Genomic DNA, 951,106 nt, shown 5'->3' with positions numbered 1-951,106 from the left:
GAATCGAACCTGGGTCCCTGGCGCTGTGAGGCACCAGTGCTAACCACTGTGCCACCGTGCCTCCCTTAACATTTAAATGTAATTTATGCTAACATAGAAACATTTGGCCCATTGTTTCCGTGGCTGCTCTAATATTCCATTGCTTGGCTCAGTGTCAAAGTTTGTTTTATAATGCTCCGATGAAATGTCTTGTGATATTATAATTGAAAGATTTATAGATATCCAAGTTCTTGTTACTCATGAATTATAGAGCCAATTTTATATCAGTTCCGTGGCAGGCTACCAAGTCCATCCTTCCTCTTCATGAGTTGATTCTTACTCAGGGGTTTCGAAGAGGCAGAGACAAGAATTGCTTTAATGTGCAGCAAGACTTCAAGACAATGAGGGAGAAACTCATCTTGGGTGGTACTATGAAATGGGCAACAGCATAATAGGAACAGAAGTGGGCCATTCAGCCCCTCAAGCCTGCTTTCTCACTTGATTTGTACCTCAACTCCATTTACTCACCTTCATTACTTCAAGTTTAACTTTAAAAACTTCAAGTTTATTTATTAGTGTCCACAAGTAGGCTTACATTAACACTGCAATGAAGTTATTGTGAAAATCACCGAGTCGCCACACTCCAGTGCCTGTTCGGGTACAGTGAGGGAGAATTTAGCACGGCCAATGCACCTCACCGGCACATCTTTTGGACTGTGGGAGGAAACCCCCGCAGACACAGGGAGAACGTGCAGACTCCGCACAGACAGTGAACCAAGCTGGGAATTGAACCCAAGTCCTTGGCACTGCGAGGCAGCAGAGCTAACCACTGTGCCGCCCCTTTCCCTGTGAATTAAAAATTTCAACTGATTCCCCAGTAACCATTGGAGGAGCAAGTTCTAGATTTCAACTAACCTTTGTTGGAAAAAATTCCTTTAAATTTCCCTCGTAAAGCTCCTAGCTCTAAACTTAACGATTAAGCCCCCTTGTTCTTGATTATCAGCAGAAATGGTTTCTCTTATCCATGGCACAGTGGCATGGGGAAGCACAGTGGCACAGTGGTTAGCACTGCTGTCTCACAGCGCCAGGAACCTGGGTTCAATTCCTGGCTTGGGTCACTGTCTGTGTGGAGTTTGCACATTCTCCCCGTGACTGCGTGGGTTTCCTTCGGGTGCTCTGGTTTCCTCCCACAGTCCAAAGATGTGCAGGTTAGGTGGATTGGCCATGCTAAATTGCTCCTGTGTGTTAGGGGGACTAGTAGGGTAAATGCATGGGGTTGCGGGGATAGGGCCTGGGTGGAATTGTGATCAGTGCTGGCTCGATGGGCTGAATGGGCTCCTTCAGAACTGGAGGCCTCTATGATTCTATTATATCAAATCCTTCCTTATATTTGACCTTGATCAGATCACCCTCTATGCTCAAGTGAATAATAGCCAAGTTTATTCAGCCCATTCTCATATTTAACCCTCGAAGTCCTGCGCTCGTTCTGACGCTATTGCTTTGCTGGCTTCAACGTGGGAAATGAAACAGGGAAGAGAAAACCAAAGTTGCAAAGAAATGACATCTGTTTTGACGAATGGACCCACCCTTCACCATTTTGAGTGTTGGGGATCCTGAAGGCATCCTAGCCATTGCATTTGTAGTTTAGTCAGGCATGTCACTCAAACAAGAAGGAGCAAAGCTGATGGATGGAATACTGTTGGATGTGCCCTTCAAACATCAGCGAGAATGAGGAGAGCTTAACAAGGACTGCTCCCCTTTAATGCAATCACTTTTAAAAAAGGAAACATATTACTTTTCCTTTTTGCTACTTCACTTCCCAATCCCAAATCCCAGTTTAAGCAGGAACAAATTCAATCCACTGTTGGATTAAAAAAATACTTCATTGGCTGCAAATGTGCTATGAGATTCACTGTATAATAAAAAGCAAGATAGAGAACAGTAAGAGGGTCAATAATAGTCATAGTTTAAAGTCATTGGCAAAAAAGTGAGATGAGGAGATTGTTTTATTTAACTCAAAGAGTTGTAAGGAGCAGGAAAGCTCAACCTGAAAAAGTGGCGGAAGCTAATTCATAAATAATTCGTAGAATCATAAAATCCCTACACTGCAGAAGGAGGCCATTCAGCCCATTGAGTCTGCACTTTTAAAATCTTACACAGGCCATACTCCTGTAACCCCACGTATTTACCCCGTTAATCGCCCTAACCTACACGGGGGCGGCATGGTGGCTCAGTGGTTAGCACTGCTGCCTCACAGCACTTGGGACACGGGTTCGATTCCTGTCTTGGGTCACTGTCTATGCAGAGTCTGCATATTTTCCCCGCGCCTGCATGGGTTTCCTCCAGGTGCTCCGGTTTTCTCCCACAGTCAGAAAGACGTGCTGGTTAGGTGCATTGGCTGTGCTAAATTCTCCCCCAGTGTACCAGAGCAGGCGCCAGAGTGTGGCAACTAGGGGATTTTCACAGTAACCTCATTGCATTGTTCATGTAAGCCTACTTGTGACACTAATAAATAAACTTTAAACTTTACCTTGGGACACCAAGGAGCAATTTAACATGGCCAGTCCAGCTAACCTGCACATCTTTGGAGTGTGGGAGGAAACCGGAGCACCCAGGGGAAACCCACGCAGACATGGGGAGAATGTGCAAACTCCACACGGACAGCCAGCCAAGGCTAGGATTGAACCCTGGTACCATTTTAATGAGCGAGCAGAAAAACGATGGGACAAATTGCCTCCTTCTGTGCTGTATGTTTCTGCAACTCTAAGTATTTCTTTCATTACACAGCAGAGAAAAATTCCATTAATGTCACCATGAACTCCTCAGAGAGGCCAATGGCCTGGATTTTACACAAGCGTTATAGTCGCCGACACAATTTTTAAACAATTCAGAAAGTGAAAGACCAAAGTTTGTTCCTTTCCATTGGTTTCAAATGGAAATAGTCACCAGAAAAGAATTGTGCAACATGTGAATAATATTAATCCTTAGCAGATGGATGGCAGAATTTAAAAAAACATTTCAAGAATCTAATCCTTAACAGCAATTATGCCCTTTGTAATAAAGATTAAAAGTCAGTAATGTCACAACTTTCATACATCGGAGAAACAGCAAGACAATTTAAGCACGTCCGTCTAGGATAAAAACAGAATATTAAATGTCGGTTTCCTGAATTTTAAGTGACTGGACTGCACTAAGTCTGCACCGCCTGTTCCCCAGTGGAAGACCATGGAGGGAATCCTTACCAAGGATCAAGTGCTATGAAGTTTATTATCTACTGCCCCTTCCAGTAACATGCACATCCAATTTCTGGATGGATGGGTCTTAACTAATCTCAGAATATATTTACAGCCATGCTTTAAATGGTTCTCTATTCAGTCCACAGGACCATTGCCAACCAGATAGAGATCGCAGATCAGAGATTAGTAAGAAATTGACAAGGAGCCCATCGTCACGAGAAGATTAAGGCAAATACTTACCCATATCCCAACAAAGACATTTAGCACAAAATATGCAGCGATCACTATAATATCAGAGATGCTGAAGGACGGTGCGGAGAGGTAATAGCCACCAGTTCTGTTCACCTCCATTGTTTCACTTGAGGTTGTGTCTGATGAAGCCAACTGCGACAGTGCGAACTTTGATTGCCAATGAAGTCACTGATTAACATAAGAAATTGAACATTCGTCAAATGTTGCGCATTAGCCCAATGAGCCATTGCAGTAGAGGTAGGTGCCATCCATGTGGTAATTGCTTATTTGCTCGCCAATTAAAAAGGCAAAGCTTTTAATCACTGTGACAGGAATCCCTCTAAACACACAGAGAAGCACATCACACCATTACCAAGAGTTTGCTTTGCACACTTGATGCATCTGTTTCCACATGGCTGCCATTAACTATTAACTAAAGAATACTTTGTAAATGTTTTGAGTTTATTCTTACCCTTGCAAGTTTTATTTTGAAGGAAGGTTGCCACTCAGTAGCGTAAAAGGAAGTTCTCCTTTCTCTCCAATTCCAATGGGGACTCTGCACTAACAAAATGCAGTCCCTCCAGGTGATGACCAACCTGTTGTATGTTGTCAGTAATTTCAATCTTTAATTCAGATTTCCAATATTAGTAGACTTTTTAAAACCCTAGTACACCTGTTGTACAACAATGATTGCATTATTCAGTAGAAGCCTAACACTATCACATTGTAGCTTATGATCATGAGTCAATTACATGATCCTTCATCTCATTCAACATCTTGGGTGAGATTCTCCGGACTCCAAGCAGCGAGTTTCCTGCCAGCGGGAGGTGGCGTGTTGTTTGCGAGAGTTGGGATTCTCTGGTCCCACCTCTGTCAATGGGAATGCCCATTGATGTCACCCCATGCTGCCAGGAAACCCATGGGTGGGGGTGCAAGCCAGCAGGACTGGAGAATCCCGCTGATATGAACAGCTGGAGAATTCCAGCCCCATGCCTTTGTAAATGAGAATAGGCCTATTAAGACCTAAAATCAGCTTTGGCTTGCTAATTTCAAGGACCAATGTTCCCTCAGATAAATACAAAAGCAAAGCATTCTGGATACTATTTCATATAGATTTAACAAATAAATGAGCCAAGGTGACCCGGAAGATTAGTTCATAGAGTGCATTTGAGACAATTTCTTAGAGTAGTAAATTCTAGTGCTGACCAACCAGCTATTGTGAACCTGGCAATGTGCAGTGACAGTAAGAAGTCTCACAACACCAGGTTAAAGTCCAACAGGTTTATTTGGTAGCAAATACCATAAGCTTTCGGAGCGCTGCCCCTTCGTCAGATGGAGTGGAAATCTGTTTAGATCCTGAAGACCATTGACGTGATGTATTTTCCTTTTCAAATGGCTCCAGCTTTACAGCAAAGCTCTTTTCAAATACGCCAGATACTGCCTGGAATCTCAACCTTCTCTGATTGGAAAAAGCCCCTCTTTTAAAACCACATAGAGAGCTGTTTCTTACTTGGCCTTCCTGGCATTTCAATCTTTAATCCTGTGCTGCCTCCCTCCAGCCTTCTAATATTCGAAACGTGAGGACCCACAATGATTTTGTCTTCCACTTTTCTCGATGTTCGCGATGAAACAAAATCCCATCTCGTCATCAATTGCAATGTCCAAACTATGTTAGGGTTTGTGGGTTTTGCGCAGACTTGGTTTGCACACTTAGATTCAAACTAACACGCAGCGGGTTTTATTGAAAGAGCTGTTCTCTGCTCTGCACTAATACAAAACTGAAAGTAAAACAGCAACCTGAGCACACACCCTACTGACATGTGAATCCATCCTTAAAGCAACCATGCAACCCATTTAAATATATAACAGGTTACCAACACATCCACCACGTTAAACATTCACTCCCTCCACCCCGATGCACAGGGGCAGCAGTGTGTTTCATCTTCAAGGTGCACTGCATCAATTCACTCAAGTTCAAAGCTTATTTATTTGTGTCACAAGTAGGCTTACATTAACACTGCAATCAAGTTACTGTGAAAATCCCCTAGTTGCCACACTCCGGCACCTGTTCGGGTACACTGAGGGAGAACTTAGCACGGCCAATGCACCTAACCAGCACATCTTTCGGACTGTGGGAGGAAACCGGAGCACCCGGAGGAAACCCACACAGACACCTGGAGAATGCGCAGACTCCACACAGACAGAGACCCAAGCCGGGAATTGAACCTGGGTCCCAGGTTCTGTGAGACAGCAGTGCTAACCACTGTGCCACCTTGCCGCTGACAGTGAAGTCTCTCACACTGGTTTTTCTCAGTATAATAGGATGCAAAACTTTTAATTTGCTATGGAATTTGGGTCACCCAGCAAATCCAGGAACCAAAACTTAGAATGACTTAACTAAGATCCGTGAAGAGCATTGCTGTCCAAAGCCATTTATCATTATGGAACAGTTCAGGTTCCACTGAAGGAGTCAAGTGAAAGACGAAAGCATTTCTCAGTTTATGACAGCCTTAAAAAGGCTGGCACGACATTTTGAGTTTGGCGAGTCATTAGAAAATTCTTTTCGAGATCGCCTTGTTTGTGGTCTCCGAAATGAGGCTTTCCAAAGAAGATTGCTTACTGAACATGGTTTGACTTTAAAGTCAGCAGCAATAATTGCCATGTCGATGGAATTGGCTGCTAAAGAGGCTTCACGATTTGATGCAGGAATGGAGACCCACAAGTTGGGAGCTGCCCATAAGAAGTCAAAACAGCAACAAGCATATCACAGATGTGCCAAAATGGGCCATTCAGCAAGTGAATGCTGGAGCAAGGATAGTCACTGTAAGAATTGTGGCAAAACGGGTCACATTGCAAAAGCTTGGTGGGCTAGGTCAGCTTTCCTTGAGAAGAATATTCAGGAGGAAGAATCTGGGTACTTCCTTTCTTCAAGAAGAAGCACAATTAACATACAGTGAAAAGTATTGTTTCTTGCGCGCTATGCAGACAAAGCATACCGTTCATAGAGAAGAAAATGAGAGAGTGCAGGATGTAGTGTTACAGTCATAGTTAGGGTGTAGAGAAAGATCAACTTAATGCGAGGTAAGTCCATTCAAAAGTCTGACAGCTACAGCATCTGGGAAGTCGTGAATGGTGAACCTTGTGCAATTATTAATGAACAAACCCATTTCTGACCTTATGACGGAAGTAGCTGAAGATAAAAAAGCTGAAGGTCTGTGGAAATCCTGCAGCAATGTACCATCACTGAGATCATTGACCTCCAACCTACATTGACCTCCAACCTACATTGACCTCCAACCTACATTGACCTACAACCATCTTCCTAGGGAGGCACGGTGGTACAGTGGTTAGCACTGCTGCCTCACAGCTCCAGGGACCTGGGTTCAATTCCTAGCTTGGGTCACATTCTCCCCATGGCTGCATGGGTTTCCTTCAGGTTCTCCGGTTTCCTACCATAGTCTGAGAGATGTGCTGGTTAGGTGCATTGGCTATGCTAAATTCTCCCTCAATGTAGGCGCCGGAGTGTGGCAACTAGGGGATTTTCACAGTAACTTCATTGCAGTGTTAATGCAAGTCTACTAGTGAGACTAATAAATAAACTTAAACTTTGTGCCAGGTGTGATTCTAACCTGTAGAGAGTGTCCACCCAGCCCCAATTCTCATTGACTCTTATTTTCTAATGCTTCTCAATGCCACATTTGGTCAAATGCTGCCTTGCAGCCAAGGGTAGTCAGTCACTCTCACTCAAGTTCAGTTTGTTTGTCCATGTTTAAGCAAACGCTGTAATGAGGCCAGGAGCTTAGTGATCCTAGCGGTACCTAAATTGCGTGTTAGTGAGCAGGTTTTGCTGAGTAAGGGTCAATTAATGGTACTATGGTGATCCCTTCCAGCACTTCTGTTATGAGCAGGGTTGAACTGGATCCCCCAATATTCAACCTCCTCCGTTGGTCACAACCAAGGTTTAAGTTTCTTCTTCACAAGGATATGCCTTTCCCAAATCAGAATGTATTTAACTATTTATGCAGTGAGCAATACAGAGCCAATCAAACAAGGTTTTCTTGAGTCAAGAAATATATTAACCACTAAACCCAAAGGAAAATGCAATAAACACAGAACGTCACACAAACAGGTGGTAGAAATAAGGGAAGTTAGCATCCAATAAAAACGTGTTAAAGGAATTTATGGTTAAATGCCCTTTCGATTGTTCTTGAGGTATGGATTTTTCAACCTTGTGGCCAATTCGCTGGTTTCATGGATGTGATTGCACTGATAATGAGATCTCAGTTCACCAGATTTCCAGTAATGTTGGCTTCTAAACACTTGTCCAAAATAGAGAGAGCTTCCAACCTGTTTATCCTCTGGGTATCTTTCTTGCAAACTCCCTTGCAGTGTCTGCAGCTTGGCGTGCATCCATTGCATATTCCCAAGGGGTTTTGGATTGGTCTGTCTGTGGTGGCCATTGCTTCAATAGCCAGCACTTTGCATTTTAATGTCTCTTCTTTAGACAATAATGATGGATCTTTAGGAAATGTCTTTCTCTTTACATGCACCTGAAGGTGTCTTGTTTGCTTTCTCACTTACACCTTGGGAGGTGGCCTTGTGTTTTCAACTACTTTGTTCTGTCTCATTTCCAAAATTTCTAACCAGTTGAATGTTGAGAAGTCCCATTTTTCTGAGAAGTCATATTTGACCTGATTGTAACCTCCTGCCTACCCCCGATAACCTTTAAGCCCCTCTCTTATCAAAAAAATTATCTTCCTCTGCTATAAAAATATTCAAAGGCTCTGCTTCTACTGCCCTTTGAGGAAGAGTTCCAAAAACAAGACTTTGAGAGAAAACTCATCTCTTAAATGAGTGTCCCCTTATTTTTAAAGTGACCAAGGAAGATTATATTTGACAAAGCAATTAGAGTTATTTGAGGAAATAACAAGCAAGATGGATAAGGGGAACCTGTAGATGTACTGCAATTGGATTTCCAAAAACACTTAACAAGGTGCCACATCAAAGGTTATTACACAAAGTAAGAGCTCATGGTGCTGGTGGTAACCTATTAGTACAGATAGAGGATTGGTTAGCAGAGACAAGGGATAAATGGGTCATTTTTGGGTTGGCACGCTGTTACTAATGGAATGCCACAGGGATCAGTGCTGGGACCTCCACTATTTGCAATGTATATCAATGACTTGGAAGAAGGGACCAATGTAGGGTAGCTAAATTTGCTGACGACACCTAGACAAAAAAATGTCAAGAGGTAAAAGGATAAACTTGCTTGACAAACTTGCTCGAGTTCTTTGAGGACACAACTAGCAAGGTGGATAGTGGGGAACCTATGGATGTGAAATATCTGAACTTCCAGAAGGCATTTGACAAGGTGCCACATAAAAGACTGTTCCAGAAGGCGAGATCGCAGGGGACTGTGGGTAGAGTACTAGATTGGATTGAGGATTGGCTGACAGAAAGCAGAGGGTCGGGATAAATGGGTCCTTCTCTGGCTGGCGAAATGTAACTAGCAGGGTGAAGAGATCAGTCCTCGGACCTCAACTGTTTACAATCTATATAAATGATCTGCAAGCAGAGAGTGCAACATAGCAAAATTTGCGGATGATACTAAACTAGGTCGGAAAGCAAGCAATGAAGAAAATATAAAGATTTTACAGACGGATATAGATAGGCTAGGAGAATGGGCCAAAATTTGGCAGATGGAGTTTAATGTGGATAAGTGTGAGGTTATCCATTTTGGCAAAACAATTAGAAAGGCAAATTACTCAAATGGAAAGCAGATGCAAAATGCATCCGGGCAGAGGGATCTGGATGTCTATGTGCATGAATTGCAGAAAGTCAGTATGTTGGTTGAGCAGGTAATTTTAAAAAAGGCAAATGAGATGTTGGCATTTATTGCAAAGGGACTGGAGCATAGAAGTGGAGAAGTATCGTTGCAATTGTATAGGGTGTTGGTGAGACCACATCTGGAGTACTGTGTCCAATTTTGGTCTCCTTATTTGAAGAAGCAATCACTTGCTGTACCTGGATACCAACTTTTTGGGATTTCAGATAGTGGGACCTCAGGTTCCTCCGTCCTAGAGAGTTCTGCAGTCTATTTTCAATATACTGTTTTTATTTTTCATGCCCAAGTAGACAGATTGACATTTACACCCCTTTTCCTCCATCTACCTCTTATTAAACCTATAGGTCATAGAAACATTGGAATTAGGTGCGGAAATAGGCAAATCCAGCCCTTTGAATGGTGGAGCAGGCTCAATCAGATCATGGCTGATCTCTCCCTGGTTTCAAATTCACCTCCCCTCCTGCTCCCCATTTCCCTTTATTTATTAGAAATCGGTCTCCTTCTTGAAACCATTCAATAATTCAGACTCCACGACACTATGGGGAAACTCATCACACACTGCGAATAGTTCCTCCTCATCTCAGTTTTAAATCTGCAGCCTCTCAACCTATACCTGGTGAATTCTGACTGTGCATTCACATGCGGTTCAATATTCTAAAGCTTAGAGTCAAAGAGTCATAGAGGTTTACAGCATGGAAACAGGCCCTTCGGCCCAACTTGTCTATGCTGCCCTTTCTTTTAAGACTCCTAAGCTAATCCCAATTGCCCACATTGGGCCCATATCCCTCTATACCCATCTTACCCATGTAACTGTCTAAATGCTTTTTAAAAGACAAAATTGTACCCACCTCTCCTACCACCTCTGGCAGCTTGTTCCAGACACTCACCACCCTCTGTGAAAAAATTGCCCCTCTGGTTTGTATCTCTCCCCTCTCACCTTAAACCTATGCCCTCTGGTTTTAAACTCCCCTACTTTTGGGAAAAGATGTTGATTATCTAGCAGATCTGTGCCCTCATTATTTTATAGACCTCTATAAGAGGTGCCTGAGTGAGGAGCCTTCTATGCTCCAGAGAAAAAAGTCCCAGTCTATTCAGCCTCTCCTTATAACTCAATCCATCAAGTCCCGGTAGCATCCTAGTAAATCTCTTCTACACTCTTTCTAGTTTAATAATATCCTTTCTATAATAGGGTGACCACAACAGTACACAGTATTCCAAGTGTGGCCTTACCAAGTGTGTCTTGTACAACTTCAAGACGTCCTAACTCCTGCATTCAATGTTCTGACCTATGAAACCAAGCATGCTGAATGCCTTCTTCACCTCTCTGTCCACCTTCAAGGAGCTATGAACGTACTAGTGGTTTACTAATGTCCATTACGAAAGGAAATCTGCCGTCCTTACCTGATCTGGTCTACATGTGACTCAGATCCACAGCTGCCCTCAGAAATGGCCAAGCAAGCCACTCAGTTCAAGGGCAACTAGGGATGGGCAATAAATGCTGGCCAGCCTGCGATGCCCATGTCCCATGAATGAGTAAAAACAACAGGAAGGTCCTGCATCCATTCCTTTGGCTGTGCTCTCACTCAGGCACTACTGGACCCAAGTTCTGGTTTGACATCAGAATTTGGAACTTCTTGATCCTAAAGCTGTCTTAAATATCAAAGCAAACATCTCCCATCTTAATTTCACTATAATGTAACCTAATCAAGACATCTGAATGAACAATGAACAAAACAGCACAGGAACAGGCCCTTCGGCCCTCCAAGGCTGCACCGATCATGTGTTCCTAACTAAACCATCTGTTTGTTTACCCCTATTCCCAGTCTGTTCATGTGGCATCTAGATAAGTCTTAATTGATCCTAGCGTGTCTGCCTCAACCACCTTACTTGGTAGTGGATTCCAGGCCCCCCCCCCCCCCCACCTCTGTGTAAAATACATCCCCCACATATCTGTCTTGAACCTTGCCCCCCAGAAACAATCTGGTGAACCTCCTGTGAACTGCCTCCAACAGCACAAAATTTATCAACGGATAGCAACATGGATGGAAGTGATGACGACACCGAAGAACAGCCACGACTTCTTGATGGGATCCTTTTTTTCTAAAAAATGACTGCTTTAAAAACTCATTTCAAGTGAAATGTTGTGGAAAATGGTGGTTGAACAACAGATGTGCATTTTTTCAATTGCCAAGTTGATTGCTGTAAACTGGAAAAAAGCTTCTTTAATATGGTTAATATTTGGTCCTAGTGGCATCAGGGAGCCTTCTGACATGGCTCCCTTCTATTACCCAGGCCCTATCCTCTGCCAGAAAGTCCATAATCGCTCACCCAGGAAGATTAAGCTCAATTTTCAGGATGACAACATTCCATCAGAACTGGAGAACGCCAGAGATGTTAGAAGTTTTAAGTACAGAACATGGGGTGGGGCTGGGGGGGGGCGGGGGGGGCAGGAGAGTACAAAATGGTTTCTATTCCCTTCAATTAATGTCCTGCCTTATTTGCTACTAGGTTTGCAGACTAAGAGGATCCTAGAGTCTTTGGTGAGTTGAGAAATCTGTTCCCGCACAGGAGTTTAGACATTTACCCCAGTATCTTCCATCTACAAATGGGGAATTATAGCAAGGGCCCGCCCTAGAGAATGGATGCCAGGTGAAATTAAAAATTAGGCTTAGGTATAGTGTGCGTCTGCCCTCAATCTAGGACTTAATACTCGAACACTGCTCAAACTGGCATTAAGGGACCCAGGGGAATCTTCATCTTAAAATGGACATGAAATCTACTTTATATCAAAAACATGTTCTGACGAAGGGTCATCTGGACTCAAAAGATTAGCTCTCTCCACAGATACTATCAGACCTGCTGAGATTTTCCAGCATTTTTTGCTTTTGTTTCAGATTCCAGCATCCAGTGTAACATTTGAAATGTTATACATAGATACATAGTCAAGGAGAGAGAGAACAGTCTATTAAAGCCCAACCCTTAGAACGGTCTCAGTTAATCTACAGCAAAGGGGGGGGGGTGACTACGTGTGTCAGTCAGTATGTAAACAGCATTAACAACCTGCCAGCTGGTCACTTTACAGTAACAAGACAAAATTAATGGAAAAACGTATTATGTTTACCAAAGCTTAAATTATGTTCAGCTAAGCTAAAAGGTACTTTATGTTACTGTAAACAGCTCTCTAAAACGATCACGCACCAATGAAATACGTTTGTCAGGGTGAGATAAATGCAAGGAAACAAAGCAAGGACTTCTAATCTACAATAGGCAGCACTTGGACAAATGGTCAGTCATTAATACTGGGGCTATACTCATAAATTTTAACTTCGCTATTGTGCTTCAGAAGGCAAGTACAAAATTGTATGCATGATGAAAGGAAAAAAACCCTCTGCAGTTTGGTGCTTAAATTATGTTAATCTAAATTAATTTGGCAGGCTGAAAAACATCCAAAAAGTGGCCATGAGCAAGTACAAAGTATTTAAATCTAGTTTGCCTTCATCTTAATGGTGGCTTTTGTTGACAGAGAAAAATGTGAGGCAATATTTCTATAACAGTTGAGTACCCCCAGTTCACAGTTCTAAACTTTTTCCAAAAATTGGATACCTGCAAGAGATTATTTTAAAAATATAATGAAATGTTAGTTACAATCAGAATGATAGTTATCACTGAAATCCAATTTTTAGATCCATGGTGCTGCAGAGGAAATATCACTGACTATTCACCTGTAAAAGTCACTTTTCCACCTTTTGTTCTATTTAAAAGGTTTGCATTGATCAGCATAAAAACAATTTGAATGTTTGAAAAGCCTTGCAAGCTGAAAGCGACATATACCAAATTATTCCAAACTTTTTGAATAAACCTCAAGCACAAAAATCCTATTAATTATATTTCACCACAATAAAATGATACGTATATATTTTTTAAAAATACCCTCAGACTGTACTTTCCAAACCCATGACCACGACCATCTAGACCAAGGGTGGCACATTCGTAGAATCAAAGAGCGCAGAAGAGACCCTACGGCCCATTGAGTCTGCATCAACAGGCAAGAAACACCCGAACTCCCACCTAATCCCATCTGTCAGCCTTGGGAACACCACCACCTGGAAGTTTTCCTCCACGTCATCCTGAAAACGGTGAAATACATCACCTTTCCTTCATGGTCACTGGATCAAAATCCTGGAACTCCCTCCCTAACAGCACAGAATGTACCTGCACCACATGGACTGCAATGGTTCAAGAAGGCAGCTCACCACCACCTTCTCAAGAGCTATTAGGCTTGTGCAATAAATGAGGGCCTAAGTCAGCGAAGCCTGAATGAATAATTTTTAAGAATATCTTAAAAACACACAGCAATTTAGTTTTTTTTTCAAACTTTTAATCAACTTTGTTACACTTCTGCTAATTGCAAAACTTACAAACGGTTACCAATATTCCATGAAACATGGCCCAGTGACCTTGGTAAAGCATCCAAAAGGGCAAGTGCACAGAAATTTTTTTGTAGCAGTTTCAAGTGTTTTGCAGACCTTTGCACAACTACATAATGCTCAGGTTATTATAAATATACAAACATGGTCAATGAAACACATCAAAAATCTGAAAAAATAAATTAAAAGCATACATCTTTCCTATTAAAGCTTTATTTTTGGATTTTATCAGAACCATGCTGGCGAGAGATGAAGCATTATGCAAGTCCTTTTACTTCAGGGACCTTGGCGTTGATTTTGCCCAGGCTCAAGGGCAAAATCTCTCTTCAAGCAGATGTTATCAGTCCTACATAAAAAGAATATGAATAACCTCAATTTGTTTTCCAGCAAGGTCCCATTGCAAACTGTCATTGAGAAAAGAAGACACTCAGCAGCAGTAACTTACTCCGTTCGCTTGTGTTTTTTTTTGTGGAGCAGTAATCACATCAGTGAAACTGGATGGGTTGAATATGAAAGCACTCAAAAAAAAAAACCACACACACACACAGCTGAAATTAAGCTTTAAAACCCTTGCATTAAAGACCATCGCTACTGGTCTGCAATGGTTCTGCAAGTTCTTCCAGCCAGTTCTACTGATAAAGAATGCTAGAATTACCTGCAAGACACAAAGTCCAATTTAAAGGGGAGGAAAAAAGTGGGATAGTGACGATAAACCCGCTCTTTAAATTGACGCATTTTGCACCAATCAAGTAATAAATACAACAGAAATCAAGCAATTAAAATGTCATGTAATGGCAGTACTGCACTACTCCCACTGCCAATTACTTCATATAACATGTCATGCCAGTCAATATATACTTTTCACCACTGAATACATTTATCAGCCGATTAGTGTATTGGAATCGAATTATCAAAGGTGATCAATTATGCAACATTCAGGATTTCCCATACACAAAAAAAAAACACCTTATGTTCTCATGATATTCTCGGATCTTACTCAGGATTCAATTACACGGTTCCATCACAGTAATATAACGACCAGATATTTTCTTCTCCAAGGAGAATGCTTGCTAAACGTACGATCAATCGCAGACAATGCAAGTTAACGCACCCAGACAGGACATTTAGAAAATTGGTTCAGGGCACAGTTGGTGAAGCACACACTCTATTAGAAAGCCAGGCAAACGTTCTGGTTTTGGATTCTCTTGAGGTGGAGGCATTTACTATGCAGTACAAGGCGGGAGCAGGGGTGTCTTTGGTGCGATCCCTGGGGTCCACTCTTCAGTAACGTTATCTCAAATACACACAAAAAGTCTACCTGCCTCAATGGTCACTTGACCATTAATCAGGAAACTTTCCTGAAGTTTAAAGGGAAAAACAGAACACACAAAGTAAAAAAAGTTACTCTCAAAAGATGGCTAATTTAATCTGCACAATTTTACAATTAAGTATCCCTTCATTACACTCGCTAGTGCATTAATAATCAAAATGTATTTTAATATTAATATGCGACTTGATTTACAATTTTGAAACACAAACAGCTCCGACAACCTTCAGGATCTTTAAACGAGCAAGATTTCCCAAAAATATTGTTCAGGAGTTTGGGTTTCATCCAAAGTGATTTATTAAATCGTAAGAAGGAAATCCAAAGAGAAACATGCAAACTCCAGCCGCACAACAAAAAAATGAGTATCACGCAAAAATGAGGGAGTTGCAGGGTTGAAGAATTAAGGATTTCACTCAACAGAGATTAAAGCAGGACAGACTGGAATACTTTAATTTCCTCTTGAAGTAATTCCAAAATAAAATTTTCCAAGGTTTAACAAAAACAACTGGTGGCGAGGTAACCTCCTCCAAGCACAAGGCAGGCTCTGAAAAACATTTCCAGATATGAAGTGGAAAAACATCGTGCCGCAATTAAAATAAAGGATTGGATTTAACATTAGTCCTTTTCACCAAAGCGATGGGAGGATTGCATGAGCTATTGAAAATCGCTAGCATGCCCGTTTTAAAATATATGCACCCCCAGACTGCTAAGAGGAAGTCACTTACAAACTTTGAAACTTTAATGAACAAGCGTATGGACACAGGAGTTAGTGTGCACAATTTTTGCCAAGTCATTTTCTAAGACACAGACAGAAATCTCATTCAAGCTGGTGAAAGGTGAACCCAAGAGCAGGTGACAAGAACAAAGAAACATACAACACAGGAACAGATCCTTCGGCCCTCCAAGACTGTGACGCTCATGATGCCCTAACTAAAAAACCTGTCCTTACTGGGTCTGTATCCCTCCATTCCCTCCCTATTCCAGTACCCATCCAGAGGCCTCTTAAATGTTGCTAATGTGCCTGCTTTCAGCAAAGTGCCCAAAGATATGCCAGCATTCCCAGTTTTAATATTCAACCCCACACTCTCAATAACTGGAGCTGCTTAAATCTGGTGGACAGATCAATTAACAGCTCAGTTGAGCTTTTTGCATTCATTGATATAATAAAGGGGTTCCTGTGGCGTTGCTTGTGGGCAGTTGGAGGATTTGCTATGTTAAGGACAGTGGTAGTAGTTTCCCACTGTGCATAATTTATCATCAGCTATCTATTGAAATTGGTTTTCCTTGAGGGCAAAAAGCCTAATCGTTCTAAACAGATTCCGAGGTCAATTAGATGCCACTTCCTCAGAGAAGATATCCTGAAGTCAATAAGAGGATGACCCCTGACTATTTTTTGCTACTGATGCAGCTGGTTGCAAAATCCAAGTTTCTCACAGTCAGAAATATCCACAAAAATAGCTCTTTTAAGATTTGTTTTGTGCTTGTATAAAAATGCAGCACATTCCCAGTCTGATGCAGAACACTAGATGCAAGATTTCTAAAATATACATCTCCCTGCACTGGTAACACCAACACTGCCTTTGCCCATTATGTAATAGCGACAACTGCTGGCATTAAATCCTCCAGAGGAGGGTGCTGTGACTTCACGAATAATATGAGACAAGACTGCCTCTTAAGACTTTGCTGGCTCCAAAGATGGTGCTGCAACATCAGCCTGTTACAACAAACACAGGTAAAAGCCATGCCTGCCCCTCCAACTAGCAGCGAGCAAGGTCATGGGAGATTCTTCATTACTGAAACTGCCACTGGTTCCCAAACTATCTATTTACAATCTATGGCTGGTTGCTGGGGGGGAAAAATTAAACTGTTTGAGGAAGGACATACCATCCCAGAACTCCTCAGCTGTAAGCAGCAGTCAGAGGCAGGGAGGAGGCACGCTCATTAAAATGAGACAGGCAGAGACAGGTCCTCATAGGACTTAATTTTTAAAAAGGCAATCCAGCCTCCGATCAACTAAGTAGAGAGTGGTACGAGCAGTGGGTTCCTGATTGGTCTAGTTCGGTCAGAAAATGGTACACGTTGCCAGAAGCCCAAGACAGCATACTCTCATTTTAGTTACCAAGCAGAAACTAGCAAAGGATCCAGAGAATGAAGCATTCAGTTTCTGTTCGCTGAGGCGTGTTTGACCACTCAAACCCAGCTCCCCAATGTGCCCTGGATAATAGCGAAAGCTGACTATAATCCACATACTTAGTAGCACTCTCATTCCAGGATGGTTGGTGTAGGGATTGGGAAAATAAGTATCCTTATGCAGTATTGAGAAGTCTTGAGATTGAGATCAAAATTTACTCTAGGACTGGAAATGGGCACAATTTGTGCGCACAAATATAATGGCAACAGTCACATCACATTTCAGAAAAACACCAATATCTACTTCCACCTAGTTACAACTGTACCAACAGTTTTCTCCATTCAAGCTGCTTAGCCCTGCAATTTTAATATATCTCATCCTGTGCTTTAAATTATCTGTTACATGTCAGAAAAAATACCACTGTGTTGCTCATATAATGTTTACATCTTTAAGTCAGTCCACCAGGTCTTGAAGTCTTTGCAGACCATGGAATGAGTATAACACAATTTCAGCATCAATCACAACTCAAAAAAAATTCCCTTCAGAATATTTAATCTTCAAAAAGCTGGAAATCTATTTCATTGGTTCCACCATATCAACGTGTGTTAATCTCCTCTCCCTGACTGATGGGTTGTGCTGTAGCTGGTTACGAACGATGGATCAAGGGGATTCTTGACTATGTTACACACTCACTGAAGCAGACCTACACAAATATAAATTAGACTAAGCGAATTGATCCCACTGATATCGTGAATCTTAATTGGTCCAGAACAGACAGTTCACAAAATGTTACTTAAACATCACCAGGGAGGATCTTCAATGCATAATGAATGAGTGCAAATTATATAGAAAGGAGGACAATCCAAAGCTATCAGACTAATATCATGAGGGAGCACCAAGTGCAAACAGCAATCCGACGTAAAAACATATTAAGACTGTGTGCACCGATCTCACGTTGATTTATGAACTGGTGTCTAGGCTTTTTTGGGCACATAACTACTGAAATGTTTTTTCCAACTCAAACCCACTAAGTCAATCTTTTCTTCTAAATCGGCACAATTTAAATAGCTATTATTTTTAATAGCTCTGCAGATTTTACAGAAAGTGTGGCTTATTTTTATATGAATGATCCAGACTATAAGCTTGGAGTGGGGGGGGGGGGGGGGAACCACTTTTGGAATAAATGTTAAGAACTCTCAACATAGTTTACTGGGTTGATGCACCATGGGCTGTGGAATTTAGCAATAAAGTCCATCAGCAAGCTTGCTGATTTATCCATGGCTTCTGCAGAGTTTCCTGATCTTTTACACAGGACAGCATCACAATTGTTCCCGGTGTCCTTGGGCTACAGAGAGCAGATAGGAAATATAACAAGCTGCCCCATTCTTAGTTGCTATCCAGTGCATGTCTATGTGCAGTTACTACATAAGCAGAGTGTATCTGACTCTTGCAATGCCTGCCCCCACGCTCCCCCCCAGTCAAATAAACAGGTGCCACTAGGTGCATAAAACTACTCGAAGACCATGTTAGCTGTACAACTGCTGCTCTTTCAGGAAAAGCAACACAAAACAGGAATATCAGGGTCATCCAGTGTGTGGGTGAGGGGGAAAGAGGGAAAGATAGCTGCTTAAAAACGTTAACGGCCTTTTAAAAAAAAAAAATGGGTTAAAAGCCACATAGAACATTGCAATTTTATTCCTTACGCAGAAAGGAAATACCAGGTGATTCCATTTAATTATTCAACTAATTCATCACATGAAATATTGAAACATTTACTTTTAAAAAAGTTCAGTTTAAAAACATTAGAAAGAACTTGCATTTATATAGCTCCTTTCATGACTGTAGGACATCCTAAAGCGCTTTACATCAAAAAGTACTTTTGAAGTATAGTCACTAATGTGGGAAATTAGCACAAACCAGGTTGGCTATTTCACGTGTTTTGTTTATTACTCTTTATTGTGCTGCTGTCTCTTAAGCCTGGAGCAGATAATCTTTGAGAGCAAAGATGTAGCTACGATATGTAAAACATAGTACAATACTCCTAAATACAAAAGCAATAAAAACAAATCGGGATTTTGGTCATACTTCTGAGCTTACAAAACAGCAAGGATATCTGAAGTATCGTATAGATGTCTCCATATTCAGCATTCACTTTACAAAGTTGGCCTCTTTTTATAGAAACTTTTGCACCAGTGAATCGTGACACTTCCTTGCCAAGTTAAGTAAAGGTACACTTCGAGTTGGCCTTAGGGAACACCATTTCAATCATCCATACCAATATTTCGGAATAGATATGACATTGATTCACCATTGTGGATTCTTCGAATGGCCTCAGACAAGATCATGCTGATATCAACGGTCTTTATTTTATGGCACTGGAGTTTCTGGATTTCGTGTGGGATTGTATTGGTTACTACCACCTGCAGAAGAGCAACATATATGATTAACGGGAAAATGCTAGCTCAATACCAGATCTCTGCCAATAACTTACAACAAGTCTGCACTGTTCCATAACCAATTACAATTAGAAATGGCTAGATAGCTCTAACAAGTGGAACATGGAGCACTTTGCAACAATACAGATTTGAATTATAATGGTTTTATAAATACTACAAAAAAAACTGATTATTTAACTCAATATCATGGACTACCAATTAGTAGACTTTGGTTACCTCATCAATTGCTGATTCTTCTATCAATCTGGGTGCGTCAGACGACAAAAGACCATGGGTTGCCATTACATAGATTTTGTAAGCTCCTCTTTCCTTCAACGTATCCGCAGCTGCTAAAAAGCTATCAACGTCATCGATTATGTCATCCTGTGAAAATTATTAAAAATAATTATCCATTAACAAATCCTACTTCAACAAAATAGAAACTCAAATGCTTTAACTGCAGAAGGAATTGGAACAAAGCAGTTTTGTGTCTGGAGCACAACAATGATATTCCAACGGTAGCCAGAAATGCACCATCTCACTCCAGGTTTACATTTATATTTCCAGAGCTGCATTACAGCAGTATACCTAATGCAAATCTGGTTTACTGTACAATGTTAGCCTACTCCAATACTGCATTGTCAATGCAAGTCTTTTCAATACAAGTCTTTTCAATTCTGTCAATAAAAGCTACCTTAACCAAAGGTTTGCAATCTGGCAATAGATGATAATCTTCCTAAAAGCAATCAAATTAGATCCATTACATTGTTGGCACCTATGCAATAGTCTTCAACTTTCCAGACATCCACTCTCCATCATTAGATGGGTATGACAGACAGCAAAGAACAGTACAGCACAGGAACAGGCTCTTGGGCCCTCCAAGCCTGCGCCGATCACATTGTCCTATCTAGACCAACCACTTATATCCCTCTTTTCCCCAGTCTGTTCATGTGTCTATCCAGATAAGTCTTAAATGTCACTAACATATCTGCCTCAACCACCTAACTTGGCAGTGCATTCCAAGCCCCCACCACCCTGTGTGTGAAAGATTCCCCTGCATATCTCTACTGAACTTTTCCCCCCTTGAACTTGTGCCCCCTTGTGATTGTCATTTCTGCCCTGGGAAAAAGCTTCCAACTGTTCACCCTATCTATGACCTTCATAATTTTATAAACTTCTATCAGGTCGCCCCCTCAGCCTCCATCTTTCCAGGGAGAACAATCCCAGTTTATTCAATCTCTCCTCAGCTAATACCCTCCATACCTGGCAACATATTGGTAAACCTTTTCTGGACTCTCTCCAAAGCCTCTACGTCCTTCTGGTAGTGCGGTGACCAGAATTGGACACAGTATTCCAAATGTGGCCGAACCAATGTTTTATAAAACTGTAACATAATTTGCCAACTTTTATACTTGATGCCCCATCCAATGAAGGAAAGCATTCCATATGCTTTCTTCATCGTTTCCACTTGTGTTGCCACTTTTAATGGTTCTGCCATTTATTTTATAGCTCCCACCTGAATCGGATCTACCAAAATGCATCACCTCGCATTTGTCCGAATTAAATGCCATCTGCCATTTCCCCGCCCAATTTTCCAGCCTATCTATATCCTGCTGTATTCTTTGACAATCTTCATTACTATCTGCAACTCTGCCAATCTTAGTATCATCCGCAAACCTGCTAAGACCAGCTATGTTTTCTTCCAAGTCATTTGTAGATACTACAAACAGCATAGGCCCCAGTGGAACACCACTAGGTACTGACCTCCATTCGTAAAACCCTTCCACCACTACTCTTGATATTCTGTGGCCAAGTCAGTTCTGAATCCATCTAGCTACTCATCCCTGATCCCGTGAGATTTAATCTTTTGCACCAGCCTGCCATGAGGGACCTTGTCAAATGCTTTGCTAAAGTCCATGTAGACAACTTCCACAACCCTTCCCTCGTCAATCATTTTTGTCACCTCCTCAAAAAACGCAATTAAATGAGTGAGATATGACCTCCCTCGTACCATGACAACCATGTTGTCTGTCGCTAACAAGCCCAAGAGGTGTTGTTACATGTGGTCTTGTGGTCCAGTTCTCTTCCCCACTCCTTGCAACTCAAGTTAAAATGAAGTACATGAGCCTCTTCTTACAGAGCTTCTTAGAGGGAAGATGATACACCACACTGTTCTTTCAACTCCTGGTTTAAGCTGAGATTGAAATTAACCACAAACTGACGAAACAAGACCAGCATATTTGAAATGGGGTTATCCCACTAGATTTCTGTGTCCACAGACTATCATTTATTTTTCCATACACTAAAAACAGTTCTTTGCTTGCAATACTTTAGACTTTTCAAACATTAGCACAGGAGTTTCAGGTCCCATAAAAGCAAATTACTGTGGATGCTGGAATCTGAAACCAAAAGAGAAAATGCTGGAAAATCTCATCAGGTCTGGCAGCTTCTGTAAGGAGAGAAAAGTGCTGACGTTTCGAGTCCAGATGACCCTTTGTCAAAGCTTTGACATCTGGACTTGAAGCGTCAGCTCTTTTCTCTCCTTACAGATGCTGCCAGACCTGCTGAGATTTTCCAGTCTTCAGGTCCTGACAGAACAGTTTGAAAATAACTAACAAAAGAAGTTTGGAACAACATTAACGCAAGTATTTTGCAGGAAACATCAGTCTAAGACACAAAACTGCTCATTTGGTACCAACACTTAAAGACTGATACAAGACATTGCACTATGTAACTCTGCAGCAGTAGATATTTGCTCAAATTTAAGGTTAATGTAAACTGCTGCAGCACAGTAGGAACCTAATTTTACAGGATTTATTGGTTAAAGATCCATACGATCTCTGTAGAAATGAGTACGGAATAGTGAGGTCTAAGTTCATTTACGAGCCAAATTTCAAGCATTAAATCAATTTAATAAGAGGCTATCTCTGGATTGCAATCCAATCTCAAGATTCCAATTAGTTTTTGTTTAAAATTCCCCAGGCTATCCTTCTTTTTCATACTTCTCCTCCCCTCAGCAGATTATTTATGAGTGATTACAAGCAGCACTGATCAATCCCTTGCACAAAGAAAGCCACTGAACTTGCAGAAAATTCAATGGTCCGCATTAAAAACCTGAACGTTCAACTCCTCTCCGCTTAGTCAGTGAACATTCTGTTCCCCTCCAAGAGGAGTCAAGTAACTTTGAGAAAGATACTGACAATTAACTTAATAGGGTGAAAATCCAATTATGGTTTTATTGGTTTGGCAATGCAGGACAAACTTAGTACTGCTGCCAACTCAGAATAATGAACAACACAAGGGCCTCATTGACTCAATGCCAGTTCATAGTGAAGCCTGAATGTTACAAAGCCAACTTGTTTATTTACAAAGAAGCATGATGAATCAGAGGCTTCAGCACCAAACTTCAAGCTTTTAAATCAATTTAATGTGAATGAAGTGCACACTTCTCTTAAAAGGTAATGAAAAGTGACGGAATGGCTAGCCCCTTTTACAATCGTAAAATTCTTCCCCGGTACAGTTGTACGTTTCACCAACTTTAAACCTAGGTCAACGAATCTCGACGTTCCAAAAAGCTGAAATTCTACATCTGACCTTCTTAGTGTATATTATTAATTTGGTTCACCAATTCACTAACTGGATTTAATTAACCTTGAAGGATTCTGAAATTATTCTGGAAGTGCTGGTTTGAGAATATATATATATATATATTTATGTGCAAGTATTAGCATAAAAGACCAAATTTGAATTAACTTCCACAAAACTAGTTTATTCCAGAAGCCATCATTTACCTTGCCAGTAATATTTTGGAAAATGAAGTGTCTTCTTTTAAAAAAGATCTACTTTTGCAGTCTCCTTTCCCTCAGTACTAAACTAGTTCTATCATAGCAACTAGGGGACACAGTTTTAAAATGTCTCTTTTCTGTAGAGTCTTTGGAACTGTCTTCTCCAGAGAGTGTAGAATTGTCTAGGTCAATTCTAAAAGATCACAATTAGTCATTTAAAAATGGTGATGGATGTGGTACTCACTTAGGAGCAGGCCATTCGGCCCCTTGAGCCTTTTCCCACATTCAATAAGATCATGGCTGATCCCATTGTGACCTCAACTCCACATTTCCACCTACCCCAATTGTTAATCCAGAATCCACCTATCTCTGCCTTAAAAATATTCAATTACCTTGATTCCACCCCTCTTTGGAGAAGAGAGTTCCAAAGACTCATACTCTCTACAGAAAAGAGACAAGTTTAAACAGTTTCCCCTAGTTCAAGTTTCTCCCACAAGGGGAAAATATCCTTTCAGCATCCACCCTGTCAAATTCCGTCAATAAGATTACCTCTCATTTGTTAAACTCCAATAGATACAGGCTCAACCTTTCCTGTATATGCTCTGACAAAGGGTCATCTATCCTCGAAATGTTGGCTCAACTCTCTCCACAGATGCTGTCAGACCTGCTGAGATTTTCCAGCATTTTTCTGTTTTTGTTTCCGATTCCAGCATCCACAGTATGTTGCGTTTAACATAGCTGCTAAATCTGTGGCAGGTGGTGAGGGAACCAACAAGAGGGGGAAAAAAAACCTTACCTTATCCTCACCAAACTGTCTGCCACAGATGCATCAATAAATGGCAGCATCAGTTGGAGTGACCACCACACAGTCCTTGTGGAAATGGAATCCTATCTTCACATTGAGGCACCACCACTGAGCTAAATGGGATAAATTATGAACAGATCCAGCTACTCAATACTGGACATTCATGAGGTGCCATGGGCCATCAGCAACAGTAAAATTGTACTCAACACAATCCATAACTTCATGGCCCAGCATATCCACCTTCTACCATCACCCCCAAGCCAGGGGATCAACCCTGGTTCAAAGAAGAGTGCAGGGCAAGCAACACCAGGCATACCTAAAAATGAGGTGGCAACCAGAAACTACAACACTGGACTACTTGCATGCCAAATAACGCAAGCAATCAGCCAAGTGATTCCACAACCCACGGATCGAATAAAACTCTTCATTCCTGCCACGTCTAGTCCTGAATGATGGTGGACAATTAAATGACTCACTGGAGGAGGAGACTCCACAATACCCCCACACACAATGATGGGGAGACCAGCACACCAGGACAAAAGATAAAGCTGAAGCATTCACAACAATCTTCAGATAGAAGTGCCAATTGGATGATCCATTTCCCGAGGTACCCAGAAATAACAGATGTCAGTCTTCAGCCAATTTGATTACTCTTATGTGATAACATGAACCAGCAGAAAGCACTGGATAAGTAAAGGCTATCAGTCCTGACAATATTCCAGCAATAGTACTGAAGATTTGTGCTCCAGGATTTGTCACGCCCGGTGCCAAGCTGTTCCAGTACAGCTACAGCACAGGTGTCTACCCAGGAAGGAAAATGGAATGTTGTCATTTATTGCAAGGAGAATGGAATATAACTGTAGGGATGTTTTCCTACAGTTGTGCAGGGAATTGGTGAATTGTCCAGTAATGTCCACAGAGCAGGATAAATCCAATCCTGCCAATTACTGCTCCATCTGTCTGCTCTTGGTCATCAGCAAAGTAATGAGAGGAGTAGTGCCACAAAGCAGACTTGTTTAGTGGTAATCTGCTCTCTGACCCTCAGGGTCACTCACTTCCTGATGTCATTGCAGCTTTGGGTCAAACATGGACAAGAGCTAAACTCCAGAGGTGTGGTGAGAGTGGGACGGCACAGTGATACAGTAGTTAGCACTGCTGCCTCAAAGTGCCAGAGACTCGGGTTCGATTCCCAGCTTGGGTCACTGTCTGTGCAGAGTCTACACGTTCTCCCAGTGTCTGCATGGGTTTCCTCCGGGTGCTCCGATTTCCTTCCAGTCCAAAAGGCGTGCTGGTTAGGTGCATTGGCCATGCTAAATTCCCCCTCAGTGTACCCGAAGAGGCACCAGAGTGTGGTGACTAGGGGATTTTCACAGTAAATTCATTGCGGTGTTAATGTAAGCCACACTAATAAAATAAACTTTAAGCTCGAGTGACTGCCCTTGACATCACAACAGAGTTTGGCCTTCTGGGAAGAGCCCTGGCAAAACTGGAGCCAATGCCGAGCAGTCATCATCTCCAACAAGAGAGAATCTAACCATCACCCCACGACATTCAATGGCATTACTTCCACTAAAACCCCCACTATCAATATTCTGGGGGCTAACATTGACCAGAAATGACACGGGACTAACCTTATAAATACTGTAGCTATTAAAGTAGGTCAGAGGCTGGGAATCCTATGGCGAATATCTCACCCTGTGACTCCCCAAAGTTTGCCGACCATCTATATGGTTCAAGTCAGGAGTGTGATGGAATACTCTCCACTTGCCTGGATGGGTGCAGCTCCAACAACACTTAAGAAGTTCCACACCATCCAGGACAAAGCAGCCTGCTTGATTGGCACCCATCCACAACATTCACTCTCTCAAACACCAACACAGTGGCAACAGTGTGCACTATAAAATTCACTGCAGGAATTCACCCAAGTTCCTTAGATAGCACCTTCCAAACTCACGGTCGTTATAATCTAGAAGGTCAAGAGCAGCAGAAAACATTTGATTTGATTTATTGTCACATGTATTAACAGAGTGAAAAGTATTGTTTCTTGCACGTTATACAAAGCACCCCGTTCATAGAGAAGGAAACGAGAGAGTGCAGAATGCAATGTTACAGTCATAGCTAGGGTGTAGAGAAAGATCAACTTAATGCAAGGCAAGTCCATTCAAAAGTCTGACAGCAGCAGGGAAGAAGCTGTTCTTGAGTCAGTTGGTACGTAACCTCAGACTTTTGTATCTTTTTCCCAATGGAAGAAGGTGGAAGGGTGAATGTCTGGGGTGCGTGGGGTCCTTGATTATGCTGGCTGCTTTGCCGAGGCAGCGGGAAGTGTAGACAGAGTCAATAGATGGGAGGCTGGTTTGCGTGATGGATTGGGCTACATTCACAACCTTTTGTAGTCTTGCATGGCTTGGTATGGCTCCTTGCAGTCTTGGGCAGAGCAGGAGCCATACCAAGCTGTGATACAACCAGAAAGAATGCTTTCTATGGTGCATCTGTAAAAGTTGGAGAGAGTCGTAGCTGACGTGCCAAATTTCCTTAGTTGTCTGAGAAAGTAGAGGCGTTGGTGGGCTTTCTTAACTATAGTGTTGGCATGGGGGGGACCAGGGCAGGTTGATGGTGGTCTGGACATCTAAAAACCTAAAGCTCTTGACCCATTCTCCGTTGATGTAGACAGAGGCATGTTCTCCTTTACACTTCCCGAAGTCGATGACAATCTCCTTCGTTTTGTTGACATTGAGGGAGAGATTATTGTTGCCACATCAGTTGGACCACCACCACCTGGAAGCTCACCTCTAAAATACTCACCATCCTAAATTGAAAATAGATCACCATTCCTTGCTGGGCAATACTCCCTCTCCAGCAGCACTGTGGTGTACCTACACCATATGGACTGCAGCAATTCAAGGAGGTAGCTCACCACCACCTTCTCAAGTACAATTAATGATGGACAAAAAAATGCTGGTCTAGACAGCAATGACCACGTCCCATGAATTAATTAAAAAATGCCAAGAACCAGTTGCGTGAACCTTCACTGAACTCCTTCCAACACATTTACATCCCTCCTTAAGTAAAGGGACCAAAACTGTACACTCCAAATGTGGTCTCACCAATTCCCTGCACAACTGTAGGAAAACATCCCTACAGTTATATTCCATTCTCCTTGCAATAAATGACAACATTCCATTTTCCTTCCTAACCACTTGCTCTATATCTGTATACTAACTTTGTGATTCATGGATCAGACCACCCAGATCCCAAAGTACCTCAGAATTGTGCAATCAATCTCCATCAAAATAATGTGCTGCTTTTCTTTTCTTCCTGCCAAAGTGGACAATTTCACATTTTCCCATATTATACTCCATCTGCCAAATTTTTGCCCACTCACATAACTTAGGGTCCTTTGGAGAACACCTACTTCCTCTTCATAACGTACTGTCCTACCTATCAGTGTATCATCAGCAAATTTAGCAATCATACATCCGGCCCATGTGGCAGTCCACTTGCCACATCATGCTGACTGTAAAATGACCCATTTATACCTACACATCAGTTGCTAACTGGAAACCAGTCTTCTAACTTGTGGCGCCTCGTCAAATGCCTTCTGGAAATCTAAGTCCGGCTTAGTGAATAGTGTAGATGCATTCAAGGGAAAGCCAGACAAGCCTATTAAGCAGAAGATATTGGAGGTTTACAATGATCGATTTATATGAGGAAAGATGTGGGGGGTGGGCTCAAGTGGAACTGAAACACAGATATTGACTGGCTGAGATAACTGGCCTGTTGCTGTACTGTACCTCAAGTAAAAATTGCTTTTAAAAAGTCAATTTGTTTTATTATTTTCTATTTGCAGCAAACCTCTGAATATACTTACTGAAAAACAGGAAATACATTTCCTTACTAGCACTTAAACATTTCCCAATTGTGTACAGTTTATGTTTTGCATAGACTTCTCATGTGCCTACTCACCACAATAATAGCTATTCTTCCTCCTACATCGCCAACGACTGTGATGGGAGGTTTTTCTTTTGGAATGGCCACTGATGAAAGGAAAAATAAAGTCAAAAATTACATCTGTTTAACAGACCTATGCAATCCACTAGCACCAAACTCTCACTGCCAACTACTGGGCAGCTTCTGCAGCCACAGTCTTGGCAACTAAAAATTATGATTACTGAAGTATAATTAGAAAGTAGAAACAAAATATAGAATGCGCCAATGTCATTAAGTCTTCACATCCAATCGACACCATTGTAGTTACCAGTGGATAACTGTTTGGCCTGGCGATATCAGAATTCAAAATGTTTTTAAAACAGGTATCAGGAACCTGGCTTGGAATAATAATCCTAAACTGTTTTTTAAAAAGCGTTGGAACTTTATTTCAGCACTCAGTTTGCTCAACAAAAATAGCAAGGCACGTGTCACTGTAGACCTACTAGGGATTTCCAGACTGGGATGTATGGCTGCTGCATTTTTCACCGTAGGTGGCGAATGTCGGCCATCTACTAAATCTGACTCTGCATCTTGCACTTCACCATGAATCACTGCGATTCCTAAACGTAACCGCTCAGCAAAAGACTGTGCCCTGAAACAGAACAGAACAAGGCCCTTAAGAAACAGCCCTCGAAAAGAAACTCCCTTGCCTGTAACAATATACTGTGGATGAGTCACTGCTTTGAATGCAACATATCCAATTTAAAATTAATGAGTTAGACACATTGACAGAACTGGGAAAATATTGTTGCATTTGCTAGGATTTTGGTGGAAACTCAATTACAGTAACCTTATGACATATCACCATTCCTTCACTTTCACTGGATCAACATCATGGAACACCCGCCCTGACAGCGGGTGTAGCTACACCACAATGATGGCAGTGGTTCAAGGCGGTGGTTCACAGAGCAATAAATGGGAGCCTTGTCATCAATGCCCACATCTCACAAACGATTTTTTAAAAATCCCTATCCTGGTGCACACACCTTTTGGCAGATGCCGGTGACTTTGCAACAATAACCGCATTTCTGTAGTCCGGGATCTGCACAATGAGAAAGAGAGAGTGTGTGTGTGTCAGGTAAGAATTCCTTAATAAACCCTTACATGTTGATGAATACCATCAACATTATTTGATACTCAACTCATATCACATTATAACTATTGTTTAATATTTAAAAACCAACACAGATCTATTACAGAGGTACATGCTGTAAATGCTGGATTTAATTACTGTGTTCATTTCCTTGGAAGCGCGGTCTAAAAAGTGAAACCAACACATCTGTTAATGTTACTATTCTATATTATGTAATTCATGAAAGTATTTTATTACGAAAAGCACATTATAGAGTTGTTGGATTCTGATGTACAACATTAAGCAAAAATAAAAGCAACTATTTATTTCACAGAGGGTGGTACGTACCTGGAATGAGCTGCTGGAGGAAGTGGTCGAGGCAGGGGCATCGACAACATTTAAAAGGCATTTGGACAGATACATGGATAGGAGGGGTTTAGAGAAATATGGGCCAAATGTAGGCAAATGGGGTTGGCTTAGATGGCCATTTTGGTCGGCCTGGACCAGTTTGGGACAAAGGGCCTGTCTCCGTGCCATAGATTCTATGTAATGTCAAAGCACACCTGATCCTTGCATTTATATTACGCTATGCATATCTGCAGGTCAAGGCTGCTTGCGCTGTTAAGCTATGGTAGAAATAAATAGTTGCCTTTATTTTTGCTTAATGTTGTATATTAGAATCCAACAACCCTATAATGTGCTTTTTGTAATAAAATGTTTTCATGAACTACACAATGTAGAATAGTAACATGCCATTTCTGTAGTTAGATCACTGTCTCAAGCAGCTCTTCCCTCTCGTCCCCTTAGTTGCTAATGACTGAAGAACAGGCTGGGTTAAATAGCGAAAATAAACTTCTGTGTAGATATTCCTATATACAGTATAATACCCTCCAGCTCTTGGAACTGGGGTCTGCAAGTCACAAAGGTGCTGAGCAATGCTACGCAATAATACATTTGGTAATCAAGTAAGCATTGCTGTCCATGTTGCTATTTAAAAACAGCACAGCTCTCATATTAAACTATGTTAATATCATACAAATGCTATTCAAAATATTCAAACATTCAAAGTAGCTCTCAATAGTGACCCACTGGCGAGTTTAAGTTCTTTCAAAGCGCAACACTGAACAGTATGGAAATTCTGAAAACAGATTAGGGAAGCCTCCACATCTTTAGTTTGGCATCTCAAATATTGGGGCAAATAACTACAGTTTAGCATATATTTGGTGACTGCTGACAGAGCTCATCTCTGAAAACAGTGTATCCGTCATGCAATAACTCCATCAATCTCACCTCTTCTTGAATGTATTGTAACAGGAATGGGGATGCCCGCAGATTATCAACCGGAATATTGAAAAATCCTTGGATTTCTTTCTGATGCAAATCCATTGTAATCAAATGAGTCAAGCCTGAGGAGAGTGTGGAAATAAATACAAAATCTGCAACAGCAGCTCAAGTTTGTATGCACTTGGTGTCCTCGCAGCAGTGATCAAACCACATAAGCAAACTAAATTACTACAGCAGGATTATCTTTAACTCCAAGTATCTTTCACGTGCCTTAAAAACTGCATGCTTTAATTAATGTCTCATTTACTGAATGCGTTTCCACATTCACCTTGTACTTTAAAGTGAGATAGACTCCTTCACCAGGAATAGAAAATGACTGGGCACTGTTCACCTTTCAAAAGAAAAAATTTAGTTTCTGAAGCGCAACCTTCCCCACCTCAGTCTCTATGTTCAAAATGCTCAGAAGCTGTGGTAACAAGATAAATCTGCGAGAAAAAGAACTCCAAAATAAAACATTTTTGTCCCAGTTATTCTCAGCAAATTTAAAAGCACAATGGTGCCAACAAATACTCAACATGAAGGTTTGAAGATTGTTTAAAGTGATCACTTCGTATATGGAGGCAATAATGATTCAATGAGGTGTCAAGAGGTCTTGTGGAATAAGCCTTTACCCGTTTGTTGAATTCAATAGATTCACAACACACTATCTCAATCTGCTGCCACTTGATAATGCAGTAATAAAGTTTTATTGCCCAGTAAGCTAAATTGCACTCAATTTTATTGGCAAATAATCTCAGAACTGCTAAGAATCCTCTTCTTTCTCAAAACCTTCACCGACGCTTGCAGATTTGAATGAAATATTGGATCAGTCAATGAAGCATCAGCTTTAAAACATTCCCAAAATACCTCAGCATACGTCCTAAATGCTAGCTGATTAAATCCTTCAAAATTGCGAAGGCGCAACAGATGACAAGCTGTTCAAATTTAATTTTTGAAATATATTACAGGTGCAAAACTTGGTGCAAAGCAAAACATTGCAACACTAACTTCAATCAATTTCCTGCCTATTGCAACCAGATTTCCACCGTACTCAACATTATTGCAGAAAGCAGCTCAAAATTAATTAGGGTTCTGATGAAGTGTCACCAACAGAAATATGAACTAATTCCCACCACAGGTGTTGCCTGGTCTGCTGAGTATTTCTAGCATTTTATTTTCATTTCAGATTTCCACCATCTGCACCATTTTGCTTTTGTAGATGCCATTTGCATCATTAAAAGTATTTTTGGGTTTCCGTGGGAATTACTTTACATTTCACCTGAAATTTTCAGGTCTTCTGTTCTGGATACAGTTGCATTAGCAACTAAATAAGACTACTGACAGAACTCGGTGAGTAGCATTTCAACACATCCAACAAGGAGAGATTTGAAAGAGCAGATTCATGGTCTGAATGGACTTTTCTGTACTATCAACTCTGCACCAACAATTCTCCACTTAGTTTAATTAACATCTCTGCTCAATTTTCCTTTCATTGCTTTTTCAAGCAATAGTCTTTTTTAAAGAATATAAAAGAACCCTGTCCTTCAGGAGGTTTGTGGCACCAAATTCTGATCACAATGTGTGAAACTCTCCTGCAATACTTTACAATCTGAGGGAGGACATGGTTCAAAAATATCAAAACCCCCACTTTTTATTTGCAAATCAACAGAAAACTGTAATGCACAAGGAAAGATGATATATGACTTGTGACCAGCATTACTCCCCAGCTAATAGTTCACTCAATTGGGTAAAAGTGCCATTAGAATTCCCACAAAAGGGGCTACAGATCTGAACAAGAACATCTTTCCCATTCCCAAACATCCAGCCCAGAGGATGTCTATTCATCCAAAAGGCTCACAAAGAAAAGCCCGATTGTAAAATTTAGATGTGGAGATGCCGGCGTTGGACTGGGGTAAACACAGTAAGAAGTCTCACAACACCAGGTTAAAGTCCAACAGATTTATTTGGTAGCAAATACCATAAGCTTTCGGAGCAGAGCTCCTTCGTCAGATGGTGTGGAAATGTCATCTCCATCTGACGAAGGAGCAGTGCTCCGAAAGCTTATGGTATTTGCTACCAAATAAATCTGTTGGACTTTAACCTGGTGTTGTGAGACTCCTTACTGTGTAAAATTTAGAACATACAGATTGTCTCAATGCTCTAACCACGAATATGCCAGGATGTGCATTTTACTGACTTTCTGTAACATACCAGTCCAAAGATGTGCGGGTTAGGTTGATTGGCCAGGTTAAAATTGCCCCTGAGATGCGTAGGTTAGAGGGATTAGCGGGTAAATATGTGGGGGTAGGGCCTGGGTGGGATTGTGGTCGGTGCAGACTCGATGGGCCGAATGGCCTCCTTCTGCACTGTAGGGTTTCTATGATTTCTATTTCTATGATACCTAACAGTATCAGCCATGTCTCAGTTGTGGCTCTCTCACCAAACCAGAAGATTGGACATTCAATCCCCATTCTAGGATTTGAGCACATAACCTAGATTGACACATCAGTACAGCACCGAGTGCTGCATTGATGGAGCCGGCATCTTTCAGATGAAGAATTCAAAATAACGACCGCCAGCCCTCTCTGGGTGAATGCAAGAGCTCCCAAGGTCAACATTTATCACTTGATCATCAGCAAAAACGGATTAACTGGTCATGCATCTCGGTGCTGTTTGTGGGATCTTGCTGTTGCATTTGTCTACCAGACAGCAAATGCACTTCAGAAATAATTCAATCAGCTATAAACAAACTTTGAGATGTCTCGCGTGAAAAGTGCTATACAAATTGAAGTTCTTTCTTTTCTGAAGAAAAAATATCTTCTCTACAACACTGTGTACAGCTCCCATAAGCCAAGATGCAGAACACATAGCTTAAGCACAACTCACCAGCTTTGCACATCATGGATGCCAGAAGCTTGGACACAATGGAACCTCGTTTCCTCATCTTACATTGCTTGCTGTATGGAAAGTAAGGGATTACACCAATGATATTCTTGGCACATGAGGTCTTAGAGGCATAGATCATGATAAGGAGCTCCATAATGGTGGTATTGACATCCCTGTTGTCCAAGAAAAAGTTATGATTTAAAAAATATTTCTTTACTCATGTGTGACAATGACATGCATTTTCATTTGTTTTAATTCTCCTACTCTCCCCTCATTTTCCCTCTTGAAAAGCCATCCTCAATCAAGAGCAACAGGTCTATCTGCAGGTTATCGTCACCACTTCTTGACCAACTTGAGGCAAAAGAAGAACAAGTTAAATCTTATAACTGCCTCTTATCTCTGCCCAAGAAATTCTACCATGCAAGTGACTTAAGACTTAGGCTTCAATGATCTAGTCAAATCTAAAGATTCAGCATGGTGGCTACTCGGCCATTCACCATAACATTGTTCTTCCAGTGGTCACTAAAGCTGAAAATTAAAAATAGACATCCTTTCTTGAGCTTGCTCAAGTCAGTTTCATTGAAAAAAAAAAGTCAGCAACATATTAGCAATCCAATTTTATGCAGCATTTGCTGTTTTGGACAGTCAAGCAAGTTGAACAAGATCACTAAAAAAAGGCACAGTTGCTTGCACTTTGTTTCACAAGCCTTTTAAATTTAAAAAAAAGTAATACTTCTTAGAAACGATCAGGGGTTTCAACTTACACCGGAACTGTGGTTGAGACTGGCTTCCTGAATTGAGTCAGAACAGATGTGCTAGCATGACAAATGCGCATGAAAAATCCATTGACAGAGATCACAAACTAAGAGAAATGCTTTATATGTTGATTTTGCCCTCTGTTTCTATTCTAAATTTGGTATTTTGATGCAGCTAAGAAGGCTCTGACCGTTAAAATATATGTGCACTGCCTGGAGAAGAAAAAGTTATTTTAGTACTCGTTCTTCAAGAAATTTAAGAAACAGGAGTGGTGTCCCTTCTTTAATCAGAGTTGTACACTGAAGTTACAAACCGAGTTTTAACTTAAAATCAAAGATAGCACAGACAGGAGTTAAAGCTTCATTTTCAAAATATACCTCACTCAAAACCCAAATGCAAATTACGCAAGCTTATGTTCCCTGTTGGATCAATAAAACGCACAGTAGATTAAATTACATTTCACCACAGTACTTACTTTGAAACAGTCTGAATAATAAATACGTCTTTTCCTCTGACAGATTCCTGAATCTGTACTCTTGTTTCTATCAGAAAGAGCAGAAAATCACCAGAGTTAAGCAACATTAAAATGGGAGTTCAAACTAATTTCACATTGCTAATTCCTATACCCCTGCAGTTCAATCTAAACAGCTGACTTAACATCAAAAACAAAGTAAAAATTTAACTGCTGATACTCAGGAACAAAAAAATGTTCAACAGGTTTCTTCACAATTTAGGGATAATAATCTTAAAGCAGGCAAGAAGGTATCCAACAATCAATAAAAAGCAAGTAAATATTGCCCATTAAAAGCAATTGGGAAACCCTACATTGGTAAACTATTCTGTGGTTACGTATTCTACATCTCTGTCAAACAAAGACAGTGGTTACCACGGCTGCCTCACAGCGCCAGGGACCCGGGTTTGATTCCAGCTTTGGGTGTCTATCTGTGTGGAGTTTGCACGTTCTCCCAGTGCCTGCGTGGGTTTCCTCCAGGTGCTCCAGTTTCATCCCACATTCCAAAGATGTGTAGGTTAGATGGATTAGCCTTGGTAAATGCGTGGGGATAGGTAGGGGCATGGGGTGGGCTTGCTCAGAGAGTCAGTGGGCTGAATGGCCTGGTTTTGCACTGTAGGGATTCTATAGTGCCACAGAAGGATTTGGGACCAGTGGGCGGCACGGTGGATAGCACTGCTGCTTCACAGCGCCAGGGATCAGTGTTCGATTCCTGGCTTGGGTCAGTGTGTGTTGAGTTTGCACATTCTCCCCATCTCTAAGTGGGTTTCCTCTGGGAGCACCAGCTTCCTCCCACAGTCCAAAGATGTGCGGGTTAGGTGGATTGACCATGCTAAGTTGCCCCTTAGTGTCAGGGGATTAACTAGGGCATGGGTGAGATTGTGGTCGGTGCAGACTCGATGAGCCGAATGGTCTCCTTCTGCAATGTAGGATTCTATGATTCATTGCTGATGTTTACAGAATCTATTATTTCACAAAATAAGATACGTTATTTATCAATGTCACAAAGTAATGCAACATTGGTTTTTACTTGCACTGGAATTTTTGTTCTTATGCAATGGCTCAGATTTTGCAGTGGTAATGACAACACAACCATCAGCGTTTGCCAACATTACACCACCAATAAAGCCAGCAAGTACTGGAGGCCATTCACATAATAATGTGGGAGTCTAGGAGCTGCTGTCAGTGATCTGGATTATGTTAAGGTACCTCCTGACAGCAATCAATTGAATTGTCGAATCTCACTGGAAAAACCTTTGAAAAAGTCGCATTTTGCTGATTGGCATTTGTTGAATGAGGTTTAACGGGGAAGGGAGAAACATTTGCTTTGGTACAGGACAACGACACAATTTTTCATTCCATAGAATCCCTACAGTGCAGAAAGAGACCATTCGGCCCATCGAGTCTGTGCTGACTCTCTGAAATAGCATCCCATCCAAGCCCCTCCCCTCTGCCCTATCCCCATAGCACACACATTTTCCATGGCTAATCCACCTAACCGACACAGCTTGAGACTGGATAGAAACCAGAGCACCCGGAGGAAACCCACACAGACATGGGGAGAATGTGCAAACTCCAGAGTCACCTGAGGCTGGAATCAAACCTTGGCCCCAGCGCTAATCACTGTGCGCCCTGTTTCACAGGGTATGGTCAACGGCAAGGCTAGCATTTATTGTCCATCCCAAATTACTCTGATGGTGATGATTCTTGAGCATAGCGGAGTGGCTTACTACGCTATTTCAAAGGGCAGTTAAAAGTCAACCACACTGCAGCAGGGGTCATTTGGCCAATATTTTCACACGAAAATATTTAGAACAGATGTAGTCAAAAATGATTCAAATACTCTCAGGAAATGAATTTTAACTCTTTTGCCATAGAATATTTGAACACTTTTAGGAGATGAAAGCTGTTATTCCAGTTTGGCAAATGCAAGTTGTAAAAATACCATAGGTTGAGGCATCTTTTTTAATTTCCAAAGTAGATAGGTCACCTACATACAAGCCTTTCTTACAAAGATATCGCACCAAGCAAAACAATAAAATGGCCTTGTGAGGAAAGAGAGATTAAGCAGAGTTATATAATCAAATTGATTTTTCATTTACGAGATCAGATGGAATGTAGAACCAAAGGGTAAACATATTCAATCTTTGTTTCGTGTTTCAGTTATGTGAAGTAAACTTAAAGTTACATCCCACCAGGTCTGACTGGCCAATGGTTCACAAAACTGCTCATAATTTGGCTCACAACTACAGCCCACTCATTACAACTGGAGTAAGGGAAAAGATGCAGGCCACATATGGCTCCATGACAAAAAATACTAAAGGTACAGAGGTACTTTATTCTGCAATTGAATAAGGTTTGTTTGATGTGGAAGTGATATTTCTCTTCCACTACATTTTGTAAATATAGCATTTCACATCAACAGGCTTGTTGCTTTGTTCAGCCATTACACATTATAGCGATCAGAACACGATGTTATGCAACCAAACCCACCCACGTAACCCAAGCTCATTAGCACAACATATTCTGGCAAGAGTTGACTTATTGCAGACCATTACTTAACGCATGTAGATATATTTCTGACTGTCAATTTGCAATCCTCACTGTTTATCCCAATTCACAACAGTGCAAAAGCCCCGAAGAACCAAATTAAGTGACAATTTTTTCCAACTTAAAAGGTAATGGAGCAGAACCAAGTGATCTTTCCTTCTATAGCGGCTGTGCAAGCATGACTTTCTCGTAGAAATATTTACTTTAAAAATACTCTGAAGCACTATCAGTGATTAGGAGCACAGGTTAGTAAATAAGTGACCAACAAGGGTACTTTGGTTTGAATTTACACTAATCAGAATGCCACTTCTCAGCAAGAACCCCAAAATGTCATTCAGCAACTGAATTTGACCTGTTCAATCACTAATCCAGTAGTTTTGCTGCTTTTTGTTTTAATAAAAAGAACCTTAATCCTTTGTAACTGAGAACTTTCAGTGCATTTGAAAATAATAGTTCATCCTATATTAAATCGGTTCACAATTCTTTCAAATCTCAAGTTCCACCGCCCACCACCCAAACATTAAGTAATAGGTAGTAGTTACCTCGTCATAGCACTATGAAACTCATTTCAGAAGCCAATCGTAAAAAAAATTACACCATTTAGATTTGAGCTGGCAACAAATTTTAAAAGTCCAAGTTCAGTCCTGGATGCAAGGGTCACCAAACGATTTGCACTTTTGAAAGCTGAGTGCGCTTCACCCTTGACACCAACTACGAAAATAAAATGTTATGCTACATACTTGGCAAGTGAAGCACATACACTTACATTCCAATGTGCAGGTTAACTACAAAACCAGTCTATTCCAAATGCCTTAACTAGCTGGTAGATCATTCAAGATTAAACATTTGTTTTATATTTATACATTGCAATGTGAATATTCCAGTTTGCAACACACACACACATCAGTTACTGCCCCAGAGAGTTAAAGCTAAAGTTTATTTATTTGTCACAAATAGGCTTACACATTAACACTGCAATGTTGTTAGTCACCTCTCGGTCCTCTCTTCCCCAGAGTAACAAGAGCCCCAACCCCCTCAGCCTTCCTGATCAGAGTGTAATCCCTCTAATGCACTGCCCCAGAAAGTAGGTCACCTCTTAGTTCTCTCTTCACCTAAGTAACAAGAACCCCAACCTCCTCAGTCTTCCTGATCAGAGTGTAATTATTGTATGACTGTCTCCTGATCATTTGATATCCTTTTTGTAATGTGGAGAGCATAACCATGCTAAGTGTAGTCTAAACAAGGTTCTATACAAATTTAACAATTTTCAATTCTATTCAAGAAATGAAACCCAGTGCTTTAATTGCATTTTTCATACCTTGCTAACACATGTTGCCAAAACAAAATAACCTGGATTTCTGTCCTTAATAATCAACTGAGCCTGGCCAATGGGCTATCACTACAGTTTAAACTTTGACAAAGCAAGTGAGCAAGATTTGAGAGGCAATCTTCAAATGGAAGAAAATTCAAAGGTCAGGAAAATCAATCAGCTGAACTGTGACACTGGCTGAATTGACGAAGAGTCGTTAAATTAGGATGCAGATACAGCAAGTAGTCTCACAACACCAGGTTAAAGCACAACAGTTTTATTTGGCAGCACGAGCTTTCGGAGCGTTGCCCCTTCATCGGGTGAGTCACCTAGGATACAGATAGCTCAAGATTGAAATACAAGACATCATTCTGCTTGCAATTAGACCAACATACAATCTATCTTAAAAATTCAGAGGGGAGTTAACTTGAATTCCAAACTTCAACTCCAGTAATTCATTTGGTAAACATTGTATAACTGCACAGGGGCAATCATTAGTCTTCATCCAGTTAAGTTCATTTCAACCATGGCAGTGATTGGATACAACTGGTTCTAGCAGTCCCCTTAACTGCTGGGGGCAGGGTGAAGACAACCAGAGTTTCTACTCCCGAATGCTATGAAACAAATGCTTGTACGATGGGTGAAAACAGTATTAAGTGTGGCCGCAAAAGCCCCCAGTTGAACAAGGCATCAGATTGTGGGAACCGAATGCAAACACACATCAGTTACTCAGGAACAACATAAAGACACATAGGAAGGGGAATCAATTCAGAACACAAGAGCAATCCACATGTACACAGTTATCAAGAGGCTGACCTTCAAACTTTGGATTCAATCTGTCCTACAAATAGAAAGAAGCAGATGTCACTGATCTAATTAATCAAAATTCAATTCAAATGAAAAAGGGCATTTCAACTACTAAAAGGACATAATTGTTATTGAGAAACATTTAGCAATATTGTGTTTGCCAAACACCAGTCGTCAAAAGCAGCTGTGATGGCGAGATTTTCTCCAGAAAAGCTGCTGGACTCAATTCTCTCGGACAATATAACTACGATGCTGCCAATAAATTACACACCAAGCAATGAAACCATCTGCCCGAAAGAGAGAAAGTTCAAAAAGGAGGACATTTGGCCCATCGTGTCCACCCATTCCGGCAAAAAAAAGAGATATTCAGCCTAGTCAGCTTTTGGTCCTTAGTGTGTTACAGCGACCAGTGTCCATATCGAAGGCCTTTTTCAAAACAAACTGCGATGAGTGCCTTCAGGCAGCCAGTTCCAGACACCCATCACCCTCCAGATAAAATTACTCCTCAACTCCCCTCTAAATATTCTGCCAGTTACGTTAAATCTATGGCCTCAGGTCATTGACCCCTTGGCCAAGGGAATTAGGTCCTTCTAACTACCCTAGCTCGGCCTTTCATAATTTATATACCACATCTTAGTTAAATCTCATCGCGGCCTCCTCTATTCCAGAGAAAACCAACAGTCTTTCTAATCTTGCCCCATAGCTAAAATTGTTCAGTCCTGGCAATAAATTCAAATCTCCTCTATATCCTGTCTAATTCAACCACATCCCTCCTGTAAATGGAGTGACCAGTACTATATACAATCCTCCAACTTGTAGCCTAGTGTTCTACAAGTTCCAATATAGCCTCTTATATTCCATGTCCAATTATAGGAAATATCCCATACACCTTAACTCCTTTATCTACCTGTCTCAATACTTCCAAGACATGCACTCCAAGCTCCTTGCATTCCTCTGCCCTCAACAGCCTATCACTAATTGTGCACGTCCTTTCCTTGTTAGTTTACTCACCTTGCATTTCCAGATTAAATTCCACTCGCCACGTTTCGGCCCACCTGACCAATCCATTATTATATCCTGCACTGTACAGTTTTCTTCCTCACTATCAACCACATGGCCACCTTTGTATCACCTGCAAATTTCTGAAGCTTAATTCATTGAAAATATCAAGAAAGCAAGGAATCCACTGAGCCCTACTGGACCCCATAGGGAGTCATGAAAACACCCAATCAAAGCCCTTTGCTTCCTGTCACTGAACCAATTTTGGATCCATCTTAGTACTTTGGATCCTATGGGTTATTTGACTGATCAGTCTACCATGTGGGACCTTGTTAAAATCAATGCATTCTATATGAAGTGTGCTGCCCTCATCACTTTTTTAAAAAAATTCAATTAAGTTGTCAAACATGATTTTCCTTTGACAAATCAATGTTGACTTCTTGATTAAATTGTGTCTTTCCAAAGGGCAATTTATACTTTCCCTTAATGCTTTCCAATAGTTTGTCCACCACTGAGGTTAGGCTGACTCAGACCTTTCCTTCATCCTTTTGTAAGGAATGGTCCAATGTTAGCATTCCTCTAGTCCACCACAGCCACATCAACAGCAGACAGAGCTGGAAAGCTATGCTTAGAACTTCTGCTTTTTCCTTCCTTGTTTCTCTTAGCCTGGGATGGATACATTTAATTTGAGCTGGCAACGTATCCACTTTCAAAAATGCTAATCTTTTAATATTTCCACACTCACTTTGTGTAGACTTTCCAATTATTTCACACTTCACCTTAACTGTTATGCCTGCATTATCCCCAACTTCTACGAAGACAGGCGCAAAGCATTCATTCAGACCAACTCGTGTCTTCCACCCCGCCACAAGTTACTTTTTGGTCCCCAGTTGGTCCCACTCTTTCATTAGTGATGTGATTTTCTATGCCCCTTTTCTCATGCCTTGTCTTTGCTTCCTGAATTTCCTTTTTAATTTCACCCCTCCATTTTCTACACTCCAGGTTTTGAGCCCTTGGTATCGAACAGAAGGTTCCATTTTTGTTTGCTTCATCGTCTTCTCATCTTTGACATCCAGGGGTTTGGATTTGGGAATCCTATCCTTTCCTTTTATTGTGGCAACATATTTGTCCTGAACATTCCCCCTCTCCTCCACGACTGCCTCAAGTAGCTGTTTCCAATCCACCTTTGTAAAATTGGTCTTTCTCCAATTAATTTTTGGTTTATCTTCGTTCTTTTCCATAACTACGCCAAATCTAATTGATCACTATCACCATAATGCTCTTCCTCTGACACTCCCACCACCTACCCAACTTCTTTGCTTAAAACTAGAACCAGGTCAATCCCTCGTCTTATTGAGCTTGTTTGTGTACTGGCCTGAAAAGTTCTCCTGAATGCAAATTTTAAGCATTTTGTGCCCTCTATATCTTTTATTAACTGGCATAAAATCAGTTTGAGGTATTTGAAATATCCTATTACTGCCCTATTGTTCTGCACTTCTCAGCAATTGGCCTACATCTTTGTTCTCATCTCTTTGGCTGTTGACAGTCTATAATATTCTCCTCACAGTGCGACTGCCCCTCTTGTTCCCAATTCAACCCATATGGACATATCAGATTATCTTTTTAACATATCATCCACCTTTCCTTCAGCTGAGATTGTCTTTATAACCAACACTGTGGCTCCCAAATCTGTTTTTACCCACCTCTAATCCAAAAATCCTTTAACTAGGTATGTCAACATTCCTGTCATTCTTTAAACCATGCTTCTATGACCATACTTTCAAGTCTATCTGTGCCTTGGGCTCATCTGTTTTATTCACAAGATTTCTGAAGTATATGCCACTAATCAGTGAAAGACTCATTTATTTTCTAGCTATTGTTTTTTCTTGCCTTCCAACTCGCATACTAATTTTCTGCCCCTCTTTCACCAATATTGCTTCTCTCGCTTTGGAATCTACACTCGGGTTCTAACCCATTTCCCTATTAAGCTAGTTTAAATCCTCCCTAACAGTACTAGCAAAATCCCCTTATGGTCAATCTTGAGGTGCAACCCACCCAGCTTGTGAAGGTCCCATCTTCCCAGATGCCCCAGGAATCAAAAGCCCTGCCTTTGTTTCATCTCTTTATCCATATATTTATCTGCATTATCCCTCTTTTTCTGCACTCATTAACATGTGAGACCAGAGGTAATCCAGAGATTACTAACTTTGAGGTCCTGCTTTTTAAATTTATTTCCTACCATCCTAATATCTCAATAGGACCCTATTCCTTTTCCTACTTGGGTCATTGGTCGGGATACGAACCACAATATCTGGCTATTCAATTCCTTCCCCAGCTGCCTATCATCCTGGAGTCATATCTGCAACTGCAGAAAGGCATGTCTTTTAGAGTCACCCATAATGCCATGGTCTTGGCTCCAATCGTACCTCTCAAAAAAGAACCAGTCACTCTTAGATATTCAATGGAATCCTGCTCTACCTGCCTGGTCGTCCATCCCACATAGCTCTCAATCACACAGGTGCAATGCATTGATAACAAGTTGTTCAGGCTCCTCTGACTGATGACACTTCCTGTGCATATGGTTTTCCAGAACACATGCAGCAAAATCCCACATGGGAGACTTATTAAGACGGCAAATGCACATGGGATACAGGGTGATCTGATAAAGTGGATTCATAATTGGCTTAGCGGTAGGAGACAGAAGGCTATGACAGACGGCTGCTTTAGTGGCTGGAGGCGTACCACAGGGACCCGTGCTGGGTCCCCTATTGTTTGTCATTTATATAAATGACATAGATGACTATGTGGGGGGTAGGATCAGTAAGTTTGTCGAAGACAAAGATTGGCCAGGTGGTTAACAGTGAGGTTGAGTGTCTTGGGTTACAGGAAGATATAGGCGAGATGGTCAAATGGGCATGTTGTGGGAAAAGTCAAAAAGTTTTAAAGTCACAATAACGGCTTGAACAGTCTCAATTTTACTCCAAAAGGCAGATAAGTGGCAGATGGAATTTAACCTTTGGAAAGAATAATTTGGAATTAACCTTTGGAAAGAATAATTTGACAAGGAAGTATACGGTGAAAGGTCTGACACTGGGAAGTTCCGAAGAACAAAGGGACCTTGGTGTGTTTGTCCATAGATCTCTGAAGGCAGAAAGGCAGGTTAATAGGGTGGTGAAAAAAGGCATATGGCACACTCGCCTTTATTAATCGGGATATAGATTACAAAAGCAGAGAGGTCATGATGGAGTTGTATAGAACTTTAAAGTCACAGCTAGAGTACTGTGTGCAGTTCTGGTCGCCACATCATAAGAAGGATGTGATCGCACTGGAGGGGGTGCTGAGAAGATTGACCAGGATGTTGCCTGAGAAGGAACATTTAAGTTATAAAGAGAAGTCGGATAGGCTTGGGTCTCTGGAGCACAGAAGACTGAGGGGTGACCTGATTGAGGTGTTCAAGATTATGAGGGGCATGGACAGGGTGCATCTGTTCTCCTTAGTTGAAGGGTCAGTTACGGGGGGATACAAAAGTTAAAAGTGAGGGGTGAGAGGTTTAGGGGGGATTTGAGGAAAAACCATTTTACCCAGAGGGAGGTGGTGACAGTCTGGAATGCACTGCCTGGGAGGATGGTGGAGACGGGATGCCTCACATCCTTTAAAAAGTACCTGGATGAATACTTGGCATGCCATAACATCCAAGGCTATGGGTCAATTGCTGGCAAGTGGGATCAAGTGGGCAGGCCAGGGCCTTTCATGCATCGGTGCAGACTCGATGGGCCGAAGGGCCTCTTCTGCACTTTAGGATGCTGCGATTCTGTGAAAATATTCTTCACAGGAAATCACAACTCAAAACAGGCACAATAGTGTCACTTCACTGCATTTACATTTATATCCCAATTGGAGGAGCCTTTGGAGCTTCTGTATCCTATTTATCCCTATATACAAGCTCCTGCACTGAATAGCTATGTCCAAGATATGGTAGAACAAAAACCTTTTGTGAATAATTACTTGATAATTAATGAGCAGCCCCCCCCCCCCACAAAGTTAAGCCTCTTTACCAAACATAGCCCAAAAGGCAGCAGAAGTGCAAATTGTCAATACTGTAATTTCAATTTCACACTTCAAAACACACAGCTACAATGACTTCAGTGATCTGAAGTTTGCTTCTCAAATTTGTGCAATTACTAACACTCTAGTGTCCGTCCATAGATTAGCGCAGCATCACAGACAATTCAAACAAAATGTACCAATAGTTTCACAGAAAACCTTCATAACCCCAGTTCATTATGCAAGGACACTTCAAAAAATTCATATGTTACACCTTAAAATCCATGAGAGTAAAGCATTATTTGGTCAAATCCAAAACTCCATTTACAGAAAACAAGCCCGTATTCAGTCTTTTTTTTAATGCTTCCCATTCTACTAAAATCACAAAAGCAATTTAAAAACAACCCCGCAATTTCTCTTTGCGCACTTTCACCTTGATACAACGCATACATCATGGCTGAACTTATTGGGACTAACAGGGGGCACACGTTGGTCAGGCTCTCACCTGTCCTAAGTATTTGACTGGGTTATACAAGTTGCTCGCTGAGCAGGATTCACAGTGCCAAGTTCAGACCAGCAGCTTTTCAAACACCAACACATCACTAAAGAACTCTCATTCCATGAGACAAATTAGTTCAAGTTACTTATACAAGAATTGACTATAAAGTAACTGAATGAAACTGGTAACATTTTATCCATGGAATTCTTGGGCAAGTGGAAAAAAAAAGTCCATTATACAACGTGTACTGAAATCAATAAATACTGCCAAGTTCAATTTTCAAAATGACTTACAAACCCTGTCGTTGATACGGAGGTATGGCTGCACTTAAATTGTGCATTTCGAAAAGTGGTAAGCGTCGGCTTGTTGTTTCAAATTCCCAATGACAAGAAAGCACAGAGTGAAACTCGAGCACCACCACAAATGGAGAAAAATATACCTAGCGGGTAAATCATACCCAGCTTTCTCTTGTATTGCTTCTAGAAGGTAACTGCTGTACAGCACTGAAAGTATCCTTGGAGCCGACTACTGCTCTACTCTGACATCCAGATATTGGGATATGATTGTTACTTTAACAGGTCTGTGACATTACTGATAATGGCAAGGCTCCTACACTTTGGAACTACCACAAAATTAGATGCTATGAGAACAAGATGTTTCAATTTGCAGTTTGAGTTAAGTTAATGCAAGTGGATCATGCAATCATTAATTAACACCAAATGTCAGCCAAGATTTTGCACAGACACGAGCTGTTCAAGAGGTTTCCATTCACTTCCACCATCCACACATATTTGTGGGCAGCTGCCTAAACAGCACTAATCATTTGCTATTTCCACTGAGGTCAATTATCAAGGCACTGCCTTGTAACAGCAGCAGCTATTTCAGACAGCAATGGATGATACTTGCCATATCACATACATAGATATTAACAAAACTCAGACTCATTATTTAAATGTAGTAAAATCTTTAAACGTAACAAATGGTGTCATGAAAGTTATTTCTAATTGGGAGCAGCAGATGCTCCCGGGGTCATTGGGTTTCTCTGTTGGTCACAGCTGTCCAATTAGATTTAGCACCGTAAATCCTTTGTTTATTTCCAAGAGGTAATTCCATTCAAACTAACAGCTGTTTCCAAATAACTTCGCTCAATGTTATTAGATTTTTGAAAATTCTGCCAGCAGAAAAAAATTATCTCAGAATATAAAGTCTATTTTAAGATCATCATGCTCTTATTGAATGGTGGAACAGGCTCAAGGAGCAGCATGGCCTACTCCTGCTCCTGAATTTAAGATTATAATACTTTGATGTCTATCACAACTACTCGTGCACAAGAATGCTAGGTGCAGTTTTACCATCCCTTTCGTATAGCAGACAACTCCAAAGATGTGCAGGTTAGGTAGACTGGCCATACTAAATTGCCCCTTAGTGTCAGGGGGGCACTAACAGGGTAAATGCTTGGGGTTACGGGAATATGGCCTGGGAAGGATTGTCGTCCATGCAGGTTCAATGGACTGGATGGCCTCCTTCTGCACTGTAGGGATTCTATGAAATCACCTAAGATCCAAAGATGTGCGTGTTAGGTTGATTGGCCATGCTAAAATTGCCCCTGAGATGCGTAGGTTAGAGGGATTAGCGGGTAAATATGTAGGGATATGGGAGTAGGATCTGGATGGGATTGTGGTCGGTGCAGACTCGATGGGCCAGATGGCCTCTTTCTGCACTGTAGGGTTTCTATGATTTTATGACCTTAATATCAACACCCCCGCTATAAGCAGTTGGGAATTCATATGAATGTGAGAACAGTGAAATAATTTCAGAAGAGGACTCACCAACCCTGAGCAAAAGGAAAAACCAGTACCACTTATTCCTTTCACCTGCAAAGGCAATATGATTCAGCAGATAAATTTCCAATAGGAGTTTTGATGTCATGTCTCTGTGAGCTAGCCAGTGGTGATAATGGAACAGCTGTAAAGAGATTACCACTATAACCTGGCAAAGCATAGCTCCAAAAATGTCAACATTCAGCCACCCATTTACAACCCATCAAAACAATAACAATGTGGAATCATATAGCTCAAAGGCAGCATACTACAATGCTGCTTCAGCAATGATACTTAAATCAATGATTGATGGGATAAAGCCCACCCTAATTTATTTTTCCAACTACAAGTCAGACTATGAATTTAGTTCCAGAGATCAGTCCTAAACAAGTGAATCCTAAGAAACTATCATATTACACAAGTAAGTATGAAAGTGGCTGAAAGCCTGAAGCCAGATAAGAACTTTTTTGAGGAACTCTTGCAGGTATATTAAAGGCAAATTAGGGTGGCATGGTGGCACAGTGGTTAGCACTGCTGCCTCACAGCGCCAGGGACCTGGGTACGATTCCTGGCTTGAGTCACTGTCTGTGCGGAGTCTGCACATTCTGCCCATGTCTGCGCGGAGTCTGCACATTCTCCCCATGTCTGCGTGGGTTCCCTCCAGATGCTCCAGTTTCCTCGCACAGTCCAGAGATGTGCAGCTTAGGTTGATTGGCCATGCTAAATTGCCTTTAGTGTCAGGGGGACTAGCTAGGATAAACGCATGGAATTATGGGGATAGGGCCTGGGTGGGATTGTGGGTGATGCAGACTCGATGGGCCGAATGGCCTCCTTCTGCTCTGTATGATTCTATGATCTATAGGGATACAGTTGGAAGAATCTGTCTCAAAAGCCCCAAAATTGTTAATAAAAGCCCACATTTGTCAAACATAAAGCAAATTCAGTGCCATTTGTGATGCATTACTAACAGTTTGGTGCTTTGAACCGCTTTGTCTTAGAATCTGGATAAAGGGTGCCCAAACATCTCAATCAGAGCTTCTGCATCGGTCACAACATCACATGTCTGGCAAATTATACAATTATACTGTTAGAAACTTTCAGCAGGAGAACTGAGGCTTTTCAAGACACGAGGAAGCTGGTGAGCAAAGAAAATAGAAAAAACATTTAACCTAAAGGAAAGGATACGGAAGAAAGTACTAATTTATATAATGCCTCATTACATCCTCAGGCTAAAAGAGCTGCTCATATTAATTACTGTTACATGATATTCAAAGTTGCTACACAGGGAAAAAACCAGCCTGCGCACCGTGAGAAACCATATTTTTCAGTACAAATTGCTGCTATGGCTTCATCATAGGTCTGGAGGCAAATTTACCTTTTAGCTAATGCGAGTGGGCCATTCTGCACTTGGGGTCCCAATATTTATGTTAACCACCCCAACAAAATGTGCATTTATGACCAATGACCTACGTCTTAAACCCTCCCCTTCCCAAATAAATTCCTGCACATGAATTTGATCTGACCTAAAAATAAAACCTGTTGACACATCAGGGTCTTTTTAAACACATGTATGCAGACTGGTTGCACAACCACTCCGGCATGGGTTCACCTGTAGGTCACTGTCCTCCCTTTCAATCACAAAAATGGAATGGCGAACTTAGTGAAGGGAGGAGCTTGAACACAAATCAAACATCAGCACACCTGTGGCCAACCTTTAACACACTTCGGCATCTTTTAATTTAAAAACCATCTCAATGAGAAAGCTTGCTGCCCCAAATCACATAGAACTTTAACGGCCCGAGCTTTGTATATAGCTATGTTCTGAACCAGGACTCTTGTCCAGTAGTGTAGGCAACACAGAGAGAACATTAGCTTTGCTTCACGTGCTCCTGGAAGAATACAGTTGTGCAATAGACACACTGATGAATGTTCTACCTGGAATCAATTTACAGACTATTGTAGGAACAATCACAATAATTGCAGTGAGGTTTCTGAGGTTAAAAACAGCAAGTTAATCCTTTTGAGTAAGCAGAATGTCAGATACAGACTTACACTAGACATTGTTTACTATTAAATTCAGCCCTGAGTTTTGTTTTTAAAAAGCTCAAGAGAGTACATTTTTCCTCAGCTTGCTAATGAGATGCAAACTCAGTTTCAGAGGTAGAGACCAGATTACAACTAGGTGGCAACACTCAAAACTATCTTGCCCACACCATCCAACAGAGAGGCTGGGGGGAACCTCGAAGGGAACCGCCAAGCTTCTGTTGAGTCACTCCTGCCAGCCCAGTCTGGAGAAGTATCAGCAGAGGTCTGGGAGCAGGACAGTCACAGTGTATTGATGGAATTTTTTTTTAAAAAAGCCCAAATTAAAACAAAACCGTTAAAATCCAAAGTAGGAAGAATATTCCCTTTGCTCCAACGGAACTGCAATTTCCAACACATACAAATTAAAGGAATGATGCAGCCATGTTCTGCTGTAAGTCTGTCGTTTTATCCAGTTTCACCAGGCAGTACAGTGCAACATGACAGATAAGATTGGGTAACTACTGTATATTTTGAACGTGTCCCAAGTAATAGATAGCAAGACCATCGAAATGAAAATGCTTTACTATACTCTGGCCAATTTTCTCTCTCCCTTCTAAAAGCATTAACATTTGAAAATCCACGATCACTTGAAATCTTCAGCAAAATCACTGTTCATTTCTAAAACGTAAATGGAATGCATTATGGAACATCCACTCCTTTGACACTTTCGATCAGATGCTTCAAGCTGTGCCTATATTTTGTAATATGTCTGGTTTGAAATGTTCTCATTATTTCATCAGTGTTGACCTTACAGAATTCAATTAATCCTTCAAAGTCTGCATCTGTCTCACTGACTGAGCAATTTCACCTCTTGCGTAAGCCCCCGTGTCAGAACTTATTATTAAGAGCCAAAAACTATACATGCGCAAGAGCCATTTCTCTCGAAGCAATGCTCACGCGACATCCAAGCCTTAATGCATCTAAAGTCCCAAGAGGCTTCTTGCGACTAAAATATGTTACATTGTGCACTTACCTCTGTTAGCTTCTTGGTAGACTTGAACTTTACCCGGTTCTACGCCAAGTCGCCTAAAATTGAAGATGAGGAATAACCCTCAAAAAAATCGTTCCTCAAAAACCACATTGCTGACTTTTACACAAAATTAGGGCATAGACACAAGAAATGTCTTCAATAGGGAACTGAAGATAGAGATAAAAAAATATATAAAACAGTTTGCGGAAGTGGGGTAGAAGGGAAGTCCTAAAATCTTCCCATCAAAACGCACCAAGAAGCATTGATTACCAGTAATTATTAAAGAATTATATCAACAGGCAATCACATTTTTCTCTATAACATCAACCAAATTAAAAATTATATATAATCAATGGTTCAGTGGGTAAGTAGCCTAACATAATGAGCCACATGATCCCAGCACTGACTGTTGGTCTGTGCTGCAATGCTTCATTTTAGTAGTGTTAACCTGGGTGGGTACCACAAATAGGTATTCCAAGAATGGGGGTGGGGAGGGAAAAGAGAACAAAAACTTTGATGGCTTCGGTGCATGCTGCTTGGGGCGGCGAGAGTGACTCACCTAAAACCAGACCACTTAGCTGAAGTAATGGAGAGTTTCAGCACTTGGTTGAACATCTCAATAGGTATTATCATGCTCAGTGCAGGAGGAAAGAAAGCAGGAAAAGGGGATAGCCCGAGGTAAAAGGAGCATTACTGTAATACCTCCAAAGCAATAACGTCGCACTGATCAATAAATGTATTATATTTTAAAACAGGGTGGGGAGGAAAAATGAGTCTAATGCTCGGATTGGGTCTAGATGAACAAGCTGAATAACTGGCAAAAAAAAAAATCAACAGTGACAATTCGCTATCCCAGCAAGCTTATCGGGCCAGGATTTGAAGATTCATTCTATAAACAGAAACCACTGACTCACCAAACGTGGTCTCCAGAATAAGAGTTTAATGAGCTGCATAAATCTGAGGATGAGCACCACTGCTGCCCCTCTCAAACAATGCAGACCGTATAAAATCCACATCATTTAAAACTAGCATGAACTGTTACTTTTTAAAATGCTGAATAATCTTTTAAACTGCTGCAGCATTTGCTTCATGCACTTTAACAGTGATAACCTGCTGATGCACATGTACTGTATTGTGCAAGTCAAGGAGATGTCTGCAGCTGGATTTTTTAAAAAACACATTTGAGAACCCACTTCAAAATTAAAAAGGTACATTCAGAAGTCTGGAATTAACTTTTGGCTCAGGGTCATATTAAAAACTGCTAAGGAAAGATGCATTTATTTACTATGGAATTTAATAGGAGGGGAGTGGTGGAGATAAAGTAAAAGGTTCCAAACTGCAAATGTCATTTATTAATAGAAGCAATGTACATTTAAGCTTTGGTGACATGTTGACACAGTCCTCATTAACTGCTTTTAGCGTTATTATGCAACGTAGTCAAAAGACTCAAATTTCCAGCACCTTCTGTGCTGGAAGGTTGACCCGTCATCAGTGTTAGCTGAAGGAGACTTATCAATCTAATGCGACTTTCCAGGTTCTGGTCTGCAGCCCTGTAGGTTACGGCATTTCAAGTGTGTATCAAGTTTTTTTTTAAATTTAAATGAGTGTGTCGGCCGCTATCACCCTTTCAGGCAGTCCCCACCATCCACCATTTCTGCTCAACTGCCCTCTTAATCTTTTTACCGATAACTTTAAAACTATGCCTCCTGGCTACTAATCTTAAAGGTCAGAAACCTTCCCAGCTAAACTGCAAAACTCATTGTCCTTTATGCCGGCACCCCACCCTCGCTGTTCGAAATATTTCAACCCCTCCTTTGCTGAAAACACTATCGCATGCGACATGATTAATCGACTGCCTTCTGTTAATCTTCAATCAATTAATAGCTTGCGTCATCTCAGCAGGGAAGGTCTGACTTAGCTAATGAACCGCTCCCCCCAATGAAAACAGGAACCGAGTCTTAAAGCATAGGGGCCAATCACAGAAGTGTCCCAACACAACGTCTGCACACCCACTTTCCAAGCAGGTTCGCTGGTTAGTGAAAGAGCAGGAAAGACTACCTACTGTATTAAGGCTGCCAAAATCAAGGGTCTGGGCTCCCATTGGAACACTCTTACTGCTGATAGTCAGTTAACATGGCAGATTCCTAAACTTTACCATTCTATAGCACAGTAGACGGGACAATTGGTCATCAAGTCAGAGTTGGCAATGGTGCTATAGAGCAGTGGGAAAATGTGAAAATCAAGGCAAAGAGCTCCTGTAAATTACTCTCCACAATCCAGAAAAAAAGACAGCATTATACAGAACTAAAATGCTGAACCTAGCCCCTCTCCCCCTTTAATACCTGAATATTAAAGTGTGTACTTTGTCCTATTGCTAAGCAACATCTAACAACTACTAAAGACTCCTATAATATGGGGCGGCACGGTAGCACAGTAGTTAGCACTGCTGCTTCACAGCGCCAGGGACCTGGGTTCGATTCCCAGCTTGGGTCTGTGTGGAGTTTGCACATTCTCCCTGTATCTGCATGGGTTTCCTCCCATATTCTGGGAGACGTGCATTGACCCGAACTGTGGCGACTAGGGGAATTTCACAGTAACTCCATTGCAGTGTTACTTGTGACTAATAAATAAACTTTAATAAGGAACAGATGGTAAAAGGCAGCCCTCAACATCTCAAAGACACCAATGATAAAAAAAATCAAAATAAATCAGTACTTTACCAATTGTTCATTTAGCAAAACATATGAAAATCCACACAGTAATGGATTGAAGATCCAAACATCAGTAAAAACCTTGATGCCCATTTTTGATTACATGAAACTGCCGGCTAATTTATAGTTTATAGAATTTTTCCTGAATCCATAAAAAGTACTGGAGATTTGCATGATAAATTTTATGGTATGCATTTAAAATCTATGCCAGGAGTTTAACAAATGCTATGATTGTAGACAATTTGCATTTTTGGTCCTTGTATCAAACACGGAATGTCAAAGGGTTGGGCAGTCCATCAGCAGTTTCGGAAGGAAACTATTTTTAATTCTGTAATGAGCTGTATTAAATTAGTTTTGCCGCAAGGCAACCCCTGTAATGTGTGAAAAGAATCTACATGTGCATGTGGGTCTATATGGGGAGGGGTCTATAGCTGTCCCCCTGTACCAAAATTAAAGAAAACACTTTGATAGTTATTGAAAAAAAACAGCCTTGACAAATATTGATGTCTGCCCAGATTACCATGCTTTAAAAAGGTACCAAAAAGTTTATTTTAAAATATCGTACCTCCTGCTGATTGTTTGCACAACATGATGCACTCCTCTTTTTACATGGATCGGTTCCTCTTAAAATCAGATGATTAACGAAAGAAAAAAACAGGGTGGGTAAGCTGCATCACTCAATCTGATGCTGCAATGGTTTTTTTAAATAAAAAAATCTGTTTACTTACTCTGAAATCTTCCTGGCCAATTCTGTGTAGGCTGTACACGAGTTGGCAGAGAACAGTGCCAGGCCTCCCTTGGTTACATTCATGGCGGATGGGTCCTGTAAGTTTCCTCTCAGGATATTTTTAACCCCACTTCCCAAAGTCAATCCACCTGCAATATTTAAAAAGAGGGGAAAATATTTAATATATATATTACATACACACATAAATGTGTGTGTATATATATACATATATATATATATATACGCACGCACACTATTGCACAGTGGGCACCATTTTAGAATAAAACCACTGAGCTTCAAAAGCATTAACTACACCTGCAAGATGCTAGTTGAAACATATAGTCTTTAATCAGGGCAGCACAGTGCCAGTAGTTAGCACTGCTGCCTTACTTCGCCAGGGACCAGGCTCGATCCCCAGTTGAGACACTGTCTACACATTCTCTCCATGTTTTGATTTGATTTATTATTGTCACATGCATTAGTATACAGTGAAAAGTATTGTTTCTTGCACATCATACAGACAAAGCATACTGTACATAGAGAAGGATGGGGGGGGGGGAATGTAGTCATAGCTTGTATCCGCATGGGTTTCCCCCAAGTGCTTTCCCACAGTCCAAATGACATGCTGGTTATGTGGATTGGCTATGCTAAATTCTCCCTCAGTGTACCCGAACAGGCATTGGTTAAAATCAAAGGGGCAGCATGGACAAGTGGGGCCGAAGGGCCTATTTCCATGCTGTAAACCTCCATGACTCTATGGAGTGTGGCGACGAGGGGATTTTCACAGTAACTTCACTGTAGTGCTAATGTAAGTCTACTCGTGACACTAATAAATAAAGGAAATAAATAAAGTGTAAAATACACTTTAATGCTTTTTCTCAAGTAGGAAATAGAAAATGCAGCTTCTTAAAAAGGACCATCCTTCCTCCCAGTTCAGCAGCATGCTCTGAGCCACAGTGGCTCTGCTGCAGTTCCTGTCACATGTGGCTTGCTGTAAAGAGCCCCCTCCTCACTGCCTCCATTAGATCAGCGCCCATTTTGAGACACCCATGAATATTGGGCGAGGCCCAAACGGCCAGCGTCAACAATCCGAGCTTTCCCCCACCGCCCAGCCTGGCCGGACACCCGCTGCCCATCCCCGCGGCTCCACTGACCATCGATAGAACCGCGCCCCCGCTCACTAGCGGTGCTCTAGCTAATCGGACGGGATGGTGGCCGTTGGCCATACCCGAGCACCAAAGTGCCCCCCCCATTACCCTTCCCTCACCTGCTCCTGCCGCCACCGACAGCTGCCTCGAGGCTGCAACCGCGCGCTGCCCTCCACTCAGCCAGCACGCGCCCCGCCCCTGGCAACCCAGGTCCCGTCCCTGTCAACGGCGCTCCGCCCCTGGCAAAACCCAGGTCTTACCCCTGTCCGAAACGCCCCGCCCGTAACAACTAAGGCTCCGCCTCTGACAACTCGCGCCCCGCCCATAACAACCCGGGCCCCGCCCCTGGCAACCCGGACCCCGCCCCTAACAACCAGGCCCCGCCCCTGGCAACCCTGATCCCGCCCATAACAACCCAGCCCCGCCCCTGGCAACCCTGGTCTCCTGCCCGTAGCGACCAGGGCCCCGCCGCCCCAGGTTCCGCCCCTAACAACCGGGCCCCGCCCCGGCAACCCATGTCCCGTCCCCGTCATCGGCGCCCTCGCCCCTAACAACCGGGGCCCGCCCCTGACAACCCAGGTTCCGCCCCTAACAACCGGGCGCCGTCCCTGACAACCCAGTTGCCGTGCCATTTTAGTCCCTCCATCCCAGCCCGAACGATGCAGACCCGCCCACGCCAACTTAGCCCCGCCCCTTGACCACGGCGTTTCCCCTCTCCCTGCGTTTTTCCCCCCATTGCGCCCTCCCCGCGGACAGCCAAGGCTGTTAACCGATCCCCATCATAACCGATCCCCGCCCATGACAGGCGTCCCGTCCACAGACAACCCAGGCCCCGCCCCTTCCACTTTGACTGACAGCTCGCTTCTCACAGTCGCCAGGGGGCGGGTCGGGGGCGGGGCCAGTTTCCTCAGCAACGCCGTGACGAGCGCGGGTAGCGCGATGCAGGGTTCCCCCGGGAAAGTTGAAGTTGCAACTTCTTTAAAGTTTATTCATCAGTGTCACAAGCAGGCTTACATTAACACTGCAATGAAGTTACTGTTAAAATTCCCCAGTGGCCACACCCTGGTGCCTGTTCGAGTACACTGAGTGAGAATTTAGCATGGTCAATGCTCATAAGCAGCACATCTTTCAGACTGTAGGAGGAAACCCACGCAGACATGGGGAGAACATGCCGACTCTGCACAGTGACCCAAGCCAGGAATCGAACCCTGGTCCCTGGCGCTGTGAGGCAGCAATGCTAACCACTGTGCTTCCGTGCTGCCCCTGCTGCAGCTTGGCTCAAGTTGCAAAGTTTCTGACCACAGTTTGCTTTGCTGATGACAGCATTTCAATTTTAGTTTTCGCAAATAGATGTTTGCACTGACATTTAATAAAAATACAGCCAGTCAGTCGTGATTTTAATAATTAATATGTAATTTGGGGAAATGAAAGCAACCGAAGAAGGGCAATGTGTTCCTCTAAATAAAGTTGCTGATTGCTAGACATTTAGCAGTTATCCAGCCAGAATAGCCCTAAACTCTACATTTATGTAGTACCCGTCAATGTTGCAAAATGACCCATTGGTGTGACACTGAGCTATAATAAAATGAATGCCAACCCAAGGCACTTCTCAATTGTCTCAACTCGTTTGCCTGGATTTTGCCAGTCAGCAGTGAGCAAGCACCACAAGCCATTCATTATAATTACATTTGCCCACAGATTTTAAAGGAAGGAAAGGAGTTTTTAAGGAATTTTTCGGAAAGACTAGTAACCTGGGTTTGAACCCCACCACAGTAGATGGTAAAATTTGAATTCAATGAAAATCTGGAATTAAAAGTCGAATGATGACCATGAAACCATTATCGATTGTCGCAAAAACCCACCGGTTCACTAATGTCCTTATGGGAAGGAAATCTGCTGTCCTTATCTGGTCTGACTACATATCATTCCAGACCCACAGCAATGTGGTTGACTCGTAAAAATGTGTTCAAGGCAGCACGGTGGCACAGTGATTAGCACCGCTGCCTCACAGCGCAAAAGATCCGGTTCGATTCCTGGCTTGGGTCACTGTTTGTGCAGAGTCTGCATGTTCTCCCTGTGTCTGCGTGGGTTTCCTCCGGGTGCTCCGGTTTCCTCCCACAGTCCGAAAAACATGCTGATTAGGTACATTGGCCATGCTAAATTCTCCCTCGGTGTACCCCAACTGCTGCCAGAGTGTAGCGACTAGGGGATTTTCACAGTAACTTCATTGCAGTGTTTATGTAAGCCTACTTGTGACACTGATAAATAAACTTTAAAACTTAAATGGCTGAGCAAGCCATTCAAATCAAGGGCAATTAAGGATGCGCAATAAATGCTTGCCGAGTCAGCAATGCCCACATTCCATAAACAAGGAAAAAAAACGATTTTAAGAATCTTTACTGAGGCATGCAGAGTTTGAACCAGAAAGTGTTGTAAGAATTTTTAATTCAATGTAAAATCATACACAGAAAGCAAAACAAAGAACAAGGTTGAATGAAGAGATTAGGAAAGCAATAAAAATATAAAACAAATCTCCAACAATAATCAAAATATGAATGAATGAGAGATCACACTTGTAAAAGTTCATTTTCAGTGGCAAATTGTGGCAATAAGTAAGACTTATCATGATTTTAAAGTTCAATGGAATGGTCTGAACTCTTATGACATGTTAAGTGAATAGTGGGACTTTCGTATGGGACCTTAAGGGCATAGAATACAAAATTGAGGAAGTTATGATGAACCTGAATAAAACATTGGTTTGGCTGGAACTAGAACATTGTGCTAAATTCTGGGCACCACACTTTAGGAAGGTTGTGAAGGCATTATAGAGGGTGCAGAAAGGAATCCCGAGAATGGTTCCAGGGATGAGGAACTTCCGTTATGTAATATATTGTTCTACTTTGGAGAAAAGAAGATTAAGAGGAGAATTGAAAGAAGTATTTGAAATCATGAGGCAACTGAGCAGAGTAGATATGGAGAATCTGTTCCTATTGGTCGGAAGGATCGAGAACATAAGGGCACAGATTTAGGGCAATTAGCAAACAAAGCAATGACCTGAGGAAAACCATTTATATGAAGCGGCCTTTCGGATCTGGAATGTACTACCTGAGAGTGCGGGGAAGACAGATTCAATCATGGCATTCAAAAGGCAGTTGGATCATTACTTGAAAGCAGAAGATTGTAAGGTTGTGGCACTAGGTGAATTGCTCTTGTAGAGAGTCAACGTAGATATGAAGAACTGATATCTTTCTTCTGTGCTGTAACACATCTATGAATCTATGATTACATTTGTATTTGAATAGCAAGATTCTGAATCAGAAGTACCAGCATTGGATAACCTTTGGACAAGCAAGGTGCCTCAGACAATAACCACCTGATTTTCATGATTAACTGCATTTGTGGACACTGCAAGTTGCTGTCCAATTAATCCTCACCATTAAGATGTACTTGCAATAGAAGCAGTTCAGAGAAGTTTCACTTGACTGATACCTAAGATGTGGGGCTTTATCTTAAGAGGACAGATTAGCCAGATTGAGTCTGTATCATAGAATCCCTCCAGTACAGAAGCAGGCCATTTGGCCCATCAGGTCTGCACTGATTCTCCGAAAAAGCATCCCACCCAGACCCTATCCCCTTAAACCGACGTACTTACCCCATTAATTCCCCCTAACCTACACACCTTGGGGTACTAAGGGGCAATTTAGTTTAGAAGAGTGAGAGGGGATCTCATAGAAACGTGTAAAATTTTAACAGAGCTAGACAGTGTAGATTCAGAAAGAATGTTCCCGATGGTGGAGGAGTCCAGAACTAGTGGTCATAGTTTGAGGATAAGCGGTAGGTGAGGAGAAATGTCTTCACCCAGAGAGTGGTGAATGTGTGGAATTCATTACTACAGAAAGTAGCTGAGGCCAACACATTGCATGATTTCAAGAAGAAATTAAACATAGCTCTTGGGGCTGAAGGGATCAAGGGATATGGGGAGGGGGGGGGGAATCAGGATATTGTATTTTGTGATCAGTCATGATCACAATGAATGGCGGAGCAGGCTCAAAGGGCCAAATGGCCTCCTCCTGCTTCTAGTTTCTATGCTTCTATGTTTCAGTTGAAAGATAAAACCAAATCTGCTCTCATGGGTGGATGCAAAAGAATCCATGGCACTATTTCAAAGAAGCGCAAAGGAGTTATTCCTGATGTTCTGGCTAATATTTATCCCTCAATCAACATCACTGAAACAGGTTATCCGGTATTACCATACTATTGTTGTGGGAGTTTCCTGTACATAAATTGGCTGCCGTACATGTTCCACTTCAAAAAGTACTACATTGGCTGTCAGCACTTTGGGACAGCCTGCTGTCATGAAAGATGCCACGTAAATGCAAGTTCTTTCTTTTAACATAGAAACTAGAAGCAGGAGTAGGCTATTCGGCCTTTCAAACCTGCTCCACCATGCAATTTGATCACGCCTGATCATCAAATTCAATATCCTGATTCTGCCTTCCCCGCATATCCCTTGATCCCTTTAGCCCCAAGATCTATGTCTAATTTCTTCTTGAGCTCCACAATGTTTTGGCCTCAACTACTTTCTGTGGTCATGAATTCCACACATTCGCCACCCTCTGGGTGCAGAAATTCTCCTAAAAGGTTTACCATGGTGGCACAGTGGTTAGCACTGCTGCCTCACAGTGCCGGGGACCCGGGTTCGATTCCTGGCTAGGGTCACTGTCTGTGTGGAGTTTGCACGTTCTCCCCATGTCTGCGTGGATTTCCTCCAGGTGCTCTGGTTTCCTCCCACAGTCTGAAAGATGTTAGGGTGCATTGACCCGAATAGGCGCCGGAGTGTGGCGACTAGGGGAATTTTACAGTAACTTCATTGCAGTATTAATGAAAGCCTTAGTTGTGACTAATAAATAAATAAACCTTAAACCTTACCCCTTATCCTCAAACTATGACCCCAAGCTCTGGACTCCCCCCACCTTTCACAGTAACTTTGCTGCAGTGTTAATGTAAGCCGACTTGTGACTGATAAATAAACTTTAAAAATTTAAAACCTGAACCTCTATTATTAATAGTTATCTAAGTGTATTTCCCAGTTACATTTTTAAATTATTTTATTTGTACACTACTTGCTTAATTTAAATAAAATGTTTGCATACAAAGAGTGTTTTGCATGATTATTTGGCCTTCGAATTCCTATATATTTCCTTTACCTGTCTGGTCTGATGGTCTCACAGTAGCAATAAAAAAAAAGCTATTTCAATGAAAATGTGTTTATTAAAACTGAGCATGATATGAAACTCTAAAAAAAAATCCTCACTGCATTTGGAGCTATTTCAATTCTGCAGTGTTATCTTTCAAATGTAATTGAAAATATAACAGATTCCCTGCTTAATATTAAGAATTTTGCCACATTCCAGTTCTGTAATGAAATGCAGTGTAATAGACTTTGCCCAGAATAGAAAGGAGGAGAAAGCTATATTAATGTGCGTCATAAGAGCTCTCTAAAATTCAGGAAATAGCAGCACTTTGAAGCCAACCGTGTCAATAATGAATATTCTGATAAGCATAAAAAGGAAGACAAACATTATGAGTCAAGTATACTAAAAAGTGTTGATTGAAATCAGTGCCATGACTATGTATACTCATTAGCTTTCTACTTCTTCAACCTTTTGAACTCCAGTTAAGTCTGAGCTTGCATTTGTCCATTATGCACACTTTACAACTAATTAATCAGACTTGTTCTGCCCTCATTCGGATATAACGCGATGAATCATTGGACCCTTTTTTTCCCCGCTCATGATTGGCAAATCTCGCTCGCCCCGCTGTTCCCACCATGCTCCACCAGTCAGCTCGTCATGTGTAGAGAAATGCTGGGAAAAGGGTCTGGGGCCAGATTTTTCATCACACCATGGAAGATGATGACGAGCCAGATTTGTACGGCTTCACAGAGGAAGATGTGCGTGAGGCAGAGAAGCTGTCTGAATGCAGCAAAGAAGAGCGACACCAGTGGCACTCTGCCAACGACGAATGCCCAACATATGAGCATCTGACAGACGCCGAGATCGTCCGTAATGTAACTATAGCACCGGCGGAGGCAAGTGTACCGGTTCTGGAGACCCAGGAGGTGGACCACATAAAAATCCTCCAACTCAGAAGCATTCTAGATTTCGCTCGCAGCCAGCGGAATGCTACGTTCAAGCAAGGAACACTCGATCACTTTTTAAAGAAATAAACTGTTGTTGTTTTGTTTTGTTTATTAAAAAGCTTTACTAAAAATTAATTTGTGTTTTAATTTCTACTGTAACAACAACGATTTATTTGCGGAATTCTTTAATTGAAGGGTAATTTACTTGCCAGATGGTAAATGTGCAAAAAACGGGTCAAATAGGGCGATAATAGGGGTGTTTTAAGATGTTAGGTCAACATTGGGTAAGTTTGAACGCTGATTTTCTTGAACCCCGATTTAGCGCGACCCCGCTTTTTTCGCGATAACATTTTATGGACCCCAACCATCGCGTTATAACGGGGCCGCACTGTATTTTAAAAAAAATTTACTCCATCCTTAAAGTTACAAAGCCAATGCTCAGAAAGGACCAGGAAAACCCAAATCCATTCCTTGCTTGCTCCAAAAATCAAATTCAAAATGCAATAGAATCCAATTCAAGGTCCCCTCAAAGATCCAAGCTGACAAGGTAAGGCATTGCACCCCATCTTGGGCTCAATGTGATTCTGGATCTTAGCCAAAAGGCCAAGAAGCAATCAATGCAAGCTGTCCAATCACCAGTTCTAGATGGTACAATTTAAAGTTATTTATTAGTGTCACAAGCAGGCTTACATTCACACTGCGATGAAGTTACTGTGAAAATCCTTCAGTTGCCATATTCCTGCACCTGTTCGGGTACACTGAGGGAGAATTTAGCATGGTCAATGTACCTAACCAGCACATCTTTCGGACTGGTTAGGATCTGGGTAAGAAGATGCTCTATCGGAGAGAGACTTGATGGGCCGAATTGCCTGCTTCTGCACTGTAGGGGTTCTATGATTCTATGATAGTGAGTGTTCTATACAATTAGGATATAACCTACCAAGTAGGATACAAACCCTCCCACCCCTTATGCTTTTGCTGACACTGTTCTTTGCCCCTCCTCCTGCCCAATAGTACTAGCTACATCTCCCGGCGCAGGTTCCTCCGGTATTTATACTTTAATCCCCCTCTAAAATCCCCAGTCCCACTCAGAGTTGGTGTGTGGAAGGGTAGGGCCAAGTGCTGCTTCCATCCTCTAGTTTGCTGCTCCCACTCCTCTGTTTGCTGAGGGCCCACCTAAGTTTCTGCGCCTAATATGGGAGGGAGGGACAAGGGTTAGCATTTAGTGGCAAAGGAAAGCAAAAGGCAGATGAGTGAGTGCATCAAGCAGCTGTCACAAGCCACGCCAATGTTATCAGCAAGGGTGTTGCATCTTGAAACACCATTTTGTGGTAGTGTATAGTTTTGGTTAGGGGAAGTCACATGAAACCCCAGTGAGGATAACCAGTCCAAAAGTCGGGTAATAACTATGAAAGACAGATAGAGGACACTCTAGGACCAGAGGATGTAGTCTCAGAATAAAGGGGCTCCAATTTAAGACTGAGATGAGGAATAATTTCTTCTCTCAGAGAGTCTTTGGAACTCCTTGCCACGGAGAGCTGTGAGGGCAGAGTCCTTGTGTATATTTAAGGCTGAGATAGATAGAATTTTGATCAGTAAGGGAATCAAGGTGATGCACTATCAATTACGATGCGAAGACTTCTGAGAGTGAGGGAAAACTAATAGGCTTTTATTCACAGAGAACAGGAGCACACCCTTGTAGCTGACCTGGTCTGGACTGAGGCAAGGAGGAGGGACCATCACCTTTATACCCCACTCTGGGTGGAAAGGGAGGGGTCTCAGGTGGAAAGGGAGGAGTCTCGGGCCAGGTGCAGCATGGGTGTGTCCAGGCACATACATGTAGTAACAGTGGTTCACCACACAAGGGTTACGGGGAAAGGGCAGGAAAGTGGATGTGAGGAATGTCAGATCAGCCATGATCCTACTGAATGAAAGCGTACGTTCGAGGAGCCGAACAGCCTACTCCAGTTCTTATTTCTTTTGGCCTTATGGTCTTACGGTCTTACACATGAACAGGACTATAAAACTCTAAGACAATTCAGTATATGAATCAATAAACACACACACAGTTTATGTAGAAATTACCGCTGGTTCCAAAACGTATCTGCAATTTCTGAACTCCTTAAGAATTCTCCCTTCCCATACAACATCCAAATTAAATAAATCTATAAATCAAATCCCGTTTATGATTACCACACAATACAAGGCGAATGATTGAGTCTGGGAAACATCCACTCCTGGTCCAGAGATTATATTTAAACTGCCTTTATGAAGGTTTCTGCACTGCCTTGGCTCTAAGACTTGGTCATGATGTGGAGATGCCGGCGTTGGACTGGGGTGAACACGGTAAGAAGTCTCACAACACCAGGTTAAAGTCCAACAGGTTTATTTGGTAGCAAATACCATAAGCTTTCAGAGCGCTGCTCCTTCGTCAGATGGAGTGGAAATGTGCTCTCAAACAGGGCACAGGGACACAAAATCAAGTTACAGAATACTGATTAGAATGCGAATCCCTAAAGCCAGTCAGGTCTTAAAGATACAGACAATGTGAGTGGAGGGAGCATTAAACACAGGTTAAAGAGAGGGCGGCACGGTAGCAGGGGCGGCACGGTAGCACAGTGGTTAGCACTGCTGCTTCACAGCTCCAGGGTCCTGGGTTCGATTCCCGGCTCGGGTCACTGTCTGTGTGGAGTTTGTACATTCTCCTCGTGTCTGCGTGGGTTTCCTCCGGGTGCTCCGGTTTCCTCCCACAGTCCAAAGATGTGCGGGTTAGGTTGATTGGCCAGGTTAAAAATTACCCCTTAGAGTCCTGGGATGTGTAGGTTAGAGGGAGTAGCGGGTAAAAATATGTGGGGGTAGGGCCTCGGTGGGATTGTGGTCGGTGCAGACTCGATGGGCCGAATGGCCTCCTTCTGCACTGTAGGGTTTCTATGGGTTTCTATGTATTGTCTCCAGACAGAACAGCTAGTGAGATTCTGCAAGCCCAGGAGGCAAGCTGTGGGGGTTACTGATAATGTGATATAAATCCAACATCCCGGATTAGACCGTCCTCATGTGTGCGGAACTTGTTTGAGAGCACATTTCCACTCCATCTGACGAAGGAGCAGCGCTCCGAAAGCTTATGGTATTTGCTACGAAATAAACCTGTTGGACTTTAACCTGGTGTTGTGAGACTTCTTACTGTCTAAGACTTAGTTGCAGATGAAGCCTCCTGGCTTTGAATTGTGGTCTGGCCTGTCCAGATGTTAGATGTAAACTGGCCTGCCTGCTTCTGAGGTTGCTGGCAATTATACAATTTTTCACCTTTGATTCCTCATTCAGTGTTTTTAACTGTCTGCATCTCTCAATTTCCATAACCTTAGCAATTAGCATGTGTATACCTCCACTGATCTCTCTGTCATCTATATAAACTGTTACCTACTAATCGGCTGATTTACACCTAGCTCTGTCTCAATGCCTGCTAAGCTCATTACTGGGAAAATCACATCTTTTGAGTGCTGGTTACTGTTGTTGCTGGGCAGATTTCTACCTGTTGCTGGTCAGATCTCATCTTATCATGCCTTGTTAAATTTTTGTTACTGCTGCTACTTGGCAGTTTCATGATAACAGCAACATCTTGTCATGCCATAGTGCGCAAGGGTGAGACTACAATGAGATGGAAATGAGAGTAAGACAAAGGGACATCCTTCAGTCATGCCAGGCGCCATGCTCTTAATCTACCCGATATCAACCAATATCGTGAACTTGGCGCTAGATTGAGCACTCTGCAGATGGGCTGGGAGGCAAGTGGGTGGGTAAAATGGCAGGGGAAGATGTAGATTTGATAGAATCCCCACAGAGCAGAAGGAGATCATTCGGCTATCGAGTCTACTCCGACTCTCCAACAGAGAATCCCACCCAGGCCCCACCCCCGCCCCATCTCCGTAACCCCACACATTTACCCTGCTAATTCCCCCAGCCTACACATCTTGGGACAATAAGGGAGAATTTAGCATGGTCAATCCACCTAATCTGCATGTCTATGGACTGCGGGAGGAAACCGGAGCACCCGGAGGAAACCCACACAAACACAGGGAGAACGTGTAAACTCCCCATAGTCGCCTAAGGCCAGAATCGAACCGGGTCCCTGGAACTGTGAGGCTGCGTTGTGAACCATTATACCACCGTGCTGCCCCATATAGAACAAGATAGAAAACGTGAATGAATTAATTTGATTAATTAGCCAATTAGTGGCCACATTCAACTCCAATGGCATTTTCCTTGTTTTAGGGCAGGCTGTGTGTGGAAACCACCCATGTATATTGAGGCAGCTTCTCACTGGGTTCCTGTGGGGACAGGACCTTCCATGATGGCTGCTCCTGAACCCAGCAACAATAGCAGCCTCAGCGGCTCCAACATCTCCACAGGAGGGTCTATCGCAGGCCTTACCTTCTAGCTCTGGCACATTTAAAAATAAGCGTTATCTGACCTACATGGATACCTCAACATGGAGGCTCCAGTTTCTTTGCTATATGGCCTCAGGAACAGTCATCTCCATCAAAGTTTCTGCTGAGGCTGCCGAGCTGTCGAGTACCCTGAGAAGTAGGTCGCCATACTTAATTGGACAGTGGTTCCACGCGTGACCTCTTACCTGTTCATTTTTGGTGAAATCCCTTCCAAGGTCGCACCATCAGTCCGCACTGTCTTGACACCCGCTTTCCGTCCCAGTGGAGAGACTGTCTACCATTTCATAAAATCCAGCCCTTGTTCTCCCACTGTGGCTAACACAAGAATGAATGTAGGAATGTGCTTCAAGGTTAGAATTTGACAGTTTCCTGGAGCCTTTTGTTCAAATCGGGAGGAATAACTTCTTTCATAGAGTCATAGAGGTTTACAGCATGGAAACAGGCCCTTCGGCCCAACTTGTCCATGCCACCCAGTTTTTATCACGAAGCTAGTCCCAATTGCCCAATTGCAACAAACAAAATATTGATTCTATCATATTTTGTTTGTTGCCTCCCTCAAACAGTTAGGCCAAAGTGAATCATGGAGCCAATATCATGTCAAATTCTATGCAATTCTTTCGGAACAAGCTACAACAGTGAAAAAGACTATTATTCTGTTATTCCATGTTTATGGAAGTCTATGAAATAGCTATTCATAGATGGACAGGATGGAAAGTAACTATCAGATCACATTAGATTGAGAGCAACGTGTATTGGATTGCTTTCGAAGTTGCACGTTCTGTAATTTCTTTCAAAGACCATTGTGGCACAGTGGTTGGCACTGCTGCCTCACAGCGCCAGGGATCCGGGTTCAATTCTTGGCTTAGGTGACTGTCTGTGTGGAGTCTGCACGTTCTCCCCATGTCTGCGTGGGTTTTCTTCAGATGCTCCAGTTCCCTCCCACAGTCCGAGAGACATTCAGTGTAAGCCTAATTGTGACACTAATAAATAAACTAATATACTATTCTCATAACCCCATGTATTTACCACACTAATCCCCCTAACCTGCACATTTTGGAACACGAAGGGTCAATTTAGCATGGCCAGTCCATCGAACCTGCACATCTTTAGAGTGTGGGAGGAAACCAGAGTTCCTGGAGGAAACCCACACAGACACGGGGAGAATGTGCAAACTCTGCACAGACAGCCACCCAAGGCCAGAAGTGAACCCGGGATTTGGACGCTGTGAGGCAGTAGTGCTAACCACTGTGCCACTGTGCCACCCCCCCACTATCTTCCATCTCAATGCATATTCATCGACCACAAAAGATTCAGATTTTTGATTAATAAGTTTTATTCATAAACATACTAAAGGGCTAAAGAGATCATGGGATATGGAGGGGAAGAGGGATCAGGATATTGAATTCAATGATCAGCCATGATCAAAATGAATGGCGGAGCAGGCTCAAAGGGCAGAATGGCCTACTCCTAGAAACATAGAAACCCTACAGTGCAGAAGGAGGCCATTCAGCCCATCAAGTCCGCACCGACAACAATCCCACTCAGGCACGTAACCCCACATATTTACCCTGCTAATTCCTCTAACCTACACATCCCAGGATATTAAGGGGGAATTTAGCAAGGCCAATGCACCTAACCCGCACATCTTAGGACTGTGGGAGGAAACTGAAGCAACCGCAGGAAACCCACGCAGACACGAGGAGAACGTGCTGACTCCACACAGACAGTGACCTAAACGGGGAATCAAACCCAGGCCACTGGAACTGTGAGACAGCAGTGCTGACCACTCTGCCTCTTTCCGCACAAAGCAATGAACATTGAACAAGAAAAGGACTTCTGGCTCATGATACCTCCTGCTTCTAGTTTCTTTGTTTCTATACGAATGGAACTCATTAGATGGGGTATCAATGAGATTGACGTCAGACATTACAAAAGACAAAGAACTCATCAAGGCTGGTGAGCTGTCTTCTCTCAGTAGTCACAGGTCAGGCCATACAGAGTAAAAGGACAGCATGTAACCTGTATTTACTTGGTTAGCTACTGGCTCCATCTCCTGTGTACGCACTGCTGATAGGTAAACTTGTTTCAGGATTGAATCAGTATCATTCACTGCACATGTCAAAAACTGTAATGTCTTTCTTGGTTTATTACACTCTGGTCGTTCCTCATTCCAATTCTTGATAGCCTTTGATTCTTTATCTCTTCTGATCTTTATTGCAAAAAAACACTTATTCCCTATTGACACTGGAGCCTGTTGAGCAATTGACATTCAGTTCTCATACTCACTCTCCACTTAACTTGTGTGTGCCTGTGCCTGTCTGTGTCTAAAGTTGCATAAACCGATGGTCATTCTAGCTTAATATCTACATAATGCTGCATAATGCAGAAGCTTATTCTAAGTGAAGTTATCCTTAAGTTAGCACTTATGCAGAGGGCCTGGTCTCTATTAGAATGCAGGTGCCAATGCACAAGGACCTTCTAAATGAGCTGCGCTGCTTGTTAGCAAACCTGAGCACAACGTCAGAAAGCAGAGTGGAGTCCAGCTCCAACTTCTATGAGGCATTGCATAGTATTGCGACCATGCAGGCGACCATGCAGAAAATACGAGGGACCACAATGCAATGGAGCTTCTGGTGACAAGCATGATGATCCAATGGCATGATCTGCTGGTAAAGAAAAGGAACTTGCAACACATTCGGAGATTCGTAGAATCCCTACAGTGCAGAAGCAGGCCATTTGGCCCATCGAGCCTGCACCAACAGCAATCCCACCCAGGTTCTATCCCCATAACCCCATGTATTTACCCTGCTAATCCCCCTGACACGAAGGGGCAATTTAGCATGCCCAGTCCAGCTAACCTGCACATCTTTGGACTGTGGGAGGAAACCGGAGCACCTGAAGGAAACCCACGCAGACAGTGACCCAAGGCTGGGATACCTGACACTGTGAGGCAGCAGTGCTAATCATTGTGCCACCGTGTCACCCATTGGTCATTTTTTAAAAAACGTTTTAAAAATAACAAGAAGATTTAATGGTTTGGGTAAGACATGCTGTTGCTAAGCAACATACATTCCTGACAAAAGGTGCAGCTAATTGATTGCAAACAATTACTGAAATTCTGGTATAATCCACCATCCTACCCTGTAGCCCTGTTTCATGACAGGTTCCTGAACATTACATATGCAATGTGTAAATAACATACCTGATATAATTTTCTGTTTAATAGTGACAGGAAGTCCCTTCTTCGTGACAAAATAGATCATTAGTCCCTGGCCAGTTGCAGTATACACTGAGTTTTTATTAGTTCTTGTAAAACCTTCAGGTTTCATCATGCATTATTAAGTAGGTTGGTTGTCTCCAGCAGTTTTAATTGTTGCTATCATTTGGTGGAATTTAATGTCCTCTTCCCCTGGTGAGTTTGGTGGTGAGGGGGCATCAGGCAGTCGGGTGGATGATGGGGGACCCTGCCATCTTCCTGCCACTGCCTGCTTAAGTCTATGACGGGATAGCCTGAGAATGGCCTCCCCACCCCATCGCCAATTCAGCCCCTGACGTGGGCAATTAGTGCCCGCTTAAGGGGCTCATCCTGCCATTGCTGACGTTCACCCAAGTGGCGGGTAGGGGGCTCACCTAGCAAGGAGCCTGAAAAGCAATCCCTGTCAGTGTTACTTGGAGGCTCCTGGGGGTAGGTCTTATGTCCAAAGGTGCCTGATTGAGGGACCGGGCATCAGGAATTGGGGAGATCTACCCTTGCTGCTGAGCATGGCCCCCGCGACCCCCAACAGGAGACACCCCTCCCACCATCACTCATCTGTGCCTGGGTCCATAGTGATCCTGGGCTTGAGCTGGTGTAGTACTGGCAGTGGCCACCACCTCCCTGGAGGCGCTGCTGAGCGATGAAGAGCTACCAGCCTTTGGTTGGCTAGCAGCTCACAGTGGGTGGGATTTCCAAACCCCACTCCCCCCAGGGATCTGTGATCCTAGGGAAGGCTTACAGCTGCCCAGTTAAGTGCCTTTTTTTCCTTCTTTCATTCCCTTACCAGTCCAATGCCCTGCTGGAGAGCAAATGTAACTCCAAGATGTCACCCTCAAACTTGCGTTGGGGACAAGATATTACGAGCTCCATGGTTTGGTCAGGGCTTCCACAGTCCTGGCCAGGGAAGGATTTGGGTGCCACTCGTACATCAGGTGGCCACATCAGCCACGTCAGTCTGTATTCTATCGAGGATTGTCCACATGAGATTGAAGACCGGTTATTGAGATGTTGGGTTGGAGACAATTGTTTCTTTGGGATGTTTTCTGCTTAAGCTTTCTACCAGGTTCCAGTCTTATGGAGTTGGAGATGTTTGATTCATGTCCAGAGGGGGTTCTGTACAGGCATGTGGTGAGCTGGGGTTTTTTGTTAAGGTCCCTATGGATAGGGAGGTCCACGTTGCTGCTGATAAGAATTGATTCTCTGCCTGTTGCTGCGTCTTGTCGAATGGAGGGAGGGATGATATTCGAGAGGACTGGCAACCACTGAATCAGAGTTGATCTCAGAGTTTCAGAGATTATCCTTACTACAAACTGAAGTTTAAGCTTATTTATTAGTGTCAGAAGTAGGGTTACATTAACACTGCACTGAAGTAACTGTGAAAATCTCCTAGTCGCCACACTCCGGCGCCTGTTCAGGTACATCGGAGGAGAATTTAGCACGGCCAATGCACCTAACCAGAACATCTTTCGGACTGCGGGAGGAAACCAGAGCACCCTGAAGAAACCCACACAGACACGGGGGAGAATGTGCAGACTCTGTACAGACAGTGACCCAAGCCGGGAATTGAATCCGGGTCCCTGGCGCAGTGAGGCAGCAGTGCTAAAAACTGTGCCACCGTGTGAGTGTGCCATTGTTTTGCCTGACTGGCACTTAATTCAGCGTGCCCCCCCCCCCCCCACCGAAAAGAGAAATTGTAGGGCTTTCGTCAGCTCTCTAGCCAGTAGATTCCCATCACCTCCATTAAATATCGCCCGTGGTGTGAGTTGTTGCTAATCGTGGGCTAATTCTTGGTTGAAGATGCTATAATTGTTGCACATATGTAGGCAGTGTGTTTTGGTGCTTCCCACTGCAAAGTGTTTAAAATATGCAGATGCTACAAGACGCCAGATGTTTCGACTGCCAACACTTGTTATCTCTGTTTCCTGATGGTTACATTCTATTCCGAGAAGTGTGGCCCTCAGGGTTTCTCGGCTGCTTTTGATTTGCTCGACAAAAATCATTTTGAGAAAGTGGTTGAAGCCTAATAAAAAAATGCCAACAGCAATTTGGAGTTTATTAATAGGGGCACAGGGTGCAAGAGTGAAATAGCAAATGCTAAGTTTGTGCCAGTTGAGCTCGGATTAGAATAGGATATTTCGTTTTTGATGCCCCATTATACAAAGAGTTTTTTAAAAGGCTTTTTCCATCAGATGTGGGTGAGATTGCCTCTATTGCCCATCACTTGTTGCCCTGAGATGCTGCCATGTGGGCACGCTCATAACTTTCCTTGTCACTTACAGGCCAGTGGATCACCCAAGGTGTCGCTTGGCGCAAGTCACATGTAACACTATTCTGTAACAAAAGAAGCATTGTGTGCAAAGCATCATGTATTATTCTGCTGCTGAGATGTTGTTGTGTTGAAAGCGGCCTGCCTCTGGGGTGGCACAGTAGCACAGTGATTAGCACTGATGCCTCACAGTGCCAAGGACCCGGGTTCGATTCCCGGCTTGGGTCACTGTCTGTGCGGAGTCTGCACGTTCTCCCTGTGTCTCTGTGGGTTTCCTCTGGGTGCTCTGGTTTCCTCCCACAGTCGCAAGGACATGCTGGTTAGATACATTGCCCAAGGTAAATTCTCCCTCAGTGTACCCGAACAGGCGCCGGAGTGTGGCGACTAGGGGGTTTTCTCAGTAACCTCATTGCAGTGTTAATATAAGCCTACTTGTGACTAATAAATAAACTTTACTTTTACTTATCTTAAGGCCACAAAGTTTACCTGCTGCAAAGGAACACAAAGAAGGAGATTAATTCAAGTGTCGTGGCTGCAAATGGACACAAACCCTGGATCACTTACAGGTTAACTGCTGCTGGCAAGGACATTTCCAGGGCTCCAGATGCTTGTACATTTCCAGTCCAGTTCAAAATGCAGCATTTTCCTGCCGGTAGCAATAACTCCATTCTTGATCTTGAAATAAAATCCCCTTTCTTAAAAATATACTTTTGACAATTTGAAGTGTCTGAGTCTGAGGTACATTCATCACTTGTAGGTGCAATAGACAAGTTTGAAAGTATTTGATTTCATTTACTTTCTCTTTAAAGGAGACATCATCATCACCTGTGGTACCAGGCTTGGTGTGCATGTTCCTAATTATCTCTCCCTCTATTTCTATAAAAAGGTGGTGCCAGTAAACTTGCAAAAACACCCAGTGTAGCTCAATAATCGTCCCCTCTCCTTGTTGGGAATGTCTTTGACAACTAGAAGAATAGAAACCCTACACTGAAGAAGGAGGCCATTCGGCCCATCGACCCTGCACCAACAACAATCACACCCAGGCCCTATCCTTGTAACCTCACATATTTAACCCGCTAATCATCCTGACACTAAGGGGTAATTTATCATGGCCAATCAACCTAACCCGAACATCCTTGGATTGTGGGAGAAAACCAGAGCACCTGGAGGAAACCCACGCAGGGGCGGCACGGTAGCACAGTGGGTAGCACTGCTGCTTCACAGCTCCAGGGTCCTGGGTTCGATTCCCGGCTCGGGTCACAGTCTGTGTGGAGTTTGCACATTCTCCTCGTGTCTGCGTGGGTTTTCTCCGGGTGCTCCGGTTTCCTCCCACAGTCCAAAGATGTGCGGGTTACGTTGATTGGTCAGGTTAAAAATTGCCCCTTAGAGTCCTGAGATGAGTAGGTTAGAGGGATTAGCAGGTAAATATGTGGGGGTAGGGCCTGGGTGGGATTGTGGTCGGTGCAGACTCGATGGGCCGAATGGCCTCCTTCTGCACTGTAGGGTTTCTATGATTTCTATGAGAGACAGAGAGAATGTGCAAACTCCACATGGACAGTGACCTGAAGCCAGAATTGAACCCGGGTCCATGGCGCTGTGAGGCAGCAATACTAACCACTGTGCCACCGTGCCGCCCCGTTATCGTGCCCCTCAAAGTGGGGGGTTTTGAGAATTTATAACGTAAGAGGTTGGCACAGGAGGTTTTTTTTATGTTTTTAAGTTTATTCATCAGTGTCACAAGTAGGCTTAAATTAACACTGCAATGAAGTGACTGTGAAAATGCCCTAGTCACCACACTCCGGCACCTGTTCGGGTACGCTGAGGGAGAATGCAGCATGGCCAATGCACCTAACCAGCACGTCTTTCGGACTGTGGGAGGAAACCGGAGCACCTGGAGGAAACCCACACAGACACGGGGGAGAACATGCAGACTCCACACAGACAGTGACCCAAGCTGGGAATCGAACCTGGAGCTGTGAGGCAGCAAATTCAAAATTTTAATATATTATAAATTCATATACTTGAATAGCCAAACAGCTTAAGGAGCAGAAAAATAAATTTAGCTGCAGGATAAGAATTTCAATGCAGCATTGGTCCAGCTAGCTGGGAGATGCCAAGTTGACATACTGCAGTGCCACCATTGGTGGGAGGGAGTAGTTGCAATGCAACGATTTATTAAGGAAAAGATTGACACAGCTGCAATGAAAATGTGACAGCAGCATATTTCAGGAGATAGAAATTGTACACGGGGTGAGGGGGAAAAGTTGAGGGGGGAGGTTCTCTAACTTTTGTGAATAAACGGGAAATAGGAAAGAGTGGCCCCAGATTCCTCTTTTACTCAGTGAATGAGCAGTGCATTATAATTTATGGTATTGCTCTAATGTCTCATGCAAGAACTCATAGAGTCATTGAATCCTACAGTGCAGAAAGAGGCCCTTCGGCCCATTGTGTCTGCACCAACCACAATCCCATACATGCCCTATCCCCGTAACCCCATGCGTTTACCCTAGCTAGTCCCCCTGACACAAAGGGGCAATTTAGCATGGCCAATCCACCTAACCCGCACATCTTTGGACTGCGGGAGGAAACCGGAGCACCCGGAGGAAACCCACGCGGACACGGGGAGAATGTGCAAACTCCACACAGACAATGACCCAAGAAAGTGAGGGAAGAGAAGCCAGGAGCAGCAGCGCTTCTGTCTGTAAACCGTAGTTGAACTGGAATAGGAATTAGAAGGCTTATTCATGGGCTGATTTGCCCTGTTTCATGAATGTTAAACATTGCACATCTGATTTTTAGCCATCACAATTCTCTCAAATGATGTAAGCTTTTTTTGAGCAGTCTGTCTGTAATTAGCCATATTCCACAAGGGACCAGAGGCATTACTGTCTGTTTGAAAGGGAGAGAGAGTGAGAGACAAATAGTTATAGCTTGAGGAATCTCAGTCTGTATCAAACATGGCTGACCAGGAATCTGTACTTAATGGCACGCCCGCAAATTCCGGGGCAGGCGAGGCTCGCAGGACGGAATTCTCCGTTGGCCTCAGGCGGGATTTTACGATCCTCGCCCGAGCGAGGTCGTAAAATACCAGCCAATGGAGTTGAGAAGGATGAGGGGGGGATCTCATTGAAACTTACAGAATAATGAAAGGCCTGGATAGAGTAGACGTGGGGAAGATGTCTCCATCAGTAGGAGAGACTAGGATCCGAGGGCACAGCCTCAGAGTAAAGGGACGGCCCTTTAGAACCGAGATGAGGGAGAATTCTTTCAACCAGAGGGTGGTGAATCTGTGGAATTCATTGCCACAGAAAGCTGTGGAGGCCGGGTCATTGAGTGTATTTAAGATAAGGAGAGATTGATTTTTGATTGGTAAAGGGATCAAAGGTTATGGGGAAAAGGTGGGAGAATGGGGTTGAAAAACATATCAGCCATGATCGAATGGCGGAGCAGATGCTATGGGCCAAATGGCCTGATTTTGCTCCTATATCTTATGGTCTTATGGATTGGTATTAGCCCCCTTGCTTTTCCTGATATGTTAATGATCTAGACATTGGTGTACAGGGAAGAATTTCAAAATCTGCAAGCAATACAAACTTGGAAGCATTGTTATCAGTGAGGAGGACTATGGAGAACTTCAAAAGGGCGTAAATATGTTGGTGAAATGGGCGGATAGATGGCAGATAAAGTTCAATGCAATGAAGAATTGTGGGGCAGTACATGTTGATAGGAAGAACATTGAAAGACAACATAAAATTACGGGTTCTATTCTAAAGTGGGACTTGGGTGTACATGTGCATAAGTCATTACAGGATGGCAGGACAGGTTGAGAGATGTTATGTTGAACTTGTTTATGACATTAGTTAGACCTCAGATAGAGTATGGTAATTCTAGGAGTCGCATTTTCGGAAGGATGTGAAGGCATTGAACAGAGTGCAAAAGAGGTTCATGGGAATGGTTCCAGAGATGGGGAACTTCAGTTAGGAAGTAAGATTGGAGAAGTTGGGACTCCTTGTCCCTGGGAGTAAAGAAGGCTGAGAGGAGATTTGATAGAGATGTTTAAAATCATGAGGAGTCTGGACAGAGGAGATAGGAAATTAACTGTTCCCACTTGTGAAAGGATTGAGAATGGGAGGGCACAGATTTAAAGTAATTGGCAAAAGAAGCAAAAGTGATGTAAGACGAAAGATCCTTTTCACACAGCGAGTGATTAGGGGCTGGAGGGCACTGCCTGAGAATGTGGTGGAGGCTGATTCAGTCGAAGCATTCAAGAGGGACTTAGATGATTATTTGAAAAGAAACAATCTGCAGGGTTAGAACCATAGAAGAAACCTTACAGTGCAGAAAGAGGCCATTTGGCCCATCAAGTCTGCACCGACCACAATCCCACCCAGGCCCTACCCCCATATCCCTACATATTTACCCGCTAATCCCTCTAACCTACACGTCTCAGGACACTAAGAGGCAATTTTAGCATGGCCAATCAACCTAACCCGCACATCTTTGGACTGTGGGAGGAAACCGGAGCACCCGGAGGAAACCCACGCAGACATGAGGAGAATGTGCAAACTCCACACAGACAGTGACCCAAGCCGGGAATCGAACCCAGGTCCCTGGAGCTGTGAAGCAGCAGTGCTAACCACTGTGCTACCATGCCACCCAAAGTAACCTTTTACTCCAAGGGTTACCAAGAGAAGACAGGAGAATGGTACTCGGTGAAAACTTCATGCGGAGAGACAGTGCAGACACAATGGGCCAAATGGCCACCTTCTGTGCTGTAACAATTCTGTGATTTTTTTTACTGATTGTCTGCCACTATAACCCGGGAGCATATTAGGGATCAAGGTGTCTATTATAATATGTGAAATGGAATTTATTATTTTGCAAAGTACAATTTATTACGTTCCGTCATTTTAAGGATAGCTGCCTCCGTATGGAATTGCTGTCTTTGTCAGCAGTATTTTTTTTTTAAAAACGCAGCTGGAAACTGTTGCAAGATTATTTAAATGTGTTTCGTATTCTGCCAAATGAAATAATCAAAAGTAATTTCCCTAGAAATCTGCGACAGAGATCAGTGGCCTAGTGTAACTTGAAAGAGTCTTAGTCATGGTAATCGCTGTGCATATGCAGGACTTAGACTTTTGCTATTACTGGCACATGAAGTGAAATTTTTGCGATTACCAATATGTCTAACAGCGGGAAGATATTAATCTAAATGAAGGTCAGGAAATAAAAGCAAAATGATTTTGTGTTATGCAAATTATATTCAAGGAGTGGCTGAAGATTCGTTGAGGAATTGGGTGATCCAGAGCAATGACAATGTAACGACAATCCTTAATTTCACAGTTAATAACTTGCACAGTGACAGTCCCAGCATGGCACGGTGGGTACCACTCTTGCCTTTGAGTGAAGGTTATTGGTTCAAGTTCCCACTCCAGGGTGTTAAACATGTCCAGGCTGATACTTTGGTGGAGCGCTGAGTGAGTGTTGCAACATCAGCGTCACTATTTTCCAGGTGAGACATTAAGCTCCATCAGTCCTCCCAGGTAGATGTAAAATCCCATAGCACTATTGGAAGAAGGGCATGGGAATTCTCCCTTGTGTCCTGGCCAATATTATCTAACTACCTACATCGCCAACAATTTATTTGTCCATTATAGAAACTAGAAACAGGAGTAGGCCATTCGGCCCTTTGAGCCTGCTGCACATTCATGTTGATCATGACTGATCATCAAATTCAATATCCTGATCCCCCCTTCCCCCCCATATCCCTTGATCCCTTTAGCCCCAAGAGCTATATCTAATTCCTGCAGAGTTCACCCCTTGCCAATTACCCCCCCCGCAATCTAAAGAATCCACCCCCTGTCAATCACCCCGTCCCAATCTGCAGAGATCCCCCACCAATCACCTCCAATCTGCAGAATTTCTTCCCCACGCCGATCACCCCCTGACTGCATAGCCCCCCCTGGCACTGCCCGGCCATGACCTTGACCACCCAGGGGCGTCAATGGCCTCCGATGCCTCCGGCATGGCCATCATGCCCGGGTCTCGTTGGTGGGGATCCGCAGTCATTCTTGTCGGTAAGACCCCTTGCCGCTGAGTGGGGAAGCATCCGGGAGGACAGAAATGGCCGTGCCGGGCATGTTAATGACATGCAAAGCATGTGAAGGTGATCGTGCCGGGAAAACAGGGCCAGGAACATGGCTTTCAGCACGAGACCAGTTTGCGCCCTATCTTCCTGGCTTGCTGCGCCAATCAATGGGCGGTAAGATCGCGCCCTATATCTTTAGAAACCTGTTGAAGTTGCACCGAATTTATAGGTTGTCTTTGTGCCAGAGGTGCTTTGCTAACCAGTTGGGGAAAGCCAGATGTCCAGATGTTCAGAGCTTGTGCCTGAAACAGATCTTTGGCCCTTTGCCTGTTTCAGGATCTCCTGTCCAACATTGGGCTGTCCTGACTGCTGCAGTTGTGGGCCTACTGTGTTCAGGATAGTCTGGCGAGGCCCGCTGGTTAGGCCCCATCCAAACACATACGTGCTTCTCCCAGCTGCTCAGCAATCTCAAATAAGGTTGCCAGTCCTGGCTTGACCCAGTTCCTATTGCCTCCCTGAGGGCTGCTTTCGACGCTGTAGCAACCTGAAATCTAAATATGCTTTGCCGGCAAGTTGAGATTACAGAGCAGGGGTCTGCAGCTCACAGCGAGGAGGTTAATTGTGGCCCAAAATTGAATCTACCTGATGTGATGTCCTCCACAACTCCGTGTCCATTCCAGGCTGGTATTGTTCTCCTATATTTTTTTGACTAGCTCTTAAATCTGACCATCTGTAAATGAGAACGAACAAATGCGTAACGCTGCTGTCTCATGATCATCTGATTTGTCCTGCAGCAGAAACCTTCTTCTGACTATATATGAAACTGATGATACACATCACAGATTTCATCTGGAATGGAAAATGTATTTATTAATAAGGAAAAACTGTACAGGGCTTCAGTCCCCCAGTTGCCCCAGTCCCTACATGTCTTCTAGGTGCCTTTTGCCAAGATAGGACTCCACCCCCGGGGATGATTACCCACTCTCAGTCCCAATTGTCTTCTGCTGTGTTGCCCTTAAAGGGACCATCACCACTGAAACATAATCCCGTTGCCGTATTCATCTGCGGCTAATTTGGTCGCACTCTTGGCCTCCGTCTCTGAAGAATGTGGGGCCAAGGTCCCAGTCCAGGACTGGAGAGCACTTATCTTTAGTCTATTTATTTATTAGTGTCACAAGTAGGCTTACATTAACACTGCAATGAAATTACTGTGAAAATTCCCTAGTTGCCACACTCCGGCCAGCACCTGTTCGGGTACACCGAGGGAGAATTAGCATGACCAATGCACCTAACCAGCACTGCTGGACTGGTTAGCGTCTGGGTAAGTTGCTCCATCGGAGAGAGTCGGGACTGATGTAATGGGCCAAATAGCCTGCAACTGCACTGTAGGGACTCTATTATTCTATGATAGTGATTCTATGCACCTAACCAGCATGTCTTTCGGACTGTGGGAGGAAACCAGAGCACCTGGAGGAAACCCACGCAGACATGGGAAGAACGTGCAAACTCTACACAGACAGTGACGCAAGCCAGGAATTGAACCCGGGTCCCTGGCGCTGTGAGGCAGCAGTGCTAACCACTGCGCCTCTGTGCCACTGACTGAGATAGTGCTGAACTGTCTCTTGGTTGAGAAGTTAAAGCAAGGATTTGTTTTCCCTCTCAGGTGAACAATTGAGTGGCACTAGATCAGGGAAGAGCAGGATAGTAATTCTTGATGTCTAGACCACTATACTTCAGTCAACTATGGTAGACCAATTATCTGATCATATCGTATTGCTGTTTGTTGGAGTTTGCTGTGCGTACATTGGATGCCATGTTTCCTGCACTACAACCAGTGATGACACTAAAAATATTTCATTTGCCAAAAAGCACTGTTTGATATCCTGAGCTCATGAAAGGCACTATGTAAATGCAAATCTTTTAAAATTTCCAGTTACACTGAACTGGAGAAAGATTGTAATGTTCTTCAAATATAATCTTCTTGGCAAAGAGATTTCTTCATTTTTTGCATGAAGTGAACTGATCTGTGGCTGTCTGTCAGACAGAATGTTCCAGATGATGGGGCAGTCCAGAACTAGGGGTCATAGTTTGAGGATAAGGGGTAAATCTTTTAAAACTGATGTGAGGAGAAATTTCTTCACCCAGAGGGTGGTGAATGTGTGGAATTCATTACCACAGAAAGTAGTTGAGGCCAAAGGATTGTGTGAGTTCAAGAAGAAATTAGGTCTAGCTCTTGGAGCTAAAGAGATCTCGGGATATGGGAGGAAGGGGGATCAGGATATTGAATTTGATGGTCGACCATGATCCAAATTGAAAGGCGGAGCAGGCTCGAAGGATTGAATGGCCTATTCCTGCTTCTGTTTTCTATGTTTCTAAGTTTGGCTAATATCCTTGCTAAATATTATATATTGAATTATCTTTGGGCTATTTCTGTATGGTACTCACGCTGTCCGCTAATTTGTAATTTTCCACAGAGTGAACTTCTGATTTGCAGCCTGCGCTGTTGTGAAGCGTGGAATTCTTCAGTCTTACCGCCACACTCTTCCCTGAGGATATCTCAGCTGTGTTTGCTGTTATTGGCAGAGAGTCTGTTATTTTTATTCCACACTGCATTGTAGCCTTTACTGTGCTATCAAAACCCCAGAGGGTTTGAAGAGCATCTTTGACCAGATGATTATATTTAGGGCCTGTACATTCCTTCCCCTTTCCAACTTTCTACTCTCCTACATCATGGCTCTGTGGTTCTGTTAAATGCAGCGCTATGGAGAATGTAACTCTAACCCACAGAGACAAATAGGCCGGAATTCTTCAACCACACCCGTGGCTGGGGTTATCCAGTCCCTCCGCCATGAGCGGAGATTTGGCTGAGCACCAAGTTCTCCGTTCTCGCTGGCAGCGATACTGGGGCGTGCGAGATCAGAGACTTCTGGCCATAATCTCAGTTGCCATGGATACAAGAAGCAGGATTTTGACCCCCATTCCCAAACAGGTGAGTTTGGGTCAGGTGTATGTAAAAATTGTTTACATCTTAGACTTGAAGTTATCGCACTTCCAATTCGCTCACTTCCAGCTTTAACAGAAGCAGGTTGGAGAGCGGACAACAAACTTTTTCCCCAGAGGTAGGTCATTTATTTAAATATTTTAATGAGGCTGTGTGCCCAAGATTTTATCTCTCTCCCGGGGTTAACCCTGGCTCGCTGGGTTTCACGGGGTCTGAGGGAAGACAGCAGCTAAAGGGAAGCAAGGACAACTGTGTGGAAGTGTTAAATGCCTTTGCAGCACTGCTTGTAGGCCAGGAAGAGAACCTTTAGGCGTGATTCTGACTGAGAGGTGTTCAGTCATAATCCCACTGATGGTAGCTTCACACCATTGACTCCTCAGCCAAGCACATACACCAAATATCTGAACCTAGAGGCGGCACAGTGGCACAGCGGTTAGCACTGTTCTTCACAGAACCAGGGACCTGGGTTCGATTCCCGGCTTGGGTCACTGTCTGTGTGGAGTTTGCATGTTCTCCCTGTGTCTGTGTGGGTTTCCTTCAGGTGCTCCGGTTTCCCCCCACATTCTGAAAGATGTGCTAATTGGGTGCATTGTCCCGAACAGGCGCCGGACTGTGGCGACTAGGGGAAATTTCACAGTAACTTCATTGCAGTGTTAATGTAAGCCTTACTTGTGACTAATAAATAAACTTTAACTTTAACCTACGGTTCTTCTCGTACTGAGCAGGATTACTATTGTAACAACACTTTTATCATCAGTAGAATAAAACTAACCTGTCTCATGATGTTCTGACCCAGCTCACGTTCTCTCTTAGTAGGTGAACAATCAAATGCTTGGTGAAAGAGTGTTTCCTCCCCCCGCCCCTAGATAATCTGTTCACCATCCCAGGATCAGACCCTTCACGACCTACCCCCCACCCCACCAAGATTACCAACCCTCCCCACACATGCCCATTTTTCCTTGCGTCATGGAAACTCCGGCAATCACTGACCTCCCTCCCCCATGGTCCCTGTCCTCTGAAACTCTCATCCCTGCCCCTCATTTTTTTCTGATGTCCTGTGACTGATTATGCCCTGACCCCACAAGCCACACTGTACTTAGCCACCCCCCACCCTTGCAATCTCTGCCACAGTGACAGATCATGTACCTGCTCTTCAGATGCGATCTCTTTTGTCATGCTACACCCCCATCACCTCCACCCCTCCCCCAACTCCCCAACCACCCCCCCCCCCCCCACCCCCCCACCCACCCACCCACTGATAGCGGGCGGCACGGTAGCACAGTGGTTAGCACTGCTGCTTCACAGCTCCAGGGTCCCGGGTTCGATTCCCGGCTCGGGTCACTGTCTGTGTGGAGTTTGCACATTCTCCTCGTGTCTGCGTGGGTTTCCTCTGGGTGCTCCGGTTTCCTCCCACAGCCCAAAGATGTGCGAGTTAAGTTGATTGGCCAGGTTAAAAATTGCCCCTTAGAGTCCTGGGATGCGTAGGTTAGAGGGATTAGCGGGTAAATATGTGGGGGTAGGGCCTGGGTGGGATTGTGGTCGGTGCAGACTCGATGGGCCGAATGGCCTCCTTCTGCACTGTAGGGTTTCTATGATTCAATTCTATGAACCCTGTTGGAGATTGAACCTAAAAGTTAAAGTCAAATCTATCTAGCAATAAACTAACAAACGCTTCTACACAGTGGTAGAAGTTTGCAACATTCCTCCACAAACAACACTCGATGCTAAGTCGAGTGTGAAATTTAAATTGAGATTGATAGATTTTTGCTACCATAGGTATTAAGGGATATGGGGCAAAGGAGGTAATATGAGGTTCAGTCACAGATCAGCCATGATCATTTGGACGGTGGAATAGGCTTGAGGGGCTAAATGGCCTCATCCTGTTCCTGTGTTCCTCTCAGGCCGCCTTCCCGGCACATATCCTGTTGGAAAAATACCAATGGTTTCCTGACTGGAACTCTTCCCCGCCCCCATTTCTTAGAAAGTCTATTCTGGTAAGTAGGGATCATGGTACAAACAAACTATTCCACTCGGAGAGGCAGAGAAAGTGGCCAGGGTGAAAGAAGCAAAAATGCAAGTTTCATTGTTTTTGTGGTTGGATCTAAGATCTGTCAGATCAGAGAGAGCTTTACATTGGATTCTGCCGTTCCTGATCTTGATGCTGACACTTAGCAAAAACTGTGATTGTCTCCAGAATGACACTTGGGTGAACACAACAACTCCCTCTGTCAAATAACCTCAGCAGGAGATTGTTGGGTAACGCTGCCACTATGTTGTTTAGAGAGACATGAGGAAATACTTGGTAACCAGTGTCAAAAATCCTGGAATGTGATGAAAGAAAAAAAAGTCAATTCAACATAAAAATGAACCATTTGAGAATGTTTTGCAGATAGTAATATGCACTTGGAACTCAAAGGAACTGACTACGAATTCAAATACTTCTGATCTCCAAATTCCTTTCTGAATGTTACAGCTTCAAGACTATTCCCCCACTCAAGTAGATCATTGACGATCTCCAGGTACTTGCTTTCATTGTGCAACGTTTAATATGCTTAACCAAGGGGGTTGCCCGGTGGCACAATGGCCTAAAAGGCCACAATGGCCTCACAACTGCAACCTCACAGTGCCAGGGACCCGGGTTGGATTCCAGTCTCGGGCCACTGGTGTGTGGAGTTTGCACCTTCTCCCCGTGTCTGCGTGGGTTTCCTCCAGGTGCTCCAGTTTCCACCCACAATACAAAGATGTGCAGGTTAGGTGGATTAGCCATGGTAAATGCGCAAGGTTACAGGAATAGGGTGGAATAGGCTTGGGTAAGATGCTCTTTTGGAGAGTCGGTGCAGACTCGATGGGCCGAATGGCCTCCTTCTGCACTGTAGGGGCTCTTTGGTATGTTTGCTCAGCATAAAAGTCTATCAATCTCATTGCTGAAATTTTCAATTAAACCCAACCGCATAGTCTTTAAGGCAGAGAACGTTCCAGATTTCCTCTACCCTTTGTGTAAAGAAGTGCTTCCTGACATCACCCTTTAGTGGTCTGGTTCTAATTTAAAGTTATGCCCTTCCTGTTCTGGTCTACCCCAGCAGAGAAAATAGCTTCTCTCTGTTTTTCCAATCAACTCAAGAAAACCACAGATGTATCTATCATGAAAAGTCAAACTGAGTTACAGGGTGAGATTTTCCAGCCGCCATCACCCTAAGACTGGAAAATCCCACCTGAGGTCAACGGACCTTTGTATGGTCCTGTCCCATCTGTTACCATTCCCGTGGTAGGTGGGATGGGAAAATTCCACCCACAAATTTTCAAACATTGTCACTGCTGTAAAAAACAACATCATAAAAGTCCTGGATGGAAATATTTGGAGATGGGGATGTAGAAGCTTAAAAAAAATTGAATTGAAATTTAATTGAAAATATCGAATGGATACATAAGAACATAAGAACTAGGAGCAGGAGTAGGCCATCTGGCCCCTCGAACCTGCTCCGCCATTCAATAAGATCATGGCTGATCTTTTCGTGGACTCAGCTCCACTTACCCACCCGCTCACCATAACCCTTAATTCCTTTACTGTTCAAAAATTTATCTATCCTTGCCTTAAAAACATTCAATAAGGTAGCCTCAACTGCTTCACTGGGCAGGGAATTCCACAGATTCACAACCCTTTGTGTGAAAAAGTTCCTCCTCAACTCAGTCCTAAATCTGCTTCCCCTTATTTTGAGGCTATGCCCCCTAGTTCTAGTTTCACCCGCCAGTGGAAACAACTTCCCTGCTTCTATCTTATCTATTCCCTTCATAATCTTGTATGTTTCTAGAAGATCTCCCCTCATTCTTCTGAATTCCAACGAGTGTAGCCCCAGTCTACTCAGTCTCTCCTCATAAGCCAACCCTCTCAACTCCAGAATCAACCGAGTGAATCTCCTCTGCACCCCATCCAGTGCCAGTATATCCTTTCTCAAGTGAGGAGACCAAAACTGTACACAGTACTCCAGGTGTGGCCTCACCAGCACCTTATACAGCTGCAGCATAACCTCGCTGTTTTTAATCTCCATCCCTCTAGCAATGAAGGACAAAATTCCATTTGCCTTCTTAATTACCTGCTGCACCTGCAAACCAACTCCTTGAGATTCTTGCACAAGGACACCCAGGTCCCTCTGCACAGCAGCATGCTGCAATTTTTTACCATTTAAATAATAGTCCATTTTGCTGTTATTCCTACCAAAATGGATGACCTCACATTTACCAACATTGTACTGCATCTGCCAGACCCTCGCCCACTCACTTAGACTCACTTAAACTATCTATATCCCTTTGCAGACTTTCAGTGTCCTCTGCACACTTTGCTCTGCATCCAATTGCTTGTCACATCTTATTCGGCTCTCTGTCCTTCTGAGTGGTATAATAGAAGGTAGAGCTATGGTAACCTCTCTTCCATAGGTCTTTCACCAATGCAATACTTGCTGCTTTCCTTGGAGAGTTTATGCTGTGCTAGGCTTTTCAGTGTCAGAAGAATCGCGGAGCTTGCCATTAGGGAATCAAGTTGATGTACCCTATTGTCAACACACTGAAACCTGAAGAACCTGTCCTTTCCAAAATAGTGTTGCTTCTTTCTCAGGTAAATAATGGTTGCAACATCTTCACCGCAGATAAAAGACCCACATTTCCAGAGTGCCTTTCCTGACCACACGATGCTCCAAAGTGCTTTACAGCCAATGAAGTATTCTTGAAATTCGGTCACTGTTATTACGTAGGAAAAGTGGCTGCCAATTTACGCACAGCAAGCTCCCACAGAGAACAACACGACAATGACCAGACAATTTGGGCGCCATCTCGCCGGCCGTTTACGCCACGCTCCCGCTGCAGCGAAGTCGGAGAATTTGGCCACCAGCCGAATCTCTGTTCACTGCAGCGGAATGGCAAAATCCCGCTGGTATGAACGGCCATAACATTCCGGTGTTCGTTTTCATGATGTTGGTTGAAAGGTAAATATTGGCCAGGACAACAATTTCTCTATATTGTTTCATATTTCCACACAGATATATCAAGATTGTACCACACAATGCAAATTACACACTGAAAAGCAATAGTGAGGCAACAAAAATTCAATTTACCATAATGTATAATTTTCCACAATACAAAAAAAAACAAGGTTATGATTCAAATTTTAATATCTATGGCGCTTATCACATAACCACTAAAACAAAAATGTTGGCAGTTTGCGTTTTCAGAATTGTAAATCCGATTTTGATTACTTCTCAGGATCCAGTTTAAATCTACATATTGTGTTACCTAAATCAGTTTGCCAATCTAACAGAAGCATCTCAGGACAAAATATCTTCTGTTTAAATATGATACCTCAAAACCTGACAAGACAAGACTGCATTTCACTGCCCTGACACATCTTTGGAGAGGCGCCCATCGCAGTGTACAAGGAAGAGGAATATCATGGTAGTTTGATTTGATTTATTATTGTCACATGTATTGGGATACAGTGAAAAGCATAGTTTCTTGTGCACGATACAGACAAAACATACTGTTCATAGAGTACATAGGGAAGAAAGAAAGGATAGAGTGCAGAATGTAATGTTACAGCTACAGATAAAGTTTTTTTTAAGTTTATTTATTGGTGTCACAAGTAGGCTCACATTAACACTGCAATGAAGTTACTGTGAAAATCCCCTAGTCGCCACACTCAGTGTTCGGGTCCACTGAGGGAGAATCTAGCATGGCCAATGCACCTAACCAGCACGTCCTTTGGACTGAGGGAGGAAACCCACACAGACACGGGAAGAAAGTGCAGACTCCGCACAGGCAGTGACCCCAAGCTGCGATTTCCGATGGAAGAAGGTGAAAGAGAGTATGTCCGAGGTGCGTGGGATCCTTGATTATCATAGGATCCCTACAGTGCAGAAGGAGGCCATTCAGCCCATTGAGACTGCACCCACCCAGGCCCTATCCCCGTAACCCCAGTTATTTACCCTACTAATCCCCGTGACACTAAGGATCTATTTAGCACGGCCAATCAACCTAAGCTGCACATCTTTGGAGTGTGGGAGGAAACCGGAGCACCCGGAGGAAACCCACGCAGACACGGGGAGAATGTGCAAACTCCACACAGATAGTGACCCGAGGCCAGAATTGAACCTGGGTCCCTGGCATTGTGAGGCAGCAGTGCTAACCACTGTGCCACCATACTGCACCTGGCTGCTTTCCCAAGGCAGCAGGAAGTGTACACGGATTCTAAGTAAGCTAAGCATATTTAACACTTGAAAAGAAACCGGTTATGCAACTGTCCTACATTTTATGTTGGCAATGATCAAGAATTCAGACGCTCACTTAGGCTAATCTCATCCACAGCAGTTACAGGTCAACGAGGCCTTCCCAACGACTCTTGCAGCTTGTTCGGACTGGTGTGGGAGCAATGTGAAGTTTATCTAGCCCCACTTCTCCAAAGATCACACTGTTAGTTTACAAGGATAATTCACTCAGGAAACTTGGAGATGCGGCTGATGGTGAAAGTGAGAGCAAGGTGGCACAGTGGTTAGTACTGCTGCCTCACAGCGCCAGGGATCTGGGTACGATTCCCGGCTTGGGTCACTGACTGTGCGCAGTCTGCAAGTTAAAGTTTAAATTTTATTTATTAGTGCCACAAGTAGGCTTACATTAACACTGCAATGAAGTTACTGTGAAAATCCCCTCCTTCCCGTCTCTGCGTGGGTTTCCTTTGGGTGCTCCAGTTTCCCTAGTGCTGCAAATTAAACATAACTTCCTTGCTTATGCCCCTATTCAAGAAGCCTATGCTTTATTAGCTGTGCTCTCAGCCTGTCCAAAGATGTGCGGGTTAAGTGGATTGGTCATGCTAAATCGTTCTTTAGAATCGGGGGATTAGCAGGGTAAATACGCGGGGTTACGGGAATAGGACCTGGGTGGGATTGTGGTCGGTGCAGACTCGATGGGCCAAATGGCCTCCTTCTGCACTGTGGGATTCTATGATTCTATGATTCTATCCTGCCACCTTCAATCAATTATGCACATACACAGGCAGGTCCCAGAACTCCATACACCCCTTTTAGAATTGTACCCTTTATTTTACATTGTCTTTCCACATTCTTCAGACCAAAATGGTTTACTTCATGGAAGTTACTGTTCTGTGCTGTACTGTTCTATGTTCTATTCAGCACGGATTCGTGAAGGGCAAGTCGTGCCTCACAAATTTGATTGAATTTTTTGAGGAGGTAACTAAGTGTGTTGATGAAGGTAGGGCAGTTGATGTCATATACATGGATTTTAGTAAGGCGTTTGATAAGGTCCCCCATGGTCGGCTTATGATGAAACTGAGGAGGTGTGGGATAGAGGGAAAGTTGGCCGATTGGAGAGGTAACTGGCTGTCTGATCGAAGACAGAGGGTGGTGGTCGATGGAAAATTTTTGGATTGGAGGCAGGTTGCTAGCGGAGTGCCGCAGGGATCGGTGCTTGGTCCTCTGCTCTTTGTAATTTTTATTAATGACTTAGAGGAGGGGGCTGAAGGGTGGATCAGTAAATTTGCTGATGACACCAAGATTGGTGGAGTAGTGGATGAGGTGGAGGGCTGTTATAGGCTGCAAAGAGACATAGATAGGATGCAAAGCTGGGCTGAAAAATGGCAAATGGAGTTTAACCCTGATAAATGTGAGGTGATTCATTTTGGTAGGACTAATTTAAATGTGGATTACAGGGTCAAAGGTAGGGTTCTGAAGACTGTGGAGGAACAGAGAGATCTTGGGGTTCATATCCACAGATCTCTAAAGGTTGCCACTCAAGTGGATAGAGCTGTGAAGAAGGCCTATAGTGTGTTAGCTTTTATTAACAGGGGGTTGGAGTTTAAGAGCCGTGGGGTTATGCTGCAACTGTACAGGACCTTGGTGAGACCACATTTGGAATATTGTGTGCAGTTCTGGTCACCTCACTATAAGAAGGATGTGGAAGCGCTGGAAAGAGTGCAGAGGAGATTTACCAGGATGCTGCCTGGTTTGGAGGGTAGGTCTTATGAGGAAAGGTTGAGGGAGCTAGGGCTGTTCTCTCTGGAGCGGAGGAGGCTGAGGGGAGACTTAATAGAGGTTTATAAAATGATGAAGGGGATAGATAGAGTGAACGTTCAAAGACTATTTCCTCGGGTGGATGGAGCTATTACAAGGGGGCATAACTATAGTGTTCGTGGTGGGAGATATAGGAAGGATATCAGAGGTAGGTTCTTTACGCAGAGTGGTTGGGGTGTGGAATGGACTGCCTGCAGTGATAGTGGAATCAGACACTTTAGGAACATTTAAGCGGTTATTGGATAGGCACATGGAGCACACCAGGATGATAGGGAGTGGGATAGCTTGATCTTGGTTTCAGATAAAGCTCGGCACAACATTGTGGGCCGAAGGGCCTGTTCTGTGCTGTACTGTTCTATGTTCTATGTTCTATGTTCACCCTTCTTTGCATTAAATTTCATCTGCCATTTGTCCACCAATCTGTCTATGTCCTTTTGAAGGTCTACGCTATCCTTCTCACAGTTCACAATGCTTCCATGTTTCCTATCAGCCGCAAAGGACCCAACACTGGCCCTTGGGGAATTCCATTACAAATCCCAGTCCGTAAAACACGCATTAACTATTAGAATCATAGAATCATACAGTGCCCATCTCGTCTGCACCAACACGCAAGAAACACCTGAATTCCCACCTAATCCTATCTGTCAGCACTTGGCCCATTGCCCTGAATGTTATAGAGTGATAGAGCCAGAGAGATTTACAGCATGGAAACAGGCCCATGCGCCCTTTTTGTTTAAACCCCTAAGCTAATCCCAATTGCCCACATTTGGCCCATATCCCTCTATACCCATTTTACACATGTAACTGTCTAAATGCTTTTCAAAAGACAAAATTGTACCCACCTCTACTACTACCTCTGACAGCTTGTTCCAGACACTCACACCCTCTGTGTGAAAAGATTGCGCCTCTGGACACTTTTACATCTCTCCCCTCTCACCTTAAACCTATGCCCTCCAGTTTTAGACTCCCCTATCTTCGGGAAATGATATTGACTATCTAGCTGATCCGTGCCACTCATTGTTTTATAGACCTCTATATGATCACCCCTCAGCCTTCTACGCTCCAGAGAAAAAAGTCCCAGTCTATCCAGCCTCTCCATAATAACTCATACCATCAAGTCCCGGTAGTATCCTAGTAAATCTTTTCTGCACTCCTTCTAGTTTAATAATGTCCTTTCTATAATAGGGTGACCAGAACTGTACACAGTATTCCAAGTGTGGCCTTACCAATGTCTTGTACAACTTCAACAAGACATCCCAACTCCTGTATTCAATGTTCTGACCAATGAAACCAAGCATGCTGAATGCCTTCTTCACCACTCTGTCCACCTATGACTCCACTTTCAAGGAGCTATGAACATGTACCCCTAGATCTCTTTGTTCTGTAACTCTCCCCAACGCCCTACCATAACTGAGTAAATCCTGCCCTGGTTCAATCTACCAAAATGCATCACCTCGCATTTATCTAAATTAAACTCCATCTGCCATTCGTCAACCCACTGGCCCAATTGATCAAGATCCCGTTGCAATTGGAGATAACTTTCTTCACTGTCCACTATGCCACCAATCTTGGTGTCATCTGCAAACTTACTAACCATGCCTCCTATATTCTTATCCAAATCATTAATATAAATGACAAATAACAGTGGACCCAGCACTGATCCCTGAGGCACACCGCTGTTCCAGTTTGAAAAACAACCCTCTACAACCACCCTCTGGCTTCTTATGATTTACCAGGTACTCATCCAGGTACTTTTTAAAGGATATGAGGCAACCAGCCTCTACCACCCTCCCAGGCAGTGCATTCCAGACCATCACCACTCCCGGGGTAAAAACAACTTTTCGTCACATCCCCCCTAAACCTCCTACCCCTCACCTTGAACTTATGTCCCCTCATGACTGACCCTCCAACTAAGGGGAACAGCAGCTCCTTATCCACTCTGTTCATTGCCCTTCATAATTTTGTGCACCTCGAACAAGTCGCCTCTCAGTCTTCTGTGCTCCAATGAAAACAATCCAAGTCTACCCAACCTCTCTTCATAACTTAAGTGTTCCACCCACCCTGGTGAATCTCTTCTGCACCCCCTCCAAGTGCACTGCTACCCTCTGTTACTTGTCACTCAACCAATTTTGTATCCAACTCGAGCTGGTTTGGTCTCCCGCTGGAAATTCTAGTATAAACTTGCTACACGTGACTGCCTGCAAGCTTGGTCGAGCAAAGGTAGAGACTGGAAAGTAGCACATAGTGTGGGAACAATTAATGAGTGAAGAGAAGAAGCAAAATGGCATCTGCTGTTTGAAAAGTGTTATTTCTACATTCTGTGTTCCACGCGCCTGCATTGAGAGTACAATAATACAAATGTGGTATGATCACATTATACCAGGATGAGCACATTAACCAAACAAATGTTGCTGTTCTTTTTCTCAGCAACACATTATTATCCAAACACTGCCTCCTTCAAAAATCTTTGTAAACAAACAGTCTTTTAACTGAAAGAATTGCAAGATGGGTGTGCAGGAAATGAAGGCATTTTAAAACCCACCGCAGCTAAACTGTGACTTATTGTTTAAGTTTATTTATTAGTGTCCCAGGTAGCCTTACATTAACACTGCAATGAAAAACCGCCGAGTTGCCACACTCTGGTGCCTATTCGGTTCACTGAGGGAGAATTTAGCATGGCCAATACACTTAACCAGCACGTCTTTCGGACTGTGGGAGGAAACTGAAGGAAACCCACGCAGACGCATGGAGAACATGCAGACTCCGCCCAGACAGTGACCCAAGCCAGGAATTGAACCCGGGTTCCTGGTGCTGTGAGGCAGCAGTGCTAACCACTGTGCTGCCCCAAAATGTCATACTTCATCAATCTATGCGATCAGTGACGGTGCGTGGAAGCCAACAAAATAGTCACACTGTGCAAAATATAATTAAAGAAAGACTTGCATTTATATCGGGCTTTGCATGACTTCTGGGCATAGGGACAGGAGTAGGCCATTCTGCCCATCAAGCCTGCTCCGCCTTTTAATACAATCATGGCTGATCGGACACTGCCTTTCACATGCACACTACTCCCATAATCCTTTACATTATTGTTAATCAATCTCTGCCTTAATTAATACTCAATGACTGAGTAATTGTCAGGCGCTAGCTCACCCTGCAGCCATTTAAAGCCATTTGGCCCTCACATGGTTTAAGGCGGGGTTTTCTGCACCACCCCCGCCCCCCCCCCCCCCCACCCCCCCCCCCCCCCGTCCCCCCGTCCCCCATCCCCCGTCCCCTCTCCAGCTGGGAAGGAAGTCCCGCACCCCTAGAACTGCTAACCAATCAAATAGCTGACCTACCTCCAGTCCCAGCATCCCACTGGGAGTGGTGGCCATTGCTGGGGCTGCCCTAGTGCCTGAGGAAGATGTGTTCCAATGGAGCTGGAATGAAAGGTGAGTCCAGGATCTTGCCAGGCTCTGATCATGAGCCAGTTTGGTGGGATCACTTTGAGATGGTGGGGGGTTCTTTGTATTTTTGTTTACTTCACATTGCATAGGTTTGTGCACTTTCCATCTTCAACTTTCACGCCCTGCTGTAACCAGTACCAGGGATGAGGCAGTTCAATTATCTGGAGACACGAGAGAAGTTGGGATTGTTCAGCCGAGAGCAGAGAAGATTAAGGAGGGATTCAGTAGAGGTGTTCAAAATTCTGAAGGGATTTAATAGAGTACATAGGGGAAGGGGAAATATATTTCCACTGACAGAAGCCAAAGGATAAGGTTTAAAATAATTCCCAAAAAAGGCAGAGAGGTGATGAGGAGAAATGTTTTTTTTTGTGATGACCACTCCCTGAAAGGGTGGTGGAATTAAGTTCCATCGTAACTTTCAAAAGGGATGGATCTCTATCGATCTAAATCCAAAAGGAAAGGTTTGCAAGGCCCATGGCCAGAGTGGGGGCAAGGTGGGGCAGTGTTTTGGGCAAGGTGATGCAAGGAAGGACAAGGCAGGGCAAGTAGGAGCAAGGCAGCGTTGGGGGGAGTGGGGGGGGGGGGGGTGGGGAGGAGGCACTGGGGGGAGAGAGAGAGAGACCTGAGGTGGAATTTCCCCATCCCACCCACCATGGGAAGAGTAGTGGGCAGAACAGAACCATGTAAAGATCCGTTGACCTCGGCGGGATTTTCCAGTCTTGGGGCGAGCGCGGCCGTATAATCCTGTCCCTGGGATTAATTGGTAACTCTTTTGGAAAACCAGCATGAGATGATAGGGGGAATGGCTTCCTACTGCGTTCTGCCATTCTATGATTGGTCATATGTCTCCCCGTCTTGAACAGCAGCAAATGGATTACGTGCACAGCTGTTTATGCTGTGATTTATACGCTGCTGCTTAATGTTTACATAGAAACATAGAAGATAGGAACAGGAGGAGGCCATTTGGCCCTTCGAGCCTATTCTGCCGTTCATCACGATCATGGCTGATCGTCCAAATCAATAGCCTAATCCTGCTTTCTCCCCATAACCTTTGATCCCATTCGCCCCAAGTGCTATATCCAGCTCTCTCTTGAATACATTAAATGTTTTGGCATCAACTACTTCCTGTGGTCATGAATTCCACAGGCTCACCACTCTTTGGATGAAGAAATGTCTCCTCATCTCTGTCCTAAATAGTCTATCCCGAATCCTCAGACTGTGAGACCCCTGGTTCTGGACTCCCCCCACCATCGAGAACTTACTCCCTGCATCTAGTCCTGTTAGAATTTTATAAGTCTCTGTGAGATCCCCCCTCAATCGTCTGAACTCCAGCAAAAACAATCCTAACCTAGTCAATCTCTCCTCATACATCAGTCCCGCCCTCCCCGTAGTTAGCCTGGTAAACCTTCGCTGCACTCCCTCGAGAGCAAGAACATCCTTCCTCAGAAGTTTAGCAAAGCAAGATGTATTCTTCTTACTATTTCAAATGTGTGCTACACATAACATTCTCACATTAGCCAGATGGTTGTGTATCGATTACCAAGGTATGCGTGTGTGTGTGCATGTGTGTGTGTGTGTGTGTGTGTGCATGTGTGTGTGTGTGTGTGTGTGTTCCGTAGCCTCTGGGACTATGTGTACATGCCTTAGTGGCAGTGCACCTAATAATAATCCATACCAACTCATAACACAATCTGGGTGAATATATGAATAGGAAAGTAATAGGAGGATATGCAGACTGGCTGAGATGAACAAAGAATAAAGAACAAAGAAAATTACAGCACAGGAACAGGCCCTTCAGCCCTCCAAGCCTGCACCGACCATGTTGCCCGACTTAACTAAAACCCCCTACCCTTCCAGGGACCATATCCCTCTATTCCCATCCTAATCATGTAGTTGTCAAGATGCCTCTTAAAGGTCACTACCATATCCGCTTCCACTACCTCCCTCGGCAACGAGTTCCAGGCACCCACTGCTCTGTGTGTATAAAATCTGCCTCGTACATCTCCTTTAAACCTTGCCCCTTGCACCTTAAACCTATGCCCCCTAGTAATTGACTCTTCCACCCTGGGAAAAAGCTTCTGACTATCCACTCTGTCCATACCTCTCATAATCTTGTAGACTTCTATCAGGTCTCCCCTCAACCTCTGTCGCTCCAGTGAGAACAAACCAAGTTTCTCCAGCCTCTCCTCATAGCTAATGCCCTCCATACCAGGCAACATCCTGGTAAATCTTTTCTGTACCCTTTCCAAAGCCTCCACATCCTTCTGGTAGTGTGACGACCAGAATTGAACACAATATTCCAAGTGCGGCCTAACTAAGTTAAGGTAAGGTAATTAGGATAGCAGAAGGCTTGTGAGGAGCAAAGACATTAGTTGGGCCAAAAGGCCTGTTTTGGATTTGTAAATTCAATGTACCTCTAGATAACAAAGGATTAACTATAATTTTGCAATGTATCCATTAGTCAACCTGCACCACGTACTGAATAATTTATTTACTGATAATCCATTGTCCCTTCATAATATCTATTAAATAACATCACGTTTCAGCAGCTTCTACATAATTACTAGCTTGATTACCCTGCATGGGTCCCTTGATAGACATATAAATGCAGAAGGCAAACATTATTGGAACTGTTATATATTAGACGCAAGAAGCTGGCGAGGAGATGGAGGTTATAATTCAATCGCAGGCTCCTATTCTTCATTAAACAATCTTCGCCATCAATATTCATAATGGTATCAGCGCAGCTCAATTGAATTACAGCTCTGTTGCTCGCTGTCAGCCAGCCATTATCCTATATGAAGCTAACGTCTAGACTAAGTCTATAGAATCAGTCACAAGAAGGTGCACATTCCCTACTTGCGCTTTGGAGGTATATGCACAGGAAGCTGTGTTGTAAATAAAAGTGGGTGTTGTGCAGTGATGGGTGAGATATGCCTACTCCAGCCCAGTGATATTATGCTGCTCACACTTATCCCAGGTAATGAGAATCTGTAAGTAGACATGCACATAGTGTTGTGGTTAGGCTGGGAATTGACATGCACTCAGTCTATTCAGTGTGGGTTGTTTATGACAATGATTTCGCACTAAAACTAGGGATTGAGAGCACTGCAAGACCTGTGATCGTAAACTGCCCAACGTCTCAGACAAGTCCACGAACCCATTCAGCATTACTTCATCGCCAACAGCAGCTTTCCCTGTAACATCCACAAAAAACACCCCAGCTCTTTTTGAAAGCCAAAATGCCCACGGCAAATGGTGCACCGTTTGGGTTGGGAGCTATAGGTTAGGTGATTTCATGAGTGGGTTTACGGGGATAGGGCGGGGCGGGGGGGGGGGAGGGGGTGGTGATTGGGCCTGGGTACGATGCCCTTTCGGAGAGTCGGCGCAGGCCCGATGGGCCTCATGGCCTCATTCTGCACTGTAGGGATTCTACGCTTCTACGGTTCCAGACAGCAGCCAGTCCTTCCTCGCAAACAAGGCTAAATTTACCAGGCACAACATCTCATTTTCAGAGCATTGCTGCCTGAGCTGTAGGTTACTAAGTTTCACTCCATGCAATACATGGATATCAAGTCTGGTCATCAAAATAAAGAAAATTTACAACTTTTGTGGGTGGCGCGGTGGCACAGTGGTTAGCGCTGCTGCCTCACAGCGCCAAGGACCCGGATTCGATTCCCGGCTTCGGGTCACTGTCTGTGTGGAGTTTGCACGTTCTCCCCGTGTCTGCGTGGGTTTCCTCCGGGTGCTCCGGTCTCCTCCCACAGTCCAAAGATGTGTGGGTTAGGTGGATTGGCCATGCTAAATTAGTGTCAGGGGGACTAGCTAGAGTAAATGCGTGGGGTTGTGGGGATAGGGCCTGGGTGGGATTGTGCAGACTCGATGGGCTGAATGGTCTCCTCCTGCACTGTAGGATTCTATGATTCTTAATCCTCCCAATAATAATTCTGTAAGAAATACAAGGAGTGGCACAGTGGGTAGCACTGCTGGCTCACAGCGCCAGGGACCTGGGTTCAATTCCAGCATTAGGTCACTGTCTGTGTGGAGTTTGCACAATCTCCCAATGTCTGCGTGGGTTTCCTCCGGGCGCTCCAGTTTCCTCCCACAGTCCAAAGATATGTGGGTTAGGTGGATTGCCCATGTTAAATTGCCCCTTAGTGTCCCAAGATGTTTCTGTTAGATCCTCCAGGATGTTGACAATATAGGAATTCAACCACTGAGGCCATTAAATGTCAAGGGGAGAGGGTTAGATTCTCTCTTGCTGGAGTTTGATTATTGCCTGGCACTTGTGTAATACGAATATTACTTGCCATGTATCAGCCCAAGCCTGGATATTGTCCAGGTCTTGTGGCATATGGATGCAGACTACTTCAGCGTCTGAGGGGGTCATGAACGGTGCTGAACATTGTGCAGTCATCAGTGAATATCCACAGTTCTGACCTTATGGTGGAAGGAAGCCATGGTAAGTGCGTGGGACAGGATGGGGGAGAGGGCCTGGATAAGATACTCTGTCAGAAAGTCGGTGCAGACTCGTTGGGCCGAATGGTCTCCTTCTGCACTGTAGGGATTCTATGAGTTATCTCACATGCTATCCTTCTTTCTTACACTGCCTTTCACGTTCTCCGTACTAGTTGTCTGGGTTTCTAGGGCAGAGGAACGGAATCTACCAGCCAGTTGTTCAGGTTCACCTCCAGATGTGTTTGAAGAAATGTTGGCCTGACCTCAACAAGATAGCAAGCTACACTCGGCAATATACATCCATTGCTACAATTATTTTCTGATTGACAGAAAGAGTGGCCATTCACAAAGCGGAACCTGGGGACTTGTTGATTGGAGGTTCTCCTTTCATTTCCATGTATCAACAAAATTACTATCTTTTGGAGCATCGAAAATAATTGGAATGAGGATATTTGTGCAGAAAACATTAATTCAATTATTTTTTTTCATAAACAAAGCTCAGTAATTTAGAATGCCCCAGGGGTTGTTTATTTAATAGAAGCATATTATGTGTGATAAATTAAACTTCTTATTTAATTTTTATGTTGGTAACATCGTCTACATGATTAAACCAGCTGTATTTCTTTTATCTCTGCAACTCAGAGCTCAAAATAGCAAACAATTATGCAATGGAAGCCCTGAATTTAAGTATGTTTAGTTAATTAGAATACTTGAACACCAAGTGCCGTTGCGTGAGTTTTGGTAGATGAGAAAAGATGGGACTTAAATTTGAATTATTTTTTTATATGCACTGCGACCCTCACTATAAAGTGGATGGAGAATTCTTTAATGGATAAAGTGTCAAACTCCTCCATTTTATGTCCAGATATTTATTTATTGAACAGTCATTCATGAAATCTCTATTAGGTAAAGGTATCACAGAACAAAATCATAAATCGCACGGTGAAATAGTGGTTAGCATTGCTGGCTCACAGCACCAGGGACCCGGGTTCAATACCGTCCTTGGGCCACTGTCTGTGTGGAGTCTGCACGTTCTCCCCGTGTCTGCGTGGGGGTGCTCCGGTTTTCTCCAACACTCCAAAGATGTGTGTGTTAGGTTGGTTGGCTAAATTGACCCTAGTGTCAGGGAACTAGCAGGGTAAATACATGGGGTTTATGGGGATAGGGCCTGGGTGGGATTGTTGTCGGTGCAAACTCAATGGGCCGAATGGCCTCCTTCTGCATTGTAGGAATTCTGTGATTCTATGATAAAGGTAAGACAAAGTCACCGTAGTCCCAGATAACCATAGGCTGCTCTCTCCTTCGAGAGGGAGAGCTGACTGGTGGTGATTTAACCTGAGGATCACCACACATCGGGCGAGGGGCAAGGGTGGGAAGGTGGGCCTTCATGCATAATCTCAGCTGGCACGGGAATTGAACCCATGCTGTTGGTATTGCTCTGTACCACAAACCAGCTGTCCAACCAACTGAGCTAGTTTTAAGTTTATTTATTAGTGTCACAAGTAGACTTACATTAACACTGCAATGAAGTTACTGTGAAAATCCCCTAGTCACCACACTCCGGCACCTGTTCGGGTACACTGAGGGAGAATTTAGCATGGCCAATGCACCTAACCGGCATGTCTTTCAGACTGTGGGAGGAAACCGAAGCACCCGGAGGAAACCCACGCAGACACGGGGAGAACATGCAGACTCAGCACAGACAGTGACCCAAGCCAAGAATCAAACCCGGGTCCCTGGCAATGTGGGGCGGCAGTGCTAACTGCTGTGTCACTGTGCCTCCCATGGATATAGTGTAAATCTCCTCCATTCTATATCCAGAGTTTTATTTATTGAATAGTCATTCATGAAATCTCTATTAGGTAAAGTCGCCAGAGTCCCAGATAACCATCGGCTGCTCTCCCCTTTGAGGGGAGAGCTGACTGGTGGTGATTTAACCGAGGATCACCACACCTCAGGCAAGGGGCAAGGTTGAGTTGGAGGGGCTTTCATGGATAACCTCAGCTGGTACGGGAATGCTGTTGGCATTGCTCTGCATTACAAACCAGCTGTCCAACCAACTGAGCTAGCATCACAGGTGATGGGTGCTGGAAAATTCCACCCATAGTTTCATGTTGATGTTAGGAAGTAGGATAGCATACTTTGGGGTGGGGGGCAGTGGGGTGGAGTGTAACATATGGGGTCAACAGATGGGATTGGTATGTATGTACACGCAACCACTGACACTACTCAATCACATGTTGGACTATCTCACTCTCTCTTTCTCTGTCTCTCTCTCTCTCTCTCTCGAGAAGATGGAACCATGCCTAGGAGCAATGTGCCTACACTGTAACCTGTTTAGAAGAGGTAGTACAAATAAACAGGTTTTAAGTAGATACCAGAGTATCTCTACAGTCTGCCTAAGAAGGTTCAAGTTGATCCCTTTCCAGCGAGTGAACCCAGACAACGTGACATTGAGGTAACCCATGTGACACTGTTACCAGTCAGAAAGGTAGTGACACTCCTGAACTTACATCACAAGTTTTCATTCCAAAACTCTCTTCCAGCAATATGGTGTGAATACCACAGTCCTTAATAAGAGGTTTTAGATTTCATCCCTACCGTAAACAGTAAAATGTTGCATAGCCTAACATTTCTCCAACAGTCTACAAAAATGGAATATTCTTCCCAGACAAGAGTTTAAGAACCAAGGCTTGCTGCTAATCTCTCTCCCACGTGTTGCTTCCCTTTAACAATTCACAGCCTCGTACTTGGCTTAACAACCTGAGACCTGATTAGTGTTTAAATAGCAACAAAGTAAAGGTTCTAGTGTGCCCTATGCACACCAATCTGCGCCACTGGGGCCTGTGGTGCAGGAATGCAGGGAAAAGGCAGGGGAATGGTACTAAGTCATGATGCTCGCTTGGAGAGCCGGTGCAGACAGGATGGGCCAAATGGCCTCCTTCTGCGCTATAACAATTCTGTGATTCTGGGACTGAGTGTAGTCCATTTGAAAGATGGGAAAGATGGAAAGAGAAGTTGAAGTGGCCACCGCCTTCGTTGGGCCAAGCTTCACTCAAGTTTCCACAAGCAAGATATTTTCAACAGTCCAAATATTCCCCACAAATCATGGAAACAGTTTCTTTTTGATCATAACTCACCGTCACTATCATTTTAACCTGTCAATGATAGGGATTTCTGATGTAATGATTGAGAAGTGAAATTGTCAGGTTAAAAATGATAGAACCATACAACTGTTTGAGAATTCAGTTGAGAAGAGGGTTTCAGAAGCAATTTCAATAACTATGGAACTGCTGAATTTCAATAATATATGAAAGAGATTGTGTGTCATTATGTACGCTAGTCCGTTATTCCACTATCAGGAACATGAAGAATAGACCACTAAAATATGACACCCCAAACATCTCCCCATGGCCCCCCGGCTACCCTATATCTCATCCACGTCCTACACTTCAGTGACATTATCAAAACATAACGAGCAGGATTTTCCGCCCTCGCTCACCCTGAAACAGGAAAATCCCGCTCAAGGTCAACACACCTTTCCATCGTTCACCCCTTGCCCACTCCGATTCCCATGGTGGGCAGGATGGTAAAATTCACCCCAATGAGTGCAGCTCCAGCAACACTTGAGAAACCCGACACCATCTAGGACAAAGCAGCCCCTCTTGATTGCTACCCACTTTCACAAACATTCAATCCCTCCACCACTGATGAACAGTGACAGCAGTGTTTACCATCTACAAGATGCACTGTAGGAGCTCACCAAAGCTCCTTAGTCATCACCTTCCAAACCCACAACTACTACGATCTAGAAGGACAAGAGCAGCAAATACATGGGAACACCACCAACTGGAGGTTCCCCACCAAGCCACTCACCATCCTGACTTGGAAATATATCACTGTTCCTTTATTGTCACTGTGTCAAAATCCTGGAACTTCCTCCCTAACAGCACTGTGGGTGTACCTATACCACAGGGGCTGCAATGGTTAAGAAGGCAGTTCTTCACCATCTTCTCAGGGCAATTCAGGATGGGCAATAAATGCTGGCCTAGCCAGTGATGCCCACAAATTAATATATGAAAAAGTAATGCCAATGAGTATGCTGATGGATTCCAACTCTATCTCACCACCCCCTTGCCCCATCCTCTTTGATAATAAAAATGAAGAGAGGTGTAAAATGGGCTGCCAAATTGCTCCTCGGTGTTTAACACTGCCCAAATTCACGATGGACTACAGTTTGAGAAACTTAACAAGCAGGTGTGGTGAACATGGGAGCAGTGGGATTAGATCACAAGAGCACTTGAATGTAGAAAGCAGTGGAGACCAGTAGCTGTCATTGAACTGTCCCTGCACTGTAACATGGACATTATTGCAGCACCTTAAAATTCAAGCACCTATGTTGGATTGCCTTTGCATTTCCAGCAAAGATATGGTGGTACAGTCATTGAAAGTCTAAGTAAATTTAGGGTCAATAATGCCAGTGCAAAGGAGAAAAGGAAACACTGGTGGCAAGGATGGCGCGGTGGCACATTGGTTAGCACTGCTGCCTCACAGCGCCAGGGACCCGGGTTCACTTCCTGGCTTGGGTCACTGTCTGTGCGGAGTCTGCACGTTCTCCCCGCGTCTGCGTGGGTTTCCTCCGGGTGCTCCGCTTTCCTCCCACAGTCTGAAGGAAGTGCTGGTTAGGTGCGTTGGCCATGCTAAATTGTCCCTCAGTGTACCCGAACAGGTGCCGGAGTGTGGCGACTAGGGGATTTTCACAGTAACTTCATTGCAGTGTTAATGTAAGCCTACTTGTGACACTGATAAATAAACCTTTCAGGGTAAAATTGAATAGAGGTTATCAAAAGGTTGTGAAAGGATTTAAGAAGGGAAGTATGAAAGGTTATGTTGGTTAATTGATGTACTGGTGACCAAGAGCACAAACAGGATTCTTACCTGAAATGTCAAATAAAGGTTTGAAGGAACTGGATCAGGCGAAAGGCATGTTATGTTGTAAGCACAAGCAGCAATTGAAACTAGAGTCTTGGGTCACTGATATTAAAGGGTTTGGGAAAAGAGCAAGAAAATAGTTTTGCCAATGGATAGTGCCAATGATGCATTTTTAAAAATTTATTCGTAGAACATGGGCATCGCTGGCAGGCCAGCATTTATTGCCCATCCCTAATTGTCCAAGGGTAGTTGACAGTCAACCACATTGCTGTGGCTCTGGAGTCACATGTAAGCCAGACCAGGTAAGGACGGCAGATTTCCTTCCCTAAAGGTCATTAGTGGACCAGATGGGTTTTTCCGACAATGGACAATGGTCATCAGTGAATTCTTAATTCCAGATATTTTTTATTGAATTTAAATTCCACCATCTGCCATGGCGGGGATTTGAACCCGATTCCCCAGAACATTAGCTGAGTTTCTGGATTAATAGTTAGCAATAATGCCACTAGGCCATCGCCTAGTGACTCTGGTTCAATAGGCCAAATGGAATACTTCTGTGCCCACATTTTTTATGATTCTTTATATAAAAGGAAATGTTGTCAGCCCTTCAGATAGTATTAGCAGACAGGCAATTTCCTTAGCAAAGGTACAATTATATAGTGACAGGACCTCACATTCTCTAACCTGTATGGAAACTCATTGTCCTACATGAGGCGTTTCAGTGGGAGGTGATGCTGGGCGACTGAAGGTGAACAATCACAATTAAAGTTGAAACTAAAAACAGGAATCAAAAATGTGTAATGATACTGAACTAAGCAAAAGAACTACATAGATCACTCCTCCACTGAACCATGTTTCTGTTTTCTCCTTTTGAATCGCATTTTGTGTTGAATGCTTTCCCTCTATTAAGTATCTATCCCCAATCCCTCCCAAAATAGGATGCACACGCGCCATCGATTAGTTTGGATGTTTGGAAGCCGAGATGGAACCAATGGACCAATCATTTTGAAGTCAGCTCCATTTTGTTGCACCAACTAACTTGCTTGTGTTAGGGACCCGATCAGTAATCCCAAGGTATATTATGAAGTTAGCCTAGACCCCAACTATTTTTTAATTTTGGAATTACTGTGAGGAGATGGTGTTTTACTCCAGGTGCGATTCCATTGACCCACCAGGAAGCTTTTATTAAAACAAACTTTATTTAACAATACAGTTTAACTATAACCACAACACTTACATAGAACATAGAACATAGAAAAGAATACAGCACAAACAGGCCCTTCGGCCCACAAGTTGCACTGGTCATGTCCCTACCTACCTAGGCTTATATATAGGCTTACCTATAACCCTCAATCCTATTAAATCCTATGTACTCATCCAGAGGTCTCTTAAAAGACCCTATCGAGTTTGCCTCCACCACCACTGACGGCAGCCGATTCCACTCACCCACCACCCTCTGAGTGAAAAACTTACCCCTGACATCTCCTCTGTACCTACTCCCCAGCACCTTAAACCTGATTTACAAGGTTTACATCCTTGTAAATCTTCTTTGCACCCTTTCAATCATTTCCACATCCCTCCTGTAATGAGGCGACCAGAACTGAGCACAGTACTCCAAGTGGGGTCTGACGAAGGTCTTATAAAGCTGCATCATTATCTCCCGACTCCTAAACTCAATCCCCGAATTGATGAAGGCCAGCACACCATACGCCTTCTTAACCACCTCCTCTACCTGCGAGGCCGATTTAAGAGTCCTATGGACCCGGACCCCAAGGTCCTTCTAATCCTCTACACTGTTAAGAGTCTTACCCTTGATATTATACTCCTTCATCACATTTGACCTGCCAAAATGGACCACTACACATTTATCCGGGTTGAAGTCCATCTGCCACTTCTCCGCTCAGTCTTACATCCTATCTATGTCACGCTGCATCTGACTTAGCGTAACACTTAGCGTAACTTTTACCAATTGAAATACATGACAAGATACAATTCTTAACTGCTAGCCTATCTCTATTGGTTTCAATTTAAGCAATATTCCTCTTCAAAATTAGTTGGCAGAAAATAGGCTTACATGTGGGCTGCCAGTCCTCAAGCTTCCAGAACACATCTGGGGAGAGATACCTGGGTCCTAGACTTCAATCTCCTGAGAGAGAGAAAGAGAGAGAGAGAGAGAAGAGCTCCTTGAATGGACTTTTGAATGGACTTACCTTGCATTAAGTTGATCTTTCTCTACACCCTAGCTATGACTGTAACACTACATTCTGCGCTCACTCCTTTCCTTCTCTACGAACGGTATGTTTTGTCTGTATAGCGTGCAAGAAACAATACTTTTCACTGTATGTTAATACATGTGACAATAATAAATCAAATCAAATCAAATTAAATCAAAATCCTGCTTCTTGCTAGTCCAAGCAGAAACTGCCTGCCTTTTTCTATGTAAGCCTAGTTCCTCTCATCAGCACTCTTGTCAATCAACCTAATTAAATCCTACTCTGAAACTCCAGGGGACAACCCAGAAATATAACAAAACTGCATTAGCTCATATTAAAACAGATACTCCAATTACTGGGAGCAATTATTCTTCTACATTCTCAGCAGATGGGCTCCCTGGAGCAGACAAAGAGGCACCATTTAAACAGAGTTGAATCTTAACATCTCCTTCATAAGAAACATGACACAAATACGTTTCTTAAAGGCACAGTATCGTCACACTTTCCATAGTCATGTGGCTCTGCCATGAGATGGGGCAGTTCAATAAAAGCCTCTCACAGAAACATAAGGACAAAGACTGCTTTCCCTATACTTGCAACACGGTGTCAGGAGAGAATGGCAAAACTAAATTTTTGAAACTTGCAAAAGGAGCAGCAAAGACACTGAAAACCCAGGAACACAGAAAGGTTCAAAATCTATTAAATGCCGCTGAAAAGTGTGGGGGGGTGCGGGGGCACGAACCATGCAAAGATCCGTTGATCTCAGGTGGGATTTTCCGGTTTCAGGGCGAGCGCGGTCGGAAAATCCCACCCAACATCTGAAAATGGCGGCAGGGGAACAAGACCCATTAATTCGCTAGATCTCCCCGACTTCCTGCTGACTAACCCACCAACTGCGGGGACGGCCTGGGGCAGAATGGCATTGGTCCTTGGGGTAGTGAAAATAAGTCTCTAAGTGACTGGGGTGGAGGGAGAATGTCTCCCTTCATATGGGTTACAGCCGTGAAACCTAATTCTGGGCCACCCCATTGCCAACAAGTGACAGAAAGACAAAGCCCCCCCATGGAAAGTCAGCACCAAAACTGGCTCTTGCATTTTTTAAAATATAAATTGATTTGGTTTCTTCTTTACCCACTAGATGTCACCCTTACCTAGGAGGCATTAAGGACCCAACACCATGAATCACATTGTGATGCTTCCAGTGTTTACTAGCCAGTGAGCGATTTTTAGACGTGTAATAGGACTAAAAACAAGGAGAAACAATAAATGTTCACAGAAAGATATAAACAGAAACTAGAAAGTTGTAATTTGGCACAGTTAGTGCACTTGCAATCACAGCGAGTGAGATTGAGAGTTGCACATTCGCATTTAATTCCTTTTTCGAATGAAGTCGCTGACAGGAAAAGTAACATGTTGTATTTGGCTTTAATTACTCATATATGTCGTTAGTGGAAACTGCGCTGTCAATTAAGTTGTTGCCTGTGTAAGCTTCTTTGGTTATTGTTGAGGAAGGAGTGGGTTCAGGAAAAGCCAGTCCCCCTATCAGGACACAATGCAGGAATACAAAGCATATGTCTTCACCAAGACAAACAAACTTGCAGACGCTGTCAAGCAAGGGGCATGGCACATTCAGGGTGTAAATTAAGGTTTGTTTTTGATGAATACCATCTAATTGGAATGCTCTCTCCTAACAAGTATCCTTAAGGTGTTGAATTTTTTTTGTTTGCAGTGATGGAGTGCGAGCTTCGCTGGCAAAGTCAACATTTGCTACCCATTCCTTCAGAAGTTGGTGGTGCGCCACTGCAGATCATGTGATAAAGGAACTCCAGCAACGATGTGAAAATGGTGTGTGACTTTTTATATTTATCAGTGTCACAAGTAGGCTTACATTAACACTGCAATGAAGTTACTGTGAAAATCCCCTAGTCGCCACACTCCGGCGCCTGTTCGGGTACACTGAGGGAGAATTTAGCACGGCCAATGCACCTAATCAGCACATCTTTCGACTGTGGGAGGAAATCGGGGAAACCAGAGGAAACCCACGCAGACATGGGGAGAACATGCAGACAGTGACCCAACTCGGGAATTGAACCCAGGTCCCTGGCGCTGTGAGGCAGCAGTGCTAACCACTGTGCCACCGGGAGGGGGCTTGCAGGTAGTGATGCTCCCAAATGTCTGCTGCTCTTATTCTTCCAGTGGGTAGAGGTTGTGGGTTTGGAAGTTGTTGCCTAAACGCCTTGCAAAGTTGCTGCAGTGCGTCCTATATATGGCTGTTGCTACTGTGCGCTGGTTGTGATGGTGATGAATCCTTGTTCCAGTCTAATTCATTCTTTCCCAGGACCTTATTGTTGTAGCTTTGGACGTTTCTCAGTTTTTAGTCCTTCCCGTCAAAGTGCAGATAGTTTGTTATACCTTTAAATGGTTGCACGGTTGCTTTAAGAGCTAATCACATGATTTGATGGTGCTGTCATTGGAGTGTTTCACAGGCTGCTGTTTCACTTTCAGTTTCAGTTTGTATTCTGCACAGGCAAGACCTCCTGGAATAAATCTGTTGTTGTTAGTCTGAATCTACTTGTGCAAACCACATTCTTTTCTTTTTGTTAAAACCCACAACCCCTAATATAGTTAGGACATTCCACAGTTAAACTCAAGCTTCATGGCTTCCGTGCAGGTTCTTTGCTAAAAAAATCCGTAAGTAATTCCACCACCCCGCTTGCCCTCACGTGAAACTACAGTACTTCTTGAATTGGTTGATGCCTTGCAATTCATGGGCCATTTTCTTTGGACTGCATCTTAATGGAACTCTTATCTGCATTACCTACACTTGTCTACCTACACCCAGTCCAACGCCGGCATTTCCACATCATTACCTACACTTGGCCATTTCAGTTCAGGCCTTCAGCCTGTCTATTAGCTTATTTTTTTTATCATCATATCTTGACACACACTGCAATGCAAACTGACATAACCCAGGTATTAATGTTTTATGACATGTGGAATGACACCTGTTGGAAGAAAAGCCATATAATCTCTCTACAACATTACTGGGTCTCTCATGATTAAGTGCCATGTAATGTAGTTAATGCAATGGCATCAAAAGATCATTTTTCCTTATAAACATTGTATCCTTTCATCAGCTTTCCCTGGTTATTTCTTATCCGTGTAATTTTAACCATTCCCTTGCCACTTTAAAGTCTTTTTTCACATTTTTCTAGTAAGAGAATTTACAGATTTATTTGCTTTGCGGCATTCTAAATTTATGGATTAGAAATTGTCACTTTAGCGCTAGTAGAGTGCTTCCCAATATTGCTTCGATTCATAAATATTTTAACATTTGTGAATTTGGAGATGCTAATCTCTCAAATGACGACCAGTCAAATAATAAAAGCAAATTACTTCGGATGCTGGAATCTGAAACCAAAAGAGAAAACGCTGGAAAATCTCAGCAGGTCTGGCGGCATCTGTAAGGAGAGAAAAGAGCTGACGTTTCGAGTCAGCTAGTCAGCTCTTTTCTCTCCTCACAGATGCTGCCAGGCCTGCTGAGATTTTCCAGCACTTTCTTTCTTTGGGTACCGAATACCGGGCCCTGTCCCTGTCAAATGTCAACCTTCTTTACCTATTCTTCAAATCTTACTGTTCCACCTTCTGCAAGCGAATTTTAAAATTTTTTGACATGGTTTCATCCTTGGACAGCAAGTGGAATGGTAATGGAAATTCTAGAAACGTAGGAATATAAGGATGGGAAAAGGTCATTTAGCCTTTTCTGCCATTCAAGTAGATCACAGCTGACTTACAGCATAGCTCCAAAACTTGCCTTCACTCCATATCACCTATAATATTTGGCTTACAAAATAATCTATCAATCTCGGTTCTCAAAATTAAGGTCATAAAAAAGAGGAGCAGGAGTAGGCCATTTGGCCCATCGTGCCTGTTCTGTCATTCAGTAAGATCAGAGTTGATCTGATTGTGGCCTCAACTTCACTTTCCTGCCTGCCCCCTCTTAACCCTTGACTATCTTGTAGATCAAAAATTCAGAATTAAATACATTCAATAACCCATCCTCCATTAGCCCTCTCGGAATTCTAAAGACTAACAACCCTCCGAGAGAAGAATTTCCCCCTCATCTCCATCTTTAATGGGAGAACCTTTATTTATAATTGTACCCTCTGGTTCTAGATTGCCCCACAAGGGGAAACATCTTCTTGGCATCTACCCTGTCAAGCACCCCTCAAAATCTTACATATTTCAATAAAATCATCTCTCCCTCTTCTAAACTCCAATGAGTATCAACCCAACCTGATCAACCTTTCCTCATATGGACAACTCCGTCATCCCAGGAATCAGCCTCGTGAATCTCCTCTGAACTGATTTTGGTTTGATTTGATTTGATTTATTATTGTCACATATATTAATATACAGTGAAAAGTATTGTTTCTTGCGTGCTATACAGACAAAGTATGCCGTACATAGAAAAAGAAAGGAGTGCAGAATGTAGTGTTACAGTCATAGCTAGGGTGTAGAGAAAGATCAACTTAATGCGAGGTAGGTCCATTCAAAAAGTCTGATGGCAGCAGGAAGAAGCTGTTCTTGAGTTGGTTGGTCCGTGACCTCAGACTTTTGTATCTTTTTCCTGACGGAAGAAGGTGGAAGAGAGTATGGAAGTATCCAATGCGAGTAGATCCTTCATTACGTAAGGAGGCCAAAGCTTTACACAGTACTCCATTTGCAGCCTCACCAATGTCCTGTACAACTGTAGCAAAACGTTCCTGGCCAGGATTTTTAGGTTGGTGGGGTTTCCCTTCCCACCATCCGAAGAGTCGCAGAACATATTCCCGCTGACGCAGCCTGCCCCACAGCCATTTGATTCTCCAACGAACTTTATTTGGCTCGAGGCGGGGCTTCAATCCTTTACTCGGGAGGAAGCTCTGCCTTAGAAAGCTGTCAATCAATCTAACCGGCCGGTGGCACTCCTGCCTGTGCAGCGCCACAAGCTGCAGTGGACAGAACTGGTTCTGCAATCAGTCCCCAGAACCTAAGCCCTGGGATTCCAAGAACAGGTAGATCTTGCAGGTGCCTAGCTGGGGGAGGGTAGAAAGTCCTAGGGGTTGGGCAGAGGGCAATTGGGGTGTCGGCGGAGAGGCCAAGGCAGGAGGGAGGTTCTGTGGTTACAGGAAACTGAGCCGAATTATAAAATCCCTACAGTGCAGAAGGAGGCCATCTGGCCCATCGAGCCTGCGCCAACAACAATCCCACTCAGGCCCTATCCCCATAACCCCACGTATCAACCATCCCCCAGTTCTCCTGACATGAAGGGGCAATTTAGCATGGCCAATCCACGTAACCTGCACACCTTTGGACTGTGGGAGGAAACCAGAAGAAATCCACGGAAACACGGGGAGCACGTGTAAGCTCCACACAGGCAGTGACCCGAGGCGGGAATTGAACCTGGGTCCCTGGCACTGTGAGGCAGCAGTGCTAACCACTGCACCACCAAGTCGCCACAAAACTCCTGCTGATGGAGGTGTCTCCACCCCCACTTCCCACCCGAAGCCCAGACCCCATTCATTTTTGGGCTTCATCCATGCCCCAAAACTCCTTCTGCCAGCCTGAAAATTGAGGCTGGGTAGGAAACTGCCGGTAAGTGCTCAATAATTGGACACTTAAGGGCCTCAACAGGGACAAGTGTGGGAGGACTGGCGGAGGTCCCATCCACCCAGCGTTAAATTGTGGAGAGATCGGGGTGGGTGGAAACCTATCCGAGGAATTTGACGCTAACTTGCCACCTAAAAGCCTGTCGGTGGGGGAAGGTAATGTTTTAACCCCTATGTTCACATTCCATTCCCCTTTGCAATAGATGCCAGCATTCCATTTGCCTTCTTAATTATTTGCTGTACCTACATGGAAATATTTTGTGATTCACATACAGGGACACCCAGAGCCCTCTGCATTGCAACATTCTGCAGTCTCTCTCCATTTAAGTAAGATGCTGCTTTTCCATTCTTCCTATCAAAATGGACAACATTCCATTTTCCCATATGATACTCTGTCTGCTAAGTATTTACCCACTCAATCTGTCCAAATGCCTTTGCCGACTCTTTGTACCCCGCTCGCATCTTGCTTTCCTACCTATCTTTGTATCATCAGCAAATTTGGCTACAATGCAATTGGTCCCTTTATCCATGTTATTAATGTAGACTGTAAGTAGTTGAGGCCCTTTTACCGTTTGCCAACCTGAAAAGTTTAAGCTTATTCATTGGTTTCACAAGTAGACTGTCATTAACACTGCAATGAAGTTACTGTGAAAATCCCCGAGTTGCCACACTCTGGCGCCTGTTCGGGTAGATCATAGAATGGATCATAGAATCCTACAGTGCAGAAGGAGGCCATTCATCCCATTGAGTCTGCACCAACCACAATCCCACCCAGGCCCTAGCCCCACATATTTACCCTAGCTAGTCCTTCTGACAATAAGGGGCAATTTAGCATTGCCAATCCACCTAATCCACACATCTTTGGACTGTTGGAAGAAACTGGAGCACCCAGAGGAAACCCACGCAGACACGGGGAGAATGTGCAAACTCCGCACAGACAGTGACCCAAGCCGGGAATCGAACCCACATCCCTGGCACTGTGAGGCAGCGGTGCTAAGCACTATGCTACTGTGGCACCCAAAATTATCCAAATGAAATGATCCATTTATCTCGACTCTCTCTTTCCTGTTCCCATTCATTGACCAATCCTTTACCTGGACTAATAAATCACCTCCACCATCATGAACCATGATCCTGTGCAGTGATCTTTCATTGTTGTTTGTGGAAGAGAGTTCCAAACTGTTTGCATGAGGTCATATTTCCTGATTTCACTCCTGAAAGATCTGCTTTTGATTGTTTGACTACATCCCTTGGACTGCCAAACTGGTGGAAAAACATTCCCTCTAACCTATCTATCTCCCTCAGTGTGTCGAAAACTTAACTCAAATTGCCCCTTAAATTCCAGTGAATGCAATCCCAGTTGGGTAATCTCGCCTTGTAGTTTAATACTTGGTGCTTGAACATCATTCCAGTAAATCAACATTCCCTCCACATGGAATTCAATTCAAAAAACAAAATCTGAAATCTTCACGCAGAGAGTGGTGGGAGTGTGCAATGATCTGCCGGATAAAGTGGTAAATGCGGGGTCACTTTTAACATTTAAGAAAAACTTGGACGGGTTCATGGATGAGAGGGGTGTGGAGGGATATGGTCCAAGTGCAGGTCAGTGGGACTAGGCATAAAATGGTTCGGCACAGACAAGAGGGCCAAAAGGCCTGTTTCTGAGCTGTAATTTTCAATGGTTCTATGGTTCTAAGTCTAATAACGACCATGAAGCCATTGACGATTGTCGGACCTGAGTTTGAATCCCACCACGGCAGATGGTGGAATTTGAATTCAATAAAAAATATCTTGAATTAAGAGTCTACTGATGACCATGAAACCATTATCGATTGTCGGGAAAGCCCATCTGGTTCACTAATGTCCTTTAGGGAAGGAAATCTGCTGTCCTTACCTGGTCTGGTACCACCGAGACACAGTGGTTAGCACTGCTGCCTCACTGTACTGGGAACCAGGGTTCGATTCCCGGCTTGGGTCAATGTCTGTGTGGAGTTTGCATGTTCTCCCCTTGTTTGTATGGGTTTCCTCTGGGTGCTTCGGTTTCCTCCCACAGTCCGAAAGACGTGCTGGTTAGGTGCTAAATTCTCCCTCAGTGTACCCGAAGAGACTCTGGAGTGTGGCGACTAGGGGATTCTCACAGTAACTTCATTGCAGTGTTAATGTAAGCCTACTTGTGACACTAATAAATAAACTTTATTTATCCACAGCAATGTGGGCCGGAATTCTCTGACCTCGTCCATGGCTGGGATTCACCAGTCCTGCTGCAGTGATTGAAGTTTTGGCTGAGCGCCAAAGATTCTCCATTCTCGTTGGCAGTGGTGGCGGGATGTGCAAGATTAGAGAATTCTGGTTGACTCTTAAATGCCATCTGAAATAGCTGAGCAGGTCTCTCAGTTCAATGACAATTGGTGATGGGCAATAAATGCCGGCCTCGCCAGCGATGCCCATGAATGAAAAAAAAGTCAACATATTTTCCCTCAGGTGCTGTCCATTTTTGTTTGAGGTACAAATACCCAGAATTTGTCTGGGTCCTTAATTTGTGGCATCTCAGGTCACTCTAACCAAAACCTGCCGTCTAATTCACTGGGTTTTAAGGCATGAGTGGGTCTCAACACTGTTTAGAAAGACAACCAGCCTTAAAAAGGGTGCATAATTGACGGGCCTCAAGTGAGAAGGGATTAGAAGAATTAGTTTAACTCCACTGATACGCACCGTTAACAACAAGGTAAAGCTATTTCCTATTCACTTCTTTGAAAAGGAGCAGAATTCCCAAAGGGAATCGTATTAAAATTGTAAATGTCAGTAGAAGGAACCTATTTATGATTTTTCTTCGAAAAGCAAAACAGAGGAAGCCTACCACACTGCCTGCAGCCAGGAAAAAGATTGATGCTTATAAGGACAAGCCTAGACATCAAATACAGCATTGTGCACGATTGTTCAAGTGCTGTTAAGGCAATATCATTCATGAATGCAATCAGTTAGGAGTGAATAATGCAGATTGCAATGTTAGGTTAACCTCAAATTTGAATCAATTATCCTCTGGTTCCAGGAGAAATTTTAGAGTTCCTTTTTATTCCTGGGATGTCGGCACTGTTGGCAATGCCAGCATTTATTGCCCATCCATAGCTGCCCTTGAGAAGGTGACAGTCAGTAACAGAGGCTAGGTAAACTGACGGACTGCTGGTGGATGGAGAACTGGTGTTGAGCTTACTGGCATCTCAGTCTTGCGAGTTTCCATGGACAGCCTACAAGTTGACTTCTCCCTTCATCCTCCCTTTCCTCAGTTGCCTCCTGTAGAGCTGGTGGCTGGTGCCCTCTTGATCTGCAGCATGCAGCAGGGCACTACAAACCTTGACACCAGCTCTGACGAGTGCTTCGGGGGGCTCCTCCATGGTGGTCTAGGCAGCTGAAGCATTGTTTTAGCATACCAGTGGTCATCTGTTCCAGCACATTTTATGTGGCAGTGTGGTATTCACTATATGTAGGCTGCCCACATATGAATGGGTTACGAACAGGAGTCAGGAGCTATGCCGTCCAGTGGGAAACCTTTGGTTTGCCAAGCTAGCTCAAATGCAAATGGCACAGAGAGGACATCCTCAGAATGAAAGCATCATGAGCTGCCAGGATACTGGACATTGGCCTGCTTAAATTGCTGAATATGATTTGATTTGATTTATTATTGTCACATGAATTGGGATACAGTAAAAAGTATTGTTTCTTGCGCACAGCGCAAAAAAAAATGCCGTTCATAGAGTACATAGGAGAGAAGGAAAGGAGAGGGTGCAGAATATAGTGTTACAATCATAGCTGGGGTGTAGAGGGAGATCAACTTAATATGAGGTACGTCCATTCAAAAGTCTGATGGCAGCAGGAAAGAAGCTGTTCCTGAGTCGATTGGTATGTGAACACAGACTTTTGTATCTTTTTCCCGATGGAAGAAGGTGGATGAGAGTATGTCTGGGGTGAGTGGGGTCCTGGATTATGCTGGTTGTTTTTCCGAGACAGCGGGAGGTGTGGACAGAGTCGATGGATGGGAGGCTGATTTGCATGATGGACTGGGCTTTATTCACATCCCTTTGTAGTTCCTTGCAGTTTTGGGCAGAGCAGGAGCCATTCCAAGCTGTAATACAACCTGAAAGAATACTTTCTATGGTGCATCTGTCAACGTCGATGAGAGTCATAGCAGACATGCCAAAATTGCTTAGCCTCCTGAGAAAGTAAAAAGTTTAAAGTTTATTCGTCACAAGTAAGGCTTACATTAACCCTGCAATGAAGTCACTGTGAAATTCCCCTAGTCGCCACACTCCAGCACCTGTTTGGGTAAATGCATCTAACCGGCACGTCTTTCAGACAGTGGGAGGAAACCGGAGCACCCGGAGGAAACCCATGTAGACATGAGGAGAATGTGCAAACTCGGCACAGACAGTGACCCAAGCTAGGAATCGAACCCAGGTCCCTGACGCTGTGAGGCAGCATTGCTAACCACTGTGCCACCATGCTGCCAGAATAGCGGTGTTGGTGGGCTTTCTTAACTGTAGCATCAGCATGGAGGCACCAGGACAGGTTGTTGGTGATCTGGACACCTAGAAACTTGAAGCTCTCGACCATTTCCATGGTTATCATCATCATTGTCGTGCTGGACCTTGAGTGAATAGTGTTGGGAAGACTGGCAGGGGTTCTGAGTAAATGCCTTCCCCCACCCTCCACCAAAACTGACTGCAGGGGACTGCAAGATTCTCCGCATTATATTAACTTCAATGACACAAGTTCGCATTACTTCAAAGTCCTTTAATTTAGTGAGATTACACAATGTAAAAATTATTTAAAATTAATGCGCTTAGGGTCAATTCTTATTATTTAAAAAATATCAGTGTTGCAAGTAGCACCAGTTTTATTATTCAACTCTAAAAACATCCAAAGGATATATTGCAAACTTGGGCAGACTGAAGAATTTGGGCAAAGCAGGTATGAAAATATTTTTCTGATCTTTTGATTGCAATTTTCTGCACTTTTAAAAAATTTACCCTCATGGACACACTCTTATGTATTTTCTGTTTCTTTGTAATGGAATTCGATGGCATTTCTAAAAGACACATCAAAAATTGAGAGGTTTCCCTGATAGCAAGTTCTTAAGTGTGCTGGTTGTGCATGAATGATGCTGAAATGAGTTGAAGCTTAAATTTCATACTTAACAAGATATGTGAGCTGAAATGGGGCAGCACAGTGGCACAGTGGTTAGCATTGATGCCTCACAATGCCAGGGACCCAGATTCAATTCTGGCCTCAGGTGACTGTCTGTGTGGAGTTTGCACATTCTCCCTGTGCCCCTGCGTGGGTTTCCTCTGGGTGCTCCAGTTTCCTCCCACACTCCAAAGGTGCACAGGTTAGGTGGATTGGCCATGCTGAGTCGCTTTGTGTCCAAAGATGTGTAAATTTGATGGATGGATTAGCCATTGCAAAGGTGTAGGACTGCAGGGAGGGCCTGAGTAAGGTGCCCTTTCGGAGAGTCGGTGCAGAGTGCCCTCTTCTACACTTGTAGGAATTTTATCATTTCAGGAAATCTTCTGTCCTCGTTTATGGCTGGGATTCTCCGACTGGATGGAGTTTTGGCTGGAACAACATATTTTCCATTTTTGCTCCAAACGGGTCCCACCACAGATGAGACCAGAGAATCCCATTCTGTGATATGTTTTTTTGATTCATTCGTGGGACATGGGCACTGCTGGCTGGCCAGCATTTATTGCCCATCCCTAGTTGCCCTTGTTCAGAGAGCGATTGTGAGTCAAACACATTGCTGTGTCTCTGGAGTCACATGTAGGCCATACCAGGTAAGGACGGCAGATTTCCTTCCCTAACGGACATTAGTGAACCAGATGGGTTTTGCCGACAATCAACACTGGTCGTCAGTAGATTCTTAATTCCAGATATTATTTTTATTGATTTGGGGCGGCACGGTAGCACAGTGGTCAGCACTGCTGCTTCACAGCTCCAGGGATCTGGGTTTGATTCCCGGCTTGGGTCACTGTGTGGAGTTTGCACATTCTCCTCGTGTCTGCGTGGGTTTCCTCCGGGTGCCCCAGTTTCCTCCCACAATCCAAAGATGTGCGGATTAGGTCGATTGGCCATGCTAAAAAATTGCCCCTTAGTGTCCTGGGATGTGTAAATTAGAGGGATTAGCAGGTAAATATGTCGGGATATGGGGATAGGGCCTGGGTGGGATTGTGGTCGGTGCAGACTCGATGGGCCCAATGGCTTCTTTCTGCACTGTAGGGTTTCTATGATCCTATGATTTCAAATTCCACCATCTGCCACGTTGAGATTCGAACCAGGGTCCCCAAGATATTAGCTGAGTTTTTGGATTAATAGTCTAGCTATAACACCACTAGGCCATCGCCTCCCCATAGTTCTGCACTTTCCTCCCCCAGCCCAACCCTAATCCCAACTCCTCAGAAAATAGATTACCTTGGTTTGGTCCTGTTTTAAATTTGGACATATTCTAATGGCAGCATGGCGGCACAGTGGTTAGCACTGCTGCTTCACGGTGCCAGAGACCCGGGTTCGATTCCTGGCTTGGGTCGCTATCTGTGTGGAGTTTGCACGTTCTCCCCGTGTCAGAGTGGGTTCCCTCCCACATTCTGAAAGACGTGCTGGTGAGGTGCATTGACCCAAACAGGTGCTGGACTGTGGCAACTAGGGGAATTTCGCAGTGACTTCATTGCAGTGTTAATGTAAGCCTTGATTGTGACTAATAAATAAACTTTTTAATGAGATTGGGAGGCATTTAAAGGCCTACTTGACATCAACAAAATGAGCGTAACATAGAGTGCATATTTTAATCCAGTTTCTGAGTTGGTCCAAAGAGGAATCTCTCGTAATTTAGAAGCCACAAATTATCATAAAGTGCTGAAGATTCTGACACTCAGAAGTTATCCTATTTTGTTGTTTTATAACACACAGGCTGTATCCTAGTTGAAAGCATCTTCTGTTTAATGAACAAATATTTACACTTGGCACCAGTCATAAACTATTCGCCAAGTTTAGAGATGCAAAACTTCCCAGCGTACAAAGCTTTTTAATGAGCAATGGAGAAGTAAGTCAAATGCATTCTTCAAATAAATTGGAATCCCTATCAACTCTTTTAGTTTTGTTTTCTTAAACTTCAGCTTTAAACATAGAAATATAGGAACAAGAAGCAGGGTGACACAGTGGTTAGCACAGCTGCCTCACAGCGCCAGGGTCCCGGGTTCAATTCCAGCCTCGGGTTACTGCACATTCTCCCCGTGCCTGTATGGGTTTCCTCCGGGTGGCCCGGTTTCCTCCCACAGTCCAAAGATGTGCGGGTTAGGGTGATTGGCCATGCTAAATTGCCCCATAGTGTCAGGGGGAATAGCAGGGTAAATATGTGGGGTTAACGGGATAGGGCCTGGGTGGGATTGTGGTCGGTGCAGACTTGATGGGCCAAATGGCCTCCTTCTGCATTGTAGGGATTCCATAATTCTATGAGGAGTAGGCCATTCAGCCCTTCAACACTGCTCCACCGTTCATTTTGATTATGGCTGATCATCGAATTCAATATCCTGATTCCTCCCCATTCCCCCATATCCCTTGATCCCTTTAGCTCCTAGAGCTATATCTATAGAAACATAGAAGATTAAGAAGGATTCTATGTTTGAAATCACGAAGACTGCACGGTGGCACAGTGGTTAGCACTGCTGCCTCAGAGCGCCAGGGACCCGGGTTTGATTCCTCGCTTGGGTCACTGTCTGTGTGGAGTTTGCACATTCTTCCCATGTCTGCGTGGGTTTCCTCCAGGTGTTCCAGTTTCCTCCCACAGTCCAAAGATGTGTGGGTAAGGTGGCTGGGCCACGCTAAAATTGCCCCTTAATGTCTCAAGATGTATAGATTAGGGGATTAGCAGGGTAAATACATGGGGTTACGGTGATAGGGCCTGGGTGGGATTATTGTCAGTGCAGGCCTGATGGGCCAAATGGCCTCCTTCTGCACTGTAGGGATTCTATACCAAACTTGGATGATTTGAGAGAACTGAGGCATAATCCTATTGGTGACTGTAAAAACGGTTGGAAAATCTCAATGCAGCAATTAGCCAAAGCATCCTATTGAAATGCGGCGCGCCATCGGACTATATTAAAAATGATTTCTCCATCGCCCTTTCTCTTTCCCTTTTCTATTAAAAGGCACTGGCTTATGCTGGAAAATGGATTTTTCTCTTAGTTCCTGCGTTCAAAAATATCAGAGAAAGAAATATGATCATTTTTCACAACACTCCCCCCATCATCCCACCTTGACATTGCAAGTTTCATTTGATTTTACAGGAATGGGCATTTTCTTCTGTTGAAAAGCGAAGGAGGAAAGCACAAAATGAGACAGAATTTCGCTGCAGACTAGCTAGCCTCCCCCGACCCCCGCAATCGCAAGAGCTCTTACCATGACGATCATATTTTCTAATTGAACAGATGTTGCCTAAACCCAAACAGCTGCAGCATACTTTTATTGGCTGCATGGAAAGCAAGAGACTTAGTGCTTGGGTGAATGCGTGCGTGTTTTTTGGAAATTAATTCTCGGGATGTGGACGTCACAGGCAAGGCCAGAATTTATTGTGTATCCCCCCCACCCCACCCTCCACCCCCACCCCCACACACTGCCCTTCAGGTGGTGATGGCCGGCCTTCTCCTTGAACAGCCATGGTTAATGTTCTCTCACCATGTTGTCAATGCCGAGGGGGCAGCACAGTGGGCACAGTGGTTAGCACCTGCTGCCTCACAGCGCCAGGGATCCGGGTTCGATTCCCGGATGGGGAAACTGTCATTGTGGAGTTTGCACATTCTCCCCATGTCTGCGTGGGTTTCCTCCTGATGCTCCGGTTTCCTCCCACAGTCCAAAGGATGTGCAGGTTTGGTGGATTTGCCATGCTAAATTGCCCCTTAGTGTCAGGGGGATTAGCTAGGGTAAATGCATGGGGTTATGGGGATAGGGTGAGGTGGGATTGTGGCCGGTGCAGTCTTGATGGGCCAAATAGCCTCCTTCTGCACTGTGGGGATCCTATGATGCTATGAAATAGTGAGCTCTGTGATTCTGGTGATGAAGGAATGGTGAGATATGCCCAATTCATGGGGGTGTGCTCAACCTGGATGGGAGGTTGGAGGTGATGGCATTCCCTAAATGCCCGTTGTTCTTGTCCTTCCAGCTGGCTGAGGAGCAATGGCAGTGTAGTCGAAGAGGCTACATCCCAATCTCTCTATATAACAGATCACTTGTCACACGCTTAATAGATTGATGGCTGCAATTTTACAGATGCTGATACACCACAATATTAAGCTGGTACCTTAAAATGACCTTTCTTCTCCCAGTTGTCCATTCTGTTACCTCCTTTATCTAAAGTATTCCCATTTATTTATTATCATCACAACTAGGCTTACATTAACACTGCAATGAAATTATTGTGAAAATACCCTAGTCTCCACATACTCCGGCGCCTGTTTGGGTACACCGAGGGAGAATTTAGCATGGCCAATGCACCTAACCAGCACGTCTTTCGGACTGTGGGAGGAAACTGGAGCACCCAGAGGAAACCCAAGCAGACACGGGGAGAACATGCAAACTCCGCACAGACTGACCCAAACTGGGAATCAAATCCGGGTCCCTGGCGCTGTGAAGCAGCAATGCTAACCGCCGTGCCAACTGTCCTGGGCTTAAATCAGCCAACCTCTATCTTGATGTTTAATCATTTCAGTGTCCCCAGAAATAAGAGCGATAAACAAACCTTTTCAGTGTGTTCAATGCCTTTCTGCATCTTTAGCATTGCAATTGCCTAAGTTCAGCAGAGCTGGTGCAGAGTTGAAGGGGGGTGGTGATGCTGAGGTGTGTAAAAGGCCTGGTAATTCTCCATGTAAAACGGGGCAGCCCCAGGGACATTAATGGAAAACCCATTCGCTATTTTACATTCAATATTCAGTGTCAAAGTGAGCAGCTGTTACACAGTGAGGAAAATAAACACGACTGATGTGTAGCAGGATTGTAGTAATTGTCAATAAACGGCATTTATTGTTTAGTAATATTTACTTTGCTACGGTTTCCTTTTTGTAACCCCATGCTTTGCACCATGCTAAAGGTTTTTTTCCCTTTCTGACTCCCATGGCGTGAGAGAGGCAACTTGTTCTCCTTGGCAGGTTTCAGCTAAACTGTTGCCATAGCGACAGATTGGGCATAGCATTATCTTAACAACAAATAAATTATACCTTATCCAGAGTGTTGCTGCATCCACCTGGCCACATGCTGAAGCAATGTTGTTCTTCGTAGCTGCAGTGGACACATGTAGAAGGAGCTTGAGGTGGAAAGGGTGCTGGCAAAAGGTTCTTGGTGAGCTTTTTCAGTCATTCCTCTGAACAATCAAAATGGCACCTCATTATGTTTTTACGGGTGCTAGATGATCCCCGAACAACTGGAAGCTTCCCAACGATGTTGGTTTTGTTTACACTTGGACCATCAACTTGTATTCCTACAGCACCTAAGGACAAACACCCCAGAGAACTTCACAGAATCTCTCACTCAATGTCAGCAAAATGAAGGAGATAGTCATCGACTTCAGGAAGCATAGTGGACAACATGTCCCTGTCTAAATCAATGGGGATGAAGTAGAAATGGTCGAGAGCTTCAAGTTTTTAGGTGTCCAGATCACCAACAACCTGTCCTGGTCCCTCCATGCCGACGCTATAATTAAGAAAGCCCACCAACACCTTTACTTTCTCTGGAGGCTAAGAAATTTGGCATGTCTCTGACAACTCTCACCAACTTTTACAGATGCATCATGGAAAGCAGTCTTTCTGGTTGTATCACATTTGGTATGGCTCCTGCTCTGTCCAAGACCGGAATAAATTACAAAGGGTCATGAATGAAACCCAGTCCATCACGCAAACCAACCTCCCATCCATTGATACTGTCTACACTTTCCGCTGTCTCGGAAAACAACCAGCATAATTAAGCATGCCACGCACCCTGGACATACTCTCTTCCACCTTCTTCCGTCGGGAAAAAGATACAAAAGCCTGAGATCACGTACCAACTGACTCAAGAACAGCTTCTTCCCTGCTGCTATCAGACTTTTGAATGGACTTACCTCGCATTAAGTTGATCTTTCTCTACACCCTAGCTATGACCATAACACTACATTCTCCACTCTCTCCTTTCCTTCTCTATGAATGGTATGCTTTGTCTGTATAGTGCGCAAGAAACAATACTTTTCACTGTATGTAAATACATGTGGCAATAATAAATCAAATCAAATGAAATCAAACACACATGCTCCTCTTGTCCTCTTTTCTCCTTCCCACAGGACCTCCCTCCTTGGGATTCTTAAGGTGCAGTCTCCCTTGCTCTCCTCGCAGAAGTCTCACTCCCCATTCTCTTGGGAAACATTGCAATGGGCAACATTGACCATAGATCACTGGTAAATGGTAAAAGGAAGCTAATGGTACACTTTGACCTGAAACCTTAATCTTAATTCTCTCGTCACGCACGCTGAGTGTTTTCCAACGTTTTTCTGCTATTGTTAAAGCAAATAGTGACTTGATTTGAGGGAACCTTTAGGAAGTTTAGGATTATAATGTAGGAATCACAGAAGTCAATTTGCACACAGTAAGATCACACAAATGGCAGTGTGATAACGGACAGATAATCCGTTTTTTCTGGGCGATGTTGGTTGAGGAATAAACATTGGGCCGGATACCGAGGAGAACTCCCCATTTCTCCTTTGAAATATTGCTGTGCACTCCTTTATGCTATGTAAGGGGGGCAAATGGGGTCTTGTTTTAATGTCTCATTCGAAACACAGCCCTTCAGCAGTGCAGCACTCCCTCAGCACTGCGGTGGGAGTGTCAGCTGAGATTTTGCGGTTCGGGTCTCTGGTGTGTAACCTGAACCCACAACCTTCTGAAAACAAGAGTGTTACAAACTAAACTGAGGACTGCTGTGATGAGGAGGTACATTACAAATATCCCATCTTTACATGGGGTATGGAGGACTGTGGCATGGATGGATGCACACATATCTAAAATTAATTTACAATATAAAAACCCTTTGGACTTTTGCTGAGGGTGTATTTTTTTTTTCTGTTGTTTCCCGTGGGTGACTAAGGAGGTGTGTAGTTGTGAAGGGAATCTTTTAAGCTTACAAACAAAACTGCGTACCAGGTGGAAGGAAGATGTTAAAAAAAAGCTCTGGGAATAGTCCAGAAACTGGCGAAGAATGGTTAATCCGACTCAGGCTAAAGCAATATCTTCTCAATTCCTTTTTATTAAATTTCTGCCTCTATGAAGTTCCTTGGGACATCTGTTCTAAGTTAAAGGCAAAGTATGTATGCAAGTTGGTGGGCAAAGTGGAAGCAATCTTAAAATAGGACAAAGAAGTGTTTCTTATTCACCTTGACACTAGCAAACTCTTGTTCCCCCTTAATGAGATGCATTTTTTAAAAGATCACTTGGTGCCATCGTTCACGAGTTCATGTCTTCTGTTTCTGGATGAGAATTTCCTGGGTTTGAACCTGTGACCAAACTGGGCTGACTGAACGAGAGGTGTCACCTTTCCAAAAATAAGTTTATTTCTTTCTATTTATTAGTGTCACACGTAGGCTTACATTAACACTGCAATGAAGTTACTGTGATAATCCTCTAGTCGCCGCACTCCGACGCCTGTTTGGGTACACTGAGGGAGAATTTAGCATGGCCAATGCACCGAACCAGTACGTCTTTTGGACTGTGGGAGGAAACCGGAGCACCCGGAGGAAACACATGCAGACACGGGGAGAACATGCAGACTCCGCACAGGCAGTGACCCAAGCCGGGAATCGAACCCGGGCCACTGGTGATGTGAGGTGCAGTGCTGATCACTGTGCCACCGTGCCACCCCATCATCTTCTTCACATGGATGTGGAGGGGAATTAAAGAATTGGCGTCCTGACCAACATTTTCCCTCAGTCAGCAACCAGAAAGAATCTCCTAGGCCCATACAAACTGGTCTCCAGTTGGCTTGGGCCCCACTGGACTGAGGCCTTGCTCTGTCAAGCCTGTGTGGTAGCCAGTATGCAATGGCCACCCATGTTAACAGAACTCACGCGGAGGCATCTCCCACACCTTTAAATGAAGTTCGGGTCTTCGACCTTCATGGACAACCCCAACTGCAACAGACTGGAATGGCACAGTGTTATTATTGCCTGCGAGCTCAGGCATTGCCACATTGCCACTCTAAGTGAGGCCAGGTGGGCAGGGGAAAGCCACTTGAGGAACAAAGTGCTGTTTACATCTTCTTTCGTAAAGGTAAACGAGAAGATGGTCGCTGCCTCCATGGGGTTGGCTTCGCCATTAAAAACAAACTAGTTGGCCATCTGAGAGACTTCCCTTGCGGCATAAATGAAGACCTCATGAACTTTCGGCTCACCTTAGCCCAGAGCCAATGCGCTACAGCTCTCGGTGCATACGACCCAACACTGGATAGCACAGACAGATCAGTATCTGTCACTTCCAAATGAGATCGCAGATTGCCAACAGCCATCCACTTTTATTAAGCAGGGAAATGTTGCTGATGAATTAATCTATACCCATATCAGTAATGGGGTCTCCAAATTGCCTATAATTTATTATCCAATACTTATTTTCAGTGTCAACTACCGTCAGTTTGATATAGGTTCCTTTTGCTTAATTCAAACAACTGTGGGCAGCACGGTGACACAGTGGTTAGCGCTGCTGCCTCACAGCTCACGGGTTCGAGTCCCGGCTTGGGTCACTACCTGTGCGGAGTCTGCACATTCTTACCGTGTCTGCATGGGTTTCCTCCGGGTGCTCCAGTTTGATCCCACAGTCCAAAAGATGTGCTGTTTTGGTGCATTGGCCACGCTAAATTCTCCCTCAGTGCACTCGAACAGTTGCCAGAGTGTGGCGACTAGGGATTGTCACAGTAACTTAATTGCAGTGTTAATGTAAGACTACTTGTGACACTAATAAACTAAACTAATTGTTACTCAGCATCTTGTAATTCAAACACTTCCTTGTTTCAAGTACATTGTTCTCTCAGCCTTTTGGCTAAGGTCAAACGTCAGCTCAAGCCCGAGATGGGATGCAATGCCTTATCTTGTCAGCTTGGATCTTGTTTGTCTCTCTTGTGAGAACCTTGAATTGGATTCAATTGGATTTTAAATTTGGTTTTTGGAGCAAGCAAATCCCACATCAGTAATGTTCTCAAAATTGCCTATAGCTTATTACCCAATACTTTCTTTCAGTGTCAACAACCATCAGTTTGATATAGGTTTCTTTTGCTTAACTCAAACAACTGGGGCGGAATGGTGACACAATGGTTAGCACTGCTGCCTCACAGCACCATGGATTGGGGTTCGATTCCTGGCTTGGGTCACTGCCTGTGCGGAGTCTGCACATTCTCCTCGTGTCTGTGTGGGTTTCCTCCAAATTTAGGTTTGCCCAGTCCACTCTGAATATTGGCTTTGTAACTTTAAGACTGGAGTAAAAATATTTTGTTCTCTCCATTTGTCAGGGTCATTTTGAAATGTCTGCAATGTTTCTATGACTGTATTGAAGAACCTCAGAGTGTAACTTGATGTATGTAAGGAACCTTAATTATTATTGCACTGTGGGTGACGGCCATTTTAGAATGTTTGTAATGTTCTTTCAGGTATTTTATGAATAAAGTATATTTTTGCAAAAAAAAGTTATCTTGATTTAAAAAACATTGTTCTCCTGATTCTTAAAAAGCCTTTGACCTAATTCAAGTCTGTTGAAGTATGTTTGTGTGTATGTGATTGTATTGAGCAAACCAATGGGATGTTTGTCCACTTGAATGTGTCAAGAATTACAGTTGGGTGTTTATTTAATGGTGTTGTGTAACCAATGGGCAAATGAAGGGGAAAATACACATTCTCCTCTCACCATTCTTTACATAACAAATGAGCTGATATCAGCTGATCTTATTGAGGTCTATAAAATAATGATGGGCATAGATCAGTTAGATAGTCAATATCTTTTCCCAAAGGCAGGGGAATCTTAAACTAGAGGTTTAAGGTGAGAGGGGGAGATACAAAAGGGACCAGAGGGGCAATTTTTTCTCACAGAGGGTGGTGGGTGTCTGGAACAAGCTGCCAGAGATAGTAGTAGAGGCGGGTACAATTTTGTCTTTTAAAAAGCACTTAGACAGTTACATGGGTACGATGGGTATAGGAGGACATGGGCTAAACGCAGGCAATTGGGACTAGCTTAGTGGTTAAAAAAAAAGGGCAGCATGGACAAGTTGGGCCGAAGGGCCTGTTTCCATGATGTATGACTCTATGACTCTATGATAAGACAGTGCTGAAAGCAGCAAGAGTCTTCCTTAGAAAAGAATGGAGGGAAGTGCAAAGAATGAGGTGACCAATGTTGCTGGAAGCCTGTTTAAGGTTATTGGTCAAGGCCTGAGAGTGTGGAATATATAAGCACAATCATTTGATTTGATTTGATCTGATTTATTATTGTCACATGTATTAGCATACAGTGAAAAATATTGATTCTTGCACGCTATACAGACAAAGCATACTGTTCATAGAGAATGAAACAACAGAGTGCAGAATGTAGTGTTATAGTCATAGCTAGGGTGTAGAGAAAGATCAACTTAATGCAAGGTAAGTCCATTCAAAAGTCTGACAGCAGCAGGGAAGAAGCTGTTCAGTTGGTACATGGCCTCAGACTTTTGTATCTTTTTCCCGATGGAAGAAGTTGGAAGAGCAAATGTCCGGGGTGTGTGGGGTCCTTAATTATGCTGGCTGCTTTGCCAAGGCAGCGGCAAGTGTAGACAGAGTCAATGGATGGGAGGCTGGTTTGCGTGATTGATTGGGCTACATTCATGACTTTTTGTAGTTCCTTGCGGTCTTGGGCAGGGCAGGAGCCATACCAAGCTGTGATACAACCAGAAAGAATGCTTTCTATGGTGCATCTTAAAGTTAAAGTTTATTTATTAATCACAAGTAGGCTTACATTAACACTGCAATGAGGTTACTGTGAAAATCCCCTAGTCGCCACACTCCGGCACCTGTTTGGGTACACTGAGGGAGAATTTAGCATGGCCAATTTATCTAACCTGCACATCTTTAGACTATGGAAAAAAACCGGAGCACCCGGAGGAAACCCACGCAGACAAGGGGAGAATGTGCAAACTCCACACAGACAGTGATCCAAGCCTGGAATTGAACCCAGGTCCCAGGCGCTGTGAGGCAGCAGTGCTAACCATTGGGCCGCCGTGCCACCCCCGTGTCACCGTGCCATCCCCTGTAAAAGTTGGTGAGAGTCGTAGCTGACATACCAAATTTCCTTAGTCTTCTGAGAAAGTCGAGGCGTTGGTGGGCTTTCTTAACTATAGTGTCAGCATGGAGGGACCAGGACAGGTTGTTGGTGATCTGGACACCTTAAAACCTGAAACTCTCGACCCTTTCCAGTTCGTCCCTGTTGATGTAGACAGGGGCATGTTCTCCTTTACGCTTCCTGAAGTCGATGACAATCTCCTTCGTTTTGTTGACATTGAGGGAGAGATTATTGTTGCCACACCAGTTCACCAGATTCTCTATCTCATTCCTGTACTCTGTCTCGTCATTATTTGAGATCCGACCCACTACGGTGATGTCGTCAGCAAACTTGAAAATCGAGTTGGAGGGAAATTTGGCCACACAGTCATAGCTGTATAAGGAGTATAGTAGAGGGCTGAGAACACAGCCTGTGGGGCACCAGTGTTGAGGATGATCATGGAGAAGGTGTTGTTGCCTATCCTTACTGATTGTGGTCTGTGGGTTAGGAAGTTTAGGATCCAGTCACAGAGGAGGTGCCGAGGCCCAGACCTAGGAGCTTGGAGATGAGTTTCGTAGGAATATTGGTGTTGAAGGCTGAGCTGTAGTCAATAAATAGGAGTCTGACATAGGTGTCCTTGTTATCTAGGTGTTCCAGGGTTGAGTGCAGGGCCAGGGAGATGACGTCTGCAGTGGACCTGTTGCGGCGGTAGGCAAACTGTAGTGGATCCAAGTAGTCCGAGAGACTGGAATTGATTTGTGCCATGACTAACCTTTCGAAGCACTTCATAATGGTGGATGTCAGAGCCACTGACTGATAGTCATTAAGGCACGCTGCTTGGCTTTTCTTTGGTACTGGGATGATGGTCGTCTTCTTGAAGCGGATAGGGACCTCAGATTGTTATAAAGAGAGGTTGAAGATGTCTGCAAATCATTTTTGTTTCAAGTGTCTTAAAGCTGAGGATAAAACGTCAAAATATTGAAGTAAGTTAAAGGAAACCAATATCCCAAACTTTCTGAGCTGAAAGTTGAACTGTATAAACATGTTTCAGTGTACAGATTTCTGAGTTACAACACAATAGAACAAATGGAAGACAAAGAAAGCTGACACCTGAAATATTAATCATAGAATCCCTACAGTACAGGAGGAGGCCATTTGGCCCATTGAGTCTGCACCGACAACAATCCCACTCAGGCCCGATCCCTGTAACCCCACATATTTACCCTGTTAATCCCGCTGACACTAAGGGGCAATTTATCACGGCCAATCCACCTAACCCGCACATCTTTGGACTGTGGGAGGGAACCAGAGCACCCGGAGGAAACCCATGCGCACATGGGGAGGACGTACAAACTCCACACAAACTCACAAATCACTTTGACCATCCCACCTGGAACCTTAATTCTGTGGGATGCCTGTACTGTCAATTGAAGTGCCGGATTTCACTCTAAATGGAATTGGGCACCCAGTGATGAGCTGACACTTTTTTTTATTTTATTCGTGTCACAAGTAGGCTTACATTGACACTGCAATGAAGTTACTGTAAAAATTCCCCAGTTGCCACACTCCGTCGCTTGTTCGGGTACACTGAGGGAGAATTTAGCACGGCTGATGCACCTAACCAGCACATCTTTACCTTTTCCTCTGCCAGTGACCTTGTCACCAACACTAAATTCTGTCCTCGGAATCTCTCTCAGTCATGACGTATGGAATCCAGTGCATTAAGCCTTCTGCAAGCACTGGGGAACGCAGATGCATTGCATTTCCCTGCCTTGTTAGGGAAAATGGTCAAATCCTAGACTACAAAAACTGAGTTATTCTTTATCATTTCCTTTCCCTTTCTCACTCTCTCTTCCTTACCCCAACATTTCAGCTGGCATGATATTTCATTTGAGATTCGGGGACTGAAATGTATTAAGTAAAAATATTGCAATTTGATTGCATTCGAGTGCAGTTGATTGTGGAGTTGAATGTTTGAATGTAGCCCAAAGTTTCCATGTTCATTGCGTACAGTAAAAGTTAATACCTTTCTCCTGTTGTTCTTGATTGCTATATGAGGCGGGATCTGACGTGTTTATAAAATTATTAATTCTGATGATAACTTTATCTACTGGACCTTTAAAGGCCAGCATTTTGCTGACTGGATATCTTGGGCATCAACATTCATGTTATTTTTGTTCATGGTGAAGAGGCCTTCTTTGGCAGGATGCTGAGATGTGAGAAATAAAAGGAAATCTGACTCTAATTATATTTATTGCCAGGTTGTCATTATCTAACTCCCAAGAAATCATCCTATATACTGATTATGCGTCGGCTGAATTGTGGGGGACGTATTATATCAGCGTGGTGGCTATTTCGAGATCTAGTATTATCTCAATGGATGTGGCAACATAGTAATAGCACAAAGGAAAGAAAATGCTTATATATATATATATATATATCATGATATAGCAATTGGCTTTCAGATAAAACATTAAACTGAAGTCCTGTCTGCCCTCTCCATAGAATCCGTACAGTGCAGAAAGAGGCCATTCGGCCCATCGAGTCTGCACCGACAACAATCCCACCCGCCCTATCCTCATAACCCCATGTATGTGTCCTGCTAATCCCACTGACACTAAGGAGGAATTTAGTATGGCCAATCAACCTAACATCATTGAACTGTGGGAGGAAACTGGAGCACCCGGAGGAAACCCACGAAGACACGGGGAGAATGTGCAAACTCCACAGAGACAGTGACCCAAGCCGGGAATTGAACCCGGGTCCCTGGCACTGTGAGGCCAATCAACCTAACCTGCTCATCTTTGGAGTGTGGGAGGAAGCCGGAGCAACCCGAGGAAACGCACGCAAACACAGGGAGAACATGCAAACTCCACACAGACCGGAATTGAGCCTGGGTCCCTGGCACTGTGACGCAGCAGTGCTAACCACTGTGCCACCATGCCATTCCAGCAGACAGAAAAGATCTCAAAGCACTATTTGAAAAAGAGGAACTGGCAAATATTTACTCTCCCCAACCAACATCACTAAAAATACAACAGACTATCCGATCATTATCACATAGCTATTTGTGGGAGCTTACACCCTGCAGGGAGGGCGGGGGGTGGAGAGGGGGTGGGTGCGAAGATATGGTCAACTCAATGACAGGGCAAGTTGAGGAATTAATAGACATGTAGGATCCTGAGCTTTGTAAATAGAGATCTAGAGCACCAAAGAAGGAGATTATGTTATAAAACACTGGTTTGACCAGGGCTGCAAAGTGGCGCAGTGGTTAGCACTGCTGCCTCACAGTGCCAGGGACCCGGGTTCAACTCTGGTGTGTGTAGAATTTGCATGTTCTCCCTGTGTCTGCGTGGGGTTCCTCCGGGTGCTCTGGTTTCTTCCCACACTCCAAAGATGTGCAGGTTAGGTTGATTGGCTATGCTAAAATGCCCCTTAGTGGTATGGTAAATATGTGGGGTTATGGGGATCGGGCCTGGGTGGGATTGTTGCCAATGTAGGCTCATTGGGCCAAATGGCCGCCTTCTGCACTGTAGGGATTCTATGAATCTATGCTAAATTCACCCTCAACGTACCCAAACAGGCACCGGATTGTGGCGACTAGGGGAATTCTCACAGTAACTTCATTGCAGTGTTAATGTAAACCTACTTGTGACACTAATAAATAAATAAACTTTAAAACTAAACTTTTAAAAATGCCAAAAGTCACATGATTTGCAGCAGCCATTTTAACACTCATTTGTGCCCAATTTTTAAAAGCATTGACTGGAGGTTCGTAATATGACATGCTTGTACTGGACATGACAATGGCTGCGGGGCATGGACAGGGGGATGGGTCTGCCCAAATGGCTCTTGCACGAAGCCAACATGGAAGCAAGGTGCCAAAAGATCTCCTTCTGTGCTGTAACCATCGGATAATGCCATATTTCTAAATTGGGTTGCTGTGTTTTCTATATTACAACAATGCTCTTCAAAAGTACTTTATTGGTTGTAATTTGCTTAGGGAGGAAAGTCCGGAGGTTGGGAAGGTTACGACTAAAAATTCCCTCTTTCCATTTCTTTAATGTTCCTAAACACACTGTAGGAAAGTCTCAAAGCTCCATACAAAGCGAATTGCTTTTTGTTAGGGAACACAGTGAACTCTTAATGTCCAGTCATTTAATTCACATTATTCAATAATTCAATTTTTAATCACTAGATTCCCACTTGGCCGTGTTAGTCTAACCACTCAATTCAAATGACTGAAAATTCAATGTTTTTGTTAATGCCCAAAAAAATTGCCTTTGAATTATCAGTAGTCTCAGCAGTTGCAGCAGCCTTTCTGTGCCAGAGACACCTTGCAAGCAGCAATGATACGGGAAGCTAATTTTCTGCTGATACATATTGAGGGAGAATCATTTGCCACAATGCCAGTTCCTCAAGCGGTGCCCATGGATCTTTCACATCAATCTGAACAGGATCACAGTTATATTTCTCTGTGCGAAGGTGGCACCTCTAGTATCGGACAGTCAGCCTGAACACATGATAGAGTCATAGTCATAGAGTCACAGGGTGGGATTTTCTAACCGCGCTCGCCCCGAAACAGAAAAATCCCGCCTGAAGTCAATGGACCTTTCCGTGGTCTGCCCCTCGCCCACTACGATTCCCGTGGCGGGCAGAACTGGAAAATCCGTCCCATAGAGTTTTCCAGCACAGAACGAGGCCCTTTGGCCCATTGTGTCTATGCCAGACATCAAGCACCTATCTATTCTCATCCAATTTTCCAGCACTTGGTCCATAGCCTTGTATGCTTTGGCGTTTCAAGTGCTCATCTAAATGCTTCTTAAATGGTGTGAGGGCTCCCACCTCGACCACCCTTTCAGGCAGTGAGTTTCAGATTCCCACCACCCTCTGGGTGTCAAAGTTTTTCCTCAAATCCCCTCTAAATCTCCTGCTCCTTATCTTAAATCTATGCCCCCCGTTATTGGCCCCTTTACTAGGGGAAATGTTCCTTCCTATTTACCCAGTATATATCCGTCATAATTTTGTACATCTCGATTGAGTCTCCCCTCAGCCTTCTCTGCTCTAAGGGAAACAACCCCAGCCTAAGCAGCCTCTCTTCATAGCTGAAATGCTCCAGCTCAGGCAACGTCCTGGTGAATCTCCTCTGCACCCTCTCTAGTGCAATCACTTCCTTCCATATTCTAATCTACATTGGAACCAAACTAACTACGAGAATATGGCAATAGAAACCTTTTGCCAATCAATTGGATTAAAATCTGATACTCTGTCCACATGCAATGCCGATTTAGCAGACAATGTAAGCTGGCAAATGACAATAACTTTGACTGATCTTTAGAATGTGAATTCCATTAAGGAAGAATGAAATGTCATCAATATCAGGATGTATCATAAATAGGTTATTGTCCTACTTTATAAACCTAACTGAGCCACTATGTTCAATGTTAACACAGTTGAACTCATTCACAAACCTCAGTCACTTCCAAAACCCTATGTTCCATCCAGCCTGTCCCACACGATTGCGATATCTTGTATATCATGAATTTCGCCCTCACTCCAGTACCCCCGTGCGATCTCCGTGGAGATGTGAAAAACCAGGTAAAATCAGAGGTAAATTTGGATTTTAAAAATTCGGGAAATTCCTTGCAGCAGCCGTTCCCCCAAGGAACGAACCTAGGCAAACACCCTGGCTCAGATAACTTTATTGTTCTTTTGATTTGATTTATTATTATTGTCACGTATATTAACATACAGTGAAAAGTATTGTTTTTTGGGCGCTCTGCAGACAAAGCATACCATTCATAGAGAAGGAGTGCGGAATGTAGTATTATAATCATAGCTAGGGTGCAGAGAAAGATCAACTTAATGTGAGGTAGGTCCATTCAAAAGTCTGACAGCAGCAGGGAAGAAGCTGTTCTTGATTCGGTTGGTAAGTGTCCTCAGACTTTTGTATCTTTTTCCTGATGGAAGAAGGTGGAAGAGAGAATGTCCGGGGTGCCTGATTATGCTGGCTGCTTTTCTGAGGCAGTGGGAAGTGTAGACGGTGTTAGTGCATGGAAGGCGGGTCTGAATGATGGACTGGGGTTCTTTCACGACCCTTTGTAGTTTCTTGTGGTCTTGGGCAGAGCAGGAGCCATACCAAGCTGTGATACAACTGGAAAGAATGCTTTCTATGGTGCATCTGTTGAACTTGTTGAGAGTTGTAGTGGACATGCCAAATTTTCTTAGTCTCCTGAGAAAGTAGTTTCTCTTCCCACACCTAATGGCGCATAAGATAGTCTTTCATCTATTCTCATAGCAAAGTTTTTTCCTGTAAAAGGTCACTAGCCTGTCATCAAAGTCTGATGGTTTGAGGGGAGCCACTCCACATCAAGTATGGCTGATGAGGGCTCTCTTCCAGGTTAATTGGCCATGCTAAGTTGACCCTAGCATCAGGGGGATTAGCAGAGTAAATCTATGGGGTTGCAGGAGTACGGCCTGGCTGGGATTGTGGTCGGTAAAATCAGATGGGCCGAATGGCCTTCTTCTGTACTGTAAGGATTCTATGATTCTTCCCACCTGCCATTGGGGGTGTTGGAAGGGGTTTGCAGGTTGATATTCAACCTGTTGGCCACATTATGAATGCACCTTCCTTGGCCTTCAAGGTGTTTAAAGTTTATTTTATTCGTGTCACAGGTAGGCTTACATTAACACTGCAATGAAATTACTGTGAAAATTCCCTTACCACACTCCAGTGCTGGTTCAGGTACAATGAGAGAGCATTTAGCATGGCCAATGCACCTAACCAATACGTCCTTCAGGCTGTGGAAGGAAACCGGAGCACCCGGACGAAACCCATGCAGACATGGGGAGAACATGCAGACTCCACACAGACAGTGACCCAAGTCGGGAATCGAACCCGGGTTCCTCGCGCTGTGAGGCTGCAGTGCTAACCACTGTGCCACTGTGCCGTGGAACTCCAAACCAGAGCTTTTGGCTTGAGGGATTGGGGTGGGGGCGGGTGGACGCTACCCATTTCACCACAAAACCTCCGATACAATTATGTGATATGGAAACGTAGTGTTAGGTGATTCCCATCCTCGATAGTAACAGGTTCAGCTCATGGTGTTCTTTCATCTACTTCGCATTTGACTGCTCCTGTTGTGAATTATTCCCATCAATACTCTCAGTTGAATGTAAAAGCTGTGAATTTCACAAGGGATCATTAAACATCATGCTGTCAATTGAAAGGAACCAGAGCTGGTAAATCTTATTAGTAAATACTGATCATAGTTCTCCGGATTTAGTAACCGCTATTTAGTAATTACTATTTTAAAAGCTCTCTTGCAGTTGGCTTTCACCGAGCATGATTACTCCTCACCTACACTCTACTGGGACAAACAAAATATATTCTGAAGAAACTCTTCCATTCAGGAGAAAAGAGGAATTCTTGAAAATTCAATGCCCTAACATGTGTTGTAACCCCGTTCACGTCATCACGGTGCTTACATCAGTTTAGATCTCCTTTCTGAGGAAGGATGTTCTTGCTCTCGAGGGAGTGCAGCAAAGGTTTATCAGTCTGATTCCAGGGACGGGGGGACTGATGTATGAGATTGACTAGGTTAGGATTGTTTTCGCTGGTGTTTAGATAAATGAGGGGGGAATCTCACAGTGACTTATAAAATTCTAACAGGACTAGGCAGGGTAGGATGTTCCCAATGGTGGGGGGAGTCCAGAACCAGGGGTCACAGTCTGAGGATTCGGAGTAGACCGTTTAGGATGGAGGTGAGGAGACATTTCTTCACTCAAAGAGTGGTGAGCCTGTGGAATTCATTACCACAGGAAGTAATTGATGCCAAAACATTGAATGTATTCAAGAGGTGTCTAGATATAACACTTGGGGGCGAATGGGATCAAACGTTATGAGGACAAAGCAGGATTAGGCTATTGAGTTGGATGATCAGCCATGATCGTGATGAATGGTGGAGCAGGCTCGAAGGGCCAAATGGCCTCCTCCTGCTCCTACCTTCTATGTTTCTATGTTTCTATCCAAGTTCAGCCAAACTTCAATTTTAAAAATCTCATCACTGTCTTCAAGTCCCTCCATATCTTCACCTCCCCTCCCTGTCATCACCTCCAAACCTCAAAGATATCTACACTCCCCTAATTCAGGCCCTTGAGCAGCCCTGACTTTTATCACTGTGTCGTCAGCTGTCAAGCCATGAAACACTCAGATTTTCTTCCGACCATGCGCCACCTCACGACCTGTCTTTCCTCCTCAAGACATTGGGCATGAGTGGGGTCAAAGATCAAGGATAACACAGGTGCCAGTCGGATCTTAATTCCAGACTGTTTTTTATTGAATTCAAATTCCACCATCTGCTGTGGCAGGATTCGAACCCGGGTCCCCAGAATGTTAACTGAGTTTCTGGATAAATAGTCCAGCGATAATACCACGAGGCCATAAGCTTCCCTCATTTACGGGATGTGCGGGCTCGGCCAGTATTTATTCCCCATCCTGAATTGTCCTTGAGAAAGTGGTGATGAACGGCTTTCTTGAACACGCTGCAGTCCTTGAGGTGGTGGAGCGGCCTACAGAAGAAGGCTTGGTGAAAAGCTTGATGCATCGATGGGTCAGAAGGTGTGTGGTTCATGGCAAGGAGCCTGAAAGATTAGGGCTCCAGCCTGGCACAGGGACTTGCACAGAGCCTGGAGTCTGTGCTGCATGACCGGCTGAAGGCTGAGGGGACTGGCAGAGTGGCAGTGTTGGGAGGGACAAACACTGTCACCCTGAGAGAGGACCGTAGGTTGACGCTCCACAGCGGTTTTTGTTTCAGATTCCAGCATCCGCAGTATTTTGCCTTTACCTTTCATACTTGCTGCATGGCAACTGTTCACCCGCCAGTGGTCAAATACTAACAGGGGTGGGATGAAGCTCTTCAGTGGGCATTAATTAAACTTAACCAGGGCAGAGTAGGGTAGCTGGCAATGTTCCCCCCCGTACCCTCTAGCCCAATTAAATGACCCTCGCCTCCAAACTCACCCCAGAGGAAGGCAGTAAATTCCATTCTTGTTGTGCAAGACCCCACTAGCCATGCTATTGCCCCCATAAAAATGTCCCATACTTTGCAGCCTGCGCCAGAACTGGGCACCCCTACATATTAGGGATTGCAGCAGTTCAAGAAGGCAGCTCACCATCACCTCCTCAAGGGCAACTAGGGACAGGGAATAAATACTGGCTGAGCCCACACATCCCATAAATGAGGGGAACCGATGGCCTAGTGGTATTATCGCTGGACTATTAATCCAGAAACTCAGCTAACATTCTGGGGACCTGGGTTCAAATCCCACCTTGGCAGATGGTGGAATTTGAATTCAGTAAAAAATATCTGGAATTAAGAATCTACTGATGACCATTGTGGATTGTCGGAAAATCCCATCTGGTTCACTAAGGTCCTTTAGGGAAGGAGATCTGCTGTCCTTACTTGGTCTGGCCTACATGTGGCTTCAGAGCTACAGCAAATTGGTTGACCCTCAACTGCCCTCCACGGGCAACTAAGGATGGACAATAAATGCTGGCCAGCTAGTGATGCCCATGTCCCACGATTGAATGAAAAAAAGTAGCACCAGAAATGTGGCTTGGCCAACATTTCAGTTCCAAAATAGCGCTGAAATACATGGCTGCAAAACAATCGAATTTTGAGCCCATTGAATCTTGAGACGTGGAAGATTATCCATTGATTTATATATATCCATTATACAGTTTCCCAAATTAGCAATCTCACAGATAGTTACATGTGTTTGTCTCAGTAACAGTTCATACATGTGATAGCTTACAGACACTTTGGGCCCCATCAGTCACTCCCAGAAAACACTCCCAGTTAATTGCCTTTCTGAGCACACTGCACGTTCAAACCCCGATCACAAACATGACCCCGAGTCAGAGGGACATCATTAGCATTGCTCCCAGCTTAAAAATAACCCATGGAAAACAAGACACTGCCTTTCAGACAGGTGTGGGGAGCTAACTTCCAAAATGACTCGCTTGATCCCAGACCACAGATGTGATGCACGGTTATGGATTGGCCAGCTCCTAATAGTGTGCTGGAAGCTGTCGAGACCGTTCAATAATAACTAGTGTTTAGAAAAAAGAAACAGCCACGACATGTGTGTTAAACGGAATTGAAATGTAATCATGTGTTAAGTATAATTGAAGAGGCGTAATGAAGTGGGCGACGTGGGGACGGGATGGGATGATTGATGGAGTCAAGTTTGCCTCATCTCTGTCCACAAGTTTATTAAACCCCAGGAGATGCTGGCTTGCTGTCATTTCAAGTTGGCATGAATTTCCAACGTAATTTAATGCCAAGCATAGCAAAATAAAAGCAAAATACCGAAAAGGTTTATTTTGATGGCAGGTTCAGCACTGAATAACAGCATTAGCATTGGCAGATAGTGACAGGTAGCAACACTGCATTATTCTGCAATGGATATATATATATAAAGTTTAAAGTTTTAAAGTTCATTTATTAGTGTCACAAGTAGACTTACATTAATACTGCAATGAAGTTACTGTGGAAATTCCCCAGTCGCCACACTCTGGCGCCTGTTCAGATACACTGAGGGGGAATTTAGCATGACCAATGATGAGTACATCAAACCATCCTTTTATTCAAATAGAGATGGCTGCACAATTAAAGTTTAAAGTTTATGTATTAGTGTAACAAGTAGGCTTACATTGACACCGCAATGAAGTTATTGTGAAAATCCCCGAGTCGCCCCACTCCGGCGCCTGTTCGGGTACACTGAGGGAGAATTTAGCCACCTAACCAGCACGTCTTTCAGACTGTGGGAGGAAACCGGAGCACCCGGAGGGAACCCCGTAGACACAAGAAGAACGTGCGGTCTCCGCACAGACCCAAGGCTGGAATCAAACCCATGTCCCTGGCACTGTGAGGCAGCAGTGCTAACCACGGTGCCACCGAATAATATATAATATATATTGAACATTGTATATCAAGATGCTACAATTGGAACAGTTCCCTGTCTGCAATCGCTCCCAATTTGATTTAACAACCACTGTATTTCTGTAGATTACAGTTCGAAAAAAATGTTGTAATGATATTTTAATTGACAACTTCACCTGTTTAATTCTTGTCTATGGAGCAAAAATGATCTGATATAGTCATTTTGCAATGGAGCGGAGGATTGTGGAGATATTGGAAAGTAAAATAGTGTTGAAAATGATTAGAAGTCATGGATTTTGCAGGGGGGTTTATTTTTTCTGACTCCCTCTTTTCCTTTAAGAGCCTTTTTATTGTGTGTCAGAAATAAACATGCCTTGTCCCAGGCTCTGGTCCTATTTGGTATGAGAGGGATGTGATAGTTGGGAGCATTGTACAATCTCCCTCCGCCATGCGGCAGAGTGGGAGCGCTGAGAGTGGATCTCAGCAGCTCTTGGTGAGAGAGTGAGGCAGCGCCTGCAAAGAGGGAAGGGAAATATACATTACACACAGGCACACACAGGCAGCGATGGGGCTGAATGCGGATTGAAGAGAGAAGCAAACGGGGAGGCTGGCGTTTACCTAGAGCTTTCCCCACTCACCACCACCCCCCCAGAAAGACAGGAAAGGAGGCTGCAGTGTCACCCCCCCTGTTTTAAAGACCGGGGGGGGTGGAGGGGGGGGGGAGGTGGTTTGTCAAACACAAGAGGCGAGGTGTTTGATGCTATGTCATTGACCTATCGGCAGCTCTTCCTCCTCTGTGGCAACTGACATTCCCTCTGTCTCTGCTCACCTCCCGAGGATGCATCGGATATAAAACAACATTTACCCCACCCAACCCCCCCCCCTCCCCTGCCCTACCTCCAACATACACCACACCAAACAAGCCATGGGGAAAGATCAGGAATTACTGCAAGCTGTCAAAACCGAAGATGTACCTGCAGTGCAGAAGCTATTGCAGCGGCCGAAGCAAGGCAAAGCCAGTGAGTATATAGCATTCGCATCGATTGCATTTTTTTTTTGGTCTGTCTGAATGTGCCCTGTGTTGGCGAATGCCCTGTTCTTGTTGTTGTTCTTTGCTGTGTGTGTGTGTGGGGGGGAGAGGAGGGAGTTTAGCCTTGTTTATCAGTCTGGGTTCTCTTGTCTATAAATGTTTAAAACAGAGCAATCGGTGGTAATGTAGCATTAGCCTGGACGGTGTTTTCTCTCCCCCTCTCTCTCTCTCTCACACACAAACTGGTTGGGGCTCGTATGCATCACTTCACAATACAATCCGATGCTTATTGTGTCTCCCCCCACCCCCTCCAGGTGTAGTAAGCAGCAGCTTTCACAGTGTATGTTGTGGGCTGCCCCAGAGATATGGCCAACACTGGAGTATGCAACTCCCACCTTTTAAATGTCTTACTGTAAATTCTCAATGGGGCAGAGGAGATTGCAGATGGATTGTGGCGAAACCTCAGCTGCGATATAGGGGAGCCGTGTAGAATTGATTTTGATTTGATTTGATTTATTATTGCCACATGTATTAGTCTACAGCGAAAAGTATTGTTTCTCGCGGGCTATACAGGGGGATCTAGAAAGCGGTGGGGGGGGGGGGGTGGTGTTTGAGAAGCTGGTTGGTTATTCCTGTAACAGTAAGAAGTGGCCAACCCCCTGAATCAGGTCGGTGGTTTTAAAATGTTTTAAGAAGGTGGGGGTTTTGGGGGGGGGGGGGGGCGTTGGGGGAATAGCTGAAAGCCTCACCTCCCCAAGAGCTAGCTTGTGTGTGCGCTGGACGCAATGGTTGCTAAATCTGGTTGTGCTGGTCTGATGTGTTTGAAAGGGGAGACTTGGGGGGGCAGGGGGGAGTGGAATTGCATTGTGACAAGTGGAGTTACTCCATGCCAGAGCAGTGTGTGTGTGTGTTGACAGCTGATTCAACCCCCTTAGCTTGCAGACCCCGAGCCTTCCTCACTCACTGCCAGAGGTGTTGGATGCTCGCTAGCTTGTAATATAAAAAAAACTAGGCCGTGGCTAGTGCTATTTTAGATTTAACCCCTTGATTGATGGGGCTGACAAGTGCGCGTTGATTACAAAGCAACGGATGCTGCAGATCTGGTAATTAAAGAGCATTTTGCTGAGAGACTCATTCAATGATAGATTGCAATTCTAAAATTACCCAGCATTGTAAAGGAAGAGAGTTGGTAAACTGCATTATGTAGTAATGACAGGAATTTCAGAAGGGATGTCTGGGATGAAGGAAAGATGTCTCTTCTATTCTGTCCAGTTGCAAGGACAGATACAAGTGCCTCCCTCTTTCTTACAAGCAAGGCAGAGTGGAAATTATTTCGGCGTTTAAGTGTCACTTAATTGCAAACTTGAGAGGTAATGGAATTGTCTTCAGTTCCAGATTTGCTTCACTCAAACCTATCTTTTAACTTTATATATTGCTTGACTTAATGATTCAAAGATTGCACAGAAGGCCGAGAGCATCTCATGAGAATTTGTGGGGGTCTTTTGATATAATTTAGCTTCACGTGAATAAAGCACATTCTGATTAAGAATGATGGAATCAATTGGAAGCATTATTGCCGGAATAAGACGCTATCAAAGTGGGGAGATGCGCTGCTCCACTGTCCATTTATGAAGAATGTCTGCGATTGTCTTCTAGAAAGATCCAACAGTTTGTTGCATGGGAAGCCTTTCAAGAGAGGACATCATGTCCCTTTAAAAATAGCTAATCACTGACTTATCGTTGTACGGAAAGTTCACACACATATTGCTTCATTACTTTCTGCCATATTTTCAGCACCCTGATAGCATTGAGGACCTCTGCGAATTGACTCCCCCTTTTACCTCTGCGTGACCCCTGTCGGGCCTAGTTTTCCAAGGTGAGCCCTGAGGGGAACTCAGGGATTCCCACCAATGCTGGGTTCCCGCCTCTCAGCTTTCTGGATTCGTTGACTGAGTAGCACACTCTTACAGCTTACCGCTCATAACGATTGCTGTGATGGTGGTGCGGTATTCCTTGAGATGATGGTTCATCAAACCTTCCAAGGCCTTGGTGCTCCAAAAATTCTGTCCCTTTTGCAAATCCTCAACTTGAAACACTCCACAAAATGTTAGCCTTATCTCCAGCTGCCTGGGCCTCAAGCCGTGGAATTCCTTGCCTGAACTTCTCTGCCTCTCTACCCCTCTTTCCTCCTCTAAGATGCTCCTTATAACCTCTCTCTTTGGTCACCTGTGTTACTATGTGCTTAGATGACTTCTTGTCAAATTTAGTTTAAAACTCCCACCTGTGAAATGTTTTGGGACATTTTACTATGTTATAGGTGCTATGTCATAGAACCATAGAATCCCAACAGTGCAGAAAGAGGCCATCCGACCCATCAAGTCTGCACTGACTCTCTCAAGGAGCATCCCACCCAGGCCCTTCCCTCTACCCTATCCCCGTAACCCCATGCATTTTACCATGGCTAACTGCCCTCTAATGTCAGGGGGATTAGCAGGGCAAATACGTGGGATTACGGGGATATGGCCTGGTTGGGATTGTTGTCGGTGCCGGCTCGATGGGCCGATTGGTCTCCTTCTTCATTGTAGAGTTTCTATGATAATCCCCCCGAACGTACGCATCTTTGGACATTAAGGGGCAGCTTAATATAGTCAATCCACCTAACCTGTGTATCTTTTGATATATAAATGCAAGTTATGGTTGTCAGAACAATGAATCTCAGGAATACATTGCGATTTAAACGACAGCTAGTGAGGTCAATGCCAAGTGCCCAACCCAGCAGGTGGCGGCGGGTGGGCTGGCATTTCTTCCTTACCATCAGAGAGCCACCCCCCCAGGTTTTACCCACTTATGTTCCCCATCCTCTAAGGCCTCTCGGATCCCAGCCCTGCAGTCCCTTTGACAGCTCCTGCCAGCTCTCCTCCCTGTGGAGGGGAGGGGGAGACCCCTGACTTACCTGGTGGGTTGGATCTCACACAGCTCACCTCCTCACATATTCGAGTGCAGGATCGTCAATGGCCACGGCTCCTGGTGGCGCTGAAGAGCTGCCGGCCGCTGATTTTCTGGCAGTCCTCTGAGGTGGAACTTTCTGATCTAGAAGGGTGGCAGTTCCGTCTCTAGCCTATTAACGGACAATTAGTCGTTGAACAGTTGTGAGGCAGTCGGTTTTCCCCTTGGCAGACTACCCCACCACAAGGGGCAAGGAATCTGGTGCCCTGTACAATTCAACCCCAAAGTGATTGATTCTTACACAACAAAAGCAGAAAATGCTGGAAAATCTCAGCAGGTCTGACAGCATCTGTGGAGAGAGAATAGAATAGAACACAACAGAATAAAATAAAATTGGATTGAATTGATTTATTATTGTCACATGGATTAGTATACAGTGAAAAGTATTGTTTCTTGCGCGCAATACAGACAAAACATACCTTTCATAGAGTACATGGGAGAGAAGGAAAAGAGAGGGTGCAGAATATATGTTGCAGTTAGCGATAGGGTGAGGAGAAAGATCAGCTTAATATGTGATAGGACCATTCAAAAATCTGATGGCAGCAGGGAAGAAGCTATTCTTGAGTCGGTTGGTATGTGTTTTCAGACTTCTGTACCTTTTTCCCAATAGAAGAAGGTGGAAGAGAGTATGTCCCGGGTGTGTGGGTCCTTGGTTATGCTGGCTGCTTTTCCGAGGCAGCTGGAAGTGTAGATGGTGTCAATGGATGGGAGGCAGATTTGCGCGATGGACTGAGTTACATTCACAACCCTTTGTAGTTTCTTGCGGTCTTGGTCAGAGCAGGAGCCATATCAAGCTGTGATACATCCGGAAAGGATGCTTTCCATGGTGCATCTGTAAAAATTGGTGAGAGTTATAGTGGGAATGCCGAATTTCGGAGACTTTGGAGAAAGTAGAGGCATTGGTGGACTTTCTTAACTATAGCTTTGGCATGGAGGGACCAGGACAGATTGTTGGTGATCTGAACATCTAGAAACTTGAAGCTCTCGACAATTTCCACTTCATCATCTTTGATGTTGACAGGGCATGTCCTTCACTATGCTTCCAGACATTTTGAGTCTGGATGACTCATCGAAAGGCCATCCAGACTTGAAATGTTGGCTCTATTCTCTTTACGCAGATGCTGTCAGGCCTGCTGAGATTTTCCAGCATTTTCTGTTTTTGTTTCAAGATTCCAGCATCCGCAGTATTTTGCTTTCACCTCAATGGTTGACTCTTCCTTGCCCTCTGAAGTGGGATAGGAAAGTACTTGAGTTGGAGAAAAATGTTGCGGTAACTGAGCATTGGCAATAAAATGATGGCTTAGTCAGCACCATCTAGATTCTGAAAACACTTTCTTTATTAAATTTGTTGCGCTGTGTGGTGTGTGCAACACCATGGCAGCACAGCTTCTGGTTACACCTAACCTTGCCTTCCTCCACCTCCCATATGATTATATAAGCTACTGTTTGGTTGCTTGGCAGAGTGGCCTGTCAATGGCTCTGCAGACAGAAAAGTGAAATGCTTTCAGGAAAGAAGGGAAGAAAATATTTAGGTAGGGGCCTTCATAAATGACCATAAAGCTTTGGGAGCAAAGCTTTTGAGAAATTGCTGTTTTGTTGGAAGGGTCTTGGGTCTTATTAACCAGCAGTCATAGGTCATAGAAGAATTTTGGGCAGGCGATAGCCTAGTGGTATTACCGCTAGACTATTAATCCAGAAACTCAGCTAATGTTCTGGGGACCCGGGTTCAAATCCCGTCATGGCAGATGGTGGAATTTAAGTTACAATTTGGAATTAAGAATCTACTGATGACCATGAAACTATTGTCGATTGTCAGAAAATTCCATCTGGTTCACTAATGTCCTTTAGGGAAGGAAATCTGTTGTCCTTACCTGATCTGGCCTACATGTGACTCCAGAGCCACAGCAATGTGGTTGACTGTAAACTGCCCTTGGGCAACTAGGGATAGGCAATAAATGCTGGGCTAGCCAGCGACACCCATGTCCCATGAATGATTTTTTAAAAATTGAAGGGAATCAAGGACAAATGTTTATCACCCAGAGAATGGTGGGCATCTGGGACAGAATCACAGAATACTGCAGTGCAGAAGAGGCCCTTCGGCCCATCGAGTCTGCACCGATGCATGAAAGGTCCTGGCCTGCCCACCTAATCCCACTTGCCAGCACCTGGCCTTGAATGTAATGGTCACTCAGGTCCTTTTTAAAGGATGTGAGGCAACCTGCCTCCAGCGGGACCTTCTGTGTGAAAAGATGGAAGAGACAGGAACCCTCAACACATTTAAAAATTGCTTGGACATGCACTTGAATTGCCATAATCAGTATGACCAAGAGATGGAAAGAAAGATTAGGCTGACTCGCCCTCTTTTGGGTGATAAAGAGACAAAACGGATCTAATTGTTCCCCTTCTCTGCAGTACATTTCTATGATGCTGCCAAACCGTGTCACAGTATGGTACAGCGCAATTGTCTTCTGGTATCAACTTACTGTAATGATGTATTGTCAAAACATGCAATTGTTTTGCAAATTGGGATGATGAACAAAAATCACCTCACTTTTTTAGTTTCTCGAAATGGTAAGATACAAAATGCCAACTGCAGCAGCGCCAAGTCCTGTGAATCAACATTCCGTAGTAGATGAAAAGGCACAACATCATAGAATAGAATCCCTACACTGCAGAAATAGATTTCTATGATTTCTATGAAATATGATTTCTATGATTTCTATGAAATAGGCCATTCGGCCCATTGAGCCTACACCGACCACAATCCCACCAATAAGACCATAAGACATAGGATCAGAATTAGGCCACTTGGCCCATCGAGACTGCTCCGCCATTCAATCATGGCTGATTTCTTTTCTCATCCCCATTCTCCTGCCTTTTCCTCATAACCCCTGATCCCCTTATTAATCAAGAACCTATCTATCTCTGTTTTAAAGACACTCAATGACCTGCCCTCCACAGCCTTCTGCAGCAAAGAGTTCCACAGATTCACCACTCTCTGGCTGAAGAAATTCCTCCTCATCTCTGTTTTTAAGGATCGTTCCTTTAGCCTGAGGTTGTGCCCTCTGGTTCTAGTTTTTCCTACTAGTGGAACATCCTCTCCATGTCCACTCTATCCAGGCCTCGCAGTATCCTGTAAGTTTCAATAAGATCCCCCCTCATCCTTCTAAACTCCAATGAGTACAGATCCAGAGTCCTCAACCGTTCCTCATATGCCCCATTCCGTCTCCCCATGTATTTACTCTGCTAATCTCCCTGACACTAAAGGGCAATTTAGCAATGGCCAATCAACCTTAACCCGCACATCTTGGGACTGTGGGAGGAAATCGGAGCAAACCTCCCCAAGCAAGATGTGATTTTGGCGTCACAAGCTCCAAGATACCACTGAGTGCTGTCAGAGCTTGGTCTGAGTGCTAACTAACTGTGCAGGTCCTTTAAATTCGTGTGTGTTTTTCTAATGGTGGGCATGGCCTAACGGACAGACCTTTGTGTTCTGATCGCTACCGTAAAAAAACCCATGTGAAGGTAGACCTTTCAAACCAAAACCTCGCAATTTTGACATTGCTTCAGTTTCACTCCATCTATCCTCCTCAGCAGCTGAAGCTAATCCTGACAACTACCCGCCCCCACCACCACCACCACCACCCCTACTCTCATACCCCCTGCTCCCTCCCAAATTGTCACTCTGGGGGGAATCACACTAAGGCTTGGATATTAAAATAGGGTCACACTGAAATAAAGGTTTGGGAAGCATTAGTCCATTTCAACTTAAATGATCCATGGATTTCTGCCACACTTTAGTACTGTGGGGCTTGCTGTTGTGATTTCATGCCTTTAGACCTTTGACAATCACAGTGGAATTACAACGTGGATAAAAGCCAGCGGGGCCACTTCTTTGCTGATCTATAGCTACAAGCTCTGGTATTTGCTCCTTAAATGTGTGTGTGTGTCTCTCTCTCTATCTCTCTATCTCTCTCTCTCTCTCCTTTTAAGACTCACAATAAAATCATAGAATCCCTACAGTGCAGAAGGAGGTCCGTCAAGCCTGTACGGACTACAATGCCACCCAGGCCCTATCCCTGTAACCCCACGTATTTACCCTGCCAATCCCCCTAACACTAAGGGACAACTTAACATGGCCAATCCACCTAACGCGCACATCTCTAGAGTGTGGGAGGAAACCCACGCACAAAAGGGGAGAACATGCAAACTCCACACAGACAGTCACCCGAGGCCGGAATCAAACCCGGGTCTCTAGCGCTGGCAGGCAGCAATGCTAATCACCCTGCCCCCGTGCTCCCCCATATACTGCCATGACCAAGCTCCTCTTTACATATGGTCATGCCAAACCTTGTTCCCTGGCACTTCTGTGAACCTCCCTGAGACCTTTTACCATGTTCAAGGCCCTATATAGATGCAAGCTATATTGCAGTTGAATCTGCAAAAATATTGCCTCTTCCAACTGTTGACCGATGGAATTAAGGGAGGCGAGGACCAAGGGCTATTATCTCTAGATTATTAATCCAGAAACTCAGCTAGTGTTTGAATTAAAGGTTTGAATCCCACCACGGCAGATGGTGGAATTTGAATTCAATAAAAAATATCTGGAATTAAGAATCTACTGATGACCATGAAACCACTGTCGGAAAAACGCATCTGGTTCACTGATGTCCTTTAGGGAAGGAAATCTGCCATTCTTGCCTGCTCTGCCCTACATCTGACACCAGGGCCACAGCAATGTGGTTGCTGCCCTCTGAAATGGCCTAGCAAGTCACTCAGTTCAAGGGCAACTAGGGCTGGGCAATAAATGCTGGCCCAGCCAGCGACGCCCATGCCCCACGAATGAATAAGAAAAAGTGTCGATTCCTCTCTCATTTCATCCCCATGAAATGTCTCGGAATGATTGACTATGTTAAAGGAGGTAAATAAATCCAAGTTGTTGTTTATCAACCCACCCTAGTTGTGAAGCATTTGTACCCTCCAGTTGGGCAATCTTAATCCCACACATCCACCCTGTTCCTATGAATGCCTTTATTCACCCTTTCTAGGATCAATTCCCTCTTATGTCATTATTTGTGTTACAAGTAGGCTTACATTAAAACTGCAATGAAGTTACTGTGAAAATCCCCTAGTCGCCACACTCCGGTGCCTGTTCGGGTACACTGAGGGAGAATTTAGCACGGCCAATGCACATAACCAGCACGTCTTTTGGACTGTGGGAGGAAACCGGAGCACGCGGAGGAAATCCACAGGGAGAACATGTAGACTCTACACAGACAGTGACCCAAGCCGGGAATTGAACCCTGGTCCCTTGGCACTGTGAGGTAGCAGTGCTAACCATTGTGCCACTGTGCCGCCCATGAATACCGGTTGCACATTTCACAACCTTTTAACTCTGCATGTGAGAAAAGCTGCAGACGGAAACAAGGGCTTGTGATGTCTCACTTATATCATTATAGGCGTTGTGAAATAGTCAGTAAAGAAAAGGGAGAAATTGCATTCGATAAATTATCAGATGGCTGTTTCTGGGATCTTGCTGTGCAAAGCTTGGCTGCCAAATTTCCTACATTACATCACTGACTACACTTCAACAGCCCTTCATTGACTGAAAATGTCCTGAGATCCTGAACTGTCACTGGAGCAATATAAGGACAGAGTAGATTGGGAGAAACTGTTCTCTCTCATAGAAGGAACAAGAATGAGTGGGCACAGATCTAAAAGTGATTTACAAAAGAAGCAAACATGACTTGAGAATAAACTTCTTCCGTTGTTCAGGTCTGCAATGCACTGCCTTGAAGTGTGGTTGGGGTGTGTTCCATGATTATTTGAATAGAAACAATGTGCAGGGGTACAGGGAAAGAGGCAGGGGAATGACACTAAGTCATGATGCTCATTTGGAGAGCCAGTGTAATCATGATGGGCCGAATGGCCTCCTTCTGTGCTGTAACAATTCTGTGATCTGATTCTGTGAAGTAATTCTTTCTTGATATTGCGCCTTTCGCAGCCATGAGATGTCCCAAACGCTTTGAGGTACATTTGAAGTGCAGTTGCAGTTGTAAAGTGGAAAACACTGCACCCAATTTGCGCATAGCAAGCTCCTGCAAACAGTAATGGGACAATGACCAGATAATCTGATGTTGATTGAGAGATAAATATTGGCCAACACGCCAGGGGAACTCCTCACTGTGCCTGGCGACAGGAGTCGGGATTCTCTGACCGGGATTCTCCGACCTCACCCAGGACTGGGATTATCCGGTCCCGTTGCTGTGAATGGAGCACAGCATTCTCCGTTCTCGCCAGTAGCGGTAGAGGGACGTGTGAGACCAGGGACTTCCAGCCAGTGTCTACCAAGGTTTAAGGAGGGAATATCAGATCTTAGCAGCTGGATGGCTGAAGGCACAGCCCCCAAGAGTGCAGTGGATTAATTGGTTCAAATGGCCCCCTCCGAAACAAACACCTCCAACAGTGCAGCGCTGGGTGCACTGTTTCCTCAGAAGGGTCTCTTCAAAATTGCAGGTAACGGAAATACAACAAAACTTACTCCAACTTATAAATCAAAGAAAGGTTTTCATAAACAAACATCATTACTCCAAACTTGGGGCCTCGCCCTGGGCCACTCCAAGCTCCCTACAATTCTACACAGTTTCTTATTTATAGTGAATCAGCTGGTCAGCTGACTATTACACCATTCTGTAATTGATTCCATGGTTTACAGGGTCAGCAGACCCTTACATCTTGTTCCCACTGGTCACATTACGTCCAATACAAAGTTGTCACCGGTTACATTCTAACATGCACCAGCCTTGATTCTCTACTTGAGTGCCCGGACTCAGATTGGAACCGCAACTTTCAGACTTAACAGTACGAGTCAGACCTATTGAGCCACAAAGAGAGTGGAGGACAAGTGGCGAAAAAGACTTACTTGGCCTGTTCCCATTCACTCATTGGTAGCACAGTCTCAGAAAGTGTACAAGCATAGACAGAATGGATAGAGAGCAGCTGTTCCCCTTAGTTGAAGGGTCAGTCATGAGGGGACACAGGTTCAAGCTGCAGGGCAGGAGGTTTACAGAGGATGTGAGAAAAAAAGTTTTGACCCAGAGGGTGGTGACGGTCTGGAATGCGCTGCCTGGGAGGGCGGTGGAGGCGGGTTGCCTCACACCCTTTAAAAAGTACCTGGATGAGCACTTGGCACGTCATAACATTCAAGGCTATGGGCCAAGTGCTGGCAGATGGGATTAGGTGGGAGGTCAAGTGTTTCTCGCATGTCGGTGCAGACTCGATGGGAAGAAGGGCCTCTTCTGCACTGTATGATTCAATGATTCTAAATCTTTCCTATTAAACCGGAGGAGGACGAAAAGAAAGACAGCGAAGTGTCCTGGATTTTCATTTTAAAATAAATCTCTTATAAAATTCCATCAAACTGCAAGATAAACATCCGACTCGGAGGTGGGCCTGGGGGGAGGGGGGGGGGGGGGCTGTTGCGCGGGAGTGGGTGGGGGAGAGGGGTCGGGGGGGCTGGAATCACTGGCATTTTTTTTATTGTGGAATTTTCTGTATTATGGTGAGGAAAAAGAGATGTATTCAGATTGAGGAAATGAATGTTTCTCAGGAAAGAATTAGTTGCTTTGTGCAGTGCTATATTGATTTTTCTCACCTACAGGACATTGCTGCATTTTGTCATAAAACTACTTGTAACTTCAGGGAAGCAGAATAGCAATTGCCGTGGGGTTTGTATTATATATTATATGGGGTGGCACGGTAGCACAGCGGTTAGCACTGCTGCTTCACAGCTCCAGGGTCCCGGGTTTGATTCCCGGCTCGGGTCACTGTCTGTGTGGAGTTTGCACATTTTCCTCGTGTCTGCGTGGGTTTCCTCTGGGTGCTCCGCTTTCCTCCCACACTCCAAAGATGTGCGGGTTAGGTTGATTGGCCAGGTTAAAAATTGCCCCTTAGAATCCTAAAATGCGTAGGTTAGAGGGATTAGCGGGTAAATATGTGGGGGTAGGGCCTGGGTGGAATTGTGGTCGGTGCAGACTTGATGGGCCGAATGGCCTCCTTCTGCACTGTGGGGTTTCTATGATTTCTATGATATCCTGGCCAGTAGATACGGATCATTTCTTTTTTTAAAAAAGGGCTATCAAGTCAATTTAATGGAATTTTACAGCCTTGTATGATAAATCAGAAAAAAATGGGACGGGCTGACTGCTTGTTCAAGCACTTAGGCCTTGTTTTGTGCTTTGGCACCTACTTTTCAGGGTGGTTAAAGTGGTCTTATAGCATGGAAGGTGGCCGTTCACCCCTGGGTGGCATGGTGGCACAGTGGTTAGCACTGCTGCCTCACAGCGCCAGGGCCCCGGATTCGATTCCCGGCTTGGGTCACTGTCTGCGCGGAGTCTGCACGTTCTCCCCGAGTCTGCGTGGGTTTCCTCTGGGTGCCCCGGTTTCCTCCCACAGTCCGAAAGACGTGCTGGTTAGGGTGCATTGGCCATGTTAAATTCTCCCTCAGTGTACCCGAACAGGCGCCAGAGTGTTGCGACCAAGGGATTTTCACAGTAACTTCATTGCAGTGTTAATGTAAGCCTACTTGTGACAATAATCAATAAATTTTAAACTAAAACATTATGCCAGTGCTGGCTGGTTGACAGAGCTTTCTAAATCCCTCTTGTTTCCCACTCTTTCACCATATCCCTTCAAATCTTTCCCACCCTACATCTCCCTGCCCCAGAAGTGCTGTTTGTCTTGCCATTTACATATTTGGAAAAGCATTGGCAAGAGAATTTATTAGTTCTGAATTCCTTTTTTATTAATCCATTTATTCATAGAATGTGGGCGTCACTGATGAGGCCAAAATTTATTGCTCACAAGATGGTTGCTTTCTGGAACCTCAACAGCTCATGTGGTGCAGGAACACCCACAGTATGATTAAGTTTAAGTTTATTTATTAGTGTCACAAGTAGGCTTACATTAACACTGCAATGAAGTTACTGTGAAAATCCCCTAGTCGCCACACTCCGGCACCTGTTCGGGTGCACTGAGGGAGAATTTAGCACAGCCAATGCACCTAACCAGCACGTCTTTCAGACTGTGGGAGAAAAGCAGAGCACTCGGAGGAAACCCACGCAGACACGGGGAGAACGAGCAGACTATGTGCGGCATGGTGGCACAGTGGTTAGCACTGCTGCCTCACAGCACCAGGGACCCGGGTTCAATTCCAGCCTTATGTCATTGTCTGTGCGGACTCTGCACATTCTCCCCGTGTCTGCGTGGGTTTCGTTCCGGGTGCTCCGGTTTCGTCCCACACTCTAAAGATGGGCGGGTTATGCAGGTTGATTGGCCGTGCTAAATAGCCCCTTAGTGTCAGGGGGATTATGTCAGAGGGATTAGCAGGATAAATACATGGGGTTACGGGGATAGGGTCTGTGTGGGATTGTTGTCGGTGCAGACGCGATGGGCTGAATGGCCTCCTTCTGTGTTGTAGACATTGTAGTCCATGATTCTATGAAACCGGAGCACCCACGCAGACACAAGGAGAACGTGCAAGTTCCACACGGCCAGCGGGAATCGAACTCGGGTCCCTGGCGCTGTGAGGCAGCAATGGCATGTCTTGCAGCACTGTGCCATTAGGGAAGGAGTTCCTGAATTCTGACCCAGTGATGTTGATGGAATGGCGGGATTATGTGAGATTTGAAGGGGAACTCGGAGATGGTGAGGACTGCTGCCTTTGCCTTTCTAGGTGATAGAGGCATAGGTTTGGGAGGCATTGTTAAAGAGGCTTTGGTGAGTTGCTGCACTGCACTTTGTAGATGACGGGGGTAAGCATTGTAGGGAGGGCATCTCTCTGCATCTTCCCTTGAGATTCAATGTTCTGAATGTAGGGGCCACCGATCATGCTGGTATCATGTGGTGCAGACTGTATGCACACTGCTGATCAATGTAACCAGTTATGAAGAACAAGTTGTATTTGCAGTTCACAATGTACAGTTGCACAACGGCCTCCATTGTTACTGTGTCTCGTATCGCCTCAATGTGAGTAGCATAGTCACCTCTGAGTCAGAAGGTTGTGGGTTCAAGTCCCACTGCAGGGAAATGAGCATGTAATTTAGGCTGGGGATCTATAGGAGTGCTGGATTGTCAAAGGTGCTGTTCTTCGAAGGAGACATTGAGGTCTGGTCTCAGCTAAAAGAAAATACATATTTGGCTGTGAAAGTGCTTTGGGATAGAGTCATAGAGGTTCACAGCATGGAAACAGGCCCTTCAGCCCAACTTGTCCATGCCGCCCTTTTTGTTTAACCTCTAAGCTAGTCCCAATTGCCCGCGTTTGGCCCATATCCCTCGATACCCATCATACCCATGTAACTGTTTAAATGCTTTTTAAAAGACAAAATTGTACCCGCCTGTACTACTACCTCTGGCAGCTTGTTCCAGACACTCATCACCCTCTGTGTGAAAAAATTGCCCCACTGGACTCTTTTGTATCTCTCCTCTCTCACCTTAAACCTATGCCCTTTAGTTTTAGGCTCCCCTACCTTTGGGAAAAGATATTAACTATCTAGCTGATCTATGCCCCTCATTATTTTATAGACCTCTATAAGATCACCCCTAAGTCTCCTATGCTCCACGAAAAAAAAGTCCCAGTCTATCCAGCCTCTCCTTATAACTCAAACCATCAAGTTCTGGTAGCATCCTCGTAAATCTTTACTGCACCCTTTCTAGTTTAATAATATCCTTTCTATAATAGGGTGACCAGAACTGTACACAGTATTCCAAGTGTAGCCTTACCAATGTCTTGGTACAACTTCAACAAGACATCCCAACTCCTGTATCCAATGTTCTGACCAATGAAACCAAGCATACCAAATGCCTTCTTCACCACTCTGTCCACCCGTGACTCCACTTTCAAGGAGCTATGAACATGTACTCCTAGATCTCTTTGTTCTATAACTCTCCCCAACGCCCTACCATTAACTGAGTAAGTTCTGCCCTGGTTCGATCTACCAAAATACATCACTTCGCATTTATCTAAATCAAACTCCATCTGCCATTCATCAGTCCACTGGCCCAATTGATCAAGATCCCGTTGCAATCCTAGATAACCTTCTTCTTCACTGTCCACTAATCTTGGCGTCATCTGCAAACTTACTATCCATGCCTCTTAAATTCTCATCCAAATGAGAATGTCCTGAAGGTGCGACATAAACGCAAGTTACTTCTAGTTTTCTTTTCCAAAGGCAATCCCAGTAGTATTTTCTCAAGAGCTCATTCTTGCGTGGCATCTGAAGCTAATATTCACAGACTTTCAAAACTTACAATCCATTATTGAAATGTTTGGTGCAGCTGTAATACTCGATGCATTTGACCATCTTTTAGCCAAGTGAAATCTTATTGTCTTTGGGCACCTTAGCAGCTCCTAGAGTGTTGGACATTGTATAATTTCCTTCAGAAAATAAGATCTGATTGCAAACATATTTAATAACTAGGCAGCGGGCATCACCTCGCGAAGGGTATGATAATATAAGTGACATGCTTTTTTAATAATGTGGGATACATTGAGCAATTAAGGAATGGCTTCATTTTTTTGTGGGGTCTGATCCTATTAACTAGAATACAAGGATGTTCATTGTGTTTGGAGCAAAAGATTGGAGGAGAGGAGAAGGCTGAGATTATTTTGTCAGAGTTTATTATTGTTTCCAGAGTGCTGGAGTTTATCAAACCACAGTATTGCCTGACATGTCAATGTGCTGATTTATCTACTGCCGAAAAACTGTATGAAAGTGTACCCGCGCAGTGTAATAAAATAAATGCATTACCACTCAGTTTCCACCCCCTCCCTCTTGCCGCCTACAGTGAACATGGGTTGCATTTCTGTGGGGCACTCCTCTTAAAGAAAAAGAGTGCTTTATTCTGTGGAACCATTGGGCAAACATCATATCAGTTTGTAGCATTGAGTGACATGTTTTATTGGTGTTTTAAGAGTGAATGATCCTTCCTGACAAGAAACAAAAGTCTCCCTGCCCACTGAAGCTTGATGACTGACTGTAGCCAATTACTCGCGAGTAAATTTCAATTGCTGTCACTCTCAATAATGGGGCTGCTGGATTTTTTTAAAAATTCAGCAATTGTGCTACGTAACCGCAGTGGGACTTCCTTATTTGATTTGATTTGATTTGATTTATTATTGTCACATGTATTGGGATGCAATGGAAAGTATTGTTTTTTGCGCGCTATACAGACAAAGCATACCATACATAGAGTACATAGGGGAGAAGGAAAGGAGAGGGTGCAGAATGTAGTGTTGCAGTCATAGTTAGAATGTAGAGGAAGATCAGCTTAATATGAGATAGGTCCATTCCAAAGTGTGATGGCAGCAGCGAAGAAGCTGTTCTTGAGTTGGTTTGATTTGATTTATCATTGCCACATGTATTGGGATGCAGTGAAAAGTATTGTTTCTTGTGCGGTACATATACAGACAAAGCATACTGTTCATAGATTACATAGGGGAGAAGGAAGTGAGAGGGTGCAGAACGTAGTGTTACAGTCATAGGGTGTAGAGAAAGATCAACTTAGTATATAATAGGTCCATTCAAAAGTCTGATGGCAGCAGTGAAGAAGCTGTTCTTGAGTTGGTTTGATTTGATTTGATTTGATTTATTATTGTCACCAGTAAAAAGTATTGTTTCTTGAGCACTGTACTGACAAAGCATACCATTCATGGAGAAGGAAAGGAGAGAGCACAGAATATAGTGTTACAGTCGGTTGGTACATGATCTCAGACTTTTGTATCTTTTTCCCGATGGAAGAAGGTAGTAGAGAGAATGTCCGGGGTGTGCGGTGTCCTTGATTATGCCGCTGCTTTTCCGAGGCAGCGGGAAGTGTAGATGGAGTCAATGGATGGGAGGCTGGTTTGAGTGATGGACTGGGCCACGTTCACGACCCTTTGTAGTTTCTTGTGGTCTTGGTCAGAGCAGGAGCCACACCAAGCTGTGATACATCCGGAAGGAATGCTTTCTGTGGTGCATCTGTAAAAATTGGTGAGAGCCGCAGCGGGGCGTGCCGAATTTCTTTAGCCTCCTGAGAAAGCAATTAAAGCACAAAACCAACCTTTCCTCTCCTGCTGAAGAGACTGGCATTTTGCTGGGGCCACGGTTCATTCTGAAGCCATCAGCATCAAATCGTCGGGATCTAAAGATATTTCAGGGCCTGCTTCACCCTACTTGGCGCTGCTCTGAAAATGCTGCCTTGCATAATTTTTTAAAAGTTGTGGAAACAAAAGGCCTTTTGAAATTGAACTACAAGACATGCTAAAATAGGGTAACGCTGTCGAGATAAAGTATGATGGATATATTTTTACCAGGAACAGAGCAGGGTCCATAGTCATAAATACGAACATAAACTTATCTCTTTATCACTTCTTGTGAGCGGGTAAGCTAAGGTTAAGAATCCTGGCACTTGAATGCAACAAAGCGCACAGCATGCCAGCACAGAGTGCAGGGCTCATATATCTTCAGCACATCTTATAAACCTTTCCTTTGAGAAAGAACAATGGACAGCCAGTGTTTGGTTCTCCACTTGGGCACCTACTGTTTATAAGTGTGACATTAGACCATGGTCGGGATTTTCCGGCCCTTCCCAACGACGGGATCTTCCAGTCCTGCCAATGGCAGTTAAAGAGAGAAGGTGGAAGAGAGAATGTCCGGGGTGTGTGGGGTCCTTAATTATGCTGGCTGCTTTGCCGAGGCAGCGGGAAGTGTAGACAGAGTCAATGGATGCTCTCTTCCACCTTCTTCCGTCGGGAAAAGATACTAAAGTCTGAGGTCACGTACCGACCGACTCAAGAACAGCTTCTTCCCTGCTGCCATTAGACTTTGGAGTGGACCTACCTTGCACTAAGTTGATCTTTTACACCCCAGTTATGACTGTAACACTACATTCTGCACTCTCTCTTTTCCTTCTCTATGAAAGGTATGTTTTGTCTGTATGGCGTGCAAGAATCAATACTTTTCATGGTATACTAATACATGTGACAATAATAAATCAAATCAAATCAAATCAGTATGTGGCTCGGGCTCTGATACAATGACAGCTTCAGCGGGCGACATCAGTGTGGTACAAAAACCCATTATGATCTCACTGGACTGGGCGATGGATAACGGACGAATGACCGACTACTTTGGCCCTTTGTAGTGTTGGTCACTAAAACCCGTGATCACCAGGAGTTCAGTGAGTAGAATCGATTCCCGTTGCCCAGTGCTTTTGTTTCTGATTTATGTTCAGCCAAAGAACATCGGCAGCATTTGCAAATGTATCACTGGTGAGGAAAGGAAAAGCTGGCTCTCTATGAAACCTAAATGCAAGGATCCCATTTATATTGGAGGGCATTCTCCCACCTCGCCGCGCCATTAGCAGATCGCGCCGGTCTTGGAGAATAGTGTGCGGGCCTAAAAATCCATTTCAAACATGGCGTCAAAGGGTTTGCGATTCTCCCGGCCTCTTTGGAATGGTACGAACTGGTGCGTGTGCCGAAAGGGCACAAGGCTGATTAACATATGTTAATAGGTTAATATGACAGGCTAGATGCAGGGAGAATATCCCCGATGGTGGGGGAGCCCAGAACCAGGGATCATAGTCTGAGGATTCAGAGTAGACCATTTAGGATGGAGATGAGGAGACATTTCTTCACCCAAAGAGTAGTGAGCCTGTGGAATTTATTACCACAGGAAGTAGTTGATGGCAAAACATTCAGTGTATTCAAGAGGCGGCTGGATATAGCACTTGGGGCGAAAGGTTATGGGGAGAAAGCAGGATTAGCCTATTGAGTTGGATGATCAGCCATGATCGTGATGAATGGCGGAACAGGTTCAAAGGGCTGAATGGCCTCCTCCTGCTCCTATCTTCTATGTTTCTATGTAAAGTAGCATTTACAGATTCAAAGTCGGTTCAAATCCCAGCACACAGAATTGACTAGTCTTTGGGCGCTGTGGGATATCGGGGAGAATGGTCACGCTGAGGGGGCTTGGAGGGCACCAAAGCCCATGGGTGGTCCAGGGCATGGCATAGTGGCATCCATCAGGCAGTGTTTGCCTTGTGGGGCGCACCTGGCCCACTGATGGTGCCCAACTGGCACGCTGGCAGTGCCCAGCAGTGGCCACTGGGCAGCCTGGTGACGCCAGTTGGGCATTGCCAGTGTGCCTGTTGGATACTGCCTGTGTGCCAGGGGCAGTGCTGAGGGGGTGGGGCATGAGTTGGGGGCTATGCGGGGTTGGGGTCTTGCAGGGATGGATTGTGAAGACGGTCTTGATGGGGGGGGGTGGGCATGTTGGGAGTTGGGCAGGGAGATCCATCGGGAGGCTCCAGGTGCTGATAATCCATGTTGGAGACAGGGTGGTGTGCATGCCTCCTACCAGAGGGGGGAGGGGACCTGAGGTCTGTATGGTGAGGGAGGAGGTCTCCCAGTGCACTCTGAGAGCGGGGCACCCCTACAAAACGGCACCCGGGTGCTCAGAAGCCAGGATCACTGGCATGTTTAGGACCCCCCACCCCTCCCCCCAACCCCCAGTAGCGACACGGAACCCCCAACTCTGCAAAACAGTGACTGAATGTGAATGGATTGTGGTGCAGAGCGCACCTGAGAGACCTGTGCGGATCACTCCATTAATCTCGCCGGCACGACACTACAAATTTTTTTTCGGGAGAATTTTGCCCAATGCCTCAAGTTATGTGAAGAGTAAAGTATTTGTTTTTCTTGAATGAAAGGCTTCTAAGATGCACTACTGATTTGCGTATGCTATACTGTGTATTAGCCCAGTGTGTGTTCCCCTGCCACTGTGAATACTGTACAGTTTCAGCTTTATATGTTAAAGTTTATTTATTAGTCACAAGTAGGCTTACATTAACACGGCAATGAAGTTACTGTGAAAATCACCTAGTCGCCACAATCCGGCACCTGTTCGGGTACACTGAGGGAGAATTTAGCATGGCCAATAAACCTAACCAGCACATCCGTCGGAGGAAACCGGAGCACCCGGAGGAAACGCACGCAGACACGGGGAGAACGTGCAGACTCTGCACAGACAGTGACCCAAGACCGGGAATCAAACCTGGGTCCCTGGCGCTGTGAGGCAGCAATGCTAACCGTTGTGCCACCGTGCTGCCCACCTCATGCGACGATATAATACAATGGTGTGCATTAGTATTTCAGTGGGAGGACTCGGCGTAGCTCCTGGAAAATATATTATTCAAACATTGCCTCAGAGTATTGCCACATTTTTTCTTGTGTCTATGGGTTAATTTCAAAGGCTACGTTTTGACAAGTTGATGTGATGTTTCCCGTCATATTAATTTTTTTTAATTACGCAGGGTTGAATTCTTATTATTGAACTAAAGTGGGTGAACCTGGCTTTTAGATGTCATTCCCTCTCTCTTTGATTGCTTCATACTGTTGATGGAGTTTCTCTGCACACTGTGTCTGTTTCATATGCATTCCAGGCCTCAAATGCCTCTAGTATTATATTTTATTCATAGGACTAGTACAGTCAGGCTGTTGTTTCGGGTGATATTTATTTGGATTGAAGGGATTACTCACGGATAATGATTCAGCACCATTGATGGAATTCCCCCCTCTTTAGTAATTAACGGACATTGGGTTCTATCTCCCTGTTACTGGTAATTGTCACACCATTTTATAGGTCTTCGCTCATTCAAATCTTTTGGATCGTGGATCCTTTGGGAAGGCAAGGGCGCAAGAGCAATCTGCTCATGGGTCAGAATCATCGGAATGTGAGGAGGCCATTCAGCCCATTGTGCCTGTGATATAGAGTTTTACAGCACAGGAAGAGGTCCTTTGGTCCATCATGTCTGTGCCGGCCATCAAGCACCTATCTATTCATCGAATCATAGAATCTGCAGTGCTGAAGGAGGCCATTTGGCCCATCGAGCCTGCACCGACAACAATCCCACCCAGGTCCCGTCCTAGTCCCGTAACCCCCACATATTTACCCTCCTAATCCCCCTGACACTCAGGGGCAATTTATCCTGGCCAACCAACTTAACCCGCACATTTTTGGAGTGGGGAGGAAACCAGAGCACCCGGAGGAAACCCAGGCAGGCATGGGGAAAACATGCAAACTCCACACAGATAGTCACCTGAGGCCGGAATTGAACCCGGGTCCCTGGCGCTGTGAGGCAGCAGTGCTAACCACAGTGTTGCCCTCGAATCCAATATTCCAGCACTTGATCTACGGCCTTATGTATCATCTCAACTGCTCACCTAAATGCTCCTCAAATGTTGTGAGGGTTTGTGCCTCTACCACCCTTTCACGCAGTGAGTTCCAGATTCCTACCACCCTCTGGGTGAAAAAGGTTCTCCACAAATCCCCTGCCCATGACATTAAATCTATGCTCCTTGGTTATTGATAGATGATAGCCTCATGGTCATCATTATTTCATCTAGATTTCAAATCCAGAGTGCATTAACTGATTTAAGTTCCACTAGCTGCTGTGGTGAGATTTGAACCCATGTCCCCAGAACATTCACCTAGGCTCCAGACTCCTTGTTCAGTGCCATTATCACTGTGCCACTGTTCTCCCGCCTATTCCACCTGTCATTTAGATCATGGATAAACTGTATTTGAATTCAATTTACCCACCTTGATTCTGTAACCCCTTACACCTCTGCCTTATGAGCAGCAGCACGGTGACGCAGTGGTTAGCACTGTTGCCTCCCAGTGCCAGGGATCCGGGTTCAAATCCGGCCTCGGGTGACTGCCTGTGTGGAGTTTGCACGTTCTCCTCACGTCTGCGTGGGTTTCCTCCGGGTGCTCTGGTTTCCTCCCACACTCTGACGATTAAGTGGTGGTTAAGTCGATTGGCCCCTTCGGGTCAGGGGGGCTAGCAGGGTGGATAAGTGGAGTTATGGGGATAGGGTGGGATTGTGGTCGGTGCAGACTCAATGGGCCAAGTGCCCTCCTTCTGCACTGTAGGGATTCTAGGACTCTTCTAGTGAAAATCTATCAATCTCTCAGTTTTTGAAACCTTCAATTAAAACTCAACCGGAAAACCATTTTTGGGAGAGAATTCCAGATTTCTGCTACTTTGTGGAAAGAAGTGCTTCCTCACATCACCCATTATTGGCCTTGTCCTAATTTTAAGGTAATGGTCACCTTTCTGAATTCTGAATAAGAACACAGGGCGTCGATTTAGCCCCTCGAACCTGTTCCGCCATTCAGTAAGATAGTTGCTGACTAAACTTCACTTACTCACCTTTTCCTGATATCCTTGGCTAATAATAATCGATCAGTCGCAGTTATAAAATTAACAATTTTGGAAGAGAGTTCCAAACCTCTAACACCCTTTGTGTGCAATGGTGTTTCCTAACTTCGTTCTCATTTTTTTAACTAGGCCCCCCAGTCCAAAGGTGGGATTTTACGACCTCCCTCGGGCAAGGCTCGTAAAATCCCACCCAAGGCCAATGGAAAATTCTGTCCTGTGAGGCTCGCCCACCGCAATTACGGGGGAGGTGAGACAATAAAATTCCGGCCCTAGACTCTGCCACCAACACAATAGTTTCTCCCAATCTGTTCCCCTTGATGGCTTGAAAATTTCGGTCAAGCCATCCCTTAAATTTTCTGAATTCCAGAATTTTGGAACTCTTCCAGATATTGGAACTGCTACATATGGTATAAGGAGCATTCATCTGAGAAGAAATGAATAATTTTGATCATGCTAACGTTCTCATGTCCGGAAGGCACTGCTGTGCGTATGAATTCTGAATACCAACCCTTGTTTGTGTGATCGCTTCCTGTGGTTTCACCCTTTGGGTCCAAGTGTCTTTTTAAAAATTAATTTGTGGGACATGGGCATCGCTGGCTAGGCCAGCATTTATTGCCCATCCCTGGTTGCCTTTGGAGGGCAGTTGACGGTCAACCACATTGCTGTGGCTCTGGAGTCAGACCAGTCTGTAGGCCAGACCAGGTAAGAATGGTAGATTTCCTTCCCTCAAAGACATTTTTGAACCAGATAGGTTTTTCCAACGTTTGACAATGGTTTCAGGGTCATCAGTAGATTCTTAATCCCAGATATTTTATATTAAATTCAAATTCCACCAACTGCCATGGCGGTATTCAAATCCATGTCCCCAGAACATTAGCTGAGTTTCTGGATTAAAAGTCCAGTGATAATACCACTAGCCCATCGCCTCCTCTGGCAAATTGATGCTGCATTCCTTCCAAAGTCAGTAAATTGATTCTAAGGCGGCACGGTAGCACAGTGGTTAGCACTGCTGCTTCACAGCTCCAGGGACCTGGGTTCGATTCCCGGCTTGGGTCACTGTCTGTGTGGAGTTTGCACATTCTCCTCGTGTCTGCGTGGGTTTCCTCCGGGTGCTCCGGTTTCCTCCCACAGTCCAAAGATGTGTGGGTTAGGTTGATTGGCCATGCTAAAATTGCCCCTTAGTGTCCTGAGAAGCGGAGGTTAGAGGGGTTAGCGGGTAAATATGTAGGGATATGGGGGTAGGGCCTGGGTGGGATTGTGGTCGGTGCAGACTCGATGGGCCAAATGGCCTCTTTCTGCACTGTAGGGTTTCTATGATCTTCTAAGGCCTGGTCTCCAAAACTGTGCACTCGCGCTGTGGTCTGAACAGGGCCTTTGTGTAACTGAAGCACGACTTCTATGCCATAGAACCATAGAAAATTACAGCTCAGAAACAGGCCTTTTGGCCCTTCCTGTCTGTGCCGAACCATTTTTTGCCTAGTCCCACTGACCTGCACTTGGACCATATCCCTCCACACCCCTCTCATCCATGAACCCGTCCAAGTTTTTCTTAAATGTTAAAAGTGACCCCGCATTTACCACTTTATCCGGCAGCTCATTCCACACTCCCACCACTCTCTGTGTGAAGAAGCCCCCCCTAATATTCCCTTTAAACTTTTCTCCTTTCACCCTTAACCCATGCCCTCTGGTTTTTTTCTCCCCTAGCCTCAGCGGAAAAAGCCTGCTTGCATTCACTCTATCTATACCCATCAAAATCTTATACACCTCTATCAAATCTCCCCTCAAACTTCTACGCTCCAGGGAATAAGGTCCCAACCTATTCAATCTCTCTCTGTAACTCAGCTTCTCAAGTCCCGGCAACATCCTTGTGAACCTTCTCTGCACTCTTTCAACCTTATTTACATCCTTCCTGTAACTAGGTGACCAAAACTGTACACAATACTCCAAATTCGGCCTCAACAATGCCTTATATAACCTTACCATAGCACTCCAACTTTTATACTCGATACTCCGATTTATAAAGGCCAATGTACCAAAGGCACTCTTTACGACGCTATCCACCTGTGATGTCACTTTTAGGGAATTCTGTACCTGTATTCCCAGATCCCTCTGTTCAACTGCACTCTTCAGAGTCCTACCATTTACCCTGTATGTTCTACTTTGGTTTGTCCTTCCAATGTGCAATATCTCATAGAAATCATAGAAACCCTACAGTGCAGAAGGAGGCCATTCGGCCCATCGAGTCTGCACCGACCACAATCCCACCCAGGCCCTACCCGCTAATCCTTTTTTTTTTTACCCGCTAATCCCTCTAACCTACGCATCCCAGTACTCTAAGGGGCAATTTTTAACCTGGCCAATCAACCTAACCCGCACATCTTTGGACTTGTCTGCGCTAAATTCCATTTGCCATTTTTCAGCCCATTTTTCTAGTTGGTCCAAATCCCTCTGCAAGCTTTGAAAACCTTCCTCACTGTCCACTACACCTCCAATCTTTGTACCATCAGCAAACTTGCTGATCCAATTGACCACATTATCATCCAGATCATTGATATAGATGACAAACAACAATGGACCCAACACCGATCCCTGCGGCACACCACTAGTCACAGGCCTCCACTCAGAAAAGCAATCCTCCACAACTACTCTCTGGCTTCTTCCATTGAGCCAGTGTCTAATCCAATTTACTACCTCCCCATGTATACCTAGCGACTGAACCTTCCTAACTAACCTCCCATGAGGAACCTTGTCAAAGGCCTTGCTGAAATCCAGGTAGACAACATCCACCGCCTTCCCTTCATCCACTTTCCTGGTAACCTCTTCGAAAAACTCTAATAGATTGGTCAAACATGACCTACCACGCACAAAGCCATGTTGACTCTCCCTAATAAGTCCCTGTCTATCCAAATATTTGTAGATCCTATCCCTTATCACACCTTCCAATAACTTGCCCACCACCGACGTCAAACTTACTGGCCTATAATTTCCCGGATTTCTTTTGGGACCTTTTTTAAACAACGGAACAACATGAGCCACCCTCCAATCATCCGGCACCTCCCCCGTGAATACTGACATTTTAAATATGTCTGCCAGGGCCCCTGCAAGTTCAACACTAGCTTTCCTCAAGGTCCGTGGGAATACCCTGTCTGGTCCTGGGGATTTATCCACTCTGATTTGCCTCAAGACAGCGAGCACCTCCTCCCCTTTAATCTGTAAAGGTTCCAGGACCTCCCTACCTGTTTGCCCTATTTCCGTAGACTCCATGCCCGTTTCCTCAGTAAATACGGATGCAAAAAAGCCATTTAGTATCTCCCCCATCTCTTTTGGTTCCATACACAGTCTACCACTCTGGTCTTCAAGAGGACCAATTTTATCCCTCACTATCCTTTTGCTCCTAACATACCTATAGATGCTCTTTGGATTTTCCTTCACTCTGTCTGCCAAAGCAACCTCATGTCTTCTTTTAGCCCTCCTGATTTCCCTCTTAAGTAGCTTCTTGCACTTTTTATACTCCTCGAGCATCTGATCTGTCCCTTGCTGCCTATACATTTCATACAACTCTCTCTTCCTCTTAATCAGTGTACCATCTCCCTCGAGAACCAAGGTTCCTTATTCCTATTTACTTTGCCTTTAATCCTGACAGGAACATACAAACTCTGCACTCTCAAAATTTCTCCTTTGAAGGCCTCCCACTTTCCATTTACATCCTTACCAGAGAACAGCCTGTGCCAATCCACACTTCCCAGACCCCTTCTCATTTCATCAAATTTGGCCTTTTTCCAGTTCAGAACTTCAACCCGAGGACCAGATCTATCCTTATCCATGTATTCTACTTCTAAAGGTCAGCACTCCATTAACCTTTCTGATTAATTTGTCCCTCTCCATCTACACTTTCAATTTCTTTAATCATTTCACACAATAGGGATTCACACTATGGAATATCTGTTAACCTCTTACCCGGAATTGGATTTCCCCTTGGTGAAAACAGCTTGCCTGTTCTGGGTGGCAAGCATTAGGATCACAGAATCATTGAAATTCTTCAGTGCAGAAGAGACCAGTCGGTCCATTGAGTCTGCACCGACTCTCTGACAGAGAATCTTACCCAGGCCCTCTCCCCCACCCTATCCCTGTAATCCCGCAGATTTCCCATGGCTGACCCATCTAACCTACACATCTTGGGACACTAAGGCACATTTTTGCATGGCCAATTTACCGAACTTGCACATCTTTGGGAGAAAACCGGACGCAGACACGGGGAGAACGTGCAGACTCCACACAGACAGTGACTCAAGCCGGGAATCGAACCCGGCTCCCTGGCACTGTGAGGCAGCAGTGCTAACCACTGAGCCACCATGCCACCCAAACTCAGTTGGATAAAGAAGCGACAGTGTGTCCTTTATTACATGGTTCGTCCATGGAATAATTTGCCTCCTGTACTGAAATGAAGATGCAATGCACATTCTCACATTCTAACTCAGTCTTTCTTTGATACAGTGGAATTCTTTAGCTCCCTCAGTTTGCGACTTCTTCCACAAGTTTGTAAACAAAATTTTATTGTCGGGTTTACGACTGCTCAGTTTTCTCTGCAGTACAGGCCCCAGCCTTTCCATTAGCTTTCTCAACGAAATTGAGGCAAGCTGACTTTTGTGATGTGACCATATGAATTTGCAAATCACAGTTTGAGGTTTTGACCCACCATACCCAACATGTCCAAATCCCTCCAAGGCATTGTTCCTCCCTATATCTGTAACCTTCTCCAGCCTTCAAACTTTCCTAGATCTCTTCATTCCTCCAACCGAAGTCTCTTCTGCGTCCCGAATTGCCTTTCTCCCCACAGTTGTCCCTTCACAAACAAAAATCAGAAAATGCTGGAGAAACTCAGCAGGTCTGACAGCATCTGTGGAGAGAGAACAGAGCGAACCTTTCTAGTCTGGATGACCGTTTGTCAGCTCTGGCGGCACGGTGGCACAGTGGTTGGCAATGCTGCCTCACAGCGCCAGGGACTCAGGTTCAATACCCGGCTTGGGTCACTGTCTGACCCGAGTCTATATGTGTGTGTGTGTGTGTGTGTCCCCACCCCCCATGTCTGCGTGGGTTTCCTCCGGGTGCTCCAGTTTCCTCCCACAGTCCGAAAGACGTGCTGATCAGGTGCATTGGCCATGCTAAATTCTTCCTCAGTGTACCCGAACAGGCGCCGGAGTGTGGCAACTAAGAGAATTTCACAGTAACTTAATTGCAGTGTTAATGTAAGCCTACTTGTGACGCTACTGAATAAACTTAAACAAAACGTTGGCTCTATTCTCTCCCCACAGATGCTGTCAGACCTGCTGAGCTTTTCCAGCATTTTCTATTTTTGTTTCAGATTCCAGCATCCGTAGTATTTTGCCTTTTTGCTGGGAGACTTGCTAATGTCACACGGGAGGATTTAAACTAGTTTGGCAGAAGGGGTGGAAACCAAAGCAAAGGTGAATTAACTGAAGAGGAACTAGAGAGTAGGACCAGAAAGACTCAGAGAAAGAGTAGGCAGGGTGTGGTTGTTAATCAAAGAGGGTCTGGTGGACTGAAGTGCATTTGTTTCAATACGCAAAGTGTAACAGGTAAGGGAGATGAATTTAGAGCTTGGATTAGTACTAGGAACTATGGTGTTGTTGCTATTACAGAGACTTGGTTAAGGGAAGGACAGGATTGGCAGCTTAACGTTTCAGGATACAGATGTTTCAGGTGGGATAGAGGGGGATGTAAAAGGAGTGGTTAAGGAGACTATCACAGCCATACTGCGGGAGGACACCTCGGAGGGCCCATACAGCAAGGCAATATGGGTAGAGCTCAAGAATAGGAAGGGTGTAGTCACAATGTTGGGGGTTTACTATAGGTTACCCAACAGCCAGCAGGTGATAAAGAAACAGATATGTAGGCAGACTTTGGCAAGGTGTAAAAGTGATGTGGAGATGCTGGCATTGGACTGGGATAAACACAGTAAGGAATCTAACAACACCAGGTTAAAGTCCAACATTTTTATTTGGTAGTTAGACTCCTTACGGTGTAAAAGTAACAGGGTTGTTGTGGTGGGAGATTTTAACTTCCCCTATATTGACTGGGACTCACTTAGTGCTAGGGGCGTGGATGGGGCAGAGTTTGTAAGGAGAACCCAGGAGGGCTTCTTGAAGCAGTATGTAGATGGTCCAACTTGGGAAGGGGCCATACTGGACCTGGTATTGGGGAATGAGCCCAGCCAGGTGGTTGACGTTTCAGTAGGGGTGCAGTTCAGGAACAGTGACCACAATTCAGTAAGCTTTAAGGTACAGATGGACAAAGATAAGTGTAGTCCTCAAGTGAAAGTGCTAAATTGGGGGAAGGCTAATTACAACAATATTAGGCAGGAACTGAAGAATGTTGATTGGAGGCAGATGTTTGAGGGCAAATCAACATCTGACATGTGGGAGGCTTTCAAGTGTAAGTTGATAGGGATTCAGGACTGGCACGTCCCTGTAAGGATGAAGGATAAGTATGGCAAGTTTTGAGAACTTTGGATTACGAGAGATATTGTGAGCCTTGCCAAAGAGAGAAAGGAAGCATTTGTCAAGGCTAGGGGGCTGGGAACACACGAAGCAAGTGTGGAATACAAGGAAAGTAGAAAGAAACTTAAGCAAGGAGTAAGGAGGGCTAAAAGGGGTTACAAAAAATCATTGGCCAGCAGGATTAAGGAAAATCCCAAGGCTTTTTATACATATATAAAGAGCAAGACAGTAGCCAGGGAGTGGGTTGGCCCACTCAAGGACAAGAGACGGAATCTATGTGTGGAGCCAGAGGAAATGGGCGAAATATTAAACGAGTACTTTGTGTCAGTATTCACTAAAGAGAAGGACTTGGTGGATGATGAGTCTGGGGAATGGTATGTAGATAGTTTGAATCATGTTGAGATCAAAAAGGAGGAGGTATTGGGGTTCTTGAGAAACATTAAGATAGACAAGTCCCCAAGGCCTGATGGGATATACCCCAAAATACTGAGAGAGGCAAGGGAGGAAATTGCTGGGGCCTTGAGAGAAATCCTTGTCACCTCACTGGCTACACTGGAGATGATGTGGAGATGCCAGCGTTGGACTGGGGTAAACACAGTAAGAAGTCTCACAACACGAGGTTAAAGTCCAACAGATTTATTTGGTAGCACAAGCCACTAGCCTTCGGAGCGCTGCCCCTTCACCTGATGAAGGGGCAGTACTCCGAAAGCTAGTGGCTTGTGCTACCAAATAAACCTGTTGGACTTTAACCTGGTGTTGTGAGACTTCTTACTACACTGGAGATCCCAAAGAATTGGAGAATAACCAATGTTGTTCCTTTGTTTAAGAAGGGTAGCGAGGATAATCCAGGTAATTACAGGCCAGTGAGCCTTACGTCAGTGGTAGGGAAATTATTGGAGAGGATTCTTCGTGACAGGATTTATTCCCACTTGGAAATAAGTGGACGTATTATCGAGAGGCAACATGGTTTTATGAAGGGGAGGTTGTGTCTCACAAACTTGATCGAGTTCTTCGAGGAAGTGACGAAGATGATTGATGAGGCTAGGGCAATGGATGTTGTCTACATGGGCTTCAGTAAGGCCTTTGACAAGGTCCCTCACCTCATGGCAGACTGGTACAGAAGATGAAGTCGCATGGGATCAGAGGTGAGCTGGCAAAATGGACACAGAACTGGCTCGGTCATAAAAGACAGAGGGTAGCAGTGGAAGGGTGCATTTCTGAATGGAGGGCTGTGACAAGTGGCGTTCCTCAGGGATCAGTGCTGGGACCTTTGCTGTTTGTAATATATATAAATGATTTGGAGGAAAATGTAACTGGTTTGATTAGTAAGTTTGCAGACGACACAAAGGTTGGTGGATTTGCGGATAGTGATGAGGACCATCAGAGGATACAGCAGGATATAGATCGGTTGGAGACTTGGGCGGAGAGAGACCGCAGATGGAATTTAATCTGGACAAATGTGAGGTAATGCATTTTGGAAGGTCTAATAAAGATAGGAAATATACAGTAAATGACAGAACCTTTAACAGTATTGATAGGCAGAGGGATCTGGGTATAAAGGTACACAGGTCACTCAAAGTGGCATCACAGGTGGCGAAGGTCGTCAAGAAGACATACGGCATGCTTGCCTTCATCGGCCGCGTACTGAGTTTAAAAATTGGCACGTCATGTTGCAGCTTTATAGAACCTTAGTTAGGCTGCACTTGGAATATCGCGTTCAATTCTAGTCATCTCACTACCAGAAGGATGTGGAGGCTTTGGAGAGGGTAGAGAAAAGATTTACCAGGATGTTGCCTGGTATGGAGGGCATTAGCTATGAGGAGAGGTTGGAGAAACTTGGTTTGTTCTCACTGGAACGATGGAGGTTGAGGGGCGACCTGATAGAAGTCTACAAGATTCTGAGTGGATAGTCAGAAGTTTTTTCCCAGGGTGGCAGAGTCAATTACTAGGGGGTATAAGTTTAAGGTGCGAGGGCCAAGGTTTAAAGGAGATGTGCGAAGCAAGTTTTTTACACAGAGGGTGGTGAGTGCTTGGAACTGGCTGCCGGGGGAGCAGTGGAAGCGGATACGGTAGTGAGTTTTAAGGGGCATCTTGACAAATACATGAATAGGATGGGAATAGAGGGATATGGTCCCTGGAAGTTGGTTTTAGTTCACTCGGGCAACATGGTCGGTGCAGGCTTGGAGGGACGAAGGGCCTGTAATTTTCTTTGTTCTTTGTTCTATCAGAGTCGTACCTTCAGCTGTCTAGGCCCTAAGCTCTGGAATTCCCCCTCTCAACCCCTCAGCGTCCTGTCTCTCCTCACTTCAGGTGCTCATCTTTTGATCATCAACCCTAATATATCCTGATGAAGTTCAGTACCAAAACGTGTCTGATAACGTTTCTGTGAAGAATCTTGGGACACCCAAAGGTGCTAAATAAATACAAACTGTTCTTCTTGTATGTCGGCCGCATTTATGTAGAGAATTGACTAGCTTTGTAGAGGTTTTGTCTTCCTTTCCAACATTGTAATAGAGTGCACATGTGGAAAAACCCTTCCAGATGTTGGAACTGCTGCCATTTATTTTAAGGAGCATTAGTCTGAGAAGAAGTGACTGATTTTGATCAGGCTAACATTCTAATATCTGGAAGGCATGTGTCCATTGAACCGCAGTGCGTATGATCTCATGACCCCCCCCTCCCTCACACATGTAACACAAATTTAATTGGCCCTGCGTTTTTTGTGTGGTTGACCTTATAGCTTAATGACTTAATTATTCATTTAATCAATGCATCAAGGTGCCTTCTAGTAGTCAGAAACCTTTGTGTTCCAGTTAATTTGAACCAGTCTCTTTCTCTTGATTTTCCTCATGGTTTTAACCTTGCGCAGATGGGAAGGTTAAAATATAGAGGGGGAAAAAAATGTTCTGCATTGATATGACGTCTTCCATGAACTCAGTTTGTCTCCAAGCACATTCCAGGCAATGGTGTATTTTTGAATGTAGCCACTTGTTGTAGGAATCCTCACAGAACAAGCCCTACAGACAGCATTATGATAATAGGCAGGAAATCCGCTTTTTCTTTGTGTTTCTGATTAAAGACACCAAAAGGAACTTGGAATTAGGAGCCATGGGATCTCTTATGCTGACAGGGCAGATGAAACTCAGCAGGTCTGACAGCAGCTGTGGACAGAGAATAGAGTAAGAAGTCTCACAACACCAGGTTAAAGTCCAACAGGTTTATTTGGTAGCACAAGCCACTAGCTTTTGGAGCGCTGCTCCTTCATCAGGTGAGTGGGAGTTCTGTTCACAAACAGGGCATATAAAGACACAAACTCAATTTACAAAATAATGGTTGGAATGTGAGTCTTTAGAGGTAATCAAGTCTTAAAGGTACAGACAATGTGAGTGGAGAGAGTGTTAAGCACAGGTTAAAGAGATGTGTATTGTCTTCAGCCAGGACGGTTAGTGAGATTTTGCAAGCCCAGGCAAGTCGTGGGGGTTACAGATAGTGTGACATGAACCCAAGATCCCGGTTGAGGCCGTCCTCATGTGTGCGGAACTTGGCTATCAGTGTCTGCTCAGTCTCTTACCCCAGTCCAACGCCGGCATCTCCACATCATGACAGAGAATAGAGCCAATGTTTTGACTCTGGATCACCCTCCGTCAGCCCTGGTGGCATGGTGGCACAGTGGTTAGCATTGCTGCCTCACAGCACCAGAGACCCAGGTTCAATTCCCGGCTTGGGTCACTGTCTGTGTGGAATCTGTACCTATTCCTGCTGTCTGCGTGGGTTTCCTCCGGGTGCTCCCGTTTCCTCCCAGAGTCCGAAAGACGTGCTGGTTAAGTGCATGGGCTGTGCTAAATTCTCCCTCAGTGTACCCGAACAGGCGCCGGAGTGTGGTGACTAGGGGATTTTCACAGTAACTTCATTGCAGAGTTAATGTAAAGCCTACTCATGACACTAATAAATAAACTTTGAACCTTGATTTAATGTCTCACCTGAAAGATGGCACCTCCCAAGGGCCGCACTTCTCCAAGTCCTGAACTGGAGTGTCAGTCAGATGCTCCAGAGTCTACATATTAGGTGAGTTGATGGCAACACGACTTGACCACTACATGGAGTGGGTGATGGGACTATTCAGGCCCTTTGCAACAAGACAAGATATGGGTTATCATTGGGTTGCCACCTTGGGAACATTGCTATTCACCCCATTCATTCAGAGTTTCCAATGGAACTTGCTTTGCTCTTGCAACACATCAGAATCATTCAAGTTTAAGTTTATTTATTGGTGTCACAAGTTGGCTTACATTAACACTGCAATGAAGTTTCTGTGAAAACCCCCTAGACTCCACACTCCGGCGCCTGTTCGGATACATTGAGGGAGAATTTTAGCAATGCACCTAACCAGCACGTCTTTCAGACTGTGGGAAGAAACTGGAGGAAACCCATGCAGACACAAGGAGAATGTGCAAACTCCCCACAGACGGTGACCCAAGCCGGGAATCGTACCCGAATTCCCCGGCATTGTGAAGAAGCAGTGCTAAACATTGTGCCACTGTGCCACCCACATAAGGCTTGTCTGTCTTTGTTGTAGAACATTTAATGCTAAATGTTAAATAGGTTTCCTCCCACAGTCCAAAGATGTGCGGGTTAGGTTGATTGGCCATGCTAAATTAACCCTAGTGTCAGGGGGAGTAGCAGGGTAAGTATGAGGGGTTATGGGAATAGGGCCTGGGTGGGATTGTGGTCGGTGCAGACTCGATGGGCCGAGTGGCCTCCTTGTGCACTTTAGGGATTCTGTGATCCAATTACTCATAAGGTATTAGGTAAACAGATTGTGGATTCACTTATTAAGTCTAGGCAAGGAGAACAGATATACAAAGGTAGGAAGCTTTAAGACACATAAGGAGAGCTGTCTGCGTGGTGCTCTGCTTAAAAGCAAAAGTGAAACTAGTTCCATAGAGATACGTTACAACAGTTTGGTAGCAACATCAGAGTGCTAAGGCGACAAATCTTCCACTTCCTGTCCTGCACAAAATAACCAGTGCGCTTAACATCCTGGAAGTGGCGCCTGCGTAATTGACATTTATATAAATGACATAGAAGACCATGTCGGGGATGGGATCAGTGAGTTTGCCGATGACACAAACATTGGCCGGGTGGTTAACAGTGAGGTTGAGTGTCTTGGGTTACAGGAAGATTTAGACAAAATGGTCAAATGGGCAGACATGTGACATATAGAATTTAACCCTGAAAAGTGTCAGGTGATGCATTTTGGAAGGAGTAATTTGACAAGGAAATATACTATGAAAGGTCTGACACTGGGAAGTTCTGAAGAACAAAGGTATATTGGTGTGTCCATAGATCACTGAAGGCGGAAAGGCAGGTAACTAGGGTGGTGAAAAAGGCATATGGCACACTCGCCTTTATAATCGGGGTATAGATTACAAAAGCAGTGAGGTCATGATGGAGTTGTATAGAACTTTGGAGTTCTGGTCACACATAGGAAGGACATGAACGCGCTGGACGGAGTGCAGAGGAGATTTACCAGGATGCTGCCTGGGATGGAACATTTAAGTTATGAAGAGAGGTTGGATAGGCTTGGGTTGTTTTTGTTGGAGCAGAGAAGACTGAGGGGGTGACCTGATTGAGGTGTTCAGGATTATGAGGGGCATGGACAGGCTGGATAGGAAAGAGCTGTTCCCTTTAGTTGAAGGGTCAGTTACGAGGGGACACAAGTTAAAAGTGAGGGGTGGGAGGTTTAGGGGGGATTTGAGGAAAAATAGTTTTACTCAGAGGGTGGTGATGGTCTGGAATGTGCTGCCTGGGAGGGTGGTGGAAGCGGGATGCCTCACATCCTTTAAAAAGTACCTGGATGAATACTTGGCACGTCATAACATTCAAGGCTATGGGCCAAGTGCTGGCAAGTGGGATTAGGTGGACAGGTCAAGGCATTTCATGCGTCAGTGCAGACTCAATGGGCCGAAGGGCCTCTTCTGCTCTGTAGTTCTGTGATTCTGTGACAGCAATGGTAATGGCAAATAGGTGGCGGCATTTGTCCAGATTGGAGGCTGTGGCCAACATGCGTGTGATGGGGACTGAGTAAGGATTAATTAAGCACTGCACTGCAGCTGCAGTTTTGGGTTTCTGCCACTAGTTGTCCTCAGTGGGCAACAGGAGGTCAGGAGTCCTTCCAATGGCAGAAGCCAATGGACACATTCCAATATTCTCAACTGGCCCTTATAGAAAAAGACACAAGTATATCTCAGATAGCTTTCAAAGCAGTATATAGAACAGAACACCTGACATTATAATGACCATTGTGTCGACAAAGCTGACAGCCACAGATGCACAGTAAGATCCCACAAACATGGACATAGATGAATAATCAGTTGCATGGAATTTTCCAGCACAGAAACAGTGGAAGTGGCCTAAGTTGATGCTTTTGGTTAATACTTACTTTGATGAGGGCTGAGGAGCAGCATTGAAGAATGGTTGATTTGATTTGATTTATTATTGTCACATGTATTGGGATACAGTGAAAAGTATTGTTTCTTGCGCGCTATACAGACAAAGCATACAGTTCATAGAGTACATCGGGAAGAAGGAAAGAAAAAGGTGCAGAATATAGTGTTGCTATTACCAATAGGGTGTAGAGAAAGATCAGCTTAATATACGGTAGATTCATTCAAAAGTCCGATGGCAGCAGGGAAGAAGCTGTTCTTGAGTCGGCTGATATGTGTTCTCAGACTTTTACATCTTTTTCCCGATGGAAGAAGGTGGAAGAGAGTATGTCCAGGGTGCGCTGTGTCCTTGGTTGTGCTGACTGCTTTTCCGAGGCAGCGGGGAGTGTGGGTGGAGTAACTGGATGGGAGGCTGGTCTGAGTGATGGACTGGGCTACGTTCACAACCCTTTGTAGTTTCTTGTGGTCTTTGTCAGAGCAGGAGCCATACCAAGCTGTGACACATCCGGAAGGGATGTTTTCTATGGTGCATCTGTAAAGGTTGGTGAGAGTTGTAGTGGGCATGCCAAATTTCCTTCGTCTCCTGAGAAAGAAGAGGCTTTGGTGGGCTTTCTTAACTGTAGCGTTGGGGTGGTTGAAGAAGGACTCTGGTCACAGATGTTAAACAGATAGGGAAAAGATAATGGATTAATACATGTAAAAGGAAGCATTAATCCTTGTTGTGCAGCCTTGCTTAAAATGGCAGGTAGACTCTGGGAGCAGAATGTGATGTGATTTATCTCATTGTTCTCCGACCAACTGAGACCTGAGTTAATCCATTCCAGACTGATTGAATAAAGTGTTCTCTTGCTGATCATTGTAAAGTGGCTGAAATTAAATGAATCTCACATTGTGGGATGATTTTCTATGCGAAAGGCACTATATAAATTATTTGTTGTAATAAGCAAGCAGCCACAACCAAGTTCCTTGTGGGTGCATGCTGATGCACTAAGCTGCGCTAATTTGGCATTCATTGGCACTACGTTGGCAGCCGTAGAGTCCTCAAAGCAATGGTTAAAGTGATGTATAATGTAGAATCATTGAATCCCTGCAGTGCTGAAGGAGGCCATTTTCCCCTTGGAGCGTGCACTGACAACAATTCCATCCAGCCCCGATCTCCATACAAAGAACAAAGAGAATTACAGCACAGGAACAGGCCCTTCGGCCCTCCAAGCCTGCACCGACCATGCTGCCTGTAAACACCACCATTACACCCACCTATTTACTCTGCTAGTCCTCCTGACACTAAGGGGCAATATATCATGGTCAATCAACCTAACCGGCACATCGTCAGAATGTGGGAGGAAATGGGAGCACCCAGAGGAAACCCTCACAGACATGGAGAGAACATGCAGACTAGATACAGACAGTGACCCGAGGCCAGAATCGAACCCGGCGCTGTGAGGCAGCAGTGCTAACCACTGTGCCATCTTGCTGTCCCTACAGTTCGGAATGGGGCCAATATTCTACCACCAACCCATTTCTACCTGACCTGGGAGTGCTCGATGCTGATACCACTTGCAAGAGCTTGAAAATCTCGCCTCTCTCAAGCTGTTGACTTCCCTCACCCTAATAAAATGTGGAAATGCCGGCGTTGGACTGGGGTGGGCACAGTAAGAAGTCTCACAACACCAGGTTAAAGTCCAACAGGTTTATTTGGTATCACGAGCTTTCGGAGTGCTGCTCCTTCATCAGGAGAGTGGACACTCACCTGATGAAGGAGCAGCGCTCCGAAAGCTCGTGATACCAAATAAACCTGTTGGACTTTAACCTGGTGTTGTGAGACTTCTTACTAATAAAACGTGATCATTTCTGGGGAACTTTAAAAGGTGCATAATCAGTTTCTAAATTTCCCCTCTTAAGGCACACATTCTTGAATAATAGACAGGAATTGCTTGTTATTTTCAGCGTACTCGCTAGAACTAAACCTCACGCTTCACAGAAAGAATGGCTCATTTTAGACGGGGGATCCACGGCCACAAACCCGATGTTTGGCACCACCATCACTGGTTGCCATCAGATCAGCCATTAACTTGATGTTTGTTGGAATTACACTTTTAAGTAAAAGTAAGATCATATTTATGAATCAAAGGGGTTGCAAAGATTTATGCTGTACACTCAGCAGGGCTTTGAATGATATTTATTAAGACAGAGCTGCTCCCAGGAACTAAAACCATAAGAGAAAATGCTGGAAAATCTCAGCAGGTCTGGCAGCATCTACAAGGAGAGAAAAGAGCTGACCTTTCGAGTCCAGATGACCCTTTGTGTGATGACTTCAGCCAGGCTAATGAGGTTGGCTTGCTGGAGTATGAACTACCTGATGAGTCCTATTGTTTTAAGTTTCCTTTCGACTTTGCTTCTTGGTTCGGGCTGTTCCCCCTCCTTTTGGGGAGCTGCCCCTTTTAATTTGTCCCTAAGTTAATTTGAGTTCGTTTATTTGTTTGGTACCTAAAAGACTTACCTGATGAGTCCTATTGTTTTAAGTTTCCTTTCTACTTTGCTTCTTGGTTCGGGTTGTTCCCCCTCCTTTTGGGGAGCTGCCCCTTTTAATTTGTCCCTTAGTTAATTTGATTTAGTTTATTTGGTTGGTATTGAAAAGAAATACCTGATGAGTCCTATTGTTTTAAATTTCCTTTCTGTTTTGATTTTTGGTTTGGGCGGGTACTCCTCCTTTTGGGGAGCTGCCCCTTTTAAGTTGTCCCTGAGTTAATTTGATCTTGTCTAATTTGTTGGTACCCAAAAAGAAGTGCCAGATGAGTTCTAATTGACGGTTAAATCAGGGAGCCTCATGATCCCTGTTTAAAGCAGGTGTGTCAGTCTCCCAGCCTGCATTCAGCAGGGAGCCACTGGAGGGCTGGCTGTGTACAGATGTATGGTGTAAATAAAGTAACTTGGTGACGGGAGTTTTGCCTCCGTGGAGTTATTACACTTTGTCAAACAATGCTCCAGACCTGGAACTAAAATTGGCTTAAAAAAAAAATCCATCTGTCTGTATGAGGGCACTGTCCCTTTAAGAGATGACTCCACCCCATCCTCTGATTGAATATGAGATCCCATGGATTTTGTTTTGTTTTGCGGTGAAGTGTTTTTTTTTGCCATTCTTTCTCCCCCAACACTTGAGCAGAGGAGAGCTCTCCGTGGTTAATTGGCGTTTGAAGTTGCTGCTCAGATCTGCGACTGGTGCGGGTAAATCTAATCACACAAAACGAGGCTCCACCTTGAACAAGAAGACATGAAGTGTGCAGCACTCTCTCTGTCTTCCCCATCCCCCCCATTCCACCCTTCCAAACCTCGTTCTGTTCTTTTGCCTTTTACATGTCAAGAATAATTATAGTTTTGTGGATAGGAGGGGGAGGACAGATCTGGAGAGAGAATGCAGCATTAAGTATACCCCAATCTCGGAGCCTGGTATTTCTCATCCAGACTCACTGATGACCTTAAACAGATGTACAAGTGTGTGCTGATCTCCTGCAATCTAAGCAATGCTTTTTTTTTTAAAGAGTGATGCTGAATTGGTGTTTTGCAGTAATGGGGTATAATTCCAACAGCCAACTTTGACTGATAGTCTCCCAACCAATCCTTGCACTTAAAAGGACATCATCTGGTGGAAATGAAATGCTCGTAAGCTCTAATAAGATGTTAAAGACATCAGCGGCACAGTGGTTAGCACGGCTGCCTCATAGCGCCAGGGACCTGGGTTCGATCCCCAGCTTGGGTCGCTGTCTGTGCGGAGCTCGCACATTCTCCCCGTGTCTGCGTGGGTTTCCTCTGGGTGCTCCGGTTTCCTCCCACAATCCAAAGATATACAGGTTAGATTGGTAGGCCGTGCTAAATTACCCCTTAGTGTCACATACACATGTTAGAGGGATTAGCAGGGTAAATATGTGGGGTTTTGGGGATAGGGCCTGGGGGGGGGGGGGGATTGTTGTTGGTGCAGACTCAATAGGCCGAACGGCCTCCTTCTGCACTATAGGAATTCTATGATTGTAGAATACTGGAGTACAACAATGCTTTTGAATAATGGCAAGGCCTTCACTGCACTACTAAATTCCCATCTGATAAGCGACCTCATTAAATGGCCACATTTCTCTATGGCTGACCTCCCCTTGTTTAGCATGGCAACTGGTATGAGCCATTAAGCCCCTTGATGTGCATTATCAAACACGAGGCTAGATGCTCGGGAAATAAAGGCTTTTATTTACTGTAATGAAGCAGCCAATAATTATATACATGATCCCAGACTGAGGGGTCCCAGCCAGAGCAGGGACCTTTATACCTCTCCCAGGAGGCGGAGCCCGACTGGGATGTACCACAACACTACAGTACAAAGGTGTAACAACCCCACCCTAACCCCAACAGCAACAAGTAGCACAACCCAACAGTAACATATGTACATCCTTGTAGTACTGGCCAGACCCTGGCTCAGTACTATCCAGTGGGAACCAACGATGGTTCACCACACCCCTCAAGCTTTAGGTCAAGACTGATTGATATTTTAACTCCATTTGTCCATCTTGTTCCTGTATCCCTCACTACCCTTGACAAACAAAACTCTTTGGCTGGAATTTTACTGTCCCGCCCGCCGTGGGAATTGGAGCGGGCGAGGGGGGAACCATGGGAAGGTCCGCTGACCTCGGGTGGGATATTATGGTTTCGGGATGAGTGAGGAGGTAAAATCCCGCCCTTTGTAATCTCAGTTTGGAAATTTTCAGTTGGCTGTTTGGGGAGAGTGGTGAGAATTCCAGATTTCGTCTCCACAGTATGTGAAGATGTTCTACCTGACAGTACTCCTGAATGGCCTAGCACTAATTTTAAGGCTGTTTTCTGCCAAAGGCAGGTTTAACCCACAGCACCGCGACCTGCACCGTCTGTGACTGTCAGGTCCTGGAGGGGGGCTCGAACCTGCAGCTCCTGGCTCAGAGGCAGGGACGCTACCCACTGCACCACAAGACCTCAATGTTAGAATCATAGAATCATACAGTGCAGAAGAGACCCTTCGGCCCATCGGCTCTGCACCGACATGCGAGAAACACCTGACCTCTCACCCAATCCCATCTACCAGATCTCGCCCACAGCCTTGAATGTTATGACATGCCAAGTGCCCATCCAGGTATTTTTTTAAGGATGTTAAGATTATGGTCCCTTATTCTTATCCCTCGAAAAAATAGTTTGTCCCTATCTACCCAACCAAAACCTTTAATTGTTCTGCGCAGATTGATTAATTTGTTCCTTAATCTTCTGTACAAACCTAGCCCATGCAACTGTCAACGTGGTTTAACCTTTTTAGCCCCCATCATTCTGTGAACAGAACTGTTCCTCACAAATAGCTGTGACAATCCAGAAAATTCTAAGCAAAGCAATGAGAAAAAATATGATTCCATGGTTAATTTATATGTGGGCAGTACTTCTTTAATTTTATTAAATAAAACTTCCAAATATTCATAGAAATCATAGAAACCCTACAGTGCAGAAGGAGGCCATTCGGCCCATCGAGTCTGCACCGACCACAATCCCACCCAGGCCCTACCCCCACATATTTACCCACTAATCCCTCTAACCTACGCATCTTAGGATTCTAAGGGGCAATTTTTAACCTGGCCAATCAACCTAACCCGCACATCTTTGGACTGTGGGAGAAAACCGGAGCACCCGGAGGAAACCCACGCAGACACGAGGAGAATGTGCAAACTCCACACAGACAGTGACCCGAGCCGAGAATTGAACCCAGGACCCTGGAGCTGTGAAGCAGCAGTGCTAACCACTGTGCTACCGTGCCGCCCCAATCTATTCAATCTATTATTGAGGTGGAAATTGAAAATTCAGATCCAGAAAAAAAGATGATAAAATTGTGATCTGACTGTACAGTGCCTATGTTTGCTAGTTTGATGTTTTAATGTACACTGCGAGTCCTGGCAACGCAACATGGCCTGTACACCGGTCTGCGTATGCACAGAACTCCAGTGACATGACCACTGGAGCCTGCAGAGTGGATGGAATGAAGAGAAGAAATATAGGCTAATACTCACAGCAATCTACAACCCACTTACAGTGCTGAGATATTGAGACAGTTTGGAACAACATGACCTGCAGTAAAATACCCCACACGGAAATGATTTTGGGGTGGCACAGTTACTAAGTGGTTAGTGAAATCATAGATACCATAGAAACCCTATAGTACAGAGAGAGGCCACTCGGCCCATCGAGTCTGCACCGACCACAATCCCACCCAGGCCCTATCCCCATATCCCTATATATTTTACCCACTAATCCCTCTAACCTACACATCTCAGGACACTAAGGGCAATTTTTAGCATGGCCAATCAACCTAACCCGCACATCTTTGGACTGTGGGAGGAAACCGGAGCACCCGGGGGAAACCCACGCAGACACGAGGAGAATGTGCAAACTCCACACAGACAGTGACCCAAGCCAGGAATCAAACCCAGGTCCCTGGAGCTGTGAAGCAGCAGTGCTAACCACTGTGCTACCGTGCCGTGCCGTACCGTGCCGGGACGGTAGCCTGCACAGTGCCAGGGACCTGGATTCAATTCCAGCCTTGGATGACTGCCTGTGTGGAGTCTGCACATTCTCCCCTTGTCTGCGTGGGTTTCCTCCCACACTCCTAAAGTATGTAGGATAGGTGGATTGGCCATGTCACATTACCCCTTAGGCGTGCAGGTTAGGAGGATTAACCATTGTAAGTGTGTGGGGTTACGGGGATAGGGTGGACGTGAGGGCCTTGGTAAGATGCTCCTTCAAAGAGTTGGTGCAGATTAGGTGCTCCGGATGGCCTCTTTCTTCCCCCTAAGGTTTCTATAATTCTATGATTACGAAACCAAGACGGGTAGCTGGAGTTAAGCCACAGACAGCAACATGTAATTGAATACCAGTTGAAGCTCAAAGGGCTGAATGGCCTCCCATTCCTATGTTCTATTATCTGGCCAGATTAAAAAAGTGCACAGCCGTTGTTCAAGTGATCTTCATTCTCATCGAAAAAGACGAAAATGAAGTGGTGAGAAAACTGACATCGTATTTTGCATAAAGCCAAGTTTGTCAATGTCAAGCCTCTCGAATTGGGCCCAAATTGCTCCTTCTCCTCATTGTTACGTTGTTTTGCAAGTTTCCTTTTTTTTCGTTCTCTTAATGTACGGTGTATCTATTCGTTTCCCCCAGTTAAATAAAGAGAGCGTCGTCCAGGTGAAGTATTAGATTTTCACCCCCAGTACCACAAAACGCCACGCATACGTTCAGATGCGACCTATTTTTCAATCGGCTATTGTTTGAAAGGCTCTCCTACTGTTCCAATCTGTCAGAAATCTAATGACTTTGATGTAGCATTTTAATTTGGAAAGCTGCTGCTGTTTCTAAGACACAAGAAACCTAAAGGTTCGCGCTGATTTAAATAGAACTGGCAACAGCAACACAGCAGTGTAACATGCTGACTATCAGTTGCCACCCTTTTATTGACAATGCAAGTGGTTTTGTTTCACATTGTAATTAGTTCCATTGAATACAATGTGTTTTCCCAGTTAGTTCAATGGGGAGATGAGAATGCCTGCCCTTCGAGTTCTGGATGGATGTCAGACTAAGACATTCTGACCTCTTTCTCAGAGCAGAATGCTTTTTTTTTGGTTTCTTAATCTACTTCTACTTTTGATCATAGAATCCATGGAGTGCAGAAGGAAGCCCTTCGACCCAGTGGGTCTGCACTGGTCCTCTGACAGAGCATCTCACCCAGGCCCCATAACCCCACACTGAATCTCTGAGTGCAGAAGGAAGCCCTTCGACCCAGTGGGTCTGCACTGGTCCTCTGACAGAGCATCTCACCCAGGCCCCATAACCCCACACATTTATCCTGCTAATCTCCCTGACCTATACATCTTGGGACACTAAGGGGCAATTTAGCAAGGCCAATCAACCTAACCTGCACATCTTTGGAGTGTGGGAGGAAACCGGAGCACCCGGAGGAAACCCATGCATACATGGGGAGAATGTGCAAACTTCATACAGATAGTCACCCAAGTTTGGAGTCGAACTTGGGTCCCTGGCGTTGTGAGGCAGCAGTGCTAACCACTGTGCCACCGTGCTGCCCTTGCAGGGCCTGGTACCCTACTCCTGCTTCTATTTCTTGTGTTTATCCCACATAGATCAGTTGGATGGTCAACATCTTTTCCCAAAGGTAGGGAAGTCTAAATCTAAAGGGCGTAGCTTTCAGGTGAGAGGGGAGAGATACAAAAGGGTCCAGAGGGGCAATTGTTTCACTCAAAGGGTGGTGTCTGGAACGAGCTGCCAGAGGCAGGAGTAGAGACGGGCACAGTTTTGTCTTTTAGAAAACATTTAGACAGTTACATGGGTAAGATGGGTATAGAGGGATATGGGCCAAACGTGGGCAATTGGGACAGACTTAGTGGTTAAGTAAAAAGGCGGCTTGGACAAGTTGGGCTGAAGGGCCTGTTTCCATGCTGTAAACCTCTATAATTGGCCATGCTAAAATTGACCTTAGTGTCGGGGGGGTTAGCGGGGTAAATATGTGGGGTAGTGGGAACGGGGCCAGGGTGGGATTGTGGTCAGCGCAGATTCAATGGGCCGAATGGCCTCCTTCTGCACTGTAGGGATTCTATGATTCTAACTCAGAGCAGGTGAATGGCCTTTCCCCAGTGTGAGTGCAGCATGAGTTTCCAGCTCTGCGGGTGACTGAATCTCTCCTCACAGTCTCCACATTTCCACGGTTTCTCCCTAATGTGACTGTGATTGTGAACGGTGCTGTTTCCATCCATGTCCAGAATTCTCTGCTTCTCAGGTTGCGATAAATTTTGTTGAATCATTATCAAACTTCCCGCTGTAGTTGTCAGAGTTCTGAGTGTGACTATTATTGATAAATTGATCCAATAAAGCTTTGAAGACAATGTGGCAATGTGGCTGGATTGCCAGCCAGACCCTATCCATAGGAGCCCGTCTATAGAACCGATCTTTAACACAAATAGAACTGGTGAGAACTTAACTGTTCAGACCAGCTTCACTTGTCACCCACAACCAAAATGTGTATTTTAAAGTTTATTTATTAATCACAAGTAAGGCTGACATTAACACTGCAATGAAGTTACTGTGAAATTCCGCGAGTCGGCCACAGTCCGGCGCCTGTTCGGGTCAATGCACCCAACTAGCACGTCTTTCAGAATGTGGGAGGAAACCGGAGCACCCGGAGGAAACCCACGCAGACACGGGGAGAATGTGCAAACTCCACACAGACAGTGATCCAAGCCGGGAATTGAACCCAGGTCCCTGGCGCTGTGAAGCAGCAGTGCTAACCACTGTGCTATTGTGCCGCCTCCATTCATTTATTTAGTGCCTTCAGAATAAAGTCCCTAGCCGGTTCCTGGGAGCACAATCGGATAAAGATTGACATTGAGCCAAGGAATGAAACACTGGGGCAGGGTAGCAAATCCCTGGCCAGAGAGCTAGGGTTTGAGCAATGTCTTAAAGGAGATGCAGAGGTTTGGGGAAGGAATTCCAGAACTTAGGGTCTAGAAAGCTGAAGTGATGGCCACAAGTGGGGCAAAGGAAGTAAAGCCTGGTAGATCTGGAGGAGGTTACAAAAATAAGGACATTACCAACTGACCGAACGCAACAATTGCCAAGTACCATCCCTCCCTTAAGGGAAAGCTGGCTGATGTGCTTTATGCAGCTACATGAAACCAAAAGTCGACAGCAAAAATGTTTTTAACGTTAGCTGCTCTTGTGTTATAGCTGCTGATTGCTAATACATAGTCACATATCATGGGTGACACAGTGGTTACAGTGCTGCCTCACAGCTCCAGGGACCCGGGTTCGATTCTGCCCTTGGGTCACTGTCCGTGTGGAGTTTACACGTTCTCCCCGTGGTCTTTGTGATTTTCCTCTGGGTGCTCTGGCTTCCTCCCACAGCCTAAAGATGTGCAGATTAGGTGGATTGCCCAAAATAAATTGCCCCTCAGTGTCTCAAGATATGTTGGTTAGGGGGATTAGTGGGGTAAATATGTGGGATTACGAGGATAGGGCCTGGGTAAAATGTTCTGCCGGAGAGTCGCTGCAGATTCGATGGGCCAAATGGCCTCCTTCTATACTGTAGGGATTCATAGAATCATAGACTCCCTACAGTGCAGAAGGAGGCCATTCGGCCCATCGAGTCTGCACCAACCACAATTCCACCCAGGCCCTGTAACCCCACATATTTACCGTGCTAATCCCCCTGACACTAAGGGTCAATTTAGCACAGCCAACCCAGCTGACCCACACATCTTTGGACTGTGGGAGGAAACTGGAGCACCCGGAGGAAACCCACACAGACGCGGGGAGAATGTGCAAACTCCGCACAGACAGTGACCCGAGGCCGGAATTGAACCCACGTCCCTGATGCTGTGAGGCAACAGTGCTAACAACCGTGCCACCGTGCCACCCTGTATGATCACTAAGTCTTCCTCATTGATTATTCAGTTCCTTGTTCATCAGAAGCTGATTTATTTCACCTCCATCCCATTGCTTCCAAGCCAATGCCACTCAATTATCCCACCCTATTTTCCTTGGTATGTATTTCCAAATGCTCCACTGTGTTATTTCTCACGTGTTTCCCCCCAACAAGTGGACTCTTGTGTTCACACACAATAGCTAACGATGTCAATCCAGCTCTTTGCATGGTCTCTAAGTCTGCGTTGAACCTCTTAAGAATACCTTCCTCACACTTACATGTCCTGATGATACAGAACCGACTTTGACAACTGAAACAGGAACTTGTTTACTTCCAATTGTTTTTTGGTACTTTGTGCTTGAGGGTTGCAGCCGCGGCAGTGCATCCATATTGGAAAGTACTGGACTTCCATCTCAATCCAGTCTCGCACAAAGTGCTGTCTGAGATACTGCCAGCTTCCTGCACTGACAGCTCTAATGCAAAGAACGGCACAGAGCCAGAACCATTGTTTTAATGCAGCTTCCATCAAATCAAGTTGAGAAGAATATTTTTACCTTGCCTCTAATATTGCAGTATAATTTTATTTCGAATGTTCAGACTATAAAAATATACATGTATCCAAACTGTGGCGCTTTTGTTTTCCATTATTACTTCATGAATGTACGCTTGAGCTCCTGAAAGCTTGCAATTGCAGCATTATGATTACCATTGTATAAGGAATCACAAAGTGACTAAGATTGCCTATTTCAATCTCTGTGACAACACCTGATTTTGCTCCTGTCTCAGCTGTTTCCCACTCCCCCAGCACCCCCCCCCCCACCCCACTCACCCCCGCCCCACCTTCCCCAGCCTCTGTTCTTGATTAAATTCCATTACATCTCTAATATTTGACAGCAAACACACCACCTCAAGGCCTTAGACCAACCTGCCTGAACTGGGCAGTTCTGCTGCGGACCTGGGAAAGGACCTGTGGCACAACACAAAGAACACGGTGGTACAGTGGTTAGCACTGCTGCAACACTGCGCCAGGGACCGGGGTTCGATTCCTGGCTTGGGCTACTGTCTGTTGTGGACTTCACACGTTCTCCCCGTGTCTGTGTGAGTTTCCTCCGGGTGCTCCGGTTTCCTCCCACAGATGTATGGATTAGGTGGATTGGCCATGCTAAATTGCCCCTTAATGTCAGCGAGATTAGCAGGGTAAATACATGGGGTTATGGGGATAAGGCCTGGGTGGGATTATGGTCGGTGCAGACTCGATGGGCCAAATGGCTTCCTTCTGCACTGTAGGATTCTATGATTCTATGAAGATGTTTATGTTAGATGGATTAGCCTTGGGAAATGTCTGGGGATCGGGGATAGTCATGATGTGGAGATGCCGGCGTTGGACTGGGGTAAACACAGTAAGAAGTTTAACAACACCAGGTTAAAGTCCAACAGGTTTATTTGGTAGCAAAAGCCACACAAGCTTTCGAGGCTCTGAGCCCCTTCTTCAGGTGAACAATAGTGTACAATAGTGGTCATCGACCTGAATGGTTAACTTTTTTCTCTCTCCACAGATGCCGTCTGACCTGCTGAACACTGTTGTCTTATTTTCACATTTCCAGCAATTGCAGTATTCTGTTCCTACATAAGTTTCTTCTTTATTCGTGATAGGTTTTGCTGGCCAGATTTCACAAACTGGAGTCTGCGCACAAATACATTCATGCATTTAAAAACTCACTCCGTTTCACCTAATGACTCTCGCGTGAAGTCCAAGATACAAAAGATCACCTGAAGAAGGGGCTCAGAGCCTCGAAAGCTTGTGTGGCTTTTGCTACCAAATAAACCTGTTGGACTTTAACCTGGTGTTGTTAAACTTCTTATCGGGGATAGGGCAGGACAGAGGACTTGGGTAGGATATGTAGGAGAGTTAGTGCAGACTCGATGGGCCAAATGGCCTCTTCTGCATGGTAGGGATTCTATGATTCCAGAATCAGGACTTGGTTTATGATCCCACGTTGGAAATCCCAGGCTTTGACCTCCCGTGTGGCGAATGGGTTAAACTGAACAGATCCTGCACTGGAGTCGGACTTTACTGCAAAAACCTCTTTAGCTGGGGACACTGTGACCCATCCCTGTGGAACTGTGGCGAAGCGCAGGCCATGGTGCATATCATTGACAAGTGCCCCAACCCGTGCCTCAGTGCCAGTCTCACTGCCTTACACCAGGCTGATGAGGAGGCTGCCAACTGGCTGAAGAATTTCCACTTTGACATCTAGATGTTCATCCTCGTGTACAATAGTGGTCATCGACCTGAATGGTTAACTTTTTTCTCTCTCCACAGATGCCGTCTGACCTGCTGAACACTGTTGTCTTATTTTCACATTTCCAGCAATTGCAGTATTCTGTTCCTACATAAGTTTCTTCTTTATTCGTGATAGGTTTTGCTGGCCAGATTTCACAAACTGGAGTCTGCGCACAAATACATTCATGCATTTAAAAACTCACTCCGTTTCACCTAATGACTCTCGCGTGAAGTCCAAGATACAAAAGTCTGAGGTCACGTACCAACCAACTCAAGAACACGGGCGCCATGGTGGCACAGTGGTTAGCACTGCTGCCTCACAACGCCAGGGACCTGGGTTCGATTCCCGGCTTGGGTCACTGTCTGTGTGGAGTTTGCACGTTCTCCCCGTGTCTGCGTGGGTTTCCTCCCACAGTCCAAAGATGTGCAGACTGGCCATGCTAAATTGCCCCTTAGTGTCAGCGGGACCAGCTAAGATTGTTAGAACGTAACTGGTGACAACTTTGTATTGGATGTAATATGACCAATGGTAGCAAGCTGTAAGGGTCAGCTGACCCAGCAAACCATGGAACCAATTACAGACTGATATAATAGTCAGCTGACCAGCTGACTCACTATAAATAAGAACCTGTTTGGAATTGTGGGTAGCTTGGAGTGGCCCAGGGCGAGGCCCCAAGTTTAGAGTAATGAAGGTTCTTTCTTTGATTTATAATTTGTTATATTTTTGTTGTCTGCATTTGAAGAGTCCCTTTTGAAGAAACAGGGTAAATGCATGGGGTTATGGGGATAGGGCCTGGGTGGAATTGTGGCCAGTGCAGACTCAATGGGCCAAATGGCCTCCTTCTGCAATGTAGGATTCTATGATTCTGTGATTCTCTGATAACAGCTTCTTCCCTGCTGCCATCAGACTTTTGATGGACCTACCATTATTAAGCTGATCTCTTTCTACACCCTGTCAGTAACTGCAACGCTACATTCTGCACCCTATCCTTTTCCTTCTCCCATATGTACTCTATGAACAACATATTTTGTCTGTATAGCGTGCAAGAAATAATACTTTTCACTGTATCCCAGTACATGCGACAATAATAAATCAAAATCAAATTCCAAATATCACTCATTCACAAATAATCCTCACTACCCAAGGCAAAAAAAACAATGTGGTTTTACTCTATTCAATCAAGTTGTATTAACATTGGTCAGGAGCAAGGATGTAAGAGTCTGGATTCTGAAACGCATCTGAAATCAATTTCTCATAATAACGCTTTCTTGTTGTTAGGTTAATCACCATGTGTGCAGCCGGCTCATTCAGAAAAAACTTGTTATTGAATGCTTGGTTCTGCAATGTGACTTGATCACATGCCAATGCGAATGAATGTCAGAAAAAGCCCAGGAAGGTTTAACTACGAGTGTCTCACAATTTTGGATACAACAATAGTCTAAAAACAGCCTCGAAAGTGTGTTGTCCAAATTTGGTGAGCATTCTGTACGCAGAGATTTTTATTTTGCATGAATATTGATGGACATTTGGACCTCCCATCTCCAGAGGTCCCAAAGCCAGTGGGAAAACCCAACCCAGAGGGACAAAGGGGCTGGGTTTTCCCACTGGCTTTGGGACCCCGACACTGGGACCAAAGGGGGGTCCTGAGAAAGCACTTGACAGCAGTGCACCCAACAGAAGAATGTTCTTAGGGGTTGTCTCCTCATGGTATTCTCCACCTACTAAAGACAACTGGGGTGGGGGAATGGAGGGTCTCGATGCTACAGGCCCAATCAGAGGGCTAGAGGCTCTGACTGGGAGAGGTAGGCATTGCCGAAGCAGGTTGGGGACATTGAGGGCACCTGAACACGAAGACATGCTCGGAGAAGTAGATGCAAATAAAAATTCACAAGAGCTGAAGCCATTTTGGCTCCTCAGATGCAAGGAAAAAGACTTTCTCCCAGAGGGTGGTGGAAATACGGAACAAGCTGCCTAAGAGGGTGGTGGAGGCAGGTACCCTCGCAACATTTAAGAAGGACCTGGAACAAGCACTTAAATTGCCAAGGCATAGTAGGCTATGGGTCAAGTGCTGATAAATGGTATTAGTATAGTTTGGTATTTGATGGTTGGCATAGACATGGTGGGCTGAAGGGCCTGTTTCTGTGCTGTATGACTCTTTGGGTGGGATTTTCCAGCCGCGTTCACTCCAAAACTGGAAAATCCTGCCCGAGCTCAAAAGATCTTTGCATAGTCCATGCACACCCCTCCCCAATATGGCGGGCGGGACAGGAAAGTTCCCCCCATGACTCTGAGACTGTAACTGCGTGCTTGCTTTCAATGACTGGTGTACCAGGACACCCCAGGTCCCTTTGTAAGGCAACGGTTCCAAATCTATCACCATTTTGTTCCTCCGTCTGAAGTAAATAACTTCAGATTTATCCACACTGTGCTGAATCTGCCATGTATTTGCCCATTCGCTCACCTTGTCTCTTAACATCCGCCTCACCACTCATGTTCCCACCAAGTTTAGTATCGTCAGCAAACTCGGGAATATTAAACTTGGTTCCCTCATCTCAATCATGGATGTATATTGGAAATTGCGGATTATCACAGCGGTTGTCATTCCTTACCTTTCGCCCATAAAATCTAACCGTTTGACCAAGCATTCGATCACCCATCCTAATCGCACCATCTTTCTTCAGCATTCATTTTTTGCCTTATTACTTCCCGGTGAGGCACCTTGGAACATATCCTTGCGCGAGTGACGCTGCGTAATCACTGCTTGCAGCTGCGGAGCAGATAGGGGATCGCGGGAAGTGGAGATGGGATTGAACCCCCAGAGTAGATTGATAGACAGGAGAAGCTGGTGCCGTGAATCTTATTGCTAAATTAAATATACCTGGTGCCCTTATTGCCGATCAAAGTAAAAACCTTCCTGCCGGCCTGTGTGTAATCACTTCCAGGCATTCCTTACATCAACAATCCTACGGATGAGGAGTGAGAAGCAGAAAAACCATTTGTAGATAAAAGGTAATCAGGCTTCACTTCCAATATTACACTTTGATTCAATCTGGAGATACTGTTGGCTATAAAACCGGGAGGCAGAATGGAAACACTAAAAATTGTCATTTCCATGTAAAAGAAAATACAAATCCATGACGTAGCCAACTTATAATCGGTAAATTTACCTCGCTAGGGTACCACTGAGTATTTATATATACGATATAAAACTGTAAGCATCTTATCTCAGTGAGGTATTACTGACTGCTACGTGATGTGATGCACACGAGCGGTTTTTCCACCTGCATAACACCGCCTTCTCTCAATGATACCAGCTTACACAGGAACAGTGGGAACATGAAGAGGCCATTCAGCCCCTCAAGCTTGTTCTGCCATTCAGTTTGATCATGGGCTGTCGTCCACCCCAAGTTCTTTCATCCCTTTTGCTTAATATCCCTTGTCACCCAGAATTGAATCACAGAATTGTTAGGGTACAGAAGGAGGCCATTTGGCCCATTGTGTCTGCACCGGCTCTCCAAGCGAGCATCATGACTTAGTGTCATTCCTCTGCCCTTTCCCCATATCCCTGCACATTGTTTCTATTCAGGTAATCCTCTAATGCCCTCTTGAATGCACCCTTACCCAATAGAAATCTCAGTCTTGAATGGTCTGATTGACTCTGCACCACAGCTTTTGATGGATTGGAGAGTCTACTATACCCACTGTGCTCAGGAAAGTGATTGCATTGCGGAATGCCCTAGCTCTGATTTTAAGCCTATACTGGGTTTTTCCCTGTTTTTATTTTCAGGGGAAAGCTAGGGTCCATTGCAAAAGATTGATTGTGGAAAGTTAAGGCAAACCCTCATGTTGACTTGTGTGCCAGAATTACTGCAAGAAGTCTCACAACACCAGGTTAAAGTCCAACAAGTTTATTTGGTAGCACGAGCTTTCGGAGTGCTGCTCCTTCACTAGGTGAGGGCTGACGCACCTGATGAAGGAGTAGTGCTCCGAAAGCTCGTGCCACCAAATAAACCTGTTGGACTTTAACCTGGTGTTGTGAGACTTCTTACTGTGCCTACCCCAGTCCAAAGCCGGCATCTCCACATCCACAATTACTGGGCAGCATTTAGCTTTCGGAGGAAGATATTGGCAGTGGCGCCCATTTCCAGGTCGGAATTCCATGTCGTACATTGGAGAACACAGTGACTGAGATTTAAGGGGGGAGGCGTTTGGCTAAGTGGTATTATCGCTAGATTATTAATCCACAAACTCAGCTAATGATCTGGGGACCCGGCTTCGAATCCCATCACGGCAGATGGTGGCATTTAAATTCAATAAAAATATCTGGACTTAATGATGACCATGAAACCATTGTCGATTGTCGAAAAAACCCATCTGGTTCACTAATGTCCTTTCAGGAAGGAAATCTGGCGCTCTTACCTGGTCTGGCCTACATGTGACTCCAGAGCTACAGCAATGCGGTTGACTCTCAGCAGCTGTTCAAGGGCAACTTGGGATGGGCAATAAATGCTGCCCATTCAGCGATGCCCATGTTCCACACTTGAATGAAAAAAAAGTCTCGTTACTCCATACATCAGATTTTAATACCCTCCCCCGTGGTGAGTTTGGTGGCAGGAGGGTATTTAATCAGATGGGAGGATGGCAGCTACCTTCCCAACCACTGCCCCGGTTTAGTCCATGACAGGATGACCCTTGGACAACCATCTCGCCCCACCAATTGTTGCTCTTAAGTGGCAATTAGTGTCCACATCCCACCGTCACTCGCGTTCACCCAGTGGTGGGAGGGTGACTCGCCCCGCGGGGGGCCCACAACACTGATTTCACTGGCACACAACACATGTTTTCTTGCGGGCCCTTGGGAGGGGTGGTCCCTCGTTTGTCAGGCACTCAGTGCCTTAGTGAGAGATCCAGCATTGGGAAGGGTGGCCTGCTGAGAACCACTCCTCTGCCCTTGATGCTGACCCGCTTCCCCAATGATCACTACCTGCCTCCCCCTCACCTGTGCCTGGGCTATGACGATCCACGGCCTTGGGTAGGCGTGGTACTGGCAACAACCACCATCTTCGTAATGGCGCTGCTGAACAACGAAGAACAGCCGGCCTTTCATAGTATTCCTACAGTGCAGAAGGAGGCCATTCAGTCCATCTAGTCTGCACTCTCTGAAAGAGAATCTTACCTAGGCCCTATCCCCATAACCCCACATATTTACCCTGTTAAATAACCTACGCATCTTTGGGCACTAAGGGGCAATTTAGCATGGCCAATCTACCTCACCTGCGCATCTTTGGACTGTGGGAGGAAACCGGAGCGCCCGGAGGAAACTCATGCAGACACGGGGAGAACGTGCAAACTCCACACAGATAGTGACCGAGGCTGGAATTGAACCTGGGTCCTTGGCGCTGTGAGGTAGCAGTGTTAACCACTGTGGCCTTTGGCTAACAGCTCTTGGTTGAGGGGAGGGGCGGGGCGGGGGGGGATCTCTTCCTTTCCCCTGCACTCCCAGAGTCTTTGAACTTGGGAAGTCCTGCCGTTGCCCAGTTAAATTTCAATGGCACTTGATGCAGCAAACCTTTCCAAAAGAGGTGCCGCGGGCTCTCGCTAGCTCTCTTGCTGCCTGGCAAGACCCGTCACCTCCATTCTATACCACCCAACATGTTAGACTAAGGCCGGAATTTTACTGGCACACCTGCCTCGATTCGGGGGATGGGCGAGGCTCAGAGAACGGCATTCTCAGGTGGCTTCAGGTGGGATCGTACGAACCTCAGGCAGACGTGCCAGTAAAATTCCTCCCTAAGGGTTCAAATCTGGGACAAATAAACATATCCTGTAGCAGAATGACTGCTTTTCTTTCCCTCTGATGTAGTGAGACACCGCACACCATCACCTGTTCTGAGAACTATACTCGACTATTACTTGAGTTAATTGCTTTCCACACTTGGGCTCACGGAGAAAATATCATCTTGTTTTTTTGTGTGGTTTTTCTTTCGACTCCCTGAGGTAAGAGATTACTTTTCTTTGCTGCCATGGTTTCTAGACCAAACCTCCACCCAAATGTTTGGATCTATGCTCACTTGTTATCAGATGGAGCTTATTCTGATTAGTGTACAACAACTTAACAGGGAACATCCCAACTTAAAGGAAAATAGGAGTGAATAAAGAGTTCACAGTTTTCACAGAAATAAGCAAATGGAACATTCCACGAATAAAACCCGAATTTAATTTAGTCTGCTAGTGCTTTCAAATGATTCCTTCTTTCTGACATACATTCTTAATTAATGTGAAGTTTTGGTATACTCAGTATTGTAACAAGCTGCATCATCATTCATTAATACTCTTCCAAAACAAATTCCTCTTCTGGCTATCTCCTCTCCTATCCCAAACATATAGGCTGACATGGTGGTAGGGAATGGGTAAGATGGGGGTACAGGATAACATTGGGGTACTGGGTTCACAGACTTTTGAAGGCTATAAGTTCACACAGATACAGAATCATAAGGACAGAAGGAGGCCATTTGGCCCTTCGAGCCTACACTGACAACAATCCCACCTAGGCCCGATCCCCATAACCCCATGTATTTACCCTGCTAATCCCCATGATACTAAGGGGCAATTTAGCGTGGCCAATCAACCTAAGCCGCACATCTTTGGACTGTGGAGCACCCGGAGGAAACCCACGCAGACACAGGTAGAATGTGCAAACTCCATACAGACAGTTACCCAAGGCTGTAATTGAACCTGGGTCCCTGGCGCTGTGAGGCAGCAGTGCTAACCACTGCTATTCACGTGGGGTCAAGATCTACAGATATCAGTAGCCTTTTCCAAGACATCCATCTTCGTGTATGAACCGAGTGAGTGTCAGAAGGCAGTTCAAACAGAGTTCCTTACAAAGGAGCACAATCCTATCCTTGCCTAATGTCAGATATGTGATTTGGATAAAAATTGGGGAGCAGGAACCTCAAATAGCTTCTACTTTCCCACCCACAGATGCAGTGACATTGAGGCCAATTTATAACTCTTTCTACCATCCTGGTGCACATCAGTTAAGCTGGGACATGTGGAGATCAAACATTCCGATCTTCCTGATCAAGAGCACACAAGTCTTGCAAGAATGTTACTGACTAGAAGGTTTGAATTATAAGGAAAGGCTGAATAGGCTGCGATTTTTTTCCTTAGAGAGTAGGAGGATAAGGGGTGAGAGGCATAGATAAGGTGAATAGCCAAGGTCTTTTCCCCAGGGTAGGGGAGTCCAAAACTAGAGGGCATAGGTTTAAGGTGAGAGGGGAAAGATTTAAAAGGGACCTGAGGGGCAACTTTTTCATGCAGAGGGTGGTGCAAATGTGGAATGAGCTGCCAGAGGAGGTGGCAGAAGCAGGTACGATTAAACCATTGAAAAAACATTTGGACAGGTATATGGAAGGAAAGGTTTAGAGGGGTTTGGGCCAAATGTAGGCAAATGGGACAAGTTCAGTTCAGGAAAGCTGGTTGACATGGATGAGTTGGGCTATGCCGTATATCTCCAAGGCCGGAATTTTACGGGCACGCCCATCGGAGTCTCGTAAGATCGTGCCTAAGGCCAACAGAGAATGCTGGTCTGCGATTCTCGCCCGCGCTGATTTCGGGGCGGGAAAGCCAGGAAAGTCAGGGCCTATGACTGTGCATGTATTTCTTAAAAAAGGGAAGGAGCAATATTTCTGTGTTGTTGGTGACAGGTTATATTTAAATATCAATCTTATTTCACTACTACTTTTAGGAACTGATCCTAAAAGGACCAGTTTTTAGCTTGTCCTCTGGGCATGTACTTTTCTACACGGCATGGTAATTAGTGACCTCTCTCAGTGCTGTTTCTGAGCTTGAGGTGCCACAAGACCTGGTGTGGTTGGCATTTCCTGTGGACACACCGGTTTATTTTGCCCTTCCAGCAGCCCATCTGTGGAATTCACATCCTACCCATTCAGTGTTGTAGTGCTGCACTGCCCCGTCACTCTTCCATTCCATATTCCTGCCCTTAAGGTCTCATTTAACCAGGCTGACTACTCAGGAAAGAAGATTGATTTCTAGAGGCACTCCGTGTTTCAGTGGACAGCTATCGAGGTTTGCTCCACCCCCGTTTCTTCATTGCCGCCATGGCGATGATGCATTCCTGGTGAAATAGGAGAATTTGGCAATGAGTTTCACTTTTCTGAATAATTAGAAGAAATAGATTTTTCACTTAACCTCAATGACAAGCGGAGTGCTTGTTGTCCATGAAGAACATCTGTCTCCTGTATCTCAACAAACTTGAGGGCAGTCCCAAATCGCCACCCCTTTATTGATGACATTGACTTTCGATGTATCAGATTCTCCACAACAGCCCTCTCCTCCAAGCTAACTTTAAAATTATTTCCCTCTGGTTTGCGCTCATCATGAGATATTGCCCTTCCCTTTTATAGCTGTCTTATGAGGCTCTATAACACGGTTGAGGTTTATATTATACCTCCAGAATTTCAGAAGTTCCAGCTGAAATAACGTCCAAGGCAGAAGGCTCCACTTAAAAATGATGCAAACTGTTTTACACATGTGTGTGTGTTTGTGTGTGTACGCATGTGTGTGTTTGTGTGTGTGTACGCATGTGTGTGTGTGTGCCCATGATTGATTTGATTTGATTTGATTTATCATTGTCACATGTATTACTATACAGTGAAAAGTATTGTTCTTGCGCGCTATACAGGCAAAACGTACCATTCCTAGAGTACATAGGGGAGAAGGAAAGGAGAGGGTGCAGAATGCAGTGTTACAGTCATAGCTAGGGTGTAGAGAAAGATCAAATTAATGTAAGGTGGGTCCATTCAAAAGTCTGACAGCAGCAGGGAAGAAGTTGATCTTGAGTTAGTTGGTATATGATCTCAGATTTTGTATCTTTTTCCTGATGGAAGAAATTGGAAGAGAGAATGTCCGGGGTGCATGGGGCCCTTGATTATGCTGGCTTCTTTTCCGAGGCAGTGGGAAGTGTTGACAGTGTCAATGATGGAAGGCTGGTTTGCGTGATAGACTGGGCTTAATTCACGACCCTATATAGTTTCTTGTAGTCTTGGGCAGAGCAGGAGTCATACTAAGCGGTGATACAACCAGAAAGGATGCTTTCTATGGTGCATCTGTGAAAGTTGATGAGAGTCATAGTGGACATGCCAAATTTCTTTAGCCTCCTGAGAAAGTAGAGGTGTTGACGGGCTTTCTTAACTATAGTGTGGAGGGACCAGGACAGGTTCTTGATGATCTGGACACATAGAAACTTGAAGCTCTCGACCATTTTTACTTTGTCCCCATTGATGTAGACAGGGGCATGCCCTCCACTATGCTTCCTGAAGTTGATGACTGTATCCTTCGTTTTTTTGACACTGAGGAAGAGATTCTGTGAAGTTGTTGGGGTGTTTGTCCTTGGTTATCCTCAGTGCTCTATTAGATGTCTTCTGATGTGTTAATTGCTGATAGTGAGTAGGTCATATAGTAAGAAGAAACTAAAATAAAAACAGAATATGCTGGAAATATTAAGTTCTGACAACATCTGTGGAGAGAGGTTAATGTTTTGAATTGAATATGGCTCTTCTTCAGGACTGAAGGCAGGTGGTCGGTTATATGCTATCGAAAGGGCCAGCATCCAACCTATCCCATTTCTACCTTACTTCAGTTCTCAGGAAGAATTATACTCGACCTGAAGTGTTAACTCTGTCCCTCTCTCCACAGACACTGCCATAGAATCCCTACAGTGCAGAAGGAGGCCATTTGGCCCACCGAGTCTGTACTGACCACAATCCCACCCAGGTCCTATTCCCGTAACCCCACACATTTACCTTGCTAATCCCTCTGACACCAAGGGGCAATTTTAGCACAGCCAATCAACCTAACCCGCACATCTTTGGACTGTGGGAGGAAACCGGAGCACCCGGAGGAAACTCATGCAGACACGGGGAGAAAGTGCAAACTCCACACAGTCAGTGACCCGAGGCCGGAATTGAACTGGGTCCCTGGCGCTGTGAGGCAGCAGTGCCAACCACTGTGCCGCCCTGTATCTCCAGCACTTCCTGTTTTCTTTAAAGATTTCCAGCATTCGCTGTATTTTGCTTTTATGTTCGTAAGAAGGAATCTCTTTTTTTTTTCTGTGACCCTGGAAAAGTTACACTGCTCAGTGACTGACGAGAGATGCATCTAATTCTGACTATGAAACACAGAATTGGTCCTAATTCCTGTACGCCTGGAGGAGTTTGCTACACATGTCTGGTCTACAATAAGAACTGTCTGTCACTAATGGCTAGGATTGCACTGTCTCCATTACAAAAACACAGCTGCACTGCAGTAGCCAAAGTGTTCAAATATTTGTCTGAACAACCTGTTCAATTCAATAAGACCAGGAAGAAGGGAATGTTCCAACTTTCCCCAGTAGCGTGCATGATTATTATTTTATGGTGAACTTAAATTGTACAAAATAATATTTGCTTTTATACAAACTAGCTGAAGTCTTAGTAGACAATTTTGGGCTAAACCATCGAAAATCAAACACACCTTTTTGGCAAATCACCACTTTGGGTTTAATGTTGTTCCAGTAGCTTCACTCGCTCAGTTAACTGCTCTAAGTGAATGCCTCCTTTTATTTTAGTTTTTATCACCACATGTCTCAAGAATTCCTTCTTTTTCAACTTTTCCATCTCCTTTGACCAAGATTTTAGTCGCCCCTCCGAACAGCTCCATCTTTGATGTGGCGGCCATTTTTGTCCAATTACGCCAATTATGCTTGAAACATTTCCCCATGTTCAAACCACCATATCATTGCAAATTGTTTTTTATTTGCCCATGTGGGTGTCGCTGGCAAGGCCAGCATTTATTGCCCATCCCGAATTGCCCTGGAACAGAATGGCTTGCTAGGCCATTTAAGAGTCAAACCACATTGCTGTGGATCTGGAGTCACATGTAGGCCAGACCAGCAGAGATGGCAGATTTCCATCCCTTAAGGACATTAGTGAACCAGATGGATTTTTACTACGATCAGAAATGATTTAATGATCACATTAGACTAATCCCAGATTCAAATTTCAACATCTGCCATGGTGGGTCCCCAAAGCATTATCATAAGACCATAAGGTATAGGAGCAGAATTAGACCATTCGGCCCATCAAGCCTACTCCACCATTCAATCATGGCTAATATGTTTCCCAACCCCATTCTCCTGCCTTTTCCCTTTAACCTTTGAACCCCTCACCAATCAAGAACCTATCTATCACTGTCTTAAATACACTCAGTGACCCGGCCTCCACAGCCTTCTGTGACAATGAATTCCACAGATTCACCACCCTCTGGCTGAAGAAATTCTTCTTCGGTTGGCAAGTCGGGATCCCCATCTGAATAGATTTAAATATCATTTATGCCTTTACAGCTGATCGTTCCTCCTATAGTTCAGCCTGCAGCTGGGTTAATACCAGCGGGGGGATGGGATGAGGCCCTTAAGTGGTGAACCACAGGCCTTTCCACCTAGAACTTAATTTTGATGGAGGCAGGAAGGTATGCCACCCTCCTGCCTAATTAAATGCCTTTCCCGGTTCCAAACTCGCCATCAGAGAGAAAGAAGATTCTGCCCTATTTCTTTCCAAGAACTTGCCAGAAGAGTTCACATGCAACTTAAAACTTTGAACAATGATTACTCTTGTATAGGGTACATAACTGATTTGGCTGTGTGGTACTTGCCTAAATGTTTGTTTTTTTATTTTTTATTTTTTGAGAATAAATCTGTGTTTGGGATTTAACCTGTACAATGAAGATTAACCATGCAATACTTTTGGAATTAATAATCAGTTAAACATTGACTCAGCATCTTTAAAGTTCATTTATTAGTGTCACAAGTAGGCTTATATTAACACTGCAATGAAGTTACTGTGAAAATCCCCGAGTCGCCACACTCCGGCGCCTGTTCGGGTACACTGAGGGAGAATTTAGCATGGTCAATGCATCTAACCAGCACGTCTTTCAGACTGTGGGAGGAAACCGGAGCACACGGAGGAAACCCAAAGCAGACACGGGGAGAACGTGCAGACTCCGCACAGACAGTGACCCGTACCGGGAATCGAACCAGGGTCCCTGACGCTGTGAGGCAGCAGTGCTAACCACTCTGCCACCGTGCCACCCATATTCTCCAGTAATCAGGGGTTGATTGCTAAATCCAAAAGAGAAAATGCTGGAAAATCTCAGCAGGTCTGGCAGCATCTTTGAGCTTTAACAAAGGGTCATCTTGACTCGAAACGTCAGCTCTTTTCTCTCCTTACAGATGCTGCCAGACCTGCTGAGATTTTCCAGCATTTTCTCTTTTGGTTTCAGATTCCAGCATCCGCAGTAATTTGCTTTACTCCAGTGTTAATTGCTAATTGTTGGCTCTGGTAACTCCGTGTGACAGGGAAACGAAGGAAGCAGTTGTCGGGTCACAATAGACATGTTAGATTACACAAAATGACTTTTGAGCTGCTCATTTGAGAAAAGGTATTGGAGAAGGACCAATGCCCAACAGTCGTTGCGAGCACAAATAATTACTTTGCAAGGTAGCTTGACTCGTAAGCATTTCCTGGACTACATTCTGGAATTATTGGAATGATCAATCTCCCCTCAAGCTCCCAGCCACTGGAACCATTCCAATGGAAATGCTTCAAATTCTTGGGTAAAGAAGGAGTGAATGAGAAGGCCGCATTGACATTAATTTCGGAGTGGTTCGATCGGCCTGCGAGGTAAACAGTGGCTCATTTTGCTCGGCCAAATCTCTGAAATTGTGCCGCGGGAGTTGGTGGCTTTGGCTTCGGGGCTTGTTGAAGTTTGGAGCCAAACTGCAGACTTGGCCATGGAGATATATTGTCCTGTTTCCCAATAGCAGAAAGGGAAATGCAGTGCAGAGCTATTCTACTGAATGTTGCTGATAGCAGGGTGGCTAAAACTCAGCTACAACCAGCCATTGGGAGGGAAGGGTATATATCGCTACTAGTCAAGGATGAATATCTGGAATATATGCATATCATAGAATAGAATCCCTACAGTGCAGAAGAAATCATTCGGCCCATCGAAGTTATTCGGCTGCACCGACCCTCCGAAAGAACACACGAAATAGGCCCAATCCCCTGCCCTAAACCTGTAACCCCACGCATTAATCATGGCTAATCCACTAACCTACACATCTTGGAAAGCTAAAGGGCAATTCAGCATGGCCAATCAACCTAACCTGCACATCTTTGGAGCGTGGGAGGAAACCGGAGCACCCGGAGGAGGGCAGGAGCAGAGGGCAGAGGCAGATGGGTGCAGGACTCATGATAGCCAGAGCAGAGGGGTGCAGTGAGGACCCGCAGTCAGGGCAGAGGGGTGGAGGGGCCCTGTAGCCAAGGCAGAAAGTTGCAGAAGGCCTGTAGCCAGGGCAGAGGGGTGCAGTGAGGACCCGCAGTCAGGGCAGAGGGGTGGAGGGGCCCTGTAACCAGGGCAGAGGGGTGCAGTGGGGGCCCGCAGCCAGGACAGAGGGGTGGAGGGGCCCTGTAACCAGGGCAGAGGGGTGCAGTGGGGGCCCGCAGCCAGGACAGAGGGGTGGAGGGGCCCTGTAACCAGGGCAGAGGGGTGCAGTGGGGGCCCTGTAACCAGGACAGAGGGATGGAGGGGCCCGGTAACCAGGGCAGAGGGGTGCAGTGGGGGCCCGCAGCCAGGACAGAGGGGTGGAGGGGCCCTGTAACCAGGGCAGAGGGGTGCAGAGGGCCTGTAACCAGTGAAGAGGGGTGCAGTGGGGGGCCCGCAGCCAGGGCAGAGGGGTGCAGAGGGTCTATAACCAGGGCAGAGGGGTACCAGGAACCCTGCAGCCAGGGCAGAGGGGTGGTCTCAGTGTGCCCCACTTCCTGATGTTCAGTCCCTGAGGCTGGAATTTTACCGATCTGCCCGCCACGGGAATCGGAGCAAGTGAGGGGCGGAGCATGGGAAGGTCTGTTGAACTGGGGTGGGATTTTACAGTTTTGGGACAAGTGAGGCTGTAAAATCCTGCCCTGTCCCGGCTTGGGCTGACAAGCAACATTTACGCCAACAGGTGCCAGGCAATGACCATCTTCAACAAGAGAGAATCTAACCATCGCCCCTTGACATTCAATGACATTATCAGGAGCACTTAATACCAGTGGTGACAGGATGAGACCCTGAAGAGTGCAGGAGGGCACGCCAGGAGGAACACTCGACATAACTCAAAATGAGGTGTCAACCTGGTGAAGCTAAAACACAGGACTATTTGTGTGCCAAACAGTATAAACAGCAAGTAATAGGCAGAGCTAAGCAATTCCCCATCCAGCCGTGATTGGTGGTGAACAATTAAACAAGTTACTGGGGGAGGAGGCTCCACAAATATCCCCATCCTCAATGATGGAGGAGCCCCCAGCACATCAATGCAAAATATAAGGCATTCGTAGCAATCTTCAGCCAGATGTGCCGAGTGGATGATCCATCTCTGCCTCCTCCGGAGGTCTCCAGCATCACAGATGTCAATCTTCATCCAATTCGATTCCCTCCATGTGATATCAAGAAACGGTTGAAAGCACTGGATACTGCAAAGGCAATGGGTCCTGATAACATTCCAGCAATAGTACTGAAGACTTGTGCTCCAGAACTTGCCGCTTCCCGAGCCGAGCTGTTCCAGTACAGTTACAACGTTGGCATCTACCCGGCAATGTGGAAAATTGCTCAGATATGTTCAGTACACAAGAAACGGGACAAATCTAATCCGGCCAATTACCACCCCATCAGACATCAGTAAAGTGATGGAAGGGGTCACTTATAAAGCTACCAAGCACCACTTACTCAGCAATAAGTTGATCATGGACCCTCAGTTTGGCTTTTGCCAGGGTCACTCAGCTTCTGACCTCATTACAGCCTTGGTTCAAAAATGGACAAAAGTGCTGACCACCAGAGGCGAGGTGAGAGTGACTACCTTTGACATCAAGGCAGCATTTGACCAAGTATGGCATGAAAGAGCCAATGATAACTCCCATGAGATCCATGGGGAATTGCTGATTGATCTCCCTGTATGAGGTGTTGAGTATGAGTTCCCCTGGTAACAGACAGTGGCCTGCCTAATTGGAATTCATTACCTGAGCCTTTTATAAGGCAGGCCCAGGACTAGGCCTGCTGAACTGCAGTCCCAGACAGAGACGACTGTGTGTACACCACAGTAGTGGTTTTACTTTGCATTCTGTAATAAACTATGTTTCTTTCCATTTGGGCTTCCCGAGTCAGTACAGAGCCCTAGCAAAACTGGAGTCCATGGGAATTGGGGGAAAATTCTCCACTGGTTGGAGTCAACCTAGAACAGAGAAAGATGGTTGTGCTGGTTGGAGATCAACCTTCTCAGCACCAGGACAACACTGAGGGAGTGCCTTAGGGTAGTGTCCTAGGCCCAACTATTTTCAGCTGTTTCATCAATGACCTTCCTTCCATCGTAAGGTCAGAAGTGGGGATGTTTGCCGATGATTGCACAATGTTCAACACCATTCACGACTCCTCAGATACTGAAGAAGTCCATGTTCAAATGCAACAAGACATGGACAGTGTCGCGGCTTGGGCTGGCAAGTGGTAAGTAACATTTGTGCCTCGCAGGTGCTCGGCAATGACCATCTTCAACAAAAGAGAATCTAACCATCGCCTCTTGACATTCAATGGCATTGCCATTACTTAATCCCCCATTATCAAGATCCTGGGGGCTACCATTGACCAGAAACTGAATCCCCCATTATTAGGCCACACCTTCCAAACCCATGATCACTACCACATGGAAGGGCAAGAGCAACCACCATCTGGAGGTTTCCCTCCAAGTTACTCCCCATCCTGACTTGTAACTATGTCGCTGATCGTTCACTTGTCGCTGGGTCAAAATCCTGGCACTCTCTCCCTAACGGCACTGTGGGTACACCTACATCTCAAGGATTGCAGTGATTCAAGAAGGCAGCTCACCACCCACTTCTCAAGGACAACTAGGGCTGGGCAATAAATGCTGGCCACTCAAATGTTGGCCACTCAACAGCCTCAGTTGGTGGTGGGCTGAGAAACTCAATGATGGGCTTTCCCACCTAGAACTCAATTCTGGCAAATGTGGAAAGATAGTCCGTCCTACTTCCAAACTTGCCAACAACAAGAGTTCACCCACACTGTGGGCTTCTGACACCCTTTTACTCCTGACTTTATTTATTTTATTTATTATCAGGGTGGCACGGTGGCACAGTGCTTAGCACTGGAGATGTGAGGCACAGTGCTAACCACTGTACCACCATTTTATTACATCTATTAATTCACCCTTACAACAGCTAATTGGCAAGATTCACCATTTAGGTTGCAAGCAAAAGTAACCATTTGACCCAGGGGTTCTGTGCTGATATAGTCCAGCCTGTCACTATCTTCAGGATAGGAAAAATAAGCAGAGAAAACAGGATGAAAAAAACCCTGCTTATCATATCAGTTTTCCTGATGATTACGTACTTATATTTCACACAAATAATGGGCATTTTCTCACAATTTAATAGTTCCCATTATTCCTCTTCAAACAAGCACCGGGGGCTCGGGTTCAATTCCGGCCTCGGTCACTGTCTGTGTGGAGTTTGCACGTTCTCCCTGTGTCTGTGTGGGTTTCCTCCGGGTGCTCCTGTTTCCTCCCACAGTCCAAAGATGTGCGGGTTTGGTGGATTGGCCATGGTAAATTGCCCCTCAGTGAGATTAGGAGGATAAATACATGGGGTTACGGGAATAGGGCCTGGGTGGGATTGTTGTCAGTGCAGGCTCGATGGGCTGAATGGCCTCCTTCTGCACTGTAGGAATTCTATGACTCTGTGATTATTGTCACAAGTAGGCTTACATTAACACTGCAATGAAGTTACTGTGAAAATCCCCTCGTCACCACACTCCGGCACCTGTTCGGGTACACTGAGGGAGAATTTAGCATGGCCATTGCACCTAACCAGCACGTCTTTCGGATTGTGGGAGGAAACCTATGCAGACACGGGGAGAATGTGCAGACACCACATAGACAGTGACCCTAGCTGGGAATCGAACCCGGGTGCCTGGCGCTGTGAGGCATCAGTGCTAACCACTGACGATAGGGTTCAGAGGTCCGCAGGGAAATTTCTGCTCATAATCTCTCCATTTTATGGTGGGCAGGAGTCACCTCAGGGCCTGACTCTTGTCTCGCATTACCCAGCTTGCATCAGGCCAGATCCAAGGAAGCTTTAAGAAGATATAAAAGTAAAACAACTGAGCGGCTTTTAATGTCCCATCGAACGAAACAGCCCTGAAAATCACAAATACTGTCAAATCAAAACTCCTGAAAGCATTTTGATTTTCAAGAGATAGGTTGAGCACCCTTGAAGCGGAATAAGCCAAAGATAACCGCCCAGACATCAGGGAGCCAGACGTCTGATTGATTGGCTGGTTATAGATGAGAGCAGCTTCGTTACTTGGGAGTCAAGAGAATTGATGAATTATTGTTTGAAGAGGAATAATGGGAACTATTAAATTGTGAGAAAATGCCCATTATTTGTGTGAAATATAAGTACGTAATCATCAGGAAAACTGATATGATTAGCAAGGTTTTTTCGTCCTGTTTTCTCTGCTTATTTTTCCTCTCCTGAAGACAGTGACAGGCTGGACTACATCAGCACAGAACCCCTTGGCCAAATGGTTACTTTTGCGTGCATCCTAAATGGTGGATCTTGCCAATTAGCTGTTGTAAGGGTGAATTAATAGATGTAATAAAATGGCGGCACAGTGGTTAGCACCGCTGCCTCGCGTCGACCTGGGTTCAATTCCGGCCTCAGGTCACTGTGTGGAGTCTGCACATTCTCCCCGTGTCTGCTTGGGTTTCCTCCGGGTGCTCCGGTGTTCTCCCAGAGTCCCAAAGACGTAGGTGGATTGACCATGCTAAATTGCCCCTTAGTGTCGCAGGGTTGGATGGATTAGCCCTGGGGAAATGTATGGGGTTACAGGGATAGGGCAGGGAAGATGGCTTCTCTGTCAGAGAGTCGGTGCAGGTTTGATGGGCCGAATGGCCTCTTCTGCACTGTAGGAATTATATGACTCTATGAGATGTAACACCCCGGCATACTTATTGTTTTAACATACATGAGTTAAGCGCACATCCTAGTTAAATGCTTTCCCTGAAGGAACTAAGTTCAGCAGAAATCATCAGCAAGGTTCTTTACTTGCTTGAAGAATGGACAGTCTCTCGCTCGGAGATAACAATTCTGCTTTTGGGTGAAGGTTTAACAATAAACATATGTAGGCAAGATCAGAATTTTAAAACAATGTTCTGTGTCTGTGATTTGGTGGAGAGAGCAGTATTAGAATGCTCCCAATGTGAGAGCTGTATTAGAGGAGAGTGCTGCTTGAGAGGTTTCTCTGGGGTAGTTCCCTCCATGCTTGAATCATGAATAAACTATTGTGACCTGTCCCTGGGTCTGCTGTGGTTAGTTGGAAGATGTCCGCCGCAACAGTGCATTATCGCCAAGTTCCACCCTCATCTCACCTCTGCCCTCACTCCGTTTCCGCACCGGATTGTGATCAGGAGTGGCAAGCCCTGCCAATTCCCCTCTCTTACACCAGAGATATAAACCCACTCTCCCAAACCTAGTGAACGTGACTCAAGCTTGGGCCTTTGGCTCCTGGTCCAGTATCGCACCACACAACCTGCTCACTCACTGGGACACCATGGAATTGTTTTGTTAATTCAGTCATGGGATGTGAGCATTAGTTGCCCATCCCTGAGGGCATTGAAGAGTCAAGAGTTATTTAAGATTGCTGTGGGTCTGGAGTCACATGTAGGCCAGAGTGGGTATGGATGGCAGATTTCCTTCCCTAAAGGACGTTAGTGAACCAGATGTTATTTTTTCATGGTTTCGTGGTCATCATTAGATTTTTAATTCCAGATTTCTTTTATGTTGAATTCAAATTTCACCATCTGCCATGGTGGGATTTGAACCCGGGTCCCCAAAGCATTACCCTGGGTCTCTGGATTACTGGCCTATTGACAATACCACTACACCACCCGGTTCTTTGGCAAATGTTGCGTTCGACTCTGCTTGATTATTCCTGCCTTCTTCCCCACTTGTTCCTTAATTCCACTGACTGTTTTGAAAGATTCCGAGATGGATAAAACTGTGTACAGTTTTGGTCTCCTTACTTGAGAAAGGATATACTGGCGGGGGAGCAGGGGAGATTCACGAGATTGATTCCGGAGATGAGGGGGTTGGCTTATGAGGAGAGACTGAGTAGGCTGGAGCTATACTCATTGGGATTCAGAAGAGTGAGAGGAGCTCTTATAGAAACATATAAGAACATAAGAACATAAGAACATAAGAAATAGGAGCAGGAGTAGGCCATCTAGCCCCTCGAGCCTGCCCCGCCATTCAATAAGATCATGGCTGATCTGACGTGGATCAGTACCACTTACCCGCCTGATCCCCATAACCCTTAATTCCCTTACCGCTCAGGAATCCATCCATCCGCGCTTTAAACATATTCAGCGAGGTAGCCTCCACCACCTCAGTGGGCAGAGAATTCCAGAGATTCACCACCCTCTGGGAGAAGAAGTTCCTCCTCAACTCTGTCTTAAACCGACCCCCCTTTATTTTGAGGCTGTGTCCTCTAGTTTTAACTTCCTTACTAACTGGAAAGAATCTCTCCGCCTCCACCCTATCCAGCCCCCGCATTATCTTATAAGTCTCCATAAGATCCCCCCTCATCCTTCTAAACTCCAACGAGTACAAACCCAATCTCCTCAGCCTCTCCTCATAATCCAAACCCCTCATCTCCGGTATCAACCTGGTGAACCTTCTCTGCACTCCCTCCAATGCCAATATATCCTTCCTCATATAAGGGGACCAATACTGCACACAGTATTCCAGCTGCGGCCTCACCAATGCCCTGTACAGGTGCATCAAGACATCCCTGCTTTTATATTCTATCCCCCTCGCAATATAGGCCAACATCCCATTTGCCTTCTTGATCACCTGTTGTACCTGCAGACTGGGCTTTTGCGTCTCATGCACAAGGACCCCCAGGTCCCTTTGCACGGTAGCATGTTTTAATTTGTTTCCATTGAGATAGTAATCCCATTTGTTATTATTTCCTCCAAAGTGTATAACCTCGCATTTCTCAACGTTATACTCCATTTGCCATATCCTCGCCCACTCACTCAGCCTGTCCAAATCTCTCTGCAGATCTTCTCCGTCCTCCACACGATTCACTTTTCCACTTATCTTTGTGTCGTCTGCAAACTTCGTTACCCTACACTCCGTCCCCTCCTCCAGATCATCTATATAAATGGTAAACAGTTGCGGCCCGAGTACCGATCCCTGCGGCACGCCACTAGTTACCTTCCTCCAACCGGAAAAACACCCATTTATTCCGACTCTTTGCTTCCTGTCGGATAGCCAGTCCCCAATCCACTTTAACACACTACCCCCAACTCCGTGTGCCCTAATCTTCTTCAGCAGCCTTTTATGGGGCACCTTATCAAACGCCTTTTGGAAATCCAAAAACACCGCATCCACCGGTTCTCCTCCATCAACCGCCCTAGTCACATCTTCATAAAAATCCAACATGTTCGTCAAGCACGACTTTCCCCTCATGAATCCATGCTGCGTCTGATTGATCGAACCATTTCTATCTAGATGCCCTGCTATCTCCTCTTTAATAATGGATTCCAGCATTTTCCCTACTACAGACGTTAAGCTGACCGGCCTATAGTTACCCGCCTTTTGTCTCCTTCCTTTTTTAAACAGCGGCGTAACATTAGCCGTTTTCCAATCAACCGGCACTACCCCAGAATGCGACGAGTTTTGATAAATAATCACTAACGCATCCACTATTACCTCTGACATTTCTTTCAATACCCTGGGATGCATTCCATCCGGACCCGGGGACTTGTCCACCTTCAGTCCCATTAGTCTACCCAGCACTGCCTCTCTGGTAACATTAATTGTATTAAGTATTTCTCCTGCTGCCAACCCTCTATCGTTAATATTTGGCAAACTATAAGATTATGAAGGGAATAGATAAAATAGAAGCTGGGAGGTTCTTTCCACTGGCGGGTGAAACTAGAACTAGAGGGCATAGCCTCAAAATAAGGGGGAGCAGATTTAGGACTGAGTTGAGGAGGAACTTCTTCACCCAAAGAGTTATGAACCTGTGGAATTCCATACCCAGTGAAGCCGTTGAGGCTACTTCATTGAATGTTTTTAAGGCACAGACAGATAGATGTTTGAACAGTAAAGGAATTAAGGGCTATGGTGAGTGGGCGGGTAAGTGGAGCTGCGTCCATGAAAAGATCAGCCATGATCTTACTGAATGGTGGAGCAGGCTCGAGGGGTCAGATGGCCTACTCCTAGTTCTTTTGTTCTTATAAGTTTGAGGGCGGCCATTTGGCCAATCATCATTTACCCATGCAGAAAAAAAATCTACGTCTTTCAAGGGTGGCACAGTGGCACAGTGGTTTGTACTGTGGGCGGCACGGTAGCACAGTGGTTAGCACTGCTGCTTCACAGCTCCAGGGTCCCGGGTTCGATTCCCGGCTCAGGTCACTGTCTGTGTGGAGTTTGCACATTCTCCTCGTGTCTGCGTGGGTTTCCTCCGGGTGCTCTGGTTTCCTCCCACAGTCCAAAGATGTGCGGGTTAGGTTGATTGGCCAGGTTAAAAATTGCCCCTTAGAATCCTAAAATGCGTAGGTTAGAGGGATTCGCAGGTAAAATATGTGGGGGTAGGGCCTGGGTGGGATTGTGGTCGGTGCAGACTCGATGGGCCGAATGGCCTCCTTCTGCACTGTAGGGTTTCTATGATTTCTATGATACTGCTGCTTCAGCGCCAGGGACCCGGGTTCAATTCTGGCCTCGGGTCACTGTCTGTGCGGAGTTTGCACATTCTCCCCATGTCTGCGTGGGTTTCCTCCAGGTGCTCCAGTTTCCTCCCATAGTCTGGAGGTGTGTGGGTTAGGTTGATTCGCCATGGTAAATTGACCCTTAGTGTCAGGGGATTAGCAGGGTAAATATGTGGGGTTACGGGAATAGGGCCTGGGTAGGATTGTGGTTGGTACAGATTCGATGGGCTAAATGGCCTCCTTCTGCACTATGGGGATTCTATGACATATTCTATGACAAACCGTCCCTCCCCCCCATCATCTGATGGCTTTTTAATTAACTCCAAGGATCTCTGCCCCCACAACGAGTGCTGGGAGCCAATTCCCAATATTGATTATTGTTTGTGTGAAGAAATTATTCCCAAGATCAGTCCCAGATTTCAAATCCACCAGGAAGTAAACCCAAAATTAGTCGAGGAAGGAGGAACTGAAGGGAAGTTTTTTTTGTATGAAGGGGTTCTGCAATATGCAAAAAGCAATGGCAGAAGTGGATATTGAAGCAGTTAAATCATGATAGTTGCGAGAGGCTCCGACAAAGATATTAAAAGAATATCGGTAAATGGCAGAGGGATGGGATTACAATGGATGCTTCCAGCGATGAAGCTAGTACAGGTCATTTTCCAAAAATCTCCTGTGTCAAAACTTCTAAATATTCAGATTGGGATTTTTTTCACGGATGTTGAGTGATGACGGCACAACTGGAAAATTGGGAAATCCCACCCTCAGTGTTGCTTTGTAGGATTATTGCGAGTTGAAAAGGCAGTGGCTGGATTCTTCCATTAAAAGAAAGAATCAACCTCAATTTCTGACCGGGATTCTCCGACCCTGTCCGCGACTGGGATTCTCCAGCCCCCCTGCTGCGGATGGAGATTTGGCTGTGCGCTGGCAGTGGCGGCGGGGCGTATGATTCCGGAGAATTCCGGCCTTCGTATCGTGGTCGCGAGCCCAGCTCAATAGATTGTCTTCGAAGTGTGCAGACTCCCACTGAATTATGGGAGGTGCAGCTGCCATTTTGTGCACAGCAAGCTCCCACACAAAGAGCAGATGTGATGATGGCAAGTTGATCTGTTTTATATCGACGCTAGTCGCGGGATAAATATTGGCCAGGACACTGGGATGAAGTCCCCTGCTATTCAGAAGGACACAAGTGAGACAATTTGCTTCCACCTAAAAGGACAGACAGATGAACCTCTGGTTCAATGACTCAACTGAGTGCGGCAAAAGGAAATGCCTTTACTGACAAATGAATCTTTACGTTGGCTTTTCGCGCTGGTTAATTGAGTCTTTGATGCTGAAAATGTTAGTGCACTATTTTATGTACGTGAGAGACGGCATTGAGTCTGCAGTATGTATTGCACGCAGCGGGGCAGTTTTTAAAAGTTCTGCCATGAATCTGGTTCTAAAACAAATGAATGCAGAATGGGCATGGAAACCTTAAGAGGCAATTTTGTCCATCCATTTTGAAGCTGGTAGGATTGCGTGCAACACTGGTTGAAGTCAGTGATTGGTAATATTTGGCCGCATGTATAACTGGCGCCCACCTCATCACATGGGTTGCCTGCACTGCGAGTTGGACTAAAAAGGCCTCCATTTCATTGAGGGCTCGATGCAGTTTTGGGGCTAAGCCTCAAAGGCGGTGGATTGCCCCCAACAACCAGGTGGAGTGCTGAGTGCAAGTCAGAGAGGGGCTGCAAGGTGGCACAGTAATTAGCACTGCTGCCTCAGCCCCAGGGACCCGGGTTCGATTCCCGGCTTGGGTCACTGTCTGCGCGGAGTCTGCACGTTCTCCCTGTGTCTGCGTGGGTTTCCTCCGGGTGCTCCGGTTTCCTCCCACAGTCCAAAAGACGTGCTGGTTAGGTGCATTGGCCGTGCTAAATTCTCCCTCAGTGTACCCTAACAGGCACTGGAGTGTGGCGACCAGGGGATTTTCACAGTAACGTCACTGCGGTGTTAATGTAAATCTACTCGTGACACTAATGAAATAAACTTAAATTTAAAACAAAAAATACTTCTTTTTAATGACTCCCCCATGGCTTTTCTCCCACATTGCGCTGGTGGGGTTAACCTTTTCATTCCTGGAGTTGCCCTGGAGGGTTAATGACCCTGTGGAAGGCTTCTTACTCATTCTGGAGTGAGGTGGCCTTGTTCTACTTGGCTGGAATCCACTGTGGGAAGTGACCGCCATAAAAATAACATACCACTGACAGTTAACAGGGCAATCTCTTTGCAGCATCACAGATGAAAGATTTATTGTAGATTGTGCGCTTAAATCCACACGGGACTCCCTTGTTAGATACTGCAGCTGCTCCCAAGATGACCTGACTCGGGAGAGGCAGAAATAGAGATTGTTACAGTAATATACTTTTAATAAGTGATTGTGTATCACCTTACACAGAAAAGCAATCTTACTCTTCATCGGTGCTTGGAAGCCGAGATGTTAACAGCACGCGTCCCGGAGTTTAACCAGATGATGTTTCAATTTTTTCCCTCAGTGTCACGGTGATCCACTTTTATATGAAGGACTTACACTCAGGAAAGAGCCTTGGTGGGTCAAGGTTAAAGTCTGTCTGCGTTATTGAGAGAGAGATATAGAATCCACAGAATCCCTACAGTGCAGAAGGAGGCCATCCGGCCCAGCGAGTCTGCATCGACCATAATCCCACCCAGACCCTATCCCCATAACCCCATGTATTTACCCTAGCTAGTCCCCCTGACAACAAGGGGCAATTTAGCATGGCCAATCCACCTAACCCGCACATCTTTGGACTGTGGGAGGAAACCGGAGCATCCGGAGGAAACCCACGCAGACACAGGGAGAGCGTGCAGACTCCACACAGATAGTGACCCAAGCTGGGAATCGAACCCGGGTCCCTGGCGCTGTGAGGCAGCAGTGCTAACCACTGTGCCACCGTGTCGCCTGTGATATTGGGCAGAGCTACAGCAGAGTAGACCGTCACTCAAATATTGTTACATGCTTGTCTTACAATAAAAAAGTTGTTGCATGCAAGCTTTACAATTAGAAGCTGCCCAATTAATTATCATGCCTTCAAACGGGAGGAAGTAAAACAATAAATATTTTAGAAGATGAAACGGGAAGATATGAAACATGAGTAAGTATCCAAACAAAAGTAAGTGCAACTAAATATTCATCCTTTTTGATTTGATTTATTATTGTCACATGTATTAGTGCACAGTGAAAAGTATTGTTCCTTGTGCGCTTTACAGACAAAGCATACCATACATAGAAAAGGAAAGGAGAGAGTGCAGAATGTAGTGTTACAGTCATAGCTAGGGTGTAGAAAAAGATCAATTTAATATAAGGTAAGTCCATTCAAAAGTTTGATGGCAGCAGGGAAGAAGCTGTTCTTGAGTCAGTTGGTACGTGACCTCAGATTTCCGTATCTTTTTCCCGATGGAAGAAGGTATGTCCGGGGTGCGTGAGGTCCTTGATTATGCTGACTTCTTTTCCGAGGTAGCAGGAAGTGTTGACAGAGTCAGTGGATGGGAGGCGGGTTTGAGTGATGGACTGGGCTACGTTCATGACCCTTTGTAGTTTCTTGCAGTCGTGGACAGGGCAGGTACCATACCAAGCTGTGATACATCCAGAAAGGATGCTGGGTTTGCTGACTAGGAGAGAGGTGGGAGTGATATCCTTGACCTTAAGGCAGCATTGAACTGAGTTTGGCATCAAGAAGACTGGGTAAAATTGAGTATTAAAGGGAAAACTCTCCACTGGTAGGAGTCATACCTGGCACAAAGGAAGGTGGTTGTGGTTGTTGGAGGCCAATCATCTCAGTCCCAGGACATCGCTGCAGGACTCCTTCAGGGTAGTGTCCAAGGTCCAACTGTCTTCAGCTGCTTCATCAATGACCTTCCCTCCAGCAGGTCAGAAGTGGAGATGTTCACAAATAATTGCACACTGTTCAATACCATTTGCTACCCCTCAGACACCGAAGCAGTCTGTGTCCATATGCATCAAGACCTGGACCATATTGAAGCTTGGACTGACAAGTGGCAAGTAACATTCATGTCACACAAGTACCAGGCAATGACCATCTGCAACTAGGAGTGTGGTGGAATACTCTGCATTTGCCTGGATGAAAGCGGCTCCAACAACACTCAAGAAGCTCAACATCATCCTAGAAAAGCAGTCAGCTTGAGCGGCACCCCATCCCCCTTCAATATTCACTCCCTCCATTTTGGGTCAAAATCCTGGAACTCCCTCCCTAACAGCAATGTGGGTGTACCTACACCCCAGGGAATGCAACACTTCAAGAAGGTGATTCGCCACTTCTCAAGGGAGATTAAGGATAGGAAACAATTGCTGGCCTGGCCAGCGATGCCCATTTCCTTGAGTGCCCACTTGTTGAATTCTTCTTTTTGGAGTGTGGCGGTTTTTGACAGCAAAGTGATTGATGGCTAGATTTTTATGTTAGTTATAGATTCCTATCAATGCTCGGGACACAAGGGACACGTGGTAATGGCATCCCCCGCCATGTGGTGAACTCTGCACCACAACTGGACGCAGTTTAAAAATGAGGGAAAGCTAAAGATTGTTCAGCTTGTGGTCCAAGAGTAAGGCTGACTCAAGGGATGTGATGCAGGCAAATGCAATGAGCTTGTTACTTGAGAAAATAGCGCATTGTTCCATGCTCCTTGCCTATCTCTGTACTTTGTATTCCTCCCATGCTGGCCTCTTGTGCGTTCCCCAACTCCGTTGCCCCACGATAGGTGGCTATGCCTTTGGTTGCCTGAACCCTAAGCTCTGGAATTTCCTCCCTCACCCTTTCTACGTCCTCTTTTGCTCCTTGAAACCCACCTCTGTGGTGATTGTCCCTTTGGGGGTAACACAGCAGAGTAAGGGTCCCTAGCCTGGGTGACTCAAAATGGGGAATCACCTAGGGGGATCTTAGGCAGGAGACATTCCAGAACTGGCTGCAGACATGCTGCTGCTCTTGCAGATCCCTGTAAATAAACCCTTTACTGTTCACTTCTGAAGCCTCTGAAAGTGCAATCATAGAATCCTACAGTGCAGAACGAGGCCATTCGGCCCATCGAGTCTGCACTGACCACAATTCCATCCAGGCCCTATCCTCATAACCCCATATGTTTACCCTAGCTAATCCCCCTGACACTAAGGGGCAATTTAGCATGGCCAATCCACCTAACCCGCACATCTTTGGACTGTGGGAGGAAACCGGAGCACCCGGAAGAAACCCACGCAGACACGGGGAGAATGTGCAAACTCTGCACAGACAGTGACCCAAGCTGTGAATCGAATCCTGGGCCCCTGGAGCTGTGAGGCAGCAGTGCTAACCACTGTGCCACTGTACCTCTGGATTCTGAACTCCCTGATTGAGGTCAGAATTGCCTGCCCAATCAGGGAGCCTCACCTGTGAATACATATGGGAGCATCAGGTCCACTGGCGCTTTGGATTCTGACATTGTACCTGAAGCATTCCTGGAGTGGAATTGAGTTTGTAAATAAAGGAAACCTGGTAAAGGGACACCGGCCTCTGAGGAGTTATTTCAGTAGGTATACGGACAGATCTACCAGAGGGAAAAAGAGGGAATCTCTCCTCAAGGCCCTGTCATAGAATCATAGAATCCTTACAATGCAGAAGAAGGCCATTCGGCCCATCAAGTCTACACCGACCACAATCCCACCCAGGCCCTATTCCTGTAACTCCACATATTTACCCTGCTAATCCCCCTGACACTGGGGTCAATTTAGCATGGCCAATCAGTCTGACCCGCACATCTTTGGACTGTGGGAGGAAACCGGAGCACCCGGAGGAAACACGGGGAGAATGTGCGATCTCCACGGACAGAGACCCGAGGCTGGAATTGAACCCGGGTCCCTGGCACTGAGAGGCAGTAGTGCTGACCTCTGTGCCACCGTGCCACTCTGTCATTGAAAACAATGATCTGATGACTATCACATGTGCCTCTTTGCCAACATTATCACTTGTTTGCCAATTGCAGTTTTAACAGGTTCTTAATCAAGTCCACCGGGCTTCATTGGGAGGTTTCCTTTTTAAGTAATTGCGAAGCCAAGATTGCAGGAGCCTGCTCCTTGAATCCTCACACTTGGCCACATTAGATTTTGGGGGAGGAGGGGTTGCTTTTGGCACTACTCGTATTAAACATTCATTGGCTATCAGCAGCAAAGGCAGCGCTGACCTATTTGAGCAGTCTGTTTCATTAGTAACACAGGCTCAGCTAACCTGTGGAAACACACACACACACACGCCATCCAACAAAAACAAAACCCGACATTTCTCCAAACTCCCCCTGATACTCGCTGACTCTCCGGCCCAGGATAAACAGAGCGCAATCCTGTTTGCAAAGGCTGGCCGTGCCTGTGGCCTGATTTGCTTTGATTTCTGCCCTGCAGACTCGTGCTTTACCGGAGGGGAAGGCGGGGGCCTCCTGAAAATATGAACAAGATATACGCAGGGGACTTTGAGGTTAAACAGTGCTACATTGTGAACTGTCCTCGGGCATATAGCAGCAAAAATAACATGGCCGGTGGAATCGACCGGGACAGACATTTCACCATCTGAGACCACCCCATCCATTGGACCCTCATACCGCCTCCAGTTGATAAATCTGGACCGTGCAGTGTCCCAGGAAAGGGGATACTGTTTCTGCAGCGATTCCATGCTACAGGGGCGAGCGGCAGGAATATAAATCGATAACTTGACATTTATATGGCAACTTGAACAAAGAAACAGGTCTTGAGACACCTTATGGGGGGTGTACGGCCAAACAAAGAAATGGACGCTGAGTCAAAGAAGGAGGGATAACCTCAGGCGTGATCATGATCAAGGGGGGATCTGTGGAGGGGATTGCTGAAGGCACAGCCATTAACAGTGGGGTGAAGGGGCGGTGGGGGGGGTGGTTGGTGGTGGTGGGGGGATGCACAAAAGGCTAGAAGCAAAGCAATGGAGAGTTCAGTTGAGCTTGCAGGGTTGGAATAAGGGCAAGGCCGCAAAACGATTTAAACACAAGGGTGAACGTCTTAAATTTGAGGCGATGGAGCTGGAGCAGGCCAGGGTAATCAACAAAGGGCGGCACGGTGGTTCGCACTGCTGCCTCACAGCGCCAGGAACCTACGTTCGATTCCGACCTCGGGCGTCTGTGCGGAGTCTGCATGTTCTCCCCGTGTCTGCGTGGGTTTCCTCCGGGTGCTCCAGTTTCTTCCCACAGTCCAAAGATGTGCGGGATAGGTGGATTGGCCATGCTTAAAATTACCCCTTAGTGTCAGGGGGATTAGCGGGGTAAACACGTTGGGTTACGGGGATAGGGCCTGGGTGGGATTGTTGTCAGTGCAGGCCCGATGGGCCGAATGGCCTTCTGTGTGTAGGGATTCTATGATTCTAATGAACGGGACTTAGTGGGGATTGTTGTAAGATGGATCAATCATTATTAATCACCATTCGAGTTGATGTAAGTAAAAGTGTCAGCGCAAGTTTTTTTGAGCCTTTGCCCAGCTTTTTGTTTGTAGCTGTGAATGTTCTGAAATGCTGAGTAAAATATTTATCTCGTGTTGTAAATAAACCAACCTACACTCTGTTTCTTCTCTCTGCCTTCTCAGCACTTGTCAAAGTGCCTCCTGTTCTAACTCATTATTTCCTGTGAACTGAAGCCTCTGGGATTCCTGTACCCTGGCTAAGCCTCTCCTTGCTTCTAATATCAGCCAGACTTCAAGTATACACAGTGGCAGCAGCTAAAACACTGCAGCAAAGCTTCTCTCTTTACCTTGGTGATATGCTGCAGTTCCAGCCTTCAGCAGCATCTTTTGAGGTGATGAACATATTTAACTGAACCCTCCCTTGTCCACTGTGGCCAACAAGAAAACCCAACGCCTAAAATTATACTGATTCGGGAAGAAAACCTCTCCATACACCTTGTTGATAACAGCACTCTGTGTGCCATTCTCTGCTGCATACTGAAATCCTTCTGGCTTACTCACAACCAGTGCCATTATTTTTTCATATTAATTCGTGGGACATGGGCATCGCTGGGCGACCAGTATTTATTGCCCATCTCTAGTTGCCCGAGAGCAGTTGCGAGTCAACCACATTGCTGTGGCTCTGCAGTCACATGTAGGCCAGACCAGGTAAGGACGGCAGATTTCCTTCCCTCAAGGACATTAGTGAAGCAGATGGGTTTTTCCGACAATGGCTTCATGGTCATCAGTGGATTCTTAATTCCAGATTTATTTTTGATTGAATTCAAATTTCACCATCTGCTGTGGCGGGATTTGAACCCGGGTCCCCAGAACATTAGTTGAGTTTCTGGATTAATAATCTAGCGATAATACCACTAGGCCATCGTCTCCATGCATATAACTTGATGCACTGTCAATATCTTGCGGTGAGTGATACATAAGAGATGGCTGGGATTGACTTCAATTCGATCTAAGAGTCGGTTTTCAATCAATGGCTAAACTCATAACAGTGTGACAAGTATCGGCCGGCCTTGGCTCGATTTGTAACACTCTTGCCTCCAAGAGAAGAAGCTTTTGGGTTATGGTCCCATCAAGGTGTCTGGGAATAAAGTCTCGTGCTCCAATGAAGATCTGAGGGTGGTGTCACCTTTCAGGTAAGATGTTAAATGGAGACCCAGTCTTCTGTCTTGGGTGGACACTGGAGATTTCTAAGGAAGATCAGATTCCCCTCGGTATCTCGTCAGTGATGGGCAGCCTAAGTTAGTGAGTCTGCTGCATGAGTGGCCCTCCTTCATCCCAGTGGCCTCAAGATTGAAATGATAGAATTCCTACAGCATCGGAAGTGGCCGTTTGGCCCATTGAGTCTGTACTGATTCTGACAGAGCATCCCATCCAGGACCTATCCCCGTAACTCCACATAACCTGCTAACTCCCCCAAACCTACTCATTTTGCAACACTGATGGGCAATTTAACATGGCCAATCCACCCACCCAACACATCTTTGGGACACTAAGCAATTTAGCATGGCCAGTCCACCTAACCTGTATATCATTGGAGTGTGGGAGGAAACCGGAGGATCCGGAAGAAGCTCACGCAGGCACGGGGAGAACGTGCAGACTCCACACAGTCACCCAAGGCTGGAATTGAACCCGGGTCCCTGGCACTGTGAGGCAGCAATGCTAACCACTGTGCTGCAAATTGGTCTTGTAAAAAATGACCACAGAAACATAGAAAATAGGTGCAGGAGATAGGTGTTTCTTTCGGACACGCTGGGATCGTTTAAGACTTATCTAGATAGCCACATGAACAGACTGGGAATAGAGGGATACAAACGCATGGTCTAGTTGGACACATGAGCGGCACAGGCTTGGAGGGCCGAAGGGCCTGTTCCTGTGCTGTATTGTTCTTTGTTCTTTGTTCTTTGAGTAGGCCATTCGGCCCTTTGAGCCTGCACCACCATTCAATATGATCATGGCTGATCATGCACTCTCAGTATCTCACTCCTGCTTTCTCTCCATACCTTGATCCCTTTAGCCACAAGGGCCACGTCCAGCTCCCTCTTGAACTTATCTAATGAACTGGCCTCAACAACTTTCTGTAGTAGAGACTTCCACAGGTTAACAACTCTCTGAGTGAAGAAGTTCTTCCTCATATCAGTCCTGAATGGCTTACCCCTTATTCTTAGACTGTGACCTCTAGTTCTGCACTTCCCCAACATCCTGTGAATAAAGTACATTTAATACATGTCAAATGTTTCATAATGAGCTATAGAAAATGCTTGATCATTTACATATTAACAGAACTATCAACTGCAAATGGTAAAAATAAAATAGATATTTACACTTTGGACGCAATGGTAGTTCACGGCTCTCACAGTCAATGTTGTGAGCAATTAGCACTCACCTCACTTCAGTTGCTCTTCCATTATTTGCATATCACCTTGCAACCCTGCTGCTCTCAGAACCCAGATGTGCCACATGTGGCCCCGGGCCACAGGATGCTCATCACTGGTCTAGATCGATATTTATTCGGGGCAGCACGGTGGCACAGTGGTTAGCACTGCTGCCTCACAGCTCCAGGGACCCGGGTTCAATTCCGGCTTTGGGTCACTGTCTGTGTGGAATTTGCACATTCTCCCCGTGTCAGCGTGGGTTTCCCCCGGGTGCTCCGGTTTCCTCCCACAGTCCAAAGATGTGCATTTAGGTTGATTGGCCATGCTCAATTGACCCTAGTGTCAGGGGGATTAACACGGTAAATATGTGGGGTTACAGGAATAGGGCCGGGGTGGGATGTGGTCGGTGCAGACTCAATGGGCCGAATGGCCTCCTTCTGCACTGTAGGGATTCTATGATTAAAAACCAAATTGTCTGGTCATTATCTCATTACTGTTTGTGGGATTGTTGTATGCAAATTGGCTGCCTGGACCACAAGTTTGACCTGATGTATGCCAAGCGTGCCTGTGTTCACAGGTATGTTGGTGAGGGTTTGGAGGAAGGTGAGTTCTCAGAGGCCCGTGAGGACATGGCTTTTGCGAAGTTGAAGTTGACTCCATTGAAGATGAAAGGGATTGGGAAGGGGAAGAATATTAACTTTAGATTCCACATGGGGAGGCGGTGGCGTACTGGTAGTGTCACTGGACTAGTAATCCAGAGAGCCAGGGCAAGATCTGGGAACCTGGATTCAAATCCCACCATGGCAGATGGTGAAATTTGAGTTCAATAAAAAATCTGGAATTAAAAGTCTAATGATGACCATTGTCGATTGTCGTAAAAACCCATCTGATTCACTGATGCCCTTCAGGGAAGGAAATCTGCCGTCATTACCCGGTCTGGCCTACATGTGACTCCAGAGCAACAGCAATATGGTTGACTCTTAAAAATACCCTCTGAAATGGAGGGCAGGTAGGGATGGGCAATAAATGCTGTCCAGCCAGTGACGCCCACTTCCCATGAATAAATAAAATTAAAATTCCAGTCCCACCTTATTCTCTAGCATACGTTTCGTGTCTTAAGCTCCGGGCTCAATTCATTTTGAGCGTTGAGCAATTAAGTATGATTTGACACAGCTATGGTAAAGTTTATTTATTAGTCACAAGCAAGGCTTACGTTAACACTGCAATGAAGTTACTGTGAAATTCCCTTAGTCGCCACACTCTGGCATCTGTTCGGGTCAATGCACCTAACCCGCAAATCTTTGGACTGTGGGAGGAAACCAGAGCACCTGGAGGAAACCCATGCAGACACGGGGAGAACGTGCAAACTCTGCACAGACAGTGACCCAAGCCGGGAATCGAACCCAGATCCCTGGCGCTGTGAGGTAGCAGTGCTAACCATTGTGCCACCGTGTCACCCCACTATTGTTGGAAATGGAACAGTGTGGAGTACATACCTATCTTGATGGTTGTCTTTGATCTCTGTTTGATTATGTCAATGCATAATCTTTTTCATGCTGGATGCAGTAAAGGAACTTAAATCATAAAAAAAAGGTTACTGTGTTTTTGACTTTACCACAATGACTAGACTTCAAAAATGGTTGCAAAGCATTCTTGACACCTTGAGGTGTTGAAAAGTTGCCACAAGTAAGTCTTTCTTTCTACTGAGCAGAATATACCCTCAACTTACATCACTATGAGCTGTCCTTCTGTCCTTACAGCCTGATTAAACAGTAGTATATTAAACCCCAATTGTCACTGCTCCTTAAAACCTGCTACATCCATCCTAACCGGCATGGTGGCACAGTGGTTAGCACTGCTGCCTCACAGCGCCGGGGACCCGGATTCAATTCCGGCTTTGGGTCACTGTGTGTGCACATTCTCCCCATGTCTGCATGAGTTTCCTCTGGGTGCTCCGGTTTCATCCCACAGTCTGAAGGACGTGCATTGGCCATTCTAAATCCTCCCTCAGTGCACCCAAACAGGCGCCGGAATGTGGACACTACGGAATTTTCACAGTAACCTCATTGCAGAGTTAATGTAAACCTACTGGTGACACGAATAAATAAAAGGACGATATAGTTAGATTGTGTTGCAGATAATTTAATTGGCATGTAATTTGTATGGAAAACAACCTCTCCCCAGCGTGAATCTGCTGGTCTCTCAGGTGGTTGGATGGCCAAATCCCTTATATCAGGAAGGATGTCCTTGCTATAGACGGAGTACAGCAAAGGTTTACCAGATTGATTCCTGGGATGGCAGGTCTGTCATCTGAGGAGAGATTAAGTCAGTTCGGATTATATTCATTGGAGTTTAGAAGAGGGAGAGGGGATCTCATAGAAACTTATAAAACTGTAACAGGGTTAGACAGGGTTGATTCAGAAAGAATGTTCCCAATGGTGGGGGGAGTCCAGAATTAGGGGTCATAGTTTGAGGATAAGGGGTAAACCTTTTAGGACTGAGGTGAGGAGAAATTTCTTCACCCAGAGGATAGTGTATGTGTGGAATTCAGTACCACAGAAAGTAGCTGATGCCAAAACATTTCAAGAAGAAATTAGATATAGCTCTTGGGGCTAAAGGGATCAAGGGATATGGGAGGAACGGGGGGATCATGATATTGAATTGGATGATCAGCCATGATCAAAATGAATGATGGAGCAGGCTCGAAGGGCCGAATGGCCTCCTCCTGCTTCGAGTTTCTATGTGTTTCAATCATTGGTTGTCTCATCAGTGAAATATTTGAGTGCAAGAAGCATAATTAAGTGTTAACAATGTGAAATATATGTTGAACGTTTAGACCTCTGGGACATATATGGAGCTCGTTACAGACCGAAATGAAGATTTTTTATTTTGTAGTTGGGTTACTCATACCCGGGCTTCACATCATTAAGGGAGCTGTGCCCCCGGGGTGACTGAACAGCCTGCTTCAGTTTCTGGTAATTGCTTTCATCTGAAGGTGCCTGATAATGAGCTTTGGTCAATAAATTCTGCAGATACTGTTTTCAGTCATGAATGGCGGACATCAAAAGAATGAAGTAACTTTTCACCCGGTTGTCCATCAGTGCAGGCCGGTCACCCCTTTTGACAACCCCTCCAGCATCAATCCAAATGCCGGGTTTCATCTCCCGCCCCAGTCACTTCCGCGATCTACCACCTTTCCAACAGGCCAAGATAGAGGCACGCCCAAGGTGTGATTAATAGATCGCAGCTTTGGAGTGTGGAAGCGTTCAGAGTCCCAGCTTTGATGTTTAATAGTCTGACTTTATTGATATCTTTGATGTTTAATAAGAGTGAGAATTCTTTTCGAAACTCCATTTTGTAAAACCTGATGTAGAAAAACGTTTCTCGCCCGAATTACAACGAGCATTTACAGCAACTTACGGTCAACTGGCGGCATAGAAATTCAGCTTTCATGAGGGAGAATTTTACAGGTGGGGATGGGGGAGAGGTACGACGACCCCCCCCCCCCCCCCCCCCCCCCCCCCCCCCCCCCCGAGCTGTAGCTCATGATCCAGCAAGGAATCAGGCAAAATGCTCGCCCTGAGGCCCGATGAAGCCCTGAGGGCCTGTTTCTCCCCTCCATCACCACATTAAGGTGGGCATTGGGAAATGGGACGATGGAGGCCAGGCCCCTCTTTCATGACTTCAGGTTTAGCAGCGGGGAAGGAGTGAGGATGTACCTCATTTGCCCTGTGTCCATCGGGGCAACAACCCCTCCCTTCCCAACGTGGTATCCCCTCGTTTGTGAATCCCACTCCCACATCCTCTTCCTCCCCACATCTTCAGGGTCTTCGATTCCCTCCCTGACCAGAAGCCCTGGATTACAAAGAACAAACAAAGAACAAACAAAGAACAATACAGCACAGGAACAGGCCCTTCGGCCCCCCCAAGCCTGCGCCGCTCATGTGCCCAACTAGACCATTCGTTTGTATCCCTCTATTCCCAGTCTGTTCATGCGGCTGTCTAGATAAGTCTTAAACGATCCCAGCGTGTCCGCCTCAATCACCTTACTTGGCAGTGCATTCCAGGCCCCTACCACCCTCTTTGACATCTGTGTTGAACCTTGCCCCCCACACCTTGAACCCGTGACCCCTTGTGTTCGTCACCTCCGACCTGGGAAAAAGCTTCCCACTGTTCACCCTATCTATGCCCTTCATAATTTTATACACCTCTATTAGGTCGCCCCTCATCCTCCATCTTTCCAGGGAGAACAACCCCAGTTTACCCAATCTCTCCTCATAGCTAATACCCTCCATACCAGGCAACATCCTGGTAAACCTTTTCTGTACTCTCTCCAAAGCCTCCACGTCCTTCTAGTAGTGTGGCAACCAGAACTGGATGCAGTATTCCAAATGTGACCTAACCAACATTCTATAGAGCTGCAACATCATATGCCGACTTTTATATTCTATGCCCCGTCCAATAAAGGCAAGCATACCATATGCCTTCTTGACCACCCTCTCCACCTGTGCTGCCACCTTTAAGGATCTGTGGACTTATACACCCAGGTCCCTCTGTGTGTCTATACTCCTGATGGTTCTGCCATTTATTGTATAGCTCCCCCTTACATTAGATCTACCGAAATGCATCACTTCGCATTTATGTGGATTAAATTCCATCTGCCATTTCTCCGCCCAATGTTCCAGCCTATCTATATCCTGCTGTATTCTCTGACAATGTTCATCACTATCCGCAACTCCAGCAATCTCTGTGTCGTCCGCAAACTTACTGATCACACCAGCCACATCTTCCTCCAAATCATTTATATATATCACAAACAGCAGAGGTCCCAGTACAGAGCCCTGCGGAACACCACTAGTCACAGACCTCCAACCGGAAAAAGACCCCTCCACTGTTACCCTCTGTCTTCTATGGCTAAGCCAGTTCTCCACCCATCTAGCTAGCTCACTTTTCATCCCGTGAGATTTAACCTTTTGCACCAACCTACCATTGGTCCGTTATCTGTTGGCCTGAATTGTCCACTCCCCCCATCGGGTATTGAGAAGGGGCAAGTGTGAAATTGCGTGGACGGTATTCTCTCTGGAATCCAGACACAATTCTATGGTGGGGCAGACAGGACTTATGGCCGAAAGACCACCCTTGCCTCTATTAAGGCCCTTAAGTCTGAAGGACACTTCAGGGCCTGTTCGTGCCCGGCCTCGGGCAAGGCAAACCCTGGAGAACAGAGTGAGGGTGGGAAATAAAACAAACCCCTGGCCTCCATCTCGGGTGGGAAGGGGTGGGGCGCTATCATCGGAAGCCCCCTCCTGACTGGGAGGTGGGGGGGGGCCTGCTGGACCTCCCTCCCTACCTCCCACTCCCCCCCCCCCCTCCCACCCCCAGGCCCCTTTCCCGTGACCCCCCCTAGGACCCTCCCCTGGACTGCTGCCACTTGCCTCACACTGGCTCCCTGCACTTAGCCCCAGGCACACCTCTTCCAGCAATCTGATTGGCCAAAGGCTCTCCAAGGTGGGACTTCCTTCCACGTGCGGACGGGAGCCCCACCTGTTGCTAATCAACGCTGGTGCAAACATAAAATGGCAGCGGGCACGTTGGAGTCAGCAGGGATGTATTCCCTGCCGACTCCGGATGATAGAGGTTCAGCTCCCACCGTCCGAAAGCTTTACGCCATGGTAATTTCCTCAGGATTCCTCTGTAATCCCGGCAATGGCAACTATTTATTTCTGGTAATGTTGTACCGCCAGCCAATCAGATTGGCCAGCTGCTCTCGAGAGCGGGCCTTCCTCTCCTGAAGGGCAGAAGGCTGACCCTCAGCTGGTTAAGACCACCCCCAAGTGTAATATCAGGGCAGCCATCTCCGGTGGCACAGTGGTTAGCACTGTTGCCTCACAGCGCCAGGGACCCAGGTTCGATTCCCGGCTTGGGTCACCGTCTGTGTGGATCTGCGGGTTCTCCCCGTGTGGGTTTCCTCCGGGTGCTCCAGTTTCCATCTACAGTACGAAAGACGTGCTGGTTAGGTACATTGGCTGTGCTAAATCCTCCCTCAGTGTACCCGAACAGGCGCCGGAGTGTGGCGGCTGGGGGATTTTCACAGTAACTTCATTGCAGTGTTACTGTAAGAGTACTTGTGACACTAATAAACAAACTTAAATACGATTTTTAAAAAAAAGATGGTGTTACTTTAACGAATGGAAAAATTTGACAAAACCTGAATGAAAAGATATGCTCGTAGATTTGCCTGTAGTAGATCTGCCTTAAACCCACTGCCTTAGAAAAAGAGTTAATGTATTCCTGCTTCTGCTCACTGATGAAAGGGAGTCCCTGAGACTAGTGTTGGTCTGCATGTGCTGCTGGCAATACCTTGTAGATGTATTACAGGAAGAGTCAAACTGGGACATGATGCACCCAAACCTGGCTGGGCAACGTTGCATGGAGTGTGTCCATTAAATATTCATGTGGATTGTTCAATGAATAATTTACGTGGATTTTTTAATGATAAGATGAATAATTTTTCCAAGGATATTTAACAGCAATCACCTTGAGGGGTGGTTATCTGTAGAGAGACGGTGAAGTAATGTCACTAATGGGATGGTAAATCTGAGGCCCAAGCTAAGGCCCCAGCAGCACAAGTTCCAAACCCGTCGTGGCAGCAATATTCATTTAATTGATTAACAAAATGGGAATCGAAAGCTAGTCTCATTTATGGTAACCATGAAACCATCACCATCATCAATTGTCTTAAAAATGCATCTGGGGTTCATTAGTTGTTTGCCTCTGTGTCATTCTCTGCACCCCCACCTTACCACCTCCCCCGACCCTGCCACACACCCCCCTCCCCCCACTCACCATCCCTTAATTGCAATTAAATTTATTTATTGGTTTATTTATTAGTCCCGAGTAGGCCTACGTTAACACTGCAATGAAGTTACTGTGAAAATCCCCTAGTTGCCACACTCCGGCGCCTGTTCGGGTACACTGAGGGAGAATTTAGCATGGTCAATGCACCTAACCAGCACGTCTTTCGGACTGTGGGAGGAAACCGGAGCACCCGGTGGAAACCCATGCAGACACGGGGAGAACGTGCAGACTCCACACAGACAGTGACCCAAGGCTGGAATTGAACCCGGGTCCATGGCGCTGTGAGGCATGATGTGGAGATGCCAGTGTTGCTGTGACAGTAGTGAATGCTGTGTAACAGCAGTAGAGTAAAACAATAGTAGAGATGCTGTGAGGCAGCAGTGCTAACCACCGTGCCACCCTATTCTAAGTGTGTGTCTATAGATCAGGTATCTTTAATCAAGGATTGCACTGAGATGGGGCTCGTGGAAATGCCTAATGTGTTTATTCATTTGAGTTGGTGGGAGGAGCAGCTGTGTGTATTTCCAGTGATAGGGGAGATTGTCAATGCTCAGTGTCAATAATGCTTCCACCAGCTAGAGAGGGAGCTAGTTAATACCTAATGAGGTGTTAAACCGCTCTGTTGAGATGAACAATAAGCTGGCCACGGATTGCGATGGGGCGTAATAATCGACTCCTAAAGTGTGTGCTCTGTGTAAGGAACGGCAAGCTGTAAATTTAGATAACATTCCCTCGGTGTGTTTGCAAGTAACGGACAGAGGAATTTTCCTAATGTGAAAGATTAATGGATCCCTGGGAATGGCCAAATCGCACCCATGGTGTTCAAACATGTTCCAAAGCATGGTGGAGAAAACCTGGAGCAGATTGCAATTGTTGACTGCACCTCTGATTAAATTACTGCGTGGAAATTGCTGGTGGGGTCTAAGCTTCTTTTCCTGCATTCCTTTTTTTAAAAAAAGGTTTATTTATTAGTGTCATGAGTAGGCTTCCACTAACGCTGCAATGAAGTCACTGTGAAAACCCACTAGTCGCCACACTCCAATGCCTGTTCGGGTACACTGGTCCCTGGCGCTGTGAGGCAACAGTGCTAACCACTGGGGTTGAAAGTTAGCCTCAGTGGTGGTGACCCTGTGCCCATTGTCGATGATGTGGAGATGCCGGCGTTGGACTGGGGTAAACACAGTAAGAAGTTAACAACACCAGGTTAAAGTCCAACAGGTTATTGCCATTGTCGATTGCCATTAAAAACCCATCTGGTTTACTGACCTCCTTTAGGGAAGGAAATCTACCATTCTCCTGGCCTGGTCTACCCCCTGAGAGAAAAAGTTCCTCCTCATCTCTGTCTTAACTGGGCAACCCCTTACTCTGAGATTATGCCCCCTGGTCATGGACTCTCCCACAAGGGGAAACAACCTCTCGGCATCTACCCTGTCAAGCCCCTGAGAATCCGATATGTTTCAATAAGGTAGCCTCTCATTCTTCTAGACTCCAATGAGTACAGGCCCAACTTACTCAACCATAAGAAAATCCCTCCATACCCAGGATCAACATAGTGAACTATTTCTGGACTGCATCCAATGCTGGCATATCTTTCCTCCCACAGTCCAAAGGTGTGTGGGTTAGGTTGATTGGCCATGCCCCTTAGTCTGGGGGGATTAGCAGGGTAAATAGCCCCTTAGTATCAGGGGGATTAGCAGGGTAAATACGTGGGGTTACAGGGATAGGGCCTGGGTGGGATTGATGTCGGTGCAGGCTTGATGGGCCGAATGGTCTCCTTCTGCAATGTAGGAATTCTATGATGAGGATCTGGAGCACGCTACCTGGGAGGATGGCGGAACCAAATTCGATAGTTTCCTTCAAAAGGGAGTCAGATATATTCTTGAGAAAGACATATTTGCCAATAAATGGGGAAGCAGCAAGGATGGCAAAGTTTGAATGGGGTGTTGCAATAGCTTCAAATAGCGGGTGACATGGAAGCACTATTGGCCCCGTAGTGCCTCCGTTTTCCAGGTCTCTTCCTGGCAACTGCCCAGAGTGCCGAGATTGAAATCAGGACCTTTAACCGGGAATCTCAATGCAAGCTGAGGTCACGTTGCTCTCCTGGGTTGTGGCACTTGGTTGAGGACATTAGTAAGTGGTACAAGCACATTCGATTCACTACTGTCAAGCTGACCTCAGTAACACCAGACTGCAATAATAGTCTGAAATTTGCAGCCTAGCTACTCATAAGCTCCTTAAGTTATTCAGTCATAACTGGTTGCACCATAACTGTTAAGGGAGTTTTGAGAGTGTTGTTGCTATTCATTATTCCTAATCAAAGCATCAGAAATACAAGAGGGAATTGTTGTATTAGGACTACAGAATGAACAAACTGCTTCCTGATACAGATGCGGTCGAAAATGACCCCTATTAATCATCGGAATGAGCAATGAATAATTATAAAGATAAAATAACTGCAAACGCTTTACAGAATTTAATTGGAACATTGCCCCCCAAACACCAGACTCCTGATCATATTCCCAACTTCTTCTCTCAAGTTTGGAACTGTGGACGGAATTCCCCCATTTTGAAAGCAAGTGCGGTCGGGAACGTGGAGTGTTTCCCGCTGCGGCGGCTGGCAGGATCTTCCAGCCCCGACCTCATTATTTATGCACCCGAGTGTTTCACACCATATTCAGTGATGGGGCAGGCCTGGATGGCGCGTAGTCGGCCCTTGTGTCTGGGCGCCGTATGGAAAAGGAGCCCAAGCTCGCTGATCCATTACTGAAGAGAGATGGTGGACCTCCTGAGAAAGAAGATAGATCTCCGGGAACATTCTGAGGCTGGAAGGTGGACCCCATCCAGGAGACCGAACTGGGATGGTCCACCTACAGATGCTTCCCCCCCTTGCCGTGGTGTTCCAGGGTTGAAGGTGGCCCCCATCCTCAACTCCGGCATTGTTCAGATAGGTCCCCGTACATGCACGCCATGTTCTTCTGAGCGTGTTTTCCCACCGGTGTCATGGTGAATCTGGCATGGAGGGGGTCATTGATGGGATGCAAATGAGGTTCACATCGGCCTCTGCTGGGTCTTTTGGACTGTGGGAAGAAACCGGAGCACCCGGAGGAAACCCACGCAGTGACGGAGAGAACGTACAGACTTCGCACAGACAGTGACCCAAGCCGAGAATCCCTGGCACTGTGAGGCAGCAGTGCTAACCACTGTGCCACCGTGCCGCCCAAAACAAGCATTAATAACTTAATAATATGATTTATAATCATATACGCTTTGCACTCAGTTTTACTTCCTACTTCACCCTGGAATTCTCTTACAAGAGAGTTATTTACATCTGTAGGGACTATCTATGCGTATGCCACAGTCCCATAACGACTTTCCCTCAGCTCCAGATATTCTCAGAGGTGAAACTTTAATTTGCCACATCCTGACTGTGGAGGCCTTAGTCCCTTGTTTTGTTTACTTTTCCAATGTTTTCAGGTTAATTGGCTGCTTACTTTCTTTTGCAGTGACACTCTGTGGGGCCTACTGTAGATTCTGCCACCAGCTTCAAGCAAGGAAATCTTAAAGCTTCTGTTCCTAACAAGAATCAAACTGAGATTAAGGCTCACATGCCTTCCACACATCCAGTGATGAAGCTAGTGTTTTACTCTGCTTACTGCTTAGGTCTATCTAACATTCATCTATTTTTGCTATCTTCACTCAGAAAGCTGCAAACCACACATGGTCCAAACTGCAATGAGAAACCTCATGCAGCAAACAAACCAAAACGAGAGATCTTTCCTAAGCGCCACCCATTTCCATGAGCACATAGGCTATCCCCAACCCGCCCTCCAAGCCAATTACCCCTCATTTTCAATTTCTCCAGCTAAATAGAATCACCTGCTATACAGAGGGCACACGGGGGCAACCTGGCCATTCCAGTGATGGGCAACCTAGACTAGTGAGTGGGCCACATGATTGGCCCTCCTTCACCTCAGTGGGCCACAAGATTGAAATTGGACTTGTTCGCTAAGCACAGCCCCATGAATAAGATTAAATACATTTAATACACGCCTAATTAGTTATAGAGAATGCTAAATCATTTATATATCAATGGAGCTATCAACTTCAAGTGGTAAAAGCTAAAGAAATATTTACACTTTGGACGCAATATTGTGTCGATGTTGTGAGCAATCAGCACGCACCTCACCTCACTTGCCCTTGCTTTACGTGCGAATCACTTCAGTCATACTGGATGGAAACTAATGGAACGTTTTGGTTTCTAAAATAGACAGTTAGACAGACCTAGGTTGTAAGCAGAGTAAAGCACTAACTTCATCATTAACCATGTAGAAGGCACATGAGTCTTAATCCAAGCTTGATTCTTGTTGGGAACAGAAGCTTTAAGATTAAGTTGATTGGTCGTGCTAAATTGCCCTTGAGTGTCAGGGGGATCAGCAGGGTAAATACGTGAGGTTTTGGGGATAGGGCCTAGTTGGGATTGTTGTCGGTACAGGCTCAACGGGCTGAATGGCCTCCTTCTGCACTGTAGGGATTCTATGATTTCCTTGCGCATGAGTAACAGTCAACTCAATGTCTCGTGGGCTGCATTCAGAACCAAAATGGGCCGCGTGTGGCCTGCGGGCCGCAGGTTAGTCCCCACTGGTCTACTCCCAACTCCCCCTGGAGCTTGTATAGCTTTGAGAAGATACTAAGTGTGCATACTTTGGTGCACAAGGCATCACCATAGTGAGGGGCAAGGTGGTTGGATTAGTGGGTCTTTTGCTGTCTGCCATTGTTTGCATGTTCACTTGACGAAGCATAGTGTTTCTTTCAGGAATGTGTCTCCTCTGCATTGTTGCAGCAATGGGCCTTATGCAAGTCTACTTTACAACACTTAAACTGTAACGCTGCACTCTGTATTCTTCATGGCTGGAAGTGAAATACATGGTTTTTCTTAAACTTGCACTGATGAGAATTACTTGCATTCATCCTCCAGCCTTGTCACACATGTAAATTTCACCAGGCAGGAAGGCTTTGACATTTTTATGTTAATATGAAATTTTGCTTGTATCTTTCAAAAGCTAGAGTAAGATCAGTTTTGTTTTGTTTGATGAAAATAAATGCTTCATGTAGTTGATATTTTTTTAGAAATCGGTGGTTGATTATGTTCTTTCCTTGCTTTTATTGAGTCATAGCGGTTTACAGCATGGAAATAGCCCCTTCGGCCCAACCTGTCCATGCCGCCCCAGTTTTTACCACTTAGCTAGGCCCAGTTGACCCCGTTTGGTCCATATTCCTCTACACCCGTCTTACCCATGTAACTGTCTAAATGCTTTTTAACAGACAAAATTGTACCTGCCTCTAGCAGCTTGTTCCAGACACTCACCACCCTCTGTGTGAAAATATTGCCCCTCTGGATCCTTTTGTATCTCTCCCCTCTCACCTTTTAGTCAAGCAGTGAGCCCCACGTGATGCTGAAGCGCAGTTCCTCGCGGCTGGGCTAATGAGCACTATTGGACATTCCTATCCATTCTCTTTTATGATGGGAGCAATGGTCCCGATGTGACATTATTCTGTTCTCCTCGGACGGAACAGTGGGCTCTCTATAGCTCTGATTCACTGAGCAAATAGCCATATGTTTCTCAGAGTAAAAGAGTGAATTGTGCAACGCCAACATCACAACAGCTCATTCTGTTTCAGTCTCAAAGAAAGGGATATCTTAATGACTGTCAAAGCCACTATTGCCTCAAACAACTCTTGGCATCCATATTGTTCAGTCAATTATCCCGTAGTCTGCTGCTAAACAAAGCCTTATAACGGGCATCTACTAATTATGTTATGTGTAGTGAGTCAGAAGGTTTGTGGGTTCAATCCCAGACCAGAGACGTGCATGCAAAACAGGGCGGCACGGTGGCACAGATACAAAAGAAGGTGGCACAGTGGCACAGTGGTTAGCACTGCTGCCTCACAGCACCAGGGACCTGGGTTCGATTCCCGGCTTGGGTCACTATCTGTGTGGAGTCTGTACGTTCTCCCTGTGTCTGCGTGGGTTTCCTCCTGGTGCTCCGTTTTCCTCCCACAGTCCAAAGGCGTGTGGGTTAGGTTGATTAGCCATGCTAAATTGACCTTAGTTTCGGGGGGATGAGCAGGGTGGGGTTACGGGGTTCGGGTGGGGTTGTTGTCAGTGCAGGCTCGATGGGCTGAATGGCCTCATTCTATGCTGTCGGGATTCTATGAAAACCCCAGCCCACCCTCTAGTGCAGGACTGAGGGAGTGCTGCACTGTAGGAAGTGCAGTTTTTCAGTCAGAGGCCCCGTTTGCTCTTTCGGGTGGATAACAAATCCCAACGGCGTTGCTTGAGTATGAGTCGATGTGCTGGTCAATAATTAACAGGGTATCCCCTTTGAAAGCCCCCTAATGGAGCTGTTCCACTCTACAAAGGCAATCTGCATCGCTGTGCTGTCATTTGTGTAGAAGTAGATGATAGTCGATTCTCCACGGAGAACGAAAGGATGGACATTTGCAGTCGGGTAATGGAGCCCTGGTGCTGCGTTACTGGCAATAATTCAATCAGAGGCTTTTAATTGAGATGTCCTTAATGATATCATGATGCACCACAAGAGATGTGACGCAAGGTTTCGGAATGTCAAGAGAACATGCTGACAGCCAGTTGCTGCTTATTCTTTATATGTTACATTCACATGGGATTATATTGAATTAACGGCAGCCACAGGTTATTTAACCCAATAGTCAGTATGCTTTGTACGAACCTCCTCCTGCTGTTTACTTCATCATAGCTTTTCTACATATTGCGTACAAAGTGATGATGTGGGGGACAGTGTTCCCTTCAGAATGTTGTTTCTTTGTCCATGGCCAGTTCATACATTTTGTGAGCAAAATATGACAGTGTCCAGAATATTAAATAAAGTATACAAGCTCAGGTGGAGCATGACTGAGACCAAAGAACAATAAACGTGGCACCAACATAGGATTTGACCTGATTGGTTAACTGATGTGTAGGTCACTCTATCGCTGGCAACAGATCGTGCATGCGCATGCGTGTGTGTGCGTAAATTGTACACATGTATGTGTGTGTGTGTGCATGTGTGTGTGTGTGAATTGTACACAAGTATGTGTGTAAATTGTACGCAAGTGTGTGTGTAAATTGTACATAAGTGTGTGTGTGTGTTGCGTGTGCAAATTGTACGCAAATGTGTGTGTAAATTGTACATAAATGTGTGTTGTGTTTGTGTAAATTGTACACAAATGTGTGTGCTTTTGCGTGTATGAGCATGTGCATGTTGTGTGTTGTGTGTGCTTGTGTGCATGTCAGTGTGTGTGTGTGAGCATGTGCGTGTGTATGTTGTGTGTGTGTGTGTGTATGTCAATGTGTGTGTGTGCGCGCGTGAGATAAAGAGCCATAAAAACGTAATGGCACAGGAGGAGGCCATTCAGCCCATTCACTGTCTGTGCTGGCCAAAGTTTGAAGAGTTTGTCTGACAGCTTTAGCTGTTCACACTCACTGGTGGAGATTAAACTTTGATTTTAACATTTAAATTTCGAGAGTTACAAAAAAAAAGAAGCTGTATGGTAGAATGGCAGAACATTTTTAACGGTGGCGATACGGTCAGCCTTGTAACAGCAAACATTCTGTCAGCATTCGGAATCAGTCAGCACGGGATTGTGAATAGCTTGAAGTACACATTCAGTGCTTTGCTTTCCACTTGATTCAATAGCAATTGATTGTATAAATATCAGTTTGCAGGGCTGTCAAGTATGTGTACTATGTAAACCGCAGCACTCGCTTCCCTCAAAATGCTGTTAAGATTGGGGGTCAATTGAAAATTGATCTAAGAAGCAACTGGGTGCCATTTATGTGACAAAATTTAAAATGTTCAATAATATGTGGTTAAAGTAACTCAGTATCAGAGTCCCTGTTATAATGTGACTGTGTTTTCATAAGATTTACAAGGATGTCACCGGGACTGGAAGGTTTGAATTATAAGCAGAGGCTGGATAGGCTAGGAGTTTTTTCCCTGGGGTATAGGAGGATGAGGGGTGACCTTATAGAGGTTTACAAAATCATGAGGGGCATAGATAAGGTGAATAGCCAAGGTCTTTTCCTCAGAGTAGGAGAGTCCAAAACTAGAAGGCACAGGTTTAAGGCGAGAGAGGAAAGATTTAAAAGGGACAGCTTTTTCACACAGAGGGCGCTGCAAATGTGGAATGAACTGTCAGAGGAGGTGGTAGAGGTGGGTACAATTATAACAGTTAGAAGACATTTGGACAGGTACATGGATAGGAAAGGTTCAGAGGGATATGGGCCAAACGCAGGCAAATGGGACTAGTTCAGTTTAGGAAATCTGGTCAGCATGGATGAGTTGGGCCGAAGGGCCTGTTTCCATGCTGTGTATCTCGATGGCCCTCTGACCTAAAGTACATGTTTGAAAAACATATTGTGAGGACATGTCAAACTTGCATCGAACTTTGGTTAGAGCACACATGGAGGACTATGCAGAGTAGTGATCTCCAGATTCGCAAAAGGAGATAGAGGCACTTGAGACAGTGTGATATGGATTTACGAGGATGATACCAGAACTGAGAGGTTATACCAATTAGTAAAGATTGAATGAGGTGGAACGCTTTTAAGATGTCAACGGTGGTTCAGTGGGTAGTGCCCTCACTTCTGAATCAGCAGGTTGTGGGTTTTAGCTTGTTGGACCTGAATGAAACACACCTGCTCCTTTTGACCCACAAGAAGTGCTGAAAAAACAGTAAGCTGATACATTCAGACTGTCTCGTCTCTTTTCGCTTGTCTTATTTCCTGAGGCCATCGTGTTGTAGACTAAAGTGGCCAGCTCACGTATACAGCAAAGATAGAAGAATAAAAAGGTTGCCACATGTTGGGTCACTTAACCAGTTAGTGGAGCTTTAGTGGATAAGTGTTGGCTTGCTTTCGGCCCAGGATGGAAGAGAAGGAAAATCTCCCATAATAACTCCAGGAGTCAGCTGTAAAGGAACAGTACTTTATTGCACAAAATAAAGTAAAACGACAAACCTGTTGTGAACACAAACAGGTCCCAGACGGGACAATACAATACTGGGCCCACTCGGGGGCCTGCTTTATTCAGGGCTCATTATGCAAGCTCCACCGGGTGAGTTAATTACCAATCCCCAGGGAGCTCGTATTCAACGATTCCTACAGAGAGGTCAATCAATGATTCCTCATGCAAATCCTGGGGGTTACCAAATCTCCCAAATGTCCCTGATGATGCCATCACATAATCATCACAGAATTCCTGCAGTGCAGAAGGAGGACACTTGGCCCGTCGCGTCTGCACCAACTCTCCAACAGAGCATCCCACCCTCGCCCTCTCCATCACCCTATCCTCATAAGCCCACACATTTTACTGTAACTAATCCACCTAACCTACACATCTTGGAAAAGTAAGGGACAATTTAGCATGGTTAATCCACCTAACATCTTTGGACTGTGGGAGGAAACCCATGCAGACATGGGGAGAACATGCAAACTCCACACAGGCAGTGACCCGAGGCCAGAATCAAACCCGGTTCCGGGCGCTGTGAGGCTAACCACTGTGCCACTGTGCCGCCCCTAGTGACACGCGGCACAGAAATGCATTGGTTTACAAGAGGTAACCCAGGGAAACATGGTTGGCAGTGGTTAAAATCAGAACCTTCATCAAAATGGCGGTATATAGCATCCTTAAAAATCATGAGAGCAGATTAATGTCCCACCCCTCACTTATCTCAGCTAAAACCGGACATGGGTGGATTCAAGCATGTTGAGGTTGCGTTTGTACTTCTTAGCTTCCTACTCACTCCAAACCCAGCTTATTTTTGGGGATCAAAGTTACTTAGGTTTGTAAAAAATAATTCTCCTTGCACACTTTTGTTTATTAGTTCTAAGACATTGGAGATGTTCGCTTCCTTATAGCACCGTGGGTGTACTTACGCCACATGGCCTTTAATGGTTCAGGAAGGCGACTCACCAGCGCCTTCTCAAGGGCAATTGAAAGGAGCAATAAATGGCACCCACACCCCATGAAAGAATGAAACAAATAGTTTTTGGAGGAAATCACACTTGATTTCACACCTTTTCCGCTTCAGCATTTAGATTAAATTTTGAACATTATTGAATCCAAAATGGAGAGGGTTAAGAAATCGCCTCCTCCACGGAACAGTCTACAAGACAACATGAAACATGGTGATCTGACTCAAGGTGCGATAAGTACGGACAACGTGGGGAGGCGGAAAGCTTAAGCTCCTGATATTAGGGTGTGTCCCCCCCTTTGCAGGCCCTGCTTTGGTTCAGTACAAGAATTGTTGTATCTTCTACTTAACTCCTGCTCTCCGTAACCCGCACACTTGATGCTGCTAACCTTGACAAGCACCTAAAATTTATAAATTATTTTATTGATTTATATTTATTGTATATTCCTGAATTCCATGCATTTCAATCAACTCATTTTTAATCCTTCATATTTAGAATGCTGGAAACAGCTCTGGAATACATTCACTACATCTTTCTACCTCATATTCCTCCTTTAAGACACTCCTTAAAACACACCTCTTTGACTAAACTTTGGTCATCTGAACTTATACCGTCCAAAGAAGTACAAGTTAGGCGTATTGACCTTGGTAAATTGCCCCTTTGTGTCTAAAGAGGTGCAGGTTAGGTGGATTGGCCATGGTAAATTGTCCCTTAGTGTCTAAAGAGGTACAGGTTTGATGGATTGGCTAAGCTAAGTTTGCCCTTTAGTGTCCAAAGATGTGCAGGTTAGGTGGCTAAGTGCTTTATTAGGCTCAATAATGCTCTAGTGAAGCATCTTGGGAAATTTCATTATGTTGAAGACACTACATTAAAAAAAAATGCTGTTGTTCCATTCAGCAAAGAGCAACACAATGACGGGGAGAGACTCCTTCCTCCTCCCTTAGAGAACTGTACTCCAGAGTGCTGCCTTCCGAGCTTTCGTTTGGAATCTATTACTCATCCACAGCCTGCACTGATGATTCCCCTGCGAAGAGGTTTACAGCACAGCTTTCAGAGGGGACCTTGTGTTCACAACCAAATACTGACATCCCACCACAACTCCCCTGGGGCCCTAGCCAGCAATTCTGGGCAGAGTTCTGGGCACCTTCTCAATTGCCTCACTCAGCATCTTGTGTCAAACTTTGGGTTGCCAGCTCCATTACGACATTTTCAAGGATATTTCCTCCCAACCCAACTGAGCGACCCTGAAAAACAGCAATTATATACGATTCCCCACGTTATCTGTATTCATTGCACCGATCACCATGTTTCATGTTGTCTTGTAGACTGTTCTGTGGAGGAAGCTATTTCTCAGCCCTCTCCATTTTGGATTCAATAATGTTCAAAATTCAAGCTAAATGCTGAAGCAGCACAGATCACGTAGAACAGATAATAAAGAAAGTGAATAAAATGTTGGTATTTATAGCTAAAGGAATAGAATATAAAGGTAAGGAAGTATTGTTTGCAACTATACAAGGCATTGGTGAGGCCGCACCTGGAGTATTGTGCACAGTTTTGGTCCCCTTATTTGAGGAAAGATGTAGTGGCATTGGAGGCAGATCAGAGGAGGTTCACTAGATTGATTCCAGAGATGAGGGGTTTGTCGTATGAAGAGAGATTGAACAGTTTAGGCCGATACTCTCTGGAATTTAGAAGAATGAGGGGAGATCAAATTGAGGTATACAAGATAATAAAAGGTATGGATAAAGTAGACATGGAGCAGATGCTTCCTCTTGTGGGGCATTCTAGGACGAGAGGTCATAGTCTTAGGATAAGAGGTAGCAAATTTAAAGCAGAGTTGAGAAGGAACTACTTTTCCCAAAGGGTTGTGAATCTGGCGGAATTCACTACCCCAAAGTGCGGTGGATGCTGGGACAGTGAGTAAATTTAAGGAGGAGTTAGACAGATTTTTAATTGGTAATGGGTTGAAGGGTTATGGGGAGAAGGCAGGAAAATGGGGATGAGGAGCATATCAGCCATGATCGAATGGCGGAGCAGACTCGATGGGCCGAATGGCCTAATTCTGCTCCTATATCTTATGAACTTATGAACGTATTTTCAAGTATGATTTCCTCCAAAAATTATTTGTTTAATTCTTTCATGGGACGTGGGTGCCATTTTGTTGCCCATTTTTAATTACCCTTGAGAAGGTGATGGTGAGTTGCCTTCATGAAACATTGCATTGAGTATGGTGTAGGCATAACCCACGCTGCTGTTAGGAAGTGATTCCAGTATACGTACAATTCATTCCATTCACTTATTTTAGCTCCTGAGGCAAGTGACTGACCATATTCAGGGTGATAGCTTGTGGGGACCTTCTTCGAGATCTCACAGAAGAACCTAGTATAACCTTGGGCTATCAACCTAACTGTTTCCACGGTGACACAGTGGCTAGCACTGCTGCCTCACAGCGCCAGGGATCCGGGTTTCGTTACCCGGCTTGGGTCACTGTCTGTGCCGAGTCTGCACGTTCTCCCCGTGTCTGCGTGGGTTTCCTCCGGGGGCTTCGGCTTCCTCCCACAGTCCGAAAGACGTGCTGGTTAGGTGCATGCTAAATTTTCCCTCGGTGTACCCGAACAGGTGCCGGAATGTGGCAGCTAGGGGATTTTCACACGAACTTCTGTCATTGCAGTGTCAATGTAAGCCTACTTGTGACATTAATAAATAAACCTTCAAACTGTGACTGAAGTGACCCACACTCTGGAATGTTCTTTCAATTGTTCTCTGATACAATTAGTGAAGGCAACCAACTGTTTCTTTTAACTTCATTGCAGTGTTAATGTAAGCCTACTTGGGACACTAATGAGTAAACTCTAGTTGACAATTAAGGCCTGTTTGCAACATGTGACACCGTATTTTGTAGAATATTCAAGAATCTATTTTCATATTCTGCCCTTCAGTTCTGTTGTTAAGGAGATGCTTGTTAATTTAAGAAAAAGAATAAAGTTAATTAATTTAACATTGAGCATTAGCTTATTACCAGCAATGCAAGGACAATTGTTCTTTGCTACTCTGCCAGCCAGTTTTAATTTACATTTTTTAAACTATTAAAAGCATCATCAATCTGTGCGCCAGGATTTGATTTGACCTGGGTACTAATGAGAGGTCTCATGGCAAGTAATAATGAAGTGAGATAGTTGAACATCCCTCATGCTGAACAGTTGTATGAAAGTGAGAATGGATCGGGAACTTTGAGGTAAATTTATTTATTAGTGTCGCAAGTAGGCTTACATTAACACTGCAATGAGGTTACTGTGAAAATTCCCTAGTCAGCACACTCCGTTTCAGGTTCACTGAGGGAGAATTTAGCCAATGCACCTAACCAGCACGTCTTTCAGACTGTGGGAGGAAACCGGAGCACCCGGAGGAAACCCCACGCAGACACGGGGAGAACATGCAGACTCCACACAGACAGTGACCCAAGCTGGGAATCGAACCTGGGTCCCTGGCGCTGTGAGGCAGGGACCACTGAGCCACCGTGCCGCCCATACAAAGTAGGGAGTCGACTTGCCGTTCACATTTAGCCCTTTTCCACTTGAGGAACTGTTATAATTCAGTAAAGGAGGAATCTGGAGCTAAGTTTTCTTCAAGGTTTATTCACAAAACCCAGAGGACATAGGCACAAACTTTTCCAGTTGAATCTCCAGGAAAACTCTGAGGTTGGAGGGTGGACCTCTCGCAGATACTGAAACTGGACGATTACCTGATAGATGCTCCCCCCCAACCCACTGCTGTGGATCCATGGTCATTGGCAATCCCCATCCCAAACTCCCGAGGCAGTCCCAGGTCTTCTTCAGGTACGTCCCGACTTTTGGGCCCCTCTTTGGTCCAGACGTGTCCTCGTCCGGCAAATTTACCCGCTGTTGTCCTGGAGAATCGGGCGTGGGATGGAAGATTCCGGCCACGCCTTCATCAGCCTCCCATTAGCAGGAAGCAAATTAGTTTCATGACAGCCTCCAGAGGGTTTCCTGATCCACTACGGCGGGCAGCATCGGAAGATCCCGCTGGAACTTCACGCCGGTGTGTAACCCCGATTTTTGTGCCTCCCACTGAATTCCCCCCCCGCACCCCCGCCGATGGGGATATGGGAGAATTCCGCCCAACGTGTGGAGCAACTAAGGGAGGCCCACCCTTTGGCAATAACCGATTGCTTTGCCAGTGGAACCTATTTCTCCATTTCAGGGCGGCACGGTGGCAGAGTGGTTGGCATTGCTGCCTCACAGTGTCCGGCTTACAGGGATAGGGTAGGGGGAGTGGGCCTGGGTAAGATGCTCTGTTAGAGAGTTCGGGGCAGACTTGATGGGCCGAATGGCCTCCTTCTGCACTATAGGGATTCTATGATTCTCCGAGTGGGCCGGGACCAGGCCCTCGGTAGAGTTGGGGGTGGAGAAGGACTGCCAAAACATACATCTGCTTTCAAGCAAACAGCTTCTAATTTCTGTCACTCCAGCAAGGAAGATCCAACTTTCAAAAGAGAAATGCATCTTGGCACCACCATGTTAATTAAAGTCAAATTCTTCCCGCATGTTTAGAACCAGATGCAAACACTGGTTGCCTGGTGTTAATATTTGTGCCCACTGCTGTCTCAGATATTTGTCTGCAAGTCCTTTGACGTGTGTGGTTTGACAAGGGATTTGCAATGGGCACATTTCAGACAGATTAGCTGAGGTCATCGATCTGTATGGGTGGTAACTGTGTGACCCTTTCAGCTTTTAATAACCCCACATGGTCTGGATCACGAAACACTGACGGGAATATGTTCCTGCAACAGGAAAGTGCAGATTCCGACCCATTTGACTCTCAATTAATCATCATTGTTTATATTTGGCAAAAATATATTGCTTTGACGTAACAGTAAGCGTGTGTAAAATGGTCGTATTCCTGCCCATTGACTCTTGCGTAGCCTTTATTCATCTCTGAGCAATGTTCTTTTTAAAAATATCATTCTCTGGATTTGGGTATGATGAGCAAGGCCGGCTTTTATTGCCCCTTGCTAGTTGCCCTTGAGAAGTTTAAAGTTTATTTATTAGTGTCACAAGTAGGCTTACATTAACGCTGCAATGAAGTGACTGTGAAAATCCCCTAGCCGCCACACTCCAGTGCCTGTTTGGGCCACGCTGAGGGAGAATTTAGCACGGCCGATCCACCTAACCAGCACGTCTTTCGGACTGTGGGAGGAAACCGGAGCACCCGGAGGAAACCCACGCAGACACGGGGAGCCCCACGCAGACACGGGGAGAATGTGCAGACTCCGCACGGTCACCCGAGGCCGGGCATCGAACCCGGGTCCCTGGCGCTGTGAGGCAGCAGGGCTAACTGCTGTGCCACCGTGCCGCTGTTGTGACTACATGAACCCACCTCCATCTGTGTTGCATATACCTATCAGAGCTTGAATAAGATATTTAGTATCTGTCTGTAAAGCTGCTCAATTACTCTAATGATGCTGAGTAAAACAGATAGAAGTTGAGAATTGGAGAGAAAGCACAGAGATAAATCACAGACAGACAAAAGGATGAAAGCAAAAAAAAGACTTGTGTTTCTCGAGCATCTTTTGTGACCTCAAGACACCCCCGAGCCTTTCGAAGACAATTAAGTATCTTTTGCAGTGCAGTCGCCGCTGTTGTGTAGGAAACACAGCAGCCAGTGTCTGCACAGTAAGATCCCACACACAGCAATGACCTGAGTCAGGGAGCATTCTCCTTCTATTTTTATTATCAGTGTCACAAGTAGGCTCACTGCAATGATGTTACTGTGAAAATCCCCTAGTCGCCACACTCCGGCGCCTGTTCGGGTACACTGAGGGAGGAATTTAGTACGGCCAATGCACCCTAACCAGCATATCTTTCAGACTGTGGGAGGAAACCGGAGCACCCGGAGGAAACCCCCGCAGACACGGGGAGAATGTGCAGACTCTGCACAGACAGTGACCCAAGCTGGGAATCGAACCCTGGTCCCTGGTGCTGTGAGGCAGCGGTGCTAACCACTGTGCCACCGTGCCGCCCAACTTCTCTCCCTCATCATAGGGGCATGGAGTCTTCCATGTCCACCAGAGGGAGCAGACAGGGTTCTCATCTGATAGATGGCACCTCCGACAGTGCAGTGCTCCCTCAGTACTGCACTTGGATGATGTGCTCAGGTTTGCAAGCTCCCAGATTGGAATTTTCAATCCGTACTAAGTCCGCGCTGATCCCTAGCTGGTCCACTGGCTGACGGCGAGGAGAAGGACCCAGCCAGTTGGTCCTCTCATCCTGACTCGCCTTTCTGTGAGCCCTGCAGGAAAGTGCCCAAGCCTGCTGCTTAGTGTGGATAGAACTGAGCTTGGCTGCAATGCCTTCCGTGGCTGAACATGCTGCCTAAGTTCAAGCCTGAAGAATAACAAGTTGACTGAGGTACCAGCACCCGGTTGCATACCAGCAACTGTTAAATAAGAAAAAGATCAGGGAACTTTTCTTGGTGGTTTGGGACTCCATTCTACAGAGCCAGAGTTTTTAGGAGGGAAATTGAACACTTCTACATACAAGGGGTGCGTGTATGGTGCATAAAATGCCCTAAGGCACATCAGAGGAGCATAATCAAACAAAATGTGACAGTGAGCCAGGTTAAGATAATATTTAATATTGGCCTCGGTTGAAGAGGTTTATTTATTATTGTCACAAGCAGGCTTGCATTAACACTGCAATGAAGTTACTGTGAAAATCCCCCAGTTGCCACACTCCGGCACCTGTTCGGGTACACTGAGGGAGAATTTAGCACGGCCAATGCACCTAACCAGCACATCTTTCAGACTGTGGGAGGAAACCGGAGCACCCAGAGGAAACCCACACAGACACGGGGAGAACGTGCAGACTCCGCACAGACAGTGACCCGAGCCGGGAATTGAACCCGGGTCCCTGGCGCTGTGAGGCAGCAACGCTAACCACTGTGCCACCGTGCCGCCAGCAGGTGAGTTTTAATGAGGGGTCTTAAAGATGGAGAGAGGTAGAGAGAAGTAGAGGGGCTTAGTGAGGGAATTCCAGAAATTAGGACTCAGGTCATTGAAAGTTTCCAAGGATGGAACGATTAAAATGTGCACATGGCCAGGAGTACAGATATCTTGGAAGGTTGTGGGGCTGGAACAGGTCACAAAGAGAAGGAGGGTGGATATTGCAAAGAGCAATGGGTGGATGTTGGCACAGTGGTTAGCACTGCTACCTCACAGCGCCAGGGACCCGGGTTCGATTCCAGCCTCAGGTCACCGTCTGTGTGGACTTTGTGCATCCTCCCCCTGTGTCTGCGTGGGTTTCCTCCGGGTGCTCTGGTTTCCTTCCAGAGGTGTGGGTTTAGGTGGATTGGCCGTGTTAAATTGTCCCTTAGTGTCAGGGGGACTAGCAGGGTAAATACGTGGGGTTGAGAGGATAGGGCCTGGGTGGAATGGTTGTCAGTGCAGGCTCAATGCGCCAAATAGCCTCTTTCTGCACAGGACAGCCTCTGGTTTTAGGGATAAGGGGATAAAATTAGCATGAAATATTCCTGCGATTGCATGTGTAGTATTTTTCCCCAGATTCACCAACGTGATCATCAGAAGCAACTGTATTGACGCCGGGAGATTTTTCCTTTTAAAAACACAAATCAACATTTTATTTCCCTGACAGACTTCACTGTGTCCCAAAGGGATTCTGTGGATATGGTGGAAAATCAGCTACGAAGGCACTTGGGACAAAAATAGATTTGGCAGGCTTCCCCCTCCTCCCCGCTATTCACCCCCAATCCACCCCACCACCCTGCCCCCAGGTTCCCCCCCACCACTCCTCCGGTACTAGTGGCTCAGCACTGTAGCACAATGGTTAGCATTGCTGCCTCACAGCGCCAGGGACCCGGGTTCGATTCCCGGCTTGGGTCACTCTGTGGAGTTTGCACATTCTACCCGTGTCTGCGTGGGTTTCCCCTGGGTGCTTGGGTTTCCTCCCGCAGTCTGAAAGACGTGCTGGTTAGGTGCATTGACCTGAACAGGCACCTGACTGTGGTGACTAGGGGAATTTCACAGTAACTTCATTGCAGTGTTAATGTAAGCCTTACTTATGGCTAATCAATAAACTTTAAAACTTTAGCTGGTTAAGTGAGTACGGGGACTGCGCAGACCATGGTAGATCCCATGAAGTTTCACTAGCCTGTTGCCTGGTCTCAAGGGTGTTGGCTATAAGGAGAGGTTGAATAAACTAGGATCGTTTTCACACGAAAGATGGAGGCAGAGGGTAGACCTGATAGAGGTCTACAAAATGATGAGAGGCACAGATAGGGTGGATAGTCAGAGGCTTTTTCCCAGGGTGTTAGTGTCAATTACAAGGGGGCACAGGTTCAATGTGAGAGGGGGAAAGTTTAAGGGAGATGTGCGGGGGAAGTTTTCCACGCAGAGAGTGGTGGGTGCCTGGAACGTGCTGCTAGAGGAGGTGGTGGAAGCAGGCACATTAGCAACATTTAAGAGAGGCATCTGGATGGGTACATGAATAGGGAGGGAATAGTGGGATACGGACCGAGTAAGGGCAGGAGGTTTTTTGTTTAGTTTAGTTAGGGCATCATGATCGGCACAGGCTTGGAGGGCCGAAGGGCCTGTTCTTGTGCTATACTTTCTTTTGCTCACTGTCCTTTATATCTGGCCAATCGGTGCTAAGTCAGCTGAGGTTAGCACAGAATCGCAGGAGTGCGAAGGGTGGCGTTTATTATCAGTGCCACCCATGGAAAACCTGCTTAAATATATAGAGCCGCGTTCACCTTTTCACGAGCAGCGCAAATCCAAATGGGGCATGCATTCAGACCACACTGACTAAACAGCATTCTTAATTATTGGCATGTGTTGAATTAGTTGATTATTTTAATCCTAGTATCTGGACCAGTTGTTTTGCAGCGATGGTTGTTACAAGAGCAATTTAGTCGATTAAAGCTTAAATTAATGCAAAATTGCTGTTTGAAATCATTAATGTATTAAGGAGTGACTGTACCCAGCGGAGTGCACTCTGACCTCCGAACAGTAAACAGAGCCATCCACTGTGCAGTGAGGCCTACTGAGTATGACTGGCAGCTAGAGTACATATTGCAAGTTTTATGCTTGAGAACCTTCTGATATATTTGGAGCGTGGCTTAGAATAAATAGAATCCCTACAGTCCAGAAGGAGGCCATTTGACCCAGCTGCACTGACAGCAATTCCACCCAGGTCCTATTCCTGCTGTCCTACACATTTGCACTGCTGGTCCCCCTGACACAAAAGGGCAATTTAGCATGGCCAATCATCCTAACCCGCACACCTTTGGACTGTGGGAGGTAACCAGAACACCCGGAGGAAACCCACGCAGACACGGGGAGAACGTGCAAACTCCACACAGAAGTGACCGAAGCCGGGAGTCGAACTCGGTCCCTGGCGCTGTGAGGCAGCAGCGCTAACCACTGTGCCACCTAGCCCTTGCGCCAACTGGCATAGCCATGAACATAGCAAGTTGCCCAGTGGAAAATCGGGGCTTTCTCGGCTGAGGTTCTCCTCCGTGGATGCAAAATGGTGAGTGTGACATCGGTGGTTTTTTTCATGTCTCCTGAGAACTATGAACTGGCTCCTGGAAATGACCGTGAAAGCTTTCGGATGATAGACTTCCTCCCCCCCACCACCCCCACCCGGCTCACCGATACCTCCTGAGGATGGGGAAACTCCCAATGTCCATTTGGTTTTTCCCTGCACATAACAACAATCTCACACAATGTGGCTGATGTAGAAACAGGAATAGGCCATTCAGCCCTTCCAAGCTGGTGTGCTGTAATAATTCAGGAAGTCGACTGGAAAGGAATGACGTTCATTGTAAATCGTAAAGTTAAACCACAATCCTGTGATACGCACACGTAAGTCCTGGCCGGTTCGAGAGTACTGCCTCATCAAGGGCTCAGGTAATGAGCTCGACCTGAGTGGACAATTGCGTGTTACCATGGGAACTCATATTCCCACAGGAAGATCGATGAAGGATTCACCATGGAAGTCCTGGGGGTTATCACTTACACCAACTCTTAATGTGCCTGGAGTGGCCCAGCCAGCCTCTCCACTGTGGGCAGCTGGGAGTGGGCAATAAATATGGGCCTAACTATCACCAGCCACGTCCCACCAACTGATGTAAAGTTTTTTCATGTCTCCTGAGAACTATGAACTGGCTCCTGGAAATGACCGTGAAAGCTTTCGGATGATAGACTTCCTCCCCCCCACCACCCCCACCCGGCGGCACGGTAGCACAGTGGTTAGCACTGCTGCTTCACAGCTCCAGGGACCTGGGTTCGATTCCCGGCTTGGGTCACTGTCTGCGTGGAGTTTGCACATTCTCCTCGTGTCTGCGTGGGTTTCCTCCGGGTGCTCCGGTTTCCTCCCACAGTCCAAAGATGTGCAGGTTAGGTTGATTGGCCAGGTTAAAAATTGCCCCTTAGAGTCCTGAGATGCGGAGTTTAGAGGGATTAGCGGGTAAATATGTGGGGGTAGGGGCCTGGGTGGGACTGTGGTCGGTGCAGACTCGATGGGCCGAATGGCCTCCTTCTGCATTGTAGGGTTTCTATGATTTCTTCTATGATAGTGAAAGGTAGGCCCGGTACAAAGCTTTTGTGCCTGCATAGCAGTAAGGGACCAGACCCAGCCATTCGATGGTATTTTGTTCCTTTTAATGTAGGTCACTTGCATTAAAGTCGGCCTTCAGATTAGCTGTGCCTCAGTGTTTGAATTTAATTCCGATATTCTGTGTATTTCTCACTGAACCATATCGTTACACAGTGTGTTCTCAGCCTGTGGCACTCTGGCTCTCTCCCTCTGACAGGGTCCCAGCTGTTGCCTGTCCTTTGAATGCAGAAACCTGAACGCAGTGTTCGGCTTTTCTGGGACATAGGTGTTCTTTGGCTATGGGGCAACAGTTTGCGCCTCAGGGTAGTTCCTCCAGGCTCATATTTGTGCCCTCAGAGGTGAAATAGGTGATATTGATGCGACAGAATGGCTGTGAAGGCTGTGGGTTCAAGTCCCACAGCAGGGGATATCCGATGGGGTGCTGCACTGCCTGAAGTTCTGTCATTCAGATTAAACATTGAACCCTCCCAGGTGGATGGAAAGGATTTCACAGTCCTATTCGGAGAAGAGCAGCGGGGGTTGGGGAACAGCGGGGGGGGGGGTGGGGGGGCGATCTGCCTGGTGTTCGGCCAATATTTATCCCCCAGTAAACATGACTAATAAAGCAGTAACAGAGGCTGGAATGCCACAGCTGTTCTTGCCGGCAGGATTTTCCCTTCCCGCTGCAGTGAATGGAGATTTGGGTGGGCGCCAGATTCTGCAGCGGGAGCATGGAGTGAACGACTGGTCAGATTGAGCCCCGAAAATGCTGGAAAATCACGGCAGGTCCGACAGCATCTGTGGAAAGAGAACAGAGCCAGTCGTTTCGAGTGTGGATGACCCTTCATCAGAGCCAGCCAGACTCAAAATGTTGGCTCTATTCTCTCTCCACAGATCATAGAATCCCTGCAGTGCAGAAAGAGGCCATTCGGCCCATCGAGTCTGCACCGACCACAATCCCACCCAGGTCCTATTCCCACAATTCCACATTTTTACCCTACTAATCCCCCGACACTAGGGTCAATTTAGCATGGCCAATCAACCTAACCCGCACATCTTTGGACTGTGGGAGGAAACCGGAGCACCCGGAGGAAACCCACGCAGACACGAGGAGAACGTGCAAACTCCACACAGACAGTGACTCGGGGCTGGAATTGAACCCGGGTCCCTGGCACTGTGAGGCAATAGTGCCAACCACTGTGCCACCGTGATGCAGTAAGGAGTCTAACAACACCAGGTTAAAGTCCAACAGGTTTGTTTGGTAGCAAACGCCACTAGCTTTCGGAGCACTGCTCCTTCGTCAGGTGAGGCGTTTGCTACCAAATAAACCTGTTGGACTTTAACCTGGTGTTGTTAGACTCCTTACTGTGTTTACCCCAGTCCAACGCCGGCAACTCCACACCGTGATGCTGTCAGAACTGCTGAGATTTTCCAGCAATTTCTGTTTTTGTTTCAGATTCCAGCATCCACAGTATTTTCCTTTTATCTTGCTCAAAAAGCACCAGATTGTGTGGGAACTTCCTGGATGCAAATTGGCTGCTGAGTTTCCTACCTGTTAGCAGGGTGTTCACTTCAAGAAGTACTTCATTGGCTGTGAAAGGTTCTGTTTAAATGTTTTGTCTCTAGTCTCTTTGTTGCCCCTGCTGCATCCTCATGTAACAGACAGAAATAAGACCAGCAAATGTTCAGCAAGTGGATCTCTGTGACCATTTGGTCTAAAATGGCTCCTCCCATACTCCCCAGTATTTCTTACCCGCTGGGCAATCATTCTGAAGGATCCCGTTGAGGAAAAGTCTAAAAGGTCTCTGGTCACCACATTATAGGAAGGACATGATATGGGCGGCACGGTAGCACAGTGGTTAGCACTGCTGCTTCACAGCTCCAGGGACCTGGGTTCGATTCCCGGCTTGGGTCACTGTCTGTGTGGAGTTCGCACATTCTCCTCGTGTCTGCGTGGATTTCCTCCGGGTGCTCCAGTTTCCTCCCACAGTCCAAAGATGTGCGGGTTAGGTTGATTGGCCATGCTAAAAATTGCTCTTAGTGTCCTGAGATGCGTAGGTTGGAGGGATTAGTGGTGGATATGGGGGTAGGGCCTGGGTGGGTTTGTGGTCGGTGCAGACTTGATGGGCCGAATGGCCTCTTTCTGTACTGTAGGGTTTCGATTTCTACGTGAACACACTGAAGAGGGTCCAGAGGAGATTCACCAGGATGTTGCCTGGGATGGTACATTTAAGTTTTAAAGAGAGGTTGGATAGGATTGGGTTGTTTTCTCTGGAGCAGAGAAGACTGACGGGCGACCTGATTGAGGTGTTCAAGACTATGAGGGGCATGGACAGGGTGGATAGGGAGCAGTTGTTCTCCTTAGTTGAAGGGTCAGTTACGAGGGGACTCAAGTTAAAAGTGAGGTGTGTGAGGTTTAGGAGGGGTTTGAGGAAAAACCTTTTTACTCAGAGAGTGGTGAGGTTCTGGAATGCGCTGCCTGGGAGGGTGGCGGAGGCAGGATGCCTCACATCCTTTAAAAAGGACCTGGATGAGCACTTGACACACCATCACATTCGGAGCTATGGGCCAAGCGCTGGCAAGTGGGATTAGGTGGACAGGTCAGGGCCTTTCATGCATTGGTACAGACTCGATGGGCTGAAGGGCCTCTTCTGCATTGTAGTGTTCTGTGATTCTGTGAATGTAAAAGGCAAATTATTTCAGATTCTCTTCCGTTTTCTTTCATCTGAAAAAAAATTTCCAATTTTGGTCTGGCTCTCATCCAACGCTGCTTAAAATGTAATTTCCAGTTTGTTTTGCCCCACTTGATGTTTCCTCCGCTGTTTTATTCTTAATGAAACTCGTCATTCAATGTCACCAAGTAATATATCACAAGGATCAGCAGGTAACTATCTCCATCACCCTTGCCTTCCTAAACCTTGTCTAGATTAGTGGAAGTTTGCCCTCCATTCTCAGCTAACTGCTGGACTGTGCTGAGTAGATAGGTGTGCTGTTATTAAGACAATGGTTTCATGGTCATCAGTAGATTCTTAATTCCAGATTTTTTAAATTGAATTCAAATTCCACCAACTGCCGTGGCAGGATTCGAACCCAGGTCCCCAGAACATTAGCTGAGTTTCTGAATAGTCTAGCGATAATACCACTCGGCCATTGCCTCTCCCAGTAGACGATTGGAAGGATGATTAAATTGGGCACAAAGTAATCTCCGGGAAGTGAATTTACGATGATTTGGAGCTGAAGATACCTCTTGGTGAACGGAAACTGTGGTGGATTTTCTTTTTTTGCCTGGCTATGGGAGTATGAGTTGTCTCGGGCAGTACTAATTGGGGATATGGTAGAAAGTAGTTAGGTCAATGGAGTCGTAATCTAGCCAGAAGCTCCAGGTTCGAGACCCACTCCAGGACTTGATGGCCAAGGAAGGTGCATTCATGACATGGTCAAACAGGTTTATTATCAACCTGCAAAATCTTTCCAAACATGTCAATGGCTGGCAGTAAGAGCGGGAGAGACTCCTGGTCAGCCATGCTTAATATGGAGTGGCACCCCCTCAAGCTATAAGCCCCTGACGACAGACTGGCAACTTGATCCTGGAATTACTAGCTATAGAAACAGGCAAGAATTCTGCCTTAGTGCACCACTAGTTGCGGGAAGGGAGTTGGAACTCGTAATCCAGTGATCTTGATGAACTAACCTATAGATATGAGTTCAAATTCCACCAAAATTCATAAATTCATAAGATGTAGGAGCAAAATTAGGCCATTCAGCCCATCAGGTCCGCTCTGCCATTTGATCATGGCTGATATGTTCACCCACAACCCTTCAACCCATTACCAATTAAAAATCTGTCCAACTCCTCCTTAAATTTACTCACTGTCCCAGCATCCACCGCAATTTGGGGTAGTGAATTCCACAGATTCACAACCCTTTGGGAGAAGTAGTTGCCACCTGTTATCCTAAGACTATGCCCTCTCGTCCTAGAATGGCCCACCAGTGGTTGGAAGAATTCAAATTCGGATCATTCAATATATTTGGAATAAAAAGCTGCTATCAGTTATTGTGACCACGAAACTGCCAGATTGTCATTAAAAATCCATCTGGTTCACTCATGTCCTTTAGGGAAGGAAATCTGCCGTCCTTACCTGGCTTGGCCTACACGTGGCTCCAGACCCACAGCAATATGGTTGACTCTTAACTGATAACTGCAACAGTCTGTCAAGCCGCTCATAATCACAGAATGAGAATCACAGAACTGTAACAGCCATTTGGCTCATCATGTCACAGCCGTACTCTCAATGAGTGATTCACTACACCGTCTCCCCATAGAATAGAATCCCGATAGTGCAGAAAGGGGGCCATTTGGCCCATCAAGTCTGCACCGACCACAATCCCACCCAGCTCCTATCCCTGTAGCCCCATTTATTTACCCTGCTAATCCCCCTGACACTAAGGGCCTGATTTTACCATTTTGATTCGAAGTGCTGAATCTGGGCGCAATTCAGATCCGACTTGGAAATCTGCTTTCAGGCGCCCCCATACACACTCAGCCTGAAAAAAAAATCACGGGTCTGAATCGCGCTGTGGGCGGGGCTTAGCACGCCCGAAACGACCGGAACTCTGAACTGCGCATGCACAGTTAGAAAAAAATTTGAAAAAGCATGCCTGTGTCAGAAAAGCAGGAGCAATGGCCCCCACAGACATAACTGTCCCCCTTATCCACCCCCCCCCCCACTACCCATACGGAACATGACTCCCTGCCCCCTTCCACCCCACCGATCACCCGCAGAGTGGCAGCGGATCCCCCTGCGCCCCCCCCCCCCACAGAGATACATCTTACCCACCTCCCCCCCCTCCCCACTCCCCCCCCCCCCACAGAGAATGATCTGGCCTCACTCCCCCCCCCCCCACCCCCCCCGACACAGAGAATGATCTGGCCTCACTACCCCCCCCCCCCCCCCCCCCCGCCCTCCAGAGAATGATCTGGCCTCATTTCCCCCCCCCCTCCCCCAGAGAATGATGTGGCCTCACTCCCCCCCCGCCCCCAGACAATGATCTGGCCTCACTCCCCCCACCCCCCCCACCCACCCAAGAGAACGATCTGGCCTCACTCCCCCCACCACCCTCCCCGGAGGTACATCTGACCCGCCTCCTCTCCCTCCCCACCCCCTCACCAGAGAATGATCTGGCCCGCCTCCCTCCCCCCACCAACCAGACAACGATCGGCCCTCCCGCCCGCCCCCCCCGCAACCAGCCAACGATCGGCCCTCCCTCCTCCCACCCCCTCCACCCCCGTCACCAGAAAATGATCTGAACCAACTCCCTGCCTCCTCACCCACTGATCCGAGTCAAAGAGCCATTGGAAGCTCTGAACTTACCTCTTCAGCAGCTGGAGGACCCGATTCAGACTTTCATTCAGCAGGTCCATTTCGGCGCGATTCCGGATCGGCGAACGCGGTGGTAAAGGAGGAAATGCTGATAAAGTTGGGCGGACAGTTCATTAATTCAATTTAAATGCATGCAAATACATTTAAATCGCCGTTGCGCCAGTTTCGGGCGCGAATGGGATCGCGGCCATTCCCGGGTCTCGGTAAAGTGGCCGTCTGCGCGGACGCACACGCGTTAATGGTCTCACACCCGACTTTACCATGTTTTCACGCCCGAAAACGGGCGCAATGGTAAAATTGGGCCCTAAGTGGCAATTTAAAGTAAAGTTTATTCATTAGTCACAAGTAAGGCTTACATTAACACTGCAATGAAGTTACTGTGAAATTCCCCTGGTCACCACAATCCAGCGCCTGTTCGGGTCAATACACCTAATCAGCACGTCTTTCAGAATGTGGGAGGAAACCGGAGCACCCGGAGGAAACCCACGCAGACACGGGGAGAACGTGCAAACTCCATACAGACAGTGACCCAAGCCAGGAGGAGGGGACTGAATCTAGGGTATTCAAGTTTGCTGATGGCACGAAGGTGAGTGGGAAAGCGAATTGCGTGGAGGACGCGGAAAGTCTGCAGAGAGATTTGGATAGGCTGAGCGAGTGGGCGAGGATCTGGCAGATGGAATATAACGTTAGCAAATGTGAGGTTATCCACTTTGGAAGAAATAATAGTAAATTGGAATATTATTTAAATGGAGAAAAATTACATCGTGCGACTGTGCAGAGGGACCTGGGGGTCCTTGTGCACGAATCGCAAAAACTCAGTCTGCAGGTGCAGCAGGTGATCAAGAAGGCGAATGGAATGTTGGCCTTTATCGCGAGGGGGATAGAATATAAAAGCAGGGAGGTCTTGCTGCAACTGTACAAGGCACTGGTGAGGCCGCAACTGGAGTACTGTGTGCAGTTTTGGTCCCCTTATTTGCGAAAGGATATATTGGCCTTGGAGGGAGTGCAGAGAAGGTTCACCAGGTTGATACCGGAGATGAGGGGTGTAGCTTATGAGGAGAGATTAAACAGATTGGGTCTGTACTCGTTGGAGTTTAGAAGGATGAGGGGTGATCTTATAGAGACATATAAGATAATGAAGGGGCTGGATAGGGTAGAGGTGGAGAGATTCTTTCCACTTAGAAGGGAAACCAGAACTAGAGGGCACAGCCTCAAAATAAGGGGGGGCCGGTTCAGAACAGAGTTGAGGGGGAACTTCTTCTCTCAGAGGGTAGTGAATCTCTGGAATTCTCTGCCCATTGAAGTGGTGGAGGCTTCCTCGTTGAATATGTTTAAATCACGGGTAGATAGTTTTCTGATCGATAAGGGAATTAGGGGATATGGGGAGCAGGCGGGTAAGTGGAACTGATTCGCTTCAGATCAGCCATGATCTTGTTGAATGGCGGGGCAGGCTCGAAGGGCCAGATGGCCTACTCCTGCTCCTATTTCTTATGTTCTTATGTTCTTAAATGAGGATGAAGAGGACTGAGAGAGGTGCTCAAAGTGTCCATCAAGTGATCAGAATGTGTGAATGGCAGAACAGAGGTATAGATTGTTAAGGCAGTTGCCTTTAAGAGGGGGCAAAAGGGAGAGTGGGAATGGAGAATTGGAAAAATGGAAGTGAGAAAGAAGGATGATAAAAATGGGTGAATGAAATGAAAAGAAGGAACAGAATGAAATAAAATACATGGAAATGAGGTGAAGGTGGAGGAGAGTTCATGCTCTGAAGTTGTTGAACTCAATGTAGAGGCTCTGAAGTGCCCAATCAAAGATGAGGTGTTGTTACCCCAGTTTGCATTGGGGTTCACTGGAACATTGCAAAAGGCCAAGGATGGACATGTTGAAGTGGCAAGCGACAGGAAGGTCTGGGTGCTGCTTGCGAACGGACTGAAGGTGTTCAACAAAGCGGTCATCCAGTCTGCGTTTGGTCTCTCCGATGTAGAGTAGACCGCATTGGGAGCAGCGAATGTAATAGACCAGATTGAAGAAGATGCATGTGAAGCACTGCTTCACCTGAAAGAGGTGTTTAAGACCTCCATTGAGTTGTGTGGCACTACCATTGTGCTGAGTGGCGTTGGCTCAGGACAGATTTGGCAGCTCAAAATTGGGCACATCGTGAGGCCAATCAACAGCAGCAGAACTATAATCCACCATAATCTGTAACCCCAGGACCCGGCACATCACTCACTCCACCATTACCATCCTCCCAGCTTCAATCACATAACAGTAGGAGCTTGCTGTACACAAATTGGTTGCCGCATTCTCAATAAGTAGTCATTTGGCTGTGAAGTATGTTGGGACATCTTGAAGTTAGCAAAGGAGCTATGTAAACGCAAGTCAGTAATTTTCTTGGAAACTCTCAGCAGTTCAGACAGCACAGTGGTGCAGTGGTTAGCACTGCTGCCTCACAGCGCCAGGAACCCCTGTTGGATTCCCGGCTTGGGCCACTGTCTGTGCGGAGTCTGCACATTCTCCCCGTGTCTGCGTGGGTTTCCTCCAGGCGCTCCGGTTTCCTCCCACAGTCTGAAAGACATAGACATAGAAACCCTACAGTGCAGAAGGAGGCCATTCGGCCCATCGAGTCTGCACTGACCACAATCCCACCCAGGCCCGACCCCCACATATTTTACCCACTAATGTACACATCTCAGGACTCTAAGGGGCAATTTTTAACCTGGCCAATCAACCTAACCCGCACATCTTTGGACTGTGTGCTGGTTAGATGCATTGACCCAAACAGGTGCCGAAGTATTGGGACTAGGGGGACTTTCACAGTAACTTCATTGCAGTGTTAATGTAAGCCTTACTTGGACTAATAAATAAACTTTACCTGTGGAGAAAGAAACAGAGTTAACGGCCAAAGTTTTCCGGCTGTTCCGGCCAACAACCATCCTCCACCATGGGTTCCCTGGCACTGGAGGGTGCGAACAACCATTGACAGCAATGGGACTGGTAGATCCCGCTACTGGCTAATGGCAGGCCTTCTCCGCTGCTATACAACACGCCGCGGGGGAGATGGGGGAGTGGGGGTGGAAAATCCCGCTCAGTGTTTCCGGTCATGACCTTTCATTAGAATGGCGGGAAGGTCAGGAGCTGAAACACTCCTCTCTCCACGGATGCTGCCTGACCTGCTGAGTATTTTTCCAGCACTTTCTGATCCTATTCCTGGATTTCCAGCATCCACGGTACTTTGCTTTTGAGTTTATCCTTCTTTCGCTGTGCTGTTAAAATAGGAAACAAGTGCAGTTGTTGACCGTGATTCTTTATGTGCAAAGCAACCAGAATGTGACAGATGAGGCGAGGTCGGAGTATAATGGATTGGGAAGGGAATCGGGTTAATTTTTGATTTAAGCAATCTTTCACCTCAACGTGTCACAGATGAAGCCAATTCCAGTTTATTATTTTTTGCACAGGTTCTGAGATTCTTTCCTCGGAAGGCCTGCTTGCTTTGAAAACAGCATTATTGGTTTCAGTGGGGTTGGGGGGGGCGTGTATAACAAGGGGAAAGTTAGATGGAATGCAGCTTCATCCTGCTCGCTGACAGAATGACGGAACATTCCAGAGTGCGACGAGCGGCAAAATGAAACTGAAAAGTAGATTCATGCTGAATGGGCAAACTACAGGCAGCCTCAGGTAAACACTGAGATAAAAGCAAATGGCAGCGGGTGCTGGAATCTGAAACAAAAACAGAGAATGCTGGAAAATCTCGGCAGGCCTGACAGCATCTGTGGAGAGAGAGCAGAGCCAACGCTTCAAGTCCGGATGACCCTCTGTTGGAGCTGAGGTAATCATTTGTCCCTGAGGAAGGAAAGGAGTTAACAAAATGCTTTTTGACAGATTTTTATTCCAATTTATATGTGAACTCCGCAGAAGCAGGAACCTTGCTTTCATTAAGTCACCAGCTCCTACCACATTAGCTGGGCTCATAAGATATTGGAGCAGAATTAGGCCATTCGGCCCATCGAGTCTGCCCCACCATTCAACCATGGCTGATAATGTTTCTCAACCACATTCTCCCGCCTTTTCCCTGAAACCCTTGAAACCCTTAGCAATCAAGAACCTATCTGTCTCTGTCTTAAATACACTCAGTGACCCGGCCTCCACAGCCTTCTGTGGCGACGAATTCCATAGATTCACCACCCTCTAGCTGACGAAATTTCTCCTCATCTCAGTTCTAAAGGATCGACCTGATAGAAGTCTACAAGATTATGAGAGGCATGGACAGAGTGGATAGTCAGAAGCTTCTTCCCAGGGTGGAAGAGTCAATTACTAGGGGGCACAGGTTTAAGGTGCGAGGGGCAAGGTTTAAAGGAGATGTACGAGTCAGATTTTTTACACAGAGAGTAGTGGGTGCCTGGAACTCATTGCCGGGGGAGGTAGTGGAAGCAGATACGGTAGTGACTTTTAAGGGGCGTCTTGACAAATACAGGAATAGGATGGGAATAGAGGGGTATGGTCCCCGGAAGGGTAGGGGGTTTTTGTTAAGTCGGGCAGTATGGTCGGTGCAGGCTTGGAGGGCCGAAGGGCCTGTTCCTGTGCTGTAATTTTCTTTGTTCTTTGTTCCTTTGTTCTTTATTCTGAGGCTGTGCCCTAGTCTCTCCTAGTGACGGAAATATCTTCTCCACATCCACTCGATCCAAGCCTTTCAGTATTCTGTAAGTTTCAATGAGATCCCCTCTCATCCTTTTAAATTCCTCCGAGCACAGACCCAGAGTCCTCATACATCAGGCTTTTCATTCCTGGGATTATTTTTGTGAATCTCCTCTGGACGCTCTCCAAGGCCAGCACATCCTTCCTTAGATACGGGGCCCAGAATTGCTCACAATATTCCAAATGTGGTCTAACCAGAGCCTTATAAAGCCTCCAGCAGTGCATCTCTGCTTTTGTATTCTAATTTGGACGGACTGGCCCAATTCTTATTGTTTCCAATGACAGTTTTATATTTGCTTTGCTCCAGAAGAATTAAAACTGGAATGACACAAAATCTCAAATTGATGTGTTGACGCCCCTCCCTGCCCTGTAATTATTCTGTTAAGTATTTCCGCACATGCCTTTGAAGTAACCCACAACAAAGAAATGGCTGGGAATAGATCGGGAGTTTGTTCAGCATCAACAAGGAAGTCAGTGGTAAGCCACATGTCTGTCAGTTGACCTTAGCAGATCCTCCAGGGTTGTGGAGTGATCTGTGCACCCAGCAATGATGAACGTGCGCACTATTCCATGAAGGCAGGCAAGGAGCACTGACATTCTCATTTCTCCATGGGCCAGACAAGTCTGATTTCTGCCGCACATTACCTGCCTGCAGCTATCCTCTGTGCATTTGTAGGGGTCATTTGTTTCCTGCCTTTGATGTCTCTGCTGCCCTCTTTGTTTTTATTTACACTCTCACTTTCCCTGACACTCACACATACATGCTCTCTCCCCTCTCTCTCTTGTGTTGGCTTTCCCCTCCTCTCTCATTCATTCCCTCTCCCTTTCATTCCCTCTCTCATTCATTCCCTCTCTCATTCATTCCCTCTCTCTTTCATTCTCTCTCTCTTTCATTCCCCCTCTCTTTCATTCCCTCTCTCTTTCATTCCCTCTCTCTTTCATTCTCTCTCTTTCATTTCCTCTCTCTTTCATTTCCTCTCTCTTTCATTCCCTCTCTCGTTCATTCCCTCTCTTTCATTCCCTCTCTCTTTCATTTCCTCTCTCTTTCATTTCCTCTCTCTTTCATTCCCTCTCTCTTTCATTCCCTCTCTCTTTCATTCCCTCTCTCTTTCATTCCCTCTCTCTTTCATTCCCCCTCTCGTGCATTCCCTCTCTTTCATTCCCTCTCTCTTTCATTTCCTCTCTCTTTCATTCCCTCTCTCTTTCATTCCCTCTCTCTTTCATTCCCTCTCTCTTTCATTCCCTCTCTCTTTCATTCCCCCTCTCTTTCATTCCCTCTCTCTTTCATTTCCTCTCTCTTTCATTCCCTCTCTCTTTCATTCCCTCTCTCATTCATTCCCTCTCTCTTTCATTCCCTCTCTCATTCATTCCCTCTCTCTTTCATTCCCTCTCTCTTTCATTCCCTCTCTCTTTCATTTCCTCTCTCTTCCATTCCCTCTTTCATTCTCTCTCTCTTCCATTCCCTCTCTCTTTCACTCCATCTCTCTTTTAGTTCCTCTCTCTTTATTTCTTTCTCCTCTTTTTCCTCGTCTCTCATCCTCTTTCCCCTTTCCTCTCACTCTCTTCCTGCACACTTTTTCTTCACCTCTCTCTTTCTCCTTTGCTTTTCCCCTTCCCTCTTTTTCATTTTGCTCCTTCCCTCTCCCCTGCTTCCCCTCTTTCTTTCCCCTTCTCCTTTTTCTCTTTTCTCATCCCTTTTTCCCTTGTTTGCCCTTGTTCCCTTCCTGTTTGCTTTTTTCTGTCCTCTTCTCTTCTGGCGCGGTGGCACAGTGGTTAGCACTGCTGCCTCACAGCACCAGGGACCTGGGTTCGATTCCCAGCCCTGGGGTACTGTCTGTGTGGACTCTGCACGTTCTCCCCATGTCTGTGTGGGTTTCCTGCAGGTGCTCTGGTTTCCTCCCACAGTCCGAAAGATGTGCTGGTTAGGTGCATTGGCCATGCTAAATTCTCCCTCACTGTACCCGAACAGGTGCCAGAGTGTGGCGACTAGGGGATTTTCACAGTAACTTCACTGTAGTGTTAATGTAAGTCTACTCATGACACTAATAAATAAAACTTAAAACTCCCCCTCTCTCTTCCCCTTCACTCTCTCCATCTTTGAGTCTTGCGCTGTTTTCTTCTCCTCTGTTTTGCTCTCCACTGCCCTCTTTGTGTCTCCAGTTAATCGTTTTGCTCTATCTTGGCCGACTCCAACGTAAATTCCTGCGCATGACCTAAATTTGACGTTTTTAAAGGAGTTTGGCCATGTGGTGTTTTGCCAGATGCATACTTGCAGAAATGATATAACTAAAATATGGCAAAAAAAAGGGCCTGGGGAATAGAGCAAATAGCAATCGAGGAATTTTTTAAAAACTGGGGGAGTTGTTAAGAGATCAGGTTTGAAGGAATTCGATAGTGGCTTCCTTATAGAAAAGGTACCTGGTGAAGGAGCAGTGCTCCGAAAGCTCGTGATTCCAAATAAACCTGTTGGACTTTAACCTGGTATTGTGAGACTTCTTACTGTGCCCACCCCAGTCCAACGCCGGCATCTCCACCTTATAGAAAAGGAGTTGTGGACATATAGAACATCCTTCAAGATATCCAAAATGCTTTGCAACTAATGCAGTACGGTCACCATTGTAATGCAGGAAACTCAGCGGCCCAATTTGCGCACAGGAAGGTTCCACAGGAGATCACAGGCGAGATTCTCCGACCTCCCCTCAGCGTTCTTCTCGGTGGCGGGAGGTGGCACGCCGTGCGCTGATAGCAGGATCTTCTGGTCCTGCCACCGTCAATGGGAATTCCCATTGAAACCACCCCATGCCACTGGGAAACCCGGGGCAGGGGGCTGGTGGAACCAGCGAATCCCGCCACCGTGAACGGCCAGAGTATTCTGGCCAATCTCTTTTAGGGATCTTTGAGAAATATAAATTGGCCAGTAAGCTGGGAAAACCCCCCAGTTCTTCTTGGAGCTGGTTGTGGAGGGAGGGGGGGTGGGGAGGTGGCGGGCAGGGGGAAGCCTGGTTTCAACTTCTTACCCCAAATTGGCGCTGCCATCTGTGATACACTGAGGGGTATCAGCCTTGATTTTGCTTTTTGGATTTGATTTGATTTATTATTGTCACATGTATTAGTATACAGTGAAAAGTATTGCTTTTTGCATGCTATCTGACAAAGCATACCATTCATAGAGAAGGAAAGGAAAGAGTGCAGAATGTAGTGTTACAGTCATAGCTAGGGTGTAGAGAAAGATCAACGTAATGCGAGGTAGGTCCATTCAAAAGTCTGACAGCAGCAGGGAAGAAGCTGTTCTTGAGTCAGTTGGTACGTGACCTCAAACTTTTGTATCTTTTTCCCAATGGAAGAAGGTGGAAGAGAGAATGTCCGGGGTGCGTGAGGTCCTTAATTATGCTGGCTGCTTTTCCGAGGCAGCGGGAAGTGTAGGCAGAGCCAATGGATAGGACGCTGGCTTGCGTGATGGATTGGGCTACATTCACGACCTTTTGTAGTTCCTTGCGGTCTTGGGCAGAGCAGGAGCCATACCAAGCTGTGATACAACCAGAAAGAATGCTTGCTATGATACATCTGTAAAAGTTGGTGAGAGTCATAGCTGACATGCCAAATTTCCTTAGTCTTCTGAGAAAGTAGAGGCATTGGTGGGCTTTCTTAACTATAGTGTCGGCATGGGGGGACCAGGACAGGTTGTTGGTGATCTGGACACCCAAAAACTTGAAGCTTTCGACCATCTCTACTTCATCCCCATTGATGTAGACAGGGACATGATCTCCACTACGCTTCCTGAAGTCAATGACTGTACTAGAATCAGTTCAGAGAAGGTTCACTCGACTAATATTTGGGATGGGGGGTATGGAGGATGTGTGGGGAGCATGTTGGCTATCATACGAGGCAGGTTTAGATAGGCTGTGTCAGTACCTGTTGGGAGTTTAGAAGATTGAGAGGTGATCCTATTGAAACATATGAGATGCTAAGGGGACTTGACAGAGTGGATGCAGAGAGGATAAACCTTCCACTTGTGGGACAGACAAGAACTCTGGAGCGCAGTTTACAAATAAGGGAACTCCCATTTAAGACGCAGATGAGAATAACTTTTTGTTCTCTCAGAGGGTCATGAATCTTTGGAACTCGCTGACTCTCCCTCCACTGTTCTCTGGGAAGTGAATATTTTTAAGGTAGAGATAGATTCTTGACTAATAAGGGAGTCAAAGATCATTGGGGGGAGCTGGAATGTGGAGTTGAGGCCGCAATCAGATCAGCCATGATCTTATTGAGTGGTGGAACAGGTTCGAAGGGCCGAATGGCCAACTCCAGCTACTAATTCGTATGTTCCACCATGATGGCTACACGAGCAGGTTCAGTTGTGATTGGACTGGAGACGGTTATCGTTTGATCTTTATTTCTGTTGCCTTTGTTGGCCTTACTGAAACAAGGGGCCACGTTTTTCCATCTGGGATTACGTTCCATGGCGGGTGCGGGGCAGGGAATGTTCCCCGCTGTGAGGCCAATGGGAAACCACACCATTTCCTCCGAATCCGATGTCATTAATTGTGTGCCTGCAGATATTGCTCCATCTTCCATGGTGGGATGGTGCAGGTCCCTCCGCCATATCCGGGTGCCATATTTAAAAGGTGCCCAACATCACTGGGCCACCGTTGAAGAAAGAAGATGGATGTCCAGGAACACTCCGAGGCTGGAAGATGGACCACCTCGAAGATACTGAAGCCGGAAGCTCGACCCGATAGATGCTCATCCCCACCCGCTGCTGTGATATTCCAGGGTCCTTGGCAGCCTCCATGCTGAACTCCATGCAGTCCAAAGTCTTCTTCAGGTTACCCTTGGTTACTCTTGACTTCGGCACGCATCTTTGTTGCAGATAGGCACTGCCCAGCCATGTCGCCGACCATCATGGGGGCTTAGAGTCATAGAAGCGCAAAGTGCAGAAGGAGGCCATTCAGCCCATCGAGTCTGCATCGATCACAATCCCACCCTATCCACATTACCCCATGCATTTACCCTAGCCAGTCCTCCTGACACTAAGATGCAATTTAACATGACCAATCCACCTTGGTGTCTGCTAGTGGAGGTCAGTAGTGACTCTCACCGGGTACACGCCACACCTGAGGGTCGGAAGATCCCAGGAACTGGGAGAATCCGGCATCAAACGGGCTAAGATTGTTAAAATGCTACTGTAAATATGCTAATTGGCCTCGCTTCCTTTCTGGGTGAGATCCAGTTTGCGCCATTAGAAAGGAACCAGGATGATTGCAAATTGCTTGGCGCCGGGCGCGAAACCTGTTTTTAGGCCCGCACCCAATTTTCCGGGAGCAATGCGATCTGTGCCTGGCGCGGCGAGGCCTGAAAAATCACCCCCAGGTGTCCAAATCCCAGTCTATTTGGAGATATGAGGGGGGTGGGGGGGCGGAGTTTCTATCAGTCAGAATGTCTGGGAAGCGACTAAATTTTCTTCACCGCCCGACTGGTTGTCCCTGGAGAATGAAACTTGTCTCTAACTGGAATGTTTCTCCTGCGGTTGACTCTGAACTGACACGTTACGCAAGCCATGCAGTCAGTCCACTACCAGCACCTTCTCCATGGCAACTCGAGGTGGGCAATGAATGCCTAGATTCTCTGAAATATTGAAAGCAAACTTTATATTGAAAGAAACAGTTGGCTGCCTGACTGCTGGATGTCCTTCATGAACCGTACCAGAGGACAACTGAAAGAACATTCCAGAGCGTGGGTCACTTCATTCATCAGTTTGAAAGTTTATTTATTAGTGTCACAAATAGGCTTACATTAACACTGCAATGAAGTTACTGTGAAAATCCCCTAACACCACACTCCGGCGCCTGTTCAGGTACAATTGTTTCATCAGAAGTAACTCTTCAAATGCAGACAATAAAAATAGAACAAAACTTACTCCAACTTATAAAGCAAAGAAAGGGTTTAATAAAGAAACATCATTACTCCAAACTTGGGGCCTCGCCCTGGGCCACTCCAAGCTCTACACAATTCTACGCAGATTCTTATTTATAGTGAGTCAGCTGGTCAGCTGACTAGTACACCATTCTGTAATTGGTTCCATGGTTTACTGGGTCAGCTGACCCTTACATCTTGTTACCATTGGTCACATCACATCCAATACAAAGTCGTCACTGGTTACACTCTAACACACTGAGGGAGTATTTAGCACGGCCAATGCACCTAAGCAGCACGTCTTTTGGACTATGGGAGGAAACCGGAGCACCCGGAGGAAACCCACGCAGACACGGGGAGAACGTGCAGACTCCGCACAGACGGTGACCCAAGCCGGGAATCGAACCGGGGTCCCTGGCGCTGTGAGGCAGCAGCGCTGACCACTGTTGCGTGCATTTGGCCAGCGCTGTTCATACGGAAAGCTGCGACCGCACTGACTGCACCCACCTTCAATTGGACAATACCCCCAGGCTGTTAGACCACAGCATGAAAACAGTTAACGTTTCCCTTGGATGTCTGTGTGCTTTGAGCGCAGGAGAATTTTAACCATGTGTGGAAGAGAATATTGAATTACACGCTTGCCCGTCTCCTGAGTTACCAGCGGAGAATAATGCAATCCTTGTCGGTGCCGACGAACCACTCTGCTCTCCTTAAATTCCAATTTCTATCTCCCTCCACAAATGGTTTTAATTAATTATGGACTGGAAGTCCTGAATGTGGCAGCATATTAAAAATTTAATTAAAATTGATGAGGAATTTCAACTCAGTTCTTTTCAGAGTGAATTATATTCCCCCCCCCACCGCCGCGCCCCCCCTACCTCCCCCGCCACTTTCCAGGCTCAGAAGCCTTTGGTCACATGCTCAGCCATTGCTGCCCGCTCTTGTGCTACTGTGTCAGTTCAGTCTTGTTATGTTTTTGGAGAACTGATGATTGCACGTGACAGACCAGCGACAGCCCCTCACTATTTCATCTGATCCTGCACTCGCTGCGTTCTGGAATGTTTTTGCTGCAGCACAGGATACCATTATCTACCCACCCCCCTCCCCCAACCCCCGCCTTCTCCCTGCTCCCCTATCCCCCCATCAAATGCCCTGGTGATTGTTAAGTTTAAAGTCTATTCATTGGTGTCACAAGTAGGCTTACATTAACGCTGCGATGAAGTTACCCAATTAGCTCAGGCGGGAGAGCATGTGTTTCTTAATCTCAGGGTCGTGGGTTCGTGCCTCACGTTGGGCGCCTTTGCTTAAAGGGCGGCACGGTGGCACAGTGGTGACCGCTGCTGCCTCACAGCGCCAGGGACCTGGGTTTGATTCTGGCCTCGGGTCACTGTCTGTGTGGAGTCTGCACCTTCTCCCTGTGTCTGTGTGGGTTTCCGCCGGGTGCTCCGGTTTCCTCCCACAGTCCAAAGATGTGCAGGTTAGGTTGAGTGGTCATGCTAAATTGCTCCTTGGTGTCCCGGGATGCGTAGGTTAAAGGGATTAGCGGGGTAAATATGTGGGGTTATGGGGATAGGACCTGGGTGGGATTGTTGTCGATGCAGACTCGATGGGCCGAATGGTCTCCTTCTGCACTGTAAGGATTCTACGATTCTATTCTACATCCAGCCCTCCAAAAACATGCGCGCACACAGTAAAACACACGTATGAAATCTCCTGGCTGTGCCTGCATCTTTCTGACTCTTTGCCAGAATTTTCTGGCCATTCGCGTCCCGCCGCCTCTGCCAGCGAGTACGGAGAGTTTGGCGCTCAGCCGAATCTCCATTCACTGCAGCGGGACCGGAGATTCCCAGCTGCGGGCGAGAGTATTGAATTTGGCCCTTTGACTGTCACCGTGGGGGGCTGGAGGGGGCGGTGGGGGTGGGGGGGGGGGGGGGGGGGGGGGGGCGTGATCAGGGAGGATTTTTCCAGGTTTTTCTTCCTGCCTTATTGACCATGGCTGAAATTTGCCCGTGGCTGGGATTCTCCAGTCTCGCTGCTGTGAATGGAGATTTGGCTAAGCGCCAAATTCTCCCTTCTCGCTGCAGCGGTGCCGGGGACGAGCGAGATTGGAGAATTCAAAGAAAGAACAAAGGACGGTGCTGACCAGGAACAGGCCCTTTGGCCCAGCAAGTCTGTGCTGAAACAGATGCCCCTCTAATCTAATATTTTCTTGCCTCTACGTGGTCCATATCTCTCTATTTCCTGCCTATTCACGTATCTATCTAGATGCCTCTTGAACATTATTAAAGAATCTGCTTCAACCACCTCCTGCGGCAGCGCATTCCCAGCATTCACCACCCTCTGTGTGAAAAAAACTTGCAATTCATAGAATCCTAAAGTGCAGAAGGAGGCCATTCAGCCCATCGAGTTCACACTGACCACAATCCCACCCAGGCCTCACCGCCATATCCCGATGCATTTAGTCCCCCTGAGACTAAGGAGCAATTTAGCCTGGCCAATTCACCTAACCCGCACATCTTTGGACTGTTGGAGGAAACCGGAGCACCCGAGGAAACCCACGCAGACATGGGGAGAAGGTGCAAACTCCTCACTGACAGAGACCCAAGCTGGGAATGGAACCTGGGTCCCTGGCGCTGTGAGGCAGCAGTGCTAACCACTGTGCCGCCGTGCCGCTCGTGTTCCGGTCCATGTTTTTTTTGTACCTTGCCCCCACCTCTCCCCAGGTTACACGGAGGCATCATGAGTGTAGGACCGGCTTGATGTGCCTGTTAATTATGTATGCACGCTTGTATCCATGGTGGGGAGGGGGTGGGAGTGAAGAGGAGCACAATGGTAGGTGTCAACATGGTAGAGGGACTGGCTGAGTGGTGTGTAGGTTCGCAAGTTACCCATTAAACCTTCGGAACTGGGGTTCAAATCCATCCCAGATCACTGGGGTAGCTTCTCTGCTTCTGATACGTATGGCAAGTGTACTTTGGTAACTCAGAACTAGATGGCCCACAGATGGGGATAAGCGCATTATAACAAATACACTTCCCATTTATTACTTTGTTATTCACTGTCAAAATGTTCTAGAGGGCCTGGAAATAAAAGTGGTTAGTTATTAGCGCACCAATTTTAGCGTTTACTTGGACATAACAGTTAAGGATTCAGTTCCCATTTGACAGAAGACAAATGGGTGGAAGTACCCATAATTTAACACATGGCACTAAATCAATAGTGTTCACAGTACCTATAAATTGGATCTGAGAGACAGAATTGTCACAGGACTGCAATCAGGATGCCTTGGGGTTTAGGGACTGGGCAACAGTAACTGGAACTTCTAATCCTGAGCCCTAATACAAGTTGATAAAAGACATGGATAAGGTAGACGTGGAGCGGATGCTTCCTCTTGTGGGGTATTCTAGGATGAGAGGTCATAGTCTTAGGATAAGGGGTAGCAAATTTAAAAGAGTTGAGGAGAAACTACCTCTCCCAAAGGGTTGTGAATCTGTGGAATTCGCTACCCCAAAGAGCGGTGGATGCTGGGACAGTGAGTAAATTTAAGGAGGAGTTGGACAGATTTTTAATTGGTAATGGGTTGAAGGGTTATGGGGAGAAGGCAGGAAAATAGGGATGAGGAGCATATCAGCCATGATCGAATGGCGGAGCAGATTCGATGGGCCGAATGGTCTAATTCTGCTCCTATATCTTATGAAGCTGGGCGTGTTTATTGCTGAATCAGGAATGGAAGAGCTGTTTAATTCGTAGTGCCGACATCTCGCGAACCAGCTTTCCCAGGTGTGTGGCAGGTAAAGGCCTGCGTCAATGTTGATCTCGTTTCTTAGAGAAAGGCAAAGCAGACGGATAATTTCAGGCTCTGCATTTTGAAGGATGTTTCTGGAGACAACTTTTCACTGATCAGCTCATTCCTTGGGCAGATTGCCCGGAAGTGTCTCAAATGAAAACTGGACGAAGGAAGTCTGTATTCAAAGCAGAAATCTGTTTCCCCAATTAGCTCTTGGTCGCATGATGTGGAGACAGAAGCTTGTACATGGCACAATACGTGAATTCTTGCAGCCCCGGAGTGAAGCCTGTTGATGTTGGTGCGAGCTTGCCAACTCACGTCCTTCCAACCTGAAATGTTTCTACAAACTAGCGCTTGCATAACTAAACCATTGAGTCTGTTGTCACACTGCTGTGTGTCATTTTATTGAGAGAGATAGTTGGGATCCATGGCACTCAACTTTTAGAAGCCTGGGGCGGGGCGGCACGGTGGCACAGTGGTTAGCACTGCTGCCTCACAGCGCCAGGGACCTGGGTTCAATTCCGGCCTCGGGTCACTGTCTGTGTGGAGTATGCACATTCTCCCCGTGTCTGCGTGGGTTTCCTCTGGGTGCTCTGGTTTCCTCCCACAGTCCAACGATGTGCGGGTTAGGTGCATTGGCCATGTTAAATTGACCCTAGTGTCAGGGGATAGGCAGGGTGGGGTTACGGGAATAGGGTCTGGGTGGGATTGTGGTCGGTGCAGACTCGATGGGCGAATAGCCTCCTTCTGCACTGTGGGGATCCTATTTTATGGATTGTGTGCGTGTGTCTGTGGGTTGAATTCTCCCACCCTGTCTGCAATGGGTTTGGTGGTGGCCAGTGCGGAGAATCTGGTGGGAGCCAAGAAGTCAGAAACCCACCGACATTAGATCCTGTTGTAGTTCCCCCAACGGCGGGTTAAGGACAAGTCACTCGTCCCGCTGGCTGGTGGCACAAACGCCATTTGTGTCCATTTGCTTTTCGTGAACGTTCATTACAACAGCTGCCCACTGCAATCCCATCAGGTGTTTCAATCTTGCGTCACGCCAGCGGGAAATCACAGCAGTGTCAAGCCCGATTGCTAATGAGTGACGGGCACAAGGCGCTCCTCAGTCCGCCAGAGTGGGTGAGTGCAGCAACTTCCTGCCACAGTGCTGCACTGCTCCTGATGTGCTGTTTGCCACTCTGCCGGGGCAGACTGGTTCCTGCCACCATCTCCATGACGAGGTGGTCTTCATGGACAGCACCGTGCTGTTGGACCCGTGGACCCTCTTGTATCACCATCTCAGATCAGCACTGGGGTCTCCCTCCCCTCCCCTGAGGTTAGGGTGTACAGGGGTCACCCTCGTCTCCCCTCCCCTCTCCCACACAGCACTGTCTATCTGGACAGCTGCGGGACTCATGCAGCCACCGCAACAAAGGTCTGAAATTCAACCGGGGGTGGGACTGACGAAGACAAGGACCAATCTGGAAGGAGAGCTGGGCAAGGAGGGGCAGAGGGTGAGGGCACACAATGGCAGGGCAGAGGGGCAAGGAGGTGGATCGAGAAGATGAGCCTTGGAAGGCAGGAGGAAGACCGAGTGGAGGGGAGATGGACGCTGACAAGGCTGCATGAAAACCTCACAAACGAAGGGGTCCAAGGGATACCACGTCATCCACTGGAAGGGGATGGATGAAGACTCCAGATGCGGTGGGTAGAGGTCCAAGCGGGGCCTGGGTGCCTCACAGGTGATGGGCTTGGGGGGGAGGGTGGATGAATTGAGGAACAACTTCCTCTTGACGTTGCTAGCCTTTTCCCTCTGGGTTGCTGATGTCCTGCACGGTCTGGTGAAGGCAGTGGGGAGGGGGCTGGAGAGAGTGATCTCGGTATGCTGGATCAGTATTTAAATATGGCACCAGGACCTTTGAACCCGTCAGCTGAGGGCGGGTGGAAAAATCAGCTGCCGGCCTGCCAGGAGAGTCAGAGGGGAACCCGGCCATGCATTGTTAATGATGTTCCAAGATCAAACTCCCACTACTCTGGCTGGCGGGACAGGCTCCAGCATAGTCACCCACCACTGCACAGTCTCAAAATGGGAGAATTCCGCCTTGCCATAGAGTCATAGCAGTTTACAGCATGGAAACAGGCCCTTCAGCCCAACTTGTCCATGCCGCCCAGTTTTTACCACTAAGCTAGTCCCAATTGCCTGCATTTGGCCTATATCCCTCTATACCCACCTTACCCATGTAACTATCTAAATGCTTTTTAAAAGACACAGAAAGAAGTCCCACAACGCCAGGTTAAGGTCCAACAGGTTTATTTGGAATCATGAGCTTTCGGAGCGCCGCTCCTTCCTCAGGTGAGTGGTCACTCACCTGATGAAGGAGCGGCGCTCCAAAAGCTTATGATTCCAAATAAACCTGTTGGACTTTAACCTGGCATTGTGGGACTTCTTACTGTGCCCATCCCAGTCCAACGCTGGCATCTCCACATCATGGCTACCACTGACACATTTTAAAAGACAAAATTGTACCCGCCTCTACTACTGCATCTGGAAGCTCGTTCCAGACACTCACCACTCTTTGAGTGAAAAAATTGCCCCCTTGGACCATTTTGTATCTCTCTCCTCTCACCTGAAACCTATGCCCTCTAGTTTTAGACTCCCTTAACTTCGGGAAAAGATGTTGACTATCTACCTTATCTATGCCCCTCATTATTTTATAGACCTCTATAAGATCATCCCTAAGTCTCCTACACTCCAGGGAAAAATGCCCCGGTCTATCCAGCCTCTCCTTATAACTCATGCGCTCCACTCACTAGCCTAGGCTGTCCATCACTGGAATAGGCAGCAATGAACAGCAAGTTCCCTCTTTCCTTGTCCAGCAGGTTTGGCGAAGGTGGCATGCTGTAAAACTCACAAGTCTGGAAAGCCTGGATGAGACACATTCAGGTGTGTAAAGATTAGGCAAATCCTAGATCTCAGATTCTAAATGTAAATGATTCAAGGCTGGCTCCAAATCAGGAGGTGTTGCCACTGGTTTGGTCAGTTCTTTCGCACCGGGCTTTCTTTTGAGGTGGATTCCTGGAAATTTCCGGAAATTGGAGACACAGGCTGGAATTTCCTGGCTGTTAATGCCGCTGGGATCTTCTGGTCCAATCTTCTGATAGGATGCCACGGGTTTCTTGGCGGCTGGAGGGTGGAATCAATGGGAAATTCCATCGATAGCGGCAGGAACAGAAGATTCCACTGTTGACGAAAGGCACGCCACCTCCCGCCGTGAGGAACACGCTGCGGAGAGGCCAAGAAATCTGCCCCCCCCCCCCGCCCCCCGCCACCCGCCACCTCTGTTTTGAAAGTAGAAGGAAGGTGATATAATGACTTCAATCAGGCTATTGAGGTTGGCCTATTGGAATATGAACTTCCTGATTAAGGAGTCAATTGATGGGTTAATCAGGGAGTCTTTTCCTTGTATTTAACTGGGACTCTGGCACTCCCGAAGATACACCGCTGACTGATAGCACTCTGTGTACCACTGTTGGAATTGTAAATGAAGGGATTCTGGTGAAGGGACTTCTGCCTCCAAAGTCTTATTCCAGTGATACCTTTGTTCTTGTTGTTGTTGTGAAGGCAGCCTGCTTCATGGTAAAAAAAGTAGATTTAATGTGTACCGCAATGTACCTGATCAGGCACTGCAGTGTGGCGACGAGAAGATTTTCACAGCAACTTAATTGCAGTGTTAATGTAAGCCTACTTGTGACACTAATAAATACACTTAAACTGTCACTCTCTGATTGGGCGCTAACCTTTTGGCTGACTCGGTTCCTGTGAGGCACCGAGGCACATTTTCCTACATTAAAGATATTTTTAAAGACAAGTTGTTATTGCTGACAGCTGCAAGCGGGTTGTATAACCCAGCAGAACCTTACCTCACACTGTCGTGAAAGCTGTATCAGAATCCAGAACAGGTCCTCACTCATTATTGTTGCACGTTTGCAGTTGAATGAAGTGAGGTGCTAATCGCTGTACATGTTGTATAAACAAGATACTTTCCACCAAGACTCCACCCCTCCCCACCCCCACCCCCCGTTCTCTTGTACCTTCTGCCTGTACCTGTGCACAGTGTGGCTGCATAGCAAAGGCTGGTTCAAATTCACTGTGCTAAAGTTTATTTATTAGTGTCACAAGTAGGCTTACATTAATCCTGCAATGAAGTTACTGTGAAAATCCCCTAGTTGTCACACTCTGGCGCCTGTTCGGATACACTTGAGGGAGAATTTAGCACATCCAACACACCTAACCAGCACGTCTTTCAGACTGTGGGAGGAAACCGGAGCACCCGGAGGAAACCCATGCAGACATGGAGAGAACATGCAGACTCCGCACTGACAGTGACCCAAGCCGGGAATCGAACCCGATCCCTGGCGCTGTGAGGCAGCAGTGCTAACCACTGTGCCACCGTGCCGCATCCCATGTGAGTGTGGATGTTGCTGGGAAGAAAAGCATTTATTGCCCATCCCTAATTGCCCCTGAGGGGGGTAGGTAAGAGTCAACCACATTGCTCACATGTGGAGTCACACATAGGCCAGACCAGATAAGGGTGGCAGATTTCCCATCGTTAGACGTTTAATTCAAATTTCACCACCTGCAGTGGCAGGATTCAAACCTGGGCCCCCAGCGCATTAGCCCTTTTAGCTCATTCCTTGCTACCTTGTAACCCTCAAGCGACCCAACTGAACCTTGTTTTCTCATCCTTACATACGCTTCCTTTTTCCTCTTGACAAGACATTCAACCTCTTTTGTGAACCATGGTTCCCTCACTCGGCCATTTCCCCCCTGCCTGACAGGGACATACCTATCAAGGACACGCAGTATTTGTTCCTTGAACAAGCTCCACTTTTCATTTGTGCCTTTCCCTGACAGTTTCTGTTCCCACCTTATGCTCCCTAATTCTTGCCTAATCGCATCATAATTATCCCTCCCCCAATTATAAACCTTGCCCTGCCGTATGGCCCTATCCCTCTCCATTGCAGTAATGAAAGACACCGAATTGTGGTCACTATCCCCAAAGTGCTCTCCCACAAACAAATCTAACACTTGGCCCGGTTCATTACCCAGTACCAAGTCCAATGTGGCCCCACCTCTTGTCGGCCTATCCACATATTGTGTCAGGAAACCCTCCTGCACACACTGCACAAAAACTGCCCCATCCGAACTATTCGACGTATAAAGGTTCCAATCAATATTTGGAAAGTTAAAGTCATCCATGACAACTGCCCTGTGACCTATCCATAATCTGCTTTGCAATTTCTTCCTCCACATCTCTATTACTATTTGGGGGCCTATAGAAAACTCCTAACAACGTGACCGCTCCTATTTCTAACTTCAGCCCATATTACCTCAGTAGGCAGGTCCCCCTCGAACTGCCTTTCTGCAGCCGTTAAACTATCCTTGATTAACAATGCTACTCCTCCACCTAATAGTCCAGCGATAATACCACTAGGCCATCTCCTTGATACAGAAATGTTGGATGCGTATGAAGCATGCAGAATGTTGGCAGATGGACTATAATGTGGGAAAATGGGAACTTGTCCACTTTGGCAAGAAAAGAAATGCAGCAATATTATTTCAATTGAGACTGCAGAACTCTGAGGTACAGAGCGATCTGGCTGACCTGCTACACAAATCACAAAGATTCGGAAGGCAAATGGAACATTGGCGTGTATTGCAAAGGGAACGGAATATACAAGTAGGGAAATTATACTGCAGCTGTTTGGGCCTTGGTGAGATCACATCACCAAGGGAACTAGCTCGGGGAAGTGCATGGGGCAATGGGGATAGGACCTGGGTGGAATTGTGGTCAGTGCAGAGTTGATGGGCTGAATGGCCTCCTTCTGCAGTGTAGGATTCTATGATTCTATGATCTGGAATACTGCGTACAGTTTTGGTCTCCTTATTTGATGAAAGGTATAATTGCATTGGAAGCAGGTCAGAGAAGGTTCACTAGCCTCATTCCTGGGATGAGAGGTTTATCTTATGAAGAAAGGTTGAGCAGGTTGGGGCCAATACCCCTTGGAGTTCAGAAGAATGAGAGATGACCTTAATGAATCATATAAGATTGTGAGGGGATTTCACAGGGTAGACACTGAGAGGATATTTCCATTTGCGGGGGAGACTGGAACCCGGGGACACGGTTTCGGAACAAGAAGTCTACCATTAAAGCTGGAGATGAGGGGAATTTGTTTTATGTTGAAGGGTCATTACCCCACAGAATTCTCTTCCCCAGAGAGCAGTGAAGGCTGGTCCATTGAAGTTATTAATGCAGATAGAGATAGATTTTTGATTGACAGGAGTTATGTGGGAGGGGAGTGGGGGGAGCAGTGGGGTTATTGGAAGAGGTGGTGTGGGGGGTTGCAGATGGCAAAATGGAGTTGAGATGGGATCTGCCATGATCTTAATGAATGATGGAGCAGACTTGAAGGACTGACTTCTACTCCTATGTCCCATGTTCCTATGATTCCTGCCACAGTTATTGCCCACTCACAAGGTTCTACCACCTCAAATCACAGCACTGGATAACACTCATCGCAGCTCCGATCCCAAGCAGCAGTGAGTATGATTGAGTACTCTCAACTTGGGGCAGCACGGTGGCACAGTGGTTAGCACTGCTGCCTCACAGCGCCGGGGACCCGGGTTCAATTCCTGGCTTGGGTCACTGCCTGTGTGGAGTTTGCATGTTCTCCCTGTGTCTGTGTGGGGTTTCCTTCGGGTGCTCCGGTTTCCTCCCACACTCTAAAGATGCGTGGGTTCGGTTGATTGGCCATGCTAAGTTGACCCTAATGTCAGGGGGATTAGCAGGGTAAATCCGTGGGTTTATGGGAATAGGGCCTGGGTGGGATTGTGGTCAGTGCAGACTTGATGGGCCAAACGGCCTCCTTCTGTACTGTAGGGATTCTATGATTGCCTGTATGGATACAGCTCCAACAACAATAGCAACTAACATTTATATAGCACTTTTCACATATTGAATGTCACAAGTCACTTTTTGGAGCATTATAAAACAAAAGTTGACACCGAGTCAGATATTAAGGCAAATGACCCAAACCTTGGTCACGAAGGGGTAGGTTTTAAGGAGCATCTTAAAGAGAGGCAGAGAAGGGTAGGGAAGGAATTTCAGACCTTCATTTTTTAGTAGCTAAAGGCATGGCCACCAATGTTGGGTGATTAAATTCAGAAGTGCACAAGAAACTACAACTAGTGAAGTTCAGATGTCTTGGAAGGTTGTGAGGCAGGAGGAGATCTCAGGAGTTGGGGAAAGGAGAGGCCATGGGGGAATTTGTAAATAGAATTACAATTTTTAAATCAAAGGCAGCATAACCAGAAACCAATGAAGGCAGCAAGCACAGGGGAGAGGTGAACCAGACTTCCTACAGTAAGAGGTCTCACAACACCAGGTTAAAGTCCAACAGGAGCAGCGTTCCAAAAGCTCGTGCTACCAAATATTTTGTTGGACTTTAACCTGGTGTTGTAAAACTTCTTACTGTATCCACACAAGTCCAACACCGGCATCTCCACATCAAGACTTGCTACAAGTAAGGAGGCAGTCAGCAGAGTTTCGGGTGACCTTAAGTTTAAGCAGTGGAGAATAAGGGAGAGCAGATAAGAGTGCAATGCAATGGTCAAGTCCAGATGTACCAAAGGCACGGGCGAGGCTTGAAGTTTATTTATTAGTGTCTCAAGTAGGCTTACATTAACACCGCAATGAAGTTACTGTGAAAATCCCCTAGTCGCCACACTCCGACACCTGTCCGTGTACACTGAGGGAGAATTTAGCTTGGCCAATGCTCCAAACCAGCACGTCTTTCGGAAGGAAACCGGAGCACCCAAAGGAAACCCGTGCAGACGCGGAGAGAACGTGCAAATTCCACACAGACAGTGACCCAAGCCGGGAATTGAACCCAGGGGTCCCTGGCACTGTGAGGCAGCAGTGCTAACCACTGTGCTACCCCAGGCTTTCAGTTGGGTAAGCTGAGACAGGTTGTCTGGTTGGATGATAAGTATATGGAAATGGATGGTCTTGGTGATGGCACAGATATGTGGTCAGAAGTTCATCTTGGGATGCGGACAGTCTGATTCAGTCTTTGACAGTTGCCAGGGAGAGGATGGAATTCATGGCTAAGGAACGGTGAAGACAAAGAAAACTACAGGAACAGGCCCTTCGGTCCGCCAAACCTGCGCTGACACATGATGCCTTTCTAAACTAAAGACTTTTTGCCTCTACGGAGTCTGTATTCCTGCCTATTCATTTATCTGTCAAGATGCCTCTTAAATGTTGCTCTTAATCTGCTCTGGCAGCACATTCCAAGCACTTACCACCCCCTGTGTAAAAAAACTTAACCCTCACATCTCCTTTAAACCTTCCCCTTTTTACCTTAAACCTATGTCCCCTAGCAATTGACATTTCTACCCTGGGAAATCTGCCTTTCCAATATTTAGTTTAATTAGCACTTAAGAAGCTCAACACCAGCCAGATAAAAGTCCAAAGATGTGCAGGTTAGGTTGATTGGCCATGCTAAGTTACCCTTTAGTGTCCTGGGATGTGTATGTTAGAGGGATTAGCAGGGTAAATATGTGGGGTTTCGGGGATAGGGCCTGGGTGGGATTGTTGTCGGTGCAGACTTGAAGGGCCGAATGGCCTCCTTCTGTGCTGTAGGGTTTCTATGATTTCTATGACAACAGACTGTTTGATCAGCATCCATCCAGCACCTTAAACATTCACTCCCTCCACCACTGACACACAGTGGCAGTGGTGTGTACCATCAACGAGATGCACTGCAGCAACTTGCCAAGGCTCCTTTGAATGTACCTTCCAAAACCCGTGACCTCCATCAACTGGAAGGACAAGGGCAGCAGATAAATGGGAACACCACCACCTGCAAGTTCCCCTCCAAGTCTCACATTCTCCTCATTTGGAGCGATACTGCTGTTCCTTCACTGTTGCTGGGTCAAAATCCTGTAACTCTCCTCCATAATAGAACTCTGGGTGTACCTACATCACATGGACTGCAACAAATCAAGGAGTTGGCTCACCATCAATTTCTCATGGGAAATCAAGGCAATAAATGTTGACCTTGTCAGCAATGCCACATACTATGGACAAAAAAGAAGAAAGTTCAAGAGTATATTGAACTAAAAATAATTGAGTAATTTCTGTTTTTGGAAAGTTTAACTTGGAATCTCTCCCAAACTTGGAGAGGAGTGGTGGGTGGTTGAATGACTGAGTTACAACTTGAATGTTAAACTACGATAAAGAGTTAGCTCAAATTTACCAGTTCAATTGTGTTTGAAGTAAAACACTAAACAGGTTATGACAGTTGGTGGATTAAGAACATAAGAACTTGGAGCAGGAGTAGGCCATCTGGCCCCTCTACCCTGCTCCCCCATTCAATAAGATCACGCCTGATCTTTTCATGGACTCAGCTCCACTTACTCGCCCGCTCACCATAACACTAGATTATTTTACTGTTCAAAAATCTATCTATCTTTGTCTTAAAAACATTCAACAAGGTAGCCTCAATTGCTTCACTGGGCAAGGAATTCCACAGGTTCACAACCCTTTGGGTGAAGAAGTTCCTCCTCAACTCAGTCCTAAATCTGCTCCTTCTTTTGAGGCCATGCCCCCTAGTTCTAGTTTCACCTGCCAGTGAAAACAACCTTCCTGCTTCTATCTTATCTATTCCCTTCATAATATATGTTTCTATAAGATCTCCCCTCATTCTTCTGAATTCCAATGAGTATAGTCCCAGTCTACTCGTCTCTCCTCATAAGCCAACCCTCTCAACTCCAGAATCAACCCATTCAACTTGGTGAAGTGCTGGGTAGTGGTTTCATTGACTGAGTTACGCTGGCTTAGGCCATGTTAGCATTCTGGGACAAGGCTAAGGATGTTGGCCTCAATAACTCCCTGCAACAGTACAGGAATTGAACCCACGCTTTTGGCACTATCCTGAACTACGTCCTGGCCACCTAGCCAACCGAGGCAACTGGCCTTACTCTACAGGCTTTTAATTTCCAAGCCATTTTAATAAATAATCAAGTATGGGCTAATACTGGGCGGAATTTTACGAGATTTTTTCTAAGTGTCCAGCTAGCCTGGAAAATGAGATCTGTTTTTTTGGATGAGTTTTCAGGCCCAATCTCTTTCTGAAATTTTGGACTAGTCAGTTTCTGACCAGAGAGGTTGTGGGTGGAGCGTAACTTATCAGACAGTCGGCAGAGGGAGGTATTGCGCATGTGCAGACCTCTGACGCTGCACGTGCGCATTAACAGCAGCAGGGGTTTGACAGACAAAGAGAGCTGTTAGGCCCCGGCTAGTGCAGGCAGCCTGAAGTAGCAACCCCCCCTCCCCACAATTGCAGGGGCCCTGGCCTGAGATGCAGCCCCTGCCGTACCCCTGCTGCCCCGACCGATTGTGGAAACCCTCCCTCCCCCACCGATTGCGGACCAAGGGGCACCCCATATTGCATTTGGCTTCCCCCCGGGGGGGGCCTAAATGGGCTCCGGTTCCACCGGTGAGGCCAACACGGCTGTTCCCTGTTCATGGGGAGCAGGTGTTTTCCTCGCTGGAGAGAACCCCTCCCGATGAGGCCAGAAAGGCAAGCAAGTCCGGACGATTGAGCGTCGGGCTTGCTAAACACATTAAAATGAACATCTGTGTAAATTTCAATAAATTAACCAGCCTCTTGCATATTTCGGGCGAGACTCTGACTGCACTGGAAATCCGGGTGTCATAAAATCACGCTGGTCGTGAAAACTGGCACCATGCGCGCTAGCCACTTGACGCCCGATTTTTCGGCATTTTCCTGCCGCAAAACAGGTGTAAAGTGGTGGTAAAATTCCACCCACTATCTTTAGAAATCGCTTTGCAATTCAACTGTGTTCTCAATGTTCATACTCTTTAAATTTGGGAGATTAATGGGTTGGAACTTTGTTTCGTGAATAGATGTTAATGGTCCCTCTTCCTTTGCCTGCAGCTATGTTGCATTTTCCATTCCCTCGTCTACACACAGCAAGATGGCAAATGCTCCTCGTCCCACTCGTTGGGAGACAGCTGGAGGTTTGAATCTGCCTCATTGCTTCTTGTAATAAGGAGAATGGGAGTGTCATTTTAAAAAAGAAGACAGAATGGTGGAATGGAAGACAGAAAATGGGCACAAGGTGTGTAGAAAGAGAGAAAGAAGGTGTCCAAAATGAAAGAGAGACACATACAATGAAAAGGACAATGGGGGCAGCACGGTGGCACAGTGGTTAGCACTGCTGCCTCACAGCGCCAGGGAACCCTGGTTCAATTCCAGCCTTGGGTGGCTGCGTGAAGTTTGCATCTTCTCCCTGTTCCAGGATCAAAAATCACAATATTCTCTCCTCCTGCAGCCAGGGACAATGATGACCACGAATGTGCCCTATTACTCCCTGTAATGATGGTAGCCACCAGCCTGAGTCTACCATCTGTATACAACTATGCATGTTTGTTATTGGGGCTGGGCAAGATGCTCTTTCGGAGAGTCAGTGCAGACTCGATGGGCTGAATGCCCTCCTACTGCACTGTAGGGGTTCGATGGGTCCATGATTGAGGCATACAGAGAGGTTATTCTGAGGCATACAGAATAAGGCAAGAATATGATTACACACAAACACAGACAAATAAAAATTACAAAATGAGAGAAAAAGAGGGAAGACATTAATGAACTTGTAGGCCTTGAACAACACCACGGGAATTCGATAAATAGCCTTTCTAATTAATATTGCCTTATCTTAGGGTTAAAAATGAGGTTTGTGGTATAGAGGTTTTGTTTAATAATTTTCTGCAGTGTAAACCCTCGCTGTGTTTCAAATAATATTGTTTTGCTGGGAATTTTAATATTCACAGGTGGGGGGGAAACTGAAATTAGATGCAGGATAAGTGCTTTGACAAATTGTCAAATGTAGCGAACAATAAAAAGGGATTATCCAGAGTGTTGGATTGTAATTGTTAAACAAGTCTAACCATAAATGTTTCTCAGAGTGGGAAACAAAATGGTATGCTGGTGCAGTAGGGCTGTCGGCCTAGCTGGGCCGGAGGCATGTTGCCACGGTGACAGATGTGCAGCCTGCACTGCTTGAAGCAGCATGGTTTACTCTGTAGTATTTCATACTGTCACCAATTCTGAAGCAGAGAAACACGCCATTCCCTGAACGCCCTCATCTTGTCTTCCTTCAAACAAAAATTAAATACATAAAATCCTCAACCCTGATTTGATTTTGATCTGAGTTGATTTGATTTATTATAATCACATGTGTTGGTATATAGTGAAAAGTATTGCGCGCTATACAGATAAAGCATACCATTCATAGAGTACATGGGGAGAGGGAAAGGAGAAGTTGCAGCAAAGAGTGTTGTGGTTACAGATAGGGTACAGAGAAAGATCAGCTTAATATAAGATAGGTACATTCGAAAGTCTGATGGCTGCAGGGAAGAAGCTGGTCTTAAGTTGGTTGGTACGTGACCTCAGACGTTTGTATCTTTTCCTGACAGAAGAAGGTGGAAAAGAGTATGTCTAGCGTGTGTGGGTCCTTGATTATGCTGTCTGCTTTTCTGAGGCTTTGGGAAATGTAGATGAAGTCAATGGATGGGAGGTTGGTTTGCATGATGGACTGGGCTACCTTCAGAAAACTTTGTAGTTTCTTGAGGTCTTGGACAGAGCAGGAGCCATACCAAGCTGTGATGCATCCGGAAAGGATGCTTTCTATGTATCTGTAAAAAGCAGCCTTCCCATCTCTGTAACATCCTCCAGCCCTACAAGCCTGTGGGATCTCTGCGTTTCTCTAAATCCGGCCATTGAGCATCCTCGATTTCCATCGTTAGACCACTGGTGGCCATGCCTTCAGCTACCTGGGCCCTAACCTCTGGATTACTCTCCCTAAACCTCTTTGCCTCTCTCCTCCTTCAAGTCACATACTTTTTGGCAAAGCTTTTGATCACCTATCCTGATGGTCAGAATTCTCCGACCTCACCCGTGGCTGGGATTCTCCAGTCCCGCTGCTGTGAAAGGAGATTCGGCTGAGCGCCAAATTGTCCGTTCTCGCTGGCAGCGGAAGTGGGGTGTGCGAGACTGGAGGATTCCGGCCAATATCTCTGCCTTTGGCTCAGCAGCAGTTTTTTGGTTGCTACATTCCCATGAAAAGCCTTGAGATATTTCCCAACATGAATGGCGTTATATAAATGCAAGCAACTGTTGTTGGCGAATGCCAAAATCAATTGGTCTCATTTTGCCTGATGACTTGCTTGATATTGAGCAGTTATTCTCAATGAAGAAAGTGAAGATAATGAAAAATCAGGTGTGAGAATTTGAATTGTAGGAGAGGAACATGGTCTGTGCAATCCCCCTTGGGGATGGGGCTAAATACACAACAGGTGATATTGGCTTGATAGATAGGTCTGGCCTTGAGTGAAGTGCAACAGTGTCTGTTCTGCCCCAGAAGTCTTTTTTTCAAAATTCATTTTATGGGACATAAATGTCGCTGGGCCAGCATTTATTGTCCATCCCTAATCCCCTTTTAGAGGGCATAGAATCATAGAATCCTCCAGTGCAAAAGGAGGCCATTCGGTCCCGTCGAGTCTGCACCAACCACAATCCCACCCAGGCCCTATCCCCCATAACACCATATATTTACTAGAGCTTGTCCCGTGACACTAATGGGTAATTTAGCATGGCCAGTTCATCTAACTCGCACTTTGGACTGTGGGAGGAAACTGGTGCACCCGGAGGAAACCCACGCAGACATGGGGAGAGTGTGAAAACTCCACACAGATAGTGACCCAAACCGGGAATGGAACCCGGGTCCCTGGCGCTGTGAGGCAGTGGTGTTAAGCACTGTGCCACCGTGCCGCATGTGAGAGTCAACCACATTGCTGTGGCTCTGGAGTCACATGTAGGCCAGACCAGGTAAGGACAGCAGATTTCCTTCCCTAAAGGACATAGTGAACCAGATGGGTTTTTCCCAACAATCGACAATGGTTTTATGGTCATCAGTAGATTCTTAATTACAAATATTTTTATTGAATTCAAATTCCACCATCTGCCGTGGCGGGATTTGAGCCGGAGTTCCCAGAGTGTTACCTTGGGTCTCTGGATTACTAGACTGGTGACAATGCTGCTGCATCCCAGTCATCCATTCTCTTTATTGAGAGTGGATCCATCACAGGCTCACTCTCTCGCAGAAGAAGAGCCATGAATTCTTGATGAAACCTTGGTTTTAAATGACTGCTTTAAAAACTCATTTTAACTGAAATGCTGTGGATGAACATCAGATGTGCATTCACTGAGATGTCAAGTTAATTGCTGAAAATTGAAAAAAGCTTCTTTAATAGGGTTAATATTTGGTAACAAATATATATCCTCACAAGAGGGCGATTTCGATGGCAAAGTTTAAAAAACCTGCCATTAATTTTACATCAGTTGCTGAAACAGTGAACTGGCATTGCAAGCATATGCAGAATGATGGGGAGGGAAAGCCTCTTTGAGTCAGTCCCACACGCTATCTATTTTGACCTTTATGGTGATTTTGTGAGGGAGGGAGAGTGGGGAAGAATCTTACACTATTTCTCACCACTAAACCAAAGGATAGATGACTCATTGTTCTTGTCCCTGCCCAGTCTTGCAGTGTGTGCTTATCGCTGACTTTACTTGCTGTTCATCGATTTTGCGGGGTTCTTGTCTCTCTCTGGCCACGGAGTTATTGATAGGTGTTCCCATTTAAGCTGCAGGGAATCTCTGCGGCACCACAGATCCTCCAATCGCAAGCTCCGATGAATCAATATTTTATGTGGATTCATTTTGTGTTTTTCCAAGGACACTTGAGCCGAGGTATCAGATGAGACATCCCACTGAGAGACGTCGAAACAAGGCGTAAACCCACTGAATCTTGGGACCTCAACATCAAGGTGGAAAGGAAGGACTCGCACTCATATAGATCTGAGCGTATCTCAGAACACTTTGCAGCCAGTGAAGCAATTTTAAAGCGTAGTCGCTGTTGTAATGTCAGGAACACGGTAGCCAAGGGTAGTGGCCAATCAAACACAAAATTTAATCAGAAAAAAATCTGTGTTTTACAGTGGTGGGATACTGCTACATACGAGACACCTGTAACATAAGTTGTATCAGCGCATCTGCCACTTACATCTGTGTTCCTGTCACCTCCAGATGTGAGTCTGCTAATAATCCTGTGGTTGGACTCCCACCTTCTTCTCCCTCTGAAATCTGCAGTTCCTCCAAAGGGTGACACGGTGGCGCAGTGGTTAGCATTGCTGCCTCATAGTGCCAGGGACCCGGGTTCAATTCCCAGCTTGGTTCACTGTCTGTGGGGAGTCTGCGTGGGTTTCCACCGGGTGCTCCGGTTTCCTCACACAGAACGAAAGACGTCCTGGTTAGGTGGCCATGCTGCATTCTCCCTCAATGTACCCGAACAGGCATCGGAGTGTGACGACTAAGGAATTTTCAGAGTAACTTCATTGCAGTGTTAATGTAAGCCTACTTGTGACTAATAATAAAATAAAAGGTACTGATGCCCTTATCCTGTTCCACACCTAGCACCTCTGCTTCGGTTCCCAGTCATTGAATCCCTACTGTGCAGGAGGAAGCCTATCGAGCCTGCACCAACAACAATCCCACCCAGGCCCTATCTCCTTAACCCCATGTATTTACCCTACTAATCCCCCTGGCACTAATAGTCAATTTAGCATGGCCAATCCACCTAACCTGCACATCTTTGGAATGTGGGAAGAAACTGGAGCACCCGGAGGAAACCCACGCAGACACGGGGCGAATGTGCAAACTCCGCACAGACAGTGACCCGAGGCCGGATTTGAACCTGGTCCTTGATGCTGTGAGGCAGCAGTGCTATCCACTGTGCCACCATGCCATCATGTCTCCCAGTTTAAAATTCTCATGCTGGTGTTTAAATTCTTTAATGGCCTCGCTTCTCCTTATCTCCCTCCCCTCCTACAATCCTTTCACGTTCCTCCGATTCTGCTTTGATTGTGCATCCCACTCGCTTTGGCCCTATCATTTCTGGCCATGCATTCAGCTATCTAAAAGGCCCCAATCCCACCCCCTCAATCCCTCTGCTTATTCAACTTCCCTCTTTTCAGTGTCCTCAGTAAAGCCCACCCTTCTGACCAAGCTTTTAGACACATAGAAATCACGAAGAGCTTACGACATGGAGGGAGGCCATTTGGCCCATCATGACAGTGTACTCAATGAATATCATCCAGGCACCCTTCCTAATATCACTGGCTTTAGCTTGGCATTCGCTTGTTCTGATTCCACCCCAGTGAAATGCATTATGTATATTATGATGTGTGATGATACTGTGCCTTGGAGAAATGTATTTGTGTCATCTTGTGCAGGGTGCTTCTTTAGCAGTTTGTTTTATTATCGGTGCCATTTTGTCTGGATCCGTCAGCTCTGGTTGTTACTGCAATGACATAATTGATCTTAATTGCTGAAATGCTTGTTTTGATCTGAACTAATGCAGGGTTGTGGTTTTGGTGTTTGCCCCTGGGGCTTGATTAGATTTTTTTGCAGGAAAAATCAGGTGACTAGGCTCACAGGCAGAAAACAAACTCAGTTGCCTTTGGGATCTTTAGAGGGAAGTAGCTTTTTTGCTCTGTCTGACGTCCAGAGACTGGGATCTGCCAGAAACTAGGTCTCCTTCTCTTGAAGGTCTGCTGCTTGAAGGTAGGTCTTTCTCTGGATGTTGCTGTATGAGAGTCAGAAGACAGGTGTCTGTCTGGATCTCTGTCCAGAGGTGTTGAAAGGCTGGGAATCTAGCATCCACATGAGCATATCTGTTTTTGGTTCTGAAGAATGATTTATGACTATGGGAATACTGCTTAAATTTGAACTGTAGAGATAGCTAGCTGGTAAGAATTATACTTTGCCATGTTTTAATTGGTAAAAATTATGCTAATTCTTTTTGAAATATGTGTTCTTAAATAAAGTTTGTTTTACTAAAAGCTTCCTATTGGTTCAATCAAATTACACCTGGAGCAAAACACCTTATGCTCACACTAACACCAAAATCAAAAAATGTTAGGGTCAAGGCTAACTTTAAAATGCAGCTTGGAGTTTCTGATCTGGTCCCTAACAGATCATAGAATCCTACAGTGCAGAAGGAGGCCATTCAGTCCATCGAGTCTGCACTGACCACAATCCCACCCAGGCCTTATTCTTGTAACCCCATGCATTTACCCTAGCTAGTCCCCCTGACACTAAAGGGCAATTTAGCATAGCGAATCCACCTAACCCGCACATCTTTGGGACCCAGGTTCGATTCCGACTTGGGTCACTGTCTGTGTGGAGTTTGCACGTGGGATAAGTGCGTTTAAAATTTAAGAGTCAAACAGACAACGAAACCCTACAAATATTTAGCATAAATGTTTACAAGTCTAAAATGCTTTAAGGGGGAGCAGAGCACGATTTAAAAAAATACAAAGCAGCAATAATTATAGCAACAATAATAGTAGCAACATATATTTGATATATTATCCATATTTTTCCAATGAATTTAACAGAGTAGAGGTCATAGGACAGTTACCAGCCCAAAACAGTGCATTATATGATTCATAACTATTATTCATAAAGCAGCATCAGAATACAAAATATTAAATGTTCATAAATTAAAAAGATGAGTTTTGGGAAATTATCTTTAATGTATTTTATCTAAAACCAACTTGAATTAATATTTGGCCAACAATACAAAGCAGTGTGTATATGCAGTTATCATCCGTCTGCAGAATGTCCTGAGTCAGTGCTGAGATGGGCAAAGTTCATACCCAAAGATCCTCTGATCTTCCAAACTTATAGGTCAGGCTGCTAAAAAATATTAATGCATTTCTGAAAGAACACAGCCAGGCCTGGATACACATTGGTCTACAAAAAATCATTCTTGAAATGGATAAAAGCAGGGAGAGTCAATTCTTCTGCCGATACACCTGGAAACTTAATTGTAGCAACTTTTCACTTGATCTGTTTAATGTCAAATATTCCCAGTAAACTGCCGAACAAAAAATGGGAGTTCTGCAAATTATTAATTTTGTTAAAATGCAGAAAGGCAAATTTGAACTTTACAGTACATCATTCCAGTCACTGGCAAGTAAATCGCGAGGTCCTTCAGCTTTCTTTTCATTGTTTAGTATCTCTGCTGCCAACATCGAATCAGGGCAGCACAGTGACATAGTGGTTAGCGCTGCTGCCTCACAGCGCCGGGAACCCAGGTTCGATTCCGGCTTGGGTCACTGTCTGAGTGGAGTTTGTGCGTTCTCCCCATGTCTGCGTGGGTTTCCTCCGGGTGCGCCGGTTTCCTCCCACAGTCCGAAAGATGTGCTGGTTGGGTGCATTGGCCATGTTAAATTCTCCCTCAGTGTACCCGAACAGGCGCTGGGGTGTGGGGACTAGGGGATTTTCACAGTAACTTCATTGCAGTGTTAATGTAAGCCGCCTTGTGACACTAATAAATAAACTTATAACCCTACAATGCAAAAGAAGGCCATTTCCCATCGAGCCTGCACCGACAACAATCTCACCCAAGCCCTATCCCCATAACCTCACGAATTTATCCCGCTAATTCACCTGACATTAAGGTGCAATTTAGCATTGCCAATCCACCTGACCCGTACATCATCTTTGGCGTGTGGGAGGAAACCGGAGCACCTGGCGGAAACCCAGGCAGACATGGGGAGAACGTGCAGACTCTGCACAGAGAGTCACCCGAAGCTGGAATCGAACCCGGGTCTCTGGCACTGTGCCACCATGCCGTCCACTTCTCAAATACCTTCAAAACACTTGTGAAGCATTTGTTAGTCAGAATCTAGCATCAGGTGATTACTGGATGACATGTCCTGAAATGCAGGCTGGGTTGTAGACTGTGTGCAAGCTCCAAACAGCTCGAGGCCGCAGGAGATGACATCTCAATTAATTTTTTCACTGAATAGTATGTCCTATTTAACAGTTAGATGGGCATTGGTTCTCATATATATACATGTCTGCGCCAACTCGACCATTTTGATATGAAATCATCATTTTATTAAATGATGTGCTTTTGAATGATCATTCACCTTGCTGTAATGAATCAAACAAACCATCAAAGTGAAGGTCTTGAACTACACTTGATATACAAATGGAGCAGAGTATTCGCCCCTTTTAATAAGGACTGTCTAGCAGCAGGACTTGGTTATAAGTTCAGGTGCAGTGAAAGAATTTGTGTTTAGTTCAGTTCCAGGGGATTACTGCCTTGTAGGACATGCCAGGGATGACAAAGGGCTTTACAACCCCTTGAAGACCATCCATCTCGTACATGAACTCTCCAATCATGGGGAAGTGATTACACTTTGAATGGTCCGCACTGTTTTTTTGGCTCTATTACATTCTGCGATGGATGTTTCCCAAACATCCTTCAAGAAAGGCGTCTTGTTTCCTTTGGTGTCTGTTTGAATTGCAATTACCGGCAATTCCCCTTGGAGACTTCGCTTTAGAAAGAGATTGGAATTTAGCTATAAACCTGCGATAGAGAAGACAGTTAAATAAATTGTTTCCTGCAGAAACACACGGAGGGCCTTGACATTCTGAAAGCTGCTCCCAGAAAGGCTGGGTCGAATGAGATGTTGAAGACTGAGGTTAATATTTATTCATATATTTGGCCTGAACGCAGACTGGGTGACCGCTTTGTGGGACATCCTCGCTCAGTCCACAAGCGTGACTCTGGCCTTTGCAGTCGCTTGCCGTTTCAATTCGCCATCTTGCTTTCATGCCCACAGTACTATAATCGGACTGTTGCTTTGTTCCAATGAAGCCCAACGCAAGCTGGAGCGGCAGCACTTCATCTTCCGGTCAGGCACTTCGCAGCATTTTGGACTCAACATTGAGTTCAAGAACATCAGACCATGAACTCTATCCTCCATTTTGAACACCACCCCCCCCTCCCCCCCCCACCCCGAGGTGCCAGTCTGGATCTCGCTCCCATGTTTTTGTATTCAGACAGTGCTGACCTTTATTCTGCTATTAACACATCCTGCTATTTTGCTTTCAGACAGTGCTGACCTTTATTCTGCTATTAACACATCCTGCTATTTTGCTTTCACAGTGCTGAGCTTTTTTCTGCTATTAACACCTACTCTGGACCAATGCTTGTGTCTTTAAAACTATCATTACCCCTCCCTTTGTCCATGATATCCATCATACCTTTGCCATTTAATCTCCCCCACCCTCTAACCGACTCCTGACCTACTGTTTTGCCCCATGTGCCCCTCCCTCATTTTTCAACAGCATAAATCCCATCACATTCCTACCGCTCTGAACAAGAGTCATACTGGACACAAAACATTGGGTGGCATTTTCCAGACCTTTCCCACCGGCGGGATTTTCCAGGCGTTCCCGCCGGCTGGATTTTCCGGTCCCGCCATTGGCGACCCTTTGCCGCGTGTTCGCCTGCGCTGGAGGGTGAAAACAACAGTAAACCTTGTTGACAGCAGCAGGATAGGAAGATCCCGCCATCAGCCATTGGTGAGCTGCCTCTTCCACAGCAAAAACATGCCTTGATCTCAGTGAGCGGTGGAACTGACTGAATCATAGAATCATAGAAGGGGCAATGGAAAATCCTGTCCATTATCTCTGTTTCTCTCTCCAGACGCTGCCAGCCCTGCTGAGTTTTATCAGAATTTTCTGTTTTTATCTCCCATCTCCAGTGTCTGTAGTATTTTGCTTTTATGTTAATATTTATTCAACAAGCAAGGGTTATAAAAGATATTTAATAAAGGTGGGTAGCTGGAATTGAGGCACTGATGGCATTGATTTGGGGCGGCACGGTGGCACAGTGGTTAGCACCGCTGCCTCACAGCGCCAGGGACCCGGGTTCAATTCTCGACCTGGGTCGCTGTCTGTGCGGAGTTTGCACGTTCTCCCCATGTCTGCGTGGGTTTCCTCCGGGTTCTCCAGTTTCCTCCCACAGTTCAAAGATGTGCAAGTTAGGTGCATTGGTCATGCTAAAATGCTCCATAGTGTGAGTGGGACTAGCTCGGGTACATACATGGGGTTACGGGGATCGGGTCTGAGTGGCCATCGGTGCAGGCTCGATGGGCCAAATGGCCTCCTTCTCCTTCTAGGGATTCTATGACAAGTCACAATCATAGTAATTGGCAGACTTGAGGCACTGAATGATTTTCTGCCCTCTCTATCTGCACCAGAAAGGAACTATAGAAAAATATATACATCCAATTAATTTTACAACATAACATTTAGAGCCACATCAATTATAAGATCAGCCGGAAGCCATTCAGCCCCTTCTATGGTTCAGCTGGTTCCACCGCTCACTGAGATCAAGCTTGATCTGTAACCAAATTCGATCTATCTGTCCTGATTCCAAATCCTTTCACACCCGAACAAAAATCTACCCACCTCAGATTTTAAAATGTTGGGCTAAATTTTACGGGTGGAGCGTCATTGGTTGTAAGTGGTGAGGTTATAAGTTCAAACCTGTCTTTTAAAAACAATAAACAAATTGGGGTGGTACAGTGGCACAGTGGTTAGCACTGCTGCTTCACAGCACCAGGGACTTGGGTTTGATTTCCAGCGGCTTGGGTCATTGTCTGTGTGGAGTTTGTACGCTCTCTCCATATCTACGTGGGTTTCCTCCGGGCACTCCGGTTTCCTCCCACAGTTCAAAGACGTGCGGGTTAGGTGTATTGGCCATGCTAAAATTGCCCCTTAGTGTCAGGGGGGGATTAGCTAGAGTAAATGTGTGGGGTTATGGGGAATAGGGCCTGGGTGGGATTGTGGTCGGTGCAACTCGATGGGCTGAATGGCCTCCTACTTCACTGTAGGATTCTATGATTATCTACTCGATATCACCTTGTTGCTTGTGGGATCTTGCTGTGTATTCCTGGTATTACAACAGTGACTACACTTCAGGAGTGCTTCATTGGCTCCTGGAGTGTCCTTGTGAAAGGTTCTACATGAGTGCCAGTCTTTCTTTTTCTGCTGGTCGGTGGCTGTGTGCAAGGATGTTGTATAATGAATCACACGGTGCTTGCAGAGCCATCTCACTGCTCACAGCCTCTGCACAACTGCAATGTGTAATATTTATTTCTATATTGCTATGATCTGTCTATGCTTCAGCAAATTAACTACCTGTCTGACACTGGAATTGGAAATTATCACATGAAAATATGTTTTCTGTTTAAGCAAAGTCTTGTCTTCCTGCTTTGATGTTTCAGTGCCAGACTTTAAACTTGGGATCCTTTGATTGATGCTCAGCACTGGCCTGTTACCTCAGTCCCAATCTACTTGGAGAAAGGGAAGCAAAAGAACTGCCATCCTCTGCAAAATATTCCTCCTTCCATTAATAACCGGAGCTGATGCTCCGTATGCAGTCCTGAGGGAATGCAGGACTGCTGATGGTGATGTCTTTCAAATAATATGCTAAACAAGACCCCTGTCTCCCTCTCAGACATACAAACACGGTGGCACAGTGGTTAGCACTGCTGCCTCATGGTGCCAGGGACCCGGGTTCAATTCCCGGCTGGGTCACTGTCTGTACGGAGTCTGCACGTTCTCCCCGTGTCGGCGTGGTTTTCCTTCGGATACTCCGGTTTCCTCCCACAGTCTGAAAGACGTGCTGGTTGGATGCATTGGCCGTGCTAAATTCTACCTCAGTGTACCCGAACAGGTGCCAGAGTGTGGCGACTAGGGGATTTTCACAGCAACTTCATTGCAGTGTTAACGTAAGCCTACTTGTGACACTAATGAATCAACTTATAAAACATATGAATTAGGAGCAGAAGTAGGCCACTCAGCCCCTCGAGTCTGCTCTGCAATTCAATAAGATTATGGCTGATCTGATTGTAAGCTCAACCCTACATTGCCATCTACCTTGATAACCTTTCATCCCTCCCTTGTGTATCAAGAATATCTACCTCTGGCTGAAAAATATTCAAAGAATCTGCTTCCACTGTCTTTGAGAAAGAGAGTTTCAAGCACTCACTACCCTCTGAGAGAAAAAAAATTCACTTCATCTCTGTCTTAAATGGGTGGGCGGCCACTTATTTTTAAACAATGATCCCTGGTACTCTATTCTCCTATAAGAGGAAACATTCTCTCCACATCGACGCTGTCAAGACCCTGAGGATTTATCTGTTTCAAATTGCCTCTTACTCTTCTAACTTCCAATGGATACAAGCCTAGACAACTTTCCCATCCCAGGTATGAGTCTATAAACCTTCTCTGAACTGCTTCCAAAACATTTATATCCGTCTTTAAATAAGGTGGCCAACATTGTACAAGGTACTCCAGATGTAGTCTCACTTGTGTTCTGCACAACTGAAGCATAACCGCCTTACTTTTGTAATCAGTTCCCCTCACAATAAATGCTAACGTTATATTAATTTTCCCAATTAATTGCTGTACCTGCTTTCTAACCTTTTGCAGTTCATGCGCTAGGACACCTGGATCCCTCTGTAGTCTCTTACCATTTAGATCCTATGCTTTTTTATTCTCTCTGCCATAATGGACACTTTCACATTTTCCCACGTTCTACTCCATCTGCCAGATCTTTGCTCACTCACTTAACCTGTCTATATTCCTTTGTAGCTTCCTTATGTCCACTTCACATCTTATTTTCTCCCTATCTTTGTGTCATTGGAAAATTTAGCAACCATACCTTTGGCCCTTTAATCCAAGTCGACTCGTCACATCCTGCTGACCACAAAATGGCCCATTTATGCCAACTCTCTGTTTCCTGTTGGTTAGCCAATATTCCAACTATGCCAATAGATGATGATGGCCTAGAGGTATTATCACTAGACTATTAATCCAGAAACTCAGCTAATGTTCTGGGGACCCGGGTTCAAATCCCACCAAGGCAGTTGGTGGATTTTGAATTGAATAAAAAATATCTGGAATTAAGAATCTACAGATGATCATGAAACCATTGTCGGAAAAACCCATCTGGTTCACTAATGTCCTTTAGGGAAGGAAATCTGCCGCCCTTACCTGGCCTGGCCTACATGTGACTCCAGAGCCACAGCAATGTGGTTGACTCTCAGCTGTCCTCTGAACAAGGGTAACTAGGAATGGGCAATAAATGCTGGTCAGCCAGCGATGCCCATCTCCCACGAATGAATATAAAAAGAAAGTTCCCAAGGAACTTTTAGAAAAAAGAGTTGCTCCCTGATATCTTTACATTAACACTGCAATGAAGTTACCATGAAATTCCTCTAGTCGCCACAATTCGGCACCTGTTCAGGTCAATGCACCTAATCAGCACGTCTTTCAGAATGTGGGAGGAAACCGGAGGAAACCCACGCAGACACGGGGAGAACATGCAAACTCCACACAGACAGTGACCCAAGCCGGGAATCGAACCCGGGTCCCTGGCGCTGTGAAGCAGCAGTGCTAACCACTGTGCCACCGTGACGCCCTGCTTGGTCTACATTTGTACCTCAGCCCAATATCTATAACACATGGCAGCTCATTTATTTCATTAGGTTGTGGGAGCTTGCTGTGCACTATTTGGTTGTGGTGTTTCCTATGTTATGGCAGTGATTATATTTCAAAAATTACGTCATGGGAATGGTGGAGAAAGGTTTGATCATGGCTGCGAAAAGAGCCTTGGATATTCATCTGAAGAGAAAGGAATTGCAGGGCTGCAGGGAAAAAGCAGGAGGGTGGTTTAGGACTGGTTAAGTTACTCCTCCAGAGACTGGGCATGGACACGATGGGCCGAATAGCCTCCTGCTCTGCTTTATCCATTCTATGATTAATTGGCTGCAAACACTTTCATGGTTGTAAGGCCATGAAAGAGACAATATAAATGTGACTCTTTCCTTTTAAAAATATTGTTCTTACTTCAGGCCATTTGTTATTGTTCATGCTATTGTTGCAACTACAGGACATCCCACTGGCAGCCTATACACCCTAATCACCCACTCCCTCCACCACTGACGCACAGTGGCAGCAGTGTGTACCATCTACAAGATGCACTGCAGCAATTCACCAAGGCTCCTTCAACAGCAAGAAACTGCAAAGGGTTGTGAATGTAGCCCAGTCCATCACGCAAACCAACCTCCAATCTATCGACTCCATCTATATTTCCTGCTGCCTCAGAAAATCAGCCAGCATAATCAAGTATCCCACACACCCTGGACATTCTCTCTTCCACCTTCTTCCATCAGGAAAAAGCTACAAAAGTCAGAGATCACATACCAACCGACTCAAGAACAGCTTCTTCCCTGCTGCCAACAGACTTTGGACGTATTATATTAAGTTGATCTTTCTCTACACCCTAGCTATGACTGTAACACTACATTCTGCACCCTCTCCTTTCCTTCTCCCCTATGTACTCTATGAATGGTATACTTTGTACAGCTCGCTAAAAACAATACTTTTCACTGTATCCCAATACATGTGATAATAATAAACCAAATCAGCATCTTCCAAACCCACGATCTCTGTCACTTAGATGAGCAAGGGCAGCAGATACATGGGGAAAGCACCAATTGCATGTTCCCCTCCAAGCCACACACCATCCTGACTTGGAAATAAATCGCCGTTCCTCCAGTATTGCTGGGACAAAATCCTGGAACTCCCTCCCTAACAGCACTGTGAGTGTCCCGACACCATATGGACTGTAACGGTTCAAGAATGCAACTCATCACCCCCTTAGGGATGGGCAATAAATGCTGGGCCTGGCCAGCGATTCTCTCACCCTGTGAAGGGCTAAAACAAAACTCCCAAGTTTATTTTCCACTCCTCAAACAGTGGAGGCTTCATTGACCCGGGCATGCCTGCTGGATGGAAGATGGTCATGTACCCAAGGACTTCCTCCAGTGAGCTGGCCAGAGAGAGCCAAACCGCCAGTAGGATACTCAAGGATGTGTACAAGTGTGACACAAAGGCCTTGGACACTTCTGATTGACACTTCTGGCAGCCATGGGCAGTAGACAGAGGAAAGTGGCAACGCCTCCGATGGGCTGGCCTGCTCCACCATGTAAACCAGTATCACCTGTGGCCCGACAACAGATAGAAATGCCTCAACCAACAAACCAACACACCAAAGCTCAGTAACTTCTCAGATGGGGCACTTATAGTGGGCACAGTGTTTAGCACTGCTGACTCACAGCGCCAGGGACCCAGGTTCGATTCCCGGCTTGGGTCACTGTCTGTGTGGAGTTCGCACATTCTCCCCGTGTCTGCGTGGGTTTCCTCCGGATGCTCCGGTTTCCTCCCACAGTCCAAAGATATGCGGGGTGAGGTGGATTGGCCATGCTAAATTCTCCCTCAGTGTCAGGGGGACTAGCTAGGGTAAATGCACGGGGTTGTGGGGATAGGGCCTGGGTGGGATTGTGGCCGGTGCAGCTTCGATAGGCCGAATAGCCTCCTTCTGCACTGTAGAGATTCTAAACAGAACCTGCTTCTCAAAAAGTGGCCTCTTTAGCCATCAGTAAGAGTGCACCGTATGGAGACCGTTCTCACTTGACCATCCTTAATGGTGCTGTGGGGCTCCAGTAGACTCTCCAGATGGCAAGTATGCCCCCACCCCAACCCTCTCCCCCCATTTCGCAAATATTGAATTCCGCACTATATTTCACTTTTACCTCATTGGCTGACAGCTCTCTGAGGTGTCCTGTGGACATGATAGCCATCACATAAGACGTCAGTCCAGTGCTTGGATCACATCATTGACAGCACCTAAAAAAGATGGACGCTATTTTACAAGCACCACATCTGACAAATGGGATGCAATTAAGGTCCTTTCTGGGATTGGTAAATTATTATGGCAAATCTATTTGAGGCATCAGGGGGATTAACAGGGTAAATGTGTGGGGGATACGGGACTAGGGCCTGGGTGGGATTGTGGTCGGTACAGACTTGATGGGCTAAATGGCCTCCTTCTGTACTGTAGGGATTCTATGATTCTATGCATCGACTGCAAAAGCAGGGAAGTCCTGTCGGAGTTGTACAGAACTTTGACAAGGCCACCGCTGGAGTACTGTGGGCAGTTTTGGTCCCCACATTATCAGAAGGATGTGATTGCACTTGAGGGGGCGCAGAGGAGATTCACCACGACGCTGCCTGGGATGGAACACTTAAGTTATGAAGAGAGATTGGATTGTTTTCGTTGGAGCAGAGAAGCCTGAGAGGTGACCTGATTGAGGTGTACAAGATTATGAGGGGTGTGGACAGAGTGGATAAGGAGAAGCTGTTCCCCTTAACTGAAGGGTCAGTCACAGGGGACCATAGGTACAAGGTGAGGGGCAGGAGTTTTAGGGGGGATGTGAGGAAAACATTTTTACCGTGGGGGTGGTGAGGGTCTGGAATGCGCTGCCTGGGAGGGCGGTGGAGGCGGGTTGCCTCACAACCTTTAAAAAGTACCAGGATGAGCACTCGGCACGTCATAACATTCAGGGCTGTGGGCCAAGTGCTGGCAGATGGGATTAGGTGGGAGGTCAGGTGTTTCTCACGTGTTGGTGCAGACTCGATGGGCCGATCATGATTCCATGATTCTATGTTAGCAACATTACAACAGCAAGCGTCCATCAAAAGTGACTCATGGGACATCCTGAAGACTTCAGAAGTGCTATTGAAATGCAATTTCTCACTGTTGTTCTCTTGCTGTTCTTTGCTAGCTGGGAGGTGAGGTGTTTCTTGCATGCCGGTACGGACTTGATGGGCTGAAGGGCCCCTTCTGCACTGTACGATTCTATGCTAAGTACCTTTCTATAATATAGGATAAGCTGAGATAGGTGATGGCTTGAGATGTTTTTTTAATGATGTTAAAGATGGTAAATAAATGCAAAATGTTGTTACTCAATAAAATGTTCAGTACATAAGGTCACCATCATCATGTATTTTGCTATGTGTGATACATTTGAGAGAATGAGATAGTGGGAGAAGGGAATTATAATTACTGGGAGATTTGTGTATTTGCATTAATTATTCTAATGGCATGTCTGTTGTCCAGTGTGTTTTACAACGATAGCATCTGGCTCATCCACTGGTTTCAACGCTCTACTTCTACTGAACAACTTAAAGGAGAATTTGCGGCAGTGAGCGATTGAATATTTAATTTCATCTCTGAAATGTTAGCAATTAGTCACAGCGATATGTAACTGTTTCCAAAGCCCTCTCTGCCTTTGTGAAGGAAGATTATAACTCGAGGAGTATTCTGTGTCGGCTGTGTTGGGACTGGGCCAGTGAATTACAGATGTTTGGTTTAATTAAATCACTGTTTGCACTGGATCATTGGGGGAACAAATCCAGCTGTTCATTTCAATAACTTAATAATCTGGAGCTCCCCCATCCCCGTTGTGCTAGCGTGCCAGTGGAGGCTGGAATAAAACCATAGTACATAGGAACAGGAGTAAGCCACTCGGCCCCTCTAACCTGCTCCGCCATTCAGTAAGGTCATAAGTTCATAAAATATAGGAGCAGAAGTAAGCTACCCTTTATCCTAAGACTATGACCTCTCGTCCTAGAATGCCCCACCAGCGGAAGCATCCGCTCCACATCTACTTTATCCATACCTTTTATCATCTTGTATACCTCAATTTGATTTCCCCTCATTCTTCTAAATTCCAAAGAGTATCGGCTTAAACTGTTCAATCTCTCTTCATGGTGTGTGTGTGTTGTGTGTTTTTGCGTGCACGCGTGTGTGTGCATTTGTGTGTGTGTGCGCATATGTGTGTGTGTGTGCGCGTGTGTGCATGTGTGCATGTGTGTGTATGCGTGTGTGTGTGCGTGTGTGTGTGTGTGTGCATGTGTGTGTATGTGTGCCTGTGTATGTGTGTGCGCGTGTATGTCTGTATGTGTGTGTGCATGTGTGTGTGCGTGCATGTGTGTGTGCGTGCATGTGTGTGCGTGCATGTGTGTGTGTGTGTGCATGTGTGTGCGTGCATGTGTGTGTGCGTGTGTGTGTGCGTGTGTATGTGCGTGCGTGTGTATGTGTGTGCGTGCATGTGTATGTGTGTGTGTGTGCATGTGTGTGTGCGTGTGTGTGTGTGTGCGCGTGCGTGCGTGTGTGTGCGTGCGTGTCTGTGCGTGCGTGTGTATGTGTGTGTGTGCGTGCGTGTGTGTGTGCGTGCATGTGTGCGTGCGTGCGCGTGCGTGTGTATGTGTGTGCGTGTGTATGTGTGTGCGTGTGTATGTGTGTGCGTGTGTATGTGTGTGCATGTGTCTGTGTGCATGTGTGTGTGTGCACGCGCGTGTGTGTGTGTGCGCATGTGTGTGTGTGCGTGCATGTGTGTGTGCGCACATGTGTGCGCATGTGTGTGTGTGCGCGCATGTGTGTGTGTGCGCGCATGTGTGTGTGTGCGTGCATGTGTGTGTGCGCACATGTGTGCGCGTGTGCATGTGTGCGTGTGTGTGTGGCAGGGGAGGGGGGGGATCAGTGTGTCATGCGAAAAGTCCCATCCACAATTTAGATTTTGCAAGAGGCTTGCATCTTAAGAAACGTGAGGTGATGGCCTAGTGGTATTGTCATGAAACTATTAATCCAGAAACTCAGCTAATGTTCTAGAGACCCGGGTTCGAGAACTCCCTTGCTTTTCCCGTAAAAATTGGGATCTCTTACATCCATCCGTGAGAATAGATGGAGCCTCAGTTTAAGGACTCACGCAGAAGACAGCACCACGGACAGTGCAGCACCCCCTCAGTCCTGCACTGGGCTGTCAGTTTAGATTTGGTGTTCAATTAAAGTTAAAGTTTATTTATCAGTCACAAGTAGGCTTACATTGACACTGCAATGAAGTTACTGTGAAAATACCATAGTCACCACACTCCGGTGCCTGCTCGGGTACACTGAGGAAGAATTTAGCACGGCCAATGCACCTAATCAGCACATTTTTTCGGACTGTGGGAGGAAACCGGAGCACCCGGAGGAAACCCACGCAGACACGGGGAGAACATGCAGACTCCTCACAGACAGTGACCCAAGCCGGGAATCGAACCCGGGTCCCTGGTGCTGTGAGGCAGCAGTGCTAACCAGGGGGAACTTGAACCCAGAACCTTCTCACTCAAGAGATAAGAGTGTTACCGAGCTAATGCTGACACTGTGAAGTTAGGCTTGAATTGGCATGTTCTTGTGGCGGTTCATGTACCTTTATCTTCGTCTTTCTGTTGAAGCATCCCCAATATTAAATTACATACACGGTCTTAGGAAACGACTTTGAAAGCTTCCCCTGGGTAGAAACATCAGATGAAGCACGTTTCCCCCGATCTTAAACCCTTGCACTCCAGCGTCTACAAACGTCGCAAAGATTCAGGAGCAATGGGCTGCAGATGTGAACACAAGATCTCCAGTGCTGCCTCAGATGGATACAGGATACATTGTTAATCAATTCTGTAGATTAGGCCGGGGAATTGGGGAGGGTTGCCAAGCATCTTCGTGACGGTGGCCTGTGCTCGGCTGAAGTGCAAAATGTTGAGTTCTAATTCCTTTCCTTGTACATTATTTTAATTTAGTTGTGACATGAATTTGAGACTCCCCACCCCCACCCCCCCCCCACACCTCCCCCCACCACCCCCCCCCCCGACTGCTAAGTGCGCAGTTCTACAGAAGTTCGAGAGACTTATTCCAGTGAGTACTGCTCCCAATCAATAACTGCGAGCGAAAATGGATTCTAAAAGTGAAACCTCATTTCCTACCAAAACCGTGTTCTGTCCAAGGGCACAATTGATAGTTATTTTTTCAGTGCTTCTCTTCGGGCAAGTCATGTTTGCAACAGAATTAGTGATTGCTTCACCGATGGATCTATCGCTGATCTGAAAGTGCTTCGTTTAGTCCTCTTAATATTCCACCTAAAGTCGCTACAGTCCCAGACGACCTTAGGCTCCATCAAAGGGAAGAGCTGACTGGTGGTGATCTAACCTGAGGGTCACCACATCGCAGGCAAGGGGCAAGGTTGAGAAGGCGGGGCCTTTATGAATAACCTCAGCCGGTACGGGAATTGAACCCCCACTGTTGGCATTGCTCTGCATCACTAACCAGTTGTCTAGCCAACTGAGTTAAACCCTGGTGGGCATTGCCTAGGTGCCAGAGTGGCACTGCCAGTCTGGCATTGCCTAAGGGGCTGCCCCCCCCTTGCCCTTAGCCTCCCTGGCGCCCCCCCCCCCCTTGCCCTCAGCCTCCCTAGGGAGCCTCAGTGGCCTACGGTTCCACCGGCAAGACCAAGTTGAGTGCTCCCCATTCATGGGGAGCATGTCTATTCCTAGCCGGCGAGAACCTTTCCCGGCAAGGTCATAAAGGCAGGTGAGCCCGGACAACTGAATGCTGGGCTCGCTAATGACATGTAAATGCTTCTTTAAATAAATTTCAATAAATTAACCTGCCGCTCCCCCAATTCCAGCGAGAGGCTGACCGCGCCGGAAATCTGGCATTCATAAAATGGCACCAGTGAGGAAAACCGGCGCCGATCACGCTAATTGCTTTACGTGCCACTTTACGACTTTGTCGCGCGCCTGAAAACGGGCACAACGCGATGGTAAAATTGCCCCCAGAGTTTCCAACCATGCAGCCCGCTCTCAGTACAGTTTCCATCAACCTTCTTTTGCTGGTCGGAAATGTAATTGATCTAGCAACAGAAAAGTGACCATAAACCCTGCCAATTAAATATTAATTGCAATGTAACCCCCTTCCAATGGCAATGCTTATTGTTGTTAGGTGCAATCACAGATGCTCAAAGATCTTTAGAATAACTGGAAATGGCAACAAGTTTAATATCGAGGACCATTTTGTAGCCTTTATAGGCAACCATCACTTGCATTTATATAGTACCTTTAACCTCGTCAAGTAACCCGGGACATTCCACAGAGAGCGCTATCAAACAAAACTGAGCTCCATGGAAACTTTTATATATTTAAGTGGTTGCATGATTGCTTTAAGAGTTGATCACGTAATTCGAAGGTGTTGTCATTCGGGTGTCTTACAGGCTGCTGTTTAGTTTCATTTTCTACTCTGTTCTGGCAAAAGCTCCAAAAGTAAATCCATTGTTGTCAGTTTGAATCTATGCGGGCAAACCACATCTTTTCTGTTCTTGTTTAAAACCCACAGCCCCTAACATAGTTAGGACGTTACAGAAACGTAGAAGATATACAGCACAGAAGGAGGCCATTCAGCCCATCATTTGCATGCCTGCTGAAAAAGACATATCCAGCCTCACCACACCTTACAGCAAGATGTCTGTTGCCCAATAGATTAGGGCATTTCAAGTGCACATCCAAGTACTGTTTAAGCATGCTGAAGATTTCTGCCTCTTTCAGGCAGTCACTTCCAATCCCCCATTGTCCCCAGGATGAAAAGAAATTCTCAACTTCCCCCGTTCTGCCAATGAATTTGATATTGTAAAGTTATTGGCATCTCCTGTGCACCTCCCCAAATGCGTTACCTCGCATTTCTCTGACTTAAATTCTGTTTGTCACTTTCCGTCCTCTTGACCAATCCAATGATATCTTCCTCCAGGCTACGGCTTTCCTCCCCATTGTCAGTTAACCTTTGCATTTCATCTGCAAATTTCTTAATCATGCCGCTACACTTACACTTGCATCATTGCTATAGACTAGGAAAAGCAAGGGATCTTATGGGGCAATCTAGAACAAGAGGTCACAGGTATTGGTTGCGAGGCAGTAGATTTAGAATTATAGAATCCCTACAGTGCAAAAGGAAGACATTCAGTCCATCGACTCTGCACCACCCACAATCCCAGCCAGACCCTATCCCCATAACCCCACCTATTTACCGTAGCTAGTTCCCCCTGACACTAAGGGGCAACTTAGCATGGCCAATCAACCTAACCCGCACATTTAAAACTGAGATGAGGAGGAACCACTTCTCGCAGAGGCTGGTGAATTTGTGGAACTCGCTGCCCCATAGCGCGATGGAGTCTGAATCATTGAATGGTTTCAAGAGAGAGATAGATATATTTCTACTAAAAATAGGGAAAGAGGGATATGAGGAACAGGTGGGGAGGTGGATTTGAGACCAGGGGGAGATCAGCCATGATCTGATTGAATGGTGGAGCAGGCTCAAAGGGCAGAATTTGCCTACTTCCGCTCCTAATTCCGATGTTCCTACCTGATACTGAGCCCTGCAGAACCCCACTAGAAACCTCCAGCCACAAAATACCCCATCAACCATCACCTATTGCCTCCTGTCACTGAGCTTTGCTACTACATTTCCTTGGATCCCATGAGCCCTTACCAGTCTACCACTTGGGACTTTGTCAAAAACCCTTGTAGGCTGCATTAAGTGAAGTGCCCTCCATGTTATCACCTCAAAGAAAGAAATGAAATCAAGTTAGTCGGACACTAATAGAACCAGAACATGCTGGAAATACTGTGTAAGTCTGGCAGCATCTGTGGAGAGAGAAACAGAGTTAACGTTTCAGGTAAATGATCTTTCTCCAAAGCTCTGACGAATAGATCCAAATAGCATCCATCGACAAGCAGCAGCCAAGAATGCTTCTCTGTGAATCAATCTTGAGGCTCCCACAGGAACACCACAATACGATTAGCATTACTGTTGTGCAGTGCCTGCTGAATGTTTAATGGGTATTTTAGTCTCTTGATCAATGGATATATCAGGGATGCACTTGAGCTCTCCTTGTCTCACGCTCCATGGAAAAAGTTGAGGAAAGGGCTTAAACCTCATCACTGCACTGTTGGAGTTCCAGTCTTGAGACCAGAATGAAGGCTGTGCATAAATTTGAATATAAGAACATAACGTAAGAACTAGGAACAGGAAGGAGTAGGCAATTTATCCCCTCGAGCCTGCTCCGACGTGTAATACGATCACGGCTGATCGCGTCTTGGCCTTAACTCCACTTTCCTGCCTGTTCTCCATAACCCTTCAACCCATTACTAATTAAAGTTCTGCCCATATCCCCAGAGCGTGGTGACTAGGGGATTTTCACAGTAACTTCATTGCAGTGTTACTGTAAGCTTACTTGTGCCACTAATAAATATATAAATCTGCCACCCCTTATCCTAAAACTATGAGCTCTAATTCTAGTTTGCCCAAGAAAAGGAAACCTCTTCAATCTACTTTGTCAGTTGCCCTTATCATCTTGCACCCCTCAATTAGATCAATGTAAGGTCACATGAATAAAGTCAACAGGGAATTCAGGGGAGACATCTTTGTCTCCAGGATGGTGAGAAAATGCAACTTGTTCCCACAAGGAGTGGTTGAAATGATAGTGGAGATGCATTTATGAGGAAATCAGAGCAGCAGATGAGGGAGAAGGGAGCAGAAAGTTATGCTGATAGGGCTGGATGAAGAAGGCTGGGAAGAGGTTGGTCTGGATCATAGGCACCAGCACGGACCAGTTTGAGAGGAGGCAGTCGCATAGTGGTATTGTCACTGGACTAGTAATCCAGAGGCTCAGGCTAATGCTCTGGGGACACGGGTTCAAATCTCACCACGGCAGCTGGAGGGATTTATAATTCAGTTCATAAACTGGAATGAAAAGCCAGTCTTGGTAATAGTGCTCATGAAACCATTGTCAATTGTCATAAAAACCCATCTGGTTCACTAATGCTCTTGAGGAAAGGGGTTCTGCTGTCTTTACCTGATCTGGACTACACATCACTCCGTAGAATCATAGAATCCTATAGTGCAGAAGGAGGTCATTCGGCCCATCGAGCCTGCGCCAACAACAATCCCACCCAGGCCCTAACCCCTTAACGTATTTACCCTGCTAATCCCCCTGACATTAAGGGGCCATTTAGCATGGCCAATCAACCTAACCTGCACATCTTTGGACTGTGGGAGGAAACTGGAGCACCTGGAAGAAACCCACACAGACACGAGGAGAATGTACAAACTCCACACAGACAGTGATCTGAGGCCAGAATTGAACTTGAGTCCCTGGTGCTGTGAGGCAGCAGTGCTAACCACCGTGCTCTAGACGCACAGCAATGTGGTTGACCTTTTGCTGCTCTCTGCAATGGCCTAGCAAGCCGCTCAGTTGTAACAAACGGCAATAAAACCTCTCAACAGGAATGAAACCCAGTGGATCACTAGGCATCAGTAACATCCAGAAACAGCAATGGCAAACTAACCCTGTCGAGCCTGCAAAGCTCGACTTACTACTGGGGGCTTATGCCAAAATTGGGAGAGCTGTCTCACAAAGAAGTCAAGCAACAGCCTGACGGAGTTGTACTTACGGAATCATACTTTATCTTACGGATAATGTCCCGGGCGCCACCATCACCATTCCTGGGTTTGTCCAATGGCAGGGCAGAGAGGCACGGTGGTATCCACTCAGTTGCCTTGCGAGTTCTCAACATCATCTCTGGAACCCATGAAGTCTCATGGCATCAGGTTTAAAGTTTATTTATTAGTGTCACAAGTAGGCTTGCATTAACACAGCAATGAAGCTACTGTGAAAATCCCTTAGTGGCCACACTCCGGCGCCTGTTCAGGTGCACCGAGGGAGAATTTAGCACGGCTAATACACCCTAACCATGACAAGAGCAGATCAGAAGCTAGGAATCCTGACAAAAGTAACTCACTTCCTGACTCCCCAAAGCCTGTCCACCATCTACATGGCACAAGTCTCAGGAGTGTGATGGAGTGCTCTCCATTTGCCTGCATGAATGCAGCTCCAACAGCACTCAAGAAGGTTGACACTATCCAGGACAAAGCAACCTGCATGATTGGCACCCCTTCCACAAACATTCACTCCCTCCACCACCAATGAACAGTGCATCTACAAGATGAACTGCAGGATCTCACCGAGGCTTCTTTGGCAGTACCTTCGCATGACTACCACCATCTAGAAGGTCAAGAGCAGCAGGTACTTGGGAACACCATCCCCTGATTGTTCCCCTCCAAGCCACTCAACATCCTGACTTGGAAATATATCGGCCGTTCCTTCACCATCGCTGGGCCAAAAACCTGGAACTCCCTCCCTCCCTAATGGCACTGAGGGTGTACCTACACCACATGGACTGCATTGGTTCAAGTAGGAAGCCCACCACCACCTTCTCAAGGACAGTTAGGGATGGGCAATAAATGCTGGCCTAGCCAGCAACGTCCATGTCACGTGGAAAGAATTCAAAAAGTTTTGACTGAGCCTGTTGACTGGCCTGTTGTACTGACTTTAGGAGTGATGGGGCCTTGCATGTATGGTGCTCTATTTCTTTTGTGACAAGTTACAATCGTATGAACCAACTTGAACCTTCAAGGGATGAAGTAGATGCTGGTTTTGTCACATCTTATTGCTGGCCAACAAGCCCGGGCTCATCCAAGCTAAAACCGAGAGGCTGAGCAAATGGTTTACAGTTTAAAGTTTATTTATTGGTGTCACAAGTAGGCTTACATTAACACTGCGATGAAGTTACTGTGTAAATCTCCTAGTCGCCACACTCCAGCACCCATTCGGGTACACTGAGGGAGAATTTAGCAATGCACCTAACTGGCACGTCTTTCAGATTGCGGGAGGAAATTGGTACACCCACAGTTTAAGTTTATTAGTGTCACAAGTAGGATTACATTAACACTGCAATGAAATTACTGTGAAAATCCCCTAGTCACCACACTCCGGCGCCTGTTCGGGTACACTGAGGGAGAATTTAGCATGGCCAATGCACCTAACCAGCACGTCTTTCGGACTGTGGGAGGAAACCAGAGCACCCGGAGGAAATCCATGCAGACACGGGGGGAGAGCGTGGTGACTCTACACAGACAGTGACCCAAGCAGGGAATCGAACCCGGTCCCTGACGCTGTGAGGCAGCAGTGCTAACCACTGTGCCAAAAGAGATAACGTTTCCAGTTCTTGTCCTGCTGTCATGCATTGCTGACAAATTGATATGTTTTCCTGCCTCTGGACTTGCTAGGAAGTTTCGAAAACTCTATGAAATGAAGCTTCACCGTGAGTAACAATATCCTTGGGCAGACCATGCACAGAGAACATGTCCTCATTTAGCGGAGGGGTTTGGTAAGCAATCAGTGGTTGCTCGATATTATTCCTCCGCAGTGGAAAATGAAAAGTATTCTCACTCCAACTGTGTACCACAATGCATTCAGCTGCTGGTTATAAATTATTATTTCATTAGCTTGAAAGCAGAATATTTCAACTGTACTTTGCATTGTCTTAACCATTATCCGGGTGAAACCATGTGTTTCTGTTTAAAGTGGCGGTAGTAAATTTTAACCAATGTTCTTCGACATTGTGCATAGAGAGAACCAAATTAAACTCCTTTTTAACTTTATCCGCCCCCTCATATATCTAATTTCCCCCTGTTGAACAAGATCATTCTTTGCATGGGTAAGTTCATTGGTAAATTGTATGGATTCATTCAGAAGCTAAACTTAACCAGAAACTGAGGGTATTTTTACTGAAAAGCATTAATGCGATTGGTTTTCAATCAGGGAAGCAATGATGTAGTGTTTTTTTAAATTCATTAGTGGGACATGGGCATTGCCAGCTGGGTCCAGCCTTTATTGCCCATCCCTATTTGCCCTTTGAGGGCAGTTGAGAGTCAATCACATTGCTGTGGCTCTGGAGTCACATGTAGGCCAGACCGGGACAGCAGATTTCCTTCCCTAAAGGACATTAGTGCGCCAGATGGGTTCTTCTGACAATTGGCAATGGTTTTGTGGCCATCAATAGATTCTTAATTCAAGATTTGCTTCAAGAAGACCAACCATCATCCCGGTACCAAAGAAAACCCAGGCACCATGTCTTATTGACTATCGGCTAGTAGCTCTGACATCCATCATTATGAAGTGCTTCGAAAGGTTAGTCATGGCACAAATCAATTCCGGCCTCCCAGATTGCCTGGATCTACTACAGTTCGCCTTCTGCCGCAACAGGTCCACAGCAGACGCCATCTTCCAGGCCCTGCACTCATCCCTGGGACATGTAGACGACAAAGACACCTACGTCAAACTCCTGTTTATTGCCTTCAACACTATTATTCCTGTGAAACACATCTCCAAACTCTGTGGCCTGGGCCTCGGCTCTTCCCTCTGTGACTGGATCCTAAACTTCCTAACTCACAGACCACAATCAGTAAGGATAGACAACAACACCTCCTCCATGATCATCCTCAACACCGGTGCCCCACAAGGCTGTGTTCTCAGCCCCCTACTATACTCCTTATAAACCTGTGATTGTGTGGCTAAATTCCGCTCCAACTCGATTTTCAAGTTTGCTAATGACACCACCGTAGTGGGTCAGATCTCAAACAATGATGAGACTGAGTACAGGAAAGAGATGGACAATCTGGTGAACTGGTGCGGCAACAATAATCTCTCCCTCAAATGTCAACAAAATGAAGGAAATAGCCATCGACTTCAGGAAGCATATTGGAGGACAAGACTCTGTCTAAATCAATGGGGGCCAAGTAGAAAAGGTCGAGAGCTTCAATTTTTTATGTGTCCAGATCACCAACAACCTGTCCTGATCCTTCCACGCCAACACTATCGTTAAGAAAGCCCCCAATGCCTCTACTTTCTCAGAAGACTAAGGAAATTTGGCATGTCAGCTACAACTCTCACCATCTTTCACAGATGCACTATAGAAAGCATTCTTTCCGGTTATATCACAACTTGGTATGGCTCCTGCTCTGTCCAAGACCGCAAGAAACTACAAAGGATGTGAACGAAGCCCAGTCCATCACTCAAACCAGCCGCCCACCCATTGACACTGTTGGGGAGGGGGAGGAGGGGGGGTGGTCTGGACTGTGGTGGTGGGGAATCAGGGGGAGGGGCCTGGAGATCAGGCGGGCTGTGAATGGCCACCGGTAGTTCCGTGGCCACCTTAACCAACGCTAATTTTTAATTCCAGATTTATTTAATGAAATGAAATTGGTTCACAGGCTGCCATGGTGGGATTTGAACTCGTGTCTCCAGATTGATAGTCCAGGCTACTGTCTCATTAGTTCAGTGAGATAACCGCCTGTTACTGTACCAGTCGGACCCCAGGCAGGGATCAATCAACTCTGTTGACCAACAAATCAAAATGGCGTCCTGCTCATGGGAAGCGCAGTGAGCAAACTTTGGTCACCAAGTTGATATGTTTTTAAAACGTCAGCTCGGTGTAACAGGTTCTACATTCATTCTCCAGCTTGGGCATTGATAGCAAGTTTATTGCCCATCCCTAGGTGTCCCTTGTGAAGGTGGTTCTTTATTCCTTCATGGGATGTGGGAATCACTGGCAAAGCCACTGTTTGTTGCCCAATTCCCAATTCCCTTTTCAGAGGGAAGTAAGTAGGCCAGACCAACTGAGTAAGGACATCATATTTCCTTCCCTAAAAAACATCTAGTAAACCAGACAGGTTTTTGCAACAATCAGTGATAGTTTTGTGGTCACCATTAACGCAACGAGCTTTCAAATCCGGATTTATTAATTGAATTTAAATTCCACCAGCTGCCGCGGTGGGATTTGAACCCACATCCCCAGAGCATTAGCCTTAGCCTTTGGATTACTAGTCGGGTGACGTCACCACTACGTCACCATCTCTGGTGTTGAACCTTCTTGGAACAACCACAGTCCAAGTGATAAAAATGTTCACTTTGATTTGATTTGATTTATTATTGTCACACGTATTGGGATACAGTGAAAAGTATTGTTTCTTGCGCGCTATACAGACAAAGCATACCATTCATAGAGTACATGTGGGAGAAAGAAAGTAGAGGATGCAGAGTGTTGTGCTGCAGTTTGAGATAGGGTGCAGAGAAAGATCCACTTAATATAAGATAAGTCTGATGGCAGCAGGGAAGTAGCAGCAGTGTGTGCTATTTACAAGATGCACTGCAGAAATTCACCAAATATCCTTGGACAGCACCTTCCAAACCCAAGACCACTTCCATCTTGGACAAGGGCAGCAGATACATGGGAACACCACCTACTGCAAGTTCTCCGCCAAGCCGCTCATCTTCCTGACTCGGAAATATATCGGCCGTTCCTTTGCAGTCGCTGGGTCAAACTCTTGGAATTCCCTCCCAAACGGCATTGTGGGTCAACCCACAGCACGTGGACTGCAGCGATTCAAGAAGGCAGCTCACCACCACCTTCTCAAGGGCAACTAGGGATGGGCAATAATTTGCTGGCCAGCCAGCGACGTCCATGTCCCGAGAATGAATTACATAAAGCTGTTCTTGAGTCGGTTGGTACGTGATCTCAGACTCCTGTATCTTTTTCCTGATGAAAAAATGGATTTCCTGCAGTACTCTAAGAAGAGAGTTCCAAAACTTTGACCCAGCGGTGATGAAGGAATGGCCGACAGATATCCAATTTGGGATGAGCGTGTGACTCGGACGGAAAGGCGGGGGGGGGGGGGGGGGGGGGGGGAGGTGACGGTGTTCCCGGACATTTGTGGCCCTTTGCCCTCCTAGGTGGTGGAGGCGCTGTTGAGGGAGTCTTGGTGGGCTTTGCTGGAGTGGAATTGGTGGACAGTCCCACACTGCAGCCACGGCACTCTGGCGGGGGAGGAGATGGGTATGGGAAGGTGGTAGCTGGGCTGCGTGCTGATCAAGCGGGCTGCTTTGTCCTGGTTGAACTGCTGAGCACATTATTGTGTAAATCAGCGCGGGGCACTTTGTCAATTGTTTTGCGAGACAAGTTTACAGTGACAGCAGTGGCCCTATTAAAATGATTTTACTGCCTGGTGCTGTCCACTGCGTCATCAAATATTGTTCAGATGTTGCACTTTCCCTTTGTTTGGTTTATGCTTACGGAGATTGTAGTTTAGCTACATATGATGTAGTGTTTTATTCTCAATTTAAGTCCACTTTGTCATTGGGCTGTCATTTTATTTTGCTTGCCTCAGGCCTTATTAGCATATTGTTACCAAAAGCAGATTTAAGATGACATCTTCACCTTGACTTCAGTCATCAATTAATTGTGGCATTTTATAGCCCCCAAGTTCAATTGTTGGCTGTATATCAATCAATTTCTATAATTCAGAGATATTAATCAACAGCTTGCGTCTATGATGCTTACAAATGTGAAATAAGTTCCATGGTCTGCTTATGGAGCAGAATGAAACACCAGAATCCATTGCACGTAAATATATTGTTCTCCGAACTGTGGTGGCCCACTACTATTCATTCAGGGCACTTTTCTGATTGTTTTATGGGCTTTACGTACAATTTATGGGTCAGACAACTAAGATGTCAGAAGTAGGAATCACAGCCTCATTCTAATCAAGCACGTTGTAGTTTAAGAGCTCCTACTAGGAGATCACCTTTAATGTTAGAATTCGGATTCAATTTGTACAATTTTAGAACAGCACGACACAGAATGAGGCCATTCAGGCCATCAGATCTCTGCTGGCTCTTTCAAAGACTAAACCCTTCATGTCCCTGCAATATTTTTTCCTTCAAGTGTTACCCGCTCGCTTTCGAACCCGTTTCCACCATCCTATCAGGGCAGTGCATTCCAAATAGTACCCGCACGTTGTTTCCTCCTGTCACCTCTGGTACTTTAGCCAAGCACATTAAGGGCGGGATTTTCCGGCCGCGCTCGCCCCGAAACCGGAAAATCCAGCCCGAGGTCAACGGACCTTTCCGTGGTCCGCTCCTCCGCCCGCTTCCATTCCCGTGGCGGGCAGGACGGGAAAATGTGCCCCTAAATCTCTGTCATCTGCGGTTTCTTTTCATTTACTCCATCTAAACAATTGCATCAAATCCCCTCTTAGCTTCCTCAAAGAACAATCTCGGCTTCTCCAGCCTTTCAGATCCTGTTAAATGATGTTAGATAATGTTAAAACTGAGGTGGGCATCAAACATCCCATGACGCCATTTTGGAGATGGGCAGGACAGTTCTCCGACCTCACGTCTGGCTAATACGTATCCCTCAGTCAACATCACTCAAAACAGTCTACCTGGTCGCACTGCTGTTTGTGGGATCTTCCTGTGCACAAGTTGGTTACTGCATTTCCCACGTAACAACAGTAACTGCACTTCAAAAAATACTTGATTGGTGGTAATGCAATTGTAGACACCCCCCAGATTGCAGAAAACATTACAGGAATGTAGGTCTTGACACTCTTTCTCTCGCAACAGTTGATGCTGGACCAACTGAGAGTTTCCGGCATGTTCTGATTTTATTTCAGATTTTCTGCATCGGCCATATTTTGCTCTTATTATTATAGAATCCCTATAGTGCAGAAGGAGGCCATTCGGCCCATTGAGTCTGCATCGACCACAATCCCACCCAGGACCTATTCCCTTAACCCCACATATTTACCCTACTCATCCCCTGACACTAAGGGGCAATTTAGCATGGCCAATCAGCCTCACCCGCATATCTTTGGACTGTGGGAGAAAACTGGAGCGCCCGGAGGAAACCCACGCAGATACGGGGAGAATGTGCAAACTCCACACAGATAGCGACTCGAGGCCGGAATTGAACTCAGGTTCCTGGCACTGTGAGGCAGCAGTGCTAACCACTGTGCCACCGTGCCAGCCCATTCGTAAGATCTTGCAGCCCAAGATCTTTCTGCACAGATTTGAAATGATAACACTTAGATGGTGCTGTCTCATAGAAACCCTACAGTGCAGAAGCAGGCCATTCGGCCCATCGAGCTTGCACCGACCACAATCCCACTCAGCCCCTACCCCCACATATTTACCCGCTAATCCCTCTAACCTACGCATCTCAGAATTCTAAGGGGCAATTTTTAACCTGGCCAATCAACCTAACCCGCACATCTTTGGACTGTGGGAGGAAACCGGAGCACCCGGAGGAAACCCACGCAGACACGAGGAGAATGTGCAAACTCCACACAGACAGTGACCCGAGCGGGGAATCGAACCTGGGACCCTGGAGCTGTGAAGCCGCAGTGCTAACCACTGTGGACCGTGCCGCCCTTAACCTTAACCGCCCATCTCAACCTATTCTTCCCACTAAAAGGTTTCCTATATTGAATTAGTTACACAGTGAACCTGGATCTTCGGGAGTAAGGACGAGATTAGGAGGAAAAATGTGGAATAAGATTATTTTTCAAGGTTGTTCCTAAACAATAACGGCAGGAGTGAGAAAAGCCTTGGGAAATGATTCATTTTAGATCCCGGGTGCTACGTGAGTGGCAATGATTCTGAGACAGGTTCCTTGAGCTAATGGCTTGTGAGTGAAGGAATTGTGGGCAGGTCCCGAGTAATTTAGCAGCGCATGTCTCACCATGTTGCACGCCGCTCTGCCGCTGAGCAAAGGAAGGGTTTGAAAGATTGAAATTTGTTTGTTACAAATTTGCTCAAACTTGCTGGTAATCATGTACAGTAAAAATATCTGCTCTGTTTCCCCCCTCGCCGGCGGTCTATTTACCTGATTTCCTCATGCTCTCATTTTGACAAATTGATACAACAAGCATCTTTTTTTTCCCCCGCAATGTTGTTTGCATCTCCTGTTGCCTCTGGCTTCACAGCTAAATTGTTGCCCTGTCATAATGAACAAGGAAACAGCCAGTGACACGTTCTCTCCCAAGCAGTTAAATGAAGGATTGGTCAACTTGAGACGCCAAGCTGACTCACCTCGCCCCATTGCAGCTTCATCCAGATGTTGAGGCTCAAAGCTCACTGCAATTATCATCTGTCACCTTATTTATTATGAAATCTCCTGGCCGGGATTCTCCCCAAAAAATGGGAGTAAATCCCGCTGTTTTTTTTAGCCTGCTTTTCAGAATGAATCTCCCCACACTCTGTGTGCACTGCAGAGTGCCCTAGCGGGATTCCCTCTGAAAATCAGTGGATGGGGCCTATTCCCGCTGGAGAGTGCCACTGCGCACGCGCCGATCTGTCAGCGCAAAACCCTCTGGCAAACCCCTCGGCAGCCCCGACCCCGCCCCACCCGTCCCCACCCAGATGGCCAGCCCCAATCGCCATCTTCCCTCCCTCTACCAGCTATCCTACCACAGGGTGGCACTGGGTCCCCCCACTTCCACCGATCACGCTCCATAGGCCGTGCCCCCAATAGGCCCCACCCCCTCTTGCCCCACCCCCTTGGCACTGCCCGATGCCCGGTAGGCAGTGCCAAGGTGTCCCTTAGGCAGTGCCAGTGCACCAAAGGGGCACCCCCTCTTACCCCCCAATCTCCAGGGGTGCCTCAATTGCCCCTGTTCCCTCCAGCGGGGTCGGGCCACCTATTCTCCATAAATGCCAGGAACAAATGCCAGCCAGCCAACCAGCCAGCGACACCCATGTCCCACGAATGAATAAAAAAAGAGACGCTCGTGGGCATGGAGACTTCAGTCCCGCACCCGCTAATGAAATGGAAATGAAGATTTCCATATGCTAATTAACTCCACTGAGGACGCTGGAAATCTTCGGCTGGGAGATGCGCAGAAGCCATGGCGCCCAGTGGGAAGCCCGCGAAACAGCCTCCGCTGATGTCTCCCAGCCCGCTGCGCTGCAAGAATTCCCGTTGGGAGAATTGCGCTCCCCCCGCCCCTTGTTTTTTTTCCCCTGTTGGTTTTCTTGGAAGGTGCTCTTTTGGTGCAGTGAATAGCTTCCTTGCTTCTGAGCCCAGAGGCTCTGGGTTCAAGTCCCGCTCCAGGATTTGAACTCCAAGCCAAGGGAGTTATGTTCATAATGTAACCAAACAGACTGTTTACCAACCTGTAAATCCTTCAAACCCCACCAATGGCAGGTGGTAAGAGCAGGAGAGGTTCCCGGTCAGCCACGCGATGGGAAGAATGTTAGAACCTCTACCATTACTATCCTTATTCCAGACTATTGTCTGTGTGTAAAAGTGCACATTGCCATGGCAACCTAGGCTCTCTGTAACAAGCCCCATGTTTTTAGATTCAGTGTCTTGTGGTGCAGTGGATAGTGTCTCTGCCTCTGCCTCTGAGCCAGAAGTTCCGGGTTCAAGTCCCACCCCAGGACTTTATTTTTTATTCATTCGTGGGACATGGGTGTCACTGGCTGGCCAGCATTTATTGCCCATCCCAGGTTGCCTGAGGGCAGTTGAGAGTCAACCACATTGCTGTGGCTCTGGAATCACATGTAGGCCAGACCGGGTAAGGACGGCAGATTTCCTTCCCTAAAGGACATTAGTGAACCAGGTGAGTTTTTCCGGCAGCCAACACTAGTCTGACTGGAAATATTTCCTACCCAAATTGTTTGACCACAAGTTATAGGAGCAGAATTAGGCCATTCAGCTCATTGAGTCTGCTCCACCATTCGATCATAGCTAATGTTAACCCCATTATCCCGCCTTTCCCTCATAACCTTTGATCCCCTTATCTCTGTCTTAAATACATTCAATGACATGTCCTGCACAGCCTCCTATGGCAATGAATTCCATAGATTGACCACCCTCTGGCTGAAGAAATTCCTCCTCATCTCGGTTCTAAAAGATCGTCCCTTTACTCTGAGGCTGTGCCCTCGGATCTTAGTCCCTCCTACTAATGGAAACATCTTCCCCACGTCCAGTCTATCCAGGCCTTTCAGTGTTCTGTAAGTTTCAATGAGATCCTCCCTCATTCTTCTGAACTCCATCGAGTACAGACCCAGAGTCCTCAAACGCTCTTCATACATCAAGCTTTTCATTCCCGGGATCGTTATCGTGAACCACCTCTGGGCCCTCTCCAAGGCCAGCACATCCTACCACAGATAGGGGGCCCAAAATTGCTCACAATATTTCAAATGTGGTTTGACCAGAGCCTTGTAAAGCCTCATCAGTACATCCCTGCTTTTGTATTGTTTGGAAGGGACGGTTGAGGAGTCTGGGTCTATACTCGATGGAGTTTAGAAGGATGAGGGGAGGATCTAATTGAAATTTACAGAATACTGAGAGGCCTAGATAGAGTGGAGAGGATGTTTCCACTAGTGGGAGAGACTAGAACGCGAGGGCGCAACCTCAGAATAAAGGGACGCTCCTTTAAAACTGAGATGTGGAGGAATTTCTTCAGCCAGAGGGTGGTGAATCTGTGGAACCCATTGCCACAGAGGGCTGTGGAGGCCAGTTCATTGAGTGTCTTTAAGACAGAGTTAGATAGGTTCTTGATTAAGAAGGGGATCAAGGGTTATGGGGAGAAGGCAGGAGAATGGGGATGAGAATCATATCAGCCAAGATTCGATGGGCCGAATGGCCAAGTTCTGCTCCAATATCTTATGGTCTTATGGAAAAAATGAAGGAGCACGGAAGAGATATAGGATGGTTGACAATGCTTTGCACCGTGCTGTGTTCATCCCCTGCTCTTACAAACAAAGATAAATAAACCTTCCTCCGACTGATGATCACTTGAACTTGGAGGGAGTGTAGGGCAGGTTCACAAGAATGACGCCAGAGTTTAAAGGATTTAATTGAAACAGGCCGCATGGAGTTGTTTGGTATTTGCATACATTTCGATGGTTGGAGAGTGTTTAAAATGATCGAGAGATTCGATTGGATTAGGCCCAGAAGCTCTTCCCTCAGGCTTGGGTGTCCAGAACAAGGGACGTAAATCCTAAAATTCACACTAGGCCATTAAGTAATGAAATGAGGAAGCAGTAGTGGAATGGCGGCACGGTGGCACAGTGGTTAGCACTGCTACCTCACAGTGCCAGGGACCCGGGTTCGATTCCCGGCTTGGGTCCACTGTCTGTGTGGCGTTTGTACGTTCTCCCCATGTCTGCGTGAGTTTTGTCCGGGTGCTCCGGTTTCCTCCCACAGTCCAAAGATGTGTGGGTTAGGTGGATTGGCCATGCTAAATTGTCCCTTAGTGTCAGGGGGACTAGCTAGGGTAAATGCATGTAAATGCATATGGGGGTAGGGCCTGGGTGGGATTATGGTCGGTGCAGACTCGATGGGCAGAATGGTCTCCTTCTGCATTGTAGGATTCAATGAAATCTGGAACTTTCTTCTCAGAAGCATTGTGGATGCTGGCTCAATGGTCAGTTTCAATGCTGAGATTGGTGGTTCTTTGTTGGGCAAGGGTATGTTTCATAACAGAGTCAAGGTAACATTGCTCTATGATCTTTTCATTCATTCGTGAGACAGCATTTATTGCCCATCCCTAGTTGCCCTTGAGAAGGTGGTGGTGAGCTGCCTTCTTGAATCGCTGCCGTCCATGTGCTGTGGGTTGACCCACAATGCCATTAGGGAGGAAATTCCAGGATTTTGACCCAGCAACTGCGAACGAACCGCGATATATTTCCAAGTCAGGATGGTGAGTGGCTTGGAGGGGAACTTGCAGGTGGTGGTGTTCCTATGTACCTGCTGCCCTTGTCCTTCTAGGTAGTAGTGGTGGTGGGTTTGGAAGGTGCAGACTAAGGAACTTTGGTGAATTTCTGAAGTGCGTCTTGCAGATAGTACACACTGCTGCTCCTAAGTGTCGGTGGTGGAGGGAGTGGATGTTTGTGAATGCGGTGCCAATCAAATGGGCTGCTTTGCCCTGGATGGTGTCAAGCTTCTTGAGTGTTGTTGGACCTGCACCCATCCAGACAAGTGGGGAGTATTCCATCACACTCCTGACTTGTGCCTTGTAGATAGTGGACAGGCTTTGGGGAGTCAGGAGGTGAGTTACTCACCACAGTATTCCTAGCCTCTGACCTGCTCTTGTAGCCACTGTGTTTATCTGACTGAGCAATGGAACAAACTCAAGGTGCAGACGGAATCTTTTCCTGTTCCCGTGCTTAGTGCAGGTAGCGAATTCTTATTCACAAAGACTGCTCTGACAGATGACCCCCATGGCACCATAAAGGAATATCAGTGTCTCACTAACTACTCTTGGAAGCTTCATCAGAATCCATCCCAGCCACAGTATGTCCCACTTTTAGCAGCACTGCATGTAGGAAGCTATGCCAGGATAATTGGCCAGTGTATCCTGAGTGCCCTAACTCTCCAAGATGCCACCAACCATATCTGTAGGCCCTGGCACATCAACTTGGCAACCACTGTGAAGAACTGTCTATGCAGAGTCTGTTCAGCAGAGAGCATGGCACATGGCCATGCCATCTGTTACAAAGACATTTCCAACTACCGGCATAGAGCTGGTATATTATGTGGCAGTGCTAGTTAGTTGTGCCCTGTAACTTAGCTCCAACTCTAAGCACAGACGCTGCACTGCGGACAGGTAAAGGACTTGCATTTTTGTAGCGCCTTTCACAACTTCAGGACATTCCCAAAAGCCCTTGACAGCCTCACCCTCCACTGGAATTGTCCATTCCCACCAAATGTCAATGGACTTTAGGCTGGGCTGTCCAATTTTCCTTGGCCAGTCCCGCCAGAAAGTCCCAGCCATAGTGACTTTTGTAATGCAGGAAATGGGCTATCCAATTTTCCCGCAGCAAGATCCCACAAGGAATAATGTGATCATGACCAGATATCTGTTTTTATTTGTGTGATGTTGGCCAGAACACTGGGCGGCACGGTGGCACAGTGGTTGGCACTGCTGCCACACAGCACCAGGGACGCGGGTTCAAATCCCAGCTTGGGTCACTGTGCAAAGTCTGCACATCCGCCCCGTGTCTGCGTGGGTTTCCTCCGGGTGCTCCAGTTTCCTCCTACAGTCCGAAAGACGTGCTGGTTAGATGCGTTGGCCATGCTAAATTCTCCCTCAGTGTACCCGAACAGGTGCTGGAGTGTGGCGACAAGGGGACTTTCACTTCATTGCTGTGTTAATGTCAGCCCACTTCTGACACTAATAAATAAACGTAAACTTAAAACTTACTGCAGAGACTCAGACACATAGTACAGATTAACACACCCAGTGCTGCACTGCCGGGGGCGCTGTTGTTTGGATGAGACATTAAACTGATACTCTGTCAACCCTAGCAGGAAGGCATAAAAGACCCCATGGCATGATTGGACAAAGTGCCAGGGGAATCATGGAATCATAGAATCCCCACAGTACAGAAGGAGGCCATTTGGCCCATCAAGCTTGCACCGACCACAATCCCACCCAGGCCCTATCCCCATATAACCCCACGTATTTACCCTGCTGAACCCCTTGACAGAATGGCTAGTGATTATTGTTTCACCAATTGTGGGGCTGGAGAGGGATCCTTCGGGAAGAGGGCTTGTCTTCCCTTCAAGCACACATGGGGAAGGCAATGAAATCCCCAACCATGTTGGCATGGTGGCACAGTGGTTAGCACTGCTGCCTCACAGCGCCAAGGAGCTGGGTTCAATTCCTGGCTTGGGTCACTGGCTGTGTGGCGCCTGCGTGTTCTCCTCATGTCTGCGTGGGTTTCCTCCAGCTGCTCCGGTTTCCTGCCACAGTCCAAAGATGTGCGGGTTAGGTGCATTGGCCATGCTAAATTGCCCCTTAGTGTCCCAGGATACATAGGCTAGAGGGGTTAGCAGGGTAAATATGTGGGGTTACGGGGATAAGGCCTGGGTGGGATTGTTGTCGGTGCGGGCTCGATGGGCCGAATGGGCTCCTTCTGCACAGTAGGGATTCTATGATCTCAATGATTTATGTATTCCTTCCTTAGTCATGTGGCTCCTTTCTCAGTGAGGTTGAAAATGGGAGGCTCTCACAAGAAGGAGGAAGTGAGGGACTGCAAGGTGTAAAGAAATTAGCAGAGGGTTTGCCCTCAGGAAATAATTACTGCCTACAATCGTGGGGGTGAATTGTCTTGTGGGGACGGCGGGGAGGCTGCTGTGAGAGGGCCACTTGAAGAATTGTGGTAATGTCAAGATGACAGAGCTGATGATGGGAATTCAGAAGCAAATAACTGTGTACCTGAAACAGGCTGGTTCCAGCACTCACGGCCTTTTGTTAACGGCTCATCAGCCATCTGGTTCACTAATGGAACCCGAGGAGATAAACCTGTCACTGAGGACTGGAATTCTTCCCAGTCAGTTTCGGATTTTAAAAACTTTGCATTTGTCTAACGCCTTTCATAGGCCCCGGCATGACCCCAAAGTGCTTTACAACCAATGAAGTACTTTTACAGTATTGTCACTGCTGTAATACAACAAACACGGTGACCAATAAAACACAGCATGAATCATAGAATCCCGACAGTGCAGAAAAGGCCATTCGGTCCATCATAAGACCATAAGACATAGGAGCAGAATTAGGCCACTCGGCCCATTGAGTCTGCTCCGCCATTCAATCATGGCTGATTTTTTTCTCATCCCCATTCTCCTGCCTTTTCCCCATAACCCCTGATCGCCTTATTAATCAAGAACCTATCTTTCTGTCTTAAAGACACACAATGATCTGGCCTCCACAGCCTTCTGCAGCAAAGAGTTCCACTGATTCACCACTCCCTGGCTGAAGAAATTCCTCCTCATCTCTGTTTTAAAGGATCGCCCCTCTCGCTTGAGGTTGTGCCCTTTGGTTCTACTTTTTCCTACAGGTGGAAACATCCTTTCCACGTCCACTCTATCTAGGCCTTGCAGTATCCTGCACGTTTCAATAAGATCCCCCCTCATCCTTCTAAACTCCAATGAGTACAGACCCAGAGTCCTCAACTGTTCCTCATATGACAAGCTCTTCATTCCAGGGATCATTCTTGTGAATCTCCTCTGGACCTTTTCCAAGGCCAGCACATCTTTCCTTAGATATGGGGCCCAAAACTGCTCACAATACTCCAAATGGGGTCTGACCAGAGTCTTATACAGCCTCAGAAGTACATCCCTGCTCTTGTATTCTAGTCCTCTTGACATGACTGCTAACATTGCATTTGCCTTCCTAACTGCTGACTGAACCTGCACGTTAACCTTAAGAGAATCTTGAACAATGACTTCCAAGTCTCTTTGTGTTTCTAATTTCCTAAGCCTTTTCCCATTTAGAAAATAGTCCATGCCTCCATTCCTCCTTCCAAAGTGCATAACCTCACAGATCAAGTCCTCACTGACCCTCCGACAGAGTAACTTATCCCCGTAACCCCACGCATTTCCAATGGCTAGTCCACCTATTCTGCACATCTTTGGACTGTGGGAGGAAACTGGAGCACCCGGAGGAAACCCACGCTGACACGGGGACAATGTGCAAACTCCTCACAGACAGTGACCCAAAGCCGGAATTGAACCCGGGCCGCTGGCGCTGTGAGGCAGCGGTGCTAACCACTGTGCCACCGTGCCGTTTCTCATCCTCTTGGTCCGGAAACATGGCCATGAGTTTCCCAAAGGATCACATATCCGACTCGGCAAAGACTAAATGGAAGAGATGGATTGTTTATCCCATTAATGTGGGAAAATGTTGGCCCTTGCCTTTACCAACCTAGTTTGCTTGTTTCTTTATCACTTAACTCATCATTATTCAAGAACTGATTGTTAATTAATCTATCCCTTCAATGGCAATATTTACTTGCCCTCGTTTGAAATGAAGCTCTTTATTATTTTCTTCTGTTTGCCCTTCAGTTAATTCGTTCCTTCTCTCTGTACCTGGGGAAGCCCCTCCACACACTCCCAATGGGGATACGAGAATAACGGGATTGATGATCTTCTCCTTACCTCCAATGTTTGTTCCACCTCATTCCTTGTTGCCTTCCCTTGTTTATTAGGATCACTACAGTTATTGAGCGGGATGGGGAGGGAATGGCCCAGTGGTATTATCGCTAGACTAGGGGCGGCACGGTAGCGCAGTGGTTAACACTGCTGTTTCACAGCTCCAGGGTCCCGGGTTCGATTCCCGGCTCGGGTCACTGTCTGTGTGGAGTTTGCACATTCTCCTCGTGTCTGCGTGGGTTTCCTCCGGGTGCTCCGGTTTCCTGTGCTGTGGGTTTCCCCCCACAGTCCAAAGATGTGCGGGTTAGGTTGATTGGCCAGGTTAAAAATTACCCTTTAGAATCCTAAAATGCGTAGGTTAGAGGGATTAGTGGGTAAATATATGTGGGGGTAGGGCCTGGGTGGGATTGTGGTCGGTGCAGACTCGATGGGCTGAATGGCCTCCTTCTGCACTGTAAGGTTTCTATGATTCTATGATTTCTATGAGACTATTAATCCAGAAACTCAGCTAATGTTCTGACCCAGGTTCGATTCCCACCACGGCAGATGGTGGAATCTGAATTCAAAAAAAAATTTGGAATTAAGAATCTACTGATCTCCATGAAACCATTGTCGATTGTCAGAAAAACTCTCGTGCGACATGGTGACACAGTGGTTAGCACTGCTGCCTCACAGCGCCAGTGACCCGGGTTTGACGCCCAGCTTGGGTCACTGTCTGTGTGGCCTGGAGATTTTGAAATTCTGAAGATACGGTATAGGATGAAGTCAGGAAACCGTTGTCGATTGTTGGGAAAAACCCATCTGGTTCACTCATGTCCTTTGGGGAAGGAAATCTGCTGTCCTTACCCGATCTGGCTTATATGTGACTCCAGAGCCACAGCAATGTGGTTGTCTCTCAACTGCCCTCAGGCAACTAGGGATGGGCAATAAATGCTGGCCAACCAGCAACACCCGCGTCCCATGAATAAATTTTAAAAATTGCCTTGCTATCTGCCATGATAGAAAAAAAGACATTTAAGTCCTCAATTTGAGCCTTTTTCACTCAGTCATAGAATCCCTCCAGTGCAGAAGGAGGCCATTCAGCCCATTGAGTCTGCACCGACCACAATCCCACCCAGACCCTATCCCCATAACCCCACATATTTACCCTGCTAATCCCCTGACTCTCGGGTTAATTTAGCATGGCCAATCCACCTAACCCGCACATCTTTGGACTGTGGGAGGAAACCCACGTACCACATATCTTGGTTTTGGAGATTGGGCCGTGGAATTCTGTCATTGAGTTGCACCTGTTTTTAAGACATTGTAAAATGAGTTGATGGTCTGGAGAGATTCTGACACCATAATATCCTGGAAATGCATTTGCAGCTCCACTATAGTAGCCATGGTCGTGATGGTGGGGTAGAAAGGAGCTGGTTGGGGGTACTAGGGGTGCATGAAGGTTAGAGTGCAGGAGATCTTAGCGACAGGCTGAGAGAGCAATGGGGAAGGTGCTTAGCTGAGTCAGTGAACTTGCCAGCTAGCTTGACTGCACGTCTCCTGCTGTGGCTTTCATCCATTTTATATCCTGACTGCAGTGAAACTCATTGCAGTATCTTTTATAGCAATTCATTTCCCACAAAACTTATTTCCCTCATTCTGCATCCTCCTCCTCCTCCTATAATCAATTGATTTTCAAAATGAAAACTTAGAACCAACTCCCAACATTGAAATTCCACACACAATGCAAGATGTTTGATTTTCAAACGAAATGGTTCAATTCTTCTGCCTCATTCTAGCTCAATCTATAAACACCACTCCTTACAAAGGTTTAGACTGGAATTCACTGGTTTCGCACGCCCTGCTACCGCTGCCAGCGTGAACAGAGAATTTGGCGCTCAGCCAAAGATTCATTCACTGCAACGAGATGGGAGAATCCCAGCCGTGGTCAAGGTTGGAGAATTCTGGCCTTAATGTTGTAATGGCCCTCTTGTCAGTAATGCAACACTTAATTCACAACGCACAGAATTGTCACAACACAGAAGGAGGCCATTTGGCCCATCCACACCGGCTCTTCTGCCCTGCCTTCCCCCCCCACCGATAATCCTGCAGAATTTTTTTTCCCTTTTCAGATATCAGGACAAATCCCTCATGGATGCTTTGATCGAACCTGCTTCCACCACAATCTCAGGCAGTGTCTTCCAGCCCCTCGCCACTCGCTGGGTGAAAAAGCCTTTTCTCATGTAGCACTTTTTATTTCTGGTTATGCAGATAACTCGCATAGCTGGATTTTGCAAGCGACTCGTGAAAGATAAATTCAACCTTTTGGAAACTTGGAAAGCGTAACTGTTTTGGATAACATGTTGATTAATTATGCTAATTTGACACTATTAACAGTTGTCAATTATGTAAATAGTTTTCCTACACTATCTCCAAACCAATTCCATATTACAAAATGATTATTGTCACTCTGCAGGTAATGTTGCCGCTGACCTAAATTAAGGGACTGTACTGTACTGTAATAAAACATGGTATCAGCCCTGAATGAGGCTGAGCTGATTAAATTAAATTTAATTTACATTCCATGCTTCTGTAAAGAAGGAATCATGTTTAAAGGGATTATATCATTGAAATAAAATGTTCCCAAGGCTTACTGACACTCACAAGAACCCATTGTCAGTTTTATAACAAGTACATGTTCAAACATTTTGAAAGGTCTGCGCAAAAGTTACAGCTTCAAAGGGGTTTTCGAAACAGTCCACAAAAGGCGCAAAAGACCCCCATGTCAGATCCACCTGTGGTGATAAAAGTTTATTTATTATTGTCACAAGTAGGCTTACATTAACACGGCAATTAAGTTACTGTAAAAAAACCCTAATTGCCACACTCCGGCGCCTGTTCGGGTACACTGAGGGAGAATTTAGCACGGCCAATGCACCTAACCAGCACATCTTTCGGACTGTGGGAGGAAACCCACGCAGACACGAGGAGAACGTGTAAACTCTGCACAGACAGTGACCCGAGCCGGGAATCGAACCCAGGTCCCTGGCGCTTTGAGGCAGCAGTGCTAACCACTGTGCCACCGTGTCGCCCATAGTTGAAGTGGCAGTTGTGGCTCAGAAGCTGTGGTTCACCTCTCGTCATCTAGGCTATGATCAAGTGTAGGATCAAGCCCGAGATCAGGTGCAATGCCTGTTCTTTTAAGTTTGGATCTGATGTCCTGTGTTACTAAATTTAATTCAATCAGCTCAGGGCGGTACACTGGCACAGTGGTTAACACTGCTGCCCCACTGCGCGGGTGGTGGCTGGGATTTCTGGGATCAAGCCTCTGCCACCTATTTTGGATAGGCTGGAGACCCTCTCCATTGTTGCCAAAATTCAGGCCATACATACAGGCTGGTGCAAGTTCAGATCATGGATTCATACAGATCAATCATTTTTCTCAAAGCTCCTGTAATCACAGGGAACAAAAGAGGGGGTGCGGAGGAATTTCTCTGGTGTCTTGCTGAGGCACTTGTCCTGTATTGGCAGAGTACAGCACAGCACCCTGATATTTCAGCCAGTGATTGAGAGGGGACAGTCCAGGCCATTCAAACAACACTGGCCCTGTAACGTTTTCCTTAACTGCTGATTCATTTTGTTTGAATTTTGGGAGCCTTTTGCTAATGCTGTCCTTATCACTGTTGCATTATTGGCAGATATTTCCTTGATCAATATGCTAAGATCTGGTAGTTTGCATTGTGTGTAATATATGCACATAAATGCACATTAGATGGATTGGCCATGCTAAATTGCTCCTTAGTGTCCCAGGATGTATGGGTTAGGGGGATCTGAGGGGTAAATAGGTGAGTTTATGGAGATAGGGCCCGGATAGGATGCACTGTCAAAGAGTCAGTGCAGAATTGATGGGCCAAATGGCCTCCTGTAGGGATTCTATGAGAGACAGGGATTTAACATTTACTAGTGCCCTTCATGGTATGCCCCCTAAGCTTCATACCAAGGGCAGTAGATGCATGAAAATACCACTATCCACAAGTCCACCTCCAAACCATACGCCATCCTGACTTGGAACTACATCGATGTTCCTTCATTGTCTCTGGGCCAAAAACAACGAACACTACCCTCCCTAAAAGCAACATGGGTTTACCTTCACGATATGGACTGCAGCAATTCAACAACCATCTTCTCAAGGGTAACTAGGAATGGGCAACAAATGCTGGTCTTGCCAACAATGTCCACATCCCATATGAAAGGCATAGATAGGGTGAACGGTGGGAAGCTTTTTCCCAAGTCGGTGGTGACGTTCACGAGGGGTCATAGGTTCAAGGTGAGGGGGGGAGGTTTAACACAGATATCAGAAGGACGTATTTTACGCAGAGGGTGGTGGGGGCCTGGAATGCGCTGCCGGGCAAGGTGGTGGAGGCGGACACACTGGGAATGTTTAAGACTTATCTAGATAGCCACATGAACGGAGTGGGAATGGAGGGATACAAAACAATGGTCTAGTTTGGACCAGGGAGCGGCGCGGGCTTGGAGGGCCGAAGGGCCTGTTCCTGTGCTGTATTGTTCTTTGTTCTTATCCCATGAAAGTTTTTTTTTAAATCAGTAGAAATCATAGAATCCGTACAACGTTGAAGAAGACCATTCGGCCCATTGAGTCTGCACCAACAACAATCCACCCAGACCCTATCCCAGTTTAGTTACCTGCTAATCCCTCTAACCTATCACATCCCAGCACACTAAGGGTTAATTTAACATGTCCAATCAACCTGACCTGCACATCTTTGGATTTTGGGAGGAAACTGGGGGCAGTCGGAGGAAATCCACGCAGACACGGGGAGAATGTGCAAACTCCACACGGACAGTGACCCAAGTTGGGAATTGAACCCGGGTCCCTGGAACTGTGAGGCAGCAATGCTAACCACTGTGCCACCGTGCCGCCCTGTACTACCTGCAAAAATGGCAAACACTTTAATCTTTACCTGTGGATGGAATTGAGATTTGCTCAATGTTTTGATATATATCCAATGACAGATCTAGCCAAGAGTGGACTGTTTGTGCTGACAGTGGATTACTGCAGTGTCCCCATAAAACCATGTCAAACATGTCTTCAGCTATTGTGCTTGTCATGGGCCTGAGAGGAATGTGGCACAAGCACTGATGTGTACATTATTTTTCTCTTACATATCACATCATCAAATCCAGTGATGCATGTTCTTCACTGCAATATTCTCTCTCATACAGGGTTTTATTTCTTATGCTTCAATGTATAGTTGCAGTGACGGTCTGCAGTCTTCACTGTGTTGACTGTGTGGTGCTTATTGCTGCTTCAAGAGGATTGAACTGGTCAAAATGGGGGCAGATGTAAAATGAGCTGCCGGCTCACTGTAGCATAAAGGCAAACACTCCCCATGTCTGTTTGATTCGACAGGAAACCATGTTAAAATGTTTAATGTTTATTTATTAGTGTCAGAAGTAGGCTTACATTAACACTGCAATGAAGTTACTGTGAAAATCCCCTAGTCGCCACACTCCGGCGCCTGTTCGGGTACACTGAGGGAGAATTTAGCACGGCCAATGCACCTAACCCAACACATCTTTCGGATTATCCCTGAGTGTTTCCTTTATCCTTTCAGGGTCCCTGGCTCTGTGAGGCAACAGTGCTAACCACTGTGCCGCCACCATGCCGCAAATCGGTGCTGTGAGAGATGTGACCATCAGCCACAGGTAGATATAGTGGGCGTGGAGGTCTTGTGGCCCAGTGTTACTGACCCTATATCTGGGCTAGAAGCTCGGGGTTCAAATCCCACTTCAGGATTTGGCAGCCATGAAAGGTGTGTTCATAACACATTGATTATCAGCCCGTAAATCCTTCCAGTAAAGCTGATGGCAGATGGTAAGAGCAGGTGGATTTCTTGGTTGGTCATATGGCAAAAACACTGCAGTATTTTGCCTATAAGCACAGGTCAATCCAATCGAAGTCCATGATTGCCAATGTCCTCTTGGGGCATAGTACCTGAAGGTGGAAGAGGAAATTGAGAGGGAGGTCTTGTGGTGCCATTGATAGAGTCCCTGCCTCTGAGCCAGAATCATAGAATCCCTACAGTGCAGAAGGAGGCCATTCAGCCCATCGAGTCTGCACCGTCCACAATCCTAGCCAGGCCCTTTTCTCGTAACCCGAAATATTTACCCTGCTAATCCCCCTGACACTAATAGACAACTTAGCATGGCCAACCTAACCCACACATCTTTGGACTGTGGGAGGAAACCGGAGCACCCGGAGGAAACCCACGCAGACATGGGGAGAATGTGCATACTCCACACAGACAGTAACTTGATGCCGCAATTGAAGTCAGGTCCCTGACACTGTAAGGCAACAGTGCTAACCACTGTACCACTGTGCCACTCTGGATTGAAGACCCATCCAGAATTTGATAGCTAGGGAAGGTGTGTTCATAATGTGGCCAAAAAGGTTGACTATCAACCTGTAAATCCTTCCAATACACCTGTGGCAAGTGGTAAGGGCTGAAGAGTCTCCTCATCAGCCAGAACCTGCACAAGGCAAATCATATTGCAAATCACTGCCGTATGCACCATAGAAAACATTCTTTCTGGTTGCATCACAGCTTGCTATGGCTCCTGCTCTGCCCAAGAAACTACAAAACGTCGTGAATGTAGCCCAATCCATCACGCAAACCAGCCTCCCATCCATTGACTCTGTTCACACTTCCCGCTGTCTCGGCAAAGCAGCCAGCATAATTAAGGACCTCACACACCCTGGACATTCTCTCTTCCACCTTCTTCCGTTGAGAAAAAGATACAAAAGTCTGAGGTCACGTACCAACCAATTCAAGAACAGCTTCTTCCCTGCTGCTGTCAGACTTTTGAATGGACCTACCTTGCATTAAGTTGATCTTTCTCTACACTCTAGCTATGACCGTAACACTACATTCTGCACTCTCTCCTTTCCTTCTCTATGAATGGTATGCTTTGTCTGTATAGCACGCAAGAAACAATACTTTTCACTGTATGTTAATACATGTGACAATAATAATTCAAATCAAATCAAATCAAAAGTATCTTGCCAAGAATAATTATGGAGCAACACATGGAAGTCCAACCTCTGCCATTGTAAAACACATCACGTGGGGCTAAAAATCCCACCCTACGTCTATGCACGGAAGTGTAAGTATCGCTTTTTCATTTATACTGCTGATTGCTGTAGTCATTACATGCCTTTGAATCTCAGTTATGAACACCCTTTTACAAAGTCATGGCTTTTTGAAGCTTATCATTTTTGACAATATAAAACAATCTAATTTAATTTTCCAATTAAAAATTTTAATTGAACTCATCCAAAAAAATCCATCTTTGTTTGAAAGCCCTCGTGGTCAAATTTTGGGTAAGTACTCAAAACTTGGGATCTAATTAAATGCGATGTTCTGTAGCTGAAGATAACATGCAGATGAAATTTGCCATTTCTGTTAGTTTGAGGATCTCCTACTTTTCTTCTGTCATTTCTGGTCTACTTTACATACAGGTCATTCTAAAACTAGAGTAGGCCAGGCAAAGTAGGTAGGCTAATAATAATTCAGTTCCTAAACTAAGACATATGGAAACATTGATGTTTATCACACATTGCCAGGTCTCAAGTCTTATTCTTGTCAGTACAAAGAACTTGTATTTTTTTGTATCATCGAAACATAGAAACTAGAAGCAGGAGTAGGTCATTCGGCCCTTCAAGCCTGCTCCACCATTCATCTTGATCATGGGTGATCATCCAATTCAATATCCTGATCACCACCCTCCCCACCCCCCACGTCCCTTGATCCCTTTTTTCCCCAAGAGCTATATCTAATTTCTTCTTGAACTCACACAATGTTTTAGCCTCAACTACTTTCTGTGATTGTGAATTCCACAGTATCACCGCTCTCTGGGTGAAGAAATTTCTCCTCACCTCAGTCCTAAAGGGAGGTGACTTCTTGCAAGCTGTGCCCAACATACCTTCTACTTCTATCTTTTACTCTTGTTCTATGCTTCAAAAACTTTATTTTAACTCTTTTAAACTCTCTAACAATGCTTTAATGCATAAAGTTGATCTTTCTCGACACCCGAGCTATGACTGTAACATTACATTCTGCACTCTCTCGTTTCCTTCTCTATGAACTGGATGCTTTGTCTGTAAAGTGCGCAAGAAACAATACTTTTCACTGTATGTTAATACATGTGATAATAATAAATCAAATCAAATCAAATGAAAGGATAGTCTCAAACTATGACCCCTAGTTCTGAACTTCCCCCCACCATCGGGAACATTCTTTCTGAATCTACCCTGTTCCAATTTTATAATAAGAAGTCTCACAACACCAGGTTAAAGTCCCACAGGTTTATTTGGAATCACGAGCTTTCGGAGCGCTGCTTCTTCATCAGGTGAGTCGGGCAGCGCTCCGAAAGCTCAGGATTCCAAATAAACCTGTTGGACTTTAACCTGGTGTTGTGAGACTTCTTACTGTGCCCATCCCAGTCCAACGCCAGCATCTCCACATCAGAATTTTATAAGTTTCTATGAGATTCCCTCTAACTCTTCTGAACTCCAATGAATATAATCCTAACAGTAGTCTTTCCTCATATGCCAGACCTGCCATCCCAGGAATGAGCCCGGTATCTTGTGGTATATAAATGCACGACAATTGAGGAATTATGCAATTTCATTTCAGAAGCATGTTTTTTATATTGTAACAAACAGTTAATGTATGTTTTATCAAGTGCATCATGTTTTATCAAGATACCTTAAGGGGCTTTCACCTGATATTTAGTGACACTTGGGCCTAGGTTTTTAGGTTGGAAGACCTTCATTTCCTGGACAATTTTGTCGTGTGGCATGACAGCAAGTGATAATTGTTACCATTCCTGGAAGCATTGCTACTTGGGCACAGGCTCGCTTTGCTATTTGTCAGAATGCTGAGATTCACAATGGATAAGAAAGCCCACCAACGCCTCTACTTTCTCCGGGAGCTAAGGAAATTCGGCATGTCCGCTACAACCCTCACCAACGTTTACAGATGCACCATAGAAAGCATCCTGTCCGGATGTATCATAGCTTGGTATGGCTCCTGCTCCTACCAAGACCGCAAAAAACTACAAAAGGTTGTGAACGTAGCCCAGTCCGTCACTCAAACCAGCCTCTCACCCATTGACTCTGCCTACACTTCCCACTGCTTTGAAAAAGCTGCCAGCATAATCAAAGACCCTACACACTTCGGACATATTCTCTCCCACCTTCTTCCAGCAGGACAAAGATATAAAAGTCTGAGATCACACACCAATCGACTTAAGAACAACTTCTTCCCTGCTGCCATCAGACTTTTGAATGGACCTACCATATATTAAGTTGATGTTTCTCTGCTCCCTAGCTATGACTGTAACACTACGTTCTGCACTCTTTCGTTTCCTTCTCCCCTATGTACTCTATGTGCGGTATGCTTTGTCTGTATAGCGCGCAAGAAACAATGCTTTTCACTGTATCCCAATACATGTGAGAATAATAAATCAAATCAAATCAAACAATAGTTCCAGTAGAGCCATGGATGTGCTGTGCAATTGTATCATGAGGATTGACTCAGAGGTGAAGGTGCTACCGACTTGCGCCATGGCTGTGAAGAACTGCCAGTTGAGTCAAAAACTGTTGAAAGGCTCTGAGGTGTCACAGAGAGCTGGAAGTAACCGTGGCCTCTCTGTCTTTACCAAGACTCGCACTTCCCCTCTCACTTTCCCCCATTCCCCCCACAGCCTTTTCTATGTATCTTCTCGAGAGTTGTAATGCTTGGCTGTTTTTACATGCTCACAGTGTTTGAGACTGGTTAATTCCTCTTCCAGTTGTGTCCCTCTCAACAACAACTCACTTATTTAGCACCTCCACTGTAGTAAAATGTCCCAAGGACCTTTACCAGTGCATTAGCAGATAAAATTTGACACCAAGTCATGTCAAGGGATACGGTGGCACAATGGTTAGCACTGCTGCCTCACAGCGCCAAGGACCTGGGTTCAATTCCCAGCTTGGGTCACTGTCTGTGTGGAGTTTGCACTTTCTCCCTGTGTCTGCATGGGTTTCGTCCAGGTTCTCCAGTTTCCTCCCACACTCCAAAGATGTGCGGGTTAGGTGGATTGGCCATGCTAAATTGCCCTTTAGTGTTTAGGCCCGACGCAGGGTAAATACAGGGGGATAGAGCCTGGGTGGGATTGTTGTCGGTGCAGGCTCAATGGGCTGAATGGCCTCCTTCTGCACTGTAGGGATTCTATGATCAGGCCAGGTGACTATAATGATGTACTTTCAGAGACTTCATCAGTGCAACAAAAAGGGATTTATTTCCAAGTCAGTTACAGGAGCTGTGTGCTTGCAGCTAATTGAAAGTACCCTGGCACTAGGAGAACTCCTCCCCCTGGGGAGATTCCCCACCCTGAGTCCCAATTGGTCACCCACACCGTGTGACCCATAGTCAGCTGTATTATCCTTAAGGGGACAGTCAGCATGGTGACCACTGAATCTGTTCCTGTCCCTGTCTACTCAGCCAGACTGTTTGCAACCTTGGTGTCTGACTTGTCCCTCAGCTGAGCCCCTGGCCCCTAATTTCTTTGTAGCATTACCCAGCTTTGCCACTGCGGCTGTTGCAACTCTCTTCTATGCACTTATTCTCTCTAGATTTGACTGTTCCAATGTCCCCCACCCCCGACTGGTTATCTACCTTGCATTGACCTGAGCTCATCCAAAATTCTAATGCCCCAATCTGTGTCTGCATGCAGGGACAGTGCACCATGCTGGAGGAATCAGAATTTTTAAAATATTCATTCATGGGACATGGGTGTCGCCGGCTGGCCAGCATTCATTGCCCATCCCTGGTTGCTCTTGTTCAGGGGGCAATTGAGAGTCTACAACATTGCTGTGGCTCTGGAGCCACATGTAGGCCAGACCAGGTGAAGATGGCAGATTTCCTTCCCTAAAGAACATTAGTGAACCAGATGGGTTTTTCCGACAATGGTCGTCATTAGATTCTTAAGTCCAGATTTTTAAAATGGGATTCAAATGCCGTGGCGGGATTTGAACCTGGATCCCCAGGACATTCGCTGAGTTTCTGGATTAATAGTCTAGGGATAATAGCACTAGGCCATCGCCTCCCCAGATTTGCAGCTGTACGCGTTTTTACACTGCCTGTCTCCAAGCCATGATATGCACGTGCAGGCTTCCTTTAAGAATCCCTCCTTCAAGAACAGAACCAAAAAGTCTTGCAACCCACAATGAGATATTACCCAGGAGAATGGAATTAAGAACGTGCAGTATTGTTCCCAGCAGTTTATTGTGAATGGTGGTGTTTTTGTCTACCCAATTCATGACAGAAAAGACAAGGGATGGAGGGAGGTGATATGCTTCTGATATCATAGAAATCATAGAAACCCTACAGTACAGAAAGAGGCCATTCAGCCCATCGAGTCTGCACCGACCACAATCCCAACCCCTATATCCCTACATATTTTACCCACTAATCCCTCCAACCTACACATCTCAGGACACTAAGGGCAATTTTTTTTTTTAGCATGGCCAATCAACCTAACCCACACATCTTTGCACTGTGGGGGGAAACCGGAGCATCCGGAGGAAACCCACGCAGACACGAGGAGAATGTGCAAACTCCACACAGACAGTGACCCAAGCCGGGAATCGAACCCAGGTCCCTGGAGCTGTGAAGCAGCAGTGCTAACCACTGTGCTACCGTGCCGCCCTGATATACCGACAGGACTTGAAGGTTCCTTCACTTATCTGGGCTCCGAGGATTGCTTGCAAGTATTTGGGAAATGCACATATCTCTCGGGTGCTGGGTTGGGTGCCCCATGATCTTAGGAGATTTTGCAACCATTGGGGTGATAGAGTGGTTAGCATTGCTGCCTCTCAGCTCCGGGGACCCGGGTTCAATTCCGGCTTCAGGTGACAGTCTGTGTGGAGTTTGCACATTCTCTGCGTGGGTTTCCTCCGGATGCTCCGGTTTCTTCCCACGGTCCAAAAATGTGCGGGTTAGGTGGATTGGCCAAATTGCCCCTCCGTGTCCCAAGATGTGTAGGTTAGATGGATTAGTCATGGTAAATGTGTGGGGTCACAGGGATAGGGCAGGGGAGAGGGCCTGGGTAAGATACTCTGTCAGAGTCAGTGCAGACTCGATGGGTTGAATAGCCTCTTCTGCACTGTAGGAATTCTATGATTACTCTTGCAAGTCATGTGTGTCACTGCCAGTTGTGAAAGGGTAGAATCATAGAATCCTCCAGTGCAGAAGGAGGCCATTTGGCCCATCGAATCTGCCCTGACAACAATCCCACCCAAGCCCTATCCCTGCTTAGTTACCCTGCAAATCGCTCTAACTTATCACATCCCAGGACTCTAAGGGTTCATTTAACATATCCAACCAACTTAACCTGCGCATCTTTGGACTGTGGGAGGAAACCCACGCAGACACGGGGAGAATGTGCAAACTCCCCACAGTGACCTAAATCAGGAATCAAACCCGGGTCCCTGGAGCTGTGAGGCAGCAGTGCCAACCACTGTGCCACCGTGCCGCCCAATAAACCAACCCCACAGTGACACCAATCTCCTCCTGTCTGATATAAACCAATCCCAAAGTTGACGTTTGTTTTCTGTGCCAAGTGCCACTCTTATAAGTAAACCAGTGTCAGCACACGTATGCCCTTTCCTGAAAATGGCACAACATCTTTATGGTTCCTCAGAGAAGAGTGTTGAAAATCATCTTATGTTGAGTTCTGATCTAAATCCTAGTCATTACCCTGGACTAACACCATCCATTACATGCCATTAAAACATACATTCGACAGCAGGACAAGTGACAATTGCAATTGGAAATCATTTAAGAAAGCACTAAACCGTCTGTGTTAAAATATATCATTGTCCCTTGATTTATCTATTTTTAATTTAGAAGTTAATACGAGTATCATTTGACAGGAGATGAATGGCTGATCCCATACTCATGAATCCAGAATGAAAAACAATCGATACCAAGTACTAGATTGGCACACCATTCCGAATGGGCACAAAGAGAGTGACACACGGTGGCACAGTGGTTAGCACTGCTGCCTCACAGCGCCAGGGCCCCGGGTTCGATTCCCAGCTTGGGTCACTGCCTGTGCAGAGTCTGCGCGTTCTCCCTGTGTCTGCGTAGGTTTCCTCCGGGTGCTCCGGTTTCCACCCACCGTCCAAAAGGCGTGCTGGTTAGGGTGCATTGGCCATGCTAAATTCTCCCTCAGTGTACCCGAACAGGCACCGGAGTGTGGCGACTAGGGGATTTTCACAGTAACTTCATTGCAGTGTTAATGTAAGTCTACTTGTGACACAAATAAATAAACTTAATCTTGAAACTCAGATTTGCAACGTCCACATTAATACTTATTGACTACCAAGGATGGGATTAAGTCAGGCAGAGAGTGAAGTCCTTCTCTTTGGCAAAGTGAGTAAAAAGCATTAAACGGCAGCAGATGGGAGAATACCTTGGAGTCGCAGTGCCAACACCAACAAGGGTTCCTCCATGTTTCAGCTCTTTACTGGTATCCCTGAAGCTGTTGCTTTTTCTTTGAACTGTGGGTGGGTTTTTAAAAATTATCCTTTCTTAGGATGTTGGCGCCACTGGCTAGGCAAACATTTATTGCCCATCCCCTTTGAGCTTTAAGGGGCATCTGGACAAATACATGAATAGGATGAGAATAGAGGGATATGGTCCCCAGAAGGGCAGGGGGTTTTAGTTCAGTCGGGCAGCATGGTCGGTGCAGGCTTGGAGGACCGAAGGGCCTGTTCCTGTGCTGTAATTTTCTTTGTTCTTTGTTCTAATTGGCCTTGATGAGGTGGGGAGTGAGCTGCCTTCATGAACTGCTGCAGTCCATGTGATGTAAGTACACCCACAGCGCTGTTAAGGAGGGGGTTCCAAGATTTTGACCCAGTGACAGTGAAGGAATGGCCAATATGTTTCCAAGTCAGGATAGTAAGTGACTTGGAGGGGAACCTGTGATGTTCCCATGTATCTGCCACTCTTGTCGTTCTAGGTTTAGTTTATTTATTTATTAGTGTCACAAGTGGACTTACACTAACATCGCAGTGAAGTTACTGTGAAAATTCCCCAGTCGCCACACTCCGGCGCCTGTTCGGGTACACTGAGGGAGAATTTAGCATGGCCAATGCACCTAACCAGCACGTCTTTCGGACTGTGGGAGGAAACCGGAGCACCCGGAGGAAACCCACGCGGACACGGGGAGTACATGCAAACTTCGCACAGTCACCCAAGGCGGGAATCAAACCCGGATCCCTGGCACTGTTAGGCAGCGGTGCTAACCACTGTGCTACTGTAAGAAGTTGGCAGTGAGCTGCATCCTTGAGCCCTCTGCAGTCCATGAGATGTGGGTACACCCTCAGCATTGTTAGGAAGACAGTTCCAGGATTTTGACCCAGCGACAGTGAAGGAACGGCCGATGTGTTTCCAAGTCAGGATGACGAGTGACTTGGAGGTGTTCCCATACATCCGCTGCCTTTGTCCTTCGAGGTGGTAGAGGTCACGGGTTTGGAAGGTACTGCCAAAGGTGCTTGACATGTTGCTGCAGCGCATTATGGGGATGGGGCACACCACTGCCACTGGGCATCAGTTGTGGAGGGAGTGAATGTTTAATGTCACGGCGGATGGGGCACTGATCAAGCGGCTGCTTTGTCCTGTGTTTTGTCAAGCTTCTTGAGTGCTGTTGCTGCCACACTCATCCACGCAAGTGGAGAGCAAGTGCTGTGGGCTATTCTCCAAGATTCAGTTCTTCACCAGAATTATCAGGGGAATTGGAAGCTGGAAATTGGGACCATTCTGTATAAGGACAGAGTGATCCAGATAAATAACAGCAGAGAGAGGCAGCGACTAAGTCATCAACTGATCGCATAAGATCTCATTTCAACTGTACCCTTTGCCGCCAGAAGCTAGGAACATGTTCATAAATCACACAGACAGTGGACAATAGTATTCATTAAATATGACATTCCCCACACAAACGACTATGCACAAAGGACGGTCCGCGAGAAATCCTTTATTGTTGAGGACCCAGGCTTCAGTGCAGTGTGCTCAAAGTGAGTTAACTCATAAAATTCAACTTCAAACTTCACTCCCCTGAGAGACTCATCGCTATATATTTGATCAAACTTCTTAACTGTAGGGGATGTCATCACCTGGACTAATCCCTTTCTTGCCCCATATCCCTGTGTCTCTTCACCAACACCTACCCTCTCTCGCCTGAGGGTGTTGATGACCTTTCTAAACACCATTACTGCTGCCTTAGGTGCAACTAACTATCTTCCAAACCCTCGACCTCTACCACCTAGAAGGACAAAGGCAGCAGATACATGGGAATACCACAAGTTTCCCTCCAAGTCACCCACCATCCTGCCTTGGAAACATATTGGCCATTTCCTCACTGCCACTGGGTCAAAATCTTACAGTCCTGCCGATGGTGCACTCCTGCCGTGGGCCTCCCAGCAGCGAGGGATACTTTCAATGGAAGCCCCAGTGATGACGGCAGGATGATAGGATCCCACCGCCATAAGAACATGGGGGGACCAGGACAGGTTGATGGTGATCTGGACACCTAAAAACCTGAAGCTCTTGACCCTTTCTACATCAACCCCGTTGATGTAGAAAGTATAGTCGGGGGCTGAGAACCCCCTACTATATTCCTTAAAGAAGAAAGACACCTGCATTTTCTTTTGAATAAAGGCTTGACATAGGGGTAATGAAGTAAAACATGGAGCATAGTGAGATGTAGAGAATAAAACCAATTTGGAGAGCTTAGAGGTGTGAATGTACTGACTAATATAGAACTGAATCACCCAACTGTGAATTGTTACATTTAACCAAGTGAGGATTGACCGAGTGTATAATTTGGAGTTGTCCCTCATCAAGCATATTCAGAGAGTCTACTTGCAAGACAATGAAGATTACTGCATTGAAGCTCTCAACCAATCTCTGTTAGAAAAATGTACTTGAATTGTGATATTAATGAAGAGTAAATGGTTTGGTGTGTGGGAACTGAGTTAACAAGCTCACCATGATCTATATGTGTGTGTAATACTGTTGCACAATAACAGATGCCTGACAGTATGTTCCAGCCTGTTCATTCACTTCCAGCATCTGCCATGTTACCTTAAACAGACAAATACCCAAGCCATTAAAAAGAAAGTTTGCAAAATTATAGCAAAGGACAGAGAATCTGCAGCGCAGAAAGAGGCCATTCAGCCCAATGGATTAATGCTGGTGTGTATATTCCACACGAGGTTCCTCCCACTCCCTCTTATCTCACCCTATCAGCATAATATTCTATTTTGTTCTCTTACACATTTCTATTGAGCATCCCCTTAAACACATCTATACGATTTGCCTCAACTACACTATGGCCGGGCTTCCCACCCTCCTTGCTCACCACACGCCCCACCACCTGTGGCGGGAATTCCTGCATTGGATGTGACAAGCCAGTGGCTGCCGCGGGATCTTCCAGTCCTGCCAACGTCTACGGTCTTTTGCGTGGCTCACCCAGGCTGCCACTGGGGAACCCGCCACGGGGCTTGACTTCGGTGGGACCAGAACATCCCACCAGTGGGAGGGACCTGAAAGTCCCACCCTTGTTTCTCCTGAATTCCCGATCAGATTTATTGGTCATGATGTGGAGATGCCGGTGTTGGACTGGGGTGGGGCACAGTAAGAAGTCTCACAGCACCAGGTTAAAGTCCAACAGGTTTATCTGGAATCACGAGCTTTCGGAGCACTGCTCCTTCCTCAGGTGAGTGGAGAGGTAGGTTCACAAACACATATAGACAAAGACAAAACTGCAAGCTAATTACAGATTGGAATGTGAAGAATGGTTGGAATGCGAGTCTTTACAGGTAATCAAATCTTTACAGGTACAGACAATGTGAGTGGAGAGAGGGACAATCACAGGTTAAAGAGGTGTGAATTGTCTCAAGCTAGGACAGTTAGTAGGATTTTGCAAGCCCAGGCCAAATGGTGGGGGTTACATGTAGGGCCCGATTTTACCAAAATTTCGCGCCATTTGCATGCATTTAAATCAGCATAATGAAGCCCGCGCCCAACTTGCCCAAGGATTCCCACTTTACGAGGCTCCGATCCGATCGGCGCCCGCACATTCACCGTGTTGCTGAATTCAAGTCCGATAGGGCTTCAACTCAGCAACTGAACCATCGAATCGCCCCCGACCACCCTTCGCCGACCGCCCTCGTGAACCACCCCAGCAGCCCACCCCCCCCCCCTCCCACAATCGGACCACCCTGGGACGCAGGCCCCACCAGCAGCCCCCCCCTTCGGGATCGGACCCCCCGGGCCCCCAACCTAACTTGATCGCTGGTGTCCATCGAAAGCATCTTGCGATTCTGGATCCTGGCCTTGCCCCGGGGTTCCTGATGGGTAGGATGATGTCTCTTCACTGGGGGGGGGGGGGGGTGGCGGGGAGCGGGGGGGGGGAGTAGTGGGGGGAATGTGACATTTCTTCCCTGAGAGGGAGGGGAGGGGAGGGGAGAATGTGACTTCTCTGCCCCTGGGGGGGCGGAGACGTCACATCCCCCCGCACCGCACCACCCTCCCCCCCCTCCCCGCCCCAGGAAAGAGACATCACATCCCCCCTCAGGGAAGAGACGTCAGATCCCCCCCCCACCCCCCCCTCCCCCCTCAGGGAAGAGATGGCACATCCCCCCGTACCCCCCCCCCCGCCCCCTTCAGGGAAGAGATGTCAGATCCCCCCCCCACCCCTCCCCCAGGGAAGAGACGTCACCTCCCCCCCTCCCCCCCCTCCCCCCCCCCCCCCCCCCCGACCTCCCCCCCTCAGCGAAGAGACGTCAGATCCCCCCCCAGGGAAGAGATGTCACATCCCCCCCCCCCTCCCCCCCCCCCCCCCCCCCCCCACCCCCCTCACCAGAGAAAGTCAAAGGCAGCGCAGACAGCAGTGCTAGCTCTGTACTGCGCATGTGCAGGTCGGTGCTCCGACAGATGCAAATGCGCTAGGCCCCGCCCACTGGACCCGCACCGAAAAAAGGCGTATGGGGTCGCTGGAGCGCGGCTGCCGGGCGCGGGTCTGATTTACGACCGCACCCGGCACTTAGAGCCGATTTGGTAAAATCGGCCCCTTAGTGTGACATGAACTCAAGATCCCGGTTGAGGCCGTCCTCATGCATGCGGAACTTGGCGACCAGTTTCTGCTCGGCGATTCTGCGTTGTCGTGTGTCTTGAAGGCCGCCTTGGAGAACGCTTACCCGAAGTTCGGAGGCTGAATGCCCTTGACTGCTGAAGTGTTCCCCGACTGGAAGGGAACACTTCCTGGCGATGGTCCATTCATCCGTTGTCGTAGCATCTGCATGGTCTCGCCGATGTACCACGCTTTGGGACATCATTTCCTGCAGCGTATGAGGTAGACAATGTTGGCCGACTTGCATGAGTTGCATGATTTATTGATGGCCATCTCATACTTGCAACAACTAATTTCGGTTTTCCCACAAGTGGAAATGTCTTCGATAGATCTTACATTTCAAACCCCTTCACAGTTTTGAAAAGATTAATGAGGTCGCTCTCACCCTCCTCTTTTCCAGAGAAATTTTCAATCATTTTCATTTTCCAGTCATTCCTGATGAGTTTAATTATGACCATATACTCTCAGTCCTCATATCCTCCTTGTGAATCCTGTTTACACCTTCTCGGGTGCCTCTAGACCTTTTCTCGTATATAATGACCGGAACTGCGCACTCCAATACTCCCAGGTGGTCCAACCAAGACTCGATACAAAGTTATGCCATGGTTTTATTTGCAGGATTGTTGTGTTTTTTTTATTCATGGGACATGGGCATCGCTGGCTGGGCCAGCATTTATTGCCCACCCCTAGTTGCCCTTGAGAAAGTGGTGGTGAGCTACCTTCTTGAATCGCCGCAGTCCATGTTCTGTGGGGTTGATCCACAATGCTGTTCGGGAGGGAATTCCAGGATTTTGACCCAGCCACTGTGAAGGAACAGCGATATATTTCCAAGTTAGGATGGTGAGTGGCTTGGAGGAGAACTTGCAGGTGATGCTGTGTCTGCTCCTGTGTTCTTCTAGAGGGAAATGGTCGTGGGTTTGGAAGGTGCTGTCTAAGGATCTTTGGTGAATTTCTGAAGTGCATCTTGTAGATAGTACACACTGCTGCAACTGAGTGTGGTGGTGGAGGGAGTGGATGTTTGTGAATATGGTGCCAATCAAATGGATTGCTTTGTCTTGAGTGTTGTTGGAGCTGTACCCATCCAGACAAGTGGGGAGTTCTCCATCACACGCCTGAGTTGTGCCTTGTAAATGGTGGACAAGCTTTGTGGGGTCAGGAGGTGAGTTACTTGCCACAGTTATCCTCGCCTCTGACCTGCTCTTGGCGCCACTGTATTTATATGGCAGGTCCAGTTGAGTTTCTGGTCAATGGTAACCCCAAGGATGTTGTGTATTTTGTGCCCTGTATGATCCTATCTGAGGGAGAGCGGTGCTGAAAGATACAAGCTTCCATTCAGGTAGTTAGTAAGAACCACATTCCGATGCAAGCAAACCAGAGGAGAGAAGATCTTGAAAATATATCAGTGCTCTTTTGTCTTGGCTGTGTCAGAATTCTGGAGCTCCCTCCCTAATCAAAGCATCTTGGCCATGTGGACTGCGGTGGCTCAAGAAGATGGTTCACCACTGCGTTTTCAAGGGTACTGAGGAATGGGCAACACATATTTACCTTGGCAGCGATGCTCACATCCCAAGGATGATTTTCTTCAACAATCACTGTTTATGGGGGATGGCAGCACGCAAAACAGGAGGCTACCTTTCCTACATTGTGACAATGGCTTTCAGTCTTGGCTGAAATGTGCTTTGGGACTTCCTGAGGCCAAGAAAGCTTCCATCTAAATGCAATTTCTATCCTTTTTATTTGTTGCGTTAGATCAGTGCCAGGAATGCAGATGGATTTCAGTCTTTTGCCATCCACCAATTGGCATCCCTATTATCTGATACCCAAGATAAGCTTGGTATCAAGGAGCCCATTAGAAATAACATTGCATCCTTAATGCAGATGTGTCCCAGTCCCGTGCCCTTTTGTATTATTGCAGAAAGAATGCTCGTACGTTCATTTCAAACATGGTGTCGTTACAATTGAAAGTCTTTGTACAAATTGCTCTTTGACAGTTCAATCAGTAAGACATAACAAAAGTATACCAAGTGTTCTCCCCAGCTACTCCTTCCCTGCTTTTTGTAAGTAATTAATCAAATCTGCCTCACCACACCGTTCCCCGCAACCAAATCAAGGGCGGCACGGTGGCACAGTGGCTAGCACTGCTGCTTCACAGCGCCAACGACCCGGGTTCAGTTCTGGCCTCGGGTCACTGTCTAGGTGGAGTTTACACATTCTCCCCGTGTCTGCGTGGGTTTCCTCCCACACTCCAAAGATGGTAGGTTAGGTTGATTGGCCATGCTGAATTGCCCCTCAGGTGGCAGGGGGATTAGCAGGGTAAATATGTGGGGTTACGGGGATAGGTTCTGGGTGGGATTGTCGTCGGTGCAGGCTCGATAGGCCGAATCCAAAAGAGAAAATGCTGCAAAATCTCAGCAGGTCTGGCAGCATCTGGAAGGAGAGGAAAGAGCTGACGTTTCGAGTCCAGACGACCCTTTGTCAAAGCTGGAAGGCCTCTTTCTGCACTGTAGGGATTCTACGATTCCGTGAAGAAACCCAGAAATTGCTGTCGAAATCCAGTAGACCCAGGAGTTTGCAGCATTTTTTCAAATGCGTTGAATTTTTAAGCACATTAACCTCACCAGTCAGCAAAGTTCAGCAAGCAGGATAAGTCCAAATGAAAAATGATACAGCATTTTTGTTTTCCATTTTGCACTCTGCCTGCAGTTTGGCTGATTGGATCTGTATTATGTCATTGACAGTGCTTCAGGCGTGAGGTTAAAGGTTGTTTGATGCTGTGTCCTTCACCATATAGAGCAGCGCGCTGCCCCTTGTTTTGACTGAAGGCTACCCTGCTTGGACGTAATTAAAGAAAAAGGGAAGCAAATGGCAAATAACACAGTTGCTGTGCACGAAATGAGACTCTGGCAGATGAAACTATCATTTCTGAGCAGAGTAGAATAGAGTTTGGGAGGGTAATCGTTACTTAATGACCTTCTTGGCGTGAGACGACCTGGAGTTTGCCTGACAGAAACCCTGTGGGACAAAGGGCACTCTCTCTGTATTGAGCTTCAGAAATCACACAGGACTCATGTAGAGCATGCTTTACATGGTATGGCTCCTGCTCTGCCCAAGATCGCAAGGAACTACAAAAGACCGTGAATGTAGCCCAATTCATCACGCAAACCAGCCTCCCATCCAGTGACTGTGTCTACACTTCCCGCTGCCTCGGCAAAGCAGCCAGCATAATTAAGGACCCCACGCACCCCGGACATTCTCTCTTCCACCTTCTTCCTTCAGGAAAAAGATACAAAAGTCTGAGGTCACGTACCAACCGACTCGAGAACAGCTTCTTCCCTGCTGCCGTCAGACTTTTGAATGGACTTACCTTGCATTAAGTTGATCTTTCTCTACACCCTAGCTATGACTGTAACACTACATTCTGCACTCTCGCCTTTCCTTCTCTATGAACAGTATGTTTTGTCTGTATAGCGCGCAAGAAACAATGTGACAATAATAAATCAAATCAAATCATGTAGTACATTCTGAAATCACAGCACCATAACGAAAATAGGGGTAATTTTGAGGTTTTGTGATAGGACCAACATGGTGACACAATAGTTTGCACTGCTGCCTCACAGAGATGCGACTTTGGGGTTGGGTGCTCTGAAATAGCAATGGCTGCTGTGGAGCTTGGACTATGAGGTGGCATGGTGGCACAGTGGTTAGCACTGCTGCCTCACAGCGCCAGGGACCCGGGTTTGATTCCTGCTTGGGTCACTGTCTGTGCGGAGTTTGCACATGCTTCCTGTTTCTGCGTGGGTTTCCTCCAGGTGCTCCAGTTTCCTCCCACAGTCTGAAAGACGTGCTGGTTAGGTGCATTGGCCATGCTAAATTCTCCCTCAGTGTACCCGAACAGGCGTCAGAGTGTGGCGACAAGCATCTCCACAGATGCTGCCTGATCTGCTGAGGTTTTCCAGCATTTTCTGTTTTCAGTTCTGAACAGTATGTTTTGCACCCTCAGTAATTTTTGCTTTTATTTGTAAAACTGTGACCCATGGTCCAAAATATATTCTAAGAAGTAACAAAATAGCACCTGCCCCCAAGCAGTGTGAATCATAAAAGCTGTTGTTATTTAATTCCCAAACAGAGCATTTACAGACGATAAACCTTTTCTCAAAACACAGTGGAACCTTGTCCCTTACTTACTGCTCAAGTTGCACAGGGAAGTTACTAAAGCAAGTGATCCTCTCGCTGGCAGAGATCAACAGAAATAAATACCTTGGCACAGTTTCTCGGCAGACTGCATCCTGCCACCCCAGGAACAGATTGGCAAACTCCGCAGTCCTCAATTAGTCTTCTGCCTGTTCAACCTCCTGTCAATACCTTCCCTCACTGAGACAATCAGGAGAATGCTGCCACGTGTTAGCCCTGTTGCTGCAGAGGGGCGGCACAGTGGCACAGTGGGTAGCACTGCGGCCTCACAGCGCCAGGGACCCGGGTTCGATTCCTGGCTTGGGTCACTGTTTTTGTGAGTCTGTGCAGTTCTCCCCGTGTCTGCGGGGGTTTCCTCCGGGTTCTCCGGTTTCCTCCCACAGTCCGAAAGACGTGCTGGATAGGTGCATTGGCCATGCTAAATTCTCCCTCAGTGTACCCGAACAGGCGCCGGAGTGTGATGACTTGGGAATTTTCACAGTAACTTCATTGCAGTGTTAATGTAAGCCTACTTGTGACACTAATAAAAAATAATAAAAGTAAAATAAATAATAGATTGGCTGAGGAATTGTTAATTACCTTTTATTATCATCTTTTCCCAAATCAAGTTACACTATTCAAAACATTTCAAAGTTTTTTTTAAACTTTTTATGGAAGAATCATAGAAACCTTCAGTGCAGAAGGAGGCCATTCGGCCCATCGCGTCTATTCCCATAACCGCATGCATTTACCCTAGCTAGTCCCCCGACGCTAAGGGGCAATTTAGCATGGCCAATCCACCTAACCTGCACATCTTTGGACTGTGGGAGGAAACCGGAGCACTCGAAGGAAACCCATGCAGACATGGGGAGAACGTGACCCAAGCCGGGATCGAACCCAGGTCCCTGGCGCTGTGAGGCAGCAGTGCTAACCACTGTGCCATGATTGGATTGTGAGGACAAGTTAGTCAGAGAACAACGGCCCCACACTCAGCCGCTGCAACAGTTGGGCTGTTGAAGGCAGCAAATCTATGAAGTCATTAAGGAATAGTTGGGAACCAATTGGGAATGTCGGAAAAGGACCCTTAGGAGATCTCCATCCTAATCAATAGCCTTTGCCAGCCCATTACTGACTTGAACACGGCTTTTAATGAGAAAGCATTGATCAGACAACTTTCCAGGAACGGTTTTGAGACAATTTGCGGAGACATGCAAGCACTTTGCCCCATAATAAAGGCAAATAGTTTCGCACTCTTGTCAATTAGCATCAAGATATCAAGGTCTTCAGCTAGGCGACACTGCCGTTCAGTAAAGCTGTTGTCTAGCCTCTAACTATGCAGGATTTCACACTAGCTGTTGTTATTTTATTTATCACGTCTCTGGTTGTGGCACACTCACCCCAAGAGCCGGAATAGCAGCCTGAACTGGTAATAAAAACCAACGATGCTTGACTGCATTGATTGCCCTGTCCTGAAGCTTGTTCAACCATTTTGCTGCAGTAACATCATTGCAGCTGTTCACCTTATTGCAGCGTTATACACTTAGACTTTTTTTAAAAATCCCCCCGATAACAGTGGAGAAAGTCAAACCGACTACACTAAGATGGACTGGGTGACGTACATTTAAACACCTGGAGTATTGTGTGCAGTTTTGGTGTCCTTATCTGAGGAAGGATGTCCCTTGCTATAGAGGGAGTCCAGCGAAGGTTCACCAGGTTGATTCCTGGGATGGCAGGTCCGTCATATGAGGACAGACTAAGTCAGTTAGGATTATATTCACTGGACTTCATAGAATCCGTACAGCACAGAAGGAGGCCATTCGGCCCATCGAGTCTGCACTGACCACAATCCCACCCAGGTCCTATTCCTGTAACCCCACATATTTACCCTGCTAATCCCCTGACAGTAGGATCAATTTAGCATGGCCAATCAGCCTAACCCGCACATCATTGGACTGTGGGAGGAACCCAGTGCATCCGGAGGAAACCCACGCAGACATGGGGAGAACGTGCAAACTCCACACAGACAGTGACCCGAGACCGGATTTGAATCGGGGTCCTGGCGCTGTGCCACCGTGCCGCGAGTTTAGAAGAGTGAGAGGGGATCTCACAGAAACTTATAAAATTCTAACATGGTTAGACAGGGTAGATTGAGAAAGAATGTTCCCGATGGTGGGGGAGTCCAGAACTATGTGTCATAGTTTGAGGATAAGGGGTAAATCGTTTAGAACTGGGGTGAGGAGAAATTGTTTCACCCAGAGGGTGGTGAATGTGTGGAATTCACTGCAACAGAAAATAGTTAAGGCCAAAAAGTTCTGTGATTTCAAGAAGAAATTAGATATAGCTCTTGGGGCTGAAGGGATCAAGGGACATGGGGGGAAGGGTGAATCAGGACATTGAATTTGATGATCAGCCATGATCATAGTCGCTGAGCAGGCTCGAAGGGCCGAAAGGCCTACTCCTGCTTCTAGTTCCTATGTTTCAATGTCTATGTTTCTGTAAACCAGGCAGTTAGCATTGATCAACTGTGACAGGGACACTAGCCACTCCATTATTTCCACAGTATGCGTGAGTTAGTTCCCTTTCAAGATGGAGCTTACAGGAAAGACATGGCTCAGTTAATAGGTACACTCTGAGCAGTGATGCTGAACTGTGACCTTTAAGGTCAACTAGTGGCCAGAGCAAAAGAGAAACATACCGCAGATGCTGGAAATCTGAAAGTTTGACTAGAAAACACTGGAAGTCTTCAGCAGGTCAGACAAGATCTGGGTCGAGTAGCGAGAAGCATTTAAAAAAAAGAAATTTGAATTTGATTTTAAAGTTCTCATCCTTGTTGTCAAAGCCCTCCATGGCCTCACTCTGTCCCGATCTCCGGAATCTCCTCCAAGCCTCCGAGATGACTACACTTTTGCCAAGCCTCCCATCCATTGACTCTGTCTACACTTCCAGCTGCCTCGGGAAAGCAACCAGCATAATCAAGGACCCCACGCACTCTGGACATACATACTCCCTTCCACATCCTTCCGGTGGGAAAAAGATACGAAAGTCTGAGACTTTTGGATGGACCTACGTTATATTATGCTGATCTTTCACTACACCCTAGCTATGACAGTAACATTGTATTCTGCACTCTCTCATAGAATCATAGAAGTACAGAAGGAGGCCATTCGGCCCAAAGAGTCTGTACCGAATACAATCCCACCCAGATACTATTCCAGTAACCCCACATATTCACCCTGCTAATCCTCCTGACACTAGGGTCAATTTAGCATGGCCAATCAACCTAACCCGCACATCTTCGGAGTGTGGGAGGAAACCGGAGCACCCGGAGGAAACCCACGCAGACACGGGGAGAATGTGCAAACTCCACACAGACAGTAACCCAAGCTGGGAATCGAACCCAGGTCTTTGGAGCTGTGAGGCAGTAGTGCTAACCACTGTGCCACCTTATGTACTCCATGAATGGTATGCTTTGTCTGTGTAGCGCGCAAGAAACAATACTTTTCACTGTATCCCAACACTTGTGACCATAATAAATCAAATCAAAAAAAATATTCTGGCATCAGGATCATTCCCAATTTTCATCGCTGCACGGCCATGCCTTCAGCTTCCCGAATCCTAAACTCTGGAACTCCCTCCCCATCCCTCTTAGCCTCTCAAATCCTCACAACTCCTTCAAACCTCCCCATCAAGTCTATCTCTTTGACCAAGCTTTTGGACATCTGCCCCTTATTTTGCCCGTTGTCAAATTATTTTTGATCATTGCTCCTCGGGATGGTTTAGCACCTTGCAGGGGCTTTATAAGTACAAGTTGTTGTTGACTGAGATAAGAAGATATTTCTTCAGCCAGAGGGCTGTGGACCTTTGGAATTCTCTATTGTCGAGGGCTCTTGTTGCTCAGTCATTGAGTACGTTTCAGGCTGAGATTGATGGATTGCTGGACTCTAAGGGAGGGAATCAAGAGATGAGGGAAATAGTGCGAGAAAGTGCAGTTCACATAAAAGATCAGCTATGATCTTATTGATTGATGGGGCAGACTCAATGAGAGGTTACTTCTGCTCCTATTTCTAATGTTCTTATGAACGGAACGTCACAGACAGGAAAGGCCAGTGCTGAATGAACTGGTCACAATCGGCATGGCAACCGAGGTTAGACCATTATGAGTGGCCTCAAGAAAGGTGGTATTAGAATAGAATCGCTACAGTGCAGAAGGAGGACATTCGGCCCATCAAGCCTGCACTGACAACAATCCCACCCAGGCCCTATCCCTGAAACATAGAAGATAGGAGCAGGAGGAGGCCATTCGGCCCTTCGCGCCTGCTCCGCCATTCATCACGATCATTGCTGATCATCCAACTCAATAACCTAATCCTGTTTTCTTCCCATAACCTTTGATCCCATTCGCCCCCAAGTGCTATATCTAGCCACCTCATGAATACATTCAATGAATAAAACCTGTGTTTTTACCCTGCTGGCCCTCCGGAAACCCACGCAGACATGGGGGGAACATGCAAACTCCACACAGACATGACCCAAGGCTTGGTGGTTAACATTTTGATATGACTTTGGATAGACAGCGTAAATACAATCTGGAGCTTGGGCTGCAGAGGAATCCAATTCAACCCTACCTAATATCTACAGATGCCCACTTCCCAGCTCGGGGTGTGCAAATATTGCATAATAATGGGCAGCACTTGGCACAGTGGTTAACCCTGCAGTCTCATAGCACCAGGACCTGGGTTTGATTCCGGCCTTGAGTCACTGCCTGTGTGGAGTCTGCACACAGTTCCTGTGTTTGCATGGGTTTCCTCCGGGTGCTCCGGTTTCCTCCCACAATCAAAAGCTGTGCTGGTTAAAGTAGAAACATAGAAACTAGAAGCAGGTGGAGGCCATCCAGCCCCTCAAGCCTGCTCCGCCATTCATTAAGATCATGGCTGATCATCAAATCCGTCACAATGAATGGAACACTCCAAAGATGTGCGGGTTAGGTTGATTGGCCATGCAAAATTGCCCCTTAATGTCAGGGGGATTAGCAGGGTAAATACATGGGGTTATGGGGATAGGGCCTGGGTGGGATTGTGGTCGGTGCAGACTCGATGGGCCGAATGGCCTCCTTCTGCAGTGTCGGGATTCTATGATTCTATGATCTTGTCACAATGTGTTCCAGTGAAAAACCCTTCGACTCATTAATTTTCCCCTTTCCAAAGTACCAAAACCTACAATCTTCTTGCTGCAACATCCTGCTGGCTGTTAAATCTGCCTGGCGTATCAGTCTTAATCTCCCTACCCGCCAGCTATTCCAGGGTCCCTTTCTGTAGTGCATTGAAAAATACTCCAAGTGCTCTGTACGATCTGGCAATGGTGTCTCCTCCCCCACCCCCGCTGCTTACAATATCTGACAGCATTGTTCTGGTTCACCGCACTTAAATACCCCTCTCTAAATATCTTGTAAAACCATTTAAGCAATCTACTCAGACATGCCTTTTAAGGTTTATTTACTTCTGTTCATGCCTTCGTTTGTGTGTGTGTGTGTGTGTGATTGGCTCAAAATGCACAAATGAAGTGTCAGCCTGGGCCCCATTTGCTAATACTTGCGTCTCTGCGTCAGATGCTGGAAGTTCAAATCCCCCTTCAGGACCTGAGCAAAGTCACTTTTACTAAACAAGTGCTGTCATTTAGATGAGATTTTAAGCCAAGGTGTTGTCTGCTAGTTTGGGTGCTTGTGAAATAGCGCAGAGGAGGTTCACCAGGATTCTGCCTGGGATGGAACATTTAAGTTAAGCCCTCCCACAGTCCAAAGATGTGCGGGTTAGGTTGAATGGCCATGCTAAAATTGCCCCTTAGTGCCCTGAGGTGCATAGGTTAGAGAGATTAGCGGGTAAATATGTGGGGATATGGGGGTAGGGCCTGGGTGGGATTGTGGTCGGTGCAGGCTCGATGGGCCAAATGGCCTCTTTTTGCGCTGTAGGCTTTCTATGGTTCTACGGTTTCTAAGAGAGGTTGGATAGACTTGAGGTTGTTTTCGTTGGAGCAGAGAAGACTGAGGTGCGACCTGATCGAGGTGTACAAGATTATAAGGAGCATGAACAGAGTGGATAGGGAGCAGCTGTTACCCTAAGCTGAAAGGTCAGTCATGAGGGGATATAGGTTCAAGGTGAGGGGCAGGACATTTAGGGGGGATGTGAGGAACAACCTTTTTTCAGTGGCCCGGTGGCACAGTGGTTAGCATTGCTACCTCACAGCGCCAGGGACCCCGGGTTCAATTCCGGCCTCGGGTGACTGTCTGTGTGGAGTTTGCACATTCTCCCCATTTTTGCATGGGTTTCCTCCGGGTGCTCCGGTTTCCTCCCACAGTCTAAAGATGTGCGGGAGGAAAATGGATCGACTGAAATGCTGTTCAAATAAAGACAAGGACCATTCAGTATTAAAACAGTAAAACTAAATCTTAGTCACTCTCAAAAACTATATGTAACCAGGTCTTATGGCTTGGAAAAGATTTGGAATTCTTTGGTCATTGTCCGCTGTTTGTAATTGCTGTCTGATTTGTTAGTTTTTGCTTGTTAGAGGGTGATTTATGTGAAGACCTGTCTGAAGTTGGCAGAGTTAAGAACCAATTGCTCCAGTTGAGCTAACTGCCCTTAACTGCCTTTAACTGCTTCAGGTGATTGGGCCCTGCTTCTTGTTGCACTCCTGGCTCAACAACTGGTGGAACTGAACTGAAGGCAGTTGAGTTCCTCTTTTATATTCCTGATGACCTCTGCATTCTCCACATCAGGATTGCTTTCATGCTGACAACAACAGCAAACTCCAATCTGATAGGTTCCATTTCGCTGAGTGTCTTCGTTAAACTCATAGGCTACCAAAATGCAAAAACCTGCAGAGCCTGTTACCAAGGCAACCCTGTTGTGTGGTCCTCGGACCAGATGTTGCAACTTAGAGTCTGTGTGTACCCTGCATTTTATACATCTCAGCATTGAACAAATCCAGCTTTTAAAGGGACTGACATAAAACCAGTTTTTAAAGGGATCACACACTGTTGTTTCCCCTCCAAAATTTTACATTCTTTACAGACATTCTGTACATTTTTATAAACTCAACTTCACAACACTATGAAAATGTACACTGAAAATGAAGTGCGCAAAGCCAAAAACCATTTAGCATCATGTTAAGGAGATTGCTGAGGGATCTGTCCTGATTTTCTTGCTGGTGATGTCTCTATCCCATTACTACAGGGCAGCAACAGTTGATTATGCTCTGAGTTCCTCCGAGGAAGGGTTTGGAGACCTGTGTCAGTAAGTCCATATAGATGTCAGCCGTGGCTCAGTTTGCAATACACTTGCCTCTCAGTCGAACAATCAAGGGTTCAAGTGCAAGGAATTGAGAGGGCAAGTATCAAAGCTGACACTGCAGCGCTGAAGGTGCTTGACATTGTCAGAGTTATTCTTCTTAAGATGAGATATTTAAACCAAGGCTTAGTCTGCCCTCTCAAGGTAATAGTTAAAGATTCCATGGTAATATTTGGAAAAAAAAAGGCAGGGAAGTTCTCTCCAATTTCCTGATCAACAGTTAGTTCTCACAACAGCACAGGTGGCATGGTGGCACAGTGGTTAGCACTGCTGCCTCACAGCACCAGGGACCCCGGGTTCAAATCCTGGCTTGGGTCACTGTCTGTGTGGAGTTTGCACGTTCTCCCTGTGTCTGCGTGGGTTTCCTCCGGGTGCTCCGGTTTCCTCCCACTCTCCAAAGATGTGCGGGTTAGGTTGATCGGCCATGCTAAATTTCCCATAGTATCCTGGGATGAGTCGGTTAGAGAGATTAGAGGGGTAAATATGTGGGGTTATGGGGATAGGGCCTGGGTGGGATTGTGGTCGGTGCAGACTCAATGTGCTGAATGGCCTCAATCTGCACCATAGGGATTCTATTTCTATCTATTAACATTAGCAACGGATTGCCTGACCATGTTTTCATTGTGCTTTGTGGGATCTTGCTGTGTACATTAAACTGTTGCATTTGACTACACTTCAAGAAGTGTTTTGGGAGGTTGTGAAAGGTATCATATAAATTGTTGTAATGGTTACAGTACATGTCTGTTAAAGAAGTCCGTGTGTTGATAGAAAGTATTTGTAATTACTTTGAACGATATGTACATATACAGAAAATAGAATAATTAAATCCCTACAGTGCAGAAAGAGGCCATTTGGCCCATCGAGTCTGCACTGACTCTCCGAAAGAGCCCCCCCCTCCTCCCCATCCCCGTAATTGTACCATGGCCAATCCACCTAAACTACACATTTTTGACACAAAGGGACAATTTAGCATGGCCAGTCCGCATAACCAGCACATCTTTGGACTCTGGGAGGAAACTGGAACACCCGGAGGAAACCCACGCAGACATGAGGAGAATGTGCAAACTGCACACAGACAGTGGCCCAAGCTGGGAATTGAACCCGGGTCTCTGGCGCGGTGAGGCAGCAGTGCTAACCACTGTGCCACCATGCCGCCCATAATGGTACAGGCAAGGGGCTATCTCCATATCTCAGTCTAAACATATCTCTGTTCAGCACCACACTGACTCTAGGCCGGGGTCATGTGTCTTCTCACAACATTGTGTGGGCTCTACTGTACTCAGTCCCACATTAACCCTGTATGTGCCAGACGCTTATACTACACGTCCTCCAAGTCTTTGTCCCATGGATATGGAGTTAGACTAGTCTTGCATTGTTATTAGTCATTACCTTGCCTTAATGCTATTCCAACATTATTGCTATTATTGTATTAGCATTATTATAACATTCTCACTACCCCATCTCCCCATCTTCAAGTCCTTGAGGTTAAAGGTTCAGGTGGTCTGGGTGGCTTATAACCCTTTCACATCTCATTCGGAGGAGTTGTATGCTCTTTTGGTTATGGTTCTTGCTGTTGGTTTAGAGATGTCACACTACATGTAAGCCCCACCATTTAGCCTGGGCTTGCAAAATCCTACTAACTATCCTGGCTTGAGACAATTCACACCTCTTTAACCTATGATTATCCTTCTCTCCGTTCGCACTGTCTGTGCCTGTAAAGACTTGACTACCGCAAAGAGTCTCATTCCAACCATTATCTTGCAATTGTGTCTCTGTCTATATATGCTGTGTTGTGAAACCTACTTCTCCACTCACCTGAGGAAGGAGCAGCGCTCCGAAAGCCCGTGATTCCAAATTAACCTGTTGCACTTTAACCTCCCGTTGTGAGACTTCTCACTTGGTTTAGAGGTTGGATGGGCAGTGCATTCGTTCCTTACCTCCTTTGCTTTATGTTGAACCATGGAAGTGTGTTCAGCATTGTCCCTTAGTTGCTGTTTCTCTTGGCCATTTCTTGCAAGGTGGACAAAGATGTTATTTGTCTCCTTGGCACTGCTTTGTTTCTTCTTCTTTCTCTGTGAGGGCTGCCCCCTGAGTCTGAGGAAGCTCCCCCCCCCCGAGGCCGAGGAAGTCCCCTGAGGCTGAGGAAGAGTGTTCCGGTGGTGAGAAGTTCAAGTGGAACACTCACCTCTCAGTTTGATTGTCGATGGTGAGGGACCGGTTCCAACGTCCCTTGTGGTTGTGGCATGGAGATGGCAGTGTGTGCACAATGGTTGCTGTGTCAACCAATCTGTACCATCATTGTAGTTGGAGGCAGAGGCTTCTCAGACTGCAGGTGTCGTTTCCACTGGCGTTGCCATGGTAATTTGACGGGCAGTAGGCCGGGCTGACCATTGGGAACTTCTGGAACCTGGATTGATAACAGACAAAGCAGCCTCGCAAATAGAGAAAAGAGTCTGAAGGAGAAATGTGAGAAACACTCTCTAATGTTTGAATACCCAGGACATGCTGTCCCAGTATTGGGAGTATCGACATCCTCTGACATCAATAGGAGATCCAGGGCGACGCAGGCATCCCTACCCAGGAGTGAGAAAGGCTGGTTACAAATGACGCACATTGACTCAATGATCTGTTTTCCACCATACCTCAGTGGTCCCAGGAACTTTGAGATGACCAGGAGTCAGACATTCCCCGCCCTGTAGAGTGAAGCATCCATTGTTCAAAGCGAGTGGTCTTTGGGCTGTGGTTCCTTGTCTGACAGAACTGTCACGCCGGCACCTGGAACCAATTTATAATTTGTCAGATAACTATTTACCAGGGTGTCAGCATGCTAAAATGAAACACCACACCCTTTGGCCTCACCCAAGCAAGAAGACCCACGGTGTCTTTTGGGTTTTTGGTCTCGAACCGACCTTGTGGATGATTCTTGGGTTATCCATGCTGTATTGGAGTTTTGACTTGCACAGTTTCATAGAATCATGGAACAACTGCAGTGCAGAAGGAGGCCATTTGGCCCATCAAGTCTGCACCGATAGTGATCCAACCCAGGCTCTTACCACCATAACCCCACATATTTATTCTGCTTAATCCCCCTGATCCATTCTAAAGCTGTTTAAAGTATTGTTGCAGCTTTAAGTAATGACAGGCTTTCAAGATGGCGTCACCGTTCACTGCAGGGCAAAGAATTTTCCACGCTTGCCAGTTTTGGTGGGCTCCACAAAATGGCAGCGGGGAGCTACTGGAAGGATTCTTTTTAACAATGGCGCGTGGGTTGGCTGGTCTGCTGACTTACATCATTCAGCAATCTATTGTCGTGAGGAACGGGGTGTCCAAATTCGAATGGTCGTGACATTCCCAACAGGCCGAGTCATTTAATTGATTGCTTAGGTGGTGAACATTTGAACTCATCATAGAATCCCTACAGTATAGAAGGAGGCCATTTGGCTCATCGAGTCTGCACCAACCACCCTCCCACCCAAGCCCTATTCCCACAACCCCACGCATTTACCCTAGCTAGAACCCTGACACTAAGGAGCAATTTAGCATGGCCAATCCATCTAACCCACAGTCCAGATCTTTGGACAGCGAGAGGAAACCGGAGCACCCAGAGGAAACCCACGCAGACACGGGGAGAATGTGCAGACTCCGCACAGACAGGGAACAAGCAGAGAATCAAACCCGGGTCTCTGGCGCTGTGAGGCAGCAGTGCTAACCATTGTGCCACCGTGCCGCCCACTGTGCCACCCTGCCGCCACTTGCTGTTGCTTTGCTGTGTGCAAGGTGGTGATAAGTGGCTTCCTCACGATGAGATGGCTCCCGCTTCTGAACTGCCTTTCACAGCACTGTCTCCGGATGTAGCAGAGAGCCCATTCACCAGTGGAATAAAACATCGGCATTCACAATCAGCCTGCTTTCCAATTCGAGAGGCATTTAATTAACACCCTTTGAGAACAGACCACTTTGCAGCAGATGGAGCCGCCATCTCACATGGGGCAATGCTGGCTCTGAGCTGCAACCTTAGAGCTGTCCTGAGAATGGAGGCTAACCAGAAATCTGCCCCGTTCCTCTACAGGCACAATCCTGAATGGGCTGCAAATTTAGCCTGATCAAAAGCTGATCACATGTGGCACATTATTCCCGTAACACAAGCATGTGATTTGAAAGTAAAAGGGACCATGGTGACTTCTCCAGCATTGTGGCAGCTTCTACTACTGATGTGGCCATCAAACCCAGCATTAACACCAAAAGTGAAATCTTCCACATGTTTTACTTAAGAGGCATGATTTACCGACGATGCTTAGATGGTGAGGTGAATGGGGATGGTTTGCCCAGCTCTGAGGGGGCAGCTTCACCATTGCTTAGTACATTTCTCTGATAGAGTAACAAGTCTCACAACATCAGGTTAAAGTCCAACAGGTTTATTGGGAATCACGAGCTTTCGGACACTGTTCCTTCATCAGGTGAGTAAAGAGCAGCGCTCCGAAAGCTCGTGATCTCAAATAAGCCTGTTGGACTTTAACCTGGTGTTGTGGGACTTCTTACTGTGCCCCACCCTAGTCCAACGTCAGCATCTCCACATCATGTCAATAGAGATCAAGAGATCACGGTTTGGGGAAATCTCAGGGTCAAACGTCATTGAATCACAGAGTCATACAATCCTGACAGTGCAGAAGGAGGCCATTCGGCCCATTAAGTCTGCACCGACAACAATCCCACCCAGACCCTATCCCATAACCCCATGCATTTACCCTGCTAGCCCCCTGAAACTAAGGGGAAATTTAGCAAGGCCAATCAATCTGACCCACACGTCTTTGGACTGTGGGAGGAAACCGGAGCACCCGGAGGAAACCCACGCAGACACGGGGAGAATGTGCAAATTCTGCGCAGACAGTGACCCGAGGCCAGAATTGAACCGGGGTCCCTGGTGCTGTGAGGCAGCAGTGCTAACCACTGTGCCACTATGCTGCCCTGTAAATATAAATATAAAGCGAAAATGCTGGAAACACTGGTGGAGCAAGAAACAGTGCTAAGTGGTTTACTTTTACTGGCCTCTGGGATTGGAGGTGGAGAGGTAGGGGGAGGGGGGAGCCATCTTGGGATGCGTCCCCATGCTTTCTGCTGCCAGGAAAGTTTCCCAACGGTGGGTAGAAGCTGGGCTTGAGTGTGGCAAAGGTAAAGTCGCCATTGTCCCAGATGATCATAGACTGCTCTCCACTTTGAGGGTGAGAGTTGGCTGGTGGTGATTTAACCTGAGGATCGCCACACCTCAGGCGAGGGATAAGGTCGGGGATGGATGACCTCAGCAGGAATTGAACCCGCGATATTGGTGCCTCCCTGCATCACGAACCAGCCCATCAGCCAGCTGAGCTAAACCCACCCCCTGCCCCAATTAAGCAGAGCCGCCGACATTCAAACAGATGATCTGATAATTATTACATTGTTTGTTTGTGGGAATTTCCTGTGCATAAATTGGCTGCAGCATTTTCTATCTCATATCAGTGACTGCACTGGGCTGTAAGGCACTGAGGTCGCAAAAGGAGTCACGTAAAAGCAAGTTCTCTTTTTGTTCTTTATTTCTCCTCAAACAGCACTGAGAGAAAGAACAAAGAAAATTAAAACTGGAGCCATTCATTTCCATTCATGGTCGCATGTGTAAGTTGTCAAGAACCAGAGTGGCCTAGGGCGGCACGGTGGCACAGTGGTTAGCCTCACAGCGCCAGGGACCTGGCTTCGATTCCCGGCTTGGGGCACTGTCTGTGCAGAGTTTGCACGTTCTCCCTGTGCCTGCGTGGGTTTCCTCCGGGTGCTCCGGTTTCCTCCCACAGTCCAAAGTCGTGCTGGTTAGGTGCTAAATCATGCTAAATTCTCCCTCAGTACCTGGTGTTGGAGTGTGGCGACGAGGGGATTTTCACAGAAACTTCATTGCAGCGTTAATGTAAGCCTATTTGTGACTAATAAATAAACTATTTAAAAAAACTTTTGAGTCCTAACGTGGAAATTGATCTGTCATTAGAATAGGAGGAGGCAATGGCCGTGGTATTATTGCTAGACTATTAATCCAGAAACTGAGCCAATGTTCTGGGGACCCGCGATGGAATCCCGCCATGGCAGATGGTGGAATTTGAATTTAATTTAAAAAATCTGGAGTTAAGAATCTACTGATGACCATGAAACCATTGTCGGAAAAACCCATCTGGTTCACTAATGCCCTTTCGGGAAGGAAATCTACCGTCCTTACCTGGTCTGGCCTACATGTGGCTCCGGAGCCACAGCCATGTGGTTGACTCTCAAATGCCCTCCAAGGGCAACTAGGGATGGGCAATAAATACCGGCCAAGCCAGCGAGGCCCATGTCCCTCAAATGAATTTTTAAAAAATTGTGTTAGGATCTGGAAAATGCCAATTTGTAGGAATTTTTTTTTAACAGTTGTTAAAGCCCCAGTCATGGAAGAGCTTTCTGCTCATCACATCGGAACCTGCGCGGAATTTGTTTTATCATTCCTCTCCAAAGTGTTCAGATTACTTTGCAGGTTACATGGTGGGGAGACGTAATGTTACCCGCTGTGGCCCAGTTCCATGCCACCGAACATCACCCATTAGTTTGCCGAACAGCAGCGACACCTAGGGATTAGGAGTTCTGCGGCCTGACAAACCGGGGGGAAGGGAGTGGACAACATCCAGAATTCTTAGCTAGCAACGTCGGATATCCTGATCTTGTTGTACCTCAGAGCAAATGAGCACACCGTGGGGAGCAGATGGCCCAGGGCATCATCGCTTGACTATTAATCCAGAAACTCAGCGAATGTTCTGGGGAACCGGGTTCGAATCCCACCACGGCAGATGGTGGAATTTGAGTTCAATAAAAAAATATGTAGAATTAAGAATCTACTGATGACCATGAAACCATTGTCAGAAAAACCCATCTGGTTCACTAATGTCCTTTAGGGAAGGAGATCTGCCATCCTTACCCAGTCTGGCCTACAAGTGACTCTCTGGTTGACTCTCTAAAATGGAGGGCAGTTAGGGAAGGGCATTATATGCAGGTCCAGCCAGCGACACCCACATCCCATACAGTGATTATTTAAATAAGTGTATTTGAAGCATGAATCAATATACTTTCGAAGTAGTTACAGAGGCTTTGAAAATGACAGTGAGAGGACAAAGGGACATAACTGAGCGTGCAGCAAGTACAGAATGAAATATCACAGCAAGCATGCTAGATCAGATTGTACCCGGCCCTCAGGACTCTGAATAACCTTTCACCAAGCTCTGTTGCCATTGTCTGTCTAACCCTTCTATTCTTCCCATATCTTGCTCAAGAATATAATTCTGGTGAACATATTTGCGATGCTACTTGTTTAGTTGTGTGTAAGTGTTAGCCAATTCTGTTAATGAGAGTTAGTCTAGTTCTGCAGTGAGCACTGCATGGGGCTATGAAAAAGAATGCTACGCAAAGGAGTTACAAACCCTTGTGATAATGAAACACTTTGAAGTTTTGGATACCTAATCTATCCCATGGGCTGGAGTCTAAGAATCTGTGCTGCCTCATACTTTAATTATTTGAATTTTATCCTTTTGGTATAAGGATCATCTAAATGAAGTAGTGTATATCTCAAGACTCGCGAGATAAGGGCCTTATCCCAAACTCTCCAGCTTCATTGTGTCGTCAATTTAATGACGCCTATTTTCATGAAGATCGTATCATTTCCGCTGTCAGCATCTCAGAGTTCCAGTGGTGAGGGATAACTGGGGGGATAGGGAACGAGAGGGTTTTCTTAGAATCATAGAATCCCTACAGTACAGAGGGAGACCATTCGGCCCATCGAGCCTGCACCGACTCTCTGAAAGAACATCTTACCCAGGCACCCCGTAACCCCACACATTTACCCCTCTAACCTACACATCTGGGGACATCAAGGGGCAATTTAGCATTGCCAATCCACCTAACCTGCACATCTTTGGTTATTAAGGATCAATTTAGCTTGGCCAATCCACCTAACCTACACATCTTGGGACATCAAGGGTCAATTTAGCAAGGCTAATCCACCTAACCTGCACATCTTGGGACACCAAGGGGCAATTTAGCATGGCCAATCCACCTAACCTACACATCTTTGGATACTAAAGGTCAATTTAGCTTGGTCAATCCACCTAACCTACACATCTTTGGATACTAAGGGTCAATTTAGCATGGCTAATCCACCTAACCAACACATCTTGGGACACCAAGGGGCAATTTAGCATCGCCAATCCACCTAACCTACACATCTTGGGACACTAAGGGAAAATTGAGCATGGTTAATTCACCAAGCTTGCACATCTTTGGATTGTGGGAAGAAACCGGAGCACCCGGAGGAAACCCACACAGACATGGGGAGAACGTGCAAACACAACACAGACAGTGACCCAAGGCTGGAATTGAACCCGGGTCACCGCCGCTGTGAGGCAGCAGTGCTGACCACTATGCCACCGTGCCGCCCTTCTCAGTTAAAGATCTCAATGGGGAGATGCCATTTCCCTGTATGTGATGTCCCATTATTTCTCATGCACTGAGAACTGAGGGTGAAAGCGAATCACAGAGGCAGTGAAAATGGATCCATTGGGAGGATTTTGCAGGAGGGTGGGTCAAAGGCAGCAGGGCGACATAAAAAGGTCTCTGCAAGTGCTCATTTTCTGTGCTCATCAATGTGAGAGCTGAGGAAAATGAAACCTTTGCATTTCAGCTGTCCACTTTAATCATTGGGGTTTTGCCTGGTTAGAGTATGGCGGGAACACATTTGCCTATGTTTGCTGAGCAATTGTCCCTCTACCATCTCCCAATCTGTACAGCCAGGCAATGAAGAAGAGCCTTCAAAACTTGAGACCTTTACCACCTAGAAGGACAAGAGCAGCAGATGCAAGGGAACACCACGGGTGCATGGTGACACAGTAGTTAGCACTGCTGTCCCACAGTGCCAGGGACCCGGGTTCAATTTTGCCCTTGGATGACTGTCTGTGGAGTTTGCACGTTCTCCCCGTGTCTGCGTGGGGGGTTTCCTCCAGGTTTTCCAGCTTCCTCCACACTCCAAAGATGTGCAGGTTAGGCGGACTGGCCATGCTAAATTGCTCCTTATTGTCAGAGGGATTAGCAGGGTAAATCATAGAAAGAAGCATAGAAAAAATCATAGAAACTCTACAGTGCAGAAAGAGGCCATTCGGCCCATCGAGTCTGCACCGACCACAATCCCACCCAGGCCCTACCCCCATATTCCTACATATTTACCCACTAGTTCCTCTAACCTACGCATCTCAGGACACGAAGGGCAATTTTAGCATGGCCAATCAACCTAACCCACACATCTTTGGACTGTGGGAGGAAACCGGAGCACCCAGAGGAAACCCACGCAGACACGAGCAGAATGTGCAAACTCCACACAGACAGTGATCCAAGCCGGGAATTGAACCCAGGTCCCTGGAGCTGTGAAGCAACAATTATGCCATAGGGCCTGGGTGGGATTGTTTTCAGTGCAGCCTTGATGAGCCAAATGGTCTCTGTCTGCACTGTAAGGATTCTACGATCTACCACCAAACCACTCACCATCCTGACTTGGGACTATGTCACCATTCTTTCACTGTTGCTGGGTCAAAATCTTGGAAGTCCCTTCCTAACAGCCCTGTGGGTGTTCCTACCACAGCGGTTCTCAGGGGGCATTTTGGGAAGGCAATAAATGCTGGTCTATCAAGCGACGCCCATATCCCTTCAAGGAATAATAAGAAAGAAGAAGAGTCTCGAGCTTGTACGCTGTTATTTGTTTACAGGACACACATTACAGACAAGTGAACATATTCTTCATTATCTGTTTGGCTGATTCTTAATTGTCAGACAAACATTCTTTCTTCCCAATCCAATGTTTTTATAACAAGTAAACCCAGCAAGCACAGTCTCAGGCTGCTCCAACTGAAAGTTCCCCAGTTTATAGTCAACCTGGCATTTATTCAATTGCAGCTGACATTCAACATTCAAAACCAAATGGCAAATCAACCGGAATTTATATTTTCATTATTTTTGTTAATTTATTAGTGTCACAAGTAGGCTTACATTAACACTGCAATGAAGTTACTGTGGAAATCCCCTAGTCGCCACACTCCGGCACCTGTTTGGATACACTGAGGGAGAATTTAGCATTGCCAGTGGAAGGCCAAAAGAGCATCTTACCCAGGCTCTATTCCCGTAACCCCACATATTTATCCCTCTAACTGACACATCTTGGGACATTGGGACAATTTAGCACGGCTAATCCACCCAAGCTACACATCTTGGGACACTAAGGGACAATTTACCTTGGCCAATCCACCCAACCTACACATCTTGGGACACTAAGGGACAATTTACCTTGGCCAATCCACCCAACCTACACATCTTGGGACACTAAGGGACAATTTACCTTGGCCAATCCACCCAACCTACACATCTTGGGACACAAAGGGGCAGTTTAGCATGGCCAATCCACCCAACCTGCACATCTTGAGACACTAACGGACAATTAACTGACTTGTATATAAATCCCTTTTTGTTGCATTGGTGACGTCTCCGAAAGTACATTACAGGTACCTGACCTGATCATGGAACCCCTACAGACAGTCACCTGAAGCCGGGAATCAAACCCAGATCCCTGGCGCTGTGAGGCAGCAGTGCTAACTACTGTGTCACAGAGCATTGGTGATTTTTGGCCACTTATTGGTTGTAAGAAAAAAAATCTTCTCTGGTGTTACTGGGTAGTTTCATATCATTGCTAGTTTTATTCAGAGCACAGCCCTGTCAGAAATGAAAGATAAATTTTTCACTGTTGCTGATTTTCTTCTGGGACATGAGATGCAATGAGTTAGCCATGCCTTGAATGCAGAAACATGCTGCTAGTAAGGGCTCTGTACCAGAGGTATTGGTTTGATATGTTTAAAAGGTCAGATGTGCTTACAAACAGCAAGATCTTATCAGAAATGCACCAAACATCTTTGGGGAAATAAAAATGTCATGCGCTTTCACAGAATCGGAGAATTGTTTTGATTTGATTAAATTTATTATTGTCACATGTATTGGTATACAGTGAAAAGTATTGTTTCTTGCATACTGTACAGACAAAGCATACTGTTCATAGAGTACATAGGGGAGAAGGAAAGGAGAAGGTGCAGAATATAGCGTTGCAGTTAAAGTTAATTTATTAGTCACAAGTAGGCTTACATTAACACAGCAATGAAGTTACTGTGAAAACCTCTTAGTCGCCACATTCCAGTGCCTGTTCGGGTACACTGAGGGAGAATTTAGCATGCCAATACTCCTAACCAGCGCATCTTTCGGACTGTGGGAGGAAACCGGAGCACCTGGAGGAAGCTCACGCAGACACAGGGTGAATGTGCAAACTCCGCACAAACAGTGACCCAAGCCGGGAATCAAACCAGGTCCCTGGATCTGTGAGGCAGCAGTGCTAACCACTGTGCCACCGTGCCACTAGCATGTAGAGAAAGGTAGGTCCATTCAAAAGTCTGACAGCAGCAGGGAAGAAGCTGTTCTTGAGTCGGTTGATACGTGATCTCAGACTTTTGCATCTTTTTCCCGAAGGAAGAAGGCGGAAGAGAGTATGCCTGGGGTGTGTGGGGTACTTGATTATGCTGGCTGCTTTTCCCAGGCAGTAGGATGTGTAGATGGAGTCAATGGAGGCTGGTTTGCGTGATGGATTGGGCTACATTCACGACCCTTTGTCGTTGTTACGGCTCAGAAGGGGGCCATTTGGCCTGTTGTGTCTATGCTGGTTCTCCAAACGGGCATCAAGACTCAGCGCCCTTTCAAAAATAAAGTTAAAGTTTATTTATAAGTCACAAGTATGCTTGCATTCACACTGCAGTGAGGTTAGTGTGAAAATCCTCTTTCGCCTGCCTTTTCCCCGTACCCCTTCACATTGCTTCTATTCAAGTAATCATCGAATGCCCTCTTGAATGCCCTCTCAAAAACGTTTCAAGAACATTAACTGTGCGTGGGTTTGATGTATTTTGACCCAAAGTACGCTTGGAATGCGGGACAGAAGAAGCCTTTTGTGAAAAGTCCTATTGAGGAAATGGTTAGTCAGAGTACATTTAACTTTGTCTGACAACAGATACTACATGTGCTTGCACACGCACAGGCATTGTGCTGCAAAGAATAAGATAACTGTTCGATTGTGCAGGGCTGTCGTGTTTGTACAGAGTTATATAATCAAAGACTCATGTGAAGGCCGGATTACTCTCCTGTTTACACTAGAAGCTTCCGGCTGGTTTCCCACACTAGTTTGGACCTTTCCCTTTCATTTGTCCTGCCTCAGTGCATGCATCCGCATATGCCCCTTAGCGTTGCTTTACTTACAAATGGGCGCCCACAATCTTGAGTTGCCATCACACTCGGACGGCCAAACGTGTTTTGACATCTTCCTGGAGGTTTGATCACATGATCTCCTGCCTGCACGCACCCCTGCCCCAACAACATTGGTCATCCAAAATGGCCACCCTCAACACGCGTGAACAGATTCTTCATTACCCGATTGGCCGATTCTTGATTGTCAGCCAAGCTTTCATTTTCCCCAATCCAATGTTTATCTAAGAAGTTAGCCAAAGTTTTCAAAGAAAATGTAAATAACCACACTGTTTATTGAATGTCCCATTAATTTGTTGGAAACACTGTTTTGGAGGATTAACCTTTGATTCATGGAGCGTTCAGGGCAATCCTACATCAATGGTTAATTTGCTAAAGAGGTTGGATTCCTACCCGCCCCTGGCCAGCAGAACCCGAGAAAGCAGAAACTGCCCTATATCTTCAGTAAGATGTGAAATTTATCAATGGAAGTTGTGACATAACATGCCTCATAAAGAAATCCTCACCTTCTAATTGTCAATCATCTTCTCAGATCCTCCAACACAACAGAGAAAAAAGATAGATTCATAGTGCAACATAGCACGGAAAAGGCCCTTCAGCCCAACCGGTCTATGCCGACCATGGTGCCCTCCCAGCTAGTCCCACTTGCCGGCATTTGGACCATGTCCCTTTAATCCTTTCCCATCCATGTACTTACCCAAATGCTTTTTAAATGTTGCTATTGTACCTCCCTCAACCACTTTCTCAGGCAGCTCATTCCATACACTCTGGCAGCTCATTCCGTGCATGCAAGATGTTCAAGTAGCTCAGCCTAGAGCTCAACCCGTCTTGACGCGCTATTTTTCTTTTGTTTTATTCATTCATGGGACCCCGGCCTGGGTCACTCTCTGTGTGAAGTTTGCACATTCTCCCCGTGTCTGCGTGGGTTTCCTCCGGGTGCTCTGGTTTCCTTCCGCAGTCCAAAGATGTGTAGGTTAGGTGGATTGGCCATGCTAAGTTGCCCCTTAGTGTCAGGGGGACTTGCAGGGTAAACATGTGGGGTTACAGGAATGGGTGGGATTGTGGCCGGTGTAGACTTGATGGGCCGAATGGCCTCCTTCTGCACTGTAGGATTCTATGATGTGAGCATCGCTGTTAAGGCCAGCATTCATTGCTCGACCGCAGTTGCCATGATGCTGTGTAACTGGAAGGGACACTTGCAGGTGGTGGTCTTCCCATGCCTGTACTGTCCTTGTTCTGATAGGTGGTAGAGATGGTCAGTTTGGAAGGTGTTGTTGAAGGAATGTTGGTGAGAAATGAAAGAGGCTTGGAGTATTTTGAATTTGTCTTTGTTACCCAGTGCTACCCTTTGCCCATTTCAACGATTTGCCTGAGGTTGAGCTATCGCCAAGCGAAGAATTGCAAATGTGAACCTGTGGAAGAATGCAGTTTAAAATGCAAAATCTCTAAGAGAATCCAGCCATAAATAAGAAGTTGTAAGATTTTTAAAAGTGATTCCCCGCTGAAGTAGGGATTCAAAATTAAAAGAGTTCACCTCCTAACAAAGGTATAAAAGTTTTTGATTTGATTTATTATTCTCACAAGTATCGGGATACAGTGAAAAGTATTGTTTCTTGAGCGCTATACAGACAAAGCATACCGTTCATAGAGAAGGAAAGGAGAGGGTGCAGAATATAGTGTTACAGTCATAGCTAGGGTGTAAAGAAAGATCAACTTAATGCGAGGTAGGTCCATTGAAATGTCTGCTGGCAAGAGGGAAGAAGCTGTTCTTGAGTCGATTGGTACGTGTCCTCAGACTTTTGTATCTTTTTCCTGATGGAAGAAGGTGGAAGAGAGTTTGTCCAGAGATGTGTGGGGTCCTTAATTATGCTGGCTGCTTTTCCGATGCAGTGGGAAGAGTCAATGGGTGAGGGGCTGGTTTGCCTGATGGATTGGCTACATTCATGACCTTTTGTAGTTTCTTCCAGTCTTGGGCAGAGCAGGAGCCATACCAAGCTATGATACAACCAGAAAGAATTATAAAGATGCCTGGGAATAATTGTGTTCATAAGGACAACAACATCCTTTGACATATCCTCTAATACAAGACAGTTCTGAAGAAACATAAACTGGCCTTTACATCACTTCAGAAGGGCATTGGTAAACTGTAAGATGCTACAATCTAACAATAGAGAACCTTAAGGATGACACTAAATAACTTGTTATCTGCATCTTGGAAACTAGATTACAAGAAAGTGACCATGATTGTACTCTCAGTACCCTGTTTGATTGAAGTCTGTTAATTAAAAACTAAAGGATGTTCATAGAACCATAGAAGCTACAGAGCAGAAGTAGGCCATTTGGCCCATCAAGCCTGCACCAACAACAATCCCACCCACATATTTACAGTCTTAATCCAGGTTGTTGTAATCTGGCTGAAACGTGTTAAAAAGGCTATCTGCAGGATGATTAAGTTACCTGATGGCTCCTTTCCTTTGGGGAAGTTAGATCAATTAAGATTCAGATTTAAGTGTCCGCGAGGCCTGCCTTTCTCAACCTGAAGTGAGAGTTTTTATTTAGATCATTCACGGGATGTGGAGGTAGGACAGCATTTATTCCCCATCCCTAATTGCTTTTAGATGGGCTTGCCAGGCCATTTCAGAGGACAATTAAGAGTCAACCACATTGCTGGGCCTACATATCTGGCCCATATGTAGGCCAGACTGGGTAAAGATGGCAGATTTCTCTCCTGAAATGACATTGGTAACCAGATAGGTCTTATGACAATGGTTTCATTGTTAACATTAGGCTTTCAATTCAAGATCTTTATTGAATCCAAATTCCACCATCGGCCATGGTGGGATTCAAACCCAGGTTGCAGAGCATGCGTCTCTGGATTACTAGACCAGTGACAATACCACTGCATCATCACCTCCCCTTGAGTGAGCATCCGAGGAGTGTGCTTGGTCTGAAATAGTGCCAAGAAGGGGTTAAGGAGTTAGCAATGTTAGCATTCATTTTGAGAGGACTCGATAACAAAAGCAAGGGCGTACTGCTGAGGCTTTATAAGGCCCTGGTGAGACCACATTTGGAATATTGTGAGCAATTCTGGGCCCCGTATCTAAGGAAGGATGTGCTGGCCTTGCAGAGAGTCCAGAAGAGGTTCACAGGAATGATCCCGGGAATGAAAAGTATGAGGAGCATTTGAGGACTCTGGGACTGTACTCGATGGAGTTTAGAAGGATGAGCGGGGAACTCATTGGAACTTACAGAATACCGAAAGGTCTGGATAGAGTGGATTGGAGAAGATGTTTCCATTAATAGGGGAGACTAGGATCCAAGGGCACAGCCTAAAGTCCTTTAGAACAAAGATGAGGAGGAATGTCTTCAGCCGGAGGGTGGTGAATCTGGTGAATTCATTGCCACAGAAGGCTGTGGAGGCCAGGTCATTGAGTGTATTTAAGACAGAGATAGATAGGTTCTTGATTGGTAAGGGGATCAAAGGTTACGAGGAAAAGGTGGGAGAATGGTGGTTGGGAAACATATCAGCCATGATGGAGCAGACTCGATGGGCCGAATGGCCTAATTCTGCTCCTATTCTTATGGTCTTATGGACTAAGGGATTATAATCCTCTTCAAACCAACATGCTTAAACCATAATCTTTTTTGATTATCCATTCATGGAATCTGGGTGTTGCTGGCCAGACCATCATTCATCGCCGATCCCTAAGTGCCTTTGAGAAGGTGGTGGTGAGCCGCCATCTTAAACCACTTCCATCCAATCTTTGTCTTTATAAATGAGCACATCATGTCAACACAGACCAGCATTTCTTCGATCTGGACACGGAGATCCAATGATGCAACCTTGACTCATGCTTTAACCTGCAGTGTATTCCCGATATTCCTGTTTTAAACTGCGCTCCCAACCCTCTCCCGAGTCCTGCTATTTGAGTTTCCAATATTCCAAGGGTTGTGAAGCTCTTGGGAAGTCCTGAGGTCAGGAAAGGCAAGTTCTTACTTCGAAATTTCAATGCATAAAATACTTCACATCTTTAACCAAATGAGAGACGTAGCACTTCACAGGTTTGATTACATGTGTAAATATTCTTGTTAAGTGTTTTGTAAGACTGTATTAAATTGAGCTGATGAGTGAATCACAAGTTATTACGCCGCCTCATCAGTAGATACTTGAGCTGACAGAATTCCTGGGAGAATTAGGCACAACCTTGGCTTAAAATGCCTTCTACCCTTTTATCCACGCTTAACACGTGCATGTAACTGGCAAGTCCAGCATATATTGCCCATCCCTAGAGTCGCTCATGAAACACTGCAAGCCCCTGTGGTGAAAGTGCCCCCACGGTGCCATTAGTGAGGAAGTTCCAGGATTTCGAGACAGCTACAATGAGGAGATGGAAAAATATTTTCACATCAGGGATGGTGTGTGACGGGAGATACTGTGGGTAGCGTCCCTACCCCTGAGCCAGAACTTCAGGGTTCGCGACCCACCCCAGGGCTTGATGGGCCAAGGAAGGTGCGTTCATAATGCGGCCAGACATGTTCAGTGTCAAAATCCTTCCAAACACACCAATGGCTGGCGGTAAGAGAGGGAGAGACTCCTGGTCAGCCATGCTTGATGTGGAATGGTGTCTCTCAAGCCTCTGGTGACACATTACAGACCTGTTCCTGGAATAACTAATTATGGAAACAGACAAAAGTCTGACTTAGTTCCCCACTAGGGGAAAGAGGAAGAAGCTGGCGTCTGACTTGGAGACAATTGTGAGCCACCTTCTTGAAATGCCACTGTCCATGTGGAAAGGCCGGCCTGCAGTGCAGGGTCAACTTGGATTTGTAGAATCCATAGAATCCCTACAGTGCAGACGAGGCCATTCAGTCCCTCGAGTCTGCACCGACCACAATCCCACCCAGGCCATATTCCCGTAACCCCACATATTTACCCTGCTAATCTCCTGACACTAAGGGGCAATTTGGCACGGCCAATCCACCTAACCCATACATCTTTGGAGTGCGGGAAGAATCCAGAGTATCCGGAGGAAACCCACACAGACACAGGGAGAATGTGCAAACTCCACACAGACGGTGACCCGAGGCCGGAATTGAACCCGGGTCCCTGGCGCTGTGAGGCAGCAGTGCTAACCACTGTGCCACCGTGCCGCCCCACTGGAGTGACCTGCACAGCCCCAGGCTCCATGTACTGTATCATGTACAATGCAATCTGTGTATTTGCGTTAAGGTATAAGGAAAACAACCAGCATATAGAAAACACCCAAGGCGCGATCTTACCTGCCGTTCACACCACACTCCAGCTGCAGTGAAGTTGGAGCATTTGGCGGCCAGACAAATCTCCGTTCGCTGTGGCAGGTTGGGAAAATCCTGCTGGCGTGAATGGCGGTAAGTTCCCAGCTTCAGTCATTGAACAATATCTAAACCGTTGCATGATTTTCCTTGATTCCCCGCTTAGCTGGCCAGTTTCAAATAGGTCAGTTATCTGCTTGCTATTGAGTCCTCCTGGAAGAATAAGTGGCATCAGAACTTGGAGATCAAACTATCTGCTATCCTTCAGCATGAACCAGTCTGGGCGGCACGGTAGCATAGTGGTTAGCACTGCTGCTTCACAGCTCCAGGGACCTGGGTTCGATGCTCGGGTCACTGTCTGTGCGGAGTTTGCACATTCTCCCCGTGTCTGCGTGGGTTTCCTCCGGGTGCTCCGGTTTCCTCCCACAGTCCAAAGATGTGCGGGTTAGGTTGATTGGCCAAGCTAAATTGCCCCTTAGTGTCCTGGGATGCGTAGATTAGAGGGATTAGTGGGTAAATGAGGGTTAGAGGGATTAGTAGGTAAATATATGGGGATAGGGCCTGGGTGGGATTGTTGTCGGTGCAGACTCGATGGGCCGAATGGCCTCTTTCTGCGCTGTAGGGATTCTATGGTTCTATGGTTCAAACCAGAGAACAATGCAAGTGTACGGCACAGAAGAAGACCCTTTGAGCTATCACATCCATGCTAGCTGTTTGTTAGAGCAATCTATAACTGATCCCACCACCCTGTTCTCTCTGCAGATGGTTCCCCTCCTGTGCATGTTTATATAGTTGTCCTGTAAATGGTGCAGTGTCTCCACCTCACCTACTCCCTGCGGCAAAACATTCCATGCTCCAAAGATTGGCTGATTGAAGATGTTTTCTCTTGGCATCTGCCTTCATGGAAGATTTGCTCCAAGTGAGGTGATGTTTGAAGAAAGGGAAGTTGTACTCAGGAGTTTTCAGACAAACTGTGTATTAGGGTCACCATCTCCAACAACATCGTAACTGGACGTGGGTAGGATTGGGGGGTGGGACCATAGTTAGAGAACTGATGTTTACTTTGGAGGTATTGAATGTTACACAGAATTAACAAGACGTTAATAGAATCATAGAATCACTACAGTGCAGTCGGAGGCCATTCGGTCCATTGAGTTTGCATTAACTCTCTGATGGAGTATCTTACCCAGGCCCTCTCTCCTGGCTATACCTCTGTAATCCCAGACATTTACCATGGCTAATTCATCCAACCTTTGGACACTAAGGGGCAATTTAGCATGGCCAATCCACCTAACCTGCACATCTTTGGACTGTGGGATGAAAGCGGAGCACCCGGAGACACGGGGAGAATGTGCAAACTCCACACAGACAGTCACGTGAGGCTGGAATTGAACCCGGGTCCCTGGCACTATGAGGCAGCAGTGCTAACCACTGCTGTTAACTTCTCGCATTTCCCTTCATCTAACTCTATCAGTATACACTTCTAATTCTTTCTCGCGTATGAACTTGTCTATCCCCATAAATGCAGTTTTCACCCCAATGCTGCCAACTAATCCTTGTGTTTGCAAGTTCCACATTCTAACACATCTATGGATATGGGGATTTCTACTGAATTCCCCACTGCATTATCATGTGAGTGTACCTTTAAGAAAGTTTTTTAAAAAAAAAATCATGCAGCTTACAGCTTCAGCGATGTCATTAGGGGGTGGAGCATAGCTGTGGCAGTCAGGTGATAGGGTTTTTTTCATTTGGGCTTTCAGTTTCGTTTTGGGGAGTGTGTTTGAAGCAGTTTAGCAGCAAGCTAAGAAGCAGTCTCTCTCTCTCTCCCTGTTTGGTTCTGAAACTCTTATCAGTTAGCTGAAGGAAAGGCTTATTGCCATCCTGCCTTAAAGAAGCTGTGTTTTGGGAAACAGATTTGATTACAACCTCTTCTGAGTTTCTTCACAAGGGATTTTCAGCATTAAACCCAGGAGGCTGGATTCCTGTAACAAGTGGGCATTAACCTATGCTGTATTGTGCTTATTTGGAGGGGTTTGTGTATTGGATGTTGGCTTTGATTGGAACATATTAGAGATATTCCTGAAGAGTTATATATTATCATGGCTGGCTGTGTTCTTGTTTGTAATTGTTAAAAGTTCTTGCGAATTGTCTTACTATACATGTCAACAATATCCTTAATGAAGCTTAGTTTTTGATAAAAGCTCCTCCTGGGTCAGTTCAGTCACACCTGAAAAACCTTTCATGCTCATCCAAGTCAAATTCAACCTAAAACCTTACAGGCCGGGCGAGCTTCATAGAACACCTTGAAATATCCAACCTGACTTGTAACAGTGTTCATTGGATTGTATATTGGATGCATTTTATCTTTAATAACCTCTAGTCTTGGATGACCCCCACATCTTCTTTAATTATCTCCTATTAAACTGGTTCATGGTTTTAAATATGCCTATTAGGACTCCCTTAAAATTGTGACGGGCAGGATAAAATTGTTAACCCTTGGTGGAGAATTCTGCAACCAGGGGACATAGATTCAAGACAAGTGGCAATAGGTGTAGAGGGGGCATGAGGAAGAACTTCTTTACGCAGAGGGTGGTGGGTGTCTGGAATTCACTGCCCGAGTTGATGGTGGAGGCAGAGACCCTAAATTCCTTTTAAAAAATACCTTTATCTGCACCTTAAGTGCTGTAAGCTACAGGGCTATGGGCTGGGTGCAGGTAGGTAGGATTAGAAAGGGCAGCTGGGTGCTGAATGGCCTCCTTCTGGGCTGTAACTTTCCTATGGTTCTAACGACTCCCTCTATTATAACAGGAGCAAGTGAGGAAAAACGGAGTTGGTTTTAAAAGGGCGCTTGATAGTTGAGAAATTTTCCGGCACCTCACTTCACCAGTTATGTCCACAGCTTACATGGGAGGCAATGGCCTAGTGGTATTATCACTAGACTATTAATCCAGAAACTCAGCTAATGTTTTGGGTTCGAATCCCGCCACGGCAGATGGTGGAATTTGAATTCAATAAAAATTATCTGGAATTAGGAATCTACTGATGACCATGAAACCATTGTCAATTGTCGGAAAAACCCATCTGGTTCACTAATGTCCTTTAGGGAAGGAAATCTGCCGTCCTTACCCGGTCTGGCCTACATGTGACTCCTGAGCCACAGCAACGTGGTTGTCACTCAACTGCCCTCAGGCAACTAGGGATTGGCAATAAATGCTGGGCAGCCAGTGACAGTGATTGGTCTAGTTAGACCAAGGAGCGGCACAGGCTTGGAGGGCCGAAGGGCCTGTTTCCTGTGCTGTACTGTTCTTTGTTCTTTGTTGACACCCATGTCCCATGAAGGAATAAAAAAAGAAAGGACTGTCTCGTTCCAATTGAGCAGAGGATAACGCTGTGTTTGAGCGGCGGACATGAGCAGGAATAGCGCGTCACTCTGAACACTCTGCCCGGCTGCCTGCTCTGATAAAGTCACGCAGATGCGGGCATTCTGCTGGCTGGACTGCCAGGTGTTTCTCATTTAATCATACAATCATAGAATCCCTATAGTGCAGAAGGAGGCCATTCGGCCCATCGAGCCTGCACCAACAATAATCCCACCTAGGCCCTATCCCCATAATCACACGTATTTACCCTGCTAATCCCCCTGACACTAAGGGGCAATTTAGCGTGGCCAATCCACCTAACCCGCACATCCTTGGATTGTCGGAGGAAACCCACACAGACATGAGGGAGCTCCGCACAGTCACCTGAGGCTGAAATTGATTCCGGGTCCCTGGCACTGTGAGGCAGCAGTGCTAACCACTGTGCTACCATGCTGCCCATTAATAAATTTGGGTTGGCACATCATCGCATTCTAGTGTTGCAGTGAGACTTTCGGCAGCCCTTCTCAGGAGGAAGTGAGAATAGGCCCAAGACGCAGCCAGTTTAGTTTTATTGCTTTCCTAGAATTCTACGGGGCTCGGAACAATTTGGAAAATCCCACGGGTCAGCTGCAAGGGGAGCCGGTTGCTTTCGAGGACACCCGTTTACCTGCTTTTGAGTTATTGCCTCCCAAGTCACGGTCACTGGGCAGCTCGGCCTTGCTCTGGTAGTTGGAAATAAATTAGCAGCAGCGACGATGGGGGGGGCGGGAAATGCACTGGTGCCATCAAGCTGCTTCTGCAGTGCGTATGAGCTACACATCAAAGCTTGCAACCCAAGGGAAAATAACAGACACAGTGTAGTATAGGAATCAAAACAGATACGACACAGGCAAACATGGTGCAGCATCCAACAGTTCATCCTCGTTAACCGAACGCCACTGCTATTGTGTTAATATTGGCTCATCTTTGTTGAGAATTGGAGTGAGCGAGGCCTGGGAGCACATCAACAGGGATCAGATTGCATTGTGCTACATGAAGGAATGGTTTGTTGTTCCTATAGAGACATACAGATTGGTTCTAATGCTGTCTCTGGTGACTCATTCATTTATTAGTTTTATGAAGCACTCCTGCCTCAGGTTCCCCCTCTCATAATTGGCCAAGGTTAGCTATCTGCCATATAAACTGCTGATAGCGGAGAAGGAGATAAGACTCCCTTTATGTGTAATAAACAAAATCCTTTACGACGTCAGTGAAAATCGCTGTACGTGGTAGTCATTCCCATTTCGAAAGTCAAAAATAAATCTGAAGTGAAATGGATGACTGTCTCTTCTCCAATCTGCAAATGCTATGGATCCGGAAGGTTCTATTTTTAAGTCAACTCTTCGCAGTGTTAAATATTCCATAAATGATTCATTTTATGAAGTGGCTGAAAGCATAAACCGTTTAGGTTAGGATTTTAGCCTCTAAGTATCCTTGGGGTTTTTAATTTGCAGCAAATAATATTGTCAGATGACCCCCCCCCCCCGCAACCCCCACACAGCGCCAGGGACCCGGGTTCGATTCCCGGCTTGGGTCACTGTCTGTGCAGAGTCTGCACGTTTTCCCCGTGTCTGCGTGGGTTTCCTCCGGGTGATATAAATTGGATGCCATTGCACATATACCATTCCCGGTGCCTGCCCCCGCCCCAGTTTTACCAGCATTGGGAAAGGTGTCTGAACCTGGGTTCAGTCCCTGACTTGGGTCGCTGTCTGTGCGGAGTCTGCACCTTCTGCTCGCGTCTGCGTGGGTTTCCTCCGGGTGTTCCGGTTTCCTCCCACACTCCAAAGATCTGTGGATTAGGCGGCTTTGACAAAGCTTTGACAGCGGGTCATCTGGACTTGAAACGTCAGCTCTTTTCTCTCCCTAGAGATGCTGCCAGACCTGCTGAGATTTCCCAGCATTTTCTCTTTTGGTGGCAGATTAGGTGGATTGGTCATGCAAAATTGTCCCTTAGTGTTAGTGGGATTAGCAGGGTAAATAAATGTGATTATGGGGATAGGACCAGGGTGGGATTGTGGTTGGTGCAGACTCGATGGGCCGAATGGCTTCCTTCTGCACTTTAAGATTCTATGATTCTAAGCCTGACCATCCATAGACCAATTGATTTGATTTGATTTATTATTATCGCATGTATTATGATACAGTGAAAAGTATTGTTTCTTGCACGATATACAGACAAAGCATACCGTTCATAGGGAAGGAAAGGAGAGAGTGCAGAATGTAATGTTACAGTCATAAAAGAGTTAAAATGAAGTTTTAGAAGCATAGAGCGAGAGTAAAAGACAGAATTAGAAGCAAGGCTGGGCACAGCTTGCAAGAAGTCGCCACGTTCTGGCGCCATCTTGGTTTCCCAATTACTGGTCACTCAAGGGTCTTCTCCCATCACTACTGTGATTTACCTTGGAGTGGGGGAGGCTCACTCCAAGTGTGAAGGCCCGCAGCTTACACAACTCAGCTGGTGGCCCCAACAAGGGATGAGGGCAACCTCCTTTATGACCCGAATGCACAACTGAGGACCCCAAATTACTCCTAACCATGCGCTTTCCCTCTGCCGCTGCCCTGTCCACTGCACTCCTCCCTCCCCCTCCACCCTCCCCCACGCACACACACACAAACTTACCTTCACGGGTAAGGGCATCAAAGGATGTGGAGGCTCGATACAAATCCACCATGAGCTACCGGAATGGGGCAACAGGTTCGAGTTGTTGAATGGCCTACTCTCGATCCCAAAGTCCCAGAAAGAGAGCCAAGACCCATCAAGATGCTGATAGCTTCGCACAACGTTATGCTCGATAAATCAGATGACATTGCTTTTTTAAAAAAAAAAAATAGGCATTGTGTTTCTGGTGAGGCAGTGGGACTGCTTTGAATAACAATGCGTTGAACAATCAATCATAATCTCATCCTTTTTGCTGAGGTAGCCATGGCAACCGTACAGGGTTGCATGTGGCCGACAGGAGCTGGAAAAGCCAGTTATTCCCTTATCCTCAGAGGTGAACATACTGCAGCAGCGTAAACACATGCTCCATTCAGATTCGCGTTGTAATAAATACATATTACCACTTGTCAGTCAAATTCGTGAGATGAATGTCACGAATGCTGGGAGAGAAAGCCGACTGCACCTGGCATCACTTCCTTTCCCAATCTTGTCATTAGCAGTGCGGTAACTTTTTGAGGTTTCTCCTGCTAATTTAAGGGATGCAGTGAGGCAGTGGCATTGCCATTGTACTTGTAATCTAGAGATCCAGAACAAGTGGCGGCACGGTGGTTAGCACTGCTGCCTCACTGCGCCAGGGACTCAGGTTCAATTCCAGTCTTGGGTGACTGTGTGGAGTTTGCACGTTCTCCCTGTGTCTGGTGCAGGTGAGGGGGATTGGCCATGCTAAGTTGTCCCTTAGTGTCCAAAGATGTGTAGGCTGGGTGAATTAGCAATGGTAAATGCAGCAGTGATTAGCACTACTGCCTCGCATGCCAGGGACCTGGGTTCAATTCCGGCCTCGTGTCATTTTCTGTGTGGAATTTGCACATTCTCCCCGTGTCTGCGTGGGTTTCCTCCGAGTGCTCCGATTTCCTCCCACAATCAAAAAATGTGCGGGTTAGGTAGATTAGCCATGCTAAGTTGCCCCTTAGTGTGTCAGGGGGATTAGAAAGGTTACAGCGATAGGACCCGGGTGGGACTGTTGTCAGTGCAGGCTCAATGGGCTGAATGGCCTCCATCTGCACTGTAGATTCTATAAGATATGGAGACTCAGGTTCAAATCCCGCCAAGACAGAAGGTGAAATTTGAATTCAATAATACAGCTAGAATTAAAAGTCTAATGATAACTATGAAACCATTGTTGATTGTCGTAAAAACCCACCTGGTTCACTAATGTCCTTTAGGGAAGGAAATCTGCCATCCTTACCTGGTCTGGCCTACACGTGACTCCAGATCCACAGCAATGTGGTTGACTCTCAAATGCCCTCTGAAATGGAGGGCAGTTAGGAATGGGCAATAAATGCTGGCCCAGCCAGCGATGTTGCCGTCCCATAAAATGAATGAAAGGAATGAATAACTGACAAGAGACAACAAGAGCTTTATTAGGATGCTTAAGATTTTTGCAATGAATGTGAACATGTTAATAAGGCAAGAGCGGTGACTGGCTATCTGAAACCAAATATCTTTGGAAGGACTGGGTTGGCACCTGCGTGACTATTTCACTGTTTGTCCCATGTCAGAGCCAGATCACCTGATAATGAGCTAGCTGGACCCTCGCCAGTCCACTGAAGGATTCTATCCTTTAATCGGAACCTTCCTCGACCTGCTCTGACACAGAAGCAGCAGGTTAAGAGATTATTTTCATGGAGTGTGGTTGGCGCAATGACAGTGGTGTCTGCTGGAAGGAGATTGTATTTGACATGTGTGTAATGGAATGGATTTGGTTCTGATCTCCCTTGGTAGGATTGGGTTGAAGTGGCTTGTGCTACCAAATAAACCTGTTGGACTTTAATCTGATGTTGTGAGACTTCTTACTGTGTTTACCCCAGTCCAACGCCGGCATCTCCACATCAGGATTGAGTTGGACAGGGCGACTGAGATAATACCACCTGAGAGATAGGTGACTGGGACACTGGCACCATCTGATAGATAGGTGACTGGCATGTTGATACCACAGCAGAGAAATGTGACTGGAACACTGGTACCATCTGATAGGTGACTGGCATGTTGATACCACGCTAGAGATAGGTGACTGGGACACTGGTACCATTTAATAGATAGGTGACTGGTATGTTGATACCACATCAGAGATAGGTGATTGGGACACGAATACCATCTGACAGGTGATTAATTTTGGGGCACGATCATTTGCCATTTTTCTTTCGCTAATGTATTGGAGATATTACTTTGTGCTCCATGGAATGTTCTCTATAACATGGAGTCCTTGACCAGCTAGGCTCATGGACTGCAACCTTTTCCATGGAGATTGACAATCTACTGTCAGAAATGTAAAACCAGGATGAAGAGAAGTAGATGGGGAAGTTGAACGTATAGAAACATGTCAGGAGAGGGGGTGTGTGCCCACGACAGGGCAGCTTGGGATTGGGTAGGGCCAAGGGCCTTGTGAATAATCCACCCAGGCCCCTCGGCCCGTTCAACCATGGACGCCCAGTCTTCCCAGGCAAGCTGGCTCACTCAGTCTGCCAACCAAGGGGGAAGCCAGCTAGAGCACACGTGGATGCCATCTGGTCGGAATTCCTGACTGATTCACGCACAAATATTTCCTTTGTCAGGATTGGTTTGGTTAATGGGTCAAGCGGTTGAACATTTGGCTCCGGGAAGAGCCGGAATCGTCAGCTTCAATAAATCAAGGCCTCTGAGAGTCGTGACAATCCTAACGCAGCGAGAAGCAGCACAGGGACCTGTCATGCAGTCTATTCCCCATAATAACTTAACTTGACAGCTCGATTTGGAGGTAGGCCGGGAGTAACTGGAGATCCATTTAATGACTATTGTCAATCACAAACCCGCGTCTATTTCCAGAAGGAAACCTCTGTTCTTTTTTTTCACTTCCCTGCTCTTTGATTTGACACCGCGGGGACATTGCTCACAAACTAACTCTCCTTGCTGTTTCCTGCGGCCGGCACTTAATGCCAGACATTGGCAAGTGTGGGCGGCAGCATGGCAGAACGAGAGGTGAGATTTTTTAAAAATTCCTTTATGGGCGGCACGGTGGCACAGTGGTTAGCGCTGTTGCTTCACAGCACCAGGGACCTGGGTTCGATTCCCGACTTGGGTGGCTGTCTGTGTGTAGTTTGCACATTCTACCCGTGTCTGCGTGGGTTTCCTCTGGATGCTCCGGTTCCTCCCACAGTCCAAAAATGTGCGGATTAGGTGAATTAGCCATGCTACATTGACCCTTAGTGTCAGGGGGACTAGCAGGGTAAATATGTGGGGTTTATTGAGATAAGGCCTGGGTGGGATTGTTGTTGGTGCAGGCTCGATGGGCCAAATGGCCTCCTTCTGCACTGCAGGGATGCTATGATTCTATGATCTGTGGGACATGGGCGTCACTGACTGGCCAGCATTTATTGCCCATCCTTAGTTGCCGTTTGGAGGATAGTTGAGTATCAATCACATTGCTGCGGCTCTGGAGTCACTTATAGGCCAGATCAGGTAAGGATGGCAGATTTCCTTCCCCACAGGATATCAGTGAACCAGATGGGTTTTTTCCGACAATCGACAAGGGGTTCATGGTCATCAGTAGATTCTTAATTTCAGATATTTATAATTGAATTCAAATTCCATCATCTGCCGTGGCGGGATTCGAACCCGGGTCCCCAGAAATTTAGCTGAGCTTCTGGATTAATAGTCTAGCAATAATACCACTAAACTATGGCCTCCCCGATGAAGTATTTTTTCCAAACTGGATATCAAATATAAAAGGAGGGGGCTTGGGGGAATGGGGTCTTCAGTATGGGGGTAGGAGGGTTATCCCCTTCTCTAAGAAGGATATTTAAACTACTTGAGCAAAATTGGCCAGCTTCTCCAACCTTCTTCACGGGTATTTGCAGTTTATAGATCGTGGGGAGTCCAATGATGTCCAAGATAGAATCCATAGAATCATAGGATACCTACAGTGCAGAAGGAGACCATTTGGCCCATCAAACTTGCACCGACAACAAGCCCACCCAGGTCCTGTCCCCGTGATTGAATGGTGGAGCAGACTCGATGGGCTGAGTGGTCTAATTCTGCTCCTATGTCTTATGGCCACGCTGCTAATCCCCCTGACAATAAGGGGCAATTTAACATGGCCAATCAACCTAACCCGCACATCTTTGGAGTGTGGGAGGAAACCGGAGCCCCCAGAGGAAACCCACGCAGACATGGGGAGAACGCCACACAGTCACCCGAGGCCGGAATTGAGCCCGTGTCCCTGGCGCCGTGAGGCAGCAGAGTTAACGACTGTGCCATCGTGCCGCACAAATAATTCCAATGGAGAATTCAGAGTGTGGTTAGGTTGTGGAACTCTCAGTACTGCAGGGAAATAGCCAAAGTGAAAGTATGGATGCATTTAAGTGCAAAGGGACTTGGGAGTCCTAGTCCAGGATTCTCTAAAGGTAAACTTGCAGGTTGAGTCCGTAATTAAGAAAGCAAATGTAATGTTGTCATTTATCTCAAGAGGCTTGGAATACAAAAGCAGGGATGTACTTCTGAGGCTTTATAAAGCACTGGTTAGGCCCCATTTGGAGTACTGTGAGCAATTTTGGGCCCCACACCTCAGGAAGGACATACTGGCACTGGAGCGGGTCCAGCGGAGATTCACACGGATGATCCCAGGAATGGTAGGCCTGACATACGATGAACGTCTGAGGATCGTGGGATTATATTCATTGGAGTTTAGGAGGTTGAGGGGAGATCTAATAGAAACTTACAAGATAATGAACGGCTTAGATAGGATGGACGTAGGGAAGTTGTTTCCATTAGCAGGGGAGACTAGGACGCGGGGGCACAGCCTTAGAATAAAAGGGAGTCACTTTAGAACAGAGATGAGGAGAAATTTCTTCAGCCAGAGAGTGGTAGGTCTGTGGAATTCATTGCCACAGAGGGCTGTGGAGGCCGAGACGTTGAGCGTCTTCAAGACAGAAATTGATCAATTCTTGATTTCTCGAGGAATTAAGGGCTATGGGGAGAGAGCGGGTAAATGGAGTTGAAACCAACCATGATTGAATGGTGGAGTGGACTCGATGGGCCGAATGGCCTTACGTCCGCTCCTATGTCTTACGGTCTTATGGTCTTAAGACAAGATAGATCAGTACATGATGGAGGAAAGAAGAGAAGGATGTATGGAAGATTATCAACCTGAAAGATTAACTCTGCTTCACTCTTCATTCATCTGCCAGATCTGCTAATCATTTTCAGTATTTGCTCCTTTTACTTCCAAGTTCCAGCATCTGCTGCCTTTTGCTTTTGGAGAGGGACATGTTGACGGAGTGAGATGAAGACAGGGTGATAGGAGACTCGTGTGGAACATAAACATTAGTATCGGCCAGATCCCAGTGGCCTGTTTCTGTGCTATAAATTCTGTGGGGGTGACCCTACCAAAACAATTCTAAATGCCAGATGAGCGTGAAAACGGGAGAGAATCTCACTGAGTTTTTGAGCGAGTTAAAAATCAAATCTTACCTCACTTCAAGGAAAGGAAATGAAGCAGGATCTGTTTGCTGCCAGCAAGGGGAGGGGGAAAGCTCGTGGAAAGCCGGCAGCTTGCAATACAGTGTGCCATTGCGCATGTGCAGATCCCTCTGTTCCGTGCAAATAAAATTGAAATATTGAGTCAGCTCTCGCCGGATATCCGGTGCCGGTAAGATCACAAGAGGTGAGAAATCAGGCGCGAACCCAATTTTTCGGCTCTCTCACCATCTTACCGGCTCGCTCCGGGTTCGATTCCCACTCTGGGACATGATGGCCATGGAATGTGCAGTCATAGTGTGGCCAGATAGGTTGGTTGTCAACCTGCAAGTCTTTTCAGTGCATCAGTAGCAGAGGGTGAGAGTTGCAGTGTCTCCAGGTCAGCACGAACCCCATGTGCAGTTGCTGTGGCAAGTTAAAAGACCCCCATGCCCAGGTTCTTGTGTGAAACGTCCTCCACATTTTGAGGGAAGACCAGGTTAAAAAAAACAGAGCCTCCATTTGATTCCCTGGTACTATGGAAATTAAGTTGCAATTCCAGCTATGGCCAAATATTTAATTCACTTTGTTCTGCAAGATTAAAGATGCTCACTTCAAATAAAGCACCATGAGACTGCTGAAACTTGTGAAACTATAATTAAAAGCCGTTAAAGGCTGCAGATGCTGGTCTGGAAAAATTAAGTTACAACAATTGTGGAAGTTAAAGTGATGACAAACAACACTGTCAAGTAATGGAAAATGCTTATTAGCAAGCAAGGCCTTCAGTGAGGCTAGCGCTTACGTGCTCAGAATAAGTGACTAATCTAAACCTTGTGTCAGTTTCATAAGCACTGTGTTCCCAGCTTTGGCCACAGAATGAAAATAAGACCCTTTAAATAACAAAATTCCAAAGAGCAAGATACGGTGAAGCATAACTGTTACATTCTATGTATGAATCGCCAGTGAAGTTCACTCTGTCTGTTCTCCTTGCTAGAAAGTAATAAAAGCTTAAAAGATTTGAGTACTCACTCTGCACTGCCTGGTTAATTGTTAACTGTACCACATGTCAAGAGGTCCACGTGGTTGACCTCATAATTCTCCAGTAAGAGTCAACACTTTCAGGAGCAGAGGGTCCGAGAATGGAGCCAGAATACACAGGGGAAGAGGCAGTTCCTTACCATCCAACGGGGAGAGTCGCTGCTTGACATATTTAACTGTGATCTGGAATGCACTGGTGGACACGGACTCAATAATAACTTTCAGAAGGGAATACTTTGAAAATAAAATTTGCAAGCCTATGGGGAGAAGATCAGGAATGTGGGCCTAATTGAATCAGTCTTTCAAGGTGATAGCACAGGCACAACCTCTGGTTCTGTATGATTTTCTGATTCTAAAAGAAGCAACCCATGAAGAAAGCATTTGTGGCCAGTTACCAGTTGCAGGATTATTTGGCAAGGTTAGCAGATTTCAATGAGTTAGATTTCCATCTAATCATGACCATCTCCCCCCTCAAAAAATGATCGACTCATCATAAATAGTTCACGGCTACAGTTGTGAAGTGGAACAGTAAACAGCAACTCTGTTATTTTAATTTATATTTTTTAACACAGCGCATGGATCAGAAAATTTAGGGGAAAAAAATGAAGGAAAGGGAGTTTACATATTAGCACATTCCAAGTGGGGCTTTCGGAATTCCTAATACTCAGAATGAGATGCAAACAGTAGTTTGTGTGGAATTGTGCAGAGGTACCCAACTTTAGAGCATCATGTGCAGTCCTGGTCAATATTATTATTCAAAGGGCATGGAGACACTGGGGGGAGTGCAGAAACGATTTATAAGGAGCAGAGAATCATAGAATAGGGATATGGGGGTAGGGCCTGGGTGGGGTGGGGGTAGGGCCTGGGTGGGGTTGTAGTCGGTGCAGACTCGATGGGCCGAATGGCCTCTTTCTGTACTGTAGGGTTTCTATGATTCTTTCTATAGAATCCCTACGGTGCAGAAGGAGGCCATTCGGTCCATCCAGACTGCACCGACCACAATCCCACTCTGGCCCTATCCCCATAACCCCACATATTTACTCTGTTAATCCCCCTGACACTAGGGTCAGCTTACCAAATGATACCAAAAGTGCATCGGTATATGTGTCAGTGCAGACTCGATGGGCTGAAGGACCTCTTCTGCACTGTATGAATCTATGATTCCAAGTATCAGGAATCATAAAATAGAATCCCTACAGCGCAGAAGGAGGTCGTTCGGCCCATCGAACCTGCACTGATAACAATCCCATCCAGGCCCTATCCATTTAACCACACATATTTATGCTGCTAATCCACCTAATCACATCTTGGGACACTAAGGCACAATTTAGCATGGTCAATCAACCTAACCCACACATCTTTGGATTGTGGGGAGAAACCAGAACACCCGGAGGAAACCCACGCAGACACGGGGAGAATGTGCAAACTCCACACAGACAGTGATCCTCGCTGAGAATTGAACCCGGGTCTCTGGCGCTGTGAGGCAGCAGTGCTAACCACTGAGCCACCGTGCTGTCCCCAATGAAATGGAGGGACAAACAGGATTTATTTCCTCCTGGGGGGTGGTGGGGGGAGAAAAGGCCTGAGGGGTGACCTCACAGCGGTATTTAAATTCCCTAAAGGTTTTGATAAATTTTGAAACAGAAAAACACGTGTTTCTTAAATGGTGAGCAGTTGCAAAGTATTTAATTGGGTGTTCTTGAGTCTCTGAAAGTTAACATCCAGGTACAGCACGCAATGACGAAGGCACAATGGTATGCTGACATTTATTACAAGAGGATTTGAGTCTCGGAGTAAAGATGTCTTGCTGCAATTATAGAGAGCTATGGTGAGACTGCACCTGGTGCATTGTGTGCAGCTTTGGCCTTCTTACCTAAGGAAAGATTTGATTTGATTTGATTTATTATTGTCACATGTATTAACATACAGTGAAAAGTATTGTTTCTTGCGCGCTATATAGACAAAACATACCGTTCATAGAGAAGGAAACGAGAGAATGCAGAATGTAGTGTTACAGTCATAGCAAGGGTGTAGAGAAAGATCAACTTAATGCAAGGTAAGTCCATTCAAAAGTCTGACAGCAGCAGGGAAGAAGCTGTTCTTGAGTCGGTTCATATCTGATCTCAGAGTTTTGTATCTTTTTCCCGAAGGAAGATGGAGGAAGAGAGAATACCCGGGGTGCGTGGGGTCCTTAATTATGCTGGCTGCTTTGTCGAGGCAGCAGGAAGTGTAGACAGAGTCAATGGATGGGAGGCTGGTTTGCGTGATGGATTGGGCTACATTCATGACCTTTTGTAGTTCCTTGCGGTCTTGGGCAGAGCAGGAGCCATATCAAGCTATGATACAACCAGAAAGAATGCTTCCTATGGTGCATCTGTAAAAATTGCTGAGAGTCGAAGCTGACATGCCAAATTTCCTTAGTCTTCTGAGAAAGTAGAGGCGTTGGTGGGCTTTCTTAACTATAGTGTCGGCATGGGGGGACCAGGACAGGTTGTTGGTGATCTGGACACCTAAAAACCTGAAGCTCTCGACCTGCTACAGAGAGAGTGCAACAAAGGTTCACTGGACTAATTTCTGGGATGGAGGATGTCTTCTGGGGAAAGGTTAAATAGACTGGGCCTTTATCCTCAGTTGAAGGCCTGAGTTTCCAGTAGATTTAGCGGCGGACACACACTTGCCCTGCTGCCATTTTATACACCAACGACGATTGATTGGCAGGAGGCAGGGTTCTGCCCTTTACTTGAGAGGCCATCCCACCTTGGAGAGCTGTTAGCCAATGTGATTGTACGGTCGTGTGGTGGGGGTAGGGGGGGTTGGAGGGGTGGGTGATCAATTCACATTGGCGGGGGTGGGTGGGCGATTGATCCGTCCATGCATGGGTGGGGGGAGAAAATTGGTCTTGGAACCCCGTGATAGTGAGGGAGGGAGTAGTGATCAGCTGCAAAGGACAGCGGTAGCTGGGGGGGCAGTGACAGATAGATCTCTGTGTTGTGTGCAGAGAGATCTGAGCATGCGCAATGGCGCCCTCTGCTGCCATTTGGCAAGTTTAGGCCCCACCTCCTCCCCCTGCTGGCGGGAAACAGATCTTGCATTATATTTTTCACAGAATGAAGTAAGATTCGCTTCTTAACTTGCCCCAAAAAAAGCACGATTCTCTCCCGTTTTCGTGCCCTTACGGCACTTAGAATTATTTTGGTTAGATCGCCCCCGAAATGTTTCTTCTTTGGGGTAACTGGAGGCCAACAATATAAGGTAATCACCAAGAAATCCAATAGGGAACTCAGGAGAAACTTCCTTCGCCAAAGAATGGTGGGAATGTGGAACTCACTACCAGAGAGAGTGGCAGCATAGATACATTTAGGGGGAAGCTAGACAAACATTTGAGGGAGAAGGGAATAGAGGGTTCAGATGATAAATTTAGATGTGTAAAGCTCAAAGGAGGCTTGAGTGTAGCAGAGGAGGATGAGATGGCCCAGTGGTATTATCGCTAAACTATTAATTCAGAAACTCAGTTAATGCTCTGGTATCCTGAGTTCAAATCCCGCCATGGCAGCTGGTGGAATTTGAATTCAATAAAAAATATCTGGAATTCAGAATCTACTGATGACCGTGAAACCACTGTCAAGTTAAGTTTATTTATTAGTCACAAGTAAGGCTTATATTAACACTGCAATGAAGTTTCTGTGAAATTCCCCTAGTTGCCACACGCCGGCGCCTGTTCGGGTACACTGAGGGAGAATCTAGCATGGCCAATGCACCTAACCAGCACGTCTTTCGGAATGTGGGAGGAAACTGGAACACCCGGAGGAAACCCACGCAGACACGGGGGAAAACATGCAGCCTCCGCACAGACAGTGACCCAAGCCGGGAATCGAACCCGGGTCCCTGGCGCTGTGAGGTAGCAGTGCTAACCACTGCTTCAATCATTGTTGATTGTGGGAAAAACCCATCTGGTTCAATAATGTCCTTAATCTGCCGTCCTTACCTGGTCTGGCCTACATGTGACTCCAGAGCCACAGCAATGTGGTTGACTCTCAACTGCCCTCTGAAATAAGACCATAAGACCATAAGACATAGGAGCGGAAGTAAGGCCATTCGGCCCATCGAGTCCACTCCACCATTCAATCATGGTTGATTTCAACTCCATTTACCCGCTATAAGACCCAAATGAGGCCCAGCGAGCCACTCAGTTCAAGGGCAACTAGGGATGGGCAATAAATGCTGGCCACCCAGCGATGCCCGTGGCCCACGAATGAATTAAAAATGAAACGGGACTGGGCTGTTAGGACTGAGAGCCTATTTCTGTGTGAAATATATCCTGTGTAATCCTAAGTAATCCTTCAAAGCAACTTTGTTTCATGTTGACTTACCACATTCTCAATGTAGAATTTATAAAGCAGCTTGCTCCACGAATCACTCCCTGTCGTCTGTCTGCCTCTTAGTGCACAAAACACAAAATGCCACGGCTGCTGAAAATCTGAAACAACAATGCTGGGGATGTTCAGCAGGGCAGGGAGCACCTGTGGAGAGAGGAGAGTTGAGGTAAGGATACAGACCCATCACTAAAATGGGAAAGGCAGGTTTGACGAAGAGTTGCTAAATCTGGTTGAAGGTGTCCCCAGAGCTTGATACCTTTAAACATGGATATAGAATCATAGAAGCCCTGCAGTGCAGAAGGAGGCCATTTGGCCCATCAAGCCTACACCGACAACAATCTCATCCAGGCCCTATCTCCATTACCCCACATATTTATCCTGCTAATCCCTTTGATACGAAGTGGTAATTTAGCTTGGCCAATCCACCTAACCTTCACATCTTTGGACACTAAGGAGCAAGTTAGCTTAGCCAATCCATCTAACCTGCACAACTTTGGACACTAAGGGGCAATTTAGTTTGGCCAATCCACCTAACCTATACATCTTTGGACACTAAGGGGCAATTTAGAATAGCCAATCCACCTAACCTATACATCTTTGGACATTAAGAGGCAATTTAACATGGCCAATCCACTAATCTACATATCTTTGGACAGTAAGGGGCAATTTAGCATGGCCAATCCACCTAACCTACACATCTTTGGACATTAAGAGGCAATTTAGCATGGCCAATCCACCTAACCTACACAGCTTTGGGAGGCCATGGAGGGATTTGAATATAAGGGTGAGACTTTTAAACAGAGGTATTCAAAGAAAATGAAAAGAGATGCAAAAGATTGAATTCAGGTTTGTTCCCAGCAAAGATTTTGCGATTAATTTTCAATTCTTGCAGATTCCAGGTCAATATTGAGCATGGGCAGGGCTTTGCAACACAATTTCCTTCTCTCCTCCATTTCATTCTGAATGTCTTTGATAACTCAACTGTACATATCAGGAACAAACAATGATCAAGATTGATGAGGCCAAATGGAAATATTTTGCTTATTTATTCATTCATGGGATGTAGGCATCGCTGGCCAGGCCAGCATTTATTGCCCCTCATTAATTGCCCTTGTGAAGGTGGTGGTGATCTGCCGCCTTGAACTGCTGCAGTCCGTGTGATGTAGGTACACCCACCGTGCTGTCAGGGAGGGAATTCCAGGATTTTGACCCAGCGACAGTGAAGGAACGGTGATATATTTCCAAATCAGAATGGCGTGTGGCTTGGAGGGGAACTCGCGGGTGGTGGTGCTCCCATGTATCTGCCCTTGTCCTTCTAGATGGTAAAGTTCATGGCCTTGGAAGATGCTGTGATATTCCCACAAATAATAACAAGAAAACATGAGGCATCCATTTTGGAACTCAGGCAAGCTAAGCAGGGTCACAAATCCCTGTCCTTTTTCCCTAAAGGAATGCCTGGAGATTGGGAAATTCTGAAGATACGGATATAGGATGAAATCATGAAACCATTGTCAATTGTCTGAAAAACCCATCTGGTTCACTAATGTCCTTTAGGGAAGGAAATCTGCCACCCTTACCTGATCTGGCCTCCATGTGACTCCAGAACCACAGCAATGTGGTTGACTCTCAATCGCCCTCTGAAATGGTCTAGCAAACCACTCAGTTTCAAGGGCAACTAGGGATGGGCAATAAATGCTGGCCTAGCCAGCAATGCCTGTGTCCCACAAATAAAAAAAAACATTGGGACTGCCTGCTGTGGCTCAGTGGGTGTCTCTGAGGAAGAACTCAGAGAAGAACTTGTGTTCTAGTCCCACTCTGGAGCTAGCCTGGCATTTTCTGTGCGGTACGAAGAGAGTGCTTGCACTGTCCCAGGTGCTGTACTTCTGAACAAACTGAAATCTATTTTTTAATTTTGATTTGATTTATTATTGTCAGAGGTATTAGCATACAATGAAAAGTATTGTTCCTTGCACGCTATACAGACAAAGCATACCGTTCATAGAGAAGGAAACGAGAGAGTGCAGAATGGAGTGTTACAGTCATAGCTAGAGTGCAGAGAAAGATCAACTTAATGCAAGGCAAGCCCATTCAAAAGCCTGACAGCAGCAGGGAAGAAGCTGTTCTTGAGTTGGTTGGTACGTGACCTCAGACTTTTGTATCTTTTTCCCGATGGAAAAAGGTGGAAGAGAGAATGTCCGGGGTGCGTGGGGTCCTTAATTATGCTGGCTGCTTTGCGGAGGCAGCGGGAAGTGTAGACAGAGTCAATGGATGGGAGGCTGGTTTGCGTGATGGATTGGGCTACATTCACGACCTTTTGTAGTTTCTCGCAGTCTTGGGCAGAACAGGAGCCATACCAAGCTGTGATATAACCAGAAAGAATGCTTTCTATGGTGCATCTGTAAAAGTTGGCCCTTGCAGGTGGATATAAAAGATCCTATGACACTATTTACAAGAAGAGTTCTTCCTCGTGTCCTGGCCAATACATATCCCTCAACCAGCATCACAAAAGAAAGTGATCTGGTCATTATCTCACTGCTGTTTATTGCGTGCAAATTAGCTGCTGTGCTTCCTCCATTACAACAGGTGAGTACGATTCAAAAAGCATTTCAATAGATGTAAAGTGCTGGGGCATCCTGAGGCTGTGAAAGGCACTATATAAATGCACCTTTTTATTCCATTCCCTTTGCTCAATGGAGACCCTACTAGTCCCCCTGACATTAAGGAGTAATTTAGCATGGCCAATCAACCTAACCCGCACATCTTTGGAGTGTGGGAGGAAACCGGAGCACCCGGAGGAAACCCACGCAGACACGGGGAGAATGTGCAAACTCCACCTAGACAGTGACCCAAGCCGGGAATCGAACCGGGTCCTTGGCACTGTGAGGCAGCAGTGCTAACCACAGTGCCACCGTATATTCCTAAATGTTTTCTTCCAAAGCAGTTTTGGATTGCCAGCTATGTTTTACTCAAAAGATGGGCAGGATAAAAAGGTAATGCGACTGCCTTTCACGGTCCAGTTTCAGTAGAGCTGCTATTCGAGATCCATTCTTTCGCACCCTTCCTGATCTAACAAAAACCAGTAAGCCTGACTGAGTTGGTCACAGGTCATTTAGCACATCTGCTTTGTGCCTAACTCGAAAATGACAAGGTGCTGACACAATTCATTTAACATTATAGCAACAGTTGTCTACCCACCTTCAGACAGATTCACGCTGACGAGAGAATACATAATAATCCGAGCGCCACAGTTGGAGTGACTCTCGTCAATGGCAATCCTGAACCCATTGTAAATGCAACTATCACTGAAAGGCTAACAGGTAATTTTGTCACGGGGTCAGACTGGAATGAGTGCAGCCTGCAAAGGCAGCAATATAACAACAACGCAATGTCTGCTACCCCAAACATGAGTGTGCACAAAGCAGGCTTCCTGCAATGTGAATTAGTGGTCTTAGCATCCCTGCAGTGCAGAAGAAGGCTTCTCGGCACATTGAGCCTGCGCTGACAACAATCCCACTCAGGCCCTATCTCCGTAACCCCACGTATCTACTCTGCTAACCGCCTGAGACTAAGGGGGAATTTAGAATCATTGAATCATAGAATCCCTACAGTGCAGAAGGAGGCCATTCAGCCCATCGTGTCTGCACTGACAACAATTCCACCCAGGCCCTATCCCCGTAACCCCACATATTTACTCTGCTAATCCCCCTGACACTAAGGGGCAATTTAGCATGGCCAATCCATTTAACCAGCACATCTTTGGACTGTGGGAGGAAACCGGAGCACCCGGGGGAAACCCACGCAGACACCACAATCACCCGAGGCCTGAATTGAACCTGGGTCCCTGGCGCTGTGAGGCAGCAGTGCTAACCACTGTGCCACCGTGCCTGTCTTAGGTACATTGGGTCCTCAAATCTGGAGATATTCTGAGACATTCTCCAGATATCAAGGAACACCGTCCCCGCAAAATCTTATAGAAAAAAACTACCCTTTCCGTTTTTCCTTAGCAGAGGAAGTACTTGGCTCTTAAATGTCAGCAGTTCAGGTTGTCACAAATGGTTGTGACTTGTGATCTATTTTTAGTCAATTCTCCACAAAACAAATCCTCTATATATGAATTCCCAGTTGGTCTAATATGCTGAGTGTACATATACCCTTATGCAAAGGTCTCATGATCAAACAAGAAATCATACCAATTGGCTGTTATATTAATATTCTCCTATCAGATCATATTTAGTCTCATATGATGCCAAGTTTGTCCAATTTACAGGCATCTGTGTTACTGAGATTGATGAAAAGGACAGGTCTAGTTGGCTAATGTGCATTAGTCACTGGTCTGTCATCCTTACATGCATTGCTTAACTTTCTGACTAATTTTTAGTCATTATCTTTCTGTCTGAAATGGCATCTGTCTTGGAGCATCACCTAGTTACATGACGTCCACATACCCTGCTGTCTCATTAATTCTACATCCTCCAGAATTCCTCTACATCTCTCACGCTGGACTCAATTCTTCAGGATATTCTGTAAAGTCAGTGACAAACAGGTCCGGTGAAGGGGTGAGCAATAAGAACCAATGAGGTTAAGTATGTGAATACTAATTAGAGTACTCTGGGCAAACATGCTCCTCATTAAATGGGCTCAGGTAGGTGGGAATTTATGTTTTGTAGGAACCACAAAGAATTGTTTGAAGTTGAAGTTTTAAGTTTTTAAGTTTTTGTTAATTTATTAGTGTGACAAGTAGGCTTACTTTTTAAAAATGTCTTATTCGTTCATGGGACATGGGTGTCGTTGGCCGGTCATCCCTAGTTGCCCTTAAAACTGAGTTGCTTGCTCGGCCATTTTGGAGGACAGTTGAGAGTCAACCACATTTGTGGCTCTGGAGTCACATGTAGACCAGACCAGCTTTACTTCCCTAAAGGGCATTAGCGAACCAGATGGACATTTCCAACAATTGACAATGGTTTCATGGTCATCAGCGGATTCTTAATTCCAGATCTTTTTTTATTGAAATCAAACTCCATCATCTGCCTTGGCAGGATTCGAACCCGGGTCCACAAGAACATTAGCTGAGTTTCTGTATTAATTGTCTCGTGATAACACCACCAGGCCATCGCCTGCCCTGCAATGAAGTTCCTGTGAAAATCCCCTCGTTGCCACACTCTGGCGCCTGTTCGGGTACGCTGAGGGAGGATTTAGCATGGCCAATGCACCGAGCCAGCACGTCTTTCGGACTGTGGGAGGAAACCGGAGCACCTGGAGGAAACCCACGCAGACATGGGAAAAACGTACAAACGCCACACAGACAGAGACCCAAGCCGGGAATCGAACCCGGGTCCCTGGCACTGTGAGACAGCAGTGCTAACCACTGTGCCACCAATGTTTTCGATGTACAGCACAAAAACAGGCCATTCAGCCCAACTGGTCAATGCTAGGTATTTATGCTCCACGGAAGCATTCTCCCATTCCTCTTCATCCATCTCTGTGAGCACAACCTTCTAGTCCTTTCTCCCTCATCTAATACACTAATAATGCAACTCCGTGTGATATTACGTTCCACTTTCTAACCACTCTCTAACCCATTAAGTTTAAGTTTATTTATTATTGCCATAAGTAGGCTTACATTAACACTGCAATGAAGTTACTGTGAAAATCCCCTAGTTGCCACACTCCGGCGCCTGTTCGGGTACACTGAGCGAGAATTTAGCATGGCCAATGCACCTAACCAGCACATCTTTCGGACTGTGGGAGGGAAACAGAGGAAACCCACGCACACATGGGGAGAACTTGCAGACTCCGCAAAGACAGTGACCCAAGCCGAGAATCCAACCTGTGTCCCTGGCGCTGTGAGGCAGCAGTGCTAACCACTGTGCTGCTATTAGTTTCCTCACAATATCCTTTTGGATTTATTGATCATCGATTTATTCACCATGTTGGCTGGTTTGAAGGGGTATCACATTAGTTTCTACATTGAGGAGTAATTCTATCTGTACTCTCATGATATTGGAAAAAAATGCAAATTGTACTGGAGGATTTATACTGTAAGTATTAGTTTGGAAGTAATAAGTTAGAAACTGTGATCTGCCTGATGGTGCCAAGTCCATAATTTAATTCCTGCACTGGGAGATTGCTTACACTGTGATGTCTCTAAGTATTACAAATCTAAAAATTGGACTGTGTTTCACAACAATAATCAAATCATTCATTAAAATCTGCCACTATCCTGAGACTACTGTGGCAGAAGGCTGAAAACTAAAGTCCCATTTCTCATTGATTTTGCGACTGAATCCATGAAATATTAATGAAGAATTCCAAATCCAGGGAGGCTATATTGACTGTAAGGCCCCTCAAAGTATTATACGTTGCAATAGGTTCTTTATTTGGGCGGCACAGTGGCGCAGTGGTTTGCACTGCTGCCTCACAGCGTCAGGGACCCGGGTTCGATTCCTGGCTTGGGTCACTGTCTGTGTGGAGTTTGCATGTTCTCCCCGTGTCTGCGTGGGTTTCCTCCGGATGCTCTGGTTTCCTCCCACGGTCTGAAAGGCACGCTGGTTAGGTGCATTGACCCGAACAGGCGACTAGGGGGATTTCACAGTAACTTCATTGCAGTGTTAATGTAAGCCTTAATTGCGACTAATAAATAAACTTTAAAAACTTTACTTTATTTGATAGCAAGCTGCATGTTCTTCTTCCAAATGGCAGGCAAGTGACTAGTGGGGTACCGCAGGGATCAGCGTTGGGATCCCAGCTATTCACAACATATATATACATAAATGATTTAGATGAGGAAACTAAATGTGATATCTCCAAATTTGCAGAAGACAAAGTTGGCTGGGAGGGTGAGCTGTGAGGAGGATGCAGAGATGCTTCAGTGTGACTTGGGCAAGCTGAATGAATGCGCAAATGCATGTTAGATGCAGTATAATATGGATAAAATTGAGGTTACCCACTTTGGTAGCAAAAATAAGAAGGCAGATTATTATCTGGTCATAAATTGGGAGAGGGGAATATGCAACGAGACTTGGATGACCTCATACGCCAATCGCTGAAGGTAAACATGCAGATACAGCAGACAGTAAAAAAGGCAAATGGTATGTTGGCCTTCATAGCGAGAGGATTTGAGTGCAGGAGCAGGGATGTCTTGCTGCAATTTTCAAGGGCCTTGGTGAGGCCACACCTGGAGTATTGTGTGCTATTTTGGTCTCCTTGTCTGAGGAAAGATGTTCTTGCTCTGGAGGGAGTGCAGCGAAGGTTTACCGGACTGATCCCGGGGATGGCAGGACTGACATATGAGGAGAGACTGAGTTGGTTAGGATTGTATTTGCTGGAGTTCAGAAGAATGAGGGGGAATCTCATAGAAACCTATAAAATTCTAATAGGACTAGACAGGGTAGATGCTGGAAGGATACTGTTGATGGTGGGGGCGGCCAGAACCAGGGGTCATCATCTAAGGATAAGCGGTAAACCACTTAGGACAGAGAGGAAGGGAAATGTCTTCACCCGAGAGTGGTAAGCCTGTGGAATTTTGCTACCACAGAAAGCAGCTGAGGGCAAAACCGTATATGTTTTCAAGATGGAGTTAGCTCTCGCTCTTGAGGCTAAAGGGATCAAAGGATATGGGGGGAAGACGGGATCAGGTGATTGAGTTGAATGATCAACCATGATCATAATAAATGTCGGAGCAGGCTTGAAGGGCCGAATGGCCTCCTCCTGCTCCTATTATCTATGTTTCTACCTCAGTCCTCTGCCGGAACTCAGGTCTGACCCACAGTGTCACAACCTCCACCAGAGTTAGTGCAAGGAGGCAGATCCTGAATCCACCCCAGCCAGGACGGTGATCATGGCCTGTTCTGTTTTGACATCAGTCTGATCCACACTGGTTGTCTAGCCGACTGAGCCAGCTGACCCGCCAAAGATTCCTCAGTGGAAGGTCTCTGATTTTCAGGTTACATCCCCTGGTCCTGGAGTGTGCCACCAGCAGAATCTCTCTCTCTGTTTTATTAGTTCCTTTCAAAATGCTGAAACTTCCACCAAATCACTCCCCTGGAGAACAAAGCCTTGCCTAGGCAATCTCATGATCTAACCTCTTGAGCCCTTGGTGACATTCTGATGAATCTGTGCTGCAATCCTTCCAAGACTAATGTGTCCGTTTTAAAGAACAGTGCCCAGAATTGTGCTCCACATGTTGTCTAAACCAGATCTTTCGTTATATCTTGACAGCAGTCAGCACCTTGAGGAAATTGGGAGGTATGGAGTGGGGGGAGAGGGAGAATTGAGAATGAGGTCCCTACCAGTTCACTGGTACACTTATACACTGCACTTGTCAATAGAGATGACAATTTGGGCAAATATCTTATACTGCTGATGATGGTAACACCATAGCAGTTACTAAATTAATTATCCATGCTCATTAGCTCCGAGTCTGTTAGAATTTTGATTTGATTTGATTTATTATTGTTACATGTATTGGGAAACAGTGAAAAGTATTGTTTCTTGCGTGCAAATCAGATAAAGCATGCCATTCATAGAGCACATAGGGGAGAAGGAAAGGGGAGGGTGCAGCATGACAGGCGGGATTTTTCCGGCCTCCCTCACCCCGAAACTGGAAAATCCCACCCGAGGTCAACAGACCTTTCCATGGTCCGCCCCTTGCCCGCTTCGATTCCCGTGGCGGGCGGGAGGGTAAAATTCACCCCATAGTGAGTGTTACAGTCATTTCTAGGGTGAAGAGAAAGATCCGCTTAATGTATATGGTAGGTCCATTCAAAAGTCTGGTGGCAGCAGGGAAGGAGCTGTTCTTGAGTCGGTTGATACGTGTCATTTCTCATTGATTATGCAACTGAATCCATTAAATATTAATGAAGAATTCCAAATCCAGGGAGACTGTATTGACTGTTAGGCCCCTCAAGGTATTATACTTTGCAGTCGGTTCTTTATTTGATAACAAGCTACATGTTCTTCTTCCAAATGGTAGGCAGTGACTAGTGGGGTACTGCAGGGATCAGTGCTGGGGTCCCAGCGACTCACAATACTTTTGTATCTTTTTCCCGACGGAAGAATGTGGAAGAATGTGTGTCCGGGGTGTGTGGGGTCCTTGATTATGCTGGCTGCTTTTCCAAGGCAGCGGGAAGTGTAGACGGAGTCAATGGGTGGGGGGCTGGTTTGCCTGATGGACTGGGCTACTTTCATAATGTGGAGATGCCAGCGTTGGACTGGGGTAAACACAGTAAGAAGTTTAACAACACCAGGTTAAAGTCCAAATAAACCTGTTGGACTTTAACCTGGTGTTGTTAAACTTCTTACTACTTTCATAACCCTTTGTAGTTTCTTGCAGTCTTGGGCAAAGCAGGAGCCATACCAAGCTGTGATACATCCGAAAAGGATGCTTTCTATGGCGCATCTGTTAAAATTGGTGAGAGTCGTAGCGGACATGCCAAATTTCCTTAGCCTTCTATGAAAGTAGAGGCGTTGGTGGGCTTTCTTAACTAAAGCGTCAGCGTGGAGGGATCAAGATTTGATTTATAGAGACTGGGCTTCGTTATGTCTCCTGTCACACATTGTGGGAAATGGCCGGCGGCAATTGCTTCCTTGCTGAACTGGAGGAAACAAAAGACTTTGTTTTCCAATTGAATTGGGCAGGCCCACCAAGCACGTTTCTGCTGTGTAACGGGTTTTTCCTAACCATTAATTGCTCCTGCGAACACACTGGAAGGTTTGTGTAACACTCTCTTGTCCTCAGCAGTCGTATCAAAAGCGTAAGGATTCTCACTCTGCAAACCCAGCGAGACATTCTGAAATGACAGCTATTACTGTCTGTTATCACTGGTTAGCAAAGTGAAACCCTGAAGGATTTGCGAAGCAGGTAGCAGTCCTCAGCTTAGTCAGGCTTCCTTACACTCTGTTCAAATGCACGGCGTTATAGAGGCAAGTTGTTTTCTTTTATTAAGCCCAGCTTTCACACGCTGCGTTTCTTAAAACCTTGGAAAGAAAGGGGCTTGTATTTGTATCACATCTTGCGCAGCTCCAGGACTTTGGACAGTGCTTGCGAACACTGAGCACTCTTGAAGTGCAGTCACTGTTGCAATGCGGGATCTCTCGCCCCTCCGTCAGAAGGACAGAACGCCGAACCCTGAGCTCACAGTCTCAGCTAACATTCCCCGTACAGTTACTGAGGGGAGGATGAACTGTAAGAAGCACCATCTTTTGGATAAGACTTCAACCTGAGGACTCGGTTTATAAAAAAACCCCCGTGGCATGACATTGAAGAAGTGCAGGGGAGTTCTCCCTGTGTGCGGGCAAGCATGCATCCTTCAACCCACACCCCTTGCTCTTTCTCTACACCCTAGCTATGACTGTAACACTACATTCTGCACCCTTTCCTTCTCCCCCATGTATTCTATGAACGGTATGCTTTGTATAGCGCGCAAGAAACAATACTTTTCACTGTATCCCAATACATATGACAATAATAAGTCATATCAATTAAAAAAATCACTAAAGCAGGTATCAGTCCTCAGCTTAGTCAGGGTTCCTTACGCTCTGTTCAGGTACATGACATTATAAAGGCAAGTTGTTTTCTTTTATTAAGCCCAGCTTTCGCACGCTGCGTTTCTTAAAACCCAACCCGCCCATCATAGAATCCCTACAGTGCAGAAGACTGCCATTTGACCCATTCAGCACCGACTCTCTGACAGAGTTCCTTACCCAGGCACCATCCCGCTCTATCCCTGTAACCCCACACATTTACCATGGCCAATCCACCTAACCTACACATCTTTGGACTGTGGGAGGAAACTGGAGCACCCGGAGAAAACCCACGCAGACACGGGGAGGACGTGCAGACTCCACGCAGACAGTGACCCAAGCCGGGAATCGAACCCGTGTCCCTGGCGCCGTGAGGCAGCACTGTGCTAACCACTGTGCCACCGTGCCGCCCATGATCACATTGCTGTTTGTGGGATCTTGCTGTGCACAAAACGGCTGCTGCATTTCTTACATTCCAACAGGGACCACACTTCAAAAAAGTACTGTAAAGGTCTTAGGGGGCCGATTGAGATTGTGAAAGGTGCTACTTAAGTGCAAGTCTGTCTATCTGTAGCATAGCTATAGAACGTCTGGACAAATGGCGCATGCTACAACAACAATGTCCCCCATTAACATGGCCAAACTCCAGAGCAGCATGATCATCCAAAGTTAGCACCAAGTGAAAGTAGGAGATATCAGGAGAGGTGACTGAGAGGCTTGTTGAGAATTGGGTTCTTAAGAGCATCTTAAGATTGGGGTGAGAGAGAGGCGGAGAGGTTTAGGAGGAAATTCCAGAGATTTATTCTGAGATCGCTAAAGGCATTGGCCGCCAGATTGGGACAAAGGGAGTCAGGGATGAGTAAGAGGCAAGAGATGGAGGAACACAGAGTTCTCACCAGTAATGTGAGAGAGAGCTTCATTCCCGCACTTTGGGCTGAATTCCAGCACAGCTGTCTGGAGGAAAAGGGAGAATATTGCAGTCTAGTGTGGCACCTGCTCCTTCAGTTAGTGTCTTTTAAATTTTGTTCCCTTATATGGTACCGAACGTGTAATGAAATATATTTTTTTCACTGCAGTAATACATAAGGAGCTTTGTGACCAAGCTAGTCTAATGGATTCATGGAACGAGCCCAGGTACATTGACAAGTGTCAGGAGGGAATGTGTGCATTAAAAATGCTGATGAGACTGTAGCACTGAAGAGAGAAAATGTTTTATGCCCTGCGGAGGAGGGACTGGCTAAAGAAAATATCGAGAATCTGCTGACACACAGCCCCCCCCGCCCCGCCGCGCCCACTCACCCACCCGGGTAAAGTGGAGATAGGCTGCCGTGGGTTCACCCATTGGGTTGCAAGTTCCCACTGGATATCTCCCTGCAGATTTAATCACATGACATTTAGCCCCAACCGCCCTTCTGGTGGTCAGCTGACACATCCATTCACTATTCCAATTGGACAATGAGCAGGCTTCGCAGCCTCCATGTTGATGGGGATGTGTTCCGTTAACAAGGATGAGTTCGTATGCAGAGAATCATAGAGTTACAGAATCCCTACGGTGCAGAAGCAGGCCATTCTGTCCATCGAGTCTGCACTGACTCTCCGAAAGAGCACCTTACCCAGACTCACCTCCCCCCTCCCCCACCTATTCTCCATAATCCTGCGCATTTACCGTGGCTAATCCATCTAACCTATACATCTTTGGACTGTGGTAAAAAACTGGAGCGCCTGAAGGAAACCCACCCAGATACTCTGAGAACATGTGTGCAAACATGAGGGTGGGGTGTTCCTTACTCAGGGGATATGGGTCTTACCTTTGACCCCCATGGTTCCAATGCCCAACCCTGATTCAGGAAGACTGAAGTCTCCAGGCCCGCTAGTATCTCCCCCTGTGCCGGAGTGGTTTACTCCAGCGGGGTTTAGAGTAGCTCACCACTAATGGGGGACCAGTGACCCAACCCCGCTGGAGTGAAGGGGGGGCAATCGGGGCCCCCTAGAGGGGTGGGTGGTGGGGGGTTCCCCCGGGCATTGGCACCTTGGCAGTGCCAGCCTGTGCCTCCAGCACTGCCCAATGGGCAAAGTGCCAATGCCCAGGGGGTACATTGGCACTGTCCATCGGGCATGGGGCAGTACCAAGGGAATGGAGCCTGTGGGGACGGGGCTTAGGGGGCAATTGGTGGGGGTGGGGTCCCGCTGCCACTCTACAGTCGGGATTGGTGGGGGAAGGAGGGAGGGCAGTGCTCGGGATGTGCTTTGGAGTGTGGAGTGGTAAGCCGGGGGGGGACGGTCAGCAGTGCGGGGGATGTAATTGTCAGGGGGGATTGGTGGGGGGGGGAGGGGCTGGAGATTGGGGCAGGCCGGGGGGTGGGGGGGGCAGGGGGGGTGGTGGGTTGGCACTGTGGGGGGCGGTCAGCACTGCGGAGGGGGGAGGTAATTGTCAGGGGGGATTGGTGGGGGAAGGAGGGAGGGCACTGATTGGGCTATGCTTTGGAGGGGGGAGGGTTAAGCTGGAGGGGGGCGGTCAGCAGTGCGGGGGGTGTAATTGTCAGGGGGGATCGGTGGGGGGGGCGGTGCTGGAGATCGGGGAGGGCCAGGAGTGGGGTGTTGGGGTTGGGCTCAGCGATCAGGCCATGGGGATGGCGGAGAGCCAGCGTTGCGGGGGTCGCGGGGCTGGCTAGCAATCGAGAGGCCATCAGTGCGGGGCCACTGCGGATGTGCTGATCTCGGCGCTGACAGATCGGCACATGCCCAGTGACCCACTCAGCGCGCTGATTTTAACCTGTCCACTGGGAATAGGCCCCGCCCCTAGTTTCTAATGATATTCACGCTGGTGGCCTCTGCACCTGCACAGAGTGTGGGAGATTCTTCTCTAAACTCCCACTGAAAAGACCAGCGTGAATCATGCCACTTTTCACGCAAGTTCAACACTTAGAATTTTTTTGGGAGAATTCCACCCTATAACTCTATATGGGATTGTCCAACCTTTCCAGGGAGAAACTGACCACAATGGTGTTTAACAGCTGCAGGAGTGCATGCAAGCTCTGCCAGATGTTACGGAGGTTGGGTCGATGTGTTTTTGTGCCTGATTAGCATCCAATGTGCTCCACACTGTTGCATTCTCCTTTTTCCCTGTTTCGCTGAGTGTCACCCTCATGAAGGGGTTTGGCAGAATAAATGAGGAGGAATTGTGTCTCGTAGTAACCAGGGAACAGCGATTTAATGGCCAAAAGCATCAGAGGTGACGAGAGAAAGCTAATGTTTACACAGCATCAGGAACTGGAACGCACTGCCTGCAGGGTACAGAAGCAGCAGATTTAATAGTAACTTCCAAAAGGGAACAGGAGTCTGCTTTTTAGCCCCTGAGCCTAGTCTTACTTTCAATAAAATCATGGCTAATCTGTCACCTAACTCCATATACCTACCGTTGCCCCATATCTCCTAACACAATGACGAACACCTTTGACTCCTCCTGTACTGTAGGGATTCTATAGTCCCAGGTTTAAAATTAACATCAGTTGCCATCTGAGGTAGATATGTTTCCCAATTTTGCTCCTGAAATGTTTGATTTGTAATTTTTGGGCTATGTCCCCTCATCCTAGACCCCACCCCCACCCCCTCACTCCCCCACCCCCAACCAGTGGAAACAGATTCTATCTATCTAATTTATCTGTTCCCCTTATTATCTCAGAAACGCCTTCACATCACCCTTTAACCTTCTCCCAGAGAATAGCAACCTAGTTTTTGTAATCTCCCCTCATAATTTATACCTTGGGGGGGTATTATTCAAGTAAATCTACACCGTACATCCTTTAAGACTGATATATCCTCAGGAAGGTGTGGCGCCCTCATAGTGCTCACGGTACTCCACGTGTGGTCTAACCAGGGCTTTGTATGCCTAAATTATGACTCCTTCCCCCACCGTTATGTTCTAGTTCTCGAGAGATAAAGGTCAATATTCCATTAAATGCTTTTAATTTTTTACTGTACTTTTCCTGATGCTTGATAATCTATGTACCTGGACCCTCAAAGCTTTTCTGACCTCCTATCTAGCTTTCCCCCATTTAGCAAGAACTCTGTCTATCTTTCTTGGTCCAAATTGGATAGGCTCACGTCTTCCCACATTGAAATCTATTTCCCACAGTTTTGCCCTTTCATCTTGTTCTTTCTGTTTCTATCCTCAGTGTTTACAATGCCGCTTAGCTTCGTGTCATTGACAGACTTGGATGTGTGGCTTTCCGTCCCACCATTCAGGTTGCTATGAAATACAATGAATAGTTCTTGTCCAACACAGATCGTTGTGGGATACCGCAAAACGTATCCTGTCCATTAGAACCTGTGCCCATAATCCCTACTCCCTGTCTCCTGCCACTCAACAAATTTCCGAACCAGGTCAATAATTTGCCTTCAATTCCACAATCTTAATCTAGCTAACAATCCCTTTCTCAGACTCTTTATCTATGTCTTCTGGAAGCTTTGACTGTCAGTCATAAAGATTGAGGCAATTCACCAAAGGTCCTTAGACAGCACCTTCCAAACCCACGGCCACTTCCATCTAGAAGGACAAAGACAGCAGCTACAAGTCCACCACCTGCAAGTTCCCCTCCAAGCCACTCACCATCCTGACTTGGAAATATATCGGCCGTTCCTTCACAGCCGCTGGGTCAAAATCCTGGAATTCCCTCCCTAACGGCACTGTGGGTCAACCCACAGCACATGGACTGCAGCGATTCAAGAAGGCAGCTCACCACCACCTTCTCAAGGGCAACAAGGAATGGGCAATAAATGCTGGCCAGCCAGCGACTCCCATGTCCCATGAATAAAAAAAAATCTGACAAAGCTACATCAAGGTGATATTACAACAGTTGACTTATAAGTTTAAAAGTTTATTTATTAGTGTCATAAGTAAGCTTACATTAACACAGCAATGAAGTTACTGTGAAAATCCCCTAGTCGCCACACTCCAGCGCCTGTTCGGGTAACACTGAGGGAGAATTTAGCATGGCCAATGCACCTCACCAGCACGTCTTTTGGATTGGCTACCATTATATTATCACACTGACCGCATTTCAAACTGTACCTTATTAGCTGTGGAAGGAAACTGGACTGTGGCAGGAAACCAGAGCACCCGGAGGAAACCCACGCAGACAAGGGGAGAACTTGCAGACTTCGCACAGACAGTGACCCAGCCGGGAATCGAACCCGGCTCCCTGATGCAGTGAGGCAGCAGCATTGTGCTACCGTGTCACTTGTGAGCAACTGTATAGGTTGGCTAAGAAGTAAATTGTAGTCATGATGTGGAGATGCTGGACTGGGGTAAGCACAGTAAGAGTTTTAACAACACCAGGTTAAAGTCCAACAGGTTTATTTGGTAGCAAATACCATTAGCTTTCGGTGCCCTGCTCCTTCGTCAGATGGAGTGGATATCTCCACTCCATCTGACTTCCACTCCTCTCCATCTGATGAAGGAGCAGGGCTCCGAAAGCTAATGGCATTTGCTACCAAATAAACCTGTTGGACTTTAACCTGGTGTTGTTAAAACTCTTACTAAGAAGTAAATTGCCAGAAGTGTTTGAATAGAAGAGAGAGAGAGTGGGGCAGGGAAAGAGAGGCAGAGAGAAAGAGAGAGAGAGATTTAGGAACAGAATCCCAGGGTTGTGAAGTTAGGCCTCAGAAGGTCCGGCAGCCAATGATTCACTGATGAAAATCAGGCCTGTACAGGATGCCAGATTTGGACTCACACAAAGGGTTGTAGAACTGGAAGAGATGGGGAGGGGAGAGGCCACGGAAGGCCATTTGAAAACAAGGATGGTACTTTTAGATTTGATGTGTTTGTAGACTGGGAGCCAATGTAAGTCAACAAGTATGAGTGGGGATAGCAAAAGCACTTGGTGCAAATTAGGACCTGGGCAGCAGAGATTAGAAATTTGCTGTTTCTAATATTAAATCATAATATTAGTGTAGGTTTCTGTCAGGCACACTGGGCTTGATTTAATGGAGGTGACAGTGGTCTCGCCCACCAGCTGGCCTTGAGGGTGAGTCTGCCAACTTAAGTGCCAGTCAGGCACTTAACTATTCAGCGATGAGCCTTCCCTGGGATCAAGGGCCTTCCTGCCATGGACATAATTGTTGTGAAGGCAGGAACAGAGCGGGTAGCCTACCGGCCATCCTTCCGCCTGATTCAACCCCTTCCCCCTCTCCCTCCTGGCCACCAAACTCGCTACATGCGTGGGTATTTAATTCCATGTGGGCAAGGCAGGACATGAACGTTCCGGTAGGCACTGCCTGCTGCGCCCCCGGCTGGGCATGGGCAAGATGGTGGAAGAGAGAGGCCGGCAGGTCAGCGTGACCCTCCCCACAAGCTGCCTTCATCCCGGACCCGGGGATTGAGGTGTAGATCCCGGGAGCAGGCGACAGCTGGCTTACAAAATAAATAAATAAATGTGACTTGGAAAGATATTAATAGAAATGAAACAGTCATGTGAAGGCTGGGGTTGTGAATGTCGCTGCTGCGACACATTTACCATCTGCTGCACTGGAAGCTGTGTGTACTGCAGTCACCATCATAGCCCAGTGTGAGGATGTCAGCAAGAAGCAGCGTTTTCCTCCACACTCCCCAGTGAAATGGGCGGACTCAAAGCTGGCAAGCCCTGCCTGTGTCTTACCAACTCCGTCAACAATCAGCTGGTGAAATGAGTTGGATTGAAAGATGTTTTGTATCTGCTGTTCACACTCCAGACATCCTGGCATTGTCCATAGGGATTGGATCCAGTCTCTAAGACTGCTTTATAAGCCACGTGCCCCTTCTAGATGCGAATGTGTAGACGGAGCGAATCATCATCTGCTGCCTTGTTTCATCCGAGCGGTACCCTCACGTCCAAAGTTTAACCTGTCGCAAGCACAATCCAGCACCAATGTTGCCAGTCACGTCCTGTTTGCCGGAGAGATTAGCATTCCCTCTCCTCATCATTTGGCATGAATGACGTCCACCTTCCACCTGCTTCCTCTATGCCAGTCCCATGATGTACATGAGAGTAACGCCTCATCTTGTTTCCTTTGTATCAACCCTGGCTTGGTGGGCAGTGCCCTCTTCTCCGAGGCAGCGGGCCATAGATTGAGGCCCATTCCAAGGACTTGAGCACAAAGCACGGCCGACACTCCAATGCAGTAGTGAGGGAGTCCAGCATTCTCAGAGGTGTCGTCCTTAGGTGAGGACGTTAAACAAAGTCCCTGTCTTGTGGGACTTTACTAGCTGCCATGATTGCACTACACTTCAGAAAGTGCTTCATTGGCTGTGAGATGTTTCGCTTTGGAACGTTATCCCTTTATCCAAACATCCGACTTTGACGGCATTCCTAAAATTTAGACCCTAGCTGACAATCTCCATGGTTAATTCAACTAGCTCAGGACTCCATGAGAAGAGCGCCCCCTATCAAATCCCCCGGATCATTTGTTTGCACACAATCTGAGGTCCTTCTCACACCATCCTGCCCATATGGGTGCCAATTGTATCCCCGCCATCTGGTACTTGCTCATCTCAGGTTTGACGTTACAGTCCATTGTCCAGCTGTGATGCAGCTGTTTAACTTGCTGTGGTTGCTGGATGATGCTGGGCACAGCTGTAGAGACTCTGGGCGTTCATTCTGACACTAGTAGCAGAATGAATGGTTTTGGTTAGAAATGTCAAATATGTTTTTCTTATGTTTATTTATGAGTGTTACAAGTAGGCTTACATTAACACTGCAAGAAGGTTCTGTGAAAATCCCCTAGTCACCGCACTCCGGTGCCTGTTCGGGTACACTGAGGTAGAATGTAACATGGCCAATGCTCTTGACCAGTACATCTTTTGGACTGTGAGAGAAAACCGGAACACCCAGAGGAAACCCACACAGACACGGGGAGAATGTGCAAACTCTGCACAGACAGTGACCCGAGGCCGGAATTGAACCCGGGTCGCTGGCGTTGAGAGGCAGCAGTGCTAACCATTGTGCCACCATGCTGCCGTAGGGTTTTTCTGACAATCGACAATGGGTCATCAGTAGATTCTTAATTCTAGATTTTTAAAAAATTGAATTCAAATTCCACCATCTGGCATGGTGGGATTCGAACCCGGGTCCCCAGAACATTAGCTGAATTTCTGGTCCAGCGATAATACCACTAGGCCATTGCCTCCTCTTCTCAGTTAGAGGTGAGTCATGGTACCCTGTTGAAGCAGGGCTAGCATCTTAAAAACTTATGACAAGATCCACTCAGGGCCCCATGTACTCACATGGGGTTCCACAATTCCAACTGCTGCCTTGACTCATGTTCAGCGCCATCACTTACTCTCCAGCCCGGCTCTGTATCCAATGTTGGAATTGTTTCTGGATTTGATTCTGGCTGTTTTAGGCAGAACAGATGAGATGGTTAATGTGCTGCAAACAGGATCAGCTAGTATTGAGCTGGTGCCACTAAACAAAATACCCCTGCCTCTCCATTGTGACAAATCGAATGCTCCAAGTAGACCATCGCCAGTTATATTTGGACTGACTTCCCAAACTCCGGCCCAGCTGCATCCTGATTCTTTTTTTTCCAAGGAATCCCTGTAACAAACAAGGAAGTTCAGTCACACGACTAACAACCAGAACAGAAACAGCGTCAACTTATCTCTTTCTATGAGACACTGTCCTCGAAAGGCCCTTGATAAGAGGATTGAAACATCACTAAAACCTTGACTCACACAGATAATTAATTTTGTTAGCGCACTGCTTGGCCAACACAGAGCTGTGCACCGCCTTCTCTTTGCCTAAGGAAGGGTAGACATGCCTTTGAGGAAGTACAGTAGAGGTTCAGTAGGTTGATTCTTATGGTGAGAAGAGAGTCCAGTTGAGAGATAGGGTAAAATATTCTCTGGAGTTCTGACAAATGGAAGGTCTCATTGAATTGTACACAATCCTGAGGGAGCTTGATAGGGTGGACCCACAGAGACTGTTTGCCCCTGTCTGGAGAATCTAGAACAAGGAGGTAAGGGTTCAGGATAAAAGTTTGACCATTTAATATTAAGTTGAGGGGAAATTTCTTCACTCGGAAGGTTGTGGGTGTTTAGAATTTTCCGCAGGATACTCAGTCGTTGACATTATTGGAGACAGAGATCAATAGATATTTGGGCATTGGAGGAGAATCAAGGGATATGAAGATGGTGGAGGAAGGTGATGTTGAGGGAGAAGATGAGTCATGAATTTATTGAATGGTGAAGTGGGCTCGAGGGCCAAATCATGCAAGTCCATAAAACCATAAGACATAGGAGCAGGATTAGGCCATTTGGTCCATCGAGTCTGCTCTGCCATTCAATCATGGCTGATAGGTTTCTCAAACCCATTCTCCGACCTTTTCCCCGTAACCTTCGATCCCCTTACCAATCAAGAACCTATCTATCTCTGTCATAAATACAGTCAATGAATTCCAGATTCACCACCCTCTGGCTGAAGAAATTCCTCCTCATCTCAGTTCTATCGGGTCATCCCTTTATTCTGAAGCTGTGCCCTCAAATCCTAGTCTCTCCTACTAATGGAAACATCCTTCCCCCTTCCCCGCCCCCACCCCCCGTCCACTCTATCCAGCCCTTTCAGTATTCTGCAAGTGTTATGGTTCAAATCAGAAACTCCAAAGCGTTTTATGGAGCTGGTCTGGATCATTAGTATTGTATCTTGAATTTGGCTAGGATAAGCATGATATGTTTCACTTCAGGTATGATTCAAATGACCATTAGGGAGCTTTAATCAAACAAAGTTTAATTAAGAATATAGTTAACATGTATAGTAAGAAAATTAGCAATAACATTTATCAATTACAACCAATAAAACAACCACAATTATGTATAACCCTTAATAAATATATCTGAGATGTTCCAAACAAAACCAATCCCATAAACAACCCTTTAAACAGGTTCAACACAGCAAAGACTAATGCACACGTGATACTGGAATTGAGTCCTTTGGTTGAATTCTGCAGTTCTCTTGATAGACTCAGAACAGTTTGAAGTCAGAACAGCTTCTCAGCACACCAGGGAGAGACTCTGGTCAAGCCACCAACAGCAAATTTTCCCCTTCACAAAGGCAAGACCTTGTTTTCAGATAACCAACAGAATTTTCAAATAAAACAGGGAGAGAGAAACGTTTTGTTTCAGCTTGCTGTCCCTTCTAAAACTAACCTGCAGCTTAGAATAAAAGAGCTCCTGCCACCTGACCTGACAACCAGCTCCTTCTAATAATGCAGGGGCATAAGCAAATCTCAGAAAGTACCTGAAGCCCCCATTTAAGCCACTTAAGGAGCAATAAAAGGACATTTGGTATTCAGCTCAGCCGCAATGAGAAACACTGAAGCTGTGAGAGCTGCAGAGATTATGATTAAAAAAGACTTTTCTTAAAGATACACTAATGTCACAGTACGTTTCAATGAGAATCCCTCTCATCTTTCTAAGCTCCATCGAATACAGACCCAGAGTCCTCAAACGCTCCTCATACGTCAATCCTTACATTCCCAGAATCATTCTTATGAACCTTCTCTGGGCCCTCTCCAAGGCCAGCACACCCTTCCTTAGATATGGGGCCGAAAATTGCTCACGATATTCCAAATGTAGTTTAACCAGAAACTTATAAAGCCTTAGCAGTACATCTCTGCTTTTGTATTATAGTCCTTTTGAAATGAATGCTAATATTGCATTTGTCTTCCTAACTACCGACTCAACCCTCAAGTTAACCTTAAGAGAATCATAGTAGTCATAGTCGAATGTAGTCCAGCTCCTACCTTTTATGTTCTATTTGGTAAAGGGGAAGAGTATGATATCTCTGTTCCATTGAAGACCACTTTCACAGATGCACCATAGAAAGCATTCTTTCTGGTTGTATCACGGCTTGGTATGGCTCCTGCTCTGTCCAAGACCGCAAGAAACTACAAAAGATCGTGAATGTAGCCCAATCCATCACGCAAACCAGCCTCCCATCCATTGACTGTGTCTACATTTCCCCGCTGCCTCGGCAAAGCAGCCAGCATAATTAAGGGCCCCACGCACCCCGGACATTTTCTTTTCCACCTTCTTCCATCGGGAAAAAGATTCAAAAGCCTGAGATCACGTACCAACCGGCTCAAGAACAGCTTCTTCCCTGCTGCTGTCAGACTTTTGAATGGACCTACCTTGCATTTCTCTATACCCTAGCTATGACTGTAACAATGCACTCTACACTCTGCACTCTCTCATTTCCTTCTCTATGAACGCTCTGCTTTGTCTGTACAGCGTGCAAGAAACAATACTTTTCATTGTATACTCATACATATGACAATAATAAATCAAATCAAATCATTAAAGGAAATTGTGGATCCGGGGGATTGTTGCTGGCATAGGGTGTCACCAGTTGGATTTCTCCAGTTGTTTCTCCAGTGAATTGGATGGTGGCCAGATATTGATGTCCAGTCATTAATTGGAGCAGTGTGAAAGAGCCCACAGGTGGTATTCTGGATCAGGATCATATCATTACCTTTAGTTGCCTTTGGTCTCACCTCAATCAATCTGTTGCTGAAGCTTTCTCCCACCCATGTCCTATCTCTCATTTCCAGAACTCACTATCTCCAATCTTTGTCTACTCTGCTTCCAATCCCTCGTAAACCTCACCCAAAACCCTGCTGCCCATGACCTTTCCCACACCAGGCTTTGGATGCCTGAGCTTCAGGAACAAAGAACAAAGAAAATTACAGCACAGGAACAGGCCCTTTGGCCCTCCAAGCCTGCACCGACCATGCTGCCCGACTTAACAAAAACCCCCTACCCTTCCGGGGACCATATCCCTCTATTCCCATCCTATTCACGTCCTTGTCAATTCGCCCCTTAAAAGTCACTACCGTATCCGCTTCCACTACCTCCCCCGGCAACGTGTTCCAGGCACCCACTACTCTCTGTGTAAAAAATCTGCCTCGTACATCTCCTTTAAACCTTGCCCCTCGCACCTTAAACCTACGCCCCCTAATAATTGACTCTTCCACCCTGGGAAAAAGCTTCTGACGATCCACTCTGTCCATGCCTCTCATAATCTTGTAGACTTCTATCAGGTCTCCCCTCAACCTCCATCGTTCCAGTGAGAACAAACCAAGTTTCTCCAACCTCTCCTCATAGCTGATGCCCTCCATACCAGGCAACATCCTGGTAAATCTTTTCTGTACCCTCTCCAAAGCCTCCACATTGTTCTGGTAGTGTGGCCACTGGCTCCTGGTCTCAAATTTACCATTCGCATATTTTGTCTTTAAATGCTGCCATATTGTCAATCCTTTTCATCTCTGTAACCTCCTCCAGCCCCATAAAGCTCTGTAAACTCTCTGCTCCTCTGGTTCAAACCAGCTGTGCATTCTCTTCTCCTTTCTCTCCAGTATCGAAAATCAGGGGTGGAATTTTATGGCCTTGCTCGCCCCAAAATCGGAGAATCCCGCCCTTGGTCAGCGGACCTTCCCATTGTCTGCCCCTTGCCTGCTCTGATTCCCGGGCGAGGTGGTAAAATTCCAGTCCAGGTCTTCCCTGTCTTATCTGAAAGACAGCACCCAGACACAGCAGCACGCCCTCAGTACTGCACTGGGAATGCCAGCCAAGATTAAGCATTCAAATATCTAGAGTGAATGGAATGATTCTCTACTGAGCCATAGTTGGCATTTAAGCGGGCTTGATGGAAATTAAGCCTTCAACAATGTTGTCATCGAGCCATCCTTGTGCAGATGTTGACGAACATTGGGACGTAGAGAGACTCTCAGGTAACACCACTCCTCCATTAAAAGGTAATCAAGACCTAGGCCCATGCTCTGAAATTCCCTCCTGAAAACCCTCCCTTTCTCTGAGCCACCCCACCACCCATTAAGACATTCCATAACACCCACCTCACTGATCAAGCCTTAATCACCCCTCCTAATCTTTGCATCAGAGGCAGAAAGTGGTATAGTGATATTGCCACTGGGTTAGTAACCCCAAGACCCAGGTCATCTCTAGGGACCCGGGTTTGAAACCCACCACGGAAGATGGTAAAATTTGAATTCTGGTTTTAAAAGTCTAATAATGACCATGAAACCGTTATCACTAATATTGGGCGGCACAGTGGTTAGCACTGCTATCTCACAGCGCCAGGGATCCACGTTCGATTCTGGCCTTGACTGTATGTGCGGAGTCTGCACGTTCTCCCCATATCTGCATGGGGTTTCCTCCGGGTGCTCCAGTCTCCTCCCACAGTCCAGAAATGTGCAGGGTTAGGTTGATAGTCACAAAATGTGTGGATTAATGGGGTAACTATTTTGGGGTTACGGGGATAGGGCCTGGGTAAAATGCTTTGTTGGAGAGTCTGTGCCGACTCGATGGGCTGAATGGCCTCCTTCTGCACTGTAGGGATTCTATGAACAGCTCAAGCTCCATTTTTCCTTCTGTCTCTGTGAAGCACTTTGTTTTTCTATGTTAATACAAGTGACGGTTCTTGCAAGTTCAGAGTCTTTTGAGGAGTTTGAAACAGCTGGTTTGATTGGTGATACTCGAAATATATTTGACCTGACTCTCAGTTGCTGCCGTAACTCCCCATTGTTAAAGAAATGAATCATATTAACAAGTAGGCCTTTCAGCTTATCCACTATTGGTCTTTACTCGCCTCTTGATGACCTTTTAACAGAGGAGTGGTGTTACCTTAGAGTCTCTCTACCTCCCAATGTTCGTCAACATCTGCACAAGGATGGCTTGATGACAACATTGTTGAAGGCTTAATGTACATCAAGCCCACTTAAATGCCAGCCACGGCTCAGTGGGCAATTGTTTCATTCACTCTCGAGATTTGAGTACTTAATCTTGGCTGGTACTCCCAGTGCAGTATTGAGGGAGTGCTGCTATGTCAGAGGTGCTGTCTTCCAGGTAAGATCATAGAAGAATCATCCAATCCCTACAGTGCAGATGGAGGACATTTGGCCCATCGAGCCTGCACCGACTCCTATCCCAACCTTGCCTTATCCCGCACATATATACCCTGCTAATCCCCTTGACACCCAGGATCAATTTAGCATGGCCAATTCACCTAACCTGCACATGTGTGGGAGGGAACCAGAGCACCCAGAGAACCCACGCAGACATGGGGAGAACATGCAAACTCCTCGCAGATAGTCACCCGAGGCAGGAATCGAACCCGGGTCCCGGGGGCCGTGAGGCAGCAGTGCTAACCACTGTGCCACCAGGAATCACCCAAGGCCTGAATTGAACCCAGATCCCTGGTGATCTAAACATCACCAAGCTTGAGTTTCAAAGGTGTTGGGAAAGAATCCTATAATGGTGAGTCCTGAGAAAGAAGTAAGGTTGTGTAAAATACAAGGTTCAGAGTCTTAACTTCAATACTGTGAAGATGTAGTAAAAGGAAGAACAGTTCGAACAATGTATTAAGCCACTGATTGAATTGGAGTTCCCTAGCCCAGTTGAGAGCAACACGATCCAGCAGTTTGGCAATATTACCTTGCATTAGAGTAAATTGGTTAAGTAAATGGAACTGCCATGATTTAATAACATATCAAACTCCAGTCAAGGCTATCAATCAAACTGTAAGTTCAATAGTGTTACAACGTGATCCTAAATGAGCTGCCATTGCTTTGATAGAAACCATTCTTTTGTGACTAAACTGCATTCCTGAATGAATTAATACCCCCAGTGTAAAACTTCTGAAAAACTTTGTAATTTCTGAAGAACAAAACACTGAAACAAGCACAAGCGTGGCACCGAGAATGAGGTCAGACAGACGCTTGATCTCAGCTGATGCTGACAGCTTTGGGCAGTCAGAAATTAATGGGCCACTTTGGAGTGGGGTGGAAATCAGATGTATTTGTCACGCTGTAGGCCTGTAGACCTAGCAAGGCAGAGCCTTTCCTGGAGGCCAAGATGCAGCATTCAGAATGGGACAAGCCTGTTTGATTCAACAGAGGTATCCCGTTGTTTTAAATCACACTTCTCGGTCCCAATATCGAGTGGCACGGTGGCACAGTGGTCAGCACTGCTCCCTCACAGTGCCAGGGATGCAGGTTAGATTCTCGGCTAGGGACACTGTCTGTGCAGAGTCTGCACAGTTCTCTCTGTGTTTGCGTGGGTTTCCTCCGGGTGCTCCGGTTTCCTCCCACGCTCCAAAAGACGTGCTGATAGTTGCATTGGTCATGCTAAATTCTCCCTCAGTGGACCCGAACAGGCGCTGGAGTGTGGCGGCTAGCGGATTTTCACAGTAACTTCAATGCAGTGTTAATGTAGGCACTATTAGTGTAGTCACTATTAGTGACACTAATAAATTTATAACATTTAAACAATGTTTCCCACTTGCTGCATACTTTGGGTACATTATTTTTATTCATTCATGGGATGTGGGCATCACTGGCTGAGCCAGCATTTATTACCCATCCCTTGGGGCATTTAAGAGACAACCACATTGCTGTGGCTCTGGAGTCACATGTAGGCCAGACCCAGGTAAGGACGGCAGATTTCCTTCCCTAAAGGACATTAATGAACCAGATGTGTTTTTACAACAATCAACAATGGTTTCATGGCCATCATTAGACTTGTAATTCCAGACTTTTATTGAATTCAAATTTAACTATCTGTCGTGGTGGGATTTGAACCCAGGTCCCCAGAGCATTGGTCTGGGTCTTTGGATTACTAATCCAGCGACAATACCACTACGCCACTGCCTCCCTGAGTAAGCAGAATTGAAACTTTGATTTGTAAGTTAAAGCCAAGCAGCAACCATTTTCTGGAAGTTCTTTAGTTTCTAGCTTTCGGATAGTCATGGACAATACTTCCTTGTTCCTATGGGGGGCGTGATTGCTTCTTTTCTTGTGCAGTGCGTTTCAGATGATGCGATGAGTGAGGCCTCAACCTGTAACCAATGACCCCAGCAGACTGTCAGTAGGGCCACCTTTTGAAGAAACCTTAAACTGAGGCCATGTTTGCCTGGAGTCCATGGTAGATTCCACAATGCCATTTAAAGAATAGCAAATGATTGTCCCCTCATGTCCATCAAACATTGATCCCAGCAACCAACTCCACCAACAAGGCCAGAACAGGATATTGGCCTCATCGATGTTTGTGGGACCTCACCTACGCAAATTGGTTGTGGACTGGCCTTCAAAGTAATGGTGGCTAGATTTTCACAAGAAGTTTTTGGTTGCAAAGCACTTGGGAGGCTCCTGTGGCTGTGAAAGGTGCTATATTAAGGAAAGATCTTTCTTTGAACAAAGCGCGCCAGTTTTGATAGAGGTGTGGTGCAGCACACCTAACTAATACAGCAGTGTTATCCATTCCACAATGAGTTCACTTGTAATGGTAGGTGGTTGCAACCGTCATGTCTTTACAATGACTGACATGAAGATTTGGCATGAATGGATTTACTGTGTCTCCAACAACAACGCCCTTTTAAATTGAATGGGAAGATTAAAGAGCTAACTGGCACACCAAGCCTTGGGGTGGCACGGTGGAATGGTGGTTAGCACTGCTGCCTCAGAACGCCAGGAACCTGGGTTCAAACCCAGCCTCGGGTGACTGTGTGGAGTTTGCACGTTCTCCCCGTGTCTGCATGGGTTTCCCTCGAGTGCTCCAGTTTCCTCCCACAGTCTAAAGATGTGCGGCTTGGATTGGCCATACTAAAATTGCCCCTCAGTGTCAGGGGGATTAGCAGGGTTATGGGAATAGGACCTGGGTGGGATTGTTGTCGGTGCAGGTTTGATGGGCTGAATGGGGTGGGGGGAGAGGGGTTGGAAAAGGAAGCTTAAAATTCTGGCTTGGACTTGTTTACATATTATAAATTTTGAAATAAAAAGCTAAGAACTTACATTTGCATAGCACCTTTCATAATCTCAGGATATCCCAAAGGCATTTCACAGCCAATGGAGTCCTTTTGAAAGAGGTCGCTGTTACACTTCAGGAAATACAGCAGCAAAGTTTGCAAAGCAAGCTCCCATAAACAGCAATCATTTAATGACTAGATCATGTGCTTTCTTAAATGATGTGGTTGAAGGGTAAATTTTGGACAGGGGACTTTGATTTGAATTGATTTATTATTGTCACATATATTGGGATACAGGGAAAAGTATTGTTCCTTGCGCGCTATACAGACAAAACATACCGTTCACAGAGTACATAGGGGAGAAGGAAAGGACAGGGTGCAGAATGTAGTGTTACAGTCATAGCTAGGGTGTAGAGAAAGATCAGCTGAATATAAAATAGGTTCTAAAGTAGGTCCACTGTGCACACTGGCACAGTGGTGAGAACTGTTGCTTCACAGCGCCAGGGGACCGGGTTTGATTCCCGGCTTGGGTCACTGTCTCTGCAGAGTCTGCACGTTCTCCCTGTGTCTACGTGGGTTTCCTCCGGGTGCTCCGGTTTCCTCCCACACTCCAAAAAATGTGCTGGTTAGGTGTATTGGCCGTACTAAATTCTCCCTCAGTGTACCTGAACAGGCACCAGAGTGTGGCGACTAGGGGGATTTTCACTGTAACTTCATTGTGGTGTTAATGTAAGCCTACTTGTGACACTAATAAATAAACTCAAAAGTCTGACAGCAGCGGGGAAGAAGCTGTTCTTGAGTCGGTTGGTACGTGACTTCAGACTTTTGTATCTTTTTCCCGACGGAAGAAGGTGGAAGAGAGTGTGCAGGATTTTATGGCCTCACTTATCCTGAAACCATAAAATCCCACACCAAGGTCTCTGGAGCTTCCCATTGTCTACACCCACTTTCCCACACACCCCCCTCCCTGATTCCCATCACGGATAAAGCGGTAGAATTCTGGCGTATGTCTGGGGGTGTGGGGTTCTTGATTATGCTGGCTGCTTTTCCAAGGCAGCGGGAAATGTCGACAGAATCAATGGATGGGAGGCTGGTTTGCGTAATGGACTGGGCTACGTTCACAACCCTTTGTAGTTTTCTGTGGTCTTGGTCAGAGCTGGAGCCATACCAAACTGAGATACATCCAGAAAGGATGCTTTCTATAGTGCATCTGTGAAAATTGGTGAGAGTCGTAGCGGACATGCTGAAATTCCTTAGCCTCCTAAGAAAGTTGGTGGACTTTCTTAGCTATAGCATCAGTGTGGAGGGACCAGGACAGGTTGTTGGTGATCTGGACACCTAGAAACTTGAAGCTCTCGACCATTTCCACTTCATCCTCATTGATGTAGACAGGGGCACGCCCTCCACTATGCTTCCTGAAGTCGATGACTATCTCCTTCGTTTTACTGACAGTCTGAGGAGAACTCTGTTAGATCAATCTGAGAGGGCAAACAAGAGCTTTAGTTTAACATTGCACCAGGGAACAGCACCTCCAGCATTCCCTCAGTACTGCACTGAAGTGTCATCCAGGATTATGTGCTGAAGTGCCTGGAGTGGGACTTGAACCCATGACATCTGAGGTCTTGCAGGTGAGAGAGTGTTGCCCACTAAACTGCATGTGCCAAACCTTGGAGGAATTCACAACTGAGCTGGTGAGCTTTTCCAATTTACACTCACAACACTGACTCATTTAGATACCAACACACATGTTTTTCTAAGCAGGCCCAAGAGATCTATTTATTATCTCATTAATAGTAAACGGTGTGCATCCCAAACACTCACTGGTCAATATGCGTGTGCAGAATGGGAAAAACCATAGGTGAAATAGGTTTGCTGCTGTCCCATTGAAAGGAAAGCCACCCATTTCAAGCATTCTATTACAATGGGGAGGCAGTGGCATTGTGGTATTGTCACTGGACTTATAATCCAGTGACCCAGGGCAATGCTCTGGAGACCTGGGTTCAAATTCCACCACCAGATGATGAAATTGGAATTCAATAAAAGCCTGTAATTAAAAGTTTAATGACCATGAACTCATTATCGATTGTCAGAAAAACCCATCTGGTTTGCTAGCATCATAGAATCCTACAGTGTAGAAGGAGGCCATTCAGCCCATCAAGTCTGCACCGATCACAGTCCCACCCAGGCCCTATCCCCATAACCCCATGCATTTACCCCAGCTAGTCCCCCTGACACTAAGGGACAATTTAGCATGGCCAATCCACCAACCCGCACATCTTTGGACACTAATGTCCTTTACCATAGAAACCCTGCAGTGCAGAAACAGCCCATTCAGCTCATCAAGTCCGCACCAACAACAATCCCACCCAGGCCCTATCCCCGTAACTCCACACATTTACCCCACTAATCCCTCTAATTTATGCATCCCGGGACACTAAGGAGCAATTTAGCATGGCCAATCAACCTAACCCGCACATCTTTCAACTGTGGGAATAAACCCACGCAGACACAGGTAGAACGTGCAAATTCCACACAGACAGTGACCCAAGCTGGGAATCGAACCTAGATCCTTGGAGCTGTGAGACAGCAGTGTTAACCACTGTGCCAATCACTGTGCCACCATGCTGCCCATTTATTATGGAAGGAAATCTGCCATCCTTACCTGGTCTGGCCTCCATGTGACTCCAGAGCCACAGCAATGTGGTTAACTCTCAATTAGGGATGGGTAATAAATTCTGGCCCAGCCAATGATTCCCACATCCCATGAACAGATTTTAAAAATCATATAAACACAATAGAAGGAGTTAGGGATTGACCATTCAATCATTGTGCTTTCCCTTGAGTATCTGGTACCCAAATTACTTGTCAACGTGCTTCAAAGCTAACAAGCATTGAGGCTCAGTATCTTGGCAGTGAAGCAGAACGGTGACTGCTGAGGAAAGAGAGGGAAGGAAATGTGGGGCTGTGAATTCCCCCTGCCCCGCCCAGCAACATGCCCCGACTGCGGAAGAGCTTGTCGATCCAGAGTTGAGTGCCTCGGTTAACAGAAGACCGTCAGACGTTATCCTCAATCTTGAGGGTGCATGGATGATGCGAACAAGTGGGTCCTGAGGGAGATGCGTCATGTTTGCCTTTATGATTCCCATGGGCCTCAACTCCTCACCCAACTTTCATTCAGTGCTGTTGTCCCTGCAAGATGTGTGGCAGTGCGTTTGGAAACCCCGATTGTCCTGAAAGCTGCTTTGTCTTTCCCTTTATTCATGTCAACTGTTGAAAAGTGACGGGCGAAGGAGTGGGACAACGAATCAAACTGCCCATTTCTGACCCCTATCATGTCAAGCTCACGGAGATTTCTTTGGATTTTCTTTTTTGGACAGATACATGGATAGGAAAGGTTTAGAGGGACATGGGCCAAATGCAGGCAAATGGGGTTAGCTTCGATGGGCATTTTGGTCGGCATGGACCAGTTTGGGCCGAATGACCTGTCTCTGTGCCGCAGATTCTATGATTCTATCTACTGACCTCCCATAATGGAGTCAGGGTATAGATTAACTGGATGGTGGGATAGACTCATGAGTCGCAGAATGGCCTACTCCTGTTCCGAGGATCATGTGTTTGTCAAAGTCAAGGGCTGACATCCAGTATAGTCTAGGTGATTGTATGGAGTGAAATAAAAGACTGCGCATCTATATAACGCCTCTTGGATGTCCAAAAGTGCTTCACAGCAAATCAAGTGCTATTAAAGTTTATTTATTAGTGTCACAAGTGGGCTTACATTAACACTGCAATGAAGTTACTGTGCAAATCCCCCAGTCGCCACACTCCGGCGCCTGTTCGGGTACACTGAGGGAGAATTTAGCATGGCCAACGCACCTAAGCAGCACGTCTTTCGGACTGTGGGAGGAAACCGGAGCATCCAGAGGAAACCCACGCAGACACGGGGAGAACAGATGTCGAATGCGTGGTCAACAAACTACTGTCCCTTCAACAATGTGCAGCTTCTGAAACAAACAGTCCCTCCGGGAGAGAGGAGAAAAAATCGGGGAAGAAAATATATTGCACCCCCCTCCCCAACCCCTTTCGTTATTTTAATTCATGTAAAAATATGCAAAATAATTTGCATTTCTTCAATCTGGCCATCAGCCCCCTGCGTAGATTAATTCATACACATGGACAGTTTGCAAAATCATTTTCTGACTGGGTTAGAGGGACGGTGCGCATTTTCAATTATCGCCTTTCAATCCATTTAATAATCAGCTTAGCGGCAACATCTATATTAAAAAAAAGACACAAATCATGGAGGTAATGAGAAAATCCAGGAGTTCTCAGCGGCCGACGCGTTTGCAGGTAATGAAATGTGGCAACGTCGGCGCTTGGGGAATGCGGATGCCGTGTCTGAACGGTGGGCTTCTCACAGAGGGTTCAATGAGGAGTGGTGGGAATTCTGCGCCTGGCGTGGATTTGCTTTCAGGATCAGGTGGATGTCGAGCTTGGACCTAACCACGGTGACGAAATCGCGCTGGGAAGAGAATAGGTGAAGGGGAAGACAAAGTAACAGTTGGTTGGAAAGGCCTATCCCCATCAGTCGGAGTGCGGATGCGGCCCAGCATACTGATCGAGTCGACAGTTGATTAAACTGTCACTCAGCGCTGGCCTATAACCGCTAGTTGCCCAATCCCCAGTATGTGCCTGGTAATATATTATTTTAATGTCTGAAAACTCCTTTAATAGCCTGTTATGCATCAATTTATTCCATATTAAAGGAATAAGATGGATAAAAATCAATTATGTTTAAGTCTATCTTCAAAGCTGGATGAGTCCCTCCCCTCGGCTTTCCTCGGGCTTTGTGCAGCTTCAAGATTATTTTAGCTTTTGCCGTTTGCCATCTCATTTTCCTTTTTTCCTTGTCAACTGGATTTGAATGCAAAGCTTCAACTTTGCTTGTTGACCACATCAAAATAATGCTTAACGACGCATGTAGTGTCTGTCAGCGTAATGGATTTTTATTTATTGAGAGAAAAGTGCCACCTCATATAAATAAATGCCCCTCGCTTTTCCCAGCATGGCACGGTGGCACAGTGGTTAGCACTGCTGCCTCACAGCGCCAGGGACCCGCGTTCGACTTCCGGCTTGGGTCACTGTGTGGACTCTGCACGTTCTCCCCGTGTCTGCGTGGGTTTCCTCCGGGTGCTCCAGTTTCCTCCCACAGTCTGAAAGATGTGCTGGTTAGGTGCATTGGCCATGCTAAATTCTCCCTCAGTGTACCCGAACAGGTGCCGGAGTGTGGCGACTGGGGAATTTTCACAGTAACTTCATGGCAGTGTTAATGTAAGCCTACTTGTGATGCTAATAAAATAAATAAAACATCTTTTGAAGCCTTATTGCTTGTCGGATGAGGTGGGTAAAGATGCCAATTGCTGTGCCTTTGCCCTGGGATGTTGAGTTGCCAGCCCTCTGTCATTGCCCTGGCATTGCCAGGAATTCAAGATTAATCTTAAGGATACACTGCAGCGAGCAATTTAGGAATAAAATCTCAGGAGCCTTAAAAATAGTGAGTTTTTAAAAAATCTTTGCACATCTTGGTTTAATTCTTCCAAGAAATATTTAGATGTGGGAAAGAAGGCTGTTTGACTGTCAGTCCAGGATCATCCAATCAGGAGATGAAGAGTCATTTCTAGTTTCTGATTGGCTGTGGAATGGTTGGACACTGCGAGGATGGACATGTTGGCCGACCATTGGTGGGAAGTTTGGGGGCAGGATGGTTGAAGGCAGAGGGTCATGTGGCCACCGCTCTAGGAAACCCACTAAGAGTTGGCAGCCCGAGACAGGAGTGTAACTCGGAGAGGTCTAGGAGCAGCTGTCAGCGGTTACAATATGGTGGACTAGGTCCTCATGATTTCCTGGGGTAATCCCCGGGTGGCCGCACTTGCATGTCAGGAGAGCACAATTTTTGTGTTTTACTTATCCGTCCATGGGATGTGGGCGTCGCTGGCTGGGCCAGCATTTATTGTCCATCCCTGAGGGCATTTAAGAGTCAACCACATTGCTGTGGGTCTGGAGTCACATGTAGGCCAGACCAGGAAAGGACAGCAGATTTCCTTCCCTTAAGGACATTAGTGAACCAGATGGGCTTTTACGACAGTGGTTTTATGGGTCATCATTAGACTTTTTAATCCCAGATTTTTACTGAATTCAAATTTCACCATCTGCCATGGTGGGATTCCAACCCGGGTCCCCAGAGCATTAACTTGGGTCTCTGGATTACTAGCCCAGTGACGATACCACTGCGCCACCACCGCCCCAACTCTGGCAAAGTTTACAGGAGTTCTTCCCCATTTCACCAATACTTCATGCATCAACTTCAACCTTCTTGGGCAGCACAGTGGCACAACGGTTAGCATTGCTGCCTCAGAGCGCCAGGGACCCGGGTTCGATTCCCGGCTTGGGTCACTGTGAAATTTGCACATTCTCCCCGTGTCTGCGTGGGTTTCCTCCGGGTGCTCCGGTTTCCTCCCGCAGTCCAAAGATGTGCGGGTTTGGTCCATTGGCCATGCTAAATTCTCCCTCAGTGTACCCGAGCAGGCGCCAGAGTGTGGCGACTGGGGGATTTTCACAGTAACTTCATTGCAGTGTAAATGTAATCCTACTTGTGACTAATAAATAAACCTTAACTTTTAGTTTGCCCGATCATAACTATTACTGAGCCGTTAATTTTAGAATGGTTACTGCACGGAGGGAGGCCAGTTGACCTGATTTTCACAGTAACTTCATTGCAGTGTTAATGTAATCCTACTTGTGACTAATAAATAGACTTTTACTTTTACTTTGCCCGATCGTAACTATTACTAAGCCGTTAATTTTAGAATGGTTACCGCACGGAGAGAGGCCAGTTGACCTATTGAGTTCATGCCAGCTGACTGCAGGAGCAACGTAGCTTGTCTCACTTCCCCATCCTTTTCCCTTAGCCCTGCAATGTTTTCTTCCTTTCTGGTATTTTTCCAATTTTTGTCTTGTGCAGACTGCATTGATTGTTCACAATGTTTCATCGTTCCTTCTCCAATTGAAATATATTCAGTGCGCACACAATGCATTAACATAGAAACACAGAAACTAGAAGCAGGAGTAGGCCATTCGGCCCTTCGAGCCTGCTCCACCATTCACTTTGATCATGTGATCATCAAATTCAATATCCTGATCCCGTCTTGCCTCCCATATTCCTTGACCCCTTGAGCCCCCAGAGTTATATCTAATTCCTTCTTGAAATCACACGTTTAAGCCTCAACTACTTTCTGAGGTAGTGAATTCCACACATTCCTCACTCTCTGGGTGAAGAAATTTCTCCTCACCTCAGTTCTAAAAGATTTACCCCTTATCCTCAAACTATGACCCCCTAGTTCTGGACTCCCCTACCACCGGGAACATTCTTTCTGATTCTACCCTCTCTAACCCGATAGAATTTTACAAGTTTCTATGGAATCCCCTCTCACTCTTCTAAACTCCAATGAATACAATCCTAACCGCCTTATTCTCTCCTCATATGACAGACCTGCCATCCCAACAATCAGTCTGGTAAACCTTCGCTCTCCTCCCTCTCCCCTTCCTCAGATAAGGACACCAAAACTGCACACAATACCCCAGTCTGGCCTCATCAACGCCCTATACAATTGAAGTTAAAAAAAAAAGATGGGTGGAATTTTCCCATCCTGCCCACCACAGCGGGTGGGACACTGACCATTCAAAGATCCGTTGACCTTGGGCAGGATTTCCCTGTCTTGGGGCGAGCACGGCTGGAAAATCCCATCCAATGTTTGTGTGATTAGATAGGACCTTAAGATATAGGAGCAGAATTAGGCCATTCAACCCATTGAGTCTACTCCGCCATTCAATCATGGCTGTTAATTTTCTCAACCCTATTCTCCTACTTTTTCCCCCGTAACCCTTGATCCCCTTACCAATCAAGAACCTATCTATCTCTGTCTTAAATACACTCAATGACCTGGCCTCTACTTCCTTCTCTGGCAATGAATTCCATAGATTCACCACCCTCTCGCTGAAGAAATTCCTCCTGGACGGAGATTCAATCACAAGATGCCAGTAAAACTCCATGCATCTTGTGATTGGATCTTCCTCCGCCACACTCATAGGCAGTGCGTTCAAGATCCTCACCACTCGTTGCATGTAAAATGTTTTCCTCATGTTGCCTTTGGTTCATTTGCCATTCAGCATGTCCTCTCTCTTTCTTGACCCTTCTGCCTGCCAGTGGGAACCATTTCCCTCCATCCAATCTGTCTCAGCGCCACGTGATTTTGAATACATTTGCTGAATCTCCTCGCAGCCTCCCCTTCTCTAGAATTTAACAGATCCTCCACTCCGTCCAAATGAAGTCCCTCATCCCTGGAATCATTCTCTACAATCTACCACAATGCCACAGCACTTCCTGCGACTAGCAAATAGGAGCCAAGGAGAATCATTCCAATTTCCATCCTGGGGCACTGAGGGCAATTTTAGTGCTCCTTCCTCCTAACGGGGTCAAATTTGAAACACTTAAGTGAAATATTTTTGACTCCTAACACCAGAGAGATTACCAAAGTAGGGGGCAGCACGGTGGCACAGTGGTTAGCACTGCTGCCTCACAACACCAGGGACCCGGGTTCAATTCCCGGCTTGGGTCACTGTGCGGAGTCTGCACGTTCTCTTCGTGCCTTTGTGGGTTTCCTCCGGGTGCTCCGGTTTCCTCCCACAGTCCAAAGATGTGCGGGTTAGGTGGATTGGCCATGGTAAATTGCCCCTTGCTATCAGGGGGCCTAGCTAGGTTAATTACATGGGGTTATGGGGATATGGCCTGGTGGGGTTGTGGTCGGGTGCAGACTTGATGGGCCGAATGGCCTCCTACTCCACTGTAGGGATTCTATGATTCTATAAGTAACTCCGGATAAAGGAAGAATCAAATCTAGGACTCTCTGAATAAAGCACTTTCCAAAACTATTGATGGGATTGCTGCTATTTAAATTAGAATTCGATAAACAGGCCCTGTCTTCACCCTGCCAGGTGAATGCATATCGGGGAGGCAATGGCCTAGTGGTGTTATCACAGGACTGTTAATCCAGAAACTCAGCTAATGTTCTGGGGACCCGGGGTCCAATCCCACCCACGGCAGGTGGTGGAATTCGAATTCAATTTTAAAAAGTCCGGAATTAAAAGAATCCACTGATGGCCATGAAACCATTGCCGATTGTGGGAAAAACCCATCTGGTACCCGAACAGGCGCGGGAATGTGGCGCCTAAGGGATTTTCACAGTAACGTCATTGCAATGTGAATATAAGCCTACTTGTGACTAATAAATTAATGTCCTTCAGGGAAGGAAATCTGCCGTCTTCAGCTGGTCTGGTTTACATGTGACTCCAGAGCCACAGCAATGTGGTTGACTCCCAGCTACCCTCTGAACAAGGACAAGTAGGGATGGGCAATAAATGCTGGCCAACCACTGACGCCCATGTCCCATGAATGAATAAAACAAAAGCCGCAGTGAGTCCACTGGAGCTATGCTCAAAATCTGATGGACGTACTGGTTAATGAACACTGGATTAGGTGAAGCAAACGCATAAATAGAAGGAATGGGAAGCTGATGGAAAAGAAAATAAGACAAAGTGAAGGCACCGTACGACGGTAGTTGAAATCTAGCCCTTGGAGCATTGCCTGCATCCGAGGTTATATAAGTCGTCGACCATCATTTCAGAAGTTTGTTCTAATCAATTACTCTGACAGAGAGCGCTACTTCACTAACAAACCACTTTGAAGTGTCAATTTGTAAGTGATGGGTTGCGCTATGTATTAGATTGCGAACTGTAGCCTTTGGTAATTGGAGCTGCAGCCAAATGGACATCGAAACTAATCGAATAATTTAAAACGGAAATATATTGGGTGATATGTATTAAATATACATGAAGTCTCCAAAAACTGAAATTCCATGAATGCTGAATATTCTTACTAAGAATTGAGAAAATATCTAATGCCAAAGAGAAATCCCCCCCTACCCCCGTACCCTCCCCGAATATTCCCACATAGAGCTAACATAGCTGAGGTGGAAATAAAATTCCAACCATTCTCCGTTCAACTTCAGATGTTCCCCGCCTCCTCCCATCTATTCTGAAGTTATTGATTCTCTATCTTCACTGCTGGGTCTGTCTCTTCCACTGCTCCTGCCCATCACAAGGGGAGGCCTAGTGGTACCATCACTAGACTATTGAACCAGAAACTCAGCTGATGTTCTAGGGACCCAGGTTCGAATCCCAGCACGGCAAATGGAATTTGAATTTAACAAAGAATATCATAGAATAGAATCATAGAATCCCTACACTGCAGAAGGAGCCTGCACTGACAGCAATCCCACCAAGGCCCTATCCCCGTGACACTACGGTGGCGATTCTCCCAAAAGTGCTAGATTGGCAGCAAAACTGTTCTAGATCGCGCCAGTTCTGACAGGTCAGCTTCTCACCCGAATCTCCGCACTCTGTGCACTGAAGAGGTCCCAGTCGTGAACCTCGTTAAAAACCCAGGGGGGCAGGGCCTATTTGTGCCAGAGTCTGACAGCTCCAGAACTCTGCGCATGCGCAGTGGCTCTGATCTGTCAGTCTCCCTGTTTGCTGCCAGCTCAATCGCTGGTCAGCCCAGGATCCCCACAGTGCTGCCTCTCCAGCCGCCCCACCCCACACCCCCAACGGCCTAATCACGCCCCCCACAATTCCTGGGCCATCTTGACCCCCCACGTCCTGGAGCGGCCCGATGCCTAGGCCCCACCCCCCAGCAGTGGCGATACCCCAATCCCCCTCACCCCGGCAGACCCTCCCCCCCCCGCTGACCCCCCCGGAGGCAGCCCCCCTGCTGGCGGACCACCCTTCCCTCCCAAGCCCACTCCAATCGCTGCCCTCCTTCCATCCCAGACCAATCGCAATGCAGAGTGGCAGTGGGACCCTCTACCCCCACCTATCCCCGCCCCCATTAGGCCCCACCCCCATGGCACTGCCCAATGTCTGATGGGCAGTGCCAAGGTGCCCTCTGGGCATGGGCATTTTGCCCCTTGGGCAGTGCTAGGGGGCACAGGCTGGCACTGCCAGGGTGACCATACCCAGGGGGCACCAATCCCCGGCGCCCAACCCCATGGGGGGGGGCCCCGATTGACCCCCCTTCATTCCTGGGGGATTCCCCACTAGCTCCCCAAACGTGGGGAGCTAGTCTGAATCCCGCTGGAATGAAGTACCCCTGGCAGGGTGGGAGATTTAATCGGGACCTGAAAGGTCCTGATGATTAACGAATCTACATATTTAAAATAGATTAAAAAAAGATTTAAATTACTTACCTGCCTTCCCGCCGGTTTCCAGCGTGGTCTGTCGGGCGACTGTTTGCCGGATCTGGGAGATGCGCATGAGTTCCCCGCTCAAGGCCGCAGATGCGTGTCTCCCGGCCGGACCTGCCAGAAATGTGGCGGGCGCGGATTGGGAGAATCGCGGCCCATGTATTTACCCTGCTCATCCCCCGACACTAAGGGGCAATTTAGCATGGCCAATCAACCTAACCTGCACATCTTTGGACTGTGGGAGGAAACCAGAGCACCCAGAGGAAACTCCACACAGACAGTGATCCAAGCTGGGAATCGAACCCGGGTCCCTGCACAGTGGTGAGCATATCTGGAATTAAGAATCTACTGATGACCATGAAACCATTGTCAATTGTCGGAAAAACCCATCTGGTTCACTAATGTCCTTTAGGGAAGGAAATCTGCCGTCCTTACCCGGTCTGGCCAACATGTGACTCCAGAGCCACAGCAACGTGGTTGATTCTCAGTCTACCCTCAGGCAACAAGGGATGAGCAATGAATGCTGGCAGTCAAAGGGGAGCCTGGCAGGTTGTAACCATGTTCTTACAAGGTTTCTAGCTATTATAGTCTTTTTCTTGAAGGAGTGTCAGCTGTGGCGCAGTTGGGAGCACTCTCGCTGCTGAATGAGATCCAAGTTCCACTTCAGAACATGAACCAAAAATCTAAATTCACACTCTGGTAGTACTGAGGGACTATAAGGTGCACTATAAGGTGGCCCGGTGGCACAGTGGTGAGCACTGTTTCCTCACAGCACTGCCAGGGACCCAGTTACAATTCCAGCCTTGGGTCACTGTGTGCATGGAGTTTGCACGTTCTCCCCATATCTGCGTGGGTTACCTCTGGGTGCTTTGGTTTCTTCCCACTGTCCAAAGATGTGCAGGTTAGGTGGATTGGCCATGCTAAATTGATCCTAGTGTAGCAAGATGTATTGGTTAGGTGGATTAGCGGGTAAATGCACGGGATTATGGCATTAGAGTGGGGGGGGGGGGGGGGGGGAGGGAGTGGGGTTAGTGTACCTTTAAGAGATTTTTTTTCAATCATGTTCTCTGCAGCTCTCACAGCCTCAGATTATTTCGCTCTTGCCGAGTTTTCTGTAGGAGTCCTTTTATTGCTCCTTTAGTGGCTTAAATGGAGTTTATTTATTTTTACTTTGGGAACTTTTATGACCCTGCATTGTTAGGAGGAAGATTGGTTGTCAGGTCAGGTGTTCTGGGCTGTTTTTTGTTTCCCTTCCGAGGGAATTTAAGGTTTCATTTTCTGTTTTGGCTGGCTGCAGTTTGAGGTTTAGTTTTAGAAGGGACATCAAGCTGAAAAGAAGTGTTTCTCTCTCCCTGGTTTTTGGAAATTCTGCTGGTTAGTTAAAAGAAAGGCTTCTAACCTTCCTTGAGTAGAGCATCTGCTGTTGGTGGCTTGACCAGAGAGTCTCCCTGGTGTTCTGGGATGCCTCTTCTGACTTCAAACTGTTCTAAGTCTATCCAGAGGGTTGCTGGAAGTTACAAGGCTGAGAGATCAGGGTTTCAATTCTCCAACCAAGGTTCTCAATTCCAGTATCACGTGAGTATTAGGCTTTGCTGCGTTAAACCTGTGGAAAGAGTTTTTTTGTCTAAAGGAAGTTTAGTTTGATTTGAACATCTTAGATATATTTCTTAAGGGCTATACATTAGTGCGGTTGTTTTGTTTGTAATTGATAAACGTTATTGTTAATTTTCTTTGTATAGATGTCAACTATATTTTTAAATAAATTTTGTTTGATAAAAGCTCCCTAATGGGTCATTTGAATCATACCTGAAGTGAAACATATCATGCTTACACTAGCCAAATTCAAAGTGCAAAACTTATGATCCAAGCAGGCTTCATAAAACACTTTGGAGTTTTTGACTTGAATTATAGTAGCGGTTGTGGGTGCATTGCTCTTTCGGAGAGTTGATGCAGAGTAAATGAGCTGAAAGGCCTCCTTCTGCACTTTCGGGATTCTATTGGAACACAGTAGAACATGTGTTCTATAATGCAGACATTTTGTGACTGAATAGATATTTGAAAACTCCCGTGAATAAATTTCCTGCGCACATATAACCTGGAGAGTATCATGCCATAAGATATAGGAGCAGAATTAGGCCATTCGGCCCATCGAGTCTACGCCGTCATTCAGTCATGGCTGATAAGTTTCTCAACCCCATTCTCCTGCTTTTTCCCTGAAACCTTTGCTCCCCTTACAATCAAGAACATATCTATCTCAGTCTTAGATGTACTCAATGACTGGCCTCCACGGCCTTTTGTGGCAATGAGTTCCACAGAATCACCACCCTCTGGCTGAAGAAATTCCTCCTCATCTCGGTTCTAAAGGGTTGTCCCTTTACTCTGAGGCTGTGCCTGCATTACTCTGAGATTTGTAGAGGTTGCGAGGTGGATGGAAACCATGGCACTAGTTTGGAGAAGAATCACATGATTGTCTATGCAGTTCAAAAATGTGCAGGTTAGGTTGATTGGCCATGCTAAATTGCTCCTTAGTTTCAGGGGGATATCAGAGGGATTAGTAGGGTAAATATATAGGGTTACGGGGAGAGGGCCTGGGTGGGATTGTTGTTGGTGCCAGCTCGATGGGCCGAATGGCCTCCTTCTGCACAGTAGATATTCGATGATTCTATGATTTGATTTGATTTGATTTATTATTGTCACAAGTATTGGGACAATGTTGTTTGTGAGGATTGTCGTGTGCAAACCTAGCTGCCGCAGATCGCTTGCAAAAGGTGCTTTATTAGATGTGAGATGCTTTGGAAAGCTTTATGTGAATGCAATTTTTTCATGTCTTACACGGCATGGACAAGTTGGGCCGAAGGGCCTGGCTCCATGCTGTAAACCTCTATGACTCTACCATTATCCATAAATGTGTCGGACATTTAAAGAAATAAAATCATGCATTTTCCCTGTTGCATACGCACGAAGCAATGAAACTTTTTTGAAGAGCTCGGAGCGTGATTTATTTATAGACGAGAGTTTGTTTCCCATTACAATAAATTTGGTTACTTTACTGAAACTTCTAATACTCCGTAATGTCTCCAGCTGGAAATTTATCATCTGGAAACACCAGGGAATTGTTTTGGGCAGGTTCATGAATTCCTTCAAAGTCATCGGCATTATTTTAGTCCAGCATTTCAATTGGAAACAGAAACATGGAATATCCAGTATTTGGATCAGTAAGCAACTTTTATCACTGCTTTATAATGTTTGATCACCCCCTTGTGTCTCAGGTCAATATTTGTATCTATGGGGTTTTCCAGTTCATCTAGGGCGGCACGGTGCCTCATAGCTACGGGGACCCAGGTTCGATTATGACCTGGGTAACTAGAATATAGAACAGTACAGCACAGGAACAGGCCTGTCAGCCCACAATGTTGTACCAAACATGGCGCCAAATTAAACTAATCTCTTTTGCCTTCCCTTAGTCAATATTCCTCTATTCCTTGCATATTCATGTGCTCATCTAATCCTAAAATCATAGAAGGAGGCCATTTGGCCCATCGAGCCTGCACCGACCACAATCCCAACCCAGGCCCTTATCCCCATAACGCCATGCATTTACCCTAGCTAGTTCCCCTGACACTAAAGGGCAATTTAGCATGGCCAATCCACCTAACCTGCACATCTTTGGACTGTGGGAGGAAACCGGGGCACCCGGAGGAAACCCACAGAGACAAACTCCAGACAGTGACCCAAGCCGGCAATCGAACTCAGGTCCCTGGCGCTGTGAGTCAGCAGTGCTAACCACTGTGCCACCGTGCCGCCTATAAGCCCCTTACAAGTCCCTATCGTATCTGCCTCCACCACCACCACCCCAGGCAGCGTGATCCAGACACCTACCACTCTGTGTGTAAAAAAAACTTGCTCCTCACATCTCTTTTGAACTTTCACCCTCTTACCTTAAGCGCATGCCTGTGTGGAGTTTGCACATCCAGTATCTGCGTGGATTTCCTCCGGGTGCTCCGGTTTCCTCCCACAGTCCAAAGGTAGTTAGGTGGGTTAGGTGGAAGTTAGGTGGATTGGCCATGCAAAATTTCTCCTCAGGGTCCCAAGATGAGTAGGTTAAGTGGACCAGCCATGGTAAAATGTGTGGGTTTACAGGGATAGGGTGGGGGAGAGAGCCTGGGTAATATACTCTGTCTGAGAGTCGGTGCAGACTCAATGGGCTGAATGGCCTCCTTCTACACTGTATGGATTCTATGATTCTACATTCTTGTGGTTGGGCATTTTAGTGCCATTCTGTAATCCAGAAAATTCCAAAATCCGGAAATGACTTTGTCCCAAGCACTCTGGACTAGAGGTTACCCTGGGGGGGTTGGGGGGAGTGCTGGGGATGGCGAGGGGGGGGTACTTTTTATTAGCAAAACCTTGGAAGCCCCAAGGATAAATTTCATCCCTCACACCTCAATGAAAGGGAATAACAGGCTGATGTTGTTGGTGGTGTGTGTGGTATGTGCTATGAACAATTCCAGCAGACTTCCCGTCTCCAGTTATGTGCCAGCCTTCTGTTTGGGGAGTGTAGTGTTACAGACAGTAATAGCATCCCCACAGAAAAGGCACTCACTGAGTTTGCAAATCCACTATAACTCCATTAGTGAGAGTCGACTATTGGCTCAGCTTGTGGGACTCTCGGCACCTCCACTGCCCTATTTTTAACCAGACTTCGATTAAATATTTCTCTTTTAAAGGATATTAATGAGAGCAGGAAGCAAGGGGCTCATCGACTGCTGTTTCCATGCTGTAAATATACGGGTTACTGAGGAAGAAATGGGCAAGAGGCTTGCCTGCAGTGGCTCTGGTCACTAAATTAAAGGCTGCATTGCCAACCTTTCAAGAACATCCAGGAATTAAAGACCATCTCCTTGAGCAACACCTAAGAGAGGCTTCAGGGAAGGCCAAGGCTGATTATGAGGAAAGGCTGGACCAGTACTCATAGGAGTTTAGAAGAATGAGAGGTAATCTTATTGAAACATTCAGGGGGATTGACTGATAAGTGCTGAGAGGATGTATAAGATCATAAGATATAGGAGCAGAATTAGGCCATTTGGCCCATCGAGTCTGCTCCGCCATTCAGTCATGGCTGATAAGTTTCTCAACCCCATTCTCCTGCTTTTCCCCCGTAACCGTTGATCCCCTCACCAATCAAGAACCTATCTATCTCTGTCTTAAATACATTCAATGACCTGGCCTCCACAGCTTTCTATGGCAATGAATTCCACAGATTCACCACCCTCTGGCTGATGAAATTCCTCCTCAGCTCGGTTTTAATGGATCATCTCTTTACTCTGAGACTGTGCCCTCGGATCCTAATCTCCCCCTACGAACGGAAACATTTTCCGCATCCACTCTATCCAAGCCTTTCAGTATTCTCTACGTTTCTGTCAATGTGGAGACATCTGGAACAGTGGGGGTTAATTCCGGTGATGAGGAGGAATTTCTTCTCTCAGAGGATTGTTTGTCTTTGGAATTCACTTCCAGCGAGGCTGGGTAATTTAATATATTTACGGCCGAATTAGACAGATTTTTGATCGACAAGGGGGATGGGTGACGGGGAGTTGAAGCCACAATCGGATCATCGACGATCTTTTTGAGTGACAGAGCTGGCTTGATGGGCTGAAAGTCATTGACTAGAATCATTGAATCTCTACAGTGCAGAAGGAGACCATTCGGCCCATCGAGTCTGCACCGACCACAATCGCACCCAGGCCCTAACCCTGTAACCCCTTGTATTTACCCTAGCTAGTCCCCCTGACACTAAGGGGCAATTTAGCATGGCCAATCAACCTAACCCGCACATCTTTGGACTGTGGGAGGAAATCAGAGCACCCAGAGGAAACCCATGCAGACACGGGGAGAATGTACAAACTCTACACAGACAGTGACCCGAGGCCGGAATTGAACCCAGCTCCCTGGCGCTGTGAGGCAGCAGTGCTAACCACTGTGCCGCCTCAGTCCTGCTCCTATTTCATATGTTCAAAGGGGGGTTTAAAATAAGTGCACTTTAAGCAATTTTTTCTTTCACCCGCTTTGATTTGTTTGGGAAAAATATCGGAAATTGGGAGAAAAAGTATGTTTAATGACAGTCAAACTGACAGTGCAGAAGCAGGCCATTCAGCCCATCCAGTCTGCACCAACCCTATCTGACAGAGCATCATACCCAGACCCTATCCCCACGTACTAATCCCCCTAACCTACACATCTTGCGACACTGAGGGTAATTTAACATGGCCAATCCACCTAACCCGCACATCTTTGGAGTGTGTGAGGAAGCCGGAGCACCCGGGAGGAAACCCACGCAGACATGGGGGGAACGTGCAAGCTCCACACAGGCATTCACCCAAGGCCAGAATCGAATCCGGTTCCCTGTCACTGTGAGACAGCAGTGCTAACCACTAACCATCTAATCCGCTCCCTAATTGTTTGTTGGAAGGCTGGGGGGGTGGGGGGGGGGGGGGTCGGTGGCTGGTGGCGGCACTGAGAGAATCGACACGTCAAGTGGCTGGAGTGTGGAGCCAGACGGTTGGAGGTGAAAGGTCACGTGTTGACACATCTTGCCCACCCAGAGTTGCCAACCCTGGTCGGGAGGGAACAGTGGTATAAGGCTGCCAGCTACAGAAAGGATGCCGTTTGTTATTGAGCTGTTGGAACTGGTCCACTTGGGTGGGTGGTTTATCTATTTAGGGTGAAAAATAATAATAGGTATTTGTGATTTGAGTCAGAGAGCATGATGACTGGAACAAATGCTTGTTGTGCATTAGGTGTGCAGAAGACAGTAATTAAGCTTTCACCTCTGCAGTGGCTGGAGCTCGTAATAACAGCAAAGAGAAGCCAACTTGGATTGTCACTAAGAGCACTGTGGTACCTGGGAATAACAACTCAAAAGTTAAATCTGGATAAAGGCAACAATTACCCGTGAACGATCTGCATTTAGAAACACCACGCACATGATTTCGAGGGTTCTCAGTCTGGCCAAAGCTTTCGTAAAGGGAATTTGATGACACCAGTTTCTATGTATGTGTAAGCACTTCATTTACTGTGCTCCAAAGTATCTGTAGTCACAAAATGCCTGCACTCATGCTCACAGCTCAGGGTTCCGAGTTCGGTTTATTTTCCTCAGAGTCCACACCCAGGCTTAACCAGTCAGCGCAGTGAGCATCAAGAATAAACAGACTCACATTATTGAACCAGTGACCACTGCAGGAGCAATCCGATAGCTCTTTCAAAGACTTGGCACAGATGAAATGGGTCACTGTCTGTGTGGAGTTTGCACGTTCTCCCCGTGTCTGCGTGGGTTTCCTCCGGGTGCCCCGGTTTCCTCCCACAGTCCAAAGATGTGCAGGTTAGGTTGATTGGCTGTGGTAAATTGACCTTAGTGTCAGGGAGATGAGCATGTGGGGTTACGGGAATAGGGCCTGGGTGGGATGGTGGTCGGTGCAGACTCGGTGGGCCAAATGGCCTCCTTCTGCACTGTAGGGATTCTATGAGGCGTGCTGGTTAGGTGCATTGGCCGTGCTAAATTCTCCCTCAGTGTACCCAAATAGGCGCCAGACTCTGGCGACAAGAGGATTTTCACAGTAACTTCATTGCAGTGTTAATGTAAGCCTACTTGTGACACTAATAAATACACTTTAAACTTTAAATGTGTTGAATGGCCTCTTTCTATGCTGTTTAAGTTGATGAGAGTCAATGATCAACAAATCCAAAAAGGATATTGAGAGGAAACCTAATGGGTTAGAAAGTGGAACTCAGTCTCACAAGCAGTGGTTGAGGTGAATTATTAGTGTAATAGATGAGGTTTTTTTTAGTTTATTTATTCGTGTGACAAGTAGGCTTACATTAACACTGCGATGAAGCTACTGTGAAGATCCCCTCATATACTCGTAACGATCTTATGATTCAATGGGGCGAATTTTCCCGTTTCGCACACCATAGGAATCGTAGTGGGTGAGGACGCGGATCATGGAAAGGTCTGTTGACCTTGAGTGGGATTTTCCAGTTTTGGGGCGAACGCGGCTGGAAACTCCCGCCCAATGTATGGAGTTTGTGTGGCATTGGTATGGATCAAAGGTCACCCTTGTGTCCGGCGACTTACCTGTTTCAATGCAACATCCCACTGCTTCGCCCAATGTTCTCCTCTCTTAAAGACATCAACACCTTGTTGTGATACGCTTCCAGGGAATTGGCCACGCTCAGAACCTCACCGAAGCTGCCATTTCTCAAGGTTGAACCCTGGTCCTGAGTGGATGTGAAGGAATTTCTATTCTTACGTGGCTGTTTATTACGAGGTGGAATACGCTGCCTGAGAGAGGGTGAGGTGGAAGCAGATTCGGTAACAACTACCCAGAAGGAGAATTGGATAAATTTCCAAAAAGGAAACATGAGCAAGGCCAGGATGAAAGAGTGAGCATTTTGCATTAATTGGATAGCTCTTTCAAGCAGCAGAAGCAGGTATCAAAATGGGCCTAATGGCCCCCTACTGTGTTGTAGGATTCTAGTTGAACTTGTATTTAATGTCTTGTCCCATCTGCAAATTGGATTCCCTTTGATGCATAATATCTGTCAGGATATCTGTAAAAAAAATTCACAATGTGCTGTAAGTTGAGCAGATCCTGCACTTCTTAGATCATAATCAGTCCCGTAATGATTGTAGTGAGCGATATTGAATTAAATCCTGGCCTGACCGGTTATCAGCACAACATTAAAAGCAATACTTCATCCTCTCTCTTTTTTTTTAATAGAGTTTAAAAAGGTGAAGAGATATTTCCGTCAGTGCCCACTGCCCGTACTCTATCATCGCACTGCCTCAGATTAATACCTCAGCCTGCTAAATCATGAGCTTAGATATTAATCCTTCCGAGATCTATCGTGAGACTGAACAAAATGAAAGCAATACACCGGATGTATCTTTATTGGAAGTGTTCTGGTTGTCTCTTCCTTCCGGCAGGAAGGAGGACCATAGGAAATGGGAGCAGGAGGTATAGAATAAGAACACAGAATGACACAGAACTTACAGCACAGAAGTAGCCCACTGAGCCTAAATGGTCTGTGTCGGTATTTATACTGCCTATGTATCTCCTGCCACCTTTCAATACAACCTCCTGTTTCTTTCCCTCCCACATGCTTACTGAGCTTCTTCTTAAATTACATCTTTTCTATTCAGCCATGATCATAATGAACGATGCAGCAGGCCTGAAAGGCCCCTTGAGCCTGCTCCGTCATTCAATAGGATCATGGTTGATCCGACATTCCTCACATCCACTTTCTTACCCATTCCCCGTAGTCCATGATTCCCTTACTGATCAAAAATCTATCTATCCATCTCAGCCTTAAGTATACACAAGGAGGAGGCCTAGTGGTGTTATCACTAGACTATCAATCCAGAAACTCAACTAATATTCTGGACACCCAGGATGGAATCCTGCCATGACAGGTAGTGGAATTTGAATTCAATAAAAAAAAATCTGGAATTAAGAATCTGCTGATGACCATTGTTGGAAAAACCCATCTGGTTCCTTTAGGGAAATCTGCCATCCTTTCCTGGTCTGGCCAACATGTGACTCTTGAGCCACAGCAATGTGGTTGACTCTCAACTGCCCTCCTAGGGCAACTAGGGATGGGCAACAAATGCTGGCCAGCCAGCGACGCCCATGTCCCATGAATGCACCTTGGGATGTTAAGGATGCTATATAATCAAATTCTATAAAAGCAAAGATATTGCCCCCACCACCACCACCTCTCTGTGCCAAGGAGTTCCAAAGGCTCACAACCCTCTGAGAGAAGAAATTCCTCCTCACCTCAGTCTTAAATTGGTGCCCCTTTATTCTGAGACTCTACCCTCTGGTCCCAGACTCTCCCATGAAGTAAAGCATCGCTCTCAGCATTTACCCTGTCATTGGAGGCTGAGGGTTGATCTGATCAAAGTCTTCAAGACAACAAAGGGCCCAATAGAATAGACAGAAGATGTTGTCACTTGTGGGGAAGTCTAAGATTAAGGACAATAAATATAAGATAGTCTTTCATGAAGAATTCAGAAAAATCCTATACCTGGGGAGTGATATAGAATGTGGAACTCATTACCCCAAAGTCTGATAAAAGCAAAATACTGCGAATTCTGGAATCTAAAACAAAAACAGAAAATGCTGGAAAATCTCAGCAGATCTGACAGCATCTGTGGAGAGAGGCTGGAGCCAACATTTTTGAGTAAGGCAAAGGGTTATCCAGACCCGAAACGTTGGCTCTATTCTCTCTTCACAGATGCTGTCAGACCTGCTGAGACTTTCCAGCATTTTCTGTTTTTGTTATCCCAAGGTATGGTTGGAGTGAATAGAAACCAGAAGGAGGAGTAGGCCATTCGGCCCTTCGAGCCTGCTGCGCCATTCATTATCATCATGGTTGAATAGCAAAGATGTATTTTAAGGAGAAACTTGATAAGCATGTGGGAGGGAAAGGAACATAAGGATGTATTGAAAGATGGCATAGCAGGAGATACATAGGCAGTATAAATACCTGACCATTTAGGCTGATGGGCTATTTCTGTGCTGTAAGTTCTGTATCTTCTGTATTCTAATTCTATACCTCTAATTGCATTGAATTCTTGTGGAAGTTTCCTCAATAGATGATTGCCCCTTAGTATCTCAAGACGTGTAGGTTAGATGGATTGGCCATGAAAATGTGTGGGGTTACAGTGAAAGGGTGGGGGAGAGGGCCTGGGGAAGATGCTCTGTCAGAGAGAGTCGGTGCAGGTTTGATGGGCCAAATGGCCTCCTTCTGAACTGTAGGGATTCTATGATTCTAAAGTTATTTTCAAGATTGAGGCTGATAGATTTACGCGTTAACAACGAGAGATATGGATTAAAGGTTGATAAATGGAATTGAGGATGAGGTATGGACTGAATAGCGATTATTTTTCTCTTAACATTAACCTTTCTTACAAAATGGGCGTACCTACCCACAAGCTGAGATTACAAATCCACTGCTTTCATCAAAGTGAACGGACAATTTAGAAAAATGCAAAAAAGACTTAGTGCAAACTTCCAGTTGAAATCTTGAAGTAAAAAGACGTCCCCACACCCAGACTGGCTCACCCCACATTCAAACAACAGAGTTGTTGAACTTTGCAGAGTGAACAAGTGCCAAGTGCACGGTGGCACAGTGGTCAGCACTGCTGCCTCACAGTGCCAGGGACCCGGGATAAAAGCAAATTACTGTGGTTGCTGGAACCTGAAACAAAAACAGAAAATGCTGGGAAATCTCAACAGGTCTGGCAGCCTCTGTGGAGAGAGAATAGAGCCAACATTTCGAATCTGGATGACCCTTTGTCAGAGCTGATGAAGAGTCATTTAGGAACCCAGGTTCGATTCCGGCCTCGGTTCACTGTCTGTATGGAGTTTGCACATTCTCCCCGTGTCTGCGTGGGTTTCCTCCGGCTGCTCCGGTTTCCTCCCACAGTCCAAAGATGTGCCGGTTAGGTGGATTGGCCATGCTAAATTGCCCCTGACTGTCCAACGATGTGTCCATTAGGTGGATTGGCCATGCTAAATTGCCCCTGACTGTCCAACGATGTGTCCATTAGATGGATTGGCCATGATAAATGTTGGAGTTACAGGGATAGGGCAGGGGAGAAGGTCTGGGTAAGATGCTCTGTCAGAGAGTCGGTGCAGACTCGATGAGCTGAATGACCTCCTTCTTCACTGAAGGGATTCTATGAAGTCTATGCTACGTTAACTGATGGAAGGCAGGCTCCTGTCAGTGGAATGAGTGTGAACATCAGATGGGGTTCTGATTGTCCCCTAAGGTTGACACCCTGCTGTCAACAACAACGACAGCTTTCACTTACATAGCCCCTTTAACCTATCCACAACATCCAAGGCTCTTCACAAGAGCACCTTCAACCAGACTTTGACACCACATAAGGAGACAAAAATCACAGAAACTGGCACGCAAGTTCACCAGGTAGTCGGGACAGCAAATGGAATGCTGGCCTTGATTTCAACGGGAATGGAGTATAAAATGTAGGGAAGTCTTGCTAAAACTATATGAATCACCAGATAGACCTGGAATACTGTGAACAGTTTTGGTCCCCTTATAGTGTTGAGTAAATATCCTCCACTCACTTTGCAGAGGAATAATCCTGCTTTCATTGGGAGACTTTGCTGTAGTTTCCACGCGTAAGACACGCGATTTGATTTGATTTATTATTGTCACATGTATTAATGTGCAGTGAAAAGTATTGTTTTTTGCACGCTGTCCAGACAAAGCATACCATTCATAGAGAAGGAAAGGAGAGACTGCAGAATATAGTGTTACAGTCATAGCTAGGGTGTAGAGAAAGATCAACTCACTGCAAGGTAGGTCCATTCAAAAGTCTGATGGCAGCAGGGAAGAAGCTGTTCTTGAGTCTGTTGGTACATGACCTCAGACTTTTGTATCTTTTTCCTGACGGGAAGAAGGTGGAAGGGAGAATGTCCAGGGTGCGTGGGGTCCTTAATTATGCTGGCTGCTTTTCCGAGGCAGCGGGAAGTGTAGACGGAGTCAATGGATGGGAGGCTGGTTTGCATGATGGATTGGGCTACATTCATGATCTTTTGTAGTTTCTTGCAGTATTGGGCAGAGCAGGAGCCATACCAAATTTGGTACAACCAGAAAGAATACTTTCTATGCTGCATCTGTAAAAGATGGTGAGAGTCGTAGCTGACATGCCAAATTTCTTTTTTAGTCAGGCTCTGTAAATAGACTTTACTTTGCTGTTCTCTTTAGTTGTGGTGGAAGAGACCAACCTTTGTGGGTCCTGCTAGAAGGCTCACATGCCTCCCAATGGATACCCTGATGTCAACAGACAACCAAACATCATTTAATTCCAGTCATTATTCCAAAATGCTCGAGGGAGGTGTTTCACCTGAAGCATTTGAAAAAGCAAGAGGCTCCTTCCTGTTTGTCCCACCTCTAATTGCAAAGTCAAAGTATTTATTCCCATCCAGTGGGAAAGAACTTCTTTCCATCTGGTATGATTACCAACTCTGCCTTTGGAATAGCGTTTTCAGGTCAGACTGTACAATGGTTCTGTTACTGGGCCAGAGGCCAGGACTACTAATCCAGAGTTACTCTAGGTTCAAATCCCACCCGTAGAAATTATGAAAGTGGATGCTGGAATCTGAAACATGTAGGCTTACATTAACACGGCAATGATGTTACTGTGAAAACTCCCCACTCCGCCGCCTGTTCGGGTACAATGAGGGAGAATTTAGCATGGCCAATGCACCCTAACCAGCATGTCTTTGGAGTGCGGGAGGAAACCGGAGCACCCGTAGGAAACCCACGTAGACATGGGGGAAATGTGCTAACTCCACACAGATAGTCACCCAAGCCAGAATCGAACCTGGGTCCCTGGTGCTGTGCGGCAGTGGTGCTAACCACCGTGTCACAGTGGCACCCAACTTTCCTAAGATTCGGTGCCCAAAGCTGACCACAATATTCCAGTTGGGTCCAACAAAGGCTCAGTGCAACCAAAGCATTACTTCCTCATTTATAAATTGCTACCTCTCCCCCCACTACTTCCCCCACCAACTACCTCCACCCTCCCCAGCCCCCCACCCCATGTGAGATGAAGGCTGACATTCCGTTAGTCTTTTGTGGTTGCCATGGAAAACTAACAGCAGATGAATTCCTGGAGAACTAAGTAGGATCAATGAGATCCCTTCCTCATCTCCAACACCAATTACTGACGGGAACCGAGCGAGTCATTTGTGGGAGATGGGATGGGGGAAGGACTGGAGTCTGTGGCAGGCAGGGAAGGGGCACTGTGACAGTCATATAGCAAAGGGTGCACACTTCCACAAATGGGTTCCCTTTCAGCCGAGAGCAATTGGATCTCATGCTCCCCTTGGTTTCATATCCTGAGTGTATCATGTGGAACGCTAACAAATCGGCTTACAAAACATACTACACCGCGCTACCATGGTAATTGAATTTATTACAGGGAATCAAGTTGCAGTGTAGCTGCAGCAATGTTAGCATTAGAAAGGCTTCTGTGTCTAATTTAGCATTATGTGGAGAGCAGGATCTGTGTGTTTTCCAATGCAGCTGTCTTGATAGCATGTCAAAAAAAAAGTGATTGCATGCTCCCTGCTTCCCATTTTCGGAATTAACTCGCTAACTTCTACGGCATTTTACATGACAGGCCTCCATAGGATAAGCTGTACAGTTGTTATATCGGACGCTCTTTGGCTATTGCTGGTTCAGATCAATTCCAGGAGTCAAATATATCCGATTGAGATGTGATGTGACACAGTGAAGATTTCACATCGCATTAATCTAAGGGAGGAAATACAGCAACCAATTTGCCCACAGCAAAGTTAAAGTTTATTTATTAGCGTCACAAGTAGGCTTACATTAACTCTGCAATGAAGGGACTTTGAAAATCCCCTAATCGCCACATTCCGGCGCCTGTTCAGGTACACTGAGGGAGAATTTAGCATGGCCTAACCAGCACGCCTTTCAGACTGTGGGAGGAAACCGGAGAACCCAGAGGAAACCCACACAGACAATGTGCAGACTCTGCACAGACAGTGACCCAAGCCAGGAATCGAACCCAGGTCTGTGAGGCAGCAGTGCTAACCACTGTGCCACCGTGCCGCCCATAAGTTCCTACAAACAGCAATTCCATAATGACCCTCATCGTGATAAGAAGATGAAAACTCGGAGCAAGAGTAGACCATTCAGCCTTGTGAGCACGTAGCGCTGCTTAATATAATGTGTTGAGGAATGAATATTGGCCGGTTAACTCGGGAGACCTATCCTGCCATTGGATCTTTTACATCCATGTGAGGGGGCAAATGGTTTAACATGTCACCCGAGCAGCTGCACCTCCGACAGAGCACTCCTTCAGAATTGGAGGAGAACGTCAGCCTCATTTTGTGCTCAAATCTAAGCTACAGGACTGCCCCTGCAACTTGCTGACTCAGAGGTGAGAGTGAGACCCACCAAGTCCTGGTTGACAGTTTGATTAATAGACTCTGACAGGAAATTACTGGTTAATTGGCTATTGTTAGCAATATTGCATCGTCTTCCTCAGAACTGGCACAACAGAACTGCTCTGAGTCACATGGAGAGGATTGGAATATTGGGGAATACTGGGCTGGCTGAAATGTTCCAATCTGTCTGATCAAACCATGACCAAGCTCAGAATTTGCTTTACCCTTTGCTGACTGCAGGTACCATCAAATACTCATAGAGTCATAGCCAGAATTTTACCAGCATCAAAATCGGGGTGGGCAAGGCTCGCAGAATGATGTCCTCCGTTGGCCTTGGGTGGGATCTTACGAGCCTCGGGCAGGTGATGTGGTAAAATTCTGGAAATAGAGTCATAGAGGTTTACAGCATGGAAACGGGCTCTTCGGCCCAACTTGTCCGTGCCACCCAGTTTTTACCACTAAGCTAAACCCAATTGCCCACATTTGGCCCGTATCCCTCTATACCCATCTTACCCATGTAACTGTCTAAATGCTTTTTAAAAGACAAAATTGTACCCGCCTCTACTACTACCTTTGGCAGCTCGTTCCACACACTAACCACCCTCTGTGTGAAAAAATTGTCCTTCTGGACCTTTTTGTATCTTTCCCATTCTCTCCTTAAATCTCTGCCCTCTAGTTTTAGACTCCCCTACCTTTGGGAAAAGATGTTGACTATCTACTTTATCTATGCCCCTCATTATTTTATAGTCTTCTACAAATCTCTCGACCTCTACTTGCATGTAACTTGGCCCCAGACTAATTAAAATATAGCACATACTGTCTTCATCCGATCAAAACTTCACTGATACTTCAATGATTTGCTGATATAACTCAACATTCTCTAAGCTTTTTTAACTGCGGCTCTGTTGCGATGGATCAGTGCTGAATCCACTACCGATCTCCAAACTCTTTCAGAACAAAAACAGAAAATGCAGGTAAATCTCAGCAGTTCTGACAGCATCTGGGCGGCACAGTGGGGGTTAGCACTGATGCCCTTGCAGCGCCAGGGACCTGGGTCAATTCCGGCCTCGGTCACTGTTTGTGGCGGGTTTGCACTTTCACCCCGTGGGTTTCCTCCGGGCGCTCCGGCTTCCCCCCACAGTCCAAAGATGTGCAGGTTAGGTGGATTGGCCGTGCTAAATTGACCCTAATGTCAGGGTAAATGTGTGGGATTGCGAGAATAAGGCCTGGGTGGTATTGTGGTCGGTGCAGACTCGGTGGGCCGAATAGCCTCCTTCTGTACTGTAGGGATTCTACGATCTGCGGATGGAAAATAGAGACAACGCTTTTAGTCTGGGTGATCCTTGGGCTCTAATGAAGGATCAATCAGACTCGAAACGTTGGCTCTATTCGCCACTCCATCTGACGAAGGAGCAGCGCTCCGAAAGCTTATGGTATTTGCTACCAAATAAATCTGTTGGACTTTAACCTGGTGTTGTGAGACTTCTTACTCTATTCTCCCTCCACAGATGCTGTCAGACCTGCTGAGATTTTCCAGTATTTTCTGTTTTTGTTTCAGATTCCAGCGTCTGCAGTATTTTGCCTTTACCCAGACTCTTTCAATGTCTTCCTCCACCTAGTTTGACTCCATTCGTGAAGTCAGGCTGTCAGTTTCTATGTTTTTCGTCCAATGTTTCAAACTTCGATTATATTGAATCTCCTCAGTTCACATCTCCGCCAACTCCCATATAAATGTTCTTGGTCCTCTGTAAACTAGCTGCTGCTTATTGAACCTGGAGATGCACATCCAATACAATTGTTGATGAACACTGAAATCCCTGGTGTCATGTGCTGTGTATGAGGTCTAATATGGACTAATAAAAGATCATGAGGTAAGTGGGGGTAAACTAACTGGAACTGTTTATTAACACGTCGTATCTCTAGCACAATCAGCACAAGACTGGCTTGCAAGCTCCATGATGTGGAGATGCCGGTGTTGGACTGGGGTAAACACAGTAAGAGTTTTAACAACACCAGGTTAAAGTCCAACAGGCTTATTTAGTAGCAAATGCCATTAGCTTTCGGAGCGCTGCTCCTTCGTCAGATGGAGTGGAAATCTCCATCTGAAATCTCCATCTGATTTCCACTCCATCTGACGAAGGAGCAGCACTCCGAAAGCTAATGGCATTTGCTACCAAATAAACCTGTTGGACTTTAACCTGGTGCTTGCTCTTATTGCAAGCTCCACCCAGGGTGGATTTTGTGTCCCTGACCTGTTCTCTTAAAGGGGCATGCCCCCAATGTTTTTTTATTCATTCATGGGTGCCAGCATTTATTGCCCATCCCTAGTTGTGTGAGGGCAGTTCAGAGTCAACCACATTGCTGTGGCTCTGGAGTCACATGTAGGCCAGACCAGGTAAGGATGGCAGATATCCTTCCCTGAAGGACATTAGTGAACCAGATGGGTTTTTCCAACAATGGTTCCATGATCATCTGTAGATTCTTAATTCCAGATTTTTTTATTGAATTCAAATCCCACCATCTGCCATGGCAGGATTCGAACCCGAATCCCCAGAACATTAGTTAAGTTTCTGGATTAATAGTCTGGCGATAATATTGTTATCTCCCCTACATAACATCAAGTGGTTGATACTCAGCAAAATATTGCTTCTCAGAACAAGTGCAGTTTGAAAATTAAAGAAAATTGGTTGCAAGGGCATAAGCCACTTGCCTGGATGAGTGCAGCTCTGACCACACTCAAAGAGGCTTTGCACCGTCCTAGACAGAGCATACTGCTTGATTGGCAACGCATCCACCTTCTTCCATTACTGGCACATCATGGCAGTGTTATGTACCATCTACGAGATGCACTGCACAAATAAGGCTTCTTCGCCAGTGTCTTCCAAACCCTCAGCCTCTGCCACCTAAAAAGAACAAGGGTGGCAGACACATAGGGTCACCGTTGCCACCTGCAAGTTTCTCTCTAAGCCACATACCATCCTTACTTGGAACTATATCACTGTCCTCTTCATCATGGCTGGGTAAAGACCCAGAACTCCGTCCCTAACTGCACTGTCGATGCACCTACATGGCGGATCAAGAAGGCGGCTCACCACCACCTTCTTGACACTAAAGTAAGTGGTATTGTAGACAGTGAGGAAGGTTATCAAAAATTGCAGCAGGATCTCGATCAGCTGGGCAAGTGGGCCGAAAAATGGCACACCAATACAGATAAGTGTGAGGTGTTGCATTTTGGAAAGTCAAATCAAGATAGGACTTTCACAGTGAATGGTAGGTCCTTAGGGGGTAATGTGGAACGGAGGAATGGACCTTGGAGTTCAGGTGCACGATTCTCTAAAGCTGGAGGCACAGGTAGAGAAGGCAGCAAGGAAGGCTTTTGGCATGCTGGCCTTCATCAGTCAGGGCATTGAGTATAGCAATTGGGAAGTTATGTTGCAGTTGTACAGGACATTGGTGAGGCTGCACCTGGAGTATTGTGCTCAGATTTGATCGCCTTGCTATAGGAAAGATGTTATTAAACTGGAGAAAGCGCAGAAGAGATTTACAGAGATGTTGCCAGGACTCAAGGGACTGAGTTGTGGGGCGAGATTGGACAGGCTAGGACTTTTCTCTTTGGAGCATAGGAGACTGAGGGGTGATCTTATAGAGGTCTATAAGATCATGAGAGGCATTGATAGGGTGAATGCACTCAGTCTTTTTCCCAAGGTTGGGGAATTAAGAATTAGAGGGCACAGGTTTAAGTTAAGAGGGGAAAGAATTAATGGGAACCTGAGGAGCAACTATTTTACACAGAGGGTGGTACGTGTGTGGAATGTGCTGCCGGAGGAAGTGGTTGAGGCAGGGACATTGACAACATTTAAAAAGCATTTGGACAAATACATGGATAGGACAGTTTTAGAGGGATATGGGCCGAATGCAGGCAAATGGGGTTAGCTTAGATGGGCTTTTTGGTTGGCGTGGACCAGTTTGGGCCAAAGGGCCTGTCTCCCATGCCTTACATTCTATGATTCTTCAGGACAATTGGAGATGGACTGTTAGTGATATTTTTGCTAGCGGGAAGCTTACATTCAACGAGCGAATAGAAAAAAGGCAATTGCACACCCACAACTCAAATGCAAATGGAGTTCCATGACATCCATTTGCTTCCTAAAGCTGATTCTTGTAAAACAAAAGTGCCGTGGCCAATTATTTGTGAGGTTGTCAAATTTGTAGCGTTTGCGAGAATGTGTGGGTTTGCTCCCAGAGCAGGATTAATAGTTTGACTTCCAGAGAGATTCTTAACCAAGCGCTTTATAGTGACACTAACAAATATCTTGTGCATAATTTACATATTCATAATCAGCCCATTGCAGGAATATTCATTGGTTTTTAGGCAGAGCATGATTATGTAACAATAGTTCTTTCACACTCGTGCTGAATTGTTTAATATCTTGAGCTGTTTCTGCAACGTTGCTGCCAATATAATTGCACGGCTGTCAAATGACCTGCTCTTGGAGAAACACACCACAGAAACGTCTGTAAATCTTCTAGAACATTCAGCTCTGATAGTCCCTCAGGTTAAGTCAGTGCCTTGTCAGTTGAAAGTACATAGTCACTGGTGGGCCTTGTCAACTGGTTAGAGTTATGGAAAGAAGTTTGACTTTAACCTCGAATAAGAAAGTTTGTTTCCGATATCTGTGGAGAACAATTCTTACAAGCTCTTAAGATCCTCAGTGGACTGAACGTGTGCTGACCCCCGAACCTTCAGTTGTTCTACGGAGAGTGTCAGCACTTGGACAAATAACTGTTATACTCCCAATAGCCAGTTAGTGAAGGAACCAGTTAGTGAAGGAAGAAGCCAGAGCCTGTCTTTGCTTGGGATATGTTTTATTCACAGAGCGAAACATTAGGGTGACTCCAGTTACACCAGTGTCAGTAAGTCTCTCTTTATATGTACTCAAATAACCAATTAGTGTCCTCCACCTGTTTGTTCTTAACCTTAATTGATACAGTAAACAATAACTACCAATTTTCCCTCCCCCGCTCCACCCACCATTTGTGGTCATGCTTGAAGCCACCTATATCACTTGAATTTCTTTCCCCAACTTTATTGCCGAAAACTACTTCTAAGGCTGAGAGTGTCAGACTTGTCTCATTGCAATCCTCTGAAGAACCTCAGGTTGTTTTACGATGTGAAAGCTGCTAAGTAAATGCAGCCGAATGGATTGGCAAGGTGGCACAGTGGTTAGCACTGCTGCCTCACAGTGCCAGGGACCTGGGTTCGATTCCCGGCTTGGGTCACTGTGTGTGCGGAGTCTGCATGTTCTCCCCGTGTCTGCGTGGGTTTCCTCCGGGTGCTCCAGTTTCCTCCCACAGTCTGAAAGACGTGCTGGTTAGGTGGATTGGCTGTGCTAAATTCTCCCTCAGTGTACCCGAACAGGGGCCGGAGTGTGGTGACTGGGGGATTTTCACAATAACTTCATTGCAGCGTTAATGTAAACCAACTTGTCACACTAATAAATAACTTTAATTTTAAAAAGTTTTTAAAGTCTATTTATTAGTGTCACAAGTAGGCTTACATTAACACTGCAATGAAGTTACTGTGAAAATCCCCTAGTTGCTGCTGTTAATGTCACTAAGGGTGAGATCCCATCCTCAGAATGTTGGAAATGGCTGTCAGTCGATGATCGCTAGTATAATGAAGGTACGTTTGCGGCAACTTTTTCCCCGCAGTTTCTCTGCAGACATGTTTGTTATTCCTGCAAAGGAATCTCTCAATGATGTCTAGCAGTCATAAGCTTTCTGCCAGGGTAAAGTTGATGTAGCGAATTATTTTATGCTACCCTTCACTTCCTTGGTCCCACACCAGGAATGCAATTGATCTGCAGGAAAGCAGGACATCCATCTCTGTCTCAGCATGGCATTTAGCAGGCTGACAGAATACTGACAGTGGCGCAGCTCTGAATCTTAGGAAGTGGTTACATATGCCAAGACATTGTCAGACACAGTAGGCTAGCCTCGCCAATGTTAATGAAAGTTGCGTCTATTTAAAATGCATTGTTTCCCGCATCAATCAGGGAAAAAAAGAGTCAGGACAGGGATAATCCTTCTTGGCGCTCTCAGATTTAACTGCTGGGGGGAGGAGGAGTCGCAAGGGGCATTATACATCGTGCAAGAATTTCACAATTTTGCCAAGACTCATATCAGAATTAATCGCGCCAAACTCCTCCTGCACTGCCTGTACTCTCATATCTATTCATGAGATTTAGAAGCAGTCCAGGTCTTGACTCCAGCCTATCTGCAGCAGCACACGCAGCTGGTTTCTCCTCCAGCTTGGACGAGAATATTCTAGGCACCAAGCAAAGGGACAATATTTTAAAGGAACAATGCTTCTGAATTTTTGTTGTACAACATTAAATATTGATAACTTAAAAGGCTTATTATCCCGTGAGTAATTACAGGTAAGCAAATTCATATGGACTTAATTATGATTCTTCAAGCTTAAAGGCCCTCACTCCAGTCCCTACATGTCACGTCTTGGTCCTGCCGCGCTGACGCTACAGTTAAGAAAGCCCACCAAAGCTTCTACTTTCGCAGAAGCGAAGGAAATTTGGCATGTCCGCTCATGTCTCACCAATTTACCATAGAAAGCATCCTTTTTGGATGTATCACAGCTTGGTATGGCTCCTGCTCTGACCAAGACTACAAGAAACTACAAAGGGTCGTGAAAGTAGCCCAGTCCATCACGCAAACCAGCCCCCCACCCATTGACTCCGTCTACACTTCCTGCTGCCTCAGAAAGCTGCCAGCATAATCAAAGACCTCACGCAGCCCGGACATTCTCTCTTCTACTTTTCTCCGTCGGGACAAAAGTCTGAGGTCACATACCAACCGACTCAGGAACAGCTTTTTCCCTGCTGCCATCAGACTTTTGAATGGACCTACCATATGTCAAGCTAATCTTTCTCTACACCCTAGCTATGACTGTAACACTATATTCTGCACCCTCTCCTTCCCTTCTCCCCATGTACTCTATGAGCGGTATGTTTTGTCTGTATCGCGTGCAAGAAACAATACTTTTCATTGTATCCCGATACATGTGACAATAATAAATCAAATCAAATCTTCTCGATACCTTCTGCCTAAAAGAGGGCTCCACCCTCTGGAGTGATTGCTCACTTTAGGTTCCAATTGGTCCCTCAAGCCAGTTGACCCTCTTCTGCTGAGTTGCCCTTAAAGGGACAATCACTACAATCGCCCTGGGCACGGTTTCTTACACAGCTACCTGAGCAGGCAGATGGGGTCTTAATTCATCTGAAATCAAATGTTTATTAGACATAAACAAAAATGTTAGTGGGAAATTAATCAGAGGTTAAACAGGCCTTGAAGGCTTATCCCTAATCCCACACAAGACTATTCAGGGAAAAGGGATCAGAGACTGAGAATTACTTTTTCAGTAAATCTGTTACGGGTTCCCTGATGCAATGAAACTGATGAATGTGTCATGCAAAAGCAAATAGGAAAAGAAACACTTGCATTTATCACATTTCTCAGAGATCTGTCAAACCGATTCACCTAAAGCTGAATTGCAATCATGATAGTTATCTAGCAACACATGCCAATGATTTTGCAACCAGCAAAATGTTATAAACAGCACTGAGATTAATAAATAAATCCGTTTGGTCACTCCTATCTATTTGGCCTGTTAGGTTATTTTATAATATGCCGTAGATATAATGTCAGGTTCAGTCTACAAATGGTGACATCTATGCCGGAATGTTACCGGCACGCCTGCCCTGGAATCGGGGCGGGCGAGGCTCATATCTTTTATCTCCTTTTCTGTCTCTTATTTCCTCCTCTCTCTCCCCCTTCCCCTCTCTCTCCCCCTTCCGCTCCCTCTCATTCTCCGTTGGCCTCAGGCGGGTTCATACGAGCCTCGGGCGGGCGAGGCGGTAGAGGTCCGGCACTAAAGATGCAACAGACAGCCAGAATGTTCATAGAATCGTAGATTGGTTACAGCACAGCAGGAGGCCATTCAGCCCTCTGCAAGAGCAACTCAGCTAGTACCGCTTCCCCATCCCTTTGCCATAGCTCTGCAATTTCATCCCTCTAAGGGCTTATCCAATTCGCTTTTGGAAACCACAACGGATGTTGAGTTGGATGACTAGAAAGGATTAATCTCTCTCTCCCTCTCTCTCTGCCATTTGCCTCCCTCACCCAATCTCTCCCTCCTTATCTGTGTCACTCTTCCTCTCTCTCTCTCTCTCTCCCTGTCGCTCTTGCTTTATCTCCTTTTCTGTCTCTTATTTCTTCCTCTCTCTCCCCCTCTCTCCCTCTTCCACTCCCTCTCATCATTCACTCATGCCAAGCCTGTCACAAGTCATCTCATCATATGTTGCCATCTACAACTGTGAGATCCCCAGTAAATTTCAGAACTCTGCATTGTTCATGACGACAGATAATGGGCATGAATATTGGCAAGTCCCCAGCACATCATTCAAGTGCTTATTCTTCCTCTAGCCAGAGTTTTCCACTTATAGAGGCAGATATAGGTTCTTGTCCTCATCCAACCTTCACCAAGCTTCTAAAGGGGTCACTGGCTTGTGATCAGGAGCACAAACCCTCGCTGATTTTCTCCTTCTTGGAACCGAGCAGTAGAGTTGCCAACTTTCTAAGATTGCCCTGAAGTCTCCAGAAATTCAAGAGTAATCTCTGGACACTTCTGCAAGCATGTTGGTGAAAGCTCACAGGAGCACTAAATAAATTACAAGCTTTTATTTTCATTTTATTTGACCATTGTAATTTATTAGTGATGGAAATATTGTCAATTGGACAAAAAGAAGGGCTCCCGTACTCACTCCAACTAAGGTCATTAAGAATAGGAGCAGGAGTAGACCATTTGGCCCATCAAGCCTGTTCTATTCACTCAGTATCTGATCTGATTGTGGCTTTAACAACACTTTCCGGTCTATCCCCCATGACCCTTGACTCCATTGTCAATCAAATAACAGTCTAACTCAACCTTGAATATATTCAATGACCCAGCCTCAAAATGTTCACGACTTCCCAAGACTAGCAAACCTTTAAGAGAATAAAACTACCTCATCTGCATCTTAAATGGGAGACCCTTTGGCTGGAATTTTACTGGCATGCCGGCCCCAGAATCGGGGTGGACAAGGCCTTTATCTTTCAACTTTACTTCCTAGTTCTAGATTCTCTCATGAGAGAAACCATCCTTTCAGTATCTACCCTGTCAAGCTCCCTCAGAACCCGTTAATTCAGGAGAGATTGAACCTTGGATTCAGACTGGGATCTTTCTGCTCTGTGTGGCGTAGAATCGTAGCTGCTTCTCCACTGAGATACTGGGAAGGCCTATGTGAACTGTATGGAGTACAGGATGATTTACAGATCAGCTGAAGGATGTGATAGCACTAGAGGGGGTACAGAGGCGGTTCAGCAGTATGTTGCCTGGGATGGAGAACATAAGGACATAAGAACTAGGAGCAGGAATAGGCCATCAGGCCCCTTGAGTCTGCTCCGCCATTCAATAAGATCATGGCTGATCTTTTCGTGGACTCAGCTCCACTTACCCACCCGCTCACCATAACCCTTAATTCCTTTACTGTTCAAAAATGTATCTATCCTTGCCTTAAAATCATTCAATGAGGTAGCCTCAACTGCTTCACTGGGCAGGGAATTCCACAGATTCACAACCCTTTGTGTGAAGAAGTTCCTCCTCAACTCAGTCCTAAATCTGCTCTCTCTTATTTTGAGGCTATGCCCCCTAGTTCTAGTTTCACCCGCTGGTGGAAACAACCTCGCTGCTTCTATCCTATCTATTCCCTTCATAATCCTATATGTTTCTATAAGATCTCCCCTCATTCTTCTGAATTCCAACGAGTATAGCCCCAGTCTACTCAGTCTCTCCTCATAAGCCAACCCTCTCAACTCTGGAATCAACCTAGTGAATCTCCTCTGCACCCCCTCCAGTGTCAGTATATCCTTTCTCAAGTAAGGAGACCAAAACTGTACACAGTTGGAGCATTTGAGCTATAAGGAGAGACTGCATAGGCCCGGGTTGTTTTAATTAGAGCAGAGAAGGCTAAGGGCGGACATGATTGAGCTGTATAAGATTATGAGAGGTATGGGCAGGGTAAGTAAGGAGTAGCTGTTACCCTCCATTGAGGGATCAATCATGCTTAGTTTTAGGGTAAGGAGCAGGAGATTCAGAGTGGAATTGACAAAAAGCTTTTTCACTCAGAGGGTTGTGGAATGCACTGCCTGGGAAGGGAGTGGAGGCTGGAAACCTTACAACCTTTCAAAAGCATTTGAATAAGCGCTTGAAATATCAAGGATATGGGACAAGTGCAGGAAAGTGGGATTAGTGTACCTTTAATGGTGGATATTGTCAGTGCAGACTCAAAGGGCCTTTTCTGCACTGTATGACTCTCTGAAGTTTTGCCATTTTACATGCGTATATGGATTGATGTGTGGAAAATGTAACGGTAGACAAACAAAATGAAACCAACTGCAAGTCAGGAAGCTGGTCTCTGAAAGATCCATTTGAGTCTGATTAGAGACAGGTTTTTTTTGTGGCTACCTTTTCTTTCACTGCAGTTTTTGCCTGCGCCAGCAATGTGCCAATTCCTTCAGGATTGCCGTCTATTGATCACCAACATAATCAGAGAAGAATTAATTATTCATCCGAAGCACTGAGTAATTACTCTAGAAAAATGTCGCTAGGAAGCATAAATGTCTTTGTTAAAGGCCAAGATATTTCTCAGCGCTGGTGCGTCGCCAACCTGATAATCCACAAGAGGTGGAGGCAGGGGCAGTGTTTAAAAGGGGCACTGCCTTTTTGGGGAATTTGCAGTAAAGCCATTTCTCATTGGAAATCCATTCTCTGTTCACTTCCTTGCGGAATAAGGCTCCTCGTTCGCCTACCTCCTCACTGCAAAAGGAAGATTTGGACAATGATGGAGTGAGGCGATGGCCTAGTGGTATTATCGCTCGTCTATTAATCCAGAAACTCGGCTAATGTTCTGGGGACCTGGGTTCGAATCCCTCCACGGCAGATGGTGGAGTTTGAATTCAATAAAAAAACAAATATCTGGAATTAAGAATTTACTGATGACCATGAAACCATTGTCGATCGTTGGAAAAACCCATCTGGTTCACTTATGTCCTTTAGGGAAGGAAATCTGCTGTCCTTACCTGGTCTGGCCTACATGCGACTCCAGAGCCACAGCAATGTGGTTGACTCTTAACTGCTCTCCAAGGGCAACTAGGGATGGGCAATAAATGCTGGCCTAGCCAGCGACGCCCAAACAGCTCACCTTTAAAAACAAACTCCAGTGCAAGCCATATTATCATCAGTCAGAAGGAACCATGGCAACAGTCTGAGGGGATGTCCCTTTTTGTCATTTGTCATAAGGTGGCCCCCTAGTTGACCTGTTATTATAATTGAGATTGGGCAGCATTGTGAGCAAACAAAATGAATCATTGAAGATAAAAGCAGAAAAGGTTGGAAACGATCAGCAGGTCAGGCAGCATCTATGGAGAGTGTTGCAAAGTTGAGTAGAGTAATTGTAGATTGGTGTTTGTAAAATAGAATTGCATGGTCCCTTTAAAAAGATGGTGCTTTTTCTGTGCTTAGAGAGTTAAAATGCAAGTACATATAGAGAACTCAGACTGAAACATTTGTATCAAAGGGCTAGGCAGCAGTGTTGCCAAGACAACAAACAGGCTTTTGAATTTTTTTTGAATTCAGCCAATTAAACTTAGATACCACGGATCTACTGAATTTGAATTTGATGGTTTTGGCAACCTGGGACCAATCCTATTGTGGGGGGATGTTGATATGTCATCACAGGTATAAGGAAGGGGGCAGTGCGACAGAAGCAGAGAGAAACTGCCTCCTGCCACAGTTCATAGCTTTTAGCTCAAAGCCTCATCTAGACAGCAAAGAAGAAAGAAGACAGAAGAATCAACAGAGAAAGCCCAGAATATTCTAGAAGACACAAAACCTGGTTGTAATTTAGAGAGTGACCAAAATTTTTTTTTGTTAATGAGTGGGAATTGTATTTAGGAACTGCATTCCATTGAATCATGTTTTATTCGGTTTGTTAACAGTTTAGTTAACCTGTTCACTGTTAGATAAATAAATTGTTACTTGTTGATTTTACAGAGAGTTTCAGGGAGTTATTTTGATTTAACCACTAAAAGTTGCTGAAGAGCAGATCGTACCTCTTCACACTCACTTCAACAGATTATGAAGCCAGGTACTCCTCTTTGAGTGATTAGGTGTTAGTTCTCAGAGGGGGGATCCACCTCCACTTCATAACAAGAGAAACAGTGTTAATATTTTACGGCGATGACCCGAACTGTTCTGTCAGCAGTTCAATGAAGTTAATAATAAAAGGCACACCTGTCTGGCCGTCATTTGTGGAGGGGACCCCTCTGCTTGCAGCTGTGTTCCTCTGTTCCCCATGGCTCCATAATGGGACGAGTAACAGGAGTAATGGCTTGCTGCTAGCAGGCCGCGTTTGGGAAGCCCAGAAGGTCCCAGCGACTTCATCCATTTGCCTCAAAGTGAGCACCTCATTCTCTTATATGTCTGTCCAGTGCTGCTGGGCTGGTGTCAAACATCTTGAGGAGGCTTGACAGTGTGGAAAGGATGTTTCATCTTGTGGGAGAACCTAATACTAGGGGGCCACTGTTTAAAAATAAGGCTTGCTCATTTACAATGGTGGGGGAGGGGGGGGGGGGGGGTGGTGGTGGGGGGGGGGGGGGGGCGGGGGGGCGGGGAGCACATGGTTAGCATTGCTGCTTCACAGCACCAAGGGCCCAGGTTCAATTCTGGCCTCAGGGGTGACTGTCAGTGTGAAGAAACTGTCCAAGGATACTCGTTGAGTTGGAATGGAAGAGGTATGGCAAAGTGTGATGGGCAAGAAACATGGTTGGCACTGGTTGGCATAAGGGGTATGGGACAAAGGGGGTGGATAGAGGGGCACTAAGTTGGCTTTGGGGTATGGGGCCATGAGTAGTGGATAGAGGGGCATGGATTGGCATAAGATGACATGGATGGGACATGGGGAGTGTGAGGGTGAGGATGGGAGGAATTTCTTTTTCAGTTTCATTGTTATTTCTATTTATTTAACAACAGTGCCAAGGCACAGAGACAGGCCTTGCACCCAACCCACCTCTGCACTGGGCAGCCTTTGTTCCGCCCCAAGTCCTGCACCCTGAAAATTCACCCCGCAGGCGAACATTTTTAAAGGGCAGGTTTGCAGAGCGGGGCAATCTCCCAACTCTGCGAATCCAACCCGGGGACAGAAATCTGGGCTTATGAATGGAAATATTTCCACTTTTAGTTCTATTAATATTTATTTTATTAGGATTACAATATGTGAAATAAAAATGATAGATAATAAAAGATATTCTGCGATCTAATCTCCACCAGACTCTTAAATAATTCAGCACGTCCATGTGTTTTATGGTATCATTTGGATACTTGATGTAACTGATAGCTTAATTAATCAGTCCCAAACATTGTTAATTCTATAAAATGAATAAGAAGCAGTGAAACGTTGCACAAGTATTGCTCACTTCACACCAAGATAAATATTTATTTGAGCTCTTGTGTCTGGTTTCACTGTTGCCTTCACATTTCTTAGGGTTCCTATCTTGGCGTACAGAGCTTCTTGCTGTTGTACATCCATTTAAGTCCATGTCGATCAAAGGATCTTGTCTGCTCTAATGAAACATCTGAGGACCGACGGCATTTGATGAACGCACAAGGGCCATTAATCAATATGGACAGATTCCACGCAATGTATGCCCTTGACCTTTCAGCAACATGCAATGGCGTTCATTGATTTGCATGGGGACCTCTGGGGACTGCTCGGAAAATGGTCAGCAAAGCAATCAGCAAGACGAGAAACACTGAAAAGCTTTCAAGGGAACGTGTCCAAGCTGCAGCGAGCTGTGAGGAGTTTGTACGCGCTGGGTTTCCAGTCATTTACTAATCTCTTTCAAAAGCCTTTGCAGTCAATACCTGTTTAGCGAGTGATACAGTGACTGGAACACTGGGAGATGAACGCAGTGCGCCAGTATTAGAGGACATTCACACACTAGCATTGTTACAGAGCTGAATTGGTTCTATGTCAATATTTTAACTTATGCAGTACTGATCCGATGTCAAAGTCCCAAACTGTGAGATGAACCGGTGGCACAGTGATCAGCACTGCTGCCTCACAGCGCCAGGGACCTGCGTTCGATTCCCGAGTGCAGATTCACTATGCAGAGTTTGCACGTTCTCCCCATGTCTGCGTGGGTTTCCTTCGGGTGCTCTGGTTTCCTCCCACATTCCGAAAGACGTGCTGGTTAGATGCATTGGCCGTGCTAAATTCTCCCTCAGTATGCCCAAACAGGCGTTGGAGTCAGCATTTCAGGATCCATTGTAACATTCCCATTACCCACAGAGACTGCAGCTGTCCACAGACAAGTGCAAAAGTGGAAAAGTAACTGTTCTGTGCGATGGCCTTTAACTCTAAATGCAATGCTGCAGAACACAGTGCCAGGGCAGCTCTGTGCCGCCTCATCGATTGTTGCTCGGGTCTGCATCAGGCTGGGTAGCATTAAGATGGCAGCGGTAAAGGCAGGGTCACGTTTCTCACTTCTCAGCCTCCAGTCCAATCTGATGAACGTACTGAAAAATTCAGCAGCTTTGCAGTTGCTGACTGACCCTGGGGGCAAATGCAATCTTATCAAAGTAAAGAGCAGCATGGTGTTAAGAGCTGCATTAATCCTCTCCAAGCTGATCCCAATTACTTTCCTTCTATAGGCTGGATGATCCTATCAGTGAATGTTGTGTGTGTTGTGTGTGTGCACATTTCTTCCCTCTCCCCAGCAATAAACAAGTTCAGGCCAACACCACGACCTTGCTGACAGCCTCAGCGCGCAAGCCGATTCCTAAGTTGTATTGGCCAATTAAACACAAGGGCCAGCCATGGCGGTATTCTTTCTTCAGTCTTCAGAAGGTCATGGATTCAAATCCCCACCCCGAAGCACATGACCCAGGTGACACTCCACTCCAGTACCGTACCCACTATCGTGCATCAGTCGCTGAAAATAAGTGCGCAGGTACAGCAGGCGGTAAAGAAGGATAATGGTATGTTGGCCTTCATAGTGAAAGAATTTGAGTATAGGAATAGGAATGTTTTATTGCAATTGTACAGGGCATTGGTGAGGCCACACCTGGAGTATTGTGTGCAGTTTTGGTCTCCTTAAATGAGGAAGGATGTTCTTGCTATAGAGGGAGCTCAGCGAGGGTTTACCAGGCTGATTACTGGGATGGCAGGTCTGTTATATGAGGAGAGACTAAGTCGGTTAGGATTATATTCAGTGGAGATTAGAAGAGTGAGAGGGGATCTCATAGAAACTTAGAAAATTCTAGCAGGGTTAGACAGGATGGATTCAGAAAGAATGTTCCCGATGGTGGGGGAGTGCAGAACTAGGGGTCATAGTTTGGGGACCTTCTAGGACTGAGGTGAGGAGAAATTTCTTCATCCAGAAGGTGCTAAATGTGTGGAATTCACTACCACAGAAAGTGAAGAGGCCAAAACGTTGTGTGATTTCAAGAAGAAATTAGATATAGCTCTTGGGGCTAAAGGGATCAAAAGGATAAGAGGGGAGGGGTGGAATCAGGATATTGAATTTGATGACCAGCCATGATCAAAATGAATGGTGGAGCAGGCTCGAAGGGCTGAATGGCCTACTCCTGCTTCTAGTTTCTGTTTCTATCTTGTGGATGAGTCATTGAAATGAGATCGTGCCTGCCTGCTCTGGCTTACAAATATCAAAGTTAATTAATTTAGGTAATTAGCATATTGTTACAAGATGCCGTGAATTACCTGAAGATGAGCAGGGCTGTTCTGCTGAACTCACGGCCAATATTTAACTGTCAACCGACATCGTGGAACCATCAGATTACCTGACCGTGTATTCTATTGTTCTTTGTGGGATCTTGCTTGCCAAATTTCCTACATCGAGAAAGTGAAATTTCAAAAATGGGTTTAATTGGCTTTGGGTTACTTTGGAACACAGTGAGGTTAGATAATAGGCAATAGAAATCCAAATCTTTTGTCTTTCATTTCTTCATAGACCATGAGATATAGGAGCGGAATTAGGCCATTTGGCCCATCGAGTCTGTTCTGCCATTCAATCGTGGCTTATTCTGAGGGAGCAGTTAAGTTAGACTAGGAGGTAACTTTTTCATGGCATTATTTTCTATCTGATGCCCATTGGCCTAAGGCATCTGTCCATATTACATCTCATGTGGAACCCATGAAGGGTATTGTATTTGAATGATGCTTATCCCCTGTCTAATCTCAGCGATGCTGTAAATATTTCATATCTCACTCCTGTCAGATGTAAATGTTTAACAGGCAGTATATGCACAGCATGCCATGATCTCGACTGATAAGCAAATGGGCTCAGAACAGGCAAATTACTTCCAAGGAGAACTGTGAGTTGCTCGATCTTTCGCGTTTTGATTATCACTTATTTTACAAGACTGCATTGGCACAAATGAAGGAAGAACGTGCTGATTTCTTAATATCTCCCGTTGCAAATTCATCCTAAACTTAGCACCTGATGCTATTAGCGCAGAGGTGTGATCCTTTTATTAATAGTAAACACCAGTCATAATCAACATCTTGATAACTTGCCAGGTAAATCTTCAAAGATGCTATTTCAGTGAATTATACTCCTTTAATTTGTTCTTGGTTAGAATTATTGCTTTTCCCATTGAGGCATTTGCAGTTTAATTAAATCGTTTTCCTCTGGTACTTTTCTCCTCCATTTTCCTTTGGCTGCCAGGCCTATCACTTTTCAGCCACAAGTGGGTGGCACGGTGCTTAGCACTGCCGCCTCACAGCGCCAGGGACCCGGGTTCGATTCCCGGCTCGGGTCACTGTCTGTGTGGAGTTTGCACGTTCTCCCCGTGTCTGCGTGGGTTTCCTCCGGGTGCTCCGGTTTCCTCCCACAGTCTGAAAGATGTGCCGGTTAGGTGGATTGGCCGTGCTAAATTCTCCCTCAGTGTACCCGAACAGGCGCTGGAGTGTGACGACGAGAGGATTTTCACAGTAACTTCATTGCAATGTTAATGTAGGCCTACTTACGACAGTAATAAATAAACTTAAACAATTGGTGATTGGTAGAAGAGGCGGAGATTGCATGAGGACATTATTCTTTCAGGCTGTGAGTGGTTACGATCAGGAATAGGTTGCCAGAGAGGCTGCCTTTTTCCTCTTTTCATTCTTTCATAGGATATGGTTGTGGCTGGCTGGGCCAGCATTTGTTGCCCGTCTCTCAATGCCCCTTGAACTGAGTGAGTGCCTTGCTAGGCCATTTCAGAAGGCTGTTAAGAGTCTACCACATCGCTCTGGGTCCGGAGCCACATGTAGGCCAGACCGGGTGAGGGCGGCAGATTTCCTTCCCTAAAGGGACATTGGTGAATGCACATACTATGTAATGTATGCATTTAATAGGTATGGGGCATTGTGCAGAGGAAACATAGCTGGCCAAGGCATGGGTGGTACCTGGTACAGGCTGACAGCTGGCTACATGGGGCATTATCAGGAGATTTAGACTTTGTTCCCTGAGTAGATCCAAAAGCAACTCAACTGCAGCTTTAAAACAAAATGTAATGTTTCCTGATGGCATTTTTTTGATTTGATTTATTATTGTCACATGTATCGGGGTACAGTGAAAAGTATTGTTTCTTGCGCTCTATACAAAGCATACTGTATGTAAAGTTTATTTATTAGTGTCACAAGTAGGCTTACATTAACACTGCAATGAAGTTACAGTGAAAATCCCCTAGTTGCCGCACTCCGGCGCCTGTTCGGGTACACTGAGGGAGAATTTAGCATGGCCAATGCACCTAACCAGCACGTCTTTCAGACTGTGGGAGGAAACCGGAGCACCCAGAGCAAACCCACACAGACACGGGGAAAACGTGTGACTCCGCACAGGCAGTGACCCAAGCCGGGAATCGAATCCATGATTCCCTGGCGCTGTGAGGCAGCAACGCTAACCACTGTGCCACCGTGCCGCCCACTATTTGTGGTAAAGTGCATTGGACATCCTGTGGTTGCAAGAAGTACCGTACCAACACAAATTCTTTCTCGTCAAGAATATGAAGTCGTCCAGCGTATCATTGAAACCAGCTCTCGTTTTACAGACACAGTTATATTCCCATGGTCCCCGACCTCCCTTCTTGCTCCAGTGTTTCAGAGAATGAATGGAAGTATGGAATTTTAATTCTGGGATTGTAGAATGAGCAATTTCAGCAACACATTTCATCTGTATCCAAGTGACAGGATTGGTTCATCACTGATCAACATGGGGGGAAGGTGAAGTGTCGCTAATTACAGTAATAAGACAAAGCTCACTTGCACCGAAATGCTATCATTGCCCTGGCCATGTGCTGCTAATTAAACCCTCAGCTAATTGAGTCATCAGTTAAACCAAAATCAAATTATACATTTTAGGTAAATAAAGATGCAGCACGTTAAGTCTTCTCTCTGTGGCGCCTTTTAAACATCCCCCATGACAGCGTGAGTGTGCCGCGCAAAATGGCAGCCCGAATTATGCGTTCGACAGTTCTACACTGTAGGTTCATCATGACAGCTCTCACAGAGAATGAAATTATCACTGGACTGCCAGGCGATATCAGTCGATGGGTTTTCCAGCTCCCTTGTTTGGGCTGGGATGTAGCTGGACATTATTCTAAGTCGTGGTATGTCAACACATTTACTGACTGCGTACGCACCTCCGGAGTATTGAATTTTCTCTCCCCGTTTGTCATCTAGTTTCAACGAGGGGAAGACATTGTTGACCAGGATCACAGACGGGTCTTTGTAGTATATGTTGGATAGCCGGGAAGTGTCTCCCCCTGCCAGGTTCTGTTTTTTGAACTCTCACATAGCCAGCGTTCCAGGCAATGACGAAGGAAACAGTTCAAAGGCACTCAGAAGTTCTCCTTGACATTAATGACTGGGAGGACCTTGCTACCAACCGTGTCAGTATCTGCAGAAGGCGAGTTCACAATGAGTTTGCAGATTCTTGACTGTTGAATGGAATTCCACAGATTGACGGTGAAAAGGAACCCACTCTATCACAAGGAGATGCAACTGGATGGAATTCAAGCACTACTGTGTGTCAATGCTCAAGTCATTTGTGTGGACAGTAGGAAAATAGATACTGGGGGGAATTTTACCATTTTGAGTCTAAGTGCCGGATCTGGGCGTCAAATAGATCCGCGTCTGGAATCCTCTGTCCAGCGTGCCTTTTGCTGGCTCCGGCCCAATCCGCGCTGTGGGCGGGGCTTAGCGCTGGCGGACCGATCGGAGCTCTGAACTGCGCATGCGCAGTTCAAAACAAATCTGACAGCGCGCCCGGGCGTGAAAAAAAAAGCAGAGAGCGGAGAGAGCGGCTCTCTGACGTTCATCCTCTGGTCGGGGGGGTTGGAGGGGGTGTGACCGATCATCCCCTGGCGGGGGGAGGAGAGGGATTGTGACATATCAACCTCTGGTCAGGGGGGTTCTGCTGCCTGTCTGCGGCCGATCCCTCCTGGCACCATCACTGGTACACTATCAGCCACAGCCATCTCTCCCGCTCTCTCGCACCTGCAGGGAAGAGTAATCTGTGGTTGGTCGTGTCCCAGTGATGGTGCCAGGAGGGATCGGCCGCAGACAGGCAGCGGAACCCCCCCCCAACCAGAGGATGAGACGTCACACCCCCTCTCCTCCCCCCACCCCAGGGGATGATCGGTCACACTCCCTCCCCTCCCTCCCCTCCACCCCCCCCCCCCAGGGGATGAGACGTCACACCCTCTCTCCTCCTCCCACCCCCCTCCCGCCCCGACCAGAGGATGACCTGGGTCAGAGAGCCGTTGCAGTCTCTGACTCCGCTCTTCGGAGGCTGCAGCGGCGACTTCAGGCTTTTATTTTGAAGGTCGGTAACAGCGCAGACACGGATCGGGCCAGAAGATGGTAAAGTGGGATTTGGCGGTAGAGTTGGACGCGCGGTTCATTAAGTCGATTTAAATGCATGCGAATGCATTTAAATCGTTGGGCCGCCCAATTCGGGCGCGCGCTGGACCCGCACCCGAATCGGGTGTCGGTAAAGCCGCGATCTGCTCGGAATCGGGTGCAGATCGCGGTATAGGCCCGACGCCCAACTTTACCGCGATTTCGCACCCCAAGTTTTGGTAAAATCAGGCCCACTGTGGTCGCCTGACAGAAACCTGCTTGTGATCAGTAAAATTATTAATGTACACTTGGTGAACAGCCTCTGGCAGACAGAAAGAGGCCAGCAAAAAAGGACCCTAGGTGGGATTTTCCGACCACCTTCACCCCAAAGCTGGAAAATCCTGCTCGAGGTCAATAGATCTTTGCATGGTCCGTGTCCCGCCCGCTATGATTCCCGTGATGAGCGGGACAGGAAAATTCCGGTGCTTGGCTGAAATCCACCAACAGGCATAGAATTGCAGCTAGCTTTTACCTGCTAATTTGAAGGCCCAAACCAGATCTTTGCTTCAAGGGTTGGACTGCACCCCGGCTGGAGTGTAGCCAGAAACCAGCCACTATGAATTCATTGCTGGAGACTTCCAACCTCCATTCCTTCAATGAACCAAATAGAAATTTTTCCATCTCAGTAGACTCAAGTGTAATGCACTTTTTTGAATATTGAAGATCTAGGTGTATGCCGCCTCTTTTGCAATCGTTTTTTCTTTGATGCATGGGTGTCTGATTGTGTGTGAGAATGGGTGCTGTTATGAACACATTCGGCTGTTGAGGAATAAACATGATTCCTCCTTTATTTTTAAACTTTCGAGAAAACTTTATTCTTGGCGGTCGCAACGCATTGAATCTTTTTCTCTTTAAAAATACATCGACCTGCATTCAGTTGAGGGGTGGAAAAAGAGGGAATTAACTTGCCATCTCCCTCCTGCCTGTAAGAATGTCTGTGGGGACATATTGTGTGCAAATTGGCTGCCATCTTTCCTTAGATTACAACAGTGCCCACACTTTTAAAGTACTTCATTGTCTGTAAAATGCTTTAGGACATCTTGGGGTTATCATTGGAGCTTATTAACTTAGATTATTTGCTGCACTCTCATGGACGAACCCATGACCTCTGACCCAGAGGCACGAGAGCTATCAATTGATAATTTATAAGGGGTTCCTTTTCGAGTCTGAGGTGGTGCAACAGCCCTGACCTGCTAATAATACCTATTTGGTGTCTTTGCCTGCATGAAATAGTTGGAAAGGCACAACTGGGAACTGAATTGGCTGCTCATTGTCATGTGCCTACTTTGCAGGATGACCAATATCATTCCTGTAAGCTTAATTTATTAAGAACCGAACATGGACACAATTTCAGGCCTGCAGTCTGATTACAGGTTACATTTGCATGGGTTCTCTGACCTCTGACTCCCAGATCAGGTGACCCAATGAAGTATAGAGTGTAACAAAAACAGAAAATGCTGGAAAATCTCAGCAGGTCTGACAGCATCTGCGGAGAGAGAATAGAGCCAATGTTTCGAATCAAGATGACCCTTTGTCAGAGCCAGCACAGAGTACCATATTGTACCTAATACTGGAATACTCTACCACAATCTCTCTAATATCCTGACATTCTTCCTTTCTAAATAAAACTCCAGGCTAATTTCTGTTTGAGCATAATAGACTGAGTATGGCCTACTCACTCTGTTTTGATCAGTCTATTTTGTCTTTTATTCATCTCTGTATCTCTGTGGGGGGGCGGTTTCACAATCACTCGAATATTGTGACACTTATGATATTGTTAATTTGTTGTATACAAACTGGAGGGGGTACAGATGAAAAATGACACAGTGTCCACGATAAGCAATGGCTTTGTGCCTGAAAATGTGTCAGACGCATCTTGAAGAATGTTTTGTTGAAGCAATTTTGTAATGAAAGCAATTTGTATATCCAGTAAATGTGATGCATAAAAGTTCTTATTGCAGACGCTGTGACTACATGGTGTAAATGCAGAGGTTGCACTCTGTCGTAAAGACAGAAAATTGCCATCTTCTGATGAAATGAGACCAAGCACATCCACTACAGAGTTCAACACAGTTTTATTTTTACGGGTGTCGCCCTGAATAAATAAACCTGCCCCTGATTCCTGCAGCCCATGGTCAGATTGAGTTAGCACATGTTGCCTACGGACTTTCTACAATTGGTCTCAGTGCATTTGCATGGAAGATGGTTCTGATATTACTCCACCTCTTTCTGATGCTCCTTCTGGCTTCTCAACCTCAATCTCTATCCTCCTTTCAACTTCTAAGGTATAGATAGAAATAGATAGGAATAGATAGAAAGGTATAGATAGGGTGAACAGTGGGAAGCTTTGGCCCAGGTCGGAGGTGACGATCACGAGGGTTCACGGGCTCAAAGTGAGAGGGGTGAGGTATAACTCAGATATCAGAGGGATGTTTTTTACAGAGAGTGGTGGGGGCCTGGAATGCGCTGCCAAGAAGGGTGGTGGAGGCAAACACGCTGGCATCGTTTAAGACTTACCTGGATAGTCACATGAGCAGTCTGGGAATGGAGGGATACAAACGAATGGTCTAGTTGGACCAATGAGCGGCACAGGCTTGGGGGGGTCGAAGGGCCTGTTTCCTGTGCTGTACTGTTCTTTGTTCTTGCAAAGCTAACTCTGTGATCCAGATTTGGCTTACCCATCGGAACATGCCCTTCAGAGGCTTGGCATCTGATCATCGTTGCTGCAAAGCACCTTGAGGTGGCTTTGATTTGATTTATTATTGTCACATGCATTAGTGTACAGTGAAAAGTATTGTTTCTTGCACGCTATACAGGCAAAGCATACCGTTCATAGAGAAGGAAAGGAGAGAGTGCAGAATGTAGTGTTACAGTCACCGCTAGGGTGTAGAGAAAGATCAGCTGAATATATGATAGGACCATTCAAAGGTCTGACGGCAGCAGGGAAGAAGTTGTTCTTGAGTCAGCTGGTACGTGATCTCAGACTTTTGTATCTTTTTCCTGACGGAAGAAGGTGGAAGAGAGAATGTCCAGGGCGCGTGGGGTCCTTAATTATGCTGGCTGCTTTTCCAAGACAGCGGGAAGTTTAGACAGAGTCAATGGATGGGAGGTTGGTTTGAGTGATGGACTGGGCTACGTTCATGACCCTTTGTAGTTTCTTGCAGTCTTGGACAGAGCAGGAGCCATACCAAGTTGTGATACAACCAGAAAGGATGCTTTCTATGGTGCATCTGTAAAAATTGGTGAGAGTCGTAATGGACATGCTGAATTTCCTTAGCCTATGTTCACTATGGTAAATTGTTACTACATAAACGTAAGTTGTTGTTGAATGTGACAGTGTGCATGGTGATCTAGGAAAGACAGGATTGAGCTTACCTGGGACACGTCTGATCAAATCTCCAATGTTGACGTTTGCTATTTAAGCTTGGAAATTAAGAATGGTCATCTGGCAAAGGGTCTGAAGGTTAGTGGAACCACAACCAATAATGGGTCAGGAGCAGAAGGGTGAGATTTGATGATTTTATTTTATAAAATGACTCAAACAGAAGAATTTCTGAAATTTCCCTTGGGCCATTAATCACTAGAGACCTGGATGCTTATAAACCAGGCTATCACTTAAAACAAACCAATTGCTGCTGAAATTGTGCACAGTTGAAATAGAGAACCATCCAGTGTGATTATTGTTCTGTTTCAGATAGGGTTAGATTTTCGAAGGTGCAGTGTTCCCTGCTCTCCCCTTTCCCCTGCACCCTACTCCCCCAAACCCCACCCCCTCAAATTCAGTTGGGAGTCCGGCCATGCAGAAGCTGCAACCATTTTACACTCGACAGGACGCTGATTGGCTCAGAGCATGGCTTTTGACCCCATCTGAGTAGGACATCATGTCTTGGAGAGCTGCCAGCCAATCAGGTTGGCCAGCACTCCTGTCATTCCAGCAACACCAGGGTTTGAGCAGTGGCCACCATTTGGGCAATAACCAGAACCTGAAAAGAGGCTAGACTGAGATTACTGTGTTCGGCAAGCCATAGCTGGCAGACCCTAGCAAAGGGTTATGGGGATGGGCGGGGGGGTAGGTGCAAGAAACCCCTTGGAGGGCGCAGGGGGTGGGTGATGTATCTGATAGGCACAGGTGACCCACAGAGGAGGTTGCCCCTTCCCTTGCCTGACACCAGGCTGCCCAGTTAAGGCTGCCGGGCTAGCTACTTCATAGAAGAATCATAGAATCCCTACAGTGCAGAAGGAGGGCATTCGGCCCATCGAGTCTGCACCGACCACAATCCCACCCAGGCCCGACCCCCACATATTTACCCGCTAATCCCGCTAACCTACGCATCTCAGGACTCTAAGGGACAATTTTTAACCTGGCCAATCAACCTAACCCGCACATCTTTGGACTGTGGGAGGAAACCGGAGCACCTGGAGGAAACCCACGCAGACACGAGGTGAATGTGCAAACTCCACACAGACAGTGACCCGAGCCGGGAATCGAACCCGGGACCCTGGAGCTGTGAAGCAGCAGTGCTAACCACTGTGCTACCGTGCCGCCCGGTGTGGGCCTCCCCCTGCTGTGAATACAATGGTAGAAGGGCAGCACGGTGGCACAGAAATTAGCTCTGCTGCCTTACAGCACCAGGGACCTGAGTTCGATTCCCTACTTGGGTCACTGTCTGTGTGGAGTCTGCATATTCTCCCCGTGTCTGTGTGGGTTTCCTCCGGGTGTTCCAGTTTCTTCCCACAGTCCGAAAGACGTGCTGGTTAGGTGCATTGGCCATGCTAAATTCTCCCTCAGTGTACCCAAACAGGCGCCGGAGTGTGGCGACTAGGGGATTTTCACAGTAACTTCATTGCGGTGTTAATGTAAGCTGACTTGTGACATAAATAAATAAATAAGTGGTGATTACTTGGCCATATAAGGGCCTCAATAGACACATGGATGGATGGATTGCACCCGATGCCTCCACTGCAACCCCCCCTCCCCCCAACAAATTGGGACAGGGCAGGTGCAGGCAGGAAGGCAATGAGTGGGCAGGCAACACATTGCATTTTACCATCTGGGTTAGAGCTCACTGGGGTGTCATTCCCCCCCCAGAGTCAGTCCCAGAGCCCTAGGAATCTAAAGCCCTCCCTCCTGCACCATCTTACCAGACACCCATTCATCTGCCTTATCCTCCTATACCTGTATTCCCCTGCATGTGGCACTGGGAGTAATTTTTTACCTAGCTCCCTACCCCATCTCCCTTCTTACCTAGGTCATTCGTACCAATGTGGAGCACAGGCTCCGGCTGTTCACTCTCCCCCAGGAGAATGTGCTGCAGTCCTGCACCTTCACTGAGTGCAGAGCGTTCAGTGTGAGTCTGACACCGACATGAGTATCGGAAGATGAAAAGCAGCATTCTTCCCCTCAGTGGGTCCCTGCTCCAATCCATCAATCCAGCAGAGTGCGCAGAGTACTGTAGGGGGTTACGCACAGACTGTAAATTCAATCTGCAGCCAAACATCTTCAACAGTGTAATGCCTTGGGCACCCTGTTTGGGGAAGAGCAGAAGACATTTTAGACAAAGTGGAAGGGAGCTGGCCACTTGTGTGAATCTTGGAGTGGGCTACTTTCATATCCTTTCCAAGCTCTGTGTTGGATCACGGTGGCACAGTGGTTAGCACTGCTGCCTCAGAGCACCAGGGACCTGGGTTCAATTCCGGCCTCAAGTCACTGTCAGTGTGGAGTTTGTACATTCTCCCCGTGTCTGCGTGGGTTTCCTCTGGGTGCTCTGATTTCCTCACACAGTCCAAAAATGTGCTGGTCAGGTTGATTGGCCATGCTAAATTGACCCTCATGTCAGAGGATTAGCAGGGTAAATGTGCGGGGTTGCGGGAGTGGGGCGTGGGTGGGATTGTGGTCAGTGCAGTCTCGATGGGCCGAGTGGCTTCCTTCTGCACTGTGGGGATTCTATGACTAGTTTAGTGTTGTATTAAGGAGTTGAAACCAAGGCCAAGTAATGCTGAATGGTCAGGAAAGTGCACCTCACTGAAACCTTTTGAAAATTTGCTTGACATCAGGATTCTGACACTTGTGGCACTAACAGAAACTCCGAGGGGGGGCCCATGGCAACATGCAATGTGAAAGGGCTTGAGGCACTTCACCTCGTGCTTCATCATGGCTTAACGCTGGAGGTTTTCTCACACATTTCCTGCTTTTTTTAAAAAGTAACACATCACTAACATTCTTCACAGGATCACCAACTGTGATTAACTTTATTCCTGGAGGTTACATCACATGACTTGCCCTCATCCTCCAGCCATTAGTAGGCCAGCAAGTCCATCCTAATAACACACGGTGGCACAGTGGTTAGCACTGCTGCCTCACAGCGCCAGGGACCCGGGCTCGATTTCGGCCTCAGATGACTGCTGTTGGTTAGTTAATCAACCGGGAACTTTAACTAAACAAGTAACATATCAATTAAAGTAAGGTTCTACTGGAATGCTGTTCAAATAAATACAAGGACCATTCCTTACCAAAAAATCTATAATAATTTAGTCACTCTCTAAAAATATACAAGCATGTTTTGTGGCTTTGGTGTAACCTTTGGAGTTCTACTGGCGATTCCGCTGTCTGTAAGCTCTTTCTGATTTGGTACCCTTTTGTTAGATAAATGGAGAGTTCTCTTAAGAGATATTTTTTAACTGGCAGCTAGCCGCTCTTCCCTCTCTAGATGTTGAGAGGTGGCAGCCCTTCAGTAGAACTCCAGGCAAGCAGTTGAGTTCCTCTTTATAACTGTGATGACCTATTAATTTTCCTACACCAGGATTGGTTTAATGTTGTCAACAGCAGCAAATTCAAATTTGATAGGTTCCTGAGAGTTGAGTGTCTTCTTTAAATTGATAGGCTGTCAAAATTCAAAAGCCTGCGAAGCCTGTCACCAAGGCAACCCTGATGCTTGGTCCTTGTTCCAAATGTTGCAATCTGTGTACCCTGTAGACCTGCATTTTTAAATATCCAAGCACTGTCACAAAACCAGCTTTTAAAGGGACCAGGCTTCACAAACTCAACTTCACAACACTAAATTGCCCCTTAGTGTAAGAGGGATTAGCAGGGTAAATATGTGGGGTTACGGGAATAGGGCCTGAGTGGGATTGTTGTGGGTGCAGACTCGATGGACCGAATGGCCTCCTTCTGCACTGTCGGGATTCTATGATTAGGGCGGGTGAAGAAGGAGAGTCGAACGGGTTTAGGAAGGGAATTCCAGAACGTTAGGAGCTAAGCAGCTGGAAGCATATAACCAATACAGGTGCTGTGTTTGTATGGTGACTATAAGAGTTATGCACGCTGATCTCTATAAATGATGTACTTGTACCCCAGGTAGCTTCAGTAATTAGGCTGACAGCTGTGTCTACAGCCTGCAAATTATGTACTTACTTTCTCTAACATTAAACAACATTAACCCGTGTGTTATAAACAGGTACACGGCTGAGTTAAAATAGCAGCTTCTGACATGAATGTGTTTAGTGTATTGTGCAGAAGATGACACTGTGTATGTAGTTCCTCTGACTGCAATAATTACAATGACATACGTCTAAGTGATTATATATATATATATCTCTCTCTCACCAGTTATAGTGATGGGAATTTTAATAAACCATGTATGCCTTTGTAACTGTATTTGACATGCCAACTCTCGATGAGGATGATGTTTTCATTTCCTGTAACTATAACACTTTTGCAGATAGATGTCTCTATAATTGATATGTAGATGTATTTCCTGGAATTGGAGTAGTTGTGGTGATCATTGTCTCTCTAAGTGATGTGGGTATAACTCATTTAAGTGCAGCAGAGTAGAGACAGGCCTGAATAACATGTATCTCCTGCAGACATGGTGGTTAAAGTGATGGTAGTCCTTGTAAGCGATGTGTTTGCCTCCCGTTACGACATTGGCTGTAAAGCAGCCTTTTTGTCAGAGGTGTGTTTTTAGTGTCCTGTAGTTGCCAGTGTTACATTTGTAGATTTTAGCACTCAGAGCGAGACCTCTTCGCACTTTAGAGGGTTTTTAAATTAATTCATGGGACGTGGGCGTCGCTGGCTGGCCAGCATTTATTGCCCATCCCTAGTCGCCCGAGGGCAGTTGAGAGTCAACCACACTGCTGTGGATCCGGAGTCATATGTAGGTCAGACGAGGTAAGGATGCAGATTTCCTTCCTTAAAGGACATTAGTGAACATCCAAAGATGTGCGTGTTAGGTGCATTGGCAATGCTAAATTGCCCCTTAGTGTCCTGGGATACATAGTTTAGCGGGCTAAATCTGTGGGGTTGCGGGGATAGGGCCTGGGTGGGATTGTTCTCGGTGCAGACTCGATGGGCCAAATAGCCTCCTTCTGCACTGTAGGGATTCTTTGATTTCTATGATTCTATGAACCAGGTGGGTTTTTCTGACAATCAACAATGGTTTCATGGTCATCAGTAGATTCTTAATTCCAGACATTTTTTATTGCCAAGAAAGGAGAGGGTGCAGAATATAGTGTTGCAGTCTGAAATATGAGGTGATATATTTTGGTAGGAAGAGCAAAGAGATAAACTAAATAATAAACTAAAGGGTACAATTTTGAAAGAAGATGCAGGAACGGGGGAGTATACACACAATTCTTTGAACAGGGCAGGGCTAGTTGAGATGACTGAAAAAGGCAGATCGTTTTTGCTTGGCTCTATCAATGGAGGTGTATGTATAAAATCAAGGTCTAAGTATATCGAAAACACTGCTTATGGACCTCAGCTGGAGTAAAACTGGAAATTACACTCTAAGAAGAATATCAAGGCCTTGGAGAGGTTGAAGAGATATTTACTAGAAAGGCACGAGGCACAAAGGAGTTCAATAATCTGGAGAAGCTAGGGTTGTTCCCTTTACAGCAGAGAAGGTAGAGATTTGATAGCGATATTCAGAACTGTAAATGGTTTTGATGGGGTAAATAAAAAGAAACTATTTCCTGTGGTGGAATGGTCAGTAACAAGAGGACACAAACTCCTGGTGAAAGTAAAATGAACCAGAGAGGAATGTGAGGAAACTCTTTTTTTATTCATTTGTGGGACACGGGCGTCGCTGGCTGGCCAGCATTTATTGCCCATCCCTGGTTGCTCTTGAGAAGGTGGTGGTGAGCTGCCTTCTTGAATTGCTGCAGTCCATGTGCTGTGGGTTGACTCACAATGCCGTTAGGGAGGGAATTCCAGGATTTTGACCCAGCGACTGCGAAGAAATGGTGATATATTTCCAAGTCAGGATGGTGAGTGGCTTGGAGGGGAACCTGCAGGTGGTGGTATTCCCATGTATCTGCTGCCCTTGTCCTTCTAGATGGAAGTGGTTGTGTGTTTGGAAGGTGCTGTCTAAAGATCTTTGGTGAATTGCTGCAGTGCATCTTGTAGATAGTACACACTGCTGCTACTGAGCGTCGGTGGTGGAGGGACTGGGTGTTTGTGGATGTGGTGCTGGTCCTGGTCTAGTTTCTTGAGTGTTGTTGGAACTGCACCCATCCAGGCAAATGGGGAGTATTCCATCACACTCCTGACTTACAGATCGTGAGTTGTCATGATCTGTAATGCACTACCTGGAAGGGTGGTGGAAGCAGACATTCAAAAGGGAACTGGATAAATACTTGAAAGGAAAACGTTTGGAGGTAAGCGGGAAAAGAGAAAGGGAGTAAGATTAAATAGATGCTAAAAGTGACCTCCTTCCGTGCTGTGCCATTTTATGATTTTTAAGGAGAAGATTCTTAAAAACCCAGGACAATAATGAAAATGGATTGAAAAGACAGAAGGTTTTTTTAATTCATTTGTGGGACATGGGCGTCGCTGGGTGGCCAGCATTTATTACCCATCCCTAGTTGCCCTTGAAGCTAAGTGTCTTGCTGGGCCATTTCAGAGGGCAGTTGAGAGTCAACCACATTGCTGTGTCTCTGGAGTCACATATAGGCCAGACCAGATAAGGATGGCAAATTTCCTTCCCGAAAGGACATTAATGAACTAGATGGGTTTTTCCGATGATCGGCAATGGTTTTATGGTCATCAGTAGATTCTTAATTCCAGATTTTTTTTATTGAATAGCCTAGCAATAATACCACTAGGCCATGGCCTCCTCACTCAGGTGGTCTGAGTTATTGGCAAAACAAAATGCTGTGAAAGCTGGAAATCTGAAACAGAAAATGCTGGATAAACTCATCTTTGGCAGCATCTTTGGAGAGAGAAAGAGTTAATACTGAGCAAACGCCCAGATCTGTTGCAGAATAGCTGATTTTGAGATGAATCTAGCTATCCAAATGCAGTCATTAAAGTTTGGCATTGGTTTAGTTAGTTAACGCTGATTAGGAATTTAATTGTATGATTGATTATTTAACATCTATTGAAGCTGGAACTTCTTCCTATTTCAGAACGTATCTGGCATCCTCATTGATATTAGGAAATTAAATCAACTGCCTTTACGAACCAGTGGTTGAATGTACATCCTTTTCTGGTGTAATGGAGTCATAAAATCATAGAATCCCTACAGTGCAGAAGGAGGCCATTCGGCCCATTGAGTCTGCACCGACCACAATCCCGCCCAGGCCCTATTCCCATAACCCCACATATTTACCCTGCTAATCCCCTGACACTAGAGTCAATTTAGCATGGCCAATGCACCCAACCCGCACATCTTTGAACTGTGGGAGGAAACTGGAGCACCCGGAGGAAACCCACGCAGACATGGGGAGAATGTGCAAACTCCACCCAGTATTAAGGGCAACAAAGCACATGAATTGTTATTCCTACCCTCTCTCTCTGTGTGCATGCCTTCTACACAATGGGGGCTGGTTGCTCCATTCTTTCCAGTAGGATACAATGACTTGATTAGACCAATTTATTCAGTCACCCAACCACATACATCCCTTTTTGACTGCCAGTCGATCTACTACCAGCCATCCTCCCAGACTTTAACAGCCCCAGTTATTTTCCACAAGAGACCTCAATGAACATCGGACCAGCACAAGGTCACCTTTCTCGTCCTCAGTTGCTTCACCTCGGAGACTGGGAAGGGAAGGAAAATTCACCCAGGATTAATGAGTGCTGTCCACTGGCTCCGCGCTGCAGTGTGGGGTTGTGTTATGAGCGTAAAGTGTATGCGTGAAATTGGGTGACCTTTGGCCATGATGTTTTGCTATCCTTCCACAACACTCTGTTGGCGGGAAAGGGAGGGGGAATGAGGAAATGCGGCCTACATAGAATGTGCAGCACAGATACAGGCCCTTTGGCTGAACTGATATGTTGGTGTTTTATGCTTTAGTTCAGCATGTCCTCCTGCACCTGCTCTCCTCACCGGCTTGTCTAGCTTCCCGTTGAATCCTGGCGTGTTGTGTTCCCCTGAGTTTCTTGGTTCCTGCAGCTGACTAGGCTCTGAAATTCCCTCCCTACACCTCTCTGCTTTCATCTCTTGCCTCCTTTAATATGGTCCTTAAAATCTACCTCTTTAACCAAGCTTTTGGTCATCTGTTCTCGCGTCTCCTTGTGTGGCTCACTGACAGACGGTTATCCTCCTCTGGAATGCACTGCGACATTTTACACCGTCAAAGGCGCTACACAAATTCAGGTTGTTGTACTGTAGAAGCATGCTATTCTATGACACTCACCTCAGCCAGGTCACGGGGCAGCAAGTTTCATATTCTAACCAGGGGTGGCATCGTGGCACAGTGATTAGCACTGCTTCCTCACAACTCCAGGGACCCGGGTTCAATTCAGGCCTCGGGTGACTTGTCTGTGCGGAGTCTGCACGTCCTCACCGTGTCTGCGTGGGTTTCCTCCGGGTGCTCCGGTTTCTCCCCACAGTCCAAAAGATGTGCAGGTTAGGTGGATTGGCCATGCTAGATTAACCCCAAGATGTATAGGTTAGATGGATTAGCCATTGGAAATGTATGGGGTTACGCGGATAGGGGGAGAGGGCCTGGGTAAGTTACTGTGTCAGAGAGATGGTGCAGACTCAATGGGCTGAATGGTCTCTTCTACACTGTAGAGATTCTATGAAAAACCACAGCGGTATTTGGGACCTAGCTAATGCCTGTTGTAGCTAGTCAATGACGGACTATCTTGTGCAGTGAATATACCACAGTTTAATGGCCTTTTCTGTACTGTCATTTCATTAGAATATGACGTCCCTTTATGGACATGTATATAGCTGTACTGTAATGATAGTCAAATAATGGAAACGCATCCTGTTGTGCTCTCTTTTGTCATTCGTAACCAAGCAGAGCAGGTCGCCAGGGGCAATCGTTCATTCCCGGGCCGGCATTGTGGTTAGCAACGGATGGGTGAGGGATATAATTTCAAATACAAAAGAATTGAAAGCTTGAGCAATTGATCCAAGGACTTAGGATGCACTCTACACATTTATCCCATTTCTTTAAAGTGTTGAACCAGCAACGCAGGAGAGTGAGCCTCCGAGCTTTGTTGTTGCCAGTCTCCGGTTTCCCCTCTCTGGGCAACTTCCTGGATGAGGACAGGGAACCACCATCTTGAGACAAAGTTGACCTTTGAAGCTAGAAAATGGCCAATATCCCACTCTACCAATCTTTCCATGTAACTGTCTAAATGTTTTTTAAAGACAAAATTGTACCCACCTCTACCGCTGCCTCTGGCAGCTTGTTCCAGACACTCACCACCCTCTATGCAAATATTTGCCCCTCTGGACCCTTTTGTATCTCTCCCCTCTCACCTTAAACCTATACCCTCTAGTTTTAGACTCCCCTACCTTTGGGAAAAGATATTGACTATCTAGCTGATCTGTGCCACTCATTATTTTATAGACCTCTATAAGATCACCCCTCAGCCTTTTACGCTCCAGAGAAAAAAGTCCCGGTCTATCCAGCCTCTCCTTATAACTCAAACCATCAAGTCCCGGTAGCATCCTAGTAAATCTTTTCTGCACTCTTTCTAGTTTAATAATATCCTTGCTATAATAGGGTGACCAGAACTGCACACAGTATTCCAAGTGTGACCTTACCAACGTCAGTGGCATCGAGGAAGATGGACATCCTCAATGACACTGAAGCTGGAAGGTCCGCTTGATAGATGTTTCTTCCCCCCACCCCCCCCACCCCCCCCCCCCCACCCCCGCCCACTCAACATCTGTGATGTTCAGGGATCCAGGGTCATTGGCAGCCTCCCCATCCCAAACTGAAGGCAGCCCCAGGCTTTCTTCAGGTGAGTCCCACCTCCTGCATGTCATGTTGTTACAAATGTGGCCTGGGCCGACATGCTTTCCCACTGGAGTCACGATGAATCGGAAGTGAGGGGGAGATTCTGATCGGACCTGCATCGGCATCCCATCAGCGGAATGCAAATCAGTGTCATGCTGGTTTTTGGTGGGTTTCCCGGTCCACCATGACGGGGGCGTGTGAGAATTCCGCCCTGTGGTTTTTCAAAAAATTCTTCGAACACTTCGGTTCAATCACTTATTAAAAATATTGGAAATGGGGAAGCAAAGGAAGTTTTCCTTGGCATATTCTACATCCACCTGAGAGGGGGCTTCAGTTTAATGCTTCACTCAATAGTTTTCACCTTTGACAGTGCAGCACTCCCTCAGCACTGTACCAGGAGCGCCAGTCTAGATAATGTGCTTAAATCTTTGGATTTGGCCACAAACCTCATCTCTCAAGATGTGCTGCCAACTGAACCATCGTAAGTACTTGACCAGGCACTGGGGGAGTCACATACAATGTTTAAAGTTTACAGTTTATTTATTAGTGTCACAAATAGGCTTACATTAACACTGCAATGAAGTTACTGTGAAAATCCTCTAGCCGCCACACTCCGGTGCCTGTTCGGGTACACTGAGGGAGAATTTACCATGGCGAATGCACCTAACCAGTACGTCTTTCAGACTGTGGGAGGAAGCCCGAGCCCCCAGAGGAAACCCACGCAGACACAGGGAGAATTTGCAGACTCCGCACAGACAGTGACTCAAGCCAGGAATCGAACCTGGGTCCCTGGCACTTTGAGGCAGCAGTGCTAACCACTGTGCCACTGTGCCATCCACGGGACCTTCTTGTACGATGTTACTTGCCCTACCCGCCAGCCACCCTCAGGGGTCTCTAATATCTGCATCTCCCCATCAGTCACATCTGAAATCAGGAAACCGATTTCAGGAAGGTTGAACAATATATCTCCCTCTCTCTCTGCCATACTGCACAACGCTCCACATTAGTGTCCACACAGGCATTGAGAGTAAGTATACGACCTTGGTAAAGTGAAAATAGCCCGCAATTCACGTGAAGATGAGGCGTTGCACAGCTGTATCACACTGTCTGCCTAGAGCCAGCACTGCAGCTTCCCAACTCAACTGCGAACAATGCAGTCAAAGGGTGCTTGCAGTCCTCTGCAAAAACAGAGAGAGAGAGAGAGAGACACAAGTACTGAGCTGGTCCTGCAGGAAACCAAAATGGTTTTCTCATCCAAATAATTGCCCCTGTTTTACACTTGAAAAGAGCTTTAGGATCAAGGCTTCCCTGCAGCCTGTCGCAGTCCGTTTCCAGGAGGAAATCGATGGCTGTAACAGGACCGCCGGGTTTTGGAGGATCCTGGGAAATTCCTGATGGGAAAATCTTCACCGCTGCTGTGGAAAATGCAAGCTAACTTGAACCCTATTAGCAGACACACCAGACTCATACGCAGCGTTGCTATGGAGGGCTTAACGCAGCAGAAATAATTGGCAGACGCAAAGCAATGTCCCACATTTTTGGCCAATTTTCTTTTTGAATGGTCGTTTAACTTTTTTTTTCATGGTTCCTGTCGGGAGAACAAAAGGAATATTCGCCTCACGCTGAGGGGAAATTTGATTTTTGTTTCCAGTGGTGATTGTGATATTTTTTTCCCCTTTTCAGCTTATATTGAATGTTTGCAGTTAGCAGTAGAATGATTTTGATTTGATTTGATTTATTACTGTCACACGTATCAGTATGCAGTGAAAAGTATTGTTTCTTGCGTGCTGTACAGACAGAGCATACCATACATAGAGAAGGAAAGGAGAGAGTGCAGAATGTAGTGTTACAGTCATAGCCAGGGTGTAGAGAAAGATCAACTTAGTGCGAGGTAGGTCCATTCAAAAGTCTGATGGCAGCAGGGAAGAAGTTGTTCTTGAGTTGGTTGGTACGTGACCTCAGACTTTTGCATCTTTACTCCGACGGAGGAAGAGAGAATGCTGCGTGGAGTCCTTAATTATGCTGGCTGCTTTGCTGAGGCTGTGGGAAGTGTAGACAGAGTCAATGGATGGGAGGCTGGTTTGCGTGATGGATTGGGCTACATTCACGACCTTTTGTAGTTTCCTGCAGTCTTGGGCGGAGCAGGAGCCATACCAAGCTGTGAGACAACCAGAAATAATGCTTTCTATGGTGCACCTGTAAAAGTTGGTGAGAGTTGCAGCTGACATGCCAAATTTCCTTAGTCTTCCAAGAAAGTAGAGGCGTTGGTGGGCTTTCTTAACTGCAGTGTCGGCATGGGGGGACCAGGACAGGTTGTTGCTGATCTGGACACCTAAAACCTGAAGCTTTCGACCATTTCTTCTTTGTCCCTGTTGATGTAGACAGGGTCATGTTCTCCACTACGCTTCCTGAGGTCGATGACAATCCCCTTCATTTTGTTGACATTGAGGGAGAGATTATTGTCATCTCACCAGTTCACCACATTCTCTCTCTCATTCTTGTACTCTGTCTCATCATTGTTTGAGATCTGATCCACTACGGTGGTGTCGTCAGCAAACTTGAAAATCGAGTTGGAGGGGAATTTGGCCACACAGTCATAGGTGTATAAGGAGTATAGTAGGCGGCTGAGAACACAGCCTTGTGGGACACCGGTGTTGAGGATGATCGTGGAGGAGAATGAAACCAAACAAAAGATGCACAGTAGCTCCCCGGATATCAAGGGAAATCCTGTGCATGTGGAAGATTCCCCCCCCCACTTAATGTTTGACCTTTGACCTTCTCCCCTTGCCATCAGCCTCCAGGCCTACGCTAGTAGGCTTCAAGTCACGGGCTATGACAGGGTTGTCAAGCCCCTCAGGATTTCCCTGGGGCCTCTAGGAATTAAAGATTAATCTGCAGGACACTGTCGTGCGCAACCCAGGAGAGAACTCGCAGGTTGTGATTTATTCTTCATTTTCCTTGAACGCTTTTTGTCACAGAGCCCAAACAAACTGAGGTAATAACTGGCAGTGAAAACGCAACCAGATTTATTTACTGTGTTTGTGAAAACAGCACAACGTCGACTGTTTCTGTATTTATTGCGAGCCGTGTTTTGTTCTTTTGACAGTACTCATAGAATCATTGAGTCTTTATGGTCATTCAGCCCGGTGAGTCCATGCTAGCTCTCTGTCAGTCCCATTCCCTGTGGCCCAGTGAGTTTACTTTGCTCAAGTGCCTATCCAGTTTACTTTGGTAATCGCTGATCTCCTCCACTTGTCCCCACTTTTATAGGCAGCCACATCTGGGTCTTTATCACTCACTGCATTAAAAAAGTATTTTTCCCTCATACCTCTAGCATGGGCTGAGTTTTCACCATCACGGTGGGTAGTTTGAGTCAGGACATGTCATGACTTAGCAGGCCCGCCTCAGTTTAAAGGACAAAGTTGCACCCAATTTTCACCCTGGAGAGGGACAGGATAGGGTCATGTTGACCCCTGGAAGCAGATCCTGGGCAGCCATGGGGGCCTGTGACTGTCGAGGTGACTAGTTAGAAGGCCCACTTCAACTCTGGTACTTTGTTCAAGTTGTTTTAGAAGCTGTTAGGCCCACGAGTACTCACCCACCTTCCCCCCACCTCCCCCCCACAATGACCACACATGCTCCATCATACCTTCCTGCCACCTCCATGCAAACTCTATCCCCCACCCAGCCCCATGCCCCCTCATACTCCCATGCTACATACATTGCCATCTCGACCATAGACAAATTTCAGGACCATCTAGTCCAACTCTAACTCATACAGACTTGATAATGAAAAAACACACACTCATGAAACCCATTCAAAATGTCCTCAAGTGGTTAATCTGTTATTAAAACAAATATACATCTAAGGCAGCTAATCCCTTAACAGCCTCTTTAAACTTAATCAAACTGTGAACTCAGAGAACCCTGCTGAGATAATTGTAGCATTTGAAACTCAGACAACAGTTCATGATGGTGGCCTTTGGGAAATGTCAACAAAGAACTCTCTTGAAACTGTGAAACAGATTACCTTTTTTCCCAAATCTACATCAGATGGCATGTTAATCAAAACAGTTCAGAAAGCAGTGTTTTAATTATTTATTAGTCATATTACATTTGCACTGCAATGAAGTTACTGTGAAAATCCCTGAGTCGCCACACTCCGGCACATGTTCAGGTACACTGAGGGAGAATTTAGCATGACCAATACACCTAACCTGCACATTTTTGGATTGTGGGAGGAAACCGGAGCACCCGGAGGAAACACAGGGAGAACATGCAAACTCCACACAGACAGTGACCCAAGCTGGGAATCGAACCCAGGTCCCTGGCGCTGTGAGGCAGCAGTGCTAACCACTGTGCCACTGTGCCACCCCAACTCTCACTGTCATCTTAAACCTGTTTTTTTTTTCAATTTAAAGAGCAGCGAGCAACCAAAATGGGGTCCATTTGAACTCAGTACTAAAAGTTCAAGTAGGTTTGCAGAGTTCAGGCTTTCCACCCATATGAATCACAGCCCCTTCCCTGCAGTTAAAAATAGGAGCTGTTGGAAATGGAGGCATTTGCACCCCCTTCCCCCATCACATTTTTTAAAGTTCCTTGGGGTCTTCCTGAGTCTGTGGAAATCCAGCCCAATATCCCTTTCCCAAAACCTTAAACCTGTTCTGCCTATTCCTTGTGCCATCGGTTAACAGGAACAGCTTTTATAAGGACCACTCATTTATAGAATGGGGTAACTAGCACACCTTTTATTAAGGTGTTTAAGAATCACAGAATACTACAATGCAGAAGAGGCCCTTCAGCCCACCAATGCATGATCTGCCCACCTAATCCCATTTGCCAGCCTTTGGCCCATAGCCCTGGATGTTATGGTGTGCCAAGTCCTCTGCATCCCCTCCAATGCGTTCAAGCCCTTCCTATAATGTGGTGACCAGAACTGCACACAGTACTCCAGCTGTGGCCTCACCAAAGTTCTAAACAAATCCATCATGACCTCTCTGCTTTTGTAACCTATACCCCGATTGATAAAGGCGAGTGTGCCATATGCAAATATACATATATTAAAAATATTATCATAAACAAATTACAGCAAAATACTTTCACTTTCTTATTCATCTTTTCTGAAGAGAAGTATTTTCTGCTGCCTTATATAGAATCATAGAATCCCAACAGTGCAGAAAGAGGCCATTTGGCCCATCGAGTCTGCACCGACCATAATCCCAGCCAGGCCGTATTCCCGTAACCCCACATATTTACCCTGCTAATCCCCCAGACACTGGGGGCAATTTAGCACGGCCAATCAACCTAACCCAGGCATCTTTGGACTGTGGGATGAAACTGAAGCACCCGGAGGAAACCCACGCAGACATAGGGAGAATGTGCAAACTCCACGCAGACAGTGACCTGAGGCTGGAATTGAACCCGGGCCCCTGGCACTGTGAGGCAGCAGTGCTAACCACTGTGCCACCGTGCCGCCCCAGTGTAGTGTTGATCAAAGACAGTATACCACAAGAAGAATAAAAATAAGGGCGGCACGGTGGCACAGTCTGAAAAATGTGCTGGTTTGGTGCATTGACCCGAACAGGTGCCGGAGTGTGGCGACGAGGGGAATTTCACAGTAACTTCATTGCAGTGTTAATGTAAGCCTTACTTGTAACTAATAGATAAACTTTGAAAAATCCGTCAGAAAGGTTTATACATATGTAAGTGTGCATTTGTTTTGGGAACAGCAGCAACTTTATAATCATGCGTTTTCCTCCAAAATTCAGTATTTATACATCGGCTCTGTGGGGCTTGTAGAACATTAGTGTCCCAGGATCTTGTTCCATGTGTTAGCATGTAGCTGACATTGAACATTGTGCATTTATATAGCATCCCAAAGCACTTTGTGAGTGAGGGTGGCCTGTTGTTGTAGACTCACGCTGGTGTTCCAAATGCCACCCTGTGTGTGAGGCTAGACAGCGAATGTCAGCAGACTATTTGACTGTGGGGTGCTTCATGCCAAACCCAATCCCACACACAGTTGGCAACAAGGGGGTTTTAGTCCTGTTACAGTACCTCTAACATTCAACCTGGATAGAATCAGCTAAGTGGAACAATACAGATTAGTTGCCTGCTGGTTAGTACTTTGATCAACTGAACCAGCAGGGTGAGCAGACAATGCCATTTTAACAACTTCCATTTTTAGCACTCTGGTGCAGACACGTTCACACAATAACACAGACGAGGAAGCAGGCTGATCAAAAAGTCACTTTATTCGTTCAACATGGGCTGTCTAATGCGGGCGACAGGCCATGTGCCAGTTTGTACATCATTGCAGTATTGCCTGGAGGAATGATTTGATTTGAGTTATTATTGTCACATGTTTTGATATACAATGAAAGGTATTGTTTGTTGCGCGCTATACAGAGAAGGCATACCGTTCATTGATAAGGAAAGGAGAGAGTGCAGGCTGTAGTGTTACAGTCATAGCTAGGGCGTAGAGAAAGATCAACATTTAAATAAGGTCGGCCCATTCAAAAGTCTGATGGCAGCAGGGAAGAAGCTGTTCTTGAGTCGGTTAGTACACGTCCTCAGACTTTTGTATCTTTTTCCCGATGGAAGAATGGCTGATCCTATCGTCCCTCCTCTGCCTTTAGTATCTCTTGAAAGGATCGCTGTGAAATTCAACAAGCCCAAGACCGTGCAGGCAGTTTAAAGTGCAGCAGCACATCATTGATTTGTTGTTACCTGTCACAGGACATCCAGGACCGTATAACCACGGAAAGAGAGGAAAGGACCGCCATGCCTTTTCAACTATAGGCCGAATTCCTGTGCTTGACAGGGTTACCTCACCTCCCCACACAGTGTTTCCAAAGCCCTGCAATCATTGCACTTTGTCCAGTTCATCGGCACGGTGGCACAGTGGTTAGCACTGCTGTCTCACGCCATCAGGGACCCAGGTTCGATTTCCAGCTTGGGTCTATGCAGAGTCTGCACCTTCTCCCTGTGTCTGCGTGGGTTTCCTCCGGGTGTTCTGATTTCCCCCCACAGTCCGAAGATGTGCTGGTTAGGTGCATCGGCCGTGCTAAATTCTCCCTCAGTGTACCCAAACAGGTGCCAGAGTGTAGCGACTAGGGGATTTTCACAGTCACTGCATTGCAATGTTAATGTAAGCCTACTTGTGACACTTTAAACTTTTAAAAAATCATTCGGACTGCACCTTGATGCTGTTCTCCTTTGAAAAAGCCGGAGGTGATTTGCTGGTGTCAGCTGTAGCTGAGTTCTTGTTGAATCGCCAAGGTTCTGGGTTCAAGTCCCACTCTAGGGTCTGAGCACAAACAAGTGAAAGCTGACACTCCAGTGTGGCACTGAAAGAGTGCTGCACTGTTGGAGATGCTGTCTTTCGGATGGGATATTAAACTGAGGCCTCAGTTGCTTGCTTGGGCGGATGTAAAAGATCATGTGGCAGTATTTTGATGAAGATTGGTGGCTAATATTTATCCAAAGCAAGAAGTCTCACAACACCAGGTTAAAGTCTAACCTTTAACCAAAAGGTTAAAGTATAATATTTATCCCTCAATCAACATCACAAAATTCAGGTTATCTGGTCATTTTATCACAATGCTGTTGGTAGGAGTTGGTTATGTGCCAATTAGCTGCTGCACTACCTACATTACAACATTGACTGCACGTAAAAAAAATACTTCATTGGCTGCAAAGTGCTTTGAGATGTCTGATGGAAAGCACTATATGAATGCAAGTTTATCATGTTTTTTCACCTCCGACCAAACCAAAGCCTCATGAAGTGCACAGGGGAGAAGGAAAGGAGAGAGTACAGAATGTAGTGTTACAGTCATAGCTGGGTGTAGAGAAAGATCAACTCAATGCCAGGTAGGTCCATTCAAAAATCTGATGGCAGCAGGGAAGAAGCTGTTCTTGAGTCGGTTGGGGTATGTGCTCTCAGACTTTTGTATCTTTTTCCCGATGGAAGAAGGTGGAAGAGAGAATGTCCAGGGTGTGTGGGGTCTTTGATTATGCTGGCTGCTTTCCCGGGGCAGCGAGAAGTGTAGATGGGATGAGTCAATGGGTGGGAGGCTGGTTTGAGAGATGGATTGGGCTACGTTCACAACCCTTTGTGGTTTCTTGCGGTCTTGGTCAGAGCAGGAGCCATACCAAGCTGTGATGCAACCAGAAAGAATGCATTCAGTGGTGCATCTGTAAAAATTGATGAGATGCCGTAGCGGACATGCCGAATGTCCTTAGTCTCCTGAGGAAGCAGAGGCATAGGGTAGGGAGCAAGCAGACCCCTCAGCTTCCAATCCAACTTCCCCACACCCGCTGCGAAACTGAAAGATCCAGGCCAATGCATTGAAATGGATTCCTCTCAATATTATTGGAATATATGGAACCAAGTCTCTGCTTCTGCCTGAAATCAAAAACACGGACCAACGAAAGACACGGCTTCTGCAATCATTTGTTCATCCAGCTGCAATTTAAGGGAAAATGTGCTGGGGTTGGGGAGAGCAACCTATGCTTAATATTCTAATCAGCTTCACTGTTTATTTATCATCGTGTGACTGAAATGAGGTGCTTGAGAAAGTCAAGCCAGGCAGGCGAGCAGGATGTAACAGTGCACGCAGCCTCCATGAGTGTTCGGAATCATTCACAAAGACGCTTTATTCTATCTATGGCCAGACAGGGATTGTACAGTTGAATGTTAGGCGGGGGGGTGGGGAGAGCGGTAGGATTGGAGGATCTAATGGCTCAAATATATGTCCAGGCGTCATATGCAGAGTGCTGGATGATGGAGTAGGCTTTGAGTCTGACCTGCCCCGTGCAGTACCAAAGGGAGTGCTGCCCAGTCAGAGTTGCAATGTTTTGGGTGCGACATTAAACTGAGTCCCCATCTGCCCTCTCAGGTGGATAGGGAGGATGGCATGGCACCATTTGGAGAAATATTTATCCCTTAATCAGCCCGTAGGAAGGATGATCTGGACCTTTCAACTCACTGTTGCTTGTGGGAGTTTGCTGTGCTCACATTAGCTCCTGCATTTCCTCAGTGCTATCTGGAATTGGACACAGAGCGAAGTTTGTGCGCTGTGGGGATTCTATGATGGTCACAGTACAAAACGAGGCCATTCAGCCCATTGGGTCCGCACCGATTCTCCGACAGAGCATCTTACCCTGGTTCTATCCCTGTAACCTCATATATTTATCCCGATAATCCCCCTAACTTACACACCTTTGGACACTTTGAGGCAGCAGTGCTAACCACTGTGCCACCATGCCACCCTGGGTATTCTGGGTATTCTGAAGCAACTTTAAGCCAAAAGTCGGTCAGGTAGTTGTGAGAAAACTCCAGCTTTAAAGCAACATCACAGGACAGTTCCACAAGGCTGTCTTACTCTCTCAAGATCAGGCTCACGAGGATATTATTATCAAGACTCGCAAAGGGAGCCTTGTATCCAGTTGAACCTCGTGTTGGGAACCGGGATATACTTGTTTAGATGTATTTGTAAACTTTACAGGTGCTTGCTGATGTCACGTTTCATACTGTTTGGTAGCTCCATTTCTGCTGTCGCAAGAAAATCTGATGGATTCGCAAACGAGTTGTACTTTGACTGTCCAAGTCATTTGGCCCACATCTCTATTTTCTTGATCATCATTTCTATTTTGTCCTGTGTGTGAGAAGCTGTCACTGATTTTCCCTGAAGACTTAGATCGAGACCATTTAAGTGACTGAAAATATCTGCCAATTTGGCAAACTCAGTGAAAATCACTGAGGCATTGTGAGATTTCAAACTTCAAGTCAAGCAACTTCATCATCCGATTCGTAAAGACCTCTCCTCGAGGGAACCGGCGGTCCTTGGCGTGCAGTAGTAGTTGACGGTGATCACCGCCCATCTCCTCACATAGAGCTGCAAATATTTGCAAATTCAGTGGGTGGGCCTTGATAAAATATGAACTGTTTTAACTGTTTTCCTCCAAAATGGTTGTGAGGTAAGCAGGCGTTTTGTTTCGCAGCTAACACCTCCCTGTGGATGCTGCGGTGAATGGATGTTGATAGCAGAGCCACCGTTCTTCCACACGTAACAACCTCACCATGCTGGCCTAAAATGGCACGGCCCGATCCATGCTAACACATTTTGACCAATCAATCCCATTGCGGATAATAATGTAACATCAATTATGATACCTACAAAGTGCGAGTAATTGATTTTTTTTTCCACGGACTATCAGTGGTACCCCCACGGACCACAGGTTGTCCTAGACAGTTCATCTCAGACCCTTTAGAACCGAGATGAGGAGGAATTTCTTCACCCAGAGGGTGGCGAATCTGTGGAATTCATTGCCACAGAAGGCTGTGGAGGCCGGGTCATAGAGTGTGTTTAAGACAAAGATAGATAGGTTCTTGATTGGTAAAGGAATCAAAGGTTACAGGGAAAAGCAGGAGAATGGGATTGAGAAACATATCAACCACGATTGAATGGTGGAACAGACTCAATGGGCCAAATGGCCTGATTCTGCTTCTACATCTTATGGTCTTAAGGACACCAGGAGTGCCACTACATGACAGTGAGCAACATTTCAGGTCGATTGTGCACACTGTTCCTCCGTACTACCACCCTCACAACAACAGACCTACCATTGGAGGGCAAGACTCACAATTTGTATCAACCTTAAGTTACGAAGGTTGCTGTAGGAAGAGCAAGGCTGGCAAAATCGACTTGGTCTTAGGAAGAGAAAGCAAGGAATATAGCGCCTTTCATAGCCTCAGGATTGCCCCAGAGTGTTTCACAGCCAGGTAAGGAGCATGGGGCAGGGCTTTGCTTTCTGGGTTGGAACCCCCAACATCTGGGGGGAGGGTCACCACCCTGCACTGAAGGGGGGCCAGTCTCCCAGACTGGATTTTCTCTGTACTGAGGGGAGACTTGCTATGGCTGGGCTCTCAATAATGGAAAGCCAAGCGGAAGCTTTCCTACCGCTGCTTCCTGCACTCCGGGTAAGAGAGAGAGCGAGGGGGGGGGGGGGGGGGGGGGTTGTGGGGGTGGGGGGGGGGTTGCCTCCATCTTGAGGGTTGGAGGTGAGTTTGGGTCAGAAAGCAGATTTTTCTGAGTTTAACCCTCTCACCTGCCCGTATTTTCCAATTAAAATTCCCTCACGTGATTCTGCAGCGAGGGGATTGAAATTCAGCATTTCAGTCAAAGGGGGCAAAATGGGCAAACTTGTATACCACTCCCCCCTGCTGCCAAAAAGGAAAATCAGCACCGGAATTCTCCCATCCCATCCGCCACTGGAATTCTAGCAGGCGGGGGGTGGGGGAGGGGTGGACCATGTAAAGGTCCATTGAAGTCGGGTGGGAATCTCTGGTTTTCGGGCGAGCAGGGCCAGAGAATCCCGAGGCAGATATTTGGACAGCAGGGTAACTGATTCATCATCACCTGCTTCTACACCTCTGCAAAAGTTCAATGTCAACCCCCCTCCCCACAACCCCAACCCCAACCCCAGGCCTTCCAATCCCAATCTGATGGGTATCCCAAATTCTCATGACAAAATCGGTCTTCAGCATTGAAGTGTGGGCTTTTTCCTTGTTGAGCATTCTTCAGAACTCTTCCAACAGTTCTCTTCCCATCCATCAGTTTTAAAGTTTACTTTATTAGTGTCACAAGTAGGCTTACATTAACACTGCAATGAAAATCCACTAGTCGCCACACTTCGGCGCCTGTTTGGGTACACTGAGGGAGAATTTAGCACGGCCAATGCACCTAACCAGCACGTCTTTCGGACTGTGGGAGGAAACCGGAGCACCCGGAGGAAACCCATGCAGACGCAGGGAGAACAGGCAAACTCGACACAGACAGTGACCCGAGGCTGGAATTGAACCCCCGGGTCCCTGGCGCTGTGAGGCAGCAGTGCTAACCACTGTGCCACCATGCCACCCATGCTTCAATCTAAAAATAACTCGCACCACGACTGAAACACAAAAGGGGCCAGATTCTCTGACCTCGCCCGCAGCTGAGGTTCTCTGCTGCGGTGAACAGAGATTTGTCTGGGCACCAAATTCTCCCTTCCCACCGGCAGCGGCAATGGGGCATGAACAGTCGGATAATTCCAGCCAAAGTGGTTAATTGGTTAGTTATATCACTTAGACACCCATTAAAGATAGTCAACGGATGATTAAGCAGCATTATTGGTCACTTATTTTCCTGATGGCTTGCTCAGTTGTGCCTACGTTAGTCCAAGTTAGTGACTGCGCTTCTGTATGAGTACCACATTGAAAGAGCAAAATCAACCCTTGTTTAATACACGGTCTCCCCATGCCAACTAGTGCCCAATTAGGTGCATCGAACTATACACATCGTAATATTGCCAACTTCCAAGATTGTCCTGGAAACTTCAGGAGTCAATGATTAATCTTCTGGACATTGCTGCAAACAACCCAGAAGACGAAGCCAGCATGGGAGGGAAGCAGTGGCATAGTGGTATTGTCACTAGACGAGTAATACAGAGACCCAGGGTAATTGCTTCGGGGGCCCAGGTTCGAATCCCACCATGACAGATGGTGAAATTTGAATTCAATAAAAATCTGGAATTAAGAATCTACTGACAACCGTGATTGTCATAAAAACCTATCTGGTTCACTAATGTCCTTTAGGGAAGGAACTGTGCTGTCCTTACCGGGAGCCAGACACTTTAGGAACATTTAAGCAGTTATTGGATAGGCACATGGAGCACACCAGGATGATAGGGAGTGGGATAGCTTGATCTTGGTTTCAGATAAAGCTCGGCACAACATCGTGGGCCGAAGGGCCTGTTCTGTGCTGTACTGTTCTATGTTCTATGTTCTACCTGGTCTGGTCTATATGTGATTCCAGAGCCACAGCAATATGGTTGACTCTTAAATGCCCTAAGTGATGGGTAATAAATGCTGCCCCAGCCAGCGATGCCCACATCCCACGAATGGATAAAAAAATGCAAACTTGCTGTATATTTGCTCTTAACGTTTTTGCTTGTTGGCTGTAGAAAGAGAGGCTGTTTGACACAGCAGAAGGATTAGAGGTGGGAGGTCAGGCAACCCAACCTTCAGGAATACATCAGAGCAAAGTTACCAACCTGAAAAGAATCTGGGCTGTGATGCAATGAACGAGTCTTGCCAGCAGCGTCCGTATTCCATGAATGATTGAAAAAAAGACAGTCATTTCTCGTTAAGCCATTGCAGACAGCAGAGGTTTCCATTCCATTAGCCCAAGCTATATTTGAACTTTGGATCCCAGAGGTACAAATCGAACCCACCACACCAGTCAGTCTCATTGTGTACTTGTGCTGAACATCTTGAGCCTTTAGTGCTTCCAGCTTTAAAACAAAGCTTCCAATTCCGGCAAAGAACAAAGAAAATTACAGCACAGGAACAGGCCCTTCGGCCCTCCAAACCGACACCGACTATGCTGCCCGACTGAACTAAATACCCCTACCCGTCCCGGGACCATCCTCCTCTATTCCCATCCTATTCATGAATTTGTCAAGACGCCCCTTAAAAGTCACTATCATATCTGCTTCCACTACCGGAAGGGTAGGGGGTTTTAGTTCAGTCGGGCAGCATGGTCGGTGCAGGCTTAGAGGGCTGAAGGGCCTGCTCCTGTGCTGTAATTTTCTTTGTTCTTTGTACCCAAACAGGTGCTGGAGTGTGGCGACTAGGGGATTTTCACAGTAACTTCGTTGCAGTGTTAATGTGAGCCTACCTGTGCAACTAACAAATAAACTTTAAACTTTACTCCGAATTTTAATCACTCTGCCATTGGCGGTTGTGTCTTTATTATTGATACTTCAGCTGTGCCAGAGCAGCACAAAAAGAAGCCATATTGGGCCAGCACGGCGGCACGGTGGTTAGCACTGCTGTCTCACACCGCCAGGGACCCAGGTTCAATCCCAGTTTGGGTCACTGTCTGTGTGGAGTCTGCACATTCTCCCCCGTGTCTGCGTGGGTTTCCTCCGGGCGCTCCGCTTTGCTCCCACAGTCCAAAGATGTGCGGGTTAGGTGGATTGTTCTTGCTAAATGTCAGGGGGATTAGCAGGGTGAATGTATGGGGTTACAGGAATAGGGCCTGAGTGGGACTGTGGTCGGTACAGACTTGATGCACCCAATGGCCTCATTCTGCACGGTAGGGATTTTATGATTCTTAATTGTCCCTGATGCGCGATTAAATCACTCGGGAGGCGGGATCGTACCCAGGAAATAAAGGCTTTTATTAGTAACAAGAATGGAGCATACTATATAACAATACAATCCCAGACTAAAGGGTCACCAGGCAGTGCAGTGACCTATATACTCCTACAGGTAGGAGGAGCCAACCGGAGTGTACCACAGAACAATACCAACAGGTAGAACACCACAACCCTAACCCCAACAGTGACAACAGTAACATATGTACAAGTACCCATAGTGCTAACCATCTATGGTTCACCACAGTCCCTTAGTGTCAGGGGGATCAGCAGGGTAAATACATGGGCTTGTAGGGATAAGGCCTGGGTGGGATTGTTGTCGGTGCAGGCTGGATGGGCAGAATGGCCTCCTTCTGCACTGTAGGATTCTGTTCTATGATATTTGATGCAAGGTGGGAATCAAACAAGACACCGCCACCTCCGCAAACCCCCCCCCCCCCCCGCCGCCGCCCCCCCCCCCCCCCCCCCCCCCCCACCCCCGCCACTCAGTCTCGTGACAGCACTGGGATCCTACACGGAAGCAACAGGAACTTTTTCAGATTTTTTAATCAACTTCCCAACAAAGCAAATTAATCCTTGGTTTATGGTCCCTTGTGGAGTTAACAAACTGTGGAAGAATCAATAGTTCAGCTTAATGGCAGATTATCGACAGACTGACACTATTGAAGCTCGGCCCTGTTAGGGAAGCTGAGATTCCCCACCAATGGCCTTGCTGAGAACTTATTACCCCCGCACCCTCCCCGCAATCAACAGCACCTCCAGCCCCCACTTACTCACTCTTTGTTCCAGTTACTGTGGGGCCATCTTATGAATGAATACTAAGAAGTGGAGGCTCCACGTAAACCATGAGAATGGGCATCTCAAGAACTGCAATTCTGTTGGCACCAGCTCAAGTGGTCACTATTCCTTAGAAGAATCTTAGAATCATACAGTGCAGAAGGAGGCCATTCGGCCCTTCGAGTCTGCACCGAGCACAATCCCACCCAGGCCCCACACCCATAACTCCATGCATTTACCCTGCTAATCCCCCGACACTGAGGGGAAATTTAGCATGGCCAATCCACCTAACCCGCACACCCTTGGACTGATTCCTGAGTGAGCTTGGCAACTGGGCCAATCCTCCAATCCAGCCAGGTGACATGGTGGCACAGTGGTTAACACTGCTGCCTCACAGCGCCAGGGACCCAGGTTCAATTCCAGCCTTGGGGCACTGTCTGTGTGGAGTTTGCACATTCTTCCGGTGTCTGCGTGGGTTTCCTCTGGGTGCTCCAGTTTCCTCCCACACTCCAAAGATGTGCGGGTTAGGTTGATTGGCCATGTTAAATTGTCCCTAATATCAGGGGGATTAGCAAGATAAATATGTGGGGTTACGGGAATAGGGCCTGGGTGGGATTGTGATCAGTGCAGACTTGATGGGCCGAATGCCCCCCCCCCCCCCCCCCCCCCCCCCCTCTGCCACACTATAGGGATTCTATGATTCTCCCGGAGAGCCCATCACCATTGCTCTCTGTCATCTTGTCATTACCCAGCACCCAGGCACATGAACATCCAGAATATGGTGACGAGGAACAATGAATCCTGGCTAATTTCCTTTGCCCTGCTGTGGCTAATACTGCAACCCTTCCACCTATCTCCCTCAGTCATTGTTGTAACACCACCTGACCCAGCCCAGACAGTGGAATGGCAGACCTTCCTAGCCAGACTATTGTTCACCTAGGGGCAAATTGACCAGATAAGCCACACTTACTTTGGCGGGAATCATAGAATCTGTACAGTGCAGAGGAAGGCCATTTGGCCCATCAAGCCTGCACCGACAACAATCCCAACCAGGCCCTATTCCCATAACCCCAAGTATTTACCTTGCTAATCCCCTGACACAAAAGGGCAATTTTAGCATGGCCAATCAACCTAACCCGCACATCTTTGGACTGTGGGAGGAAACCGGAGCCACCCGGAGGGAAACCCATGCAGACACAGGGGGAATGTGCAAACTCCACACAGACAGTGACCCGAGACTGGAATTGAACCCGGGTCCCTGGCGCTGTGAGGCAGCAGTGCTAACCACTGTGCCACCGTGCCGCCCCGCCAGCTGGATTTTGCTTTCCTCCCCTCCCCCCACCCACCGGAGTTACAATTCCCCGAAAATGACAGAATACACATCAGCAACGTTGGCTTAATATGGAAAGTATTGCATCAGTCAGAGCAGGGATATTATTGCCCCACCCATACACAACGAACATGTCACTGTGGAACATCGTCTTTAATGTTCAGCAAGTTGGCACTCAAAGCACTTTGATTCTAATGGAGAATAAATTATTCACATCTAAAAGAAAATAAAAATAGAGAGAGTAGTGATCCAGCTGTTATGAAGGAAGACGGGAGAGATTTTAGACTGTTTGCTGTGGAAAGAAGATTTCTGCGGGATGGTCCCATGGTGGTACAACAGGTGGAGGAATGGAAAAGGCAACTCTGCAATAATATACATTACATTGGATTCACAGGACAGAAGTGGCACAGTGGTTAGCACTGCTGCCTCACAGCACCAGGGAGCAGGGTTCAATTCCCAGCTTGGGTCACTGTCAGTGCAGAGTCTGCACATTCTCCCAGTGTCTGTGTGGGATTCCTCTCACAGTCCAAAGATGTGCGGGTTAGGTGAATTGGCCATGCTAAATTGCCCCTTAGTGACAGTGGGGGACTAGCTACGGTAAATACATGGAGTTATGGGGGTAGGGCCTGGGTGGGGTTGTGATCGGTGCAGACTTGAATGGCCTCCTTCTGCACTCTAGGGATTCTGTGATTCAAAGCAGTCCATTCCGCCTAACAGATCAATGCTGGCATTTATACTTCACAAGCAGGTCTCGTGGCGCAGTGGGTAATGTCTCTGCCTCTGAGCGAGAAGCTCCGGGTTCGAGTCCCACCCCAGGACTTGATGACCAAGGAGAGCGCGTTCATAACACAGTCAAACAGGTTGAGTGTCAACGTGCAAAATCCTTCCAAACACGCCATGGTTGGCGGTAAGAGCGGGCGATACACTGGTCAGCCACACTTGACGTGGAGTGGCACCTCTCAAGCAATAAGCCCCTGGCGACAGACTAGCGACCTGTTCCAGGAATTACTGGATAAAAGTCTGCCTTAGTGCACCACTAGGCACAGGAAGAGAATTGGAATTTATACTCCACACGGTATCAAGTTGTCAGTCGTTTTTTTGTACCACCCCCAGCAACTAAACATCCTTTTATAAGATGGAGACCGAAACAATGAACAGTAGTCCAAAGGTGGTCCTATTTAAATGATTCTTCAAATTAACTCGCAAGAATAGGACATGGGGACTCCAGATTCAAGCTAGTAAAAGGAACCTTGAGACTGATATTGGAAAATTCTTCTTCAGACGAAGAGTAGTCAATAAATGGAATAGACTCCTTTGAATAGTCCGTGAGATGACAACGCTGGATTCATTTACGAAACAGATAGATGCCAGAAGGCTGGGACTGTAAGATCCCTCTCCATGAATGAATTAAAATGGACTGAATGACACATCCATAACCAGCTGTGATCTTGCCAAAGATCAGGAATGTAAAAGTGATGGCCCAGCTTTGAAATGACGCAGAAACCCATCTTCTTTCGCAGGTCGAAGGTCCACTGACTAATGTAGGAACATGGTTCATAGGTCTGCACATATCTGTTTCGGTTGTGAGATTAAGTTAAATGATGAGTAAAAGAATCCAGTTAGTGTTACTGATTCTATTATTTACGTGCAATTATCTGTGCTTGAAGTAATTGGACCAGTTATTGAACCAGTTATTTTCAACATGACTGCACTGCTGAACACTGTCATGTGTACAGAATGCAGTGTAAGCAATTGAAATTTACCGTGTCTGGGGCCTGTTAATTCTACCTTCGTGTCATGGTGTCTGATGTAGCGCTAGGCCGGGACTTTACAGCCCCGACGCAGCAGGTTCCCCCCGTGGCGGACCTGCCAAGCCATTCAAATCTTGGGTGGTATGGTGGCACGGTGGTTAGCACTGCTGCCTCACAGCACCGGCGGGGGGACCCGGGTTCGATCCCGGCCTCGGGTGTCTGTCTGTGTAGATTTCGCATGTTCTCCCCCGTGCGTGCCTGGGTTCCCTCCGGTTTCCTCCAGTGTAGGTAGATTGGCCATGCTAAATTGTGGGGGGATTAGCAGGGTAATTAGTAGTTAAGCGGATAGGGCCTGGGTGGGATTGTTAAAGGTACAGGCTTGATGGGCCGAATGGTCTCCTTCTGCACTGTAGGGATGCTACGATTCTATGACTTTGCCGGATTGGGAAAAACCTGCCGGTGGGAGGGTCTGGAAAACCCAGTCCCTAGATTCCACTTTGTGTCAGGGAAGGGCATCCATCATGCCTGCTTGCTGCGTTCATCACTCTGGTGATTGCAGCCATCGCTTGACAGCTTCCAAGGTTTCTCGAGGACACAAAAAATTCTGTTCTAAAATTCTGCTTACTTCAACCATTTTGACCATATGCATCCTTGGCTCCCAGCTGTTAAAAATGAAAAGAGAACAATTTTACTATGGTGGAACATTGAAGAGTATAGGAAAAATTAAAAACAAGGCAAGATTAGTGGCCCATTTGGGAGCAGTTTACAAGCCATCTACCCACACAATTTGCTGTCTGGTCTCTACATCACCATAGCTTAATACTGGCATGTTGCTGTCTGAAAGGACTAACATCACTGTGCACCTTCAATGTAGTAAACCATCCCAAGGCACTCTGTAGGTGCTATTATTAAATATAATTTGACACTGAGCCAACTTTGCTTGTGGGACATGGGCATCGCTGGGTGGCCAGCGTTTATTACCCATCCCTAGTTGCCTTTAAACTGAGTGGCTTTTTAGGCCATTTCAGAGGGCAGTTGAGAGTCAACCACATTGCTGCAGCTCCGGAGTCACATGGAGGCCAGACCGGGTAAGGACGGCAGATTTCCTTCCCTAAAAGACATGGCGGCATGGTGGCACAGCGGTTAGCACTGCTACCTCACAGTGCCAGGGACCCGGGTTTGATTCCCCGCCTGGGTCACTGTCTGGGCGGAGTTTCCACGTTCTCCCCGTGTCTGCGTGGGTTTCCTCCGGGTGCTCCAGTTTCCTCCCACAGTCTGAATGACGTGCTGGTTAGGTGCATTGGCCATGCTGGATTCTCCCTCAGTGTACCCGAACAGAGGCCGGAGTGTGGCGACTAGGGGATTTTCACAGTAACTTCACTGCGGTGTTAATGTAAGCCTACTTATGACTAATAAATAAAGTTTAGTGAACCAGATGGGTTTTTCTCGACAATAAATTCATGGTCATCAACAGATTCTTAATTCCAGATATTATCAAATTCCACCATCTGCCATGATAGGATTCGAACCCAGGTCTCCAGGATCTTAGCTGAGTTTCATGGATTAAATAGTCTAGCAACAATATCATGAGACCATCGCCTCCCCTAAAGAGATTGGGATTTGTGAGCAGAATGTTTAGTCATAGAGATATACATTCTAAGGAAAGAAGCAGAGAGACAGGGAGAGAAGTGCAGAGCTTAGGGCCAAGAATATTGACTGCGCGGACACCAATGGTGCAGCAGTAAAAACCAGCGCTGCCTAAGAGATTCAAAATAGAAACTAGAAACAGGAGGAGGCCATTCGGCCCTTCGAGCCTGCTCTGTCATTCATTATAATCATGGCTGATCATCAAATTCAATATCCCGATTCCCCCTCCCCCACATCCCTCCAAGAGAAACTAGAAAAATAAAGTTTATTTATTAGTATCACAAGTGGGATTACATTAACATTGCAATGAAGTTACTGTGAAAATCCTCCAGTCGCCACACTCCCACACCTGTTCGGGTACACCGAGGGAGAATTTAGCATGGCCAATGCACCTTACCAGCACGTCTTTCGGACTGCGGGAGGAAACCCCGGAGCACCCGAAGGAAACCCACGCAGACACGGGGAGAACGGGGGCAGTACGGTGACTCAGTGGTTAGCATTGCTGCCTCACAGCGCCAGGGCCCCAGGTTCGACTCCCGGCTTGGGTCACTGCCTGTCGAGAGTCTGCATATTTTTCCTCCGGGTTCTCCGGTTTCCTCCCGCAGTCCGAAAGACGTGCTGGTTATAGGTGCATTGGCCATGCTAAATTCTCCTTCAGTGTACCCCAGCAGGTGCCAGAGTGTGGCGACTAGGGCATTTTCACAGTAACTTCATTGCAGCGTTAATGTAAGTCTATTTGTGACAATAATAAATAAGCATAAAAAAACTTTAAACTTCAAGCTTCAGAATGTGCAAACTCTGCACAGACAGTGACCCAAGCTGGGAATCAAACCTGGATCCCTGGCGCTGTGAGGCAGCAGTGCTAGCCATTGTGCCACCCCGAGGCAGGGCAGGGATCTCAGGGAACCAGAGGGTCAGAAGGGGTTGGAGAGGTGGGGAAGGGGCAAGGCCAGGGAGGGATTTGAGAACAAGGATGAAAAGGTTAAAATCAAGGCATTTGTCAGACGGGCAGCTGATTTACATCAGCAATGCAGCAGCCTCTGCAAAGCAGCGCAGGAGCCATTATGCTCTGCATGGTTGAAAGGGGTAAATATTTAATCGTGTCTGCCTCTATCGCTGCCAATAACCTTCATTCTGCAGATGTAGCCTGACCCAACTAATGTGTGAGTGAAAAATGACCTGCAGATGTGGCCCTGGAGCACATGACTAAGGTTATAAATGTATTGATATCAAGGATCGTACAGAAATTGCGGAACAACCATTCTCAGTACCTTGGGAGTTATTGTCCTATTTGGGAAGCTTAGAAATGTAAATGGGAATCTTGCACACATGTACCATGTTGGAGCATTTAGAGACGGAATAATTACATTCAGAGGAAACTACCAAGCAATGTCTCGTACTGAATAAACATGAATGGAAAACATTCTTCTGTCCTCATAGAATGGAATCCCTAGAGTGCAGAAGGAGGCCATTTGGCCCATCGAGCCTGTACCGACAACAATCCCACCCTATCCCCGTAGCCCTATGTATTTACCCTGCTAACCCCCCTGACGCTAATGGTCAACTTAGCATGGCCAATCAACCTAACCCGCGTATCTTTGGACTGTGGGAGGAAACTGGAGCAGACATGGGGAGGATGTGCAAACTCCACACAGACAGTGATCCGAGGCTGGAATTGAACCCAGGTCCCTGGCGCTTTGAGGCAGCAGCGCTAACCATTGTGCCACCGTGCCGCCCGTGTTCTAATAAACCCAGTTTTAGAAATGACTCTGTGTTGAAAATGTAGCTGCCTCTTGTGTCCAAAGCAGGCCCCCTGTTTAATCTTTGCCTTGTTAACATGATCCCAATCAGAGCAGAGGCTTTATCTATTTGATTTCAATGTGGAGAGTCACATGGAGGCCAGAACGCCAGCCTTCCTTTGTTCCCTGCAGTACATTGGTGCAGCAGCTGAGCTTCATGACATTTGAGCCACTTCCATACTTACATCTCTTAGTATAATTTGCCAGATTTATTGAAAGTTAATTTGTTGACCCCCTTGGCACTGCCCGATGCCCGATGGGCAGTGCCAAGGTGCCCCCTGGGCATGGGCACTTTGCCCCTTGGGCAGTGCCAAGGGGCACAGGCTGGCACTGTCAGGGTGCCCATGCCCAGGGGGCACCACCCCCTCCGCCGCCCAAGCCCCTGGGGGACCCCAATTGCTGCCCCCTTCATTCCGGCAGGGTCACCCACTAGTTCCTTGAACGTGGAGAGCTACTCTGAACCCCACCGGAACGAAGTACTCCTGGCGAGGTGGAGATTCGATTGGGACCTGAAAGGTCCCAATAATTAACTTATCTATATATTTAAAATAGATTTTAAAAAGGTTTAAATTACTTATCTGCCTCCCTGCTGGTTTCCAGCCTGGTCTGACGGGCGACTGTTCGTCGGCTCTGGACGATGCGCATGCATTCCCGACGCACGCGCAAATCCCCGTTCAAGGCCGCAGAGTGAACCAGATGGGTTTTTCCAACAATCGACAATGGTTTCATGGTCATCAGTAGACTCTTGTTTGCAGATTTTGTTTTCATTGAATTCAAATTCCACCAGCTGCCGTGGCGGGATTCAAACCCGGGTCCCCAGAACATTAGCTGAGTTCCTGGATTACTGGTCTAACGATAATACCACTAGCCTGTTGCCTCCTCTGGGTTATTCCTGCATTCCCATATCTCCCTCCTCAATTGAGTTTCCATTTGGCTCCTTGCTGTGATTTCTTATTCATTTACTCTGGAGATGTGAGCATTGCTGGCAAGGGCAGCATTCATTGTCCATCCTTATTTGCCCTCGGGGAGGAAGTAGTAGGCCTTCTTGAACCATTGCAGTTGGCATGGTTACCGGTACGCTGTCAGGTAGGGAGCTCCAGGATGTTGACCCAGTGACACTGAAGGAAGTGATGAGATATTGCCAAGTTGGAATGGTGTGTGAATTGGTGGAGAACTTAGAGGTGGCAGCACACCCACACAGCAGGTGCCCTTGTCCTTTTAAGTGGAAAGTTTGATTTGATTTGATTTATTATTGTCGCATGTACTGGTATACAGTAAAAAGTATTGTTTTTTGTGCGATATACAGACAAGGTTAAAGTCCAACAAGTTTAACCTGGTGCTGTGAGACTTCTTACTGTGCCCACCCCAATCCAATGCCGGCATCTGCACATTACCTGTACAGACAAAGCATACTCTATAGAGTACATAGTGGAGAAGGAAAAGAGAGGGTGCAGAATGTAATGTTACAGTCATAGCTAGGGTATAGAGAAAGATCAGCTGAACATAAGGAAGGTCCATTCAAATGTCTGATGGCAGCAGGGAAGAAACTGTTCTTGAGTTGGTTGGTACGTAACCTCAGACTTTTGTATCTTTTTCCTGACAGGAAAAGGTGGAAGAGAGTATATCCACGGTGCCTGGGGTCCTTGATTATGCTAGCTGTTTTTCTGAAGCAGTGGGAAGTGTAGACGGAGTCAATGGATGGGAGGCTGGTTTGCGTGATGGATTGGGCTACATTTACAACCCTTTGTAGTTTCTTGCCGTCTTGGTCAGAGCAGGAGCCATACCAAGCTGTGATACAACCAGAAAGGATGCTTTCTATGGTGCATCTGTAAAAATTGATGAGAATCGTAGTGGACGTGCCAAATTTCCTTAGCCTCCTGAGAAAATAGAAGCGTTGGTGGGCTTTCTTAACTATAGTGTCAGCGTGTTTGGGAGGCACTGCAAAATGGCAAGGAATCCTGGAGTTCTCCACTCTGAAGACAACTAAAAAACCTTCACACATCTCGACCAATGAAGCTGACAGAAATGGACTAATAGCTTAAATAAAAAGATGATACCATCTTACAAAACACTGACAGCTCATAAAGTGGCTCTGAATTCACACAAAAGCAAGTAATAACATGGAAAGTGGAGTGAGTGAGAGACAAACTTGTAACTTGAGCTGTACATGTGCCTAACATGGCCTCACTTCAAGCACATGAAAAGGAAACATAAGCATTGAAAGCACAAGATTTCATTTCAAGGGAGTCTGAGAGCACATCCCTCTGATATTTAGATTTTTGACATTTCGCTTGGTTCAATATCCAGTATTTTTGGAATCCACAGTGAGAAGGAGCATTGTGCTTTTTCTTTTGCTCTCTCCATTTGCCATTTTAGAAATGACTTATTGCCTTTATAGCTTGAAATTTATTTCTCCCAGTCGCAGCAGATCTATTACTCAGTGAAATTAATAGATACAGAAGTTGGCTGAATATCCATTCCCGCTGTAGGCAAAAAATCAAATCTAAAAGCTTTCTCACTTCTTGCTGGTACCTTTCTACTGAGGGTGTGGGGGAATTCTCCCCTTTGCCGCAAATACACTTTACAATTGACTTCTAATGTTAAAAAGAGGAACAATAATAGAACTTACATGACTTCAGGTCATCTCACAGCTGGTGAGTACCTTGAAGTGTAGTCATAGTTCTAATGTAGGAAATGTGGCATTCAATATGTGTACAGGAAGCTCCCACACATATCTATCTGATAAATGGCCAGATAATCTGTTTCAGTGATGTTGGTTGAGGAATGAACGTTGGCCAGGGCACTGTGAAGACCTCCCTTACTCTTCCATGGACGGTGTCATTAGGACGTTTGCACCCGGGCCTTGGTTTAATGTCGTGTCTGAAAGTTGGCTCTTCAGACAGTGTGGCACCTCCTCACCACGGCACCAGGATATCAGCCTAGGCCTTGTGTTCCAGTCTCTGCAATGACAGGAAAGTGGACTGGATATGAATAAATATAGGCCGGAAACTTCCCATCCCGCCCGTTGCAGGAATCGTAGCAGGCGATTAAAATTGGGAGGACCAGTTGAAGGATCATTCAGCTCGGGTGGGAATTAACGGTCTTGGGACGCACTCAGTCGAAAAATCCCGCCCATAATCGGTAGTCAATGGTTTCCAGTTTATGGGGTGTCCCAGCAAGAAGGCATTCTGCTTAATTCTTTTGATTTTTCAATTTGGTCTGCATAAGTTCAATAACTTTGGGGAGGCCACGGCCTAGGGGTATTATCGCTAGACTATTAATCCAGAAACTCAGCTAATGTTCTGGGGACCCAGGTTCGAATCCCGTCACAGCAGATGGTGGAATTTGAATTCAAGTTTAAAAATCTGTAATTAAGAATCTACTGATGACCATGGAACCATTGTCGATTGTCAGAAAAACCCACCTGGTTCACTAATGTACTTTAGGGAAGGAAATCTGCCATCCTCACACGGTCTGGCTCCAGAGCCTCAGCAATGTGGCTGACTCTCAACTGCCCTCGGGATGGGAATAGAAACATAGACCTAGAAACATAAAAGATAGGAACAGGAGGAGGCCATTTGGCCCTTCGAGCCTGCTCCACCATTCATTATGATCATGGCTGATCATCCAACTCAATAGCCTAATCCTGCTTTGATAGAAACATAAGTGCTGGCCAGCCAGCAACGCCCATGTCCCACGAATGAATAAAAAAAATAGAACTGTATCTCGTCCAGATTCATTCTCAGTGTCGAATTTCTTGATACCTGCCATTTTGAGCCTCCCTATCAGGCAGACATCCTAATCTTGCTGTCATTCACACTGGTGGGATCTTACAGTCCCGCCAACAGCCGCACCCCTACGGCAGGTTTCCCGGTGGCGAGGGGGCGCGTCCAACAGGAAATCCCATTGACAATGGCATGGACCAGAAGATCCTGCCGCCAGCGAGCGCCGCGCCACCTCCCGCCGTGGCAAAACACACCGCAGAACGGGAGAAAAGTCCCGTTCAATGGCACAACAGTTGTCATTAATTCTTCTTCAACTCAAGCCCGTAAATCTTTTGCTCTCATGAAGAAAGCGAAATGTGCAGGTTAGGTTGATTGGCCGTGCTAAATTGACCCGAGTGTCAGGCGGATTAGCAGCGTAAATATGTGGGGTTACGGGAATAGGGCTTGCGTGGGATTGTGGTCGGTACAGACTCGATGGGCCAAATGGCCTCCTTCTGCAGTGTAGGGATTCTATGATATTCTATGATAACAGCAGACAGCCCCTCCATTCTCAGCTCTGCTCCCATCAGCACTTTGTGAGCTGTAGTCCGAATTTACATCTATATTGATAACCTGTTTGGACTTACTGACAGCAAATAAATACAAGGATCGTTGCATGCCAGTTTTAAATGAAAAGCAAGCTGTTTATTTAACAGCTAACCTCGGTCCGATAGATTTATCTACGTACTTCCTCCACATTTTGGCCATGCTAAAATTGCCCCTTAGTGTCCTGAGGTGTGTAGGTTAGAGGGATTAGCGGGTAAATGTGTAGGGATATGGGGGTAGGGCCTGGGTGGGATTGTGGTCGGTGCAGACTTGATGGGCCGAATGGCCTGTTTCTGCCCTGTAGGGTTTCTGTGATTCTGTGATTTTCATTCTATGCTCATCCCTGACCCTTGTGAGGGGTAAAAGATCAGCACGCAACTAATGCCAGGCATCAGCCAACTCCAACTGTTCGCTGGGGCTGTGGAAAGGTGAAGGTGGCATACAAAGGGTTGTGAATGAAGCCCAATCCATCACACAAACCAACCTCCCATCCATTGACTCTGTCTACACTTCCCACTGCCTCGGCAAAGCAGCCAGCATAATTAAAGACCCCATGCACCCCAGACATTCTCTCTTCCACCTTCTTCCATCAGGAAAAAGATACAAAAGTCTGAGGTCACGTACCAACCGACTCGAGAACAGCTTCTTCCCTGCTGCCATCAGACTTTTGAACGGACCTACCGCGTATTAAGTTGATCTTTCTCTACACCCTAGTTATGACTGTAACACTACATTCTGCATCCTCTCCTTTCCTTCTCTATGAATAGTATGCTTTGTATAGCGCGCAAGAAACAATACTTTTCACTGTATACTAATACATGTGACAACAATAAATCAAATCAAAATGGATAGCACTGTTAGTGTTGCTGGTGACATGAGACAAGACTCTAGTTAGACCTCCAGCTGGAATATTGTCTACAGTTCTGGGCGTCGCATGATAGAAAGGATGTGAGCGCATTGGAGAGAATGTATTAGAGGTTTAAATGGTTCCAGGGATGAGAAATTTCAGTTATGGGGATAGATTGGAGAGGTTGGAACAGTTTTCCTTGGGGAGAAGAAGGCTGAGAGGAGCTTTGATGTTCAAAATACTGAGGGGGTTGGACAGAGCAGAGAGGGAGAAACTGCCCCCACTCATAAAAGTATCAAGATCGAGAGGGCACAGATTTAAAGGGATTTGCAAAAGAAGCAATTGCAATGTGAGAATAAACTTTTTCACACAATGGGCGGGATTTTACAGCCTTGCTCGGGCGAGACCAGAAATTCCCGCCCGAGGCCAACGGAGATTTCCATTGTCGGACCCTCGCTTGCTCCGATTCTGGGCGGGCGAGGGTGGTAGAGTTCTGGCTAGAGTTGGGGTCTGGAATGCACTGCCTGGAAGTGTGGTGGAGGCAGGTGCAATTGAGGCATTCAAGAGGTCATTAGGTGATTATTTGAATCGAAACGATGTGCAGGGGTACGGGGAAAAGTCAGGGGAATGGCACAAGGACATGCTGCCCGTTTGGAGAGCTGGTGTAGACATGATGGGCCAAATGACCTGCTTCTGCACTGTAACAATCCTGTGATTCTGAATGAGCTGGAGATTGTGATGGTGGCAGCAGCAGTGATAAGAAACAGTGCTGATGGTGCCAGTGATAGTTGCCATAGTGATATTGATAATGAAAATGAGGTATGTGTCCGGTGTGGCTCAGTCTGGGGCGGGGGGTGGGGGGGGAGTCTCACAAAATGGAGGTTGACTCTCCAGTGTAGTACAGAAGGAGTGCCACACTGTTGAAAGTGCTGTCTTTTAGATGAGACATTAAACTGAGGCCCTCACTGCCATGTCAAATAAATATAAAGGCACTAGTTCACAGATGGGCCAGGATAGCATGGTAGCACAGTGGTTAGCACTGATGCTTCACAGCGCCAGGGACCCGGGTTCGATTCCTGGCTTGGGTCACTGTCTGTGCGGAGTTTGCACGTTTTCCCCGTATCGGCGTGGGTTTCCTCCGGGTGCTCCGGTTTGAGAAGGATTTACTTCACTCAATCTGTGGAATTCACTGTCCCAGAGTGCACTGGATGCTGGAACACTGAACGAATTTAAGGAGGAGATAGATCAGTTTTTAATTAGTAGCGGGATGAAGGGTTATGGCGAACGGGCAGGAAGATGGAGATGGGGCAGAGATCAGATCAGCCATGATTGTCCTGAATGGCAGAGCAGGCTCGAGGGGCTGAATTGCCTACTCCTAGTTCTCATGTTCTTAACACACACCAATGACAGTAAGAGCGGGAAGGACTCCAAGTCAACCAGGCTTGGTGTGGAGTGGCGCCTGTCAAGATATAAGCCTCTGATGACAGGCCGATGACCCATTCCAGGTAAAACCCGGTATGGAATCAGATGGAAGTCTCTCTTGCACACCATTGGATGTGGGAAGAGCGACAACAACATACAGAGGAGATATTTCTATTTGTGTTCGGTTGAGGGGAGACCACAACTGGACCCCATAAATATAAAATAGTCGCAAAAAAATACAACAAGGTTCAGGTGAGTGGTTAGATTGTGGAACTTGCTACCACAGGGAGTGGCATTTGAAGCTAGATAAATACATGTGGAGAAAGGATTAGTAGGATATATTGATGGGTTTGTTGAAGTAATAATGTGGCATTTCTGTGCACGCAAATAGACTTTGTCAGAAAATATATACTTTGCACTGGGTGATAAATATTTCCTCATTTTAGTTGAAACTAGGTACACTTACAAATACCCAGCTTGGAACATATAGTTATTGTGGGGAGGCGATGGCCTAGTGGTATTATCACTAAACTATGAATCCACAAACTCAACTGATGATCTGGGGACCCGGATTCAAATCCCGCCACGGCAGATGGTGGAATTTGGATTCAATAAAAAAAAATCTGGAATTAAGAATCTACCACAAACCATTGTTGATTGTTGGAAAAATCCATCTGTTTCACTTATGCACTTTAGGGAAGGAAATCTGCTGTCTGGCCTACATGTCTGGCCTACAGTCTAGCCTATATGTGACTCCAGAGCCCACAGCAATGTGGTTGACTCTCAACTGCCCTCCAAGGGCAACCAGGGATGGGTAATAAATGCTGGCTAGCCAATGATTAGTAGGATATATTGATGGGTTTGTTGAAGTAATAATGTGGCATGTGAGTAGGTTGTTGGGGAGGTAGGAAGAGGGAAGAGTGTGTGTGCGTGTATGTCTGTCCACACCAAATGGGCATGTCCCACGAACACATAAAAGAAAATATAGTGCTACAGATGCCGGAAATCTGAACTATGAACAGAAAATGGTGGATATACTCAGCAGACCAGACTGCATCTATGGGAGGAGAAACAGAATCAATGCTTCAGATCCACGATCTGCACTAGTGCTGATGAAGCCATGGGGAACTAGCTCAATTGAATTTATTATCTATAAGTAAGGTGGATTAGCCATGCTAAATGACAGTAAGAGCGGGAAGGACTCCAGGTCAACTAAAACTGATCTATCTTTGCATGCGAGAGGCAGTGGGATCGATGCCCACATGATTTGGGGCAGCACGTTGGCACAATAGTTAGCAGTGCTGCCTCACAGCTCCAGGGACCTGGGTTCGATTCCCGACTTGGGTCACTGCCTGTGTGGAGTTTGCACGTTCTCCCCCTGTCTGCGTGGGTTTCCTCCGGGAGCTCCGGTTTCCTCCCACAGTCCAAAGGTGTGCGGGTTGGATTGATTGGTCGTGTTAAATTAGCCCTTAGTGTCCCGGGATGTGAGAGGGATTAGCAGGGTAACTAAGCGGGGATAGGGGCTGGGTGGGATTGTTGTCGGTGCAGGCTCGATGGTCCGAATGGCCTCTTTCTGCACTGTAGGCTTTCTATGATTCTATGAATCTATAATTCTATAAGGAGTGACCCTGTTTCTCTCTGCACAGACACCACCAGATGTGCTGAACATTTCCAACACTCCCTCTTTTCATTCGAGTAAAAATAACCCGTCTTGCCAGCCCGCCAAGAAACAACAAGACTCTTCTCAACCTCTCGTTCCGCTTCAGCAGGGAACTTAGCGTAGCTGACTGTGATGTGGTTTGGCACAACATTAAACATGAATTATTTTTTTAAAGCGTAAAAGTATATAAAAATAAGTAAATGCACAAAGAAAATCAACGATAAATTGATGCATTTAATAATTGCGTAATTCATAAAAATTACTCAGCAGCTGAGCTAACCAAAGCAACCCTTTTTTTTTGCCTTTTTGCTTAAACTGAGATAGCAAAAGATGGATGAGTTTCCAAATCCTGGTCAGCAGAGAAGAGGGAGGAGACTGTCGAATGGCGTTAAGGAGTTGGGTTCAATTTATATCGTTCTTGGATTCACCTCCGATGTCCCACGCTCTGAGCTGTTGTTGGTGGAATCCATGTAAAAGTGGGTTGCCTTTCATAAAATCACTACAGCGCAGGAGGGAGCCATTCAGCCCATCGAGTCTGCACGGACTCTCCCAAAGAGCACCCTACCCAGGCCCAACCGTCCCCCCCCCCCCGCCACCGCCTCTCCCCGTAATCTCACGCATTTAGCATGGCTAAACCACCTAACTTATAAATAATAAATTCAATAGTTTAATAAATCAAATAAATAAATTTTAAACTTTGCCATGGCTGATCCACCCAACCTAACATCTTTGGACACTAAGGGGTAATTTTAGCATGGCCAATTCACCAAACCTGCACATCTTTGGACTGTGGGAGGAAACCGGAGCACCCGGAAGAAACCCATGCAGACACAGGGAGAAGGTGCAGACTCCGCACAGTCACCCAAGGCCAGAATCGAACCTGGGGCCCTGGTGCTTTGAGGCAGCAGTGCTAACCACTGTGCCACCTCAATTTGGGTTTTCTTCCTCTCCCTACCTGGTGTGTGAGTAGGTTGTTGGGGAGGTATGAGGAGGGAAGGGTGTGTGTGCGTGTATGTCTGGTCCACACCAAGTGGGCAGGCGGGGTGGGGGGTGGTGGATCGGTGGCCCACCGCCAATCACTGAGGGGTCTGAACAGGACCCTCTGCTTGAAAACTGTGGGGAAATCACATTTCCTTCAGTGGTATTATTTCAGCAGAATTAAATACTTTGAATTATAACTCTCCATTTAAAAGTTAAAGTTTATTTATTAGTCACAAGTAAGGCTTACATTAACACTGCAATGAAGTTACTGTGAAATTCCCCTAGTCACCACAGTCCGGCGTCTATTTGGGCCAATGCACCTAACCTGCACGTCTTTTAGAATGTGGGAGGAAACCGGACACCCAGAGGAAACCCACGCAGACATGGGAAGAACATGCAAACTCCACACAGACAGTGACCCAAGCCGGAAATTGAACCCGGGTCCCTGGCACTGTGAGGCAGCAGTGCTAACCACTGTGCCACCGTGTCATCACTCATTTACCCTTCACTGTCGCTGGGTCAAAATCCCAGAACCCCCTTTCTAATAGCACTGTGGGTGTACCTACACCACAACCACCTTCTCAAGGGCAATTATGGATGGACAATAAATGGTGGCCCAGCCAGCGATGCCCAGTCCCATGAATGATTTTGTTTTGAATGGTCCTCTCACAAACAAAACGTATCGAGTCATAGATCTAAATGGCCATTAATATTGATAGAAATAAGAAATAAATTCACTCACAATGAGTGGAGTGATGAGAGATTTTCTTCTTCAATGGCATCTTCAATCCTATCAGTTTTCAATCAATGTTGAAGACTTCTCTGGTCTGCTGTTGTGAATGAGACAAAATCAATCCGGATTCTCATCTCACTACGTGCTGAGGGCTCCTTTCGTTTTATCTCTCACACGATCTTGTACAATAAATTTGTGGCACTCACTATCAGTGAAAAGAATGATGGGCACGGTAGCGCAGTGGTTAGCACTGCTGCTTCACAGCTCCAGGGTCCCGGGTTCGATTCCCGGCTCGGGTCACTGTGTGGAGTTTGCACATTCTCCTCGTGTCTGCGTGGGTTTCCTCCGGGTGCTCCGGTTTCCTCCCACAGTCCAAAGATGTGCGGGTTAGGTTGATTGGCCAGGTTAAAAATTGTCTCTTAGAATCCTGAGATGCGTAGGTTAGAGGGATTAGCGGGTAAATGTGTGGGGGTAGGGCCTGGGTGGGATTGTGGTCGGTGCAGACTCGATGGGCCAAATGGCCTCCTTCTGCACTGTAGGGTTTCTATGATTTCTATGATTTCTGTGGCTGGGGAAGTGGGATGTGTGTGGGAGGGAGTAGGATGGGGAGTGGGATGGGGAGTGGGATGGGGAGTGGGATGGGGAGTGGGCTGGGGAGTGGGCTGGGGAGTGGGATGGGGAGTGGGGGTCTGCGGGAGGGAGGGGGGTGATGTGGAGTGGGCTGGGTGTGTATGGGGGAGAGGGGGAGATGTGGAGTGGGATGGGGAGTGGGGGTCTGCAGGGGGAAGGGGGCGATGTGGAGTGGGATGGGGAGTGGGGGTCTGCGGGGGGAGGGGGGCGATGTGGAGTGGGATCGGGGAGTGAGTTGGGGGAGTGGGTGTATGGGGGGGGGGGTGATGTGGAGTGGGATGGGGGAGTGGGGGGTTTGCGGGGGGAGGGGGTGCCGTGTGAGGTGGGGTGGGCAGGGGGACTAGGGTTGTGTGGGGAGAGGGGATTCTATGGAGTGATGTGGCCTGGGGAGTGCAGGGGTAGTGTGGGGTGCCTGGGGGGGAAAGGGGTGGGATGGGCTGGGGGTGTGTGCGGGGGATGTAGGGAGCTGTGTGGTTGTGGTGGGCCGGTGTGGGGCGGGGTTGGCTGAGGGATTGGGGTTGTGTATGGGGGAAAGGGTAACAGTGTGCAGGGGAGGGGCCGGTGTGTGTGGGCTGTGCTGAGGGCACTGAGGGTGTGGGTGTGTGCTGGAGGAGGTGGGGGCTGTGTGAGTGGGCTTAGCTCGGGGTACCGAGGGGGGCGGGACGTGTGCGGGGAAGAGGCCGGTGTGGGTGGGCTGGGCTGGAGTCACCGAGGGGGGAGGAGGGGCAGTGTGTGGGGATAGGGGGTGGTGTTGGTGGGCTAGGCTGGGGGCACCGAGGGGAGGGGGGGGTGTGTGCGGGGGGGAGGGGCCAGTGTGGGGGTGGTCTCTTCAGAATCTGCATGGAACCGGTTGCTTCGAATTATCCAAAGCTGTTAAGCAGCACTCGCAAATCACCAAAATGTCTGGCACTTAAAAGAGGGCTGATTCTGAAGATTAAGTACGAGATTGAAATAAAAAATTGACCTTTAATATGTTTTCACAGCCGGGCCCTAAAGGCTGATGTGTGAAAAATGACGATAGGTTTTGATCATCATTCTTCAATCTTGGCGATCTATATCTGCTGGGGTGTAGTTTTTTATTCAGAAGTAGGCAAAGCACAGATATGAATCATTGTCTGATGTTAAGCGTTGAGGAACCGTCAGCAGCTTGTCAGCGCAACCAGAGAGGAGCATTCATACCGTGGATTTAGATTTACGTACTGGCGTGATACCATCTTTTGTGCCATTCGCCAGGGCAGTGGCCTTCCTCGGGGCAGAGTTTAAAAGAAAACAGAAGCCATGAGTGTTCTTCACGACAAGGAAAGGAGCTGATATAGGAGATGCTGCTTTTGAGAGAGGATCAATGTGTTTAATATACTAATTCAGTCGATGATTTTGATTTATCATGACTGAGACACTTGGCGGAATTTTCTCAAAAAAATTATATCACTGGAATTTTACCACCTCATCCACCCGAGGCTCAAAAGATCCCGCTCGAGGCCACTGGAGAATGCTGTTCTGCAAGCCTCGCCCGCCCCAATTCTGGGGCAGGCGTGCCAGTGAAGATTCTGGGGCAGGCGTGCCAGTAAAGATTCTGGGGCAGGCGTGCCAGTAACAATTCTGGGACAGGCGTGCCAGTAAAATTCTGGGGCAGGCGTGCCAGTAAAGATTCTGGGGCAGGCGTGCCAGTAAAATTCTGGGGCAGGCGTGCCAGTAAAAATTCTGGGGCAGGCGTGCCAGTAAAAATTCTGGGGCAGGTGTGCCAGTAAAATTCCAACATAAGTATCCAAAGGACAAGAAAACAGTAGGTTTTTAGCAAGGTAAGTAATGGGAATTAACTCTGTGCAATGCAGAATGTGATTCTCGCCAGTCGGGGAGATGGCGTCTCAGCTCGCCTGAGAAGCCGGCTGCTGAGCCCTCGGGGCGCAAATGCGCAGGCGTGCCCTGATCTCCCCGTGTACTGTGTACACGGGGCTGGTAAGATCACAAGAGGCAAGAATTCGGGTGCGAGCTTGATTTTTTTCCCCCCTCGCTCTATCTTATTGGCTTGCCATGCTGATCAACCGGCGTGGCGGGCCAGTAAGATCGCACCCACCATCCCTGATCTGGGGCTAAGTGGATGTGGAGGTAGAGGCAAATAGGGAATTTCAGAGCTTTGGGGGAAGGAGGGGGGGGCAGGGGGCGATGATTATATCATGGTAATATCACTGGACTAGTGAACCCGAGGCACAGGCTAATGCTCTGGGGGCACAGGTTCAAAACCCACCGTGGAATCTGAATTCAATTAATCATTCTGGAATTGTAAAGCTAGTCTGAGTAATGGTGACCATGAAACTATTATCGACTGTCGTTCAAAAAAAAGAACCCTACATGGTTCTTTAGAGGGATACAAAAGAATGGTCTGGTGGGCACATCAGCGGCGCAGGCTTGGAGGGCCGAAGGGCCTGGTCCTGTGCTGTATTGTTCTTTGTTCTTGGTTCACTAATGCCCCTTTAAGGAAGGAAACCTGCCATCCTTACCTGCTCTGGCTCACATGTGACTCCAGACCCAGGGATTGACTGCCCTCTGAAATGCCCTCACAAGCCACTCAGTTCAAGGGCAAGTAGGGATGGGCAACAAATGCTGGCACTTGCCAACGACGCCCACAATCCAGGAAAGGATTGCATCTTAGGAAGGGCCTCAGCAGCCAGAGGCATGGCCACCAATGTTGGGGTGAGCAAGAGCAAAAAACGCAGAGTTCTTAAGGGGCTGAATGAGAGCTAGAGAGAAAAGGAGGAAAAATGATTCATTTATATGGTGCCTTGCATGACTTCAGGACATCCTGAGGCACCTTATTCCAAATGAAGCATGTCTGAAGTGCAGCCACTGTTGTAATGTAGGAAATATGGAGCCAATGAGCAAGCTCTCACAAATAGCAATATCTTTAAGTGAGGTGTTATTTGGTCCAAACCAGTTTGTGTTGGCAAGTAGTTTTTTTAATCGGACATGGGCGTCGCTGGCTGGCCAGCATTTATTACCCATCCCTAGTTTCCCCGAGGGCAGTTGAGTGACAACCACATTGCTGTGGCTCTGGAGTCATATGTAGGCCAGACTAGGTAAGGACACAGATTTCCTTCCCTAAAGGACATTAGTGAACCAGATGGGGTTTTTCCGACAATCGACAATGGTTTCACGGTCATCAGTAGATTCTTAATTCTAGATTTTTTTTTGTTGAATTCAAGTTCCATCAGCTGCCATGACGGGATTCGAACCCGGGTCCCCAGAACATTAGGTGAGTCTCTGGATTAATAGTCTAGAAATAATACCACTAGGCCATCGCCTCCCTCCAGTTACCCAACCTATCATTATATACTTTCAACACCAGCTTGCTCATCTACATGTTGTGATGTTAGTGTACCTTTAAGAGATTTTTAAAAAATCATGTTCTCTGCAGCTCTCACAGCCTCAGCTTGTCATTGTTGCTCAGTTGTCTGTAGGATCCTTTTATTGCTCCTTCAATGGCTTAAAAGGAGGTTTGTTTATTTTTACTTTGGGATCTTTTATGACCCTGCATTGTTAGGAGGAAGACTGGTTGTCAGGTCATGTGTTCTGGACAGTTTATTTTCCCTTCCCAGTGAATTTAAGGTTTCATTTTCTGTTTGGCTGGCAGCAGTTTAGTTTTAGAAGGGACATCAAGCTGAAAAGAAGTGTTTCTCTCTACCTGGTTTTTAGAAATTCTGCTGGTTAGCTGAAAGCAAGGCTTCTTGCCTTCCTGCAGTAGAAAATCTGCTGATGGTGGCGAGCTTGCCGAGAGAGTCTCTCTCCCTGGTGTTCGAGAAAGCTATTCTAACTTCAAACAGTTCTGGGTTTATCCAGAGGACTGCTTGAAGCTACAAGGGTTTCAATTCTCCAACTAAGGATTCAGTTCCATTATCACCTGAGCATTAGTCTTTGGTGTGTTAAATCTGTGGAAAGGATTTTGTCTGTGGGAAGTTTTGTTTGATTGGAACATTTTAGATATATTTGTTAAGAGTTATACATTATCATGGTTGTTTTGTTTTGTTTGTAATTATTACAAATTCTTGCTAATTTTCTTTCTATACATATTGACTATATTCTTAAATAAACTTTGTTTGGTAAAAGCTCCCTAGTGAGTCATTTGAATCATACCAGAAATGAAACATATCATACTTATCCTAGCCAAATTCAAAGTGCAAAACTTATGATCTAGGCATTCTTTATAAAACACTTTGGAGTTTCTGACATGAATTATACCAATATCCACTGTTCCACTGTCTGTGTGGAGTTTGCACATTCTCCCCGTGTCTGAGTGGGTTTCCTCCAGGTGCTCTGGTTTCCTCCCACACCCCAAAGACGTGCGAGTTAGGCGGATTGGCCATGCCACATTGCCCATTAGTGTCAGGGGGATTAGCAGCGTAAATGCATGGGGTTACGGGGATAGGGCCTGGGTGGGATTGTTGTCGATGCAAGCTCGGTGGGCCGAATGGCCTCCTTCTGCACTGTAGCGATTCTATGTTGATTCTATAATCCTAAACGTTGTCATAGTTTCATGGTCTAGGAGGGAGCCCCTCGTCCACACAACTCCGCATCAAGAAGCTTTTCACATCTTCCATTTTAACCATCTTATCTTTCAGCTTATATCTGTGCCATCTGAACCCCGTAAACACTGCAAAAAGTCTGCTTCAATCTGCCTTGGAAAAGCTTATACTCTTTACCTAGAGAGAGAGAAAGGTGGGTAAATCATAGAATCCTACATTGCAGCAGGAGGCCATTCGGCCTACCGAGTCTGCACCGACAACAATCCCACCCGGGCCTCTATCCCCATAACCCCAAACATTTACCCTAGCTAGTCCTCCTGATACTAAGGGGCAATTTAGCATGGCCAATCCCCCTGACCTGCACATCTTTCGACTGCGGGAGGAAACCGGAGCACCCGGAGGAAACCCACACAGACACGGGGAGAACGTGCAAACTCCACACAGGCAGCGACCCAAGCCGGGAATCGAACCCGGGTCCCTGGCGATGTGAGGCAGAAGTGCTGACCACCGTTCCACTGGTGCCGCCCAATGCAGACACTCTGCAGATTGCAGCCGTAATGTCAACCCCCGTCCTTCTGTATTAAACTCAGTAAAGCGCGAGGTGTCTGTACACGCAGCCAGATCTTCGCAATGGCTGAAATAGGCAGCTGTTGTTAGCATTAAATGCTCATTCTGCTGGTGGCCCAGTGGGCTGTTTATTCCAAGTCACTGTGAGAAGGTGACCAATGATAAGCGATGATAACTCGCACATTTGCCTGCAGGTGCGAGGGCTCCTCGTGTGAAAGACGGCGTTGTGTTATCACATCCTCTATTAGAGAAAATGAATTGCCTGCTGCGATAAATTAATTCACGCAATTAGTTGTCAGGAGGATGAACATTATCCAGTGCCGTTCAGATGAAGAAAAGTGGCTCGGAAATGACAGAAAGCTGCAGGTCCCCCAGCCTCTGTGAAGAGAGGGAGGGAGGGTTAGTGTTTCAGGTTGGTGACTTTTCATCACAGCTCTTCGCTGACCTTAAACGTCAACCTCCCGCTTCCTCTCTCTCCACAAAGCGCCGAGAGCTTCCAGCAATTTCTCTTCCGTTTCTATCCCAGATTTCCAGCTCTCCCCTGGCCACACTATCTGAACTCGGAAGTGTTTGCAACTCATGTGGTCCTGGACTGAGTTTCCCAACCCCGTAATCGGGAAAGGTGCGTGACTAATTGGATCGTCCCTTCAAAGGGCCAACACAAGCACTGTGGGCTGAATGGCCTTCGCCTGTTCTGAAAGACACACTATAAAAGCATAGAGTTTTGTTCTTTGCCTACACTTCCCTACACGGTGAATACTCAACTTCGCCCGAAGGTGGAGAATGGCCATGAAGTGAGAGCCGAACATTTCCCGCAAGAAATGATCCTGATATCCAGCAACTAGTTCGGAACGATGCCGGAATCTGTATTTCGCACTGCCCAGGCCAGAAAAATAATGTAGACGAGGGAACGCGAAAGAGAGAAAAAACATAAAAATGATTGAGTTGTATAGCACATTCGAGGCCATTCGTCCCATCAGGCTGGTGCTAGTTCTTTAAAGAACATTCATTCTTAATCTCCAGCCCTCCACCTCACATTTTATCTGTCAACTGGAATGTTTCTCATCCTCAGTTACCTGTCATACAATCCCTACAGTGCAGAAGGAGGCCATTCGGCCCATCGAGCCTGCACCGACAACAATCCCACCGAGGCCCTATCCCCGTAACCTCACATATTTACCCTGCCAATCCCCCTGACACTAAGGGGCAATCTTAGCATGGCCAGCCCGCCTAACCTTCACATTTTTGGAGTGCGGGAGGAAACCGGAGCACCCGGAGGAAACCCACGCAGACACGGGGAGCACGTGCAGACTCCACACAGACAGTGACCCGAGGCCAGAATCGAAACCGGGTCCCTGGCGCTGTGAGGCAGCAGTGCTAACCACTGTGCCAACGTGTTCTCCCCTCCAATTGCCTTTTTAAATTATATATAGAACCAGCTTCCACCACTGTCTGAAGCAGAACATTCCAGATCCTGAGAACTGGCTGAACAAAAAAAATTCTCCTCATCTCTCCCGTAGATTATTTACCAATGATTTAAAAACCTTCCAATTATTCTCTAACTGGCCAAAGGAACACGTTGGCAATGTAGCAACAAAGTGAAACACTCTTACTGCTGTCGCTATAACATTCCCTGAAAAAATGGTCTCCCTCTCTTGTCTCTCTGGACTTGAATACTGAAATGCTGTCTGACGGATTGAACCTTCTCCAAGGGTCCTTACTTTTTATTTGATTTTTGATTTGGTTTGATTTGATTTGATTTATTATTGTCACGTGTATTAACATACAGTGAAAAGTATTGTTTCTTGAGCGCTATACAGACAAAGCATACCGTTCATAGAGAAGGAAAGGAGAGGTGCAGAATGTAGTGTCACAGTCATAGCTAGGGTGTAGAGAAAGATCAACTTAATGCGAGGTAGGTCCATTCAAAAGTCTGATGGCATAAGGGAAGAAGCTGTTCTTGAGTCGGTTGATACATAATCTCAGACTTTTGCATCTTTTTCTCAATGGAAGAAGGTGGAAGAGAGAATGTCCAGGGTGCGTGGGGTCCTTAATTATGCTGGCTGCTTTGCCGAGGCAGCGGGAAGTGTAGACAGAGTTAATGGATGGGAGGCTGGTTTGTGTGATAGACTGGGCTTCGTTCAAGGCCCTTTGTAGTTTCTTGCGGTCTTGGTCAGAGCAGGAGTCATACCAAGCTGTGATTCATGGGCAGGTGGCTGTCTCCACTGCCAGGCTGCCGGGTTCCACCTTGAGGGGATTTCAGCACGAGGACAACTTAACACAAATTACTTCCAACACTGTTTGCAGATGCCGATTGGTGTTTTTGTGGGAGGATGTGGCATTAGTTGGGGGGAGGAAGGGAGCAGCTATGGGGCCAGGAGAAGAGGACACAGAGATCAACAAACAGCTCAGAAAAGCTGATCTATGAGGCAAGTTCCATCAGGAAAACCGGGAAGTTTGGGAATCTACTGTAGCTTCATCCTATCATTTTCCCAACGGAAGAAGGCGGAAGAGTGCATGTCCGGGGTGCATGTGATCCTTGATTATGCTGGCTGCTTTCCCAAGGCAGCATGGAGTGTAGACGCAACCATTGGATAAAAGACTGGTTTGCATGATGGATTGGACTATGTTCACGACCCTTTGTAGTTTCTTGCAGTCTTGGGCAGAGCAGGAGCCATACCAAGCTGTGATACAACCAGAAAGAATGCTTTCTATGGTGCATCTGTAAAAGTTGGTGAGAGTTGTAGTGGACATGCCAAATTTCCTTAGCCTCTTGAGGAAGTAGAGGTGTTGGTGGGCTTTCTTAACTATAGCGTCGGCATGGAGGGACCAGGACAGGTCTTGGTCAGAGCAGGAGCCATACCAAGCTGTGATACAACCAGGAAGAATGTTTTCTATGGTGCATCTATAAAAGTTGGTGAGAGCCGTAGCGGACATGCCAAATTTCCTTCGGGATGTTTCCACTGTAATAAAGGTGCCATATTAATGCCAGAGGTTGGGCCGGATTCTCGGGTCTCGTTGGTGGCGAGCAAGAACTTTGGAGATCCAGCCAAAACTCCATTGGCTGTTGGCAACACCGGAAAATCCCAGCCGCAAACTAAGACGGATAAATTTTGGCCATTGTTGCTGTGGTTGAGGATTCTCCCGTGAGGTAGAAAAAGAACCGGCAAGGTCCACTTGGGTCGAGCAGCTTGTTTCTGTGCTATAGATTGGACACAACATAAAGAAAAGGACAACTAACGCGAATAATTACATTTAATCAGAGGAAATTGTCATTAAAATGAACTTTACCTCAAAATGGTGCACAAAGTAAGCAGGAAATGCATAGATACATGCACCAGATTTGATTCATCCCCTGGGGACACTGCGAATGAATCAGAGGATGCTTTGTTTTATAAGGGCAGGAACATTGCACTTTGTAAAATAGAACATGGGCTTTGTTCAGTGAAAGTTCCTTGAATTTAGAATGGGGTTAGCTGCAGGTCAGGCTACAGCTTAGAATCTGTGGAACTGGTTTCATTCGGAGAGAGGAAGCATAAGGAAAGGGGGAATTTTACGATCAAAAAAGATGTCACGTGTAACAGGTAGAAAATGCCTCATTGTAAGACATGTTTGAAAGTTTTGGCATTTACACCTGGTTAGTGTCACATAGTATGTTACAAATGTTAACAAAAGCCCATAGCTATCGTATCCCGCTCCTTATAAAAGCACCATGCCACCCATATTGTGGGCGTCACGGTGGCACAGTGGTTAGCACTGCTGCCCTCACAGTGCCAGGGACACGGGTTCGATTCTGGCCTTGGATCACTGTCTGTGTGGAGTCTGCACATTCTCCCCATGTCTGCATGGGTTTCCTCTGGGCGCTCTGGTTTCCTCCCACTGTCCGAAAAACATGCTGGTAAGGTGCGTTGGCCATGCTAAATTCTCTGTCAGTGTACCCAAACAGGTGCTGGAGTGTGGTGACTAAAGGATTTTCACAGTAACCTCATTGCAATGTTAATGTAAGCCTACTTATGACTAATAAACTTTTAGGCTACAAGGATAGGGCCTGGATAAGTTGCTCTGTCGGAGAGTTGGTGCAGACTTGACAGACCGAATGGCCTCCTTCTGCATTGTAGAGATCCAAGATTCAATGATATCCTCTAATATTACCATACAGGATCACCCAGATATTACCATAAGAGACTGCCCTTTGAAATATTCTGCCTACATAGATCTTACGATGTATTAAAATCAAATCTCTGACAAGACAGTGTGTGTGGTAATACAGAGGATGTGATGTTTTACAGGAACAGGAATACCAAACCTTGGAAACTGCTGTGCGTTATTCACCTGTTAAGGTGCATTTGCCTTTGAAGCTACAAAGGCTATTAAGTAAACACTGGGTCACTTCATATGGAAGTCATATGGAAGTTCCTCCCCCACTCCAAAGTTGTGCGGCTTAGGTTGATTGGTCATGCTAGAATTGACCTTAGCATCAGAGGGATTAGCAGGGTAAATATGTGGGGTTACGGGAATAGGACCTGGGTGGGATTGTGGTCGGTACAGACTCGATGGGCCGAATGGCCTCCTTCAGTACTGTCAGGATTCTATGGTTCTATGGTGGTCAGTTTAGAAGCTGTGGATATTCTGGCGCCCTGATTTTGTGGCCCTGGGGTAATTATTGCTTCTTCAAATGCTTTTATTTTCAGTTTGAGACAGAATTTTGAAGGGGGATACTTGAAGTTTGATGGACTGGCAATGTGTACATTTTAAAAATAATATTGACAGATATTTGGATATTCCGAAGAGTAAACTTCCCCTTTAATTGCATGATTTACAGTTATGAAAGCGTACTTTTAAAGCGTACTGTACATTTTCATCAAAGTAAAGGTTATCTATTAGTCACAAGTAAGGCTTACATTAACACTACAATTAAGTTACTGTGAAAATCCCCTAGTCACCACAGTCCGGCGCCTGATCGGGTCAATGCACCTAACCAGCACGCCTTTCGGACTGTGGGAGGAAACTGGAGCACCCAAAGGAAACCCACGCAGACACGGGGAGAATGTGCTAACTCCATGCAGACAGTGACCCAAGATGGGAATCGAACTCGTGTCCCTGGCGCTGTGAGGCAGCAATGCTAACCACTGTGCCACTGTGCTGCCCCATGCATGGCACTTATGCATGGCACCTGTAACATTGCTCTGGCCTAAGTTCATCCTATAGCAGCTGTTCCACTTAAAGCTTGAGCACTACCGGAATAGGGAGATAGATGCAATTTTCCATGATCTGGCACCCACATTAGATTCCTGGCATTGGGAAAACTGTCCCCAATTAATTTGGGGCTGGAAGAGGTTCAACAGCCTACCAGCTGGGGGATGTCAATTAGGCTCCTTAGTGAGCCGTTTGAAGCAAGCTATCTCTGAGCCTGCCGGACATTAAGCTCAGTCCATCACTCAAACCAGCCTCCTACCCAGAGGAAACGCACGCAGACACGGGGAGAATGTGTCGCGGTGGGGGAGGGCGGCCACCGTCGGCAGGACTTGAAGATCCCTTGGTGGGGAGTAGCCGGAAAACTTCGGCCTGGATGGGAAAGGTTTAGAGGGAGATGGGCCAAACGTAGGCAAATGGGACTAGTTCAGTTTAGAAAACCTGGTCGGCATGGACGAGTTGGGCCGAAGGGCCTGTTTCCGTGCTGTATATCTCTATGATGCTATGACTCTAAATTTAAATCCAGACCCAAAATATCCTAATTTGATCACTAGGGTAAAAATGAGACTCATTACCTACTGTCTATCATCACTCCGTTTCACTCTGAACCTCAAAACTATGGGACTACTTGTCTTCCTCAGTCTTATGTAACCCTAACAGTTAGGAAATTTCTTCTTCTTAAAAATTCAAAACCCATGCGTAGCATCATCAGATCCTTGCTGTTGGATAAATCCTATTCCTGTCAAGCTTGGTAATGTGTTGCACTTTGTGTCTTGCCTTCTGTATGTCCCTGCGGTGCAGTAACCCCAGCGTGCATTGGTGCCCTAGTTGAAGCCTTCAACTAGGCTTCTCAATAGAGAATGAGAGGGTGGCAATGCTGACACACGGTATCACCCAGTCACGCTGACTTGTATCCGGTTGATTCACTGTTTTGCCATTGGTTTTCCTGGTTGATCTTTTTAGATCCACATGGCAGGATCTGTAAAAAGCTCCACCGCCACCGAGGAGGATGAGGGCAACAAGTGCACGGAAATGCCATTACATGCCAGTTCCTTTTCAAATCACAAACTGTCCCAGCATGGCTGTGCATTTGCTAATCCCCTGAGTCCCCTACAGTTCAGAAATCTGTCGACCTCAGCCTCCGATATGTTGGTGACTCAGGCTCCAACTCTCCGGGGTGGGAGGATTCCAAAGATTCACCAGCCTTTGAGGGAAAAGTTTAAAGTTAAAGTTTGTTTATTAGTCACAAGTAGGGCTTACATTAACACTGCAATGAAGTTACTGTGGAAATCCCCTAGTCGCCACACTCCGGTTCAGATACACTGAGGGCGAATTTAGCACGGCCCATGTACCTAACCAGCACGTCTTTCGGACTGTGGGAGGAAACCAGAGCACCCAGAGGAAACCCACGCAGACACGGGGAGAGCATGCAGACTCCACACAGACAGTGTGTTCTAAGCCGGGAATCAAACCCGGGTCCCTGGCGCTGTGAGGCAGCAGCGCTAACCACAGTGCCACTGTGCTGCCCTGAAGTGAAGAAATTCCTCTTGGGAAATACCTCGCTGGCATCAGCACAAGCCTTCTGCTCGGCATGAGAATGACACGAATGCCGCAGTTAGGGAGCTGGAATAAAGCACAGCTTGAGCTACGAGCTTCTGCATGTCCCTGCGGTGCAGTAACCCCAGCGTGCATCGGTGCCCTGAAAGTGCCTGTTTGGTTCTAGAATTACCCATTCGGCGCTGGCATCTCTTGTCTCTTACCCCCCACCTCCCCCGGGCGGAGAAGGAAGAACGCGTGAGGCAGATGATCATTCTTCTGCCAATGGAGGTTGTAAATAAGGAAAACTCCTGGAGAGAGTTCAGCGTGGTGCCAAGTAAACCTGCAGCAGATTAACTGTGTTTGCAAATCAGATGCTTGTCGCACAGCACGTCTCATTGACACTTGAAGAATGGAGGCATAAAACTGTGGCCTGCTGATCAAGGGCTTTGCGAACCCCTTAGCCGCTGGAGTCAAATCATTTCAAAATTAATTATTTTCCTACGCCGTAGTCCTGAATAAAACAGGCTATGTAAAAGACTTGTCCAACAGACGAATGAGCAGTGCGCTGGAATCTTAAGTTCACAATTTGAGCGCTGGCTATCGCTTTGGGCTGTTGCCTCTGAGCCAGAGGGTCAGGGGTTCAAGTCATCCTAAAAGATTAGAACACTTAATTCTAGGCTGGGGCCCCACTGGGAGTGCCGCACTGTCAGAGGTGCCATCTTTCAGATGACGTGTTCAGCTTTCAAAGTACAAAGAAAGGAACAGCACAAGAACAGACCCTTCGGCCCTCGAAGCCCATGCCGATCATGATGCCCCAACTAAACTAAAAAAAAACCCTCCTCCCCTTACTCGGTGCGTATCCCTTTATTCTCTCCCTATTCATGTTCCCATCCAGATGCCTCTTAAATGTTGCTAATGTTCCTGCTTCCACCACCTCCTTTGGGAGTGCGTTCCAGGCACCCACCACTCTCTGCATGAAAACGTTTAAGGGTATATCTCCTTTAAACTTTCCCCCTTTCACCTGTGTCCCTTTGTATTTGACACTTCCACCCTTAGAAAAAGCCTCTGACTATCCACCCTTCTATGCCTCTCATCATTTTGTAGACCTCTATTAGGTCTCCCCTCAGCCTCTGTCTTTCCAGTGAAAATAAGCCTAATTTATTCAACCTCTTCTCATAGCCAACATCCTCGAGACCAGGCAACATTCTGGTAAACCTTCTTTGCATTCTCTCCAAAACTTCCACGTCCTTCTGGTAGTGTGGTGACCAGAACTGCACGCAATACTCCAAATGCGGCCTAACCAAAGTTTTATATAGCTGCAACATGATTTCCCAACTCTTGTACTCAATGCCCCGGCTGATAAAGGCAAGCATGTCATATACCTTCTTAATCACCTTGGCCACCTGTGTTGCCACTTGTCGGGAACTGTGGACCTGCACACCCAGATTCCTCTGTATGTTAATGTTCCGAAGGGTTCTGCCATTTACATTATAATTCACACCTAAATTTGATCCTCCAAAATGCATCACCTCACATCAGATTAAACTCAATCTACCATTTCTGTGCCCAAGTCTCCAATCTATCTATATCCTGCTTCCACCACCTCCTTTGGTAGTGCGTTCCTCTGACAATCCCCGGCACTATCAGAAACTCCACCAATCTTTATGTCATTCGCAACGTTACTAATTAGACCCTCCACATTTTCCTCCAGATCATTTATATATGCTACAAACAACAGAGGTCCCAGCACTGATTCTTGGGGGACACCACCAGCTACAGATCTCCATTCTGAATAACACCTTTCCACCTTTTGTCTTCTATAACCAAGCCGGTTCTGTATCCATCGAGCCAGCCCACTCCGAATCCCATGTGATTTTAGTGTTTGTACCAGTCTGCCATGTGGGACCTTGTCAAACGCCTTACTAAAGTCCATATAATCTACATCCACAGCCCTTCCCTCATTAATTATCTTTGTCACCTCTTCACAAAATCAGTCAAATTGGTGAGACATGACCTTCCCCATACAAAACCAGCTGCCTGTCACTAACTAGTTCCATTTTCTTCCAAGTGTACATATATCCTGTCCCTCAGTATCTTCTCCCAAACCTTCCCCACGTCAGGCTTATCGGCCTATAATTTCCTGGATTACCACTGCTTCCTTTCTTAAACAGGGGAACAACATTGGCTAATCTCCAGTCCTCTGGAACCTCGGCTGTGGTCAAAGAGAATGTGAAGATATCTGTTCAGACCTCAGCTATTTCTCCCCTTGCCTCCCACAGTAACCTGGGAAAGATCCCATCCGGCCCCAGGGACTTGTCTACCTTAATGCAATTTAGGATACTCAACATTTTCTCCTTTGATATATTGACATTCTCTAGAGTGTTCACACACCTATCCCTGACCTCAACATCCGTCATGTCCTTCTCCTTGGTGAATACCAATACAAAGTACTCATTAAGGATCTCACCAACTTCCTGTGGTTCCACGCATAACTTCGTTCCAATGTCCTTGGGTGGGCCTACTCTTTCGCTTGCTACCCTCTTGCTCCTAATATATGCATAAAAAGCTTTGGGATTCTCCTTGACCCTGTTTGCTAAAGACATTTCATTGTCCCTTTTAGCCCTCCTAATTCCATGTTTAATTTCCTTCCGACTTTCACTATATTCCTCAAAGGCTTTGTCAGTTTTTAGATGTCTAGACCTATCATATGCTTCCTTTTACTTTTTGACTAAGCTTACAATTTGCCTTGTCATCCATGGTTCTCGAATCCTGCCATTTCTATCCTTCATTTTTGCAGGGACATACCTGTCCTGCACTCCAATCAATTGGCTCCCACATACCAGACATGGATTTGCCCTCAAATAAACACTCCCAATCCACATTCCCTAGTTCCTGTCTAATTTGGATGTAATTGGCCCTTGCCCAGTTAAGCACCCTCACCAGAGGGTCGCTCTTGTCCTTATCCATGACTACTCAAAATCTTATGGAATTATGGCCGCTAAGCCCAAAATGCTCCCCCACTGACCACCTGGTTTGGCTCATTCCTCAATACTAAGTCTAGTATGGCCCCCTCCCTGATTGGATTGTCAACATACTGTATCAAAAAGCCCCCCCCGGACATCTTACAAATTGCTCTCCATCTGAGCCCCTGGCTGATAGCGAGTCCCAGCCAATATGGGGGAAGTTAAAGTCACCCACCACAACTACCCTGCTTTTTCACACCTTTTCAGGATTTGACTACACAATTGCTTCTCTGTCTCCTACGAGCTGTTGGGAGGTCTACAGTATATACTCCCAACATTGTGATTTCATCCTTCCTATTCCTGAGCTCCACGCACAATGCCTCACTACAAGATCCCCCCCAGTGTTTCCTCCCTCAACACAGCTGTGAAGTGCTCCCTAATCAGCAGTGCAACTCCTCCACCCTTTTGTTCACCCTTCTGTCCCGCCTAAAACTACGATAACTCACAATGTTAAGCTGCCAGTTCTGTTCCTCCTTTAACCATGTCTCCGTAATTGCAATAACATCATAATTCCATGCACTAATGCTGGCTCTCAGTTCATCTGCCTTACCCTGTTACACTTCTTGCATTGAAGCAAATGCACTCCAGACCTCCAGTCCCAACGAGCCCCGCGGCTTCCCTCTGCCTGCTCTTACTCTGCGCTATGTTTAACCCAGCCTCACTATTTTCCCCAGTCTCCACACTTACTGGCTTGCTGTTCAGGTTCCCACACCCACTGCCACACTAGTTTAAACCCTCCCGAACAGCCTTAGCAAACCTCCTGCCCAGGATATTGGTGCCCCTCCAGTTCAGGTGTAACCTGTCCTTCTTGTACAGGTCCCATGTTACCTAGAAGACATCCCAGTGATCAATATATCTATAACCCTTCCTCCTACACCAGCTCTTTCTGCCCCTTCAAGTTGAATGTTAAAAATAACCAAGGTCCAGAGGTGAGCAAGAAAGTTCTTTCTGGTGTCGGAGCTAACATTTATCCCGCCATCGAAACATATGTCAGATCATTATTCCGTTGCTGTTTGTGGGATCTTGCTGTGCACAAATTGGCTGCTGCATTTCCTACATTGTAACAGTGACCATACTTCAAAAGCACTTTGGGACATGCTGAAGTCCTATAACAATGCAAGTTCTTTCTTTCATTTGGTGCCGCAGTAAAGATGCGCTTATTAACTAGAGGGCACCATGGAGAAATCCCCTATTCTTCTTCGAAATAGTGTCATGGGATCTTTTACATCTGCCCGAATGGGGCAGCCGAGGCTCTGGATTCAAAATCTCACTCGAAAGTAGGCACCTCCAACAGCGCAGCAGTCCCTCAGTGCTGGAACTGAGGGTCGGCCTTTAATATGCTCCTGGACTTGAACCGTCAACTTTTGACTCAGAGGTGGGAGCCGTAGCCACTCAGTCAAGGTTGACACAACTGCAGGGATGTGGATGGTTGCCGAGGTTGGAGATCAGCTGCGTTGTACATCCTTCACGCACTGTTTAATTTGCGAGGAGATGGATTCTCAGCTACGCAGTAACAAATCACCATCCTCACAGCCAGGCTCAGTAATGGCAGTGCTGTGATCTCAAAGATTTCTATCTGCTCAACCCATGATAATAAATAACAGGAAGAGGAAATGTGGTTTGCTTCTGATGGTTAGAGCTTCAGCTTTGATGCCAGCCCATCCACAGAGCCGCAAAGTCTTTGTTGGATTCCTCTTCCTTCACACATGTCAGCCGATTGGAACAGTTCCCTGTCTAAAAATAAAACGGTTTCGGATTCTCTGTCCTGCTCCATTGGACCACACCCGCTGACAGGTCCGGTACTAAGTGTTGTGCCAGAGAATTTGCATTTCCGTGCTGCCTTTCCATAGAACCATAGAAACCCTACAGTGCAGAAAGAGGCCATTCGGCCCATCGCGTCTACACCGACAACAATCCCACCCAGGCCCTATCCCCATATCCCTACATATTTACCTGCTAATCCCTCTAACCCTCATATTTACCCACTAATCCCTCTAATCTACGCATCCCGGGACACTAAGGGGCAATTTAGCTTGGCCAATCAACTTAACCCGCACATCTTTGGACTGTGGGAGGAAACCGGAGCACCCGGAGGAAACCCACGCAGACACGGGGAGAATGTGCAAACTCCGCACAGACAGTGACCCGAGCCGGAAATCGAACCCAGGTCCCTGGAGCTGTGAAGCAGCAGTGCTAACCACTGTGCTACCGTGCCGCCCCATAGAATCATAGAATCCCTCCAGTACAGAAGGAGGCCATTTGGCCCATCGAGTCTGCGCCGACCACAATCCCACCGAGGCCCTATCCCCGTAACCCCACATACGTATCCTGCTAATCCCTCTAATCTACGCATCCCGGGACACTGAGGGGCAATTTAACATGGCCAATCAACCTAACCCGCACATCTTTGGAGTGTGGGAGGAAACTGGAGTACCCGGAGGAAACCCACGCAGACACGGGGAGAACGTGCAAACTCCACACCGAGAGTGACCCAAGCCGGGAATCAAACACGGGTCCCTGGCGCTGTGAGGTAGCAGCGCTAACCATTGTGCCACCATGCCACCCCTGAGACTATCCCCCTGACACGAAGGGGCAATTTAGCATGGCCAATCAACCTAACCTGAACATCTTTGGATTGTGGACGGAAACCTGACCTCATGACCTCAGGCTGTGCTAAAGTGCGTTACAGCCTGCGAAGCAATTTTTGAAGTAAAGTTACCATGACAATGTCAGGAACCCAGCCACCAATTTGCACCCATCTCGCTCCCGCAAACAGGAATGTGATAAACGACCGGGAATGTTGACAGGGCATTTCGGAAGAACATAAGAACATAAGAAATAGGAGCAGGAGTAGGCCATCTAGCCCCTCGAGCCTGCCCCGCCATTCAATAAGATCATGGCTGATCTGACGTGGATCAGTACCACTTACCCGCCTGATCCCCATAACCCTTAATTCCCTTACCGCTCAGGAATCCATCCATCCGCGCTTTAAACATATTCAGCGAGGTAGCCTCCACCACCTCAGTGGGCAGAGAATTCCAGAGATTCACCACCCTCTGGGAGAAGAAGTTCCTCCTCAACTCTGTCTTAAACCGACCCCCCTTTATTTTGAGGCTGTGTCCTCTAGTTTTAACTTCCTTACTAAGTGGAAAGAATCTCTCCGCCTCCACCCTATCCAGCCCCCGCATTATCTTATAAGTCTCCATAAGATCCCCCCTCATCCTTCTAAACTCCAACGAGTACAAACCCAATCTCCTCAGCCTCTCCTCATAATCCAAACCCCTCATCTCCGGTATCAACCTGGTGAACCTTCTCTGCACTCCCTCCAATGCCAATATATCCTTCCTCATATAAGGGGACCAATACTGCACACAATATTCCAGCTGCGGCCTCACCAATGCCCTGTACAGGTGCATCAAGACATCCCTGCTTTTATATTCTATCCCCCTCGCAATATAGGCCAACATCCCATTTGCCTTCTTGACAGAAAGCTGGGAAAACGTGGCGGGGGGGTGGCTCTGTTAATAATGACGGTATTAGCATAATAGACAGGGATGACCTAAGTTCGGGAAATAAGGATATAGCGGTGATTTGAGCAGAGCTGAGAAATAATAAAGGCAAGAAGCGACAATGACTTCAATCAGGCCGTTGAGGTTGGCCTATTGGAGTTTGAACTCCCTGATTAAGGATCCAATTGATGGGCTAATTAGGGTGCTTTTGGCTTGTACTTAATGGGGAGTGTCAGTTCCTCTGACGCCCCCCGAGATAGACTGCTAACTGATTGCACGCTGTGTACTGCTGTTAGAGTTTGTAAATAAAGGGATTTTGGTGAAGGGACTTTTGCCTCCGAAACTTATTAGAGAAGCCACTTGTGGCAGCGCTGTCCAGGCCCCCTAACTGTAACTGTCTAGTCGGACAGGATATAAAGGATGAAAGGTATGGCGATAATCATGGGGGATTTTAATCTACATATGAACTGGAAATGTCAGGTGGATATAAATAGCTTAGATGGGTATTTATAATAGGTTTTTGGGGCAGTTTCTTAGGGCAGCACATTCTGACGCCAACTAGAGAGCAGGCTGTACTAGACCTGGTATTGTGCAATGAGATAAGAGTAATTAATCTCACAGTGAAGGCACCCCTAAGTAGCAGCGATCATAATATAATTGAATTTTACATTCAGTTTGAAGGAGAGAAGAGTGGGTCTAAGACTAGTATTTTAAACTTAAACAAGAAAATAATGAGGGCATGAAAGCAGAACTAGCCAAAATGAACTGGTAAATTAAACATAGAATTGCTACAGTGCAGAAGTAAGCCATTCAGCCCATTGGGTTTGCACTGACTCTCCAAAAGAGCATGTTACCTAGGCCCACCCCATGGCCTATTCCCATAACCTTGAGTATTTACCCCACTATTCCGCCAACCTACAGATCTTTGGACACTAGGAGGCATTTTAGCATGGCCAATCCACCTAACCTGTACATCTTTGGACTGTGGGAGCACCCGGAGGAAACCTATGCAGGCAGTCATCCAAGGCTGGAATCAAACCTGGGTCCCTAGCGCTGTGAGGCAGCAATGCTAACCACTATGCCACCATGCCATCTAGGTTAGATTAAGATAGGTCAGTAGATATTTCAGGAGGTGGCAGCCATTTAAGGGAGGTTTCAGAATACACAGAATAGATACATTCCAATGAGGAAGGGAAATCCCAGGAAGAGGACCCATCATCTGTGGTTAGTTAGAAAAGGTTAAAAATAGTACCAAACTTTTTAAAAAAGCATATAATGTATTAATGGTTTGGATGAGAATTTCGGAGGCATGGTTAGTAAGTTTGCAGATGACACCAAGATTGGTAGCATAGTGGTCAGTGAAGAAGGTTATCTAGGATTCCAATGGATCTTGATCAATTGGGCCAGTGGGCTGATGAATGGCAGATGGAGTTTAATTTAGACAAACGCGAGGTGATGCATTTTGATAGATTGAACCAGGGCAGGACTTACTCAGTTAATGCTAGGGCATTGGGGAGAGTTACAGAACAAAGAGATCTAGGGGTATAGGTTCAGAGCTCCTTGAAATTGGACTGGGTGTTCAAGAAGGCGTTCAGCATGCTTGGTTTCATTGGTCAGGACATTGAATACAGGAGTTGGGACTTCTTGTTGAAGTTGTACAAGACATTGGTAAGGCCACACTTGTAATACTGTGTACAGTTCTGGTCACCCTATTATAGAAAGAATATTGTTAAACTAGAAAGAATGCAGAAGAGATTTACTAGGATGTTACCGGGACTTGATTGTTTGAGTTATAAGGAAAGGCTGGATAGACTGGGACTATTTTCCTTGGAGTGTATGAAGCTTAGGGGTGATCTTATAGAGATCTATGAAATAATGAGGGGCATAGATAAGGTAGATAGTCAATATCTTTTTCCAAAGGTAGGAGAGTCTAAAACTAGAGGGCAGAAGTTCAAAGTGAGAGGGGAGAGATACAAAAGGGTCCAGAGCTGCAATCTTTTCACATAGAGGGTGGTGAGTGTCTGGAACGAACTGCCAGAGGTAGTAGTAGAGGCGGGTACAATTTTGCCTTTTAAAAAGCATTTAGACAGTTACATGGGTAAGAATGGTATAGAAGAATATGGGCCAAATGCGGGCAATTGTGACAAGCTTAATGGTAATAACTGGGTGGCATGGACAAGTTAGGTTGAAGGGCCTGTTTCCATGCTGTAAACCTCTGTGACTCCAATTATGCAAAGATAGATGGCAGGTCAGAAGATTGAACAGAATATTAAAAACAGGAAGGAATAACCAAAAGATTGATAAGGAGGGGAAATTAGAGTATGCGAGGAAGCTAGCAAAGGGGGTGGCACGGTAGCACAGTGGCTAGCACTGCTGCTTCACAGCACCAGAGACCCAAGTTCAATTCCCGGCGTGGGTCACTGTCTGTGTGGAGTTTGCACATTCTTCCCATGTCTGCGTGGGTTTCCTCCGGGTGCTCCGGTTTCCTCCCACATTCTGAAAGACGTGCAGGTTAGGTGCATTGACCCAAAACAGGTGTCGGACAGTGGTGATTAGGGGAATTTCACAGGGACTTCATAGCAATGTTAATGTAAGCCTTACTTGTGACTAATAAATAAACTTTAAAGAAATGTAAAGATGGATAGTAAGAAGTTCTATAGTTTTTAAGAAAAAGATTTGATTTGATTTGAATTATTATTGTCACATGTATTATAATACAGTGAAAAGTATTGTTTCTTGCACGCTATACAGACAAAACATAGCGTTCATATAACATAGAACATAGAAAAACTACAGCACAAACAGGCCCTTCGGCCCACAAGTTGCACCGGTCATGTCCCTACCTACCTAGGCCTATATATAGGCTTACCTATAACCCTCAATCCTATTAAGTCCCATGTACTCATCCAGAAGTCTCTTAAAAGACCCTATCGAGTTTGCCTCCACCACCATTGATGGCAGCCGATTCCACTCACCCACCACCCTCTGAGTGAAAAACTTACCCCTGACATCTCCTCTGTACCTACTCCCCAGCACCTTAAACCTGTGTCCTCTCGTAGCAGCCATTTCAGCCCTGGGAAAAAGCCTCTGAGAATCCACCCGATCTATACCTCTCAACATCTTGTACACCTCTATCAGGTCACCTCTCATCCTTCGTCTCTCCAAGAAGAAAAGACCGAGCTCCTGCAACCTATCCTCATAAGGCATGCCACCCAATCCAGGCAACATCCTTGTAAATCTTCTCTGCACCCTTTCAATCATTTCTACATCCTTCCTATAATGAGGCGACCAGAACTGAGCACAGTACTCCAAGTGGGGTCAGAGAGAAGGAAAGGAGAGAGTGCAGAATGTAGCGTTACAGTCATAGCTAGGGTGTAGAGAAAGATCAACTTAATGCAAGGTAAGTCCATTCAAAAGACTGCCAGCAGCAAGGAAGCAGCTGTTCTTGACTCGGTTGATACATGACCTCAGACTTTTATCTCTTTTTCCCGAAGGAAGAAGGTGGAAGAGAGAATGTCCGGGGTGCGTGGGGTCCTTAATTCTGCTGGCTGCTTTGCCGAGGCAGCGGGGAATGTCGACAGAGTCAATGGATGGGAGGCTGGTTTGCAAGATGGATTGGGCTTCGTTCACGAACTTTTGTAGTTAGCAAATTATGCATCGGTCCTACAGATAGTGAGTCTGGGGAATTAATAATAGAAAATAAGGAGATGCCAGATGAATTGAACAGGTATTCTGCATCTGTCTTCACCGTAGAGGATACAAGTAACATCCCAGAATTAGCAGTAAGTCAGGAAATGGAAGGGAGGGAGGAACTCAAGAAAATTCTGATCACCAGGGAAGCGGTACTGAGCAAATTGTTGGATCTGTGGATTGACAAATTCCCAGGTCCTGTTGGACATCATCCTAGGGTCTTAAAAGAAACGGCTGGTGCAATAGTTGATGCGTTGGTTTTAATTTTCCAAAGTTTCCCGGATTCAGGGAGGGTTCTGTTAGATTGGAAAATAATAAATATAACTCTTTTATTCAAAAGGGGAAGGAGATAGAAAGCAGATAACTACAGGCCAGTTAGCTTAACAACTGTCTTAGGGAAAATGTTAGAAGCTATCATTAAAGATGTTATAGCAGGAGATTTGGAAAAAAATTAACATAATCGGCAGAGTCAACATGGTTTGGTGAAAGGGAAATCAGGTTTAACCAAATTATTGGAGCTCTTTGTAGAAATAACACGTGCTGTGGATAAAGGGGGACCAGTGGATGCACTGTTTTCCAGAAAGCATTTGACAAGATGCCACATCAAAGGTCATTGCAAAAAAATAAAACGCCTGGTGTAGGGGGTAACATATTGGCATCGATAGAAGATTGGCTAGCTAACAGGAAACAGAGGGTAGACATAAATGGGTCTTGTTCTGGTCGGCAAGATGTAATGAATGGTGTGACACAAGGATCAGTACTGGGGCCCCTCCTTCCACTGTTTGTATAAACTTGGATGAAGGGACTGGTTGTTAAATTTGCTAATGACACAAAGGGGATAGAAAGATGTGGAGAGGACAGAAGGATGCTTCAAAGGGAGAGAGGTAGGTTAAGTGAGTGGATAAAGGAGTATAATGTGGGAAAATGTGTAATTGTCTATTTTGGCAGGAAAAATAAACAAAGAAGCATATTATCTCAGTGTTGAGTGAATGCTTAGCTCTGATATTCAGAGAGATCTAAGTATCCTGGTGGATGAACCAGAAAAGGCTAACATGCACGTACGGCAAGGAATTAGGAAAGCTGATAGAATATTATCATTATTGCAAGGGAATTGATTACAAAAGTAGGGAGGTTATGCTTCAGTTATACAGAATATTAGTGAGGCTACAATTGGAGTACTGTGTACAGTATTGGTCTCCTTATTTAAGGAAGGATGTAAATGCGTTGGAAGCAGCTTAGAGAAGGTTCACTAGACTAATATCTAGATTGGGTGGGTTGGCTTATCAGGAAGGGCTGGACAAGTTAGGCTTATAAGTGCTGGAGTTTAGAAGAGTGAAAGGCGACTTGATTGAAACATATAAGATCCTGAGGACTCTCGACAGGGTCAATGTTTCCCTGGATGTTTCCTCTTGTGGGAGAATCTATAACTTTTTTTCAATGTTTGAAAATAAGGGGTCGCCCATTTACAATGGAGATGAGGTGAATTTCTTTCTCTTGAATATCATGGGTCTTTGGGACTCTTTTCCTGAAAAGACAGTGGAAACAGAGTCTTTGACTACTTTTAAGGTGAAGGTAGATAGATTCCTGATAAGCAAGGGGGTGAAAGGTTATCGGGGTTAGGCGGGAATGTGGAGTTAAGGTTAAAATTAGATCAGCTATGTTCTTGTTGAATGGTAGAGAAGGCTTGAAGGACCAAATTTGTAAGTTCATATGTAATGTGTTTTGGTGATGAAGGTAGAGGGTGGCCAGGACATTGGCCAGGACACTGAGGAGAACCCCCTTGTTCTTCTTTGAAATAGAACCACAGGGTCTTTAACATTTAACTGAAAGGATAAACATGGCCTTGATTTAACATCTTGTCTGAAAGGTGAAACCAAGACAAGAAAGAGGGCAGTTAAAACTCCCTCCTCCTCCAATGCTAATTGAAGATTGAGAGAGCAGGACGGATGGAAACTAAAATTGGAGAAGGGTTGGTGGGCTTGGATTCACTTGGGTTCTACATGACTGGCAACTTTCAAGCTTTGATTGCCCTTGTTCAATGGTGAAGATCTTGCAGTTTCAGATCAGCCTCCCGCTTCCCCCTCCAACTATTGTGTTGCCATAGTTGCTCCTTTAAAGATTGGAGATATTTAGGTTTGGACATCTTTTGTACGGAATGCTAATCAGGACAGTATGATTGAAGATCCAGGTTTTTTATTGCACACGGGAGCTATGCTTGCAACTCCAAAATAAATATTTAACGATATTGCCAGAAAATTGCAGGCAATATATCTCGTGCCTTTCTTCGTGTCTACATACGTGTACATCCACTCTGTTCCTGTCACCCATCCAAGGTCCCTGGAACCATTTCTGATTGTTTTATCTCATTATATCTCAAAGTTGCTCATTGTTCCTCTTCTGCAGCCAAGGCTTTTCTGAAAGTATAACCATGATTGAAACAAATATGCATTCTAGCCTGGGAAAGCACTCAGGAAAATGTTTCCAGTTTGACCGTCTCCTTTTTACCCACTCCAGTGTTCAGCCCTTTCTGCTATCTCCCTCATTGCTACACACCACCTCTGCTCTGAAGAGCTTGCATTTATATAGCACCCATCACGGCCTTAGAACCATCCAAAGCATTTCGGTTGGAGTTAAAGGTAGCAGTCAATTTTGGTTTGATTTGATTTATTATTGTCACATACATTGGGATACAATGGAAAATATTGTCTGTTGCGCGCTATACGGACAAAGCATACCATTCATAGAGTACATGATGAGACAGAGAACAGGAATGAGATAGAGAATCTGGTGAATTGGTGCAACAACAGTAATCTCTTCCTCAATGTTAAAAAAAACAAAGGAGATAGCCATCAACTTCAGGAAGCATAAAGGAGAACATGCCCCTGTCTACATCAATGGGGACGAAGTAGAAATGGTCGAGAGCTTCAAGTTTTTAGGTGTCCAGATCACCAACAACCTGTCCTGGTCCCCCCCCCATGCCAATACCATAGTTAGGAAAGTCCACCAAAGCTTCTACTTTCTCAGAAGACGAAGGAAATTTGGCATGTCCTCTATGACTCTCACCAACTAGAAAGCATCACCGCTTGGTATGGCTCCTTTTCTGCCCAAGACCACAAGAAACTACAAAAGGTTGTGAATGAAGCCCAGTCCATCACACAAACCAGCCTCCCATGCATTGACTCCGTCTACACTTCCCGCTGCCTCGGAAAAGCAGCCAGCATAATCAAGGACCCCACGTACCCTGGACATACTCTCATCCACTTTCTTCCATTGGGAAAAAGGTACAAAAGTCTGAGGTCACATACCAACCGACTCAAGAACAGCTTCTTCCCTGTTGCCATCTGATTTTTGAATGGACCTGTCTTGCACTAAATTGATCTTTCTCTACACCCTAGCTATGACTGTAACACTACATTCTGCAATCTCTCCTTTCCTTCTCTATGAATGGTATGCCTTGTCTGTGTAGCGTGCAAGAAACAATACTTTTCACTGTATACAAATACATGTGACAATAATAAATCAAATCAAACACAGAGTAGAATGAAAGGATAGGGTGCAGAATGCTGCAGTCATAGCTAGGGTGTAGAGACAGATCAGTTTAATAGAAGGTAAAGTCCATTCAAAAGTCTGATGGCAGCAGGGAAGAAGCTGTTCTTGAGTCGGTTGGTACATGATTTATGTGGGGTTACGGTGTAAGCCTGGATAAGAGTCGCTGCAGATGTGATGGGCTGAATGGCCTCCTTCTGCACTGTAGGGATTCAATGATTCATCTTAGTCTTAGATGGTCGACCCTTCATCCTTATGTTCTAGATTGCCCAGAGAGGGGAAACAATCTCCCCACATCCATCCTGCCGAGCCACTTTAGAAATAAAGCCAATCATAGAATTCAATCTGTCTGAAAGTTAAGGTCAAATAAGCTCTTTTCCACCATCCCTGAGTGGTCAGATTCAGCAAGCATCACCATCAGCGGTTATCAGACTCATTGACCCATGCAGCTCCGTGGATGAGGGAGTCAAATAAATAATTTTGTTCTGTGTTTTTACTGAGACTGAAAAACAATTACAGTGATTCATTCGCCACAAATATCCTTCGAATTGCAGGCTGCCTCTTCTCTGGAAACACTGTACAGCATGAAGTCAAATAGATCACTCCAGACATTTATTCCCAAACACGCTACACTTCAAATTAAAAGAAGAAGGCATGTGAAGCTGTGCCAAAGCAAATGTTTATTCTTGAGAGGCATTTTGTAAAGCACTTTGGGACATCCTGAAGTCATGACAGGGCCATGTGAATTTGGGAGGTGATGGCCTAGTGGTATTATCGCTGGACTATTAATCCAGAAACTCAGCTAATGTTCTGGGGACCCAGGTTCGAATCCCACCGCAGCAGATGGTGGAATTTGAATTCAATAAAAAATATTTGGAATTAAGAATCTACTGATGACCATGTCAATTATCAGAAAAACCCATCTGGTTCGCTAATGTCCTTTAGGGAAGAAAATCTGCCGTCCTTACCCGGTCTGGCCTACATGTGACTCCAGACCCGTAGCAATGTGGTTGACTCTCAACTGCCCTCTGAAATGGCTTCGCAAGCCACTCGGTTTCAAGGGCAACTAGAGATGGACGACAAATGCTGGCTAGCCTGTGACGCCCATGTCCCACGAATGAATAAAAAAAAGAATTGCCACATTTTTTTTTTGTATATGGAAAGGTCATGAATGAGGCAATCAATCAATGCAAAAATGATTAAACTTTGGGAAGAAACACTTGGCTCAGGTAAATATACACAATTCAATCCTAATTGGAACAGACACATCTTGCTGCATTGTGTACTAATGATATTATGAGCAAATGATTGGCTTTAGTATATTGTTCCCGCACCTCTAAGATGTTCAAAACCAGCCCATACCAATGACATTCCATATTTATATTGATTCGATGACCCAAAGCAAAATAGGTTTGTGATAGTCTAAATCTAGTTTTGAATGGAAGTGGAGCCACAAAAAAACAAAATCTAGCACATGTTGGTGGGCGTCACGGTGGCACAGTGGTTAGCACAGCTGCCTCACACAGCGCCAGGGGCCCGGGTTCAATTCCGTCCTCAGGTGACTGCCTGTGTGGGGTTTGCACGTTCTCCACGTGTCTGCGTGGGTTTCCTCCAGATGCTCTGGTTTCATATAATCATAGCAAACCTACAGCGCAGAAAGAGGCCATTCAGCCCATTGAGCCTGCACCGACAACAATCCCACCCATGCCCTCTCCCCATATTTACCCTGCTAATCTCCCTGACACTAAGGGGCAATTTAGCATGGCCAGTCAACCTAACCCACACATGTTTGGACTCTGAAGGAAAACCGGAGCACCCGGAGGAAACCCACCCAGACATGGGGAAAACTCCAAAGATGCGCGGGTCAGGTGGATTGGCCGTGCTAAATTGCCCCTTAGTGTCAGGAGGATTAGCAGGGTAAATATGTGGGGTTACAGGGATAGGGTCTGGTTGGGATTGTGGTCGGTGCAGGCTCGATGGGCCGAACGGCCTCCTCCTGCACTGTAGGGATTCTATGATTCTAAATCGATCTTCTCACCCAGAATAGACCTCTTGAACAGTTAGCACCTTAAGTGCAAATGGAAAAGTACAGCTGATAGTGTCAGAGTAGCCTTCTGAAAGCACATTGCTGGAAGAGTGCTGAAGGTGATTTTCTCAGTCTCTGTTCTGCTGTAATCTTCAGTACAAGTAGACTGGTGTGTCATTTCCCAACACTGCTTCCTCTCGCCTTCCTGAGCACAAGCATTTCTCAAAAATTCAAAGCACCTCTCGGATGATTTTAAGATAATTCCTCTGTTTCAGCACCAGTGGCTGGGACCAAATATGTCTAGATTCATTCCCATCCCATAGAATGTTCGCAGGAACTACATTTGATACTGACTGGATGCCCTTTGGCACGCCACTGCCCGGATAAGATTCAACAAAGGATTTTGAATATGAGATGGCCAAATGATTCCAGCGACTGACTCAGAAAGAGTTGCCTTTATAAATAGTGTTATCATTAGAGTTGGTTCTCTGCTCTAAGCCCAGCAATTAGATGGTGATGCATTGCAAAGCATATTTCTCAAGGGAGGGAAGAAGGCTTTGCTCATCTTCTCTAATCTGTGTTTTTCCTGAATCTGGCATAGAACCGCGATGATAATGATTGTGGAATACAACAGAGTGCATTATAATCAGAGAGCATGAAAATCTTTCTGCATGATCTGACAAAGGGGGTCTGGTATCACCACTTCATCACATTTTGTCAAAGGGGAGTCTCTTTTTTGTTGTTCACTTATGACAGGCCAGCATTTATCGCCCATCCCTAATTGCCTACGGAAGATGGTGGTGAGCTGCCTTCTTGAACCGCTGCGATCTGTCTCATGTAGGTACACCTGCAGTGCTGTTAGGAAGAGAGCGCCAGGATTTTTACCCAGTAGCAGTGGAGGAATGGCGATATGATTCCAAATGATGTGGAGATGCCGGCGTTGGACTGGGGTAAACACACACCTTATGATATAATTCCAAGTCGGGGTGGGACATGACTTGGAGGGAAACAGGTGGTGTTACCATGCACCCACTGCCTTTGTCCTTCCAGAGGGCATGGATTTGGAAGGCGCTGTCAAATGAGCCTTGGCAAGTTGTCACAGTGCATCTTGTAGATGGTGCATACTGGAGCCATGGTGTGCTGGTGGTGGAGGAAGTCAATGTTTTAAGGTGCTGGATTCAGTTCCAGTTAAGTGAACTGTTTTGTCCTGGATGGTGTTGAGCTCCCTTAGTGTTGTTGGAGCCACACTCATCCAGGCCAATGGAGAGTATGCCATCACACTCCTGACTTGTGCTTTGTAGATGGTGGACAAGCTTTGTGGACTCATGAGGTAATGGCCTAGTGGTATTATCGCTAAACTATTAATCCAGAAACTCAGTTAATGTTCTGGGGACCCGGGTTCGAATCCCGCCTCGGCAGATGGTGGAATTTGAATTCAATAAAAAAAAATCTGAAATTAAGAATCTACTGATGACCATAAAACCATTGCCGATTGTCGGAAAAACCCATCTGGTTCACTAATGTCCTTTAGGGAAGAAAATCTGCCGTCCTGGGGACTGGCTATCCGACAGGAAGCAAAGAGTCGGAATAAATGGGTGTTTTTCCGGTTGGAGGAAGGTAACTAGTGGCGTGCCGCAGGGATCGGTACTCGGGCCACAACTATTTACCATTTATATAGATGATCTGGAGGAGGGGACGGAGTGTAGGGTAACGAAGTTTGCAGACGACACAAAGATAAGTGGAAAAGTGAATCGTGTGGAGGACGGAGAAGATCTGCAGAGAGATTTGGACAGGCTGAGTGAGTGGGCGAGGAAATGGCAAATGGAGTATAACGTTGATAAATGCGAGGTTATACACTTTGGAGGAAATAATAACAAATGGGATTACTATCTCAATGGAAACAAATTAAAACATGCTACCGTGCAAAGGGACCTGGGGGTCCTTGTGCATGAGACGCAAAAGCCCAGTCTGCAGGTACAACAGGTGATCTCTCCTTCAAACTGAATGTAAAATTCAATTATATTATGATCGCTGCTACTTAGGGGTGCCTTCACTGTGAGATTAATTACTCTTATCTCATTGCACAATACCAGGTCTAGTACAGCCTGCTCTCTAGTTGGCGTCAGAATGTGCTGCCCTAAGAAACTGCCCCAAAAACCTATTATAAATACCCATCTAAGCTATTTATATCCACCTGACATTTCCAGTTCATATGTAGATTAAAATCCCCCATGATTATCGCCATACCTTTCATCCTTTATATCCTGTCCGACTAGACAGTTACAGTTAGGGGGCCTGGACAGCGCTGCCACAAGTGGCTTCTGTAATAAGTTTCGGAGGCAAAAGTCCCTTCACCAAAATCCCTTTATTTACAAACTCTAACAGCAGTACACAGCGTGCAATCAGTTAGCAGTCTATCTCGGGGGGCGTCAGAGGAACTGACACTCCCCATTAAGTACAAGCCAAAAGCACCCTAATTAGCCCATCAATTGGATCCTTAATCAGGGAGTTCAAACTCCAATAGGCCAACCTCAACGGCCTGATTGAAGTCATTGTTGCTTCTTGCCTTTATTATTTCTCAGCTCTGCTCAAATCACCGCTATATCCTTATTTCCCGAACTTAGGTCATCCCTGTCTATTATGCTAATACCGTCATTATTAACAGAGCCACCCCCCCGCCACGTTTTCCCAGCTTTCTGTCAAGAAGGCAAATGGGATGTTGGCCTATATTGCGAGGGGGATAGAATATAAAAGCAGGGATGTCTTGATGCACCTGTACAGGGCATTGGTGAGGCCGCAGCTGGAATACTGTGTGCAGTATTGGTCCCCTTATATGAGGAAGGATATATTGGCATTGGAGGGAGTGCAGAGAAGGTTCACCAGGTTGATACCGGAGATGAGGGGTTTGGATTATGAGGAGAGGCTGAGGAGATTGGGTTTGTACTCGTTGGAGTTTAGAAGGATGAGGGGGGATCTTATGGAGACTTATAAGATAATGCGGGGGCTGGATAGGGTGGAGGCGGAGAGATTCTTTCCACTTAGTAAGGAAGTTAAAACTAGAGGACACAGCCTCAAAATAAAGGGGGGTCGGTTTAAGACAGAGTTGAGGAGGAACTTCTTCTCCCAGAGGGTGGTGAATCTCTGGAATTCTCTGCCCACTGAGGTGGTGGAGGCTACCTCGCTGAATATGTTTAAAGCGCGGATGGATGGATTCCTGATCGGTAAGGGAATTAAGGGTTATGGGGATCAGGCGGGTAAGTGGTACTGATCCACGTCAGATCAGCCATGATCTTATTGAATGGCGGGGCAGGCTCGAGGGGCTAGATGGCCTACTCCTGCTCCTATTTCTTATGTTCTTATGTTCTTATGTCCTTACCTGGTCTGGCCTACATGTGATTCCAGAGCCACAGCAATGTGGTTGACTCGCAACTGCCCTCTGAAGAAAGGGCAACTGGGGATGGGCAATAAATGCTGACCAGACAGCGACGCCCATGTCCCACGAATGAATTAAAAAAAAGGTAAGTCACTCGCCGCAGGATTCCCAGTCTCCAAGCTGCTGAGGAAGCCACATTTTTATGGTTGACACCTGTAGTTACATGGCTGTCCCAATGAAGTTTCTGCTCTGTGGTAACCCCCAAGGATGTTGGTGATGGGAGATTTGGTTTTTGGTAATGCTGCTGAATGTCAAGCTGAGGTCGCTGGATTCTTTCTTGTTGAAGATATTCATTGGCTGGTACTTCTGTGGCATGAATGTTACTTGCCACTCATTTATCAATCCCAGCCAAAATGCCACCTAGCTCTGGCCAAAAGCAAACACGGACTGCTTCATTATCTGGTAGTGTACAGGGGCTCCTTGTCACGGTGGCACAGTGGTCAGCACTGCTACCTCACAGCGCCAGGGATCTGGGTTCGATTCCGGCCATGGGTGACTGTCTGGGCAGAGTGCGCACGTTCTCCCCGTGTCTGCGTGGGTTTCCTCTGGGTGCTCCGGTTTCCTCCCACAGTCCGAAAGACATGCTGGTGAGATGCTAAATTCTCCCTCAGTGTGGCCAAACAGGCGCTGGAGTGTGGCAACTAGGGGATTTTCACAGTAACTTCATTTCAGTGTCAATGTAAGCCTACTTGTGACGCTGAGAAATAAACTTTCAACTTTATAACAGGATAGAGTTTGACGCAGTGACTGCCTTACGTAGTGAGCTGCTGGTTTCAGCCACAGGTAGGGACTATTGACACGGGACACTCCTCTGCATCTCTAAGCAGCTTACACAGGGGGTTGGCCACTTGCTGAATTGTCAGTGTGGCAGTGTGATATGGTACAGAGGATGCACCAACTGCAAAGAAAAAGCCAATTTAAAGAGGGATGAAAGAGCAAATAAAAATGACGCCTGCTAGGATCCCTGAGGCTGATTATCATTCGGATAATACCAACAAGCATAAAAGGGCATCAAAGAACTTGAACACACATCTTCATATATCATTTAAATAATTCCTATTGCGTATCTAATTGGCTGTTAAGTGTTGCTATAAATGAATTCTGATTGCAGTGTTAATAAATTAAAACAGAACATGCTGATAATTAAATTGCGCTCAGTCACTTGGTGGCCTCTTCTGCTAAGATACTTCCGTCACGGTCTCCACATGTTAAAGTTCCTCTCCATCTCCAAAATAGTTTCTCAGGCACTAAAGGTTAGCAATCTAATTATTCTAATCTCAAATGCAGCCAATTACACTCCAAAATCTCACACTCGCCCACCAGTGAGGGAGTTGAGTGAAGACATTCTGACAGTTGTTGTAAAGCACCTCACATCTTATTGCTTCTCAGGATGAGTTGACCCGTACTGTGGTAATCATTTTACAAAAAAACATTCGGTGTGTTGCCTGCTGCAATCATTTATCCTGGTGTGTCACAAGAATCGAACAAATATCAGAAAGTGCCTGATTTTAATCGCTCCAACAAGAGCAAGGTGCCTTCAGCTGCCAAGACCCAAAGTTCTGGAATTTCATCCCGACACCTTACCCCCTTTCTACTAACTTCCTTTAAGACACTCTTTAAAACTTAATTAAGCTTACAGCTTTCAGCCAACTGTGCCAATGTTGTCCTCTGTTGTTCATTTTATCTATTCTTTCATGGGATGTGGGTGTCGCTGGCAAGGCCAAAATGTGTTGCCCATTCCTAATTGCCCCTGAACTGAGTGGCTTGCTAGGCCATTTCAGAGGATAGTTCAGAGTCAACCTCATTGCTCTGAAGTCAGCCACATGTAAGCCAGACCAGGTAAGGACAGCAGATTTCCTTCCCTAAAGTACATTAGTGAACCAGATAGATTTTTACAACCATCATTTATTATTTATCTATTAGTGTCACAAGTAGGCTTATATTAACACTGCAGTTAAGTTACTGTGAAAATCCCCTAGTCGCCACACTCCGGCACCTGTTCGGGTACACTGAGGGAGAATTTAGCATGGCCAATGCACCTAACCAGCACGTCTTTCGGACTGTGAGAGGAAACCCATGTGGACTCGGGGAGAACGTGCAGATTCCGCACAGACAGTGACCCAAGGCCGGGAATCGAACCCAGGTCCCTGGTGCTGTGAGGCAGTAGTGCTAACCATTGTACCACCGTGCAATGATCATGGTCATCACCACTGAGACTAATTTCCAGTTGAATTTAAATTCCAGCAGCTCCAGCACATTAGCCTGGGCCTCTGGATTACCAATATAAAATCTAAGTAGAAGTGTTGGAAAAACTCAGGGGGTCAGGCAGCACCTGTGGAGTGAGAAACAGAGTTAACGTTTTGAGTTCAGTGTCACCAATATGACTTCCTTAAAACTGAAGGTTGGGAGAAATATAATGGGGTTTACACTTTTGAAAAGGTCAGAAAGGTCAGTTGGAACAAGAAGGAGGGTAAGGTAAGGTTTATTTATTAGTCACAAGTAAGGCTTACATTAACACTACATTAACACTGCAATGAAGTTACTGTGAAATTCCCCTAGTCACTACAGTCTGGCACCTGTTAGAGTCAATGCACCTAACCAGCACGTCTTTCAGACTGTGGGAGGAAACCAGAGCACCCGGAGGAAACCCACGCAGACACGGGGAGAACATGCAGACTCTGCACAGACATTGACCCGAGCTGGGAATCGAACCCAGGTCCCTGACACTGTGAAGCAGCAGTGCTAACCACTGTGCTACCGTGCCAGGGATAGGTGACAGTAAGAAGTCTCACAACACCACTTATACCAAATAAACCTGTTGGACTTTAACCTGGTGTTATGAGACCTCTTACTGTGTCCAGCCAAGTCCAACACCGGCATCTCCACATCAGGGATGGGTTAGAGGGTGGGAGAAATTAACTGACGAAGATGTCATGGAACAAAAAGCGAAAGGAATGGTAAACAAAGCACTGGTCCAGAGCGCGTGTTAACGGCAGAATAATGGAAGAAAGCAAAACATGAAAACAAGATACAGGTAGTGGCAACTCTTGAGGCACTTGGCTAAAAGAAATGAATCAAAAAACAGCACAGAGACCATGGTCTGAAGCTGTTAAACTCAATGCTAAATCCAGATGGTGGTAAAGTGTCTAATCGAAAGATGAGATGCTGTCCCTCATGTTTGCTTTGGGCTTCACTGGAACATTGCAGCAGGCCAAAGACAGAAATGTGAGTGTGAGAGCGAGGTGTCGAATTGAAATGGCAAGTAAGCAGGAGGCCCGGGGTCGCGCTTGTCTACTGGGCGAAGGTGTTCCTCAAAGCCGTCACCCAGTCCCTGGATTGTCCACTGTATGGTCATGATGTGGAGATTCCGGCGTTGTCCACTGTGAGCAGGGAATAGAGTTTGGTAAACTGAAAGATGTACAAGTGAATTGCTGCTTCACCTGGAAGGAGAGTTTGGGGTTTTGGATGATGAGGAGGTGTTGCACCTCCTGCAATTGGATGGGAGGATGCTGTGGGAAGGGGAGAAGGTGTCACAGGGGCACGGCCCAGGGTAGGAGTTGCGCAAGGGCTAAAAAACATGGGGGTCCATGGTTAAGGTGGGGGGGGGGGGAGGGGAGAGAGGTGGAACAGGGGTTGGGCCCAGACCCCAGGTTCAACTGGTAGCTTTACTGGCTGCACCAGCCCTCTGCGCAGGCAGCCTCAGCAGACAACCATATCCACAGGCCGCACGGAATCCATGTTCTGAAACATGGTCACTGTCACTAAGCCGACAGAACACTTGGACAAAGCATTCTGATTGGCCACCTCCAGGGAGAGCTACCCAATGGTACACCAGTGCCCACAACCCAAACCCCACTCCTGGGCCTTGGATAGAGTAGTCAACCACTGGTTTCAGGGTGAGAATAGTCCCTGTGGAATGCTGACAGGGGAGGGGTAGGGAAGGTGTGTTTGGTTCTGGCGTTAGGCTGCAGGTGGCAGAAATGGCGGAGGCTGATCCTTTGAATGTGAGGCTGTTAGGGTGGAATACGTGGACAAGGAGAAGCTTATTGTGGTTTTGGGAGGGAGGGGGAGAAGGTGAGGGCCGAAGCACAGGAGAGGTGATGACCTAGTGGTATTATCACTGGACTATTATTCCAGAAACTCAGCTGATGTCCTGGGGCCTGTGTTTGAATTCTGCCACGGCAGATGCTGGAATTTGAATTCAATAGAAATCATCTGGAATTAAGAATCTACTGATGAAACCATTGTCGAATGTTGTAAAAAGCCATCTGGTTTGCTAATGTCCTTTAGGGAAGGAAATCTGCCGTCCTTACCTGGTTTGACCTTACCTGGTTTGACCTTACCTGGTCTGACCTTACCTGGTCCGGCCTACATATGACTCCAGAGACACAGCAATGTGGTTGACTATCAACTGCCCTCTGAAATGGCCGAGCAAGCCACTCAGTTCAGGGTCAACTAGGGATGGACAATGAATGCTGGCCAGCCAGTAACACCCATGTCCCACGAATGAATAAAAAAGGACAGGTGTCAGACATGGTTGAGGGCTCTGTCAACCACAATGGAGGAAAATCATTGGTTGAGGGAAAAGGATGACATGGCCATGGAAGGTAGCATCATTGGAACTGCAGCGACAGAGATGGAGAAAATGGAATGGAGGCCTTACAGAAAATAGAACGTGAGGAAGTTTAGTTGAGGTAGCTGTGGGAATCAGTGGCTTTCGAATGAATATTAGTAGACAGCTTATCCCCGGAAATGGCAATAGGGATGTCAAGGAAAGGAAGGCAAGTGTCAGCGATGGACCCACGTGGAAATGGGAAGCAAAATTGATGCTTTTTTCCAGTTCAAGGCAAGAGCAGGATGCGACAGTCATCAGGGTTTGGGAAAAAGAGCTGGGGGAGGGGGGAGTGTGAGTAGAACTGGAACAAAGACCAGAATTCTAGAATCCATCGTTAAGGATGAGATTTCTAAATTCTTGGAAGTGCAGGGTCGGATTAAGACAAGTCAGCATGGATTTAGTAAGGGGAGGTCGTGCCTGACAAACCTGTTAGAGTTCTTTGAAGAGATAACAAATAGGTTAGACCAGGGAGAGCCAATGGATGTTATCTATCTTGACTTCCAAAAGGCCTTTGACAAGGTGCCTCACGGGAGACTGCTGAGTAAAATAAGGGCCCATGGTATTCGAGGCAAGGTACTAACATGGATTGACGATTGGCTGTCAGACAGAAGGCAGAGAGTTGGGATAAAAGGTTCTTTCTCAGAATGGCAACCGGTGACAAGTGGTGTCCCGCAGGGTTCAGTGTTGGGGCCACAGCTGTTCTCTTTATATATTAACGATCTAGATGACAGGACTGGGAGCATTCTGGCCAAGTTTGCCGATGATACAAAGATAGGTGGAGGGGCAGGTAGTATTGAGGAGGTGGGGAGGCTGCAGAAAGATTTAGACAGTTTAGGAGAGTGGTCCAAGAAGTGGCTGATGAAATTCAACGTGGGCAAGTGCGAGGTCGTACACTTTGGAAAAAAGAATAGAGGCATGGACTATTTTCTAAACGGTGACAAAATTCATAATGCTAAAGTGCAAAGGGACTTGGGAGTCCTAGTCCAGGATTCTCTAAAGGTAAACTTGCAGGTTGAGTCCGTAATTAAGAAAGCAAATGTAATGTTGTCATTTATCTCAAGAGGCTTGGAATACAAAAGCAGGGATGTACTTCTGAGGCTTTATAAAGCACTGGTTAGGCCCCATTTGGAGTACTGTGAGCAATTTTGGGCCCCACACCTCAGGAAGGACATACTGGCACTGGAGCGGGTCCAGCGGAGATTCACACGGATGATCCCAGGAATGGTAGGCCTGACATACGATGAACGTCTGAGGATCGTGGGATTATATTCATTGGAGTTTAGGAGGTTGAGGGGAGATCTGATAGAAACTTACAAGATAATGAACGGCTTAGATAGGATGGACGTAGGGAAGTTGTTTCCATTAACAGGGGAGACTAGGACGCGGGGGCACAGCCTTAGAATAAAAGGGAGTCACTTTAGAACAGAGATGAGGAGAAATTTCTTCAGCCAGAGAGTGGTGGGTCTGTGGAATTCATTGCCACAGAGGGCTGTGGAGGCCGAGACGTTGAGCGTCTTCAAGACAGAAATTGATAAATTCTTGATTTCTCGAGGAATTAAGGGCTATGGGGAGAGAGCGGGTAAATGGAGTTGAAATCAACCATGATTGAATGGTGGAGTGGACTCGATGGGCCGAATGGCCTTACTTCCGCTCCTATGTCTTATGGTCTTATGGTAATAACTAGGCCCATGCAAGTCCGCCAACTTTCATTTGCATCTCAACATCATGGCTTTCATTTGGATGAAGCGAGACAAATTAAAATCCAAAATTGTTCACTGAGAGAACAAGTTGAGTGAGGCGAGGGAGAGAGATGATGACTGAGGACTGTCTGGAGGAGAAGGGGAGAGCCTTCAGCCCACCCTGGTGGGGGATGGAGATGTCAAGAATCATAGAATCCTGACAGTGCAGAAGGAGGCTATTCGGCCCATCAAATCTGCATTGATTCGCTGACAGAGTATTTTACCCAGGCCCTCTGCCCTGCCCTAGCCCCATAACCCACCCCATGGCTAATCCACCTAACCTACACATCTTGGGACACTAAGGGGCAATTTAGCGTGGCCAATCCACCTAACTTGCACATCTTTGGACTGTGGGAGGAAACCGGAGCACCCGGAGGAAACCCACGCAGACACGGGAAGAATGTGCGGACTCCACACAGAGAGTGACCCGAGGCCGGAATTGAACCCGGGTCCCTGGCGCTGTGAGGCAGCAGTGCTAACCACTGTGCCACCGTGCCGCCATCCACATTGCACATCCACTGTGAAGAGGAATCAGTTAGGGTCAGGAAACTGGAAATTGTTGAAATGGCATCGGGTGCCAGAAGAAGCACGAAGATAGATGAGAAGAGACATAGAGGTTTACAGCATGGAAACAGGCCCTTCGGCCCAACTTGTCCATGCCACCCAGTTTTTAATCACTAAGCTAATCCCAATTGCCCGCGTTTGGCCCATATCCCTCTATACCCATCGTACCCATGTAACTTTCTAAATGATTTTTAAAAGACAAAATTGTACCCGCCTCTACTACTACCTCTGGCAGCTTGTTCCAGTGGAAAAAGTTGCCCCTCTGGACCCTTCTGTATCCCTACCCTCTCACCTTAAACCTATGCCCTCTAGTTTTAGACATCTGGGAAAAGATGTTGACTATCTAGCTGATCTCTGCCCCACATTATTTTAGAGACCTCTATAAGATCACCCCTAAGCCTCCTACGGTCCAGGGAAAAAAGTCTCAGTCTATCCAGCCTCTCCTTATAACTCAAACCACCAAGTCCCGGTAACATGCGAGCAAATCTTTTCTGCACTCTTTCTATTTTAATAATATCTTTTCTATAATAGGGTGACCAGAACTGTGTACAGTTCTGGTCACCCTATTACAGAAAGGATATTAAGAGACTGGACAAGGGGAGAAAAATAGAATCAAGATAGGAATGAATGAATTCAGTGGGGGCAGGGACAAGCTAAAACGTTAGATCCCCCAGGACTGTCCTGTTTAGAGATATTGGGAAGGATTTAGAAGTGGACAATTCGAGTTTGGGGACTGTGAAGTTTAATTACTAGTCCAGTCACAAATTTTGCTTTATAATCCTCCCATAAAGTGCCAGGAGACATTTCATTTCCTTAATGACGCTATGTAAATGCAGCTTGTTATATTATCATCTTTTTTTTGCTTAAGTATGCTTTTACACTAAATTGTATTTAAATTTTCAGTAATAACCATTTGACCGTGACTTTAACCATTGGCGCTAACAGCTCCCTGATGATTTTCCATGTATCATCGCAACAAACACCATTTTCTGGTTCGGAAGCTTGCATATATTGAAGGAGAGTCAAGAGAGAGATAGAAAGACCTCAGGTAAAGCAAGCAAAGTGACAAATTGTCTTTGCTTCAGGTGCAGATGTACAGCAGGCAAGCCCGACAAACACACCAGTCCAACTGAGAGCAAAGACCAAAGAACAGTACAGCACAGGAACAGGCCCTTCGGCCCTCCAAGCCTGCGCCGACCATGATGCCTGCCTAAATTAAAACCGTTTGCATTTACGGAGTCCGTATCCTTCCATTCCCATCCTATCCATGTCTTCGTCTAGATGCCCCTTAAATGCTGCTATCGTACCTGCTCCCACCACCTCCCCGGGCAGCGCGTTCCAGACATTCACCAACCTCTGTGTAAAAAAACTTGCCGGGGACTTGCGTTTATAAAAGCTCAACCTCAGGAAGTCACAAAGCGGTTCCCAGTCAGTGACTTCTCTTCAGGGGCAGCCAACGTTTCGTGTGTAACGCGGTTTTGGAAGTCGCGCAGAAAATGAGGGGAACTATTCCTTTTAGTCCACTCTGGCGACGTTAGCCAAGGAACAAATGTCGCACAAGGGAAGGGGGATAAATACTTCAAAATAAAAGGAAAGGTTTGTCGGGCCGTGAGGAAAGAAACGTCAGTCGAACCCAAACTAAGCAGTCGGGCGGCCTAAACTAGTCCAAAGATGTGCGGGTTAGGTTGATTGGCCATGCTAAAATTGACCTTAGTGTCAGGGGGATTGGCAGGGTAAATGTGTGGGGTTGCGTGAATGGGGCCTGGGTGGGATTGTGGTCAGTACAGACTCGATGGGCTGAGTGGTCCTTCTGCACTGTTGGGATTCTATGGTTCTGTGATAAGCTCACTCCACGTGAAGTCATTGCAAAATAACTTTCTGTGACTAAAAACCCTCGTATGTAAAATAAATAAGACCATAGAATCCCTACAGTGCAGAAGGAGGCCATTCGAGCCATCAAGCTTGTACCGCCAACAATCCCATCCAGGCCCTATCCCCACGTGTTTACCTTGATCCCCCCTTTGGACATTGAGGGACAATTTACTGTGACTAAACCACCTAACCCACACATCTTAGGATGCTAAGGGAGAATTTAGCGCAGCCAATCCACCTAACCCGCACGTCATAGGACTGTAAGAGGAATCCGGAGCACCCGGAGGAAACCCATGCAGGCACGAGGAGAATGTGCCAACTCCACACAGACAGTCAATTGAGGCTGGAATCAAACCTGGGTCCCTGGCACTGTGAGGCAGAGGTGCTGACCGCTGTGCCACTGTGCCACCAGCGCAGTATGGGAATATGTTGCCTCCTGAAAGTCGGGCATTTACCTTTTTAAGTGTCTCAGCGGAGCCTTTAAACTTGCATTTCAGAATTTCATTTGATTTGATTTGATTTATTATTGGCACAAATATGAGCATACAGTGAAAAGTATATAACCTAACTCCATCCTAAAGTTTATTTATTATTGTCGCAAGTAGGTTCACATTAACACTGCAATGAAGTTACTGTGAAAATCCCCTAGTCGCCACACTCCGGCACCTGTTTGGGTACACTGAGGGAGAATTTAGCATGGCCAATGCACCCATCCAGCACGTCTTTCAGACTGTGGGAGGAAACTGGAACACCTGGAGGAAACCCACGCAGATACAGGCAGAATGTGCAAACTCCGCATAGACAGTGACCCAAACCGGGAATCGAACCTGGGTCCCTGGCGCTGTGAGGCAGCAGTGCTAACCACTGCGCCACCGTGCCACCCAACGCTTTCCAATTATCAAATTTGTTACATGGGCCGGAATGTTACCGCACTGCCCGCCATGGGAATCAGACTGGGCGAGCGGCGGACAATGGAAACGACCGTTGACCTTGGGCGGGATTTTACAGCTTCGGGACGTGCGAGGCAGTAAAATCTTGCCCACGGCTTTTTTTAACACTTGCCTAGAATTTGCAGTGACCCCTCCAACAAAGAGCTGACACAGGCATGATGGTCTGAATGGCCTCCTTCTGTGTTGGTGCGATGAATTGGATGGTTCATTCAGAGAGGCCAGCACAGCCACAATGGAGTAAGTGGCCTCCTGTTGTGCTATACGATTCTCCGAAGACACTGGGAAGTTCCCTGCTTCTTTGAATGGATTTTATTTTTATTGTTCCCTCAGAATGAGTTGAGCTGCAATATACGCTGAATCCTTTTTGCTTATGAAGCAGAATTCTTGAATTAGGTATACTGTTTGAACAGTAAATATTCATCCTGGCAGCGATGTCTCCTGACGTAGCCCCTGTTCTAACACTCAGCAATCTCACATTAAATCAAGCAACCACATATTTCTTTTTCCCCAGAGATAGCGACTCGAGTCTCATTACTTCACTGTGTTTTTTTTTCCCGTGAGTGTTTTCTGCTGGTTTTCCTTCGATTGAATTGCTGAACGAATAACAGAATGAGTTGAAGCAAAATAAAAAACCCCAAATCACCAATGGGTTAATGGCAGTAAGGTTGCCAACATGGAAATGTGTGCAAAAGCTCAACCCAGCACAGTTCCGATTTCCTGTCAGACCCGCTTATCAAACTTCAGCCACGTGCCGATACTTTCTAACAAAAATGTTACTGAAGGTCATCATTCTTGGGGTTTAGCTCCCCTTTATTAGCCTCCCCGAACTTGTGCTCTCTTTCTCTCAATTGAGGCACGGATTTCTTAAGGGGCTTGACAGGGTTTCCCCTGGCCTGGAAACTGAGAATTGCAGGTTCAAAGCCTCAGGTGTCGGCCATTTTGAGATTTTGAAGGGGAGGCAATGGCCTAGTGGTATTATCACTAGACTATTAATCTAGAAACTCAGCTAATGTTCTGGAGACCGGCGTTCGAATCCCGCGATGGCAGAATTTGAATTAAATTTTTAAAAGTCTGGAATTAAGAATCTACTGATGGCCATGAAACCATTGATTGTTGTAAAAACCCATCTGATTCATTAATATCCTTTAGGGAAGGAAATCTGCCATCCTTACTCGGTCTGTGACTCCAGAGCCACAGCAATGTGGTTGACTCTCAACTGCCCTCAGACAACTAGGGATGGGCAATAAATGTTGTAAGAGTTTTAACAACACCAGGTTACCCCAGTCCAACGCCGGCATCTCCACATCAATAAATGTTGGCCAGCCCACGTCCCACAAATGAATTAAAAAAAGACTCTCAACTGCCCTCAAAGGGCAACTAGGGATGGGCAATAAATGCTGGCTGGCCAGTGACACCCCAGGTCCCACAGATTAATTAAAATTCAGGTGAACAGCACCTCTGCCTCTTGGAGAGGCATGTCCAGCGCACCTGGTATCGTAATTGCTCCGGAACATTCCGAGGCGACTTTATCCCAGCAAGCGCAGACAAAAAAAAAATCCACGATTAGAGGTACTAAATTCTGCGTTATTAAATAGAAGCAGAGTTGCTATCTTCCTGCCCTTCCAGCAGCTGCTGCTTTTTGGCCTGCTGCCAAAGCTCTCTCGCTTAACTTCAGTGAGCCTTTCCTTTCCAACTCTTTTCCATAGCAATCAGAGAGCTGCCAGCGCTCTGGGGACGCTGGAGAATATTGTCAGCATTTTGAGTGGACGTTAAATGAGAGTAAATATTAGTCCCCGCAGGTCGCTTCATCTCTGCGCAGTGTGGGCTTCAGTGGATTTCTCCTGAATCGTACACAAATTTTGGAGTAACTAACAGCCAACTCGAATTTGCATAGCGCCTCTCACAACCTCAGGATATCCCAAGTGCTCCATTGCCATAGATACATAGAATCCCTACAGTGCAGAAGGAGGCCATTCGGCCCATCGAGTCTACACAGACCACAATCCCACCCATGCCCTATCCTCGTAACCCCACATATTTACCCTGTTAATCCCCTTGTCACTAAGGGTCAATTTACCATGGCCAAGCCACCTAACCCGCACATCTTTGGACTGTGAGAGGATACCAGTGGGGTGGAACCTTGGGAATGGTCCGGATGTCAGGTTCCCTGCAGGAAAATTCAGCCCCATGTTTTATGTAGGAGAGGGCAATCGACTTTCATCATATTTACAAAATGATAATTGAAACTTAGAATTGAATAGAATCCCTACAGTGCAGAAGGAGGCCATTTGGCCCATCAAGCCTGCACCAACAACAATCCCACCCAGGCCCTAACCCCACGTATTTACCCTGCTGATCCCCCTGACACTAAGGGGCAACTTTAGCATGACCAATCAACCTAACCTGCACAACCTTTGGAGTGTGGGAGGAAACCCGGAGGAAAGCCACCCAGACACGGGGAGAACGTGCAAACTCCACACAGACAGTGACCCAAGGCCAGAGTTGAACCCAGGTCCCTGGGCATTGTGAGGCAGCAGTGCTAACCACTGTGCCACCGTGCCATGGAGTACTGCCATGGCGTCCCTGTTGCTACGGCAGGCAAATGTGCACCGCAAGCTCCCACGGCCACAACGATCGTCTTTGTACCGCAGTTCGAAATTCAGAGCCTGCTTCATAAAGCTGGGATGCTAATGTTATTCGGAAGTGGTGCCACTACCCACTCATCTGTCACGTGAAGCAAATAGCATGAAACAAGAGTTCCGGTTGTAATACGGGGTGGATACAGAAGTACATCTTGGCAGCACAATGCAGTATGCAGCCGCCCAGTCCTCGTCTTTTGATTTGAGTTGATTTGATTTGATTTATTATTGTCGCAAGTATTAGTATACAGTGAAAAGTATTATTTCTGGCGCGCTATACAGACAAAGCATACCGTTCATAGAGAAGGAAAGGAGAGAGTGCAGAATGTAACGTTCCAGTCATAGCTAGGGTGTAGAGAAAGATCAACTTAATCGTCTGGTAGTATTCCATGACGACATTCTGGATGTAACCGAGCAGACCACATGCAGTTGCTACATGCCGACAGTCGAAACCTTAAGCTGCAGATTTGGCACCTTGTTATACCAATTTATCAAATTCCGTGCGATCAATCGAGCAAATGATACAGAAGAAATCGTTCTGGGCTGAAGTTCAAATGGCTTCTGACATTTTCTTTTAAATTATTCATGAGCAGGATGTGGGTGTTGTTAGAAAGGCCAGCATTTATTGATCATCTCTATTTGCCCTTGAGAAGGAGGTGGTGAGCCATCTTCTCGATCCCCTGACGGAGGTTTTGATACAACTGTGTGTCTTGCCAGCCTGCACCAGAAAGCAGGTAAGGGTCACCCACATTGTGGGTTGGATTGGAGATCCGATTGCAGGCTCACTCCTGTTCGGGCATCCTCTGCTCCATCGAGGATCCCCAACCTCCAGTGGCAAAGGTGGCCATCGTTAGAAGAACAACCCCTCAATTCCCTCCCTCCCTCTTATCCCAGGGCCTCTACAGGGCCTGCCAGGCAAGACTGTCCCACTCGCCTTTACTCCGGGCCACAAGGCTGCTCCTAATCCAGCATCCGCTGCAGTTCCAATAGTGGCCCCCCACTCCTGGTGGCGCTGCTGAGACCAAAAAGCAGCTAGCTCTCTGATTGGCCAGCAGCTCTTAGAGGCGGGATATCCTGCCTCGGGATGGGAGCAGAAGCCACGTCCCCAAACGTCAAATTGCATGAGCTGTGCAAAATGGTGCTGTGGCTTCCAAGGCTGGCAAACATAAGTTCACCTCTCACTTCCTGGTCAGTTGGCAAGACCTCCATGTTAAATGCTGCCCTCGATGTTCAGATCTCTCCAATCCGGTTTCCCACCCTGCCAAAGCACCAAAACTGTCCATATCAAAGTCACAAATTATATCCTATGTGAATGAGGCAATGATAAACATTCCCTCCTGACCCTCCCTGACCTGTCCACAGCCTCTAACATGGCTAACCACACCATCTAGGGCAGCACAGTGGCACAGTGGTTAGCAATGCTGCCTCATAGCGCCAAGGACTCGGGTTCGAATCCCAGCTTGGGTCACTGCCTGTGTGGAGTTTGCACATTCTCCTCGTGTCTGCGTGGGTTTCCTCCGGGTGCTCCGGTTTCCTCCCACAGTCCAAAGATGTGCAGGTTAGGTTGATTGGCCATGCTAAAATTGCCCCTTGGTGCCCTGGGATGCGTAGATTAGAGGGATTAGCAGGTAAAATATGTAGGGATATGGGGGTAGGGCCTGGGTGGGATTGTGGTCGGTGCAGACTCGATGGGCCGAATGGGCTCTTTCTGTACTGTAGGGTTTCTATGATTTCTATGATTTCAATTCCAGCCTCGGGTGACTGTCTGTGTGGAGTTCACACTTTCTTCTCGTGTCTTCATGGGTTTCCTCCGGGTGCTCTGGTTTCCTCCCACAGTCCAAAGATGTGCGGGTCAGGTTGATTGGCTATGCTAAATTGCCCCTTAATGTCAGGGGGATTAATGAGGGTTGCGGGAACATGGCCTAGGTGGGATTGTGGTCAGTGCAGACTCGATGGGCCGAATGGGCTCCCTCTGTACTGTAGAGATTCTATGATTCCTGATTCTATCTACCTCCTCCGATCTCTCTCCTCCATTGTCCTGCAAACTGGAACTGCTCTTACCTGGTTCCATTCTTATTTATCTGATTTTATCCAGAGAATCACTTGCCATGGCTTCTCTTCCTTCACTTGCCTGGATGGTTGCATCTCCAACAACACTCAAGCAGCTTGACGCCATCCAGGACAAAGCAGCTTGATTGGCACCACATCCGCAAACATCCACTCCCTCCACCACAGACGCTCAGTAGCAGCAGTGTGTACTATCCTAAGATGATCTGCAACAATTCGCCAAAGATCCTTAGACAGCACCTTCCAAACCCACGACCACTTCCATTTAGAAGGACAAGAACAATAGATACATGGGAACACCACCATCTGCAAGTTCCCCTCCAAACCACTCACCATCCTGACTTGGGAATATGTCGCTGGGTCAAAATCCTGGAATTCCCTCCTTAACGGCATTGTGGGTCAACCCACAGAACATGGACTGCAGCGATTCAAGAAGGCAGCTCACCACCACCTTCTCAAGGGCAACTAGGGATGGGCAATTGTAATGACTTCAATCAGGCCATTGAAGTTGGCCTATTGGAATATGAACTCCCTGATTAAGAAGTCAATTGATGGGCCAATCAGGGAGTCTTTGCCTTGTATTTAACTGGGAGTGTCAGTTCCTCTGGCACCCCCGGAGGTAGACTGCTGACTGATAGCACTCTGTGTACTGCTGTTGGAATTGTAAATAAAGAGATTTTGGTGAAGGGACTTCTGCCTCCGAAGACTTATTACAGCAATAAATCTGGCCAGCCAGCGATGCCCATGTCCCACGAATGAATAAAAAAGAAGGATCTATCCTTGGCTCTTTCCTATTTCTCATCTACATGTCTTATGAGGAAAGGTTAAACAAGCTGGGCTTGTTTCTATTAGAGTTTAGAAGAGTGAGGGGGGACTTGATTGAAATATATAAGATCCCGAATGATCGTGGGAAATATGTTTCCTCTTGTGGATGAGTCCAGAACTAAGAGGCATTATTTTAAGGTTAAAGGTCACCCTTTTAGGACAGAGATGAGGAGAGTTTCATTCTTTCTGAGGGTTGTGCAACTTTTTAAGGCAGAGGTAGATAGATTCTTATCAGGCAAGGGAATCAAAGGTTATTGAAGGTAGATGGAAGTGTAAAACCTGAAACACAAACAGATCAGCTGAATGGCCTTTCCTGCTCCGAGCAGATATCCACTCCATCTGACGAAGGAGCAGCGCTCCGAAAGCTAATGGCATTTGCTACCAAATAAACCTGTTGGACTTTAACCTGGTGTTGTTAAAACTCTTACTGTGTTTACCCTATTTCATATATACATGCTGCCTCTCAGCAACATCATCACTGCATCAGTTTTCACACGTACGCTAATAACAACCAGCCTTTCCTCACTACCATTTCTCTCAATTTCTCTACTGTTGCCACATGATAAGATTGTTAATCTGACGTCCAGTACTGGAAGGGCAGAAATTTCCTCCACTTGAATATTAGGAAGACTGGAGCTATTGTCTTCGGTCCCCGTTCCGAAATACCATTCTCTAGCTGTGGCTCTGGCCACTTTCTGAGGCTCATCCTGACTGTTCCCAGTCATGGTGTCGTATTTGACTGCAACACGAGCTTCTGACCACATATTCGTGCCCCCACCATGACCACCTGTTCCTATCTCAGTAACATCACCCGATTCAGCTCATCTGCTGCTGAAACCCTCATTCGTGACGTTGCTACCTCTGGACATAACTCTTCCAAAGCTCCTCCGACTGGCCTCCCACATTCCACCCTCTGTAAACCTGAGTCCATTCAAGCCACCACTGCCAGTTACCTAACTCACACCAATTCCCATTCAGCCACCGGCCTTGCTCATTGACCTGTACTGGCTCCCAATTAGGCAACAACTCAAATTCTGATCCTTGTGATGAACTCTCTCTACCAGCTCGCTAATCCATTTCAAGCTTCCATGATATCATTCCTGATTTCCTTGTTCCACCGTTGACGACCGTGTCCTCAGCAGCTTGGACCCTAAGCTCTGCAGTTCCCTCGCTAGACCTTTGTGTTTCTCTACCTCTCCTAGTTCCTCTTAAGATGCTCCTTAAGACCTATCTCGTTCACCAAGCTCTTGGTCCATATCCCATGATACTCTTTGTGTGGCTCGCTGTCAAATAATGTTCCTGTGATGCGCCATTTAATTACATGAAAGGTGCTATATAAATGTAACCAGAAGAGAAAATGCTGGAAAATCTCAACAGGTCTGGCAGCATCTGTAAGGAGATCCTGCTCTCCATTAATTCCTAGGATGCTACCGGGACTTGATGGTTTGAGTTATAAGGAGAGGCTGGATAGACTGGGACTTTTTTCCCTGGGCCGTAGGAGATTTAGGGGTGATCTTATTGAGGTCTAAAAAATAATGAGGGGCATAGATCAGCTAGATAGTCAACATCTTTTCACAAAGATAGGGGAGTCTGAAACTAGGGGGCATAGGTTTAAGGTGAGAGGGGAGAGATACAAAAGGGTCCAGAGCGGCAATTTTTTCACACAGAGGGTGGTGAGTGTCTGGAACAAGCTGCCAGAGATAGTAGTAGAGGCAGGTACAATTTTGTCTTATAAAAAGTATTTGGACAGTTATATGGGTAAGATGGGTATAGAGGGATATGGGTCAAATGCGGGCAATTGGGACTAGCTTAGGGGTTAACAAAAAGGGGCGGCATGGACAAGTTGGGCTGAAGGGTCTGTTTCTATGCTGTAAACCTCTATGACCTCTATGACTCTATGAGAGAAAAGAGCTGACGTTTCGAGTCCAGATGATCCTTTGTAGATTTGACAAAGGGTCATCTGGACTCAAAACTTCAGCTCTTTTCTCTCCTTACAGATGCTGCCAGACTTGCTGAGATTTTCCAGCATTTTCTCTTTTGGTTTCGGATTCCAGCATCTGCAGTAATTTGCTTTCTTCCACTATATAAATGTAAGTTGTCCTTGTTGGACTCTCAGACACACCTAAGGCAGCAATTCTCCGACCTTGCCCGCAACTGGGATTCTCCAGTCCCGCTGCAGTGATAGAGTTTTGGCTGAGCGCCAAATTCTCCATTCTCACTGGCAGTGGGGACGGGAGATCAGACAATCCCGGCCCTTGTCTTTCCACACTTGACTTGTACTCTGGGAAGTCTCCAGAACATCAAGTACACGCTTGCTGGAATACGCAACGTGAAAGGGTGGGAGATACTGATTTAATCTTAACTTTCAAAAGGCTACTTTTGAAAGGAACCATTGCTGTTCTCTCAGGTAGATGTCAAAGATCCCAGGGCACTGTTTTGAAGAAAAGGGGTGCTCTCTTGGCCAATATCTAACCCTCAATTAACATCAACAAAATAACGATTCTCTGGCCGTTCCCCCATTGCTGTTTGTGGTTGATTGTCTGTTTCCCATAATTTACAGTCCAACGATGTGCGGGTTAAGTTGATTCATAGAATCATATAATCCTACAGTGCAGAAGGAGGTCATTCGGCCCACCCATGACCACAATTCCACCCAGGCCCTATCCCCATAACCCATGTATTTACCCTGCTAGTCCCCCGATCCTCAGGGACAATTTAACATGGCCAATCCACCTAACCTGCACAACTTTAGACTGTGGGAGGAAACCGGAGCACCCGGATAAACCCGTGCAGACACAGGGAGAATGTGCAAAATCCAGTCACCCAGCCAGGAATCGAACCCTGGCGCTGTGAGGCAGCAGTGCTAACCACTGTGCCGCCCCATTAGCCATGATAAATTGCCCCTTGGCACTCAGGTTGGCACTAGCAGGGCAAATATGTAGGGTCACGGGTGTAGGGCCTGGATGGAATTGTTGTCAGTGCAGGCTCGATGGGCCAAATGGCCTCCTTCTGCACAGTAGGGATTCAATGAGTGCATTCCAAAAGTAGGGTATCGCCTGTTAAAGTGCTTCGGGATCTCCTGAGGTCATGAAAGGGGTTATATAAATGCAAGTCTTTCCCCCTTTTCCTGGTACATACTTGTAAACAAATTTCAGGGCTGTGAGGAAGGAGTATGGTAATGGAACTAATTGGACAGATTTTTTTCTTCACGGCTCCAAGATGTGGCGAATGGCTTCCTCCTGCGCTGTTTGGTTCTCGTGAAGGATTCTCGATTTTTGCTGACTTCCATCCCTTCTTGTTGCTTTTCTTTTTCAGAGCTCTTAGGATCTGCCAAGAGGGTGAACGTGAACTTCCAGGACCTGGACGGGTGAGTCAATGCATTCGAAAGTGTCTCAGCAGACTTCCATCACAAGTCGCTGCATGAATAATATTTGACTTTGTCCCTCAGTCCTGAACTAATCACAGAACAATTTGGGTTGAGGAAGTAGATTTATCGTGTCGTTTTAAAAATTGACTGTCATATTTAACCTGACACTCAGCATTTTTCACACCTCATTGCAGAAACAAGGTTATGTCCTGAGTTTGTTTCCCACTTGCATACTATTCGTGGATATGTACATCTGTGCATTATTCTCAGTTCAAAATGCTGGAAGATTTGTCACTGCAATGCATCTGCTTTTCCTTTATAAATTGTTGTGTTTAAGAGCACTGCATATACCTGTTCGTGTAGAATCATAGAAGAATCCCCACAGTGCAGAAGGAGGCTATTTGGCCCATCAATTCTGCACCAACCCTCTGATAGAATATCTTACCCAGGCCCTCTCCTCCCGTCCCCCCACATATTTACCCCGCTAATCCCCCTAACCTACCCACCTTGGGACACTAAGGGGCAGTATAGTATGGCCAATCCACCTACCCTGCACATCTTGGGACATTAAGGGACAATTTAGCATGGCCAATCCCCCTAACCTACCCACCTTGGGACACTAAGGGGCAGTTTAGCATGGCCAATCCACCTAACCTGCACATCTTGGGACATTAAGGGACAATTTAGCATGGCCAATCCCCCTAACCTACCCATCTTGGGACACTACGGGGCAGTACAGTATGGCCAATCCACCTAACCTGCACTATGGGAGGAAACCGGAGCACCCAGAGGAAACCCATGCAGACACGGGAGAATGTGCAAGTTCCACACAGACAGTTACCCAAGGCTGGAATTGAACCCGCTTCCTTGGCGCTGTGAGGCAACAGAGCTAACCACTGTGCCACCGTGCCACCCATGTGAAATAATACTACACAGCCTTCCATTTAATGCTTAATAATCTTTATCTGTCATACCTTGATTTTGTAAGGGACAGAGCAGAATGGGATTGAGATGTAATGAAGACTAGTTGCGCACAAATTTGTGGGTCATATTTTAGGCATCTTCGATAGTATCCTGGCATGGACGGTGAGCCCCTTGCCAATGTTACTTCGGGGCTTAACCTCCATTGAAGAAGCCGTGTGTATTATTTGTCTCCTCAGCGACCTCAGTTAGCCACCAGTGTGGCCCACTCCACCCAAATCAGGATCACCCGACCCGCAATCCCATCTCCCATTGCAACTCCAACACCTTCCCCCCTTCTCTCTTGGAACCGATCCAAGGGCCAGGGCTAGCGAGGGCCAAAATGATATTTTCTTTTGGGGTGAGCTGCCCACCGAGGTCCCGAGCCCCGCCTCAATATGCAGATGAGGCCCGAGGACCATGTTCTGGTGCTCCTCAGGCTTCTTGCTATTGGGTCCCTCGATGAAAATCTAACTCCGAGCTCATGAAGTCTTAATGTCGGTGCCAAGGTCAAATTGGGATGATGGGATATCTGAGATAAGCAGAGTAAGACATTGATCAATGCGGCTTTGTGGCTGCTAGCCTTGACTTATGGACTGAAATAGAATCTTCGAAATATAGTCTTCTGAAAAGGGACATCAATGGGATCATGGCTGGTATTGTCCCAACCCCACAGAGACAAGGGCGGCATGGTGGCACGGTGGTTAGCACTGTTGCCTCACAGCGCCAGGGACCTGGGTTCGAATCCCGGCTCGGGTCACTGTCTGTGTGGAGTTTGCACATTCTCCCCATGTCTGCATGGGTTTCCTCCTGGGTGCTCCGGTTTCCTCCCACAGTCCAAAGATGTGCGTGTTAGATTGATTGGCCATGCTAAAATTGCCCCTTAGTGTCCTTAGATGCGTAGGTTAGAGGGATTAGTGGGTAAATATATAGGGATATGGGGTAGGGCCTGGGTGGGATTGCGGTCGGTGCAGCCTCAATGGGCCGAATTGCCTCTTTCTGTGCTGTAGCGTTTCTATGATTTCTATGATCTATGCTGCCTCACAGCGCCAGGGACCCGGGTTCAATTCCTGGCCTGGGTCCTGTCTGCGCGGAGTCTGCACATTCTCCCCGTGGAGATTTTCACAGTAACTTCATTGCAACGTTAATGTAAGCCTACTTGTGACACTAATAAATAAACTTTAAAAACTTTAGTTATGGAGACGGGGAGGGACAGGAGTTTCTCAAGGACAAACTGCCAAGGGAATCAGCAACATGCTTCAGAGTCAGGCAGCCAATTCCAATCCAATTCCGATGATGCTCTCAAGGCCACTTAAAGCGGATAAGAATCAGCCAACCCATTTTGGGAGGGAAAAAGAAAGAAGGAATGGAAGTGCACACTCTGACAGTGGGTGCGTGGGTGGGTGAGCCCAGATATTTAGTGGTGACGACACCCAACTCCCGAAAGTGCAAGAAGTAAAATCCGTTGGAGCAAATCCAAGTTCCCAGCCAGCTGGCGAAGACCGGAACATATCCACCGCTGTCGACCCATCAATTAGGACAAGCGATTGAGGGGCACCAGTTAAGTTGCTCCTTCGGGTGGAAGTCTGGCTTGGCAAGGCCACAGAGCTTCAACTCCCGTGCAGAGAGACAGCGATGAATGGATCCATAGCCAGCAGCTGGAATGTTTTGCAAACGTTCTTTGTGTGCGAGGGAAATACAATCCCTGCTAACACAAAATAAAAGGAGTGTTCCCTTCCAGTTAGGGAGCACTTCAACAATCAAGGACATTCAGCCTCCGATCTTCGGGTAAGCATTCTCCAAGGCGGACTTCAAGACACACGACAACGCAGAATCGCCGAGCAGAAACTGATAGCCAAGTTCTGCACGCATGAGGACGGCCTCAACTGGGATCTTGGGTTCATGTCACCCTGCGTGTAACCCCCACCATTTGGCCTGAGCTTGCAAAATCCTACTAACTGTCCTGGCTTGAAACAATTCACACCTCTTTAACCTGTGATTAAACCTCTCTCCACTTGTACTGTCAGTACCTGTAATGACTCGATTACCTGAAAAGACTCGCATTCCAACCATTTATCTAGCAATTGTGTCTTTATCTATATGTATGCCGTGTTTGTGAAACCTACCTCTCCACTCACCTGATGAAGGAGCAGCGTTCCGAAAGCTCGTGATTCCAAATAAACCTGTTGGACTTTAACCTGGTGTTGTGAGACTTCTCACTGTGCCCACCCCAGTCCAATGGCGGCAGCTCCACATCACAGAAAAAAAAAGGAAAAACAAACCTCCACGACTCGGGAGTTAACGCCATTCAGTTGAAATGACTTTGATGTTTCAGGCGTGTTAAGGTACTACTGGGCACAACCATCATTTAAGAAGCACGAAGATTTTTGTTATAATGGTGTGATTCTGTTACATTGATTTTAACCAACAGGTAAAGTTCATCGTGTCTTCATTGACCCTAAAAAAAAATTACCAGGCAACAAGCTCCTGGGCCTTTTTTCATGTGTTGCTAGAGAAACATAGGTGACTGCCTGCCACTATTATCTAAAATGAATTGCACCATTAGTTCTCAAAAGGAAGACAATATATTTATGCTTGAAATGCTTCTGGTTATGCACTTACAATTTTGTTTCTATTTGATGTCAAGACCCATCACCATTTGCCTATACGTTGCGGAGGTATCATTTAGCCAGGCCTGTTGGATTGGGATAGATGATGGCCCCTCTGTGAGGCCCTCGCACCGTCCGTAATGACTCCAGTGCCTGAAGGAAAGAACATCAGTGTTGTCTTCAGCGATGTTGGTTTTGGCAGTTTCATTACTATCGAGAAATAAGAAACCTGTGTGACTGTGGTATATTTTGTGGCCTCCGAACGTCCCAAAATGCTTCCCAGCTGATGAAATACTTTCGAGGTGTGGCCACTGATGTAAGGTAGGAAACACTGCATTGCAACAGCAACTACACCTCGAAAGTACTTCAGAGAAGGTAGGAGAATGGTACGGGGTGAATTCAGTGACAGAGCGAGCCGGTGCCGACAATGAAGGGGCGAACGGCCTCCTCCTGAGCTGTAACAATTCGCCGTGAAGTACCTTAAAAGTTAAAGTTTATTCATTGTCACAAGTAGGCTTACATTAACACTGCAATGAAGTTACTGTGAAAATCCCCTAGTCGCCACACTCCACCGCCTGTTCGGGTACACTGAGGGAGAATTTAGCATGGCCAATGCACCTAACCAGCACGTCTTAAGGACTGTGGGAGGAAACCGGAGCGCCCGGAGGAAACCCACGCAGACAAGTGGAGAACACATGCAGACTCCACACAGACATTGACCCAAGCCAGGAATCGAACTTGGGTCCCTGGCGTTGTGAGGCAGCGGTGCTAAACACTGTGCCTCCGTGCCTCCCATTTTGGGATGGTAGTGAAGGGTGCTGTATAAAATCAAGTTTTTCTACGCACTGCAAGCTCCCACAAATGGCAATGGCACAGATTTTAATAGAAACATAGAAACTAGAAGCAGGAGTAGGCCATTCGGCCCTTCGACCCTGCTCCACCATTTATTTTGATTATGGCTGATAATCAAATTCAATATCCTGATCCCGCCTTCCCCCGTTATCCCTTGATCACTTTAGCCCCAAGAGCTAGAATAGAACAATTTTCTTTGAAAAGTGGCCACGGTATCTTTTCTTTTCAGTTCACTCATGGGAATGGGTGTCACTGGCTGGGTCATCCCAAGTTGCTTCTGAACTGAGAAGCTTGCTAAGGCCATTTCAGAGGGTTGTTAAAAGCCAACCACATTGCTGTGGTTCTGGAGTCACATGTAGCCCTGACCAGGTAAGGGTGGAAGGAACATTAGTGAGCCAGATGGAATTTTATAACATCATTAGACTATTTTTTCACCTGCCGGATTTTTATTGAATTCAATGTCACCATCTACTATGGTGGGATTCAAACCCAGTTCCCCAGAGCATTGCCTGGCATCTCTGGGTTACATGCCAACCCCTCCCCAGATATTGTGTGGGCACTGATTTAACATCTTATTCGAAAGCCAGCACCTCAGGCACAGCTCTCTCAGTGCTCGCATTTATTTAACACCTCTAATTTGGAACAATCATCCCAAGATGCCTGTTCAGACAACATTGGACATGAGCCAAAACAGGAGATATGCTTTGTGGCACGGTGGCACAGTGGTTAACATTGCTGCCTCCCATCACCAGGATGTGGAGTTGCCGGCGTTGGACTGGGGTGGGCACAGTAAGTAGTCTCACAACACCCGGTTAAAGTCCAACAGGTTTATTTGGCATTCACCTGATGAAGGAGCGGTGCTCCGAAAGCTCGTGCTACCAAATAAACCTGTTGGACTTTAACCTGGTGTTGTGAGACTACGTACTGTCCCATCACCAGGGACCTGGGTTTGATTCCAGCCTCGGGTGATTGTCCATGTGGAGTCTGCACATTCTCCCCGTGTCTGCATGGGTTTCCTCCGGGTGCTCCAGTTTCCTTCCACAGTCCAAAGATGTGCAGATAAGGTGGATCAGCCATGCTAAATTGTCCCTCAGTGTCACAAAGATGTCTGGGTTAGGGGGAATAGTGGGGTAAATTGGTGGGGTTACAGGGATAGGGCGAGAATGGGTCTGAGTAAGATGCTCCATTGCGGACTGGATGGGCTGAATGGCCTCCTTCTGCACTAGGGATTCTATGATGTGAAGTGGAGTGGTTCAATTGGTCAAAGTTACAGCAATGTGGACTTCTGCACTCGGGCCTCTGGAGCTTATCTTTTGACTCTGGGGTGAGAATCTGACCCATCGTGGCAGGGCCGCCTTAATTGGGTTGCTTGATGAAGTATTTGGTGCTCACTATATAGTCGTGTGGTTGTGGGCTAAAAGCATGCCTGGGCTGACATTGGGGCCTCTGATCAGCTGCTGAACTCCCTGGTGAGCTGCTGACTCTTTATAATGATTGATTTGCCATTAACCCGTGGGGAAGTTTCAATTTACCACAGGCTGGAGAGCTATTAAAAATCCTTGGACGAGTGAGCACTGAGCAATAGGTGGGTAAACAGTCATGAATTCCTTTAGGGCCGGTGGCACCTCTTGTATTTACTGCTCCAGAATTTCATCTTGTGCCCTATTCCACATGTCAGTCATCTTTCTTCTGTATGTTATGCGCAGGGTGCTTTATTTCCTTATAAAATTCAGGAGTTCTTATTCTCATGTTCAAACTCCCCATGGTCTTGCTGGCCACCAGCCCTACAGCCCTCCAAGACCTCTGCTCTCCTCCAATTCTGGCCTCCTGCACATCCCCTCAATGCTTTTCTCCACTATTGGTGATCATGCCATCAGTTGCCGAGGTCTTCACTGCTGCTATATCCTCTCCAATCCTCTCCTCTTTCCCACTGTGCTTTCCTGCTTTCAATCACTACTTCAAGCTTCGGCCGAGCACTCAAGCATAAGTCCACGTATCACCTTATGTGGGGAGGCGATGGCCTAGTGGTATTATTGCTCGACTATTAATCCAGAAATTCAGCTAATGTTCTGGGGACCCAGGTTCGAATCCTGCCATGGCAGATGGTGGAGTTTGAACTCAATAAAAAAAAACCTGGAATTAAGAATCTACTGATGACCATGAAACCATTGTCGGAAAAAAACCCATTTGATTCACTAATGTCCTTTAGGGGAGGAAATCTGGCCGACATATGACTCCAGAGCCACCGCAATGTGATTGACTCTAATCTGCCCTCCAAGGATAACCAGGGATGGGCAATAAATGCTGGCCAGCCAGCGATGCCCATGTCCCACAAATGAATGAATAAAGCTTACCTCTTCGGCCATGCACTCAGTCATCTGTCCAAGTGTCACCTTATGTGGGGAGACAATGACCTCGTGATATTATCACTCGACTATTAATCAATAAACTCAGCTAATGTTCTGGGGACCCGGGTTCAAATCCCGCTACTGCAGATGGTGGAGTTTGAATTCAATTTTTTTAAATTGCTGGATAAACCAATGGCAGTCTCAGAAGAATGAACTTTTTACCACATAGATTAGTAGTCCACTGAGACTCGATACCAGACTGGGTTGCTGCCCTGGAAAACTTGATGAGTTTGTCCCATTGGCTTCTATCCCAATCCTGTGCTTCATGCATGGTTAAAATGCTTCCAACACTCTCCATGGTAACAAAGGATTTCCATATCAAATGGAAATCATTACAGAGGAGTTGGACTGAGTTAGGTCAGATGAAGTAGGTTTGGAGACATCTCATAGAGTCATAGAGATTTAATCTACTGATGACCATGAAATCATTGCCGATTGTCGTAAAAACCCATTTGGTTCACTAATATCCTTTAGGGAATATCCTTACCTGGTCTGGCCTACATGTGAATCCAGAGCCACAACAATGCAGTTGAATCGGGAGATTCTTAATTCCAGATATTTTTTATTGAATTCAAATTCCACCATCTGCCGTGGTGGGATTCAAACCCGTATCCCCAGAACATTAGCTGAGTTTCGGGATTAATATTCTAGCGATAATACAACCAGGCCATTGCCTCCTCTGTTCCCTGCCGATCTTCGGATAGTGGGATAGGAAACACCACCAACCTAAAAACCCTGGCCATGAGGGTTTAGGTTCCAAGGGTACAGGTTCATAGCTCCTTGAAAGTGGAGTCACAGGTGGACAGAGTGGTGAAGAAGGCATTTGGCATGCTTGGTTTCATTGGTCAGAACATTGAATACGGGAGTTGGGACGTCTTGTTGAAATTGTACAAGACATTGGTAAATCATCATAGAAACCCTACAGTGCAGAAAGAGGCCATTCAGCCCATCGAGTCTGCACTGACCACAATCCCACCCAGGCCCTACCCCTATATCCCTACATATTTACCCACTAATCCCTCTAACCTACGCATCTCAGGACACTAAGGGGCAATTTTAGCATGGCCAATCAATCTAACACGCACATCTTTGGACTGTGGGAGGAAACCGGAGCACCCGGGAGGAAACCCATGCAGACATGGGGAGAATGTGCAAACTCCACACAGACAGTGACCCGAGCCGGGAATCGAACCCAGGTAAAGGCCACACTTGGAATACTGTGTGCAGTTCTGGTCACCCAATTATAGAAAGAATACTATTAAACTAGAAAGAGTGCAGAAAAGATTTACTGGGATGCTATTGGGACTTGATGGCTTGTGTTATAAGGATAGACTGGGACTTTTTTCCCTGGGGCATAGGAAGCTGAGGGGGTGATCTTATCGAGGTCTATAAAATAATGAGGGGCATAGATCAGCTAGATGGTCAACATCTTTTCCCAAAGGTACAGGAGTCTAAAACTAGAGGGCATAGGTTTAAGGTAGGAGGGGAGAGATACAGAAGGGTCCAGAGGGCCAATTTTTTCACAGAGGGTGCTGAGTGTCTGGAACAAGCTGCCAGAGGTAGTAGTAGAGATGGGTATAATTTTGTCTTTTGAAAAGCATTTTGACAGTTACATGTGTAAGATGGGTATAGAGGGATATGGGCCAAACGCACGCAATTGGGATTAGCTTAGGGTTTGAAAAAAAAGGGCGGCATGGACAAGTTGGGCCGAAGGGCCTGTTTCCATGCTGTAAATCTCTATGACTCTATGAGATGTCTCCAAACTTACTTCATCTGACCTAACTCAGTCCAACTCCTCCGTAATGATTTCCATTTGTTATGGAAATCCTTTGTTACCATGGAGAGTGTTGGAAGCATTTTAACCATGCATGAACCACGGGATTGGGATAGAGGCCAGTGGGACAAACTCATTAATTTTTCCAGGGCAGCAACCCAGTCTGGTATCGAGTCTCAGTGGACTACTAATCTGTGTGGTAAAAAGTTCATTCTTCTGAGACTGCCGTTGGTTTATCCAACTTCCATTCGAGTCTTGAAGGCTCCCCAAATCAACAAATTAAAATTCTGAAATAATCCTTGTTCTTCCTGAACTCTCCATGCTGTAGTGTAATTTTTTGAGAGAGCCCTTAGACCGATGTAATATAGATAATGAGAATTTAAAAGAAAGTGTATTTATTAGTCACAAGTAAGGCTTACATTAACACTGCAATGAAGTTACTGTGAAAATCCCCTCGTCGCCACACTCCGGTGCCTGTTTGGGTCAATGCATCTAACCAGCACGTCTTTCAGATTGTGGGAGGAAACCGGAGATCCCGGAGGAAACCCTCGCAGACATGGGGAGAATGTGCCAACTCCACACAGACAGTGACCCAAGCCGGGAATCGAACCCAGGTCCCTGGCACTGTGAGGCAGCAATGCTAACCACTGCACCACCGAGCCGCCTGCTGTCTCTGGATACCAGAGAAACATGCAGCTTGGAGGTTTGTAGGGAGACTGGTGATAGTGGGTGGGGGTAATGTCGACTACTCTTCACCCACAAGCAATGCTATAAAATTATTTTCTCTCAGTCGCTGTCACCATCTTCCTTGAGCCCACAAAAAGATGCAGGGATTTCAAGATCAGATCCCCCTGAGGAATGGGATACTTCGGTCAGTGTTAAACCTGTAAGGCTGGTTGAGCGTGGGACACACAGCTTTGTTCAAATATATATAAAGCCAACTGGCCTTCTAGAGCTATCCACTCACTATCCTACGGTGGCATAGTGGTTAGCACTGCTGCATCACAGCACCAGGGACCCAGGTTCAATTCCCGGCTTGGGTCACTGTCTGTGCGGAGTCTGCATGTTCTCCCCGTGTCTGTGTGGGTTTCCTTTGGGTGCTCCGGTTTCCTCTCACAGTCTGAAAGACGTGCTGGTTAGGTGCATTGGCCATGCTAAATTCTCCCTCAGTGTACTCGAACAGGCGCTGGAATGTGCCGACTAGGAGATTTTCACAGTAACTTCATTGCAGTGTTAAGGTAAGCCTACTTGTGACAAATAAATAAACTTTAAAAATAGCCCCATTAATCTTGAAGTGGAGATTGGAAGTGGATTAGGATCTGGTTTGGGAGTTTGAATATTTTTACTTCTCACCTGACTCCAAACGGCTGACTTTTGGGGGTTAAATTTCCTCCAACCACCTTAGATGTCTGCACAATTGGACTAAACCTCTCTCAGGGTTCAAATGTAATGAATAAGGGGTGCGATCTTACCGGCTGTGCACGTCATGCTCCCGCTGCAAGGTCGGAGAATCTGGCGCCCAGCCAAACCTCCGTTCACTGCAGACGATGGGAAAATCCCACTGGCATGAACGGTGATAACATTCCGGTCAAGATCTTTATGGCATCAACCATTTATTGTCTGTTTTGACTCGTATCTAGAGCAGCCATTTATTGGGTTTTATAATCACACAGTTCGGGTTTCTGGATTGTCCCGTGTCTGGTCCCGGATGCCTTTATGTCTAGCATTTTTGTTTTGGGTGTCACTAACAATGTCGAGGTCCATTAAGACTCGATTCCAGACTCGGTTGCTGGCCTCGAAGTATCGATGAGTTTCTCCCGCTGTTTGCTCTCCCAATCCCGTGCTTCATGCCCGATTTGCATGATTAACGTGCTTCCGACACTCGCCATGGTAACGAACTGTTCATTCAACACTGAAAACAAAACTGCAGCTCAGGACTCAAGAGCAACCCGAGACTAAGAGACACAGGCTGAAGGGAAGTCAAAATAGGAAGTGCTGGAAAAACTCAGCAGCTGGGGTCGCATCAGTGGAGAGAGAAAAACAGTTAACTGTTAACCCATGTGACTTCTTCAGAACTGCAACTTGCAGCTGCTTCTAAAGACACGGAGGCATTCCAATCCCTAATTCCTGGATGGAAAGGGTTTTGTTTTTATTCGTTCATGGGATAGGAACGTTGCTGGCAAGGCCGGCATTTATTGCCCATCACTAATTAGTGGCTTGCTAGGCCTGTTCAGAGAGCAGGTAATAGTCAACTACATTGCTGTGGGACTGATGTTTAGGTGGCACAGTGGTTAGCATTGCTGCCTCACAGTGTCAGGGATCCGGGTTTGATTCCCAGCTTGGGTCACTGTCTGTATGGAGTTTGCACATTCTCCCCGTATCTGCGTGGGTTTCCTCCAGACACTCCGGCTTCCTCCCATAATCCAAAGATGTGCGGGTTAGGTGGATTGGCCATGCTAAATTGCCCCTTAGTGTCAGGGGGACTAGCTAGGGTAAATGTATGGGTTATGAGGATAGGGCCTGGATGGGATTATGGTCGGTGATCAATGGCCTCCTTCTGCACTATATGATTCTATAGGCCAGATCAGGTAAGGTCATGGGTTACCAAAGGACATTAGTGAACCAGGTAAGTTTTTACGACAATCAAAAATGCTTTCACGATCCTTAATTCCAGATTTTTCTGATTCAAATTTCAACATCTGCCGTGGTGGGATTCGAACCCAGGTCCCCAAAGCATTACGCTGGGTCTCTGGATTATTAGTCCAGCAACAATACCACTCCGCCATTGCCTCCCAGATCCCTGAACTTTGTGGTGGGAGAAAGGGTCTTTAGATAGGGCCAGGGTAAGATAGCTGACTAGCAGGCAGCTTGTTGTGGGTGGGGTGGGGGTGGGTGGTGGGATGAAGGTAGGGAGGAATGGGGAGGAGGAGCTGCGGGTGACGAGATCATCTTCTGTTCATCTTAGTCCATGAGCTGTGCTATAAACGTGCTTAGTTTCTTCCAGACACTCTTCATATTTTCCTTGAGTTGTGGGGTTTCCCAGGGTCCAACGAAGCTCCAAAGAAGATATAAATTGGACATGAAACATCAACTCTGTTTCTCCCTCCATCAATGCTGCCTGATCTGCTGAGATTCTTCCTGCACTTCTGTGTTTGTTTCCGATCTCCAACATCCGCAGTATTTTCCTTTTATATATGGGTTGTTGGGGACCAATGGCTTTTTTTTTTAAGCTTATTTATTAGTGTCACAAGTAGGCTTACATTAGCACTGCAATGAAGTTACTGTGACAATCCCCTAGTCACCACACTCCGGCGCCTGTTCGGGTACACTGAGGGAGAATTTAGCTCGGCCAATGCACCTAACCAGCACGTCTTTCAGACTGTGGGAGGAAATCGGAGCACCCGGAGGAAACCCACGCAGACATGGAGAGAACATGCAAACTCCACACAGACAGTGACCCAAGCCGGGAATCGAACCCGGGTCGCTGGTGCTGTGAGGCAGCAGTGCTAACCACTGTGCCACCGTGTCGCCTCTAAGTCTTTCTCCCAAGAGAATTTCAGCAGGGGACAATGGCTTGCTTCTATGGACTAACTCCATAGATAAACTGGTCTGGGATAAAGAGAACTTTGTATTTCCATGTGGATATCCAGTCTTCTTGAGACCCCCAAAAAAACTCCCAAACCTAAAAAATCTGAACACTCACTGATGGATCCATGCCCTAACGCTGCAATCCTCAGAAAGCAGCCCTTTATTTATTGTTGTTTTAAAAAACATTTGAATTACCTGCTTTCCATTGGTCATGTGGCCAGGTTTAACCCACTTCAAAATCCCGTTTATAATCGGAAGAAAGAGCGCCATGTCCGGTGGTCTTCAGCACCATCAGTGGCACCACCTTACCCAAACTCAACCCTTCTTGGTGTAATTTTCACAATGCACTGGCGCACTACCACCCATCTTGCTGCTGGGGGCTTACAGACTGACCCACAGCGTGAGTCCATGGCCAGGCCAGCTCTTCCTGTTGCTGAGCATTATGTTGTTGTTCTTGTTGTTTCTCTTCCCGCACCTGTGGGCGGCACGGTGGCACAGTGGTTAGCACTGCTGCCTCACAGCGCCAGGGGCCCGGGTTCAATTCCGGCCTCGGGTCACTGTCTGTGTGGAGTTTGCACATTCTCCCTGTGTCTGCGTGGGTTTCCTCCGGGTGCTCCGGTTTCCTCCCACACTCCAAAGATGTGCGGGTTAGGTTGATTGGCCAAGCTAAATTGGTCCTTAGTGCCAGGGGAACTCGCAGGGTAAATATGTGGGGTTACGGGAATAGGGCCTGGGTGGAATTGTGGCTGATGCAGACTCGATGGGCCAAATGGTCTCCTTCTGCAGTGTAGAGATTCTATGATTCTATGACCTAGTGGTACGCAAGGCAGACTTTCATCTCTTCCCATAGCTAATTTTTCCTGCAACAGGTTGTTCGCCTATTGCCAGGGGCTTATTGCTTGAGAAAGCACCATTCCACATCAGGCATGGCTGACCAGGAGGCTCTCCTACTCTTGCCCACCTGCTGTGGGCATGTTGGGAGGATTTGGCAGGTTGATACTCAACCTGTTCAGCTGCATTATGAGCACACCTTCCTTTGGCCATCAAGTCCTGGAGTGGGACTCAAACCTAGACCTTCTGGCTCAGAGACAAGGACGTACTGTGCCACAAGACCTCTGATGGGTAATATATAGTTACTAATAAATCCAATAGGGAATTGACGAGAAACCTCTTTACCCAGACAATGGTTAGAATTGACAACTCGCTACCACAAGGAGCAGTTAAGGTGCATAGTATTTAAGGAAAAGTTAGGGTGGCACGGTGGCACAATGGTTAGCACTGCTGCCTCACAGCGCAAGGGAACCGGGTTCAATTCCTGCCTTGGGTCACTGTCTGTGTGGAGTTTGCAAGCACTCCCTGTGTTTGCATGGGTTTCCTCCAGGTGCTCCGGTTTCCTCCCACACTCCAAAGATGTGTGATAAGTCTTCGGAAGTGGAAGTCCTTTCACCAGAATCCCTTGATTTACAAGATCCAACAACACTATACAGAGTGCTCTCGGTGTGTAGTCTACATCCGGAGTGCCAGAGGAACTGACACTCTTGTTTAAGTACAGGGCATGTGATTGGACCATCAATTTGGCCCTTAATCAGGGCAGGCCCACCTCAATTGCCTGATTAAAGTCATTACAGGGTTAAATTGATTGGTGATGGTAAATTGCCCCTTAGTGTCAGGGGGATTAGCAGGGTAGATACATGGGGTTATGGGGGTAGAGTGGGATTGTTGATGGTGTGGGTTCAATGGGCCGAATGGTCTCCTTCTGCACTGCAGGGATTCTATGATTCTAGATAACCACATGAGGGATAAAGGAACAGGATGAGATGTTGATGGGGTTGGATAAAGAATGGGATTGGCTTACGCATATGGAAATGTTGAGTCAAACGGACTGTTTCTTTGCTGTAAAAGTGATATCATGGTCAGGGCGGGATTTAACTCCCAAACCAGCACATGCACCTGCTCGTTAAACTGACCTGCAGTTCATCTCAGCGTCAAGTAAGTGATTGGGGTCATGTTTACCAGAGGAAACAGCTTTATCCGTTCCCCAGGAGGAAAGAGACATCAGTTGAAGATTGCAAAGAACACTGGTCAGAGTCCAGTTTATTCCCAAGAGTGGTTTCTCGATGATCATCCCAAAGGCGAAACAAACAAGGGTCATCAAGACGTTTGCCAAGTGTATGAGCGTCATTCTGCGTAACTTCCTTCCTTCATAATTTTATATCAGTGTCAGTGTTTGACAGGTTTGGAGTGGTCCCACAACCTGATGCTCACACTTCCTCGCAGTGAGCGGTACTATATTTTTTGGGTTTTACTGCAGATTATATTGCCTATCACATTTTAGATCACCCTCGCAGGTTTAGAGTTTAAAGTTTGTTTATTTATTAGTGTCACACGTCGGTTTACATTAACACTGCAATGAAGTTACTGTGAAAATCCCCTAGTCGCCACACTCCGGCGCCTGTTCGGGTACACTGAGGGAGAATTTAGCATGGCCAATGCGCCTAACCAGCACATCTTTCAGACTGTGGGAGAAAACCAGAGCACCCAGAGGAAACCCATGCAGACATGGAGGGAGAACGTGCAGACTCTGCACAGACAGTGACCCAAACCGGGAATCGAACCCGGGTCCCTGGCGCTGCGAGGCAGCAGTGTGAACCACTGTGCCAGCGTGGGTGAGTGCCAACCTTGCCCTCCGGACCGAGCAAGTGTTAATCCTGGTCTGGAGCTATTACTGGAAGTTCAGCATTATACAGGGGTAATAAAGAACAAATCCTAGCTTATAATTATTTTTCAAACTGCCTGTGTTTGTCCTCCAATCCTCATTAACACTCAAGCATCACTTCAGACCTGATTTTAAATGGAAATTATGATGAAAACTTGTTAATCCGTGAGCAAGCAGGCAGCGACACCAATGCAGCAATATTTAGAGTGGAAAATCTAATATCTATTTTCTTTTATGAGTAACATTTAAATGTGTAGTTCTCATCCTTGTTGGAGTTGGATCTATAGATGCTGAGAAATTGTTTTCCCTTGTGGGAGAGCGTAGAATCAGAGGGCATAATCTCAGAGTAAGGGGTTGCCCATTTAAGACAGAGATAAGGAGAAATTTCTTCTCTCAGAGGGGAGTGAATCTGTGGAATTCTTTCCCGCAGAGGGCTGTGGAGGCTGGGTCATTAAGTCTGTTCAAGGCTGAGGTGGACAGATTTTTAATCAGTCAGGGAGTCAAGGGGATAAGGTGGGAAAGTGGAGTCGAGGATTATCATATCTGATCGGTCGTGATCTCATTGAATGGTGCAGCAGACCCGATGGGCCGAATGGATCTACTTCTGCACCTACGTCTTATGGTCTGTCATTTTTTTTTCCCTCTGTGAAGATTCCAGACCCTCTTTAGTTAACTTAGTTTAACAAACAGATTGAGCTGCTTGTGTGATCTTTCGCTGGTTGCCATGGTTTGCTTGGGCACTTTGACACTTTGCTTCAAAAATAATTGGCTGTCATACATCTAACTGAATGCATCTCGCAGTCTGTGCATGTTTCAAGAGGAACCTGGCTCCTCCCCTCAACCTTTACAGATCGAACTCCAGTTTGAACTGACTGCATAATGAAGCTAATTCAGCAGGGGCCTGGATTTATTTGTTTTTATTTCCAGCTGCCCTCAAACCCCTCGTGCCTCAGCTGATCGCACCCTCGCCTCGGGGTTCAAATCCCCCTCCAGTGACTTGAGCACAGAGTCCAGACTGGCTCTCGGAGTGCAGCACTGTGTGCTGAGGGAGTACTGCTCCCACGGAACTGCCACCTTTTGGATGAGATGTTAAACAAAGCCCTCTTATTGGACACCGAAAATCCCATGGCACTACTTTAAAGAAGATCAAGAAGTTTTTCCACACGGCCTGGCCATAGGAACATAGGGATTAAGAGCAGAAGCAATTCAGCCCTTCGAGCCTGCTGCGCCATTCACTCAGATCATGGCTGATCTCTCCCTGGTCTCAAATCCACCTCCCCACCTGTTCCCCATATCCCTTTATCCCGCCTTTAATCAGGCCAGTTTTATCCCTTATCCAACTTCATTAAAGAGATGACTGTAATAAGTCTTCGGGGGCAGGAGTCCCTTCACCAGAATCCTTTTATTTACAATTCCAACAGTAGTACACAGAGTGCTATCAGTCAGCAGTCTACCTTAGACCAGTCCAACGCCGGCATCTCCACATCATGGTTTCAAGAAGAAAGTAGATGTAGCTCTTGGGGCTAAAGGGATGAAGGGATATGGGGGGGAAGGTGGGATCAAGATATTGAATTTAATGATCAGCCATGGTCATAATGAATGGCGGAGCAGACGCAAAGGGCCGAATGGCCTACTCCTGCTTCTAGTTTCTATGTTTCTAAAACTGTGACCAATTTTACCTCCCCCAGATCCGCTCTTTAGCTCTGTAAACATTTCCAATAGGTACTTAAATTAACATGCAGATTTACAGGTGTTCCAGTCGTAAGGGTGGGGGGGTGGGGGGGAGGGGGGGAATAACCTCACGAAACAGCAGTGTTAAAGAAATTGATCACAAGTTAAGCATGTACAAATTCCAGATCTGATCAAATTCCCCAGGAAACCATAACCTGTGCAAAGGACAATGAGACATGATTCATGAATAAGTTGAGATCACTAAACATATCCAGGCATGGGCCAGATAGTAGGAAATGACCGAGGAAATTGCTGAAACTCTGGTTAATATTTTCAAGAGACCTATTCGTACAGGAGTTGCCTCGGGACTGACAATAGCAAACTTAATCTTAATATTTTAAAAAGGGAGCGGGACCTAAATTGGCAAATTCTAAACAAAAGGAAGGAAAGTCATCTGGAACATTTTCTGAGATGTCACCAAGCGACATCTGAAAACACCAGTCCACAGGGGACAATCAACATGGCTTTAGCACCAATGAACTTTGCACCATAACTCTATTAGAAATATTTATAGAAACATACAGTACAGAGTGAAGCTATTCAGCCCATCATATCTGTGCCAGCTCTTTGAAAGAACAATCTGATTATTCCCGCTCTCCTTGCTCTTTCCCCACAGTTCTTGGGAGCGATTCTCCGGCCTCCCAGCCACGTGGTTCCCACCGACAGGAGGTGGCGCGTTGTTTGCTAGCGGCGGACTTCTCCGGTCCCGATGCTATCAATGGGAATTCCCATTGACGTCACCCAACACCAGCGGGAAACCCGCAGGAGGAGGTGCACTGCCGGAGGGATCAGAAAATCCATTTTTTCCATTTCAAATACATGTTCAATCTTGATCTCACTCAGATAATTTGGGGAACAAAGGAGTCTCCTCAGTGGTGATCCTGTAGGTTGAGGTAATGTGTTGTGCCTTTGATTGTGCTCCTGAGTTGCTCTGCTGTCACCCCTGGGAGTCTATTGGTATGTGATCTCAGACTTTTGTATCTTTTTCCCAATGGAAGAAGGTGGAAGAGAGAATGTTTGGGGTCCTTGATTATGCTGGCTGCTTTTCCAACGTAGTGGGAAGTGTAGATGGAGTCAATGGATGGCAGGTTGGTTTGTGTGATGGACTGGGCTACATTCACGACCTTTTGTAGTTTCTTGTAGCAGGAGCCATGCCAAGCTGTGCTACATCTGGAAAGGATGCTTTCTATGGTGCATCTGTAAAAATTGGTGAGAGTCGTAGCGGGCATACCGAATTTCCTTAGCCTCCTGAGGAAGTAGAGGGGTTGGTGGGCTTTCTTAACTATAGTGTCAGCGTGGAGAGACCACGACAGGTTGTTGGTGATCTGGACACCGAGAAACATTCCTTCGGAGCACTAACACACAGAGGGATCTGGACGTGCAGGTCGACAGTTCCCTAAAAGTGGCAACACAGGTGGCCAAGGTGATTAAGAAGGCGTATGACATACTTGGCTTCATTGGCTGGGGCATTAAGTACAAGAGTTGGGAAATCATGTTGTTGCTATATAAAACCTTGGTTAGGCCGTATTTGGAGTATTGCATGCAGTTCTGCTCACCACACTACCAGAAGTACTGGAGAGTGCAAAGAAGGTTCACCAGGACATTGCCTGATCTCGAGGGTGTTCGCTATGAGGAGAGGTTGAATAAACTAAGATTGCTTTCACTGGAAAGATGGAGGCTGAGGGGAGACCATAGAGGTCTACAAATTTATGAGAGACATAGACAGGGTGGATAGTCAGAGGCATTTTCCAAGGGTGGAAGTGTGAATTACAAGGGGGCACAGGTTCAAGGTGAGAGAGGGAAAGTTTAAGGGAGATGTGAGGGGGAGGTTTTTCACGCAGTGAGTGGTGGGTGCCAGAGGAGGTGGTGGAAGGAGGCACATTAGCAACACTTCAGAGGCATCTGGATGGGTACATGAATAGGGAGGGAATAGAGGGATATGGACAGAATAAGGGTATAATGCTTTGTTTGTAGTTTAATTAGGGCATCATGATTGGCACAGGCTTGGATGGTTGAAGGGCTTATTCTTGTGCTGTATCTTTCTTTGTTCTTGTTCTAAGTGTGAAGCTCTCGGCCATTTCCACTTCACCCCCGTTGATGTAGATGGTGCATGAATTTCAGTGACATTTACACATGGTACAGACTCCCAATCCGGAATTTACCCATGGCCTTCATTTTGAAATGGAGCACTTTTTGAAAGTTCTGGAAATATATCAGATACATTTCCCATCCTTTTCCATGTTAGTCCGACTGGGATAAATACTTTAATTAACCAGAGTAAATTTAATCAGAACACAATATGACAAATATCCGAAAAGCTAGGTTCTTCAATGAAACATTAACTGCATTTAAAATGAACAGGTAGAATGCTAACAAGAGTAATTCCAGGTAATTGGGGAATAATCGCGTGCTGATTTATGACATTCACGATCTCGTTTTTTTTGTACGCCAAAAGAATTAGTTCGACAATCAGTTCATCCGAATACTGGATCTGTCGACCTTTTCTGGTCGTGGCTCTGGGTTGTAAAGCTGATGAGAGAGAATCAATGGAAAAGTGCTTAAAAATGAAAACTTGAACAATTGGTAAGGATTGTAGGAAGTGCTGTGGAAAAGAGCACGGATAGGAAAGATATTAGCTCCAATGGTGCGGAATCTACACTTCCGTCTTCACTTCCCGCTGCCTCGGAAAAGCAACTGGCATAATTAAGGACTCCACGCATCTCGGACATTCTCTCTTCCACCTTCTTCTGTTGGGAAGAAGATACACAAGTCTTCCGACCGTACCAACTGACTCAAGAACAGCTTCTTCCCTACTGCCATCAGACTTTTGAATGGACCTACCTCACACTAAGTTGATCTTTCTCTACACCCTAGCTATTACATTCTGCACTCTCTCCTTTCCTTCTCTATGTATGGTATGTTTTGTCAGCATAGCATGCAAGAAACGATACTTTTCACAGTATGTTAATACAGATGACAGTAATAAATCAAATCAAATCTGTATGGGTGGAGCTGGGAAACACTAAGGGCACAAAACATTAGTTGGGGGTTGTATATAGACCCCCGAACTATAGGGGTAATGTTGGAAGTAGCATTAAGCAGGAAATTAGAGATGCATGTGATAAAGGAATACCTGTAATTATGGATCACTGTCTGAGAGACCTCCTGCTAATGGCAGTGATGTGAAACACTGGGTGCAGTACTGGATCATATTCCCACCTGACAGAATGGGAGAGTGTTGTAATTGGTGGTCCTGAATCTTAATGAAGGAGACTATGATGTTATGAGGCACAAGTTGGCTACGATGAATTAGGAAACGTTACTTAAAGGGATGACAGTGGGTAGACAATGGCAAACATTCAAAGAGCGCACGGGTGAACTGGTTATTCTTGTCTGGCGTAAAAGCAAAATGGGAAAGATGGCCAAACCATGGCTTGCAGGGGAACTTAGAGATTGTATTAGATCCAAGGAAGAGGCATAAAAATTGGCCAGAAAGAACAACAGACTCGAGAATTGTAGGCCAATAAATCCCCAGGACCAACACCACAGGGACTGCAGCGATTCAGGAAGACAGCTCATCACCACCTTCTCAAGAACAATTAGGGATGGGCAATAAATGCTGGTCTATCCAACGATGCCCACATCCCATGAATGAACAAGAAAAAAAATTCCGGATCATAATTACTCATTACATAAAAATATCCTCAGCTCCACATCTCTGGGCTGGCACAGTACTGCTGCCTCACAACGCCAGGGACCCAAGTTTGATTCCCAGCTTGGGTCACTGTGTGTGCAGAGTCTGCACGTTCTCCCCGTGTCTGCCTGGGTTTCCTCCGGGTGCTCCAGTTTCCTCCCACAGTCCGAAAGACGCGCTGGTTAGGGTGCATTGGCCATGCTGCATTCTCCCTGTTCTTTGTTCTTTGTTCTTAGTGTACCCGAACAGGCACCAGACTGTGGCGACCAGGGGATTTTCACAGTAACTTCATCGCGGTGTTAATGTTAATGAACTTTAAAACTGTTAAATCAAAATGTCTCATTTTAAATTTTAGTGGCAGTTTAAGGGAGTGAATTGGTCATCTGTTATTCACCCCACCTGACTCTCTTTTCGAATGATTTGAATTAGCTCTGCAGGCCTAAATAATCTCATGGTAAAACAAAAAACGCAGTTCAGCCAGCTTAGGTGCAAGAGATTTTAGTCGCAAATTTCTTCAGATGTGCCAGACGTGTTAAGGCAATGGCAAGATGATGCAGTCTCCTGACCATTGTTGCAGTGATTAGATCTGAGGTGATTGTTAATGTGTGTGGACCCTTGTTTCTCACCTGCCTCTACGTCTGGAGGAATCTTCAGTCACATCGCCAATACTGCTGGGAGCAAGAACCTCCCCCCCCACCCCGCAGACAAAACAACAGCTAGCTACATGTCAAGCTCATTAACCAGTGCGATCCCCATGGGCTCTCGCTACACAGTTGGCACACAAGGAAAAAGCATTATTATGGGCTGTTTCATTCCGACGTCTGTTCTCTCTGTTAGCTGTTATCAACATCATTACAAACATACAGACAGCACGCTGGCACAGTGGTTTGCACTGCTGCCTCACAGTGCCAGGGACCCGGGTATGATTCCTGGCTTGTGTCACGCTCCGTACGGAGTTTGCACATTCTCCCCGTGTCTGCGTGGGTTTCCTCCGGATGCTTCGGATTCAAAGAACAAAGAACAGTACAGCACAGGAACAGGACCTTTGGCCCTCCAAACCTGCACAGATCATGTTGTCCTATCCAGACCAACCGCTTATATCCCTCTATTCCCCATTTGTTCATATGTCTATGCAGATAAGTCTTAAATGTTGCTAATGTAACTGCCTCAACCACCTCACTTGGCAGTGCATTCCAGGCCCACAGCACCCTCTGTGTAAAAAACTTGCCCCCACACATTTTCACTGAATCTTTCCCCCTTTATCTTGAACTTGAGCCCCCTTGTATTTGTCATTTCTGCCCTGGGAAAAAGCTTCCAACTGTTCACCCTATCTCCCTCTCATAATTTTATAAACTTCTATCAGGTCGCCCCTCAGCCTCCATCTTTCCAGGGAGAACAATCCCAGTTTATTCAATCTCTCCACATAGCTAATACCCTCCATACCAGGCAACATCCCGGTAAACGTTTTCTGCACTCTCTCCAAAGCCTCCATGTCCTTCCGGTAGTGTGGTGACCGGAATTGGACACAGTATTCCAACTGTGGCCTAATCAATGTTTTATATAACTGCAACATAATTTGCCAACTTTTATACTCGGTGCCCCGCCTGATGAAGGAACGAATGCCATATGCTTTCTTCGACACCTTTTCCACCTGTGCTGTCACTTTTAAGGATCTGTGGACCTGTACTCCCAGATCTCTCTGTGTGTCTATGCACCTGATGGTTCTGCCATTAATTTTATAGCTCCCACCTGAATTGGATCTACTAAAATGCATCACCTCACATTTGTCCGGATTAAATTCCATCTGCCATTTCTCCACCCAATTTTCCAGCCTATCTATATCCTACTGTATTCTCTGACAATCTTCATCACTTTCTGAAACATCTGCGAACTTGTTAATCAAACCAGCTACTTTTTCTTCCAAGTCATTTATATATATTACAAACAGCAGAGGTCCCAGCACTGATCCCTGCAGAACACCATTATAAGAAGTTTAACAACACCAGGTTAAAGTCCAACAGGTTTATTTGGTAGCAAAAGCCACACAAGCTTTCGAGGCTCTAAGCCCCTTCTTCAGGTTTTACAGACCTCCATTAAGAAAAACACCCTTCCACCGCTACCCTCTGTCTTCTATGGCCAACACAGTAAGAAGTTTAACAACACCAGGTTAAAGTCCAACAGGTTTATTTGGTAGCAAAAGCCACACAAGCTTTCGGAGCTGCAAGCCCCTTCTTCAGGTGAAGAAGGCCATTCTATGGCCAAGTCAGTTCTGAATCCATCTAGCTAGTTCACCGCTGATCCCGTGAGATTTAATCTTTTGTACCAGCCTGCCATGACGGACCTTGATAAATGCTTTACTAAAGTCCATGTAGGCGACATCCATAGCCCTTTGTCAATCATTTTTGTCACCTCCTCAAAAAACTCAATTAAATTAATGAGACACGACCTCCCTCGTACAAAACCATGCTGCCTGTCGCTAACAAGACCATTCAGTTCCAAATGTGTATAGATCCTATTCCAAAGAATCTTCTCCAACAATTTCACTATCACTGACTTCACGCTCACTGGCCTATAATTACCCGGGTTATCTTCGCTACCCTTCCATAGCAGATGGAATTTAATCCGGATAAATGCGAGATGATGCATTTTGGAGGATCAAATTTAGGTATGTAATATATTGTAAACAGCAGAACCCTTAGGAATATTAACATACAGAAGGACTTGGGCGTGCAAGTCCACAGTTCCTTAAAGGTGGCAACACAGTTGGCCAAGGTGTTTAAGAAGGCATCACAGAGAATCACAGAAACCCTACAGTGCAGAAGGAGGCCATTCGGCCCATCGAGTCTGCACCGACCACAATCCCACCCAGGCCCTACCCCCACATATTTTTACCTGTTAATCCCTCTAACCTATGCATCTCAGGACTCTAAGGGGCAATTTTTTTAAAAACCTGGCCAATCAACCTAACCCGCACATCTTTGGACTGTGGGAGGAAACCGGAGCACTCGGAGGAAACCCACGCAGACACGAGGAGAATGTGCAAACTCCACACAGACAGTGACCCAAGCCGGGAATCGAACCCAGGTCCCTGGAGCTGTGAAGCAGCAGTGCTAACCACTATGCTACCGTGCCGCATATGGCATGCTTGCTTTCATCAGCTGGGACTTTGAGTACAAGAGTTGGAAAATCATGTTGCAGCCATATAAAACCTTGGTTAGGCCGCATTTGGAGTATTGTGCGCAGTTCTGGTCACCACATTATCAAAAGGACGTGGAAGCTTTGGAGAGAGTGCAAAGAAAGTTCACCAGGATGTTGCTGGGTCTCGAGGGTTCTGGCTATGAGGAGAGGTTGAATAAACTAGGATTGCTTTCACTGGAAAGACGGAGGCTAAGGGGAGACCTGGTAGAGGTCTATAAAATTATGAAAGACATAGACAGGGTGGATAGTCAAAAGCTTTTTCCAAGGGTAATTTTTCAATTACAAGGGGGCATAGGTTCAAGGTGAGAGGGGGAAATCTCGAGGGAGATGTGCGGGGAGAATTTTCCATGCAGAGAGTGGTGGGTGCCTGGAACGCGCTGCCAGAGGAGGTGGTGGAAGTAGGCACATTAGCAACATTTAAGAGGCATCTGGATGGGTACATGAATAGGGAGGGAATAGAGGGAGGCGGACCAAGTAAGGGCAGAAGATTTCTTTTGTAGTTAGGGCATCATGATCAGCACAGGCTTGGAGGGATGAAGGGCCTGTTCCTGTGCTTTACTTTTCTTTGCTTTTTAAAATCCTTTTGACACACAACCCAGCTTTACCATATTTCTGGAACGGCCTATCTCGTATCTGCTTGAGAACACACTAAAGCTCTTGGAGAAACATTTAAGATTAAGTGCAGATTTCATTTTACAGGCAACCAAAGTGCCTGAGTGAGAGAGACAGGGAGTGAAAGAGCTCCTTATCAAGCAGTTACACTGTAACAGGAATTTTTCTACACACCGATAAAAGAACATTAATGAAAAATCTACTCAAGTAAGTGAGCTGGTATCTGAAGCAGATGCATGCAGTGTATATGTATATATAAATATATATCATGTCTTGGGTAACCAGCCACTAGAATTTAAGATTAACATATGTTCCATTTATCTCTTAATGTGCTGAGAATTTATTTAGTGAGCAAGTCTCAAAAATGTGGCCTGACCTGCCGCTAGTGAAATCAGATAATGCTGGCAAAGCTTAGCAACAAGTTTCATTTCCCTTGTAAGTACCAAAGCAAATGGGAGCAGGAGTCAGCAATATGGTCCTTTGAGCCTGCACTGCCACTCGTTAAGGTCATGGCTGATACTTTACCTCAACTCCATCTTCTCACGCTATCCCCCTATCTCTTAATTCCCTTTGTAGCCAAAAATATACCCATCCCTGAATTGAATGTACACAATGATGCAGAATCCACAGCTCTCTGGGATATAGAACTGCAAAGGATAACAACCCTTTGATTGAAGACATTTCTCCTCATCTTAGTCCAAATGGCTGACCCCTTATTCTAAAACTGTGACCCGTGATGTAGAGAAAGTCCTCCCAACATTAACCCTGTCAAACCACTTAAGAATTTAATATTTTTTCTATTAGATCATCTTTTATTCTTCTAGATGCCATGGAAGATAGACCAAGTGTACTCAATCTCTCAGTATAGGACAATTCCCTAACCCTAGGGAGCTGTCTAATAAACCTTCATTGTACTCTCTCAACAGCAAGTATATCCTTCCTAAGGTCAGGAGACCAAACTCCATGTGTGGTCACACCAAATCCCTGTATGATTGTTGCAGGACTAAGGGGAGGCGATGGCCAGTGCTATTATTGCTGGACTACATAATCCAGAAACTCAGCTGGGGATCTGGGTTCAAATCCTGCCACGGCAGATGGTGGAATTTGAATTCAATAAAAAATATCTGGGATTAAGAATCTATTGATGACCATGAATCGATTGTCGGAAAAACCCATTTTAGTTCATTAATGTCCTTTACGTAAGGAAATCTGCTATCCTTACCTGGTCTGGCCTACATGTGACTCCAGAGCCACAGCAATGTGGTTGACTCTGAACTGTCCTCAGGCAACTAGGGATAGAACATAGACATAGAACATAGAACAGTACAGCACAGAACAGGCCCTTCGGCCCACGATGTTGTGCCGAGCTTTATCTGAAACCAAGATCAAGCTATCCAACTCCCTATCATTCTGGTGTGCTCCATGTGCCTATCCAATAACCGCTTAAATGTTCCTAAAGTGTCTGACTACACTATCACTGCAGGCAGTCCATTCCACACCCCAACCACTCTCTGCGTAAAGAAGCTACCTGTGATATCCTTCCTATATCTCCCACCACGAACCCTATAGTTATGCCCCCTTGTAATAGCTCCATCCACACGAGGAAATAGTCTTTGAACGTTCATTCTATCTATCCCCTTCATCATTTTATAAACCTCTATTAAGTCTCCCCTCAGCCTCCTCCGCTCCAGAGAACAGCCCTAGCTCCCTCAACCTTTCCTCATAAGACCTACCCTCCAAACCAGGCAGCATCCTGGTAAATCTCTTCTGCACTCTTTCCAGCGCTTCCACATCCTTCTTATAGTGAGGTGACCAGAACTGCACACAATATTCCAAATGTGGTCTCACCAAGGTCCTGTACAGTTGCAACATAACCCCACGGCTCTTAAACTCCAACCCCCTGTTAATAAAAGCTAACACACTATAGGCCTTCTTCACAGCTCTATCCACTTGAGTGGCAACCTTTAGAGATCTGTGGATATGGACCCCAAGATCTCTCTGTTACTCCACAGTCTTCAGAACCCTACCTTTGACCCTGTAATCCACATTTAAATGAATCCTACCAAAATGAATCACCTCACATTTATCAGGGTTAAACTCCATTTGCCATTTTTCAGCCCAGCTTTGCATCCTATCTATGTCTCTTTGCAGCCTACAACAGCCCTCCACCTCATCCACTACTCCACCAATCTTGGTGTCATCAGCAAATTTACTGATCCACCCTTCAGCCCCCTCCTCTAAGTCATTAATAAAAATCACAAAGAGCAGAGGACCAAGGACTGATCCCTGCGGCACACCGCTAGCAACCTGCCTCCAATCCGAGAATTTTCCATCCACCACCACCCTCTGTCTTCGATCAGACAGCCAGTTACCTATCCAATCGGCCAACTTTCCCTCTATCCCACACCTCCTCACTTTCATCATAAGCCGACCATGGGGGATCTTATCAAACTCCTTACTAAAATCCATGTATATGACATCAACTGCCCTACTTTCATCAACACACTTAGTTACCTCCTCAAAAAATTCAATCAAATTTGTGAGGCACGACTTGCCCTTCACGAATCCGTGCAGACTATCCCGGATTAATCCGCATCTTTCTAAATGGTCGTAAATCCCATCCCTAAGGACCTTTTCCATCAATTTACCAACCACCGAAGTAAGACTGACCGGTCTATAATTACCAGGGTCATTTCTATTCCCTTTCTTAAACAGAGGAACAACATTCGTCATTCTCCAGTCCTCTGGCACCATCCCCGTGGACAACGAGGACCCAAAGATCAAAGCCAAAGGCTCTGCAATCTCATCCCTTGCCTCCCAAAGAATCCTAGGATATATTGCATCAGGCCCAGGGGACTTATCGGCCTTCAGTTTATTCAAAACTGCCAGGACATCCTCCCTCCGAACATCTATTTCCTCCAGCCTATTAGCCTGTAACACCTTCTCTTCTTCAAAAACATGGCCCCTCTCCTTGGTGAACACTGAAGAAAAGTATTCATTCATCACCTCGCCTATCTCTACTGACTCCATACACAAGTTCCCACTACTGATGGGCAATGAATGCTGGGCAGCCGGCAATGTCCGTGTCCCGCGAATGTATAAGGTAAAAAAAGATACCTTTATGCTCCAATCCCTTTGTAAGAAAGGTTAACATACCACGTGCCTTAATTGCTTGCTGTGAGCGTGCTAACTTTCTGTAATCCCAACCAAGGATACCGGATTCTCCGGACTACCAACATTTCCCAGCCCCTTGCCATTTCAAATTAATCTGCTTTTCTATTATGCTTACCATAGTGAATAACTTCACAATCCCCCGCATTGTATTCCAAATGTTCACAATGCAATAAAAAGTTATAAAGAGCTTTGCATGGGCCAAAACTGGGCATCGAGCACTGATAGGAAGCAGGTTAGGGGAGGTGGCCAAAGTTCATGGAACTGTTAGGCGTTGAGGAGATTTTTGAGGTGGGAAAAAGAATAAGGGACACATATTATAATAATTCCAGGGGCAGAATTTTCCCATCCTGCCACGGGAATCATAGCAGGTGGGACATGGACCATGCAAAGGTCTGTTGACCTCAGGCGAGATTTTCCGGTCTTGGGCGAGTACAGTCAGAAAACCCCCGCCCCAGGAGTCAGTTGTAAAGGAACGGTGCTTTATTGCACAAAGTAAAGTAAAAACACAAGCCTGTGGTGAGCACAAACAGGTCCTTACTGGGACAATGGAATAATGGACCCACTCAGGGGCCTGCTTTGTACAGGGCTTGGCATAAGAGCTCCCCCCAGTGAGTTAACTACCAATCCCCGGGGAGCTTGTATTCAACTAATCCAACAGGGAGTTCAATCAGTGATTCCCCATGTTGGGGGTTATCACACATATATCATTCAGGATTTTTGAACATGGGTTTCCTCCGGGTGTTCCGATTTCCTCCCACATTCTGAAAGATGTGCTGGTTAGGTGCGTTGACCATACTAAATTCTCCCTCAGTGTACCCAAACAGGCGCCGGAGTGTGTCGACTGGAGGATTTGCACAATAACTACATTGCAGTGTTCATGTAAGCCTACTTGTGATACTAATAAATAAACTTTAAGCTCGAAGTGAAGAAATGTCACCACATCTCAGTCCTAAATGATGGACCCTTCAACCTGTATACACAGTGAAGCAGCGCTGATTGTGAGGTTGCTCCATGTATAATGTCCATGGATTGTTTTCTGGTGCTGAAGTCATGGTGGATGAATAGAATCAGTTTAAATTACCTGAAAAAGGCGCTCTTTGTAATTGGGCTTTCAGTTCAGTTTCTTTGTGGCTGTAAATGAGTCTAGACCTGAGAGCAAATACACTTTTAACTTTTATTACTGGTGCAGAACCTTCATCTATTAAAACAGGGCTCCTGCTGTATAAGGCATCTGTTGTGTCATGAAACAGTTGCTCACAACGACCAGGAAGGCTTGGTATAATCAGGTATGTTTGCATCTGGAAAAGGAAAATTGTTTAATTTGACTTTGGTTTGAAACAGTCTTGTTCTGTTTTGTTTTTCCTCATAATTAAATCATTTGCTTCGAGTCACGAGACAGAAAGGAAACTTGCCAATAGGCTGCTCATTTTCCCTGACAAACCAGGGCGGGTACCATTCCTGTGACACTATGACCAGCCTTTTAAGGGGGGAGGCGGAGGTCGAGCAGTAATGTTACTGGATTAGTAATCCAGGCGTCCCGGCGAGTGGTCTGGGCACATGGGTTCAAATCCCACCATGGCAGCTGGTGGAATTGAAAGCTAGTCTCAGTAATGGTTTTTATTTATGAATTCATGGGACATGTGCGTCGCTGGCTGGGCCAGTGTTTATTGCCCATCCCTAGTTGCCTGAGGGCAGTTGTGAGTCAACCATATTACTGTGGCTCTGGAGTCACATGTAGGCCAGACCGGGTAAGGACTGCAGATTTCATTTCCCTAAAGGACATTGGTGAACCAGGTACATTTTTCTGACAATCGACAATGGTTTCACAGTCATCAGTAAATTCTTAATTCCAAATATTTTTTTATTAATTTCAAATTCTATCATCTGCCGTGGAGGGATTCGAACCCAGATCTCCAGAACATTAGTTGAGTTGCTGGATTAATAGCCTTGTGACAATTCTAGGCTATTGTCTCCCCCGACCATGAAACTATCATTGGTTGTTGTAAAAACCTATCTGGGTCACTAATCTCCTTTATTTGATTTATTACTAACACGTGTTAGTTTACAGTGAGAAGTATTGTTTCTTGCGTGCCATACAAAGCATACCGTACATAGAAAAGGAAAGAAGAGAGTGCTGAATGTGGTGTTACAGTCATAGCTAGGGTGCAGAGAAAGATCAACTTAATGTGAGGTATGTCCATTCAAAAGTCTGATGGCAGCAGGGAAGAAGCTGTTCTAAGCTGTTCTTGAGTCGGTTGGTGCGTTCCCTCAGACTTTTGTGTGTTTTTCCCAACGGAAGAAGGTGAAAGAGAGAATGTTCGAGGTGCGTGGGATCCTTCAATTATGCTGGCAGCGGGAAGTGTAGACAGATTTAATGGATGGGAGCCTGATTTGAGTGATGGATTGGGTTTCGTTCACAACCCTTTGTAATTTCTTGCGATCTTGGTCAGAGCAGGAGCCATACCAAGCTGTGATACAACCAGAAAGAATGCTTTCTATGGTGCATCTGTAAAGGTTGGTGAGAGTTGTAGAGCAATGCCAAATTTCCTTAGTCTTCTGAGAAAGTAGAGGCGTTGGTGGACTTTCTTAACTATAACGTTGGTGTGAGGGACCAGGACAGTTTGTTGATGATCTGGATACCTAAAAACTTGAGAGATTATTGTCATCGCAACAGTTCACCAGATTCTCTATCTCTTTCCTGTACTCCGTCTTGTCATTGTTTGAGATTCGACCCACTACAGTAGTGTCAGCAGCAAACTTGAAAATCAAGTTGGATGGGGAATTTGGCCACACAGTCATAGGTGTATAAGGAGTATAGTAAGGGGCTGAGGACACAGCCTTGTGGGGCACTGGTGTTGACGATGATCGTGGAGGAGGTGTTGCCTATCCTTACTGATTGCAGTCTGTGATTTAGGAAGTTCAAGATCCAGTCGCAGGGGGAGAAATAATGGTGTTGAAGGCTGAGCTGTTGTCTATGATTAGGAGTCTAACATAGGTGTCTTTGTTATCTAGTGTTCCAGGGTTGAGTGCAGTGCCAGGGAGATGGACCTGTTGCAGCAGTAGGTGAACTGTAGTGGATCCAGGCAAAGTGGGAGGCCGGAATTGATTCATGCCATAGGAAGGTAATTGGCCATCTTTACCTGGCCTGCCCTGACTGTGGTTAGCACGGCTGCCTCACAGCACCAGGGACCAGGTTCAAATCTGGCCTTGGGTGACTGTCTGTGCGGAGTCTGCACGTTCTCCCCATGTCTGCGTGGGTTTCCTCCAGGTGCTCCGGTTTCCTCCTACAGTCTAAAGATGTGCGGGTTAGGTGGATTGGCCATGCTAAATTACCCCTTAGTGTCTAGGGGAACTAGCAGGGTAAATACGTGAGGTTACGGGGATAGGGTCTGGGTGGAATTGTTGTCGGTGCAGGCTCGATGGGCCAAATGGTCCACTTCTGCAGTGTGGGGATTCTATGATCCTACATTGGACTCCAGGTCCACAATAATGCAGTTGTCTCTTAACGGTCTTATGAAATGGCCTAGTAAGTCTTTCAGTTCAAGGGCAATTATGGAAGGAGAAACAAATGCTGCCCTAGCATACCATGAAAGAATAAAAATGTAAACTCCACTCACTGAATTGATGTGGGCATGACTAATGTTGCAAAGCTCAGTATTTACCTTGGGCAGTTAAAGGTTAACCATGCTGGTGTGGGACTGGAGTCAACAGAGGCCGGGTAAAGATTTCCTCGCCCAAAGGAAATTCTTGACCAGATTTATCTTTATGGCAATTTAATGAGTTCATAATAGCTGACAATCGTGTTTTATTTCCAGACTTTTAAAACTGAATTCAACTTCCCAAACTGCCACCATGGGATTTGAACCCATTTATTGACAATCCAGCCATTTTAAAAAGGCCACCATGATGAATGGAACACATAGGTTGCAAATGTTTCCCACAGCCTCTGTGAATAATCTCTTACAACCTATAAGAATAATCTCTTCTTGTCTCCAAGCCATAAAAGTTGCATCTTATTCCTTTGACCTGACGTCAATCATCAAAGCAGATCTCAATCGCAACATTCAGTGCCCTCAACAGCAACTTTATTATTCATTTTAGTGGATGTGAGCTGGGCCCAGAATTTATTGCCCATCCCTAACTGTCCTCCATTCCAGAGGACATTTGAGAGTCAACCACATTGCTACGGGTCTGGAGTCACATCCTGGGTAAGGGCGGCGGATTTCCTTCCCTAAAGGACATTAGTGAATTTGATGGGATTGTAGAAGAATTGACAATGGTCATCATTAGACTTTTAATTCCAGAATTTTATTGAGTTCAAATTTCACCATCTGCTGTGGTGGGATTCGAACCCAGGTCCCTGGATTTTGTCCTGTGCCTCTGGCTTACGAGTCCAGTGACAATACCATCACGCCACTGCCTCCTCCTTGTACTTATGTCAGTTGTTACGTAAAAGACAATCTTCCAAATCATGTCACAGAAGTTTTACCAAGCAAGATTTGACAACAAGCCACGCAAGGCAATATTAGTTCCAGAACCTAATAGAATCATAGAATCCCTACAGTGCAGATGGAGGCCATTCAGCTCATCGAGTTTAAGACTTATCTAGATAGCCACATGAACGGAGTGGGAATGGAGGGATACAAAAGAATGGTCTAGTTTGGACCAGGGAGCGGCGCGGGCTTGGAGGGCCGAAGGGCCTGTTCCTGTGCTGTATTGTTCTTTGTCCTTTGTTCTTTGAGTTGCATCGACCACAATCCCACCCAGGCCCTATTCCCATAGCCCCACATATTTACCTTGCTAATCCCCCTGACACTAAGGGGCAATTCAGCATGGCCAATCAACCTAACCCACACACCTTTGGAGTGTGGGAGGAAACCGGAGCACCCGGAGGAAACCCACGCAGACATGGGGAGAATGTGCAAACTCCACACAGACAGTGATCCGAGGCCGGAATCGAACCCGGGTCACTGGCGCTGTGAGGCAGCAGTGCTAACCACTGTGACAACAGCTTGGGAGATAGGTGTGAAGGAGCATATTAATGAAGGAGAAGGTTAGTGAGGGGGATGACAGAGCTTTAGGTTTAGGCAGTTAAAGGCACGGTGGTATAATGGGTAGCACTGCTGCCTCACAGTACCAGGGACCAGGGTTCGTTTCCTGCCTTGGGTTACTGTGCGGAGTCTGCACGTTCTCCCTGTGTCTGCATTGGTCTCCTCCGGGTGTTCCGGTTGCCTCCCACAATCCGAAAGACGTGCTGGTTAGGTGCATTGGCCATGCTAAATTCTCCCTCAGTGTACCTGAACAGGTGCCGGAATGTGGCGACTAGGGGATTTTCACAGTAACTTCATTGCAGTGTTAATGTAAGCCTACTTATGACACTAATGAATAAACTGACAACTTAAGCTGTCAATGGCGGAGGGACAATAATCAGGAATGCTCAAGAAGCTGGAATTGGAGCACTCCAAAGTTAAATCAACTGGGTTTTTGCATGTCTTCAGATTTCCAATATTATTAGCAATCGTGAGCCAGTCCAGTGGAGAAATAGGTTTGAAGGGCTGCATGGCTTACTCATGTGTTCCTGTTTTTAGATGTCACATATTGTATTGTTCACACTGTTGCAAAGAGGGAGTGCTCTAGGATGCAAGAACCAAGGAGGCATGTTCACCTACAGCGAAATAATTCCAAAGATGTTTGCGAGCAATCTCTCCAGAGACATTGAAGCAAAGCTTTCCGATTGGTAACTGAAAAATGAATAGACATCACAGCTGCATGAATATGTCTGTTTCCATGGATCACAATGTTTTTCAAATTCTCCGCGCTGAAACTGGCAGAAGCAGGAATCATTTATTCTGGAAATTGCCTTTGACATTGATCAGGGCCTGGGAATCGAACAATATTCCATCCATATCAGGATCTAGTATTTCCTGTTCATTTACTGCACATCCAGAGACAGAGTAAATCATCCTCTACTCGGGCATAACAAAATGGAGGCCATCTTCGGGAAGGTACACAACCTTGGAGAGCTAGGGTAGTCGATAGTAGCGAAGGCAGTATATCTTAGGGCTGGCAGTATATCTCAGGGAAGGCAGTATATATCAGGGAAGGCAGCATATCTTAGGGAAAGCAGTACATCTTAGGGAAGGTGGTATAATTTAGGGAATGTGGTACATCTTAGGGAAAGGTGGTATATCTTAGGGAAGGCGGTATATCTGAGGAAAGGTGGTATATCTTAGGGCTGGCAGTATATCTTAGGGAAGGTGGTATATCTTAGCACTGGTAGTATATCTTAGGGAAGGCAGTATATCTCAGGGAAGGCAGTACATCTTAGGGAAGGTAGTATATCGTAGGAAAGGTGGTATATCTTAGGGAAGGGAGTATATCTTAGGGAAAGTTGTATATCTTAGGGAAGGGGGTATATCTTAGGGAAAGTTGTATATCTTAGGGAAGGGGGTTTATCTTAGGGAAAGCTGTATATCTTAGGGAAGGTGGTATATCTTTTGAAAGTGTATATACTAGGGCTGGAACAGCTTTTATCCATTCTATGCGGTTTGTTTTGGAAGAAACTCAAACCGTACTCTGACCAAATGCTCTGACCTGAGAAGAGACTCTGCAATTCCACCAGCGATCAGTGTGGTCTTTGAGTAAGGCAGTGAGTCACCAAAGAAGAGCCTTCTTTACCTCATACAGGTTTAAAAATTCCACCGTCAGATCTTACACTCACTCACACAGCGTAAATCACCCCAACTCCCACAGCTACATCCGTCATGAAAATGTGATAAGACACAAGTCTCAAAAATATTGTGCGCAGATTTACAGCTGGGGGGCTCACATCTATTTAGGAGTTTGTCTAAGATTCACTAAAGTTAGTCGTGACCATCCATAGTGCTGCAGGTGGAAGAAGAGATTATATCTGAAGAAGGAGACATACGGACTCGAAATGCACGGCGCGAATTTCCGCCCATCCCACGGCATGTTTCCCGGCGACAGCAGTCTGCCATTGGTCGCTGTCGGGCCCTTCCTGTCCCACCAGCCTCTACAGTGTTCCATGTGGCTTGTCCATCCCCCCCGCCAGGTAACCCACCGTGGGGGAACATAGAACATAGAACATAGAACATTACAGCGCAGAACAGGCCCTTCGGCCCACGATGTAGCACCGACCAGTTAAAAAAAAAAACTGTGACCCTCCAACCTAAACCAATTTCTTTTCGTCCATGAACCTATCTACGGATCTCTTAAACGCCCCCAAACTAGGCGCATTTACTACTGATGCTGGCAGGGCATTCCAATCCCTCACCACCCTCTGGGTAAAGAACCTACCCCTGACATCGGTTCTATAACTACCCCCCCTCAATTTAAAGCCATGCCCCCTCGTGCTGGATTTCTCCATCAGAGGAAAAAGGCTATCACTATCCACCCTATCTAAACCTCTAATCATCTTATATGTTTCAATAAGATCCCCTCTTAGCCGCCGCCTTTCCAGCGAAAACAATCCCAAATCCCTCAGCCTCTCCTCATAGGATCTCCCCTCCATACCAGGCAACATCCTGGTAAACCTCCTCTGCACCCTCTCCAAAGCCTCCACATCCTTCCTGTAATGTGGGGACCAGAACTGCACACAGTACTCCAAGTGCGGCCGCACCAGAGTTGTGTACAGTTGCAACATAACGCTACGACTCCTAAATTCAATCCCCCTACCAATAAACGCCAAGACACCATATGCCTTCTTAACAACCTTATCTACTTGATTCCCAACTTTCAGGGATCTATGCACACATACACCTAGATCCCTCTGCTCCTCCACACTATTCAAAGTCCTCCCGTTAGCCCTATACTCAACACATCTGTTATTCCTACCAAAGTGAATTACCTCACACTTCTCCGCATTAAACTCCATCCGCCACCTCTCGGCCCAACTTTGCAACCTGTCTAAGTCTTCCTGCAAACTACGACACCCTTCCTCACTGTCTACCACACCACCGACTTTGGTGCCATCAGCAAATTTGCTAATCCACCCAACTATACCCTCATCCAGATCATTAATAAATATTACAAACAGCAGTGGCCCCAAAACAGATCCCTGAGGTACACCACTTGTAACCGCACTCCATGATGAATATTTACTATCAACCACCACCCTCTGTTTCCTATCCGCTAGCCAATTCCTGATCCAATTTCCTAGATCACCCCCAATCCCATACATCTGCATTTTCTGCAGAAGCCTACCATGGTGAACCTTATCAAACGCCTTACTAAAATCCATATATACTACGTCCACTGCCTTGCCCCCATCCACCTCCTTGGTCACTTTCTCAAAAAACTCAATAAGGTTAGTAAGGCACGACCTACCTGCCACAAAACCATGCTGACTATCACCTATCAATTCATTACTCTCCAAATAACTATAAATCCTATCCCTTATAATTTTTTCCAACATCTTGCCGACAACAGAAGTGAGACTCACCGGTCTATAATTCCCGGGGAAGTCTCTGTTCCCCTTCTTAAACAATGGGACAACATTCGCTAACCTCCAATCTTCTGGTACTATACCAGAGGCCAACGACGACCTGAAGATCAGAGCCAGAGGCTCTGCAATCACTTCTCTTGCCTCCCAGAGAATCCTTGGATAAATCCCATCCGGACCAGGGGATTTATCTATTTTCAGACCCTCCAGAATATCCTGCACATCCTCCTTATCAACTGTAATACTGTCTATTCTACTCCCTTGCAACCCAGTGTCCTCCTCAGCTATATTCATGTCCCCACATGAATATAGGGGAGGAGTCACCTTCAGCGGGACCGGAAGGCCAATCAGTGAAAAGGGCTGGAAAATCCAGCCATGAACTCCATTTTCTCTCTCCATGGATGCTGCCAGACCTGCGAAGAGTTTCCTGCTTTTAGACCATTTGTGCCACGCTCCCACTGCAGTGAGGTTGGAGAATTTGGCGGCCAGCCAAATCTCCATTCACCGTGGCAGGATGGGAAAATCCCACCGGCGTGAACGATGGTAACATTCCAGCCCTTGTTTCAGATTCCAGCACCCAGAGTAAATTTGCTTTTGTTTTACCACATGGATCTGGACTTTTGATTTGATTTGATTTGATTTGATTTATTATTGTCACATGTGTTAGTATACAGTGAAAAGTATTGTTTCTTGCACGCCATATAGACAAAGCATACTGTTCATAGAAAAGGAAAGGAGAGGGTGCAGAATGTAGTGTTACAGTCATAGCTAAGGTGTAAAGAAAGATCAACTTAATGCGAGGTAGGTCCATTCGAAAGTCTGACACATAGGGGAGAAGGAGATAAGAGGGTGCAGAATGTAGTGTTACAGTCATAGTTAGGGCATAGAGAAAGATCAGCTTAATGTATGGTAGGTCCATTCAAAAGTCTGATGGCAGCAGGAAAGAAGCTGTTCTTTAGTCAGCTCCTAAATGTGCAAGGTTGGGGGCCGAATGTACAGCAATTGTACCCCACACTCCTATTTTCAGTTGTTAATGCACAAGAACAGGTATAATCAATCCATAGCTTGTGTTAATCAACTGCGTTAAGTTGATCTTTCTCTACACCCTAGCTATGACTGTAACACTACATCCTGCACCCTCTCCCTTCCTTCTCTATGAACAGTATGCTTTGTCTGTGTGGCGCGCAAGAAACAATACTTTTCATTGTAAGCTAATACATGTGACAATAATAAATCAAATCAAATCAAAAGTCCAGATCCATGTGGTAAAACAAATAGACCAGCACCTTGGAAAATCTAATCGCTATTTTTTTGAAAGATGTCTGTTTTTGTTTGGATTGATTTTCTGATTGTCAAATTAAATTGCAGTGTGGCATTCACCCTTTAAGTGGATTATTTTTAATCTGGTGAAATCCTTACCTAGGCCTCAGGCTTCTCTGCTACCTGGTTACAACATTCAGCAGTAGCTGAACTGCACGGACAGTGTGCAGATTTCAGACCAGTTACTCCTTCCAGCAGTCTACAGGGGGGAGCTCTAGGACTTGAAGATTAACCTCCAGGGAGCGTGTTGTGAGCACAGCCAGGAAGGAGAATTGTCGTGGTATTAAAAAAACAATTTTCATATTCTCTTGATGCTCTTGTTTATTACACATGGAGATATTAGAAATGGCAGTGAGCCTTTTTGATAGGGTGAGGTAGTCCGAGGCAGGAGGCTAAGGAAATTTGGCACGCCCGCTGCGGCTCTCACCAATTTTTAAAGATGCACCACAGAAAGTATCCTTTCCGGATGTATCACAGCTTGGTATGGCTCCTGCTCTGTCCAAGACCGTAAGAAACTACAAAGTGTTGTGAATGAAGCTCAGTCCATCACGCAAACCAGCCTCCCATCCATCGATTCCGTCTACACTTCCCGCTGCCTCGAAAAATCAGCCAGCATAATCAAGGACCCCGGGCACTGGGACATACTCTCTTCCACCTTCTTCTGTCAGGAAAAAGATACAAAAGTCTGAGATCACGTACCAAGCGACTCAAGAACAGCTTCTTCCCTGCTGTCTTCAGACCTTTGAATGGACCTACCATATATTAAGCTGATCTTTCTCTATGACTGTAAGAGTACATTCTGCACCCTCTTATTTCCTTCTCCTCTATGTATCAGACTTTCAAATGGACCTACCTCATAATAAGTTGATCTTTCTCTGCACCTCAGCTATGACTGTAGCAATACATTCTGCACCTTCTCCTTTCCTTCTCCCCTATGTATCAGACTTTTGAATGGACATACCTCGTATTAAGTCTATCTTTCTCTGCACCATAGCTATGACTATAACACTACATTCACCCTCTCCTTTCCTTCTCTATGTACGATATGCTCTGTCTGTATAGCGCGCAAGAAACAATACTTTGCATTGTATGCATGTGACAATAATAAATCAAATCAAATATGAAGAGACCTTAAGGGATATGGCCCAGCTGAGCACCTGATGATGTCCCTGTTCAGATGTTATCACACATCGGCCTACAATCAACAAGTCGCACTTCACGCAAGGAAGGTTAATGAGTCGTTTTCAACCGGATGAATGATTTAGATGCTTTTGATGAAAATCTGTAGAAAGGGAGCACTGGAGCTGGAACCACCAATGAATCGGGCAATTAGAGGCTCAAATAAACACGCAAATGAATCATAGATTTATAGAATCATAGAATACCTCCAGCGCAGATGAGGGCCATTTGGCCCATCAGGTCTACACCGACTCTCTGACAGAGCATCTTACCCAGGCACTCTTTCCACGCCCTATTCCTGTAACCCCACACACCTTTTTCATAACTGATCCATCTAACCCCCACATCTTGGGATACTAAGGGACAATTTAGCATGGCCAATCGATCTAACCTGCACAGTCTGAGGATTCAGGGTAGACCATTTAGGACGGAGGTGAGGAGACATTTCTTCACCCAAAGAGTGGTGAACCTGTGGAATTCATTACCACAGGAAGTAGTTGATGCCAAAACATTGAATGTATTCAAGAGGTGGCTGGATATAGCACTTGGGGTAAATGGGATCAAAGGTTATGGAGAGAAAGCAGGATTAGGCTATTGAGTTGGATGATCAGCCATGAATTGTGGAGCAGGCTTGAAGGGCCAAATGGCCTCCTCCTGCTCCTATCTTCTATGTTTCTATGTTTCCATCTTTGGACTGTGGGAGGAAACTGGAGCACCCGGAGGATACCCCACGCAGACACAGGGAGAACGTGCAAACTCCACACAGACAGTCACCGAGGCCAGAATTGAACTCTGGTCCCTGGCGCTGTGAGGTAGTCACTCAATACAAGAGCCAGTTGGTGCAAAAGAGCACACTAATGATCATGGAGATGGAATTAGCTGATGAGGTTAGTTTGAGCGCAGGAAGTATTATTAGCGAACTGATAGTTCTCATTTTGATTGCGTTATCAGTGTGTGATCATCTACGTGTAGCATATTTTGTGACATCAAGGCAAGTTTAATAGACTTCACTGCTAGGTGTATATACACATATGTAAGCGAGAGAGACAGAGGATAGAGAACTCAGAGGGAGAATATAGAGGAAATACAGAGAGGGGAGAGAAGATAGGGAGATGAGAGAGAGATAGAAGAGAGAGGAAAAGAGGGGATAGAGGAGGAAGAGAGGGAACTCAGGAAGAAGAGAGGAGAGAGAGTGAGAAGACAGAGGGAGAAGCGAGGGAAACAGATGAAAGTGAGAGAGAGAGAGAGAAAGCAGAGGAAGAAGAGAGGGAAACAGGTGAAAGTCGGAGAGAGAGGAGAGAGAGAAGACAGAGGGAGCAGAGAGCGAAGCAGATGAAAAGGGGAGAGAGATGAGCGAGAAAGAAGACCGAGGAAAAGAGAGTGAGAGACGAGAGAAAGAAAACACTTCAATTTTTACGCTACAGCTACATTGCACTGAGGGAGATGAGGAGAAGGGAATGGGTCTGACATTAATTGCCAAGAACTATCCAGCATGAGGAAAGCTCATAAATTCTTAACTGTTCCTCTCCAGATTTATCTTTTGGAATCCAATCCTCAGGTGACAAACTAATTTTTAAAAATATTGTTGATTCTTTCTAATAGAGATTGCTAGCTCTTTCTAGGTACCCTGAGCATCAGTGAATTGATCTATCCGTCTTACTGTGGTGCAACCATCAGATACCAGACTTCCTAAAGCTTGTCAGTCGCACAGATTGCCACGGGACTGAGGGCACAGGGGCAACAGCATTCCATCCTCACTCATCAATGTAAAAGTTACAGATGAAACAATCTTAAATTGAACTGGATTTTACGCCAGTGCGTTCAAAGGCAGGGGCCTCATAAAATTCAGCGCCTGGCCTTCCCACCACCCCCTGCCCACTCCCAAACTGTCTTCATGGTGGAGGGGGTGGCATCGGGCAGTCTGCCCACCCTTGGGCTTATTGAACCCTTAATTGGTCAACTAATGGCCAGTTAAATGCCTCCTTCCACCTCTGTTGCTATTTTACATACAGCGGAGGGGTGGGGGGGTGGGAAGGGGGGAACACCATGCCAGGTAGGTAGCCTGCCAGCTTTAACTGCACAGGCTGGTGTCAGGCAACGGGGGGGAGGCGGGGGTAACTCCTTTGGGTGTCCCATCGGAGTCAACCCCTCCCCCAAAGGTCATACCACCTTCAATCCTTCCGCACCCACCATGCTAGCCCTTCGAACCCAGGCCCCAACCCCTCTCCTCTCACCCCTCCCTCAGGGGTTCACCACCAATACTCTGGACCTACCTTGAAGTCTGCCTCCATCATCTCTTTTTTGGAGCCTGTCTGTAATTCCAGCAGTGGCCACCATTCAAAAACGGCGAATCTGATTGGCCGGCAGCTCCGTAAGCTGGGGCTTGCTCTCCAGATGTGGGTCGAGCTTCCAACCATAACCAATTAACACTGCTTTCAGCATGAACTAACAGCGGGGCAGCCAACTGTTCAACTTTTATCTTCTCTTTATTTATCTTGCAAGACATTTTGATTTGAGTTGATTTGATTTATTATTGTCACATGTACTAGTATACAGTGAAAAGTATTGTTTCTTGTGCGCTATACAGACAAAACATACTGTACATAGAGAAGGAAACAAGAGGGTGCAGAATGTAGTGTTACAATCATAGCTGGGGGTAGACATGAGTGTTGCTGGCTGGGCCAGCATTTATTGCCCATCCCTAACTGCCCTCCATTTCAGAGGGCATTTGAGAGTCAACCACATTGCTGTGGATCTGGCATCACATGTAGGCCAAACCGGGTAAGGACGGCAAATTTCCTCCCCTAAAGGACATTAGTGAACCAGATGGGTTTTGCCTGACAATCAACAATGCAAAGATAGATAGAATTGGAAGGTATGCTGGGCACAGCTCACAAGAAGTTGCCTCGCTCCGGCGCCATCTTGAAAAAATGGTTTCATGGTCACCAGTAGATTCTTAATTCCAGATATTTTTTATTGAATTCAAATTCCGTCTGCCGTGGCAGGATTCGAACCCGGGTCCCTGGATCTTGCCCTGGGTCTCTGGATTACTAGTCCAGTGACAATACCACAACACCACCGCCTCCCCCCAAAAAAACAAATTCAAAGTGAATCCAATTCATGGTGCCCATGAGGGGACAAACAAGAACCAAGCTGACAAGATGAGGCATTGCACCCCATCCTGGGTTTGATCTGACACTTCATCTCAGCCCAAAGGCCGAGATTGGCTTTGAAACATTGCATCAGACAACCTCTTGGTTGAACCTCATTGGCTAACCTGATCATTGACTTTCCCCTAGCCTGGGAGATCAACCTGCTTGATGCACCCTCCCCACCAACCTTAAACAGCGCTCTGTAAAATCCCTTCAATCTGAGTGCTGTATAAATCTCTGTCTAGCTCATCTAATCTGATCTCTCTTGCAGTATTGTGTTATTCTCTCTCTGAATTTTCCAGACTACCGCAATAATTCGAACAGGCAGTGGACAGACACCTAATTTTACTGGTCTCCCGCCACGGGAATCGGAGCGGGCTAGGGGCAGAGCATGCAAAGGTCCATTGACCTTGGGTGGGATTTTACAGTTTCGGGACGAGTGAGGCCATAAAATCCCACCCAGTATCTGTGGTTTTACGGTATCACTGCTGAAAGTTGCTTTTTATTGCTTGCTCAGGTCACAATTATGTTAATCGACACATACAAAACCTTAGTTAGGCCGCATTTGAAATGCGTGCAGTTCTGGTCGCCAGACTACCAGAAGGATGTGAAGCTTTGGAGAGAGCGCAAAGAAGGTTCACCAGGAGCTCTGACGAAGGGTCATCCAGACTCGAAATGTTGGTTTTATTCTCTCTCCACAGATTCTGTCAGACCTGCTGAGATTTTCCAGCATTTTTCTGTTTTTGTCACCAGGATGCTGCCTGGTCTCGAGGGTGTTGACTATGAGAGAGGTTGAATAAACTGGGATTGCTTTCACTGGAAAGACAGAGGCTGAGGGGAGACCTGATAGAGGTTTACAAAATTATGAGAGGCACGGACAGGGTGGATAGTCAGAGGCTTTTTCCAAGGGTGGAAGTTTCAATTGCAGGGGGGGCACTGGTTCAAGGTGAGAGGGGGAAATTTCAAGGGAGATGTGTGGGGTAGTTTTTCACGCAGCGAGTGGTGGGTGCCTGATAGAGATCTTACAAAATTGGAGTGCGCTGCCAGAGGAGGTGGTGGAAGCAGGCACATTAGCAACATCTAAGAGGCATCTGGATGGGTCCATGAATAGGGAGGGAATAGAGGGATACAGACTGAGTAAGTGCAGAAGTTTTTTTTTAGTTTAGTTAATGCATCATCAGCACAGGCCTGGAGGGCCGAAGGACCTGTTCCTGTGCTGTACTTTTCTTTGTTCTTTGTATATTGGGTTGGTAACAGTGTTACCCTTAATAATCTTTACTCATTGCACTGAGCTGTGGACCTCAGCAGAAGGAAATGAATAGCTCGTAAATGTCACATTGATCCACTCATTTACATTTACCTGCCTATTTCCCCAGTAAGCATTGACAATTTTTGGATTGACTTAACAGTGACAACGATAGAATGGAAAGGGGTCAAATTTAGGGGTGGAGTAAGGAAACGGTTACCGAACTGTCAGTGACCAATTTGGGGGTCGCAGAAACAGCGAACAGGGTCGCAAGAAATAAAGGGGAGGCGATGACCCTGTGGTCTTATCGCTCGACTATTAATCCAGAAACTCTGTTGATTTTCTCGGGATCCAGGTTCGAATTCCACCACTGCAGATGGTGAAATTTGAATTCAATAAAAGAAATCTGGAATTAAGAATCTACTGATGACCATTGTCGATTGTCAGAAAAACCCATCTGATTCGCTAATGTGCTTTAGGGAAGGAAATTTGCTGCCTTTACCCAGTCTGGCCTACACGTGACTCCAGAACCACATCAACGTGGTTGACTCTTAACTGCCCTTTGAAATGGCCTAGCGAGCCCATCACTTTTAAGGGCAACTCGGGATGGTTTCCTTTAGGTGCTCCAATTTCCTCCCATAGTCCAAAAATGTGCAGGTTGGTTGGATTGGCCACGCTAAATTGCCCCTTAGTGTCCTTGAGTGTAGATTAGTGGTATAAATATAAGGGGTTACTGGGATATTTATTTATTTATTCGTGTCACAAGTAGGCTTACATTAACACTGCAATGAAGTTACTGTGAAATTCCCCTAGTCGCCACACTCTGGTGCCTGTTCAGGTACACTGAGGGAGAATTTAGCACTGCCAATGTGCTGACCCGCGCCCCGCCTAGTACTTTCCTACACTCTGGACTTGTCAACTTGAGTCTTCTCCAGCACTGGGTGATTTAGCCCTGGCCAATGCACCTAACCAGCACGTCTTTCGGACTGTGGGAGGAAACCGGAGCACCCGGAGGAAACCCACGTAGACACGGGGAGAATGTGCAGACTCCGCGCAGACAGTGACCCAAGCCGGGAATCGAACCCGGGGCCCTGGCGCTGTGAGGCAGCAGTGCTAACCACTGTGCCACCGTCCTGCCCAACAGAGGGATGAGATTGGGTAAGATGCTTTGTCGGAGAGTCAGGCAGACTCGATTGGCTACAGTCTGCACTGTAGGTTTTCTACGATAACTCTGGTTGGATGTATTTCCGGAGGTTTTAACACATGATATCCCACCTTTGGGTCAATTAACATCCCTTCTTCTGTATTTTGATAATTAAATTTAAATAATATTTTAAAAATTAAATGATTTTATCAAGCTGTCAGTTTATCAGTTTTATTTAAAGGCCCCTGTGAGTTTCCCCCTGAATTGTTCATATAACTCCAAGAGCTCAGTCTTTAATTCTTGGACAATCCAGGAAAAATCCTTTAAGGTTGGTAACCCCCCCAACTATACAGCTGTCTAAATCCAGATCAATTCACAGAATTAGGAGTTGAGAACAGAACGAACTTGAGAACTCTCAGGCAGGTCAGGTCAGCTCCACAGAGAGAAACCATTCCAACCGCAGGCCATAAATACAAGATACTCACTAATAAATCCAACAGAGAATTTCATCCAGAGAATGGTGATAATGAAACTGGCAGCACACTGTCTAGCTGAGGAGAATAACTTTTTAAGCCTAAACTGGGTAAAAGCAAGGGTAAAAGTAAGAACAAGGTATGCTGGTTGAGTTAGATGGAGAGGGGTGGGAAGCTGGCACGGGGCATAAGGACTGACATGACCCAGTTGTGTTGAATGGACTGTTTTTGTACCCGGGCCCAGATTTTCATCGTGATGGAGAGGTTTTCCGTGGTGAATATCCCAGAAGTGGCTGGAATTTCTAAGTCCTGCCCCCAGAACCCGATATTTCTAGTCTCCGCAGGAACGGGACTTCATACAGTGCAGAAGGAGGCCATTCAGCCCATCAAGCCCGCACCGACAACAATCCCACCCAGGCCCTATCCCCGTAACTATTTACCCTAGCTAGTTCCCCTGACACTAAGCGACAATTTAGCATGGCCAATCAACCTAACCCGCACATCTTTGGAGTGTGGGAGGAAACTGGAGCACCCGGAGGAAACCCATGCAGACACGGGGAGAACGTGCAAACTCCACATAGACAGTGACCCGAGGTCGGAATTGAACCCGGGTCCCTGACGCTGTGAGGCAGCGGTGCTAACCACTGTGCCATCATGCCGCCCGAGTGGAGTTGGTTTCACGCACATGCACTTTGTGGAGGCAGCTATCCATTTAAATCACCAGCTACCTCCAGGGAAATTGTATTTTGGAAGACCAGAAATGTGAATCTCAGAGTGTGCATATTGGGGCAGATAAAAGGATCTCTGAACCTGGTGAATTTGTTTGGATAGTCAGGGCGCTGCATTGGAGAGGTGAAGCATCCTGTGGGATTATTAAAAAGAAACATGATTTTGTGCTTTTTATCACACAACTTTCAAGTTGTCAAAGAACTGTCCCACTGTCAAAGAATTATTAAAGGGCAGCCCAGCTAACAAGGAACTGTTGAAGAACTTTTCACAAACAAGGAATAGTTAAAGGGCTATCCAGCTATCACAGAAATGTTAACTAGCTGTCCAGCTGTCAAGGAACTGTTAAAAAGTGGTCCAACTGCCAAAGAAATGTCCAGCTGTCAAGGATCTGTTAAAGACTTGTCCAGTTGTCAGGAACTATTAACAACCTGTGCAGCTGCCAAGAAACTGTCCAGTTATCAAGGAACTGTTAAACAATGATCCAGCTGTCAAAGAACTGTCCAGCTGTCAAGGAGCTGTTAAAGAGCTGCCCATCTGTCAGGAAATGGGTAAAGAGCTGCCCAGCTGTCAAATAACTGTCCAGTTGTCAAGGAACAGCTAAACACGTAGCCAGCTGTCAAGGAACCCTCCAGTTGTCAAGGAAATGTAAACAGCTTCACAGCTGTCGAATAAATGTCTAGTTGTCTAGAAACTGTGAAAGCACTGCACAGCTCTCAAGGAATAGTTAAATGCTATGCAGCTGACAAGGAACTGTCCAATTCTCAAATAACTGTTAAAGAGCTTTCCAGCTGTCAAGGGACAATTAAAAAGCTGTCCAGCTATCAAGAAACTGTCCAGCTGTCAAACCGCTGACTAGCTGTCAATAAACTATTAAAGAGCTGCCCAGCAATCAAGAAACTGGTAAAGAGCTGCCCAGCTGTCAAAGAACTGTCCACCTGTCAAGGAACTCTCCATTTGTCAAGGAACTGTAAAGAGCTTCCAGCTTGAGAAAGTGACCAAGGAGGTGGATGGGGGCAAGGCAGTGGACGTGGTATATATGGATTTTAGTAAGGCGTTTGATAAGGTTCACCATGGTAGGCTTCTGCAGAAAATGCAGATGTATGGGATTGGGGGTGATCTAGGAAATTGGATCAGGAATTGGCTAGCGGATAGGAAACAGAGGGTGGTGGTTGATAGTAAATATTCATCATGGAGTGCGGTTACAAGTGGTGTACCTCAGGGATCTGTTTTGGGGCCACTGCTGTTTGTAATATTTATTAATGATCTGGATGAGGGTATAGTTGGGTGGATTAGCAAATTTGCTGATGACACCAAAGTCGGTGGTGTGGTAGACAGTGAGGAAGGGTGTCGTAGTTTGCAGGAAGACTTAGACAGGTTGCAAAGTTGGGCCGAGAGGTGGCGGATGGAGTTTAATGCGGAGAAGTGTGAGGTAATTCACTTTGGTAGGAATAACAGATGTGTTGAGTATAGGGCTAACGGGAGGACTTTGAATAGTGTGGAGGAGCAGAGGGATCTAGGTGTATGTGTGCATAGATCCCTGAAAGTTGGGAATCAAGTAGATAAGGTTGTTAAGAAGGCATATGGTGTCTTGGCGTTTATTGGTAGGGGGATTGAATTTAGGAGTCGTAGCGTTATGTTGCAACTGTACACAACTCTGGTGCGGCCGCACTTGGAGTACTGTGTGCAGTTCTGGTCCCCACATTACAGGAAGGATGTGGAGGCTTTGGAGAGGGTGCAGAGGAGGTTTACCAGGATGTTGCCTGGTATGGAGGGGAGATCCTATGAGGAGAGGCTGAGGGATTTGGGATTGTTTTCGCTGGAAAGGCGGCGGCTAAGAGGGGATCTTATTGAAACATATAAGATGATTAGAGGTTTAGATAGGGTGGATAGTGATAGCCTTTTTCCTCTGATGGAGAAATCCAGCACGAGGGGGCATGGCTTTAAATTGAGGGGGGGTAGTTATAGAACCGATGTCAGGGGTAGGTTCTTTACCCAGAGGGTGGTGAGGGATTGGAATGCCCTGCCAGCATCAGTAGTAAATGCGCCTAGTTTGGGGGCGTTTAAGAGATCCGTAGATAGGTTCATGGACGAAAAGAAATTGGTTTAGGTTGGAGGGTCACAGTTTTTTTTTTTTTAACTGGTCGGTGCAACATCGTGGGCCGAAGGGCCTGTTCTGCGCTGTAATGTTCTATGTTCTATGTTCTAGCTGTCAAAGAACTGTTTAGCTGTCAAGGAACTGTGAAAGAGTTGTCCTGCTGTCAAGGTTTAACTATCAAGGAATAGTTAAAGAGCTAGCTATCTGTTGAAGCCTCACAACACCAGGTTAAAGTCCAACAGGTTTATTTGGAATCACGAGCTTTTGGTGCTCTGCTCCTTCATCAGGTGAGTGACTCACCTGTCACCGGCACCTGTCGCTGCTCCTTCATCAGGTGAGTGACTCACTTGATGAAGGAGCTGTGCTCCGAAATCTCATGATTCCAAATAAACCTGTTGGACTTTAACCTGGTGTTGTGTGACTTCTTACTGCACTTACCCCAGTCCAATGCTGGCATCTCCACATCATAGCTGTGGGAGGACTGTTGAGTTGTCAAGGAATTGTTAAAGAGCTTCCCAGCTGTCAAAGAACTGTTCAGCTGTCAAGAAACTGTCCAGCAATCAAGGAATTGTTAACGAGTTGCTCAGCTATCATTGAACTGTCAAAGCTATCCAAGAAATTTCAAAACTGTCGAAGTTGTCTAGCAAGTGTGAAAGATGTCAAAGCTGTCCAGGAAAGTTGAAAGCTGTCAAGGAACTGTCCAGGAGTATCAGAAGAGATGACATGGAGAGGGTCAAGGCAAAGGGTGGTGCTTTGGGAGCATGGTTTAATGGTATGTTGACTAGGGGTATGCGGCAATGGGAATTGGGAGTGATGCATGGTAGGCATGTGGGTATGGGGGCAATGGGAATGGATAAATGTAGGACATGTGTGGCATAGGTTAGCAAGGATAGGGCATAGTGAGTGTGTTGGGGGTGAGGGGCTGGAAGGATTTTTTATTTTTTTTATTTGTGTAAACACAGTGCCGGGACACACCCGAAAGCCTTGCGCTTCACAACCGGCAGCTCTGCACTTGTTCCAAGATCGCCCATCCCGCACCCTACCTCCGCACCACTGCCCTCCCCTGCCCTCCTCTCCCCCCCCCCTCTCTCCGCCCCCCCCTCCCCCTCCCGCACCTCCCCCCCCTACTCCCACCCCAGCCAACCAAAAATACAAACGCAGGCAGAAATTTTTAAAGGTCAGCTTCCCCGAGGTGGGAAATCTCCTGACCCAGGGACAGACATCTGGGCCGCAGAGTAAGAGTTGATGTAATTTGCCTTTCATCTGTTGGGGTCCGCAAGGTTAGGTGGCCATTCACAGTAAGAGGCACCTGTGGCACCCAGGCATAAAGCACCAAGAAACAGTCTCCCCATCAAAACCTACCTGATGCAGGGAGCAAAGTACAATTAGACATCCCTCCTTTTGCCAAAATCAACACAGAATATCAACACACTTTACGAATCTGACGACAGCAAACCCATCCATTGGCTCACCGACTTTCCGATTTGGTCTGTACCTGGAGGGAGAATCTACAAGGAGAGGCTGCTCCCGACAAGGTGATTTGTCGCGTTGGATTTTGTGGTAGCGTGGCACAGATCAGACATCATCAAGAGGCTTCAGACTTTGTTAGGGACATAAGGTATTTATTGATAATAAGAAACTAGGTACAGGAGGTTGCAGCCTGAGGCTGCCTGGAGCAACTGTCCCGCCTTTACATGTCAACTACATGGCTGCCAGATGTATTCTATCTGAGGAAGGACTTCACCCTCTGGGACGATCACTTGTTCTCGATTCCTATTGTCTCTTCAAGCCAGGTGACCCTCTCCTACTGTGCTGTCTTAAAGACAGTAAGAAGTCTCACAACACCAGGTTAAAGTCCAACAGGTTTATTTGGCATCACTGGCTTTCGGAGCCTCAAGCCCCTTCTTCAGGTGAGTGAGGACTTGTGTTCACAAACAGGGCATATAAAGACACAAACTCAATTTACAAGATAATGGTTGGAGCCGCAAACTGCCAGCTCCAAGTGGAGAGGATCTCCAAGAAGATTGCGCATATCGACACAGCCACATCCTGTCTTAAAGAGACAGACACTACAATCACTATAGACTTCATTAATGTAGTTCTTCCTCCACACCAAGGCTGATGTCACAGGAAAAGTACTTCACTCTTTTTGATTTGATTTGATTTATTATTGTCACATGTATCAGTATACAGTGAAAAGTATTGTTTCTTGTGTGCTATACAAAACATACATTCATAGAGAAGGAGAGGAGAGGGTGCAGAATGTAGTGTTACAGTCATAGCTAGGGTGTAGAGAAAGATCAACTTAATGCGAGGTAGGTCCATTCAAAAGTCTGAGGGCAGTAGGGAAGAAGCTGTTCTTGAGTCGATTGGTACGTGATCTCAGACTTTTGTATCTTTTTCCCGACGGAAGAAGGCGGAAGAGAGAATGTCCGGGGTGCGTGGGGTCCTTAATTACGCTGGCTGCTTTTCCAAGGCAGCGGGAAGTGTAGACAGAGTCAATGGTTAGGAGGCTGGTTTGAGTAATGGGGACTACCATTTGCCGTGGCAGATTCTTTATTCTCGGATGTTGGGGGCATTGCTGGCATTTGTTGCCCCAGCCCCTACTTCCCTAGGGCACAACAAAATGGCTCACTAGGGAACATCCGATGGTTGTTAAGGGACCAGAGTCACGGACAAGGCCCCAGACTAAATAAGGACGGTGGGTTTGCTTCTCTCGGCAAACAATGGGCAATTTAACCAACGCAGCGACACATCGGTGTGCTGGCTACTGATCTCCGTCTCTGGATGAAAAAAACGTGCAACTACTTAAGAAACTGAAACATTGATAAATTCACTGCTACATCTCAAGATGTTTAGCCTGAGGCTCTTTATGAAACTTGAAAAGCACATTTATCAATCAGTGATTACAAATTTTTTTTTAAATCCACCTGGGCAAGAGTAAAGCAGAAGTGTTGCATCTCTGTCTCAATTGCCTGATCGATACTGTGATGTTTTATTAAACCCTGTTGTCCCTTATCCCCCAGTGATTTGCCCCGCTGCGGGCAAACGCTGAATTTTAAAACACCAGCCTCAAACGTTCATTGAATGATCCGCAAATTCACACCTCAGAGTGCAAAACCACTTTCGGAATATTTAGTTTGACACTTTGACAAGGGCAAAGAGATCTTTCCGAGTATTGCAAACCAAAAGCTTTTTGTTGTAGTCTTAGCTTTAGGTACCAGAATGAGTCGGAATTCTTCATTTGTGCATTTCTAAAGTTTTATTTATTAGTGTCACGAGTAGGCTTACATTAACACTAGAATGAAGTTACTGTGAAAATCTCCTAGTCGCCACATCCGGCGCCTGTTCGGGTACACCAAGGGAGAATTTAGCACGGCCAATCCACCTAACCAGTACAGTCCTAAATGAGCATTGAGTAGGCTTGACATGCTTGAATGGCCTGCTCCTGTCTCTATGTTCACCTTCATTCAACCCTCCTTGATGTCTCTGGCTTTTAAATGCTTTCTGAGAGAAACTGTACTGGTTAGGTGGGAGGAAACTGGAGCACCCGAAGGAAACCCACACAGACACAGGGAGGTCATGCAAATTCTGCACAGACAGTAACCCAAGGTAGGAATCGAACCCAGCTCTCTGGCGCTGTGAGGCAGCAGTGCTAACCACTGTGCCGCCATGACGTAATGATTCAAGCTGTTGAGGAACGACGTCAAGAAGAACTTGTTGAAACAAAGAGTAATGGAAATCTGGTACCCTCAACCCCCGCAACCTCCAACCCCTGCCGACTCCCACCATGTGCCCACTCCACCCCGACCGTTTACACTAGGGGTAAATTGAAAATTTTGAAACTGAGATTGGCAGGTTTTTGTTAGGCAAGGGAGTTCGGGGTTACAGAACCAAGGCGACTAGATGGAGTTATAATAAAGATCAATCATGACCTAAATGAACGTTGAGTTGGCTTGACATGCTTGAATGGCCTGCTCCTGTCTCTACGTTCACCTTCATTCAACCCTCATATGTCCTTGATGTCTCTGGCTTTTAAATGCTTTCTGAGAGAAGCCAAATAAACTCAGATTTGAATCGCTTTTCACCGGTTGTGCGGGTAAAGCTCAAACCTTGAGGAAGAGAAATTTTATCTGCGCGCTGTTTTATGCTGATTTATGAAGGAGAATGTGGGCCTCTGCAGCCTTTACCATGACACAGATTAAATATTCTTCTCTGACAACATTACATTTTTTAAATTAGTGTCACAAGTAGTCTTACATTAACATTGCAATGAAGTTACTGTGAAAATCCCCTAGTCACCAGACTCCAGCGCCTGTTCGGGTACACTGAGGGAGAATTTAGCATGGTCAATGCACCCAACCAGCACATCTTTGAACTATGGGAGGAAAGCGGAGCACCCGGAGGAAACCCACACAGAACCGGGGAGAACGTGCAGGCTCCGCATGGACAGTCACCCAAGCCGGGGGAATCGAACCCGGGTCCCTTGCGCTGTGAGGCAGCAGTGCCAACCACTGTGCCGCCTTAGAACAGCAATTCAGCTTTGGACCTCCTTTGCAATTGTTAAAAAAATGTATTTATATCCAAAAGTGTTTCTAATCAATTTCTTTTTGAAACATCAAATTAAACAATACCCATCTTTATTCTGGAGGATATTTGGGGATTCCAGTGTTCTGCATTCATAATTAGATGGCCAATGAACCGAGGTTGCTGTACAGATACAGATTGCAAGATAGAAAAGCCAACTGTGATTAGTTGTAATCCTGGAGGTTTCAACTCATGCAGCTGAGTTTTTACCCCTTTACCCCGCTACAGAGGCGGGCAGGAGTGGAATTTTGCGCTGCCAAACCAGCATTCCGGATCCCTAGCTCCACCCTGTCCTCTGACCGTGTTCCTGGAAGCAAGATGGTGGGGTTGTGGAATGGTGTTAGAGCTAACCGTGCACAATCCATCCATGACAGTATCTGACAACAGCTTCCCGGTCTCAGACAAAGGGGCCAAGCCCTGCAAGCGGACCTAGAGGCCCTCCAGCCTGACTGGCCTCACGTGAAGCTGCAAGCTACCCTGTGGCGGCGCTGCCCTATCTCCCAACAATTGTGGCCTGGCTGCAAAGGCCTGTTTTAGTTTAATTTTAAATATCTCACCACCATTTTGGGACCCCCCCCCCCCCCCCCCCCCCCACCACCACCGCCCTGCCATGGAGTCCAAGTTGGCCACCTCCTATTGGCTCACAAGCTACGAGTGTCAGCCTGCGATTGGACAGTGGGCCCGCCCTCTGGCCTATTACGCGACCAATTCAGGAAACACACTGTGGACTTCAGCGCCCCATTTGATCCTGATGGTAAGTTCCAGAAAGCCCAGAGGGAAGATCCAGCCCATGGCCTCCTTCCTTGAACTGTCCCAACTCCACCCCATGGTCCATCCCCTTCCATCACTTCCTCCCTACAGCCAATTGAAATGGCGACAAGCAATTTGTGACCCAATTGGATTAATCTTCACTGTTTCCTAAACAGCCAAACAACCATTTCCCCCGACTCCAATATCTGCAATTAGAAGTGTTTAAAGAAAGTGGAAAAAGAGGGATTTTTTATTTAATGCTGCTCAGAATTTTATCCCAGGTCGCTTGCGACAATATCTGGAAGATCAATCAATTCCTGGCAACTCCAGGATAATTCTAAGAGGATTAGGAACCCTTACTGATAAAGATAACAAACCAAAAGGGGATTCAAAAAACAAGTCGAGGGATCTTGGTAGAGCATTCTAACTGTGCCTTTAGATCTGGGGACTTTTTGCTGCTACTTACCTGGCAGGGTTGATCAGGCACGGGACAAGGCTAGCCCATTGCACTGGGGGTGTGCTGTGCCTGTGATGGTGGGCTGCCCAGGCTAGGGTAGAGTAAAGGATCAGGGGTAGCCAATGAGGTCAAACCGAGGCTTCACCTGATGCAATTTTTCAAAGCCCATCTCGGCCTTTTGGGTAAGATGAAGCGTCAGACCAAGCCCCGGAGGGCGTGCAATACCTCATCCTGTCAGTTTGGATCTTGCTTGATTGAGCCCAAGATGGGATGCAATGTTTTGGTTTGTCAGCTTGGATCTGATTTGTCCCTCATTTGGGGACCAAGATTGTACCTAACTTGAATTGGCTTTTTTGATTAGAAATAAAGGTACCAATAATTTTTTTTTAATAGTCTTCTCATTATTGCAATCCAATAGGGATCCAATGACTGTGCCTTCCCAGTTTTTTGCTGAGATACAGGCCCGTGCTGGGAGTTTGTTTTTATTTAATCATGGAACATGGGTGTCATTGGCTGGCCAGCATTTATTGCCCATTCCTAGTTGCCCTTGGAGGACATTTGAGAGTCAACCACATTGCTGTGGCTCTGGAATTACCTGTGGGCCAGCCCGGGTAAGGACGGCAGATTTCCTTCCCTCAAGGACATTAGTGAACCAGATGGGTTTTTCCGACAATCGACAATGGTTTCATGGCCATCAGTAGATTCTTAATTCCAGATAATTTTTACTGAATTCAAATTCCACCATCTGCCGTGACGGGATTCGAACCCAGGTCCCCAGCTGGGTTTCTGGATTAATAGTCTAGCAATAGTATCACGAGGCCATTGCCTCCCGGGACAGGAAATGCAGGTGCTGGACATTTTGCCCCTGTTATCGTGCAGTGCCAGGGTGGGAGAGGCGATCACACAAACCCCAGGCCTTCCACATCTTTTAGGGCCAAGGAGAGTAATCGCGGGCCTTGCTGCTTCTCCTCTGTCTGGGCCCCTTATTCCTCCCCCCGCCCCCCACCTCCCCCTCCCCCTCACTTAACCCCCTCCTCGATCAAGCATGGCATTTTTCCCCCTTTCACGATTCACCAATCAAAGAAAGGTTTCTAGAAAAAGGTTAATGCCCATTGATGGCATCTGGTTATAAATATTGTCTGATATACACCAGTATTGGTGATTAATATCAAGAGCAGCAATTATATAACGCAGTGTTAGCTCTGTGTATGGATCGATACATGGATGCCTGGAACAGAGTATTTTAAAGTTTATTTATTAATGTCACAAGTAGGCTTACATTAACACTGTAATGAAGTTACTGTGAAAATCCCCGAGTCGCCACACTCCGGTGCCTGTTCGAGTACACTGAGGGAGAATTTAGCATGGCCAATGCAGCTAACCAGCACGTCTTTCGGACTGTGGGAGGAATCCGGAGCACCCGGAGGAAACCCACGCAGACACGGGGAGAATGTGCAAACTCCACACAGACAGTGACCCGAGTCGGGAATCGAACCCGGGTCCCTGGTGTTGTGAAGCAGCAGTGCTAACCACTGTGCCACCGTGATGCCCACACTCCCCCTACCCCATCCTCCAATACTCCCCAAACTCTCTCAACCCGCACCGCTCCAACACCTCCCCCCCAAATCTCTCCCAACCCCAACCCTTCCAACCACCCCTCCCATCTCTCCCCAGGATGCAATGGGCTGTAAAACAGGGATATCACGAACCATTTTCCCAGCAGGAAGACTCAGCCACTACGCTGCTGCTGTTGATCTGTGCGGGCAGCTTCGTGGTCTTCTGGTGGGCCATTCAAAGAAAAGATTCAGATCACCAAAGCTGCCCGCAGGGCGAAAGCAGCGACTTGGTGAAACTAACGCTGATGTGGAGATGCCGGCGTTGGACTGGGGTAAACACAGTAAGAAATTTAACAACACTAGGTTAAAGTCCAACAGGTTTATTTGGTAGCAAAAGCCACACAAGCTTTCAGAGCCTTAAGCCCCTTCTTCAGGTGAGTGGGAATTCTGTTCACAAACAGGGCATATAAAGACACAAACTCAATTTACATGAATAATGGTTGGAATGCGAATACTTACAACTAATCAAGTCTTTAAGATACAAACAACGTGAGTGGAGAGAGCATCAAGACAGGCTAAAAAGATGTGTATTGTCTCCAGACAAGACAGCCAGTGAAACTCTGCAGGTCCAGGCAAGCTGTGGGGGTTACAAATAGTGTGACATGAACCCAATGTCCCGGTTGAGGCCTTCCTCATGTGTGCGGAACTTGGCTATCAGTTTCTGCTCAGCGACTCTGCGCTGTCGTGTGTCGTGAAGGCCGCCTAACACCTAACGCCTAAACTAACGCTGACAGAGCAGCTTTTTAAAAAAATCACCACTCTTGTGCTGATGATTCCGATCTCTTTCAGTCGTTCTTTAGGATCTGCAGCTCTGCCTCTAACTGCTTAGGGTAGTGGGGGCAGGGGGTGGGGGGGCGGGAAGTGGAGAAGGTGGGGGGGAAAGAAATTCTACTTAAAGCAACAAATCGAGGGCCCCCCACAGCCCAGGTGTGTGGCACTGTCTGCAGCCACCCCCTCCCTCCGCCAGACCCTGACGTCTATTTGCCCAGAGTGCTTTCCGCATCTCCCGGGTGTTATGTCTCTTGGTTTCCAAAAGTTAGAAGTAATTTCACTCCAGACTCAAAATGCTGGAGCTTTATCGAGTATGTTTCTTGCTGCTCTGCATGTGGTTGGTAGACCTAAAGATGATACATTATTACTTGGCACATGAGTGCAGTGCAACAATGTGGCACACCGGGATATATTGTATATATATATATATATACACACATAACAATTAGCTCCTAGCTTTATATGAACACTATAACAACATGACATCTCTCTTTAAAAAAAGCCTCTAAATCAATATAGCTGTTCCAATCATTAACTTTTCCCCTGGCAACTAAAGAAGATTAACAATCAACTTTTATAAATAAACTGAACAACTGAAAGAGTCTTTTGCAGCTTGTATTCTTCTTTCTAAAAATATTAGTCACAGTGCTGCATTGGTGGTATTTATGGTTCTCAGTGTTAAGTTGGCACGCCCTACAGGCAATGTGGTACATGTTGTAGTGTTTGACCTGGCTGATGTGTCACTCACTGGTGATGTTCTTGATGTTGGAGGGCCGAAGGGCCTGTTTCCTGTGCTGTACTGTTGCCTCGCTTGTTGATGCTGCTCTTGGTGTTGTACCACTGGTTAGTCACATTGCAGGCGGCGTTGTCTTCTGCTTTTCCATCCGTGGTCTAGGTCAAATATAGACTCTGTTCCTCCTCACAACGTTACCTCGTTCATAGGAACAATAGTAATTAGGAGCAGAAGTAGGCAGTTCAGCCCTTCGAACCTGCTCCGCCATTCAATTAGATCATGCCTAATCTCTTCCTGGTCTCAAATCCACCTTTCCGCCCGTTCCCCACATCTCCTCATCCTTTTTTTAGTTAGAAATATATCTTCTTCTTGAAACCATTCAATGTTTCAGACTCCACCGCGCTATGGGGCAGCAAGTTCCACAAATTCATCACCCTCTGCGAGAAGCAGTTTCTCCTCATCTCAGTTTTAAATCTACTGCCTCTCAACCTATACCTGTGACCTCTTGTTCAAGATTGTCCCAGAAGAGGAAACATTTGATCTATATTTGCTTTATCAATCCTTTTTTAAATTTTATATACCCCTCATCCTTCTAAACTCCAGCGAGCATAGGCCCAAACTATTTAATCTCTCCTCATACGTCAACCCTTTCATCCCTGGAATCAATCTGGTGAACCTTCTCTGAACTGCCTCCAATGCCACCGCATCCTTCCTCAAATAAGGAGACCAAAACTGGACGCAATACTCCAGATGTGGTCTCACCAACACCCTATACAATTGCAACAATGCTTCTCTACTTTTATACTCCAGTCCCTTTGCAATAAATGCCAACATCCCATTTGCCTTTTTTATTACATGCTGCACTTGCATACCCACTTTCTGAGATTCATGAACATAGACACCCAGATCCCTCTGCCCAGGCACATTTTGAATCTGCTTTCCATTTAGATAATAATTTGCCTTTCTCCTTTTTTCTGCCAAAATGGACAACTTCACACACTTTGTTCTCAGTGACGTCTGACCTTGGAGTCTCAGTTTCACCCACAACTTTGGCCAGGTTCCAGGTTTACTCGATTAGAACCTTAGGATCTGTACGGTGCAGAAAGAGGCCATTTGGCCCATCAAGTTTGCACCCACTCTCCAAATGAACACCTTATCCAGGTCTACCCTCCTGTCCTATCCCCGTAACCTGTTGTGGTAAACCACTGTTAGCTTCTTGCCTGTGTGTGTGTGACATGCCTGTTCATGCCCCTGCCGGCCCTGCCTGGGACCCCTCCCCCCCTGGTCCAGGTATAAAGGTGACTGCTCCCCACCCCCTGCCTCAGTCTCTGGACCAGTTCATCGGCATGGGTGTGCTCCAAGTCTTTTGCTAATAAAAGCCTATTTGTTCTTGCATACAAACTAGTCTTTGCTTGATTGATAGTGCATCACCTGTGCATTTACCATGGCTACTGTTGAAGCCATAATGTGATGATGTTGAACCCATACTCTTTAGCGAAGTCCTTCAATTCTCTGGAGATGAATTGAGTTCCATTGTCACATACTGGGCAGCACGGTGGCACAGTGGTTAACACTGCTGCCTCACAGCGCCAGGGACCCGGGTTCGACTCCCGGCTTGGGTGACTGTCTGTGCAGAGTCTGCACGTTCTCCCCGTGTCTGCGTGGGTTTCCTCCGGGTGCTCCGGTTTCCTCCCACAGTCCGAAAGACGTGCTGGTTAGGTGCATTGGCCGTGCTAAATTCTCCCTCAGTGTACCCGAACAGGCGCCGGAGAGTGGCGACGAGGGGATTTTCACAGTAACTTCATTGCACTGTTAATGTAAGCCTACCTGTGACACTCATAAATAAATAAACTGTAAACATTAAATATTAAACTTTCAGGAATCCCTTCTGCGGCAAACAGAACTCATACTACTGACATGATTGTTGTAACTCTCAAATATTTCACCTTCCAGATAAAAGGGAACTTTGATTCGCAGCCTGCAGCTCGGAGACACCGTGCTTGTCTGTGTGTGAATAAATCAGCTCCCACAGTCTGGGTGATACTTCAGTAACTATCATCTTTTCTTTCTGCTTTCTATTTCTGCGGCTTCTGACACACGTTTCATGTCGACACCATTCTTTCGACGTCTTTGTCGACGCCTAACCAGCTCACGCTGATCGGCCCGGAGCTTAAACTTCTTTGTTTGCAGGTGGTCTTCAGAACATCCTCTGTTCAAGTTTTTTTCCTGCAGAGTTTAGGGTACGATTATCCTGGACCAGGCTGGCAGAACACCACCTCCTCGTGAAGTCTGATAGATCTGGAGCGACACGGTGGCATGGTGGTTAGCACTGCTGCCTCACAGCGCCACGGACCCAGGTTCAATTCCGGCCTCGGGTCGCTGTCTTTGTGGAGCCTGCACGTTCTCCCCGTGTCTGCGTGGGTTTCCCCCCCCGGGTGCTCTCCGGTGATCCTCCCACAGTTCGAAAGATGTGCGTGTTAGGTTGATTGGCCACGCTAAATTGCCCCTTAATGTCAGGGGGATTAGGGGGGAAATATGTGGGGTTACGGGGACAGGACCTGGGTGGGAGTGCTGTCGGTGCAGGCTCGATGGGTCAAATGACCTCCTTCTGCACTGCAGCGATTCTATGATTCCATGATACCAGTCAGGCTGTGCTGCTGCCTCTGTTTTCTGCATCTTATCAAGTCGTCACTGGATCACCACCTGATCACCACCTGGAACTCTAAGGCCTAAATCCTCCTGTTCTGCCCACTATGAGTATCGTCACGGGCGAGATAGAGAAATCGATGGACAAGCGGAAATTCCTGATGGCTGAGGTAGGCAGGGCCAGTAATTCCAACCCCTTCCCCCATCCCGGGTTTTTCTGGTCTCACCTCTGATTTGACTCAGTTTCAATGGTGTTATGTCTCTAGGCATTGGATCTTTATCATAGAATCACAGAATCCCTGCAGTGCAGAAGGAGGCCATTCGGCCCATCGAGCCTGCACCGACAACAATCCCACCCAGGTTCTATCCTGGTATCCCCATTTATTTATCCTGCTAATCCCCCTGACACTAAGGGGAAATTTAGCATGGCCAATTCACCTAACCTGAACGTCTTTGGACTGTGGGAAGAAACCGGAGCACCCGGAGGAAACCCACGCAGACACGGGGGAGAATGTGGAAACCACTAGGGACGCGGTTTCAATTCCGGCCTTGGGTGTGGAGTTTGCACATTCTCCCCGTGTCTGCGTGGGTTTCCTCCGGGTGCTCCGATTTCCTCACACACTCCAAAGATGTGCGGGTTAGGTGGATTGGCCGTGCTAAATTGCCCCTGAGTGTCAGAGGGATTAGCAGGGTAAATACATGGGGTTACGGAGATAGGGCCTGGGTGGGATTGTTGTCAGTGTAGGCTCGATGGGCCGAATAGCCTCCTCCTGCACTGTAAGGATTCTATTATCTGCGTTTAGCTTGATCTCAGCTCCCCTGGTTCTCTCCATGTAGATGCCGGTTATTATCTCTCCGACCTCCACTATAAACCGGACTTCATCAGCTGTGCCTATCCTTGACACATGACTGCAACGCAACAGTGAATGTGTCCCCCACCTCCTCCCCGCCCCCCCCCCCTCCCACCGTCCCCCCCCCCCCAGGTTATGTATTCACAAAACAATTAATTCCTCGCTCTTTTACGAGTAATATAATACCAGGGTGTTCCTCCTACACCAGAGCTGGGAACTCTGCATAAACAATTTTAAAATACCATCAAATAATGATCCAGAAAGCTGCAGGGCAATGTTATTAAGGGCTGAGGTAAACTATTAATGCAGTGTGTAACATGTCTCTCGGTGTTTGGACAATTGCAGCCCGTTTGCAGAAGCAGCTAAATTAGACAAGAGGGATTTGGACGATAATAGAGCCATCTATTGCTGAGTTTCTGACACCATCCAGCTGTTGTGAAGCTCAGGGAGGTGCATCATTGTGATCCCATAACTCTGTGCGTACGGCGGAATTAACTGTAATAAACAGAAACCAGAGCTCCTCAGCTTGACACCGGGAACAGCCCCGCAAGCAGCTGTTATCCCGGGATAGCCGGATTTTAGCTAGTGCCTCCGCCGTGGCTCAGTGTTCAGCCCCCCTGGCTCTCAGCCAGAAGCTTGTGGCTTCGTGCCACATTTAAAGGCCAGGCGGACACTCCAGTGCAGTGCTGTGGGAGTGCTGCGCTGTCAGAGGTGTTATCTTCCAGATTGAGGTGCTAAACCAAGGCCCCATCAGCCCTGTGAGTTTGATCAATGGTTAAACCCCCGCTTAACATCGCCTCATTTAACGCTAATATTGGCCGGAATCTTCCCACCGTTCAGGCCGGTGGGATTTCCCCACCCTGCCGCAGTGAACAGAGATTTGGCTGGCCAGATTTTGGAGATGATTTGGAGCGTGGCCTGAACGGCGGGTAAGATTGCGCCCTTTGGGCGGGATTTTCTGGCTGCGCTCACTCCAAGACCGGAAAATCCCACCTGAGGTCAACCTTTGCATGGTCCATGTCCCGCCCAATACGATTCCCGTGGCGGCCCGGGAACGGTAAAATTCCACCCTGCGTGTCAGCATATCCGCTTAATGTTGCAAGTTTCACTTTAACGCAACTTCCTCTTTTAGAACATAGAACATTACAGCGCAGTACAGGCCCTTCGGCCCTCGATGTTGCGCCGACCAGTGGAACCAATCTAAAGCCCCTCTAACCTACACTATTCCAATATCATCCATATGTTTATCCAATAACCATTTGAATGCTCTTAATGTTGACGAGTCCACTACTGCTGCAGGCAGGGCATTCCACGCCCTTACTACTCTCTGAGTAAAGAACCTACCTCTAACATCTGTCCTACATCTCTCACCCCTCAATTTAAAGCTATGTCCCCTCGTGCTAGCCAACACCATCCGAGGAAAAAGGCTCTCATTATCCACCCTATCTAATCCTCTGATCATCTTGTATGCCTCTATTAAGTCACCTCTTAACCTTCTTCTCTCTAACAAAAACAACCTCAAGCCCCTCAGCCTTTCCTCATATGATTTTCCCAACATACCAGGCAACATCCTGGTAAATCTCCTCTGCACCCTTTCCAACACTTCCGCATCTTTCCAATAATACGGCGACCAGAACTGTACGCAATACTCCAAATGCGGCCACACCAGAGTTTTATACAGTTGCAGTATGACCTCCTGGCTCCGAAACTCAATCCCTCTACCAATAAAAGCTAACACACTGTACGCCTTCTTAACAACCCTATCAACCTGGGTGCCAACTTTCAGGGATCTATGCACATGGACACCGAGATCTCTCTGTTCATCCACACTACCAAATATCTTACGATTAGCCCAGTACTCTGTATTCCTGTTACTCCTTCCAAAGTGAATCACCTCACACTTTTCCGCATTAAACTCCATTTGCCACCTCTCAGCCCAGCTCTGCAGCTTATCTATGTCCCTCTGTAACCTGCCACTTCCCTCCGCACTGTCTACAACTCCACCGTGGCCTGTGCGCTCACATGATCTTTCCCGCGGTGCTTCTGCCCTCGCCCTCAGTCCCTCCTTCCTCCTGCTGCTGCCCCTTCCTCTCCTGCCCTTGCCACTGACCTTACCGTTGTCCCTGAAATCTGGCCTCCAGCTGCTGGCTTCTGTTCTGAACTCGCGCTGAAACCTCCCGCCCCCCCGCCCGTTCCATCCAGTGGCACAAGATGGTCGGAGCAGGTAATCCTGGGACTTCAGCTGCTATCTGCACTGACCAGCCTCTGCCACTAGATGGGGCCTAGTCTAGCTAAAAGCACGAAATTGGAATTCAGTGTAATTGCTTCCAACAGGTTACATTGTCTGGCATATTGTATTCCTTTTATTTTTAGTGACATGTTTTATGCTGCATGTATTTCAGCTAGCAATGCACAGTGCTGCAGATGTCTGATACAGTTCTGGGGTAAGGGACGGTGTAATAAGTCCTTGGAGGCAGTAGTCTATTCACCAAAATCCCTTTATGTACAAGTCTGACAACAGCATACACAGTTTGTGGGGAGGCGGTGACCTAGTGATATTATTACTAGACTATTAATCCAGAAACTCAACTAATGTCCTGGGGGCCTGGGTTCGAACCCCGCCACAGCAGATGGTGCAAATTTGAATTCAATAAAAAATATCTGGAATTAAGAATCTACTGATGACCATGAGTCGGAAAAACCCATCTGGTTCACTAATGTCCTTTAGGGAAGGAAATCTGTCGTCCTTACCCGGTCTGGCCTACAAGTGACTCCAGAGCCACAGCAATGTGGTTTACTTTCAACTGCCTTCCAAGGGCAACTCATGATGGGAAATAAATGCTGGCCCAGCCAGCGATGCCCATGTTCCACAAGTGAATTTTAAAAAGTTAGGAATTCCCAGAGGAACTGATAATCCCGGTTAAGTACAAAGCAAGAGACTCCCTGATTGGCCCATCCATTTGGCCCTTAGTCAGGGAACTCTTTTGTCTTAAACCAAATGAATGAAATCAAACAAACTTAAGGACAACTCAAAAGGGGCAGCTCCCTAAAAGGAGGGGAACCGCCCGAAACAAAAGACAACGTGAAAGGAAACTTAAAACATCAAATTAAAATGTGATTAAAGGGGTCAAAAATACACCCCAGTCCCTGTGGTGCCCAGTGGGCATGGAAGGCATCAACTGTGCCCTCGGACACTGCATGCTCCCTTTCCAGGGACACCCAGCCGCGAATATAGCCGCGGTAGAGGGGCAGGCAGTTGGGTTGGACGACCCCCTCGATCGCCCGCTGCCTGGACCTGTAGATGGAATGCCTTGCCAGGCCCAGGGGCAGGAATCGCCTCCATGCGGTAGCAAAGGGCATGGAGGGCATTTCCACGAGGTGGCTCAAGCTGTGGGGCACCTGACCCAGGAGGGGGGTCTAGGTTAGCCCTTAGTCGGGGAGTTCATATTCTAACAGGCCCACCTCAATTGCCCATTTAAAGTCATCACAGTCAGAAGATTTGAGAAAAAACTTTTTTATTTAGAGGGTGGTGGGACTGCACTGCCTGGGGAGGCAGAGGAGGTTGGAAACCTTACAACCTTAAAAAATTATTTGGATGAGCACTTGAAACGTCATAACATTCAAGGATGTGGGACAAGCACCAGAAAATGGGATTAGTGCAACCTTAGCGGTAGTTATTGTGGGCGCGGATTTAACGGGCCAAAGGGCCTGTTGTGCACTGTATTACTCTATGGAGAGCGGTTTCAGGTTTCACTATTTCAACTTGGACATGATCTTTTCTGGATGAGAAATGTGTGAAGGAACCTAACTCCTGCTTTAACATTAATTCCTATGGGAACCCATGATTCGCTTAAAGTTGTTTCACTTAAAGTCACAATTCTAAGGGCCACAACATAGAACATAGAACATAGAACAGTACAGCACAGAACAGGCCCTTCGGCCCACGATGTTGTGCCGAGCTTTATCTGAAACCAAGATCAAGCTATCCCACTCCCTATCATCCTGGTGTGCTCCATGTGCCTATCCAATAACCGCTTAAATGTTTCTAAAGTGTCTGACTCCACTATCACTGCAGGCAGTCCATTCCACACCCCAACCACTCTCTGCGTAAAGAACCTACCTCTGATATTCGTCCTGTATCTCCCACCACGAACCCTATAGTTATGCCCCCTTGTAATAGCTCCATCCACCCGAGGAAATAGTCTTTGAACGTTCACTCTATCTATCCCCTTCATCATTTTATACACCTCTATTAAGTCTCCCCTCAGCCTCCTCCGCTCCAGAGAGAACAGCCCTAGCTCCCTCAACCTTTCCTCATATGACCTACCCTCCAAACCAGGCAGCATCCTGGTAAATCTCCTCTGCACTCCTTCCAGCGCTTCCACATCCTTCCTATAGTGAGGTGACCAGAACTGCACACAATATTCCAAATGTGGTCTCACCAAGGTCCTGTACAGTTGCAGCATAACCCCACGGCTCTTAAACTCCAACCCCCTGTTAATAAAAGCTAACACACTATAGGCCTTCTTCACAGCTCTATCCACTTGACTGGCAACCTTTAGAGATCTGTGGATATGGACCCCAAGATCTCTCTGTTCCTCCACAGTCTTCAGAACCCTACCTTTGACCCTGTAATCCACATTTAAATTAGTCCTACCAAAATGAATCACCTCACATTTATCAGGGTTAAACTCCATTTGCCATTTTTCAGCCCAGCTTTGCATCCTATCTATGTCTCTTTGCAGCCTACAACAGCCCTCCACCTCATCCACTACTCCACCAATCTTGGTGTCATCAGCAAATTTACTGATCCACCCTTCAGCCCCCTCCTCTAAGTCATTAATAAAAATCACAAAGAGCAGAGGACCAAGCACTGATCCCTGCGGCACACCGCTAGCAACCTGCCTCCAATCCGAAAATTTTCCATCGACCACCACCCTCTGTCTTCGGTCAGACAGCCAGTTACCTATCCAATCGGCCAACTTTCCCTCTATCCCACACCTCCTCACTTTCATCATAAGCCGACCATGGGGGACCTTATCAAACGCCTTACTAAAATCCATGTATATGACATCAACTGCCCTACCTTCAACACACTTAGTTACCTCCTCAAAAAATTCTATCAAATTTGTGAGGCACGACTTGCCCTTCACGAATCCGTGCTGACTATCTCGGATTAATCCGCATCTTTCTAAATGGTCGTAAATCCCATCCCTAAGGACCCTTTCCATCAATTTACCAACCACCGAAGTAAGACTAACCGGTCTATAATTACCAGGGTCATTTCTATTCCCTTTCTTAAACAGAGGAACAACATTCGCCATTCTCCAGTCCTCTGGCACCATCCCCGTGGACAGCGAGGACCCAAAGATCAACGCCAAAGGCTCTGCAATCTCATCCCTCGCCTCCCACAGAATCCTAGGATACATTTCATCAGGCCCAGGGGACTTATCGACCTTCAGTTTATTCAAAACTGCCAAGACATCCTCCCTCCGAACATCTATTTCCTCCAGCCTATTAGCCTGTAACACCTTCTTTTCCTCAAAAACATGGCCCCTCTCCTTGGTGAACACTGAAGAAAAGTATTCATTCATCACCTCGCCTATCTCTACTGATTCCATACACAAGTTCCCACTACTGTCCTTGACCGGCCCTAACCTCACCCTGGTCATTCTTTTATTCCTCACATAAGAGTAAAAAGCCTTGGGGTTTTCCTTGATCCGACCCGCCAAGGACTTCTCATGTCTTTAAGTGAGGACTTACTAGAAAAGGTTCCATGATAGTATTTTGAAGAAGAGTAGGGGAGTTATCCCTGTCTCCTGGTCAATATTTATCCCTCAATCAACATAAAAGCAGACTATCTGGTTGTCATCAGATGGCTGTTGTGGAGCTTGCTTTGCACAAATTATCTCATGCGTCTTACAATAGTGACTACATCTCAAAAGTAGTCCATTGTACATAAAGCACTTGTAAATTGTTTTATCTTGCTGAACTTGCTTGGTAAAGTCTGTTTTCTTTCTTCAAAGACTGTGGAATCATAGAATCATAGAATCCCTACAGTACAGAAGGAGGCCATTTGGCCCATCGAGCCTGCACCAACAACAACCCCACCTAGGGCCTATCCCTGTAACCCCACGTATGTACTCTGCTAATCCCCCCGACACTAGGGTCAATTTAGCATGGCCAATCCACCTATCCTGCACATCTTTGGACTGTGGGAAGAAACAGGAGCACCCGGAGGAAACCCATGCAGACACGGGGAGAACGTGCAAATTCCACATAGACAGTGACCCAAGGCCGGAATTGAATCCAGGTCTCTGGCGCTGTGAGGCAGCAGTGCTAACCACTGTGCTACCGTGCCGCCCTTGTGGCTTTATTTTAAAAGCAATCATCTTGAATCTCAATCTTTATCTTCTTTAAAGAAAACGTTATTGGCCCCTAATAGATCTCTCCCCCGATCCCTATCCTCCCTTCTAAGTTGTGGAAGAAACCATATAAATATAAAGACACACAGAATACAGAAGCAGGAGGAGGCCATTCGGCCCTTCGAGCCTGCTCTGCCATTCATTTTGACCATGGCTGATCATCGAATTCAATATCCTGATCCTGCCTTCCGCCCATATCTCTTGATCGCTTTAGCCCCAAGAGCTATGGAAACAAAATACATATGCAAGTCTTTCTTCTTTTTAACTAATACAGAGGCACAAAGGCTTTCAGTTTGTACCACGTAAACCAGCCTCCTATCCACTGACTCTGTCTACACTTCCCGCTGCCTCGGAAAAGCAGCCAGTATAATTAAGGACGCCACGCATCCCGGACATTCTCTCTTCCACCTTCTTCCATTGGGAAAAAGATACAAAAGTCTGAGGTCACGTACCAACCGGCTCAAGAACAGCTTCTTCCCTGCTGCTGTCAGACTTTTGAATGGACCTACCTCGCACTAAGTTGATCTTTCTCTCCACTCTAGCTATGACTGTAACACTACATTCTGCACACTCTCCTTTCCTTCTCTATGAACAGTATGTTTTGTCTGTATAGTGCACCAAAAAAATAATACTTTTCACTGTATGCTAATACATGTGACAATAATAAATCAAATAATAAATAGCAAATAATAGTTCACGGTTGAATCACAAGGAGGACCGAGAGATGGAAAGCATTGAATTTGCAACAGCAAAAAGAGACACGTGTGCAAATTGAACAATTAAAAAGTTTATTTATTTAGTGTCACAAGTAGGCTTACATTAACACTGCAATGAAGTTACTGTGAAAATCCCCTAGTCACCACACTCCCGTACCTGTTCGGGTACACTGAGAGAGAATTTAGCACAGCCAATGCACCTAACCAGCACGTCTTTTGGACTGTGGGAGGAAACCGGAGCACCCGGAGGCAACCCACGCAGACAACGTGCAGACTCCACACAGACAGTGACCCAAACCGGGAACCGAAGCGGGGTCCCTGGTGCTGTGAGGCAGCCGTGCTAACCACTGTGCCGCCGGGCCGCCCTAAGAGAGCATTCGCTGATTTTACTGGACTGATAACCAGCCGTGTATTTCCACTGTAGATTGAATCTCTCTGGGGCATGTGAGGATGTGTCAACCCTGATTGCATTAGCAATGACCTGGTTCCCTGCTTGTTACGAGGTGCACAGAGCCCGCTCCACTGACCTTGAAGGGGACATAACTGAAATTGCGCATTACAGTGTGCATCGTGCCAAAGGAGTACAATTCCGTGTTGGGCAAGTAACCCAATCTGAAGTCAATCAACAGCTGGCTGTTGGCCAGCTTAGGTCTGCCTAAGTTTACCAAGGCTCGGTGTGTGTGTGTATGTGTGTGTGTGTGTGTGTGTATGTGTGTGTGGGGCTGGTGTCCCTCTTAACCCTCATAAACCTTTCCAGTCAAGATAATTGACTTTGAAATTCAAGTGTAATTGCTTCAACCGAATGGCTCGAATTCTAATTAGCGAGTGGTAGATGTTGCGGCTGCAAACAGGAGGAATGAAATATTCATCCCTTGAGGGAGAAAAAAAAAACCAAACCTGCTATCGATCTTTTTCTTAACTCACGCAGGAACCCAGTCGGTTTATTCGTGCATTTTATTCAGGCGTTGACCTGCCTTTTATAAGTGAAATTCATACATTTAAATGTAAATCTGATCTGGAAAATTTCGAGTACAATTGGTGAAGTTATGTTTCCATATTCTTACGTGAAAAGTGGTAGAAATAGAACTTTTGTCTTGTCTCTACCCACTGGAAAACGTTGGCACAGACTGTGTTTTACACCACTGACATTTCGATGTGGGATCTGCAATTGTATAGGGTGTTGGTGAGGCACCAGCACCCCATACACATGGAGAATTGTCTGCAATTTTCGTGTCCTTATCTGAGGAAGGATGTCCTTGCCACAGAGGGAGTGCAGCGAAGGTTTACCAGGCTGATTCCTGGGATGGCAGGTCTGTTGTATGAGGAGACTAAGTCAGTTAGGGTTATATTCACTGGAGTTTAGAAGAGAGTCATAGAGTCATAGCATCACAGAGGTTTATAGCATGGAGGCCCAACTTGTCCATGCCACCCTTTGAGTGAGAGGGGATCTCGTAGAAACTTATAAAACTCTTAGGGTAGATTCAGAAAGTATGTTCCCGATGGTGGGGGAGTCCAGACCGAGGAGTCATAGTTTGAGGATAAGGGGTAAACCTTTTAGGACTCAGGTGAGGAGAAATTTCCTCACCCAGAGTTTGGTGAATGTGTGGAATTCACTTCCACAGAAAGTAGTTGAGACCAAAACGTGTGATTTCAAGAAGAAATTAGATATAGCTCTTGGGGCTAAAGTGATCAAGGGATATGGGGGGAAAGGGGGAATCAGGATATTGAATTTGATGATCAGCCATGATCATAATGAATGGCGGAGCAGGCTTGAAGGGCCGAATGGCCTCCTCCTGCTTCTAGTTTCTATGTTTCTATCTACGTTTCTGCTTCCTGTTGTTCCACAGACTTGACAACAAAATGTTTGCCAGTGAAAGTAAGGGGATGTTCCTCCCACCCTCATGGGTTTGCTGGATTGGCCATTTTAAAATTCATTCATAGGGTGTGGGTATCACTCGTGTTAAAATCCTTCAGCAGACCCTGGGACATGTGGTGAGAGATCCATCAGGGGACAATAATGTTTTGTTTAAAGTAGATTTATTATTTTATTTATTAGTGTCACAAGTAAGCTTACATTAACACTGCAGCGAAGTTACTGTGAAAACCCCCCAGTCGCCACACACTCCGGCGCCTGTTCGGGTACACTGAGGGAGAATGTAGCATGGCCAATGTACCTAACCAACACATCTTTCAGACTGTGGGTGGAAACCGGAGCACCCGGAAGAAACCCACGCAGACATGGGAAGAACATGCAGACCCTGCACAGACAGTTACCCAAGCTGCGAATCGAACCCAGGTTCCTGGTGCTGTGAGGCAGCAGTGCTAACCACTTGCCACCGTGCCTACCCCATGAAGATGAAGGTGGAGATTCAAGATACCTGCTTTTGGAATAAAGCCACAAGATCCCACAGGCATTGAACAAGCAAGTTCAGAAAGATTAACCAATTCACAATATGTATCTTATATTCTGACATTCAAGGTAAGTATGAGGCACATGTGAATTAATAGACAAGCTGTGGTCAGACACACCACATTACAGATCAAATGACAAATGCAACCAAAACAGATTCCATGGATTTATCAACAAATCACCCCGACGTTAGTCCCACTGACAACCAATCTTAATGAAATTTCATATGCCTCATGAAGGTTTCCAATCTCCAACTTTGATGATCGTGCCTTGGAATTCTCTCCAAATGTTGCCCCCACTCAGGTGGCTTCAACGATGTCCCACCCCGCAGGGTTTCAATTTCACCTTCTGAGATTCCTTCTCCCTAGACTCCCAAGTACACACAAACACTAGCTTACAAGCACACTCTCAGATCTATGGCCATACCAAACAGAATGCCACTGATCCAAAGGGGTACCTTTGACCCAATGGCCCTCTTTACTTAAAGTCAGCTCCCAAAGTCCTTTCTCTAACTTTTTAATTCAACTTAACTGGGACCTCTGCCTATCCCTGTCTCTGTGGCTCTTGTTGGTTGGCAGATTGCATGAAGCTGATTGCCTTAAGAAGAGCTGTTCACTGACACTTGAACTAATCTGGTGACTATCAAAATACTCCTGGAGTGTCCCAACATTGATACTAGGCAGGAACCAAAGTAACAAGCATCGGAACATTGTGTACCTTAGAGTCACAGAGGTTTACAGCATGGAAACAAGCCCTTTGGCCCAACTTGTCCTTGCCGCCTTTTTTTTTAAACCTCTAAGCTAGTCCCAATTGCCTGAATTTGGCCCATATCTCTCTGTACCCATCTTACCCATGTAACTGTCTAAATGTTACCAGCTCCACAGATGGCTAACTGAGCACCCAGGGATGCAATGATTAATATATTTCATGACACTAGCTAGATCAGAATTTATTGTCCATCCCTAACTGTCCTTACCAATGGTGGTCCTGCCTTCAGCTACTGAGGCTTTTAGCTCCAGAATTCCCTCTCTAAAACTCTTTGCCCCTCCTACCTCTCTTATCTCCTTTAGGAAACTCCTTAAAACTTTCCTCTTCAACCAAGTTTTTGGCATCTGCCTTTCTATCGCCTCATATCACATTTTGCTTTATAACACTTGTGTGAAGTATCTTAGGACATTTCATGAAGTTAAAGGCACTATATAAATGTAACTCAGTGTTGTTGGACTTTGGCGCTTCTCGAAAATAGCTGAGTAGCTTATTAGGCCGTTTCAAGGGCTGGTAAGAGTTGACCACATTGCTGTGGGTCTGGAGTTAGATATAGGCCAGGCCAGGTAAATTTGGCAGATTTCCTTCCCTTTTACAGATGCGCCAAAGAAAGCATCCTTTCCAGATGTATCACAACTTGGTCTGGCTCCTACTCTGACCAAGACCGCAAGAAACTACAAAGGGCGATGAGCATAGCCCAGTGCATCACATAAAGCAGCCTCCCATCCATTGACTCCATTTATACTTCCCGCTGCCTTGGGATAGCAGCCAGCATAATCAAGGACCCCACGCAACATGGACATTCTGTCTTCCACCTTCTTCCATCGGGATAAAAATACAAGTCTGAGATCACGTGCCAACCGACTCAAGAACAGCTTCTTCCCTGCTGCCATCAAACTTTTGAATGGATCTACCATATATTAAACTGATCTTTCTCTACACCCTAGCTATGTCTGTAACACTACATTCTGTACCCTCTCCTTTCCTTCTCCCCATTTACTCTATGAATGGTAAGTTTTGTCTGTGTAGCGCACAAGAAACAATACTTTTTTACTGTATACCAATACATGTGACAATAATAAATCAAATCAAAACCCTCCACTTAGAAGGACAAGGGCAGTTGCTGTGTGGGTGTGCTGCCATCCCTAAGTTCCCCACCAAATCGCATACCATCCCAACTCAACAATATATCACCACTTCCTTCAGTGTCACTGGGTCAGTATCCTGGAGCTCCCTACCTGACAGTGTACCATTCACCATGCCAACTGCAATTGTTCAAGAAGACCTGCCACCTCCTCCTCAAGGGCAACGAAGGATGGACAACGAATGCTGCCCTTGCCAGCAATGCCCACAACTCCAGAGTAAATGAAGGACAAATCACAGCAAGCAGCCAAATGGAAACTCAATTGAGAAGGGAGATACGGGAATGCAGGAATAACCCAGAGGAGGCGACGGGCTACTGGTATTATCGTTAGACTATTAATCCAGAATAATGTTCTGGGGACTCGGGTTCGAATCCCGACATGGCAGAATTTGAATTCAATAAAAAAGTAGCTGAAATTAAGAATCTATTGATAGAAGAGGAAACTGAATGTATTATCTCCAGATTTGCAGATGATACAAAGTTGGGTGGGAGGGTGAGCTTTGAAAAGGATGCAGAGATGCATCAGCATGATTTGGACAGGCTGAGTGTGTGGGCATCTGCATGGCAGATTATAATGTGGATAAATGTGAGGTTATCCGCTTTAGTAGCAATAATAGGAAGACAGATTATTACTTGAATTGGTGTAAATTGAAAGAGGTGGACACTGAACAAGACCTTGGAGTCCTCGTGCATCAGTCGCTGAAAGTAAGCACGCAGGTACAGCAGACAGTAAAGAGGGAAAATGGTATGTTGGCCTTCGTAGTGAGAGGATTTCAGTATAGGGATAGGGATGTTTCGCTGCAATTGTATAGGGCGTTGGTGAGGCCACACCTAGCGTATTGTGTGCAGTTTTGGTGTCCTTATCCGAGGAAGGATGTCTTGATAGAGAGGGAGTACAGTGAAGGTTTACCAGACTGATTCCTGGGATGGCAGGTCTGTCATATGAGGACAGACTAAGTTGGTTAGGATGATATTCATTGGAGTTTAGAAGAGTGAGAGGGGATCTCATAGAAACTTATAAAATTCTAACAGGGTTAGACAAGGTAAATTCAGAAAGAATGTTCCCGATGGTGGGGGAGTCCAGAACTAGGGGTCATATATTAAGAATAAGGGGTAAATCTTTTAGAACTGAGGGGAGGAGAAATTTCTTCACCCAGAGGGTGGTGAATGTGTGTAATTCACTATAACAGAAAATAGTTGAGGCCAAAACGTTGTGTGATTTCAAGAAGAAATTAGATATAACTCTTGGGGCTAAAGGGATCAGGGGATATTGGAGGAAGTGGGGATCAGGATATTGAATTTTGATGATCAGCCATGATCAAAATGATTGGCGGAGCAGGCTCGAAGGGCCGAATGGCCTACTCCTGCTTCTAGTTTCTATGTTTCTACGACCATGAAACCATTATTGTTGGAAAAACCCATCTTGTTCACTAATGACCTTCAGGGAAGGAAATCTGCCGTCCTTACCTGGTCTGGCCTACATGTAACTCCAGAGCCATAGCAATGTGGTTGACTCTCAACTCCCCTTGGGCAACTAGGGATGGGCAATAAATGCTTACCAGCCAGCGACGCCCATGTCCCTCAAATGAATTTATACAAAGTACGGGTGCAGACAGGTTGAAATATGTAGGGGATATCGTATTTACAGATTTGACAGGAAAGTTCAGAGATGCAATAGCCACGGCATCGTCAGCACATACTTAAACATGATACAGTTTACTTAGCAAGCAACTGTGAGGTCCCAGAGCTTCAGAGCGAAATAGCAAACTACCTTTGCCTCATGATCGGAACAAACTTCCCAAATCCAGGGTCCAGAGTCAGGCTCAAATGTGGAACTCCTCACAACTGGGTGGACTGTTTGAGCAGGCATTCATTTGCAGGGAAACTAAGTCCGGGATTCTCTGACCACGCCCTTGGCTGTGGTTCCTCTGGTCCGGCTACAGTGGATGGAGCTTTGGCTAAGCACCGAACTTTCCGTTCTCACTGGCAGAAGTGGTGGGGCGTTCGGCATTGGAGAATTCCAGCCTGGATAAACACGCGGCGGAGAAAGAAATAGAAGGTCATGCTGATCAGGTGAGATGCAGTGAGGCAGGAGGAGGCCTGGATGGAGCATGGATACAGGCACAGACCAATTGGGTCATATGGCCTCTTTCTGCGGGCTCAGTTACTTAAGCAGTACCTCCGCATAACCATTGATTTCAGAGAGGGTTGAGCTAAATAGAAGAGTACACACAGCCACATTACAACTGTTCAATTGGGCTTTGAAAGTTCCATTAAGAAAATATGCAAGTGCTAATTTAAGAAACACTGTCTAACAAATTATTCATGATTCAAAGTTGTCACTGGGCTTATTGAACCCATCGATTCCTATACCTAATAGAAAAAAATATCATACTTAAAAGGCAGTCCACTTCATTGTGCATCAGTGTGCTTGCTTCTTGTGTGGTGCGCTTAATTCATCACCCTGCATTGCTTTTCCAATTACTTCACCCCTGTGCTAGGTAGATCAAATATAGGCATTCAAAATGAGGAGAGGTTCTGATTAAATGAACTGGAAAAGCCATTTCAGTAGTCAGTGAGTACAAGGCATAGATTTCAGATTGTCGTCAAAGGAACAAGAGGGTAGGAGACATTTCTTTACAGGGAATAGTATTCGAGAATCATGTAGCACAGAAGTTGGCCATTTGGCCCATCGCATACGTACCTGTGTCGGCCCCATTCATAAAGTCCTGGTCATAGAATCGTACAGCGCAGAAAAGGCCCTTCGGCCCATCAGGTGGAATTTTACCGTCCCGCCCGCCATGGGATTCGTAGCGGACGGGACACGGACCATGCAAGTCTGTTGACCTCGGGCAGGATTTTCCGGCTTTGAGGTGAGTGCGGCCAGAAAATCCCGCCCCGCAAGTCTGCACCGACAATACCTACCTCTGAAGTTGCGCTAATCCCATTTTCCAACACTTCGACCATAAGACATAGGAGCAGAACTAGGCCACTCGTCCCTTCGGGCCTGCTCCGCCATTCAATCATGGCTGATATTTTTCTCATCCCCATTCTCCTGCCTTTGCCCCATAACCCCTGATCCCCTTATCCCATATCCCTGAATGTTATGATATTTCAAGTGCTCATCCAAATACCTTTTAAAGGTTGTAAGGTTTCCATCCTCCACTACCTTCCCAGGCAGTGCAATCCAGATTCCCACCACCCTCTGAGTGAATAGATTTTTTCTCAAATCCCCTCTGAATCTCCTGTCCTTCACCATAAAACTATTCCTGCTCATGATTGACCCCTCAACCTATTCACCCTTTCCTCAGAATCTTATACACCTCAATCATGTCCCCCCTCAGCCTTCTCTGCTCTAAAGAAAACAATCCAAGCCTATCTAATCTCTCCTTATGGATCAACTGCTCCATCCCAGGCAACATCCTGGTGAACCTTCTCTGCAACCCCTCTAGTGGTATCACATCCTTCCTATAGTGAGGTGACCAGAACTGAGGACAGTACTCCAGCTGTGGCCTAACCAACGTTCTGTACAACTCTAACATAACCTCCTTGCTCTCATACTCTATGCCACAACTGATAAAACTAAGTGTCCCAAATGCCTCCTTAACTATCTTATTCACCTGTTCTGCTGCCTTCCGGGATCTGTGAATAAGTACCTCAAGATCCATCTGTTCCTCTGAGCTTCCTGGTGTCCTGCCATTCATTAAATACTCCCTTGTCTTGTTACTTCTTCCAAAGTGCATCACCTCGCACTTATCAGGGTTAAATGCCATCTGCCACTGCTCTGCCCATCTGACCAATCCTTCTATATCTTCCTGTAACCTATGACCTTCTTCACTATTAACCAGCCTACCAATCTTGATGTCATCTGCAAACTTGCTTATCATTCCCCCCCACATTATCATTGATATAATTTATGTACATAATAGACAATAAGTGATCCAGCACTGAACCTTGTGGTACACCACGGGACACCAGCCCCCAGGCACTCAACCAGCCTTCTACCACCACCTTTGTGCCCTAGTATCAAGCCAATTTTGGATCCATCTTACTTTTCGGATCCATTCCCTTACTTTTTCTCCAGAGCCTTGCAATTTACTCCTTTTCAGGTAAATAGCTTTTTTGAATGTTATTACCAAATCTCCTTTCATTCCTCTCATTGCAGATCACAATGACTCGCCGTGGAAATCTCTTTTTCCTGACTTCTCTCTGGATTTTGTGCCAATTATGTTAACTCTAGCCCACCACCCCAATCCCACCCTTACTCATAACAGGGCCTGTGTCTGTCGGGGAATCCCAGGTGCATTATCAGCAGCAGCCAACAGTTTCCATGGCAATGGAGAGCTGCTGGCCTCTCATTTGATGGCAGCTCTGAGGAGGCAGGATTTCTGCTTCTGGGGTCCTGGGGAAGACCCAGGGCTGGCCAGTTAAATGCCTGAAAGGTAATTAATCCCACTGGGCCCTCTCCAATGTTCTCCAACTGGCAGGTGAGACCCTAATGCCAAGATTTAATTAAGCCCAAGGTCTTCATTCGATATGAGTAACACCACAGGGCTCCTGATTTAAGGGAATAGTGGTGGGCAGCTGGTAATGAATCACCTTTTCCTTGTCATCTCCATGCTGCCTACTTCTACTTGGGGCGGCACAGTGGCACAGTGGTTCGCACTGCTGCCTCACAGCGACAGGGACCCGGGTTCAATTCCGGCCTTAGGTAACTGTCTGTGTGGAGTCTGCATGTTCTCCCCGTGTCTGCGTGGGTTTCCTCCGGGTGCTCCGGTTTCCTCCCACAGTTCAAAGATGTGCAGTTTGGATGGATTGGCCATGCTAAATTCTCCCTTAGTATCCCAAGACACCAAGGACATTCTGTCTTCCACCTTCTTCTGTCGAGAAAAAGATACAAAAGTCTGAGGTCACGTACCAACCGACTCAAGAACAGCTTCTTCCCTGTTGCCTTTTGAATGGACTTACCTTGTATTAAGTTGATCTTTCTCTGAACCCTAGCTATGACTGTAACACTGTATTCTGCACTCTCTCCTTTCCTTCTCTATGAACTGTATGCTTTGTTTGTATAGCGTGCAAGAAACAATACTTTGCACTGTATGCTAATACATGTGATGATAATGAGTCAAATTAAATCAAATCAAACCAAGATTTTTTTCATAGAATTCATAGAATCCCTACAGTACAGAAGGCGGCCATTCGGCCCATCAAGTCTGTACCGACCACAACCCCACCCAGGTCCTATTCCCGTAACCCCACACATTTACCCTGCTAATCTCCCTGACAATGAGGGTCAATTTAGCATGGCCAATCAACCTAACCCGCACATCTTTGGACTGTGGGAGGAAACCGGAGCACCCGGAGGAAACCCACGCATTTACGGGGAGAACGTACAGGCTCCACAACAGACAGTGACCCGAAGTGTGTAGGCTATGGGGGATTAGTGGGTTATGGGGTTAGGGCCTGGGTAAGATACTCTGTCAAAAAAGTCAGCGCAGACGCAATGGGCTGAATGGCCTCCTTCTGCACTGAAGGGATTCTAAAATTCTATGATTGCTGAGGCCACAAAATCTCCCCCGGACACAGCTGCCATTCGAAAACCTGGCTTTCAAAATAAAAATCCAAGCCAATATTTCCTGGGCTGTCCACAAGTTCGACACTTCAAACCTGAAACAATGGCTTCCTTTCAGACATGGCCATTTTTAAAACCTTATTCCAGAATGGGCCATAAAACGCATTTAATATTCTTGGTTAACAGCTGTAATTGTCTGTGGGGGAAGAGGGTTGGAGGTCTTTTAAGCTACACTTGAAACTATCTCTGAATGTTATTGTCGATTGTGATCTGATCGAACTGCCAACTGCCAATACACTCCCCTCAGAAAGAAACCATTTCCACCCCAACTTCTTCTAGCCTTGCATAAGGCTGTTCTTATTCACATTTGACCTTCCATTGTTCCCCTTGAGAGGGTAGACAATTCCCAATGTTAATAACAACAACTTGTATATATGTATAGAATCATCGAATAGAATCATTGAATCCCTACAGTGCAGAAGAGGCCATTTGGCCCATCAAGTCTGCACTGACTCCCTGACAGACGATCTTATCCAGGCCCTCTCCCATGCCCCACCCTTGTAACATTTACCATGACTAATCCATCTAACCTACACATCATGGAGCACTAATTTAGCATGGTCAATCCACCTGACCTGCACATCTTCGGAAACCGGAGCACCCGGAGGAAACCTATGCAGACACAGGGAGAATGTGCAGGCTCCACACAGTCACCCAAGGCCGGAATCAAACCCGCGTCCCTGGTGTTGTGAGGCAGCAGTGCTAACCATGTGCCACCGTGCCATCCAGTGCAGTTAGTAGTGCAGCTAACATAATAAAAAACACTCGGTCATTATCGGGGCGGCACGGTAGCACAGTGGTTAGCACTGCTGCTTCACAGCTCCAGGGTCCCGGGTTCGATTCCCGGCTCGGGTCACTGTCTGTGTGGAGTTTGCACATTCTCCTCGTGTCTGCGTGGGTTTCCTCCGGATGCTCCGGTTTCCTCCCACAGTCCAAAGATGTGCGGGTTAGGTTGATTGGCCAGGTTAAAAATTGCCCCTTAGAATCCTAAAATGCGTAGGTTAGAGGGATTAGCGGGTAAATATGTGGGGGTAGGGCCAGGGTGGGATTGTGGTCGGTGCAGACTCGATGGGCCGAATGGCCTCCTTCTGCACTGTAGGGTTTCTGTGATTCTATGATTCACAGAGGCCCAGTTAAAAGAAATGGCACCGAACCACATGAGGAGATGTTAGAGCTGGCGACCAAAGGTTTGTTTAAAATGGTAGTTTTAGGGAGGGACTGAAAGGAGGAAAATGAGGAAGAGAGGGGAAGAATCTTAGGGATTGGAATTCCTGAATTTAGGGCCTAGATAATTAAGCCACAATCAACAAAACGCAATGTCAATGGGGAAGGAGATGAGGTTCAATATTAACGAAAATGTATATGGACGAGGCTTGTTGTGAATGCAAGGGAGAGAGTAGAAAGCTCTGCTTTATAATTTACCCTTTCTCCATGTATGTGTTGCCACAAAAGTAAGTGAAGGCTCCACATAATGTCATTTCGAACTCTAAACAGAAGAGACTACCTGACCTCTGTTAAATTCCCAACAATTGGGATGCAAAAACTCACTCCACAGACAGGCGTCAGATATTTATTGCAGGTCTTACTCACTCCACACTCCAAATTACAACCACCCTCTCAGGGAGGTTCCCGGGCAGATCACCCCGCACCCAGAGTCACCTGATCTGTCTCCTTAGAGGGCTACGCCCCAGCTTACGTAACAACCTCACCCCTTCACCCCCCTCACTTTAGGCAGGCTTTATTTATTCATTTAAAGGTGTGGGCGTCGCTGGCTGGGCCAGGATTTATTGCCCATCCTTAACTGCCCTCCATTTCCAAAGCGCATTTGAGAGTCAACCACATTGCTATGGCTCTGGAGTCACATGTAAGCCAGACCAGGTAAAGATGATGGATTTCCTTCCCTAAAGGACATTAGTGAACCAGATGGATTTTTACAACAATCGACATGGTCACCATTAGAATTCCAGATTTTTATTGAATTCAAATTTCACCATCTGTCATGGCAGGATTCGAACCTGGATCCCAAGATCCTGCCTTGAGTCTCTGGATTACTAGTCCAGTGACAATACAACTACACCACTGCCTCCCCGTTTTAGTCTCTTTGACGAAGGAGTTTGCCCCGCCCTATTGCTCAGTTCTGACACAAGAAAAGAAAATACTGGAAAATCTCAGCCGGTCTGACGGCATATGTGCAGAGAGATTAGAGCCAACGTTTTGAGTCTCGATGACCCTTCGTCAGAGCTCTGGAAACAGTTGGCTCTGTTCTTTCCCCACAGATGCTGTCAGACCGGCTGAGATTTTCCAGCATTCTCTGTTTTTGTTTCAGATTCCGGCATCTGCAGTATTTTGCCTTTATTTAGCTCAGTCCTGTCGATGGGTTGTTGGCTGAAATATAAGCATTACTCGCTTCCAGATGCTGACTGACCTTCAGTTGGCACATCTTCTGATTCCATTTCTAAATCCCAGCCTCTCCTTGGTTACATCAGTTCCAGTCATTTGGTTCCAGCTCACGCTCTCCGGTACGGATTTGTGACGCCTCGTAGTTCTACGCATCGGAGCTTGGGGAAAAGAAAAGAAAACCAACTTGGAGTTGATGAAGGGAAGGCTCAGAAGAGCTCTGTTTGATCCTAACATCTCCTTCATGCCCATTCCCTAAGCGTGCGTCACTGCCAAACACTTTCCCATTAAAGAATCTATTTCTGAAACTCAGATTTATAATTCTGCTGTTAGCACCCAAAAGCGTGCAAAGTCAAACAATTTCCAAGCTTTGATCTCATGCGTGTCCTCGGGGGAGAAAGGGAAGTAACGAATAAAATGCTGAAGAAGCTTACACGGTTCATAATTCGTGTCACGGCAATTGTCTTTCTCTATGTCTTCCTTTCTTTTTCCCTGAGGGAATGCGTAAAAGTTTGGCAAGTACTCCTCCATATTTTCCTCTAACATGGTTCCTGTGCGCCTTCATTGGAAAGGGCTCAATTTGCCAAACCACGCCATTCTAGATTTGATCTACTAAGAACAAAGAACAGAGAAAAGTACAGCACAGGAACAGGCCCTTCGGCCCTCCAAGCCTGCATCGATCATGATGCCTGCCTAAACTAAAACCGTATGCACTTACGGAATCCGTATCCTTCCATTCCCATCCTATTCATGTATTCATCTAGTTGCCCCTCAGATGCCGCTATCATACCTGCTTCCACCACCTCTCCAGGCAGTGCATTCCAGACATTCACCATCCTCTGTGTAAAAAACTTGCCTCGCACATCTCCTGTAAACTTTTCCCCATGCACCTTAAACCTATGTCCACTAGTACTTGATTTTTCTACCCTAGGAAAGAACATCTGGTTAGCCGCTCTGTCCATGCCACTCATAATCTTATAGACCTCTATCAGGTCACCCCTCAACCTCTGTCATTCCAGTGAGAACAAACCAAGTTTATTCAACCTCTCCTCATAGCTAATACCCTCCAGACCAGGCAACATCCTGGTAAACCTCTTCTGTACCCTCTCCAAAGCATTCACATCCTTCTGGTAGTGTGGCAACCAAAATTGTACACAATATTCTCTGCCTGTTAATACTCCTGAGGGTTCTACCATTTACTGCATAATTCCTACATGCATTGGACCTTCCAAAATGCATTACCTCACACTTGTCCAGATTAAACTCCATCTGCCATTTCTCCGCCCAAGTCTCTAACCAGTCTATATCTTGCTGTATCCTCTAACAATCCTCTTCACTGTCCGCAACTCCACCAATTTTTGTGTCGTCTGCGAACTTAGTAATCAGAGCAGCTACATTTTCCTCCAAATCATATATATATTTACTACAAACAACAAAGGTCCCAGAATTGATCCCTGTGGAACATTGTGCGGTTTCTCAAAAGTTGTGCACTTTGAATGAGTGCACAACATTTAATGAGAATTTTCTGTATCCTTGGTTGTTTTCTGTGAGAAACACTTTACACTTGTAGAAATGCTCCTGAACAAACTGGATCTAGGCAATCTTTAAAGGCTAACAATACAGCATTGAGATTAGTAGGCTGGTCACATTTTTTTTGTCTCATTCTGGCAACAGACTAGAACACAATGATCAGTGGATAGAAAGAATATTCATAATTGTAAAGCAGGCAACGTGAAATGAGACAGGATTAGTTAATGATCTCATAGTAAAGGATTATCTGGGAAAGAGTGATCATAACACAGTAGAATTTTACATTCAATTTGAGGGATGAGAAACTTGTGTCTTAACCTGAATAAAGGTAATTTGCACAGGTATGAAGACATTGAGGAAAAGTAGACTTTAAAAGTAGATTAGAGGATAAGACATTAGATACGAAGTGGCATACATTCGAGGTGATAATTCACAATTCTCAACGATGGAATATTCCATTGAGAAATAAGGACTATGAGAAGAATGAATCACCTGTGGCTGACTATGAAGTCAAAAATGGTATCAAATTGAAAGAAAAGGCAGACAACATTGTAGAGATCGGTGGTGAGTCAGAAGATTGGAAAATCCTTACAAACAAGGAAAAGATGATACAAAAATACAGAGGGAGAAAATAGATTACGAGAATAAACTAGCAGGAAATGAAAAAACAGCAATAGTTGAAAAGAATGAGAGTTGATCTTTGGAGTTTAGAAGAATTGAAACCTATAAGATCCCAAGGGGACTTGACAGAATAGATAGAGACATAGAGTCATAGAGGTTTACAGCACGGAAACAGGCTCTTCGGCCCAACTTGTCCATGCCGGCTAGTTTTTACCACTAAGCTAGTCCCAATTGCCCGCGTTTGGCCCATATCCTTCTATACCCATCTTACCCATGTAACTGCTAAATGCTTTTTAAAAGACAAAATTGTACCCGTCTCTAATACTACCTCTGGCAGCTCATTTAAGACACTCACCACCCTCCGAGTGAAACAATTATCCCTCTGGACACTTTTGTATCTCTCCCCTCTCACCTTAAACCTATGCCCTCTAGTTTTAAATTCCCCTACCTTTGGCAAAAGATATTAACTATCTAGCTGATCTATGCCCCTCATTATTTTAGAGACCTCTATAAGATCATTCCTCAGCCTCCTGCGCTCCAAGGAAAAAAGTCCCAGTCTATTCAGCCTCTCCTTATAGCTCAAACCATCAAGTCCCGGTAGCATCCTAGTAAATCTTTTCTACACTGTTTCTAGTTTAGAGACTTGGGGTTAAAGATATCAAGGGATATGGATTTTGAATTTGATGATCAACCCTGATCATAATGAATAGCGGAGCAGACTCGAAGGGCCGAATGGCCTACTCCTGCTTCGAGTTTCTATGTTTCTATACCAGCAGGGTGTTTCTGCTTGTGAGATAGATTAGAACTGGGTGACTCAGTTTAAGAACAAGAGGTCTCCCTTTTAAGACAGTGTTCACAAAGGGATTTGGATAGGTTAAGTAAGCGGGCTGAATTTGGCAGATGTTGGGAGATGTGACGTAATGCACTTTGGTAGGGAGAAAATATCACTTAAATAGAGGGAGACTTCAGAAGGCTGTGATACCGAGGGACTGGGTGTCCTTTTACATAAGGCATAGGAGCAGAATTAGGCCACTCGGCCCATCGAGTCTGCTCCGCCATTCAATCATGGCTGATATTTTTCTCATCCCCATTCTCCTGCCTTTTCCACATGACCCCTGATCCCCTTATTAATCAAGAACCTATCTGTCTCTGTCTTAATGACACTCAATGATCTGGCCTCCACAGCCTTCTGTGACAAAGAGTTCCACAGATTCACCACTCTCTGGCTGAAGAAATTCCTCCTCATCTCTGTTTTAAAGGATCGTCCCTTTAGCCTGAGATTGTGCCCTCTAGTTTTTCCTACTAGTGGAAACATCCTCTCCACGTCCACTCTATCCAGGCCTCGCAGTATGCTGTAAGTTTCAATAAGGTCCCCCCTCATCCTTCTAAACTCCAATGAGTACAGACCCAGAATCCTCAACCGTTCCTCATACGACAAGCTCTTCATTCCAGGGGTCATTCTTGTGAACCTCCTCTGGACTCTTTCCAAGGCCGGCACATCCTTCCTTAGATATGGGGCCCAAAACTGCTCACAATACTCCAAATGGGGTCTGAGCGCAGCCTTATATTCCTCAGAAGTACATCCCTGCTCTTGTATTCTAGCCCTCTCGACATGGATGCTAACATTGCATTTGCCTTCCTAACTGCTGACTGAACCTGCACGTTAACCTTAAGAGAATCTTGAACAAGGACTCCCAAGTCCCTTTGTGCTTCTGATTTCCTAAGCATTTTCCCATTTAGAAAATAGTCTCTGCCTCCATTCCTCCTTCCAAAGTGCATAACCTCACTTTTCCACATTGTATTCCATCTGCCACTTCTTTGCCCACTCTCCTAACCTGTCCAAGTCCTTCTGCAGCCCCCCTGTTTCCTCAATACTCCCTGTCCCTCTACATATCTTTGTATCATCTGCAAACTTAGCAACAGTACCTTCAGTTCCTTCCTTCAAATCTTTAATGTATATTGTGAAAAGTTGTCCCAGCACTGACCCCTGAGGCACATCACTAGTCACCGGCTGCCATCCTGAAAAAGACCCCTTTATCCCCCCTCTCTGAAACACAAAAAGTTGACATACAGGTACAGCAGGTAATTAGAAAGACAAATTGATCCCTTTTGCAAGGGTGATGGAGTATAAAAGTAGAGAAGTCTTCATAGAACAGAGTCATAGAATCCCTACAGTGCAGAAGGAGGCCATTCAGCCCATCGAGCCTGCACCGGCAACAATCCCACCCAGGCCCTATCCCTGTAACCTCACATATTTACTCACTAATCTCCCGGACACTAAGGGGCAACTTAGCAAGGCCAATCAACCTAACCCACACATCTTTGGACTGTGGGAGGAAACCGGAACACCTAGAGGAATCCCATGCAGATACGGCACGGTAGCACAGTGGTTAGCACTGCTGCTTCACAGCTCCAGGGTCCCGGGTTCGATTCCCGGCTCGGGTCACTGTCTGTGTGGAGTTTGCACATTCTCCTCGTGTCTGCGTGGGTTTCCTCCGGGTGCTCCGGTTTCCTCCCACAGTCCAAAGATGTGCGGGTTAGGTTGATTGGCCAGGTTAAAAATTGCCCCTTAGAGTCCTGAGATGTGTAGGTTAGTGGGATTAGCGGGTAAATATGTGGGGGTAGGGCCTGGGTGGGATTGTGGTCGGTGCAGACTCGATGGGCCGAAAGGCCTCCTTCTGCACTGTCGGGTTTCTATGATTTCTATGATTTCTACGGGGAGAACGTGCAAACTCCACACAGACCGTCACTCGAGGCCGGAATTGAACCCGGGTCCCTGGTGCTGTGAGGCAGCAGTTCTTGATAGAACTATACAGAGTTATACAGTTTGCTCTCCTTATTTACAGGGGAATATGCTTGCATTGGAGGCAGTTCAGAGAAGGTTAACTCAGTTGATTCCCGGGATGCAGGGAATGTCTTATGAGGAGAGGTTCAGCAGGTTGGGCCTATATTCATTGGAATTTAGAAGAATGGGAGGTCATCCTGTTGAAACCTATAAGATTCTGAAGTGGCTTGACAAGGTGGAAGCTAAGATGATGTTTCTCCTTGTGGGAGAATCTAAAACTGTGGGGAGAATCTAGACGTAAGGCTCATAGTTTCAGAATAAGGGGTCATTCATTTAGGTCAGAGGTGAGAAAGAATTTCTGCTCTCAAAGGGTTGTGAATCTCTCCACAGAGAGGTGTGGCGGCAGTTATTAAATGCATTCAAGGGTGAGATAGAAAGGTTTTTGAATTGTAGGGAATGAAAGGTTATGGGGAACATGCAGGAAAGTAGAGTGAGGGCCAAGATCAAATCAGCCACAGAGATATTGAATGGTGGAGCAGGCTCAAGGGGCCATATGGCCTATTCTTGGTTCCAATGTTCTTATCTCGACTGCATGTTTTTTGCTGGAAGGCAACACTAAAGGCTGTGGGCTATCTCGCTCCAAATGTGTTCTGGCAAAGTAAGAGTTCTGCTTACCTCAGCAAAATGGTGGTTTGTTTTGACAACCAAATGACTCCAAAAGGTGCCTGAAGACAGTCAAGTTTATTTGTGTGTTAAGCGCCAGAAAGTAATTAAAAAATGAAACAAGGGAGCTCCAAGATTGTAATTCAAATTAAACGAAGAATTTAATTTCGGACAATAAATATTTGCCCTTTCAGTTTCTCCAGCCTATTGTGTGTGAAATATAGCACAAAAATTACAATGGCCCGGAACACTCCCACTCTGGCCTTGCTGATGGTACGGGTTTGCCTCCAGCATGGGGTGGAGTCAATGGCAAATCCCATTGGTAGTTGTGGGACTAGAAGATCCCACTGCTGGCCAATGGCATGCCACCTCCCGCCACGGAAAACACACGATGGGATGACCAGAGAATCAACAACTTGCATTTATAGCCAACTTTTAATAACATAATAAATATCCCAAGGTGCTTCACAGGAACATTATCAAACAAAATTCCACACTCACCCAAACCACAAAAAGAGACATTACCTCAGGTAACCAAAGCCTTGGTTCAGGAAGTAGGTTCTAAGGAGCATCTCACTGAAGAGGGAGAGAGGAAAATGTTTAGGGAGGGAATTCCAGAGCTTGGGAGCTAGGCAACTGAAGCCATGGTTGCCAATGGTGGAAAATTAAAATTAGGGATGTGCAGGAAGTCAGGTTTGGAGAGGCCCCAGAGGGGTGTGGAGATGGCAGAGGTTCAAGGGATGGGGAGAGGGAAGACCAGGGAGGTAGTTGAAATTATGAGCATTTTATAAGTGCAAGGTACTGCAAGATAAAGTAGGTCAGGGAGCGTAGGGAATGGGAGCCAGTGACAAATTACCATTTAACCCCAAAGTGAAATTTCAAACATTTATTACCCGTGGTTATTTTATCATAAGATAGAATCCCTACAGTGCAGAAGGAGGCCATTAGGCCCATCGAGCCTGCACCGACAATATCCCACCCAGGCCCTATCCCCATAAGCCCACATATTTGCCCCACTAATCCCCCAACACTAAGAGGCAATTTAGCATGGCCAATCCACCAAATCCGCACATCTTTGGATTGTGGGAAGAAACCGGAGCACCCGGAGGGAACCCACACAGACACGGGGAGAATGTGCAAACTCCACGCAGACAGTCACCCAAGACGGGAATCGAACCCAGGTCCCTGGCGCTGTGAGGCAGCAGTGCTAACCACCATGCCATGGTTCGATGTTTTTGAACGGTGAATGGTGAAGAATTTTTTTTTAAGGTTTAGCTCAAATTTACATTTACATTTAGCTTTTGGCAGCTCAGTGTCATCATACACACTCCCTCTTGCAGATCAACTGCCCTATCTGGCTTGAATCTATCCAGTTGCCATAGTGATACCTGTTCTATGATACTATGGGATGGACGAAGTTCACAAATGAAACTGATATTTTTCATTTCCGAAAAGTTTATTTAACCATTTGCAAAGCCAAATTGTACATTCAAAGGACAACAGAAATAGACCACTTTAAGAATCATTCTCATAACTTCTGAAGAACTCTTTGATACCTATGAGTTAGAAAGCAGTAAAACACGGTAACTGTAATCCTTACAGTACGAGAAGCTAGCAGGATAGGTTGCTATAGGAATGACTTGGCTGCAGTGATACTATGTGTTGGCTATTCTGTGTGAGTGTTTGACTTGTTGGTTAAAAAACAACTTACTGTAACTAGGGACTACCACATTTCCCCAGAATCATCCCGCTTTGCGAGAGGCCCGCTGATGTAATGGCAGCACGGTGGCACGGTGGTTAGCACAGCTGTCTCACACCACCGGGGACTTGGGTTCGATTCCCGGCTTGGGTTACTGTCTGTGCGGAGTCTGCATTTTCTCCCCGTGTCTGCGTGGGTTTCCTCCGGGTGTTCCGGTTTCTTCCCACAGTCCGAAAGACGTGCTGGTTGAGTGCATTGGCCATGCTAAATTCTCTCTCAGTGTACCCGAACAGGCGTCGGAGTGTGGCGACTAGGGGATTTTCACAGTAACTTCATTGCAGTGTCAATGTAAGCCTGCTTGTGACACCAATAAATAAACTGCACATGCGTAACCTGCACACTCCCCATCAACAGGCAGCTCCATTTTGTGACAGGTAGGACTTCCATGCACTCAGATATCAAAATGCTTGTGGCCACAGCAGCGATTGTGCCAATGTAGCCTGGTGCCAATCTGTGCCCAGTTTCCTGGCAGTAGTTCTGATGCTTTTATGCCACTCCAGTCCTCAGTGCCCAGTCTGTTCCATCCTTCTGGAGCCTAAATGGGGGAAAAAAAGGACAAGAGTCAACATTTAATGGCATGGTTAAGCGGAGACAGATGGTTGGCATCTGAAAGCAATTGGCCACATGACATGCATAAGGATGACATTTAAGTGGGAAAGGAAGTGAATAGAGATGATTTAAAACCAGCCTCGCCAGATGCCATATCCCTGACCCTTCACAGCCCACTCTTCAAAGTAGGGGGCTCACGTCATGGCCCTACTCCAGTGGCAGCAGTTTTCCCTCTTTATTTGAGTGCCCAACAGGAATAGGGAACCTTTTAGGGGCAGAACAAGGGTGGAATCTGTCAGTGATAGAGAGCCGGATGCCTGGAAATTAGCCACGAATCGGAGTGCGGCAATCGACATCTCAACTATCTGCCAGAGTTCTAACGGCAAAGTCCAGGTGAACACTTTGATGTTCTTTAGACCATAAGACCATAAGATATAGGAGCAGAATTACGCCATTCGGCCCATCGAGTCTGCTCCGTCATTCAATCACGGTTGATAAGTTTCTCAACCCCATTCTCCCACCTTTTCCCTGTAACCTTTGATCCCCTTACCAATCAAGAACCCATCCACCTCTGTCTTAAATACTCAATAACCCGGCCTCCATAGCCTTCTGTGGCAATGAATTCCACAGATTCACCACTCTCTGGCTGAAGAAATTCCCCCTTCCTTTGACGGACAGCACACTCGTATTCATATATGTGAATCGAATAACGATCAAACGATATCCCAGTGCATTGTTCTTTCATTCTGTACATATGGCAAGATTGTTAGCGACGGTGCTGAATATTAATGGAAAAAACTCCCAAACTCTGCTCCGGGCAAGGCAACGGAAACGAAAGAGGGAAGAATTTTCATTGAGTTAGTGCCTTTCCTGGACTCAGGATGTTTCAGTCAATAAATCGCTGTTGAAATGTGGAAAATAGATTAAACCTAGATTGGCAAGGTGTGTTTTCTCAATTGACATAAATGCAGAAAGCGGAGGAAGTGAGCAGTCGTCCAGCCAAAGCAAATGAACATTTCAGCAGTGACTCCTCACCAATCTGCAAGATATTAATATGTCTTGACATAATTTAATGGCCTTTTGTATCTTTCCCTTTTTACCCCTGACCTCAAAATATAATTAACCTGAGCCAATGCAGTTGAGACAGAATCATTCTCAAATGATTGGTGTCACACATTGCACAACATCATAGAAACATAGGCTGGAATTTTCCCGTCCCGTTCACCACAGGAATCGTAGCATCCGGAGGGTGGACCATGCAAAGGTCCGTTAACCTCAGGTGGGATTTTCGAGTTTTGGGGCGAGCGTGGCTGGAAAATACCACCCATAGAAACTAGAAGTAAGAGCTTTTTGTTTTATTCATTCATGGGACAAGAGAGTCGCTGGCTGGCCAGCATTTATTGCCCATCTCTAGTTGCCGTTGCACTGAGTGGTTTGCGAGGCCTTATCAGAGGGCAGCTGAGAGTCAACTACATTGCTGTAATATGATAGAATTCTTCTTCAAGATGGAGAGTGTTGTAGTTGATGCTGAGGCGAGGGTCTTAGAGTCTTAGAGGTTTACAGCATGGAAACAGGCCCTTCGGCCCAACTTGTCCATGCTGCCCAGTTTTTAACTCACTAAGCTAGTCCCCATTGCCTCCGTTTGGCCCATATCATTCTACGTCCATCTTACCCATGTAACTGTCTAAATGCTTTTTAAAAGACAAAATTGTACCCGCCTCTACTGCTACCTCTGGCAGCTTGTTCCAGACACTCACCACCCTCTGTGTGAAAAAATTGCCCCTCTGGACACTTTTGTATCTCTCCCCTCTCACCTTACAACTATGCCCTCTAGTTTTAGACTCCCCTACCTTTGGGAAAAGATATTGACTATCTAGCTGATCTATGCCCCTGAAGCTTAATAAAGGAGATGGTATGAGGCTCGAGTTAGCTGCGATAGATAAATTGGAAACGTTATTTAAGGGGATGACAGTGGATAGGCAATGACAAACATTTAAAATATTGGGCGACATGGTGGCACAGTGGTTAGCACTGCTGCTTCACAGCACCAGGGACCCGGGTTCGATTGCCAGCTTGGGTCACTGTCTGTGCGGAGTCTGCATGTTCTCCCCGTGTCTGCGTGGGTTTCCTCCAGGTGCTCCGGTTTCCTCCCACAGTCCGAAAGACGTGCTGGTTAGGTGCATTGGCCATGCTAAATTCTACCTCAGTGTACCCGAACAGGTGCCGGAGTGTGGCGACTCGGGGATTTTCACAGTAACTTCATTGCAGTGTTAATGTAAGCCTACTTGTGACACTAATAAATGAACTTTAAACTTTACAAAGTTCATGGGTGAACTGCAACAATTGGTTATTCCTGTCTGGCGCAAAAGTAAAACGGGGAAAGGTATCCAAGCCACGGCTGACAAGGGGAATTAGAGATAGTATTAGGTCCAAGGAAAAAGCATACAAATTGACCAGAAAAAATAACAGCCCTAATGATTTAGAATTTAACAAAGGAAGACCAAGGGATTGATTAAGAAGGGGAAAATAGAGTACGAAAGTAAGTTTGCGGGGTAGATAAAAACTGACTGTAAAAGTTTCTATCTGTATGTGAAGAGAAAAAGATTGGTGAAGAGAAATATAGGTCCCTATCAGTCAAAAATAGGGGAAATTTTAATGGGAACAAAGAAATGGCTGACCATCTAAATACATACTGAATGTTCTGTCTCCATAAAGGAGGACACAAATAACACACCAGAGGTGTTGTAGAGCACAGGGTTTAGTGGGGGGGGGGGGGGGGGGGGGGGATTGAAGGACATCAGTATTAGTAAAGAAATGATGTTGGAGAAATTGATGGGATTGGAGGCCAATAAGTCCCCAGGGGCTGATAATTTACATTGCAGAGTAATTAAGTGGTTCTAGAAATAGTGGATGCATTGGTCATCTTCCAAGATTCTAAACTAATTTGGCAAGAGGGATGGGACACAGGGTTGATGTACCTTCGGGAGCAATGTTCAGTCAAATATAGAAGGAAAATTAGGTCAGTCCAGCAGGCTGAGAAGACATGGGCATGATAAGCCACACGGGAGGATTGGAAGGCTAAATTGCATCCATTTCAATGCAAGGAGCCTGTCTGGTAGAGCATTGATCAGCATGTCGAAATATGATGTTGTTGCAATCACTGAGACATGGTGGCACAGTAGCACAGTGGTTAGCACCACTGCCTCACAGCGCCAGGGACCCGGGCTCGATTCCCGGCTTGGGTCACTGTGTGGAATTTGCACATTCTCCCCGTGTCTGCGTGGGTTTCCTCTGGGTGCTCCGGTTTCCTCTCACACTCCAAAGATGTGCGGGTTAGCTGGATTGGCCGTGCTAAATTGCCCCTTAATGTCAGGGGGACTAGCTAGAGTAAATGCATGGGGTTGTGGGGATAGGGATTGTGGTCGGTGTCGGTGCAGACTCGATGGGCCAAATGGTCTCCTTCTGCAGGGATTCTATGATTCTATGGTTGAAAGAAGGGCAGCGCTGGCTACTCAACATTCCAGGGTATCGAAGTTTTAGGTGCGATAAGGTAGGATGTCAGAGAGGAGAGAGTGTTGCTTTATTGATAAAAGAGACCATCACTGCAGTAATGAGGGAGGATGCCGTAGAAGGCTCTTCAAATGAGGCCATATGAGTGCAGCTTAGAAATAAAAAAGGGGCGATCACTGTGCTGGGATTAGGCTACAGGCCTCCCAACAGTCAGAGGGAGATAGAGGAGTGGATATGTAGTCAAGTCACAGAGAGGTGTGGTAAGAATAGGGTTATGGGAGTAGGGGATTTCAACTTTGCCAATATTAACTGGAATCGCCTTACTGTGAAAGGATTAGATGGGTGGAGTTTTTAAAGTGCATCCAAGAGAGCTTTTTATGCCAGTGTATAGATGGTCCTACTAGGGATGGGGCTGTGCTAGACCTAACCCTCGGGGTCTAAGCCTAGCAAATAGTCAAAGTGTCAGTAGGCTAATGAGTTTCATAACTCTGTGAGTTTCAAAGTCATTATGGAAAGAGATAAGGATAATCCCGAAATCTCCGAGTTTGGAGAAGGTCAGTTTCAATATCATTAGACAGCATCTGGCAAACGTAGACTGGGAGCAGCTATTTCACTTAAGTCTACATGTGGGAGGTGGCAGTCTTTTATAAGTGAAATAGTGAGAGTTCAGGGCCAACATGTTCCTGTCAGAGTGAAGGGCAAGGGCGGCAAGTCCAGGGAACCCTGGATGTCAAGGGATATCAAGGGTTTGAGGTAGAAAAAAATAGAAATATACGGTAGGTACAGACCACTAAAAATGGGGGAGTATGGAGAGTGTCGGAGGGTGCTTAAAAATAAATTAAGAGGGAAAAAGGGGACACAAAAGATCATTGGCAGATAGGATTAAGGAAAACTCCAAGGCATTTTTAAGTATATTAAGAGGAAGAGGATGGTAGGTCCCTAGGGAGTATTGAGGAACAAAGGGACCTTGGCGTACAAGTTTACTTATTAGTATCACAAGTATTATCACTGCAATGAAGTTATTGTGAAAGTCCCCTAGTCGCAACACTCGGGTGCCTGTTCGGGTACACTGAGGGAGAATTTAGCATGGCCAATGCACCTAACCAGCATGCCTTTCGGGCTATGGGAGGAAACCGGAGTACCCAGAGGAAACCCACCCAGGGGAGAGTGTGCAAACTCCACACAGACAGCGACCCAAGCCGGGAATTGAACCTGGGTCCCTGGCGCTGTGAGGCAGCAGTGCTAACCACTGTGCCACTGTGCTACCATGCCGCCAAATCCACAGATCCCTGAAGGTGGCGGCACAGGTAGGTAGGATGGTGAAGAAAGTGTACAAAATGCGTGCCTTCATTAGCCGGAGCATGGAATATAGAAGCAGGAAGGTCTTGTTACAGCTTTATGAAACAATGGTTAGGCCACAGATGGAATATTGTGTGCAGTTCTGGTCGCCACACTATCAGAAGGACGTGATTGCACTAGAGAGGGTGCAGAGGAGATTCACCAGGATGCTGACTGGGATGGAAAGTTTCAGCCATGAGGAGAGACTGGATAGACTGGGATTGTTTTCCCTGGAGCAGAGGAAGCTGAGGGGAAAACTGATAGAGATGTCCAAAATTATGAGAGGCAGAGATAGGGTAGATCGTAAGAATCTTTTCTCCATGGCAGAGATGTCTAAGACCAGAGGCCATGGAGTTAAAGTGAGGAGTAAGTGGTTTAGAGGGGATCTGAAGAAAACCTTTTCACCCAGAGGGTGGTGGAAATTTGGAACACGCTGCTTGAGAGGGTGGTGGAGGCAGTTACTCTCGCAACATTTTTCATACTGGAATCATTATAATCCACAGAATCCCTATAGTGCAGAAGGATGCCACTCGGCCCATCGATTCTGCACCGACCACAATCCCACCCAGGCCCTATTCCCGTAACCCCATATATTTACCCTGCTAATCCCGCTGACACTAGGGTCAATTTTAGCATGGCCAATCAACCTAACCCGCACAACTTTGGACTGTGGGAGGAAACCGGAGCACCCGGAGGAAACCCACACAGACACAGGGAGAACGTGCAAACTCCACATAGACAGTGACCCGAGGCCGGAATTGAACCTGGGTCCCTGGCACTGTGAGGCAGCAGTGCTAACCACTGTGCCACCGTGCTATCCCCAAGAAACATCTTGATAAGCACTTAAATCGCCAGGGCATAGTAGGTTATGGATCAAGTGCTATACTAAGTGGGATTAGTATAGATTGGTATTTGATGGTTGATGGACATGGTGGGCTGAATGGCCTGTTTCTGTGCTGAAAGACTCTCCAAATTTATAGATGACACAAAGTTGGGTGGGAGGGTGAAGAGGATGCAGAGGTGTTTCAGTGTGGTTTGGACAGGCTGAGTGAGTGGGCAAATGCATGGCAGATGCTGTAAGATGTGAATAAATGGGAGGTTATCCACTTTGGTAGCAAAAACAGGAAGATAGATTATTATCTGAATGACTATAAAATAAAAGAGAGGAATGTGCAACGAGACCTGGGTGTCCTCGTATGCCAGTCGCTGAAGGTAAGCATGCAGGTGCAGCAGGCGGTCAAGAAGGCAAATGGTATGTTGGCCTTCATAGCAAGAGTATTTGAGTACAGGAGCAGGGATGTATTGCTGCAGTTGTACAGGGCCTTGGTGAGGCTACACCTCATCATATTTGTGTGCAGTTTTGGTCTCCTAACCTGAGGAAGGATATTCTTGCTATGGAGGGAGTGCAGCGAAGGTTTACCAGACTGATTTCCGGGTTGGCAGGACTGATATATGAGGAGAGGTTGAGTCGATAAGGATTATATTCGCTGGAGTTTAAAAGAGTGAGAGGGGATCTCATAGAAACTTATAAAATTCGAACAGGACTAGATAGGTTAGATGCATGAAGGATGTTCCCGATGGTGGGGGTATCCAGAACCAGGGGTCATTGTCTAAGGATACGGGGTAAACCATTTAGGACAGAGATGAGGAGAACTTTCTTCACTCAGAGGGTGATAAGCCTGTGGAATTCACTACCACAGAAAGCAGTTGAGGCCAAAACATCATGTGTTCAGGAAACAGTTAGACATAGCACTTGGGGCGAAGGGGATCAAAGGATATGGGGGGAAGGTGAGATCAGGCTATTGAGTTGGATGATCAGCCGTGATCATAATGAATGGGGGAGCAGGGCCAAATGGCCCACTCCTGCTTCTACTTTCTATGTTTCTAGTGCTATTTGCATAATATCTGTAAGGGCTTCTCATAGACAGCATTTGAGGAGAGGCAGTCATTGTTAACAATGCTTGTTCGGATGCAAGGATTGACTGAGCAAAGCAATGCAGTGATGGTCAAAGTAACATCAGCATATAGTGCATGGGTAAATGCTCATCTTCGAATAATATCCAACTGTTGAATGGGCTTTGAAGCAATGATCAAGACCAGACTAGTCATTTACTAGATAACCCTTCCTCAAAGACTCCTGTTGTCAATTGCCTCATTCCAGCATTTTCAACCTGGGAATACTCCAATCATTTAGTGATCAAGAACGCCCATAGAGCCAGAATAGAATGCGATGATAGATTCATTAAAACAGCCCGAGCCCTTTCACTTGTCCCTGTGGAGATTTGCTGTTAAACTAAAACTGTCGGGTTAAATGTATGTTTCCCACATTCTATATCAACGTCTTTCCATACTGGATGCAGCTAAAACAGGAGATCTGATTGCGAATCACGTCATCACGAGCCACCAACAGGTTTTTACATTTTGCTAAGTGCCCTCTCGCCAACGTTCACTGTTAATCTGAGCTATTGCCCAACTGTGCCAAATTGCCAGTGTCGGAAACTGAGCATAGCTCACATGAATGGGAGCTGTGGATGATGGTGATAATGTTGTTGATTTTTTTTCACCCCCACCCCACTCCCCCCACCCCCTATAGTTAGCATGGTGAGAACTGTTATTGCCCTGATAAGGATACCTACCCAATTATTGTTGCTTTTAGTGATGTTTGTTGGAAAATGCCTCAAGCCAAGGGAAACATAGAAACATAGAAGAAAGGACCAGGAGGAGGCCACTTGGCCCTTCGAGCCTGCTCCGCCATTCATTACGATTATGGCTGATCATCCAGCTCAATAGCCTAATCCTGCTTTCTCCCCATAACCTTTGATCCCATTCACCCCCAAGTGCTATATCTAGCCACCTCTTGAATATATTCAATGTTTTGGCGTCAAATACTTCCTGTCGTAATGAATTCCACAGGCTCACCACTCTTTGGGTGAAGAAATGTCTCCTCACCTCCGTCCTAAATGGTCTACTCCCAATCCTGAGACTGTGTTAGCCAAGATGTGAAATTTAGTGATCAGCGTGGGCTAATGGCTTCTGTCTGTCAGGCAAATGAAGGTGTTCTCTCCTCTTTTACTGAAGGTGCTGGGGTAAGATTGCATGGGCAATAATCACACTCTGTTACTGTGACCACTCTTCATGGATGGTCTATCGTCAGGATGGGAAGGATGTGAATGCACTGGAGATTCACCAGGATGCTGCCTGGGATGGAACCTTTAAGTTATGAAGAGAGGTTGGGTGGCTTAGTTTATTTTCATTGGAGCAGAGAAGACTGAGGGGCGACCTAATCGAGGTGTAAAGTCATAGAGTCATAGAGGTTTACAGCATGGAAACAGGCCCTTTCGGCCAACTTGTCCATGCTGCCCTTTTTTTTTTCAAATCCCTAAGCTAATCCCAATTGCCCGCATTTGGCCCATATCCCTCTATACCCATCTTATCCATGTAACTATCTAAATGCTTTTTAAAAGATAAAATTGTACCCACCTCTACTACTACCTCTGGCAACTTGTTCCAGACACTCACCACCCTCTGTGTGAAAAAATTGCCCCTCTGGACACTTGCATCTCTCCCTTCTCACCTTAAACCTATGCCCTCTAGTTTTAGACTCCCCTATCTTTGGGAAAAGATATTGACTATCTATCTTGTCTATGCCCCTCATTATTTTATAGACCTCTATAAGGTCACCCCTCAGCCTCCTACGCTCCAGAGAAAAAAGTCCCAGTCTATTCAGCCTCTCCTTATAACTCAATCCATCAAGTCCCGGTAGCATCCTAGTAAATCTTTTCTGCACTCTTTCTAGTTCAATAATATACTTTCTACAATAGGGTGACCAGAATTGCACACAGTATTCCAAGTGTGGCCTTACCAATGTCTTGTACAACTTCAACAAGACGTCCCAACTCCTGTATTCAATGTTCTGACCGATGAAACCAAGCATGCCGAATGCCTTCTTCACCACTCTGTCCACCTGTGACTCCACTTTCAAGGAGCTATGAACATGTAGCCCTAGATCTCTTTGTTCTGTAACTCTCCCCAACGCCCTACCATTAACTAAGTTCTGCCCTGGTTCAATCTACCAAAATGCATCACCTCGCATTTGTCTAAATTAAACTCCATCTGCCATTCGTCAGCCCACTGGCCCAATTGATCTAGATCCCGTTGCAATTGGAGATAACTTTCTTCACTGTCCATTATGCCACCAATCTTGGTGTCATCTGCAAACTTACTAACCATACCCCCTATATTCTCATCCAAATCATTAATATAAATGACAAATAACAGTGGGCCCAGCACTGATCCCTGAGGCATACTGCTGGTCACAGGCCTCCAGTTTGAAAAACTACCCTCTGCAACCAACCTCTGGATTCTGTCAAGAAGCCAATTTTGTATCCATTTAGATGCCTCACCCTGGATCCCGTGAGATTTAACTTTATGCAACAACCTACCATGCGGTACCTTGTCAAAGGCCTTGCTAAAGTCAATGTAGACAACATCAACTGCACTGCCCTCATCTACCTTCTTGGTTACCCCTTCATAAAACTCAATTTTAAATTTGTGAGACATGATTTTCCACTCATAAAGCCATGCTGACTGTCCCTAATCAGTCCTTGCATCTCTAAATGCCTGTAGATCCTGTCTCTCAAATGTACAGGATTATGAGGGGCATGGAGAGAGTGGGTAAAGAGCAGTTGTTCCCCTTAGGTGAAGGGTTAGTCATGAGGGGACATAGGTTCAAGGTGAGGGGCAGGGGTTTGGGGGGGATATGAAGAAAACCTTTTTTGACCCAGAGGGTGGTGACAGTCTGGAATGCGCTGCCTTGGAGGGTGGTGGAGGCGGGTTGCCTCACAAAAGTACCTGGATGAGCACTTGGCACATCATAACATTCAAGGTTCTGGGCCAAGTGCTGGCTAATGGGGTTAGGTGGGAGTTCAGATGTTTCTTGTGTTGATGCAGACTCAATAGACCCAAGGGCCTCTTCTGCACTGTTGATCCTATGATAACCGACTGTGGTGGCCATTACAATCAGAGGCCCTAAAAACTACACAGACATTCTCCGGCACGGGGTCAAAGGTTTGGCAGGGGCTGGCTGCTTATTTCCCTGGCTTCTAAGCCCACAGCTCTCACCCCACCTAAAATGATTGGTTAACTCACGACAGAGGTGAGGTGTGGGGAAGAAAGAAACCAGAGTTCTCTCAGTTCAATTCTCTCTAAACCAGCAGAGCTAAGAAATGCTCAATGCTCAATGTGAGGTACGACTGTAACTCTCTTCCTCGTGTCCTTAATTTAACCTCTTTGTGAGGCTGATGTCTTCCTCGTTTTGTTTTTGCTTCCGCAGGTTCTCTGCTCTGCACCATGCCGCCCTCAACGGGAACACGGAGCTCATCTCTCTGCTGATTGAAGCCCAGGCCACCGTGGATATCAAGGACAACAAAGGTGACGCATCAGATTTCATTTCCACAGCTTCAACCTTCTCCCTCGGCAGACCCCGATGTAATGAATGCAACCTGGGCTGTGCTGATTGACCCTTTTCTGCCGTGTTGCCCCTCACACAGGCCCAGTAACAAAGTGCCTCTGTGCTCTGAACTAACACTGCTTAGAATCATGGTGATACCTTGCGGGGGTGGTTTCACTCTGCTGTCTAAATGCCTGATACACCTAAGTTTACTCTGTTCCAATGGGGAGATCCTGCGTCGGGCCCTAGTAATTTAAAATCATTTTCTCCCAATATAGCGCTCTTTGATTTTACCTTTTGCAAAATGCAATCCGTTCCCCAACGTTGAGCCAATCTGAAAGGCAGCGGCAAATTATTTCTTTTAATATGGTTAGAACTAATTTGCCTATTGATAAGTTTGAATCCCAATTTACAACTAACCTCTGAATATAGGGTTAGCTATGGTGCTGGTGTTAACCGCAATTCTCTCTGACTGGGGTGAGGTCTGAATGTGGCCCAGATAGAAAGGTTAAGGTATTCTACAGAGAGGAGGGAACTAACAGCTAAATTAATACCAGATGCAGTTTGAATACTTACCAGACCAGCGGGGCCATTGAACCAGATAATATTTAAATCAAACTGTGCAACTTAATCTTTATTTTTATTCTTTCATGTTGGCTAGCATTTATTGCCCATCCCCAGTTGCCCTTGCTCAGAGGGCAGCTGAGAGTCAACCACCATTGGTCTGGGTGTCACTGGCGAGGATAGGATTTATTGCCCATCCTAGTTGCCCTTGGAGGTCAGTTGAGAGTCAGCCACATTGCTGTGGCTCTGGAGCCACATGTAGGCCGGACCATGTAAGGGTGGCCGATTTCCTTCTCTAAAGGACATTAGTGAACCAGACGGGTTTTTCTGAATATCGGCAATGATTTCATGGTTATCAGTACATTCTTAATTCCAGATTTATTTTTATTGAATTCAAATTCCACCATCAACCGTGGCAGGATTTGAACCCGGGTCCCCAGGACATTAGCTGAGTTTCTGAATTAATAGTCTAGCGATAATACCGCTAGGCCATCACCTCCCCTTCTTAATAGAAACATAGAAGATAGGAGCAGAAGGAGGCCATTTGGCCCTTCAAGCCTGTTCCGCCATTCATTACGATCATGGCTGATCATCTAACTCAATAGCCTAATCCTGCTTTCTCCCCATAACCTCTGATCCCATTCACCCAAAGGGCTATATCTAGCTGCCTCTTGAACACATTCAATGTTTTGACATCAGCTACTTCCTGTGGTAATGAATTCCACAGGCTCACCACTCTTTGGGTGAAGAAATGTCTTCTCCCCTCCATCCTAAATGGTCTACCCTGAATCCTCAGACTGTGACCCTTGGTTTTGAGCTCCCACACCATCAGGAATATCCTCCCTGCATCTACCCTGTCTAGTCCTGTTAGAATTTTATAAGTCTCTATGAGATCCTCCTTCATTCGTCTGAACTCCAGTGAAAACAATCCTAACCTAGTCAATCTCTTCTCATACATCAGTCCCGCCATCCCCGGAATCAGTCTGGTAAACCTTCGCTGCACTCCCTCGAGAGCAAGAACATCTTTCCTCAGAAAAGTAGACCAAAACTGCACACAATACTCTAGGTGTGGCCTCACCAAGGCCCTGTATAATTGCAACAACAACCTGTGGTAAAGGTACAATTCTGGATAATCCTGACTTTGGGCTTTAGTGTTAAGCAGGCAATAGCAATCCATCTGATGCGATGAGTTCTTTTCCTATACCTCAAAATCTGACTATGTCCCAATGTTCAGGAAGATAGATGGGAGAATAATCGATCAGTGCCCTGATTGTTTTAGGTGAAAGAGAAGACAGTGTTACCAAAGCAAGATATTTTACCAAAGAGAAGGATATGGAACAGCCAGTAGGGAGATACAGCCATTAATCTGCCTCAACAAGCATTCTTTTCCTTGTCTTAATTCTAAACTAAGAGCTAAAATAATATGAAAATGAAATTTGCAAACTATCGGAGCAGAACATTGAAATGCCGAACTCGGCTAAACTGATTTTCCATTATAACCTACTTTTCAGCAATGAAGTAACAGGGGCCTTCAGTGGTAATAGGAGCCTGCAGTGGTAATAGGGGCCTGCAGTGGTAATAGGAGCCTGCACTAGTAATAGCGGCCTGCAATGGTAATAGGAGTCTGCAGTGGTAATAGGAGCCTGCACTAGTAATATGGGCCTGCACGAGTAATATGGGCCTGCACTAGTAATAGGGGCCTGCACTAGTAATAGCGGCCTGCAGTAGTAATGGGGGCCTGCACTAGTAATAGGGGCCTGCAGTGGTAATAGGGGCTTGCACTTGTAATAAGAGCCTGCACTAGTAATAGAGGCCTGCAGTGGTTATAGGACCCTGCAGCAGTAACAGGGACCTGCACTAGTAATAGGGGCCTGCACTAATAATAGGGTCCTGCACTAGTAATAGGGGCCTTCACTTGTAATAGGGGCCTGCACTTGTAATAGGGGTCTGCACTTGTAATAGGGGTCTGCACTTGTAATAGGGGCCTGCATTAGTAATGGGGCCTGCACTAGTAATAGGGGCCTGCAGTAGTAATAGGGGCTTATATTTGTAATAAGAGCCTGCACTAGTAAAAGGGGCCTGCACTAGTAATAGGGGCCTGCACTTGTAATAGGGGCCTGTACTAGTAATAGGGGCCTGCACTAGTAATAGGGGCCTGCACTAGTAATAGGGGCCTGCAGTAGTAATAAGGGCCTGCAGTGGTATTAGGGGCCTGCACTTGTAATAGGGGTCTGCACTTGCAATAGGACCCTGCACTAGTAATAGGGGCCTGCAGTAGTAATAGCGGCCTGCAGTAGTAATGGGGGCCTGCACTAGTAATAGGGGTCTGCAGTGGTAATAGGGGCTTGCACTTGTAATAAGAGCCTGCACTAGTAATAGAGGCCTGCAGTGGTCCTTTTACCACTGCAGTAGTAATAGGGACCTGCACTAGTAATAGGGGCCTGCACTAGTAATAGGGGCCTGCACTAGTAATAGGGGCCTGCACTCGTAATAGGGGCCTGCACTTGTAATGGGGGCCTGCACTTGTAATAGGAGCCTGCACTTGTAATAGGGGCCTGCACTTGTAATAGGGGCCTGCACTAGTAATAGAGGCCTGCAGTAGTAATAGGGGCTTATATTTGTAATAAGAGCCTGCACTAGTAATAGGGGCCTGCAGTAGTAATAAGGGCCTGCAGTGATATTAGGAGCCTGCACTTGTAGTAGGGGTCTGCACTTGTAATAAGAGCCTGCACTAGTAATAGAGGCCTACAGTGGTAATAGGGGCCTGCAGTAGTAATAGAGGCCTGCACTAGTAATAGGGGCCTGCAGTAGTAATAGGAGCCTGCAGTGGTAATAGGGGCCTGCAGTGGTAATAGGGGCTTGCACTTGTAATAGGGGCCTGCATTAGTAATAGGAGCCTGCAGTGGTATTAGGGGCCTGCGGTAATATAGTAGTATGGAGCTGCATATAAGAAACAATATTAGTAACATTCTCACAAGATAGGAAGAACTTGCACCTTTCATGAATTTAGCATGTCCCAAAGTGCTTTCGAGGCACTGAATTAGTCTTTGAAATTATCACGGTGGTAGTGTAGCAAGCCTGGCAACCAATTTTCACACAGCAAGGTTCCACAAACAGCACTGAGATAAATGACTAGAGGATCTCTTTTAGTGATGTCGGTTGAGGGATAAACATTGGCATGACTTGGGAAGGTCTTCCGTGTTTTACTTCATATCGGATCTTCCACATCCACGTGAGAGGGTAGAAGAGTGCTGTGGCTTCACGCCTCACCTGTAAGATGGAACAGCCAACAGTACAGCACACCCCCACTAGTGCGTTGGGATTGTCAGTCTAGATTATGTGCCCAAGTCTATGGGATAGGGTTTGAATCTACCATCAATGTTCCCACTAAGCGAAGTTAAGGGCACAGCTTCCTGGAATTTACGGCGCAGGCCTTTTTTCTAAGGCAAAAGGCAGCAGCGGAGCCAAAAAGAAAATGTAAAATGGTCTGGACACTGAAAATAATCGGTCTCACAGAAAATCTAAATTTTAAAGGGCCCCGCAACCTTCTCTGTCAGAGGTGAGACTGCGACCCACTGAGCCACAGCTGACTCTTATCAAGAGTTCGGCTGTCATGGAAATGAATAATTAGTTTGAATAACTTACGGGAAAAGTTGAATGGATTGATGCACAGTTTAGCAGCGCTGGAGAATTAGAATGTATGTAACCTCCACCTGGCAGTAAAGGTGTCAACCCACCGCGCATAAATCTTCATCCAATTTGCATATTTCCACAAAGCTACATGGAGATAGGCTGAGGTTCATTGAATATTCAGAAGGGGACAAAATTAATCACAAGTTCAATAGCGTTGCCATAAATTTATCATTTCCCTGCACAGAAATGCTGAGGCGTGACGGCACGTTTCAGACTCTCTGCACTTCGATTTGCTTGTTCGGATTCTGTCCACCTCGGAAAATTTAATTTCAATTCCGCATCTCCTGTCCCAAGGAAGATAAGGAGCCAATGCTGCGGCAGAACTTCATACGTGCCAGAATCATCCAAGGACTAGGGAAGCGTCTGTTTTTGGGTCCAGGGATCTCCTTGCCATTGGGAGAACGTGAAGAGCGTGGGTGGCACAGTGGTTAGCACTGCTGCCTCACAGCGCCAGGGACCCAGGGTCAATTCAGGTCGTGGGTCACTGTCTGTGTGGAGTTTGCACGTTCATAGAATCCTACAGTGCAGGTGGAGGCCATTTGGCCCATCGAGTCTGCACCAACCACGATCCCACCCAGGCCCTATCCCCATAACCTCATGCATTTATACCAGCTAGTCCCCCTGACACTGAGGGGCAATTTAGCATGGCCAATCCACCGAACCCGCACATCTCCAGTTCTCCCCGTGTCTGCGTGGATTTCCTCCGGGTGCTCCAGTTTCCTCCCACACTCCAAAGATGTGTGGGTTAGAGTGATTGGCCATCCTAAATTGCCCCTTAGTGTCAGTGGGATTAGCAGGGTAAATATGTGGGGTTACAGGGGTGGGACCTGGGTGGGATTGTTGTCGTTACAGGCTCGATGGGCCGAATGGCCTCCTTCTGCACTATAGGATTCTATGAGCATCTTTTGGGCAACAATGCGACTCAACAAGGTGGACTTTTTTGGTATTTAGGACTCAGTTGGAATAGGGGGTGAAATTATCCGGCCTCCCAGCAGGCGTGTTTCCCCACAGGTGGGGGGCGCCACATTGTTTGCGAGCGGCGGAATTTTCTGTTTCCCCCCCACTGACAATGAGAATTACCAATGATGTCACCCCACGCTGGCGGGAAACCCGCGGGTTGGGGTGCACTGCCGGCGGGACTGGAGAATCCCACTAGGCTGGAGAATTCCGGCCAGGATCTGCCAATCATGGTTCAGTTCTTATGGGACTTTTTGTTTGGTGTAGGATATGAGAAATGATTAACTTGTGCAGCACTGAATGAAAAGTCACTAATGTATCCCGTGAGGTAAGTTGTCAGTTTTAATCTTTGCTTTTTATTTCTCTCTCTCTCCTCCCTGTTTATTGGTTGCAGCAATGAGGCCGTTGCACTACGCCGCATGGCAAGGGAAGGCTGACCCAATGAAAATGCTTCTGAAGGCAGGATCGAGTCTCAACTCCCAATCAGACGAAGGTCAGATCCCGTTGCATCTCGCCGCTCAGCATGGACACTATGAAGTGGTGAGGAGGGGACTTTTCTGTCTTTTATGATCCTTTTGTCCCTCCCTGCATTGGGGTGGGTGGAAGGGTGATTTGCAACATGCGCGCACTAAACTGCATTAATGGGATAAACCCCTCCTCCTCACAAAGGGGCAAGCTGGAAGGGATAACCATAATGGGTGGGATTTTCCAGTCCCGTCTGCCCCGAGACTGGAAATTCCCACCCGAGGTCAATGGGCTTTTCAATGGTCCATCAAATTATCCGTCCCGCCCACAACGATTCCCACGGCGAGTGGTACTGGAAAATTTACCCCGGTTTGTACGTATTCACCTGTGTCTCTATGGGCAGGATTTTATAGCCTCGCTCGTCCCCAAACCGAGGTCAATGGGCCTTCCCGTTGTCCGCCCCTCGCCCACTCTGATTCCCATGGCGGGCGGGACGGCAAGATTCCAGCCTTTATGTTTTCAACTCCCATTCTGATGCAGAAATACGATCTAACTGTAGTTTCTGATATGCCAGGCAAAATGATAAATTGCCCCCTGTTGCCTTGTAATTAAAATTAATTGTCAGAAGAACTGGGGCGGGGGAAGATGAGGAGTTCTTTTTTATATGTGGCAAGTTGTTGTGATCTGGAAAGCGCTACCTGGAAGGAGAGGATGGGGTGGGGATAGGGGGGGGGTGGGGGGTGGGTGGGGGGTGGGCGGGGGGGGTTAAGCAGGTTCACAACAGTGTAACTTTCAACAGCATATTGAGTAATACATGGAAAGGAAACCAGTTACAGCGCTATGGGTAGGAGGACCAATTGAACAGCTCGTTCAAGTAACAAAAAGCATCCCAGTTCATTGGGCCCACGCCACGTTGCAAGGGGAATTGAGTTAAAAGTAAGGAGGTTTTGGTTCAGTTGTACTGGACACTGGTGAGGACACATCTGGAGGAGCCCTGTGTATAGTATTGGTATCCTTATTTGAATTGAATTGATTTGATTTGATTTATTATTGTCACATGTATTAGCAGACAGTGAAAAGTATTATTTCTTGCGTGCTGTACAGACAAAGCATACCGTTCATAGAGAAGGTAATGGGAGAGTGCAGAATGTAGTGTTACAGTCATAGCTAGGGTGTAGAGAAAGATCAGCTTAGAATGAGGTAGGTCCGTCCAAACGTCTGATGGCAGCAGGGAAGAAGCTGTTCTTGAGTCGATTGGCATGTGACCTCAGAATTTTGTATCTTTTCCCCGATGAAAGAAGGTGGAAGAGAGAATGTCTGGGGTGTGTGGGGTCCTTAATTATGCTGGGTGCTCTGTCGAGGCAGCAGGAAGTGAGGACGGAATCAATGGATGGGAGGCTGGTTTGTGTGATGGATTGGGCTACATTCACGACCTTTTGTAGTTTCTTGTGATGTTGGGCAGAGCAGGAGCTTTATTTAAAGAAGCCCTGATGTAAAGATGCCAGTGTTGGACTGGGGTGGGCACATCAAGAAGTCTCACAACACCAGGTTAAAGTCCAATAGGTTTATTTGGAAGCACAAGCTTTCAGACCACTGCTCGTTCATCAGGTGAGTGCAGAGATAGGTTTCACAAATAGGGCATATATAGACAAAGACACAATTGCAAGATAATGGTTGGAATGTTAATTATTATTTAATGCGAATGTGAATTGTTATTTAAATAAGGATGGAAATGCTGTGGAAGGAGTTGAAAGAACGTTTATTGGACTAATGCCAGGATTGGATGTGTTGCCTAATGAGGAAAGCTTGGACAGGCCACACTAGTGTGAGAGGCGACTTGGTTGAAACCTTTCAGATCCTGAGGGGTCTTGACAGGGTGGATGTGGAGAGGATGTTTCCTCTTGTGGGAGAATCTAGAACTAGGGGTAGGGTCATTGTTTAAAAATAAGAGGTCATCCAATTAAGGCAGGGATGAAAAATGTTTTCTCCCAGAGGGTAGTGAGTCTTTGAAACTCCCTCTAAAAGCAGTGGGAGCAGAGCCTGAATAATTTCAAGGCAGAAGTAGATAGGTTCTTGAGAAATAAGGGGGTGAGAGGTTATTGAGGGCAACTGGGAGGTTCCAATCAGCCATGATCTTATTGAAGATTCGAGGGACCGAGAGGCCTATTCCTGCTCATCATTTGTGTGTTCATACTCGGCCCAAAACCGGAAATCCCGCTCCCAGTTTTTCAATGATGTTCCGAGCGTTGTAACTTGTGCTTTCATTTGACCATTTTCTTGTCCAACACATTCTTTTACCAATGAAGCCAGTGCTTCCCGAGGTTGGATCCAGGGTTTGGTTTCAGGGGCCATGGCATGGCTAAGGGCTTGGGCATTAATCACTCCAACAAGTGACAAACGGCCTTTGCATGGTCTGCCCCCCCCATGCCCGCTATGATTCCCGTGGCAGGATGGACGGGAAACCTTCCTCCTGGGTTGTCAGGTCCATGTGTAGCTTATAGCCAATGATCCAATATCGGGTGGGCCTCTGGCCTGCATGTTCACATCTGTGATCTAGTGATCACTCCTGGAATTCCTAAGGCAGGATGTTTCATTCCGATTTATGGCACCCGCTATCTTGCCTGCACCACAACTCCTCCACTATTGCACCTCAGCCGTGTTAGTGATCAGAATGCAGATTCATTGGGCATTGACTTTCACAGCGGTGGCAAGCACAGAGTTCTGGAGGCTCCCGACTGCTTTACAACTGGAGTTGTTCTTCATAACAACATTAAAATGTTTGGGAGATACCCTGTTGAAAATCAATGCTGTTTGCTCATAGCCATCCACTCAATGAATAGTCCACTATTCTACAGGGACAAGCCTGTGCCTCTAAACCATAGCTACTGGAATTAGCAACAAAGACATCCAAGAAGAAAAAAAACCCTTTGAAATCGATTGGGAACTGATTTACCCTTTTGAAATCTCAATATGTCCTTCTTAGTCTCATTTGTCAAGAATGACTGCTTTCTCAAGAGACTATGGGTGACACATGGCACAGTGGTTAGCACTGCTGCCTCAAAGTGCCAGGGACCTGGGTTGCATTCCAACCTGGGTCACTGTCTGTACAGAGTCTGTACGTTCTCCCCGTGTCTGCGTGGGTTTCCTCCAGGTGCACCGGTTTCCTCTCACAGTCCGAAAGACATGCATTAGTGTGCATTGGTCATACTAAATTCTCCCTCAGTGTACCGAACAAGCACTGAAGTGTGGCAACTCAGGGATTTTCACAGTAACTTCATTGCAGTGTTAATGTAAGCTACCCTAATGACACTAATAAATAAACCTTATAAACTTTAAGTTTGTAGCACAGAATGGAGATGGCTATCTCTATAACCAAAATCCTGTCGGAATAGGAAGGAAAAGTTAGGCAAGGTCAACCAGAAAGCTGAGCGAATCTATATCCAAGGTCACCATTGCAGATGTCAGAGCAGCTTTCTCGAAGGTCAATCCATGGAAAGCGACTGGCCCGGATGGGGTACCCGGGCGAGCACTCAGATCCTGCGCGGATCAGCTGGCGGGGGTGTTCACAGACATCTTCAACCTCTCTTTACAACAATCTGAGGTCCCTATCTGCTTCAAGGAGACAACCATCATCCCAGTACCAAAGAAAAGCCAGGCCACGTGTCTTTGTGACTATCGGCCGGTGGCTCTGACATCCATCATTATGAAGTGCTTTGAAAGGTTAGACATGGCACGAATCAATTCTGGCCTCTCAGATTGCTTGGATCCACTACCGTTCACCTACCGCTGCAACAGGTCCACAGCAGACACCATCTCTCTGGACCTAGATAACAAAGACACCTATGTCAGACTCCTATTATCGACTACAGCTCAGCCTTCAACACCATTATTCCTATGAAACTCATCTCCAAACTCCGTGGTCTGGGCCTCGGCTTCTCCCTCTGCGACTTGATCCTGAACTTCCTAACTCACAGACCACAATCAGTAAGAATAGGCAACAACATCTCCACGATCATCCTCAACACCGGTGCCCCTATGTTCTCAGCCCCCTATTATACTCCTTATATACCTATGACTGTGTGGCCAAATTCTTCTCCAACTCGATTTTCACGTTTGCTGATGACATCACCACAGTGGTCGGATCTCAAACAATGATGAGATGGAGTACAGGAAAGAGATAGAGAATCTGGCGAACTGATGTGACGACGATAATCTCCCCCTCAAAGTCAACAAAATGAAGGAGATAGTCATCAAGTTCAGAAAACATGGTGGAGGTCATGCTCTTGTCTACGTCAATGGAGATGAAGTAGAAATAGTCAAGAGCTTCAAGTTTTTAGGTGTCCAGATTACCAACAACCTGTCCTGGTTCCTCCATGCCGACTATTGTTAAGAATGCCCACCAACACCTCTACTTTCTCAGAAGGCTAAGGAAATGTGGCATGTCCACTACAATTTTTACAGATGCACCATAGAAAGCAATCTTTCTGGTTGTATCACAGCTTGGTATGGCTCCTGCTCTGCCCAAGACCGCAAGAAACTACAAAGAGTCATGAATGAAGCCCAATCCATCACTCAAACCAGCCTCAAACCCATTGACACGGTCTACACTTCCCGCTGTCTCGGCAAAGCAGCCAGCAATATCAAGGACCCCACGCACGCCGGGCATACTCCCTTCCACCTTCTTCCATCGGGAATAAGATACAAAAGCCCGAGGACACGTACCAACCGACTCAAGAACAGCTTCTTCCCTGCTGCCATCAGACATTTGAATGGACCTACCTCGCATTAAGTTGATCTTTCTCTACACCCTAGCTATGACTGTAACACTACATTCTGCACTCTCTGCATTCCTATCTATGCACGATATGCTTTGTCTGTATCGGGCGCAAGAAACAATACTTTTCACTGTATACTAATGCATGTGACAATAATAAATCAAATCAAAATCGAATCAAATCGAAGAGCTGTTGCTTCCAGTTCAATCATTCTTATTTTCGAAGTATCACAAAATGTCAATGATTTACCTGTGGATGCACACGACCTGATGCCAAGTCACTGAAATGATTAATTCAAGGTGCGTACATATGAACTCTTCCTCTCTGCTTTGGCCACAGAAAATTCTGAGTCTGTGGACGATGTTTATTCATTTGTGCTGATTCGAAGGACATATCGCTTGACATATCGCACAGAAGAAATCATTTTTGACCAGTGTTAAGAGCACTCTTGGTAATGCCATTGGTCATTGACAACCCAGAAACCCTAACTAGTTGGCAAAAGCAAAATACTGCAGATGCAGGAAACGCTGGAAATACTCAGCATGTCAGGCAGCATCTGTGGAGAGACAAACACAGTTAATTGCCGGAGCCTTCCCGCTGTTCACAATGGTGGGATCATCTGGTCCCACCTGCGGCCTGCCCTCGCCGTGTGTTTCCCGGCAGTGTAGGGAGGAGTCAGTGGGAAGTCCCAATGACTAGAAGATCCCGCCATCGGCCAATGGTGCGCTGCCTCCCGCCACCAAGAAAGGTGGGGAGGCCAGTTATTCCCACCCAATGTTTCAGAACTGAGGAACATAATCGGAAATGTAATTGCTTTCAAGCCAGCCAAATGGGGGAAGCTTGGAACCAGAACGCAAGGAAAGGTTATGGTAAAACAGCAGAGGTTAAATGACAAACAGGTTGGTGAGGCAGAGCCTGGAGGAGCAGTCATGAGACAAGTAAGGTGACAGATGGTTGGCTGAGTTGAGGTGTGAATGGCAGAAAAATGAACAGCTGCCATCTGAAAGCAAAATAAGAGTAAAACAAGATTAAGACCAAATGGAAAGAAACCAAACGGCAGCACGGAGCAACAGTCCGAACTTACTGAACTCAGTGTCGTGTTCAGAAGGTTGCAAGGGGGTTAATCAACAGATGAGGAGCTGTTGTGAATCGTGTGTGGATGTGTGGTTGTAACCAGAAAGGAACTTACTGGTTAAGTGCAAAACTTTATGCTGACGTTTCATCTCAGGAAAAGGAGGATTAGGCAGATGAATGCCTGGTTTGAGAGCTGGTGCAAGGGGGCAGGGATTTAGATTTTTGGATCATTGGGATCTTTTCTGGGGAAGGGCTGATTTGTTCAAGAGGGATGAGTTACGTTAGAACTGGAGGGGGACTAACATCCTGGCGGGGAGATTTGCGAGAGCCACTCGGGAGGGTTTAAACTAGTTTGGCAGGGGGATGGGATCCAAAGCAGTAGGGAGACAGAAGAGAAGTTTGAGGACAGCACGGAAGTTAAAGAGAGCACATTAATTAGTAAAGGCAGTGTCAGTAATCCTAGTATAAGACAGAGAGCAAGGGAAGTCCAGATTAAACTGCATTTATTTCAATGCAAGAGGCCTGACGAGCAAGGCAGATGAACTCAGGGCATTGATGGGTGCGTGGGACTGGGATATTATAGCAATTACTGAAACATGGTTAAGGGAGGGACAGGACTGGCAGCTTAATGTTCCAGGGTACAGATGCTATAGGAAAGATAGAACAGGAGGTAAGAGAGGAGGTGGAGTTGCACTTTTGATTAGGGAAAGCATCACGGCCGTACTGAGAGGGGATATATCCGAGGGTTCGGCCACTGAGTCTACATGGGTAGAACTGAGAAATAAGAAGGGGGAAATCACTTTGATAGGGTTGTACTATAGGCCCCCAAATAGTCAGCGGGAAATTGAGGAGCAAATATGTAAGGAGATTACAGATAGCTCCAAGGAATATAGGGTGGTAATAGTCGGAGATTTTAATTTTCCCAACATTGACTGGGACAGCCATAGTATTGGAGGATTGGATGGAGAGAAATTTGTTGAGTGTATTCAGGAGGAATTTCTCATTCAGTATGTGGATGGCCCGACTAGAGAGGGGGCAAAACTTGACCTCCTCTTGGGAAATAAGGAAGGGCAGGTGACAGAAGTGTTAGTGAGGGATCACTTTGGGACCAGTGATCATAATTCTATTAGTTTTAAGATAGCTATGGAGAATGATAGGTCTGTCCCAAAAGTTAATATTCTAAATTGGGGCAAGGCCAATTTTGATGGTATCAGGCAGGAACTTTCAAAAGTTAATTGGGGGAGTCTGTGGGGAGGCAAAGGGACGTCTGGTAAGTAGCATGCTTTCAAAAGTGTGTTAACCAGGGTTCAGGGTAAACACATTCCTCTTAGAGTGAAGGACAAGTCTGGCAGAAGTTGGGAACCCTGGATGACTCGGGATATTGAGGCCCTGGTCAAGAAGAAGAAAGAGGCACATGACATGCATAGGCAGCTGGGATCAAGTGAGTCTCTTGAAGAGTATAGGGGGTGTAGGAGTAGAGTTAAGAGAGAAATCAGGAGGGCAAAAAGGGGACACAAAATTGTTTTGGCAGATAAGGCAAAGGAGAATCCAAAGAGCTTCTACAAATACATGAAGGGCAAAAGAGTAACAAGGGAGAGAGTAGGGCCTCTTAAGGATCAACAAGGTAATCTATGTGCGGATCCACAAGAGATGGGTGGGATCCTAAATGAATATTTCTCATCAGTATTTACTGTTGAGAAAAGCATGGATGTTAGGGAACTTGGGGAAATAAATATTGATGTCTTGAGGAGTGTACATATTACAGAGAAAGAGGTGCTGGAAATCTTAAAAGCGCATCAAAGTAGATAAATCTGCGGGACCTGATGAGGTATATCCAGGACGTTGTGGGAGGCTAGGGAGGAAATTGTGGGTCCCCTAGCCGAGATATTTGAATCATCGATAGTCACGGGTGAGGTGCCTGAAGATTGGAGAGTGGCAAATGTTGTGCCTTTGTTTAAAAAAGGCTGCAGGGAAAAGCCTGGGAACTACAGGCCAGTGAGCCTCACATCTGTGGTGGGTAAATTGTTGGAAGGTATTTTGAGAGACAAGATCGACGGGCATTTAGAGATGCAAGGACTGATTAGGGACAGTCAGCATGGCTTTGTCTCACAAATTTGATTGAGTTTTTTGAACGGGTAAGCAAGAAGGTAGATGAGGGCAGTGCAGTTGATGTTGTCTACATGGACTTTAGCAAGGCCTTTGACAAGGTACCGCATGGTAGGTTGTTGCATAAAGTTAAATCTCACGGGATCCAGGGTGAGGGATCGAAATGGATACAAAATTGGCTTCTTGACAGAAGCCAGAGGGTGGTTGTAGAGAGTTGTTTTTCAAACTGGAGGCCTGTGACCAGCGGTGTGCCTCAGGGATCAGTGCTGTTATTTGTCATTTATATTAATGATTTGGATGAGAACATAGGGGGCATGGTTAGTAAGTTTGCAGATGACACCAAGATTGGTGGCATGGTGGACAGTGAGGAAGGTTATCTCCAATTGCAGCGGGATCTTGATCAATTGGGCCAGTGGGCTGACGAATGGCAGATGGAGTTTAATTTAGACAAATACGAGGTAATGCATTTTGGTAGACTGAACCAGGGCAGGACTTACTCAGTTAATGGTAGGGCGTTGGGGAGAGTGACAGAACAAAGAGATCTAGGGGTACATGTTCATAGCTCCTTGAAAGTGGAGTCACAGGTGGACAGAGTGGTGAAGAAGGCATTCGGCATGCTTAGTTTTATCGGTCAGAACATTGAATACAGGAGTTGGGACGCCTTGTTAAAGTTGTACAAGACATTGGTAAGGCCACACTTGGAATACTGTGTGCAGTTCTGGTCACCCTATTATAGAAAGGATATTATTAAACTAGAAAGAGTGCAGAAAAGATTTACTAGGATGCTACCGGGACTTGATGGATTGAAATATAAGGAGAGGCTGAATAGACTGGGACTTTTTTCTTTGGAGCGTAGGAGGCTGAGGGGTGACCTTATAGAGGTCTATAAAATAATGAGGGGCATAGACAAGGTAGATCGTCAATATCTTTTCCCAAAAGTAGGGGAGTCTAAAACTAGAGGGCATAGGTTTAAGGTGAGAGGGGAGAGATACAAAAGTGTTCAGAGGGGCAATTTTTTCACATGGAGAGTAGTGAGTGTCTGGAACAAGCTGCCAGAGGTAGTAGTAGAGGCGGGTACAATTTTATCTTTTAAAAAGCATTTAGATAGTTACATGGGTACGATGGGTATAGAGGGATATGAGCCAAATGCGGGCAATTGGGATTAGTTTAGGGCTTTTAAAAAAAAAGGGCGGCATGGACAAGTTGGGCCGAAGGGCCTGTTTCCATGCTGTAAACCTCTATGACTCTTGGGACCAGTAGTTCCAAAGGCATCTCAAAATCCCACAGAGACTTCTGAGCACAGCTACTACAAGCTGGGAAGAAGCCAATAAGAAGAACAGGGGCAGCATGGTGGCACAGTGGTTAGCACTGCTGCCTCACAGCGCCAGGGCCCCGGGTTCAATTCCGGCCACGGATGACTGCCTGTGTGGAGTTTGCATATTCTCACCGTGGGTTTCCTTCGTGCTCCCCCCAGTCCAAAGATGTGTAAGTTAGGTGGATTGGCCATGCTAAATCGCCCCTTAGTATCAGGAAGATTAGCAAGATAAATATTTTGATTTATGGGAATAGAGCCTGGGTGGGATTGGTGTGGGTACAGGCTCGATGGGTCAAATGGCCTCCTTCTGCACTGTGGGGATTCTGTGATTCTAATTCTGTGGTTGCTTTGCTGAGTTCTTTACTTGATTGGGAAGGATGTTCCCTCGAATGGGCGTGAATGTGAGCAATGACAGCTGGGACTTTCCAAATGGACTGTGTTGAGTAGCAAGAGGCTGGAGAGGCTCCAGTTCATCCTCTCCCTCCAGAGCTCCCATACTGCGTTGCTACATTTCTGTCCTCATTCAGCTTAATCTACTTCTGGGCAGCTTTGTTTTCTTTGTGAAAGTAGGAGATAAAAAAGCACCAGAGCAGGTCCACAAAAAAAAGATTTACAAGGATGACACGATATCAGAATCAAGAGGGTGCAAGTCTCAGAACAGGCTGCAGGGGCACTCTTTCTCTTGAAAAGGGTTGAATGAGGTGACCTGATAAAAGGTTTTAAAATTATGAAGGGGTTTGGTAAAGTAGACAGAGATAAGATATTCCCTTTGTGAGGCAAATATAAGACAGGAATGTCAGAGAAATTTGCTCACTCAGAACAGTGGTTAGGATGTTGACTTTAGCACTGCATGAAGTAGGTGAGTTGAATATTCTGGATGCCCTTAAAAGGTAAAGGAGGGACCTGCGTTCAACCGGGTTGAAGGCAGGAAGGGAGGAAGGGATTGAAGATGTTGATGGCATGAGTAGATTGAGTGGGAGGTGGCTCATGTGGAGCAGAAACACCGGTGTTGTCCTGTTTCCGAGCTGTACTTTCCATGTACTTCTCAGTAAAGGCTCCATCGCGCCTGACCAACTGCCACCTTAAATCCATCCCAAAGATTGTTCACTGATATTAATTCATTGGTACCCACAAAGGGAATTCAAGTATGTGTTTCTGCTCAAAAATAAATCTGTAAAAGATTAGTGCCCCGCTCTCTATTGCTAGGCCTGCAAGTCACATTGGTAAACAGTGTGAGTTTACTTTGCATTTTAGTTGGATCCTGGTCTCTTGGATATTCTGAGCAAGTCAAATATCAGCTGGCAATCCAAAATACAATCGCCCTTAGTGCTACTGCAGAGGGGGGTCTTGTGGAACAGCAATGGAGAGCATTCCTACTGCTGGGCCAGAAGATCTGTGTTCAAGACCCTCTTTAGGACTTTTTTATTATTCATTCGTGGGACATGGGCGTCGCTGGCTGGCCAGCATTTATTGTCCATCCCTAGTTGCCCTTGAACTGAATGGCTTGCTGGGTCATTTCAGAAGGCGATTGAAAGTCAAACACATTGCTGTGGCTCTGGAGTCTCATGTAGGGTAAGGATGGCAGATTTCCTTCCCTGAAGGTCATTAGTGAACCAGATGGGTTTTTATGACAATTAACAATGGTTTCATGGTCATCAGTAGATTCTTAATTCCAGATATTATTTATTGAATTCAAATTCCACCATCAGCCCTGGCAGAATTCGAACCCGGGTCCCCAGAACATTTGTTGAGTTTCTGGATTAATAGTCTAGCAATAATGCCTCTAGGCCATTGCCTTCCCATGGGATGGGGGAACCATGGAAGGAGCATTCATAATATGGCCAAACAGGTTGAGTGTTTGTCCTTCCAATACACCTGATGGCTGGTGGTAAGAGCGGGAGTGTTTCCTGGTCAGCCATACTTAATAAGGCGATGGCAAGCCACTATAGCATGCCAAGCATAGTCATGGACCAAACCATTGGAAGACCATGGGTGCCAATGCCCTCTCGGGGCCTGGTACCTGTTCTATCTATTTAATGGACTTGATTGCTACTCCAATCACTGCATTTCCTCCATTCTGTGGCCAAAAATGAAACTCCAAAGCATTCAGGAAGGAATAGTTTATGACTTTCCAACTTATTTGCTCTTCTCTCTTCCCCCCTTACAAGGTGTGTTTCTGCAAAGCCCTCCAACACTTCACCAAAGTGATATTCTTAGCATTCGAGCCTCTGCAATGAATTTGGCCAGAATTGTTGTCCATGGAGCTCATCGCAGCTGTATCTGGCTCTGTCCTCAGCCAAGCTCCACACTTTATCACCACTCCATTAGATGCTAGTAAACAAGAGACAGACTGATGTTTCCCTCTCCATCTCAGATGCAAAGTCAATTTGAATACACCTGTTCGGGACCAGATCAGAAACTCCAGGGATAGTTACATAGAAATCATAGAAACCCTACAGTACAGAAAGAGGCCATTCGGCCCATCGAGTCTGCACCGACCATAATCCCACCCAGGCCCTACCCCCATATCCCTACATATTTACCCACTAATCCCTCTAACCTACGCATCCCAGGACACTAAGGGCAATTTTTAGCATAGCCAATGAACCTAACCCGCCCATCTTTGGACTGTGGGAGGAAACCGGAGCACCCGGAGGAAACCCACGCAGACACGAGGAGAATGTGCAAACTCCACGCAGACAGTGACCCAAGCCGGGAATCGAACCCAGGTCCCTGGAGCTGTGAAGCAGCAGTGCTAACCACTGTGCTACCGTGCCGCCCATTACAGAATTAATTACAGAATTAACTTAGACCCCAATGTTTTGGTGATTTTGGCATTAGGGTGATAGGCATAAGGTCTTTCATTCAATGATTCAATTGACCCACTAGAAAGCTTTTATTAGAACAAACTTTATTTAAGAACACAGTTAAAATATCACAAAAACATAACTTTTACCAATTGGAAATACTTAACCATAACAAGGTATAATTCTTAACAACTTGCAATCTCTATAGTTCCAATTGTAAGTAATATGCTCCATAGACATAAATCCCTTGTTCAGAACTAGTCAGCATTGAAAACAGATATGCTCACGTGGATGTTATATCTCCAGCTTTTTAACACCTTTGGACAGAGACCCAGACAGACAGCTGTCTTCTGACTCTCATACAGCAACCTCCAGAGAAAGATCCACCCCTAAACAGCAGACTCGCAGAGAAAAAGACTTATTTCCTGGCAGATTCCAGTCTCCAACTCCAGAGATAGGAAGAGGCACAGAGAAAATGACCTCTTTATAAAGATCCCAAACAGCAGGCTCAGTTTGAGCTCTCTGTGTAATCCGAGCTCCACCCAGTCACCTGATTTTTCTCAATCAACCTAAACAAGCCCTACTCTGCAAAACGCCAGGGGGAAACACTAAAAACAACAGAATAGCATCAGTCCAGATTAAAACAAACATTCTAGCAATTAGGAGCAATTATGCTGCTGCAGTAACAATACAGAGCTGCTGGTTACAGACCCAGTGGCACCAGTGTTAGAACAGACTGTTTAAAAAAAAATCCTGCACAGAAACATGACTAAAATATGCTCTTAAAGGCACAGTGCTGTCACATACCTACCTTTGCCCAGATGAGATTGTACCATTTGGGGAATGGAACTAGGTGCTTCTTCAAATCTTACAGCTGGATTCTATATCAGGAAACACCCAACTTGCGTTTACATAGCACCTTCCACTTCCTAAAACACCCAAGATGTTTCGCCGCAGCATGGCCAGATGAATATTGACACCAAGTCAAAGAAGGAGACACTGGGATAGGAGGCTCAATGGTTGGTTAGCGAGGTGGGTTTTACACAGTGTCCTAAAGGAAAAGGGAGGGGTGGTGGGGCAAAGAAACTTTGGAAGAGAATCCCAGGGCCTGTATCACGCCAATGGTGGACTAAAGGAGTGGGATGCCCAGGGGGTCCGAGTTGGGGGAATACGGAGTTATCCAAAGGTTGTCAGGCTGTAGGATATTACATAGCCAGGGAATATATTTACCCACTTTCTAATTTATTGTTCCTTGCAACAACTACACAGCATTTAACACAGAGACAGCTGGTAAGCAGTACATCTTATAAAGATGATAAACAAATACAAGGCAGCAATGATTCAGACTATATTTTGTGGGAGAAGTTCATTTTTTACTAGTTGATGAGATGAGACTGGCAATGCCAACCCATCCTTAATTTGCCCATGAGAAGGGCAATTCGGCATTTTAACAGAGAACCAGGGGCGGCACGGTAGCACAGTGGTTAGCACTGCTGCTTCACAGCTCCAGGGTCCCGGGTTGGATTCCCGGCTCGGGTCACTGTCTGTGTGGAGTTCGCACATTCTTCTCGAGTCTGCGTGGGTTTCCTCCGGGTGCTCCGGTTTCCTCCCACAGTCCAAAGATGTGCGGGTTAGGTTGATTGGCCAGGTTAAAAATTGCCCCTTAGAGTCCTGAGATGCGTAGGTTAGAGGGATTAGCAAGTAAATATGTGGGGGTAGGGCCTGGGTGGGATTGTGGTCGGTGCAGACTCGATGGGCCGAATGGCCTCCTTCCGCACTTTAGGGTTTCTATGATTTCTATGATGATTCTATGAGAACCCTGGGTCATCTACTGGCTCACTCTGAATGTCGTGAATCTTTGGATTCTCTAGCCCCAGAAGGCAGTGGATCTTCCATTTTGGACTATATTCAAGGCTGAGTTAGACAGACAGACAAATGTCGATCGCTCAGATAATCAAACGATTGTGGGGAACAGTCAGGAAAGTGGCGTTGAGGCAGGAATTCAGCCAGGATGAGGTTGGGAAGGCCGTTTGGTCTACACCTGTTCCTCCTTCTTGTGTTCTTCTGTCCTTGCACCTTGGAGTGAATTTCCGTGGAAGGTGCTTTCCCAGAAACTCATCAAAGAGCCACGGGAACATCAGAAAACTGGCACACTTGCTGCATATGATGTCCTTCCAGGCTTTCAATGGAAGAGTGGGAATTGCCTGAAGGAAATTCCTCTCTGCCCTTACTCACCTGGTTCTGTTAACCCTAAACATTGTGGGGGGAATATTCCCATCCTGCCCACCACGGGAATCATAGCGGGTCAGGCGTGGGTGGGGGGGGGGGGGGGGGGGGTGGTGGGAGGGGGATGGGTGGACCATGCAAAGATCCGTTGACCTCAGGTGGGATTTTCTGGTTTTGGGGCGAGCATGGCTGGAAAATCCCACCTTGTGGCTTTCAGACAGTGAGCATATGTTGAGGTCATTTAGGCTTTGGGTGACAGTATTAAATTGAATGCCATCAATTCATCCACCCTTTGGACACTATCACACCCCCCCACAACCGTCCCATTAAAAATTACCCTCACTTCCATTTATTCTTCACGATGATGGACTAAACTTATCCAGCCTCCCTCCGAATAAATGAGAGTGTTCGGAGTTGCTAGCACCGTGTTGCTGGAATCTCACTGCCGGTCCGAAAGGATTGGAATGGAAAAGAGGTTTCTAATAAATTCCCTTCACTGTAGTTTGGGTACACAGAGAGAGAGAGCTCTGTGCTGCACTAATCCTGCAACATGGTCTTACTTTAGAACTTTCTTCATCACATAATCCTCTTTTCCGCACCTGCATCTCCTGAACAGCTCAGTAATTATTATGGGGATTGCCCGGATCAAATATATAGACAGGAGTGGCCTATTCAGTCCCTTCAGCCTGTTCCACCTTTCAGTTAAATCGTGCCTGATCTGATTCTTCATTCCATTGGGCTTTCTTCACCAAAATCCTTCGATATCCTTCCCTACCAAAAATCCAGCAATCTCTAAATTGTAACATTTTCAATGGAACTTTTCCCAGTTTAAAACTGTATCACCTTGCCTGACTCCCACAAGTTAATTATAGTAACACCCTGCATTCGATTTTTTTTCCACACCATTTATGATCTTGTGTACAACTCTGAGATTGCCTCTCAAAATGGTTCCTGAGGGATCATAGAACCCTACAGTGCAGAAGGAGGCCATTCAGCCCATCAAGTCTACACCGACCACAGCCCCACCCAGGCCCCATCCCCATTTACCCTAGCTAGTACCCCTAACACCAAGGGGTGATTTACCATGGCCAATCCACCTAACCTGCACATCTTTGGACAGGGGAGGAAACCGAAGCACCTGGAGGAAACCCACGCAGACACGGGGGAGAATGTGCAGACTCCACACAGACAGTGACCCAAACCAGGAATCGAACCTGGTCCCTGGCGCTCTGAGGCAGCAATGCTAACCACTGTGCCACTGTGCTGCCCCCATTTCACCATCAGGCCCTGACTATTTACAGCAAGTTGAAGCACCTGTAATGACTTTAATCAGGCCATTGAGGCTGGCCTATTGGAGTATGAACTCCCTGATTAAGGATCCAATTGATGGATCTTTTGCTTGTATTTAACCGGGAGTGTCAGTTCCTCTGACACCCCTGGAGGTAGACTGCTGACTGATAGCACTCTGTGTACTGCTGTTAGAGTTTGTAAGTAGAGGGATTTTGGTGAAGGAAGTTCTCCCTCTGAAGACTTATTACAGTGTCCTTGTCCTCTTCATGTACCAGCGAAGCAGCATCATCAATGTTTGTTTGGGAACAAGTTGAACTTGTCACTACAAGAACTAAACACTTGCAGATAACAGATTGGGAACAACCTGATTACTATCAAAGACAAGGCCAGAGTGCACATGACTCAACCCCAGCATATGATATATAAATAGCAAGCTTGAGGCCAAGGATATTTTACAGCTCTCAAGCTCTCAAGAAGGGCAGCACAGTGGCTTCGTGGTTAGCACTGCTGCCTCACAGCGTCAGGGACACGGGTTCAATTCCCGGCTTGGGTCACTGTGCAGAGTCTGTATGTTCTCCCTGTGGGTTTCCTCCGGGTGCTCCAGTTTCCTCCCACAGTCCGAAAGACGTGCTGGTTGGGTGCATTGGCCATGCTAAATTCTCCTTCAGTGTACCCGAACAGGCGCCGGAGTGTGTCGACTAGGGGATTTTCACAGTAACTTAATTGCAGTGTTAGTGTAAGCCTACTTGTGAGACAAATAAATAAACTTAAACTTAATTACCCAAGCTAGCATTGGAAGTCAGGGGTTGATCAGCCTGCAATCCAGGGTAATATAAACCAGGTAATATAAAATGCTAAAACAGTTACTGGTACCTTCAATAAAATTACTGGTTCACTAACATTAACTTTAATAAACTTACCCTTCGTTTGGAAGCTTGGTGTCTTGACTGTGAGTTTTGGACAGTAGTCACTTGCTCGCAGAGAAAGATGTAACTCTCCCCATTCTTTCCTCATACCTTAAGCCCATGACACCAGAGGCATTGTGGCCTTATATATAAGGAAGAAATTTCAACAGAATAGTAAATACATATTGATTGACCTTTTTAAATGGTTACCCACAGCTAAAGATGTGCGGGTTAGGTTGATTGGCCATGTTAAATTGACCCTAGCGTCAGGGAAGTAGCAGGGTAAATATGTGGAGTTATGGGAATAGGGCCTGGGTGGGATTGTGGCTGGTGCAGACGCGATGGGCCGAATGGTCTCCTTCTGCACTGTAGGGATTCTATGATTCTAAATCTTACAGCATAATGTCGATGCAAGTACTAAATGCATTATACATGCTCCGCAAATAACTCTGATGATTATAAATATTCCTGAACTGCCCTAAGACTGATAAAAGAGCTAGTAATCGGTTTTTGTAACTGTAGATGTGCTGGCTGCTTCCCTGTGTCTCTCTTGATTTTTAAATTCATTAATCTCGGTTCTGCTGATGTTGCAATGGGATAAATTGTACATACTTCAGATGGTACCAGTCGACCCAAGTATTCAAAGTCAGTGAAAGGGATGTATTTATTTATTCTGCTGCATTGCTTTCTCTTTAGCTGGTTCATTTTCTTCCTTCCTCGTCTGAAGGTATCACTCTCTCAATGTTGCACAGACATTTTCTCCAGTGTTACAGTCAACGATGGCCAACATTTTGTGAATTCTAACTTGGTGCACCAAGTGTTGAGGCTCTTGCAGCTCAACTCAATCTCGTCCTCCGATCTCACGGAGCGTATTAGTTGACCCACTACTGCTAATTTTCTTGGTACTGAGGCGTCTCCTCAAGAACTACTCCACAGCCCGGCGTTAGGGAAACACAGATCTTTTATGCGGTCTACTCGCTCCACACTCCAAACGTCGACTGCCCTCACAGGACGGTTCCCAGCCAGCTCCCTCCACATACCTGGTCACATGACCCATTCCCTTAAAGGGGTTATGCCCCAACACAGAGTCAGAATCTTTTTCCCCAGAGTTGAAATGTCGGATACTCGGGGACACACACTTAAAGGTGAGAGGGGGAGAAAGTTCAAAGGAGATGTGAGAGTCAGGTATTTGACACAGAGGGATGAATTTTCCCGTTCCGCCCGCCACGGGAATCATAGCGGGCGAGGGGCAGACCATGGAAAGGTCCGTTGACCATGGAAAGGTCCGTTGACCTCGGGCGGGATTTTCCAGTTTCGGGGTGAACACGGCAGGAAAATCCCACCTAGAGGGTGGTAGGTGACTGGACGGCGCTACCAGGGGTGGTGGTAGAGGCAGATAACATAGAGGCGTTTAAGGGGCTTTTAGATAAGCACATGATAATGGGGGCAAGAAATAGAGGAATATGGACCAAGGGCAGGCAGAAGGGATTAGTTTAATCTGGCGTCATGTTCGGCACAACATCGTGGGCCGAAGGGCCTGTTCCTGTGCTGTACTGTTCTACATTCTATTCATAACAGATGCAAGTTTCGGAAACCTACCCTAGCACCCAAACACTACCTATCGGAGATTAGCTAACTTAGCAAAGGTTGTGCATTATACCTGGTCTATTTGCCTCACTAATCAATGAACAAAGTCACAATCTCAACATTATAGCCTGTTGTATTGATTATTGACATTCCAACGATTATGCAATAATTAAACTCTCCAGTCTGAAAATCTATTGCTCAAAACACCAGTTATCCGGAACATAGAAATGTAGAAAATAGAAGCAGGAGTAGGCCATTCGGCCCGCCGAGCCTGCTCCACCATTCATCTTGATCATGGCTGATCATCAAATTCAATATCCTGATCCCACCTTCCCCCTATATCCCTGGATCCCTTCAGCCCCAAGAGCGATATCTAGTTTCTTCTTGAAATCACGCATTTTGGCCTCAACATTTTTGAGTAGACCAAGCAACTCACGGACTCACCACCCAATCGTTTGAGCTCTGCAACAAATTGAGAAGGCTTGGCCACAGTAAAGATAATGGAATACGTAACTCTTTCTTTCTTGGGGGACAATACTTTTGGACTGTTTTGTAATGTTTTATCACTGTTTTATGTTTCAAATAAGTATTTGTCTCTATGGGGTTTTCTGGTTCGCATACCAGAGGGCGGCACGGTGGCACAGTGGTTAGCACTGCTGCCCCGCAGCGCCAGGGACCCGGGTTCAATTCCAGTCTCAGGTCTGTGTGGAGTTTGCACATTCTCCCCGTGTCCGCGTGGGTTTCCTACGGGTGCTCCGGTTTCCTCCCACTCTCCAAAGATGTGTGAGTTAGGTTGATTGGCCATGCTAAATTGCCCTTAGCATCGGGGAAATTAGCAGGGTAAATACATTGGGTTATGGGGATAGGCTCTGGGTGGGATTATGGTCGGTGCAGACCCGATGGGCCAAATGGCCTCCTCCTGGACTGTATGATTCTATTCTATGATTCTATGTGCATTCTAGCGTGATTCTGTAATCCAGAATATTCCGAAATCTAGAAATGACTTGCTCCCAAGCATTCCAGAATGGAGAGTTTACAGTGTATGAAGGTTTGATCTGGACTTTACTATATTCATATTATTATAGAATATGAATATAGTAAAGTCTGGCCAGGATTCTTCGGTATCGCACACCCCGCCACCGCTGCCAATCTTGCTTTTTGGCTTGTATGTCTGGGACTGAATGTACCAACAATTTACTGCTGTTGTTAATTATCTCCACTCACCAAAGACTGATTTCCCAAACTGTTCACACTTGATGAGACTGAGGATGAGTTTCTTTGGCCCTGTTTCCTCCCCATCAACAAAACTTCGTCAGAGGTCCCTCTGACACCCTGGCCAGGATTCTTCGGTATCACACCCTCCGCCACTGCTGCCAGTGAGAAGGGAGAATTTGACGCTCAGCCAAAAAAGATTGGAGGGTGGGAAATGTTGTGCCTTTGTTTAAAAAGGGCTGCAGGGGAAAGCCTGGGAACTACAGGCCAGTGAGTCTCACCTCTGTGGTGGGTAAGTTGTTGGAAGGTATTTTGAGAGACAGGATCTGCAGGCATTTAGAGACGCAAGGACTGATTAGGGACAGTCAGCATGGTTTTGTGAGTGGAAAATCACATCTCACAAATTTGATTGAGTTTTTTGAAGGGGTAACCAAGAAGGTAGATGCGAGCAGTGCAGTTGATGTTGTCTGCCTGGACTTTAACAAGGCCTTTGGCAAGGTACCGCATGGTAGGTTGTTGCATAAGGTTAAATCTCACGGGATCCAGGGTGAGGTATCTAAATGGATACAAAATTGGCTTCTGAGGGTGGTTGTAGAGGGTTGTTTTTCAAACTGGAGACCTGTGACCAGCAGTGTGTCTCAGGGATCAGTGCTGTGTCCACTGTTATTTGTCATTTATATTAATGATTTGGATGAGAATATAGAGGCATGGTTAGTAAGTTTGTAAATGGCACCAAGATTGGCGGCATTGTGGACAGTGAAGAAAGTTATCTAGGATTGCAACGGGATCTTGATCAATTGGGCCAGTGGGCTGACGAATGGCAGATGGAGTTTAATTTAGATAAATGCGAGGTGATGCATTTTGGTAGATTGAACCAGGGCAGAACTTACTCAGTTAATGGTAGGGCGTTGGGGAGAGTTATAGAACAAAGAGATCTAGGGGTACATGTTCATAGCTCCTTGAAAGTGGAGTTACAAGTGGACAGTGTGGTGAAGGCATTCAACATGCTTGGTTTCATTGGTCAGAACATTGAATACAGGAGTTGGGACGTCTTGTTGAAGCTGTACAAGACATTGGTAAGGTCACACTTGGAATACTGTGCACAGTTCTGGTCACCCGATTATAGAAAGGATATTATTAAACTAGAAAGGGTGCAGAAGAGGTTTACTAGGATACTACCGGGACTTGATGGTTTGAGTTATAAGGAGAGGCTGGATAGACTGGGACTTTTTTCTCTGGAGCATAGAAGGCTTAGAGGTGATATGATAGAGGTCTATAAAATAATGAGGGGCACAGATCAGCTAGATAGTCAATATATTTTCCCAAAGGTAGGGGAGTCTAAAACTAGAGGGCATAGGTTTAAGGTGAGAGGGGAGAGATTCAAAAGTGTCCAGAGGGGCAATTTTTCCACACACAGGGTGGTGAGTGTCTGGAACAAGCTGCCAGAGGTAGTAGTAGAGGCGGGTACAATTTTGTCTTTTAAAAAGCATTTAGACAGTTACATGGGTAAGATGAGTATAGAGGGATATGGGCCAAACATGGCAATTGGGATTAGCTTAAGGGTAAAAAAAAAAGGGCAGCATGGACAAGTTGGGCCGAAGGGCCTGTTTCCATGCTGTAAACCTCTATGACTCTATGACACTGCAGCAGGAACGGAGGATGCCAGCATTGGGCGAGGTCGGGGAATCCCTGTCCCTGTTTACCTACGACAACTGGGCTTCCGCCAAAGTAACAGGAGTAACAAGGGAACTCTGTAGTGGTGTGCAATGGGAATGTGTGAAAATTAGGTTATGACAGGCAACTCTGTTAAGAGATGGAAAATGATTATTAGCCTACTAGGCTTTCAGTGAGGGTTTACGTACTCAGGATAAGAGACTAATCTAACCTTGTGTCAGTTTCATAAACACTGCATTCCAGATGGGATGAAAACAAGGACAAGTTACCATGACAATTACCAAATAACAAAATAATGAAGGAGACGGTTTTCTATTGGATAAGAAAGGGCAAAAAGCTATGCTATGATTGGTGGACTATATATGCAAATGAAGGATTAAAAAGTTGCTCGTTTCTCATTTGCTGTAATTAACAATAACTGCTAATTATCCGTATGAATCGACAGAACACCATCGTGAAATTCACTGTTCACTGTGTCTGTTCTCCTTGCTAGCAGGTTAATAAAAAACATGCAAGATTTGAGTACTCACCGCGCATTGTTTGGGTTAATCCTCAACAAATGTACCAGGGTAATCCAATGCCTTTTCTTCTCTTGTGTCAGTCCGAGATGCTTTTGCAGCACCAGTCAAATCCGTGTATAGTGGACATTGCTGGAAAGACGCCCTTGGACCTGGCCTGCGAATTTGGCAGAGTTGGGGTAAGTCCAGGACATCGAGTTGGCCATTATTATCACAATGGGACATTATTAGCTATCGCAGTGCGGTAAGAGCTTTGCACTGGTGTGAAGGGTTTCAGTTCAATCGGAATATGCGCTTGTCGGAATGCTGCCTGTTTTATGTTCTGCTCTGCCTTCCTCTGAGAAATTGGGGTCTTCTGCAGTTCAGGGGATGGACGGGGAGGGGCGGAGGTGGGGGGGGGGGGGGGTGGTGGAGGACAGAGTGCCAGGGTAGAGTCTCCCCCTCACCCCCCACTCCCAAATAACCCAGTGCTGTTTTGGGTTTGGTGATTTCGAATTCCCACATGTTCTCTGCCCACCTTCTCCACAATGTCCTCGAAGAAAATCCGCAATTTGTTGGATTGCTGTGAGGAGTGCGTGATATTTTTCAGATCATGTCCATTCGCTGTGCATCCCAAGCCCTTCGATTTTGTGATTCAGGACAGATTTCGGATGCTAGTGTTGATAGTCGCACTGCCTTGGTAGCATGACACCTGTGACTTTTCTGTCACTGAGCTGTGTAAGCTGTCAGTCCAGGAACGCAGACTCTGTGCCAGGTTACCAAAGGTGACGATACCAGTGATATGTTCAGCAGCTGTGACTGTCCTGTTCCCAGTGAGGCAGCAATTCATGGTTTCTTTCTACAGAAAATCCACAGGAAATGTCCAGGCGCCGGTGATCCTTAGCTTTATTGATAAAAACCCATTTAATAGTGCAGCGATGTAAGTGATATGCAAGAACTCCAGCAGCACAATGAGCCTTGTTACCATGACAATGGAAAAGAGCATTCCTGGTTTACAATCCCAGGCCCATGTTGAAATGCAAGAAGACCAAGCCCAGGAGTGATCCTTACCTGATGAACTCTCATTCTCTGATTTCAATTGCCCCACTGTCCCTTGCCTTCAGCTGTCAAGGCCTAAGCACTGGAATTCCCTCCCCAAACCTTTCCATCTCTCGACCTGCTTTCAACATAAGACCATAAGATATAGGAGCAGAATTAAGCCATTCGGCCCATCGGGTCTGCTCCGCCATTCAATCATGGCTGATGCAATTCTCATCCCCATTCTCCCGCCTTCTCCCTGTAACCCCCTTGATCCCCTTATTGATTGAGAACCTATCTATCTCTGTCTTAAAGACAATGACCTGGCTTCCACAGCCCTCTGTGGCAATGAGTTCCACAGATTCACCACCCTCTGGCTGAAGAAATTCCTCCTCATCTCGGTTTTAAAGGAACGTCCCTTCACTCTGTGGTTGTGCCCTCGAGTTCTAGTCTCTCCCACGAGTGGAAACATCCTCTCCATGTCCACTCTATCTCAGCATTCTGTAGGTTTCAATTAGATCCCCCCCCCCTCTCATTCTCCTGAACTCCACCTCTGTGATCCACATATCTCTGAGATCAAGCTGTCGGGGTGGCACGGTGGCACAGTGGTTAGCACTGCTGTCTCACAGTGCCAGGAACCCGGGTTCGATTGTGGCCTCGGGTCACTGTGTGTCTGGAGTTTGCATGTTCTCCCCGTGCCTGCGTGGGTTTCCTCCGGGTGCTCCAATTTCCTCCCACAGTCCAAAGACATGCAGGTTAGGTAATCGGCCATGCTAAATTGACCCTAATGTCAGGGGGAATATTAGGGTAAATATGTGGGGTTACAGGGCCTGGGTGGGATTGTGGTCAGTGCAGACTCGATGGGCCGAATGGTCTCCTTCTGCACTGTAAGGATTCTATGGATTCTATGTGTGGGTTAGGTTGATTGGCCATGCTAAATTGCCCCCTGATGTCAGGAGGACTCGCAGGGTAAATACGTGGAGTTACAGGGATAGGGCCTGGGTGGGATTGTTGTCGGTGTAGACTCAATGGGCCGAATGGCCTCCTTCTGCACTGTCAGGATTCTGTGATTCTATGACTATCGGTTGTCGATAATACCTCCGTAACGCGGCTCTGTGTAATTTGGTTTGACAAGCTCCTCATGTTATTTTAAAGGTGCCATATAAATGTCAATTGTTGTCTTGTCCTTGTTCGATATGTTGGTGGTTTGGGATTTGACCCTGACTGTGGATATCCTGGATATTTCCCTCAGGTGGTGCAGTTGCTCCTAAGCAGCAATATGTGTGCGGCCCTGCTCGAAGCCAAGCCTGGGGACATCACTGATCCCAACAGTACCAGCCCTCTACACCTGGCTGCCAAGAATGGGCATATCGACATTATAAGGTTAGTTCCTTGCACCTTGTTTCCGAAGATGTTTTGCTGTAACTGTTTCTTCTTTGGAAGTAGTCTCAAAATGGATCTTGTGTCTACTGCTGCTGAATCAGCACTGGAAACCCGACTCAACAAATCAAATAGAAAGATAAATGGAAGGGTGCTTGTTGATGCTGAGGCAATGTACTCAGGAGACTTTTATTATATTACCCAAATAGCTTGTTATAATGTGCCACCAGTATATATTTCCTTCCAACTTTCCTTGTTACTTAGTATCATAGAATCCCCACTGTGCAGAAGGAGGCTCATCGAGTCTTCACCATCAACAATCCCACCCAGGCCCTATTCCCGTAACCCCAATATTTACCCTGCTAATCCCCCTGACACTACGGTCAATTTAACATGGCCAATCAACCTAACCCTCACATCTTTGGACTGTGGGAGGAAACCGGAGCACCCGGAGGAAACCCACGCAGACACGGGGAGAATGTGCAAACTCCGCACAGACAGTGACCCAAGCCGGGAATTGAACCCGGGACCCTAGCGCTGTGGGACAGCAGTGCTTGCCACTGTGCCACCCCTTATTCTAATCCTCAGGATTAGGTCCAAAAATGTGCATTGGCCATGCTAAATTGCCCCTTAGTTTTCCAAGATGTGTAGGTTGGGTGGATTAGCCATGGTTATTACACGGGGTTACAGGGATAGAGTGGGGGGGGCTGGGGTTGGGAAAGATGCTCTGTCAGAGAGTTGGAGCAGACGCGATGGGCCAACTGATCTCCTTCTGCACTGTAGGGATTCTATGATTCCACAATTTATGTGCATCTGTAAATGAGACACAGACAATGGGCAGAATTATCCAGCTCTTGCCGCTGACAGGATCTTCCAGTCCTGCCAAAGTCGTTCTCCCACCCTGGGTTCCCTGACAGCGGCACAGGCGAGGAATGTAAATCACCATCAACTTCAGTGGGACTGGAAAATCCCACTGGCGGCCGATGGCGAGCTGCCCCCGCCAGGGGAAAACTCACCCCTGTGGAGGGGCGCAGCTGGAGAATTCTACCCGATGCCTCTGTAGCTTGACCAGTGATCAGTAGAGGCGCATAAGGGATCGCCATTTTGTCCTTGCTCCTTGCATTTTCCATAAAATCTACTAGAAAGGGTAGACGCAAGAAGAATGTTCCCGATGGTGGAGAAGTCCAGAGCCAGGGTCACAGTTTGAGGCTACAGGATAGACCTTTTAGGACAGAGATGAGGAGAAATTTCTTTACCCAGAGAATGGTGAGCCTGTGGAATTCTCTGCCATAGAAAACAGTTGAGGCCAACTGTATGTTTTCAAAAAGCAGTAGATATAGGCCGGAACTCTACCACCTCAGTGCGAGCAAGGGTCCGACAACGGAAATCTCCGTTGACCTCGTGTGGAAATTTCCGGTCTTATCCAAGCGAGGTTGTAAAATCCCGCCCATAGCTTTTGGGGCGAAGGGAATCAAGGGTAAGGTGGGATCAGGCTATTGAGTTTGGATGATCAGCCGTGATCATAATGAATGGGGTAGCAGGCTCGGAGGGCCAAATGGCCCACTCCTGCTTCTACTTTCTATGTTTCTAGTGCCATATGTCATTGCCATAATATCTGTCAGGGCTTCTCATAGACAGCATTTGAGGAGAGCCAGTCATTGTTAACAATGCTTGTTCGGATGCAAGGATTGACTGAGCAAAGCAATGCAGTGACGATAAAAGTAACATCAGCATATAGTGCATGGGTAAATACTCATCTTTGAAAAATATCCTACTGTTGAATGGGCTTTGAAGCAATGATCAAGGTCAGACTAGTCATTTACTATATAACCCTTCCTCAAACCAACACTAGGCTATTGAGTTGAATGATCAGCCATGATCGTAATGAATGGTGGAGCAGGCTCGAAGGGCCAAATGGCCTCTTCCTGCTCCGATCAAACTAACACTGTGGTAAGCTATGGATGGGTTTGGAAGGATTGGAGTGGACCTGATCAATTTTCTTGGACGATACTGGGAATGATTGGAGAATGTGTTTTAATGCAAATACTTGTGCAATGTGCAGTGGGACAGGAATTCTGGAATACATCTAATTAATGGACTTGACAATGTGGATGCAGAGAGAACATTTCCCCTCATAGGGGAATATAAAACTAGGGGGCACAGTTTCAAAACAAGGGATCTCTCATTTAAGGTAGAGAGGAGGAGAAATTGCTTCGCTGAAAGGATTGGTTAATCTTTGGAAATCTCTACTCCAGTGGATCATTGAATATATCTGAGGCCGGGTTGGATTTTGAGCTACCTGGGGTTATGGGGGTAGGCTGGAAAGTGGAGTTTGGGGCCACAGTCAGATCAGCCGTGATCTTATTGAACAGCACCCCATGCACCCCAGACATTTTCTCTTCCACCTTCCATTGGGAAAAAGATACAAAAGTCTGAGGTAACGTACCAACCGACTCAAAAACAACTTCTTCCCTTTGCCATCAGACTTTCGAATGGACTTACCTTGTGTTAAGTTGATCTTTCTCTACCCCCGAGCTATGACTCAGTAAGTAGTCTCACAACATCAGGTTAAAGTCCAACAGGTTTATTTGGTGGCACGAGCTTTCAGAGCGTTGCCCCTTCATCAGGTGAGTGAAGAATTCAATTCACAAACAGGGCATATATAGACACAAACTCAATTACAAGAAGATGGTTAGAATGCGAGTCTGACTGCTGAAGTGTTCCCCGACAGGAAGGGAACGCTCCTGCCTGGTGATTGTCGAGCGGTGTCCATTCATCCGTTGCTGTAGCGTCTGTATGGTCTCCCCAATGTACCATGCCTTGGGACATCTTTTCCTGCAGCGTATCAGGTAGACAATGTTGGCCGAGTCACAAGAGTATGTACCGTGTACCTGGTGGATGGTGTTCTCACGTGAGATGATGGTATCCGTGTCGATGATCCGGCCCGTCTTGCAGAGGTTGCTGTGGCAGGGTTGTGTGGTGTCATGGTCACCGCACTGCTCAACAATCACCAGGCAGGAGTGTTCCCTTCCTGTTGGGGAACTCTTCAGCAGTCACGGGCATTCAGCCTCTGATCTTCGGGTAAGCGTTCTCCAAGGTGGCCTTCATGACACACAACAACGCAGAATCGCTGAGCAGAGACTGATAGCCAAGTTCCGCACACATGAGGACAGCCTCAACCGGGATCTTGGGTTCATGTCACACTATCTGTAACCCCCCCGACTTGCCTGGGTCTGTAAAATCTCACTAACTGTCCTGGCTGGAGACAATTCACACTTCTTTAACCTGTGCTTAACCCTCTCTCCACTCACATTGTCTGCACCTGTAAAGACTTGATTACCTGTTAAGACTCGCATTCCAACCATTATCTTGTAATTGAGTCTGTGTCTATATATGCCCTGTTTGTGAACACAACTGCAACGCTCCGAAAGCTCGTGCTACCAAATAAACGTGTTGGACTTTAACCTGGTGTTGTGAGACTACTTAACTGTGCCCACCCCAGTCCAACGCCGGCAACTCTACATCATGCCGAGCTATGACTGTAACACTACATTCTGCACCCCCTCCTTTCCTTCCCTATGAACGGTATGCTTTGTCTGTATAGCGCGCTAGAAACAATAGTTTTCACTGTACACTGATACATGTGACAATAATAAATCAAATCAAATCAGCAGAGTGGGTTCGATGGATCGAATGGCCTACCCCTGCTCCTATTTCTTACGTAGGTCTGGTTGGAAGTGGGAAAAGGAAAGTGAGTTGAAAATAGATCTTGATTATTACATGAAGGTGGCAAAAGGGTGATTCGATTGGCATTTTCAAGATATTCAGGGGAGTGGGTAAGATTGATGCAGAGAAACTATTTGCGCTGGTCAGTGAGTCTAGAACTAGGGGGCAATGTCTAAAACTTAGAGTCAGACCTTGCAGGAGGGAAATTAGGAAACACACCTGCATGAAAATGATGGTCAAAGTTTGGCCCATAAGAGGTAATTAAGGCAAGATCACAATTGATCATTTAAAAGCTGAGATTGATAATTGATTTGTCATCCAGCTTTTGCTAAAATCAAGCGTTGGATCGAACCCAAGATGGGGTGCAATGCCTTATCTTGTCAGCTTAAATGTGCTATATCAATGTTGTTTTCTGATCACTGGTACATTGAGCAAATACTAGCAGGCACAATTGGAGCTTTCCATTGACCAGATGATAGGAATCCAGTGGAGTTTGCCTCACTAATACTAATTGCTGGTTGTGTTGTTGTACTTGTCTGGAAACCTGCCTACAAACTAATCCAGTGTCTATAAACATTACTCTGCTGACACTTGGAGCAGACACAAGGCTGCATTTTGATAGCCTGTTAAAATTGCATTGCAGCTATCCAAAAAGCGGTACAAAGGAAAAAAACCTATTACTACTGCAATTGTACAGGGCATTGGTGAGGCCACACCTGGAGTATTGTGTGCAGTTTTGGTGCATTGTTAACGTAAGCCTCCTCAAATATGACCCCTAGTTCTGGATTCCCGCACCATTGGGAACATTCTTTCTGAACCTACCCTGCCCAATCCTGTTAGAATTTAATACGTTTCTAAGAGAGTCCTTCTCACTCTTTTAAAGTATCTTTTCAAGGTTATTTATTAGTCACAATTAGGCTTACATTGACACTGCAATTAAGTCACTGTGAAAATCCCCTAGTTGCCACATTCCAGCATCTGTTCGGCTACACTGAGGGAGAATTTAGCATGGCCAATGCACCTAACCAGGTGCCTATTTTGGTGACCTTATCTGAGGAAGGAAGTCCTTGCTAGAGTGGTAGTACAGCGAAGGTTTACCAGGCTGATTTTCCTGGGATGGCAGATCTGTCATATGAGGAAAGATTAAGTCGTTTAACATTACATTTACTGGAGTTTAGAAGGAGGGGCGGCACGGTGGCACAATGGTTAGCACTGCTGCCCCACAGCTCCAGAGACCCAGGTTCAATTCACGGCTCGGATCACTGTCTGTGCGGAGTTTGCACCTTCTTCCGGTGTCTGCGTGGGTTTCCTCCGGGTGCTCCGGTTTCTTCCCACAGTCCGAAAGACGTGCTGGTTAGGTGCATTGGCCATGCTAAGTTCTCCCTCAGTGTACCTGAACCGGCGCCGGAGTGTGGCAACTAGGGATTTTCACAGTAATTTCATTGCAGTGTTAATGTAAGCCTACTTGTGACAAGGGAGGGAATCTATGCGTGGAGCCAGAGGAAATGGGCGAGGTATTAAATGAGTACTTTGCGTCAGTATTCACCAAAGAGAAGGACTTGGTGGATGATGAGTCTGGGAAAGGATGTGTGGATAGTTTGAGCCATGTTGAGATCAAAAAGGAGGAGGTATTGGGGTTCTTGAGAAACATTAAGGTAGACAAGTCCCCAGGGCCTGATGGGATATACCCCAAAATACTGAGAGAGGCAAGTGAGGAAATTGCTGGGGCCTTGAGAGAAATCCTTGTATCCTCACTGGCTGCAGGGGAGGTCTGATGTGGAGATGCCGGCATTGGACTGGGGTAAACACAGTAAGAAGTCTAACAACACCAGGTTAAAGATCAACAGGTTTATTTGGTAGCAAACGCCACTAGCTTTTGGAGCGTGTTGCTCATTCGTCAGGTGAAGTGGGAGATCTCCCTGACGAAGGAGCAGCGCTCCGAAAGCTAGTGGCGTTTGCTACCAAATAAACCTGTTGGACTTTAAGCTGGTGTTGTTAGACTTCTTACAGGGGAGGTCCCAGAAGATTGGAGAATAGCCAATGTTGTTCCTTTGTTTAAGAAGGGTAGCAAGAATAATCCAGGTAATTACAGGCCGGTGAGCCTTACATCAGTGGTAGGGAAATTATTGGAGAGGATTCTTTGAGACAGGATTTATTCCTACTTGGAAATAAGTGGACGTATTAGTGAGAGGCAACATGGTTTTGTGAAGGGGAGGTCATGTCTCACGAACTTGATCGAGTTTTTCGAGGAAGTGACAAAGATGATTGATGAGGGTAGGGCAGTGGATGTTGTCTACATGGGCTTCAGTAAGGCCTCTGACAAGGTCCCTCATGGCAGACTGGTGCAGAAGGTGAAGTCGCATGGGATCAGAGGTGAGCTGGCAAGGTCAAAGAAGACAGAGGGTAGCAGTGGAATGGAGAGCTTGTGACAAGTGGCATTCCTCAGGGATCAGTGCTGGGACCTTTGCTGTTTGTAATATATATATAAATGATTTGGAGGAAAATGTAACTGGTTTGATTAGTAAGTTTGTGGACGACACAACGGTTGGTGGATTTGCAGATAGCAATGAGGACCATCAGAGGATGCAGCAGATATAGATCAGTTGGAGACTTGGGCGGAGAGATGGCAGATGGAGTTTAATCCGGACAAATGTGAGGTAATGCATTTTGGAAGGTCTAATACAGATAGGAAATATACAGTAAATGGCAGAACCCTTAAGAGTATTGATAGGCAAAGGGATCTGGGTGTACAGGTACACAGGTCACTGAAAGTGGCAATGCAGGTGGAGAAGGTAGTCAAGAAGGCATACGGCATGCTTGCCTTCATCGGCCGGGGCATTGAGTTTAAAAATTGGCAAGTCATGTTGCAGCTTTATAGAACCTTAGTTGGGCCACACTTGGAATATAGTGTTCAATTCTGGTCGCCACACTACCAGAAGGATGTGGAGGCTTTGGAGAGGGTGCAGAAAAGGTTTACCAGGATGTTGACTGGTATGGAGGGCATTAGCTATGAGGAGAGGTTGGAGAAACTTGGTTTGTTCTCACTGGAACGACGGAGGTTGAGGGGCGGCCTGATAGAAGTCTACAAGATTATGAGAGGCATGGACAGAGTGGATAATCAGAAGCTTTTTCCCAGGGTGGAAGAGTCAATTACTGGGGGGCACAGGTTTAAGGTGCGAGGGTCAAGGTTTAAAGGAGATGTACGAGGCAGATTTTTTACACAGAGAGTAGTGGGTGCCTGGAACTCGTTGCCGGGGGAGGTAGTAGAAACGTATACGGTCGTGACTTTTAAGGGGCGTCTTGACAAATACATCAATAGGATGGGAATAGAGGGATATGGTCCCTGGAAGGGTAGGGGGTTTTGGTTCAGTCAGGCAGCATGGTCAGTGCAGGTTTGGAGGGCCGAAGGGCCTGTTCCTGTACTGTAATTTTCTTCGTTCTTTGTTCTTTGTAATAAATATACTTTAAAAGAGAGGGGATCTCATAGAAACTTATAAAATTCTAACAGGATTGGACAGGGTAGATTCAGAAAGAATATTCCCAATGGTGCAGGAGTCTAGAACTAGGAGTCATAGTTTGAGGATAAGGGGTAAACCTTTTAGAACTGAGGTGAGGAGAAATTTATTCACCCAGAGGATGGTGTATGTGTGGAATTCATTACCACAGAAAGTAGTTGAGGCCAAAACATTGTCTGATTTCAAGAAGGAATTAGACACAGCTCTTGGGGCTAAAGGGATCAAGCAATATGGGGGAAGGGGGGATCAGGATATTGAATTCGATGATCAGCCATGATTAAAATGAATGGCGGAGCAGGCTCGAAGGGCCTACTCCTGCTTCTAGTTTCTATGTTTCTATGTTAAAACTACTCGTTTTGCTTTGCCACCAATTAGGATTTAGTTTTGCAAAACCTAAATGACTTATTCTATTTCTTCTGAAACTGTTCTTGTGAAAGGTGGCTAATCCATTAAGGCTTGCTCATTGCAATCATTTAATATTGCACTCTGTTTAACCAAATGATTTGTGTTTCATATCACTGTTTAAATAAAAGCACTAATGGCCAAATGTGTGTTTGGTTTATAATGCATCCATTTGGGATGGTTATAATAGTGTAGCACTAGACCACGTTTAATGCAGCAAGTGCATTGCTATAAATAAGAGTAAATGGTCATTTAAGTATCTGAAAGCAGATTGTAGATCAAAATCGCCAAGGGAGCAAGGATTGGAGAATCAGGACTATAAAAATATAGATTTTCCCCCAACTGATGTTTCTGCTTTTAATGTCTCATAATAAACATGCAGGTCTCGCTCAGTATTTATAAGAATTATTGCTGCTGGCAACCGAAGGGATAAAGTTTGTTCTGAGAGGGTTAGGATAAAAAATAGTTCAATAAAAATCCAAACTTGGACCAACATTAAATGTTGTAAATAAAAACTAAGTTCAACACTGCAGCTGTTGAGAAACTGGCTCCAGTCAGGATCGTTCTATCGGTATCTCGTAGTGACAGGTCGGAGTGTGTAGAGATAAGGTGAAGTGAGATGATACTGCCCTTAAAAGGACCATGCCAAGACATTATTGGGTGTCAATCCTCACCCAATAGTTGCACTCCTGCCTTTGAGGCATAGGGTGGGATTTTCCAGTCACGCCCCGTCAGGCGATTATTCCCACGGCGGATGGCACCAAAGAATTTAGGCCGTACATTTAGGGGTTAGTACCAGATTCAGGAGACAAGGCTGGTGTTTTGATGCACGGACTGAGGGAGTGCCGCATTGTCAGAGGTGCTACCCTTTTGAAATTAAACAGAGGCACAGTCTGCCTTCTCAATTGTGAATGAAAGACTCAGTGGCAATATTTCTGAGCTTAGCATTTGGACAGCCGAATGTGTCACTGCAACAATGGGGCGAAAGTGCGGAAGATACAGAATTGAAGGAACGCTGAGTGCAGTTTTTTTTCTAATAGTCTAGGCGAAGAATATTTCTTCTAGAGTTTTGTCAAATTCATAGAATCATAGGATCTGCACAGTGCAGAAGGAGGCCATTTGGCCCATTGAGTCTGCACCAGCAACAATGCCACCCAGGCCCTATCCCTGTAACCCCACGTATTTACCCTGCTAATCCCCCTGACACTAAGGGGCAATTTAGCAGGGCCAATCAACCGAATCCACACATCTTTGGACTGTGGGAGGAAACCGGAGGAAACCCATGCAGACACGGGGAGAATGTGCAGACTCTGTACAGACAGCCACCCAAGACTGAAATTGAACCCGGGTCTCTGGCACTGTGAGGCAGCAGTGCTAACCACTGAGCCATGTTGCCAAGAAGTGAAGGATAAATGTTTCCCTTCCTAAACCTCTCTGCCTCTCTCTCTCCCCCACCTTTTAAGATATTCCTTCAAACTTTGCACTACGACCAAGCTTTTAGACACCAATCCCAATATCTCCTTTCGACTATGGATGTCTGTTTTTATCTGAGTACGGCCTGCAAAGCATCATGGAACATTTCACTGCATTAAAAGTGGTACAGAATTGCAAGTCACTCTTGTGGTTTTTGTCGTCCGGGTTTTGAGAGCGTTTCAGATTGTTTTTTTTTATATTGAATGCTGACACGGACTGAGATTCGAGTTGGCTGTGAGTCAACTTCTAACGTAGTTCTTCAAATGGATGCAGAAGCAGGGCTTTGATTGAGCCTGGATTTGGCACAGTAGACTTAACAGAGTAAAGATCGAATCCGACCAAAAGCCAGATTAGCTAAGCTGTTCATTGATCCCAGCGAAAAACAGCCTTACACCTTAGAGAAATCCCTGCATCGACAAAGCTGCAGAACTTTACAATCCAACCGATTTAAGGTAAAAAGGAAACTTGCATTTATGGCGTGCCCTTCACAACCTCAGAACGTCTCAGCGCACTTTACAGCCAATGAAGTAGCCTTTTTAAAAATGTGGCCGGAGTTAAAACTGTTGGAGACACGGGAACCAATTTGCACACAGCTAGGTCCTACAAGCAGTGATGTGATTATGACCAGATCATTTGCTGGTCAGGGGTTGATATTGAGCAAGATACCCAGGGAGAACCCCCTGCTAGTATTTTCTTATTCATTCATGGGACGCAAGCCTCACGGTGTTGGCGTTCTCTTGGGAATCAGCAATCTAAAGATACATTCAGTCGACTCTTAACCCGAACAGTGCTGGACACCATGAATCCAATGCAAGGTCTTTAATTACTTGTGCACAAGGAGAACTCTCTACGGCCAACACCGAATGACCAGAATGGTTCTGAGCTTACAGAGAAACAGCTCAGCAGTTATAGTCAATTACAGCAAATCAGAAACAAAAGATTCTTTAACATCTTTCATTGACATACATATTTGCCAATTAAATCCATGCCTTTCGCCCTTTCTCATTCGATAAAAAATTGACTTCTGCTAATCCTTCATTTGCATAGCATATCCCCATATCTTGCCTTTGGTATTTGTTATGGAAAAAATCTGGTCTTGTTCACCCTCTGGTGAAGGCCGAAAAAGGAAAATGTTACGGGGGGGGTCTGTGAAGAAATAGCAGAGACTGACTCCTTTTTAAGGTCAGTAAGCTGATAAACATTTTCCACTACTATACAGAGAAAGCATGAATTTTTTAATTTGAACACTTTAACTTCCACACAATTTAACTTCCAAACTATGAAACTTCAATCTGGACTTTTTAATTTCCACAATGGGCTAGGCCAGATCCTTTTATTACCCATCCCTAATTGCCCTTGAGAAGGTGGTGGTGAGCTGTCTTCTTGAACCCACTGCAGTCCATGAGGTGTAGGTGCACCCACAATGCTGTGCAGGAGGGAATTCCAGGATTTTAATCCAGCTTCAAGTGAAGGAACGGTGACACAGGATGGTGTGTGGCTTGGAGGGGAATTCCCTGGAGGTGGTGTTCCCGTGCATCTGCTGACCTTGTCCTTCTAGGTGGTAGAGATCATGGGTTTGGAAGGTGATGTTGAAGGAACCTTGGTGAGTTGCTGCATTGCATCTTGTAGATGGTACACACCGCTGCCACTGTGTGTCAATGGTCTAGTGAGTGGATGGTGGAGGTGATTGGTGGGGTGCCAATCAAGTGGGCTGCTTTGGCCTAGATGGTGTTGGGCTTGAGTGTTGTTGGAGCTGCACCCGTCCGGACAAGTGAGGAGCATTCATTGAACCCCTGACGGTGAACAGGCACTAAGGAATTTGGGAGTTGAAGTAATCTCCAAAAGAGCATCACAAGATTTTCTTCATCCAATTAAGTTTTTTCAAGATTATTTATTGGTGACACAAGTAGGCTTACATTAACACTGCAATGAAGTTACTGTGAAAATCCCCTAGTCGCCACACTCCGGTACCTGTTTGAATACACCGAGAGAGAATTTAGCATGGCCAATGCACCTAACCAGCACGTCTTTCAGACTGTGGGAGGAAACCGGAACACCTGGAGGAAACCCACGCAGACACGGGGAGAATGCGCAAACTCCACACAGATTGTCACCCAAGCTGGGAATCGAACTTGGCTCCCTGGCGCTGTGTGAGGCAGCAGTGCTAACCATTGTGCCACCGTGCCGCCCCTGAGTACACCTTGCACGCCTGAACGCGCAGTCAGTGCCTCAGCACATGCTGGTGTCGACATCTCCAGCAATTCAGCGCCCCCTCAGCACTGCAGGCCCTAGATTTTGTGCTCTGAAGTCTCCTCAGAGGTCAGAGCGCTGCACTTCGAGCCACGGGGGGCATGTAGAGCTGGTGCTGCTTGTTTTTCTTTGTCTCCTAGTCAGTCAGTGCTGACTCGCTCCCTGGCGCTGTGTGAGGCAGCAGTGCTAACCATTGTGCCACCGTGCCGCCCCTGAGTACACCTTGCACGCCTGAACGCGCAGTCAGTGCTGACTGACTGTCCTGTAACCCCCTCCAAAACTCTTGAGATGCAACAGCTGCTACAGGCCTTCCTTTTCATCGCTCCCTCAGTGGGATTCCTGCCACGATACTCTGCCATTTACAATCCGGATATTGTCAGGCAGTGTCTAATCACCAAACCTCTTTGCTGTCTCCTTTTCTCCTTCAGTCAAAAGCAAATTGCTTTTTTTTAATAAAGGACGTCAGAGTGGTACAGCTGAATGGTGTAATAGTGTTGATTCAGACAGTTGAGTGTGCCAGGCTGGCTATACTGTCATCCACTTCCATCTGTGACCTGCTCAATATTGACAGCACCAGCAAACCCTGCATGATCGCTGACTGTTACCCATCCCTGCTAATTGTATCAGTCGATAGTCAGAATCTCACCTGCGCTCTGCATTCTAGAATCATAGAATCATAGAACCCTACAGTGCAGAAGGAGGCCATTCAGCCCATCGAGTTTGCGCCAACCACAATCCCATCCATCACCATAACCCCGTGCATTTACCCTAAAGTTAAAGTTTATTTATTAGTCACAAGTAGGCTGACATTAACACTGCAATGAAGTTACGGTAAAAATCACCTGGTCGCCACACTCTGGCGCCTGTTCGGGTACTCCGAGGGAGAATTTAGCATGGCCAATTCACCTAACCTACACATTTTTGGACCGTGGGAGGAAACCGGAGCACCCGGAGGAAACCCACGCAGACACGGGGAGAATGTGCAAGCTCCACACAGACAATGACCCAAGCCAGGAATCAAACCCGGGTCCCTGGCGCTGTGAGGCAGCAGTGCTAACCACTGTGTCACCATGCCGCCCCCTAGGGCCACCGCCCTAGGTAGTCTCCCTGACACTAAGGGGCAACTTAATATGGACAATCCACCTAACCCGCACATCTTTGGATTGTGGGAGGAAACCGGAGCACCTGGAGGAAAATTCTGATTTTAGTTGCCATATTTTTTTATTTAAGAGGAAACTTTGAATGGAAAGTCTGCCTCACAATTCAGTGGAACAAAATACTTGGCTCCCTTACAGCTTGGAGTGAGTGGGAGGGTGGAGTTAACTGGGAAAAAGAAATCTCTATGGGAAAAATTAGGCGACCTATTGTGGTACTTGCAATGATAAACAAATAAGGACAACTCAGGGGCTTTAATGAAGCAATCAGCAAAATGTGTAGGGGAAATCAGAATGTGCTAATGACGCCTATCAGGAAGGATTGGACAGCATGAGATTTTCCACATTCCAGGCAGTAACAGATTAGAAGCCGGAATTCTCCGGTCACTCCAGTCCCACTGCCAGAGGGGACTCGGAATTTGGCACTCAACCGAATTTCCTTTCACTGCAGCGGGACGGGAGAATCCCGTCGGCATGACTGGCTGGGGAATCCCGCCCCAGGGCTCCAGTTGCTGTCTTGCAAATGGCAGTGAACCAGATTATGGCCTAGCCCAAGTCCCAGCACCCTGTGCGTAGCCCTGTGTCCCGCTCCCCTGCACAGGGTCTGACAGATCGCTATCATGTTCTGCTGGAAGTTATAGACCAGGGCTTTTTTTTTTCCAAAACTCATGCAACGTTAGAAAAATAATTAGCATTTATCAAGCCCCTTTCCTGATCTCAGAACCTCCCAAAATACTTTTACAACCAATGAAGTATTTCTGAGGTGATGTCACTGTTGTGATGTAGGAAACCAGTTGACGCACAGCAAGCTCTGGGAAGCATCACTGTGCTAACAAAAGGATAATCATTTTTGGATTCAGGACTAAACACTGGCCAGAGCACTGGGGAGTACTCCCCTACTCTTCCTTTAAATAGTATCGTGCCATCTTTTAGCGAGGGCAGATTTTGTTTCTCACTCTCATGGCTGTTCATAGAATCCCAGCAATGCAGAAGGAGGCCATTTGGCCCATCAAGCCTTCACTGACTCTCCAAAAGGCATCTTACCCAGAGCTATTTCCCGCCCAAACTTAGTAATCCCACACATTTACCCCACTAATTCTCTGAAACTACACATCTGGGGACACTTGAGGGGCAATTTAGCATGGCCAAGCCACCTAACCTGCACATCTTTGGACACTAAGAGACAATTTAGTATGGCCAATCCAAGTAACCTGTACATCTTTGGACTGTGGGAGGTAACCAGTGCAACTGGAGGAAACCCACACAGACACGAGGAGAATGTGCAGACTCCGCACAGTCAATCACCCAAGGCTGGAATTGAACCCGGGTCCCTGGTGCTTTGAGGCAGCAGTGCTAACCACTGTGCCACTGTGCCGCTTGTTGTACAATATGTATAATATGGGTCCGAAGACAAGTTATTCTGAATGGCTTGTGGACTGATCTGTTCCTTTTTATTTCCATTTCGATTTTGCCATGAGTTCTGGTCATTATTGGTCCATGGAAGCTAATCGAGTTCAAAAATAACAATCACTCACACACCGTAACACCATTAGAATTTTGGAGAGCCTTGGGATAAACTGAAGAGGAGGACTACAATTTATTTGTTACCAGATCCTCCAGTCCAAGTTTGGGGTTAAAAGCCAGTGACAACTCCATGATAGTTTTATCCCTGTGCATGTATTGATGTGGAAACGGAAGTAAAAACAGGTGATGGGAAGGGAATGTACAGCCAGATCACCCAGTGCTGGAGAAGACCCAAACTGACAAGTCCAGAGTGTAGGAAAGCACTAGGCGGCACGATGGCACAGTGGTTAGCACTGCTGCCTCACAGCACCAGGGTTCAATTCCCGGCTTGGGTCACTGTCTGTGCAGAGTCAACACCTTCTCCCCGTGTCTGCGTGGGTTTCCTCCGTGTGCTCCGGTTTCCTCCCACAGTCCGAAAGACTGGTGAGGTGCATTGGCCATGCTGAATTCTCCCTCAGTGTACCCGAACAGGTGCCAGAGTGCGGCGACTAGAGGATTTTTGCAGTAACTTCATTGCAGTGTTAATGTAAGCCTACTTGTGACTAATAAATAAACTTTGTCTTAATGAGTGTTCTCAAAATAAATAGATAATATGGTATTGACTTTCCCATTGTTGGCACCTAATTATAGCGGGACAGTAGCATGGTGTTATAGTCACCAGGTTAGTAATCCGGAGATCCCAATCCTACACTGATGCCACTAATTCTGGCGAAATCTGAATTCAATTAATTAACAAATCTGGAATAAAAAGTTAGTCGCATTAATAATGATCACAAAGCTACCAGATTGTCATTAAAAAAACCATCTGGTTTACTCATGCCCCTGAGGGGAGGGTGACACGGTGGCACAGTGGTTAGCACTGCTGCCTCACAATGCCAGGGACACGGGTTCAATTCCGACCTCAGGTCACTATCTGTGCAGAGTCTGCCCATTCTCCTCGGGTTTGTGTTGGTTTCCTCCGGGTGCTCCGATTTCCTCCCACAATCCAAAGATGTGCAGGTTGGGTGGATTGGCCATGCTAAATTGCCCCTCAGTGTTCCAAGATGTTGAGGGACTAGCGGGATCGCAGGATGGAGGCGAGTATCTGTGTAAGATGCTCTGTCAGAGAGTTGGTGCAGACTCCATGGGCCAAATGGATTCTATGATGATTTTATGATGAAACCTGCCAACCTTACCTGGTCTGGCCTGCCTGCGCCTCCAGGCCCATATTTATGAGGTTGGCTCTTAATTGCCCTCTGAAATGGCCTTGCGAGCCTCTCAGTTAAAGGGAGCTCACCATCACAGAGTTACTGGCAAGTAGGGATAGGTACTAAATAATGACCTTGCCGATAATGCTTACATCTCAAGAACGAATTTAAAAAATTCCAGCGAAAGGGATCATTCTTTTCGTGGAACGGCTCTTAAGATTTCAAGCATGTGGTTAAATATTTATTCATTTAAAAATAATATTTCAACAGCAGCCTAAATGCAGAGAGTGGATTTTAAATTGCCTCTTTATTCCGTGATAAGTTTCAATTTCCTCACTTCATCACGTTTGTAGAATTTTACTGACCAGAACTTATAGAACTGCAGCTGCTGTGTCCCTGAGTGCAGGCATTCCATCTGAAGAATGAATCTACGTTAGTAACAATCTTGCATATGGGCATGCACTAACTGGACATATTAGCCTGCCTTCCTGCGCTCCATTATGAGAGTGTATGTCAACATGTCACATTGGACTGAATGCATATGTCAGCCTTTTGATATGGGAGAACAGTGGGGTCATTTTTATCTTCAGTATTTGGGTTGCAATCCCTTGTCTGTTCCATATATTCGAGAACCTGCCCAATTCTCATTTCGATTATAACTTCAACTCAAAGTCCAAAAGTATGCAGGTTAGGTGAATTGGCCATGGTAAATTGTCCCTCAGTGTTAGGGAAATTAGCAACGTAAATAAATGGGGTTATGGGGATAGGGCCTGGGTGGGATTGTTGTCGGTGCAGGCTCGATGGGCCAAATGGCCTCCTTCTGCACTGTAGGGATGCTATGATTCTATGATTCTAATATCATCCGTGTTTTGTTGATGGTTAGAAAATGTAAGAATTATGATTATTGACAAATTTGAAGAGAGAGAGACAGAAACAGAGAGAGAGACACACAAACAGGACGGGGTTAGCACTGCTGCCTCGTAACGCCAGGGACTGGGGTTCAATTCCAGTCTCAAGTCACTGTCTGCTGGAGTTTGCACATTCACCCCATGTCTACGTGGGTTTCCTCCAGGTGCTCTGGTTTCCTCCCGCACTCCAAAGATGTCCGGGTTAGATGAATTGGCCATGCTAAATTGTCCCTTAGTGTCAGAGGGCTTAGCAGGGTAAAATATGTTGGGTTATGGGAAAATAATCTGGGTGGGATTGCTGCGCTCGATGGGTCAAATGGCCTCCTTCTGCACTGTGGGGATTCTGTGATTCTAATTCTGTGGTTGCTTTGCTGAGTTCTTTACCTGATTGGGAAGGATGTTTCCCTCAAATGGGCGTGAATGTGAGTAATGACAGCTGGGACTTTCCAAATGGACTGTATTGAGTTGCAAGCGGCTGGAGAGGCTCCCGTTCATCCTCTCCCTCCATACTTCCAATACCGCGTTGCTACATTTCTGTCCTCATTCAGCTTAATCTATTTGCGGGCAACTTTGTTTTCTTTGTGAAAGTAAGAGATATAAAAGCATCGGAGCAGGTCCAAAAAGAGATTTACAAGGATCATACAATCCCTACAGTGCCGAAGAGGCCATTCAGCCCATTGAGTCTGTACTGACTCTCTAACAGGTCCTCTCCCCACCCTGTCTCCCCATGGCCAATCCATTTATCTACACATCTTGGGACACTAAGGGGCAATTTAGCACAGCCAATCCATCTCACCTGCTCATCTTTGGATTGTGGGAGGAAACCGGAGCACCCGAAGGAAACCCATGCAGACACGGGGAGAACGTGCAGACTCCACAAAGACAGTCACCCAAGGCTGGAATCGGGCCCTGGTCCCTGGAGCTGTGAGACAGCAGTGCTAACCACTGTGCCATCTGCCGTTCTGCGAACCACCCGCCCCCCCCACTCCACCCCCAACCTTCCAGGTTTGTCATATCTCTTTTTCCTGCTCCCTTTTCCAAAGTACATACCCCAGTGCCAGCAAAGCATAGAACCATCCCAATTACTGCTAAAAACTTTGCACACAGTCTAGCCTCAGTCACCATTCCAACACTGTTCCATGTGGTATATCTTGACTACCAGACGGTGTATTCCCAGGCCTGCAAAGGGTAAGTATATTGGTGAATAAATCAGGACCAGTGTTCTCTGACCTTGCTCACAGCTGGGATTATCTGGCCCCGGTGCTGTGAATGGAGATTTGGCTGAGCCCCAATTTTTTCACTCTCGTTGGCAGTAGTAGTGGGGCGTGGAAGACTGAAGAATTCCTTCCAGGGCCACTGCTTCCCCTTTCCGCAGAGTCCTGGAAACAGTCATTCAATCCCCAAATCACTGGCAAAAGTCTCAAAGTTCCATTTAATAAAAAGGAAGTCTACCTTCGTCACCATAAGTCAGTAACTGCCTGTTAACATTTATAAGAGCCTGTTAGAAAACAACATATCTGTTCACTTACCCTGAACACTGCCACGAGAGGGCCTCGTCATCTTCTTGTCGATTAATTTCTGATTAAAGTTTAGCGATGTCATTGCGTGGCGTTGTTTTTCACTGTAATATCAGCTTTTTGATCAATTGTGCAACATCAGCCACCTTGCTGGCCAAGTCATTGAGAACTTGGCTCTTCCATGACTACTCTCCTGCCTACATCAATGGGGATGAAGTAGAAATGGTCGAGAGCTTCATGTTTCTAGGTGTCAAGATCACCAACAACCTGTCCTGGTCCCTGCACACCAACACTATAATTAAGAAAGCCCACAACGCCTCTACTTTCTCAAGAGGCTAAGGAAATTCGGCATGTCCACTACAACTCTCACCAACTTTTACAGATGCAGCATAAAAAGCATTCTTTCTGAATGTATCACAGCTTGGTATGGCTCCTGCTCTGCCCAAGACCGCAAGAAACTACAAAGGGTTGTGAACATAGCCCAGTCCATTAGGCAAACCAGCCTCCCATCCATTGACTCCGTCTACACTTCCCACTGTCTCGGAAAAGAAGCCAGCATAACCAAGGACCCCCACATAACCCGGACATTCTCTCTTCCACCTTCTTCCGTCGGGAAAAAGATGCAAATGTTTGAGAACAAATGCCAACCGACTCAAGAACAGTTTTTTCTCTGCTGCCATCAGACTTTTGAAAGGACCAATCATGTATTAAGCTGATTTTTCTCTACACATTAGCTATGACTGTAACACTATATTCTGCACCCTCTCCTTTCCTTCTCCCCTGTGTACTCTATGAATGGTCTGCTTTTGTCTGTGCAGCATGCAAGAAACAATACTTTTCACTGCATCCCAATACATGTTACAATAATAAATCAAATCAAATCAAATCAAATGGTTACCGTGTGTGTCTGACAGCAGAGTGTTCATTTGCATCTCTGTTGCTACTGGTGTTATGCCTTCATCATCACCCAGGAGAGACAACCCAGGGAAGTTCCCCCTATCACTAATGATTTTATTTATGCTACAGTTCTGTCACTGATATCGAGATTGTCTCTAGTGGAGTCATCGTAAGAATAATGTGGAAAAGCAGGCAGATAGTGCACAATTTGTGGGTTACTTTTAGTTTATTCATATCTGTCGGCGAGATGACTTTGAGAGTTGCAATTTGTAACTTTGCAGAGCTCAGCCAGAATGTTAAGGAGAAGAACAATAACAATGAATCTTAAACATGTTCACTGTAATTGAAAATAAAATCCAGCCATTGCAACTCTTCTCTGAGACATGCTCATGTGATCTGGTCACCATGGGGTGTGGGGTGGGGGGGGGGGGGGGGGAGAGGGGGGAGAGAAACTCAAACAGGGAACTATTGAAATGCCAGTCTTACCATCTTTACACAGTGTCTCACAGACAAAAGACATTTGTGTTTTGAGAAGCAGAGAGACAAAGGAGATACTGCTGGGGAGCAGATGTGAACTGTTCTGTATTAAGAACCCAGCAGGATGCTGCTGAGAGTTTGTTTCCTATTCAAAAGGTAGGGATGAAGTGGAGATGCCGGCGTAGGATTGGGCTAAACACAGTAAGAAGTCTCACAACACCAGGTTAAAGTCCAACAGGTTTATTTGGTAGCAAAAGCCACCAGCTTTCGGAGCGCTGCTCCTTCGTCAGCTAAGTACCTGACGAAGGAGCAGCGCTCCGAAAGCTAGTGGCTTTTGCTACCAAATAAACATGTTGGACTTTAACCTGGTGTTGTGAGACTTCTTACAAAAGGTAGGGGACAGAATATATGCGACATTTGGAGATTTAAGGAACAGGGAGTTGCCCAGCTGGACCTTGTTGATGAAAATTGGATCCAGCAAACTCGAGCTGAGTGGAACGACTTTCGAAGAAGATTGGAAGTTTGATATAATGAAGCAGGGAAAAATGAGCCTGCTGGAGTGCTGGGAATTGCTTTGAAACTGTTCCTGTAATGCTACATGTCTAGCAGAAGTGCATTGCACAATGAAGGAGGTTGTCACACCTACCTTGTTTATATTAGTCATTTAGCACAAAATTACCTTTTCTTTAGTTTGGTCAATTAGTTGCCTGTAAATTAATGTTTGATCTATGTTGGTTTTAGTACAGCGAAAGTTTTAAAAAGTGAAATCTTTGTTTTATTTCCGCTGCTCATTTTGGAAATTCATCTTATTTTTATAAATTATCTATTGCTCCTGGGATCGTAACAGTCTCGATACCAGTTTAACTGGATGGAGTTTGCCTACAACCAGTCAGCCATGATGGAGGGAGATGCTAGGAGATTGTCAATCAGCCTTTATAGTTGTCTACAGTTATCTCTGCCTCAGGAGAACATTTGATTTGATTTACTATTGTCACAAGTATTGGGATACAGTGAAAAGTATTGTTTCTTGCACGCCAAACAGACAAAGCATACCGTTCATAGAGTACATAGGGGAGAAGGAAAGGAGAGGGTGCAGAATGTAGTGTTACAGTCATAGCTAGGGTGTAGAGAAAGCTCAGCTTAATGTATGATAGGACCACTCAAAAGTCTGATGCCAACAGGGAAGAAGCTGTTCTTGAGTCGGTTAGTACATAAGATCGGATTTTTGTGTCTTTTCCCCAACAGAAGAAGGTGGAAGATAGTATGTGTGGAATGCGTGGGGTCCTTGATTATGTTGGCTGCTTTTCTGAGGCAGCGGGAAGTGTAGACAGAGTCAATGGATGGGACGCTGGTTTGTGTGATGGACTGGGCTACGTTCACAACCCTTTGTAGTTTCTTGCGGTCTTGGACAGAGTAGGAGCCATCCCAAGCTGTGACACAACCAGAAAGGGGACTTCCTATGGTGCAGCTGTAAAAATTGGTGAGAATCGTAGTGGACATGCCAAATTTCATGCAACGCTATTTCAGTTTGCCCAATTGCAGATTTTTTTAAAAAGCGAAGTGGAGTTAGGTTGGAACGTTGATGTGAGAATTGAGAATTGATGATCAGCACAAGATGGTGACAAATAAAAGCAAAATACTGCAGATGCTGGAAATCTAAAACAGAAACAGAAAATGCAGGATGAACTCAGCGGGTCTGGCAGTATCTGTGGAGAGGGGGACAGAGTGAATGGCCGGAAATCCAACCGCTTTGTTGGGATTCTCTGGGTCCCGCTGCCGGGATCGGAAATTTGGTGGAGCACCAAAATTTCCATCCTCGCTTCCAATGGCGGTGGGGCGTGAACGGCCGAAAAATTCCAGCCGACATCTCGAGTCCATGTGACCCTTCCGTAGAACAGAAGAGGGAGAGAAGTGTGATGAATTCTACAGATGGACAGTGGCGGTGAGGGAGAATGGAAGGTCAGGGATAGATCGGAGCTGAGGCGAGATAATAAATGGATGTTTAATTGAATAACTAATTTTTATACCAAGGACAACTTATATCTTAGGGAGTCAGTGGAGTTTTAATAGCAACGTTAAGCCTTGCTGCTGTCAATGCTCCTTTGCCTTTCAAACAATAACCTTGAATTGAATAATGAACATCTTTGTTCTTAATGTGGCTGGCAAGATAGCGAATAACATGCAACTATCAGACTGTGAAGATTTATGAATTTAAAGTTCATGCCTGTCCAGTGCCCTCAGAGCATGGGAACTGTTGACATTGTTCGCCTCAAATGGTTACTGTCAGAATTCCTCACCTTCCCCTGAACAATGGAATAATGATCCCACTGTACAGATTTTGTCCACTCACAGAGGTACATATTGTCCCTTCATTAAACAGATGCCTGAATACAATTAATGCTACAGCAGAATACAAGAGGAAGTTGCCACGGCAACCAGGCTTTGGCATTCTGGGTAATGTCCAATTAAATTGGTGCTATTTTTAAACCAGGAATTGTTCCAATTAAAATTTGACCATTATCATCTGCTTTTCATCAAATCCCAGCCATTGATTGCACCGATGATGACCAATTGCCGATGGTAGCTTTGCGTTTACATGTGGAGAGGGTTTGCATGCACGGGGACAACCCACGCAGACACGGGGAGAACGTGCACAGGGAGAACGAGTGTTTGCATGCACGGTAGCACAGTGGTTAGCGCTGCTGCTTCACAGTGCCAGGGACCCGGGTTCGATTCCCGGCTTGGGTCGCTGTCTGTGCGGAGTCTGCACATTAAAGTTAAAGTTTATTAGTCACAGGTAAGTCTTACATTTACACTGCAATGAAGTTACTGTGAAATTCCCCTAGTCGACACACTCCGACGCCTGTTCGGGTCAGTGCACCTAACCAGCACATCTTTCAGAATGTGGGAGGAAACCGGAGCACCCGGAGGAAACCCACGCAGACACGGGGAGAACGTGCAAACTCCACACAGATAGTGACCCAAGCCGAGAATTGAACCCGGTTCCCTGGCGCTGTGAAGCAGCACTGCTAACCACTGTGCTACCGTGCATGCAAACCCTCGGTTCTACCCGTGCACGTTCTCCCCGTGTCTGCGTGGGTTTCCTCCGGGTGCTCCGGTTTCCTCCCACTGTCCAAAAGACTGGTTAGGTGCAGTGGCCATGCTAACTTCTCCCTCGGTGTACCCGAACAGGCGCCGGAGTGTGGCGACTGGGGGATTTCCACAGTAACTTCATGTAATGTAAGTCTACTTGTCACACTAATAAATAAACTTTAAAATTTCTATAGCGATCTTCACATTCTCAGAACGTTCCAACCCGTTTTACAGCCACTGAAATACTGGAGTCACCACTGTAACGTTGGAAAGGACAGCAGTCAATCTGCACACAGTATGTTCCCACAACCAGCCAGTGTGCTAAATGATCAGGCAATGAAGGATGAGGAACAACTAATGGCCAGGGCCAATATTGCCACAGTAGCTTTTACATTGACCCAGGAAAGTGAAGAGGACTCATAACAGTTTAACATCCCACCTGACACCCCCCCCACCCAGACTCGATATCATTTTTGGAGCATCAGCCTCAACTTTTTTATTCCTCAAATCTGTTCATTGGGAATCGTATCTTTCACCCTCAGAGGTGAGAGTGACAGTCATAGAATCTCGACAGTGCGGACAGACCATTCGGCCCATCGAGTCGGCACCGACTCTCCAAATGAGCACCCTACCTAGGCCTAATCCCCGCGTATTGATCACGGCCTATCCACCTAACCTCCACATCCTTGGAAACCGGAGCACCCGAAGGAAACCCACGCAGACACGGGGAGAAGGTGCAAACTCCACACAGACAGTGAGCCAAGCCGGGAATCGAACCCGGATCCCTGGCGCTGTGTGAGGCAGCAGTGCTAACCACTGTGCCACCGTGAGCCCAAAGCTGACACAGTGAGCAACTCATTTGACTCGATTCACTTAACAACTCCCACACTGCCAGACCTACCTGAGTCTACAGATTGCCACACCCCATGCAAGACTAAAGAAAAGGAAATGCGGCGAGAGTTGTTCAAAACAAGTCCCAGACATTGTGCAAATTCCAGCTTTTCAGTGGATCTGAATATGAACACATGGTTTGTCAGAATAAAATCATTTGCCCAAGCTACAAGTGCCACCATTGAATGTATTCAAGAGGTGGCTGGATATAGCACTTGAAGCAAACGGGATCAAAGGTTATTGGGAGAAAGCAGGATTAGGCTATTGAGTTGGACAATCAGCCATGACCATAATGAATGGTGGGGCAGGCTCGAAGGGCCAAATGGCCTCCTGCTTCTATCTTCTATGTTTCTATTACACGATTTTACACTGCTGCGATTATACTTAAAAGTATCGGTGGGAGGAGGATGCACTGAAAATCAATGTTCTGAGAAATATTGAGTTGTTGTCACCCTCTAGCGAGTGTAGTTGGAAAATGTAACATTGAAATAATAGAAACAGCTTCGTGGCTTAGTGCAGAATGATCAGAGCAGACTGACGGAATAGCAATAACTATATCATTCAGAGATTCTGGTATGCAATTTATGTGGCGGATACACCAGCTTGTATTGTACCTTCAATGTAGTGAAATGTCCCAAGGCACTTCACAGCTGTATCGTCAGAAACCAGGACAAAAAAGGACACACGAAGACAGGTGGCCAAATGCTCGGTTAAAGAGGTAACTTCTTACGGGCGTACTGATGGGAGAGACATGGGTGCATGGGGAGGAAATTCCAGAGCCTACGCCACTGAAGGCACTGGCAGATCACAAGAAGTAGGGGTTCCACAAGAGTGTGAGTTAGAGAAGGGCAGAGCTTTTGAAGGGTTGTAGGGCTGGAGGCAATGATAGAGTTGGAGGGCACGAGGCCACAGAGGGACTTCAACACGGGGATAAGAATACCAGCGTTTACTCGACAGCTTCGGCTGTCCACAGCTAGAAACATCTTTCGTGTTCTCTCCCTTGTGCTAAAGCACAGGTTTTCAAACTGGAATCTATGGTTAAAAGTGCTCCCCCTGGACAGGTGTCACTATTTAGAGCCGGAGTTGATCAGTGTTTGAGAGAGAGTCCTGGGAATGTGACCGGATTTACCCGGGGACCGCAGGGATTTGTGAATATTTACCCGGAGTCTCCAGGAAGCTGCCATATGTGACGAATATGGGATGGGAGGGGAGCCCCCAGGAATCTACCTAATGTTTGATACTTTGCGGAGTTACCTGGCATTATGCAGTATTTGCAGCACAGTTACAGGCCATTCAGCCCAACTGGTCCATGCTAGTATTTGTGCTCCACACTCTTGCACATCTGTGATTTTAATCAGCCTACCCCAGTTCATCTCACCGTATAAAGACACCCTTTCACCCTTTGGTATTTATCTGGCTTCCCCTTAGTTATGCATTTGCCCCAACTCTCTGAGTAAAGAAATGCACCCAGTTAATATCTGCCTAACTTAAACCTACTCGTTGAGGACTTTGTTCCGCACTATGCTACAAAGAGGACCAGCAGGAGGAACAAGGTGGGTGCAGTAGATCAGATGTTGCATCCTTTATCTGGAGTGGGACTGGGACATCACAGCACTGCCAATCTGTAAGGTCAGGGTGACTTGACCAAGATCCCAGCGCCGGCCAATGGCAGGCTGTCTCTGCCGCCCCAGAACACACCACATTGGGGGAATCATAGAATCTCTACACTGCAGAAGGAGACCATTCGGCCCATCAAGTCTGCACCGGCCACAATCCCACCCAGGCCCTATTCCCGAAACGCCACACGTTTACCCTGCTAATCCCCCTGACACTAAGAGGCAATTTATACGGCCAATCCACCCGCACATCTTTGGACTGTAGGAGGAAACCGGAGCATCCGGACAAAACCCACACAGAGATGGGGAGAAAGTGCAAACTCCACACAGACAGTGACTCGAGGCCAGAATTGAACCCGGGTCCCTGGCGCAGTGAGGCAGAAAGTGCTAACCACTGTGCCACCGTGCCACCCTCGCATTGTGTGTGACTTAACAACTAAAGTGAGTGGAACAATCATATCCGTTAAAGAAGCACAGAAAAACTAGGTTTTGCTTTCTTTTTTATCCATGCATTGGCAAGGCTGGCATTTATTGCCCATCCATAGTTGCTCTTGATGAGATAATGATAGATGGGGCTTCAGCTCGAGCGGTCCATATTCTGTAGAATCTGAGTGGCTAGCTGCGTCACTACAGACAGCAGTTAAGAGTCAATCGTGAGGGCCGGCATAGTGGCTAGCACTGCTGCCTCATAGCACCAGGGACCTGGGTTCGATTCCCACCTTGGGTGACTGTGTGGAGTTTGCATGCTCTCCCCGTGTCTGCGTGAGTTTCCTGTGAGTGCTCCGGTTTCCTCCCACAGTCCAAAGATGTGCGGGTTAGTTGGATTGGCTGTGCTAAATTGCCCTATAGTGTCCCGAGATGTGGAGGTTAGGGAGATTAGTGGATAGGGTCTGGATAAGATGGTCTGTCAGAGAGTCAGTGCAGACTCCATGGGCCAAGTTGCCCACTTCTGCACTGTAGGGATTCTATGTGGGACTGGAGTCACATATAGGCTAGACTGCATAATTTCCTTCACCATTTAACACATTTCTGGCCCCTTTTATCAATGCTGATTTTTTTCTTTGCAACTTCTCAAGCGACTATAATAACAAAATCAAACAGCTGCAGATGCTGGAGATCTTAAAAAGAAGACAAAATTGCTGGAAATACTCAGCAGCAGTTCTGGCAGGATCTGTGGTGAGAGAAACAGAGTTAACGTTTTGAGTCGAATATGACTTCTTCAGAGCAGCGGGAAGCAAAAACGTGAAAGAAATATAGAAACTAGAAGCAGGAGTAAGCCATTTGGCCCTTTAAGCCTGCTCCCCTATTCAGATCCCATCCCCGTAACCCCACATATTTACAGTCCTAATTCCCCGACACTAAGCGGCGATTTACCATAGCCAATCAACCTAACCTGCACATCTTTGGGGTGTGGGAGAAAACCGGAGCACCCGGAGGAAACGGGGACACGGGGAGAACGTGCAAACTCCACACAGTGACCGGAGGCTGGAATCGATCCCGGGTCCCTGGCGGTGTGAGAGTTGGGGTGGCACTGTGCCACCGTGCCACCCCAAAAATATGGAACGCTTCACGAATTTGCGTGTCATATGAGGTACTGTTCCTCCAGCTTGTGTTGGTCTTCACTGGAACACAGCAGCAGGCCAAGGACAGAGATATGAGCGTGAGAGCAAGGTGGTGAATTGAAATGGCAAGCGACCAGGAGGTCAGGGTTATGCTTGCGGACTGAGTGGAGGTGATCCAGAAAGCAGTCACCCACTCTGTATTTGCTCTTGCTGATGTAGGGGAAACCGCCTTGTGAGTGGTGAATATCATATACTAAATTAAAGGATGTGGAGATGCCGGCGTTGGACTGGGATGGACACAATAAGGAGTCTCAGAACATCAGGTTAAAGTCCAACAGGTTTATTTGGAACCACGAGCTTTCGGAGCGGTGCCCGACTCAGCTGACTTTAACCTGGTATCGTGAGACTTCTTACTGTAAATTAAAAGGGTACAAGTAAGTTGCTGCTTCACCTGGAAGGCGCAGTTGGGGCCTTGGACGGTGAGGAGAGAGGAGATAAATGGGCAGGTGATGTACCTTCTGTGATTGGGTGGAAGGTACCAAGAAAAGGGAACAAGTTGTTGGGGGAAAATGGAAGAGTGGACCAGGGTACCACAGAGGAAACAGTCCCCTCAGAAAGCAGACAGGGGAGGGGAAGATGTATTTGGCAATGGCATCTTGCCAGAATGGCAGAAATGCTGGCGGATGATCCTTTGATTATGGAGATTGTTGAGACAGAAAGTGAGGACAAGGACAATCCTATCAGTTTTGGGGGAGCAAGGGATGGGGAAGAGGAAGGGTTGAGAGCAGGAGTGGCAGGAAATGGGTCTGACATGGTTGGGCACCTGGGACAACAAGATGGATTCCTTACAGGAAGCAGTTTGTGAGGAAGTGTGGTCGAAGTAGCTGTGAGAGTTGATGGGTTTATAACAAACATTAGTAGACAACCCCTGAAGTGGAGACAACAAAGGGAAGTGTCGGATATGGATCATTTGATTGATCCATTCATTCAATGGATGTGCAGGTTAGGTAGATTGGATTGGCAATGCTAAATTGCTCCTTAGTGTTAGGGGGACTAGCTCAGATAAATACATGGGGTTTTGGGGATAGGGCCTGGGTGGGATTGTGTTCGGTGCAGACTCGATGGACCGACTGGTCTCCTTCTGCACTGTAGGATTCTATGAGAATACTGGAGGTGGTGAAAGGATCGGTTGGTACTGGGGGAAGACTCATGACCAAAGAGGTGAGCACAGAACTGAGAGAGATGGAAGAAGGTGGGGGTGGGGGTGTAAGGGGATAAAGCTAGGTCCTCTGCTAAGGACAGGTCACTCGTGTCAGAGAGGGCAAAGTCAGAGGACATTGTAAATACCTGGCAAGAAGTGGGATTAGAAGAAGGGTCAGAGGAAAGCGGAAGGGGAAGAAAGATCTGGAGGGTTATTTATACCTGAAGCTACCATGATGTGAACTGGACACAGGTTCTCTGAATTACTAGCCCAGCAACACAACCCACTGTGCAACTGCAATTGTTTCCCACCCATCCCACAGTCTGTGCCAGTCAGTGTGTTCCCCCAAACCTCGCCACAGAGCAACTAGTTTAGTGTAAAGCATATTAGACATCAACATAATGTGCTGGGGTCACATATGTAGAATCCGATCCACGCACAATGCACACGTACCCACACGACCCTCACACAGATATACACACACACACAGCACTTACACATGTGCATATCACACACAAACACACAAGCAGACACCCCTCACACACACACACACACACACACATGTGCAGATACACACCACACACAGAAACCCCTCACACAGAAATTTCTCACACACACATAAGCACACAAACACATACCCCTCTCACAGACACCTGTATCGCACATACACAGGCACACAGACACACGCAAACACATATGCAAACACACATAAACAGACACCAGAGACTCAAACACATGCTTCTCATATGCGCACATGCAACATTACACACGCACACACACACGCACACACACACACACACACACACACACACACACACACACACACACACACGCACACACACGCACGCACACACGCACACACACAGACTTGATGTGACTGAAAAGTGCAATCAGAAACAACTTTTAAACAACACACTTTCCTTTGGGTAAAGTTTTGATGCAATTTAAAAGTTGCAGCTGAACTTGATGCTCTGATATGAGACAGACACGGATCTACCTTTCAGTGAAGGGTGCTCTGAGTGGAAGAAATATTGACTGAGTAATTGAAAAATGATTGTTTCCATGTTGGTTCTGATTCCTGCAGTGCTACCTGCTTAATATCTCCTCTTGGTAACATGCCAACTGCACAGTGCTATTGCGAATGGAAGATAAGAAAGATATTAATCTGATGAAAGGAGAAGTATTCTACTTGCAGCACTGTCACGGAGCAGAGGGCAGGTTATGGGAGCGCAGCCAACAAAGTGTTGATGGATTTTGGTCCCTCGTTTTTTTTTTATCCTTCCCTGAAAGAAATCTCTCCATGTTTAAATTTGGCCCAATTACTTGATTTGATTTATTATTGTCACATGTATTAACATACAGTGAAAAGTATTGTTTCTTGCGCGCTATACAGACAAATCATACCGTTCATAGAGAAGGAAATGAGAGGGTGCAGAATGTAGTGTTACAGTCATAGTTAGGGTGTAGAGAAGGATCAACTTAATGCGAGGTAGGTCCATTCAAAAGTCTGACGGCAGCAGCAGGGAAGAAGCTGCTCTTGAGTCGGTTGGTACGTGACCTCAGCCCTTTGTATCTTTTTCCCGACAGAAGAAGGTGGAAGAGAGAATGTCCGGGGTGCGAGGTGTCCTTAATTATGCTGGCTGCTTTGCCAAGGCAGCCGGAAGTGTAGACAGAGTCAATGGATGGGAGGCTGGTTTGCGTGACAGATTGGGCTACATTCACAACCTTTTGTAGTTTCTTGCAGTCTTGGGCAGAACAGGAGCCATACCAAGCTGTGATACAACCAGAAAGAATGCTTTCTATGGTGCATCTGTGAAAGTTGGTGAGAGTCGTAGCTGACATGCCAAATTTCCTTAATCTTCTGAGAAAGTAGAGGCATTGACGGGCTTTCTTAACTATAGTGTTGGCTTGGGGGGACCAGGATAGGATGTTGGTGATCCGGACACGTAGAAACATGAAGTTTTCGACCATTTCTACTTCGTCCCCATTGATGTAGACTGGGGCATGTCCTTTGAGTGGAAGTAACTCATTCCCTGTTACATTGGATTCAACAACAAGAACCACTTGCTTTTTATATATGAACATACAAACAGACAAATTAAGAGCTGGGGTAGGCCACTCGGCCCCTCAAGCCTGCTCCGCCATTCAGTAAGATCATGGCTGATCTGACTGTAAGCTCAACCCCACGTTCACAGTGGCACAGTGGTTAGCACTGCTGCCTCACAGCGCCAGGGACCCGGGTTCGATTCCCGGCTTGGGTCACTGTCTGTGTGCAGTTTACATGTTCTCCCCGTGTCTGCGTGGGTTTCCTCCGGGTGCTCCGGTTTCCTCCCACAGTCCGAAAGATATGCCGGTTAGGTGCATTGGCCATGGTAAATTCTCCCTCAGTGTACCCGAACAGGCACCAGAGTGTGGCGACTAGGGGATTTTCACAGTAACTTCATTGCAGTGTTAATGTAAGCCTACCTGTGACACTGATGAAAATAAATGTTAATAAACATTCCTGCCTACCACCAAGAACCTTTCACCGCCTTGTTAATCAAGAATCGATCGAGCTCAGGCATAATATTTTAAGATGATGCTTCCCCTGTGTTTCGAGGAAGAGAAATCCAGAGACTCAGGACTCGCAGAGAAAAAGATTCTCCTCATCTCTGCCTTAAATGAGCCAACTGAAGATATGACCATCGAACAATTAAAATCGAGGGTACCCAACAGTCCAGAATTAGAGGAGCTTAGAAGGGCAGCACGGTGGCACAGTGGTTAACACTGCTGCCTCACAGCGCCAGGGACCCGGGTTCGATTCCCGGCTTAGGTCACTGTCCGTTTGGAGTTTGCACGTTCTCCCCATGTCTGTGTGGGTTTCCTCCGGGGACTCCGGTTTCCTCACACACTCCAAAGATGTGTGGGTTAGGTTGATAGGCCATGCTAAATTGGCCCTATCAGGGGGACTAGCAGGGTAAATACGTGGAGCTACAGGGATAGGGGCGGGGTGAGATTGTGGTTGGTGCAGACTGATGGGCCGAATGGCCTCCTTCTGCGCTGTAGGGATTGTATGATCTTAGAGGGTCATGGTGCTGGAGGCGATCACAGAGATAAAGAGGGCCAAGGCTATGGAGGGATTCCAGGGAAGCGGATAAGAATGGTAAAATCGAGAGGTTACTTCATCGGAGCCAGTGTCAGTCACTGAGTACAGGAGCGATGGGTGAACAGGGGTAAAAGGGCGTGATTTAGATGCAGGCAGTAGAGTTTTGGATGATGTCAACATGAGAGTAGAACATGGCATGCTGGGCAAGGATGCATTGGAGTCGTCAAATCAAGAGCTAACGAAGACATTCATGAGAGTTTCAGCTTCAGCTGAGCTGAGGCAGTGGCATCGTCAGGCGATGCTACAGAAGTGAGAGTCGGTGATCTTCATGTTGGCATGAACATATAGTTAGAAACTCACCCTGGTCAAGTATGACATCAAGGTTATGAATAGTCGGGCTCGGGCTCAGATAGTTGCCAGAAAGAGGGATGGGATTGGGGGACCGGGCGCAGATGTTGTGGTGGAAATTAAAGACAAGGGCTTTGATCTTAGAGTCATATAGGTTTACAGCATGGAAACAAGGCTTTCGGCCCAACTTGTGCATGTCACCCCTTTTCTTAACCATTAAGCTAGTCCTAATTTGACCCATATCTCTCTATACCCATCTTACCCATGTAACTTCTCGATATTTAATCAGAGAACATTTCTGCTCATCCTGCACTGGGTGTCAGGCAGGATCTGGAGACAACGGAAGGGTCAAACGAGGTTTAAAAGTTGGAAGTTTATTTATTAGTGTCACAAGTAGGTTTACATTAACACTGCAAGGAAGTTACTGTGAAAATCCCCTTGTCGCCACACTCCGGCATCTGTTGGGGTACACTGAGGGAGAATTTAGCACGGCCAATGCACCTAACCAGCACATCTGTCCGACTGTGGGAGGAAACCGGTGACTCAACATGTAGACTGACTCTCTCTGTCACGGTAAAGCGAAGAAAGGATGGTTTTTTTCATTCCAATGTCGTAGAATCATAGAATCTCTACAGTGCAGAAGGAGGCCATTCAGCCCATCGAGCCTGCACCAACAACAATCCTACCTTGGCCTATCCCCGTAACCCCAATTATTTACCCGAGCTAATCCCCCTGACACAAAGGGGCAATTTACCATGGCCAATCCCCCAACCTGCACATCTTTGCAGTGTGGGAGGAAACCGGAACACCCGGAGGAAACCCATGCAGACACGGGGAGAACGTGCAAACTCCACATAGACAGACAGTCACCCAAGGCCTGAACTGAACCAGGGTCCCTGGAGCTGTGAGGCAGCAGAGCTAACCACATGTTGAACTGCAAACAGAGCACGGTTTAATCCTGATTCAGGTAGAAGGATAAAAGGAAAGCTCCTTTCACTGGTGAAGTATTGTTGCTTTTTATATTTCATACAAAGCAACAGGATTCAACAGCAATGTTACAGACAGTATCTGGAACCGCGATCCTGTAAGGCTTCAGCATGGAATAACGGTGATGGATTTCCATTAAACATCTTGTATTGCGGAGGAAAAAAAAGATGATAGGATGTCAGATGCTGATTATCACAGATAGGATCAGACACATGAACAGAGTTGTGTAGTTCTCCCTTTTCCTTGATAATATTGGCTCAGATGCTGTGATCAGTAACAAAGTGACATTGCTTGGTGCTGCTCTCGAAGATCGAGCCAAGCTCAATGATGTGGATTTCCCCTTTCCGGACCTCAATATCATTTTGTCATCATCTATGGTGTCTGCCAATCACAATGTGGAATCCTAACAGGCAGCAAACCAGGAAATAGGCTTTATTGTTCGCTTTCTTTACGGTTTTACAGAAGATTACTCAAAGATGGGGCAGCACGGTGGCACAGTGGTTAGCACTGCTGCCTCACAGCGTCAGGGACCCGGGTTCAATTCCTGACTTGGGTCACTATCCGAGTGGAGTCTCCCCGTGTTTGCGGGGGTTTCCTCCGGGTGCTCCGGTTTGCTCCCACAGTCCAAAGATGTGCACGTTAGGGGGATTAGCCATGCTAAATTCTCCCTCAGTGTACCCAAACAGGCACCAGAGTGCAGCGACTCAGGGATTTTCACAGTAACTTCATTGCAGTGTAAATGTAAGCCTACTTGTGACTAATAAACAAACTTTTAACTTTAAAAACACCTGGGATTCAGGCAGAAGCTGAAATGTCATAAACAAGCTTCAAAAATGATTATTACTATTTCAAAAATCAATGGGAATGTTATTGCGGAATGGAGAAAGTTAACTTTTCACAGATGTAAAATGGGTTTTTCTGTGTTCGTGAAGCTGTTCGGCAGTGATTTAGACTTCATACACCATTAAAAACCCAGTTACATCTCACTGAACAAAGTCTGACATTTTCAAATATTTTTACAGGGAGGCTAACAGAGTAAGGAGATTAACTTCACTTCAATTCAGTGATTTCTAATTGTTTTTCACCTGTGGGGGCTTCAGCACTACATGCTATGGAGGAGCAGGAAATCACTGACAGCGGCTGGATTTCTGCATTTTGCCGCTCATGTAAGAACAGCAGATCACAGAATCAAAGAATCCCTGCAGTATGGAAGAGGCCATTCGGTCCATCGAGTCTGCACCGACGCTTTGACAGAGTAACGTACCACGGCCCACTCCTCTTAGAAATCATAGAATCATAGAAACCCTCCAGTGCAGAAGGAGGCCATTCGGCCCAATCGAGTCTGCACCGACCACAATCCCACCCAGGCCCTACCCCCTTATCCCTACATATTTACCCGCTAATCCCTCTAATCTACGCATCTCAGGACACTAAGGGGCAATTTTAGCATGGCCAATCAACCTAACCCGCACATCTTTGGACTGTGGGAGGAAACCGGAGCACCCGGAGGAAACCCACGCAGACACGAGGAGAATGTGCAAACTCCACACAGAGAGTTTGCACATTCCCCAGCCCCGTAACCCCACACATTTCCCATGGCTAATCCGCCTAACCTACGCATCTTGGGACACTACAAGGCAATTTAGCATGGCCATTTCACCCTAACCCGCACATCTTTGGACTGTGGGAGGAAACCGGATCACCCGGAGGAAACCTACCCAGACACGGGGAGAATGTGCAGACTCCACACAGACAGTGACCCAAGCCGGGAATCGAACCCGGGTCCCTGGAGCTGTGAGGCAACAGTGCTAACCACTGTGCCACCATGCCCCCCCCCCCCCCAACAGTCGGCTCAACTGTCGCTGTCAGTTTTGCGGAATAATGGCAGCGAACACTGGCAGTTTCGCCATCATTACAGCCGCAAATTCCCAGCCATTAACTCACACAATGGGGCACGATTCTCCGGCCACGCTCGACTGAAAACTGGAGATTCCCACTCGACTTTACGTGGTCCGGCCTTCCGCCCGCTAGCATTCCACTGGCGGGCGGGATGGGATAAGTCCAGCCAATGTTATTGATTTAGGGACGGGAGGGTTTGCACACAACTAGCTGACTCACCACAAGGTGGCAGCAGCCTCTGTTTCCCAGATGAATTTCTGAAAGCTTTCAAATACTCCGAATGATAAAATGTTTGCAATTGCTTCGCCAGTCGTGAGATTGTGAAAGGAACTTAACAAGTTGGTGCTCAACTGTAGCGCTTTGCAGGAAGTGGAAAATTAATTTTGGTTTTGAGTTGTAGTTCGCCGGGTTACAGTCCCACTGGACATTTTGTAAGTAAAGCAAGTCCCTGCAAACATTTCACGAATGGTGAAATCAAAGAACAAAGAAAATTACAGCACAGGAACAGGCCCTTCGGCCCTCCAAGCCTGTACTGACCATGCTGTCCGTCTGAACTAAAACCCCCTACCCTTCCAGGGGCCACATCCCTCTATTCTCATTCTATTCATGTATTTGTCCAGACGCCCCTTAGAAGTCACTGTCGTATCTGCTTCCACTACCTCCCCTGGCAGCGAGTTCCCACCACCCTCTGTGTAAAAAAACTTGCCTCGTACATCTCCTTTAAACCTTGCCCCTTGCACCTTAAACCTATGCCCTCCGGTAAATGACTCTTCCACCCTGAGAAGAAGCTTCTGACTATCCACTCTGTCCATGCCTCTCATAATCTTGTAGACTTCTATCAGGTCTCCCCTCAACCTCCGTTGTTCCAGTGAGAACAAACCATGTTTCTCCAACCTCCCCTCATAGCTAATGCCCTCCATACCAGACAACATCCTGATAAATCTTTTCTGTACCCTCTCCAAAGCCTCCACATCCTTCTTGTAGTGTGGCAACCAGAATCGCAAACAGGGAATGTATATCAGGAGTGAATTAGATAGATTGCAACCATCCCCAGATTTGACAAAGGAAAAGAAGCAACAACAACCATGGGCGGAGTTTTCTCACTCTTTTGACAAAGTGTAAATTCAGGCGGGAAACTTGGCTTGTTCCCCCACAGCTCCACTGCCAGCTTTTCCCGCCATTTTCTTGACATTTAGTCCAAAATAAATCCTGGAGGTGGCTCCCACAGTGTCATACTGAATGAGCCTGCCCCGCCTGCAACCTCGGCTTACACCATGGGCAGGACAGTGGCACAGTGGTTAGCACTGCTGTCTCACGGCGCCAGCGACCTGGGTTCGATTCCTGGCTTGGGTCACTGTCTGTGTGGAGTCAGCATGTTCTCCCCGTGTCTGCGTGAGTTTCCTCCCACAGTCCAAAGATGCGTAGGTTAGGTGAATTGGCCATACTAAATTACCCCTTAGTGTCAGGGGGATTAGCAGGGTAAACACTTGGGGTTACGGGGATCGGGCCTGGGTGGGATTGTTATTGGTGCAGACTCGATGGGCCAAATGGCCTCCTTCTACACTGTAGGGATTCTATGATCTTATGGATTCTATCAAGTTTACATGGTTATGGATCCTTGGCCCAATCATTTCCCGTCTCCAAGGGGGTTTTTCTTTTTCTCTTCAGTTCATCATTCAAGAATAGACTTTTTTTTATTTTGGATGGTAAACTTCTTCCACACGTAGATTCCAGTGAATACCATAGCATTGTTATATCTGACCATGCCCCGATCGATGAAACTGTGCTTTCCTGAAGGTGTGCCCTCTCAATGTACTTGCCGTCCTCATCCTGTTCTCCCTGGAGAATAATTTATTCAATTTATCTCCTCCCGGATTGATTTGTTTTGAACCATCAATGCAGCCCCTGTTATACCTGTATCCACTATTTGTGAGGCATTTAAGGCTCATAGCCGTGGCCAGATTATTTCACACACTGCGAGGATCAATAAACAGCACTCAAGTCGCCTTTCTGAATTAGTTGATCTTCCACTCCAAGTTGACCAGCAGTACACATCTGTTCTGATACCTGAGCTTCATAAGGAAAGAGTCAGGAGGTGATCTTACTGCCACGCCGATTGCGAGAGAACGAAAAACTGGGTTCGCGCCCTGTTTCTCACCTCACGTGATCTTACCTACCCTGAATTGTCGGAGTAATCAGCCCCACATCCAGGAAGGGGAGAGTGGCGGGGGGGGGGGGGGGGGGAGGCAATGTCCAGAAGAGTGGCAATCTCCCAATACACTGTGTATTATAGTGCATTGGGAGATCAGGCGCATGTGCAATGGCACCCTCTCGCAGTCATCAGCCAGCTTCCTGGCATGAATAGACTCCGTCCATTCTGCCCACTCCCCCTACTGGTAAGAATCACACTTTGCCTTTTTCTTTCTAAGTGTGATAAGATTTAAATTTTTCTCTCGCCGAAAAGATGGCTCTGAAACTCTCCCATTTACATGCTCATTCAGTACTTGGAATTCTTTTGGTAAGATCGCCTCACCAGTTTGCAGGCAGAACTTGATCTTTTGTTCGGCAACCAGGCTGAGAAATTTCTTCTGAAATCAAGACAACAATTTTATGAGCGTGGTGAATAAACCAACAAAATGCTTTTACACCAACTTCGCAAGTCACTGACCTCTCATCTGATCACGGAATTTTGCACTGAACCTGATGCTTCTGCACTGCATCCCAAGCATCTAAATGGCCAGTTTAAAACTTTCTATTCAACTCTTTATTCTCCTGAGGTGGCAAACAACTCCAGCTTTCATTCATTTACTGACAAGCTTGATTTTCAACCTTGAAATCTTTTAATAGGCCCACGTTAGATAAGCCTCACAGAACCCTAGAAATCGATCAAATCATCAAGGTGCTACAAAGTTGTTTGACTCCAGGACCTGATGAGTTTTTTGTTGATTTCTCTGAAAAGAATTCTCCTGCCGTTTATCTCCCCTGCTTAGCTTAGTCTTCTCAGAATCGTTTTCTCATGGTAATTTTCCTTTTAGTATAAATCAGACAAGTATCTCGCTTTTGCTGTAAAATGGTAAGGACCCCCATGAGTACAGCTCCCATCTGCCTATTTCTCTGCTAACTGCGGATTACAAGATACTAGCCAATGCTCTTGCCCTCAGTTTGGAGTCCATTTTACCAACTATTGTCTCTCTTGATTAATCTGGCTTTATTAAGGAACATAAGAATTAGGAGCAGAAGTAGACAAATTCAGCCCTTTGAGCCTGCTCCGCCATTCAATCAAATCATGGCTGATTTCTCCCTGGTCTCAAATCCACCTCCCCACCTGTTCCCCATATCATGGGATCCCAGCATTGCAGAAAAAGGCCATTTGGCCCATTGAGCCTGCACTGACAACAATCCCACCCAAGCCCTATCCCTGTAACCCCAAGTATTTACCCTGCTAATCCCCCTGACACTAAGGGGCAATCTAGCACGGCCAATCCACCTATCCCGCACATCTTTGGAATGTGGGAGGAAACTGGAGCACCCAGACGAAACTCACGCAGACACGGGGAGAATGTGCAAACCCGACACAGACAGTCACCCGAGGCTGGAATTGAACCTGGGTCCCTGGCGCTGTGAGGTAGCAGTGCTAACCACTGTGCCACCCATATCCCTCTTTCCCTATTTTTATTAACAGTTTGTCTATCTCCCTCTTGAAACCATTCAATGATTCAGATTCCACCGCGCTATGGGGCAGCGAGTTCCACAAATTCACCACCCTCTGCGGGAAGTAATTCCTCCTCATCTCAGTTTTAAATCTACCGCCTCTCAACCTATACCTGTGACCTCTTGTTCTAGATTGCCCCAGGAGAGGAGTCATTTGGTCGACATTTACTCTATCAATCCCTTTTAAAATTTTATATACATCGATCAGATCCCTTCTCATCCTTTTAAACTCCAGCAAGTGCAAGCCCAAACTGTTTTGTGTCGACAGTCATTCTCTAATTGAAGGCAGCTGTTTAATATTAGTTACTCCAAGATTCCTTCTCCTCTTCCAGAAATTATGCTGAAAAATCATTTGACCATGTAGAATGGGACTATGTATTCGAAGTTTTAGAAAATTTTGGTTCTGGTTCAGTTTTTTACATTCATAGAATCCTACAGCGCAGAAAGAGGCCATTCGGCCCATCGCATCTGCACCAACCACAATCCCACCCAGGCCCTATCCACATACCCACCCACTAACCTATGCATCACAGGACAGTAAGTGGCAATTTAGAATGGCCAATCAACCAAGCCCGCACATCTTTGGACTGTGGGAGGAAACCGGAGCACCTGGAGGAAACCCACACAGACACGAGGAGAATGTGCAAACTCCACACAGACAGTGACCCAAGCCAGGATTCGAACCCAGGATCCTGGAGCTGTGAAGCAGCAGTGCTAACCATTGTGCTACCGTGCCTCTCTGACATTCATCACCAGTAATTTCAATCTGTACTAATCTTTCCTATTCTGCCTATTTTCCCTTCTATAGAGGCACAGGACAGGATTGTCCTTTATCACCACTTTTTTCTGATATTGCTATTGAACAACATGCTGTGTCCCTTCAATCTAATAGGGATGTCATTGGAATTAACAAATGTGGTTTTTGTCTCTCTTTATGCCAATCTTTTGTTGTACATTTCTGGGTTAGAATTATAGAATCCCTCCAGTGCGAAAGGAGGCCATTCAGCCCATCGAGTCTGAATGGACAACAATCCTACCCAGCCCCCCGTAACCCCACATACTTACCTGCTACTCCCTCTAACCTAAGCATCCTGGGACACTAAGGGACAATCTAGCATGGCCAATCAACCTAACCATCACATCTTTGGGCTGTGGGAGAAAACCAGAGCACGGAGGAAATCCACCCAGACACGGGGTGAACATGCAAACTCCGCACAGACAGTGACCCAACTTGGGAATCAAACCCAGGTCCTAGGAGCTGTGAGACGGCAGTGCTAACCACTGTGCCACCATGTCACTTTTGTGTCAATACCCAATGTTCTTGACAGTCTGCCCCAGTTTGGTACCTTTTAGGCCACAAACTAAAAAGAGGCCATTCGGCCCATCGAGTCTGCACCAACTCCCTGATAGAGCACTTACTACCCCCTCTGCCCTATCTCCACACAAACAGTCACCCAAGGCTGGAATCGAACCCGGGTCCCTGGTGCTGAGAGGCAACAGTGCGAATTAAATCTTGCAAAAAATTTGCTTTTCCCAATTAATTCTTCTGTATTAAGTCTATCATTTGACTTATTCCCCTTTAATTTAGTGGGCAGCATGGTGGCACAGTGGTTTGCACTGCTACCTCACAGCACCAGGGACCCAGATTCAATTCCTGGCTTGTTTCACTGTCTATGTGAAATCTGCACGTTCTCCCCGTGTCTGCGTGGGTTTCCTCCGGGCGCTCCAGTTTCCTCCCAGAATCCGAAAGACGTGCTGGTTAGGTGCATTGGCCATGCTCAATTCTCCCTCAGTGTACCCGAACAGGTGCCGGAGTGTGGCGACTAGGGGATTTTCACAGTAACTTCATTGCAGTGTTATCGTAAGTCTACTTGTGACAAATAAATAAACTTATAAACTTTAGGAGGCATACACTTAAGATGAGAGGGGGGAAAGTTCAAAGGAGATGTGAGGGGCAAGATAGGTGGTAGGTGGCTGGAACGTGCTACAGGGGTGATGATGGAGGCTAATCGATAGGGGCGTTTAGGTGCTTTTAAATCAGTGCCTGAATATGCAAGGAATAGAGAGATATGGACCAAGGGCAGGCAGAAGGGATTAGTTTAATTTGGCGTCATGTTCGACACAACATTGTGGGCCGAAGGGCCTGTTCCTGTACTGCACTGTTCTCTGTTCTATGAAGTGGGAGGGTGTGGGATATAATTGGAAAGCTCCCTCAAAAGATTCCATGCAGTCTGCTGAAGGTCTGTGACATCAGTCTGCACATGTCTAACCTTCACTGAAAAGTTTAGACAGTGCGCCGACATTGCTGCGGTTTACGGCGTGCAGATTATAACGACTTGTTGAATTCCCCAATGTGTGAAATTTGCGAGGTATTTCAGTGGCACGCTAAATATTATTTTCTTCCCACATTCCGGGTACAAACACAGAAGTTTAAAAGAGGTCAGAGTAGTCGTAAATATTATCGGCTGTAAAAATCTTTTGCTTTACTTATCTTTATCTTTCCTTATCTTTCTTCCATAGTAATGACATCCATTTTGTCTAAGTAGTCTATGTCAGTGTATATGCTCCACACACACCTCCTCACATCCCACTTTATCTCCCTCTATCAGCATACCCTTCTCTTCCTTTCTCTGTTTATCTAACTTTCCCTTAAATGCATCTATACTATTCACCTCAGCCGCTCCGTGTGGTACAGAGAACAGTACAGCGCAGGAACAGGCCCTTCGGCCCACAATGTTGTGTTGAACATGACGCCAAATTAAACTAATCCCTTCTGCCTTCCCTTGGTCCATTTCCACATGCCAACCATGCTCTGGGTAAGAACTCCCGATTAGATTTATTCGTTACCATCTTATATTCATGACTCATAGTTTTGCCTTTTCACAAGAGTGGAAGCATCTCCTCCATGGCTATTCTATCGAACCCCAACATTATCTTACAATGGTAAAGAGTGCGGCTCAATGGAATAACTATATTATCTCTTCTTGTGTCACACCAGAGACAGAATAACATTGAAATTCAGATCTCTGCCTGTACTGTTCCTGAGGGGAGGATGGGAGCTTTGAGGAAGGTCTTGACCTCTGACCTTTTTGGCATCTTGATTCACTCACTAATTCCCCCACTGGGGACATTCAGCGATTGAGAAGCTGCTCTGTGGGGAAATACATTTTGAGCTAACAGTGCAATGTGTGCAGCCTGTTTTAGCTTTGCAATCTCTCACTAACACCAGGAAGTAGAATCATGGAAGGACCATAGAATCCCTACAGTGCAGAGGGAGGCCATTCAGCCCATCGAGCCTGGACCAACAACAATTCCGCCCCGTCCCTAACCCCATAACCCCACGTATTTACCCTGCTAATCCCCCTGACATGAAAGGGCAATTAAAGGGAATCCGGTGCACCGGAGGAAACCCCCGCAGACACGGGGAGAATGTACAAACTCCAGACTGAAAGTGACCCGAGGCCGGAATTGAACCCAGGTCCCTGGCATTGTTAGGCAGCAGTGGGCACATTGGTTAGCACTGCTGCCTCACAGCGCCAGGGACCCAAGTTTGATTCCCGGCCTCGGGTAACTGCCTGTGTGGAGTCTGCACGTTCTCCCCGTGTCTGCATGGGTTTTCTCCGGCTGCTTCAGTTTCCTCCCGCACTCCAAAGATGTGCGGGTTAGGTGGATTAGCCAGGCTAAATTTCCCCTTAGTGTCAGGGGAACTAGCTAGGGTAAATGCATGGAGTTATGGTGATAGGGCCTGGGTGGGATTGTGGCCGATGCACACTCGATGGGCCGAATGGCCTCCTTCTGCACTGTAGGGGTTCTATGAATCATTGGACACTCAGGGACAATTTAACATGGCCAATCCCCCTGATGCGCGACAATCAAGCACGAGGTACAAGGCTTCAGTAATTGAAGGCTTTTATTGACAAACAATGGAACTATTTAAACACGAGTACACCATTCCAGACTGGAGGGGTCCCACCTGAGCAGAGGGTCTTATGCCTCTCCCAGGAGGCGGGGCCCGACTGGGATGTGCCATAACTGCATCCACCACAGGTATATTAATCCCACAGTGTAAACACCCTAGCCCAACAACAACATTATAACAACCCCACAGTGTCAACACCCTAACCCAACAGCAACATTCGAATAACCCCACAGTGGTAACCAACGATGGTTCACCACATTCACCCCTCCTTTGAAAACAAAGGCCGGCGGGGTGCGAAAACAAACTACATATATACAGAAAAAAATCTACAAGTCCAGACGGTCTGGAGGACCGCACCGTCGCTGTGACCTCCTCAACATCGGTTGTGACACCGGAGCAGGTGCTTGCGGTGGCGTTCTCTCCAAAACAACGTCCGGCTGTCCCCTCGAGGACTCACGGGCCGGTTGACCCTGGTGAAGCGGTGGTGCAGGGGATCCCGGTACCTTCTGTGGTGGCGCCGATCTCCGAGTCTCAGGCAAGCTGTACATGGGAGTATAACTGTTATGCACTGGTCCCGGTGCTGACCGCGCCACGTCCGGGGAAGAAATAAGCGATAGGGGATTCGTGACAGGGGGTATGGGAGCGACAGGAGTTGCTACGTCCCCTGCGGGCGCCAGGTCTTGGATCGAGACTGTGTCCTCTCGCCCGTCAGGATATGCCACATAGGCATACTGAGGGTTGGCGTGGAGGAGGTGGACCGGTTTGACCAAGGGGTCGGACTTGCGGGCCCTGACATGTCGCCGCAGAAGGACAGGCCCTGGGTACGTCAACCAGGCTGGTAAAGATATCCCCGAGGACGACTTCCGAGGGAATGAGAACATCCTCTCGTGGGGAGTAGCATTGGTTGCCGTACACAGGAGGGAGCGAATGGAGTGAAGCGCATTTGGAAGGACCTCCTGCCAATGGGAGACTGGAAGGCCTTTGGACTTCAGCGCCAGTAGGACAGCCTTCCAGACTGTAGCATTCTCTCTCTCCACCTGTCCGTTGCCCCTAGGGTTGTAACTCGTGGTTCTACTAGAGGCAATCCCGTATGAGAGCAGGAATTGCCTCAAGTCGTTACTCATGAACGACGAGCCCCTGTCGCTATGTATGTAGCAGGGGTACCCGAACAGGGTAAAAAGATCACGGAATGCCTTGATCACCGTGGCAGTCGACGTGTCCGCACAGGGGACAACAAACGGGAACCGGGAGTACTCATCTATGATGTTAAGAAAGTACATGTTCCGGTCTGTTGAGGGAAGGGGGCCCTTAAAATCCACACTCAGCCTCTCGAAGGGGCGAGTGGCCTTGACCAATTGTGCCCGGTCAGGTCGGTAAAAGTGCGGTTTGCATTCCGCGCAAATCCGACAGCTTCTTGTTACTGACCTGACATCCTCCACCGAGTAGGGCAGGTTGCGGGCTTTGATGAAGTGGTAGAGCCGAGTGACCCCTGGATGGCACAGATCATTATGGAGGGCGTTCAAGCGGTCCTCCTGCATGGTAGCGCATGTTCCGCGCGAGAGGGCATCCAAGGGCTCATTGAGTTTCCCTGGACGATACATAATATCGTAATTATAGGTGGAGAGCTCAATTCTCCACCGCAAGATCTTGTCATTCTTGATCTTGCCCCTCTGCGTATTATTGAACATAAACGCCACGGATTGCTGATCCGTGATCAGGGTGAACCGCTTATCCGTCAGGTAATGGCGCCAGTGTCTGACGGCCTCCACAATGGCCTGGGCCTCCTTCTCCACTGCTGAATGCCGAATTTCGGGACCTTGAAGGGTGCGGGAAAAAAACGCGACGGGCCTGCCTGCCTGGTTTAGTGTGGCGGCCAGGGCGAAATCAGATGCATCACTTTCCACCTGAAAAGGGATGGATTCATCCACCGCGTGCATCGTGGCTTTCGCAATGTCGCTTTTCAAAGCCTTGAAGGCCAATTGGGCCTCTGGCGTGAGCGGAAAAGTCGTGGACTTGATGAGCGGACGGGCTTTGTCCGCGTAGTTGGGGACCCACTGCGCATAATAAGAGAAGAAGCCGAGACATCTCCTCAGTGCTTTTGCGCTAGCGGGCAAGGGAAGTTCAGTAAGGGGGCGCATACGGTCTGGATCAGGGCCAATGACCCCGTTTTCCACCACGTATCCCAGGATAGCTAACCTGCGCGTACGGAATACACACTTCTCCCTGTTATAGGTCAGATTCAGGCGAGACGCAGTGCGCAAAAAGTTCTGGAGGTTTGTGTCATGGTCCTGCTGGTCATGGCCGCAGATGGTGACATTATCCAGGTACGGGAAGGTAGCCCGCAACCCGTTCTGGTCCACCATTCGGTCCATAGCACGCTGGAAGACCGAGACCCCATTGGTGACACCAAATGGAACCCTAAGAAACTGATACAGATGACCATCCGCCTCAAAAGCCGTGTATTGTCGGTCCTCTGGGCGGATGGGGAGTTGGTGGTAGGCGGACTTAAGGTCTATGGTGGAGAACACCCGGTACTGCGCAATCTGATTGACCATATCAGATATGCGCGGGAGAGGATACGCATCCAGCTGCGTATAACGATTAATGGTCTGACTGTAGTCGATGACCATCCGGGGTTTGTTCCCGCTCTTAACCACCACGACCTGTGCTCTCCACGGACTAACGCTGGACTGTATGATCCCTTCTTTGAGGAGCTGCTGAACCTCAGATCTGATGAAGATCCGGTCTTCAGCGCTGTAACGCCTACTTTTAGTAGCGATGGGCTTGCAGCCTGGTACCAGATTCTTAAACAAAGAGGGTGTGGTGATCTTTAGTGTGGAAAGATTGCATGCGGGGCGCTTTGGACGATTTGGAGGCTGCGGCTGATTCCCTACTGCCAGCGAAGGGAGTGGCCCACCGTACTGTAGGATCACACTCTTCATGTGGACCATAAAGTTTAGTCCGAGGAGAATTGGCGCGCAAAGATGCGGCAACACATCTCGTAAATTGTGCCCTGCACTTCCAGAGTTACCACACAACGTCCTTGGATCGGTACAGACCGGGACCGTGATGCCATAGAAATTGTCTGTTTGGCAGGTAGAACCCGGAGTCCACACCTCTTTGCAGTGTCAGGGTGAATAAAACTCTCAGTGCTCCCGCTGTCAAACAGACAATACACAGTACAACCATTTACCTTAATGTTCATCATTGAACAGTCAAGCCTGTGATGCTTAGCCTGGTCCAGGGTGATCGACGCCACCGTTGGCCCTTGGACGTCACTGCAGGCAGCCGAGGTTGATGCTGAGGACCCCTGCTGGTCGCTCCTGGTCGTCGTCGACCAAGATGGCCGCCCCCATGAATCGCACATGGGTGAGGGCGCCAAGCGTAGCGACTCCTGGTGGTCATCCTCCTCCTCCGCCAGCCACAATGGCGTCGTCCTGGGCTCGCACGTGGTCGGACCTCGTGGGTACTGCGACGCCGATGGAGATGATCTCCGTTCTGGAGGGTCACAGGCTGCACTGCCGTTCTTGGGCTTCGATCTGCAGACTTTCGCGTAGTGCCCCTTTTTACCGCACTGATTGCAGATCACCGTTTTAGCTGGACACTGTTGCCGTGGATGCTTGGCTCCTCCGCAAAAATAGCACCACGGGCCGCCTGGGGCTGCCGCCGTCGTCGGGTCGATATGGGAGCGCGAGCCCGTGGGGCGAGGAGGGATTTGTGACTGCTCCTGCCACGTTGTCTCCACGTGGTCCTCTGGATACAGGGCCAAGCTTTTCGACGCCGCCTCCAGCATTTCAGCCATCTCCATAGCTTGGGTCAGGTTGAGATTCCCTTTCTCCAACAGCTTGAGCCAGATGTACGAAGACCCTACCCCTGCCACAAACGCATCTCGGGCGAGGTCGTACATGTACTGCTCAGCCGACACAGCTTTGCAGTCGCAGCCCCTGGCAAGCTGCAAGAGCTCATTGGCGTAATCCTCCATGGTTTCGCCCGACTGCCGACGTCGTGTAGCGAGGAGGTAACGAGCGTGGATCTCGTTGGGTGGTCTCGTGTATCGCTTTTTCAAGAGCTCGAGGGCCCTCGGGTAAGTGGTGGCCGCACGAATCGCGAGGTAGACAGTGTCGCTTACCCTCGCATGGAGGACCTGGAGTCTGTCGTTATCCGTAGTAACTGCTGCAGAGGCTGCCAGGTAGTCCTCGAAACACTTCAGCCAGTGGTCGAAGGTGTTAGAGGCGCCGACCGCACGTGGGTCCAGTGTCAGATGCTCTGGTTTCAGCATTTGCTCCATACTCTCTTTACTGTCGAGAGTTTCGTGTTTGTCAATAAAATTGATGCGCGACAATCAAGCACGAGGTACAAGGCTTCAGTAATTGAAGGCTTTTATTGACAAACAATGGAACTATTTAAACACGAGTACACCATTCCAGACTGGAGGGGTCCCACCTGAGCAGAGGGTCTTATACCTCTCCCAGGAGGCGGGGCCCGACTGGGATGTGCCATAACTGCATCCACCACAGGTATATTAATCCCACAGTGTAAACACCCTAGCCCAACAACAACATTATAACAACCCCACAGTGTCAACACCCTAACCCAACAGCAACATTAGAATAACCCCACAGTGGTAACCAACGATGGTTCACCACACCCCCTCACCTGCACCAGATGCGGGGAGAACATGCAAACTCCACACAGTCAGCCGAGGCCAGAATCGAAGCCGGGTCCCTGGCGCTGTGCGGCAGCAGTGCTAACCACTGTGCCACCGTGCTGCCCTAGAAGAGGAGAAAGACCAAAGCAGAGCTAAAGGGAAAAAATGCTATTTTTTAAAGCCTCATTAAAGCCAATGTTTTTCCAACTGTTGTGATGTTTCAGTGTACAACAGGCAGGGGAGGGGTGGGGGATAGGGAGTGGGGTGGGGTGGAAGGGGGTTCCATTTTGGCATCTCCTGCCCAGCAGAAACTGGGCAGGGGGACTCACAAGTAAAGAAGAGTGAGCCGCTTACCTGCTGGGGGAAGAATGAACACGACCGGTTTTGGCAGAAGATGAAGCCTCTCTTAAATCTGGCTGGTGCGTACCTCACTATTCTGGGAGGAACGAGAAATTCAAAACTCGTTTCTGCCCCCAAAGATTCAAACAGCAAAAATGGGATTTTGTCCCATCGACTAGTAATAGGAAGTGAGATGCTTCCAGCCTCTGAAGGTTTTCTTAGTGCCATGGATGTGGGTGTCCCTGGCGAGGGTAGGATTTATTGCCCATCTTAGTTGCCTTTGGCAAGGTGTTTTCTTATTTATTCATGGGATATGGACGTCGCTGGCTGGCCATCATTTATTCCACCCAAAAAACAAAAAAGGGACGGTACAGTGGCACAATGGTTTGCACTGCTGCCTCACAGCTCCAGGGACAATTCCGACTTCAGGTGACTGTCCGTGTGGAGTGCACTGGAATGTCAGCATAGATTTCTGAGCTCTCCTCAGAGGCAAGAGTGCTGCCGACTGATATACAAGCAAAATGCTGAACTAAAAGCAGAAACTGTTGGTAAAACTCAGCAGGTCTGGCAGCATCTGTGGAGAGAGAAACAAGAGTTAATGTTTCGAGTCTACTTGACTCTTCTTCAGAGCCGTGCTACTGACTGAGCCAGACCTTTCAATTGCCAGTCCAGCAATGTAACCACTGCCCCTAACGTGATGTGAACATGGAGAAATAGCCCCTCAATGCCCAAGGAGGTTAGGTGGATCAGCCATGCTAAATTACCCCTTAGTGCCTAAAGATGTGTAGGTTAGATAGAAACATAGAGAAACATAGAAATATAGAAAACTACAGCACAAAACAGGCCCTTCGGCCCCACAGGTTGTGTCGAACATATCCTTTTAGGCATTCCTATAACCCTCCATCCTATTAAGTCCCATGTATTCATCCAGGAGTCTCTTAAAAGACCCTATTGAGTTCGCCTCCACCACCACTGACGGCAGCCGATTCCACTCGCCCACCACCCTCTGTGTGAAAAACTTCCCCCTAACATTTCCCCTGTACCTACACCCCAGCACCTTAAACCTGTGTCCTCTCATAGCAGCCATTTCCACCCTGGGAAAAAGCCTCTGAGAGTCCACCCGATCTATGCCTTTCAACATCTTATATACCTCTATTAGGTCTCCTCTCATCCTACGTCTCTCCAAGGAGAAAAGACCGAGCTCCCTCAGCCTATCCTCATAAGGCATGCCACTCAATCCAGGCAACATCCTCGTAAATCGCCTCTGCACCCTTTCAATCTTTTCCACATCCTTCCTGTAATGAGGCGACCAGAACTGAGCACAGTACTCCAAGTGGGGTCTGACGAGGGTCTTATATAGCTGCATCATTATCCCCGGACTCCTAAACTCAATCCCTCGATTGATAAAGGCCAGCACACCATACGCCTTCTTAACCACCTCCTCCACCTGCGGGGCCGATTTTAGAGTCCTATGGACCCGGACCCCAAGGTCCTTCTGATCCTCCACAGTACTAAGAGTCTTTCCCTTTATATTGTACTCCTTCATCCCATTTGACCTGCCAAAATGGACCACTGCGCATTTATCTGGGTTGAAGTCCATCTGCCACTTGTCCGCCCAGTCTTGCATCCTATCTATGTCCCTCTGTAACTTCTGACATCCCTCCAGACTATCCACAACCCCACCAACCTTCGTGTCGTCATGGGATGGATTAGTCATGGGAAATATGTGAGGTTACTGGGATAGGGCTGGGGAGAGGGCCTGGGTAAGATATTCTGTCAGAGGGTTTGGTGCAGACTAAATGGGCTGAATGGCCTCCTTCTGCACCGTCAGGAGTCTATGAAATATTCACTTCAGGGAATAATATGAATGGCGTGGAGTCTTCTTATCGTGAATGGTGGTGCAAGCAAGGATGGGCTAAATAGCCTTTGCCTTGTACGGTGCTAATATGTATTAAATCTGTTGTCAGCCGATGTCAATCATTCCTTTCCCCCCAGCTGTTAACAATTTGGCCTCAACGTGTTTGAGTGATTTAATTTACTCTCCAATCATCGCTAAGGGAGGCAGTGCGGGGTGAAGTATTTACTGTATGTGAAGTGTGAGTGAATATGATTTCCTCACAGATTGGTATAGCGACTATAATCTCCCTTCCCCCTTGAAGCAGTTGAGAAAATCTTTATAGCCTTCAGCTGGAATGTTTGTTTCATTTTTAAAACGTCCTGTAAAGTTTATTTTTATATATATACATCAATTGGAATGGTGAAATTTAAACACACGTTTGCTGTGATGGATTTTTTATTATTTCGTTCCTGATTGTTATGGTTATATTTCTCTTAGCATTTTTATTTGTATATTTGCAGACTTCTGCTGCAGGCTGGAATAGATATCAACCGCCAGACAAAGGCTGGAACAGCGTTACACGAAGCCGCACTGTGCGGGAAGACTGACGTGGTCCGCTTGCTACTGGAGGTAAGGGTTTTTGTTCGGAACATGCTTGGACTGCTGCACTGCACTATCACACAGCGATCCGTTAGGCTGGCTTATGCATGTGTCGATTGGTCTAGTTGGACCAAGGAGCGGCACAGGCTTGGAGGGCCGAAGGGCCTGTTTCCTGTGCTGTATTGTTCTTTGTTTGTCATTTTGCATTGCCCACTGTGATGCCGCTACAGTTCAATAGCCCACTCCAGGGAGGTGAGGCCAAGGCGGCGCGGTGGTTAACCTCACAGCTCCAGTGACCCAGGTTCAATTCCGGCCTCGGGTCACTGTCTGTATGGAGTTTGTACATTCTCCTCCGTGTCTGCATGGGTTTCCACTGGGTGCTCCGGTTTCCTCCCACAATCCGAACATGTGCAGGTTATAGGTGGATTGGCCATGCTAAATTGCCCCTTAGTGTCAGCGGATTAACCGGATAAATATGCGGAATTACGGGGATAGGGCCTGAGTGGGATTGTTGTCAGTGCAGGCCTGATGGGCCGAATGGCCTCCTCCTGCACTGTAGAATTCTATGACCATGTTTACAAGTTGCATTTGACTTCTTCCTGTCCATTTGACTTGTGTCGGAAGAACTTAGGCTGGAGAAAACGGCATTCATTTCTCATTTAGAATGGTTATATTGGCGCCGGGGCATATCATTCACCAATAGACTAATGTGACTGTGTGAAATGTCACTCTTTGCTATTTAACAATGGTGTTGTGTCAACCAGGCTAACCCCTTCATTCAAAAAAACATTTTAATGTTTGATTTTAATAGGAATAAAATGGGGAGCGAAGAAAAATCTGTTTGCCGACTCGCCGTTCACCTATATTATTCCGTAGTGTAAAGTGTCAAGATCTACGGTGATAATTTTACAACCGTCAGGAATTGAAACCACAATGGGGCGGCCTCCAAAATATCTTCTTTTTCTTTCAGATGTAACCAATGCTTACAGGGTGGCACGGTGGCACAGTGGGTAGCACTGCTGCCTCACAGCGCCAGGGACCCGGGTTCGATTCCCGGCTTGGGTCACTGTGTGGAGTTTGCACCTTCTCCCCGTGTCTGCGTGGGTTTCTTCCGGGTGCTCCGGTTTCCTCCCGCACTCCATAGATGTGCGGGTGAAGTGGATTGGCCATGCTAAATTGCCCCATAGTGTCAGGGAGACTAGCATGGTGTTGTGGGGATAGGGCCTGGGTGGGATTGTGGTCGGTGCAGACTCGATGGGCCGAATGGCCTCCTTCTGCAGTGTGGGGATTCTATGACTTCTTATCGAATGAATTAAGAAATGGTCCCAGATTCAAACTTGACTCTGTTAGCTTTTAACCATTTGCCCGACTCGATCTCTTTACTCATTGGGAATTTGGAGCGTTGTTATTGTAGACAGAGGGGCTTCGACAATACCTTACCGACCTAAAGCTGTTCAATTTAATTGTGTTTCAGAGTGGGATTAACGCACACATCAAGAACACTTACAATCAGACGGCCCTGGACATTGTTCATCAATTCACAGCGACGCAAGCAAGCAAAGAAATCAAACAAATGCTCAGAGGTAAATCTGAAAGCAGAAAGGTGTTTCAGACTGCGCTGTGGTGCACCCTGCAGCCTTCCATAAAGGGGGAAGAGCTTGCATTTACACACCTTCTTTTATGACCCCTGAACGCAATGCCTTTCGCTCTCAACACATTGGCCAGGATTCTCCCAAAAAAATTCGAAGCCCCCAATTTGCGGGAAAATGGGAGAAACTCCCGCTGTTTCTTTTGCATGATTTTCGGAATGAATCTCCCGCACTCTGTGCACTCCCTCTGAATATCAGGGAGTGGGGCCTATTCCCGCTGGAGAGGCCAGCAGCATAGCACTGAGTGCGCCACTGCACATGCGCTGATCTCTCAGTGCTGAGCTCGGCGCATGCGCACTGGCCCCGCACTGCCAGCCTCCCGTTCGCTGGCCAGCACTCCGACTCCCCATCACTGACCCTCTGACCCACCCCCCGATCCCTGGCCTCCCCGGGGCAAGTCCCAATGTCCACACTCTCTGGCCAGCCTTGATGTCCCAATCCCCCCCATCCCCCCCCCAACCCACCCCCAGCAGTCGCACCCCCCCACCCCATCTAACCCCCCCCAATACCCCGGCATTCCCGACCCCTACCTTGGCAGTCCCGACCCCCCATCCCCACACCCGGCAGTCCTGACCCCCTGACAGACCCTCCCTCTACCATCGATCCCAATGCAGAGTGGCAGCAGGACCCCCCACCCCCACTGATGGTGCCCCTGATAGGCTCTGTCCCTCAATGGGCCCCACCCCCTCTGGCCCTGCCCCCTTGGCACTGCCTGATGCCTGGTTGGCATTGCCTCGGTGCCCTTTGGGCATTGCCAGTTTGTCCCTTGGGCAGTGCCAGGGGGCCAGGCTGGCACTGCCAGAGCCACCCTCAACTCTTGGGGGACCTTCATGGCCTCTCTTCATTCTAGTGGGATTGGGCTGCCTGTTCCCCGTTAGTGGGGAGTAGTTGTAATCCCTGCTGGAGAGAAGCACTCCTGGTAATGGGGGGAGACACTAGCGGGCCCGGAGCCTTCTGTCCTGGGCCTGCTAATGATATGCTAATCACGATTATAATATTGAAATCAGCTCCACGCCGATTTTCGGCACAGAGCTCATGACGCTGAAAAACGTTGCCACGGAGATGCACGGAGGCCTGGGCTCCCAGCAGGAAGCCTGTGAAATGGCCCCCGCTGATGTCTCCCGGCCTGCTGTGGGCTGGGATAATTGCCCCCATTACCTGTGAAGTGTTGTAATGTGAGAAATCTTCCAGCTAATTTACAAGCAACAATCAACATCTCATCCAAAAAATGGCACCGCTGACAATGCAACACTCCCTCAACCCTTAACCCAGACCATGTGCGCAAAGCCAACTGCCCTACCCCCACACTCCCATCATAGGAGGGGCGATGGCCTAGTGGTATTACCACTAAACTGTTAATCCAGAAACTCAGCTAGTGTTCTGGGAACCAGGGTTCGAATCCTGCTACAGCAAGTGGTGGAATTTAAATTCAATAAAATAAAATCTGGAATTAAGAATCTACTGATGACCATGAAACCATTGTTGGAAAAACCCATCAGGGTCACTAATGTCCTTTAGGGAAGGAAATCTGCTGTCTTTACCTGGTCACCTACATGTGACTCCAGAGCCACAGCAATGTGGTTGACTCTCAACTGCCCTCTAAGGGCAACTAGGGATGGATAATAAATGCCCAGCCCAGCCAGCGACGCACATGTCCTACAAAATAATTTTTTTAAAATTGGTTGCGAGACTTGTCAACCGTGTGATATCCTGCCTTCCCACGTCCAATCGAAGCGTGAAGTGACTCCTCATGACCTGACTGGGTGATTCACGACAATCAAACAGCCATTTCCCATTGCCAATGTTCTTAAGATAATAAATGAAAATATTTCCTGCTCCACCCTAATGCAGTGCCTGACAACCCAGCGCAGCACCTTGACCAGTCCCCAGATAGCCGCAGATAATGGTTCCTCTTCCTGTTTTTTCAGATGCTTCTGCTGCCCTGCAGGTCAGGGCTGTGAAGGACTACTGCAACAATTACGATTTGACGAGCCTTAATGTGAAAATGGGGGACGTTATTACAGTAAGTGCGATATTTCAGTCAAATGCCATCTCCGATGATCTTGTCTCTGCTTAACATGTCAGATCGTCCCAGTCAAATGAGTGATGCATTCGAAACCTCCGAATAAAACTTTGTAACGGCATGGCTGTTCATAGAACCATAGAATCCCTCCAATGCAGAAGGAAGCCATTCGGCCCATCAAACCTGCACCAACAACAATCCCACCCAAGCCCTATTCCCACAACCCCACATACTTACCCTGCTAATTTCCCTGACACTAAGCGACAATACCTGGAGGAAACCCACGCAGACACGGGGAGAATGTGCAGACTCCACACAGGCAGTCACCCGAGGCTGGAATTGAACCCAGGTCCCTGGTGTTGTGGGGCAGCGGTGCTAATCACTGTGCCACCAAACCACCCAATATTGTCATACTGTGGAATGCAACACTTAATAGCAAACTGTTTGATTTGATTTATTATTGTCACATGTATTAGTATACAGTAAAAAGTATTGTTCATTGTGCACTATACAGACAGGGCATACCGTTCATAGAGAACGAAAGGAGAGGGTGCAGAATATAGTGTTACAGTCATAGCTAGGGTGTAGAGAAAGATCAGCTTAATATATGGTAGGTCCATTCAAAAGTCTGATGGCAGCAGGGAAAAAGCTGTTCTTGAGTTGGTTGTTACGTGTTGTTGATTATTGTTGATGCAATAAAAAGAGTTTCAAGCATTTGCTGCTTGTTCCATAAAGTGGATGATCATCCTTCTCTTTTACAATGGCAGCGCTGTGCTTACCACAATGTCTTGTTGCTTTAGCCTACAGCCGTACAGGAAAAAACTTTTTCTTTCTAAGGGCTGCATGTATTCCCCTGACCAGGATAGCCCACTAAGCAGCACGGTGGCACAGTGGTTAGCACTGCTGCCTCACAGCGCCAGGGACCCAGGTTCGATACCCGGCTTGGGTCACTGTGCGGAGTCTGCACGTTCTCCCCGTGTCTGCGTGGGTTTCCTCCGGGTGCTCCGGTTTCCTCCCACAGTCCGAAAGACATGCTGGTTTGGTGCATTGGTCATGTTGAATTCTCCTTCAGTGTACCCGAACAGGTGCCGGAGTGTGACGACCAGGGGTTTTCACAGTAATTTCATTGCAGTGTTAATGTAAGCCTACTTTGACACTAATAAATAAACCTTAACTTAACTCTTTTGCCCTCAGCCTTCAACCTCTCTTTCTCTCTCCAACTCCCAACCGTTCTTGCCTCTCCCTATTTTACTGCTAGTGTAAACACTCTCTGATTTCCTCTCTCTCGATCCCTCACCACCTGCAGACTCTTCCCCCTTTCCTACATTATCCAAGGAGGTGAAATGGAAACCCGCTGCATAAGATGGCATTAATCCCCAGCACCTCCGAACCGTGCCAACCCTCAGCTCCCTCATTCCTTCATTGCTTAAAAGCAGCCTCCTGATTTGCATGTATTTTATCACTGGCAGTGCCCCTCACAATGGCCCTTCACCCTCTGACTGGGCATTTCAGTAAACAGACAGTCCCAGCCGTGAAATATTTGTGGTAGAAAGGAAGTCCTCGATAGCACGTTTATATAGCAGAGCCAGTCCCCTGCTCCCTCCCCAACAGACAACTGGTGCTCTCAGTCTCCCGACACTCCACTGTGGAGGATAAATCAAAGCCTTTTATAGAGACAGTTACATCAAGCTTCTGGTCGAAATCTTCTCTGATATCATGAAGGAGACCATACAATGGGCAAGGCCTCTTCTGAGGCTTGTAGAAGTGGACTGACACCCAAGAGCCAGATTTTGGTTCCAAGACAGGTGGCTTCCATTGGGAAATTACCCAGCTCCTATAGGACCCACCTCAGTAGTATTGTGCGATTTTCACTTCGGGGACAGGTACAGGACGGAATCCAGCCCTTCGATCCCAGAAACAGATCGCAGGCAGCCTCGGATGTGAAGACAGGCTGGTTAGAAGGCACGCCTTCTCTGGACTTCAAGGACGGCATGGTGGCACCGTGGTTAGCACTGCTGCCTCACAGTGCCAGAGACCCGTGTTCAATTCTGGTCTTGAGTGACTGTCTGGAGTTTGCACATTCTCCCCCCGTGCCTGCGTGGGTTTCCTCTGGGTGCTCCGGTTTCCTCCCACAGTCCAAAGATATGCAGGTTAGGTGGATTGGCCACGCTAAATTGCCCTTAGGTGTCCCACAATGTCTACGTTAGATGGAGTAACCATGGGAAATGTGTGGGCCTACAGGAATAGGTATGGGAGAGGGCCTGGAGAAAATACTTTCTCAGACAATTGGTGCAGAGTCGATGGGCCAAATGACCTCTTCTGCCATGTAGAGATGAAATCTAAACTTCTTGCAATCTAATTATTAGAGCTCTCACTCTGACACACTTGATAATTGAAAAACCTTCTATTCATAAAGTTTATTCAAAGCTTTTAAACATCCTTATTATTCAGTTTTTATAAAAATAAAAGGCCTCTACTCATAATCCCAACTCAAAAATAATGAATTGTATAATAGCCTCTGAAACTGCTAATCAAACTTTGAACTCAACTCCTGTGGAGATATCTATACCTTTTGAAATTCAGCCAAGCATTCACAGTGACATAATAATAGCCCTTGGGGAAATGTCAACAAAGAACTCTATTAAAACTGCACGACCAGATGCTATAGTTTTGTTCTAACCTGCAGTAGATGGCCCGTGAATCAAAGTAGTCCAGCAGAGGGTTTTTTTAATGAACTTTTAATGATAGATACAACTAATGTTTAAAGGTAAGGAGGGAAGCGCAGTGGCAATGATACTGGACGACTGGACTAATGCCCAGGAAACATATGTTAAATTTTGTAATAATGCCTAAGAGATTTTTAAATTTAATTAATAAATCTGAAATAAAATGCTAGACTTTATTAATAATGGTCATGAAACTGCCAGATTGTTACAAAAACCCATCTGGTTCACTAATGTCCTTCAGGGGGAGGAAATCTGCCGTCCTTATCTGGTCTGGCCTACATGTGACCCCAGACCCACAGGAACGTGGTTGTCTATTAACTGCCCTCTGAAATAGCCTAGCAAGCCACTCAGTTGTATTAAACTGCAGTAGAAAAGTGTTCCGAGTCTGTGCCTACACAGCATGGAGTGCAAGCCGTTGAAGAAGACAGCTCACCACCACCTTCCCGAAGGCAGTTTTATTTATTTGTTCATGGGATGTGGGCATCACTGGCTGGCCAGAATTTATTGCCCATCCCCGAGGGCATTTAAGAGTGAATCACATTTCTGTGGGTCTGGAGTCACAGGTAGGCCAGACCAGGTAAGGTTGGCAGATTTCCTTCCATAAATGACATTAGTGAACCAGATGAGTTTTTCCGACAATCAACAATGGTTTCATGGTCATCAGTAGACTTTTAATTCCAGATTTTTATTGGATTCAAATTTCACCACTTGCTGTGGTGGGATTCGAACCCAGGTCCCCAGAGTCTCTGGATTAACAAGTCCAGCGACAATACCACTACGCCACTGCCTCCCCCTTGGAGGCATGGACAATAACATCTGGTCTTGCCAACAATGCTCACACTCCAGGGACGAATTGGAAGAATAATTTGGGAACAGGGCGCCACCGCCTTGTGTGGAGATCCTGAGTGACACAGGGAGACAAAATGGGGAGCAGCGATGGTAAATACCTCAACAGTCGATCTGACTCATGCGTCCACGGTGAAGAACCTTGTTTCAGACAGGAGAGTTTGTTATTGTGATGCTTTGAATTAAGTTCTGATTTGCAAGGAAATGAACGTTCAGTTCACCAATGATGACTGAAGTAATTAAAAGGAGTCCCTTTACAATCAACTCCCAGCAATACAGCAGACATACAGCAGGTGGTGCTGTACACACACATACACACACACGCTCAGACATCACCATCAACAATATTATCAAGGCTTTAATCACTTCTCAATCGATTGGCCAGCAACCAAGTAGGAATGGAACTGTCCTTCACAAGGACCTTCTGACAAGGCTTCCCTAATGGTTGTCCTGATTCCATTCACACCACAACATTGACAAATTCATTAGAATGCCCGATTTCACCTCCTGACAGAAAGGGTGGTTCGGTTAAGGCGAGAGAGACACTTTTGCTCTTCTCACTGCCTTCACGCTGTGTCAACATTTTTTAGACTTAGCTTCTCTTTCCTCTTACTTCTATCCGCCCATGCCTGATGTTTCACCCTGCTTTTAGCAGACTCTGCATTTCTTACTCTCAATTCTTGCCGAAAACCTGACAGCGCACGGGACAACACGGAGAACGAATAACCTCTGAAGGAAAAGGGCAACGCATATCAGTAAAAATGGCAGCACCAGTTCAGAGAGTAAACAGTAAGGCTGCAGCTTCACCTGCCTGAAAGGTCCTTCATCAAGGCCTCAGGCTGCGCGTCCTGGACTCAGAGTAGGCCTCAGGCCTTACCTGTTTATCTATTTAGCACAGGGATGGTTCTGTCAAGCACAACCCCCGCAGCACTCACTAAGAGGATCAAGCATCATCCTGGTTTCTTCCACAGGTGTCTAACTTTGTATTTTCTTTGATTTCCCGCAAGGTTCTGGAGCAGCATCCTGATGGGAGGTGGAAAGGATGTATCCACGACAACAGAACTGGCAACGACAGAGTGGGATATTTCCCATCTTCTATTGCGGAGGTGATTAGCAAGCGATCAGGTAAAACACAAATGTCCTCCTCATCTTTGTCTTAGGAACCCTGAACAAATTGCCAAACAAAAATGTATCAAGACATCGGGCCTTTTATTTTAACTTAACTGTTTTTAATCCGGATTTCTTTTGTGCCTGTTATGGATGAGGGAACCCGGTGCATATTAATATTAATTATTTAGTCACATCCAAAATGAAGAATCAAACCACCGTCATACCTCCGAGTGTAGGACTTCTGTGCTAAATAGATAAACAGGTAAGGCCTGAGGCCTACTCTGAGTCCAGGACGTGCAGCCTGAGGCCTTGATGAAGGACCTTTCAGGCACAGTTCCTTCTGTAAAGTAGAAAATAATTTTTCTTGCCTTGTTTGATTTTCATTCTTGAGAACATTAAACTGAGCCTTTTTTATATACATACATTTGCCAGGTACTTTGCCAGGTTAACTAAATGTGTTCAAAAGCATATAAATTTACAGAGAACCCATAGATGGCATAGATTTACAAATGGAACTTCACCAAAGAAAATATCTGGTGGAAGTTCAGCAGGTATCAAATATCAGGTCAATGCTGGACTTCCCATTTCTGCGTTAATAGTGATCGAGGTGGGAGTGTTTGTGTAAACAGCGATTGAGGTAGGAGGGCTTGTGTTAATAGTGATGGAGGTGGGAATGTTTGTGTAAATGTAAAGGCAGGCCAATGTCAGAAACAAACCCAGAGGTCTTTTATTACCCTCAACTCTTGCCAAAAGCCTGACAGCGCATGGGACAACACGGAGAATGAATAATCCCTAAGGAGAGGAGAAACACATATTGGTAGAAATGGCAGCACCTCTCCTGGGCCAAGACTAGGCCCCAGGCCTACTATTAAATATCCGGGAGTAGCCCTGAATTGGAGACTGATGATCTTCCCCACATCATTGCTCCCATTTCTTGCTGAAGATTATATTTCTCATGAATAAAACTAGTCTCTTAATGTGCAGGCAGGGTCTAATGCTGACCTACAGGATATCAACACTATCCTGACGTTCCTATCCCGTTGATGGTGGGTGAATGGTGTGCCTGCCATGGACAAAGTGTCGCCACAATCAAGAGCCTCATTGCCGCATCGTCACCGAGGCCTCACCTCATTCCCCAACCACTTAGACTAGTAGAAGCAACATGTAGCATAGGCGTTCCAATTGCTGGAGATCAGAACCAACCCGCCCTTGAGCTGATTTCCAAGCATTTGATATTGTAAATCTCATCATGAATCTGAGTAAAAGGTAGCCTACCCATTAGAACAAGATTCTAGTGACAGAGCTCCACTCACAAATACCGTGAAAATGGAGAGTCCCACAATGGAACTTCAGATTACATAAGAACTAGGAGCAGGAGTAGGCCATCTGGCCCCTCGAGCCTGCTCCCCCATTCAATAAGATCATGGCCGATCTTTTCGTGGACTCAGCTCCACTTACCCGCCCGCTCACTTTAATTCCTTTACTGTTCAAAAATTTATCTATCCTTGTCTTAAAAACATTCAATGAGGTAGCCTCAACTGCTTCACTGGGCAGGGAATTCCACAGATTCACAACCCTTTGTGTGAAGAAGTTCCTCCTCAACTCAGTCCTAACTCTGCTTCCCCTTATTTTGAGGCCATGCCCCCTAGTTCTAGTTTTGCCTGCCAGTGGAAACAACTTCCCTGCTTCTATCTTATCTATTCCCTTCATTATCTTATATGTTTCTATAAGACCTCCCCTCATTCTTCTGAATTCCAATGAGTATAGCCCCAGTCTACTCAGTCTCTCCTCATCGGCCAACACTCTCAACTCCAGAATCAACCTAGTGAATCTCCTCTGCACCCCCTCCAGTGCCAGTATATCCTTTCTCAAGTAATTACCTGGGGAGGAGGACACTGAAGTGTTGTAGACTCATATCAATATCTTCTTTTTCCATTCAGGCCTTTATTTGGTTTGAAGAGGTATAGGCGACTAAAATCCAATCCTGTCAGGATGATTCAGGATTGCTATTTGGTTCATCTTTCATCATCAATTATGACTTTTTCTGTTGGAACTCTGACCTACCAAAGGATAGTTCAATGGATTCCTAGCCAGGGCTTGCCCTTTAGACAGAAAGTTCCGGAAAACCTGAGCAGGTGTGGCAATATCTATGGAGAGAGAAACAGAGTTAATTTTTTTTTGAGTCCAATATGATTCTTTCCTGAGCCCTTTAGGCCTATAGGTTCAAGAAAACCAGTCAGGTGCCCTAACATGGAGACTGATGATCTCCCTAACAACAGGGATTTGGAGTCCCTGGGGAGCCGATGGCCAAGTGGTATTATCGCTGGACTATTAATCCAGCAACTCAGCTAATGCTCTGGGTTCAACTCCCACCATGACAGATGGTGGAATTTGAATTCAATAAGGAAAAAATCTGGAATTAACAATCTACTGATGACGGCAAAACCATTGTCGGAAAAACCCATCTGGTTCACTAATGTCCTTTAGGGAAGGAAATCTGGCCTACATGTGACTCCAGAACAATGTGGTTGACTCTCAACTGCCCTCCAAGGGCAACTAGGGATGGGCAACAAATGCTGGCCAGCCAGCGACGCCTGTGTCCCACGAATCAATTTTTAAAAACTCAGTAAAACAATGAGCTTTTTAGCCTAACATAAGCTTCACATTCCCCACTGCCGCAGACTGCTAGGGTTCATTTGTGCCCCCAAATTATTTGGTATGAAGTGATCATTTGATGCGGTTATTATCAAATATCTTAGTGTTCAGTCCTTTTTGAGATTAGGGTATTGCCCACAGGAGGGTGGGGAGAGCTGCTTTCTTCAATACAACTGAGTGGCTTGCTAGGCTTCAGTAAGCCTCAAGTCAAAGGTAGGCCAGGTCAGGAAAGAACAGCAGGTTTCCTTTCCTAAATGGCATTTGCGAAGCAGTTGGGTATTTAGGACAATCTGACAGATTCATGGCCATTGTTTACTGGTGCCCACTTTTTATTTAAACTGAGTTCCCAAACTGTCCAAATGAAATTTGAACTCATAAAGTTGGATTTTCACAATCAAGGGTGGATAGCTCGAGTTAAGAAATTTGCCAACTCAGTTTAAAGCACCCCATTATAACCAATTCTTGTGTAGGATAAAATAGAATTTCCGCTGGAAGGCAGATTGTACACAACCACGGGGGAGGGGGGGGTGGCGGTGGGGAGGCGGGCAAGGTTTACTTGTTAGAAGGCCTGCCTCTGTTCTCTGGGACTTCATCCCAAGCTATTAAGCCCTCGAGCCCTCATTCCTCACACCCGCTCATTCCCCTACCCACTTCCCATGCTCCTTTCATGCCAACTCATACCCTCCATGTCACCTCCCTGCCACCTCACACCTTCCATGCCACCTCCACAGTCACTCACTCTGTATCCGTTACGGGCAGATCTCAGGAGACATGTGGCGATGAAAATAATTAAACTTTTAACAATCTAACAGAGCTCTCATCCATATACACTTGATACGAGGGAAAGAAAATGTTCATTCGTGAAAGTCATTCAAAGATTTTGAATCCCCTCAAGTATTAAATCTGTTATAAAAACAAACACTTATCCACTTACACCGTCATAGACAGTTGAGCCTTTAATACCTTTTTAAACTGTCAATCGAAATGTGAACTCAGTGATTCTTGCTAAACTAAGTCCTTTAGGAGCAGTTAAAGCTTAGCATTAAAACAAGCATTTGTAAGGAACAACCCTTGGAAAATTTCACCAAAGAGCTCTATTAAAACTACAGAACACATGGCAATGGCTTCTTCTCACCTACACCAGATGGCCTGTCAATCAAAGCAGTCCTGCAACTGGTGCACTTGACTTCTAACTGACAGATTCAGTCAACTATTGTTTTTTCCCTTCTCGTTCTGAAAGGGCTGTGAGGCTAGGAGACCAATTGAAAATTTCAAAACTGAAATTGATTGCTTTTTATCACCTAAGGAAATTCAGGGTTATGGAACCAATGGAATCAAGATACAAATAGGCTATGATGTTATTGAAAGATGGAACAGGCCCGGGGATTGGGAGGGTAAGTGGTGGGGGCGTAGATATCCTCCTCCTGTTCTTATGTTTCCATGTCAGTGAAAACATTGGGGTGATAAATGGCGCAGTGACTTGCGCCTATGTTAGCCACTCTGACACTAAATAGAGTCGAGAATGAATATTATTTCCTGAATATGCTAAGATACCAATTGCATTCCAATGCCTGCCTCAAAGAGTAAGGTGCGAAGACGTCATTACGTACTAATCAGCACATTTGTTGTACTAACACATATGGGCATTTTGGGTTACGGTAACAGTTGAACAGTGTTAACTATTGTTTGCTTACGGCATTTTTTAAGTTTGAAAATTTTTTTTGTTGCTGCTTCCTACATTTTGCTTTTTGTTTTCTTTTTCATTTCTTTGTTTCACCATTTTAGGTTCTTGGGATGCAGTTATTTATGCCCACAATTATCAGCAATATCACAAGATACAGCTGACGGCCTATGGCACAGCAATAGTCAATGGTGACTCCACTCATCACTTTAACTCCCTGCCACCTCCCCCTCCACCTCCACCTTTCCATCATCAGCCTCTTTTCAGTTCCTTTGGTTATCACAGAGCCAGTAGCTGTATAGAAGAATTACCTCACGGACAAGGTAGTCTATTCAGCATTTCTTTCATTTATTTTGGACCAGGGTTTCCCAAAAGGTCATCTCAATAAGGTACCTCCTTTTTGTTCTGTAAACCGATCTGCTAAATACTAAAACCATCAAATGTTCATAGAATCCCTACAGTGCAGAAGGAGGCCATTCGGCCCATCAAGTCTGCACCGACCACAATCCCACCCAGGCCCTATCCCTGCAACCCCATGCATTTATCCTAGCTCGTCCCCCTGACACTAAGGGGCAATTCAGCATGGCCAATCCACCTAACCCGCACATCTTTGGACTGTGGGAGGAAACCGAAGCACCCGGAGGAAACCCACGCAGACATGGGGAGAACGTGCAAACTCCACACAGACAGTGACCCAAGCCTGGAATTGAACCCGGGTCCCTGGCGCTGTGAGGCAGCAGTGCTAACCACTGTGCCACCGTGCCGCCCCTCCACCCACCGTCCCCCGTCCCTTCAACCTTATTGGTTACTTCTGGGAAACCTTGTGTTATTCTTATGACAAACGAATGTGTGCCTTAATTTTTATGTGTTTAATTTTTGTTTTGTTGAAGGATGACTCACTTCTAAAATAACTGGCAGCATCATGTACCAGATAGTCATGATGTTATTTAGGTAGCATCGCCACCTCAATAAAGAAACTGAGGTGAGATGAGGAAAGGTTTTTGTTTCAACACCTCAAGTTGGTATGACCCTGCAAGGCTCTGGCTGAGAGGCCGGCAGAAGCAAGTCTTTCAAAAATGACTTGGGGGAGAAAAAGAATTGCAAGGCTGTGGTGAAAATGCTGGAAAGTGAGAGGAATTGGATAGTTCCTTCTTGGGGCTAAAGGGATCAGGGGATATGGAGGGGAGGGGGTATTGAATTTGATGATCAGCCATGATCAAAATAACTGGCAGAGCAGGCTCGAAGGGCCGAATGGCCTGCTTCTAGTTTCTATGTTTCTTTCAAAGAGCCAACATGGCCTCATCCTTTGCCTTACGACTCCATGATTCTATGAAAATGTGTCAAAAGACTTCACACAGTGAATTACTCACAATCGGCGCTAAAGAGAGGTTCAGCCTGTTTTCCATCTCTGCCAACTTTTATCTCCATTTTAAAGTCAACCAAAATAAAGATTGGGAGAGATGTGTAGCAGACAGTCAATTTGGCAACTTCTATCATCGGCACAGTGGTTAGCACCGCTGCCTCACAGTTCCAAGGAGCTGGGTTCGATTCCTAGTTTGAGTCACCGTCTGTGCGGATTCACCGTCTGTGCACCGTCTGGGTTCGATTCCGGCCTTGGGTGACTGTTTGTGTGGAGTCTGCACGTTCTCCCAGTGTCTGCGTGGATTTCCTCCGGGTGCTCCAGTTTTCTCCCACTGTCCAAAGATGTGCAGGTTAGGCGAGTTGGTCATGCTAACTTGTCCCTTAGTGTCCAAAGATGTATAGGTTCGGTGGATTGGCCATACTAACTTGTCCCTTAGTGTCCAAAGATGTGTAGGTTAGGCGGATTGGTCATGCTAATTTGTCCCTTTGTGTCCAAAGATGTGTAGGTTAGGTAGATTGGCCATGCTAACTTGTCCCTTAGTGTCCAGAGATGTGTAGGTTAGGTAGATTGGCCATGCTAACTTGTCCCTTAGTGTCCAAAGATGTATAGGTTAGGTGGATTGGCCTACACAAGTTAGCCTACACTAACCTGTCCCTTAGTGTCCCAAGATGTGTAGGTTAGGTAGATTGGCCTTGCTAACTTGTCCCTTAGTGTGCAAAGGTGTGTAGGCTAGGTGGGTTGACCATGCTAAATTGCCCCTTAGTGTCCCAAGATGTGCAGGTTAGGTGGATTGGCCATGCCAAACTGCCACTTAGTGTCTCAAGGCGTGTAGGTTAGGTGGATTGGCCATGCTAAATTGACCCTTAGTGTCCCAAGATGTGTAGGTTAGATGGATGGTGAATGTTTGGGGTTGTGGGTGAGAGGGCCTGGGTAAGATACTCTGTCAGAGAGTCGGTGCAGACTTGATGTGCCGAATGGTCCCTTCTGCACTGTAGGGATTCTATGATCCTATGACCTGACACCAATCGCTCAGTCTCAATGAGCTACCTTTTGAAATAAAGGGAATTGCTACGATAGGGAACAAGCCTGGCTACTGAGATCTTGGGAGTCCAGGGAAAGCCCGATCCCATATATCGTACCAAATTTTGTCTGTAACATTCACGGCCCCTTTGGGCAACCTCTTCTTATTGTGACAAAAGGTTTACCAGTCCCTGTATGAGAAGTAAGAGGTAGTGTACAAAGCTCCACACAGACAACAACGCTGAAGGAGATATGATCGTCATTTTTATTCATTATAATGAGAAATGAAATGAGTTGAGGTAAATAGATATGCAGAGGTTTCTTCTGAAGGAGCTTTAGAAGTAAATTATGGGATGTGAATGGGTGCTAATGAAGCCTATTAAGAGCTAAATGCAGCAAATAATATAATTATTTCAAATTTATAGGATAACTGGTCGGATAAACTTCCTGCAAAAACTCAATGTGGTGATATTATTTCAGAAACAAATTAATTTAGCAGAAAGGGGAAATGGCCATTTGCCATGGCTGGCAGTTTAGTCGAGTTTCTCCACACCCCTTCAAGCAATAAAATGGATCATAGAATCCTGCAGTGCAGAAGGAGGCCATTCAGCCCATCATGCCTGCATCAAACACAATCCCACCCAGGGCCTAACCTGGACGTGAGCTGAAAGAAATGTGGCAGAGCACGAGGGAAAGGGGACATGTCCTCTCTCTGTCCGACACCAAAAACCTAGCCAGTTCCCCTGACACTAAGGGGCAATTTAGCACGGCCAATGCACCTAACCTGCACATCTTTCGACTGTGGGAGGAAACTGGAGCACCCGGAGGAAACCCATGCAGACACAGGGAGAACGTGCAGACTCCGCACAGGCAGTTACCCAAGCCAGGAATCGGACCTGGGTCCCTGGGTGCTGTGAGGCAGCGGTGCTAACCACTGTGCCACTATGCCGCCTCTCGCTCTGATTACACATTTATCCTGCCATGTGAGACGGGGATGCAATCTGTTGGAGTTATGGAATAGCGGAATGGGGCCTCTTCACTTTGATCTCCAGCTCACTGGTTTCCCCTTAGTGTCCAAATAAAATATGTTTTTTTAACAAAGAGAATATGTTGCCTATTTGCCCTCACATGGAATAAACCAACTTGTGAACAGGTAAGGATGTGAAATACATTGAGAAGAACATCCTTCGATGTCTCAGGGAGTGGCTGAGTTCCTTTTTGTTTCTTCGTGGAATGTGAGCGTCGCTGGCAAGGCCAGCATTTCTATTGCCCTCCTCTAATTGCCCTCAGAAAGATGCGCCACCTTCTTGAACTACTGCAGCCCATTTGGGGCGGACACACCCCTAGTGCTACTAGAGAGGGAGTTCCAGGATTTTGACCCAACGACAATGCAGGAAAGGCAATATATTTCCAAGTCAGGATGGCCTGTGACTTGGAGGGGAACCTGGAGAAGGTTGTGTTTCCATGCACCTGCTGCCTTTGTCCTTCTAAGCGAAGTGAGGCTGGGAGGTGCTGTTGATGATGCCTTGGTGAGTTGCTACCGTGCATCTTGTAGTTGGGACATTGATGGAGTTGTAGACAGTTATTTTGTTTAGCTAACAGTGGGGGAAGGAGGCTGCAACTGGCCTCGATGCCATTGAAAAGGGAAGGAAAATCAACCAGCATTCTTGCTGTTGATCACTACTCAGTGAACCCTGCTAGTATATGGAGCTCAGGTGGGGCAGAAACAGGCTTCTTATGTGATGTCCATCAGCTCTTCAGTACCACCCCATGTCAGGACTTACACATAGATACTGGCCAATGAAGTACTCGAAGGCAACCAAAGGGAACTGTAATACAGCAGGAGTCAACATCTTCAGGAGAGGTGGAGGGAAGAAAAATTGGGAGGAAGATGAAGAGGAATATAACTCTCAAAAGGAAAGGTATGTGTAATTTAAACATGATATTGAATCAGTATCTTTGAGAGCTGCTCCATATTTCACATACAGGTATTATAATCCAGGTTAGAAATTCCACGGTATTTTATGAAGTCAGCATAGACCATAAGTATTGCACTTTGAATTTTGGCACAGGTGAGCATGAAATGTTTCACTCCAGGTATGATTCAAATGACCCACTGGGGAGCTTTTATCAAACAAAGTTTATTTAAGAATACAGTTAACATGTATAGAAAGAAAATTAGCAGTAATTTTTACCAACTACAAACAAGAATAAAGCAAACATGATATTGTATAAACCTTAACAACTAAATTCACTGTTCCAACCAAACAAGTCTCCTTACAAACATACACCCGTCCCAGGTTTAGCACAGAAAACAAGAAGGCTCACATGATGCTGGATTCTCCAACATTGCAACACCTGCTGTGAATCAGTCCTTTGGTTCCAGAACTTGAAACTCTGGCTTCTCCGTTCTGGAAATTCCCAGCACCTCGAGGTAGAGATATTGTCACTGCTGCACATTAGCTATCAATCCACCCCACAGCAAAATGTTCCCTCAGAGATAAGAAAGACTGCTTCTAGTCTGCAGTCCAAATGGCCTCTAACTAAACAGTAGCCAGCAGAATTTCCAATACCAGGGAGAGAGGCACAAAAACACTGCTTTTCAGTCTGGAGTCCCAACAGCTTTGAACTAAAACTGAAAGTGAATCCTTGGACTCCTCTGTGAAGGAACCACCTGACCTTGACCTGTCAATCAATCTTCCCACAACAATTCAAAAAGGGTCGCGAATTCTCAGAGAGTGCATTAGGCCCAGATTAAAAATAAACAAGACCCCATTCAAACCATTTAAGCAGCAAGATGTTCGGAGGGAGGATGTACTGGCAGTTTTGAATAAACTGAAGGTCGATAAGTCCCCTGAGCCTGATGAAATATATCCTAGGATTCTTTGGGAGGCAAGGGATGAGATTGCAGAGCCTTTGGCTTTGATCTTTGGGTCCTCACTGTCCACAGGGATGGTGCCAGAGGACTGGAGAGTGGTGAATGTTGTTCCTCTGTTTAAGAAAGGGAATAGAAATGACCCTGGTAATTATAGACCGGTTAGTCTGACTTCAGTGGTAGGTAAATTGATGGAAAAGGTCCTTAGGGATGGGATTTACGACCATTTAGAAAGATGCGGATTAATCTGGGATAGTCAGCACGGATTCGTGAAGGGCAAGTCGTGCCTCACAAATTTGATTGAATTTTTTGAGGAGGTAACTAAGTGTGTTGATGAAGGTAGGGCAGTTGATGTCATATACATGGATTTTAGTAAGGCGTTTGATAAGGTCCCCCATGGTCGGTTTATGATGAAAGTAAGGAGGTGTGGGATAGAGGGAAAGTTGGCCGATTGGATAGGTAACTGGCTATCTGATCAAAGACAGAGGGTGGTGGTGGATGGAAAATTTTCGGACTGGAGGCAGGTTGCTAGCGGAGTGTCACAGGGATCAGTGCTTGGTCCTCTGCTCTTTGTGATTTTTATTAATGACTTAGAGGAGGGGGCTGAAGGGTGGATCAGTAAATTTGCTGATGACACCAAGATTGGTGGAGTAGTGGATGAGGTGGAGGGCTGTTGTAGGCTGCAAAGAGACATAGATAGGATGCAAAGCTGGGCTGAAAAATGTCAAATGGAGTTTAACCCTGATAAATGTGAGGTGATTCATTTTGGTAGGACTAATTTAAATGTGGATTACAGGGTCAAAGGTAGGGTTCTGAAGACTGTGGAGGAACAGAGAGATCTTGGGGTCCATATCCACAGATCTCTAAAGGTTGCCACTCAAGTGGATAGAGCTGTGAAGAAGGCCTATAGTGTGTTGGCTTTTATTAACAGGGGGTTGGAGTTTAAGAGCCGTGGGGTTATGCTGCAACTGTACAGGACCTTGGTGAGACCACATTTGGAATATTGTGTGCAGTTCTGGTCACCTCACTATAAGAAGGATGTGGAAGCACTGGAAAGAGTGCAGAGGAGATTTACCAGGATGCTGCCTGGTTTGGAGGGTAGGTCTTATGAGGAAAGGTTGAGGGAGCTAGGGCTGTAGTCTCTGGAGCGGAGGAGGCTGAGGGGAGACTTAATAGAGGTTTATAAAATGATGAAGGGGATAGATAGAGTGAACGTTCAAAGACTATTTCCTCGGGTGGATGGAGCTATTACAAGGGGGCATAACTATAGGGTTCATGGTGGGAGATATAGGAAGGATATCACAGGTAGCTTCTTTACACAGAGAGTGGTTGGGGTGTGGAATGGACTGCCTGCAGTGATAGTGGAGTCAGAGACTTTAGGAACATTTAAGCGGTTATTGGATAGGCACATGGAGCACACCAGGATGATAGGGAGTGGGATAGCTTGATCTTGGTTTCAGATAAAGCTCGGCACAACATCGTGGGCTGAAGGGCCTGTTCTATGCTGTACTGTTCTATGTTCTATAATTAAAGGACATCTATTCAGACAGCCGGTGCCACAATGACAAAAAAAAGCTGCTAATTACTGCAGAGAACGTGATTTAAAAAATACACTTCTTAAAGGCACACAGGTTTTTGAGCTGTTACGCAAAGACAACTAACAGCAAGATTGGAATAGTTGGTTGTGTTGCTTTAGAGTTTCTCAGGTTAAGTGAGAGATGGGCCCTTTACGAGTGAAAGTACCTTTTCACACAGAAGACGAGTGGAAATCTGGAACTCTTGCCCCTCCAAAAAGCCGTGGATGATGGGAGTCCATTGACATTTACGAGATGAAGATTCATAGATTTTTGTGGGATAAGGGTGCCAAGGGAAATAGAGCACAGGTAAGCAGACGGAGTTGAGAGACAAATCAGCCGTGATCTGACTGAATAGGCCTATGCATTTTCCCAAAGTCACTTGCAATACCGATCTCAAAGACCATTAGAAACCAATCAATCATCACGCCCAAATGAAGGAAGATCAAAGCAGCTGGGTCTTGCAATTTCTGTCGTTGAAATCAATAGTTCTGTGCAATCCTTCTGTAATGAGTTCTCATTTGTAGCAATAGAATGTCGCCATCGAGAGATGTGTTGAAGTATGAGACAGATGGTAATTTAGTGTGAGTCAGACAAAACAGATTTAAATCAATATTTCCGGAGCACCGAAACCCTGTTACTGAACACAGATGGAGAAGAACAGGGAAGAGGTGGCTGATTGAAGGCGGCACGGTGGCGCAGTGGTTAGCAGTGCTGCCTCACAGCGCCAAGGACCTGGGTTCGATTCCCAGCTTGGGTCACTGTCTGTGCAGCGTCTGCACGTTCTCCCCGTGTCTGCGTGGGTTTCCTTCGGGTGACGAAGGGTCATCCAGACACGAAACGTTGGCTCTATTCTCTCCCCACAGATGCTGTCAGACCTGCTGAGATTTCCCAGTGTTTTCTATTTTTGCCTCTGTTATACTGCTGTGCTGCCGGTCACACTGCGCATTCGGAGTTCCATTCTCAGACCACCAGGCTTAAATCAGGACAGGAGTATCCATTTTCTCAAAGTGTTAAGGTAGGCCTCTCTATTAAGTTCATAAAATGAGTGCGAGCTACTTTGTCTGGACATCTTTTTAAGCCTGACCATACCTTTCACTGAAGCTATGCAACACAGTGGCACAGTGGTTAGCACAGCTGCCTCACAGCACCAGGGAGCTGGGTTCGATTCCTAGTTTGAGTCACCGTCTGTGCGGAGTCTGCACATTCTCCCCGTGTCTGTGTGGGTTTCTCCCGGGTCCTCCGGTTTCCTCCCACAGTCCAAAAGACGTGCTGGTTATAGGTGCATTGGCCGTGCTAAATTCTCCCTCAGTGTACCTGAACAGGCGCCAGAGTGTGGCGACTAGGGGATTTTCACACTAACCTCATTGCAGTGTTAATGTAAGCCTACTTGTGACACTAATAAATAAAGTTTAAGACTGTCATTATATTGGCACCGTTATCCCAGTTGGCAGTGTTTCTCCACTGCAGATTAATTAACCAAGTGCTTTCATAACACTGAATGTAGGGACATAAGAAATACAGGCTATTCAGTCCCTCGAGTCTATCCCCCATCCAATGCGATCATGGCTGATGTGTGATCCACTTCCAGATACTCATCTTAATGCGCTGAAGTCAGGACCAAACAGAATTGCAAAGTACAGCAGGCGAACACAGCCCCCACCCCAGCACCACACCCCCACCCCCTCCCCAGCCTTAAAACCCATCACTAATAGACATAGGGGCTGATTTGACCAAATCGGGACTAAGTGCCGGGTCCAGTCGTCAAACGGATCCGCGCCCGGCAGCCGCGCTCCAGCGCGCCCATACACCTTTTTTCGGCGCCGGTCAATTGGGGGGGGCTTAGCGCTGTTGGAGCGGCCGGAGCTCCAACTGCTCATGTGCAGTTCGGAGCAGATCGCAGGCAGCGGCCCGGGCACGAAAGGCAAAGCAGCACAGACAGCAGAGAGGACGATAGGAATTCCCTTTGGAGGATAATGTCCACGTTATAATCACAGGAACTAAAAACCTGACAGTCCAAAATCTGGGATAATATTACAGGACAGGGATGGGGGGATATACATTTTGAAATATTATCCCAGATTTTGGACTGTCAGGTTTTTAGTTCCTGTGATTTGGACATTATCCTCCAAAGGGAATTCCTTTCATCCTCTTTGCTGTCTGTGCTGCTTTGCCTTTCCCTCGGGGGGGAGGTGGAGAAGGGGAGTGACGTGTCTCCCCTGGGGGGCCGGGGGATGGAGAAGTGGGGTGACGTGTCTGCCCCTGGGGGGGGAGGGGGGATGGAGAAGGGGAGTGACGTGTCTGCCCCTGGGGGGCCGGGGGATGGAGAAGTGGGGTGACGTGTCTGCCCCTGGGGGGGGAGGGGGGATGGAGAAGGGGAGTGACGTGTCTGCCCCTGGGGGGGATGGAGAAGGGGGGTGACGTGTCTGCCCCTGGGGGGGAAGGGGGGGATGGAGAAGGGGAGTGATGTGTCTTCCCCTGGGGGGGGTGGGGGCGGGGGGGGGGGGGGCAGATCGGAAGGATGGTAGAGGGAGACCAGCGATCAAGCTAGGTCGGAGGTGTGCCTCCCAGGGGGGTCCGATCCCAGGGGGGCGGGGGTTTGCCGGCGGGGCCTGCCTCCCAGGGGGTCTGATCGGGGGGGCGGGAGGGGGGGTGGGCTGCCGGCGGGGCCTGCCTCCCAGGGGGGTCCGATCGGGGGGGGGGGGGCTGTGGGTGGGCTGCCGGGGTGGTTCACGGGGAGGGTCCGCGAAGGATGGTCGGGGGGGATTGGCTTCGGTGATTCCCCTGCTGAATTGGAGTCCCATTCGGACTTTTATTTAGCAGGTCGTTTAATGCGCGGACGCGAATTGGGCCGCAACCGGGTAAAGTCAGATTTGTCGGTAAAGTTGGGCGCGAGCTTCATTAAGTCGATTTAAATGCATGCAAATGCATTTAAATCGTCGCGTCGGCCGATTCGGGCACGCGCCAGACCCGCGCCGGATCGGGGCTCGGTAAAGACGCGATCTGCCATGAGTCAGGTGCAGATGGCGTTTTAGGCCCGACGCCCAATCGAGCGCGAAATTTTGGTAAAATCGGGCCCCCAGTCTCACATCACTTGGGTTTGACACAGTTAAAGTTAATTTTATTAGTGTCATAAGTGGGCTTACATTAACGCTGCAGTGAAGGTACTGTGAAAATCCCCTAGTCGCCACACTCCGGTGCCTGTTCTGAGGGAGAATTTAGCATGGCCAATGCACCTAACCAGCACTGTGGGAGAAAACAAGAGAAAACCCACGCAGACACAGGGAGAATGTGCAGACTCTGCACAGACGGTGACTCAAGCCGGGAATCGAACCCAGCTCCCTGGTGCTGTGAGGCAGCAGTGCTAACCACTGTGCCACCGTGTCGCATAACTTCAATTCAAGGTATGGTCAGGCTTAAAAAGATGTCCAGACAAAGTAGCTCGCACTCACTTTATGAGCTTAATAGAGAGGCCTGTCTTAACACTTTGAGAAAATGGACACTCTTGTCCTGATTTCAGCCTGGTGGACTGAGAATGGAACTCCGAATGTGCTAATCTAAGCACAGAACTACCTTCTAAGCATCGGCAGTGTGACTGGCAGCACAGCAGTATAATAGATTCCCAGCTTGGGTTACTGTGCAGAGTCTGCACGTTTTCTCCGGGTGCCCCGGTTTCCTCCCACAGTCTGAAAGACGTGCTGGTTAGGTGCATTGGCCATGCTAAATTCTCCCTCAGCATGACCCGAACAGGCACTGGTGTGTGGCGACTAGGGGATTTTCACAGTAACTTCATTGAATATTAACGTAAACCTACTTGTGACACTCATAAATAAACTTAAACTTCAAACATTTCATTGAATCATAGAATCATACAGTGCAGAAGAGGCTCTTTGGCCTGCACCTACACTTGACAAACATCTGAACTTCCATCTAATCTCATTTACCAGCACTTGCCCTTGAATGTTATGACGTGCCAAGTGCCCATCCAGGTACTTTTTTAAAGGATGTGAGGCATCCCGCCTCCACCACCCTCCCAGGCAGCGCATTCCAGACCGTCACCACCCCCTGGGTAAAACAAATTTGCCTCACATCCCCCCCTGAACCTCCTGTCCCTCACTTTGAACCTATGTCTCCTCGTGGCTAACCCTTCAACTAAGGGGAACACCTGTTCCTTATCCACCCTGTCCATGTCCCTCATAATCCTGTACACCTCGATCAGGTAACTCCTCGATTGCCCGTCAATTCTTTATCCAGCTCAAAAATGATGACTGAATTTGCTTCCACCCTTTTTCAAACAGCACGTCCTAGATCATAACGTCTGGCTGTGGAAATATTTTTATCCTTACGCTGCCACTGGTTGCTTTGACAAGCGACTTAAAATCTGCGTTGTTTGGTTACTGACCTTTCCCACCAGTGGAAACACTTGCCCCCTAATTCCCCCATCAAAGGTCTTCCGGGTTTTGAACACCTCTGTTAACCCCGCCTTGTGCTCTAAGGAGAACAACCCCTTGCCTCTCCAGTCTCTCCACCTAATAAAAAGCCCGGTTGCATTTTCCATGAGTTGCCATGACAATAGATGGCAGCGGGGAATGAATCAGGCAGAGGCGGGGCTTTATTTCGTCCATTGAAACTGACAAATGCGATTATTGGCTCCGTCGCACCTTGACAAATATTATATGGCGTAATTAACAGTCGGCAAAGCTCCCGACTATAAAATATCGTGCCCACTATCCACCTTCCCCCCGCCCCCCGTAGCTGACCGATAGCAGAAAGCTATACGCACTGCATTTCAATTAGGTGTTTTACAAAAAAAACGTCCCCCATGCGTGAATTTGAAATGAATAATCTATGTTCTAACGATGCTCGGTTTAACTGGATTTCCTCGACAAATGTAAATTGTAATCACACTGTCCAAATACGCAGCCTCACTTGATATCCTGTGAATTCTGAGCTGCTTTCGTTGGAAAGTAGGTCATTAAATCACTGAACATCTTTTTAAATTCTCAAGCTAGGAAGGTGCATTGTTCTACAGTCTTGGACTCCTCTGCGCTAGAATACAGGTCGACACATTTACACTGAAGACTGCTCTCTCTCTGGCCCATTGATCCTATTGGCTTGTCGCCTCTGTTGGCTTGTTTGGCACTGCTGCCTCACAGCGCCAGCGACCCGGGTTCAATTCCCGGCCTCGGGTCACTGTCTGTGCAGAGTCTGCACGTTCTCCCCCGTGTCTGCATGGGTTTCCTCCAGGTGCTCCGTTTCCTCACCACAGTCCGAAAGACGTGCTGGTTAGGTGCTAAATTCTCCCTCAGTGTTACCCGAACAGGCGCCGTAGAGTGGCGACTAGGGGATTTTCACAGTAACCTCATTGCAGTGTTAATGTAAGCCTAATTGTGACACTAATAAATAAACTTTAAAAAATCTTGGACTCCTCTGCGCTAGAATACAGGTTGGCACATTTACACTGAAGACTGCTTTCTCTTTGGCCGATCACTTCGACTGGATTAAAAGCAAAATAATGCAGATGCTAGAATCTGAAACAAAAACAGAAAATGCTGGAAAATCTCAGCAGGTCTGACAGCGTCCATGGAGAGAAAATAGAGCCAACATTTTGATTCTGGATTACCCTTTGCCATGAGGCTCTGAAGAAGGGTCATCCAGACTCGAAACATTGGCTCTATTCTCTCCCCACAGATGCTGTCAGACCTGCTGAGATTTTCCAGCATTTTCTGTTTTTGCTTCTATTAGATTGTTGCTTCTGTTAGCTTGTTTGGATCCTGTTTGGTTTAGTTTTGGCACTCAGGTGCCACGGGGGGGGGTGGGGGGGGCCCAGTTGGTATCTGCAAGGTGTCCAGTGGTATTGAGACTTGGGAGGGTCCGAACAGACGACCATGGTCAACTGGAGCTCATCCTCTATCACCTCTTCCCTCTGAAAACAGGTCACATCACCTCCAGAGTAGGTTCACTCAAGGACCAATTTTGAGGTCGCAAACACAATGTGTTTTCTGGTAAATGTAGAACTCCAAATTGGCATGTGTTCTCCATCAGCAGATGTATTTTACTGATGCCAGTTGGAACACAGAGCTGCAGCTTCCACATGCAGAGTGCAAGAACGCAGTTTCCCTCTGTGGAGAGTAAAGGTAAAGAGAACGGTGGAAAACCAACTGAGGTTCCTCTGAAATTAAAGCAAAGTAACTGCAGATGCTGGAAAGCTGTAATAATAACAGAAGATGCTGGATAATCTCAGCAGGCCTGGCGGGGTCTGCGGGGAGAGAAACAGAATTACCGCTTGGCATACGGACTCAGAACGTGAACTGTTTCTCTCCCTCACAGATGCTGTCAGACCTACTGGATGGAATCTCCCCATAATTTCTCAGTTTCGGTGAGAAAATCGGCATGTCGCTCTCCAGCGAGACAGCCGGGTTTTCTCTCCAGATTCTCTGTGAATCTGGGGATGGGGTTTACTTTGGCAGGGTGGGGCCTGATAGAACTGGCAACACCGGCTCCACAGAGATCCAGCTGTGACTTTAAAGTGCACCCCGATGTACGATAAAAAATAACTTCCCTCCAAACCCCCCCCCCCCCCCCCCACAGACACGGAGGACCCCCCCCCCCACACAGACACGGAGGACCCCCCCCCCCCCCCCCCCCACAGACACGGAGGACAGCATCCCTCCAAGTACATCGGAGAGACCTCTCCCCACACAGGCATCAGGGCAATATCCCCCCCCCCCCCACCACCGCCCACTCCAGCCACACAGGCACTGGGATGAACCCTACCCCATCATAGGGCAATCCCCACTCCCGGCCCTTCCCCCACCTCTCAGACATTGGAGCGACCCACCCTCCCCCACACCACACAGGCATCGGGGCGCACTACCCCCCCCCCCCTCTAACTCATGAGGAGAACACGCCAATGGTGCTTCCGAGAGGGACTGCCCCTGGCACAGAACCCTGGCACTGCCACCCTGACACTGTCAGTTTGGCACTGCCAGGTTGGCACTACCAGGTTGATGCTGCCAGGTTGGTGCTGTCAGGTTGGCACTGCCAAGTAGGCACTGTCAGGTTGATGTTGTCAGGTTGGCACTGCCAGGTTGATGCTGCTAGTTTGGCACTGCCAGGTTGACACTGCCAGGTTGGCACTGTCAGATTGACACTGCCAGTTTGGCACTGCCAGGTTGGCACTACCAGGTTGATGCTGCCAGGTTGGCACTGCCAGGTTGGTGCTGTCAGGTTGGCACTGCCAGGTTGGCACTGTCAGATTGACACTGCCAGGTTGGCACTGCCAAGAGGTGGTGCCAGGCTCCCCTCAAGAGCTTCAGGTTTTTCAGAAGCTGTTGTACCTTCGCCGACGTGACATTACATCGGCGAGGGGAAATGTTTGAAGGGCTATGGGAGAAGAGCAGAGGTGTGTGGGATGAAGTAAGCAATTGCCTACCTCGGGGGAAACATATCGTGAGGATGCCCTTTAAATACAGTTAAATTTATTTAAATATATATAAAGGAAGCAGCTGCCCAGAAAGGGTAAATCAGAGAATGAGACCTCGCCGGCGGGATTCTTGTTACCTCCCCCCTCTCCCACTGAGTTTTTCCAGCATTTTCTCTTTGTAGTTCCTCCGATCTGTTTTTAATCTTCAGGTTTTAATGTTAACCTTATCCCTCAGTGTTCTTTTTTTCCAAATTACATCCAACAACCTTGAAAGTTCGAAATCCAAATGCCATAGTGTCAGCTGTGACTCAGTGGTGAGCACCCTTACCGTGAAGCCACAATGAGTTCATGTCCCACTCCAGGGCTTTGAGCACAAAATGTAGGCTGGTGCTTTGGTGCCAGCAGTGATGGGTGCAACACTGTCAGAACTGCCACCTTTTGGAGGGCAGATTGAAACCAGGTTCCCTCTGCCCTTTCAGGTGTTAGATCGTACAACACAATGTAATGTAGGGCAGGGGAGTTATCCCAGTGCCGTGACCAATGTTTATCTGTCAATCAAAATCGCAAAACATTGGTCATTCTCAATTGCTGTGCCTGGGAGCTTGCTGTGTGCAAATTGGCTGCCTGCATTTCCTACATTGCAAGAGGAATACACTTCAAAAATACTTCATTGGCGGCAGAGCACTTGAGCTCACGAAAGGAACTACATAAGATGCAAGTCTTTATTTATTTTTATCTATTAAATAGTTAACATCTCACAGCGGCACAGTGGTTAGCACTGCTGCCTCACGGTGCCAGGGACACGGGTTCGATTGTCAGCTTGGGTCACTCCCTGTGCGGAGTTTGCACGTTCTCCCCGTGTCTGCGTGGGTTTCCTCCGTGTGCTCCGGTTTCCTCCCACAGTCCAAAAGAGGTGCATCGGCCGTGTTAAATTCTCCCTCAGTGTTACCCGAACAGGAGTGTGGCGACTAGGGGATTTTCACAGTAACTTCATCGCCGTGTTAATGTAAGCCCTACTTGTGACACTAACAAATAAACTTTAAACACAGGTACATCAAATGTTCTTTCTTCCTGCTGCTTCAAGGCAGTGATTTGGATAGTACGGTAACAATAGCTGGGCACTGCTCCACGGCGCACTCTCAGGAGGATGTCAATCTGTATAGAGGGGTTTTGAAAGACACAATAGTCCATATGATAGAAGCCGTTGTCCACCGATGACTGATACTCATGTGGGTGGAGATGAATGGATTAAGGCAGTGCAGGCACAGTTGGAACGAGTTATTGAATTCCATGTGCTATGAAACTCAAATTGTTGAATAATCAGACATTCCTGACCTACTTGTGAAGCGTCAGTTATGAACCCTTTGAATTGCTTCTGCAGTGTCATTGCAACGAAATAGAATGAAGCAGTGCTACACTTATTTTCTCATTCAGGGAATATAAATGCTCGATCAGTCCCTTTTTTCAAGCTGCCCTTTAACGGAATATCACAGACCTTAAGAAAACAGCTCGACAGCCATTTCCCCAGCTAATCGAGCAGCATTTATAACAATTCCCCCGACGCTCTAATAGAAACATAGAAGATAGGAGCAAGAGGAGGTCATTTGGCCCTTCGAGCCTGCTCCACCATTCATCACGATCATGGCTGTTCATCCAACTCAATAACCCAATCCTGCTTTCTCCCCATAACCTTCGATCCCATTCACCCCAAGTGCTATGTCTAGCCGCCTCTTGAATACATTCAATGCTTTGGCATCAACTGGAGAAACATGGAAGATCGGACAAGTTGCTGTTTCTCCAGGGGATCTTGATGACCCCCACGCACCCCGGATATACTGGCGGGAATTTTACCGCCCCACCTGCCACGGGAATCGGTGCAGGCGAGGAGCGGACAATGGGAAGGTCTGTTGACCTCGGGTGGGATTTTACTGTTTCGGGACGAGCGAGGCCATAAAATCCTGCCTACCCCCTTCCACCTTCTTCCATCGGGAAAAAGATACAAAAGTCTGAGGTCACATACCAACTGACTCAAGAACAGCTTCTTCCCTGCTGCCATCAGACTTTAGAATGGACCTACCTTACATTAAGTTGATCTTTCTCTACACCCTAGCTATGACTGTGACACTACATTCTGCACCCTCTCCTTTCTTTCTCCCCTATGTACTCTATGAACAGTATGCTTTGTCTGTATAGAAACAAGAAACAATACTTTTCACTGTATCCCAATACATGTGACAATAATAAATCAAATCAAATCAAACAGTTTGCTAGGAAGTGTTGCATTCCACAGTATCATAGAAACCCTACAGTACAGAAAGAGGCCATTCGGCCCATCGAGTCTGCACCGACCACAATCCCACCCAGGCCCTACCCCTATATCCCTACATATTTACCCACTAATCCCTCTAACCTACGCATCTCAGGACACTAAGGGCAATTTTTTTTTAGCATGGCCAATCAACCTAACCCGCACATCTTTGGACTGTGGGAGGAAACCGGAGCACCCGGAGGAAACCCACGCAGACTCGAGGAGAATGTGCAAACTCCACACAGACAGTGACCCAAGCCGGGAATCGAACCCAGGTCCCTGGAGCTGTGAAGCAGCAGTGCTGACCACTGTGCCACCGTGGCACCCAAGTATGACAATATTGTTCCCCGAATAGCCATACCGTTGCAAAATTTTATTTGGAGGTTTTGAATGCATCACTCATTTGACTGGGGAAATCTGACAGGCAAATGTAAACATGTTGATCAGAAACAGAGTCCAACAAGATCATCGGAGATGGCATTTGACTGAAATATCGCACTTACTGTAATAACGTCCCCCTTTTTCACATTAAGGCTTGTCAAATCGAAATTGTTGCAATAGTCCTTCACAGCCCTGACCTGCAGGGCAGCAGAAGCACCTGAAAAAATAGGAAGAGGAACTGTTATCTGCAGATACCTTTCACTGTATACCAAAAAAAGTGACAATAATAAATCAAATCAAATCAAAATGTCCCATTGGCTTTGTCCCCATTTCCCAGATGACCCAGGGCCCTTGGTGCTCATTCCCATTGACGATCCAGTAACTGTGTACCCATTCTCTTCAAAATCTGGATCCCATGGTCGTCCATGACTTTTCCTGGTAGTCTAATGCGCCCTTTGATCAAGCAGTCTTTTGGCTACATGGAAACAATACAAGAATGGGGGTGAAGAGGGTTTTGTGAAATATTGTGCACAGTAACTGATTAACCTTCAAGGATGCTTATATTTCTGTGTGAAGTATTTCTCCTCATCATCTGTAATGTGTCTGTTCTGTGTGTCTTTGTTTGTTTTGAAGGACGTGTTTCTGCTTTTCTAGCTTGGAGCACCCGGCCTTGCCTGTTTTCTAGGACTCTGGTAACCTGCAACACTCAGCTCAGCTCTGTTCCAGTTCAGGCACATAGGTTACAGTGCCACGCCTGCTTACGACAACGCTTGTACCTTCACTGGAGAGGGGAAAAATGGCCCCATGTGTAGAGTAGGCCACAGGTGCCCGTAGCTCACTGTGGCAGGATGTGTTATCAGCAGGAGAAGGGAAATGAGGAAAGATAAGGCCCACCATCATCTAAACAGGACAGATTCTCAAGCCAAAAAAAAGTCCATAAAGAACTTGACAAGCAATGTGGTTGACTATCAACTGCCCAATGAAATGGCCCACTCAGTTGTGTCAGTGATTCAAGAAGGCAGCTCACCTTCTCAAGGGCAACTAGGGATGGGCAATAAATGCTGGCCAGCCAGCAACACCAATGTCCCACGAATGAATAACAAAAAAGCCCAAATGCAGGGTAGAAATAAATAATCATTAACTAGGCCTCACTTATAACTTCTTAACTATAATATTGTGGGAAAATGGCATCAATCATTAATGTTCATGACTGTAGGGAATTTTAATCTGCTGAATTAATTTTCTTTGCTCCTTTTTGCTAAATTACACAACGCAAAGTTAAATATGTGGTGAACTGCTATGTTTCACATCAAACCAATCCCTTTCTGCTCTGAGCCACGATCGAGATTTGGAAGCGAAATGCGAGAGCTTTATTGCTGTGAGAACATCGACATTTGATCTGGAATATGGGAAGGGATGGAGGAGGGAAAAAGGACAAAAAAAAAAGCACATTCAAAATGTGACTGACATTCCCGCAGGTTCCCGAGGTTCTGAGTCAAGTCCTTCCCATCTGTCTCCAGTGCAACCAGTCACGACCACGCCTGAGGAGATCTGGGTGCTACGGAAACCATTTGCAGGTAGATTCCGTGAGAATGTCTCCAACCACATTTCATTTCAGTTCCGGCAATGAATTCTGACTGACTTGCTATAACCCCCATTGCGCCCTAGCTCAGAGGCACTGCACGGTTGTCCCCAGGAGTTCTCCCCGATGCCCTGGCCAGTATTTATCCCTCACCCAACACCAGACTATCTAGTCATTGTCATGTTGCTGTTTGTGGGGAGCTTGGCTGTGCACAAATTGGCTGTCGCGTTACCTACACGACAATGGTGGCTATACAGGAACTTCAGTGTGGTTGCAAAGAGATTTGGAACATTTTGAGGATGTGACAGGGATTATTTAAACGCAAGTCTTCCCTTTCATTTGTTTGGCACTTATTGGCCATCTTCCCAGTGGTCATCTAACCCTCTGGTAACCAAGTGTAGCCTTGTTTCTTCAATCCCAGCATCCAGTTTGCCAAAATCTTCTCAGCAAAGTACCGCAGGTTACATTTATTGCCCCGTTATGTCCCGGAACATTCTAGCCTGTGAGCAGGAAGCCACACTGCCCTACACGGGTCAGATGAAGTCTACATCCTGGCCTGGAATCTGCAAATGGGATCCCTTGGGTCAGTAAGAACTGGTTCGATTCAATTCGGTGCCCAATCTAGTCAACACATGACTCCTCTGCCAAACCAACCCAGTCAAACTAGGCCACACAGGAGTAAGTCATGGAAGGGGTGGCACGGTGGCGCAGTGGTTAGCACTGCTGCCTCACAGCGCCAGGGACCCAGTTTCGATTCCCAGCTTGGGTCACTGTATGTGCGGAGTTTGCACACTCTCCCCGTGTCTGCGTGGGTTTCCTCCGGGTGCTCCGGTTTCCTCCCACAGTCCAAAGATGTGTGGGTTAGGTGGATTGGCCAGGTTAAATTGCCCCTTAGTGTCAGGAGGGATTAGCTAGGGTAAATGCATGGGGTTGTGGGTATAGGGCCTGGGTGGGATTGTGGTCGGTACGGACTCGATGGGCTGAATGGCCTCCTTCTGCATTGTGGGATTCTATGATTCTAAGTCATTGACCAAAAAGCTTGAAGCTTATTGTGCTCTCCGGCAGATACGTCTCGGTATCAAAGTCAGTCTGTTCCAGTTTGCCTCATAATGTCGGTGTCAAATGTAATGTAAACTTGCTGTTGTCGAGTCAGTGTTTTGGAACCCACAGCAAAAGCTCTGCTGGAGCTGGACTACCCCCCACCCCCTCGATTGAGTGGAACTAATTGGATAGCTCTCTCAGAGCCAGCACAGACATGATGGGCCAAATAGCCTCCTCCCGTGCTGGAGGAAGTTGGATTTTAGTTTGAAATATTTGGCCAAGTGAGTTGTCACGTTTTCACAAGACTGTTGCCAAGTCAGGTTGCTGCGAGGTATGAGTGTGAAAAACAGAAATATTTTCAACAAAAAATTGAATTTAATTAAGATCTCGAACCAGACACTTGTAAACTGTATGATTTTATTTTAAAAAACAAGCTCACACACAGCTCCAGAGAGAGAGAGAAAAATCATGTCAATTATCGTAACTGTACAAAAACAGCACAAGCTTCCCTCTCATGTCTTCACGCTCCATGACTTTTTGCACAGCAGTCTCGAATGTCTACGTTACTTGTCATGTGTCCTGTTGTCACCTAGTTAGCAGCCAAAGCACCCAGCAAATTCCGTGGATTCATGTATTCCAGGTTCAAAGTTGAACTATAGGCTATCGGGGTCGCACGACCTTCCGTTTCGGCAAACAGACAGAGTGCCTTGTTCACCAGACTCATCTACGTGTGGGCAGGATTAGACAAAGTCAATTCAAAATGAGAGGACCGATTTCCCTTGCCCCGCTGGGTATGGTAGTGCCAAGCTGAGGGTGGCACGGCACTTACTGCCCATTTTCAGAGGTCCACATTGCTGCCAGTTTTCTGGGTGTCTTGATAGGAGCCAATCTGGTTCACTAATGAACTTTAGGGAAGGAAATCTGCCGCCCTTACCCAGTCTGGCCTACATGTGATTGGAGCCACAGTAATGTGGTTGATTCTCAACTGCCCCCTGAAATGGTCTAGCAAGCCACTTAGTTCAAGGGCAACGAGGATGGAGAATAAATGCTGGCCAGCCAGCGATGCCCATGTTCCACCAATGTGTTAAAAGAAAGGTAGTAAGAGGTTTCACAACACCAGGTTAAAGTCCAACAGGTTTATTTGGTAGAAAAAGCCACTAGCTTTCGGAGCGCTGCTCCTTCGTTGAGTAAGTGGGAGTTCTGTTCACAAACAGGGCATATAAAGACACAAACTCAATTTACAAAATAATGGTTGGAATGTGAGTCTTTACAGGTAATCAAGTTTTAAAGGTACAGACAATGTGAGTGGAGAGAGCATTAAGCACAGGTTAAAGAGATGTGTATTGTCTCCAGACAGGACAGTTAGTGAGATTTTGCAAGCCCAGGCAAGTCGTGGGGGTTACAGATACTGTAATATGAACCCAAGATCCCGCTTGAGGCCGTCCTCATGTGTGCGGAACTTGGCTATCAGTCTCTGCTCAGCAACTCTGCGCTGTCGTGTGTCGTGAAGGCTGCCTTGGAGAACGCTTACCCAAAGATCAGAGCCTGAATGCCCATGACCGCTGAAGTGTTTCCCAACAGGAAGAGGACACTCTTCCCTGGTGATTGTCGAGCGGTGTTCATTCATCCGTTGTCGTAGTGTCTGCATGGTCTCCCCAATGTACCATGCCTCGGGACATCCTCATAAGAACAGGATATGGCACTCAACTCATCGATCGACAGTTCCGATGCGCCACAGTGAAAAACCGCACCGACCTCCTCAGAAGACAAACACGGGACATGGCGGATAGAGTACCCTTCGTCGTCCAGTACTTCCCCGGAGCGGAGAAGCTATTACATCTTCTCAGGAGCCTTCAACATGTCACTGATGAAGACGAACATCTCGCCAAGGCCATCCCCACACCCCCACTTCTTGCCTTCAAACAACCGCACAACCTCAAACAGACTATTGTCCGCAGCAAACTACCCAGCCTTCAGGAGAACAGTGACCACGACACCATACAACCCTGCCACAGCAACCTCTGCAAGACGTGCCGGATCATTGACACAGATGCCATCATCTCACGTGAGAACACCATCCACCAGGTACACGGTACATACTCTTGCAACTCGGCCAACGTTGTCTACCTAATACACTTCAGGAAAGGATGTCCCGAGTCATGGTACATTGGGGAGACCATGCAGATGCTACGACAACGGATGAATGAACACCGCTCGACAATCACCAGGCAAGAGTGTTCTCTTCCTGTTGGGGAACACTTCAGCGGTCACGGGCATTCGGCCTCTGATCTTCGGGTAAGCGTTCTCCAAGGCGGCCTTCACGACACACGACAGCGCAGAGTCGCTGAGCAGAGACTAATAGCCAAGTTCCACACACATGAGGACGGCCTCAACCGGGATCTTGGGTTCATGTCACACTATCTGTAACCCCCACGACTTGCCTGGGCTTGCAAAATCTCACTAACTGTCCTGTCTGGAGACAATACACATCTCTTTAACCTGTTCTTAGTGCTCTCTCCACTCACATTGTCTGTACCTTTAAAACTTGATTACCTGTAAAGACTCACATTCCAACTATTATTTTGTAAATTGAGTTTGTGTCTTTATATGCCCTGTTTGTGAACAGAACTCCCACTTACCTGACGAAGGAGCAACGCTCCAAAAGCGAATGGCTTTTGCTACCAAATAAACCTGTTGGACTTTAACCTTGTGTTGTGAGACTTCTTACTGTGTTTACCCCAGTCCAACGCCGGCATCTCCACATCTTAAAAAAAGGACCATTGGAAAGTGGTTGGGGAGGTGGTCTCCCACAAAACCCACTAAAACACTAGGATGTCAACATGGCCCTGACAGGCAACCCTTACAGCCCATTTCCATCTGCATCTGGGTGCCCCTCATTTTAGTATCCGCTTTGATATGGGCAACCCAGAGACCACTGGAAACCTTGGGGTCTCTTCACTTTAGCTCGTTCCAACAGTATCAGTGGGACCCCGATACAGTTTTAAGCTTCAATGAGCAAAGGGACCTATCAGTGACAGCAAAAGGCTTTTAAACGAAAATCAACCATCTACTGCTCCATGGACCTCCCCACACCTCCCATCCCCCTACCCGCCCTTCCTGTATTACAGCCTCTCTACTGATGGAACTCAAGCTTTATTCCACAATGGCACAACCAGATTTAGACCATAAGATATAGGAGCAGAATTAGGCCATTCGGCCCATCGAGTCTGCTCTGCCATTCGATCATGGGCTGATATGTTTCTCAACTCCATTCTCCTGCCTTTTCCCCGTAACCTTTGATCCTCTTACCAATCGAAAATCTTCCTATCTTTGTCTTAAACACACTCAATGACCCGGCCTCCACAGCCTTCTGTGGCAATGAATTCCACAGATTCACCACCTTCTGGCTGAAGAAATTCCTCCTCATCTCGGTTCTAAAGGGTCCCTTTACTCTGAGGCTGTGCCCTCAGATCCTCGTCCCGCCGACACATGGAGACATCTTCCCCGTGCCCAATTACTGCCCCTGTTGATCAGTGAACATTTGCCAATGGCAATGGGACCCCCCCTTCCCCCGCCCACCTCCCAAACAAGAGGGAAAGAACAATTTTTACATTTAACCCACACCTGGCCTGAAGATGCTTGGGTCACAGATGGGGAACTGTGCTAACCATCAATAAGGAACAGGTTCTGAAAGCAAACCAGGTGATTTTTTAGTCATTATGTATTTGCAGATTGACATAAGTCATCTCTGCCGTCCGACTACTGATGGCACTCAGATTTTCTTCCGTCTCTGTTCACTGCGATTTCAAACCCAAGCAGAATCCCTCCATCTCCAAGTGATGGATCTTATCAATGCCTACCATAGATTTGCCTGTGCTTCTAGATCTGGGGTGTGAAGGAAATTAAACGCTCACAAATGTACTGCAGAGGCCCACCATTCAATATTTTCTTCTGAGCATGACTTTTTGGCAAATCCATTAATATTCCCCAGTAATGCATGTCTGAATTCAAAACTAATGCGCAGAGGTTAATATCAGTGTTAGCGATGTTAGAGGGCGGCATAGTGGTTAGAGGGCGGCACGGTGGCACAGTGGTTAGAGAGCGGCATGGTGGCACAGTGGTTAGCACTGCTGCCTCACAGTGCCAGGGATCTGGGTTCGATTCCAGGCTTGGGTCACTGTCTGTGTAGAGTTCGCACATTTCCCCATGTCAGCGTGGGTTCCCTCCGGGTTCTCCAGTTTATCCCACAGTCTAAAGATGTGCAGGTGAGGTGGATTGGCCATGCTAAATTGCCCCTTAGTGTCAGGGGGAACGAGCTAGGTTAGATGCATGGGGTTATGGGTTTAGGGTCTGGGTGGGATTGTGGCCAGTGCCACAAACTCAATGGGCCGAATGGCCTCTTTCTGTGCTGTGAGATTCTAGAGATTTATAAGGTTGGAATTTAAGATACAAAATAAACATCACACAGGGCTGTTAATTCTATAATTGGTCCTGGTATTCTGGATTTATTTGCGGGTTGTACAATTTATTAGTCAACAGCTTGAATTTATATCGCATTTTTAATGTAATAAAATGCCCCAAAGCACTTGACAGGAGCATTATAAAGAAAAATTTGACACTGAGTCCCATAAGGTGATATTAAGGCACAGTGGCACAGTGGTTAGCACTGTTGCCTCACAGTGCTGGGTTCAATTCCAGCCTCGAGTGACTGTCTGTGTGGAGTTTACACATTCTCCCTGTGCCTGTGTGGGTTTCCTCCGGGTGCTCCGGTTTCCTCCCACAGTCCAAAGATGTGCAGGTTAGGTGGATTGGCCATGCTAAATTCTCCCTTAGTGTCCCAAGATGTGTAGATTAGGGGGAATTAGTGGGGTAAATATGTGGGAGTTACGGGGAAGGGCTTGGGTGAGATGCTCTGTTGGAGAGTTGGTGAAGACTCGATGGGCTGAATGGCCTCCTTCTACACTGTCGGGATTCTAAAACAAAAGCAGGTGGGGGATCAAAAGCTTGGTGAGAGATAAGCTTTAAAGAGTGTCTTAAAGGAGGTGAGAGAGAGAGGGATGTTGGAGAGGTTTAGTTCCGGGGCTGGAATTTCCAGAGTGTAGCATCCAGGCAGCTAAAGGCAAGGCCATTGATGGTGAAACAGTTAAAATCGGGGATGTTCAGGAGGCTAGGATTGAATGGGAGATTTTATTAAAGTTTTTATTTATTAGTCACAAGTAGGCTTACACTAACACTGCAATGAAGTTACTGTGAAAATCCCGCTCATCGCCACACTCCAGTTGCCTGTTCGGGTACACTGAGGGAGAATTTAGCATGGCCAATGCACCTAACCAGCACATCTTCGGACTGTGGGAGGAAACCGGAGCACCCGGAGGAAACCCACGCAGACACGGGGAGAATGTGCAAACTCCGCACAGACAGTGACCCAAGCTGGGAATCAAACCCGGATCCCTGGCGCTGTGAGGCAGCAGTGCTAACCACTGTGCCACCGTGCTGCCCTTTATGTGGCTGGGAGGAGACTATGGAGCCAGGGAGGGGGTAAGGCTATTGAAAATAAGGATGAGAATTTACAAATGGGAGCGTTGTTTAACCAGGAGTCAATGTCGATCAGGAAATGGGGGGGTGGGGGGCGGTGGGGGGGGGGGGGGTGTAATGGGGAAATGACCATTAGAATTTTGAATGAATTCAAGGGAGGATAAAGCCAGGATTGGTCTCTTGGTTGTAAATTGTTTTGGTTGTAAACTGCCCCACAGTTTCTTGAAAAAAGAATCTGGCCTGTTCAAACATGCAGACATGTAAAGAGTTTAACTCAACTCATTCTGAGGCGTGCTACTGAACATAATTGGCAGAATATGTACTGAGTAGACTTTATACCCAACACGCGCACTGAGAGGCTTTGTGACTGGAGTCCATTACTTTACACACAAAAGACCTGTTCAAATCGTCTGATGAGAAGGGATATATTACGTGTGAAAGATGTCGAGTTGCTTCAGTATTTTAATTGTACTGACGAGGTGTGAATCTTAACAACTCCAGTCCGCAAGTGTTTTTGCTGCTTATTAATTCTTCGCAGTCGCCCCATTTTAATTACTGAGGTGATGTCTGGCAAGATGATCATTTTGGGTTACGTTCCGCAGGGGAGATTTTGGAAGCAATTTCATGCAGCAGCAGATGTGCCAGTCAGGACACAGCTGTCACACTTAGCATATACAGGCCCCGGCTCCAGGAACAGGGGACGCTGTGGGCCCACGATTGAGTCTTCAGGAGAAGACAGGGAGCTGCTTCTTGGCTTCTTGCAATTCTCCGCGGTGGCACAGTGGTTAGCACTGCTGCCTCTCAGCGTCAGGGACCCGGGTTCGATTCCCGGCTTGGGTCGCTGTCTGTGCGGAGTCTGCACGTTCTCCCCGTGTCTGCGTGGGTTTCTTTCGGGTGCTCCGGTTTCCTCCCACAATCCGAAAGACGTGCTGGTTAGGTGCATTGGCCATGCTAAATTCTCCCTCTGTGCACCCTAACAGGCGTCAGAGTGCAGCAGCTCAGGGACTTTCACAGTAACTTCATTGCAGTGTTAACGTAATGTAATGTGACACTAAAAGATAAACTTTAACTTTGCAACCTCTGAAATTACAGTAACTTCAGCGCAGTTGAAGCCTACTCGTGACACTAATAAATAAGTTTTAAACTTTAAAACTCTGGTTGGCAGTATTCGTGGAGGGGTCTTGCCACAAGGTGGTCTTGCCTTCAGTGAGCCTGCCCCAGCCTCCCACCCTTGGCTGCCTGGCATGTATGTCTGGTGTCTCACACTTCCCTTCCCGCACCAATTGGAACATGATCGGACTCAATTGGATGACTCTTGGCAGGCAAGCTGCCTTTCCTTTTTTCCGTTTGTCTAGTTAGCATTTGTCTGACTAATAAACAAAAAAGCAGTCTTATTTTTCTCCTGGGTTACTCGCCGCAGTGTCCTAGAGATTAGTTCCTGGAGACCGCAGGGCAACCCTGGGGGGTTGGCATCTGAACATCTCCCATCTGAAAGTCTCCAGTTGGCATCCAATGTTCTCCATCTGAAAGCAGAGCTGTGAACACCTACAGATGCTGGCTGGTTCACTCTTCATCCTGCTTATGTGCTCAAAACAAGATACAGTGCCAAACACTGGTACAATACCACCTCACTCTCAACACGTGGGCATCTCTAGGAAGGCTTTGTACTGCCGATTCCCACTTGCATTGAACTGCATTCCCACTTTGGAAGGCTATTAGCAGAGATGGTGCTGTAGTGATTGAAATAACTCCTCAGAGGCCGCTGTCCATTCACCAGATTCCCTTTATTTATAAACTCTATTCCACTCCTAGATTGATGTGGAGATGCCGGTGTTGGACTGGGGTGGGCACAGTAAGAAGTCTCACAGCACCAGGTTAAAGTCCAACAAGTTTATTTGGAATCATGAGCTTTCGGAGCGCTGCTCCTTCATCAGGTGAGTGGGAGTTGTGTTCACAAACGGGGCATATATAGTCACAAACTCAATTACAAGATAATGATTGGAATGCGAGTCTTTAATCAAGTCTTTACAGGTGCAGATAATGTGAGTGGAGAGAGGGTTAAGCACAGGTTAAAGAGATGTGTATTGTCTCCAGCCAGGACAGTTAGTGAGATTTTGCAAGCCCAGGCAAGTCGGGGGGGTTACAGATAGTGTGACATGAACCCAAGATCCCGGTTAAGGCTGTCCTCATGTGTGTGGAACTTGGCTATCAGTCTCTGCTCGGCGATTCTGCGTTGTCGTGTGTCATGAAGGCTGCCTTGGAGAACGCTTAACCGAAGATCAGAGGCTGAATGCCCTTGACTGCTTGATTGACTTGATTACCTGTTAAGACTTGCATTCCAACCACTATCTTGTAAATTGAGTTTGTGTCAACATATTGTGAACTCAACTCACCACTCACCTGATGAAGGGGCAGCGCTCCGAAAGCTCGTGCTACCAAATAAACCTGTTGGACTTTAACCTGGTGTTGTGAGGCCACTCCCAGAGTGCTTCAGGTACACAGTCAGAACCAGGAGTGCCAGTGGACCTGACACTCCGGTATTTAGAAACAGGTGAGGCACCCTGATTGGGCAGGCAATTATGGCCTCAATCAGGGAGCTCATACTCCAAGAGGCCAAACTCATTGAAGTCATCGCAGTGGTCATGTCACTGGACTGGTTATCCAGCTGCTCCAGGAGCACTGGTTCAAATCCCACCATGCAGCTGATAGCATCAATAGTTTATAAGAATTTGGAATTGAAAGCTAGTTTTGGCTCACTGTCTGTGTGGAGTTTGACATTCTCCCCGTGTCTGCGTGGGTTTCCTCCGGGTGCTCCGGTTTCCTCCCACAGTCCAAAAATGTGCGGGTTAGGCCTTGCTCAATTGCCTCGTAGTGTCAGGGGGACTAGCTAGGGTAAATATGTGGGGTTAAAGGGATAGGGCTTGGGTGGGATTGTTGTCAGTGAAGATTCAATGGGCTGAATGGCCTCCTTCTGCACTGTAGGGATTCGATGATTCTAGTAACAATGACCCTGAAGTATTAACAAAACACCATCCCATTTCCCAGAAGGAAATCTGCCACCCTTACCCAGTCTGGCCTCCGTGTGACTCCAGACTACAGCAATGTGGTTGACTCTGAAATAGCCTGACAAGCCACTCAGTTCAAGGGCAATCAGGGACAGGCAACAAATGCTGGCACTTGCCAGTAATGCCCTCATCCCCCATGAGAGAATAAAATAAACGCCAGGGTTGAAATCATCTCGGAGTCAGAGAATTGTTACAGTGCGGATGGAGACCACTTGGCCCAACGTGTCTGCACTGGCTCTTCAAATGAGCATTAAGTCTCCAGACCAGAATGTGTAAGGATGGCAGAGTTCCTTCCATTAAAGCACATTAGTGAACCAGTCGGGTATTTTTTTTTTTACAACCATCTGACACTCTCATTTTTACTGGCACCGGCTTCTTTCCTTTCAAAACTGAATTCAAATTCTCAGAATATTGGGGTAGGATTTGAATTCATATCCTCTGGATCACTCGTCCATATGCAGCCATTGTACCACACTACCGTCAAGATTCGAGAGCCTGTATCATCAACCATCTCACAATACGCTGCTAAGCAGGGGGCGGCACGGTGGCACAGTGGTTAGCACTGCTGCCTCACAGCACCAGGGACCCGGGTTCAATTCCGGCCTTGGGTCACTGTGCGGAGTTTGCACGTTTTCCCTGTGTCTGCGTGGTTTTCCTCCGGGTGCTCCGGTTTCCTCCCGCAGTCCAAAGATGTGCGGGTTAGGTGGATTGGCCATGGTAAATTGTCCCTTAGTGTCAGGGGGATTAGCAGGTTAAACGTGTGGGTTTACAGGAATAGGATCTGGGTGGGATTTGGCCGGAGCAGACTCGATGGGCCGAATGGCCTCCTGCTGCACTGTAGGGATTCTATGATTCTATTTGCTTGTAGGTGAGAATCCAAACGGCTATGGGGGTTTGGGTGGCACAGTGTTCACGTTAGTGGACCGGGAATCCAGAGACCTGGAACTGGTGATCCATGGATCTCCTCAGATCAAGCACCTCCATGACAGCTTGGGAATTTAAATTCAGTTAATTAAATCAATTCGGGAATAAAAAGCTAGTATCAGAATGGATGGTGGATATAAGTAATGCATCCTTCTAAGAAGGACAAGGAGAGACAATATGAAATATAGGATGGCTGGTAGGCTAGTAATTGCTGGCCTGGGAACCTGGGAGCAAGATGGGGGGGGAGGATGGCGGGGGGACATGTGGTGGGGCAGAGGTGGGTGGATGGGAAGGGGATGGGAGGGGTGTGCTGGAAACATTTACAACACCAAATGCCTCAAAACTGTTCTTCCTCTGATAGGCCTGTACGTTTCCGGCACTCGCCATTGGCAATCAGCACCTTGATCCCGGTTCTGATCTTTCTATTGCAGGTGGGGACCGCAGCAGTGCAGGGAGTGCCGGGAGTGTGGCCAGCGCTCGGAGCTCCGGAAGTGGCCAGAGTGCCGGGGGAACCACCGCAGCCTCGGGTTCCGAGGGGAATAAGGTACGGCTCAAATCCCACCCACGCTCTTACTTTTCGCGGATAAACTGCCCGGTCACACGATGGAGGGTCAGACACACGGCGGTTACATGGAACGATAGCTTAAGTTGTGGAACCCACAAGCAGTAAGTGAAGGAATAGACCATGTGCCCCGTTGAGACTGCTCCACCATTCGGTACAATCATTGCTGTTCTTGGGTTTTAACTCCATTTTCCCACCTGTTTCCCTCATCCCTCAATTCCCTGAGAGACCGAAAATCAATCTATCCTGGCTTCAAATGTATTCAACAATGTAGCATCCACACCCCTCTGGGGTAGAGAATTCCAAAGATTCACAATCTTTGAGTGAAATAATTTCTCCTCATCTCAGTCCTAAATGGTTGGCCCCTTATCCTGAGAACTGTGCCTCATGAGGTTCTCACAATATCTCAACATTCACCCTATCAAAGCCCCTTCAGAATCTTGTATGTTTCAATCTCTAAACTCCAGAGGGTGGCATGGCGGCACAGTGGTTAGCACTGCTGCCTCACAGCGTCAGGCACCCGGGTTCGATTCCAGCCTCGGGTCACAGTCTGTGTGGAGTTTGCACGTTCTCCCCGTGTCTGCGTGGGTTTCCTCCGGGAGCTCCAGTTTCCTCCCACAGTCCAAAGATGTGCGGGTAAATATGTGGGGTTGCGGGAATAGGGCCTGAGTGGGATTGTGTTCAGTGCAGACTCGATGGGCCAAATGGCCTCCTTCTGCTCTGTAGGGATTCTACGATTCTGTGAATGTTGAGTGGGTGGAATTTCAGAGTCCATGTGAACTCTTTACAGTACTCATCAATAATTAATTTAAATCATAAAGTCCAAAGTTGTGCAGGTTAGGTTGATTGGCCAGGTTATAAATTGCCCCTTAGAGTCCTGGGATGCGTAGGTTAGAGGGATTAGCGGGTAAATATGTGGGGGTAGGGCCTGGGTGGGATTGTGGTCGGTGCAGACTCGATGGGCCGAATGGCCTCCTTCTGCACTGTAGGGTTTCTATGATAGAATCCTACAGTGCAGAAGGAGGCCATTTGATCCATCGAGCTCTCACCGACAACAATTCCACCCAGCCCCTATCCCAGTAATCCCATGTATTTACACTGCTAATCCCCCTGATACTAAGGGACAATTTTCCATGGCTTCTCAACCTAGCCCACACATCTTTGGGAACCGGAGCACCCGGAGGAAACCCACGCAGACACGGGGAGAATGCACAAACTCCACACAGTCACCTGAGGCCGGAAATGAACTCAGGCCCCTGGCGCTGTGAGGTAGCAGTGCTAACCACTGTGCCACCGTGCCGCCCTTGGCAGTGAGGGGACCCGAACCCCTGGACATGAGGAGATCAGCAACTCAGTCCCTCATGGACTTCACTGGTACCATGATCTGAAAAAACTCCATAAATGCCCAAATAAAGGCTGGTGAGGTCTCAAGCTCGACCTCTGCTCTGTGTTCAGTTAGCCACTCTCAACTGAGGCACCTGCGCCCTGAACACTGTAGGTCAGGCACGTGTGCAATACTTGTTTGTACCACACCAAATGAGGGCAACCTTGAGTTCAACTGTGATGGCCTTCATGGTTAGATAGATGACACACATGATGGCTACGGTAGCCAGTGGAATGATATCCATGCCTCTAAGGATGAGCGAGAGATCAGTTCCCTAAACAACATGCCTGAGAAGGTTTTTTTAAATCGCTGCTGGTGCCCATATTGTCATGGCAACCTCTGGTATTGATTATTGCCATTTGTGGTGGGCTACTTTCTCCAGGATCCAGTAAGGGCGACCTGAGGTGACTCTGGTGTGCGGGAGGTGGGGGAGCTGCAGTATTCAGTTGGCACCTCGCTATAAACAGCATGACCACAATAATAATAGGGGAGGCAATGGCCTATCACTTGACTATTAGTCCAAAAACTCCGCGAATGTTCTAGGGACCCGGATTCGAATCCCACCATGGCAGATGGTGGAATTTGAATTCAATAAAAAATATCTACTGATGACCATGAAACCATTCCCAATTGTCAGAAAAACCCATCTGGTTCACTTTAGGAAAGGAAATCTGCCGTCCTGACCTGGTCTGACCTACGTCTGACTCCAGAGCCACAGCAAAGTGGTTGACTGCCCTCTGAAATGGCCTAGCAAGTCACTCAGCTCAAGAGCAAAGAGGGATGGGCAATAAATGCTGGCCAGCCAGAGGCACACATGTCCCACGAATGAATAAAAAAATAAGGAACTCATTAACATGGCAGAGTGAGCGCTCCGGAGTCTGGGAGGGATAGACAGAGGAATAGCCCTGGAAACAAATCCAAAGAATTATATCCCCTCCCTCTCTCTCTCTCTCAGCACCATTTCTTATCATTTGCTGGATAATTGTCCTTTGATAAAAAGTTGATGTTTGCCATCTGAACGAGATTGCTTCATTGTCTGTAGCTTCAAGGATCAATTATAGTCTCATTATCCAACAGGTGGGGAGTCTAATCCTTGCCACAGGCAACCAGTAGAAATGTAATGATAATGATCCCTCAATATCTTGCCTGCAGTATACAGTAAAAACATAATTTGAAGGTAACTTCATTCCATACTGAAGTACCTCTGAGCACCATTAAATTGACCAATGTAGCTAAACGACCTGAAATGCAAGGGGGTTTTACAGATTCTGGCTCTCCTAGCGACACTGCATTTTTCAATAGGGTCAGACAACTTGCGGCGTTATGTTCAAACTCACAGAATCATCCAATTCCATGCATCATTACCGTCAATTATTCACACTTGTGAATGCCAGTGTTTTAAGTGGACCATCCCTTAGCAGTTTGGATCTTTCCAACAGCTTTAATTTACAAACCCTTCCCTGATGTTTACTGTTAGTGCACGTCAGGCGTTAGCAATGTTTCGATTGCCACCCACAGATAAAGTAATGGGAACTGTGGATAATAACAAGGCTTTAAAGGAAATTCAGTTACCCCTGAAGAAAAAACCCGGCATGGTTGCACAGTGGTTAGCACCGCTGCCTCACAGTAAGAAGTCTCACAACACCAGGTTAAAGTCCAACAGGTTTATTTGGTAGCAAAAGCCACTAGCTTTCGGAGCGCTGCTCCTTCGTCAGGTAAGTGGGGGTTCTGTTCACAAACAGGGCATATAAAGACACAAACTCAATTTACAAAATAATGGTTGGAATGCGAGGCTTTACAGGTAATCAAGTCTTAAAGGTACAGACAATGTGAGGGGAGAGAGTGTTAAGCACAGGTTAAAGAGATGTGCATTGTCTCCAGCCAGGACAGTCAGTGAGAGTTTGCAAGCCCAGGCAAGTTGTGGGGGTTACAGATAGTGTGACATGAACCCAAGGTCCCGGTTGAGGCCGTCCTCATGTGTGCGGAACTTGGCTATCAGTCTCTGCTCAGCGACTCTGCGTTGTCGTGTGTCGTGAAGACCGCCTTGGAGAACGCTTACCCGAAGATCAGAGGCCGAATGCTCGTGACCGCTGAAGTGTTCCCCAACAGGAAGAGAACACTCCTGCCTGATGATTGTCGAGCGGTGTTCATTCATCCGTTGCTGTAGCGTCTGCATGATCTCCCCAATGTACCATGCCTCGGGACATCCTTTCCTGCAGCGTATCAGGTAGACAACGTTGGCCGAGTTGCAAGAGTATGTACCGTGTACCTGGTGGATGGTGTTCTCACGTGAGATGATGACATCCGTGTCGGATGCCATAAGACTTGATTACCTGTAAAGACTCGCATTCCAACCATTATTTTGTAAATTGAGTTTGTGTCTTTATATGCCCTGTTTGTGAAGAGAACTCCCACTTACCTGACGAAGGAGCAGCGCTCCGAAAGCTAGTGGCTTTTGCTACCAAATAAACCTGTTGGACTTTAACCTGGTATTGTGAGACCTCTTACTGTGTTTACCCCAGTCCGACACCGGCATCTCCACATCATAACTACCGTCGACGCCTCACAGTGCCAGAGACCTGGGTTCGATTCCCAGCTTGGGTCACTGTCTGCGTGGAGTTGGCACGTTCTCCCCATGTCTGCGCAGGTTAGGTGGATTGGCCTTGCTGAATTGCCCCTACATGTCCAAAGATGTGCAGGTTAGGTGGATTGGCCATGGTAAATGTGCAGGGGTATGGGGCTAGGGCGGAAGGATGGGATGCCTTTTTGAAGGGTCAGTGTAGACTCGATAGGCTGAATGGCCTCTTTCTGCACTGCTTGGCTTCTGTTATTTTATTCTATGTTTCTCAAAGTCAAAGCTTAAAATGAACAGCTCCTTGATAATATCCTCATTCCAATCACAACACATCAGTCTCCGAGAATATAGGAATCTTAAAATATCTTTCCATGGCAAAGTACTGATGCAGAGTGTTTGGTCAGAGAGTAACCTGCACATAGATTGAACAGGAATTAAATTAAGCTGCATGATTACCCCACACTCAGTCCCATTGAGGCAGGCAGCTAACTGCTGTCTGCTCCCCTGATTGTCCGCGCTGTGCAGCCCAGTGTGAAACATGCTGCTGAATGGCTGCACACTCAAAAGGGAAGCACAGGGGCAGGTAAGGCTCGGAGCGAACCTGCATGTCTTAAAGGCACCCTGCCTCCCTCCTAAGGGGAGCCAAACTCAACATACAAAAGCTACCGCAGCTGTCTCAGGAAGGCTGGGCCGGAAGATCTGGGGCAGCGAATGGAGTTGGGGCGGCTACAGTATGGCTAAGACAGTCACCGTCTCTGGCGAAAGGGAAGCACCTCATGCACAGCCTCTGCCAGAGGCGGAGGTAGCAGAAAACTCCCTTCAGAGCCTTGGTGGCGAGAGGGCCTTCCAATCAGCGTATTCCTCCTCCTCCTCCCTTTTGGCACTTCATCCCCTTTTTGCTGCCTGCATTCCATATCCCAGTTTTTTTTTGCATAAAAATGTTACAGGCCATAAAAACATTACTAAAGTAGTAATCCTGTTCGGCCAGATAACTTCCTGACCAAGGCCCAACAACACCAAAAATCCCAAGAGTTTGCATAACTCCTCCGGTAACATTGAACACAGAGCTTTCACCAGCTTTGTGCCTGTAAAAGTAGTTCAGATGTATTGTACCTCACCTGGAAGTTGGATGGTTAACCCTTTAAACAGCACCAGCTGTGGGATGGGTTTTGAGGGTGGGATGCGTGGGGGAGGATGGCAGCTGAGTTCAACTGGGACTGATTAATAGTCCAAAATGGCTGATCATGTGCCCAATCAGCATTTAAAGTTGCTTGGCGTCATGACATTCTTCATGCTCCAGGTGCATGCATGGCAGGCACCCCCAATGCCCTTATTGTCAGGGTGACTGAACTGCATATTGCGGGAAGCATTCTAGTCAACATTTTTTGCGTTTTGGGATTCTGCCGCACCAGTACTGCCTAGGGAGCCAGATTTTGCTGCGACTGTCTCCGTGCTATTAGCCAGATGCTGTACATCACCTCACGGTGCGTTGCTAAGGCAAAATATTCACTCCTGGTGCAGGGGGATTGAGCGTAGGATATGAGATGTCACAATTACGTTACTGGATTAGTAAATAGATGCCTGAAGCAAAGCTCCAGAAACGTGAGTGCAAATCCCACCATAACAGCTGAGGGAATTTGAATTCAGTTCATCAAATCTGGAATAAAATGCGAGGCTCATCAATAATAATCCTGAAACCACCAGATTTCCGTTAAAAAATCCATCTGGTTCACTAATGTTCTTCAGGAGTGGAAATCTGCTGTTCTCACCCGGTCTGGCCTACATGTGGCTCCAGACCCCACATTGGTGTGGTTTACCCACCAAAATGTGGGTGTCGCGGGGCTGGCCAGCGATCGAGCTGGCCAGCAATCGGGAAGCCGGCGGTGCAGGGCTACTGCGCATACACCGATCTCAGCACTGACAGATCAGCTCAAGCGCAGTGGCCTGCTCAGTGCGCTGATTTCAGCCTCTCCAGCGGGCATAGGCTCTGCCCCCTGAAATTTAATAATATTCACTTTGGTGGCCTCAGCAGTGCACAGAGTGTGGGAGATTCTTCTCTGAACACCCACTGAAAAAAAAAAGCGTGAATTACTCCAGTTTTCACGCGAATTTGACACTTCGAATTTTTGGGAGAATTCCGCCCTCAATCTTCTGGGATGTCTGTCCGGAACCATTGCATTGGACAGCCGTGGCAACACGCTGCAGGTGGCTGTCAGTGGAACATCACCTCAATTCCCTTTGACGTAGGCCATTCTCCAGTCTGAGATAAAGAAGTCATCCAGAGTGTCCTGAGCTTTCCATAAGCGGGCGACTTTCCATTTTCCGGCACGCCCTCTCCGATGCTGGTGGCTAAACATGTCAGAAAGCCAGCACGTGTGGCTTCAAAACAGGAGGGAGTCAGGCGGATCAGCACAGATCAGTCGCAAAGAGCTGTCTGTATCGAGACTGTGTTTGCGCTGTGCAACCTGGAGCTATCCTTTAAATAGAAACCAACCCATTGTGGGAAAGCTGTTTTAGCACATATATTGTGACAGAACATGGGCTCGAGTCCTGAGAACCACAACAATTTCTGAAGGGAGGCTGCTCTCCCTCCTCCATCTCTCCGTCCTTAACCGGTAAAGATTCTTTATTCCTGTCACTGTGATTTTTTTTGATGCAGTCGGAGTTTCTCCCACAATGAACCTCTAACCATTCTTCCCCTTTTCCTTTCTTGCTTCAATGCTGCAGTTACTAACTGCAGTGCTAACCCAGAAGGGATCCACGCCAGAGCTAACAGGAGGCGAAGGAGTAGCCAAATCGGAGCAGCCTGCAGGTAGGCCTTGAATGTTGAGGTTGGGCCTTTTCCCTTTAAAGTGGCGAGGGGACAGCAGGAGAAACAAAGAATACAAATGAATGAATGCCTCCAGTCTGCGTTAGCTTCCTCTGGGTCCTCCATCCCCCTCGTTAAAAACGAGGCTGACACCATGGTGAGTGTGCACTTCAAGCCTAAAGGCTAAGAAGTAAATTCAAGGACAAATGTCAGGATTTATTTACAGGCACTGGTGCTGTAATGTAATACGCTTGTGCAATTTGTAATGAGGTATTGTATCGACAAGCTTTGTGATGTATTCCAGGGAGAGGTAATTTGCCACAAATATAATTTACTTTAATCATTTTTAATAAATAATATTCACAGTTCAGGCTGAGGTGAGTGGGTGTCAACCTTTTTGGTCCCTCATGCAGGTTCTCCTCACCTCATCCTTCATGATAGGGGCGGCACGGTGGCACAGTGGCACTGCTGCCCCACAGCACCAGTGACCCAGGTTCGATTCCCGCCTTGGGGCATGTCTGTGCAGAGTCTGCACGTTCTCCCCGTGTCTGCATGGGTTTCCTCCGGGTGCTCCGGTTTCCTCCCACAGTCCAAAAGACGTGCTGGTTAAGTGCATTGGCCATGCTAAATTCTCCCTCAATGTACCCGAACAGGTGCCGGAATGTGGCGATTAATGGATTTTCACAGTAACTTCATTGCAGTGTTCATGTAAGCCTACTCTTGACGCTAATAAATAAACTTTAAGGATAAGGATAATTTCCTCAGTCACCCGATGTGAGACTTGTTACGATGGAATGCGAACTTTAACTTTGCAAAGATGAAGTTAAAAAAAAATTAGTAAGAGGAATAAGTATTATTCTTTGAGAGACATTTCCATGAGCAACGTGTGTGGCCTGGCATCGACTTTCGTGTGGGAGCTGGGGTAGTGCCAGCAAGTTATTCGACCTTGTGAGGCATCGCGGTGATCTCTGCCCTGTCCACACCCACCATCTACGTGAGCAGCCTTTACTGCAAGGAGCGCTAACCCTCTCCCCAAAAACAGGAGTACTGAGGCCTGTCACAGTACGTCCAACACTTCCCCAGCTATTGGGTTATTCCTCAACCAGGGAGCGACGCAACTTTATTGAGGGGTTCGGGGGGGGATAGGTCAGCCAAGGTTTCCACTCCTGATACTGTTTCCGTCACTCTTGCTGAGAAATGTACAGGGCAAGTGGAGATGAGGTACGGATGGGCAGGATGCCAGAAAACTGGTGTGTTTCTCTCATAGAACCAGAGAATCCCCACAATGCAGAAGGAGGCCATTTGGCCCATCGAGTCTGCACCGACCACAATCCCACCCAGGCCCCATTCCCGCAACCCCACATATTTACCCTGCTAAGCCCCCTGACACTAGGGTCAATTTAACATGGCCAATCAACCCAACCCACACATGTTTGAACTGCAGGAGGAAACCGGAGCACCCGGAGGAAACCCACGCAGACACGGGGAGAACGTGCAAACTCCACACAGACAGTCACCCGAGGCCGGAATTGAACCCGGGTCCCTGGCGCTGTGAGGCAGCAGTGCTAACCACTGTGCCACCGTGTCATCTCATAGTCCAAGCTCCACAGCAACCATTGCTATTTCAGAGCACTCAACCCCAAAGCCTCATCTTGTGTCCCCGCTAGGGTTCATGACCCACAGTCTGGGAAGCTCCGAGATGAAGGCGCTACTGAAGGTAGTGAAAGATTCAAAGGGATGATACCAGAACTGAAAGATTATCTCTATCTTAGGGGCGGCACGGTGGTTAGCACTGCTGCCTCACTGGGCCAGGGACCCGGGTTCGATTCCCGGCTTGGGTCACTGTCTGTGCGGAGTTTGCACATTCTCCCCATGTCTGCATCCAAAGATATGCGGGTTAGGTGCATTGGCCATGCTAAATTGCTCCTTAGTATCAGTGGGATTAGCAGGGTAAATGCATGGGGTTATTGGGATAGTGCATGGGTGGGTTTGCAGCTGGTGTAAACTCAATGGGCTGAATGGCCTCCTTCTGCACTATAGGATTCTATGATTCTATCAAGAAAGATTGAACGAGGCAGGGATCCTTCCTCTTGCGGGGTGATCCGATATAAACCTTTAAAATTCTGAAAGGATTGGACAGGGTGGATTAGAGAGGATGTTTCCACTTGCAGGGGAGATCAGAATTAGGGGAGATAATTTGACGGTGTGGGGGTGATTGTGTGTTACAGATCACTCAGGGAGTGGGAGTTGCCGTGGCAATGTACACTTCTCCATGAATGTTGTGACTGGAGCTACGGATGGTGATGTTCACATCGCTTGGCCAGGAATCCTCCTGCTCTTACCATCTGTCATTGGCCTGCGTAGGAAGGATTTACCCAAAGTTTCTGGCTCAGAGCCAGTGACGCTACCCCCTTGCGCCACATGACCTCAAAATATGTGGAATAAATACGACAGACAATTCTGGAGCAACTTCTTTCAGAACGTGGACCTCACTCGATGCATTTAGAATCATAGAATCTCCACTGTGCAGAAGCAGACCATTTGACCCATCGAGTCTGCATTGACAACAATCCCACCCAAGCCCTATCCCATATATTTACCCTGCTACTCCCGCTAACCTACGCATCCCGGGACACTAAGGGGCAATTTAGCATGGCCAATCAACCTAACCTGCACATCTTTGGACTGTGGGAGGAAACCGGAGCACCCGGAGGAAACCCACGCAGACACGGGGAGAATGTGCAAACTCCACACAGACAGTAACCCCAGCTGGGAATCGAACCCAGGTCTTTGGAGCTGTGAGGCAGTAGTGCTAACCACTGTGCCACCATGCCACGCAATGTTAGATAAATGATTGGCTTGCAACTATTTTTTCCTGGCAACTGAACATCTCAAAACACTTTACGTGGAATCATAGGCTGGAATTTTACTGACCCGCCCGCCACGGGAATTGGAGCGGGCGAGGGGCGGACAATGGGAAGGTCCGTTGGCCTCGGGCGGGATTTTACGGTTTTGGGACGAGTGAGGCCATAAAATCCCGCCCATAGAATCATACAGTGTAGAAGAGACCCTTTGGCCCATCAAGTCAACATCGACATGTCTGAACCAACTGACCTCCCTCCTAATCCCATCTACCAGCACTTGGTCCATTGCCTTGAGTGTTGATGGAAATAATTGAAGGGTGGGATTTTCTGATCCCGCCCGCCTTGCACCCGGAAATTCCCACCCAAAGCCAATGGACCTTTTGCTCGTCCGTCAAATTTTTCGTCCTGCCCACTATGATTCCCCCAGGTGGGCAGGACTGGAAAATCCAGCTCTCTCTCTCTCTCTCTTTTTCTTGCTCTCTCTCTCTCTCTTTCTCTCCAGCTCTCCCTCTCTTTAGGAAGTGCAGCAGCCAATTTGTACACAGGAAGATCCCGCAAATAGCAGTGTGATAATGAGCAGATCATCTTCTTGGTGATGTTGATTGAGGGGCGATTGTTGGCCAGGACACCAAGGAAAACATCAGGGCTCTTCCTCGAACTAATGGAATGAGATCTTTTAATTCCCACCCAAGCAGGCAGATGCGGCCTCGGTTGAAGGCCTCCTCTGAAAGACAGCTTCTCTGACAGTGCAGCACTCTCCCGGCACCACAACGGAGTGTCAGCCTAACTTGTTTTAAGCTCAAGCCCCGGAATGGACTTGAACCCAGAACCTCGTGATGCAGAGGTACGGATTCTACCCACAGAGCCACAAGTGGGAAAGGAGTTGATGGTTTTTTGCTGATAGGATGAGATTGAGATGAGTGGGAGGAGGATTCTGTAAAGCACAAACACCGGCATGTAGGAGTTAGGTGCAATGGCCTGTCTCCTTGTTGGAAAGTGTGTGTAATTCTGGCTCAGAGCTGTCGTGTGCACAAGGCTGACATGCTAATACGGCCCATTTGATGATGTTTTCTATCTGCGCTGCTTTGTCGCAGGAGCTGCCCGGCACCAGAGTGGATCCAGCTGCCCATTGGCAGAGCAAGCGTACAGCGAGCCACAGCTGAAGAAGGCTGAGCCACAATCCGAAACAAAGGTAAGTGAGTCTGAAAGCACCAGGACACTCCTGATAAAATACTCACTGAATAAAGCTGCAAACGTTCAAAGCTGTCAGGTTTTTCTCTCCCTGCCTCCCTTCTCTCTCTCTCTAAGTGTAGCTCTCTCTTTCTCTCTTCAGCGTTCTCTCTTGCTCTCTCTTTCTCGCTCGCTCTATCTTTTTCTAATGCTCTCTCTCTCTAATGATCTCTCTTTCACTCTCTCTAGCTCTCTCTTTCTCTCTCTCTTTTTCTTGCTCTCTCTCTCTCTCTCTCTTTCTCTCCAGCCCTCTCTCTCTGACTCTCTCTCCCTCTCTTTAGCTCTCTCACTCTCTTTCTAGCTCTCTCTCTTTCTCTCTCTCTAGCTCTCTTTCTCTCTCTCTAGCTCTCTTTCTTGCTCTAGCTCTCATTCTCGCTCTAGCTCTCATTCTCTTTCTCTCTCCCTCTAGCTCTCTCTTTCTCTCGCTCTCTTTCTCTCTCTCTCTCTCTTTCTCTCTGGCTGTTTCTCTGGCTCTCTCTCTCTATCTCTCTCTCATGCTCTCTAGCTTTCTCTTTTCTCTGTCACTCTTGCTCTCTTTCTCTCTAGCTCTTTTTCTCTCTCTCCAGCTCCCTCTCTTTCTCTCACTCTCTCTCTCTAGCTCCCTCTTTCTCTCTCTGGCTCCCTCTCTCTCGCTCTGTCTCTCTCACTCTCTCTCCCTCTCTCTAGCTCTCTCTTTCTTTCTCTCTCGCTCTTTCTCGAGCTCTCTCTCAGGTTCTCTCTCTTTCTCTCTGTCTCTCTCTCTCTCTCTCCCTTTTGTGCTGCACAGTTAAGTCTCTGATTGGAGTGGAGCTGGAAGGAGGTGAGTGATCATTTATTCTTGTAAACGATTTGGATCTGTTCAAATTCCTTTCAACAAGCTGACAGACATGACTAATCCAATTTACATTGCATTTCACTTCATTGAGAGACTGATGTATAGATTCTTAAGTTAGTCATTACTGCCTTTGAGAACATGCTTTGAACCCTTCCCTTGCCGGATCTTTTGCACTGTACCTTGAATAAGAATGTGTTGTCTCCGGCCACGCTCTGACTGCTCAATGGAATCGCATTTCAGGACCGAAGGAGGCCCATCGGCCCATTGTATTGGTGCTGGCTCTTTGAAAGAGCTATCCGGGTTCTGGTATGAAGGGGAGATAGTGCACAAAGTGGCTGTTCAAGTCCTTCTATTGGCCCGTTCTGGGTTTGCGACATGCCTTTCCTTATCTGACAGTGCTTTTTATTCCTGCCTGTGACATATGGATGCTGCTACAGAGAGATGCCACAGACTGACAGATTGCCCAAAGCCATGCCAAGAAAACAAACAGCTCATACGCCGCTTGGAGGATTATATTGTACAATTATATATCACACTTGCTGCTAACCGGTTCACTCTGAATGATCTCCTGGATTTTTGAACCCCTCACCCGTTTTCCTGTAGTCAGAGTGAACTATCGGTCCTCCCCCAGCGGTGTGTACCTATTTGTATTTTTAAGCCGAGCTGTGGAATTGGTTTCACTAATAATGAACGAGCTCTACTCAGTTTCAGATCGATGCCAGATTCTTGTATTCTCTCGGATTCTTCCTCACCAGGTGAGGAGGTGGCACTTTCCTGAGGCTGTTTCGCTCTAGTTACAGGTTTGCCTGAGCTGCTGAGTGTTTTAGCCGAGTGCATCTCCTGTTTGGTTAGGAGTCCAGCAGATGTGATTTTAAATCCCCGCCGTTGCAGGTTGTGAAACTCAGATCAATAAATCTGGTAAAATCTGGTTCTGCAAAATGACAGCGAAATCATCCAGAATTTTGCAAAATTTCACTGGGTCACCAGTGTCCTTAATCTGCCACATTCTCACCTGGTCACATTCCTGCACTCACGCTTACACATGTGCTTGCACTCACAACTTTAACTACACAGCCCCCCCATCACCCCACACACACAACCCTCCCCCCCCCACACACACACACAGACACACACACACACAAACCCCCCCCCCACACACACACAATCCCCCCCCACACACACACCCCCCACACACACACTCACACACACAACTCCCCACACACACTCACACAAACCTCCCACACACACACACAACCCCCCCCCATACACCACACTCACAAACACAACCCCCCACACACACTGATACAAACCCCCCACACACACTCACACAACCCCCTACACACACAAACCCCCCTACACACACTCACACACACACATATACACACACACACACATACACACACATAACCCTCCGCCACACACACATACACACATACACACTCACACACAAACCCCCGTCACACACATGTACACACACTCACACACAACCACCCCAGCACACACGCACACCTACATTCACACACACCTCCACACTCACACATAACCACCCCCCCACACACGCACTTGCATGCAACCACTCCAACACACACACATATCTACACATCAACCCACACACACACACACCGACAAGCACGGCTACATACACACACATCTCCACACGTACACACATTACTATGTAAAGTTAAAGCACATGGGATTGCGAGTAATGTCTTGAGATGGATAGAAAGCTGGTTAGCAGATAGGAAGCAAAAAGTTGGCTTTAATGGGTTTGTTTATGATTGGCAGGCAGTAACTAGTGGGGTACTGCAGGTTTCTGTGCTAGGACCACAATTGTTCACATGTATTAATGATTTGGAAGAGGGGACTGAATGTATTATCTCCAAATTTGCAGATGGGAGGGTGAGTTGTGAGGAGGATGCAGAGATGCTTCAGAGTGATTTGGATAGGCTGAGCGAGTGGGCATCTGCATGGCAGATGCAGTATAATGTGGATAAATGTGAGGTTATCCACTTTGGTAGCAATAATAGGAAGACAGATTATTACTTGAATGGGTGTAAATTGAGAGAGGTGGATGTTCAACGAGACCTTGATGTCCTTGTGCATCAGTCGCTGAAAGTAAGCGTGCAGATACAACAGGCAGTAAAGAAGGCAAATGGTATGTTGGCCTTCATATCGAAAGGATTCAAGTATAGGGATAGGGATGTTTTACTGCAATTGTACAGGGTGTTGGTGAGGCTGCATCTGGAGTATTGTGTGCAATGTTGGTGTCCTTATCTGAGGAAGGATGTCCTTGCTATAGAGGGCGTACAATGAAGGTTTACCAGACTGATTCCTGGGATGGCAGGTCTGGGATGACAAGAGTGGACTCCACTCACTTGAGGAAGGAGCAGCGCTCCGAAAGCTCATGGTTCCAAATAAACCTGTTGAACCTCAACCTGGTGTTGTGAGACTTCTTACTGTGCCCACCCCAGTCCAATGCCGGCATCTCCACATTGAGAATAGACTAAGTCGGTTAGGAGTGTATATATTGGAGTTTAGAAGAGTGAGAGGGGAATCTCATAGAAACTTATAAAATTCTAACAGGGTTAGACAGGGTAGATTCAGAAAGAATGTTCCCAATGGTGGGGAAGTCCAGAACTAGGGGTCATAGTTTGAGGATAAGGGGTAAACCTTTCAGAACTGAGGTGAGGAGAAATTTCTTCACCCAGAGGGTGGTGAATGTGTGGAATTGAGAAAGTAGTTGAGGCTAAAACATTGCGTGACTTCAAGAAGAAATTAGATATAACTCTTGGGGCTGAAGAGATCAAGGGATATGGGGGGAAGCGGGGAATCAAGGTATTGAATTTGATGATCAGCCATGATCATAATGAATGTTGGAGCAGGCTCGAAAGGCTGAATGGCCGACTCCTTTTCTAATTTCAATGTTTCTATGTCTCTAAACACCCACCTACACACACACATACTTACATATACATACCTGCTTACACACACGCATATACCTACATACACACACTTACATCCAAAGATCTACAGACACACGCACCCACAAACACACCTACACACACCTACATACAAACACCTACATATACACATCTGCACAATCACCTACATACACATGCCTATACACACACCTGCACCTACTTACATATACTCACACTTACATATACACACTCACCTATATACACATAGCTAGCTGCACCTACCCCTACATATACACTGTTAGATACTAGACCAGAACCCCAAGGTATATTATGAAGCCAGACTGGACCCCAAAATTTTTTTTATCTTGGCCTAAATGTGAGATGACTCCAGGAGTAATCCCACTGATAAATTAGGGATCTTGTATCAAAACAAGCTTTATTCATATGATAGTTTAAGTATAATTCTAACAAGGTGAAGCAGCTTAACTCTTAACAGTTGAACAACATTTAAACATGAAGAAAAAACAACTCTAATTTCTAACTAATCACTATTTCAGTTCCAAAAAGCAACATTCTTTTTACAGACTTAAACCCCCTTTTACTTATAGTTTGCAATCACAAATATACTTGCTATAATGAGTGTAGACAGCTTTGGAGTTTTCAGAGAGATATAGAGTTTTTAGAAGCCTGCAAGATTCTCCTAACTTCAACCAGAACAGCCAAACTCCAACTACTTTCTCCAAAGAGCCTGTTCCTTTTTTGCTACAGATCCAGAATTGCACATAAATCACAACATGACATGCCTCTGCCGATCACTCAAATTTGAAATCCAGGGGAACTTAAGTAGACAGAAGTCCATTAACTCTACTTAACACAACCACTTGTAAAGTTGAAATGAGTAATTATTCTGCTCTCCCAGCATCTGAGCAGAATTCCTTCCAAACACACTGACAGCCTGGAGAAAATAGCTGAACTTTAAAACACTCTCCTGAAACATAAAAGCATCACTTTACACTTTTCAGGGTTAAATTCCATTTGCCGCTGCTCTGCCCATCTGACCAGCCCGTCTATGTCATCCTGTAATCTAAGGCTTTCCTCCTTGCTATTTGCCACACCACCAATTTTCATGTCATTTGTGAAGTTATTGACCATACCCCCCACATTCACATCATTAATGTGCACTACAAACAGCAAGGGCCCCAGCACTGATCCCTGTGGTACACCACTGGACACAGACTTCTAGTCACAAAAACAATCTTTGACCATTACCCTCTGCCTCCTGCCACGAAGCTAATTTTGAATCCAGTGTGCCAAATTGTCCTGGATCCCATGGGCTCTTACCTTCTTCATCAACCTCCCATATGGGGCCTTGTCAAAAGCCTTACTGAAGTCCATGTAAACTACATCAACTGTACTGCCCTTATCTACACACCTAGTCACCTCCTTGAAAAATTCTATCAGATTTGTTAGACATGATCTTCCCCTCACAAAGCCTTGCTGACTATCCTTGATTAATCCTTATCTCTCCAAGTGGAGATTAATCCTGTCCCTCAGAATTTTGTTCCAATAATTTCCCGACCACTGATGTTAGACTCACTGGCCTGTAATTTCCTGTTTTTTCCCTACTTCCCTTCCTGAATAATGGCACCACGTTAGCTGTCCTCTCGTCCTCTGACACCTCTCCTGTGGCCAGACAGCGCCTGCAATCTCCTCCCAGCCTCACACAGCAGCCTAAGGTACACCTCATCTGGACCCGTGAACTTATCTACTTCTAAGCTGTCTAAAACCACAAACACCTTCTGCCTCTGTGATTCTAACTCGCCTGAACCTTCTTTTCTCCGAAGAAAACAGTCCTAACCTTTCCAATCAATCTTAACAACTGAAGTTCATCAACCCTGGAACCATTCTTGTGAATCTTTTCTACACACTCTCTCTAATGCCTTCACATCATAGAATCATAGAATCCTACAATGCAGAAGGAGGCCATTCGGCTCATCGAGTCTGCACCGACCACAATCCCACCCAGACCTATCCCCATAACCCTATACATTTACCCTTGGCTAGTGCCCCTGACATTAAGGGGTAATTTAGCACGGCCAATCCACCTAACCTGCACATCTTTGGAGTGTGGAAGGAAACCGGAGCACCCAGAAGTAACCCACGCAGACACAGGGAGAACATGGAAACTCAACACGGTGACCCAAGCTGGGATTCGAACCCGGGCCTCAGGCGCAGTAAAGCAGCAGTGCTAACCATTGTGCCACCGTCCTTCCTAAAAAACTGGATGCTTTACTCCAATTGAGCCCAAACTAATGTCTTATACAAGTTCAACATAATCTTCTTGCTCTCATACGCTAAGCCCCTATTAATAAAGTCCAGGATTCTGTACGCTTTATTCACCTGTACAACCATCTTCAATGACTTATGCACATACAGGCCCAGGTCCCTAAGCTCCTTTATTTTACGTTGTCCCTCAACATTCTTCCTAACAAAACAAATCGCTTCACATTTCTCCACATTGAACATCATCTGACGCCAGCCCATCCATTTCACCAACTTGCTTGCCTTTGTCCTTTTGAAATTCTGCACCATCCTGCTAATAGTTCACAATGTTTTCAAGTTTTGTATCATCCACAAACTTTGAAATCGTAAAGTTTTTATCAGTCGCAAGTAGGCTTACATTAACACTACAATGAAGCTACTGCGAAAATCCCTTAGTCGCCACACTCCGGCGCCTGTTCAGGTACACTGAGGGAGAATTTAGCACGGCCAATGCACCCATGGCCAATGCACCTAACCAGCACGTCTTTCGGAGGAAACCGGAGCACTTGCAGGAAACTCACGCAGACACAGGGAGAACATGCAGACTCCGCATAGTGACCCAAGCCAGGAACTGAACCCAGATCCTGGCGCTGTGAGGCAGCAGTGCTAATCACCATGCCTCCTCTGTACTCCAAGGTCCAGGTCATTTATATATATATCACCAATATATATCATTGATGCATTTTTGTCCACGCAAAGCAGGACAAATCGAACCCAGTCAATTTCGACTCCATCTGCTCTCAATCATCAGTAAAGTGATGGAAAGGGCCATAAACAGGGCTTTCAAGCAGTACTTACTCAACAATAACCTGCTCACCGGTGCTCAGTTTGGCTTCCGACAGGGCCGCTCAGCTCCTGACCTCGATACAGCCTTAATCCAAACTAGGACAAAAGTGCTGAACTCAAGAGGTGATGTGAGAGTGACAGCAATAAATACTAGCCCAAGCCAGCCATTCAGTAAAGAATTAAAGAAAAGTAAAGCGAGGGTCACTGACCCCTGGGGAACTCCACTGCAACTATCCTGCAGCCCGAAAAACATCCATTAATCCCGGCTCTCTATTTTCTGTGACTCAGCCAATTCCATATTTATGTTGCTACTATCCCTTTTATTCTGTAAGCCACAACATTGCTCACAAATCTGTTGTGTGGCACTGTTTCAAAAGGGACTTTGGGACCCAGGTACACCACATCAACAACATTATCCTCATCAATCCTCTGTGTTACCTCTTCAAATGGCACAGTGGTTAGCACTGCTGCCTCACAGTGCCAGGGACCCAGGTTTGATTCCAGGCTTGAGCCACTGTCTGTGTGGAGTTTCCACATTCTCCCAGTGTCTGCGTGGGTTTCCTCCAGGTGCTCCAGTTTCCTCTCACTGTCCAAAGATGTGCGGGTTCGGTGGGTTGGCCATGCTAAATTGCCCCTAGTGTCGGGGGATTAGCTAGGGTAAATGCATGGGGTTATGGGGATAGGGCTTGGGTGGGATTGTGGTTGATGCAGACTCAATGGGCCAAATGGCCTCCTTCTGCACTAAAAATCTCCTGCAAGTTAGATTTTCCCTTAACAATACATGTTGGTTTTCTTTAATTAGCCCACATTGGTTCCTGTGATTATTAACTTTGTCCCAAACTATTGTTTCTAGAAGTTTCCACACCACCGAAGTTAAACTGCCTGGCCTATAGTCACTGGGATAAACTTTACAACCTTTTTTGAACAAAAATGTAACCTTTGCAATTCTCCAGTCTTCTGGCACCACCCCTGTGTCTAAGGAAGACCGAAAAATTATGGCCAGCGTCTTGGCAGTTTCCACCCTCATCTCCCTCAGTATCCTTGGCAACATCTCATCCAGTCCTGACCTTATCCATTTTAAGTACACCTACCCGCCTATACACACACCTACACACACACCTTCATGCTCACTTATGTGCACCCCTACCCATCTACATACCCACTGTCAACATCCTTGGGGTTACCATTGACCAGAAACTCAACTGGACTCAATACATAAACTGCTACAACAGCAGGTCAGAGGCTAGGAATATTGCCGCCAGTAACCCATCCCCTGATTCCCCCCAAAGCCTGTCCACCTGTCTGCCATCTACGTGGCACAAATCAAGAGTGTGATGGAATATTCCCCACTGGATGGGTGCAGCTCCAACAACACTCAAGAAGCATGATGCCATTCAGGACAAAGCAGCCCCGCTTGATTGGCACCACATCTACAAACATCCACTCCCTCCACCACCGACGCTCAGTAGCAGCAGTGTGTACTATCTGCAAGATGCACTGCAGCAATTCACCAGAGATCCTTAGACAGCATCTTCCAAACCCACAACCACTTCCATCTAGAAGGACATGGGCAGCAGATACATGGGAACACCACCACCTGCAAGTTCTCCTCCAATCCACTCACCATCCTGACTTGGAAATATATCGCAGTCGCTGGGTCAAAATCCTGGAATTCCCTCTCTAACAGGATTGTGAGTCAACCCACAAGAAGGCAGTTCACCACCACCTTTTCAAGGGCATCTAGGGATGGGCAATAAATGCTGGCCAGCCAATGATGCCCATGTCCCACGAATGAATAAAAAAATACTCACCTACATGCGCACTTATACACACCTACCACTTAGATGCACACACACACACACAGATACCTATCCAACAATATACACACTGAGACATACCTGCAGATAGACCCATTTATACACACACTTGCACACATGCATACACACATGAAGAAACAAACTGATCTGTGGTAACAGGATATGTGTAAATATCTGAAGTAAAATTAACATGAGCTCATTGGAGATGCGATGAAAGAGCCTGGTGGCATCGACAAACTCAGCTTGTGAAAACCTGAGGTATTGGTGGGGAGTTGTGAGGGAGTAACGTTGAAATCGAAGCTGGAAACTCTGACAAGGCAGAGCAGCCTCTTGTAATCCAGGAGCCTTGGAAAAGATGCAGAAAACATGTCAACCCCATTCTGCCAGCGGTGGACCTGAGGTCATGACCACACAAGGGCCTGAGACCTGGCACGGTGATGGCGATTTGGAAGACCTCACACTCTTGCTCTCTGTTGAATGCGACCATTTTGAATTCCACTGCCCCGCCCAAACAGAAAGGCTTCAGTGCAGTCAAAGCAAAATACTGCAGCTGCTTGGACTCTGAGGTGAAAATGGAACGTGCTGGAAAATACTCAGCAGGTCAGGCAACATCTATGGAGAGAGAAACAAAGATAATGGACTGAATCTTCTGGAGAAGTCCCAATTCACCAAGCTGAAAGCAGGAGCTGACCCAGTTAATGCCAGCGACTGGACCCTGGGAGGTATGTTGTCAGCGGCAGACAATTAAGGACAGTAGCCCACCCCAAATAGTCGCTGGCCCAATCACAGAGGCAGCAACTCAGAGGGCTCAACAGCGCTCCAGCTAACAGTGGCCATTGCTGGGCCTGCAATGGTGGGAAAGATGTCAGGCACATTCCCCCCCTCCCTCCAGCCCCGACCCTGATGTCTTCCCGTGCCATTTTAGCCGCGCTCCCATCCTCAAAGGGCCTGAAAAATTCTGGCCAACATTTAGGGTCATTGACCTGTCATCACCCTCAGAGGAAGTGAACGTTCCCAACAGAAGCTCTCCCAGCAGATCCCAGACAGACCATCAGTAACGGAAACAGAGCCAGGGAGAGATTAACACCAATCATCATTTTGATCGGGGTGGTGGGAATGTTTCTGTCGTTGCATTTGTGCCAGTATCCAGCTCCCAATTCCCCAATGGGGAAAATGATGGCCTAGTGGTCTTCTCACTGGACTACTAATCCATAAACTCAGCTAGTGTTCTGGGGGACCCGGGTTCGAATCCCACCACGACAGATGGTGGAATTTGAATTCAATATAAAAAAATACTGGAATTAAGAATCTACTGATGATAGTGAAACCATTGTCGATTGTCGGAAAAACCCATCTGGGTTCACTAACGTCCTTTGGGGAAGGAAATCGGCCATCCTTACTCGGTCTGGCCTACCTGTGAATCCACAGCAATGTGGTTGACTCTCAACTGCCCTCTGGCAACTAGGGATGGACAGCCAGTGACGTTCATGCCCCACGAATGAATAACAAAAATGGCTTATTAATAGTTGCTGATTACACCACTAACATCTCCTTTCAAAGAAGGTGCAGATAAAATTGATAAATAGCCTTTGCACTATCATCGAATGCCCCCAAGTATTATTCTATAATAAATATATCCAGAGCTCGATATTTCTGAAGCCATTCTGTGATAGCGGAATGTGAGGCTTGATTATTTCTGAGTTTGTAATCGCGATTAAAATTGATTGGGGATTTGACGTTGGATTGTAAATCAGCTCCTCGCTGTGTGACACCGCCCCTGCCCTGTGTCACACGTTGGCCCCATCTATTTTGCTGGTGCCTTATTTCAAAATGAATTCTGAAAGACAAACTTGTGGATGCGTGTGTTGCTATGGGAACTACCAGAACCTTGCTTCTACTCCTGGCGCTCCCTTGCTGCTGTTTTCAAAAAAATAGTCTTATTTTGTGCTTCCTTCTGTAAACGATCTTATGCAAAGCTTTGTTGCAGATAGCAGCATGAAGGGAATATCATTTTATATCAAACTGAGCAGACTTTGATAGGAAGTTCGCCTGTTTGGGGAATATATGATATGCGAGTTAATGGAGTCACGGCCTAGTAATTGATTAGTTAGAGATTAGTGATATCTAGGAGCAATCGATCAATCAAACAGTCAATTTGTGATCATCGGAACATATGGAAGTGAGTGAAAGGCAGTATTTAGTCACTGGCTTAATTCGGCATTCACGGCTAGTTGGGAGTGAGCTAAGGCAGCAATTAATTGGTGGATTAATTAGTGATTCAGAGATCTGGGAGGCAGATAGCAATCCCGTATCGATGTGTTAATTAAAGATTAGCAGATATGTGGGAGTGAGTGGTGTCCAATTGGTGGGCTAATTAATTAATGATAAGGTGTTATATAGCAAGTAACATGCAGTAATCCATTGATAGGTTAATGAAGTTACAGTCTTTGAGGAGGAGTTTGCATGTCTCCCCTCTTTCCCCTCTGTTGGTTCGAATATTTTTGTTTGAAAGGGAGATGCTTGCCAATTCGGCGAGTGCTTAACTCTTTACGCACCGTGATCATAAAAGAACCAATAGAGCAAGTTGTCTTGAAGTTAACAAGATGTTAGCTTTATGGTACTTTAGACGATTGAAGTAAAATAATAAAATACACACCAACTTACACACAAAGTTCACACCCACAGAAACACAGGCCACAGAGCAGGGAAGAATAGGTTGGCCAATTTAGAATCCATAAAAAATTGTAAAAGAGTGTGCAGTCTGTAGTTTGATGACTCGGCTAGCTGCAAAATTCCATGTTCTTGATGCCTCCAATTTAAAGATGTAGATGAATGAGTTGCTCATTCTTTGGGAGATGACAGTGCTGGCTTGGATTCTGCTATGACCAGGTGACCCTGGCGAATAGTCGCCCCTCTATTAATATTCCTTGATTGGCCACTAAAAAGTAGCAGTTTATTTTTTACGAGGGTATGCCTTTTCCAAATCAGAATGTATTTAACTATTTAGGTTGTGAGCAATAAGGGAGTCAATCAAACAAGGTTTTCTTGAGTCAAAGAAAGGGCAAATATATTAACCATTAATATTGAGAAAATGATAAAAACACGTCAAACATTCAGCCTCATGCAGTCATTAGAGCCCCTCCACACGCACACTTGCATGCATGTGTGCACACACAAACATACACACACACATACACACGCATGCACACACAAACACGCACACATGTGAGCACGCACACACACATGTGCACACGCACAGCCATGCACACACACATGCACAAACACATTAGGGCCCCCAACGCACACATGCACACACACACATGTGTGCACAAACATGTGCACACACACATACACACACACATGTGCACACATAAACACACATGTGCGCACACATGTGCACAAACACACACATGCGCATGCAAACACACACATACGCACATATCAGAAATGAGGGAATTAGAGTCCAATAAAAAAAGTAAAAGAATATACAGTTAAATGCCCTTCAATTGTCCTTGAAGCGTAGATTTTAAAATGCTACAGCCAATTTAGGTTAGCTGGTTTTGTGGACGCAGTCAGATGTAGAAGAGTAAGTAGTCTCACAACACCAAGTTAAAATCCAACAGGTTTATTTGGTAGCATGAGTTTTTGGAGCGTTGCCCCTTCATCAGGGGCAACGCTCCATGTGTGCGCACACGCATGCAAGTATGCGTGTGGAGGGGCCCTAATGACCGCATGAGGCTGAATGTTTGACGTGTTTTTATCATTTTCTTAGTATTAATGGTTAATATATTTGCTCTTTCTTTGATTCAAGAAAACCTTGTTTGATTGACTCCTTATTGCTCACAACCTAAATAGTTAAATACATTCTGATTTGGAAAAGGCATACCCTTCATTAGGAGCAACGCTCCGAAAGCTCGTGCTGCCAAATAAACCTGTTGGACTTTAACCTGGTGTTGTGAGACTTCTCATTGTGCCTACCCCAGTCCAACGCTGGCAACTCCACATCACAGATGTAAAAGATGTTGCAATTATTGCGAGATCTCAGGTCGTTGGTAGGTTTCTGGTAAAATGGGTAACACGCTTATTCAAAAAGAGAGAGAGATGGAGAGAGAGAGCATCCCTCTCAGCTTGTCTCCTCTGCTGAAGACTTTCTTGACACCACCGGTGTCGCTTGCAATCTCTCTCTAGTGGCAGGCAACCTTGCCTTGAAGTACTGCACTCATTGTGTATTTGTAAGATGTTTTGGGTGTGTCTCTTAGTGGCAACGATTGTTTCAATATCCAACACTGCATTTTTAATGTCACTTCTTTAGACAGTTACGCATTTCGATGGGCACCTGAATTTCTCTCTTCACGTTCCCTGAGGGTGATTTGTTAGTTTCTCACCTTCACCTTGGAATGTGGCCTTGCATTTTTAAGCAATTCGCTCTGTCTCAGTTCAAATTGCAACATTTCCTGTTAGTTGAAAGTTGAAAAATCGTATTTGCAAAAGTAAAGGGGCATAACAAAGCAATCTTTGTCTGCAGGTCATATTAAATTGCCTCTTAGTGCCCCAAGATGTGTAGATTAGATGAATTAGTCATGGTAAATGTGTGGGGTTACAGGGATAGGTGGGGGGTGAGGGCCTGGGCAAGATGCCCTGTCAGAGAGTTTTTGATTTGATTTGATTTATTATTGTCACATGTATTAGAATGCAATGAAAAGTATTGTTTCTTGCGCGCTACACAGACAAAGCATACCGTTCAACGAGAAGGAAAGGAGAGAGTGCAGAATGTAGTGTTACAATCATAGCTAGGGTGTAGAGAAAGGTCAGCTCAATATAAGGTAGGTCCATTTAAAAGTCTGACATCAGCAGGGAAGAAGCTGTTCTTGAGTCGGTTGGTATGTGACCTCAGACTTTTATATGTTTTTCCCGATGGAAAAAGATGGAAGAGAGAATGTCCGGGATGCGTGAGGTCCTTAATTATGCTGGCTGCTTTGCCGAGGCAGCAGGAAGTGTAGACAGCGTCAATGGATGGGAGGCTGGTTTGCATGATGGATTGGGCTACATTTCCGACCTTTTGTAGTTTCTTGCGGACTTTGTCAGAGCAGGAGCCGTACCAAGCTGTGGTACAACCAGAAAGAATGCTTTCTTTGGTGCATCTGTAAAAGCTGGTGAGAGTCGTAGCTGACATGCCAAATTTCCTTAGTCCTCTGAGAAAGTAGAGGCATTGGTGGGCTTTTGTAACTATAGCGTCGACATGGACGGACCAGGACAGGTTGTTGGTGATCTGGACACCTAAAAACTTGAAACTCTCAACCATTTCTATTTCGTCCCCATTTAAGTAGACAGGGCTATGTTCTCCACTACACTTCCTGAAGTCGATGACTATCTCGAGTCATGCAGACTCGATGGGCTGAATGGCCTCTGCTGCACTGCAGGGATTCTATGATTCTAGAAGAGCGTTCCTGGAGAATCACAGTCAGCAAAAAGGGCCCAAAACTTATCACGTAAATTAGAGAAAAACAAAGGATGCAGGAGGGCCCTGAATCATGTCTTCTCCTTAAGTGCTTAGCCTTAGCTCTACTGAGAAAATGAGTGCTTAAAACATACAAAAGTTTGGCCTAATATGCGACCCTCCTTTTCAAACTGCTGGGGAGATTGAAAGAAAGTCATTGTCCATGTTTTCCAAAGGTAACCTGATTAGCTCGTGCTTGGAAGCTAACTTGCCCAGGGTCCTATGTCCACGGGATTAGTCTTAAGGGCATATCTCCAACAGTTGAATACCTCAGGTGATTGCCGTGGATGCCTTGCTAATGAGACAAATGTGCTTCTTTCAGACTTTGGTGACAGTATTGTCTTTTATGGATTTTGCAGATGGCCTAACTCCACCCCAATGAATTGGAAAGCGGAATATATAGTAATGCAAATTTGGGTTAGCCATCTTGGTCTGCTCTGCCATTCAATCATGGCTGATAAGTTTCTGAACCCCATTCTCCCGCCTTTTCCACATAACCTTTGATCCATTTACCAATCAAGGACCTATCTACCTCTGTCTTAAATGCACTCAATGACCTGGCCTCCACAGCCTGAATTCCACAGATTCACCACCCTCTGGCTGAAGAAATTCCCTCTCTGAAACCTGTTAAAGTTCTTGGAGAAAACTTCCCGAACTTTGAGCATGTTCGACTCAGAGTAAAGTCTTTGGGGACGCAGGCAAAATAATCGATCCCTGAGTGAATCGATTATCTTGAACTTAGGCAGGTCCTGATAATCAAAACCAACAAGCTCTTAGGCAGGGGATCACACAAATTCCTTGGTGCTATTGCACCAAGGTAATTTTCGCAGAGGGTGGGTGAGAGCGATGCCCACTGATGGACCCTGCAGGTGAGGTTCTTCCATACTAAGTGTGCGATTTAAACCTGTCCCCAAAATTTTAGATAGGGTCTGGGCGGTCATGACCTTTGAAAATTGATTAGTCTTCCTGTTGGATTTCCAGAGCTCATAAATAGTAAGGAGTCTTGCATTTATATAGCACCTTTCACAACATCGGGATGTCCTATGGCCCTTTACAACCAATTTGTTACTTTATTTTATTTCGCAGGATGTGGGCATCGCTGGCTGGCCAGCATATATTGCTCATCCTTAATTTCCCGAGAGAAGATGGCGGTGAGCTGCCTTCTCGAACCGCTGCAATCCATGTGGTGTAGGTGCACCCACAGTGCAGTTAGGGAGGGGGTTTCAGGATTCTGACCCAGCGACAGTGAAGGAACGGCAATACAATCCCACGGCAGGATGGTGTGTGGCTCGGAGGGGAACTTGCATGTGGTGGTGTCTTTGTGTGTCTGCTGCCCATGTCCTTCTAGTCGGTCAGGGCTATGGAATAATCACTGTTGAAATGTAGGGAATGCGGCAGCCAATCTGTGCACAGCAAGATCCCACAGGTACAATCTGTTTGTAATGATGCTGAGTGAGGGATGTATATCGGCCATGAGAACTCCCTGGTGTTTGTCACAGTGGTGTCATGAGATGACTTACTAAGGTGGGACAAAAACAGAAAATGCTGGAAAATCTCAGCAGGCCTGATGGCATCTGTGGAGAGAGAATAGAACCAACGCTTCTCTCTCCACAGATGCTGTCAGACCTGCTGAGATTTTCCAGCATTTTCTGTTTTTGTTTTAGAATCCAGCATATTTTGCTTTTATATCAGGGCAGATGGGGCCTTGATTTAACATTATGTTGGAAAAGGCAGTGCAGCACTCCCTCAGTACTGCAGCAGCGCCAGACTGGGTGCTGTGGGAGCTGAACCTATGACCTCGGGGGGTGGTGGTGGTGGGGGGGGGGGGGGGGGGGGGGTGCGGGGGGGGGGGGGGGGCTGGGGGGGTGGTGACACTGAAGCAAAAGTTGCATTAAGGTCACTGATTTAAAAACTAACATTTTAATGATTTCTCTATTTAAAAAAAAGGAACCAGCTTCCTGAATTTGAAAGCCATGCCAAATTTAACATTTGCTTTGATAGCCTTAACTGTAGGAGCTAATCTGCGGAAAGGACAAATCTGATGATATTCACTTGCAGCATTGCAGTCCATCTCTCTCAATAAATGAGAGCAGTGCTAAAATAAGATTGTACATATCTGCCTGTTCTTACTGGCTGCTGACATTCTACTGAACAATCAGTTTGTCAGATTGTCAGGTGCAGACTGTGCATTTTCCTGAACAGCTTCAGAAAGATTATTTTGTAATCACGCTGATATTTTTAATTCAGCCACACACGCACAGATATCATCCAGTTGTCATGTTTATTTGCCAGGACTGTTTTTTATTTGCAATGGGTTTGACTGTATGCTGTTAAATGGTGTGTGTTACACAATCCTTAGTCCGTGTGACACAGTCCTACCCTTGGTGTGTGTTACAAAATCACATCCTTGGTGCATGTTACCCAATCCTACCCTTGGCACGGTGCCACAGTGGTTAGCACTGCTGCCTCACCGCGTCAGGAACCTGGGTACGGGCTCCCGCTTGGCTGACTGTTCTGTGCGGAGTCTGCACGTTCTCCCCGTGTCTGCGTGGGTTTCCTCCGGGTGCACCAGTTTCCTCCCACAGTCTGAAAGACGTGCTGGTTAGGTATATTCGCCATGCTAAATTCTCCCTCAGTGTACCCGAACAGGCGCCGGAGTGTGGCGACGATTTTCATAGTAATTTCACTGCAGTGTTAATGTAAACACAGTAAGAAGTTTAACAACACCAGGTTAAAGTCCAACAGGTTTATTTGGTAGCAAATGCCACACCAAATAATTGACTACCAAATAAACCTGTTGGACTTTAACCAGGTGTTGTTAAACTTCTTACTGTGTTTACCCCAGTCCAACGCCGGCATCTCCACATCGTGTTAATGTAAGCCAACTTGCGACACTAATGAATAAAGTTTAAAACTTGGTGTTTTATTAAGTGTTAATCGGATCTCCTCGCATCAATGCCATGTAAAGCTCGGCACAACATCGTGGGCCTGTTCTGTGCTGTACTGTTCTATGTTCTATATTCTGCAGGAGAAGTGGAATTAGAGAAGATGGGAGATAATTGAGTTGCTGTTCATCCTCATTTTAGAATTAACCCTTGTGTTCTAATCTTAATATTGTTATTGAAAATTCCGCTGCGTATGTTTTGAACCCATCTGGTTCACTAATGTCCTTTAGGGAAGGAAATCTGCCGTCCTTACCTGGTCTGACCTACATGTGACTCCAGAGCCACAGCAATGGAGTTGACTCTCAACTGCCCTCGGGCAACTAGGGATGGGCAATAAACGCTGGCCCAGCCAGCGACGCACATGTCCCACAAATGAATTTTTTAAATACTGTAATGCCATTGGGAGCATTGCAGTTTGTTATTCAGGAATGACATTTAATAGGTACTTTCCTTTATAAGTGTGGACACAGGGACTTAGTGCTGTTATGGCTAACCTTTACTGATTCAGCAAAGCAAGGTCTGTGTGCCTCAGTTCCAATTGCCAGAGTTTTTCCCTGCAATTATATTATTGCTATGGCTACTCAGAGTCCACCCATATGCATTGCATCGTGATTAGGAGCCTTCCTCACTGGTCCTCCTCTCTCTAGCCTCAGGACATTGATAGCTGGCTTAACACCCTCACCAGCTTCCCAGCTATAATCAGGCGAGACCAGGGAACCAACGTGGTATTTTCCTGAGCTTTGTGACTGGGTTCCACATTGGTAATGCCTTTACCAAGATGGGCTCTTATTTTCAATTGCCTGAATTGTGGTGAGCATGAATGTAAACAAATTCACCTAGAAATGATGCCACCATCTCTCTAAACCACTCTTTCCTGCATGTCATTCTCACCTCCAACTACAAGGGGGAGCTGCTCAGCACTGTTTTTCAGAATCCAAATAGGGACCCATTCATTACCTGTCTCTGTTACTTCCTGTTCCATCATCTCCATAACCAAATCAACTCAGATGTTTCCTTTCCACAAGAGCCCTGTACACCAGGAACTCTCTCATTTTCTTCCTATCTCCTAGTTTTCTTCTCAAGAAGTTCCTCTCATCAATGGGTGGCACAATGGTTTGCACTGCTGCCTCACAGCTCCAGTGACCTGGGTTCGATTCCCGGCTTGGGTGACTGCCTGTGCGGTGTCTGCACGTTCTCCCCGTGTCTGCGTGGGTTTCCTCCAGGTGCTCCGGTTTCCTCCCACAGCCTGAAAGATATGTGGGTTAGGTGCATTGGCCATGCTAAATTGCCCCTTAGTGTCCCTGGATGTGTAGTTAGGGGGATTAGTGGGGTAAATATGTGGGGTTACGGGGATGGGGTCTGGATGGGATTGTTGTCAGTGCAGACTCGATGGGCAGAATGGCCTCCTTCTGAACTGTAGGGATTCTATGATGATTCAATGTCTTGTTCCCTCGACCCCATTTCCATTAATCTTCCAGTGTAATCATTGTAATTTCATAAAATGTCAGAGTAGCTTCATCAGTTTCATGCTTTATTTTTACTTTAGATGACAAAATACAGGTGAAAGGTTGGATCGCCTAAAGGAAAGTCCAATAATGATCTGAGAACACAAGAGCTTATTAATTTAGCCCAGTGTGGCGGAGAATGAGAAACAATTAACAAGTTCACTCAATTCCAATTACTCTAGTTTGCTGGTCAGAGGTAGTTACTGACTCTAAGGCCGGAATTCTCCAGCCTCGCACGCCCAGGTGCCGCTGCCAGCGGGAACGGAGAATTTGGCGCTCAGTCAAATCTCCATTCACTGCAGCGGGACTGGAGAATTACAAAGAACAATACAGCACAGGAACAGTCCTTCGGCCCACCAAGCCTGCACCGATACGCAGTTTCTATCCCTCTGTTCGCTTCCCGCTATCAAGATACATCTTGAACGTTGCTAACGTGCCTGCTTCCACCACCTCCATTGGCAGTGCATTCCAGGTACCCACCACCCTCTGTGTGAAAAACTTACCCCCGCACGTCTCCCTTAAGGGTCTTGTAGTCGACCCTTCCACCCTGTGAATGAAGCCTCTGACTATCCATCCTGTCTGTGCCTCTCATAATTTTGTAGACTTCTATCAGGTCGCCCCTCAGCCTTCATCTTTCCAATGAAAACAATCTGAGTTTATCCAACCTCTCCTCATACCTAAAACCCTCCAGACCAGGCAACATTCTGGTAAACCTTCTTTGCACCCTCTTCTTCTGGTAGTGTGGTGACCAGAACTGCACGCAATACTCCAAATGTGGCCTAACTGAAGTTTTATACGGCTGTAACCTAACTTGCCAACTTTTATACAGCATGCCCCGGCCAATGAAGACATGCATGCTGTACGCCTTCTTGACCACTTTATCCACCTGTGTTGCCATTTTCAGGGATCCGTGGACCTGTACGCACAGATCCCTCTGTATGTCAATGCTCCCAAGGGTTCGGCCATTTACTGTATAATTCGCACCTGAATTCGATCTTCCAAAATGCATTGTCTCGCATTTGTCCGGATTAACTCCATCTGCTATTTCGCTGCCCGATTCCAGCCTAAATCCATTCAATAATGCCAGCTTTGTTTTTGTTGCCACGGGAGCCTGCGTATCTTTGATCTCAAAGCGTCAACAGGCGTGGCGCACACCTTTGACCTAGCGTCAAAGAATTGGAAATAATCAAAGAAGGTTGGATAGATTTTGATAGAAAAAATAACTTTTCCTCAATAGATATTCCACAGGTTTACAAACCGGGGACTACCAGCAGATAATGGAATCCTTACCAATTGTTAGAATTATGCCCTGAGCAATTTCAAAGATGGCATTTGATTTGGTTTGATTTGATTTATTATTGCCACATGCATTGGGACATAGTGAAAAGTATTGTTTCCTGCGCGCTGTACAGACAAAACATACCATTCATAGAGTACACAGGGGAGAAGGAAAGGAGAGGTGCAGAAGTGTTGCAATTACAGACAAAGTGAAGAGAAAGATCAGCTTATTATATGATAGGATCATTCAAAATGGACGGCACGGTAGCACCGTGGTTAGCACTGCTGCCTCACAGCACCAGGGAAACTGGTTCAATTCCCAGCTTGGGTCACTGTCCGCACGTTCTCCCCGTGTCTGCATGGGTTTCCTCCGGGTGCTCCGGTTTCCTCGCACAGTCCAAAAAGACATGCTGGTTACGTGCATTGGCCATGCTAAATTCTCCCTCAGTCTACCTGAACAGGCGCCGGGAGTGTGGCAACTAGGGGATTTTCACAGTAACTTCATTGCAGTGTTAATGTAAGCCTACTTGTAACATTAATAAATAAACTTTAAAGGTCTGATGGTAGCAGGGAAGACGCTGTTCTTGAGTCGGTCAGTACGTGTTTTCAGACTTTTGTACCTTTTTCCCGACGGAAGAAAGTGGAAGAGAGTGGGCGGGATTTTACTTCCTCACTCACCCCAAAACCGTAAAATCCTGCCCAAGGTCACCGGACCTTCCCATTGTCTGCCCTTCACCCGCTCCGGATTCCTCCCACAGTCCGAAAGACGTGCTGGTTAAATGCATTGGCCATGCTAAATTCTCCCTCAGTCTACCCGAACAGGCGCCGGGAGTGTGACAACTAGGGGATTTTCACAGTAACTTCATTGCAATGTTATAATGTAAGCCTACTTGTGACACTAATAAACTTTAAAAGAGGGAGAGAGTATGTGCGTGAGGTCCTTGATTATGCTGGCTGCTTTCCCAAGGTGGCGGGAAGTGTAGACGGAGTCAATGAATGGATGCTCACGAGTATGAAGTATGGCTGCCATCATGTCAACCCATTCCTCCATCCAGCTGGCTCTAGAGTCTTCTGCCATACATGGTCCCTCTGACATAGTTCAGCATTATTGTAACCGGCTTGGCTACCTCCAATGTGACGCCGATTTCTGGAGGAAGCAATGTCTTAAGGTTAGATTTTTACCACTGGATTCTAACCTGCTTTTCACGTTCCATTTTTTCTTTGTCATCCTTTATCCAGAGCCCAGAGACAGTTTTTAACTGGCTCAGTGAATTTCAACTCCAGCAGTATGCTGCTAACTTTATCAATGCGGGCTATGACATTCCAACAATCAGCCGCATGACCCCTGAGGTAAGTCGACAAACGACAGGAGGAGATAGTGGTGAAAGAGGTGCTGGTGTGCAAAGTCTCTCTCTGGACGCTATTGGCCTCCGAATGCCTTATGGGTTTGAGGGAAATTGCCTTGTCTGCTACACCTCAGCAGTGGCACATCGCTTACAATGATAGACAAAGCAATTTCATGCAAACTCAGTAACGGTTCGCATGCTAATACCGCACGCCCAGGATTTGTGCGTTAATCCCTAATGGAATAGAAGTACTCGGCTTTGCATTCATATTCCGTTGCACATCATCTGAAACTGCACGAGTTGAAAATTGTTCTCGATTGTTCACTCCGAACAGTTTTAAGGGAAACTGCAGGTTCTTACCATTGTCTGCTTCATATGCCGAAAGCAAGTTCTGACTTCCAGCGTTAATTCATTTATCTAATTTCAAAGATTGTGAGCAGGTCTTCATCATGGAGCCTGACTCGTACAACGCAGCTCTATCATTCTCCAGGCTTTACCCGCAGTTGTCGCCCTTTCAACCACCTTTCGTGGCACAGTGGTTGGCACTGCTGCCTCACAGCGCCAGGAACCCAGGTTCGATTCCCGGCTTCGGTCACTGTCTGTATGGAGTTTGCACGTTCTCCCCATGTCTGCGTGGGTTTCCTCCCACAGTTTGAAAGACGTGCTGGTTAGTTGCATTGGGCCATGCTAAATTCTCCCTCAGTGTACCTGAACAGGAGCAGGAGTGTGGGGACGAGGAGATTTTCACAGTAGCTTCATTGCAGTGTTAATGTAAGCCTACTTGTGACACTAATAAATAAACTTTACAAACTTTCCTGACTCCGTAACTCATGCTGAAAGGCAGCTTTCCATAGCCCTCCACCACTCGTTAAAGTAGCGACTCCCAGCCTGTAAATCGTGACTGTTGAATTCTTCCAGTCCTTCCAAAGAAACAAATCCAATGGCCAAAATCCTCCGCCCTCGTTCGTGGCTGGGATTCTCGGGTGCCGCTCAGAGGGAATGGAGTTTTGGCTGGAACGCAACAAGGTCTCACCAAGTCTGAGACTGGAGAATTCCACCCAATGTCTGCTGGTCCTCAAATCAAAAATAAATCATAGACAGGCATCGTGTGTTCTTTTTATCCAAGTGATAACAAGCAATTTGACAATTTTCAAATCATTCATCGCGGACAGCAATGATGCAGTTCTGGATACTTATATATTTAAACAGAGACCAAAATAAAACTTTGAAGAGTAAAAACAGAACACCAAAAGGAGTTCTTGAGCTTTTGAAAGCCGATGTTTAGCAGAAGAGGGTTCATTGACAGACAGAGGAGCGGAGAGAGTGAGGGGACTGCTGTTACAGTGGCTTATTCAGAACCCCAGCGTTACTGAATTCAGTCAAAACTTATCCATGCCTCAGCTCCGTTTCAACATTCCTTCTCCATTTCCCTTGATAACCTGACTTGACAAAAATCCCATCCACCTCCATCTTGAAAACATTGAAACATTGAAACGTAGAAAAGAGGAGCAGGAGGAGGCCAGTCAGCCCTTCGAGCCTGCTCCAAGATTCATTATGATCATGGCTGATCTTCCAACTCAATAGCCTGAATCCACCTCCCCCCCCTCCCCCACCCCCTCCACCCCCATATCCTTTGATCCCATTCGCCTCAAGTGCTATGTCTAATTGCTTCTTTAAAACATACAATGTTTTGGTCTCAACCAGTTTCTGTGGCAGCGAATTCCACAAGCGACCACTCTCTGGGTGAAGAAATGTCTTCTCATCTCTGTCCTAAATGGTCAACCCTGAATCCTCAGACTGTGACCCCTGGTTCTGGACTCCCCCCACCATCGGGAACATCCTTCCTGCATCTACCCTGTCCAGTCCTGTTAGAATTTTATGGGATTCTATGAGATCCCTCCCTCATTCTTCTGAACTCCAGCGAATACAATCCTAACCGACTCAATCTCTCCTCAAGTGTCAGTCCCACCATCTAAGGAATCAGTTTGGTAAACCTTCTCTGCACTTCCGCCAGAGTAAGAACATCCTTCCTCAGATAAGGAGACCAAAATATTGCAGGTGTGGCCTCACCATGACCCTGTACAGTTGCATCAAGGCATCCCTGCTCCTGTACTTGAATCACCTCGCTATGAAACATAGAAACCTAGAAACTAGAAGCGGGAGTAGGCCATTCGGCCCTTCGAGCCTGCTCCACCATTCATCTTGATCATGGCTGATCATCGAATTCAATATCCTGATCCCCCCGTCCTCCCATATCCCCTGATCCCTTTAGCCCAAGAGCTATATCTAATTTCTTCCTGAAATCAGACAACGTTTTGGCCGCAATTACATTTGCTGCACCCGCATGCTTCACCTTTCAGCGACTGATATACGAGGACACCCAGATCTCATTGCACATTCCCCTCTCCTAACTTATGGCCATTTAGATATGGCCTTCTTGTTTTTGCTACCAAACTGGATAACCTCACATTTATCCAAAATATATTGCATCTGCCTTTCATTTGCCCACTCACTCAACTTGTCCAAATCACACTGAAGCATCTCTGCATTCTCCTCACAGCTCACCCTCCCACCCAGCTCCTGTTGCCCCAGCACCCATAATCTTTAATGTCGGGGGGTGGATTCCAGATTCCTGCCACCCTTTGTGCCGGAAGAATAGAATAGTTCTGTTATGTTAGCTGAGATCTGTTAACCCAGCACGGATAGCAATCACATCTGAGACCTTGCAGATCCATATGCTGTTGGGTTTAAGCAGTTGCTTCAATTGGAAGTGCGGGATAGCCACAAACACAAAGGAAATGAGCAATTTTTCCATTACAACCTATTGCTAAGAAATCTATAAGTTGGAGGCAAAAGACCCCTCTTGTACCAGCATCGACAATCTTCCGATTCATTTTGTGCAGGCTGAAGAAATGCCCATCTGCTACCAGAGAGTGACCATAAGACCATAAGATATAGGAGCAGAATTAGGCCACTCGGCCCATCGAGTCTGCTCCGCCATTCAATCATGGCTGACGTGATTCTCACCCCCATTCTCCTGCCTTCTCCCAGTAACCCTTGATCCCCTTATTGATCAAGAACCTATCCATCTCTGTCTCTGCGGAGAAACCTTCATGGTTCCTGCGTTGGTGAAATGTTAAAATGAATTAAATGTCTGGGAGTGGTGGTTGCATATCGAGTGGAAAGTATCTGAAGCCTGCAGTTTCCCCGAAAGGACATGTTAACAGCTTCAAAATCGTGCAGGGGAGGCTCGAGATATCCGGTAGAAGTCAACACCTAAAGATAAACTGAACGTAGGGAGATGAAGTTGCAAAGTCATTAAAAGCTGTGGGTGAATGGCACTGGACTTGGTGTGTTTGTGTGTGCAGTCATATGAAATCACGTGTCGCCTGGTGTCCTGACAGTAGGGGAGGCAGTGGCGCAGTGGTATTGTCACTGGACTGGTAATCCAGAGAGCCAGAGCAAGATCTGGGGGCAGAGGCAGCCATGGCAGCCGGTGAAATCTAAATTCAATTAAAAAAACCTGAAATTAAAAGTCTGCTGATGACCGTAAAGCTTTTGTCGATTGTTGGAAAAACCCATCTGGTTCACTAATGCCCTTTAGGGAAGGAAATCTGCTGTCCTTACTCGGCCTGGCCTGCATGTGACTCCAGAGCCACTTAAATGTGGTTGATTCTCAACTGCCCTCGGGCAACTAGGGATGGGCAATGAAAGCTGGCCACGCTCTCATCCTGTAAATGAATTTTTAAAAAGTAGCACCCTTCACTCTAGACCTTGTTTTGGCAATGACCCTACATACAACTGTCTACTCTTACTTACTTCCTTCCTTCACGTTTTACCCCTGATCTTTCCCCATTTTTCCCTCTCCAAGGCTCCCATCTCCATTCATCCTCCTTTAGCTAAGAGGGAGGGTGAGTGCCGAGCAAGCGATGGACGTCTCCACAACTTTGGCAACAGCTCAATCAACGGGAGGCGTGCTGTCTCAGGGGTGAGACTTTCTAAACCCGATTTACCTCCCCCGAAGGTGAGACATTCTAAACAACGTGAGAATCAGCCGTCCACAAACTGACAGAACTCACTCAAAAGACTGTCCCAGGAGTCTAGTCTAAAGAACGGAGAGTTAGAGAGTCCTGGAATTTTTATGCCACGTAAAACTGAGACCCACCCCAGTCCCTCATTGCAAATTTGAGTCTTATCATAGAAACTAGAAGCAGGAGGAGGCCATTTGGCCCTTCGAGCCTGCTCCACCATTCATTTTGATTGTGGCTGATCATCGAATTCAATATCCTGATCTCCCCTTCTCCCTATATCCCCTGATCCCTTTAGACCCAAGAACTATATCTAATTTCTTCTTGAAATCAGACAATGTTTTGACCTCAACTACTTTCTGCGGTATCCAGCCCAGGGACCACCAATATCGAGTATTAGACAAACCATGAACTTCCCAACCTATTGATTTGAGATTACAGGAGATCTTCCAATGGAAATGAGGTCAGGTGCAACGTGGTTCTACAGTCAGAGGAGAGTAATATTGGGTGGGCTGTAAAACTGGCATTCCCTCTGAATGTGCCCCTTCACCCGACTGCTCTAGAAAATGACCACCCAGACCCTCTCCCCCTCCCTCCTTCCCCTCCCTCCTTCTGCCCTTGCCCCCCCCCCCAGTGGCCTTTCATTAGTCATCTTAATCACTGCCATCCAGCACCCGATTTCTCTGGTTCAAAGAGACTCCGTGATGCCTCCAGGCTCAGCGTAGGATATATCCATGCATAAACGGCCATAATGTTGCTTCAGATATGGATGGAGAATGCCAACAGAACCTCTCAGAGTAAAGATTCAGCACAGCCTCGCCCCAGTGCTGACCTCTTCCAGTTCCCACGTAGACTATCACCTCACGGAGAGAAAATGGGATAGCAATTAGAAGCGATGTTTCTTCCCCTTCCTAGCCTAGGGTTGGCGAGGGCAGTGGCACTGACCCTATTGATTGGCAAACTCAATACAGAGGCTGAACCTGAGATCCTGACACCCCTACAGTGGGACGTCCATCCGCGCTGAACCATTCCGAGAAACTGCCAGGGGGCAATTTTAACTTAGTCCATCCAGTCAGGATGGAGAGTAACATTGTGCCCAATGTAAAGCTGGCAATGCTGCCCAGTTCTGTTGGGTTCCCTGCCCAGCGAGTTGGGTTAAAATTACGCCCCGTTGTTGAGTGGAAGACATCTGACATCTCACAGGGCACCGCAGAGGAATGACATTTTCTAGCCGCAGACAAGTTCTCCTTGGCAACCTCACCCCCGAGGCGGTAGGCTCGCCGTTCAAGACGGGTTAATCATCTGAACTTTCTTTTGACAGGACTGTGCCATTGTTGTGTCCAAACATGTGCAACGTAACTATTTAGCAAGTCGCTTGTCGGGCACTGGAAGGGTGTCATTTTAGGTTAGCTCTTGAAGAGCTGCTGAGGTCAACTTAGTAATTGTGAGCGATAGCCTGCCACTGCTTCCACTGTCAATTTCAGGTTCACCAATGGCAACTTGAATTGTAACAAACTCTGTGTTCTAGGACCTAACAGCAATTGGAGTAACAAAACCCGGACATAGGAAAAAGATTGCCATTGAAATAAATCGGCTGAATCTCTCTGAGTGGTTGCCCAACTACCAACCAGTAAGTCTGATCACCTGCTTCAATCCCAAAAGCCTATCCATTGACAATCAGTGGGCTGTATGTCCACGACCCTACCTCCCAACACAAACCCTTACTCCAAAACGCATCCATAACATCCCGTTACCCTCAATATCCCAATCCTCACCCCAAGCAAAATCATGTCTCACATCTCAGCCGCCATCTCATCCATTCCGAAATGCTTGAATCTGATTTGCGTTGTCAAGATTGGAGATTGATCCCCGGACTCGAGTCTGAGGTGGAAAATAAGCACAGATAGCATGTGGTGTTCCAAAAAAAAAGTAGAGGAAATGAAGAGGTCAGTCAGGATCTGAAAGAGGATGACACTATCGTACTCTGAATGTTGCACGTTAAGAAGTCTCACAACACCAGGTTAAAGTCCAACAGGTTTATTTGGTAGCATGAGCTTTTGGAGCACTGCCCCTTCATCAGGTGAGTCCACAGAGTCCTCAGTCCTCACAGAGTCCTCACCTGATGAAGCAGCAGTGCTCCGAAAGCTCGTGCTACCAAATAAACCTGTTGGACTTTAACCTGGTGTTGTGAGACTTCTTACTGTGCCCACCCCAGTCCAATGCCGGCATCTCCACATCATGACTACTCCGAATGTTGGAAGTGTTCTAACCATCCGCTTTACAGTTGATCAACCTGTGACGTCTAATGCAGATCCCAAAAGCCGCGTTTGAGCAGAGCACTCAAGGTGCAGGATAATGAGAAATGAAGAAACATTTTTCATTGGCTTAAATGGGAAAGGAGATCGGGAGGAATATATAGCAGGTGACTGTACTGATATCACCTATTAATAAGGAATTGATGGACGGAATACACTGAGATCTATCTAGTTCACCTACCATCCTGTTCATCGCACATTACAATGACATTGGAGCTGTTGACTAACCGACTAATCACAGTGACCAATCCCCATCAATTAGTCTACAATAGATCCACACCGGAGGTGCGGAAAAAGGTAAAGTTCATTTATTAGTCACAAGTAAGGCTTACATTAACACTGCAATGAAGTTATTGTGAAATTCCCCTAGTCGCCTCACTCTGACACCTGTTCGGGTCAATGCACCTAACCAGCACGTTTTTCAGACTGCGGGAGGAAACCGGAGCACCCGGAGGAAGCCCATGCAGACACGGGGAGAACGTGCAAACTCCGCGCAGACAGTGACCCAAGCCAGGAATTGAACCCGGGTCCCTGGCGCTATGAGGCAGCAGTGCTAACCACTGTGCCACCGTGCTGCCCAGAAGTCCCAAAGGTGGGGAATTTTGGGAATAATCGACCCAAAGCCAAAGTCCGCTGCACTCGCGACATGTCACGTCCCGAATTACTCATTAACCGTGTCCCAAAATGTTTTTTTCTGAAAGAAGTCTTTTTCGGTTTGCATTTAATTAGACTTATTACTGCCTGCTCTGACCGTCTCCCGGAAGGGGGGGGGGGAGGGGGGGGGTGGGTGGTTCCAGAGAATGACTATTCATTCGCTGAAACCTAGTGAACATTCCTCCTCACTGTCATTTTAGCAACAGAGGCATCGACGCGTGTGCATACTGTTCCCCGGTGTATTATTTTATCAGCGTGCTAATCCATTTACTTTAAAGTGGCAGAGGGATTAATTCCACCTGGAATCTTTAATACGTTTGTTATGAGTACAGCACAGCACAATTTGAATAATGTCATTTTTATTTTTCCAATCTCAACTAATTGTGGATTTTCTTTTCACACAATGTTGGCAAATATATAACACGCTTATGAAAGGATTCTTATGAAGTGGAATTAGAGGAAACTAAAAAGCTTCCTGATTTCATTTGCTTTGGAAAATGAAGAATTTGTAAGTTATTGTTTGGGCTGTGGCATTGCAGCTCTGCAGAATGTGCTCAGCACTGTAACTCGGAGTATACAGATCAGCCATGATCTCACTGAACTGGGGAAAAAGCATCGAGGGGCTAAATGGGCCCCCCTCTGTTCCGAAATTCTAGAGTTAAAGTTTATTTGTTAGTCACAAGTAAGGCTTACATTAACACTGTAATGAAGTTATTGTGAAAATCCCCTAGTCGCCACATTCCAGCGCCTGTTCAGGTACACCGAGGGAGAATTTAGCATGGCCATTGCACCTAACCAGCATGTCTTTTAGACATGTGCTAACCACTGTGCTACCTTGCCACAGTAAGAAGTCTAACAACACCAGGTTAAAGTCCAACAGGTTTATTTGGTAGCCTACCAAATAAACCTGTTGGACTTTAACCTGGTGTTGTGAGACTTCTTGCTGTGTTTACCCCAGTCCAACGCCGGCATCTCCACATCATGACTACCTTGCCACCCCCAGTGGTTATGAATTGGCAGTGAGGAGCCTCAACTGTCCATTGGGTAAGCGGGATTGTCCAACATCTTCCCCGGTGTACATAAAATTGCAGCAGGGGCACGTGGGCATTGGGAATGGTGTCCATATTGTTCCACCCAATGCTACAACCCGCTTTCTGAGCAAGCCACTCAGTTCAAGGGCAACCAGAGATGGGCAACAAATGCTGGCCAGCCAGCGATGCCCATTATCCATGAATGAATTTTTAAAAATTGGATCATGGAATCCCTACAGGATCCCTACGGAGACCATTTGACCCATCGAACCTATGCTGTCAATAATCCCACCCAGGCCCTATTCCCATAACCCTACATATTTACCCTGCTAGTCCCCCTGACACTAAGGGGCAATTTAGCATGGTCAATCAACCTAACCCTTTGGACTGTGGGAGGAAACTGCAGCACCCGGGGGAAACCCACACAGACACGTGGAGAACCAAAAACTCAATGATAGTTTCAAGGTCACCATTATGAAACTTCCAGATTTTTGTTAGTTGAATTTAAATTTCACAATTTGCCATGGTTGGATTCGAACCCGGGTCCCCAGAGCATTACCCTGGTCTCTAGATTACTAATTTATGACAATATTACTGCACCATCGTTCGACCCTGAAAGAGCAGAAGTAGCCCATTCGGCCCATCGAGTCTGCTCCACCATTCAATGAGGCCATTTGGGGCGGCACGGTGGCACAGTGGTTAGCACTGCTGCCTCACAGCGCCAGGGACCCAGGTTCGATTCCCGGCTTGGGTCACTGTCTGTGCGGAGTCTGCACATTCTCCACGTGTCTGCGTGAGTTTCCTCCGGGTGCTTCGGTTTCCTCCCACAGTCCAAAGATATGTGGGTTAGGTGTATTGGCCATGCTAAATTGCCCCTTACTGTCAGGGGGGACTAGCAAGGTAAATACATGGGGTTATGGGGATAATTGCCAAACATTATCTTGGATTAATCCAACAGAAGTTCATGGTCACCAGTCCTATCTTGCTTGCATCATACCTACTCGTAACTAGCTCCTCATGAACTGGATCTGAGTGCCTTTGCCGGAGTCAAAGAGCCAGCACAGTAGTTGGTGCAGACTCGATGGGCTGAATGGCCTCCTTCTGCACTATAGGATTCTATGATTCTATGAAATCATGACTGATGTAAAATAATCCTCAGCTCCACTTTCCCGCCTTATCCCCATATCCATCGATTCCCTTACTGATTAAAATCTGTCTATCTCAGCCTTGAGCATACTTGACAACCCAGCCTCCACAGTCCTCTACGGTAAAGAATCCCACAGATTCACTACTCTCTGAGAGAAGAAAGGGGTTACCAAAGGATAAGACCATAAGACATAGTGGCAAAATTAGGCCGCTTGGCCCATTGAGTCTGCTCTGCCATTCAATCATGGCTGATTTTTTTTTTTCATCCCCATTCTCCTACCTTTTCCCCATAACCCCTGATCCCCTTATTAATCAAGCAATAAATGCTGACTAGCCCATGTCCCATGAATGAATTTTTAAAAATCGGTACTAAATAGCTCTTTCGATAAGAGACTATACTCCAGCCTGTTCCCTTTTACAAATCTATGACTCTTATTGTAGTCCATATTAATGCTCTATGCGGCTTGGTTATGATTTGTTCTTCATTTCAACAAGTGATGAATCCATAAATGTAAGGAAAAGTATTGGGATTAAACCAAGCTCATTCAGCCATCGAGCCTCCATTACCGCAGACCATGCACCAATCTGCTTCCTCATGAACCCTTCCCCCTCCCAAGCATTTAACCACCCACAGAAAGGGACTCCAAAGTCTCCACAAAATGGAATGTAAATCAAGGCAGGAGCATAATAAATACCTTGCTTATCCGCGTCACAACCTGCATCACACGTGCTTGCCTGGCTGCCTTCCCTGACTATTTAAGAAAAAGTTCCTGAGGATAAGAATCTAAAGATAGACGTGCTAAGAACTATTCACAGCAACCCTCATATCATTAAATCCCTTTGGAGACTTGCAAAACAACACTTAGCAACTCAGATTTTATTCTTTTACATTTAAAAATATTTTAGTCATATTTGCATGTGGGAATTGGTCATTTGAAATTTAACAAGTTAAAGATCAAGTTTTACAGAAAATACAAAGGGCTCAGTCTCAAAGTTGTGGAATAAGGGGAGGTGATGGCCTTGTGGTATTATCGCTAGACTATTAATCCAGAAACTCAGCTAATGTTCTGGGGACCTGGATTCGAATCCTGCCACGGCAGATGGTGGAATTTGAATTCAATGGAAAAAAAATCTGGAATTAAGAATCTACTGATGACCGTGAAACCATTGTCGATTGTCGGAAAGACCCAGCTGGTTCACGAATGTCCTTTAGGGAAGGAAATCTGCTCTCTTTACCTGGCCTACATGTGACTCTCAGCAATGTGGTTGACTCTCAACTGTCCTCTGAACAAGAGCAACTGGGGATGCGCAATAAATGCTGGCCAACCAGCGACGCCCATGTCCCACGAATGAATAAAAATAATTGGACCAAATTCAGACATTGCACAGGTAGATCCGATACACACATACAGCCCAGAATTTGCTGAATAGGGGCATCTCACAGAATGCCCTATTCATTCAGTATGTTCCTGTCTCCCTTCAGATCAAAAGCTTTTGGCCACAATGTTCCTGAAAGTGAGAGCTGATAACAGCGTCGTAAAGACAAAGAGGAATGTGGGATATGGATGGATGTTGGGAGCAATGATCTATCTCCTTGACCAATTGAAAATTTAAGGATTGAAAGATAAACTGAGAAGGAGGTTGAATTGGAAGGGGTGACATCAATGTCAAATCAGGTGCAGAAAGAGAAACAAAGCGAGGGAAAGAAACACTGTATTGAGAGAGCTGCCTCACAGCGCCAGGGACCCGGGTTCAATTCCAGCCCCAGGTGACTGCTTGTGTGGTGTTTGCACATTCTCCCCATGGCTGCGTGGGTTTCCTCTGGGTGCTCCGGTTTCCCCTCACAGTCCAAAGATGCGCGTGTAAGGTTGATTGGCCATGCTAAATTGCACCTTGGTGTCCAAAGATGTGCAGGTTAGGTGGATTGGCCATGCTAAATTGCCCCTTAGTGTCCAAAGATGTGCAGGTTAGGTGGATTGGCCATGCTAAGTTGCACCCTGGTGTCCAAAGATGTGTAGGTTAGGTGGATTGGCGATGCTAAATTGTCCTTTAGTGTCAGTGGGATTAGCAGGGTAGATAGGTGGGGTTACGGAGATACGGCCTGGGTGGGACTGTTGTCGGTGCAGGCTCGATGGGCCAAATGGTCTCCTTCTGCACTGTAGGGATTCTATGATTCTGATGTACACTTGTTGCTGGAACATCACTTCACCTGCCGAATGAGATTGCCTACTAACAATCCACACTCCAGTGTCAGCTTGAATTACACCGTGTGAATAATGCATTGTAGCACGTGGGATTAATGGTGAGACCATCACTCAATCCCCAATTTCGCGAATGCTAGTTAGTTTCCTAGTGACACAGTAATCACTCCATTTTTAGCCCAGTTTCACTCTATCTCCTCTTTCTCTCATCCTCTTCTAGCCCAAGTGGCACACCTATGGAGGAGAGGACAGAGGACAGCACCACTGATCTTCCAACACCCCTTCAAGTCCATGGCCAAATTTTCTTCTAGTCATTCAATTGCTGCCAGGATTGCCCAGTTAGAGAGAGGCGCCAGAGGCTGATTAATTAGCTGCATCTAAATGTGCACATTCGACTTTTTACTTTGGATTATTCGAAGGATTGGTAGTGTCTAACAGCATCAGTCTCTAAGACAGCGTGGCCTCTGACATAAAGTGCATTGTTATTAACCCTTCGCTCATAGTGAATGCACCTGAGATGTATCGATTTATCACACACTGTACATTTTTCTTTTTGTGTGGCTCTTTAAGGTGACATAATGGAGAAAGCTTGCCATACTTATAAATCTGTGAACAGTAAAGCACTTTAACGGAATAAAAATTGCCCTGTGCTATGATATTTGGACGAAAGCTGTCCAAACTTTGTTCTACCTCTCTTCCAACACCAGGTTCAAGTCCAAAAGTCCAAAAATGTACAGGTTAAGTGGAGTAGCCATGCTAAGTTGCCCCTTAGTGTCCCAGGATGCGTAGGCTAGAAGGATTAGCAGGGTAAATATGTGGGGTTACAAGGATAGGGCCTGGGTGGGATTGTTGTCGGTGCAGACTCAATGGGCCGAATGGCCTCCTTCTGCACTGTAGGGTTTCTATGGTTTCGATGATTTGGAATCACGAGCTTTCAGAGCACTGCTTCTTCCTCAGGTGAGTGGTCAGTCACCTGATGAAGGAGCAGCGCTCCGAAAGCTTGCGATTCCAAATAAACCTGTTGGACTTTAACCCGGTGTTGTGAGACTTCTTACTGTGCCCACCCCAGTCCAGCGCCGGCGTCTCCACATCACGGCAACCTCTCTTCTAGCTGTTGTTCTCTGGAGGTTTTGGGGAACAGTACTGCTCTGTCTTGGTCGTTCAGTGGCAACCAGTGTTATTTTCCTTTCGCGTTGGATGAATTCACCATCCAGAACTAAAAGTTGATGATCTGAACGACCAAAATTCTTAATTATGCACAGGAAGTGGTCATGAGCTCACGTGCTGCGACCAAATTTTGTGTCACACGTTGACGGTGATGAATATGTTACCCCACATAAGCTGCAGCTGGTAACGTACGGGGTCAAAAGACGTGAGAATTAGGTGGAATTCCATTGTTTTCCCTGGTGGAGTACCTGGTGAGCAGAAAGGTGACCCCTGGTAACCCCTTACATGCAGGTTAGGCAGATTGTGCGGGTGAGCAGGAGGCAATGAAGGTGTGCCTTCTGCTCACCTGCATAATCCACCTAACCTTCACATACGTCCAATGGACTATCGTTGAGGTCAGCATTATTTTGCCGTTTGTGCCAGGGGCACGGTCTAACGAACTCGGACCCATTTGTTTTGTGAGTTACAAGCCAGCCAAAAGTCAGTTTATTCATCCCCAAAATGCTTTCCATCCACGGCTACTTCAGGGGATTATTATCTGGAGTTTAAGGCTTATTTTTGCTTGGGGTTCCGCTGGGCGATTTTAAATCAATTCCGTATATTGAATTAACCAAGTGGGTGAGTGATCGTATGGTGCACTAGAAAAAAAGTGATTGAAGTTTTAAGCAATAACAGTTCAAGTAAGGGGCTGGGAGCCTCGATTATTCCAAACTTCCCAGAAAAGGAAGAGTTGAAGTTTGGAATGCAATGTGAAAAAGATGATGCAATTCACTGAATTATCCCTGCATGCGTGACTGAGAGGTATCTGCATATTGTGTGGCCTGTGTGTTTAATGTGCTTTCTTGTAATTGTGCAAATTGTAAATCATGTTTCTTTTTGTGTAGCATGAAAAGCAATAATATATCACCTCGAGGAAATAAAAAATGTATAAATAAATACTTTTGTGCAACATGCAGTATAGTATTTTGCATTAATTGCCAAACCTGGATGTTTTATTTTAAAGTTTGATGGTTAACTAATTTTTGGCACCATTGTCAGTACAATCAAAGGGAGGAAACAACATTGTTACACCCTGTATATTGTAATATATGATTGCTAATTAATTAGTAATAAGCAAACTACAATCTATACACTTATTCTGAAGTAGTTTCCAAATGACTGGGTGGTGTTTCCGTCCTTGAATCCCAATTCCTGGGTTCTTTTTTAATAGCTACATGGTATTTGTTGTGTGTTAACCTTTATTCTCACGCAGATGTTACTTTAAATTCCCAACATCTGCAGAGATGTTCAACGCTTATTTATTACTAGAACTAAATGGAGCACCTGTGGAAAGGAGTGGGAATGTTTGCAATGCACGTTTGCGTGCCCAGTTGCCTGTGCATTTAGTCTCTGTTTGCAGTTCAGTGGTTAGTTGGCTTTCATTCACAAGATAAATCTATTGGCAATGTATTATTTTCTTTTTAAGTTGCATGCCTCCACCACTGTGTTCACTATGTTCCAAAACTGCAGTCATTTTCGTCCCTGAGATGTAACCATTGTACATTAGATGTCTGTCTGTGTGTCTGCCATTGAAGAATTCAGCAGCAGCTTACGTTTATGCAAGTACCTTGAGTAGAACTTCCACCAGTGTCCCACAGGAACATAATCAGTCGCGAGGGTCCAGATTTTCCTGCCTTTCCCCCAATCTTACCTCCCCCTCACTCCAGGCAAAATGCCGTTGGCATTGGTGGGACCTACTGTCAGAAAATCTCACCCTAGTTAATATAGGTAGGGAAGGCAATGGCCTAGTGGTATTAACACGAGACTATTAATCCAGAAACTCTGGGGACCCGAGTTCGAATCCTGCCATGGCTGATGGTGGAATTTGAATTCAGTAAAAAATATCTGGAATTAAGAATCGAATGATGACCATGAAACCATTGTCGATTGTCGGAAAAAACCCATCTGGTTCACTAATGTCCTTTAGGGAAGGAAATCTGCCGTCCTTTCCTGGTCTGGCCTACATGTGACTCCAGAGCCACAGCAATGTGGTTGACTCTCAACTACCCTCCAAGGACAACTAGGGATGGGCAATAAATGCTAGCCAGCCATTGACGCCCATGTCCCCCAAATTAATAAAAAAAGGTGAACAAAAGTGTAGGTGTTAAGGAGCGTCTTAAAGAAGTAGAGAAGCTGAAAGATTTAGGAAGGGAATTCCAAAGATTAGGGCATATGTAACTGAAGGCACCGTTGCCAATGATGGCACGATTAAAATCAGACATCCAAAAGAGACCAAAATTGGAGGGACGCAGAGCTCTTGAAGGATTGTAAGGCTGGCAGGAGGTTACAGAGGTAGGGATGTCAAAGCTGGGATGGGAATTTTAAAATTGAGACATGAATGGACAGGAAGTAGGGCAATAAGCACAAGAAAGATGGGTGAATAACACATGAAGTGAGTTAAGATCATGTGAAGCAGAGTTTTAGATGAGGGTGGCACGGTGGCATGGTGGTTAGCACTGCTGTCTCACAGCACCAGGGACCCCGGTTTGATTCCCGGCTTGGGCCACTGTGCAGAGTCTGCACATTCCCCCCATGTCTGCATGGGTTTCCTCCAGGTGTATGCTGGGGGCAGGGGGGGGAGGGGGGGGGGGGGGGGGGGGAAGGGCGGGGGGGGGGGGGGGGGAGGGTGGAACATGCAAAGGTCCGTTGACCCCGGGTGAGATTTTCTGGTTTTTGGGCAAGCATGGCTGGGCAATCCTGCTTCTTATGTAGAGGGATGAAACAGAAAATTGAAAAGAAAAGTTGTCCCCTTTCAAAGTGTAACTGCACATTGTTCGGTATGGTAGTTGGAAGTGAGGTGTTCTGTAAATGAACAAATAGCTTTAATTAATACCACCCTTTGTGACCTTAGGACTTCTGCAATGCTTCACAGCCTCCTGAGTGAGGTCGCTGTTGTAATACGGGGAACACGGTGGCCAACTTGTGCATAGCAAGCTCCCACAAACAGAGCTGTTATATTATAATGACAGATGTAACTGTCATCCAGGATAACTCCCTGGCTGTTCTTCGAAGTAAGGCCACGGGAGTTTTTACGTTCATCAGAAAGAACAGATTTAATGTCCCATCCAAAAGACAGCGCCTCCAATAATGCAGCACTCCTGCGTTACTGCTCTGGGAAAGTGCTCAAATCCCTGGAGTGAGGCTTGAACCCATGAAGTTCTGATTGAGAGGCAAGTGCGACTGGCAACCCCATTTCGGTATTGAGTCACGGCTCAGACCTACTGTTGCCTCATGCAATAGGTAGTGGACAATACCGAAATGGGGTTTTCAGTGTATTACCCATCACTGGGTGAATTCCAAGCCATTATGTGCAAGGAGCCACTCACTGACAGGCAATTTGGACAGGTATATGGATAGGAAAGGTTTGGGGAATACAGGCCAAACGCAGGCAAATGGGACGAGTTCAGTTTAGGATCGGCATGGACGAGTTGGGCCGAAGGGCCTGTTTCTGTACTGTATATCTCTGTGATTCTATGGGCGGAATTTTCCAGCCGCGCTCGCCCTCAAGACCGGAAAATCCCGCCCAAGTTCAACGGACCTTTGCACGGTCCTGTCCCGCCTGCTACGATTGCCGTGGAGGGCAGGACGGGAAAATTCCGGTATATGAGTCGAATTGAGATGCATCAAATTCTGAGACTTCACATGTCAGCGCTATCGCTAGGCTCCTCCAGAGATTGAGGAGTGACCATTCACTTTCCTGTCACAGGTAGGGGGTTACCTGGCCATACGCACACATCACGACTGATGTGTCAAAAAACAAAAGGGGGTCCAGGTCGCAACTGTTCTTCGAAAGCAGAGGTCTTGGACTGGCAGAAAAAATAAAACGAATAAGTGGGCGGCACGGTGGCACAGTGAGTAGCGCTGCTGCCTCACAGCGCCAGGGATCCGAGTTCAATCCCAGCCTTGGGTCACTGTCTGTGTGGAGTCTGCAGGTTCTCCCCATGTCTGCGTGGGTTTCGTCCCACAGTCCAAAGATGTGCAGGTTAGGTTGATTGGCCATGCTAAGTTGACCTTTAGTGTCAGGGGGATTAGTCGGGTAAATATGTGGGGTCAAGGGAATAGGGCCTGGGTGGGTAGTGGACAATACCAAAATGGGATTTTCAGTGTATTACCCATCACCGGGTGAATTCCAAGCCATTATGTGCAAGGAGCCACCCACTGACAGGCAATTTGGACAGGTACATGGATAGGAAAGGTTTAGGGGAATCTGGGCCAAACGCAGGCAAATGGGATGAGTTCAATTTAGGAAACCTGGTCGGCATGGACGAGTTGGGCCGGAGGGCCTGTTTCCGTGCTGTATATCTCTGTGAATTTTGGTGCAGACTCGATGGGCCGAATGGCCTCCTTCGGCACTGTAGGAATTCTATGATTCTAAAGAAATATTAGATGTGTGAAAGCATACTGAGTCCGAGAGCTGCTTCCAATTTTCCTCACAGCACAATCTGTGCTTTGGGTTCCGACATGAACACCCATCAAAATGACACAGCCGTTTGGGAATGAGAGATTCAATAGATCCTTTGTCTGTCTATTATGCGGACCTGCCTATCAAAATTTCTTCACCACTTTCCTGGCCAAATAAGCAGGGAAGAAAGGCTCTTCTATTATCTTGCCTCAATTACGCACTGTGTGTCTTTTGATTTTTTTTCACTTTGATCTCCTTTGACTGAACGCTGATTTCTAAAGCACAGATCGCACCCCACCCTCGCTTTTATGCAGCTTCAGTGGTTAATGTACTTCTCTGAAAGGGAAAGACATGATTTCAAGCTCCGACAGAATTGCCACCAACAATAGCCCTGTTTTAAAAAAAAGGTCCTCAGCTCCTTGGGGCTTTGAAAGGGGGTGTCTAAAATCTGCCAACTCCTACTCCCAGAGTTACACTTCGCGTTTGCCACCCCACCATTCCTCCGACATCCATCCTCCAGCTAACCTGACGATGCTCTCCTCACTAATACCGAGGTGTAAATCGATGATCTTTGACAGATTTTTATGGATGTATCATGCATTTCCATGGTGAGTAATTAAAAGTAGGACGGTGGGGGGCGGGGGAAGGAGGGGGTGGGTGGTGTATGTGGAGGAGAAGGGAATGGGGGTGGGACGGGGCAGGGTGACACATTTGTGTTGGCAACTTTGTGCTTCTTTCCCTTTCTGTCTTCGCTCCCTTGCCTCATCCCAAGCAGTAATGACCTTGCGTGCCACAGTTTGCCAGACACCCCTCAGAACGAAATGCTTGGCAGGTGCCAATTAGGCTGCAATTCAAAAGTTAATTTATTCAGAAACAAATGTTAACACACATTTACAAGCGTGAGGTGAGTCGACTGCTGAAATGCAGTTCCAACGCGATGGCGAGAAACTCTGGCACTTAAATCGAACATAGAATGTGGGCAGCCGCGTCATTAAAATTTTAAATTCATTTCCCAGCTTCGATGAGTGAACGGTAGCAGCGAGGTTTGCGACACCGTTAGCACAAACTTTGTCTCCAACATGATTAACGCAATTTCGACTGCATTTTGGAAGCTATTTCCTGATTTGTCCAAAGTGGAAACCTAAGGTGGAATTTTCCCGTCCCGCCCACTACGGGAATGGTAACGGGCAGGACAGGATCATGCAAAGGTCCGTTGACCTCAGGCGCGATTTTCCGGTCTTGGGGCGAACGCAGCCGGAAAATGCCGCCCTTAAAGATTATTTATTAGTGTCACAAGTAGACTTACATTAACACTGCAATGAAGTCACTGTGAAAATCCCTGAGTCGCCACACTCCGGTGCCTGTTTGGGTACACTGAGGGGGAATTTAGCACGTCCAATCCCACCTAACCTGCACATCTTTGGACACTAAGGGGTAATTTAACATGGCCAATCCACCTAACCGGCACGTCTTTTGGACTGTGGGAGGAAACCGGAGCACCCGGAGGAAACCCACGCTGACACGGGGAGAATGTGCAGACTCCGCACAGACAGTGACCCAAGGCTGGAATCAAACCTGGGTCCCTGGCGCTATGAGGCAGCAGTGCTAACCACTGTGCCACCGTGCCACCCTTTACCCACACCGTATCGGACATCAAATAAGAATGTGACATCTGAAGTGAGCACATTACTGGAGGCTCCAACATGTGAGATACAAATCCTCTCTTGCCATTTTCCAAAAAAAAAGATTGGTTACAATTTACATTTTGAGCCCGAGGTCTAACCCAGCCCCATTGGACGGTGAGGAGAATTGTTATTCACTTTTTATCCTAATGCAACAATACCCTCAATACTTTTCTGTTTCCTTTTTTTCAAGAATGATCTAATGGAATGGCTCACAATCATTGGCCTTGCTCAATATTACAAGACGTTAGTGGAGAATGGTTACGAAAACATTGAGTTCATCACTGACATAACCTGGGAGGACCTGCAAGAAATTGGCATCACAAAGTTAGGTGAGTGCTGGCCATTCTTTACATGCCACTCCTTTTCGGGTCGTTGTAGGCGCCGGGTGTTTCTGGCTCATGTGTGAGCAGAAAAGGTTAATAAAACCATAGAGTTGTACAGTACAAAGGGAGGAATTCAACCCATTTTTCCTGTGCAAGCTCAGAGAAAGAGTGACTAGTTGCCGTTAGACTCTATAATATCTCATAGTAGAAAGCAGGGTGCAATGAGACATAATGGGGAAAATGTTCTTGTCTAGCCCACTGATTAAATGGTCGCGGGCGGGACAGACTATTTGACAGACCATTTAAAGGTCAGTTGACCTCAGGCGGGATATTCTGGTCCTGGGGTGGACCATACAAGATAATCCTGCCCACTGTGCAGAAAGCTAATTTTTATTTTTACAAGGTTGGGTTTTCAGTCAATCCTAGTAGTTGGTGTGTAAGGTCTTATTTATAGTTTCCTCCAGGCTTCCTGAGCCACTGTAGTCCATGTGGTGTGGGTAAATCCGTGCGATCTCACCAGCTGATCATGCCACACTCCCGCTGCAGCAAGGCCGGAGAATTTGGCGGCCAGCCAAATCTCTATTCACTGTAGCAGGATGAGAAAACCCTGCCGGCGTGAATGGTGGTAGGATTCTGGCCATGATGTTTGGTACAAAGTGCTAAGATTTTGATCCGGTGATGAGGAAGAAATGGCTGTATTGTTCCGTGTGTGTGGGGGACTGCAAGGTGGTGGTATTTCCCTGCACCAGCTACCCATCATTGATCCGTACAATACAGAAGGAGGCCAATTGGTCCACCGAGTGCACTGACTCTCCGAAGGAGCGCCTTACCAATTAACCCCCCAAGTTTCTCCTTTTCAAGTTAGTGACAGGACCCTGGACAGCATTGATGTACAGAGGTACCTTGGGGTTCAAATCCATAGCTCCCTGAAAGTGGCTACACAAGTAGATAGGATGGTAAAGAAGGTCTATGGCATGCTTGCCTTTATTGGTCGGGGCATTGAGTACAAGCGTCAGGATGTCATGTTGCAGATTTATAAAACTTTGGTTAGGCTGCATTTAAGAGTATTGCATTCAATTCTGGTCGCCACATTACAGAAAGGATGCGGAGGCTTTGGAGAGGGTGCAGAAGAGGCTTAACAGGATGTTGCCTGGATTAAAGCATATCAGCTATAAGGGGAGGCTGGGTAAACTAGGGTTGTTTTCTCTGCAGCGGCAAAGGCTGAGGGGAGACCTGATAGAAGTCTATAAAATTACAAGAGGCGGCACAGTAGCACAGTGGTTAACACTGCTGCTTCACAGCTCCAGGGACCTGGGTTCGATTCCCGGCTTGGGTCACTGTCTGTGTGGAGTTTGCACATTCTCCTCGTGTCTGCGTGGGTTTCCTCCAGGTGCTCTGGTTTCCTCCCACAGTCCAAAGATGTGCGGGTTAGGTTGATTGGCCAGGTTTAAAATTGCCCCTTAGAGTCCTGAGATGCGTAGGTTAGAGGGATTAGCGGGTGAATATGTGGAGGTAGGGCCTGGGTGGGATTGTGGTCGGTGCAGACTCGATGGGCCGAATGGCCTCCTTCTGCACTGTAGGGTTTCTATGACTTCTATGAAGAGGCACAGATAGAGTCGACAGTCAGAATCCTTTTCCCAGAGTTGAAATGTCTAATACCTGGGGGGGCGTGCACTTAAGTTGAGAGGGGGAAAGTTGAAAGAACATGTGAGGGGCAAGTTTTCTGATACAGAGAGTGGTAGGTATGTGGAACATGCTGCCAGGTGTGGAGGCAGATATGATAGGGGCTTTTAGATAAGCACATGAATATGAAAGGAATAGAGGGATATGGACCAAGGGCAGGCAGAAGGAATTACTTTAATTTGGCGTCATGTTCAACACAACATTGTGGGCCAAACAGCCTGTTCATGTGCTGTACTGTTCTGTGTTCTAAGTCTATATCTGATTCTGTTTTGCAAATTACAATTGAATATGCTTCCACTGCCTTATCAGGTAGTGCATTTCAGGTCACAAGAATGAATCATTTAAAAATCTCATGCACGTGTTAACACTTTAGCATCATAGAGTCCCTACAAAGCAGAAGAAGGACATTCAGCCCATCGAGTCTGCACCAACAGCAATCCCATCCAGGCTCTGTCCCTCTAACCCCACACTGGAGGAAACTGGAGCACCCGGAGGAAACCTGGAGGAAACTATAAATAAGACCTCACACACCAACTACTAGGATTGACTGAAAACTCAACCTTGTAAAAATAAAAATTAGCTTTCTGCACAGTGGGCAGGATTATCTTGTATAGTCCACCCCAGGACCAGAAAATCCTGCCCGAGGTCAACTGACCTTTAAATGATCTGTCAAATAGTCTGTCCCGCCCGCGACCATTCAATCAGTGGGCTCGACAAGAACATTTTCCCCATTATGTCTCATTGCACCCCGCCTTCTACTGTGGGATATTATAGAGTCTAACGACAATCATGATGCCACACTGGTCGCTACTTCCTTTTCTTTATGTTTGTTCATTGACAGCTTGTGGCAGCATTGGCCAGGCCAGCATTTGTTGCCCATCTCTTGAAACGTTTTTGGTGGGCAACAGCCTCCCTGAGCCACTGCAGTCCATGTGGTGGAGGTAAACCCGTGCAATCTTACCAGTTGATCATGCCGCGCTCCCGCTGCAGCAATGCCGGGGAATTTGGCGCCCAGCCAAATCTCCATTCATTGCAGCAGGATGAAAAAATCCCGCCGGTGTGAACGGTGGTTGGATTCCGGCCATGGTGTTTGGTACAAAGTGCCAAGATTTTGATTGTGTGAGGATGAAGAAGTGGCGGTATAGTTCCAAGTCAGGATAATGTGTGGGTGAGTGAGACTGTGAGGTGTTTCCCTGCACCAGCTACCCATCATAGAATCCCTACAATGTAGAAGGAGGCCATTTGGTCCATCAAGTCTGCACTGACTCTCTAAAGAAGCATCTTACCCAGCGCCCCCTGCCCTATCCCCACAACGCCATGTATTTACCATGGCTAATTATCCGAACCCAAACGTCTTTGAACACTAAGGGGCAATTTAGCATGGCCAATCCACCTAACCTGCACATCTTTGGACTGTGGGAGGAAACCAGAGCACCCGGGGGAAACCCACGCAGACACAGAGAGAGCATGCAAACTCCGCACAGACAGTCACCCGAGGCTGGAATCGAACTCAGGTCCCTGGCGCCGTGAGGCAGTAGTGCTAACCACAGTGCTCCCCCCCCACCCTTGTTCTTCCAGGTGGTAGAGATGACTGATTTTCGAGATACCGTTGAAGTTGCTGCTATAGTTTCAGCCCCTGCTTCTTTCAGCCATAAACAGAGACTAGGCATGATGGCCACACCGCGGGGGGTGGGGTTCGGAGGTCATTGAAGCCCCCGATGGTGTCAGAGTCATGGCTGAGCATTGCCCATCTGACAGTGCCAACCAGCACCCTAACAGTGCCAACCTGGCAGTGCCAAGGGTGTGGGGTGTGAGGGGTAGGTGGTTAGGAAGAGGGGAATGAAGTGGGGGGGTCATGTGGGAGGTCATGAGGGAGGTCATGAAAGTGGTCATGAAGTGGGCGCATGAAGGGGGGGGTCATGAAAAGGGTCATGAAGGGAACCCTTCACAGGACCCCAATGCCCCGGTGGCGGTGATCTTTGGAGGGGGATTGGGTAAACATTCCTTCAATGAGGTGGGGGGTGGGGGAGTCCCTGATGTCTATGGGGGAGGGATGGGGGTCCTCAGTTTCAGTGTAAGATCGATCTCTATGAAGCCAGGATTACTGGGTGTGTTTAGGCCCTGCCCTTCTCAAAACCGGTGCAAAACTCTGTCAGAGGATTTTATCCAGGCCCTATTCGCCGCCTTATCCCAGTAACCCCACACATTTACCCCGCTAATCCAACTATCCTACACATCTCCAAAAGAATCACTGCGTGTGGGGAAATCGCCACTGTTTTTTCGCCCGAAATTCCACCTGTGGTTACTGTGCTAATGTAGGAGATGCAGCAACCAATTTGCGCACAGCAAGCTCCCAGAAGCAGCAATGAGATAATAGGCAGATAATCAGCTTTAGTGTCATTGGTTGAGGAATAACTACAGGCCTGTGGGCGGCACGGTGGCACAGTGGTTAGCACTGCTGCCTCACAGCACCAGGGACCTGGGTTCGATTCTGGCCTCAGGTCACTGTCTGTGTGGAGTCTGCACATTCTCCCCGTGTCTGCGTGGGTTTCCTCTCACACTTCAAAGACTGGAGGGGGTGCAGAGGAGATTCACTCGGTTGATCCTGGAGTTGAGGGTTGGCTTATGAGGAGAGACTGAGTAGACTGGGACTATACTCATTGGAATTCAGAAGAATGAGGGGAGATCTTATAGAAACATATAAGATTATGAAGGGAATAGATAAGATAGAAGCAGGGAGGTTGTTTCCACTGGCAGGTGAAACTAGAACTAGGGGGCATAACCTCAAAATGAGAGAGATCAGATTTAGGACTGAGTTGAGGAGGAACTTCTTCACCCAAAGGGTTGTGAATCTGTGGAATTCCCTGCCCAATGAAGCAGTTGAGGCTACCTCATTGAATGTTTTTAAGGCAAGGATAGATAGATTTTTGAACAGAAAAGGAATTAAGGATTATGGTGAGCGGGTGGGTAAGTGGAGCTGAATCCACGAAAAGATCAGCCATGATCTTGTTGAATGGCGGAGCAGGCTCGAGGGACCAGATGGCCTACTCCTGCTCCTAGTCCTTATATTTTTATTCCCTCAGTACAGTGCTGGGAGCTTAGAGATTTATGCTCAAGTCTCCGGAGTGGGACTTGAATCCTCAACTTTCTGAATCAAAAGGTATGAGCGCTCCCCGATGTACACTGAAAGATGCACTGGTGAGACAAATTTAGGGGTTGCATTTCAACACTGAGCCCCAACCGCAGATGAATATGCATCGAGATGCAACAATGGTCAGTGTGCCTAAGCTTGTGTTATGTAACTGGGCACGATGGAACTGCTTTTGATTTTCAATGTCAGTGGAAAAAGAAGCACTTTGGATTGTAGCACGGGCACTGAACAGAAAGAAATAAAAGGAGCTCCTTATTGAGGAAGCAAGGGAATGTATGGAGTGCTGTCTTGCCTTTTGCTAATTAGCACGTTTATTTTCCAGTCTGCTTTGTCCTGCTTCCCAGCACTCAAAACCACAGAACAGATGGAGACTTTTCATTCCCCTTTTGCCAGTGCAAACTCTTCAATCAAAGCGATAGTGAGAATGAGCTGGAATTTAATTAACGCTTTCCGCATTCTCAGAACGCCACAAAGCACTTTGCGCCGCTGATCCATTACATTTGCGGTGTCGTCACCGTAAGACAATCCCAGGGCGGCACGGTGGCGCAGTGGTTAGCACGGCTGCCTCACAGCGCCAGAGACCCAGGTTCAATCCCAGCCTCGGGTCATTGTCTGTGTGCAGTCTGCACGTTCTCCCCATGTCCGCGTGGGTTTCCTTCGGGTGCTCCGGTTTCCTCTCACACTCCAAAGATGTGTGGGTTAGGTTGATTGGCCATGATAAATTGACCCTAGTGTCAGGGGGATTAGCTAGGGTAAATGAGGGTTATGGGAATAGGGCCTGGGTGGGATTGTGGTCGGTGCAGACTCGATGGGCTGAATGGCCTCCTTCTGTACTGTAGGGATTCTATGATATGAATCACACTGGTCAGCCTGTCTTTCAAACTATAATGAAGAGAATGACCATCTGGTTTGGTATTGGTGGTGATGATGGCCTAGTGGTCTTATCGCTAGGCTATCACTCCAGAAACTCAGCTAATGTCCCGGGGACCCGGGTTTGAATCCCGCCACGGCAGATGGTGGAATTTGAGTTCAATAAAAAGTATCTGGAATTAAGAAAATCCATCTGGTTCACTAATGTCCTTTAGGGAAGGGAATAGAAACTAGAAGCAGGAGTAGGCCATTCAGCCCTTGGAGTCTGCTCCACCATTTATTTTGATCATGGCTGATCATCGAATTCAATATCCTGGTTCCCCCCGTCCCCCCATATCCCTTGATCCCTTCAGCCGCATCTGACATCCTTACCTAGTCTGGCCTGGTGGTTAACTCTCACCTGCCCTCCAAGGGCAACTAGGAATGGGCAGCCAGTGATGCCCATTTCCGATGAATAAAAAAAACAGACTATATTCGAAATCAGTGGGAGTTAAGGATTGACAGAGGAATGAGGAATTCTTTGCAGAAAAATGATTGCCTAAGACATATCTACAGGTGTGTATCAGTACCACCATTATATGTTGCAGTTACCGATAGGTTATAGATAGATTGAAGTTATAGACAGGTTATAGTTATAGAATCATAGAACAGAATCACTACAGTGCAGAAGGAGGTCTTTCGGCCCATCGAGTCCGCACCAACCACAATCCCACCCAGGCCCCACCCCCGCAATCCTCATTTATCCTGCTAATCCCTCTGACATTAAGGTCAATTTAGCATGGCCAGTCAACCTAACCCGCACATCTTTGGACTGTGGGAGGAATCCAGAGCACCCGGAGGAAATCCATGCAGACACAGGGAGAACGTGCAAATTCCACACAGACAGTGACCCGAGGCTGGAATTGAACCTGGGTCCATGGCGCTTTGAAGCAGCAGTGCTAACCACTGCGCCACCATGCCACCCAAATAGACAGGGTGAAGTGATAGACAGGTTACAGTTACAACCAGATTACAGTTACAGCCAGGTTACAGTTATAGACAGGGTAAAGTTACAGACAGGTTACAGTTATAGACAGGTTACAGTTATAGACAGGTTACAGTTATAGACAGGTTACAGTTATAGACAGGTTACAGATATAGACAGGTTACAGTTACAGACAGGTTACAGTTACAGACAGGTTACAGTTATAGACAGGGTAAAGTTACAGACAGGTTACAGTTACAGACAGGTTACAGTTATAGACAGGGTAAAGTTACAGACAGGTTACAGTTATAGACAGGTTACAGTTATAGACAGGTTACAGTTATAGACAGGTTACAGTTACAGACAGGTTACAGTTATAGACAGGTTACAGTTATAGACAGGTTACAGTTATAGACAGGTTACAGATATAGACAGGTTACAGTTATAGACAGGTTACAGTTATAGACAGGTTACAGTTATAGACAGGTTACAGTTACAGACAGGTTACAGTTATAGACAGGTTACAGTTACAGCCAGGTTACAGTTATAGACAGGTTACAGTTATAGACAGGTTACAGTTACAGACAGGTTACAGTTATAGACAGGGTAAAGTTACAGACAGGTTACAGTTATAGACAGGTTACAGTTATAGACAGGTTACAGTTATAGACAGGTTACAGATATAGACAGGTTACAGTTATAGACAGGTTACAGTTATAGACAGGGTAAAGTTACAGACAGGTTACAGTTATAGACAGGTTACAGTTATAGACAGGTTACAGTTATAGACAGGTTACAGTTACAGACAGGTTACAGATATAGACAGGTTACAGTTATAGACAGGTTACAGTTATAGACAGGTTACAGATATAGACAGGTTACAGTTATAGACAGGTTACAGTTATAGACAGGTTACAGTTATAGACAGGTTACAGTTACAGACAGGTTACAGTTATAGACAGGTTACAGTTATAGACAGGTTACAGTTACAGACAGGTTACAGTTATAGACAGGTTACAGTTACAGCCAGGTTACAGTTATAGACAGGTTACAGTTATAGACAGGTTACAGTTATAGACAGGTTACAGTTACAGACAGGTTACAGTTATAGACAGGTTACAGTTACAGCCAGGTTACAGTTATAGACAGGGTAAAGTTACAGCCAGGTTACAGTTATAGACAGGTTACAGTTATAGACAGGTTACAGTTGCAGACAGGTTACAGTTATAGACAGGTTACAGTTACAGCCAGGTTACAGTTATAGACAGGTTACAGTTATAGACAGGTTACAGTTATAGACAGGTTACAGTTACAGACAGGTTACAGTTATAGACAGGTTACAGTTACAGCCAGGTTACAGTTATAGACAGGGTAAAGTTACAGCCAGGTTACAGTTATAGACAGGTTACAGTTATAGACAGGTTACAGTTACAGACAGGTTACAGTTATAGACAGGTTACAGTTACAGACAGGTTACAGTTATAGACAGGTTACAGTTATAGACAGGTTACAGTTACAGACAGGTTACAGTTACAGACAGGTTACAGTTATAGACAGGTTACAGTTATAGACAGGTTACAGTTACAGACAGGTTACAGTTACAGACAGGTTACAGTTATAGACAGGTTACAGTTATAGACAGGTTACAGTTACAGACAGGTTACAGATATAGACAGGTTACAGTTACAGACAGGTTACAGTTACAGACAGGTTACAGATATAGACAGGTTACAGTTACAGACAGGTTACAGTTATAGACAGGTTACAGTTATAGACAGGTTACAGTTATAGACAGGTTACAGATATAGACAGGTTACAGTTATAGACAGGTTACAGTTACAAACGGGTTACAGTTACAGACAGGTTACAGTTATAGACAGGTTACAGTTATAGACAGGTTACAGTTACAAACAGGTTACAGTTACAGACAGGTTACAGTTACAGACAGGTTACAGTTACAGACAGGTTACAGTTATAGACAGGTTACAGTTATAGACAGGTTACAGTTACAAACAGGTTACAGTTACAGACAGGTTACAGTTATAGACAGGTTACAGTTATAGACAGGTTACAGTTACAGACAGGTTACAGTTACAGACAGGTTACAGTTATAGACAGGTTACAGTTATAGACAGGTTACAGTTACAGACAGGTTACAGTTATAGACAGGTTACAGTTATAGACAGGTTACAGTTATAGACAGGTTACAGTTACAGACAGGTTACAGTTACAGACAGGTTACAGTTATAGACAGGTTACAGTTATAGACAGGTTACAGTTACAGACAGGTTACAGTTACAGACAGGTTACAGTTATAGACAGGTTACAGTTATAGACAGGTTACAGTTACAAACAGGTTACAGTTACAGACAGGTTACAGTTATAGACAGGTTACAGTTATAGACAGGTTACAGTTACAGACTGGTTACAGTTATAGACAGGTTACAGTTATAGACAGGTTACAGTTATAGACAGGTTACAGTTACAGACAGGTTACAGTTATAGACAGGTTACAGTTACAAACAGGTTACAGTTACAGACAGGTTACAGTTATAGACAGGTTACAGTTATAGACAGGTTACAGTTATAGACAGGTTACAGTTACAAACAGGTTACAGTTATAGACAGGTTACAGTTACAGACAGGTTACAGTTATAGACAGGTTACAGTTATAGACAGGTTACAGTTACAGACAGGTTACAGTTATAGACAGGTTACAGTTACAAACAGGTTACAGTTATAGACAGGTTACAGTTACAAACAGGTTACAGTTATAGACAGGTTACAGTTACAGACAGGTTACAGTTATAGACAGGTTACAGTTACAAACAGGTTACAGTTATAGACAGGTTACAGTTATAGACAGGTTACAGTTACAAACAGGTTACAGTTATAGACAGGTTACAGTTACAAACAGGTTACAGTTATAGACAGGTTACAGTTACAAACAGGTTACAGTTATAGACAGGTTACAGTTATAGACAGGTTACAGTTATAGACAGGTTACAGTTACAGACAGGTTACAGTTATAGACAGGTTACAGTTACAAACAGGTTACAGTTATAGACAGGTTACAGTTACAGACAGGTTACAGTTATAGACAGGTTACAGTTACAGACAGGTTACAGTTATAGACAGGTTACAGTTACAGACAGGTTACAGTTACAGACAGGTTACAGTTATAGACAGGTTACAGTTATAGACAGGTTACAGTTACAGACAGGTTACAGTTATAGACAGGTTACAGTTACAGACAGGTTACAGTTATAGACAGGTTACAGTTACAGACAGGTTACAGTTATAGACAGGTTACAGTTACAGACAGGTTACAGTTATAGACAGGTTACAGTTATAGACAGGTTACAGTTACAGACAGGTTACAGTTATAGACAGGTTACAGTTACAGACAGGTTACAGTTATAGACAGGTTACAGTTACAAACAGGTTACAGTTATAGACAGGTTACAGTTATAGACAGGTTACAGTTATAGACAGGTTACAGTTACAGACAGGTTACAGTTATAGACAGGTTACAGTTATAGACAGGTTACAGTTATAGACAGGTTACAGTTACAGACAGGTTACAGTTATAGACAGGTTACAGTTATAGACAGGTTACAGTTACAAACAGGTTACAGTTATAGACAGGTTACAGTTATAGACAGGTTACAGTTATAGACAGGTTACAGTTACAGACAGGTTACAGTTATAGACAGGTTACAGTTACAGACAGGTTACAGTTACAGACAGGTTACAGTTATAGACAGGTTACAGTTATAGACAGGTTACAGTTACAGACAGGTTACAGTTACAGACAGGTTACAGTTACAGACAGGTTACAGTTACAGACAGGTTACAGTTATAGACAGGTTACAGTTATAGACAGGTTACAGTTACAGACAGGTTACAGTTACAGACAGGTTACAGTTATAGACAGGTTACAGTTATAGACAGGTTACAGTTATAGACAGGTTACAGTTACAGACAGGTTACAGTTACAGACAGGTTACAGTTATAGACAGGTTACAGTTATAGACAGGTTACAGTTATAGACAGGTTACAGTTACAGACAGGTTACAGTTACAGACAGGTTACAGTTATAGACAGGTTACAGTTACAGACAGGTTACAGATATAGACAGGTTACAGTTACAGACAGGTTACAGTTACAGACAGGTTACAGTTATAGACAGGTTACAGTTACAGACAGGTTACAGTTATAGACAGGTTACAGTTACAGACAGGTTACAGATATAGACAGGTTACAGTTACAGACAGGTTACAGTTACAGACAGGTTACAGTTACAGACAGGTTACAGTTATAGACAGGTTACAGTTATAGACAGGTTACAGTTATAGACAGGTTACAGTTACAGACAGGTTACAGTTATAGACAGGTTACAGTTATAGACAGGTTACAGTTACAGACAGGTTACAGTTATAGACAGGTTACAGTTACAGACAGGTTACAGTTATAGACAGGTTACAGTTATAGACAGGTTACAGTTATAGACAGGTTACAGTTACAGACAGGTTACAGTTACAGACAGGTTACAGTTATAGACAGGTTACAGTTATAGACAGGTTACAGTTACAGACAGGTTACAGTTACAGACAGGTTACAGTTACAGACAGGTTACAGTTATAGACAGGTTACAGTTACAGACAGGTTACAGTTACAGACAGGTTACAGTTATAGACAGGTTACAGTTATAGACAGGTTACAGTTATAGACAGGTTACAGTTACAGACAGGTTACAGTTACAGACAGGTTACAGTTATAGACAGGTTACAGTTATAGACAGGTTACAGTTACAGACAGGTTACAGTTATAGACAGGTTACAGTTATAGACAGGTTACAGATATAGACAGGTTACAGTTACAGACAGGTTACAGATATAGACAGGTTACAGTTACAGACAGGTTACAGTTATAGACAGGTTACAGTTACAGACAGGTTACAGTTATAGACAGGTTACAGTTACAGACAGGTTACAGTTATAGACAGGTTACAGTTACAGACAGGTTACAGTTACAGACAGGTTACAGTTATAGACAGGTTACAGTTATAGACAGGTTACAGTTATAGACAGGTTACAGTTACAGACAGGTTACAGTTACAGACAGGTTACAGTTATAGACAGGTTACAGTTATAGACAGGTTACAGTTACAGACAGGTTACAGTTACAGACAGGTTACAGTTATAGACAGGTTACAGTTATAGACAGGTTACAGTTATAGACAGGTTACAGTTATAGACAGGTTACAGTTACAGACAGGTTACAGTTATAGACAGGTTACAGTTATAGACAGGTTACAGTTATAGACAGGTTACAGTTATAGACAGGTTACAGATATAGACAGGTTACAGTTACAGACAGGTTACAGATATAGACAGGTTACAGTTACAGACAGGTTACAGTTACAGACAGGTTACAGTTATAGACAGGTTACAGTTATAGACAGGTTACAGTTATAGACAGGTTACAGTTACAGACAGGTTACAGTTATAGACAGGTTACAGTTATAGACAGGTTACAGTTATAGACAGGTTACAGTTATAGACAGGTTACAGTTATAGACAGGTTACAGATACAGACAGGTTACAGTTACAGACAGGTTACAGTTATAGACAGGTTACAGTTACAGACAGGTTACAGATATAGACAGGTTACAGTTATAGACAGGTTACAGTTACAGACAGGTTACAGTTATAGACAGGTTACAGTTACAGACAGGTTACAGATATAGACAGGTTACAGATATAGACAGGTTACAGTTACAGACAGGTTACAGTTATAGACAGGTTACAGTTATAGACAGGTTACAGTTATAGACAGGTTACAGTTACAGACAGGTTACAGTTATAGACAGGTTACAGTTATAGACAGGTTACAGTTATAGACAGGTTACAGATATAGACAGGTTACAGTTACAGACAGGTTACAGTTACAGACAGGTTACAGTTACAAACAGGTTACAGTTATAGACAGGTTACAGTTATAGACAGGTTACAGTTACAGACAGGTTACAGTTATAGACAGGTTACAGTTATAGACAGGTTACAGTTATAGACAGGTTACAGATATAGACAGGTTACAGTTACAGACAGGTTACAGATATAGACAGGTTACAGATATAGACAGGTTACAGTTATAGACAGGTTACAGATATAGACAGGTTACAGATATAGACAGGTTACAGTTATAGACAGGTTACAGATATAGACAGGTTACAGATATAGACAGGTTACAGTTATAGACAGGTTACAGTTATAGACAGGTTACCGTTACAGACAGGTTACAGTTACAGACAGGTTACAGTTATAGACAGGTTACTGTTACAGACAGGTTACAGTTATAGACAGGTTACAGTTACCGACAGGTTACAGTTATAGACAGGTTACAGTTATAGACAGGTTACCGTTACAGACAGGTTACAGGTACAGACAGGTTACAGTTATAGACAGGTTACAGTTACAGACAGGTTACAGTTATAGACAGGTTACAGTTATAGACAGGTTACAGTTATAGACAGGTTACAGATATAGACAGGTTACAGTTATAGACAGGTTACAGTTATAGACAGGTTACCGTTACAGACAGGTTACAGTTACAGACAGGTTACAGTTATAGACAGGTTACAGTTACAGACAGGTTACAGTTATAGACAGGTTACAGTTACAGACAGGTTACAGTTATAGACAGGTTACAGTTATAGACAGGTTACAGTTATAGACAGGTTACAGTTACAGAAAGGTTACAGTTATAGACAGGTTACAGTTATAGACAGGTTACAGTTACAGACAGGTTACAGTTATAGACAGGTTACAGTTATAGACAGGTTACAGTTATAGACAGGTTACAGTTACAGACAGGTTACAGTTATAGACAGGTTACAGTTATAGACAGGTTACAGTTATAGACAGGTTACAGTTACAGACAGGTTACAGTTACAGACAGGTTACAGTTATAGACAGGTTACAGTTATAGACAGGTTACAGTTACAGACAGGTTACAGTTACAGACAGGTTACAGTTATAGACAGGTTACAGTTACAGACAGGTTACAGTTACAGACAGGTTACAGTTATAGACAGGTTACAGTTATAGACAGGTTACAGTTATAGACAGGTTACAGTTACAGACAGGTTACAGTTATAGACAGGTTACAGTTATAGACAGGTTACAGATATAGACAGGTTACAGATATAGACAGGTTACAGTTACAGACAGGTTACAGATATAGACAGGTTACAGTTACAGACAGGTTACAGTTACAGACAGGTTACAGTTATAGACAGGTTACAGTTATAGACAGGTTACAGTTATAGACAGGTTACAGATACAGACAGGTTACAGTTACAGACAGGTTACAGTTACAGACAGGTTACAGTTATAGACAGGTTACAGATATAGACAGGTTACAGTTACAGACAGGTTACAGTTATAGACAGGTTACAGATATAGACAGGTTACAGTTATAGACAGGTTACAGATATAGACAGGTTACAGATATAGACAGGTTACAGTTATAGACAGGTTACAGATATAGACAGGTTACAGTTATAGACAGGTTACAGTTACAGACAGGTTACAGATATAGACAGGTTACAGTTACAGACAGGTTACAGTTATAGACAGGTTACAGATATAGACAGGTTACAGTTATAGACAGGTTACAGATATAGACAGGTTACAGTTACAGACAGGTTACAGATATAGACAGGTTACAGTTACAGACAGGTTACAGTTATAGACAGGTTACAGATATAGACAGGTTACAGTTATAGACAGGTTACAGATATAGACAGGTTACAGTTACAGACAGGTTACAGTTATAGACAGGTTACAGTTATAGACAGGTTACAGTTACAGACAGGTTACAGATATAGACAGGTTACAGATATAGACAGGTTACAGTTATAGACAGGTTACAGTTACAGACAGGTAACAGTTACAGACATGTTACAGATATAGACAGGTTACAGATATAGACAGGTTACAGTTATAGACAGGTTACAGTTACAGACAGGTTACAGATATAGACAGGTTACAGATATAGACAGGTTACAGTTATAGACAGGTTACAGTTACAGACAGGTTACAGATATAGACAGGTTACAGATATAGACAGGTTACAGTTATAGACAGGTTACAGTTACAGACAGGTTACAGTTACAGACAGGTTACAGATATAGACAGGTTACAGATATAGACAGGTTACAGTTATAGACAGGTTACAGTTATAGACAGGTTACAGTTATAGACAGGTTACAGATATAGACAGGTTACAGTTATAGACAGGTTACAGTTATAGACAGGTTACAGTTATAGACAGGTTACAGTTATAGACAGGTTACAGATATAGACAGGTTACAGTTATAGACAGGTTACAGTTACAGACAGGTTACAGTTATAGACAGGTTACAGTTATAGACAGGTTACAGTTACAGACAGGTTACAGTTATAGACAGGTTACAGTTATAGACAGGTTACAGTTATAGACAGGTTACAGTTATAGACAGGTTACAGTTACAGCCAGGTTACAGTTACAGACAGGTTACAGTTACAGACAGGTTACAGTTACAGACAGGTTACAGTTACAGACAGGGTGAAGTTATAGACAGGTTACAGATATAGACAGGTTACAGTTATAGACAGGTTACATTTACAGACAGGGTGAAGTTATAGACAGGTTACAGTTATAGACAGGTTACAGTTATAGACAGGTTACAGTTATAGACAGGTTACAGTTACAGACAGGTTACAGTTACAGACAGGTTACAGTTATAGACAGGTTACAGTTATAGACAGGTTACAGTTATAGACAGGTTACAGATATAGACAGGTTACAGTTATAGACAGGTTACAGTTATAGACAGGTTACAGTTATAGACAGGTTACAGTTACAGACAGGTTACAGTTACAGACAGGGTGAAGTTATAGACAGGTTACAGATATAGACAGGTTACAGTTATAGACAGGTTACAGTTACAGACAGGGTGAAGTTATAGACAGGTTACAGTTATAGACAGGTTACAGTTATAGACAGGTTACAGTTATAGACAGGGTGAAGTTATAGACAGGTTACAGTTACAGATAGGGTGAAGTTATAGACAGGTTACAGTTATAGACAGGTTACAGTTACAGACAGGTTACAGTTACAGACAGGTTACAGTTATAGACAGGTTACAGTTATAGACAGGTTACAGATATAGACAGGTTACAGTTATAGACAGGTTACAGTTATAGACAGGTTACAGTTATAGACAGGTTACAGTTATAGACAGGTTACAGTTACAGACAGGTTACAGTTATAGACAGGTTACAGTTATAGACAGGTTACAGATATAGACAGGTTACAGTTATAGACAGGTTACAGTTATAGACAGGTTACAGTTATAGACAGGTTACAGATATAGACAGGTTACAGATATAGACAGGTTACAGTTACAGACAGGTTACAGTTACAGACAGGTTACAGTTACAGACAGGTTACAGTTATAGACAGGTTCCAGTTATAGACAGGTTACAGATATAGACAGGTTACAGTTATAGACAGGTTACAGATATAGACAGGTTACAGATATAGACAGGTTACAGATATAGACAGGTTACAGTTACAGACAGGTTACAGTTACAGACAGGTTACAGTTACAGACAGGTTACAGTTACAGACAGGTTACAGTTATAGACAGGTTACAGTGACAGACAGGGTGAAGTTATAGACAGGTTACAGATATAGACAGGTTACAGTTATAGACAGGTTACAGTTACAGACAGGGTGAAGTTATAGACAGGTTACAGTTATAGACAGGTTACAGTTATAGACAGGTTACAGTTATAGACAGGTTACAGTTATAGACAGGTTACAGTTATAAACAGGTTACAGTTTCAGTGTGAAACCCTATGAAGGGAGATCAGTTGAACATCTGAAAGTCGGTCTGTAGAGCCTTAGACAACGTTTAACCATCCCGCTTAATCCAGGCCTGATACAGCCAGGCCCTCTGAGTATTCAAATATTTTGAAAGTATCGTGTCACGTTGCTTTGTCTGCTCTTTCTCCCAAGCACTCACTCGATTAGTGTCAAGTTGTCAGTCCCTCTGTTTAAACAAGAGTTCCGTGCATCACTTTTGTCAGGTTGAAAGAGGTTTCTTTCACAGCGGATAATGGTCAAATTACAATCAAAAGTCTCAAATTGCAAAACACAACAAATTTGAAACAATATAGAAAACAAAGAATTTTTGACCTGCTGAATATATTTTAGCTTTAAAACTAAAATCAAAATCAAAGCTTTAACTTTTTCCATTGACAGTTTCGTGAGATTTGTGACGTTCAAAAAGTGTTTCATTCCAGAGAATTAGCTGAAGAAATCTTAACTGAAAAATGCTGCAAAAGGAGGAGAGAGAGAGAGTGAGACAGAAAGTGATAGAGAGAGAGAGAGAGAGGGACAGAGAGAGAGGGGAGGGAGGGACTGAGAGAGAGGGAGGGAGAGACAGAGAGAGTGAAACAGAGAAGGAGAGAGACACAGAGAGAGAGTGAGATGGAAAGTGATAGAGAGAGAGGGGGAAGGAGGGACAGAGAGAGAGAGAGGGAGGGAGGGACTGAGAGAGAGACAGAGAGAGAGGGAGGGAGGGACTGAGAGAGAGACAGAGAGAGACAGAGAGAGAGGGAGGGAGGGACTGAGAGAGAGACAGAGAGAGACAGACAGAGTGAAACAGAGAAGGAAAGAGAGACAGAAAGTGATAGAGAGAGAGAGACAGAGAGAGTGACACAGAGAGAGTGAAACAGTGAAGGAGAGAGACAGAGAGAGAGAGAGACATAAAGTGATAGAGAGAGAGAGAAAGGGACAGAGAGAGACATAGAAAGAGAGAGAGAGAATGAAACAGAGATGGAGAGAGACAGAGAGAGAGACAGAAAGTGACAAAAAAAGAGAGACAGAGATAGAGAGAGACAGAGAGTGAGAAACAGAGGGAGACAGAGACAGAAAGAGGCTGAGAAAGGCAGAGAGAGAGACCGAGGAGAGAGAGAGAGGAGAGAGGGAGACAGAGGGAGAGAGGGAGATGGACAGTGAGAGGCAGAGCGAATGAGAGAGCGAGACAGAAGGACAGAGAGAGACAGAAGGAGAGAGAGATAGAGAGGGAGAGAGAGACAGACAGAGAAAGAGAGACAGCGAGAGAGAGAGAGGGGAGACAGAGATAGAGAGAAAGAGACAGAGACACAGAGAGATAGAGACAGAGAGAGAGAGATGGAGGGAGAGAGAGACAGATAGAAAGTCAGAGAGAGATAAAGAGAGAGCCAGAGACAGACAGATAGAGGCAGGGAGAGAGACATAGAGAGAGAGACAGAGAGAGAGAGATAGATAGAGACAAAGAGAGATGACAGAGAGAGATAGAGACATATTGAGACAGACAGAAAGACAGATATAAACAGAGTGAGTTAGACAGAGTGGGAGAGAAACAGGGAGAGAAAGAGAGAGAGAGAGAGAGTGAGAGATAGAGAGAGAAACAGTGTTTGAGAGAGGGAGAGAGAGAGAGACAGACAGAGCAAGAGACAGAGAGAGAAACAGAGAGAGAGGCAGAGAGAGAGAGAGACAGAGTATCAGAGAGAAAGACAGACAGAGAGAGAGAGAGGGAGGCAGAGTATCAGAGAGAAAGACAGACAGAGAGAGAGAGAGGGAGGCAGAGTATCAGAGAGAAAGAGAGAGACATACAGAGAGAGTGAAACAGAGAGAGCCAGAGAGATAAAGAGAGAGACAGAGAGAGGGATGGAAGCATGCCAAAGCATTTTATTCCAGCATTCGACCTGTCCTGTACTGAGTTACTGTTTAAGGTTGGGGGGGGGGGGGGGGGGGGGTGTAATTGATGTTGATGTATCTGGACATTAACTTGTTTGTTATTTTTATCCCCTTAGGCCATCAAAAGAAGTTCATGCTGGCTGTGAAGAAACTGGCTGAAATCCAGCGAGCTAGCCGCTATGACTCTGGCACTCTGAAGAAGAAAGCTCCCCAGTCGTTGGAGATTGTGGCGATAGAATCTCCTCAGGGTGAAAATGCCGAGTGCCAGTCTCCCAAGATGTCCACCTTCCAAGACAGTGAGCTGAGCAATGAGCTGCAAGCAGCCATGACCAGTGCTGGCGATGCGAAGGATGGCCTAGAACCGCGGCAAGCCAACCATGCCACGGTGGCACCAGAGGGCACGGCGTACCAACAACACAGGGGCATCCAAGAGAGTGACAATGGCGTCGGTGGCAAGACAAAGCTGAACGGCACTGTTCAAGAAGTAGCAGGAGGAGGGAGCCAGCTACAAAGAGCAGCTCTGTCCAAGAGCCAGGAAAATCTGGAGGGCCCCAGCTACCGATCAGTCATCACAGAACAAGTCGGCCCCACAAGGCGAAGTCACCGACAAGGGGTTCAACGAGCTAGTGTACCCCCAGCACCGGGGAAGCCAAGAGAGACCTTCTCCCACGGTCATCAAACGATGGCCTCAATGTCAACATTTACCCCGCCGCAGACACCCACCAAGGCCAGGCCTTCCTCTCCGCAGACGCTGAATGTTCCTCAGGCAACGGCCAAAGTGAAGCCCATCCCCCAGCTCCTACAGACAGACCGGCCGATGTCGCCGCGGTCACTGCCGCAGTCCCCCACGCACAGAGGCTTTGCCTACGTGGTCCCGCAGCCCGTGGAAGGTGAAGGAATGACAGGGTCTGGCCATACGTCCAGCCCGCTGGCCCAGGCCGTCCCGGTTTTGCCCGTCTCTGTCCCGGTGCTTTGCCTCCCTCCGCACACGGACGATTCCGAGGAAGACTCCTCAAGGCCAAAGAAGCGGGCGCACAGTTTGAGCCGCTACGCCATGTCGGACAGCGAGCAGGAGAAGGACGAGCTCGCCGTGCCGGACGCCGGCCCTTACGCCACCATCCAGAGGCACGTGGCAAGGAGTCACTCGGTGAGGGGCCAGTCGACAGCCGACAAGAACGTCAACCGCAGCCAGTCGTTCGCCCTGAGGCCGAAGAAGAAAGGGCCACCCCCGCCCCCGCCGAAACGCTCCAGCTCTGCCATTTCCAGCACCAACCTGGCCGATGACTTGGCAAAGGAGAAGGAGGCGGGGACTGCCAAGGACTTTGACGCCAAAGTGAGGTTTAAGGAGCAGCGGCGAGCCAGTGACTTTGGGGGAATGGTGGACACGGGCAGTGCCGGCAGCGTGAAGAGCATCGCTGCCATGTTGGAGATGTCATCCATCGGTGGTGGCGCCAGGGCGCTAACCCTGCACCGATCGTTCAAGGCGGAGAGGGGTCTCGGGGTCTCCTACGCCCAAATGATACAGCCCGCCGGCTCGGAACATTCCAGAGTGGCAACGGTGCTGGCCACGGTGAAGCGTGGGCCGCTTGACAGGTCCCGGGACGCAATTGGGCTAGACGGCGAGATCATCAACAGGAGGCGAACAATCAGTGGACCGGTCACCGGCCTGATCGCCGCTGCCAAGAAAGACAGGCTCGAAAGCGGCAAACATGCGGCAGAACCCGAGCCGGCCATGGATCGGCTTCAGGTGGACCAAGCCGGCTCGTCCAGAAACAACTCCTCCGAGAACTTGCCATTCGCTGAAGAAGGCAACCTGACGATAAAGCAACGGCCACGCCAGCCCCTGAAGCCCGACATGGCGGAATGCCTGCCCCACTTCCAGGTTAACTCCGAGGCCATCAAACAGCAGTATTCCGGCTTCACCGCGTTCGAACTCACCAGCACGCTGAAGAGGAGAGGGAAGCCCAGGCCCACCCAGCAGCAGGAAGTCATGGCGTTCCACCTAACGGAGTCAAACACCGTGAAGCGGCGACCGAAAAGCAGGGAGAAGGAGCAGCTGGAATCTCCCCAGGAGGTCCAGCACCACGCGATGTTCCAGAACGGCACGGGCACCATCAAAAGAAGGCCCGTGTCAGACATGACCGGAGGTGAGACATATCCCAGCTTCTTGACTGTCGGAGAAATCCCCAGAAGAAACAGCGGAGAGCATTCCTCCCACCTTTCGGACGGAGAGACAAGGAGGCCTGTTAAACCGCCAGTGTCTCCAAAACCTTCGCTCACTCAGCCAACGGGCATGAAGCGGCACGGACCACCGTCAGCCGGTGCCAAGAAGTCTCCATTGCCAGGTCCTGGAAGCCCAGGTACATTTTCCAATGTTCCTTAAAGTACACAGCAGCTAACATCTTCTCCCATTTGTCTCCGCACCATCCACGAACATTCCTCCAGTCCAGAATGGGACGGAAGGCAGTACATGGGCGGTGCCACAGTGGTTAGCACCGCTGCCTCACAGCGCCAGGGATCCAGGTTCGATTCCCGGCTTGGGTAACTGTTTGTGTGGAGTCTGCATGTTGTCTGCGTGGGTTTCCAACCGGTGTTCCGGTTTCCTCCCACAGTCCGAAAGACGTGCTGGTTAGGTGCATTGGACGTGCTAAATTCTCCCTCAGTGTACCCGAACAGGCGCCGGAGTGTGGCGACTAGGGGATTTTCACAGTAACTTCATTGCAGTGTTAAAATAAGCCTATTTGTGACACTAATAAATAAGCTAAACTGAACTGACATTCACCTCAGCATCATTTATCACTTAGGGGGCCACCCACCTTGAGACACCCTCCATCCCCCCCTTCCAGCATGTTGTAACTTCTCGCTCCGATAGAGATAAAAGTTTTGAGGTAGTGACCGGCAGATCTGTCCATGAGTCAATATGAAACAGAAAGCGTGAAAATAAAAATGCGCAGTCGGTCAGGCGGTATCTGTGGAGAGAGAAACAAAAGCTAACACTTCAGCTCAAGTTCCGATGTAAAGTCATCAACCTGAAATGTTGGGCTGGATTTTCACCAAGTCAGAATGACTTGGGAGCCCTTTAATAAATGGTTGATTCCGGGATTCCTGACCCCATTCCTGATATGGCCAATTTTCAGGAGTGCCTGTCAAGGATGGGGGCTGGTTTGGGTCAAAGGCCGTCTCTCCCAAGCTGCCTGGCTCCATCACAGGGAACAGGCGTGCTCTAACCCTCCACAGTTTTCCTGGAGTCAGGCCACATTTTAAAGGATTCCCGGTTCACAGCTTTTTCTTTAGTTTTATGAGTGTCACAAGTAGGCTTACATCAACTCTGCAATGAAGTTACTGTGAAAATCCCCGAGTCGCCCACACTCCGGCACCTGTTCGGGTAACACTGAGGGAGAATTTGGCATGGCCAATCCACCTAACCAGCACATCTTTCAGACTGTGGGAGGAAACCGGAGGAAACCCACGCAGACACGGGGAGAATGTGCAGACTCCGCACAGACAGTGATCCAAGCCAGGAATCGAACCTGGGTCCCTGGCGCAGTACTGTGCCACCGTTCCACCCCTCCAGGGGTGTCACGAACCGTAATCTGCATGAGAACCATAGAGTCCCTACAGTGCAGAAAGAGGCCATTCAGCCCATCAACTCTGCACCAACTCTCTGAAAGAGTATCCCACCCAGGGATATCTCCCCTCTGCCCGATCCCTGTAACCTTGCTCACTTACCAGCTAACCTACACATCTTGGGACACTAAGGAGCACTTTACCATGGTCAATCCATCTAACATGCACTTCTTTGGAGTGTGGGTGGAAACCAGAGCACCCGGAGGAAACCCACGCAGACATGTGGAGAACGCGTAAACTCCACACAGTCACCTGAGGCTGGAATTAAACCTGGATCCCTGGCACTGTGAGGCAGCAGCACTAACCACTGTGTCACCGTGCTGGCGCATTCTGGCAAATTTCCTTAGAACCCTCTCAAGGACGCTCACATCCTTGCTAAAGTGGTAAACCCCCACCCCCACCCCAGCCAGGGCATTACTTGCCACTTATCAGCCCAATAATGTTCAGGTCTTGCTGTATATGGGCACGGGTTGCTTCAGGATCTGACGAATTGCAAAAGGTACTGAACATCCCATCCTAACACCCACCAATAGAGTTATTTGGTGGAAGATAACAAGTCTGTATATAGTTCTAGAACCAGTTATGAGACCGAATGAGACCATTTGGCCCATCAGGCCCATGCCAGTGACCCGTGGAGGAATCCAGTCAGTCCTCTTTCCCACCTCTACCCCTGTAGCTCTGCAAGTTCATTTTCTTCGCTGTCGCTGGGTCAGAATTCTGAACACTGAGGGTGTTCCTAAAACACACGGACTGCAGTGGTTCAAGAAGACAGCTCACCACCACCTTCTCGAGGGCAATTAGGAATGGGCAATAAACACTCTGCTGGTCAGCCAGGCTTGCATCTCATGAATGAATTTTTAAAAAAGATTGCGGTGGTGTTTTAAATATTCCTGTGAAATCAAATTCTCCTTCATGTGGTTAGGTCACTTTTCCCTCACACAGCAGAACCACGCATTAGATACAATTCTCCAAGGTGATAATGGGCGGCACGGTGGCACATATTTGTATTTGTCTTCAATAACAACATCTTGGCTACATCTGGGGGCGGCACAGTAGTAGAAGCGGCATGGTGGCACAGTGGTTAGCACTGCTGTCGGCCCTGAGTTCAATTCCTCGGGTGACTATGTGGAGTTTGCACGTTCTCCCCATGCCTGCGTGGGTTTCCTCCGGGTGCTCTGGTTTCCTCCCACAGTCCGAAGATGTGCAGGTTAGGTGGATTGGTCATGCTAAATTGCCCCTTAGTGTCCCAAGATGTGTAGGTTAGAGGGATTAGCGGGGTTATGGGAATGGGGCCGGGGTGGGATGCTCTGTCAGAGAGTAGATGCAGGCTCAATGGGCCGAATGGCCTCCTTCTGCACTGTCGGGATTCTACAATATGATGATGGTGCCTTTGGCAGAATAAAAGAGCATTATTCAACCAAATTTGACACCAATACTCATAGTGGGACATTAGGACAGGTGACTAAAAGCTGGGTCAAGAAGGTAGGATTTAAGGAACATCTTAAAGGAGGAAAGGGAGGTAAAATCTATTTATTGCTGTTGGGATATAAAACAACCAATCATACTTCCAACACATAATAGTAAAAGTTCGAATTGGCTAACTTTGTGGACAACTGCTTTGCACACTCATCTCAGTTCACACCTGGGCAGTTATTACCCTTCTGTAAAAATACAGGTTTAAATACATTCTGTTAAAAATACGTAACCATAATGTAGTTTTGAACATGTTAGATGCTGATGTGTGAAGTTTGGCACCTGACATTTTGTATTTATTCAGCTATCTGCAGACACCGTAACAGTAGCAAATGAACAAGTTAGCTCTTAAATGTATTCATACCGAGGAAAGGTCAGTATTTTGCTTGCAACATAGAACAGTACAGTGCAGGAACAGGCCCTTTGGCCCACGGTGTTGTGCCAAATTAAACTATTCCCTTCTGCCTGCCCTTGGTCCATGTCCCTCTATTCCTTGCATATCCATGTGCTTATCTAAAAGCCCCTTAAACACCCCTATCGTATCTGCCTGCACCACCACCCCTGGCAACGCGTTCCAGGCACCTGCCACGCCTACCACCAGGCCGCCCACCTTAAATCTGATGCTACTCTGAAAAGTAACCTGTTTTCAATTTGCAACATAAATAAACCGCAATAAAATAAAATTTTATTTTAAAATGGCTTCCTCGAATTGCATAGAATGGCCAATTGCAACGCTGGTTGTCTCACTGCTGTTCAGCGGCACTGCAGTTGTACTGATTACATTACTAGACCTGTAACCCAGAGGCCTGAATGAATAGTCCAGAGAACATGGGCGGCATTTTCTGGCCTTGCTGGCCCCGAAACCGGAAAATCCCACCCGACATCGATGGACCTGAGTACGGTCCGTGTCACACCTGCTACGATTCCCGTGGTGGGTGGGACGGTAAAATTCTGCTGCATGAGTTCAAACCAGGCCAGGGCAGTTTAAGAAATTGAATTAAGTTTAAAAAGCTGGTACAATAAGAATGATCGTGAAGCTGTCAGATTGTTTTTTTTTTAAATGGTCCACTAATACCCTTTATGGAAATAGAAACATAGAAAATAGAAGCAGGAGGAGGCCATTCGGCCCTTTGAGCCTGTTCCAGCATTCATTTTGAAGATGGCTGATCATCGAATTCAATATCCTGATCCCCCCTTCCCCCCCTATATCCCTTGATCCCTTCAGTCCCAAGAGCTATATCTAATTTCTTCTTGAAATCAGACAATGTTTTAGCCTCAACTACTTTCTGTGGGAGCGAATTCCACACATTCACCACTCTCTGGGTGAAGATATTTCTCCTCACCTCATTCCTAAAAGGTTTACCCCTTATCCCCAAACTATGACCCCTGGTTTCGGACTCCCTCACCATGGGGAACATTCCAACCGTGTTAGAATTTGATATGTTTCAGTGAGATCCCCTCTCACTCTTCTAAACTCCAGTGAACATCATGGAACAAAGAACAAAGAAAAGTACAGCACAGGAACAGGCCCTTCGTCCCTCCAAGCCCTGTGCCGATATTGATGCCCTAACTAAACTACAAAAAAAACCTTCTGCCCTTTCTCAGTCTGTTTCCCTCTATTCCCTCCCTATTCATGTCCTCATCCAGATTCCTCTCAAGTGTTGCTAATGTGCCTGCTTCCACCACCTCCTCTGGTAGCGCATTCCAGGCTCCCACCACTCTCTGCGTGAAAACGTCCCCCGCACACCTCTCTCAAACTTTCCCCCTCTTTCCTTGAACCTGTGCCCCCTTGTAATTGACATTTCCACCCTGGGATAAAGCCTCTGACTATCCATCCTGTCTGTGCCTCTCATAGTTTTGTAGACCTGTATCAAGTCTCCCCTCAGCCTCCATCTTTCCAGCGAAAACAATCCTCGTTTATTCAACCTCTCCTCATAGCCAACACCCTCGAGACCGGTCAACATCCTGGTGAACCTTCTTTGCACACTCCCCAAAGCTTCCACGTCCTTCTGGTAGTGTGGTGACCAGAACTGCGCGCAATACTCCAAATGCGGCCTAACCAAGGTTTTATATAGCGTAATCCTAAATAAATCTGCCGTTTTTATCTTGACTCCAACCCCACAGCAACATGGTTGACTCTTAATTATTCTCCTACGTGGCCCAGTGAACCACTGCTGGTTCGAGAAGAAAGCTCACCACCATCTTCCAAGGGCAAAATGGGGGTGAGACAATAAATAGGATCCTTCGCATGAGTGAATAGGAGGAACAAGCTAATTCCTCTGCTTGAAGGAGTAGGTTTTATCACCTTGCCTATTTAATTGCTGCAACACACATACCAGTGACGAGGTCAGCCTTCAGAAACAGGTTGCTCAATGGCCTGATTTATTCCTGTGAATTTAAAGGGAGAATGCAGTTATGTTAATCTTAACTCAGTGAAATGTGAAAGGCAACACAAAATTTCTATCGATGTCATAAATTAATCCCAACGAATAAGCTATATACTTGCCAATTTTAGGTGTTTTTTTTTACACATGGCCACAGGGCTTTTATGTCCATCTAAGATCTTATACTGGGAGACCAAAAGAGCATCTGACCAAGGCCCATCTCCCCAGCCTATCCCCATGACCCCACACAAGTTCCCCTCGTGTCTGCGTGGGTTTCCTCCGGGTGCTCCGGTTTCCTCCCACAGTCTGAAAGACGTGCTGGTTAGGATGCATTGGCCGTGCTAAATTCTCCCTCAGTGTACCCGAACGGGGGTTGGAATGTGGCGACTGGGGGATTTTCACAGTAACTTCATTGCAGTGTTAATGTAAGCCTTACCATGGTTGGATGGCACGGTGGCACAGTGGTTAGCGCTGCTGCCTCACAGCACTAGGGACCTGGGTTTAATTCCCAGCTTCGGTCACTGTCTGTGCGGAGTCTGCATGTTCTCCCCATGTCTGCGTGGGTTTCCTCCGGGTGCTCCGGTTTCCTCCCACAGTTTGAAAGACATGCTGGTTAGGTACATTGGCCATGCTAAATTCTCCCTCAGTGTACCGAACAGGAGTCGGAGTGTGGCGACTAGGGGGATTTTAACAGTAACTTCATTGCAGTGTTAATGTAAGCCTACTTGTGACAATAATAAATAAACTTTACCATGGCCAATCCACCCAACCTACTCAACTTTGGACACTAAGGGGTAATTTAGCATGGCCAATTCACCTAACCTGCACATCTTTGGACTGTTGGAGGAAGCACAGTAAGAAGTCTCACAACAACCAGAGCACCCGGAGGAAACCCACGCAGACCCGGGGAGAAAGTGCAAACTCCACACAGACAGTCACCCAAGGCCAGTATCGAACCTGTGCCTCCCTAGATTCTAGTAGATAAATTTTGATTTAAAAATCTGTAGACATGTAAGTCAGTGAGATCTTGTCTTGTCCTGGGATGATTATCTGGCTATGTTGGACTATGGTGAGTAGTCTCTTTATGGTGACTTTGACATGATTATTTCTGTCCATCTTTATTTCAGAAGTGAAACGTGCCCCGCCCCCTGTGTCCCCGAAACCAATCCTACCTCCCCCTCTGACTCCACCCAAACCCATCAAACCCCACACCATTCTCCAATCCCTGAGCGCAGGCCCGACTCCCGTCCCCTCGCCTGCCAAACAGCCAACTATCAAAGCAGCAAGCACACCACCGTCCCTGTGTTCGAGCCCAGCTAAACCGATCGCCGGAGGTCAGCCACAACAGGTCCCAGTTAAGCCGCCGAGGTCCTCGATAGCCGGGTCGTCCACGGAGATGGCCACCACAGAAGTAGCACAACTGAAGCTGGAGGAAACCAGCGCCTCATTGGCAGCAGCTTTACAGGCCGTGGAGGAGAAGATTAAACTTGACGAGGGCCAGGAAGCAGAGTAAGTTGCTTGTTTCTTTTTTCTGCCATGCATGAGTGACGCACTGAGGTTGACAGAGTTTGAGTCCGGCTCATCAATCAGGCTAACGTGGAATGGTAGACAAGGACGGAGGCTGTTACCGGACGTCTTTGGTATTTTATTTGTTGTAGTTAAAACTACCGCTCCCAAGTAGCCAGACAAAATCACGGAGTGGGTTACGATGACTTATTAAAGACAATAGCAACTGGACTCCGACTTCAGTCACCAAGGCCAGTTGGAGCACAGAATCCAGAAATACACAAGCAGTTACAGTTTCAAATTCGATTCCAAGTAATTAGCATAGACCAATCAAGGCATAGGAGTTATCTCCATCCACTTACGGTTATTGATTGAGATTACATCATGCATAGACAAGGGTATAGCGTCAATCTTTTTGACTAACCAAATAAAGTAAATCAAATTAACTGAGGGACAAATTAAGAAGTGCAGCCTCCAAAAAGGAGGGAACCGCCCGAACGAAAAACCAAAGTAGAAAGGAAACTTTAAAAAATCAAACTAAAATGTGATTAAAGGGGTCAACAATTGTGGTGCCAACAAGCAAGAAGGCCTTGACAGTGCCCTCGGGCACCGCATACTCCCACTCCAGGGATTCCTAGTCGCGAATGTAGCCACGGTAGAGGGGCAGACAGTCGGGTCGGATAGATATAGTGTCCTGTTATAACTTCTGCATGTTATAGCATCAAGCAATGATAGCTCCATCTCTGACCAATGGTATATTAACCTCCCTTTCCACTGTTCCTTATTCTAATGCACAAACATGAGCTGCAACTGCACATTGTTCAATTAAATGGTCCTTGACTCTTATCTGGGTCTGCTTTAATCAAGACCTGGTGTTTGCCCATAGCTTTCCCTGTGTAATTGAGACTCAGCTTGCAGCCAGTGTGATTTTTAAACTTCTGTCATTATTAACCCTTTCAGAGGCTATTGGGCCTATCATATCTGCGTCTGCCAATAGATAGACATGCAGTATAACTCCACTTTCGCATGATCCATCGTCTTGTGAGTTAGTCGCTTACAGCACTTCAGGCATAGAATCATAGGATCGTAGAATCCCTACAGTGCAGAAGGAGGCCAATAGGCCTATCGAGTCTGCACCGACAACAATCCCTCCCAGGTCCTACTCCCATAACCCCATGCATTTACCCTAGCTAGTCCCCCTAACATTAAGGGGCAATTTAGTATGGCCAATCCACCTAACTTGCACATCTTTGGACATCTCAAACCCATATCCAAGTGTTTTTTAAACGTTATGAGGGTTTCTGCCACTTAACACTGAGTTCCATATCCTCACCATCCTCTGGATGAAAAGACCTCCCCTTGAATCCCTCCAAATCTCCTCCCTCAAACCCAAAATCTATGCTCCAGGCCATTGACCTCACTACCAAGGGATCCACTCTACCGAGACCCCTCATATTTTATACACTTCAATTAAAACTCTCCACTGCCCCCTCTGTTCCAAAGAAAAGAATTCCAACCTATCCAATATTTTTTTCTCTCTCTCTTTCCACTTGTGTAAGGGAAATACTCTAGGCAGGATCTTCGCTCAGCGTCAGACTGCACATGATTTAGTACGAGTTGGTACGGATGCAGAGCTCTCAGTCAGGGAGCGGAATCTTGTGGAGGCAATGGGGGTTCTCAATCGCCAGTCAGAAAGCTGACTGCAGCCCTGTCTCGCCTCTCTTCAGGAAGGCTTGCAGCATCCCCTACCTTTGGGAAAACATATTGAATATCAAGCTGATCTATGCCCCTCATTATTTTATAGACCTCTATAAGATCACCCCTCAGCCTCCTACACTCCAGAAAAAAAAGTCCCAGTCTATCCAGCCTCTCTTTATAACTCAATCCATCAAGTCCCAGAAGCATCCTAGTAAATCCTTTCTGCACTCTTTCTAGTTTAATAATGTCCCACTGAGGCATCTTAACCAGGCCAACCGTAGGGTCTGTTCTTAGAATAGACGCAGGCACAACTAGTCAGAAGTAACACTACATTTATTGAGCGTCATTTAAAAGTAGCATTTACAGAAAGCGAAAGATATTAATTTACTGGTAAGAGAGAGAGAGAGCCAATACAGACTTGATCCAAAAGCTTGTACAGGATTCAACACAACTGAACACAACTGAACAGATATCTATTATTAACAATGAGTTCGGTCATCCGTGTTTTTAAAGAGTTGGGTACAAACCATGTCTAGCTGCATAAACACTTGTCATCTGTGACCATGCAACACTGTGATTTACCTTATGAGAAAGCCTGTTTATTGGAAGGACCATTTCTGTTTGACATTGCATTTTCAAATGTGGACAATTTTCGAGGCTGAACCCAGAATTCCAAGCTGAGTTTTGAAATGTGGCCGAATTAGCCTAAGTTAGCTTCATAGCATCGCACGATTAGTTACGTTAGGCAGAAATACCTTAAAATGAAGCTTTTTAACTGCGGCAAACCACACAGAGGATCCCACACCAACGATAGGCCTTCCGGCGAGATCAAGGGCCTGGAGCGGGGGGGGGGGTTGCAAAAACCCTGCGTTCCGAGAGCTAGATTGAACGATAGCACCACCAGAAAGATGATCGAAAGCTTGGCTTCAGAGGTAAGTTTTAAGGAGCATCTTAAAGAGTGGATGCGGATGTGGAGCGGATGTTTCTGCTGGTGGGGCATTCTAGGACGAGAGGCCATAGTCTTAGGATAAGGGGTAGCAAATTTAAAACAGAGTTGAGGAGAAACTACTTCTCCCAAAGGGCTGTGAATCTGTGGGATTCGCTACCCCAAAGTGTGGTGGGTGCTGGAACAGTGAGTAACTTTAAGGAGGAGTTAGACAGATGTTTAATTGGTAATAGACTGAAAGGTTATGGGGAGAAGGCAGTGTTATACAGCTTCAATTTAAACATCTTCCAAGCATTCCAGTCTAATGAGACAAACAAGGACAGTAATTCAATTATTTTTAATTTAATACTTCTAGTACCAACTCAAACATAAACAGTTGCAACTCATTAACTCTTTACTGAACTTTAACTCTAACTCAACATCAACTGAACTTTAACTCTTAAACTGCACTTTAACAGAACATCAATTTTAACTATTTAACTGAAAGTAGATACTACCAAGTTTAGGAAAACCTTGGCCAAGAAATATCCTCAATGTAGAATTTACCTTTTCCTTCTCTCTGAAGTCTCCTTCAGGGTACAAGGTCTTGTTGCGCTGGTTGTTCTCTTTGAGTTATCGCTGCCAAACAAAGGACTCACATGTCTTTTATCCACAATTCTCCACTTGCTTCCGAAAGATTCTGTGTCATCCAGCCAACTGTGTCACCAGAAACCGATCACACGGCTCGAACATCCAGTGAAATTACTTTTGAACAATGTCATTACACTTAGTTCAAACTGCATACTCCATACAGAGCAGCCATAAAAATCGGAGTCACATTGTCTCAGTTAATGTAAGCAACTTCCCTGATCTGACCCAACACAGGAAGCTTCAGATCACAGCTCTCAGACCAGAGCCTCTTTACGACCTGCATCTGGTTTTAATCCATAAGTTGACCAAAAATTCCCAGCATGCTGAGCTCTCAGTCAGAATAGCCATTTTAAAGCCACTATTGCTACTATTGTTGTTAAATCATTGTTGTAGCCGTTCTTTCTCCGTCCACACCGGAAAATGGGGATGAGGAGCATATCAGCCATGATCGAGTGGCAGAGCAGACTCGATGGGCCAAATGGCCTAATTCTGCTCCTATATCTTATGAACTTATGAAGGCAGAGCAAGAGAGAGAGACAGAGGATTTAGCGACAACATCCCAGAGCTTTGGGGAATTGCTGTCAATGGTGGGGGATTTTCACACTAACTTCATGGCGGTGTTAATGTAAGCCGACTTGTGACACTAATCAATAAATTTTAAACTATCAGGCTTTAAACTTTAATAACTGTGGCTGGGTACATCTCCAGGATTCAGGCGTCCAGATAAAACAGGCTTTCCACTTCCCAATGGCTCATTACCGATGAAATGTGTTGTCTTTTCTCTCCGCAGGGCTGCGTCTGAAGCAAAGAGCACAGGTAGTATTCTCGATGACATTGGCAGCATGTTCGATGACTTGGCTGACCAGCTGGACGCCATGTTAGAGTGACGGAGAAACAGTAAAAACGGCAAGAAAACCTCAGGACTCAAAAAGTGGGCACAGTGATCTTTAGAATCCAATCCAAGACCGGCCTCGGACACAATTTCCCCTCCATGAACACATTTGGTTTTTAATTCTTTGGTTTGAAAGGGAAAAAAAAAAGAAACCAATTAGATTACCTCAGGATCTCCTTATATGATGATCTGCTGGATTGAATTTACCTAGACCATCTTTCAACCAAAACGATGAGAGAGAGAGAAAAAAAAGGCTAATGATATGGGATCTGCAGCAGATAGAGGTGATGCGAGGTTGAATTGTAACTATACAGATCCGAGATCTTGCAAGCCGGAGGGTGTTTAAACTCTTAGAATAAAATTTTTTAAAAGGTGTTAACGTGAGATGTATATGTACACTGTAAGCATGAGCATAGGTTTGTAAACTATCATCACAGATGATGGGAATTGTGCACAAGGACATGGTTTAATTATGACACTAAAGTTTATTTTTAATCCCTCTCCCCCCCCCCCCCCTCTTGCAATGATAATCACAGAGGCTAATGGGATTTGGGCTGGCCTGCTTTATGTTCCTTCCTGTCTCATAGTATTAGTCGTTCTGTCAGTCAGAGGTGCGAGGGAGATTAAAAACAGAACACGGCCGTAAGTGCTCAGCATCTGTGCAGAGCCAGGAACCGAGTTAACATTTCGCCTCAATCTCTTTTTGTCAGAACGGACACCGGTGACTCCTGAGGGGCTAAGGGGGAGGTGCGAGGCCTACATAACAACACTCGATTGGTCAAGGAGGGAGGACGGAGGGTAATTTGCAAACACTCAACTGGTTAAGGAGGAATGAACAGTTATCGTAGAATCCCCACAGTGCAGGAGGAAGCCATTCAGCCCATCGAGTCTGCGCCAACTCTCTGAAAGAACTTCCCACCCAGGCCCACCTCTTTGTCCTATCCCCATAATCCCATTTACCATGCCTAATCCACCCATTCTACACATCTTTGGACACTAAGAGGCAGTTTAGCATGGCCAATCCACCTAACCTGCACATCTTTGGACACGAAGGGGCAATTTAGTGTGGCCAATCTACCTAACCTGCACATCTTTGGACACTAAGAGGCAATTTAGCATGGCCAATCCACCTAACCTGCACATCTTTGGACACGAAGGGGCAATTTAGTGTGGCCAATCCACCTAACCTGCACATCTTTGGACACTAAGAGGCAATTTAGCATGGCCAATCCACCTAACCTGCACATCTTTGGACACTAAGAGGCAATTTAGCTTGGCCAATCCATCTAACCTGCACATCTTTGGACGCTAAGAGGCAATTTAGCTTGGCCAATCCATCTAACCTGCACATCTTTGCTCACGAAGAGGCAATTTGGTGTGGCCAATCCACCTAACCTGCACATCTTTGGAGTTTGGGAATAAACCGGAGCACCCGGAGGAAACCCACATAGTTACAGGGAGAATGTGCAAACTCCACATGGATAAGTTCCTCAAGGCTGGAATTGAACCCGGGTGAGGCTGCAGTGCTAACCACTGTGCCACCGTGCTGCCAAATTGACTGTTTAATAGAGGAAATGAGCCACTGTATGGTTTAGTGGATAAGTGTCACGTGTAGCAGGCTCAGGGATCAAATCAGAGCCAGGAAAAAGGGCTACCCAGACAGATTCCCTGCTCCTGATCACTGCCCAGTGACTGCTGTTGGAAAGTGTCTATCTGGCACATTTGAGGGCGCAGTTACGGTTAATGGTAACATAAACGGCCACCATTGGCTGTCCAGGTCCCCAGTTGATGAATGACCAGTTGGATCAGTGCCAGAGGACTCACATGACCAGTGATCTTCGGGAAAAGGACGAAATCACAAAGCAAGGTGCAACAATCTAAAACAAGAGCGTTCAAACGAATAACAACTTACTGCCTATCTATTTATTCAAGAGGCGGCTAGAAATAGCACTTGGGGCGAACGGGATCAAGGGTTGTGGGGAGGAAACAGGATTAGGCTATTGAGTTGGACAATCAGCCATGGTCGTGATGAATGGTGAAGCAGGCTCAAATTGCCTCCTCCTGCTCCTATCTTCGATGTTTCTATTGGAACACAATTTTTTGTTGGGGGTTTGAGGCGGAGTGGGGGAGAGAGGTTAAAGCAAATTCCGATGTCTGAATATAAAATGTAACATTCTCAATTCAGCTCCTTACAGGTAAAGACAATTTGTTTTAAAGTACAGGTGAAGGAGAAACGAAGGTAATGAAAATTAATTTTCAGTGACAGGATTGACAAAGCATCAGTCAAGGGCTTTTCCACATCTTTAGTAAAGGAGAATTGAGCTACGAGTGGGACTGAATGAAATCAACAGCTGTCGATAATAGTTTCAGTGAAATCGTTCATTCGAGGCCAAGTGTTCTTCATTCATTCAGAGTGTGGTCACTTCCATTCACTAATAATTAGTGAAATCCATTGTACTTATATCAGTGTTTCTTATTTTCCCCATATAGTTTTGTCAAGTTTTTTTAATTTATTAGTCACACAAGTAGGCTTACATTAACACTGCAATGAAGTTACTGCGAGAATCCCCTAATCGCCACAGTCCGACCGACGCCTGTTCAGGGACAATGAGGGAGGATTTAGCATGACCAATGCACCTAACCTGCACACCTTTCAGAGTGTGGGAGGAAACCAGAGCACCCGGAGGAAACCCACGCAGACACGGGGAGAACGTGCAGACTCCGCACAGACAGTGTCCCAAGCCAGGGATCGAACCCGGGTCCCTGGCACTGTGAGGGGCTACCAAATTTGCTACCAAATAAACCTGTTGGACTTTAACCTGGTGTTGTTAAAACTCTTACTGTGAGGGGCAGCAGTGCTAACCACTGCGCCGCCCACAGTTAATGAGTTAAAAAAAATGAATCCTGTATTTCATCCTCTTGAATAGTTTGTCGCACGCCCAGAATATTCTGGCCAACGCTGTAAAGGTGCAGGCTGTGACGGGAGAGGTTTTAATTCCGAATGATTGGATGGCTGTGAATTTTGTCACAGTAGACAGCATCATGTGGAGAAAGATAGAGTTTACATTTTTGTAGCGCCTTGCACCATCTCAGGCCATCGCTGGCATTGAAATCTCTTTGAACCGTAGCCGCTGGTGGAAATGTTGGAAGTGTGGCAGCCATCTTTGTACACAGCAAGCTCCCACAAAACCACGATGGGATAAATTGCCAGATCGTCTATTTCTAGGAGTTGGGTGAGCGTATTAATCAGGTCACCAGCAAGAAGACCTTCACAAATAGTGCTGTGGGGTCTCTTATATTCATGAGGGAGGGCGGACAGCACCTCACAACTTTGGCTTAATGTCCCATCAGAAAGACAGTCCAGCTGGAGTGTCAGGATAACCAAGATCTTCAAATGTCTGGGGTGGACCTTGGCTCAGAGGCCAGAGAAACTCCCCCTCAGAATGTTGCATTGTGATAAATGACCAGCGAATCGGGTTTATTGATGGGATCAAGGGATAGATATTGTCTGGAATGTCAGGAGAACTTTCCCGCCCTTCGTTGAACGGTGAAATTGGATCTTTAACATCCACCTAAGCAGGCAGGTGAGGCCTCAGTTTAACTTCTTACCTGGAACACCGCACCTCCGACAGTGCAGCACCCTCTCAGTACTGCACTGGGAGTGTCAACTCCATTTGCATGAGATTGGAAAAATGGACTTTGTTGCGAGCTAAGGAATGGATGGGCATTGATTGCGTGTTCGAGGTAGACTGAACTAGTTTGTTCAACTCCTTTGCTCTCGGTGTCATACAGTACAGAAAAGGCCTTTCGGCCCACCAAGTATGCACTGACAATAACTACCACTAAAGGCAGTAGGGATTTTCTCAAATCCCCTCTGAATCTCCTACCCCTCACTCTAAAACTATGCCTCCTTTGGATTGACCTCTCCACCAAGGGGAACAGCTGCTCCCTACTCACTCTATCCATACCCCCATAATCTTACACACCTCAATCATGTCCCCCCTCAGCCTTCTCTGCTCTAAAGAAAACAAGTAAGAAGTTTAACAACACCAGGTTAAAGTCCAACAGGTTTATTTGGTAGCAAAAGCCACACAAGCTTTCGGAGCTCTTAGCCCCTTCTTCAGGTGAGTGGGAATTATGTTCACAAACAGAGCTTATAAAGACACAGACTCAATTTACATGAATAATTGTGTTTACCCCAGTCCAACGCCGGCATCTCCACACTAAAGAAAACAATCCAAGCCTATCCAGTCTCTCCTAATAGCTTAAATGCTCCACCCCAGGCAACATCCTGATGAACCTCCTCTGTACCCCCTCTCCTGCGATCACAAAAAGTTGTCATGTAACCCAATCCATCACGCAAAGCAGCCTCCCATTCTTTGACTCTGTCTAGTGTTCCCGCTGCCTCGGCAAAGCAGCCAGCATAATTAAGGACCCCACACACCTCGGACATTCTCTCCTCCACCTTCTTCCTTCGGGGAAAAAGATACAAAAGTTCTGAGGTCACGTACCAACCGACTCAAGAACAGCTTCTTCCCTGCTGCTGTCAGACTTTTGAATGGACCTACCTTGCATTAAGTTGATCTTCCTCTACACCTTAGCTATGACTGTAACACTACATTCTGCACTCTCTCGTTTCCTTCCCCATGAATGGTATGCTTTGTCTGTATAGCGTACAAGAAACAATACTTTTCACTGTATACTAATACATGTGACAATAATAAATCAAATCAAATCAAATCAAAAAATAGTGAGGTGACCAGAATGGCACCCAGTACTCCAGCTGTGGCCTAACCAACATTCTGTACAGCTCCAACATTACCTCCTTGCTCTCATACTCTATCCCATGACTGTCAAAGATTGCTGATTCCCCTGAACTTGATTGAGATTCATGGAGGGCTTCCATCCTAGTACAGTAAGGCAGATTATCCTTAAGTAGCTTAAACCAGGAGAGCTTTGCAAACTCAGTCACTTGCCAGAGAATCTGAAATGCCAAAGCCAAAACAGTTTTAGTTGCCAAGGGGGGTGAGGAATGCCCCCCCCCCCCCCCCCCCCCCATTTGCCCTCAGGAGAGAAAAAGGGATTAAATCTAAAAAGGAACATTTAATTACTCTGTTGTTTTTGGATTCGGTGCTCAATGTGCATTGTGACTTTGAAACCACCAGTTAAAGCTTCTGACAATTCATCGGGTCATCCCAGTGTGTTGGCCCGTTTTTGTAACGTGTTTTTTGTTTATTTGCTTTTAGCAAGAGCCTCTCATTTCAAACCTTTCAGTGCTTGAAGGACCTGGAAGCCATCATGCATTTTACAGAGTGTCATAATGTCCTGTGTCTACAGTCAGGCCAACATTGTAAGTTTTTCTAGTGCGGTATCTTTAGTTGGAATCACATGTCTCCAAAAACCGTCGTAACAATGACTCGCCAGAAAGAGATACGATACCCGAACCAGCGGACAGCCTATCCATCTCCACCTTCCCCACTCTCCTGATTTCATTCCCATCTATAAAGGTACCTGCTCCATTGTCCTTGTCTGCAACAGGGCCAGTTAAAAAATGGCTGACGCACATGCTTTGCCGTATAGTCACCTTCTTCTGTCTGATGTAGATGTAGAGGTCTGGCCTACACGTGACTCCACATCCACGGCAATGTGGTTAATTCTTAAAAATGCCCTCTGAAATGGGATGGACAATAATTACTGACCCAGCCAGCGTCGCCCACATCCCCTGAGCAAATGAAATTTTAAAAATGGACGGCTATAGTTTTGCATTCGGGTGGTTAAGCCAGGTAATCGTGCGGCTGAGTGCATTGCTGGGATGTGTTGAGTCATTAGGTGTTCCGTGCTCTAGGTGACCACAGTCGCATACTGGAGAGATTTTAACATACCCGTTCACGCACCCAGCATCTGCAACTGCCTTGGTTTTGTGTGGATGCCTCAGTGTGCCCCAATTGGACATGTCCGTAGGTTTAACACCACCTTCATTGTATTAGCTCAGATAATCAAATTATTCCTCGCTCTTCGCCATACACCCACGGTACTTAACATGTCGCCTGGTTTGTTTTCACATTGAGAGGTTCATTGTTGACACTATGAAGAATGCAAACAGCACAGCAGAGCCATACGCTCTCTGTTACTGTCTCCACCTTTGGAAGGGTTTTAAAGTTTATTTATCAGTCTCACAAGTAGGCTTACATTAACACTGCAATGAAGTTTCTGTGAACATCCCCTAGTCGCCACACTCCGGCGCCTGTTCGGGTACACTGAGGGAGAATTTAGCACGGCCGATGCACCTCTTTCAGACTGTTGGGGGGGAAGCCGGAGCACCCGGAGGAAACCCACGCAGATGCCGGGGAGAACGTGCACACTCCGCACAGACAGTAACCCGAGGTCGGAATCGAACCCAGGTCCCTGGCGCTGTGAGTGCAGCAGTGCATCAGTACACCTGAACAAACAGGGCCTTGTATGCACACGCTTATTTCAAAATTCCCTGGTTTCGGTTTTAAGCTCAAGGATCTCAAAGGGCTTTTTTGTTTGCACACATTCTAATTCCATGTTGGTTAGGTAGGGTCTGTTTGCAAAAACTTAAAAGTTAAGTTCAGCCGGGTTAAGCAATTCCAGATGTGCATCCTCTGCCTCCCTGTGGCAGCCTTAGGTCATTGCAGGAGTAGAAATCCATTATCTCAAATGTCAGTGACGATAGTTATAAAGTGAAACGGTGGAATTTCCCTGCAAGGAAATCTAACCCACATCATCACCCTGTTAGAAAGAGAAAACGTTTAGAATATTTGCCAATGATCCTGTTCACAGATGAGAGATTATACTGACCCAAGATTCTATATTAAATTATATATTAAGATGATTTACTCTAGCACAAGCTGAAGACTCCTGTAAAATTCTACTTTATTTTGATGCCATTTTTAAATAAGATATATATAAATGATGTTTTTAGATTATCATTTTAATTTGTGTTGATTTTTTTTTGGTGTTTTCAATGTTGACGCAAAAGCATTGTATACATTTTTTTTCTAAAAATGAACAATGATGTGCCTTCTTTAAGTTGAAGATTTCTTTTTTGGTCGATTGCTTTGAGACATTGAGTTTCATTTTCAAATTCACTTGTACATGTGTTGGAGAGGAACACGCCTGTTGTAATATCAAATGTACAAACAGTGTATAAAGTCTGGTTTTAACGCCTGAATTTATGACGAATGCATCTATCTGCCTGTGATTTGAAGAAAAACAAAATCAAGTGTCAATTGTAATTCTCGGATTTGAGCTATTAATCGTCTGATATTGTGTCCAATGACCCAGTGTGTTTGTCACAGTTTGGAACTTTCTTCAAAGCCTGAAAAATAAAAAAAATAACCGATGTAAATTGTAAAAAAACAAAAAATTTAGAAAGCCCATAAAAAAATTGTACGACTGTTATATTTTTATTAAGTTATGAAACTGTATCGTATTTTCATTATGTAAAGCTATGCATCTTGACGCTTCATGCTATTCTGTGCTCTGTTGAAAGTGATTAATGTTGTTCGGTGTGTTGTGGTGTTCGAAGAGGATATTCCATTTTCTTGTCAGCTACATCTACAAGAAGCAACTTCGATCTTACAGAGAGTCAGAAGGGGAGAAGGTTGTCCACTTTAATGTATTCTGGGAAGCCAGTTTATTTTTATCTTTTTGGAAAAAAAAAGGGACTTACGTTTTCAAGTGGAACTCCTCCTGTGTCAGGTCACCAAATGTGTATGTCCTGTTAGACTCTGCCAATGACTGTATCATAGCCAACATGACAGGCATGAGGCAGTGTTGTGCTTGACTGAGTGCATTTACTGCCATTGACTCTAAATAAATGTTAAAAAAAAAGGTTACTTTGTCTGATTTTTCCCTTTCTTTTCAAACCGTTAACAACTAACCCTTCAAGGAAGAAAAGCTTGCGTTCATGTCACACCGTTAACCGACGCAGGAGCCAGCCCATGGAGCCGTCTTTGAAGTTTAGTCGACGTTGCGACATAGGAAGACAATTTGAGCACCGTCCACTCTCAGAAATAGCAGCCAGGTAAAGATCGGATGAAACGGAAACAGAAAATTGCTGGGAAATCTCAGCCGGTTTGACAGCATCTGTGGAGAGAGAATAGAGCCCACCTTGAGAGTCTGGATGACCCTTCATCAGAGCTGAAGACAAGGAAAAAATCGGACAAGGGGGCAAATTTTCCCATCACGCCCACCATGGGAATCGTTGCATTAACACTGCAATGAAGTTACTGGGGATCGAACCTGGGTCCCTGACGCTGCAAAGCAGCAGTGCTAACCACTGTGCCACCCTACTCTGCTTGGGCACTCAGTGCAGAACTGGAGGGGTGAGGGTTCAAGCCTACTTCAGGCTTTTAGCTCCTAATCCAAGAGTGATTTGAGATAACCTTGAGGGAATGCAACATTATTGGAGGGTCCAGTCCTGATGATAGAATGGGTGAATCCTAGTCCCATCTTGTATCCTAGCGGGGTGTTAAAGATCCAACACCAAGGGGCGTATCATGGAAAGGTCCGCTGACCTCGGACAGGATTTTCCGGTTTTGGGGCGAGTGCGGTCAGAAAGTCCCACCCAAGATTTCTACTGTAAGAGTTATGGGGGCGGCGGTGGGCTGTAAATGATACAGCTGGCAAAGACAAAAAGAGAAAGGGAATGTAAATGGTGATGATAAAGGCTAGGAATGGTGCAGTTAACGTCCATCAAGAGATCGCTCTCAGCATCATGAGGAAGGATGTCCTTGCTATATGGGGAGTACAGTGAAGGTTTACTAGACTGATTCCTGGGATGGCAGGTTTGTCATATGAGGAGAGACTAAGTCGGTTAGGATTATATTCACTGGAGTTTAGAAGAGTGAGAGGGGATCTCATAGAAACTTATAAAATTCTAATAAGATTAGACAGGGTAGATTCAGAAAGAATGTTCCCAATGATGGATGTGTCCAAAACCAGGGGTCGTAGTTTGAGGATAAGGGGTAAATCTTTTAGAACTGAGGTGAGGAGAAATTTCTTCACCCAGAGGGTGGTGAATGTGTGGAATTCACTACCGTAGAAAGTAGTTGAGGCCAAAACGTTGTGTGATTTCAAGAAGAAATTAGATATAGCTCTTGGGGCTAAAGGGATCAAGGAATATGGGGGGAAGGGGGGGATCAGGATATTGAATTTGATGATCAGCTATGATCAAAATGAATGGCGGAGCAGGCTCGAAGGGCCAAATGGCCTACTTCTGCTTTCTATGTTTCTATGTAAAACAAATGTACCTATGGTGTTACCATAGTAACCATTTTATTCATGTTGCCATCTGGCAGGTACTAACATTATAACACCATCATTACGAGTGTATTTTTATTTTAATTCCATGAGGTTTACTCAGCTGTAAGCCCTAATCAATCTGGAATGATAAGGGCCGCAATCTGTCATGTCAACAATATTAACACACATACTATTATTATTTATTTATTAGTCACAAGCTGGCTTACATTAACACTGCAATGAAGTTACTAGGGATCGAACCTGGGTCCCTGACGCTGCAAAGCAGCAGTGCTAACCACTGTGCCACCCTACTCTGCTTGGACACTCAGCGCAGAACTGGAGGGGTGAGGGTTCAAGCCTACTTTTAGCTCCTAATCCAAGAGTGATTTGAGATAACCTTGAGGGAATGCAACATTATTGGAGGGTCCAGTCCTGATGATGGAATGGGTGAATCCTAGTCCCATCTTGTACCCTAGCGGGGTGTTAAAGATCCAACACCAGTATTTAAAGAAAAGCAGAGACCTCTTTGTCCTTTGGTTAACATTCCTCTATCAAACCAAATAAAAATCCAGGTCAACTGAAAATGTACCTCATTGATGCTTATGGGATCTTGATATTTTTGCATAGCTGTGCTTATGGTCCAGTGTGGACTGCAATCAATTGTCCATGGCCCTGCTTAACAAGTGCACTTGCATTTACATCATCCCAGGGCATTCAAAAGAGCTTTAGATGCAATTAAATACTTTGGAAGTGCAGTCATTGTTGTAATGACTCCCAAGTCACACACTGTACAAATTTGGACATATATCAGCCATTCCTTCAACATTGTTGGGTGAAAGTCCCGGAACCTCTTGCCAAACCGTTTTGTGGGAATATCTTCACCCAGTGGATTGTAACGGCTCAGAAAATAACAACGCCACTGCCTTCTCAAGGATGGGTAACAAATATCAGCTACACATCACTGATGCCCACACATTCTGGACCGCGTCTCAGTTTCTTTCTCTCAGTTTATCTGAACTCGGCTGTTCATTCCAACCACAATTTCTTTCAGAAGAAACATTCGAAGCATGAACTACAGTAATGAAGTTTAAAGTTTAAGTTTATCAGTATCACAAGTAGGCTTATATTTACACTGCACTGAAGTTACTGTGAAAATCCCCTAGTCGCCACACTCCAGTGCCTGTTTGACAACACTGAGGGAGAATTTAGCACGGCCAATGCACCTAACCAATACATCTTTCGGACTGTGGGAGGAAACTGGAGGACCCAGAGGAAACCCATGCAGACACGGGGAGAACGTGCAGACCCTGCACAGCGGCCCAAGCTGGGAATCAAATCGGGGTCCCTGGCACTGTGAGGCAGTAACGCTAACCACTGTGCCACCGTTCTGCTCCAGAGAGATGCTGAATAAGATCACGTATCCAATGAACACAAGCAGACTGCCTCCAATTTAATTGAATAATGCACCTAGCCAGTAATGCTGGAAAGGGGGGGGGGGGGGGGGGGGGTGTATCAGTCTGAATTTTTGTAATCACTGTGCCACCATGCCACCCTACCCTAAATGGGGTGGAATAAGAGCAAAGTTTGCAGCTCGCAGTTCCAAGCACACTGTTATTGTCTATATCACATGCAACCTGCTTTGCATACGAAAGTCGAGATTGACACTCAGTGAGCAGCCACAGACTCCTCCAGTACATCACAATCCAGAAAACAGGAGGCTGCCAAAAAGCGTGTTATGATGAGGGTGCATGTTATAATTGAGGTCCCTTGACGCCCAAGGTCACAGCTGCGTAACCTTCATTTTGGTTGCTGCAGCAGAGATGTAAACACAGATGTTCAGAAAGGAGACTTGGCTGGGAAGAGTGTTCCAGGGGAACAAAACGCAGAACAGAATCAACGATATATAAGATGAACAAAAAAACAAACAAACTTGGAAACGGAAAAGTTAGATAAATGAGATGCACGTGCTAAAACAAAACCAGGGTGACTGGGAATGGGAAAACCCAATATTTACTTTAGGGAGAGATGAAGGCGACTGTGTGGTGTGGTGGTGGGGGTGGGTGCGGGGAGGGGGGGGCGGTGGGGCGGAGGTAGTTGGTGAACTGGAGAATGCTGTTGATCCAATCTTGGAATCCATAGAAAGCATTCTTTCTGGATGTATCACAGCTTGGTGTGGCTTCTGCTCTGTCCAAGACTGCAAGAAACGACAAAGGGTCGTGAATGAAGGCCAATCCATCACGCAAACCAGCCTCCCATCCATTGACTCCACCTACACTTTCCTCTGCCTCAGCAAAGCAGCCAGCATAATTAAGGACCCTACGCACCCGGGACATTCTCTCTTCCACCTTCTTCCATCGGGAAAAAGATATAAAAGTCTGAGGCCACGTACCAACCAATTCAAGAACAGCTTCTTCTCTGCTGCCATCAGACTTTTGAATGGACCTACCTCGCATTAAGTTGATCTTTCTCTACACCCTAGCTGTGACTGTTACGCTACATTCTGCACCCTCTCCTTTCCTTCTCTATGAACAGTATGTTTTGTCTGTACAGTGCAAGAAACAATACTTTTCACTGTATACCAATACGTGACAATAATAAATCAAATCAAATTGTGTATTTTGAGCTGTCTTTCTTGTAGTTTATTTTTATTGACCATTCTGCAAAATATCAGGTTTGCTTTCAGAGATGCATTCATAAAAAGCATCCTCCACAACTTCAAACCTTCCCCCGAAGCACTTTACAGTCAAAGAAGTACTTCTTTAAAAATTCAGTTAATTAATTTTTAACACCAATCGCAGATGAATAACAGTACAGAGCATAGCTTGCAGTACAACAATAATTTTATAAACTTACACCTGGCAGAGAAAGAGAGAGAAAAAAAGGAAAAAGGTGAAAAGACCCTCCATAAATAACATCAATCATAGAACACATAGGGTGGGATTTTCCAGCCGCACTCGCCCCAAGGCCCCAGGTTCCTGTCTGAGGTCAATGGACCTTTGCTTGGTCCGATCCCGCCTTCTACGATTCCCATGGTGGGTGGGACAGGAAGATTCCACCCGTATAGTTTCACATATTATATATAGAACCTCATTAGGGTCAACTATACAAAAGCAGTGAGCTGGAGTTCAAAATAATCCAGGCAAGATTGCAGAGCTACATAAAACCGGCCAATGGAGCCTCTTATTGCATACTTTATTTTCTCAAGTTTGAGACCATAGAATCCATACACTGCAGAAGAAGGACATTAAGCCCATCGAGTCTGCACCGAGCACAATCCCACCCAGGCCATATCCCCTTAACCCCATGTATTTACCCTACTAATACCCTGACACTAAGGGGCAATTTAACATGGCCAATCAACCTAACCTGCACATCTTTGGACTGTGGGAGGAAATCTGAGCACCCAGAGGAAACCCACGCATACACGGGGAGAATGTGCGGACTCCACACAGACAGTGACCCAAGGCTGGATTTGAATCTGAGTCACTGGCACTGTGAGACAGCAGTGCTAACCCCTGTGATGCTACATAAGATTATGTATCCAATTAAATGGTAAAAAATTGCAGCATGCTGCTGTGCAGAGGGACCTGGGTGTCCTTGTGCAGGAATCTCAAGGAGTTGGTTTGCAGCTGCAGCAGGTAATTAAGGCGGCAAATGGAATTTTGTCCTTCGTTACTAGAGGGATGGAGTTTAAAAACAGCGAGATTATGCTGCAGCTGTATAAGGTGCTGGTGAGGCCACACCTGGAGTACTGTGTACAGCTTTGGTCTCTTTACTTGAGAAAGAATATACTGGTACTGGAGGGGGTGCAGAGGAGATTCACTAGGCTGAATCCGGAGTTGAGAGGGTTGGCTTATGAGGAGAGACTGAGTAGACTGGGACTATACTCATTGGAATTCAGGAGAATGAGGGGAGATCTTATAGAAACATATAAGATTATGAAGGGAATAGATAAGATAGAAGCAGGGAAGTTGTTTCCACTGGCGAGTGAAACTAGAACGAGAGGGCATAGCCTCAAAATAAGGGGAAGCAGATTTAGGACCGAGTTGAGGAGGAACTTCTTCACACAAAGGGTTGTGAACCTGTGGAATTCCCTGCCCAGTGAAGCAGTTGAGGCTACTTCATTGAATGTTTTTAAGACAGGGATAGATACATTTTTGAACAGTAAAGGAATTAAGGGTTATGGTGAGCGGGCGGGTAAGTGGAGCTGAGTCCACAAAAAGATCAGCCATGATCTTATTGAATGGCGGAGCAGGCTCGAGGGGCCAGATGGCCTACTCCTGCTCCTAGTTCTTATGTTCAATTAGTACAAGAGGATAGGGCAGACTGCTTCCAATTTAATTGAATAATGCACCTAGTCAGTAATGCTGGAAAGGCGAATGCATCAGTCTGAATTTTTGTCAGAGGCATATAATTTGGTTCCACTCAAATGATTCATGTAGTCGTAGAAGGTTCAATGTTATTACTAAAAATGTGAGTAACAGGAAAAATGTTCTCCAAAACAATGTAGGACACGACCAGTCCATATGAATGAGGGGAGCTGGGGCAGTATAGCATTTATCATAGGTTGGTTTGAAATTTGGATAAAGTGTACTATCCCTCAAGTTGCAGAAATTTATGTTTATTTATTAGCATCAAGAGTAGGCTTACATTAACACTGCAATGAAGTTACTGTGAAAATCCCCTAATCGCCACACTCCCGCGCCTGTAACGGTACACTGAGGAACAATTTAGCATGGCCAATCCACCTAGCCAGCACAGGCTTTCGGACTGTGGGAAGAAACTGGAGCCCCTGGAGGAAACCCACGCAGACACAGGGAGAATGTGCAGACTCCGCACAGCGACCCAAGCTGGGAATTGAACCGGGGTTCCTGGCACAAGGAATGTACACAAGAGAAAATAGACTCCCAGCTATTCTCTGAACAGACCAAATCAAAAATGTGCTTCACTTGTGTTTTTAAGGTCGTAGGAGAGGGTGGTTAAGTGAAAAAAATTATCAGAATATATTGTGGAAATGAACCCACTTACGAAAGGATTTTGTTGTAAAATATCAATTGGTGAATTAGGGGCGATAAAGGAAACAGCAAATCATTTGTGTGCAAAATCTCGGATTTGTAAGGAGCGAAAGAAGTGCGGGGATAATCATATTTCCAAGAGAGAGTCAAAAAAAGCAAAAGAATTATCAATGCATAGGTTAGCAAAGGATTCACATCTCTCACTTGCCAAACTTGAAAGGCAGAATCGCCTAATGATGACGGGAATAAATGACTTGCATCAATAGGACTGTGTAGAGAGATTGTAGCCCAAAGTATGTTCTGAACTGTGGCTAATCTTATGTGAGTTTCAAGATAGAGTTGATAGAGGTGATAGAGTTTCAAGAAAAGTGACTAGTTGAGAAAGGAATTGAAGAGCAGAACAGAGGAGGGGGATGTGGATTGACAGGATGCTGCCTGCAATTGCATCTGCGCTAAACTGATGGCGCCTGTATTAAGCCAGAGATATTTTAGGTGGGATTTTCTGTGACGTGTTTCATGGCGGTGGAAGCAGCCTGCCATTGGCTGGCAGCAGAATCTTCTGGTCCCTCCATTGTCAACAGGGTTCCCTGTTGGTTACACTCTCCGCTGCTGGGAAACCTGGGACGCGTCGTCAGCGGGACCGGAAGATCCTACTGGCGTCAGTGACTGGAAAGCTCTGGCCTATGAATATTATATTATAATGTCCTTCAGGGAGGAAAATCTGCTGCCCTTACCCAGTCTGGCTTACATGTGACTCCAGACGCACAGCAATGTGGTTGACTCTTAAAATGTTCTCAGGGATGGGCGCGACAAATGCTGGCCAGCCAGCCCGTGACGCCCACATCCCGTGAACGAATAACAGCGGACCAATAATAAAACTCAAATGGTTGGGCTTTTGTGGAGTCACTTTGCGAATTCTGGATATTTTCTCATTCCAAATAAAGTGATTAATTGAGGATAAACAAAGAAGAAAATTACAGCACAGGAACAGGCCCTTTGGCCCTCCAAGCCTGCACCAACCATGCTGCCCGACTGAACTAAAACCCTCTATCCTTCCAGAGACCATATCCCTCTATTTCCATCCTATTCATGTATTTGTCCAGACATCCCTTAAATTCACTATCTTATTTGCTTCCACTACCTCCCCCGGCAGTGAGTTCCAGGCACCCACCACCCTCTGTGTAAATATCGTGACTCACGCATCTCCTTTAAACCTTGCTCCTCGCACCTTAAACTCATGCCCCTTTGTAATTGACTCTTCCACCCTGGGAAAAAGCTTCTATCTCCTCTGTCCATGCCCCTCATAAAGTGTAATGCACTGAAGTAAGTATTGACATTTTGACAAAATTACAGAATTTATACGATCAACTAAAGAAAGGGGTAAATTCGGGACCAATGTGCTAATTCTTGCTTCATACATTCCAACAAAGGGTCAAAGTTGAGCTTACAAAAGGTCTCCAAGGGACTGAGTAACTAAAATTACTCAATAATTAAAACTGAAGGCCAGGGGAGAAAATAGTTATTCTTGGCAATGGGAAAAATTTCACTCTTTTGCAAATTAATTTAAAAACCAGAAGTATTACCAAATGGCTCAAGAGTACAGAATACAGGGTAATTCTTTCACTCCTGCCCACCGCAGGATTTGTTACGGGCGGGACAGACAATTTGACGAACCATTTGAAGGTCCGTTTACTTAGGGCAGGGATTTCTGGTCTGGGGGTGGGCATGACCGGAAATTCACACCCGATATGTAGGAGCCACGAGACCAGATCAGAGATGTAAACAAGCAGGTCATATACGGAGAGTTTCTGTTTGACTCCACTCGACATAACAGCCTGTCCATCGCCACAGGTCCATAGTGAGATTGCCCGGGGCTCAATAGCAAAAGCAGAAAGTGTCGGGCAGGGAAAGGGGACAGACCTGTCTGCTCCCTTGGTGAAGGTCAAAGCGTTTCAAGTGCACATGGTTTGTGTACTGAGCTAACCAGGGATGAATGTAATAGTTATTTATAAAAATGGCTCCAAATCTCTGAAGAGTGGAGAATCATAGAAAAGGTAGTCAGTCCCATTCCATTCTATCAAAAGCCTTTTCTACATCCATAGTTATAAGATCCTTACAAGAGTAGTTGAATGCATATAAATCACATTGAAAAGGCACCTTAAATTAGAGATCGCCTGTCCAGTATGAAACCAGTTTGGTCAGGAGAAATAATATATGGAGGGACAGGTGGCACAGTGGTTCACACTGCTGCCTCACAGCGCCAGGGACCCGGGTTCGATTCCCAGCTTGGGTCACTGTGCGGAGTTTGCAAGTTCGGCCTGTGTCGACGTGGGTTTCCTCCGGGTGTTCTGGTGTCCTTCTGAAAGATGTGCTGGTTAGGTGCACTGGCCATGCTAAATTCTCCCTCAGTATACCCGAACAGGCACCAGAGTGTGGCGACTAGTGGATTTTCACAGTAACTTCATTGCAGTGTTTATGTAACCTACTTGTGACAATAAATAAACTTAAACATAATAGATCCTGTGGCATAATTTCAAGAAAAACAGGGAATTCTCCCCAGTGCCTCGCTAATATTTGTCCCTCAACCCAACACCACTGAAACAGGCTGGCTATTTATCGGTTATGGTCTCTGTTCCAATTGGTTGCTGCATTTCTTCAGATCATGACTGCAAAAGCATTGAGGCTATTGAAGTTGTGAAAAGCACTATTGAAATTCAAGTTCTTCATATACATATAGACAATAGACAAGGCAGTCTTGTGGTACAGTGCGTAGCAACAGAAGCTCCACATTGACGGTTCTCATGATGTGTCCAGGAGATGCAGTAGTACAGGAAAGCTAGAAGATTCACAGGCACACCATTTACTTCTCCTAAAAAAGTGAAATAACCAAGATTGGTATTCTTAGAACTCATCCCTACGGCACTACTTCAATCGGGAAATAGATACAAATCTCTGAAAACGCGTACAAACTCAAAAACAGCTTCTTCCTTGCTGTCATCAGACTTTTGAATGGTCCTATCATATATTAAGCTGATCTTTCTCGTCACCCTACCTGTGAACAGTGTTGCAACTGCAACACTACATTCTGTATCCTATCCTTTTCCCCAACGTACTTCATGAGTGGTATGTTTTGCCTGTACAGCGCAAGAAACAATACCATTCGGTGTACGTCATTACATGGGACAATATCAACCATTTATAAAATCCACTACTCCAGTTGTAATCTATTAAGAAATTGAATTAAACACACAAAAGTTAGGGAGGAAGATTTATTGTTGTAAATCATTTAACAAAATGATAAAAATCTACAGTCACGTGATACATCAGTTCCATTAGTTTCATAATCTTTTCAATACAATACAGGTGCAAAATAACTGAAGGGAGCTTTGGTTACTTCTTTAGGTTAGTGGGTACCAGATGCTTAAAGCAGCAGCTAAATGGATTAACATAAGCTATCCACTTGTAGCGGTTCACAGTTGCGATGCTTCATGGTCACAATACCCCTGCCTTGGGCCTGGTCACTTACAATGGAATACATTGATAATACATTGCTGATCAGCCACACTGCGTTCTGTTTAGACCAGGGCTCTGCTATGATAAGGATGTTGAAATAAAGCAGTGAATTGGGAGTGGCATGTTATAATCTATGTCTCGATCATGTATGCACTTGACAAGACTGCAGCAAATTACTTTATCTACCAATCGTATCCTTCAGAGATATCCTGAACCCATCAAACTGCTTTCCTAAAAACGATGATCTGGCTTTTAATCACTGAACTCCTGAACAAAACAAATAAGGCATTTCTGGACAGTTCTTCTACAAAACACGAGACAACACAAGGCATGCAAAACGTACCATCGTCTTCCTCTTCTGTTTTATTTCCAACTGTTCATTCTTCAAGACACTTTAAAAATTAGGTATTTAAAACAGACAGTCTCTATTTCAATACAAAATACATCCATGCTAAGCACCTGTGCACGTACGCATGCAATGCATAACTTCCCATTGGCAAGTCAACATCAAATCAGCCCTCTTCCTCAACAGGAAGATCAGTCAATTAAACAAACAGGTTTATGGCGCTGTGACTATGGGAGTTACATGGTTGCAGCTGTTAGTTACCTTACTTCAACTTTTGGAGACTAATTTTTTAAATATCTCCCACCTAGGACGCATCCTGGGTCAAAATCCTGGAACTCCCTACTGAACTGCAGTGTCAGAGTACCTTCACCTTACGGACTGCATCATAGAACCCTCCAGTGCAGGAGGCCGCCATTTGGCCCATTGAGTCTGCACCGACCACAATCCAACTCAGACCCTATCCCCATAACCCCATGTATTTACCCTGCTAATCCCTCTGACACGAAGGGGTAATTTAGCATGGCCAATCAACCTAACCCGCACATCTTTGGAGTGTGGAAGGAAACCGGGGCACCCGGAGGAAACCCACGCAGACACGAGGAGAATGTGTAAACTCCACACAGCAGTTAAATGCGGTGGCTCACCACTTTCTCAAGGGGAATTAGGAATGGGCAATAAATGCTGGCCTTGATGGCAATGCCCACACCACATGAATGAATGAAAATAGTCAGCACAACCAATGATTGGCGTTTTAAGGTGTAAATGCAAGTACAGCTGGATTCTAAAAATTAGGCACTTGTTACATTTGTAAAAACAATCTTTTAAAACAGGCTAATTCGACAACCAAATATTCTCACTGTAAATACTTCACTGTGTTGAAATATATGTTTGCATTGTAAACTGCAAATGTATATCTGTAATTCTCATATACACAGATAAAACATTCAACATTCAGTCACGTTTCATTATTGAATATCGATTTCCATTCACAATCTCAAAGCACATGATAGCTATAATTTTGTAAGTAACTCTTATCGAAATACTTGATCTACTCAGATATATACTACCTTCTTAGCTGATGGATCTTTACTCAGGTAAAATCTATATGTCAACCGTATTCTAATTGAAGTCTATTTTGCTAAAGGAGAACTGATGAGACTTACAGAATATTATAGAGTAGCTAAACAAGTAGGATTGCTCAATAGTTTCTAGACTGGTTCTAATTTATATTTTAAAATCATGAGCCACATAACTGAAACCACTTATGAAGGATGAATATTTATATGGGTGCTATTTGCTTCATTAGAAAATGCATTGGATCCATATGGCATTATGATATAGTTATGGGAAAATGTAAGTTTTCTTGAGTTGGAAAAGAGGCAAAGCTTTACAAACACATAATTCACATTGAACATCATTTCCAGAACTCTTCTTAGTGGAAGTCACTACTTTACAGCATTGCATAATATATCTTACGAACCTCTGTAGCATGTGACTATGGGAAAATATGGTGTCCACCCCAAACTAACCTGCCCTCCCGCCAATATCTTCCCAGTTATTTCTCCTCGGTGTCCTTCTCACAAGTCAGGAACTTAGACCGAGTGCCAGAGTGCCTCACAAGTCGACAGCTGGCAGCTTGACCAGAAAGCTACATGGTGCGCACTTACAACAAAGATACTTGCACGACAATGATGAGTGAGAATCCTGGATGACTTTGACCTCTCCTAGCTGAACAAGGCACAGGTCAAGTGTAGCACCCTCATTGTAATCCTGGCTGACCATACCAGGGACTAAACCAGAGAACGTGCCAGATAACGTGGCCCAGTGCCACACCACGCTGTCCGTTTACCCAGCTAATCTTCAGGGAAGCCGTGTGAGGAGGGGGCTGGGGGAGGATGGGAGAGAAAGGGGGAGAAAAACAGGAAGACCTTGCAGATTTCCAATTTTGAAAAATACATAAAAGAGGAACTTAATTTTCTTCAGAAGATCCCATACTTCTATTCACATCTATTGAATCATCCTATTAAAAAAATCATATACTGCATGTCAAAGATCAATAATTGTACAACACTGATTGGAGTAAACTTGTTCTGGAACAGTCTGATTTTAAAGCTTTGTTAATTAATTGCGAGAGCAATTATGCAATGATATTATATAAACCGCTATAAACAGAAGTCAAAATTTAGCAGCAGTATATATTACTTACAATGTGAAATTATTATGTCTCAGCCACACATATATTGGCAAAAGTAGAACTTTGGAATACAGAATTTGCCTTTGAGGAAGTAGTGATGAAGAAATCGTACCTCATTACAGCTGTTTCACTATAATTCTTTTAAGGCGGCATTTAGAAGGTAAAAAGATCACAGCTTCAATAATCTGCCTACCTTATTATATTACAAATTGTTTTTTCTAAAGCAAACAGGTCAAATTATGGTTAGCTAATACATGGGTTGAATATTTTACTTGCCTGTGGCCTAGAAATAGTGTGTGCGTATGTACGTGTGTGGACTAAATCAATATAAAACAACACGCAGAGACTGCCAGACTAATGGAAGATGCAGTCACCTACAATGCTGCAGTGTACAATTCCTGCCACTGAAGACTCAGCGAAATACAGAACGTTTTCCAGTAATTTCCCCACACACACACACAAAAGTTCAACCCCGTAATGCTTTCCAAAGCCATTCCACCGGTGTGCATTTCAGTCTTGTGCTCTTCTTAACCGTCTCCAGTCAATTACTCAAGAACACTGTTAATTCTATTGAACTGACAATGTTGAAACATCAATCTCCTGTTGCAAATCCAGAACTGTGGTTTCCACTGCTGCAGAAAGCACGCCATGCTGGTCAGTCTCAAAATTGGACAGCAATCTTAGAACAGATTGCGCTGTGGCAGCCAATTTGCAGTGGCATTGTTTCCATTCCAAAAAAAAAATCCATAAAGGCAAGTCACAGAGAACATTGCAGTCACTTAATGAAACCTTGTGTCCTAACAGGTCCAGACCTGGAGGGAGAAAAATAATGAAAGTGTTAATGGACCTCTCGCAAAATAAAATTCAGCAAGTGCCTTGCACCTCTAATTAAATTATTTTGGTTTGTTTTAAAATGTCCAAACATTCAACAACAAAACCTCCTCCAAGCGATAATTAGGTTTGAAAATTGTGCCTTTAACACTGACTCACAGATCCAACTTTATGCATCATAAAACGTGCAGTCGTAGACGGCGCAGCTCCAGTGCAATGGGTCAATATATGGTCAGGAGAAAGCTCTCAACCTGATAGCCCCATGTCCCTTATCTCAGCCGTGCTCATATGGAGAGGCGTAACATGAATACCAGGAGTTTTTCCACAAGGAAGTGAGCTGGGTAACAGTGGCCAAGTCCTGGGATCAGCAGTTATTTCACAAATGCTTGCACAACCTTGCCTCATCCCAAGACTACAACCTTCTTCATGCCTGCATTTCACAGTTTTCTGGCTTGTCCAACCTGTTTATCCCTACTCTTCTCTCCAACACCCATTGCAGAGCTTCGAGCCCGCACTTCCTGCACTCTGGAATTCCCTTAAGCCTTTCCAAATTGTTACATTTCTCTCACCAAAATCTTTCTAATCAAGTATCCCCCTGGCTCCTCTAACTTTAGTTGTTATAATTTTCCCTCTCCTCTCTAACAGTATAAACCATTTTGAGTTGAAATGAAAAAGAAAATAGAATACAGCCCTAATATTAAGCAACACAAAATCAACCACAGTTAAACATTTTGAAATGAATTACTATTAACAAATGCAAACTAGAATAAAGCTGGGAAATACATATTGCTCAGTCGTCATCTGTGTATGAAGGCAGAAGACAAGATATTCAGTATGTATCTGGAATGTCATGCAGTCTTTCCTCTTTACAGGTGTTGACTGATCTGAGGTACATTTCCAGCATTTTCTGTTTTACTTTTAATTTAATATTTCTAGCATTTGCCGTTTGCCATCATATTTTGTACAAGAAATTGAAGTTGCTTACTTTAACAGTGCTGTCCACTGCACCCGAGAAGAGCCGTCCTCTGGACACAGCGAGGGCAGTAACACTGCCTTGGTGACGGAGCAATGTCTGTGTACAGATCATGTTATCCATACTCCAAACCTAGAGCAAATTATAAATATGGACATGAGGACAGGAAACAGTGCTACATTTTAAAGAGCATAGATCATCATGAACACGTGGTTACCTGTGGTTAGTTTAAAAACATGGTGGCACTTTGAACACATGGGAAAGAATAAAAAGATAAATTTTGCTATTCCAAATACCAATATTCCAAATTTTATTTCTATAAAATAAAATATTGCTAACAATTATTGAAATATGTCAAAACTATCTATTTAATGGACTTGGATGACAGGACCAAACATGTTCTAGCCAATTTGCTGATAATACAAAGATAGGTGGGAAAGCAATTTGTGAGGAGGAAACAAAGAGACTGCAGAGGGATATAGAGAGATTAAGTGAATGAGTAAAAATTTGGCAGATGGAGTATAATGCGGGAAATTATGAGGTTGTCCGCTTCGGTTGGAAGAATATAAGAACAAAATATGACTTAGAGAGACTACTGAATGCTGCAGTAATGGTGTGCTTGTACATAAAACCTAACAAGTTAGCATTCAGGTATAGAAAGTACTTGGGAAGGCAAATGGATGTTGGCCTTCACTGCAAGGGGGATGACGTATAAAAGTATCGAAGTCTTGCTACAACTGTAGAGGGCATCGGTTAACCAGACCCTAGAGGACTGCATACAGTTTTGGTCTCCTTATTGAGGGAGGAATATACTTGTATTCAAGACAGTTAGAGAAGGTTCATTAAGTTGATTCCTAGGTGAAAGTGTTATCTTATAAGGAAAGGTTGAGCCTATGCTTATTGGGGTCCAGAGGGATAAGTGGGGATCTTGTTGAAACATATATGGTTCTGGGGGGCCTTGACAGGGTAGATCCCATTGTGGGGGTTTTGGAGCCAGAGAATAGACCAGTTCCGAAGAAAGCCATTTGAAACGTTAACTCCGGCTGGCATTTTCTGGCCTTTCCATGCAGGACTCGTTGCGGGAAATTTGGCGGCTCAGTCAGAAGGCCATTGACTTTCGGCGGGACCAGGCCATCTTGGCAGCGGGTGGGACCAGACCATCCCGTCCTGTTTCTTTCTCTACAGATGCTGCAAGACCTGCTGTTTTTCCAGCACTTATAGTTATTTTAAAACTGGGGACTTAAGTTTCAGAATAAAGGGTCATCCATTGATAATGGAGATGGAGAGGAACTTCTCTCAGGAGGATCATTAAACCACTGGAATTCTCTGTGCCAGAGAGCAGTGGAGGTTGAGTCATTGAATATATTCAAGGCTGAGATTTGTCTAAAGTTATGAACAGACAGGAAAGCGGAGTTGAGGCCAGGAGCAGATCAGTCATGATCTTACTGAATGGCGAAACAGGCTTGTGGGGCCATGTGGCCTACTGCTGCTCCTATTTCTTATGTCCTATTTTCAAGTCAACACTTCCATGCAACATCAGATTTGATTAAAACAGTCACTCATTTTAAAAGATTTATTTGTACAAGGAACAGTTGCCAAGAAATGGCAAGATTATATTGTACGACACTGCAAGACCTTTGGGCAGGACTCTCCCATCTGGTACTAAGTCCCGTGACGAGGGCAAATGTGGGGACGGGGGACCATTTCCCACCGCGTAGGCTGACAGAAAAAAAACCAGGCCGTGTCTTCCATCTCCGGCGTAATTAATGATGCATCTGGGGATTTTGTGCCATCTACCATGGCAGGGCAAGTTTGATTGCGTGCAACTAGCTGTCCTATCCAGGTGCATATTTAAAAGGCGCCGGACATCAATGGCCCACCGTTGAAGAAAGCAGATGGACTTACAGGAACACACTGAGGCTGGAACATGGGCCTCCTCGAAGATATTGAAGTTGGAAGATTCACCTGATAGGTGCTCCCCCCATTCACTGCCGTGTGGCTCCAGGGTGCAGAGGGGGGGTCAAAGAGATATTCCAGTCGGATCTTCATCTGCATCGCATTAGCGGGATGCAAATCAATTTCATGCTGGCCTCCAGCAGGATTCCCCTGTGTCATGGCAGTCAACATCGGAAAATCCCACTGTAATTTCATGCCGGCATGAAACTGATCTTTGGGCCTCCTGCTGGATTTTCCCCCATCCCCCTCTCTGCCATTGATCCCTCTGATGTGGAGATGCCGGCGTTGGACTAGGGTAAGCACAGTAAGAAATCTCACAACACCAGGTTAAAGTCCAACAGGTTTATTTGGTAGCAAATACCATAAGCTTTCGGAGCACTGCTCCTTCGTCAGATGGAGTGGATATCTGCTCTCAAACAGTGCACAGACACAGAAATCAAGTTACAGAATACTAATTAGAATGCGAATCTCTACAGCCAGCCAGGTCTTAAAGGTACAGACAATGTGGGTGGAGGGTGGCTGTAGAGATTCGCATTCTAATTAGTATTCTGTAACTTGATTTTGTGTCTCTGTGCCCTGTTTGAGAGCAGATATCCACTCCATCTGACGAAGGAGCAGTGCTCCGAAAGCTAATGATATTTGCTACCAAATAAACCTGTTGGACTTTAACCTGGTGTTGTGAGACTTCTTACAGTGATTGATCCCTCTGGCAGGGCATTGGGAGAATTCTGCCCAAAATTCTTCTCCTCCTACCAATGATAGAACAACTACACACACTGTAATATTGTGGATTACTTCATCATTTTCCTCGAATTTATCAAGATAAAAAGATATTTACTATCAATCTAGTGCAGCTGCATTTAAGATTATTAGAATAGAGAAGGACCACTTACTAAAGCCCTGAAATATCTATGGAACCATTTAAAGATCTGCACCTGGCTAAATCTCTGTTAAACCCTGTATTAGCATTTGTCTTTGTTTGATTAGCACATGAGAGTGTGAGCCTGAACAACAATTGGGAAGGTATTAGGAGGCTGTTGCATAATTAAAGGTTTCAAGGGATATCAAACCACAAATATGAAGCACTGGAGCCTTGAAACTCCATAAACCTGGTCTGACAAAACACAGGTGCACAATCGTGAGGGAATACAACACTGGGGAATATAACACTAAGGATTCAGGGAAATAAGTCGTGCTTACAGTTAGCACCTTCAATGCAGGATTACAAACATACTTTCCCACATCAATATGTAGTCTCATGCTGATGGTGGTATTTTCTATGTGTTTTTGGTTACTGTAAATGGTGCAAATGCTTCATGGAAGTACATTGTTCAACTATACGATGATACTAGCAGGAAGATTGTTGACAATAAGATGTAAGGAAATGGATCAACTTGTCTCCATTATTTATAGTTTCGTGTGAAACTATTAACTTACCCTAAGTGATCGATCATAAGATGCACTGAAGACTTTGGTCTGGTCTGGTGTTGAAATCACAGCCAGTGCATATACTGTGCCCACGTGGCCAGTTAGTGTTCGGACCTGTTCTTTAGATTCAATATCCCACACCTATGAAAAGAGTAATTGTAACATTCTTATCAATTAAATCTTCTGAAGTACATTAATAAAGTTACTCTTTAGGGAAGAATAATACTTACATGGATGAGATTTTCATAGGTTCCACACACAATGTGGTGATTAGTAACTGCGATGGAGTACACACTACCACCAGAAGTTTGCAATACATGCACACATTCTAAGGTTCTTATGTCCCAGATCTGCAAATGAAATTTGAATGTACATCATAGTTAAGAGTAAAAATATAGCTGTTAATATTCTTTAAAAATACAGCTGGGATTCTCCCAAAAGCATCTAAGTGCTGAATTCATGTAAAAACAGAAGAGACTCCCGCTGTTGTTTTAAAAATCGGGATTCTCAAAACGAATCTCCCACACTCTGTGCATCACAGAGCCCCTCAGAGAGATTCACACTGGAAATCAGGGGGCGGGGCCTATTCCTGCCGGAGAGGCTGGCAGCATAGCGCTGAGTAGTGCTGATCTGTCAGAGCAGAGATTGACACATGTGCAGTAGCCCCGTGATCCCCCATCGCTGCGCCTCTGATTTGTCTCCGGGTCTAGCGAGCCCACCCCAACCCGATGAGTCCCTTATCTTCCTCATGGGGCCGGGGGGAGGGGGTGGGGAACTTCCATTCTTAATCACACTTAAATGCTGATTTTAATATTTCAATCAGCTCCACGCCGAGCTGATGACGCCAGACGGGAGTAACTCCACTTTTTTTTAAAAGCGAGATTCTCAAAACAAATCTCCCGCACTCTGTGCATCACAAAGCGCCTCACAGAGATTCACACAGGAGACGCACGGAGGCCATGGCGCACAGCGGGCTGGGAGAAACACCCCCACAAACTTTCAGCAAGCAAAGTTAACTTAATTACATATCCTTTTGGTCTGAAATAAATGACTCAAATTATCATCCTTTTAGGGGGAATAATGTAAATTAATTCAGTTAAAAACATAAGGAACCCATAGGATATATGTTGATTAATTAGTGATGCTGCAAAGATTTAACGACATATTGGGCTTTCAAAAGAATGAAATCTCTGATCTACTTTTCAACATTATTTGATGTATTTCACAATACAAATGGACATAAAGCAGTCATTAGTCAGCAAGTACAAAACTCAATTCTTCTCATTACAATTCATAAATGCTAAAAGATGAAATACGCTGCAGAACATATGCTACATATCCCAGAGTGCTAACCCCTTTTTAACACTAGGTGGCTTTTCCAGCTTCCAAATGGACTATTCGCCTGTAAGTAAAGGAATTTATGTAGCTATGCATTACAATCATAAAACAACATACAACAAAAACATTTCATAAAAATTATAAAGTTATTAAACATTTTAGGGCTTAAGCTTGGGTTTTAAGGTTTGTGTCCAATTTTGATCATTTAAAAACATGAATTTCCATTAAGTGCCCCCCCCATCATCGCAAATCATACTGGTGGAAAAATTGAACAGTGCTGCATCTGTTAAGAGTTATACAATTGTTACCATGGATACAGGGCCAGTATTTGGGTTTATGGGTATGACACACAGCTCTGGCAATTTACAAAGACTGCTGTTAAAGGAGGACTTTAGAACAGGATTGTGTGTGCAGATATTTCTCAAAGCAATTTATAAATGAGGAACAAGTTAATATCTGCACCATTGTATAGAAAAATATAGCTGAAGGTTATACATCTCATGTTTAGTAAGCTTTTAGGAGCCGGTGTTAATTTCTGACCTATAATGGTTAAATGTAACGATTGATACCAGGCCCACATACACTGCTTCCAAAGAACAAAAACCCAAGCATTTAATTCTAATATAGAACATAGAACATAGAAAAAATACAGCACAAACAGGCCCTTCGGCCCACAAGTTGCGCCGGTCATGTCCCTACCTACCTAGGCTTATATATAGGCTTACCTATAACCCTCAATCCTATTAAGTCCCATGTACTCATCCAGAAGTCTCTTAAAAGATCCTATCGAGTTTGCCTCCACCACCACTGACAGCATTTAAAAAGCATTATTGATCATTTTGTTCACACAACTTGCTGTTATATATCGACTGAAGCATCTCTAATTGGCTTCTTTTAGAACGATTAACCTCATGATCTGCAATGTATCAAAATGTGAAAACTTTATTATGTGCAAAAATGAAGAAAACCAACCTTGATTGTCTGATAAGATCCACTGTAAAGGTGATTTTGCGAGGCCACCAGCGCACGTACCCAGTGATTCAAACCAGTGAGCTCTTTCTTCAGATTCAGATCTGTGCTCACAATGTCCCAAACCTTAGGAGGGAATCACATTAAAACAAGTTAATAAAAACGGAAAACTGCCAAGGTAATTAATAAATTCTATTTTTGTAGAGCCCATTACAGTATTGATACGGATCATTTATAGGAAATCATCTGATCTTTCACAAAAAGCAAGTTCCATCAAAAAGGTAACTGGTTATGATATACGAAAAGCAAAAGGACACTGATGAATGAACATTCAAGAGTTGAAGTCATGACCTCCAATAGAATAACTACCTTAATAGCTTTGAGTGAGCCACTGAAGAGCATATTGTGTGATGATACCAAAGTGCAAACCGGATTGTCGTGCGCGCGAATGGTATTGACTTTTTGCAAAGCTGGAATATCCCACACCTGGAGAGATTCAAAAGGGAAAAACACATCAACTCAACAGCATAAGTACGGAGGCAATTATGGAGAGAGAGATGGATGGTGAGCACAGGAGTGAGACACATAAACACAAACAGAAATTAATAAAAATCCAGCAGAACAATATAGTTACATTTGTAATTATGCTTTTTACAAATTCACCTGTCCAAATTATTATAGATTTTTACAGTAATTTCTATTAGTAGACTTACAATTATAGTGCAATCTGCAGAGCCACTGTACAACTTGTTCCTGCAAATCAAAATGAAAAAAGAATTTGAGTGCACATTTGAATTTGCTTTATTAAAGAGTCACATCCATTAGAAAACTAAGGTCAGAATTTTGCGTTGCTCGGGTGGACGCATGCCCGACACATAAGCATGTGAAATCACGTGATATTTCAGTCAGTCTGCGTGTGCAGGAGTGGGGAACATGCCAACTGAAATATTGCACGATTTCACACGCCAACATCTAAATGGGCAATTAAACCCATTAAGGAGTCAATCAAAAGTGATTTTTATGTGGCTTGATCACTTTTATGGTTAGCCAACGGGCCAACCGGCCATTTATTTCTCACTACAGCCTCAATCCAAGGTGGGATGAAATGCCCGGAGTGAAATAATATTTAAAAAGACTTCTGGGGGGAACTGAGGTTTTCGGAATTCTGCTGTTAGGTATTTCAATATGCTGCATAATTTGCTATGTTTTTACATCACATTTAATTTGTAGTGGTCTGCAGTTTTCTGAGACAGCTCCACAACAGCTATCTGCCTTGAGGGAGCCCAATAGAAGCATCAGCCTGTATCCTCCCTTGGCACCTGCTCACTTCATGCACCCCATGGCAGTGCTGAGCCTTTCTCAGCACGCATTTCACGCTGGCTGCACGTTAATTGGCCAACCAGCATGACATCACGTTCCTGGGCCCATCGCAGCCAGAAGTGCATCTAATGTCTGCTTCTGGGCCCACTGTGTGTAAAATTGAGGCTTAAGTGCCAGCAAAAACAACTGGCATTTATGTTGTGTCTTTAACAAAGTAAAACATCCTAAGAACTGTTAACTAAACAAAATTTTACATCGAGCCAATGTAGGTCAGTGAGCATGGAGATGATTAGTGAACAGGACTTGGTGTGTATTAGGATACAGGAGGAGGAGAGTTTGGTTGAACAAGTTTATGGAGGGTGCAAGAAGGGAGGCCAGCCAGGAGAGTACTGGATAGTCAAGTCTACAGCTAACAAAAGCTCACAAGAGTATTTTAACAGCTGACAAGCTAAGATAAGGAATAGCTGGTTTTGGTCTTCCCAATATTAAATTGAAGGGAATTTCATTACATTCTCTGAGTTGAACTAGCAGCATGACAGGTCAGAGGCAGTGGAGCAGTCCAGAGAGGTGATGGTGAGGGAGAACCAAGTGTCACAGTATACATAGGAACCTGATGCTCGTTTTCAGATTATATAAGCAAGGGGTAGGGGATAGATGAGAAATAGGAGGCAGCAAGGATAGATCCTTGGGGAAGTCCAGAAGCAATAGCCTGGGAAAGGGAAGACAAGCCATTCTTGGCTAAGATTGGATAGACAGGAATAAACCAGGCGAGGGCAGGTTTATTCTTCAAACTGGGTGGCACAGTGCTGCCTCTCAGCTCCCGGGACCCGGATTCAATTTCAACCTTGGGTGACTGCCTGTGTGGAATTTGCACATTCTCTCCATGTCTGCATGGGTTTCCTCCAGGTGCTCCGGTTTCCTCCAGGTGCTCCGGTTTCCTTCCACACTCCAAAGACGTACAAGTTAAGTGAATTGGCCATGTTAAATTGCCCCTTAGTGTCCCAACATGTGTAGGTTAGATGGGCAAGCCATGGTAAATGTGTGGGGTTACAGGAATAGGGTGGGGGAGATCGCCTGAGTAAAATACTCCATCAGAGTCGGTGCAGACTCGATGGGCCGAATGGCCTCTTCTGCACTGTAGGGATTCTATGATTCTGTTTGGTGAAAACTTTGTCATATAATGTCATACCCTTGAATGCAGAGAGCCAAGACAATACCATCGTGTCCTTCAAGAGTCTTCTGGCATTTGTATGTAGTACAGGTATCCCATACCTAAAACAGGTGTCAAAGATCAATTCTTAGCCTTTACTTCCATTAGAGAATTTATTTTATCACTATAAATCACAAATTAATCCTTAAAACTCAACAACCAGTAAAAGCCCTCCACGCAACACAAGGGATGAAAATTTGTCTTGCATTAACATATGAATGCTTAACTTCTGTGTGTGCTATGTTAGCAAAACTGCTAACCCATTTAAACACATTAATATAATGTATCTATTAAAATAGCTGAGAAAGCAATTTCATAAGTCATTTCAAATATTGTTCAACATCCTTTCCTGCTTTGTGAAGCAGCTGGAGACATGTTCAACAAGAAGCCACTGTCTTGCAGCATAATTTCATCTCATTATTGAATGCTTAAGACAAAGTCTATCTAGGTAGGATTTGATGTTTTTGTGACATAAGTATTTTTTATTCGAAAATAAAACTGAAATTATTTTTTGGTGCACTTTTTCAGGAGTTTGGTGTTAGAAGAGGTACATTAGATTGTGGACTTCAAAGAAACCTTCTAAAGTTACAGAAGCCACAATTCACTGTGCAATTTGGAGCACTCAGGAGTGCTACGCACTAAGAAGGAACCCAATAATTTAAATGTGTTACAATTTAATTAATAGTTTTAAATTCAAGAAATTGACAAAGAGCAATGACGGTATCTTCAATATGGAAAATGCCCCAAGTTGCTCCACAGATGTTGAACAATAAGTGAAATGGCAAAAGCAAATTACTGCGGTGATTGGAATCTGAAACAAAAACAGAAAATGCTGGAAAATCTCAGCAGGTTTGACAGCATCTGTGGGGAGAGAACAGAACTAACGTTTTGAGTCTGGATGACTCTTGAAGCTTGGCTGAAAACAATTGTTTTGAGTCAGCTTTGAAAATAGGGGAGAGAAGTCGCAAGGCAGTGAGGTTTCGGAAAAGTGTAGGGCTGAGACTACAAAGTGCAACAGAATGGGATACACGCAGAATTCTTAGAAAGACAGTTTCCCCAAATTAAACCTAGACAGGATGGTGAAAAATTAAGATAAATTTTTATTTTGTTGAGGTGCTTTGTGGAAAGACAATACAACCTAAAGTTCTTAGCTTCTAACAGAGATTCAAAAACACACCTTGATAGTTTTATCTGAAGAGCCACTGAAGAGCAGGTCACCAGTAGAGTGGACACACAAACACCAAACTGGACCCTGGTGGCCCACAAAAGTACCCTTGCACTTAAATATCTGCTGAGGGTCATAGGCTGAAAACAGAATGGAAGAATATCAGTGTCTGGGCTACAAGAGTAATTTAGTATTGTGTGTTCAGAACAACCACAGTGTAAGTCTTTTCATTAGGAAATTACTGGGCTTCCTCTGTAGATCCACTTTACATTACTCAGCATTCACCAACTGCACAGAAATTACTTTTGCAACTGTCGGTACTTTGAAAGAAAGCATGGACTGAATTATTTAGACAAGTACTTACAGCCCAGAATTCCCATGTTTAACCTGGCATTGATGTGTGAAAGTTCATCCTATAATATAATAAAATTTACATTACTGTCAAATTACACAACAGTATAATACAATAACATCCTGACACATAAAGGTTTCAGCATTTAAAAAAATATTTATGTGGTTAAGGGGATTGCGTCATATTTTTGTATGTCTCAAAACTATACTGAAGTCCACTATAACATTTTGAATTGATCTTTTATAAAAAGTCTGCGTGCCACAGCTTGAATCGTCACTGCAAAATACCCTCAAGACTCGGTTTTTCTTTCTGGATATGGACAACTATCAAAGCATTGACCAGAAGGCAAAAGAAAAATGCATTGCAATATGGAAATAATATAAACAAGGCTTTTTGCCCATCATAGGCATTTACAACCTTTGCATTTTCTTTGAAATTGAATTGAATCAATGTCAAATGGTTTCAAGGAGCAAATCAAATGGTTCTATTTTATTCCCTATATTACAGTATTCACAAGTATAGATGTGGCAAATCTGCACTGATTTCTACAGCATTTACATTTCACAGTGGCTTTGAAGCTTTCTTCTAAGTATCAAAATGTGCATTGTGGATTATGCAAGCTTTCTGCATTTATAGAGCACACACTGAAGAAGCCAGATTAAAACTGTGTTACTGGTGTTTATCAATCAAGAACACTGAGGAGGTCTTCACTGTTAATTTGATAATCCACCTATTAGGAGTAGGCCATTCAGCCGCTTGAGCCTGTTTCGACATTTAACTAGATCATGATGGATCATCTACCTCAATGCCCATGTTTCCGCATCCTTTAATGTCACTGGCATCTAGAAATCGAAGGACCTCTGATTTGAATATACTCAATGGCTAAGCCTCGACAGCCCTATGGGATATAGAATTCCAAAGATTTACCAGCCTCTGACTGAAGAAATCCCTCTCCACCTTGGCCCTAAAGGCTGACTGTGTCCCCTAGTTCTAGACCCCTAAACAGGGGAAACATCCTTTCTGCTTCTAAAGCCCTGTAAGAATTTTGTACATTTCAGTGAGATCATCTCTCATTTTTCTAAACTCTAGAGAATACAGACTCAGGCCAGAAATTTCCAACTGTTCATGCACTCCGCTTTGGGGTTTTCCGGCGGCAAAGGATTCATTGGGAAACCCTGTTGACAACGGAGGGACCAGAAGATCCTGCTGCTGGCCAATGATGGGTCACCTCGGCGTAACACGCAGCGGGTTGCATGGAAAATTCCACCCTCAGTCTCCTCCATCTTTCCTCATAAAACAATCCTGTCATCCCCAAGATTAGTCTGGTGGACCTTTGTTGCACTCCCTCCATGGTCAGTATATCCTTACTTGGGTAAAGAGACCAAAACTGCACACAATACTTCAGGCTTTGGACAACTGCAGCAAGATTTCCACATTCCTGTACCTTAAATTCCCTTGCACAAAAGGCTAATTTACCACTTACCTTTCCAAATGCTGGCTGTACCTGCACGTTAGCTTTCGATTTTGAACAAGAACACCCAAGTCTCTTTGGACTTCAACATTTCCCCTCAGAGAAATTGGGAAATGCTCTCGGTGACAAAGTGGCTAGCACTGCTGCCTCACAGCGCCAGGGACCCGGGTTTGATTCCCGGCTTGGGTCACTGTCTGTGTGGAGTTTGCATATTCTCTCCATGTCTACGTGGGTTTCCTCCGGGTGCTCCGGTTTCCTCCCACAGTCCAAAGATGTGCAGGTTAGGTTGATTGGCCATGTTAAATTGATCCTAATTTCAGGGGGATTAACAGGGCAAATATGTGGGGTTTCTGGGATGGGGTGGAATTGTTGTTGATGCAGGCTTGATGGGCCGACTGGCCTCCTTATGTACTGTAGGGATTCTATGATTCTATTCTATGACTTAATAGCTAATGAAAGCTAAAGAAAATTCCAATTGCTTTGATTTTACATCGCCTGTTCTCAAAACTCCAAACAAGTTGTCTTCAAAGATGCAATTTTTCATTTAGTTTGTGCAGATACAAAAATTTTCTTAAGTATTGTCTTTTAAGTTACAGATATTTCTTACAGTAAATGCTATTATAAACTGAACTGTAAACATATTACAGGGGCAGAAGCAGCCTACGTGCTTAAGGGGAGGTCCTGTGCACAACCACTTAATGAATATCTACAGATATAGTTCAGAGAAAGTAAAGAAACCGCATGCAATTGCTGTGCCCAAAAAATAAAAGATCAAATCACAAAATGCCTAAAGCCCAAGAACAAATTTAAGTGACTGTAGCTTTGTGTAATGTATGGGCGGTTGGACAATTTTAGGAAATAGGAACTGAACACATACTGTCCTGTTTCATATCTTTTCATGCTTTGCAACGATACGCCAAATGCGTTTTTGAACTCCACTGCTGTGTACTACTGCCAGCAATCTCAAGACTATCAGGATGTGCCATCTGTACAATGTGCAGAAAACAAACATCCTCATTTCCCAGAAGTAAAGATTGTCTGACAAAGGCAAATAAACTCAAGAGCTGCAGCCACATTAAAGAGAAGCAGCATTTTAAGTCTGAGTTGTAAAGTAGTATTTGGAACCCCAGTTACAGCTGGACATCAAGAAACAAACTTTACAGATCTTACACTTAGCATTGAAGCATCTCTACGGAACTCCATTAGGTCCTCACTGAGTTTACTTTGGTTCTCGTCCAAAACATCTGAAACAATAGAATACCATCAGTTTCAATTCCCAGTCCAAAATAATTAATATGTTCAACAGTCCATTATAAACAGTTACAAACCTCATGTAGCCAGTTCATTGCAAAAGCTCGAATCTAAAGAAATAGTTAACCCTTGTGGTACTGAATGTATCTCGCAACTTTCAACATGCATTCTGGTTTTCAACAGTTGTCCCCTCAAGTTATTGACACATGAATTACGACTGAATCAGTTTAATGACAAACAATGTACAGATAGCTTATTTTCCAAAAAGTGCAGAATACCAACAAGTTTGACAAGATCCTGCTCTGAATAAGAGGCGATCTGATATTGACTGTGAGCGATCCACTGGATGTAGATTGGGACTCAGGATGTGCCTCCAATTGCATCCCTACATAAAGGACCTGCATCCCTTGTGGCCAAGAAACAGTTTGCTTCCAGGCCATCCTCTACAATAGGAGACAATGGAGTAGTGGTAGTGTCTACAGTCCCAGGCTAATGCTCTGGGGACATGGGTTCAAATCCTACCATGGCAGCTCGTGGCATTTAAATTCAATTTTCTTTTAAATCTGAAATTGGCTGGCTTTCAGACTCTCATTTGCCTTTTTTCCCCTGCTGGAAGATAGGAAATATTTTAACTTTTCTCGACAGTTCTGAACAGATTTTCAATTTTTATGCAGTGTAAGCGTCTATTAGGAGCTAACAGCAGCTGCCCAAGCAATTAGAATTAGACTTGACATCTTGATTATATTAACGAAAATAAAATGACTGAATATAGCACTCATAACTCTGAATCAATGCCGGTGCATTATTTTGGTTTGCAACATTACTGCATGTCAAAGGTTTAAAGATACATGCTGATGCTCAGAATTCTTTGGACTCAAAACTTTACATCTATCTCAGTTGTCTGGGAATGACTACAAAGAGTTTCTATGTTTTGCTGTATTAAAGACTCCGAGTAGTTTTACGTACCAAACTTCAGCTCCAGAGACTTCTCCAGCTGGTCAAGTTTCTCAGACAGCTTCCCAAGCATTGACCTAAGGAAGGCAATTTCCTGGTCTTTTTGAGCCAGGCCTACTTGCATTTCGTGAAAGCGATCATCAGTCTGCTGCAGGAACTCCTTCAGACCCTCAAACTTGCACACCTCCAGGTGAGCTTCATAGGTGTCCTGGTTCCCAACAAACGTGCATCTGATTCAGGACGAGGTAGAAAGGCAGGGGGCAAATAGAACGAGCAAATCAATTCTAAATCAACAATTCATTAGCTTCTGTCTAGTCCATTTACAGAATAGGACACAGTTATTTTTGCTAGTATTTATCTAATTACTCTTTATTTAATTAAGACCATTTGTTGTTGCTTCAAATGAATTTTAACATTAGCAGATTAAAACAGGAGACAATAGATGTTCTGCTGTCCTCTGCTGTATCTTGCAATATTCTATGGAATAAAAAGAGCCACTGTAAAAAAGTACAAGGGAAAAAGGAGAAAAAGCACAATAGTAAAAACATCAAGAAAAGGGAGGTGTAATTATAGGTATCCTAGTGCATCTCTCAGAAACCTCTCAAAGCAATTAATTACTTTGAAATCTAGTCGCAGTTGTTATACAGGGAAAAGCAGCTAAGTTTTTGCACAAAAGCAAACACCCACAAACAGCAAATATGACAAAAGGGGAGTTAATCTATTTTTGGTACTGCTGGTTAAAAGGAATAATGGGGACTAGTGCATGAGGAGAGCTCCCCCTTCCATGCCTGGTATCGCTGGATTGCTAATGGCCCTGAAGCATTGATTGGGTAGAGAATTGGGTTGTGCTATATCTAATACAGGGATGTTTAATGCTGATGCTGGCTGACAAAAGTGGTAAAGAGAGATCTATTTCTCGCCTCCAATATACTAATAATGACTCATTTGTGTATATAAATAATTTATAAATGAAAACTCCAAAGCTGTCTATAAAGGACAGGACTCGTGGCGATAAAACCATTTCATAGTGAGAAATAAATGACAGTGGTCATCCCCCACCAAACCAAAAGAAATGTTATAGCATAGACAAAGTACTGTTGAAAAAAAGGCATTTTGTCAAAGTTTATTGGCACTCATCCTGACAATCACAAGAATATCAATGGCAGGGAAAACAACAACTTTATACTGAATGAGAAGAGGGTGGTTGGCAAGTGGACTCTGATTGGTAGAGGCACTGCCATGGAGAATGCACCAGTTGATAGTGGCCAACAATTAGCCAAGCATTGTTTGAAATTTATATCCGGCATCCTGACTCTGATTGATCAAGGCACTGCAGTGTGTAATGAACCAGTGAATGGCTATCACTTATTGTGTTTAGCTGAAGCAGGCGCAATGCATGTACATGTTCTTTCTGTCTGCAAAGAAAAGGGCCCCGTGTATTAATATATGTAGCTTCCAGTGCATGCACTGTGAACCTGAATGACAATCTTAAATTGGTTGTTGGCATAATTTTTAAGCATGCAGGGAAATATTTGGTAAATGTTGTCCAATCGCAGAATTACATTTAACATTGGACACTGTGTTTTGTACACATGGGCTGGTTCCCAAAGACTGGGAAATCCCAAACACATGCTCCTTCTGCTGCTTACAATGGGAAAAGTGCAGACCATAACCAACTAGCCCATGCTTGCAAAATGCAAAACAGTGTCCAACATTAGATGTGATTCTATGATTTGACAGTATTTGCTAAATAGTCCTCAGTGTTCTATCCAACCAATCAACGCCCTCTTCTCATACAGTATAAAGCTGTTGTTCCCCTGACATTGGTATTTTTGTGATTGTCCTGATGAGTGCAAGATGAAAAGCTTCGACAGAATGTATTTTTTCAGCAATACTCAAATTCTGTATTACCAAACGACTATTAATATAGACAGAGGCTATTCAGCCCAGCGTGTCTGTCAATCTTCACCAGAGTAAAGAATGAAATCATGAAATTAAAATGGCTTTGTGCACGATTTGTACATTGTATAATATCAATTAAATTGCATGATATGTAATTTACTGCACTCACTTTGCAATCTAGTTCTTTTAGTAATTAGTGGAATAAACCACAAAACAATTTCAGATCTGAGAGTTAAAAAAATGAGCACGTTAAGAGGTGACATTCCAGCTAGGAAGGTAATTAGCCATAATCCATAAGGGGACATAAGCATCTCTCTCTATCAGAGAGAGACAATAGGTTACATAGAATAAAGAACAAAACAGCACAGGAACAGGCCCTTCAGCCCTCCAAGCCTGCGCCGCTCATGTGCCCAACTAGACCATTCGTTTGTATCCCTCTATTCCCTGTCTGTTCATGTGGCCATCGAGATAAGTCTTAAACAATGCCAGCGTGTCCGCCTCAATCACCTTGCTTGGCAGTGCATTCCAGGCCCCCACCACTCTCTGTGTAAAATACATCCCCCTGACATCTGTGTTGAACCTTGCCCCCCTCATCTTGAACCCGTGACCCCTTGTGTTCGTCACCTCCGACCTGGGAAAAAGCTTCCCTCTGTTCACCCTATCTATGCCCTTCATAATTTTATACACCTCTATTAGGTCACCCCTCATCCTCCGTCTTTCCAGGGAGAACAACCTCGGTTTACCCAATCTCTCCTCAAAGCTAAGACCCTCCATACCAGGCAACATCCTGGTAAACCTTTTCTGTACTCTCTCCAAAGCCTCCATGTCCTTCTCGTAGTGTGGCAACCAGAACTGGATGCAGTATTCCAAATGTGGCCTAACCAACGTTCTATACAGCTGCAACATCATATGCCGACTTTTATATTCTATGCCCCGTCCAATAAAGGCAAGCATGCCATATGCCTTCTTGACCACCCTCTCCACCTGTGCTGCCACCTTTAAGGATCTGTGGACTTGTACACCCAGGTCCCTCTGTGTGTCTATACTCCTGACGGTTCTGCCATTTATTGTATAGCCCGCCCCCCCTACATTAGATCTACCGAAATGCATCACTTCGCATTTATCTGGATTAAATTCCATCTGCCATTTCTCCACCCAATGTTCCAGCCTATCTATATCCTGCTGTATTCTCTGACAATGTTCATCACTATCCACAACTCTAGCAATCTTTGTGTCGTCCGCAAACTTATTGATCACACCAGCTACATCTTCCTCCAAATCATTTATATATATCACAAACAGCAGAGGTCCCAGTACAGAGCCCTGCAGAACACCACTAGTCAGACCTCCAACCGGAAAAATACCCCTCTACTGTTACCCTCTGTCTTCTATGGCTAAACACAGTAAGAAGTTTAACAACACCAGGTTAAAGTCCAACAGGTTTATTTGGTAGCAAAAGCCACAAGCTTTCGGAGCCTTAAGCCCCTTCTTCAGGTGAGTGGGAATTCTGTTCACAAACAGGGCATATAAAGACACAAACTCAATTTACAGAATAATGGTTGGAATGTGAATACTTACATTAGCTGTAAGTATTTATACTTGATTAGCTGTAAGTACTCGCATTCCAACCATTATTCTGTAAACTGAGTTTGTGTCTTTATATGCCCTGTTTGTGAACCGAATTCCCACTCACCTGAAGAAGGGGCTTAAGGCTCCGAAAGCTTGTGGCTTTTGCTACCAAATAAACCTGTTGGACTTTGACCTGGTGTTGTTAAACTTTACCCCAGTCCAACGCCGGCATCTCCACTTCTATGGCTAAGCCAGTTCTCCACCCACCTAGCTAGCTCACCTTTTATCCCGTGAGATTTAACCTTTTGCACCAGCCTGCCATGAGGGGCCTTGTCAAACGCTTTACTAAAATCCATATAGATGACATCCACGGCCCTTCCCTCATCAATCGTTTTTGTCACCTCCTCAAAAACCTCAACCAAATTTGTGAGGCATGACCTCCCACGTACAAAACCATGCTCTGTCTATCGCTAATGAGATTATTCAGTTCTCAATGCTCATATATCCTATCTCTTAGAATCTTCTCCAACAATTTCCCTACCACGGACCTCAAGCTCACCGGCCTATAATTACCCGGGTTATCCTTGCTACCCTTCTTAAATAACGGGACCACATTTGCTATCCTCCAATCCTCTGGGACCTCACCTGTGTCCAGTGAAGAGACAAAGATTTCTGTTAGAGGCCCAGCAATTTCATCTCTTGCCTCCCTGAGGAGTCTAGGATAGATGCCATCTGGCCCTGGGGATTTGTCTGTCTTAATGTTTCCTAAAAAACCTAACACTTCCTCCCTTGTAATTGAGATTTTTTCTAACGGGTCAACACATCTCTCTGAGACACTACCAGTCAACGTGTTCCTCTCCTTTGTGAATACTGATGCAAAGTATTCATTTAGGATCTCTCCTACTTCCTTTTGTTCTAAGCATAATTCCCCTCCTTTGTCCCTGAGAGGTTCAATTCTTTCTCTAACAACCCTCTTGTTCCTAACGTATGTATAAAAATGTATGTATAGCTTGAGGATCATCACCACTCTGCATCAAGTATGGGGCAGGCAAAGAGGCAGGTCCAAAATATCCCTTAACTGAACCTGTGCTGTTGGCATTATTCTCAATCACACGCTAGTCATCGAGCCAACAAGGCTAACTGGCCCCAGGTGACATACTGCAAAGATGTTAATACTCACCCATACTTGGAATGAGGACATTTGATGTGTTCACATTCCTTTAGATGAGCATCAAGATTCATTTTTAAGAGTGGTGGGCAGTTTGGGTTGTTAGGACAACGAACTGGCCGGTAATCACAGCTGCCCTCATGGTCTCTGTAGAAAGACAACTCATTCGGATAAGATTATTTTATTCTACACTTACTTTTGGGAACAACTTTGTTCATTATTTATATCAAGATTACAAACTCATTCCATTAGCAAGTCTTTTTACAATTTTACTACGAAGAGTTTATTGAGGAAATGTTTGTTCATTTTGTATCGATACTGAGCAATATGATCTGGATTCTAAACTCAAACAAAATCTCATACAGAAATCAATTCACAGTACTTTACCCACAAGTTCTTCATGTATGAATTAGTTATTTCATGCACTAAAGCTGGCTTGTCCAAGCCATGGCCTACAGGCCGCAATCCGGTCCTACAAGTCTCTGCATCTGGCCTATGGACTCACCATTTCAACTACAGTTAAGTTCAATGAAGGGTTCTGCAAAGAGCTGCTCCTCCAATCACAGAGTGTTTCTCACCTGCATTTGCTGCTGATAGGCTCACCGGGGTGAAGGTGTGAGGCTTCTCTTTGTTTTTACGGTGTGTGTTCTTTTTGGCCACGGTCTTGCTCTCTTGCCCTCCTGCACAGATGCCAGCCCCTAAAGGAGCACAGGGGTCAAGACGGCAGAGCGGACCAGGGAGGCCACAAGAGTCAGCAGGGTTGGAGCAGTGGCTGATCCCTGCTGATCCCACCCCCCCCCCCCCACCCCACCCCCCCACCCAGAGACTCAGACAGGACATAGTGACGAAATTCATCTCTTCAGTGTCCTAAATACCTTCTCGGGTAAGATGAGCAAAGAGCATGGGCCCAGGTGAGAAGTGAGTGAATCAGTGCATGAGTGAGTGAGAGTGAGTGAGAACCCCGAGACTGGAAGTGAGCCCCACACACATACCCTCTTCCTCCTCTCTCCCAAAAAACCTATTTACAAAGCAGGACAGGAAAAGAAAAAAATCCAGACTAAAAGGTGACCTGCTTCTGTATTTTGTTTAAAAACAGCGTGTTAAATTAGTGGAGACAACTTATGCACCCGTTTAGGAAGGTGAAGTACGAACTTACTTTCTACCACTCAATTTAACGGTGAATGGACATCCGCGTGGGTCAACATCGAAGGCCCCCGGTTTTCCATTTGAAGCTGGCCGGCAGCCATATTTACAGTGGACAAACAGCTCTCCAATCTGCTCAGCTACAGCTATGTTATTAACTACCACTGTCAGCTTTGCATTGTCAACCGGGCATTTTTCTGAGAACACAAAGAAATTTAATTAAAACCACACAGCAGTGTATTTTTATTTAGACTCTGCATAACATTTTTTTAAATTTAGGACTTCCAAACAATAAACCACTGTGACCTTTGTTAATATTTATGTGGTTGTTTTGAAGTGGTTTGTACATTTACAAAGCTTGAAACAATTTTTATGACGCATTTAGTGAAATGTTTTATGTGGAGTATATAATGTTGCATTGATCACAGAACAATCCCTGTAAAAGGTGTGTGATCACACACTGTAAAAAATTGCATGAGATAGGGATTCTTTGGTTCTAGAGTACTTTGGTACACAAAAGCAAAAACTTACCAGACGTTAAGGCGCATCTTCTACAAAATGTATGCTATTTAAGAGAAGAGAAACACCAGTGTTACCAAGTGCCATTTTAAATCACTGCAAGAAAGGTTAACAAGGACTGGAAGGTGTGGATTAAACTGGTTCAGACCAGCAGCATGTTTTGTGCACTAAAGTTGATAAACTGCAAGGGTTTCCTTCCTGTCCTGAGCAACAAAAAGAAACAATAAATGCCAACTCTCTGTAAACAGGGTGACCTCCCCCAACCAGACATCAATGATTCACTCATATTACAGTAAAAGCTATGAACAATTCAGAAAGTCAGCAAAGTGTGGACTTTATTCCCCAGCACTGGCTACTAGCATGATAACGGCAAGTTTAATTTTTATGACATGTAATCACCTCTCCTTCCTAACACATGCAGCTGCGCAATACACTGAAAACATTTGCCAAATTTCAACATCATGTCCAGCATGCCTACTTCCTGTTGAAGGGATTTTCCACGCTAACAAGCAAAATTCACGCCTTCCTGAGTGTAAGCTTTAACATTGCGCAGCAAACAAGGAGACCATTTTGCAAATGACATTTCAAGATAAGCTGGAAAAGTGGCAATAAAGCCATGTTGCATTCAGAAGCTGAACACCAAATATAATTATTGCTGAACGTTTAGTATACCTGAAACAGCAGATTGTTTATTACTTTGCTAAAAATGATCTTGCATTGTGAAGTTTATGGACAAAAGTGAGAACCAAATACTGATTAGCTTCTTATTCCTCCAATCCATCCCACACAAAAATTGTAAACTTAAAAATATAATCTGGGTCCCATGGAGCAGTGAGCCCAAGCAGTACAATTTAAATGCCAAGAATAAAATATGATTCACATCACAGCTCCAGGGTCCCAGGTTCGATTCCCGGTTCGGGTCACTGTCTGTGTGGAGTTTGCACATTCTCCTCGTGTCTGCGTGGGTTTCCTCCGGGTGCTCCGGTTTCCTCCCACAGTCCAAAGATGTGCGGGTTAGGTTGATTGGCCAGGTTAAAAAAAAAACAATTGCCCCATAGAATCCTGAGATGCATAGGTTAGAGGGCTTAGCGGGTAAATATGTGGGGGTAGGGCCTGGGTGGGATTGTGGTCGGTGCAGACTCGATGGGCCAAATGGCCTCCTTCTGCACTGTAGGGTTTCTATGATTTCTATATATATTTCTAGAAAGTTTTTACTGTGTTCCTTTCCCTAAGTTCACTATTTGACACCAGTCATTTACTGAGTTCCCACTCTCAATGAGGAAGCTCCCCTTCAAAAAGCACATATCAGAAATTTTGATGGATGACAAAGGCTGTGGACATTTCTCGCTGACAAAATATTATGCAAAATTTCTTCAGGGGAAATTTGAAAAACACCGTTTTGCTATTTTACTGCAAAAATTCTACTATTCTGCTCAGGATTATTAATCAGGAGTGAATCCAAACTTTCAGGGTGTTGACCACACAAACAATTCATAGGAACAGTGGACTTATGAGCAGTTGGCCATTCTGCTCTTTGAGCCTGTTCTGCCAAAGAAATCATGGCTGACCTGGTTGTGGCCTTCACTCAACTTTCTTGTTTGCCCCCCTCATAATGTTTGTCCATCAAAAATCTATCGAACTCTACCTTGACTAAGTTCAATGACCCAGTCTCCACTGCTTTCTGGGGAAGATAATTCCACAGACTAACAATCCTCAGAGAAAATATATCTCCTCTCCCCCATTTTAAAAGAGATATTTCTTATCCTTAAACTGTCTTCCTAGTTTTTGTCTCCGCCATAAGTGGGGACATCCTTCTGGTATCCATCCCAGCAAGTCACCCCAGGATCTTATGGTCGCAATTCTCCAATCTTATCACTGCTGCCAGTGAGAATGAAGAATGTGGCTCGCGGGACCAGAGAATCCCAACCATGTCACAGTGGCAAGCACTGCTACTTCACAGTGCCAGGAACCCAGGTTTGATTTCAATCTTGGATGACTGTGTGGAATTTGCACGTTCTCCTTCTGTCTGCATGGGTTTCCTCCGGGTGCTCCAGTTTCTCCCACACTCCAAAGATAAACAGGTAAAGTGGATTGACCATGGCAAATTGTCCTTAGTGTCCCAAGAAGTGATGGGGAATTAGCGGGGTAAATATGCAGGGTTATGGGGATAGGGCCTGGGTAAGTTGCTCTTTGGAGAGTCAGCGCAGACACGATGGGTCAAATGGTCTCCTTCTGCACTGTAGGGATTCTAAGGGTGAGGTCGGATAATTCTGATCGACATGTTTCAATAAAATCACCTCTCATTCTTCTATACCTCAATAGCTATAGGTCCAACCTGTTCAACGTTTTTCATTAGATAAGCCCTTCATCGCTGAATTAGTCCAGTGAGCCTTCTCTGAACTGCTTCTCATGCAATTATATATATATTTTTCAAATAATGAGACCAAAACTGCACACTACTCCAGATGTGGTCTCAAGAATCTGTCCAGCTGCAGTAAAACTTCCCTACTTTTATATTTCATTTCCCTTGCAATAAATGCATCAGTGCATTCTAATAATGTATTAAAATTCAGAATTGTAATGCTTACTCCACAAGTTGTGATGACAGGATCCTTGAACACACTGCAACAAAGTTGGCAACATAATTTCACTGAAGGCTGTTCAGCAAAAACCAAAGGCTCCTGAAATGAACAGAGCAGATCTTAAAGTACAGTAGATCACCATACAAAATATAGGCACCAAATATGCTGACAAATTGTAAACTACGCTTTACTTCACAGAAATTGCAAATTAGCTTAATTTTAGGTTTCAGTCCATTTAACTAGCCACTAACACGGCAACATAAGCATTATGCAACAGCGCTTGTCCTAATCGCTGCAATTGTGTTGCAGAGTTTTCCATTCCATCTAACTTGCTGGTTTTCTTTTTGACTCTGCTATTTTCCTGAAGTGGTTTTACTAGATTCAAATTTCTCAGTAAAATCTTACAAATAAAGAGCAAGAAAGGCAGCTTTTGGAGAGATCAGAAAAGGCAATCTGTTAATCATTTTGAGGATTTTGTCCGCCGAGCACTGGGGAAAGCCTTGTTGTGCTTCTAGTTCTCGACAAAAGCCTGCAGCAATTTTGTGGCAAATTAATTTTTTGTATCCCTTGACTAGATGTGGACACATTTTTAACTTAGACCAAAAAGCATATTAAAGGAGTGCGCAAAAGAAAATGCTATGTATAGAACAATCTTATAAGGTTCATGCCCATGACCACTTTAAACAGAACCAACTCTTATCTTCCCACTCTCCCACTTAGCAATTCCCAAAACTGATAATTCACACACCTGCTCATCTTCCTCTTCGTGTAGAGAAAATGTTGATCGCAGAGACATACTTGATTCTGAATGCAGAGACCGTACAGATATCGCCGAGTCTGACCGACGTGGAGTACTGATTGGAGGCTGCAAAAACACATCACTATCATCTGCATTTCGCATACACAAAGAAGACTTAATGTCCACTGGTGTAACACTAATCATTAGCATGTATATCATTCTAACACCTTCATTTATTTTAAGTACAATAGATAAATGATCAACACCAAATGGGAACATTTTCATTACAATTGACTAATAACCAATTTAATGATGCCGTTTATATATTAAAAATACATAATCAAGCTATTCTAACGAACTCAGTCCCAAAGTTCTCTTCCTACTAAAACATTCACTGTGTAACAACACAACACTCCACAGGGGATTTTCACAGTAACTTCATTGCAGTGTTTATGTAAACCTATTTGTGCCATTAATAAATAAACTAAACACATTTGCAAAGGGAGTATGAATTATTTCACTGTTCCACATATCTAACCATTTAAAAATACAGCCATACAAATGACTACCACAAGGACTTGTATGCTAGGAATAGCACATCAAAGCCCAGCTCAGTGTAATGGTGTGAAAGCAATCAGCCCTTATAGACAACAGAAGCAATTCAAAATAAAATCTAGTATCATATATATTTTTTATTGGAAAAGAGAGATTAATTTACCTTGCAACTTTAGTTAAACTCGTGTCTTTGCATTCTTAAAAATGAACGAAGGCATTTGCTAGGCTAACTACGACGCCATAAGCATTGTGCAGGAGCACTTGTCCTAATCACTGCAACCCTTCTGCCAAGTTTTCTATTCCATCAAATCTGGTGATTTCCTGCTATTCAATTAACATGAGTCGCACTTTGCTGTTTCCTGTACTGGGGGCCTAACCAAGGGCAATAAGCTATGCCAACAACAGGCTTTACGCAGACAACTTCAAAAAGTTTGTCTTTTGTTTTCTGAAACATTTAAGTGGTTAGGAAAGTACTTTGAATAAGTGAGGCAAGTTCCAGAAAAATAAATTAACAACTTCACTAAATTCAAATCTAAACGAACTCACTCCATAGCAAACTATCACATCTATCTGATCGAAGACTGAATGAGGAACTGAAGGCTGAGAGAAAAGCAGGTTCTTTATTTTTAAAAACTGGTTAGTTGCAGGGTCTATGCTGCTCTTATCAGCAGACGCACCATGATCACTGAATGCAGCATTCCAACAACAACAATACATGCTATTAGAGACACAAATGGTAACTAATCCCAACAAAGGACTAGTAATTCAATAGTGTACATTTTTTCTCCATTTCATTGAAAGTATTTAGATATGGTGCAGCCATTTACTATGGTGAAGAAAGTGGAAAGTGGTCAAATCTCACTGTTCCACTGAACAACTTCTTTCAGCAGTATCCTTCTGAGCCTCAGAGCAATCCCTCCACTGTTCTTACAAGCAGCTAAGTCCTATTCTGTAAATCTGCAACACAATTTTAAATGATTGAAAGTGAAACCAGATGATTCTCAATATATCTGACCTAGCGCCATTCAAAATTGACAAGGATCCAGTCATCATCATGTGTTAGCAAACAATGTGTAGCTGCTTAAATCAAACAGGGGAGAAAACAAATCTCCCTTGATTGTGGGGAAATGCTGAAAGACTTTTGAGGAAGATTAAGGGATCGGGAAAGATATGGTCTGATTAGAGAAAGACAACATGGGTTCAGAGGGGCAGGTTATTGTTGACTTATTTTAGACATGTTTGGAGGAGGTAACAGATCTTATGCATAAGGATGATGAATCTACCTGTATTTGAGGAAGGCATTTGATACTGTCCTGCTAAACAGACTGATCTACAAAGTGCATGGCCCAAGGGACAGAATGCAAAATAATTAAGTGGATGGACACATGGCTAAACATTAGACAACAAATTGAGGTACTAAGATGATGGGAAGCAACAGAGTGCACGCTGGTTACTGGTAGAGTTCCATAGGGTTGGCATTGGAGCCATCACCGATTGAAATGTTTATCCATTTTTTAAGATGATGAAATATTGTTCAAGATGTCCACGTTTGAAGACCATACTAAACTTAGTGTAGCTCGAGATGATCCAAACAAATAGATAATCCAAAGGACATGCACAGACAGATGGACAGAGGGGCAAAGAGGTGGCAGATAGGAATTCAATGTAGACAAGTTAAGATTAAAAAAATGAGAATATGGATCACATATTTATTGGGAATATGCCCGAGGTGAAAGTAGGACAAGCAGAAGTAGGAAGGTTTTGGTGGATAGGTCAGTAAAACTGTCAGTTCAAAATATACAGCTAAGAAAGTAACAAAACATGGGATGTGCGGCTAAGGTTGTGACTTTGAAGTCTAAGTTTCAAATGTTAAAGTTGAATTTGATCCTGATGAGACAGCATCTGGGGTGTTGTATTCATGTTTATCTGTATTACAGGAAGGAAGCGGAAACATTAGAGAGAATTCTGAGGGATACAAGGTCAATTCCATGAACACAGAGGACTAAGTTATCAGGTAAACTTGTGTGCTCGGAGTTATTATTCTCTGGAGAACAGGGAGAACATTAGAAGAAATTTTAAAGATTTTCAAGAGAATGGAGAACTCAGATGTGGTATAGTACGGATATAGGATTTGAGGACAAGGTGAGACAGTTCAATATTAAGGATGTCAAAAGAAACTAGGAGCTGTAAATTACGTACCATTGCATCGTCCTCATCCCTTGGTGAATAGGTCAATGTGCTGGAGGATGATGGGGTCCTCCGATGCTGCTTGAAGGTATTTGTCCCATCAGCTGCGTACCAACAGAACAAAATAAGCCCTCCTTCACTTTATAATTGTCCAACACTGGCACTTCAGTGTTCTGCACAAATCAATGTCCTTTTATTGTCTTTTCTCACAGAAGGAAATTTAAATAATTTAAATGCATCAACTCGTTATTTGTCCAAGCATTTTACTCTGTTAGAAATCAACCAAATAGCCAACAACAGAAAATCTAGCATTTCAGTTGCTGGTGGCTGGATAGTGATTAATTTTTACTAGGTACAGCAAGTACTGTGGCTAATATAGCCAGAGCCTATTACACTTTGGACAGTCCTGACCAAAACTCTGCGCAAGTCAACTTGTGAATATTTATTTCAGCAGCCCACCTCTAGGTCATTTTAAAAATCCCACTTCCAGGCTGAGACACCTGTTCAAGATACATTTCGGTCTTTCTCTCTTCTCACAGTCCAGAAAAGTTTGAGGGTCATGGAACCAAATAGTTCTGTTCTAATCTACGAGGTTGCCAGTGCACTTGCTATTATTTTATTGGTGCTTCTGTCTATGACTTTGGTATAAATGTAACACATTCCTCTGTTTGGATTGAAGATGCCTGACATTTAGTAGGTGAAAAGTTTGCACTATTAGTGATGGGTCAATCACAGCAAAATATGTACCCATCTCCTTTCTCATGTTGTGTGGTGCAGTTGGCTAGGGACTCCTGCCTCAAAAATAGCAATTAGGGATGCTGTCATAATGATACAATTAATTGTTCTCAGTACTTCATCAAACCAACTCTATACTAATCAACAAAACATTGATCTCACAGTGTACAAACTTAACATCCATTAAGACAGGCCAGATAAAACGTTTCATTATTTTTAACCGAACACCTTCTGCAAATCATACCACTGAAGAGTAACCAAAGGTGGCTTACTTTGGTGTCACGACTAACTCTGGGTTTTAGTATGATCATAAACACGTCACTATGAGCTGAAACAAAAGTGAGGTGACGGGCGCTTTCGGTAGCATCCACCCACTGCTCAGGATGATGGGAACTTGCAACCGATTCTGCACATGGAAGCTCATTAATTATGCACAGGCTAGTACCAGACCAAATTATTTGGTGGGTAGGGAGCCAATTTGTCTGCCCATCAATGACCACATCCAAAGAGGAAGCACTGGAAGAATTGCCACTGCACTAACCAGCACTCTCCACCAGCACAGGGATGCACACCTCAGAGGGACACAGCTTTAGATTAGGCTCAGGGTCACTTTCTGGAGAAGGTCTGAGGCTGGGACAGCCCAAGGCTGAGGAGAATAGTCACCCGATCAGTCCCAGTCACATGATGAGCCTCTGTGAGCAGCCGACAACTTCATGCTGGAGATGCAATAACAGGCAGTGGAACACAAGGCAGGGATTCAACAGTCTTTCAGCAGACAAAAGCGAATGACAAAGGAGTCACTCCGCATTCTGTCTGATGTCTTGGCCTGACATGCGAGCACCTTGAGGACATCACTGAGGGTTGGCAATCACCACAAAGATCTTGGTCCAGCAAGTTTTGTTAGATTTGCACTCGGCCCTGGCTCCATGGTCACACTCCTGGTGGGCACCATCAAGATGCTGGTGACGGGGAGGGGGAATCTTGACCTCCCTCCAGATGCACCATCTCCTCAGGGAGTCAGGGGAGGGCCATCAAGACGCCCACAGGGAGGATGTGCGTCAGACGAACACCCGGGGCCTCCTCTCGGGACACACCAAGGGTGTGCAGCCATCACAGGCCCCTCTTCCTGTGACTCCATCCACTCCATCTGCTCAGACCGACAAGGGTGCACCTGCCCGTGAGCAAGCCACCTTTAACAAGCCAGGCCCCTCAGGCTACCAGAGGATATCTGATAAAGTAATTGCAGACATCAGGGATTATCAATCAGCAGGCTACCTCCACCTCTGCTGCAGATGTTAGGGCTGCACCCAGGAGTAGCACAAGGGTTAGGAATGTTAAGGAATTTTGATGAAACTTTTGGGTCACTTGCGTGCTATCACTGTAAAGAAATTGTACTTTTCTGAATACATTTCATGGTTATGTAAATATATTGGTCAACTGGAGACAAAGTGAATTTGTGCATTGGAATCCTCTTATGTTGAGGACTAGCCATCCTACCACTCAGTGAAAGTGTCCCATTGTGAGATTAGCATTCATGTGAAGCACTTTGCTTGAAATACTTCACTTGAAATAGTCTCCGCACCCTTGTGTGATGTCAGGGAGATGTGTTTAAATCTTTATTTGAAGTGTGTGATGTATGCACTTCTAACCCTACTTCCTCAAGGAAGACCATTGCATGACAGCAGCTCATTAGCATTGATATTTTAGCGACTGTGTTTCCTCAGCTGTAATGGTAGAAAACATGCATGGGAGAGGAGAACCGTAGTCATGTCCCCCAACTCAGTGGTCGCAACGTTTGCATCATTATCTGGCAGCGAATGCTTCAAAGCATCTCTTGCATCACTCTTGTTCCTCAGTGGACTCTGAGATCCCAGAGTGAGTGCATTCACAGGGCACCGTGCACTGAAGCAGGGATTATGGCCTGGCAATTCATGAGGCCAGAATGTGCAAATACTGGAATCTTTCTCACTGCAAGTGGTTGGACATCCCCTGAGCTGAAAGCGAATGGCATTGAGGGTGGGGAAAAATGTGGCCATATGCCCTCCCTTAATTTTGCACTTCCTGGACCCTGTCAGCAATCAAAGTATCACGGCCCATGTCTTGCTTCCTCTTTGGCATCCTCGTGTTCATACTGACCCTCAGCTCTCTTAAGGTTCCTGGGTCTCTGGATCTTCATCCTCCACTGAGCTCTTACTCTCCTGCACTTCACCCTCTGGCAAGGAATCACCTCTTTGCATCACCAGTTTGTGAGGGGTACAACACACTGCAATGATACAGGAAACCCTTTCGGCCGTATGTTGTAGAAGCCACTTGAGGGGTTCAAGCATCTTCAGAAAAAACCCTATGGTCTGCTCTGCAAGGGAGCATGTGGAGCTGTGAGCAGCATTGTACCTCTCCTCGGAAGGACTCTGAAGTCGATGTATCAGTGTCATCAGCCGATGTTTCACTAGGTACCCCTTAACCCCAAGTAGCCATCTCTGCAGACATGTTGGCCCTCAAAAATCTCAGGCACTTGGGAGTGACTCACATGACAATCCCAGGGTACTGTGCACAATCGTGCATTATGTGTTTCTGATAATCACACACAAATTGTACACTGATGGAATGGTAGCCGCTGCAGTTTTTAAACATTTGGGGCTGCTACCATAGAGCCTGTAAAGCCATCTGGGTGCAGTCTATTACACCCTGCACTTTTAGGCATCCTGAGATGATGGTGAGGCTGGTGAATCTCACAGCCTGGCTACCTTCATCCAGTGCAAGCCTCACACTCTGATGTGCCTTCCTGTTAAGGGCAGCTGTGACCTACTTTATACATCAATGCATTGTGAACTGAGTGATGCAATACAGATCCCCTGTTGATCCTTGGAAAGACCCACTGGCAAAGAAACTGAGTGTGGCGGTCACCTTCAAAACCACTGGCCTCCCTCACGATTGCCTGCATTCCCAAATTTTTAATCCCTATGGGTTACCCTCAAGATGTAGCAACTATGACGATAAGCCAGTGTTCTGAGTACTTCTATTACACCACCGATGAAAGCATGGGCTTTCTTCATAAGAATGCTTTCCTCCTTTCTCACTAAGCAGATTTCTGCTCACTGCTACAGCACCAGTTAAAGGGCAACACAAAAAGGGATACCTTAGCCTAGCAACACATTTCTCCCGCACTGCCTCAGACCCCTCCCGATCAGATTCGCTGCTACTTTCAATTTATAACTGTGGTAGAGCAAGATGGCGATTCTGCAATATGCTTTGGAATGAACTTCAATGTTCCTTCCCTCACTGTCCGTGTACCAGAAATATACCTGCAACCTCACAACGTGAAGATAGAACTTACTCCTATTGTTACTTAGCTTCCCCCAATAATATTGGATCCCACAATTGTTGTGGCAGATATTCCAGCTCTCCTCAACCAGAGCCTAACACTTGTGACACACCCATGCCCCATGTGGACCACTGCACATCCTACCTGAAGGCTGTGTGCACAGTTACCTACCAAGGCAACCCCCACCTCCCCTTCCTATTCCAGAGTCCATATGCATTCTCTCTCATTCATAAAGGCGTTATCCCTTTCACCTCCTTGTCAGTGTTTCATGTACACTTGTCAGGCTCCAGCTTTCCACTCCTCGGTCTACCCTCTTGTCTTCCATTGTTCCCCATCCTCCTCCACCTCCTTGCCCCTCTACCTTTCATCATTCCCCCTTCTCCCCCTGATACCCCTCACACAGCTTTCCTTTCCCATTGCTCCCCTTTCTGTTCAACCCCAGTAATGTGGCATTTGTTGCAGTGCTGCGGTAGGTAGGTTTTGTATGTTGCACTCACCTCAAAGTCATGGGTGGACTGAGATCCAACCTGCGCACACCGCTTCTTTTCAGGTTGACGTAATTTTGCGCTGGCAAAATTGGAAGGCATCACGGGATTCCAGCAAGCAGTTGCTTTAATGAGCATTCATGAAATGGCGATGAATTCAAATGGCATTCAGGCCACTAGGCAGCGGGGTATCTAACCCACCATCGGAAGAATGACAAACTATTTTTGCACCGACGTGTTTCCAACTTTTTGCCTGTCAGTGGATTCTTCGCTTCCCCCGCCACAAAATGCATTGAATTAATTATAGGCTGACAGGTGATTATTTAGACTTGTTTTACTGCACATTAGTTCATTTTACATCAGATCAATCTGATATGCACCATAAGATTTAAATCAGTAGTGAATGCATTGAAAAAAATGCTACGGAGTTGTACTGTACACTCTTTAAAATCGTAAACATTTTTAAAATTACAAAATTGATGATAGAGTTGACTAACTCAATCAGAGAGCCCAATGCAATACAGAACTAGATCCTTCTTAGGTACATTTCAATATTTAGTGTTCGGTTATGTGTGACCACCAGGAATTGATGGCTCTATTCAAACTGAATATTGGCTACAGTTTGACTGCACACTCACACAAACCTGCTCAGTCGCCAGTAATAGTCATATTTACCTTTAGTGATGGTAGTAACAGTGGAATACGCTGGGCCAAAAGTGGTTTCCATTCTTGTCTGTTTTTGAAAGAAAACAAAAAAGGCTTAAATTCCTGGTTTGGGGAAGGGGATGCAATATCAGGATACAGGCTAGAACTTTGCATTGACTTGTTGTATATCTGGATAAATTCTGTCAAAATTGAGGGCAAGCCCCTTTGCCCCACATGGACATCACAAGAAGAGAGGGAAGACTGGCAGGATGATGTAATCCATTAGATGTCTTGTCATGTTGCCCCCCCCCCCTTCTCCCCCAACAGTAAGTAAATACATTTGTACGATGTAGATAAATTTCCATGCCCCAGAATGAGATCATATCCCAGTGGGGTGCCCCAGTCTCCCAATAATAATAGATTGCATAGCAAATTATTGATTTAAAAACTCAAGCACCCTTAATATTGTGGTAAGATGTTGCTATGAATTTCTGCCTTCACAGCTCAGCAATGCCACAAATCGCACAAACACTAAAATCTTCTCTTTTCCCTGCCACGCATGAATGATCCTGCACTGTTATTTAGGATTGTGGCCAGGGTCACAGCAGCCTGGGAACCAGTTGTCTCTCCCTACAGGACTTCCAACAACAGTGTGGGATCTCTGGAAACTCAGGCACGTTGGCAATTATAAAATGCCACAATTTCATGCAGTTAACTTAACAAAATGTTACTTACAATATGGTGATCTCTTTCCTCAGTCACCTGTGTTAACTGGATCCACCCAGAGTTAAAACTAAGAGACAGCAGCTTTCTTTGCTGAAGATAGTTTATTGATTTAGTTCAGTCTACACCACTTTAACCCACCAGTGCTACAGCTATCCCCATTTAAACTCCTGTGAGCATAATGGTGAACTAATTAATCTAAATCAACTAAACTGAGGGACAAAGTAAAAGAGTAGCCTCTTAAAGGGACACTGTGTCAAACAAAACCACATCTCAAAGGAAATATAAAAGCAAATTACTGCAGATGCTGGAATCTGAAACAAAAATGGAAAATGCTGGAATATCTCAGCAGGTCTCACAGCATCTGTGGAGAGAGAACAAAGCTTCTGTTTCGAGTCTGGATGACTCTTCGTCAGAGGAAAAGGAAATATTCCTAGTCATAGGTGTACAACTACCCATCATCTATTTAACAATATGATTGCCATCAAAGCATAAGGGCAGCATGGTGGCACAGTGGTTAGCACTGCTGCCCATAGCGCCAGGGACCCAGTTTCGATTCCCAGCTTGTGTCACTGTCTGTGTGGAGTTTGCATGTTCTCCCTGTGTCTGCACGGGTTTCCTTGGGGTGCTCTGGTTTCCTCCCACAGTCTGAAAGACGTGCTGGTTCGGAGCATTGACCCAAACATGCACTGCAGTGTGGCGACTAGGGGAATTTCACACTAACTTCATTGCAGTGTTAATGTAAGCCTTACTTGTGAATAATAAATAAACTTAAACTTACTTAATGTAATTAATAAGACACTGACACCCAGAAGAACAAAATGCATAATAAACCGAAAGAAAAGCGCTGTCCAGAAAACACGTTTTTAAATTGTAGGGATGGAGATTTTCTGGGTGAATTTCAGTATGCCACTTTTTAAGGCAATATTTTCCAGCTCTCCTCTCGAGATGGGAGTGATTTGCCACTGGGGTAAGTTCCCACATATGAACCAATGCCATTCCCAAATGGCCACTGTCCACAAGCACATCTTTACTGTTTGTCAGCAGGCTATCCCACTCTTTGGGGAAGGGTGAAAACATTTGCTGTCACCTCTGATCTTGTTCCTATCCAATATCCACAAGTGGAAATCGGAGTCAGAAATGCTAACAGCAGTGGCAGCACCGCAACCCAACTGAAGCTTACTTAAACTCACTGGATCACTGTGACTTCACAGGCCCTCTTCCAAGTTATATTTCCCTTGTTTTCTCATTGAGTTTCACTCTCTCACACAATGTCCTCAGGTAAGATGTGCCCTGTCCCCATTCCTCTGCCAATGCTGCGCAAAATGGTGGGAATAGCTAACAAAACCCACCCTACAGTTTTGTATTCTTCCGGCATAGCATTTTGTCACCATGTGCTATCACCTAACATTGACATGACTGAAAATAGAAACTCATCAATGTAAAGGGAATGCAAGCTTAAAGCCATGCCCCAGCATATTGTGGCACATTCACTCACTACAAACCTTTAATGGTACATGTTGTAGTATTCTATTTGCTCCGATTTCAGGCAATTTCAGAAAACATTATGGCTCCAAGGCAGTAGTGTACAGAACTCTAAATTCTTGGGTTTACCATTTAATCAGATCAATCACTTGACATGACACATGAATACTTACAATGCTTGTATTGTCTATAGCCGGTATGTTTGCTGCACCTCCAGAGAAACGGTTGTAGCGATTGCTCTTGGTTGAGCTCATAATCTAGAAGAACAACCAGTCTTCTATTTTAAGTCCATTCCCTATTGTAGAAAAACAAAATTATGAACAACACTCATGTGTATGTTACATACAAGGATAATGATAACCACTTTCAAGGCACATAATAGCAACATGACATTTTCAGTTTGAGTACAATACTCAGGAAACAAAGATGTAAGCCAGAAATCACCAAAAAAATAATGTAGGGACACTATATACAGGAATAAAAATGATGGAAAATTGCTCGTGAATTGAATCTGCATTTTGACTTATTTTAATGGGGTAATTTGTTTACTATATGTCAAATTATAATGCACTAAATATAGATAGCAAATTAGAAAAACTCGAAATAGTTGCCTCAACATGGAACAACACTCCACATGACATCAGCTTTTTAGAAAGTATCCATTCTGCACTGAAACCATATACAGTACCCCACCTATTACCTTCTCAGAGAAATCTCAACTGTACTTTTGTGACATTTCATGTCTAATTCAATGCCCTCAAAAATGCCAATTGCCACATTTTAGTTACCAGCAAGTGGTCAAATGTGCTTCGTTTCTTTTGCTTTCTATGGTAGTCTTGTAACCCTGCAATTGACAGTTAAAATACTTAAATAACAAATTGTGAAACCGAATTAAATTTGGCCTTTGTGGGCTAGCACCAGGAAATGATGGGACGATGGGCGGCACGATGGCACTGCTGCCTCACAGCACCAGGGACCTGGGTTCAATTCTGGCCTTGGGTGACTGTTTGTATGGAGTTTGCATGTTCTCCCAGTGTTTGCATGGGTTTCCTTTGGGTGCTCCAGTTTCCTCCCACACTCCAAAGATGTGCGGGTTAGGTTGATTGGCCATGCTAAATTGCCCCGCAACGTCCAAAGATGTGTAGATTAGGGGGATTAGCGGAATAAATGTGTAGGGTGAAGGGGGATAGGACAAGGGGTGAGCCTGGGTAAGAGTCAGTGCGGACTTCATGGGCTGTATGGCCTCCCTCTGAACTGTAGGGTTTCTATGATCATAAAGACGTCAGATTGTCATCAAATTCCACCTGATCCATTCATGTGCTTTAGTGGTGCGATGGGAAGGGAACTTGCCATATATGGCATAATGTCGCTGATCTTAATGCCCTTGGGGCAACTGGGGAATAAAGGATGGGGAATAAATGTTGCTATATGGTGCTGCTCACAGCCAAAGAACAAAAGGGAGAAGATTCAATTTCTGGTTTGGGGTGGGAAGGGCAGCCAAAGAAATAACGAGTTTGTGTTCACACATGCATATAAGAGAACAAACATGTAAGAGTACAGTTGAACGCACTAAACATGGAAATTTTATCTAATAGTGCATCAGAATCCTTGCTCATTCACGACAGAAATTTAAACACTAACCCAAACTACCTCTTTCAGAAAATAAATCACATTGGGCTTCAATAATTTTTGAATCATCTATTTGTCGAGCCACTTTTCGATATAGTGGCTCCTCCTGCTCTAGAGTAAATGTGTAGTTAGTCCCACATGCCTGTGCTCCTTCCAAGATGTGAGATATCATCATGATAGAAAGAGCCAATTATGCACCAATTCCAGGACGGCCTGCCTTGTATCATGATGTGGTGTTGGCTCTGCATCAACAGATCTACAGGCAGAAAGAACAGTGCTGCTATACACAGAATTCTCAATGTAAATCAAAGGGAGTACTGCAGAGTTCATTTGTGTCACTCCCTGATGTATCAGGAGGTGGATGATGGATCAGGTGAAAAAATCTTTACGTGTACACGTGGTCTTGAAGGATATAGACCTGGTGATCAAAATGCAAATACTGAAGAGCATACAACATCAATCCAAATAGATTTAGTTATATTTCAGGCGAAACTTCTAAGTTTGGCAGGGGAAAAAGAACAATCAGGTGGGATGTAGAATAGGTTGTTGATTTGCTACCACCCGCCTTAAGATTGTGCTGGAGCTGAGAGTTCCACCCCACCATGTGAAACGCCAAATATATTTTATTTGGAACCTGGAGCTTTACTAAGGTCATAAACCTCCATTGCTCCCCCGTGACTAATCAAGAGTTTGTGCTATTGTAGACAGCTGCTGGAGAGAGAATGTAAGGGAGGATTTTGTTTATAGATTTGACTTAATCAGAACAGAGACAGAAAATTGACAGTACAACAGGAGGCCATTTGGCCCCATATTTCTGTGCCAGTTGAGAAAGAGATATCCGGCCTAATCCCATTTTCCAGCTCTTGGTCCAAGGCCCCGCAGGTTACAGTACTTTAAGTGACGCCCACCCTTTCATGCTCAAATTCCACATACTTGTTTTGGGGAATTTGATACAAAATCACCCAGGAAATAGTCTCATTCCACCAAGGGTTTGAAGGATTACAATCAAACGGCTAAATAATATCTTGCGACAAAGGGCTTGAAGCAAACAATTGAATCCAATATAGAATCTCCACCGTGCAGAAAGAGGCCATTCGGCCCATCGAGTCTGCACCAATTCTCTCTGACAAGAGTACCTTACCCTGGCCCTTTCCCCCATCCTATCCCAATAGCCCCCACACATTTACCATGGCTAAATCATCTAATTTACACACCTTTGGGCACTAAGGGGCAATTTAGCATAGCTGATCCACCTAACCTGCACTTCTTTGGACTATGGGAGGAAACCAGAGTACCCGGAGGAAACCCACGCAGACAAGGGGATTTCCTCTGGGTGCTTCACTTTCCTTCCACAGTCTAAAGAGGTGGAGGTTAGGTGGACTGGCTATGATAAATATTGACATATTTCACTTGGCAACAAATATTTATGAAAACAACAAAGTTACCAACTACATTTACCTTTGATCAGTTTACATCTGTTCCAGCAATATTTGCTAGAGAATATCTCGTATGTTGCTAGTTGAAATTATTAACACTCAGCTCATCCAAAATATCCAAACACTCCACCTCAAGAAATAATCCAGTCCAGATTAGTTTTCTCAGTAGCCCAATTCTTACATGATTCAAAGGTGTTATGATGTTCTAAAAGATATCTTTTAGGGTCATGATTCCAGACTTCAATTTCACGCAAACTATTTGCATATCAAACCCTGTAATAGAAGTAAAGATGGCTGAAGTACCTCTAGAATATCAAAATCTTATCTGATTTAAATCTCGCAATGAAATGTGAGATGTTTGCAAGCTTTTGCATTTGATTTTGGCATTGGTTAGCATAAGGTGTTTCACTCCAGGCGTGAAGCAGAATATCAGAGCAAATTGTGTTTTTTTTAAAAATGCACGTAGTCAGGATCTTTGATTTTATTAAAGATTCCACGTTTGGGGAAGCATTTTCCAATTTCTTGCTTGCTTCCCAAACATCTCTTATTTTCCTCCTACAGCCTTCACCTATTCCCATTGTCCATCTGCTCAACTGCTCCGTCACCTGTTATTGACACACAGTCCATTTGAGAACCAAATATAAAGAGTCCCTTGATAGCTAGGTTAACTGATAGGAGGCTGAACAATATAAATGCAGAAGAAACCAAGTATATCATCTAGTATGTACTGACAAGCTTACTTGGATCAGCTGCATTAATACCTCGCTTCTCGGCCTTTTGGCTAAGATCAAGTGTAGTATGGACAGGCTGCGCTTGGTTGAGGTCATTAGGTTACATTTAAGCTTCATTTGAAGCAATTTTTAAAAGCGGCATCTCGACCTTTTGGCTAAGATGCAAATGAGATCAAGCCTTGGAGGAGGTGAGTCTGCGCCTACTCCGATCAGCTTGGCTCATGTAGATCAGGCCCAAGACAGGAGTGTAGGCCCTCTCTTGTCAGCTTGGATCGGAAATGTCTCAACTTGTTGAGACTCTGAATTGGACTTGATTTGATTGAATTGGAAAAGTATATTAAAAAAACAAAAAAAATACCTAGACCAGCCATGTTCTCGGTCTTTTGGCTAACATCAAGTGTAGTATTGACATGCTGTGCTTGGTTGAAGTCATTAGGTTACATTTTAGCTTCATTTGAAGCAATTTTTAAAAGCAGCATCTCAGCCTTTTGGCTAAGATGCAAATGAGATCAAGCCTTGGAGGAGGAGCTATGCCGACTCCAATCAGCTTGGATCATGTAGATCAAGCCCAAGACAGGAGGTGAGAGCCCTGTCTTGTCAGCTTGGATCAGGAATGTCGCAATTTGTTGAGACTCTGAATTGGACTTGATTTGATTGAATTGGAATAAAAATACAAAAACAAAATACCTATACCAGCCATGTTAACACCTGGGTTATAAGAGCAGGGCAGAGGTTGAGTGTGCTATGACAAGTGGCTCACCTCCCAAGCCTTCAAAGTGTCTCCATCATCTGGAAGACTAAAATTAAGAGTGTGAGCCAATATTCACCACAAGCTTGAATTGGTGCAGCCATGATACTCAAGAGTGATGTGAATGTTTAGTAGTCCAATGAGTAAGGATCAAGAGTGCAGGCAATTAGTCTCATGGAATATAAAAGCTTGAAGATGATCGAAGAGTGTTCGAAGAAAAATGAGAGAAAGCTAGAGTAATCAGGTGAGGATTAATGGGGGGCCTTGAGGAAGCAGGGAAGAGGAGGAAAACATGGTGGTGGTCAGGGATGGCTGAAAGAGGGGCCTCAATCTTAGAGATAAGAAAATGTATAAACTCTTTTAGATTTATAGACAGAAAGGTTGGAGGGCAGTCAAAGAGGCAATTTATTATGATAAAAAGCCATCTTTGATACTCCTTGCTCTTCAAGATAACCATGGAATAGTAGGAGGATTTTGCTAAAGAATACACTTAATCTTGTTGAATCAATCTGGCTAATATTGGCCAGGCCAACCATGCACCAGGTGGTGCTCCATGGCTTTAAGGAAAGCGGATGAGAAACATCCTGAGGAAACATGGGAGACTATGAGAAAATTGGTCAGGGCACAGATGTCAATAACAGAGGTGAGGCAGCAGTTGAGCCGACTGGCTGTGGGGATAGGTGAAGGCTGTAGGAGAAAAAAAGACATATGGGAAGCAAGAAAGAAATTTAAAATAAATCAACACAGATTAGATGGGCCCAAGGCCCATTAATATTTGGAAGTCTTTGTATTCATTATTACATTTTTTTTAAATCAAAAAGTAAAATCAATACTCAAATTACTTCTTGCAAAACTGCAGGTAACCCTTGGCAGGATTTACTCCAAATTAATCTGAATGGAATGCTTTCAGTAGCTTTTCTAAAGACAAATCTTGCACAATGATTTCCACATTTGTTTCTTCGTTATAATGGAAATGAATTAAAATTGAAAGAGCAGCATTTAATGTGGGCATACCTCATCTAGTTTAGCATTTTGTGAATCTAGGCAGTGAGGCTCAGCTAGTTACAATAGCCAAGATGTCTCAGGTTAGTCTCCACAGCTGTACCCTGAACCTGTCCTCAATCTAGCTCCACACATGTATACCTTCCAGTGGAGGGTCACCAGATGGCAAAGACGACTACTTAACAAAAATCTAACTGATCAGATTTACTTTGAGAGTCATTTTGTGCTGGCAGAGTCTATTTATATTGCTAGCGTGCCAAAGACAGCCATGTTAAATATCAGCACCTTGTGGTTTGATTGGGAGTTGCAGTTAGCAAGCATCACTTTGGCCTCCAAAAGCACGACCAGCAGTACAAACCCAGGCAGGCCTAACAATCAAGGCAGAGAGATTAAAAGAACTCAGCTGCTACAAAACGGAAAGAATTTAACTAGACCATCCCACTACAGGTGACATTGCTGGTGCAAAGGATCATATAGTACCAGCTCCGAAGAGGTTTTTTAAAACCTGACTGCTGCTTACCGATTTGCAGTTGTTCCACAAAATTAATTTGCATAGCTGCAAAGTGAATGGGCTGACACGGAAAGCGAGTCTAGATGCCAGGCACAAACCTTTCCCTTCTAGTGTCAGGGGGATTAGCTAGGGTAAATTCATGGGGTTTTGGGGATAGGGTCTGGGTGAGATTGTGGTTGGTGCAGACTCAATGGGCTGAATGGCCTCCTTCTGCACTGTAGGATTCTAGTCTGCAGCAAACTCCAAAATATAAGTGAACTGTTAGTTTCATTCTGAAGGTTATGCAGTACAGTGTAAATCACACGCGAGTGTGAAGATGCAAGTATGAGATGTATCACGATCCAACACACCACCCTGCTCTCTCGTCCACATATCCATCCTCGGCCAATTGCAATGTTCTAGTGAACCCCAACGCAAACTGGAGCAAAAGCACCTCATCTTCCGATTGGGCACCTTACAGCCCTCCAGGGTGAACACGGAGTTCAACAACTTCAGAGCATGAATTCTCTCCTCTACCTTCACCCCATTTCCCTGTATTTTATTTCATTTCTCTTTCTCATCTCATTCATCCATTTTCATCACTTTTTATTCTTCTATTTTTCCATTTCTCTAAATTTGCTTTCTACTGGTCTCCAAACATCTCCCACCCCACTCCGTTCAGGGCTACTGCCACATTCCTCAGGTAGTCCCTTAACAATCTGTACTTCTGTTCAGCCATTCACGCATTCCGATCACTTAATAGACACTTTTAGGACCTTGCTTAGCCTTCATCACCACTATTTACATTTCCTTTGTCCAGTTACTACTCCCCACCCCCCCCCCCCCCCACCGCCTCACAGTATGAATCTTGTCTGATATTCTATGCCCTCAACTCTGACGAAGGCTCATCCAGACTCGAAACGTTGGCTCTATTTTCTCTTCACAGATGCTGCCAGACCTGCTGAGATTTTCCAGCATTTTTATATCAAAACTGTCACACTTCAGGACTCATCTGTAAATTAAACAAATTTATGACTGGTAATAAGTACTCATTTCAGCCAAATGTCCATTGATTAAATGTGACCAATTGAATCAAGTTGCTTGTTAACTGTCACGAAGGATGAGTGATCAGAAGGAAAGTGAACAATTTCCCGAGAGTATCAATCATATTTGTCAGAGGTCAGAGTTCAAAGACGTACAGGTTAGATGGATCAGCCATGATAAATTGCCCCTTAGTTTCCAAAGGTGTGTAGGTTAGAGGGACAGAATTGTTGTTTCAGGTCAATGTCCTTTCATCAAGGGTCATTACATTGGGCAGGATGCCCCCCTCACTAAGTGCAGCGGCAGACATGAAAAACGGTGTTTTACTTGCCAGTGGATTTTTGCGCTGTATCATTCACTTCCTGCGCATTCATTATGCACCTACAGGAAACATGCGGCATCGTGGGCAGCCTCCAATTCACCTGTCCCGCCAATGAGCTCACTGCTCTCCCACTCCAGATGCCATATCTGAACAGTAGCCATGCACAGCATTCTCAATCCAAGCAGCCCAGCACTGCTCCACTGAAGACATGGCTCCGAAAGTTAAGAAGACGGCAGCCCCGAAGTTTAGGGATGCCTCACTGAAATGCCTTCCAGATACTGTGGAGGCCCGTCACGCTGTCTGCTACCTCTGTGATAACTGAAGGGGATCTACCAACCTCACAACTCTGATTTGCTAGGTGGTCAATGCTAATACTGCACAAAGGTCAACCATTAAGTACCGCAACTCAAGGTCCACACTGCCTTTGAGAACAGAACCATTGAGCTGGCCAGAGAGTATGTGGATCTTGCCAAACGCCTATGTGAGGATTTTGCATCAGCTCATCCTTCTGATAAGAACATTAAGTATATTGTCCTGTTTTACAATTGCCTGCCATGTACTAATTATCTCTACTTTCATTCATGGGCACTTCTGCCAAGCGCCCAAGGCCCTCAACCAGCCAGGCTCTTTGCTTCAGCCCCGAAACACCTCAGAAGGACAGCACCGCTGAAGACCCATCACTGCATTCATCCACAACCTCCAGCAAGCCTGCCTTGTCTGGCTCACGGTGTGGCTCAATGCCCTCATCTCCTTCGATGTCCTCTTCATCGGAGAAGGCGTGCATGTCAACATCTGGCGAGTCCTCTCCATTTTGGCGCACCAGGCTAAGGAGCACACAGCAAGCAATGATGATCCATTACACTCTCTGGGAAATAAACTGGAATGCAGATTTGTCCAGGTATCAGAATCGCATCATTAAGATACCTATAATCTGTTCCACCAATATTCGGGTAGTGGAGTGGCAAGAGCTTTGTTGTATCTTCTCTGCAAGAACCTATGGCCACCACATGGGCATCATTAGCCATGTCCTTTGTCACTGAGGAGCCAACTCTGGATCCTGTGTGGTCCCTCGAAGATGTCCAGGATCTGTGATCTACTTCACATGTATGAGTTGTGCACACTTCCTGGATATCTGGCACAAACCTAAATAAGTTTCTAATGGTCACATGGGGGGGGGGGGAGAGAGAGAGGGAGAGAGAGAGAGGGAGAGGGAGAGGGAGAGGGAGAGAGAGAGAGAGAGAGAGAGGGGGAGAGGGAGAGGGAGAGGAGAGAGAGAGAGAGAGAGAGCGAGAGAGAGAGAGAGAGAGAGAGGAGAGAGAGAGAGAGAGAGAGAGGAGAGCGAGAGAGAGCGAGAGAGAGCGAGAGAGAGCGAGAGAGAGCGAGAGAGAGCGAGAGAGAGCGAGAGAGAGCGAGAGAGAGCGAGAGAGAGAGAGAGAGAGAGAGAGAGAGAGAGAGCAGAGGCAATGGCCGAGTGGTATTATCGCCAGACAATTAATCCAGAAACTCAGCTAATGTTCTGTGGACCTGGGTTCGAATCCCACCATAACAGAGTGTGGAATTTGAATTCAATATAAAAATAAAATTGGGAGTTAAGAGTCTACTGATGACCATGAAACCATTGTCAATTGTCGGAGAAACCCATCTGGTTCACTAATGCCCTTTAGGGATGGAAGTCTGCCATCCTTACCTGATCTGGCTACATGTGGTTGATTCTCAACTGCCCTCTGAAATGGCCTAGCAAGCCACTCAGTTTTATCAATTGCTACAAAGTCTCAACAAAGAAATGAAACGAGATTGACCATCTGGCATCGACCGAGGCACTGGAAAATACAATGGCAAAACAGCCCTGTCAACCCTGCAAAGTCCTCCTTACTAACATCTGGGGACTAGTGCCAAAATTGGGAGAGCTGTCTTGCAGACTAGGCAAGGAACAGCCTGACATTGTCATTCCCATGGAATCATACCTTACAGATAACACCCGAGACACCACCATTACCATCCCTGGATATGTCCTGTCCCACCGGCAGGACAGACCCAGCAGAGGTGCCAGTGGCACAGTGGTATACAGTCGAGAAGGAGTTGTCCTGGGAGTCCTCAACATAGACGCTGGACCCCATGAAGTCTCATGGATTCACATTAAACATGGGCAAGGAAACTTCTTACTGGTTACCACGTACCATCCTCCTTTAGCTGATGAATCAGTACTCCTCCATGTTGAACAACACTTGGAGGAAGCACTTAGAGTGGCAAGGGCGCAAAATGTACTCTTGGGTGGGGGATTTCAATGTCCACCACCAAGAATGGCTCAGCAGCAGCACTATTGATCGAGCTGGTTGGGTCCTAAAGGATATAGCTGCTAGACTGGGTCTGCAGTAGGTGGTGAAGGAACCAACAAGAGGAAAAAACATACTTGACATTATCCTTACCAATCTGCCGGTGCAGATGCATCTGTCCATGACAATATCGACAAGAGTGACCACCGTACAGTCCTTGTGGAGATGAGGTCCCGCCTTCACATTGAGAATAACCTCCATTGTATTATGTGACATTATCACCATGCTAAATGGGGCAGACTTCGAACAGATCTAGCAACTTAAGACTGGGCATCCATGAGGCGCTGTGGGCCACCAACAGCAGCGGAACTATACTCCAGCACAATCTGCAACCTCATGGCCCGGCATGTCCCCCACTCAACCATTACCATCAAGCCAGGGTTCAACTCTGGTTCAATGGAGAGTGCAGGAGGGTATTCCAGTAGCAGCACCAAGCATACCTAAAAATGAGATGTCATTTGGTGAAGCTACCAGACTACTTGCGTGCCAAAAGGCATAAACAGCAAGTTATAGACAGAGCTAAGTGATCCCACAACCAACGGATCAGATCTAAGCTACAAGAGCAGGTCAGAGGCTAGGAATACTGCAGCGAGCAATTCACTTCCTGACTCCCCAAAGCTTGTCCACCATCTACAAGGCACAAGTCAGGAGTGTGATGGAATACTCCCCACTTGCCTGGATGGGTGCAGCTCCAACAACACTCAAGGAGTTTGACACCACCCAGGACAAAGCAGCCTGCTTGATTAGCACCACATCCACAAACATCCACTCTCTCCACCATCGACGCTCAGTAGCAGCAGTATATACTATTGACAAGATGCACTGCAATTCACCAAAGATCCTTAGGCAGCACCTTCCAAACCCAAGACCGCTTACATCTAGAAGGACAAAGGCAGCAGATACATGGGAACATCACCATCTGCAAGTTCCCGTCCAAGCCACTCACCATCCTGACTCGGAAATATATCGCTGTTCCTTTGCAGTCGCTAGGTCAAAATCCTGGAATTCCCTCTCTAATGGCTCAACCCACAGCACATGGACTGCAACAATTCAAAAGGGGAGCTCACCACTACCTTCTCAAGGGCAACTAGGGATTTGGCAATAAATGCTGGCCAGCCAGCAACACCCATGTCCCATGAATGAATGAATGAAAAAATCCAACTGTACATTGAACGAGTGGTAGCCTTTCCTGTTTATGCATGAAATGATGTTCCCAACATGCTGAGGAGGGAAATACAGCCCGCCACTGAAGTGCAAGATCGTAAATCTGAATTTTGGCCTTCTCGTGATATTTTGAACTTCCGTCCACCATGATGCCCGCTGGAGGGGAGTGTTAAAAATCTGAGCCAATATTTCTGTTTCTCTCTCTCCCCATAGAGGCTGGCATAAGCATTTCCAGCAATTTGTTTTTATTTCAAATTTCCAACTTCCACTGACGGTTGTGTTGGATTATACAACTTTACTTTGTACAGAAAAGTTTATTTTTATACTAAACTTTAGTTTATTTATTAGTCACAAGTCCACTTCCATTAACCCTGCAATGAAGTTACTGCGAAAATCCCCCAGTCACAACACTCTACAACCTGTCTGGGCAGATTGAGGGAGAATTTAGCATGGCCAATTCACCTAACCCAGGGGTCTCCAAACTTTTCAGTACAAGGGCCACATCGTATATTTTACACATTTTCGGGGGCCAAAGAAAAACAATTAGTTTTATAAATGAATTATTAAAATTTAAATGAATGAATAAGTTTTATTTGGATCATCTTTGTAATCAGCATGATATGATTCAGAACAAAAGAGAAATGTGGCAATTACAAAGAAACAATGCCGTGCTTACACTGAGAAATGATATACGAGTAAAAATGTCAAACATTCATTAGCAAATGCTCTGACAAAATGATCAATTACTTAACTGCAGATGAATGCCCAGGATGTTGCCTGGTCTGGAGGGTCTTAGCTATGAGGAGAGATTGGGTAAACTGGGGTTGTTCTCCCTGGAAAGACGGAGGATGAGGGGCGACCTAATAGAGGTGTATAAAATTATGAAGGGCATAGATAGGGTGAACAGTGGGAAGCTTTTTCCCAGGTTGGAGGTGACGAACACAAGGGGTCATGGGTTCAAGGTGAGGGGGGCAAGGTTCAACACAGATGTCAGGGGGATGTATTTTACACAGAGGGAGAACAAGCCCAGTTTACCCAATCTCTCCTCATAGCTAAGACCCTCCATACCAGGCAACATCCTGGTAAACCTTCTCTGCACTCTCTCTAAAGCCTCCACGTCCTTGTGGTAGTGCGGCGACCAGAACTGGACGCAGTACTCCAAATGTGGCCTAACCAGCGTTCTATACAGCTGCAACATCAGACTCCAGCTTTTATACTCTATACCCCGTCCTATAAAGGCAAGCATACCATATGCCTTCTTCACTACCTTCTCCACCTGTGCTGCCACCTTCAAGGATTTGTGGACTTGCACACCTAGGTCCCTCTGTGTTTCTATACTCTTGATGGCTCTGCCATTTATTGTATAACTCCCCCCTACATTAGTTCTTCCAAAATGCATCACTTCGCATTTATCTGGATTAAATTCCATCCGCCATTTCTCCGCCCAATTTTCCAACCTATCTATATCCTGCTGTATTGTCCAACAATGTCATCGCTATCCGGCACTCACTGTCCACTTTTCTTTTCCTTTTTCCTTCCATAACTGAATTGCCGCCATCATTGTCATTGTTCTCACTCATTTCAGACAGATGTAGCTTACGGATTGGATAAAGCAGCTGTCACTCAGTCAATGCAGACCGGCAATTGGATAACAGATGTCTCAATTGCTGATTCGTTTAATGAACTGTCAGTCACAGGACGGCAGCTTTGATTGAACAATAGGCCAGTAAAGAGGGCGGGGATTCCCATGGGTCCATCAGACACCGCATGGAGCGGCAGCAAATGTCCGGCCTGTGGCTTTCGTCCCCGCGTCCGGATCCTGAGTCAGCGGCAGGGTTCCGGACACGGGAGTGTTTTCGGCAGCGGGAATCCCGTCCCGCCCCTGGCTGCGGGCCAGATGTAGCCCGCTGCGGGCCAGATGTGGCCCACGGGCCATAGTTTGGAGACCCCTGATCTAACCTAAGAAAGTGAAACAGTGGAGCTGAGAAAAAAGGTTTGTAAAATCAAAAAATAAAAGGGTAAAACAACTGTTTTTGAAAAAAGCTCAAACAAAAAAGGACATTGCTGCAACAGCATAGCCTTTTAGTACCGCACAATATCAACTCCAGGGAAATATTAGATACCTGAAAATATTAAATACCTGAAAATCTGTATTTCAGATATACAGAAATTATGCCACATGCTTAAATAATTAACAAATGTCTTTCCTGAAAATTGATTTTGGTGGAAGCCACAAGTAGCTCATGATAGTAACAATTAAGGCATGTTAAATCAACAACGCAAAATGCAATCTCTCACCAGAGACAATTCAATATACAAATATTTCTATAATCTTTGTCTTTAGCACAACTCCCTATTCGTGACAGCATGGTTAAAATCATTAACTTGTTCTGTGGTTGATCATTTTACCATTCGCTATCACAGCATGCCAGACTAAATACCTGGGCCATTCAACCTACTTATTGTCAAATGCTGTTTAACCACACCAGATGATTCCTTCATTGGTTCAAATATTATGTTCAGTGGCAAAGGAACAGTGCTCACTCCTCATTATGCATTTCCTACATTACAACAGTGATTACACTTCAAAAAGTGCTTTATTGGCTGTAAAGCTCTGAGACGTTCATTGGTCATGAAATGTGTCATATAAATGCAAGTCTTTCTTTCCTTTACAGCTGCCCCCAGACTTTGAGAGCTATTGAATGGCAACTTACTGCACTGGATCAGATGCCGATGATGTGAAGATGCTGGCGTTGGACTGGGGTAAGCACAGTAAGAAGTCTCACGGCACAAGGTTAAAGTCCAACAGGTTTATTTGGTAGCACAAGCTTTCGGAGTGTCACTGCTTCTTCAGGTGAGTGAGGCGTTGCATTCACAAACAGGGTATATACAGACTCAAACTCAATTTACAAGGTAATGGGTGGAATGCGAGTCTTTGCAGGTAATCAAGTCTTAAAGGTACAGACAATGTGGGTGGAGAGAGGGTTAAGCACAGGTTAAAGAGATGTGTATTGTCTCCAGCCAGGAAAGTTAGTGAGATTTTGCAAGCCCAGGCAAGTCATGGGGATTACAGATAGTGTGACATGAACCCAAGATCCCAGTTGAGGCCGTCCTCATGTGTGCGGAACTTGGCTATCAGTTTCTGTTCAGCGATTCTGCGTTGTCGTGTGTCGTGAAGGCCGCCTTGGAGAACGCTTACCTGAAGATCAGAGGCTGAATGCCTGTGACTGCTGAAGTGTTCCCTGACAGGAAGAGATCACTTCTGCCTGGTGATTGTCGAGCGGTGTTCATTCATCCGTTGTCGTAGTGTCTGCATGGTCTCCCCAATGTACCATGCCTCAGGACATCCTTTCCTGCAGCATATCAGGTAGACAACGTTGGCCGAGTCGCAAGAGTATGTACCGTGTACCTGGTGGATGGTGTTCTCACAGGAGATGATGGCATCTGTGTCGATGTTCCAGCACGTCTTGCAGAGGTTGCTGTGGTAGGGTTGTGTGGTGTTGTGGTCACTGTTCTCCTGAAGGCTGGGTAGTTTGCTGCGGACAATGGTCTGTTTGAGGTTGTACGGTTGTTTGAAGGCAAGAAGTGGGGGTGTGGGGATGGCCTTGGCGAGATATTCGTCTTCATCGATTAATGTTGAAGGCTCCGGAGAAGATGTCGCAGCTTCTCCGCTCCGGGGAAGTACTGGATGACGAAGGGTACTCTGTCTGGCGTGTTCAGTGTTTGTCTTCTGAGGAGGTCGGTGTGGTTTTTCGCTGTGCGCATCGGAACTGTCGATCGATGAGTCGAGCGCCATATCCTGTAGCGATCCTTCTCATCTGAGCAGGAAACCGGGATCTTGGGTTCATGTCACACTATCTGTAACCCCCACGACTTGCCTGGGCTTGTAAAACCTCACTAACTGTCCTAACAATATACATCTCTAACCTGTGCTTAACCCTCTCTCCACTCACATTGTCTGCACCTTTAAGACTTTATTACCTGTAAAGACTCGCATTATCTTGCAAATTGAGTTCGTGTCTATATATGCCCTGTTTGTGAGCACAACTCCTCACTCACCTGAAGGAGTGACACTCCGAAAGCTTGTGCTACCAAATAAACCTGTTGGGCATTAACCTGGTGTTGTGAGACTTCTTACTGTTCAGATGCCAATGACAGTAAGTGCCTACTCAACTCATTCCTGAGATGAAGGGTTTATCTGATGAAGAAAGGTCGAACAGGTTGGGCCTATAACCCTTTGGAATTTAGAAGAATGAGAGATGATCTTATTGAAACATACAAGATCCTGAGGGGACTTGACAGGACAGATACCAGGGGGTGAACTAGGGGACACCAGTTAAGAACAAGATTCTATGTGAGCAGAGCACAGATCAGCCTGGCTCTTCAACCAGACTGAAGTAGCCATATTGAGGCACTCGGGTGCTAAACCAGGAAGCATGAATTAAAATGGTTAATTCAATATAAAAACATATACAGAAAGCAAAATAAAGAGGGAAGGAAAGATGAGATTAAGTGAAAGATAAAAGGGACAAAAAAACAAAAGTAATTTTAAATACAAGATCTATCATCATAATCATGATAATGTACTTTAAGATAGTCCTTAAAACCACTCACTTTGACCAAACTTTTGACCATTTTATATGTCTTGGTGTCAAACTTTGTTTTATAATGCATCTGTGAAAAGCCATGGGATGAATTACATTAAAGACACTTTATAAGTTGTAGTTTTTGAAGCACAGTCAAATAGTGTTAACTACTTTACAGGCAGAGAAAGTCATTGGGACAATGCTGCACTTAAAAAGCCAAATTTTAAAACATCTGAGTGTGATAACAAAAGCCACACAAAGATTCCATACATGGTCCCACAATCAGCAGATTGCATATCAAACATTTTACCCATTTGACTACTAACTTGCTTTGCTGTCTAGTTGTCAGTTTCAGCTCAGTTAGTCTCTTGGGAACCAGGTTCCCCACCTCCCACACCATGTATAAACTGCAATAATATCAGGCAGTCACTTGTACACACAAGTGTACACATCAGATGAGTAATTAACCTAAAAAAACCCAAATCTGATCTTATCCTCTTGTTGTTTGCTACACTTCTTAATAAAATAAGACCAATTACTCAGTTTACTTTAAAAATGTAAAATTTATATTCTGTCCTTTAAACAATAGTGTGCATCATTTTGAGTCACAGTTGAAAGTGGATTGATTACAGCTTAACTATTCAATACTATAAAATGGCAGCATGAAAAGTCAAAAACTTGGATATGAAACAGGTAATGCTGGCAATACCAACAAATTGACAACTGCCAGTATTATTCTGAAAAATATACATCCTCTTGGGCCTTTGTTAAAAAAGGTGCCACTCACTGATCAGCTGGTACATTCAGGTTATTCAGTCACTCTCCGAGAAGCACGTGGGAATGTGGGTAAAGCTGGATAGAAGCAGGATTCATCCCCACTTCCTGCTTTTGTAAACACTGGGATCCTATTCAAAATATCTCCACACAACTCTTGCTTTTTTGGGCCAGGAAGTTGAAAACATAAGTAACTGAAAGATGGAAGAGTACATAATTAAAAAGACCATTTTACACCATTTCCCACTGCAGGCAACCTTTCAGTCCAAGTAAAATTGGCTGTTTCAAAGATAATTTTCAGCAGCTTCCAGTTTCCATTCCACATTAAGAGTCCTGCAAAATAATTTCACGACAAATCCTAACGGCTGACTAAGATTATTCCATCCCTTCAATCTTCATTAATTTCAAACACAGAAGTGAATGATGCATTGCACCACCCAATAAGATAAATTAAATATTTTCTAATGAACAAAAGCAAGTTTGCACAGGTAAGGAGAAACAATTACATGGTTCGAGCTACAACACATAACTTTCAGAATCCTCCCTTATTTTATTTTTGATTGTTGGGGAGGGAGCAACATTTCTGTGCTAACTCCCTGAGCTAGATTTCACAGGGCTGCACAGTTTCTGTTCGTCCACTACAATTTAATGCTGGGAACAACATTAACTGCTTTAAGGTAAAACTGCTGCCATTTCTATCTTAGGAGGAAGAAATACCTTAGAGAGCAGACAGCCAATTAGATAGCCAGCAGCTCTGCAGTCCCAGCAACCCATGGCGAGAAGCCCAGGAAGTCTGAGCCGGGGGGGCTCAATGATGGGGGGAGGGTGGGTTCAAGAGACTATAGGGAGGGTTATAGGGTGGCATTATCCACCCACCTTGCCTGACACCAAGCGACACAGCTAAAGCCTCCGGAAAAATTCGGAAGCCTTCTTTTTCCATTGATCAAGCAAAATCTACCCCTCACTGATCTTTTTTCAAAAGCAGTGAACAGTTTCTCCCTTGTGCCCAAAGTAAAGCTTTTAAACTTACTTGGTTGAAGGACCTGCTTCAAGTACTGACACATGCCAACTGACCCCCAAGTACCAACTTCTGAAATACATTGGCAGTGACCAAAAGGACCTTGTACTTTAGACACACCAATCTAAATTGTACTAATTTGTTCAGCTGATTCGCAAATCTCCCTGAGCTCTGCAGTGGAACAATTTTTCTTGGCTTGCTATATCAGTTGTTTCACTCTGATCTTTAATTCCTTACTCAGAATTCCAAAATCCCAGTTAAAATCAACAGAGGACGCAAAATAGAAAATAGCAGCAAATGAAATGGATCAAGTATGCTCCAAAAGTAGTACAAAAAACTGAAATAAACTAAATGATGTGATACAACCCATTCTCCTACCTACAGTGTGGGAAATGGGCTCTCTTTAACTAACTGTTTAGATTGAACTGCAAGCAGCAGGGTCACAGACTATCCAGATTCAAAAGTAATGGAAATAAATTGCACAACTTTCAGGTTGAGCAATAATACTCAATTATGAATCATAAATCAGAAAATCCTAGTGCAATAGGAGTCCATTCGGCCCATCGAGTCTGCACCGACCACAATCACACCCAGGCCCTATCCTCACAATCTCATGCAGTTATCCTAGCTAATCCCCCTGACACTATGGTGCAATTTAGCATGGCCAATCCACCTAACCTACACATCTTTGAACTGTAGGAGGAAACCGGAGCACCCGGAGGAAACCCACGCAGACATGGGGAGAACATGTAAACTCCACACAGACTGACCCAAGCTGGGAATCGAAGCTGGGTCCCTGGCGCTATGAGACAACAGTGCTAACCACTGTGCCAACTTATACCCTGAACTATTAAACCTGATTTCTGAAGAAAGCTAAACCATGCTGTTGGATTAATCATGAAGTAAAATAAAACGTCTCGGAAGCTTGTCACTTTTTCCCCCTTTGAGTATTGCAGCCTGACGCAACACTACAAAAAGAGGAAGTGTATTGTAGCGAAAAGCTGCATAGCAAGTCAACTTGCTGGAGAAAGTATAGCTTAATCTACTGATTGTAAATTAATCATGCTTTCAAATGTCGACCTTTTTAAAGAAAAAGACGCAGCACAGCAAGATTCGGCCCTGATTCCCCTGAACAAAAGCCTGCTATTTGCTCAAGAGTTGCGAAATCAATACTCATTCTCTTGTCTCACTCTTCTGCAACACAAGCCAGCATATGATCAAAACCACATTACCTGCAGCTCAGAAATCCGGATTACCACTTGATGCTTTTTTTAAAAAAACCTTAACTGCAAAGAAATGTCTTCTTCAGGTCTTCAGCTGGTTTCAGAAGCAGTCAGCTTACAAATGATGCACACAGAAAGGCATTCAGCTGACAGAATGTTATGCAAATGATACTGGAAAAACCCAGACCTAGGCCAATAGAATCGTTTGGCAGACACAAAAGGTTACACCACTCTAGGCCTGACGTCACAGGATTATAGAGGCTCCAGAGGGTTAAGCATACATTGCTAACAGCTAACTTAAGGTGGCCCAATCTTCATCAAACACCAACACAGGGTTTCCCAAACTTTATGAGCCGTGGAACCCCCAGTGACCTCCCAAGGGCATGGGGAATCCCAAGCATTCTCAATGTGGACACCCTTTTTTGCCACAAAATAGGTGCAAGTACAGAAATCAAATGTAAACAAGTATTTTCCAGCTATATCATTGTATATATTAGGACTTAGGAAGAGGCACAGTCACAAATACATACACAGCTACATGGTCCCTTCACATTAACCCCTGGCTAAGCCATCCTCGCATGGCCCACAGAAGCAGTACCCACTTTAGGAGTAGATAATCTGGTAATCTTTAAAACATTCCCTTACTAAATATTCAAGTTTTACCTTTTGTCATTTTTAATGGGAGGAACGATGCTGGAAAGCTTATTCTCATATCAGACACATGCACACGAGCTCCCCGCTCCTGCACGCACACGAGCTCCCCGCTCCTGCACGCACACGAGCTCCCCGCTCCCACACGCACACCAGCTCCCCGCTCCCGCACACATACACACTCCGCCAGTTCTGCAGACCTTTTGGAGACCCTTCATGGGCCCTAGGAGTCCATGGATTCCAGTTTGGGAACATCTGCACTAACACAAAATCAAAATACTGTGGAAGCTGGAAACCGGAAATAAAAAGAGCAAATGTTGGAAATATTCAGCAGGTCAGGCTGCACGTGTGAAGAGAGAAAAATAGAGTTAGCGTTTCAAGTCAGTGACCTTTTTCAGAACTGAGAAGTTACAGATGCAATTGATTTTAAGCAAGTGAAGAGGCTGGGGTGGGAAAAGAACAAAAGGGATGGTCTATGATAGTGTGGAATACAGGAGGGATTACATGACAAGAGTTGATGGTGCAGGGCCGAAAGGAGTGGTAATGGAACAATTGAAGAAACAAAAGATGTGAGGAGAGGAGGAGTAAATGACAATGATGAAGAGCTACTGTCAGAAAGCAAAAACATGAGAATAAAATCAAAACCTGCAAAGAAAAATAAACAAATTGGGGGAAAAAGTTACCATCTGAAAGCGTCGAGTTCAACGTTGATTCGGAGTGCGATAAAGTGCCTAGACAAAGGATGAGGTGCTGTTCGTCAAGCTTACATCGAGTTTCGTGAGAACACTTCACAATCTATTCCCGATATTAAGTCGCAATATCAAGATCTCAGCCATTCCTCATGCAAATAATACAAGGAAGGTGAAATAAAGTTGGACAAATTAATTTCCAAAGCTGATAAATTATTCATTAGCTTACAAGAAACAGAATAGCAAACTGGGGCAATATTAACAACAATGAACTGTTCCCCAAGAATATTAATTTTCTGTACAATGGGAACCCACTAGTTATGCAAAGAAAAATGTATCTAAAGTCATCCCTCCACCCCCTCAACATTTATTGGATTTAAAACTTCTAATTACCACTGTTTTGTTACATCCAGATCCAGACCCACACTAAAATATTTGGTGATGGTCAAGTTTTGAGAGTGTAACTCTGTTCCACCACCATTAATCTTACTGTTTATGCTTCATATAAAGCATCGACAACAATCAGGTCTTTTGTTTATAGACCAATGTTAACAGGCCTATCTTTCATTTCTGACCACCAACCGAATTTGACGTCTGTATGTTTTACAGCTTAATTTTCAACCTGGGTATCCATAAGTTTTTGAAAACAACAAGCTTATAGACATAGGGCCTGATTTTACCATCGCGTTGCGCCCATTTTTGGGCACGAGACGAGTAGTGCGTCTGCGCCAGCCTCCATGCCGGTTTCCCCTTTACTAAGGCCCGAAAATGGCCACGATTGGGGCCATGAATGCATTTGCATGCATTTATATTGACTTAATGGGCTGCACACCCAACTTTAGCGGCACTTCCCCCTTTACCATGCGTTTACTCATCCAGAATCAGCGCAAAACAGACATGCTCCATATAAATTCGATTTGGGCACTCCAGTTAGTGAGGTGGTAAGTGCCCAGCGTCCGACAACTCACTGCTTGAGATCAGTGGGTGGGGGGAGGGAGGAGGGAAGGGGAGTCTGCTGCCACTCTGCCTGAGATCGGTGAGCAGGTGGAGGGAGCACAATCAGTCTGGGTGGTGGGGGAGTGGGGATAAGGGGGTCAGTAATGTTGTGGGGGTGGGGCAAAGTCTGTGGGGTCCAGGGGGAGGCATTATCCGGCCCAGGAGAGATGAGGTGGGGGAGCCGCGTTCTATCTTTTTTTTCTGCGCATGCACAGTTGGAAGCATCGATTGGAGCTGCAGGGCTTCGGGTGCGATAAGCCCCACCCACAGGTTTGTGCAGCAAGATTCGGAATCACTGATATTTTTGCGGGCAGTGTGCGTATGGGGGCGTGCCTCAGAACAGTCTAAAAGTCGGATCTGAAACACTCCCATTTTCAAATCCGCCCAGCACTTAGAATCAAAATGGTAAAATAGAACCCATTGAGTCACAGTTATTCTCACATACAGGGCTTCAAATGCAGACAAAGGTCTACCCTCAGAGCACAGTAAATGTCTTAAATGGAGATAATCTGCGTTGTCTCAATCCAGCATTGCATCCACAATGCAAAACCATAGCCTGGCGATCTCTTGGAGAAATCACAAGGATAGTTAGTTAGCTTGGGATAAGAAGAAATTCCCACTCAGGAGTAGGTGGTGCTTTTCTGAGTGAGTCTTAGGATACCCCTGTATATTTTTAGGCAAAATAATGAAAATTTCAGATATTTTCATATTTCTGTTTAGGCTCTCAGAGAATAGCTCTGAAATGGCTACAAATGACCACCAAATTTATTTAAATCAGTCTACCGCCAATGCTTTTTATCTTATTGGAAGGCATATGGGAGAAAGATGTAAATCACTCACTGACATTCTTAGGACCCACAAAATTTGTCTTTCTGCTACTGTCAAAACAAAGTTCATTTTTTATGATTGTAAACCATCAGCAGCAGTACATGGTGCCCTACACAATAGCAATGTCTTTAATTTGCATCATGCAATGTCGCATGCTATCGTGATATTAACCCTGGATAATAAACCAAAGAAATGAAAATCGTTTTCTACCACACAAATCATATGTAATTATACCAACCAATGTTGACTCAGCAGTGCACTTTCTTGAAGAGATGTAACTACACTGTAACAAGTTTGTACAGACAGTTTCTAATATAGACACACATAAAAATTTTTACTGATTAAAAAGTGTCTGGAAGTGCACACAGTTTAAGAGTTTAATGTGCTATGAAAAGGAAATTATAAATTCTGATTTACATTACTAGTTGAGTCCCCAAGACACTGAATACGATGAGAGTACAGTAATGGCAAGCATAGTTGGAGGTTGGGAAAATAATTGTATGAAAGTGAAATTGGGCAAGGGGGAGCTGGAAGGTTGACAAAATACTCGGAGGGGAAAATGGGGAGCACTGTTGGGGTGAGGTGGTACAGTTACTTTCAAAATAACTCCAGCATCTGAACAAAAATGTGCAGTAATTTTGATAAAGGGTATTTGTTATCTCTTTCTCTTTACAAAGTAAGCCACACTGTTTCATGCAAAACACATAACATCTTCAAAAGATATGCAGGTTAGGTGAATTAACCATGGTAAATGCGCAGGGTTATGTGGGTGGTTGGGGGGCTGGGTAAGATGTCCTTTTGGAGAGTCTGTGCAGACTTGATGGGCTGAATGGCCTTCTTCTGTACTGTAGGGGTTCTATGGTTCACAATCATAATGCTTTTACGGTTCTGTGATTCAGACGACAGCTCATTTTGTAAATTATTATTTCCTGGTCAAGGGACTTTCCCGTTGAATCACACTATATATACTGAACATTTTTAACACTTTTCAGTATCGTTGAACAATGACCCATCTTTTCCAAGTTATTAACAAGCTGTTCTCTCTGGTCTCTCCTCCATGTCTTCACTCAAAATAGGCACTTCAGAATTGCTTTTACAGAAGTGGGAAAAAAAGCTTCAGCTGAGTTAGCTAAATCTAAGAATATTTTTGTTTGGAAGGCCAAAAAAAGTGCATTTTACCAAACGTCATATTATTGTAAACGGAAAAAGTGGGCAACATCTTCAAGTCAAACATTCTTATGAAATCATGTTGCATCAGACTGCAGCATTCTTTTAAAATCTAAAATGGACTCTGTTGAGCATAATTTTGCTACATTTGAGATTTCAAGACAGCAGCGCTTGTAGTTGAAGCAAGGAAACAATGGTATATTTCAGCTTGAACAACATGATCACAGTATGACATAGAATAGAAAACCTACTTATTTTAAATTAAATCTCCCATTTTTATTTTGAAATATTAAATACTTTTATGGGATTCCAATCTGGTGAATAATATTCTTAATTATTTTTACATGAAATGTGATATACAAAAACATTCTTTTCACTTTCACTAATAGGTAGCAATCCGTAAAGTCTACAAAATTAAGTTACAAATTTCCGTGTAATAGTGTCTTTCAGTAAGTAAAATAAACTTGTAAAAAATCATCCAGCACACCATGGGTTAATCAATGGATGCAGCAACAAAGAATATGAACGACTCCATGGCTCTATGAAGTTCAGAAATATTGGGTTTGAAAGAATGCAATCATTACATCAAATTAGAATCAAAATATACAGCTGTGATTTCAAATTCAGTGCACTCTAAAGTAGTTAAGAATTAGGCCTCACAAAGGTGGAGTTGAACAAGGGCAATTTTCACCATCTCCTTTGATGTGGGTGAAGCCTAAACATCACTTCATGGCAAAAACAATAAATTTTACATTAGTCAGTAAAATATGGCACCCTTGGGAATTTATGCCATGTCATGAGTTTGTATCACAAGATAAGCCTCAAGTACTTTATTGTAAGGAGCTGCTCTACCTCTAAGCCAGCAGGCATCATTTTCTGGATTTTGTAGCATTATTCAGCCACACTCTCCAGGTAGCGGGTGATCTATAATTTGCAATGCTGGTGACCTTCAGATCTGATTTTATGCTGAGGTCACAAGGAAGGAACAATAAAATTTGATATTTTGAAAATGGCTTGTTGTGGAAAAAATAGATAAGGGTTAAATAATAAAAGACTGTTTTGAAAGATAAGTTTGAAGAGATACAATGCAAGAATTGGGCAGAGATTACACAGAATGTGATTAAAACAGGGAATACAATAACCGTAATTTTTTTGCAGTTTCTCTGTTGGGATCAATTAAATGTTTCCACCAGAAAAAACAAGAAAGAGCCATTTGTATTGATTCAAGATCAGCTTCTGATACCTGGTTCAGCCCAGTACAAATTCTTTTTAAAAAATCTACTGACCGATTTCAGTGCAGTCACTGCAGAAGCCAAGGATATTCAATGCAACAATAAATGACCAGAATTGGTCACAATAACAATGTAACACTAGTACAGCATCACTTAACGGCAGCAATCTCTCACCAACTTTTACAGATGCACCACAGAAAGCATTCTTTCTGGTTGTATCACAGCTTGGTCTGGGCTCCTGCTCTGTCCAAGACCGCAAGGAACTACAAAATATCGTGAATGTAGCCCAATCTATCACGCAAACCAGCCTCCCATCCATTGACTCTGTCTACACTTTCCACTGCCTCGACAAAGCAGCCAGCAGAATTAAGGACTCCATGCACCCGACATTCTCTCTTCCACCCTCTTCCGTCGGGAAAAAGATACAAAAGTCTGAGGTCACGTATCAACCAATTCAAGAACAGCTTCTTCCCTGCTGCTGTCAGACTTTTGAATGGACTTACCTTGCATTAATTAAGCTGATCTTTCTCTACGCCCTAGCTATGACTGTAACACTACATTCTGCACTCTCTCCTTTCCTTCTCTATGAACGGTATGTTTTGTCTGTATAGCACGCAAGAAACAATACATGTGACAATAAATCAAATCAAAAATCCAATATGGCACCAATGGAATGGCAACCACTGGACATTTTTCATGATGAGTTCCCTGATGGAAGCAACATCTAATAATGAAAACAAAATACTACTTCAAATAGCAAAGGATCAACGTTAAAACCAAAGTTACAGAAATAACTTAAGGTCCAAACATGCAAGAGACAAAAAGTAATTTGTAAATAATTCAGTTATACCACCTTCATGGACTGGTGTCCAAATTCAAAAATGACAATATGATGTTACAGCAGAAGCTGTAGATAACATAGTCACAATATGTCATTGCCATGGTAGCTCAAGTTTATACCCAAACTAAATAATAAGCTGGCTGTGAAAAATAGGAAGATATTAAAATCCTTGAAACTGAAGGTGAATTTTCAAGAAGTCATTAATATTTCTGCTGGCTATAAGTATCCTTGGAAATTTTGAAAAGTTTAAGATGCAGTTTTGCTAATTTCAGAGCATATTTCAATTCTAGCTTTGGAACAGGTTGACAATTTTGAAGAAGATGCAGAACATTTGCTGACTTTTATAAAGCGTTAGCACAATTGATGAAGTGTCAAGCTGCTGTAAAATGCCTCATTGTTTAAAAAAAACCTCACATAATAAATAAAATGCAAGAGGGCCTCTGGTGGGAATCTGAATCTCACATAATGCCTTGGAAATTAGATTAACTTGGAAACAGCAATGATAAAGATTCTTCCAACCTTCAGGCAGGAGTAAATGTCATGGCCGTGAGAAGGCCAAGTTCGCTGATCAATAAAAGGTAAAACAAACAGCATAGGAGCCAAGACCAGATAATTGATCAACATGAAGTATTTTTCTTTAAAATGCAAATATCACTTTAAAAATAAGTCATTATATGGACAATGCAAACAAAAATAAAATAACATAACTTAAAAACTAACAATTTCTCCAGAGCTTTTAAACTTGCTGTCCTCTCCACAGTGACCACGACATCTCACAACCCTGCCACAGCAACCTCTGCAAGACGTGCCGGATCATCGACACGGATGCCATCATCTCACGTGAGAACACCATCCACCAGGTACACGGTACATACTCTTGCAACTCGGCCAACGTTGTCTACCTGATACGCTGCAGGAAAGGATGTCCCGAGGCATGGTACATTGGGGAGACCATACAGATGGTACAACAACGAATGAATGAACACTGTTCAACAATCACCAGGCAGGAGTGTTCCCTTCCAATCGGGGAACACTGCACCAGTCACGGGCATTCAGCCTCTGATCTTCGGGTAAGCGTTCTCCAAGGCGGCCTTCACGACACACGACAACGCAGAATCGCTGAGCAGAAACTGATAGCCAAGTTCCACACACACGAGGACGGCCTCAACCGGGATCTTGGGTTCATGTCACACTATCTGTAACCCCCCACAACTTGCCTGGGCTTGCAAAATCTCACTAACTGTCCTGGCTGGAGACAATACACATCTCTTTAACCTGTGCTTAACCCTCTCTCCACTCACATTGTCTGTACCTTTAAGACTTGATTCCTTGCAAAGACTCGCATCCCACCCATTATCTTGTAAATTGAGTTTGTGTCTTTATATGCCCTGTTTGTGAACACGAGTCCTCACTCACCTGAAGAAGGGGCTTGGGGCTCCAAAAGCTAGTGCTGCCAAATAAACCCGTTGGACTTTAACCTGGTGTTGTGAGACTTCTTACTGTGCTCTCCACAAAGCCAGTCCATTACATATGGTGCTTAGCATCAAATGGTGGGTTACAGGTTGGAACTGGTGAGAGCAATTTGTTATTAAATTATGTTTTCCAGCCCTACAGCTTTGAAGGGCTGGCAAGTAGCAAATAACATTTGAGCCAGACAAGTGCCTGGCAATGACAGCACAGTGGTTAGCACTGCTGCCTCACAGTGCCAGGGACCCAGGTTCAGTCCTGGCCTTGGATGACTGTGTGGAGTTTTCACATTCTCCATGTCTGCATGAGTTTCCTCTGGGTACTCTGGTTTCTTCCCACAATCTAGATCGGCCATGCTACATTGCCCCTTAGTGTCCAAATATGTGTAGGTTAGGTGGATTGACCAGGCACGGGGTTACGGGGATAGGACAGACGGGTGGGATGCTCTCTCTAAGGTGCTCTTTCGGAGAGTCAGTGCAGACTCAATGGGCCAAATGACCTCCTTCCGCATTGTAGGAGTTCTATGGATCTACGACAAATCTAAACTTTTCTTCAATGGCGTTACCACTGCTGAATCGACCACCAACAACCTGGGTGTTACCACTGACCAGAAGCTTAACTGGACCAGCCATATAAATACAGTGGTTACAAGAGCCATTCAGAAGCTGGGAGTTCTGCAGCAAATAACTCACTAAAGCCTGCCCATCATCTACAAGGCACAGGTCAGGGGAGTAATGGAATAATTCCAGGATTAGTGAAGCCCCAACAACACTCAAGAAACTTGACACCATCCAAGACAAAGCAATTTGATTGCATCCATCCACCACCTTAAACATTTTGTTTATTCTTTCACAGGACATGGGCTTTGTTCACTAGGCCAGCATTTACTATCCATCCCTAATTGCACGAGAGAGTGGTGGTGAACTGCCTTCTTGAATCATTGCAATCCAGGTGGTGTATGTGCACCAACCGTGCAATTAGGGAGCTGCAGGATTTTGACACAGCAACAATGCAGGAATGGCAATATCATTGCAAATCAGGATGGCGTGTGGCTTGGAACGTAACTTGTCGATGTTGCTGTTCCCATGCATTTGCTACCCATGCCCTTCTAGGTTGTAGAGGTCGCAGGTTCGGAAGGTTCTGTCGAAGGAGCCTTGGTCAGTAGCAGCAGTGTGTGCCATTTACAAGATGCACTGTAGCAGCTCACCAAGACAACACCCTCCAACACATCTTGCCAGCCAAGTTCACATCCCAAGAACAAATAAAAAGCTACAGTTTAAAGAGCAATAGAACAGCAAGTGGCTGAAATAAAATTCCACAGATTCCAATGGACTCCAGAACTGCAGAGTATAAATTAGTGCAGTACAGCACCTAAAAAATGAACTAATTGGTGCAATTGAAAGCAGATGGGACAGTGGATTGTGGCTACACATGAATAATTTGATGGCAGTTGTTTTATTGTTTAAGCTGTAAAGTTTGATCTGGAAAGCATGCCAGCAGAATGCCGTCTGCAAAAGGTAATTTATTACCTGTCTGCTCATCTGGATGTTTAAAAAGAGCAAAATTTTGTGTTTGAAATACTGGAGCTAGCAAAATGCTTATGGATCTCAGCTGAAAGCCTGAAAGACGTGCTGGTTAGGTGCATTGACCCGAACAGGCACCGTAGTGTGGCAACTAGGGAAATTTCACAGTAACTTCGTTGCAGTGTTAATGTAAGCCTTACTTGTGACTAATAAATAAACTTTATACCTGACATGCAAATTATAAATAAAGCAAATGTATCTTTTCTAAGGAAGGTGCAGTGATTTGATTTATTATTGTCACATGTATTGGTATACAGTGAAAAGTATGGTTTCTTGCGTGCTGCACAGACAAAGCATACCGTACATTGAGAAGGAAAGACGGTGCAGAATGTAGTGTTACAGTCATGGCTAGGGTGTAGAGAAAGATCAATTTAATATAAGGTAGGGCCATTCAAAAGTCTGATGGCAGCAGGGAAGAAGCTGTTCTTGAGTCGGTTAGTATGTGACCTCAGACTTTTATGGCTTTTTCCTGGTGGAAAAGTGTGTGTCCGGGGTCTGTGGGGTCCTTGATTATGCTGGCTGCTTTTCCGAGCATTGTGTGTTTAAGAAGGAGAGAATTTTAATTTTGCAGAAATATAAAAGGAAGCCTGTTGGTATGTGTAAGTGAGTGAAGATTGATTTTATATATTTCTCTTAAAACGGCTGTATTGCAACACTACATTCTGCACCCTCTCCTTCACTCCTACATACTCTATGAATGGTATGCTTTGTCTATACAGCACACAAGAAACAATACTTTTCACTGTATCCCAACACGTGACAATAATAAATCAAATCAAAATAAATCAAATAAAACTAATTAGAACATAGAACAGTACAGCACAGAACAGGCCCTTCGGCCCACGATGTTGTGCTGAGCTTTGTCTGAAACCAAGATCAAGCTATCCCACTCCCTATCATCCTGGTGCGCTCCATGTGCCTATCCAATAACCGCTTAAATGTTCCTAAAGTGTCTGACTCCACTATCACTGCAGGCAGTCCATTCCACACCCCAACCACTCTCTGCGTAAAGAACCTACCTCTGATATCCTTCCTATATCTTCCACCACGAACCCTATAGTTATGCCCCCTTGTAATAGCTCCATCCACCCGAGGAAATAGTCTTTGAATTGCTTTTAATTGCTCCAACAAATGTTAATAGGACCCAAGGACAAAGCCAGACTGCCTAGTTTACTGTCTCTTCTGTAAACTGAATCCAGGAGGCAAAATGCTGAGACATCGGTCAGTAGTTAGGACAGTAAATCTGGCCTTAAAACTGCTGTCTGTAGAGAAACGAAGTATGATGCCGAGAACATTCCCTTCATTTTGTGAACAAGGACTCAACCATTAGGCCGCAAATAGAACAGAAAGACGCGCGCTAACCATTGAATTTTGTGCTGCCCATAAATCCATAGGGGTAAATATACTTTAAAATAGGTCAGCTTCGTAAAATTGCTGCTGAGTAAGATTTCCCCATCCTTTCACAGTGATTTAACTGAAAGAATGAAACGTCCAGTGGAACTATTGAATTTGAGTTTCTGCTAACTAATGTTAAGTCTTAGATCGGCATTTTCAGCTCTTTGGAGAGCAGAATGACCAGCGCTAGCCATTGAATTTTATGTTGCTTCGTTCAGGAGTAATTTGTACGGTTCCTTAAAAATGTGTGTTTTTGGTTAGACATTTTCCCTTTGAGCAGTTGTGGTGTCCCATGATAGAAAGCAACCTATTTAGCGACTGCTCAACTGTTGCAACCAGGTTTCTCTTGAACGTTGTTCTCCAGTGTTATCCTCATTGTGGGATGGTAGAGATAATCTTTAGGTCCTTTTTTTTAATTGTACCATTTATCTGCAATTTATGGCTGTAAATGCCATTTGCTATTCATCTAATCAGACAAATGGCTGTTCATTCTCTTGAATGTTGTACAGAACCCTCAGTATATCCAGCCTTTCTATCATTACTTAATATTTCCCTGTCAAGAATGTTGATAAATTATACAAGCAAAAGGGACTTCCTAACTATGACATTGTAATTGCTAATGAATTTAATTACCATTTATAGCCATCCAATTTACAACTTATCCTTTCATACTGTAATTTTATTAATTCCTTTATAAATTCTTGGCCAAATGCTTTCCAAAAATCTTGACTTGCAAATTGCACTAGACGTCTCTAGAAATTCTGGCTTCAAAAAACATTTTAAATGATTTTGTTCAGCACAGTGATTTAAGTTTAATTTTTCAAATGGAGTCCACCGATGGCCAGCTGAGATCTACAGGCATTTTGCTAACTCCAGTATTTCAAACAGCAAAATTTTACTCTTTTTAAATATCCAGATGAACAGACATGCTCAATTGCCCCTTATTGTCAGAAGGACTAGCAGGGTAAATACATGGGGTTATGGGGATAGGGCCTGGGTGGGATTGTCGTCTGTGCAGGCTTGATGGGCCAAATGGCCTCCTTCTGTACTGTTGTGATTCACTGATGACACGAAAGAGAACTGAAACCCTTGTGTTTCCTTCCCTTTCTGTAATCAGTGTGTATTTTAAAAAGACAAAGACTTCCCCCAGGGCAGCACTGCTGCCTCACAGAGCCGGGGACCCAGGTTCAATTCCCGGTTTGGGTCACTGTCTGCGCGGAGTCCGCCACATTCTTCCTGTGTCCGCGTGGGTTTCCTCCGGGTGCTCCGGTTTCAATCGCACAAGTAGTGCTGGTTAGCTGCCATGCTAAATTCTCCCTGAGCGTACCCGAACAGGCGCCAGAGTGTGGCGACTAGAGGGGATTGTCACAGTAACTTCAATGCAGTGTTAACGTAAGCCTACTTGTGACACTAATGGTTAAAACAAAGAGAAATGCGAAGTGCTGCGTTATGGCAAAGGCCTGAGCGGTGAGCAGGGTCAGAAGTGTGTGTGGGGGGGGGGGGGTCACAGGTGAAGCAGCAGGCTGGCACGGGGGAATGGGCAGGGTGCCAGTACAGGTACCTGCTTTTGACAAAGGTCAAATGGTGGAGCCGGCCGGGCGGTAGGACCCAGGGGCGGAGGAGGGTTAATATGGGGGGGGGGGAAGAGAAGTGACGGCCAGAATGTCTCTCCCCTCATAACGGGGAGAAGGGGCACAGTTGGCCTGATCCGTCCCTCAGCACCGAGTCTTCCCCTCTGCCATTGGAAGCCACTTCTCGGACGGTTCGTCTTGGCAGGTCAGCCGCCAAGTCTGTCTCCATTTTTTAACCCTCCTCTGACGTTTTAAACAGTCGCTGCATTTAAATGGTGTGAAAAGTACTCTTCCCCTGCACGCGGTGGGAGAACAAAACAAACTCCTCTTACCCGCAAACCAATTCCGCTCGACATTTTCAAACCCCACCGTCTGACAACAAATTTCAAGCAACTAACCCCCCCCAAACGGCCGGCCGCGCTCGCACTCCCCCTCGGCGGCGCCACGCATGCGCCGCGGAGCAGGCCGCTGAGCAAGCCGGGAGTTGGAGTCTCCCGATCCCGCCCCCCGGATGGCAGCGGGCAGCGGCCGGGACTACATTACCCGGCAGGCAGCGCGGGCTGCCCCCCCCCGCAGCTCATGCACCGCCCTCACCGGCGTTCAATTGGACAGGAGCCGGTCAGACTATGCCCCAGATCCGATGTCCATTGGTCAGATGAGGTGTCAGTTAACCCGCCCTGTCCAATAGGCAGGCGGGAGGGTGGGTGATTGACAGAGGGGTGCCGTATATATACCCGAACATGCGGCGAGCGCGCCCTTTCGACGGGAGGCTCCGAGGAGGAAGGTTGGTGTGGCTTGAAACGGAGTCTTTAATGTCCAAACAGCCCCTTAGCGTGCATCTATTTATGGAGGATTAATTACTAAACGCTTCTACTTAAGAGTGATAACCAGTCTGAATATATATTTTTGAATTGAAGGTGTAAATAAGTCCCCGTGTTTTGCGGGAGGTGATGGTGTCAGGCCACATGCTCAGAGCGGACAATCCCTGGTGGTGGCACAGTGGTGAGCACCACTGCTTCTCACAGCGCCGGGGACGCGGGTTCGATTCCGGCCTCGGGTCGCTGTGTCCTGGAGTCTACACGTTCTTCCCGTGTCCACGTGGGGAATAGGACCACGAGTCATAGAGGTTTACAACATGGAAAGTCCCTTCGGCCCAACTTGTCCATGCTGCCCTTTTTTTTGCTAATCCCAATTGACCGCATTTGGCCCCTATCCCTCCCTCTATACCCATCGTACCCATGTAACTATCATGTAAAATGCTTCTACATGTAAAAATGCTTTTTAAAAGACAAAATTGTACCCGTCTCTACTACTACTACTGGCAGCTTGTTTCATAATGTGGAGATGCCGGCGTTGGACTGGGGTAAACGCAGTAAGAGTTTTAACAACACCAGGTTAAAGTGCCAACAGGTTTATTTGGTATCAAATGCCATTAGCTTTCGGAGCGCTGCTCCTTCGTCAGATGGAGTGGAAATCTGCTCTCAAACACGGCACAGAGACACAAAATCAAGTTACAGAATACTGATTAGAATGCGAATCTCTTCAGCCAACCAGGTCTTAAAGATAAAGACAATGTGAGTGGAGGGAGCATTAAGCACAGGTTAAAGAGATGTGCATTGTCTCCAGACAGGACAGCCAGTGAGATTCTGCAAGTCCAGGAGGCAAGCTGTGGGGGTTACTGATAGTGTGACATAAATCCAAGATCCCGGTTTAGGCCGTCCTCATGTGTGTGGAACTTGGCTATCAGTTTCTGCTCAGCGACTCCAGACACACTCCACCCTCTGAAGAAATTGCCCTTCTGGATACTCTTGTACCTCTCACCTTAAACCTATGCCCTCTAGTTTTAGACTCCCCTACCTTTGGGAAAAAATATCTCGCTGACCTGTGCCCCTCATTATTTTATAGACCTCTATAAGATCACCCCTCAGCCTCCTACACTCCAGAGAAAAAAGTCCCAGTCTATCCAGCCTCATAATTCGAACCATCAAGTCCCGGTAGCATCCAAGTAAATCTTTTCTGCACACCTTCTAGTTTAATATTATCCTTTCTATAATAGGGTGACCGGAATTGCACACAGTATTCCAAGATCTGGGTGGGATTGTTGGTGCAGACTCAATGGGCTGAATGGCTTCCTTCTGCACTGTAGGGAGTCTGTGTGGGGTTTGCGCATTCTCCCTGTGTCTGTAGGTTTCCTCTGGGTGCTCTGGTTGCCTCCCACACTCCCAAAAATGTGTGGCTTAGGTGGATTGGCTGTGCTAACTTGCCCCTTAGTGTTGGGAGATTGGCAGCGTAATTGTGGAGTTAGGGGGAGAGTGCCAGGGTGGGATTGTTGTTGGTGCAGGCTTGATGGGCTGACTGGTCTCGTGCACAATGTGGGTAGGCATTCTATGGTTCACATGGTGGTAATTTTCATCACCACTTTAAAGTGAGGTAAAAGCAAATGCAGGAATCTGAAACAAAAGCTGAAAATGCTGGAAAATTTCAGCAGGTCTGGGGGGTGGTTTCAGCCCTGAGACTTGTGATCTGCACCATTTTGACCTGCACATTTCAAGGAACTTTAGTTTTACTGTGTTTTCAGTTAAACTCTGGCTTTCACATTTGCTTCACTTAAAAGGATGGTATCCCTTAGTGGAGACTTTTCGGGAATGTAACCACCATTTTAAGTGAGGACTCAGTAATGTTGAAACCACGATGAGCACATACCGTCGGTGAGAAGTTGTGTGTGGAATCTATGCTTTTGAGGGATGGTGTGAACAGAGAAGGGGCCAGAAATGCATGCATATGATGCGTTTAAATGAAAAGCTGAGTTAATTAACCTTTGCTAAACTGATTGTTGCAATATGTTGGATCAGACTTGTGTTATTTTCTGTTTCCAGGTGCCCTTTGAAAGCCAATGAAAGAACTGTTTTTAGACCTCCGGGATGGACTGGGAGACGTGCATTCGCCTGCAGATTGGCACTACTACTGTGAGTTTGTGGGGGAGAGGGGTGGAGGCTTTGTAATGTTGACCAAACTGTATTTATAGATAGTTCTATGTATCCTGTAAAGATCAAAGGAACCTAGCATTCCCAGTAAATTAATATCTTGGCTGAAAACAGTAACTTTCATGTTGTCCACCTGTTGTGGACAACGCCTGTGTTTGAGCATTTGTGTCCTTGAGTTGCAGCAGTGGTCAAGATGCCATTTTGCCTGTGTAGAGTTGTTTAGATCCTGGGCCTTTCTTTTATTCCTGACATCTCCAATGAAAGTATTGCATTAAAGCAATGCTTGATTACTATTTTGTGGCTGAGGCTTAATTTTGAAAGCCATGTGAATTAATAATAATTCTATATTTCAGCTCACTCTATTGTGTGTCATTTCAGGCTTGGAGTGATAGGCTGCTGATGAAATATTGGCCGTGGCATCCGACGTAATGGTGTCGAAAGCACAGGTAAGGATTAGTTGTAATCAGATGAATGCAGAATCCTGCACAAGTTTAAAGGAATACATTTTAGTAGAACTTTACAGTAGAACTTTTTAAAGAACTTTACAGATGTTGAGCCTGTGATGAACCTTTTTTCTATTTCTGACATCTCCAATGAAAGTGTTGCACCAAAGCAATGCTTGATTACAATTTTGTGGCTGAGGCTTAATTTTAGAGGCAGTGTGAGTTAATCATTGTTTGATACTTCCAGCTCACACTGTATTGTGTGTCATTTCAGGCTTGGATGATAAGCTACTGATCAAACGCTGGCTGCAGTCAAAATATCATATTGGTACTGGAGACAGGTAAGGATTAATTACTTGTAATCAGAGGATTTCAAAATGTAGCATAAATCTATAGGAATGCATTTTAGTAGAAGGGAATTGTTTTTATTTTAAAGAACTTTACATATGTTGAGCCTGTGATGAGCCTTTTTTCTATTTCTGACATCTCCAATGAAAGTGTTGCATTAAAAGCAATGCTTGATTACTGCTCTCTGGCTGAGGCTTAATTCCAAAAGCTGTGTAAATTAATAATTGCTCTACTTTAGCTCACACTGTTATTGTGTCGTTTCAGACTATGGTGATAAAGTGCTGATGAAGCACTGGCAGCAAATTCTCTGAAAGTTCAGCAGTGTAAACAGGTAAAAATTAATTACTTGCAACAGAATAATTCCTGGATCCAGTTTATAGTTAATCTAATCCAGATTGTATGTACTGCTCCCTTAATGGGCCTCGCCATTTTGTGTTACACAGATGAAGTGATCTACGTATTGAGACCAGTATTAAGTGCCAGACATTTAAAGCAATGCATTTATAGGAGAAGGAGATTAGCTGTTTTAAGAACTTTGCAAATGTTGAGCCTGTGATGAGCCCTTTTTTCTATTTCTGACATCTCCAATGAAAGTGTTGCATTAAAGCAATGCTTGATTACTACTCTGTGGCTGAGGCTTTATTTTAAAAGCATTGTAAACTAATATTTTATTTTACTTGAGCTCACACTATTATGGGTACTTGCAGGCACAGTGGTAGCTGCTGATGAAATACTGGCAACCGTAACTTGGATGATACTTCAACAGTAGCAGTGATCTGCCGACAGTTAATGATGAGAGCTGTGGTAAGTGTTAACTAGGACAGGGTTATAGTTGTGGCTTGATAATTTTGATGTTAGAAATGCCAACTTGCTGTAAATTCTAGCTGTTAATAGTGATTCTTTTAATTTTGGGCAGAAATAGTGTCATAGAACGCAAGGGGACAGAATTCTGCAAGGGTACTCAGTGGTTAGCACTGCTGCCTCACAGCGCCAGGGACCTGGGTTCAATTCAAGCCTCAGGTCACTGTGGACGTTGCATATTCTCCCCGTGAATGTGTGGGTTTCCTCCAGGTGCTCCGGTTTCCTCCCATAGTCCAGAGATGTGTGGGTTAGGTTGATTGGCCATGATAAATTGCCCTTTAGTGTCAGGGGGATGAGGACTAAATATGTGGGGTTACAGCGATGGAACCTGGGAGGGATTGTTGTTGGTGTAGGCTTGATGGGCTGAATGGCCTCCTACTGTACTGTTGATTCTATGAATGTAGAATGCCATTCTTCACTTTCCAATACTGAATGTTCTGTGCTGTAATGCAATAGCACATGTGGGGAGTTTGTGATGTCAAGAACTGGCTATGCCTCTCACAGACGCTATCCTGTTGACAGGCAATGGACTCCACGATCTGTGGATCCAGAGCTGGCTTGCCCAAAGGAGGCAGAGAGTGTGTATAGATGGGTCTTTTTCTATTTGGAGGTCGGTCACCAGTGGTGTGTTTCTGGGTTCTGTTCTGGGACCTTTGCTGTTTGTCATTTTCATAAATGACCTGGATAAGGAAGCGGAGGGATGGGTTGGTAAGTTTGCCGACGACACGAAGGTTGGTGGGGTTGTGGATAGTCTGGAGGGATGTCAGAAGTGACAGAGGGACATAGATAGGATGCAAGACTGGGCGGACAAGTGGCAGATGGACTTCAACCCAGATAAATGTGTAGTGGTCCATTTTGGCAGGTCAAATGGGATGAAGGAGTACAATATAAAGGGAAAGACTCTTAGTACGGTAGAGGATCAGAAGGACCTTGGGGTCCAGGTCCATAGGATTCTAAAATCGGCCCCACAGGTGGAGGAGGTGGTTAAGAAGGTGTATGGTGTGCTGGCCTTTATCAATCAAGGGATTGAGTTTAGGAGTCCGGGGATAATGATGCAGCGATATAAGACCCTCGTCAGACCCCACTTGGAGTACTGTGCCCAGTTCTGGTCGCCTCATTACAGGAAGGATGTGGAAAAGGTTGAAAGGGTGCAGAGGAGATTTACAAGGATGTTGCCTGGATTCTGTGGCATGCCTTATGAGGATAGGCTGCGGGGGAGCTGTCTTTTCTCCTTGGAGAGACTAGTATGAGAGGAGACCTAATAGAGGTATATAAGATGTTGAGAGGCATAGATCGGGTGGACTCTGAGGCTTTTTCCCAGGGTGGAAATGGCTGCTACGAGAGGACACAGGTTTAAGGTGCTGGGGGGTAGGTACAGGGGAAATGTTAGGGGGAAGTTTTTCACACGGTGGGCGAGTGGAATCGGCTGCCGTCAGTGGTGGTGGAGGCAAACTCAATAGGGTCTTTTAAGAGACTCCTGGATGAGTACATGGGACTTTTAATAGGATGGAGGGTTATAGGTAGGCCTAAAAGGTAGGGATATGTTTGGCACAACTTGTGGGGCCGAAGGGCCTGTTTTGTGCTGTAGTTCTCTATGTTTCTATACCTGCAAATGTTGATAAACTTGCATTTTTCTGACATCAATGTCGATCAGCATAATTTGGAATGTGTGCAATGGCTATTATCCCTCTGATAAATTACTAATCATGTTTTATTGCACACTGGTGAAGTAGTGTTATTATGTGAAGTGCTGACTGCTGTAAGTTAAAGAGCTGCACTTAGAACTTCACAAATATTGAGCCCATGATGAGTCTTTTATATTTCTGACATCTCCAATGAAAGTGTTGCATTAAAGCAATGCTTGATTACACTTTTTGTACCTGAGGCTCATTTGCACTTCAGTTTGTCATCGAATTGGAAGCACTTGATATTACTGACCTAAATGCTTTAATTGTTACAGGTTATCGATATGACTGGGTGACTTTGGGAGCATGTGAATCGCATGGCAAATTAGGCTGGTGTCTAATTGCCACACAGCTATTGGGAACATATTCATCGAGATGCACGTCTTCACTTGTATTTTGACTTAATAAATAAATCAATTGTCTCTAAACATTTTTTAAAAATTATATTTACTGATCCTCATCTGGTACTGTTGAGAATGTTAGGACTTGGAAAACTGAAGACAGCTTTTGCTAAGGTCCATGCAAGAGATCAGTGAGCAAAATTAAAGCTCGTGGTATTGGGGGTAATGTATTGATGTGGATAGAGAACTGGTTGGCAGACAGGAAGCAGAGTGGGGGGATAAACAGGTCCTTTTCAGAGTAGCAAACAGTAACAAGTGAGGTACCGCAGGGTTTAGGGCTGGGACCCAAGCTGTTCACAATATACATTAATGATTTGGACAAAAGAATTGAATGTAATATGTCCAAATTTGCAGATGACACTAAGCTGGGTGGTAGTGTGTGTTGAGGCAAATGCTAAGAGACTGCTGGGTGACTTAGGCTGGTTGAGTGGGCAAATACTTGGCAAATGCAATATAATGTGGATAAATGTGAGGTTATCTACTTTGGTGGAAGTCCACCAGGTTTATTTGGTAGCACAAGTTTTCGGAGCGCTGCTCCATCAGGTGTGGGAGTCTTGTTTGCAAACGGCATGTAAAGACAAACTCAATTTACAAGATAATGGTTGGAATGTGAGTCTGTCCAGGTAACCAAGTCTTAAAGGTACAGACAATGTGAGTGGAGAAAGGGTTAAGCACATGTTAGAGATGTGTATTGTCTACAGCCAGGACATTTAGTGAGATTTTGCAAGTTGTGGGGGTTACAGATAGTGTGACATGAACCCAAGATCCCGGCTGAGGCTGTCCTCGTGTGCGGAACTTGGCTATCAGTTTCTGCTCAGTGATTCTGCGTTGTCATGGAGGCCATCTTGGAGAACGCTTGCCCAAAGTTCAGAGGCTGAATGTCCGTGACTGCTGAAGTGTTCCCCAACAGGAAGAGAACACACCTTGCCTGGTGATTGTCAAGCGGTGTTCATTCGTCTGTTGCAGTGTCTGCATGGTCTCCCCAATGTACCATGCCTTGGGACATCCTTTCCTACAGCGTATCAGGTAGACAACACTGCCGGACATCCTTTCCTAAAGCGTATCAGGTAGACAACACTGGCCGAGTTGCTAGAGTATGTACTGAGTACCTGGTGGATGGTGTTCTCACATGAGATGATGGCATCTGTGTCGAACTGGCATGCCTTTAAGAGGTTGCTGTGGCAGGGTTGTGTGGTGTCATGGTCACAGTTCTGAAGGTTGGGTAATTTGCTGCGGACAATGGTCTGTTTGAGGTTGTGTGGTTGTTTTGAAGGTGGGGGTGTGGGGATGGCCTTGGCGAGATGTTCATCTTCATCAATGACCTGTTGAAGGCTCCGGAGAAGTACTGGAAGATGAAGGGTAGTCTGTCCATCAAGTCCCATGTTTGTTTTCTGAGGAGGTCGGTGTGGTTTTTCGCTGTGGCGCATCGGAATTGTCAATCGATGACTCCCACTCACCTGATGAAGGAGCAGCGCTCAAAGCTTGAGGCTTGTGCTACCAAATAAACCTGTCGGACTTTAACCTGGTATTGAGAGACTTCTTATTGTGCTTACCCCAGTCCAACGCTGGCACCTCCACATGAAGGTTGGCATGCAGGTACAGCAGGCAATGAGGGAAGCTAATGGCATGTTGGCCTTCACAGCAAGCAGATTTGAGTATAGGAGTGAGGATGTCTTGCCGAAGTTATTCAGGACTTTGGTGAGACCATACCTTGAGTATTGTGTGCTGTTTTGGTCTCCTAGTCTGAGGAACGACTTGCTATTGATGGAGTCCAGTGACGGTTCACCAGACTGATTCCTGGAATGGCAGGACTGACAAATGAGAGACTGGATCAACTGGGCTTCTACTCACTGGAATTTAGAAGAACGAGAAGGGAATCTCATAGAAACATAAAATCCTGATGGGGCTGGATGCGGGGGAAATGTTCCTGATGTTGGAGTGTAGAACTAGGGGGTCACAGACTAAGAATAAGGGGTAAGCCATTCAGGACAGATGAGAAAGAACCTCTTCACTGAGTTGTGAACCTGTGGAATTCTCTACCGTAGCTGTTGAGGCCAGTTCGTTAGATATGTTCAAGAGGGAGCTGGACATGATTCTAGTGGCTAAAGGGAGCAAGGGGTATGGAGAGAGTGGGATACTGAAAGTGCATGATCATAATGAATGGTGGTGCAGGCTCGAAGGGCCAAACAGTCTGCTCCTGCATCCATTTAGTATGTTTTCAAGAGGAATTTTTATTAATTACTGCTTCTGAGAAATGCCCAAAAAAGCAGTTGAATGTCCAGTAGAGCAGGTCCTAAACTATTTCCAGAGTCAGTGTATGCTGCTTAAGAATATAGGTTGACAACTGTAATTGCTCTATAGCTAACTTAGTCAGGCTTTGAGAAACGAACACTTAACAAAGCATCCTACGCTAACACATGCCTTAAGATAGATGGCTGGATAATCTATTCATTGAGGTCAAGGACTCTAGGAGAATGTTCCTGTCTGCTCTTTAAGTAGGCCTATGGAATCGTAGGTAGGCTTTTTTAATGCCTCATCTGAAAGATGGAACCTATGCCCTGATTGGATGAATGCTACAACTGAGCAATGGCTACCATTCCATTTTACAACCAATACTTCAGCCAGAGCTGAGATGAAATGCTCAACAATTAACCTATGGCAGTGATTTGATACCTCCAGTCCCATCAATATCTGGACTGGGTATAGGTTTTTGATTACCTTTGCCTGCAGAATGAAGTGCAAGGGAAACATGTGGGTGCTGGAATTATGAATGGCTACAGTAATGTGGGCAGATTGTTGGGAGTACCTGTGAATAACTTGTGGCCCTGTGCTCCAAAAGTCACGGGCATTCAGCCTTGGATCTTCAGGTAAGTGTTCTCCAAGGCGGCCTTCACGACAGCGCAGAGTTGCTGAGCAGAAACTGATAGCCAAGTTCCGCACACATGAGGACGGTCTAAACCGGGATGTTGGATTTATGTCACATTATCAGTGACCCCCACAGCTTGCCTCCTGGACTTGCACAATTTCACAAGCTGTACTGTCTGGAGACAATACACATCTCTTTAACCTGTGTTGAATGCTCCCTCCACCCACATTGTCTGTACATTTAAGACCTGGCTGGCTGTAGAGATTTGCATTCTAATCAGTATTCTGTAACTTGATTTTGTGTCTCTGTGCCCTGTTTGAGAACAGAGACCACTCCATCTGACGAAGAAGCATTGCTCCGAAAGCTTATGGTATTTGCTACCAAATAAACCTGTTGGACTTTAACCTGGTGTTGTGAGACTTCTTACTGTGCCTCCAACTAAAACCATTGTCTTCATGCTATAATAAGAATTATGGTGATTTGTTTGCACAATTTGAGTTGGATAATGCTCGAGTTTAAATGTGGCTGCTTAATGGTCAGTGCCGATCCTGGGGGTGAGGAGAGAAAATAATGATTGACCATAAGACCCAGGAGCAGAATGAGGCCACTCTGCCCATTGAGTCTGCTCTGCCATTTGATCATGGCTCATTTTATTTTTCATCCCCAAATTCTCTTGCATTTTCCCCATAACCCCTGATCCCCTTATTAATCAAGAATTAATTGGAGATTGAATGATTAGACTGGGATCATCTTATATTTGAGCCTGGCTAGTTTAATCAAATCTAGATGGTGAGAGCCGGATAAGATTATACTTAATGTACTTCAAGCCAGATGGTTCCATGGTCCTGGCTCGGGAAGCCTAGCATTAGTAAGGTGCAAGGTTTTCAGGTTATGTTGAGTAGCCCAGTGTAATGGCAATCCCAATACCATTACTCTTGACTTATGTCTAGGCTATCTGAACTAGAGTGTGGTAGGGGAGGTTCGATTTGGTACTGTGATTAGCGCTGTGCCTGGGGCCTAGGTTCAATTCCCCGTTTGGATCAGTGTGTGGAGTTTGCACATTCTCCCCGTGTCTGTGTGGGTTTCCTCCGGGTGCTCCAGATTCTTCACACAGTCCAAAGATGTGCGGGTTAGGTAGATTGGCCATGCTAAATAGCCCCTTCATGTCAGGGGGACTAGCTAGGGTTAATGCATAGGGTTATGGGGATAGGGCCTGGATGGGATTGTGGTTGTTGCAAACTTGATGGGCCGAAAGACCTCCTTCTGCTCAATAGGATTCTATGATCCTATTCCAAATAGTAAGCTGAAAGATGCAGCTTTTCTCTTCTGCGTATCTCACATTGGACTAAGCATCTGCTTAAAGTGCAACAGGCTGTGGGTAATTGGGTAAAAAATATGAAACTAAAATCTGGTCAGTCTAATGTTCAAATGGGCTGGTTCATATCTTGGAACAGCAAAAACAGGCAAAAGCTAATCGTGCGCATATTTGCAATAAAATGACTTGGTCTTTGAGGAAGGGGATTCTGTATTAAACAGAGTCATAGGCAGATTATTGGGTTTAGTAACTGATGGGAAGGAAGGAGTTGAAATGACTTGCACCTAACGAGATCATGTTGGCTGTTTGCTCATATGTGAATGATAAACACTAGTAAAATAAAAGATGATTTTAATGTTAAATATATTTGTGTTGAATGTATTAGTAAGAGGGTTGAAATATTCACTAGAGCCAATGTACGAATATTGCTGAGACTACAGTAGTTCAAAAGTTCAGAATTGGAAGTTATTTGGTCAGCAGCAAATACAATGAAGTTTCGTGTTCAGGACAAATTAAGAAACATTTAATAAAATGTAAAGGCTCATTGTCAGGACATGGCAAGTATCAACTCTTTGGGCCCAGCGATGGTGCTATCTATTTTTCTGGCAGAATGCTGGTGGGAAAGGTATTTGAGTAGAAGCATAGCAATGAGTAAGTTAACCGTAAGAAGTCTCACAACACCAGGTTAAAGTCCAACAGGTTTATTAGGTAGCAAATACCATAAGCTTTCGGAGCGCTGCTCCTTCGTCAGATGTTAACCGTGCCAAGGGGCAGGTATCTGGTTTTTGAGATAACAAATGAAAGATCATCAAGCAGTGTTTCACAATTGGCTGAAGTGTCTCTGTATTGGACTGATATATTAACGTGAAATGAAATCAAGTTTAAGCTAATTAGCAGGAGTACCTTGGATATCCGAAAAATATAATTGTAATGAATTTTGGCTTAGAACTTCGGACCTTTGGAGTGGTCTTTAGCACCAGCCAGTGTTATCCAACCCTTTAAAGGAGTCCCGCAGCTGAGGTTAATGTCTTGTTTGTCTTATGTCTTCCATGTTTTAAAAATAAATTTTATTCACGCTTTACAACTGAAATATATTGCCTTTGCGAAATTAGTTAAAGTCTTCAATAAAGTTTATTGAAACTAAGGAATTGGATTGAACAGTTAACAGGCAGTTCATAGGCATTATGAAGAAAGCACAGTGCACAAATTTGGAATTTATATAGTTAAGTTTTTAAGAGAATCAGGCTACCAACATAAAATTTCCCACAACAGTCTTGCATCTTATGAACTGCAGGAAGTTTGAATAAAGGAAATACAGCAGAATGGATTGGATTATTTCTCAAGGTAGTACTAAAAGGCATTAATTCTCAAGGCTTCTTGGGGAATTCTAGGATCTAATGAGAGAATGGAGCAGCGTTGATATAGAGAATGAATTAGAGGCAAGTGGTGGTTCCCCAACTGAAGAATAGTGGTGTAACCAAGAATTAGAATTTTGTCCACTTTTCTCCGTTTTATTGACAGGGGGTTTAGACTTGGTGCCAGCAACATCTCTTCCAAACTCGAACATCATATTGGACATTTGAAACTAAGTGCTGGATATTTTCAGGAGATCTGACAATCTATGGAGAAATAAACTAAGTTGATGTTTCAATTCAATGATCTTCTTTGAAGAATCCCAAATTTGCTGGTGGTACAAGAATGGGATTTGTGGAAGATATTGATTGACAGAATGGGTAGGTGGGTGATTTTGATAAATGAGGCTTGGGAGGAAAACAAGGAATTGGATTGAACAATGAATAGGTGGTTCATAGGAAGTGTAAGGAAAGCATAGTGCACAAATTTGTAATTTATATAGTTCCTGTAACGATAATGTTCCTCCAGAAGCTTTATAAAACAAGATATGCCACTAGAGAGAGATTGGACAGAAGCTTGGTTAGTGTTAGGTTTTAAGGACCACCATTAAGGAAAAGCAAGGTAGAAGTCGAGATGTTGTAGGAGGAGATTTGAGGTTAGGGCGGAGGCAATTTGAAGGCATGGCCACCAATGAAGTGATTAGAATAAAGGATGCAGATGAGGCTAGAATTGGAGGAGTACAAATATCTGAGTTTTTAGGGCTGGAGATGATCATGGAGACAGGAGGCCAAGGTCATTGAGAGATTTGAAACTAAAGATAAGAATTTTAAGATTGTGTTACCTGGCTAAGAACCAATACAAGTCCGAGCACAAGTGATGGGTGAACCAGGGCTTTGTGCAGGCATGGGCAGTGGAGTTCTGAATGGAGTTTATGGAGGGCAGAATGAGAGGAGCTGGCCAGCAATGTTAAGAGTCAAGCCTGGAGATAACTAGAGGATGGGCGAGGAATACAGCAGTGCATTGATTGAGGTAGTGGCAGATTCGAGTGATCTATGGTGGACTTGTTGATGGAGCAGATATGTGGTTAAAAACTCTTGGGCTAGGGAGTCAATTTTGTGGTGGGGACTAAAGGTGATGGATTCAGTTTGTTTTTATTTTAAAAATTTAAATCATATGGCGTTCTGTTGGCTAGATGAACCCAATGTTTGGATTTCTCATGCCAGCAGGGAGGGAGGACTTGTAGAAAACAATGGAGGGATAACATTCTGTGTACCGTGGTCAATTATGGGATGGTGGGAGCGTTGTGGTAATGTCGCTGCTAGTAATCGAGGCCCTGGTATGTAAAGCTAGTTTTAGTTTCATGGTCACTCTTACTATCATTTGTTGTAAAAATCCATCTGGTTCACTAATGTCCTTTTAAGAAAAGAAGGAAATCTGTCTTTGCCTGTTCTGGCCTGACTCCAGAGCAACAGCAATATGGTTGGTTCTTAACAGCCTACTGAAATGGCCTAGCAAGCCACTGTTGAAGCCCAATTGGGGATGGGCACAAATACTGACCTTGTCAGCGACACCCACATCCCATAAAATAATTTTTAAGAAACTTGCAAATGTGTCACTGAGTTTACCAAGACATGTGGAGTAACCTATACATTGCTGAGAAACACTTTTAGAAACATGAGCTGAGTGCAAAAACAATACAACTGGTAACTGCAAATTTAAATAGTGTCTCATAAGAACTAGAAGTAGGCAACTTAGCTCCTTGAGCCTGCTCCGCTATTTACAAGGGGAAACATTGTCTCCACATCTACTTTGTCGATCCCCCTTATCATCTTCTACACCTCAATTAGATTTCTTATTCTTCTAAATGCCAGGGAGTATAGGCCTAAACTACCCAATCTCTCTTCATACAACAAACCCCTCATCTCTGGAATAAAAGCAAAATACTGCGGATGCTAGAATCTGAAACAAAAACAGAAAATGCTGGAAAATTGACAGCATCTTTGGGGAGAGAATAGAGCCAACGTTTCAAGTCCAGATGACCCTTCAGCAGAGCAGGTCATCTAGACTCGAAACATTGGCTCTATTCTCTCTCCCACAGATGCTGTCAGACCTGCTGAGATTTTCCAGCATTTTCTGTTTTTGTCCCTCATCTCTGGAATCAGTCTAGTGAATCTCCAAGTAAGGGGCCCAAAACTGTACACATTCTACATCTGGTCTCACTAATGCTTTGTACAGTAGCAGCAACACTTCACTACTTTTATTTCAATTTTAGCAATAAATGCTGGGATTCCATTTGCCTTCCTTATTGTCGGCTGTACCTGCATACTAGTTTTCTGTGATTCATGCACTAGAGCACCCAGATCCCTCTGCATCAAAGCATGCAAAATTTCTCTCCATTTAAATAATAATTTGCCTTCATATTTTTCCTACCAAAATAGACATCCTCACCCTTCTCCAATTAAACTCCATCTGCCAAATTTTGCCCCATTCACTTAACCTATCCATACCCATTTGTAAATTTCTTATTTATCACAACTTACTATACCATCTATTTTAGTGTCATCTGCAAATTTGGCTTTGGTAATATAGATTCTAAATAGTTGGGGTCTGAAGACTGAACTCTGTGGCACCCACTAGTTACATCTTGCCAACCAGAAAAAGATCCACTTATCCCAACTGCTTTCTATTGGTTAGCTAATCCTCTATCCAAACTGATAAATTGCCCCTAATCCCGTGTGAACTAACCTTGTGTATTAACCTTTAGTGTGGCACCTTATCAATTCCTTCTGTAAGTCCAGGTATACTACAGCTACAGGATCCCCATTATTCACCTTGCTTATTACACCTTTGAAGAACTTGAGCAAATTAGTCAAACATGATTTACCCTCCATAAAACAATGCCGACTCTGATGGATTGCATTTTTCTCAGTGGTTAGCACTGCTGCCTCACAGCGCCAGGAACCCGGGTTCGATTCCGGCCTTAGGTCACTGTCTGTGCGGAGTTTGCATGTTTTCCCCGTGTCTGCGTGGGTTTCCTCCGGGTGATCCGGTTTCTTCCCACAGTGCGCAGGTTAGGTTGATTGACCATGATAAATTGCCCCTTAGTCAGGGGGACTAGGAGGGTAAATATGTGGCGTTACGGGAATAGGACCTGGGTGGGATTGTTGTCGGTGCAGGCTCAATGGGCCAAATGGCTTCCTTCTGCACTGTTGATTCTATGTTAATAACTTTCAACAATTTCCCAATGACAAATGTTAAACTAATTGACCCCTATAGTTTTCTACATTTTGTCTCCCAACCTTTTTGAACAATTATTATATTAGCATTTTCCTATATCCAATCCAGGGAATTTGGAATATTGTAACCAATGGATCCACTGTCTTCAATGCCACTTCCTTTAAGATCCTAGCATGTAGGCCATCAGGCTCGAGGGACATGCCTGTCTTTGAATCCTAATAGTTTGCTGAGTTGGGTCACTGTCTGTGTGAAGTCTGCACATTCTCCCCGTGTCTGTGTGGGTTTCCTCCGGGTGCTCCAGTTTCCTCCCACAGTCCAAAAGACGTGCTGGTTAGGTGGATTGACCATGCTAAATTTTCCCTCAGTGAACCCGAACAGGCTGTGGCGACTAGGGGATTTTCACAGTAAATTCATTGCAGTGTTAATGTAAGCCTACTTGTGACCAATAAATAGAAACTTTAAAAAAACATCAATATCCTCTGTGTTTTTCTGTTACTATCAGGATGGTACTCATGTCCTCCACAGTGAAAACTAAGGCAAACTATTGATTTTAGTGTCTCAGCCATGTCTGCATTCCCTACTATTATCATCTTCCAAGGGATTATATCCCACCGCGCAACCCTCTCCCTTCCCCCTCAATTCCAGGTGGATTGTTGAGGAAACTCTAATGCAATTCCTGAAGAGATCTTAAAGTTGTTGGGAGTGTGGAACTTGCTATCATGTTGAGTGATAGAGGTGAACACCATTGATGCATTGAAGGGAAAGCTGGAAGGACATTCTGTTCAGGAGAGGTCAAGTAGAGTAAAATGAGGTTCAGGTGGAGCATAGCACATAGTCATCAGTTGGAATCATAGAATCCTACAGTGCAGAAGGAGGCCATTTGGCCCATTGAGTCTGCGCTGCCCACAATCCCACCCAGCCCCTATTCCTGTAACCCCACATATTTATCCTGGTAGTCCCCCTGACACTAAGGGGCAATTTAGCATAGCCAATCAACCTAACCTGCACATCTTTGGACTGTGGGAGGAAACCCACACGGACACGAGGAGAACGTGCAAACTCCACACAGACAGTGACCCAAGCTGGCAATCGAACCCAGGTCCCTGGTGCTGTGAGGCAGCAGTGCTAACCACTGTGCCACCTTGGCGCCCAAATGTATGGCCTGTTTCTGTATAAATTATTGTGTTTGCAACATGGAAAGAGGGTGGTTTTAGGATTGAAAATAAAGATATTACCATGGCCATGTCACACTCCTGGTTTGATAGCTTGCTATGGAAGGAAATGAAAATACCTCATCTAAAGATACAACAAAAACACTTCAACACTGTTACATAAAATCTACAGCAGAGGGCACTCTAACTCCACAATGATGACATTGCTAGAGGGTTGAACAGTGAGGGCCCGATTTTACCGTTGCATTGCGTCTGTTTTTGGGTGTGAAAACTTGGTAAAGTCGGGTGTGAGGCGAATAGCGCGGTCCCCGCGTCCACGCAGATTCCCACTTTACCAAGACCCGAAAATGGCCACGATTGGAACTGCGCCCATTTTAATGCATTTGCATGCATT

The 951,106-nt window shown here is 45.8% G+C and overlaps 3 protein-coding genes, 2 long non-coding RNA genes, 4 other non-coding genes and 1 pseudogene across 26 annotated transcripts; 8 read left to right on the top strand and 2 right to left on the bottom strand.

Moving 5' to 3' along the window:
- Positions 1-13,661: 13,661 nt before the first annotated feature.
- LOC144510805 (phosphoribosyl pyrophosphate synthase-associated protein 2) lies at positions 13,662-54,692 on the bottom strand. Of its 9 annotated transcripts, none has more exons than XM_078240706.1 (12): positions 54,525-54,692; positions 53,259-53,406; positions 49,823-49,875; positions 34,701-34,767; positions 33,470-33,642; positions 30,551-30,666; positions 29,175-29,230; positions 28,632-28,780; positions 28,165-28,235; positions 19,849-19,995; positions 19,485-19,596; positions 13,662-15,076 (listed from the first exon to the last, which is right to left on the bottom strand). In XM_078240706.1, the coding sequence occupies exons 2-12, from the start codon at positions 53,339-53,341 to the stop codon at positions 15,060-15,062; spliced, it is 1,044 nt and encodes a 347-aa protein (XP_078096832.1). In that variant the 5' UTR covers positions 53,342-53,406; positions 54,525-54,692; the 3' UTR covers positions 13,662-15,059. The 9 variants fall into 9 exon arrangements, with proteins under 9 accessions (XP_078096832.1, XP_078096830.1, XP_078096835.1 ...); XM_078240704.1 differs by having other exon boundaries at positions 13,662-14,064; XM_078240709.1 differs by having other exon boundaries at positions 33,470-33,540.
- An 81,876-nt stretch (positions 54,693-136,568) lies between these two features.
- Positions 136,569-847,908, top strand: caskin1 (CASK interacting protein 1). The gene is made up of 21 exons (XM_078239889.1): positions 136,569-136,668; positions 547,161-547,212; positions 644,315-644,412; positions 650,040-650,185; positions 671,683-671,778; positions 673,869-673,999; positions 722,684-722,792; positions 724,237-724,345; positions 726,340-726,434; positions 731,014-731,131; positions 753,878-753,976; positions 764,978-765,090; positions 771,795-771,879; positions 775,835-775,932; positions 797,095-797,205; positions 802,758-802,859; positions 816,060-816,198; positions 834,776-836,351; positions 836,430-837,019; positions 843,271-843,652; positions 847,714-847,908. The coding sequence occupies exons 1-21, from the start codon at positions 136,575-136,577 to the stop codon at positions 847,808-847,810; spliced, it is 4,440 nt and encodes a 1,479-aa protein (XP_078096015.1). The 5' UTR covers positions 136,569-136,574; the 3' UTR covers positions 847,811-847,908.
- A 17,449-nt stretch (positions 847,909-865,357) lies between these two features.
- Positions 865,358-934,485, bottom strand: traf7 (TNF receptor-associated factor 7). 9 transcript variants are annotated; one of them, XM_078240694.1, is made up of 23 exons: positions 934,380-934,460; positions 919,400-919,580; positions 906,218-906,468; positions 903,304-903,425; positions 900,953-901,010; positions 895,748-895,839; positions 893,003-893,119; positions 892,261-892,353; positions 889,685-889,718; positions 889,167-889,350; positions 888,023-888,157; positions 883,384-883,601; positions 882,337-882,410; positions 879,708-879,756; positions 879,356-879,483; positions 878,158-878,240; positions 876,362-876,401; positions 876,018-876,134; positions 875,652-875,774; positions 873,572-873,691; positions 873,351-873,482; positions 869,970-870,089; positions 865,358-868,965 (listed from the first exon to the last, which is right to left on the bottom strand). In XM_078240694.1, the coding sequence occupies exons 4-23, from the start codon at positions 903,382-903,384 to the stop codon at positions 868,951-868,953; spliced, it is 2,013 nt and encodes a 670-aa protein (XP_078096820.1). In that variant the 5' UTR covers positions 903,385-903,425; positions 906,218-906,468; positions 919,400-919,580; positions 934,380-934,460; the 3' UTR covers positions 865,358-868,950. The 9 variants fall into 9 exon arrangements, with proteins under 9 accessions (XP_078096820.1, XP_078096822.1, XP_078096821.1 ...); XM_078240696.1 differs by lacking the exon at positions 934,380-934,460 and adding an exon at positions 921,637-923,857; XM_078240695.1 differs by lacking the exon at positions 906,218-906,468.
- On the top strand, positions 906,957-907,079 carry LOC144510961 (U2 spliceosomal RNA; annotated as a pseudogene).
- On the top strand, positions 915,788-930,647 carry LOC144510801 (uncharacterized). The gene is made up of 3 exons (XR_013500694.1): positions 915,788-916,019; positions 916,702-916,789; positions 928,792-930,647. It is a non-coding gene; the product is annotated as an uncharacterized LOC144510801 (long non-coding RNA).
- A 317-nt stretch (positions 934,486-934,802) lies between the features above and the next one.
- Positions 934,803-940,796, top strand: LOC144510394 (uncharacterized). Of its 2 annotated transcripts, none has more exons than XR_013500629.1 (7): positions 934,803-934,831; positions 936,924-937,013; positions 937,410-937,477; positions 937,749-937,815; positions 938,087-938,153; positions 938,530-938,626; positions 940,644-940,796. It is a non-coding gene; the product is annotated as an uncharacterized LOC144510394 (long non-coding RNA). The 2 variants fall into 2 exon arrangements; XR_013500628.1 differs by having other exon boundaries at positions 934,812-934,880.
- On the top strand, positions 937,586-937,677 carry LOC144510978 (small nucleolar RNA SNORD60). Its single transcript, XR_013500728.1, has one exon. It is a non-coding gene; the product is annotated as a small nucleolar RNA SNORD60 (small nucleolar RNA).
- On the top strand, positions 937,927-938,019 carry LOC144510928 (small nucleolar RNA SNORD60). The gene has a single exon (XR_013500700.1). It is a non-coding gene; the product is annotated as a small nucleolar RNA SNORD60 (small nucleolar RNA).
- On the top strand, positions 938,370-938,462 carry LOC144510981 (small nucleolar RNA SNORD60). Its single transcript, XR_013500730.1, has one exon. It is a non-coding gene; the product is annotated as a small nucleolar RNA SNORD60 (small nucleolar RNA).
- On the top strand, positions 940,482-940,572 carry LOC144510980 (small nucleolar RNA SNORD60). The gene has a single exon (XR_013500729.1). It is a non-coding gene; the product is annotated as a small nucleolar RNA SNORD60 (small nucleolar RNA).
- Positions 940,797-951,106: the final 10,310 nt, after the last annotated feature.

This window comes from Mustelus asterias, chromosome 23 (genome assembly GCF_964213995.1).
Source record: "Mustelus asterias chromosome 23, sMusAst1.hap1.1, whole genome shotgun sequence".
NCBI lineage: Eukaryota > Metazoa > Chordata > Chondrichthyes > Carcharhiniformes > Triakidae > Mustelus > Mustelus asterias.
Note: the sequence above shows the minus strand (reverse complement) of the source record. Positions and strands in the feature narration are given on the sequence as shown.

What these genes read in the sequence shown, in the direction of transcription:
- LOC144510805 (XM_078240703.1), bottom strand. Translation starts at nt 53,341, where the DNA reads ATGAATGTAACCAAGGGAGGCCTGGCACTGTTCTCTGCCAACTCGTGT. An exon ending in TCACCGGCATCTGCCAAAAG is followed by an intron (nt 28,781 to 29,174) that starts GTGTGTGCACCA and finishes GTTCTGTTTCAG; the next exon opens with GGCACAGTCTTTTGCTGAGC. An exon ending in TCCCAGTCTGGAAATCCCTA is followed by an intron (nt 28,236 to 28,631) that starts GTAGGTCTACAG and finishes TCCTTTCATCAG; the next exon opens with TGGCCATTCCAAAAGAAAAA.
- caskin1 (XM_078239889.1), top strand. Translation starts at nt 136,575, where the DNA reads ATGGGGAAAGATCAGGAATTACTGCAAGCTGTCAAAACCGAAGATGTA. An exon ending in GGTGATTAGCAAGCGATCAG is followed by an intron (nt 731,132 to 753,877) that starts GTAAAACACAAA and finishes ACATTCCCGCAG; the next exon opens with GTTCCCGAGGTTCTGAGTCA. An exon ending in CAAATCGGAGCAGCCTGCAG is followed by an intron (nt 771,880 to 775,834) that starts GTAGGCCTTGAA and finishes GCTTTGTCGCAG; the next exon opens with GAGCTGCCCGGCACCAGAGT.
- traf7 (XM_078240691.1), bottom strand. Translation starts at nt 903,384, where the DNA reads ATGAGCTCAACCAAGAGCAATCGCTACAACCGTTTCTCTGGAGGTGCA. An exon ending in GAGATGCTTCAATGCTAAGT is followed by an intron (nt 879,757 to 882,336) that starts GTAAGATCTGTA and finishes ATTATATTATAG; the next exon opens with GATGAACTTTCACACATCAA. An exon ending in CTTCAGATAAAACTATCAAG is followed by an intron (nt 878,241 to 879,355) that starts GTGTGTTTTTGA and finishes CACCTGTTTTAG; the next exon opens with GTATGGGATACCTGTACTAC.